This window comes from Neofelis nebulosa, chromosome 6, assembly GCF_028018385.1.
Source record: "Neofelis nebulosa isolate mNeoNeb1 chromosome 6, mNeoNeb1.pri, whole genome shotgun sequence".
NCBI lineage: Eukaryota > Metazoa > Chordata > Mammalia > Carnivora > Felidae > Neofelis > Neofelis nebulosa.
In genome coordinates this window covers 69,228,788-70,382,220 of record NC_080787.1, presented here as the reverse complement: position 1 = coordinate 70,382,220, position 1,153,433 = coordinate 69,228,788, and the positions used below count along the sequence as shown (strand labels likewise).

The 1,153,433-nt window shown below is 38.6% G+C and overlaps 11 protein-coding genes, 1 long non-coding RNA gene, 2 other non-coding genes and 1 pseudogene across 33 annotated transcripts; 6 read left to right on the top strand and 9 right to left on the bottom strand.

Annotated features, from left to right (window-relative positions):
- Positions 1-93,134: 93,134 nt before the first annotated feature.
- On the bottom strand, positions 93,135-261,214 carry CD109 (CD109 molecule). Of its 7 annotated transcripts, none has more exons than XM_058734482.1 (35): positions 261,106-261,214; positions 255,127-255,230; positions 238,262-238,467; positions 234,791-234,869; positions 206,443-206,471; positions 198,754-198,984; positions 193,315-193,440; positions 169,369-169,408; positions 166,319-166,403; positions 161,936-162,032; positions 161,526-161,667; positions 160,717-160,826; positions 157,714-157,938; positions 156,761-156,862; positions 156,607-156,672; positions 155,561-155,737; positions 152,191-152,343; positions 145,825-145,899; positions 145,333-145,393; positions 141,746-141,887; positions 140,722-140,839; positions 137,787-137,900; positions 136,142-136,360; positions 134,727-134,871; positions 131,185-131,361; positions 121,111-121,192; positions 118,726-118,954; positions 115,519-115,684; positions 113,554-113,744; positions 112,730-112,885; positions 111,612-111,677; positions 107,910-108,052; positions 104,434-104,581; positions 102,673-102,775; positions 95,766-100,528 (listed from the first exon to the last, which is right to left on the bottom strand). In XM_058734482.1, the coding sequence occupies exons 4-35, from the start codon at positions 234,813-234,815 to the stop codon at positions 100,353-100,355; spliced, it is 4,119 nt and encodes a 1,372-aa protein (XP_058590465.1). In that variant the 5' UTR covers positions 234,816-234,869; positions 238,262-238,467; positions 255,127-255,230; positions 261,106-261,214; the 3' UTR covers positions 95,766-100,352. The 7 variants fall into 7 exon arrangements, 6 of the variants coding, with proteins under 6 accessions (XP_058590465.1, XP_058590464.1, XP_058590466.1 ...); XM_058734481.1 differs by lacking the exon at positions 261,106-261,214 and adding an exon at positions 259,546-259,728; XR_009263074.1 differs by lacking the exons at positions 95,766-100,528; positions 234,791-234,869; positions 238,262-238,467; positions 255,127-255,230; positions 261,106-261,214 and adding exons at positions 93,135-93,398; positions 95,560-95,655; positions 226,448-226,620; positions 227,710-227,944.
- Positions 261,215-261,245: 31 nt separating this feature from the next.
- SLC17A5 (solute carrier family 17 member 5) lies at positions 261,246-313,332 on the top strand. Of its 4 annotated transcripts, none has more exons than XM_058734486.1 (11): positions 261,246-261,445; positions 268,207-268,403; positions 270,126-270,359; positions 273,544-273,631; positions 276,046-276,132; positions 276,923-277,041; positions 281,152-281,310; positions 286,453-286,585; positions 288,242-288,389; positions 305,105-305,195; positions 313,132-313,332. In XM_058734486.1, exons 1-11 carry the CDS (start codon positions 261,352-261,354, stop codon positions 313,255-313,257), a joined length of 1,476 nt encoding a protein of 491 aa, XP_058590469.1. In that variant the 5' UTR covers positions 261,246-261,351; the 3' UTR covers positions 313,258-313,332. The 4 variants fall into 4 exon arrangements, with proteins under 4 accessions (XP_058590469.1, XP_058590467.1, XP_058590471.1 ...); XM_058734484.1 differs by lacking the exon at positions 313,132-313,332 and adding an exon at positions 309,255-310,613 and having other exon boundaries at positions 261,249-261,445; XM_058734487.1 differs by lacking the exons at positions 261,246-261,445; positions 313,132-313,332 and adding exons at positions 267,568-267,679; positions 309,255-310,613.
- Positions 313,333-377,266: 63,934 nt separating this feature from the next.
- Positions 377,267-382,029, top strand: LOC131514444 (elongation factor 1-alpha 1). Its single transcript, XM_058734477.1, has 8 exons — positions 377,267-377,276; positions 377,881-378,058; positions 378,338-378,517; positions 378,636-378,932; positions 379,033-379,183; positions 379,276-379,532; positions 379,616-379,850; positions 379,944-382,029. The coding sequence occupies exons 2-8, from the start codon at positions 377,915-377,917 to the stop codon at positions 380,066-380,068; spliced, it is 1,389 nt and encodes a 462-aa protein (XP_058590460.1). The 5' UTR covers positions 377,267-377,276; positions 377,881-377,914; the 3' UTR covers positions 380,069-382,029.
- A 12,718-nt stretch (positions 382,030-394,747) lies between these two features.
- MTO1 (mitochondrial tRNA translation optimization 1) lies at positions 394,748-416,612 on the bottom strand. 5 transcript variants are annotated; one of them, XM_058734471.1, is made up of 12 exons: positions 416,275-416,609; positions 412,872-413,071; positions 412,674-412,791; positions 410,518-410,807; positions 408,420-408,532; positions 408,142-408,332; positions 407,775-407,905; positions 406,627-406,831; positions 406,376-406,547; positions 401,325-401,443; positions 397,367-397,527; positions 394,748-395,600 (listed from the first exon to the last, which is right to left on the bottom strand). In XM_058734471.1, the coding sequence occupies exons 1-12, from the start codon at positions 416,489-416,491 to the stop codon at positions 395,439-395,441; spliced, it is 2,079 nt and encodes a 692-aa protein (XP_058590454.1). In that variant the 5' UTR covers positions 416,492-416,609; the 3' UTR covers positions 394,748-395,438. The 5 variants fall into 5 exon arrangements, with proteins under 5 accessions (XP_058590454.1, XP_058590457.1, XP_058590456.1 ...); XM_058734473.1 differs by having other exon boundaries at positions 395,463-395,600; positions 397,367-397,498; positions 416,275-416,610; XM_058734474.1 differs by lacking the exon at positions 397,367-397,527 and having other exon boundaries at positions 395,451-395,600; positions 416,275-416,611.
- Positions 416,613-421,884: 5,272 nt separating this feature from the next.
- CGAS (cyclic GMP-AMP synthase) lies at positions 421,885-448,199 on the top strand. Of its 3 annotated transcripts, none has more exons than XM_058734469.1 (5): positions 421,885-422,903; positions 431,010-431,229; positions 436,629-436,865; positions 444,621-444,720; positions 446,961-448,199. In XM_058734469.1, the coding sequence occupies exons 1-5, from the start codon at positions 422,271-422,273 to the stop codon at positions 447,310-447,312; spliced, it is 1,542 nt and encodes a 513-aa protein (XP_058590452.1). In that variant the 5' UTR covers positions 421,885-422,270; the 3' UTR covers positions 447,313-448,199. The 3 variants fall into 3 exon arrangements, with proteins under 3 accessions (XP_058590452.1, XP_058590453.1, XP_058590451.1); XM_058734470.1 differs by having other exon boundaries at positions 421,887-422,903; positions 431,052-431,229; positions 444,618-444,720; XM_058734468.1 differs by having other exon boundaries at positions 421,889-422,903; positions 444,618-444,720.
- On the bottom strand, positions 431,560-431,667 carry LOC131515633 (small nucleolar RNA U13). Its single transcript, XR_009263685.1, has one exon. It is a non-coding gene; the product is annotated as a small nucleolar RNA U13 (small nucleolar RNA).
- Positions 448,200-452,113: 3,914 nt separating the features above from the next.
- DDX43 (DEAD-box helicase 43) lies at positions 452,114-471,262 on the bottom strand. Of its 2 annotated transcripts, XM_058734465.1 has the most exons (17): positions 470,154-471,262; positions 468,384-468,439; positions 466,113-466,239; positions 464,915-465,046; positions 463,352-463,433; positions 462,071-462,227; positions 461,738-461,856; positions 461,174-461,284; positions 460,665-460,806; positions 459,387-459,487; positions 458,201-458,288; positions 457,076-457,203; positions 456,736-456,845; positions 455,827-455,965; positions 454,864-454,951; positions 453,804-453,956; positions 452,114-452,265 (listed from the first exon to the last, which is right to left on the bottom strand). In XM_058734465.1, the coding sequence occupies exons 1-16, from the start codon at positions 470,401-470,403 to the stop codon at positions 453,843-453,845; spliced, it is 1,944 nt and encodes a 647-aa protein (XP_058590448.1). In that variant the 5' UTR covers positions 470,404-471,262; the 3' UTR covers positions 452,114-452,265; positions 453,804-453,842. The 2 variants fall into 2 exon arrangements, with proteins under 2 accessions (XP_058590448.1, XP_058590450.1); XM_058734467.1 differs by lacking the exon at positions 464,915-465,046 and having other exon boundaries at positions 470,154-471,261.
- Positions 471,263-492,501: 21,239 nt separating this feature from the next.
- Positions 492,502-500,256, bottom strand: LOC131514440 (uncharacterized). Of its 2 annotated transcripts, XR_009263073.1 has the most exons (3): positions 500,153-500,256; positions 494,492-494,598; positions 492,502-492,719 (listed from the first exon to the last, which is right to left on the bottom strand). It is a non-coding gene; the product is annotated as an uncharacterized LOC131514440 (long non-coding RNA). The 2 variants fall into 2 exon arrangements; XR_009263072.1 differs by lacking the exon at positions 492,502-492,719 and having other exon boundaries at positions 494,442-494,598.
- Positions 500,257-500,302: 46 nt separating this feature from the next.
- Positions 500,303-503,387, top strand: OOEP (oocyte expressed protein). The gene is made up of 3 exons (XM_058734464.1): positions 500,303-500,612; positions 500,816-500,995; positions 501,359-503,387. Exons 1-3 carry the CDS (start codon positions 500,423-500,425, stop codon positions 501,436-501,438), a joined length of 450 nt encoding a protein of 149 aa, XP_058590447.1. The 5' UTR covers positions 500,303-500,422; the 3' UTR covers positions 501,439-503,387.
- A 3,897-nt stretch (positions 503,388-507,284) lies between these two features.
- KHDC3L (KH domain containing 3 like, subcortical maternal complex member) lies at positions 507,285-509,340 on the bottom strand. Its single transcript, XM_058734463.1, has 3 exons — positions 509,116-509,340; positions 508,745-508,924; positions 507,285-508,488 (listed from the first exon to the last, which is right to left on the bottom strand). Exons 1-3 carry the CDS (start codon positions 509,282-509,284, stop codon positions 507,497-507,499), a joined length of 1,341 nt encoding a protein of 446 aa, XP_058590446.1. The 5' UTR covers positions 509,285-509,340; the 3' UTR covers positions 507,285-507,496.
- A 14,703-nt stretch (positions 509,341-524,043) lies between these two features.
- Positions 524,044-525,182, top strand: DPPA5 (developmental pluripotency associated 5). Its single transcript, XM_058734462.1, has 3 exons — positions 524,044-524,242; positions 524,316-524,495; positions 524,920-525,182. Exons 1-3 carry the CDS (start codon positions 524,131-524,133, stop codon positions 524,976-524,978), a joined length of 351 nt encoding a protein of 116 aa, XP_058590445.1. The 5' UTR covers positions 524,044-524,130; the 3' UTR covers positions 524,979-525,182.
- Positions 525,183-583,711: 58,529 nt separating this feature from the next.
- Positions 583,712-584,588, bottom strand: LOC131514436 (cancer-related nucleoside-triphosphatase-like; annotated as a pseudogene).
- A 10,466-nt stretch (positions 584,589-595,054) lies between these two features.
- KHDC1L (KH domain containing 1 like) lies at positions 595,055-598,435 on the top strand. The gene is given in 4 exon segments (XM_058736160.1): positions 595,055-595,084; positions 597,700-597,815; positions 597,938-598,119; positions 598,404-598,435. Coding segments are annotated over 4 exon segments (360 nt in total).
- Positions 598,436-604,689: 6,254 nt separating this feature from the next.
- KCNQ5 (potassium voltage-gated channel subfamily Q member 5) lies at positions 604,690-1,123,785 on the bottom strand. Of its 3 annotated transcripts, XM_058734458.1 has the most exons (15): positions 1,121,874-1,123,785; positions 782,603-782,693; positions 748,894-749,020; positions 714,559-714,734; positions 713,556-713,681; positions 700,114-700,224; positions 693,766-693,861; positions 681,318-681,412; positions 677,260-677,286; positions 672,388-672,444; positions 668,586-668,806; positions 632,753-632,861; positions 612,560-612,691; positions 610,360-610,486; positions 604,690-609,057 (listed from the first exon to the last, which is right to left on the bottom strand). In XM_058734458.1, the coding sequence occupies exons 1-15, from the start codon at positions 1,122,281-1,122,283 to the stop codon at positions 608,095-608,097; spliced, it is 2,868 nt and encodes a 955-aa protein (XP_058590441.1). In that variant the 5' UTR covers positions 1,122,284-1,123,785; the 3' UTR covers positions 604,690-608,094. The 3 variants fall into 3 exon arrangements, with proteins under 3 accessions (XP_058590441.1, XP_058590442.1, XP_058590443.1); XM_058734459.1 differs by lacking the exon at positions 672,388-672,444 and having other exon boundaries at positions 1,121,874-1,123,781; XM_058734460.1 differs by lacking the exons at positions 672,388-672,444; positions 677,260-677,286 and having other exon boundaries at positions 1,121,874-1,123,781.
- LOC131515584 (U6 spliceosomal RNA) lies at positions 1,035,649-1,035,754 on the bottom strand. Its single transcript, XR_009263648.1, has one exon. It is a non-coding gene; the product is annotated as a U6 spliceosomal RNA (small nuclear RNA).
- Positions 1,123,786-1,153,433: the final 29,648 nt, after the last annotated feature.

The window sequence follows — 1,153,433 nt, the reverse complement described above, 5'->3', positions numbered from 1 at the left end:
GGGGGAGATTTATTTTTGGAGAGGCTATCCTAATACCTCTTTAAAAGTCAGAGGTAAGCCCTAGGATGAAACTGAGCATTGAGTAGGGCACAGGGAAATGGGGCAGAAAAGAAGAACGAGCTGACTCATAGATTTTAGGAAATATTAGAACCACTTAATTTTTCAGATGAAGAAACTGAAGCCAGAGACCTAAAGGCACACAATTAATCAGTAACAGAACTAAGACTAGATACCAGATGTGCTGATATTGTCATGCCCTTTTCTCTACACTATAAAGATTAGAACGGCAAAGTGAGGCCAGGACATCCAGGCTCAAATAAAGTACTAGCCCACAACATAATTATTTATCCTTCTACATCTAGAACTCCAGGAAAAGTGGATGTCCAAGATCTTCAGTACTGTTTATCCCATGTAGTCTTAGACATGGAGCGCAGTGACTGACTCATAAGGTAGCACTGCCCTCTAGAGGCCTGGTGCCAGTGGCTCATTCGCGTGTGTCTGCCATGCCCAGGTTCCTAGCTTTGCCTGGGCTCAAGGGTAGCACTGTCACCAGCAGTCCTTTCCTAAGGGGAATGCATCCAGTCCAAGTTTCTCCCAGCAGAGCATTCTGCATATAATTAAATACACACAGCCACCAGACAAGAAGGCAAAAGCATGTTTTCTCAGCATGTGGGATAGCTACCCCTCACTTCACAGAAACTTTGCATAATTCATTTGAGTTCATTTATCCGGCCTCAGTTCCAGAAACTGACAGAAAAAAAAAAAAAAGCCAACCCCTAACTCCAAAGGAAACATCTATTTTAATTATGCACAAAATTAAAAGGAGGCCAAATTATTAAACTGGAAACACCAAAAACAGGTTGCTTAGATGCATCTCAGAAAAGGTCAATAAACTGAAAAGTAGCTGAGCAAAACCCCTTTGAAATGTTATGCTTCTCAGCTTCATCCCCGGAAATCCATTAAAAAGCACCTACGAGAGCAATGTTTACCTCTTGTTTTGTTGCATTTTTCTGTGTGGTTCTAATCCTTTTCGGCATATGGTAGAAAGATAATTAAACTGGGAGTCAGGAGTCATAGATTCTACAACCGTTTCTTCTGTTGAAAGATGTGTGGCCTTGATTAACTCCTTTAATCTCCTGAGTTCTAATTCCTTCAACTTTAAAACAAAGAGCTGGTTTAAATGATTTCCAGAACATCTGCAGCTTTAACCCTCTATAATTCCCTGAAATCAGTTCTGCTAGTCTAGCAAACCTCTATGGTCTGAAACATTCCTACCTACACACCATATAAGGGCCTATATAATAAATGGGTTTGCTTGGCAATGACCCAAAGAGCCAGCACAATCAAAAAAATGATGCCCAAATAATTATTTCAAAGAGCAAAATCATTTCTTTTTTTAAATTTTTAAAATATTTTTATTTTATTTTTGAGAGAGAGAGCGCACGAGCAGGGAAGGGGCAGAGAGAGAGGGAGACACAGAATCTGAAGCAGGCTTCAGGCTCTGAGCTGCCAGCACAGAGCCTGACGTGGGGCTCGAACTCACGGAGTGTGAGATCATGACCTGAGCCGAAGTCGGAAGTTTAACCCACTGAGCCACCCAAGCACCCCAATTTTTTTCCTTTTTTAAAATCTATACCCTTTGGAATAAAAATAGCTTCCCCAGGAATTTCCAAATATTCAAAAACATCTTGTGCTCTTGTCTCATACCTTTTGACCTGACAAATAAGCTGTTAGGCAGCAACATTTCATTGCAGCCAGCTTGCCACGTTCACAGTGAGCAGCTGTGACCGCTAATGGGAATCAAAAGCTCCTGCTGGTCAAACTCATAAATACTCTCCCCCAAAATCCAAGTTCATAAAGCAGAGTCAAATAACTTTATTTTCACTCAACTATTCCAAAATCATTTCTAAATTATTAAATTAGTGACTGATTCCTACCAAAGTAACCTACAAGCTACAAAATTGTCCGTAGTAAATCTAATATGCAATTAATTCATCTTTGGAGTTATTTTTGAACAAAAAAATTGAAGCCACTCAGAAATGACTCCATGTGTTACAAACAGGCAATTAATTAACTTCCCCACTAGTTCTGGCAGAGCAATTTGCTATGCACTTATTACCTATTAAAGACAAGAAATATGTGTAAGCATTTCTATTGATGTGGTCAACTCCAGTTCTAAAATATTTCAGTTCTGGAACACTTACAGTCTCAGATTTCCAGGGGAAATATATGCCAAACAACTAACACCCTTTAAAAACTCTACTGCACAATCCCAAAACTGTCAGTAACATGATAGCTCATTTTCCTGTTTGTCAAACAACAGTACCTTATGGTTCACCTGGCAGAAATTCTAAGATTTCAATGGTAGTCCATAGGAAAAACTGAGCTGAAGGACGGAGCTAGGGCCTATGAGTTATGAGTCAATGGTGATCTGAAGTCCAAATTGCAAAGAAAGAGGATATAGAAGTCTTGGGTGCAATCAAGACTGATGTCCAAATCCAATAATATCAGAAGTCTGCACTTTGCATCTATACTTTTAGTCTGGTTGGTGAAAGCATCATGATGAGTTGAGGTCCATTCCCCATGAAGTCAGATGTCAGACAGTGAGTGGTTGGGGGTGTGGGGATCAGAATCCAGTATCTGTTATAGACAGAATTAGGAAGCTTACAATAGCCTGGTAGAAGGTCAAGGTCTTCTAGTCTCAGGGTGGAAAACTGGGTCATTCTCAAGAAACAAAGAAGAATAGGAGTTGAAAATTGTACCAGTACACCCAGAGCTTCCATAAGATCAGCAGATTCCAAAATTAGGAAGAGTAATTCACATACCTCTCACCTACCTACCCACCCACTCTCCCCACAAGGATGATGAGGATGGAGCTCTGGATGGCCTTCTGGCTTAGTTCCCACTGTCTCAGGAACTCCACTGATACTAGAAGATAAATCTCTTGACACTAAGCTCCAAGATGTGCCAGGGCAGGCAGAAACTGACACAGCTTGTGAATCCTCCATCAACAATCTCTTCTTTTCCTTCTGACCTGCAATCTGCCTTTTCCCTCCATTGAGTTCTTCTGATGAGGTAAGGGCAGAAGCTCAAGTGGAGCAAAGTGAAAATGGAACTTATTATTAATAACCATTCAATAGCACTAGTAAGATTCCTATACTACTTAAGTTGAAAGGTTTTAAAAATTGAGTCCCAACCATTAGTTTCTAAATGAAGAAACTGGCTCATAAAGAGGGAAGTGTCTCACTCAAATTCACCCAGCCTGTGGGTCACAGAACCAAAACTAGAAACCAGGTCTGCTGCCTCTTAATCTAATATACACCTCACCACAAGACATTGTCATCAAAGCACATGGTACCAAAATAAAGTTCTGGGGAAGGTAAACATCCCAGGGATTCATGGCTATTTGTCCTACTTGACAACTAAGTTATGTGGATCTGACTGTATTCTTTTCTAATTACTGCTGTGCCAGGATAACTTATGGGTTTTAAAAACATATCAGTCCTGACACTGCATTTCATGAAATCTAGAAACAAACAAAAACAAAGGATGGATTTGGATCTGATACCTAGAGAACACTCCAGGAGGAAAATGACAGAATCCTAGAATTAAATGGTGTGCAGTCAGCCTAAGAAGTCCCTGGAAACCCAGATTTATGTGTCAGACACACCATGTTGCCAAGCATACCCTTAGAACATGTCTGGAGCTTGAAGGGCACCACTTGAAAAACGGTCATCCAAATGCATTTTTCATATATAGCACTAATGAAGATGTGTTCCTACAATAAGCTAACATTTTTCTAATTCCCGAATGTAATGCCAAGACTTGAGGGTAAAAAAATAAAAAAAAAAGATGTCGGCAACATATGTTGGAATGGACCTCGTATACTCAGGTCAATAAAGTAGGATCCCAGATGACTCCTCACACGAATCCTAACATAAGTGGTTGGATGAAGGAAAACTTGGTTTCCAGATGAAACACCAGTTTTAAAAGCCAAAATGATTCTATATCCCAGATGGGATATAGTGGAATACTATAGGCAACCAATGGAAAAAAATGTGTTTCCTTCTGCCAGGTCACTTTGGCCATGTCAGGACACCCACTGAACATTCCCAATCTCCTTCTGCCTCTGACAAGTTTGTGGCATGCACCAACTGCTTGATCAGGGCAAACTTAAGTTAATTGCAATGTGAAATATACATCAGCAATCACCAACTGAAAATCCTTGGCAAAGTAAAGCAATGCTGAATTTGCCCCCTGGATAAAAACCCATGTGATCTACGATGATTATGGAAAAACAACATGTTAAGAATATTGACAACTTCAAGGTAATTGTTAGGTAACTTACACAGGACTGTTGTCGTCGTCGTCGTCGTTGTTGTTGTTGTTTTAAGGGAATGTCTTCCCTGAGAAACCTAGGTGGCTTGTTCATAGAAAAAAAAGTGGTGACACCAAAGAAACATTTCATCTCTTGGCTATACACTTATGAAATCCTGAGAAGTGGATTCCTGTAAATTCCTTTGATCTTCATTCTCTGGAACACAGGGCACCTGTAACACAGACCCAGCCACAAATGAAAGCCACATAAATGACCAGCAAATATGGATAGAATTAGTACTCACAACTTGCAACATATGTTGAGTAAGGGCTTTCTCTGTGCCCAGAGCCTGCAAACATTCTATTCTAAGGAGTGCCCAGCTCCTGTCCACTTGTATTTTTGATCAGATTTGGGGGAGTTGTATTTTGTTTTGTTTTTAGTTTTTCCTTTTTCTTTTTTCCTGGCTGCAACTCAACAATTATAGGGGAACTTTAATTTATTTACTGTTTCAGAGATTGTGATCTATCTCCTTCAACTTTACTCCATTCCTGCCAAATCTATTGGCAATGGAAAATTGTTTAGTGGGCACACAGAAACTTGCTGGAAGAGATGAAGTTTCACCAGTTGCTATTGTATTCAATGTTGTACCTAGTACCAAAGCACGTGATAGTTCAATACAATCAACTCTCTATAATTATTCTAAAATGGAGATGATCTCCCAAAACAGCAATTCTCAAACTTTAAAGTGTTTCAGACTCCCCTCAAGGACAAAACATAGATTTCTGGGTCCTATCTCCAGAGTTCTGATTCAAGAGGTCTGGGATGGAGTTCAAGAATCTGCCTTCCTAACAAGTTCTCAGGTGATGGCAATACTGCTTATCCAGGAACCACACTGGGAGATCTACTGTTCTAGAATATCCTACCTGATTCTGCAGGTCATACAAACAAATCCAATGTTTAAGTGTAGATATTGAATCATAGTGATGATTAGTTTCAACCTTGCTTTGTGCAAATTGTGATTATGGCATAATAAGGACTATTATATTTTTTCAATGTAAAGTGTGAGTTTGGGCAGGGTTTCTCTCCTGCATATTGTATGTATGTATATATGCATGCACCTAAGTATGTATGCTAAAGGACTCACTTGATGATCTGGTACTCCACATTTCAGAGGAGTACAGAACTAAAACCTTGAACTAGGAAGATTAGGATCACCCAATGGTGCCTAAAGGTATTGAGGATTCATCTCATGTACCAGGAACCAAGTCTAAAAGGGAGATCCTCAGCAAGGAAAGTTGAATAAGGAAAAAGACTCAGCTTAAAGAAGTTGGTATTTGCTCTTAAATTCAGTCAGGTGTCCAAATTGAATATTTTCCAGATGCTAAGGAAACAAGATAAACTCAAGGGCTTCACCATGAACAGATAAGAGACTTGGAAGAAAGGAATTCAGGCATTGGCAAATGTATGGCACCTTATTTGGGGCTAGAATAAGTCCTCATCTTAGGATAAAGGCATAACAGAGTGTGAAGTACAGTCCAATTTACTGATGCTTTTATTGGGTCACAATGTTAAAAACTGTATTCTAAGGACTTGCTTATTTTTATAATGTTTGTAATTTTTGTGGTTATTGCCAATCCCTCCTGGCTTTTCATTTCTTTAAATTGTGGTTCTTTGTATCACCCATTAGAAAATAATTTATTCTCTTTTAGCTAAGTATAAAAAAGCAATATTTTTTCATATTTAGGACAAAGAAAAAAACTGAATTATGAGGGTCAAGAACTGTCATAATAAAAGTGATAGATGCCACAAAGAAAAGCAAGAACTCCGGAGGAATGTTATAGAACACTTAAATCTCACACTTGGACATTTCCCACCAGAGGGTTTCCTTAGAGGATTTTTTTAGTTTTATATAAGTAACTCATTTATTTAGACCACAATGAGTTCTCTAGGTTTGCTTGCTCCAGATCAGGTGTTTCCAGAAGCGAAGGGTACATATCATTGTCTCAAAACCTAGAGAGTGTGGTCAGTAAATATTTGTTTTATAGCTAATTGTTCTATGTGCTAGATATATTAGAGTAGGGGCATAGAATTCCCCAAACTTCAAAGAGCTTATAGTCTACTGGGATGCATAAGCAAGTGAACAAATTGCTACAATGGTTTATTAAATGCTACGATGAAAGAATGACAGGAGGGCTAAAAAGTAAACACATGGACTATCAGGTAAGGCTTTATAGAAGAAGTTTAATGCAGGCTAACACCTGAAGGATGGATTGGAGAAATAGGAACTAATCAGCCAAAAGGGAAAGTCAGAAAGAAGAGAGTGCCCAAAAGCCAGCAGTGAGTGATATACATGAACTGAAAGGAATTTAGTATAATCAGAATGCAAAACAATGGAGGTGTCATAAGCAGAGCAACCATATACATTACCAATGAAACCAGGACACTTTGGAAATGGAATGGAGTTGCTATTAATAAACACAGAATAACAATGATTTAAATTGAGATGTATGATCACTCTAATGATGGTGCATATTAAGGAGCTTGGACTTTATTCAAAAGATACAGGAGATCATTGGGAGAATTACAAACAAGAACATGGCAGGATCACATTTATATTTTAGAAAGATGATCGTGGCGTCTGGGTAGGTTGAAGGTGCCATATGGGAAGTACAGTTGACAACAGTTCCATAGTTCCATAAAAGATGATGGTTAAACTAGAAAAGTGCCTTAAAAAATGGAGAGTCATGGATGAATTTCAGGGAGTCACAGAGGCTACTTGGGGTTTACCTGAGAGCTACAGAAGTTGCTAACTGGGCCAGAGAGAGAGCGCTGTCATGAAGATGTGACTGACTTGTTTTGCCTTCAAAATCTGGCTATCCATTCATGGTCATAACTTTAATTAAGGAGCTTTGATCAGCCTGTGTTTTAAATAAGTGAGAATAAATCATGTTACATATTAAAAATAGAAACAACTGTGTTACTAACTTCCGAACTCCTCCAGAATTGATACAAAAATAAAATAACATACATTATGTACGTTGGGAGGACTAGATGTCCCAGTGTTCTAATACCAGTTTTTATTTCATTTAAATTCACCGTGATCAATCTTGGTTACAAATCAGTGACTCATTCTGGGTTAAGTAAGTTTCTTTGATACCATAAGATAAGCATGATTCATAGAAGAAAAAATTAGTATGTTGAACTTCATCAAAATTAAGACTTCTGCTCTTCAAAAGACATTGTTAAGCAAATGACAAGAAAAGTTACAGACTAGAAATGTTCTCATATTATACATGTGATTAAAGACTTATGTTCTAAATACATATTTTTAAAACTCTCAAAGTTCAATAAAAATAAAACAAACCAATAAAAAAAACAAAACAATTTGAACAGAAACTTCACCGAAGATGATATATGGAGGACAAATAAGTACATAAAAAGATGTTTGACATCAGTTGTTATCAGGGAAATGAGAATTCAAATTGCTACACATTTATTACAACCGTTAAAACTGAAAAATACTGACTATACCAACTGTTGGCAAGGATATGGAGAAACTAGAACTCTCATGCACTGCTGATGGGAATGTTAACTGGTACAATCACTTTGGAAACAGTTTGGCAGTTTCTTAAAAGTTGAAAATAAACCTTTCATATAATCCATCCATTCTACTCCTATTTATCCAAGAGGAGTGAAAGTATCTTTCCATAAATGGATGTATCTGCAAATGTTCACAGCAACTTTATTTGTAATAACTAAAAACTGGAAAAAACACAAAAGGCCACACATAGGTGAATGCAGAATCCATTCCACATTCCACATTCATTCCACATTCCACAAACTGTGGAATATCTATACAATGGAATACAACTCAACAAAAAAAGGAATACAACAACATGGAAGAATCTCCAAGAAACCAGACCAAAAAAACAAAGATAATATACTGCATGATTCCATTTATACAAAGTTCCAGAAAATACAAAATAATCTATAGTGACATAAAGCAGATCAGTGGTTGCCTGGGGGTGTGGGGGAGAGGTAAGAGGGAGGACTACTTTGGGGAGCAATGGGTATATTCATTATCTTGATTGTGGTGACATCTCACAGGGCCATACATATGTCAAACCTTATCAAATTGTATACTTTAAATACATACTTGTTGTACATAAATTCTACCTCAGTAAAGCCATTAAAAAGAAAAAGAAAAAAAATCAATCACTCTTAGTAGTGAGACTTTCTGATGAGCTGAAAAGAAAAGTCAGAGGTGTGCCTGGGTGGCTCAGTCAATTAAGCGTCTGACTCTTGATTTCAGCTCAGGTCATGATCTCTCCATTCATGGGATTGAGCCCAACAGTTCATGGGACCAAGCCCTACATCAGGCTCTGCACTGGTAGCACAAAGCCTTCATGGGATTCTCCCTCTCCCTTTTTTTCTGCCTCTCCCCCACGTGTATGCATATTCTCTCTCTCTCTCTCTGTCTCAAAACAAATAAATAAACTTTAAAAAAAGTCAGAAAGTCTTTTGCTAGATCATCACCTCCATTTGAAACTGATTATCTAAATGTCTTTCCTCCCAAATATGAGCAGAAAGTGCATGAATAAGCCAGGCCAAAAATGGGCTATCAGGCAGGGTGATCATACCTCCTAGTTTGCCAAGGACATTTCCAATCTCCAGCTATTATCTGGCATAATTATTAATTAAATGTCTTTGCATTCTCAGAAGTGTCCTGATTTGTGAACAACCAATTACAGATATTTCCCCCACTTTCCAAAGTTCACATTACACCACTTTGCTTTTACAAAATACATACATTAGTACCTGTTTTCAGTCACCAAAACAAATCCGAAGAGGATTTTTGCTTTTGCAGAAAGTGAAAATAACGTTCAGCATGTGTGTTGCTGTGAGTCCTCATAGAGCGAATGTGCATCACAAGCAGCAAGAGTTGCACCACCAGGCTCCTTCCCCAGGAACTACACTCAGCATTTCAGCATCAAATGGCCACAGCTTTGAATTGTCTGTGAACATCTGTGCTTTATCTCAATTTATTGTATGCATTCGTTAGCAACATGTGTCCTTAGGTATCAGAAAAGCCTAAGGCTTGGGGGTCTGGGGATGCTTACAAATTTTTCCATATAAATTAATGGTAATTGTTTCTTCACTTTACACCATTTCGACTTATAGAAGGTTTCATAGAAACACTCTACTTTCAGATAACGGGGAACCTGAATCCAGTTACTGTACTTGTAGGCAACCTAGGAAGATGTGATCATCTTTTTTTATTGTCTTTTTTTGTTTTTTATTTTTTAAAATTTACATCCAAATTAGTTAGCATATAGTGAAACAATGATTTCAGGAGTAGATTCCTTAATGCCCCTTCCCCATTTAGCACATCCCCCCTCCCACAACCCCTCCAGGAACCCTCAGTTTGTTCTCCATATTTGAGTCTCTTCTGTTTTGCTCCCCTCCGTGTTTTTATATTATTTTTGTTTCCCTTCCCTTATGTTCATCTGTTTTGTCTCTTAAAGTCCTCATATGAGTGAAGTCATATGACTTTTATCTTTGACTAATTTCACTTAGCATAATACCCTCCAGTTCCATCCACGTAGTTGCAAATGGCAAGAATTCATTCTTTTTAATTGCCAAGTAATACTCCATTGTATATATATACCACATCTTCTTCATCCATTCATCCATTGATGGACATTTGGGCTCTTTCCATACTTTGGCTATTGTTGATAGTGCTGCTATAAACATGGGGGTGCATGTGTCCCTTCAAAACAGCACACCTGTATCCCTTGAATAAATGCCTAGTAGTGCAATTGCTGGGTCATAGGGTAGTTCTATTTTTAGTTTTTTGAGGAAACTCCATACCGTTTTCCAGAGTGGCTGCACCAGCTTGCATTGCCACCAACAATGCAGAAGAGATCCTCTTTCTCCGCATCCTCGCCAACATCTGTTGTTGCCTGAGTTGTTAATGTTAGCCATTCTGACAGGTGTAAGGTGGTATCTCATTGTGGTTTTGATTTGTACTTCCCTGATGATGAGTGATGTTGAGCATTTTCCCTGTGTCTGTTGGCCATCTGGATATCTTCTTTGGAGAAGTGTCTATTCATGTCTTTTGCCCATTTCTTCACTGGATTATTTGTTTTTTGGGTGTTGAGTTGGATAAGTTCTTTATAGATTTTGGATACTAACCCTTTATCTGATATGTCATTTGCAAATATCTTCCCCCATTCTTTTAGTTTTGCTGACTGTTTCCGGAAGATGTGATCATATTCCCAGGTATTTAAGGCAGGAAAGCCAACTTGAAAATCACCAAAGTAGAGTTTTTGTTGTTGTTGTTTTGCTGTTGTTGTTTTTTAAGTAGTCTCCACACCCAGCACGGGGCTTGAATTCATGACCCTGAGATCAAAACCTGAGCTGAGATCAAGAGTCAGATGCTTACCCCACTGAAACACTCAGGTGCCCCTGAAGTAGCTATTTTAAAAAGAATTTCAAATTAGGCTTCAGAGCATCCAGGAGGATGTTAATCAAAACAGAATTTGGTTTATGAAATACAAACAAAATAAAGAAAGCAAGACATAATTGGACTTTAAATGAAAAATGAGAATATGAACAAAAGGATCAACATCCATTTCAAGGACTGAAAGCACATTCATTTGTTTAGCACCCACAAAGTGACAGGACTATGCTGAATGCTAGGTATGTACATTTTGAATGAGTAGCATGAGCAAATAGGATGGTTGTAATCTTTAAAAAAACATGCACAGACTGAGACACCCAGTTCTTAACAGTGAGATTATTTCTAATGGTATCAAAAAGTCTTGAGGACAAGGGTAGGACTCTGCTGCAAGAATTTTGAGCTCATTGCCTTCCATTTCTTTCGAGGAACTATTTTGTTTTGGCAATACTGGGCACTAAGTAAATATTTACTAAAGAACAAATTAGTTAATTAATTTTCACTCCATGAATTTTCTTAGGCTAAATTAATAGCTTTTACCAGAGGCAACCATCAGCTTGCTGCCTAGACAAATCCTCCTTATTAGGTCAATGTACAAACACAGTAATAGTTATAATCACTAGTTAGTTTTATTCTTCTGGATATCACATCATAGAGTTTGTAGAAAAATTAAAATAAAGTATACACTGAAAATAAGTATTAAACACACAAAGCAAGTAATGTTGCTTCAAAACAACACCAAGTAGTGTTGGTTAATTTATTAGAGAGGAGGGGAGTGGGCCAAATCAATGATCCTGGCCTTTCACCTCTTCATATCCACCAAAAATCCTTCATAGCCAAGGATGGTAAGACATGTACTGCCCTTGGGTAAGGAACTCCTCCAACCCCAGATACATACTCCTCATTTATTGCTCAATACTTTGCCAGGAAGGGACCTTGCATCTCAGAGGCGTGTAATGCACATTCTGTTCATTTCTGTCCTCATGATACTCAAAATTTGTCTGAAGAGGAGAGTCTAGCATTATGTCAAACTCTTTTAACTCTAACATTTCAAAAGGCTTTTTTACCCATTATTAGAGATGCTCATTTTCAACTAACTAAACCACATACGGTTGTGAATGATGACGACAAATTTAAACCCTGTGTTCAGTTCATAGACAATAATATCTGTGCAGTGGTTTTTTTAGACACAACATATATAAATTCTAATGAGTATCTCTGAAAGCCATAAATTAATTGGTGAATTAATTAATTTACCTCAAGTCTCATTCATAGTGATGGGAAAGTCCATGCCTCTAAAGAAGCTATAAGCACACAGTTGAATTGGTCTCATTCATTCTGCTTAACTTAGAGGTACAAGTAGAATTTTTTAATTCTTCTCTGAATCTTCTCAGCATCCCTAGAAGACTGACCACTTGCTTAAAATGTAGCCAAAAAGAAAAAAATACACATAACTAGGATGCAGCGAAAAGAAAAAAATACACATAACTAGGATGCAGCGAGCCTAGCCAGGCTAATGAAGAGGTACAAACACTAACATGTTTTTCTCATGACTTTGGGAGGTAAGCACACATGTGGAATGGAGAGTTTTCCAATGGAGTTTATGATCATCTCAAACATTCACAGCACATATCAGGTGGAAGTACCGATAAACATAAGACAGTGTCCCCCAAGCTCTCTCAAAGAGCCCTTAGACACTATAAACCAAACTGTATTTCATTCTGTAGTTTCAAAAACTAATAGTTAATTTTTTTATGTTTATTCATTTTTGAGAGAGAGAGAGTACAAGCAGGGCAGGGACAGGGGTGGGGGGTGCAGAGGATTCAAAGTGGGCTCTGTGCTGACAGCAGTGAGCCCTATGTGGGACTCGAACTCCCAAAATGGGAAATCATGACCTGAGCTGAAGTCAGATGGTCAACCAACTGAGCCACCCAGGTGCCCCTAAAAACTAATAATTCTTAAACAAACTTTAAGCTGCAGATTTCTTTTAAGTAAGAATTTGTATAATTTGTCCATCTCTCTGAATAATACATTTCTTCTCATTATAATTTATTTTAATCCCCGTGGTAGGTGAGGACACCATTTATGGTTTAAGAAAATTGGGGGGAATAAAAGGTCAGTCTGGAGTCAGTTGTGGTAGTGGAAAAATATCTGGCCGGTATATTTCATGGAATGTCTTGCAATCACTTTTAAAATCTCTGGAAAGCTACCACTGAAGAACTTTATAGAAATTAAGGAGTTATTGGCAAGCACTGTTGACTGAGACAGCTCAGTGGAAATATACCAATCCCCCCAAATATAATTCTTGTTCCCCTTCTTCTTTCTCTAGCAACCGCCTGCCATCTAGTGGATGAAATGCAATCTAGTCATGAATCTCTTAAAAACAAGCAGCAGAACTCATGGAATAATGTAATAATGTTTTTAAAATAAAAACAGGGACAGGAACCTATGCTATTACACCCCCCAAAAATGAACTCTATCTGGTAAAGATGTAAAAAGCCATTGTGAGTCTTTTCTTACCAAGACTTTTAAAAAGAAGATCATTTTCATGCTTGACTAAATAAAAACCAATCCCAATAAATTCCTGCAAAATCAAACTAAAATAAAAAAGAAATGCTATTTTCATACTTTCTTTTGTGTTATTTTTATTTATTCAATTAATTAATTTACTTCACTTCAGCATACTATAATTTTAACATTTGTGTCAAAAATCATATAATCAATATTTATTGAGCACCTCTAATAATGTATGCTATGGGAAATACGAAGAAATAAGAGATGTAAGCCCAGCTCTTACATTTACAGTCTATTCAGGGAGAGAAAAATAATCCAAATGCAGCAATAAGCCACCATGCTAACTTACATGGTCCAAAGGAAGGAGAGATCAGTGAGGACAGGGAAAAGTTTGACAGTGACACTTCAAGTGCAATTTAAATATAAATTAGAGACAAATGATCAAATTCTTGGGCCTAGAGACAGTGAAGATGCTCTTTTCATAGGAATGGGGAATTAGTATCTTAATATAAAGGAAAGGAAAATGGATCTGTAATGATATAGAGAGTGGCCATATCATGTAAATCTGGGCCATATTATACTCTGATCAAGTATCATCTGAGAAAAATTTGCAACATCATGAAAATATTTATGAAAGAGTTAAGTTATATTGCTATTACCATCTAAGTCATTTGGCCCTTCCTTATCTGCCCTCTGTTGAGCAACTACTGCCTGATTGTAAAAGGAACCAAATTCCTGTAATAAGACTCTAAGAATATTCTTTCAAGCCTTCCTATTAACCAAAGAGAAGCTCCTGATTGCCAGACTCTTGGAATGTCTGGGAAGGGAAACAGGAGTTTACAGAGCCTGTGCATTAGTGAACTCCCACTCATCATGACCTCCATGTGACGTGTTCCCTCTGCCGAAGAGCGGGGCCAGGCTGCCCTTTGGAGACTCAGGCTGCTTCCCTGGAGGGCCAGAGTGGAGCCCCCCACCCTAATCAAGGGCCACCATCTATTCTCCTTTCATTGCCCCCCCAATGGACTTTGTTACTTATAACTATTGCTCATGTTACTTTAACATGAATTTTAATGCGCTTCATATTTTAAAGAAGTTCTTGATTCTAGAGTTAAATTTTTCTGTTCTCATCTACCCGTTATTTGACTTTTGGGCCTCTTCCTATTTATAGGACATATATAATAATAATTAAAATTATCATTTGTTGTCTACTATATACCTCCCACTTAGGTTCTTTTATTGAACATTTTAAAAAGCCCTGTAAGATTATTATTGTCTCATTTTTGTAGATAAGAAAACTGATGCTCAGAGAGGTTATGCAAATTGCACAACATTACGCAGAGAGAAAGAAGATATGAATTTAATTTTAGATCTTTCTGAATTCAAATCTTGTCTGTGTGTGTTGTTGTTTGTTCATTTTACCGGACTCTGACTTCTTTCTACTAAAGAACGGATTTTAAAAGACTGTTAGATCTTTTGATCTTCCTCTGCTGGAGGTGTAATCTCAACATATATTTCCCCACAATTCACAAACATTGATTTAATCAGATGAGTTAGATTTGGAAAAAGACCTTTTAGTTCAGGAGTACAACTTCCCACCAAGAATAGGATTTTCCCCTATAAAGCATTTATTGCTCAAACACATTTATAACAAAAAATCACATTTTTCTATTACATACCCCCTATGAAGCCATCCCACCGATATCTAAGGTTGCCATGTAAATACTATCAAACATTCACCATCTCCCATCTCAAGCCTACCCTTCCGTCTTTTCTACTTCCCAATGGAAACATTCTGCCATTTCTACTCAAGAGAATCATTTCTTCAGTAGCTAACCTGTCACTTGACTCCAGTGGAGGGACAGGTTAACAGGAACAAGGTTTATGTCACCAGCTAAAGACTTTCACAAAGAACAAAGTGACCTAAACTCACAGCTGATGAGTGGCTAGGTACTCTCAGGAGCATTGTTAACAGTCACATTTCTGGCAAGCTCTTGCTCCTAAAGTTCTTTACGACAGAAGGGTGGGAAAAGGACCTATATGAGTTCAAAGGCCTCACGGAATTACTGGTTTAGCCCACTAAAACAACATAACCCAATGAAGGGTTCCTAAGGAGAAGAAAGTCCTGGTTCCCTACGGGCTAAAACCACATAAATTATACTGAAAACAACTTTTACTGTATCCCAAGAAACTTCTGTCAAGATGAGAGTAGCTCAAGGTTTTTCTCGAAAATGAACCTAAAGTCAAAGTAGCAGATTCTACCCACTGGATTCTCCTAATTAAGCAAGACATTTACTAAAAGGTATTGGAGATTTAGAAAACTTTATTAAAACTTTCAGTAATGTCAAATACACACTTTAACTCAATAAACTTGAAAGAGGCATTAGGTCAACTTGGTGGGGGTTAATTACTTTGGTGATGCTGGTCTGTAGGGAGATGGCATAGAAGATCATGGAAAGCAAAAGCCACAATTGATGTACAGAGGCAAAGGTTGCCACCTCTCCATTAGTGCAAGGAATAGCCAGGAAAACCAAGTACCCTCCTTAGTGAAGATCTACTTTGCAGTTAACAAAAGTTATAAGATTTTTCAGAAAGATAGCTGGAGCAGGGGCAAGGGATAAGGTGGGGAGAACCCACACTTTGAAACCTGCCATACTTGAAGCTACTGAGAATCTGTAAAGGAATAGCTAAATAGTGGCTGAGAGTACAGAGTCAGACAACCTTGAGTTCAAATCCTAACTGCTACATACTACCTAAAAGAAGTAACTTGGCCTTTCCCTATCTGAAAATGGGAATGTTGCGAGGATGGAATGAAATAATGTCTAGAAGCACTTGGCACACAGCCTGGTATATCAACCTGCTCAAAAAATGGAATTTACAGAAATAGAGGGAGCTATTAGTGTTGTGGCCATCACTAATTGTCCACTGACCAAACAGAAGCAACATCTAAAAATGTTAAGCTAGGAGAGCAGAGTCTTACTCCATCTTCAGCAACAAAACCACCCCCTCCAGAAACTCCAGAGAGCTGCTTGATGTCTCACTCACCTACTAACCCCAGAATCACATCAAATAGGCCATTTCAAAACACTCATCCACAAACCTCTAAAAGAGACAATGGATCCCACCATACCTCCTCCTTATAAAAGTTGCTAAATCCTCATTAGGCAACAACCACGTGGGACAAGGCTGTAGTCTGACAAAGTTAGATTATTGGCTGGATGCAGTAAGGTAGGGTGCTCCAACACAATCATGGAGTGCCACTCAACAACACAGAGGAGGGAAGTGTTTTATCCACAGTCTGACTTTTCTGAAGGATTCTGAGAAACATCTAAGGAGAGTAGGGGCCAGTTCTGTTTCTGCTGCTGTTTCTAGGACAAGATTAGGGAAAATGAGGATTACCAAGGGACCGGCTTAGCAAATGGATATTCCCAGTATAAAGTAGATACAAAAAGCCGACCTGGAGGCGTAATTCAGAAAAATGCATCTACTCAAAGAGTGGGTCTTTATGGCATTTGACAGCTGTTGCATAACCTTGGGAGAAATACGTCTCCTGTTAGTTTTGCAACTGACTTATTTGGGGCTCTATGAGGACTGCTTTTCCCTTTTTTACTCTGACTTGATTTTCACTCTTTCTGTTCTGAATAGATTTTTCCTCTAGTGGCCCCCTAGAAACTGGGTGTGCAGTTGACTAGGACTCTCTGTGCTATCTCTGTAACTTTTCTGTAAGTCTAAAACTATTCTTTTAAGTGGCCTCTACACAACCACTGACAGATGCTTATACAATCTTCCTACAAGCACCACTTCACAGGAAAGTAACTCCATTCCATGTTTTAACACCTAGAATTCTTAATTCTTCCTCATTTTCAGCCAAAATATACTTTGTGCAAGCTATCCTTCCATGATCCCAGATAGGTTTCTGTAAAGCTACATGGAATAGGTTTACTTCTTTTCCAAAAGGTTTTTTTATTATTATTATCATTATTTTATCCTCAAAATTCTTCTCCCAAGTAAATCTCTTGTTTCACATCCAGTTGCCAGTGACCCTCTATTAATGAGGCACACTACTGGACAGAGCACTCCGGTGTGGTTTGACCTTATTGGTTTGGGGCATTCCTCCATAGACGTTAAGGCCATGCCCACCTTACCCTTTTCAGCAATAGGTTGTGCTGTTGGCCCATATTGTGCTTGTTGAAGTAAAATCCCCTACATCTTTCCCATATGTACTGGGGTCAAGCTAGCTGCCCTCTCCACATTTCTAACCAAGTTATACTCATAGTTTATTTTTTAAGTCAAGCATAGAACTTTACTGGTAGCATTCATCTTGTTAAGTTTCTCCCACCTGTCAACGCTGCAAGAGAATTGAAGACTTAAGAACCAGAAATTCTTGGGGCGCCTGGGTGGCGTAGTCGGTTGGGCGTCCGACTTCAGCCAGGTCACGATCTCGCAGTCCGTGAGTTCGAGCCCCGCGTCAGGCTCTGGGCTGATGGCTCAGAGCCTGGAGCCTGTTTCCGATTCTGTGTCTCCCTCTCTCTCTGCCCCTCCCCCGTTCATGCTCTGTCTCTCTCTGTCCCAAAAATAAATAAATGTTGAAAAAAAAAAAAAAAGAACCAGAAATTCTGGGTGCTATTTGCAAAACTTTAAGCAAGTCCTTCTACCCAACTGGGTCTCCTTTCTTTGCCATTAGACAATCTCTAAGATCTTTTCATCTCTGCTCATGCACATATCATACAAAGAGTCAGTCTACTGAACTATTTTCCATCTTTATTTCACTGATGAAGAAACAAATTCAGGGCGGGGTGGGTGTCAATTAACTTGCCCAACATTGTATATAGTTCCAGAATTCTAACAAGAACAGTCAGGGGCTAAAGCCTTTACCCCCACTCAAAACAATTCTCTTACATCACTGATCTTTCCTCTGCTTCTCACACAAGGCTATCAAGAACCTTCTTAGCCTGGAAAAAACTGTCTGCCCCCAAGTAACCTTCAGTAGTTGTTCCATCCTATTCCCTCCCCCTTCCAACATACACCTGCTTAAAGGCTGTCTGTACCCTTATTTGCATCTCATTGTTCATTATTTTCTTTGTCCCCTGACAATCAGGATTGTTTTCCTACACACTACTGAAACTGGTCTTTCAGCCAGGACACCCAGGGGCCTTATTTCAATCATTATCAGCGACTTTTCTGACTCCTCTTCCTTCTCCCCAGAGTTTCCACAAGGTTTTTGTTTGAACTTTTCTCCTTTTCAGAAAACCTCAACTATCATCTCTATGCAAATCCACATTACTAGCTCTGACCTTCAGACATACAGGACAGCATCATTCACTGTGAGACTAACTTTGGATGGACTCTCCCTGTATTTTCCTCTTTCTGCTATTCCAAACAGGTAGCTTGGCCCTTAGAGGTCTTCCAGGGAATTTTGCTGTGTGGAAATTTGAAGACCATAGTGGATGGAAATTCTGTCCAATGGCTGTAGGCAGATTTGTGGTAGCCTTTGTCCAAAACACTATTAATAACTTCAAAGCTATAAAGCAAGTAAAAGTCCACAGTGATACTTAGCAGGAGGTCAGAGTGCTAACAGGCATCTTGCCAATCTCTCATAAAAGTACAAAAATATTCTCTTTACAGCTAGAAGAAGAACAAGTGATAAAGCTTAAGAGGAGGTCTGGTTACCTAGATGTGTAAATAAATATGGTTTGTTTTAGGGCTGAGAACATTTTTTAAAATCCTTGTCCATTTGCATGTCATGGAAACAGTCAAAACAATCCATACGACAACCTTTTAGTACAAACAAGAATGTGCTATACACATTGCTGAAGCAAAACAGAAACACACCAGGAAAAAAGTGAGAGGCAAGCTCAATTGACGACTCACCACGTGTTAAAGAAAAGAGAGAGAGAGAGTCCTCTGCATTCAATGATGTACTTATAAACACTAAATGTCTTTCAATGTTTTGTGGAACAGATGGGAACTTGGTGTGAGGGGTTAGAGACAATATTAAATGGAAGAACAAAACTCAGAAACCCCAGATTCCCACCTCAACCATCCGTTCCACCCCCATAATTGATAGTGAATAAAAAACTAAATTTAGACATCCATTTTTAAGAGACTACATCAATTTAACTTTATAGTACAATAAAAGCTAGAAATTAAAATACTTCTATAATTCATCTATAAATTCTCACATAAATCTTAGACTGTTATCTGAAGATCTTTTATATTTTCCAGAATATTCATGCCAGTGTGAAGACAAGTTAGTTTAAAATCCATACCACATGCTGCAGTGGAATATTTTTTTAAGTTAGGTCATATATGGATTATTTAAGGGCCATTTTATTTTTCATTTTTCTTGAATTCATTTTTTTCATTAAGAAAACATGTTTATGGTAACAATACCAATTAGTAAAGAATTTCCATTGTCACCCTGCTTGGCTGGAAATCTTACTACCTGAGGTGGGCCTAGTTTTTCAGTCATGGGAATATACTTCAAGACATCAAATTGAAGGGAAAGTGTTTACATATATGACAATATTTTTATACTAAGTAACATCACACCTAGTGGAAATTACAAAATATGATTCAGACTAACCTGGGGAGAGAAAATATGTTAATGGTGGTAAATTCAGGTTAAGAAAGTCAGAAACAATTTATACTGTGTTCAAGCAGAAAAACTAAGAAAGAGGTCAAGTGGAAATATTCAGAGAGTGCAAGCTGTCCCTAATATCCATCTTTCCTTTTCTTTCAGAATACTCTACTTTTTAGCTGTGCACATGGCCACCTAGAATAAACACTACATTTCAAGAAGCTAGAGGCGGCTATGTGACCTTTATGCTCTACCCAATGAGACTGAAGTAGAAGTTCCTGTGACAGCTTTCAGGAATCTTCCTTAAGAAACAATTGGTATTATGGGGCACCTGGGTGGCTCCATCAGTTAACTGTTCGACTTTGGCTCAGGTCAAGATCTCACAGTCCGTGAGTTCGAGCCCTGCATCAGGCTCTGAGCTGATAGCTCAGATTCAGATTCTATGTCTCCCTCTCTCTCTCTGCCCCTCCCTTGCTCTCTCTCTCTCTTAAAAATAAAGATTAAAAATGTTTTTTAAAAAACAGAAACAATGGGTATTAGTACCATCCTGTTGATGGAATGCAGATATAATGGTTTGATCTCCATTTCAAACTTTGAAGACAAGGAACACAACCTCAGAACAGCAAAACAAAGGCTAGAGATCTCAGTCTTGGGGACTTTGTGGAGCACAACTGCCATACTAGCCATAGATTGCTATATTCATTCCCTAGGGCTGCCCTAACAAATTACCACCAATTGGGTGGCTTAAAACAACAAAAATTTATTTTTTCATGGTTGTGGAGGCCAGAAGTTAGAAATCCACATGTTGGCAAAGCATGTTCCTTCCTCCCAGAGCCTCTAACTAGCTCTTCCTAGCTTCTGATAATTGCTCATATTGGGGAGATGTATTTAAAAACAAAATCTTTCTCAAACCAGAAAACCTCTCCATGAAAGTAGAGGAGAAAGAATTTTATTATTGAATGAGCACTAAACCAGAACCTGATGCACATCACAAGCAATCCCCCTAAGAGGTGGCAAAGACAGAAAGAAAGCTCACCCTTTCATGTAGCCAAGCAGACACAACCCATTCCATACATTGAGATAAACAGTGACTAGCCCTCAAATAAGAGGACTTCACAATTCCATGTGTCACACACAGCACACCTACCTGGGAGCCAGGGTGGCCATCTGTGTTTGCAAACTGCCTTTATCCAAAGGAAAAATAAACTTCTTATATTTTTATGGCAGGAAGTGGTTTTGGAGGTGAGGTGCACACCTTCCCAAGGAAACTGGGAAAAAGAGATGCTATCTTTCTTAATGATTGCATTTCAAAAAGATGGCACTCTAGCCCTTGGGAAAGACATTCCTGTTGGGCATAAAGCTGGCAAGAAGTTTATTTAGATTTTAAAGAGATTTACATACATTTAAGAGAGATAAAGAATTTATAACTGAAAGTTTTCTAAAGTAAATACTGTACTATAAGAAAAGGGAGAAGGGGAAAGTCTCTTATTTTCAAATGAGGCCTCTTATTTTTAATGCATATCTTCCCTTACACTGGCAGTCTTTGGCATTCCTTGGCTTGTAGACAACATGGCTCCAGTCTCTGTCTCCATCCTCACTTGGCATTTGCTTGTGTGTCTTTGTGTCCAAACCGCCCTCTTCTTACAAGAACATCAGTTCATTGGACTGGGCACACCCTAATCCGGTATAACTCATCTTAACTTGGTCATATCCACAAAGATCCTATTTCTAAGTAAGGTTACATTCACAGGTGCCAGGGACTAGGATTACAACATATCTTTTGGGGGGGAGGGGGACAATTTAACCCATAACAATGGCCTACCCACAAAATTATATGTTGAAGAAATATTCCAACTTGGTTAAGGTTAAGGTTGATTTGTGGTCTTTGTTACTGACAAGTAGTTCTGGGTTCTGGAAGAATCTGGTGACAAAGTCAAGTCTCCCAGCATCCTCTACTAAAAACCAGATCAGCTCCTCTCCCTTGAGATGCAGAGAACACTCTGGAGATGTCCTGGGCTATCTCTTGTGTCACATATCCTTTACCATCCCAACCCCCACCGCAGTTACCCTTAAAGCACCAAATCAGTTGAAACCTTGAGATGTTGTCTACAATTTATCTCACCTAGCTGATACCTAAAATTGTTTACGAGGAAAAATAAAACCTTTTAATCTCTTAATTAGCATGAAAGCCCTAACAGACATATGCTAATTGTGATAATGTTTTATAGTGAATGAGTTTCAGTCAAAATGCAATCAAGCTATCAATCAACAGATATCAATTACTGAAGTGAAAATCTTGGCTCTTTTTGTAGGGAGAAGCAAGCATTGAGTGCAGGAAAGTTCTGTTTTCCATAGGTCATATCCAGAATAATACGATTAAAGCAAAAACATTTTTTAAGATAAAATGGAAAATAGACTTAAACTCCTAAAATATTTAAAGATTTAAAATTTACTACTAGACCAACTAGTGAAATCCTGAACATGCCATAACAACAAAACAAAAAGCCCCTTTGTCTTGGTCCTGTGGTAATTCCAAACTGCCTGAGGCAGACTTATTCTTCTTTGTTGCTATAAGATTGGAGAACAAAATTCATGCCAGGGCAGAAAAGGGAAAAACTCAGAATGAAAGCAGATCCGCAGAGGTAAAATGTGTGCACAGATTATCCAGCAGGAGGGGGCCTACAGCAAGGACTGGGAGATGAAGCATCTGAGCTGGGCTCTCTATTGCTTAAAGAAAGTCTTTCAAAGGCCCAAATGTTTAAAGAAAAAGAATCTCAGAATTCTAGATTTTCAGTGGATTTTCATCACTTGGGTAAGGTCAAAAGTGGTACAAGTAAACCTTGAGAAATCATTTATCCCAAATGCACGGGGATGTGAGAAAGCAGGTGGCTGGTCAACAACCCATGAGCAATAATACAAAACATGGGGTCATGGCAGTCAAAACATGACTAAATTCCAGTTAGTCAACATACAGCGTTATATTAGTTTCAGGTGTACAATATGGTGATTCGACACTTTCATACAACATCCAGTGCTCATCACAAGTGCTCTCCTTAATCCCCATTACCTATTTCACTCACCCCACCCCATCTGTCTTCACTCCCAGTAATTTTAACCTCTCTACATTTTCTCCCTGAAACCTCCTGATGTCTCCAGGGGCCCCACAACACAAAGCCATTCTCTAACCAACAATGTTCATAGGCATCTCCATTTACATAATAGATGTGGTACTGAAAAAAATGGTTTTGAATTCTGTATTTGATTAAATTCCATTTAAAGTGTATTAAATCTGTTTGCTAATAATAATAATCTAAATCATTTTGGAATATAAACAACACTACTGTAAAATATACAGTTATCTCCTACCTTCTTTTCTGTGTAGATCTAGACTGTCATATTTGCATTTTGCTCAGCAGACCAAAGGCACATAAGAGATTCTCCAAAAGAGGTATTTCACATGAAGGGATCAATAACTCTTTGTGGCAAAAATTGTGAGATTGCTACTAAACAACAGGGATTTGGGGATTCTGTAACCCTTGCATTTCACTTGGATTAAAGTCTCCAGGTGTTTCATTGTAGTGACACAGTGGGCTGCCATTCTGAAGTACCCTGCTAAATCTCCCTGACTGAAGAAAGGATGGCCAATGGTATTTCAGTGGTTGGAATGATAGCACAAAAGGTATTGTTTACTTATGAGTGCAGTTATTCTCAATGCATTAATTCAGGGACCCTGTTGGAAATGAGGGTTGGAAATGCTGACCCTCACAGTTTCTGATTCACAAGATATGGAGTAAGGCCTGAGAATCTGCATTTTAACAAGCACCCTCAAGTAATCTGCTGCAACGGATCAACATACTATATTTAGAAAAACAATGCTTTAAACTTTATAGTTTAAAGGTTGTAGTTTATTTGTTAACATGTAGGCCTCACATTGTGTCCCACAACCATCCCAGCAGCCCGGCTGCCTTTCACATCCTGCTACCACCACTCTTACCACACACACACACACACACACACACACACACACACACACTATGGCTTTGAGTTCATCCAGTAGATCAAACTCTTCCTTCCACTTGGAGCGATCTGCCATCTGGTGGTAGAGATAATCTGGTGATTTCTCTTCTCTAATAGACTTACTGTTCAATAAATGTCCTTGAGGGGTGCCTGGATAGTTTAGTCACTTAGGCGTCTGACTCCTGATTTCGGTTCAGGTCATGAACTCATGGTTCAAAACATTGAGCCCTGGGTTAGGCTCTGCACTGACAGCACAGAGCATGGTTGGGATTCTCTCTTTCCCTCCCTTTCTGCCTCTCCCCTGTGCATTCATTCTGTCTCTCTCTCTGTCTTTCTCTCTTTCAAAATAAACAAATAAAATTTTTAAAAAATAAAATAAATGACCTTAAAGTCTGGTTCACTTATTGCAGTAGCTTTGATTCAAAATTTTAACCACTCAATTTAACCAATAATTTGGTCAAAGAAGTGCTCATGTATGTAGTAGTCCAATTACTATTCTAACCCACAGAAACTTTTTGGTGACAAACAACATTAGCAACTAGGCTCCAAGAGCTTTGAGGTCCACACACTTTCTTCAAAAACTTTTGAGCCCTGAGTTGGAACATTAATTCGAAATTAATTATGAGGAGCACCTGGGTGGCTCAGTCAGTTAAACATCTGACTTCAGCTCAGGTGATGATCTCATGGTTTGTGGGTTCAAACCCCACATAAGACTCTGTGCTGACAGCTCAGACCCTGGAGCCTGCTTCAGATTCTGTGTCTCCCTCTCTTACTCTCTCTGCCCTTCCCCAACTTATGCTCACTCTCTCGCTCTCTCTCTCTCTCTGAAAAATAAACATTTTTTTAAAAAAGGAATTAATAGTGAAATTATTAGAGATTTTTGATCAAAGGATCGCCTTAGAAACCTGCAGGAATTGGAACTTCATTCCCAAACTGCCTTTGTGGTACCAAAATGTAAAGTAGAGATATTGGAAGAAGCAGATGGGAAAGTTCCCCGGTCAATTTGTTTTAAGCAAAACTTTACTTGCCTAATCAGTTATACTGAAAGAGGTTGACAACAACATCAAAATTAAAAATACTACCAACTAGACTAACTTTTGGCATCAGAACATGAGAATATCAACATGTGCTGAATTCCACAAAGAAATAAGGTATATGCAGAAGTTTCAATTCATAGAAAACAGTATCCAAAACAACCACCTTAACTGAGCTTTTAAGCTCTTATTCATATTAGCAGGATGTATGATATTAGGTCCCTACACATTTCCGTGGAGTAAAGTTCATAAGACCATTTTAAACTCTAATATGGAATGGTAAAGTAACAGAATATCTAGAAATTTAATCTTTAAATCTATGTATATTTAGATTACATTAATCATTATCAAACACATTATTACCAAAATATAGACTAAAAATTCTGCTCAGAGAAGGAGACTTTAATACTCCACTTACAACAATGGATAGAACATCTAGACAGAGAATAAATAAAGAAACAAGGGCCCTGAATGATACATTGGATCAGATATATTGACATATATTTAGAACTCTGCATCCCAAAGCAACAGAATATACTTTCTTCTTAAGTGCACATGGAATATTCTCCAAGACAGATCACATACTGGGTCACAAAACAGCCCTTCATAAGTATAAAAGATTTGAGATCATACCATGCACACTTTCAGACCACAATGCTTGAAATCAACCACAGGAAAAAGTCTGCAAACCTCCAAAAGCATGGAGGTTAAAGAACACCCTACTAAAGAATGAATGGGTCAACCAGGCGATTAGAGAATTTAAAAATACATGGAAACAAATGAAAATGAAAATACAACAATCCAAATACTTTGGGATGCAGCGAAGGCAGTCCTGAGAGGAAAATACATTGCCATCCAGGCCTATCTCAAGAAACAAGAAAAATCCCAAATACAAAATCTAACAGCACACCTAAAGGAAATAGAAGCAGAACAGCAAAGACACCCCAAACCCAGCAGAAGAAGAGAAATAATAACGGTCAGAGAAAAATAAACAGTATAGAATATAAAAAACTGTAGAGCAGATCAGTGAAAACAAGAGTTGGTTTTTTGAAAAAATAAACAAAATTGATAAACCTCTAGCCAGGCTCCTCAAAAAGAAAAGAGAGATGATCCAAATAAAATCATGACTGAAAATGGAATTATTACAATGAATCCCTCAGAAATACAAGCAATTATCAGGGAATACTATGAAAAATTATATGCCAACAAACTGGACAACCTGGAAGAAATGGACAAATTCCTAGGCACCCACAGACTTCCAAAATTCAAACAGGAAGAAATAGAAAGCTTAAACAGACCCATAACCAGAAAAGAAATTGAATCAGTTATCAAAAATCTCCCAGCAAATAAGAGTCCAGGACCAGATGGCTTCCCTGGGGAGTTCTACCAGACATTTAAAGCAGAGATAATACCTATTCTTCTCAAGCTGTTCCAAAAAAATAGAAAGGGAAGGAAAACTTCCAGACTCATTCTATGAAGCCAGTATTACTTTGATTCCTAAACCAGACAGAGACCCAGCAAAAAAAGAAAACTGTAGGCCAATATCCCTGATGAATATGGATGCAGAAATTCTCAATAAGATACTAGCAAATCGAATTCAACAGCATATAAAAAGAATTATTCATCATGATCAAGTGGGATTCATTCCTGGGATGCAGGGCTGGTTCAACAGTTGCATTCAGCCAATGTAATACATCACATCAATAAAAGAAAAGATAAGAACCATATGATCCTGTCAATCGATGCAGAAAAAGCATTTGACAAAATTCAGCATCCTTTCTTAATAAAAACCCTCGAGAAAGTAGGGATAGAAGGAACATACTTAAACATCATAAAAGCCATTTATGAAAAGCCCACAGCTAATATCATCCTCAGTGGAGAAATACTGAGAGCTTTCCCCCTGAGATCAGGAACATGACAGGGATGTCCACTCTGACCGCTATTGTTTAACACAGTGTTGGAAGTTCTAGCATCAGCAATCAGACAACAAAAGGAAATCAAAGGCATCAAAATCGGCAAAGACAAAGTCAAGCTTTCACTTTTTGCAGATGACATGATACTATACGTGGAAAATCTGATAGACTCCACCAAAAGTCTGCTAGAACTGATACATGAATTCAGCAAAGTCACAGGATACAAACTTAATGTACACAAATCAGTTGCATTCTTATACACTAATAATGAAGCAACAGAAAGACAAATAAAGAAACTGATCCCATTCACAATTGCACCAAGCAGCATAAAATTCCTAGGAATAAACCTAACCAAAGATGTAAAAGATCTGTATGCTGAAAACTATAGAAAGCTTATGAAGGAAATTGAAGAAGATATAAAGAAATGGAAAAACATTCCATGTTCATGGGTTGGAAGAATAAATATTGTCAAAATGTCAATACTACCCAAAGCCATCTACACATTCAATGCAATCCCAATCAAAATTGCACCAGCATTCTTCTCGAAGCTAGAGCAAGCAATCCTAAAATTTGTATGGAACCACAAAAGACCCCAAATAGCCAAAGTAATATTGAAGAAGAAAACCAAAGTGAGAGGCATCACAATCCCAGACTTTAGCCTCTACTACAAAGCTGTAATCATCAAAACAGCATGGTATTGGCACAAAAATAGACACACAGACCAATGGATTAGAACAGAGACTCCAGAATTGGACCCACAAATGTATGGCCAACTAATCTTTGACAAAGCAGGAAAGAATATCCAATGGAAAAAAGACAGTCTCTTTAACAATTGGTGCTGGGAGAACTGGACAGCAACATGCAGAAGAATGAAACTAGACCACTTTGCTACACTATTCACAAAAATAAACTCAAAATGGATGAAGGACCTGAATGTGAGACAGGAAACCATCAAAACTCTAGAGGAGAAAGCAGGAGAAAACCTCTTTGACCTCAGCCACAGCAATTTCTTACTCGACACATCTCCAAAGGCAAGGGAATTAAAAGCAAAAAGGAACTATTAGGACCTCATCAAGATAAAAAGCTTCTGCACTGCAAAGGAAACAATCAACAAAACTAAAAGGCAACCAACAGAATGGGAAAAGAGATTTGCAAATGACATATCAGACAATGGGCTAGTATCCAAAATCTATAAAGAACTCACCAAACTCCACACCTGAAAAACAAGTGAAGAAATGGGCAGAAGACATGAATAGACACTTCTCTAAAGAAGACATCCACATGGCCAACAGGCACAAGAAAAGATGCTCAACGTCACTCCTCATCAGGGAAATACAAATCAAAACCACACTGAGATAACACCTCACGCCAGTCAGAGTGGCTAAAATGAACAAATCAGGAGACTACAGATGCTGGTGAGGATGTGGAGAAACGGGAACCCTCTTGCACTGTTGGTGGGAATGCAAACTGGTGCAGCCACCCTGGAAAACAGTGTGGAGGTTCTTCAAAAAATTAAAAATAGATTTACCCTATGACCCAGCAATAGCACTGCTAGGAATTTACCCAAGGGATACAGGAGTGCTGATGCACAGGGACACTTGTACCCCAATGTTTATAGCAGCACTCTCAACAATAGCCAAATTATGGAAAGAGCCTAAATGTCCATCGACTGATGAATGGATAAAGAAATCATGGTTTATATACACAATGGAATACTACTTGGCAATGAGAAAGAATGAAATATGGCCTTTTGTAGCAATGTGGATGGAACTGCAGAGTGTTATGCTAAGTGAAATAAGTCATACAGAGAAAGACAGATACCATATGTTTTCACTCTTATGTGGATCCTGAGAAACTTAACAGAAGACCATGCGGGAGGGGAGGGGGAAAAAAAATTACAGAGAGGGAAGGAGGCAAACCATAAGAGACACTTAAAAACTAAGAATAAACTGAAGGTTTATGGGGGGTGGGAGGGAGGGGAAAGTGGGTGATAGGCATTGAGGAGGGCACCTGTTGGGATGAGCACTGGGTGTTGTATGGAAACCAATCTGACAATAAATTTCAAATTTAAAAGAAATCCTGCTCAGAAAATGACTATGAAAGATAAAATACACAATAAATCTAAAGTTTCTAGCTTGATTTCAAACATCTTGATAATGCTAAGTAAGGTCCTAAAGACACCCCTGAAATATAAAATCCCTGAAGTATAAATTAAGAATAAGGAATATGCAAGAATATGAAAGAAATAACTTGTACCTTTCTGTAACTTATAGAAAATATATATGAAGGCACAAAAAAATGCTATCATGTAGAAAATAAAGTATATTTAAAAAGACAGGAAGGACTGAATGACCTCTATTCCTGCTATTAAAATGTCTTCTGGTCTTTAGTTTATGGAATATCATTACTGGAAATCATGTTTATTTAAAACATCTCTAAAATATGGATAACCATTTTAACAGAAAAGGGTAATAACATTCTATTGGAACTCCTCATGCTATTTCTATTGCTACAAATCTTTAAATAGGGAAAAAGAAAAATTCTTATTATGAGAGACTATAGTGTGAATAGTGAAAACACTATAAAATGTATTCTCACAAAAAGAGCAGGTACTATTCTACATGCGGCACAGGCAAATAGGCAAAAACCCTTTAGAAATCTTTCAGTAGTATTCTCCTTTCTTGACCACAATACTTTTGATATAAACTTAGATTTACTCATTTTGGTGACCTCTCTTTGGATGTCTAAAGGTATGCTTATAACTCAGTGCCTTACAAAGAAAACAAAAGGACTGCTTGAGAATTACAGAACGCATACTACTGAATACTTTGTTAATAGTTTCCAAATATTTGATACTTAAGCAAATAGTATCAAAGAAAACAAAAGCAATTTTTACATATGCCTATTAAAGCCTGGTGTTACCAATTCTTTATAACTGGAAGATCAATGAAATCCTCCTAATAAGTAAAGAATGTCCTAGACCTGTTCAGAATCTCTTCTCACATCACCCATGCCATTAACATCCTCGAAAAAAATTTTTTTTTTCAACGTTTTTTTTTTATTTATTTTGGGGACAGAGAGAGACAGAGCATGAACGGGTGAGGGGCAGAGAGAGAGGGAGACACAGAATCGGAAGCAGGCTCCAGGCTCTGAGCCATCAGCCCAGAGCCTGGCGCGAGGCTCGAACTCACGAACCGTGAGATCGTGACCTGAGCTGAAGTCGGACGCTCAACCGACTGAGCCACCCAGGCGCCCCATCTACCCCCCACTTCTGAAGCTAGGTAAGAGGTGTGGGATTCAGAGAGAAGTAGGTACAAGTGTGTCTCCTATGAACTTTGGGGCTCCAAGGAACCAGGGGAGCTGTATTCTAAAATACCTCCGAACAGTTTCTCCCATAGTCAAATTTGATGTAGGGGAATCTGTGCATCTCTTATGGGTCCAGAATTTACTGAGAATAAGCCAAAAACACACCAGCAATCCCCTCAGAAGAGTGGTAGGCAGCCTAGTTTTTAAGGTTGGGGGGATAAGGAATGATGCATCAACGGGAGTTAACCTAACCCATATCAGGAAACCATGCAGGGGTGCCAGAGGAAGCTCCCAGACCACTTAATGACCACCTGATGGAGACTGTTTTGAAAATCATCATCCACTTGAGAGATCCTAGCATATGGTGACACAAACAGTAAACAACAGCAGGAAAGCAAACGCAGACCAAACAGAAGTGATAAGTCTGTGAGACCAGACACCACCAATGTTTAGCCAGTCATGGAAGTAGGTTCCTGCTTAACACACACTCACACATGCACGCGCGTGCGCGCACACACACACACACACACACACACACACACACACACACAATCTCCATCAGATAGCAGGCAGGACCAGGAAGAGAGAAAGACAACAGCCTCATCAATTCTATGAATTGAAATGTAACTAAGAAAATAATCCTGAATTTCAATGAAATCACTGAATTGGACAGGATTTTTTTGGAAGAGTCTAAGTTTCCCACAATTCATGGAAACTCAGCTCAGCATCTAGAAAAGCACATTCGACAATTTTTGTGCATGAGTTTAACACAGTACATAACTAAATTTATATGCATTAAATAGGAAAATCATGTGTCAAGTTTAAAATTTCTTACAAAGACTACTGAAGAGATAAACCAAAACTTACCAGAAGGGGATTTCAAATCATGAGGTCACAACTTCTTAAGTATTTTACTATAAATCTAAGTATATTAAATTGGATTAACAATTAGATTACTAAGGGTTTTTTTCTTTTTTTTAACTTTATTTTTTTATTTTTTTAAAATTTACATCCAAATTAGTTAGTATATAGTGAAGCAATGATTTCAGTAGATTCCTTAATGCCCCTTACCCATTTAGCCCATTCCTCCTCCCACAACCCCTCCAGCAACCCTCAGTTTTTTTCTCCATATTTATAAGTCTCTTTTGTTTTGTCCCTCTCCCTGTTTTTATATTATTTTTGTTTCCCTTCCCTTATGTTCATCTGTTTTGTCTCTTAAAGTCTTCATATGAGTGAAGTCATATGATTTTTGTCTTTGACTGACTAATTTCACTTAGCATAATACCCTCTAGTTCCATCCACATAGTTGCAAATGGCAAGATTTCATTCTTTTTGATTGCCGAGTAATATTCCATTGTATATATATATATATCATATTTTCTTTATCCATTCATCCATCGATGGACATTTGGGCTCTTTCCATACTTTGGCTATTGTTGATAGTGCTTCTATAAACATGGGGGTGCATGTGTCCCTTCGAAACAGCACACCTGTATCCCTTGGATAAATGCCTAGTAGTGCAATTGCTGGGTCATAGGGTAGTTCTATTTTTAGTTTTTTGAGAAACCTCCATACTGTTTTCCAGAGTGGCTGCACCAGCTTGCATTGCCACCAACAATGCAAAAGAGATCCTTTTTCTCTGCATCCTCACCAACATCTGTTGTTGCCTGAGTTGTTAATGTCAGCCATTCTGACAGGTGTAAGGTGATATCTCATTGTGGTTTTGATTTGTATTTCTCTGATGATGAGTGATGTTGAGCATTTTTTCATGTGTCGGTTGGCCATCTGGATGTCTTCCTTGGAGAACTGTCTATTCATGTCTTTTGCCCATTTCTTCACTGGATTATTTGTTTTTTGGATGTTGAGTTTGATAAGTTCTTTGTAGATTTTGGATACTAACCCTTTATCACATATGTCATTTGCAAATATCTTCTCCCATTCTGTCAGTTGCCTTTTAGTTTTGCTGATTGTTTCCTTCGCTGTGCAGAAGCTTTTTATTTTGATGAGGCCCCAGTAGTTCATTTTTGCTTTTGTTTCCCTTGCCTCCTGAGACGTGTTGAGTAAGAAATTGCTGTGGGCAAGATCAAAGAGGTTTTTGCTTGCTTTCTCCTCGAGGATTTCGAGGGCTTCCTGTCTTACATTGAGGTCTTTCATCCACTTTGAGTTTATTTTTGTGTATGGTGTAAGAAAGTGGCCCAGGTTCCTTCTTCTGCATGTCGCTGTCCAGTTTTCCCAGCACCACTTGCTGAATAGACTGTCTTTATTCCATTGGATATTCTTTCCTGCTTTGTCAAAGATGAGTTGGCCATATGTTTGTGGGTCTATTTCTGGGTTCTCTATTCTATTCCATTGATCTGAGTGTCTGTTCTTCTGCCAGTACCATACTGTCTTGATGATTACAGCTTTGTAGTATAGCTTGAAGTCTGGGATTGTGATGCCTCCTGCTTTGGTTTTCTTTTTCAATATTGCTTTGGCTATTCAGGGTCTTTTCTGGTTTGATACAAATTTTAGGATTATTTGTTCTAGCTCTGTGAAGAATGCTGGTGTTACTTTGATAGGGATCACGTTGAATATGTAGATTGCTTTGGGTACTATCAACATTTTAACAATATTTGTTCTTCCTATCCAAAAGCATGGAATCTTTTTCCATTTCTTTGTGTCTTCTTCAATTTCTTTCATCAGCTTTCTATAGTTTTCAGTGTATAGATTCTTCACCTCTTTGGTTAGATTTGTTCCTAGGTATTTTATGGTTTTTGGTGCAACTGTAAATGGGATCGATTCCTTGATTTCTCTTTCTGTCGCTTCATTGTTGGTGTATAGGAATGCAACCGATTTCTGTGCATTGATTTTATATCCTGCGACTTTGCTGAATTCATGAATCAGTTATGGCAGTTTTTGGTGGAATCTTTTGGGTTTTCCATATAGAGTATCATGTCATCTGCGAGGAGTGAAAGTTTGACCTCCTCCTGGCCGATTTGGATGCTTTTTATTTCTTTGTGTTGTCTGATTGCAGAGGCTAAGACTTCCAATACTATGTTGAATAACAGTGGTGGTTTACTTAAGTTTTTTAAGCCAGTCATGTGAAATGTGATCAAGTTGTAAGAAGAAAACATAATGGAACTAAAAAATCAATCCACCTACTTATCCAGCACATTTATTATGTTAGTTGACTATACTGTTCATTGACAGAGTAGACAAGACAAAGTCCCCAAATTCCAGTAGGTTATACTTCACCTTATAGCATAAGCATGCATGGAAATTGCAAGCAACAACACAATCTGCCAAAGTTAGAATTATGTAAGAAATGCAGACAAGGAAGACATTAATAAGGTCTAATTAGCAAGGCAAAACTTCATAAAGGACACAAGAACCAAGCTGAATCTTGAAGAAGTAGCTTAGGATAGTTTTGGTATAGCCAACACATACAGAGAAAGAACTAAAATTAAGGATCTCATTTTGGTGCTTTTAACTTTATCGTGTGGGACAATTTTTATGTAAATAGGTGAAAAATAATGAAAAAAATAGTATTGGATATATTTGACATTTTAGCTCCTACCATGGTTCCACAGATGTTAAATAAAAAACAAAAGTAAAAAGCAAAGCAAGAGAGAAAAGCAGGGTAGCTGCATGTAAGACAGAAAAGCTCTAATTTCAAGAGCATTTATAGAAGGGAGTTTATTTAATTTCAAGTCCTAGAATAAGAAAATTCTTAAAGTAGGAACCAAGTCAAAATATTACTAAATGTATCTATTTATAATTTTTTATATAGGGGTTAAGTATATCTTGGAAAGGAAGATATGGGAAAAGAAGAGAATTTTCCTAAATGAAGCCTCTTACTCTGTATCATACCCCAAGGGATTATTATAAATGCTAGTGCTTGAAACATTTTAAATGAACCAAGATTATCACTGGCAAATGCATTGTGGGGGCAGTTTTGGCACTAGGTACAAGAATGAACCAGATGATCTAATGGTGGGTCTTTTCCTGTCCAAAAAAGATGAGCCTATAAAGTGGGTTAATCACCTTAAAATGAACTTTAAAAAAAAAGTGGAGAGAGAACAATGAGGGTAGATGTCTTGCTATTATAATGCAGTTGACTTTGAAATGTACACAGGGAGAATTATACTCTAATAAAAGGCAAGGAGCCACAAGTGCTTTTTTTTTCTTTTTGCCTGGGAAAGAAAAAATGGAAACATCCAAAAGTGGTCTGCTTTACACACTGTCTGCTAACATTTCCTCTGGGATGGAGACAAGAAGGAGGCAGGTTTGGGGGAAGATCAAACCATGAAGAACATAGGAAATAAAAGAAAAATTCCAGGGATGTTTTATTGTCAGTAACAGATACGTGGATTTAACAGAAAGCGAAGTTGTAAGGCTTGTTGTACAGATGCATAGAGTACAAGAAATATAAGGTTAGTCTTTCTGTATTTGAACCTGGTCCATATGAGTATTCATGGTTGAAGTATTCTAAGGAGAGCATTCTAGCAACAAAAATCTTTCTAAAACAAAATGGGAGAAGGCTCAGTGGGTACTGAAGCACTTATGTTGAAAATAACCATAAAATCAGGGGGGTTTGTTTTTTTGGTTTGGCTTTCCACTACTTGCCTCTTTCATAGAAATATGATATAAAGTATGTGCAGCAACGTGACTTTTGAAGCATAATTCATCTGGAAATTGTACTCTGTCACATCTGATAGTTGATCATTTTATTACATGACCCTGAATCAGCTTCAGCCATCATCACTCCCCCACTTGAGTATTTAACACCCAGGCAGTGCTAGCTGTCCATGCCCATGGAGGCAGCTTGCCCTCCCTAGACTGAGGAAACCAGCCATTCCTTGCTTGAAGCTCATGTAATGCTTCACTTAGGGCAGATGTCCTGCAAGGGGTATCCACTCTTATCAAGACCCACCCCAACAATCCTTTGTTGCCATTAGTCACACAGTAGGGTCATATCTCATCGTGTTCTGGGAAGAGAAAGACAAAGTTTGATCTAGAAGAAAATAGCTTTATATGCCAAAGGACTGCAAAATTTTACTAATCTACACACACACACACACACACACACACACACGCATACACACACACCCATACGTATACATACCTAAGATCAAAGAAGAGACTATGATCTTGGATCAGTCTAAATGTATTAATATGGACGCACTTACCTAAGACTTTGGGTTTAAGGCTGTAACTTACACAGCTGGAAGTAGTTCCAAGAGCACACTGAGCTGTTGGCTAAAACCTCTTCTCCAGCACTCACAATCACAAGGTCAATCAAGTCAATTAAGGTCTGAGTCTAAGGCTTCTTCATGGACAAAGTCTAATGATTCTTCTAAATCACTTCTGATTATCACTCTTCTGCATAACACCATGGGTTACCTCTGCTCTTTATTACCCAAAATGATGATTTTAGCTTTTTAGCATCTTTAGAACAATAGGATTTCAAAGCATGGTGAAGATATTGGTTATATTTCCTGTTTATTTTTTCCTTAATTGATTTTTACATTAAGTGAAATCAAATAATCTTTTCTTAAACCCAGACAAGTTTTTGACAGGAAAGTGTTGCCTAACTGTGTAATAATCCCTCATAACACATGAAAAGATCATAGCAAGCTCTTCTAGCTTTGAAAATTCTGTGATCTATTCAGAGATACTTGGCAATTTCTACTATTTGTCCTTGCATTCCCTATAGAATGACATTCATTTTTTGGCAAAAACAACTTTTTGTTTTACTGCTCCATTACAGTATTATCTTTTTTTCAATATGTTTTGTGTGACAACTAAGGATCCAGATTTAAAACCCAACCATGTCCGGGGGCGCCTGGGTGGCGCAGTCGGTTAAGCGTCCGACTTCAGCCAGGTCACAATCTCGCAGTCCGTGAGTTCGAGCCCCGCGTCAGGCTCTGGGCTGACGGCTCAGAGCCTGGAGCCTGTTTCCGATTCTGTGTCTCCCTCTCTCTCTGCCCCTCCCCCGTTCATGCTCTGTCTCTCTCTGTCCCAAAAATAAATAAAAAACGTTGAAAAAAAAAAAAAAAAAAAACCCAACCATGTCCGGAGGTAACAGTGGCATAATGATGCTGAGGTGATCATCGTACTAACTGATAACATCTTTCCTTAGCACAGTGCCTGCATATACAATGACAACTAGGTCATAAGTTCTTATTCCTGGCAGACAACCTTTTCCACATTGCATTCCAACTGCAGATATAAAAAGAGGGAAATGCACATGTTCCAACTGTGGAGATTTGATATCAATATATATATTTTAATCTAGATACAATCTATTATGGCATTATTCTTCCACTTACGAAAGTGAGTGAAAGAGTGAAAGAGTGACTATCCTCTGAACAATAGAGGATAGTCATTTTTATATCTATATCCATAGATCTACATATTTGTCCTAAAAAGGTATTTTATAAAATGAATATATTTACTTAACATATCCAAATGTAGTTCATATGAAAGGTTTCTTTTATTGTTTTGATTACAAATAATGCCAAAATGAACATTCTCATACAGATTCCTAGAACTGAAATTACTAGTTTCAAGGACCTACATGTTTTTTATATAAATTGGTACTACCAATTTGCCTTCCAAAGATGCTGTATTAATTTACTCTCCCTCCAAAGGTCTATGAGAGTATACGTTTCTCCATATGCTTGCCCCAGAGCTGTATCACCAATCTTTCAAATCTATCAAACCAGTCTTTAAAATGGTTACAATGAGGAAAAGGGAATTACCTAGTTTTATTTTAATTTACACATTTTTCAAGTTTCTTAGCCATTTATATTTCATCTGAATTGTCTACTATATCTTTCACCATTTTGTTATGATATGGACAGCCTCTATTCTTTCTTAAATATGGCATCTCTATACTTTTTGCATATTAAGCCTTTGTTTTATATGCTGCAAATATACAACTTGAATTTCTGTCAATTATTTATCATTAATTATGATGTCATTTCCCATATTGAATTTTTAAATTTTACGTAATTAAATCCATCAATATTTTTCTTTGTGGCTTTTGGTTATATAGCTTTCATTAAGTCTTCCTTATCCAAAAATTATAAAAATATTCATATCCTATTAAATCCCTTTAAGACTGAAACATTTAGTGCTATTTAGGCAATATCTTATAGACTTTTTGTGGTATTAAAGGATCTAATTTTCATTTATTTCTAACAGGTAATTATTTTGATTTTTACATAACTCTTTAGTACAAAAACTTTTAAAGTATTTTTTTTTTAATTTTTTTTTCAACGTTTTTTATTTATTTTTGGGACAGAGAGAGACAGAGCATGAACGGGGGAGGGGCAGAGAGAGAGGGAGGCACAGAAGCGGAAACAGGCTCCAGGCTCTGAGCCATCAGCCCAGAGCCTGACGCGGGGCTCGAACTCACGGACTGCGAGATCGTGACCTGGCTGAAGTCGGACGCTTAACCGACTGCGCCACCCAGGCGCCCCTAAAGTATATTTTTTAATATACTTTAATATACTTTAAATACTTTAATATATTCCAAACGTATAGGTTGTTTTTTAAAATCTTTTTACATTAGTTTTTTTTAATTTTTTTAATGTTTATCTTATTTTTGAGAGAGAGACAGACAGAGCATGAACAGGGGAGGAGCAGACAGAGAAGGAGACACAGAGTCCGAAGCAGGCTCCAGGCTCTGAGCTGTCAGCACAGAGCCCAACACAGGGCTCGAACCCACAAACCGCGAGATCATGACCTGAGCCGAAGTCAGACGCTTAACCGACTGAGCCACCCAGGTGCCCCACATTAGTTTTTATTTTACTTTCCTGTGTTCAGAAAATGTATTATGTGTTATTTTTACTTCCTGGAAATCACTGAAATTTTTGTGTGACTAATACACGGTCAAATCTGTTCTCTGATAAAAGTAAATTCTGTTTGTTCTGAGGCAAGATTTTTCAAAATACTTTTTAAATTTGTACTCAAAGTTTTATAAAGGCTCATTCTTATAGTCTCTCTATATTCCCAAGTTAATAATTAATGGCTGAAAGTTACATCAGCTATTTTGCTATGAGAAATCAGGTAAATCTAAAAAAAATATTTTATCACTTTTTATCAAATCATTTATATTTCCAAATTTTGTCAAATAATTTATAATCCCTCTTTGCCTATGCCTTAGCAGTAGTTTTCATGAAACCACGTGATCTCATGGGACAAGATTAGTAGTCAGAAGAACAGCATTTCAGCCCTGGTTTGCCACAAATATTGCATGGTCTTTGGCAAAAAATTTCATCCCCTCACCTGATATGGGGAAAAATACCCACACAGAATGTCTATGGTGATGATCAATGAGAAACTGTATTATTGTATTATTTAATGTAATCATGACAGTAAATCAGTAACTGATCAATACTAAGTGGTTGATAATAAAGACCACTGACTAGACTAGTAATCAATATTCTTATTTAAGTGAATCCAGAGATGACTCCTAGCTGATTTTTTCTGACTCTGCCTAAGTGACATCCTTTTGTATCCTAAAATAATACATTATTTTACCAATTGATGATTAAGACAAATGAGGAATAAATCATGGGTGGCATTTTAAGTAATTCTTTTAGAATAATTTTTATGTGGGCAAGGAGTCATCAAAATTGCCAATATTTATCTAAATATTGCTTTGTATATGGTATTCGATTCCTTGATGTGTCACTACGTCTGTGTAATGAGGGATCAACACACTTCAAATGATGAATTTCTTAAATTTTTCTCCCCCCAAAAATAACCACAAAAATAAACTAGCTTCTTGCACAGTCTTCTTGAAATCTTCTTCAGTAGTCTGCATAAACTCTACTAATTCCAAATAAGTCCATTAAATTCAGGAACCATGTCTCACTGATTTTTGTATTTCCATCCCTAAACAGAATGCTCAGGACATTATACAATTCAGTGGGATTGAGCAGCACTATAGCAGCATTTAACTTACACAAGTTTCAACCATACAGTCTTTGGGAAAAAAAGAATGAGAAGGAAAAGGATGAGGAGAGAATTAGCAACTAATAATGGAGGTAATTCTTCCACCCATTCTAGTACATAAATATCTACATCTATCTATCCATCAAAATAAAGAACAAAAGACAGAAAGAGACAGAGAGATTGAGATTTCTGAGTATGAGATGGAAGGTGTGAAATTGCTTTTACTCCTGTTCTCAGTTTCTGGCAACCTTTCAAGGTAGGAGTATGTCACTGAGCTGAGTGATTTTATCATTGAAGTATTCATATTTTTCATACAAGATGACCCTAGAGCAAAGCCAAATATGTTACTATTTCTCAGTCAAAAAAAGAATTTTCTGTTCCAACACCAGAGGTAAAACTGGCTGTGCTAAACTTCATAAAAGACATGAGCTCATCTCCAAAGTGGCATTTTCCCAAGAGCTTTGCATCTTCACAGCCTAGCCTTGCCTATTTTATAATCTATACCAGTTGGCTGCTTTTTTGCTCCACTCTTGTGACCATCCTACCCCCACCTCCTACTGTGTTCTGTATTTCAGGGAACTACAGTTCCCAAAGTCTCTTGCTCTCTGCCTTCCAGGTGGGTTTGGCCAATGGGAAGACCTGGAAGAAGACTAGAAGGCTGGAATAGTGAAGCCAGAGTTTTCTACTTCTATTTCTATTTCTATCTCTATCTCTATTTCTATTTCCATTTCCATTTCCATTTCCATTTCTCTCCCCCTCTCTCGCTCTCTCTCCCCACCCCCGCCCTCTGTCTTTAGTGGTGCCACTGGCAGTGGCTGTGTCTCCAATGTTGTTCTAGCTCCCATGAGACCTTCCATTATGGTTCAGAAAACACCAAATTTAAGGATATGGAAACACCACTTCTCCCCATCACTCTGACACAATGGAGGGAGCAGCGTGCTATTGTTACTGTTCTCTGGATTGCCTCCCCCTCCCCTCTTTGGTAGCTGAGTTCTTTCATCTCCTATGTGACCAAAGCTTTTGTTAAATTTCTTCTGCTGAAAAACCTAGACTGTTTCCTAGCTGGATTCTGACTAATACAGAAGCTAAGTCACACACAAAATAAGACTACCCTGCAAATTTTATTTCTCATTATGATTATTTTTAAGTAACTAGGAAAAAATAGATGCGGAGCAGAAGAGTGAAGAGAAAAAAAATGAACAATAACACAGCAGTAGGAGTAACTCTGTCTTTTTACTTCTGAGTATCTTATAATTATTAAGAATCTCATCTGGGGATTGATAACCCTATACTGAAACCAAATTCTCTCCAAAACTTGAGTGCCCATATATGGAGATGTGCTATTCTTTTTAAAGTCACTCATTTAATGCCAGATGGTTAATTTAAACTGGATTGAAAAAGTACTATAGGCTTAACTTTCACTAAAAATTATAGATTTTACTATTAAATAAAGTCATTTGGCTCCTCAGAGACTCAGTTTTCTCAACTCTGTAAGCTAGGAATATCAGGCTAGCTCAGTGGTTCTTAAATATGGGAGGAATATCAACTCATTTGAGAATCTGATGAAACCCATGAACTCTTTTCCCTGACAAATGGGCTTAGTCACAGAATTCTGCATACCACTTCAGGGATTCTCAGACTCTTAAAAGCTCATCTGTGGTTCTTCAAATGGCCATGGACTAATATTTTGAGCCTGTGGACTCAATCCTAGACATCTCCAAAGGTCCATTCAATCATTAAGTTTTGTTAAAATATAAATTTATTGTCATACATTCTGGATGCTAGAAGTCTGAAATCAAGATGTTAACAGGACCATGCACCCCCTGAAACCTGTAGGGGAAACTTCCAAGTAAGTTTCCCTCTATCAGGTCAGAAATAGAAGGCTGGGGCGCCTGGGTGGCTCAGTCCGACTTCGGCTCAGGTCATGATCTCGCGGTCCGTGAGTTCGAGCCCCGCGTCAGGCTCTGTGCCGACAGCTCAGAGCCTGGAGCCTGTTTCAGATTCTGTGTCTCCCTCTCTCTGACCCTCCCCTGTTCATGCTCTGTCTCTCCCTGTCTCAAAAATAAATAAAACGTTAAAAAAAATTAAAAAAAAAGAAATAGAAGGCTGAAGGAAAATGACTTGAGAATACTGCCACGGTTATCTTCGATGTTTCATAATAGGCTGAGCTGACAAAGATTTTCCCAGTCTTAAACGCACTCTTTCCCAAGTGCCTGAGATGAGATCAGCTTCTTGGAGTTATCAACTTGTCTGGCACACAAAGCAGGAGTGCGGTGATGCAGGCTCACTGGGGCCGACAATGGAGGAAGGCTACTAGCCACTGCCTCCCTAGTCTGTTAAAAGGCAAGGATAAACCCATAGGGGAAGTGCAGAATGCTAATATTTCCACATTTCAGGAAAGAAACAGGAACCATTAATGAAGCTCAGATTTTACTTAGCTGGTCCTACATCATTCATTTAGAAAGCTCTTTCTCTGTTCCCACTCCTCTGCTCTCCTCACTCCCATCCATAGACCCCATCTGTTTCTGAATTGCACCTGCATGGGCAGAGAATGCCAAAGCCAAATGGCAACACCTCCCTTTCATGAAAAGCAGGCATAGTTCTGACCAAAAAGAAAATGCTAACAATTCTAGAGAGTGTTATTCAGATAACAGAAGGAGCACTGGTTTTATATTTAAACTTGAAAAATACAGGCTTAACTCCTTTGTTTTGCCACAATAAAAGTACGTAATTTTAAAAGCTTTATTTGTAACTATCAGGTGTACAATAACAGTATCAGTTAACTATGCTTGGCCTCAGATCTGAGCTTTAAGTTTCAGGTCTCTCATCTATTATTTGTGTGACTTCAGATAACTTAAAGTCTCAAGTTTGGGATAAATCATCTCTGAAGTATATTCCAGCTCTAAAAGTCTTACCACTCAGCTAGCATTTCTATAAGTATATTCTGGAGAACACTAGTCCTCAGGATGTTTCTTCAAAATAAAAAGTGTAAGTAAGTAAATAACCTTGGGAGATCCTGTAAATCTCTCCCTATCTCCATCCTATCTCTTGGAAATTCCCTATACACGTGAACATATAAAGACTATGAAAAGTCTCATAAGGAAGGAAGGGAGACAGAAACATGCTTGGCTTTGTCTAATTCACCATATCCCAAATGTACCTGGCCTCAGAAATCTTTCAGTAAATCATACCTTTTGACAGTTCAAGGAACACACTTAAAGAAATACTGATCATTATATTATCAAAATATTTGTGTTTGAAAACTATTCTCAAGAAAGTGGAGTTATTAAAAAGTGGAAGGAGGTAGAGGTTTTAGATAATGTATAAATAAATGGGAAAAGATCTAGCATTTTGTGACCCAAAGTCCTTGCTAATCAAGAAAGGCCTTTGAATAAATCTCTTGATGAACTATTAAACATTAATCAGGGTCAAACTTTTTCAAAACTCGAAGGATTGGCTGGGAGGGAGAAGCATTTACAAGAAATAACCGTGTTACCTCCCACTTTGCAGTCAGCAGCTAACCAAACTCTGGGATGACTGACCCCCCAATATGTAATACCTTCAGACCACACAGAGCCATTTGCAAGCGGGTGAGATTTTCTTAACTCAGAAGAGGCCTAGCAGGAATAGTTTTCTATGGCTAATGTAACAAAATACTCTAGACTCCATGGATTAAAACAACATGAATTTATTATGTCACAGTTCTGGATGCTAGAAGTCTGGAATCAAGGACTTGACAGGGTCATGCTCCCTCTAAAACATGTAGGGGAACCTTCCCTGCCACCGCCTACCATCTGGTGGTCTGATGGCAAACTTTGGGGTTTCTCAGCCTGTAAACTCCATTAGTCCACATCTCCATCTTCATATGATACTCTCCCTGTATCTGCCTTCACATAGCTATCTTCCTATAAGTACATCAGTCAGACTGGATTGGGGACCCATTCTACTCAAGTAGGAGCTTATCTTAATATTCATGACAACTCTACTTCCAAATGAGTATACATTCTAAGATACTAGGGGTTAGAATTTCAACATATCTCTTGAAGAGGCACAACTCAATCTATAACAGCAAAGCTCTAGGACTTGCTCATAAAAGCCTTAGATGTTCTTATGGAAGGCTTTTCAAGATTTTTATTTGTGGTATTTTATTGTTTTCTCAGCCTATTTGTATATCATTACATTGCAAGTATTGACTTTGGACTCTCAACTAGAATATTATACACCTTAAATACTACTGGTTGTGACAGCAACTAAGTTTACCACGTTTTTGTTCACTTAACACCTTAGATTTCTCGTATAGACTTTCTCCACTTGGGAATTTTGAAGAGGCATGAAAGGGGTAGTAGGAGGGAGGGAAGGGTGGGTGATGGGTACTGAGGAGGGCACCTTTGGGGATGAGCACTGGATGTTGTATGGAAACCAATTTGACAATAAATTTCATATTAAAAAATAATAAATAAATAAAAATAAATGAACATTTTAAAAAATTAAGTAATTAATTTTTTAAAAAGGGCATGGAATACTTTTCTCTTGCTATGCACCTAAATATCCATATTCTTAATTATATCCATTGGTATAACGGATGAATTTTGTGCTGCAAAGCCTCATTAAGGATCCAAAGAGAACAGAAAACTCTAAACAGCTTTCTAAACCTGTGATTTTATCCATAGTTACAGGATGAAGACAACTAGCCTACAAGAGCCAACATTACTAAAAAGAATCATGTGGGGGCACCTGGGTGGCTGAGTCGGTTAAGCATCCCACTTGATTTTGGCTGAGGTCACAATCTCACAGTTCGTGGGTTTGAGTGCCGCATCAGTCTCCACGCTGACAGTGCGGAGCCGACTTGGGATTTTCTCTCCCTCTCTGTCTCTCTCTCTGCTCCCCGCCCCCCACCTGCTTTCTTTGTCTCTCAAAATAAATAGATGTAATTAAAAAAAAAAAAAAAAGGACCCATGTGAGCACAAAGCATTAGGATAGGTATCATTACCACAGGGCACATGCAGAACTGCCAGTGCCCTTTAGCTCTGAATGCCCTTTTCCCATTTGTATCAGTTTCCCATTTCTGCACAACAAATTGCCACTAATTCAGTTGGTTTAAAACAACACAAATTTATTATCTTATAGCTTCAGGAATGTCATGGTTATATTCTTTGCTCAGGGTCTCACTAGGTTGAAATCAAGGTATCATCCAAACATAAGAGACTCTTAAATACAGAGAACAAACTGAGGATTGCTGGAGGGGCTAAATGGGTAAGGGTCATTAAGGAGGGAACTTATTGGGATGAGCACTGGGTGTTACACATAGGAAATGAATTACTGGAATCTACTCCTGAAATCACTATTGCACCACTATATGCTAACTTGGATGTCAAATAAATAAATAAATAAATAAATAAATAAATAAATAAATTTTTAAAGAAAAGGAAGAAAGAAATCAAGGTGTCATCCAAGGCTACAGTTCACACCTGGAGCACAGGATCCTCTTCTAAGCTCACTGGTTGTTGGCAGGATTCATTTCCTTACGGTTATACAACAAAGGACCCTAATTTCCTGATCACTGTCAGCCAAGGACCATTCCCAGCTCTTAGATGCCACCTTCAGTTTCTCACCACATGGCCACTACGGGCAGTTCACAACACAGACACTAACTTTCTTCCAAACCATCCAGAACACGTCTGACTTCCTCTTCTTCAGCAGTCAAAGAAACCACTCTGCTTCTAAAGGGCTCAGATGATTAGGTCTGACCCATTCAAGATACTCATCATTATAGCATAAAATAATCACGAGAGAGATATCTTATTGTAGCCAGAGCTTCCACTCACACTCATAGGAGAAAGGATTATTTAAGAGTGAGGGCCATCAGGGCATCTTAGAACTCTGTCTTCCACATCATTCAAGGCTTCTCTTTTGTGTGTCCTGGACACTTTTATGGCATTGGTACTTTATTTTAGAAGCAGGAACGATGTGAAAATGGCATCAGAAGCCACATATTCATCAGCAAGGAAGTGTTCAAAATGTTTCTAAAAAGAAAAATGTTTCAGTTGTTCAAAGTTATCTGGAAATCTATCATTAGGCTGGTTCAATGTCTTTGCAGGTCTTACCAAAACATAATTTGGAAGGGAATATGTTCAGAGAAACAGGTGATGTCACAGTCAAATTTATATAACACAGCAAAAAGGGGATAGTGGGGGAGGAAGAAAGTTATCTATCATTTTTTTTTTTTAGTTCAGAAAATACCGAGTTGTAGCTTGGGCATAAATTTAAATACAAGAAGAAGCAAATCATCTTGAGACTAAGAACATTTAGAGCCACACAAAAAGAGTTTAAAATGACAGGAAACAACCTTTTATGCTTACACACACATCATCTATATTTTCTTACTGCTAGGAATAAACACTCATCATGCACAGTGAGCATCCATGAAACCCCACCACCAAAGTCCTCACCTCACCAGACTTATTATTGTTCTAGTTCAAAATTCTATCTTTCAGACTCTAGGCTCCTTCCTCCCACCCAAAGCCCCAACATTCACGAAATTTGAAAGTAGAGGCTTAGCAGTCCTGGGACTAAAACTAATGATTGCAAGCCCTGTAATATGGACTTTGAAACAAACATCTCGCATCAGATTGAGAAGAAGCATTAGGTGCTGTACCCCATCTTGTGAAAATGTGTCAGAGAAAATATAATTATTCTTAAAAAGATAATGATACAAATACATTTTATTATATATTTGAACATTACATTTTGTTTATTTCAGCAATTGCTGTATGACATAAGCAAGGTTTTAGAACACCAATCCAACTTGCATCACTCCAAGACAGAAGCTCTAGAATACTGCCCAAGGCATTTTCCCACAAAAACAACCCTACTTAGAGCAAATGGAGTATCCAAAGGAGAAGTGAAAATACAATGAAAATGTATTAGTTCATACATTTGGATTTGTGACGACTATCTGATGTTTTATTTGTGATAAAAATTTAGTAAGCATATTAAATCAAGATGGAGATTGACAAAAACACGCTTTAATATACTTATTAGATAGACTTTGTTTCATTTGGGACCTGTTTGGCTACAGGTAACAGAATTCGCAATTCATGATGGCTTAAACCTAAGGATATTTACTGATACGTGACAAGAAGTCCAGAGGTAGGTGATCTCAAAGTGGATTCAGCACGTCAATGACACTAAGATTCTGGTCCCTTTCAGTCTCCCCATCTGACATCCTCAGTATCACAACAGTATCTTCGCTCATGACTAGAGTGGCTGCAACAGATCTGAGCATCACTCCTCAGCATCCCATGTAGGATGGAGGAGAGCACATGGAAAGTGGCTCTCTCTCACACTGTTCCTCCTGTCAGAGATCTTCTGCAAAAATCCTCAGCAGGTGTCCCCTACATCTCAATGGCCAAAAGTGGCTTCCATTTCAACCAAACTACTTCACTTTTATCCACTTTTACATGTACTTTTAAATATCTTTTGGGAAACTAAAAATGGATGGCGAAGGTTTTGCTACTAAATGCCACTGCCAAATTGAAGCTTTAAGTTCCTAATAAGAGAATGAGTAGAGGTCCCCATCTGCCTGAATGATTTACTTTTCACAGAATGAAAACAAACTGGCTTCTTAAATTTGCTCCCAAATATATGCTTCTTACTCTTTGAACATCTTTTAATGAAGGCAATGCTATGGGAGGAAAAATTGCAAGACAGCTCTGGTCCCTGCCAAGCACTAATCTAGGACAAGCTACTGGCTCCCTCCTCCAAAATCAACTCTAGAACAACTAGATGCTGGAGGTGAACACAGGATTGTAGTGATTAATTTAGAAAAATAAATAACAAGATAAGAAAACCCCAGAGACTAAAGCCTGCCATGAACTGGTTTGTGTGAGAGCTGAGTGGCTGAAGCCCAGGAGCCAGCAGCAAGAGAATGGGCTAGAGGAAAGCCTTTTAATTCTGCTCTTGCCTTGGCCTACTCCTTTAGTCTTAAGATCTCCTTTCCTAACTCTGTATCACAGGAATCAGTAGCAAATGCCAGGGCCGCGTGTGACCACAAGGATATCAGAGAAGTACACAAACACAGTTGGGGTGAAGAGGTTTAAAAAACAGATGGTGATCGACCAGCCACCCCAAGCTCTCTCAGGGCTGAGGACTGTAATTTAGGAGGCTGTCTCCTCCAATGCTGCTTCTCCCCAAGGGCTTCAAGATAAGTCCCTGATCAGAAAGTGAGAGAGAGGAATTACCAACAAGGTTCTGTGACTCCTGGTTTTCTCTCCAACCCCCTCCCTAATGTGCTGGTGCTGACACTCACTAGGGACTGGTTCTCATCTCCTCCCCAACATTCATTACCAGACAGAAAAGATGGCAGGCCCAGAGGAACAAGAACTCACAGGCTCATACAGCAAATGAGACATGTGAGGAGTATAACATCTATTTTTTTAGTGAACAAACTGGAAAGCATATGCCATTTGAAGTAGAATTATTGGAAAAGACAAATCAAGATTTTAAATTAAGCATAATAGATATTCTTTGGGAGATAAGTAGAGAATAAAATGAAACAAAAACATATATCTTTAAAACAGTCCAGTGCAAATATTAGATATGCACATAAAACAGTCAAAAGGACACATCCACTAAAGGACACAGTGGATTGAGAATATCAGAAGGCAGATAACTTAAAAGAACTGTAAGAAGACTGGGTTAAGGCAATCCCCGAAAGGGCAGCAAGAAGAATAAAGTAAGAAAAAGTTAGAACTATGGAGAGCAAAAGCAGAAATAGCAACATCCATTTAATGAAAATCTTAAAAGGAGACAAAATACAGAAATGAAGACATGAAGAAATATTGGAAGAAATAAAGGAGATAAATGTCTTAGTATTAAAGAAGGTGAAAAATCTCAGAATAAAGGCATTTCTGTGCCAAACAGAAAAACAACAACATGTTATTTCTCAAAATATTAAAGAAGCAAAAGATCTGAACCTGGAATTTTACATCCACTCAAAATGTCATTCAAAATATTTTAGTATCAGTGCTCCTGTTTCAGCATCAGCATCATGGGTGCATCAGATGACTCTCCTTTTTGTCTCTCCTTCTAGCAACTAATTTTGCACCCATTCTTGAACAAAAGTATCTCCGTAGTCATTGTGGGATCCAGCATCATATTCCAAGGGACCCAAGAGGAGTCTCCCAACATGTGCATTAGGTAATAGGCAGGCAGATCCCAGTTGAGGCCACAGAACCAGAAGGAGCTTGCAAATTGGCCACAGCCCCTCTCAGCTGCAGTTGGGGAAAACCAAGGGAGTGATGACTTGGGTAGACACCTACCGATGAGAAGGCCTTTAGAGAAATCCAGCCTTCCCAAGGAAGGATAACAGCATTCCAATGGAGAAAAAAAGTATATGAGTTTGGATTCACTGAAGAGGGAAAGGGGAACTTTGCCAGCACTGTCCCTCTTCCAAGGAAGCATGGTACAGGGCTGAACTAGCCAGAGGCACCCTATTCCACAAGGGAAAGAGAGAGTGGTGAGTGAATGCCCAGCTACCCAGGTCTGTAGGACACAACTAGACAAACCTGTATCTCTCCAGCACCCTGAGTATTGATGTGGGAACTCCATGATTGGGGGGAGGAAGCTCAGGAAAGAGAAGGACAAGAATTTAAAGAACACTAAAGGGACAAAGTTCCTGCTAACTTTCAGGACTCCAGCAGAAAGCCTGCCCACAAGTCACTGGGATAACCTCACTGGAAGATCCCCCCATCTGTCCTGTGGGCATCCACAATGCCCTGATACCTAAACCCATACCTCCCTCCAGTATTCAGCCAGCCCCTTGTTTCCAAGTAAACAGGGAGTCCCCTTAAAAAAAAAAACAGGCCAGGGTCTGGGGGGCAAGGGAGAATCTATAATCTTTAGTGACACCTTCTGGAAAAAAAAAGAGAGAGAGAGAGAGAGAGAGAGAGAGAGAGAGAGAGATTCCCAGCACCAGCCTGATGAGTTGTAAGAACCAGAGAAGATATACAAGCTTAAAAATTCTGGAACAAGCAGAATTACAGAGCAAGTATATCCACACAAAGTTGGAGATGATCCCAGATACAAATGGGACCAATGAAAAATCTCTCTCACCCAGAAATAACAAGAAAATAGTTGAGAAGGTGTCTGCTATCTAAAATGAGAAAACTTCAAGGAACATGAAGACACAAAGAAATATATCATCAGCAAAAGATAATAATAATCTTCCAGTAACTAAATTCAAAGACACAGAATACTGTAATTAGCTGACAAGTCAAAATAGTTGTTTTGAGGAAACTCAAATTTTTCCTACATTCTTTCCAGAAGTTTTTCGATTTTATTAATCTGTTCAAAGAACCAGCTTTTGATTTTACTACTATTCTCATTATTTAATATTTTTCTCTATTTTACTGATTTTTCTTACTGTGTTTATTATTTCTTTTGTGTTTGCTAATTTAAGTTTACTCTGTGGCTCTTTCCATAACATCTTGAGTTGAGTGATTCGCTAATTTACTTTACACTTTCTTGTTTATTAATAAATGTATTTAAATGTCCCTCTAAGTACTGCTTTAGCTATGGCCCACAGAGTTTAAAAAGCAGGGTTTTCATTATCCATCAGTTCTAAACATTTCTTGACTTCCTTTTAAACACAAGGATAATCTAGTACCATATATTTCCAAACAGATTATTTTTAAAACCATATACAATTTTATTGTATTATGCTGGAAGATGCAGTATGCAACATATTGATACCATGAAATGTACTGAACAGTCCCCTGGAACCCAATATATGATTTAATTTTTTTTAAGTTTATTTATTTTTGAGAGAGAGAGAGAGACAGACAGACAGACAGACAGACATAGTGCAAGCAAGGGAGAGGCAGAGAGACGGAGACACATAATCCAAAGCAGGCTCCAGGGCTCTGAGTTATTAGCACAGAGCCCGACACGAGGCTCGAACTCACGGACCGTGAGATCATGACCTTAGCAGAAGTTGGACGCTTAACCGACTGAGCCACCCAGACGCCCGGTAAGATTTGGTTTTTTAAAATGTTTATAGTATACTTATAAAGACTGAATGTTCTCTGTTAAGTGAAAAATTCTCTATATATCTAATAGTTGGGGCTCATTTTTTATATTGTTTAGGCCATAGATGGTACTGTATATTTTTTCCCTGCTTGCTATTTAGCTTCAAGGAAAGTATGCTAAAATCTACCATTTAAATTGCTGAATTATCTATTCTTCTTATGGTACACTCATTTGTTGATTGACATATTTTTCAGTTATTCTTGGGGGGTTTTTAAATAACATTCTTCTTTGTCCACTATGACAGTTTTTACATTACATTTTAATTTTTTAGATACTATGTTCATCATTCCATCTTTCCTATATTATACTTTTCTGTATATAATTCTTATCCTTTTCCATTTTTCATATATTTCTTATTGACAAAACTACAGTATTTTAAAATTCAACCTGAAAGACTTGTTTTATTTAATAAGTTTAACCATTTGCATTTATTGTAATTACTGTTATACTAGTAACAGTATATCTATTATTTTATCTCATATTTTCCATTAAAAATATTTTCCACTTTTCTTTCATAGAATTTTCCTTTTTTTCTCCTTTCCTGTTTTCAATCAGATTGATCAAGCCTATTTCTTCTAGTTTAAAAATTATATATTTTATTTTTATTCTGATGGCAATTTTTCTTAACGTAAGATTCATCCTCACGTTTATTAATTTCTATTGGTTTCTTAAACTTATCACTATGTTTATCTTCCCCTATTACTTGTTAAGTACTCATCCACTCAGGTCCATTTGGTTTTCAGTCTCTTTTCTTCTCCATCTTTCTCCAGATGTTAATGTTTTCTAGAGTTTTAGTTCCTTGTTTTAATGAATATATTTTCACTCTTTCTTTTCTTGGTTTTAGATTTTTTTCTTAAGATGACTCTTACTTCCCATATTTCTTATAGATCTCCAGCATTTTTTTCCTCTTCCATTTGAGAACCTCTAAAAAAGTCTGCAATGGGGATATCTGACTGGCCAAATTTTTTAGACCTGTATGTCAGAGAATATTTTTAGGATACAAAAATATTTTTTAATTGAGATATAATTGACATGTAACATTGGGTAAGTTAAAAGTGTACAATGTGTTCATTCGATACATTTATATATTGCAATATAATCAGCACCATAACATTAGCTAACACCTCTATCAATTCACACAATAATCATTTCTTTTTTGTGGTTAAAAACAATCAAGAGAGAGTCTTTTAGCAACTTTGAAGTTTATAATACAGCACTGTTGACTATAATCACTATGCTGTGCATTAGATATCCAGAATGTATTTATTGCTACTTATAAGTCCACACCTTTAAACATCTCCCCAATTCCCCCAACTCCAGCCCCTGGAAAATACCATTCTACTCTCAGTTTCTAAGAGTTCAATTTGACTCCATGGATAGTGATACCATACAGCCTTTGTCTTTCTCTGACTTATTTCACTGAGCATAATGCCCTCAAAGTCCACCCATGTTGTCACAAATGTCACTTTCCTCATGGCTGACTAATATCATCCATCCATTGATGGACACTTAGGTTGTTTTCATGTCTTGGCTATTGTGAATAATGCTGCAATAGACATGGGAGTTCAGATATTTTTGATATCCTGTTTCTATTTCCTTTAGGTATATACCCAAAAATGGGATTGCTAGATCATATGATAGTTTATTTTTTAAGTTTTTAGGAAACCCCAATTGTTTTCCACAGTGGCAGAACCAATTTACATTCCCACCAATAATGCACAAAGATTCTTTCTCCATATCCTTGCCAACACTGGTATCTCCTGTCTTTTTGATGACAGCCATTCCAACAGGTATGAGATGATATCTCACTGTGATTTTGATTTGTATTTCCCTGATGACTGATGATGTTGAACAGTCTTTGATGTACCTGTTGGCTATTTGTATGTCTTCCTTGGAAAAATGTCTATTCATATTCTCTGCCTATTTTTAATAGGTTTGTTTAGGGTTTGTTTCTATAAATCTACAGTGCTTTATACATTTTGTATATTACAAAATTTACAGCTTGCTAATATTTTCTCCCATCCTATAGGCTGGCCTTCATTTTTGTTATGTTTCTTTTGCTGTCCAGAAATATTTTAGATTAATGTAGTTCTATTTATTTTTGCTTTTTTGTTTACGCTTTTGGTGTCATATCTAAAAAATCATTGCCAAGAACAGATTCAAGTAGCATCTTCCCTATTTTTCTTCCAGGAGTTCTACAGTATCAGGTCTTATGTTTAAGTCTTTAATCCATTTTGAGTTAATTTTGGAGAGTGATGTAAGACAGGGACTGAATGTCATTTTTCTTTCTGTGGTTATCCAGTTTTCCCAGCACCATTTATTGAAGAGACTATCATTTCCCCATTGAACGTTCTTGGCTCCCTTCTCAAATATGAGTTTACTATATATGCATGGATTTATTTCTGGGCTCTCTATTCCATTCTATAGTTTACGTGCCTGTTTTATACCAGTACCATACTGTTTAATTACTATAGCTTTTTAGTATAGTTTGAAATCAGCCACAGGCTCTGCTGCACTTTAAGGAGGTTGTTAGCAGGGCTCCGGGTCAGGCAGGGCCTCCAGCTACACCCCGCAGTTGGATGGATCTAGTGGAGTCACTTTCTAGATGCCTTGGTCAGGTAGGGCTGCAGGCTATGCTCTGGAATTAGCTGTAGTCACTGGCTGAGCCCCACCTCTAGGTGAGGCTGCCGGCTGGGCTCAGCAATTGGAGAAGGGCTGGAGGCTAGGCTTTGCTGCTGAGAAGTACTATAGGCTTCATTCCAAAACTGCCCCAGGTCACTGTTTCCCTGGTCAGGCAGCAAAGGAGTTTATGTTCCACAGTTAGGCAGAGTTGCTGACTTGGTTTTTGGCCTCAAGGGGCTGCAGATGGGGTCTGTAGCTTCTCAGAGTCTCTAGCCAACCTCTCCAGTCCAAAGAGACTAGAGGGTATGCTCAGCAGTTGGGCAAAGCTGCCTACTTGCTCCCCTGTGCAGGTGGGATCACAGAATGGGCTCCAGAGCCAGTACAGCCCATTGGCTGGGAACCTAAAACAGGCCGAAGTGCTGACCACCAAGCTTGCTGGCCGAACAGGCTCTGCCCAAAATGGGTAAAGCCACTGACTAGGATCTCTCCTCAGGTACCACCACCCTCAGAATTGTGGTCCACCAAGATCTGTAGACTGATTCCTATAACCCCTCCCCACTTTTCCATCTCTGTCTGATGCCTGATGGTCCAAGCCCCACTGATTGCCCTAGCGAACCCTATGAGGCAAGGTCCAAATGGGCTTCTGGAAGCATGCAGGAGAAATTGGATGGTCATCTTGGGCTCTCTTTTACCCCTGAAGAAACCATAGGCCCAGTGGGGCCTTATCAGTGTGCAGCTATACCATTCTGGGGAAGGGACAATGCAGTCAAAATGAAAATATTCTTACTGCCCTTCAAGTAAGTCCTTCTTGGTCTCTGGGGTCCATGGGATGCTTCAGTCTCACCCCTGGGCTCTGGAATTTTCACAAAGGTGTCTTGTCTATAGATAGCTGTTAGTTGGTCTTTCTATGAGGGAGACAGTTAGGGTCCATCTATTCTGTAATTTTGCTGATGTTCTATATTTTGTTAATTTAAGGACAATGTCAGAAAATTTAAATGCCAATAGCCATTCATATATGTAGGCAAATCATACAACTATGTTGCTTCGATTTGATGGGCACTGAAATGACCTTATATAAGAAATATCTCAGGGCTCCCGGGTGGCTTTGTCGGTTGAGTGGCCGACTCCACTGAGGTCATGATCTTGTGGTTCGTGAGTTCAAGCCCTGCATCGGGCTCTGTTTGGACAGTTCAGAGCCTGGAGCCTGCGTCGGATTCTGTCTCCCTCTCTCTGCCCCTCCCCCATCACGCTCTGTCTCTCTCTCTCTCTCTCTCTCTCTCTCTAAAAATAAACATTAAAGAATTTCTAAAAATTGGGGCACCTGGGTGGTTCAGTCAGTCAAGCGTCTGACTTTGGCTCATGTCACGATCTCACAGTTTGTGGGTTCGAGCCCCATGTCAGGCTCTGTGCTGACAGCTCAGAGCCTGGAGCCTGCTTCAGATTCTGTGTGTCCCTCTCTTTCTGCCCCTCCCCTGCTCTCTCTCTTTCTCTTTCTCTTTCTCTTTCTCTTTCCCTCTCTCTCTCTCTCTCTCTCAAAAATAAATAAAACATTTTAAAAACATTTAAAATATTTTTCAAAAATTATAAAAAGAAAAGAAATATCTCCCTACCAACTTTGAAATTCTAGATAAGTGCAATAATCAACAAGGCATTTTATTACACAAAATGATAGCTGACGTATATCACATATAACATATATCGCAGCTAACATATATGAAAAATGGTTTATTACATTCATTTCACTTATTCTAATACCATCCACTTTCTATGATGTAAGAACCAAAGAAACAAAACATGGAAGGGCAATTGATAGGTGTAGGCTTTGTTCCCAGCAAGACTGGATGCTGCAGCCAGGTCAGCAGGCCTGTACTAGGTCCCTGGAGTGATAACCGCTGACTGACCCTGCTTACATCCCAGGAATGTGAAAACATTAGACCTGCTCATCACCTCTACCAAAATGTCTGCTGGTGGCCAGGGAGGGCTTAAATGCCAGGACTGACTTTTTATTTTTCATTCTGGTCCAAGTAATTCTAGTTTTTAAAGAGGAGAGAACGCAGTTTTCTAAGAAGCTATCCCATAACAAAGAAGTAGTGTGAGTCCCTTCCCTGTGTCAGAAAAAAAGTGGAGCATGTACTTAAATATCAGACCACATCCTGTATCACGTGGAGTGGTATGGAACAATGCCCGATCGCTGGCACCAAGTGGTAACTCTTTGGAAATAAACATCCATTTACCCTTTTTCAGGGGTAATTACTTTAAAATCTTAATGAAGCTAATTCTTCAAGAAAGAAGGCCAAACCAATCTATCCTGCCAAGCAAACAAAGATGAAATCCTCACCTCCTTCCACCTCCCTCTAACACACACACACACACACACACACACACACACACACACACACACCAGCCCAGACCAAGGAAGCTGTATCAGAGCATGCTTCTGGCACAACACAGAACACAGAAGGCACCAAGATTCGGGGATGCCAAACCACAACTCAGGATTTTCTTAGCTTACCCTCCAGTTTCTTTCTGCCTTTCAGGTGGAGGCCAAAGGAGGAGCAATCTTTAGTGAAATGATGTTTCTAGCCAGATGTACTGTTACCAGGGTGAATCAACTCTACCCCTCACCTAAATAGAAAAAAACTTTTTCCCTTAAAGCTTATAGGGAGTTTGTATTCCCTTGTAAAAAGATGAGGCCAGAATTAGAAAATCCTGATAAAAAAAAAAATCAATGGCACTCTTAGGCCATTTAATATCAATTTCATTCTCATTTCCTCAAATTTGTTTTTACAAAGATCGATACAATTTTTACATAAATCTTAAAATCCATGGGATTGTATGACAGGAAGAAGTCTAAATCAGGTCATTTTATAAATAAAGAAGATGCAAAAAGACTCAAAGGTCCCCTGGCTTTGGGGACAGAGCCAGGGCTTCAACCCACATATTCTGACCACCAGTGCAGAATTTTTTCTACCCTACGAGTTGCCTTTCTGATAATGATGCATGTACACATTTTAAGTTAAATTTTAAAGGAAATCCTATTAAAGTCATCATGTTTTAATTCACAAATTATTTTGCTGAACAATTAAAATACATGTGTGTCTCCCTATGAAACCATCAATGGTATTTACAGCTTTACTTAAATAAACACAGTAGGAATAGATGAAAATTAACTAACCCAATATTCCTGCCTGGGATTTGTACTGTACTGGCCAATTTTTTTTTTCACTGATTTGGAGAAAGATCACCTTAATGCTTATTAACATTTAGAAACACAAGAAAAATGAAAATTCACTTTCTTGAATGGTGAATGTAATATGTTACAGAGAAAGTAGGAAGGATCTAGTATCTAATAAAAAGGACTTACACCTGCCCAGAGACCCTCCATGTAAGTTAAACATGACATCTGTCATCCTGCTGTCACAACCCACAATGATGCTACTGTAAGTGCTCTGTCAACTACTCCATTCATGAAGCATTGTCATTATTTTGTTTATTGGTTTGTGGTGGGTTTTAAAAGGGAAAGAGGGGTAAACGATCTGCATCTATAAATGAAGCATTGCCCTCTACTATCTTCTACCTCGAATTCTTCTGTTAACCCACTTACCAAACCTAGTGTCACTGCCAAGGTAATAACCAGATAAAACTGAAAGCAATGGCCTGTGGCTAGAAAGGAGAGCAACAGCAATGGATTCTTTGACTTAGAGGCAAGAGTTCTGATTTTAAAAAATGACTAAAAAAAAATCTTCAAGTTTGGCTCCAAGTTTCTCAGTCTGTTTGAACTAGCCAACTTATGTCATCAACTAGGTCCTAAATTAAAGGAAAATTGCTGTATTGACTAGACAGCTGTCTGTTCAATAATGAAAGCTGTTGGAAATTGTTTCCTATCTCAAATTCCCTCTAAGCTCTTCCTATAAATGACTGAGCTGTAATCAGTTCATCAATTAACATGCTTCACAATGGCTTAAAGGATGTCCTACTTTTTTCTAAAGATATGTTTTAACATGTCTGTTTATACACACACATTAACGACTCTCTGCTCCTTCTTATTTCCTCTTACATCAAGCTCACAGAATTTCAGAAGTCCCTTGAGACCATCCAATTATGCCACCTGACAGATGAGAAAAATGAGATAAAGAGACTCTTAACACCTGGCCCATTTTTGTTCCCTGATATTATACTGCTTTTACCCATTCTCATTAGTAACCATAACAATTCGAAGTCATCTAGCAGTAACATAATAGGTACTATTAAAAAAATCTCAGGTTTCATTATCCCCTAGAAAAGTATACTTAAGCAGTTTCAATTCTTATCCAAATGGTCCGATTTTAAAGAAATATTTGACCATAAAATCTTAGGTCAAAATATTCAGATGTCTCCTTATGACTAATAGGAATTACATATAATTTATTTATTTATTCAACTACCACTTTTTGAGTACCAGACACTGTTCTGGGAGTTACAAACAAGATAAATCGCTGAAATTTGAGGTAAATTTATTAAGGAATTTGTATTATTTCAACTAATGACAAGGACTGCATAGAAATCAATCAGCAATGCAACAGAAAGTAATTGCCTTGGCAGTGTGGAAGATGGAGTAACCTTGGATTGAGTGCACAGGAAAAGCCTTTCAGAAAAATGACACTTGAGCCCAGACTTGAGTGACAAGATGCAGAAAGAGGAGTGTTCGAGTAGAGACAGCAGGGTAGGGTTTCACCTGTGAGCACACATGTCCTTCTCCCAAAGTAGCTCTTCTTCAAAAAGCTAGACATGAGGCAAACTCTGTTTGTAGGTCTACTTCTGGACACTGGATAGAGGCAAAGTTTGTCCTGGGAGTCTGAAATCCTTCCACCCATCTTTGTGTTCCCTCTCTACCCTTTATTCCAAAGCTTGTATCATACGGGCCTGTATGTGCCTGGTCTATGCCATATGCTACAAGGCAGATATGGAAAATATAAGTTCTAGGTCAGGCTCTGGAGAAATGTAGAGTCTGATTAGGAAGAATCAGTGCACAAACAACCATCAGAGAATCGTCAAGAAGATGTGCATTAACCATGTGGTGAAGACTAAGCACATGGTTAAGTCACATTAATATGAGTTCCTGAGGTGCCTGGATGGCTCAGTCGGTTAAGCTTCTGACCCTTGGTCTCAGTTCAGGTCATGATCTCACGGTTGGTGAGTTCCAGCCCCACACCGGGCTACACGCTAACAGTGCGAAGCCTACTTGGGATTCTCTCTCTCCCTCTCTCTCTGCTTTTCCCCACCTTAAACTCTCTCTCTCTCTCTCTCTCAAAATAAATAAATTAACTTTAATATACGTATAAGTTCCTAAAAAGGAAACATTGCCATGGATAAATAATGGATGTATTAATCTAGGTACATTATTTTGAACATGTGTTTTTCAGTTTTACCTTCTTTCCTCAAAGATCAGAATCACATCTCATATTTTTATAACTTTAATCCCTTCTTAGAGTTTTCAACATCCTGGAGGCTCTTATATTTTATTAACTAAATAATTTTGAGTAACACTCTTAACTTGCCATTACAACAAAGTTTCACCAGTTTCACATAAGAGCCATACTTGATCTTAAATAATGAGGAAGAAGGAATGACAGCATTAGGGCATAATATATTCACACTAGCATTTGTTTACAAAGTACTCACATATAATTACCTCATTAATCTTTGAAGATACTCCTTGAGAGTGTCATTTTACAGAAAGGAGAATTGAGACTTAGAGAAATTCTGTGACTGCCCAAGAAAAAGGCAGACTCAGGCCTTCTAAGTTTGCTCTAACCACTGAATTGAACCATGACTTACTACAACTTATCGTCCCAGGTACAATATACACAGAGTTTGTATAACATCCTAAAACCTTAAAAACCAGTTGTTAAGGGTGGACAGGAAAAAATGCATTGTAAGACCTAACCAAGAAGAATTAGGATGAAACCTCAGAGACACAGAGTCAGGGCCACAGGGACTGGCAGACAGCACACACAGCTCATAACACAGACTAAAGAGCAGATTTTACAATTTTCCAAATAAGGTATCATTGACACTATCAACTGCACGAACTGAAAAGTTACTAAACATAGCTATGGAGAGTAGTGTGACCATAGGCAAGACCCTTACCTGTCCCCAAAGAGTTTTATGATCAAATGAGTCAGGTGAGCTCACGGAATTCAATTTTAGCTCCACAATTTTATGATCAATCAATATAGCACCACTGAGTGCAAGAATGTTCCCTTTTGAAATGAGGGTTTAAAAAAAAAAGAAAGAAAAAGGTGGAAACTGTGTTTAAAATGCATTCAATGTACCTGAAGTCCATAAACCAATAGGTGAGTCATAAACACTATGGATGCTGGTATTGCACATGATCTACTCTTCCTTCTCTTCCTATTCGTTCTCATCATTTTCTTTATATATTTTAATAATGTGCATTTATTACTTTTATAACCCAGAACACCTTTTTAAAAGAGGAAGATTTAGCTGATGAGTGCGTGTGTCAATAATGGTAACACCCTCAAGATTAGCTGTTCTCTGGGCCTCATGAAATCCCAGAGTTATCAGAGGTGCCCATTTCCACCAGGAAGGCTGTTTGCCTCAAATCCAACTTTCGCTCTCACATTTAAGACAAGCTTGCTCCTTGGTCTTCACTGCCTTCTGATGGAGAAGGGCAGGAATTCTCTGTCCTCACAAAAGGGTCCTTCTGGGTTCTGCCTGATCAAGACTGATGCCTAAGCTCCACGGCTTGCTCTGAAAACCAAGTGTCAGAGGCCTCTCTCCACCTTTTTATTTTACAGCTACAACTGCTACTATGATTATAGTCATCACCATTATTATTCACATTTTGTAACAGAAATAAAGTCTGTACTTAGGAGTTCAAAAAAAAATGCTTGCAGCATTTCTAAGTTATTTGAGGTATTTCTGCTAAAATAAATATACTGAAAAATGCAATAAGTAGTAAACATGGTGATAAACTGTTTGCAGAGAGAGCATTAAGTGGAACTCTCACCAGCGGTCGGTTGAGGAGGGAGTTTAGGAAGCTGACTGTGTAGTCTATTCCCCCTGGAAGAAGCCAAGGGCTCTGGAACTCAACAGCCCAAATGCCAACCTGCAAACCGCACACTCCAAGCAGAGCATTTAAACTTGTTTACAAGTGCCCGGTAAGGAACTGAACTTTGAAAGAGCCTTTGATGAAGCCTGGCTTGGTCTTCTCAGGTCTATGAGAGTGGCATCTGGGGCTTGTTTAGGCAGAGTGGGATAAGGAGCTATTTACATTTCAAATACATATTTACTTTTAAAAAAATCAACTTCAGATGGTTTGGAGGTTTCGCTTGGAGACGCAGCCAAAGGAGCACTACCATCCTCCAATTTTGATTGTCACAAGGAGTGAGTGGTGTTTCCATAGGCTTCTAGTGTTTGAAAGTCACCCAAGGAGCCAAGTAACATGCAAGGCATAGTCACACACAACCAAGAGCTGTCCCACCCAAAATACCAGTCCAAAAAAAGACAGACATGTAGGACTCCACTTGTATGGGGTACCTAGATAAGTTAAATTCATAGAGACGGAAAGTAGAATGGTGACTGCCAGGGGGTGGGAATAGGAAAGAATAAGGAGTTATTATTTAAGTATTATTTAACTAAAGCAGTTTCAGTTTCACAAGATGAAGAGTTCTGGAGATGGACAGTGGTACAGCTGCACAACAATGTAAATGTATTTAATACCACTGAACTGGACACTTAGAAATGGTTAACACGGTAAATGTATGTGTATTTTACCACAATTCATTTTTTAAATGTATGGCATCTTCAACTGGGATACATGGAATCCCAGCCCAATCCTGAAGCTGCCAAATTGAATAGAAGTACCAAAAGACAGGCTCTGTTCTCTTGATCACTTAGCACTAACCAGAGGTAGAGTTCTAGCAGTTAGCAGTCACATGAGGCCTGGAGCCAAAGAGGCTAAAGTCCCATAAAATATAAACAAGTTAGCACAGTTCAAATCCTTGTGAGATACAGGAAGAGACTTTATCCCGTTTGAGTCTAAGAACACAGAGAACACCTCATTTGGTACCAAGTATGATTATGTCTATTAAATATCCTTTTAAAATGTAAAACTGTAAATAAGGTACCATACTTTTTATTCAACACAGATTCTCCATCCTGTTCCTTGAAATTAAGAAATTCTACCACAAGCAGAATTAGAAGGGCTTTACCTGGCCTGAGGTTCTCAGAATACAATAGTTACTGTATATTAGGTCGAAAACACACATTAATTTTGCATGATAGCGTGCACTGTCAAACTTGGTGTTCACACTCTTACAAATCAGTAAGGAAAATATGACATGCCTATAGGAAAATGAGAAGGCACTTCAACAAGCAATTTTCAAAAGATACAAAGGAGCAGACAAATGTATGAAAAAGTATTCAATTTCATTAGTAATCTGAAAAGTGCTAATTAAATAATTAAGGTATTTAAGTTGCTTGACAAGACTGGAGATGATATAACTGGACTGGTGGCCCTCCTCTTGTCCTTCCTCCAGATGAAAACAGGAAAATAAACTTTTGCTAAGAAAAAGGCTTGCTAGAACTCTCATCTCACAGACTGCCCTTGCATATGCAAAGAAAGAGACAGAAAAGAGAATCAGACCGTTTCTTACTCCTTCTGTTCATACTCCTAAGGTGCATGATCTGAAAATAGGAATACTAAAGAATACTATCCTGCACAGAAAAAGAGAAACAGCTTGCAAATAATAAGACAAGAAAACAATTTCTTCTTTAGGAGTTTAGACTATTCAGTGCCTGAGAAGGAAAGCTTTACCTCGGGACATATGTACTTGCAGGGTTTCAACACAAGTAATGGTTAAAAAATAAGTAAACAAGCCTGCAGCTCGCTTACCAACCACACAAAGGACATACAGGCTAGAAAAGAGGGTCCTCGCTTACCCAGGACCCACTGAGAAACGTGATCCAAATCCTCTCGGGAGGAAAGGCTTAACTTCTTTCTTAACATCTCGTGAGGCAGACAGAACAGGTAAGCGCTGGATATTTGCAGGAGGAAGAAAAATCGGGCAAATGAGTCTGACACCTGACAGTTTGTGGCGATTAAGCAAATTCGCGACAGCTCTTTTACTTGTGGACGCGAGCAGCTTGTAGCTGGTGCACAAGCCCACGACACGCATGCGCACAAAGACCCAGTTAGCTTGACCTCAGACTGCGCCTGTGCATAGCCGCTAACCTGAAGAGTGCGTGATGTTAGGCAAGGTTCCTAGAAATCCTCGCCTACTCCCCAGAACCTTGCGTAAGTACTTTGCACCCCAGTTATAACCACCCATACAAATCAAAGCCTCATATCCACCAAGTGTAACTCAGATCCTCTTTTTTGGCACCTCCTTCCCCCACTTGGAGTGTGTATTCTCGCTCTGCAGTAAAGCTTCTGCTGTACTTTCTGGTCCTTGAATTCTTTCTTGCTGCAAAGTGAAGAACCTGGCACCGGCTGGTTGTTGAGGTCGCAGGGCCTGAGTACTCCCCCAGTCTCCGGTATCACTTGCCTTTTGGACCCTAGAGAAAATCTTACTAAGTACATTATATTACTTCCTTCTTCCTTTGTTTAAATTCCCTTTTTAAAAAATTGTCTGCGCCCTTAAATAAAGAAAATTGAAAACACATGAACAACTAGTCTGGTGGTTTGGGGGAGATTGAGGCCCAGGATATACATGAAGAGTCTCCCCTAAAGTTTATGGGGTAGGGAAAGGGGTTGGGCATCTATCAAACAGAGCATGTCCTAAAGATCCAGCCTGTGGCCAGCAGTAGGAAGGCCTCACCTACACTGAAAATTTTCTATCGGTAAGGACTAGATATCCATTTTTTGTACCTTGTTCAGTGTTAGACCCAATGCCTCATCCATAAGCAACGCTCAATTCTTCCTAGATCCACTTTAGTGGTAACTATCAAGAGGCATTTTCCTTTAAATAACACAAAAACTGACTCCCGTTTTCTTCCAGATGTTTCCCTTCTAACTGGAGTTTAATGAATCATTTTATTAATTAAAGTATCTCAGTGATGGGTCACAAATGGCCCTGGGGACAGGAGTAGGAAAGTCCCCTGAAACAAAAACATCCCATCCCCATTTCTTCTGTGGTGAATTGCATGGGGCCCAGTTTTGATCAGGACACCCTTACATCACTTACGGATTGTAAGGCTGTGTCTCATTAGGAGATGGCTGGGAATTTATGTCAATCTGGATTCTGGTCAGGTCCTAGAAGCCAAGTGCTGACAGTGGGTGAGACACTATATGCCCAGCTCTCCTGGAATGAAAGAAAACAGCTGTGTTTGTAGAAAACAGGTGGACATCATTAACATGTTGGCCAACTATTCGTTGGATAAAAAGTAATTTCTCTCCCTTTACAGGAGGCAAAAAGATGAGTGTATCAGGGAATGCTCTTTAAATTATGGCCTAGAAATTTGGAGAAATTCTCTTCATTACTACCACCTCTCTAGAGTCTACAAGACTTTTTAATAATGATATATCTAGTGGCTTCGGTGCCATTTGGTTTTGAGAAATAAGTGGAATTCCCTGCTGTAATATTTTCCTTTATTTAAAATGTTAGCCATTTGTCAAGAGCACTGTCTTAGCACCAGATGTCTAAAACTATCTTCAGGATGGACTGTATCTCAGGCCAGGAGGGCATCTTTCAACTACTTGACAGGGGAAAACGGATACACATTCCAATGCTGTACATCATAATAATTCAAGGCATGCTAAGAATCTTCCATGACATCTGTTACAACCACTCCACCAATAAATGTCGCCTAATAAATGTTTTCCCTTTGGCCCCTTAGGCGATGCACCCTCCCTTGTCAAGAGCCATAAAGGCAGAGAGAATGGAATGGGGAGTATTCCTAAGTCCACAGTCAGGACTGCCTTGCAGGATTTTGCATCCCACTGACCCTGTCACCTATTCCTTTTAATTCTTGGAAATATCTCAGGAAACATGCCCTTTGTCCTTGACACCTGCCTGGCCTACTTTACTGGAATAGCCTCTGCAAAGCCCTACAGCTACTCCACATAGACCCTTTTATCTACTCCAAAGCAATCTATATACCACATTTGCCTTTATTTAAAAAAAAAATTTATAACAGTTCATTTCGACTGTTTTATATACATATGCATTTATATATATATATATATACACATTTACATACATATACATTTTATATACATATATATAAACAATGAAAACATTGCTTATAAAGTCCAAATGCATCACCACAACATCCAGGTGAGAGCTACCCTTCCTATCCTAAATGCCTGCCCACAGGATATTAGTGTTGGATCACTAGACACAGCTCACCTCAATGCCACTAAACACAAAGTTTGGTATGACTGCTTCAAATGGAATTGTCTCTCTTTAGGCATTGGTGAGCTATCGGGGCCTTAACAAAAGTGAGGTCACCAAGGCTAGGCTTAAGTAAAATTGAGGGGCCAATGAGGAGCAACATGAGTAGGGCTGTGAACAGCTTGCCAAGGGCACAGGGCTTCACACTTGAATCAAAGGGTGAGTGAAATATAGGGGTAGGTTGAACCAAATGACATGTGAGCTCTCTCAGGCAGCCTCAGGACATGTTGCAGAGCTTAACCTTGAATTTGTGCATCTGTGGGAAACGGCAGTGGGAGAAGGGGATAGTCCCATAGGCATCCCAACAGAAGCAGGGATACACTAAGTCAGGATAGGCTATGGATTCAATCAGTCATAGGTAAAATAGATTCTTCCCTGGTCTTTTAGCCTGTTGCGTTTCTCAGCCAAGACTGCAAGGCAGCGGAGTTCCACATGTGCTGTTGGGCACTCTCAAGGTTCTGGATCTAACTCTTTAGTGCTAGGGCTAGGTAAGCACTGCTAGACTGGCTACACAAAATTTTATTTTGCAATTCCAGGAAGAGAGCTGTAGCATGACCAACATCAGAGTTTGTCAGTATGTCTACAGTCACCCATTGGCAAGAGCTATCAAGCAGGTTCTGGATTTAAGTACACATGAGAAAGAAGCTTTCCCAAAAAGCAGATTCTACATGCCTAAGCAATTCCACACAAAGAGGTAGTGAAAACAGCTACTGGGGCACAGAAACAAAATGGCTGCACACAAGAGAGAGAGAGAGAGGGGTAGGGCTGCCACACTGCAAATTTCTAAATTTTGCAAGAAGATAACAATGTCTCAAGTACCACTTTTTAAGAGTGGGAAAAAGATGGATTTTCCCCCAAACAAAAACTGGTAAGAATTTTCTCCCAGCTGACTTTGTTTTCCCAGCTGACTCTTGTGTCATTGTGGTTTCTGGACAACTGGCATTAATTGGCATCCTGGAAAAACTAAAAACTAAAACCAAGTTTTTGTTGGTGTTGGTTTGTTTGTTTGGTTGGTTGGTTGGGTGGTTGGGTGGTTGGGTGGTTGCTATTGCTTTGTTTTGTCTACATTCTTTGCCTCAGATACTACTGGGTTTCTCACATGATCTATGGCAACACTACATACTGGATTCTGGAAATATAAATTTGCCTAGGCTACTCGCTAAAGTTGTTGGGTATAGGATCAGTACTATGAGGCCCTAGTGACTCATTGGACCCTTTTTATTTTATTCTATTTATTTTTTTTTTTAGCGTTTATTTATTTTTGAGACAGAGAGAGACAAAGCATGAACGGGGGAGGGTCAGAGAGAGGGAGACACAGAATCTGAAACAGGCTCCAGGCTCTGAGCTGTCAGCACAGAGCCCGACGCGGGGCTCAAACTCACGGACCGCAAGATCATGACCTGGGCGGAAGTCGGCCGCTTAACCGACTAAGCCACCCAGGCGCCCCTCATTGGACCCTTTCTAAAAATGTTTGTCGGAGAGTTGGCATCAGAGCTTCTGAAACCCTGAACCAACTACACTCATTCATGTGAATAACACATAGGTCTAGATGTCTACACAGAGACCAAGTTCCACTTCCCTCTATCAAAGCAAGAAAAATGCAGTAACTTATGTGATTGGAGAGCACACCCAGCTTGGTCCTTTCCTTCTTTTCAGAGTAAGCTGCCTGTGGACATCATCCACTGTGTTACTCCTCCAGAAGTTGATTAGCAGGGCTCTTGGTCTCACACTAAACTAAAACCTCAGACTTAGCCTTTACCTGAAATCAAGATGTTGATATCATGGTTTCTCATCTGCTACGCCTTTGTTTTATTTCTGTCTGTTCAACATGAGGGAGAGAAGGGGCAGCACTATTTATTGAGACTACCACTACTCTTCTAACATTACCTGCTAAAACCATGCCTACTGTTCATTCTAAGCTTTTATTAAGCAATCCCACTTTCCTCAGAGTATTTCCTTCTCATTTTCCAACTCTCCAAGACTCAACAACTCCACAAATCTTCTCAAACATTCCTACACCCAGTACCCCACTTAATTTCCACTCTAGCATTCATGTTAATGCACAGCCATTTTATATGGTTTTATCTTCCCAGATGTCTGGCTCCTGAGCAACTGATACCTTGCTTACATATATCTGTAATTCCTCTATCTTTGTGACACCTAACATGACATATTCATGTTGAATATACTTGGTTGTTGTTGTTTTTTTAATAAATGAGTATTTTCTCTGCATTTCTGTAACATTTAAAATATGCTGAGAGGTTTCCTTTCTATGTAACAGAATGATAATAATTTCAGACATTTGAATGTTTGGACCGCAAAAGGCAAAATTCTTAGGAATGTGTTGCTTTTTGCAATATGTAAAAATCGTGTGTGAGAAGTCAAAGGAATTATGTATTTCTACAAACCAAACCTCAGAAAATGTTTGACATTTATTTCATATTTGTCTACTGAGCACCTACCATACACCTAGCCCCATTCTAGTAAAGGGGATGTAAAGAAAAATATTGGAGCCTGGCTCTCAGGGAGATAACTCTTGACATAAGTGAGATTTCAAAGTGTGGCCCAAAGACTATCTCATCAGAATCACTAGCCATTAAACATTCAGACCAACCCAGTCCCAAGACTGACTGAATCAGAATCTCTGGGAGGGGGCCCAGTAACTCTTCTTAGGTGAGGTCCCCGGGTGTTTTTAAGCACACGTATAACCACTGCTGAAGAGCAATAAGGAGACAAGTAAGTGCTGTAATTGAGTTATGAACCTGACCCTAAAGGAGTACAAGGAGAAGCACCTGAGCTAGACTGCTTTGGGGGGGAAGCAGAGAATCTTCTGGAGGAAAGTGTTGCCTGAGAAGAGGTTGATGACAGATAGGGAGATAACCAAATGACAAAAGGGGGAAAGTAGTTCCCACAAGCAACAAAGTTTTTATTTTTTTTTTTTTACTTTAATCTGCAATGGCTCTTCCGCAAAATAAATTCATCCAACAGAATGTTGCTTCAGTGATTGTTGTGGTTGTTGTTAATACCTGCTATCGGGATAATGCACGATTCCATTTAATGCTCACAGCCACCTTCCAAGACAAGCAGAACTAATATTTTTAAACCTATTTTATAGATATAGAAACTAAGTTGAATAGTTTATCTCATGTCATACACTTGGCAAATGCCAAAGCCAGGACCAGAAGAACTAGTTTTCTTATCCCAATACTTGTGCCTTCTATTTCACCATGACATGCCACCTCTTAAAGAATTTATACCAACTTTAAAATACATTCTACCAACCAATCTCCTTCTTCCAATTAGGGATTCACAAAAGATTTGTGCATGCTAGATTACCTTTAATGTCCACCCAGTCACCAAAATTCCACAGATCTGCGAAAAATTTTAAACCTTGTTAAAATAAGAGCTAAGAACACCACCAATAGACTCATTCATGAGACACTGCCCTTAGTTTCCAAGTATGTGTTTATTTTCAAGCAAAAACCATGGTCAAACTGGGAAACGCCAGCTGGAAAAAATATCAAAAATTAATGTTATGATTCAAGTAAGAATGCAAAGATAAAAGAAAAAGGCCACCATGACTGAATATTGTGACATGTCATGATGTCATATGAATATTATTTAAATACCAGTAAATTTTTAAAAGGAAAATGTTTAGCTGCTTGTTGAATAGGTTCTGATTTTGGAACCATTTATTGGACTTAAGACACAGCCTTTATTATTTTGACCTGTTTCAATCTGATAAATGAATAGTGCAAAACACATACCCAGGTCCATCTTCCAAAGAGCATTGGTATTTCCTTCTGGTGTGAGTATTTTTGATTTTTAATTTGTGTTAATTCTTAACAATTTAATTTGTTTCAATAAAGTGATTTTTAAGATTGAAGGGTGGGAGAAAAAGAGCAGGATAAGGCATATCATTTAATATGCTTTTAACTTAAGTAACTGAAAACTTTGCTTCAATTGATTCAATCAACAAGGAATTTATTATCTCACATATTAAGAAGTCAAAATACAGGACTGATTGATTTAGCAGCTTACTAGCATTATTAAGTGATTAGGTTCTTTCCCCCTTTTTTTGTTCAGCTGTCCTCAGCAAATCACTTCATCCACAAGCAATTGGAAACCAGTTTGTAGACACCATAATTTCATGAGAATGATCAGTCACAGACAATCAACTGTTCCTTCTCATTTTATCAATGTGTTAAAATTTTCCCAGAAGCACTCCAGCAGACTTTTTCTTTAGTCTTATTAGCCAGATTTGCGTTAGATCCCATTTCTATCTACACCAATCACTGGCAAGAGGAAAGGAGCCTCTGTGATTGCCCAAGACTGATGGTTCTCACATGGGACTACCATGCCCCAGCCCTTCAGCATGCCCTTTTACTCTCTCCTCCCATCCCCTGCTCACATGGGGCATCTAGAAATGCTTTACAGCATTTTTAGTTGTCAGGTAATGGGAAATGCTTTGTAATTAAAGCAGTGAAGATCAGGGATGTTAAATGTCCTGCAATGCATGAGTTAGTCCCAAACGACAAAGAATTAACCTGCCAAAAATGCCTAAACTATGCTCTTTCCAACTTCGAAGATCACCAGCATTGTCCCCTGGGGCTGGACATGGAGGCTGCCTTCCGTGAAACACACAGGCCTGTTGAGGGTGGGTCCTGGAGAGAAGTCAGGATTCTGCTGGGTAGGCAGCACCATCAGCATCTGCTGTGGAGTACAAGCTAGTAAGACCGTTAGGAGAGTGAGAATACTGGAAGTTAATTCAAGGCATTCTTTCTTCCTATGCTCTTAGGTTTTATACTTCACAACTTACACAGTTTTTGCATGATTTTACAACCATCGGCACTCCAAACATGATATACGCAGAAAAGACAATGTTCTAATTTGATGAAAGGATCATCATAGTGACCTTAACACTTTGTCCCTACCATTTCTACAAGACTAATAATTACCAGTGCCCTGCTTAGTTGTGAAACAGCAAGTTGTGCTCATCCCTAAATTGCTACAAAGAAAGTATATATTTTATTTATCCACAAGTGCCGACTTCTTGCCATTAAAAGCAACAAAGCATTGGCTCTCTCCCACTCTAACCTCTTTTTTTTTTTTTCCCTTCCCCTCCCCCATGGGTTTCTGTTACGTTTCTCAGGATCCACATAAGAGTGAAACCATATGGTATCTGTCTTTCTCTGTATGGCTTATTTCACTTAGCATCACACTCTCCAGTTCCATCCACGTTGCTACAAAAGGCCATATTTCATTTTTTCTCATTGCCACGTAGTATTCCATTGTGTATATAAGTTAAAAACTGAGAACAAACTGAGGGTTGATGGGGGGTGGGAGGGAGGGCAGGGTGGGTGATGGGTATTGAGGAGGGCACCTTTTGGGATGAGCACTGGGTGTTGTATGGAAACCAATTTGACAGTAAATTTCATATATTAAAAATAAATAAATAAATAAATAAATAAATAAATAAATAAATAAATAAAGCAACAAAGCATTGTTGGCTATGGTATTTGGGATACACCTGCACTAGGCTGACTGACAATAGGGGCAGCACAGAACACAGTGGGATGGGGAAGCTACACCTGGCTGGTAGAACCAGCAAATCTTGTTCTGATTTATGGCATGGGAGAACAGGTCCTAACCTCTGCCAATTCTCCTTGTTTACTTTTCTGCATCTGTTCTGCCTCTTGAATTGAGCCTTGGGCTATAGTGATGAAAGATCCAAGTTTATGAAAATAAAATCATACTGTGTTTAAATATTTGAAGGCTGATCATGTGTAAGAGAGATAAGACATTTCTCTATGGCTCTGATGGATGGGACCAGGACAAGTAGGAGAGGATTTTCTAGCAGTCAGAAAGACCGATTTAGACTCCACCTTCTAAAGATGGAATGATATGCCTTAGTGAGAACAAGGATGTAGTTTGGCAACCTTTGTTAGAAAGAGAAAGAAAATTTTGGACAAAACTTGAAGGTGCTAGGGCCTTCTATTCTAGCCCGCTGATTAAGTAGGCTAAATGAAAACTTGCCATGGAGAACCAATTTCTACTCCCCACTGCCTGGTCCCATATTCTACTGGGAATTTCATCAAACCTCTTCAGTCAAAATCCAAAAGATAATGCTAATGTATATCACTTTAAAGAAATAGTACACTGTAATAGAACTGAAAAGTTCAGTCATAGAGAGAGAAAGGGCCTGGCTAGAATGTCTTGCTCATATTTAACTAGTAAATTCAAGCAATTTTCACTATTACATGGTAAATACTTAATTGTATACAATATATTAAGAAAGTTTTTCACACTTGTCAAAATGGCTAATATTAACAACTCAGGCAACAACAGATGTTGGCAAGGATGTGGGCAAAGAGGATCTCTTTTGCACCAGGGTGGGAATGCAAACTGGTGCAGCCACTCTGGAAAATAGTATGGAGGTTCCTCTAAAAATCAAAAATAGAACTATCCTGGGGCTCCTGGGTGGCTCAGTCAGTTGAGCAACCAACTTCGGCTCAGGTCATGATCTCATGGTTTGTGAGTTCGAGCCCTGCGTCGGGCTCTGTGCTGACAGCTCAGCGCCTGGAGCCTGTTTCTGATTCTGTGTTTCCCTCTGTCTCTGCCCCTCCCCCACTCATGCTCTGTCTCTCTCTGTCTCAGAAATAAGTAAACATTAAAAAAAAAAAATAGAACTACCTTATGACCCAGCAATTGTACTACTAGGTATTTACCCAAGGGATACAGGCATGCTGCTTCGAAGGGCACATGCACCCCAATGTTTATAGCAGCACTATCAACAATAGCCAAAGTATGGAAAGAGCCCACAGGTCCATCGATGAGTGAATGGATAAAGAAGATGTGGTATATATATACGATGGAGTATTACTCAGCAATCAAAAAGAATGAAATCTTGTCATTTGCAACTACATGGATGGAACTGGAGGGTATTATGCTAAGTGAAATTAGTCAGAGAAACACAAAAATCATATGACTTCACTCATATGAAGACTTTAAGAGGCAAAACAGATGAACATAAAGGAAGGGAAGCAAAAATAATATAAAAACAGGAAGGGGGACAAAAACATAATAGACTCTTAAATATGGAGAACAAACAGAGGGTTGCTGGAGGGGTTGTGGGAGGGAGGATGGGCTAAATGGGTAAGGGGCACTAAGGAATCTACTCCTGAAATCATTGTTGCACTATATGCTAACTAACTTGGATGTAAATTAAAAAATAAATTCAATACAAATTTTAAAAATAAATAAATAAAATTGAGGTATATGAGAAGAGCAAAAACAAAACAAAACAAAACAAAACAAAACAGAAGTTTTTCACAAATCAAACCCAAATTTGTTCAAATATTCTTCCTAACACAGACTTTGGGAACCCATCCAAAAATCTTATGAATTGCATGTCGTTTCAAATTGTCCTTCTTTTACAGCCTTCAGTGATTTTACTTCTCTGCTCAGTTATTAAAAGCATCACCTCACATATTTGAAACATTCCTTTAGAAAGTCAGATATTTCACATTCCAATATATCTGTCAGTCCTACACTTGGATAGGTACATAGAAATGGTATTTCTTTACAAGTAAGTGACTTTTCAGCATTTCGTTTAGAAAAATGTAACATAAAATTCATGTTTATCTGGGATACTTTTACTAACAACTTATAAATTCATTTAGTCCTTTCCTATTTAAAAGACATAGATCGGGGTGCCTGGGTGGCGCAGTCGGTTAAGCGTCCGACTTCAGCCAGGTCACGATCTCTCGGTCTGTGAGTTCGAGCCCCGCGTCGGGCTCTGGGCTGATGGCTCGGAGCCTGGAGCCTGTTTCCGATTCTGTGTCTCCCTCTCTCTCTGCCCCTCCCCCGTTCATGCTCTGTCTCTCTCTGTCCCAAAAATAAATAAAAAATAAAAAATAAATAAAAAAAAATAAAAGACATAGATCTTAGGGGCACCTGAGTGTTTCAGTCAGTTAAGCATCCGACTTCAGCTTGGGTCATGATCTCCCAGTTCATGGGTTCAAGCCCCACATTGGACTCTGAGTTAGTAGTACAGAGCTGCTTGTTTTTTGTTTTTTTTTTTCTCTTTCTCTCTGCCTCTCCCTTGCCTATGCTTGCTGTCTCTTGTGCTCTCTCTCAAAACAAATAAATAAACTTTAAAAGAGAAAGGCACAGATCTTAAATGATATTTTCTTTTCTAAGTACTCACATAATTCCAGAAGAAAAAACTAATGAGGGTGTTCAGGAAAAGTAGATGCAATTCACAAGCTACCAAAACCAAGCATTTATTATTTAATGAAAACTAACAAATATTTAGACACCAAACACTTGATCAACACCCTTAACTATAAAAAGTTTATCTGGAAGTTTCATTTATTTCTAAAATGGCATTTGTCACAAAAGTTTTATCAACTTTAATAAAAATCTATTATATAAGGCTTCAAAAATACTTTCACTGAATTCATGATTAAAAACACAATCTAAATAAGCCAGTCACAAAAGGACCAAAAACAGGGGCACCTGGGTGGCTCAGTTGGTTGAGCGTCCGACTTTGGCTCAGGTCATGATCTCGCGGTCCGTGAGTTCGAGCCCCGCGTCGGCCTCTGTGCTGACAGCTCAGAGCCTGGAGCCTGTTTCCGATTCTGTGTCTCCCTCTCTCTCTCTGACCCTCCCCCATTCATGCTCTGTCTCTCTCTGTCTCAAAAATAAATAAACGTTAAAAAAAAGATTTTAAAACAAAAGGACAAAAACATACCATTTCACTTATATGAGGTACCTAGAGCAGTCACATTTTGTAGAAACTGAAAGCAGAATGGTGGTCGCCAGGGGCTGGGGAAACAGGGCAATGAGGAAGTATTGTTGAATGGGTATAGAGTTTTAGTTTTGTGAGATGAAAAGGGTTCTGGAGATTAGTTGCACAACAATGTGAATGTACTCAACACTACTCTACTATACACTTAAAAATGCTTAAAATGGTAAATTTTATGGGGCGCCTGGGTGGCTCAGTCGGTTGAGCACCGACTTCGGCTCAGGTCACGATCTCGCGGTCCGTGAGTTCGAGCCCCACATCGGGCCCCTGTGCTGACAGCTCAGAGCCCGGAGCCTGTTTCAGATTCTGTGTCTCCCTCTCTCTGACCCTCCCCCATTCATGCTCTGTCTCTCTCTGTCTCAAAAATAACTAAACGTTAAAAAAAAATGTTTAAAAAAATGGTAAATTTTATGTGTATTTACCACAATTAATAATTTTTAAACTTTAACAAAGAAGGAAATCTATTTATAATTCTGTTGACAGGGTCTGGAAGCAAAGATATATCAGAGTATCAGTGGGCACACCTGGTGTCCAGATCTTGTTTTTTTTTTTTTTTTTTCTTTTTTTCTTTTTTTTTTTTTTTAATTTTTTTCAACATTTTTTATTTATTTTTGGGACAGAGAGAGACAGAGCATGAACGGGGAGGGGCAGAGAGAGAGGGAGACACAGAATCGGAAACAGGCTCCAGGCTCCGAGCCATCAGCCCAGAGCCTGACGTGGGGCTCGAACTCACGGACCGTGAGATCGTGACCTGGCTGAAGTCGGACGCTTAACCGACTGCGCCACCCAGGCGCCCCAGATCTTGTTTTTTAAATACCATTTCGAATTCAAAGGAGAGAGGCCAATCACAAGGAAAGTATAGGTTGAACCTGGAATATTTTATGTGCCAGCAAGCATGATAGGGCTTAAAAATTGATGGGAACACAGCAAAAGGACACAGGATCCACCCTAACAGGGTTTCCAGTGCCCAAACTTGCAATAATTTGAGCATCAAAATGAATCATGAAAGCCATAGATTACAGCGCATTAAGTAAAAATAATCTGTCAGTTCATACTGCTACCAAAACAAACAATTTTTAAAAAATGTTTTTTTTAAAGTAGAAAGCCAATGAATAAATGTAGAGGGAATCATAGAGCTAGAAAAATACTCTTTTACAATCGTTATACTGATAATTGGTTTGAGTAAGAACCATCACTGAATACTAAAATCATTGGATGCAAGTTTGTGCGGAACAGATTATTTGTACAGTCTTAATATATCTCCTCCCAGACAATTTACCAGTTACAAAGAAGGCAAATGATACCTCTAATGTGGAAAAAATCTGGAAGATACCACCCTAACCTAGTGATTAAAATTACCATCAGTAATGGAACAAACGGACATTAGGTACTCCCTGGTATAATGCAGTGAGAAAGACACAGCACTGCTTACACTATACCCCCGCCAAAGACGCACAACCTAAATAAAAACACAGAACAGTCAGACATACCCAAATTGAGGGATGTTCTACAAACAACTGGCCCGTCCTCTCCCAAAACATCAATAATAAAAGACAAAAAACACTGAAAAAGGGGTGCCTGGGTGGCTCAGTAGGTTAAGCGTCCGACTTCAGCTCAGGTCATGATCTCATGTTCCCTGAGTTCAAGCCCCATGTTGGGCTCTGTGCTGACAGCTCAGAGCCCGAGTCTGCTTTGGGTTCTATCTCTCTCTCTGCCCCTCTCCCACTCACACTCCGTTTCTGTCTCTCAAAAATGAATAAACGTTAAAAAAAATTTATTTTAAGCACTCAGAAAATATTCCAAATTGAAGGAAAAGAGGGAGATATGACATGTTCTAAAGGACAATATTGGCACAATTGGCAAATTTTGAATGAAGACTATATTTACATAAATTGTATTGATTTTAAATTTCCTTAATTTAATCATTATACCTATTTTGGTAGGAACTAATGTTAACTTCTGAATTAATGTGATGTTTTGATTTTTGCATACATTATGAAATGATTACCACAATCAAGCTAATTAACATATTCATCACCTCACAAAATCACCTTTTTGTGTGTGTATGATGAGAACTCTTGAGATCTACTTGCTTAGTACATTTCAAGTGTACAATAATATATTTTGTTCTGAATTTTTTTTAAATCTGGATATTTCACAGGAAAAAACAAAATAATAGATAATTAACAAAAACACCTGCTTCTCTCTCTCTCTTTTTCTTGTTTTTGTTGTTATTGTTTTGTTTTTGGTCAATTAGTCTACATCATGGGTTCCTCCAATGGTGGTTATGGTTATTTCAGAGAATTCCTTATTGTTAGGAGGCCAAGAAAATAAGTAAGCATGAAACATGCATACATATACATATTAAGAGTAGACAGAAAATGGGGCAAAATGTTAACAATTGGTTAATTTAGGGGCGCCTGAGTGGCTCAGTCGGTTAAGCGTCTGACTTCGGCTCAGGTCATGATCTCGCGGTCCGTGAGTTCGAGCCCCGCGTCGGCCTCTGTGCTGACAGCTCAGAGCCTGGAGCCTGCTTCGGATTCTGTGTCTCTCTCTCTCTCTGACCCTCCCCGTTCATGCTCTGTCTCTGTCTCAAAAATAAATAAACATTAAAAAAAAAAAAAACAATTGGTTAATTTAGTTGAAGGGTATAAACCAATTCATTGTTCTATCTTGCAAGGTTTGAAATTTTTTCAAAATAAAAATCAAAGTCACAGATCTTAATGCAAGACTCAAGATTCTCATTTGTAAAATTCAAATGATTTCAAAATCAAATACATCTTTAGATGGACTTTCTAAAACCATTTTAAAAATATGATCACCACTTTTTGTTACCTCTTAAATTATCAAAATTTTACCTTGAAAAAAAACCTCTAACATTATTGGTTAGAACAAGTATTCTATAATCTTTAGGCTATCTTTCCATATAAAATTCAATCTTTTCTAGGGCCAGTTTTGTGGGATCCCAGCAATACCTGTGACGTGAGCTATTTAATGATCACTCACTACGTTCATGTTTCATATTTTAGGAAATATGATTGAAACAAAAGTATATCTAAATAAAAATAAAGAGCTACCATTAACACCAAATGTCCTGAAAAGTTCATTTCAAAGCACATTCTATGAAATAACTACACCTGATGTTATGGGTGTCAAAAGAAAATACAAACAATTACCCAAGTCCTTCAAAGAAGACTGAGCACAGGGGAGTCACACACATACTTCATGCTCTCCCAAGAGTACACCAGGGTTTCTCTACCTCAGTACCATGGACATTTGGGGCCAGATAATTCTTCGTTGTAGATGACTGTTCCATACATTGTAGGATGTTTAACAGCATCCTTGGTCTCTACCCACATGGCAAATAGTCACTGGTTGAAGTAGCACCTTTCCCAGTCATAAGAAGGATTACCAAATGTCCTTTGGACAGGAAGGCAAAAAAAAAAAAAAAAAAAAAAAAAAACCTCTGTATTTGAAAACTAAGTGTTTAGACTGACTGAAAAAAAAAAAAGAAGAAAAGAAAAAGGTATTTGCTAATTCTCCACTTTTTTTTGTTTTACCTATTAAATATCCTGATTTTTGTTAAAAATTTCAGAACATAATGTACTGTACACTTGAAGTTTGCCAAAAGAGTAAATCTCAAGTTGTCACACCACTAAAAAAAAAAAAAGGAAACTATGTGAGGTAATGCATATGTTAATTAGCTTAATTGTGGCAATTGCTTCACAAAGTGTATGTATATCAAACCATCACCTTAAATATATGCAACCGTACATCTGAAGTACACACACTTACACACCTTAACTAGATACAATTTTTATTTGTCAGCCATAGTTCAATAAGGCTGAGGGAAAATTTTCAGAACAAAAGTCAGGTCTCTACAACTATTCAAAGTGGAATTTGTACAGTGAATTAAATAAAACAATTTGAAGCTTTATCAATTTTCCTAAGGCCCAGCCTTCATTCTACATTCCCTATACTCAAAAGTCAACAATATTTCCTACCAAATAAGTTCAAATTCCTAGTCTTGCATTTGAGACTCAATACAATTGCATACCAACCTTCCTTTCTAGGCTTATCTTGAAAACCTCCTGCTTGGATCAAATCATCCTCGAAGGTGCACAGAGGGCCATATTCCAATCCCAAATCCCCAAACAGTAATTCTTCTCTTGGTTGTGTAGGTAGCCTTGCAATTCCAGTAAATGATAAAATGATAAAAATGATAATTATAGAGATAATGAAGAAATAAATCAATTACATAGTAATTATTAGGGGTGGTGGATTAAATAATGGGTGTTCATAAATTTTGTAATTATTGTATTACTTGTGTTATTTCATTTTTCAGAGATTTTTAAAAACAATAAATATGAACTGATATACCAAGTATATGAGATTCATAAGCCTGACTTATAATATTTATAAGATACTTATAAACCTACTACAAGTTTATAAGATAGATTGTGCATTTTAAGAGTGTATGTTGTACATAAAAGTGTAAAAGTAGTATGTTACGTAAAAGTACATGTACTATAGTATGCAAAAAAAGGAATTTTTACATATTAAGCACTCAATAAATTTTTCTAATGATTAAATATTTAATACCTAACAATAGAGATTCATCTTGTTATACTCACTTTTCCCTATATGTCACAGCCCAGGTTTTCAGTATCAGTCATTACACTACAAGCATTTAACTGAAAATGTCAGCTCTGAACATGAACCACATCTCATCAATCTAAAAAACTAGTGGGCATCATTTCCTAGAAATGTATCAAACCCATTTTATGGAAGGCAGATGATTTGCATGAAGATATCTGCCAAGTTTAGCACTCAATCAGAATTCACAGTTTTTATTTTTGATCTAAGCTTAATTCTTTGATGTTATAGTTTGGCAGCCCTTGACTAAGTCAAGACTTTCTAACTTCTGCATCAGATTCCAAAATAGCCAAATTTAAATCATCAGGAAGAAGCCCATCATTCTTGGATCAAATAGCTTGGAAAAAGTAACCTTTGAAATTTTAAACCCTTGCCAACTCTAAGATTCTATGATATGTGAATGAAAAATATAGGGATTCCATTTCTCCTTCAGAAGGAAGAGAATTTGTTTAGAAATGTGGGTTTTGTCTCAGCTTAAAACATTTGAAAAATTGAACTAATCCTCTAGAAAATGGGTTCATCACCAAACTATTACAGCATGTGCTATTTAGAAAGGGATATCTCACTTGGGAAGTGAACTAAAAGTCTCCCTTTCCTGTATAAGAGAGATGGAAAGATTTGCTCTAAAAGTGGAAGACATTCTCTAATTTTGGCTTTTTTTACTATAGAATTCCTCGTAATTTAAATGTGTGCAGTCTTTCTATTCTTTACTTTTTCCACATAAAAAACTAGAGAAACTTTACAAATTAGATGAGTAATAATATCAAAATTAATGCGCTCTAGGCAAAAATTTTTATTTTACTTGTATGAACCACTAATTTCATTTCCAATGTTCCAATTATTTGGAATAATTTACAATATTTCCCACTCTGATATCATTCACAAGCTCTGGGGACTAAAGAAGCCAGATATAAATTTGACGAAGAATCCTTCCTGGAAATTAAAAAACGTGTATTCAGTACAATAAAAAGAGACCTAGATGGAAAAGAATAAGATCAATTTAAGAGATGTAGGACATGAGAAATTTCAGATAACTTTAAGATAACCTAACAACATATTATTTCATTTAAGAAACATGTATATGATTTCTCCTTTAATTATTCTGATATAACTAATTTTGTTCATTTGGAAAGTACATAATGGTTAGCACCCTAAACTACATAGAAAGTGACATGTATATTATAGAAATTCCTCCTTATAAAATATTTAAATAAGGGAATATAGAATTTGTAACATATGTACTTCATTATGAGTGCCCTGATAGTAGTTTAAATATCTTTATTCTCTCCTTAATATGTGGGATTAGGAGATACATTATTTCTCTCTAGATGAAACCTATAGAAGTAATATACTTTAATATAATTACTACAGAATTGTAACCATGTCAAAGGGAACTTTAAAAGATAAGTATTCTATTTCTTGTATTTCTTTTTTTTTTTTTTTAATTTTTTTTTCAACGTTTTTTATTTATTTTTGGGACAGAGAGAGACAGAGCATGAACGGAGGAGGGGCAGAGAGAGAGGGAGACACAGAATCTGAAACAGGCTCCAGGCTCCGAGCTGTCAGCACTGAGCCCGACGCGGGGCTCGAACTCACGGACCGCGAGATCGTGACCTGGCTGAAGTCGGACGCTTAACCGACTGCGCCACCCAGGCGCCCCCTATTTCTTGTATTTCAAGGGCTAATCTTATGATCTTGGTTGAATAGATCTTCTATATTCTGTTGTAATGTTAAGGAGTCTACACGGCTTAAGATAGGGCCATCTCTATGGGGATGAATTCACCAACCCCTTCAATCATCTGCCATATCTCATAACTTTATATAAGGCAAAATGAACACTTAAGATATATTTGAAGGGAAAAGTAATCACAAGGAGAAGCTAAGAGAAAGGTAGAGTGGGACAAGGAAAGAGAAAGCCCCACCCATTTTCTTGAAGAATGTTTAATGGACTATGTTATGCCAATACCTAAAAGAATCCACTGTTTCAGTGAACCTCTACCTTGTGACTTCCCCTGACCACACCGCTTTGATACTATTCATTAATGCATTTTATGGAGCAATTTATCCTAAATAGTACTACTGCAGGTGCCAACTATAAAGGAAACAAACCCTTATCTAAGCCTCTCTGTCACACCACCTCTCCTAGGATGTCACTCTTGGCTGGCGAAACACTACTGTTACCTAAGCATTTCTGATTGCACATGGAATACATACCTTATGCCAACTTCTGGCCGTATCCTGATTATAAGGTACAATCATAAATTTCTTATCTCCTCTTTATAATTTCAGTTACAGCAGCCTTTATGGAAATGAAGACTAACTGTTCCACTGCCATATTCACATCACCTCGAAAATCCAGAAATCCACCCGGTCCACTAAGCAGATACCTGTTGGTTGGTAGTAGGTGGAAGGAAGAAAGGGCAATAGAGTCAGTGGATGACACGAGCCCAAATAAAAGTCACAACTAAGAATTTGAAAAGCATTTGAGCCAGGAATTTAGAGGTGGAAACACCAAAGTACAATACTAGATTCAAAAACAAAATCTGAGAAATACACATAAGCCTAACACAGAGATCTCCAGATCACCCTAAAACTGATTACGAAGGGCAGTGGCAGCTAATTCACATCAGTTCTGCATTCCATGTGTTGTCATTCATGCATATCACACAGGTGTCTTTACTTAGCTAGAATTCACCATAAAGGAATTGTTTGGTATTCTGATATTATCCATCCTCCTCACATTTCTTGCTCATGAAAATCAACTTTCTATGATTGTTATTTCTACTAGCTAAAGTTCTTGCCTCACAGATTCATTGTTGGAAACTATAAGGCCAGTCTCTTCTCCTTCAGGAAACAACCCAAAAACAACTAGGAGAATGAGAAACAGAAAGCTAAGCTCTATTTTTTATAAAATTTAGAGACTTGTAATTTCAAAACATAATATGTGAAGATGGGCTGCCAAATGCGTTGAAGGTCGAACAGAGGTATGGGAAGACACCCAGAAAGAAAGTATTTAGCTAACAATCTCAAACAAAATGATCAGAACACAGTTCCTCAGGGCCAGTAGGACAACTTGAGAGGGTATATAGTCTATATCAAGGAGGAACAGGGAAGGTAGAGAACCAAGAATCACTCATATACACCATATTTTTTAAAAGCTTTCAAAAAGTAAGGGAAAATACAGTACATTAGGGGCGGTGCTATGGCTTCCAATCACAGGTGGCTGTGAAGAAATAAAAGCTAAAAGAATTTACCCACACAACCTTGTACCATAAGGAATTTTACTTGTAATAAAAATGTTCTACAAACTTGAAAAATTCTCCTCTTTCACATGACCTTTATATAATTGTGCAGAAAGAACTCCACTCATTATGGAGAAAAATTAAAAAGGAATAATTACATTTCCCAAAATTCTACCAAAAAGCATGTGTGAGACAGAAAGAGAGATAGAAAGAGAGGAGGCTGGGGGGAAAATGGCAAAGAATAATCACAAGAAAAATATTTTCATGGAGCAGCTAAAAGCAAATTTTAAAACTTAACAAACTAATTACTTCCATAAAACAGGAGCTCAAAGCAAAGATGCAAAAGTTCAAGCAAGATCGTCTTCATCAAAATCCCACAGACTTTTTTTTTCAGAAATAGAAAAATCCATCTTAAAATTCATGTAGATTCTCAAAGGACCCCAAATAGCCAAAAACAATCTTGAAAAAGAAGAACAAAATTGGAGGCATCACACTTCCTAATTTCAAAATTTACTCAAAGCTATGGTACTAGAATAAAGACAGACATACAGACAAATAGAATAGAACAGAGAGTCCAGAAATAAAACTTTGCATATATGGTCAAATGATTTTCAATAAATGCTCCAAGACTTGCAATGAGGAAAGGAGTCTTTTCAGCAAGCGGTGTTAGGGAAACTGGGTACTCACATGCAAAAGAATGAAGTTGGACTCTTACCTTACACCATATACAAAAATTAACTCGAAACGGATCAAAGATTTAAATGTAAGAGCTAAAACTCTTAGCTCTTTTTATTCTGTTATCAAATAACAGAAAATAACACGTGCTGTCAAGGAGTGGAAAAATTAGAAACTTTGGGCAGTTTTTGATGGGAATGCAAAATGGTGGAGACACTATGGGAAATGACAAGGCAATTTTTCAAAAATTTAAATATTGAATTCTCCTATGACCCAGCAATTCCACTTCTGGGTGTATACCAAAAAAAATCTAAAGCAAGGTCTCAAACAGGTGATTTGTATACCCATGTTCATTTTCATAGGAGCATCATTCACAATAGCCAAAATGTGGAAGCAATTCAAGTGTCCATTGATGGCTGAATGGATAAGCAAACTCCAGTATATACAGTAAAATCTTGGATTGCAAGTAACTTGTTCTGCGATGTTCCACAAGATGAGCAGACTTTTCTAATAAATTTTAACTTGATAAATGAGCAATGTCTTGTAATACGAGAGTATGTGATGCCGAATGTCACATGACCACAACTGAGACAACTGTTCTTGAAATTTGCTTTGATTTACAAGTGCTTTGGATTACACACATGTTTCTGGAATGAATTATGCTCACAAACCAAGGTTTTCCTGTACATTTAATGAAATATTATTTAGCCTGAAAGGGAAAGAAATTCTGACACATGGTACAACATGGGTGAACCTTGAAGACATTATGTTAAGTGAAATAAGCCAGTCACAAAAAGACACCTACATGATGATTACACCTACATGAGGTACCTACAGTAGTCAAATTCACAGAGACAGAAAGTAGATTTGTGATTAGGGGAAGAGGAAAATGGGGAGTTATTTTTTAATGGGTGCAGAGTTTCAGTTAGTAGATGAAAAAAGTCCTGGAGATGGATGGTGGCAATGATTGCACAATAGTATAAATGTATTTAATGCCACTGAAATACATACTCCAAAAATGATTGAAATGGTAAATTTTATGTTTTATATGTTTACTACAATAAAAATGTGACTATTTATAAATGATCAAAAGCTCAATAATTAAGCAAAAAGGCAGAGAAGTCTGTCAATGCCAAGGGCAGAATTTCAAAAATCCTAGGGAATGGATGAGAAAAGGTGGTGACTAGAACACTCAAGAAAACTAAAAATTTCTTTTTCTCATCTCTGCCATTCTCTAGCATCACTCAAGTCCTGGTTTATATTCTTTTGCTTGGGATGACATCCAACTGTCTACAATCTCTTGGTCTCAGAGATTTGAGAAGGGACATATCAGCCCACCTTTACCCAATCAGCTCTGAAGGCAAAGACATGTTCGGTGAATTTGGCTTCTCACAACATAATTACTTGAATGGGAAGTGAGAGACAGGCAGCACGGACAAAAAAGGGGAAATCACTTTCAGCTGGGAGGGCAATTGCATGAATGTCCACCACAAGTCCATATATATTTAGCTTTACCTACTTTTTCAAATTCCTCTTTTTCTCCCCCAACCCCTACTCTTACCACCATCCACTTTCTACAAGGCTTTCACTGGGCTACCCATATGTACCTAAAGTGAAGTGTCTGCACTGCAGATGAATTTACCTATCCCTGAACCTCATTCAAGGGTTCTGCCCCACTCTCTATAACTTGAAGAAACTCATTTCGCTAATACAACACTTTTAAGTTAATACATGGTCATCCTGGGATCACCCTATATGCATTTTCAGAGAACTTTTAGATATAATACTTTCTTTCTCCATGCCATTAACAAACATTTTAAGGCAGACACTTTTATAAGCTCCTCAGATCATGCCATGTGGAAAAAGTGACATTGGCAAGCAAGTTTGGATCGGTTATGTTTGACAAGCCATTCGTAAGGATAATTTAGGGCCAAAAATTTATCAGTTTAAAATTATATATCTATATATATCATTTTTCCTCAAAATATCCATTATAGTGCTATATAAATTCCATTACTGTAGTGAAAAAATAAGACTTCAAAGTAGTAAAACATGTATTATTAAATTAACTACAAAAAAATGGTTTCCATAGGAAATGAAACTAAAGCAATACAAATCTCATAGAGAAAAGACTTCAAGAAAATCAAAGCCAGATGATGAAAGTTGAATACTAAAGAAAGAAAGAACGGTACACAGATGGTTCAAGAGCAGAACAGAATCAGCAAAACAAAATTCAGGAACAGAGAGACCAAGGCTACTGCTCCCAGTTTTTCAGGAAAGCTAATCGGAAAGATGTCTATCCTGAACTACAAAACAACCAGGATACCAATATAACTCAGTAGTTAAGAACGTGGGAGTCATAGTGTTGAGTTCAGATCTCACTTCTGCTCTTTAAGAAGCTATACAACACTGAGAAATTTTTCAATAACCCTAAAGTCATCTATAAACAGGGACAATAGTATTTACTCCAATTAGTCACTGGGTGGATTAAGAGGTAATACATGTAAAGCATTTGCTTTACACCTAGTTAAGTACTAAATAATATTTCAATAAATACTAGCTGTGTCATTTGAAAATAATATTAACAAGTTGAATATAGGGAGTGACTTCCCAAGTCACATTATTCTTGAGTTGATATTGGAGTGACTTTATCATTAAACTCTAGTTTTTACTTTGGATTGTTCTCCCCAAACAAGAGTAACTTCCATGTATGTGATCACATCGGAACTTAAGGAATTGTGGATAAAATCTCCAAGACTTAATTGAGGTCCATAGGGTTTCATGGAAGTCAGGTGAATGCTACTGAGCAACAGGATGGTGTGGTTAGGAGCACACACTCTGGAATCAAAATGCTAGGATTTGAGTGCAGGCTTTCCGCCTACTTTTATGATACATATTTATCCTCATTTTGTCAGTGTCTTCATCTGTAATATTGCTCCTACCTTATGAGGCATTTGGAAGGATTATTTGACATAAAACATGTAAAGAACTTAGAACAATGCCAGGTACATAGTAAACAAGCAATCAATCTGTTGAAAATAAATGACACATCATGGCCACAGAGAGCTGTCATATAGGAGAGAGAACAGCATGGATATTATGGAGAGCCACTAAGAATACCATATGATTATTTTCCTTTTTCCCGGGAACACAGGGGTTCAATAACATGTGTTACTAAGTCATTGTCATCAACACCTTGGTGTTCTTTTTCCATGAGATGAAGTGCACTGAGGAGGAGAAAATGGAACACCTGGATGCCCTGGCTCAATGCCCCTTTGCTTGGAATTGAGATGGATCACTGCTTTCATGTCTAATTAACAATAGAAAGGACTTTGCCCTTCATTGTATTCAATGAAGGAAGAGAGTAATGACTCCTTGTCCCCTGGCCCATTCTCTCTTTCCCAAGGAGATAAAAAAAGGAAACTCTCTCTCACACACACACACACATACACACTCACACAGTCATACACACTCACATGCATGCAAACTCCTCTAAAGCACTTATCTTTTCACACCCTCAGGGTTTGGCTATGGGGGTCTTAGAAGAAACATCTGCATCTGTCCCTTCAACCAATGAGCCACACAGCTCAAGATCCCAGAGTCCTTGAAAGAATTCCACTTTCAACACAAAGCAGAAGACCTTGCAATTAATATCTAAAATTGCTTAGCACTGTCTTGGATGGAAAATAAAGAATTATTTAGAAACCTTTTGAGACTGCTCTCTGTCTCTTGGTACCCTGAAACTTCTATCTGATTGCAGAGAATGACCTGGCCAAAAAAGTGGAAACATCCCCATGAGGGGCAGTGTCTAAACAACTTGGACTCAGGAAATCTGTATTTTAGCCCCTGCCCTGACTTTAACCCTATGACATTAGGAATGCCACTTAACCTCTCAGAACCAGTTTTCGGTTTACTCACCTAAAAATGGTTGGGTAAAGGAGTCAATTCTGAGTTGATAATAAACATAGATAAATTATTTATGGTCTTAAATTATTGGTCTTCTCATCCTAGTGATTAATGGATTTGAAAGAAATCTGTCTAGGGAGAAGCTTAGAGGGCAGCTCTCTGTAGCATTTGTGTGGGAAGAAATCCCCACAGCCCCCTTTCCACATGCCCTATTCTGGGTGTCTGAGGGCACTCCATCACCCTGCAAGGTGGCAACGCACAGGACTCTCATAGAGGGGGAGAACTAGGCTTAGTGATCCTGACATTCAAATTCCTGCTTTCAATGTCTCATCTATTTTTTAAGCTATCACTTCCACATTGGCTTCACAGGGAGGCATGGTTCTCACCTTACAGTTTAAACTCTTTTTTAAATTCGCTTCAGTGCAGCTAAAATAAGACCAAAATATTTAGAAATCACTAACATCTAAAAGTCAACAGGAAGAGAATGGGCAATTAGATAATCCAATTTACATAGTATAATTCACTCGACTTTAGCCTCCTCCCTGTCTCCTAGGCTTCCTCTGTATGGCAGAGGCCATCTTAATCCCCTCCTATCTGAGAGCATCCTCAAGCATGTCTAAATATCCCCACGTCCAAACCCAAGAGTGCACTACCCAGGGAAAGGCAAGAATTCCCTCTCCCATTCCTGTTTTCCATCTTCCTGTCTGAGGACCCGCAGCGATCTTCCTCACCAGAAAGTTGTATGACAAACAACAGTCACTTTAGAGAAGGGAAGAAGAGAGCAGGTGAGCCCTGTGGAGGGGAGGTCCCTTCAGTGTAGTATCAAACCCAATAAAGCTCTTTCCTATTACAAAATTTCTAGACAATTCTCTCAGATGAGAGGGGCTTCCTGGATTGTCATGAAACATCTTTATTCAGATAAGCTTGTAGTTCACAATGAAAAAGAACATGTGGGAAAGTCTGGTGCTGTAAGTGAAGAAGGACTTGAGAAGCTCACCAGACAACCAAACCTCTACTAACAAGTCCATTTTGCTTTCTTCTCGGTTATATTTGTTCTTCTGCAGCTGTGATTACGAAAGGAGAAGCACCAGGAGGAGAAAAAACACTTTGAGCACACAGCAGAAGTCAGCAGAGAAAGATAGTAATAAATATATGTTAGAGGATTAATGGAGACTCTTTGATTCTACTAAGAGATTAAAATTCCACAAACTAGGTCAAACCTGACTTGCTGTAACTTATCCCCTAACCAAAACAGGCTAGAAGAATTATAGTAGAATATGGCAATAGTATCTCTCCGCAAATTTCCAAAGGTTAATGATCTCTTGGGTTTTTAAAATCAGGATTTGCTTTCATAAAGCCAAAATGCAGCTCCCACTCTGGATATGTTTTTTACTCTAAAAATAACAAATTGTTATGCATAAATTATATGCCAAACAACAAAATGCATCCTAAAAAGTATATGGTAATAGGAGCAAGCAGAATATCTCAATAACTTCATTACCTGTGCACAAAAAAGAGAAAAAACTCTCTGACCCTATTTCATTTTTAGTTCACAACAGGAATTTTTTTTTAAGTTTATTTATTTATTTTTGAGAGAGAGCATGAGCCAGGGAGGTGCAGAGAGAGCGGGGGACAGAGAATCTGAAGCGGGCTCTGCACGGACGGCAAAGATCATGACCTGAGCCTAAGGCAGATGCCTAACCAACCGAGCCACCCAGGTGCTCCTCACTACAGGAATTTTTAAATTATGAAACAAGTTGGGAGTTTTCTTTGTTCTAATCCTCTTCTGCCCCCTAGTGGTAGCATATTTTATGTAATTTTTATGTAATTTTTTTCCAGCTCGCTGAAGCATAGACAAAAATTATGTATATTTAAGATGTACAACAGGATGATTTGATTTGATATATATAGAGAGAGACTGTGAAATTTTTACCACAATTAATTAGTACATCCATCCATCACCTCACATAGTAACTTTTTTTGGTTTTTTTTGGTTTTTGGTGTGGAGTAAGCACTTAAGACCTACTCTCCTACCAAATTTTAGGTATACAATACATTATTATTAACTATAGCCACTATGCTTTACATTAGGTCCCCAGAACTTATTCATCTCATAACTGAAAGGCTGCCCTTTAACCAACAACTCTCCATTTTCCCCACCGCCAGCCCCTGGGAACCACCATACAACTCTGGATCTGTGAGTTTGACTTTTTTGCCATTAGGAATACTTGGTTGTTACATTTCTACCATTAAAGTAACTTTGTACTTTATAACTATTATAAACCTTAAAATCAACTTCATAAACACATTGGACTGTGTGATAAAACTTCATGATAATTTTAGAACTTAATGTGTATATTAATTCACAACAGCATTACCCAAAATATTTTCCCTGAAAAACTCTCAGAGAGAAATATTCTGAGACATGTATGTGATTGTCTGAAAGCTTGGAAAGCAGAGAATGTCATATCCTTCTCTTAGAATTCAAAATACGCATTACCCTATTAAAGACAAATCCTACAACTTTGATACTTTTTGTGATTTCCTAAGCTTTGCCATTAAACACCTTTTCCATATTAGACCTGATGGCATGCTGTAAAATACATTGGGAGGTGTTGGGATATAGGCATTGTTCCCAGCTGTCTGCTCCTGAGCATGGCTAAAAACTTCCTTCTTTGTGATTCTTCTTCCTTTGTCACACTTATTATTCCCTACTGTATCAACTTGAGTTCACCTGAATACTTTCCATCAGGTTGGCAAGGCAATGTATACCATAGTTCCATACCTAGAACTCTCACACACTCTCAAAATCAAATTTTGAAATACTACTCAACAGTAAAAGGGAATGAACGTTGATATATGCAACCACTTGGATGACCTTAAAGGCATTATGCTGAACAGGAGGGAAAACTCAAAAGGTTACATACTATATGATTCCATTTATATAACATTCTCCAAATTAAAGAGACAGAGAACAGATAAGTGGTTACCAGGGATTAAGGAAAGAGAGGAAGGGTATAAGATTAAAGCTATAGGAAAGAGTTTCTTTGTGGTGATGAAATGGGTCTATATTTTGATTGTAATAGTGGTTATTCACATTTGTAAGGACTAAGAATGGATCTTAGCCCATTCAAGCTGCTGTAACAAAATACCATACGTTGGGTAGCTTATAAACAGCAAACACTTATTTTTCACAGTTCTAGAGGCTGGAAAGTCCAAGATCAAGGCAGCAGCAGATATGGTATCTGGTAAAGACACCTGGTTCTTCCTGGTTCACACACAGCTATTTTTCCCTCTATAGCCTCACAAAACTGAAGAGAATAAGGGATCGCTCCAGTCTCTCTGATATGGGCACTGATCTCATTCATAAAGGCTCTGCCCTCCTGACCTAAGCACCTCCCAAAGGCCCCACCTCCTAATAGCATCATCTTGAGGGTTAGGTTTCAACATATGAATTTTGGGGAGACATATTCAGACCACAGCACTATAAAATGCCCTAGAATTCTACATAAAGACATATAAGAAAATAAATGCATGGGAAAAGATTATGAAAATGAAGTAAGGTCTGTAGTCTAACTAATTGTACCATTGTATTGATGTCTCACTTCAGTACTACACTGTAGTTAGGATGTCCCCATTGGGGAAGCTGAATGAAGGACTTACAAGACCTCTGTGTACTATTTTACAACTTGTGAGTCTATAATTATCTCAAAATAAAAAGTTTTTAAAAATCAAATCCTATGGCTCATACCAGTGAGTTTGCTATATGAATTCTTTTGGATTTTTCTAAATTCCTCTAGACTACAAAAAAAAACCCAAAAAAACAGAAGTGATTATTATATAGGAATAATTAGGTAATGTGGCATTATTTTTCTTTGCATTGGCAATGTTAAAAGATAAATTGAGGCATATGTTAAATTTTTAACAGTTTATGTGCACAAAAAATCAATTCGAATTGGGCAGCATCCAATCCAACAGAGAGAAAGGAGTTCAGAAGAGTTATACAAAATAAGACTTTTATAGCCAAGAGGGAGTGGGAACAAAGAAATTCTACTAGATAAAAAAGCAGGCTGGTTATTGCAAGGTTATTTTTCTTTAGGGGATGGAGGGGGTGTATCATGCAGATTATCTAACCAGTGCTGACCAGGTAATTCCTGACTGACTAGCTTAAGAGTCCATTGCTTGGAGAGTCAAAACTGTAATTAAATCTCGGTTTGGTGACATAAGGCTTAACATAAGCAACTCTATTTTGGGCCTGTTTGTCTTGTTTTTAATAACAGATAGCTGGATGGTCATAACTACATGTCCTTCCTCTTCACTGGGAATGGAATGAGATATAATGATGCAAAATGGAATCTGTGATGTCTAAATTTGGTGTCTCTCCTGATCTGATGTGTGCCCCCAAATGTGGGAAGACAGTGGCACAAGCGGTGAAAGAATTCACCTGAGGCAGAACAAAGGAGATAGAGGTTTACTGAATACACTGCAAGGGAGCATGGGCAGGACAGCAGAGGACAGGCTGTCTGCTAGGAGGCAGTGAGTGGGGGCTGTTTTTAAAGAGGGAAGGTAAAGAGGTATGGGTGCCGAATGGAATTTTCCCCTTTTTGGTAACTGCATCTAGTTGTAAGTAACCCAGTTAGGGTTAGGTTGGTCAGTTAGGGCCTATGCATACTCTGAGGTGGGTCACCTGTTGGGCCTGTGCTCGCTGTGGGCCCTTTCTACATTCCATTGCTCAAGGCTGTTTGTGTAAAAGCGGCCTCTACACAATCTTTGATAAACACACACACACACACACACACACACACACACACACACACACTTAAGCGAGCTTTCTCTTTCTCTAGTCTTTCTTTTTCATCTCAGTAAATGCCTCCCTTCCCTAGCCCTCCCCCACTCACCTAGTTGTTAAGGCCAGACTTTTTTAATTCCTCTTTTCCTCACTCCCTACATCCAATCTATATCAAAGTCTTTCTGATAATACTTCCAAAATAACCTCAAGTCTGAATTTTAAAAATATACAAACAGAAGTGAGAATTGAAAGGAGACTAGGACAATGCATCTGAGAGAGGGGAGAAAAACCAGGAGAGTGTGTAGACATAACAAGTGAAGGAAAAAGAAGATCCAGGAAGGAGAGTGGTCAACACTGTCAGATGCTACTAACACGTCAAGAAGAGAAGGAAGGAAAATGTTCATTAGATGCAAAGGAAGAAGAGAGTTCATCAGTTTATTTAGACTACCTTCCATACAGTAAGGCCAGGTTTCAGCGGTTTGAAGAATGGATATGAAATCACAAAGTGTAGATAATAAATATAGAAAATTGTATCAAGAAGTTTGGCTGTGACAGGAGAAGAGATAGTCATAGCTGACAGGGACACAGAGTTTTTAATATGTGCAAGCCTCAAAATTTTTAAAAATTCTCCTAACAAGGAGCCATGTTACTATTCTTTCATATATCTTATTTTAATACTCCATAAGTATATTCAGTAATCAACTATGATATTCATTATTGAAATTAGTTAAAATTAAGAAAATTAAAACCTTCTTCCTCCTACAGACTTAAGGTTAACTTTTTACTCAGCACTTATAACACATGACTTCAATATCTATAGTGTTTGGGAAGCAGCCGAAATTCCCCAAATCCCCATAACTGAAATATATTAAGTCACATAATGCTTATGCCTAGAACCATTCCATATTTCTCCATCTCCTGCATTTCTTTCTACCTTCTTCCCCCTTTACTTCCTCTATCTCTTGTCCTGTACATTTTATTTATTCATGTGGAAAAGTTCTTAATTTTGCAGGTACTTCAAATTCTATTTTTCAGTTAAATATTTCTGACTATCTACAGTGTTAAAGGTAGCGCGTGAGAGATAAAGTATGAGTGTGATATTACACTGTTCCTTATAATTAGTAGCTGTGATACCATCATTTATAAGAAAAATATATGTTTGGCCATCTGAATGACCCTTAAAATTTCTTAAGCGTTGAGAGTGAAAAAGGTGTCTTCTGTTAGGTTGACGAAATGCCCTTTGGTGCACCTAGCTGTGGAGCCTGGTTGCCAGTGGAACCAACCACTGATTAGAGAATTGGGGGAGGCAGGGAGAGGCTGGAGATTGAGTTCAATCTCCAATGGTCAATGATGTAATCAATCACGCCCATGTAGTAAAGCCTCCATAAACCCCCAAAAGAATGAGGTTGTGAGAGCCTGCAGGTTGGGGAACAGACGCAGGTACCGGAGAATGACACGCCTGCAGAGAGCGTGACAGCTTCACACTGGTTCCCTGCATCTCTTCCATCTGGCTCTTGCAGACTTCTATAATAAACCTTTTATAACAAACTGGTAATCTTGTAAGTGAACAGATTTTCTGAGTGGTGAGCCTCTCTGATTAAACCCAAGAAGGGAGCTATGGGAGCCTCCAATTTGTAGCCTGTCAGAAGCGCAGGTAACAGCCTAAGCTTAGACTGGCTACTGTCATCTGAAGGGCAGGGACAGTCTTGTAGGGCTGAACCCTTAACGTGGAATCTGATGCTATTTCTGGGTAGTGTCAGAACTGAACTGAGTTCTGGACACCCAGATAGTGTCTCAGAATTGCTGGATGGTGTGGAGAAACCCCTGACACACATGTTAGAATTGGTGACCAGAACACTTGTATCTAAACAAATTCACTGAGATTCTGGAGGAAATCAGGCAATGAATGGCCCTGAAAAATAAGTAATACTGTCTTTATTCCCCCCAAAAGTTAATTTTTTGGTATCTACTATATTGAGTATCTACTGTTTGCCAAACTGTATAAATGCTGAAAATTAAAAAACTAAGTAAGGCATAATCCCTACCCTTCAAGGAACCTGCTTCTCATTACTTCTGATATGTGGAACAGAGAGAGAAAAGACTAAGGCAAGGAGGTGATATTAGAAATGAGCATAGGACTTTCCAAAGGTACTGGGAAAAATGCCACAAAATTTTAGTTTTAAATTTCCCAAGAACAAAGAGACTCTTAAAAACTGAGAACAAACTGAGGGTTGATGGGGGGTGGGAGGGACGGGAGGGTGGGTGATGGGTATTGAGGAGGGCACCTTTTGGGATGAGCACTGGGTGTTGTATGGAAACCAATTTGACAATAAATTTCATATATTGAAAAAATAAATAAATAAATAAATTTCCCAAGAACAGAGGAAAAATCCTTTCCAGTATGTTTCCTTAAAATAAAAGCAAAAAATTAAAACCTTCAAACCATGAGCTTTTACTTGTGTAATTTACCAAATTATCTTATATGCCTAAATAACTCCTCCTGTTCTTTAATATCTGTTGACCAATTCCTAAGAAAACAAAATGTGTAAGTTGCAGAGAAAAAAAAACTACTAAAACTGGAAAATGAAAGTCTTTATGAAAAAAAAAAATGTCCATTGTCACTAGTTTGGAATGCCAGGAACTTTAGTGCATAATTCTATTATTATTTTGTTGTTGTTGTTGTTGTTGTTGTTGTTGTTTATAAATCTACTGTTCAGACCCTACAGAGCACACCGAGTGCATCAGATAGCATTTATCATAAATATGGTGATGGAGATAGATGAGAGAGATATCATATATACATAGAGAGTCTATGGTAGGGGTAAACTAAGGTTTACAGTGCAGTAGGTGAATCAAGGCCAACAACAATAAAAGGAATTAGTTTATGGTGCAGGACAATATAAATGTTAAATGGTGCAATGCAGACCCTAAATCAGGAATGGCAAACTTCCAGGTCACGTGCCACCACCTGGCCCTGCTTCCTCCATGTAGACGTTCACAGCTGATTCTAGGTCTTGTTCCCATGGGGTTCAGACGTGGCCTCAAAATCCCTGGTAGAATCCCTCCAGGCAGTCATTTCCAAACAATTGCAGCTGGTATTCATAAGGAAATCTATTGGCCATCACTGCTAAAAGGGTTTATAAAGAAAATAGTAAGTTAGCCTAGAATGAATGAATGGCAATCCCAGTCCTCCCACCTGTGAGTGAAAGCATGGAGGGAGAAATGCCAAGAGCAGAGTATAAATAAAGGGGGCTTAACATCAGCACTGAGCCCACAGGACAGGGAGCAGGAGCTGGGAAAGCCATCAACATGGTAGAATCCAAACTCAAGGTAAAGTGGTGGGTTAATTCATCCCACAACATTGATTTAGTGCCTGCTACTCACCAGGCAGAAGTCCCAGTTTTGTTCTTAAGAAGTTGTGGAGGGGAAAAGAAAAGCTGTAGAATGCGTGTAAGGCACTTAACCTCCCTAGGTCTCCATAAAATTGGGCAGCCGTATTAGTCTAAGACTGCTGTAACAAAGTATCACAAACTGGGTGGCTGAAAACAAGATAAATTTATTGTCTCACAGTTCTGGACACTGGAAGTCTGAAATCAAGGTGTTGGCAGAGCCATGCCCACCTGAAATCCTTCTTTGCCCCTTTCTAGCTTTTAATGGTTTGCTGGCAATCTTGGGCATTCCTTGGCTTGCAGCTGCATAAGTCCAATCTCTGCCTTTGTTGTTGTCACATGGCATTCTCCCAGTGCGTCTCTGTCTTCACTTGACCGGTCATCCTGGCATAGGAACTTATAATGACACCAGTCATCCTGGCATAGGAACTCTCTCTAATCTAGTGTGACCTCATCTTAATTAAATCTGCTACAATACTATTTCTAAATAAGGTCAGATTTGGAGGTACTGAGGGTTAGGACTTCAAAAATTCAATCTATAACAACAGTGAAAGTAGAAAACCTCTTAACTTACCATTTTAAACACTCGATGCAAAATAATAATAATAATAATAGTAGTAGTAGTTACTGTACATTTTAAAAAGTGTCAGCCATTAGTGATTGTCAGCCTCTGCCAAAGCCCTGTAGGGACCATGTGGTCACCACCTTCTGGAATAAGGATGTTCTCTTTAATTCCTCCTGATAGTGTACCAAAATCTACCCACTTGTAACAATTCTGCTCTGTGTGAGCTTGCAGATGACAGCCTTTCAGATATTTAAAGAGAGTGTTGAGACCACATTGTTTCTTTCGCCAGCTAAGCATCCCCACACCCTGTGATCTTTCATCATGACACCATTAGGGCCACTTTAGGACTCCGAGTGGTCTTACTTTCTTAAACTGTGACATTAGTACTGGGCACAACACCCTGAAACAGGCAGGCTACCCTAGATCTAATACCTCCCTTGTTGAACAACTGGAGGCATTGGCTCTCTTGTCACTGACTCACACTTTGCCTGACCACCAACTCTTGTTCGTGTATTCTGCCACTTAAAGTCTCCCTCATCCTGAATTCATGCAGTTGTCTGACCTTTTAGATCACTGGGATAACATGGACGAGAATAAAAGCCAACTACCAATCAGAGTGGAGAATCGTCCAAAGGGTTTTCATCACCCCTCCACTCAAGGGACATGACCCAGTGGCAGAACAGGCAGAGAAGAGAAAGCTTTGGCCCACCACTCACACGAGACCAAGAGAAAACTGAGGGCAGAAGAGAAGACTTAGTATTTGCAGCACTCTAAGAGGAAAAGTGAAGAAGGTGGGAGCTTCAGGATGGAGAACAGAGATAGAAGCAGGAGGGGGAGGAGGGAAAGGGCCTAGAGAAAGCTGTGGGAATCCACCCACTGCTCTCTGCTGGCATGGGAAATGCCCTTGTGGGGACATTGCAAAAGTCTAGGGGTGACACCTCATATGCCTGTGCAGCATGACTAGTTCAAGGGGCACAATACCCCATCTCTGAATCTCCTTAATCTGGATTTATTATTAGTGGCCTCAAATAAATTGTTACTTGAAACTTCTTCAAGGTCCATTTGTAGATCACCTTAGCAGAAATTATGACCCAAGCAGAAGCAGAAAGGAAAAGAGAATCCAACAACCCCCCAAGTCAACCACCACCTCTGGTCCATTGTGAGAATCAGAGACAATATCAGAATCAAAGGTACCCACCAGAGACAACAAGTAAGCCGCACAACAATCCATGACTCCATTTTCCTGTGTACACAAACTGCATTCTGTATCTATATAACTTCCACAAGCTGAGTGAGTTCTCACTTCATGGTTTTTATTGGCGTATATCTCTTACCTCTCCACAGACCCCACTCCAGCCCGACAGCAAAGCATCGGGAGGGAGGTGAAGCAGGTTGGTGGCTGTTCCCATCACCTCACTCACGTCAAACTCCTGTAACACAATAAACCCACTCTCCGACATCCCATTTCTCATAGTTAAGTAGGTTTAAGTAAAGGAGATACGCTATAGACATGATTTAAAATAAACAAATAGAACACCGATAACAAACAGATGGGAATTTTTATTGATAAACCATGATTTCCTACTGGATACATAAAAGAATACAATTAACAATAACACAACATTCTAACATGTAAAATTTAAACCTTCAGAATCACTTTGATCAACATATGATGCTTTAATTTCTGGGAAAATAATGTTTTCTTTCAAAAGTATTCTTCTCATACGCAAAAGAGCTTCTTAAAATAGGGGACTTATGAATAAAATTTTATAAAGCTTCCTGTGTAGAAAACAAATGGACTCTACCACATCAGCTGCACCCTCCTAAAAATCCAAAACAGAAAGCCTTGAAGGGTCAAAATAGAGCCACATTCTACCCAAGCTACCAAAGACGAGCCTTAAAGATCCACAAGTGGAACATGGCACTACTCCCTACCATTAATTCAATACAATAGGCAGAAGAATTATAAATCGTAGCCTCATGACAACATGAGATAAAATTACTCTTAAAACATGAAGCAACATGTGTGTCAATATCATCCATCCCTACTACAGAGATACCCACATATTAATGTGTAAGTGTCCTTTGAAAGGAAAAGTTCAGAAAGCATCTACAAAATATCTATCTTCCTGGATTACAATAACTGAAGTGAAAATGTCATTTTATGGAATGATGCAATGTGGCACTGTCTTTTGAGGAAGCTTACGAAAACACAACTCACAGGCTAGAAACAGTTTTGAAACAAGCCTACTCTCACTAATACATACTTACTCAAAAATGTGTATTTACTGGGGCACCTGGCTGGCTCAGTTGGTAGAGCATGCAAGTCTTGATCTCAAGGTCATGAGTGCAAATCCCACGTTGGGGGTAAAGATTTCTTTTAAAAAAATAAAGTTTCTTTTAAAAAATGTATATTTACTGCTTGGTTTCTGGAAGAAAGTAGGATAAAAGTCCTCTATTTAAAGTAGTGATAAAAATAATTGCACCTCAAACTATCCCCTATGTAACTTAAGATATTTACTATTAACATAAATATCATTTGAATACATGCTATGAAATGTTTAAGCCTTTAAAAGTGCTATGCTTTACTGGAGTTTGAAAACAAAGAAAAATGAGGAATATACTCTTCTAACAGAAGCCTCTACCGAGGGCAGAATAAACTCTAAAGCTGACCCAGGAGCAAGTCCACTTACTATAAGTGTCTCAGACTTCTAATGTGCAAGAAAATGATGCCTCCAAGAATATATAGTGGCATCTTGACCCATAGTAGCCACTTGGCAAACTCAGAATAAGTACTGTCTTTTTGTTAAGAAAGGAGGTATTTACAATATATTTCTATAGAAATCAGTATTAAACTTCAATAAAGCAAATGAGAAAAAAATAAGGCTATTACAAAAAATTCCAGATTATATGCTAGCAGGTTAATAAAATAGCTTGTTCTAAAAATGACCAAAACAAAAAAATGGTAGCTCCAATTTTCTTTAAATGTCATAGGACAGCCAGAAATGTTGACTTAAATAATTGAATTATATCAAAGATAATTGGTATTATATTGCCAGACTATTTATAACTATATTTTACATAAACAGAAATTAAGGCTAAATATAATTTAAAAAATAACTATACCCAGGTTCAAAAGAGTGGGAGCAGGGAGAATTATGCTATCTATAACTCTGAAAATCCCCACATGTAGGATATGATATTGCATATTTAAGTAACAAGTTGTTAGGTAATAGATGTATATCTGGATTTTATATAAGCACAACACTCCTCAGATTATACTATACCCAAAATACTAAACCAAATATACTATTGTCAAAGTATTTTGAAAAACATAAAGTATAATAGAACAATTAAAAAAAAAAAAAAGCATTTTGTTGACCAGGCATTTTTTTCTGAACTCATAGATATAGCAAACAAATTATTAGTTGCCTTAATTTCTTTTTAGAATTATAACTAAAGGTGACAGAATGGTAAGACCCAATATAAACGTGTTGTTCTGCCTTTAAATTGTTTGGCTACTAGTTATTCAGTCTCTGGAACCACTGGTCAGTCAAAACTGAAAGTGACCTACACCGCTGTCATAATAAGGTTCCCCCTCAGTGAAAGAGAAGGGGCAATTTTAAATTAGTTCTTATTAGGAAATGTAATTGATGGCATTCTATTCTAAATGGAAGAATCTCACCATAAGCAAACTTAAAGGTAAAATGAGGTTTTTTAAATATTATTATTCATAGCATATGAAGAAAAGAAAATAGTCTATACATTTAGTTATTACTACTACAGGTCCTCCTTTTCCCTTACGCCTGTGGCTTTTTAATCACTTTTAATCCAACCCCACTGCTTGTAACAAAGTCAGTTCTCTAAAAAAGATATGAAGGAGGATGGAGACAAGGCATTACCACAGCCCCATGCCCCATGAAGCACAGCTGACTTTCTCCTCCTCCTCCTCATTCTCCTCCTTCACTTTTAATAAATTTATAATAAAAGAGATGCATTACAAGAATAGTTACAAGATGACTTTTTAATCTGAAAATCTGAAGTGCTTCACAAAAAAAGTATTCAAGTTCTAGTTTTTAAATGAGGAAATGTGGCCTAAAAAAGATACAAACTGTCTTCCATTGGCCTTTCTATTCTAGTCTTTCCCAATATACTATACTAGAAGTTCAGTATAACTTATTTACTGAAGAATATAAGGTACTGGTGGTCAGTATAAGAGTCCTGGGCAAGGCAAGGGAGGAGGATATCCTTTGCCAACACCCTCCCCCAACCTCTTCAGAAGATACTGTCATCTTTAAAGATGTCCTAGGATATAAAGACAGAAAACACCATACAGGAAGGCCCAAACATAACAAATGTCTTTTTTAGATCAGACTGTTTCAAAGGTGTAACAGAACTACAAGCTTTTATCCATTTAAAAGGAAATACAAGAAGATTATTTACTTGATATTTAACTTCCACCCTCTCCATAGACCACTCTCTGAGGATCTATTTTCTACATATAAGTTTTAAGCTTCAAAACAGTGAATTTTGGTAACTCCTACCTTTGTATCCAAAATATCCAAAAGGAATATATGAACATCCACTCCTCTATAATTTCTTGAACACCGACTACAATTTCTTAAAATTCACTAAGATAAAAAAATTTTGAAAAATTAACTTTAAAAGATATATTTTGATACTTTATTTTCGATGGATTTATTTTTAGACAGTTGAAAATGTTGTAATGCAGACTTTTGAAGCCCATGGCAATTATTTTTCTCAGGTTCACTTGAGAGAAATGCCATGGAATTAAGGAGCAAAAGTAAACCATTTCTTAGATTTAGAAGAGATCTTTATTGTTTATATATATCTAAAATATTTCAATATATTTAGAAGTAAAAATGAAAGGAAGAAAGAAGGAAGCGAGAAAGGAGAAAAAGAAAGGAAAAAAAGGAGGGAGGTGGAAAGAAAGAAATTTTCTTTAGAATTTTCACCCAGATAAATGAATATTATCTTTCAGAATACAGGGTAATCAATTATCCAGGTGCTCAAAGTTCAAAAATCTTAAAGATTCACATAAACATTACATGTCACTAGACAGCTGGCCATCTGACACTCAGACACCTGAATCTAGAAGAGCTTCTACAGGACCCTGGGCAACACCTGACCATACTTGAGGTCAACAGTCATGTTCACCTCTCTTGTCCTTTGTCAAGCCCCAGCTTCTTTCCCAGACCACAGGGAGGCCAGCCTGCTGCGTCTCATACAGGATCTTGTTGTACCCTGGCTAATTATGCCCCATTACTAACAGAGCTGTGTCTTCTAGTCTAGATCACCGAGGGCACATACTGCTATGCCCTCTGACTCTCATCCCTGAAACAGACCCAGTGTGGGAGGCTGAGGAAGTGAGAGGGAGGGCAGTGCACCCAGAACCCCTTGGAGCAGTTTCTGTACACTCCTCAAGCTCTGAACCAGACTGCAAAGCACAGGAAAACACATTCTCTCTCTCTCCTTCTCTCCAGAAGAAAAAAAGGAAGGGTAAAGGTTGGGGGATGAGATTACAACTGGAGTGAAAAAACATCACTTTTCTTAAAAAGAAAAATTCTGCCCCCCTACATTTTAAAAAGAAAGAAGTGATATCCAATCAAAAAGGATATACCGGGACCACTGGGGGTGGAGCGGGCAGAGGGTAGAGTGGATGCTGGACGGGAACAGAGAAAGCTCCTCTTTCTGGTTGTTTTCTCCCAGTTCCCAGACATCTGTCTTTAATGCAAAAGCCAACACTGGTGTACAATAATGCTTAAGAACCTAGCATTTCCTCTAGAAAATAAAAAGAATAATCTAAAATAACACATTTATTGTGGAGAAAACAACACCTCCATGAAAAACTCCTTAACTATTTTTAAGAGGGGGAAATAAAGACATACAACTGCAATAACTCTGATTTTTTGTTCTACACAGAAGTCAAATGAAGACGTCTGTGCAGCTATACATACTAGGACCTACTGTGCACCATCCCCCCCCAACCCCATAAAAAGAAAAAATTATTTTTCAAAAATAGTCAGAAGCAATACTTGATCACGAAAACAAGACAATCATATGTGATTGGAAATGTCAATGTTACATGGAGTCCTTAAAGAACAAATCACAGCCACTGGTGCAAAGAAAACAGAAGCGTGAGACAGAGCACAAACATTTCTGAAGGGCGACAAAGGGAGGCCGCAGCTCCGCTCTCACAAGGACCGCATCCGCGAATGTCCCCACAGAGGTCACAGGAAGACAGCTTCGCTTCGGAGTTGTAACTCCTCACCGCTCGTCTCCCTGTGCAGAGGCAGACATCAGTTTACACAGATCCCTTGTTTAGAAACATTTACTCTGCCAAAACTTAAGAGCACTTCGATACACTGTCCTGAGTTTTCCATTCTTCACATAATTTTATTTTCTTTAGAAGAAACAACTGAAATGCTAAGGAGGGGCCCAAACTGCTAACCAAATCCAAGAGAGAAACAATGCCTTCCGTGCACTGTGTCCACCACCAGCAGCTGGCCAGCACGGAGACAGAAAACAGACTGCAGCTGCACGTCATGATCCCAAGTACACTTGACTCTCTTACTGGAACAGGAAAGACTTTAAACTGAGAATTGTTTAACCTCCAGGAGAGTTTATTTTAGGGTGTCATTTTCTATGCATTCAAGCGAAGCTCTAATCATTAGGACTACTGAAAAGAGATTTACCGTGGGCTTCACTGAAAAACACAAACAGATGAAGAGAAGGCTGCCTAGGTAAAGCATTTCAATGTTTTAAAATGTTGACCTTAGGGGCGCCTGGCTGGTTCAGTCAGTAGAGCATGCGACTCTTGATCTCAGAGTTGTGAGGTTAAGCCCCACATTGGGTGTAGAGATTACTTAAAAATAACATTTGAAAATAAATAAATAAAACATTGAGCATATAGTATCTAGAAACTATTCAACTTGGGTAAAGTTTATAGTACAAGCTAATATTAACAGAAAAAAACTAAAGTTCCTACAGCACTAAAGTAAACTTACTATACAACATAAATGATTTTTATTTTTATCATTTTTAAAACCACGTTCCATTTTTAAATTTATTCATGATTTTTTAATACTGTTACATTTTTAATGTTTTTAATATTGTATATTTTTAATTTTAGGTTCTTCAAAAATGGGATGGTACATTTCTATTATTTCTGACCTTTCCCATATTTTCACTTGAGAATGTCACCCTCATAAATAAGTTGCCTTTCACAAAAAACTGTACGTAGACCGAATGTTTTTTGTTTCTTAAATGTTTGAAATATTCTCCATTCACTGAAGAAACATCCATTGGAGAATTTTGCAACGACTTTAAATTACAAAGTTGGGTAACTAGGCACAACCATTGAATCTCAGCAGTGGATCCCACCTTTCCACCAGAAAAGAAGTACTGCCATCAGTGTCTCCCCAGAATGTCCCACAAGAACCTGGGCAAACGCTCTTCCCCAACTCTACCAGGGGGTGAAAGATGAGAAGAACCGGCTTGTCGACTTAGAAGGAAAAAGAACTCGTGTTCTTAACCATAGTCTTCAATGATACTCCACTGAACACTACTAATGATGTGAACAAGTTCATTTGACGTTAGAGTGTAATTATCTACAAGTACTTAACACGTGAAAATGTCCACAAATCTCATGCGTTCTAAGGATTCTGAGCCATCAGGAGGGCTCACTCAGAATAAGACTTATTACAATCACAGAGATCACACAGTCACAAAACGTCACTCTGTGACTGGGTGTAGAGTAGCCCTAACTAACCCGGGTGACCTACAAACCAGATCTCTACTTTCACATCCTACATCTTCAACATTTTCTAAAGTAACGACTTACCGGTAAAACCAAAGAAGCTCAAGTTATTTTCCAAATAGACTATATTTTTCTTGATATGCTAAAAAAATCTGATATAATATTAGTATAAATGTTAGCAAAACAACAGACTTCCTCAATGAAGAAACAACTAAACCCATCCCAGGATTTTATATTGCAAAGGAGGCTCATGTTCTCTCCTGAAGAAATCCCATTTTAAAACAGGAAACAGATGAAAGGGATGCTCGGAACAGAAGCAAAACCTTGGAAACCACACATAACTGGGCTCTTGGTTATTTCAGTTTTTCTTTGTAAATTTTGTAACTGTGAGTTAAAACCTAGAACATGAGGAAACACCTAAAATTATGAGCAAAAACATCACTTTTTAATATTCATTGGCTAAACGGGATCATGTGACTTTTGTAAACTATCAGTTGTCTTCATTTAAATGGAAAACTCACCTCCCGCACTCCACCTCCCACACTCTCCCCAACAACCACCCCCCCCACACACACACAAATAGGTGGCCACTTCAAATAAACGCATGAATACGTGAATGAATGCTTGCTTCCCTTCTAAAATATTAGGAAATCTAAAACACACTTACTTGGTTCATAGTAATCCACTATGGACACCAAAGCATCTTGTGTATTTGAAACTTTAAAGTTTCTCACAGCAGGAATATCAACACAAAACTGGGTTTCATTTACCTTGAAAATACAAAAGACTCTTAAGGGGGTGACAGACTATGTGTTCGTGACAAAGCAAGACACTTCTTTTTCTTATCATCTTAAGAAACAGAAACTAACATTTAGAGAGGATTTCTGGGTGCCAAGTACTATGGTAATAAGCACTTTACATAAATTACCTCATTTAACTCATGAAACAATTCTTACAAGATAGGTATTATTCACATTTCCATTTCACCAAAAGGGATACTGAGAATCAGAGGGGTTAAGCAGCAAATCCAAGGATGCATGCTCCTGGGCCCTGGTGCCTCACCCAATCCCTGTCTAGGCAACACACCCCCTAGGTTACTGCTAATGGATCACAGCAGCCCCCTTCTCTGAAGAATTGCCCTCAGCTCAGGGGAGCAACCTCACCAGTAAGTGAGGTAACTGCAGGTGGGGGTTGTGCACCCCACAACCAAAAACTGACATGTCATACAAAAGGCCAACTCCTTGCCTCCTGGAGGGGCAGTTTATGCCAATTTGGCAACCAATATTATTAAAGGAATCTGAAATTGATAAGTTCCTTCAAATATTCCATTATGTGCCAATAGAAAAGTCAATTAATCAGTCAGAACATACCGGACACTCAAATTAAGATAACCATTAAACAAGTACATCACAGATATGAGACAAACACCAAAATCAATTACATTATTAAATGAAAACCTTAAACTTATTTTTCACGTCCCAAATCAAGCCATGCTTTTCAAACAGGATGTAAGATATGAAAATCCCTGAACAGAAAAAGAAGCTAGAGACTTTGGATGAGTTTTAACAGGGTTTTAACCAGAGTTGTTTATGAAGTTGTTTATGAACAAATGAGAACTAGCTTTTTTAATGTGTATATATATTGCCAAAGCAATGTATTACTGATTCATACTTGGCAAAACTGGAAGAAGAGATGCAGGTAGGTATTCCCTCCTCAAAACATGATATCATAAGAATACTTAAACTCAGTTGCGTTTCAACCTGAGTTTCATGTAGATGTTACAAGAAAAGAATAAATTACATGCCAGCAGTTTTGAATACAAATACATTCTTGAATTCTTACATTTCTCTCACATATTTTATACACCTTATTCTTGGATCAGTAATTTTCATACAACAATGAGAAGAGTATATGAAAATTATATAATAATTTGCGTTAAGATCAAACCTCTGAGAATATTCTTCTAGGATGTAAGCATGTATATATTCGATGCAGGAATGTTAATCCCTTTGGGATTTATTAAAAGCTTCATGAAAGCATTTTAAAACTCATAATTAAAGCTTTCATCATCAGCACTGAAACTGATAATTTTAGCAATTCCCTGAGGCAGAGGGGTTCTCAAATTGGGATCAGGACTGAATTTTTGAAATTACATTGTGACAATTTCTACAAAGTTTACATGTGGCATGAAATAATGATTTAGCTAGAAAGACTTTTCATCAGGCTCGTCAGTAACAGTATTCACTTTAAATCGATTTTATAGTGATGCCTGTTGAGTGGAGACAAATATGTGGTTGCCATGTCAGTCATTCGGGGACACAGAAAGCTCAAATAATGACAAAGGAACCACGCACAGAGCAAGGCAGACTTTCAAACACAATACATGGCAGCTTTGTCGCCTATACAAAACTTGCATTTTACTACTTACAGAATCTAAATACAGGTTGAGTTTTCCATGATCGTGTTCCACTTTCTTCACTGTCTCACTCAGAGGAATTGCATCTGAAGGCACGGTAAAACCACTGAGCAGGTTCACTTCCATAAGGGCCATGCCACTTCTAGCTGGGCCCAAAAACCTAAAACAAAGAGGAAGGATGGAAGGAAGAAAACCCTTTAGGAAAAACCTAAAGCCATTGGCAAACTATCTTTAGATAAAAATTAAAACTGCCAAGCACTATTCCAAATATTTACTGTTTAGTTGAAGTAAAAATCACTAGAGAAAGTTGTAAAACCCGTAATCCTTTCCTTACAGGTATGAAATTCTGTAATTTTCAACGATATGAGGAATAATAATTTAAAAATGTGTTCATTTGACATGAAATGCCTGCCATGTATCAGCCTTGTGCCTGTAGATCATAACAAGTTCAACCTGGATGCCCTTTCCGTGGGCAACTCTGTGTTCTAGGGGTGATTCCAAACTGAATTACATTTTTCATTTTCTCAGAATTTGACAGCACTAAGCTTTCTAGCTGAAAGCCAGGAGCTGAAAAAGAAACTGAAAACTTGACCACTTAACAGTAGACCACCGCCAAGTCTTAAGCAATCTTCTCTTCATCTGGTTTTAGAAAAAGAAGACCAGTAGGGAGAGTCCTTCTCTTTGTTCGCCCACATACTTGGAGCACATTTTGTGTTTTCTTTGGCCACCTGGCGAGAATTACAAGCCTCGGAAAGTTTTGTTACACTACATTGTTCTCTCATCCTGTTGTACACAATGTGAGCATCAAAGGATCCGGGCACCAACAACGTTTTGTCTCCTTTAAAATAAATAGTTTTCTAAAATGAATAGGTGGCAAGAGCTCTTTTGTTTGGAGCAGAAAGAGCCCAATGTGGTTATGGAAAGGAGTTTGTCTCCAACATGAAAGGATCATTGTTAAGTGAGTTCCTGTTGTCCTTTCAGATGGCAAAAGCCAGAAGGGCTGGTAGAGAATCTTGCTTTTTAGAGCAGCAAACAGACGGCTGCCAAACATGACTGATGGAAAAGCCATACAGTTACAACTGCTGACGACAGCTGGCTCAGCGACCCCAAACAAGTGAAACCATCTGTGGGGCGATGCATGCAGCCAGAAGAGATGCTATTGAAAACCAATAAGTGCACTGCAGCTAGAGGTGTTTGTATTTGAGCAGACATTAAAGATGAGAAGAATGGCCAGTCTGCTTAAATACGATGACTTTCAGCACACCATCAAAAGTGCCTTGGTTGACCTGGTCTTTCTACTGGCCCAGGACAGAACTTGTTAAATTACCATGCCATACACAGAAAAATTTATCTGAGATGAGTAAGGGCTTGGGCCCTACTGATGGGAATCAAGTGCCTGAAATACCAGTTTTTCTTTCCATTAAATGCCACTGAAAATTTTCATTGAAAATATTTGTATTTTGTATCATATTTTTCTCAGAAGACTAGTAGCAGCATCCAAATCCTTTTTATAAGACCAACCCCTACTTTCACATGAAAACAGTTCCCTTCTCCAGTTTCTCCCAAAAGGCAGGGCGGGGTGGGGAGGGAGGGATATCCTCTATGTATCAAAGTCTATTGTCCCTCTGATTCCTGATGATAGGTTAAGATCTGGAATTCTGCATCCTTTCATGAGCTCTTATAAGTAAAAAGGCCCCATCATGATCTGAATCTTAGTTTCACCTAATTTTCCTCATCTGTTCCTTCAATTGACCTCCCTAAAAGGTAAAATCACTCTCACAGCTCCAAAGACTATGCTGCTTTGCCCATTTCAAAACCAGAATTTTAAACTTACTTAGAAGATTTATTTTTATTAATTTCTGTCTCCCCTCCAAACAGTAAATTCCATGAAGACAGGGCCTGTGTCTTTTTTAAATCACCATTATATTCCAACATCTGACACTGTGTTTGGCACATAATGGAGACTCAAATGATATTTACTGAATGAATGAATGAATGAATGAAGAATGAATAAATGGTGAGTGAATGAATGAGAAAAGCAGGGTTAATAATACCACCTGCTTTATAGAGTTATTGTAAAGATTAAATGAGATGAATGTAAAAGTGCCTGGTATAATGCCTGGCATGTAAATTTGTGATAAGTGTAGGTTATTACTACTTACAATAATAATAATAACTTGATGCTGCTCTTCCGGGGAAGAACCCAATCACAAGCTTTGCAAGGAATAACTTTCTTCTTAGCTAAAAGGAAGTCACTGAAGAAATTCTGATATCCCCCTCCTGCTGGTCCAAAATGCCCAGTAAGGGAAGGAAAGGGGCAAACACATGTGACATTTATACCAAAATCATGAACATGAAGGCCCAAAGATAGTATATCTGTACTAGTATGCCTGCAATGTATCAGCCTTGTGCCTGTAGATTATAACAGGTTCAATCTGGATGCCCCTTCCGTGGGCAACTCTGTGTTTTAGGGGTGATTCCAGATGAATTTCATTTTTCATTTTCTTCAGTTTCTAGTAGCAGTAACGAAGGAGACTGGATTCAACAAGAAATGGCTAAAAAGGTTGGCCACCAGGGGAAATACTCAGAGATGACTCTGAAGAGCATCTGCCAGCTCAGTACCACATCAGTGACTTCCAGCCCAACAACAAGCTAAGCTCAACCAGATCACTATGGGGTATTTAAAAAGAGCAAACAGCAGCTCCTCAATGTCAATGCATCTTTACAGTAACTCCCAACATTACATCAAATCATCCAGAGGTAAGAGGACTGACAAGGAAGAAACTGTAAAGTCTCTTGATTCAAGAACCTTCTAAAGGATTTGCTCTCAAACTTGTGTGTGCATTAGAATGACCAAGAAAGCTGAAGAAGGCAGCTCACAGACTCTGAATCTGTGAAGTCTGTGAGTGGGAACCCCTTTTCCTTTTGACAAGATCTTCAGATGCTTTGGATACAGAACAAATTTAAGAATCGCCTTATTAAGTACTCCTAGAAGCTAAAAGTGCCTATTTATCCAAGGTGAGGACCTTCTAAACTGGAAGATTTCCACTGTGTCTAAAAACCCCATTCTCTTAATTAAATTTGCATATTCTTATGAAGTCTTGGGATAAAAGCATAACACTAAAGGTTAAATATGAAACTGGAATAATTATTTGACAGAAAATTACTAACTGCCAAGAAATAAATGATATTAGAGTTTAAACATGATTGGTTCATTTAAAGTTTTCTTAAATTAGACCTACATTTTATTAACATTTTCTATTCAGATTTGTTATGAATACAAGGAAAACTTGTAAACAATTTTGGACACATTGAAAAATACTTAAATAGAATTAAACAGAATTTCTAATTTGTAATTGGAAGTGTAACCATAACTAAAATATTTGTTAAATGTAACTCCTTATATTGGTATAGTTAGATAACTACATATATACAATAAAACCTTCAAATCTATTTTTTTAAGAGAAAGGACTTAAACAGATACCAACCTTGTACACACATTCAAATTCAAGTGATTTATATCATCCTTATTGTCTTTGACAGCAACATCTAAATCAAAGGCTTCTTGGTCTTGAACAGATCTTCGTCTTCTGGAGGAACCCGAATCTTTCACATTATAAATGACATTAAGCTGCAATAAATAATAAATTAACATAAATACTAAACTAGTAATAAATCATTAGCAATATATTACCACCATTATGTATTATAAATATCAGGTAATGATTCTCTTTGGGATAAACCCAACTAGAACTGTAATCTTCAATCAAGGAAAAAGCTAGTTTTACTAGCTAAAAAAGTACTATTATTAACAAGTGTTATAAAAGCTTATAAGAAATGATTTTTAAAATTGAGGGAATTGTTAGCTAATACTCCAAAACAAGTATAGACCTTCACGATATTATGGGTATGGTTTTTTTTCCTTCCAAAGAATGTAAAACATTCCCTTTAGGAAAAGAAGTGATACTACTGCCTATCTCCTCTTGAGAGCATCCACTAACTCCTAAGTTCTGCTGCCCAACTGGTGTCATTTTTCACAAACGGGAACCTTAGAAACTCTCAGTAAAATAAATCAAAAATAAAACATTCAAGAGCCCTGGTTGAACAGAAACCTGTTCAATTACTCAGCATTCTTTTTGACCATATAACATTTTTCAAAGATGATAAAATAAATGATGAATTTCAAGACAACTTGGTCTTTTTCAGCAAATACTCTGTGCCTACCACTAGTGTGAAAGGTACTGTGGGGACACTGGGCAAGTGTAAGGGCAAGTTTTGTTTTTTGTTTTTTGTTGGGTTTTTTTTGTTGTTGTTCTTGTTATTTTTTTGCCCAAAGAGTTCCTAAGATCAGAAGCTCTGGAATACACTCAAAATTTCCTACACCTGCCTCATGCCAAGTTGAATTGGAACCTATTGCAATTTTGTACCTCTTCCACCTTTTTTGATACCACAATTCATAAGCCTTATTGTTGCTATGTAATGTTGTATTTTCTTATACTTAAATCTCTCTCTCTCTCACACACACACACACACACACACACACACACACACCCTCAGAACTAAACACCTGGTACCCACTGTAGATTTTCACACTTCAAATTTTTTTTAATTTTATTTCTTTACTTTTGGGGGGGGTGGAGCATGAGCACGTGTGTGAGCAGGGGAAGAGCAGAGAGACAGGGAGAGATAGAGAATCTCAAGCAGGCTCTGCACTGTCAGCACTGGAGCCTGACACGGGTCTTGAACCCATGAACTGTGAGATCATGACCTGAGCCGAAACCAAGAGTCAGACACTTCACTGACTGACTGAGCCACCCAAGTGCCCCTGATTTTCACACTTTAAAAAATATTCTTTCTAAGCCTTCCTCTTTCAAACCTAAGAATTACAACTTTTTATTCTGCTACACCTAGCTCATATAATCCTTCATTCCCTTGATCATTCTGGTTATCTCACTCTGGATATTCTCTAACTCTTTCTGGAACCACAATTAAAATTTTAGAATATTCTTAGAGGAGCTGAAGAATGGTTTCATAAAATTGGAGAGACGGTCTCTGTTATTTCCATCATCCTCGTTCCAGTGGCATGCAATTGTCGTTAGAGACCAACGTCATCAGGAAACAAACAAGAACTACAAAATGTGCCCTCTGGATCATAATTAATACTCATCTATAACGTAGTATTAGGGTTAATGTTTGACCTACAAAAAGCTCAACTGCCCATTCAGAACACTTTGAGATGTCTTGCAGTTTATTTCCAACAGTTTAGCATTTTAGTACTTCAAACAGGTTAACACTTACTGCAAACCTGAGAAGTTTCTTTGCTTTTCTGTATCCAGAGTGCTTACAAAAATATCAACTAAAAGAAATCTCAGTAACTATTTCTGGGTGACCAACTTTTTTGCAATTTGTTTCTCCATCATGAGAAGTGCTTATAAGATTTCTGCATGTTGATACAGATTTGGAATAGTGAGTGTTCTGACCAGCAGGTACATTTTTTTTTTTAACAATTTATTCATTTTTGAGAGACAGAGCATGAGCAAAGGAGGGGCAGAGAGAGAAGGAGATACAGAATCTGAATCAGGGTCCAGGCTCTGAGCTGTCAGCACAGAACCTGATGTGGGGCTTGAACCCACGAACCGCGAGATCATGACCTGGGCTGAAGTCAGATGCTTAACTGACTGAGCCACCCAGGCACTCCAGTAGGTACCACATTTACTGCTGTGTTCCTTCAAAACTCAAGTAAAACTCATTTGGCTTCAGTAATTCGTCTACATTTGGTTTATCAAGAATCAATTCCGACCAATTTGGTGATTTAAGTACATATAGTTTTTCAATTATACCTAAAATAGCCTTTGTATTTACTTTTAGATTTGCTATTTGCATTGAAAGACAGCTTGGGAATGAGAATTTTCACATGGCCTTTGTTAGTAAAGACAAATATAAATTATTCACCCTTTTCTTTTTCTATCCTTTTTGTTGGATACTATTCCTTTTAACTGTGATCATTTTTCCTTGATTTTTAAAAAACATTTACTGCTATGTTTTGAATATCATACAAAATAATCTTAGAATCACTTAGAAATAATTCCATCTGCCCTCCTTAGCTAGTATATCTGTCCTTTCAACTAGAATACTTGTATGGTTTTTTGGAAAAGTAACTTTCCTCTATCATAGCCATTTTTTAACTTTCTCAGTAACTCTTTCAGGGTTTGTTTGGTTTGTATATTCTAACCAAACACATAACCATTTTTGGTCCCATCACATATTGTTTTTGGTTTCCAGTAAGATTATGTCAAGTCCTGGGGCACGTGGGTGGTTCAGTTGGTTAATGGCTCAGGTCATGATCTCATGGTTCATGAGTTTGAGCCCCACATCAGACTCTGTGCTGACAGCTCGGAGCCTGGAGCCTCCTTCAGATTCTGTGTCTCCCTTTTTCTCTGCTCCTCCTGCACTCATGCTCTGCCTCTGTCTCTCTCACCCAAAAATAAATGAACATGAAAAAAAATTTTTTTTAAAGATTATGTCAAGTCCCTGTAATTTTCAATGTATTATGTACTATAATAACTATTCGACTCAGGATTTTACATACTATTTTGATTTTATTCTAGCCCTATTGCACCATTAAGGGTAAGTTTCATTGGATTTTATTCTTATAACAAAGCGCTAAACGTATCATGCTCTAATTGTTTTATTTACTATTGTATAAGATTTTCCATTAAAAGGACACATTTCCTATCTTCAAGTCAATTCCTTATAATATCATGTTGACCTTTATGTTTTTAAATGGATATTAAAAAGTTATAGGAAAATTTTAAATGTATTTATTTATCAAGTCATAGTAGAAACTCTCCCAGCATTAGAATTTCTGAGCTGTATTTTCACAAAAAAAGTGAAAGTTGGGACTTCCCAACAAGTCACATGAATCACATTGGAAGAATTAATCCTAACTTCAAAAAGCATATGATACTCAAGAAATATTTTTCCAAGGTTATCAATCCATTTGGTTACTGTCAACTGACTACTAGTAACATCTCTGATACTTTTTATTAAAGAGAGTGATCTATCTTGCCTAAGTCCACAGAAATAAATCCTCAAGAATTTTATACATTAAGTTAAAGATTTAGCAGTACCCCCCAAAATTATTAAAACAAGCCATATTTAACTAAACAAAAATAAACATTGTTACATACCTGACAAATCGCAAATCCAAAACCACTTGCGGAAATATTAACTGCAGTTGGCTGTACCACTGAAAGCTGAATAAAGGTGGAAAAAAGGTGAATACGGTTAATATTCCATATCTAGGTCCTTCCAGGTAGCACAGGAGATCAGTGTTATCCCTCACTGGGAGTGTATGCCATCTGTGGAAAGCTCTAAGAATTTTGCACAGTCTCACATATCAAAAGCTATGGGCTCATCAGAGAAGAGAGGTGAAGACAGATGAAGGGACACTCTCCACACACCCTCACCTTTGCCCTTTGGGAGGGCACATCAGTGCCATAGTCAGGGCTGCCCTTCTGAAGCAGGAAAGACAAGAAACAATGGTCATCTCCCTCCTCCAGTCTCCCTTAGTCAGCACCTAATCTTCTGGCCTTCCCACGAACCCAGTGGCACATGATCATTGATTATGATGAACACTATTCCTTCTCTTCTATCACTATTCCTCTTCCTCATTTTTCAGCCTTGAAGTTAGCACTTTCATCCCTCACTCTCAACTTCCCCCAAGGTTAACCACAGGAATAAAGTTAGGGTCTAGAATAGTCCTTTATTACATTTCAAAGGAAGAATCCTACTACTGGTTCTATCAATTCTCCTAAGAGGACATGTGGTCTAGCTAAAAAAGAACATGGTCTGAAATCATGGGTTCAAACCCTAGCTCTACTATTGCTAGCAACATAATCTTAAACAAGTTACTTAACCTCTGTCTCAGCTTCAGTTTTATCATGTGCATGGTGGGGATGAAAGTACTTACTTTCTTAGTGTCGGTTTGAGAAGTAAATGCAATAGCACATGTAAAGAAATCTGGCACAGTGCCTGCAAAGAATAGGAACTCAACAGGTGTGTTCATTCTTTTCCCAATATGATAGAGCCCATGGTTCCTCCTTTTCCAAATCTTTCCAAAGTTCCCATCCCCTCCTTTCTTCCCCAGCTCAGCAGTTCAACCAACGGAGGACACTCCTTCCCCCCAGTCCCTTTACAAGGCTCTAGAAACAAGTCTTTGTTGAAGTCGATAGAATGGAAATAAAATAGCATTCCAGCATAAGGAATCATCCACATGGAATTTTAAATGACCACCCCCTGTCCATACCTCTGCCATCTGGAGAAGAAAGCGGTTCTGTCTGTCAATCTGAAACTTTATAGGACTTGGTGAACTGGGCCCCATCACAGTCACTTGGACGTTCGTACTTTCTGTGTTCATTAGAGCTGCAAATTCAGATAGGGCCTTCAAGGCCACAATGGTGTCCTGTTGAGGAAAGAACAACATGTGTGCATGTAAGTATATATCAAGGTCACCAAAGAGTAAATTTAGTAATGTTTAGGACACCCACTACGCATTCATCCACCTTCCTTGAGAGTGGAGCTCTCCTTTATTCATTTTTGAATGTCCTTGACCTACAGTACAGGAGAGGTGTGGAAAATACCCGCTGATTGAAGCTGAGTATCTACTGTATCAGTTACCATAGATGAAAGATGACCAACATAATGGGGAACTAATTTATTCCATATACATATCAAATACGTTGTTTATATCAGTGATGAGAAAAAATTAAAATGAGTAACTCAGACCTTTGACTTAAGGTACCAAATTTTTTAATTGCCAATTTTATGAAAAAAGCAATCATATACTTCCTTTAAAACATTACGTATATATTTAAACTATTAATTAGTTTAAAAAATTAAAAACTATGGGGCGCCTGGGTGGTGCAGTCGGTTAAGCATCCGACTCTTGATCTCGGCTCAGGTCATGACTTCATGGTTCGTGAGTTCGAGCCCCACATCAGGCTTTGCACCAGAGTGCTTGGGATTGTGTCTCTCCTTCTCTCTGCCCCTCCCAGGCTTGTGCGTGTGCACTCTCTCTCTCTCAAAATAAATAAATAAACATTAAAAAAGTTAAAAACTATCATCACTCACCTGGGTAGATGCAAAACCTCCCAAGCTATTCCTTTGCCTGCTTAGCCACCTCATAATCGGGATTCCCTCAGAAACCTGATATTGCAGGAAGTGTGAAAGTAGCGCATAGGCTGCAATTTCAATATCCAGGGAGCGTGGCTGCCAGGATTCAGAAAGTTTAGACTCTAAAGACACCCAGAATTGCATGCCTCCTGCAAAAGACAAGTAATAATAGTCTGGCCAACTGAACAAAAATTACATTTTATACCATTAAATATCCCTACACTGGTCCAAGTTCTACCTGGCTATATATAAAAATATATACGTATATATTTATGCCATGCAAATACATGTGTATTCACAAACACAGACACACATATAAACATTCACTTATATGTCACTTTCTAAACTATCATAACTTTTAAATTTTCATCCTTTTCCTCTTGCTTATATTTTAGAATGTTTTGATGAAAATAATTTCCCAAGAGAAATCCCACATGTTTGGCTTGAGACTAAACAGCTATAAATAAGAAAAAAACATATACTCTAGAAGATTTCTGACCAGGCCATCCCAAAAATATTTTAGGATACATTAGAAAGAACCCTGTTCTGGGAATCTGCCATTAACCAGCTCTAATGTTCTAGGAAACCTCGCCTTTTTTTTCATTATCTGAAACTTGGTGTTATAAGTTCAAAATCCAAGGCCCCAAGAAAAAATGAAGGACTCTGGCCAACTTGACAATCTTCCTAGAAATATCCCTGCTGCCCCCAGAGGAACATCTTACTTGGTGCTCCCTACCCCCTTTCAAATATTACTCTTTAGATGATGATTACACTTAGGTGGAATGTGAAATAACTACCACTTGTACAAGCAGAGAAGGAATACCAAGGACTTCCATCTCTGTGTAATAATCTATCCCCAGCACTGCAACAGGCAAAAAAAAAAAAAAAAATAGTAAGAATTCATTTTAAGGTACCGCTAACAATAATGCAATATTTTTCACACTCTTAGAAATCACTTTCTGTAGTGTAGTGTGGAAAACACTTTCTACAATTATCCCTTCTTGAATTAACAGGGCTTTGAATCAGTAGACATTACCTAAAATTATTTCTGCCCACCCATCCCCATCTCTGTGTCTGTCTGTCTGTCTACCTACCTATCTCTCTCTCTGTCTCCCTCACACACCCACACCGCTCTCTGGATCCCTGACCAAAGAGGCCATTTGGGAAGTAGCAACACCTGTACTTTTTGTCCTGTTGTAGTTCATTAAAACAAAAAGTCACCCAACTCACTAACAGCATTTTGTGGCATTCACATTCTATGAGTTAGCATATTCATTCAAATTTTGAACATTTGCTAGGAGTTATTCCCATTTTACATCTAGGGAAACTGAAGCTTATAAAAGCAAGTAGCAGAACCAGAATTCAAACCCAAGTCTCTCCACAACCCAACATCCTACGGACCATTGAAGGCCACCCAACCAGAAATGGTATCAGAGAACTCAAAAGGTAACTGACATAGGGCAGAACATATCTAAAAGAAGGAAACAACCAAGCCCCGAATTCTCTAGAAAACTCAGGGAGAGCAGAAGCAGCCATGTCAGACCCATCTGATCTCATCTGCATTTCATTTTTCTTCCATTTCACAAATTTTTTTAACGTTTATTTATTTTTGAGAGACAGAGAGAGACACAGCCATGAGTAGGGGAGGGGCGGAGAGAGAGGGAGACACAGAATCCAAAGCAGGCTCCAGGCTCTGAGCTGTCAGCACAGGGCCTGATGCAGGGCTCAAACTCACGAACCATGAGATCATAGCCTGAGCCAAAGTTGGACACTTAATCCACTGAGACACCCAGGTACCCCTCTTCACATTCTGAAGATATAAATGTTATCAACTTCATATCTGGCTTACAAAACCTTTTCACATAATTTATATATTTCATAATGCATAGCAGTCTAACAATCTCAAATGACCCCATGCATTACCTTCTTGTTCTGCTCTCCAAGTCAGCATATTCAAAGCTTCCTTGGCTTTAGGGCTCCCAACAGATGACAGTGCATAAGTTATAAGAGCTAAAGTATAATTGTCTGAAATTCCTCTATTAAATTCAGACTCCAAAAAGTTGATAGACTCTTGTACATCAATATTAGGCTAGAAAAAAAAACATATATTTTACTATTGAAAATAACCCATAACCACACATTTAAATGAAAAGTATTTTTAAACATTTATTCAAAAAATAATTTCAGTGTCTGTTAAGCCCCTAACTTTGTCCTAGGCAATAGGAATCAATGATGATCATTGACATTTAAATATTTGTTATTCATTTTGAAAATAACACTGCTTTTGAAAAAGAAATGCAGGAATCATACCCATTTATAATTGCAGAAAAAACAATAAGATATCTAAGAATAAACCTAACCAAAGAGGTGAAAGACCTGTACTCTGAAAACTATAAAACACTGATGAAAGAAATTGAAGATGACACAAACAAATGGAAAGACATTTCATGCTAAGGGACAGGAAGAACACATTTGTTAAAATGTCTATACTACCCAAAGAAATCTACACATTTAATACAATCCCTGTCAAAATACCACCAGCATTTTTCACAGAGCTGGAACAAACACTCCTAAAATTTGTATGGAACCACAAAAGACCCTGAATAGCCAAAGTAATCTTGAAAAACAAAAGCAAAGCTTGAAGGCATCACAATTCCAGAATTCAAGTTATATTATGAAGCTGTAGTAATCAAAACAGTATGGTAGTGGCACAAAAACAGACACACATATCAACAGAATAGAAAATCCAGAAATGAACTCACAACTACATGGTCAATTAATCTTTGATAAAGTAGGAAAGAATATCCCATAGGAAAAAGTCTCTTCAACAAATGGTGTTGGGAAAACTGGACAGCAAAATGCAAAAGAATGAAACTGGACCACTTTCTTACGCCATTCACAAAAATAAATTCATAATTGATTAAAGACCTAAATATGAGACCTGAAACCATTAAACCCTAGAAGAGAACACAGGCCTCTTTGACACTGGCCATAGTAACTTCTTTCTAGGTGTGTCTCCTGAAGGCAAGGGAAACAAAAGCAAAAATAAACTATTGGGAATACATCAAAATAAAAAGCTTCTGCACAGCAAAGAAAACAATCAACAAAACTAAAAGGCAAACCTATGGAATGAGAAAAGATATTTGCAGATTACATACCTGATAAAGGGTTAGTATCCAAAATATATAAAGAAATGATACAACTCAATACCCAAAAAGCAAATAATCCTATTAAAAATGGACAGAAGAGGGGCACCTGGTTGGCTTGGTCAGTGGATCATATGCCTCTTGATCTTGGGGCTATGAGTTTGAGCCCCATGTTGGGTGTAGCAATTACTTAAAAATTAAAAAAAATAAATCTTTTTAAAAATGGGCAGAAGATATGAATAGACAGTTTTCTAAAGAAGACATACAGATGGCAATGGGTAAATCAAAAGATGCTCAACATCACTCATCATCAGGGAAATGTAAATCAGAACTACAATGAGATATCACCTCACATCTGTCAGAATGACTAAAATCAACAACACAAGAAACAGCAGGTGTTGGCGAGGATATGGAGAAACGGGAACCCTCTTGCACTGTTGGTGGGAATGCAAACCGGTACAGTCACTCTGGAGGTTCCTCAGAACATTAAAAATAGAACTACCCTACCATCCAGCAATTTCACTACTAGGCACTTACCCAAAGAATGCAAAAATACTGATTCGAAGGGATACATGCACCCCAATGTTTATAGCAGCATTGTCTACAATAGTTAAATTATGAAAACAGCCCTAGTGTCCACCAACTGATGAATGGATAAAGAAGATGTAGTACACATACAAACACACACACACACACACACACACACACACTGCAATAGTACTCAGCCATAAAAAAGAATTAAATCTTGCCATTTGCAATGACATGGATGGAGCTAGAAAGTATTATGCTAAGCAAAATAAGTCAGAGAAAGACAAATACCATAGGATTGCACTCAGATGCGGAATTTAAAAAACAAAACAAATTTAAAAAAAATGAACAAAGGAGGTAAAAATGAGGGAGAGGCAAATGGACTCTTAACTATAGAGAACAAACTGATGGTTATCAGAGGGGAGGAGAATGGGGAGATGGGTGAAATAGGTGATGGGGACTAAAGCAGTACACTTGTGATGAGCACCAGGTGATGTATGGAAGTGTTGAATCACTAAATTCTACACCTGAAAGTAATATTACACTGTATGTTAAGTAACTGGAATTTAAATAAAAACAGAAAGAAAGGAAGGAAAGAAAAGAAAAAAAATTTAAAAAGAAAAGAACACTGCTTTCCAGTTTTTATGAGTAAATAGGCACCATTCCCTAGAAGGAATAAGAAATAAAAAATAGAATTTTTTCTACCATTTAATATCATGAACTCAGATGAGAGCACAAAATATAGTTTGAGAAAAATGTTACTCATATCTGATCTCAGGTGTTAAGGCTCTAAATTTAGGGGAAAGTTATCTTCCATGTGCCTAGTACTGGACTAGGGAAATGGCAGGAGCTTACAACAGAGAATGGCTGTTTTCAATCATGTGAAATGCAGCTGGCATTAAGGCAATAAAGGCATCAATCACTGAGACAGCTCTGGAGCAGAATTAAGCTCATTAGCATAACTTTCCATGTATACACATTCTCATCCAGACATCCATGCCTACTTAACATGCTTTTTAGAGTGTCGGTGTACTATGTACTAAATTAGCAGACATGGTCATTGCTCCATATTATTTTAGAAATTAAAAAAAAATCCTTTGCAATCTAAATGTGCTAGAATACATTCCCAAATTCTGGAGAATTTTCTTTCCCCTAAGAAATTAACCTTTCCAATGATAAAATATGTATTGATTTACCTTACCAATAGCAAGTACAAAAACAGTTATATTAAAAAGAATTTTTAGAATTCTCTTTGTTATTCTGAAAGAGTGGGTTAATATTTTCATTTTCAGATTCTAAAATAAAGCCAGAAATGCAAAGCCAAAGGTGTCCAAATTCAGACCTCAAAAGTGATATACAATTGCAAAAGTCTTTAAGTTTCCAGACATTTGATCCATTAAGACCTACCTTCCTTGCGATTTTCCACCCATAATTTATTAAATTAAAGATTAAATACCTGATATTTTTTATAGCCCAGGAGAGAAGTCACAATATAAGCTGTAAGTGTCACTGGACTTTTATTGCCACCTTGAAGCTCACTATGGATCACTCTTCCTGGCTCCCAAAATTCACCATTGGATTTCTGACGTCCTTTGAGCCAAGTATATGTTCTGTGTAACACATTCTCATCAATATCTATGTAAGGATCAGCTTCAAGGAAACATCTTAAAACAAAAGCTGACAACCTAGGTGAGAAAGGAGAAAAAACATATAAAATACACTCTATGAAGTCCTCTAACAGTGAACGAGAAAATATCAACAATAACAACATATTTTCTACCAGAAGATTCACCAAAGGATGATCACTAAAGAAAGAACAAAGGTAAGAAAGACAACCAAGAAACAACATAAACATCTCAGCCCAGCTGGTGGATACATTTTCCACTTGAGTGTGGTCAAGAAATTCCAGGTCAACTCACAAAATACCAGATTTGGAAAGGAATTTAGAAATCATCTAATCCTGCCTTATTATTTTATAGATTGGGAATTCAACACTCCAGGAGAGTTGAAGAAACTGTCCAAGGTTATCATCTTTGGACTTTTCTAGTTATTTACCAAAGAAGATCCCACCACACACTTCACTCAGCCCTAAAGCAATGGATTAACTATATATAATTCACAGTCAAACCAGAGTACGTTAAACTAGCAAAAATGGATAGTTTCTCTCCCATGAGACAGGAGTCAGAACATTACAGCCTACGAACCAAATCTGTCTGGGCCAAATCTGGTCCTTGTGCCAAATCCAGCCCAGGGTCTATTTACGTGTGTCTCTCTTCCACCACCCTCCACCTGAGCATGGTTTTTAAAGGGAAGGAAGGAAGGAAGGAAGGAAGGAAGGAAGGAAGGAAGGAAGGAAGGAAGGAAGGAAGGAAGGAAGGAAGGAAGGAAGAAAGAAAGAAAGAAAGAAAGAAAGAAAGAAAGAAAGAAAGAAAGAAAGAAAGAAAGAAAGAAGGAAGGAAAGAAAGAAAACACCAGAGACTTTATGTGGCCTGCAATGCCTAACATATTTACTATCTGAGCCTTTATAGCAAAAGTTTGCCAATGCTTGCTACAGAACAATATTTCACCTAAATATTTAGATGAAAAGATCATCAAGCAATAAAACACTGAAACCTTTCTATTTATGGATCTATATCCTGATGCATGCCAAAAGAAAATCTGAAGCAGATATGGTTCATCCTATGAAGTGTTTAGTGTGATAAATATCACCAATATTCAGTAATATCTGGTCCTCTATTTTACTTTGAGTATGCAGAGAAATTCACCTCTTTGCCCTTTTGAAGTTAAGCATGGCCATGTGACCAGCTCTGATAATGATAAACTGAGAAGAAATGTTGCACCCAGGTTGAAGCACCTGATTACCAGTGGTGGATACTCCAGCCTTCTCTTTCCAGACTGCTGCAAGCCTGGAGCCTCCTGGTGAGATGGTGGCTGTTGAGCAGATTACAGAGCCCCCTGCCGACCCAAAGAAGAAATGCAGCCTGAGCAAGAAAAACCCTTGTTAAGGGATTTTAGGGGTGGTTGTTACCACAGTGTGCGTTGTCTAACCTGACTGCTACAGTTAGTCAATCTTCTTCTGAGTGAAATGTAGAATTAACAATAGTTCAAGGAGATAAAGTAATCATCCAAAATCAGCCACACATAGATTCCATTCTGGAGGAAATGTGGATGTTTATTACTTAATTCTGTCACTGTTTTCCACAAAAATAATAATAATAATAATAATAACCTTAAAGAAACAACGTTGACTGTGTTAACACAAAATTTGTATTGACCATGTCTGATTAAGAAAAGAACTATGTTGGGGCACCTGGGTAGCTCAGTCAGCTGAGCATCCGACTCTTGATTATGGTTCAGGTCATGATCACAGGATGGTGGGATCAAGCCCTGTGTCAGGCTCCACACTGAGTAAGGAAGTATAGGAGCCTCTCTCCTCCCTCTGCCCTCCCTCTGCTTGAATGCTCTCTCTCCAATAAAAAGCTTTTTAAAAATAAAGAAAAGAACTATGTCACAATCACTCAGTATTTCTAACCCGTTTTTCTTGTCAACAACATAATCATCGTAAGTATTTTTATTGTTTTTCTCACCACAAAAAAAAGGATGTATGACTTATCTTTTCTAAATAAAAACACTTTACTTATTATTGCTTTAAAACCATATTTTAAAAGGAAAATCTACTATAAAGCCAGGCAATAGGAAAAGAAATCTACAAGCCTATATACACAGGGACATATCTGTCAATTTCATAGCCATTTTGAGAGCCCATTGGCTATTAACTGGCAATTAATTAGCTAATGAGAGCCCATTCATGGCAGATTTGTTCTGTTAGTAAAACACTTACCAAGTACTACCAGAAGGGTCATCATTCCCAAAAGCACTGAAAGAGCCATCTTCCCTCTGATAGAGAAGTTCTCTCTGATAACCTGAAGACACAAAAATAGATAATCAATGTATCACAACTTGAAATGAATGAGTTTCTAATCATGACTCTATACTGAGGAAACATGAACAGAGAATGGGAAAGAAGACATCAAATTAAGAACTAATATTGAATACTTTCTACATTAAGTGCTGTGAGAGATTTAAAATATCAACACTTTTTAAGTAGAATGTGTAAAATAAGAACTGTGATAACCCCAAATTAAATTCAGAAGAATACTATAACAGAGACAACAATTCTAGCCGTTTTAAAGCAAGCAAAATTAAAGGCCAAGTTTTATTTAACTCTGTAGTGTTTACTACAATAGTTTCCATGCTTAATCATATAAAACTGTTTGTACCTAAAGTATCATAATTAAAGTTTAAGGCTAAAATGAAAGGTAAAAATACTTTCAATTTTTAGGCCAACAATAGCAGGGGAAAATTGCTAAATAATCTAAGAGAATTGCTTTAAAATTTTTTGGCCATGGCCAACTGAGGTAAACCAAAGGACCAACTGGTGTACCAACCACCTCAATCCAAATTCTCATTATAAAAAAAAAAGAAAGAAAAAAACATGGGGTGCCTGGGTTGTTCAGCCAGTTAAGTGTCTTTCACCTCAGGTCAGGATCTCATGGTTCATGAGTTTGAGCCCCACATAGGGCTTTGTGCAGACAACTCAGAGCTTTGGTTTCTCTCTCTCTCTCTCTCTCTCTCTCTCTCTCTCTCTCTCTCTCTCTCTCAAAAATAAATAAACATTTTAAAAAATTAAAAAAACAAAAAACAAAAAAGAACCCAGCAGTGGTAATGAAGTCTCACTATACAAGTAAATCGAGGAGGGGGTTAAGGCTCATGCAGCTGCTTTAATAAAAGCAGATGATTCATATTCGCAAACAAATAGTGCAAATAAGGCAGATGTTTCATATTTGCAAAGCAATGCATGCAGGTCTCAAAGACCAGTGACTGAGAAATCATAGGCCAAACACTAAAAGATTCACCAAACAACCCACAACAAAGTAAGTTGCTAAAAATGAAATTAAAATAGCAGTAATTTATCCAAGATTCCACTACAGGCAGGTGATGTCACACAGGATGAACTTTGCAGCATGGTCACATAGAGCCTGGCAACCAGAAACATTTATAAAATGTTGAATTCAATCCCTCGTAAACTCCAGTAACAAAAAAAGTTTACTTTATGAATAACACATTTTAGAAGAATCAATAACTAGAATTATTCATATTTAACTAACAAAACATGAGCATTAATGGTTTAAAATTATAATCTGCTCTTGCCATGTCCCAAACTGTCCTCCCTTCTTGCCTTTCCCAAGACACCCAGATCTGAGTATCTGACTTAAGCTACAATAAGATAAAGAGTGTAAAAAACAAGACACTGTTTCATGGTGATCTTTAACACCTATAGTAAAAGAAATATAAACAACATTTAGGTGATATCAGAATTTTGCTTAATTTAAACAATGGGGTTATAATCTTGATATTTAAAACTGAAATACTACAGTACGATAATTAAATATCCAACCTTTATCCAACACTATGTGTCAGAAACTGTTCAAAGCCCTTTCAGATATTAACTTAGGTAATTCTCACAACAACCCTATGATGGAGATGCTATCTAGAGGTAGCATCTTGAGGGCTAATGACACTGGAACTCAGAACACGCCAAGTGCAAGGTCATACAGCTGGGAGGTATTGAAGCCAGAAATTAGCCAACTTCTATGACCGGACATAGCCAAGGTTTATGTCTCCAAAGCTGCTGTTTCCTGCTAGCTCACAGAACTCTTTCAGTGATTAATGTATGAAAAGTCCTCAGAACAGTACGTTTTACATGGCAAGCCCTCAATGAACAATAGGTATCACTCCATACTATGAGCATAGGATAAGGCTTTCTAACCATCCAATTTTTAAGAAAATATTTAACAAATTTAACCACAAAAAATTGTTCTAAACTTTTCCATGGCAAAACGCACCATTAGCAAAGTTAAAAGATGATGAATTAGAAGAAAATATTTGCAACATGTAACACAGATAAATGGCTAATGTCCCTAATATTAACATATATATTTTATATATATCTTTATATATAATTACTACATATCTACACGTATATTTACATAAAGTATATTTTAAGTTTAGGGGAAAAAAAGTAAAAATCCTACGGAAAAAAATGGGACAAAAGAAAAAAACAATTTCACACACACACAAAAAAGAGAGAGATGGACCTCAATATATGAGAAAATGTTCAACTTCGTAAGTGAAATGCAAATTAAAACTACATTGAGATGCTATTTTTCACCCATCCTATTAGCAAAGATTCAAAAGTTTGACCACTCATTCCCTTGGGAAGGCTGTAAGGAGACCAGTACCTCTTTCATTGCGAGAGGGAACTCAGAATGCACAACTGCTGTGTAAGGGAGTATCTATACCTTTTGACCCAATAATTCCACTTCTAAGATTCTACCCTGAAGATACACCTCCAACAATCCAAAAATATGTGCAGAAAATTATTCATTGCAGCATCATTTGTAATTGCAAAAATACTGGAAGTAGGTGCGCCTGGGTGGCTCAGTTGGTTAGGCATCTTACTCTTAATTTCAGCTCAGGTCATGATCTCACAGTTCGTGAATTTGAGCACCACATTGGGCTCTGTGCCAGAAGCCTGAAGCCTGTTTGGGATTCTTTCTCTCTCTCCTCTCTCTCTCTGCCCCCTCCATACATTCTATCCACCCACTTCTCTCTCTCTCTCTTTCTCTCTCTCCTTCCCTCCCTCCATCAAAATAAATAAATAGGGGCACCTGGGTAGCTCAGTCGGTTGGGCATCTGACTTCGGCTCAGGTCATGATCTCGCGGTCCGTGAGTTCGAGCCCCACGTCAGGCTCTGTGCTGACAGCTCAGAGCCTGGAGCCTGTTTCAGATTCTGTGTCTCCCTCTCTCTCTGACCCTTCCCCGTTCATGCTGTCTCTCCCTGTCTCAAAAATAAATAAACGTTAAAAATAAAAAATTAAAATAAATAAATAAATAAATAAACTTAAAAAGAAAAAAACAAAAACAAAAACACTGGAACTACCTACATGCCCCTGAGTTGGAGACTGATTGAATAAACTGTAGAACATATTCAGTGGAGTCTATGCAATTGTGAAAAAAAGATGAGGAGTATGTCTCTGAACTCATAAGAGTGATTTCCTGGATGCACTATTAAGTGAAAAAGACAAAGTCTAAAATAGCATGTATCATATACTACCTTTTGTGTAAGAAAAAGAGGAAATAAGAAAAAATATATATGTGTTCATTTCTGCAGAGAAAAAGAAACTAGAAATGAAGTTACCCACAAGGAGTTGGGAGAAGGGATACAAGAGGGAGAGATACCCCTTCACATATACCTTTTAGAATAAGTTTGACTTTTGGAAACATATTAATGTTCTACATATTCAAAAAAGAAAACAAGTAAGAATAGGAAAAAAATGATAGGCATTATTAACACTACTTTAGCTCACTTCAACATGTTTTAGTCTTCATAAACCTTGAAAATAACATATCATATAATCTCTTTCTTTTTCAGAGGCAGTCAGAGTTCACAGAGAAGCAGAATAACTTTCTAGTGTTTACAAAGGAAATTAGCAAAAGAGTCCAAGACATTCTCCCTCAATTTCCAATTCAAGACTAAATCCACCAGATAGCAGAGTTTCACTGTGAACTCAATGTGACAGAGGAGGGGAGGAAAGGAGAAGGCAGGAGATGAGAGAAGGGAGGGATGGAAAGGAGAGGAGAAAGAAGAAGAAAAGAAAATGTTCAGGACCCATCATCACTAAAGGAGGTGCCTCTGTGGGGAGAAGGACCAATTTCTAAAAACAGGACCATGTGCCTCCAAGCCCCCAAATCACGTCAACAACTGCAGTTCCAAGTATGAGTTATTGTAAAACCAGAGAGATGAGATCATGCAGATGAGATCAGCGCTTATGGAAATTACCCCTCAGGTGGCTGACCTCCAACAGTCCCCATTAATATCAACAACTAACACCATTCCTCTCCTAGGGGCAGCCAGCGCAGAGGAGGGGGAGGACTCACAGACAATCTCTAGTTGTGGAGTATATTTCTTGAGCTGGCTTAGATGACCCTAGACTCCAAACCTCCAGCTCTGCTCCTATGGCAGAACAAAGAAGAGAATCAGAACCTAGAGAGAGGAACTTCTATGACTCTCCTCATAGGAATATCCTTTGAGGTTTCCTTCCTCACCTTAAACCAGCCATGCATCATCAGAGAACCCTCAGCTGCTTATCCTGAAGGACCCTGTTGACTTGGCTGGAATATTTACCATAAACACAACGATTCAACATTCAAGGGCAGTCCCCTCAGTTAGAGACTTTTCGTGATAGGTAAAAAAGGCAAAACTATGGTCTTCTCTAAAAGTTTATGAGGAAATAGAAGTATTGCCCTAAGTTCCTAGTTTCATGAATAGCTCTTGAGTTAGAAAGCAATAGTTCAGTAGGAATTAGGAGATACTTTTCAAAACTAAAATACAGAAGAAGTTAAGAGTTGATAGGATAATGACCCAGGAACTATTATTTATAAAGGGCCAGACAAATACATACTTACTGGGTCATGAATTTTCTTTGGAATGGCCACGAATGTAAAATATTTTTAATTTATCATAAGAAAAATGAAAACACTGTTCATAGAAACAAATAGAAAAAGACTCTAAACATAATGTGACTTGGTTTACCTCAAGTGTCAAAATTACATTTAAACAAAAGAAGTAAAATCAGCTCCTTGTAACTCTATCACTCACCTCCTCTGGTAAAAAGCTGATAAAAAACATTTTCTGTACTAAAAGAAAAGTAATCATCCTCAACACCCTTACTCTGTATGATACCGCACATGGAAAGTGCAAACTTACTTCCTGGATTATTAGTTTTTCAGTGTCTTCACTATCGCCTCTAGCCGCTCTTGTGACGACCAGAAGCAGCAGCAGAATTCTCAAACCTATTTTTCCCGTTTTTATGTCAATGGAAAAAATACGATGCGTTTTCAACTAGGCTTGGTCTGAGTCTATGCTTCAAAAATAGAGCCACAGGCACTATGATTTAAATATCTGAGGAAAACAAGTGACTTAAATCTCTAATTCATAGGATCTCCAATCCTTATCAAAAACAGTTTTTGTTTTATGGTTCTATTTTTTCTTTCTGACAGCAAAAGAGACTTCATTCAATGATGTAGCTGTTGTTTTGAACAAAAAAACAATGGGTTAGGTTACAAGGCTCCTGGGCCAAGCATGATTTAAGTAAAACAATGCGCTGTTCATAAATGACATTTAAATAATATAATCATGACTGATGCCAAAGCCACTTTAATTTCTTGAAAAATAAAAACAACTACGGTATATTTAAAGGACTTTGGCAAATGTGATGGCAAAAGAAAAAACAGTCTCTGAAATGAGACACTGATTTCAAAATGAAAATCATTATACCAAGAAGCTTTTGTCCACTACTTTGAAATACAATTCAGTTCAGCATGTGAAATAATGTGTTTGGGGGAACTCCACTGTGTTGACTTCCATCAGCCACTTCGCCAGCTCAAAAGGTGAGCTGAAGCCACGGGTCCCATTTCCTAGCTAAGAAGAACCTGCCAAGGCCAGGTAGAACCTTTAGTGTTTATAAACAATCACTGAATTATGGAAGTACTTGAGAGATGTTCTGGGCCCAATCTCCACTTTAGGATGATGAACGTAAAGCTCAAAGAAATTAATATTGACAGTAATTCATTCATCCAGTCTGTATTTATGGAGTTGCCTATATAGTGACACAATGGTGAGAAGATTAAACACGGTGTCCACTGTCAGGGAGCTTACCTTCTAGCGAAGGAGACACACAGATAACAGGCAAACAAGTTAATTTTAAATAATGTTAAATGTGGTGAAGAAGGGGCACCTGGGCAGCTCAGTTGGTTAAGCGTCCAACTTCAGCTCAGGTCATGATCTCACGATCTGTGGGTTCAAGTCCGCATCAGGCTGACTGCTCAGAGCCTGGAGTCTGCTTCGGATTCTGTGTCTCCCTCTCTCTCTGACCCTCCCCTGCTCGTGCTCTCTCTCTCGCTCTCTCAAAAATAAATAAACATTAAAAAAAAATTTTTTTTGAAGTGTGGTGAAGAAAATGAAATGGAGTCATATAAATGAGAGTTTCTAAATGGAAAGGAAAGGCCATTCTGAGGGAAATGCCACCTAAATGATGAGAAGGACCCAAGCCATGGAAAGACCAGGGAAGAGGATCCCAGGAGAAGAAAGAGCAAGGTGAGAGACCCTGAAGCACCATGGGGCTGGGAGTGAGTGTTCCAAATGTAGCCAAGAGTGAGCCAAGGGAGGGCAGCCTCAGGCAAGGTGAGAGAGGGAGGCAAGGCCAGTTCACCCACTGGAGAACCCATTAAAGAATTTTAAGCAAGGAAGTGACATGATTTTAACATTTTCAAAACATCCCTTTTATTATATGGCGAGCCTGTATTGAAGGGGAATGGGCATAACAGACAGACTTTCCAAAGGGAAGCCAATGGAGTTGTCCAGGAGAGCAGTGACAGTATTTGAATGGAAGGATTCACCACGGGATGGAGACAGTGGAAGAATTTCACATTTGCTTTTGAGGCAGATGGACAAGACTTACTTGCTGACTGTGGAACCTAACTCCCTGGTCAGATGCAACTAACTATACTATGCCTAAGAGTTATTGGGTGTTTACTGTGTTAAAGTATGAAAATGTTTTATTTAACCTTCAAAACAGCCCCATGAACTGGGTATTTTATTAGCCCTGTCTTATGGGTGGGAAAACGAGGCTGGGGGAAACCAGCCTAACATTACAATTCATAAAGCATATAAAATATGGAATTATGTGGCATTTTCTAAAATATTTTGCTTTATTTCATTAAATTATCCCAAAGAATATGTACCAAAATTATAAAAAGCAACAGTCTAGGTCCTATGTACTTTCTGCTTGAAGTCAGTCATACCAAATTTTGAATACGTCAGAATCTTGTTTTCAAACAGTACAGAGTTAAATTATGACAATCCCAAATATTCTTCATCTCCTTTAATATAACCATTATGGCAATGTGTAAAATCTCATTTGTTTTTAGCATGGCACTGACTACCACAGGGAGCACTTGGTGCCACTACCTAACCCTAATTATGATAGAACTTGAAAATATAAGCTCTTGCGTTTAAATACGAACGATCTACAAATACATGTATGAAGGAGGATAATTTAAAGTTTATTTATTTATTTTTGAGAGAGCGTGAGAGAGAACAAGTAGGGGAGGGGCAGAGGGAGAAGGAGACAGAGAACCCCAAGCAGGCTCTGCACTGCCAGCACAAAGCCTGACACGGAGCTCGAACTCATGAACCATGAGATCATGACCTGAGCTGAAATCAGGAGTCAGACGCTAAACCAACTGAGCCACCAAGGTGCCCCTGAAGGAGGATAATTTTAAATGGGCAGCTCTGTCTGGAAAGAACCAATTGCTAGATCTTTGAGGACTTCCTGGAACACCTAACCACATTTGAGGCCTGCAGGGCCTGTCTCTAATCTGAGGGAAGATATACTACTATCTCTTTCCCCACAGCAGCACCCACGTCACACCCCGTTCTGATTCCAGTCCCTGGCCCTCCTCAGTTTATCCTCTCATGCAGCCTATGGCTCCTGACTCACAACCCCCTTCCTCTCTCTTAGCCCTTGTCTGTGCCAGCCTACCCCAGGGAGAGCTTTGGACACTGGCCAGCTTTTCCTCTTCACTCCCACATCTTACAGCTCACTCTGGTCTAACCTGACACTTCAGATTCTAACCTTTGCTGTCTCGTTCCCTATAGGAGCCCACATTCCTCTCTCACTATTTTATCAGAAGCCCCATTGAGACCTCTTGCACATTGGCCATACTCAAGCATCTTGGCCAATTCCTGGACCTTTTCCATCCTAAGCTTACTGCTTTTAACAACCTAAGAACATTGCAAAATAAAGTTATCCCCTATAGGTCTGAGGAAGAGCATGAATTCCAGAACCAGATCACCTGGGAGTAAACAGGGGTAAGTTATGTAACCATCCTGTGCCTCAGTTTCCTCATCTGTAAAATGGTAGTAGTGACGGTACACCCACCTCCTAGTGTTTTGGGGAGAAGTAAACGAAAACACTTGTAAAACATTTAAACAGGGTTAGTTATTACCATTATTACATAAAATTTTGTTCAGGATAAACACGCCCCTACATAATGAGGGAACCTGGAAGAAAAGCTCACATCAAAATAGTGTCTTTAAGCTTTCTAATTCTTAACTGTGGAGAAGTTAACAAAACCTAACAGCTGACCTCTATTTGCATTTAACCCATTCATTCTAAAAAAAAAAACAATAACAAAACACTTGGGAGTTTAAAAGTGTGGACTCGAGGGGCGCCTGGGTGGCGCAGTCGGTTAAGCGTCCGACTTCAGCCAGGTCACGATCTCATGGTCCGTGAGTTCGAGCCCCGCGTCAGGCTCTGGGCTGATGGCTCAGAGCCTGGAGCCTGTTTCCGATTCTGTGTCTCCCTCTCTCTCTGTCCCTCCCCCGTTCATGCTCTGTCTCTCTCTGTCCCAAAAATAAATAAACGTTGAAAAAAAAAAAAAAAGTGTGGACTCGATTTTTAGATTATACTGAACAAGGATTTTTTTAGCATTTTGCATAAACCATTCTAATCCTCACGACTTTGATGGCAGCAGGTATCCCAAATTGTAACGAGAGATAAACTCAGCCACACAGAGATTTGGCTAGAAGTTCCCTAACATGGAAGAGCAAAAGCGAGACTGAAACTTTGGGTGGTTGGCTTCTGGAGTATTTGAGGAAATCAAATTTACTTTATTCTTGTTAAAAATGTTTTTGTTGTTCTCTAAGTATGGACTGTAAGAGCATGGACTCTCAGGCCAGGCAAGGAGTTCAAATCCCATCTCCGCCACTCACTTGCTACATGACCCTGGGAAAGTTACCTTTTCTGTGTCTCAGTTTCCTCATCTGTAAAAATAGGGGGACAATACTAACACTGTGAGCATTAAATGAGGTATTAGGTGCAAAGGGGTTAGAACACTGCCTGGCACATATAAGCACTCAGCTAATGATAACTGTTGTTATTTGCAAGTTGCAGGCACAAAGCATCTGGTGTCTGGGAACAGACACCTCTCAAGGAGTCAGGGGAGAGTAATCCCCAGTGTGGCATTTTCTGAAGGGCCAGCAGGGCCCCCCCATGCAAACTGTTCCCTCCTAACTCCCACCTACTTGACACTTTAAACTCACTGAGAAGGTGCCCGCCCCATGACACCACATGTGTTTATGTACAGACTGTCTTCACTGAACAGAGAATTTCTTGAGAAGAAAGGCCCTGACCTCCTCTGTTTCCTTAGCAGTGGAACTGACACTGGCACTAACAGATGCTCCATAAATGTGGGATGAATAAATGAACAATCAGTCCTCTACATGTTTAGTAGCTTTAAATTTTAGGCCCCTTATTAAAATGCAAGCCCCTCTAGGGGCGCCTGAGTGGCTCAGGTGGTTAAGTGCCATTACTTCAGCTCAGGTCATGATCTCACAGCTCATGAGTTCAAGCCTTGCATCTGGCTCCGTGCTGACAGCTCAGAGCCTGGAGCCTGCTTCCGGTTCTGTGTCTCCTTTTCACTGCCCCTCCCCCACTCACACTGTGTGTGTGTGTGTGTGTGTGTGTGTGTGTGTGTGTCTCAAAAATAAACATTAAAAAAAAAAAATACAAACCCCCCTGGACACTAACTCCTTAAACATGTTAGCAGCAATTTGTGACAATTACATCTTCCCATTGCTCATTCTTTTAGCACATTTCAGCACCATCTAGTCCTACAACCACAGAGCAAGGACAAATGACTTTATTCTGAAATATGGCATAGGGTGAACTCTGCCTAAAAAAAAAAAAAAAAGTTTTTACAAATAAAAGCATATTTCTAAAATGCTTACCTTGCCTCATAAATGAAAGGGCTTTTTCTTTTAAGTTTTCTGTCAGTTGTTTCTTTTTAGTTAGGTAATCCAAAACATAAATATTTGGAGCAAAATTTATCATATTCTGTTCACCACAGCCATAAGGCATCCGAATCAATGAGGCCAAGCCATTGATGGAAGAACCAAGGATATCCCCTGAAAGCACAAGATATTCAATACATTCAGCAAATACTCAATAACTATACCTCCTGGTGGCAATGAGACTCCCATTAAGTACAGAAGGCATCGGACACTGAAGCAATAGTTATTCCACTGCTTGGAACAGAGTACAAACATTACATCAAACTTTTAGGAAGACTGGCCAAATAACTCATAACACAGTGGCAATGAACTTGTAAATTATGTGACACATTAGACTCTTAGCTCAGTTAAAGATGTGGCATACACTAGGCAAAAAATAAGTTTAAAAAATAATTCTTGGACAAAAATATGTCAGGGATTGATCATCAGGAAACCATCATTTTTATATAGGAAAGGAATGTTTTATTAGTAGTATTCTTCACATAGCTAGAACCTCATTCTGATTTCTTACTAAGACACTATAAGATTTTTTTAAGGGCAAGGCTTAGAGTAGTTTTCACTGTGTTCTATTTAGCAACAACAAAGTAGAATTAACAAGTCAAAGTCTTTCAATGAATATCACAGTCAAAAAGGATTAGGAATATTCTTCAAAGTTAGTAATCTAAAATTAAACAAAATGCATGTTTAAGAGACACCTCTATCCAAATTCTAATACCATGACTGGGGAAACAAGTAAAAATTCAGAAATACAGAGGCTGAGTTCTAATTCTGACCCCACTGTGGTTGAGCTGTATGGAGAAGAACATTCTTCTGTCTATTATTATATTTTAGAAATTTACACCATTCCAAGTCCAAATACTTAGTGAGCATCTAATCCTAAAATAAAATTTTAAAAAATGAATCTAAAAAATAAAGCCCTCTTTTAAATGAATAAGCTGCAGCCATGCTAGCATATGATGTCTTAAAGTTTAGATGTTAACACCTGTTAACACGTTAACAGATGTTAACAGAAAAATAGAGGTTATATTATTACCACTTATGCTTTTATGGTTTCTAATATTTAAAATGAACATAAACTTAGATTCTCCACATTCAAAGAAGCAAACTAATATTCACACTAATATTCTGGACTACTAAATAGATTTTTTTAAATAAATATCATATAGGACTACCTGGGTGGCTCAGTTGATTAACTTCAGCTCAGGTCAGGATCTCACAGTTTGTGAGTTTGAGCCCCATGTCAGGTTCTGTGCTGAAAGCTCAGAGCCTGGAGCCTGCTTCAGATTCTGTGTCTCCCTCTCTCTCTCTGTCCCTCCCCTGATCACGCTCTGCCTCTCTGTCTCTCTCAAAATTGAATAAACATTAAAAAGAAATTTTAAAAAATGTATCATATAAAAATACAACTTGAAAAGCCATTCTTTGTGCCACGGTTAAAAATCAAACCTCAACAGTATTTCAGTAACCAAAGATAGATTCATTCAATGTAAGAAGTGGTGGTATACATTTGAAATTCAAGTCTTCTTCCCTTTGTGTGTATGTGTGTATGTGTGTGCATGTGTATTGCATCCCCTGTGTGCGTGCTGCACCTCCCAGCATCACAACACTGTGGGAGAATTTATTCCTCTAAGTAGAGAGCTTATTTAATTCTTCTTAAAAATTATACCCAAGGTGAATGAGCCCCATTTGGGGCTCCATGCTGTCAGCACAGACAGAGCCCGCTTCAGATTCTCTCTCTCTCTGCCCCTTCCCCGTTCTCTCTCTCTCTCTCTCTCTCTCTCTCTCTCTCTCGCTCTCTCAAAATAAATAAATACTAATTTTTAAAAAAGAATTAGGGGAGCCTGGGTGGCTCAGTTGGTTGAGCGTCTGACTTCGGCTCATGTCATGATCTCACAGTTCATGAGTTCGGGCCCTGCATCAGGCTCTGTGCTGACAGATCAGAGCCTGGAGCCTGCTTCGGATTCTCTGTCTCCCTCTCTCTCTGCCCCTCCCTTGCTTGCACTCGGTCTCTCTCTACCTCTCTCAAAAATAAATAAACATTAAAAAAATTTTTTTTAAGAATTATATTCAAGGCTCCCAAAAAGTCCTCTATGGAGGGCTTGGTTGTTGGAGTTATAATGGAAAACACTACACCTACAGATGAGATTTAAAATAACTTCTGAAAAAGTGCCTTAGGTCCTGACATCTTGAAGACCTAACAAACTATTAATATTCGTTAATCTTCATTAATCTAAACATTTCCTTCGGTTATTTGTAAAGCACAATTATATAAACAAATCGTTTGTGTGGAAGCTCTGTTTAACAGCTGATGCAAAAACACACTTAGGTTGCCAGAAGGTGACTAGGACAGGGTGAAGTCAGTGGCTTGCTTCCTGTTATAAAGGTTATCTGTGTCCTGCACAGAGAACTGCTCTAGGCAAGAGAGCTCAGCGTTTGGTCATCAGAAGCACTTGTGGAGCCTTTTCAAAATATACACACCCTAACCATAGCTCAAGAAATGCTGATTGCATAGGTCAGAAGTGCAGCTCTTACAAAGCTCCACACAAGATTCTGATATTATCAGTTGTTGAAAGCCACAGAAGCCAGAAGCTCTGCCCTTAGAAATACTCCCTCCCTTGGGGCCCCTGGGTGGCTCAGTAGGTTGAACGTCTGACTTCGGCTCAGGTCATGATCTCATGGTTTGTGGATTCGAGCCCCGAGTCGGGCTCTGTGCTGACAGCTCAGAGCCTGGAGCCTGCTTCGGATCCTGTGTCTGCCTCTCCCTCTGCCCCTTGCCCACTCATGCTCTGTCTCTCAAAAATAAACATTGGAAAAAAAATTTTTTTTAATTAAAAAAAAAAAAAAGAATCCCTCCCTCAAGCCACATTATAAATGAGCGCTGCTAGTCAAAGAGTGATCTTCACACACATCAGAAGCATCAACATCAACTGGGAGCTTGCTAGAAATGCATAATCCAAGGCTCCACCCCAGGCCTACTAAACCAACATCTTCCTTTAAACAAGATCCCCACGTGGGGCACGTGGGTGGCTCAGTTGGTTGAGGGTCCAACTTCGGCTCAGGTCATGATCTCACAGCTTGTGAGTTCAAGCCCTGCATCAGGCTCTGTGCTGACAGCTCAGAGCCTGGAGCCTGCTTCAGATTCTGTGTCTCCCTCTCTTTCTGCCCTTCCCACACTCATGCTCTGTCTCTCTCTGTCTCAAAAATAAAGAAACATTAAAAAAAATTTTTAAACAAGATCCCCACGTGATTCAGATGCACACTGAGATTGAGAACTGGTCTAGGTAGAACACATATCTGCTAGTCTTTCTACTGTAATCAGTAGTTGGTACCAACTAAAAACTTTAGCAACCTCTTCTCATTAGGACTAATTTAGAAAATACATCTATAATAGATAACAAATGTGTTATACACACACACACACACACACACACACACACATATACACATAAACCTGGAGTCATGGCAATATACTGTATTCTTACCAATTGCAGTGATCTGAACTCTTTCACTACCACTCACTGTGTTGGGAGGAAATGAGAAACTCAAAGTTTTCAGGGGAGTTTGTAATTTGTGGACAGCCAAGTCTAACAAGATGGATTGTGAATACAATTTTTCTATTCCTTCAGCCTGTTGGAAAAAAGGAACACAATTAACATGGTCTCCACTCATCCATCTACAGAGTTTTATGCAAATAAGATAAACATCTTGCCTGCAGTGTCTGCACTATGCGTACATTAGGTAAATACCTAGTATTTTTGATTCCTGCTTCAAATCTGTTAATAAATGCTTACTTTCTAATTAAAGTAGATAAAACATTTCATGAAATAGCAATTGAGAGGTGCCTGGATGCCTCAGTCGGTTAAGCATCCAACTTCAGCTCAGGTTATGATCTCACAGTTCGTGAGTTCAAGCCCCATGTGGGGCTCTGTACTGACAACTCAGAGACTGGAACCTGCTTCAGATTCTGTGTCTCCCTCTCTCTCTGCCCCTCCCCCTCTCGCATTGTCTTTCTTTCTCTCTCTTAAAAATACATAAACATTTAATAAAGTTAAAAAAAAAAAAAGAAATAGCAATTGAAATGATAAAGGAGAAGATGAAAAGGTAATGATAAAAACTCTCTGAGGTAAATCCTATTATTATCCAAAGAGAGATTTAAAAAGAGAGAGAGAGATCAAACTCCTTCCCCAAAGTCACACTTGACAGAACTGGCATTTGAACCTAGGGCTGTCTCACCCCAGGACACAAGTGCTTACCCACCAGGCTGAGTTTTTCTGCATAATGCCTTCTCTAAAGAAAAATCTACAAAATTGCTTCTAACTATACATTCAAAATACATACAACTGTAGATTCAAAATCTACATATCAACTTGGCATGATTTTTTTTAATTTTTTTAATGTTTATTTAATTTTAAGAGAGAGAGAGAGACAGAGTATAAGCAGGGGAGGGGCAGAGACAGAGAGGGAGACACAGAATCTGAAGCAGGCTCCAGGTTCCCAGCTGTCAGAACAGAGCCTGACACAGGGCTCGAACCCACGAATCATGAGATCATGACCTGAGCCAAAGTCAGACGCTTAACTGACTGAGCCACCCAGGTGCCCCTCAACTTGGCATGATTTGATAGGACCCTAATGTAAAACAGTTTGTAAGTGTAATTAATTGACTGCAAAAGAGATTTGCTATATAGACATATCATAAATTTGAAGAGGAAATGGGTGATTACTTCCAAAACATATTATGTATCTTTACACACAGATGAGATAACAATTAGACAATACCAGGGTGGAGGAGATGACCTACTATATCTTGCCAACAAATTTAACCAAGAGAAAAACCATCTTCTGTTTCCTTTTTAATTATATATTTCCGTTTCAATTATTCAAGACTTCAAACATTTACCTTTACTAAAATCCTCTGGGTGACAGCATCAGAAGCAGCAGGTGAAATGGCCGTGACGGTGATTGGAATTTCCCCCAGGTGTGTTGGCTTGACTGGGAAAACAACAGTTGCTCCATCCTCACTGGGAACCAGAATGGTCTGCTGGTGTCCGGTCGAATTTATTTCATTTAAAGCCATTAGAATATCAAATTTGTCACTTTTCTCAATGATTACTTGAACCTGGAAGGAAAATTATCAAAAGTTTTGTATAATAAACGCTCATAAGTAAAGTGTTGCTTTAACCACATCAAGTGCTATTAAATCCATGAGGCTCAAGACTGGAGAAATAGGAGACAGAGATTCAGCCAAGAAGAGGATGAGAAGGTTATCAGGGAAAACTTCATTTTCCTATGTTCTCGTCATCCACTTCAAGATTTGTGGGACAAGGGCACTCTTCGGTTCCATTTCTAACATTAAACTCCCACTAACATTAAATTCTATCATCATCCGAAGGCTTTGAGTGGGAAGGATGTGCCCAGAAAGGTTATTTCATGTCACGGTATTGCCACAAGCCTGATTTAACTGCATCATCCTAGGACACTGGTCCCATTAGAAAAACCTAAGACAAACAGGATGTAGGGTTATTACATCTATTGAGAGTCTTGGCTAAAATTATCCCAAGGAAAGAATGATGCAGACATCAGTCCTGAAGCATATGTTGGTTGTAAACTTGTGTAAAGTCTGTCAAAGTTGCCAGTCTTGCCAAGGATGGCATTTATCTAGGCCTTACACTTCATGAATTGTTTTCCATTCATTTTCTCATCTTTTTCTCAAAATACTTTCTGTAGAAACAAGAATTATCATTCCCATTTTACATTAAGTTATTTGCTGGCAAGGGGTAGAGTGGGACGTCGAATCCAGGCCTTCTGATTCCAGATCTTCTGCTCTTTTCAAAGTACCATTGTTGACTACGTTAAAAAGTACAATTTAAAAATAATTTACAAACATAGTGCTTAATGAGATTGTGGCATTTTCACTTAACAAAGTTAATAACATAGTCCTACTTACTCTGGGGGGAAAGAATTAATCACTTGGTTAGCACTACTATGGGCACAATACAAACGGTGGCCTAAGCCTGCCTTCCAGGGAACTGACTACCTAAGGAAACACTAGGCACATGACTCAAAACACAAAGCCTTGTTTTGAATACGTTGTATTCAAAACAAAATACATAATAAAAACATGGAAACAACCCAGAACAGAATGGGTGAGGAAAGATATCCTAGTTTTATGCCAGGTCTTGAGAGGAATAAGTCAAGGAACACAGAATGGCAGTGCAAAGGGGCAATGGCTCTAGATGTGGGGAAGGCTGGGAAACAGCACAGGGAGCCAGGAAAGACACAGACCTGCCTCACATACAGTAAGGAAGTTACGTGGCTCAAGTAGAAAACATGTGCAAGAAATTAAGAAAGAAAGGACAGACACACTAATACAATCCTTAGACATTAATAAGTAGAAGAAATCACTGACAAAGTGTGTTTATTTTCAATCTCTCAGAAATGTATAAAATGCTTACATGCCCAGATGCCCAAACGTTAATAACCCTGTGTGTTTTCTCCATTTTTTCCTGAAGTATGAATGATTAACAAAACTTTTAATACATTACCTCAGTGGCATCTTTCAAATAATTGAATATGGTTACTTCCAAAGCAAATTCTTCACCTCTGATAACAGAGTAGGGAAGATTCAAAAAAATGAAAAATGGCTGGAAGGCTTGTAGCTGGAAAAAACACAATGAATACATATTTTATTAAAGTCAAAATGCTTCATATTACATGCAATTAAAAGTAAATCTCACAAAACCTATGAAGCCTATAATTTCACATAGAAATGTCCACTTGCCTATCAACAGGAAACAAACAGCAACTTACCCCAAATGAATGATGATGATAAACTTATGTGGCTTATGGTATTTAACATATTAATCACTACATTTTACTAAATGCCTACCAGGATCTAGGAACTTTATTTTTTTATCATTTTATTTTATTTTCATCATGATAATTGGTGTACTGTCTAATCCCCACCCCCTACTACCCCATCCTCCCACCCATCACCCCTCTGGTAACCATCTGTGCTATAGTTTAAGAGTCTGTTTCTTGGTTGTCTAGCTGGGTTTTTTTTTTTTCCTTCACTCATTTGTTTTGTTTCTTACATTGTACATATGAGTGAGATGATATGGTATTTGTCTTTCTCTGACTCATTTGACTTAACATTATACTCTCTAGCTCTATTCATGTTGTTGCAAATGCCAAGATTTCATTCTTTTTTCTGGCTGAATAATATTTATATATATACACAGATATATACACATATGTACACATATACCACATCTCCTTTATCCATTCATCTATCAGTGGACACTTGGGTTGCTCCCATAGTTTGGCTATTGCAAATAATGCTGCAATAAACATGGGAGTGCATATGTCCCTTCGCTTTAGTATTTTTGTATTTGGGGGGGTGGGTAAATATCCAGTAGTGTGATTCTTGGATCATAACATTCTATTTTTAGTTTTTTGAGGAACCTCCATATTGTTTTGCACAGCCAAATTGGCTGCACCAATTTGCATTCCCACCAACAGTGCAAGAGTGTTCCATTTTCTCCACATCCTTGCCAACACTTGTTGTTTCTTGTATTGTTGAATTTAGCCATTCTGACAGGTGTGAGGTGATAGCTCATTGTAGTTTTGATTTGCATTTCCCTGATGATAAGTGATGTTGAGTATCTTTTCATGTGTCTCCTGGCCATCTGTAACATCTTCTTGGGAGAAACAGCTGTTTATGTCTTCTGCCCATTTTTAATTGGATAATTTGGTTTTGGGGTACTGAGTTTATCAGTTCTTTATATATTTTGTATTTTAACCCTTTATAGGATGTGTCATTTGTAAATATCTTCTCCCGTTCAGTAGGTTGCCTTTTAGTTTTATTGATTACTTCCTGCACTGTGCAGAAACTTTTTACTTTAATGTGGTCCCAACAGTTTATAGGTACTTTACACAATTTCATTTAATTCTTACAACTCCTAGGAGGCATGTTCTATGCACATATTTTACAGAAAAGAAATCTGAAATTCAGATATATCTGAAACGAGTACAAGATCACATTGCTAGTAAATGAAGGAACCAGAAATGGATCCCAGAATGTCTGATGCCAAAGTCAAGCTCCTGACCTACTGTGCTATAATGACTCCACCAAGTGGCCAAATCAAACAACCCCTGTTTCAGACTCGTGGAAAGTCTAGACAATGTTCTGCTTACTACGTTCTAACATATACATGCACATGTACTTCCTCATTGGTGACCCAATTCTGATACTGTTGGCCAAATCCTTCATGGGAAGCTGAACCCCTACCCTGCCTCTGAAAGCAGCCGTTGATTAATTTAGGCCGATGGTTGTCACTGGCAGCAGTAATTTCCTCTAGAGGTTTACTTGGACATTTGTGAAAGTGTCTTAGATTGTCACAATGATTGAGGGGCACCATTGACACATAGTGGGTGAAAGTCTATAATGCTCAGGACAGAAGAACTGTCCCCTGTCCCTCATGATTCTTGAATATCTCTTCAGACATTCATGTAAAGTACCTTCTTGTAATGACCTGAACTTCAAACCTAATTCCAACTTATATATGAACCCAAATATTGGAAATATATTGCATTTCTCAATACACACTGAATTTTTCATAAATACAGCTATTTTATAAATCAACAGAAGACTGCCCTTTGTTTTGTTTGTAACTTTACCAAAAGTCCTTCAGTTTCAGAAACCGACATCACCACAGGCCGTACTACTCAAGGTGTTTGAGCGGCTGAAACAATACGTGTACATCAAACTTGATTTGCAGCTATTACACACAGGGTGATTCCATGCCTGGAGTAAACAGTTAAATATGTATGACTCCTAGTGCAGCTATGACTGATAACTTATATACTGTAATATGTATTACTTTATTACAGATTACTTTCCTTTTATTTCTCAATATTTCACTTAAGGCATCATATGGATTTTTTTAATTGAGTATGTAAGTATACTATATTTTCTATGACTTGCATTGTAGATGGTAAAGGGGAAAACAAAATATCTGTTATAAAAAGGGGACTTCAGGTATGACAGAGGTGACAACTACTGGCCTAAGACCAAACGTGTATATTCCTCTCGCCAGCGACTGGGTTAGGAAGTCACATATGCTGCAATCTGACCAGAAATGTGAAGGCATGTCTTCTAGGGGACATCTTGAGAAGTTCTGCTCATCCTTATCAGAGGGACACACAGAAACCCTCTGTCTTCTGGCCTTTGGAAATGGTTGGATTCAGTCAATAATAAACTTTTTATCCAAATCTTAACATGGATGGAACACATTTAGGAGTTCAATACAGCTCACATTCTAAAGTAAACAACTAATAAAAAACAAAAAGGAAAAGCCAAGGAACCTCTAAACACTGAGCAACATCATAAGCAATTGTTTTTTGAAAATCCATTGAAGAGTGGACACTTTTTTTGCTTTGGGCACTTTAACCCTTATAAGCAGCTCTTTCATATACTACCTCCACTGGAGTCCTGGTTAGTCCAAGACCTAAGTCCTCAGAGATCACAAATGCGGTAGCCACCCAAGAAGTGATAGAATCAGGCACGGTAACTTCAAAGTCTTGGTAAATCTTGGAACTAAAGTCAAGATAAAAACAAAAATCACAACCCCGAGAACTGACACATTTCCAAAAAAGTCAACATAACCTAAACCATTTTTGGAAGAGTTTTAGTTTTCCAAATTGTTTGCCTATCTAAATTTTTTTGAGTGAGCATGAAACGGCAGATCCCAAATTCTCAAGGACCAGGTCATTTAATAAGGCCATAACACTGCATCCTGACTCATATTCCATTAAAAGCTTTCAACAATGTTTACACTTTCAGAATGACCATTATTTTCATAAATGTACAGATAATAAATACCTATTTTCAAATTTAACTTGATTTATTTCTGTCAATTTACGTGAAAGTTTCCCTCCGTATCCTGGTCATGTATTTGTGTGTGTGTGTTTTGAGCTTTGACTTGTGTCTTATTTCAAGTTTCCATACATGGCTGACTATAAAATATATGCATATTTCATGATTCATCTGCTCAGTCATTAGACCAGATAGCACAGGGTTTGTCAACTAAGCTGAGTCCCTCCACCACCTGTGCTGCTTCTCCCTGTGGCTCACGGGGATGTTTTACAAGGAGCTACAAGGCAGAGAGAGTAATCGTCAGTACTCTCACCCCAAGGCAACAAGTGTACTCTCAGCAATTTTCTCAAACAAGAACCATGAGACTTCAAGGAAGTTCAAAACACCCTTCATTAGAAGAAGGTCTATCTTCTCCTTAATGATACTCTCACTGCCCCAATTTGCATGTGGCTTTATTATATACTACATTTAAATACACTAAATATCGTTCTAAGATAAAAAAACCTCTTGGTCTATTTAGCTTTAACCACAATATGTTTGCACTTAAACATTAGAAAGAACACAAAACTTGTTTAAAAATAACACTAAACAAAATATATATAAGCAAAGAACATGATAAATCTTTACCCCATGTTGGTGTCTAGCCAAATCCAAGTCTCTGGAAAATGCTTTCTGACACGTGGATCGCTAACCGAAGAAAAGTCATGGAAATCTACCAAGTATCCTTCATTTTCCTCCACAAACCTCTCGGCAAGTTCTACGCTGTCATCTAAAAATCAACATTGGCAACTGTTAGGAAAAAGTCCCTGTAGAGAATGATTATAAACTCAGTCCATGGAATTGCAGCACCTCTCAGCTGAATGGGACTTTAGAGCTCATCTTATCCAACCTTCTCGTTTTACAGATGAGACACCTGAGACCCACAGAAGTCAAGTGACTTACCCAAGGCCCTGTGGCCAGTTACGGCAATGCCAAAACTTAAAAAAAAAAAAAAAAAAAAAGTTTCCTGCCCATATGGCCAACACCTAAAAAACTACTTACAGTGCAGTTGCTAAAAAATAAGTTAAATCACATTTTTAAAGTTACCTTCAATTGTTCTATTCTTTTTAGCTCCCCAGTGCCAGTTACCAATGGCTATCCCAGCCATAAGATGCCACAATCATCCTGTTTACTAACTTAAAAACAGCCATGTTGCCATACAAACTCTGGATTACCTACTTCTATTTTTTCAACTTTTCTAGAAGTCTATAATTATTTCAAAATAAAATGTAAAAAAAAATAGACTACAGTCAGTACCAGGGATACAAAGATGAATGCAGGGAGCTTCTTCACTCACAGTCTTTTGGAGGAGACAAATAGAAAACTGTAGTAAACATGTTAAGAGTGACACAGACATATAAAAAATGCCTATTGTGCACAATAACGGCTAATTTTATCCAAAATCTGAATGATGAAAATAGTGTGGCTAGGGGAAAAAAAATCGTTTTGCAGGGGTTTTGGGGGTTTTTTATTCTGTTTTCTTTAAGTCTCCAGTTAAAGAGTACCCCACATGGGGAAGGGACACAGGGCACGTAAGCTAAGTACAAAGGCATGTCCCAAATATGACAGTGAGTACTAGGTAAGAGGGGCGTAAAATGAGAAGAGAAAGAATGGCTAAATCCAGATATTAAATATCCAATCTCCCATGCTGAAGGACTTAGATTGATCCTTTAAGCAATTTTGACCTATTGAAGGTTTTAGAATAAATTAGAAACATGATCCAGCCCACAGCTCATGTTTTATAATGATAACTCTGGCATCAGTGTGAACAATGGTTTAGAGCTGGAGGAAATGGAAGGTGGGCAAAGCAGTTAAGTTAGGAAGTTATTACAATAGTCAACAAGACACTGACAAGGGCCTGAAGCAAGGAGAGGAGAGGAAGAATAGTCTCAAGAGATGATTCTGCCCTGCCTCTTGGGTGGATGACTTCTGTGTATGCCCATGGCATGCTGACTCCCCCCACCCCAGTCCTCAGCACACTCTTCTAATTTTATATTGTTTTGCCCCACTAGACCAAGTTGAAATCTCATTGCCTCGTACATACTAGGCATGCAATTAATATCATCACTATCCATTAAATAATGAATGAACGAACTGGATCTGAGGAATAAAATAGTAGGTAATTGCAGACTTATAAGTGCTAAACATGTGTCATACAATTTAAATGTTTTTGAATTTAACATCATAATACCCCTGTAATACCAATAATATTATTAGCACTATATTTCAATTGGAGATTTGAGGTTTAGAAAGGTTAATTGACTTTCTCAGTGTCAAAACACCAGAACTTAAAGGCAGAAGTATTTGATGGCAATCCTTTTCTTAACTACCATGTAATCCCACATCTGACAGAGAGGAAGGGACTAAGGATGTGTTGTGGGTTTCTGATTTAGGCATCTAGGTAAATGATGATTTCATTAACATAGGTCTGAAATTATATCAATTCAAGGAATCACATATCAATAAAATTATATTAAGGAAAAGCAAGGTTGTAAAGGAAGAGAAGATCATAAACTTGGCTTGTGACATACTGAATTTAAGGTATTTGTGGGATGCAGAAACAGAGGGGTAAGATAAACAGTCAAGATGTTCCAGAGTTTGGGTTAATGAAGAAGATGTCAGGGAAGGACAAGGAAGTAGGGAAGAATGCTACCAAACTGAATAATCATGGTGGTCCAGGCCAAGTACTGGAGGAAAGTGAAAGCAGAAGGAGCCAATAACCCAGAATAACCAGAAGTCAAGACCAAGGAAGATATTTGGTCTCTAGTAAGGACAAAGAAGGCATTCAATAGATTTAAGGGAGTGAGTGAATATCCAAGGTAGAAGGATAGGCATTTGAAATGTTAAAAGTAAAGCAGTGTTCCAGTGATAACGTGACCTTGAGTAACTACTGATGCCATAGTGCTGACTGCAAGATACATTATGTACTTAGGAACCCTGATCCAGAAGAGAAGCAGAAAAATGAATGCCAGTCACTTAAGAAGGTTTCTAGGGACACAGTATGCTAGTAGGAGGATCAAATTTCTTCTGTTAAACAGTGGGGAAAAAAAGGTAGAAGAAAGTGCTTAGGAAATGTAAAGGATACAATAAGTATTACTAACAACAGAATGGGTATTACAATGGAAATCAGGATTTGATAAGTAAGGATGAAAAAAGATAGGTAAAAGCAGATACCAACAAAGAGAGAATGGAAAAAGATTGCTTAGAAGGTGTCTAGGATGGATTGTTACATGAAGAAAGCTAACCATACCATATTATCTTTAATGCATAGAAATCATAATGACTTCATAAAATTTTTAACACTATAAAATGATCTTTTTGCTTCAGGACAGAGGCTCGGGTATCCTGTAGTGTCAAAAATCAGCCCAAAGCTGGAGAGCCTGGGGCTTAGTGTGGAGTAACTGAGAAGACCTGACAGGAATAGGGAATCCGGGGATACAAATTGTGACAGCCTTACAAGATGATATTAGCATAATGTTACCTAAAGGAAAAGAGAACAACTCCTGGAGTTAACCATTCTCATTTCCACACTTCCTTCAGTCAAAACATTTCACTTCTTCCTAAGCACTCTTATTATTAGTTGGGTAGTAACTGTATTTAGCAACACAGGGAACTAGGTGTGACCCTGCTCAGGAAGAACTCAGACTGATGAGACATGCACGTGTGCAGGTGCATGCACTCACGCATGCTCACTGCATGTACCAGCATACTTATGGCATCTGGGTTATATTCTAGGTGAACATGCGTGTGTGTGTGTGCACACTGCATATACCAGCATACTTATGGCATCTGGGCTATATGCTAGGTGAACATCAAAATGCCAGAGAACAAAAATGTTTCAAAACTATGTTGTTCCTTTTATCTAATTCCAAAATAACAGCACAGTTTGCAATACAAGTTGGAAGCATAGGATCTTCCAATATGCCCCCAAAAAATAACCATTTCAAAGAACTACAAGGGAGCAAATGGAAATCTAGACAGAAGCCCAGACAAATATTCCATGTCATGGCTCAAATGTACATTAAACTCCAAAGACTTTAGGAAAAGAGAACAGAAAATGAAATCACAATATCCATATCCATTAAACCAGAAATCATCCATACTTATAAGTAATTTTAAATACCTGAGATGAAAGACTTAAATACTTTGAAAGCACATTGTTAGGTTCTACTTACAAACACCATCAATGTAATCCTTCATAAGGTTTGCATCTGTCAATACCCAGAGGCCACATTCCTAAAAAGAATAATTTTAAAAAATTTTTTAAGTTTAAATGCTTTGTAAAATGTCACAGCAGTCTTCTATACTCTTAATTCACTCTTGTTCATTTGTTTTTATGCAGACATGAAAGTTTTGTGTTTTTTTGACTCTATCTCATTTTTGAGAATTTAGGTACATACATGAGCATTCTCTCTCTCCCTCTCATACACAGATACAGATACACACACACACACACACACACACACACACATACACACAGAGACTTTTTCCATTTGCTTTTAAAATTGGAAGGATGATTATCTTTCCATTTCAAATTATATTTATATAACACACTATACTTCAACAACACATTTAATAAAAGGTTAATCAGATAATTAATTCTGAAGGTGTTTGCAATAGTAAAAGATATTAATATCTTTCCAAATTATATAATAAGCTAAACATACCTGAAAAACTGCAAAAGAATTCATGAACATGCCTAAATAATACCCTGTGTTATAGAGCTCCAACTCATGGACCACCTAAGGAGAAGATAAAATATGTGGAATGAATTGATTTGTATCATACTGTTCTGCCCTCTGTAATATTTCTTGTATGTTACTTAGATAACACACAGCCCACATGCTTATCTAATTTGAAAGTGACACAAATGGAACAATAACAAATATTTGAATGCCTTATTCATGATTCAATCAGCTAAAATTACATTGATTCTTTTAACTTATTTTCACTCTGTTCACTAATCCAGAGTTCCTAAGAAATGTGGGCTTGAGGTTTGCTCAGGAGGAATTTAAATGTCAATTCCTAAACCAACACACAGGGGTCAGCATTGAAAACAACCCATACTTCTGGCAGAAATAAATGGGTTAAATTTGATGGTTAATATAAGTTCTGCAAATGTCACTTAACTACATTTTCTTAAATAACAAAAAGAGATAGTTTACAAAAAAGAAATGTAAATTATTAACAAACAGAAAAAATATTCAACCTCATTGATAAAGCACTGCAAATTATAACATCAATGAGATAGTTTTTTCAATATTGAGATATTTACATAATCACATTAGCAATGTTATTTTTTTAAGAGCAGCACTCATTACTAGCAAGAGAGAGTAAAATAGGCTAAAAGACTGAGTAAAGTTGGCAGCTCCCAAGACACAACCACAGATTAGAATATGACCTAGCAATTCCATCCCAATGTATATGCTGAAAAGAACAGGCACTCAGATATACACGTATGGCCAATGTTCATTGTGGCATCAGTCACAATAACCAAAAGACAGAAACAACTTAAACGTCCATCAACAGAAGAATGGATAAGCAAAATGCGGTATATACATCAAATAGAATATTATTTAGCCATAAGAAGAAATGAAGTTCAGATACATGCTACAACATGGATGAACCTTGAAAACATTAAGCTAAGTGAAATAAGGCAGACACAGAAGGAAAAAAATTTATATGATTCCTCTTATATGAAATGTCTAGACAAGTAAGTTCATAAAGACAAGTAGATTAGAGGTGGCTGGGGCTGGGAATAGGGGGAAATGGAGAATTATCACTTAATGGCTACAGAGTCTGTCTGGGGTAACAAAAAAGTTTTAGAAACAGATAGTGATGATCGTTGTACAACATGAAAGTAATTAATGCCACTGAATTGTCTTTCAAAAATGGTTAAAATGGCAAATTTTATGTTACATACATTTCACCACAATAAAAAAAGTTAAGATATTATACAGTTTGGTAACTATTTCAACCTACCTCTCTTATTTACATTAGCGTTAACTAGACAAATTAAGACAAAGGCAGGAATACAAATCATGAAAGAGTCTAAGTGCAAGTTTAAAAAACAACCACGTTTGGAGCCCCTCAGCTCAGTTGACTGTCTGAATCTTGATTTCATCTCAGGTCATGATCTCGTGGTCTCGTAAGTTCAAGCCCCGCATCAGGCTCTGCACAGGCCGTACAGAGCCTGCTTGGGATTCTCTCTCCCCCTCTTTCTCTGTCCCTTCCCCACTCACGCTGTCTCTGTCTCTCTTAAAATAAATAAATAAAACTTTTTTAAAAATTAAAAAAAAAAAACACACATTTAAAATCAAACACCTGGAGCACCTGGGTGGCTCAGTCGGTTAGGTGACTGATTTCAGCTCAGGTCATGATCTCGCGGTTCGTGGGTTCAAGCCCTGCATCAGGCTCTGTACTGACAGCTCAGAGCCTGGAGCCTGCTTCGGATTCTGTATATCCCTCTCTGTCTGTCCCTTCCCCACTCACACTCTGCCTCTCTCTGTCTCTCAAAAATGAATAAACGTTAAAAAAAATTAAAATCAAACACCTGCATCCACTTTTTTTGTCACACTAACAACAACCACAGCTACATCCATGGTAAGCAAACATGGTGCTAGAACAGGCACCGAGAAGAAAACAACAGAAGGAGAAAACAGAAAATTTCATAATATCTCAATAAGCTGGCAAATACAACCAGTATATAGTCCAACCGTAGACAATGGAGCCGGAGCCAGAGCCAGACATAATGGAGAGAAAAGATTTTAGTCCTAAGACTCAAACTCTGCTATAGGACACAAATGCATGCAAGATCACCTTCCCCTGACACTCAGGCATGAATCAATGGAATTATCAAGAAGAAACATCTATCTCAAAAAGAAATCCTCATTTTCTCACTGGCTCAACAAAAAGGCATTGCCAAGGCTGGAGCAAAGGCTGATGTCTGAAAATCATTTCTGGAATATCTAGCACACTTAAATTTTCCCAAAGTGTTCAAGAGTCTCTCGGCACCATGTATAAATTTAACAAGAACAAAAGAAACCAAAATGGTCTATTACCACAGGCTCCTGATGCCCTTCTCCAGAGCCAACTCTGGAGAAACAAGAAAAGCAAGTAGGAAACTTGGATGAGTGGTATGAGAAAAGCCTGAGAAGAGTAAAAGATAACTTTAACTGGTGTGTTGGGAGGAAGTGGGTGGCAGAAAGCTGCTAGAGGCAGTCTGGAGAAAAGATTTTTTAATTCTGCTCTTGCTTCTTTCCAGGAAGCAGCCTTGGGACAATCATTCCTTGCATTTTCACTGCCAAAATCAGCAGCTGCACCAGCAGCCTACACTGCCTGTATAAGGGTCAGGAAGATAATACCAGGTCAGCACCTCTGCTTTTCTGGTGGAGAAACTGAGGAAAACACGTGGACAGACCCATGGCCAAGCACTCACTCTTCCTCTGCACTCCAAACCCTAAAAGCTGGTGGATCATGACCCCAAAAAACTGCCTTTTCTTGGTGATGCTTTTCCCTAAGAGCTTAAAAGTGAAACACTGAATAAAAGCCAGCAGCACACAGGGAAGATCAAGAGTAGTTCTCTAGTCTCTGAAGCTTGACCCCTCCCCCTCTTTAAACTCACAAGACTTGCACAGATTGGAATGGGGTGTTCAGCCTTCCCCAATGGACAATATCAGAACAGCTGCCAAATCAACTACATCCAAAGAGTATGACTTCCATAAAAGACATCCAAATGGACAACACGTAACATATGATGCGAAATATTGAAAAGGCCAGTTCAAGATTTTAAAATAAACATGGCAGATAGACATAAGGAGATAAAGGAAAATATTAGCAATATAAAACAAGAACGAAAGATAAGAACCCAATGAAAATAATATACATTAAAAATATAATAGCTGACATAAAGAACCCAATATAAGAAATCAAAGGAGGATAGATACAACTGATAGATGATCAGGGAGCAGAGTCAACTGTGGAGCTCTCTCAAAGGAAAAAAGGAAAGTCAAAAAGATAGTAAACATAAAACAAAAAGCTAAGAGATATGGAGAATGGAAGTAGACATGCCAATCACTGAATAACAAGAGTCTCAGAAGAAGAGAAATGGAGAATGAAGAAACAAATGAAGAAATAACAGATGTAAATTTCCAGAATTAAAAAATGAAGGAAGAGCATAGACTACAAGGGCAATCAATAATGACACTGAATTACAATCCTGTACAATCACAACATGGTCTGGGCAGGATTGGAGAAGAAGGTGGTAACAAGTGAAAGACAAAAGGGATATGCAAGAAAATGAGAGCATACTGGGGCACCCGGGTGGCTCAGTTGGTTAGGCATCCGACTTCAGCTCAGGTCATGATCTCACCATTCCCAATTCGAGCCCCGCATTAGGCTCTGTGCTGACACCTCAGAGCCTGGAGCCTGCTTCGGATTCAGTGTCTCCCTCTCTCTGCCCCTCCCCCACTCACACCTCTGTCTGTCTGTCTGTCTCTCTTTCTCTCTCAAAAATAAATAAACATTTTAAAAAATTAAAAAAATAAAATAAAATGAGAGCATGCGAAAAAATGCTCGTCTTGTCTGGTGAAGATAGAATTTTGATAGTCTTAAGAAATCAGCAAGAATAAACAGTAGTATGGTTCATGAGTTAAGGGCATCTGTCATAGGAACAAAAACAGAATGTATAACTTACAAACCAGAAGAATAAAATTTGATCTAACCCCTGGGAAAAATAAAAATAAAAAGAGGGAAGAAAAGTAATTGCATTTAAAAATATGAAATAAAGTAGAAATAATTCCTAATTAAGACAAGAATTACCATACTTGTAAATGTGTTAAATAAGCTTATTAAAAGATATGGACTACCAGACATTAAAAACAAAAACAAAATATAATATAATAACATGCTACCTACAAGATAAACTTAAAGGAAAACTTATAAAAGCTTGAAAATAAAAAGGTAGAAAAATATGCCAGCAAGGTTGAACCAAAAGAAAGCTGTGATAACAATCTTTTGTTTTTTTAATGTTTATATTTTTAGAGAGAGGGAGAGAGAGAGACAGAGTGCAAGCAGAGAGAGAAGGAGACACAGAATCCAAAGCAGGCTCCAGGCTCCAAGCTGTCAGCACGGAGCCTGATGTGAGTCTCGAACTCTTGAACTGTGAGATTATGACCTGAGCCGAAGTTGGACGCTTAAATGACTGAGCCACCAAGGCGCCCCATGGGATAGCAATCTTATATATGACAAAATTTTATGTAAATATATTAAAAGATAGACAAAGAAACAAAGACAGAAATAGAGCACAAGCACTAGATAGGTGTGTGTGTGTGTGTGTGTGTGTGTGTGTGTGTGTATGTACATACACAGGGAAACAAAAATGAAATAATATACTTAAGATATTTAGAAAGCTATAAAATGAGAGATATTACTAAATTCAGTTAAATCAAATCCAAAATGCTATAGACTTTTTAGAATAAGATGAGTTTTTTAATATCAAGAGAAAAAAATGACCAATTTGTTTTAAATGAATCTTTTTTAAAAGGGATTGATGGGAATGCAAGCTGGTGCAGCCACTCTGGAAAACAATATGGAGGTTCCTGAAAAAACTAAAAATAGAAGTACCCTATGACCCAGCAATTACACTACTAGGCATTTATCCAAGGGATACAGGTGTGCTGTTTCGAAGGGACACATGCACCCCTCCATGTTTATAGCAGCACTATCAACATCAGCCAAAGTATGGAAAGAGCCCAAATGTCCATTGATGGATGAATGGATAAAGAATATGTGGTATATATATATATATATATATATATATATATATATATATATATATATATACAATGGAGTATTACTCGGCAATCAAAAAGAATGAAATCTTGCCATTTGCAACTACGTGGATGGAACTGGAGGGTATTATGCTAAGTGAAATTAGTCAGTCAGAGAAAGACAAAAATCATATGACTTCACTCATATGAGGACTTTAAGAGACAAAACAGATGAACATAAGGGAAGGGAAACAAAAATAATATAAAAACAGGGAGGGGACAAAACAGAAGAGACTCATAAATATGGAGAACAAACTGAGGGTTACTGGAGGGAGGGGGGATGGGCTAAATGGGTAAGGGACATCAAGGAATCTACTCCTGAAATCATTGTTGCATTATATGTTAACTAATTTGGATGTAAATTTAAAAAAATAAAAAATAAAACAAGTCAAAATAAATAAATACATAAATAATTTAAAAAATAAATAAAGGGATTGAGAAAAATTACCTCTATAGGCTGAAAAAATATATAATTTTTCTCAAGATGACCAAATTAGCCTAAACATTTATATCTTTTTTTCCCATGTGTTGTTAATTACTATACTTAATCAATTAATTGACATAGGTTATACAATCTAGATCTCAACTAGCAATGGCTAGGGTATATCAAGGATATATACAAGAATACATCAAGAACTTACATATAAAAATGAACAACAATGAACTTACAAAGCAAAATTGATTAATGAATAGAGGATTAGTTTATGTAACTAATGTAACTAGAGGTTTATATATTTCTTGGTTTATAAGTGTTCTGCAAATTAACAGGATTTCACTCCTTCAATATACCACAAATAGTAAATTCAATAAGACTGTAATTATATATAACCATTATGTATAACCAAAATAGAAAGTACTTCAAAATTATCGAAAGCTCTCTTCTCCAGGGTCATCCAGAATTGTACAAGTCAATTTCCTAGTACTTTCTTGAGAGTCTTAAATTCAAATACAGTATGAAAATGAGGGAAAACTCTAGATGGCATCTCTCATGTAAGACAGCAAAGACACTTCACCACACATAAGCCTCTTCCCAACACAACAACCAGAATGCAAATCCTTTTTATTTGGAAGCTTTACTCATTACTGACTTATACTTGAAGAGGAACCAATAAAATTTCCCTTAGATATTTGAAGTAATGCAATAAAGTTTCTTTTTTGCTCTTTTAGCATGTATTTTTATAATGAAAAAATAGCTATACTCACATTTTCCATTGTAATATCATTAGAGGCATTCATCAGATTCACGCTTTTGTCAACAGCCACAACCCCAACTATCGAGTCTGGCTGTGTCACAGAGATCCTAAGAGAGACTTTCTCAGATGGTGCAGCATGAGTTTTACTCCAAAACAGCTTTATCTAAGAAAGAGAGAAAACAGGATTGATTTATGTGACTTTTTTAAAGCATTACTTACATGTCTCACCGACAGCAGTTCAAAGGACTCAAAATCTAGCAGAGATTCTCCATTTGCCTTGACTCAGGGATCATTCTAAAACCATACATAAGCCTTCTCTGGGGGAAGGAATTTAAAAACAAAAAAAAACTTTACTCACAGTATTTGCAAGTAATAGAACTTCCCACAGTGGCATAAATCTGAATTTTCCTTCACTTCTCTACCTTTCCTCTTCCCTTTCTCCCACACCCCTCATCCCCCAGCCAATGCTAAAAAGAAGACAGCAGTGCCTGGCACACCTGGGGAGGGTCAGTATCCTGGAGGAGGAACAGGAAAGAGCAAAGAAACTGGAGATGCCCACATGCTGGTAACCTGAACTTAGAAGTGAGTCCAGGGAGAGGCCCCTTGGGGACTCACAGAACTACTTGGGTTGGGGACAAGGAGATGTCTTTCCAACTGAAGAGGTGATCAGACCAAACACTAGTTAGGCCCAATGCTCTGTGTCCCCATGGCTGCCTGAACTTCCTCTGTTCATTACATTCATCAAAGATGGCCCTAACTCATAATTCTTAATGAGCCTCAATCATCTCATCACAGCAAAACTGAATGGCTTTGTCATGAGGCCCCTTGATACTAAGAAGGCTCATCTTATCTAGCTCTATTTCAACATTCTACTGCTGCAGTGACTGTACTACCTGACCAAAACTGCCTTACTGTTCCCCTCGACTTGACTGAACAGGCTTCTTCCTGACCACAAGCCCCTGATTCTCCCTTTACTTACAGCATTTACTTTAGAAAACTTGGAATTGTAAATTCTTTCTCTGTCCCTTTGAAATGTAAGGCTTCTCCCAGCCTCTTGCCACTTTTACAACCCAGGAATGTCTTTCCCAAGGACCTGGGAGCCAATCCTTTGAAATGTAATCACCAAAAAAGAATCACTGATTGATCTCCCAAGGCTCTGTGGGAGGATAGCACCCTAACTTATACATTGACAGTTAGCAAACACAGATGGCCTAATCACATTGACCAATCTCTTCTCAGTGTCCTCCAGTACTTTTCCACAAGCTCATTCACTGCTTAAAACTCTCCTGCCTTTCGGAGCAACTGGGTGGCTCAGTCATTTAAGTGTATGACTTCAGGCCATGATCTCACAATTCGTGGGTTTGAGCTCTGCATTGGGCTCCATGCTGACAGTGTGGAACCTGCTTGGGATTCTCTCTCTCTCTCTGTCCCTCCCCCACTTATGCTTTCAATCAGTCAATCAATCAATCAATCAATCAATCAATAACCTCTCCTGCCTTTTGTTTTAATGAAGTTGAATTCAATCTCTCTCCCCTATTGCAATAGTCTTGAATAAAGACTTGCCTGTTTAACTTGTCCAGTGAAATTTTTTATACATATACCCTTTATACCACTGTATCTAGTTTACTTTTAGTTTAAGTTTCCCCACGTATACCCAAAATGAAGGGGAGCAACATGTTCCAGCCTTGTACTTCTCACTCTTGACTCTGAGCCTCAAAGACCCTATGGCTTCCATGTACACTTACGAGAGGATGATTTCTAATCCTCCATCTCTTGTGCTTTCCACATCCCATCCAGTTCAGTCATTACCAAACATCCAAAAGACTCGTTAATTTTCCCTTGCTTAAATATATTCTATTTTCAAATTTGTAGTTTCTTTGTGAGTAATGGAATATAAAAAGTACATATAAAAAGTAGAGAAAGAGGGGCGCCTGGCTGGCTCAGTCAGTAGAACATGTGACTTTTGATCTCAGGGTTATATGTTTGAGCCCCACATTGGGTGTAGAGATTACTTAAAAATAAAAGTAGAGGGGCGCCTGGGTGGCTCAGTCGGTTAAGCGTCCGACTTCGGCTCAGGTCATGATCTCACGGTCCGTGAGTTCAAGCCCCGCGTCGGGCTCTGTGCTGACAGCTCAGAGCCTGGAGCCTGCTTCAGATTCTGTGTCTCCCTCTCTCTCTGACCCTCCCCCGTTCATGCTCTGTCTCTCCCTGCCTCAAAAATAAATAAAACGTTAAAAATAAAAGTAGAGAAAGATATATCTTTGCAAGTATAGCTGAAATTATATTTCTTATCTTTCATATCTAAGAAATTTCTTGGAATTATGTTATTTATATACTCTGCTTCCTCAAAGCCAGCAACCTCTTACACTAAACTTTTTTAAAACTTGGTCTCACTTTCAAAGATATATGCCTTAAGTCCAACTCCTACTTTAGAATTCATCTTTGTTATGGGATTAATGGAATCACTACAAGTCAAAATTTGCTCTCTAAAAATAACAGAGCATACCATTATCTTTGAAAAAACTTTTCATAAAGTGAAAAATAGAAGTCTGTATTCTATTTTGACAAAATTAATTAACAACTGTCAACATAAGACATGTATGACTACTACAACCTCTCAGAAGTTTAACAAACTAAGCAAACAGAAATGCTATCAAAGAATTGTACTTGGCAAATCAATACTTTTAAACAATGATTATTTTGCCTAAAAAAACCTGAGAAGGCAGCAGCTCTCAGAACAATGGCTCATTTTATTATGCACTAGATGATTCAATTCCATCATGCACTCTTTCAGCCAGGTTACTTTTCAAAGTTGGGGCTCAAGGGGGCATCCCACACAAGCCATACACCTTAAGCTACAAAAATCCCTGGTGCTTTTGGAGACCAAACTCCACACAGATCTCCACATGCAAGGTAGCCAAGTGTCCTGTAAATCTGTCCCGGGTTAGATTCCAGGCCCATGAAACGGATAAACCAAAGCTGGGCTCTGCTTCCACAGATCACTGCTGATGGCCTCGTTCCCTACACGCGCTTCATTTCACTCCCACGCCAGTATCAGCACCACACAAATTCTGTATTGTTGCTGGAACTGCATGCCAGAACCAATATCGACCCCGCCATTTGAGAAATCCTGAAATAACTTCAAGAAATTGAGTTCAAGTCTTAAAGCCAAGAATCGTAACTTACAAATAAGACCCACACTGCCCAATAACTCCACATGTGAAAATCTGTATGTGGTAATAATACTAAGGGATTTAACCATAGTTCTAGAAGTATAAATTTCTAACCAATGTTATTTAATGATACTTTTCTAAAGAAATATTGCATTTCTCAGACTTCACCAGTATGTTTTCTTCTCACATCATTACCTTAAATCTTACCTTATTTTTAAAAACAAGCTGAACAGGAATTTTTAGAACATCATTTATAATTTCTCCATCATCTTCAATATAATACACAATAATACAGGCTTTTGGAGCCCAAGAATTTTCTGGTGTTAAAGAGAAGGCTGTTGAATTTTGCTTGCCTACAGCCACCAACTGTCCCCTGGATATTACCTGAAAAGAGTAGCAGAAGAGTTTCATTTTATGCCAAAGCTAATGAGACTCTCAACTGCAGCTATATTTAACACAATTTTAACCATACACACAAACTGTTGACTTAAACCAACTTCAAAGCATTTTTCAGTGCAAGGAAACCTCCTTGACCAACAGCGAGAATATAAGCCAGGAAACAGAAAAGGATAAGATAAAGAAATAACTGACTGAGACATCAGTAGCTTCACAGTTAATTTATTTTTGAGTAGAGAATATAGAGCACCACTGGGGAGAGCTGAATTAGAAAGATTCAAAGCTATGGGTAGCAATTTTTATTTTTTTGTTTTTCTCATACTTTATAATTTTCTACGATGAACTTATGTGGATTATCTCATAGAAACTTAAATTTTAAACATAATGCAAGATTTAATCACCCATCTTAAATTGGAAATGCAAACATAGGTGAAAAGAGAAAAAAGGAATTTGATTGCAATATAAAAAGGGCAGGCTAAAGGGTATGAGACTGAATTTTAAAAATTAGTGAGTTTAGTCTAGGGGCGTCAGGGTGGCTCAGTCAGTTAAGTGTCTGATTCTTGGTTTCGGCTCTGGTCATGACCTCGTGATCTTTGAGTTCGAGCCCCCTGTTGGGCTCCACGCTGATGGTGCAGAGCCTGCTTGGGATTCTCTGTCTCTCCCTCTCTCTCTGCCTCTCCCCTGCTCACACACACTCTCTCTCTCTTTCTCTTTCTCTCTCTCTCAAAATAAAGAAATAAACTTTAAAAAATAAACATAAAAATTAGTGAGTTTCGTATACACATAAGGGAGACATAAGGTAGCTCATTTGAGATGATTCTATAAGAGATAATAAATTTAGATTCTCTATTGATTACCATATAGCTTAACTCCTTCCTTAGTGGCTTGTTGCCACTAACCACCAACTCAAAAGGTGATCCCACCTAGAAAAAAAAAATCTTAATTAATGAATACACATTAATGACAAAAGAGTACAATTATATTGTAATTAAAAGTGACTGCACCCATTACCTTTATATTTTCATCTCTCGTTTTTAGCTGGATGTATGCTTTACTGGGAGACTTAAACATACCATGAACTGCCATGCTACTCACACTGTTAAGAAAAGAGGCCTATAACAAAAGAAAAGGGAGCTATAAATTTTCATCCTTAGTAACACCCTGAGAAAAAATACTATCTGTTTTACAGTTCCTGAAAGGCAAATGCACTTTTCCTTTTTTCTCTCATAGGAAAAATCTGTTCCCCAGCCATTGGCTCTTCATCATTTTATAGCTTATACTGTAAAGAAAGTGACAGCTTTAAAACACAGAAGAGGGTCTTCATCACCATGATCTAAGAGGAAAAAGTGTAGTCCTAATTTATTTCAGAAACAAAAGCATATTATCGGGAAACTCTGTGAGAAGAGAGAACAAAATGAGAAAGGACTCCTTTCCTTCTCTCCACAACACACAGTCCATTTACAAGCAAGAAATCATATCAGCCCATGTGATCTACCAATAGTGTGAAACTCAAAGGGCCAAACGTGTGGCAGAACCAAGTAACGAAAAGAAAGATATCAAGAATGGTTGGGGGTGGGGGGATCTCAGATGAGCCACTCTGAGAAGGAACTCAGCAAAAGAGTGTAGGTTTAAAAAAACATTTTCCTTTTTCATTTCAGCTTCTGCCAAAATACACTTCCAAATGATTGAAAACCAATCTAGGCTGGAATTTGGGGAGCTTCTTCATCATACCTTCAGATTGCTATATTTTACTGTGCTCTTCAGAATGAATTTATAAGGAAGCATTTCGTCTACCCCTCACCCACTGTTATTACTTTTAACACTCCCCCATTTTTTAAAATAGAAACATGTGTCTACTTCCTACTTCCTGTGCACTTTGACCTCTAATAGGTTGAGTGCCTACCACGAGATTACAATTTTAATGATGTTGTTGCAGTAACATAATGATGAGAAACAGATGGCACCTCCAACTGTAGCTCATTGGAATCATCCAGGATTGGGAATTCAATTTTAAAGATTCCATTTTGAGGGACAGTATAATTTATGATCTGGACAGCTTCTAGTTCCTGGTTCCTGCTGCCCCATCTGCTCCAGTACTCAGAAGAGTTTTTCTGTGTCACTGTTACAACTACATTATTTCTTCTTTCTTCAAAAGTCAGTCGATTGCCATCGGCACGGGTTACCTTCACCTAATTGTCAAAACACAACAGTTTAAAAACGGGTAACAAGAAAAACAAAGAATTGAAGTTCAGTTGAATCTAGTTCCCATCTGTGCTACTCCCATGAAATTGAACTCTCAAAAACTGTTGGCAGTACCCTAACTTCCAGATGAAGCACTCTCTCTAGATAGCATCCAACACTACTGACCATTCCCTTCTTGATATTATTGCTTCTCTTGCCTTCCATGGCTCCACAACTGCCTTCTTTGTTCCAAAGCCCCCTTTCTGCATCCTCACAGTGTCCTTTTGGGTTCCTCCCTCCTTTCCCTAAATTGGGGAATTTGTCAAGGTCAAATTACCAGTTATCTGTGCTTCTCTTTTTCTCAAAGACCTCATCCCTCTTACTGCTTTCCTCACCTTGCTCTGGAGCTCATACTCAAAACCTCCAAGTTCTACTTGCAGGAAATTTCTACTTGTATATCCCTGTCACCCCAAATTCAGCACATCTATAACTGAGCAACCATCTTGCCTCTTCTATTTTTGCTAACACCACAATTCTGCCGACTTAACATCTCTGGATTTCCCCCTCCCTCTTCCCACCTCCCAAATCCAATAAACACCGAGTCTTATACTTCTCTCTTGCATCCTCTCCACTTGCACATCCATCCCCTTGAGGCTACTCGCCACCTCACTCCTGGGCTACAGGCATACTCCCGCACATAGCCTGATCGGTCTCCCTGGAATACTGCTGTCACCATACCCCTCCAACATTCATAAGGCACCTAGGCTCTTCACTGACTAAAGCATAAAGTTCAAAAACATGCATGTGCCATTTAGGATCCTCTACAACTCCCCCCACTTCACCCCCTGTTTTCACTCTCACCACTCCAGGACACAAACTCCCTGCTACAATTGAACTGATCCGGGGGAAGGCACCTGAACTTGAGAAGGAAGGCTCTCACCTGTGTCTCAGCTCATCTCGCTCTCCATCGCCCACCCCTACACCAAACATTTAAAACCCTACTGATCTTTTGGGGTGCCTGGGTGGCTCAGTCAGTTAAGCATCTGACTTCAGCTCAGGTCATGATCTCACAGTTTGCGAGTTTGAGCCCTGCATCGGGCTCTGTGCTGACAGCTCAGAGCCGGGAGCCTGCTTCAGATTCCCTCTCTCTCTGTCCTTCCCCTGCTCACAATCTTTCTCTCTCTCTCTCTCAAAAACAAAATAAATACTTAAAAAATATTTTAAAAATAAAATAAAATCCAGGGGCGCCTGGGTGGCGCAGTCGGTTAAGCGTCCGACTTCAGCCAGGTCACGATCTCGCGGTCCGTGAGTTCGAGCCCCGCGTCAGGCTCTGGGCTGATGGCTCGGAGCCTGGAGCCTGTTTCCGATTCTGTGTCTCCCTCTCTCTCTGCCCCTCCCCCGTTCATGCTCTGTCTCTCTCTGTCCCAAAAATAAATAAAAAACGTTGAAAAAAAAATTTTTTTTAATAAATAAATAAAATAAAATCCTACTGATCTTTTAACAAATAGCTTACATCTTCCCCTTCCATAAAGCATCCTTTAATGACCCTCATCCCTATCCCAAGGACAACTCTTCCTCCCCAAACTCTCAATGTTTCACTCTATTCATTTGGAAGTTACCATTTGCAGCCTCAAGGGGTTTTTTTCTTACCTTTTCAAACTAAATTATATGATCATTGAAATCAAGAATTATCTAAAACTTCTCTTGATCCATTCAACAAGAAGAGACAGCTTCTTTCTTTAAACCAGAGATCAGCAAACTATGGCGGGCAGGGAGGCCAAATCCAGTCTTTTTGTAAATAAAGTTTTATTAGACACAGCCACCCTCATTTGGTTACAAAGTAGTTACGGCTGCTTTCATGCTACAATGGCAGGGTTAGGTATCTGTCACAGAGATAATATGTCCCACAAAGCTAAAAAATATTTACTGTCTAGCCCTTTGCAGAAGAAGTTTGCCAGCCCCTGCTTTAAATCACTACAGAAATGGGGACACCTGAGTGGCTCAGTTGGTTAAGCATCTGACTTTGGCCAGGTCACGATCTTATAGTTCATGAGTTCAAGCCCCGCATCAGGCTCTGTGCTGACAGCTCGGAGCCTGGAGCCTACTTCGGATTCTGTGTCTCCCTCTCTCTCTGCCCCTCCCCCACTTGTGCTCTCTCTGTCTGTCTGTCTCTCTCTCAAAAAATAAACATTAAAAAAATTGTTTAAATCACTACAGAAATGTATTCATGACATTGACATTATCCTGCCTTAAATCATTATTTGTCACCATCACAAAAACTGTGAATCCAGGGTAGGGACTGGGTTCTTCTTAATTCTATAAGCCCCACCCAGCAACCTGCCTTGCACATTGCCAAAATTCATCTAATAAGTGTTAAATAATAATATTAACAATAATAAGTAGATTTGTTAATAATTTTTAATGCAACATCTTTGCTAGAACTAAAATTAGTCATTATGAAAATCAAACTGAAATTGAAATATTTTTACTAACATCTAATTCTTTCTAGTAATTTATAAAAGCTTTGATGTAGCAATCCAAATCTAACTTAAATTGCTTATTAAAATTTTTTTGAGGAAAATACTTCTGTTGGAAACTACTTTTTTAGAAAACTTAGACAAAGTTCATTTGGGAGCAATTCTATATATTTCACATATCTAAAGGAGAAAAGTAATTTATCTACTTTGGGCTTAATTTTTTTGAAAAGCACTGAAAATATTATCTGCCATTCTATTTCATTAAACTGAACTTACTGCTTTAGATCGTTAATAAACATGCCAACTTACAGTGGCTGTAAAGTTCAGAGATGGCTTCAAGACAGTAGCATAATCAAAAAACTCAATGATGTAATCATGTTGCTTGAAAAATACATTAGAGCTTGCATTTCTTGAGATACCTGTTTTGGAAATTGCACCATTTAGAAAGTAAATGTTACACTTCACGAACAGCTTGTATGCATCAAATTTCTCTATCTAAGCTACTTCCCCAAGAAGCTAAGGTATCAGGGCACAGAAGCCTCATTCCCATACTGGCTTGGCCATGAAGAGAACTATACAGTTCTATTACATCCTCCATGGACCCCTCCTGAGCGCCATTACTGCTATGTCCACCCACAACATGTACACTAAAAATGAAGGCCTTGACTGAATCATCTTTTGCGCTTTCGGAGTTTGGTGAAAGCTGTTGATAGCAACAGAAAGATCCAAGTAATTAACTCTTATTTTATTACTGAGAGAGAAAATTGCTCATGAGCAGACAAGAGCTCAGAAGATGTTAAATGATTAAGAAAAAACAAAACAAAACAGAAGATGGTTAGTCAGCTGAATAGTTTATGTAGTTTTCAGGTTGAAAAGAAAGAGCAGAAATGGAGAAAATTACAAATACCTATTACATGTGGTTGAAAGATAGACTGTCATAGAAAATAAGTTCCCCTTCCTTATGAAAACATTCTGCAAGAGACATTAATTAATAGTCATGACACATTCAGCATTAAGTAGCATCTTTACAAAGGACCCCAAATGAATGTGCTAGTTATAATAAGAAGAGAGAAGAGCACCTTGTAAATAACTTTACCTTCGCTTCAAAGTCTACAAACCTGTAAGTGATTCTGTCACTGTGGCTAAAATTTCCACCGGCCCAGGGGAAGACAGATACATGTATTCAGAAAACCCTTCTGAAAAATCCATTACTTTCTTCATTTCTTCATCATTAAAAGAGAAGTTTGCATATCCATTTATCTGTTTTGTTTAAAATAATTCAATTTTACTCTTCATTTTAGCAATTCAAATTTTAGAAATAAAACTCAAACTAAGTCACAAAAATTTGATAGTTCTGGTTCCATTTTCATCACTATAAAAGGGTAAATTCTCATTTGTCCAATGCTAGAAAACTCTTGATTTTATTACATTCAATTTTTTCTTAATTCAGTATGAAATCTTATTTCTATAAAAATTATCACTTATTGTGTTTCCCCATTTGAAGTCATAAGATCTCTGCAGAAGTTACCTTAAAATTTTTCGTAATATTTTTCTTCCTGCCCCAAAAGGATAAAGGTAAAAATGTAAGTGTTACATCTCCTTTCACTGGCTTCCCGTATGTATACCTGAAAAATAATAAATGGTTTTTTCTACATTTTCAACTTGATATTCTCAAAATAGCACATGAAAATATTACTTTCAACAGCATACACTGGCAATCCAACTTAAAAGAATTATATTTTTAAAGATACTCTCACTGCAAATTTTTAAAAGTAAACATAGCTTGGAATATCCTTAATAAATGGTGAACCTTGAAACTAAGTCTCCAAAATGAGAAGACTTTTAACTACAATACTTCAAAACCGTTCATAATACATACTTTACCTCTAACCATTTTAGAGACTCCAGAAAATCTAATCATAACTGCAAGTGACAGTTTCCTGTCCAAATATCTTTTTTGAATCACGAAAATGTTTTATTCCTAGAAGTCTGAACTGGCCCATTAACTGTGTGCCCAGGACACGTCGCAGCTTTTGAACATTTTTAAATGTTAGTTGAAATTTCAATCGCCCAAGGCCCATTGTTGCACGTTCCGATATTAACCAGGAGGGTTTACTAGACCGAACATACTGGAGCACCAAAATGTGCTCATGGCTATCAAAACTTGGATTTTTGCAGAAAAATGTAAAAGAAGAGTCATTTTCTTTACCCATAGTACCAAAATTATCTTCTTGAATAAACTCTCATCTCTGCTGCTTTACGTTCCATGTATTAATTTTATTCCCCTCATGATGGGAAATCTCTTCATGTGAAACAGAGAGGCAGTCTTTGGTAAACCATTTTACTGCCAGAAAGCCTTTTTTAAAATGTGTTTCCTGGGTTCCTTCCATCTCTATTGTGTAATAAATGCTCGGCCAAACACGGAAGTCAATTTTGCTTTGCACTCTATAAATCTAACAGTAAACTCCTGTTTCCTGAATCCATTAGTTGAACATGGAAACAGCCCCTCATCTGGATCAACTCAACTCAAAAGCCAATGGTAAAATATAGCACATTCCAAATTAAGAATAAAACAAAGCCATTTTCAAATGTATCACCCAAATAAAGACAGTAAAGTTAGTGGAAATCCTGCTCAGCAACTTCAGCACCAATTCATTCATTCAAAAGAGAGTCCTCAAACTTAGTATCGCTTTGTGCCTTGTTAAAGACTAAATAAATGAATAACTAGGATACCGGGACATAATACTGTAAAAGAGTTATATCACATGATCGTACAGGGGGCTTGAAAATCCAGACATAATTTAAGGTATTCTCAGACACAAATATTTTTTTGTTGTTGTTTAAATGTCAAGCAGATTTAGCTTTCTACACCCTAAGTTAATCATAATAATTGGGAAACAAGGATACTGACAGTTATTGTCCTAAATAAATCTGGAAGCATTTGGAATAAACTAATGATTCAGAAAATAATAGTTTGGCAACATTTAAAAAAGCAAATCACACATATTCTAGGACCGTATCATTAACAAAACAAGGATTTTTTTTAAACAGCCATAGGACAAAAGATTTACAAAATGATACATAAAAAATTGAGCCTATCAATTTTTCTCCCACTTTTTTTTCCATGTCATTTCCAGGATACAAATGTCTCAATTCATCAAATAATAAATACATTTAAATAAACTTTAGATTAAAGAATATTTTTTTAATTTTACTGTCTGCAGAATATACAGAAATAACTAGATGTGTGCTATGTTATTTTCTTTACAGTCCTCTAGAACTTTCTGTGGTTAGCAGAAAAGAGTCCATTATTTATTTTAATGAGGTGGGAATAGTGAGCAGATGTTCACATCAAAGCTAATAAACAAATGCAGATTTTTATTCATATCAATTAAAGATTTCAAAAGAAAAAAAAAAAAAAGACTGTTAACCTTCTCTGGGAAATTTCCAGCAATGCTCTTTACATTAACTATGCCTCGATGGGACAGATGGCTACTAGCAAAAGAAAAGCCCAAACTGTTTAGCATCTGCTCATAGGATCATCATCCCCATCATCATTTCCATCTTTTCTGGGACACAGTATTTATAGAATAGGCCTATGCCAATTTTTATAGACTGATAAAAGACTCAGCTGGTCAAAAGATTTCCTTAATCTGTTGCAAAGATATACAGTATATCCTCAATGTGAACGTAAGCCAGCCTCCCACAATTATGTAAGCCAATTCCTTGCAACAATCTCTTAATATATATCTTCTACTGGCTCTACTTTTCTGGTGGAACCTTGGCTGATACACATACTAACGAAAATGATGTGAGTACAATGTGGTGAATGCTAAAGAAATACTAGGGGCCATCACTATGGTCATGCTGTTCTCAGGCATTAGTATTTCAAAGAGGCTTAACAAACAAGAATCAGGATAAAACTACAAGGGTTCTTTTTTTTTTTTTTAATCTAATTGGTTTTATTAAGCGATTCACGAATCAGCAGCAGCCCCTCTAGCAAGTAAAGAGATGCTCCTGTAAGGGTTCTTACTACACTAGCGGGGAGAAGGGTGTCAAGAGACCCACACTCCCTAAAATTATATATAAAACTTTCTGAAGAGTTAGCAGAGTTTAAGAATCACTTAAATTCTTAATCTAACAATTCTACAATCTTAACTGATTAATTAGTCAGTTAATCTTAATTCTACAATCTAACTGATTGTAGTGAATCCCTGGCACAGCCCTTGGAAAACCAGAAACAGAAGCAAAGAAGGCATCCATACTCAACCTAATCCGCAAGGACCCTGATGGTCTGTGTAGATTTGTACTCACTGTTTTATAAACACTAGTCAAGAAACTCAAAATAAAACCCAGACAGAATCCTTAGCCTTTAGCTAAGATCAAGGGCAGGATAATAATTATGTAAAATGCAGGCATTTATGTGTTTTCTAAACCGTAAGTCCATCCATGGTACCCAAATTCATATTGCAAGCCACCTCTTAGTTGAACACAGGCAGAAAACTAAGTTGTATATAAATTGTAGACACATTTTTGCCTTTGTGTGTTGCATGGTTTTCACATGGTTTTTTTTGACAAATAAAATCTGAAGCAGAGGTCCTCAGAATGTTTTGTCTGTGGGCTGCTTCCACAGGAGACTCACGCCCATCATTGCCACTGTCACAAATCCTCACCAAGAGAGGAATATGGTGATGAGCAAGGAGTAAGAGGGAGTCTAGTGTCTATGAGATATTACAAATAAAGTCTGAAACTAAATACATTTCAGAAACCAAAGCACAGCTACTGACCCATCAAAAGTGAGAGCTACAGAAGGTCAGTCCTGGAATAAGCCCAGCCCACACTTTTTGAGAACCACTAGTCTGGAACTCTGAGGATGCTTTTTGCCTTAGTAAAATGAAATGCGATCTGTCCGAGCCACCGGATCAAAATCATGAGCGCCATGATACATCTGTCATATGGCGGGGGGGGGGTTGGAATCTCTCTGTGTACATCTGCTGAAATGATGAGGAGTGTGAACTATTTACTCATTTGCTAACTGCAATAAGACAACCAAATCCCTCCCCCATGATTCAACCTCCATTGTTGATAGAAAAAAAAAAAATTAGGATTTAAGAAGAGGTAAGGCACCTAGATGGCTCAGTGGTTATGCATGTGACTTGGGCTCAGGTCATGCATGATCTCACTGTTCATGAGTTTGAGTCCACATCAGGTGAACTCGAGCCCCACTTTGGGTGAGTCCCACTTCTCTCTTTCTCTCTCCCTGTCTCCCTCTCTCTCTCTGCCCCTGGCTCACTTGCACCCTCTCTCTCTATCAAAAAAGAAAAAAAAAAAAAAGTAAGTAGGAGGGCCTGGGTGGCTCAGTCAGTTGAGCATCTGACTTTGGCTCAGGTCATAACCTCAGTCTCACAGGGTTTGAGCCCTGCATCAGGCTCTGTGCTGACAGCTCAGAGCTTGGAGCCTGTTTCGTGTTCTGTGTCTCCCTCTCTCTCTCTGCTCCTTCCCTGCTTGTGCTCTGTCTCTGTCCTTCAAAAATAAATAAACATTAAAAAAAAATTTTTTTTAAAAGAAGAGGTAAGTAGCCTCTATCCTCTATGTCAGCTGAATTAAGAATAAAGATACAACTTTCTTTTTTAATCTGGAACAATCTATAATATAGATCCCCTGACTCATCTGAGAAAGACAGTTGTTCATGGGAAATATTTTAGGACTGGATCAGCTTGGAAGCAGACAGATGGGTGCAAAGAACTGTGCAGACATGTTCCATGCTTAATTATTTAATACAGATATTTGTTTCCTGCCCATTGGGGTATTTTAATAAGCAGAACATTGTGCTAACACTCTGGAGTATATAATGAGCTCTCTGTCAGACAGTTTTATAAGAGCATTATCCATTAAAAAAAATGATACTTACTTTGCTGTGACAGTACCATTTAAGCTCTTAGAATTCAAAGAACAGTATAATGGTGTCTGCAAAGTAACTTCAAATTTTGGTAATACTGGAAAAGAGAAGCAAGGATAAATATCTTAATCTATTTTACTATCATTTTTAGCTTAACAAAATAAAGACTAAATAGTTCTAAAGGAGTCAACAATCCGTACTCTTTGAACCTAGATTCCTTAGAATCCAAACACACATTAACACAGATGAAAAGCACTGCAGTTCACCCTTACAAGGCTGGTGATGGACCGTGACAGTGGGGGCCAGTTGGTGAGGACGCTTGTGTCAGTGGAAGCTTCTCATCAATAGAATCTAAATTGTATCCAGAACCCTAGATGCTAAGGCTCTGAATGCTGGGAGACCAGGCATTCATTCAACCATCACCCATCAGTGCTGCCTTACGGTGTATTAAAATACTTGCACATCACATGTGCTTCTACCGCAGCCCCTTCCCTAGGACCATTCTCCAACTTGGTTACTAAAAGCACATCTTGGGGCCTCAAGACTCTCCCTCTATGTGTGCTACATATGCAGCCATGCAGAATCTTTATTTTTTGAGGCAATCAAAGGCAAATCTTGTGACAATCTAATGTAATGAATTGCTATGAAGAGAAAGTTATGTAGTAGAATTTCTAAGTTAATCACTAAGATATAGCTACAAAGTAATGATGCTTCTTGTGTGACAGTGATTCCTTGTGGCAATCCCAAAGCTAAAAACCTCCACTTTGGTCAGCTTTATATAATCAAGATATGAGATATTTTACAAATACGAACACTATTTGATATAAAGCATACCATCAGAGTAAAAAAAATTTTGTATCCTTCCAGTCTAATAGAAATGTTTTTCTCTAACTTCACTAGCTATGAAGAAGAAATAGATCAGTCTCATTACAAAGCATCCCACCATTCAATTAATATAAGAAAAGTATCAAGGAGACCAATGCATCAACAATATAGATCAGACCTCCAGCTCCAAACCAGGCCAAAGGCTCTTAGTCTGTCAAGAAAGCCAAAAAAGGCCAGGAAAGCCAAAAGAGCCACACGATCCTCTCAGAAGTGGAATTTCCTTAGAATAAAGAATTCTGATGTCCCCTCCTCAAACATCATAGGTTGACAATCAATTCCCCACCTCTATCATATCCAATTCAACAACATATAACCACCCAGCACCACCTCTATGTGAAATGAAAATAGCCTAGGGGCGCCTGGGTAGCTCATTTACTTACGCCTCAGACTTTTGATACAGGCTTAGGTCATGATCTCACAGCTCTTGGGTTTGAGCCCCACGTTGGGCTCTGTGCTGACAGTGCAGAGCCTGCTCGGGATTCTCTCTTTCCCTCTTTCTTTGCCCTTCCCCTGCTTCCTCTCTCTCTCTCTCTCAAAATAAATAAACATTTTTTTAAAAATAAAAAATAAAGTTAAAAAATAGTCTATAAAAACCTTGGCCACCTCTGATTTATTCTTTTAGGTCAGGGCTCTCCAAAAGAAAATGTGAGCCACGTATAATTTTAAATTTCTAGTAGCCACATTTAAGAAGTAAAAAGAAGCAGGTTAAGTTAATTTTTGTAACATTTTATTTAATGCCACATGCCTAAAATATTATCATTTCAACATGTACTCGATATAAAAAGTTATTATTAATGAGCTCTTTTCCTTTCTTCTTTTTGTACTAAGTCTTCAAAATTTGGTCTTTTACCCACTTAGAGCACATCTCCACTTGGACTAGCCACACTTCAAGCACTCAATAGCTACATGTGGTAAGTGACCCCCAAAGTGAACAACACAGTTACAGATTAGGGGGCAGTAAATGATAACCAGCATGAGCTAAGAATAGTTTTTACATTTTTAATTTGTTGGAAAAAATCAAAAGACAAATATTTTATGACGTGAAAATTATAGGAAAATTTAATTTCTGTGTCTATAAATAAAATTTTTCTAAATCACAGCCACATTCACTCACGTATTGTTATGGTTGCTTCCTGCTACAATAGCAAAGTTGAATAGTTATGACAGAGACCTATGGCCCACAAAACCTATTACTATTTGGCCCTTCTTTTTTTTTTTAAGTTTTATTTATTTTTGAGAGAGAAAGCATTAGCAGGGGAGGGGCAGAGAGAGAGGGAGACAGAGAATCCGAAGTAGGCTGTGCGCTGACAGCAGAGAGCCAAATGCAGGGCTTGAACTCAAGTACCGTGAGGCTCTGACCTGAGTTGAAGTTGGACACTTGTCCAACTGAGCCATTCAGGCGCCCCAATATCTGGCCCTTTCTAGAAAAAAACAATTTGCTGACCCCTGTTCTAGGGGATCATGAGACTTAGGAAGTGACAGTGCTCTATAAGATATGTGGAGCCTGAGCCACAAAAGTGTAAACAAACTACTTTCCAGAATTTCTATTCCCTGAATGAGACACAATGTCAAAAAGTGACACAAATCAAATGAAAAAGCTCATGTGTAACCTCAAAATAGCCATTCAAGTTATAACTAATAGTGAGATCCTATACTTTCATGCTCATCTTTCCTTCCCCTCCAACCACCAACAAAATAGTTGGGCCACACTGTTTTTATCTGTGCATGACTGTGATATAAACATGACAGCTGCAAGAAGAGTATTTACTCAAATTAAACAGTTTTACCAATTGGCAAAACAGATTTACCAATTAAACAGATTGTCTTTACCAAAGCTGACCAAATGAAAAACATGGGAAATAACTAATGTTATGTTTTTAAAAATTACAAATCTTTAAATATGTTAAGATCACAACCAAGTACAAAAAAGAAAAATTATGCATAAGAGAGACCATATAATGAGACTATAGGTGATCTGTTTCCTACTTTTTTTTCTTTACAATGACCTTTTATATCTTTTAAAAAAGAAAAAAAATAAATTAGGTCTGTAAGAAACACCAGGATTTTACTTTCACTAGGATTTTTACTTTAAATAACATATCTCTTAGAAATTTCTCTTATCTCTGTGAAAAGTAACAAATATTTTTTTCCTTCAAAATAAACTGAAGAACTCTTACCATATTCTGAAACCTGAAATGATTGATAATATGTCTGGTCCTATTGGGAGGAAGAAAAAAAAAGACAAGAAAACATGTGAGTTCTTATTTACTTATTTTGCTTGCTTACTTACCTGTATTAAAAAGATTCAGAAAATTATTTTTAACTGTATTTATAATGATTTAATGAGCAAAACAGTTTATTTTAATTTCTGGAAGTTTATTTTTAGTCATCCACAACATGAAGCCTATGAGATGTCTTGATTTTTTTCTTGTCAATTTACTATCATAAAAAGATGGCCTGTTTCGGGGCACCTGGGTGGCTCAGTCGGTTAAGCATCCAAACTCGGCTCAGGTCATGATCTCATGGTCTGTGGGTTTGAGTCGCACGTCAGGCTCTGTGCTGAAAGCTCAGAGCCTGAAGCCTGCTTTGGATTTTGTGTCTCCCTCTCTCTCTGCTACTCCCCTCAAAAAATAAATAAATAAATAAATATTACAAAAAATTATTTTAAAAAAATGACCTATCTATATTTCACTGCATTTGAACAAATTGCTTAATTTGACTTCCATCATTTGTAAAATGAACACTAAATTAGATAGTTTAGGAATTTACGAAGCAAGAATAACACATGTCAAACTATGACTTCAGATTTGTTCTGAATATAACTCTCAAAAAAAAATCAATGTATAAAGTTACACATAATTCAAGTATTTACACATAATCAAAAATACAAAATCATCATGGGCCAACATCTTCTACCTTTCAAATTCCTTGGATTATTTTCTAATCCAACTCCTAAAACACTGCATTCTACCCTATTTTAACAAATATTGTTAATTATTTCCTTTTCCAAGATCAACAAGAAAACATGTGGCCTATTATTATATCATTTTTTCTAATTCCCCATATTTCTGTACACTCTAAATCTATGATTAACACATTAAATAGAACCTCTTCAAAATAGCTAAGGAATTCCAAAAATAAAATTTGTATTCTAGGGTTGCCTGAGTAGCTTAGTCAGTTAAGCATACAACTGTTGATTTTGGCTCAGGTCATGATCTCACAGTTATGAGATCAAGCCCCACATAGGGCTCCATGCTGAACGTGGGGCCTGCTTGGGATTCTCTCTCTCTGCCCCTTCCCCACTCATATACAAGGGCCCACACACTATCTCTCTCAAAATAAATAAACTTAAAAAAAATTTTATTCTAAATCTGATTCCCTATGTTTATCAAAGCAAATAAATACACAGATGCAGCTACAAAATACTAGTTTTTTAAAAATCATCCTTGGTTAATCAAGCAACCGTACACCAAGTTGTTTCTTAATCCTAAAAGATGGATACAGTTCATTGCAAAGTATAAAACAAATGTAACTACTTATATGCTAACAAAATAACTGTCTGAAACTTGGTTTTGATGATATCACTTAAAGTAGATCCCTAATCTTTGACAAAGCAGGAAATGACACCCAACGGAAAAAAGACAGTCTCCAACAAATGGTGCTGGGAAAACGGGATGGCGACATGCAGAAGAATGAAACTGGACCACTTTATTACATCATACGCAAAAATAAATTCAAAATGGATGAAAGACCTACATGTGACACAGGAAACCATCAAAATCCTAGATGAGGACAGGCAGCCAACTTCGCCAGAGGCAAGAGAACAAAAGCAAACATGAATTATTGGGACCTCATCCAGATAAAAAGCTTCTGCACAGTGAAGGAAACAATCAACAAAACTAAAAGGCAACCAACAGAATGGGAGAAGATATTTGCAAATGACATATCAGATAAAGGGTTAGTATCCAAAATCCATAAAGAACTTATCAAACTCAACACCCAAAAAACAAATAATCCAGTGAAGAAATGGGCAGAAGACATGAATAAACACTTTTCCAAAAAAGACATCCAGATGGCCAACAGACACATGAAAAGATGCTCAACATCACTCATCATAGGGAAATACAAGTCAAAAGCACAATGAGATACCACCTCACACCTCTCTGAATGGCTAAAATTAATAACTCAGGAAACAACAGATGCTGGCAAGAATGCAGAGAAAGGGGAACACTCTTGCACTGTTGATGGGAATGCAAACTGGTGCAGCCACTCTGGAAAACAGAATAGAGGTTTCTCAAAAAATTAAAAATAGAACTACCCTATGATCTAGCAATTGCAGTCCTAGGTATTTATCCAAAGGATTAAAAAAATACAGATTCAAAGGGGCACATGCACCCTGATGTTTACTGCAGCATTATCAACAACAGCCAAACTACCAAAAGAGCCCAAGTGTCCACCAACTAAAGAATGGATAAAGAAGATCTGGTGTATATATATATATATATGTGTGTATATATATATATATATATATATATATATGCACGCACAATGGACTATTACTTAGCCATCAAAAACAATGAAATCTTGCCATTTGCAACAATGTAGATCGAGTTAGAGTGTATTATGCTAAGGAAAATAAGTCAGTCAGAGAAAAATACCATATGATTTCACTCCTATGTGGAATTTAAGAAACAAAACAGATGAACATATGGGAAAGTGGGAAAGAGAAGAAAGGGAAACAAACCATAAGAGACTCTTAATGATAGAGAACAAGCTGAGGGTTGACAGAGGGAGGGAGGGAGGAGATAGGGTGGATGGGTGATGGGTGCTAAGAAGGGCACTTACTACGATAAGCATTTGGTGTTATAAGTAAGTGATGAATCACTGAATTCTGCTACTAAAACCAGTATTGTCCTGTATGTTAACTAACTAGAATTTAAATTTAAAAAATAATAATAAATAAAAATAAAAGGAAAAAAACAAATTTTCATTTATTTAAAAAAAATAATAATAAATAAAGTAGATCCCAAAGAAATTGTGTTGATCAAAGTCTTAATAATCTACAGATTTGTGGCTTGTATTTTAAATTGTTTTCATGCCCTATATAGGAATGTTATAAAATACACGTATTTAGTTCAGTTATAAATTCTAATTTCTCATCCTCAAAAATAAAATCAAGAAGGTGATCTACCTGTATTGCCTATTTTACTTACAAACATAAGAAATCTAGTCCTTAGGGGTGCCTGCATGGTTCAGTTGGTTGAGCATCTGACTCCTCATTTGGGCCAAGGTCATGATCCCAGTTTCATGGGATCAAGCCCCTCATCTGGCTCTGTGCTGAGCATGGAGCCTGCTTAAGATGCTCTCTCTCTCTCACTCTGCCCCTCTCCCCGACTCGTGTTCTCTCTCTCTACGTCTCTCTCTCTCTCTAAAATTAAAAAAAAAATTTTTTTAAGAATTCTAGTCTTTAATTTTTGCTTTATTACTAAGGTCAGCAGGTGAGTCTACAGAATAAGTAATTTTATAACAATGATGATGTCTCTGTCAAGTTAAATATATCGCAAACACTAAGTGAGTACTACATGAAAAATACTACATGAGGCTATGTAAAGACAAATTACAGTCCTCAGCATAGGAGTGTCAATCGAGAGATGGAGATACACATAGTAAAGAGCAATAATGCAAGACTGACAGTGTCCTGCAGTTTCATGCATTGTGCTTTGTCTCTTAGTCTCTCCTATGCTAGACCCACACATACTTCCATCTCTACTCATTTTCCAAGACATAGTTCAAATATTCCCTGAATCCCCAATCTAAAAGCAATCTCAGCACTCTAAGCCTCAATGTTCTTTAGTCCTTCCTTCTGTCCCTTTTTACCCTGTAAAAAGTGTATCATAAATAGGTATGTAGTTTATCTTCCTGAAAGTTCTTTGATGGCCAGCTTCATGCTGGATAATTTTTTATCCTTTATAGTTTACCCCATGAAGTGCCAACCCAAGAGTTCTCTTGATACTCTTAAGGATCTTTCTGACTCCTTCCTTCCGTCCTTAGTGGTCCCTCTTTCTGCTCCCGAAATGTTGGCCCTACCCACCCTGAGCCCAATACTGTTCTAATTCTCCAGACCCTTAAGTGAGCTCATCAACTCTCATGGTTTTAACTGCCATCTCTATACTAAAGAAACCAAAATCTTTATCTCTAGCCTATACCTCAGCCCAGAGACTCAGACTCAAATCCACTTTCTGGACATTTCTATCCAAATGTCCTACAAAATGTCCTGGACTTCTTTAACTGCATTTAGCCTCCTCCAGGGACCTTTTCACCTTTCCCCATATTAGGTTAGATATGGTTCCCTCCCATAATAACTTGTATGTAACTCCATCATTTCACTTACCACAATACAATTATCTGCTTCATATCCATCTCCTATAACAGACTATGAAATTTTTGGGAACACAGCACCTATTCAGCATGCCTTCAAGGTTTGTTGAATCAATGTATGTATAAAATGAACAAATTGATTTTGTCCCTAGGCTGGTTCTTATGGGGCTCTTTAGATTGGCCTCAATTATCACACAGTATCTCCTGCCAGAAATTGAAATAACCTTCTCATATGAAGAATCAGACAACACTGACCAGACTCAGCCATTTGTGAAATGGCCCATAGAGTAACCTTAACTCTCCGCCTTGTGTCTGAAAGGAATATAAATGCCAAGTGGAAGAAGCCAACATCATGGAAACCTGGGGGGAAAAGGCAGCAAAAAAAAAAGTGCTTCTTTTCACTATCATTTTAAATTGTTCCAATAAATCACAAAATCATTTTGTAACTAAGTGCTGACAGGGTGCTTTGTAGCAGATGAGGTTTTCCCAGGGTGTTTATAAGTGGTGAAATGCAAATCAAGAAATAAATTACTTTACTGTCCAAAGGGTTTGAAAAGCAGAAAAATGGATTTTGTAATTTTCAACATATTGTCCATTAGGCAATCAGGTCATACCAATTTCCACAATGAGTTGTTATTTTTATTAAATATTTTTATAAAACATATAATCAGGAATGGTAGAAGATACTGAAACACTTAAAACTAATAGAAATTTATGTCATAAATAACCATAAAAACACTGATGCTGAGTACTTTAATAAGGATAAAAGAGATATGTGCAAACTTTTTCTATAAAGGGCCAGATAGGAAGCATTTTAGGCTTTACAAGCCCATATGGTCCCTGTTGCAACTATTCAACTGTGCACTGAGGTAGCAGGTAAACAATGAGACTGTGTTCCAATAAAACTTTATTTACAAAAACAGACATTGGGCTGGATTTGGCCTGTAGGCCAAGGTTTGCTGAATGCTAGTCTAAAAAGTAAAATTGTTCTATGCTAATTCTAGCTGAACTAAATTGACTAACCTTAACTGAAAACATGGAGAAGAAAGAAAAGAAAAAAAAAAAAACAGAGCTTGTGTATGAAGCACAATTTCATTTACTAAATAATTTTCCTTCAGCTCCACAGAAACAATCTGATTCAAAATGAGTTTTCATGTTTATTCTAGCTCATCAAATATAGTTCGTGCTCATTCACTCTGCCAGCAACTAAAGGAGGCTGACCTGAAAGAGTAAACACTTGAGCAGCATGTCTTCTAAACAAACACCTTTCCAGGTGCAAGAATACATGACTCATCCACATCTTCTCAGTTCCACTTGCCCCAGATGGTCACTGTTCCCTGGAGAAAGCACTCCCTTACAAAGCCCACTCTTAAGCACTTACATCCACTCTCGTAAGCCTGTCTCCATTAGACTTTCTAACCAAATTCTAAAGGAGAAATGGAAAAGAAGAAACAGGAGGTATTCTCAGTAATCTCTGTCATTTCTTTGTTCCCCTTATCCCTAAATCAATAATTTGTTGTGATGGTATATGTTATGAATATCAATCAAATGAAAGGGAAAAGAGAGAAAATACACTATTTTAACTAGTTCCTTTAAAATATGTTATGACTGTATGCAAATTAAAGATATGTGAATTGCTAAAAACATCTATTCTAGTTACAGAATTTCCCTTGTCTAACCACGAAGCCATCCAACTCTTGAGAGAGTTTCTATTTTTAATAAACTGGAAGGAATATGGCACACTATATGACCATTTAAAATATATATATATTAACATGCAGGCAAGCTTCTAGCAACTCTTGCTTCTCGAGTAAAAAGAAATGCCAGAAACAGAAGCAAGGATTTTTGTTTGCACATTTATGTTCATACATGATTGTTTAAGGTTCCCAAAAGTCTGCTTCAGCACTGATCTCCAGTGTCTGGATTTAATTTGTATTTAAAGGTTAAGAAAGGCACTGAACTTTCTAAATCCACACATAACAAATATAGAACTATTTCAGACTCAGTTTTGGTTTTGTCCCCCAAGACAATAGATGCCAGCTATATCCACAGTCCCAAACAGGTGCAAGTCTAGCACATAGGACTTGCAAAGGAGGTTTCCAAAAAACTAGTTTTGCAACACTTAACCAAAAGGGTCAAGATGGAAATTAACTAGAAAGGAATTTTAGGAGAAAGTTTTTGATGTGCTTTCACACATCAGTGGCAGTAGGCAGGTACCTGACATGCCTGAACAACCTTAGAGCAAATACTGGTATTGGCCAGCCACGCAGACAGCTAAGCTAATAGAGAGTGTTGCATTGGGAGTTGCAAGAAGTGTTGCCTACTTCTTGCAAGTTGAAGTTGCAAGAACCAAAGAAAGTGTGACCATTTTCCCTCAACTAGATATGCAAAAAAGAGAGAGCCACCATGGGGCTGTCTTCAGTCCTGATCAAAAATAGCCTCCAGGGGCACCTGGGTGGCTCAGTTGGTTGACCTCTGACTCTTGATTTCAGCTCAGGTCATGATCCCATGGTTGTGGGATCAAGCCCCACATCAGGCTCCGTACTGAGCATAGAGCCTGTTTAAGATTCTCTCTCTCTCTCTCTCTCTCTCTCTCTCTCTCTCTCTGCTCCACTCCCCAGCGTGTTCTCTCTCTCTCTCTCAAATTAAAAAAAAAAAAAAAAAATAGCCCCCACAGGGAGAGCACCTCTGGAAGGTATACTGTATACTGTAGATGCCTAGGAGCTGAAGACAAAGTGAAGAGCAGCCAGAGGAGGAGACAAATTTAAAAGCATCAAAGACACTGAATGGAAAGCCTCCCAGCAATGGTAGGTGCTCCAAAGAACCCACAAAAGACTTTTATGAAGGGAAGTTGTTTATTTTAAATACCTGCCAAGCCCAGAGAGTTCTGGTGCCAGATGACAATGGTATCATGTTGAGCCATGTTAAATTGCCATTTTTGTAGGACAAATATTGGCAAATTCATATAACTCATCTTTACATATCAAGTAAGAATTTTTTACCCATTGTCTCTCTTCCCTCCACCTCTTTCAATCGTGGAGGAGTTGAATGCAGCTTAGTGACTCGGGGAGAAGCAGCCAGACCAGAGAAGACCCAAGCTGGGACAAGATAGCACTTGATTTTATTGGACCAGACATATTAGTTATTGGACATAGACTCATTTTTGTGTATAGATATAACCAAAAATGACAGAACCTTTTATTACCAAAAAATAACTCAAAAAATGGTGGGATTTTCCCTTTATTTCAACCAACTAATAGGATAGAATGTGTCCCAAAGAGCAGGACTAAATGGCAAAAAATAATGCTGTGGTTTTTGTATTGCACCTTTCACATTATACATGTTCAACCTCACAGTCACACACAAATAACTGGGCACACCAAACAGGCCAACTGTTCATGTTAAGAAAGGCTGGGGATGCAGAGGGTATCGACAATTCTGACTCATAAGATTTCCCACTGAAACAGTTATGGTTAGAGTTCTCGACAGATCTACAAATATCTCCTTAATCCATAATAGGAATGAAATTATATGGTGTTTTTGCTGCTGTACCCACAACATACTATATTAATGTTCTCCTTCTCAGAAACAAAAGATTTAAATGAGCTGTCTATACTCTTTATTGCCCCTGTCACCCAGATTCCACCACTACCATGTCACTGGCATGGAAGGGCACTCAGTAAGCGGTGGCTCCTTGTCTCTGCTAATTGCCTATGGAGTCTCTCTCAGGCCTGGTTCTCCTGGAGACTTCTGCAGCACCTAATGCTGTAGCCACCCTCTCTGAATCCCTTCTGCTCTGCTCTGTGCCTGTACTTTCTTGGTTCACTCATTCCAAACCTGGCTGTTCATTCTCTGTTGCTTTGGGCGGCTCCCCTGCTTAGCTGCTGAATGTAGTGATTTCCCTCTGATCAGCCTGCCCATCTCTCTTCCCTAAACCAAGTTTCCAGCCCCAAATTCCCCTGTAATGGGCAAATTTCTCCCAGAGCCCACACTTAAAATCCCAGGGTCACCTCTGTTAAAAGGTAAACTGAAACACATTAAAAATTTTAAGAGTTTGGGGTACCTGGGTGGCTGAGTCAGTTGAGTGTCCGACTCTTGGTTTCAGCTCAGGTCATGATCCCAGGGCCATGGGATGAGACTCAAATTGGGCTCCTCACTGAGCCCGGAGCCTGCTTGAGATTCTCTCTCTCTCTCTCTCTCTCTCTCTCTCTCTCTCTCTCTCCTTCTGCCCTTCCCCTGCTCAAGCTTACACCCCACTCTCTCTTCCTCTCTCTCTCTAAAATAAAATAAAGTAAAATAAAATAAATAAAATAAAATTATCTTAAGAGTTTATGTGAACAGAATTCAATTGGAATTGGGCAGTGCTGACCAACAATTGGTTAGGCATGCTCCACCAACAGGAGCTCAGGGAGAAACTTTTAGAGAGAAAAGACAGAAGCAAAGTAAGGAAATTAGTGATTGGCTAAAACTTAAAGCCTTAGTTGGCTGTTTGTGACTGGTTACCCTTAGCATTTTGATTTTGTAACCTTGAAGCATTCACAGACTTAGATTTTGGTTTGCATAAGTAGTCAGCCATGGCAATACAGCCACATCAGTCTAATGACCTCCTTATTTAATTAATTTAACACCCTTTGGGGCACTTGGGCAGCTCAGTAGGTTGAGTGTCCGACTCTTGATTTCGGCTCAGGTCATGATCCCAGGGTTGCGGGATCCACGTTCCACACAGAGCCTGCTTGAGATTCTCTCTCTCCCCCCTCTCTGCCCCATCCCCCACTCACACTATCTTGCTCTCTCTCTCATTTTAAATAGATAGATAGAGAGATAGATAGAGAGATAGAGAGAGAGATAGATAGATAGATAGATAGATAGATAGATAGGTAGATAGATAGGTAACATCTAAAATTTCTCTTTCTCCTTTTCACAATCCGATCTAATCAGTCCCTAAACCTGATGAATCTTCCTTCAAAGTGTCTCTTGAATTCACCGATTCCTCTTTAGTTTGTGCTGCTCCCCTAAAGCAATCTCCTATTACCTTCAGACTAGACTGTTATAACCTAACACAGAAGGTAGGCTGTACTTGCTAAGCAATGATACTAACCCTCTGGCATCTCCCTGACTTCAGTTCCTCTCCTTTCAATCACCTCACATGCTATGATCTTCCTAAAATACTACTGTAATCATGTCACACTACAAAAATCAACAAGACAACAAATATCAATGACATTTTTTGTTGTTGTTTTTCAGAGGTTTATCATGACAACATGTCATTCTTTCTACTGAATAACGTTTTGGTGTTTTTACATTGGGCATGCGTTACTTTTATAATCAGAGAAAAATAACAAAAGTGTAATTTTTATATCTTTTATAATAAGAAACTCATTCACATAAGATTTTTGCTTTCTTTGTCCTCCGAAGTATTATATGAAATTTATAACATTAACATTCAAAGTAAAATAAAAGTTTTTAGAGGCCCCCACTGTCTACAAAATAAAATCTAGAGGCGCCTGGGTGGCTTGGTTGGTTGGGCGTCTGACTTCGGCTCAGGTCATGATCTCACGGCCCGTGGGTTCGAACCCCACATCAGGCTCTGCACTGACATTCTGGAGCCTGTTTCAGATTCTGTGTCTCCCTCTCTCTCTGCCCCTCCCTTGTTCATGCTCTGTCTCTCTCTGTCTCAAAAATAAATAAACGTTGAAAAAAAAAATTTTTTAATAAAATAAAATAAATAAAATAAAATAAAATCTAAAACATTAGCTTAATATCCAATATGCTCCATAGCTTGACCCACAAACTCTTCCAACATTCTCTTTAACTATTACTCTCTGCAGGGCCTCCACTCCAGGCAAGTGCTTGCTCCCAACCCTACTGCTGTCACCTAGCTCCGCACCTCGTTCCACCTCTCCCCCACGGTCCCCATCTGAGTCTTACAGTGCCCTCCACCTGCATCTAGTTGAAGCATGGAATTTTTAAAGATGTGAAGAGGCTTACAAGTCCTCTGACCCAAACTCCTTATTTTAGAGCTGAGGAAAACAGATCCAGAGCTGTAAGAACTTGTCCACAGTCCCTTGACCACAGCATGAGGCTCCACGTCATGTAACTCCCAACCTAGTGCTCTTTCCAATTATTACATGAAGTCTTCCCTGACTGTAAGCTCCTTGAAAGTAGGTTTTGTGTCTTATCATCTTTGGGTGTTTACTGACTGGTATTTCTTCTCACCTAATGTACATTAAGAAAATTCTATATTTTTAGTTTCATTCAGATTCCTACTAATTCTCCTATGCTTAAGCCTAATACCTACAGAACAATAATTGTGTAACATCTATCTTTTTCCCACAGAACAAGAATTGTTTAACATCTTATCTTTTTCCTCTTTCATTTTTACCATAAAATTAGCAAATAACTTAAAAATTAAAAAGAAATCACAATGAAAGTATCATCCATAAAAGTCTCAGTAGATGTATATTGACCTACTTGGAGAAATGATAGATGTGCAAAAGAACGGAAATGTTTGTTAACATTCACATTGTCCTTTCCTTTCCTGTTTAGAGTCTAAACATCTGTGGCCTAAAGTGTAGTTGCAACATATTTCTCTTGGAGTTTTCAAGCCAGGCATCGGGATCAACTGTGGTAGATTCAATAAACAGAGATGCCCAGTTCCCACCCCGTTACTGAATCAGAACTAACAGAACTACACCCCAAACAAAACAAATGCTTTCATTCATCCATCCTTCAACAGAGAATTATTGAACCTAAGTGCCAGCATTGTGCTAAGTGATGGACAGACACCTTCCCAGGATGGGGTTTTTAATTTGGTGAAAAGAAATATATTTATCAAATAATCATACACAGAAATATATAATTATAGACAACGATAAAAGTTGTGAATTAAATTCATAGGGAATTATGAAACTTGAAGATGAGGCTGGAAAAGTAGTCAGATCAGGCAAGGCCTTGTGTAGGCCATGGTAAAACACATGAATTTTATTCTGAGGGCAATGGAAAGCCTTTGGAGAGTTTTAAGCTGAGAAATAACATGATCCAATTTAATGTTTAGATTACTTTCACTGCTATGTAAGGAACTGATTACAAGAGGAAAAAAGTAAATGTAGGGAGATGCATTAAGAGAAACTGTAAATATCTAGGGAAAATATAATGGTGGCTTGGACAAAAAAGGCAGAGGTGAAAATAAAGAGAAGTAAAAGTAGATGGATTTGAAATATATTTAAGGGTACAATCTGTGGGAACTGGTGAAGGTCTGGATAAGGATGGTAGGAGAGATGAAATGTCAAGGATACTCCAAGGGTACCAGCTTGAATAACTGGATGGAAATGGAGTAATTCAGTAAGATAAAGAACACTGGAAAAGAGCCAGGTGTGGTGAACGATGATTATAAGAATGATACTGGATACGAGGAGTTCAGGATGCCTTTAAAACATCCAAGCAGAGATGTTAAGTAGGCAGATGGTTATAAAGGTCTGCAACACAGAGCTCTGGGTTCTCTCAGACAAATTTGAAAGTCATTAGTGTATAGATGAAAAATGCAACCATATCTATTAATTAACTTGTCTAGAGTGAGAAACGAAAGAAATTTAAAGCCAAACTCTACAATATCCCCATATGTATGAAAGAATACATGACAAAAGAAGACAAGGAGAAGAACCCAGGCTAGCAAACTAGTAGAAAGAAACTTAAGTACCAAATTGGAGTGAGGGGAGGAAGTGGGAGGTACAAAGATGAGACAACTTAAAAAAAAAAAATTGGTTAGAATGGGAAAGAAAAAAAGTAGTTACCGGCAAGGAAACTAGGGTCAGAGTTCAGTGTCTGCCTGTCTCTCTGTCTCTCTCTCTTTCTCCCCGCCCATCCCCCCTCCCTTTCGCTCCTCCTCCCCCTCTCCCTCTCTCCTTAATCCTGTGAGAGACTTGAACATACTAGATTTTGTGGAAAGATCCAGGAGAGAGAGATCCAGGTTGAAGATTCAGGAGAAAGAAGAGATAATTAACATTGTAAGGTTTCTGAGAAAGTAGAAGGGAGAAACCAGGGAAGAGGTTGAGGTTTTGGTCTTAGATATGAAGAATTACATCTTTTGGTAAAAGAAGAGGACCATGAGATGGGTACACACACAGGTAGACATGTAAATCTGGCAGAGCAGTTTAAAGAAATTCCTATCTGATAACTTCGGTTTTTTATGAAGTAGAAAGAAAGATTATCTACTGAGAGTGAGAAGGGAGAGACCAGAATCTCCCCCATCAGACAGCATTTTCCTCAATCCATTCTCTCATTTTAGAAAGAATTACAAACATTCTGGTACTCATCAAGACTATTAACTAGGGTGGCTCAGAATCTGACTTCAGCTCAGGTCATGACCTCACAGTTTATGTGTTCGAGCCCCAGGGCAGACTGTGCTGACAGCTCAGACAGAGCCTGCTTTGGATACTGTCTCTTTCTCTCTCTGCCCCTCCCTCCACTCACGCACTCTCTCTTTCTGGCTCTCTCTCTCTCTCAAAATTAAACATTTTTTTAAGTTTTTTAAAAGACTGTAACTAAACTAAAGATGAACATAATTTGTTCTATACCTGATAGTTACTCATAGTACTAGGACTTGGGGAAAATGGATCTAATGAATAACCAAGACATAGACCATATAAGACTCCAGTTAGAAGGATGGTGGACCAGACACCCAATGCCACAAGCACATGCATGCTCCTAAAAAGTTTCTCCATTTGCAGTACAAATATATTATGCTGTACAAGAGACAAACTGGTTTCCTTACCAGAAAAGTGCTAACTAGAAGCATACTCTCTTTAAAACACACACACACACGCGTGCACTCACACACGCACATTCATTTAACCCTCTCTGTTCCTACTGAAAGTAAAAAGAATAAAAGTTTTTAAAGATATGCCACATGGCCACCTTTCTTGGGCACCTATCTCAAGCAAGAGGAAAAAGGAGAAGCATAGCTACAACTCTGTATTGAATGGGAAAATTACCCTTGAAGCAAAATAATTCCATTTCTTGCTCATTTCTTCTTTTCTCACTCTACCCAGGGACACAGTACTCATTTTAGTGTCCCACCTGGGACCCAGGGCTGCCACCAGCAGAGTCCAAAGAGCTGTAACTTTCCAAAACTCCCTCTCATTGAAAACTCCCTCTATGCCATTGAAGGGGTCACATGCACCCCGATATTTATAGTAACATTATTTACAATAGCCAAACTATGGAAGCAGCCTAAGTGTTCATCACTTGATAAATGGATAAAGAAGATGTGGTATATAAATATATTGTAATGTCACTCAGCCATAAAAAAAGAATGAAATCTTGCCATTTGCAACAACATGGACGGAATTAGGGAGTATAATGCTAAGCAAAGTAAGTCAGTCAGAGAAAGACAAATACCATATGTGGAATTTAAGAAACAAAACAAAGGAGCGGAAAGAAAAAAAAAGAGAGAGACAAACCAAGAAACAGACTCTTACCAGAGGGGAAGTGGGTGGGGGGATGGGTGAAATAGGTGAAAGGGATTAAGGCGTGCACTTGCTGTGATGAGCACCAGGCAATGTATAGAACTGTTGAATCACTATATTATACACCTGAACCTAATATAACACTGTATGTTAACTAACTGGAATTAAAACAAAAACTTTAAAAGCCAAATATAAAACAAGGAAACAATCTAATGTGTGAAGGAGTGATTGGCACCCTCAAATCATGTCATAGATGTGGGCATCTTCTCCACCAACGTATACAGCAAGATCTGTTGACGTCTAAACTCAACCAAAAACATGACTATCTTTAAACAGCAATTACAGTACATATTAAATAATTTAATGTTATTCAGCTGAAAGTGTCAGGAAATCTAGCTTCTAGCTCTGACCCTACCATAACACTGTGTGAGCCTAACCAGGTCACATTACTTCTCTCCAACTCTTCTTCCATAAAATGAGGAGGTGGAACGGGGTAACCTTGCTATGTGCTGATGGCTTCCTAGCACCCTCCATTTCACTGATACGCTAATACCTGACCCAGAGTTTCTGCCTGATGCCATTAAGATGTACCTGAAGAGGACAGCAGGTAAAACACCCTTGAAGGGCACTCCTGGGGTGGCTTTTGGAGGGAAAGAACAAGACAAGGAACTCCTCAAAAAAATTAGGTTGAGGTCCAGAAATCAAAATGCATTACCACCAAAGGACTAACAATAGCAGATCAAACAGCTCACTACAGAAGTTTATAAGAGGCTAGGATATTCAGTTCTTGACTGAAACCTTTTTTAATTTTCAGAATCAGAAAGTCCAGAACATTAATCCAAAAGGCCTGTTTTCCACTGGCTCACAGGTGCCTCAAATACAGCAGCTATACATATTCTCAAAATGCAAATACATGAACATATTTCTTCTAAGTTTGGTAGTATATGGAAGACTAGAACTCTAAGTCAAAGAATACCACAGAGGATAATAATTAATAGCAATAGTCTAGAAGAAACTGTTCATTCACTTATTCTTTCATCCCACATGCATGAATGGGTTCCTACAACAGATCAAATACTTTATTAGCCAGAATAAATATGAACATTAATGAAAATAGAATTCCTGTCTTTAAGCAACTCACAGTCTACTAAATAAGGCAGTCATATTTTTTAAAACTAGAATGGTGGCTCAGTCGGTTGAGTGTCCATCTTTGGCTCAGGTCATGAATTCACAGTTCTTGAGTTCAAGTCTCACATCAGGCTCGCTGCTGTCAGCACAGAGCCCACTTCTGATCCTTTGTCCCCCTCTCTCTCTGCCCCTCCCCTGCTCATGCTCTCTCTCTCTCAAAAAAATAGACATTTAAAAAAAAACTACCCTGGGGCACCCTGGATGGCTCAGTCTGTTGAGCGTCTGACTTCAGCTCAGGTCATGCTCTCACGGCTTGTGGGTTCAAGCCCCACGTCAGGCTCTGTGCTGACAGCTCAGACCCTGGAGCCTGCATTGGATCTGTGTCTCCCTCTTGCTCTGCCCCTTCCCCGCTCACACTCTGTCTCTGTCTCTCAAAAATAAATACACATTGAAAAAAAACTTTTTTTAACTACACGGACCACAGTTTGGAAAGATGAAACAAATTCTGGAAATTGATGGTGGTGATGGATGTAAATGTACTTGATGCCACTGAACTATATACTTAAAAATGGCTACAATGGTAAATTTTATGTTATTTATATCTTGCCGCAATAAAAAAAAAAAAAAAAAAGGAAACAACTGCTCTGATCAGTAAGTGCTGTAGTAAAGGTGTGTATAAGGCCCCGTGGAAGAACAGAGAATGACGTGTTGACCTGCCACCGCTGTAAGAAATCAGAATTTTAAAACCAACTCCCCTCCCCTCTCTCCCAGCACATGGAAGTAAGAACTTGAAGTCTTTCCCAAAAAAAGCAGTCTTCCTTTAAGCAGAGGCTAGCAAAAGTATTTTGGAAGCTACATCTACATTCCAGAGAGGATGCCACTGTTTTCTGACCTGTCACAGTTTGCTCCATGCTTTCTGTTAAGCTGTCATCACAAGCCAGGGGAAGGGTTACCAGATGCTACTTGCAGAGAGCTTCAAGGACAGGAACTGTCCAAACAAAGATGTGCTCCTTTGCAAAGGACAAATAGCTCCAGCAGAAGGAAACTGACCCAGGCCATAGCTAGGCAGCAAGGCCAGAAAGATAAGGAGCAGTCTAAAAGGCTATAAAAAGCCATGAGATGCTAGCAATCCTTACTAACCTTTCCACAATAATTAACTTGAAAGAAAATACATGAAACTGCTGTAAACAAAGGAACAATTTGTTGCAGACTGCTTCTGATTTGCATAATAACTTGACACCCACATGTATCAGACAGGGTTCCAAAGGACTAATTTCAAGCCTTGGGACTACTGAGTTGAGTTCTCTACCTTCAATTACTTGTCCCCACCCTAACACTGCTTCAGAGTGAGACAAGGGCTGAGAACCACAGTCACTTACAACTAGAAGAAACCACATGATTACCTAGTTCAGTGGTTCCCACGCTGGCTGTGCATCTAAATCACCAGAGAAGCTGTTGTAAAAATATAGATTTTCCCCAAAAATTTGCTATAGTAAGCTAGGGTACCAGAGAGCTCCATAGAGCTACTTACCTAGAGAGTCAAAGTAAACAGCCCAGAGTCTCACCACTAGAGAATTAAAGAATGAATTGGGGGTCCATCTCCTGTTCTACATCTTTTATACTACCCAACACTGTCTCTCAGCAGAATAGATAGAAAGTAAAGACTCCTGACTGCGGACGTAAATCAGCATTTCTCAAGATGTGGTCCAGAAAAACAACGGAATTTCCCAGAGTGTTCATTTAAAATGCAAATTCTTAGGTCATGTGCCAGCAATACTGACTTGGGATCTGGGGGTAGGCCCTGAACTCTGCATCTTAAACAAGCTCCCCAGTCAGTTGACTCTTAGGCACACTGCTGTTTGAGAACACTGGTAAGTTCTAGCAAGTGGAACTTCACACACTCAACTTAGCTGCATGAGCTCCTCTAGAAGGGAACACAGGCTTCCATCTGTCGCTGCAGAAAAAGGGTAAGAGCTACAATTATCAACTGAGCAGGATTTCTCTGTGACTCAGGCTCTTCCTTCAGGTTCTCAGAGAAACAGGAGTGCCAATTCTTGGGTCACCCAGAGTCCTGCAACTGAGGACTGTGGGCTACCCCCAGGGAAAGGGCTGGTATGGCCAGGTCCCTCCTGGCTCCAGGAGCCTGGTGTTCAGACACCAACACAAGCCATTCTTTTCAACAACTTTTAGGGACTCCTGGGTGGCTCAGCTGGTTGAGTGTCCAACTCTTAATTTCGGCTCAGGTCATGATCCCTGAGTTGTGGAATCAAGCCCTGTGTCGGGCTCCACACTGAGCATGGATCCTGCTTGAGTCTCTCTCTCTCCCTCTCTCTCTCTCTCTCTCTCTCTCTCTCTCTCTCTCTCTCCTGCTGCCCCTCCCCTTGCTGTCTCTCTCTCTCTCATTCTCTCTCTCTTTATCTCTATCTCAAATTTAAAAAAAAAAGGTTTTAAAGAACCTCTAAACCTGGAATATAATTTTTAAATCATAGATGAAAGATCATTTGTAATGAAACCTGGTTATACATGCAATGGAATATTTTCAGCCTTAAAAAGGAATGAAATTCTGACACATGCTGCCATATGGATAAACCTTGAGGATATTATGCTAGGTGAAATAAGCCAGTCACAAAAAACAAAAACAAAAAACAAATACTATATGGCCCCACCTATATGAAGTACTTAGAGTAGTCAAGTTCATAGGGACAGAAAGTAGAATGGTGGTTGCCCCTGGCTGGAAAAGAGGAGGAATGGGAAGTTAGTGTTTAGTGGGTCAACAGTTTCAGTTCTGCAAGATGTAAAGAGTTCAGGAGATCGATGGCAGTGATGGCTGGACAACAATGTGAGTATATTTAATACCACTAAACCATACACTCAAAAGTTAAGATAGTAAATTTCATGTATATTTTACCACCATTAAAAAAAAAGGAAAGGCTCAGTCAATAGAGCATGAGACTCTTCATCTCACAATCATAAGTCTGAGCCCCACGTTCGGTGCTGAGTCTACTTTAAAAATAATGAAAAACAAAATTGCAACTATTTGGGAGAGCCAAGGATACCAGTCAAGAGGTAGATACCTAGAAAGATAAGGCACCTAGAGAAGTACTGCAAAACAATGAAAATATAAGCAGTGTTTAACATTCACAAGTTATCTGCCCAAGGTGTATTTGTAAGATGATTATTAAACTGGAGCACATCTCCCCAGTTGTCCTTTAATGTACCTGAAACATAGCAACTCTGTAAAACACACTTCTATGAAGAGGCATTCTAGCTAAAATAAACCTCTACCCTCTAAGAGGAGGATGCGGTGCTCCTGGAAGTTAAGACAGAAATGTTGGGGCAGGGGAGGTGCTACTAAAGGAAAAAGGGATAGTGATTCTTCTCAAGAGAAGAAGCACAGTCCCCAGCACAGCAAAGAACCATTCGCATTCCAGGCAGGTACACAAATTAAGTACATGCATAAGTAGCACACATTAAAAAAAAAAAAAAAAATCAGTGCTCTTACTAAATTTCCTAAGTTTAAAAAAGCTTAGGGGCACCTGGGTGGCTCATTCTGTTAAGCGTCTGACTTCAGCTCAGGTCATGATCTCATAGTCCATGAGTTCAAGCTCCATGTCGGGCTCTGCGCTGACAGCTCAGAGCCTGGAGCCTGCTTCGGATTCTGTATCTCTGCCCCTCCCCAGCTTGCACTCTGTCTGTCTCTCTCAAAAATAAATAAACATTTAAAAAAATTTTTTTAAAGAGCTTAAAAGTTATTATCAAGAGTTGCTTTGCAATGTAATTAAACTAGCATAATAGGGGCACCTGGGTGGCTCAGTCAGTTAAGCGTCCAACTCTGGATTTTGGTACAGGTCATGATCTTAAGGTTTGTGATCGAGCCCCACATCTGGCTCTGTGCTGACAGTGCAGAGCCTACTTGGGATTCTCTCCTCTCCCTCTCTCTCTCTGCCCCTCTCCTGCTCATGCTCACTCTCTCTCTCTCTCTCTTTCTCAAAATAAATAAATACTTTAAATAAATAAATAAACTATCATTATAAAAAGTGCATGTCTGTGAATATACGGAGAACTTACTGTGTGTGCTCTACCATTATATACTGCACAATAAAGAGATAAAAAATAAGAATAAAAACCTAGAAATTTTATGAAATCAAAATAGTTAGTCATCATTAAAAATCCTGAAAGTGAAAAGCAATACCGGAAGGTCAAAAGAAATGTAGTAACCTAGAAAGGTTAGTATATAATAAATGACTCGTTCACACTTATTCTATAAAGGTACATGTTACGGTTGTAGAAATGCCAAGGAGCCCACCAAGTGTGCTTTACCTAAAGGATTCTTTTTCTGGCCTAGCATAAAGGGTGATTTAAGAATGCCTTGCTAATTGGGACACCTGGGTAGCTCAGTCAGTTAAGCATCCAACTCGATATTGGCTCAAGTCATTATCTCATGGTCATGATCTCAAGTCAAGGTCCTGATCTCATGGTTGTGAGATCAAGCCCTGAGTAGGGCTCTATCTTGAGCGTGGACACTGCTTGTGATTCTCTCTCTTCCTCTCTCTCTGCCCCTCCCTCGCTCCCTCTCTCTCTCTCTCTCTTTCTCTCTCAAAATAAATAAACACTTAGAAAAAAAAAAGAATGCCACACTGATTACAGTCACTACAAATCAAACCTCCAATAAGTCTAATACTAAGATCACTCCATATTTTTGCTAGAGACAAATGGAATTTCAAAACATTCTTCTGAAATGTTTTCCCTTCCCTGAGATCTAATCCTGAGAATGGTCACTGCCTTAGAAAAACAAAAATATAGTGTACAGTGGTGGACTATTTAAATAATAAATATATTTCTACCACAGTCATTATTTACTGCTGAAAGAAAAAGGAGTTCAATAATAAGCAATAAACAATCTTTGAATGTTGTGCAGGAGTCCAGGAAAGATAAAAACCAGAGACCAATACAGGGTCTCGGGTTGCTTCCCATAACATTTCTTTGATTACACTGACCCCTGGCGGCCCTTAAAGGACTCTCTTTTCTTTTCTTTTCTTTTCTTTTCTTTTCTTTTCTTTTCTTTTCTTTTCTTTTCTTTTCTTTTCTTTTCTTTTCTTTTTTTAAAATAAAAGTGCTTAGATTTCCTTAGTGTGTGCCTTAACATTATATAACCTGGCAGGAATCCTTTCACAACGTGTATGTATATCAAATAATCATACTGTAAACTTAAGTAACCTATCCTTTTGTCAACTGTACCTCAATAAAATTTGGGAGAAAAACATTGTATCACCAAGTACCTGATTAATATGCTGGTCTTTTCTAAAAGATAAAGATGCCTTACGGAATGTGGAAAAGGAGACATTATATTTCAATACTAATGATTATTAAATACCTTTAATACACTCATCTAATAAATACTGACTGATATCCATGTGTGAAACACATGCTAAGTCATAGAGACACAGATGTGAACAAGCCCCAAAAGACTACAGTCTCTTAGATGCCACCAGTTAAAAGTGACATGAATGAACCAAGAGAAGCACAGAGTGCTATGGAGATGTCTACAGGGATTAGGCCATTCAAGGCTGTTCAAGGACAAGGGTGGCACTTAACAAAGCTGAAAAGGTGGGCAAAGGCCAAATCTTGTAAATGATTTGAATTTTTTAAGCACCTACCTTTCCTTGTCTTTCTTTTCCTAATCAATATGACCAAATCAATATGACAGATCCAGTCCACAAACCACTGCATGAGAAATCCTGTTAATTTTCAATTTATGATCTCACATCTTCCAAAAGTCTTTCTCCACTATCCTATCACCCTCTGTGTTCTAGTATATATCCTGTTCACCACTCACTGAACAAATTAACCTCTTGGAGGCTGCCACCCAGCTGAGATTGTCCCTGGCCACCGTGCAGAAGTGCCTCTGAATGGACCAACAGTGGACACTGACCCAAGGGAAGTCCAACCACAGCCACCAACAAAGAGGGTTGCTTGAAGGACTCTGAGATGATGGTTATTCAGATGAGCCAATGCGACCAGTCCAGATTTGGACTAAAAACACCACAGAGGTTGACAGACGAGTGAGGGGAGAATGACTCAGCCAGAGAGACAGAATGAGATGCGATCCCAAAAGCATCAGCACTCATCCTTACAATACACCTTCTTTATCCCATGCTAGTCCAAGTCACCCTGCACCCTTAGAAGTACCTGATGAGGGAAATACAAATCAAACCACAATGAGACACCACCTCACACTTGTCAGAACAGCTAAAATTAACAACTCAGGAAATGACAGATGTTGGCAAGGGTGCAGAGAGAGAGGAACCCTTTTGCGCTGGTGGTGGGAATGCAAACTGGTGTGGCCACTCTGGAAAACAGATGGAGGTTCCTCAAAAAATTACTGATAGAACTACCCTACGACCCAGCAATTACACTACTACGTATTTATCCAAAGGATACAGGAGTGCTGATTCGAAGGGGCACATGCACCCCAGTGTTTATAGCAGCACCATCAACAATAGCCAAAGTATGGACAGAGCCCAAATGCCACAGACTGATGAAGAAGATAAAGAAGATGTGGTACATAGATACAATGGAAGATTACTTGGCGATGAAAAAGAATGAAATCTTGCCATTTGCAACAATGTGGATGAAACTAGAGTGTATTATACTAAGCAAACTAAGTCAGTCAGAGAAAGGCAAATATCATATGATTTCACTCCTATGTGGAATTTAAGAAAGAAAACAGATGAACATAGGGGAAGGGAAACAAAAATAAGATAAAAAAAAAGAAAGGAAGACAAACCATAAGAGACTCTTAAATACAGAGAACAAACTGAGGGTTGCTGGTGTGGTGTTTGGGTGGGGGGATGGGCTAAATGGGCGATGGGCATTAAGGAGGGCACTTGTTGGGATGAGCACAGGGTGTTATGTGTAAGTGATGAATCACTAATTTCTATTCCTAAAATCATTATTACACTATATATGTTAACTAACTTGAATTTAAATTAAAAAAATAAAATTTTTTAGAACTTAAAAAATAAAATAAATTTTAAAATTAAAAAAAAAAAAAAAAACAACACCTGATGGACCTCACTGACTCAGCACCTCACGATTCCTCCGCTGTCACACTGCCTTGTTTTCCTGTCATGCTTACGTTATTCAACTTTTATCATATTATCCATGTCAGCACAACGATATTGAGGACAGAGATTTTGCATGTTTACCTCCTTATTTCCACAACTGCCCTATACGCCCTCACATATTTGATACAGGGACAGATAGATGGAAAGACAGACAGATGGATAAACAACTGATCCTGGAGAACTCTATAGTGAAATCAAAGGTGGGAACTAAGAAAACCCTAATTCCTTCACGCTCACAGTATATGTCCTAATCATCAACTCCCATCATTCCCCACATGTGCCAGTAACACCAAACTTCTCCCAAACCCCCAGACCCGTGAGGCTCTCTTCCATCTTCCCAACGTCTACACACAGCCTTCACTCTGTGAAGGCTCACAAACACTGACTCTCCTCTTCCTCCATAAGCACAAATGTCTGGCTCAACACCCCCTCCTCCAGGCTTCCCTGAGCCCTACACACACCTCTACACTTTCTCACTGCCCAACTGTCTCACCCCTGCAGCACACCCTCTCCGCAGGCACTCTTCATGGATGCTCAAAAACCATGTGCTGGCTAAGAGAGACTAGATCTGCTTTTAGGATGTGACCCCTTCCTAAAAGCAGAAAGGAGAAAATTTTTTTTAATTTTTTTGGTACACTTATCCCACTTAAGGTCTTATGTTAATGAATGATTATTCCTTCTAATAAAGTGGTTCTCAGTGGGGAAGGGATAGGGTATTTTTTCCCCCGTGGAGAGTGACAATGCCTGTAGACAATTCTGTTTGGCACACTCGGGCTGCTACTGGCATCTGAGGGGCTGCGGCTAAAGATCCTGCTAAACATCCTACAGTGTACCCAACCATGCCCACAGCAAAAAATTTTTGTCCAAAATGTCAACAGCTCTTTTAATAGAACTATTTTTAAAAGCTCTTATTCACAAACTTATATATTTTTTAATAAATTCCAGAGGAAACTGGGACAATATTCAATGAATCTTCAAACATCACACAGGGATGCACAGGAGAAAACCTAAGGCAGAGAGATGAGTCTGCCCTGTGAGATCTCAGAGCTTCAAAGGTTGGCAACAAACAAAGGAAGTAGGTAGAGGAGTTGGGGAGAAAGAGGACTTGGGGAACAGAAAATTGGTGTGGTCGTTTAAAACCACTCTTTTTTTTTTTTTTTTTGTATGTTTTAATGTTTTGTTTTGTTTTGTTTTTTGAGAGAGAGACAGAGAGAGGCACAAGTGGGGGAGGGGCAGAGAGAGAGGGAGACACAGAACCTGAAGCAGGCTCCAGGCTCTGAGCTGTCAGCACAGAGACCTATGCGGAGCTCCAAAGCATGAAACGTGAGATCATGATATGAGCCAAAGTCAGACACTTAACCGCATAGCCACCCAGACACCCCAATCACTGTGTGTTTGAAAACAATGATAAAGTAGGTTAATCCAATCTCATCAGGAGTCATTCAGAGACATAAAATTTGCTAAATTATAACTATGTATCTGTAGCTTAGTTTTAAAATACTCAATGTATGCACTGAATAAGTAAAATAAACATTAATCAGTTTTACATTAAACACAAAACGTTTTGTGGCGCCTGGGTGGCTCAGTCGGTTGAGCATCCGACTTTGGCTCAGGTCATGATCTCGCACTCTGTGAGTTCGAGCCCCACGTCTGGCTCTGTGTTAACAGCTCAGAGCCTGGAGTCTGCTTCAGATTCTGTGTCTCCCTCTCTCTCTCTGACACTCCCCTGCTCATGCTCTGTGTCTCTCTGTCTCTCAAAAATAAATAAACATTTTAAAAAATGCAAAATGTTTTAACCTTCAAACATTGTATTACAGAAAAAGGCAACAATGGCTAAACCTCTAACATATTACAATGAAAGCTAACCCATTGATAAACACAGTAAATTCAAAATAAACCCCTTAAATTATCCAGATGTTCAGATTAACAATTTTCTGTTCATTGAATAAATGACATTGGAGATATTTCCCCACCTGACCTAATTAAATCACTTTAGCATTCCCCCTGAAAATATATTTATACTCACATTCACTTGAACTTGAATGGACCAGTCACCAAGTATTGGATGGGAAGATAATTGAAAAGTTTTGGAAACGATGCCAAGATCACTTTGTTCTGACAACCACTGTTGGATCAAATTGGACTTGGGGTCCTACAACAAAAACCGTACATGTTAACTATATAAATACTGCCACATACATGTGCTATGAATGATGCCCTCCATGCAGCACTCCCAGGGACATCCTAAATATGGCACAGAGATACGTTTTGTAAAATGTTGGCCATATGTTACTAAACAGAAGACAAATCAGGATTTCTTCCTTTCTCATACCCTCCTGAGAACATCTTTATTCTGCTCCACCTTCCAATTCTTGGCACCATATTTCCCTCTACATGGAACACACACGACATGTGTAGCACCAAACCTGTGCTGTCATTGTTAACCTGGAGATAACAGACCTCGTGTATGTATTCAGGGCCCACTGCGTGTCAGGCACTCTGTCGTATCATTACCACTCATACGTCACTCAATCATCACAACTCTCCCTCAGGGTAGGACTGTCCTCACATTATAGCAGAAAACAGATTCCCAGAGAGGTTAGGTAAACACTCAACTGTAAGTAATACATGAATTCAGGATTCGAACCCACACACCGTTTAATCCAACAAAATGTATCATAGCCATGTTTAGCCAAGGTTGTCCAGGAAAAACACTTCAGTTTTCCTAGACTTCCCCAAGGATCCCATCATGCACACTCAGCCAAGCCAATGCAGCAGTCATCCCGGACTTCCCTTCACATTCCCAGCCCTGTCAACTCCACCTCTTTAATCTCTCTCTAATCCTCACATCCAGCTGCCATGTCCTGTTTTCTGACTATTAGGACTAATCTCCCTCCTCCACTCTTGCCCTCCAATAAATACATCTTCCCCTCTGCCAACAGTGTTGTCCATCTGAAACACAGATCTGAGACTGAGGCAAAGTGGTGGAAATGCTTGGTACAGTTCCTGACATATGACAAGCAGTGGACCACGAGGTGGTGATAGCTTTTGTTTGCCTATAGAATGAGGTCTACGCTCCTTGACATAGTTTACATAACTTAGCAGTCTGATTCCACCTATATTTCTATGCTCATCTTCCTCTAAACATACAGATTTCTTTGCAATTCACTCCCAAAAGCCCATGCTTCTCAGCCTCCACAATTGCTGCACAGAATGCCCTCCCTTCCTGTCCAATAGGTGAAATAAGCTCCAGTGTCCTGCCTCCTATACATGCTTCCAACAGACAAAATGGCCACTTCCTGGAGAGTCCCTAGTACATCTGGAGTTTACCCCTTTTGAGTTTACTGAACTCATGGGTTATATGGGGTTTTTTGTTCCCAGCTAGACTGTGAACTCATGAGAGCAGGGATCAAATATTTTCCCTGATTGTTATTCTCTATCCTTTGACTAGACGTAGTGGGTCAGCCCAGTTAACGGAAGCCAGAAGAAACCTCTCTCCCCAAGTGGGGGAGGATGTGAAAGTCAGAGGTAAGGACAATGCTGAGAATTGAGTTAGGAATAGTCTAGTAAGCCAGAAACTAATTGTTAAAACCAAAGACCAAAGCAAGTCAAGACTAAGTAGGTCACCCTCCTTGGCAAACTCCGAGGACGGGCATTGTAATCAGTTGTTGGCTCTCCTGCACCTGCCACAGCACGACGCGTGGGTGAAAACAAAAAATACCTTTTTTCTTCTGTCAGCCTGACAAAAATAAAAAATAATAATAATAATTCCCAGTGTTATTTAAACTGAATGGAAAGGAATGTTCATACTCTGCTGATGCATTATTTGGTGAGGGTATACGCTTCTCCCAGGTGGTACCATGGCCCTACAAAGGAAGTTCTAAATGAAGTCTTTGACGACTTTGAACCTGGAGGATCTGGACGGTTGGGAGTGAATGAGATAATCTCTCTGGTTTGTCAAGCCTGCCTCAGACCTAGGCCTAACTGTCACCAACCGGAAAACACAGACAATGTAGAAACACCAGAAGTTTTTACACATCAGGATTCGAACGGGCCATGCATGGTGGCACCACAGCAGAACCCAGCATTTGTACGTCACCATCTCCTGCTAGGACACACACAGGACAGCCATATACAACATGGACAGTGGCCCTGACACAGCCAGAACAGCCACATGCTGGAGATGCTGCAATAGTGGCCCCTTGTGCTCTCTGAGTCACCTTTAGATGGTTCTGGTGCCTCAGAACAGCACAGTACCTGCTGCCTGTGCCAGACTGTCTCAAGCAATAAATCCCCAGCTGGAGAATATGTCCAGTAGGAGTATTTCTGCCACTCCTCAGAGTCCTGGATTATGCACCCAGCGTCTGTCTAGCATGTAGAACTGGAGAAGTCAAATCACTTAAACGAGGTGGTCCCCTCACCTCACCAGGGATGAGGTCCTGGTTTTGTCATGGCTGCCCCACGCCAGAGTGTCAGGGCACAATCACAAGATACACCCTTAAGGCAACAACAGCTATTCCCATACAAGGTCATTCATCTGTACTTTCTTCAGGAAGGGAGTCACAGTAGAAGTCTGCTGTGCCAGCTACTATGGAGGTGTTGAAGGCACTGGTTTCCATAGTGTCAAGCCAGAGTAGCCAGAGGTAGCGAGAATTAGAGCAGAGGTAGGGCACGTTTTTACCACTGTCAAAAGGGCCCTGAAGACCTTTTCAACCTGAGAAGGTCAGTTACCAAGGCAGACAAAATTAATAATACCAAATGACAAAAAAAAAAAAAAAAAAAAAAAAAAAAAAAAAAAACCACAAAACACTGAGCACCCCCTGAACATGCTGTGACTTGACAGTCAATATTTTAGCTACATCCTACAGCTACAGCAATTCTTTTTTTTTTTTTTTACAGCTTGCTGATTTGACAAGTTTATACACTCTGCTATGCTCACCACAAGTGTAGCTACTAGCTGTCCTGTTAGGTCACTTACTATTACAGTATCACTGACTCTCTTCTTGACCGGGCAGGATGGATTCCGAGGAGTTAGCCTCCCAGCCATCAGTGCACTTCTCCACGTTAGCCTGAAGGTGGTGCTGTACTAAGGAGTACAACTTTGTTCAAGTCAGGGGTTCTTGTTACACTAAGTTCCACTTTTTTCTAAGAGGTTTTGCCAAGAAACCAACTATTCTACACTGAAAGATGTAGAAAACATCACATTCTGGCCCAAATGACTGTTTTTCAGATGGAGGAAGACAGCAGTGTGGGCATCAGAGCTCCCATGTAGCTTCTGCAAGTGGCAAGGCTGGACCTGAGTTCATATCCCAGCCTCACTGCCCGGGTGCAGACAGCAGAGTATGGCAACCCCCTGGGCACTGTTCCCAACCAGTCTGGGTTCCAGGTGGAATTTCAGTCTAAACGCCCCTTCCCGAGCCAAGAGGGCCACATGCTGGCAAAGCCAATAGGATTTCTCAGGACCACAGGTCTCTCTGAGAAAGCCAAATGTGGCAAGCAAAGCCCAGAGTTGTAGAGAATAGCCCAAGAGTACAAATCAAAGGTTTCAAAGGCAGATCCTAAAGCACCATGGTGAGGCAAAATAATAAAAATGCACAGACAGCACAGTTCTAAATGCTTTACTTAAATTACTCACTTTAATCCTCACAAAAACCTCTGTGAGGTATTTGTCCCGCATCAGCAGGGTTAGTTCTGGGTTGATGCCTAGAACGGGCAATTTATCAAGTGCTGACTTTCATTACCACAGGTAGAACGAGGCAGATTGGATATAAACCACCAGAGACAGGCAGGTGACCTCTAAATCCTCCACCTTACACTTAATTTCTGGCACGTACTAAGTTCTCAGTATATGTGGATAAATGGTGAAAGATGATATGACTGCGGTCCATAAAGCCCTGCTTAGAGAGCTACTTGAATTTAGACATGCTATTCACTATGCCAACCTCCTTTTTAGACATTCCGTTATACAGTGAAGGCAGAGATTCACAGGACTGCAATTCTTGGAAATTCAAGAAATACACACTGAGCAGCATGCCAGCTGATGTGTTTGCTACAAACACAATCTGGCTTGAAGTTACACGTATACATGTTTGTTTGCTTGATTTTTGTTTGGCTTTTAGTTTAATTTATAACAACAAAGAAGTTAAGAAGAATAGGAAGATGCTGAACTAAAAAACCTAAATTTGCCTTCCATTCTATGTCATTTATCAGAACATTGAAGGAAACCAAGAGGGTTCCCAGGACCAGGGACTTTCAGTTATAAAATCAAGAGAGTCCCAGGCAAACTGGGGTGAGCTGATCACCTTATTTCCATGTAATGATCAAATGTCTAGTATTCTCCTCAGCATAAGTATAGAAAAGCAGGTCCAGCAGGATCTCAATGGTCCTCAACTTGGTTCCCACAGGAAAACACTCAGTCTAACTATCTGCCTCCAGACTATCAGAGTGTGCAAGCAGCAGAGGCCAAATGACTCCCTGCCAAAGGGGTTCCCATAATAACAAGAGCTAATGTTCAGTGAGCATGTACTATGTGGCAGGCATAGTTCTAAATGCTGTGCTTGGATTATCTCACAAAACCTTTGTGAGGTATTATTATTATTACACATTCTACAAATAAAGAAACTGGGGCTCTGAGAGATTAATTTTCTCACACAACTAGCATCTATTCTTCTTAGAGCAGACAGTGATCCTTTTATAAGTCAAATCACATCACGCCTGTCCTCAGAATTCTCCAGTGAATTCTTGCTTCACTCAGAGTAAAATCCAAAGTCCATATCATGCCTAAGAAGACCCTGTATGGTCCATCTCTCCTCCAACCAACATACCTATATCTTACCTCATCTCCTAATATTTGTCCCCTCACACCCTGGTACACTTTCAGCCTATTTTTCCTCCAATGCACCCAACGAGTTCCCACCAGGGCCTTTACACAAGCTGTTCCCTCTGTATGTATGGGCTCATTCTTTTATTTCCTTTAGGTCTCTGCTCAAATAGGACTCCCCTAACAATCTAGAGAAAAGAGCAAACATAAACACTCTCTCTTTCTTACACACACACACACACATACACACACACACACACACACACACAATCCCTTTATATACATATTTATGTGTTTATTTAGTGCCTGTCTCCACACTATTCACTGAAATATAAGCTTGATGTGAGCAGGGGACTTAATCTGTTCTGCTCAGTGCCCCACTCCAGAGCCCTGACCACAGAAGTTCAAAAAATGTTTAACAAATGAATTAATCAATGAAGAAGCAAGGACTGGAGCCCAAGCTAGCCAACTTTGGAGCCTGAGCTCTGACCCCACTGCTCTACCATTTCCCTTCCGAGAGAGAGTATTCTCATGTTGGGAGGGAAGCTTACCCAAGGCTAATTCTAAGATAACCTGACCAGAACTTCGCACAGAGCTTTAGTAAGATGGCTTGAACTTCTTACTTTATCTCTATCTGGCACTTACCTTAATTAGAATGTTTAAAGAAGTTTTATAAGGTTTAAAATCTGAGAAGAGTGTAACGACACGAAACTTCACTTCCTGCTTCGGCTTGTACAGGGACTTGTCTGTTTGAATGAAGACAGTCATTCTCTTGGTCTCAAATGATAAGCGCGTACTATTAGAGAATAAGATCTCATCCTGGGCACGTCCAGTTACACGTAGCTCATAAATCCCATCTGCACTGTTCAGAGGTAGCTGGAGAAAATGAAGAGATCAGTCTCATTATTTTACCTCAAAAATGTTTTTAATTATGTTAGAATAGAAAAATTTCTATTTTTTAGGTTTACTTATTTTATTGAGAGAGAGAGAGAGAGAGAGAGAGGGAGGGGGGAAGGGGCAGAGAAAGGAGAGAGAGAGAATCCCAAGCAGGCTCTGTACTGTCAGCACAAAGCCTGCCATCAGGATCAAACCCATGAGATCATGACTTGTCCAAGAATTGGACACTCAACTGACTGAGCCACACAGGCACCCCTAGAATAGAAAATTTAAGTCTATAGTATTATTAAATGTAATGGCCATGTTGAAAAACTTGCCCCTCCTAGGCACCAACATTAAACAATTTGTTTTCCCTCTTAACATCCTGTAGTTTTCTCTCCCGTTAAATTGCAGGGTTCTCAGAATGGAGGGCTCAACACCAGTCACCTTGTCATTTCCTAGCCCAAGTGTACATTCTTCCCAACAGTCACTGTAGGTCAGAATATTTAAGGTCTTTCAACACTTTTCCATGCCTCCCTCTTTGAGGCAGTCAACTGGTGAAAAGCACAATTTGCACAAGACTTGTTTCTTGCCGTATCTCTCTCGAACTCTTTTCTACAGTGTGCTCTCTTCCTGCATCCTGCACATCACAGGTCATCATCCTGGAAAGGATGGGGGTGCTGCTGCTTTCCTACTATTATTACCAACAGAATTCTTACCTTCCAGCATTAACAGACTTGAAGCCATACAGCAGTTTACATGACCTGTCATTTTACAATCCTTCAGGTGGTGCTCTCACTAACACCATTTTATACAGGGGCTTACAGGAATTTGGGAAGCTGTTCCAGGTTACTAGCTGAGATTCAAACCCAAGATGAGCTATACTACTCTAATAAAAGCCTCCATATGGTGTGTTTAAAGCATGTCTGACAATTCTCTGACTCTCTGCCCTTCAAAAAGTAGAGCCTCATTCCCCAGACTTAGGGACTTGCTTCTCAAGAAAATAATGAAGCTGTGTTAGAGAAAGGATGGCTTCTGCCTGGTTCTCTTTCTCTCTGGGATTCTTCGCTCTGGGGGAATCCAGCTGCCATGCGAGGAGGACACTCAAGAAGCCTGTAGAGAGGCCCACATAGGGAGAAATGAGGCCCCCCGCCAAAACCCACCACCAGCTCGACAGCCATATGAATGAACTACCTTACAGAGGATCCCTGACCTACTGAAGCCTTCAGGTGACTGCAGGTCTAACTGACATCCTGACTGCAGCCTTGTAATAGCCCAAAGCTTTGGGATAATCGGTTACACAATAGATGGCTAGTATACCTGACTTTTAGTTCGTTTTCATGATAATAAACCTGAGGTTCTGAAACTAAATTCTGGCTCGTGTTGGCAAATAAGTTTTGTCCACAGAAAGCTCAGAGATCCTCCAGTAACTGCAGCTACCTTGAAGCTCACAATATGGATGAGAATATGAAGGAAATGTAACAAGCCACCAATAAAATGGTCAGCAAAAAAATATTTAGGGGGAAAAGTACTGATGCCCACAATTTACTTGGAGACACATTTTAAAAATAAGATGAATTAGGGGTGCATGGGTGGCTCAAACAGTTAAGCATCTGACTCTTGGTTTCAGTTCGGGTCATGATCTCACAGTTCATGAGTTCAAGCCCTGCATCGGTCTCTGCACTGAGCATGGAGCCTGCTTGGGACTCAATCTCTCCCTCCCTCTCTGCTCCTCCCTGGCTTGCTTTCTCCCTCTCTCTCAAAAAATAAGTAAATAAACATAAAATTTTTTTTAAAATAAGATCAATTAATGGGTGGAGAGACAGATGGATGGATAGATATGAAATAGAGCAAGTATAGTAAAGCATTAATGGTAGATTCTGAGTGGTGGATACAGAAGTGCTCACTACAAAATTCTTTCAAGTTTTTTTTTATATTGGAAAAATTCTTAATAAAATGTTAGAAGAACAATCAGTAGCATCACATTTACAAAACTTCTAGTGCCAATTTTTGGTTTTCTTCAATAAATATTTATTGAGCACCTTCTAGCTCCAAATTGTTCTAAGTCCTTGGAATACAACATGAGCCAAAGATGTGTGACCTAGTAAGGCTAAGAGTCTAGCTTGGAACTTGCATTCTTATATTCTATTTTCCCAAATGATACTTCAGTTCTCAGATTCTTTTAAATAGATATTTTAATACTATAAGCAGAAAATTAAATATGCCAGCATATCATATATATGGCAAAGGTTCATAAATACTTTATATTTAAATAATGATATTTGATGGGATTGCTTTTTGTGATTTGGATATAGTTTGATCATTTTTAGTGGCACAGAGGCTCCAGAACTGATAGTAGATTGAAGATTTACGTCAAATTAATAATTCAGAGGCACAAAACTAAAGAGCCCTATTTAACCATGAGAATGCCAAATAAAGAAGCAGAAGTAACACAGACGTGTTCAAAAACACAATCTCTGTGCCTACTCCATCCTCCATCAGGGAGCTGGATCGCCTCAGGAGGAGACAGTACTATCTTTATGCTCCTTTCAGCTACCCCAAGTAATTTGCTTTTTTATTTTATTTTATTTTATTTTATTTTTAATTTTTTTTAACGTTTATTTATTTTTGAGACAGAGAGAGACAGAGCATGAACAGGGAGGGGCAGAGAGAGAGGGAGACACAGAATCTGAAACAGGCTCCAGGCTCTGAGCGGTCAGCACAGAGCCTGACGCGGGGCTCGAACCCACGGACCGTGAGATCATGACCCAAGCTGAAGTCGGACGCTTAACCGACCAAGCCACCCAGGCGCCCCAGTAATTTGCTTTTTTAGCTGCCCCATTAGAAACCCTGCCCACCCTCCATATGTAAGATTTAGGTGATTCAGGATCCTCAAAGCCTCAGTGTTATTCCCACGGCTGGAAAGTCAGAGATTACAAAAGAACTTGGTGTATCAGTAGACCAGAGGTGACTCTATAAACCATGAGGCATCACCATACGCCTTGTGGTGTCACTGCCGACTCTGCATGGCACTAAGGATGCTGAGCTGTGGTAGAGAGCTTAACCCTCCACTGTTAACAGTAGAGGGACATAATGTGAAAGAGAATAGAAAATAATGTGGATTTTAAGCAATCTTTACGAAGGTTTTTCTCTGTATCAGACCAAGAATGGGTTGTAACCTGCTCCCCACAGTGGAGAGGCCACCAGAAGGTATTAAAAGCGCTTGTATCTCTACTGATCCTTCTGCCTTCTTGGGGTCCCAGTTACTGAAAGAGTTCCAGGGATTGGTAATAAAGAGGTTCCCTCATCAGAGACTTCCCATGCCCTTCTCTTATGCAAGAACCAGTTATCTACCCAAGGGGATTCTGCAGTTTCACATGTTGAGCTGAGCGCCGAGGGCTGGAAAAAGATACAGTTCCCACAGACGGACACTGCCTGGCAGCAGTACATCAAGGAGCTTTGATCAGCCAAGTACCAATTGGCACCTGAGTGGCGCGTGCTCATTATGCTAAGTCTATTCTGTGTATACATAAATGCAAATTTCCTGAGTAAATGATTGCTCTTTGCCCAGGGTATTTAAGGCAAGTGTGCTCAAAAAGGTCCTTGGGGAGGGACTCCTGGCTGGCTCAGACAGTGGAACTAATGACTTTTGGTTGGGGTTGTGAGTTCAAGCGCCATGTTGGGTGTAGAGTTTACTTAAAAATAAAATAGAAATAAATAAAAATTGGGGCGCCTGGGTGGTTCAGTCGGCTAGGCGTCTGACTTCAGCTTAGGCCATGGTCTTATCGCTCGTGAGTTCGAGCTCGCATGGGGCTCTCTGCTGTCAGTGTGGAGCCGGCTTCAGTTCCTGTCTCCCTCTCCTTTTCCCCTCCCCAGCTCATGCCTTCTCTCTGTCTCAAAAGTAAATAAAAACATTGAAAAAAAAATTTTTTAATAAAAACAAATAAAAATTTACAAAAGATCCTTGGTGGGCAAGGAACTAATCTGGGATGACTAAAACCATTTAACCTTCTATGAAAGATCAATTATCAAGGAAACGGAGACAACAAAATAGGATTTATCCTACTCTACTTCATTAATTACTTATAATTACTAAAATAAGGAGAGATTTCAAATAACTTCCAAAATAAAATTGAGGGATTTAAGATGACAGTTTCTACTTAAAATATATTTTTAAAATGTTAATTATACATAAAATAAACTTCAAAACATTCTTAACTTTAAAAACCTCTCCCTCATGTTAAGTTGGATTTATTTACAGAGAATAAAAGAAATTTGCCTAAAACATTTTCTGCAAAAAAATAACCTTTATACTAAGCATCATTTTTATTTACTTCTTATTAAAAGTTGATTTTAGTGCATCAAAAATAGAAACAATGAGCTAATCAGATATTAAAAACCATTTGTTTTAATGAAGTCAAAATATTTACATTTTACAGCAAAAATTCATGAGAACCTCAAAAAACAATCTGAAATATTACAAACATCAGAATGCAAGTGCACACTCTGAAAGCTGAGCCTATTTTAACTGACAACTCATAACAATGCAGAACTTTCTATTTTTGCCAAGCATTATCAAATTTTCCCAGACACACTTTATGATTAAGTCTTTAAATTTTTGTTTTACTAGAAAAGGGATATAATGTCTAAGAAAGCCTTCGATAGGTAATTGCTATATCTATCTACAATAGAAATGGCATTACTGGGAAAGACAAATACAGGATTTGGAGTTAGCATTTCCCATAGGTAAGGATTAAAAGAATAATAGCAGCCAAAGCCCAGTTAATGATAGTTTGGACAAGTGCAATTTATAATAAACTGACATTACTGGAACAATCCCAAGCCTGATGCCTTCTCTTTCCAGCCTTTCTACACTTCCAGCCTGTGTAACTATAGGCTTCTCTGATGAAACCAGACAGTTGTACTTTAAGCCGTGGTTTCTGAACTTAAATCCCACCCTCTTCTGCTACAGGACAATTCTATTACACAGGATTTATTTTAATCTTCTCATTGGAATACTCTTTCAACACCATCATGGCCAGCATCTATTATTTTAGGGTACATAAACGGAATGTAATGTTTTATTACCACTGAGATTGGGCTCTCCCCCCATTTCCACCTGCTTTGCCTCTCTTTCCCTACTTCCTATTCAACAATAGAAAAGCAGTTATAGGGGCGCCTGGGTGGCGCAGTCGGTTAAGCGTCCGACTTCAGCCAGGTCACGATCTCGCGGTCCGTGAGTTCGAGCCCCGCGTCAGGCTCTGGGCTGATGGCTCGGAGCCTGGAGCCTGTTTCTGATTCTGTGTCTCCCTCTCTCTCTGCCCCTCCCCCGTTCATGCTCTGTCTCTCTCTGTCCCAAAAATAAATAAAAAACGTTGAAAAAAAAAAAATTTTTAAAAGAAAAGCAGTTATATTTCTTAAGAGGGAAAGTACAAACATAATAGGTAAGAAACAACAGCTATGGTACATAAGTAATTTTTATAAAGTACTGTTTGGTAGCGCTACATTTTCTAGGAATACCATCCCCTACCACCACCCCTGCAAAAACTAATGTGCTTTCTGAATGTGCTTGATAAGTAACCTTCAAGAAGTAATGGGGGAACCTGGCTCATCAGTTAGTGCTAATCCTACATTAAGTAGGTAAAGTATCAGGGCCCAAGTTGTTAAAAAGAAACCACAGGCCCACGGTGGAGTCATTTGCTCCCAGAACAGTACATTGGGACTTAACTGCAGTTTCAACCTCTCCAGGAGTGGAATTTTAAGCCAATCAATCTGGAACTTTCTGACAAGCACCAATGAGGTCATCTGTCACATGGGCCCTCTCCCCCACCCCCACCCCACCCAAAGGAAGATGAGGTAATCTGCAGGATAAGACCCCTTGCCCTTCCCTTGCCTGGAACAATCCTTTCTTTTCTTTTGCTAATAACTTCCTTGCCCCACCTTCCTTCCTACAAAAACCTTCCGTGTTGTACAACTCTTTGGAGCTCCCCTCTGCTTGCTAGGTGGGCTCCTGCCCAATTCATGAATCTCTTAATAAAGCCAATTAGATCTTCAAATTTACCGGGTGAAATTTTGTTTTTTAACAAAGTCATTAGTCAACTGTTCTCAGAAAAGTATACCAAATCGCATCTCTTGTTGGATGCTGTGGTCTACTTTCTCTACGGTACATTCAAAGTGTGAAGCTCCAAAATAAAACATGGTAATAAAAGTACAAACTTCCAAATCAAAGCTATGAGAAGCAGGATCAGTTCACAAACAGCATTTAATCACCAGGTTTTACGACTTTCTCAACAAAATAATAACCCCTGTTCACTTCCATAGCAAATTTTACAGCACTTTCACATCTCATTTCACCTCCAAGGTAAAGTACCCCCTATGAAGGAAGCAGTTTCTTTATCCCCTTTTCCAGAGCTAGGACAAGGGTGGGGTGAGTGAGACCCTTGCCTCTGGTGCAAAACTTAAGGAGGAGCCAAAAAAATCAGTAATCAAGATAAGTAAATTTTTAATATTTTAAAATAGAAAAGGTAGTGCAAAAAATTAAATTATGAACACAAAATTTTTTAACAAAGACAGGATCAATATCACCAATGTCTCAGGCTTCAATATGGCTCAGCGTGACCCTCCACTTTCTAGGACAGGGAAACCGAGGGGCAGAGTGTTAATTTCACACTCAAAACTTTGAGGTTCAGTAAGGCAGAAACGGCACCAAACCAGCCCAGGTTTCTTGGCAACACTCCAGGAAGGTTTCCCCAGTGAAGTTCCCTGTTTCACAAGCAAAAAATCTTTGCTATGAATTTGAAGAGGCTAATAACCGATCTCCCTGAAGTAACATTCTTTTAAAAATTGTTTTAATGTTTATTCATTTTTGAGAGAGAGGGAGAGAGAGAGAGAGAGAGAGAGAGAATGAGAGGGGGAGGGACCGAGAGAGAGAGGGGGACAGAGGATCCAAAGTGGGGCTCAAAGCTGACAGCAGAGAGCCAATGCAGGGCTTGAACTCACAAACTGTGAGATCGTGACCTGAGCTGAAGTCGGGCACTCAACCGATGAGCCACCAAGTGCCCCTAAAGTAACATTATTCTATTTTTTTTATAATTTTTTTTTTTTAGTGTTTATTTATTATTGACAGAGAGAGACAGAGCATGAGTGGAGGAGGGTCAGGAGAGAGGGAGACACAGCATCTGAAACTGGCTCCAGGCTCTGAGCTGTCAGCACAGAGCCCGACGTGGGGCTCGAACTCACAGACAGCGAGATCACGACCCGAGCCGAAGTCGGATGCTCAACTGACTGAGCCACCCAGGCGCCCCAAAGTAACATTATTCTTAATTTAAAGGTGAAACTGAACTCAAGACAAACTCACAAGAAACGTAAATTGATATAAAAGTCAACAAAATATTAATTTATTTGTCTCATCAATGCAATGTATATTTCTGAAACCAAATTTTTTAAATGGATACTTACTGATGGAAGAGTAAGTGTCTTGAAAGAGCCTAAAAGCAAAACAGGGAAGAAAATAGAGTCATAATTGGAATATGATGATATAATACAAAACTCCCAAGAATCTCCTAAATACTCTTTCAGATGTGGAAAGAATCATAAGCTTACAGAATCACAAACTTATTTGGCCAAAACAAAACAATTTTATTAAATCCCAGAACACCTGAGAGATTATTACATATCCTTGTGCCGAAGAATTAAGGAAAGTGGAGCCAGACTTAAAAGGCTATCTCAGTGGGTGAACCCCCCCAAAAGATTAGTTTAAGTTCTGCTTCTCTTTTCCATTATCATTTTTGTTGTCATTGTTGCTGCTACTCTTGTTGCTGCTTTCAGGTTATACACATTTGAGGGACACTTCAATCGGTGTTGAGGAAGAACCTAAGGTTTATTTCTTACGTTCTCAGACCCTCATGATAAAAGAAGAAAAGGAAGGCATTAGTCATGTCAGGGGTGAGCTGGGACTCATAACTGACTCACTGGTATTAGAGTGAGGCAGACTTTTTTTTCATGTAAAGTTTCTAAACATAGGACTTCTAATTTAACTCATGCCAATTTCTCACCAGATCTAATTATTTCAAGGGAAAAAAAATGTTTCAAGTTAAAAACAAAAGAATACTTATCCAAAGTTCCCATTTAAGTGACATGAGTTCAGAGGTGGTGACAGGTCCTCACAGTTCCTTCATTTAAGAAATATTTGTGAATATTTAAGAATTTTTACCACAATGACAAGACAGGCATGGCCCCCATCCTCCTGGAAGCCACATGTGTCTACCCTGTAGGAACGGACAGACGCCAGAGCACAGCACAGTACAGAGCAGGGGTTAAACAAGTGGCCTCTGGAATTAGACTACATCAGTTCTAAAATGAATCAACCATGTGCTCACCCCATCCTTGAAAAAGTTACCTGATTATCCAGGCTCCATTTTTTCATCCATAACATGAGCAAGCTAATTAATAATAGTACCAATCTCACAAGGTGGTTGTGAAGAATAAGTACGTTGATATCTGTAAAGTGGATAGAACAGTGTCTGCCACACAGGAAACGCTTCATAACTGTAAGTCATTATAGTGCCAGAAAACCTGAAGAGCTATCCACTGGGGATGTCAGCATGCCTCTACAGCAAGGTCTTCAAATTGTTATAATGGAGCACTGAGTCAATTAGGACATATTACCAATGTCAAGTTAGAGGATCAAGTCACATATATGTACTTTCTCAACCAAAATATTAAATATTAGAAAACCTTAATTCCTTAGTTTTGCTCAACTAGAAGAAATAAAGCTAATACATGTCCTGCCTGCCTACATCCTTATAAATGGTCTTGCACAACCCCCGATGTGCGTACACCCACTTTGAAGACCACTACCCCAATGGGCCTCCATGAAATACAAATATGTTTTCAGCAGCAGATAAGCAATTCATCAAAATCACTTATCCCCTAGCAAAGATCAGTTTATCCAATAACTGTCGCCATAGAAAGCAAAGAGCAAGACTCTTAAATAATAGGACAAAGGACAAAAAGTGTCTTGAAAAGGAGAAGAAGGAGAAACAACTGAACAGATATAACTCGACATGGAAGGGCTGCAATAAAGATAGGGCAGAGACCACCTCAGAGGGATCAGGGGAAGGCACCTAGAGAACATGATGCCAGAGTCTAGGGTTGTAGGATAAAGGAAAATTAGCCAGATGTGAAGGAAAGGGAAGAGCTTCCAGGCAGAGCAACAGCAAGTGCAAAAGAGTGGAGGTCAGCATGAGTCTACAGAAGCAAAGAGCTGGCAGAGAGAGGATTATAGAGATGAGGCTGGACCAAATCATAAAAGGCCTTTTACACAGTGTGAGTCCTTGCCAGGATCATTCCAGGTTCTGCTGCTCTCCCAGCATCCTGAGTTAGCATTTGTCCTGAATCTTTTCAGAGCAGCAAAATATCAATATGAGATGGGTTTAATGTGCACAAGATTTAACTCCGAAATACTATAGTCATGCTTTGGGAATATCTCAACTTGTGGGAAGAAACATCTCATCAAGTTCTTATTTTTAATGAGATGGGCATATTCTATACTGAATTGAAGAGAAATTGAGAAGCCCTATGATATTGCAGCAACTAAGTTTGGTGAGACATTCAAAAGCACCATAAATACAGACAATTTACTGGACAAGTTTTGTGTTGTAAAAATATTTGCTGAAGGGAGTCATGGTACTCTCCAGGCAAAAAGACAAACCCTGTAACATATTTGAACTGAAACATTTAAATAGTTCAATATGGGGGAAAAGATGGAATTGAGAATATCCTTCACACAGCAGAATTTACTCTGATCTTAACACATACCTCAGCACATGTGAAGAGAGTATGTTCTCAATTAAAAATATACCAACAATGAACAAGTGAAATTTGAAATTAAAAATAACACCATTTACATTAGCATCCCAAACAAAGAAATACTTAGGTTTAAACCTAACAAAACGGTTACAATACCTATATGAGGAAAGTACTCTGATAATTGAAATCTAGGAAGGATTAAATAAATGAAGGGATATTCAATGTTCACGGATAGAGAGACTCAATACTGTCAAGACGTCAGTTCTTCCCAACTTGAGCCATAGATGCAATGCAATCCTAATCAAAATCCCATAAAGTTATTTTATGGAAATCAACAAACTGATTCTAAAGTTTATGTGGAGATGCAAAGGACCCAGGATAGCCATTACAATATTGAAGGAGAACAAAGTTGGAGGATTGATGCTACCAAGTCTAAAACTTACCGTAAAGCTATAGTAACCAAGGCAGCGTGGTACTGGCAAAAGACAGGCAAACTGATTAATGGAACAGAAGATAGAGCCCATAAATAGACCCCTACTAATATGGTTGAATGATCTCTGACAAATGGGCAAAAGCAATCCAATGGAGCAAAGCTGTCTCTTCAAAAAGTAATGCTGAAACAATGGACATCTACATACAAAAAAAGTGAATCTAGACAGACCTTACCCCCTTCACAAATATTAACTCAAAACAGATCATAGACTTAAATATAAAATGCAAAACTATAAAATTCCTAGAATATAGCATAGGAGAAAACCTAGATGACCTTGGTCTTTTTCGGTATAACACCAAAGATACAATCCATTAAAGAAATAATTCATAAGCTGGACTTCATCAAAATCAAAAGCTTCTGCTATGCAAACGACAACATCAACACAATGAGAAGATAAACTACAGATTGGAAGAAATATTTGCAAAAGACACACCTGATAAAGGACTGTATTCCAAAGTATGCAAAGAACTTTAAAAACTCAACAATAAGGGGCACCTGGGTGGCTCAGTCAGTTAAGCATCTGACTTCAGCTCAGGTCATTATCTCACAGTTTGTGAGTTTTAGCCCCAAATCGGTCTCTGTGCTGACAGGTCAGAGCCTGGAGCCTGCTTCGGATTTTGTGTGTCTCTTTCTCTCTGCCCCTGCCCTGCGCGCACAGGCACTCGCTCTCTCTCTCTCTCTCTCTCTCTCTCTCAAAAATAAACATTAAGAAAATGTTTTTAATAAATAAATAAATATTTTTAAAAAATAAAACTCAACAATAAGAAAACAAATAACTCGACTAGAAAATGGGCCAAAATATTAATAGACAACTCAGCAAAGAAGATACACAGATGGCAAGTAAGCATAAGAGAAGATGCTCCACATCATAAAGAAATGCAACTGAAGCAATAAGATACCAGTACGCTGGTATCAGTCATTGACAACATCAAATGCTGGCCAGGATGTGGAGCAACAGGAGCTCTCACTCACTGCTGGTTTGCAACGCAAAATGATACAGCCACTTAGGAAGACAGTTTGGCAATTTCTTACAAAACTGAACATACTTTTACCATATGATCCAGCAATCACATTCCTTGGCATTTACTCAAGAGTTGAAAACTTATGACCACACAAAAATCTGCACACAGATATTTACAGCAGCTTTATTAATAATTGCCAAAGCTTAGAAGCAACCAAGTTTCCTTCAGTCGGTGAGTGGATAAATAAACTGTGATACATCCAGACAATGTAATATTATTCAGCTCTAAAAATAAATGAGCTATCAGACATGAAAAGACATGGAGGAACCTTAAGTGCATATTACTAAGCCAAAGAAGCAATCTGAAAAGGCTACATACTATACAATTCCAACTAAATGACAGCTGGAAAAAGCAAAACCATGGATACAATAAAAAGATCAGGTTGCTGCAAGGTGGCATAGAAAGATGAATAGGCAGAACACAGAGGGTTTTCAGGGCAATGAAAATACTCTGTATGATATTATAATGATGGACATATGCCATTATATATTTGCCAAAACCCACAGAATATACAATGCCAAGAATGAACCCTAAGGTAAATGATGGACTTTGGTTGTTTATGATGGGTCAGTGTAAGTTCATCCTTGCTAAAAAAAAATATGTACCATTCTGGTTAGTGATGTTGATAATAGGGGAGGCTAGGCATATATAGGTACAGGGATAATAAGAGAACTCTGCCAAAAAAAAAAAAGTCTTTATTTGAACGTTCAAATTGTCTGATCATTCCATTATATATATTTGTATAAATTATATAAATATAAATATATATAAATAAAATATTATACAAATAATAATATAGTAAAACCTTGGTTTGCGAACATAATTCATTCCGGAAACATGCTTGTAATCCAAAGGACTTGTATAATTTCAAGAACCATTGGCTCGGTTGTGATCATGTGACATTCGGGATCACGTACTACTCCTATTGTAAAACATCGCTCATTTATCAAGTCAAAATATTTTAGAAAAGTTTGTTCATCTTGCAGAACACTGAGAAAGAGTTACATGCAATCCAACGCTTTAATGTATATATAACGGAACGGTGAAAATACTTGAATGTTCAAATAAGTTATGGATTATAACCTACTGAATAAAGAGTCAATGTGCTCATGCTGCCCTATAAGTAAATAGATTAGTGAAAGAAGAAGAAAAGGTTCTTCTTTACCATAAAATTCCAACTAATAAACACAGAAGGAATCATGGAATTAGAAAATTTCACAACTATCACAGTAATAATTGATTCAGCAATAATCATCAATCTTGTGTGTGGGAGCTGGATGAGACTCGTAAGAAATAATGAGCTATTGTTGTCCTAAACTACTAAGTTTTGGGGTGGTTCAATCACAGAAATGGATGACTGAAATACTCTTGAAATAAAAAGAGTAACTAGCAAACCTCTAAAGGTATAGAGTCAAACACAATAGCCTGTAGCCATAGTGGTTATTGAAATGAGCAACTGAAATGTGCTACAAATACAAAATGCACCCATATTTGTAAGACTTAAAAAAGTAAAAGTATATAAACTATCTCAGTAATGATTTTACAATGACTACATGTTGATAATATTTTATGAATTACTGGGTTAAACAAAAAATATTAAAATTAATTTTTTAATTAATTTTTTTAAGTTGGACTCCACCCAGCATGGAGTCCAACACATGGCTCAAACTCATGACCATGAGATCAAGACCCAAGCTGAAATTAAGAGTCAGACACTTAACTGACTGAGCCACCCAGGCGCCCCTAAAATTAATTTCACCTCAATTTTTTTACCTTTTTTTTAAAGATCTTATTTTTAAGTAATCCCCACAGCCAACATGGGGCTCAAACTCACAACCTCAAGATCAATAGTTGCATGATCCACTGACTGAGCCAGTCAGGCACACCCCCCCCCCCACTTTTTTTAACCTTTCTAATGTGGTTACTAGAAAATGCTATTACATGAGTGGTAGCACCATACTTGTATTGGACAACGTTGGTGTAGAGGATGGAAGACTCACATTTTTGCTTAGAAGCAATAAAACAACGAACGGGTCTGACTGCATACAACTTTTAAGTTTGGTGAATAAAATAATAACAGATACTATTTATAGTGTTATAAAAGCATTACATATTTTAGCTGATCTAATTGGCATCATAACCTTATTAAGTATTATTATCCTTCTTTTACAAATGAGAACCCTGAGTCACAGAGGCATTAAGTGACTTGCCCAAGGTCAAACAGAAAAGAAGTAACAGAGCCAACATTCTAACACAGGCAGGCTGCCTCTTGGATCTGAACTGTAAATCACCACTCTCGGGGCATCTGGGTGGCTCAGTCAGTTAAGTGTCTGACTTCGGCTCAGGTCATGATCTCGCAGTCCCTGCATCAGGGACTCTGATCAGGGACTCATAGAGCCCTGCATCAGGCTCTCTGCTATCAGCTCAGAATCCGCTTCAGATCTTCTGTCTCCCTCTCTCTCTACCTCTCCCCCACTCGTGCTTTTTCTCTGTCTCAAAAATAAATAAACATTTTTTTTAAAAAATCACCACTCTCAGGACAAGAACAGCAGCTGTACCTCTGTTCTTTTACCCTGCATACCTTTGATTATTGTAAAGGTTCCCCAGCCTAGAGAGCCTCTTTGTGCACATTATCACCACTCAAAATCTCCATTACCTGGGGCTCCTCTCCTCAACTCTATGCTAGTCATCAGAGAACCTGGGGATTCTCTTTCATCCATGTTTCTCCCAACCCTTAGAGTCACGCTATAAGCACTGAAGTAGCAGAGCTAATTTTAAAATAATTCATGTTATACAAGAACTTCTGAAAAGGAAATAAAAACTTGAAAATTTCCTGACTCTCATAACACTTCCTCACACTAGTTTTGATACATTTGAGGTTAATTTCAATTTCTGAAAAATCCCTCTTCAAAGGAAAGTTAAATAATCACATCTGTCTATGGTTGGGATCCCAGGGAAGCCAACGCTGAGATGGTGATTAAAGTGCAAGGGTTTGGGGAGCTCCGGGGTGGTTCCGTCGGTTAGGCACCCACTCTCGATTTCTGCTCAGGTGGTGATCTCACGGTTGTAAGATCGAGCCCTGCTTTGGACTCTGTGCTGGGGGTGGAGCCTGCTTAGGATTCTCTGTCTCCCTCTCTCTCTGCACCCACTCTCTCTCACAATAAACTTTTTTTTTTTTTTAAGTGCAAGTGGTTTTGTAGGGAGTGCTCTTGGGATCAGCACCTGGAGAAGGGAAGGGAAAGGAAGGAGACGGGACAGGGGAGAGAGGGAGGCAGAGCTACAACGCAGGCTCCAGAGGTGTCACAAGTGAGCTCAGGAGCAGCCATGATCCTTGAGAACTGTCCTGAGTCAGGGGGAGGGGACTGGACACTCACCCAAGGAGGAGTGCCCCTGGGGCAAGGTGATTCCCTTTACCACAGCCAATTCCCAAAGGGGGCTGGCTGTGAAGGCAGTCTGTGGCAACACTGACAGTAGCTAGAGGGAATGAGTCCTTCTTCCCTGAAAGGCTCCATCTGGGAGCATGCACAGCACAGCATCCACCACAATATCCCACATTGGAACAAAATCAAAAAAATTACACTGCAGAAAGCAGGGCCCCAGCAAATCAGTACCCTCGATTATTGAGAGGTATTTATTTTTCATTACTTTAGAATAAATCATCAGGGTTGACTATTTTGTCAGCCAGTGACTTGGAGGAAACAATGTGCTTCCTTTGCATCATGGACTAACATACAGTCTACCTCCATCACCACCAGATTTACAAAGACCCTGTGTGTGTGTGTGTGTGTGTGTGTGTGTGTGTGTGTGTGTGCGCGCGCGCGCGCGCGCATTAGGGCAAGGGGCGGGGGATTTATTTTTATCTAAGTGTGACACCAAATAAGGAGAAAGTAAAAAACAGCTGTGAATCTACAATCCAAATAAATCCAGTAAGTTGATTAATTGGAGGGCAAGCATTTCAGCAATTCAAGACAAGCTACCAACCCCCTCCTTTTTTTTTTTTAATGTAGCTCTTTTGGTCAAACTTTTGAGGGGTTTTCTCATTAGAGAAAAATTGGAAAAGGATGTTGACTGCATGCCTGGGTCCCACTACTCTGACACATAAGAGTGTCTGTGTACAGACCCAGGAAAGAGCCAGAAACAGAAACTGCCCCCAAAAGCTGGAGTGTAGGGGTAGAGATGTCCCACCCACCCCTGATTCTGACTGGATTCAGGGAGTGGCTCAAAGGATGTGTAGAGAGATCCAATTTAAAGCCCACTCACTGCTCTTGTGTGTCCTTATTAAAAGGTCGACTTCAAGTACTTGACATTTTTTTCAACATGTTGTGTTCCCTCTAAATTTACAAATGCAGCTTGGAATTTCCTAGGCACTTACTAAGCCTTATGTGAAAGTCCTACATTCTAGAAATAATTTACACAGTCAAAACATAAAATTGGGAGCAGAGTGGTGGGAGTGTAGATGAGGAATAGTAATCTCTTTCTGTACTGTTGCTAGCTTGAAGATTAAATAGAATTTGCAAATTGTTGTGACCACTTCTGCTCCCTTTTAGCAAGTTTCCATTCAGACATGGGAAACAGTCCCCACCTCTTAAAACACTGCATGGCACTCTTTTAAATCAAAGACTAAAGATCCGCTCTGTTATGTGAAGTCCTTCTCAATATTATTGTAGATAAGTCTGTAAAACTCCGGTCATTTTTGTGTATAACCAGAGTCGATCTTTGAACCCTTTCAGATGCTTTCTCCTTCCCATCGCTGCCGAAGCCACTCAAAAGAAACCTTGTTTTAAGGCTTCACAATTGGCACAAGCCTGAGAGCTGGCCATTTGATTTACAAATAGAGTCCAGCTATTTTTAAGTTGTGTAATAAGCATACACAAAAACTAACCTTCCCTTAACTTTTTAAACACACTCTATAATACCATATGCTGCCTCTTCTGACATCTGTGCTCACCAAATAGCTCTGCAGAGAACTGCTGAAGGGAAGGGGTAGTGTGTAACTGGAAATCCAATTGGTCCAGAAATATTCTGTATGGAAAAAAAAAAAAAAAGAAATAGCTTTTCCACTATATGTGTGTGTGTGTGTGTGTGTGTGTGTGTGTATAATACATGTGTGTGTGTGCGTGTGTGTATACTTTTTTTCAACTTGTTCCCATTAAATTTACAAATGCAGCTCAGAATTTCCTAGGCAAATATATGCCTGCCTTAGTATTTACAGCTTAATTATTTTTGGCAACTCTCTGCTATTGAGGAATATATAGTAATAAACTTAAGTATATCACTTTTTTAGCTGAAAACTTTGACCTCTTTACCAAGTTATTACATATTCTCAGTATTCAGCATTTTCTTTGTTCACAGACTGTGAGAAATGGGGTTTTCAACTCCAAATCCGTGGAAGACAAAATCTTAAAATATGCTTCTGCTTCACAGTTTAATGTCACTTTAAGGTTAAGTAACTCTTCAGTGAATTCAATTTATACAGAAAAGACAAGCATTTCTAGTAAAACAAAACAAAGCAAATCTCTTTTGGTCCCATATACACCCTTTTAATTTTTTTTTCTCTCCTGCCTCTCCTTACTTACAAACATCTCAATAAACACGAGTTTCATAAATGATGTTTTGTTCCATTTAGACCACTGAGTATAAACAGGTCGAACAAAACCCACTAAAAGTAAAATAAATAAAATGGTACAGTATAAACTAAATGTTAGGTGCGATACATATGAAAAACCAAGAGTCACACAAGACTCTGGGCTACTAAATGTACAGGGCACTTTTGATGTCAGGGTTAGCAAACTACGGTCCACAGGCCAAATGTTGCCCACACCCACTTTCATACAGTTTGTGAACCAAAAATGGTTTTGCATTTGTAAATAGCCGGAAAAAGAAACAGAGTAATATTTCATGACGCATGAAAATTATATGAATTCCAAATTCAGTGGCCATAAAATTCCATGAGGACACTCATTTATTATGCAGTCTATAGCTACTTTGCCTCTACAAAGACAAACAACAAAAACCATAAGGCAGCAGAGCCTATCATGTTTACCATCTGGCCTTTTACAGAAAAAGTTTACTGAACCCCTATGGTATAATGCTCCTTTTAGGGAGATTTCCTCCTTTCTCAAGGGATAAGAAATAAGGCCCACTCGAAGTCAGAATCGAAGTGCCTCGGTGGCTCACTTGGTTAAGTCCAGCTCTTCATTTTGACTCGGGCCATGATCTCACGGTTCATGAGTCCGAGCCCCAGCCGGCTCTGCACTGGCAAGCAGGGCTTGCTTGGGATTCTCTCTCTCCTTCCCTCTGCCCCTCCCCCACCAAAATGAATAAGTAAACTTAAAAAAAATTCAAAGTGCCTTCAACAGAGACCTGGCCTGATGCCACAGCGTGTGCTCAGAAGGGTGGCATTGGTACTAACATCTGATACTAGGAAATGCTGGGTACGACACAGCTAACATTCTCCAGTGTTTAGCATGTTTAGCCAGCTAACATTCTCCAGTGTTTAGCCAGACACTATGATAAATGTTCTAAAGAAGTGCACTAAAAAAAGAAAAAAAGAAATGGGTAAAATTAATTTTAATAACATATTTTATTTAACCCAATGTACCCAAATATTATCACTGAACATGTAATCAATATTAAAAATTTATCAGTTTAAAAAAATTATCAGTTTTGTTGCACTTTTTGGTATGAAGTATTCAAAATCCAGTATTTATTTCATACTTGCAGGCCATCTCACACAACCCACATTTTAAGCACTCAAAACCCACGTGTGGCTCGTGGCTACCACATTGCACAATGCGGCTCTGAAGCACTGTTTCATGTAATACTCACACCAATGCCCTAAGGTAGGTATTGTTATTATTGCCATCATTCAAATAAAGAAACCGAGATTAGATGAAATGAAGTGACTTGTCCAAGGCCACTTAGGTAGTAAAAGGTAGTGCACAGGGTTCAATTCCAGTGTGGTTCCAGAGCCCCCACTCTGACCCACTGTGTCTCCCAAACTATACAGAACAGACCTGGCTATCACTTCCAAAATATTAGTCCAAACGAAATCTCATGTTTCGTCCCTGCCCCTCCTCTGTAGCTTAGTACACTCTTGTGTTAGTATTTGAACACATCCACTCTTTCACCTTTCCCCTCTTATCTGCATTGTGATTACCTCAAGCCCCCATGTAGCCCTGCAGAAGACCATCCCTCTTCAACCCAACATTCATTTGCAGCATTCATACCATACTCCCCCTTCCCATGCCCAGGGCAGACACAGCTAATCCATCCACTCTATTCCAGTGAACCCAGACTTGACCTTGAAACCATCAATATGACACTCCAAGCAGCCTCTACCATCAACTCAAGATGGCACATGAAACGAAACCTATTTTGCTTCCCCTTGAGGAGCCAAATATTTACCCTACCCAATACTGTGCCATGTACAATTTGATGCCTAATAAATATTTGGAATTCTCAAAATAGTAATGCCCTGTCTTAACTGTATTCCTAAGAAGATTTAACAAGAATTTCAGCGAAACTTAAATTTATCATATTAAATCATTTCTGCCAGCTACATTTTCATAAATATAAATTCCCAATATTGCCCTGCTACCAACAACTATCAAGTACTCTTAAAAAACATAACTCCTTATTTGTGTCCAAACTCTTTACCACTCTGGTTTTTAGATTAATTCATGAGCCATTTTCTTCAGAACTAAAGACCCAAGGACCTGCCCACTACCTCCCTACCCAACTCCCCCCATCAAATTTTCTTTGGCCAATTTCACCCTCATCCTTTCAAAGGAAGAAAGTCAAGTCATGGAATTTTCCTAAGAGAAATGAAGAATGCAAGACATAGAGCAAGACCAGACCCACTATAATTTCCTTCTGATTGTCAAGTTTTGACATTGCACCTTTGGTATGATGATCATCTTAGCCCAGACCAAGAGATGATATATTACAATTCCACTTCTTACACTGACAACCTCATGGCAATAATAAAATAACTACCCCATCCCTTCGAGCTTCAAGTAAAGCATACTACCACCATAAATACCCCTTTCTCTTCATTCTCCTGTGCTCTCTCCCCCAATACCAACACAAGTATTAGCCCTTGCATTCCAACATCCCACAATCCAGCAGGGGCCCATTTGGACACCACCAGCGAATATCTCCAATTCTGCACTTCTTTCTCCAATAGGCCACTACTTATAATGTATATCCCCACTTCCTATGAAGAGATGACCAGATGTGTACAATTTAGAGGCAGGTCTTCCTAAAACTGTATTTCAATTTTATTCCTCATCTCAAGTTCATCCCTCAAAATATTTCTTTCCTTATCTCTTTCTTGCATCAAAACAAAAAGTACAAGTCTTTTTTTTTTTTTAATGATTAATCCACTTACCTGTGCTCCTGATCCTGATCCCACCATTTCTTATCCATGAATTATCCACCCGTCCCCTTTTGCAGCCACCACTTTTACCTCTCTACTGTACATTTTAAAAGACCATCTACCTCTCTCCTTTAAACCATCAAACTTTGGTAAGAGTAGCCTACCCTCATATTCTCTCACCACCCTTTTGTTACTTAAAACTAAGCTTTTGATTCAACTTAAAACCATTCACTTGAGGATCACCAATGTTCTTTTTTCTGTCTTTGTCTTTTCTTCTCTGACCTTCTGGGACAGTTGGGACTATTAAAACTTTCCTTTTTTGTAACTTTCTTCCCTTGGCTTCTGAAACATCTTACCATCTTCAATCTATCCCAGTCTCTGGCTGCTCACTGTTTGTCCATTTCATTGATTTATTTTCCTTCTTCCAAGCTTCTATCATCAGTCTTGTTCCATAGGCTTGTCTCTCTTGTGCATCTTACATGTTCCCACCAAGACTTCGAATATTGTCTGCCTCTGTGAAAACAATGCCTTAAACTCTCTCCCTAGCTGCAATTTCAAAACTATCTGCTGTACATCTCCCCCTGGATGTCTCCCTAAACTTTAAAGCAGAATGTAGCATCTTTTCAGAAAACAGACACACAAACCTCTATCTCCCCATGACTACCACTCCCAGCCATCAGCTCTTTCCTCCAGCACACCCTTCCCTCCCCTAGTATGTGAAATGACTGTTCCCACTAAATGCCAAATATATCAGCAGAAGTAGAACATTTATGAATGGGCATTTGTATAGCTCTGGATGTAAAAGGTAATGGTACGGGACACAGGGTCACACACAAGAAGCACTATTTACAAACCACATTGAATTTTTTATACAAAAAAGAAATAAAAATTCTCCAGCCTTCTGCATTTTAAATATTATATGTTATGTTATCCTTCCGGAGTCTCTGAACCTCCTCTAATCCTTCCTTCCTCTTATTCCCCAATCGCCCCCATTCATTCATGCTCAGATAGAGCAAATAACCGATAAATAATAAATTAATGGGGGGGAAATGTCATCGGGCAAACAACTGGTTTCAGCATTGTAAAGCCCTCTTTACAACATAAAGGATCAAACGGTAACCCAGCCCAAATTCTTACAGGATCTGATTTCTATTTCCACCACAACCCCTCCGTGAGTCACTGGAGGAGTGACTCATTTCGTGTTAGAAGAGGAGCAGCACATGTTTAACTTGGAGTTTTAAGAATCAGTATGTTCACTTTCAGCTTCACTCAGTCACTGATTCATAATCAAACCCCAAAATATGCTTCTCTACCGCATAAAATGAACCCCAATGCTTAGGGATGGGGGTTGCTTGAAAGCAAATACGGAAGTCTAGGAGGAGACTTCTCTCAGCCAGCCATGAATCATCCTAGACTTGCAAGGGCATGTCTCTCACCCTCAGGCTTTCCAGCACTTACTTGGTCAGAAGCAATTCGTGAGATGCTGAAGACGAGTCATTCTCATTTTAATTCTCATTTTAATCAGTTGTGATGACTGCTTAACATAAAGTTTAGATTCCTGGACCTTACCAATGTCTTGAAGGAGTGGACATGAGTCTACTTTTTTTTTTCAAGACTTTATTTTCAGGTAATCTCTATACCCAACACGGGGCTCAAACCCACAACCCCGACATCAAGAGTCACATGCTCCACCAGCTGAACCAGCCAGGCACCCTGAGTCTGCATTTCTAATAAATACAACTCACACTTGGAGAAAGCCACAGGATTTAGTGTTAGAAAGATCTATGAGGCTCCTAGCCCCACCCCCACCCCCTGTAGAACCATTAGTCCATAAAGAGCAACTCCACCTTGAGCTGAAATAAGAAACTTGCACAAATACGCAGGTAAGCATTTTAAAACTCCTTAGCTAGCCTTATTTTCTTCCATATCAGGAAAATCAACATTTGCAAATACACCCTAGGTCTTACACACAGTTCTCCATATGTTAGGCCTTCCGCAGAGCTCTCCATGTGTTAGGAAAATTTCCTAGAGTATAATGGAAATAGCACTGGACTGCAAATCTGGGGGCCTGTGATGTTTTCAACTCTTGGTCAAGTCACCAAACACCATGCCTTAGTCTCCTCAGCCATAAATTGCTGACTGAATAATTTATGAATTGGCTTATCTCAGAGGTCCCATCCAGATCCAAAATTCTGTGAAGCTCCAAGTAAATTAGGTGGAGAGCTAGCATTTCATTGTGATTCTTCAGATCCAGATTAGATTTCATTAGATCCAGGACTAAATCACCACACGCAAACGCGACAATAATTTTACAGCAAGGTGACTGATGCAACATTGCACCAATACCCCAAAGTAAGGCAAACAAAAAATATGCCATGTTTTTTCAGGCAGTATAAACCAGCAAATTCAGAACCAACAGAACCGACTTCAAAGTCAAGCTTTACTATTTACCCTGTTAACTCCAGAAAGTTATTTCTCCTCTCTTAGCCTCAGTTTCTTCATCTCTAAAATGAAAATAATAGTGCCTTCGTCACAAGGTTACTGAAGTATTGTGCATTAAGTCCCTGGCACTGTAAGGAAACTCAGTATTTAATATGTTAAATCTCTTCCCAGTTCCTCCTAGTGATGTGCCTTTTATAGAGTTCCCAGTTCAAGATCATCCCAACTGATGATTAATAATTGCCTGTCATGATTATTGCTATTCACCTTTAATAACAATAGCTACCATTTTCTTGAATAGTTCTTATGTGTTAAGTGCTATAAACACGTTATCTCACTTAATCCATACAATAACCATGTAATTGCATAAGGCAGGAACCACTATTCTTCAGATAATAAAACTGAAGCCTGGTGAGATCATGACTGACCACATACAATCACTAATGGAAGGTTATTCAGGTAGCCTGACTTCAGAGTCTAACCACATCGTGATTACACTATGGTCCTTTATCCTCTGGCACCATGTACATATTTACACACACACATATATATATAGTTGTATATATATATATATATGTATAAATACATATCACACAATAGTAAAGACATGTGAATGAAGAGTCCACACCCTTTAAAAATAATTCTCACAAAACTACAAGTTCAGACTGAGTTCTACTGGCAAAGCTTCCTGTGAAAACCTGCCCTGGGAGACCTGCCCACACACTAATTAATCTACTCTCATAAAAACCGTGGGACTGATTTTGATCTACAAGCCATGAAACATACGCTCAGGAGCTTTGTATCCACCAGAAAGCCCATCCAAACTGAATTGGATGTTTTTTTTTTTAAGTTTTTCAGCTAATATCTCAAATTTGAGAAATATTGATTTCCCACCCTTACCTGGATCAAGATAGAAAATAAAACACCCTATCATCAATGTGAGAAAGACAATAAAGGACAAAGAAGAATTTTTAACTTTTTTTTTCTAATGTTTATTTATTTTTGAAGGAGAGAGAGAGAGACAGAGCATGAGCAGGGGAGGGGCAGAAAGAGAGGGAGACACAGAATCCAAAGCAGGCTCCAGGCTCTGAGCTGTCAACACAGAGCCCTACGCAGGGCTTGAACTCACAAACTGCGAGATCATGACCTGAGCTGAAGTCGGATGCCCAACTGACTTGAGCCACCCAGGCACCCCAAGAATTTTTAACTTTTAAAAAATAGGAAGTAAACACCCCATTAACTCTCCAAGATTTTAAAGCAAAAAGAAAAAGCAATTAATAAATAATATGGTTACACTCATAGAGTAAGTCTCATGCCAATGCCTCAATGGGAAGATGGAAGTAGGCTTGGCACCATAAATAAATAAACAATGAATTCCCACTGTAGCACAAGATGCCCTACAGAACAGCCAAGGTTTCCACTGACATTTTCTGTTTAGGTTTTTTTCTTAAATCAGGTTTATGTAAAACCATCAACAGGGAATTCATTAATAAGGGGAAAGGGTGTATTGGTTATTATTTGAGGCAAACCTCACTCAAGAGAAACACTGAAAGTTTACAAATGACCATCTGAAACTGTGGAAAGAGAAGGGGAATAAAGCAGAAAGAATGATTTCTAGGACATTAAAAAATAATTCAATCATTCCATATGCCTTCACAGGTAAGAGGACAGTTCTCATATCTGACCCATGAGTTCAAGTGTTCTTAAACTTTTTTTCTTGATTTTCATGGAACTCCAGGGTAACATCACACCAAAGGAAAAGATAAAAACCAAGAAGGGAAGAAATAAATTGACAGACTCACTCTCCACCCAATGTAGAGTCTGATTTGATTTCAAATAGCAAAAGCTACTCCATCTTCTCTCCTCTGGTAATTACGACCTGCTGAATTTTTACCATGTTTTGTCAGTTATGTCCACTTAACTATTTTATACAATGGAAGACTATGAACTTAGCTCTTTTCACTATAAGGAGGATGATGATGACGGTGGCCATGAGGGCGGAGGCGGTGGTGGTGGTGGTGATGGTAGGGTACGGTAGGGTAGTGGCAGGGATAATGACCAGCACACTTCAATGTCTGGATCTCACCACTGAAGAGGCATTAATACACCTGTACAGAATGCCACAAAGCTTAGTAGAAACACTTATTCTAAAGGGCCATTGTTCACCCAAAAAACCTCATAATTGATCCCAATAAATGTAGAATTAATATATTTAAAAACGAATAAGCTAACTCTAATGTAATCAATGCTGCTGGCCTCAAGGATGGAAATGTAAATAAAATTTTCCCTGTATCTGTCAAACAAATAAATGAACTCTTCCTTGAGGACAAGCCATACTTTCCTGACTTTTTTAAAATTTATTTCTATTTTTTCCATTTTTAAAATTTTAATTCCAGTGTAGCTAACAGACAGTGTTATATTCATTTCAGGTGTACAGTGTAGTGATTCAACAGTTCCATGTATTACTCAGTGCTCATCAAGATTAAGTGTATTCTTAATCCCCTTCACCTGTTTCATCCATCCCTTTTTTAAGGCATATTCTGCAATGTGAATCCTTTAGCTATTATCCTTTCTGACACGAATTAGGTTACAAATGCATTCTGGTTATGGTGGAACACTGCTCTGCCCCAGGAATTTCTAAAAACACCAGGACTGTTAGAAACAGCCACCCAGAAATAGTCCCCCCTCCTTACCCGGTTCTGCTGGAAGATGAATCTTTATTAGAACCAACCTTTTCCTGGAGGCCCTCATAAGAAAGTGATGAAATAATCAGACCTAAGGTGTATTTATGTGTTTGTGTTTATGTGGCAAGGGAGAAAACATTGAATCCTAGGAGGATCTCTGGATGTCGAAGATGCACTGATTTAAAATGCTCATTGGGGCGCCTGGGTGGCGCAGTCGGTTAAGCGTCCGACTTCAGCCAGGTCACGATCTCGCGGTCTGTGAGTTCGAGCCCCGCGTCAGGCTCTGGGCTGATGGCTCGGAGCCTAGAGCCTGTTTCCAATTCTGTGTGTCTCCCTCTCTCTCTGCCCCTTCCCCGTTCATGCTCTGTCTCTCTCTGTCCCAAAAATAAATAAAAAACGTTGAAAAAAAAAATGCTCATTTGTCTATGTACTGCTCCAACTGGAGAAGTCAAATAAAAAAAAAAAAAAGTCATGGTCCTTAAGTCCTAACATTACAGGAAGCATCTGCTTTGAGAACAATGACTCATAGCCTCTGATAACAGAGTAACATTCTCCTTTGAAAGAGAGAGAGTACTCCCAGAAATGGTATTTTCAATGAAACTGTACATCAACAGAGTCAAAAAACACCCATTGAAAGAGGTACATTTTCTCTCTCTCTTTTTCAAAGATCCATTCTGCTCTCAGGACAGTGTTGTCTGATGCAGTCTTGAGCACATTAGCCTTCCCAGAGGCATATGACCAACTCTCTTCCCAAAAGAAAAATCTAAGAATAAAGTTTAAAAACGAGCCACAATATCCCCTTCCCCCCACCACAGTGTTGGTACTATTTGCAGAAAAAAGAAAAGAGCCTGATAAAGGAGATTGCAGAAAAGATAATGCAGTAGAAATTCTAAAATAAGAGCATGCAAACATCTCAGCAAAGCCCAAACATTTATTAAAATCATCCATGTTATTCTGGACCTCTGCATTGCAGTAAAACTGCCACACTAGTAGAGCCAAGATGATAAATTTTAGTTAGTAAATAATGAATGTGGAACTACATGAAATATTATCCTCCCTGACTTAGTATTTCAATATTGTCTTTAGCCATTATCATAAGACCAGGATTCATTCATTCTCAGAAATAATAATTCAAAAACAAAAACAGAGGTCTCCTCCCATATAAAAAGGAAATAATGCTTCCTGCATCTTCTTCAGTATTACTACCTATAATATTAACCGCTGTTTACTGAATTCCCAATAGATGCTAGACACTGACTTTCACTTTACACCTGCCCTGGGAAGTAAGTTTCATCATCCCCATTTTATAAATGAGGAAACTGAGGCTCGGAACAGTTAGGTTACTGCAGGAGATCATGCAACTGGTGCTAAGACAATCTCAGATCTTTAGCCCTAATCTACATTTCCTCTCCAGGGAAACAAGGCCTCCCACCTTCCTTTCCTTACATTTCTCCTATGAAAGACAAAGTGGCTTGGCCCCTGTACACACCACTTCTTGCTGACTTCTATCCCAAACTTACCCACCTAGTCAGTCAACTTCTGGTGGAGATATAGATAAACTTTGATTTTATCTCCTTTCACGATAGTGTTAACTTCTCTATGCTGGTAGAGGATAAACATTAATATAATGAACTATTGTGAAATCCCTTCCACTCTTAATTATGTGCCCTTAAATTAATTTTTTAAGATAACTCTTAACATTATAGGCATTGATGCCTCAATTTCTGCCCTCTGACTAAACATCTAAACATGCTTCCAGTTAATTGTGCTTATAGTTAGGTGGTTAGGATTATGGGTGATCTTTGCTTACTTCCTTTACTTCCAGGATGATTTATCAGGTTGTAAGCACTGAGCATATATTTCTCTTTCAATTAGAAAAAAAAAAAAAATACTATAAAGGTTCATTTTAATGGAAAAAAAGCTAAGGTATTTACCCCCAAAATTATTTTTCCCTTAGTATTGAAAAAGAAGACATTCACTGAGCCAATTTAACCCTAAACCAGATTAGAATCCAAACCTAAGGGAAGTGGGTTCTTTCACAAATGGCTCCCACATTTATATCATTTTCCCCTGTACTTTAAAAATTAAGAAATATTCCATAAAACTGGACTTTAACATTGTGTAGCTCTTTTCCTTTCCACAAGCCTATTTATTAACATCCTTAGCACTCAGTAAATATAAAGAAACACAGTTGCATATGGTTTATGTAAGCTATATAAATACGGTTTTGTGTCAGACTATTAAGTTTGCCCATTTCCTCTTCTGGGCAGTCACCGGCCTACATTTCCTAGCCTCATTTGCAGCTCCACGTGGCCATCACAAGAGGAACAGAATTGATAATGAGCCACTTCTAGGCCTATCCCATAAAAACCTCCCACATGAGAAACTCAGTGCTGTTTCCCTGAAGTCTCAGAAGCCACATGTTGATGAGGGAGCCACAAAGTGGAAGGAACCTGGGTCTCTTGGAAGAGCATACAAGAACACCATTTTAGACTCCACAGGAGCAAAAATTAAAAGTGTACTACATAAAACACTGCAACTCTGGGGTTTCTCTGTTACCCACCGTAGCACATGGCTTTATTAACATACTCCAATTATTACTACAGAGGGTAAGACTCTGTGCTGTTTATCTTACCTTTTTCAAAGACTCCCTCTGCTTCCAGGACAGAGACTGTGAGGTTGGCTGCCATCTTGATGACCTCAGCCTTCACAGTGACCTGGGAGGGGCTGTGTTCCAGAAGCTCTACCCCAACAGTCACATTTCCTCCAGGCCTAATGACCCCTGGGGCTGTCACCAGAAACCTAGGCCTAAAGAGTTCCCAACAAGAGAAAAATACAATTTCTTATCTTTACATCTGCATTCTTTTCCAATCCTCAAATTTCACAGACAGTGAGATAGACCCTCCATACTGTGTCAGTTCCAATTGTTCCAATTATCCCAGTATTGCCCCCACTGCTCCATTTAGCAACTGCACTGAAATGCTATGGAAACAAGAAATCCCATAAATCAATTTTAATGCAGTAATTCCTGTACACTAGAGGAGGGCATGTGTTATTTCCATTTTATAAGCCACAAACAGCACAGGATGGCATACACTGTGGCATGCAGAAGTTAGTGGCAAAGTTATAAGCCTCTAAGCTTCTCCTTTACAGACAACCTCATCCCAGTGTGATTTTTTTTTCTTGGCTTAAACACCCGCGCACGCGCGCACGCGCACACGCGCACACACACACTTTGCGGGTTTTATTCAAACTTTCGTCCTTGGGCATCTGCCCCAGAAAACATCATCTAACAAATACCACTGATTGAAAGACACCATCTGAAATTAAACCGCCAGTGGTAAAATGCCCAGGGGTAGCAGGGCATAAAAGTCAGCAAAAACAGCACTTTCTCTGCCCAAGCCAGGGGTTAAGGCTCAACTGCAAAACCCTTTAGGAGTGGGGCACTTTCCAATATGCGGCTTGTCTCATTAGTTATCTTCCTGCAGTGTCTGCACCTGAACCACTTCAGTCGCCGCAGCCCCACCTTGCCAATGCCGAAGTTGGGACAGTTAGGAAAAAATAGATCATGTGCCTTCGGGAGAAGAAGGCACGCTGTGTGGGAGAAGAAGAAAAAAAAAATTGTTTTGAGGAAAAGGCAGAGGCGACACGGACTAAAACTAGAAGGACTCTCTAGAAAGTAATTTCGGCCAGAGAGACGCTTCAACAACTTCACGGGTGGAAAAAGTAACTGTCCCGTGGAGAAGCACGCTGAGGCAACAGGCGGTCAAGCCTCCAGGCCGGTGCCTGGCTAGGGAGTGCCGCGGCGCGGCGGGTTCCCACCCGCGGCCGCACGGCCGCCGCCCCCTCCCGCCCGTCCGCCCGCCCCCCGCGCGCGCCCCGCGCCCGCGGTCCTACCCGGGGGCCGCGGCCAGTACCACGGTCCACACGCACGCGAGGTGGGCGGCGGTCAGGAGCCCCGGGCCCCGCATCTCGGCCGCGTCTGCCTGAGCCACCGTCGGCTCCTGGGGAAATTCGCGGGCGCCGCGGGGTGTGGCTTTCCACCTCCTCCCCGCTTTTTTTTTTTCCCCTGACTCTGGAGTTTAGCAATCTGAAATGGGCGCGCCTAGAAGCGGAGTGAGAAGTCTAAATTGAGACGGGACTTGGTGGCTCCACCCCTCCCACCGGCATCACAATGGCGCTTCTGGCTGCTCCGGCAGGCATCGCAAACCCGGGGGGTCCGAAAGCGGTCTCTAAATGCGGTCGGCCCCACCTGGCCCCCAGCATCCCTGCTCCCCGCGGAGAACACAGGGCGCCCGCTTCCCCAGCCCACCGGGTTCCTCGGGCTGTTTACACTAGCGCTCTACCAACGATGCCCAGAGTGAATAAACAGGCCCATCCTTGTGAGGAGAAATTCAGAGCAGCTATGTGAACTGGGAAAAAATCAATCATTGTCCCCCAGACTATGAGTCATAATTTTAGAGAAATGGCACACACACACGCATATACGCACACACGAGGCCAAACCAAGGTACTTTCTGGATAGTTTAATGTCTGTGAATGAAACGGGAGGGAAACGATTTTTACTTAAAACACAAATTAAGGTTATTTTGTTTGCCTGTCCAGGAAAATGTTGTAGTTTCTCAGTTTAAAAAAAAAAAAAAAAGGAAGAAAGAGAGAAAAGGAAAGAAAGGAATTCTGGCACGTGCAAAAGCTAGGTGTTGCTACTCAGAACTGTGAGAAACAATTTTCCGGGGAGATGCTTTATATTTTGGGCCGTCTCTAAACACTCTTGCTACAGAAAGTATTCATTAGAACTGTAAAGTTTGGGGCGATTTGTGTAAACACATTTAGGATTGGGGCAGCTCTCCTGTCCCAATAGGACAGTGGCCCTGGGTGCCCAGCAGTTACTTGAGCCCAGCTCCTTGCCATCCTGGCTTGTCAACAAGCTCCTTCCCCAGTTCTTTGGCACTGGCAGCATCTTCAGATGACTCAGGTTTCACCATGACTACACCATAAAAGCAGAGAACTGCCAGAAACTGTTGGAAACAGGGCACATTCAGTCCCTGACAACTTAAAGTTTCTAACCCATGGAGAAAAGTTTTAGATGGTGACTTTTGAATGCGGGGTAAAATGCAAAAGGAAAAGAGGTCAGCAAAGGGATGTCATATGACAAAGTTATGTGCTAAATAAGGGAGAAAGTAGCACCTAGACAAACTGTGGTTTTTGGAATCCAGGAACTTGCCTTCCTCCTTTTCCTGTTCCACCCTTTTTCACCCTGCTGCACAGCTAGCAGAGGTCCCTTATGTCCCTATGTCTCCCACAGGCAGTCTATCTTTAGTGGCCGGCTTCCTGTGCAGGCAGGGCTTGAGGATAGTGAAAAGTGTCTGAGTGGATCCTTGGGTAGAGATCCTGTCCCTAACATAACTATTACCGCTGGTCTAGTCTCCTTACCTCTGTTGTTCAGCGAGGAGGACCGGGGTCAAGTGTGAGCCAAGCCTGGAGCTCTAAATCCGTGCTTCTCAAACTCTAACACGTATGAGAACCACATGAAAATGCAAGCGCTGGGGCGCCTGGGTGGCGCAGTCGGTTAAGCGTCCGACTTCAGCCAGGTCACGATCTCGCGGTCCGTGAGTTCGAGCCCCGCGTCAGGCTCTGGGCTGATGGCTCGGAGCCTGGAGCCTGTTTCCGATTCTGTGTCTCCCTCTCTCTCTGCCCCTCCCCCGTTCATGCTCTGTCTCTCTCTGTCCCAAAAATAAATTAAAAACGTTGAAAAAAAAAATTAAAAAAATTAAAAAAATGCAAGCGCTATTTCTGGGATGGGGACTGAGATTCTGCTTTTCTCCAGTATACTGTGGGTCACAGAAGGTCTACAAAGAGAGGCAATTTGGAGGCACTTTGACTTAAAAAGGGATTTGGGAACATGGAGAGAATTCTTTTCAAGCTTCACTTCACGGGGATAGATCAACCAGTTCAGCTTTGTTCTAGAGGCAAGCAGATGTAAGAGGGACTCCAAATGTTGCATTCCAAGAAGACCTATAGAAAAGTTTAGAATGACCTAGTTATTTTTTTAAGTTTATTTATTTAGAGAGAGAGCACGGGCAGGAGAGGGGCAGAGAGAGAGGAAGAAAGAGAGAATCCCAAGCAGGCTTTGTGGGGCTCAAACCCATGAACTGGGAGATCATGACCTAGTGGAGATCAAGAGAGAGACATTTAACTGACTGAGCCATCCAGGCACCCCTGACCTAGTTATTTTATAAAATTAAATCTGTGCCAATCTTAAACAAATGTACCTCTCTATTTATGCCTTCCTTCTTTCAATACACACTTGTTGAAAAGCTTAATCACACAGAAATTTAGTGATGTAGATTTGCATAGAGATGAAGCTACTACAGGCGTGGTACAGAGCACTCAATAAAAATGTTTTACTCCCTCCCTCCCTCCCTCACTCTCTCTGCCCCTCCTCTGCTCTCTCTCTCAAAATAAACTTAAAAAAAAAAATTTAAAAAAAAAAAGGGGGGCGCCTGGGTGGCTCAGTCGGTTAAGCATCTGACTCTTGGTTTCGGCTCAGGTCATGATCTCACGGTTCGTGAGTTCAAGCCCCACATCGGGCTCCGCTCTGACAGCATGGAGTGTGCCTGGGATTCTCTCTCTCCCTACCTCACTCTCTCTGCCCCTCCTCTGCTCTCTCTCTCAAAATAAACTTAAAAAAAATTTAAAAAAAAAATGTTTTAAAAGGATTATCTCTGTTCATCTCAGAGGCTTTTTTAATCAATGAAGACAAATTGAAAATAATCTGAGGCTAAAAATAAGGGATAGGCTTAAATAAATTATGGTATATCCATGCAACAGAACACTGCAAAGTAATTAAAAATTAAGTTTTTGAATTGGAGACTAATTATCTAGAGATAAACATTCATGATATGCTGATGTGTGGATAGAGAACCTGTTTTATAAAACAGAATCTAAATATGATTCCATTTTCATAAAAATAAAGTGTGTTTATGTATACATATATATTATAGATATATGCACTAAAGACAGAGTTGAAGGATATTCACCAAAATGTTATCTGTATCCCGGTAATTACCTGTATCTACCAAATGTTCCATAATAAATATAATTGTCATTTTCATTTTGGAAGAAAACAATAAAATGGTATTGTGTTACTAAGTAGCGAGTAAGGGAGCATCTTAGAAACTCTTCTGAATAAAATTCATGAATTTTAATACTAAAAAAAATATGTGTGTTCCTCCCATGAAAACTGAATGGCCTTTGGCATAAGAATTCCCCACTGTTCCTGTGTCCCTCCTGACCTATCTTCAGGGTGTGGTTCAATGAGAAAGCAGAACCAGTATGAGACTGATCCTATGCAATCATGGCAGCTGGTGGAGCAGCCATTGCTTCTGTGTCTAGTGTTGAACCTAAAGTTGCTCTAAGTCAGCTGGGGGGGGGGGCATGGGGGAGAGCTAAATGTGGACAAGAACAAGGAAACATGAGGGAGAACTGGAACCCAGGTCTCTCTTAGCACCTCCAACTGTGCTGTCATGGGTAATCTGCAAGAGAAGCTGGCATCTTTCACCAAGAGCTGCATATGTACTTAGCCCAGAAGTCAGAAAAGTTCAAGGAGGAGATCTAACAACTGAAAAAACATAGGCCCCATTGCCACCCCATACCCACAAAGTGATTTAGCAGATCAGTAACAATGAGAGCAAGTGGCTCACCTGCCTAACACCTTGCACTGACCTTCAGAGAGTAAGCAATATGGTTTCTGCTTCACTACTGGCTTCCAAGTTCACACAGAACGTCTCTTGCAACCAACTCCAACTCAGAACCATACAGGGAAGGGAATTCTGAGAAATTTAGCTCCATCTTAGATAAGTTGCCACAGTACAAAGCTACCAAAGTCTGTGCTTCATCAACTTGACATCTGTGTCTTATCCCTTTTAACGCTATTAACTTCAAAAAACAAAAAAAAAACAAACAAAAAAAGACAATAGAAAAGTCATACTTTCACTTAGCATGAGACAACTATCCCTCATACAACCAAACACAACCTACACCTCTTTCCAAAAGGGGATACAAAATTCCTTTAATCATCTTTGGACTTTGTTCATGCCTCATCTAGCTGAATCACATTCTCACTTTGAGATCCTATACAATACCAAGGTATAAGTTAATAGCTACTATTAACACATATGATAAAAGAATGACAGGGAGAAAAAAATATTTGGTTAATATGTACACAAATGTATTTATAGCAAAACAAGAGGGAAGTGCAAATACACTTTGAGAAATGAGGGTACAGTCCTCAGTTTTGCTACTGGTCACATGGAAGTAGATGGTATTTATAAACTACCTTCTTCAACTACATATTTCTCTGCTCTCAAAAAGCACCTAACTTCTTTGCATGGTTGTTTGTGTGGTGAGGTGACCCAAATCTTCATTCCTGAAGGATCTGGGCCATTAGCAGTTCTTCCTATATCGTATTGTTTTCTATTGATCTTAATCATGGGACCTGGGAAAACTAAGAGATGCCCCAGTATATCTTCTGCATTCTAGAAATACTCCAAACTTTCAGTGTGTGGTGGCAACTCCTTGACAAGCAGGATCATTCACTCACTCCTGCCAATAGATAGAGTAACCTCTTCTTTGGCTATTGATCCACTGACATGAGGAGCCCCAAGTGACCGGACAGCAATCTCAACCACCAGTTTAGCTGAAACATTGCAGTCCCCTACTAGAAGTAGTGCTCTCTTGGAAACCGAGACCTCTACACCAGCAGAGCCCAATGTTACTCTGGAATTGGAAGCAAAAATTTCAGTAGTGGATCACTAGAGGTAAAAGAGGAACCACTCTTATTTCCACCCCTTTATTCTCAGACCAGTGAAACTGGCTTTAGGAGAAACATTAGTTGCTGATTTAGAGCACACACCACATCCTAGAGTTCATTGTTCAATTTTTACACACTCAAATTTGTAACATTTCAGAAATATTATATATGAAATTAATGTCAATTTATATACATCATCTATTTGAGACCTATATTGATAGAATGCTGCACAGAACACCAAAATATTCCCTGAGAATTTTTTTACCCAAGAACAGAAAGAAAAAAAAATCCCTGTCCACTGGAAAACAAGGAATGATATTGAAATTAACTAGGGATAATAATAATGAGACATATCTTTAACTTTCTATATGACAGTACAGAGTTTAAAATTAGAATTCTATGTCCAACCAAGATATCAAACAAGAGTGAAGATAGAATAAAAATATTTCCAGAAATGGAATGGCTCCGAAACTTTGTCTTCCACAAACTCTTTTTAGGAAGTTACTTTAGGAAGACATATTTAGCAAACCAATTTTAAAAAGCCAAGACAAAGGAAGTTGTAAGACTCAGGAAAAAGTATATATAACCCCAAACAGCAATGAAGAAAGAAGTTTCAACAGGAAGAATTCTAAGAATAAGATCTCAAGGGGGGAGAGGGGAAGGGAGATCTTTAATAGAATAGATTAACACGATGGAAAATTGGGGGAGAAAATTGAGACAACAATATTGTAAGATAATGCAATAAAAGGTAAAGTAAATTAGATGCTCAAGGAAAAAGAAAACTGAATAAAAAGGGAAGTATAACTGTAATTCATTAGTTGGGTCTGCAGTAAACAATAATTACATAATTATGTTGATACAAGCATGGTATATTGATCTATAACTTACAGAATCGACCTCACTAAAGGGAAGGAATTAAGCTTTAGTCTGCTTTTCCTATACAAACTGTATCACTGGGTAACTAAATAGTAGATATGGGGACATTTCTCCTTATACAAGTTTTTGAGCTGATAAATGCAAAATGAATATGAGAATTAGAGCAGCACCGAAACACACCCTTAATGAATTAATAGATCTAGACCAGTGCTGCCCAGGCAAACTTTCTGGGATGATAGAAATGCTTTGCATCTGCCCTAACACAGTAGCCATGAGCAACATGAGGTTATGAGCATTTGACACGTAGCTAGTAAAACTGAAAAACTGAATTTTAATGTTATTTAATTTGAACTAATTTAAATGTAAAAAGCAACATGTGACTAATAGCAACCGCCATAGATCATGCAGACCTAAACAATGATCATAAATGCCTACTAAGTATCACAAAAGGAGACATCCAGATACTATGTCTCCCAGTAGAAGAACCCATACCACCTAAGTGGGCTTGCCAAAAAATTGAATGCGAATCAGATCAAGCCTCTAGATTCGACTACCAATTTGCAAGGAAATATAGGGGATCATATTAAATACTACATGGATGTATTAACAAAATTCAGACCACAGGAAACTTTATAAAACAATCTAATTTCTTCAACAAATAAATTTCAAGGAAAAATAAAAGAATGGAAACTATGGATTTAAAGGGACTTAAAAGACAACTAATAGCAATATATTATGAAAAATTTGGTTCCATTACAAACCAAAAACCTAAAAAAGAAGTTATTATATTTCTGAATGGTTGAAATTGTGAACACTGACAAGATAATGGATGATATTTTAAAAATTTTATTAATTATTTACACTGGGGTTCTATTTTCTTTTTTTGAGTTCTATTTTCTAAAAGGGTGTTTATCTTTTGGAAATACATATTGAATATTTGTGGGTGAAATATTACATCTGGGATTGGCTTCATAAATAACACAGGAACCAATTCAGACCTATAAGATGGCTATTATAAAAACAAAAACATGGGGCGTCTGGATGGCTCAGTCAGTTAAGTGTTTGACTTCAGCTCAAGTCATGATCTCTTGGTTCATGAGTTTGAGCCCTGCATTGGGCTCTGAGCTGTCAGCACAACTTCAGATTCTGTGTCTCCCTCTCTCTCTCTGCCCCTCCCCAGCTCGTACTCTGTCCCTCTCTCTCTCAAAAATAAATCAACATTTTAAAAAATTATAAAAACAAAAACAAACAAAACAGAAAATAACAAGTATTAGAAGGGGGTGTAGAAACCTTTGTTGAAAGGTGCATTGTGCATTGTTGGTAGGAGTGTTAAATGGTGCAGCCACTGTGAAACATGGTATGGCAGCTCCTAAAAAAAATAAACATAGAATTACCATACGATCCAATAATCCATTTCCGAGCATATGCCTAAAAGAGTTGAAGGTAGGGACTCAAACAGATATTTGTACACCCTTGTTCACAGAATAATTCTTCACAATAGCCAAAAGGTGAAAGCAACCCAAGTGTCCTTGATGAATGGATAAATAATAAAATGTGATGTATCCTTACAATGGGATATTATTGAGTCTTAAAAAGGAAGGAAATTCATGCTCAGGTTGGGACCTTGAAAATATCATGCTAACTAAGGGAAATAAGCAAGTTATGAAAGGACAAATGTTGTATGAGTTCATTTATATGAGGTACCTAGAGTAGTCAAGCTTATGGGGATAGAGAGTACCTTCCACTGGTGGTTGCCAAGGGCTGAGGAGAGGGAGGAATGGAGAGTTATTGTTTAACGAGTAGGGAGATTCAGTGTGAGAAGATGAAAAAGTTCTAGAGATGGATGGTAGTAGTGGTTACACAACAATGCTAATGTACTTAATGACAAAGAACATTATGCTTAAAAATGGTTAAAATGGTAAATTTTATGTTATGTATATTTTACTACAAAAAGTAACAATACAGGAAGGGATAAGCAGGTGGGGCAAAGATGGAATTATATGGCTGTGAGTTGATGACTGTTGAAGCTGAATGATGAGTATATGGGGATTCATTTTACTCTTCTCTCTACTTCTGTATATGTTCAAAATTATCCATAATGAAAATATTTTTGTACCAAAACAAGATTTATACGAAGAAACAAAAAAATCAGTTTAAAAGAAAAAAACTAAGGGGCACCTAGGTGGCTCAGTCAGTTAAACATCTCACTCTTGATCTTGGTTCAGGTCATGATCTCACGGTTTGTGGGTTCAAGCCCCACATGAGGCTCTGCACTGACAGCACAGAGCCTGCTTGGGATTCTCTCTCTCTGCCCCTCCCCCGCTCATGTGCACACTCTCTCTCCCTCTCTTTCTCTCAAAATAAATAAACTTTAAAAAAAAAAAAAAAGGAAAAACTTAAACAGAAAAAGAGCTAATAAAACTCACCAGAAAAATATCATCACAGAGAAAATGAAAATTATGACCAAAAATTGTGTCCTAAATTACCACAGCCTAAGGAAGATACTTAGGTAAGACTTCAATGAAGAGATGGAGAGCCAGTGGAAAGATGAAACTGGAACTAGAAATGCAAGGAAAGAAAATTCTCAGTTTAAAATGACTTCCGCTAGAAAGAGACAATTGTAGGTAATGGGGATTGCTGGGTTTTCTTTTGTTTTTCTACTAAGTCTTGTAGAATTATCTGAATCTTTAAACTATGTGCGTATGTAATTGTTTTCACACTATGTGTCAAGATTTTCAAACCTCACCAGTAGTATATACACACCAAAGGTTAATTGTTACACTGACCTAATACTTTGTTTTGTTCTGTTACCAACATTTTAACTTCTTGGCTTCTCCTTGCTTTTCATTTTCATTGTTCACTTTTGGCATCTGTGTAACCTTAGAAATGAACACTGTATATTGACTACCAAAAAGTGATCCAGTGACTCCCTCTGCCATATATTCCTTTTTCAGAGCTGGAAAGGTAAAATACACCTTTCTAGTTTCAATCCAGCTAGACGTGGCCAAGTGACATAATTCTGCACGACGATACATCCAAAAAAAGACTTGTAAGAACAATTATATATAGGAATATGCATGAATAAATATATATTTGAGTGTGTATAAAAAAAAAAAAAAAAAAGACTGCAGAGAATGCATTCTCTCCCTGAATAAAAAAGCAACACCCCAAGAGAGCAGGCCCTTGGCTTGTCTGCTTCCAACCTGCCCAGGACACAGGCATCAGACCTTGCAACTCAGAGGATGAAAGCCACCTGAGGAGAACAGAAGGAAAGATAGGTACAAGGTACCTGGATCTGGAGCGCACTAGTAAGCAGCTGTAGCAGCCCTGGACTGCTCCAAATGCCTCCTTCCCCATCAGTTCATCTCCTTGTGGGAGGGAATTCCTGAGTCAGCGCCAGCCTGTCAAACATTTCCCCATGGGATTCTCCCCTTGGGCGAGGTTGGCAAGCTGTATGGTGAGCCTACTGTTGCCTCAAAGCTCTCCCACTGCCACTTCTCTCTCATGCCTGTCCAGAACATGAAAGGTGATCTTTCACATCCTGTCTTGCCCCCACAAAACCAGCACACCCTTGAGGTCAATGAGAAAGCAAGTTCTCCACCCATTCTTCAATATTTTTTCTTTTGATTACGGCACACATTTCCACTGTCATATTTTTTTTAATATTTCTTTCTCTTTCTTTCTTTCTTTCTTTCTTTCTTTCTTTCTTTCTTTCTTTCTTTCTTTCTCTCTCTTTCTTTCAAGAGACAGAGTGTGTGCCCATGTGCGAATGTGTGTGAGCCAGGGAGGGACAGAGAGAGAGGGAGAGAGAATCCCAAGCAGGCTCCAGGCTGTCAGCACACAGCCCATGCCAGGGGCTCAATCTCACAAACAAAGCATGAGATCATGACCTAAACCGAAATTAAGACTTGGATGCTCAACTGACTGAGCCACCCAGGCGCCCTGCCCCCCACTGTCATAGTTTAATCATAAGTTTCATCCAATCAAGCTTCAAGGGATGTTATAAGGATATATTTACTCCCATGTGCTAAAATGTGTTTGCTTATTGAACTTTTATCAAATCACAGATTTTTGGAAAAAGGAATTGTATAACAGAAAAGAATAAAACCTGTGTAAATAGCATTACATAAATCTGTTTCTAATATATTTAGAATATAAACCAAGTATTCAATGTACAAAAATAAAAATGATTTGAAATGGAAACAAAACAGAAGTGAGTCATGAAGCCAACCATATCCTTGGGTTTGTAGTGCCTAGTTTCTGGAGGCTGACCTGCCTCCAGATCTTAGATTCAGTTCATCCATAATGGCTAGACTTGCTTTTGTCATGCAGTTCCCACCTCAGGACTCAGCCTGAGCCTGTGTGCATTCATACATATTTAGCTCATTTTGGCTTCTGCTCCCCTCCCAGGGTCAGCTGGCCCAAAAGCCACACAGCTGCTGTTCTCAATTCCTTGCTTTCACTGGAACCAAATATATACTTTGACTCCTATAGGGCCCGGTACTCTACCACCATTGAACTAGTCTCTTACAGAAAGATGACATTTTCATTTTCAATACATTAAAAAATCATATATTAATGAGGACTTCATTCAGATTCCTCTTTCAGTTACTGAAATAATTTATTATTGCATACTACCTTTTTTCCCCATTAATTTTTCCTTCTTCTATTTATTTTTTTATTTATTTATAGAGAGAAGATGCAAGTGGGGGAGAGGGGCAGAGGGAGGGAGAGAGAATTTTAAGCAGGTTCCATACTCACCGCGGGGCCTATCACAAGGCTCGACGCAAGGCTCGATTCCAGGACTCTGGGATCATAACCTGAACTGAAATCTAGAGTCAGACACTCAACTGACTGAGCCACACAGGTGACCCTCCTTTTCTTTTTAAATTAGCTAGGCACAACCCATGGATCAGGACCACTGGATACTTCATCAAGAATTCTTGGGCTTTAGCTGGGAGGATGGCCTGCCAAGAGAGAGAAAACAAATTGACTTAGGTATCCCGTATGTCCCGAGGAGTCAGTGTAGCAGAAGTTTATTGAAGACAAGGAACATGGCATGCTCTCCTTTTGCATGAGCAAAGAGAAGAAATGAGCAGGGTTCTTCTTCAAAAGTCAAGATAAGATGCCTGCATTTCCCTTCATAGAGATATAGCATCAAAGAGAATTGGAGCTACAGGATTTCTACACAAATGGTGGGTCAACCTTCTCAGCCATGGCAAGGGGCCAGGACGATGCAGGGAGTACTGTTCCTTCTACTCTCTTTTGTACACACAGGGACTAATGGATAAATAGACAGTGTGTCTCGTCCAAGAGTGGGCAAAGTTGAGAAAAACCCAACTGAGAGGGTTTTGTGGTTTGGCTTTGTTCCTTTCTTTTTTTAACTTAAAAAATTATGTGACAACTCCTGACAAGTTCAACACCTACCTCTTTGTTCTCTCCTCCATTCTCTTCCTCTCCCTCACTAGATATTTGACATTGTCTGTCCAGAAGCAACCATCATCGTCATTTAGAATACACCCTTCCACTCAGTACTCATACTAGTAAGGTTGAGTACATCTTCACATATTAATTTTCATCTTCTATAAATGGCCTCATGAGATCTTTTCTCCCATTTGTATTAGGTTGTCTTTTTCTCACAGATTTGTAGGAACTTTATGTGTGCTGGACTGAAATGTTATCCTAATGTATAAGTTACAAATATTTCCCTCAGTCTCTCTAGTTTTTGTTTATTCTCTCCTCTGTGGTACAGAAATTTGTATTTATGGTATGGGCAAATTTGTCACGCTTTTATTTCATGGGCTGTGCCTTCTGTTAAAAAATAATCTCTTCCTACTGCAAAGTCAAAAAGATATTCTCCCTTGGGGCGCCTGGGTGGCGCAGTCGGTTAAGCGTCCGACTTCAGCCAGGTCACGATCTCGCGGTCCGTGAGTTCGAGCCCCGCGTCAGGCTCTGGGCTGATGGCTCGGAGCCTGGAGCCTGTTTCCGATTCTGTGTCTCCCTCTCTCTCTGCCCCTCCCCCGTTCATGCTCTGTCTCTCTCTGTCCCAAAAATAAATAAAAAAAAAAAAAAAAAAAAAAACGTTGAAAAAAAAAAGAAAAAAAAAAAAGATATTCTCCCATATTTTCTTCAAGTAGTCTTAAAGTTTTTTTCACGTGTAGATTTTTAATCCATAAAAATGTTTTCTTTGCATACAGTGTGAGGAAGGTATCTGATTTTACTTTTCCATAGGAATCCACTGTCCAAATAAATGGGTTAAATAATGATTCTTTGTTTATTTGTATTGCCACCTGAACAGACTTTTAGTTCTTCAGTATTTTGTCTGCATTTCCTTCTATAGTAACAAAAATTTTAACTGGAAACCTGGGCATTCAGACTTAAGTACATTTCCCAGCCTTACTTACAGCAGAATGTGGCCATGTTCTGGCCAACAAGTTGTTAGAGGAAGTAGTGTATGCAAACTTCAGGAAATGTCCCCAAAGGGAGGAGACATACCTTCTTCCTTCCTAAACCTCTTTTCTTCTGGTGGAATACAGACATGTTGGCTAGAGCTGGAGGAACCATCCTGAGCCATTAGTTGAGTTTAGGAAATTTGGCCATGCACAGTGGTATAAAAAGCTATAACAAGTGGTATAAAAAGTTGCTCCCTCACTTCCTCTGCATTAATAGGTGAGAAAGAAATACACATCTATCCTGTTTAAGCCATTGCCATTTTGAGAATTCTGTCTCTCACAGAAAGAAATTCTAACTAATATATTTCTATCAATCTGCCACAAATACTTCAGTCTATTTCTAAGCTCTCATTTCTCTTCTACTGACCTATTTATCTATCATTGGACCAGACACCATATGCTTTAATTAATATAGTTTTATATTAAGTTTTAATGTCTAATATGTAAATCACCTCTCCTAGTTCCTTTTCAGAATTGCTTTTGGCAGTTCTTTGACTATTACTCCTCCATATTGACTTTAGAGTCTGTCTAGTTCCATGGCAGAAAGTGTTGTGGCATTTTTATTTGAATTTCATTTAACCTATAGATAACTTAAGGAGCATCAACACCATTATGAAATTGAATGTTCCCATCCATGGGCATGGTATAGCTCCAGATTTATGTTTTTATGTTTTACAATAACATTTTTTGCTTTTTCTCCATAAAGGTCTGCATATCCTTTGTCAGATTTAAGTCCCTGGGGCGCCTGGATGGCTCAGTCGGTTAAGTGTCTAACTCTTGGTTTCAGCTCAGGTCATGATCTCATGGTTTGTGATGTGAGTTCGAGCCCCATATCGGGCTCTGTGCTGACAGCTTAGAGCCTGGAGCCTGCTTCAGATTCTGTGTCTCCCTCTCTCTCTACCCCTCTCCCACTCAGGCTCTGTCTCTCTGTCTCTGTCTCTGTCTCTGTCTCTCTCTCTCTCTCTGAAAAATAAATAAACATTGGGAAAAAAAAGATTCAGGGGCGCCTGGGTGGCTCAGTCGGTTAAGTGTCCAACTTCAGCTCAGGTCATGATCTCACCGTCCGTGAGTTCAAGCCCCACGTTGGGCTCTGTGCTGTCAGCTCAAAACCTGGAGCCTGCTTCGGTTCTGTGTCTCCCTCTCTCTCTCTCTCTCTCTGCCCCTCCCTCACTCATGTTCTGTCTCTGTCTCTCAAAAATGAATAAATGTTAAAAAAAAATTTTAAAGATTCATAGTCCTTGATGTTATTGTAAGCAGTATTTTTTATTGCAATGTTTAATGGGTTACTGACGGTATAAAAAATACCATTAAGGGGCGCCTGGGTGGCTCAGTCGGTTAAGCGTCCGACTTCAGCTCAGGTCATGATCTCACAGTTTGTGAGTTCGAGCCCTGCGTCGGGCTCTGTGCTGACAGCTCAGAGCCTGGAGCCTGCTTCACATTCTGTGTCTCCCTCTCTCTCTGCCCCTTCCCTGCTCATGCTGTGTCTCTCTCTGTCTCAAAAGTAAATAAACATTAAAAAAAATTTTTTAAAAATACCATTAATTTTTGTGTATTAATCTTATATTCAGCAACCCTGCTGAACTCTTATTTGTTCTAAGAGTTTGTCTGCAGAGTCTCTTGCATTTCCTATTAATTATTTTCCATCAAGTAACCATAGGGATGTGGAAAAAGTAGAGTTGAATTGACTCAATGGTGACAGCATCAAGAGTCTTGAAATAGAAGAGTAGTATAGGCAAGAAGTTTGGATGCTAGCAGTAGAGACAAGCCAGTAACATGGTGACAGGATGAACAAGGCAGAGTTGGAATTCTGAGCAAGAATACAAGCTACCACTCTTGAGGGGTATATGTTAGCACTGGAGCCAGAGATAGGACCATGAAACACAGGAGTTGAGGGAAAGGAGAGTAGAGTCTAAGAAGATTCAAGAATCACAGGCAGTAACTGAACCAGACAACATCACTCCCATAGAGATCATTTAAGGCAGATCAGTTTGGGCCAAAAATAGACTTTGTCCAATCTGAAGAAACATGGGGACAAAAGTTGCTCTGTCTTAGTTGAGACACTGAATGCCACTATGGGAGTCAATACCATTGCTAAGCAGGAAGGTGTATGGCAGAAAAGAGAAGAACTGGATCCCAACCAAGGATGGATGACTGGAAGCCACTTTAGACTGAAACATTTTGACATCTCATAAACACTGAAAAGAAAGGTAATTTTGTCAGGGCTGCAGTGTCTCTCCAGAGCGTGTAGTTAATAAGCCCTTCTATACAATTCTTGTCACCACTTCTGAATTCTGTAATGTTTTACATTTTCATTACAGGGTTATGTGAATTTTTTTTTTAATTTTTTTTTCAACGTTTTTTATTTATTTTTGGGACAGAGAGAGACAGAGCATAAACGGGGGAGGGGCAGAGAGAGAGGGAGACACAGAACTGGAAACAGGCTCCAGGCTCCGAGCCATCAGCCCAGAGCCTGACGCGGGGCTCGAACTCACGGACCGCGAGATCGTGACCTGGCTGAAGTCGGACGCCTAACCGACTGCGCCACCCAGGCGCCCCGGGTTATGTGAATTTTAATAAAAGGCTCAGAATATTACAGCAACGCCTCTGAGTTCTAGATGTCTATGTAAGGGGCCCTGAAATCACATTAGGATAGTTAGGAAACAGCTCTACTATCTGGAATAGGATTCTTACTCTTTTCAACCTAAAGGTCTAAAAGTAGAGGGGTGCCTGGATGGTACATCAGTTGGTTAAGCATCCAACTCTTGATTTTGGCTGAGGTCATGATCTCATGGTTCATGGGTTCAGGCCTCACATTGGGCTTTGCACTGACAGCGCGGAGCCTGCTTGGGATTCTCTCTCTCTCTCTCTCTCTCTCTCTGCCCCTTCCCGGGGGGCACATCCTCTCTGTCTCTCTCTCCCTCCCCCCCCCCCAAATAAATAAATAAATAAATAAACATGAAAAAAAAATGTTAAGGTCTAACAGTAAAAATCAGGAGGGATGGTAACTGGGACTAGAGGTCCATAAAGTGATAGATGCCAGAACTCACTTGACTTTCATTCTGAATCCAGGAAAAGCCTGCTGCAAATGGTTACCACCATGCGAGTGGCCAGAGAAGTAGCCAGACTTTTAACAACCTCCAGAGACCCAGGGTGCTGCCATTCTGCATCAGCCTGCCACCTAGTGGTCATAGCAGTTTATGCAACATGTTACTAGAGTCACCACATGATCTACCTCATCCTTTTCTGTGCCTCAGAGTCCACGCTTACTGGGTCAAAATAGGGAAAAAAGGGGAAGTAGACATTCCTGTTACAATGTGACATGGCAATAAAGTTATTGATAAAATTATTATGGCAAGATGTTACCAATAATAAAGAAATGTAACTCTTATACTTGTTATATAATTAGGAGTTTCCTTAACTGTTTCAGGGTGCAGGGGGGCTCAGTCAGTTAGGCATCTGACCAGCTCGGGTCATGATCTCGTGGTTTGTGAGTTCAAGCCCTGTGTCGGGCTCTGTGCTGACAGCTCAGTGCCTGGAGCCTGCTTTGGATTCTGTGTCTCCCTCTCTCTCTGACCCTCCCTTGGTTCTCTCTCTCTCTCTCTCTCTCTCTCAAAAATCAACATTAAAAAATAAAAATAAATAAAAATAAAACATTTGTTTCAATGTTACTTGCTTAAACATCAGTGAAATGGACTATCAGTCCTCAGCTTATGCCACAGCTTAGATGATTGGCTCAGCCTTGTAGAATGCTATGAAGGACACAAAAAATGAGACCACAGAGATTTTAGGATTACCATACTGATCTTGAGTAGTCTTATATTCATCACTGTAGACATCAGGGTGGACAAAAGAATTTCAATTTCCTTCAATAAAAATTGAAGATAACCTCAAATAATGCCAAGCTCAACCTTAGAACAAAAGCCATCCTAAAAATACCTTTCACTCATACTTCTTAGAGACTGTAAGTAAGACTAGGTTACTTCTTTAAAAACCTGTAAGTAATATTAGGTTATTTATTCCAAAATATTTTCCATTGTATTTAGACCTGTGGTATGAAAAGAGGTTACTCTGAACCAACACCAGGGACTCTCAGGATAAACTTGAATGATCTCCCAACTTCAGGTCTCTCCAGAAATAGCAGCTGTAGGGAACAGCAAGCCACCAGGCAGACTCTGGAGTAGTGCTGAGTAGGAATTTCAGGCCCAGGCCTAAATCTGGAGCCCTATTCATGCAAAGTCATCTGGGATAGGGACCATTCATGGCCCTTTCATGCTTTACCTTTAGATTATATGCACTCAAAAAGCATCATCAACCTTGGGAATGCAAGCTGGTGCAGTCACCCTGGAAAACAGTATGGAGGTTCCTCAAAAAACTAAAAATAGAACTACCCTATGACCCAGCAATTGCACTACTAGGCATTTATCCAAGGGATACAGGTGTGCTGTTTCAAAGGCACACATGCACCCCCATGTTTATAGCAGCACTATCAACAATAGCCTAAGTATGGAAAGAGCCCAAATGTTCATTGATGGATGAATGGATAAAGAATATGTGGTATATATATATATACAATGGAGTATTACTCGGCAATCAAAAAGAATGAAATCTTTCCCTTTGCAACTATGTGAATGGAACTGGAGGGTATTATGCTAAGTGAAATTAGTCAGTCAGAGAAAGACAAAAATCATATGACTTCACTCATATGAGGACTTTAAGAGACAAAACAGATGAACATAAGGGAAGGGAAGCAAAAATAATATAAAAACAGGGAGGGGGACAAAACAGAAGAGACTCATAAATATGGAGAACAAACTGAGGGTTATGGGAGGGGTTGTGGGAGGGGGGATGGGCTAAATGGGTAAGGGGCAGTAAGGAATCTACTCCTGAAATCATTGTTGCACTATATGCTAACTAATTTGGATGTAAATTTTAAAAAATAAAAAATAAATAAAAAAGACACCTTTGAGATAGTTGGAAAAAGTGAATTTGGACTGGACACTAGAAGATATTATGAAATTATTGATAACATTTTCAGATGTGATAATGGTATTGAGATTGTGTTAGAGAATGTCCTTATTGTTAAGAGAAGCATAATAAAATATTTAGGAAAAAAAAAAAGTATCATCAACCCAAAACTCCATGATGATGATAGTCTCTAATTTGGAATTAATCAGTGCTACCCTCTCATATATTGGAGTTTTGTTTGTTTTTACTTTTTGTTTTGGTTTTATGCCATAAAAATTTTTCTCTACTTGCTGACTGTAAATCATTTATTAAAATGAGCCCAGTTTAAGATAATGCTTAGTAAAAAACTGATCTCACATGTTTAAGTACAAAAAAGGGAGGAAAGGAAAATACACATGAAAGGGCATCTCTCTTCCTCACGATTTAGGAGGATAGGAATCAGCATTCATGGAACACTACCCTGCTCTGGATATTTTGCCATCTTGTATATTACTTAAACCTTCAGATAAATTTATGAATTTGAGAAGGTAGTACCTAGGTTCAGATCCTTCCTCAACACTTACCATCTGTGTCCATGAGCAAACTGCTTACCATCTCCAAGCCTCAAGGTCCTTGTCTGTCAAATAGAGATAATACCTGGGAAGAGCCATAAAGATAAAGAACCTGGCACAGGAAGCCACCCAATAAACTGTAGTAGACATTAAACTGAAGCCAGGTATTAATTCCATTTTATGGATGATAAACATGTCAGTTCTAAATTGTTTTAAAACCATTGCAACTTAAAAAAAAGAGGAATAGCAAAAATCTACAATTAGAGCCATATCTAGAAACCATAACAGCTATTGTTCCATTGATTACTACAGAAAAGAGAAAGAAATGCGCTAGCATTTTTTTTAACTTTTTTTTAAAGTTTATTTTTGAGACAGAACAAGCAAGGGGGGTAGCGGGAGAACAAGTCAAGGGGCGGGGGGATGGTGTGCAGAGAGAGGGAGACAGAGGATCCAAAGCGGGCTGACAGCATACAGCCCCATGAAGGCCTCGAACCCACAAACCATGAGATCATGGCCTGAGATGAAGTAGGATGCTTAACCAACTGAGCCACCCAGGCACCCCTCTTTCTCTTTTTTTTTGTAGATTTCTTTGAAGTAGTCTCTACACCCAACGTGGGGCTCACACTCACAACCCCAAGATCAAGAGTCACATGCTTTCCCAACTGACACAGCACTTCTAAATTCTACTTTCAGGATACCCAGGTTTGTTTGTTTGTTTTACACATACTGGGTTTATAATGAACTATCAGAAAAGAAAAGATTTATTTTTCCCTACTTTTCTCCAGCTCCTGTCAGAAAAGTTTTCAAGTTTCCTAAGATTTGAGCAAATAATTGCTAGTGCAATTTTGTTTCCTCAAGATAGCTGAAACTATCTCCAGCAATTCCATTCATTCTCAAGGATCCAATTACAAGAATGCAGGGTTTCCTTAGGCAACACTGAAGTTCCATGTATATTTCTGTGTGATGCTTTGGTATTGTTTTTGTATTCCTTTTGAACTTACACAAGATCCAAATTATTACACTGTTAATAAGTTAATTAATATACATCAACCCTGGTCAGGACACAGCAGAAGGAACTATTCCTATCATTTGCAATGCGATAAAGAACTTAAAAGATCCCTTATGTGTAGGAATTGATCTGAGCAGCACCAGCAAGTTTACCTAGACTGAGGGACAGTTTCCATAGAAATACTAGGCATCTTGATAACAATTTATCAATCCCAAAAAATATATATGACATGGGAAGTTTAGCGATAAAAATACGCATTAGATTTTATGGTTTTCACTAAATGAAATATTTTTTTGAATGTTTATTTATTTTTGAGAGAAAGAGAGACAGAGCACAAGTGGGTGAGGGGCAGAGAGAGAGAGGGAGACAGAATCCCAAGCAGGCTCCATGCTGCCAGCACAGAGCCTGACGCAGGGCTTGAATGCACAAACTGTGAGATCATGACCTGAGCCAAAATCAAGAGTTGGACTCTTAACCAACTGAGCCACCCAGGTGCCCCTAAAAATATTAAATTTCAGTGTTAATATGTAAAATATAGTAGAATCTTAAAGCCTTTCCAACCAATACGATCTTTTGTATGTGTTCTCTTCAAACATGAAGATGATGACACAAAATCTCTATCAAAAAGCCATGTACCTTACAATCATGATTTTGTCAGAATGTGGAAAATTCCACAAAATAAATGGCTGGTTTCGTTAGCAAATAAATGACTTGACAAGAGGAGACAGGTATAGAACTGTTACAGAGGGGGAAAAAGAGAGACTTAGAAAGTTCAACATCATATGTCAATAGGGGATTGCAAATCTAAAAAACAATGAGATACCTCTACGGACCTATTAGAATGGCTGAACTCCAAAACAATGACAATACCAATTGCTGGTGAGGATGTGGAGCAACAAGTACTCCCATTCATTGCTGGTGGGAGTGCAAAATGGTAGTCACTTTAGAAGACAACTCAGTGGTTTCCTACGAAACTAAACATACTATTACCATGTGATCCAACAACCGTGCTCCCAAGTATTTACCCAAATGAGCTGAAAACTGAAGTCCACAGAAAAACCTGCTGAAGTGGGGTTGGGAACAAATGGTCAAGAAAGAATTCTTGAGACGTGTTATAGCGCAACTTAGTAAGTTTATTTGGGTAGCATGGAGACAGGACCTGTCGGCAGAAAGTGCTGTCCTTTTGCTGTGTGAAGCTGGTAGTTATATGCTTAATGCTCAGGGGGAGGGGATATGCAGGGAGTATTAGATGATAAATGTCTTCTTCGAATTTCTATTTATAAAACTACTTTTGCAACATTTCTCTGGCGCTTATAATTCAGCTTGATATTAACTATCGGTGAAATGTACAGGAAGTCATGAGACCCTTTAAGAATATAGCAACCAGGGGGCGCCTGGGTGGCGCAGTCGGTTAAGCGTCCGACTTCAGCCAGGTCACGATCTCACAGTCTGTGAGTTCGAGCCCCGCATCAGGCTCTGGGCTGATGGCTCGGAGCCTGGAGCCTGTTTCCGATTCTGTGTCTCCCTCTCTCTCTGCTCCTCCCCGTTCATGCTCTGTCTCTCTCTGTCCCAAAAATAAATAAAAAAAAAAAAAAAAAAAAAAAAGAATATAGCAACCAGTACCTATTTGATCCTTAATGAAACTGCAGGGTCAGCCTTCTGGGCTGAAGGTGAACCTTTTTCTGCTTCTATGCCTCATTACTGTAATACATATTTATAGCAGCTTTATTCATAATTGCCAAAGCTTGGAAGCAACCAAGATGTCCTCCAATAGGTGAATAAACGAATTATGACACATCCAATAAAATGGATTAGTATTCAACCATAAAAAGAAGTGAGTTATCAAGCCAAGAAAACATGTAAAGGAATCTTAAATGCTTAAGGAAGTTTGCCTGTAAAGACCTCATATTATATGACTCCAACTATATGTCACTCAGGAAAATGCAATTTTATAGAGACAGTAAAAAGATCACTGGTTAAAAAACTAAAAAAAAAAAAAAAGGTAAAATAAAATAAAATACCATTGGTTGCCAGGGGTTGGGAAAGCGGGGTCGGGGAATAGATAGGTGGAGCATGGGGACTTTTTTTGGGCAATGAAACTATTCTGTATGATACTGTAATGGTAGATACATGACATTATGCATGTGTCAAAATCCACAGAACTGTATGACACAAAAAGTGAGCCCCAATGTAAACTATGGACTTCAGTTGATAGTAATACATTGGTTCATCGATTGTAACAAATGCACCAGTGCAAGATGTTAATAATAGGAGAAACTGGATGGGGTGAGCAAGATTGAGGAGTGGGGCTAATATGGAAACTGTCTATACTTTTGTTCAATTTTTCTGCAAACTTAAAACTGCTCTAACAAATAAAATCTAGGGGCACCTGGGTGGTTCAGTCAATTAAGCATCCAACTTTGGCTCAGGTCATGATCTCATGGTTTGTAAGTTCAAGCCCCACATCAGGCTTTGCTCATAGCTCAGAGCCTGGAGCCTGCTTTGGATTCTGGGTCTCCCTCTCTCTCTATGCTCCCCCTCTCAAAAGTAAATAAACATTAAAAAACAAAATAAATAAAATCTATTAATTTTCTAAATAAGAGAGACATATACACATATCGATGAATTTCAGTTAAAATTATTTTATTGATTTTGATTCTAACTAAACGTGCTATAAAAAGATATCTTTGAGACAACTGAGGAAATTTAAATATGGATGAATGATAGATGATATTAAAGAATTACTGCACGATTTGTTTTGTGCGATCATGGCATCATTATTTTTTAAGCCCTTACCTGAAATGTATGAAATTATATCTGGAATTTGCTTAAAAACACTCCAGTGGTGGGGCACCTGGGTGGCTCAGTCAGTCGAGTGTCTGACTTCAGCTCAGGTCATGATCTCATGGTTCATGGGTTTGAGCCCCACATCCGGCCCTGTGCTGACAGCTGAGAGCCTGGAGCCTGCTTCAGATTCTGTGTCTCCCTTTCTCTCTACCCCTTCCCCACTCACACTCTGTCTCTTTCTCAAAATCAAATAAAGATTAAAAAAAATTTTTTAAGAAAGAAAGAAAGAAAGAAAGAAAGAAAGAAAGAAAGAAAGAAAGAAAGAAAGAAAGAAAGAAAGAAAAATAGTTCCATGATGGGGTGCTTGGGTGTCTCAACAGTTAAGCATCTGACTCTTAATTTCAGTTTAGGTCATAATCTCACAGTTTGTGAGATTGAGTTCCATGTCAGGCTGTGCACTGACAGTGTAGAGCCTGCTTGGGATTCTCTCTCTTCTCTCTCTCTCTCTCTCTCTCTCTCTCTCTCCCCCACCCCAAGATAAATAAATAAATAAACATTATAAAATAGTCCAATGATGGTTTGGGGGGAAAGGAGGACCAGGGGACACAAGTTGGTAGAATGGGAGATAGATGAAACAAATTTGGCAAAATATTGGTAATCATCAGAATTACATAAATAGTCAATTGAGGTTTATTATTCTATTCTGTCTACTTTTGTGCATGTTTGAAGTTTTTCATAATGAAAAGAATTTTTGGCATGTACTTTAAAATGTTTTTAAGGACTGTGCTGATCTGTTTCCCTCATAACTAAAGGGCATAGGAGACTGGATTAGAACATAGTCTAGGTTTTCAAATAGGACCACCTGCTACACAGTGATGAACAGGGACAGGGTGGGAATGATTGGGTGGTAACTGGTATTCTTTTTCAAATGTTGTACTTGTAAACTAATCCAAACATAGGGGACTTTCCTTAAATCTGCATCACAGCATTCAATTTATACATTCCCTTGCCTAAGTAATCAGAAAAAAGCCAACAACAAAAAACCTGAGACACAGCTGAAGCCATCACTGAAAGTTTCTTCCAAGCTTTACAAAGGTATAAAAGCGTTAACTTCCTTAAACCTGCGTCATAGCATTCAATTTGTTCATTCCTGTTCCTTAACTTATCAGAAAGTGTCCACAATAAAAACAATGACTCTGAGATACAATTAAAGCTATCAGAAGTAATGAGGTCAGCGGACAGGCACCTACTCCAGTCCAAACCTGCTCCGCTTTTTTACAGCTCTCTATGTGTATACTAAAACTGAGCTTTGTTTTCAAAAATACCTTTACAGGCCACTTGGTACTTTCTAGGACAAAGTGTCTTTAAAAGTTCTTTTACCTTTGTTTGTTTGTTTGTTTTCGTATTCATGTCCATCAGCCTTCTAATCCTCTGGGGTTCCCTTTTCCAATCCTTGGACTTGATAGAATCTAGCCTCCTTAGTTCTAACACTACACCCTCTCTAGCATAACAATTAACTCCACCCTCAGACCCTTCCCATTGATGATGGGTTCAGATGATGGGCCAAAAAACTGACTAACACCTAAGCCAGGCAAATTTTAGCACCCTAAGAATGATAAGTTACATAGGTGATCCACTGGAAGACGGCATGGGGTCTGGAAAAATACAAACACACATTCTAATCCTTGTGCTTAAGTAAATTCCTCTCTCTGAGCTCAGGTTTCCTTAGCTATAAAATGAGAATATTGTTACCAAAACCTACGAAAGCTTTGAAAATTAAATAATATGTGTGTTACCATGGTGTCTGACACATAACAGGTACTGAGCATTAGTTTCTTCTATTTCCTAATACATTGGACCAAAGTGGTGGTAGGTGTGTTTTTACCACAGGTTCTAACTTGTAAGCACTGTTGGCACAGAGTTGTTTTAAGAAATTAGCAACCCTGGGGCACCTGGCTGCCTCAGTCAGTAGAGCATGTGACTCTTGGTCTTAGGGTCATGAGTTCAAGCTCCACATTGGACATAGAGCTTACAATACAATACAATACAATACAATACAATACAATAAAAAAGTAATATAAAATGAAATGAAATTTAAAAAGAAATTAACAACCTTAGTTTCTGCCCTTACTCTGATCATCTTTTCTCCTTCAGGCAAAAGTCCTTCCCATGGCTCCACCTTCTACTCCCTGTATCCTTGTGTCTTTTTTCCTTATCAATTCACTGATGCCCTCCTCCAGGAAGTGTTGTATGGGGTCTGCCTCTGCTGACATTACAGTAGCTAAGCCAACAGTTTGGTTACATGACAGGCAATAATGTAACAATAAATCAAGAGGCTACTGGGATTTTTTTTTTCCAAATAAACACACATTAATGTAAAAGGAAAGGTAAATTTTAACAGATTTAAAAGCTTTTCTCCAGTTTTCCTATCCCTCAAAATACTTTGGAAACTTTCCCCTAAAACTGTCTTAAGAACCTATTCTTAAATTTCTCTCTTATAAAATCTCATTATTTTATAGCCACCTCTTGTAAGTTAAAACTGAGACCTGGTTTAAGTGCTTTCTTTTATATGTAAGGATGGCACTACATAGCTCATTAATTATGTGTCTTACTCTTGGCTTTTATTTGGGGCTAGGGATTGAATCAATCACATTCTGCAGATTGAGTTTTCTTTTTGTTGTTGTTATTAGATTTCTATTCTTTGCTATTTTTTTGTATGTTTGTTTGTTTGTTTCCACAACATTAAAAGGGGTCTGTTGATAGAACTGGAATCATCTCACCAACTGATTTGCAGATTGCAATTTTTACTCCTAAGGAACTTATTTAGAAAGATAATCTAAACATAACTGCTTTTTCCCACTTAAATTACTGGAAGAGAAAAACCAGTAAGTGTTCCCTATTAATAGAATACATAAAAAATGAAAATTCAGCTATCCCTCGACTAAAGGATTAATCATAGTCTCTCTAAAAATAGCAAACTTGCATGTGTCATGTTAAATATGATTGGCTTTGTATAAAACTTTAGAAATACTTCCTTTGGAAAAATAAGGTATTGCTGTACTAATAGCAGGTTATCATGATGCCCTCACACTTATTAATATCAATATTCCATTGATCACAGATTCCGTTTTCTGTTATAAAATAACAAGTTATTTTCTAAGCCAGTATATCTTTCCTTACTCAGAATGAATGTATGTGTGGACAGAATTCTGACCAAAAGGGTTACCAGGAAGGGCTGACTCAACAGAGCTGTGGCTTCACATATTAGTTAGAAGAACAGATTTGAACCTTAATCTTCTAATCTGCCTGAGTCATTCAATTTCAAGTTGCTTTGCATGCACTTTTAGCTTATTTCTGAAGGTCATTCTGTTTCTTGCGATTCTTGTGTGTTTAGCCAGCTGATTTACTATCTGCTCACTGATATTTCACAACATTTGCAAAATTTGGTTTACTTTCCTTGAAGTTAAAGAGATAAAACTATGACATATCTTCTTTCCAAGTATTTAAATTTTATATATCAGCTTTTTACAGGCTTTTCCCAGAGGCAACATTACTCATAGCTTTTTTTTTTTAATAAAGCTGCTTTTTTGGCTCCCCTACAACAAGGCAATGAAAGAAGATTGATAAAGAAAATGTCATATGATTTGTAATCAGCATTTGACAACTTCACATACTATATACCTATCATTGAAATGACTTCTACAACTGAGTGAAACTGTACCCAAAAGTTTTAAGATGGAAAGTTAACATATAAAATGTAGAAAATTAAAGGAATTATGGAGACTGGTGGTCCTAGGATTTGAATACCAGAAAAGGCAATAACTCTGAATTGTAATAGTGGCTTTCAAAGCTCTTGAACAAATCACTTCATTCAATTGCCATCCATTCATTCCCCTCTTTAAAAATGTTTATAATAATACCCACATCTGTGGATATGTTCCAAGAATTACCCAATTATTAGGTTATAAAGCACTAGGAAATTTTAACTCTGCTGTGAAAACAATTAAGTGCATGCTAGCATATAAACATGACAGAAAACTGCATATTTACCTGTCTTTTTTTGTTTATATCTTGATCACTATCTGAGGACATCTGACAGTACAGCTGCCTAAAGTTAACAGGATATGGGAAAGTATGTCCAGACTATCCATTTTTTAAATTCCTTCCTAAAAATATTATTGCTCTTCCTCTGGAATATATTAATCATATACCACTTGCTCTTTAGAAAATATAAATAAAAACTACATCCTCTAACTTTCATAATTGTTAGAGAAATATTTATACTTCTCTTGGACGATAATTGATAAATGTTTCCTTCGAGGTACATCTTACTCAAAAACTCCTTGAATGCAGAAACCATGTTTATACATCTTGTAGACTCCCATAGCAACCAGGAAAGGGCCTCTCACATAATATGAAGCTCCATAAATATTTTTTTTCATAAATATTTCTTAAGCTGTTCTCTCTGCTTAGGACGGGGAATGAAAAATAAGTAAGACAAGGTTCCTGTTCTTAAGCAATGACACATATTATCATACTGTCTTAGATAACTCTAATACAATTTGCTATAATAAAAAATGGAAAAGGGAGAGATTGTTAAGAAATCAAAGCTGACAGTTTAGTCTAAGGACAAATAACTCATTATACACAAAAGAAGCAAATAGGTAGAGGGAATAACACAAGGAAAAACATTGTACGTATAAGGTTCAGTGAGTAGTCCAATGTGTAAAGCATAGAGCAGATGGCAGGAAGTGGTAGATGAGACTAGAAACAGGGTCCAGTTTGTAAAGGTCTCGCGTTGTATACCAAAGAGTTTGGATTTTATCCTAGAGACAAATGGTCTTCAAAGTGGGGTGCACTCACCCAAGAGCATATGTAAAATTATTCCAGGAAAAATCACAACATCTATTTATATTTATCTTTTCTCATCCTTTTACATTTTGAGTGTTTGATGAATGTAGTGTGTGTGTGTGTGTGTGTGTGTGTGTGTGTGTGTTATAAAGAAAAATACATGTGTTGGGTGCATATTCATAATTTTTATTGATGGAGTACACAATCAAAAAATGTGAAGACCTAGGCAATAAGCTACCACTGAAAGGCTTTTTTTTAATTTAAAATTTTAAAAATCAGATTTATATCTTAGAGAGATAACATTGAGGTACATATAGATGATATAGGGAAAAGAATTGTTTTCAGCCTTATTGAAATATTATTGACATATAGCATACATAAGTTTAAAGTGTTCAATATTTATATGATACATGTATATATTGCAAAATGAATATCACAATAGTTAACATTCTATCCTATCCTATATCCTTCTATCCTATCCTTCTATCCTATCACATAATTACCTTTGTGTGTGTGTATGTCTGTAGTGATTACATTTAAGATCTACTCTCTTAACTACTTTTTTTAAAGTTTATTTATTTAATCTCTACACCCAACATGGGGCTCAAAGTCACAACCCAGAGATCAAGAATCACCCACTCCTCTAACTGAGCCAGCCAGATGCCCCAACAACTTTTAATTATATAACACAGTATTATTAATTATACTCCCATGCTACACATTACATTAGAATTTATTGTTATAACTGGGAGTTTGTACCCTTTGACTGACATCTCCATTTTCCTTACTGCCCCCAGCCCCTGGCAACCACCATTGTACTATTTCTAGGAGTTCAGCTTTTTTAGATCCTGCATATATGCAAAACATACAGTATTTGTGTTTCTCTGTGTGACCTATTTCACTTAATATAATGCCCTCAAGGTCCATCCATGTTGTCACAAAAGACAGATTCCTTTCTTTTTATGGTTAAATAATATTCCATATTCTTTCACATTCATATTCCATACTCACTTCAATATTCCATTTTATATATGTTACATATCACATTTTCTTTATCCATTTCTCTGTTGATGGCTCCTTAGGTTGTTTCTAGATCTTGGCTATGGTGAATAATGCTGCAAAAAAAAAAAAAAAAAAAAATGCTGCAATGAACATCGGGGGTGCAGATATCTCTTTGAGATAGTATTTTCATTTCCTTCTGATATATACCCAGTTCTGTTGTTAATTTTTTGAGGAATCTCCATACTGTTTTTCACAGCAGCTGTACCAGTTTGTTCCCACCACCAATGGTGCATGAAAGTCCCTTTTATCTCTAATCCTCACCAATACTTATCTCTTGTCTTTTTGATAATAGCCATTCTGATAGATGTGAGATGATATCTTATTGTGGTTTTTTGATTCATATTTCCCTGATGATCAGTGATGTTGAGCATCTTTTCATGTACCTTTTGGCAATTTACATGTCTTCTTTGGAAATATGTCTACACAAGTCCTTTGTCTAGTTTTTAATACTATTGCTTGGTTTTAGTTTTGCTATTGAGTTGTATACGTTCCATATATATTTGGATATTAACCCCTTACCAGACAGATGGTTTGCAAATATTTTCTCCAATTTTGTAGGGTATCTTTATATTTTGCTGATTGTTTCTTCTGCCATGCAGAGCATTTTAGTTTGATATAGCTCCACTTATTTAAGTTTTTATTTTGTTGCTTATGCTTTGGGTGTCACGTCCAAAAAAAAAAATCATTGCAATGACAGATGTCAAGGAGATCTTTTGGGAATTTTACAGTTTCAGGTCTCACATTTAAGTCTTTAATTTATTTCAAGTTAAATTTTGTGAGTAGTGTAATATAGGGGTCCAATTTCATTCTTTTGCATATAGTTATCCACTTTTCCAACACCATTTATTAAAGAAACTATCCTTTCCCCATTGACTATTCTTGGCTCCCTTGTCAAACATTAGTTGACCATATAGGTGAAGGTTTATTTCTGAGCTCTCAAGTCTGTTCTATTGGCCTCTGTGTCTATTTTTAATGCCAGTACCATACTATTTTGATTATGATAGCCTTGTAATAAAATTTGAAATCAGAATTTCAAAAAGATAATGTAAGAGAGAAATATTTTTAAAAAAGAAAGAAAGAAAAGAAAAAGAGAAGTATGGAGAAAAGAACAGAGTGGAGAGAAACCTTAGACTTAAAAAAAAAATTTTTTAGTGTTTATTTATTTTTGAGAGAAAGGGAGAGAGAGACAGAGTGCAAGCAGGGGAGAGGCAGAGAGAGAGGGAAACACAAAATCTGAAGCAAGCTCCAGGCTCTGAGCTCTCAGTACAGAGCCCAATGCAGGGATCGAACCCACGAACCATGAGATCATGACCTGAGTCAAAGTCGGATGCTTAACCGACAGCCACCAAAGCACCCTGAAACCTTAGACTTAATGGAAATTTTTCTATCAATCATATCTTTTAAAAATATTTTAACATTCCTCCGTAAATAATTATACCTAAGTCACTAAGTTTAGTTGATACCCTTGTATAAGTTACAAAGATATGAGAAAAAAAATGGTTATAGAAATTTAACTCACATAACTGTATGAGGAAAAGATCTCCAGATGGTGAAGAGTTTCTTTATAAATAATAATGTGATACAATTTAAAGAAAATAATTACTAAATCCTAGAGATTCAAACCCATAAAGTGACAAAGAATTTCTAAATTAACCCTCAGAAATCAATTCTCAGATGATTGTCAAGTTTGGCAAAAAACAAAACAAAACAAAATATTGAATAAAACATTTCAATTACCAATACAACTCAATAATCATGATAATTACTGATTATTTATCTTAGCGAAAAAGCTAGGAAAAAGAAATGATGATTTTATAGGACCACACTGTTCATCCAAAAATTGTTATAAGGTTTAATATTTCTAAATTTAGTGGTTCAAATATTGTCCTCCATTCAAATTTTTACTCCCTCTATATTTCTATCTACTTGTAATTCTCACCTTAGTAGTCTCACCAAGGCCAAAATAATAAGGCACTGTGAAACATGATAAGCACAGTGAAAGAACAGATGCTAGGAGCTGCATAGCCTGCAAAGGTAAATAAGATGTGGTCCCAGCTCCTAGGAAACCCAAAGTCTTAAAAGGGAACTAAGACAGTTACACAGCCAACTACTAACTACTTAACTCCAGAGAGAATGTGATATGTATTTTTAAAAAGGTATAATGAAAGTCAAAGGGAGTTCCTAGCATGGGTAAGCTCATTTTGCAAAACAAACTTAACAATAAAAATTGTAATAGCTAACATATATTGAAACTTACTACCTACCATGTACTGTGATTTATATGCATTACATTATTTAATCCTTACAAAAACCCTATGAGGTTGTTTCTACTATTATCTTCAGTTTATGGAGGAGGAAAACAGCTAAAATCTTTTGAACTTGGCACTCTGCCCAGATGTCTTTTTTGTTTTGTTTTGTTTTCCCTATCCAAAGACATTATTCTGGGAGCACCTGGGTGGCTTAGTCAGTTAGACATCCAACTCTTGGTGTAGGCTCAGGTCATGACTTCACGTCATGGTTTGAGTTCAAGCCCCACTGTCAGCATGGAGACTGCCTAGGATTCTCTCTCTCTCTCTCTCTCTCTCTCTCTCTCTCTCTCTCTCTCTTCCCCTCCTCCGCACTCTCTGTCTCTCACAATAAACTTAAAAAAAAAAAAATTAAAGGCATGAGGGAAAAATAAACCCTCATATGGTCTAGAGCTGCTCTGTCCAATATGGTGTCCACTCCACATGTGGTAACTGAATGCTTGAAACATGGCTGATCCTAATGATGATGTGCTATAAGTGCAAAATACACAGAGATATTGAAGATTTAGTACTAGAAAAAGAGTGTAACATATCTCACTAATAGTTTTATATTGATTAGATGTTGAATTGATAAAATTTGATATAATGTTAAATAATATATAGTATAAAATTCATCTCACCTTTTTTGTTTCTTAAGTTTTAATGTAGCTATTAGAAATGTTAAATTACATATGTAGCTTTCACTATATTTCTATTCAAAGCATCAGTTTAGAGTGTTGGTAAAACAAGGAATTACCAACCAAAAAATAAATAACATTGACAACAATCCTCTATGGTAGTGAGCAATCAGGAAGTAAATGCCAGAAATGAGGGCAAAAAAAGATGCCATCTTATGCTTTTTTTTTTTTTTTTTAATTTCTCTCTGGAACATTATAAAACAACACAAAAGTATTTTCTCTGGGTTTAGAATCAATGACAATGCAGTAGCAAGAAATACATCCAGCACCATCTTGGTTTCTAACATCATTCATTTTGGAGAAATGGCAGGAGCAGAGGCTATACAGGCTGAGCCTAGAATCTGTTTGTTTATTTTGAGAGAGAGAGAGAGAGATGGGGAGGGGCAGAGGGAGAGAGAGAATCTTAAGCAGGCTCCATGCTCAGGGTAGAGCCCAACGTAGGGCTTGATCCCACTACCTTGGGATTACGACCTGAGCCAAAATCAAGAGTCAGATGCTCAACTGACAGCCACAGAGAAGCCCTTAAAACATCTTACTATACCAGAAAGTAAGGTAGAAATAAAAACAAAACACAACAATGGAGACATGCAAAAGGGACACAGGACACAGGAAAGATCTTCCAATCACCAACTTGGAACAATTCGAGCAACAAAATAAGTAACATAGTGTTGCATTATAACCCAAAGTATAAAATAAATAACCATGGGCCTGTAATATAGATAAATACTTGAATGAATGAATGACTATGAGAGAATACACAAATCTCCCATACAAAAGAATTCTGCTCTTCAAAGACTTAGAGAATAACTCCCCTATCCCTTAAGTGTAAGCTGCATTACTGACTTCTACCAAAGAAAAAAGTTGGAAAGGGAGGAGGGGAAAAGGAGTAACTTTACAGGGGGGAAAAGCTGACAAACATGATCTCAGGCATGTGATGAGGCTTAACATCACCAGTGATAATCATTAGTGATAAGTTATATTGACAGCACATTCCCTTGAAATTACAGGATGAAAATGGCACTTTACCTCTGCAGTCTTCCCCCAGTCCAATTACAAGAAAAAACATCAAACAAACCCAAATTGAGAGACTTTCTACAAAAACTACCAGTACTCTACAAAATTGGCAAGGTCAACAAAAACAAAGAAAGTCTGAGAAACCATCAGTCTACAGGAGCCTAAGGAGACACAATGACTAAATGTAAGTGTTATCCTGGATGGGATCCTAGGACAGAAAAAGAACATTAGGTAAAAACTGAAGGAATCTGAATAAAATAGGAACTTCAGTTTAATGACCTATCAATATTGGCTAATCAGCTGTGACCAACATATCAAAGTATTGTAAGATCTTAAGAAGTCAAACCAGGTAAAAAGTAGAGAGCACTCACTGTACTATCTCTGCAACTTTCCTATAAACCTAAAACTCTTAAAATAAAAAGCATATTTTTTAAAACGAGGGAGGCCTCTTCTGGTTTGAAATTTTTCATATATGTTGGAATCCTTATTCCAAGTCTTCTATAAACTTGTTATTCATTGCTTCTTAGCAATACAGAATCTCAGGCCCATTCCAGATGTATTAGGGTTTCCTAGAGAAACAGAACCGAGAGAGAGAGAGAGAGAGAGAGAGAGAGAGAGAAGAGTTATATAAGGAATTGGCTCATGCAATTATGAAAGCTGGGAAGTCAAATCTGCAGTGTGAGCCTGCAGCCTAGACACCCAGGAGAGACTGTGTTGCAAATGATGTGTAAAGGCAGTCTGCTGGACAACTACCCCTTGGCTGGGGAGTGGGGTCTTTTGTTCTATTCAGGCCTTAGATTGAATAAATTCAACCCACATTATAGAGGGCAATCTGCTTTAGCCAGAGCTCACTGATTTAAATGTTAACCTCATCCAAAACACCCTGCAGGCTGACACATAAAATTAACTGTCACACCAGAGCTGATAGATCCGAATTCGCATTTTAAGAGGCTCTGCGGGGTAATTTCACCCACAGTCAAGTTTGAGTGGCATTGCTGTAGAAGACTCCAAAAAGGCCAGAATCCCACCCCCTACCCACCTTGAAGAGCTTAGAATCTGCATTGTCATTTCAGTAACTCAGAAACAAGGCTTGATTTGTTGTTGTTTTCACTTGGTAACTCTCCTGGCATTTACTGATCTGGAGGTGAGAGAGAACCTCAGAAATCTTCACCCTCCGTGCTGGGTAAGGTTAACCCTCCTATTTGGTCCCTCATGGATCTCACCAAGCCTCTGACCTGGTTTTTACTGGTCTGTGAGTCTTCCCCGACTACACTGAACTCCCCAAGGTCATCTACCACATCTTATTTTTCCCTTCTCCAGGACTTTATTACTCACGATAACAGCTCAACTGAAACCTGTGGTCAGGACCGCAGGCCCACCTCCGTCCCACTCCCACTGCCCCATCCCCCAATTCCCCACCCCACCCCCTAGGCAGACTGGTCCCTTTTACTCTTTCCCAGGGTCAGCAAATGCCAGAAGTTGCTATTCGAATTAGAACTAGGGAGACATTACACACACATATTAGAGGATTCTATAAATTGAATCATATGAAACTGACAACATTGGCTTTTTTGACCCACAAAATCAGCTATTTCATAGGAACGAACAATATGTGTCCATTCAGTTTTTTCCTCCTCAAAAGCTGCTTTAGGGACAATATGCTGGGCGGGTAGATAGTACCAGGATTGCTGATATTCATGGCAATTTACTGCCGATAAATGAACGTCAAATACACACCACCCACTTCTAAATTTGCTCCAAGCCCTCCCCTTAATTATGCGCGATTCAAGTCGTTGCCTCCTCAAGGGTCCCATTCAATCCGGGTCCCGCAGGAGCAGCCGCTAAGCTTTACAAGGGAGCACAAGAGGGGTTTTCCTCAGAACACCGACGATCCGACAAGCCCAGAGCCCCAGGGCCGAGAAAACACTGACCTCGCCCCGCCAGGCCACAACTCCCAGAATTCTGCTTTCCCCCGCCCAACCCCTCCAGAGTTGCCCGAACCTAAGATGGCGGCGGCGGAGGAGGCGGTGCAGCCGCCTGTGGGCGGTGCCGCGGTGACGAACGCAGCCGAGGGGCGGTGCCAGGCCCGGGGCTGTGCCCGCGCGGCCCAGGCCTTCGGCTGTCGGGCCGCCGCTCTCCTTTCTGCAGGTATCGCACGCCTGCTCCTCGGAGGCGTCATGAGGTCCCCGGTTCGGGGCCTGGCCTCCAGCGATGGCGAGGAGGGCTCAGATAGGACGCCCTTGCTGCAGAGCACCCCGCGGGTGGAAGCCGGTGAGTAGCGAAGCTATCCGAGGGCGGGGGTGGCCAGGGTATGCTCGTCCTTGGCAGATGGGACCAGAGCTGCTGCCCCTCAAGGGGTCTTGAGAAAGGGAAGCCAAGGCGCGAGGGAATTCGAGGAGCGGGATCCATTCCCCGCCCTGCTCAGCCCCCTCCTGCCCAGGTGCCCAGAAGCTGCTCTGGGGTCTGGCGGGGACCTTGAGGCCAGGCAGGGCTGAAGTCTCGGGTGGGGCCTCGGCAGGTGCAGCCCTGAAGGGTCTGGGCGGGAGATGCTGGGCGGCGCAGGCGCTGGGCTCCTGGCAGTTTTCGATAACATCAAGCGGGGCACCCTGTGGAAGAATGCATTGGAGGAGAACCTGCAAATCAATGGGCAAAGGGCCGGGCAGAGGACCCGGTGTAAGAGCAAACTGGGAGAGATGCCTGCAGATGGGTGGGCAAAGGGTTGGACGGAACTGGTAGGTCTCCTTCCCTGTCACCGCCAGGTTTCCGCAGCTGCTGTCCGCCAACTTGTAATCTGGTAGCTCCTGGGGCGGGGAGGGGAGACCGAAAAACAGGATTGAGGTTAACATGTTGTGTGTATACGGAGGAAAACTTGCATAACCCAGCGAATATCTTGAACTTGTGCACACATTTTTTTTTTCCGTATGGTAGTCTACGATTACATCGTAGCAGTCCACGATTTAAGTTAGAAAACAATTTAGTTATTCTCAGGATATCTATAAAGCTCTAAGATAACTTGTCAAAGGCCTTGCAACAAATAGAAGTACTTAACGTATCTTCCGTGAATTTGGGGAAGTTAAAATATATTACTATTTAATATTTTTTAAATGTAACTACTTTGAAAGTAATTAAAAATAAAGAACAACTCCGTTTGCAGGCATTCTGTAGTTTCAAAGATGTGTGCATGAGAAACAGAGTTGAATTAGAAATTTGACTTTCCTGACCAAGAATAGGGTAGTCCTGTGGTATCTTTTTTATTTGTTTTTAACATTACCAGATGGTGGCAGTAGATGTGGCAACGTCAGAGCTCCATCCAGCAGCTGGGAGCTTATTTTAGAGGAGGCTCAGTGTAAATACTGTACCAGTGACATTTTACCTAGAAATTGGACTTAGTTCCGTAAACTGCACTTTTTCTGTGGCATAGCTGTTAGCTTTCTATAATTTTCTTCTGTAAAATAATCTATTACGGAAATACAGAAACAAATGCCATAATCAAGATATTCCCTAGAGACTACTATATTCTGTTGCAGTTGAGAAAATATATATGTCTGTACCTTATCTATGCCTAAGTGTATACTTCTGATTTTAAGAAGAGAAAAGCTGATAAAATATCAGTTGTAAAATTTTACAGTAGTAAAAAGAACTTAGAAACTACCATCTGGTGGTGCATTGTATACCTAGACATCTGAGGGCCACAGAGGTTACATCCCAAAGGTTGCATGTAGCCACATTTGTGTTATATTTGAGAAATTCGTATTTGAAAAATGCTTAATCATTTTTACTTGATCCGTCACAAATTTACAAGTTCCCTACTCCACCATCAGTAAGAGGACATGGTTTTAAATTATACATAGTGTTTCTTTATTAAGAGAGCTAAAATTAAGATATGTTTCTTTAGTGTTAAGAATTAATACCACTCAGGTTGATGTAATATGATGGAATTTTCAGTAACCCAATTATTGTTTGCCTCTTAAGCATCTGCTTTTACTCAGCCTGGTGGATTTCAGAGATGCACACCAAAATGATGGGGAAAAGCTGGCCCAACACTGATAAACAATAGGAAGTCTATAGATTTTTCTGCTTAATTTAGGTAGGAGGAAGGGAGGGAACTAAGCAAGGAAGAGCAAAGCTTCCCCTCCCACACATAAAAATGCATTCCTCACACTTTATACCAGTTGAAGGTTTACTTTTGTATGAATGACATGTGCCTTATATTTGATTGAGTGGATTATCAGAATACTGTTGCACCAAAAATGTGTTCACTTAGGAAAAACGAGTTTTAGGGCTTCTAAGACATTTCTTTGTGTTTAAAGACAGAGCATGGATCTGGAGCCAGAGTGCCTAACTAACTTCCAAACCCAGCTCTGCTAACTTGTTCTGTGAGCTTTAGTAGAAATTACCTAAGCTCTCTATGCATTCCTTATCAATAAATCAAGGAAAATAGTATACCTAACTTACAGGGTTATTGTAAGGATTAAATGAGCTAATAGGAAGTGCCTAGAAGAGTTTGGCACATAGTAAATGTTACTATTACTATTATTATCATTATCATTATCATTATCAGTGAAGACCATTTGGATTTTGCATTCCTCAGAGAACCTCGGCACAGTAAAATGACGTCCCCATTCTTCAGGGTCACACTCTATTGGAACTTGTGATTCCTAACTTGTAACAGTTCATTCTATGCTTTGTTTTCATTAATAGGGAGAGTGGTGTTTCCTTTTGTTTTTTGCCTCTACTGTTCTGTTGCAGGGGTTACATTCAGGGCTCAATTACATAAGCACTGAGTTTCACAAATATACTTTGTGTATTAAATGTAAGGTATGGCGTGCTGGTAGAGAGCAACCATGTTATAGAACGAAGGCAAATGGCCTTGGGTCATTGGGTCATTTGGGTCATGTTGTGTAACTGAATCCATGTTAGTGGAATTTGGTGTTTTCACATAAATGGATATTAATTTGGGAGCTAAGAATACATAAAGATTTATCAGGAATTAATTACCCATAAGGCAGAGTAAGACTAGTTGAATATTACCCTTTTTAAAGGCAAAACATATTGTATTTATGTTAAAGATTTTTTTTTTATGTTTATTTTTGAGACAGAGAGAGTGTGAGCAAGGGAGGGGCAGAGAGAGAGGAGGACAGAAGATCTGAAGCGGGGCTCCGTACTGACAGCAGCGAGCCCAATGTAGGGCTCGAACTCACAAATTACAAGATCATGATGTGAACTAAGTCAGACACTCAACCGACAGAGCCACCCAGTCACCTTCAAGATTTTTATTTTTTTTTAATCTCTATGCCAAACATGGGGCTTGAACTCACAACCCCAAGATCAAGAGCCAGTCAGGCACCCTAATAGGAAATTTTTTTGTAATGCAGTTCTTGGGCCAAGGGTGCTCACTGTGTCCAGTGCCCCCCTTCCTTTAGGGAAAATCATCATCTGCATGGGTCAGTGCTCCCAACCATGAATTTTCCACCTGAGTCTCTCCCTCACTACTCAGTACTTCCTTGCTTCTTCCCACTGCCAAACCCTTCCACAATGAATAAATGCCTGGCATTCTAAGATTTTCACCAGCCTTCCCTCCACCCACACATCCTTGCTTCTACAGAAACCTGGCCTTCTGGGCATATCACTTTCACTCCTCACTGCTGCCTCAAGGAGTTATTATTTTCTCTTGCCGTGTGTTAATTGATGAGATTGACTCTTCCTTATTCCACATGGATGATGCTTCCAGACAATTACCCTTCACTCTCAATGCCCGGTGACTTCCTACTCATTGATGAAGACTAGTATAAATGTCCTTTCTCCAAGAGGCCTTCCCGGACCCCCCACCCACACATACACACACACAAGCAATTTAATGTGACTCCTTTGCCTCTTGTTACACACATATATGGTGGCACTCTATCTTATGGGTATAACTTTATCCAGGGTGAACAGGAAAGGAACTCACTTCTACTGAGTGTTTACCATAACTTCCCTAGAGTATTTCATTTAATCCACACACAACCCAGTGAGGTGCATTGTGGTTGCCTCATTCTAAGAGCCAAGAAACCTGAGAATGAAAACTATTAAGTAACTTCCCCAAAAACACAGACGATGAGATTCAGGACTGAGATTCATTCTCAGGTCTGCTTTTCTCTAAATTAGACTGTGTTCTTTCAAGTACACCCACTCCACATTCCTAAGTTTAAACCATATTTTAGAAGCTGGTGTTTGTTTTGATGGGTGCTCTGTTCGTTATGCAAGCATGATTTTGCTTTGAACTAGATTTCAAGGTGGCAGATGCCCGATGGATGTTCTGTCTCTTCATGATGCAAGCATTCTTTTGTTGGACCAATTTCAAACATTATCCAGATTCACAGGCACATCTTGTCTAATCATCATACTTTCTTGAAATAAAATTTTTCTGACTGATTTGTAAGCAATAACCATTTTTATAAAGTAGCAACCATGTATTTTTAGTATCTCTTAAAACCTCATAGTCATACACTTTGTGACATCTGTGTTTTTTTTATTTTCTGATTATTGACCGTGCCCCCAGAAAGTTAAAATTGCCTGATCCATAACTTCTTTGTCATATTTTCAAGTAATACCACCAACTTATAGCCCTACATCTTCTTCATAGGATAAGGTATATCAAAATCCAGGGGCGCCTGGGTGGCTCAGTCTGTTAAGCATCTGACTTCGGCTCAGGTCATGATCTTGTGGTTCATGAGTTCGAGCCCTGTGTTGGGCTCTGTGCTAACAGCTCAGAGCCTAGAGCCTGCTTCAGATTCTGGGTCTCCCTCTCTCTGCCCCTCCCCCACTTGCACTCTGTCTCTCTATCTCTCTCTCTCAAAAATAAAAACAAAACATTAAAATTTTTTACAAAAAGGGTATGTCATAGTCCAAATAAAGCATCACGTGGGGAGAAACTGATTACAATAAAATATGGTAACAGCAAATAGGATAGAAAGGAGTAATAACATTACAAGTCAGAATAGCATAAAATAAAGTTGTCTGGACTAATCAGTAAGCTGAATTACTAGTAACTTCCCCCCTTCCTTTCACTTACTGCCACATCTAATATGTAGGCAAGGCCAGTCAGTTCTGCTTTTAAATTTATCTCAAATCTGCCCATTTCTCTCCATTGCCTCTGCTTTATCCTAGTTAAAGCCACCTTCATCTCTTTCCTGAAAAACTCTAATAGTCCCTTAAGTGATTTTTCTGAGTCTACATCTTCTACCATGATTCACACGTTTCTCCCTTTGTAATTTACACACAGCAACCAGAGAAGCTCTTGAAACCACAATTACCTGTTGTCACTCCTCTGCTGAAGTAGGTAATGAACTTTGTAAATAATACTTTGGCAAAGCAGACAGTACATATATCTGGAGTTTTCTTACTCCAAATTACACCGAGTAACACATTTTGGTTGTCCAAATTTGGCAAGATTATGAGGCCCCATCCAGATTTCTTTGTATTACTGGCACAGAGCAATGATAAAACATGCCTTGCACTAGCCAAAGCTTCCCTAACTAGATAGCAGCCCATTGGTTGGAGCAGAGAGCAAACGTTTCTAGATTCAGGTAACACAGACAGCATGAATGGAGCTTTAGAAATACAGTTCTCACAGATCTAGGTCTAACAATGGCAGTGGTGCCATAATTCTAATAGCTGTATTCCTCCAAAAGGAGTCAATTGAAAAGTTCTGTCATAAGTGATGTAATGCCTACACAGAAGAAACACTGATAGCAGTTGTTAAGTGTCTGAAGGCTTATAGGAAAGTGAGTTTGATCATAGTATTTAAGAACATCCCTAAGTATAGTCATGCCATATTCATTAATGCTTCCGTCTGAATCAGTCAGTCTGAATCAGTACCAAAACCTTTGTACTCTGAAAAACATATTTTTGTTTGCGGGTAGGTAAATGAAAACACCAGGATTCCTGAGTAGGGGAAAAATGTGTATGTAGTATTAATATGTAATTACCCAAATAAAGCATACTTATATTCATATATAGGTATTGAACCAAGTAAAACAGATGTTCGTGTCTTTCAACAGCTATTTCTCTCTCAGTGCTTACCAAACTTAAAGGTGTAAGACCCTGGATTAGCCACTCTCTCTGTCACTAAGGGATCAATCAACCTTAACTTCCTAAATTCCTGTCCCCTCTCCAATTCTGCAACTCTGTAAAAGAAGCAAAAGACAGAATAATGTGCATACGCCTGTAATTACAGTAAAAAATAGATCAAAACTCCTCCTCTCACATGATCTTTCTTTCATTGGTTCCTCCAGCCATTCCGCCTTCATTTTTTTTTTTTTTATCCTTGTGGTACCTTCACTTACTTCCCTTTTTAATGTGGGCCCTTTAAGCATGATCAACTGAGCAACTGTCACAGATGCTGCAACTGTCATAGATTCTGCAAGTTTGCTTCTGGATTCTTAAACACATTTAGTTTAGGAGGACCTTAAGTGTTAATCATGGCTTCTGATTCAAACCCAGCCTCTGAGGATACTTTTCAAGGTAAGAAATTTATCAAGAGGAGTTTCAGGCCCTAGCCTTGGCAGAAAATTTTTGTGCTGTGCTACAATTACAGTGAGATGGCCGCTAATCCATAGTCAGTAAGTAGTATGTGTGCTATGCTGTGGTGAATACTCTAGTACTTATCGGCCATGCTTCAGATAGTTTTTCAGAAACAGTGATGCCATTAAACCCCTTATCTGTTTTTCTCATATCTTTGTCAACTGACAGTTCTGAGGCTGTAATGGAGATCTTTCTGAGCAGAGTTGGTAAAGCTATTGCCTTCGTGTTTTAAAAAACTGTCTTATAGTTCAGGCTCTCATGTGTTACATGTTTATCAAAACTACAGCTGCTGAGAACAAATTCTCTTTGATAAATGTTTTCAGAGATGCTCAACCTGAGATTATTCTCAGAAAAATATTCATGATTTATGAATTTGCGTACTTCTAAAAAGTAACCGTTTTAGTAATTTAGACAATATCATCTAAGTTATTCTTCTAGTGAAAGTTGTGCCCCAATATTTATTTCAGCTCCAGTGTGCGGCTCTGCTCGTTATAACTTAGCAGTGTTGGCGTTTTTTGGTTTCTTCGTTCTCTATGCATTACGGGTGAATCTGAGCGTGGCATTGGTGGATATGATAGATTCAAATACGACTTTAGCAGATAATAAAACTTCCAAGGAGTGTGCAGAGCATTCTGCTCCCATAAAAGTTCTTCATAATCAAACGGTAAGTGCTACTTTATAAACAGTCTTATTCCTAAAATATGACCAAGTTAAGATACTGAAAAGTCTTTCTTCATCCTATAGAAACCATCAACACTTGATTCATGTAAGCTGAGTCTTTTTCCTTTGTGTTTTTCCAGGAACTAGTTGAACAGTAACGTAACTACAGCTACTGCTACTTGGTGTAATACACCTTGATCTGTTTGAAAAGTAGTTTTTCAGTTTCCTCTATAAACATACCAACCATCCTTGAAGATAATTTGGAAAAACCCGTTTAGCATACCAGAAAATTTGATTGTTTTAGACGTTGCTGAATAATTTTTATGGGACTTTTGTTCAATAGCTGTTTTGCTTAAAAGGTTATGGTTGCAGGAAAGCTTGGGTCATCTGCAGTATGAAAAATAAGAACAGGTCAGTCTTTTAGGACATTCTTTTTCTAAAACTTACGTTATGCTTAACCTAAACTGCTGAAGTCACTTTGTCTGCTTCATGTTATAGTAGAATTGAGAAGTGTGTGCTCATCATTTGTTCAGAATTGAGTTTTATATACTTTAAACACTTTATTTTGCTTATCAGAGAGAAAAGGAGAAAAGGCTGGTGTCCTTTTTTATGAGTATATTTTCATCCATTCCCAGGGTTCACAAAGAAGCCAGATCACACTTGGGCTAGTCTCCTCTGCCATTTATAAACAAGAGCATTCAAGCATAGGAAGTTTTTGCCTAAACAAGCATACATACAAAATAGTGACTTACCAAAAAAAATTTTATTGGACTTTAATAATGTTGCTGAATTCATATTTGGGTTCACATCACCCACTTTTCCTACTTCAACCTATGACTTATAACTGCTGGACAGTTCATGAAGTCCAATAATTCCACAGATAAGCTACAAATTAAAACTGCGAATAAGGATAATTAGAGGGGTGCTTTGTATCTTTCCCTTTGGCAAGTGCTTTTGTTGACCTAGCTAAATTGTATTCATCTGCCTTATATCAGCAGTAAAAACAAATCCTGCAATTGTTCTTGACACATTGGCTCAGTGATACAACTACATGCATTAAAGATGTCAGATATTCTGATTAGTCACTAAATCTTCATCATTACCTTACTGTGTGCTGCTACTAATTAAAAGACATTTCCTACTCACATGAAGTTTATGGCTTGGTTTAAATTCTTGTTCTTTCGTCTTGTTCTTTATGCTTGTTCAAGTGTTTGTTCTGAATCGGGGAGATATTAATGATCTATATTTATGCATACTAATAACCAACATTAAGTGAACACTTCGTGTGTGTCAGGCCTTTTTCATTTAACTTCCCAGATCACAAATCCAGTAAGTAAAAGAGCGAGGCTTGAACCCAGGCCTGGCTCCAAAGCCTAGCTCAGCCCATACAGTATTCTGTTTAGTAGAATTTCTGGATTGAACCTGTACCTGTTTTTTGGTCCTTCTTGGTCATGGTCATTACAAAGCCTCTACAACTCATCCTAGAGTCTAGTTTCATAAAATAGCGAGCCTTCTTGCAGTTTACGGCTTTCAATTATTTTTATTCTCTTCTAGAAGTGGCATGTCTGTGTTGTGGTGACTCACCTCCCTAGTAGAAAGTTTGCAAGTTCTTCACTCGAAAACAGTGATTCAAAATTACATTTATGTGTACTTAGATGCCAATTAGACAAAAGAGCTGTTTAGTCAACGTCTTAAAAGGTTGTTTTTATCCTCCTGCTCTTTATAGGGTAAAAGGTACCAGTGGGATGCAGAAACGCAAGGATGGATTCTTGGTTCTTTTTTTTATGGCTACATCATCACCCAGATTCCTGGAGGATATATTGCCAGCAAAGTGGGCGGGAAACTGCTGCTAGGATTTGGGATCCTTGGCACAGCCATCTTCACCCTGTTCACTCCTGTTGCTGCAGATTTTGGAGTTGGAGCCCTCATTGTACTCAGGGCCCTAGAAGGACTAGGAGAGGTAATCTTTTTCTCTGTTTTGTTTTTCCTCTTAGCCCGTATCACTTTCTTACCTCCTTAAAATTATCATTCTTTGGTATGAATATAAACCAACAGTTGACATCGGAAGATAGGACTTATTTTTTAATTAGAAGGATGATTAATGGGGTGCCTGGGTGGCTCAGTTGGTTGAGTGTCCAACCCTTTATCTCGGCTCAGGTCGTGATCCCAGGGTTGTGGGATCCAGCTCTGCTTCAGGTTCCACGCTGAGCATGGAGCCTGCTTGAGATTCCCTCTCTCTCTCTCTCTCTCTCTCTCTCTCTCTCTCTCTCTCTCAAATTGAAAAACAAGAGAAGTGATTAACTAGAAAATAATTCGAGTTGATTTCATATCAGTGAGGTCAATGGATTCTCAAGTGGGAACATGATGAAACTGGAAGCTTTGCTAAAAACTCAGAGAAAACATTTCCCAGGGAACACTTCACAGGTCTTCCGACTCTCACTTCAGAAGATAAGAAAATAAATGACTAGAGGAATATCTGACTTCAGCTAAGGTCATGATCTCGCAGTTTGTGGGTTCAAGCCCCGCATCCGGCTCTGTGCTGACAGCTCAGAGTCTGGAGCCTGCTTCGGATTGTGTCTCCCTTTCTCTCTGCCCCTGCCCCATTCATGCTTGCTCACTCGCTCGCTCTCTCTCTCTCAAAAATAAATAATAAAACATTTAAAAATGAAAAAGAAAAAAGAAATGACTATTAAAACGGTTAAGATAGACCATCTTTACCTCTTGAACTTTTGCTGGTTTATCTCTGCTTTATCATTAATTGATTGCCCAGATCTAAAACACATTTTACACAATGGTTTGTCAAATTGCCTTGTTTTACTTTTAAATGTGTTGTTATTCATAGAGCTTCCTCTTTGTTCTTTTTTCTGGTTCTGGAACTTAGAGACAAATAATTTATCATTTTTTATAACTATCTTTGGTTATGATTTTTCTGGCCTTTCTGCTGCTTTGAGAATTGTTATCAGTTTTTATCTGTTTTTTCCTCTACTCCTAAGATTTTTATCACTTTTGAAAATTTTAATTCCTTATCTTTCATTTCCTTTCCACTTCTCTTTTGCATTTCATCATATGCACCTCTATCTTTAAATAATGATCTCTTTTTGTTTCTAACTTTGCGCTTCTACCTATGAAATGGAAGCATATATTTATTTTGCTCTTAACATTTCTTTAACCCAAACGAAATAGTGTCCTCTGGGTTTGGTATATAGAATGAAAGTTAGGGGGCGCCTGGGTGGCTCAGTCAGTTAAGTGTCCGACTTCAGCTCAGGTCATGATCTCACAGCTCGTGGGTTCTAGCCCCGTGTCAGGCTCTGTGCTGACATCTCAGAAGCAGCCTGGAGCCTGATTCGGATTCTGTGTCTCCCTCTCTCTCTGCCCCTCCACCACTCATGCTCTGTCTCTCTCAAAAATAAATAAACATTAAAAAAAAATTTTTTTTTTAAAAGAATGAAAGTTAGTAGTAGCAATGTACATGCTGTGTTGGAAAAACACTGACTAGAGTCATAAGATCAGAGTTTGGATAACAACCTCACTGTATCTAATGGTGAAACCATCGGTAAGCCCTAATCTCTAGACCTCAGTTCCATCATTTTTAAAATTGGGATTAAACTACGTGCCCCATCCTCAGTCACAGCTCAGATGTGATGATGATTGCTAGAGTGCTTTAAAGATTGCCAAATACTGTTTAAATTTAAGCTTTGATCACTTAATAAGCAATCTTATTTTGTCCTTATCAAATAGAGATGTACTGAATAAACTGTTTTGACTACAAAATAAGAATTACTCCCCTATTACCAGGTTCCTCTTCTCCTTACCTAAGTAAAATATACTTAGTTGCAGCATAATTTCTCTGATCCAGATATTGAATCTCCTTGCTGAATGTATTCCCATATGTTAGCTTCTTGTCTGTTTATGCCACTAATTTAGCATTACAGTATATTGGTTATATTAATACTACTCTCTCAAGTAACCATGTTACATCTAAACAGAAGTTGTGTTTGTTCTTTTGTATTTTTCTGTTCCTCCAGTATATATCATATGTACATTGCCTAATCCTTAAACTTAAGTCAGCATCTTTCCTCCCTAGCATGATTCACCATAAATATACCTACATTGTCCGTAGAGTTTTATAATGAAGTTTTCTACAACATAATCTCTGTAGATGTTTCCCAACACCTTAATCTTTATTCTGTAATGACTCATCCTGTGGTTGCTCTATGATACAAATTCTTATCAACTTGCAATGCTGCCTAAATGATTTGTGCCTTCTGTTGGTATTTCTTGCTCCCTTTTTTCTTTTTGAAGGAATCAGCAGAAAGTACAAAGTGTTAAAGCATTTATTCTTATCTCCACTAATAATAGCACTAGCTACCATTTGGCTTTACAACAATCGTGCAAGATAGGAAGTATTGTATTTGTTTTACAGATAAAGAAGTTAAAGTTCCAGGAAGTTAACTAATCTTTGTGAAGCTGCACAGTTAGTGGCCAAAGAGAGCTATGAATCCACTTCTTTGAATATACCAAAATCTATTCCCTCCCATTCTCCTCCAGCATCTTCTCCTCTCCCAAGTCTCTGTGACTCTCCTGCCTGCCCAGTTCCAGCCCCTTTATATCAGTAATTGGCATTTACTAGGCTAGTTATCACCGAGGAGGGGGGGGGGGGGGGGGGACTATAAATGCTCTAATTCAATTCATCAGGGTTTTTTGTAGGACAATTTTTCTTGTTGATTAAGGTCAATTTGCTTTGGGGTTTCCAGTACCCCAAAGCATTAGCTCAGCATTTTTTAAAGTTATATATTGGTAGTAATATTCCCATTTCATTCAGGCCATTAATAAAGTAAATGAATAAAACTGACCTTGAGAGGGATTCCTTTATGTCATCATTCAGTACCTTCTTTTAGATTTATTGTAACCCTTACCCTGGAGTCCTCAAGCCAATTGACAGAATCAATCTTTGTTGAGACTTTGAAAGTATTTCACTAGAACGTATTTTCACTCAAGACTCTAGAGGCATCTCACTTCATGGAACCTGATTCTAGTTTGATTCTTACCCAGAAATTTCTCTTACAACAAAATACTCAACTGAATTTAAAACATTCACAAATCTACCTTGTATTTCAGCAGAAATATCTTTTTCCTCTCCTCAGGGTGTTACATTTCCAGCTATGCATGCCATGTGGTCTTCTTGGGCTCCCCCTCTTGAACGAAGCAAGCTTCTTAGCATTTCATATGCGGGTAAGGTAACTATTCTTATATAAATTTTGCTACATGTGTATATCAGCCTTGGATTAAAAAAAAAAAAAAAAAAAAAAAACACCTGCACACCAGAATGATGTCAGATGCCTCCTTTAGGTGAAAATTAAGTTTTAGAGATATAATTTTATTATTAATTTTTTTTCTTTGGCTTAACATACAGCAATGCGGCTTACTTAACTAATATCATTTTCTCCATCTGCCGTCATTTATTTCATAATATGTTGCTCATTCAGATGTGAATGCCACGGGTTTTTTTTTTTTTTTCTTTTTTAAAGTCCAATAGCTGGAAAGTTGAACACTTTTGTCCTTAAAGTGTGATTTCAATTTTTTTTTTGTAAATGTTTATTTATTTTTGAGAGAGAAAAAAAGCACAAGCAGGGGAGGGACAGACAGAGAGGGAGACAGAGAATCTCAAGCAGGCTCTACACTGCCAGCACAGAGCCTGATGTGGGGCTCAAACTCACAAACTGTGAGATCATGACCTGAGCTGAAGTCAAGAGTCATACGCTTAATCAACTGAGCCACCCAGGTGCCCCTTCTGATTTCTCATTTGATTATCTAATAAGCATATCATGATTCTCAGTCTCTCTCTTCATACATCTTTTTTCTCTGCATTTATTTGCCAACATTTTGATCTATGGGTGAGATAGCATAAGCTTTATATATGAATTATAATTTTACCAGATCATACACTGAATGAAAACTTTTGGACTGACTGCTTTAAAATACATTGGCTGAGAAAGACCTCTCTGTGGTGACTTTTAAGCTAAAATCTGAAGGATAAGAATGAATCAGTCATGCAAAGAGCAGAAGGAGGAGCATTCCAGCCAACCAGAACAGCATGTACAAGGGCTCTCAGGCAGGACATAACATAAGAGTTCAAAGAAATGAAAAACCACTGTGGGTGGCTAGCACTTAATGAATAAAGGGCATAATGGCATAAGATGAGGTTGGAGAAATATACATGGGCCAGATTATATCAGACCTTACAGGCCACAGGAAGAAAAGTAGATTTGGGATTTTTTTCCTCCAAAATACAATGGGGAGGCATCAGAGGTTTTGAATCAAGAGAGAGACATGATCCGATTTACATTTTAAGAAAATGATTCTGACAGCTATGTAGAGATTGATGTGAGAAATCTGATGATAAGTTCATGAGCAGGTACTACCTGTGGTTCCTCTTTACCTATTGAGTAAAGTCTAAGCCTGAACTGTGGGTCAAGATTCTTTACAGTCTTCACCACTTCATTTCCACTAGCCTGGTCCCTGACACACAGTGTCTGAAGTAAAGTAGATATTCAGTAACTATCCAACCTATTTTTCCAGCCTTTACCTTCTATTCCTTTCCTTTACCCGAGTGAAGTTCCCAAACTCACTCTCTGCTTCCCTACATCCATTCCTTTACTCATCCTATTACATCTGCCTCCGTATCATCTTTCTTACCTTGTTTCTACAAGACAAAAATCTCACCCGTCTTTCAAAGTGTATTGCTGCTTCATATATCTTTTCCTGACCTCTAGAAGTCAGAGGCAATCTGTCCCATGTTTGAACTTCCACATTGCCCTGTGACACTTAACACTTTCTAAGATGTGATAATTATTTGTTTATTTTTGTCTCCTACATAAGACTAAAACTTGAGACCAGAAACAATATCTGATTATTTTAGCTGCCACTGTACCTATTAAGATATCTTCTATTTGATGATGAAAATTAATTTCAAGGCACCTGAGTGGCTTAGTCGGTTAAGTGTCCAACTCTTGATTTCGTCTCAGGTCATGATCCCAGGGTCATGGGATCAAGCCATGCGTTGGGCTCTGCTCTGAGCATGGAGCCTGCTTAAGATTCTCTCTCTCTCTCTCTCTCTCTCTCTCTCTCTCTCTCTCTCTCTCCCTCTCCCTCTCCCTCTCCCTCTCTCTCTCCCCCCCCCCCGCCCCTCTCTCCCACTCATGCTCTCCCTTTCTCAAAAAAAAAAAAAAAAAAAAAGAATTTCATTACTTATTTATCTGAAACATTGTAATATATTTTGGGCAAATTACATTACTAAAGCTTCATTCTTATATCATCAAGTATACTGCAGTACATTATGTTTATCAGCCTTAGAGACCATCTTTGAACCTTCCCCCAAGCACCTGGATTTCTAACACATTTACTAGTAATGTGTCATTTACTAGCTCATGTTATGATAGGTCCTATATTGATGATACATTCTAATTCATCAACAGCTACATAGTTGTAACTAATGTAATTACATATTAATGTGTACATTTTATAAACTGTGGATTTTCTAGTAAATGATTCCTTGAGAGAATCTGTTAGCCATCTCCTTTAAGCAATAAATCTGTCCCCTCCTTGTTCATTTCTCCTCAAAGTTTACAAAATCTTTGTTGTTCTAGGAGCACAGCTTGGGACAGTAATTTCTCTTCCTCTTTCTGGAATAATTTGCTTCTATATGAATTGGACTTACGTCTTCTACCTTTTTGGTAAGCTTATTCAAAAATTTAACTTAAATCATAATGTAACAAATGCGAAATGTAATAGAAGTCTAATAATTGTTTAAAAATGTATATTCCAAATCACTGAGGTTACCAACTCCTAAAAGTACAAAGTTCTAAAATACTGACAATCTGTTTTTTAACTTTATATGGTTAAAATGATCTAGTTATGACATGATGTTAATTTTGGAATATTTCTCAATAGAAACTGCTGTTGAATTCAAGACTTTAATGCCATACGAAATATCAAAAATTACTGTGTTGGTTATTATAAAAATTTATATTTTGAAAAGTTTTTTTTTTTCTCAAGCAAAGTAGAATGCCCTCACTTGGTAGTTTTAATCTTTTTTTTTTTTTCTTTTTATTCAGTCCCAGGGCTTTTCATTTCTCAATCTCATTAGCAGGTTGATTCATGTTTTTAATAAATGAGATTGCCATGTAGACATTTCATGCAGAAAATACATCTGCAATCTAAACAAAAAACAAATCAAGCAAAACCAGATACCTGTGGAAATAATAGGTTGTGGACATTTATTTTTTAAAATATTTGGTAAACTCTGAGAGGCAGACTCATGTGGTTAAAATTGTTCTGTTCCCAACTTATAGGAGATGATACAGATAGCAAATATCCCATTAAGAAACTATGAGTGGAACTTGAAATCAGCATTAAGCTGAAACCAATTTTACACTAAGTTTATGATTCCATAATTTTTTCAAGACATGTTAAAATTGCTGTTGGTGCATTCTAATTTTATTTAATTTATTTTTCTATTCTAAGGTATAGTTGGCATCATTTGGTTTATTTTATGGATCTTGTTAGTTAGTGATAAGCCTGAAACTCACAAGGCAATCTCCCGCCATGAAAAAGAATATATTCTTTCATCATTAAAAAATCAGGTATGGACTTCGGCACATTTTTAAAACAATTTCAGAACTTTTTTCTTCTCCAGAATTGAGGTACCAATTTTTTTAATAGATATTTCTATTGTGCATGCTCTGGGCAAAGTAGAGAGCAGGCAAATGAAATAAATATATGAAGTAATGCTTTGTTTTGTCTGAAAAATTACAATTCTTTCAAGATTAAATATGTATGTGAAAAGTTACTTTTACAAGTCACTTTAAATTTTATTTTTTTAAAGTAATCTCTATACCCAATGTGGGTGGGCTCGAACCCACAACACCAAGATCAAAAGTCACATGCTCTACCACTGAGCCAGCCAGGTGCCCCTATAAGTTGCTTTAAACCTTCTAAAGTGATGATTATCAGTAAGTCTTAAGTTTGTCTTCTTAATTAAGAGAAAATAAAATGTGTTATTTATGAAAAATCTTATAGCCACATTCTAAATGTGATTTAATAATGAAGTGTGATTTAATAAGGAAGACAGCACATTTATTATAATATATAATATGATTTAGACCTACCTGGTTGATTCTCTGGAGTAGACCCTTAGAAAAAAATTATATGTTATTAATATGTAATATTAATAATGCACAATAGCATGTCAGAAATAAAAGTCTGTCATAATTTAATACAATAAATCTTCAAGTCATGCAAAAATATTTGTCTTTTGGGGGGAATAAAAGAAGAACATGAAAAGTCAGGAAAAATTAAACAGTTTTTTCTTTAGCACTATTAATGACTTCATAGTTATTTTATTGGTTTTAAGAACATAAAATATTTTATATAAAACTTTCCTTGCCCATTAATTTATTATTGATATTTTCAATTTTTATATATAGTACAAATAGGCAGCAATTAAACACTCATTCACCTTTCTTTTTAATTTTTTAAAAAAAAATTTTTTTTAACATTTATTTATTTATTTTTGAGACAGAGAGAAACAGAGCATGAATGGGGGAGGGTCAGAGAGAGAGGGAGACACAGAATCCGAAACAGGCTCCAGGCTCTGAGCTGTCAGCACAGAGCCCGATGCGGGACTCGAACTCACGGACCACGAGATCATGACCTGAGCTGAAGTCGGACGCCCAACCGACTGAGCTACCCAGGTGCCCCTCTTTTTAAGTTTTTAAATTTTGCTACAAATGTTTCTATAAGCTGTTGAACTTTCAGAAATATGGCATATCTTGGTCTTAAGGTTGGCAAAAACTCAGAAGAAATCATAATATAATAAAGAAAGTTACTTTGAGTCCTCTGCGATGTTAATCAGATGAATCACCCACTTTTTCCCCTAAGAAACAGATAAAAGTAATTTAATGCATTGTGAACAGATCTTGCTATATAAAACTTGCTATGTTTTGTCATATTTTTTTAGCATTGATGGTCAACAGCTTACTTATTTCAGTACGTCATTTTTATTATTTTTTTATGGATTCATGAAAACTTTTCGTTTATTTAGATTTTTTTAAAAGCTTCCTTTCTCGAGCCACCTGAGTGGCTCAGTCAGTTAAGCATCCGACTCTTGATCTCAGCTCAGTTCTTGATCTCAGAGTTGTGAATTCAAGCTGTGTTGGGCTCCGTGCTGCATGTGATGCCTACTTAAACAAACAAACAGGGGTGCCTGGGTGGCTCAGTCAGTTAAGCATCTGACTTTGGCTTAGGACATGATCTCACAGTTCGTGTGTTCGAGCCCCGTGTCTGGCTCTATGCTGACAGCTCAGAGCCTGGAGCCTGTTTCAGATTCCGAGTCTCCCTCTCTCTCTCTCTCTCTGCCCCTCCCCTATTCATGCTCTGTCTCTGTCTCAAAAATAAAAAAATAAAATAAACAGTAAAAAAAAATTTTTTAAGAACCAAAAACAGGAAAAAGCTTGCTTTCTTTTTCTACCTTGATATGTGTCTAAATCTTTCCATATCTAAATTTAAGGTTAACTTGTTTTTCCATATGCTTCAGAAAATGGAATATTCAGAAGCAAGGGGAGTCAGGAGAATTATGTTTCACAGAATCCCAAACTGCATTCTTAAACCAGATGATGTTGTGGTTGAAAACATCATAAAATAAGGGCTCCTGGCTGGCTCAGTTGGTGGGGCATGTGACTCTTAATCTCAGGGTTGTGAGTTTGCCCACAATGGGCAGAGAGTTTACTAAAAAAAAAAAAAGAAAGAAAGAAAGAAAAGAAAAGAAAGAAAGAAAAGGAAAAGAAAATGCCATAAAATAATGATGTGTTATATGAAGCTCCACCTTTAAATCTTGGATCTAAGAAAGGTTCTTTGTCAGATAGTGAGGACTTAAAAATTAACATGAGAAAGAAAATGAACAAGACATGGTTCCTGTGGTACCTGTGATCTCCAGAGGGAGACAGACATTGATGAACATAACTTCAATATAATATATGCTGCTGTATAAAAAGAAATGCTCCCTTGGGGTGCCTAGATGGCTCAGTCAGTTGAGCATCTGACTTCGGCTCAGGTCATGATCTCATGGCTTGTGGGTTCAAGCCCTGCATCAGGCTCTGTACTGATAGCTCGGAGCCTGAAGCCTGCTTCGGATTCTGTGTCTCCGTGTCTCTCTGCCCCTCCCTCACTCATGCTCTTTCTCTCTCTCTCTCTCTCTCTCTCTCTCTCTCTCAAAAATAAATAAACATTTAAAAAAAATTTTAGCAACAAAAAAATAAATGTTCTGTCTCCTTCTTTTCCCCCAAATACCCTACATCTTTGATACAAAGTGGATAGCATAAGAGTGTATCTACCAAATCAAATAAAAAGAAAAAGCCGCAAGAAGGTTAATACTAGCTCTTCCTCTTTTTGAAATAACAGTGAACCCTGGAGGCAGGGTTCATAGGCAGAAACATAGATTGCTTTATTAGCTTTTGAGAAACCACAGAGCGTCAGTGTGCAGGAAATGTAATAATCTGATGCTCCGGGTTAATGGATTCCAGGCTTCTTAATCATGCATCAATAAAAATATGGGAGCTAACACTCTGAATAAAGGTATATTTATTCATGATTACATACATGTACTACTGTACTTATATGTATCATAAAACATATACAAAAATGGATTTTTTAAAGAGTAAATAAAATGAAATAAGCAGTATGTACATAAATTTGTAATTTTAACAGGAAAACCTTTTTATCACATAAAAATTAGTAATTTTGTTTAATGGGAGCAGTGTTGAGTATGTTATATTTGATGACCCTACTATTATTTTGCTTGGTGAGGTAGCTGACAAAGAACTCATATGAGGAAAAGTGTCAGATTCACTATTTTCTTAGTGTTCCTTTGTGCCTATGTTATTAGGATTCTCTTCTATGACTTGTCTGTAAGAATCTTTTTGAAGACACTGTCAATTTTGTAGGTTTGTTTTATTTAAAACTGGCTAACAAAATCCATAAACCCACTTAAAAAGGTGGGTAAAAACTGTAATATGTTGTGGTACACTGAGAGCAAACCAGAAAGTGAGGATCCCATTAACCCCTTTGAATTGGGGAGACCATACAATATGTGATTGATACACTCCAAGGCCAACCTATGTATTAAATATTAATAGAGTTTCTTGTTTTAGAATAAAAGTGAGTATAGATAGAAGTTCTAATATGTTTTTCCACACAACAGTTAATCATCTTGTATCCCCTAAGGTGCTTACACCCTACTTTGAAGACCATTTCTCCAGAAGCTACGTAAACAAACTTTCTGTTGCATAGTTCTTATTAATCATTATCATTGAGTAAAGATTCGATAGTGAAATATAAATTATAAGAGTACTTCCAATCTCATTCCTTTGCCCTATGTCAGCCTCTGAATTTGATTATGAAACTATATTTTCTAGATGGAGAAATTAATACTGCAAGTGAATTCTGACGTTCATAAGGGATGTTTAGGGTTGACATTATAGTTATAAGATTACATTTCTATTTTTTCCTTTAATCTGAATCATGGATTCTTTATTGCTGTTTAATATTTTGAAAGAGTTGGTTTAAAACTCTGGAATTTACTAGTCAAGGCTGGTAATGTGTTCTGGGTGGAATTTTGGCTGCTAAGGTACAGATATAAACATAGCATACATGAATTGTGCCTGTCATTTTGTTTTGTTTTGTTTTGTTTTTTTCAGCTCTCTTCACAGAAGTCAGTGCCATGGGTACCCATGCTAAAATCACTACCTCTTTGGGCTATTGTAGTTGCACATTTTTCTTACAACTGGACATTTTATACTTTATTGACGTTATTGCCTACTTATATGAAGGAGATCCTAAGGTTCAATGTTCAAGAGGTAAGAAAAAAGAATCATCTCCTTCTTGTATAAAGTGTACATTTTTAAACTACAGACAGAATTTGTTTTTATCTATATAAAATTGTTATTTTGTATCTTCCATTTTACTCTCATATCCTGAACTGCTCTTCTTGCTTCACAACTGTTCCTTCTTTTTTCAGTGTGTGTTAATTCTTGATTCAAGGTACCTTTGGGCTGGTATCTCCCTTAACCATAAAGGTCTTATTAGTCCCTAGTAACATGCCAGGATATCAGACAACAAATTCAAGTGTACCCGTATTCACTTCTCAAAGGGACGGCGGTAGAACTCGCTGGCAGCTGAGAAGGGACTTGGGAGACCTGAGGTCGCTCTGCAGCATTATTTAGGCACTGGCAGAGCTATAGTTGCAAAGCTGTATAAGAAGAGCCTTCCTGAAACTGCCGGTTCTTTTGAACCCATCAGATTGAGGCAGTTTCTATCAGAATCTCTGTGTTGATGGGTTTTGTCTTTAAAGAGCTTGAAGAAAAGCCTGAACAGAAAAAGTCAGTTTATACGGAAAATTGGTGGTGTTTTTGCCTTCAAAGTAAAAGATCAAAGACATAAATGTGAGAGCTAAAACAATAAACTCTTAGGAAGTGTACATCCTTGTGCCCTTAGCACACCAAAAGCATAAGTGACCGAAGAAAAAAAATACATAAATTCTATTTCATCAAAATTAAAAACTTTTGTGACGCAAAAGACACCATCAAGAATGAAAATACACGGGGCGCCTGGGTGGCGCAGTCGGTTAAGCGTCCGACTTCAGCCAGGTCACGATCTCGCGGTCTGTGAGTTCGAGCCCCGCGTCAGGCTCTGGGCTGATGGCTCGGAGCCTGGAGCCTGTTTCCGATTCTGTGTCTCCCTCTTTCTCTGCCCCTCCCCTGTTCATGCTCTGTCTCTCTCTGTCCCAAAAATAAATTAAAAAAAAAAAAAAAAAAAAAAAGAATGAAAATACACACACACAAAATGAATGAAAATCCACTAAATGAGAGAAAATATTTGCAAATCATATTTCTGATAAGGATCTAGAATATATAAGGAATATAAAAAATATATTTTTTATAATATATATAAGGAATATATATAAGGAATATATTTATATTCCTTATATATATTCCTTATATATATATAAGGAATATATTTTTTATATTCCTTATATATTCTGGAATTCATACAACTCCATAATAAAAAGACAACCCAATCTTTTAAATGGGCAAAGCATTTGAATAGACATTTCTCCAAAGAAGACATACAAATGACCAATAAGTCCATGTAAAAACGCTCCACATCGTTAATCATTAGGAAAATGCAAATCAAAACTATAATGGGATACTACTTCATACCTATTGGAATTAAAAATAATAATAATAAAAATAACCCAGAAAGTAACAAGTGCTGGTGAGAAGGTAGAGGAAATGGAACCCTTATACATTGCTGATGGGAATGTAAAGTAGTGTAGCCACTGTGGAAAAGTTTGGCAGTTCCTCAAAAACTTAAACATAAAGTTAATATAAGACCCAGAACTCCCCTGGATATAGACCCAAGAGAACTGAAAACATATATTCACACAAAAACACGTGCCTGAATGTTCATAACATCATTATTCATGGTAACCAAAAAGTGGAAACAGCTCAAATGTCTATCAGCTAATGAATGAATAAACAAAATATGGTGTATTCTACAATGGAACAACTCAGCCACAAAACGAAAGATGGCCCTGGAAGTAAAAAAGCAGCCTGGATGATGAATGTGAAGGCAGCAGGGCTGACTGCACAATTGCATTGGCTACACAGACAGATACACAGCTTTAAACATTGTTAAAGTGAATCTCCAGTCACCTGTCTTCCAAAGCATACTGGGAACACTGGCCATGGACCGAACCTTAAACTGCATCCAAGCAGCTAAGCTGGGAAGAACTCTGGCTACTGTTGAAAATCAAGATCATCTATACTCAAATATATCCACAAATTGCATTGACAGAAGTTAACCTGAAACGAAGCTTTGGCAATAGCATGGGGTGAGTTTCTCATGAGCAATCTTGTTTTCCTAAGCATTCTGTGAGTTGAGCCTGACTATAATCTACTGTATGACAAATTGCATGGAAAGTTAAAGATCATTCCACAGATGCTTCTGTTTGAGATTTTCCTGAGAGAACTATGGAAAGAATGAAATATCAATTAGCGTTGTGCGTTTAATTGCCTTCATCCATTTTTCATTGATTTTTTTTTAAGTTCTATGAGAGACTTTAAAACCAGAATCACTTATCTTGCATTTTTATACCAAAAGGTATTTTCTTTCCAAATTCAAAGAATTGTGAACAAATTTTCAAAATAATTCTCTAATTGTATAGAAGGCTTTTTTTTAAATGAATTTCTTTTTTAGGCCACCTGAGTGGCTTAGTTGGTTGAGCGTCCGACTCTTGATTTTGGCTCAGGTCAGGATCTCAGGGTCAGGGGATCAAGCCCCACATCAGGCTCTTGCTGAACATGGAACCTGCTTGAGATTCTTTCTCTCCCTCTGCCCCTTTCCCCTGCTCATGCTCTCTGTCTCTAAAATTAACAAATAACAAAAAATAAATAAATAAATAAATAAATAAATAAAATTAGCAAATAACAATAAAAAAATAAAAATAAGAAAATTTAAAGCTCTTGATCCTTTGTTATAAGCTTGCTTTTTCATAGAAGTTTAGCTTCATTAGTTATCCTTACTTTTCTTTTTTCTTAGTTTTTCCCAGTTCTAGTGTTCCTGTTCCCTTTCTCTTCTTTTTTCTTCCCTTTTTTCTTTTCTTTTTCCTGTCCCTGTTTCTTTTTCTTTGTGTTTTGTTTTTTTTTTTTGTTTTTTTTTTTGTTTTTTTTTTTTTTAGTTTATTCTGGGAGAAAGAGAGAGAGAGAGCACACGCATGCACAGGCAGAGGAGGGGCAGAGAGAGGGAGAGAGAGAGAATCCCAAGTAGGCTCCACACTCCCAAGCATAGCCCAATGTAGGGCTCTATCCCACAAGCCTGAGATTATGCATGACCTGAGCTGATATCAAGAGTTGGACACTTAACCAACTGAGTCACCCAGGTGGCCCTAGTATCCCTATTTCTTACAGTTCAGTGAGAGTTGGGGCAATATCTATTATCCTATTCTGGATATTAATATTTTAGCATCAATTTTTTAAATAAATGAGTACAAAAGCTTAACAACTGTGAAAGATACCCATGGATATACAAATGTTGAAGATTTATAATAATTTGTAGAAGGTGGTAGTTTTAGGTTGTTGGGAAAGTTTTTAACATTTGAACTTTAAGTGGAAAAATTCAGTAACTCTGATGAATTATCAGTCTCATCCCACCGGGGAACAAGACCAAGATCAGAAAATCCACTTCTCCATTTGCTATAGTTTATTCCTAAGTAGGATTCTGCCACAAATAATGATAGAAGTGATCCCGCTATGCAGAAATCTAAATAGAATAAAATTTAAAGAGGAAATTACTCAGCTTAATACCAGAAAGAAACAAAAATCTTAGCTACAGAAGTAGAATTGGAAATATACAACATTTGAATACAGATGACTATAACCTATGATGAAAAAAGTTAAATCTTTTCTAAAGCTTTTTTGTAAATATTTATTTTTGAAAGAGAGAGAGAGAGAGAGAGAGAGAGAGAATCCGAAGCAGGCCCCAGGCTCTGAGCTGTCAGCACAGAGACTGACGTGGGGCTCAAACCCACAAACTGTGAAATCATGACGTGAGCCGAAGTTGGATGCTTAACCAACTGAGCCACCCAGGTGCCCCTAAATCTTTTCTTAAGCATACTTAAATTTAAAATATTAGCAGATTTTATTGGTTTGTACCATTAATGATACTTAAATAGAAGATTTAAATATCACTGATAATACATCTTTCTACCTTTTTTGTGTTTGTAAAAGACTAACAGGTGTACCCATCTTTCTCATACTATAAAAACATTTGTTTTTATCAGAATTGTGTCATTTAGTTTTGGCACCTCAGGTGTTTATGCTGGGGAAAAATGCCGAGAAGAAAGAATTTTCCTTTCTCCACGTATGTGTTCTTCATTTTACAGAATTTGGGATTTCCTGAAAACTTGACTGCCTAATCATTTCCTACAAAGCAAATAGCATAGCATGTTTCCAGGATAAATTCTGTTTCATATCTTCTGGTGCTTTTATTTTGTTTAGGTGGCAACTTAAAGGAAAAGAAGAGGGAAAAATAGGGGTCTATCAACTCACTACCTTTGTCCTCTGCTCAAAGCATGTGGTGGTGCACTGTACACCTGATCTAGACAATGTGCATTTTTGAGCATTTCATTAAGCTAAACATTCGATTCATGTTGTTTTCTGTATCTGCACGTTATTTTATAATATTTCTACAAATATAAGTATGTATAATTATACATAATCTATAACAGTCATATAATTTATAAATGTATATTTATTTTCTGTTTTATATAAAGATAAATACCTATATGTAAAATAAATTTACCATTTTAAAATATAAATATGAATTTTAAATAGAAATATAATTTTTAAATATAACTATGAATATTTATAGTAAATTTGTATATTATAATTTTATATAACTTAAAATATAAATATTATATAACACATATATAAGTATGTATAAATAAGTGAAAATTGACAAAAACTTCTCAATGGGGAGAATCTGTAGGCTAATGTAATAGAAAGATTTGTCCTCTCCTACTGAAACTGCACCCCAAGTCCCAAAATAACATGTAAGATTACTTTGAGCATGGGGCGCCTGGATGGCTGAGTCGTTTAAGTGTTCAACTCTTGATTTTGGCTCAGGTCATATGCTCATGGTTCATGAGTTCCAGCCCCACATCCGGTTCTGTGCTTAAACACAGAGCCTGCTTGGGATTCTCTCTCTATCCCTCTCTCTCTCTCTGCCCTTCCCCACCTCAAAATAAATAAATAAGCTTTTTAAAAAATTATAAAAAAACAAGATTACCTCGAGCAGACTGGACTGTATTAATATCAACACTATATTGTATGAATTTCCTTTGTTTTTGAGTGGTGGTGAATGTGTGTATATGAATATTGTTTTGGTTCTTACTCCCCTTTCCCCCACCAATTAATTCTGTGTCTTTTTATTCCTTCCAGAATGGGCTTCTATCTGCACTGCCTTATTTTGGCTGTTGGTTATGTATGATCCTATCTGGTCAAGCTGCTGACAATTTAAGGGCAAAATGGAATTTTTCAACTATATGTGTCCGAAGAGTGTTTAGCCTTATAGGTAAGTGAAGTGAATCAATGTTTGTTTTGATTTACAATCATTTATTGTGTTTATAGTGCAAAGCAAAATAAAAATGATATTAGTCATTTATTTTGTTCACATATTAAAACACTATGTTTTAATCCATGTGGTGCATTTCTATACAAGATGGTTGGATCTGGGGCACCTGGGTGACTCAGTCAGATGAGTGTCTGACTTTGATTTCAGCACAGGTAATGATCCCAAGATTGTGGGACTGAGCCCCATGTTGGGTTCCATGCTGAGCATGGAGTCTGAGATTCTATCTGTCTTTCTCTGCCCCTTTCCTCTGCTCGCACTCTCTCAAATATAAATAAATAAATAAATAAATAAATAAATAAATAAATAAATAAACAAACAAACAAATGAACAAATGAACAAATAAATGTTTTTGAACTATGTATTTTGCGGGTTAATATTTATAATATCCTATTATCTCCACCCTAGTCTTAACCATTAAAAATGGCTTGCTTTGCTGAATATCATTTCCAGAATTTTATAAATCATTTTGTTTTCAGCTCCAAGTTTGCAGTGAAAATAATATTTTTAAGTCTCTATCCCTTTTCTAAGTGAATACATTTTAATTTTTAATCCAAAAACATTTACTGGCATCATTATATTAAATGAGGAGCTATAAATCAAAGAACTCAAAGCTACCTTAAATAATCGTGTGTTTCAGACTGCTTTCATCAAGGTAAATTTTAAACTATCTATGACAATTATTTCATTTTTTTTAAGATCTTGAGTAAGCAGGGACCCTGGAAGTCGCTGAAGGTTATACTTGAGAAATTACATTGTAGCAGGACCCTATTCAGGATAATTCTGCAAATACCTTCTGAGCAGCTACTGCTGGAAGGTGCTGTCCTGTTCCATTGTTTGCTTGTCTCAATTCTCAAGAAATTTCTCCACACCTGCAAGTGAAGTAGATCCCTTTAGATTCAACCCAACTTTCTCTTTTTTGCTTCCTGTTCACCTCCTCTGTCCAATATGGTAGCCACTATCCACATATGGCTATTTACATTTAATTGAATTTTAAAAATAAGTTTCTCAGCTGCAGTATATACAAATACAACATTTCCATCGTCACAGATGGTCATTGGATAGCACTGCTGTAGAACAGAAAGAATGGCAACCCATTCATTAAGTCCCTTCCTGTTATATTTTATGCTTAAATGCCTGTAGTAAAATGTGTATATTGCTATCAATTGCTAAAACCTAGATGGAGTGTTTTTCTAACTTTATTCAATAGAGTTTATTTAGTTTATCTTCTTTGGTTATATGAATTTTAAATCTCTTTCTGTATCAACAACTATTGCTTTCTCGAGAACTATATTTTTCAGTCATCCTCTTCTTGCTCTTCCTAGAACTTTAGTTGAGTCTAGGTCACAGGTAGATTTAATCATATTCCATAATGATATTTTCTTTTTACTTTTACATTAGTTGCATTATATCTGTGTTTTCCAGTAGTTGTTTTTTTTTTTTCCTCATGAAAACTATGTAAGTTGTCTCTTAGGCAGCACAGTGTCTCTACAGTAGGTGGCAGTAATATCAAACCTCAGATTTGTACTATATTATTGGTAGCACAAGCAAATGTTAATACTGGAGCTTTCTTTTCTGTTTATAACTTTTTAACTCCAGGAATGATTGGGCCTGCAGTATTCCTGGTAGCCGCTGGATTTATAGGTTGTGATTATTCTTTGGCCGTTGCATTCTTAACCATATCAACAACATTGGGAGGCTTTTGCTCTTCTGGATTTAGCATCAACCATCTGGATATTGCACCTTCGTGAGTACTAACATAAAGATCGGCTAAGATAAAGATTGACTTTAAATTCATGTCCTTAATTGTGGTAAAATATATACAGCACAAAATATACCACTTTAACCATTTTTAAGTGTACACTTCTGTGGCATTAACATTAAGTACATTTACATTGTTGTGCGACCATCACTAGCATGTGTCTCCAGAACTGTTTCTTCCATGCTGAAACTGTACCCATTAAACACTAGCTCCCCGTTCCCAACCTCCCCACAGTCCCTGGCAACCTCCATTCTCCTTTCTTTCTCTATAAATTTGACTACTCTAGGAATGACTTTAAATTTTGAAACAAAACTTCAGTTTACGTGATAATTAACACTTGAAATTGTTTTTAAATTTAAGCTTTTAACCGTTATCACCTCTGTACACAAGTTCCCATAAAAACATTACACATTATAACTTGTGTCTCTCTACCCAGCTAGAATAGGAACTCTGAAGGCAGACACTGTCTTATTATCCTCAAAGTTTACTGTGGTAATTGACACATAGTGGCCATTTAGTTGGATGGATGAATGCCTAAGACCAGACCAAATTATTTGTCTAATTATTATCTTACCCATGTGCAAATATATTTGTCTAACTTATAAATCACTTTCACAAACATTACCTCATTTTTATCTTTAAAGCATTCCTATAAGATAGATATTCTTAACTTATTTTATGACTAAGAAGACTCAGATTCAGAGAAGTTAAGTGATTTGTCTTGTACTACCACAGCTAATAAATGATAGAGCCAAAGTACAAACCTAAAATTCTTACTCTTTAAGCCCAGAATTATTTTTACAATTCCCTCTCTGGAAATATTCTTTGGGCCACATACTTCTAGGATTCTTTTGTGCCAGTTATCAAGGTAGAGGAGGAGGCTGTGTAAATATTTTAACCCAGAAGATTTGGTACAGTTAATTTTTAATGGATATGAATTTACATTTGGAGAAAAGATAGATGGTCCCCTACCATCTTCCCCCAGCCTAAATTCTTCACACCTAGACTACCACAGAATTTTCTGATTCCTGTTAATCCTCAGTCTCCCATCCCTTCAGTAAGTACCTAAAGTAAGAAGTCCAAGGAGGTTCCACACGATCAGAATATAAGTGTGCCCAGCTCCCTGATGAGTCCTTCTGCCACTTTGCAGTGCCTTCTACTAAGGCTCATTCTTGGCCCCTGTGGCAGGGCCATTTTCTCCCCATCCCTCTGCATTCTTCCCAGTTCACACCCCAGTTCTTCATTAGGCCTTTCTAGACCATTAATGCTTACTTTTTTCTCCTCCTCTTCTCAGTGCATTCATTTATAATTTTATGCTAGATGCATTTATATTAACTGCCTTACCTTGATTTGTAATTGTTTCTAATTGCAACTCTTCTTTCTTATCTCCCCAATTTGGAGGTAAACTCCCTCAGACTGAGTCATGCTATATATCTATATTACAACTTCTGCACAAGGAGAGACACACCCAGTCCACACTTGCTGAGTGGTTGATTTACATGACCATACCAAGAAAGTAGGAGCTTCAGTGTTACATATCCACCCAACAGTGGGGAACCAAGGAAGAAAACCAGTAAAATTTAGGCATTGGACCAAGAAACCATTTGATATAAAAGGTGGTAACCTAAGCAAAAGCTCTGGGACTATAAGCTCTGAGAGCACAGGGGCCACATCTCTTATTTACACCAGCCACACCATGGCCCTGTGCTGGGTCATGGTCAATCAGGTGCATGAATGGAAGAATGAAAATAGCCTTCCACATTTAGTACCACGTTAAAACTCTTTCTAAAAAACAATTTGGGTATGGGTCTTATTGTATGTCAACACTTTACTATTATATAATAAAGTCAAATTTTATATTCTCTATTAAATTTAAATATAGAATTCTCAGCCAACATGCAAAACCCTCCATGTTATAGTCCCCAATTTATCTTTATAATTTTATTCCTCCCTCACCTACATCACTTTCTTTGTATTCTTTGCCTCAAATGAACTGAGCTACTCTTTATTCTCAAAAAATATTCCCTGACACACACACACACACACACACACACACACACACACACACACACGTGCATGCGTATGTGTGTTCTTTTCCACCTTTGGTCCTTTGTTCATGCTAGCCTAAATACCTGGAATGCCCACACTCGATGTGGATTTGTCTCATGTCTTGTGATTACGTTTAGGTAATGTATCCCTGACCAGATTCACTGGCCTGTGACCTCAGGGAATCACATCCAGGGGCCCCTAGTGACACTAATTTTGATCACCCAGTCAAGGTGTTGTAATTTCTCTAATAACAACTTACTTTTTTCCCCCTTCAACTAATAAAGCATCTCTGGAAAGATGCTTTGAGATCATACGAACACCCTGCTCCTCGTCAAACCCCCTCACCACCACCAACTTAGACTTGATCCATGCCAAGCCAAATTTTACTATAGTGGCTTCAAAACAGTGGTATTTCCACCCTCTTTCCCTCCACACTTATCATTTGTCATTCAATTGTAAGAAGATCTTCCCTCCTGCTCCACTTCTTTATCTAGCATCAGCGTGGCCTCAGAGATTCCTAATTTATTTAATGAGTTACAATCCATTATTGTCCTTATCTATTTTTATGCCCACATTATCTCAGATTTAGCCAACAGGTTCCCCTTCAATCTGGCTCCTATAGCCTATCAACATTTCCCCCTCCTCCTTGCCACCCCCATCCCACTTCCTTTTGACCACTTCTTTATTGATGAAACAACCAGATATTTCGAATTCACTTTGTATCTTCCCTGCCTTGAAATACCTTGGAATAGCCATTTCTCCAAGGAACACCAGTTCTTTTTAGTGAAGAATAGTATTTAGACACCAAGGCCCTGGCAAGGGATCATATACTTTCATTACTAAGTTACATTGCCTCCCCTAAGCAGATCTACTTAGAAATCACTTGGAGCATTGACTAGTGTCAAAGGTTTACTTACAAATAGAAACAAAAGGCTGAACTTTCATTAAATTATTTCTTTTACAACTTTCATATGCTGAATATCACCTACTAGGCTTTGTTTTAAACCTTTTTTCACTTTCTTATCTTTGGGATATTGAAAAGTGATCCTTCAGTCCTTCATAGAATTATAAAGACCTGTCCATATTATTATATAGCCTTGTAAATCTTTTTAGGGTGAATTGTAGGGTCGCCTTTTCCCACAAATTAGCAAAAGATGACAGCTTTAAATGTATATTACTTTTATTATAATATTGTTATTTACCAATTCTAGTATGAAACTTGTTTAGTTTCATAATAATCATAACTATTAATTAGAGAAACTGATGGGTTAAATAGCTGAGTTCACATATCAGCTACATGTGTATGTATTTAAATAGCTGTAAAAAGTTATCTACAGTGGCACCCAGCTGGCTCAGTTAGAGCTTATGACTCTTGATCTCAAAGTCACAAGTTCAAGTCCCATGTTGGGCTATTTTTTTTTTTTTTTTTTTTTTTTGATAAAAAATAGAAGCACCTGGCTGGCTCAGTCGGTAGAGCATGCAACTCTTGATCTTGGAGTTGTGAGTTCAAGCACCATGATGGGCATAGAGCTTAAATTAAAAAAAAAAAAAAAAAGTAAAAGTAAAAACTAAATAAAAATTAAAAGTATCTGCATAGGGGCGCCTGGGTGGCTCAGTCAGGTAAGCCTCCGTCCAGTTCTTGGTTTTGTTTCAGGTTCTGATCTCATGGTTCATGGGTTCAAGCCCTGCATCAGGCTCCATGCTGGCAGTGCAGAGCCTGCTTGGGATTTTCTCTCTCTTTCCTTCTCTCTCTGCCCCTCCCCTGCCTGTGCTCACACACTGTCTCTCAAAATAAATAATCTTAAAAAAAAAAAAAAAAAGTATCTGCACAATAGTGAATTCCACAGAGTACTATGTAAATTTATATTGATAATAATACTGAAATTAAGGTTGAAAATATGGTATTTGCTGAGATTAGGAATGAAAGGGAATAGTACATCTAAATGAGAGTTTACTCATTAAGATATTTTGTCCTCTCAACTTCTCTACTCTATATCCAAAACAATGTAAATAGATTAATATTCAGCCATACCCTATAGATATTATGTTACATATTCATTTTTTATATATGCATTTACTTTCACATAATTCTTTCATGGAATTAACTACATAATAAGAAATGACTGCATATTACTTTATCTCACTAATTTATACCTTGCTAATCTAATCACGTATCTGGGATAGGACCCTTCCAAGATTCAGAATTCCAACAAGTTAAACTGCATAAACCTACAGAGCTTATCATTTTTCTGGCATATGAATCTGGCAGTTGCTTATTTAACAATGGCAACTACTTGCCTTGAACAATAATACTTTTGTTAGTAACTAGAGATTTGTAGGAACAATAATTAGTTACATATTGACTAAATAGCCACTGTTCTACAGAGAAAGTGGTACCTTCTTGAGTTATCTCATATAATTAAAATCAATTTAAACTTTCAGAACCAGAAATAAGTGTGAATAATTATTAAAACCATTAGTTATAGTCTTGGCAGTGTTTAAATTCTGAAGTTCAAACACCTTTTATATAGTTTCACCTGATTTTTATTTTTAAACTAGAAGTTTACATTAAACCCTATTAAATATAAAACCTGTTGTGTTTTTAATGTGAATATACATATTCATATTATATTTTTAAAAGTATAGGATCTGATCATCAGAATAATAAAAATATTACACTGTGAGAAGTCTATTGTGATTTAAAAAAAAAACTCTGAATATATCTCTTATCCTATCTAGCAGTGTAATCATGTTTTCACATCTCAAGATTGATCAAGCATGAAAGTTTTATTATAGTGCCTGTCACATAGTGTGCTCAGTAAACATTTGCTGAAGGAATAAATCTCTGGTTTTAATCACAAGACTAAATGTCTAATGTTGAAAGTATTTACAACATACCAGAGTCTTTTGTCAAAAAACAATTAAGGGGCTCCTGGGTGTCTTAGTCAGTTAAGCATCCAACTCTTGATTTCAGCTCAGGTCATGATCTCACAGTCATGAGATTGAGCCCCACATTGAGCTCTGCTCTGACAGTGAGGAGCCTGCTTGGGATTCTCTCTCTACTTCTCTCTCTCCCTCTCTCTCTGTCCCTCCCTGCTCACACTCTCCTTTTCTCAAAATAAATTAACATTTTAAAAAAACAATTAAAATAGAGGGAAAAAAAATAGAGGGAAGAATTTTGTGAACCTTATAAGCTAGAAAATGCTTATTGAGTATAGTTGTTGGTCAGTGAAGAAGTAAAGGAGCTTAACATAATGATGAAAAACAGGCGCCTGGGTGGCTCAGTTGGTTAAGCATGTTGACTTTGGCTCAGGTTGTGATCTCATGGCTTGAGTTCGAGCCCTGCATCAGGCTCTGTGCTGACATCTTGGATCCTGCTTCTGATTCTGTGTCTCCCTCTCTCTGCCCCTCCCCAGCTGGTGCTCTGCCCCCACCCCCACCTCAAGAATAAATAAACATTAAAAAAAAATTAAAATTAAAAAAATTTTAAACATAATGATGCAAGGGATAATTTGAAAATCAAATTAACTTCAAGAAAAGTTCATTAAATTTAATGATAATTTGAAAGATCTGATACAAACATAACTGAAATAAAAACCCCTTGAAGCTGAAGGAGTAAAGGCATGAGAAGCCATTTCTGTGGGAGAGAAGATAGGAAGAAGCCTAAACAAATTGCTGCACAGTGACTCTGAGGCTTGTATTTGAGATTTACAACATAGGAATGAAGCCTGATTATCCAAAAAAGGACTCAAGGAAATAGCACATAATTAAAGGACTGAAATATGCTCCTTTATCCTACTGATTAGAAGAGAAATCTGGAAAGGATTTCACTTGAAGTAAGTTAAACAAAATGATATTGTTCAGTTATGTAGTTCATAGAATCATAAAAAGTGAGAACCAGGATGGATTTAGAGCTACTCATCCCTTATTAGTCAAAGTTTGGTCCATGGAGCAGGAGCATCAGTATTATGTGGGACTTCCTGAAAAACACAGAATCTCAGGCATCACTGAATCTGGACTTGCTGAACTGGAATCTGCATGTTAAGATCCTCAGATGATTCTTATGCACCTCAAGTGTGAGGCCCTGACCTAGTCAAATCTGGTCACTCACACAACAAACATGTCTGGAGGACCTACTATACATTGAGCACAATATACATGATGCTAGTAGAAAATAACACCCAGCCCCTACTTGCAAGGAGATTAGTCTAGTTCAGGAAATAAACAGTTAAAAAAAAAATTAAACAATTGTAATATCTTATGATAATTAATTCTTTTGACAAGTACTTATCAAATGCCTGCCAAGTACCAGTCATAACAGGCACAGCCCTGACCTGTGAAACTTTTAGAAACATAAGGCTCACAAATAAAAAAGTTTTTGAAGAAAAGATGAGAGAATATAATAGATATAATGTGGATCAAGGAGTAAGGGAAGGTTTCTCTGAGGAAATGATATTTAAGCTAAAATCTGAGCAATGAGTAAGAAGAAGTTAGCCAGGCAAAAAAGGAGTAGTATTCCTGACAGAATTTACATAAGTAGAAAAAGAAATTGGTGTGTGTCTTAGTCTGAAATGGCTGCCGTAACAAAATACCATAGACTGGGTGGCTTAAACAACAGACGTTTATTTTCTCACAGTTCAGTGTCCAAGATCAGGATGCCAGCATGGTTAGTTTCTTGTGAGAACTCTCCTTCTGGTTTGCAGATGGGCTGCTACTTGCTGTGTGCTCACATGGCCTTTCCTCAGTGTGTCTGTGCATGTGTACAGACAGAGAAAGAACCCCAGTGTCTCTCACTCTTCAGATAAGGGTGCCAGACCTATCGGATTGAGGCTCCATCCTTATGACCTCATTTGACCTTTATCATCTGAAAGCCCTGTCTCCAAATATAGGGTTAAGCCTTCAACATATGAATTTGGGACACACAAACATTCGATCTATAACTGTATATTTCAGCCAACTGAGAGAAGGTCATTTGTGGCAGAGATGCAGAGAAGAAAGCCACTGGAGAGTAAGCAGGAGCCTATAGTAAGCATTTTATATTGTATCCCGAACAAATAGGAAATGACATCCTCTGCTCTGTTTTTTAAGATCACTCTTGTATGGATAAGAGTACAAGTAGAAGAAACCAATTAGGAACCTATTGCAGCAACCCAGATAAAAAGTGATAGGATATAATAGGAGATATAAAGAAGTAGATGGAGGGGCGCCTGGGTAGCTCAGTCAGTTGAGCATCTGACTCTTGATTTCAGCTCAGGTCATGATCTCACAGTCATGAGATGGAGTCCCGTGTCGGGCCACACACTGGGCATGGAGCCTGCTTAAGATTCTCTATCTCTCCCCCAGCGCCGCCCCCCCCCCCCCGCCTCCAGCTCATGTACTCTCTAAAAAAAAAGGAATAAAAAAGAAGTAGATGGATTGGGGATGATTTGTAAACACAATAGGTGGGACTTGACAATAGATTAGACCTGAAGAGTGAGGAGAAGATATCAAGGATGTTGATTTCCAGGTATTTTGTATCAGCAACTAGGTAGATGGATATACCACTTACTGGAATTGGGATGCTTGAAGGAAGAACAGTCTTGGGAGAAGATAAAAATTTCAGACATGTTAAATTTTAGTATTTGTGAAAACATTTAGAAAATGATAGTTATAGGCAGTGTGATATATGGATCTGGAACTCAGGAAAGCAGTCTGATTTTAAATGAAAATTAAGGAATAATAATCCACATTTTGAAGTACTTAAAGACAAGAGTTGCCTTGAGGGAGAAGGTAGAATGACAAGTGATCCCAAGAGTGGATCGTGGCAAACACTTAGAGAGGAGAAAGAGGGGAAATAACCAAAGAAGGAAACTAAAGAGGAGCAAGAGAGAGAGGGAAAGAAAATCAAGAATAAGGTGTCAAGGAAGCCAAGACCACCCAGTTTTCAATTCAAGAATGGGCTCTGGGTTAGAGATAAAGATTTAAGAGTCATTGACATATGAGTAGTAAATGAGGCCATGGAATCAGATAAAATTACTCAAGAGACAGTGATGAAAACCTTGGGAATTCATCAAGAGATAGAAGAACCTGATGCAAGGGTAATTGAGGAGAAGTGAACAGAGAAGGAGAAGGAAAATAAATAGAGATCAGGATCCCCAAAGGGAGAGCTTGATCAACAGTGTCAGATGCCACAGAGAAGGCAAGTAAAACAAGAATGAAAATGTTCCTCCCCAGATGAAGATGTTCATTAAACATTTTGGTGAAAATGCTTCCAGGGAACAAGAAGAAGGAAGCTAGGCTGCAGTGACTTAAGGAATGAATGGAAAGATAAGGTGAAGACAGTCAACATAAAGCAGTGATTTTGAAAGTGTGATCCTTAGCCCATCTGTATCAAAATCATCAAGAGTGCTTGTTAAAAATAAAGCAGAATTCTTGATCACAGGAATAGGGAATCTGCATTTTGTTGCTCCTCTGGGTTGTCTTTATGGACCTTAAAATTTGAGAACTACTGCCAATAAACAACTATTTCAAAACAATTAACTATGAAGAGAAGGAGGAAAAGCTAAAGATGGGCATATATTGGTGGATGATTGTTTGAGTTGTTATTTTTTTTTTTAAGATGAAAGAGACCCAAGCTGTTAATATTGCTGAGAAAAAAAGTTCAATCAACAGTAAAAGATTAAAGCTAAAAGGAAGAAGTAACAATGACTAGTTGGTAGAAATCAGGAAGGAATGAGATTCAGAGTCCAAGTGGAAGGATTAGCTTTCAAATGAGAAGAAACAGAAGGTAGTAAAGAGGATTTCATTAAAGAAGAGTTTTGAGGGGCGCCTGGGTGGCGCAGTCGGTTAAGCGTCTGACTTCAGCCAGGTCACGATCTCGCGGTCCGTGAGTTCGAGCCCCGCGTCAGGCTCTGGGCTGATGGCTCAGAGCCTGGAGCCTGTTTCCAATTCTGTGTCTCCCTCTCTCTCTGCCCCTCCCCCGTTCATGCTCTGTCTCTCTCTGTCCCAAAAATAAAATAAAAAACGTTGGAAAAAAAAAATTAAAAAAAAAAAAAAAGAAGAGTTTTGAGTTGAGATGAGAACTTGAGGATTGTAGTGGTTTAAAATACGTCCACAGGGGCACCTGGGAGGCTCAGTTGGTTAAGCGTCCGACTTCAGCTCAGGTCATGATCTCACACTCCGTGAGTTCAAGCCCCGCGTCGGGCTCTGTGCTGACAGCTCAGAGCCTGGAGCCTGCTTCAGATTCTGTGTCTCCCTCTCTCTCTGACCCTCCCCCATTCATGCTCTGTCTCTCTCTGTCTCAAAAATAAATAAAACATTAAAAATAAATTAAAAATAAAATAAAATAAAATATGTCCAAAAATTCCACACCTCTCCTTTTGAAAGAAAGAGTCTATTTCCCCTCCCCTTGAGTGTGGACTAGATTTAGTGACTTGTTTCTAATGAATATGGCAAAAGTAATGGTATCTGACTAGGTCAAAAAAGGCATTACTCCAACTTCTTTGCTTTCTGTCTCAGATGATTCAGCTGTAATGTAGGGAGGACACTTAGGGGCCCTGTGGCAAGACCCACATCGGGGGGAACTGAGACTACCGCCAGCAGTGACATAAGTGAGCTTAGAAGTGGATCCTCGGGGTGCGCCTGGGTGTCTCAGTCGGTTAGGCATCCGACGTCAGCTCAGGTCATGATCTCACTGTTCGTGAGTTCAAGCCCCGCAACGGGCTCTGCCTGACAGCTCAGAGCCTGGAGCCTGCCTCAGATTCTGTGTCTCCCCCTCTCTCCCTGACCCTTCCCCACTCGCACCCTCTCTGTCTCTCTCAAAAATAAACATAAAAAAGATGTTTTTTTAAAGAAGTGGATCCTCTAGCCCCAGTCCAATCTTCAGGTAACTGCAACACCAGTCAACATGATTGGAGGATTCTGAGCCAGCTAAACCACTTCTATATTCCTGACCCACAGAACCTGTGAGATGATAAATATTTGTTGTCCAAAGTTGCTAAGTTTGAAGTAATTTATAGTGCAGCAGTAGATAACTAATTGAAAAATCTTAACTGTTCGTCTTTGATTTCTTTTTGACATGGGAGTCAGGTTCATTGCTGAGACTAAGAAAGAAGACAGGTGGAATAAAAGACTTGAGAATCATAAAAGTTCGAACTAACTACCCAGGAAAATCGTCACTAAGAACTCATTGAAGGGATTTTTGCCATTGATGAGGATCAGCTGTGATTGGAGATGAATTTTTACTCTATTTTACAGAGATGTTCTTTCAGTGGTGTTCAGCAGCCCAAGTGTAGTATTAAAATTATGCTGTTGGATTGGTCTAAGCTTGAAATTTTAACAAGCTGAGGGCTGATGAACACTCAAAGGGATATGGGAATTGAGAATTTGGGCACAAAAGATGTCTAATTCAGGCTGGCTGAACAGCAAAATCTATTGATTCGCTTTAGTGTAAAGTCCAGAGACATCTGGCTTCAGGAAAGCGTTTACATCAGCTGTCCGCTAATATTACCAAAAACTCCTTTCTTTTCCACTCTAACTTTCATAATAGTTTTAAAAAACTATAAGGCTGGGTATGCTTGTAAAATCACACAATGAAATAATTGCCAGTAACAACCAGAATTACATCCTTCTTTATTTACATCAGTCAAGAAAGAAAAGGATTGGGGACCCTGGGTGGCTCAGTCTGTTAAGCCTCTGATTCTTGATTTTGGCTCAAGTCATGATCTCATGGTTTGTGGGTTCGAGCCCTGCATCTGCGCTATCTTAGGATTCTCTGTCTCTCTCTCTCTCTCTATCCCTCCCCCCCTCAAAATAAATAAACATTTAAAGAAAAAGAAAAAAGGAAAAGATATTTTCCTCTCTCCACCATGGAAGTTAAGTCCTAGGCTTCATTTTGACTGAACTAAACCAAATCACATATTCATCCTCTGAACCACTCCTATGGCCAAGGGAATACCATTTGACTTTAGGACAATTAGCACCCACTCTAAAGTTAGAGGTGAGAGTCGATGTTCCCCATAGCTCATGGGAATGGATACGGAGAAGGCCATTGGTAACACTCACCACACACAAAGAATTCATTTTGAAGATGAAGAAACTCAGGTACAGAGGACTTATGTGGCTTCCAAAGTCACAGCTAGTAAATGGCAGACTTGAATTTAGGTCTCAACAACATAGTCCAGGGATCTTTCTGCTACATCATTGTCTCTCAAAAATCTTAAAAATTGGTCACTGCCTAATAGTTATTTTGAGAACTCAGGGAAAAGAACTCATAGCCAAGAACAGACATATTCTGGTTGCCTCAGTTTATGTGAGTTTATTATAAAATTAAGTAAATAAATATAAGAAGTAAAAATTGTAAGGAACATAAAATTGGCTCACCAGCCAGCTAGCCAGAAAGAAGGCAGTAAGCTACCCACTCCATTTCATGGAGCTGAAATGTAGTTCAGGATTCATCAGGTGCCCTCCATCCATCAGAAACTCTGGAATCTGGCAGGAGCTTCTGGGAAGGAACAAAACTAAATATACATGGTACCTACCTTGTAAGATTGTTGTGAAAAAAATAGAACACACATACACTCGTATATACACGTAGCTCATAATGTAATAAGTGTACCTGGACATAATGCAATAAACTATTATTTTCTGGCAAACTTTGAGTCAGGTGCCATGACCAGAGTCACAAATCAATCCAAGTAAAATATTAAAGGGATGATTGGTAAGCTCTTAGAAAAGAAAATATTGATTACTAACGAGATAACAGTAGATCACTAACAGTCAAAATAGCAAAGTGGTCTGATTTCTCAACATTTCTAGCCTCAGACATAAAGAGAATACAGTATATTTAGTATATCAGGATTTCAACTAGATCTCCCATGATAATCCTTTTGGATAGGATGGAAAAGATGAATTGGTTGTACAATTAGGTAGATGTGTAATTACTACATTTCAGTGTCATAGCATGCTGACTAATGGATCTAGTCATTTAACCAACACTGTGCCAGGCCCTGTACCAAATGTTGAAGACACAAACATGAAAGTAACATGGCCCTTGTTTGCATCTGTGTAAGCTTCTGCTGGCGTGGTGGGTGATAAAATCATGTCCTGAAGCATATACTGGATGTTGTGCAGGCAGGATCCCAGAACTGGGCTTCAAGCATCAGATGAATGGCTAAACTTCACATCTGTTCGAGCCCTGGCATTTTGTGAGTCATAAGTCAAAAAAGACATTTATCTAGATATGGTATGAAACTAAACAGTTTAGTAACATAAGTGATACCAACAAATAGTTGTTAGAAGAGTGGTAAGTACATGTAAGCACCAGATTTGTGGTTGTGATCAACATATGTATGTATATGAACAACATAGGTAACTTTTAAAAGTATATAGCTGTACAAATGTAATCTCATCAAAGTCAAAATTATCCCTCCCCCCCCTTATATTTTGATTCAACCCTTCAGATGAGCTTTCCAACTAGAATTTCTTGATTCAAAGGATACTAGCTGTTTCTGGTTCTCCACCTCTTGGTTAACTGGGGGATTATATATTTTATGATCATGATGTTGCTTAGCTCCTTTTTCTTTGGTAACAGCTGAGTGTCTGCCCATGCACAGGGAAGTGCTCTGATAGTTAGAACAGGAACAGTTGAGGACCACAGACTTTTAAGCATTCAGCACTGGAGCTTATGGTAAAAAATTAAGCATGAGAAAACTGGCATTCCCTACAGATTGAATTCAGTGACGACTATGTTGTTAAGAAAGCAATGTTATAGATTTTAACCTTGTAATATTAAGTACTGATTTGGAATCAGACAAATTGGGTAACATTTTACAATCTTTCTTCATCTGTAGAAAGGAGATATCAATCCCTACCTCATGGAGTAGATTTTACTATTAAAATGGGATGTATATAAAATACTTAGAGCCATACCTGAGATGAGATTTTTGAATAAACATGTATATAACATACACATGTGTTCATGGTATTTTCTAAGCCTTTCCTTCTATAGAATGAGATAGAGATTTTCTATGAATGATTTTGTTGCCCAGATATCGGGGAATCGGATAGATTTCTAACTGTTAATCCCATAGCATTCTAGTAGTCCACCACCACAGAATCCAGACTGAGTCTGTACAACATGTTTTTTTCCAAATAGCCATCAATCTTTCATGGCCCTTCCTGGCCAAGTGTAATAGAAATACCTGAATGAGTTTCTTGGTGCTGACATTTAGAATTTCACAGCATTCATCTGCACTTAATATCTGTCACTGAAAACGCCTGGCAGCATTACAGTCAGTTCCTCCTACTGGCAAGGTGTTAATGGTTTAAAAAAAAAAAAAAAAAAAGACAGGTTCTGCCAAGCTTGGTTAATTTAAGATACATTCTCTAAAGGGCATAAGCTAAAAAGACCTGTGCCTTATGCTTTCGTTATTGTATCCACTATGAATGAGTTTTGAACATAAAAATGTTTGATATTTGTAGATAATTTAATTCAGTTCAGCAGGATGTTTTATTTAGGCACTGTATTAGTCAACTCAAACTGCCATTCAAAATGCCATATAACAGGTAGCTTAAAAAATAGAAGTTTATTTGCTCACAGTTCTGGAAGCTAGAAGTCCAAGATCAGGGTACCAGCATGGTCAGGTTCTGGCGAGAGCTCTTTTCCTTGCTTACAGCCACCTTCTCTCAGTGTCTTCACATAGCCTTTCCTTGGTAAATACTCACAGAGATAGAGCGATTTCTCTTTCTTCCTCTTCTTATAAGGCCACTAATCCTATTGGGTTAAGACCCTACACTTACTTAACTTTGATAACCTCCTAAAAACCGTATCTCCAAGAGCAGTCACAATGGGGGGTTAGGCCCTCAACGTATGAATTTTGGGAGGACACAGTTCAACCCACAGTAGGCACTTGTCCATATCCAAAATGGAGAGAGGAATTTCAGATTCGTCATCTGCAACCAAGATACTGAGGATCCTAAATACTAACAAATCTTAGTATCCCACAATAAGACTATATGAACTAATAAATTTCAAGCTTCTTTAATTTGAACCAGAATTTTATTTTATAATAACACTGATTATTTCATGAAAAATTAAAAGCTCTAATTGGACTTTGTATATACCTAGAAGATTCTTATGAAAAATAAATTAATAAATTCCATTTACTTAGTTAACCAATTTTTAACTCCATCACCACCTTTAAGTTTTCTTGCTAAAAAATCAAAGCTGAATCTAATGCACACTCTGTGATCTAGAGTCTAGATACTATCAGTATACAGGAAATACTGGGAATGTAAGATTATGCTAAATGATGTCTCAGGAATGCAGTCTACAAATATAGAACATAGCACTGACTATGACAAAATCCCAGTTTCTTCAATTAAAAAGAGAGCAATAAAAAATGAATAAACTGTTGATACACATAACAGTTGGGATGTTTAGCAACCCTAATATATAATTTAAAAGACTATATGCTGTGTGATTCCATTCGTATGAAATTCCTAATCAGGAGTCAACATCCTCTGAAGCCAATGTCCAAGAGAGGCACTAGTCTCTGTAAGACAAAGCTCCAGTATTCAGTGCAGCCAGTGCCCCAGGGATCCATGGACAGAGCCTGAAACAATTGTGAGTCACGTGCCACTTCTCTGGTTGGCATGAATGAGCATACATGTACTGGCCCTGCAAAAAATAAAAGGGAATAAAACACCGGACAGAAAGAGTGTGGATTTCAGATACTGAGTATAGTATGAGTAGAGATAATTAACAGCGAGGAGCATAGCAGATGTGAGCAGCTGGAATGAGAGCTGTCTGAATCTGAAGTTGTGTATTATAGACTACTAGGTAATAAGGCAAGGCTGGGTAGATGGACCAGGGCCAGACCACTGCCAATCAGGCCAAAGATTATAGTCTTTTTTGGGTAAGCATTAAACCATCCTTTTAAGTTTTTGAATAGAGATGACCTGGCAAATTATGATTATTCAAATTAAAGCTTATACATTCCGAGAGGCAGCTCAACCTTATGTAAAATGTCCTTTAAAATGTTTATTCCAGTAAGTTCCGTTTCTTGACCGAGTGCTAGCAACATGGTTGTGTTCACTTTATAAAAATTCATCAAGCTCTACACTTACAATTTTTACATATTTCCATGTGTATGTTATACTCAAAACTAATATTTTAGTATATTTGGTGGGTTGTGGGGGATCTCATGTGGTACCACCAAATATGTTACATGTATACATCGATGAGCCCATGAATGATAAGGGAAATAATCTATCACTAACTGGCCCAAGGTTACATAGATGGTCAATGGTAGAACTGGGGGTCACAGATCTTTAAGTCTCCTGATTATCAGTCCAATATAACTTTTTTTTCCGTGTTTATTTATTTTGGGGGTGGGGGGGCGGGCAGGGGAGAGCCAAGAGGAAGGGAGAGAGAGAGAATCCAAGCAGGCTCAGCACTGTCAGCACAGAGCCCGTCATGGGGCTCGAACTCACAAACCATGCGATCATGACCTGAGCTGAAGTCAAGAGCCAGATGCTTAACCAACTGAGCCACCCAGGTGCCCCAATATGACTTCTTTTTAGAAAATGATAAGCATTTCATTTAGCCTTCCTCAGTCTACATACGTTCTTTATGTATTGGAGAAGTCAGCAGATCACTAGTGTTTCCCAAATACAAGCAGGAATTCTTTCTTTAAAGATTTGCACCTAAACATAGGTGAGAATATCTGACTCCTCTAAGCTTTACCCTTAAAATAAATCAACTTTTTCTGTGTTTATTAAAAAAGCATTTTTGCAGCACCTGGGTGGCTCAGTCAGTTGAGCAACTGACTCTTGATTTGGCTCAGGTCATGATCTCGCAGTTTGTGAGATTGAGCCCTGTATAGGTCTCCTGAACTGATAGCATGGAACCTGCTTGAGATTCTCTCTCTCTCTCTCTCTCTCTCTCTCTCTCTCTCTCTCTCTGACTCCTGCCCCCTTCTCTCTCTCTCTCTCTCTCTCTCTCTCCCTCAAGATAAATAAACTTTTTAAGAAATGCATTTTTTTTGTTACACACATACACACACACACACACACACACACACACACACAATGTATACCAAACTTGTCTACTTCTGGGATAGTGTGTAAGGACTTAGCTATAAGCAGATACATTATAAGCAGAACAAGTAAGCTATAGAAGTATATGTTATGAACAAAAATAATTAGGATATTTACCAAAGTGTTAATGTTGATTATCTCTATATGAAAGGACTATAGGTAATTTTATTTTCTTCTTAATTTGTTTCAAATTTTCAACACTGAAATAGATTTTGTAACCAAGAAATAATTTTTTTTTTACTAAAAAACCTTAAGATGTATCAAGCTTCCTATCTAATATAGTCATGTATAAAAATCAATCTCAACACTTTTCTAAATCACTATAAAAAGGATCATTTTAGTGGCTTGCATTCCCCTATATAATGTTAGAATGCTAATTAACTATTGAAATGCAAATGTTTCGCCAGCTAAATATATTCAAAGTATATTCAGTCCAACTTAGTAAGACATTTCATTTAGACATAAAATTTCACAAGAATACAGCGTATTCTGGAAATAGTACAGCTATCTATTGAAAGAAACTACTTAAATGCATAACACAATAATAAACCTCTATGAAAATGTTTCTGCAGGTATGCTGGTATCCTCCTGGGCATCACAAATACATTTGCCACTATTCCAGGAATGGTTGGACCTGTCATTGCTAAAAGTCTGACCCCTGATGTAAGTAGATAATTTGCTTATAAACTACAAAGGTCTACGTAGAACCTTCACATCTGTGTCAAAGTTGAGTGTATTTTAATTAAGAGTAGAATGGGGCGCCTGGGTGGCGCAGTTGGTTAAGCGTCTGACTTCAGCCAGGTCACGATCTCGCGGTCCGTGAGTTCGAGCCCCGCGTCAGGCTCTGGGCTGATGGCTCGGAGCCTGGAGCCTGTTTCCGATTCTGTGTCTCCCTCTCTCTCTGCCCCTCCCCCGTTCATGCTCTGTCTCTCTCTGTCCCAAAAATAAATAAAAAACGTTGAAAAAAAAAATTTTTTTAAAGAGTAAAATTCTGAATATTCTTTCTTTTTTTACTTTTTTTTTTTTTAATGTTTATTTATTTTTGAGAGAGAGAGACAGAGCATGGGGCGGGGGGGCAGGCAGAAAGGGAGACACAGAATCCAAAGCAGTCTCCAGGCTCTGAGCTGTCAGCACAATGCCCGATGCAGGGCTCAAACCCAAGAACCATGAGACCATGACCTGAGCCGAAGTTGGAGCCCAAATGACTGAGCCACTCAGGCACCCTTGAGTGTTTATTCTTATGAAATTCCTTATATCAACAAAAAGCTAAATGCCCTAATGGATAGGGAAGTCTATTTTCAAAGAACACTCTTTGGATTTTAGAACAACAGAACTAAATTCAATGAAAATGTAGCTGACACCACACATGTACTTCGAAGTCATGATTTTATACAGTATCTTGTGTCTTTGGTTTGAACAAATAAAAATTGTTTGTTTATGTAAAATTATTCAAGAAGTGGGTCCACAAAGGTGAGAGAGATGTCAGGAGGTCATGTGCAAATGAATAAATATCAGGTGAAATGACAAATACTGACAGAAGCAGAAGAGTTGTGAAGACATGATAAGTAGCTTCACATATTGAAGGACTACCACACAAAAGATGGTGACTTCTTCTCAGCAGTTCCACAAAGACAGATGGAGAGAAGTAATGAGGACACAACAGGAAAATTTCCTGCTTAACGCTGTCTACTATATGGAATGGGCTACCTTATGAGTTAGTGAGCCCTGAAATAGTCAAACATGGATTGAACAGGCATTTCTTTTTTTTTTTTTTTTAATGTTTATTCATTTTTTGAGAAGGAGAAAGAGTGCAAAAGAAGAAGGGCAGAGAGAGGGGGAGACACAGAATCCAAAGCGGGCTCCCAGCTCTGAGCTGTCAGCAGAGAGCCCGATAATGGGGCTCAAACTCACGAGCCATGAGACCATGACCTGAGCCGAAGTCACACTCAACCAACTGAGCCACCCAGGCACCCCTGTTAAGATTTTTTTTACTAAAATTTTTTTAATGTTTATTTTTGAGAGAGAGACATAGACGGAGTATGAGTGGGGGAGGGGCAGAGAGAGGGGAGACACAGAATCCGAAGCAGGCTCCAGGCTCTGAGCTGTCAGCACAGAGCCCGACACGGGGCTTGAACGACTTACTGTGAGATCATGACCTGAGCTAAAGTCGAACACTCAACCGACTGAGCCACCCAGGTGCCCCTAAGTAGGCATTTTTGAGTGCTTATTAATATCCCAGATACTGAGGATCCAAAGGCAAAATGACAAGCTTCTATGCTTGAGAAACTCATCATTTAGAGATTGTATGTAATCAAATAAAGTACAGTATGGCAAATGCTGCAGAAAAAAAATGTGTGCAGAGTGCTGTGGGTACAGGGGAGAGAACACGCAGTCTGTGGAGAAGGAGCCCTAGAGGAGTGGATGGGGTGCAGGAAGGGCACTGAGCCCTCCAGGGGCCCAAGGCTGGTCTGACCTCGAGCAGGGAGGCAGCATGGCGCCACATCAGTAAGCAGAGACTCGGCCCTGTAAAAGTTGCCCACATATGCAAGAAATAAAAATCAGTGACCTCCAACTCCAGTTTTCTACTGTTTAAAACAATGTAACACCTGATGAAATATATTCTTCAAGACGCTGACTCTAAATGTGTAAAAGAGACTTAATTCTTTGTCTCTGTAATCAAATCAACACCATCTAATCCTTAGAATTTCAGGATACGCTTACAAACTTTTTTATTGCCAAATATACTGATTTCAGACTTATATGTGTTCACCACAGTGTTCCTATTTCTTGTCTGCTCCCACCATTTCTAATTCCCTACTTGAATGAATCGGTGCCTCCTCATTACTGTTTTCTCTCATTTAATAGGAAGGGATGTTGAGGGGCACCTGGGTGGCTCAGTCAGTTAAGTGTCTGACTTTAGTCAGATCATGATCTCACAATAAGTGGTTCAAGCCCCGTGTTGGGCTGTGTGCTGACAGCTCAGACAGAGCCTGTGCCTGCTTCAGATTGTGTCTCCCTCTCTCCCTGACCCTCCCCTGCTTATACTCCTCTCTCTCTCTCTCTCTCTCTCTCTCTCTCTCTTTCTCTCTCTCTTTCTCCCTCTCCCACCCTCCCTCCCTCTCTCAAAAAATAAATAAATGTTGAAAAAAAATTTTTTAAATAGGGATGTTGGGAAAGTTTTTTTTTCCCCCTAAAATTCTGTGTCTCGTTATAGACACATCAAAAAATATATAATAGTGCTCGCTTCGGCAGCACATATACTAAAAAATATATAATATATATGGACACATCAGAAACGTTTAACCTTATCTTCATGGAGCATTGTGGCACACACAAACTTAAGTCAACATACTACCATGTATTAATTTTACTTATTATGGATAATTGTAGCATTTCTGCTAGGGAAATCTGGATTCTTCAGTTAAAGTCTTGAATGTAAAGTGGGAACTGAACTGAATTTTGGATATGCTATCATAGCATTTGTTTAATGTTATTAAAAGAATATTTTTTAAGAGGAAAAACACATATTTGCCTTTACAATTGTTTGCTCACAATTAAAAATTACTGCACTGCCTCAAAAACTTTGTGGAATGAGTCAAGTACAAATAAAAACCACATTGTTCACATACTAAATAGTTACTAAATTTTACAATGAATTTCTAAGATTTTTTTTCCCCAAATACATGCATCTCAGATAAGTATAACTTAACAGCAGAGTGCTTTCTTTCTCCATGACTTTCCTTTTTTCCTAAATGAATGACCTCATACTAGCCTCCTAGTGCCTTTCTTTTTTCTTTCCCGTTACCAGTTCCACTACTTGTTTTTTCTTTTTTAAATGCTGCAAATGTAGCATTCTGGTTAGACTGACATTGCAAAATCCAAAAAGTGGTTGTAAGTTAGTCACATGACCCAGAAATTAGCTAACTGCCTAATGTTTTTATACCACTGGATTATACACTGAACAATTGTGTTTTGTTGATCTCTTAACTGGCAAATCCCACACGTGTCCTGTTTTGTGTGCCATTCAAGAATTCTGTGTGCCAGGCCTCAAACTTGAACTTCAAAGTTCATCTTAACTCATCCTTACTTGATCTGCCCTTTATACCTCCACCTGAGAACTTGGGAGATGAGTACTTTCCTAGCAATGCATGTGGAAAGACATGCCACACGTTTTATTTTGAGTAAGCTTTTTATTGAAGCATTACAGTATTTAAAAAATACACAAATCCTAAGCATACAGTTGGATGAATTTTCACAAAGTTAATAACTGGTGTAACCAGCACCCAGTCAAGAAACAGAACGTTACCTCTCGTGCAAAGCCTCCAGGGACTCTTCGCTGCCATTCCCCCATCTCCCTACCAAGAGGAGCCTCTACTCTGACTTTTAACACTATAGATTATAGTTTTGTGTGTGTGATTTTGAGCTTTTATATAATGGAATATTATATAAAACAGTCCCTCAATACGTGCTCTTTTATGTCTGGCTTCTTCCGCTTAACATTTTGTTGGTGAGGTGCATCAACGTTGTAGCTCATTCATTTTCATCATGTATAGTATTCTGTTGAACAAATAGACCACATTTTTACTGTGGACATTTGGGGTGTTTCCAGCATGGGGCTCTTATGATTAGCACTAGTGTTGTAACAGTCTTGTGACACCACCTTTTCTATAAAGTGGACTGTAAGCAAAGTTCTTTTTCATCTGCATGTTTTCCTTTCTATAGAACACGATTAGCGAATGGCAAACCGTTTTCTATATCGCCGCTGCTATTAATGTGTTTGGTGCCATTTTCTTCACGCTATTCGGCAAAGGTGAAGTGCAAAACTGGGCTCTCAATGATCAACATGGACACAGAAACTGAAGCAACCAATAAATTATCCTGTCTCTATTAATGTATTTTTGTTGATCATGTAACCTAAAAGTGCCTTTGATATTTTAATGTGTATGCATTGTATGTCTAAGAAAAAATTGTACTTGTATTAAATTTTTAAGGCTTGTAATCATGAAATGTCACAAGTTTCCAGATCAGTAAAATTAACTATTTTTAATTATTAATAACACGTATCCTGGAACTTACACTTGAGGGTCACGCATCTGGCTGTAAATCAGGTGATATAAAGGAGGGGAGTTGTGCTTATTCTTAAGGGCCATACATAAAGGAATGAGCTGAAGTGGACCCCTCTATACCTTTGCTTAATTAAACTAGGTAATAATTCTCAGGTCGTGGCAAACACCTGTTTCTGACCACTTTCCTCATAAGAATGATTTGTCGGCAGCAATCCCGGACACTTAGGTCTCAGACTGCAGCATCTCCACGGAGCTGCCAACCGCTGTATAATTTGGCCTGGCAGCCAGGCTGAGGGAAGCATGCCCAGGCAGCCGCCGAGCATTCCCTCCCTGGCTTCAGGGACAGTGCCCAGCATTTATCAGAGGCAGCGCCCAAGACCAGGGTCAGCGCCAACCCTTCAGATGGCGTTCTTCCCCCAGGGGGCTCTTAACGTGTAGATAAAGCTGAGTAGACTCAGGCAGCAAGACCCGCCGCCGTGGTCTGACGCGTCCTCACACTTCCCCCTCCCCAGCCCACTGGAATACGGCTCGGCATGTAACCTGCAAAAAGACGGTGTGATGCCCACTTAACCACAAACAATATCACCCTTGATTGGAACTACCTTCTCATGGATTAAAATAGAAATTTCCAAGTCCTGTGTTCTATGGGCTTCCACAAGAATAATTTCTTAAATTTTTTTTTTAATTCTCACATTTTTTTCCATTTGACTACATGTAAGCTTCTGGCCTACAACCGGTGGTGTAATCATCCTTACTTCCAGCTCCTGAATCACATTTTCCAGTTTTTACCTGACCATCTTCCAGTGGTTTTTGAGCATGCTTCGAGGGCATTTATGTGATTTAGAACTTGATTTATGTTTTTTTATGTTTGTTCGACACTACCTGTAACATTTTAACTGAAACCGTTTGATGTAATATGATGTGGATACATTTATTTTTAAATTTGTAAATAGCTTTAAGTTGCTATGGTGATGTTTCTTTTATAAATCATCAAAATTAAACATTTTTGGATGGATTTTTGGATCTGACAGTTCTATGGTAGCTTCTAGTGTCTAGAGTGGCTATTTCACATCTCTACCATCTTCCTCAAACCACCAGTCTACCTCTAGGTGCCTCTGTGCCATCACCAAGCCAAGGCCCTCTAAGTGATCCAGCATTAGAAATCTTTGTTGCCGGGGGCGCCTGGGTGGCTCAGTCGGTTGAGCGTCCGACTTCGGCTCAGGTCATGATCTCACGGTCCGTGAGTTCGAGCCCCGCGTCAGGCTCTGGGCTGATGGCTCGGAGCCTGGAGCCTGCTTCCGATTCTGTGTCTCCCTCTGTCTCTGCCCCTCCCCCGTTCATGCTCTGTCTCTCTCTGTCTCAAAAATAAATAAATGTTTAAAAAAATTAAAAAAAAAAAAAAGAAATCTTTGTTGCCCTCAACCTGCCCTTCCTAGTTCTGCAAAGGACCCGCTCTTCTCCCCAAAGGGTATGCCTATACCACAGACTGTATCCTCTCCTACCTCCTCTAAGACCTTGCTTCAGTAATTCCTCTGTAATTCCTGCTTCTTCAATCTCTACCTCTCTTCTTGTTCTTTTCCTTCTGTCTCAAGAACACTCAAGTTTTCTCTAGCCTTTAAAAACAAAAATACAGGGGGTGCCTGGGTGACTCAGTCGGTTGAACGTCCGACTTCAACTCAGGTCATGATCTCACGGTTAATGACTTTGAGCCCCACATCAGGCTCCCTGCTGTCAGTGCAGAGCCCTCTCTGGATCCTCTGTACCCCTCTCTCTCTCTGCCCCTCCCCTGCTCACACACTCTCTCTCTTCCTCTCTCCCTCAAAAAATAAATAAACATTAAAAAAAAAACCCATAAAATTCTCCGGAAACAAAAAAAAAAAAACAGATACATACAGAATATCTTTACAATGATACTCAAGAAACTGGAAACAGTTTACCTCTGAAGCGAGAAAAGTAGGCAACCAGGGGTAGGACAGAGAATTAGTTTTCCCTTTACCAAATGTGGCAGTATAACTGTTCAAATAAAAACATCACTTTAAAGAAACAAGAAACAAAACACCCATTGCTCAAACTACTGTGTAATCACCACCAGGTTTTTAACTGCTCACCAGACATCCCCACTGTCTCTCTTCTCTACACTTAGGACTTTTGTAAATCCAACCTCTCTCCCTTACCCCCGTCTCCAACAAAATCCACCACTTCCTTATTCTTGTTAGGAGCATTCTTCTTCCTCTGTCCTCTCCCACCCTACCCCCATACCAGTGTGTAATTAACCACATGTCTTTTCCATTCCAGTTTTTCAAGTCTCTGGAATTTGTTTAAATCCCTCTCCCATCTTCTAAATGGGAGATCTTCTAAAGATCTCTGTGACTTTTGTTTCCACCTGGAATAAAAAAGTTTAAGTGGCCTTGAATCTGATCTTCTGCCCAACTTCCACCCATGCTGGGTCATTGGTCCCAACACATCTCATCTGCCTGATCAGGATGCTCCCCCAAGCTGAAGCCCCTAGCTCCCCTTACTAGCTGCCCAGTAAACCACCCAGCAGCCTACCCTCCTAACTCCTAGGCCCACCTGCTCCATCTCCCAGCACACATCCACCAGCTACATCCAGCTACAACTACTTAACCCTTCCCCCATCTGCTCTCCATTTTTCCTCCCCTCCATACCTTTACCAATTTCACTCCTTGGACCTGGAAAGTCACTCTTCGTCTCCACCTCCTTCATGACACTTGACTTCCTACATTCTCCCTGACCTAGATGTGGTCTCTTCCTCTGATCCACTGAAACATCATATTATTTATTTTGAGTTTTTTCTATATTTTAAACTCAAGGACTCAGCCTCAGTTTTGAGGAGGAGGTCATTCATTCATTCATTCATTCAGCAAACAGGGATATCTACTCTTTCCTAGGCAATAAGGGTATACCGATATGCATTTGACACAGTCCTTTCTCTCCCTGCAGGCCTTCCTGAAGTCACTCCTTGGTCCCCTTTCTTCTGAATGGCCTTTTCTTTATAATACAGATGAATACTGTTCGTGGCCAATCTCCCTATTAGAGTCATCGCAAGCATCTTGATTTGATTCATCTCAGCATGGTCTCCCTTGTAACAATACATGCTTTGTCTTAATATTTTAGTTGCTTAATAAATGTTTAGTAAATCACCCTTTGGCTAAATGGGCTATACATCGAAATTTTCATCTCCTATGTTGTTCTTTTCAATATGTTCTTTTTCTCAAAAAACAAAGTGAAATAAACGTGCCAACACCAACACCTTTTAAAGAAGAAACGATAATGCTAACCTCAAAATAAGGTGTAAGCGGCAGTCATTGGTAAATGGCTTTGAAAGTATGTATTTGAGAATAGTTTAGTTCTAGATAAGCAAAATATTTCTGCCAGTTATGCAACAAATATTTATTGAGCATTCATTACAAGCAAGGCTTTGTTCTTGGCACCAGGGATACAACAGCGAGGAAAAGCAAATCCCTTCACTCATTGAGCTCCCATTGTGATTTATCAAACATTTTCCTTCATAGATTCCAGCCTTTGAAACCTTCCATGTAAAAACATCATTATCCACCCAACAATCAAATCCAGTGGAAATGAGTGTGCCGGCTAACCTTGAGAAGCAGAGTTATGAAAGAAATGGAGACAAACTCTGAAGTCAGCAGTTTGTATTAACCATTGTAATGTCCTAGCTTCAGCCTGTTTCATTTTCAAGAAATCGGAAATAGACATGTTTGAATTTAGACCCTATTGCAAGGTAAATAATCTCTTCTCTAAGGGCAGTTTACCACTGTCCTAAATAAAACGCCCTCGACAGGAAAATATCGGTAAGAGTATTTAAATTTGAAGGCAGGAAGAGCACCATAGGAAGTGGCCTCGTTCATCTCTGGAAAAGCACCAGTTACTGCCTCAGAGGCATAGACCTGGGGTCAATGTCTAATTTCAGTTAAAGAATAAATTATCTCTCTCCTAGAAATGTAAATTAAGATGGATCACAAAGCCTTTTCAGATGCCTCTGCCTTTTAGAGTAACCATAAGCAGAAAAGACAAATATAAAAAGTTTGTGCTCTAAGAGAGTAATAGAGAAAACACTTTCTAGGGGCGCCTGGGTGGTTCAGTTGGTTGGGCATCCGGCTTCGGCTCAGGTCATGAACTCATGGACTGTGGATTTGAGCCCGCATCGGGCTCTGTGCTGACAGCTCAGAGCCTGGAGCCTGCCTTGGATTCTGTGTCTCCCTCTCTCTCTCTCTCTGCCCCTCCCCCACTTGCACTCTGTCTCTCTCAAAAATAAATAAACATTAAAAATTTTAAAAAAAGAAAAGAAAAGAAAACACTTCTAGAAGCTCCAGCTATGAAATGCTGTAAGTACACCCATTACTGAAAACAAAAGAAATGTAATAAATTTTCTGCCACCCTTTTTCATGTGCTTTGATGAGGAAAAACACTAGTAACTTTCCAAGCGCCTGTTTACTTTCACTTTATCTTGATGTTGCAGGAGGAGGAAACTTAGAAGTTCCATGTCACTGCCAGTCCTGTGCTAGTAAAGTGAGAAGCCATTAATGCACAACTGAGCTGAAAAGCATTTAAATGCCCTGTTTCCCCTTACTCGCGCCTTCGTGCTAAGAGGCTGCACTTCGGGCAGGGAGAACCTTACCATCCTGAATATCGCATTAAATCTTTTCCTGAAGTGCTCTTTTTGGCAGAAGCTCCTGAAATATGCTAGCATTTCAAACGAGTCATGGCCTGTCACATTAAGTGTGCGTCTTGACCCCTGTTTTCCTGTAGAGCACCACAAATAGCCCGGGTTTGAAGCGTTTTAACGACTTCACGCTGGATCCCCAGTCTGAAACTCGAGCTTGCCATGGAACTTTGGTTGAGATTGAAGGTGATCTGGGTAGGATACATAGTCTAGTCTTTTTAAGGCTCAAGAACTGTTCTGTGTGAAGTATCAGGAAGCTGTTACACGAACTTCAAATGTGCATATTGGATAAATTACCTACAGGCTCTCTGTTATAAAACACTTTTTTTTTTTTTTAACACCAAGATGATACTTGAGATGTCTGCAGAGCTTTGGGCTGTTCTTTTGTCAGGGGAAGGAAGTTGATCCTGGGGCATTCACAGGATTCTCTTGGTGATCATCACCAGCTCTAGAGAATCACAGAGACCAATACATTTGTATAGCACTGCCACATACACCACCACCTCAATACTCACAATCACCTTGCAAATGCAGGGACAAGACCTATTTAAAGTTGGGATCAGACTTGTTAATGGAGAGGTCCTTGGCCCTTACAGGGACTCAGCCTCCCAATGCCAAATTCAACCAAATAAGCCCACTGGCTTTAACTATTATATCAGGCCAAAGAAAAATTCCTTAATATCTGTCCCTAGAACAGAATCAAATAATGATTTGAAGAACAAAATTGTTGCTTATTAATTTAAAAGATTCTTTTTTTTTTTTTTTTTTTTATTTTTTTTATTTTTGAGACAGAGAGAGACAGAGCATGAACGGGGGAGGGGCAGAGAGAGAGGGAGACACAGAATTGGAAGCAGGCTCCAGGCTCCAAGCCATCAGCCCAGAGCCTGACGCGGGGCTCGAACTCACGGACCGCGAGATCGTGACCTGGCTGAAGTCAGACGCTCAACCGACTGCACCACCCAGGCGCCCCTAATTTAAAAGATTCTTATAAGAAGCCATGTGCATAAGGGCACATTTAAGATTCTTACCTTCTCCTCAGTTGTAAAATTAGCCCTGCCTCAAAGCGACTCCAGCTAGGAATCTTATATAATTATCTTTGCCCTATGTGTGATTTCAGGGAATATTTAATTGTTCCATGTTTGTTCTATAGGACTACAGATTTTTTTTTTTTCTATAAACTTAAGCCAGGACACAATTTGGTTGCTTCTGTGAAAACATTGAACTCATTATTTCTACTCACATACTAGTTTGAAATTTTCAATGATTAGGACACTGGTGTGGTGTGACAGACCAACCCTTCCTCTCTGTGCTGTTACTGAAAAATAGACTCCCTCCAGGAGAGCTGTTGATCTTCTATTCTTGGTTCCATAAACCTTATTATTTCAAATAACGGGATGGGGGATGGCGGCCAGGGTGGTTCAGTTGGTTGAGTGTCTGACTCTTGATTTCGGCTGAGGTCATGATCTCATGGTTCATGAGATCAAGCCCCAAATGGGGCTCTGCACTGACAGCTCAGAGCCTGCTTGGGATTCTCTCTCTCTCCCTCTGTCTCTCAAAATAAATAAATAAACTTAAAAAAATTATGGGATGGGAAGCAAGAATTGGGGGGGACCTCAGTTCCCATTGGGAAGTGAAAGTTCAGAATGTAGGAGAGAAAAATAAGTCCAAAAACCTACCCTTTCTTTTCCATACCTCCTCTCCCACACTTTCCTCATTTCTGCATCTGTGAAAGGCTCCCCTTCCAGTGAGGGCTCTAACCATCACCCATTTTCAATGTTTACTATAGCACGAATGGTAACTGGAGAGCCACTGCCCATGCCCCTGGCTTCTGTTCTTTCTGGGAGGGTCTCTCACACACCAGACCCTCTTTCTGCCCTTGATTTTTGACCCACAGAGTAAGACGGAACACAACGAGGCTGATGAGGAGTAATGGTGGGTTTTCTCTCATCAGGTTTAGACTGACCAGAGGAGCAAGCAGGCATGAGGTGCACATTATTAAATTTTCCGAGTCTCCATTCTTCCAAAGTCTGAGGAGATTGGAAAGAAGAATAAGAGGGTGGAATGGATTGAACCAGGACTAACTGAGACTGTCAACTGAATGAAAACTAAATTATTTGAGGAAATAGTGAAGATGTGTTCAAAATTGGGTATAGAAGTATCATCTAGTATTATAATATTATAAATAACAATACTTATAAATATCCTAGAGTAGAGACTTGGTGTGTGGTACTGTATGAGGGCTCTACATGCAACATGGACTGAATTCTCCCCACAGCCCTATCATGTACGTATTAGATCCACCTTTACAGATGAGGAAACTGGAAAGTCACACAGCTAAGTGGCAGAGATAAGATTGAAATCAGGTTTCTCTGTTGTTACTACAGACTCTCTTTAATCCTATGCTATACTGTCTCCATTAGAAATCATGTCTGAACACTGGTGATGGGCATAAAAAACATTACAACATTTTTGTGAAGTAATTTCTCAGTAAGTCAAAGTTAAATCAATATATTCATTGAACTGGCAATCCTACTTTAAAGTAATCTAGCCTAAAAAATACTTGAACAAGCACTAAGCATTTTTTTTTTTTTGGAATATTGTCAATTTTCCATCAATAAAGAAATTGTTAAATAAGTATGGTATATTCATAGAAGAGAATGTTATGCAGCCATTAAAAAGGGAGAAAGATCTGGGGCACCTGGGTGGCTCAGTTAAGCGTCAGACTTCGGTTCAGGTCATGGTCTCGAGGTCCATGAGTTCAAGCCCTGCATCAGGCTCTGTGCTGAAAGCTCAGAACCTGGTGCCTCCTTCAGATTCTGGGTCTCATCTCTCTCTGCCCCTCCCCCACTTGCTCTCTCTCTCTCTCTCTCTCTCTCTCTGTCCCCCCCCTCAAAAATAAATAAACATTAAAAAATAAAATAAAATCAATAAAAAGTGAGAAAGATCTGGATAGAAATATAGGAGAAAGTCCATACATTTTGTTGGAGGAAGAGAGTTACCTAACAATATACATTGTTTTATCTTATTTTTGTTACCAAATTATGTATGTGTTGATAAATACATAGAAAAAGATCTGTTAATAGTAGCAATGTAAAATTAGAAACTAAATAGAAAAAAAGATTGGAAAATATCTTTAGAGCCTAGAAATAAGGGGGAAATTATACGGATTTCACTATATTAAATTAAGCACTTGTTGGGGCGCCTGGGTGGCGCAGTCGGTTAAGCGTCCGACTTCAGCCAGGTCACGATCTCGCAGTCCGTGAGTTTGAGCCCCGCGTCAGGCTCTGGGCTGATGGCTCAGAGCCTGGAGCCTGTTTCCGATTCTGTGTCTCCCTCTCTCTCTGCCCCTTCCCCCGTTCATGCTCTGTCTCTCTCTGTCCCAAAAATAAATAAACGTTGAAAAAATAAATAAATAAATAAATAAAGCACTTGTGTTCAGCAGAAGATACCAAAGTAAATGGATGACAGACTAGAGGAGAGATTGCAACATCTTGTCAGTATAAGAGATTAATATCTAGAATATTCAAAGAGTTCCTGCAGGTCAACAAGAAAAAGTCAGAAAACCCAAGAGAAAAATGAGGCAACGATGAATAGACCACTCACTTAACAGAGCACCAGATATCGAACCATTACATGGACAAAAAGTCAAACTCCCTGGTAATTATAGAAACAAGAAGAAATGTAAACTAAAACTGTAATGAGATATTACTTTAGACCCACCAGATCAGCAAAAATTAGAAAGTTTGATGGTACCAAGTATTAGCAAAGGATATGGAGAGATGAAAATTCTTGTCCATAAGGAGAGCAGAGAGAATATGAACTGGCATATCTGTTCCAGAAAACGTAATGTTTGTGCTTAAGTTAAATAAGAATATGTCCTTTCACCACGTATAATGCCCCAGACCTGGGTATATGTCGAAGCATGATTCTCGCTCTCAAGTACTTAAGATAGCATACACACTACCCTGTTTATTGTGACAGACTTAGAGGCAACCTAGATGTCCTTGTTTAGGGAAACATGAGTTAAATGTGTCTCATGTTTATTAGGGTATAATATCACTCAGAAACATGCAGAGACCTCAAGAAGTGCCGAGTAAAAAGAAGACTTATAGCACAATACTACTTCCAAAAATTAAAAACCCACACACAAAAAATCGATATTTCCAAGGATACTTGCATAAGTAAGAACATATAATAAACACATTAGAGTGAGTGGCAATGCAGGGAAGGAGCATGAGAGTAGAGATGGGAAGTGTTTTATTTAACGAGACAGTGGGCTTGCTCTGAACATAAGCATCTATGAACAGAAGAGTATGAGATAGAAATAATTTTTAAGCAGTACTCTGAAGATGTTAAAGTTGGGCAGGGGAAGAAATATTTCACTTTCTAATTGTCACTCTTCTGCATTATTTAATTTCTTTTTACAGTGAATGTACATCACTTTGACTATTAAAAATGAAAATGTCAGGGGCACCTGGCTGGCTCAGTCAGAAGAGCATACAACTCTTGATCTTGGGGTTGTGAGTTCAACCCCCCGCGTTGGGTGTAGAAATTACTAAGAAAGAAAGAAAGAAAGAAAGAAAGAAAGAAAGAAAGAAAGAAAGAAAGTTCACAACTATATGGTCAACTAATCTTTGACAAAGCAGGAAAGACTATCCAATGGAAAAAAGACAGTCTCTTCAACAAATGGTGTTGGGAAACTGGACAGCAACATGCAAAAGAATGAAATTGGACCACCTTCTTAAACCATACACAAAAATAAATTGAAAATGGCTGAAAGACCTAAATGTGAGACTGGAAACCATCAAAATCCTAGAGGAGAACACAGGCAGCAACCTCTTTGACCTCGGCTAGAGTAACTTTTTACTAGCTATGCCACCGAAGGCAAGGGAAACAAAAGCAAACATGAAATATTGGGACTTCATTAAGATAAAAACCTTCTGCACAGTGAAGGAAACAATCAACAAAAGTAAAAGGCAGCCTACAGAAAGGGAGAAGATATTTGTAAACCACATATCTGATAAAGGGTTAGTATCCAAAATCTATAAAGAATTTATCAAACTCAACACCCAGAAAACAAATAAACCAGTTAAGAAATGGGCAGAAGAAATGAATAGACACTTTTCCAAAGAAGACATCCAGATGGCTAACAGATACATGAAAAGATGCTTGGCATCACTTATCATCAGGGAAATACAAATCAAAACCATAATGAAATACCACCTTGCACCTGTAAGAGTGGCTAAAATTAACAACACACGAACAACAGGTTTTGGTGAGGATTCAGAGAAAGGATTCTTGTACTGTTGGTGGGAATACAAACTGGTACAGCCACTCTGGAGAACAGTATGGTGGTTCCTCAAGAAACTAAAAATAGAACTACCCTATGATCCAGCACTTTCACTGTGAGGTATTTACCCAAAGGATACAAAAATATAGATTCGAACGGATACATGCACCCCATTGTTTATAGCAGCCTTATCAGCAGTAGCCAAACTATGGAAAGAGCCCAAGTGTCCATCAACTGGTGAATGGATAAAGATGTGGGGGCAGCTGGGTGGTTCAGTCAGTTAAGCATCTGACTCTTGGTTTCTGCTCAGGTCATGATCTCACAGTTTGTCAGTTCGAGCCCCACTTCAGGCTCTGTGTTGACAGAGTTGACAGCCTGCTTGGGATTCTCTCTCTCTCTCCCTCTCTGTCTGCCCCTCTCCTGCTCATGCTTTCTCTCAAAATAAATAAAAAATTTTAAAAACGAAGATGTGGTGCATATATATACAACAGAGTATTACTCAGCCATAAGAAAGAATGAAACCTTGCCATTTACAATTATGTGGATGGAGCTAGAATGTATTATGCTAAGTGAAATAAGTCAATCAGAGAAAGACAAACACCATATGATTTCATTCATACATGAAATTTAAGAACAAAACAGATTAACATATGGAAAGTGGAGGGGGAAGAAAAGAGAGGGAAGCAAACGACAAGGACTCTTAATGGTAGAGAACAAACTATGGGTTGACGCAGGGAGGTGGGTGGGAGTTGGGCTAGATGGGTGATGGGTATTAGCACACTTGTTATGATGAGCACCAAGTGTTGTATGTAAGTGATAAATCACTGAATTCTACTCCTGAAACCAATATTACACTGTATGTTAACTAAAATTTAAATTTAAATAAAAATAAAAATGCAAAAAAAGTCCCAGAAGACTTGTTACTGGGAATATTAGAGAAATATTCATAATATATTACCAGGTACAGTGCAATTACATTTTTTGTTAATTTCTCATGACAGCTTTATTGAGACATAATTCACACAAAATCTACCTTTTTAAAAGTGTACAATTCAGTAGTTTTTAGTGTATTCACAGAGCTGTCCCATATCTAATTCCAGAACATTTCATCACCTCACAGAAAAACTCAGTATACATTAGCTGCCACTCCCCATCTCCCCTACCTTCCAGCCCCTGTCAACCACTAATCTACTTTCTGTGTCTATAAATATGTGTATTCTGGACATTTCATGCAATGGAATCACATAAAATACAGTCTGTGTGTCTGGCTTCTTTCTTAGCATAATGTTTTCAAAGTTCATCCATGTTGTAGTGTGTATCAATATTTTATTCTCTTTTTTAAAAAACTTTTTTTAGGGGCACCTGGGTGGCTCAGTCGGTTAAGCGTCCGACTTTGGCTCAGGTCATGATCTCGCGGTCCGTGAGTTCAAGCCCCGCGTTGGGCTCTGTGCTGACAGCTCAGAGCCTGGAGCCTGTTTCAGATTCTGTGTCTCCCTCTCTCTGACCCTCCCCCGTTCATGCTCTGTCTCTCTCTGTCTCAAAAATAAATAAACGTTAAAAAAAAATTTTTTTTTTAAATTTAAAAACTTTTTTTAATGTATGTTTATTTATTTTGAGAGTTAGAGAAGTGAGCGGGGGAGGGGCAGAGAAAAAGGGAGACAGAATCTCCTGCCGGCTCCACACCATCAGCACAGAGCCTGAAGCAGGGGTTGAACTCATGAACTGTGATATCATGACCTGAGTCAAAATCAAGAGTCAGACGCTTAATCGACTGAGCCACCCAGACACCCCTAAAACCTTTTTTAAAAAATGTTTATTTATTTCTTTTGAGAGAGACAGAGAGAGAGATACAATGAGCAGAAGGGCAGAGAGAGAAAGAGAGAGAATCCCAAGCAAGCTCTGCACTGTCAGTTTGGGGCTTGAGGCTTGATCCCACAAACCATGAGGTCATGACCTGAGCCAAAATCAAAAGTCATACTATCTTCAGCGGACTGAGCCACCCAGGCACCTCAAAACTTTATTCTTTTTATTCCCAAATAATATTCCAGTAAATGGGTATACCATTTCTTGTTTATTCATTCATTAGTTGATGAACATTTTTGGATTGTTTCCATTTGTTGGTAGTATGAATATTCACATACAGGTATTTTTGTGTAGGCATATGTTTTCAATTCTCTTGAATATAGTGATTCCACTTTTGTTTAAATAAAATATACATAGCAATATTTAAAAACTGAACACATACACCACACTGTTAGTAATTTTTTTCTGGATGGTAGGATAATTGGTCATTTAAATCTCTTTTCTCCTTTGAGCTTTTTATTTAAATTTTCAAAAACAGAAGTAGATTTCTATAATCAGGAAAAAACACCTTGTTTAAAAAAAATAAAACCAAACAAAGAACCACTCAGGATCAGCGGGAATTGACTGTTGCCCTGGCTTTTCAACACTAAACCCAGGGTTTCTGGCGCTGTCTGGAGTGCCCTGCCCCCAGCTTCATCACGCTTCAGACTTCACACCTCAGCCTGGGCATAAAGTGACTTCTGTGGCCTACAAAGTGGCCCTTGTTGATATTCACGGCAGGCCACAGGCCATGCCAAATGACCCATATTTACTTGCCAAAAAACCAGACGCTGTGGTGGATGCCATTTGGTTCTGCTATTTTCTCCACTCCCTTACTCCAGAATAATGTCTATCACTTTCATCATAAGGATTTTATATCTCTAAGAAATACTTTTTTGAAGAGCGGATTACTAAAGTGCACACACACACACACACACACTCACACTCCTTCTTCAAAAGCTTGGAATGCCCTGCGCTTTCACTGCCCACTCACAGCGCGCGGATCGTTTTGCCCCAGACGCCAAGGAAATCCTCCAGATTTGAGCCACTTGGTGGCGAAACGAGAACCGTGGGCACTTCCAAGCAGGGTGGAGCGGAGCAGATTATTTATAGCTCTTCGGAAACTTGAGTTTGACTCATATTTTAGCTGACTCGTGAATCAGAATTATCAGACTAGATTTCTTTTGTCTGAGGCAAGACGATGACAATTAGAGCGACCATCTCTGCGCGCTCGCGGAGAGAAAACACAAAGAGAAGAATTTACAATGACTCAGCCCCGGCCGCGCGGCGGGCGCGGGCCTCATGAACAATGGAAAGTCACAGCGGGGCCTCTCAACCGGTCCCCAGGCGGCATCTACACCCGCGGGGCTGCTCGAGGCAGCCGGGACGCTAAAAAAAAAAAAAAAAAAAAAAAAGTGATTATTTCTTAACTCTCTTTTCTTGCTTTTTAATCTAAATGCAGAACTAACACTTAATTGCAGTATAATGATGATGATTTTGTAAAATCCACAGGAGCTAGGAGACCTAAAGCAAAGGCTTTCAGGCTTCATTTCCAGGGCGAGGATCACCGCAGTCACAAACAGCGGACGCCAGGAGACCCCTAATCCACGCCCGTCTCGCCATGCGGGTGGACAGGAGCCTGTACACGTCGTGTGAAAACTATCCTGAAAAAAAGGCAGTAGGGCCCCAAAGAGCAAACCTTTGCTTCCAGGCCAGGAGAGAAGGGTTCGCTAAAGTTTGGGGAGGCCAGCGGGATCCTACAAGACACGAATTCGCCCTTTCAGAGGGGAACAGGGTCTCGGGGATGAAGTTGGCCGAGGCCTGGTGGTTTGGAAAAATGCAATCAGTTGTCTACCACACGATGTGTTGAGTTTGGGATTTCTTGTCCAGGACTCAGTTACTCTCGAGGAATATAGCAGCTGCAGCCAAGATTAGAAAATCAATAGAATGTTTTAAATGTCCTGGTTTATGTTGTCTACGTGTTTGCCGGTGAGTAGGATGTGAAGCACCAGGCCCTGGGCAGGCCAATTTTGAACATTTCTCCGAGGTCCCCCCACAATATCCCAGGGCAGACCAGGGCCAAGCCGCCTAGGCGTTTCTAGGGCGCCCCAGTGCAGCCCACGCTGTTCCTCTGGGTTGTGCCCGCTCTGAGTGCGGACTGGAGTGGCACCAGGACCCGGGAGGACATGCTGTTATGGAGGAGGGAGTCATTGCCTTGGCGTCCAACCCACGTTGGCCGATGCCCTGCCCCCAGCCACACCCCCCACCGCCCATGTCCGGGCCACCCTGCACCTGCCCAAGAGAGATTCCGGCCAGCCTAGAAGCCAGGATGCTGTCCAAACTCAAAAGTTACCCCTCTAAACCTCCGTCCCACCTCTGAGAACACACTAACCCCATACATTAATACCCTCAACCCCAGATACCCTAAGACACGCAAGTCCTCTTTTCCTATAGATGAGGATGGCCGTGCCTTTTGTGCGGTTTACTATCCAAAACAAGACTTTTGAGAAGGAAAGAATACACCCAGACAACAGAAGAAAAACTTCTCCGATACTAGTCGGACCAGGATACTAGTTTGCATACAGGGTCACCTTGGGGGATTTGAGCAATTTATCTAAATTTATCTAAAGTCAGAAAACATTCTTCACCCCTTACACTCTCCTAGTGAAAGGGAAGGAGGGAGAGAGTAAAGCAGGTGGAGGTGCAATTTTAAAAGATAATAAAGCCTGGGGCGCCTGGGTGGCTCAGTCCTGTAAGCTTCCAACCTCTGCTCTGGTCAAGATCTCACCGTTTGTGAGTTGGAGCCCTGTGTGGGGCTCTGTGCTGACAGCTCAGAGCCTGGAGCCTGCTTCGGATTCTGTGTCTCCCTCTCTCTCTGCCTCTCCCCCACTTGTGCTCTCTCTCTCTCTCTCTCTCAAAAAAATAAAACATTTAAAAAAATTTTTAATGATAAAAGAAAATAAAGCCCAATTCAGCACAGCATTTTGAAAAATACTCTATTCCACAAAGAACACTCCAGACCTCGTTAGTGTATTTTGCACCGCTTCTGTTAAATACTTGAAAATTTATTTGTACACGCTGCAACAATTTCTGTGGACATCAGCAAAGCAGGGTTACCAAATGTTGCAAGGGATGTGGAACTAGCCTCACTGTGCCAGACTGACCTAACAGTGGTATTTCTTCCCACCCCCCACCCCCGCTCCCCAGGGATTCTCTCCGTGCAGTTATCTTTATGTACATATATGTATAGTTTATATCTTTATATACATATATAGTATAGTTATAACTTACATATATACAGATTTTTGAAAACAGATTTGTTTTCTAGCAGTGGCATCCTAGCTGCCTAGCTATGTGTAGCCAGCAATAAGCAACCGATTTTTTTTAACAAACTTGAAAAGCACACACTACGTGCATGCGCCCTGAGTTCTAAGCACTTTACATATATTAACACATTTAATCCTCACAACAACCTTATGAGGTAAGTATATTGTTATCTTTCTCATCTTATACATAGGGAACCTGAGGCAGGAAGGTTAAGTAAATTGCCCAAAATATCACCTCTAATAAATTGCACAGATGGGATGGGGACCCAGGATTAAAACCCAAGCCGGGGTCAATGCACTCAAGCACTAAACTGTACTGATCTTCCTGTGAACACTTCATAAGGGCGATAGGAGAGGTGTGGCCTGGATTAATCAGGCTCATTTGCTAAATTACTTAAAGATGTGTTTTACTGCTGCCCCTACCTCCTTTTTTTAATGTTTATTTTTTGAGACAGAGAGAGAGAGAACACACAGCAGGGGAGTGGGGAGAGAGAGAAAGAGAGAGAGAGAGAGAGAGAGAGAGAGAGAGAGAGAGAGAATCCCAAGCAGGCTCAGCACTGTCAGCACAGAGCCTGACTTGAGGCTCGATCTCAGGAACCATGAGATCATGACCAGAGCCAAAATCAAGAGTCAGATGCTTAAGTGACTGAGCCACCCAGGTGCCCCCCCCCATACCTCTTTAATAAATGTTCCCATCAGGCATCCCAGAATAAAGCTTCCACTAGCATTCACCCCAGTGATGTAAGACTTTCAGTAGTGTGACTCAGTCTTCTTTTTACCTAATCTTCAGTTTCAGCTAAACTAAAAAACCCTAGTTTATACTTTCCTGCCTCAGCATTTTCTCTGTGCTTTTCCCTATACCTAGAATGCCTCCCAAGCCAACTCTCACCACTTGACTTCTCTTATTAACACCCCACCTACCTTCAAGGCTCAGATCAAACTGGCATTTCATTGTCCCACAAGACAGAAATTCTCTCCCCAAAGCCTGAAGTCCTACAGCCTTCATTATCTGCACCACTCACATGCCTACGTATCTTATCTCCCCTACTCAGTCAGCAATTTCTTTCCCCCACAACACTTAGCACAGCACATTTTCACATAAATAGTTCTCAGTGAATGTATAGCCCCACATTGTTTGCCCTTCATCCATCCTCTGTTATATATCTGCAAAGAAAAATGATGTATTGATTATTTCAAAAAGAAAAGACTTCCTCCTTATAAAAGAACCATGATTTTATTCAGATATCTGTCCTTCTCTAGTTCTAGAAGTAGACCCTGATTTGTCTGAGCCAGTGCTACCCAATAGAAATATAAGGCAAATGGTATGCATAATTGAAAATTTTCTAGTAGCCACATTGAAAAAGTAAAAATAAGCAGACAGATGTAGAATTGTTGAATCACTGTGTTGTATACACGAAACTAATCTAACACTGTATGTTAGCTAAACTGGAATTTAAAATTTTAAAGATTTCATCAATGCAGTCTCCCATCTAAATCAATCAATCAATCATAACAAACAAGTGGGGTCAATTTTAATAAATATGTAACCAAATATACCCAAAATGTTATCATTTCAATATGTAATCAATATTAAAAACATCGGAGAGATATTTCACTTGTGAGAGAATGACAGAGACAGAAGTTTTTGGAATCTGATGAATATTTTATGCTTAGAACATATCTTAATTCAGATTAGATACATTTCAAGTGCCCAGTATCCACATGTTTCCAGTAGCTTCCATACTGGACATGGCAGGTCTGAGCCCATCCACATGGCATTCCCATGGCAACAGTATTGGTTCAGGAGTGCTAGGCTGGAGACCTCAGCTGGGCTGATCAGACTGAGGCAGAAGATTCAGTCCCTGTTTGGGAGAGTTGTCTGCCTGCTGGTAGTGATCAGGGGGAAGCCTGTAGCTCTGATTGCCCTGGCAGCCTTAGTGGGAATCATGTTGCAACCCTGAGGGGGAAGTGGCAGGACTGTTGTTTGGATGACACCAACGTTGAGGATGACAGGAGTGGGCAGACAGAAAAAACCTTGTGTTCTTAAGGACATTAATGAATCACTGATCACCAGGGCCCTGAGTTCACCCTACCTCTGGTTATGAAAAATAATAGGGGCACCTGGGTGGCTCAGTCGATTAAGCATCCGACTCTTGGTTTCAGCTCAGGTCACATGTCATGGTTCATGGATTCGAGCCCCACATCAGGCACTGTGTTGACAGTGCAGAGTCTGCTTAGGATTCTCTCGCTCCCTCTCTCTCTTCCTCCCTGCCCTGCTCGTGTGCTTTCTCTCTCAAAAATAAATAAATAAACATTTTAAAGAAGGGCACGTGGGTGATTCAGTCATTAAGCATCTGACTTCAGCTCAGGTCATGATCTCACGTTCGTGAGTTTGAGTCCCACTTCAGGTGAGCTCGAGCCCCACTTTGGGTAAGCCCCGCTCCTCTCTCTCTCTCTGCCCCTCACTCCCTTGCACCTTCTCTCTCAAAAATTTTTTTTAATTTAAAAAGATTTTAAAAAGAAGACAAAAAGTAATAAATTTCCCTTTTGTTTAAGTCAGACGGAGTCAGAGTTTTCTGTAGCATCCAAAAACATCCAACTTCAGAGCCAAGCCTTGAATCCAGGGCTGCAGGCTTCCCTAGGCCCAGGCTTCACTACCAAGATGCTTCTCAAAAAAGATTTTTTAGCAAATTCTTTTGGATATCTCTTAGATCCTCCAGGAAAGGGGGTGGCAACTGCCAATGGATTACAGGTAAAGATCCCGAAAGATATCGGTGCTTGTAAAGGCTTCTCACTCCACCCCCAGGTAGATCAGTTCAGCTGCAGCGATCCTCTGGGGCACAGAGGTCCCTTCTCAGGGCAGCTGCCGCTGTATTGCATGCTCAAGCTAGCCAGCGCGTGCTCCGTCTGCCAGGGCAGGCACTTGTCACAGCCCTTCATCACCTCTCCTGGAACCCATAGACCCTGGGTCTGGCCCAAAGCTGGATAAGCAAGAGCTTTTTGCCAGGAGGCAACTCAGGAAGCCTTTCCACTGTGATATGGCAGCTTTATCTGGCAGGGTGCTGAAGATAGGATCAGGTGTCCTAGGTCAACTGCTGTTGCAAGAATTTGGAGGAAAGGTCAGAAAGATTGACAGGCACACTAACAACTACAGGGCCATAAACTGAAGAGGGGACAAGGAAAATGGACTGGAAAAAGCCACCCAGGAGAGTAAAATGCTCATAAATTCAGATCACCATGTGTTGCTTACTAGCAGCGGCTGTGTGTGAATGAACCTGCACTGAGGTAGACCGTACAGTTCACTCACAGCGCACAGGTCCAAGCCCCAGAACTAGAAGGGAAGACAGAGCTACACTTAGCCGAACCTCCCTCCCATCTGCCTTGGAGAATATGTGTTGTGCACCAGTGGGTGAAAAACTGGCAACGTGGTACAGTGAGGAGAATGCAGCTTCAGAACCAGAGATCTGCCACTCAGTGCAGATGCGACAGTAAGCAAGCCACAAAGCCTCCACAAAGCTCAGTTTTCATGTCTCTGAAATGAGCATTCAGTATCAATCTCACAGCTTTTTAAAGCTCACATTCTAAACTGCATGTGGAAACCTCGTAGGCTACTAAGTGCTGTAAATGTTCACTGTTACGATTTCCTTTAAAAAAAACAAAAACAAAACCAAAACAAAACCCTAATGATTTTTCACACCTGGAAGGTACCACCCACCTATGAATACAGCTTATGAAGAATACATGACAAACATAAGCGTTTCTAATAAATTATATGTTCTTACAGCACTTGTTCTTGTCAATTACTTTCTGTCTGTGCCTCTGGTTTCTGATTTACAAAATGAGACATCAAATACTTGTCCTGCACCTTGCTGGGGACTGGAATGACAGCTAAATGAGTTTATAGATCCAAAAGGCTTACTAAGATTTAAAGCTTATACAAGCCAAAACATTCATAGCATCTAGTTGCAAAAGAGCTTGCCAGAGTATAGGGTCCCACTCCTGTTTTATGAAACATTTCAAATATTGCAAAGTATAGAAAATAATATGGTACCCATATTACCATCTGTTAAATCTGGATGATAGTCATATGAGGGTCATTATTTTCTGGACTTTTCAATGTTTGAAACGTCTCATAAAACAACAGTTTTTTAATGATAATTTTTTTAAAGACCTGAGTCAAGGATCAACATCTCTTGGATACATTTTTTGCCTCTGAACCCTCCATTCGCTCCATCCCCAACCTTGAGTTAGATGCTATTTCTCTGTATCTTTGTGATACATTGAAGTGACTTCTGCCAAATTATTTATCACACTTCACTATAACTCCTTGTTACCCTAGGTTTTGAGCTCTCTGAAAGCAGGAGCCAGGCCCTTATCTCAGTCTCCTCAACATGTCTCATGCCTGGCTTATTGTGGGGCTTAATAAATGTTTCATAAATGTTAAATATTAAGTAAATTAATATGAAGGAAAGACTGGTTTTCTCTCTAAGCCTTCATCAACAACCAGAACTTCCTCTCCTCTACAAGACTGGTTCTTTTCACTCTTTCTCTTTTGTACTAGACATAACTTCCTCTGAATGTTGTAATTCTAAGTGTCTAAGAAAAATCTGATAGCAACAGATCAAAGAAGCAGTGTGCTTTGGTACATATTGCTATACACTAAATGGTTGTGTCCCCCCCACCAAAATACCTTGAAACCTCGTTTCCAATGTGATAACATTTAGAGTTGGGGCCTTAGGGAAGCTATTAGGCATGAATAAAGAGTCCATGACTGGTCTCAGTGCCCTTATAAAAAAGACCCCAGAGAGCTCCTTTGCCCCTTCTGCTATGAGAGGACATGACAGACGACATGACATGAACCAAGAAGAGGGCTCTCATCAGACACCAAATCTGCCAGCATCTTGACCTTGGACTTCCCAGCCTCCAGAATTGTGAGAAATAAATGTTATAAGCCATCCAGTCTATGGTATTCTATTATAGCAGCTCGAGTAGGCTAAGACACATATACTAAAAATGCAAAAGAAAAGGCAATTATAACATCACTCATTCTCTAGATATTCAAGACTGTAAATACAAATTTGAAAAATATGGGAACTTTCTAATATTGATAATCCAACAAAGCAGTCCCAAGGCATCTCAAGCAGGTTCCTGCTGAGAGGACTAAAGGTCTACAGACTTGAAGAAGATTTATATTGTTTGGTCCATGAGAACAAACTCCTTTTGTTAGGATCCCTATCCTTTTTCTTAGTATAGTGAGAATATTCAAACAGTATGACTGAAATAAGACAGTAGAGTCTGTGTATGACCATCCTATAGAGAACTAAACTTTTTTGATCACTGCAACTGCCCTTCCTAATATACATTTAGCTGAATACTTGTTCTGAGTTTCATTATAAACAAAGGCAATTGTCTTCAAGGTTAAAATTACTGTTAAAAACCCCACAATTAGTTCTCTCACACTTCCTGAAGTTTCCCTACTTTATATTTAAGCAATCTATTCCAAATTATCCAGGACAAAAGCTGGTATATCCAGTTATGGGTGCAATTGTGTTATCTGATGTCCTCGCTCACCTTTCCGGTCCCATCTGCTGCCACTCCCTTGCCACACCCTGCAAGGCAGCCAGGCTGAGTAAGTCATTCTCTTTCCTGTCTTGCCTTTACACGTATTGTTTCTTCAGCCTAGATTAAAAAGTCTCCACTCATCTGCCGAGACTCAGGTCCACTGTCGCCTCCACTGGAGGACTTCTCTGAGCACTTCGTACTCTATCAGTCATTGTACATGCCTCTATTTCAATACTTACATTTTTGGAACTAGCTGCTTCCATGACTTCTCTCCTCTAGCACCCTGAAAGCCCCTAGTAGTCTGAAACTATAACGTACTCATCTTTGTGGTTCTGATGCCAAGTATGGCACCGGACACTGAATCAATGCTTAACAAAGGAGTAGCTAAGACTGAACAAGTGAATGAATGAATGAATGAATGAATATGACACAACAAAGCTGTACTTTTTTTTTTTAATGTTTATTCATTTTTGAGAGAGAGAGACAGAGACAGAGCATGAGCAGGGAAGGGGCAGAGAGAGGGAGACACAGAGTCCGAAGCAGGCTCCAGGCTCTGAGCTGTCAGCACAGAGCCCAACTTGCGGCTCGAACTCACAAACCATGAGATCATGACCTGAGCTGAAATCAGAGGCTTAACCGACTGAGCCTCCCAGGTGCTCCAACAAAGCTGTATTTTAAGTCACTGCTCATATGCCACTAGGAACTTATAGCCAAATGGTTAACCAAAATGCATAGACACCCGAAGAAGAAGCACTTAATCAAGTTTTCATTTAAGTTCAACAGGGAGACTGCTGGTTATGTCTGCCCAACAGTGGTGAGCCAACACACTGGGGTTCTTGGTCCTGCTGAGTCCATGGCACTGTGTGCTTCCAGAATTTGGAGCAAGCTCAGTGCAGAGGTAGTAATTTTTACAACGATGAAGGATTTTGTTGGTTGAAAGCCTGCTTGCTCATCATGCCTTGTTTGAATCCCGCTGTTCTATTCCCAAACTGCTCTGTTCCAACAGGTTTTCCAGATACCGTAAGCCAGTATATATAAGTGGAGCAGAAGGGAAAACAGCAACAGCCAGGGTGCCAGAAAAAAAAAATGGTAGGTTACAAAATAAAGAGGCATCAGCAAGATTAGCTACACCTGGAATTCTACTGCAGCCCGCAGGATTCAACCACCTGGTTTCAAACAGTAGTCCGACTAGGAGAATGATCTAATATGCCACTTTATAAGTATGAATTCTTTGAAATTATCCTACAGTCTATACAATGGTATTCTTGGTTTATAAAGACATTATTATATCTAAAAGCATACTTATTCAAATATTGTATTCAACATGCACATTAACTGGGAGACTTGTAATAGTGCAAAATGACTAGGAAATAACCTCAGTGATTTTTTTTTTAACTTTATTTCTTTGTTTTGGGAGAGAGAGAGAGAGCGAGCATGTGTGCACATGCACACACACGTGTAGGGGAGGGGCAGAGAGAAAGGGAAAGAGAGAATTTCCAGCGGGTGCCGCATTGTCACCACCGAGCTGGGGCTGGAACTCATGAACTGTGATATTATGACCTGAGCTGAAACCAAGAACCAGACACTTAACCAACTGAGCCACCCAGGCACCCTTAATGATTTTTTTTTTTAAGCTGGCAGGAGTCAAGGCAAGGAGAGGCCTAGGAGTATGTAGAACTGACCCTGGATCATGCTATGTGACTATTAGCAAGCTGCTAGGTTTCTAGGTCTGATTTCTAAGATGATTTATTAAGAAAGTCATCACTTTCTAGTGGCCCCTAGTGGCTCAGTAGGCAGAGCATATGACTCTTAATCTCCGGGTTGTGAGTTGAAGCCCCACACTGGGTATAGAGATTACTAAAAAATAAATAAATAAATAAATAAATAAATAAATAATTTAAGATTAAAAAAAAAAGAAAAAGAGGGGCGTCTGGCTGGCTCAGTCACAAGAGCATTTGACTCTTGATCTTGGGGTCATGAGTCCAAGCCGCACATTAGGTGTAAAGATTATTTAAATAAATAAAACTTAAAAAAAATTAAGTCATCTTATTCAGTCAATGGTTCTCAAAGTGTGGTACAGTGACCAATAGAATCAGCCTCACTTGGAAACTTGTAAAATATGCAAATTATTAAGCCCCATTCAGACCTACAGAATGAGAAACTCTGGGGCCCAGCAATCTGTTTTTGACCTGGCCTCCAGGCGATGCGGATGCATCCTAAGGTATGAAAATCTCTACTCTTAAGTGCTGGGAACTCCTTCAGGAGTTCAAAGAGAAAGACTTTGGAACCAGGCATCCCCAGTTGGTCTTTGCAAGAACCCACTTTCTTTTTTTTTTTTTTTCCTTTCCCCCCGAACCCACTTTCTACCTCAGTGCACAACCCTTGACAGTCTAAATGCGGCTGGTCCCACGCCCCTCCCCCTCTGTTTAGCTTCCTCTCAGTCATCTTCCAACTTAACCCACATGCCACGGATCTCTAAGCAATTTCCAGATATGTGTAACAGACCAAATGAATGCAAACTGAAGCCTTACATGTGCACTTTGTACCCTGCTCTCTTACACAAACTCAAGCTGGCTGAGCGCAGGAAACCTGACTCTACCCTGTGAACCAAGAACAGGCCAGGGACACCTCAGGAAGTGGCCCTCCCAGAGGATAACTGTAGTTATCCTAGTTCCCTCAAATTAATGGGAAATCACATTATACAAAGCAATCACAGCTTATATTTTTAAATATTCTGTGGAAATATTGCTGTTCACTACAACTATATAGCCCTTTAAAAGTATTTTTCGTGCTTTATTTTACCCCTTATCCTGAGACTGATGGTATGCAATGGGTTTTAAAAAATCAGAAATGATCATCATTTTAAAAGTTAAAAAAGAAAAAGAAAAAAGTTAAAAAAGTTTCAGCGAGGTTTATGATTTCTGCAGACTCAGCTGAGAGAGAGCTGCATTAAATCAGGTGGCTGTTGCACAGGCCCTGCAGCACCAAGACTCATGTGGAAGTCAACATACTTATAAACATACGTGAGTCTGTTTGAATTCATCTTCCACAAACACCATTTTATCTTGTAACAATCCCCCTCGCCAATTAAACTAACTCAGTGGCTCCAGAATAAGCACAAGATCCTAGCATTGTGAAACCACCATAATCTGCCTCCGTTTTCATGGATGCATTCTTTCCACAGCCTTTGAGCGCCACTCTCTGTCGGGCACTATAGAGATTCAAAGTGTATAAGGACGAATAAGATAACCATGGTTCTTGCCCTCACAGAGCTTACATTCTAGCCTTCCCTCTTCTTTCAACTTTATTTCCCACAAATGTCTGTGAAATTCTTCCCTCAAGCCAGACTGGTCTGGACTGTGATTTAGTTTCCTGCCCTCCTGCTGGTGTTCAAATAGCTCTCCACCCAGAGGCTCCCCTAGTCTCTTCTCAGGGTAGTGAGCTCCTAAGCATCCTTCAAAATTGAACTCCAAGAAATATCACTTTCCCTCAAAATGTCATAATGCTTGGCATGTGCTTATACTTCAGTAGAGAGGGGTAAGTAGGAGTAAAATGAAAAAAGACTGGCCATGAACTGTTAATAGTTGCATCTGATGATTTGACATGTCTATCTTCCCTTTAGACTGCCAACTTCTTGAATTCAAACACTTTTGTTCTGTCTTATTTATCTATACATCTTGGGATGTGGCGCATTCTTCATTAGTTGAGCAAAGGCGAAATTGTCCTTAAATACATAGTTTGTTAATTTCTAGAAATAAATTGGGATTATACTTTCAGAGAATGGAGATATTGTGATGTTTAATGGCATGTAATAACAGTGTATAGCTGCAAACTTCAGTATGTTTCAAATTAGAGAGCATTAAACTCTTCCTTGAATTGGACTAATCATTAAAAAGCCAATTAGAAAGTGGTCAAATATACCCTTACAGAGTATCTTTGAGCGAGATTGCAGGCTATCCCAACTTCTTCACTATCCTGGCATTTGCAAAAATACTTTAGAAAAATACTTGAGCTACTATCTCTTGAAAGTTCCCTCTAGCAGTGCTTCAGGCCAGTTTCTAGTGGAATGGACATTTCTGCTTATCAGAACGCCCTTTTTGTGTCTGCAAATCGCAGATGGAGGCTGGAGATGGGAAGTTGGATACTGGCTAATTCAATTATCCTCCTGTTGATCAATTTTCTTCAAAATGCCATGGCAATACACACTCTAATTATAAGTGGTGCTGATTTCTATGTTAAACTTGCATATGGCTTTCTATTCTCTACATGTTTATATGCAGGAATCCCAAAGGTCTGGGACAGGAATGTTAGGCTGCCCGGCACAGTTAAATGGCAAACATTCTTTAAATGTCTGTGGACCCTATCCATTTCCCCTCTGTCTCCTTATCTTAAACCACCCACTGTCCTAGTTGCTGGACTTCCCCTCCTCCAACCCTTCAGCAGACACAGCACACTCCTACAACAATGCTTCTTATACTTGAATGCGCATACAAATCATTTGAATCTTGCTAAAATGTGGATTTAATTTCAGCAAGTTTGGGGTGAAGCCTGAGGCTGCCTTTTTTTTCCTCTGAGACTGTCCTTTTCACAAACTCCCAGATAATATTCGTTGCTCCTGGTCTAAAGACCATACTTTGAGCAGCAAAGCTCTACAGCAAGAATCAGCAGAGTTCCCATAAAGGGCTTGAAAATAAAATTTTAGGCTTTGTGGGTAATAGTCTCAGCCCAACTACTCGATTCTGCCATTGTAGCATGAAATCATACAACATGTAACTGAATGAGTATGGCTATGTTCCAATAAAACTTTATTTAGGCCCTGAAATGTGAATTTCATAGAATTTTCATATGTTAGGAAATTTTATTCTTCTTTTGATTTTTTTCCCCTACCCTTTAAAAATGTAAAAACCATTCTTATCTTGAGAGCTATATAAAATAGGCAGTGGGTTGGATTTGACTGGTGCACCAGTTTGTCAATCCCTGCTTTAAAGAGCAAATTCAAGGGGTGTCTGGGTGGCTCAGTCAGTTAAGCATCAGACTTTGGCCCAGGTCCTCAGATCATGATCTCACAGTTTGTGAGTGCCAGCCCCACATCGGCTGCTCTCTGCTGTCAGCGAGGAGCCTACTTTGGATCCTCTATCCCTCTCTTTCTCTGTTTCTCTCTAACCCTACCCCCCACACACTCAGGCTCTCTCTCAAAAGTAAATAAACATTAAAAACAAAAAAGGAAACACAACAGATGAACATAGGGGAAGGGAAAGAAAAATAAGACAAAAACAGAGAAGGAGAAAAACCATAAACGACTCTTAAATACAGAGAACAAACTGAGAATTGCTGGTGGGGTGTTGGGGGAGGATGGGCTAAATGGGCAATGGGCATTAAGGAGGGCACTTGTTGGGATGAGCACTGGGTGTTATATGTAAGTGATGAATCACTGGGTTCTGCTCCTGAAACCAATACTACGCTGTATATTAACTAACTTGAGTTTGAATAAGTACATTTTTTAAAATAATAAAAAGAAAAAAAATCTTCAAAATACTAAATCAATGTTCTTGAAAAATGGGATGGATTCCTCCAAGAGGGAGGAATGTTATTTCTGTTAATGGAGACTCTCCAAAACAAGCTGGACAATCAATTGGCCAGGATTTTGGAGGTGGGTGAATAGTGTTAAAAAAAAAAAAAAAAAAAAAAAAAAGAAGAAGCAACAGATCCAAAATGGAGTCACTTGTGCTAAAAGCCACACCAGGAAACCAAGACTCAATACCTAACCTATTTGCAGTTTCAGCCTCTCCCTCAGAGTATGACCTTTAATTTGTCAATCTGGAATTATCTAGTTAGCACTAGTGAAGTAATCTACCTGATAGGACCCCTTTCTTTCCCCACCCCCACCCCCCCCCCCGAAGGAAGTGGCCATGTCTGAAACAATCCACTCTTTGCTAGAAACTTATTTCTGCCCCCTTCTTCCTATAAAAGCTTTCCATTTTGTGCAGCTCCTCTGAGTTCCTTTCTATCTGCTAAGATGAGATGCTGCCCGATTCATGGAGCATTAAATAAAGCCAGTTAGATCTTCCAATTTATTCAGATGAATTTTGTTTATTAACAACAGTATTGGTTTAACTGAATAAATTGAAGATCCCAACTGAGATTTCCTCATTCTGTTTTATGATACTTTGATAATCATGCTCTGTGAACAAATGAAATAAGAAAATACCTGATAATGTTACATAAGTGTAGATACTAAATTCCCAAAATTACAATGTGCAAAAGCAGGAATCTAAGTTCTTTCTTGCATTATAAATCTTTGCAAAAGAAAAAAAAAAATTCCTAGTGGGAATGAGATCCTGCCCATCTTGTCTGGGGAATAGTCATTAGGCCACAGCAGGGGAACAGGATTGATTCTTTCCCTATCCCTTTCCCTATCCACCTTCTGGTAAGATCACTTGGGTTGCTGCCCCTGGAGTGTCCTTAAGTAGGCCCACCCAAATTGTTTCCTGGTAATACTAGCTTTTCATGCACTGTTAGATAAATTCAAACAATCCCTCTGGAAATTTTCAGTGGCAGGGGAACAATATGGTGGACATTATTATTTTCTAAGTAGCCATGATAATTTTCCAGTTACAAAGGAACATTTGTCAAATGTCTGGGTTCAAATGGTTAAAATGTGAAAGGCTTCCATAATTTAGAAAATTCTAAACTTTAGAGATAAAACTTGAGCTATTAGCATCAACAGTTAGCTGTTGTTCTCTCTGAAGGGCAACAGGTAAGTGTTAGGAAGACTGAGGTAATGGAGTGACGGGATTAGGGTGCTTCCTAAGATTTCGATCCTTTGTTCTTTGAAGTTAACTTTTTGTTTACTGTAAGCCATTTTTAATTTTGCACAGAAAATTATAGAACTATAATTATCATATATACAATCTGACTCTGCCCTTCTCAATGACAGAAATAGGATTAGAAATTGGGTGGTAAGAGGAAGGGCTGCTTAATGATTTGTATCCCAGAAACTGGATTTGAGATGGGACTTTGAAGAATAAAGGCGAGATTTTTTTTTTTTATTTTGCTGTTTTTGTTTTTGTTTTTAAGTAACATCTCTGGTTTCTATTATGGTTATAAGCAATGATGATTAGCAATTCTTGATGGAGAGAGGTAGAAAATTCTGGAAATAGCTCACTCTCTCATTTCAACTATCCTGATTCTCTCCATTTCTATCTCCTGACAAAGCACACTCGCACCTGGAATGGCCACTGAGTTTTCTTGATAAAATAAAATATCTGTCCCTAAGCACTGCATTTGGGTGTTTAGATACCAGGGTTACTCAAAGAAGATAAGTATTCTCCCTCAGGAGAACAGAATAGTATGAAAACACAAAGCAAAAGGGGATAGGAGATTGGATAATTCAAAGATTAAGTAATTTAAGAAGAAAAGGAGGGGCATCTGGGTGGCTCAGTCTGTTAAGCATCAGACTCTCTTGACAATCTCGGTTTCTGCTCATGTCACGATCTCAGTTCCTGAGTTCCGGGCTCTGTGCTGACAGTGCAGAGCCTGCTTGGGATTTTCTCTCTGCCCCTCCCTCACTCACACTGTGTGTCTCTCAAACAAATAAATAAATTTTAAAAAATAAAAGAAAAAGAAAAGGAAACAGATCATTTTTTTTTCGCATGCACTGTTTGTTGAAAAACCTGCTGGTGATGGTGTGGAAATAGTCCAGGACTAATAATCAAAGACCTGCATCAACTCTTGGTTCTGCTACTTTCTGTTGTATAAACCTTAGGCAATCACTTCAATCCTCTGGTTCTTATTTCCCTGGTATTTAAAATGGGGAACAACAGCACCTACATCAGGAATTTTTGAGGCCTCTTACCATGTAACATTTTTTTTAAATTCTTCAAAGTTTGAATGATTCTTGTGGGCTTTACCTAGGTTTCTGTGATGATGCCACAGATCCTGTATCAATGGAACACGTGTGTTTGTTCATTTAATTAATGCCGGGAGTCCACACTGAGGAAAATCAGGTTCTAGGTAAAGTCAGGAACCATTTTGAAAAGGATTTAGAGAAGGAAAGAGAGAGAATTGATAAGGATAGAAGGTGGAAGACTTGCCTTATAGTTTTTTGATCAGAGAAAGACAAGATCAAGTGCAGCCCTAGACGCTAGCTCCTTACAAACCAAGCCAATCACCTGCTGCACACCCCAGTTTAGGACTTAAGGCATTGTATATTTATTGTTTTTGTTTAGTGAGAAGATAGGAAGGAGTGGAGTGGAAATGAGGAGGGAAAAAGAATAGAATTGTGGCAGCAGGGGCTCCGTCGGTTAAGCGTCTGACTTCGGTTCGGGTCATGATCTCACAGTTTGTGAATTTGAGCCCCGCATTGGGCTCTGTGCTGATAGCATAGAGCCTGCTTTGGATTCTCTCTCTTTCTCTCTCTCTCTCTCTCTCTCTCTCTGCCCCTCCCACCTCAAAAATAAATTTGAAAAATTCCAAAAAAAAAAGAACTGTGACAGCAGAGGACAAAATTGGTGAAGAAAAAAAATAGAGAATAAATTAGCCTTTGTCCTCTGTGGAGGTGAAATTCTCCCCATGGTCCCCATGGGCTCTGCCTCCCCAGGGGATTGTAGCTTTTTTTCCCAGCACACTGCAGCTGTGCTGGGCAGAGCCAGACAACTGCTGAGCTCAGTCCTAGACAGCCTCGACCCTGTGGTGCCCAGAGGTGCCTGCCCTGAGGTGCCCAGAAATCACCTATTTTGAGAAGGGAAGATGTGGTGGGCCTGTTAATAACAAACTAAAATACCTACCACTTCGTATTCATACTCGTCTCCTCTGGTGCCCTCAGTCCACTCCCACTAGCCCTTCAGAAAGTGAAGGACCTGGTCTTTGTGTCTCTGAGTCACTAATGCTAAAGACACTGCTAGGACCATACTGGGTGGATCAATGTGGGTGAATGACATCAGTCGTCATCCCTTGTGTTAAAGAACAAAAAATTCAACTGAGGACGTTTGAAGATCTAATTGGCTTTATTAAACAACTCATGAACTGGGCAGCATCCCTTCTCGCAAGTTGAGGGGGGCTCTGAGGAGTTGTACTAAATGGAAAGTTGCTATAGGAAGGAGGGTGGGACAAGAATATTATTAGTGAAAGAAAAGAAAGAATTGTTCCAGGCAAGGTCACTTTCCCTCAGGGGAAAGGGCAGGGAGGGGTCTTGTTAGCCGAATTTCCTCATCTTCCACTGAGGGTTGCAGATTACTTCATTGGTGCTGATCAGAGTTCCTGACTGATCAGTTAAAATTATATTTCTGGGGGAGATTGAAACTGCAGTTAGGTTATGTATTAAATACGAGTTTGGTGACTTGGCTTAAGCGACACCAGTTAGGGCCTGTGGTTTTCTGTTTAAGAATTGGAACACTAGAGTGTTCACTAGGATTTTTTTTTTTTTTGAGTTCTTTTAACTGGAAAAAGTCAGCATACAAATTACTATTGATTAGAGAACCTGGTCTCACATAGATTTTTTTTCTTATGTATAAAAGTAGCAAACAGTGAGGTTTCAAATCTATTTACTTTTGGTTTCTAAGTATACTGGGCAATGCAAGTTAAAATATTCCTATCAACCTCAAACCCTGATTAAAACTTATTTTGTGGTCTTAGTGAAATCTCACCCACTAGCCTGCTTTTAATCTCTAATGTAAAAGAGTGGTTCCAACTCAAAAGAAAGTTGAGGAGAGTGTGGTTAAAGTCTACCCTTATTGGCTTTATAGAGGGTTCTTTATAGAGGATGAGCCCTTTATAAATTGATAACAATTATAAATGTAAATGCACCACCACAGCCATTTATCATAGTGTGTATCCTCTATCATAGGCATAGAAAATGCCCCAAACTTTTCCCATTTTTCTGAAGAGTTAAGGGATTTCTGCTGTTAATACTAGCTTAAAATATTTAAATGAAGTTTCACACTTCTAAGAAAAACCTAGACTGGAGATAGCTAAAATAATCCGCATATACCTAAAAATGAGTACTGCCTTTAGAGTTCAAATTAATTTCCTATTAAAGAGAAAGGCACAGCCAAGACAGCTGCAGTGGTTTTCGATTCTTGGGTGTTAATTTTCTGCTTTCAAGAGCAGCTCAAGGGCAGCCGGGAGCACTCCTGGAAACAGCCGTGGCAACCGGGCCAGCTCAGCCGTGCCTTCTCCTGGGGCTGATTTAGCTTCTCCCTCTGCACTCAGTGGACAATTACAGCCGGGTTTCAAGTACTGACTGAAAAATTAACCGTCTCTAGAGTAATGAGGGAAATTATCAAGGCCACTTGGCCCAGGGATTGAGAGCCTGGAGTGGTTGGGCCCGCAGGGGATTTTTGGCTCTGGAGCTATCTTCATCCGTGCTTAGAGGACAAAGATGATTCTAAGACCCTTCCCCCAAAACAAATCAATACACACGTGTTTTCCTGCTTTCCTCAAGGCCTTCTCATAACAAGAGGTCTGGCTTCTCTAGGAGTGTCAGAAAGAAATGATCTAAGACCACTTTATAAACTGTCTGCAGATGATCTGTTATATGACCCAGGGGAAGCCAGAGATTTGGAAAACTTGTGACAGGCTCAAAGATGCCAGGACTGGCTTTCTCCTTACCCTGTAGGGATGTTAAAAATAGCAGCGGAATTATAAAGAGGCATCTCAATCCTCCAGGAGAAAGAGGCTATCCATAAATGCAGCGTGGTTTATACTTACAGAGCAATGCCAGACAGTGGCTCTTTCATTCCAGCAAAGTGTCATCCAGCTGCTTCCCTAACACAGAACTCACAGTTGGGGGGAGAAGATAGGACCAGCAAGAAAAAAAGAAAAATAGGGCAGAAGAAAAAAAAGCTAAACTAAAGAAATAGTTTTAATTTTCCTTTGCTGTTGTCAAAACTGCACCTAACAGATGAAGAAACACGAAAATATAAAGTAATTAGACTTGCCCTGCTCTCCCTCCTTCTAAGTTAGCCAGTGATTAGGGGGTTCCTTCCATAGATTTTTCCATTCTCATACACATGTGTTTTTTAAATTTACTGACTGACTTAACATTGGCAAACCTGAGAGTAGAAAATAGGGAAAAAAGAAAGAAAATCCCTATTCACAGCCCTATTAACCAGAGATGACTACTGTCAACATTTTAGTGTATCAGTTTCTGGCACTTTTATACCAGAGAGGAAAAAGAGACTCGAAAGAGGAAGAAAAATGAAAACAGATGAAAGGGGAAGACGAGATGGCGAGCATTTACATCGAGGATAGCATTAAGTGTTGAAAGCTTCTTGCCTATCTAAAAAGGCCAAGTACATTCCTCTCTCCCAAGAGTCTACTGAAACAATGGAAGGTAAAAACTAAGGAATTGCGTCTATTTGCATTTAAGAGTGATCTGTAATTCCTAACTCCTGTGGCTGATATTATTTGCATTTCTAAACTGGAAACTCTTGCTTCCCTAACAACCTGGAGTTCAAGCCTGCCCACAAAGTTCCACCACAGTGCAGTGATCGATTGTGAGAGTTCTTGGCAACAGATGCAGGAGGGCACGAGTTCAGAAGTGTGGTGGAGGATTGAAAAGTACCAATTTTTTTCATGCTTGAATGTCTATAGAATTACTTGGGGGAGCTAGTTAAATGGGCACATTTCCAAACCCTTCCCCAGAGACTGTTATCCAATGGATCTTGAGATTGGGCAGGACCCCCAAATTTGCATTGTTAGCCTATATCCTGGGTAACACGAATGCGTATTAGTCATAGACCTCACTGAGAAACACTGCATGACACTAAAATTTAGCAGTCACTTAAGTGGGAGGAAGAATTTTTTTAAGTGAAACAGAGTTCAACAGATTTTTGGCTACAGGACTTTTCAGAGCCTTTACTAGGCTGATGGCTACTGTCAATATCCTAGTGGAGACAGTATGCTGAATTTCTCAAATTTATTTCACAGAGGACTTTTTCTCCCCCAAGGAACATCTCTGCATTACTGTTCTGTGGAACATACTTAGCATTGCCAGTTTATTTGAGAATTACCTCCTTCCTGTTTTCTGTCTTATGTAACCACTGGGTGTTTTTTTTTTTTTTTTTTTTTCTTGGATACTGCAGTAATAAAATGTAAGAAAAATCAAAAGGTTTTTCTTTAATTTGTTTTCATAAATCTACGATTCTCTAACCTATCCCAAAACTGCAGCATGATTCTGATATACGGAAATCTCAGTGTAGACACTGCAGGAAGAATATACTTGAGTAAAGAGGAAGGGTGTTACATTTCTTGCTAAACCTTTGGAGTGGTAGCAAAAAAGCTTTGGAATCTGTCAGATTGGGGATCAAAACTTGCCACCAGCTACAGATCTATAAAAGGCTAACGTCTCTGAATCTTTGTTTCCTCACAGGCAAACTGGAAATAATAATATCTATTACACTGTCAGGCCCTTTTGTGAAGATTAAATGAGACAGCATTTGTAAAGCACTTGGGTCTCGGTCAATAAATGTTCATTTACCCTTAACAAAGGTTTATCTCTTTGTAAATCATTTACTGGAAAGAGTTGGATGCTTCTGTAAAGACTTCACTTTACTGATTAAACTTTCATTTGTTGGGTTTGGATATCAAAAGGAAAGTCTGAAGGAAGGGTATTCTTGGGTTTTGCATATGTAAATCATTAGAATGTTTCCCAAAGAACTGTATCCCTTTCCCTATTAGGATAATAACTAAGTTGTTTAAAAATGTAAATAATTTTTTATTTTTAGTAGTCTATATTTTATAAATGAGCTAGAAAAAGTTTACTACAGGGGCGCCTGGGTGTCTCAGTCGGTCAAGCATCCGACTTCGGCTCAGGTCATGATCTCGCGGTTCGTGAGTTCAAGCCCCGCATCAGGCTCTGTGCTGATGGCTCAGAGCCTGGAGCCTGTTTCAGATTCTGTGTCTCCCTCTCTCTCTGACCCTCCCCCGTTCATGCTCTGTCTCTCTCTGTCTCAAAAATAAATAAACGTTAAAAAAAAAAAATTTAAAAAAAAGAGAAAGTTTACTACACTAACAATGTAAATAAAATTATAACTAAAATTCATTCCCATGTGAGAACAAATACTGATTATTTATGTTCATACACTGGGTGGTTTACTTCTTGGGGTAACTTCCCAGTGATTTTACTTCTAACAGTAAAAGGCTGCTAGGATTTCATGGGGCTTACAAAATCCATTGTCGGGAATGGAATTGCTTCCCACCTCCCCACCAAAGGAAGTGAGAAATAGTCAAGATGTCATCAAAAGATTTTTTTAAACTGTATTTTGGAATAATTTTAGATTTATGGAAAATTTGCCAAGATAATACAGAGAGTTTCCATATACTCTCAGTGGAAGATTTATTTTAGAAAATAACCTAAGTACAGGGGTGCCTGCCTGGCTCAGTCAGAAGAGCATGCAACTCTTGATCTCAGGGTCATAAGTTTGAACCCGCCATTGAGTAGAGATTACTAAAAAATACACAAATAAAGGTAAAAGAAAAATAACCTAAGTACTTTGTTCTATGTGAACATCAGAAGACTAACTCCTAGGAGTGTGGGTATGTAACATAGTACTAAGTAGGCTGGTTGAATACTTTGGTGGCAGCTGGCCTTGACCTATAGATGACACTATCAGCCAGCATAGTATGCGTCAATGAAAGGAATCAATGCTTCAGAAAAATCCAGGTAGGAGACATTCTGGTTTCTTTCCATTCTTCTGTAAACAAAACGTAGTGGCCTTTTGTCATGTCGACTGGGGTCTGACTTAAATGATCTCTGCAAACATGATAGACATCAAATCAAATCATATGTCTACCTTCCTTGATGCATTCCAGAACTGTAGCTTTATTTCAAAACTTTACTTAAATTTAGATTTTAAAAAGTTTTTAACTTTATTTTTATTTATTTATTTCAGTAATTTATACACCCAGCGTAGGGCTCAAACTCACAACCCCAAGATCAAGAGTTCCATGCTCTTCTGACTGAGCCAGCCAGGCTCCCTTAGATAAAATGTTTTCGATTTTAATATAAATATGTTTTCTTTACAGCTTTTAGCCCCATACGAAACACATTCTTTTTTTTTTTTTTTAATTTTTTTTTTTTTAACGTTTATTTATTTTTGAGACAGAGAGAGACAGAGCATGAACGGGGGAGGGTCAGAGAGAGGGAGACACAGAATCTGAAACAGGCTCCAGGCTCTGAGCTGTCAGCACAGAGCCCGACGTGGGGCTTGAACTCACGGACCGCGAGGTCATGACCTGAGCCGAAGTCGGATGCTTAACAGACTGAGCCACCCAGGCGCCCCATGAAACACATTCTTGTAGGTGAGGTTATCTGGTATGAACGTCTTTTTTTTTTTTTTTTTTGGTCTGGTATGAACCTCTTACATCAGCATGGCCTTTTTGCCTAAGCACATTATTCTCATTAAACTGAATCTAGCAATAGCCATTACTTATAGATCATTGAATTGGGAAATAAATAAGTTATTTTTCCCATGTTAACTCTATTTCCTTAATATGTAGGAGATTGGACTAGATAATCTGAGTGGTGACGGGGGGAAAAGGATTTGCTTTGGAGTCAAGCAGTCACTTGTGTATTGCCACTTTAAGTAATTTTTAAAAATTTCTCTTTGCCTCAGTTTCTTCACCTGTGAAATGGTTACAGTATCTCATTTAATAGTTTTAAGTGACAGCGTTCAGAACATACTACCTCAAAATGTGGCACCTTAGCATATCGAATATACTGGGTTTTTTTAATGTTTATCTCTTTATTTTTGAGAGAGCACACACACACAAGCAGGGGGAGGAGCAGAGAGAGAGGGAGAATCCCAAGCAGGCTCTGTCTGCACTGTCAGTGCAGAGACCAACATGGGGCTCGAACCCACAAACCGTGAGATCGTGACCTGAGCCAAAGTTGGATGCTCAGCTGACTGAGCCTCCCAGACACCCCAGCATATTGAATATTTTAAACTGAAGGAACTCGAGGGGCACCTGGGTTGCTCAGTCAGTTACCCGTCAGACCCCACTCTGAGTTCCAGCCCCAGGTAGGGCTCTGTACTGACAGCTCAGAGCCTGGAGCCTGCTTGGAATTCTGTGTGCGTGTGTGTCTCTCTCTCTCTACCTCTCCCCACTCGTGCTTTGCCTCCCTCTCTCTCTCAAAAATAAACAAACATTAAAAAATAATAATAATAAACTGAAGGACTTCGAGAAGCAACAGGTACAGAAAGGACTTTCTGGCCAACACCTTCTTCTCTGAAGCAGGGTCATAAGACCTTCTAGGGAGAGGTGCCCTCCCTATATTTGGAGGAAAGGAATACCTTTGTCTCCAAAGGCAAAGGAATGCCGAGAGGAATCCTAATGAACAGGCCTTGCTCTGTTCCCCCCAGTTTACTACCTTTAGCTCACACTCTTTTGTCCTATCACATTTTTCCACAACTTTCCACTCTTCATCAAACCTAGTATAAAAATGCTTAGGCTTACTTGTTTCTTCAGGTCTTCATTTCCTTATGAGAGCTCCTGTGTCATACACAAATTAAGTTATAAATCTGCATATTTTTCTCCTATCAATCTGCCTTTTGTCAGTCCAATTTACAGGGCTCAAACTTGGTAGGGTGGTAGGAAAAAGAAATTGTGCCTCCTCTACATTAGCACCAAATGATGTGATATATAAAGCAATTACTTGTAGCAAATGGGAGTTCTCAGTGAATGATGAATTCACTATGGTTTCTTATACATTCATCTTGTCTTTCCCACTGAACTGTAAGCTCCTCAAAGGTACACTTCTTTTCCGTCCCAACTGAACCTAGCACAGCACTGAACAGGGAGTAAACTCCAGTTGACTATATTATTGTATTCTCATTCTCCAAATTACCAACTGGTTTGAATTTTAATTAAAGTTACTCATGAGGTGATATTGACTCACCAAACTCTCACAGTTGCAACATAAGCCATACAAATTGAGTAATGTTTCAGCTTTAAAAAACAACACCAACAAAAACCCTAGCTATTTAATGAGGTTATTTCAAAACTACTTTTCCTGTACTGGAACAGTTCAACACTGATGAAGATAAAGTTCAAAAGCGATTAAGTGGGTCTAAGTGTGAATGGATTTGGAGGGTACAGAGGATGAGATCATGCCTATTGTGTGACCAGCGGATGTGAGTAACTTCAAAAAGACCTATTGGAAAAGAATAATTAGAAAGACTTTAATTAAAGTGCAGTTTGTAGTCTTACCTTAAAGAACAATAACTTGAATAAGATCTTGTTTTTTGATCAGTACTTTCACTGTTCAAACATGAGTGGGACTTGACATCCTAAAGAAATGCTAAGATGTTTCACCAATTGTGAAACTCAAGGGGCCTAAATAAACTATAAACACCTCAGTGCAAACAATATGTCAGTAAAGAGCAGAGGTAGGGAAATTACTGGGGCCCACAGGCCAAATCCAACTGCTTGTTTTGTGGGGCCTGAGAACTAAGAAAGTTTTCACATTTTTAAATAGTTGAAAACAAGCCAAAAGAAGAATAACATTTTACGACATGAAAATGATATGAAATTTTACTTTCAGTATCTTTTAGTAAACCTATGTAGTGAGACACAGCCGCACTCAATCAATGATGTCGCCTATGGCTGCTAGGGTACCACAGCAGTACGGTTGCATAGTTATAACAGAGGCCACGTGGCCGACAAAGCCAAAAATATTCACCATTCGGGCCTTTGTCAACCCTTCGTAGAGATTACAAGAGGCTTAAACTGAGCTCAATAAATGACTGTAAGTAAAATCTATTATTTTAAATTTGTCATTAATATTTTGTATTGAACTTCATTGAATCAAGACAGATTGTTTTTTTTTTTTTCCGTGTGGGCACCGAGGAAAGGAAAGAGCTGTGACCCACTATGAGTTTACTTCTCTGCTCTTGGAGGTGCAACAGGGCCTATGAGTTTTGAAGATGCATGAAGGTTTTCATGCTACATGTTTTCCAAAAACTTCTCATAGAGGATGGCTGGGAAAAAACCACTAGGAGCACAGCTGCATGGCGGAAGCACACCTAGCTGCAGGTGAACGTTCGAGTTCTCAGCTGTGGTGTTGAACATTCTTTACTGCCTTAGATGTGGCATGAAATACATTAGAAGGAAAAATGAAGAATTGGTCAAGGAGATCTAAAAAGAAGCAAATGATAAAAATTAATATGTTATTTGGCATTGATCACCCCACAATAAATTATATGGAAAAGAAAGGGTTCTCTATAATACATTGTTTGTTGTTTTCATGTTATTTGATGTCTGAGAACAAACTCCCATTTTCCTTCACTCTCACATTACATTTCCTTCACTCTGACCCCAGATGTATGGGTTTTCCCGGCACCAGCTGGGTGTCCTACAATTCAATTCAGTTCCAGTCAGACACTATCCACCTGGAGTTAGCATCGGATCCCACAAATTAAATGCTCAGTCCTACATCCTGCACCCAGGTAATAGGAAAGAGCTCAGTTGGAACTGAACTTGACTTGAACTTGACAGAGGTGACTGGGCATTTTATATTTGTTTTTGTTTATTTATTTATTTTGAGAAAGAGGGGGACAGAGACAGAGAAAGAGGGAGAGAGAGAGAATACCAAGCAGGCTCGGCACTGTGAGTGTAGAGCTCCATGTAGGGCTCAAATTCATGAACCAACCATAAGATCATGACCTGATCCAAAGTCAGACACTTAATGGACTGAGCCACCCAGGAGCCTTGGTGACTGGGCATTTTAAAGGAAGAATGAAGGAATAGGGAGGGGGTGAATGAAGATTTAGTAGAGTCAGGGTAGTGAAAAATGACAAAATGCAGGTAGAGAAGTTTGATCCTTGTGAAACCCATCTGAGTTTGTTAACTGGCTCTTATGGAAGTTAGGCTCCTAACCATCCACAGAGGCCAGGAGACAGGACTTAGCCTTAGCTGTATCCTTAAGTGTTGGCTGGAACAAACAGTAAATTCTCTTAGCAGCCTTGAGTTTTTTCAGTCAGGCACTTTTTTTTTTAATGTTTATTTTTATTTTTAAGAGTGAGAGAGAGAGAGAGACAGAGTATGAGTGGGGGAGGGGCAGAGAGCGAGGGAGACACAGAACTCGAAGCAGGCTCCAGGCTCCGAGCTGTCAGCACTGAGCCTGACACGGGGCTCGAACCCATGAACCGTGAGATCATGACCTGAGCTGAACCGTCTGAGCCACCCAGCCACCCATCTCAGTCATGCACTTTAAGGGGGAGCTAGCGTCCTCCTAGGGATGTGGCCTTGAACTGTTAGAAACATGTTAGTATTTTGTTCAAGTCTTTATAAACCAAGGTTGAGGTCTAGTCTAGTAGAAGGCTCAGGTGAGTATGGCTAGAGTTTGATCAAGGAGACTATCTTAGTCAATGTAAACACTTGATAACTTGGTGATCTGAGGGCTTTTGGAAAGGAATTTGAGATTTTAACAGTATCCTGCCAAAGGAATTATAGTATTTTGGGATGATTAGTTGAGACAATTTAATTTTTAAAAATAATTTTGTTGGGGCGTCTGGGTGGCTCATTCGGTTGAGCGTCCGACTTCGGCTCAGGTCATGATCTCACAGCCCCGCGTCAGGCTCTGTGCTGACAGCTCAGGGCCTGGAGCCTGCTTCTGTTTCTGTGTCTCCCTCTCTCTCTGCCCCTAACCCACTCACATTCTGTCTCTGTCTCTGTCAAAAATAAACAAACATTAAAAAAAAATAATAATAATTTTGTTGAGAAATGATGTACACACTGTAAAGTTCACTCATTTTTAAGGGCATGTTTCAATGATTTTAGTAAATTGACTGAATTGCACAGCCATCACCATAATTCAGCTTTAGAACATCTCCATCAGAGACAATTTCATCTTAATAAGTTATAAAGACTATCCTCCAAGTGAGCTTAGTAACAGAAGAGCATAATATACTGGAGAGACTCTGGGCTCTGATGGTGAGACTCTGGTGAAGAGCCACCTCAGTTCCTGCCAGTCACACAGCGTTGTGCCTGTCAGGGCTTCTCTGTTTCGCTTTGAAAAAGAAAATGAATGAGTCATGGGGATAAAACTATATTCCAGTGTAAGGAATATAGTCAGTGATATTGCAATAGCAATGTTTGGGGATTGATGGTAAGCTATCCTTGTGGTGAACATAGCATAAGGCATAAACGTGTCAAATCACTAGGTTATATACCTGAAACCAATGTAACATTGTGTGTCAACTATACTCAAATAAAAGAGAGAGAGAGAGAGAATGATTGGTCTTACCAAATGGGAATATTTTCAGAATCAAATAAGAAAATGGGTATGGGGTGCCTGGGTGGCTCAGTCGGTTAAGCGTCCAACTTCAACTCAGGTCACGATCTCACGGTCAGTGCGTTCGAGCCCCGCGTCGGGCTCTGGGCTGATGGCTCAGAGCCTGTAGGTCTGTGTCTCCCTCTCTCTCTGCCCCTCCCCCGTTCATGCTCTGTCTCTCTCTGTCTCAAAGATAAAAAAATGTTAAAATAAATAAATAAATAAATATAAATTAAAAACAAGAAAATGGGTAAAAAAAACTCTTCATACAAATGTTGTGGCTTAGGTATTGGTGTTTCTATGTAGAAATGAATATTCTGTTCATTCATTCATCTTTCAAAAAATAGCTGAGGGCCTACTATGCCTCATGAAATATGAAGCAGGGTGGATGCAGAAACAATTGTAAATAAGACTATGTGCGTGCAAAATACACACTATCCACACATATGGCCCCTATTTTGCAGATTTTACAATCCAATGGGGAACAGAATAGTAAACTATTTTAAGACATAAGGTAACTATTTAATAGTCAGTTAAATAGTCTTGATAAAGAGGGTTCAAAATATGAAATTCAATAAGTTGAATTGGTAAGGTCAGGTGACTATAATAGTATACCATAAACTCGGTGGCTTATAAAAAAAGAAATTTATTTCTCACAGTTTGGGTGGCTGGCAGTCCAAGATCAAGGTGCCAGTAGATCTGGTGTCTGGGGAGAGCTGCTCCCTGGCTCATAGCTGGCTATGTTTACATTGCATTTGCACATGGTAGAGGGATGAGGAGTTTTTTGGAGTCGATAGTAATTGTCAAACAATTTCAGGCTTTCCTTGCCATCCATTTATCAATCTACAAGAAGAAATAAGTATGAATCTTATTACTATGTGCTGAAAGTCATCATTATAACTACAGAGCATCCTACCTTTCGTTTGCCTAACACTATCAACACAGACCGTATCATTCCTCTGCTCTAAATCCTTTCCTGGCTCTCTGCCTCATTTGGGATAAAAATCAAAGTCCTTACATTAGCCATCAAGCCTATATGATCTTCTTTTCCTCCCCTCTCTGCCCCCTCCTAGCTACCTGGCCCCTTGCCATTTCTCAAACACTCCAAGGGGCTCCTAATTTCTATTGTCTGAAAGGAATGCTCTTGCTCTTCTCATTATGGCTTTTTCCTTTAGGTCTCTATTTATATGTCATAGTATCAGAGAAGACTTTCCTGGACATCCTATATAATATGATCTACCCCCATAGTTCTCAAAGTATGGTCCCTGGACCCACAGCATCAGCATCAGCTGGGAACTTGTTAGAAATACACATTTTCAGGGGCGCCTGGGTGGGTCAGTCGGTTAAGCGGCCGACTTCGGCTCAGGTCATGATCTCGCGGTCGGTGAGTCCGAGCCCCGTATCGGGCTCTGTGCTGACAGCTCAGAGCCTGGAGCCTGTTTCAGATTCTGTGTCTCCCTCTCTCTGACCCTCCCCTGTTCTTGCTCTCTCTCCCTGTCTCAAAAATAAATAAAACGTTAAAAAAAATTTTTTTTAATAAAAAAGAAATACACATTTTCTTCTTCTTTTTTCTAATGTGTATTTATTTATTTATATTTTTAGAGAGACAGAGTGTGAGCAGGGGAGGGGCAGAGAGAGAGGGAGACACAGAATCCAAAGCAGCCTCCAGGCTCTGAGCTGTCAGCACAGAGTCTGAGGCAGGGCTTGAACTCACAAACCAGGAGATCATGACCTAAGCCGAAATCAGACGCTTAACCCACTGAGCCATTCAGGCACCCTAGAGATACAAATTTTCAAGCCCCTGCTTGAGCCCTACTGAATCAGAAACTCTGGGATAGTGTATATCAATTTGTTTTGTGGGGGATTTTTAAATCAATTTGTATTTTTTTTTAATTTTTTTTTAATGTTTATTTATTTTTGAAGGAGAGAGAGACAGAGTGTGAGTGGGGGAGGGGCAGAAAGAGAGGGAGACACAGACTCAGAAGCAGGCTCCAGGCTTTGAGCTGTCAGCACAGAGCCCGATGTAGGGCTCGAACCCACGAACTATGAGATCATGACCTGAGCCGAAGTCGGACGCTCAACCAACTGAACCACCCAGGCGCCCCAATCAATTTGTATTTTAACAACTGTCTTACTCCTAGGTGATTCTGATGCAAGTCACATCTGAGAACCCCTCACCTTCATCCCATTTCCGCACTCCCCTATTGTCCTCCACAGCTCTCATCTCCATCTGCCAAATTCTACCTTGACTTCTTTATCATCGTGGGTCTCCCTCTGCTAGAATGAAATCTCCAGGAAGGCAGGGACTTGTTTTGGCTCCCTGCTGTGTACCTGGCAGGTAGAACAGCATCTCATTCCCCCACATGGTAAGTGCTCAATAAATTTGTCAAATGAATGAGTGAACTAGTTAGTGGGAGAGTCTGGAATCACTGACTCCCAGGCCCTAGCTCTTTTCATTGGATTAAGATGTTTTATTTATAAAAACATGACTCCCGACCTCAGCAAGAATAAGGATTCTGTTTTAGTCCTAATGAAGGCTTCAGACCTTGTTGAGGAGGGATGTGGCAGTAAGAGAAAGATGTAAGAATGTATGCAAACTGGTAAGTGCACAGATTGTGAAGAATGAATGGGAAGTAGTTTATCATTCCAAATTTGTTTTTCTCAATTAATCAGTATCAGCCCTTCCTTTCAGGAAACAAAGACTACTGGAAAAGAACAGAAAATAAAAAATTAATCTAGTTTAGCAGTTTGTGCTTTGTGTTACCCTGCACTTATAGATTTTGCTCCCTGACCTGCATATAACAAATACTAAATGACCCAAACACATTCTCTCTTATTGATCAAGAGTGACATACTTAAAAAAAAAAAAAAAAAAAAAAAAAAAAAAGAACGAGTTACTCAGTGCTGACTCCGAGAAGAATCCTGTTTTCTTTGAATGGGATGAAAAATATTTTTCTTCTTCTGGCCTCTGAAATGGTGAGGGCTCACATGAGAGAACCTTTCCCTTACAACCTTCCAAAGTCCTATAGTTCTTCGTGTCCAACTTGCTCATTCAGGTTTTCAGTCACATTTTGTATTTGTGCTTGTTTTCCAAGATTAATCCAGTGTCAACCCTTCCTCCCAGGGAACACACTGATAATTCAAAAGAAGATAAAACCCACTTCTCAGGATCAGGCTAATAATCCTTCCAGCCTTGGGTTTATTTAGGATGGTAACACTAGGAGAATTTTGTTAGAAACCATGGTATCAATCTCAAAAAGATTGAGCAAAACACATGGATCTTAGGGTTCATCTGGTCTAATGCCCTCATTTTACAAACAAGTGGCAAGGAGCACAGGAAAAGTATGGGACCTGCCTCCAGCCAGTCAGTAGACCCTGTAACCTAAATCTTCAGATGATGTTTTGTCCCCTGATTCTATTTGCAGTTCTCCTGATAACCTGTGTGTCTATCACCCAGGAATTTATCTAGACTCTTCTCAAATGCAGTCATAGTTTTACATTTCGGCCATGCTGCATTATCAAGATGTATATTTACAACCACGGTAAAAAACTATCTTTAGCCAAAATGGCACCAATATAAATTCTGTTAGTTGCTTTGGTCTATGACCTGCATGAATTTTTTAAATTTTAAAATAGAAATAACCTTACATACTTATAATTATATGATAAAAAGTTGGTTACTATATGGTTATATTAAAAAATCATTCCTGGGATGCCCGGCTGACTCAGCCAGTAAAGCATGTGACTCTTTTTTTTTTTAAAAACTTTTTAAAAAGTTGGTTTTTTTTTTTAACGTTTATTTATTTCTGAGAGACAGAGTGTGAACAGGGGAGGGGCAGAGAGAGAGGGAGATACAGAATCTGAAGCAGGCTCCAGGCTTCAGGCTCCGAGCTGTCAGCACAGAGCCCGAAGAGGACTCGAACTCACAAACTGTGAGATCATGACCTGAGCCGAAGTTGGCCGCTTAACCGACTGAGCCACCCAGGCGCCTCCCCCCACAAAAAAAACCTTTTTAGGGGTGCCTGGCTGGCTCAGTTGGTTAAGCGGCCAACTTCTGCACAAGTCACGGTCTCACAGTTGGTGGGTTCGAGCCCCTGGTAGGGCTGTATGCTGACAGCTAGGAGCCTGGAGCCTGCTTCAGATTCTGTGTCTCCCTCTCTCTCTGCCCCTCCCCAGCTTGTGTTTGCTCTCTTTCTCTCTCAAAAATAAATAAACAGTAAAAAAAAATTTTTTTTAAGCTTTTAATTTATTTTTCAGAGACAAAGCACGTGTGCGCAGGACAGAGGCAGGGGTGGGGTGGGGGGAAATTGAGGGTGAAGGATCAGAGGATCTGAAGCAGGCTCTGCACTGACAGCACAGAGCCCGATGTGAGGCTCAGACTCAGGAACCCACGAGATCATGACCTGAGCCAAAGTCAAATGCCTAACCAAATGAGCCACCCAGGTACCCCAAGCAGGTGACTCCTAATCTCAGGATTGTGAGTTCAAGCCCCACGTTGGGCATAGAGCCCACTTTAAAAAATATGAAAATTTTTTAAATACTAAAACTTTAGGGAGTATCTGGCTGGCTCAGCCGGTGGAGCATGCAACTCTTGATCTCGGGGTTGTAAGTTTGACTCATGTTGAGTGTAGAGATTACTTAAAAATAAAGTCTTTTAAAAAAGTCTTATTCCTACTAACCACTACTAAAATATGAGTATATCCTTCCAGACATTTTGAAGTGCAAAAATTGACGCATATTATGTCCTCCAAAATTCAAATATCACGAATATGTATGAAACACAAAATGAAAATACTCCTCCTTTACCTCCACCCCTGAGGAGGGCAAGTCTTAGACAACCTCAAGATTTCCTGTCTCCTTGGTATACATTCATGTTCTTGGTGTGCAGGGATACTGAATATGAAGGCTAGTCAATGTCAGCATAAATTATCTGAGTTTAACCTAATCACACGAGTCATTTAAAAGCAAGGGTTTCTTGGGGTGCCTGGGTGGCTCAGTCGGTTAAGCGGCCGACTTCGGCTCAGGTCATGATCTCGCGGTCGGTGAGTCCGAGCCCCGTATCGGGCTCTGTGCTGACAGCTCAGAGCCTGGAGCCTGTTTCAGATTCTGTGTCTCCCTCTCTCTGACCCTCCCCTGTTCATGCTCTGTCTCTCCCTGTCTCAAAAATAAATAAAACGTTAAAAAAAATAATAAAAAAATAAAAGCAAGGGTTTCTCTGGCTGGTGGCAGAAGAGGAAGTGATAAGTTTGAAGTATGAGAAAGATTAGCAGACCTGAAGATAGAAAGGATCACCTGACGAAGAATGTGGACAGCTTCAGGGAGCTAAGAGCAAGCAGCCCTCACTACTGGCAGCAAGGAACGGAAACTCAGTTTTACAACTAAAGGAACAGAATTCTGCTAGTAATGATTTTGGTTGCCAATTCCCATGGGGGAGGGGGTGGGGTGTAGCTTCCCCACATCACCAAGCAATTCTCAGGCATGAGCTGGGGGATCTACAATTCAACTCCAATTTTTTTTTTTTTTTTTTAAGATTTTCGGTTTTGTTTTTTTTCTTTTTAAAGTAATCTATACACCCAATGTTGGGCTCTAACTCACAACCCAGAGATCAAGAATTGCATGCTCCACAGACTGAGCCATCCAGGCATGCCACTCCCCTCCTTGTTTTTTGAAGTAAGCGCTATATAAGCCCAACGTGGGATCAAGAGTCACATGCTGTACCAACCGAGCCAGCCAGGCATCCCTCAACTCGATTTTGACATAATATGCCATGAAGTAGCATCAGATCCCACAGGTTAGGGGCTCATTCCTACAAGACTATACACCCCCTACCCCCTACTTACCCCCCAACTTGAGACACCAGTCCCAAGCCCAGGTTACCACCTCTGCTTCTGACCCAGTGGCTAAAAATTGGAGGTTCCACCAGCCCCCACTCCCTCCTTGTGTTCAACCAATTTGCTAGGGTGGCTCACAAAACTCAGAGAAACATTTTACTTAAACGATTACCAGTTTGTTTTAAAAGGATATAAGTCAATAACAGCTAGATGAAAGAGATACCCAGGGCAAGGTACAGGGAAAGGATGCAGAGCTTCTATACTCTCCCCAGGTGCGCCACTCTCCCCAAGTTTACACACCCTGGGAAACTCTGAAACTTGTCCTTCTAGGTCTTTCATGGAGGACTCACTGCACAGGTACGACTGATTAAATCTTTGGCCATTGGTGGTTGATTCAACCTCCAGCCCCTCTCCCTTCCTGGAAGATCAGTGGGGGTGAGACTGAAAGTAACAACCTTCTAAACACTAGGTTGGTTCTCCTGGCAACCAGCCCCTATCCGGAGGTGGGGTCCAAAAGTCACCTTGTTAACATAACAAAAGATGCTCCTTATGTTCTCCTCACTTAGGAAATTCCAAGGGTTTTAGGAGCTCTATGTTAGAAATACAATGGAGACCAAATATACACTTCTTGCTATAAATCATAGTATCACAGCCAGCAACCTGAATGACTGGAAGTGAAGTCCACATGAGAACTCCACCTGGCTGATAATTCTTTTTAATGTTTACTTATTTTTTGAGAGACAGAGAGAGAGAAAGAAGAGAGAGAATGAGGGGGGGAGGGGCAGAGAGAGAGAGAGAGACAGAATCTGAAGCGGGTTACAGGCTCCGTGCTGGACTTGAGCCTTGAACTCACAAACTGTGAGATCATGACCTGAGCCAAAGTCGGAGGCATAAATGACTGAGCCACCCAGGCGCCCCATCTGGCTAATAATTTGATTTCAGCCTTGTGATTCCCCACACAGAGAACCCAGACACACTGTGCCTGACTTCTAACTTTTTTTTTCCTTTCCTTTTTTTTTTTTTTTTTTTTTTTTAAATTTTTTTTTTTCAACGTTTTTTATTTTATTTTTGGGACAGAGAGAGACAGAGCATGAACGGGGGAGGGGCAGAGAGAGGGAGGCACAGAAGCGGAAACAGGCTCCAGGCTCTGAGCCATCAGCCCAGAGCCTGACGCGGGGCTCGAACTCACGGACCGCGAGATCGTGACCTGGCTGAAGTCGGACGCTTAACCGACTGCGCCACCCAGGCGCCCCATTTTCCTTTCCTTTTTTGAGGGAGAGACAGAGAGAGAGAGAGAGAGAGCACCAACAGGGGAGAGGGGAAGAGGGAGAGAGAATCCTAAGCAGGTTCCAAGCTCAGTGCAGAGCCCAACTCGTGGCTACATCTCACAACGTTGAAATCATGACCTGAGCTGAAATCAAGAGTTGAACGTTTAACCAACTGAGCCACCCAGGTGCTCCCTTGACTTCTAACCTATAGAAACCATAAGGTAATCCACTAGGTGTTAGTTTAAGTCTCTGAGTTTGGTAATTTGTTATGCAGTAATAGAAAACTAATAAAACCCCAATCCCACTTCTTAGGAGGTAATCACTTAACACACTTTGGAGAGTCACCTTCTGGATATTTCAATTCTTATACAAGTCTATATTTAAAGGGGATCACTGCTATTATTTGCAAATTATTTTCTTCATTTAACATATTGTCAGCATCTTTCAATGTGGCACTTGTGTATTTCTTATAAGACAAATCTGTAGAAGCTTTGTCAAAGAGTATGCTACTTAAAATTTTAGAAGTCTTTCAAATTACCTTCAAAAAAAGCGGGGTGGGGGGACACCTGGGTGGCTCAGTCGGTTAAGCATCCGACTTCAGTTCAGGTCATGATCTTGAGGCTCGGGAGTTCAAGCCCCGTGTCGGACTCTGTGCTGACACTCAGAGCCTAGAGCCTGCTTCAGATTCTCTGTCTCCCTCTCTCTGCCCCTGCTCATACTCTGTCTCCATCTCTCTCAAAAAAATAAAACATTAAAAAAAAAAAAAAAAGATTGCATTGATTCCCAGTCCCGCCAAAAGTATATGAGTCCCTACCTCCCCATATTTCTCCTGGACCAGATATTCTTACTCTTTGAATAACTTTCCTTGTCCATTGGTATTTCTTTTATACGTAACAAATTTAGAGTCAAGTAACAACCTACCACTGTAGTCTCCTTTTGTTTATTAAGCATTATCAAAACAGCCTAGGAATGTCACTTAATACAGATATTTGTACTTAAACACACAAAAACTAAAGCAAAATTACTGAAATTTGGCTTACTTGTTGATTAAGCAAGTGTTGTTTCTAGATGTAAATATCTATTTTGGAAGAGTCTCAAAATTCTCTTGAGTTTTGGCAGAATATCTTTTCAAATCCACTTGTATTAACTTTTATTTTTTACCCCAGAGACTCAAAATATTTTTTTTTAAATCTCCAATATCGCTTCCTTGAATTACTTATTTGTTAGTCCAAAAAAGCATGGTCCGCCAAAACTTGGAAACAACCAAGATGTCCTTCGGACAGTGAATGGATAAACTGTAGTACATCCAGACAATGAAATATAATTTCCCTAAAAAGAAATGAGCTATCAAGCCTTGAAAGAACATGGAAGGGGGGCATCTGGGTGGCTCAGTCAGTTAAGCGTCCGACTTTGGCTCAGGTCATGATCTCACAGTTCGTGGATTGGAGCCCCACATGGGGCTCTGTGCTGACAGCTCAAAACCTGAAGCCTACTTTGGATTCTGTGTCTCTCTTTCTCTTACTGCCCCTCCTCCACTTGCACACACACTCTGTCTCACTCTCTTACGAATAAATAAACATTAAAAAAAATTTTTTTTAAATAGATAGAATGTGGAAGAAACTTAAATTTATATTATGAAGGGAAAGAAGCCAATCTGAAAAGGCTACATACTGTATGATTTCAACTATATGACATTCTAGAAAAGGCAAAACTACGGAAATCATTAAAAACAAAACAAACAAGCAAACAAACAAAAACAGAGGTTGCCAGGGGTTGAGAGGAAGGTGGAATGAATAGGCAAAGCAGAGAGGATTTTTAGGGCAGGGAAACTACTCTATATGATACCATCATGGCAGATATATGTCATTTACATTTGTCTAAACCCATGGAATGTGCAACACTAAGAATCCTAATTAAACTGTGGACTTTGCGTGATAACGTCAGTTCATCGGTTGTAACAAATGTACCACTCTGGTGGGGGGTGTTCATATTGGGGGAAGCTGTGCATGTGGGGGCAATGGGAGGCACATATGGGAAATCTCCATACTTTCAGCTCAATGTTACCATGACCCTTAAAAAAAAAAAAAAAAAAAAAAACCCACTTGAAAAAAAGTCTTAAAAAAAAAAAGCATGGTCACATCACCAATCAAAGATGACATACATGTCAAGGTGAACTATGTGGGAACCTTAATATAGTCCAGTAGGGGGTCCAAATTTGTAAACCCTATATTGTAGGACATAGGTCCTTTCTGGGCCTGTTGGCCAATGCTGGGTAAGAGAGCCAAGGACAGAAAGCATTCATAAAAAAGAAAATCCTTTTGTAACAGGAGAGCCCGGCTGTAAAAATAGCCACCCATAAGCTAATTATGGTAGTCTACAGTAAAAGAAACCCTGGGTCCATGAGGGTGGTGTGAGCACTTTTCCATTCCCTGGAGGCCCCACTTCCTCCAGTCTCAGATGATCACCAGGTGTTGATTTGCTTCTAGCATTAAAGCAGCCTACTCTAATAAAAGTATTGTTTTTGATCTATGCAGTGTCAAGTGCTTTCATTTGCTCTCGTGAGATCTTAAACAGTACTCAGGGTCACTTACAAATCCCAAAAAGATAACATAGGAGTAACAGTAAGCCAGAATAAAGCAACCCATTTGTGTTGAGATCAGATATTCCATGCAGACATTTGCATTTCCGTAATCTGTGCTTTACATAGTATTGTGACAAAACCATGTTCTGATTCTCCACCAATCAGCTATGCATTCTACCTGATGGAAAAATTTCCCCTTAACTTCTAGTTGGGCATTATAGAAGAAATCCTCTGTGGCTTTAAGAGCTTAACCTTGGACTTCAAAAATTTTTTTTAACAAATTAAGGCAAAAAAACTGCCTTTAGGTAGAAATTAGTAACTATAATTTAGTAGTGTTTTACAATCTCTAATCCTGTCCTTTGGAACCTCTTAAATGATATAACCACAGTATGATACAGTACTTTTGTACCCTGTTTGCAATTTTCAGCTCGACTTTGTGTACATTTTCTACATTAATGTGTGTATATTTTGGTTGTTTTTCAACTCAGTAATTTATCCTTTTACTTCTAAAAGGAGCCCCCTGCCCTTAACCTCAAAGGTCCAATTCCATGCTTACTTAGTTAACTGCAAAAGATAATTTAAGAACAGCTAAATGTGCAAGGACTTGTTTTTTTTTAATAGACTATTTTTTAGAGCAGCAAAATTGAGCAGAAGGTACAGAGATTTTCCGTATATCCTTTGTCCCTACACATGTACAGCCCTCCCCAATAGCAACATTCCCCACCAGAGCAGTACATTTGTTACAATTGATGAACCTACATTGACACATCATTATCACTCAAAGTCTGTAATTTACATTAGGGTTCACTCTTGGTGTTGTACATTGTGTGGGTTTGGACAAATGTATAATGACACATATCCACCAGTATGGTACCATACAGAGTAGTCTCCCTGCCCTAAAAGTCCTCTTGGATCTACCAATCGTTTCTCCCCCACACCAACTTATGGCAACCACTGATATTTTTATGGCCTCCATGGTTTTGCCTTTTCTAGAGCGTCATATAGTTGGAATCATACAGTATGTAGCCTTTCCAGATTGGCTTCTTTCACTTAGTAATATGCATTTAAGTTTTCTCCATGTCTTTTCATGGCCACATAGCTCATTTCTTTTCAGCGCTGAATAATATTCCATTGTCTGGTTGTACCACAGTTTATCTACTCACTGTCTGAAGAACATTTTGGTTGCTTCTGAGTTTTGGCTGTAGAGGCACCTGAGTGGCTCAGTCAGTTGAACGTCCGACTCTTGATTTCAGCTCAGGTCATGGTTCCAGGGTTGTGGGATCCAGCCCAAGTCCGGCTGGGGCTGAGCATGGAGCCTGCTGAAGATTCCCTCTCTCCCTCTCTCCCTCTCTTTCTCTCTCTCTCTCTCCCCCTCTGCCCCTCTCCTCTGCTCATGCTCTCTCTCTCTCTCTCTCTCTCTCTCAAATAAAATAAAAATAATAATAACTTAAAAAACACAAATAGGCTACTATAAATACCACATGCAGGTTCTTTTGTGTGCACATAAACTTTCAACTCTCCAAGGACTTTTTTGTTTTTATTATCCATTCCTGAAATTTAACTAGATTGCCCTCAGTTATCAAATAGGATCAGGCTGCCAATAAAATGTAACAGAAAGAATTAAGTGTTTGTTTGTTTTTTAAGATTCTATTATTTTTAAGTAATCTCTCCACCCAATGTGGGGCTTAAACTCTGGAGTTCAGAGTTGCATGCTCCACCAACTGAGCCAGCCAGGCACCCTGAAAGAATTAAGTATTATTTAAACTGCTGAATTAAGTTTCAAAGATGTCCATTGCTCCGTGGAAATAAAAAGTGGTTCTTTTTAGAACAGGGCCTTTTTAAGGGGGACTGAACCTACATTTGCCTGACAGAAGACAAAAGGTACTACCTCTTCCTTTCTGTATCAAGTAAAATGTCCTTCGACATTTGTCCTGAATTTAACTTTTAACTGGTTTTTCAAGACTTAAATCCATTGCACATAGATTTATTAATATATGTGTGTCCTAATCAGTGTTGAGGATTAAAAGATGGACTTGGGTCCTTCCATGATAAAGCACCAAACTGAATATCCAGCTTTGTTTGTTCTAGAACAGGATTTCTCAACTTCAGCACTACTGACATGTTGGGCTGGATAATTCTTTGTTATAAGGGGCCACGCTGAGCACTGGGAGATGTTTAGTAGCAACCCTAGCCTCTACCACTTGATGCCAGTAGCATCCCCAAGGCGTGACCCTAAAAAATGTCTCCAGACATTGCCAGTTGTCCCCTGGGAGAGAAGTGGGTAAAATCACCCCTGGTTGAGAAAACCCCTGGTTTTAAAACCACATAGGACTACTCAGTTTTCCTGAAATAAGTCATGAATTTACATGTCTCAAATTACTGTTTTCTCAGCCTTGAATGACTGTAGAAAGCCTTTAATCTTTCTTTCTTTCTTTTTTTTTTTTTTTTTTAGTTATTTGTTGACTTAAGTAATCTCTACACCCAACGTGGGGCTCAAATTCATGTGATCAAGAGTCACATGGTCTTCTGACCAAGCCAGCCAGCACCCCAGAAATCCTGTAATCTTTCAAGACCCGCATTCTCTATGAGGATTCCTCTGACACAGAGACCCCAATGGTGAACCATGTATACCTGGTCCCTTCTAACTTTCTCAAGGTCTGTGGGGCTAAGGGGCTTATGGGGTTGGGGAGGCTTAGTTTGTCCTACAAACTAGGACAAGTGCCCTGAAGGAAGACAATACAGAAACAACTTGGTTCTATAAAAAATTATGCAAAGGAAACAGTCCTAGATTTGAAGGAGGGGGGAGCAATAGAATGGGTGGAGAGAGGGTCAGGACAGGATTCCCTAAGAAGGTGACTGGGATGAGATCTAAGGAACCAGTCACATTTAACTAGAAGTGAGGGGTTCACCCAGGCCCTGTTAGGAGCAGGGAGCATCCCAAACACTGTTGCCTTGAAGGAATTTATAATCTAAAGAGGAGAGGGTCATATCAAAAGTAATTTATTATTTTTTCAAATGTTATTATTTCTTTTTTTTTAATTTTTTTTAACATTTATTAATTTTTGAGACAGAGAGAGACAGAGCATGAACGGGGGAGGGTCAGAGACAGAGGGAGACACAGAACCTGAAACAGGCTCCAGGCTCTGAGCTGTCAGCACAGAGCCCGATGTGGGGCTCGAACTCACGGACCGCGAGATCGTGACCTGAGCCGAAGTTGGACGCTTAACCGACGGAGCCACCCAGGCGCCCCAAATGTTATTACTTCTTTAGTTTTTAAAATTTATTTTCAAGTTAGTTAATATACAGTGTAGTCTTGGCTTCAGGAGTAGATCCCAGTGATTCATCTCTTACTATGACACCCAGTGCTCATCCTGGAAAGTGTCCTCCTTAATGCTCATCACCCATTTAACCCGCTTCCCCCAGCCCCCATCAACCCCCAGTTTGTTCTTTGTATTTAAAAGTCTCTTATGGTTTGCTTCCCTCTTTGTTTTTATCTTATTTTTCCTTTCCTTCCCCTATTTTCATCTTTTAAGTTTCTCAAATTCCACATATGAGTGAAATCATAACTGTCTTCCTCTGACTGATGTATTTCGCTTAGCATAATACCCTCCAGTTCCATCCATGTTTGTTGCAAATGGCAAGATTTCATTCTTTCTCATCGCTGAGTACTCTCAATGTGGCAAATGTTACACAAGCCTTGCAAAAGGTGATGGAGAAGCACAGAGGAGGGGAATTTAGGAAAGATCTCTAGAGGCTTTGTTCTTACTGCTTCACAGGTATAAAAACTGATGCTTATGAGGAATAGACACCTGATCCAATCCCAAGTCTCTCCAACCCCAGTGCCATGCTCTTCCCACTCCTCCAGTTTCCTCCCTGAGGCCCCAGCACTTTGCTCATTTCTCCTGTTTAGCACTGACTTCATCCTAACAATGTATTATATGGTAACACTTCCCCTAATTTTGGGACAGCATATGTAGCTTTGCTTAAATACTGTTTCATCATGATGACATACGTCAAAAATGATTTAGAAAATTATCATCATTTTTGTAACATTATCTATGTTACTCTGAAAAGATTATCAGCTCCTTCTCAAAGACCACTGAGCAATAATGCTTAAAAAATGGTTATCAGTAGGGCCCCTGGGTGGCTCAGTTGGTTAAGTGTCCAACTCTTGATTTCAGCTCAGGTCACAATCTCATGTTTTGTGAGATCAAGCCTAGCATGAGTCTCTGCATTGACAGCAAGGAGCCTGCTTGGGATTCTCTCTCTCTTTCCCTCTTTCTGTCCCTCCTCTGTGCTCTCTTTCTCTCTCAAAATAAATAAATGTTTTAAAAAATGATTTCCAGTTTTCTCATTTATAAGCTGGGTATAGTAACAGTACAAACCCTTAGGGCAACTATATGGATTAAATTAACATGCATAAAACACTTAGAACAGTTCTGGTATAGGTTCTGGTATAAATACTATAATTACTGAATGAAGGGATGATTGATGAATGGATTGGGTGGGTAAATGAAGAAATAGGGACACATCTTTGTTCTCAATGAGCTCCCTCAGGCTTCATCACCCTCTACTTGTTTCTAAGCCAATCTCAGTTATGAGTATAATCAACTCCTTTTTTTTTTTTAAGTCATATGGAAATATCATTCTCTATTTGCTAAGCTGACATCAGGATAGTGATGTCTAGAAATGTCCCCTGCCCTCACCAGGCCTGGGGTGAACCTGTCACTCCTAGCAAACCTAAAAAAATCAAACAAGAGGGGGCGCCTGGGTGGCTCAGTCGGTTGAGCATCCGACTTCGGCTCAGGTCATGATCTCACGGTCCGTGAGTTCGAGCCCTGCGTCGGGCTCTGTGCTGACAGCTCAGAGCCTGGAGCCTGCTTCAGATTCTGTGTCTCCCTCTCTCTCTGCCCCTCCCCTGCTCATGCTCTGTCTTTCTCTGTCTCAAAAATAAATAAAACATTAAAAAAAAAATCAAACAAGAGGGGTACCTGCCTGGTTCAATCAGTAAAGCATGTGACTCTTGACCTCAGGGTTGTGAGTTCAAGCTTCATCATGGGCATGGAGCTTACTTAAAAAGAAAAAAAAATCAAACTAGAAATCATTGTACAAGTCCAAGCTCAAAAAAGAAAAAGACCAGGGCACGTTAAGAGGGCTACTAGAAAACAAAAATTTGGGAATGATTTGTAATACCAAAGAAAGGTTTTTATGATTGCTTGGTTGATTCTCAAACTGGAGATAGCATGCACGTGTCAAGGAAGAAGTTTACTTGAGGAGAAGCAGATTGCAGTTCCAAATTTCTTATTCATTCATTCATTCATTCATTCAACAAATGTTTATTGACCATCTACTATGTGTCAGGCAGCAGATACCAAGGTAAAAAAAAAAGTAAGAAAATATTTTTGTTTTCATGAAAATAGTAGCCAAATGAATAAGATAATTACATGTTGCAATAAGCTTTAAGAAGGAAACAATGAAGGGGCAATAAAAGGGAACCTTTTTGGATGTGATAGGATCCCTCTGAGAATGCAAGGTATGAAATGAAACCTGAGAGCGGAGGTGAGCCAACCATGCTTGTATCCTCTCCTTTGCTCATTTTAGGAATTCTTGTAAACATTGTGCCATAAAAAAAGTCATGGAAGCAAAATATTCCTGTACTATTGCTTCATTTTATGATGATTAACCAAGATAAAATGCATTTTTTTTTCAGTTTCATAGACTCCTGTCTTCTAATTCCAATTAAGCATTCTGACACTAAAGGTTCCCAGGTTCCATTCTGTAGCTGCATACTTTTTATGTTCTCCCACACTCCTGTCACACAATGGACATGTGCACATCTGAAGAGGGTTTCTGCAGACAACGTTTGCTTCAGGTTAGGAATCTAATAATAGACTCCTTCTGCCGTCTGGCTCTCATTTGCTTCATTTGATTACTAAAGTTTGGTGTCAGAATAAAATGTTTTCAACCATAGGAAGACTTTGATAGAAGCCATTTAATTTAGTAGGAGACATTACTCTTTTTCTTTGTTGAATATTTACAGGCCTAAGGGATTGTCATAGAGTGAGGTATTTTTTGCTTGCTTTGCATTGTTGTGAAGATTTTTGCACTTTTCTTTTCATTAAAATACAGTGTTAGTTATAAATCTATTGAAAGCAGCAACAGGAGTAAAAACTTCAAAAATCTTTTCTCATCAGTTGTGTTTTTTTTAATGTTTATTTATTTTTGAGAGAGGGTAAAGGCGGGGGAGGGGCAGAGAGAGAAGGAGATAGAATCCCAAGCAGGCTCTTCAAGGTTGGCATAGAGCCCAATGTGCGCCTTGAACTCACAAACTGTGAGATCATGACCTTAGCTGAAATCAAGAGTTGGATGCCTGACTGAGACCCCCAGGCGACCCTCATCAGGTTTTTTTTATATAATGTTTTTTTAATAATTTTTTTAAGTGTTTATTTATTTGGGGGCGGGGGCGGGAGAGAGAAAGAGACAGAGCTCAAGTGGGAGAGGAGCAGAGAGAGAAGGAGACACAGAATCTGAAGCAAGCTCCAGACTCTGAGGTGTCAGCACAGAGCCTGACACGGGGCTCGAATTCACGGACCGTGAGACCATGACCCGAGCTGAAGTCAGATGCTTAACCAACTGAGCCACCCGGGCACTCCATTTTTATATAATGTTTTTAGGAAGATATGTGAATTTACTCTTATCATCATTGATGTTGATGATGATGGTAACTACCATTTTGTAATCCATGAAGTATTATATTGATGAAGGAACTAAAGATGAAGGATGAAAGAACAAAGCTCAATAAATAAAGTTAAGAAATTTGCCTGTGGACACATAGTCAATGTCAAATCCTAGAGTAATTCAGGGATATTTGACTCTAAAACCATGATTTCAATTATTCTATATAGTAAAAATATAGTATAAAACATGAGTAAAACAAATGTTTACATTAATCATTGATGAGCTTGTACAGAGTGAAACAATGGAAAGCTATAATAAAGTAAATATATGTTATGTAATAATTATAAGCAAATGATAATGTCACCAAATAGTACATATTTGCCAAGTCCATTATAACCATTTAATAATTATTTTTAACCACTACAATTTTGGACAGTATAATTCTTTCCCATCTTATTATAAGATACCTTATAGAAATAATAGTGATTGAGATAGGCAAAGTTTAAAAGCCACTTCTAGGTACACCTGGGTGGCTCAGTTAAGTGTTCAATTCTTTCAGCTCAGCTTGTGAGTTTGCTGTGACTTTGAGCCCTGTGTCGGGCTCTGCTCTGGTAGTGTGGAGCCTCCTTAGGATTCTCTCCCTCTCTCTGTGCCCCCTCCCCTCTAAAATGAGTAAATAAATATTTGAAACATAAAAATAAATTAAAAAATATGGGGCGCCTGGATGGCGCAGTCGGTTAAGCGTCCGACTTCAGCCAGGTCACGATCTCGCGGTCCGTGAGTTCGAGCCCCGCATCAGGGTCTGGGCTGATGGCTCGGAGCCTGGAGCCTGTTTCCGATTCTGTGTCTCCCTCTCTCTCTGCCCCTCCCCCGTTCATGCTCTGTCTCTCTCTGTCCCAAAAATAAATAAAAAACATTGAAAAAAAAAATTAAAAAAAAAATAATAATAAATTAAAAAATAAATTCCATTTCCAATGTGTCCAAATAAGTAAAACCTATTCACACATCATTTAACAGCTTTTTAAATATTTATTAAAAAAAATTTTTTTTTTTTTTGAGATAGAGAGAGACAGAGCATGAACAGGGGAGGGGCAGAGAGAGAGGGAGGCACAGAATCAGAAGCAGGCTCCAAGCTCTGAGCTGTCAGCACAGAGCCCGATGCGGGGCTTGAACTCACAGACCGTGAGATCATGACCTGAGTTGAAGTCGGATGCTTAACCGACTGAGCCACCCAGGCACCCCATCTTTTTTAATATTTAAAATGTGTCTCTTGTAGACAGCATATAGTTGGGTCTTGGTGATTTTTTTTTTAATCCATTTTGACAAATTCTGCTTATTAATTGGAGTGTTTACTCCATTAATATTTGTTGCAATTATAGAAATAGACTTAGGTCTATCATTTTACTGTTTGTATACTTTGTCCCATCTGCTTTTGTTCCTTTCCTTCTTTGGATTGTTTAAAAATTCTTTTAGAATTTCACTTTATCAAATGACTTTTTAGCTCTGTCTCTTTGCATTATGTTTTTAGTATTTGCTTTAGGGGTTACAATAGTCATACTCAACTTTTCAGTTATTAGAGTTAATATTAGCTTTTTGTACAATGTAGAAGTCTTGTACACCATAGGCCCACTCACCCCCCAAATCTGCCCTTTAAGATACAATTGTTATATGCATTCAATCCACATGTGTTATGAACCCTGTAAATGAATGTTAAAAAATTTTTGCTTTAAGTAGTTTTATATATTTTAAAGAAATTAGGAGAAAAGGTAGTCTTTAATATTAACCTAGATATGTATCATTTCCATTTTATTTTTTCCTGAAGATTTGAGTTTCCATTTGGTATTATTTCTCTTCAGCCTGAAGAATTAGGGGTGATGCTTAATGCTGCCTTTAATTAAAAAAAAAAAATCCTAGTTAAAAAAAAAACTGTCCTTTAACATTTCTAACTTCATGATTATTCAAAACATGGCATCTTTAAGATTCTGAAAAAGGGGCTATGAGACGGGTGTCTGGGTCACTCAGTCGGTTAAGTGTCCAACTCTTTTTTTTTTTTTTTAGTTTATTTACTTATTTTGAGAAAGAATGCAAGCCGGGGAACGACAGAGAGAGAGAGAGTGCAGGGCTCAATGTGGGGTTCAAACCCATGAACCATGAGATCATGACCTGAGGTGAAATCAAGAGTCAGATGCTTAACTGACTGGGCCCATCCAGGTGCCCTGAGTGTCTGACTCTTGATTTCAGCTCAGGTCATGATCTGAGGGTTCAGATCGTGAGTTAGAGTCCCATGGTAGTCCCATGGTAGTAGTAGCTGACAGCAGGGAGCCTGCTTGGGATTCTCTCTCTCTTCCCCTCTCTCTTTGCCCCTCCCCAGCTCGCATGCTCTCTCTCTCTCTCTCTCTCTCAAAATACACAAACTCTTTTTTAAAGGGGGGGGGGGGGCTATGAGAAAAATTAATAATTAGCTAAAATGCAGGGATGTTAAACACAGAGCATACAGCAAGGTAGTTTGGCATTTGTTTTGGAAAAGAAACTTCATTCTGTGACAAGATTCCAGTTAATGAGGACCCTCCAATAAGAAAAAGGAAAATAATAAGCAACAATTCAGATTTACTGAAGGCTTCCCAGGTGCCAAGGCACTAGGTTAAGTACTTTACATCGACTTATTTAAGCTTTACCACAATCCCCTGGGGTAGATATTATTTATTATCGTTGGCACTTTATAGATATGAAATCTGAGGCTTAGAGAGGTTAGATCTCTGCCAAACATCCCCTCCCTAGTGGTGGGAGAGCCAACAGGGATTTGAGTGAAGGGTTTCTGATTTCAGAGATGCCTCACTCTGAAAATGCTATACATTACAGACAGTCCATAAGAAACAAACAAAAAGGAAAAAACAAACAGCTCCCTGACAATTACTGTTCTAACTTGGTGAAAAAAAATTTCTTTTTTTTAAAAAAATTTTTTTTTCCAACGTTTATTTATTTTTGAGACAGAGAGAGACAGAGCATGAACGGGGGAGGGGCAGAGAGACAGGGAGACACAGAATCGGAAACAGGCTCCAGGCTCTGAGCCATCAGCCCAGAGCCTGACGCGGGGCTCGAACTCACGGACCGCGAGATCGTGACCTGGCTGAAGTCGGACGCTTAACCGACTGCGCCACCCAGGCGCCCCTGAAAAAAAATTTCTTATCTAATTTTCATAACAGTCTTATAGGTTAGGTATTATCATCTTCGTTTACAGATGGGAGAGCTGAAGCTTAAAAAAACAAATAATTTGCCCGGAGCCACACAGTCAGTAAGTGATGGATGCAAGACTCAAACCCGTATCTGTCTGTCTTTGAAGCCCCAGTGTTCTACATATGTTCCTCAGGGGCCTCAGTGAATGACAAATAGTTTTATCTTTTTTTTTTAATGTTTATTTATTTTTTGAGACCAAGAGAGAAAGAGCGTGCACGAGCAGGGGAGGTAGAGAGAGAGAGAGACAGAGAGGGAGACAGAATCCGAGGCAGGCTCCAGGCTCTGAGCTGTCAGCACAGAGCCCAGTGTGGGGCTCTAACTCAAAAGCTGTGAGATCATGACCTGAGCCGAAGTCAGGGGCTTAACCAACTGAGCCACCCAGGTGCCCCTATCTTCTTCTATATTTTTTTTAATTTTAAATCCAAGTAGTTAACATATAGTGTAATAATGATTTCAGGAATAGGGTTTAGTGATTCATCACTTACATATAACACCCAGTACTCATCCCAACAAGTGCCCTTCTTAATGCCTATGGTCCATTTAGCCCATCCCCCCACCCAACACCCCGTCAGCAACCCTCAGTTTGTTCTCTGTTTTCAAGAGTGTCTTATGGTTTGTCTCCCTCTCTGTTTTTATTTTTCCTTCCATTCCCCTATGTTCATCCCAAACAGTTTCATCTTGTTCTCTGCTCCTCTCTGCAGAAGAGCAAACTCTTCCTCCCACCTAGTTTTCTAAGGCAGTCACCCAAAACCTACCCCCTCCATGGCTTTCTTCCACTGGCTGACTCCAGCAGTTCCAGACCAACCAAGGTGAGACTCTCTCTACTTCCCCTGCTGCTGTCCTCTCCCCCACCACGCCCCCCGCAATCTGAGTCCCTCGAGAGTGCTCAGAAACACGCTAGGTTTTCCTGGTTCCAGCATTCATGCTCCCCTGGAGTCACCTGTTTACTGTTAGTAACTGTTCCCTCTCCCTAAGTGTCTAGAACTCTGCCACACACACTATCCAACCATGATTGTTTATCTCCTCAGTGTCTAGCTAAGCTCCTGGCACACTGTTTATGTTCAGTGAATGTTTTATGGATGCATGAGTAAAAACTGACTTCTGAAGTCCTCTACCATTACCAACATATACTGAATGCCATAAGTCAAAAGTCCTTGCCACTTACAGAACACACTGTGCCATACGTATTGGTGAATCTGTAGAGTTCTAATACTTAAATGAAATGGACAGATAGTACTCATTAGGATGAGTAATGACATGGGCAAATTTCTCTATATTTTGAACAGATTTTCCTTGTTTTTTGAAAGAGTTAATGGCTATTTTCTAATTATAATGAGCATTAGCATTTGTCAAAATAGTCCGCATCTTTAGATACATTATCTTATTTAAGCCTTATGATCAGTTCTGTGAAATAGATGTTATGAGATACTGCATAGCGTTTTGCAGCAATGTGGATGGAACTCGAGGGTATTATGCTAAGTGAAATAAGTCAGGCAGAGAAAGACAGATACCAAATGTTTTCACTCTTATGTGGATCCTGAGAAACTTAACAGAAACCCATGGGGGAGAGAAGGGGGGGAGTTACAGACAGGGAGGGAGGCAAACCATAAGAGACTCTTGGGTACTGAGAACAAACTGAGATTGATGGGGGTTGGGGGAGAGGGAAAATGGGTCATGGGCATTGAGGAGGGCACCTGTTGGGATGAGCACTGGGTGTTGTATGGAAACCAATTTGACAATAAACTATATTTAATATAAAAAAAAAGATACTGTATAGTGGCATAATGAGCTCAAGGGTGATGTATTCAAGGTCATATAACTAATCAATAAAATTGACAGGAATAGACTCCAGCTCTTTAGTTCAGTGTTCTTTCCACTATGTTACCTATAAAGACATAGAACTACTGAAAGTGAGGGATACCTGGGTGGCTCAGTCGGTTAAGCGTCTGACTTCAGCTCATGTTCTCACGGTTCATGGTTCGAGCCCCATGTCAGGCTCTGTGCTGACAGCTCAGAGCCTGGAGCCTGCCTCTGATTCTGTGCCTCCCTCTCTCTCTGGCCCTCCCCTGCTCATGCTCTTTCTCTCTCTCTCAAAAATAAATAAACATTTAAAAAATTCTTTTAAAGAAATACTGAAAGTTGGGGCGCCTGGGTGGCGCAGTCGGTTAAGCGTCCGACTTCAGCCAGGTCACGATCTCGCGGTCCGTGAGTTCGAGCCCCGCGTCGGGCTCTGGGCTGATGGCTCAGAGCTTGGAGCCTGTTTCCAATTCTGTGTCTCCCTCTCTCTCTGCCCCTCCCCCGTTCATGCTCTGTCTCTCTCTGTCCCAAAAATAAATAAAAAATGTTGAAAAAAAAAAAATTAAAAAAAAAAAAGAAATACTGAAAGTGAATATTGCCTATAAAATGCAGATTCACAAAAACTAGTGAGTAAGGGAATATTATCCTCTCTTCCATACTAAATGAGAGAAAATTTATTCTAGTAGACACCGGTCTTAGAATCATGAGAGCAGTAGTAGAACTATCTTTAGTTAATTTTCCTGGCATAGTCTTCAGACTTTCTCTAAACAGTAAAAAAAAGTAATATTTCACTGAATAACATCTGTACAATGTTTTACTATGTACATGTATTAGCTATTTCCAAATTTTTACAAATTAAGAGATTCTGATGAATTTATTTTCTTTGCCGAGTCAAGTTAGTGTCATCATGTATACCTGAGGGCAGATGTTCTCCAAAAAGCCTGTGGAAACACCATCTTTACTAGATAATTGAGTGCCCCGTGTCTTTTCATGTTGTTTCACTGTAGAATTGTGAGGTAGGTACTAAATACGAAGAAAGAACAGACCCATGTTACAGATGCACTGAGAAACCAAGAACTGCTGGCCATCACACACCTGTAAGCAGCGGATCAAGGACTGAATCCCAGATTTTCTGACTCCAATGCCACTGCAATTTTCATTTTCTAGGCTGTCTAGTCCTGCAGATAAAAGTTATAGCTAGCACTCAGGTCAGATTACCTGGGTTCCAATGTTGCTTTGCAGGGCCCTAAAGTACTTATAAGATCTGCAAGATGTATTAAGAGGCAATGTGATATATTGTATTTTACCATTTTGTGCAAAAAAGGGAAACTTTTTAAAGAGAATGTATGTCTGCATTTGCTTATTATGCATAAACTATCAGTCGCCTACAGGTTCTCCATCTGTAAAATGTGGGTGATGGGATTTCATTAAATAATGCAAATATTAGAACAGTGCATACTGAAGTACCATTTTATTTGGATTCTGAATCTAAATAATTCCTTGGCTTAATCATATTTTAAAACACCCCTTTAAAGATAATTTTCAATTGCATAGGCAAGATGAAAACGTGGAAAGCCACTGCAAAATGTAATTACTTAAAGCTGCTTTAAATTAGTCCCAAAGCAGAGTGATTAGCCAATACTGAAAGATGTTTGGTGAACCACAATTATAGATCTCAAAGAACTATTGCTGTTCACCCTTTTACTAAACTTAATAACTAAAATCATTTTTTTTTCCTAAATGGGGTCATGTAGATGTTTACTACAATGTATTTTGACAGTTGGCTACTCTAAATGGTATGAACAAGTTTAAAGAAAAATCTTAAACAAAATATGACCTTAGATTACAACCTAAAAATGTATTTACAAGTCTCAACGATGTTACTGTTGCCATTTTAACTTTAAATTAGAAGACATACTTTAATCTGCCGTAAAATCCTGGAGAAAAAAACTACACTAGGATTATGTTCAAAACACAGGGTTTAGGGAAAAGGGCTTTAAAAAATTTTTTTTAATGTTTATTATTTTTGAGAGAGAGAGAGAGAGAGAGAGAGAGAGAGAGAGAGAGAGAGAGAGAGAGAGAGAAGCACCAGCGGGGGAGGGGCAGAGAGCGAGGGAGACCCAGAAACAGAAGCGGGCTCCAGGCTGTGAGCTGTCAGCTCAGAGCCTGACCTGGGGCTCGAACCCACAAACTGCAAGATCATGACCTGAGCTGAAGTGGCAGACTTAACTGACTGAGCCAGATGCCCCAAAAGGGCTTTTTAAAAAAAATATTTGCTTCAGCCTTTTAGAGGCCAGACAAGGTGACAAAAATAGACCCCCACCCAGAGCCGTATGGGGTTTTCTGTCTCCTCCCGAGCATTTTCTTGCTTTCTTCCGCAGTCAGAGGACCAAAGAAAGTGACCTCCAGGTGGGGCGTCTCCAGGGGCGGGCCAGAGTGGCCTCTGTGCTTCGAAGACCCGAGTCCGCAGACCAGCCGCCGACAGGTGTCCCAGCGCACCCACTAGCGCGGGTCGCGCGGCCCCGGGAGCAGCCGCGGGGAAAAGGCAGCCAGGTGTCCGCCTTGCCGCCGGGGACCGCAGCATACCGTCGGCGCCGCCCGAGTCCCCCTTCCTCGGAACCTGGGTGCACCCCCGAGCCGCGCGTGACTTCCTCGGGACTCGCGTTCTCGTCGCGTTCCAGCCCCAACCGAGAGCAGAATGTGACCTCTGTCCTGAGAAAAGGCTGTGGCTAGTGTCTAACCCTGACTCACACTATGGCTCGAGATACCTCCCACCCCTCAGAAGTCTGGGTCATTATTGCAACAGAAATAAGAGCACCTAGTCAGTGATGCCCAGTAGGTTACTTAGATATAAATCAAGGACTTAGGTGTAATTTTGCCTTTCCTTAGGTTCTATTTTTAAAATGCATTCTCTGTAAGGTATGTAAAAAGTATCCAGTCATCTGCAATCATAGGACCTTGGGAAAGACTTGCCTATAATCTGGGATGGCTTTGGAGTCATACTTCTTTAATTTTCCTTTCTTTCCTGGGCATAATAATGAAAGTTTCGTGGTCTTTCTTTGCTCCTGGAACATTCTTGGACCATTTTGTTACTTTATTTGGAATGTTGGATTATTTTTTTCACCCTCCAAAAGAACTGTAATGGTGAAATACTAGAAAAATGAAAAGGTGAGATTTGAATCAGGAGCTATAGTTTTATAAGCTTCTGTGGAAATGTTTGTGGGCATCTACTGAAGAATTCTAGTGTTCATTGTAGTGCTGAATACACATACATATCTATAAAAATTACTTTTTAAATTGTTGTGGGTCCATATTTTCAGACAGAATAATTCAATTGAAAGTACACATATTTCCAATCATTACAGTTTTAGGATTATATAAAAGTACTTAAGTGTGCAATGTCACATTTTAATCAACTGTGCAGATTTCACAGATGTCACTTTTCTCACTTTTATTTTACTAACTGGAAATTATCTTTAATACTTTTCCCTCTTACCAACATCCACTTTCATTTGACTTTTCGTAGATTAGATGTTAACTGCAATTTTGGATTCCATGTAAAACTTTCAAATACTCAACTTTTAGTCTTTAGTCTTTGCTTCCTTCCTTCATATCACTAACCATTTCTTTACATTTTCAAAAATTTGTCATTCCTGTTAAAATATTTATATGACCTAGTATTATCTCCAATAATGTTCAAACCTAAACCATTTGAAGTTTACTCAAGAAGGCATGGAAAATAAATCTAGGGTGGCACCCTAATCTTAATCTTACATAACAGTGTGCAGTTAATATTGCTCTGATGTACAATTATGACTGATTGTGGGAATCATTCCAAAGAAAATTCTCATTAATTAATATTTCCAAGGAATTAAACAAGAGCAGAGCTATTTGCATTGTTCTATTGGTAGTGACTGCTTTCAATTGGTATTTCTTACATTTTAATCTCATTACAAACACTGATTAGCATATCAAGATAATTTTATACCACATGTATATGATTGGGTAAGGGCACTAGGAAAATGCAGTGTGAAGAAAGAATTTATGAAAGGAAAGAAGCTAGAAATATCGACTTAGAAAAGGGTTTTGTTGCTAGAAAAAAGATTAATGAGCCTCTAGGGAAACTTCATATGGCCTGGTGTCTTTCATGAAAATTCTCTCCAAAAGAGAAGGCTATGAACCTCCTAATGAAGAAATTAAACACACATACACACCACATTTTTAGAAGTTTCTATCTACAAAGAGTGGTAAAACAAGAAGACACAGGAAGGCTATTCCAGAAGACTTCTTTCATTTAAAAAAAAAAAAAAGGTATTTGGGTTGTGGGAAGTAACTGCAAGCTAGGACTAGAACTACATCCTACAATGAAATAGAAAGTAAGTAAGCCCCATACAAGTTTGCCTTTAACTGTTTCCCCATTGTTTTATATATTCCTTTTCCTCTTCCAATTTGATTGTGGGTTCCTCTCCAAAAGGAAGTATTTCTTTTGCACAAGCCACAGAACTTCGTTTAGCACTGGACACATAGTAGGTTTCAAGCATTTAATAGATTGGCTCTAGGAGTTGCAGTGATGTTCCACACGTGGAAGAGATATACTGATGTAGTAACTAGCTCATTAAAAATAAAAGTTCTTTCCTGAAAGGAGCATTTCTCAGAGCTGCCCTGATTGCCAACCAAAAAGGCCTCATCCGGGTTTGCCCTAGATTTATGCTAACATTTAGTTAAAATCAATAGGACGACACAAAATTAATCCATTTATTTAAATGGGATAGGCCACTTGAGAAGCAGTGATTTCACAAGTATGAGGGATAGGAAATTGTGTGGATAAACTTGCTAATGCTGTTGATCAGTTTCTATATGAGATCAAGTGGAATGACTGAATTTGAAAAGTTCTTCTTAGGTTTCTCATGCTAGCAATCAAATCAGTGTACACTGAAAAAAAAATACCACGAGAGCAGACACACACAGGTCTCTTTATAGCGTAATAGAATTAGAATTAAAAGGCAAACTGTGGGATTGAAATCTATTCTAAACTGAAAAACTAGACGTCTGGAGTGCCATATGGGGTGAACGTGTGATATGGGCTTCGATAAAAGCAGCTGGCTTTGAATGGAACAAGCCAAGAGGCCAGCCCCAAAAGCATATTCGTTCGGGTCCCGGCCACCGAGTTGAAACCCTCGCTGATTCACCGGCTGTGAAGGCAGCCCCTTGGGTCTTCCGCCCCTCGCTGCCCTGGGTGCCTGGGCCTTGTACTCATCTGCAGCGGGGCGGTGATCCGAAGGCAGGGGCGGGGGAGGAGCCAGCCCCGGGCGGACAGGCGACTAGCAGTGGAAGTGGCTCAAAGGGGTTATCCCGGACCTTCGAGAGGACCACGCTAAAGACTGGAGGTTTACTGCCGAGGGAAGGCATACTCCAATGTCTACATCACCTTTACAATTTAAACCAGGAACGGCAGAAGGAATATTCCGCACCACCCGGCCCGGCCGCTTTCTGGCCGCCCCACCCCCCAGCTGGAGCCGAAAGTAATTCATACAAAGGAGGACTCGCCTCAGCCTTAGGGAATCCCAGGGACCGTCGTTAAACTCTCGATAACCTAGAACCGAAGGCTCGCTCGACCCCACCTCCCCACCCACTCGCTCTTGTCATCATCTGGGTCAAAAGGAGCATGCGCGAGGCGAAGTATGCTCTTCAGTGGGCTGAGCGCACATCGCCCACGGTCCCCGAGAAGTAGGGGGGAAGGGACGGCGTTGGAACGGGTGCCTGGTAGAGTTGGCGCGGGGTAAACTGGGAAAGTGGTGTCGTGTGCTGGCTCCGCCCTCTTCCCCGAGGGTGGGGGAGGATCGTATATAAGTGCCGTAGCCGCCTTGAACGTTCTTTTTCGCAACGGGTTTGCCGCCAGAACACAGGTGAGTACCGGGTGTGGTTTCCGCGGGCCTGGCCTCTTTGAGCCGGCTGCGGCCCTCGCGTGCCTGTTACAACTGCCGCGCCATCCAGGCACTTTACGAGGTTCTTGACCCCGAATTTCGGGTTGTGAGTGGGTGGGAAGGTTCGCGGCCTTGCGTTTTTTCAGGATCCCCCCGCGCCTCCACCTTCGCCTCGTGCTTGGGTTGAGGCCTGGCTTGGGCGCTGTGGCCGCCGCGTGCGAATTCGCCGCACCTTCTCGCCTGCCTTGTCACAATCTTTTAAAGTCTCGAGCAAATTAACCGGTCGAGAAAAAGCTGCTATGCTTGTCCGCGTCAAGATAGTTTAGCGGAGGTTGGTCAGGATCTCAGCAGGGTGGGCTTTTTCGCGGTCGTCGGGTTTTTGGGGTTGTGGGGCCGCCGCCAGGCGCGGAGGGCGGTGGCGAGGCCGGCTCGTCTCGGCGCACATGTCCGGCGAGGCGGGGCCCACAAGCGGTGGCCACCGAGTCGGGCGCGGGAGGGCACCGTGGAGTGGGACGGGCGGCTCTGGGGGCCAGCCTCGTGCCGTCCACCTTGGCCGGCCAGGCCGGCCCGCTCGGCACCAGTTGCGTGCGCGGAAAGATGGCCGCTCTCCGGCCCTGCTGCAGGGAGCTCAAAATGGAGGACGCGGCGGCCCGGGAGAGCGGGCGGGTGAGTCACCCACACAAAGGAAAAAGGCCTTTCCCTCTCCGGCCGCCGCTTCCTGTGACCCCACGGTGTACCCGGCGCCGTCTTGGCACCTCGATTTCTTCTCAACGACTTGGAAGCAGGCCTTCCTCGAGGGGGAGGGGATTTTGTGCGGTGGAGTTAACCCCACGCTTGGTGGGTGGAGACTAGAGTTGGGCCAGCCTGGCACTGGTTGTAATTCTCCTTGGAATTTGCCCTTTAAGAGTTTGGATCGTGGCTTATTCTCAAGTCTTTGGGACAGTAGTTTTAAGGGTATTTTTCTTCCAATTTAGGTGTCGTGAAAACCACCGCTAAACCTAAACCAAAATGGGAAAGGAAAAGACTCATATCAACATCGTCGTCATTGGACACGTAGATTCGGGCAAGTCTACCACTACTGGTCATCTGATCTACAAATGTGGTGGGATCGACAAAAGAACTATCGAAAAATTTGAGAAGGAGGCTGCTGAGGTAGGTGCAGCAACATAACGAGGAAGGTAGTTGGAAGTAAGTCGGTTAGCAGGTGTTAGGTGGTAACTCAAAACTAGTCAGTAGTGTGGATCTGAATGTCCTCCTTAAAGGTGGAATAAACTAGTGTTTGCTGTTAAACTTCTTATGTATGTTAATGTGAGTCATCTAACAGTTGTTGAACTGAAACTTCACATTTCTGCTGAAGTGGGAGTAAGGGATTTCCAAGTTTAAGATGGATCATGTTTTAGTTCCCAAGTAACCCATTTTCAATTCTTACAGATGGGAAAGGGCTCCTTCAAGTATGCCTGGGTCTTGGATAAACTGAAAGCCGAACGTGAACGTGGTATCACCATTGATATCTCCCTGTGGAAATTCGAGACCAGCAAGTACTATGTGACCATCATTGATGCCCCAGGACACAGAGACTTTATCAAAAATATGATTACAGGCACATCTCAGGTTGGTATGATTAATAGTAACTTGAAAATAATGAGATTTGCCTTGTGCAATGGAAAAAGGGTGAGTTCATCCTTTTGAAGAAGCTGTAACCGGATATGGTCTTGTTTTCTTTTCAAAGGCTGACTGTGCTGTCCTGATCGTTGCTGCTGGTGTTGGCGAATTTGAAGCAGGTATCTCCAAGAATGGGCAGACCCGTGAGCATGCCCTTCTGGCTTACACACTGGGTGTAAAACAACTTATTGTCGGTGTTAACAAAATGGATTCCACTGAGCCACCCTACAGCCAGAAGAGATACGAGGAAATCGTTAAGGAAGTCAGCACCTACATTAAGAAAATTGGCTACAACCCCGACACCGTAGCATTTGTGCCAATTTCTGGTTGGAATGGTGACAACATGCTGGAGCCAAGTGCTAATGTAAGTGACTTTCAAGACTTGGAGGAAGTGATGAAAGGGGACAGATGTTGAGACTAATTGACAACCGTTTGGGGGATGCTAATTGACAATCTTGTTTTAGATGCCTTGGTTCAAGGGATGGAAAGTCACCCGTAAAGATGGCAATGCCAGTGGAACCACACTGCTTGAAGCTCTGGATTGCATTCTGCCACCTACTCGTCCAACTGACAAGCCCTTGCGTCTGCCCCTCCAGGATGTCTACAAAATTGGTGGTAAGTTGAACATCACTATCAGGACGTAACTTGTGCTGGTTGCTGCACTTTTTTCATGTCAGGTATTTGACACCATGCTGTAAATATTTCAGGTATTGGTACTGTCCCTGTGGGTCGAGTGGAGACCGGTGTTCTTAAGCCAGGCATGGTGGTCACTTTTGCTCCAGTCAATGTTACAACTGAAGTAAAGTCTGTTGAAATGCACCATGAAGCTTTGAGTGAGGCTCTACCTGGGGACAACGTGGGCTTCAATGTCAAGAACGTATCTGTCAAAGATGTTCGTCGTGGCAATGTGGCTGGTGATAGCAAAAATGACCCACCAATGGAAGCAGCTGGCTTCACAGCTCAGGTAACACTGGAAAGTGGCAATGTTCTCACTTAACTGCCAAACTTGGTGTTTTGAGGCTCATTAAATGCAACTCTTTTTCTCAGGTGATTATCCTGAACCATCCAGGCCAAATCAGTGCCGGATATGCACCTGTGCTGGACTGTCACACAGCTCACATCGCCTGCAAGTTTGCGGAGCTGAAGGAGAAGATTGACCGTCGTTCTGGAAAAAAGCTGGAAGATGGTCCCAAGTTCTTAAAATCTGGTGATGCTGCCATCGTTGATATGGTTCCTGGCAAGCCCATGTGTGTTGAGAGCTTCTCTGACTATCCTCCTCTGGGTAAGGATGACTTGAGTGTAATTAGAAGCTTTACTGAAGGTGGGAAATACCCGAACAAAGTTTCTGATGACAATCTAAAATTTGTTTTAATAGGCCGTTTTGCTGTTCGTGACATGAGACAGACGGTTGCTGTGGGTGTCATCAAAGCAGTGGACAAGAAGGCAGCTGGAGCTGGCAAGGTCACCAAGTCTGCCCAGAAAGCTCAGAAGGCTAAATGAATATTATCCCCAATACCTGCCACCCCAGTCTTAATCAGTGGTGGAAGAACGGTCTCAGAACTGTTTGTGTCAATTGGCCATTTAAGTTTAATAGTAAAAGACTGGTTAATGATAACAATGCATCGTAAAACCTTCAGAAGGAAAGGAGAATGTTTTGTGGACCATTTGTTTTTTTTGTGTGTGGCAGTTTTAAGTTATTAGTTTTTAAAATCAGTACTTTTTAATGGAAACAACTTTGACCAAAAATCTGTCACAGAATTTTGAGACCCATTAAAACAAAAGTTTAATGAGAAACCCGTGTCTTCTTTTGGTCAACACTATAAGCTTGTACTATTCAGGTAAAAAGATTGAGTTGCCCATAACCTATTCCTGGTGTTAACATCTGGTGAAACTGAGAATTGGGTTAAGGTTTTTTTCCCCCCCCTGGGCTGGGAAACATTTTTACCACCTCAGGGAAAAGAAACAAGTACATAGAGGTATGGGAAAAGGGGATCTGCAACACAGTTTAGAACAGTAACACCATTAAGGTAGGTTATAAAAAGTTGAGTTTTGTAAATCAAAGTCAAGGTGTAAAATTTGTATAGTATCACTATTGAGTAGACTTGATACATTGTCACAATTGAGTTTCCTTCCCACTTACTGGAATGCTTTGTCACATTTATAAATCTTGTAGTTTAAAGTATCCCGAAAGGTGAGGCATTCAATAACGTTATTGTATTTAATGGTAGAGTTCATTGTGTCCAAACTGTAGGAGAACAAAGTATATACTGGAATTTTAATGTCACTTGAGAACTAGAAATCCTCCAGTAGGAATTTTCATCTAAGCCAAGCTTGAGTGAAGAAGGGACATTGCTGCACTGGAGATTTAAAACCCAAAGTGGCAGTACTCAGCCTAAATGAGGACCTGTTTTGGACTGTAGGGTAAGCTTTGTTTTTAGTTGAACATGTTTTGAGATTTTGCTAAAAGTGTCCTTCCAAAATTGTTACCTAAGGAGAAGCAATAAAAGAATGACCATTTGAAGTTCATTTGATGGACGGGATGGAAAGTGAAGAGCTCGTTAAACCCCACTGTGGTAATTTTGTAATTTATATAAACTGTATGTAGACTGGTAAATTAACAGTACTTTGGTTGACAACAACATGGTCTTAAGTTCTTGCCTTTGGATAGCTGGCAACTCTCAACACTGGTGCATTTGATAAAACATTCCATGGATCCTGGCTAATTTGGACATTAATTTCATAAGATCCTATTTGATCTGTAAATTTTAAGTTGCTTTGAAATAGGCAAAATCACAGGACACCTTGTATTTTATAATGCAGACATTAACTAAGTAGAATGTATCTAAGAACTTATTGGCCATAATGAGAACTGCAATTAAAATATTTTTTTTCTAAACTAGGTAAAATGCTTCGTCTCTGGGCAGTATTACCAGAGGCATTGTAAATTAAAAATTAATAAGACTTTGTCTCCACAGCTCCAAAACACCCATTATTTTTTCCCTCTTATTTGTAAAAATATGTTGATTACTATTGCTTTAAGATAAGGAGTGGAGATAGGTAAGATTCTTAAACAGCATGTTGATAAACGGTAGCCAGTATAAGAAATCTTGTGTACTAGGAGGGATTTATTGTTCACCCCTCCCACCCCACCACCCCACCCCAAAAATCACTTAGCTTCAGAAAATGGCTACCACTAAATGGAGAAAGGGAAGTGGAAATAGTGTCCAGAAAAGCTGGGCCAGTTGGGATACTTAACTACATAGAATCCAATGCAATATAGCCCTGTGAAGGCAGTCATCTGTTTTGAGCACCATCTACTGGTAGTCCTGCAAATAATTTACAAACTGGTTTCAAAAATGAGTCTGTAAATTGAGAATAAAGAAGTTTACTTTAGCTCTGTTGAACTTTATGTACTAATTGCATTGTTCGGATTGATTAAAATTAAGAGTGGTTTCGTAAAACTAGAATGCCTCAAACTAGTGTTTGACCTTCAACCATGTTTAAAATTGGCCAGCTGTTGAATTACCCATGTTTGTGATCTTGAAATTTGTCCCGGGAATTCTGGTGTGATTTCAGAATATGGGGGAAAGCATTCTCTTTTTTAATGTTTAGTTTTGACACAGAGCATGAGTGGGGGAGTGGCAGAGAGTGGGAGACAGAAGCTGGTTCCAGGCTCCTGACCTGTCAGCACAGAGCCCGACTTGGGGCTTGAACTCATGAACCTGATCATGAGATCATGGCCTGAGCCAAAGTCGCTCAACCAACTGAGCCACCCAGGTGCTCCTAGGAGGAAAGCATTCTGATTCAGGACTTAAAACGGATCCTTAGTAAGGCATATTTGATTTTTAAAAAATTATTCTGTTAGTGTCCTTACAGACTGCCAGAATAGATAAATCTGGTTTTGGCCAAATCAGCTCTAATTTATGCGTTTATCCCTTAATCTTCTAGCCTCTTAAGAGCATGAGAATTCATTTGGTTGCTAAAGTTTGGGTTCAGCCCGACATAAAGGCTATTATTGGCTGTACAAGTGGTGCAAACCCCTTGATTTTAAGTAGTTTTCAGTATGGAGTGTAAGAATCCTGGTGAATGTTACTGGGCTTGCATTTCACGTTTCAATTGGTTTTCTGCCCCAAGCCCCAAGCTCTCCACCCAAAACATTTCTGGGCCATGAGTGTCCACAAATTCTAAAAATGGCCAACTCTCAAAAAAGGTTAACAGTTTGTTGGGTGTTAGTGGGACTTTACATAGGCTTTAGATTGGTGGTAGAATATATTCATTTTGTTACCATGAAATGCAGGAATACTCAATATAAGATTTCATTCTGGTACCTGGTGCCTTGGAGTGAACCACCTTCCAGGTCCTGCAAAAGAGTGAGTGAGTGCATGCTGTTTCAGCTGAGAGGAACAAAACATGTTTTCCCCTTTTGATTTACCTTCCTGAAGTTTTCTTTATTCTATTTTATAATGTCTTTCACTTCCAAACCCATAGGTTTTCCCATCCAGTTGGTAAGTCTCTGGGAATTTCCATGACTTAAAATTGAAACTTAATGATGTCTAGGAAACTGCCACATGGTTCCTGAAGGTGGTTGATCCCTGGAAATCATTGAGAAGGATCATGATTTTGTCCTTTTTCTAAATAGAGAAATAGGAACTAAGTGTCCTGTCCATCAATCACTGGCAGAAATGAGTGAAATAAGGAAAATAGTCATTCACCTTGGACTACCCTTAAGGGGCCCAGGGGTCTCAAGAGTTTAGAGCTCTGGTTTTTGTGGGTGACTACATAACAAAGATAATGCTAAGTTAATGTTAACAATTACTTCCTGAGTAAGCAAAAAGTATTAACACTTGAGCAATTGAAAGTTTGTTAATGTTTTTGCATACATTGAAAAATGACCTTTTTAAGAAAAGTTTTACAAGTTAAGTCTGTTTCATATCTAAGTAATTTTTCTCATGGACAGTTTGTCCATTTGGTGGTTTTCCAGTTTGGGAAGTTTATGAATTGGACTGTTCACCTGTAGGTTTGTGACTATAGGTTGTCTGTGTAAATACTTAGCAGTGGGATCACTGGATTGTATGGCAAGTGTATGTATACCTTTTGTAGGTATGATTTTTAAGCTGCACTATTCCTAGGCATTGGAGATAGAATTGCATACAAAATGGACAGGTCTTGCCACTTGAGTTTATAATCCAGTGGGGGAGGTAGATCCTACCTTAAATGAGCAGGTAATTCTGAATTGTGATGATGCTATGAAGAAAAATGCATTGTCAGGCATAACTTGAGATCTGAAGGACAAGTAGGAGTTACTGGAGAATATGAAAACATTAGACATCCAAATGTCTAGTGAAAAAAGTAACAAGGACACACACAAATTGAAAGAATCTAAGTCTTGTAAATCTAACTTCAACAGTATATTCATTGAAGTCTGCTTGAATAACTTATCAATGTATATGTCACTCATTGGAGGGCAGAGACCTTAGGGCAAGTATTAATACCCTCATTACAGATGACAGACTGAGGTAGAGTAGCTCCTAAGTCATCTATTGCTGGATGAGCTTTTTGTCTCCATTCTATTTGCTTGCTAGTGACATAAAACATAGGTTCTTGTGTAAGGTAATTGAACTATTTTACTTCATTTTACAAGAATAATTTACTTGATCCCAATTATATCTTTTTGAAAAAAAAATTTTGATCTCTATACCCAAAGAGGGGCTTGAACTCATGACCCTGAGATCAAAAGTTGCATGTTCCCTCGACTGAACCAGACTGGCACCCCCAATTAATACCCTTTGGTCACATCTACACTAAACCGTTCTTAAGCTGTTTCTTGGGGCGCCTGGGTGGCGCAGTCGGTTAAGCGTCCGACTTCAGCCAGGTCACGATCTCCCACTCCGTGAGTTCGAGCCCCGCGTCAGGCTCTGGGCCGATGGCTCGGAGCCTGGAGCCTGTTTCCGATTCTGTGTCTCCCTCTCTCTCTGCCCCTCCCCCGTTCATGCTCTGTCTCTCTCTGTCCCAAAAATAAATAAAAAACGTTGAAAAAAAAAAAAAATTTAAGCTGTTTCTGAATCTTAGGTCACGGGGTTTCTAGATTCTTCCTATGCTGTTCCCCTTTCCAGTGTATAGCTTTTTAAACTTTTTATCAAAATTAAATCTGTGGATGTACAAGTGTGTAGTCTCTTCCGTTGATCCAGGAGACCCAGGAGTCTGCCTGACTTGGACTTGAAAAGCTGTCCCTTTAATCTGTGCATAACTGTCCATCTCAAGATTGTTCTGAGGATGAAATTAGTTAGTTGGTGTGGACTCTAGCCCAGTACCTGGCCTATTGTAAAAGGCCAGTAATAAAAGGTAGCTTTTATTGCAGTTGTTGGAAGATCCATTGCTTCTTTAAAAGTTTTTTTTTTCTAACTTTTTTTTTTTAAACGTTTATTTTTGAGACCGCATGAACGGGGAAGGGTCAGAGAGAGGGAGACACAGGCTCCAGGCTGTCAGCACAGAACCCGATGCGGGGTTCGAACTCACGGACCGCGAGATCATGACCTGAGCTGAAGTCACCCGACTGAGCCACCCAGGCACCCCTCTAACGTTTATTTTTGAGACCAAGACAAAGCATGAACGGGGGAGGGTCAGAAAGAAAGGGAAAAGTTTTTTAAATGTTTATTCTAAGAGTGAGTGCAAGAGAAGCAGAGGGGTGGGGTAGAGAGGAAATCCCAAGCAGGCTCTGCACTCTGCAGACCCTGACATGGGGTTCAAACTCGAACCCTGCAATCGACCTGAGCCAAAAGCAAGGGTCAGTTTTTCAGTGGACTGAGCCACCCAGGTGCCCTAAGGAGGTTATAACACGGATTATGATCAAATACCACTTGACTTTTTAAATGCAAATTACATTTTAGATCTTTAATTGCATGGTCAAGTTTTTTAAATAAAACTTTGGTAGTAACTAGGTTCATAGAAAAATTGGGAAGATAGGAATAAGAGTTTCAGTATACCCCTCACCTAGTTTGCTTCCCGTTAACGTCTTCCACTCCCATAGTATAGTATATTTGTCAAAACCAAGAAACCATTGTTACCTTACTATATCCAGGCTTTATCCACATTTCAACAAGTATCCAATCTGACACTCTTTATTTTTGAGAGTAAAAGGGACAGCATGAGTGGGGGAGGGGCAGGAAGTGAGGGAGACAGAATCCGAAGAAGGCCCCAAAGCCCTGAGCTGTCTGGCTCAGGAGCCCTATGGGGGCTCTAACTCAAACCAGAAACTGAGACCTGAGTGGAACTCAACTGAGACACCCAGGCACTCCTGTCTTGGTTACTTTTAAAAACTGAGAAGCTCCTGGGTGGCTCAGTTAAGTGTCCTCACAATTCAGGAGTTCCGAGCCCCACATCGGGCTCTGCTGACAGTCTGGAGCCTGCTTCAGATCTTGTGTCTCCCTGTTTCCCTCCCTCCCTCCGTCTCTCTCAAAAATTTTTTTTTTTTTAATGGGGCGCCTGGGTGGCGCAGTCGGTTAAGCGTCCGACTTCAGCCAGGTCACGATCTCGCGGTCCGTGAGTTCGAGCCCCGCGTTGGGCTCTGGGCTGATGGCTCGGAGCCTGGAGCCTGTTTCCGATTCTGTGTCTCCCTCTCTCTCTGCCCCTCCCCCGTTCATGCTCTGTCTCTCTCTGTCCCAAAAATAAATAAAAACGTGGAGAAAAAAAAATTTAAAAAAATATATTTTTTTAAAACCTCAAATATTGAGGCATCTTGGTGGCTCATTGGGTTAAGCATCTGACTTCAGATCACCATCTCGACATCATAGTTCCAAGCCCCACATGGGGCTCTCTGCTGTAGGCACGAAGCTTTACTTCAGGTCCTCTGACCCTCGCCTGTGCACACCTGTGTGCTCTCTCAAAAATACTTAAACATCAAATGTTGGGAGTTTACATTTATCCCTGCTATATCTCATCTTGTTGGGGTAATATTGAATCTGGAACCTGCTATGTAAGCATGTTAAATAAAAATGTGGACTTTGTTGTTTATATATCTAATATTTATATTTAAATAGTTTTATTTAAATTATTACTAGGTACTAAATAAGGCCCAAAAACAGACCTGAGCTATTGTGCTTGGAGAACTATTCTTTGATTATGATGGTCCAGCCACCTGCAAATTCACCTAATATTAAAATCTGGGTCCTATTTTGCCATTTTGGTCACAATCATGAAAATTTTAGCAAATGTTGAGTAAAAGTGAGGTGAAGTAGGTAATAGCTTTAAGTTTCCTTTTTTTGGCAGATAAAAATAATTTGGTGTGCCACTTAAGATCAAGATGTGAGTAAAATCTATACTAGGATTTAAATATTCTGTCTTATTAACCAACCATTCACAACCTCAAGGAGTTTGAGTTATTTTAGCTTTTTGTCAAAATTCACATCCAAAAGTGATCAAAGCAGCAACATATGCAGTCTGGGTATTCCCTTTAACACGATTTCTTCTGAGACCTGATCTAAAATGTAGATTACTGCTTACGTAAAGCAGAATAGGTTTGAAAATAGACATAAGTCAAAGGTAGGTAGGATATCCTACTGAGAGTAACTGGCAGGAAAGACCGTGTGGTCTCCCTGCAAACGTGGTTCCCAGAGGTTAAGTGACTTGGTTACATTTTCAGTAAAATCATGTGATTGGGAGAATATTCTAGTTGGTGGTGTGATAAACTGTAGGGTTTCCACATAAGTCATTTGAGTTTGGAGTTCCAGGGCTATTTGGAGCCACACAAACTGAGGAAGTGGTTCTCTCAGACTTCTGATGAGGGCATCTGCCAGGCTTCCTGGGCCTGGGTTGTAACCATTGAAGTAGAAGGGGTGCTGCTGTATCAACAAAGGAAGGGCCTTATCCAGCCTTGACCTGCAGCCCCTCTCTTTAGCTGTTGTCACACCTTGATTGACCATTTGGACATCTCTGTTGAGCCTCCTACAAGATTCTGTGTTGAGCTGCAAACTCAGTAAATGTCTACCAAGAGATAAGATGATTTTTATTCAGTTAGGGTTGGGTGGAGGGAACATTTTCTTGTAGCTAAATCTTTATATTGAGGTTAGGGAATACATCTCTTGGAACTCAGTTTCTCAGATTTTATGTAACTTTATGAATGTTTTTCTTCAAAGCTCTGGTATCTGTCATTGAAGTTTGTTAAACTGTTCCCTGCCCCCCCTCCCCCCGCCCCCGCCCCGCTTTAGGTTGTTCTGTATGAATTGGAACTACAGAAAATTCAGTAAGTTTCCTTTTCATTGCTTGAAACATGTCATGTGTGCTGGTCTTCTATGATACACAGTTTAGAATAATGTTTTTTTCTAAATTTAGGTAGTCTATTTCTTTATGTATCTTAACATGCTGACTTAAATTTTGATTGTCATGTTTTAAATAGTGTAGACCAAGTCTAAAACAGAATTCAAAGAGCAACCAACATAAAGACTAAATTTGAATGAAGCACTGTGTTTGAAAAATAGTTGTTTAGCCTAGCAAACGCTAGAAAAGTACTACTGTCTTCCAAGTATATATATGAAGAGTATTTTAAATCTGCAGAGAATGCTGCTCAAAGTGAAATTCACATTTTAAATTCTCCGACAGTCTCTAAACTCTGGAATAACCCTTAGATCGAGTGCTATAATGGTTCATTAAGCATGGCAACTCTGTAAATGCTTAACATGAAATAGGCTACAAAAGGTGGGAGTGGGAAATTGAAGGTTAAGCCAAGAGAAAGAGACATCGATTGTTTAGGGACAGCTGGAGAAACTTTTCATACAATGGAGGACTTCTGGTCCTTAGGAGGAAACAAATCATTGAAAATGGCAGAAAAGGTATTGTGAAATCAGAATACCTGAGATCCATGCTCAACAGCAACTTGCAATTATACTTTAATCACATGACTTAACCAGGCTACAGCATAGAAAGAGTTCAATAAGTTTTTAAGGTTTTTTTTTTTTTTTAAATTCTTTGAGAAATACACAGATGTTAAAGAATCCTAATATATTGGGGGTTTTGCCCTAAGGAAGTAGTGCCATTTCTTCAAACAGATTAGTCTTAATATTTCTTACTGTGGATCCTAGTAAAGAAAAAAATTTTCTATTGCAACACAGTATAAACAGTATTTCATTGCATCAAAGATGATTACCTATGATTATGACACAAATTTCATGACTTGCTAATGAATTGCAGCCAGCAGTTTGAGAATGTTGATTTAGAAGTCTGTTGACAGGCGCACCTGAGTGGCTCAGTTGGTTAAGTGACTTTGGCTCAGGCCATGATCTTATGGTTCGTGGGTTCGAGCCCTGTGTTGGGCTCTGTGCTGACAGCTCAGAGCCTGGAGCCTGCTTCAGATTCTGTGTCTCTCTCTGCCCCTCCTCTGTTCATTTTCTCTCTCTCTTTCTCAAAAATAAACATTAAAAAAATTTTTTTAGAAGTCAGTTGACAGTCAAAATGAGGTTCTAAATCAAAATAAATGCATCCTTTCTGTAGGGTATAAGAGCTGAGGTTGTCAACCTATACTTGTCCAGACAGGCATTCAAGTATGCCCAAAGCTTACATTTGAAAAAAATGTGGTCTTGCCCACAAATATAACCCACTACCCATTGGAAGGTGGAATGGCTTTCTTTTAGACTTGAATTTCTGTAATAAAGCATGAGTTTTCTGCACAACCAACTTCAATCAGCAGTACAGATTATTTGGATTCTACATTCCTGAGGCAGCACACGGTAAAATTAATTGCAATCTAGTTTCTTCCAAAAGCAGCTGAGACAATGGATATTTATGGAGACAAGCTAGTGGTTCTCACAGTTGGCTGGGCATTGAAATAACCTATGGAGTTTGTTAAACATGGATATCAATACCTTTCCAGGCCAGCTGAATCAATTGCTTATGATAAGGCATTGCCCCCTACTTTTACAAGCTCTGTTAGGAATTCTGAGGTGAGGTTTAAGAATCCTTGGTCAAGGGCTTGCCAGTCATACATTTCTTTACAGGTTTTTGTTTTGTTTAAAAAACAGCTCTATTGACACAAGTCATATACTGTAAAATTTACCCTTTAAATTTTTTTTTTTAATGTTTACTTTTGAGACAGAGACAGAGCATGAACAGGAGAGGGTCAGAGAGAGGAGGACACACAGAATTGGAAGCAGGCTCTGAGCCATCAGCCCAGAGCCCGACGCGGGGCTCGAACTCATGGACCGCGAGATCGTGACCTGAGCTGAAGTCGGACACTTAACCGACTGAGCCACCCAGGCGCCCCAAAATTTACCCTTTTAAAGTGTACAATTCAGTGGTCTTCAGTATCTTCATAGAGTTGTGCAGCCATCGTCACAGTCTAATTTCAGAACATTTTCATCACCTTATAGAAGAGGTACCCTTTTTAAGGGCAAGGAAGCCACCCCAGGAGTCTCCTTTTACCATTTGTTGGGTCAGTTTGCACACAAGCCTCAGGCCTAGACCAAACACTGGGGGGGGACTGCAATGACCGAGACGGGCTTAAATTAATGAAGATTTAGCTCCTGGAACTGTGAAGGAAAGAGTAAACCATGGTTTTTTGGAAAGGACAATGGGCAGATGTGATTATTAGGAAGACGGCCCAGCAGTGTTTATCATAGGCAAATTAATTATCTCCAAGTCTTGTTTCCCTTGTCTCCAGAACAAGGACAACTTTATCATGGGGTTAAGTGCAACGGTGCACTCCCTATCTGATGATACATAGGGAACATTATTAGGTAGTAGCTACTTTTATAAGATCACTAGCAAAGGCACTGTTTTCCCTAAGAGGTTATGTGATAAGTTTCTCTTAGATTTTCATAATAGGAAAAAGTTTTCTCTTGGTCCCCTTGATGACACAAAACCGTATCACTGACAGGAAGCTCAGCTAGAATTTTAACATTAAAGTGGGATCTGCCTTTTCCTCAGCTGATCCTTAATTTTCTCTAAAATGTCTCAAGTATATTTTTAGAAATAAGCAGGGGATAAATTATCAGTAAGTAAATAGGTTTTAGAGCTGAGCTACATATACATTGAGGTTTTTAAAAAAATTGTAAGATAAACACAACATAAAATTCACTTTCTTAACCATTTTTAAGTGTTCGGTGGCATTAGGTACATTCAAATTGTTGTGCAATCATCACCACCGTACTCCAGAACTCTTCATCTTGCAAAAACAAACTCTGTACCCATTAAACAATAACTCCACATTCTTCTCTACCCCCAACCACCATTCTGCTTTGTCTCTAGGCTAATCTGACTACTCTAGGTACCACATATAAGTGGAATCATAGAATACTGTCCTTTTTTGACTGTTTCTTTCACTTAGCATAATGTCCTCTAAACTCATCCATGTTGAAATGTGTGTCAGAATTTCCTTTCAAGGCTGGAAAGTATTTCACTGTTACTTACATACATTTTGTTTACCCCATTCATCTGTTGATGGACGCTTAGGTTGCTTCCACCTTTTAGCTGTTGTGAATAATGCTACTATGAACATGACCCTTGAACAGGGTCTTCAAGACCTTGCTTTCAATTCTTCTGGGTATATACTCAGGAATGGAATTGCTGTGTCATACAGTAATTCTTTTAATTTTGGCAGGGGGAGCAGCTACACCAATTTACTTTTCCACCAACAGTGCATAAGGGTTCAAATTTCTCTACAGGCTTGCCAAGGCTTGTTTTCTGTTTATCTGATAATAGCCAGCCTGTTAGGTGTGAGATGGCATCTCACTGTGAATTTCATTTGCATTTTCTTGGTGACTAGTAATGCCATGCAACATCTTTTCACATGGCTATTGGCCATTTATATATATTTTGGGGAGAAATATTCAAGCCCTTTGCCCATTTTTTAATTGGGTTATTTGGGGGTTTTGCTGTCGTTGAGCTGTAGTTGTCTTTTAAATATTCTGAATATTAACCCGTTATTAGATATAGTATTCTTCCATTCTATGGGTTGCCTTTTCACTCTGTTGTGTCCTTCGCCTCTTACATTAGGAAGTACTAAATATCTGCTTCATAAATAAAATGAGTATCATAAAAATAAATCTCACTTTCATATTAGGAGCAGGAAAACACAGTACAGGAAGGTAGGGAGGAAATGAAGCTGAACAGAATGTGAAGACAGGAGTTATGGAGACAGGCAAACACAAAATTATATAGTTATTTATGTCATAAATATTTTTATCCCATTTAATTATTCACTTTAAGTTTTAGTTTTGTCACCCACTGCCTTTAGTAATATTTATTCATTTATTCCAAAAAAGCATGTATGTCCTGAGTGTCTACAACTATGGCATTGCAAGCATTCAAGAGATTTATATTTTAAGAGGGTAAGCCAGATATTGCAAATTAAGGTGGAATTAAATAATGCAATAATAAAAGTGTTGTGAGGAGGGAGCCTAAGAGGAACAGGTGATTTTCACTACGTGCCCTCCAGCATAAGCACCTCTGCCAGCTCAGGATGATCTAATCTCTGTCGGCTTAACCGACTGGGCCACCCAGGCACCCCAAGTGAGGTAATTTTGTAAAAGTTAACACATTTTAAATTACAGATTTAATTTTTTTTTTTCTTTTTCAACGTTTTTTATTCATTTTTTGGGACAGAGAGAGACAGAGCATGAACGGGGGAGGGGCAGAGAGAGAGGGAGACACAGAATCGGAAACAGGCTCCAGGCTCCGAGCCATCAGCCCAGAGCCTGACGCGGGGCTCGAACTCACGGACCGCGAGATCGTGACCTGGCTGAAGTCGGACGCTTAACCGACTGCGCCACCCAGGCGCCCCTAAATTACAGATTTAAAGAGGTTTCGCATCCTAAACCAAATGGCAGAACCTAAAACAAATGTCAGGGGCACCTGGGTGGCTCAGTCACTTAACCATCCAACTTCAGCCTGGGTCATGATCTCATGGTTTGTGAGTTTGACCCTCACATTGAGCTCTGTGCTGACAGCTCAGAGCCTAGAGACTGCTTCAGATTCTGTGTCTCTCTCTCTCAAAAATAAACATTAAAAAAAAAAAAAAGGTTTTCTATCAAACATTTTTTCAGTGAGAGTGACTATTGTGATGGATTTGCATTATAAAACTTGAATTTCCTAGTATGTGTAGTGTCACTAGGCCCAAATTACAGCTATTAAGAACCTTCCACAGCATTTAAGAACTTTCTATTTCCTCAAGATAAATTTTTGTTATATTCCATTCATTAGGCACCCCATTTACTGCTTTTACTCTTGTCTTTAACCAGAAAAAAGTTTTAAAACAGCAATTTCCCTTCTAGTGCTAAACAGGTAGTGTAAGATGCCTTCTTTTTTTTAATATTTATTTTTTTTGAGAGAGGGAGAGAGAGCATGAGCGGGGGAGGGGCAGAGAGAGGTAGGCACAAAATCTGAAGGAGGCTCCAGGCTCTGAGCTGTCAGCACAAGGCCCAACATGGCTCGAACTTGTGAACCACGAGATCCTGACCTGAGGTGAAATCGGCCACTTAACTGCTTGAGCCACCCAGATGCCCCTACCTTCTTTTTAAAATATAGTATTATGAACAGTGTTGCCTCTGTAGTAAGAATTATGCCCAGGAATAAACATAACTAAAGTAAAAGTTAACCACTTTTTGAAATTACTAAATCAAATATCAAAAAGAATTCATCATTGCTAAATGATCAGCATTACAAATACTTTTCACTTGCTACTGATATTGACTACTTTAATGGAAAAACTAAAATTAGATGAAACAGGGGCGCCAGGGTGGCTCAGTCGGTTGAGCGTCCAATTTCGGCTTGGGTCATATCTCGCAGTTTGTGAGTTCGAGCCCCACGTTGGTCTCTGTGCTGACTGCTCAGAGCCTGGAGCCTGCTTCAGATTCTGTGTCTCCTCTCTCTGCCCAAACCCTGCTTGTGCTGTCTCTGTCTCTCAAAAATAAATAAATACATGTAAAAAAAAATTAAAAAATAAAATTAGATGAAACAAATCCATGAAAACTGAGCTATATCTGAGCAGCTATATAGCATTATAGCAACAAAGTATTTGGCTGCCTCACACTCAGGCTTAACAAATAGATCTGTTGTTAACTCAGGCAACAACAAATGTTGGTGAGGATGTGGAGAAAGAGGATCTCTTTTGCACTGCTGGTGGGAATGCAAACTGGTGCAGCCCCTCTGGAAAACAGCGTGGAGGTTCCTCAAAAGGTTAAAAATAGAACTACCCTACGACCCAGCAACTGCACTACTAAGTATTCATCTGAGGGATGTAGGTATGCTGTTTCGAAGAGGTACATGCACCCCAATGTTTATAGCAGCACTATTGCCAATAGCCAAAGTATGGAAAGAGCCCAAATGTCCATCGATGGACGAATGGATAAAGAGGATGTGGTATATATATACAATGGAGTATTGCTCGGCAATCAAAAAGACTGAAATCTTGCCATTTGCAACTACATGGATGGAAGTGAAATTAGAGAAAGACAAATATATGACTTCACTCATATGAGGACTTTAAGACAGAACAAATGAACACAAGGGAAGGGAAGCAAAAATAATATAAAAACAGGGAGAGGGACAAAACATGAGACTCTTAAATATGGAGAACAAACAGGGTTACTGGAGAGGTTGTGGGAGGGGGGGATGGGCTAAATGGGTAAGGGGCATTACGGAATCTACTCCTGAAATCACTGTTGCATTATATGCTAACTTGGATGTAAATTTAAAAAATAAAAAAATACATAAACAAATTAATTAATTAAAACACACACACACACACACACACACACACACAAAACCCCACAAAAAAACTAAATAGATCTGTAGCCAGAGTGACTTCAGGGCCCTTGATACTGTCTTAAGTATCTTCTTTGGCCTGAAGCTGACATGGGAGCTTCTCTCTTGATTGATACCAGAGATGTGAGTTAGCATTTCCAGGGACAAGCAAGGCTCTCTGGCCCACTTGTCTGCATTCATCTTCTTAGTCTACCTAGAAGGGTCGAGGTGTCTGAGTCAGCCAGCCAAAGGGCCCAGGTGGTCCTCCCACCCTAAACCCTATTACAACACAGAATTTCAGTACTGAAGAGGAAGAAGAGTGCCAGCACCATTCCAGTTTTTCTGTCAATTCTGACTTAAAAACAGGGAAACACTAGTCACGAGTTACTATGGATTATGTCTTCAGTGTTAAGAAATCGTGCCATAACAGTTTCATAAGAAAATACTGTATGATATGAAGTAACTACCTTTATTTTCCCTTTAACCAGGTTGCCAAAAACTTTTCCATATTGTGGATCAAAGGAAACTATGATCATTTCTGATCTATTTTACAGGATATTCATTGATGTTCAAAGATAATTACTGGTGAGGATTTCCTGGAGAAGTGTAGGAATCTTAGAAGTCAACTTTCGCCCTACATACTACATTTTTAAATGTTGGAAATCAACTGGCTAATTCTAGATGAATTTGTATAGTTTCAAATTTGAAGCCCTAAGAATTTGAGGGCTTTGAAATCGCCTCTTTATCCAAGCAAAAGACTACTAACTTTCAAAACAGGTTGAAACATAAGACTTTTACTTTGGTAACATTTAATGGACAAAGTCTTTATGAGTAAGCAAATCTGCAAGCTGAAGTTTTTTTTTCTGGTTTAGTTGTGGATCCACTATGATCTCTGTTTGATGAATACTCCCGTTACATTAATATGCTCACTGTATTAGAGCACCTAAGATGAAGAGTATAAATGAAGACTTTATAACTTTCTCAGATAAAGAAGCACAGTTATTATAATCTTTGCCCTCTTCATAAATTAATGATAAATCCATAATAACCTAAGGTTATTTTAACAGGTGCTAAAACCAAAATACAGTACTTATCTCCTCTCTCTGCTTGTACTATTTAAAAGTCTTCTATGAATACAAAGCTATAAGTGTCTTTCTTCCAGTTTGTCTGTCTCGCATAAGTATTGGTCAGTGTTGGGCAATTCATCCATAGCCGCCTGTCTCTGCTGAGTGGTCTTCACAAATCGGAGCAGATTGATGATGGCAGCAGGTGTCACTCCAGGTATACGACTAGCAGCCCCAATCTAAGAATTAAAACCATAAGAGATATATGTAAGTGCTGAATCACTAAATTCTACTCCTGAAACTACTACTACACTGTATGTTAACTAACTTAAATTTAAATAAAAACTTGGAAGAAAAAAAATAATAAAACCATAAGATAAACATAAGTGAGCTATGTCAAAATCAAATTTGTTTTGCTCCTAATAACAATCTGTATATTATAGTTTATAAAATATTTTAAAAACTATTATCTTAATGTATCTTCAAAACAACTATAAAGTAGGTAAAGGGAATGTGATTATTATTAATACCTTCATTTTACAAATTAGGGAAAATGAGGCTTAGAGAAGTTCAAGTGACTTGTCTAAGAGCACATGACTAATAGATGGTTAGACTACCTACATTTTATTTTCATTAAACTAATGTAACCTCCTCAGCCATGTGTTGGACAGCACCCTATAATCTCATTAATATTTCTGTGGTATATTTTTATAGTGAAATGTATGAATATTCACTCGAAGTGGTATAAAGACTAAATAATCTCATGTCAGTTCAGGTCAAGTTTGATACCAGGTTTGTCTATGACAAACACTTGTCAGAGCTTTTTGTATCCTAGAATTGTGGATAAGGGATGTGAACTCCAATGACCTGTTCTGTCCAATTGAACTTTCTGTGATAATGGAAATTTTCCATAACATTTGCACTGTAACAATGTACTGTCCAATACGGTAGCCACTAGCCATATGTGGCTACTGAGCACCTGAAACATGGTTAGTATGACTAAAGAGTTGAATTCTGAGTTTTATTTCATTTTAATTAATGTAAATGGTCACATTTAGCTAGTGGCTATCATATTGGGCAGTGCAGCCTATGACTACCCATAAAAACCCAAGATGAATAGGATATACAGAGTTATAAAATTTAAGGCCTATTTGCTTGGTTTCCATGATGACTATTGCTAAGAATACCATGTTTATATTGACGGAATCACTCCTCCCTTTAAAAATATTTCTTTTTAAAATTGTTTTACAGGTCATATTTTTCTTAAATGCCTTTTACTTTATGAATCACCACTAAAAAGAGCCACCGCCTATTAAACTATGATACACCATCCATTTTTAAGATACAACTCAGTTTCAGAAATGTTAAATGTGCATCTCAGAATCAATAAATATAGCACTGTCAGTGTAGACCCTGACGCGGGGCTCAAACTCACCAACTGTGAGATCATGACCTGCGCCAAAATCAAGAGTCAGACACTTAACAGACTGAGCCACCCAGGCACCTCCTAAATATTTGTCATTAGAAGTCTAATACTGTATAGTATACAATAAAGCTTTTAATTTGTTCACAGATGTTTACACACACACACTTAGGCTGAAGCATGGGGTGAGGGACCTCTTTGGGTCCCCTCTAACCTCCTAGTAAGCCAACACTATGGATCTCCTAGGGAGGATTCTGAGCGGTGATTTGAAAACCACTCACATGTATTATATTTTAACCTAATGTGGTTTCTTTTATGTCATGAGTTATGGGTTAGCACATGTTTGGGACTAGAGAATAATTTTAATCAACCTAATTCTTCTAGTTATTTATTTAGACTGTTTTTTCATCTCTCAAAAACATACCAACATCTGTCATACAAAGAAATGTCCTAAGAGGTTAGATTTTTTAATGATGAAATAAAGTATTAATTATGTGTATTAATTATGTGATCACTGTAAATCCAGGTTTAAAAAAAATTAAAGCACTAGTTCTTTATCCTATCCACTGCCTGGTTTCTTACCGTCTCTGGGCGACTGAAATGTAGCTTCTCTCGAACTTCATAAGACAAAGACACATCTCTGAGAGTCAAATAATCTAAGTCTTTTGGCAGTTGGAGAGCTTCTTCTTGCTGAACTTCCTTTATTTGTTGTTGCTGATGGAACAACACTGATTCATAAATGGCTGGTAAACAGAATTAATTATGTTATGATTTATGATACTCCTATTAACAACTTAGGTTTTTAATGTTTATTTATTTTTGAGAGAGAGAGAGTGTACGAGTGGGGAAAGGGTGGAGAGAGAGGAAGACACAGAATCCAAAGCAGGCTCCAGGCTCTGAGCTGTCAGCAGAGCCCGACTTGGGGCTTGAACTCATGAACCGTGAGATCATGACCTGAGCTGAAGTCGGACGCTCAACTGACTGAGCCACCAAGGTGCCCCAACAACTGTGTTTTTATAGCTTTTTACAATTTACAAAAAAACTTCTGAATCTCTCATTCAACACTTTTTCCAACACCACAAGGTAAGTGGGGTAAGTGTACCCTTTTCCAGATGAGGAAATTGAGGATAAATCAGAGGGAGTATCTTGCATAGCAACTACAACATTCTGTCTGGTAGTTTATTGCATGCCCTTTCATCTCAAAAATTTGGAAAATTAAGGGGCACCTACGTATCTCAGTCAGTAGAACATGTGACTCTATTTTTTTAGAGAGAGAGAGAGAGACTGGGAGAATCTTAAGCAGGCTCCACACCCAGCACAGAGTCCAACATAGGGCTCAATCTCACAACCTTGAAATCATGACCTGAGCCAAAATCAAGAGTCAGATGCTTAACTGAGCCACCCAGGTGTCCTGAGCATGTGACTCTTGATCTCAGGGTTGTGAGTTCAAGCCCCATGTTGGGTATAGCGATTATTTAAACATTAAAAGCAAAATCTGGAAAATTAAAAATAGAAGATACTGCTTTTCCACTCTGCAAATTTTCCCTCTCAGTGCAAACCCTCAATGGACTATGGCTTTGAATTTTGAGCCCTAAAGACAACCTGTTTCCCTAAGAAAATGGTTTTCAGAATTATGTCCATATCAAGCTGTAATTTTTTAAAGTGGGGTTTTTTACATGTAAAACAATTTAAGGTTTTTATTAAGAAATGACGTTGGTAGGGGCGCCTGGGTGGCGCAGTCGGTTAAGCGTCCGACTTCAGCCAGGTCACGATCTCGCGGTCCGTGAGTTCGAGCCCCGCGTCAGGCTCTGGGCTGATGGCTCGGAGCCTGGAGCCTGTTTCCGATTCTGTGTCTCCCTCTCTCTCTGCCCCTCCCCCGTTCATGCTCTGTCTCTCTCTGTCCCGAAAATAAATAAAAAATGTAAAAAAAAAAAAAAAAAAAAAAAAAGAAATGACGTTGGATAATTTAGCAATTATTTTGTGAAGTATTCTGTTCTTAGAAAAATAAACTCAAAACCTGTTTCAAAATCTAAATTGAGGTGGTCATTCTATCCTGTAAGAAAGCCGGCTTTCCCTAAGATGTTTTGATAATATCTGCTTCTATCACTTGATTAGCAGTCAGAAAAATCTCAGCTATGAGCCTGGCTCTATCAATGAACCTGACTATGGGTACATCATTATCCTTCTGGGCCTTAGCTTCTTTATCCACAAATTGTAAGGGCCGACCCAGATGCTTTGCCACTCACCAACTGTGTGATCTTAGGCAGGTTACCACTTATTTGTAAAATTAAGACAATAATGCTAATACCTATCCTTCACAGGACAATTCTTTTTCTTTCTTTCTTTTTTTTAACGTTTATTTTTGAGAGAGAGAGAGAGAGAGAGAGAGAGAGCGAGCATGAGTGGGGGGAGGTGCAGAGAGAGAGGGAGACACAGAATCCGAAGCAGGCTCCAGGCTCTGAGCTGTCAGCACAGAGCCCGACATGGGCTTGCAACCACAAGCTATGAGATCATGGACCTGAGCCAAAGGTGGATGCTTAACCCACTGAGCCACCCAGGCGCCCCCAGAGGACAATTCTAAATACCAAACAAAATACTACATGTAAAGGGCTTAATACAACATCGTAATATGACAAGTTAGCACAAAAAACTGTCATACAAATATATTACTCATAAATAGACCTTACAGAGGATCATGGGATATAAGTGAGGGAATGTATATGTTAAAGGTATATTTACTTAAACTTTCAAATCTATATATAATAAAACATGAGAAAGAATACAAAGAAGAATCTGAAACTGATTTCTGCCATTACGAAACTTGCTATCTGGTACAGAGGGTCCATGTAGTGATTTGAGAACCACTGATATATCTTATATTTTAACCTAATGTTTCTATTCAGCCATGGATATAGAGTCTTTATATGTGCCAGAGTCTTTAAAAAACAAGGCAAAACAGTAGCTACTTCATGACTGAAGTCAGGGTTTTCTATGAACAAGTTAACGATAATTATTCTGGATTATTCTAACTCAAACCTGATGATTTATGGAACAAAGTAAAGTTGCAAACCAAGTTTAAAATACAGAATTTAATCACCTGTCCCCAGGTGATAACATCCTGAATGTTCAATTAAGTAATTTTTACTTCATAGAGAAATCATGAAGTTGAAATAAAAGTACATTATTTTCACACATCAGTGTACTACTAGTGTCTTGTCATTTGCAGTTTTGGTGAGTTTCCCATTGTTGCCAGACTTTGGTTAACTTGCATGGTAGGATGGTAGGTAGCACCTGGGTCATCCTATATGCACAGCCGAAACATAGCAAAGTGGTAGATCTCTCTGGAACTAAAAGAAAATGTCATCGATACAAGGAATGCAGCATTCTTACCACCTTGGCTGGTCCCCAAAGAATTTAAAGTGCTTTCCTATTTGAACAGTACGTCATTATCCACCTTTTCCTACCCTTCTCCCTATCTCTTTCACTTCCCTGCCTTTTTCTCCACATAATTTTCCACCCCAGGGAAAAACATCTATCAAAACGCAGAAGCTGATGTTCTCAGTATTTTTATGTTTGAAATTTTTCATAATGTAAAACTTAAAAAAATACAGTGCAACTACCAAGTTATCTGTAGCTTTGATGGTCAGGATGAGAGCACGATATGTGTCATAATGTACAGGGGCAGGCTCTGATTTCTTTGCCTGATACAAAATAAGTATTTGTTAATGGCAGAGTATTCCAGTATATTATCAAAGCCAAAGACACTATTATTTTTCTCATTATTAGAATATCAGAGGGGAAAAATGTAAAAAGGAAGTTTAAGGGACACTTGAAATGTACTCACAAACTACCTAGGGATACTGTTAAAATGCAGATGTGCTGGGCGCTTCGGTGGCTCAGTCAGTTAAGCGTCTGACTCTTGGTTTCACCTCAGGTCAAGATCTCATGGTCATGAGTTTGAGCCCAGAGAATCCCTGCTTAGGATTCTCTCTTTCCCTCTCTCTTTGCCCCTCCCCTGCTCACTCTTTGTCTCTCTCTCAAAATAAATAAACTTAAAAAAAAAATGCAAATGTGTTTACTCAATTAGGTCCTAGGTAGAGTGTGAGATTCTGTATTCCTAACAAGCTCCCCTGTGTTGCAATGCTGCTAGGCTGGGAACACCACTTTGACTAGCAGAGAGCCTAAGACTATGCTGGTTCTATGGTAACAATGCCTCCTCTTAGAGCTTTTTCTTAATGGAGCTGATTTCCATAAATTGCACAAATGGAAAAGAGAACACATAGGCATGTTAAGTAAAAAATTATTTTCTGGGGCGCCTGGGTGGCTCAGTGGGTTGGGCGGCCAACTTTGGCTCGGGTCATGATCTCGCTGTCCGTGAGTTCGAGCCCCGCGTCGGGCTCTGTGCTGACAGCTCAGAGCCTGGAGCCTGTTTCAGATTCTGTTTCTCCCTCTTTCTGACCCTCCCCTGTTCATGCTCTGTCTCTCCCTGTCTCAAAAATAAATAAAAAAAAAAAACGTTAAAAAAAAAATTATTTTCTACCTTCTATTTTCAGTCTTTCAGCTAGTTCTCTACATGTAATGTACTTCTTCAAGGGCGCTGGAACAGCTGTGGCTAATAACTTCATGTCAACTTCCTCATACTTCAGAACATCTAGAGCTCTGCAAATACACAAAAGTTTCATTAAGATAGGAGTCCCCCCCCCAAAAAAAAATAGGGGTCCATATCATGTAAGCCAGATTAAGAACAAGATCCCTTGGAAATAATGCCAAATCTCTGAATTAATACTATTTTCAAAAGATACTCTGGGGTGCCTTGGTGGCTTAATGGGTAAGCGTTGACTTTGGCTCAGGTCATCTCACAGCTTGTGGGTTTGAGCCCCACATCAGGCTCTGTGCTGACAGCTCAGAGCCTGAAGCCCACTTTCAATTCTGTGTCTCCCTCTTTATCTGCCCCTCCCCTGCTCATGTTCTGCCTCTGTCTCTCAAAAATAAACATTAAAAAAAATTTAATAGTAAAAAAGAGATACTCCTAATTCTTTCCAAGTACAGTCACCAAATGCAGTGACATCTGCAACACAGTAGAACCTCAGTAAGACTAGTGTGCATTCTCCCCAGTTCTCTTCTTTATCATGAGAAATAAGTTATTGGTAAAGATTGCAATCCTATCATCCATTTGTCCTCCCTTTCTTGTAAAGACAAAATATCCTTTGATAGCAAGGATTTGACTGAATTCTCTAAGAATTTGTGTCCTGTGAGTCATCATCTTGCATGCCCGAAATCAGCTGAAGACCTCTTTCTTGCTTTTGCAGAACTCTCCAAGTAAGAACAAAAGGCCCTGTGTGTATGTTTTAGTCTCTCCAAATAAACTGATGACAAAATGATGGTCAAGGGCTTTTCTAATAAATAAGGGTTCCTAAGTATTCTTCCAGTTGGGTATATTCTAATTTTGTATAATCTCCATTTCAATTTCTACCGATTAGGAACTTTAGGCAGCTAATTCTCAGTTCTACTTTCACTATGAGCTCTGGATAGACTAAGTCCTCCTGGGCCAAAGCAAGGGGAGAGGAGAGCGATATATGCAGCTAACAGAGATGACTACTAAAGTTCCCAGGCATCTTTCATAGCTCACCAAGAGAACATGCCTAAGGATAAATGCTGACAGGTATTTCAGGTGAGATTTGCAATAACTTCATTCATTGACACTTATTAAGATCCAACTAGAGAGAGAAACTTCAGGTATGTTTCATCTCCAGAAGTTCTGGTGTTCCTTAGGCCAATTTAATCCCTTTTATACTGATCTCAGATTCCTTCTTGGTATCACCCACCCCCATCTCCTTGCCCTCCCTTAACATGGTGTGAACTCCAATTGTTGCTCTGTTAATTATTACTGACTTCATTTACATGTGGCTTTTTGGTTATAATTCATTTAAATGGTTATTGCCAGGGCAACTAAAAGCAGTACATAATGAGTTCCATTGTTGCCAAGACCTTAGTTCTGCTTGGTTGAACTATGACACTGCCCTAGGCTCACCTCATTCCTGTGCTCCCAAGACTGCAAAATTTTCTGCAGTGTACTTCTCATTTTGTTTGGTTCTCACAAGATTCACCGATCTGTACAATTTCCCTACATTTACTGTCTTAATTCATTTTGCTTCTATTTACTAGTTTTGATCTTCCCTCCAATAGATTGCATCTTTGATAAATTCTGTCCATCTCAAACCAATTAAATTATCAAGTCAACAAAAAGTCAGATCTGTCCATCCAAGGGTCCCAAGTCTTCCGAGGCCTCCCAGCCAACCTTCTTTACTGTTTATTCTATTGCCACAGTCATGCATTATCACCCTTTGCGGATGGATGCTTGACTCATTTCTTCCTCAGATGGCCTGCTCTAGGAATGTCCAGAAATTCTGGGCAGCTCTGCTGTGCTCCCAGAGACAAATTAGGTCAATTAATTACAGAGGCCTCATCTCATAAGCTACCATGAAACCATAAAACCCTAAGCTCCCAAAGGAAAACAGCTGAATTGTCTTTTAAACTACAGAACATACTGGAACACACCTAATGACTAACCAAAAAAAGCATTATCTTGGAATCTAGCAGGATGGTGATCTCAAAGAATAGCCCTTGACTGTCCAACTTAATATTTTTTTCAAAAAATAATTTATTTACAAGCCTTGGAGCTGTTCTCAGGTCCAACCTTTAAGACCTGCTTTGAATCAAACATAAGCCTCAAGAGTTCAGAGCTCTGACACAGAAAGGACAAGTTATCACACCTCAACAGAATGTAAGAGACACTCTGACACATCAGTGTATTTCCCTATAATCCTGGCAGGAAATGTGTGTGTAGTTATTTGTGTATCTCTTCAAAGTCTGGTTCAACTTGTGTTTAGCACAGAGCCTAGCATGTACACAGTAAGTGCAATAAGTGTATTTTGACCAATTTTCTATCTCTCTAGCTTTATATATCTAGGCATTGATAAACTGAGTTCATTTAGGGAGGCTGAATGCTAGACTAAATATTCTGCTGAAATCAAATGGTGGGGGGGCAGGGGACGCCTGGGTAGCTCAGTTGGTTAAGAGTCCGACTTTGGCTCAGGTCATGATCTCACAGTTTGTGGTCTGAGCCCCATGTCAGTCAGGCTCTGTGCCGACAGCTCAGATTCTGTGTCTCCCTCTGTCTCTGCCCCTCTTCCACTGACACTCTGTCTCTGTCTCTCAAAAATAAATAAACATTAAAAAAAATTAAAACAAAAAGCAAATGTGGGGACTGAGACCCTAGTTTCTCCTGAAGGGAAAGATAACCTGAATTAAAAAGAAAAGCATTTGGCTAAATTATTGGTTTTTTAATCACCTTAATAAAATGGCTACTCTTGGGATTAGTTTGGTGAAGATGTAAAATTGATAGCCTTTTCATTCATATTTTTATTCATCGATTAGCATTTTAGACTGTGTTAGAAACACTCTGCTTGCAATGTTACCTCAATACACATTGGTCACGTTTAATGCAAATTCTAATTATGTAAGTTTGAAATAGTGCAACATTTGTCAAAAAAAAGCATGATGTTATATATTTGTTGCACAAAATCTAAAATAATGTGAACGTTCCTAAATTTAAACAAACACCTGAAATACCAAGTGGATTATAAACGATGTTTATACAACTGCCATCTCCCAGTGCCACTTAGCTGGTAAATAAATCTATCCACCATCTTCATTTGTCAATCAGGCTGTCGTTCCTGTGACTAAGATTCCCTAGTTTGGGTGACTACTATGCAGGTTCTTTAATACTTATCATCACTCTAATTAAAAATCTGCTTAATATCCTCTATTATCCACCAGTGCTCTGGGAAATTCCTGTGAAAATGAAAACCGGGGAACAGAAGTTATAAATGATAAGACACCATGATGAGATGAAAGCCAAACACGGACACGTTATGCCAGGCTGTTAATCAACGTGAGAGCACTAGAAGATGAGAGATAATAAAAAGCAGCATTAAAATAGGTATACCTTTAAGTTCACAAAATCCCTCACAAGGAAAACAAACTTAAAAAAAAAAAAAAAAAAAGGAAAAGTATATTGGACTCATAACTGCAAGATAATGCCACCATATTTGCTTCTGAGCTACAATGATTTTACATTTCTGCCTTCTGGGAACCTCCCCACCTGAATTAGCATACATTTTTTTTTTTTTTTTAACTAAAAAAAGTTTTTTTTAATGTTTATTTTTGAGAGAGAGAGAGACAGCGTTGAGTGGGAGACAGGCAGAGAGAGAGGGAGACACAGGATCTGAAACAGGCTCCAGGCTCTGAGATGTCAGCATAGAGTCCAATGTGGGGCTCGAACCCACAGACTGTGAGATCATGACCTGAGCCGAAGTTGGACACCTAACCAACTCAGCCACCCAGGCGCCCTAGCATACATTTTTTTTAATGGAAAAATGAGTGGTGAAGTATGCAGATTTTGAACTGTGTAAGGTCTTTAGGAATGTATCTATGAAGCAAAAGCTCTATATTAATGTCCTTTAGACTCAGAGTCCATATAACCAAAATGATGAAAGGACAAAAAAAATCCCCCTAAAATGTAGCATGGGATTGTTCAAGTGAGTCTACAGAATTTAAAATACTCCACTTGGAATGCAAGCTGGTGCAGCCACCCTGGAAAACAGTATGGAGGTTCCTCAAAAAACTAAAAATAGAACTACCCTACAACCCAGCAATTGCACTACTAGGCATTTATCCATGGGCTACAGGTGTGCTGTTTCGAAGGGACACATGCACCCCCATGTTTATAACAGCACTATCAACAATAGCCAAAGTAGTGGAAAGAGCCCAAATGTCCATCGATGGATGAATGGATAAAGAATATGTGGTATATATATACAATGGAGTATCACTCGGCAATCAAAAAGAATGAAATCTTGCCATTTGCCACTATGTGGATGAAACTGGAGGGTATTATGCTAAGTGAAATTAGTCAGAGAAAGACAAAAATCATATGACTTCACTCATATGAGGACTTTAAGAGACAAAACAGATGAACATAAGGGAAGGGAAATAAAAATAATATAAAAACAGGGAGGGGGACAAAACAGAAGAGACTCATAAATATGGAGAACAAACTGAGGGTTATGGGAGGGGTTGTGGGAGGGGGGATGGGCTAAATGGGTAAGGGGCACTAAGGAATCTACTCCTGAAATCATTGGTGCACTATATGCTAATTTGGATGTAAATTTAAAAAAATAAAATTAAAAAAAATAATAACAAAATACTCTGCTTAATCAGAGCTAATTGTTCCATACTTATAGAAGAATGCAGATTAACTATATTTCTTGGTGTGTACCCTCTAAATCTTAGGAAAGCCAGAACTCAATGGGAACAACAGAAATATTATATTAAAAATGAAAAAAGTAATTTAGAATCATACATATTTTTAATACTGAATAAAGAGATAAGTTACATCTAAATGATTCTGAGAAGAAGCCATGTTCATTAAAATGTTCATTTAAAATAGGGAATCCACAGGTAATGTTTCTCTGAAACAATCTCATTTTTCTGTTAAAAGTAAGAAAAGTCTGTATTAAAAGTGCATACCTGAGAGGCAGACTTTTACCAATACTTATAGAAGCCCCTGGAATTAACTTTTTCCATTTAGAACTTGAAAACTCAATGGATTTTAGCACAGAAATGCCTTCTTCCAAAGAAGACTTCATCCAAGAAGCTCTTTCATATCGTTGTTGGGACACACAGCCAACTTCCTTATACCCTAAAAGAAGGGGAAAGAATATAATGAGAGAGGTTTTACAGAAGAGTAAATATGGTTGCAGGACTCAGTGAAGAGATACCTCGGAACGTGAGCCTGCTGTCGGCGTTATCAGGGCGCAGTGACAAACGGAACTCTGCTCGGCTCGTGAACATGCGGTATGGTTCGTTGGTACCCAGTGTGGTGAGGTCATCAATCAAGACTCCTATGTAGCCTTCTGTTCGGCTAATGACAAAAGGAGGCTTGCGTTTGACCCGAAGACTTGCATTGATTCCAGCTATCACACCCTACAAGAGGACTGAAATGTTTAAAAGGCCATTATGAACTGAACAACGAGCTACGCTATTCAGAACACTATCTGGAAAAAACAGCACGGGATAGTAAGAAAGCAAGCACTGCCCTGAAGCAATAGAATAGAGAAAGAAAATGTGATCCTTATTCAAAACCAGAATACAGGTAATGTACCACTTTAGAATGCTATATTTCATTGTTTTCAAAAATATTTAACATTCCTGATAAGCCTCAGGTGGGCTAATAAATTGTTTTAAATCCACCCATAAAGCTCTTCTAGCCTTTTCCCACTTACAAGTAAAAATAACATAACTTCTCACTTAAAAGGAATATGTTAATTTTCAATAATGTTATGTAAGAAGAACTAAATTTTGTTTATAAAAAAATTTCAGGGGCGGCTGCCTGGCTCAGTCAGTACAGCGTGTGACTCTTGATCTCAGGGATGTAAGTTCAAGCCCCAGGTTGTAGAGATTAGTCAAAAATAAAATCTTTAAAAACAAAGTCAGAAAAAATCTAATCAAATATGGTATCAGACCTAGGAGCTCAAAATGAGAATTAAAACCAAAAGTTTTTGGCACAGCATAAGGAATACACTCAATGATATTGTAACAGCTATGTAATGGGACAGCTGGTAGCTACATTTGTGGTGAACACAGCATAATGTATAAACCTATCAAATCATTCAGTTGTACATTTGAACTAATGTAACATTTGTGTCAACCGTACTCAAATAAAAAAATTAAACAAAAACAAAAAACAAAACCCACAAGTGTTTTCAAAATAGTAGCCATCCCTGTATACCCTGAAACAGAAATAAGTCTTCAACTACAATGTATGAGTTGTATAAGATCTATATAGTTATCATAACAGACGTTTAAAGGAGAAACACCAGTTAAATAGTCCTTTTGTGTTTATAACAATATTTGAACAACGTCTTACTTGAGCTGCAGCTTCCTCATAACCAGTAGTGCCATTTATCTGGCCAGCAAAGAAGAGCCGTTGCACCAAATGAGTCTCAAGAGAAGGAGTGATCTGACGGGGGTCTAAATAATCATACTGAACACCATAACCTGACCAAAGAATAAATGATATAAAGTAAGTAAAAACAGAGCTGGATTTGCCTCAAAGTAGAGATGCAAAGATGATCACTAAATGCTCTTGAAAAACAAAGAATATATTTTAAATGCATAGGTGTTGGGCTTTGTCTTCTGAGGCTCTAAGCAACCATGACTATAGCTAAGACCTCTTCACTATCTACTAATGCGATGTTGAGTTGATACTGAAGGGCAGCTGTGATTCTCTTTACCTGGCTGAATCATTTTAGCTTTCTCCAAGCCTTTGATGCATGTGATCATTTTCTCCTGTAATTCAGCTGGTAGCGTCACAGATAACCCTTGGGGGTAGATGAGGTCAGAATCCATTCCTTCAGGTTCCAACCAAACCTGATGAAGACGGTTTGGAAAACGCAAAACCTTTGATTCAATGGATGGACAGTATCTAGAACAAGACAATGAAATTCAAAAATTTAATGAAGCAAGCAAAAGAAGGTTGATGTCACTCCTTAAAGTAATGTTCTGTCCTTACCGGGGTCCTCTTGTAGTTTCCTTAATGTGACTATTAAGGTGAAGGTTCTCAAGGACAATCTCATCCACTTTAGGGTTGGTGTGAGTCAAGTAACATGGCAGCTGATCTTCTGGCTAAAATATAGGAAGTACTTAAAACACTGTTTTGCTTCTTTACGAGTTTATCTTTTCCTTAAATAAATTACACACATGATATGCACTTAATTTTACAAACATTAAACCTATGCATAATGCTGAGCACTACTTAGGGAGTATTCTTGCCAAAAAAACCCCAAAAGGTGAACCTAAATTTAAACAAGCCTCCAAATCTACCAGTTTACAGGAAATATAGAAGACAGAAGAACCTATTTAAGGTACCAGAAGGATGAAATCAGAGAAATCCAGAATGTGGGAAATTCTAGAGAACAGATGGCTCAGTTTCTTCCACATATAAATGTGAAGAAAAAAAAAAAAAACTGGGGGAAACTGTTATAAGGCATATCATCCAACTCAGTGTATGGTCCTTATTTGGTCCTTGTTTGATAGGTATGATAATGGTATTGTGGTTGGTTTTTACAAAGTTCTCATCTGTTAAAAACATATACCAAAGTATTTATAAGTGATATCTGGGACCAAAGCTTTAAAACCTAGTAAGAGGAAAAGTGTTAAAGAAAGATGAAACAAGAATGCCAGAAAATGTTACTTGTTGAAGCTGACTGATGGACACAGAAATTATACTGTTTTTTTTTTTACTTTCTATAAACTTGAAAATTTATAATAAACAGATTAAGTGTGTATATATATATACATATACATATATATACATATATACATATATATGTATATATATTTATACTAAGAAAGTTGCATCACAATTTACATTTTACCAAAGCAAAAATGTAAGTGACTTGCTCAAGACAGTGGAATATTTGGAGCCACTTATTAATAAAACACTTACCAGAAACTAGGACCATCAATTATTAGTCCTCAATTCTAAATACACAATGTTTTTTTAATTCCAAAGATAGGCAAAAAGTATCCTGTACTCTTCAAAAATACCAGTATCATGAAAAACTGAGGAACTGTTCCAGATAAAGAGAAATGACAATTAAATGTAATACGTGATCCTGGATTGGAAAAAAAGGGTTGCTATAAAGAAGAATATTGGGATAATCAGCAAAATCTGACTATGAACTTTATATTAGATAACAGCAATGTATCAAGGTTAAATTCCCCAAATTTCATTACTACAATGAGGTTATATAAGAGCATGTAATTGTGCTTACTTGAAATACATACTGAAGTATTTAGAAGTAAAGAGTCATGATCTCTGCAACTTACCCTCAAATGTTTTGGGGAAAAAAAAGAATAAGAATAAACGTGTGTAAGGTACCTGGGTGGCTTAGTCAGTTAAGCATTTGACTCTTGGTTTTGGCTCAGGTCATGATCTCATGGTTTGTGAGTTTGAGGCCTGCATCAGGCTCTGCACAGAGAGCAGAGAGCTTACTTGGGATTTCTCTCTCTTCCTCTCTCTGCCCCTCCCTGCACGTACGCACATGCACTCTCTCTCTCAAAATAAAATTTAAAAAAAGAATAAATGTGTATATTACTGTTTTATAGATTAAATATATGTATCTATATATTTCTGTATATAGAAAGATAAATATGGTAAAATATTAACAATGGGTGAATTTCAGTGGTTTACAGGAGTTTGTTTTAATGGTCTCGCAATTTTTACACAGGGCTGAAAGTGTTTCAAAAAATTTTAAATAGGCAAAATTATTGAAGAGATGAAACTTAACAACTTATTGGGAAACACCCAGTTAGCCAAATTAGCTAATCCTTTTAAAGATCATTATTTTGCACCCCAAGTAATAGTGATATAAAGTGAATTGCGAAGAGTAGAAAGAAGGAAGGGAAGAAGAGAGAAAGAAGGAGGGAGGGATGGAAGGGAGGGACAGAGGGAAGAGGGAAGAAAGAAAGGAAGGAAGGAAAGGGAAGTGAGGAAGGGAGGGAGGGAGGAGGGAAGGTGGAAGAACGGGAAGAAGGAAGGAAGGGCTATATTCTGCTGTGAATGGCCACTGTCAGCTGTAAAGTTAGATTTTCTTAAATTATCTTACCTTAATCCACACTGTCTCACTGATAAAACTGAATGGTATGGATGGATTATCTGGTGTCTGCTTGTTTAGAATGCTGAAATTAATGGACTCTTTGGCAATTCGGGGTGGAGTCCCAGTCTTCAATCTTCCCACCACAAACCCCAACTTCTCCAGAGTGTGAGCCAACCCTACGGAAGGCTGATCCCCTAAACGTCCTGCTGGATGCATTTCTAATCCAATTACAATCACGCCTCTCAAGAACGTCCCAGTAGTCAGAACCACACTCTCTGCATGTACTGTGCTTCCATCCGCTAAAGGTTAAGAAAGAGTAAAAAGTGTGCCTGTTATCAAGGATCAAATTGGAACGTGACTATTTTAAATTAGAATTACAGGGAGGGGCTCCTGGGTGGCTCATAGGTTAAGTGTCAGACTCTTGATTTCCACTCAGGTCATGCATGATCTCATGGCATGGGATCTTGGGGATCGAGACCCTCAAGGGGCTCAATGCTGAGCCCAGAGTCCTCCCTCTCTGCTCCTCCCCCACTCATGCACACACTCATGCACACACTCGTGCGAGCATGTGCATGCTGTCTCTCTCTCAAAATAAACAAACATAAAAAAAAAAGAACTACAGGGACTCCTGGGTGGATCAGTTAGTTGAGTGTCCACCTCTTGGTTTTGGCTCAGGGCACAATCTTGCAGTTTGTGGGTTTGAACCCCACATAGGGTTTCCAGCTGATGGTGTGGAGCCTGCTTGGGGCTCTTTCACCTCTCTCTGCCCCTCCCCCACTCATGGGACTGAAGTCCCAAGGAACATGGGATGATGTAACACAGCAAAGGAGTAAAAAGAAGGCTCAAAATGACATTTGTGCAGAAGGCCCAGAGAGCAATTGCCCTGATTATAGCAGATGGGTTGTAGGGAGCTGGGGAAGTTGATGTCTCTGGGAGGGAAGAATCAAAGAAAAAACAGAATTGATAGATTACTTGACGATTGAGAAATGACAGTTTTTTCCTAATGAAAAAGCTGAACAAGTACACAATTAAAATAAGCAAATAAAAAATAAAGCAAATATTAATCCAAAGCAAAGCAAAGAGGTATATGAAAGGAAACAAACATAATACACTACTTAGCTCTACAATATTTAAAAAATCATAACAATATAAACATACTATCAACCAAAATTTATGGCATAACTAATTAGAAGGATTGAGGGAAGGAAAATAGGGGATTAAAGAGAACTGCTATAAAAAAGGTTAATAGATAACATCTAATACTGATAATTTAGGGAGTACAAATATAAGAATACTATTTAGAAATATGTAAATACATAGAAACGAAACTGCAGTAGTTAATCCGTAAAGGGAGATAATTATAGAGATAATTGTTTTTCCATACAAACTTTTAAATTCAATTTGATTTTTGTAAAAATTATGTGCATGTATTATCTTAATGAAAAGTTAATTTATAACTTCTGGGGCACCTGGGTGGCTCAGCTGGTTAAGCGTCTGACTTTGGCTTAGGTCATGATCTTGTGGTCTGTGGGTTCGAGCCCCATATTGGGCTCTGTGCTGACAGCTCAGAGCCTGGAGCCTGCTTCAGATTCTGTGTCTTCCTTCCTCTCTGCCCCTCCCCTGTTCACACTATCTCTCTTCCTCTCAAAAATAAATAAACATTAAAAAATATTTTAAGAAATTTGTAACTCCTTTAAATAAAAAACATAAGTATAGTAACATTGTAAAATACAAATTAAAAAAACTTAAAGCAAGAACTAGGAAAAATAGAGGCACTTGGCTGGCTCAGTTGATAAACGTGTGGCTCTTGATCTTGAGGTTGTGAGTTCGAGCCCCACGTTGGATGTAGAGATTACTTAAAAATAAAATCTTTAAAAAGAAAAAAAAAAAGAACTAGGAAAAATAAAAATTACAACAGAAGGACCAGGAGAAAAACACATGTATGTAGGCTATAAAGTCTTACTAAGATGGTATAAATGAGCCCAGAATTTGACTAAGCTTCATGAAGGTCAAGATGAAAGGAGGAATATAATTTTTTACACAGTTTTCCTCTAGGAAAATATAATAATTTCCTAGAATAAGCAAAACATCTCCATGCTCTGCTCTAAAATTGTTTTTTCACATGGAGTTTGACACTGTTATTATCATCTATCACCAGTACAAACCTAAAACCACGCCACTGACACGGCATTTCCCAGTGTACTCAGGCTCTGGTTCTGTAAGAATAAGATCTTCTACAGCTCCCTCCTGAACAGTAAGCAGCGGTGTATTTAGGATTTCTTTCTGTCAAAAGAGAATGCAAGTTGAAGCATAACAGTTAAATAATCACTACAGTCTCCCCTGTTTTGATGCCCCATTCTCACCTGCATGTTCTGCTTATAGAGTTTCCTATCAATTTGAGCTCTCAAACCCCAAACAGCTGGTCCCTTACGCCGGTTTAATACTTTGTAATGTACACCAGACTGGTCACAGATTCTAGAACAAAGCCCATCCAAGGCATCAACTTCCCTCATTAAGTGCCCTTTGCCAATGCCACCAAAGGAAGGATTACAGGACATCTGACCTAAAGAGAACAGACAAAATAAATATATGAACATGTGTACATAGTGAGTTTAATAGAGAAACGTCTGTACAAGTGACTAGAATCATCTCATATGATAGATTAAAAAAAAACAACAACAACCCTGAAACAAACACTAGAAAGGAACTTAGAAAATCCCAATGGGATGCAAGAGTTATTCAGGGCATCCTGGAAGACAAACCATTGACTATAGTTTCTTTTAAATATTTTCCTTGACACATTTTTACTAGTTCATTAGGTTGCCTTTTCCTTTAAAATGTGGTTTTGAAATCCTCACTTCATGAAACCTTCCCAAATCCAGCATACTTTTAAGAAGTCCCTTGGCACTAATTCCCTGTTATAATGAATTATGTCTTCCATAAATGCCATCTGCTGTTTCCTTTTTGCTTATTTTGCAGAAATGATTAAATTATATGAGCTTCCTGAAAGTAGAAACCATACTTTAATCCTTCCCCTTAAATTCCCCTAGTCTGATTTGCAAGTCTAAACTCATGAGGTTTCCTCAAAGGTTTTTAGGGGAGGTGGAGGAGTAGGGAAGTGATCTCAACATCTGTAGGTCTATTGCAGCCACCACCAAGCCGTCTACAAGTTTTTATAGTCTCCATGCAGGCTGAATAGCGCTGTGATTAGGAGTATGGGTCAGGAATGAGTGAAAGGGATCTGGCTCAGTTCCTAGATCTACCACTTAAAAGCTCTGTCATTTTGGGGGCGCCTGAGTGGCTCAGTTGGTTAAGTGTCCAACTTCAGCCCAGGTCATGATCTTGCAGTCTGTGAGTTTGAGCCCGACATTGGGCTCTGTGCCAATTTTTGGATTCTGTCTCCCTCTGTCTCTGCCTCTCTCCCTCTCACAGTCTGTTATCTCTCTCTCTCAAAAATAAATAAATAAACACTATAAGCTCTGTCATTTTGGCAAGTTATCTAATTTTCTCTACCTCAGTTCCCTCCTGTAAAAAAAGAGATGATAGCTACAGTAGATTATTTCCCCCCTTCGATTCACAATTTTATTTAGGTAAACACTCTGCTATGAGGCTTTGTACTCAGGGAGCGTGACCTAAACTCAGTAGGAATAAATCTTTAATGATCTAAGTAATCCTGTTTCTACTTGCCAGTGTTTGGGTTAAGAGTGGGAAATAAGTCACGAGGGATGAACTATTGGGGATGAAGTCTCTAGAAATGGGATTTATTTTCCTCTTTAAAGAGATACAGGAGTAGCGGAGGTGCCTGAGTGACTCAGCTGGTTGAGCGTCCCATTCTTGCTTTTGGCTCAGGTCACGATCCCAGGGACGTGGGATCAAGCCCCGTGTTGGGCTCCACACTGAGTGTGGAGTCTGCTTGAGATTTTCTCTCTCCCTCCCTCTCTCTCTCTCTCTCTCTCTCTCTCTCTCTCTCTCTCTCTCCCTGTGCCCCTCTCCCCAGCTCACACTCTCTCTCTACAATAAAAAAAGGGGTGCCTGGGTGGTTCAGTCGGTTAAGCGTCCGACTTTGGCTCAGGTGATAATCTCACCGTTAGTGACTTTGAGCCCTACATGGGGCTCATTGCTGTCAGCAAAAAGCCCGTTTCAGATCCTCTGTCTCCCTCTCTATCGCTCTCAAAAAAAACCACTTTAAAATAAATAAATGAGGGGTGCCTGGGTGGCTCAGTTGGTTAAGCGTCCAACTTCAGCTCAGGTCATGATCTCACAGGTCATGAGGTCAAGCCCACATCGGGCTCTGTGCTGACAGCTCAGAGCCTGAAGCTTGCTTCAGATTCTGTGTCTCCCTCTCTCTCTGTTTCTCTCCCGCTCGAACTCTCTCTCACTTTCAAAAATAAAGATTAAAAAAAAAAGAATAAACAGGCGCACAAGAGCACAAGACTTTTCCATTGTGAAATGCAAAAATAGTTTTCCAAAAAGTATTATTTTCCAGGTTAGTAGAAAATAAAAGACTTTCTGCCTCTAACTTCATTATTGGCAGATATGACTAAATCACATCACGACAATTCTTGTACTCTGCATTCTTACATCAGTTGAACCTTCTAAGTCAAAGCTATCTTTCTGAGGCCAAGTAGAAATATTTAAGATGCTCCACTATATTAAATTACCTTAAAAATGAGATTTTGATTTAAAGACAGATTTGCGACCCACTAAGTTCATCTATAAGAATTTTTATCTCTGAAATGTATTTATTTAAAAAGAAAATGGATTGTATTGTATTGGTGAAATAATATGAATATGGGTTTGGATAAGAATCCCTTTATCCCTCACAGAACTACATTACTCATATTTCATGGTCATCTTAGTTCAGTAATACTTTTCATTAGAGTTTTGAATTATTATTGAAAGGCAGTATCCAGTCTTTATTTTTTTTTAATGTAAACAACACTGAAATATATCATAAGCAAAGTATAATCTTTTGCGTAATCTTATCAACCGTCTCTAAAAGAATCACTGTTAACAGTGTATGTTTCTCCCCACTTACCAGCTGAATGGTAAGTTTTAAAAAGTACTTCAGTATACAAATACGTGATTTATTCACAATTTTTGCAAAACACAGTTAATATTTCAAGTACTGTTCACTCTTAAGCAAAATTCAGGAGGTAAAAATAGGCATGCATAATTTACAGAATGATGTTTTAGTTAGCATCTATTATGGTGCTAGAGAGAGGTCTTGCTTTAAATTATAGCTGTCCACCCATTGCCTGTTAAGTGTGAAAAAAACACTGCTAGTTCCTGAGCACAAAATTAGAGGACCAACGCCTAGTAGAGATATAGAATGCAATAAAAAGTATCATCCTTCTTCAAAAGGGCTTCACAAAATCTCGGGAAAAACACAACTGTCGTTTAATAAGTAATTCCTAATAAATGTTAATTCACTCTTTTCCCAAAGCCACAAGCTAGCAAAAGGTAAATGGCAACAAGGAAATAAGAAGCTATCAGCTTGTATTCTTAAATTTCCCCCCTTTCCCAAGGCACGGCCCCCAACTCCACCTCCACCAACTAACTACTTCGGTGAGCAGCAGCGCAATCCGTGGTCCAAAGAACAGCCCAGTCCAGGGTTCTGGGAAACTCAAATCAGGATAAAACCACAGATACTAGGATTCTCGCTAGCTCTGAGAGAGGGAACAGTCTGCCCATCCGGGAAAGGGTGAAGGGGCATATTGGAAGCTTGCGTCCTGGGCCAACCTCCACTCTACCCGCGCTCCTCACCGATCGTGTCCACGCGGTGGGTGAGTAGCAGGGTCCGGGAGCCGCAACGAGCAGCAGCGGCGGCTGCCTCGGTCCCGGCATGTCCTCCGCCGATGACTATCACGTCAAACTTCGTAGCCAAGGGCGCCGCGCTGTCACCGCTGAACCGGGCCAACGTAAGGCGCTTTTTGGTGAGGGAGGCCGCGACCCAGAGACCGCAATTTCGGAGAGAAAACATGGCTGGTGAAAGGCCGAGTGTGACTCTAAACCTGACCCGAGCTAGGCGCAAAAATTTAGGGTACGAGGGAAAGTCTGCAGGACGCAGCCATGTTTGTTCTGATGTCAGAGCGTCGCAGTCCACGTTCAGCGTCTGCGCTGATTGGGGCTTTGGCGGGACTTTAAAGGCGAAGCGAGACCGGGTTAACAGTGCAGGTGGCACGACCAGTGTGAGCCCGGTTTCGTGGTCCATGCAGGCTTTTGATCACCAATGGCTGTTAATTGGTGGTTCCTACGTGGTCGTTTTTGTGTTTTCTGGAGAGTGGCAGCTCTAATCGCCAGGTGGTCACCTACAGTGATTTTGATCAGTTTGCCTTATCAGATTCTTTGAATTTTCTGATATACTATCACCTGGACTTCTGTTTGATATTATAGAGTAGTCTCTGAATAAGAGTAGATTCGAAAGCAGTTAAAATATATTTGTGGATGAAAGATTCATGATGGCTAATAGGGGAATGGAATGGTTGAAGGTTAAATGGCCAGCCTTTTGGAAACACATTTTTAAAGCCTTCCTTAGAAAGGAAATCTTAAACTGGTTAGTGAAACAACCCATGTGGCAGTTTTATTGTTCTAGTTGTTAAAATATAGCGAATACATAATTTTGTTGTCTTACTACGTTAACAATAGCATTCGTTATACACAATTTAAACCTTACAGAATTAAACTTTGTTAAAAAAAGAAGCAAACTGAAAAATAATATAATCATAGTATTATATGTGCAAAATAATAGTAGCATTAGTATTTGTATTTTAAAAAGCTAGGAGGCATTGGCAACAAAATGCTGACAATGATCACAGAGGTGGGGATTAGAAGAGCTGATGGCAGTTATGGGTTCTTTAACTTTCAATGTATTCTGGACTCCATGCATGGATATATAAATCTATCACATTTTAACCATAATTTATGTAATTAACTCCAATTACTGGGCATTCGGATTGTTGATAATTTTTAAAAATTTTTTAATGTTTATTTATTGTTGAGAGAGACAGAGAGAGAGTGGGGGAAGGGCAGAGAGACAGGGAGACAGAGAATCCCAAGCAGACTCTGTGCTGTCAGTACAGAGCCTGATGTGGGGCTCAAACTCACAAGTTGTGAGATCATGCCAGAGCCAAAACCAAGAGTTAGACGCTTAACTGACTAAGCCACCTAGGTGCCCCGGACTGTTTATAATTTTTAATGTTATGAATATCGTTGTACATACATCTCTTTAATTTTATGGGACTCTTTCTATAATGAAGATACTGGGTAAAAGGATTCCTCAATGTTTAAATTATTGATGATGGCTAAATTAGCCTTCTGAAAGCTTTTGGTCAGGTGCATTAACAGTGTAAGAGTATTTCATTAATACTGTAGCCAGGACTGGATTTTAATGAAGTTTTAAGTGTAAATAGGCAAGAAGATGGATATTGTATGTGTGTCCTTCACAGTCATATCTTGACACATTTTTTTTGTCTTCTAAGACATTAAGCTATTCTGATTTTCCTCCTATTTTTCTGGCTACTCCTTCTCAGTATATTTTTCTCGTTCCTCCTCCTTGAGCACTGTGCTCAAGCCTAAGGGCACAACCAAACCAATCCCTAAACCCCAACTTTAGGGCTCTATCTCCTGAGCCCATCCCCAATACTAACTCTGTAGCACTCTGGGGTCCAATCAGGAGACAAAAATCACACAGTAGGTATTTAACATAAGAAAAATTAACTATACTGGGATGCCTGACTGGCTCAGTTGGTAGAGTATGCAACTTTTGATCTTGGAGTTGTGAGTAAATAAATAAATAAATAAATAAATAAATAAATAAATAAATACAAACTCTTTAAAAAAAAAAGAGCAAAATAAAAGAATATAAGATATAAGGAAACTCTATATAGTACTCTAGGACTGAGGGAGAGTACCCAAGTAAGAATAAATTCAAAAGGGGTTCAGACCTCAATTGCAGAAGGCCTTCAGAGAATACAGGCTACATAACACAGGGGGCTTGCAGAGGGAGCAACAGCACTATGTGGACCTCCTGGCCACAGGCTGACTGCACACAAGGCTTGAGGAAGGATCAACTTCTTGGTGTGTGACCTTCTGGACCACAGGCAACTTATGCAGGCCAGGCAGGGATCTTGGTTCCCCTGTCCAGTAACTTGTAGACAGGTTATGGCCAGGCCAAGGTTGCAAGGTCCTAGAGGGATCACTTTCTGGGTCTATGGCTGGGGTAGGCTCTACCAGATGTTCTCACACTCACTAGTCTGTCCTTTCCTTGCAACCCCCTTCCACTCCTCCACTATGTTGGAAAGTGTCTTACAGTGTCCTCCTGCAGCCTCTCCTGAGAAAGGTTAACATAGTGGACACTTGAAAAGAGACATGCTGAAAGGAATTCTGTCACTTATCGGATAGCATATCTCGAAGGGTATATTAAGCCCTTGTCTGAAAAGCAATAAGTAGATAACTGACACAACATCTTAAGCTTCACCAGTTCTTGCCACACTTGCTGTTGTTTGAACAACTAGGCATAGTCTCCCCTTAGGTGCTTTGCATTAACTTTTTCTTCTGCCTGGAACATTCTTCTGGGTATCCCCTCCTTGAAATCTTTGCTCAAATGTCACTCTCCCAGTATCTTGGTATTGTACCATTCCTCATTCCTGATCCCTCTTGCACTGTTTTTGGTTTTTTTTTTTTCTTTTTAAATTTAAGTTTATTTTTTTGAGAGAGAGAGAAAGAGAGAGAGAGAGAGAGCAAGTGCAGGAGGGGCAGAGAGAGAATCCCAAGCAGGCTCCACACTGCACATAGACCAGTGTGGAACTTGAACTCACCAACCGTGAGTTCAAATCTCTTGGCTTTTCCTATGAGATAATGTCAAGATCCATATCAAGACCCAACTAAAAAGTCATTCCCTCTATGATCCAGACACTGCTGCAGCAAGATTAAGCAAGGATCAAAACTTCCTCCTGTGACAGGTCAGTAGCAAAGATATGTGATTCTGGCCTGGTGGATTGTTGCTTACACATTTTTGGTTAAGCAAACATGAGTGGACTTTCGAAGATTTGGAAATAGCTGGAGGACAGCATTAAGCTAACTGTAGAGTCATTTACAGGATTCCATGATAAGCAGCTGGAGCCCCTGGAGGAGAAAAATAGAATCATAGAGCAGAGGTCTTCAGAATGAGGTCAGTATACCCCTGGGCATCCTGGAAGACTGCCCAAGTGCACTTGCAGTTTTAAGGAAATGGATTTCCATATTTCAACTACCATTTTACTTTTCCCTGAAATTGGTCTGCTTGAGAACAAGCCTGACTACACAATAGTCCTCCTTCCATTTTATAAAAGAAAAAAAAACACGTTTCTCACGTCACAATTCAAACTAGGTCTCATTGCCCTAGAGCAAAAAAACATAAACAAAAGCAAAAAATGTCTTTGTATCAAAGAGGATCTATCAAAATACTGATTTCAGGAAAACCTTTTCACAGAGTCATCAAGGCATTTTTGTCCATTGACAGATGAATGGATAAACAAAATGTGGTATATACTTACAGTAGAAATATCCAGTCTTAAAAAGGAAGGCTAGGGGAGCCTCAGTGGCTCAGTCAGTTGAGCGTCTGACTTTGGCTCAGGTCATGAACTCACCCCTCCTGAGTTCAAGCCCCATGTCGGGCTTTGCACTGATAGCCTGACAGCATGGAGCCTGCTTCAGATTCTCTCTCTCTCTCTGCTTCTCCCCCTCCTGCACTCTCTTTCAAAAATAAATAAACATTAAAAAATTGTTTTAAAGTAAAGATGACAAATGCTACAGTATAGATAATATGGATAAACCCTTGAGGACATTGTCTTAACTGAAATAAGCCAGTCACGAAATGACAAATACTGTATCATTCCACTTACATGAGTTACCTAAAGGAGCCAGATTCATAGAGACAGAAAGTAGAAGGGTGGTTGCATGGCTAGGGAGAGGGCAGGAATCAGGAGTTATTGTTTAATGGGAAGAGTTTCAATTTTATAAGATGAAGAGTTGGGGAAATGGATGGTGGTGATGATTGCACAACAATGTTAATGTGTTTAATGTCACTGCATTGTACACCTAAAAATAGTTAGGATGGTTTTTAAAAAAATCAATCAAAGCACTCTAAACCCAGGGGGTTCCTGGGGCGCCTGGGTGGCGCAGTCGGTTAAGCGTCCGACTTCAGCCAGGTCACGATCTCGCGGTCCGTGAGTTTGAGCCCCGCGTCGGGCTCTGGGCTGATGGCTCGGAGCCTGGAGCCTGTTTCCGATTCTGTGTCTCCCTCTCTCTCTGCCCCTCCCCCGTTCATGCTCTGTCTCTCTCTGTCCCAAAAATAAATAAAAAACGTTGAAAAAAAAATAAAAAAAAAAAATTAACCCAGGGGGTTCCTGTCTAATATTTATTTATGAAAAGCGCTTGGCTTTAGAAAAATAGATATTTGAAAGCCTGTATGGAGAACTCTGGAATCGCAATGGCCAAAGCAGCATGGATAATTTAAAATGTAAGTGTCATTTTTTAAAAATGTTAATTTATTTATTTTAGAAAGAGAGAAAGACAGAGAAAACAAGTGGAGGAGGGACAGAGAGAGAGGGAGACACAGAATCAGAAGCAGCATCCAGTCCTGAGCTGTTAGTGCACAGCCTGAAGTGAGGCTTGAACTCATGAACCATGAGATCCTGACCTGAACAGAAGTCAGAGGCTTAACCAACTCAGCCACCTAGGCACCCCTAAGTGCCATTAAAAAGAAAGAAAGAGAGAAAGAAAGAAAGAAAGAAAGAAAGAAAGAAAGAAAGAAAGAAAGAAAGAAAGAAAGTCTATTTATTGAGAGAGAAATAGCAGAGAAGGGGCAAAGAGAGAGGGAGAGAATTCCAAGGAGGCTCAGAGCCCACTGCAGGGCTGGATCTCACAAACTCTGAGATCATGATCTGAGTGGAATACTGTATCCATCAAGACTCAGACGCTTAACGGACTGTGCCATCCAGGCGCAAGTGCCAATTTTTGATGGGATTTGAGAACCAATGGGTAAAATTCACGGATAAGAACTACACAATCTAAGACTGTGAGCTTTCAAAAAGTCAAATAAAATGAAATATTTATTCCAATTGCAGTTCTCAGTTCATTCCCACCTTGTAAAAGTTGAACATTTCCTATTTCTCGTTACTAAAAAAGAACCCTCACTTAAACTTACATTTAAAAAGTTTCTCACTCGGGGCGCCTAGGTGGCTCAGCCGGTTAAACGGCTGACTTTGGCTCAGGTCATGATATCACCGTTTGTGAATTCAGATCCCTCCCCTTCTCTCTGCCCCTCCCCTGCTGGTTCTCCATCTCTCTCAAAAATAAATTTTAAAAATTTTATTAATAAAAAAATAAGAAAAATAAAAAGTTTCTCTGCCAACTTCAATGTGCAAGAAGGTCTGTAGTTCTCCAAAATCCTTTGAGGCAGGAAGCGAGCAAATCCGTCAAACTTTGTTTCAAAGCTCCGGAAAGTGTTTTCTGCTTCCCTCCGCTTTAGCGTGCTTTCCCGCCCAGCCACATCGCTTGTACTGCCGGGTGAGAAAGTTAGCATCTTTCGCACCACCGTGGGCGGGGCGTAGCTCCAGGGAACTCCCAGCGTTCACCCAGGGTGCGTGCTCCCCTCCCTGTTTCCTGCGTTCCCGCCAGATTTTTAAGTTTCATTTCTCGCTCTGACTGCTGGCTTCTCCTCCCTCGGCCTTTTCGCGAAGCCGAGTCTCCCGGCTTTCGGGGAGCAGAGAGCGCCAGCCATGGATCACCGGGGCGGAAAGGCCACGAGGACAGCTTCAAAGGCCGCGACCGCTACCTCCAAGATTTCGGCTCAGGGAATGAAGGGTCTCTGGGAGGAACCTAGCGAATCTCCGTCCGCCCCTGGGGCTACCCGACCCAACTCACGGAAGTGCGGCGCCGTCGGGGCAGCGGGATCGCTGCAGAGGAGGAGCATCCCCGGCTCCCCGGAGAGACCCCAGGTACGCGCGCGGGGTGCCCGCGCCAAAAAGGCGCTTCTGGACGCTGAGGACGCGGTGGAGGGGCAGGCGGTTCCGGCGGCGAAGCTGGAGCCTCCGGCGGCGGGGCCGCCCCTTTCCAGGGTTAGTTCTCGCCGCAGGGGCAGCGCGCGCGCCACTGGGGAGCAGAGACCCCCGCCAGAGCCCACGGAGGTTCCCAGCCCTGGCCCTCTAGTTTCAGCTTCGGGGGCGGCGCCCGGCGGCTGGAATCCCCGGGCGGTGCTAGACAAATTGAGGCTGAGACGCCAGGAAATCTCATTGGCGGCTGAGACTGTGAACAAGGTTGTGGACCACCTGCTGCGGGGCTTGAAGAGCTGTGATTCCGAATTCAAAGACGTCGGGCTGCTGCGCACCGGAAGCTACTACGAGCATGTGAAGGTGAGCAGCCCAGCGCCTCCCCTCCGGTTCCCGTGGCTAGCTGGGCCCATTTTTCCTCGTCCCTCTCCCCAGCCTGTCGGATAGTCCCAACTCCCACGTTCCCTCACTTCCCTTCGAAAGTAACTCAGACTCTTGTTCTCTTGTGGCCTGTGACATAGTTGTACCCCAAAAGGGGAACACTTGCTCGTTTCTCCATCTATACATCCCACGAATATACAGCTAGCTTGGTTGCCAGCTCTTGTCAAGACCCCGCTGTTGGGGGAATTCAAATATATGGATTCATTCATGCAAGCAGCTTGAGTTTCTGTAACAGTGCTATACTTGGTGTTCCCTAGTCAAATTCTGAGTTGGATAATTAGGAGTGGTCTGTGAAAAATTCCACAAAATCAGTATATCTGAGAACATTTTTCCTATGGGAAAAACTGCATAGGAAAAACATCTTCCAGCTGCTCCCAGCTCCCTCTCTCCCCAATTTCTTATACAGATGTCATGGGAAGCTCACAGTGAGTGATGCTCCTTATTTTTTATTTATTTATTTTTTTAAACGCTCTTTCAGTTATTAGAGTGTAAGCAGGGGAGGGGCAGAGAGAGAGGGAGACGCTGAATCCGAAGCAGCCTTCATGAAGGCTCTGAGCTGTCAGCACAGAGCCCGATGCGGAGCTCAAACTCACAAACTGTGAGATCATGACCTGAGCTGAAGTCCGAGGCTTAACCGACTGAGCCACCCAGGCACCCCGTTGAGTGATGTTCTTTAAAAATTAAGAGAAAATCTATAGATACTAAAAAAGCGTACTCCCTAAGTACACATCCAATGTGATTGTTTTTAAGTATGTATTCCACATCCCATTTGTGTGTGGCTGAATTATCTTCATTCCAGTATGAATTGAAGATTTAGGAACAGGTTCCTGACTGGAGTTTGTTTCCTGACCGGTGACAGATTTCTAGTTGTGTTTTGGCTTAAGCTGTCAGATTTTTCAGGGCTGGACCGTGCACCTCTGTTAGATCTGTATAAGATCTTAGGAGTAGCATGAACAGAAACAGAGGCTGAGAATATTTCCTTATTAGGTAATTGTAATTTATTTTAGAGTTACGTATTGGCTTTATTCAGTTAACTGCTCTCCAGAAGTAGATGATTATTAAACTCTAGATTTAGGATTTAGGATTATAAACTCTTAAGATAGCAAGCCAAATATTATGCATCTTTGTGTCTCTAAGCCTTAACACATAGCAAGCATTCAAGCAAATGAATAATGAATGTGCTCAAGAAGAAAAGATGGATGGTCTCTCTTAACACCTCTGCCTTCTCAGGGTAGCAGATTCAGATTTCATTCCCATGATAAGCATTTAACCTGATAGCTTTCAGTGAAATTAAACCTTTCATATATTTTTTGTTTTGACTGCCACCTAGATTTTAAACTCCATTGTCACAGAACGTTTTACATAAATTGTATCTTAAACAGCTGTTCATTTCATTGGTGTGGACTCAGTGATGTTTTTGTTTATTGTCAGAAAGACAGTGTATGTATCAGTCTTTGAATCTTAAACTCTTTTAGCACTGAAGACTTTATAATTCCATCTAAAAGTTTTTTGAAAGCCAAGTGAGCAAAACTTTCATTAGATTGTCTTAAGTATGATTCTTCGAGAGAGAGAGAGAGAGAGCGCGCGAACGTGTGTGCGCAAGAGAGAGAGAGCAGGGAGAAACAGAATCCCAAGCAGGCTCTGCACGGTCAGCCTGGAGCTGGTCTCAGGGCTTGAACTCCAGAACCGTGAGGTCATCACCTGAGCCAAAATCAAGAGTCAGTCGCTTAACGGGCTGAGCCACCCAGGTGGCCCATTAAGTGTAATTCTTATTGTATAAGTATCCATCTGTTCAATTATATGGATGGGATAATAAGACTTAAAAAGAGTGATTATTTTTAGAGAACGTGCACACATGGGGGAGGAGCAGAGAGAGAGGGAGACAGGATCTGAAGCAAGCTATGTATGCATTGATACCAGAGAGCCTGATGTGGAGCTCGAACCCATGAATTGTGAGAACATGACCTGAGCTGCAGTTGGATGTTTGACTGAACCACCCAGGCAAAATAAGATGTTTAAAGAACAGTTTCCAATCAGGGGTGTCTGGCTGGCTCAGTCGGTTAAGCGTCCAACTTCGGCTCAGGTCATGATCTCGCGGTTCGTGAGTTCAAGCCCCGCGTTGGGCTCTGTGCTGACAGCTCAGAGCCTGGAGCCTGTTTCAGATTCTGTGTCTCCCTCTCTCTCTCTGACCCTCCCCCGTTCATGCTCTGTCTCTCTCTGTCTCAAAAATAAATAAACGTTAAAAAAATTTTTTTTTTTTTAAAGAACAGTTTCCAATCAGAGCCAGTCTCCTTTTTTTTTTTTTTAAGTAAGCACTATAACCCCATGGGGCTTAAACTCAGGACCCTGAGATCAAGAGTCCAACACCCAACCAACTGAGCCACCCAGGTGCCCCAATTTTTTTTTTTTTAAGTTTTATTTAAGTAATCCCTACACCCAGCATGGGGCTTGAAGTTATAACCTCAGATCAAGAGTCATATGCTCTTATGACTGAGCCAGCCAGGTGCCCTGTCTTTTTATTTATTTTTATTTTTTTATTAAAAAAATTTTTTAAATTCTTTTTGATGTTTATTTTTTAGAGAGAGAGAGAGCGCGCGAGCACAAGTGGGGAGGGGCAGAGAGAGAGGGGGACATAGAATCCAAAGCAGGCTCCAGGCTCTGAGTTGTCAGCACAGAGCCTGATGTGGGGCTCGAACCCACAAACTGTGAGATCATGACCTGAGCCGAAGTCGGCCGCTTAACCGACTGAGCCACCCACGTGCCCTGCCCCTCCTTTTTAAAATCATGCACTGATGGAAGAAATGGAATGAAGTTTGTTTTATCTAAAACATGTATTGATTTTTAAAAACTGATTAATATATATATATATATATATATATATATATATATATATATATTCATTGTAGAGTTGATTCAGTGCCTGGCTCTAGCAGTTAATCCTCTAGCAGGCTCCCATGGCTAGTCCCACCTACATACCACTTTTCTCAGCCTTTTCCATATTTACCCCTCTTCCATGTTGATGTCCTTGGGAAATTAGGAAAAGGATAAAGAAGAGCAATATTATTCATGTTTATTTTATTCACTGTTATCATTTTGGTATATTTTCTTCTGTTATGCATACACTTGGATTTCAAAATTGGATTCCAAACTCTTTCTAATTGTTAAAAGGATAGATACAAAATATACCTCTCAGTAATTTATTTACTTGGTTCCATATTGACACATTTTTATTCATATATTTTACTGTAATATTGTCAAGTTCTAGATGAAATTTGGAAGATTTCTTGTAGAAATTCTCTAATTGCCATTCTATAATATTTTCTTTGCCTCTTTGCATTTTACTAATCATATAGTTTGGGCTGAGTGAAAGGTTATATAGAAATCAAGTAATTGTAGTGGTTTTAGCCAGTGGTACATTAACCAGTAAAGAAAGAAACTTCAACCACATGCAACAACATGAATGAATCTTACAAACATAATGTTGAACAAGAAAAGAGGAAATAAAGGAATACATAGAGCCCATGTAACAAAGCAGGAAAAAGAAAAGATGCTTAAGATCAGAAAAGGAGTAATAAAACCTACTTATGCAGATGACTTTATTGAATTTTTGTACAAACTATTAGAAATACTGTTGATCCTTGAACGACACAGGGGCTAGGGGCACCAATCCTTCCCCACGCATGCAGTTAAAAATCTGCATATAACTTTTGAGTCCCCAAAAACTTAACTACTAAGAGTCTACTGTGAACTGGAAACCTTTTTGATGAACAGTATGAATAATACATACTTCGTATGTTACACGTATTATATACTGTATTTTACAATAAAGTAAGGAAAGAAATGTTAAGAAAGTCAGGAGGAAGACACAATTCATTTACAATACTGTACTATTTTTAAAAAAAGCAACAAAAACATGTATAAGTGGACCTACCCAGTTCAAATCTGTGTTACTCAACTGTTATCAGTGAATTTATCAGGGTTACTGGATACAAAGTCAGTAAACAGAAATCAAAGTACTTCAGTATTCTAACAACAACAAAAGTGCAAATGAAATGTAAAAATACCATTTAAATAGCATCAAGAACATCAAATATTTTAGGAATAACTTGCTAAAGATGATAAAAATTTCAAAACATTGCTGAGTAAATTTGAAAACGGACTAAATAAATGCAAATCTATATCATGTTCAGTTTTCCTCAAGTTGATCTGCATAGATTCAATGCAGTTCAGTCAAAATCCCATCAATTTTTTTGTTTAAATTGACAAGCTAATTATACAATTTATGTGGAAATGCAAAGGACCTAGAATAGCCAAGACAGTTCTAAAGGAGAAAATGTTGGAGGATTTCCCTACCAAGGAGCAAGACTTACTATAAAACTACCCTAATTAAGCAGTTATTATTGTGCAATGATAGATAAATAGGCCAGTTGAGTAGAAAGTCCAGAAACAGACCTGCATATATAATTCAATTCAATACAAAATATATGCAGTAGTGTAATTCAATGGGAGAAAGGATGACTTTTTTCAGTAATCAGTATTGGGTCAATTGCATATACTTGACACCCATCTACTATACATGATACACAAAAATTAATTCAAGATGTATAATAGGGCACCCGGGTGGCTCAGTCAGTTAAGCATCCTACTTTGGCTCAGGTCATGATCTCACTGTTTGTGAGTTCGAGCCCTGCATTGGGCTCTGTGCTGACAGCTCAGAGCCTGCAGCCTGCGTCAGATTCTGTGTTTCCTTTGTCTACCCCTCCGCTGCTCATTCTCTCTGTATCTCTCTCTCTCTCTCTCTCTCTCAAAAATGAAGAAACATTAAAAAACAATTTTAAAGATATATAATAAACCTAAAGATGAAAGGCAAAACAACAAAGTTTCTAGAAAAAACATTGAAGAATGTCTTCATAATAATAGGATGTACAAATATTTCTTAAACAGATACTCTCTGTACAAAAACAGATACTTAAACATATACTCTCAATATGTACATATGACAAAGGACTAGTACAAATCAGTAAGAAAAAGATAGACAAACCAATTTAAAATTGAGCAAAAGACTTGAATAGATGCTTTAGTATATAATCCAAATAGCAACAAACACAAAAGATGTTCAACACCATTAATCATCAGGAAAATGTAAATTAAAACCATGGTGTGATTCTACTACACATGTATCCACTAGAATGGCTAAAATTTTTAGACTTGACAATTCCATCTTGGAGAAGATGTGGAGCAACTGAAACTCCCTTACCTTGATAAAGGGAGGATACATTGGTACAACCCTTTTATTTATTTATTTATTTATTTATTTTTATTTTTTTTTTAAATTTTTTTAACGTTTATTTATTTTTGAGACAGAGAGAGACAGAGCATGAACAGGTGAGGAGCAGAGAGAGAGGGAGACACAGAATCTGAAACAGGCTCCAGGCTCTGAGCCGTCAGCACAGAGCCCGACGCGGGGCTCGAACTCACGGACCGCGAGATCATGACCTGGGCTGAAGTCGGCCACTTAACTGACTGAGCCACCCAGGCGCCCCAGTACAACCCTTTTAGAAAATTGACACTTTCTCCTAAAGTTAAAGACATGCTTATCCTGTGGTCCAGCAGTTCTGCTAGGCATATACACAATAGAAATGAGTGCTCATGTTCACCAAAAGGCATATATAAGAATGCTCAGAACAGCTTTGTAATAGTTAAAAACTGGAAATGACCCAAATACTCACAACAGAATAAGTAAGTGTATTGTGATAAATTGCATTAGTTCAATGGAATGTTTCATAAGATGAAAAAGAACAAACTACCAATACATGTAACAAGTAAATCTCATAAACATGTTAAGTGAAAGAAGTCACATGTAATAGAGTACATTTTATATGATTCAGTTTATATGGTGTTTCCAAACAGGTGAACCTCATCTATGTTGTTAGAATAGTAGCTACTCTTGGTGGAGGGTTTCTGAGAGTGAATGGAAATAAGAGAACCTTCTGTGCTCTGTGGATGAGAACAGGGTAGTGCCCACAAAGTTCACAGTTCCTTTTGGGATTCAGCCATTTTTCTTGAATAAAGCCTCCCTGGATTGTTGCAAGCCTTTGGTTAATTTACAGACCTGAAAAATTGAATTGACCTTTTCTGCCCATGTTCTTGTTGCTTTTATGGAAGAGTGGATTTTCAGAGGCTCTTAATTCATTCCCACTGATGTCACTTCCAAGTGTTTGACCCTCATATTATACCCTAGTCAGCTTAGGCTGCCATAACAAAAATACTTTAAACTGAGTGGCTTAAACAACACAAATTTCTTAGAGTTCTAGAGGCTGGAAGTCTAAGATCAGAGTGCTAGCATGGTTAGGTTTTGGTGGGGACTCTTCCTGGCTTACAGACAGCCACCTTCTCCCTGGGTCCTCATTCTGTTCCTTATGTGTGGGCAGTGAGAAAGGGATCTCCCTCCTTCTCCTCCTCTTCCTCCTCCTCTGAAGGCCACCAATCCTATTAGATTAGAACCCTACCCTCATAATCTCATTTAACCTTAATTAACTCCTAAAAGCCCTGTCTCCAAGTACAGTCACATTTGGGGCTAGAGCTTCAATATATTAATTTTGGGAGGACACAATTTGGTATACGGCACAGTACATCTCAATTTGGACTAGCCACGTTTCACATGGTCACTAGACATATAGGTACCTTCTTGAACAGTACAGTTCAATAGCTGTACTTGAAGCATGCTCCTGACTAATGAAAGATTTGTGGCTTTTTAAATTTTATTTATTTATTTTTTAAATGTGTATTTATTTGGGGAGAGAGAGAGAATACGCACATGTGTGCACATGGGAGGGGCAGAGAGAAAGGGAGAGAGAGAGTATCCCAAGCAGGCTCTGAGCTGTTAGTAAAGAGCCCAACATGGGGCTCAATCCCACAAACCATGAGATCATGACCTGAGATGAAATCAAGAGCCTGACGCTTAACCAACTGAGCCACCCAGTATCCCCCTGTGGCTTTTTAAATATTTTATTTTATTTTATTTTATTTTATTTTATTTTATTTTATTTTAGAGAGAGAACATGAGTCAGGGAGAGGGGCAGAGGGAGAAAGAGAATCTTAACGTGGGGCTCAATCCCATGACCCTGGGATCATGACCTGAGCTGAAATCAACAGTCAGATGCTCAGCCAACTGAGCCACCCACATGTCCCTTTGTGGCATTTTTAATATAAGAAAAATGATCATTTATTATAATTGCTGATTCATTTATTATTGTGAGGATGAAAAAGATTCTTTGATGCTCCTAAAATGCTGTGGTTAAAGACACTATGAGTTGGAACTAACACTCACTTGGGTGACCAGAAACTATAACGAGAAGGCCTTTGCTCAACTAGCCAGCACATGGCTACACACATTTTTTTAGACCACTGTGACAAGAGGGTGGCTGGAGTGTGTGTCTTGTCACATAAAAAATAGCACTTAAAGGCTTTTAATTTTATTAATCTGTAAATTCAGAAAAAAACTGGTACAGATTTTTAAAGCTTGCATGATATCATTTAAAATTATTCTAAATTATAAAAATAATGCATACTCTTGGTTTTATTTTTTTACTTTTTAAAAATTTTTTCTTAACGTTCATTTATTTTTGAGACAGAGAGAGACAGAGCATGAACAGGGGAGGGGCAGAGAGAGAGGGAGACACAGTATCTGAAACAGGCTCCAGGCTCTGAGCTGTCAGCACAGAGCCCGACGCAGGGCTCAAACTCACAGACCTGAGCCCAAACTCACAGATCATGACCTGAGCCGAAGTCGTACACTTAACCCACCGAGCCACCCAGGCACCCCGCATACTTTTGGTTTTAAAAAAAGGGTATGGAACCTACCAACCAAAGCAACAATGCTCTCTTCGCTCCACCAGTCCCACTCCCAGAGGGTATAAATATTAGGGATCTTGCTTTTCAGAGTGGGGGTTTTAAGCAGAAATTTCAAGAAAAAAATTGTGTTGCTTGGAAAATATTCACAAGTGAGTATTTTTTACTATTTCTTAGATTTCTGCTCCTAATGAATTTGATATTATGTTCAAACTGGAGGTCTCCAGAATTCAGCTAGAAGAGTATCGCAACAGTGGTGCATATTACTTTGTGAAGTTCAAAAGAAATCCTAAAGGAAATCCTCTGAGTCCGTTTTTAGAAGGGGAAATATTATCAGCTTCTAAGATGCTGTTGAAGTTTAGGAAAATCATTAAGAAAGAAATTGAAAACATTGAAGGTAAGAATTTTGACTTTTGATTCTTTTTTGAAAACTTTATTTATTTATTTTGAGAGGGGGAGAGAAAGAGACAGAGAGGATGCTCATGTGTGTGCTCAGGGGAGGGACAGAGAGAAAGAGAGAGAATCCCAGGCTTCAAGTTGTCAGTATGGAGCCTGACTCAGGGCTTGATCTCAAGAACTGTGAGATCATGACCTGAGCTGAAACCAAGAGTTGGACGCTCAACTGACTGAGCCACCCAGGTGCTCCTTGGCTTTTGATTCTTAAACGTCTAATTATATCTACTAATTGCCAATGTACACTCCTCTCATGATCTTTTTTTTCTCCCCACATCAGAGAGGTAAAGTGCCTACTTCATAACCGGTCTTGAGTGAGACACATGTCTGTCACACAGCAGCTTGGATGCCCAGTCATCACACTAATGAACTACAAAAGGATCCTTTCCTGATCTTTCTTAACCTCCTTGTTGACCACTTCTTCTTAGAAACAACTCTTTGCTCTTGATTTTAGTTACTACATTTTCTTGGCGTTCTTCCTAAAGGTTGATTTGTTCAGTTTGGTTTTCATTGGATATTCGCTGAATGGCTGCCTGTGCCACTGGTTACATGTGATTGCATGAAATCCCCTCTTGAAGCTTGTAAACACAAATTACATTAAGTGCTCTGAAGGGAATGAACTGGGAGAAGTAGTAGCAACTGGGATGGAGTAAGACCCCAAGGCTGAAGAGAGCTTGGCAAGTTAAAGGAACAAAAAGAGGCCTATGTGGACAAGGGGAAGAGTGACATGAAATGCAGTTGAAGAGGTGGCCAGGGACCATAATGCAAGGACTTGTAGATCCTGGAAATGAATTCAGATTGATACCATGTTCATTGAAGTTTTAATTAAGGAGTGATGATTTGCTTTGTATTTTTAAAAGTTTACTCTGACTTCTCTGGAGAAGATATTATAAAAAGGCAAATAAAAAAAAGGAAAGAAAAAGGAAGACATTGAAGTAATTCAGGTGAAAGATAGTGGTGGCTTCGATGGAGGTGGGAATGGAGAGAAGCAGACACATCCAAGCTGTAGCAATGCTTACTTCTGGATTAAGTGTAGGGGGTTCAAGAGGATTGAATTAAAGAAGGCCTCCAGGTTTCTGATTGAGCACCTGTGTGAATTGATTGTGCCCTTTTCTAATGGGAAGGACTGAGGAGGAATGTATTTTAGGGTATGGATTAGGAGTTTTTGGCTTTGGAGATTTTAAGTTAGAGATTCCTGTGATACGTTGAAGTGAGTGTATCAAGTATGTAATTGGATATGGGTTTGAAGTTCAGAGGATATGTTTGGGCTATATGTAAACACATAAATGGCATTGGCAGTGGATGAGACCACATAGGCAGAGAGCATTGATTAATTTATTCATGAATCAGTATTCATTGATCATCGAATGTGCCAGATGTTCTAGGTGTTTGGGATATAGTAATGAACAAATAAATGAAGATCCTCACCCTTCTGTACCTTAGTTATGTAGGGACAGACATATAATTCATAACAAATGGAAAACATAATTATCTTCACTACTAGAAAGTAGTAAGTCCTGTGGTGAAAAGTGTTGGCAATAGGATGGGGGAGGGGGAGTTGCAGTGTTAAGCAGAGTGGCAAGAAGAGGATCCCATTAGAGGTTGAGAAGAGAAGGAGCAAAAGGAGACTAAGTGCAGAATGAGTGGTCAGTGTGTAGAGTGCTACTGACATTCGGAAAACCACTGGATTTAGTCTTCAGTTTTGTGGGAGTTGGTAACTTGGACTTAGCAGTTTCACTGGGGTGTGTGTAGGCATATCTTTACAAAGTTTCAGCTGTAAAGGACATAGAAAGGTGAGTAAGCATGGGGAAGAGGTAGGTTGGGGTCAAGAGAGGCATATTTTAGAATGAGAGATACTGGAATCCTTTGTATAAAGACAGGAATGATCCAGTAGGGAGGGGGCACCCACTGATGGAGGAGAGAGGGAACAGTTGAAAAAAACAAGGTGGTTAAGAAGGTAAGAAAGAAGGAATCCAGACACCATGTGCAGGGGTAGCCTTTGAAAGGGGGGTGTACGCTTCCTCAGTAGTAATAGGAGGGTAGAAGGATATAATGGGTAAAATGTGGGTAGTTTTACAGATTTAGTGATAGCAAAATGAGGGCATTCTCCAGGATTTTCTCCTTGGTCCTCTTTCTTCTCTCTCATTATGGTCCCTTCCAGAAGTCTTATCTGGGAGTAGTCTCTAACTATTGCTTGTATACCTCCCAATCCCAAAGCCAGTATCTCTCATCTAGAGATACTGAATTTCTGACCACCAAAGCCACCGGCCCAGTAGCCATCTCCTGTTGGGTGTTCTCCAAACACCTAGAGCTCTTTGTGTCTAAAATGAAATACATCTCAGCCCAATCTTTCTTCCTTTTGATTATTCCATATTGAAGAATCAAATCGACATCATTCATTTCTCAGGCCAAAATCCTGGGATGGCATTCTGGACTTCTACCTTCTTCCTTACAGATTTAGTCCATCTACTAGTTCTGTTGATTTGAACCTCTTTAATTCCTCTCACTTCTGCTACTTGTGTCTTTAAAAAAAATAATACAATCTCTATATACTGTTGATTTTTGAACAACAGGACAGTTAGGGGCACCACCCCACATAGTCGAAAATCTGTGTGTAATACACATATATAATCTATGTATAACTTAACAAAAAATACACATAATGATCTCCTATGTATAATCTGTGTATAATACACATATAATTATGTATAACTTAACAAAAAATACACATAATGATCTGTGTATAAGTTAACAAAATTTATCTACCAAGAGCTTACTGTTGATTGGAAGCCCTACTAATAACATAAACAGTTGATTAGCACACATTTTGTATATGTATCATATACTATGTTCTTACAGTAAAGTAAGCGAGAGAAAAGAAAATGTTAAAGAAAATCAAAGGGGATTGCTGCATCTAAATAAAAAAGTTTCTGCATGGTAAAGGAAACAATCAACAGAACTAAAAGGCAACCTACAGAATGGGAGAAGATAGTTACAAATGACATATCTGAGAAAGAGTTAGTATCCAAAATGTATAAAGTAATAATCCAATTAAAAAATGGGCAGAAGACATGAACAGACATTTCTCCTAAGAAGACATGCAGATGGCCAACAGACACATGAAAAGATGCTTATTATCACTTACCATCAGGGACATGCAAATCAAAACTACAATGAGGTATCACTTCACCTATCAGAATGGCTAAAATCAAAAACACAAGAAACAACGGTTGTTGGCGAGGATGTGGAGAAAAAGGAACTCTTGTGTACTGTTGATGGGAATGCAAACTGATGCAGCCACTCTGGAATAGTAGAGAGGTTCCTCAAAAAGTTAAAAATAGAACTACCATATACTCCAGCAATTGCAATACTGGGTATTTACTCAATACACAAACACTAATTCAAAGGGATACATGCGCCCCTATGTTTATAGCAACATTATTTATATTAGCCAAGATATGGAAGCAGCCCAAGTGTCCATTGATTGATGAATGGATAAAGAAGATGTAAAAAAAAAAAAAAAAAAGATGTATTATATATACACAATGGAATATTATTCAGCCATAAAAAATGAAATCTTGCCATTTGCGATGACATGATGGAGCTACAGAGTATTATGCTGAGTGAAATAAGTCAGTCAGAGAAAGACAAATACAATATGATTTCACTCATGTGTAATTTAAGAAATAAAACAAAGGAGCAGAGTGACACAACACAGAGTACTAATCACTATACAATCATGGCCAAGGAGCAAAGTGACAAAAAGAGAAAGGCAGACCAAGAAACAGACTTTTTTTTCTGTTTTAAAAATATTTATTTATTGAGAGAGAGAGCACGCACATGAGGGAGAAAGAAAGGGAGAAAGAATCCCAAGGAGGCTCCACACTCAGGATAGAGCAGGATGCGGGGCTTAATCCCATGACTATGAGATCATGACCTGAGCCAAAATCAAGAGTTGAATGCCTAACGGACTGAGCCACCCAGGCGCCCCGCAAGAAACAGACTCTTAACTATACAGAACAAATTAACAGTTACCAGAAGGGAGGTGGGTGGGGGAATGGGTTAAATAGGTGATGGGGTTAAGGAGTGCACTTCTTGTGATGAGCACTGGATGTGGTAAGGAAGTGTTGAATCACTATATTGTATATATGAAACTAATATTAGACTGTATGTTAACTAACTGGAATTTAAAAACTTAAAGAAAAAAAGAAAATCATAAGGAAGAAAAAATACATTTGCAGTGCTATACTGTATTTACTAAAAAAAAATGCATAGAAGTGGACCTGCACAGTTCAGACCTGTGTTGTTCAAAAGTCGACTGTATTTAAGGTGTACAACATGATGTTTTAATACACATATACATGGTGAAATGATTTCAGCAGTCATGCCAATTAACTTATCTTCTCACATAGTTGCCTTTTCTCTGTGTGATGAGAGTACCTGAAATCTACTTTCTTAGCTCATTTCTAGTAAACAGTGTAGTAAGTAGTGTTAACGATGGTCATCATGATGTACTTTAGATCTCTGTACATATTTGCCCTACATAACTGTAACTCTGTACCCTTTGATTAACATCTCCCCATTTCCCCCCACTCTCTAACTCCTGGTAACCCCCTGGTAACCACCATCCTACCCTCTGCTTCTATGTATTCTACTTTTTTAGATTCCACATATAAGTGAGGTCATACAGTATTTGCCTTTCTGTGTCTGGCTTATTTGACCTTGTGTAATGCCCTCCAAGTTCATCCATGTTGTCACAAATGGCAAGATATTCTTTGCTAAGGCTGAATGATACTCCATGGTATGTATGTACCACAATTTCTATATCCATTCATCCATCCATGGATACCTAAGTTGTTCCATGTCTTGGCTGTTGTGAATAATGCTGTAGTAACATGGATCACTCCCTGTGTCTTCATGCCTACTGCTTCTGTGATGCTGCAGGCATACAACTTCTGTGTTGGACTGTTGCTGTGGTCTTCTCGATTGCCTGTCTCCTCCCTGCCATTCATCTGGTCTCTTCTCTAGGCTTCCCTCCAAAATGCCATCCATAAATTTAAGTGAAAAGTTAATCACAGCACTCCCAAAGCCCACAGTCTTCATGGGCTCCTCATCATTTATACCAGACAGAATCTTGACAATGCTTCCCCATGGTAGGTATTGATAAATATTGGTGAAATGAGGAAAACACTTTGCTTTGTGGGGTCAGTTTCGCTTTAGAACTAATTTGCACCTTACACTTAGCACTTTATAGATCTCCAATTACAGATATATTATCTTCCCTATATTTTCGAAGAAAATTGGATTGATAAATGTTATCTTCCCTTTTATGTGTTTAAACAGATGTCGTTGTCCAGAGGAAGAAGAGAGGGAGTCCTGCTGTAACACTTCTTATTAGAAAACCTAAAGAAATATCTGTGGATATAACCCTGGCTTTGGAGTTAAACACCAGCTGGCCTGCTAGCACCAAGAATGGCCTGCCCGTCAAGGACTGGCTTGGAACAAAAGTTAGAAGCAGTCTAAGACAGCAGCCATTTTACCTGGTCCCCAAGCATGCAAAGGAAGGAAATGGTTTTCAAGGTATCTTGAATATGAAGGTTAACTTAAAAACATATAAAAGAGTTGTCTGTGTTTTTTTTTTCTTTTTTTCTTTTTTTTTTTTTTTTACGTAAGCTCTATGCCCAGTTCATGGGGCTTGAACTTCCTATCCCATGATCAAGAGTCACATGCTCTAATGACTGAGCCAGCCAGGCGACCCAAGGGCTGTTAATGTTATATACTAGGGCAGTGTAACTGGTGCGGTTGGCATTTCAAGAGCCATAAGGCTAAATAGACTACAAGGTGAGAGTATGGTGAGAAAGGGAATTGAAAAGGGCATAGTTGTAGTAGTAATATCAAATATTTGGTTTTAAAATATCATCTCACCCACATTTCAAGTTTATTTTTAGTTTGTTTTCAATAGAGAAAGGCAGTACTGGCCTTGGAGTCAGACTGCCCTGGATCTGAATCTGAATCCTGAGGCTTCTTCTCTTACTAGGTGTGTGATCTTGGGCTAGTTAACCAAGTCTCTCAAAGCTACTTGAAAGTTTATGGGGCACCTGGGTGGCTCAGTCAGTTGAGCGTCCAACTTCGGCTTAGGTCATGATCTTGCAGTTCGTGAGTTTGAGCCCCGCATCGGGCTCTGTGCTGACAGCTCGGAGCCTGGAGCCCGCTTTGGATTCTGCGTCTCCCTCTCTCTCTGCCCCTTCCTTGCTCATGCTCTGTCTCTCAAAAAGGAATAAATGTTAAAAAAAAAAATGTAAAAAAAAAAGCTACTTGAAAATTTCTGGGAAGAGAAAAAATGAGACACTTTATGTAAAATCACAGTTCATGGGACACCTGGGTGGCTCAGTCGGTTGAGCGTCCGACCTTGGCTCAGGTCATGATCTCATGGTTCTTTTTGTGAGTTCAGGCTCCACATGGGCTTGCTTCACTAAAGTCAGAGCTTGCTTTGGATCCTCTATCCCCCTTTCTCTACCCCTCCCCCTGTTTATTTATTTAATAAATAAATATTAAAAAATAAAATCCCTAGTTCAGCACAAGGCAGTTATATATTATTAATTTATCAGAGTCTAGACTCTCATTCCCAGCCATACTTCTTTTCTTCTGTCTTCTTCCCCTTCCACTGCTCCTCATGCAGCTAGCAGACCTTTGCATCCTCAGCTACAGTTGGTCTTCTCACCTGTGTACTCTGGCCTCACGGGTAAGAACAGGTTTTCAGATGGTGCTCTTGGGTAACATTCAGGTTCTGAGTTAGTCTACAGCTAAAACATTCAAGGCTGAGTTAGTCTACCTAAAATCAGGTTAGCTGATTATTTTATTTTTGTCTTATAAATTAAGAACTTTTGGTACCTAGTGCACCTGGATTCCAGGGATATGGAAAAGATCATGAAACGTATGAACCACGTTACAAATTAGTATTCTGAACAAATCTTGGAATTCATTGATCATGCTTAGTTTGATGGCTTATGTTTTGTGGACTCATGATAACTTTTTATATTGCGCATATATAGGAGTCGTTTTCTGCAAGAAAGGTTGTTTTGTAAGAGGATATTACATATATCATTATTCATAATTTTGTGAAAGGAACATAGCTTTCTGTAAAGAGGGGTTCCACCCCTGGATAATTTCTAGAATAGCTGCCCAAGAAACCCTCACTGTATGTGATACAGAAATCTTAACAGGACCCATACCACCCTCTTAGTGGTCTGCTACCGACTGCTGTGGGCAAGACTGGGAGACAAATCAAATTAGGGATGAGAGAGTCCTTCAGTGGTCCTGTGGGTAGTTCGTCACATCCTTGCATTGAGATGAAAGTGGATGCTTGTGATGGTTGCTCAGCTGACCTTTGCTCTCCATTACCCTTGGCTGTTTTCCTCCTATCATTGCAGATTATCTGTGTTCAGGCAAGTATGCCCCTCAACCCCCATCTCTATCTGAAAGACTGAACAGAGGGGCATGTTAGCAGTGAAAATATTCATGCTAGATTGCAGACATGTATATCACCTATTTTAGTTTTTCTCTTTCCAAACATTTTACTTTAAATGTTCTGGTCTTATAAGCTATATTTTTAAAAATATGATTTGTTTGGTTTTTACTTACAAATTTTTAAGAATTTTAAAAATCTTTCCACCTGTTTCAAAATAATACCAGCATTGTTATCAAGAGTATAATTGAAAAAAAAAACACTTTAAGATTTTTTGTAGTTCTTTTGTTCTTAAGATAAAAGGACAGTCAAAATACCAAGCTTAAATCCACTTGAAAGAATTTCTCCAGGTGGTTAAGCTACCCAACTCAAAATAGTTAGGTTTGTTTGTTTCATTATGGTTTTAAATTTTACATGCTAGATTTTCAATTTTGATTCAATTTTGTCTCATAAATGTATAAGGCATTCACATGGTTCCAAAGTCAAAGCTACAGAAAAAGGAATTTCTAGAGGACCACAGCTTCCATTCATGTTTGCTCTACACTGTTCTCTCCTTCCCTGACTGGAAACCCTCTTTATTGTTTTTAGTTTTGTCGTGTAAGTAAATATATACTTTTATCTTTTTTTTTTTTTAAGCATTTATGTATTTTTTGAGAAACAGAGTATGAGCGGTAGAAGGGCAGAAAGAGAGGGAGTCACAGATTCGGAAGCAAGCTCCAGGCTCTGAGCATCAGCACAGAGCCCGATGCGGGGCTCGAACTCTTGAAACGCAAGATCATGACCTGAGCCGAAGTCGGATGCTTAACCAACTGAGCCATCCAGACACCCCATATACCTTTATCTTTTAAGATAAAAAGTACGCCTCCCTTTTTTCAGTTAGTGAGATATTTTGAAGATAGAGTTTTGGCTTTATATAAAGGTAGCACTCATTTCTTTTCTCAGTCTGTTTTTACAGCTGATCAAGGAGTAAATCCATATATAAATCTGCTGGACATTGCCAGATCACCCCCATAGGGACTGCACAATTTGCATTCCCACAGCCATGTATGAGAGTACCTATTTCACGCTAAGCCTTAGCAACCAAACTCCTTAAACTTTGGAATTTTCGCGAATAATTCAAAAAGTAAGAAGTGAAATCTCAATGTAGTTTCAAAAATAAACTTTTAACTTTCAAATAGTTTTAGATTTGCAGGAAAATTGAAAAGATAGTAGAGTTCCTATATACTCCATACCTGTTTCCTTATCTTTAACATCTTACATCAATATGCTACATTGTCATAATTAATGAACAAATATCGATTGTTAACTAAAGCCCATACTTAATTCTGATATTCTTAGTTTTTCCCTAATCTCCCTTTTCCTGTTCCAGGATCCTATGTAGGGTACCACATTACATTTAGTCATCATGTCATCTTAGGCTCCTCTTAACTGTAACAGTTTCTCAGTCTTTCCTTATTTTTGGTGCCCTTGATAGTTTTGAGGAGCACCAGTCAGGTCTTTTGTAGAATGTCCCTCATTGATAGGTGTCTGATGTCTTCTTGTGATTAAACTGGAGTTCTGGGTTTTGGGGGGAAGACAACAGAGGTAATGCCATTCTCATCATATCCTATCAAAGGCACATGCCACGAACATGACTTAGCATGGTTGTCGTTGAACCAGGCTGAGGTAAGCCATTTGTCAGGTTTCTCCACTGTTACTCTTTTTCCCCTTTTTCATACTGTTCTATTTGGAAGTCACTGTGCACAATTCACACGTAAGAATTGGGGAGTTGGGGTGCCTGGGTGGCTCAGTAAGTAAGCATCTGACTTCAGCTCAAATCATGATCTCATGGTTCGAGGGTTCAAGCCCTACATCAGGCTCTGCGCTGATAGTCTGACCCTGCTTTGGATTCTCTGTATCTCTCTCTGTCTGCCCCTCCCCCCGTCTTCCTCCCACCAAAAATAAATAAACATTAAAAAAAAGAATGGCGGAGTTATGCTCCACCTTTTTAGAGCACAGTATTTACATAAATTATTTGGAATTCTTCCTCATGGGAGATTTGTCTCCTTTTCTCCATTTATTTATTTGCTTAAGCAGTCATATTAGTAAGCACTCATGGGTATTTTTTTTTTTTTTTTATGTTGAGCTATAATCCAGTACCACTTAATTTTATTGTCTAAATTGTTTCAGCTTTTGCCTTTGAGAGCTCTTCCAGTTGATTGCTGTATCCCTTGACATACTACCCCATAGTTGGGGGTGGAGTTTGTTTTATTTCGTTTTTAGTACTAACTCACTTTCTGGTAACTACAAGAGGCTCCAGGCTCATCTTGTGTATTTCCTGCTTCAGTCCTAGAATCAGCCATTTCTCCAAGTATCCCTGGATCCTTTTATTGGGAAATGTACTAGAAACCAAGATCGGGGTGCTATGCATGCTCTGCTACCAGGGTGTCATCCCTCTCAGCTAAAAGAGCAAGGAAATATATATACATATAGTGACCCCAGTGTATACAGATATCTATAAACATTTCTATGTGTAACTGCCTGTATTTATATTATCAACTGGAATACAGAGCTTATGTACAGTTTCTATTGCCTTCAGTCTCAGAGACAACATTTCCAAAGTAACTTTCTTTGCTTCCACCCCCCTCCTTCAGGGAGGTTTTTTTGTTTCTACACCAGCCCCCTTCAAGGAGGTTGTTTCATACATTTGTAATATAGTTAGAGTCCCTTCTGCTGGTCTGCGTTATTTCCTGGACTTACTTGATCTCTTAAATGACTTTTTAAAGTTGTCATACTTCAAGGTTCACTGTGCTATAGAGTTGTTCTGATTTTGACAAATGCATTGTATCATGTATCTACCTTTACATAATAGCTTCACTGCCTTAAAGAGCCCCCCATGCCTCATTTATTCAACCCTCTGGCAACCACTGATCTGTTTACTATCTCTATAGATTTGCCTTTTCCAGAATGGTATAAGTGGATTTCATAAATGGATTTATACAGTAATGAGCACCCCTAGCCCAGTGCCTTTTCCATATATTTATTGTCTATATATTGTGTAGCTATTACTAAAGTCTTTATTCTGTCCAATTAAAACCTCTGTCCTTGTGCTATACCATAGTATCATACATAATGTAGCTTTAGAAATCTTGATATCTGGTAGAGCAAACTCTCCCACTTTGTCCTTCTTCAAGAGTATTTTAGATATTCTTGAGCCTTTGTGTTTTCATTAAAATTTTGGTATCCTCTTGTCAAGTTCCACAAAAACATTTTTTTTTTTTGGAATTTTGATTGAGGGTACATTGAATCTATAGATAAATTTGGGGAGACTTGATATATTTATAATAATGAGTCTTCCAATCCATGTACAGCGTGCACATCTCTATTTATTTAGATTTCCTCTAATACTTCTCAGTGAAGTTTTAGAATTTCCTTTTTTTTTTAATCTATTTATTTATTTATTTTTAAATTTACCTCCAAGTTAGTTAGAATAGTGCAACAATGATTTCAGGGGTAGATTCCTTGATGCCCCTTACCCCTCCCACAACCCCTCTAATAATCTTCTGTTTGTTCTCTGTATTTAAGAGTCTCTTATGTTTTGTCCCCCTCCCTGTTTTTATATTTCTGCTTCCCTTCCCTATGTTCAACTGTTTTGTCTCTTAAAGTCCTCATGATTGAAGTCCTATATTTCTCTTTCTCTGACTTACTAATTTCACTTAGTATAATACCCTCTAGTTCCATCCATGTAGTTGCAAATGGCAAGATTTCACTCTTTTTGATTGCTGAGTAATACTCATTGTGTGTATATATATATATATATATATATATATATATATACACACACACCCATCTTCTTTATCCATTCATCCATTGATGGACATTTGGGCTCTTTCCATACTTTGGCTATTGTTGATAGTGCTGCTATAAACATGGGGATGCATGTGCCCCTCCACAACAGCATACCAGTATCCCTTGGATAAATACCTAGTAGGGCAATTGCTAGGTCATAGGGTAGTTCTATTTTTAAGTTTTTGAGGAACCTCCATACTGTTTTCCAGAGTGGCTGCACCAGCTTGCGTTCCCACCAACAATGCAAAAGAGATCCTCTTTTCCACATCCTCGCCAACATCTGTTGTTGCCTGGGTTGTTAATGTTAGCCATTCTGACAGGTGTGAGGTGGTATCTCATTGTGGTTTTGATTTGTATTTCCCTGATGATGAGTGATGTTGAACATTTATTATGGGTCAGTTGGCCATCTGGATGTCTTCTTTGGAGAAGTGTCTATTCATGTCTTTTGCCCATTTCTTCATTGGATTATTTGTTTTTTGGGTGTTGAATTTGATAAGTTCTTTATAGATTTTGGATACTAACCCTTTATCTGACATGCCATTTGCAAATATCATCTCCCATTCTGTCGGTTGACTTTTAGTTTTGCTGATTGTTTCCTTCACTGTGCAGCAGCTTTATATTTTGATGAGGTCCCAATAGTTCATTTTTGCTTTTGTTTCCCTTGCCTCTGGAGACATGTTGAATAAGAAGTTGCTGTGGCCAAGGTCAAAGAGGTTTTTGCCTGCTTTCTCCTTGAGGATTTTAATGGCTTCCTGTCTTACATTTAGGTCTTTCATCCATTTTGAGTTTATTTTTGTGTGTGGTGTAAGAAAGTGGTCCAGGTTCCTTCTTTTGCATGTCGCTGTCCGGTTTTCCCAGCACCGGACAGTTGCTGAAAAGACTGTCTTTATTCCATTGGATATTCTTTCCTGCTTTGTCAAAGATTAGCTGGCCATACGTTTGTGGGTCCATTTCTGGGTTCTCTATTCTGTTCCATTGATCTCAGTGTTATTGTGCCAAAGTTTTAAAGTTTTCTATTTAAGTTTTGTATATATTTTATTAGATTTACTCATAGGAAGTTGTAACTTTTTATTATGAAAAGTTTGAAACCAATAGAAAAGTAGACTGAAGAACATACACGTACCTGTCACCCAGCTTCTTTTGTATTTTCTATGTATACAGTTTTATCATCTTTCAATAATAATAGCTTTATTTCTCCCTTTCCAGTGCTATGTCCCTGTTTTTCCTTCCCTCACTGTGCTTGTTAGGATAGCCAGTACAGAAATGAGGATAACCAACATCCTGTCTTCCTAATTTCAAAGGAAAAACCTCAACTTTTTGCCTTATATTATCATAGCTAGGTTTTTTAAAATCTACCTTTGCTGAGAGATGTTTTTTGTTTAAATTATATATATTAAATTTTATTAGCTGCATTTTCTGCTTCTATTGAGATGACCATATGTTTTTCCTTTATTCTGTTAATGAGACAGTATATTGATTAATTTTTAAATTACAAACCAATCATATATTTCTGGTATAAAAACAACTAGATAATAGGATAGTCAGGCGAATGTAAAAGAGATGGCCATGGTAAAACTCTAGAGGGGGGAGGCGGGGGGGAATCATTTTATTCTTATATAAACTCTCCCAAGGAGTAGAAAAAAAGGAAATGTTCCCTAGCTCATTTTACATGAATACCAAAACTTGCAAGGATGGTATAAAAAAATAAACAAAAATTTTGAATCAGTTGATTCAGATTATTTTTGAAACAAAATATTAAACTGAATTTAGCAATATATAAAAGGTAATACATTCATCTTATCATGCTAACTATATTATGCTCCTGATGCTCCCCTCCATTTTTCCTATTTCAACCCATTATTTGCTTCAGATCACTTGTTTTAATATGTAATTACATTATGTGTTCATTTCTTTTGGTCTGTCTCCCTTTAGAAATCTTCCAGAGTGATATTTTAATGAAATAATTTCAGTATTGTGTTGTTTATATATGGATGCTTTTGATAAAGTACTTTTTTTTTTTTTTTTTTTTGGAAATTAAGAAGAAACGTGGCGGCTATCTTTCTCTCACATTGAAAAGGACATTTTGAAAAGTCACGGACAATCTAAAACGTGCTGTGAAATTAATGGGATGAAGTGTTGCAGGTAACTTCATTATTTTGTTAAATGGCAAATTACCAATGGAATGTTTAATTCTTTGTTGATTTCATAGCTCCAGTCTGAAGATGATCATTGTTGAGTTGAGTCCTGGGGGCAGCGCATGGCTGGATCGACCCTGGAGTATTATCTAGAGTGTGAGCATGAAACCAGGGAAGCCAGATCCAAGGGACCAAGGAAATAGTGTTAGAAGGCAAGGCCAGGGAGCATAGTAAGTCCTGAACCTGGATCAGATAGTTGTATGAAGTAGGACAGAGTGAGAGGATATGAACACTCACCATGGCTAGCCACGACAATTGGATGTGTCTGAGTCGTCTGGTTGCTTTAAGGTAATGAGCATTAATGTCACATAATGGGAGGAGACTAAAAGATTACTCTTATTGGATACTGGTGCCTGCTTTGAGATGGTTTGTTCGTGGTGAAGGCCAGGGACTGATTAGCTCTGCTTGGAACAACACTAAGAAGTAATTATTTTTCTTGTTAACATATGCACTGTAAAGAGCTGAGATTGAAAAGAGTTTTTAAACTCATCATTCGAGTTTCTAAAGTTGTCTAGTAGAAGGGTCACAAAAGTTAAAATGTCAAAACAAGAATGCCCCACATGCAGGCACGGGAGATTAAGGCTTCATATGTAGGCTTTGAAACAGGCATTAAGAAAAATATATTTCCTGGGGCGCCTGGGTGGCTCAATTGATGAAGCATCTAACTTCAGCTCAGGTCATGATCTCACGGTTCGTGGGTTCAAGCCCCACATTGGTCTCTGTGCTGACAGCTTAGAGCCTGAAGTCTGCTTTGGATTCTATCTGTGTGTGTGTGTGTGTGTGTGTGTGTGTGTGCGCGCCCCTCCCCTGCTCTATCTCTCTCAAAAAAAAAAAAAAAAACCATAAAAAATTTTAAGTTAAAAAATGAAAAATATCTTTTTTATTTTTTAAGTTTAAAAAATTGTTTCAAGTTTATTTATTTTGAGAGAGAGAGTGGGGGAGTGGAACAGAGAGGGAGAGAGAGAATCCCAGGCAGGCATCACACCATCCACATGGAGCCCAACGTGGGGTTCAAACCCACAAATACAAGATCATGATCTGTGCCAAAATCACGAGTTGGGTGCTTAACCAACTGACCCACTTACCCAGGGACCCCCTCTCCTTTTAAAGTTTTATTTAAGTAATTTCTATACCCATGTGGGGCTTGAACTCATGATCCCAAGATTAAGAACTGTACCCTCCTCCCAGCTAGCCAGCCAGGCACCCCCCAAAAAATATATTTTTTTTTTAATTTTCTTTTTTTAGCATTTATTTATTTTTTGAGAGGCAGAGAGAGACAGTATGAATGGGGAAAGGACAGAGAGAGAGGGAGACACAGAATCCGAAGCAGGCTCCAGGTTCTGAGCTGTCAGCACAGAGCCTGACGTGGGGCTCGAACTCACAGTGAAATCATGACCTGAGCCGAACTCATACACTCAACAGACTGAGCCACCCAGGTGCCCCTATATTTCTAATAAGCCTAAATAGTTTTATAAACATTAAATTTTGTTAACTACGAAATAACTACGAAAATCATTTATTTATTTTATTATCTTTTTAAGTAGGCTATATGCCCAACATGAGGCTTGAACTCATGACCCTGAGATCAAGAGTCACATGTTCTACAGACTGAGCCAGTCATCTGCCCCCATTTTGTAAAAATTAAAATGAGATTTTTCTAGGTACTAAATGACTGGATGAAGAAATATCTGCCAGTTTCATATAGTTGAATCTATCCTGATAGAATAAAATATTTAAGCTAAAAATAAGAGGGGAGAATAAAATGTGTTTGAAACTTGAAAGCATATATTTGAAAACAGGTTCTAGAATGGCCCTATAATTACATATCTTTATTTTTAATTTTTTATATATTATAATGTCTGTATTGTTTATTGTATCTTTTTTTTTTTGTATCTTTTTTTTAATGTTTACGTATTTTAGAGAGCAAGCAGGGGAGGGGCAGAGAGAGAGGGAGAGGATCCAAAGCAGGCTCTGTGCTGACAGCAGAGAGCTTGACGTGGGGCTTGAACTCACAAACTGTGAGATCATGACTTGAGCAGAGTTGGACACTTAAACCAGCTGAGCCATCCACGCGCCCCTGTTTATTGTATCTTTGTATTTTTTTCCTGTTACATGCCTAAAGCTTTTTGTGGAATGAAGCAGGTTGTCAATAAATAAAAATAAGTGGTTTTCTTTTTTATTCAACAGGAAAGATTGTCTAAAACTAATGAAATATCTTTTAGAACAATTGAAAATAAAGTTTGAAAACCGAAAGGAACTGGATAAGTTCTCCTCTTACCATGTGAAAACTGCCTTCTTTCATGTATGTACCCAGGAGTCACAAGACAGTCACTGGCACACTAGAGACCTGGAGCTCTGTTTTGATAACTGTGTGGCATACTTTCTTCAGTGCCTCAAGATAGAACATCTTGAGCATTATTTTATTCCTGGATTCAATCTATTCTCTCGGGACCAAATTGACAAAATAAGTAAAGAATTTCTATCACAGGAAATTGAATATGAGAGAAACAATGGATTTCCAGTTTTTCATAAACTTTGAAATTATATTTTTAAAAAGAATCAAGAATTAGAGTGACTTTATAATATTGCAGTGTTTGAAATTTGTCACATTAATGATTAACTAAAATGAATGTAAATCATTTAACTCTTTTGTCTTAATGAACTATAATCAGTATAAACAGATTGATTATCCTAGGAAAGAGGTTAGTCAAGGAATAAAGAAGCAAAAGGAGTATTTACAATATAAAAGCTTTACTAGACTGGAATGAAAAGGACAAAATACTTATCACCTGAATTAAATTCATCAAGCACTTAGTAAACACCACTTCTCACCTAGCACAAATGTAGAAATTTGCAAGAGACGTTAGAAATGATCATTGCCTCCATAAAAATGGCAGACTTTGTTCAATGCTCAAACATATTTGGAAGCAATGTCTTGTCACATATGCCAGAATCAGTAAGAAGGAAATGAAAAGTCTACATCATCTCTACATGTCTCAGGAAATCCATGTCATAGCAAAATATAGAATAATGCACATGGATAAATATAAAACATACAACTTACTTTTATTATATTTAGTAACACTTTTATATATATTTCTGAAAAGACAATACATGCATATGGTACAACATTCAAAGAAACAGGTACTTCCATACCTGCTATTTCCAAATGTTACCCTTTCTCCTCTGTGCTCAGGCAGCATTCAACTCAGAAGCAGCTGCTGTTTGTTAACTTTTTCCCATTCATACATTTTGCACATTTTCTTATTGGCTATTTTACTGTTTTCTCATTTTTTGTAGTTCTTTATATTTTTTGGATGCTTACGCTTTGTTGGTTGTCTGTGTAACAAATAACTTCTCTCATTGTGTGGAGTGTCTTTACCATTTTTGGTGTTTTAGTAAACAAGGTTTTAAAATTTTAATGTAGTTGAATGTACCAGTTTTCTCCTTTATAGTCTGTGCATTTTATACATCCTGTTTAACATACTAAGAGAAAAATTAGACATTTGGAGGAAAGTTTTGGGGACAGTAAATCCTAAATAAATAGAAAACTAGACAAACAAAAATCAAAACTACTTTTAATTCCAGGAAGCAAATGTGTGCAAGAAAAGTCTGATTTGATAATATTGCTCAGCTGTAATTGTATGTAAAGGCAAAGTAATATAACCATTGACTATCAGTGTCATCAAAATTATGATTAAGGAGGATAAAGGAATAGACTGAGTGCTTATATGGTGATAGTGAGGTAGAGGGGTTGGATTCTGTAGTTTCCTATTGCTCCATAACAAGTTACCACAAATTTGGTGGCTTAAAACAACACACATTTATTTCAGTGTTTGTTGATCAAGATTCTGAGCATGGCTCAGCACAGGGTCTCACAAGGCCACAATAAAGGTGTCAGCTGGGGCTGCTGTTTCATCTGGGACCAGACGGAGAAGGATCCACATTTGTTGGCATTGTTTACATTGCTAAGGCTGAGGACTTCAGTTTCTATCAGCCAGAGGTTGCCCTTAGCTGCTAGGAACTGCCTACAGTTCCTCACCATGTGAGTCTCCCAGCATTGGCAGCCCACACAACATGGCAGTTCGCTTCAAAGCTCAAGGGAGGGACAGACTCCAGCAAGAGGCTGTGCTACTGTCTTATTTAACGTAATTCCATACATATAATCATGTACACTCCATCTCCTTTACCATTCCACTTGGTCGGAAGCAAGTCACAGGTCCCACGCATACTCAAGGGGAGGGGAATCCCTCAAGAGTGCTGTGTCAGTTTAGCCAGCTATACAGGTAGGAGACAACAGTCCCCACAAGACTAGCCTTACCTCTGACACCAATTGCGGTTTCAGGAGATTCCCAAAAGCATTCTTAGGATTGATAATTCACTGAAAAGACTCAGAAAACTCACTGAAGCAGCTACACTCATGGTTACTGGTTGCAATTTATTACAGGGTATAAAGATACAGGTTAAAATTAGTCAAGGGAGAAGCACTCAGCAGCGTCCAGGAGGATACCAAACACAGAGCTTCTATTCTCCTTTCTCTGTGGAGTAGTGGATGCATTATTCTCTTGGCATCCATATATATAATACACATGAAATATGGCCAACCAGGGAAGCTCACCTGGGCCAGAGTGTACAGAGTTTTTATTGAAACTCTGTGGTCAACTCCCCACATGTCTAACCTCAGAGTCCAACCACTGTGGAGGTCAAGCATCATGATCCAAAGGCCCACCATAAATCACTTTGTTAGACTTTCTGGGCTGTTCCATGGTCTTACTGATTACCTTCCAGAAGTCAATGGCAAAGGCAAGACCTCTGAGTTAGGTTTTTAACTTGAGTTAGGGCCATATCTTTATTACCTAGATATAAAGCCCAGGAGGGTGAGGGTCATGGAGCCACCCTAAGAGTATAACCAAGGCTGAATTATTTCTTACAATGGAAAATCAGTAAATATCAAATTTGAAAAACCTAGAAAATGCAATATAAGTATGTTATTTAGAAACGGCTAAAAGATGAAGTGGTTACATCTTGGTAATGGAAAAACGGGGGGAAGCTGTGGGGACTTCTTTTTAAAAATTAAGCCATGCCCTTTGTAGCAACATGGATGGAACTGGAGAGTGTGATGCTAAGTGAAATAAGCCATACAGAGAAAGACAGATACCATATGGTTTCACTCTTATGTGGATCCTGAGAAACTTAACAGAAACCCATGGGGGAGGGGAAGGAAAAAAAAAAAAAAAAAAGAGGTTAGAGTGGAAGAGAGCCAAAGCATAAGAGACTCTTAAAAACTGAGAACTGAGGGTTGATGAGGGGTGGGAGGGAGGTAGGGTGGGTGATGGGTATTGAGGAGGGCACCTTTTGGGATGAGCACTGGGTGTTGGTATGGAAACCAATTTGACAATAAACTTCATATATTGAAAAAATAATAATAATAAAAATTAAGCCATGTAGGGTCTCCATCAACCTTCCCTGTTGGCACCAGCATCAGTGGTGATCAAGACCAAAGCTAATTATGTCAGAGGCAAACATCCTCCGGAGGGACTGCCCAGCATTCTGGGCCCAGGGCCCTGTCACCTACTCAGTCTCTGAGGTCCCACCAGAAATCAGGCCCTGATCTCCAGAACACCCTCCCTGAAATCTGGCCCAATGGACGCCATGTGGCTCCAGTCCAAAACCCCATCATAATTTCTTGTTTTAAGTTTGGGAGAGTGACAATGAGCTGGGGAGGGGCAGAGAGAGGACAGAAGATCTGAAGCAGACTCTATGCTGACAGCAGAGCGCCTGATGTGGGCCCGAAACTCATGAACCGTGAGATCATGACCTGAGCTGAAGTCAAACACTTAACTGACTGAGACACCGAGGTGCAGGAAACCCATCATTTTGAAGATCATGGCCCATACTGTAGTGATCCCATCCATCCACATTACTCGAAGGAGCCAAGCCCAAGGAGTGCTTTTTTTCCTGGAGGAAAACAAACCCTCCAGCAAGAAGCCTGCTAGGGAGGACCTCTTTAAGACATGTAGCATCCCAGGCACTCCCACTGCCACTCCTGTGCTATACCCCCTGAATGTTGAGTCCAACTCCAGGAAAGAAAGATCTGGACTCCAGGAAAGATCTGGACGCCAGAAACTTGGAAATGTCTAATAAAGGCAATCCTCCAACCAGCTGGAGACCCTTGGCTCTGCCTCCACCTCCACCACAGGCCATTGGTCTGTATTGCCTTGGCTTTGAGGGGCTGCTGAGGTCAGGAGACTTGGTCAGTCTCATCTGTGCTGTGTCCAAAGTTAATCGAAGTCCTCAGGGTCCCTTGTGAAGCTCTGGGCCCCAGATACAACTCCTTCCCCAAATCTCCTGCCAGCCGTGAAAGAGGAACGACTTTGTCTTTCTGTGCTGCAATCTGGATTCTGACTTACAGGTTCACTTAGTCTAATGAGTCAACTCTGGTCAACTTTTTTTGACTACTTTTATTATGAAAATATTCAAATATACACAGAAGTAGAAAGGGTAATATATTATCATATGTTTACCACCTGGCTCCAACAATATCATTTTAGTTTTCTGGTTTCCCTTGTGGTCATTGAATTTGCAATTATACACTTTTTATTTCTATGTTTTATCTGGTTCTTATTCTCATACGCTATGGCACATTTTTAATGTTTATTTTTTGAGAGAGAACATGCAGAAGCAGGGGAGGGGCAGAGAGAGGCCTGAAGTAGGCTCCAGGCTGAGCTGTCAGCACAGAGCCCAACACAGGCTCAGGAGCTGTGAGATCACGACCTCAGCTGAAGTCAGATGCTTAACCAACTGAGCCACCCAGGCATCCCAAGAAACTACTTTTGTATGAATGTGTAGTAATGTAAGAGGAGGTAAAGCCCTAACCAAGTATACACAAAGTGTTAATATAACTATCATGTACAGAACAGAAAACTATTCAAAACTATAGAGAGAAGTTGGGGAATGAGATTAGTCTAAGAATCTTTCATGGAAACGAAATTTTATTTTTCCTAGGATTTATTTTAGCCTATAGGCTGAAACTTAAGCACTGTTGCATATCCTAGTCTCATGAAACCCTTTTACTCTTTCATTTAGAAGTAGGTGAAGTATAGTTATTTAGACAAGCACTCCCAAATACAGTTCTATTTAACAAAATTAAAGGGCTATTCAGGGTAAGAGATCACCTTATCTTTTTATCATAGAAAAAAATTGTCAACAGTATCTTTTTCACTGCCATGACATCTGCACAGGCTTTAAACTCTTTAAAGACTGACATTAATAGAGCAAAATTTTAGGAGATAAAATGTACTTTTATTTTCAAATAAAGATAATAAAATTGGAAAATTAACTCAAGTTTAAATGTTTGATTTTATTAAAGAAGGTATAAAATATTGAATTCCACCTTTTTAAACACTATTTTAGAATCAGTCATCTCTTCATACAGCCAGCATGTTTGCAATATTTCCACATATCCTAAATAGTATCTCTAAAGTCTCGAAATCTGAAAAATAAGTAGAGAAAAACATAAATTGCTATTCCCAAGCCTTTAAATGTTAAACTGTGATAAAATTCATGTAACAAAATCTGCCACAGTGACCATTTTAAATATAGTTTAGTGTTATGTATCTTCATTTTTATACAGCCACTCTCTAAACTTTTTTATCTTGCAAAACTGAAAATCTATGCCCATTAAACACCATTAAACACATTTTCCCCCTTTGGCTCCTGAAAACCACTCTACTTTCTCTAGAAGCTGACTACTCTACCTACCTACGTTGTTAGGTGGAATTACACAGTATTTGTCCTTGACTGGCTTATTTCATTTAGCATAATATCCTCAAGGTTCACCATGTTGTACCATCCTGTCAGAATTTCCCTTTACATACCAATTAGTTTCTCTGTTTATGCCTGGGTTGCCTCCATCTTTTGGCTATTAAGAAAGCTATGAACTTGGGTAGACAAACCTCTTAGGGACCCTGCTTTTAATTCTCTTGGATATTAACCGAGAAATCAAATTGCTGGGTTATTTGATTTTTTTGAGGAACTGTTTTATTCTGCAGTGGATACACACCTTACATTCCCACCAATAGTGCACAAAAGTTCTAATTTTACCCCTCCTCGCCAAAACTCAGTTTATTTGATAGTAGATATTCTATAATAGCCATCTGAATGTGTGTGAGACAATCTCATTAGTTTTTATTTGCACTTCCCCAGTGATTAGTGAGGCTGAGCATCTTTTAGTGTTTGTTGTCCATTTGTGCATCTTTGGAGAAAGGTATATGGAAGTCATTTGCCCATTTTTAAATCAGGTTTTCATTCAGTTTTGAGTTCTCTATAAGTACTAATTCCTTCAGATATGGTTCACAAAAAAAAAAATAGAGGTATCATGCTAAGCAAAAGTCAGAGAAAGACATACTATGATTTTACTCGTGTAATTTAAGAAAATACAAGCAAAGGAAAAAGTGACAAACCAAGAAACAGATTCTTAACTAGAGTACAAACTGCTAGTTATCTGAGGGGAGGTGATTGGGAGATAAGTGAAATAGGAGAAGGGGATCAAGAAGGGCACTTGTGATGAGCACTGGGTGGCTGTCAGTGTTAAAAAAAATCCTCTGCAATTTATTCATATAGCCCCCTACTGGACAATTAGGTTAGTCTTTTCCTACTACAAATACTGGAATAATGAATCTTTACTTACATATGCAGACATATTTGTAGAATACATTCCTAAAGTTAATAACTGAAAAGGTTATGTATTTGTAATCGATACATTATCAAATTGCACAGAGCTTCTACCAATTTATACCTCAGCCAACTCAGTTACTCTTAATGAGATTTCTATACAACTTAAAATGTTCAACTCTCTAATACTTGCAACTCTAAATGAGATATATTAACTGGAACTTATATAAAAGTTAAATAACCCCTAATAATTTGTGTTAATGACTCTTAGAGATAGTGCTGATTGCAACAGAGTAACAGTGTAGTTAAGGAAAACAGGCCGTTGGAAATCCAAAATTTGAAAGTGTTAAATTTTACCTCCTGTAGGTAGGCTGGTACCACTTTTCAACAAGGACATTAGTAATAACATTTCTTAGGTTTTCCTTGGGGTTTTCCCAATTTTTCCATTTCTCTTCTCAGTTTATCTGCCTTGTATCTCTCGGCCATTGCCATAAGTTCATCTGGGACATTCTGAAACAGAAAATGTTTATTACTAGGAATGAGATTTTCTTGCAGAGTGAAATCTTTTCTTGGCAGTTTTAAAAATTTTTTCTATTGTTTATTTGAGAGACAAAGAGCAAGAGTAGGGGAAGGGTAGAGAGAGGGAGACAGAATTTGAACCAAACTCCAGGCTCTGAGCTGTCAGCACAGAACCTGCTCCCAATCCCGTCCCCTTCTCTCTGCCCCTCCCCTCTCAGAAATAATTAAAAAACTATTTCAAAAAATAAATAAAACCAGACTGATCTTTAAAAACTTCCATGACTGGGGCGCCTGGGTGGCTCAGTCGGTTGAGCGTCCGACTTCAGCTCAGGCCACGATCTCACGGTTTGTGAATTCAAGCCCCGCATCAGGCTCTGGGCTGATGGCTCGGGGCCTGGAGCCTGCTTCCGATTCTGTGACTCCCTCTCTCTGCCCCTCCCCCATTCATGCTCTCTCTCTGTCTCAAAAATAAAGAAACATTACAAAAAAAAATTTTAAAAACTTCCATGACTATGCTACCACTCCCTGCTTGCATGGCCCTTTACAGTTGCTTGCCAGTCCCCTTAACTACTGTAACTGGTGCCACTTTCTGTATGTTCTTTCTTACCACTGGGCCTGAATGTTCGCCTGCTAGAACATGTACCCCTTTCTTGTACAGTTCTTCCAAACTCCGCCCCATTGGCTTCTTCCTCAGTATGATTTCCATTGAAGCTCACTACCATTAGATCAGGTTCCCCAATTATATACCATAGCTCCTTGTCTTTGCCATGCTATAGCACTCATAACATGTTTAATGCTTTTTCCTGACAAGCGCTAAGCCCCGGTACTTGGAATAAATGAAATTATTTGAACATTAGAAAAGTGATACAAGGTAGAGTTCTGAGTTGTTTATTCTCACCTGATGTGTTCTTTCCAGAATGTTAATTAACTCACCAGCGATCCTCCAGTCATTTCTAGTGATGAGGGTAATAGACATTCCAGTCTTCCTATAAAAGGGGAGGAGTGCATGTAATTCAATTTTATAATCTGTACTCACGATTCAGTTAGCAAAACAATAAAAATAGCAAAACCTCTGGGGCGCCTGGGTGGCGCAGTCGGTTAAGCGTCCGACTTCAGCCAGGTCACGATCTCGCGGTCCGTGAGTTCGAGCCCCGCGTCAGGCTCTGGGCTGATGGCTCGGAGCCTGGAGCCTGTTTCCGATTCTGTGTCTCCCTCTCTCTGCCCCTCCCCCGTTCATGCTCTGTCTCTGTCTGTCCCAAAAATAAATAAAAAACATTTAAAAAAAAAAAAAATAGCAAAACCTCAACTTTTTCACAAGCCCAAATACGTTATTCATTAAAAGTTAGCATCACTCCAACAGCAATTTGGAATCTCAATAATCTGGAGCTGTTCTATTTTTATTTGAGAGAGAAAGAGTGTGCATGCAAGTGGGGGAGAGGCAGAGGAGGAGAGAGAATCCCAGGCAGGCTTGATGCTCAGTGTGACCCTGGGATCATGACCTGAGCTGAAACCCAGCATTGGATGCTCAACTGACAGAGCCACCCAGGCACCACTGTTTCAACTGCGTATTTCCAAGGGATTTGCTAGTAGTCCTCTTACACAGGAACAGTAGAGTATCCACTGTGTAGCTCAGTGTGACACTATAGATATAAAGCAAAGAGTAGAATGAGAAACAGCTGCAACTAATCAGAGAGGCATCTGGTTGAATCTGGAACAGGCCAATTGGACAGGGATAAAGTAACAAAGCAAGTGGCACAGACAATTTACAGGCAAGACCAAAAAACACTTTTCTAGCTAAGAATCATTTGTGAACGGAGTAATGGTGGTTGGCTTCTTTCATAGGTAGACTGTGCTTACTTACCCTGCCCTTCCTGTGCGGCCTACTCTATGTACATATTCTTCAATGTTCCGGGGGAAATCGTAATTATAAACATGCGTGATGTCGTGGACATCAAGACCTCGAGATCCTAAGTCTGTGGCAATCAGTATTCTTATTTTACCTAAGGAATAAAACCAAAAGAATATACATTCTGGCATAAACCAACCCAAGACATATCAGAAAAGTATATCCTCCCCTAATATCTAATTGGGTGAACCATTGTTACTTTTAATATTAAAATACTTATGACAGTGAAAATTAGAAAGGGATATTTGTATATATATTTATATAATACAATACAACATAATATTTATATATATTTATATTTCTTTTAAACTGCTGGCAAGTTATAATACAATATACATCATGGTTCAGCAGATAGTCCCTGCATCACCTGAACCATGTCAAAGATATACAACTTTCAGGTAAATTAATGGCAGTACCCCACATGGCAAATTACCTTGATATGCAGGTTTAAATATTAGTTCTTGGGAGTTTGGATAGCTAAATATATTTAATATATGATTAAAACGTATTCTTAATTTGAGAGTGTGCACCCAAGCAGGGGAGAGGGTCAGAGGGAGAAAGAATCTGAACCCATGCTCAGCACTGAGCCTAATGTGGGGCTTGATTCCATGACAGTGGGATAAAGACCTGAGCTGAAATCAAGAGTCAGATGCTGAACTGACTGATCCACCCAGACGCCTGTGAAAATCTGAATATTCAGAGCTCTAGCAAGTAGTTTTGGGATCTGCAAACTGAGGACAAATCTTAGAAATGGGTTCCATGAAAAGGTGCTGTCACTCAGCCAGGTGCAGGCATTATACACTTAAACTGGATCAAATACTAATTGTGTAATGTACCTGGTGTTTTTTTTTTTTTTTTATATACCTGTTTTAAAGTTTTCTAATGCTTTCTCTCGGTCTTTCTGTTCTCTGTTGCCGTGAAGGGACTCCACTGATATATGTTGCAGGATCAGGTCACTTGATAAGTGATCGGCACTGAAGCAAAAGATGAAGTCAGTGATCTTAAGTGCTTATTCTAATACCACTATCAATTTACTAGTTTTACTTCTATTAGCAAGGACTATTCCATTCTATTTACTTCTATTAGCAGAAGACTGAAACATACTGAAAGATATATATACACTGTTTGAAATTAATATACAAATAGAGCTAATGCTAAACACATCAGTTTGATGACTTAATGATGTAAAAGAAAAAATACTCACACAGCTTTTCTACTAACAAACACAATGACTTTGTCTTTGGGAGACATGTTTTCTAGAAAAGTTTGGATATGAAATCGCTTCTCTTCTTCTGTGGTGACAATTATGTTTTGTTTCACCGTACTTACTGCCTAAAGGAGTCAAAAGATCAGTACATCAAAATTGATAGGCAAACAATATACACTGGCTCAAAATGTATCTATCGCGATCACTGGTTAAGTTTTAATAAACTGCCAAGGGGAAAAAGGCAGATCATCTCAAAAGGACCTGTTTCTACTCAAAGATTTATCGTTCAGTCTCTTGCTTCTTACTTATTCGCCCAAGCTGAGTTGGAAACTTGAGTACTTGGCAAGTTAGTTGAAAGTAACTGGTTACCATTGTTGGGAAAGATGACCAGAGTGAGGCCAAACTGCCATGAATTTGGGTACAGTTCTTATAATGAAGGAGGATGATCAGCTTGGGACAAGAGTTTCCATTCAGTGAGTATTCTGACACTTTAATGCAAAATTTCAAAATATCATTGATACAATTTAACCCAGAGATAAAATGGGTTTTAATAGCATTTAATGAAAGGAATGCCATATCTAGCCAAACTTTTCATGCAATCTAATGAAATTAGCCTAGGCAATGACCTATCACTATTACTTGTGATTAAAAGATCAATTTTTCAATAATGATTAATCAAACATTCAATTTCGATTAAGTGGAAGGCCAGGGAACTTTCAAAGGAGGAGATACATAATGGAGATCTTTATGGATTGTATAATTACTGATATCTGAACCCACTGACCCATCGTAATTTCACCAAAACACCAGACTTACACACATGCACTTGTTGACCTTGTTCAGAACCTGATTAACAGGATTAAATAAAAATGAGATATCAGGAAAATAGGAAAAAGGACTGGATAGGAGGGTATTGAGGGATTATTAAAATTTTAGATGTGAAATAACTACCATAATTGTTAAAATTAGTCTTGGATGTATACTGAAGTTTTTATCAATGAATCATACGTATCTAAGATTTTCTCTATAACTAGGGAGTGGACAGAGTTGTCATGTCAAAACAAAGTAATTACAATTCTCATAAGAAATATTTTTGGTAATAGTAATAAAAAACAAGCTTACAATTAGGTCCAAAGTACCAACATATACAATCATGGGCTCTTTTAAATAAGACTGTGCAAGTCGACGGACAGCATATGGCCACGTTGCACTGGAAATAAAGCATGATACAAACATTAAAATTTTATCATAAAAAATTACCATTTCCCTAAGAATGCTATGAATCAGATTACCCATAGAAGACAAATTCAGTACTTTTAAATAAGGAGGACTTTTACAGAATGTGTACTTCACAAAGAATTGCTGGACTAGAGTGAGGCTACTAGATGAAACCTTTAAATAAGCTGAATTAAAAAGTTTATAAACCAAGGTGAAGATCTATGCCTTAAATTCTAATCAAAAATGAATTCAAGATTTAGATTAGTTTTCCCCTGGCCTTTATAAAACAGTATTTTTTGTCAGCATACATTGTCAGTCAAAAAACCAAGTGCTTATGCAAAATAAAAGCATTAAGTGTACTGAAAGGACATGTAAATTCAAATGTTTCTTCATCCATACAAGTAATCTTACCTTTTGTACTTTCACTGTAGTTATAACAATGGAACTATTAGTAACAAATGAGGACATACTTCCAATTATACACTATTCTTTTTAATGTTAATGGCACAAAGGTTATAAGCCACAGAGAAAACAGTCTATAGATCACTCTGCATTTATTTTTATTTAATGTTTTTATTTTATTTGAGAGAGACAGTGTGAGCGGGGAACAGAGAGGAGGACAGAATCTGAATCAGGCTCCAGGTTCTGAGCTATTGGCAGAGCCCGACTGAGGGCTCGAACTCAAACTGGAAGATTATGACCTGAGCCAAAGTTGGATGCTAAACTGAGCCACCCAGGCTCATTTAAATAACATTGTTTCTCAGTTTTATCATGGGCAAAAAACTATTCAGTATCAAAGGTTTGTCTCTAAGAACAGGTGCATGTTTTCAAATGTGAGGCCCCCACTTCTGAAACAATCTCTCCTCCATGAGTTCCCTGTATGTTTTCACAGAAATGTCTACCTCTAACTTAGGAAATCCAAATCATTATTATACTTCTACACTGAATTGCTGTCCTAAGTGATGACAATGTCTTTCACCTAAGCATCTCAAGATACCTTCAATACTCTAACATCCTGTAGGGGAATTAAGAATGGAGTCAAGTCCAGTGACTTCAATTTTGTAGACTAGCAATTAGGCATATTACCTACCTTGTCATAATTGTCTGCCTGTCTGGGCGCACATCTAATAAAATCTTCATTATCTGGGGTTCAAATCCCATGTCTAGCATCTTGTCAGCTTCATCTAATACCTGCATTAAAATGATTGTGGCTACATTAGATATGGGAGGTAACTAATATGCCCTGTTAACATACTATAATAAGGTAATTCCCTCATTTCCCCTATTACTTAAGCCAGTATTTTATTTAGTTTAGAAGAATACCTTTTGAGAAAGATAGCAGGAGTTGGGGAGAGTCCCAACCAGGCTCCCTCACACCTGGTGAGGTGAGATCATGACCTTAGCCAAATTCCAGAAGAGTCTAATGCTTAACTGAAGGAGCCACCCAGGTACCCCTTAAGCCACTATTTTAATTTCTTCAGAACAAATAAGGGCGGATCTAGTTGTAACACAGATTGATTTAAGCTGGCTTACAGTTTCTAGATCTAATGAAAAAAATGTTAATGTCGGGGCACCTGGGTGGTTCAGTCGGTTGAACGCCCGACTTCAGCTCAGGTCATGATCTCACAGTTTGTGAGTTTGAGCCCCGCGTCGGGCTCTGTGCTGACAGCTCAGAGCCTGGAGCCTGCTTCGGATTCTGCGTCTCCCTCTCTCTCTGCTCCTTCCCTGCTCATGCTCTGTCTCTGTCTCTCAAAAATGAATAAACATTAAAAAAAACTTATTAAAAAAATGTTAATGTCTAAAATATCTACATGGATTTTAATTTTTTTTTACTTATCTACATTTTCTAGTATTTATAAAAACTGAAATAGGGGCGCCTGGGTGGCGCAGTCGGTTAAGCGGCCGACTTCAGCCAGGTCACGATCTCGCGGTCCGTGAGTTCGAGCCCCGCGTCAGGCTCTGGGCTGATGGCTCGGAGCCTGGAGCCTGTTTCCGATTCTGTGTCTCCCTCTCTCTCTGCCCCTCCCCCGTTCATGCTCTGTCTCTCTCTGTCCCAAAAATAAATAAAAAACGTTGAAAAAAAAAAAAAAATTTAAAAAAAAAAAACTGAAATAGAATGCAAAGCATAGACCTTTGGTTTTGGCTGAAATCATGATCTTGGGGCTTCAAGCCCTGCATCGGGCTCTGTGTGGGCTCTATGCCAGCAGCAGAGCCTGCTTGGCATTCTCTCTGCCCCTCCCCCACTCGTGTTCTCTGCTTCTCAAACTTAAAAAAATAAAACTATTACAACATGGATAGTATTCTAAGACGGTTTTAATAAGAATTCTATCCTTCCTCCTAGTATCCCAAACCCTCACTCCATGATTACCAAGTAAGTTATGCTTCTGAGGTCGACAAAGTTATTCATTTGTAGATCATTCAGTCTTCCAGGAGTTGCAATAATAATATCTACTCCTTTTTTCAGTTCTTGTATCTGACCATTTCTATCTCCTCCACCATATATACAAACACTTAAAAAAAAGAGGTACATGTTCAGGCAAGGAATGTCCCATTACAACGCAAAATCCCAACCAAAGCATTTTGGGTACAAAATAAGGTATGTAAATCAGAAAGTATCAGATACCCTCTGGGTAGTATTTGTCCCTTTCTAAGAACTATCCACACCCATCAACCCTCAGTGATGTGTTCTAAAGAGCCATATTTGCATCACTGTTACTTGATGTCACTGACCTGGCTACCTTTGATTTAGAGTGGGGTAATGCCTGACCCATGCTGAGCCAATCACATTCTCTAAATGTGTAAAAAATGGGGACAATGTATAAAGCTATGAATTATTAAAATGCCCTTACAAGAATGGACAATGAAATGACAACGTACCTTTTAAGGCCTTTATATGAATACTTAGAACATTCCGCTTGTACTTGAAGAGCTAATTCCCTAGTGGGTATAAGGACTAACATTCCGGGTCCGTTCCTTTTTTCTCTAATTCTTTGGAGAGAAAACAATTATTAAAGTACCTGTCTCAGGCACATATATTACATTCATTCACCGCTTTCAGAATTTGTAGGAATGAATGTCAGAAGTCACATACATTCACCACAAAATGTGGAGTACAGAAAAATGGCATGACAAAACACCAAGGGCCCAGATACCAGCCTTTTCATTTAACATGGCCAACGCTTTCCCTGTGTCAAACATTCCCACACAATTGTATTGGACGTGATAATTTAAACATTTCCAATATTTCACTATTAAGACTACCTATCACTTCCTAAAATTCCTTTGTCAGCTTATACTCTGACCAGGCCAGTATAAGTTCATTTCCCTGAGGCTAGGCATACTTTTTGGCCAATGCAACAGATGAAAGAAACTTTAATTGCATCTTTGATATCCACATCTATTAAGCCCCTATGAAGAGAACCCAGCTGTAGAAATTCTTACACAGGCTGTAAATCGAGATGGATGAATCCAGGCATTAGGTAGGACAATGTCTTCCCTGTTCCAGTTTGGGATACTCCTATAAGATCTATTCCTTGTAGGACTATTGGCCATGTCTGTGACTAAAACAGAAATATTAAAAGTGAATCTTTCAGTCAAATGCTCCTCTTCTCCCTGCCACAAACTTCTTTCAAAATTTTTTTTCATGCTAGGCCCTGCTGGTACAGGGGATGCTCACAAGGGATAGTTACTCCCTGGTGATTTAACTTCTAATAATCAGACATTGTTTGGGGGGAAAAAACTGTCAGTAAAACATTGGAATTAAAGAAACCATACCTGAATTGGTGTCGGCTTCCTGAAACCTGCCTTTTTAATGTTTTCCATAACCTCAGGGTAATGTTTAAAGGCGTCCTCAAAAGTACAGGTAGGATTTGGTATCTGACGCTTCTGACCATTTTTCAAGTCATCACACATTATATTATAATTTTCTTTCCTTTAAGAAAAAAAGAGTATTAGTGGCTTTGGTCACTTTATTCCCCAAGTAAGAAATGTTTCCCAGCATTAGTTCATCATATCTAGAAATTCAACTGCAACTGTCAAACTACAGAAAAATACAATAGAAGTGAGCCCATCTTTTTCTTTTTTTTTTTTTTTTTAATTTTTTTTTTTCTTTCCAACGTTTTTTATTTATTTTTGGGACAGACAGAGACAGAGCATGAACGGGGAAGGGGCAGAGAGAGAGGGAGACACAGAATCGGAAACAGGCTCCAGGCTCTGAGCCATCAGCCCAGAGCCTGACGCGGGGCTCGAACTCACGGACCGCGAGATCGTGACCTGGCTGAAGTCGGACGCTTAACCGACTGCGCCACCCAGGCGCCCCAGAGCCCATCTTTTTCTTATCAGAATAGTTAACAGAAAAGAAAAAAGATACATGGTATGAATGGGCCAATGAAATTTCATCAAAAGCTGAAGAATAGAGCCTGAAAATCACATGCTTCATGATTTCTATCAGACTTGGCATACACAAGGTTCTACAAATGTTCCACATACATTTACTGTCAACAATCCTATCAAATGGAAATTTCTCATTTGACAAGTGATCACTTGTCCAAAGTCTGAGCCCTATTCCAATCCTAGAATAACTGTTCTGCTCTTCCATATTATCTTAGTTTTATAACAGACTGATAGAAAACACGTTGCTGTTAGGACCCTTAATTCCAGATAATAAGCACTGAAGAAGAGATGCTGATATTCATATCAACTTATGATTTAACAGTAGTAGAAATAATTCTCTAAAACTGCTGTGCAACACAGCAGGCACTGCGCTAACCACAGTAGTCTTCCTGAGTTAAAAACTCAGCTCTTTAATTACACTAGCCACATTTTCAAAGTTCAATAGCTATCAATAGTGACTCCTCTATTGGACAAATACTATCCTTTTTCCATCTTTGCAGAAAGGTTTCTTGGATAGCAATGTTCTAAAATATTTCATGTAGGATGTAACCAAGTTCATGTGAATACCAGAAATGTAGTCTTCGATTGCAGTAATTTTAAATGTTTGCCTGATGAGTTAATTTAATAATATAACAATACAAATACTTAAATAAAACTACTCACCTCCAACTTTCTACTTGCTCTTGTGACATTGAACTTGTTGCTTCTGACTCCTTGTAAAAATTTTTCTTAATTGCAGGTAAGTCTGAAACAAAGATGAAAATTAAAACTTTTTGATAAGTCAGGATTTATATTTCATTGAAATTTATTCAATAACAGAAGTTAAACTAATCTATTTATTAAATTCACCTTACAGGTTTAGACAGTTCTTTGCCAGTCAGACTTATGCTAGTCTCTAAGAGATCTCCTGTTTTGGTTTCTTTCAATTACATTTTTTATCTGACAAAGGGAGCCCTGATAATTAACTTTTGTAAGAGAAAGAATACTTTACATAAGACAATCATCCCAATTGGTGAATCTTCTTCTCAAACACAGTAGACTGATTTTACCTTGTCTTTGAAGATCCATTTTATTTCTGTTTAGGTATAGAATATTTATTCCACTTTGAGGCTATTTTGTCTCCTTTTATATGGCTAGCATACTTCCTCCAAACTTAAATCTTTTCTGGACCCCCTATCCTTGATCTCCCTACCACATACTGTTCAGGGCGGCACTGGTAACTTAACATGCAGATGAACTGAACACTTAAGTGGTCATTGTTAATATTTGTCACTATTAGTGCATTAGCTTTTTGCTTTTTAATTTAACTTTATTTTAGAGAGTTTGAGAGGGGGAGAGTGGGAAAGAGGGGAGAATGTTAAGCAGACTCCACACAGTGCTGAGCCCATTGCAAATTTTAAATGACATTGTATTGCTGCCTTGTGATAGCCAAAATTAGTACCTGAATTTAGACTGAAGTTTAGTGGATGTGAAACATTACACTCCATAATTCCAAGTGAGAATCTCATTTAAGATTAATGCAAATGAAAAAAACCCTCATCTCTTCTCAAAAACTGTTTTTCTTTCTTATTAATGTTTTTCCCTTATTTTGCCCTTGTCAGCAAGGACACTCCAGAATCAATTTCTCAACCACATCCAACAATGTTAACTAACCACTTATGGTTGGCATGTTCATTGTCTTCATTTTCCCCTTGGGCCTGATTTTCTATATTTTATTAAACTCTTGCCATGAATTACCTCCAATAAGACAAAAAAAGTATAATGTTTTTAAGTTTACTTTTTTTGGAAGAGAACTCAAATGGAGGAGGGGCAGACAGGAAGGCACAAAATCTGAAAAGGCTCCAGGCTGAGCTGTCCATGCAGAGCCAGATGTGGGGCTTGAACCAATGAGCTGTGAGATCATGACCTGAGCCAAAGCTGGATGTTTAACTGACTGATCCACACAGGCTCCCCATAAGTTTAATATTTTAATTTCCCAATTATAACACTGATAACAGCATAGAAAACATAGAAAACAAGTCTTGCCACAGGGACCAACTGCAGCATTTAATGTTTTATTAACATTTTTCATATTGATTTCATTACTAGAAATAAGACACATCTTAGAGGATAAAAACCTCAAGTAAAACCCGCCCCCCCCCAAAAAAAACCCCAAAAAAATAAACCAAAAAAAAAACACCAGAAGTACACCAACACTAAATGTACATGTTAGGATACAGCACTAACCTTCCCACTTTTTCTTTTTCCATTTCAAAGCATCTTCTCGAATTTGATCCCAATCAATCAATGGCTGATTCTCTGTACTATTACCCTCTGTCCTTAAATCTCTTCCAACAGAAGGTTGGAAAGCAACAATATCTGTTAAAATATTTTTTACCAAATTAGTTCAAAACAAATCCTAATTGTATAAATGACCCCACTTTACTGTTTTGTGTTTAAAAACCAGACAATAGGGGCACCTGGGTGGCTCAGTCTGCTTAGATCATGATCTCACGGTTGGTGAATTCAAGCTCCACCTCAGGCTCTGTGCTATCAGCTTGGAATTCTCTCTGCCCTTACCTGGCTCATGCACACTCTCTCAAAATACATACATACATACATACATACATACCAGAAAATAATGCTTAAAATATAAAGAGTAGGTTTTAGTACTATGATGCTATGACAATTTGTATAGTTTTTCAGTTACCAGAGTTACTGAAATGGAAATTTATTAAAGAAATGGAAATTAGTTTGAAAGCCTGTTGTTTGCTAATAAATCCCACATTAATCTTTACAACAATCCTGTGAGGCAGAGGTGACCCCAGATTAACAGATAAAGAATCTTAAAGGCCTCCCAGAGCTTCCTTCCTAAGAAACACTAAGAGGCAATGCTGCCATCAACTTTAAGATGCTGTTTCTTTGTTACTTTCATATTTCCGGAAATGGCTCAATAATGGCTTTTCCTCTAGTCCAAGATCTGAGATTTTTTTAAGTAAACTATGCCTAACAAGGGGCTTAAACTCATAACCGCAAGATCAAGAGTCACATGCTCTACAACTGAGTCAGCCAGGTGACCCTGAGATTTTTTTAAATGCCAAACTAGGTAGTTTTCAAAGTTGGTCACATTCTAGGGAAGAGATAGAATCATAAGGTCATGACTAATCCTTCTACCATTAATAGTGAATGCATTAAAAAGTTATTTTGTTTTTTCTCACTTACCTGTGGCTAAAAGTAAAACTGCAAGGCTTCACTCACCATAGAGATTAAGTGTTTTAATGTAAGAAAATGAGTATTCTGGCATTTCAAAGGACAAAATCCATAACAGATAAGATTTAATGACAGCAATCTGAAGATGTTATCAGGAAAAGCATCAACTAAGCAATTTTTAAACAAAGCAATTTTTAAAATTTTAACAAGGCTGTGCTATACAAAAATTACTTACCAATTCTAGGCTTTAAACTGTAACTTTCTTGTTGTTTAACAACATTATCTATCGCTGTTTTGGCCTTGGCCTTCATACCCTTGCTACCGAATATCCTGACCTGTGCATCAGGATAACCTTTTATTATCTAGAAGCAGGAGAAAAATAGGTGAGACTGAAGTTCTTTTACCACGCCCCCCTCCAAAAAAATCACTCAACTTCAAATAGCATAAAAATTTTAAGTAAATCTAGTATTGCTATCAGTGTCTTTAAGTTCTAATTGGAGGGGATTCTTCATTCTACAAATCTATCCTGAGATCTATCTCCTGGTTGGAGGAAAAGGAACAGGACAATCTAAATTTAAAAACTACCATGTCAGGAGCACCTGTGTGGCTCTGTCGGTTAAGGTCAGACTATTTCAGCTCATGATCTCATGGTTCATCAAGCCCCTCATTGAGCTCTGCTCTTAACAGCAAGAGCATGCTTGGAATTCTGTCTCAAAATAAACTTACAAAAAACCTACAGTGACAGTTATGGAATACATTTAGCAACTAGTGTTAGAAGATTAAACTGTTAATCTGACCTCTTTTTAACTATGAAATTGTAATGTGGCAAATCATACAGAACTGTAGGGATGTGGCAGATTAACCTATGTGCTATATTAATAGCAGATTGAATGGTCAGGTTATTTGTGTAAAATTTTAACTTGAGGGAAAGCAACCTTACTACAAGGCTGACATGACATTTGAAGACTCTTGAAGTCACATCCTTAACTATGCATAATCCCAGATAACCTCATTGATTCAATATCTGGAAATTGCTATACCAAATGCTACCTTAGGCTGGTGATTTCAAAAAAGCTTAACAATTTCCACTATTTACAGACAACTCTGTTCTTTTTATGTTTATTTATTTATTTATTTTTTTTTTTTGGGGACAGAGAGAGACAGAGCATGAACGGGGGAGGGGCAGAGAGAGAGGGAGACACAGAATCGGAAACAGGCTCCAGGCTCCGAGCCATCGGCCCAGAGCCTGACGCGGGGCTCGAACTCACGGACCGCGAGATCGTGACCTGGCTGAAGTCGGACGCTTAACCGACTGCGCCACCCAGGCGCCCCTTATGTTTATTTTTGAGAGAGGGCATGTGTGGAGGGGAGAGGTAGAGAGAGGGAGATAAAGAACAGGCTCCTTATGTCAGTACAGAGCTGGATGCAGGGGTCAATCCCACAAACTGAGATCAAGACCAGAGTGAAAACCAAGAGTCAGATGGTTAGGGGCCCCTGGGTGGCTCAGTGTCCAACTTCAGCTCAGATCATGATTTTGTGGTCAGTGAGTTCAAGGCCCGTGTTGGCACTGTGCTAACAGCTCAGAGCTGGGAGCCTGCTTTGGATTCTCTCTCTTTCCCCTTCCCCACTCACAGTGTCTGCCTCTGAAAAATGGATAAAACTTAAAAAACAGAAGTCAGATGGTTAACCTACTGAGCCACCCAGGCCCCCCGTATAAGTTCTTCAAATGAGGCAGAAATGAACACAGAGTGGATGGAAAGAATGGGGATGCAGGAGGTCTTTGGCCTTCCTGATGAGCAGGAGTTATATCAGCTAAGATAGGAGAGTGTCAGGAGCCCAGCTGTAAGTACTCAAGGAGTTCAGTGGAGGGAGTGAAGGCAAAGGAGGCTAGAGGTTAAAGGAGACAGATCAAGTGGACCATGCTAAGGAGTCTGGACTTAAGAGCCTGAGATATTATGAAAAATTTTTATGCAGGAAAACAAATTATGAAAACAATTTGTATTTTAGAAATATTGCCCTGGTCACAGTAGAGCCTAGTGAGAGGGGGATAAGACTAGAAGTGGAATGGAAGATTAGGGGAGAATGTCCCAAATGTGATTCCCCTTGAGAAATACAGGAAATATAAAGGAACTCAGTGACCGACTGGTTGCAGGATAAGGAGAGGGAAGTAATCTGAGATTTCTGGCTTGGGAATTGGGTGAATGATGTAGCCGCTGAGACTGGGAACACAGGCGCAGGTCAGGGTTTGAGGGATGGGGTCCAAAAAGCACATGATGAATATTCAAGATCTCAATGTCAGTTGAGATTATCGCTAAAGATCTTTACCTCCAGGAGTCACAAAACCTAGACCTGGCAACGGACCACAATGTGGGACCATTCCTGAAAAAGAATGGCAGCCTGAAGAGTTTTGCCAACTCATTTAAATAACCAATAGTATGTTAATAACTAGAGAAATTATAGTTACAAATGAACTATGTTCTTTGAGGATTTAATACAGACCACTTACCTGTATTTTTGTGTTTGTTGTACTTTGTATGTCTTTTATTTTTGACCCACCACGACCTGTTTTTAATAAAATATTTAAGAGATTTAATCAAAGCCACAACTGGATATCACCTCACACCTATGAGAATGAGTATCAAAAATACAGGAGACAAGTGTTAATGAGGATGTGGAGAAAAGGGAAGCTTGTGCACTGTTGGTGGGAATGTAAATTGGTACAGGGACAGAGGTTAGTCAAAAACTAAAAATAGAACTACCCTATGATCCAGCAATTCCTCTTGTGGCTGTATATCCAAAGGAAACAAAACTGTTTCAAAGATATATATCCTGTTCATTACAGCATTATTGTATTATTCACAATAGTTATGAAGTGGAAACAACCTAAATGACTATCAACAGACTACTGAATGAAAAAAAAATTTGGTATAGGGGCGCCTGGGTGGCTCAGTCAGTTGAGTATCCAACTTCGGCTCTGGTCCTGATCTCAAGGTATGTGGTTTGAGCCCACACTGGGCTGTGCTGATGACTGGCAGTCCCCAGCCTGCTTCAGATTCTGTCTTCCTTGCTCTCTGCTCCTCCCCAGCTCATGCTGTCTCTCAAAAGTAAATAAGCACTAAAAAAAATATTTTAATATTTAAAAATTGAAAAACATGTTATAAACATGCTTAAAAAAAGCTTTCAGCCTTAAAGTATTCCTTTTTTGACAACATGATTGAAGCTTGAGGACATTATGCTAAATGAAATAAGCCAATCACAAAAAATAGAGCATGACTTTGAGGTATCTAATGTAATCAGACATAGAAACAAAGATGATGGTATTTGCCAGCGATGGGAAAAGGGGAAAATGGTGAGTTGTTTAGTGGGTAGTTGTCATCCAAGATGAAAACATTCCAGAGATCTGTCACACAACATTGCTTTTTTAGCTAACAGTACTGTATTGCACTTAAATTTAAGTTTAAATACATGTGTTGGTTTTTTTTTTTTTTTTTACAAGAAAAGGAAAGTGGCTCCAGAACCAACATTAAGTGGGTGGTCTCTAGCACAGAGCCTGCCCTATCACAGGTGCTCAGTAAGTGTTCAGTGTGTGATTTACTGCAAATCTAGGGGCTTTCATTTATGGAGCATCACTCTTCAGATCTTTGAGCCTGAGCCTTCGAGGAAACAAATCTATACCTGGTCTATCAATCAGCTCTATTTAACAGCAGCCTGCAAAATGCTGTCGTTTTTCAAAACAGGTTTAGAAAAGGGTAAAACAAAATATTAGCTCTCATACCTAATAGGCAAAGTGCTCAAATTTATCCTGTCTTAATGGCCACAAATGGGACAAATCTCCATTTCTATAGTTTCTAAGTGTCTTTCAAAAATGAATTTCTAAGACTCAGGTGTACTAAGAAAAAAAGATCCTGTTTTTCAGGAGGTAAATACCCAAGTAAAAGAAACAGTGCAAGATATTGCTACTGTTCTGAACAACCCTAATATCCTACACCTTCTTTAATGGCTCTAAATGGTGCTCAAAGAAACAGATTGGACTTGGACTTGTTCATTTTGGGTTAAGTCGTGAAAAGGCCTGACCTTTCACTCCAAAGATTTGATAAATCTAAGAGTTTGGTTTCCCAAAATATCAACTCCACAAAATATCTAAAGTGACATCATTCTAGCATCAGATGGTATTAGAAATATCACAAAGACCTTGATCTCATTAGATGGCTGCTGAATGGAGAGTGGGTGGGGAGGCCCTGGCCCCGCCCCGCCTATCCAACCTTGTTTCGCTTACCGATCACAGCGCCGACCCACATGTTCTTCAATCCAAAGCAGAGCGGCGGTTCGCGGGCACCAGGCGCCACAGGCTGCGGAAGACCAGAGGAATTCCTCCAGCCGCCACCTCTGCCGCCCTTAGGGGCCCACTGACCTCTTCGATTTGAATCCTCCGTCGGCCTCCTTTCTGGAGCCCGGGACACTGCCGAGCTTCGTCGGGTCGCAACGACCCACGAGGAGGCGTTGGCGTCTGCTTCTTGCCTCGACATGGTTCCTTGAAGAAGATCCGGCGCGTCCGACGTCGCTCCAGTAGGGAACTGCACCACACCCCCGTGCCGTCGTAGAAATAAGGTATCCACGCAGCCGCTACTTAAGGAGCCCGCTCAAGGCTCGCCACGCCCTAGCCACGCACCCATTGGTGGACAAGATGTTGTGGGCGTGGTCCTCACTGTTTGACCAATCCACTTTTTCTATCATATGAGGGCTCCTCGAAAGAGTCAATGCGCAGGCTTTAGGTTCCTTTTCAGGTGTGGTACTTCCAAGGGTTCTCCTTTGTGCTTTGCTCTACGAAACTCCCAGCCCAACCACCCTCAACCTCAGTTGTTCAGAAACGTTTTTTAGCCGTGACTCGTAAACGTCAGCCATTTTTACAACATGACCCAGTACGTACATAAAAATTTTGAAACAAAAGGTTAAAAAAACAGCACTTACCATTGTTCTAAGAGCAGCATTTTGATATATTTAATCTAATATTCATTTTTAAATCATTGGTTGTTATGCACAAAATTCAATGACCCACAGTTTAAAAACTCTCTGGACTGAAAAATGCTGCTTTAACTCTTCACACACTTGACCTGAATGTTTGCTGTATGCGAGGTAATGAAATTTAATAAATGCCTGAAGCCCTCCCGTCATTGTAGTGTGGCTCTGTGGCTGGATGTATTATTTCAGGAAGCAAGTCGGCTAGGCGTGCCCCTACTTTGATTAGGATCTTTGAATTGTCTAAACAAATCTCAGTTCACTCATCTATAAAACAAAGTAGTTCTTTATTATGCTAGGTTCTCTGGTCCATGCTCAGGAATGAAAAAAAGAAAAAAAAAAGTACCAAACGTGATCCATCCAGGTTGAATGGGTTAACTCACATGGAATTAACTGTAACTTTCTTTTTCTTTCTTCCTTTCTTTCTTTCTTTCTTTCTCTTTCTTTTCCTTTCTTTCTTTCTTTCTTTCTTTCTTTCTCTCTCTCTCTCTCTCTCTCTCTCTTTCTTTCTTTCTTTCTTTTTTTCTTTCTTTCTTTCTTTCTTTCTTCGTAGGCTCCTCAAGTAGGGTCGGATCCCAAGGTGGGGCTTGAACTCATCACCCTGAGATCCAGACCTGAGCTGAGATCAAAAGGCTGAGGCTTAACTGTCTAAACCACCCAGATGCCCCCAACTGTAACTCTTAATGTAATCATGTCTGGAGAAATAGGATTACAGTGCTATTGAAGCACCCAGGAAATATATAAAAGCATAAATGTGTCCAATACTTAATACCCATTCTCTAATCCTTATCTGAAATGGATAGTATTTTTGTTGGATTAGATTCTAATCCAATCCAATCTAGTTGAATCAAATCGAATCCTATTATGTTGAGAATTTTTGCACATAGGTCTATGAAAAAGAGGTCTGTAGTTTTCTTGCAATGTCCTTCCTTTTGGTATTGGGTCAATGCTGGTCTCATAGAAAGAGTTAGAAAGTTTTCCTTTATCTTCTATTTTCTGGAAAAGATTGTAGAAAATGGTGTAATTTCTTCCTTAAATGTTTTGTAGAAATCACTAGTGAAAACATCTGGACTTGGTGCTTTCTGTTTTGCAGAGTTGTTAAATGTTGGTTTAATTTCTTTAATAGATACAGATATAATAGAAGTAGTTTATTTCTTGTGTGAATTTTGGCAGATTGTGTCTTTCAAGGAAAAAATCCATTTCAATTAAATCATCAAATTTGTGGACATAGAGTTGTTCATAGTACTCTTTTTTAAAGTCCATGGGAGGGGTGTCTGGGTGGCTCAGGCAGTTGAGCGTCAGACTCTTGATTTTGCTTAGGTCATGATCACAGGGTCATGGGATAGAGGACCACATTGGAGAGCCTATTTGAGATTCTCCAAAAAAAAGAAAAGGTTTTTAAAAATAAAGTCCATGGGATATACAGTGATGTCCCATTTTTTTATTTCCAATACTAGTAACTTGTGTCTTCTCTTTTTTTCCTTTGTTGGCCTGGCTAGAAGTTTATGATTTTATTGCTCTTTTCAAAGTACCAGCTTTTGTTTTTATCCATTTTCTCTGTTGATTTCCTGTTTTCAATTTCATTGATATCTGCTCTAATTTTTATTATTTCTTTTCTTCTGCTTACTTGTATTTAATTTGCTCTTCCTTTTTTATTTCCTAAGATGGAAACTTAGATGATTGATTTTAGATTTCTAAGTTTATTCATTTCGAGAGAAAGATCACAAGCATGTGAATGAAACAGCAGGAGCAGGGGAGGGGCAGAAAGAGAAGGAGAGACAGAATCCCAAGCAGAGAATCCATAGTGTCAGCAAGGAACTTGAGGCAGGGCTCCATCTCATGAACAATGAGATCATGACCTGAGCCGAAATCAAGAGTCGAAATCATGTGTCTGAACTTAACCGACTGAGCCACCCAGTAGCCCCTAGATTTTTCTTCTTTTCTTATATGCATTCAAGTCTATAAATTTCCCTCTAAACACTCTGGGTCTGTGGCTTGTCTTCTCATTCTCTAAACAGTGTCTTTCACAGAGCAGAAGTTTTAAATTTTAAGTATTGTTCTATTTTCTTTGTTGGGGTTTTTTATTTCTATTTTTTTAAAGAGTCTTTATGTGTACAGTGGGCCTTGAACTTACAACCCCCAAATCAAGAGTTGCATGCTCCATGGACTGAGCCAGCCAGGCACTCCCAGTATTGTTCTACTTTCTGAAGGGCTTCCTTCATTTTATCCTGCCACATAAAGGTGAATTCTACCAAATATAAGAAATTATACCAATTCTCTACAATCTCTTCCAGAAGGTAGAAGCAGAGGAAATACTTCCTAACTCATTGTATGAGGTCAAAATTACCCTAACACCAGTAGTGAACCCTAAAGTAAACTATGGATTTTGAGTGATAGTGACTTGTCTATGTGGGATCATCATAGCAAGGAATGTCCCAGTATGGTGACAAATGTTGACGGTGAGGAAGGCTGTGTGATGGGGGTTGGAGGACAGGAGGTGGGAGGAGTATATAGGAAATCTGTGGACTTACAGCTCAACTTTGCTATGAACCTAAAGCTGCTTTATGAAAATAAAGTCTATTTTTGAAAAGAGGAATTTTGTGTCAAGCTTTTCATTTTGATTTTGTTTTTAATTGGATCAGCTAATTTTTGCCCCTTGGCCAGTTGACTAGCAAATAACATTCTAATATTCTATTTTCTTACTTGGTGAGAGGTGCTAAATAAAGGCATATCTAAAATGGTAATTACAGGCCCTTTTATGTATTTTAAATTATTCATAAAATAGAGCAAAATGCATCCCCTGTCGTTCAAGATCTATGACATTAAGCCTTTAGTGATTTAAAAAAAAAAAAAGGCGAAATATTTTACTCTAGATCCCAACTAGAACTTAGAATATTCACTAAGCAAGTAGAAAATTGTGACCGTGGGGCTTTCAGGTCCGGTTTACCCTCTACTTCTCCCCACCAACCCAGACAGAATAAAGATAAAAACGCGGAATTTAAGCAATTTAAGCGCGATTTTTACCCGAGGGCCCCTCGAGCCTGCGCTTTCTTTTTGCAGACAGAAAGGCTTCCACTCGCTCACACCTTTACCTCCGGGAGGGGTCTGACCGCAAGCTCTGGAGACAGGGGCTGAATCAGCCCCACTCCGCAGCTCTAGCTCCCCTCCACCCACTTAACCTCATAAGGCGCACCAGGGCCTTTCTCAGCTGGCAGCGGTTGCCGAAGATTCCCGAAGCTCCCGGGTCGGAAGTGGAGAAGGCGCTCGATGGCCCACCCTCTCCTAGGCGCCGCTTCCCCGCACTGCGAGTCTCTAGAGGCCCCCGCCCAGGTCCTTGCTCGGCCCCAGCTTCCCCTAGAGTTTGTACAAGGGCGGGGTCACGGTGCGGCGCTCCCGCACTGGCTGTGGGGGTGGGATTAGGGGTCCCTGTATCCTCGGAGGAAAATATCATGGTCTCAACACCTTCCCACAAGGGGGCAGCAAACACCTCCCTTGGCTCTGGAAGCAGCTAGATGAGCAATTCAACTTGAAATTTAGGCACAAACCAGGGTGTGAATTCAGTAGGAACCCTAATTTTGGGAAATAGGCCCTATAGAGTTTAACTTGCCACCTGAATCAGGGAAGGTGACATTATGTAGGACACCTACAATCAGCCAGGCTTGTCTTCTCATTTAATTCTTGGAAAACTCCTGTGAGGGGAGTCGTGGGTGTCCCCATTTCACAGATGAAGACACTGAGGTCAGGGAGCCACTGTGCTTGGGAACCCGAGTGGATGTGATGCCAAAGCCAAGCAATTTCTGTTCCACCAGTTTGCCTCTCAAGGACCCTTGGGCATACTTCCAGGAGGAAGGGGATTTCAGCTTTGAACTGTAATCCCTACCAAGAAAAAACTGTTTCCCTGCCAATGAGTATAGTTAACGTGAGCTGCAGGATGATTATAGAATTAATATGTGTTCACATGATTTTGAAAAATAAAAACGTAACCTAGAGATAAATTTATTCCTCCCATTTTTTTTTCCAGGCAAAATTCTGGGATCCTTATTGTTGTGTAGTCTTTTGCCCTATTTTATAAAAAAGGCATTTCCCCCATGTTGTTAAACATTTTTTCTTTATTATTTACAGTATGTTCTTCTCTATAATTTGTCTTTTCATTTCACACTGGGAGGGCAAGGTATAGGGAATAAGTTTTAATTCTAATTTGGCAAAAAACTATCATTGTTCTTTTATGGTGACAGCATTTGGAGCCATGATCTAGTTCTCTTTACCCTCAAATTACATAAACATCAATCTATATATTCTAATAGCACTGCCTTTTAAAAGATGCAAAATTTGGGGGGCACCTTGGTGGCTCGGCTCAGTCGGTTAGGCGTTGGACTTCAGCTCAGGTCATGATCTCATAGTTCATGAGTTCAAGCACCACATCAGGCTCTGCAGTGACAGTGCAGAGCCTGCTTAGGACTCTCTCTAGGCCTCTCTCTCTGTCCCTCCCCTACTCACACTTTCTCTCTGTCTCAAAATAAATAAACTTAAAAAAAAATGCAAAATTTTTATTCTGTTTCTGGAAATTTTTTTATGTGGATGTCAGATAGCCATCCAAATTTATTTCCAAAATACCCAATGCCCCATCATTGTTTTGAAATAATTATTTTTTAATTTTTTTTCCAACGTTTTTTATTTATTTTTGGGACAGAGAAAGACAGAGTATGAACGGGGGAGGGGCAGAGAGAGAGGGAGACACAGAATCGGAAACAGGCTCCAGGCTCCGAGCCATCAGCCCAGAGCCTGACGCGGGGCTCGAACTCACGGACCGCGAGATTGTGACCTGGCTGAAGTCGGATGCTTAACCGACTGCGCCACCCAGGCGCCCCTGTTTTGAAATAATTTTATTATATACCATACTATTTTGTATATATGTATATGTTTGTTTTGTGTGCTTGTTTCTGGACTTCCTCTTCTGTTCCACAAAGACAAGGAGACTGACATGACCTCAAATTTTCAAAGGATCACTCTGGCTGCTATAAGGAGAATAGACATTAAAAGGGAAATATTTTGATCTCATGGAAAAGTTGTAACTTAAGCCGTTGTAAGACCATGGGGAAGCTATTACAGAGGCAAGGGATAATGATGGCTTGGACTGGACTAGTTTCTTAGGAGTGAAGGCCATGAGAAAATATATATAAACATATTTGAGATATATTTTGAAGGTAGAGCTGACAGAATTTGTTTATAGGTATAAAATGTGACACAAAGAGAGGAAATCAACCAGGTGAATAGTGGTGGCCTTTACTGAAAAGGAGAGTAGTAGGGAAGGGCAGATGTGGGGAGTAGGTTTAAATGAGATACCTTTTATAGTGCAGGTGTCAGGTAGGGAGTCGAATATATCAAATAAACATTTTTCTTCTCTGATTCTTTGTAGTTTGATACAAAGTTGCAAAAGAAAAATGCAATCTCTAAAGAGAAGAAAGTCGTCATCCTTGTACTAGTGATTCTACAGCTGAGATTCTTTTTTAATGGAAATATTTGTAACATGAAACAACTTTCATGTATGCAGATACAGCTGATATTGTTTCCTACTTGCTTGGCACAATTAAGGGCTTTACATGCATTAACTCATTTAAGCATCACAGTTCTAGGATCAAGGTACTATTATTGTCATCCCCGTTGTACAGATGGAAAACGAAGGACTAGGTTAGCCACCTTGCCCAAGGTCACACACAACCAGTTAGTGGTGGTGGAGGGAGTGCAGAAACAGGGAAAAAGAGGGGGTGAAGCAGGATCTAGAATTCAGAGCAATTAGTCATCGTTGACGGCAGAATGTCGACAGTCTAAACGTGCCAGTACATCGTGATGTATAATGTTAATTGTATTTATCGAAGTAGGAAAATACGAGGAGCCAGAAATTGTCCTGAGCTTCTTGCATGCATTCAATTAATTTAATCTCCTGAACAATCCAACAAGCACTACTATTTTCATTGTTCACATTTTACAGATGAGGAAATCGAGGAACAAAGAAGTTTGATAAACTGCCCAGAGTCACAAATCCAGAAAGGTAGCAAAGCTGGAGCTGAAATCCATAGCTCTCTATTCCTTTCATAAACATTTTGTGCCAGGCGCAGTACGACCTGCTAAGAATAGCTAGAGAAAGGAAGACCTGCTCCCGGTTCTCAATGAATTTCAACCTATCTGAGCAAGCACACGCAGATCGGACCGTTCTTTCAACCACTTTGCCTTCGAAGGTCCAAAAAGACCTGAGCCCTGACTTTGACCTGAGCCCTGAGCTCACGAGACCGTGAGCCCTGACTTTGTCACGTTACTTGACGTTGAAGGTGCCGTGTTCATGTGGCGCCTGCGGACTGAGGGGAAACCAGGAGTTCGAAAGCCGCCCCCAGCTTTCCAGTGCGCCGTATCCGGCAGCTCCGGTGGGTCCCCGCAGCCAGCTTCGGGGTTCCCGCGGCCGCCGCTCGGTTGGGCGCGCGGAGCTGCTTTCGGGGAAACCTTAGGGGACACAGTGACCGGAGGCAGCGGCGCGCCTTCAGCAAATCCGGACCACCAGCGCACGCCGGTTTCTCGCCTGCAGCAACGGGCTGCGGGACTGGGCGGCCCCGGGGCACACCCTAGCCTACGGCGCCAAAACGCGTCTGCCGCACCGTGGGCTTCCCGGTTTCCCGCGGGCCGTGGTTTACAGCTTCCACCCGGACCTGACGGTGGCCTAGCTCAGGAGGAGAGGGAGGATTTATCTGTAAGGCCCAAGACGCATCGATCTGCGAATTTTCCAGATTTCAAGAAGAGCACCTGCAACCCCAGAGGTGTTTGACCTACCTGTAGTGCGCGCGTCAAAGATTTTTGGTGAGTGCTCGAATTGGGCCGCCCACCATGAGGCCTGTTTAGGCGCGCTCCTTCTCCGGCCACCCCTGGTACAATCGCTCGGCCAGCTCAGGCCTATCCTCTCCGGTACCACCTCCTCGCCCCGCGCACAACCCAAGAACCAAATTACACACTTCTAGCAATGGACCAAGCTCCTGCTGTAAGTGCAAATTCTGGACTCCCAGGGCGGCCAGGATCTCCATTTTCCCACTGTCATAGAAGGAAAAGGTTTAGTCCATTATCCTCTGCGGAAGAAGGCAGCTCCTAGTCCATGAGTCACCTGAGGCTAGGAAGGACCACTGCGGGCCCTGGGGTGGCTGGGTGAGTCTGAGAACTAAGGGCAGTGTTGGGATGAATCCAGGGACTGTCCTGAGTGGGGAGCGCTGTTCGCCTTTCTGCAAAGCCTCGCAAGCTTTCTGGAGCCCGCGTCCTGCCCACTCTATTTGGGGAAACCGCAGTCTTCCGGGGTCACTGAAGATTTAGCCGGGTGATGGAAGGGAAAGAATCGGCATGTCCCCTCTGCATGCCCTCTACCCGCCTAACCTCAAAGGGTACCCACCACATGCTCAATTTAGTCCCAAGGAAAAAAGTGGGGGCAGGCTTCCTCTGGTTTCATTTAACAATGGATGAGGGATTTTCTTAACGTTTATTTATTTTTGAGACAGAGAGAGACAGAGCATGAACAGGGGAGGATCAGAGAGAGAGGGAGACACAGAATGTGAAACAGGCTCCAAGCTCTGAGCTGTCAGCACAGAGCCTGATGCGGGGCTCGAACCCACGGATCGTGAGATCATGACCTGGGCCAAAGTTGGACGCTCAACCGACTGAGCCACCCAGGCGCCCCAAGGATGAGGGATTTTCAACAAGCAGGTATTATGGGTGACCCTGTGAACTACTGAAAGTCTTGTAGGTTTTTCCTTTCGGAGACAGAGGAGAAGCTAATGGAAGCCATGATGATCGTCTATATTAGCTGTTGGTGAGAAACTCTGGGATGCCAGGGCTTTCCTTATGCTCACCTCAACACAAAGAGAGTGGGTGGGCTGTGTGGGTGCACAGTGTGGGTATCAAGAGGCCCATCCATTTGGAGTTCTGTCACAGAATGTGCCTGTCCTGCTTTTGGGGGTGGGGGGGGGAGGAAAAATTATTTGCCCTTTACTTTTCTGAGTTCTTGGCTGAAACCCCTGTAACAAAAGACATATTAACAAGAGAAAGATACAGGAAAAAATAAGCAACACCGCCTAACCCCTTAGGATTTAGGCTTAAATACCATTTTAATAGGAAAAGAGGAGGAATGTAAATCTCTTAGGGGAGAGGAAGTCATTTTTAGAAAGATAAATGGGCCCTTAGAAGAATAGGTGTGAGGTCTGAGGATTTGTGACAGTTTGCCTGGGTGTCATCCATTTTTATCAATCTTAACCTCGTTTATGAGACTCTGGCCAGGAGGTGTTTATGCCAGTTGAGTTCCTTTTGGAGCATGTCTTTGGGCAGAAAAAGGGAGTTCAGAGAAAGCCTGTCCCTGCATTTGCTGTTTTTCAACCACCTACAGCCCAAAACAGTGCATCAAAGCAGCTTATTGGGGGTGGCATATCCTGAACTTCTACAGTCATTTTGGGGTGTCATTCTGTTACCTTTCATTTGCTATTAATAGAAACTTGTTTTAAAGATCACAAGTAGTTCTGTTAAAGAAATAAAATTTCAGTTCTTTAATACTGAGTGAGATGATGACTCTTGTTTTGCCAACATACTTAGCACAATTTTGGACTGCAGTTTAGTATGGTGTACAATGTAGTAATTTTAGAAATCACTGCAATATAATTTTAGAACATTTCCATCACCCCTCAAAAAACTTTGTGCATCTGCAATCACTCCAGCCTCTAGCCACAGGCACTCTTTCTGTCTCTATAAAGGTTTACATAAACAGAATCCTAATAATATTTATCTTTTAGTGTCTGGCTTCTTTCATTTATTATGATGTTTTCAGGGTTCATCCTGCTATGCTATGGCAAGCATTGGTATTTCCTTCCTTCCTTTCATTTTTTTTTTTTAATTAAAATTTACATCAAAGTTAGCATATAGTGCAATAATGATTTCAGGAGTAGAATCCAGTGATTCATTCCCTACATATAACACCCAGTGCTCATCCCAACAAGTGTCCTTCTTAATGCCCCTTGCCCATTTAGCCCATCCCCCCCACACACAACCCCTCCTTTTATTTATTTCAAGTTTATTTTGAGAGGGGGAGGGACAGAGAGAGGGGAGAACAGAGCCTCTGAAGTGGGCTCTGTGCTGACAGCAGACATCCCAATTCAGGGCCTGAACTCACTGAAATCAAGACCTGAGCCAAAGTCAGATGCTTAATCCACCGAGCCACCCAGGTGCCCCAAGTATTTCCTTCCTTTTGGTTTCAACTAGTGTTCCATAAGATGGATATAGTACAAATTAAAAAAAAAATTTTTTTTTTAACGTTTACTTATTTTTGAGACAGAGAGAGACAGAGCATGAACGGGGGAGGGTTAGAGAGAGAGGGAGACAGAATCTGAAACAGGCTCCAGGCTCTGAGCGGTCAGCACAGAGCCCGACATGGGGCTCGACCTCACGGACCGCCAGATCGTGACCTGAGCTGAAGTCGGACACTTAACCGACTGAGCCACCCAGGTGCCCCACAAATTTTTTTATACATTAACCAATTAATGGATGTTTGGGTTGTTGTCATTTGGATGTCATGAAAAAAAAATGCTATGAACATTTGCTTAGAAGACTTTGTTTTCTCTTGGGCAGATATCCAGGAATGCTCATGTAGAGACAGGCAAACTTTCCCAAGGTGGCTTTTGACATTCCCACCAGAAGTGTATGTGGGCTCTAGTTTCTCCACATCCTCAATACTTGTTACTGTCTCTTTGATTTTAGACATTTTGGGTGCTCTAGTGCTATTTTGTGCTTTTAATTTTCTTTTCCCTAATAACGTATGATATAAAGATCCTTTTATGTGCTATTGGCCTTTTGTATGGTGAAAGATACATTAATATCTTCTATCCATTTTTTTCTTTAGACTATTTCTAATTGGTTGTCTTTTTTTTTTAATTTTTTTTTTTCAACATTTTTTATTTATTTTTGGGACAGAGAGAGACAGAGCATGAACGGGGGAGGGGCAGAGAGAGAGGGAGACACAGAATCGGAAACAGGCTCCAGGCTCCGAGCCATCAGCCCAGAGCCTGACGCGGGGCTCGAACTCACGGACCGCGAGATCGTGACCTGGCTGAAGTCGGACGCTTAACCGACTGCGCCACCCAGGCGCCCCTCTAATTGGTTGTCTTAATAAGTTGTAAGATCTATATTTATCCTTTATACAAAACTCTCAAGTAATTTCTCCCAGTGTGTGGTCAGTCTCTTCACTTTGTTGATGGTGTTTTTTTAAAGCACAAATTTTAATTTTGATGAACTCTACCTTACCAACATTTTTATCCCTTTTGCTTTTGGTATTATATATATATATATTATATATATATATAATATATATATTTAATGTATATATTATATATATTATATATAATATATATATTTAATGTATATATTATATATATATTATATATATTATATATATTTAATGTATATTATATATATATTATATATATATTTAATGTATATTATATATATTATATATATATTTAATGTATATTATATATATTAATATAATATATATATATATATATAAAGCGCGTGCACGCAAGAGAGAGGGAGAACATGAGCTTGAGCGTGAGCAGGGGAGGGGCAGAGAGAGAGGGAGACACAGAATCTGAGGCAGGCTCTAGGCACTAAGCTGTCAGCACAGAGCCTGATGTGGGGCTCAAACTTGTGAACGGCAAGAGCATGACCTGGGCCAAAGTTGGACGCCTAACCGACTGAGCCACCCTGGTTCCCCTCTTTTGGTATTATATCTAAAAACTCTTTGCCTAGGGTTACCTGGCTGGCTCAAGTCAGTGGAGCACGGGACTCTTGATCTCTCAGTGTCCTGAGTTCAAGCCCCACAATTGGGTACAGAGCTAACTCTTAAAAAAAAAAAAAAACAACTTTGCCTAAACCAAGGTCATTAAAATTTCCTTTTTTGTTTTCCGGGCACCAGTAGGGTGTAGAGCTTATTTAAAATCTTTGCCTCAGGGCATGTGGGTGGCTCAGTGGGTTAGCTGTCTGTTTCTGTTGGCTCAGCCCTCCCCCCCCCCCCCGCCCCCCCCAGGCTCTGTGCTGATTGCATGCAGTCAGCTTGGGATTCTCTCCCTCTCTCTCTGCCCCTTCCTCATGTGCACTTTCTTTTTAAAAAATTTTAAAAACCCTTGCCTCATGGTGCCTGGATTTGCGTCCTACTTCAGTTCAAGTCTGTTCGTATGTTTAAGCCCTGCATCAGGCTCTGTGCTGACAGCTCAGATTTTGTGTCTTCCTCTGTAAGAGTTTCATAGTTTTAGCTTTTGCATTGTCTTTTTATTTTTTCTAAAAAATTTTTTATTAAATATAATTTATTGTCAAATTCGTTTCCATACAACACCCAGTGCTCATCCCAGCGGTGCCCTCCTCAATGCCCATCACCCACTTTTCTAAAATTTTTTTAAAGTTTATTTATTTCTGAGGGACAGAGAGAGACAGAGTGCCAGCTGGGGAGGGGCACAGAGAGGGAGACACAGAATCCCAAGCAGGCTCCAGGCTCTGAGCTGTCAGCACAGAGCCAGATGCGGGGCTTAAACTCATGAACAGTGAGATCATGACCTGAGCTGATGTCAGATGCTTAAGCTACCTGAGCTGAGGTCAGATGTTTAACTGACTGAGCCACCCAGGCACCCCTGCATTAAGTGTCTTAATGCTCTTATGACTGGAATTTTCCTAATTTCATTTTTAGATTGTCCCTTGCTAGTATATAGAAATATAACTGATTTTAGTGTATATTGATCTTGCCCCCTGTAACCTTTCTGAACTCATTTTTATAGTAACGTGTGTGTGTGTGTGTTCCTTAGGATTTCTTACATACAAAATCTTTTTGTTGGTGGGTAAAGACAGTCTTACTTCTTTTCCAGTATGCATACCTTTTATTTCTTTTTGTTGCCTGATTGCACTGGCTAGAAACCTCCAATACAATGTTAAATAAAAGTCAGAGCAGGCATCATTACCTTGTTCTTGATTTTCGGGGAAAGAATTCAGTCTTTCACTATTAAGTATGATGTACGATGGTAGCTGTGTGTTTTTTGATAATGACCTTTATTAAGTTGAGGAAGTTGCCTTCTATTCCTAGTAGTGTTATCATTAATAGATGTTGGATTTTTGTCAAATACATTTGATGAGGGACCATAAGGCAAGCTGAGGGCCAAGCACAAGCTAGCACAACCTCTCCCCCACCCCAGGGTGGGATATGTGTGATATTCCTCAGGCATTCCAGGCTGCCCAAGAATAAAGGAAAGGACAGAAAACAAATGGTTAAACTGATGGAGTCTCCATCAGTTTACAATTATCTCATCAATAACCTAATCTCCAGGAACTCCCTGCCATCTTAATAATGCTTTGCTAGAGGGAAAAACACCCTTAGCCTGATAATACCTAGGCCTCCAGTAATCCGTAAATCTTCTTTAGCATAAGAACATCCCTTTAAAAAACTTTCTCTTGACTTTATCCCCAACTCCAACAGTATATAAGCAGTCACTCAGCATAATCCCAGGGCACCTCTTCCTGCCACAGATCCTGTCCCCATGATTTAAAAAAAAAAAAAAAAAAAAATCACCTTTTTGCACCAAAGACGTTTTTAAGAATTCTTTCTTGGCTGTCGGCTCTGAATCGCACCATCACCCCAAAACACTATTCACATTGTCTGCATTTGTTAAGATGATCATATGTTCTTTATTAACGTTGTATATCACATTAATTGACTCTTTAAAGTTTGAATTATTTAAGTAATATCTACACTCAACGTGGGGCTCACATGCTTTAATGACTGAGCCAGCCAGGCACCCCAGTAGCTTGTATTTTTCTAGGAAGTTTTCCATTTCATCCAGGTAACTTAATTTGTTGGCATATGTTTGTTCATAGTATTCCCTTATAATTCTTTTTATTTCTGTAAGGTCAGTGATTATATCCCTTCTTTCATTTCTGATTTCAGTAATTTAAATCTTTTTGTCAGTCGAGCTAAAGATTTGTCGAGTTTGTCTTTTCAAAAGACCCACTTTTTACTTTGACTTGTTTTGTTTTCTACTGAGTAGATTTTTTCACTTTATTACTTCCTTCCTTCAGGTTGTGTTGCATTTACTCTTCACATCCTTGTCATTTTCCTTGTTGGACCCTTTCACTGCCCACTAATAGGATCATATCCTCCTGGCTCATACGCAATTTTGCAAACTACTTGATCAAGAAAATAGAGGCAGCTGGGTGCCTGGCTGTCTCAGTTGGAGGAGCATGTGACTCTTAATGTTTGTTTGTTTGTTTGTTTATTTAGAGATGGAGAGACCCAGTGCAAGCAACGGAGGAGCAGAGAGAGGGAGACAGAATCTGAAGCAGGCTCCAGGCTCCGAGCTGTCAGCACAGGGCACCATGCAGGGCTCAAACTCACTAGCCATGAGATCCTGACCTGAGCCAAAGTTGGACCCTTAACTGACTGAGCCACCCAGGTACCCCAATTGGACCACTGCAGCCTTTGACAAAGTAAAAGTTCACTTTCTCAACCTTTCCTCCCTCCGCTATGATACATTTTCTTCAATGATTTTCAATGTTGGGATTTGCCAACAAGTAGCTTTAGGCTTCAGCTCTTTCCACTGGCTGTTTTACTCTACGTATCTAAAGTGAAGCTCTCCAGTGCCTGAAGGCAGAACTCTGACTCAGAGACTGAAATCCAAAGGGATGTCCAAATCCTGTTTGTAAACCTGGGTCTACTTTCCTCCTTTTTTGATCACTATCTCTTGTGTTCTGGGCACTTACTCTGTTCTGTGGCCTCTGTGAAATAATTTCAAATTTATAGATAAATCATAATTTATTAAGACTACATGCTAATTGTACTTGATCAGTAGATGTCTAAACTCTTTTTTTAAAATAATTTTAATTTATCTACTTACGTGTACAAATCATAAGGCTGAAGCTCAATGCGTCTTCAGGGAAGCTGTAAACACCCTCCAGATCAAATGAAAGAATATTACCAGGGTCCTTGGACCTTCCCTTCTCTTGGCATGTTTTTGAACTTGATATAAATGGAATCATACATTTGATGATTCTTTAGCTTACTCATGTAGTAGATTTAGGAGTAAAGTTATTGAATCATAGGATGCAAGTATGTTCATAAAATAAGCAGGCATGTGGGTACTGTGAAGAAACAATGTGTCAAAGAACTGGAATCAGTGTCACCACATCTAGCCTTTTTAGATGAAAGGGGTCACCTACATGCCATCATCTGCTCCTGCAGGATTATTGCTTTTTAAGTTACTTTTTTAATGTTTATTTATTTATTTTGAGTGAGAGAGAGTACACAAGCCCAAGTGGGGAAGGGGCAGAGAGAGAGGGGGAAAAATATCCCAAGCAGGCTCCGTGCTCTCAACACAAAGCCGGATCAGCACAAAGCAGTCTCCATCCCAGGAATCATGAGGTCATGACCTGAGCCAAAATCAAGTGTCAGATGCTTAACCATCTGAGCCAGCCAGGTGGCCAAAGATGATTTAAATTGTGAAGAGGATGTTGTAGAAATGCTTCTGGTACCAACTGAGTGTGACAGTATGTACTTGTAATACTTAGCTATGTTAGCATAAATATGTAATATTTAGCTAATGTTAGCCTAAATATGAGACATTGAGATAAGTGGCAGTATGTCCAGACATATGGGAAAGCCTGGTTATCAGTTCATAGGGAGAAAATAATGCACTCCTGAGGGAGTTGTCATTATCAGTAATGATTTATATCGAAGAAATTTAGAATTCTCTGAAAGTTTGGCTAACATAGGTGTTTGAATGTTCTGTTTATCCTTTCTATCATACCTGAAGAATGAAGGTGGGATGGACAGGGAGATCATGAGCAAGATGTAATATCTTACAAAGCTCCTTCATAATGGTTCTGGTGTCTCTATCACTGGAGGTAGAACTCAGAATTTCCTAGGCAGGAAACACAAAATCAAGCATCTCCACATGCCACCACCCCAACACTTTTTTGGGAAAAGCTTTGGTCTATCCTGAAAATAGACATGTAATGACTAAACATTAAATCCTGCTGCTGGGGGAAACACAATAAAAACTATTTGGAGGTGCTTAAAGGGGTCTTGAGGGTTTGGTGTCAGGTCCTGTTTCATCTTTACAGTTTTTTTGTTTTTGTTTTTGTTTTTTTTAATTTTTTTTTTAACGTTTATTTATTTTTGAGACAGAGAGAGACAGAGCTTGAACGGGGGAGGGTCAGAGAGAGAGGGAGACACAGAATCTGAAACAGGCTCCAGGCTCTGAGCTGTCAGCACAGAGCCCGACACGGGGCTTGAACTCACAGACCGCGAGATCGTGACCTGAGCCGAAGTCAGACGCTTAACCGACTGAGCCACCCAGGCGCCCCTCATCTTTACAGTTTTTAACGGATTATATTATCAGCAAAGAGGACTTCACTAGAAACTTTTTTGGATATGCCTTTACATTTTTTCATCAGGGCTAGTTTAAGACTAATCAATTTATCTCTGCCAGGAGAATAAGGCTAAATATATCTGGGAAATGTGTTATGTTAATCAGCAATAGCAGAATGGAAGAAAATGGAATTCTAATGGTAAGACATAATCATAAGATTGTAGTCAAAGAACATATTATGAACAAAAAGGATATTGACAGACCTCCAGGACCTTTTAATTTACATCATAAAATATCCTATGATTGTTGCCGATGAACAAAGTACAACAGAAAATTGGGCTTTTTCAATGATAACTTCATATGTATCTGAAGTTACTCCCACTCTTCCTTTCTTTCCCTCTCTCTTGGGAAAATTTTAATTTGATCAGTTAGGAAGAAACTACGTTGTCACTGCACTTACATGCCCCTGAGATGACTACCTCCTTAAATTCTGCATCCTAGGCATCTTACTTACCTCACTTGAGTCCTAGAATGGCCACCCCAACTGCTGGCTGAAGAAATGAGCATGCTTCTAGGAGGCAGAACACACACAGAGGCTCTTTCCCAAATGAATTTCTCATGCACAGATAAGACTGAAGAAATATAGACAAACAACATACAAGATGGTAGCAAAGCGCATTGAGGGGAGATAAAGTTGAAAACCATATTTCACCAGAGCATGCCCCGAATCTCACTAGATAAATAAAAAATTTGATATCAAAGTGCCAAATAGGGGCACCTGGTGGCTCAGTCGGTTGACCATCTGACTTCAGCTCAGGTCATGATCTCGCAGTTTGTGAGTTCGAGCCCCATGTTGGCCTCTGTGTTGACAACTCAGGTAGAGTTGCCAAATAGATAGATGATCAAGTCCAGAATCAGGAAGAAATGAAACAAACATACAGTTGGAGACAGAGTCCTCAGCGAGTAAAACACAGGGGTCTTGGTCTTGGAGGTATGCATTATTACTGAGTGGAGGGGAGAGTTTGGTCTGTGGCAGTGAGGTTCACAAGCAAACCTCAGCAGACCCTCCTCCAAATTGTCCTAGCCCAAATACTAGTCAGTATAAGACTACGGGGGACAAGCCTGTAGTTTGACAAAGCCAGTTTTATGGACTCATTCTTTTTAAAAAAAATTTTTTTTTAATGTTTATTTATTTTTGAGACAGAGAGAGACAGAGCATGAACGGGGGAGGGTCAGAGAGAGGGAGACACAGAATCTGAAACAGGCTCCAGGCTCTGAGCTGTCAGCAAAGAGCCCGATGCGGGGCTCCAACTCACGGACTGCGAGATCATGACCTGAGCCGAAGTCAGCCACTTCACGGACTGAGCCACCCAGGCGCCCCGATTTATGGACTCATTCTAATGAAGGACAATGCATAACAGAAAACCATGGAGCATCTCACCAACAAAAAACTCTTTTTTCTTTTTACAGGATTTGGGGAAGAATGAAGTGTAGGTAAACTTTACATAAAAAATGTTGCTTTGGATTGTGGGTGTAAGATGAACATCAGATCTTAACTGTGAAGTGGGGTCCTATTTCCTTGCAAACTTCAAAACTGAGATACATTTAGAATGCTGTATCCAGTAGCTGTTTCCATTTATTTTATTTTTGATAGGCAGAGAGAGACAGAGCACAAGTTGGGGAGGGGCAGAGAGAGAAGGAGACACAGAATCCAAAGCAGGCTCCAGGCTCCAGGCTCCAAGCCTGGACAGCACAAAGCTCAACTCGGGGCTCGAACTCATAAGCCGCGAGATCGTGACCTAAGCCGAAGTCAGACGCCTGACTGGGTCACCCAGGTGCCTCTCCAGTAGCCCTTTAACTGAAACTCTGCAACTGACTTGTAAGTCAAGACTCCTCTGTCAAAGTGACTTAGGTCCTCCAGGCAAAAGTGGGATGTTTCCTTGTTACTGACAGAATTTAAAACAGCAGTTTCTGATAGTCTATAATCTTGGAAAGCAAAGTTTCTCATTTAGTAAGAACACAGTAGTCATTCAAAGAAGGGAGGGGAGGTGCACCTGAATGGCTCAGTGGGTTAAGTGTCTGACTTGGGATCAGGTCATGATCTCACAGCTCGTGAGTTTGAGCCCCACGTCGGGCTCTCTGTTGACAGCTCAGAGCCCGGAGTCTGGTCCCCCTCTCTCTGTTCCTGCCCAGCTCACTCTCTGTCTCCCTTTCAAAAATAAATAAATATTTTTAAAAAATTCAAAGGAGGAAGGGGAAATCATTATTACAATTTATGAATTTATGGGTGCAGTGTGTCTTTGGGAGAAACACTGTTTCTTGTTAACTTTGCAGCTGGCTTTATCAGTGCCTGTCCTCTTGGCCTTGTAATCAGCAAGGCAGAATTTTCTTCCTCACCCTGAGCTACTTTTTTCCTTTCTCTCCTCTGTTACCTAAGAAAAGGTTAATTCTGTCAGCAAAGAGGTAGCTTGAAGGGGACTGTAGGAAGGGTCACAGAGCTCACCTTTACCTTGACTTGCCCCAAGCCATTTCAAGTCAGTATGCCAGCAAGGAAAGTCCAATTTTAAAAAGAGAATTAAGGGGGCGCCTGGGTGGCTCAGTCGGTTGGGCGGCCGACTTCGGCTCAGGTCATGATCTCGCGGTCCGTGAATTCGAGCCCCGCGTCAGTCTCTGGGCTGATGGCTCAGAGCCTGGAGCCTGTTTCAGATTCTGTGTCTCCCTCTCTCTGACCCTCCCCCGTTCATGCTCTGTCTCTCTCTGTCTCAAAAATAAAAAACGTTAATAAAAAAAAAAAAGAGAATTAAGTACAAGATAAGTTTCTTCTCCCCCATCAGTCAATCCAAAGGTTAAGAAATGCATTTTTTATAGTTCCAATACAAACTCCAGACTATAATGACATAGGCAAATACAGAGGGAAGGTAAGGTGGAAAATGAGAACATGTTGGTCTTCAAATTCAGGGCTGGGAGCAGGCCTCTAATCTGAGCCTTCCTTGACACCTCAGCAACCATTAACTTTTGTAGCTTGTGGGATTTGGGTTGGCTTTGGGTCTTGCTCCATAAAGTGCAGCATAAAATGGAGTTCTAGATGCACATCTGAGTTGGGCCCCCGAAAGAGCCTTGCCACTGTCCTTTGGCCTCTGGGATTCCACATCACTAGATAAAAGCATTATCACTTTCATGGGTCCTGAGCACTTATGCCTTCTTGGGGCTCCAAGAAGCTTGGAGCTTCAGGGCTCCATTAAAAAAGACTAAGTAAATAAATATTGTACTTTACCATGGTATTGACATAAAAACAAACATAATGAGACAGGGCTCGTTATTATAATATTCTTTTTTTCTGAATCAAATATTTTTTTAAGTTTATTTTATTTATTTTGAGAGAGGGAGAGAGAAAATCCTAAGCAGGCCCTGAGCTGTCAGGGTAGAGCCCTACTCGGGGCTCCATCTCACGAACTGTGAGATTATGACCTCAGCTGAGATCAAGAGTCTGATGCTTAACCCAGTGAGATTCCCAGGCACCCCAGTGATTAAAATATTTTGGGGGAGCTTTCTTCTTATTTTGAGTAGGCTCCACATCCAGTGTGGGGCTTGAACTTTTCACCCTGAGATCAAGACCTGAGCTGAGATCAAGAATCTGATGCTCAACCAACTGAGCCATCCAAGTGCCACTGATTAAAATATTTAAAAAAAAAATTTTTTTTTCAACGTTTTTAATTTATTTTTGGGACAGAGAGAGACAGAGCATGAACGGGGGAGGGGCAGAGAGAGAGGGAGACACAGAATTGGAAACAGGCTCCAGGCTCCGAGCCATCAGCCCAGAGACTGACGCGGGGCTCGAATTCACGGACCGCGAGATCGTGACCTGGCTGAAGTCGGACGCTTAACCGACTGTGCCACCCAGGCGCCCCTGATTAAAATATTTTTTAATTAAAACATTGTCATGGGTGGGGCACCCTAGGTGGCTCAGTTGGTTACGCGGAGACTCTTGATTTCAGCTCAGGTCATGATCTCAGGGTTTGTGGAATCAGAGAGCCCCTCTGGGGCTCTGTGCTCATAGCATGGAGCCTGCTTGGGATTCTCTCTCTCTCTCTCTCTCTCTCTCTCTCTCTCTCTCTTTCTCTCTCTCTCCCCTGCCCCGCCCCCCTCAAAATAAATAGAGAAATAAAAAAAATATTGTCATGGGTCTCATGCACTGTGCCTACTGAACCTGTTGAAGAAGTGGGCCCTGGCTTAATCATTCTCCCCTCCCTGTCAGTACACAATTCAGCTTGAGGTGGGAAGGAAACAACGCTCCACCCGAGCACCTCAGGAGCGCCATCCATCGGGGACTTGGTTCACCCATATGGCCCGCTCCCCAGCCCCCAGAGCAACAGCGATCCCTGGTCCGCAACCTCATCTGGGTCCAAGTGGGAATTTACAAGCCTCAGCCCAGTTGCAGTCACTTCTCTCGATTGCTCGGAGTTGCTGGGACTTGCTCAAAGTTAAGGCCTGTGTGAGGGAAGAACATTGGGGGTTGGGGGTGGGTGGTGCGGCTCAGTCGCTTTGGCTCAGGTGATTATGTCCGGGTTTGTGGTTTCCAGCCCTGCATCCGGCTCTGTGCTGACAGCTTCGAGCCTGGAGCCTGCTTGGATTCTGTGTCTCCCTCTGTCTGCTCCTCCCTCGCTCACGCTCTGTCAAAAATAAAGAAACATTAAAAATTTTTTGGAAAAAAAAAAAAAAAAGAGAGAGAGAGAGAACATGGGTCCAAGGGCGGAGAGTTTCCGAAACTTGCTGGGCAGTTGGGGGAGCTTGGTGGGGGGGGGCGGGGAGGAGGAGGGACAGGGCCTCACGTGGGCATCACTTCTGTGCTCACTCACCAAAACACATTTTAGCCAGACTTGCTTCCAGGTGGAAGAGACCACCGCCAAACTTCCTAAGTTCCCAGGTCCACTTGCAGTCGTGAATTAAAGTCAGATATAATCAGGCCACAAAGAGAAACCAAAGCTCAACTCACCTACGGCGAGCACAGCCAAGACCAGAAAAATAGTGAGCGGCCAAATTTCGGAGGTGTCGCTGAGCCCCGCCCCCGGTCGCTCATTGGCCCGCAGGGCGTGTGGGGCGGGGCCATCCAATCCTAGCAACTAGGGACCTCGAGATCCGCTGCTCTTTACGCGCTTCCTTCGTAGTCAGAAGGTAAGGAAGAGTCGCATCCGCCGAGTGGGGAGGGACTTTCTCTGTCTCCTTTTTTTTTTTTCTGGTTATGTTCTTTACTTTCAGTCCTAAGTAGACCCGGGTGGGTCGGCCTCTGAAGGCACAGAAGTGGCCGCTGTGAGACTTGGTCCTGTGCGCAGGTTGCCACTGCCCGCGGGGCCCCGGTGGGTGGCGAGGGCTGGACGCGAGGCACCTAGTCTCCTGGACTTAGCACCTGCAACACCAATCCTGGAATCGACTCGTCTCTTCACTCGCACCCTAGCCTTTGGCCCCACTGTCGCATGGCTGTCTGGTGTCTGCAGCCTCAGCGGCTTTCCCTGTCCGGTACCAGAAGCACCAGCCACGGCTATTGAGGGCTTGATACAAAATTGAGGTCATGCTGTTCGAATCTATAACTTGGTCTTTTTAGTCAACAGTACATCAAAGATATTCTGTTCATTCTTTCTAGTATGTGTATGTGTGTATTAACGCTTGCAATGCACTGTATTACGTTTGTGTGATTTAGATAATTGGTTCCCACATTTTAATCATTTTCTTTTTTTTTTTTTGTTCAAAACTCTGGCACTGTAGCAAACAATGCTGAAATGAAAAAACTTTGTTCATGTTGCTTTATTTGTGAGTTATTGTAGGATGGAGTCCCAGACATTTAACTACTAAGTCATAGAGGCTGCAAACTACATTTTTGTAGGTGACAAATTATATCTTTAAAAAGTATATCCTTTTGGGGCGCCTGGGTGGCGCAGTCGGTTAAGCGTCCGACTTCAGCCAGGTCACGATCTCGCGGTCCGTGAGTTCGAGCCCCGCGTCAGGCTCTGGGCTGATGGCTCGGAGCCTGGAGCCTGCTTCCGATTCTGTGTCTCCCTCTCTCTCTGCCCCTCCCCCGTTCATGCTCTGTCTCTCTCTGTCCCAAAAAAAAAAAAAAAAAAAATGTTAAAAAGTATATCCTTTTTATTAGAAGTTGGTGAAGAGCACCCTCCCACAGAAGTTGTTAGGTCCCTCAGTATTCAACCAGGTATGTGGGATTGGTAAAAGGGAGTTGAAGAAGATGCTTCAAGGTTATTATGCTGGTCATCTGTTCTGGAAAGCATGTTAAATGGAAAGAATGAGACACCGAGTTGAGACTGGAACCTGTAGAATTTCTGATATCTTGAGGACTTCATAGTTGGTGGATCTGGTAGCATCAGGAGAGAGGTTCTGGGTGGAGATCAGGGTTTAGAAACCTGGTCAAATTTGGGAATCAATAAGAATTCTTAGGAAGCAAGTGTGAAGACAAGAATAGAACCAGAGGATGGGATCATCAGAACACCAAGCTTTATTTTTTAATTTTTTTAATGTTTATTTTTGAGAGCTCTCTCTCTCTCTCTCTCTCTCTCTCATGCAAGTGGGGGAGGAGGAGGGAGAGGGACTGAGGATCTGAAGAGGGCTCTGTGCTGACAACAGAGAACCAGATGCTGGGCTCAGACTCAGGAACCATGAGATCATGCTGGGCCGAAGAGGATGCTTAACCAACTGAGACACCCAGGTGCTCCAGAACACTAAGCTTTAGAGGGAAGATCATGGAGAAGTCAGGCCTGGTGATAGAGGGTAGAGGAGAATCCATAACTTTAATGCCATCATCATGTTTAATAAAGTTAACAGCAGCTTATTAATATATCCTGCCCAGATCCTGTTCAAGTTTTACAGTTACTTATTTGAATCCAGATGTTGGAAAGACCTTCCCATCACATTTGATTAATGTCTTTCAGTCTTTTTAAATTTTACAACATGTGTATGACCTAGACAACGAGGTTATTTTTCCATGCTTCATTTGCTGATTGTATCTTCATTTCACCCATCTCCATGCTTCCTAAAAACTGGTAGTTAGAGCAAGAAGCTTGAATAGTTTCAGGTTCAATTTTATTTTTGGAAGGAAGACTTTATCTGCAGTGGTCTTTACTTCCTGTTGAATATCAGGAGGCATGTATACACTTCTAATACTGAAAACTAACCAGTGGGTTCAAGTGTTGTCATCCTGATTCACCTATTATGAATCTTTCCACCTGCCTTCCATCTAATAGTTTTTGTGTTCATTGATGATCATTTGCTTAGGTCTATTATCTCATCAGTGATTGCAAAATGGTAATATTTTAATTCCACCTTTTATTTTTTATTATCACTGGCTTGAGTTCTAAATAAGGTGCTTTCCTTATCTTGATTATTCCAAAAGAGTTTCTACAAGAAAGGTGGTGTAAATACTTGGTTCTACCCACAATATATCAATTTCCAGCATAATGACTTAGTGCCTTGTCAGCTTCCAAAGTAACTAATCTGTTGGAATTTGGGATTTGGCTGTGGACAGTCATTAGGTTGATGAATGAATGGTATAGTCCTTTGTTTATTTAGGTCCTCTTTTATATTTTACAGTAAACTTTTATAGTTTTATTCTATTTGGTCTAGAAAACTTTTATAGTTTTATTCTATTTGGTCTACTACTTTGTGTTTTTTATTATTTGAGATTTTCTTTAAATTGTTGTTTTCTGGGGACGCCTGGGTGCTCAGTCGGTTAAGCGTCCAACTTCGGCTCAGGTCATGATCTCACGGTCCGTGAGTTCGAGCCCCGCGTCGGGCTCTGTGCTGACAGCTCAGAGCCTGGAGCCTGTTTCCAATTCTGTGTCTCCCTCTCTCTCTGACCCTCCCCCGTTCATGCTCTGTCTCTCTCTGTCTCAAAAATAAATAAACGTTAAAAAAAAAAAAAATCAGGAAGGCCCATGAAACCAGAGTCCTGGTGACTACAGGCCAACTCTACCATCTCTCTCACTCTTACTCTCAACCTCTTGGGAAACCAAACACTTTCCCACAAGGCCATCAGCACAGAACTGTCTTTTTAAATTTTAACTCTTCAGATTAGTGGTGAGCTCTGAAATAAATCTATTTGCTCAAGAAACAAGAAAGCCAAAGCAAGCTGAGGATCTGAGTATACTTGTTTTTCTCCAATTTCCAGGGCCCAGCCCACCTCACAAGGTGGTGCCAATTGTCTTCATGGTGCATGGGCAATATGATTCAGTTCCTTCAAGAGCCATTCTCTGAGGGCTTCCTTGGCCTCCTTAGGTCTGAGTTGCCCTACAGAGGAGGGAAGAGCAGTCACATTAGAATAAGAAACTTGTGGCATGAAATTTAAAATAGGCACGTGATTGGCATGCAACTCAATTCCCCCAGGCACTTCCCACTTGCAGAATGCAGTTCTTAGTCCATACTCAGGATGTGCTGACTCTAACAATTCACCTAGAAATTTAGAAGCTCAGGAGTCAAGGTTGGGAGGCTTTGTGGAAGGGAGGGGAGGGGAGGAACAAATGGGACTTACCTTTTTAAATATTTTTTTAATGTTTTATTATTTATTTTTGAGAGAGAGAGGCAGAGCATGAACAGGGAGGGGCAGAGAGAGAGACACACACAGAATCCCAAGCAGCTCCAGGCTCCGAGCTGTCAGCACAGAGCCCAACGCGGGGCTCGAACTCACAAACTGCGAGATCATGACCTGAGCTGAAGTCAGACACTTAACCGACTGAGCCACCCAGGTGCCCCTGGACTTATCTTTTTAAACAAACTTACCAGTGTGTCTGGGTGGCTCAGTCAGTTAAGTATCTGACTTTGACTTCAGCTCAGGTCATGATCTCAAGTTTGGTGAGTTCGGGGCTGTGCTGACAGCTCAGAGCCTAGAGCCTGCTTCAGATTCTGTGTCTCCCTCTCTGCCCCTCGTCCACTCACACTGTCTCTCTCTCTCTCAAAAATAAATAAACAGTAAAAAAAAAACAAAATGGGAACAGCCATATATAATGAGCAATGTTCCCAGAAAATCTCTAACATAAAAGAGGAAAAAAAACCCTGAAAACAGAAACAATGTAGTAAACAGAAGAAAACTTGAAAAGGCATTCGTATCTTCTGAAAGATAAGACATTAAATTCGTGAAATAACAGATCATAAAAAGAATATCCAAAGAATAAAAGAGGCTTATCAAATAGGAAAGAAAATATAAAAAAAATACAGGAAGAATCTAGATCGACCATAGAATGTGGCAATTAACAGAGATTTCAGAAAATAATAGAGAAAATGTTGAGGAGCAAATTGCCAAAGAAATAGCTCAAAAAAGTTCCCAGAACTGTAAGAGCCTATGTTTTCAGATGGAGAAGGCACACTGACTGACTGATCAACGTAATGGGTAAAAGAAAATTACACAGGCACTTCATCAGGACACTGAAGGACAAAGAGAAGTTCCAAGACACAGACAGAGATGGAACAAGAAAATGACACACAAAAGGAAGGGGAACCTAGTCTAATATTGTAATGGTATATATCATACATCTGTTAATACCCATAGGTTTACGTTTTTTCAAAATAAAAAGTTGGTGGGAAAGGAGTACAATAAAATATATGTAATATTACAAAACAGTAAAAGCAAAAATTCCCAGATACTTGTATATACATTTGTTTCAATGGAAGGATAATCCAAAAATGAATGATAGTTAACTATATTGTGGAGGAGAAGACAGGATAAACAAGAGGGGATTAAAAATTAGAGGGGATTTAAAAATGTACATTTTCAATAATGTTTTAAAAATGTACTTTGTAAATTATCCTTATATTCTAAATAGCCCATCAGTGATGATTTTCATTTCTTACTTTGAGTATTATTTAGTAGTGTGGTATAATGTCTCTGTATTTATCCATCCATCCAACCATCCATCCAAGAGAACTAGTGTATAATTACTGTTTGTAAATGCTCTTAAACATTAGAAAAATGTCCTAAAAAAAAAAAAAAAGAAAAATGTCCTATATTCACAACTATTAGGCCTTTTTATATTCCTTTTCTGCATGATTGCTCCTAGTCTGACTGATTTGTTGAGTATCATCTCCTTACTAGTTTATTTTCTTCATTTTAACCATTTTTCCTGTGACATACATTGTGATATTATTATTTGATGCAAAAAAATCAGTGTTACATCATCATTAGGCTTTGTACCATTTTTCACTGTGTAGAGATTTCTTAAGAGCTGAAAATTGCAAGAAGTGAGGTTATGAAGAACAAAGCTTCTCAATGAGAATTTACAAAATCAATTCACTCATATACTTATTGTCTGAAGCCAAAGCTCTCCAGACTGGTTCCTCCAGGGCTAAGCTAGGAAAATGAAAGCAAGCATGCAATCTGCTGAAGTCTTCTTGGTGGGTTTTTTTTTTTTTGTCTTTTTTTGTTTTGTTTTGTTTTTTTTTTACTTTATGGGGTGGAGAGAGCTTAACTTGCATTCAGCCACAGAGCTAGAAAATGTTGGAGCAGTATTCAAATCATGACCCCTCGCACCAAAGTTAAATCAAGAAGCCTTGGAGGTAATAGAATGATTCATATTGGCAGATTCTGCTAAATCCCAAAAAACTCTGTTTGATGCTGGCATAAGGTCAGCAAACAAAACTCAAGACTTGCTAAATGTAGGAAACTTAATATGGAGTTTCTGCATAAAGCTAAGATCCCAAATGACTATACTTCCAAAATAAAACTAAATCAGAAGTAAACTTCGCTATCTAGATATGATTGGCAAAGGAACATGTCTAGACCTTGCCTTTTCCCAAGTATGTCTTGACCTAATAATTATCACAAACCAGCCTTGTGGCTAACTCACACTGTATGTAGGAGTCTGAAATTTTTCAAGGAGATCATTTGAAGTGGCCTCAAGTTGAATGTATCATTAAGACAATTGCTGAAGGAAAAAATGATCAATATATGAAAAGATGAAATTACATCCCTTATGCCCAAGTTTAAAAAATTAACCCCAGATCATTCAAAGATTTACATGTTAAGATAGAAACTTTAGCATTCTTAGTAGAAAGTATATTGAGTATCTTTAGACCTTAGTGCAGGGAAGGATTTCTTAAGCAAGACATGGAATGCACTTACTATAAAGACTTACAAGTCTGACTATATTAGAATTAAAAATTTTACTCATCAAAGGACACCTTAACATGAAAAAAACAATTAAAAAAATTTGTAATGTTTATTTATTTTTGAGAGAGAGACAGAGACAGAGACAGAATGAGAGAGGGAGACACAGAATCCAAAGCAGGATCCAGGCTCTGAGCTGTTAGCACAGAGCCCAACGTGGGGCTGGAACACACAGACCATGAGATCATGACCTGAGCTGAAGTCGGACGCTTAACCAACTGAGCCACCCAGGTGCCCCAACATGAAAAAACAACTTAAACTAGAAGACATTCACAATACACACAACTGAAAAAAGATTAGTAAGAGATTGAGAGAGAATACTTGAAAGGGAGAACTTTAGGGGCGCCTGGGTGGCTCAGTCGGTTGAGCATCGGACTTTCGGCTCAGGTCATGATCTCACAGTTTGTGGGTTCGAGCCCCGCATCAGGCTCTGTGCTGACCTCTTGCTCAGAGCCTTGGAGCCTGCTTCAGATTCTGTGTCTCCCTCTCTCTCTGCCCCTCCCCTGCTTACGCTTTGTCTCATTCTGTTTCTAAAAAATAAATAAATGTAAAAACAAATTAAAAAAAAAAAAAAAAGGAGAACTTTAGGGGTGCCTGGGTGGCTCAGTCGGTTAAGTGTCCAACTTCAGTTCAGGTCATGATCTCATAGTCTGTGGGTTCAAGTCCTGCGTCCAGCTCTGTGCTGACAGCTCAGATCCTGGAGCCTGCTTTGGATTCTGTGTTTCCCTCGCTCTCTGCCCCTCCCCCACTCACACTCTGTCTCTCAAAAATAAATAAACATTAAGAAATTTTTTTGAAAGGGAGAACTTTCATATATTATTTTATATCCTTGAGAGATTTTCTTTTACAATGTGCAAATACTATATTGATTTTTAAAATTAAATTGAAGAAATAAAAATATCCACTAAACTTAGAGTCAATATCTCCTCTCATAGAGATTATCTGATAACTGTTGTAGCCCAGATGATGTGGATGAGGGAATTCAGGACATTAAAACTATCACCCTTTTGTAAATTATCAAAATTTTCCATTAAAAAGATTTTTTAAAACAAACACATCATAGCTAATTGTTAAGAACAAAACAGTTTGCACAATATGCTATCTATTCTAGAACAACTACCAAACAAGATTTCTAGAAATGCATTAGGAAAAGTATAAGAACATGCATGAGATATCAGCTTCAGAACAATGATTTCCTGTGGGAAGGGAAAGATGCTTTAAGTGATACCTATTTTATAACATTTTTTAATGTTTAAAATTTTTTTGTAAATGTTTATTTATTTTTTTATTTTTTATTTAAAAAAATTTTTTTTTTCAATGTTTTTTATTTATTTTTTGGGACAGAGAGAGACAGAGCATGAACGGGGGAGGGGCAGAGAGAGAGGGAGACACAGAATGGGAAACAGGCTCCAGGCTCCGAGCCATCAGCCCAGAGCCTGACGCGGGGCTCGAACTCACGGACCGCGAGATCGTGACCTGGCTGAAGTCGGACGCTTAACCGACTGCGCCACCCAGGCGCCCCAATGTTTATTTATTTTTGAGAGAGAGAGACAGAGCATGAGTGGAACAGAGGCAGAGAGAGAAGGAAACACAGAATCCCAGGCAGGTTCCAGGCTCTGAGTTGTCAGCATGGAGCTTGAGGGCTCCAACTCAGTGAGGGCTCCAAAACCATGAGATCTGACTGAGCCACCCAGGTACCCCTTTAATTTTTTTTTTTAAGTTTATTTATTTTTAGAGAGAGAGAGAGAAAGAGAGGACCAGTGGGGGAAGGGCAAAGAGAGAAGGGGACAGATGATCCCAAATGGGCTCTGTGGTGACAGCAGAGAACCCCACATGGGGCTGGAACCCACGAACTTGGAGATCATGACCTGAGCCACCCAGGTGCCCCTAAGTGACATCTATTTTAAAGAAGAGAGGTGAGGCAAAAGTGGGAAGGTGTTAACATCTTGTTAAATGGGGGAGGTGGTGGGGGTTACATAGGTATTTGTTATACAACTTTTTGAATGTGTGAAATCTCTCATAATTTAAATTTTTAACTATAATTAAGAATATTGGGAAGAAATGTTGTTTTAGGATGTTAGAATTAAACGGGATTTATTTATAGTTGCTACATTTTCTGGAAGGACTACCTCTAACGTTTATATTTTATTTTTTTAATTTTTATTATTTTTTAAGTTTATTTTGAGAGAGAGCAGGAGCAGGGGAGGGGCAGAGAGAGGGAGAGGGAGAGAGAGAGAGAGAGAGAGAGACAGAGAGAGACAGAGAAAGACAGAGAAAGAGAATCCCAAGCTGGTTCCACACTGTCAGCGCAGAGCCCGATATGGGGCTCGAACTCAAAAAACGGTGAGATCATGACCTGAGCGGAAGCCGAGAATCAGAGGCTTAACCTGAGCTACCCAGGCACCCCTCTAACATTTATATTTTCAAACAGGACACACTTGCTTGAATCATTTTGAAGCAGTAACCAACCGTAGAGTCAGTAGACACCAGGGAGCAGAAGAAAGTAAGTGTAGATTCAATAAGGCGGCCCTTGGCCTGATCTACCTACTTACTCCTGGAAGGTAACATAGAAACCTTAACCTAGACACGGAAAGTGATTTGGGGCAATGAGGCTGCCAATTCAAACCACACTGTTAATCAGCTGTGTGCTAGCGCAGGGGCCTTAAAGGCTAAGTGAGACCTTACGCAGCTTCTGAGAGCGGGCTGGAACTCAAACGCTAGTAGCAGGAAATCCGGGGGCCGCCTTCTCAGCGCCACCGAGCAGGGGCGCTGGGGGGTGGGAGGGGGGGGGCGTCAGTTGGGTGGGCTCACCCGGAACCACGCACGGGGTCGCAGGAAGAGGCGGGGTTGGCCGGAAACTTAAAAGGGAGCACAGGATTCGCGCCTCCTTGGGGCTTTGTGGGGGCTGCTTGGACATTGCTCGGACCTTGCTCTTCCTGGGCTGCGGGACCTAGCATGGCAGACGATGCAGGTGCTGCTGAGGCCCAGGGGAACCAATGCACGCCTGCCCAGTCCCTGGGCAGGCTGCTGAAGTTACCACTTCCACCACCTCGGATTCGCACCCGGCCATGGTGGTTTCCTGTGCAGGAACTGAGAGACCCACTGGTGTTTTACCTGGAGGCATGGCTGGCTGACTCGATCTTTGGTGAGCCACCCTAGGTGTGCTGGTGCTGTAATCCCTCCAGTCCGACAGTCCAGAGCAACTCTGGACAGTCTCTGCCTGATTTGCAGGCCACATTTGACACCAAGATGCCCACCTTCCTGCGCTTTCCTCTCCTGGCCTTCAAATCTAGCTCCCACTGACCGTTCGACCATGTTTCCCCTCAAAGTCTCTCTTTTCCTGTTTAGGCCCAGACAGAGCCATCATTCCAGAAATAGAGTGGATGAGCCAAGTCCTGCTGACGGTGGACATAGTTAACTCTGGGGACTTAGTTGAAATCACCATCTTCGGACGGCCCCGTGTACAGAATCGGGTGAAGAGCGTGCTCCTGAGCCTGGCAAACTGGCACCGGAAACATCGTGCCCGAGGTGAGCATCTCTGAAAACCTGCAAGTGGAGGGAGCCACTGGTTAACCACCTGGCGGTACCTGCCTTTCTTCCAGCCTTTATTACCATAGCAAAACCTTTTGCAGTTTCCTAACTCCAGTGTTTTGCATGCATCCAGTTTTCTGGGCATCCCTTTGTGAGAGGAGTGCAAATAGGACCTTGGGAAACCAAATCTGACACATTCAAGCCCGTCACTGCGCACGCATCCTCAGCTTGGTTTTACCACTGTGTCCAGATCTCAGGTTCAGTCTCCACCTGAGAAGTGATGCTGCTAGCACTTCCCCTCCTCCCCCACTCCCCTCAATGCCGAGTACTTTGGAACAGTGAGCATTTTTCCTTATCCAGCTGAGAAGATGAATCAACTTGAGGAGTTCTTGAAGACCCATGCATCAGGTCCCCAGACTCCTGAACATCCTATTGTGTAACTATTTTCAGGAGCATTGTGAGAACAGTCCTGCTTCTGCTGCTAAAGTTCAAGAGAAGCAAGTATGCATAAATCTCTGCATTCTTTTTTTCCTGTGTCTTGATGGGTAGTGCTCTGATTATTATGATGCAAAAGTGAGTTTGTAGTGCCATTCTAGTAAAGAACTGAATTTCCTTTTTGTCCAATGCTATAAAGAACTTTGCTGACTTAAAATTAAGCAAATACATAAAAGAGTGTTCGTTCATGTCTTGATGTGAGAGGTGGGTAAAAGGCTGATGCTAGTGGTCTTATTTTTTCCTTTGCTTCTATCATTTGGAATCTACTAGCCCTTTTATGATTTTATGGCCACAGTCAGGCCCCTAAGCACAGGCCCACGAATTTGCATTTCTAATAAGCTCACAGGTAATACCAATGCTTCTCCTCTGGGGCTCTCACTTTGAAGTTGGTGGTTTGGCCCCTGGGTACCACCTACGGTGCATTTTCTTTTTGGAGTGGAGCCTTCCTCCCTGCACATGGGTGGGTGTTCCAACATGAAACCTGAGGTGATTGCTTATTTATTCTGTTGACATTGTGATTCATCAGAGTACAGCCAGGGTCCTTGGCATCTTGACTATTGGAAGGCATCCTGCCACCAAGCCAGCTGTCTCCTTTCTCTCTGAGGCCTGCACAGGTGTTCTGCATGAGCTGGGTTGTTTTTCCATTACCCATTACCATGCTAGGACTAATTTGTGCAAAATAGCCCCCACCTAACACTGCCTCCACTTTCAGGAAGCAGGCTTCTTAGGGGAAAAGTTATGGAGAGCTCTGTGGCTTCAGAGTGGAATTGATTCAACTCCTGCAATTTCTTTACCCCTTATCAGTAATGGATTCTAGCTGTTTGCAAGGGTTGTAAACACACACATACACAAGTCTTTTAAAATGTGCTGCTTTGGGGAGGGGGTTTCCTGGTGGCTCAATCAGTTAGGCATCTGACTTCAGCTCAGGTCATGATCTCACAGTTTGTGAGTTCCAGCCCCGCATCCAGCTTTCTGCAGTCAGGGCAGAGCCTGCTTGGGATCCTCTGTCTCCCTCGGTCTCTGTCCCTTCCCAACTCGTGTGTGTCCTCACGCATGCTCTCTATCTCAAAAATAAGTAAACATTAAAAAACTTTAAATGTGCTGCTTTGATTACAGGTGATATCGAATGTTTTTCTAATTCACATTTTTGTAAAATGCTTTTACATTTCTTATTCCTATATTCCTTCTTTCAACTCTGAAGATAGGAATTTTTATTATCTGTATGAGCTTTTGTAACAAATAATGGCCCATTATAACCAATATTTTCCACTCCTTTGCTTAAATTTTTTGTATACGAAAAAATTCCATTTTCTGTAGTTAAACTAATTATTTTCTGTCTGATTTCCCCTCATCCTCATCCCAACCCCTTTTAATTAAGCCTAGGTACTCCTGCGTTTATCCTTCTGCAGAAATTTGATTAAAAAAAATTCCAACAGGTTATTTCTAGTGGGATATCTACAAAACCATTAAACACTTTTTATAATGTTATTTGGAGGAAGAGGATTATGCTTAAAACATTCTAATTGTCTAAAAATTACCCAGAATTATTAAATGATCCTGTGCATTTTTCATCCTTTACATACATTAACATGTTGAAGCCCTTAACCCCCAGTACTTCAGACTGTGACTGTATTTGGAGACAGGGCCTTTAAGGAGCTAATTAAAGTGAAATGAGGGGGGCGCCTGGGTGGCTCAGTTGGTTAAGTGTCTGACTTCAAAACTCAGGCCATGATCTCATGATTTGTGAGTTTGAACCCTTTATTGGGGTCTGCTCTGACAGCTCAGAGCCTGGAACCTGCTTTGGATTCTTTATCTCCCTTTCTCTCTGCCTCTCCCCCACTTGCGTGCACACTCTCTCTCTCTCTAAAAAATAAATAAACATTAGAAAAAATGAAATGAGGGGTGCCTGGGTGGCTCAGTCGGTTAAGCGTCCGACTTCGGCCCAGGTCATGATCTCGCGGTCCGTGAGTTCGAGCCCCGCGTCGGGCTCTGTGCTGACCGCTCAGAGCCTGGAGCCTGTTTCCGATTCTGTGTCTCCCTCTCTCTGACCCTCCCCCATTCATGCTTTGCTCTCTCTGTCTCAAAAATAAAATAAACGTTAAAAAAAAAATTAAAAAAAAAAAAAAAAGAAAAAACGAAATGAGATCCTATGAGTGGGACCTTAACCAATATGACTGGGGCCTTTATGGGAAGGGGAAATATGCACAGAGATAGGTGGGTGCATGGAGAAAAGACCATGTGAGAAGACAGCAAAATGCCAGCCATCTGCCAACTGAGGAGAGAAGCCTCAGAAGAAACCAATCCTGCTGACACATTGATTTTGGACTTTCAGCCTCCACATCTTTGAGAAAATATTTAAGCCACCCGGTGTGTTGTGTTGTTATGGCAGCCCTAGCAAACTAATAACACATTTAGTATGGTTTTTCTCTGTGTTCCCTTTCACTGTATGCTGATATGGTATTTTTACTACCTTCATAACTTAATAATTAAAAATAATTAAAAATTAAATAATAAAAAGATTGTCATTCTTTTCAGAATTTGGGGGTAATATTAGCTAAGTATTAGAGCTTGTATCACCTACCAGGCCTTGTGCCAAGCACCTAAATATGCTTGGAACATGATTAACTTGCTAAGGTCACAGAGCTAGGACATTGGGATGGATGGGTGAGATTTGAACCAAAACATTGATTCCAGGATCCAAACTCTTTATACTGTCCCACTTGCTTTCATTTTTCCTCCACACCTGAATTTAGACTCATTTCTCATAGTTTTTATTTCTTTTTAAGAGCAATTAGAATAAACCTCTTAATTGTAAAGAATCAGGGACAACGTGGTTTTTCTTTTTCTTTTTTCTTAAGTTTATTTTTTGAGAGAGAGCTAGAGAGGGAAAGAGAGGATCCCAAGCAGGCTCTGCACGGTCAGCATGGAGCCCAACGTGGGGCTCGAACTCATGAACTGTGAGAGCATGATCTGAGCTGAAATCAAGAGTTAGACACTTAACTGACTGAACCACCTAGGTGCCCCACACTGACTTTTTAAAGTTTATTTATTTTGAGAGAGTGTGTGAGGGAAAGGGGCAGAGAGTTAATCCCAAACAGGGTCCACACTGTCAGCATGAGAGCCTGACACAGGGCTCCACCCCAACAAACTGTGAGATCATGACCTGAGCTGAAATCAAAAGTTGGATGCTTACCTGACTGAGCTACCCAGGCACCCCTTGTTTGTCCCACTCTTAGTGATGTTAAAAAAAAAACAAAAACAACCTTGTTTTGGGACATCTGGATGGCTCAGTCGGTTGAGCAGCAGACTTCAGCTCAGGTCATGATCTCATGGTTTGTGGATCTGAGCCCCACATCAGGCTCACTGCTGTCGGTGCAGAGCCTGCTTCAGATCCTGTGTCTCCCTCTCTCTTTGCCTCTCCCCACTCATGCGCTCTCAAAAATAAATAAAAAGGCCTTGTTTTGATCGAAAGTGTGAAACTGAGAGATTCTGATGTGCTAAGTAGTACCTGGCTTAACTAAAATGAAGCTGTGGGAAGACCTTGTGATAGGCTACATGTGTGGCCTACAGCTAACCTCAGAAGTTAGTTCTACAGATTCTATCAACCATGAATTTTTTTCTTTGATGCCTCTAATCAGCCTATTCAAAAATTGTCCAGACTGACCTTTTTACTAGCTGTCAATAGTTTTAGCTGAAAAAATATACAAACATGTCATCGTTTCCAGACTTTTGCAGTTTTACCTTTGTTCCTTCACAATCTTTTCATTGACTGCCATGGATCTCAGTTCCCAGAGTTTCCCATCTAACTCACCATCTTCTTTTAGTTGGTAAAACATACTCTGTAATGCATATATAATGTATTTGTAAAGAATGAAATGAGCACTCCAGTGTACCCTAATAGAACCCAATATTTTTAGAAGGCATCTGTATACACCTTTTCTCTCAACCAATTTTGTTTTTAAATAAGTTCCTTTATCTGGAAAACAAATGACCAAGAGTGCCAATAGAACAGTGAGAGGCTTGTCCTATTAAATATTAAAACATTCTATAAAGCTACGTAGTTAGAACCGTGGGATAGGTATTGAAAAAAATAGAGAAGTGACACACGTGGACATAAGTACAAGTGAAACTGTTGAAAGTGATTTTCCGTAAGAGAATAGGTTGAAAAGGGCAGATAGAGAGCTCTGGAGACCTTCAGCTGGGTGAAAACTCAGGTGGCACTGCTTCATGCCCTACTTTAAGAGTCTAATAGGGCTTTTAAAAAAAATTTTTTTTAATGTTTATTTTTGAGAGCGACAGAATGTGAGCAGGGTAAGGGTAGAGAGAGAGAGACAGAATCTGAAGCAGGTTCCAGGCTCCGAGCTGCCAACACAGAGCCCAACATGGGGCTCGAATTCACAAATCCTGAGATCATGACCTGAGCCGAAATCAGAAGTCTGATGCTTGACTGACAGAACCACCCAGGAGCCCCTAATAGTTTTTTTTTTTTTAATTGAACATTTGTTCTTTATTTACTCTGATATTCCCCTTCTGGATTAAAAAGATATATCAAGTCTTCATTCTACTCTGAGGTGGCCTCAATTGAAATTTTGAGCCTGGATTGTTTTTGAGTCTTAAATGTTTGAAGTTCACTCCACCCAGGCTTTTCTTTGCTTCTTCTAAAAACAGTTAATAATCCATTAAAATTCAGCTTTGCATTTTATTTCCCTTATTAAAATAAGTGCTAATTTAAAATTGGAGTGGTCATCCATTAGTGGTGACCAAAGAGTGTATGATAGATATACCACTCCTTTAGTTTTTAAAGTTAGGTTTCCTTGGAATTTTTAAATAAAAATTTTCACAATCAAGATTAACGTATGTTTTATTTATCCAAGCACCCAGCTGTTCACAGTTTGCTTCCTTCTGCTAGCTAGACACTGGCTCCCAGCTGCTACGAGTAGAGCAGAAAGCCAAACTGACAGAGGTGCTGATTATCACTACAAAGGCAATCATATTACAATATGTAAATATCTGAAATTAACCTGTGCACCTTACATTTACACAATGTTACAGGTCAGGTATATTTCAATCAAAAAAAAAAAAAAAAAAAAAAGCGCCTGGGTGGCTCAGTTGGTTAAGCCTCCGACTTCAGCTCAGGTCACGATCTCTGGGTTTGTGGGTTCCAGCCCCGCGGGCCCTGTGCTGGAAGCTCAGAGCCTGGATCCTGTTTCAGATTCTCTCTCTCTGCCCCACCCCGCTCATGCTGCCTCTCTTTAAGAAATAATAAACACTAAAAAAAGTTTTTAAAAAGTGGCAAAGAAGGCTAGCCATCATCCCGCGCCAGTGCACTTTCGCTGCTGCGATTAGTAAGGGAGGAGTCTCCAGGACTGCTAGTGTCTCACTTGCGATAAAACTCACTGAAGGTCGGGTGACCCGACCCAAACTCGAGGACCAGGGCAGTCCTGGCTCTTTCTCCCAGTTTTCTCCTTCCTCGCCGTCAGGTGGCCGGGCTAGGAAGTCACTCGCGGCTTCCAGCGCCACGATAATGCCCAGCCAGGAGGACAGTATTGGAACCAAGTTTTTTCATCCCACATCACCTAGAGTAGAAACACCACAGGCTTTTAGAAGTTTTCCAAGGAGGACGGACTCGATGGGCGGGAGAAGCCTCTTCACAGGTAAAACCAGATGTTTGCGATTAAAGAACACAAGACGTCTCACCTGCCTCTGGGTAGAGAGCAGCCTAGGGCAGATACTGGCTGCTGGAAGAATGGCCTCTCCTTCCCCTTTTACCTGATAATTAACAGACACTAGGGAAATTCAATTCTTTATTAGGATTCTTTAGATCAGTGTTTGTAAACATTTAACATGGGGGAGGGACCAAGAACTACCCACACCATTCTTTCCCCAGCTCTGCAGCAAGAATCAGGACTTAGGTGAACAGAGCTCCAGTAAGATCTTCCACTTCAACCTTGCCAGACTTCTGCTTCCGGGCCCGAAGTTCTTTCATAACCTGGTAACTGGGCCCTAGGTAGCATCCAGGGAGCGCTGGGTTGCCGCCTCGCCTACCGCGCCGGGGTCCTGCTGGGTCGCCGCCTCGCGGACAGCGCCGGGGTCCTGGGTCGCCGCCTCCCGGACAGCGCCGGGGGAACGCTGGGTCGCCGCCTCCAGGAGAGCACCGGGGGAACGCTGGGTCGCCGCCTCCCGGACAGCGCCGGGGTCCTGCTGGGTCGCCGCCTCGCGGACAGCGCCGGGGGAAAGCTGGGTCGCCGTCTCCCGGACAGCGCCGGGGGAACGCTGGGTCGCCGCCTCGCGGACAGCGCCGGGGGAACGCTGGGTCGCCGCCTCGCGGACAGCGCCGGGGGAACGCTGGGTCGCCGCCTCCCGGACAGCGCTGGGGTCCTGCTGGGTCGCCGCCTCCCGGACAGCGCCGGGGGAACGCTGGGTCGCCGCCTCCCGGACAGTGCCGGGGTCCTGCTGGGTCGCCGCCTCCCGGACAGCGCCGGGGGAACGCTGGGTCGCCGCCTCCCGGACAGCGCCGGGGTCCTGCTGGGTCGCCGCCTCCCGGACAGCGCCGGGGGAACGCTGGGTCGCCGCCTCGCGGACAGCGCCAGGGTCCTGCTGGGTCGCCGCCTCCCGGACAGCGCTGGGGTCCTGCTGGGTCGCCGCCTCTCGGACAGCCTTCGGAGAGCTCTGGGTTGCCACCTCCTGGGCAGCATTGGGGTCCTGCTGGGTCTCCGCTTCCCGGACAGCATTGGGGTCCTGCTGGGTCGCCGCCTCCCGGACAGCCTTCGGAGAGCTCTGGGTCGCCACCTCTCGGGCAGCGTGGGGGGATCTCTGGGTCGCCGCCTCCTGAACAGACTTCGGAGAGCTCTGGCTCGCCACCTGCGGAGCTGCGTCGTCGGACCGCTGGGTCGCCGCCTCCCGGACAGACTTTGGAGAGCTCTGGGTCCCCGTCCCCGGGACAGCGTCGGGGGACCGCTGCGTCCCTACATCCTGGGCAGGGGCCTTCTCTGAGCCTGGAAGAACAGTGTGGAGACCTTACCTGTGTCCCCTACTTTCTCCACAAGATTTATCCAAATGGGCTGGGGGATTAGGGTCTGGAAGCTGAGAGTGCAGGATTAATTTGACCATCTATATTCCTTGCAAGAAAGAAACCCTCTCCTGGACTGAGAGGATGAGACCGCTGCCCGGTGATCTCCGGGAAGCATCAAGATCTCTACCAAGGAACCCATGGCCTGCCTAGGGAACCCCTCACTATTCCCGGTTTCATACTTTGTGCCCGGAGTTGGCGATGATAGTCAGCCAAATTCATGATCATCTTGGATACATCTTCCTGGTAATAGGGCCGACCAAATATCAAGATCTCAGCCTCGCCCTCGGGGTCCCAATGATTAACGTGAAGCAGGGTTTGTGACACACACTCGACGTGTGGTATGTGCTCTCCTCCCCGACCTGTGCAGGAAGCAAAGAGGCTGTGAGGGGCGGGATTTGGGAGGGGAAGGCGGCGGGAGAAGGTAGCGCTGGTTTGGGGCTAGTACCACTGGAGAGGCTGGCCCTGGAACGCGGCCAGCCTGGGGGGCGGGGTGGATAGGAGTGTCGGGGGTGGAAAGACCGCACTGGCCACCGCTCTCAGACCCACTCACCGAAGATCGCCTCCACCAGCCACGCCTCGAGGTGAACAGCCTTCGGACTCTTCAGGTACTCGGAGTGGAACCAATAGGGTCGCTTGGTGAGGTTACCGAGCACCTCGAATAGCGTCCCTTCTCTCTGTTCCAGCTGTACGAGCGTCGGAAACCGCTTAGGAGTGGCCATGCTGCAGTAGGCCTTGCTGCTAGCGGCCGTGAAGCTGCAAACCAAGAAGGCCAAGGTTAGTATCAGTTGCGGCAGTTGTGGCTTGGCCAGGGCCTTATTTCAAGGGCTTTTGGTAAGCCCCTCCCCATCCGCCTCCCAAACTCCGCAGCCTGGGCTTCTTCCCGAGATTGCAGGAGTGCACTGGGTAGAGCACCTGGGCGCTGTAGGAGGGGCCACTGGTCTGGACCCGCCCATTTCCCCAGGCCCTGGGAGCCAGAGGTGGAGCTTCTTCTGGGAAGCAGGTCTCGGGGAGATGAGGACAGCCTGGTAGAGGCCTGGGAAGATCCAACATCTGGACAATACCTTTCAGAGAAGCGAACTGATATTTGCGCAGACACAGGTTTTCAGACGGTTCAAATGGGACCAGCATTCCTGAGGGGTTGGAATGACTTTTTCATGGAAAACCTAATGAAATGCATTAAAGAAGTGAAAACTCAAGGATTAAAAAAGGTGTTCAAGGGCTAAAGTAAGTCCCACTTTCTCTTGAACCCTGAATACTGAGTTCCCTCCTCAGAGACCATCACATTTCCAGCTTCTTCCTTGACTTGTCAGAGACAGCTGAGCACATCCAGAGCAAATTCTCTAAGTAACATGTTATTTCTATGTCTTGGTTTCATTTGTTTGTTTTGTTTTGTACAGTTTAAAGCATTACCCATGAACTGCTACTCAGGAAGATAAAGTTATATAACTTTAGTAGTTGGGGTGTCATGCCCAGGCCCAGAGGTGAGAGATCTCTGAACTCAGGTTCAAACTTGTATCCTCTGTGGGAGTTCTGTAGGCCAAAGAAGTGCATGAGAAATTTGTAGGTGTCTGACAGGATCTAAAGTCTTGAGACCTAAGCAGAATGTGAATTAAGAGCCAAAGAAGGGCAAAATCTATTCAAAGAATCACAGAATGGATTGGCAGAACGATTGGGTAGACAGAACAATTGAGTGTATAACTGACACCCAAGGATCTGGGCTCCATAACTATCCCCTCTGGAGGTTACGGACTCACTAACATAGCAACTATAAATTGAATTTTAATGTCCCATCAGTACTGCCAAAAAGAATCCAATCCGAGAAGTATTTCTATGGAAATCTCTAGTCTGAAATCTCTTTCTTACAGCAAATGATATAGGATAATATATTGTTTCTTAGTTGGTGTAAGAGGATACTTAGAGTTCTACGCATGTTATTGTCATTATGCACATGTAGAGATCTTTTACTTCATTGAAGTTTTAGAATTAGGAATGGAAATATTTAAGAGAATTAAAATTAGAGTATTAATATTTAAAAGTGATCTGTCATTTATATAAAATCCTAGAATACGTGGACTAATCTATAGAAAGCATGGAGTATTCTCATGGATAGAAAGCATGGATTGAAAGCATGGAGTACTTGCCCAGGGAGGGGAATGCAGGGAGGAAAGGATTGGAAAGAGGCATTTGGAAACTCTTGGGGATGATGGAAATGTGCATTATCTTGATTACAGTGATGGTTTCACTGGATATGGTTTATATGTCAAAACTGGTTAATTGTACACATTTTAATATAAGCAGTTTATTGTGCCTTATTCTTCAAAGTGGTTTAAAAAGAAAGGAACCATATACATGGTATTTTATATTGCTGTAATATTTTAGATAATTTATTATATTAGAAAAACAGTTTTGTAACTCCAATTTAAAATATATAAATAAAAAAGTGAAAAATAAAATATATAGTTAAGTCATGGATTTAGATATATGACTTTAAGATGAAATCTTAGTTTATATTCAGTGTTGGATCACTGAGAAGAACTTCAGTTTCAATATATTCATACGTTTTATTTATTTTATTTACAAGAATTATTTAGTAATTGAGAAGTTCTTGTTATTTGAGGCTATTAAAGTACTTTGCAAAGCTCTTTGCCATGTATGAGAATGGGTTTTGTTTTTGTTTTTGTTTGTTTTTGTTTTGTTTTGTTTCTGAGATTGTTTAGTTAATCAAATTTGTCAAGGAGACCTTATGTCATTCGTAGCCCATTAAACATAACTTTTAAAACTTTCTAGACTTATGAATAGGATAGTGAGTTTTGAAAGAAAAACTTGAAAGCTTAAGGAAGGACTAAGGTTTGATTTTTACAATTTGAAAATATATTTCTTTTTTTTTTAATTTTTTAAAAATGTTTTTATTTATTTTTGAGACAGAGAGAGACAGAGCATGAACGGGGGAGGGTCAGAGAGAGAGGGAGACACAGAATCGGAAACAGGCTCCAGGCTCTGAGCTGTCAGCACAGAGCCCGACGTGGGGCTTGAACTCATGCACCGGGAGATCATGACCTGAGCTGAAGTCGGACGTCTAACCGACTGAGCCATCCAGGCGCCCCGAAAATATATTTCTTTTAATGTTTATTCATTTTGAAAGAGAGAGTGCACGTGTGAGCAGGGGAGAGCGAGAATCCCAAGCAGTCTGCTGCACTGTAGGCACAGAGCCCACTCAGGGTAGATCTAACAAACTGTGAGGCTATGACCTGAGCAGAAACAAAGAGTCAGCCACCCAACCAACTGAGCTACCCAGGCGCCCCTGGTTTTTACAGTTTTAGAAAATATTAATTTTCAAAGAAATCTCTAAACACTCTTTTGTATGCACGTAAATCACCCCCAAGGTTCCAAAAAAGAAAAAATACACCGTCTTTCACCCTCCTCTCCCAGCTTACCTATATTTATCAGACCTGGTACCCCCTGTCCCACTTCAGTAATATGATTTTGTTAGAGCAGTGTTCAAGTTTATACTATTATGACCTTGTAAATAATATTCATAAACTGCAATATGATTTCTTGGGTAAAGTTTTATTTTTCTTGATGTTATTAATTGCTTTTTTGTTCAAATGCTTCTTTTTCTTTTTAAAATGCTTACTTTTCTGGGCACCTGGGTGGCTCAGTCAGTTAAGTGTCCAACTTCAGTTCAGATCATGGTCTCTTGGTTCATGTGTTCAAAGTTCCTTCTCTCTTGGTTCATGTGTTTGAGCTTCCTTCCAGGAAGGAAGCACTGTCAGTGTGGAGCCTGCTTGGGGGGTCTCCCTCCTTCCCTCTCTCTCTTTCTGCCTTTCCCCCACTTGCTCTCTCTCTCTCTCTCTCAAAATAAATAAATAAACTTTTAAAAAAATGCTTATATTTCTATGTGTTCCTCCTTTATCTCCAAACTGCCCAACTATGTAAATTTCTCCTGTCCTTTCAAGCCCAGCAGGCAATTTATCATTTCATCTTGACAGTATTGCTCCTTCAGTCTTAACTGTTCTAATCTAAGTTAGTTGCTTTCCAGGCCCATCATCCTGTGGTTTACCACAGACTTTTTCCAGTTTTGGGTTCTGCGCTCTCTGGATCCCATGACTTCCTTTCTTTGTGCCTGTGCCTGTTTGGTTTTGTTGTTGTTGTTTGTTTGTTTGTTTAGCAGATTTTATAGTAGTATCAATAGCATTCAGGCAAAAATTATTAAATTTATATATAATCGTCTTCAAGAAGATCCTTGTGGTTTCTACTATACTTATGTTTCCCACTTTGTTTCTGATCAGCTTCTAAGAAGTTGAGACTGAGCTAGCTGAATTCCAGGAAGGCAGCAGAAAATTAAAGGCAGAGTTGTGAGCACAATTAGTTCAGGCTAAACAAAGAAATAGAGACTTGCAAGCTGATGACAAGACTGAAACATGCAGTGGAAGCATTAAAGGCAATTGTGGCAATAGATGCTGATGCCTAATGTGCTAGGTTTAGTAAGATGAGAAATATATTTTTTCAGGTGGAACTTAAGAGCAGTAGGCAACAAAAAAAAATAAAAGCAAGTTTCAAGAGAATTTTTGAAATAAAATGTTCTCTTCTACTGAACCATGTAAAGGTGGCTTAGAGTTAAGAAGTTCACTTAGAAATTTCATAGCTGTCAGCTTTCTAGCCTAATGTTCCTAGCTATAATATTGTAGTTCCTATAATTTTCAAAGGCTGTCAGATAGATTGGTTCATTCTACAGTACTTTAAAATTATATATATGACATATGCAGTTATTTCATTATCGTTCATTGTCCCTTCAGTTTTGGAGTCTAATTTGGGTTAACAATTAGCTTTAAAAAGGAGTTTTCAGTAGTACAAAGATTAACCCTTTTTGTTGCTCTTTACTACCTGCCTTAGCCAAATGCTTGGGAGTGTTTTTGCATCTGGGGAGTGAATGGGTTTGGGGAACGTGGTGGGAGAGTTCAGGTAAGGGATAAGGAATTTGGACTCTTAGTGGTGGTTTACACTGGGCTTAACCTGGGCTACATTCACCCTGAGAACCAGAGATTCTCTCACCAAGTTCATAATATTTGAGGCAAAGTTTTCATTATTTGACTTCTCTTCAGAGAGAGACTTCCTTTCATTTTGATGGAGTAAATCCTCTATTATTTTCTGAGGAAATGCATATTTTGAGGCCTTGCATGTTGGAATATATTTTTATTCTATCCAGATAGGTATTTGGACATTTGGCCTTAGAAATTTTTCTTTTTCAGAGAGAGAGAGGGAGAGAGAGAGTGCACACATGTGTGTAAGCAGGGAAGGATCAGAAAGAGAAAGAGAGAATCTGAAGCAGGCTTTGTGCTGGCAACATGGCTCAAACTCACAAACCGCAAGATCATGACCTGAACTGAAATCTAGAGTTCCACACCCAACAGGCTGAGTCACCCAGCTGTCCCTGGCCTTAGAATTCTTGACTGAAATAATTTTCCCCTCAAAATTTCATGCTTTACTTTATTGTCCTCTAGCTTCCACTGATGTTTTTGACAAGTTTAGGCCATTCTGATCTTAATCTTTGGGAAATGATCTTCAATTATTTTACTAAACGTTTTTTTTTTTTTTCCTCTGGGGCACCTGGGTGGCCTCAGTTGGTTAAGCATCTGACTTCCACTCACAGTTCATGAGTTTGAGCCCCATTGGGCTCTCTGCGTCAGCCCAGAGCTGGCTTCAGATCCTCTGTCACCCTTTTTCTCTACCTCTTTCCCACTTGTGTTCTCTCTCTCTTAAATAAATAAACTTAAAACACACACACACACACACACACACACATTTTTCTCCCTTGTGTTTCCTGGCTCTTTCTCTTGTTATTCAAAAGTTGGCCTTCTGGACCAGTGTTCTTCTTTTTCTTTTATTTTTCATTTGCCCTATGCTGTTTTGTTTGTCTGGTAATCACTGAAGTTTGGAACTAAAAAACTAGTTAGAAGCTCTGAGCATGTAGGTTTGTCTACACCCAACATTCACTGAGGGAGATATGTGTAGAATTTTTTTGTGGGAATCCCAGTGCAGTCTCATGAGATTTTTCAGTGTTCTCTCCACTGGCCACCCCTTATGTGAGTTCTGCATACTTTAGAAGCAACACACACTTTTTAAAATCTAGTTTCCTTTTTTCTTTGAATTCATTGTCTTAGTTTAGATAGAAAAATTGTCATTTCAATCATGTACTGAAATCTTAATGTAAGTGAATGCTTGAAGCTAGTCAAAACAGCTATGTGGGAGTGGTATTGGGGTGGGGGAAGGATGTCCTCTGTATTAGAGGATGGCGATGATGATGATGATGATGATGATGATGATGATGATGAAATAATGATAGTAGCTGTGTGTGAGTGAATTAAGGAAGCACTAATCACACACTATGTGACCTAATCTGTGGAACAATTTTGAGAGTAGTAGTGATTATTATTCCTGAATCTGAGGCTCGTAGAAATAACAGTGAGTGAAAATCGGATCTCATATCTTGGTGTATTTTGTCTTTTCCCCTCCCTGAGGAACAGAGTTTGTATCTTTATTCCTTTTGGTATTTATTCTGAGACCAAGGACTTGCTTAACCTGGTGATTTGTCTTTGATCCCCTGAAGGTGCTTTTTCCACAATCCAGGTGATTCTAAGGCACAAGAAAGTTGAGAATCACTATATGAGATCACTCTGTATTTTCTGATTTCCAGGGCTGATCGTGTAGCTTTAATACATCTCTTCTGTTCACAGATACTACTTTGATTCTGCATTTGTTCCTTGTTAGTTTCAGAATGTCTTAAAACCATATGTGATATTTGAATATGGACATATAAGAAAAAATATATACTTCTGCTTCATTACCTTGACTTTAAAAGACTTATTTTTTCTGTAATCAAAATAGATGCTTCTACTATAGAAATAAAATTTCTATACTACCTAAAACAACTATAACAAAAAAGAGTATTTCTAGTTGCATCTTTTGTTCTGTTTTAAGTCTTTCTACTCCTGCTTTGTATCTCTTATGGTCTAGGTTAAAAAACACTGAAGTCCACTGTAAAGAAAGCTTTATCATCTTCTGCACATCCCACTTTAAATAATACAAGTTGTGGGGTGCCTGGGTGGCTAGGTCAGTTGATTGTCCAACTCTTGATTTTAGCTCAGGTCATGATCCCAGAGTTTTGGGATCAAGCATCTCTTTGGGCTCCACACTGAGTGTGCAGCCTGCTTAAGATTCTCCCTCTCTTTCTCTCTCTCTCTCTCTCTCTCTCTAAAATTAAATAAACAAGTGAATGAATAAGTAAATAAACAAATAAACGAATAATTCATGTTGTAATTGTCAACATGGATGCGTCTGGCTCCAGTGTCCTTATACTGTGTTATAGGCCTGAAAAGTAAATAATTAAAATTATTTCTTCTAACAGTAAAAGGAGCCACCAGCTGCTCTGGAATGCTATTTCCAGGAAGACTCTGACCTCAGCTTTTTGGAAGATCTCTGTCACCCTCCCACCTCTTGCATTACTCCCATCCTACCTTCTTTAGTCAAGAAAGTATTTACTTTTATAGGCAGTAACGGGTGTTGAGGGGTAGTGAGTGTTTAGATGATGGAAAGGCCTACCCTAATAACACACACAGATGGTTTTGAAGTTTTCAACCAGAATTAAACCTGAGTGGATTAAAATATCCAATTATTTGCTACTTAATAGAGATGCTCAATGCAAAAGGATGTAAACATTCTCCAACAGAAGAAAAGCAAATGAATTAGACAATAAGAAAAAAAACCTGAAGTTATAATGTTTAATATCTAGTAGACTTTAGGGGCGCCTGGGTGGCTCAGTCAGTTGAGCATCTGACTTCGGTTCAGGTCATGATCTCACAGTCTGTGAGTTCGAGCCCCGCATCGGGCTTTGTACTGACAGCTCAGAGCCTGGAGCCTGCTTCGGATTCTGTGTCCCTCCCCTCTCTCTCTGCCCCATCTCTGCTTGTGCTCTGTCTCTCTCTGTCTTTCAAAAATGAATAAACATTAAAAAAATAATTAAAAAATATGTAGTTGACTTTACTGTGAATGGCATTAAGCAGAAAATGATCTTTATGTAAGAGCATATTGTTAATCATTTTGTACCACAGTGTTCTCTTTAAGTCTCTTAACTATCCACCTTTCACTACCAATAGAACACAATGGTATATGGCAGCTAGAAAGGGGTCCCAAGATTGCAACTGAAATTCAGACAGGTATTGAAATTTTAAAATTCTTTTTTTTATTAGTTTTCTTTATTTTTGAGAGGCAGAGAGAAACAGAGCATGGGTGGGGGAGGGGCAGAGAGAGAGGGAGACACAGAATCCAAAGCAGGCTTCAGGCTCTGAGCTGTTAGAACAGAGCCTGATGTGGGGCCCCAACTCACAGACCATGAGATCATGACCTGAGCTGAAGTTGGATGCTCAACTGACCAAGCCACCCAGGTGCCCCAGAAATTTTAAAATTCTGATTCCATTCTTTTAATTAAACTTTTTTTATTTTGGGATAATTGTAGATTCACATGCAGTTGAAATAAAAAATACAGAGAGAAAAAAATACAATACAGAGAGCTCCCATGTACCCTTACTCAGTTTCCTCCTATGGTAACATCCTGCAAACCTTTAGTACAATATCACAACCAGGACATCAACATTGGTGTAGTCAAGACACAAGAAACCCCCATCTTGCTCTTTGATAGCCACACCCACGTCCTTTCAGTCCCTATACCCTCATTAATTTCTGGCAACCACTTACATGTATCTGCTCTTCATTTCAATAATTTTGTCATTTCAAAAATGTTATGTAAATGGAATTATATAGTATGTAAACTTTTGGGATTGGCCTTTTTTCCCCATTAGCATTTTTCCCCATGGGCCTTTTTTCCCCATTCAGCATTATCCTATGGAGATTCATCCAGGTTGTTTCTTTCTTCTTTTTTTTTTTTTTTAATGTTTATTTATTTTTTTGAGAGAGAGAGGGAGGGAGAAAGGAGAGGGGCAGAGAGAAAGGGAGAGAGAGAATCCTAAGCAGGCTCCATGTTCAGCAGGGAGCTCCACCTGGGGGTGGTCATTCTTTCCACCACCTCCCCCCCCCAAATTGTTTTAACTATTCTGGTTCCTTTGCCTTTTCATATAAATTTCGTTATTTTTTTTAATTTAATTTTTTATTTTAGAGAGCAAGAGCTATCAGGGGAGAGGGGCAGAGAGAGAGAGAGAATCTAAGCAGGCACCATGCTCAGCACAGAGCCCAATGTAGGCTTTGATCCTATGACCCTGGGATCATGACCTGAGCCAAAATCAAGAGTCAGATGCTCAACGGACAGAGCCACCAAGGCACCCCCATCCAGGCTGTTTCTGTTAATACTTTGTTTCTTTTTATTGTTGAGTACTATTCTATGGTAAAGTATATCACAGTTTATTTAACTACTCACTTGTTGAAGGACATATGTGTTGTTTCCAGCTTTTGGCTATTACAAATAAGGCTGCTCTGAAAATTCCTGTGAGGGTCTTTGTGTGGACGTATGTTTTCATTTTTTTTGGGTGAATACCTCGGAGAGTAATTGCTGGGTCCTATGGTAACTCTGTTTAATTGTTTGGAGAACTGTCAGATTCTCTTCAGAGTTCCCATCAGCGATGTACAAGTGATGTAGTTTTTCTGAAGCTTCACTTTAGGGTTGTCCCTATTTTTAATTTTAGTCATTCTAATAGTTGTGTATGGTATGTCATTTAGGTGTTTGTTTTTTTTTTAATGTTTATTTATTTTTGAGAGAGAGAGAGACAGAGTGAGCGCTGGGGAGGGTCAGAGAGAGAGGGAGACACAGAATCCGAAGCCAGCTCCAGGCTCTGAGCTATCAGCATAGAGCCTGATGCGGGGCTCAAACCCACAAACTGTGAGATCATGATCTGAGCCAAAGTCAGACGCCCAACTGACTGAGCCACCCAGGTGCCCCATCTAATTTAGATTTTAATTTACATTTCCCTAATAGCAAATGATAATGAACATCTTTTCATGTACTTATTAGGCATCTCTATATCCCATTAAGTGAAATGTCTTTATGTCTTTTATTTTCTACTTGTATTAGTTTTTACTCTTGAGTTTTGGGAGTTCTTTATGTGTTCTTTTTTTAATGTTTATTCATTTAAAAATTTTTTAATATTTTTATTTATTTTTGAGAGAGAGAGCAAGAGTTGGGGAGGGTCAGAGAGAGAGGGAGACCCAGAATCCAAAGCAGGCTCCAGGCCCCTCAAAAATAAAAAAAGATTACAAAAAAAAACTAAAAAAAAAAAAAAAAGAGAGAGGGGTACCTGGATGGCTCAGTCAGTTAAGCGTCCGACTTCAGCTCAGGTCATGATCTCACCATTTGTGAGTTCGAGCCTCACATCCTGCTTTGTGCTGTCAGCTCAGAGCCTGGAGCCTGCTTTGGATTCTGTGTCTCCCTCTCTCTCTGTTCTTCCCCCATTCATACTTTGTCTCTCCCAAAGCAGGCTTCAGACTCCTGAGCTGTCAGAACAGAGCCCGAGGTGGGGCTCGAACTCATGAACCTTGAGATCATGACCTGAGTTGAAGTTAGAAGCTTAACTAACTGATCCACTCATTCTTTGTGAGATATGTAGTTTCCATATGTTTTCTCCCAGTTATAGTTTGTCTTTTCATCTTCTTCTTCTTTTTTTTTAAAGTTTATTTATTTATTTTTGAGAAAGACAGAGACAATGTGAGTGGGGGAGGGGCAGAGAGAGAATCCCAAGCAGGCTCCATGCTGTCAGCACACAGCCTGACTGGGGCTCGAACCACAAACCTGTGAGATCTTGACCTGAGCTGAAACCAAAAGTCTCATGCTCAACTGACTGAGCCACGTAGGAATCCCGCCTTTTCATCTTAATAGGTTCTTAACAAAAGTTTTAACTTTAGATGAGATCCATTGATGAATGTTTTCTTTTATGGATCAAGCTTTTGGTGACAAACCCAAGGACTCTTAGATTAACCTAGTTTCTGAAAGATTACTCCTGTATTTTTCCCTAAAGTCTTTATGCCCATATATTTTACATTTTATCTGCCCATACCATGCAGTCTTGATTACTATAGCTATAAAATGATAGTTAAATTTAGGCAGATTAATCATACTTTTTTTTTAAATTGTTTTAGCTATTCTGGTTCCTTGGCCTTTTCATATAAATTTTATTATTTTTAATTTAATTTAATTTCTTATTTTAGAGAGAAAGCAAGAATGGGCAGGGGAGAGGGGCAGAGGGAGAATCTTAGGCCCCACCTTCTGCGCAGAGCCCAATGTGGGGCTTGATCCCATGACCCTGGGATATGACCTGAGTGGAAACCAAGAGTTAGAGTCAACCAACTAAGCCACACTTTCATATAAATTTAAAATGTTTATTTATTTATTTAGAGAGAGTGTGTGCATGAGTGGGGGAGGGGCATAGAGAGAGGAAGAGAGAGAGAATCTCAAGCAGGCTCCATGCTGTCAGTGCAGAGCTCATTGTAGGGGCTGGATCTCACGAACAGTGAGATCATGACCTGAGCTGAAATCAAGAGTCAGAAGGTTAGGGGCGCCTGGGTGGCGCAGTCGGTTAAGCGTCCGACTTCAGCCAGGTCACGATCTCGCGGTCCGTGAGTTCGAGCCCCGCGTCAGGCTCTGGGCTGATGGCTCGGAGCCTGGAGCCTGTTTCTGATTCTGTGTCTCCCTCTCTCTCTGCCCCTCCCCCGTTCATGCTCTGTCTCTGTCTGTCCCAAAAATAAATAAAAAACATTAAAAAAAAAAAATTAAAAAAAAAAAAAAAGAGTCAGAAGGTTAACCAGACTGGGAAATTAAAGGGAGACACATAAATACTTGCATCCTGGGAAATAACAAAAGTTAAGATAGTTATTCCTCAAGCAAGAAGGGGTTGGTAGTAGCACACTTTCTGAGGAAGGGTTGGGGACAGGAATATACCTCCCCTTAGTAAATCACACCACTTGCCAAATAGGCCCCCAAACCAGCAGTTTGTGAAACTACAATCAAAATGTGTAAGTGAAAAAGCAACGAGGGCTCCATAGTCACTTATCCTAGGGGCCAGGCAGACAGTGGGGGAATCATTGATAGGAGTGGGGAAACCAGTGCTTAAAAGCTGCTGATAAGTTTGAAATAAGTTTGTATAGTTATGCAGGCTGTCTCTAATGCCCTCAAGTTGGACATAATTCCTGTGCCTCTCTATCTGCTTCTTCAAATACTATATTGGTGGGACAACTGGCTAGCTTAGTCAGTGGAACATGCGACTCTTCATCTTGGGGTTGTGGATTTGAGCCCCATGTTGGGTATGGAGATTGCTTAAAAATAGAAGCTTTTTAAAAAAGTTTTAAGTTTATTTTTATTTATTTTGAGAGAGAGAGAGAGAGAGAGAGAGAGTACAAGCAGGGGAGGGGCAGAGACAAGGAGAGACAGAATCCCAAGCAGGTGCCACACCATCAGTGCAGAACCCAATGTGGGGCTCGAACTCATGAACTATGAGATCATGACCTGAGCCAAAATCAAGAGTCGGATGCTTAACCAACTGTACCACCCAGGCACCCCTAAAAAATAGAAGCTTTTAAATACATACATGCATACATACTACATTGAACTTCCAGCCAAAGAAATGTTGTGGGGGTAGGTACAGGAAAGTATTTAGAAAGCATGATAAGGAAATTCTCACTGAGGAGATGGGTTACACTTTTGTCCCCCAGTAGTGTTACTTTGTATTAGCTAACTAACACACAATTACTTCTCGTCCCTTCCATTAAAATTCAAAACCACAGGTTTTGAACTGAGCCTGGCTGGCTCAGTCAGTAGAGCATGTGACTTTTAATCTCAGAGTCAGGAGTTCAAGCCCTAAGTTAGGCATGAAGCCTACTTAAAAAAAATAAAAAAGCAAAAAAGCAAAACCACAGAAAAGTAAAAAGAATTCTGTATGTCCTTACTGAGAATCAACTGTTGACATTTGTCACATTGGCTTTCTATATATACATAGAAAATGATAGTGTTTCATTTTTTTTGGCAGGGGGCTGAAATATTTGTAAGTAAATTGTAGATATCAACACTTTACATATTTCAGCATGTTTCTCATGGGAAACAGCACTTTTCCTTATATAATAAAACTACTTGGGGTGCCTGGGTGGCTTAGTTGGTTAAGCATCAGATTCTTGATTTTGGCTCAGGTCATGATGTCAGGGTTTGTGAGATGGAGCCCCGTGTTGGGTTCTGCACTGACAGTGTGGAGCCTTCTTGGTATTCTCTCACTCTCTCTTTCTGTCTGCCCCTCTCTCACTCACATTCTCTCTCTCTCTCTCTCTCTCTCAAAATCAATAAACATTAAAAAAATGTAAAAATATTTGTCATGTTCTACAAGTTCTGTATTATAGAACATATATTCAAATATTACTTTACAACATAGTCCATATTAAAATGTCCCCATTGGGGGAAGCTGGCTGGCTCAGTCTGTAGAGCATGTGACTCTTGATCTCAACGTTGTGAGTCTGAGCCCCATGTTGGTGTAGACATTACTTAAACATAAAATCATTTGTAATATTTTTTTTTTAATGTTTATTTATTTTTGAGGGAGAAAGACAGAGCATGAGTGGGGGAGGGGCAGAAAGAGAGGGAGACACAGAATCTGAAGCAGGCTCCAGGCTTTGAGCTGTCAGCACAGAGCTGGATGCAGGGCTTGAACCCATGAACCATGAGATCATGACCTGAGTTTAACTGACTGAGCCACCCAGGTGCACCTAAAAATAAAATCTTATAAGAAAAAACAGCCCCCATTGGTCTAAAATGTTCTGTCTCTGCCTTTGATTCAGGATTTGAATTATGCATTGCATTTCATTGTCTCTTTATTAATAAAAGTCTTCATTTTTGTTTATATGACATTGACAAACCAGTAGTCCATTTGTCCTATTGGTGATGCTAATTCTGGTCTTTGTTGAGGTGGCATCTGTCCTCCAACTCTATATTGTAAAGGAACATTCTCTCCTGTTATTCCTTCCAGACCTTGTGAATATCCAGTTCCTTAATAGTTGAATATTTGATAGTTTTAGCCATGGATAATTATATAAATTGATTACATTGGTGGTTGCTAAAATCCCACAGTTGTTTAACGTTATTTATTTTGAGAAGGGGGGAGAGGCAGAGAGAGAGAGAGAGAGAGAGAGAGAGAGAGAGAGAGAGAGAGAGAGAGAGAGAGAGAATCCCAAGCAGGGTCCACATTGTCATCACAGAGCCAGACTTGAACCCACCAACTGTGAGATCACAACCTGAGTCAAAACCAAGAGTCAGACACTCAACCAACTGAGCCACCCAGGTGCCCCAAGAACCTAGTTTTTGACTGAATATGAAGAAGTCTGCCCTAAGAAATAGTCTTAATATAGTAAGCTCATGGGCTTAGATGTTACCAAAACAAGGTCTTGGGAAAAGTCAGCTTCATCTCTGCATTTATGAAGCTATGAAACATTGAAATCACACTTTCATTGGGTGAATCCCATGTATGAACTACAAATGATGTGCTTTTTAAATGAATAAAACTATTTTTTTTAAGTTTATTTATTTTGAGAGAGAGAGTGTGTGCACAAGTGGTGGGAGAGCAGAAAGAGAGAATCCCAAGCAAGAATCCCCAATGCAGGACTCGAACTCACAAACCTGAGATCATAACCTGAGCCCAAGTTGGGTGCTTAACTGATTGAGCCACCCACGTGCCCCTAAACAAAACTATTTAGAACCAGAAGTCTGGACAGTGTGGAGCCTTCTTGGTATTCTCTCACTCTCCCTTTCTGTCTGCCCCTCTCCCACTCACATTCTCTCTTTCTCAAAATCAATAAACATTAAAAACATACAGTTTGGGCCAAAATGGCCAGGTGCGGCACACCTGAGCTCTGAAATCTGGATAGATTTAAAAGTTCCAGACTCATGGGCTTCAAGGAACGTGGACAGCTGAGGCAGTTTAGAGCCCCCATCACATTCCTTGAAGATAAATAATTTCTGAATCTCCTTTTCTCATTTGTTAAATGGCAGCAATTTTATTCCCAAGTCCCCAGGAGTTGTAGGGGTCTCAGTGAAGACTCAGGGTTGGGCCCCGTTAGGTCCAGGGGAAATGGAACCCTCCTTTGGAACGTGGGAGGCAAGGACTTGATTTGGCAGCTCCCCTGTGGTTCTCGCACCCTCAAACCTCAGTTTTCGACTTTTGCGGGTTCAGGCCCAAACGCTTGTTCCCAGGGGAAGAGCTGCCATCGCCCTCTCCCCCACACACTCCCCAGGCCAAGAGATTCTGGTGCGGAAGCAACGAGTCGACGGAAACCCTTATACCCTCTGAAGCAGCAGGGCCCACCGGTGCTGGGGAGAGAGTAAGGTGACGGAGATGGTCACGTGCACGACCTAAGCGCAGGCGGGCCGGCGGAGCGTTGTGAGTGGCCGACTAGGGCACCAGGCAGGGGGCGGGGCTTGTTGTAGGCGGGGCCTGCCCAGGTGCTCAACTTCCAGCCCGCGCCGCGGCCCTGGCTGACTGTGTTAGGCCTAGCTTGGGTTGGAGTGTAATTGGATTTGAAACCAGTGCAGATGGGGACGCTGCCGAAACGAAAAGATATTCCACCGTGGGTGAAAATTCCCGACGACTTGAAAGATCCTGAGGTGTTTCAGGTCCAGACACAACTCTTGGAAGCTATGTTTGGTGAGTGAGCCCAGCCCTGACCCAGGCGTCTCGGTCTCCGTGGTCCTGAGCGCTCATCTCCTTCCCCAAACAGGCGTAGGTGGATCTCGAATCCCGTACATCGAGCGAGTCAGCAAAGTCATGCTTGAGTTAAAGGTTCTGGAATCCTCGGGCCTCGCCGAGGTGGTGGTTTATGGCTCTTACTTGTACAAGCTTAGGGCCAAATGGATGCTCCAGTCCATGGCCGAGTGGCACCGCCAGCGACAGGAACGAGGTGAGAGGTTTGGGGAAGCCTGGGTAGTTTTACTCCCTCTTCTGTAGCCCTTCTCACCTCTCCCTCTCTTCCACTGGCAACCACCACCCACACTTTAGGCACCACCGGGGCGGCCCCCAGTAATGCCGTCTCTTGGTCCTAGAGACCCTGGATTAAGACTACGAAGAGAGGCTGCCTGGGACTGGCCTCATAGGGAAAGATTATCTGAGACCTGATCCCCATTCTTCCCTTCCCTCCAACACTCCCCCTAGCTTCTTGGGGGATATTGGAATGGGCTCAGCGACCCCACCTTCTGAGGACTCCCAAGAATTCCAGGTGCAGACCGCTGGTCTGGGAAGTCCCAGAAATGAACCTTTAAAGAGGCTGAGAACTGCCCAGGCTTTCACCTTCTCTCCTCATGAACATCTGTTGCTTTCTGGTGCAGGGATGCTCAAGCTGGAGGATGCCATGAAGGCCCTGCATCTAGGTCCTTGGATGAAGTGAAGCCAGTTAGCAACCAACGCACCTGGATGCGGGATTGAGAGTAGACTGTGGTCAGAGCTGGAATGATCTGGCCTGGTTTAAAGTCTGCTCCAGCTTGGCAAGGAAAAACCAACTGTATGTGGTCTCTGGCTTTGCCTCAGAGTCCTAATGTAGCTACCATTGCCACCCGCCCCTCCCCTCCCAAGTTTGCTAATTAAAGACTAAAATTTTGAATAAATAGCTCCTTGATGTTTCATTGAAGATATTGGAGATAGCATCACAGCCAAGGTGGCCCTTGAGTTTAACCCTTAATTAAAACTTTCAAAGCTAGAAATGTCCAAGAACACACTTGGGGTAAAAAAAAAGGGGGGGGGGGAGGGTCTAGGAGTTGGGTTCTGAGATGCAGCTTTGACCAAAACTCAGTCAGTCTTAGGGGAAATGTGATATTTTCTGGAACTGACCTGGATTCTTTTTAAACGTAACTATAATAGGTGAACATAACATGTATAAAATGAAAAGCAAATATTCTCAAACAAATATAGAAGTGCCAGTACATTCTCAGTGTACTACTTTTATATACATGTAAACCAAATAGAAGACCACTAGCTGAGTTCTCTGCATTTAGTCTGCTGCAGAATGTTATTTTGGTTGGAATTTGAAGAAAATTTAGCCTTATAGATAGGAATATGAAAAGGGAAAACCATACAGACCTCTTGAAAGGGTCTCTGGGATTCTCTACCACACTTATACAAAATTACCACACTTGGCCCCCAAAGGGTAAGTGAAATTGGGGGAGGGGGTAGATGAAAGGTTTACAATAGGTGGGACTCAATCCTGATGGTGGAGGGACAGTCAGACTGGGGACTACACTTTTCCCTACTAGAGATTAGCTTGGTAGTTCACAGATCAGAATGAATCCCACTTAGGGAGCTTTCTGGCCCTATGACCTTAGGTTGTTCAACTGCCTCAGTCTCTAATTTGGAGATAATAGCATCTGACTCCATACGAAGTTGTGAGGTTTAGCTGTTTATATATGTATGGTACTTATAACTGGCATCACATAGTAAGAAGTGTTGATTATTTCTTCGGGAGATTGACCAATAATGGGAGAGAAAACTATCAATGAGATGTTTTCTGCAAGAGACCAAGGTGGCATGTCCATCAGATAACTGCTCCCCACCCCCCCACCCCCTTCACTATCACTAAATGAATGGCATCACCATTTTAGCCCAGCGGTTCTGGCCAAAAACTAAGAGCCATCATCGACACCTCACATGAAATCCAGGAGCAAGCCCAATCATCTTTACCTTCGAAAAAATAACCCAAATTGAAGCCCCTCCTGCACCTGCATTTTCTCCAGCCCTGCTGTCTCCACTCCCATCTTCCCTTGCCAGGACTCCTGGAAGAGACTCAAACAGGTTTCAATGGTTTCTCTTTTAGTTATCTCATGATCTGTTCTTCAGCCACTCTTAATTATTATTATTATTTTTTAACATTTATTTTTGAGAGACATTTATTTAGCCTGACCTGTAAGGCCCTGTGTAATCTAGTTTATTATCCTGTTGCTGCCTCTCAAGCAAACCATTTTGGTACCCCTTCAGGGCTTGTATCTTCTCTCTTGAGCCTGGAACATTTCTCATATTTTCAAATTGTTCTGATCCCTTCTCTCAGGTCCATGTTCATCTCTAGAGAGGTCCACTCCTTCACAGTCTCTACTTAACCTACTTTACTTTTCTTCATCGCATTTGTAAACCTTACTGACAGTGTTAGCTGCTCATTTTCCTCCTCTCTTCCACTAGAGTGTAAACTCCAGCAAGGCATTTTTTTTTTTTTTTAAACAGGCAATATGTAGGATAGAATGTTTAAGGGTTATTTCAGAAGACGCTGATACAAGCTAGACTGCTTGGGTTTGAAAAAGTATCAGCTACCTATTAGGTTTGGAGCCATGCGCATGTCGGCCTTTGTGCTTCAGTGTCCTGTTTGTAATATGAGGATAATAACTATCTCAATGTGTTGTAGTGAGGATTAAATAAGCCAAGACTATGTCCTAAGACTATGTCAAGTCTTCGAACAATGTCCCTTACAATGGGCATTCAATAAATACTTCTTGAATGTAGGAGGAAGGCTGCTCTTCATCCACTGCCACTGGAACTAGATTGCTCCCTTCCGGCCTCCAGCCCAATCCTTTAAGGTTCTCATTATTGAAGACTCAATGGGAGAAGCCATGGAAATCCTTTGTAAAGGGCCTTGTTTTTCTGTCTCCTGAAAGTGTGGAATGCTCGTCCTGTTTTTTGGGGTCTTTAGCACACCATACAGCTTTTGGGTAACTGGGAAAACAAAGATGCATTTTGGCACACTGTTGAAGTTCCTTTGGCGAGTAGAGCAGGAGACCAGGCATGTACCTCAATTGGCATTTTGACACCCTCCCTTACAGCCTTGAGAATTGTACCAATACTCTGGTCAGAAAGCAGCTCCTGCCCAAGATTTTGGGGGGAAAATCAGTCTCATCTTTCCCACACCCACAAGAAATGATTGTTAAAACAACTGTACCTCTGATTTTGAAGAACTAGACACAGATAAATGAATTTCCTCCTATTTGGAATGTCAGGAGGGGAAGCTGGCTTAGCTCCATGCGGTAAGAGGGCTTGATTATTTACAAAGGTTGGTCTGTCTTGCACATTTGTTCCTTGCAGGCATGGAGATCTCATGGTCTGTCATGGCAGAATCATTGGTTGCCAGGACCAGAGGCAATACCAGGGCCCAAGACTCCATAGACTGGGGAGGGGCTCGTTTGGGATGAGGTGGGCTGTTGGCAGGTGCCATCTTAGTTTCCAGGGAAGAGATTGTTGGTGAATCGTGGTCACCTCATGGTGGTTCTCTATGGCTTTGGGCACATTTTAACAGAACAGCATTGGTCAGGACATTTTTGAAAACCTGTCAATGGTTGCAATGTAATGAGAACTATGGACTAAGGGGAGAGTACTGGTTGTAGTTATATTGGAATAAACAGCATTTTCTTAAGTAACAGTAATATTTAACACTTACTTGCAAATTTTTAATAGGTACCACACTCATGGATCAGAATCCCAAAATGTTAGAAAAGTCTCCTTCCTATCATTTATAGGATTATAAAAATTATTATCCATTTATCTACCTATTTCTACTCTCCCAAAATAAAAAGCTGTCTATGCACTCTCCCAGAGTTGTTTTTTTTTTTAAATACAATTACAATTATAAATGTAGATTATTTTCCTCCTTCCTTATAGCTGGGCATTATTCCATTTAATTAGTTCTCTACCAAAGGATTTTTGGGTTGTTCCCAACCTTTGGCTTTTACATAGGTGTGGTGAATATTTGAAAGTCATTGTTTTGCCAGTTTGCAAGTAGTCTGTAGGCTACATTCTAGGGAAAATTGCTGGTCCAGAGAAGAAAAAGTATATATAATTTTGATAGATATTACCAAAGCGCCTTCCACAGGGGTTAAGGTAATTTCACCCCCAGCAGTAATATTGCCTGTTTCTCCACAAGTTCATCCAGAGATGGTTGGCATACTCTTCTTTTGCTGATCTGTTAAAATGCATAGTCTTTCTGAGTTCCGTACTTCTTGCTTGAGTCTGCTCTATAGACCAACAGTTGTGGTTCCCTCAAATTGTCCTTGGCTAGTGCACCCTTCAAACAATCAGTTTGCAATGAATGTGTGTGTAAATGTAAACTGGAGAGTTGGGAATCCAAATTCTGCAATGCAAATGAAACACACAAAACTGTCCTTGCCCTTATGTGGCATCTGGGTGGATCAGTCGGTTAAGCATCGGACTCTTGATTTCAGCTCTGGGCATGATCTCCTGGTTTGTGAGATACAGCCCCTTGTGGGATTCTGCGCTGACCTCAAGGGGCCTGCTTGGGATTCTCTCCTCTCTCAAAATAAATAAACATTAAAAACAACAACGACGACAACAAAAACTGTCCTTGCACTTAAAATCTACAAATTTCGTCCCGAGGGCAGTGCTTCCAAGGGTAGAAAACATCTTTAGGTTAATCTGGGTCAAAGTTGCAAAATCTGAAAATTTAAGAATATGCCATAAATTCCATGCACACCCTGGAATGAAGATGTTTTAGCCCTTAGAAACACACACACATACACAAAACTTTGAGAAAATTCATAAGAAAAGTTTTGGAATAACCTGAAGATTAAAAAAATAAAGGTTGTTTTGGGGGTGGCTACCTTTTTTTTTTTTCCCCTTGAGTTTTAAGCTTTTGACCAGTTTTCCACCAAGGATAAGTGCAAGATTATGAAAGGCAAAACAGCTTTCATTGTAATGGAGATGGGGGGTCTGCCCTAGGGAAGGTCAGACTTTGGCACTGATGAGATTTGGAGAGGAGGAAAATCTAGGATTTAGTCAAGGAAAGCCTGGATTGCTTACAAAACAGAGTTGATGAACAGGAACAAAATCCAATCTAGTGAAATCCTTTGGTCCAAAAGTGGTTAACAATAGCCAGTGCTGATTAAGGCCTTCTTGCCTGCCAGGAACTCCATTAAGATCTTGCATTTAGTGACTCACTTAATTCTCTCAATACTGTAATTTTACAGTTTAGGAAAACCAAGGCTCATCAGTCACACCCCCTCCTCATGATTCATATATTCACATTTAAATAGGTATATAAGTTTTGAAAATTACAAGAAACAATTTTACTCTTTGCATGGAGTGGGGGAAGGGGGAGATTCCTAGCAGGTGTAGGCGCTCCTGGTTGGGACCCACACGAGTGCCCAAACAGATCTCCACTCCCTCTCACTGTGGGCTCCCCAGGAGGTGTAACCAAGGACTCCCAGGACCCAGGGCGTCGCTGGGAGTGGGGCTGCCTGGACATCAAGTGTTTGGAGGAGCTTCAGGGTGCTTGGGACTGACCTGGGTGGTGGGGGGGGGTGCGGTTAGGGAAGTTTCCCCAAGTAAGTCAGTCTGTGAGCCTGGCCAGGCGGCGTAAGGGACTGGAGCAGATGCACCGCCCAGTAGAGACCTTGGGAACCAACGCTTGGGCCGAATGGCTGGGATTGAAGTAAAGCAGAGCAGATGGTGTTAAGGCTGGGAAGGGAGGAAGCAGGTCAGTCCAAGGCCTTGCAGACCATGCTAAGAGCTGGGGAAGTCATCCAGGGGTTTAAACTGATGGTGAGCTGTTGAAGAAGCTCTGGTTCCTCAGAACCACTCAAGTTCAGTTTCTGTCTCCCCTCCAGCTAGGATCTCAGTTTACATCCCGATTCCTCTCTAATCCCTCTGCCTTGCCTCCCCCCTGCTCCCATCAGTTCGTTTAATCTGGAAACTTTTGTTGAGTGTCTGCTTTGCCACCTGCTCAGGAACCTTGCTCTAGGGAGAAAAGAAAAATGAAGATGTGGCCAGGGAGCATTTTCAGGATTTCAGGGAATATTTTCAGAAAGCAAGCATCTGGAATGTGATTTACAGGAACTAAATCTGAAACATTAAATTGTATGGTTAACTAATGAGGAAGAAGAGGTTTATCTGTTTGGCATGTAGAATTGGGGAATTAGATTTTGTTCAAAGAGAGATGGCTGTACCAGGTCCATGTTGTAATCTCTGCAGCAGCAGTTCTGGAAACACTAGGTAATCCTAACCTGACTTCAGCCATCAAAATCTGGACCTAATTTCATGGGATTTTGTTTTTATTTCTTTTTCATTAAAAAAAAAAAAAGTTTAAAGTTTGAGAGAGGAGAGAGGGAGAGAGTGCAAGCACAAGCAGAGGAGGGGCAGAGAGAGAATCCCAAGCAGGCTCTGCACTGTCAGTACAGAGCCCGATGGGGCTCGAACTCACGAACTATAAGATCATGACCTGAGCCAAAATCAAGAGTCGGACACTTAACTGACTGAGCCACCTAGGTGCCCCTGTTTTTCTTTCCAACTTGAGCAGAAAGCATGGTTATTGTTGTTGCACAGGGGATGTCTAAGATTTAATTTTATTAAGCTGCCAAATTAAATAGTGTTCAGCTATATTGTTGAAAAAGAAAAATAAGAAAATGTCCAACCTTCAAGGACTGCTAGCATGAACTTCTGCCACAGGTGTGGGACTTTAATGAGGGACAGGTAAGGCAAAGAAACTAGGGTGGAATGAATCAGGGCTTTGGGTATGAAGAAAGGAACTAAAAGGAAGAACAGATAGACAATTCCTCTCTTTTTTATTTGTATTTATTTTTTTATTGTTTATTTTTGAGAGAGAGAGTGTGAGAGGGAGAGGGACAGAGAGACAGGGAGACACAGAATTTGAAGCAGGCTCCAGGCTCTGAGCTGTCAGCACAGAGCCCAATGTGGGGCTTGAACCCATGAACTGTGAGATCATGACCTGAGCTGAAGTCGGATGTTTAACCAACTGAGCCACCCAGGTGCCCCATTTTTTTGTTTTGTTTTTGTTTCTTTAATTTTTATTTTTTATTTATTTATTTTTTTAATTTTTTTATTTATTTTTGGGACAGAGAGAGACAGAGCATGAACGGGGGAGGGGCAGAGAGAGAGGGAGACACAGAAGCGGAAACAGGCTCCAGGCTCTGAGCCATCAGCCCAGAGCCTGACGCGGGGCTCGAACTCACGGACCGCGAGATCGTGACCCGGCTGAAGTCGGACGCTTAACCGACTGCGCCACCCAGGCGCCCCTGTTTCTTTAATTTTTAAATGTGTATTTATTTTTGAGAGAGAGCGAGTGAGCAGGGGAGGGACAAAGAGAGGGTAGACACTATCTACCCAGAGATAGCATCAGATTCCACAAGTTAAGGGTTCAATCCCACAAGACTGCCTCCCTCCATCACCACCACTTCAGATGCCAGTCATGAACCTGGGTTATTACCTGTGTTTCTGAACAATGGGCTACATATTGAAGCTTCCAACTCCCCCTTCCTTGGGCTTCAGACAGCAGGTGCAAATCCAGCTTATTACCTGTACTTCTGAACAAATGGCTATAAATTAGAGGTTTCCATGACCCTCACCCCACCTTGGATTTGTTAGGGTGGCTCACAGAACTCTGGGAGCCAGTTTACTCACTAGATTGACAGTTTATTATGAAAGGATATAACACAGAACAGCCAGATGAAAGAGATGGGCAAAGGGCAAGGAGCTTCCACGCTTTTCCAAATGTACCACTCTTTCCAAAGCTCCACCTATTCCCTAACTTGGAAGCTCTCTGAACCCTCTCCTTTTGGATTTTTAATGGAGGCTTCATTACACTGACATGATTGATTAAGTCATTGGCCATTGGTGATCAATTCAATTTCCCGCCCCCTATCCCCTGGAGGTCTGAGGGCTGGATTGAAAGTTTCAACCCTCTGATCAGTGGTTGGTTATCCTGGTCCAAAAGTCACCTCATTAACATAGAAAAAGACACCTCGGTGGCTCTGCCTCAGGAAATTCCAAGGGTTTGATTTGCTGTGAGCCAAAACTAAGGAGTCAAATAGCCAGTCAGAGGAGGATTCACCCTTGATGGGATCCTGTAGTCAAAGGGCCCTCGCTGGAGGGATCTCTGAGGAACCCACCAGAGGACTGCATAGAGTCTGGAATGGAGTTCCATGGAGTTCTGTTGAGCAGCATTTTCAAGATGACTCAAGGTGGCTTTTTTCTCTAGGTCCACAGGACATAGGCACTTTTGCCCCACTGGCAAGGAAACACCTCTCCATTTTACACTAGTCCTCTCTCCATGTTTTGCCATCTGGACAATTGGTTGGCCCCTTGCCTTTAGACTTTTGCAGATCTGAAACTCACCCACCCACCAGTCTCTGTGTTCCATCAAGTATAGAGGACACAGAAGATTTCTTGGCGGTTCTCCTGAAGACCCCTCTCTTGGCTTGGGAAGGGGTTGGGGAAAGATCCCTAGATTTCTCCCATGGTGTGGACACAAGTCTTTAAAGAACTCATTTAAATCTTAGCCTTCTTTATATACAGCCTGGAATTGGGTGATGGGCTAATGTTGGTGGAATTGGATTTTTGCCAAGTAGTCTGCTTTACAAGCCCTCTATAGGTGTTATAACTTCCTCTTGTTGAATGTGAGAGTACTTGATATATATTTTTCTCAGCTTTGGGGCCTCAGACAAAACTACAAAGATTAGGAGTCCTATTTTAACATCTTATTACGGGCTTTGGTGGGAAAATTTGTTATTTGGTATTGGTATTTTGTATAGAGAGGAATATAGGCTATTATTTTTATCTGAGTTAGTCTTCAACTTACTATTATAAATCATTAATGTTTCTTGCCAGGATTTGGTATGAAAATTATTATTTTGTTTTTTAAACTGTATTTATTTTTTTGAAAGAGAGGGGTGGGGGGACAGAAAATCCCAAACAGGCTCCACACTTAAAGCACAGAGCCTGATGTGGGGCTCGAACTCATGAACTATGAGATTATGACCTGAGCCAAAGGCAGACGCTTAACTGACTGAGCCACCCAGGTGCCCCTGAAAAGTTGTTTTAAAAAGGTTAGCCTTTTAATAGATATATAGGAGTATCCAATTGTGGTTTGTTTGTTTTGTTTTTGAGAAATTTTAACAAGTATGGCACAGAATAAATGGCATGCTAAAAGTGTACATTTTGATGAGTTTTGACATATTTGTATATACCAGTGAAACCATCACCATTATCAAGATAACGAACATCTCCAAAATTCCCAAGTTTTCTCTTGCTCCTTTATAATTCCTCTCTCCTGCCCCTCTCTTGCCTCGAACCTGACTTAGAGGGGACACATTCAGTCTTTCACCATTAAATATGATGTTAGATGGAGGTTTTTTGTAGATGCTTTTCATCAACTTGCTTAGGAAAAGCTCCTCCTGCGTGTCTCCTGTCCTCTCAGTACTCTACTACAACTATTTCACTTCTGCCACTTCTGGTTATGAAAGGTGTGTAGGCTTCCCCACACCAAGCACTTCTGCAACCCCAGCCGGGTGTCCTACAGTTAAACTAATTTCTTATTTTATTTTATTTTATTTTATTTTAATTCATTTATTTATTTTTTAATTTACATCCAAGTTCATTAACATATAGTGCAATAATGATTTCAGGAGTAGATTCCAGTGATTCATCCCCTTTGTATAACAGCAAGTTTCTTCCTTAATTGCCCTTACCCATTTAGCTCATCTCCCCACCCATAGCCCCTTCTATGACCCTCAGTTTGTTCTCTGTATTTAAGAGTCTCTTATGTTTTGTCCCCCTTCCCCGTTTTTATATTATTTTTGCTTCCCTTCCCTTATGTTCATGTTTTGTATCTTAAATTCCACATGTGAGTGAAGTCATATGATATTTGTCTTTCTCTAATTTCACTTAGCATAATACACTCTAGTTCCATCCACATTGTTGCAAATGGCAAGATTTCTTTCTTTTTGATTGCCGAGTAATACTCCAATGTGTATACATACCATATCTTCTATATCCATTCATCTGTTGATGGACATTTGGGCTCTTTTCACACTTTGGCTATTGATTATTTTTTATTTTAATGTTTATTTTTGAGAGAGAGAGAGAGAGAGCACGAGCATGAGTAGGGGAGGGGCAGAGAGAGAAGGAGACAGAGGATCCAAAAGTAGGCTTCCGGGTATCAGCACAGAGCCCCAACTGAGCCACCCAGGCACCCATTAAACTAAATTCTGACACTATCGACCTAAAGATAGCATCAGATCCCACAGGTTAAGGGCTCAGTCTACACAAGACTGCTTCCCCTCCCCCATGCCAGTTGAACCCTGCCTTCTGACCAACTAGCTATAAATTGGAGGTTCCTATTGCCCTCTCCCAGGCTCATTCAATATATTTGCTAGAGCAGCTCAGGAATTCAGGAAAATATTTAGTAGATTACAGGCTTATTATAAAACATATAATTAGCAACAGCCAGATGAACAGATTCATAGGGCAAGGTATGGGGAAATGATACAGAGTTTCCATGCCTCCTCCCTGAATCTCCACATGTTTACCAACTTGGAAGCTCTCCAAACCCTGTCTTTTTGTTTTTTTAAGGAGGCTACTTTACAAAGACATGATTGATTAAGTCCCTGGCCATGGGTAATTGATTCAACCTCCAGCCCCTCTCCTTTCCCCCAGAGGTCAGTGGGGTGGGACTGAATGTTCAACCTTCTACACACCCTCTAAACTTAAGCAGTGATGGGATCCAAAAGTCACCTCATTAACATGACAAACGGCACCCTTATCACTCTCCTCACTTAGGAAATTTTAAGGGTTTTAGGAGCTCTCTGGACCAAAAAGGGGATGGAGGCCAAATGTATACATTTTATTGTAAATCAAATATCACTCAGGTTAAGGCAGTTCTCTTCTCCACCTACTGGAGCGTTTTGTTTTGTTTTGTTTTGTTTTGTTTGTCTTGAATGGGTGTTGAATTTTATCAAATGCTTTTTCTCCATCAACTGGTATGATCTCGTGGTTTTTCTTCTTTAGTCTGGGAACATGGTGGATGACATTGATTTTTTTTTTTTTAAGTGAATTCTTTCCCCAACAAGGGGCTTGAAGTCATGACCCCAAGATCAAGGTCACATGTTCTACTGACTGAGGTAGACAGGTGCCCCGCTTTTTTCAGACAGTAAAAAACCCTTTATTTTATTTTATTTTATTTTATTTTATTTTATTTTATTTTATTTTATTTTATTTATTTTATTTTTATGTTTACTTATTTTCAGAGAGAGTGAGCACGTGCACACGAGTGTGTTAGGGGCAGAGAGAGAGAGAGAATTCCCACTAACAACTCAAAGCCCACAGGGCTCAATCAAAAGAACCATGAAATCATGGCCTGAGCTGAAAACAAGAGTTAGACATTTAACTGACTGAGCCGCCCAGACTCCCTGAAAACACTTTATTTTAATGGTCTGATTATCTCTTAATTAAAAATTTAAATTTAGAAAAGAGAGATATTACCATGCTCTGTGAAATTAGAAAAGTGTCAAAAATCACATACATTCTCTCTTTCTCACATACATTCTCTTTAATAGATAAGCTTAACATTAGTGACAAATTTTGATAGAGTAGAAAGCCTTCATTATATTTGTCTATATTTAAAGTTATCTAGGGGTGCCTGGGTGGCTCAGTCAGTTAAGTGTCTGACTCCTGATTTCGACTCAAGTCATGATCTCATGGTTCATGAGTTCTAGCCCTGCTTCAGGCTCTGCAGAGCCTGCTTGGAATTCTCTCTCCCTCTCTCTGCCCCTCCCCTGCTCGTGCTCTCTCTCTCAAAATAAATAAAACTTAAAAAAAAAAAAAAAGTTATCTATCTTTTGAAAAGAGAAGTTCCGAGGCTAATGTGCACTGAGGTTGTCAACGTGAAAAGTGTTTTGTCTTGACTCCTGGCACTAATATTAGCAATAAAGAATTAGAGATTGATGTCCAAAGTGAAAGCAACAGTTTTATTAAAGCAACAGTACACTCTCTAAGAGACAGCAGGCAGGTTCCTCGGGATACAACTGCTCTTAGAATTTTATTTGTTGGGTCTTCCTGGGCTGGGAGGAGCCGAGATGTACACTGGGGTGGTCTCTCATGGAGGCTGCTTTCAATCATTTGTGGGACTCATACTACAGGTGGGTACGGGGAGTTTTTGACCCTGCAAGGTTTGTACCAGAAGGTCATGGCAGTCTTTCTCACTGGGGTGGGGGAGAGTTTTAACCACAAGGCAAATGCATTATAATGAATGTAGGGCTTACCCTGGGGCAGAGATGGAAGAGGAGAGCACTTGCTCTGCACCTGTGATTCTTGGTCTGTTAGTCCCAAGGTTTTGGAAACTGCAAAGTCGGGATTTTGTGGATCTCCCCACACTTACCTTCTAACCTGTGACCTATTTATCATCATCCTTGCCTCCTGTTCAAGTCTCTATCATTCCCCCCTTCAAGGACTTGGGACTCTGCCTCCTGGGTTCCTTCCACTGCTCATATCCAGCTTCTACCTAACAAAGTTAAGAAATTTAAGAAATTAGATCAACAGTTTATTCAAATTGTTTAACCTGGTGGTTATAGCTTGTTAAGTTAAAGTTATATATTGGTTTGAGAGTGATTGGTGGTGATAAAAATTATCCAAAATAATGAGTAATGAGATATTTTGGCTTTAAAAGGATACCATACTCCTAAAATTTCAATTTTTTTTATTTTAGTAATCGGTCAAATTTATTTATTTATTTATTTATTTATTTATTTATTTATTTAAGTAATCTCTGTTAGGATGTCCTTGGAACCACAGTAGAGGGGACGGCCATCTTGCCAGAGCAACCCAATGAAAAGCCCCTAGTAGCGTGCCAGAACGAATTGGAGGTTAACCAATCACCGAGTGACAGCACGACCTGACTCGAAAAAGGCCCACCCGGACCTAAACCCAGAACTGCTGCAGCTTAAAAACCCCACCCCACCACACCTGGGTGCGACTTCCCTGACTTCTCTCTCTCTCTCTCCCTGAGTCACGGAACCTCGCCTGAGACCTTAGTTCCCAAATAAAGCTTTTGACTGCTAAAATTTTTTAGCCTCTGACTCCTATCTTTACCCTGCCTTGCGCCTGACCCTAACAATCTCTACACCCAACATGAGGCTTAAACTCACAACTCTGAGATCAAGAATTAAACACTCTTCTCACTGAGCCAGCCAGGCAGGCGCTCCAGTAATAAGTCAAATTTAAATATATATATATACACATATATACATATACATATATATGTATATATATACATGTATATGTAATTTTTTTAATGTTTATTGATTTTTGAGAGAGAGAAAGTGCATGTGTGGTGGGGAGGAGCAGAGAAAGGGAGAAAGAATCCCAAGCGGGCTCTGTGCTGTCAGCTCTGAGCCCCACACTGGCTCAAACTCAAACTGAAATCGTGACCTGAACCGATATCAAGAGCCAGTCGCTCAACCAACTGAGCCACCCAGAAGCCCCTAAATACATTTTATACTATATATCAGTCTATCTAGTTTATTTCTCACCACAGTTTTGGAAAACTGTCACCAAAATGCAGTTTACTTCACAGAAGAACTTACGTGATGAACCACAGCCATTAAGCACCCACAACTTAAGACACTTCAGTCACCTGTGCTTGTTCTTATACCTTCTCTCTGTCACCCTATCTGATTGGTACACTCTCCACCCTCAGGAAAATTGTCATTTTCAAAACCAGTTTGTAAAGACCCCGATTTCGAATCCGAGAGACCACCAAGGAGCCGATACCGATGCAAATGCACGAGGGTTTATTTGCAAGCTCGAGCTTGGGCCCAAGTATACCCGACACAGCAGAGCAGGGACTTGGACCCCTAGGTTAAAAGGGGTAGCAGTTTTATAGGGGCCAGTGGGCAATGAGATTGTAACACACACAGAAAGTTGCATAGTCATGTCAGTCCACACGCAGGTGGCCAATTGAATTACCATTTACCCTATAGTAACTGTTTGAACTAGCCTATCACTGGGGTCAGAATTGGTGCGCAAATTTGGCGGGCAAAAGGCGGGGTTTAAGAATTGGTGGTTAGGGGTTCCGCATTCCTCTATGAGCTGGTTTCCAGTAAGGGTGTGCTCAGCGGCTTGACTAGGGTGGGGGAGTGTCTTAAGCAATAAGTAGGTCATGTGGGGGTTATACATGAGATGGTGAGTATAGCACAAAATGGAGTTAGTCTTGCTCTGCTTGTACAGGGGTAGGGGATTTTTGTTAAATTCCTTGGGTCCCACAAGTTTCCAGACTAGTAGGTCTAGCAAAGCTTCAGCACACTTCCTACCCTGTCCATCACTCCCCACCCCCACCATACATCTCATTATAGATTGGTACCTGCATTAAGCAACCTTAAGGAATTTAAAAATCTGTGATTCTAATATGAAGTACCTCTTTAGTAAACATAAAGTCACATGGAGTGCTTGTTTAATGAAGATTTTTATGTCTACTCTCAGAGCTTTTAATTTCATTTCAATTTAATTTTAAGTTCTGGGTGAGGAATTTTTATATTTCATGTTTGACATCTTAAGTATTTAGTGTTGTGGTGTGGACCTCTTTGGGTTCATCTTATTTGGAACTCTCTCTGTTTCCTGAACCTAGATGTCTGTTTCCTTCCCATGTTAGGGAAGTTTTCAGCTATTTCTTTTTTTTTTTTTTTTTTTTTAATTTTTTTTAATGTTTATTTATTTTTGAGACAGAGACAGAGCATGAACGGGGGAGGGTCAGAGAGAGAGGGAGACACAGAATCCGAAGCAGGCTCCAGGCTCCGAGCTGTCAGCACAGAGCCCGACGGGGGGCTCGAACTCAGGGACGGTGAGATCATGACCTGAGCCGAAGTCAGACGCTTAACCGACTGAGCCACCCAGGCGCCCCTCAGCTATTATTTCTTTAAATAAATTTTCTGTTCCTTTCTCTCTCTCTTCTCTTTCAGGGACCTCTATAATGCACATGATTGTTTACCTGATGTTGACCAAGACATCCCTTAACCTATCTGCTTTAAAAAAGTTTTTTTTTGGAGTGTGCCTGGGTGGCTCTGTCAGATGAATGTCCCACTCGTGATTTCGGCTCAGGTCATGATATCATGGTTTGTAGGATTGAGCCCCGAGTCAGGCTCTGTGCTGTCAGTGTGGAGCCTGCTTAGGATTCTTTCTCTCTCCCTCTCACTCTCTGCCCCTACCCAACTTTCACTTTCTGTCCCTCTGTCAAAATAAACAAACACTTAAAAAAAATAACTTTTTTTTTTTTAAAGTTAATTTATTTATTTTGAGAGAGGAAAAAAAGAGAGAGAGAACAGGGGAGGGGCAGAGAGAGAGAGAGGGAGGGAGAGAATCCCAAGCAGGTTCCACACTGAGAGCACAGAGCCCAATTCAGGGCTCAAACTCAGGAACCACAAGATCATGACCCGCGCCAAAACCAAGAGTCAGAAGCTCAACCAACTGAACCACTCAGGAGCCCCAACCTACCCTCATTTTTATTTATTTATTTATTTATTTATTTATTTATTTATTTATATATTTTTTTATTTTTTGTTTTTTGGTTTTTTTCTACCCTCATTTTTAAAGAAATTATTTTTTATTTTTAAACTTCACTATTCTTTTTTTTTTTTTTAATGTTTTATTTATGTTTTAGAGAGGGCAAGCAGGGGAGGCACAGAGAGTGAGGGGGACAGAGGATCCAAAGCAGGCTATGTGCTGACAGCAGCAAGCCTGATGGATGTGGGGCTTGAACCCATGAATGAAGAAATCGTGACCTGAGCCAAAGTCAGATGCTCAACCAACTGAGCCACCGAAGCACTCCCAAAAATTGTTTTTTCTTTTTGTTCTTCAGCTTAGGTGCTTTCCATTACTCTGTCTTCAAGATTATAACCCTCTAATCTACTGTTGATTCCCTATAGTGTATTTTTTATTTCAGTAACTGTATTCTTCAACTCTCTTTGGTCCTTTTTTATATTTTCTGTCTCTTTGTTGAAGTTCTCACTGAATTCATTCGCTCTTGTCTCCAGTCTGGTGAGTATCTTTATGACCACTACTTTGAATTCTTTATCAGGTGAATTGTTATCTCTGTTTCATTTATGTTTTTTTGAGATTTTGTCTTGGTTTCCTTTGGGACATATTTTTCTCTCTCTCCTCATTTTGTTTGACTTTTTTGTGTTTGTTTCTATGTGTTAGGCAGAACAGCTACTTTTAACTTGAAGGAATGATTTTGTGTATGGTCACTGCCTGTGTAGACTGTGTGTGCATGGTGACTGTGGTTGGCTGGCATGGGCTGGGAATCCCGGGGCTCTCAGTTCTGGGCCACATTGGTGGGATGGCTGGATCTGAAGTGAGTGCAGGCTGGGGCAGTCCCAGGGCTCTCTGCATAGAGTGCACCCTAGTAGGACAGCTGAAGCCGAAGTGGGTACAAGCTGGTATGTCTCAGGGTGCTCCATGCAGAGGGCACCCTCGTGGAGCAGCTGGAGCTGAGGCAGGTGTGGGCTACTGGGTACTTTGCTACGGGGTGCCCTGGCAAGTTATCAGGAGCCAAAGTGGTACAGGCCTGGAGTGTTCCTGGGTGCTTTTCACCTGTGTCATCTTGTCAAGATGGCTGGAACTGTAGTGAGACTGACTAGGGGTGTTCTGGTGTGCTCCACACTGGAGCTGCCTTGCTGGAATGACTGGGACTGGTGTGGGTTAGGGGCCCAGGGAACACTGAGGTGGCAGGCCAGCTACGGTGCCAGGACTGTTTCTGTCTGTGCTATCAAGATGGAGGGGAAACATAAACTCTGGAGCTCATCAGCCCTTCTGACCTGGAGAGAGTTCCAGAAGCTCCCTGACATTTGGCAAGGTTCTAGGGCTGGTTTCTTTATAATCTAGTTGCCGTTTTAAACTGCAGCTTTTTCTCTGTGCCCCAGGGCAGAGAAATTTGCTCACCATACCTCAGTACTATCACTCCCCTAGTTGCAGTTCTCAGCATTGGGGGTGGGAGTTCCCTTTGTTACCATCTCTCCCTCCATTCTCTATGTCTTTTGTTATGCAGAAGCTGTTCAATCAGCCCTAAATTCTTTTTCAGGAGGAATTGCTCTATTTATTGGCGTAGATTTGTTGTATCTGTGGAGGAAGTGAGGTCTTTCAATGTTGCCATCTTGGACTGGAATTCAACATTGATTGAATTTTGCTTTTTTAATAAAAAAATTTTTTTAGAGGTTTATTTATTTTTGAGAGAGAGAGAGAGAGAGAGAGAGAGAGAGAGAGAGAGAGAGAGAGAGGGAGAGGGAGAAAGAAAGCTGGGGAGGGACAGAGAGAGATGGGGACACAACCCCAAGTGGGCTCCAGGCTCTGAGCTGTCAGCACAGAGCCCTACATGGGGCTCAAACTCACAAACTGTGACATCATGACCTGAGCCGAAGTCAGATGGACACTTAACCCACTGAGCCACCCAGGTGCCCCACATTAATTTATTTTTGAATGTTGAAACTGTCTTGCCTTGCGCCTTGCTAGGATTCTTTTTCTTTTTTTTTTTTTTTTATGTTTATTTCTGAGAGACAGAACGACAGAGCATGAACGGGGGAGGGGCAGAGAGAGGGAGACACAGAATCAGAAGCAGGCTCCAGACTCTGAACTCTCAGAACAGAGCCCGATGCGGGGCTTGAATTCACAAACCATGAGATCATGACCTGAGCCGAAGTCAGTGGCTCAACCGACTGAGCCACCCAGATGCCCCGGGATTATTTTTCTTATTGTGCTGTTTTATTCCTTTTATAACCTTTTGGGTTTGATAGGGTAATAGCTTTTTTTTTTTTTTTAATTTAATTTTTTATTTTTTTAAATTTACATCCAAATTAGTTAGCATATAGTGCAACAATGATTTCAGGAGTAGATTTCTTAGTGCCCCTTACCCATTTAGCCCATCCCTCCTCCCACAGACCCTCCCGTAACCCTCAGTTTGTTCTCCATATTTATGAGTCTCTTCTGTTTTGTCCCCCTCCCTGTTTTTATATTATTTTTGCTTCCCTTCCCTTATGTTCATCTGTTTTGTCTCTTAAAGTCCTCATATGAGTGAAGTCATATGATTTTTGTCTTTCTCTGACTGACTAATTTCACTTAGCATAATACCCTCCAGTTCCATGCACGTAGTTGCAAATGGTAAGATTTCATTCTTTTTGATTGCCGAATAATACTCCATTGTGTGTGTGTGTGTGTGTGTGTGACACACACACACACACACACACACACACATATATATATATATATATATATATATATATATATACACACACACACACCGCATCTTCTTTATCCATTCATCCATCAATGGACATTTGGACTCTTTCCATACTTTGGCTATTGTTGATAATGCTGCTATAAACATGGGGCTGCATTTGTCCCTTCAAAACAGCATACCTGTGGGGCGCCTGGGTGGCGCAGTCGGTTAAGCGTCCGACTTCAGCCAGGTCACGATCTCGCGGTCCGTGAGTTCGAGCCCCGCGTCAGGCTCTGGGCTGATGGCTCGGAGCCTGGAGCCTGTTTCCGGTTCTGTGTCTCCCTCTCTCTCTGCCCCTCCCCCGTTCATGCTATGTCTCTCTCTGTCCCAAAAATAAATAAAAAACGTTGAAAAAAAAAATTAAAAAAAAAAAAAAAAAACAGCATACCTGTATCCCGTGGATAAATGCCTAGTAGTGCAATTGCTGGGTCATAGGGTAGTTCTATTTTTAGTTTTTTGGGGAACCCCCATACTGTTTTTCAGAGTGGCTACACCAGCTTGCATTCCCTTTTTTTTTTTTTTTAATGGTTGAGAGAGAGAGCATGAGCAAGGAAGGGGCAGAGAGAGATGGGGACAGAGGTTCGAACTGGGCCATGCTGACAACATTTGACAGCAGCGAGCCCAACGTAGGGCTTGAACTTAAAAACTGTGAGGTTATGACCTGAGCCAAAGTCAGATGCTCAACCAATTGAGCCACCCAGGTGCCACTAGGGTAATAGCTTTTTTTGAGAATTTTTACATTTATACTTATGGCAGATATTGATCTTAGGTGCTATCATTTAGTATTAATAATAGAATATAGAAGCCTCTTAAATGAGTTGGGAAGTGCTAAAAATAGTTATACCAATTTGTGTTTCCACAGGTAGTGTCTCAGAGTTTATGTTGGGTCACATAGGATCATCATTTTGTCTCATTAGACTTAATTTTTTCCTGCATGGTGACATGAGAAATAAGCCCCCTGACCCAATCAAAGGAGGGACGTGGAGACTCAGAGCACAGTGAAGGGAGGTTTTAATCAACATTCTTGCAAGAACAGGTATCTGATGGACAGGCACACTTGGGGCAGTTACAGCAGACAATTTATCTGCTAGTGTAAGTCCCTCCTCTGATTCCATATTGGCTGAGTACTACAGAGGTTGCAGCCTTACCTAGGAAGTCGCCTATGCCCACGTGAGGCAAAATGTATCTGACTGAAACAAATGTACATTCCTTGAGGTGATGCAGAGACTTTAGTTCTTTGGCACAGGCTCATTGTAAAGCCCAGGGGGAAAAAAGCCTGTGAAATGGAGACTGGAAGAAGAACCAGGAAGTGAAGTGTCTAAGGGTTTGGGACTACATTATTGCGGGGGAGGGGGGTGTTCATGCATATTTCCAATAGGTTCTAAACCTATTGTTAACTAGACAGCACAACTTAATTTGGTATTTCTAAAAATGAATCATCTCCCTTACTTATCACAGGTAGATATGAAATGAAGCTTCATTGTGTTTTAATTCCATTTCCTTGATTACCAGTGAGGTGGAGGATCTTTTTTTTTTTAAGTTGAGCATCTTTTTATATGTTTACAAGCTATTTGTCTTTTTTTTCTTTGAAATGACTATGTCTTTTGCTCTTTTCTATTGCTTTGTCCTTTTTTATTGATTCATAGGGGATGAATTTGAACATATATATTCAGTCCTTTGAATATATAATATAGCTATCAGCGCAGGTCAGCCCTCCAGGACACAGAGCAGGGTGGAGACCGGAGGGGAGTGGATACAAAGGTGCAAAATGGTGATATCCAGCACAGAGCCAGAAGCTGATAGGAGAGGTTTGAAGAATGAAGGGGATTCAACATATATCCCTTTGTTTTTGTAAGGGTATAACAGAGTGGTCTAAGGTAAATGAAGATTGGGATAATAGAATGTTTTATTAGTAGAAACGTACACAGATAATCTGCAAAGTTCTATATGCCCCCCTTTCTTTCCTTGCTACATGCTGTGGGTAATATCCTTGGTTTTGCCCCACTGGGCCAAGGCTCCTTTTTTTTCCCCTCCAAGTCTCCTTTACCCTATTAAAAAAAATTTTTTTTAATGTTTATTTATTTTTTTTGAGAGAGAGAGAGAGAGAGACCAAACTCAAGAGGGAAAGGGGCAGAGAGAGAGGGAGACACAATCTGAAGCAGGCTCCAGGCTCTGAGCTGTTAGCACAGAGCCCGACACGGGGCTCAAACTCACAGACTATGAGATCATGACCTTAGCCAAAGTTGAACGCTTAACTGACTGAACCACCCAGGCACCCCCTTTTTATCTGAATGTTTAAAAAATATTTATTTTTGAGAGATAGGGAGAGAGAGCACGAGTGGCAGAGGTACTGAGGATTTGAAGCAGGGCCCCGTGCTAACAGTGGCAAGCCCATGCTGGGCTCAAACTCATGATCGTGAGATCACGACCTGAGCCAAAGTTGGATATTCAACTGACTGAAGCACCCAGGTGCCCCCCGCCCCCAAGATTTACCTTCTGAGTGTATTATCATGCCTTTTTTTTTTTTTAGTGGGCTTCACCCCTACCAAAGAATTCAATGAGCCAGAACTCATAAGCCTAAAATCAAAACCTGAGTTGAGATCAAGAGTTGGTCCCTTAACTGACTGAGCCACCCAGGCACCCCATACTTTTGACTTTTGTAAGAAATGGCCTCTCCCATGCTCCTGGGGTGGCCAGGAAGACCTGCTAGATATTTGTGAGGAATCTTTCATTTGATTTTGCATGGAAGATGCTAAAAAGCAAATTCAAAGAATGTGGTCACATGCTGTATGCTGACAACAAGATGGAGAACTGGAAGTCCAAGGGGTGTGCTGTGATTAAGTGTGAGTTGCCAGAGGTGGCTGAAAGAGTCTCTGGGATGATGAATGAGAAGAAGCTGATTGGCAGAGAGATTGAGGTTCAAATAGATAGCAAGGCATAAACAATTGCCTTTTTAAAACATCAATACCAGACCTCTGAATGTATATTTTTTCTTGTTAACCATTTCAATTTGCTGGTAGATGTATAAAGATGTTTCAGAGGCACCTGAGTGGCTGAGTTGGTTAAATGTCTGACTCTTGATTTCAGTTTAAGTCATGATCCCAGGGTTGTGGGATTGAGCCTTGCATCGGACTCTGTGCTGACAGCTTGGAGCCTGCTTGAGATTTTCTCTCTCCCTCTCTCTCTCTGCACCTACCCCACTCATGAGTGTGCTCATGCTCTCTCTCTCTCTCAAAATAAATAAATATTTAAAAAAGAAAAAGGGGCGCCTGGGTGGCTCAGTTGGTTAAGCATCTGACTTCAGCTCAGGTCATGATCTCATGGTTTGTGAGTTTGATTCCCGCGTTGAGCTCTGTGCTGACAGCTCAGAGCCTGGAGCCTGCTTCAGATTCTGTCTCTCTCTGCCCCTCCCCGCTTGTGCTCTCTCTCTCTGTTTCTCTCTGTCTCTCAAAAATAAATACATGTAAAAAAAATTAATTAATTAATTAAAAGTAATAAAAAATATTTTAGGGGCGCCCGGGTGGCTCAGTCGGTTGAGCGTCCGACTTCGGCTCAGGTCATGATCTCACGGTCCGTGAGTTCGAGCCCCGTGTTGGGCTCTGGGCTGACAGCTCAGAGCCTGGAGCCTGCTTCGGATTCTGTGTCTCCCTCTCTCTCTGCCCCTCCCCGACTCATGTTCTGTCTCTCTCTGTCTCAGAAATAAACATTAAAAAAAAAAATTAAAAAAAAATTTTTTTAAAAATTCAGTTGTGGGTGCCTGGCTGGCTCAGTCAGAAGAGTATGTGACTCTTAATCTCGGGGTCCTGAGTTTGAGCCCCACGTTGGGTGTACAGATTACTTAAAAATAAAATCTTTAAAAAAATAAATAAAAATTCAGTTGCTTTTTGGGGTAATTTGAATTACTTTTTGAATGACTGCGGTTCCATTTGACTGTTTGCTTTGAGACTGCAATGTGTGCATTTTTTTCTGTAGTTGTGGCATCTTGTTGACATCAAATATGACTTTGATAATAAATACTGGTTCCTGAAAAGAAAAAAGAAATGCATTCTGAGTGTATTTTTAGTTTGCATGTATGAGTAAAACTGAACATCTTTTCACATGTTTAAAGGCTATTTTGATTTTTCTTTGGTAAGTTGTTCATGCCTTTGCTCATTTTCTATCAGATTTTGCTACTTTTCCTTGAATTTTATTTATAAAAAATTTTTTTAAAATGTTTATTTTTGAGAGAGAGACAGAGCGTGAGTGGGCAAGGGGCAGAAAGAGAGGGAGACACAGAATCCAAAGCAGGCTCTGGGCTCCGAGCTGTCAGTACAGAGCCTGATGCAGGGCTCAAACTCACGGACCGTGAGATCATGACCTGAGCTGAAGTTGGATGCTTAACCGACAGGGCCACCCAGGTGCCCTGGTCCTTTCCCTTGAACTTTAAAAGTTTTTTATATATTAGGGATGTTATATATTACAGATGTTTGAATATCACCCCCTTTACCACCTTCTTCCTTCTCCAGGGGAGGAATCAGAGCATTCTTTTGGGAACACTATATATATTGCAAATATTTTCTTCCAATTTGCTTTTTCCTTTGATATTATGATATCTTTTGATGCTCACATTTACTTGTTTTTATGAAATGAATGTTATTAATTTTTTGTCCTGGTTAGGAAGATTTTTTTTTCTGTATACAACTTTTAGAGGAATCCACTCCTGTTTTCCTCCAGGACTTTTGTAGTTACATTTAAAAATTTTTAAATCTTTGAGGGCTGAAAAAAAATAGAAAAAATTCTTTAGATCTTTTATCCATTTGGAGTTTTTCTTATGTTGTTATTTGAATGGATCTAGTTTTCTCTATTTGTAAAGGGCTATCCATTTGTCCAAATATACGAATAGAAAAAGTCCATCTTTGTCTCAGCGATCTGATTTTATCACAGTCTAGATATCTATGTTGTTGCACCTATTTCTGGACTGTCTATTCTGTTTTACTGGTCTGTCTATTCATGTTGTGATACCACACTCTTTAATTATAAAGTTTTATAGTACATTTTCGTATCTGGTAGGACATGTTCCCACTCATAGTTCTTCCATTTCAGTGTTTTCATAGTCTTTTCTGTTTTCTTAGCTATTCTTGCAATGTTCATTTTTCCATATAAACTTCAGTTTCAACTTTTCTATTATAGAAAAAAAGCATATTGGTATATTTTTTTCTATAACTTGAAATAATTGTCAAGAATTTCCTTTTTTCCTCGAGAGTTATGTTTTTTTTATAATTAGGGAACTTGATGTCTTGCATGCATTTCCTCCCATCATACCTTCTCCCCTTCCTTTCTACCTTCTTCCCTTCTTCCTTGTGTGTTTATATAGTTGTTGTCTACTTCCTTGCAAATGTGTAGGTAGCTTTGTCAGATGTTTAATTTTTTCCCCTAGACTTCAACAGAAAATGTTGAGGCCATGATTCTTCTCAGTTGAGGATGCATGGGTCCCATAGGTCCATATAAAGCCCTTCTCCTGTTTCATATATATGAATATTGCCCCCACCCATCCCCTATCTTCACATTGATTCTTATCCCTCACCCCTTTCATATTTCTGCAGGCTTCTACTCAAATGTGCCTGTCATAAGACCTTGTAAAAATATCTTATAGCTTTGTGTATGCATATGATTAAAATTTACACAAATATTACTATGCTATAGATTTAATTCTTGCTTATTTAAAAAATCTAATACCATATCCTAAAGATCATCTGGGCATGTCTGTAGTTAATTGTTTTTGACATCTGCTTTGTGTGCATTTACTACATTTTACTTATGTTTCCCCCTAATGATGGGCATTTAGATTGTTTTTAGTTCCTATTTCCAGGAACAATGCTATTAACGTCTTTATATATATGCCCCCTTGTGGACATGTGGGGAAATTTCTCAGGCAATTAGCTAGTAATGTGCTTTCCGCTAGTAGGTTATGTTCATACTTCTCACACTTAATTTCACTAAATACTGCTAAATTGTACACCAGAATGGTCATACCAGTCATACCAAAATTTCATAAAGGTTCCAGTTTCTTAATGTGCTCACAAAAATTTGATATGCTTAGTTTTTTTTGCTAGTCTGATATGAATAAAATAGAATCTTATTGTATTTTCTGAACCAAATCCTTATTTCTTTCACCACCACCACCAAAAAAAAAACCCCACTTTGTTTCATTTTGTTTGCTTTATTTTTTATTTTATTAAAAAAATTTTAAGGTTTTATTATTCATATTTGAGAGAGAGGGAGACAGAGCATGAACAGGGGAGGGGCAGAGAGAGGCGGGGGGGGGGGGGGGGGGGGAGGAGACACAGAGTTTGAAGCAGGCTCCAAGCTGTCAGCACAGAGGCCGAAGCGGGGCTCAAACCCACAAACCGTGAGATCATGACCTGAGCTGAAGCCGGACGCTTAACTGACTGAGCCACACAGACACCCCTATTTTTTAAATTTTAGTTTATTTTTTTGGCCATTTCCTAAATCTATCCAGTCTTTATTTACTTTTTTATTTTATTAAAATTTTTTTTAATGTTTATTTATTTTTGAAGGACAGAGACATAGCATGAGCAGGGGAGGGGCACAGAAAGAGGGAGACACAGAATCCAAAGTGGGCTCCAGGCTCTGAATTGTTAGCACAGAGCCCGACACAGGGCTTGAACTCACGAGCCATGAGATCATGACCTGAGCCAAAGTCGGATGCTTAATTAACTGAGCCACCTAGGAACCCCTAAATCTATCTATAGTCTTAAAGCTTAGCCAGGTTTTGCCTCTTTCTCATATTTTACCTGAATTGCTTCTTCTTTTCTATACTTACTCCCACTTTCTTAGGTCAGTCCCCTAGCACTCACTTTGAGCTTGAAACTGATACTGTGATCTGACTGGTCTCTCTGGCTCCATATTTGTCTCCATCATATCCATCCACATTTCCATCAAATCTGATCCACTTTCAACAGCTTATATCTTTCAATAGCAATGGCATCAAGTCCCTGCAGTATAAAATCTAAATCTCAGCATTATATTATATTGAAAAATTTTGAATACTTATTTTTCTTCTATTGGCTCAAAAGTGCAAAGACAGAAATCCTGTCTAATCATTTTGGGGGCTGGCACATAATACAGTCTCTCTCAAAAGCACTTAATTTATGTCTTGAACTGGAACTCTTTTTTTTTTTTTTTTTTTTTTAGTTTATTTATTTATTCTGATCTGAGAGAGAGAGAGAGGGAGGGAGAGAGAGCTAGTAGTGGAGGGGCAGAGAGAGGAAAGAAAGAGAGAGAATTCCAAGCAGGCTCCATGCTGTAAGCACAGAGCCTGATGGAGGGCTCGATCTGACAAACCATGAGATCATGGTCTGAGCCAAGATAGAGAGTTGGACGCCTAATCTACTGAGCCACCTAGGTGCCCCTGAACTCTTTCTTATTTTCTTGCCTGTCTTGTGTTTCTACCACATTCACCTGGCTAGTTTGAGACACTTTGCTGGTGTCTTCAAAACAACTAAGGATGCTTCTACTTCAAGGAACCCATAGGAAACAAGTGCTTTTGCTTCTCTTTCTATGGAAGTGCAGCCTGTTTCTCCTGAAAACACTTCTTGCCCATAGGAGTCAGAGTAACTAGTCAGCTCCTTGCCTCAAGACTATTTAGGCATGGGGACCACCCCCTTCATTACCAAATTCTAGAGAATACAGGTCAAGCTCTCTGAGTGGTACCTTTGAAGTTCTCTCACTTATTTCTATCAAATCTTTACCAGTGACCAAGCCTCCCCTTTATAACCTCCAGGTGGGCAATGGGCTCAGAGTTGCCACACCTACTACCCCTTAAAAAATAGTCTTTATTTTTTAGAGCAGTTTTAGGTTCACAGTGAAACTGAGCAGAAACTACAGAGATTTCCAGAAACGTCCACACACACACACACACACACACACACACACAGCCTCTCTACTATTATCATTCTGTTTTGACAAATGTATAATGACATGTATCCACCATTATAGTATCATACAGAATACTTTTACAGCCCTAAAAATCTCTGTGTTCTGCCTATTCAACCCTCCCTTCCCCTTAACTCTTAGCAACCACGTAACTTTCTACTGCCTCATAGTTTTGCATTTTCTAGAATAATTGGAATCATGCGCTATGTGGCCTTTTCAGATTGGCTTCTTTCATGTAGTAATATGCATTTAAGTTTCCTCCATGTTTTTTCATGGCTTGATAGCTCATTTCTTTTCAGTACTGAGCAATATTCCATTGTCTGGGTACTGACAGTTTATTTATCTATTCACCTACTGAAGGACATCTTGGTTGCTTTCAAGTTTGGGCAGTTATGAATAAGGCTGCCATAAATATCTGTGTGTAGGCTTTTGTGTGGACATAAGTTTTCAACTTGGGTAGATCAAAGGAGTGCATTTGTTGGCTCATATAGTAAGAATATGTTTACTTTTGTAAGAAACTATCAAGCTGTCTTTCAGTGAGGGTGCCACTTTACATTCCCATCAACAATGAATGATTGCTAACGTTTGTTGTTTTCAGTGTTTTTGATTTTGCCCTTCCTAATAGGTGTGTAGTGATGCCTCGATGTTGTTTTAATTTTTAATTCCTTAATGACAATCATGTGAACCATCTTTTCACATACTTATTTGCTATCTGTATATCTTCTTTTTTTTTTTTTAATGTTTATTTATTTCAAGAGAGAGAGCATGCATGAGTTGGGGAGGGGCAGAAAGAGAGGAAGAGAATCCCAAGCACATTCTGCACTATCAGTGCAGAGCCTGACATAGGGCTCGCGGTTTGGTTCATGAGGTCATGAGCTGAGCCTAAATCAAGAGATGGCTCAGTTGGTTGTGTCTGACTTCGGTTCAGGTAATGATCTCACAGATCCTGAGTTCAAGCTCCTCACTGGGCTCTGTGCTGACAGCTCAGCCTGGAGCCTACTTCGAATTCTGTGTGTCTCTCTCTGCTCCTCCCCAGCTCATGCTTTGTCTCTGTCTCTCTCTCTCTCTCAAAAATAAATAAACATTTAAAAAATTAAGAAAAAAAAAAAAAAAGAGAGAGAACGATGAGCCACCCAGACACCCCAGCCCTCAGTATATCTTCTTTGATGAGGTGTCTTTTCAGATGTTTTGCCCATTTTTAAATCAGGCTGTTAATTTTCTTATTGTTGAATTTTAAGAGTTTTTATATATTTTGGTTATAGCTCTCTACCAGATATGTCTTTTGCAAATATTTTCTAGCAAATGCTAGATGAAAGATTTCACAGAGCATAAATTTTAAATTTTAATGAAGTCCAGCTTATCAACTATTTCTTTCATGGATTGTACTGTTGATATTGCATCAAAAAAGTTGCCACCAATATACAGAATGGAATACTATTCAACAATAAAAAAGAATGAAATCTTGCTACTGTGACAAAATGGATGGACCTTGAGGGTACTATGCCAAGTGAAATAAGTTAGAGAAGACAAACACTGTATGATTTCACTTGTACGTGGAATCTAAAAGACAAAACAAACAGAAAGCAAACACAGATTGGTGGTTACCAAAGGTAAAGGGGGGGAGTGAGTAAAGGTACAAACTTCTAATTATAAAATAAATAAGCCATGGAGATGTAATATATTGCATGGTGACTATAATTAATAATACTGTATTACATATATGTAACTTAAGAAAGCTAAGAGAGTAAATCTTAAAAGTTCTCATCACAAAAAGAAAAAGAAAAAAACCTTTTTGTTGTACTGTGGTGATTATTTTGCAATGTATACAAGTATTGAATGATGCTGTATACCTGAAACTAATATAATGTTATATGTCCATTATACCTCATTGAAAATAAATAAAAAGTCATCACCAAACCCAAGGTCATCTAAATTTTCTCCTATGTTATCTTCCAGGAGTTTTATAGTTTTGCATATTATTTAGCTCTCTGATGCTTTTTATTATTATTATTATTTTTTGTATGTGGTTGGTCCAGTTCTTCCATAACTATTTGCTGAAAAACTTTTTTTTCATGGTGTTGCTTTTGCTCCTTTGTCAAAACTAAGTTGACTGTATTTTATGTGGGTCTATTTCTGGATCTCTCTGGACTCTGTTCTATTGACCTATTTGTCTATTTTGTTTTGTTTGTTTTGTTTTGTTTTGTTTTGTGCTGCACTGTCTTGATTACTGTAGCTTTATAGTAAGTCTAGTAAGCTTTATTGTTAAGTCTATAGTAAGGTGTCATTCCTTTGACTTTTTCTCCATCTTATTGTTTTAATATTATATTTCTCAACAGGTAGGTAGATCATTTCATATACTTGTGTTTTTTGTTTTTACTTTTTATTTATTTTTTAAAAGTAGGCTCCATGCCTAACATGGGGCTTGAGCTTACACCCTTGAGACTGAGTCACATGTTGTACTGACTGAGCCAGCCAGGTGCCCCATCATCTCATATACTTGTAAATCATTTATTTTCCCTTTCTGTGATTTGCCTAATCATGTTCCTTTGTCCATTTTTCTATTGGGATACCCATCCTGTTTTTATTTGGAATTTTTTTTAAGTTTTCAAATATCTTCTTGAAATCTGTCATCAATTTGATAACATCATGTTGTCATCTTTTAATTAAAAAAATTGAGATTTAATTGACATATAATGACATATAATGTAATTGCTTCAAGTGTACAATATGATTAGATATTTGTATATATTGCAAAATTACCATAAGTCCACACATAGTTACAATTATTTTCCTTGTAATGAGAACTTTTAAGATCTACCCTCAGAAACTTCCAAATATACTATACAATATTAGCTATAGTTACCATGCTGTATTACATCCCTAGTACTTATTTATTTTATAACTGGAGGTTTGTACCTTTTGACAGCCCACCCATTTATCCCACCTCCTATTCCCACCCTCCTTCCTCCAAACTCTCATTTGTTGAAAAGGACTTAAGTTTTAGGTATTTGAAACGTGCTTATATAAAGTATTATTTATATAAAATTCAAATAAAACTGGGCATCTTGTATTTTATCTGACAATCCTGGCTGTGAGAATTTTCTGCTATGCCAGACCCTCCTCTTTGCAAGGGTTTCCTGTGAAAGACTATTTCTGTCAATATGCTTCTATGTTGTAAATAGCCAATACAAGAATCAGTCAATTCTTCTTGGTCATCTTTTAAGAGCACAGCTGAAAAGCACAAGTACTGCCAGATTGAACATTTGGCCACACTCGTTTTACCTACTGCACTTTTAACCTACCATGTGGACATTCCTCCCTTTCTGTTAAGAATGCTCACGTCTTTGTAAATTTGACAAATCTCTAGCTTCAGAGTTAATCCCATTGTTGGCCACTAGGTAGAGCTAGACTATTATTTATGCTGATTCTTGTGTACCCAATTTCTGGGTGTCCCATTTAAGAGGTAACTTGACCTCTGCCTTACAATTCTTAACATCATTTTATTTTATTTTTTAAAGTAAACTCTACTCTCAATGTGGGGCTTGAACTCACGACCCTCAGATCAAGAGTCCCATGTTCTACTGACTAAGACAGCCAGCTGCCCTGTCTTAAAGATTTTTAAGACATTTTTAAAAGCAACCTTCTTCTTAAAATCCCCCACAGATCTGGGGGCACCTGGGTGGCTAGATGGTGAAACCTCCAACCTTGCTCAGGTCATGATCTCACGCTGTGTGGGCACAGAGCACTGCGAAAGGCTCTGTGTGCTGACAGCTCATGGCCTGGAGCCTGCTTTGGATTCTGTGTCTCCCTTTCTCTTTGCCTCTCCCCAGCTTGTGCTCACTCTCTTTCTCAAAAATAAAAAAAATAAACTTAAAAAAATTCCCCACAGATCATCAAGTATATGAAGGATGTGCACCTGGGGGGCTCAGTCAGTTGAACCTCCAACTTCAGCTCAGGTCATGATCTCACAGTTCATGAGTTCAGGCCCCACATTGGGCTCACTGCTGTCAGCTCGGAGCCTGCTTCAGATCCTCTGTCCCTCTCTCTGCCCCTCCCCCACTCTCAAAATGAATAAACATTAAAAAAAAGGGATAAATAAAGGATAAGGGACGAATTTGCATGTTCATTTACCAATCACGTTTCAGTATAATAACTATCTCTTCTTGGGGCACCTGGGTGGCTCAGTCGGTTGGGTGTCCGACTTCAGCTCAGGTCATGATCTCACAGCTCGTGGGTTCGAGCCCCGCATCAGGCTCTGTGCGACAGCTCAGAGCCTGGAGCCTGCTTCGGATACTGTGTGTCCCTCTCTCTCGGCCCCTCCCCTGCTCATGCTCTGTCTCTCTCTGTCTCAAAAATAAATATAAACATCAAAAAAAGTTAAAAAAAAATAACTATCTCTTCTTGAGGATGAGTCTCACAACTGTGCTCAGAGTCAGGGAAGTTCTGTGTTCAGTCAGCCTTCTGCAATCTGCCCAAGATGGTTTAGGTGACTTTGTAGCCAAAAATCAAGAACATTTCATTTTTTTTTTTTTTAACCAGGTCCTAAACTAATTCTTTCTTTTAAAATAGCAATGAGCAGGGGCGCCTGGGTGGCTCAGTCAAAGTGCCTGACTTCGGCTCAGGTCATGGTCTTGCATGCGGTTCATGAGGTCCGACCCTGCGTTGGGATCTGTGCTGACAGCTTAGAGCCTGGAGCCTGTCTTCAGCCTCTGTGTCTCTGTCCCTCCCCTGCTTGCACTGTCTCTCTCTCTCTCTCTCAAAAATAAATAAAACATAAAATATATATATATATATATATATATATATATATATATATATATATATCAGTGAGTATAAGATTGAGAAATTTGAAGACAGATATTAAAAAAATTTTTTTGGTGAAGATCCTTTTATTTGCTATTCAGGATTTTATTTAGTAATAATAATCAGATGTCTCAACCTGCTGAGTCTGGCTTGTTCAAGGGTTCATGGTACAACAGCTGCTTAGAACCTTGGCTCTGCAGAAGGGGAGCAGTTACCACAGCATCTGCTATAATTCCAAACAAAAGCAAATCAAGAAGAACAACATCAACTACCAACAGCAAAAAGCACCCCTAACTCCTGGCACTTTGTCTTGGGCACCTTTATTCTTTGTAAATGTACCTTTATTGGGCTTTTTCAGTTATTGAAATGTCTTCCTAGATTTCATCACCACCTTCATGGATCCCAATTTATGACGCAGTAAGCTAGGCTGGCAGGTAGGAAGATTATTTTCCCATTGCATCAAAAAAAATGATGTATTTTATTTAAAACAAAACTTTTTCTGAAACAAGATGCGATTGGATTTTTTAATTCAGTGAGTCTGTATTAAAAGACACCTTGAGGGGTGCCTGGGTGGTACAGTTGGTTAAGCATCCGACTTTGGCTCAGGTCATGATCTCATGGTTCGTGGGTTTGAGCCCCGCATCAGGCGCTGTGCTGACAGCTCAGAGCCTGGAGCCTGCTTCAGATTCTGTCTCCCTCTCTCTCTGCCTCTCCCCTGCTCGCACTCTGCCTCTCTCTCTCTCAAAAATAAATAAACATTAAAAAAAATTAAAAAAAAAGACACCTTGAGACTGGGGAATCAACTAAAGATGGAACTGTCATTCAAATGGACTTTCCTTCTTCTGTAGCAAGTGTGCCAAATTATTCAATTAAATTTTGTATTTTTTAACACACATGTGCAAACATCAACAGTACAGAAGGATACAAGAGGAAAAGTAAACTCCTTTTCCTAACCCACTTTTCTTTATAACCTACTCTCAGACTTTTTTTTCTTTCATATATCTAGGCATACAGATTTAAGTCATTCTTTTTTCTTAAACTTTCTATTATGAAATATTTAAACATAAATAGAAGTAGGGGGAACAGTGTAACGAGCCCAATGTATTATCCAGCTTCAAGAATCTTGTTTTATCAATATCAATATCTTGTTTTATCAACAAGAATCAATAATCTTGTTTTATCATATTCCCTGTCTAGATTTTGAGGCAAGTTCTAGACATATTTGTAAATATTTCCTCTTTAATTTTTATTATTTATTTTTTTATAACGGTTTTAGATTTGTAGAAAACTTGAGCAGACAGTAGAGTTCCATACTATATCCCCCCCCAGTTTCTGCTATTATTAATATCCCCTACTATTAAGTGTATCATATACATTGTTAACAAATTATACTTGTTACAATTAATGAACCAATAGTGACAATTATTAATTAAAGTCCATACTTTATTCAGATTAAATTTTTTTTACCTACTATACATTTTCTGCTCCAGGATCCATCCAGGATATGTTATATTTAATCCTCTTGACTGTGACATTTTTACAGACTTTTACTGGTTTTGATGACCTTGACGGTTTTGAGGAATACTAGTCAGATGTGGTATAGTCTGCCCCTATACTGGAATTTGTGTGATGTTTTTCTCATGATCAGATTGGAGTTATACATTTTTGGAGGAAGATCACAGAGGTCAAGTGCCCTTTTCATCCCATTTATGACAGTCGGTGTTGACTTTGATCACCTGGATAAGGCAGTGTTTGTCAGGATTCTCTACTGTAGAGATATTCTTCCCTGCCACACACTCCCCTCACCCCCTTCCATGCTGCACCAAGTAGAAGGAAGTACCAAGTACCAAGGAAGGAAGTGACCAAGCACAGCCCACACTTAAGGAGTGAGGAGTTATGTTTAGGGTGGAGTCTCTACATAATTTATTTGAAATTCTTCTGCATAGATTTGTCTCTTCTGCATTTATTATTTTATACAATCATTTATATCTATATAGACTTGAGGGTATTTATTTTATACTTTGGGTTATAATCCAATATTTATTTACTTATTTTGTAAATTATTCTAGCTTTGACTATTGGGAACTCTTTGACTTGGCTCCTGTGTTCCTGCAATGTATATCTGTCTACCTACCTACCTACCTATCTGTCTAAAACTTCCTTATTTTCTGGCACTTCAGGATACTCCAGGCTTGGGGTGCTTGCTTGGCTCAGTCCATGGATCATGCCACTCTTGACATTGGGCTTGTGAGTTCAAGTCCCACGTTGGGTGTGGAGGTTACTTAAAAATAAACTTAAAAAAAAAGGCTTATTTATTTATTTTGAGAAAGAGAGAGAAAGAGTGTGAACAGGGGGAGGGGCAGAGAGAGAGAGAGAGGAGAGAGAGAATTCCCAAGAGAATCCCTGAGGCAGGCTTGAACTCACAAACTGTGAGATCATGCCCTGAGCCGAAATCAAGTCAGCCTGAGGCAGGCTTGAACTCACAAACTGTGAGATGATGCCCTGAGCTGAAATCAAATCAGACACTTAACTGACTGAGCCACTCAAGTGCCCTCAAAATTAAATCTTAAAAAGGGATGCCTGGGTAGCTCAGTCGGTTAAGCATGCAACTTCAGCTCAGGTCATGATCTCATGGCTTGTGAGTTTGAGCCCCGCATGGGACTCTGTGCTGACAGCTCAGAACCTGGGGCCCCCTTCAGAGTCTGTGCCTCCCTCTCTCTGCCTCTCCCCCACTCATGCTGTCTCTCTTTCCTTCAAAAATAAACATTAAAAAAATTTTTAAATTAAATCTTAAAAAAAAATACTCCAGAGTTTTTTGTATATTTCCTGCCCATTCCTAGCATCAGCCAATTTTCCAAGGAGCCCTTTTTAATGGAGAATGGTATTAGAAACCAAAATTTGGGTGCTAAATGTGCTTGTTGCTACTGGCATGTTGTTTCTTTTAGGCCATCTCAGCTACAGAGGAAAGAAATATACAAGTGTTTATTAACTTGTGTATGTATCTACAAATATATATATATATATAAAGTTTATATATATATATTATATATAAATATATATAATATATATAAAGTTTATTTATATTTATAAAGTATATATTTATAAAGTTTATTTATAAAGTATATATATTATATATATATATATAAAGTTTATTTATTTATTTTGAGAGAGAGAGTGTGTGCATAAGTGGGTAAGGGGCAGAGGGAGAGGGAAAGAGAGAGAATCACAAGCAGGGTCCACACTGTCAGCACAGAGTCCCATGTGTGGCTCAATCTCATGAACAGTGAGATCATGACCTGAGGCAAACCAAGAGTTGGATGCTTAACCAACTAAACCACTCAGGTGTCCCTATCTACAAATATTTCTATATTAAACATCTGTATCTATCAAATTAAATATGAGTTCCTACTGATGTCCCCAACTCTAATCCATTACTATATAGATCATTCTGTGTGGTATAGATCGTTACTTATTTGTAAATTCCCACTCCAACAATGAGAAACCTGGTTTCCACCATCCACCATTCACTTACTTAATTGTTCCATTCCAGTATGTATGTATAGAGGCATCAGAACTGTTAATCTGTGTCTCGGTGGGAAACAACTTTATCAACTAGAGTACACAGCTTATGTGCAGCTTCTTTTGCTTTTAGTTTTGACAGATTTAATTCATTTTCAAAGTTACCTGTAGCAGCACCTTTCCCTCCCTTCCCCCTTCGGTGAGTTTTTTTCATACATTTGCAATACAGTTAGATTCTCTTGTCACAGTTTGATTTCTTTTCTGAGATTCCCCCAATCTCCTAAATTATTTCCTTTTAATTTGCATACATTAAAGTCCATTCTTTGTGCTGTAAAGTTCTATGGCTTGACAGACGAATAATGTCATGTAGCCACCAGTATCATATCATACAGAATAGTTTCACTACCCTAATAATACCCTGTACTTCACCAATCATCCCTTCCTAAACCCCTATAACCACTGATCTTTTTTTTTTTTTTTTTTTTTTTTTAAACATTTATTTATTTTTGAGACAGAGAGAGAGCATGAATGGGGGAGGGTCAGAGAGAGGGAGACACAGAATCTGAAACAGGCTCCAGGCTCTGAGCTGTCAGCACAGAGCCCGACGCGGGGCTCGAACTCATGGAGTGCGAGATCATGACCTGAGCCGAAGTCGGCCGCTTAACCGACTGAGCCACCCAGGCGCCCCTAACCACTGATCTTTTTACTGTCTCGTAGATTTGCCTTTTCCAGAATGTTATATAGTTAGAATCATACAGTGTGTTGCATTTTCAGACTGGTTTCTTTCTTAGCAAAATGCATTTGTTTTCTCCATAGCTTTTTGTGTCTTGATAACTCATTTATTTTCATTGCTGAATAGTAGCCCATTGTATGGAAGTACCACAGATTTTGTTGCTTTCTAATACAATGTATAACTCTATTCACTCATTTTCTATGATGGAAAGGTAGGCTACTTTCTTTTTCTTTATTTCTTCCTTGGTTCCCCTTCCAGAGGGAGAAGCATATATACTTCCCACTCTATTCATGTCATATAGCAAAGCTTGACATCTTTTGGCCAATGAAAAGTGAAGATGTTTGAAGAGCTATTACATGTACCTGTTTTCATATCAGCCATATGACTGGCATGTCTTACATGGAGGCGGTCCCTTTATCTGGGTCCGAGAGTGAAGACAACTTATAGATAAATGAGGGAAAAAAACCCTTTGTGATTGTAAGCAACTGAAATTTAGTGGTTCTTTGTTACATGTATAACAAAGCAAAAGCTGACAAATACATCCCCAACTTTGTTTTTCTATGCCAATGTCCTCTCCTCTCATCTTAGATTTTGTTATTTTTTTTGCAAACCTGGGTCTGTGATTCATTCAGGAGGGGGAAACACTGAAAGGATTTGCTCCAATTTAATATTTTGTTATTTAATTTTAGGTTATTACATGTTTATGAGAAAATTTTCTAAATTCTAAATCTATGCTTATTAATTTTGGGGGAGATGGTGGGTAATAGATTGCTTAAAGTTGCACTAATACAGTAGCTACTAGTCACAGGCAGCAATTGCAATTAAATTAGATTAAATTAAAAACTCAATTCTTCATACCATTAGCCATATTTCAAGTGTTCAATAGCCATATGTGGTTAGTGGCTACCATATTGGACAGTACAAATACATATTTCCATCATTGCAAAAAGGAAAGGCCTATTAGTGCTGTTCTAGAGAATTTGTTGAGACCTGCATATGCAAATTTGAGGCCTGTACAGATTCCATGACCCTAGTATGGATCTTAGGTAAATCCCTTCCTATAGTTAGCATGCCCTACCTTATTTTGGGGTCAGTATCTGACCTTGAAATAACTGAAAAATTACGAGTCTACAAAATTCTGTGACTGCCTGGATCTTGACTGTGGGCCCTACACCCATTAATCCATGCAATGTCAAGCAGCCACAACAGGAGAAAAGCTGGTTTTTAAAAATATGTTTTAGTGCCTTTGGCTCAGGAATGCTGTATCTTAAAAGTAGCCATTGTAAATGCAAGGCATGAAGGCAGCTACATTTAAAGAAGAGGCTGCCTCTATCTTTTCTTATTCACCACTAGAGGAATGGATTGTGTGGGAGGGGTAGGTAGAAAGGCAAGCGGAGGCATTTTTCCATGAAACATAGACATGTAAAAATAATACCAGCAATAGTTTATGCCTAGTAGTCCTCAAATACTTGAAATCTACCCCCCTCCCCCCAAATCTTGCAAGGAAAAGATGATTATTTTCCTTTTTAGGCTGGCAAACCCAATCTCCTATAAATAAATTGCCCAAGATCAAACAGCCCGTAAATGACCAAATCAGGACTTTAAGTTTGGCCTAGTACTATCCCTTAGGCTACCTTCCCAATTTGTTCTCACTTCCCTGCATGTTGATAGATGTGTGGTGAACTGTGAAGGCTGTCTGGGCACTTTTAATAGTCCTGCACATGCGCCAGGAGCTGTCCAGATCCAGAGTTGTAAGTGAGGTCTCCAGTACTTACCAATAGCTATAGCTCAGGCTCTGGGACCACAACATAAATGGTGGTATATAGACCTGAAAATTATAACACAGTTGCAGATAAAAGGTAAGGTGAAGGCTCAAAGAAAGGAGTGAAAAAGTGTGCCAGTGATTGAAGGAGAGGTGGTTTGTCTAAGGTAAGGCCTTTTGCCTTGCAGATGGGGAACCCAGAAATATTTAGTTTTTTTTTTTTTTTTTAATGTAATAGGAAAAAGAAATAATCTGTGCTAGGGAGAGTAGAAGACTAGATTTGAGGGCAGCCTGAGTGGCTCAATGGGTTAGGGGTTAGGCAGCAGACTCTTGATTTTGGCTCAGGTGTATGGAGCCTGCTTCTCATCTCTCTCTTCCTCTCTCTATCTCCCTCTTCCCCTCTCACTCTTGCTCTCTCTCAAAATAAATAAACTTAAAATTTTTTAAATTAAAAAATACATTAAAAAAAAGACGAGGTTTGATAAAGGCCAGGTCCAGGAAATTATTACAGACTGCAAAAAACTCCCAACACTCAACCCCATGCACCAAAAAAGCGTCACTTATGTGTGAATTGCAGCAATTACCAAACCACAATACAAACAGCGCATATATATGTGTTTCACAAAGTTGATCCGCGGTTTAAGGGCAGATGAAAAATTTTACCAAACTCGGAGAGCCTGGTGAACCTGGCGGGGGTGCTAAATCTGAGATGGTTCCAAAGAGCCAGGGATTGGGGCTCGCTTTCGGCTGCGAACGGATCTCATCCTGCTTTGAGTCCCCAGTGATCTCACGGTACGGTTGATTGCCAAGGGTTACCCGCCTCCTGGGTCGGAGAAGCGAGGGGGGCCGAGCGTTGCTGGGCACTGTAATGTTGGGAGCTGCCCAGGTGCAGAGCACACACGGGAAGGGCGCCTGGGGGACTGGATGAGGAAAGCGGTGCCCAGGGCGGAGTTCACCTGCCCGGAAGGTTCCAGCGGACCTGCTTTGTCTCGGAATCTGAAGTTAGAGTATGTAAGACAGAATGCCCAGGTAGGGGAATCAGGTATCGCAGGGACATCTCGGACCTTCGAGCCACAGGGCCTTGGATCCTAGTGCACGTTCCCCTCTTTCCAAACTAGTTGTTTCAGTCTGCGGAGCCTCAGTTTTCTCGTAGGTGGTTACGATTTCAGCACACAGCCCGCAGAAGACACTCAGTCAACGCGGCTCTAAGTCCCGCCGCCGCCATCTGAGCGCCGTCACAGTTTCTCCCCCGGACGGCAGGTGTGGTTCCTGCGACTGTGGCAGGACGCAGGACTGAAGGGCCTTCTCGAAGGCGTGGAGATTTTGAAGATGGTGGAATTCTCAGAGGCTTCCCTTCTCTCCCCCTATCCCCTTTTCCAGATTCCTCTGCTTTTCACCCTAACTAGCTGGTCCCTCGGTGCCCGGGGTGGGGGGGGAGGGGGCATTTCCAGTCTCAGCCGTGCCAGACGCACGTGGCTGCGCAGCCGGCCAGAGACACTCGAAAACTCGGAGCCTGGTCCTGGGGACTTTCCAGGGCCCCTAGACGGCAGGGTAGGTAACCGAATGACTGAACGCGGGAAATGATCGTTCGGAGGCTACAGGAAACGGCGGGCGGCAGAGTCGGCGGGGGTAGCACAGCGGGAGCGGGTGGGAGGAGCGGCCGCGAGGAGCTGCCGCGGAAGGGGAGGGCCCGGCGCGCTGCGAGAGCACAGCGCCCCACTCCCGGTCCCGGAGGCTGGGGGACGGGATGTGGCTCCGCGCTCCCTGCCGGCGCGGGGGACCGTCGTTAGAGGACGGTCAGAATCCAGAGATAGTTTATGTGTCGAGTTGTGGATGTTACCGACGTCGTTTGCTGCGTGCGTGAGAAGCTCTTGCCCTTCGAAGTCCCGTTGTCAGCATATCGTCGGGTGCCTGCCTACGTTACTCCCTTCGCAGGGTGGAGGCCTTAACCCAGTGGTCCTCGAGATTTCCTGGAACTCTAAACTGTACACTGATACAGGTTTTTGCCGACGGTGACGACCTCCATACGAGAACACGCCCAGCGCCTGGTGCAGGCCCCAACTTCTACTTCGTGAACCTGAAGTGCCCGGGATGCTACAAAATCACCACAGTGTTCAGCCACGCTCAGACGGTGGTGGTGTGCGTGGGCTGCACCACCGGCCTGTGCCAGCCGACCGGAGGAAAAGCAAGGCTCACGGAAGGATGCTCCTTCGGACGGAAGCAGCACTAAAAGCACCCTGAATCAACATGAGTGGGAAGCTATACCAATAAGCAGATTTTGGATCAAAAAAACCTCAAAACTGTACATTGTTATAACCTGGGTGGACTCTGACCCCGAGTGCTCCTTTCTTTCCTAACCTAAAGCTCATAACGGTCCTTCCTGCCTGCTGGCCTTGCGGTACCCGGGCTGTCCCTGGCTGTGGTTTAGCGTCCCCTTCCCTTCACAGGCCAGAGTGGCGAAATGCTGACGGTATTCCAGAGGTGCTTCGATGTCTTAATCGTGGCGAAAGACATCCCGGGATGCGGAGTACTGATTTTCATTATTGGATGGCCCTTTTACCAGTACCTTGCGATGCTCCTGAGTACGACAATGGCTTCTCAGCTTCGGATCCGCCGAAATCGATCGAGGTGAGTAGCTTCAGGGGCCCTGGTGCGGAAAGCTTCATTTGCCCAGGGATCTGGGAAGGGGGCTTTCGCTTTCCGTATCTTTCTGGCTCACTCCACTTCTTTAGTGTAAGAGTCTGGGACAGTTCTGAAAACAGTCACTAAATCTAAATATCCCTGGGTGTGGGCCCTGGCACCTGAGTAGGAAGAATGAGATGAGATTGGGAAGGAGTCTGTGGCTAGATTGAATGTGGAAAATCTAGGATATCTGTGCACGCCAGGCTTAGAAGTCCCCAGTGAGTTCTCTGGGCAGCTCCTTCAGGGGTCAGGCTTCTGCCAAATCTCTTTTGTGGATATACTAGATACCCTAGGCCAGCGGATTTCAAAACATAGTGCATCGTCCCTCCTGCAGAGGCCGAGTCACCTGGAACTTGTAAAAAATGCAAACTCTGGCGCCCATCCCATACCCACAGAATCAGAAATTTTGGAGGTGGGGCTCAGAACTTGTATTTTAGCAAGACTGCAGATGATTCTGATGCATGCCAAAGTTTGAGAACCACCGCTCTGGGGTCATCACCACAAAACATGCACGTGACCAGCTGCTTTCTTTTTAGCCACTTTTTAGATGGCTGCTAAATTCTGCGGGGACCTCCACGCTCAGTTTAAGGCTGGGGCCTGTCTGGAATCCCTTATTCCCTTATCCAGACAGCATGCTTGTGGCTGACCTCGGGACAGGAATGACACTGCTTGCAGAAGAGGTGCTGGCAGGGGCGCCTGGGTGGCGCAGTCGGTTAAGCGTCCGACTTCAGCCAGGTCACGATCTCGCGGCCCGTGAGTTCGAGCCCCGCGTCGGGCTCTGGGCCGATGGCTCGGAGCCTGGAGCCTGGAGCCTGTTTCCGATTCTGTGTCTCCCTCTCTCTCTGCCCCTCCCCCGTTCATGCTCTGTCTCTCTCTGTCCCAAAAATAAATAAAAAAAAAAAAAAAAAAAAAGAAGAGGTGCTGGCCAGGCAATAGGAGGCCAAGGCTCCATCCAGTTTTGTTTTGTGCCATGAAAGATGGGGATGAGGATGGGTGTGGGGGCATCTGTTCTTAATTGTGTCACGTTCAAGTTTTTGCAAACTCGATTTTTTTTTTTTTTTTTTTTTTTTACATCTGAGTTAATTAGTATATAGTGCAACAATGATTTCAGGAGTAGATTCCTTAATGCCCCTTACCCATTTAGCCCATCCCCCTCCCACAACCCCTCCAGCAACCCTCTGTTTGTTCTCTATATTTAAGAGTCTCTTATGTTTTGTTCCCTTCCCTGTTTTTATATTATTTTTGTTTCCCTTCCCTTATGTTCATCTGTTTTGTCTCTTAAAGTCCTCATATGAGTGAAGTCATATGATTTTTGTCTTTCTCTGATTGACTAATTTTACTTAGCATAATACCCTCCAGTTCTATCCACGTAGTTACAAATGGCAAGATTTCATTCTTTTTGATTGCCGAGTAATACTCCATTGTATATATATACCACATCTTCCTTATCCATTCATCCATCGATGGACATTTGGGCTCTTTCCATATTTTGGCTATTGTTGATAGTACAAACTCGAACTTTTAAGAGCCATTTCAATAGTTTTATAATAAATAATTTTCAGTGGCTTTGTGTTGATCAGTGTTTCTTCCAGATTATGATGGGGGAAAGACAAAATTTTTCAAAATATGTTTTCAGCTTCTCACTTTTGGGGGCCATGTGAAATTTTTTTCAGAGCAGTTCCCCAATGCCCCCCTGCTATAGAATCAATCTCTCCTTTCTTGCCTGGTTCTCTGCCAGTAAAAGTGGAGAGTTTAAAGGAGGGAGTTGTCTGCTGGGAATACTGCCTAGTAGTCTAGTCAGATGAGGGCAAAGAACTGCTCCTTGGTTTGTGTGCCCAGGGCTTTCTGCTAGCTTTTGTAGAACAGTTCAGTTGCCACTCTGGGGTTCTTAGAAACTAGGTTGGAATGAGTTGAAGGACTTAAATGGAGATGCACATGAAGTATGTCTAGTAGACTTCTTTGACAAGTGGAACTGATGAAGCTCCTGGATAGTAAAACCTGGATAGTTTTTTTGTTGAGGTGGGGAGCAAAGAAATAGCTGGCAATGGAGAAGGAGCTTGTCATTTGCTGTAGAAAAGGACAGAATGTTGGGTCAGGGTAGGGATGACACGATGGGAGGGAGAGTCTAACAATCTGGAGGCAGAAGGGGATAATTGAGGCCTTCAAGCCCTTGTGAAAGCAAGAGGGATATTGCCCAAAGCCGTGGTGGAGGGACCACGTCCTGTGAGGTGGAGGAACATACATAACAGGAAGCCAGAAGGGTGAGGATTCAGGAGGCTTTGTGGAGAGTCATTCTGCCTAAAGAGAAAGGATACTCGTACATATACCTGTTTGATATCTGATTACTTATTCTATGACTATTAACATTTCTCTAATAAAACTAAATACATATATACTCCTTCATAATAACCCAAAATATATGTATTTATAAATGTAATTTGCTTAAATTTGAAAATGATTTTTAATGAAACTTCTAAAATGTAATTAAGTCACAAATTTAATGTTTTAGATTCTCTTAAATGCTAAAAACTTTAAAAAGGAGCCAAAGGTTTTCAAAATACATTGGCTGACATTTGAGAGTTTAAGTGCTAGATATGTTCTGTTTCAGATGTGTGATCTTATTCAATATTCAAAACAGCCCATAAGATGGGTGCTTAGGTCATTCCCTTGGAACTTAGACACAGAGAAACTAAGCCACTTGGCCATGGTCACACAGTCTGTGAGTGGCAGAGTTAGAATTGGAATCTAGGCTTTTATGTTGTCTTGCTCTTCTATTACAGTGAGTGCAAAATAGATTATAACAGTTTCATTAAAACTAGTTAGAGAAATGCTAGTATCAAGACTTTAGTTTTTTCATTATCTCTGTACTTATTTTAATACCTGAGTGGAGCACAAGTTTTATATATATAATATATATAAAATATATATGTTATATATAAGTTATATATAATATAAGTTTTATATATTTTATATATGTAATATATATATTATATATATGTAACTCTAGGAATGTATCATTATATATGTATTATTATATATATAATGATATTTATGATATATTCCCAGAGTTGCAATATTACCAGGAAATAAGTTTATGCTTTCTTTGGATTTCAGTAAATTTTTAAGATCCCAAAAGGAAAGTAAAACCCTTTCAGATCAGACATATTTGTAGCTGATGGATTCTGGAAGGAAACTGCACCTTGTTTGATAGGGTAGTTCTGTGAAAACTGAACTCATCATTAAGCTGAGTGCCTTTTTTTTTTTTTTTAAAGAAGGCTCTATGCCCAGCATGGATCCCAATGTAGGGCTTGAACTCATCAACCTGAGATCAAAACCTGAGCTGAGATTAAGAGCTGTATATGCTCAACTGACTGAGCCACCTAGGTGCTTCTAGGCTAAGTGCCATTTTATAGTCAAGTGTAGCAATCACTCGTTAAGTCTCATTTTACTTAAAATTTTAGTTCCAAGGAGTGCCTGGCTGGCTCAGTTGGTAGAACATGTTACTCTTGATCTTGGAGTGGTGAGTTTGTTGGGTGTAGAGTTTGCTTAAAAATAATTTAGTTTCAAAAATATGTAATGCATGTACATGGAGATTCAGAAGATACAAAAAGGTATGTAGAGAAAGGTAAGCCTCTCATTTATTGCCCCTCAGTCATCCAGTCTCTACTCAAGAGATATTATGTCTGTCTATATATGCATATTTTATATGTACATATACAGATGTATTTTAATGTGTGGCAGGATATTTCATACATTGATCTATACTTTTATTTTAAATTTTTAGCTAATTTTAAACTTACAAAATAATTGCAAAAATACTACAGAGTTCCAGTATATCCTTCACTGAACTTCTACTTAAGTAAACATTTTATATAACAGAACATTTTTCAAAACTAAGAAATCATTTGGATTGCAACAGTTGTTCCACTGATGCAGTTTTTTCCCTTAAATATTTAAAAATTTTTTTAAAGATTTAAAAAAGTGTTTATTTTATTTTATTTTTTTTTTAAATTTTTTTTTTCAACGTTTTTTATTTATTTTTGGGACAGAGAGAGACAGAGCATGAACGGGGGAGGGGCAGAGAAAGAGGGAGACACAGAATCGGAAACAGGCTCCAGGCTCCGAGCCATCAGCCCAGAGCCCGACGCGGGGCTCGAACTCACAGACCGCGAGATCGTGACCTGGCTGAAGTCGGACGCTTAACCGACTGCGCCACCCAGGCGCCCCAAAAAAGTGTTTATTTTTGAGAGAGAGAGAGAGAGGGTGAGTAGGGAAGGGGCAGAGAGAGAGAGGGGGAAAGATGATCCAAAGGCGGCTCCACGCCCACAGTGGTGAGTCCAACTCGGGGCTTAAACCCACGAACCACGAGATCATGGCCTGCACCGAAGTCAGTGGCTCAACTGTCTGAGCCACTCAGGCACCCTAAAGGCTTTTAATTTTTAAGTAATCTCTACACCCAGCATGGGGCTTGAATTTACATCCCCGAGATTGAGATCGAAAGTCGCATGTTCTACTGACTGAGTCAGCCAGGTGCCTCTCCTAATGTAGTTTTTCTGAGGATCCAATTTAGGATCCCACATCATATTTAGTTGTCTTGTCTCCTTTGTTTCTTCTCATCTTTGACAGTTCCACAGTCTTCCCTTGTCTTTCATGACCTTGACATGGTATTTGGATAAATACCAGTCACTTATTTTGTAAAGTGTCCTCGGTTTGGTTTTGTATGTTTTTTAATGATTAGCTGATTGGGCATTATTGGGAAGGATGCCACAGAGATGATGCAACCATGTTTTCTTCTCATTACAGCATATCAGGGGATATATGATGTCAGTATGTGCTACTCTGATGTTAACCTTGATCACTTGGCTAAAAAATCACTTGCCTAGATTCTGTGCTGTAAACCTACTGTTTTTCCATTTGTGATTGTTAAATATTTGGGGGGAGATACACTGAGACTATATAAATATCATGTTTCTCATTAAACCTTCTAATTAAACTTAACCAATTTTAGCATCTATTGGTAAGTCTTGTCAGAGGCAATGATTACTGTGCTGTTTTAGTGATTTCTTATTTCTCTCATTTCATTTACATTTATTAATTGGAATCTTTCTTAACAGTTGTTTCTCTCCAATTTATTCATTTATATTAGTATGCACTGTGGATTGAAACAATTTCTTTGGGAGGGGAGGCGGCATGGGAAAAAAATTATTTGGGGTATAATTCAATACTATCATTTTTGTTGATCAAGTTGACCCAACTTTGGCTCTTTCTTTTGGGTTGGAAGTTTGTCCAGGTTGGCTTCTACGGTGTGTTGTTTCAATATGTATCCATCCTTTGTTTTAGTACTTCCTTACTTTTTGGCACCACAAGATGCTAAAATGTCCAAATAAATATATGTTTGTACATGCATATTTTATATATGCACATATATTTTAATATGTGGCAACACATTTCATATGTTCATCTGTATATTTTAAACATAATTTTATCTTGGGGATTTTTCCATGTTAGTACATATAGAAATAAACCATTTAAAAATGTTAAACAGGGGCACTTGGATGATTCAGTTGGTTGAGCGTCCAGCTCTTGATTTCAGCTCAGGTCATGATCCCAGCATCATGGGATTGAGCCCTGCATAGGGCTTTGCACTGAGCTTGGAGCCTGCTTAAGATTCTCTTTCTCTCCCTCTGCCCCTTTCCCCCACTTGTGCATGCTCTCTCTCTAAAATAGAAAAAGAAGAAAAAAATGCTAAATAATAATTCAGTATATAGATGTTGTATTATGACATTAAAATAAGATGACTTATTTTGCTGGTCTTAGTTGGACATTTAGTTAATTTTAGCCTTCTGCTATGATAAGTATCCTATATGAGAGAGCATTTGTAGTGTGAATTCCTAGGAAATTTTTTTTTATATATATTTTGTCATTCCCGGAAATATTTAAAATTTTTCTATTGTGAAATATACTAAAATCTTGGTTTGCAAGCATAATTCGTTCCAGAAACATGCTTATAATCCAAAGCATTGGTATATCAAAGGGAGTTTCAAGAGCCATTCGCTCAGTTGTGATCATGTGACATTTGGTATCAGGTACTACTCATATTACAAGACGTCACATGTTTATCAAGTTAAAATTTGTTAGAAATGTTTGCTCGTCTTGTGGAACACTTGCAGAACACGTTACTCGCAATCCAAGGTTTTACTGTATATGAGTAGGAAAGTGTGCAAAACACAAATAAATGTACAGATCAATGAATTATCACAATGTGACCACCCATGTGTTTATCATCTAAGTTAAAAAAAATAGACTATTGTCAACAAGCACCTTAGAAGTCCCTCTTGTACCAGACAGAGACCCAGTAAAAAAAGAGAACTACAGGCCAATATCCCTGATGAATATGGATGCAAAAATTCTCAATAAGATACTAGCAAATCGAATTCAACAGCATATAAAAAGAATTATTCACCATGATCAAGTGGGATTCATTCCTGGGATGCAGGGCTGGTTCAACATTCGCAAATCGATCAACGTGATACATCACATTAACAAAAAAAAAGAGAAGAACCATATGATCCTGTCAATCGATGCAGAAAAGGCCTTTGACAAAATCCAGCACCCTTTCTTAATAAAAACCCTTGAGAAAGTCGGGATAGAAGGAACATACTTAAAGATCATAAAAGCCATTTATGAAAAGCCCACAGCTAACATCATCCTCAATGGGGAAAAACTGAGAGCTTTTTCCCTGAGATCAGGAACACGACAGGGATGCCCACTCTCACCGCTGTTGTTTAATATAGTGCTGGAAGTTCTAGCATCAGCAATCAGACAACAAAAGGAAATCAAAGGCATCCAAATTGGCAAAGATGAAGTCAAGCTTTCGCTTTTTGCAGATGACATGATATTATACATGGAAAATCCGATAGACTCCACCAAAAGTCTGCTAGAACTGATACATGAATTCAGCAAAGTTGCCGGATACAAAATCAATGTACAGAAATCAGTTGCATTCTTATACACTAACAATGAAGCAACAGAAAGACAAATAAAGAAACTGATCCCATTCACAATTGCACCAAGAAGCATAAAATACCTAGGAATAAATCTAACCAAAGATGTAAAAGATCTGTATGCTGAAAACTATAGAAAGCTTATGCAGGTAATTGAAGAAGATATAAAGAAATGGAAAGACATTCCCTGCTCATGGATTGGAAGAATAAATATTGTCAAAATGTCAATACTACCCAAAGCTATCTATACATTCAATGCAATCCCAATCAAAATTGCACCAGCATTCTTCTCGAAACTAGAACAAGCAATCCTAAAATTCATATGGAACCACAAAAGGCCCCGAACAGCCAAAGTAATTTTGAAGAAGAAGACCAAAGCAGGAGGCATCACAATCCCAGACTTTAGCCTCTACTACAAAGCTGTCATCATCAAGACAGCATGGTATTGGCATAAAAACAGACACATAGACCAATGGAATCGAATAGAAACCCCAGAACTAGACCCACAAACGTATGGCCAACTCATTTTTGACAAAGCAGGAAAGAACATCCAATGGAAAAAAGACAGTCTCTTTAACAAATGGTGCTGGGAGAACTGGACAGCAACATGCAGAAGGTTGAAACTAGACCACTTTCTCACACCATTCACAAAAATAAACTCAAAATGGATAAAGGACCTGAATGTGAGACAGGAAACCATCAAAACCGTAGAGGAGAAAGCAGGAAAAGACCTCTCTGACCTCAGCCGTAGCAATCTCTTACTCGGCACATCCCCAAAGGCAAGGGAATTAAAAGCAAAAGTGAATTACTGGGACCTTATGAAGATAAAAAGTTTCTGCACAGCAAAGGAAACAACCAACAAAACTAAAAGGCAACCAACGGAATGGGAAAAGATATTTGCAAATGACACATCGGACAAAGGGCTAGTATCCAAAATCTATAAAGAGCTCATCAAACTCCACACCCGAAAAACAAATAACCCAGTGAAGAAATGGGCAGAAAACATGAATAGACACTTCTCTAAAGAAGACATCCGGATGGCCAACAGGCACATGAAAAGATGTTCAACGTCGCTCCTCATCAGGGAAATACAAATCAAAACCACACTCAGATACCACCTCACGCCAGTCAGAGTGGCCAAAATGAAGAAATCAGGAGACTATAGATGCTGGAGAGGATGTGGAGAGACGGGAACCCTCTTGCACTGTTGGTGGGAATGCAAATTGGTGCAGCCGCTCTGGAAAGCAGTGTGGAGGTTCCTCAGAAAATTAAAAATAGACCTACCCTATCACCCAGCAATAGCACTGCTAGGAATTTATCCAAGGGATACAGGAGTACTGATGCATAGGGGCACTTGTACCCCAATGTTTATAGCAGCACTCTCAACAATAGCCAAATTATGGAAAGAGCCTAAATGTCCATCAACTGATGAATGGATAAAGAAATTGTGGTTTATATACACAATGGAATACTACGTGGCAATGAGAAAGAATGAAATATGGCCTTTTGTAGCAACGTGGATGGAACTGGAGAGTGTGATGCTAAGTGAAATAAGCCATACAGAGAAAGACAGATACCATATGGTTTCACTCTTATGTGGATCCTGAGAAACGTAACAGAAACCCATGGGGGAGGGGAAGGGAAAAAAAAAAAAGAGGTTAGAGTGGGAGAGAGACAAAGCATAAGAGACTGTTAAAAACTGAGAACAAACTGAGGGTTGATGGGGGGTGGGAGGGAGGGTAGGGTGGGTGATGGGTATTGAGGAGGGCACCTTTTGGGATGAGCACTGGGTGTTGTATGGAAACCAATTTGACAGTAAATTTCATATATTAAAAAATAAATAAATAAATAAATAAATAAAAACAAAAAAAACAAAAAAACAAAAAAACAAAAAACAAACAAACAAACAAAAAGAAGTCCCTCTTGTGCCTTTCCCAGTCCCTCCCCTCCTTAACAAAAGTTCTTGTATGGTAATCATTTCCTTGTCTTTGTAATTATACATCACCTAAGCATTCATTCCTAAACATTATACTTAAGTTTTTCTTTTTTAATGGATGTTAAAGTAAAAGTAAAAGAATGCATATTGTTTCCTTTCATGACTAACTTTATTTATTCAGGATAAGATTTCTCCATTTTGTTGCCTATAGCTGTTTCATTTATTTTCCTTGTTGTATAATATTCCATTATATAAATATACCACAATTCATTTATCCATTCTAACATTAATGGGTTTGGGGGTTGTTTTCAGTTTGGGGCTATTATAATGAGTGCTACAATAAACATTCTTGTATGTTTCTTATTTGTCAGCTAAGGCTGCCAGAACAAAATACCAGACTGAAGGCTTATCAACGGAAATTCATTTTCTCACAGTTCTGGAGGCTAGAAGCCCAAGATCCAAGGGTTGGTTTCTGGTGAGGCCTCGGCTTGCCGATGGCTGCCTACTCATTGTATCCCACATGGTCTTTCTTCTGAGTGTGCAGAGAGAGCAAGAGTGCATGAGCTAGAGCTTTGGTGTCTTTCTTTTCTTATGAGGGTATCAGTCCTATCAGATCTTATGACCTCATGTAACCTTAATTAGGTCCTACTCTAGATAATCACAATGGGGTATAAGGCCTTACCATATGAATTTTGAGGAGGGACATAGTTCAGTCTGTAACAGTCTCCCAGTGTACGTACAAATGCAAATCTCTTGGGGGTAGAGATACATACCTAGCTAGGGGCTTATACCATTTGGGTATACCTAGGAGTAGAATTGCCGAGTTGTAATGTGTTTTCTGAAACTTAAAAGATGATGCCAAAGTATTTTCTGAACTTGTCATTTTTTTAAAGTTTATTTATTTATTTTGAGAAAGACAGAGCGTGAGTAGGGAAGGGGCACAGAGAGAGAGAATCCCAAGCAGGCTCTGCACTGTCAGGGCAGAGCCGATGTGGGGCTCAAACTCATGAAACTGTGAGATCATAACCTCAGCTGAAACTGAGAGGGGAATGCTTAACTGAGCCACCCAGGTGCCCCTCTAAAGTTGTCATTTACACCTTTCCTAACATAGTATATGAGAGTTCATGTTGTTCAGCATCTTTGCCAATACTTAGTATTTTCAATCTTAAATTTAACTATTCCTATGGGAAACTAATGGGGTCTCACAGTTGTTTTATTTCATAGTTTCCTGAATAAAATTGAACACCTTTCCTAGTTTTATTCTGTTGTGAAGTGCCTGTTTGTCTCTTCCCCACTTTTTGATTGTCTGTATTTTTCTTACTGATTTGTTGGAGCTCTGTATATATCTTGGATATGAGCCCTTTTTTCATCACATGTGTTGTGAATATTTCCTCTGTTCTATGGTTTGCCTTTTCACCTTTTTAATGGTATCATTTGAAGATATTTTAAAAATTTAATGCCCTTCAATTTATCAATTTTTTTCCCTTGTGGTTGGTGCTTTTGTGTCCCGTTTAATAAATTTTTCCTGTCCTCGAGGTCATAAGGCCCTATTTGTCTTCTAGAAAGTTTATTGTTTTGCCTTTTGCATTTAACCTATACTTTATCTATAATTTATTTTTTAATTGAAAAATTTATTGAGATAATTGTAGATTCACATGCAGTTGCAAGAAGTAACATAGAAAGATTCTTTGTGCACTTTACCAATTTCCCATAATAGAGATATTTTGAAAAATTGTAGTAAAATATCACAACCAGGATATTGATACAGACCTATTCCCTGGTTTTATTTGTATTTGTTTGTGTTTGTGTGTGTATGTGTGTGAATTCAGGTCTATACAGTTTTTCTGACCTATAGGTTTGTGTATTCAGCACTACAGTCCAGGTTCTGAACAGTTCTGATACCATAAGGATCCCTCGTGTTGTGCTTTTTACATCACAACCACTTCTCTTCCCCCTCCTCTGCATTGTTTTTTGTGTATAGTTTGAGGTAGGATCACATTTCTTCCTTTTATTTCCTTTTTACTTATTTATTTTTTAAAGTTTTATTTATTTAAGTAATTTCTACATCCCTCAAGGGGCTCAAACTCACAACCCTGAGATCAAGAGTCACATGCTCTTCTGACTGAGCCAGTCAGGCACCCCTTTTAATTTCCTTTTTAAATGATATGTATTCAGTTGCCCTACCACCATTTATGAAAAGACTACCCTTCCCCCACTTCTCTGAAGTGCCTTTTCTGCTATAAATCAAGTCTCCATATGTTCATGAGTCTATTTTAGGGTTTCTTGCTTTTTTCATCGGTGTATTTGTCTATTCTCACACCAAAACCACACTGTCTTGATTGTTGCAATTTAAAAAATGTCTAAAAGGAAAAAAATATATATATATCTAAAAGGGTCTAAATATGCAGTAGAAAAGCTCTACCTTGGGGTGCCTGGGTGGCTCAGTTGGTTAAGTGTCCAACTCTTGATTTCAGCTCAGGTCGTGATCTCCTGATTGCTGGGATGGAGCCTGCCTGGGGTGCTGCACTGACATTGTGGAATCTGCTCGGGAGTCTCTCTCTGCCCCTCTCCTCTCCCACTATGCACTCGCTCTCTCTCTCAAAGTAAATAAACTTTAATAAGTAAAAAAAAAAGCTCTACCTTCTTATTTTTCCTCTACAGGCGAGTCCTGCTCTTCTTAATCCTTTGTATTTCTAAATACTTTTAGAATTAGCTTGTCATTTTCCATAGACAGTGACATTTTCCATATTCCGAGTGATATTGCATGATCATCTATCTCAAATGGCACTCCCAGTTGCCTGGATTTGTCTGGTGCTCTCTATTCTCTTCATAACTAGTTTTCACCTCTCTCTCTCTCTCTCTCTCTTTTTAAAAATTTTTTTTTTCAATGTTTTTTATTTATTTTTGGGACAGAGAGACACAGAGCATGAACAGGGGAGGGGCAGAGAGAGAGGGAGACACAGAATTGGAAACAGGCTCCAGGCTCCGAGCTGTCAGCACAGAGCCCGACGCGGGGCTCGAACTCACAGACGCGAGATCGTGACCTGGCTGAAGTCGGCCGCTCAACCGACTGCGCCACCCAGGCGCCCCTCTCTCTCTCTTTTTTTAATGCTTGGCCAATGTCCTTGCCTAATCCTCCTCAGGACAGAAGTCATCAATATGCATTTCTCTTATCCTTTCTTTCCACCGACTGTTTTGTCAGTGTGGTAAAGTCTTAAGATTAATGATACCTCATTCTATAAGAAATATAGTGAAAAAAAGAAATATGATGAATTCACACGTAAATTATTTTTTCGAGTTATATTACAAAAAGTGGCTCAAGAGCAGCAGCTGCAATTTGTTCCCATCAGCGTTCTTAGGATCATCTACCCTCCAGTATTTGGTCTCTATTACTTTTCTAGAAGGAGCCAGGACACAAGGAGAGTGGCTGCTTGTAAAATTTTGACTCTGTTACATCCTGCCATAAAGTAAGGAGTGAAAAAGTCTAGCAGACAATGTCAAGTTTTGACTCCCCCCATTTTTGACTTGAACTGTGTGACACAGACTTGGTAACTAGTTATCTCTGGCAGATCTGAAGCTGTGAGTGGCTGTCAGTGAGAGTGTCAGGAACCCTGGGCAGTCTTGCCTCACCGTGTGTTGCAGTTTGGGTTCTTGGGAAGCAGGTGTTTGAAGCCTATCCATGTGCAGGGTGCTCATTAGGGATCAACATCTGTGGAGGGGAGGGAAAGGAAGCCACTCCAGCTAAGTGAGTTAAGATGCAGGCCTAAGGAAGGCCTCATCTGGATCTCTGGAGCAGGGGATTTCTGGATCAGGAATAGGCCTTAAGTTGTCCTGAGTTGGGGTAAGAAGACCAAGATTTTGTATCCCTACATTGATCAATTATTGAATGTGGCCTGCCCCAGGAAGGGAGTATGACCTTGGGTGAGGTAGCTCTCTTCAGATAAGGCAATTTTGCAGCCTCAGAGGATTCACAGGAATATGGAAACTCAAAGATTTTCAGGGGCATCAATCCAGATGTCTTATCCTATATATCAGGGTCCCATTCTTTTCCAACGTTGGCAAAGTAGTCCTTCCTTTGTTGGAAGTTCAACTTTGGAGCTCAGCTACTCTCTCTTTTTAAAGTAAGCTCCACACTCTGTGTGGGGCTTGAATTCACCATCCTGAGACCAAGGGTTTCAAGCCCCACCAACTGAGCCAGCCAGGCATGCCCCTTAGCTACTCTCTCTCTTTTTTTTTTAATTTTTCTTTAAGTGTTTATTTATTTTTGACACAGAGAGAGAGAGAGAGAGAGAGAGAGAGAGAGAGAGAGAGAGCATGAGCAGGAGAGGGGCAGAGAGAGAGGGAGACACAGAATCCGAAGCAGGGTCCAGGCTCCAAGCTGTCAGCACAGAGCCCGACGTGGGGCTCGAACTCACAGACCGTGAGATCGTGACCTGAGCCGAAGTCGGACGCTCAACTCAGTGAGCCACCAGGCGCCCCATACCATCTTTTATTTTTTTTAATTTTTAAAAAAATTTTTTAAAATTTACATCCAAATTAGTCATACTCTCTTTTGATTAAGGCCTGGACTCAGCTTTTTCTGCTTTCCTGCTGTAGATGGGAACCTTTTTACTAGCAATGACTTGACTCTCAATTGTGCTAATTGCATTCAGCCTTGCACTGAATTTTTCTCAAGCAGTGGTTCGCCAAGTGTGGTCCCCAATAAGTAGCACTAGCTCCATCTGTGAACTTGTTAGGAATGCAGATTCTCAGAATTCACTGCCTTCTGAATCAGAAACTCTGGAGGCAGAGTGTAGCAATCTGTCATTTCACAAGCCCTTTAGGTGATACTAATGCATTCTAAAGTTGAGAATTATGGGGTACCTGGGTGGCTTGGTTTAGTGCCCAACTCTTGATTTTGGCTCAGGTCATGAGTTCACATTTCATGAGATAAAGCCCTGCTTTGGGCTTTGTGCTGACAGCATGGAGCCTGCTTTGGATTCTTGCTCTCCTTCTCTCTGCCCCTACCACCACACACTCTCTCTCTCAAAATAAATAAGTTTAAAAAAACCAGTAAGTTGAGAATTACTATTTTATTTTATTTTGTAAAGTTTATTTATTTTAAGAGAGAGAATGTGTGTGCATCTGTGTGCACGTGTGCAGGGGAGGGGCACAGAGGGAGGGAGACAGAGAATCCCAAGCGGGTTCTGTGCTGTCAGTGCAGAGTCTGATGTAGGACTCAATCTCACCAACTGTGAGGTCATGACCTGAGCCACAATCAAGAGTCAGACGCCTAACCGACTGAACCACCCAGGTCCCCCAGAGAATCACTATTTTAGATTAGAGCATTAATTAAGCTTAGTAGCCACCTAATTCTACTGTCATCATATTTCCTTGATATTGTACACTATTCAAATTGAGTAGTTATGGAACTCTAACAATTGGATCATGGCCTTATGCCAGAGGCTATCTGTGCCCCACTAACCACTAATGATGGTTGGATCATTACTAGTCAAGCAGTAGTGATCTAGCTCCCAAACCCCGTCCTATTGCCCACCCCCTTTCTTTTACCACTTCTTTTTTTTTTTTTTAAGTTTATTTATTTTGAGAGAGAGAAAGCACAAACAGAGGAGGGGCAAAGAGAGGGAGAGAGAGGATCCCAAGCAGGCTCCACACTATCAGCACAGAGCCCAATGTGGGGTTCAAACCTACGAAGCATGAGATCATGACCTGAACCAAAATCGAGAGTTAGATGCTTAACCAACCGAGCTACCCAGGTACCCCACCACTCGTGATGTAATGAACACAAGTTAACTTTCCCAGGAAGGAGATTTTGAGATGGTAGCATTGTGTAGGATGTTCATTAGGGAGCACTCTTGGGATCAACACCTGTGGAGGGGTGGGGAAGGAAGCAGGACTCGGCAGAGAGAGAAGTCGGGCTTATGCCGGCCAAATGATGGCATCAGCCAGCTATCCAGGCCTCTGCAGAACAAAGAGGACCCTTTGTAGTTATAGTGGGATGTCTTGGGAAGACATTTCTTAGTGAGGCAGCTCTCTTCAGTGGAGGCAGGGCCCATATTTCTGACAGCTGAGGGATTTCTGCCTCAAACTCTTTAGCTTGGGTTCTTTCTTTAAAAAAAAAAAAGTTTATTTCGAGAGAGAGAGAGAGAAATAAAATAAAAAACAAGGGGAGGGTGGGCGGGGCAGAGAGAAGGACCGACAGAATCCCAAGTAGGCCCCGAGCCATCAGCACAGAGCCCGATGTGGGGCTCAAACTCACCAACTGTGAGATCATGACCTGAGCCAAAATCAATAGTTGGATGCTTAACAAACTGTGCCACCCAGGTGCCTTGGGTTCTTTCTTGAAGGATGATTGGGTTGACACAATTCAGAGTTCAGCACACTGTCTGAAGTATTTTCCTTCATCATAGACAAAGACAGGTTTGATAAAATGCCATTGATTGAACGTAGGAAAGCAAGATTTATGTCATGAGAGATTTGACAAGTTTTATCAAGCAGGAGGAAGAAAGTGGGAAGGTGAAAGCACCATATAGTTCTTCAAAATATTTATATACTGCTTTTTGTCATGAAAAGGTCTGCATGCACATCTTTGTAATATTTCTTTAGAGAATAGATGAGGCAGAACTCTTTGTACCTTAACTGATAAATGAAAAGTTGATTTTGTGAGTGACACTGTGGTTTCAGCTATAAATGGAGGAAGAAGTTCATAGTTCTTCATAGTTCTGAATTTTTATATAGTTCAAGAAAAGAAATCCTCAAGAGCAGAGAGTAAGAAGTTAATGTGGGTAATATCTAATTATTACCAATATCATCTTATGTAAATGATATAAGGGACTATTTTGGATATCTCCTTTGATATATTTCTGTCAGCGTTCCAAGTTTTTCCTTCACTGCTTAAAACAAACAAACCACAGCAAAGCAAAAGGCAAAACTAAACTAAATAAGCAAGGAACAGGATCTTTCTGGTGTTATCTGGCTGCAGGATAAGTCTGGGAGTAGGTACAGAACTCTCCCTGGCTACTTAAATGGGTTGTAAGTCTTGCCTTCTTGAGTAGAAGGTTTTGTTGAATCATATAGATAGATGAGCTTAATAGTTTTTCTCTTTGCCCTTTCTCTAAGTATGGTTATTAACAGGAAATTAAAAAAAAGATTGGCCTACTTTGGAAGCAGCCTAAAATCTCTGAGGCAAATGGCCTTTCATTACCTTTAAACAACTAGACAGGAATATAATTAAGATAAGATTGCATTCCATCTTGTGGCTAACTTTGGGATCAGGTCTGGGAACTAGGAATTGACCAAATTTGGAAATGTCATAATTCTTTAAAAAATAATAATAGAGTAATAATAGGAAGCAATTGTAATAAGCACACAAATGGGCATGGAGCCCAAACTATTAGGGTCAATGTACAGCCTTTGTCAGGGCTTGTGGATTCTTGCTAAGACTTTAAAAGAAGATGTATAAAAAGTAACCAGTTGTCTTTCTATGGCAAAATGAACCTGTGGAAATTTACAGAGTGGGATATTTACAATGCAGCTGCAGTTCCTTCATAGGCAGTCTTTGATAGGAAGGTTTCCAGTGGTGGAGGAGGCTGATATCCCAAGACAAAGGGCAGCAAAGAGCAGACCTAAAGTCTGATATCTAAGCCTGGCAGAAGAGGCTGCTGCCATCGGGCAGCGATTCCAGAGCTCTAGAGAGGGATCCTTGAGTGGATGGAGGTGGGGTGGGGGGGAAAGTTGTGGATCCCTCCTTGTACTGCAGTAAGAAGGTACTATCAGAAAGAATGAAAACAAATGAGGTAAACATTCAACTCTAAAAATGAGAAAAAATAATAATCTTAAGGAAACAAAGCAAAAAAAAAAAAAAAAGGTTAAGGCAGAAACCAAAGGAGTATGAAACACAAACAAAATAGGAATAACAAAACCAAAAGCTGGTTTATAATTTTTTTTTTAACTTTTATTTATTTTTGAGACCGAGAGAGACAGAGCATGAACAGGGGAGGGTCAGAGAGAGGGAGACACAGAATCTGAAACAGGCTCCAGGCTCTGAGCTGTCAGCACAGAGCCCGACACGGGGCTCGAACTCACGGACCGCGAGATCATGACCTGAGCCGAAGTTGGCCGCTTAACTGACTGAGCCACCCAGGCGCCCCCAAAAGCTGGTTTTTAAAAAAGATAGTAAGGTGTGAATCCATACTGATGCAAATAAATGATTGAATAAATAAATGAGGAAGAATAGACAAATGTATGCAGAATTCCAAATAGTTTATATAGATACTATGCCCTTGAGGAAGTCGAGCCTAACTTCTTGCTCTGTTTTTTTTTTTTTTTAATGTTTATTTGTTTTGAGAGAGAGGGAAAGAGAGAGAGAGAGAGTGAGCAGGGGAGGGGCAGAGAGAGAGGGAGACAGTGCTGTCAGTGCAGATCCTGATGTGGGGCTTGAACCCACAACCGTGAGATCATAACCTGAGCCGAAATCAAGAGTTGACAGTCAACTGACTGAGCCACCAGGGGCCCCTCCTTTGTCTTTAGCTGTGAACTGCACATGGTGACTTCTTTACAAGGGTACAGTAGGGGAAGTGGTGTGTGTGTGATTTTCTGTGGAGAAGCCTGTCAAAGACTACCTCAGCTAGATGATCAAGGTCAATGTCAAAAGTGAAGTCATTTCATAGTATGTACTTTTGATATAATGTGATGAAGTGGGAGGCTACCTCTGTGGTCTTCCCCCAAACCCATTAACTCCAATCTAATTTTGAGAAAAAAAATCAGACAAATTACAATAAAGGGGCATCTAATAAGATAGCTGACCAGTACTCCTCAAAATTGTCAAGGTAGTTAAAGCAAGGAAAGTATGAAAAGCTTTAACAGCCAAGAGGAGCCTAAGGTGAGATGATAACTAAATGTAATGTGGGATCCTGGAACAGGTAAAGGACACTAGGTAAAAACTAAGGTGATCAGAATGAGGTATGGACTTCAGTTAATAATAGTATATCAATATTGGTTCATCAATTGTGTTAAAAAATAAAAAGCGTATTAAAATTTTAATAGTTATTTAAGTAAAAATTGATTCGAGTAAGGCAGTATCCAATCTAGCAGATAAAAAGGAGCTCTAAGGAGCTGTACAAAATGAAAGACTTTTATAGGCAAAAGGGAAGAGGAACAAGGAAGTTATACTAGGCAAAAAAACAAGTTGGTTATTACAAAGTTAATCCTTTAGGGGATGACAGGTGTCTATCATTATTTAACTAGTGCTGACCAGGCGATTCCTGACTAATTGATTTAAGACTCCATTTCTGGGAGAGCTGAAACTGTAATTAAATTTAGTTTCAGTTTGATGGGTTTGGTGATGTGGTGCTTAGCATAAGCTACTCCATTTTGGGCCTGTTGTCTTGTTTTCAACAATTACAATAAAATGTATCATATTAATATAAGATGTAAATAGGGGAAACTGGGTGTGGGGTAAATGGGTATTCTTTGTATTATTTTCAAGATTTTTCTGTAAATCTAAAGCTATTCTAAAAAATTAAGTTTATTTAAAAAAATTAGTAGGAAGAATTCTTGCAAGGCTTACCAAGAAACAAAGAAGATACTGATAAAATCTAGTATGAAGAGGGGTAAATATTGACAAGCACCACAGGTATTAAAAAAAAATTAGACCACCTTTCCAGGAAGCATGGGGCTCTGCGCTACCCCATGGCTGCTGTGACCCTCAACAAGGGACACAGTGACTGAAACATGAAGCTAGCTGAGGACAGCTACCACTGCCTTGGGGGCCTCACCAAACGCATCAAGTACTTGGGACACGATCTGGGAGGTGTGCAGCTTTGCCACATACAATTGGCTCACCATGGAGCTAAGGGGAAGCAGGCCCAGAGGTTCAAGAAAAAGGTGGAGACACACATCTGCCAAGAGGAAGAGAGGGGAGCTGAGTACTGTCCTGGCTGCCATGAGGAAAGCGGCTGCCAAGGACTGAGTCCTGAGTCCTTTCCCACCTCTGTGCATAATAAAGCCTTTTCAGGAGAAAAACAATTAGATGAGGCAGAAATCTTTTTTTTCTTTTTTTATAAGTTTGTTGATTTTGAGAGCGAGAGAGCGTGAGGGGGTGAGGGAATGCGTGGCACAGAGAGAGAGAGAGGGAGAGAGAGAATCCAAAGCAGGCTCTGCACTCTCAGTGCAGAGTCCCATGTGGGCTCCAACCTGTGAAATTCAAGATCATGACCTGAGCCGAAACCAAGAGTTGGAGGCTTAACTGACTGAGTCACCCAGGTGACCCTAGACCAGGCAGAAATCTTAATTAGTAATGGCAGCCAGACCCTGTAAGAACTTTAAAGGGCTGAGAGAGAATAATAGTCAACTGAAGACTGTTTATCTAGCAAAACTCTCCTTTTAAGAACACAGGTGGAATGAAGGTCTTTTCTGGGAGGAAAATAAGAGTTTACCCTCATGAATGGAATATTTATTTATTTACAACCACCACATTTATTTTTATTAAGCAATAAGCAAACAAATAAAAAATGAGATGGGTGGGGAGGACCTAAACCGGCTTTTTTTCTGAACTATTTTTAAAAACCAACTAACTGGTATCCCTTTAAGCTGCAGCTGCACCTGGAGGTATTTAATTTTCATGACATGCAAGACGAATTAGGTGGGGACCACTCTTCTCCTCCTTCCCCAGAACACATTTATAAACTTCAATGGCGGTGAGTTCCATCTAATACTCTGAAAGCCATTTCTCATTTCATAACTTACCAAAATCATATGCACAACTGCAAGAGGAAATAAACAAACCCCTCAGCATAAATAAGCCACAGTAGAGTGTTAATCTTGGAGCGTCAATCGAGTATTAAGGCCAAGTGATCTTTTAAACATTTTATGGAGGACAGCTGTCAGGCCTTCTCTGGAAAAGCCCACAAGGCTTCCTAAGCACCAACGCCTACATCTTTAACTGGCGGGGCACTGATGAGGTTACGCATGAACCCGCACATCTCTTCAAGTGCACAAGGCAGGGCCTCAAACCGTCTTCACTTCCTGCCACTCTGCACACACGTCACAGTATCTGGTGAAAGGTGGTTTCTGTTTTCCTTGGTGATGCTGAACACCCGAACTTCGTACCTGTTTCTCAGCTCTTCCACGAAGGCCAGCGGCTTTCCTTTAGTTGTGGGATTGTGCCCAGAACTACACACTCCGGGGGTGGACAACGTCTGACGAACAGCCTGGACGAAAGGCTGACTGAGCAGCTCCACTTTCCCAGTCTCATCCATGACACACACCCTCTGCCCTGGGCCTCTGCTGGGACCCGCGTTCTCAAGACCGGAAGTGGCGACTGCTCCGAGGGAGTCCGATACACCACGTACTGCCGAGCTCGGCACTGGCGTTTTCCAGGCAGAGGCTCTGACCCAATTCTAGACCAAACTTCCTGCGTGCAGGATGATGTGACAACGTTGAATCCTATTTCCTCCCTGTCTGACTTTTGCGTAAATCCATTGACCGGCACACCAGAGGATTTTAAAATCTTACTGGCTTTCTGGACCAACGCTGTTTTTCCAACTCCTGGGGACCCCGTGAGGAATACGTGCCGGGCCATACCTAGGTGGGTCGGGGTCAGGGCCATGGTCAGGGTCCCCGAATGGAACTTTTAAAGGACATATTTTAGGAAAAAGAAAAATGTCCCCAAGCTGGAGGTTCCAGGGAGAATGGCAGACATATCTAATTTTACATTTAAAGCCACATTAGAGTCCAGTAAAGAGATTAAAAAAAAAAAAAAAAGACATTAAACCTGAGAAATAGGCTGTCAGCACAGAGCCTGATGCGGGGCTTGAACTCCCAAACTGTGAGATCATGACCTGAGCTGAAGTCGGATGCTCAACTGACTGAGCCACTTAGGCGCCTCATCTTCCTCCCGTTTGACGCTTGAGACCCCTACCCCTTTCTCCTTAGCTCAAGATGGCATATAAGCTTCCACTGCCTGTCTTTGGGTTTCATGTCTTTGGGGATTTCATACATATGAAATTCGTTTTTCTCATGTTAATCTGTCTTATGTCACTTTAGTGACTAGAAAGAAACTAGAAGGTAAGGGAAAAGTTTTTGGTCCTTACAGTCCCTCACTCTTAGTCATGACCTAAGTGGTAAGTTAATGTACAAATTTAAAGATAATTGTAATTCATAAATAAGAAACATAAATGGATATGTTTAATCTGTAATTATTGTAGGAGGATAAATATCTGGGTATTATTTCTTCGATTAAGTATAGATAATGGCTGTCAAATATAAGTATGCACATTTTCTCTATATAGAGAAGGGTGGATTTAGTAAACTGTGACTAGGCCAAAGGAATGTGAAAAAGTTGTAAGTATACCAAGAATAGGAAGAATGAGCAACAATGATGATCACATGCAAAAGAACAAAACAGAGAGATGGTCCAATGGTGCCTCACAATAATAATGGATTAAATGTTCTAAGAAAACAGCTACCATGTAAATGCGATAGAGAAGTTGTGAACTATTCACAAATCAGGTTGGGGCACCTGGGTGGCTCAGTCAGTTGAGCATCCGACTCTTCGTTTCAACTCAGGTCATGATCTCACGGTTCATGGGTTCAAGCCCTGAACTGGGCTCTGCAATACCAGTGTAGAGCCTGCTTGGGATTCTCTTTCTCCCTCTCTCCATCCCTCCCCCTCTTTCACTTGTTCTCTCTCAAAATAAATAAAAGTTAAAAAAAAAAAAATACATGTCAATACATGACAAAGACAACAGAATGACAAAAACACTTATCAAGCAAAGCCTGTATCATTTAAGGAGAGAAACAAGAAACCTGAAGTCCCAAGGCTATAGCAGGTGAATATGGACTATAAAAAGGGGCCCAGGCAGCTCTGGCAGGAAGCTGCTTTCTCTGCATCTCTCAGGTACTCCCAGGAGTGAGGTAGAGGAGGGTGAGGGGGGAGGGGAAGTGAGGGGAGTCTGAGAGAGAGGGTGGGCTTGCACCTGTAAATGGAACCCTACCACTCCTAGAGTCAGTGGGGTCAGAACCCTGAGGTCACTGACAAAGACCACATGGCAGAGCAGAAAGAACACCCCCTGTGGCAGGGGGCCAGTCTTTGAGATCCACAGATGTCTGAGGTTCCAAAGCACCTGAATGCTGCCCTAGTCTACCTCAAATTTGAATTCCTAAGAGTGTATATGATTGTGATCAAGCTGAAAGATATGTAAGTTTATAAACAAACTTTCCACATTTCTGCCTGGGAAGGTCTTCAAGGCCTTACCCTTGCAAATTGTAGCCCATTGCTGAGGCCCTGAGGTAAAGCCAGGCCTCTCTCTCCTAGGGTCTTGTGACATGACCTAGAGCCAGAGGAGCTTTCCTGGAACCTCCAATTTACTCACCCTGTGCCTTTGGGCTAGTGGCTGACCCTGGCTACTTCCTACATGGCTGCCTGGGTGGGCCCTAAGTACCTACTGCAAGAGACATTTTTAAACCCAGCCAGAAGCTTCCTCAATTCTGTAGGCTGAATCTGGAGTACCATGTTACCACTAAGGGAAATGGGGAAAAACAATAATTTTTCCTGATTACATTATTATGAAACTTAAGGACTTTTGATGTTGTATAGCATATACAGGGATTCATACATGGTCAAATGGTCACATTGTACACCTGGTTTTTATTAACACCACTATTTGCATTAACTAGGGCTGACTGGTTAGTAAATGAAGACAATCACTGTAACTAAGTTAATAATCCAGTGTTTAACTATTTGCCTAGGGCCTCAGGGGTAAAAGAAAATTGAATCATCCCTAATGCCATAAGGAGTTTATAGTGTAGTGTGAAAATGTATCAACATGAAAACTGATAAAGAAGCAGGACAACCCATTATTTGATGTTCTCACCCTGCTCTTTCCACATCTGTAAAATGGGTATAATCATATCTATTTTCATAGGATTATTATGAAGATCCAGTCAAATAATGTATATAAAGCACTAAACAGAACCTGACCTACACCAAATGCTCCATAAATAGTATTCTTGGGATCTGATCCAGAGGTAATTGGTCAGTGAACCCAGGATATGCAAATTCAGGCTAAGATGGAATCCTTTTCCTTTTATTTATGATAATACTGAGAAAGTAAAGTAACTAATAAAATGATTTAATCCAGAAAACCTATCCTATTTGGAATTAGAGGAATAATGAACACTTATAGATGCTTTTGTTCTAGTCATAATAAATTCTGTACTAATGTGTTTTGCTTTTTAAGCTATTAAAAAAGACATGACAGGGGCGCCTGGGTGGCGCAGTCGGTTAAGCGTCCGACTTCAGCCAGGTCACGATCTCGCGGTCCGTGAGTTCGAGCCCCGCGTCAGGCTCTGGGCTGATGGCTCGGAGCCTGGAGCCTGTTTCTGATTCTGTGTCTCCCTCTCTCTCTGCCCCTCCCCCGTTCATGCTATGTCTCTCTCTGTCCCAAAAATAAATAAATAAATAAATAAACATTAAAAAAAAAAATTAAAAAAAAAAAAAAGACATGACAAAGAAAAACAGGCTTCTTTTTCACTAAAAGCCAAGAAGAACGGAATAAGTTTGTCATCAATGTTTCAACACTTAAGAACTGATTTATAAATCTTGTTTAATATCAATGAAACATTTTATTTTTTAAATTAGCATCAATGAAAGAATAAACAGTAATGTTCTTCCCAATCTACAAAAGTGCCCTGGAACATTAAAGATTCTAGCCACACTCACCTAATACAAAACACTATGGAAAGTTAAAGTCAGCCATTTGTAATTCTTACTTTTCCCATCTTGGAGCAAGCAAACCAAGATTGCTTTCCTTGACAATACTAATGTATATCTATGTATGTATCTATAAATGTTTTTTTTTTTTTTTTTTTTTTTTTTTTTAAATTACAACATGTTTGAACCTTTAAACAAGCATCTATGCAGGAGAAAGGTGGGTAGAGCACTGACACTAGTTTCCCCTTAGTCACAGGAGCAAAGGCAGAGTTAGACTGTGCCTCTGAGGGTAAGTCTCCTGACTCAGACCACCGTCCCCTGCACTAAGGTCCTGATCACAAAGATCACACTGTTTTGCTAACAGGTTCCTGGACAGTCTCCGAACCTATTTCCAGTGACTGCATGGCTTCATCCAGGCTGGTCATCACTGCAGTGGAGAGGGAAGCACTGGAATGAACATCCTCTCTTTTAACAGACTTCTTAAGGCTGAGCATCATTATGCCTGTAAGAAAAGCATGGAATTGAGCAAGTATACTGTCCAGGAGAACACAAAGGAAACAGGGAAAGTGACTCCACAGAAAACACTGCTGAGTCTACCTTATTGGTCACCTTAGAGCAGGCCACCTATGTTAGAATCACCCAGAACACCCAACAAAATAATGACAGCTCATATTTATTAAGTATTTTCTATGTATTCTAAGTGCTTTGTTGTATTCATTCATTTCAATCCTTGGGAAAAACCTATATGTAGGTTACAACTAGACCCATTTTATAGGTAAGGAGACTGAGGAACAAAGAGGTTTTGGTTTGCCAATATGCTGAACTCCTAAGTGGGGTCTCCTAGGTGGGGTTGGGGGAAGTGGTGGTGAACAACCTGCAATTCTTTTTTTTTTTTTTTTTTTAAACGTTTATTTATTTTTGAGACAGAGAGAGACAGAGCATGAACAGGGGAGGGGCAGAGAGAGAGGGAGTCACAGAATCTGAAACAGGCTCCAGGCTCTGAGCTGTCAGCACAGAGCCGGACGCAGGACTCGAACTCACAGACCGTGAGATCATGACCTGAGCCGAAGTCGGACACTTAACCGACCAAGCCACCCAGGCGCCCCATCAACCCGCATTTCTACAGTGCTCTTGGGTTCATTTGAAGTCTGAGAATCCCTGAGGACAGGACTTCCCAGACTCCAGTTTTATCTCAGAAAGTGGGGTCCAGATGGATTCCTCCCCAACTTCTGAAAAGACAGGTGGGAAGGGACTAGGGTAGGAGTTCCTTATGGTTCTTCCTTCCCTGGGTTTGCCAGCTGTCTCCCACAGTGCCGTATTCTAGGGTTTCTGTGATTCCCCTAGAAACCTAGGAATCCTAGCGTCCCAGGATGTGAAAGGAGTCCCAGGCTTGTGGGAGGGGAGTGGCAGAAGTGAAAGTTCCCGTGGCACAGCCCAGGTCCGCGGCACCCCGTGCCTCGGCACAGGATGCTCCTCACCTCCATACAGTTTCCTTTCTGGCTTCGCGGCCAAAATGCCAAGCAGGCTTTTGGCACGCTTCCGGTATCGGCGCTTCCCCATGATAAAGATTTCAACTTTGCCCTCGGAGTCAGGCTCTCCCATCCGGAGCAGGACTTTGAACTCCTGTTCGAACCTTGGGAGGAGGGTTCTACTTGGACCTGTGGAGAATGGAGGGTTCCCAAGGGATTAGCGGGGGGGGGGGGGGGGGGGGGGCGAGGGGGAGCCCACACCAGGAGTTTGCGGGGGGCGGGGGGGGGAGGTCACTGGGATACACTAGCCACTGCCTTAGGTCTGCGGTGGGTCGTTCAATGTGGTTACCGGAGACCAAGGTGGGGCCCTGTGGTAAAGATTTGCGTGTACTCACCGAAAATCTTTTCTAGCCGACGTGCTTCCACGTGAAGCACTGATGGTTTCAGAAAGTGCTTAAACCTGCACCAGTCCCGTCGAGTGTGCAAAAGGAGCCAGTTCGCGTAATGGGAACACTTACTGCTGGCTCCTTGGCTGTGCGATCTATACTGGGTCATCATGAGGTACGGCGCCATTGCTCGTGCCTGGGCCGCTATCCGCAGGAAGAGAAAAATCCCACGTGGCCGGGAGGCGGGACGAGACTGCTCGCAGTCTGTCTACAGCCCGGTTGGTCCCTTCGAAGGCTCCGCCCACTCCAGGAGCGCTTGCCCATTGGCTCCCTCAAATCCGGGTAGGGCAACAGAGTCCCAGCAGTGCCTAGCGCCAACCTGTGGTCAGGAGGTTTGATGTCATCGTGGCTGAGCATGGAGGAAGCAGGATTCCAACAGTGGCCATCTATGAGTTCCATTGTTTTCCTGATAATTAATGTTACCAAAACTGTGGGAGTATGAAAAGCACGTTGCTCGCCAACATTAGGTATAGTTCAGAGAGATTCATGTTCCCCAGCACTGGATGCACCTGTATGAGGATTACCTCTGTAGTATCAAACAGCTAATATGACAAATTGTGGTCTTTTTAAGTAATTTATAACAACCTGTGAGGAAGATACAGTTATTATTTCCACTTTTACAGGTTAGGAAGTGGAAGTGGTGAGACTAGGACAGAAGTGCATATGTTATATCGTGACCATAGATTCCCAAACACAGAATTTAGACTACTTTATCCTTCATCAGGTTGCCAATTCTTGCGGAAGGGGCAACTTAAAAATCATGGTTCTGAATGAACATGGCCCATCTCCCTCCCAGGTACTTTAAGAGAATTATATGTCTTATTCAGAAGCTATTTACTTGGTTGGATTTTTTTTTTTTTAAGTTTATTTATTTTGAGAGAGAGACTGAGCAGGGGAGGGGCAGAGAGAGAGAGAGGGAGAGGGAGAATCCCAAGCAGACTCCACACCATCAGCATGGAGCCTGATGTGAGGCTTGAATCCATGAAGTGTGAGATCCTGACCTGAGCTGAAACCAAGAGTCAGGCCTTTAACGGACTGAGCCACCCAGGCAACCCTTTTTTTTTTTCCTTAAGCAATACAAATATTGAATCATGTTAGACACCTGAAACTAATATGTTAATTATATCTCAATAAAAAATGACATTTCCAGATGCTTTTTAAGGTTATCTGCTAGAGTATAAGGTCCTTCAATTGCAGGAACCACCTGTGGGTTCCAGTGTTTTGCAAAGTGCCCTTATAGGATGGAATCAGTAACTATCTATTGAATAGCAAACAGTATCAAATTGTACAGATAAATAAATGCAACTTTTATTTTCTATAATACCTCAAAAAATCTGGGGGAAAACCCCATGATAGATAAAAACCAGTAGAGACGAAACATTGCCAATAACAGTAAGTCCAAGTAGGGATCAGATCCAGTTTCTGTGTATTCCTCCCCTCCCACTTCATATTGTGTTGGCTTCATTTTCATGCTGGTAGCAAGATGCTTATAGCTCTTTCCCAAATCATATGTAGTCCCTACCACTAGAAGAAGAGGAGGGACAAAATCATTTTTATGTCTCTTTTCAGAAATGAGAAAACCTATTCTGGAAGCTTCTTAGGCTTTACCTCATTTAAAAACTGAGACATATGCCATTTCCTACTCAGGTCACCAGCAAGGGAAATGAGATTATCAAGATTAATCCAATAACCTGGTATTGAATTGATATTAGGAGCTACTCATATCATCACTACAAGATTCTTTTTCTATATTTTCAAGTCATCTGGGAGTTGAAAATGTTGTTCTATTGTCAGCCAGAGATTGGCAGAGTGATAGAGATGCTGAATAAGAAATGGACTTCCCTGAGGGCCCCTGGGTAGCTCAATCAGTTGGGAGTCAGATTCTTGATTTAGGCTCAGGTCATGATCTCACAGCTTATGAGAGAGAGCTCCAGCTGCACTGCTTGGAATTCTCTCTCTCCCTCTGTCTCTGCCCCTCCCCCACTTGCACGTGGATTCTCTCTCTCTCTCTCTCTCTCTCAAAAACTAGTACATAAACATTAAAAAAAAATCAAATTCAATGTAGAAAAATTGTTTTTGAAAAAAACATCAATTTTTTCATGTAAAATTACAAATATTATCTGCTGACAGCACAGAGCCCCAGGTGAGCCTCGATCTTTCTGACGGTGAGATCTTGACCTGAGTGGAAATCAAGAGTTGGACGTCTAACCGACTGAGTCACCCAGGCACTCCAAATCTGATTTTTAAAAATTCTCATCACAAAAGTGAAACAGTAGCTTTATTTCACCAAAGGGTTGATGTTTCAGAAAGTGAATATCAACGTGCGTAGAAAGTGAACTAGAAGGTTAACTTTGTCGGAGTAGAAACTGAAGCCTCCTGATAATACTGGCATCAGTTACTTACAAATGTTTTGAAATTTTTTTGCCCCCCAACACAAAGGCCATACCAGGGAACCACAGGAAAGCAATAATCTATTTTTTTTAATGTTTATTTACTTTGAAAGAGAGCAATGGAGGGAAGCAGAGAGAGAGAAAGAGGGAGAGAGATAGAATCCCAAGTGGGCTCTGTGCTGACAGCTGGATTTTGGGCTTGAGCCCACAAACTGGGAGATCATGACCTGCCCTGAAAAAAGTTTTTTTTTTTTTTTTTTTTTTTTTTTTTTTTTTTTTTTGGAGCTACTTGCTTAAAATCATTAAGTCATAAAATCTTGCTTGCTTTATCTTCAAAGTGCACCTTAAATCCATGTTTCCTATTGTTGAAGTAACTTCTTTTTCTTAAAAATTTCCCCCAAATCCAAAATAATCAAACTTCTAAGATACCTTTTCTTTTTTTTTTTCTCTTTTAGTTTATAAAGGAAAAAATAGAATATTCAGGTTTGCTTCACATTCTAAAATTTTGAGTTACTCAAACATTATGAATTTTTTTTGGTTGCCAAATTAGAATATAAAAAACTGACAAATCAAAATAAAAGTTGAGTTTTTTTGGGCTAATTTTAATAACATCGTTATGTACTTCTAAAGTGAAAAACAAACCAACCCTTGTTCATTATACAGATTGACAATAACTATCAACACATTGATTTTAAAAAAGAAAATTCTGCAGATTGGTGACTCTTTTAGAGTTCCTGGACCCAATTCCAATGTGTGTGTGTGTGTGTGTGTGTGTATCAGGTGGGTTCCTCCACATACAACACAATTCTTGGATACCAGCAGGGTGTCCAATAAACTCAATTCTGACATTGTCTACTGGGAGATAGCATCAGATTCCACAGGTTAAGGATTCAGTCCCACAAGACTGGTCCCCATCCCTATCCCCTTCAGATGCAGGTAGCAAGCCCCAGGCTGTTACCTGTGCTTCTGACAGCCCAGCTAAAGATTGGAGGTTCCTAAGACATCCTCCTTAGGTTTGATTAATTTGCTAGAGTTGCTCACAGAACTCAGGGAAACACTTAAATTTATCAGTTTATTAAAGGATAAGATAAAGAATACAAATCAACAGCAAGATGAAAGGATACATAGGATGAAGTTCTTAACCAAGGAGCTTCTGTTCTCATGGAACATGAGGCCAGGTTCAGCAGCATGTGGGAGCTTTCTGGTTCCCCAGGCATGGAAGCTTTCAGGGGGAAAAAAAAGACTAAAAAAGCTGTTCACTTGGGTTTTAATGAAGGCTTCATTGTATAGTCATAATTGGCTAAGTCACTGACCATTGGCTGATTCAACCTCTAGCCTCAATTCCCTCCACCAGAGACTGGGGGTGGAGGGGGTAGGACTGAAAGTTCACACTCTTCAATCACATGGTTGGTCTTCCTGGAAACCAGTGGCCTCCCTTGGATGGGGTCCAAAAGTCACCTTCATTAATAACAAGACACCCATTTCCCCTTTATGGTTCTGAAGCATTTTCTGGAACTGTGGATGAAGACTAAATATATCTGATATATATATATATATATTTTGTCATCTGTATATTTGGTCAACTGAAGGAAGCTAACTTCAAAGTGTAATGACCCAGAATTCCAAGGAAATACCTTAGCTTATCACTATGCCAAGCAAGCATTGACCAAAGAAATTGCCCCCGGTGATGGTGTATGTACTGGCTATTGTTTACTACAGGATAGATTGAGGATACTCCTGATGGATAGCCAAGGCTCTGAGGGTAAATTGCTTGATTGTTATTCTGGACCTAAGGAAATCTAACTGATTTCTTTGGTGATGTGGGGTACACATTTCACTGTTGTTGTACTAAAGAGCAGCTCCAAAATGTCCTTTATGAAAAGGCCATGCCAGGGAACTTCAGGAAAGTAATAATCCAATAATTTATAACTGTAAGCATATAATTCTAAGTATTACAAAGGATTCATTTTTTTGTGCCCAAATTTATCATCAGTAAGTATAAGCAATATTCCCCAAATATCCTACCTAACTAGCTTCTGCATGCTTGGAAACTTGGAGATTTAGTTTTTTGAAAGAGACTAAACTTCCAAAAATTATGGGAAAAATTATCTCTGGCCTCAGTTGAAAGAATTTCATTGAGAAACCTTAAAGGATTCTTACATATCCTCCAGGAATAACTGATCTTTGGAAGAAGACTACCAAACCAAGAACTTCATATAAAGCCAATGATGTGAAGTAGAGAGCTTCAACCCATGGCAATAAAACAAGATAAATTTTTTGGTATCTCTGCCCTCCTTTTTTTAATTTTGCTATACTTATCATTGTACTTTGGTGCCCCCTAGAGGTGAAGAGAAATTTTTCATAATTCTTTCTCATAGTTACATTTCTAATCTTAATCCTTTGTAATATTTCTCTTCCACTTGAGGAGAGGCAAACCTCTTTCTGTGTGTGTGTGTGTGTGTGTCCAAGCTATAGATATTGTTCTAAATCTAATTGATTAATGGATTTGTCATCCTACACCAGATTTGACTAACCAAAATTTAATAGCTGTTCTTTTCAACACTTCAAAAAAATAGATTTTCTTCTGTGAGTCCCTTCTGGAATTTGAATCTTCCTGACAGTATTAATCTTAGCTTTCAGCGCTATCAATATTGAACATTGAATCCAATACTTAGCCTGACTCATGAAACAAGATTATAGAATAAAAACAAATATTAAGGCTATCCTTGCAGTATTGGTCTGTTGTCTTCAGTGACTCCCCAGCCTCCACTTGAGGAATCTTTACATATTAAGGGACTAATGATTGTCCTGCTCCCATTGTGATCAATGATACTTGTGCTTCCTATTCAATTTGTGCAACAGTAAGTTACTACGTTTTATGTGGACATCAGGCGTTCACCTGATTATTACACAAACCTATTTTGTGTAATAGTATGGAGTAACTTTTAGAGAGTTTGCAATATTTAAAGCATCTACTCCTACAGGAACTGTTTCTCTAAGAAAGATACTGAGAGACCTGAAACAAGGGAAGCATGGAGTATTCAGAAGAGCTCCCAGGAGATGTAATTGACTCCCACTGCAATTTCAATAGTAGGAATAATACAACAAGAAAAGCTGGTACAAAATTTGTCTTTGAACCTAAGAGAAGTCATAAATGACACTACCTATGCTCTGGAGGTCCAATAAACTAGATTAAATTAAAGTTTCATGGTGGTTATGGATGATTAAATGGCCTTTGGTTTCTTCTTGGCTAGCTAAGACCTTTGCTTTATAGAAAACACTGCTTGTAGCACCTCCCTAAAACACTATTGGTTAGGTAGAGCAGTTAGTAGTTGTTAGAAGAAAGACTATCTGGCTCTCTAGAACACATTAGGGTGGATTTGGGGATCTGATTTCATGGTCTGGGTTTGAAATCTAGGCTCTTTCCTTTGCAACCTGTTAATAGGACTAATAATCACTTTGTTTCCAGTAATTACCTGTATTTTAGTTGACCCATGTATCCTGTCCAGTCTTTTTTTTTTTTTTTAGTTTACTTATTTATTTATTTTTTTTTAATTTTTTTTTCAACGTTTTTTATTTATTTTTGGGACAGAGAGAGACAGAGCATGAACGGGGGAGGGGCAGAGAGAGAGGAAGACACAGAATCAGAAACAGGCTCCGGGCTCCGAGCCATCAGCCCAGAGCCTGATGCGGGGCTGGAACTCACGGACCGCGAGATCGTGACCTGGCTGAAGTCGGACGCTTAACCGACTGCGCCACCCAGGCGCCCCATTTTAGTTTACTTATTTATTTTGAAACAGAGAGAGAGAGTGCACAAGTGTGCACATGCATGCACGTGTAGAAGCGGGGGAGGAGCAGAGAGAGGGAGAGGAGGGAGAGAGAAACCCAAGCAGGCTCCACACTGTCAGTGGGCTCGAACCCATGACCTCACATGAGATCATGATCTAAGCCAAAATCAAGATGCTTAACCAACTGAGCCACCCAGGTGTCCCTATCCACAGGTGTCCCTATTAAATGCTACTGTGCAGTCATTATGTTCTTAAATAATTCAGCATCTCACCTTGTAATAAAAGACTCATGCGAAACTAACTGCAGTACAAATGCAGACAGTGTTCTCCAAATAGCCTTGTAATCAATGGATTCTGGTGATAGTGTGGATCTGAACCATGCAGATGAATGTCCTGAGGGCTGGCCAATGTCCTTTGGTCAAAAGGGGAGATGGAAAAGTAAAAAAACAAAACAAAACAAAACAAAAAACCACCAAAAAAAAACACCCTAAGAACTTGCAGCTGGAAGGTAAACTCTAATGTTCCCTACTAAACATAAACGACTCTTGCAGAATACTTTAACCAGTCAAGACCACTAAGCGATTGTGATGCAGCAAGATGTAGAAAGGCCATTTACTACAAAGTCCGTGTACAACCAGACAGAGACAATGACACTCTTCAATCAAGACCACATTAACCTACCTCCTACATAAAAATCATCAGGATAATCACCAGATTGCCCTATTTTTACAAAACTGGCCTCTGCTTCTCTAAACAGCCCTCAGAATCACCCAGTCAAATCCTATAATAGGCTCTCCACAACTCTTCTGTATAAAGAGGCTCTGTATTTCTGGACTGTTGCTTCTTTCTTGAAGCAGCACACAAATAAGCTCAGGTTTGACCACACATGTGTAATCATTGGTTGGCTGGTAGTAACTGCTATGGTCTGAATGCTTGCATGCCTCACCAGATTCACATATTGAATTCCTAACCCTCAAGGTGATGGTATTAGGAGGTGAGGCCTTTGGGAAAGTTCCTCCTCATTAACGTGATTCATGTCCTTATAAAAGAGGCCCCAGAAAGCTTGAGTGCCCCTTCAGACATGCAGCCATGTAAGGACACAGTGAAAAGAAGGCTTTCTACGAACCAGGAATATCTTACCGGATATCAAATCTGCCAGTGCCATGATCTTGGCCTTTCCAGCCTCCAGAACTGTGAGAAATAAGTACTTGTTTAAAAATTTCTTTTAATGTTTATTATTTTTGAGAGAGAGAGACAAAGAACAAGTAGGGAAGGGGCAGAGACAGACACAGAATTGGAAGCAGGCTCCAGGCTCTGAGCTGTCAGCACAGAGCCCTACACGGGGTTCCAACTCACAGACCGTGAGATCATGACCTGAGTTGTAGTTGGCTGCCCAACCGACTGAGCCACCCAGGCGTCGCGGTACTTGTTGTTTATAAACCACCTCAGTCTATAATATTTTGTAGTGTGAGCAAACTAAAACAGTGCCTGTCCAAATCTAGGGAGGCCATTTTGGAATCTTCCTGTTCTAGTGTTTTCCATCCCTCAATCCCTGCCCTCACTCATGCCCAGTAGATATGCTCCAAAATTTCTTTGAAATTAGAATGAAGATAATTTTGGATTCTTGGACATCAGAGAGGCAAGCAGGGAGGAGATAATACAATTTGGCATGAAAGGATTAAGCTCCGATTAGACAGTTACTTGGGATGGATTTTATTGAAAGGAGTTGTAGGCATGGGTTGCCCTTCCCCTAAGGCTGTCCAAGATGTGGGGTTGTTCAGGTGCCAATATTTAGCACAGGTCCTGGGCCTATCCTGACTTCTTCCAGGTTCTTTTTTGACAGGTCATTTTAGCTTGCCCCTATTCCAAACCAGGTATGAGCAATTCAGGGCAAGGATACGAGGGCTTGCAGCAGGAAGCCATGGTTGACAGTATCTGCTGAGAACTTTTCCCTTCCATTGGTATTTGACATGGAAGAGAACCAGGAGGAGTGCATCTTTGTTGGGTGGCTCTTGTCTATGCCATGCCCCCTCCCCGGTTTCCAACCTTCCCCTACTCTGCCACAATCTGTCCCAGAGCACACACCCCTAGAGGTGGAGGTTCACACGTCCCTCCTCTGGTTGCAAGCCACCTAGACATAGACCTTCACTGAATTGAGGTGCACAGCTACACCCTCATTTAGCTGGAAGGTTGGTTCATAGCCACATGCCAGACCCATGTCACCATAGTTGGACTGCCTGTAGCAAGGCAGTGGCTATGTGATATGATGTGGAGCATGGGGAGCTGGGACTCTGACTGGCAGGCTCAAGGTCAATGTCCTTGGCTGAATTGTAGAGCTGTGCGGCATCTTGATTTCTTCAGGAATTGCTTGGGTGGCCGGAAATCCAGGCACTCCAGTGAGTCCTTAACGATAGTGCCCTGGAGCCACAGCCATTTTGGTGGTCTTCAGTCTGGAATTGCAGCAAGGTAGCAGGGAGGTGTGTGGATAGGCACAGCCAGGAAGGCCCAGGTTGGGGTAACACTGCTTAATGTCTCCTTGGGGGTCCTGGCCTGCCCTGGGTCTTAGTTGTGAGCCCTGCCTCTGTCTCCACAGACCTTCAGATGCTGCAGTTCGGCTGGACCTAGGTCCTGACCAAGGACGACCTGGCCATCTCCCCCAGAGTGCCAGGGCCAGGGCCCAGTCTGCCTATGAGGGTGGGTGGGACTGTCTCTCTCTCAGGCTTTCCCAGGCTTCCCCTACCAATGGGTTGGTTGTCCTAGATTCCATTAGATTTCACTCTGTTAGTAATAAAGGACTGATCTCCCCTTGGCATTTAGGAGGTGAGGGAAAGTTTTGGCTTTGGTGAGAAATGGCATTGATAGAAGTTTGAATTTATGACCTAATCTTGTTCCTCTTGGACCTTCTAGGCATATGTCTGAGACACGTCTCCTAAATGGAAGAAAGTGTTCTTCCACTTCCAATAAAGTAAGTGACTCCATGTACAAAGTCTCTGATGTGCTGTCTTTTTCCTTTGGATAAGCTTATCTGACCCAGGAGGGGCTTTGGGCGGGTCCAGCACTGAGGTCTTCAGAACCATGATGTGCCACCTGTGCTCACTCCCAGAGATGCAGCCCAGTACTGGAGAAGGAAACGGAAAAGAGCTCTCCCACAAACTGCTTCTCTCACACGTGAAGCCTGGTCAGGCTCTTCTAGGTTGAATGAAGACAGGGGCTTCCAGAAAAGAAGGGACCCTGGGGCTCCTGGGTGGCTCAGTCGGTTCAGTGTCTGACTTTGGCTCAGGTCATGATCTCACAGATTGTGGGTTTGAGCCGGCATTGGGCTCTGGGCTGACAGCTTGCTTAGAACCTGGAGCCTGCTTCAGATTCTGTGTCTCTTGCTCTCTCAGCCCCTCCCCCTCTCATGCTCTGTCTCTCAAAAATAAATGTTAAAAAAAAAATAAGAAAAGAAGGGACCCTCCCCAACATTCCCCTGGACTTTAAAAGGTAGACTAATGAGGGGTGTCTGGGTGGCTCCATCAGTTGAGTGTCCGACCTTGGCTCAGGTCATGATCTCACGGTTTGACAGCTCGGAGCCTGGAGCCTGCTTCAGATACTGTGTCTCCCTCTTACTCTGCCCTTTCCCCACTCGTGATCTGTCTCCCTCTCTCTCTCAAGTATAAATAAATGTTTTAAAAAAATGGTAGACTCATGTGAGAAGAAATGAAGAGATTGTGTGTGTGTGTGTGTGTGTGTGTGTGTGTGTGGTGGTGGTGGAGGGTCTAAATGGAGACAGAAACTGGTCCTACTTCAACTGCCTGGTGAAGTAGGCAGCCAGGCAGCCTGGAGAACCTTAGGTACCCAGGCATTGTCCTTGATTGCTAAATGTTCGGGGGTGGTGGTGGGGTGTTCCAGGAGCAAAAGATCCTGAAGTCCTTTAAGCTATGAATAAATTGACAATAAGCCTTCCTAAATCTCCTTTCTAGAACTTTCCTGAATGGCAAATCCACAGCTGGATCTCTCTAGTCAAGATTATGACAAGCTAAACATGTCCTCACTTTGAACTTCTCCTCCTCCAGCAGCCTGGATCTCAAAATGAGGCTATTGCAGGTGAGGAAAGATAGTGCCTTGGACTACATACAGTGCAGTGGTGGAAGTGCTAGGAAGTGGTTGAATTTGGAGTCTATTTTAAACCCCTCAAGATTTGTTAATTTCATAGTTTTTGGCCAGTTGTAAACACAAGTAAGAATAGGTTCATAGTAGAAAAACAGTCTGGCTGGAAAGAAAGCCAATCATACTATTTTCAAAGGGAACATTATGCTTACTTTCTAATTGATAATTGAAATATTAATGGCTCACAAAGTAGAAGGAAAGCTTTTATTAAAAAAGACAATTTCAGGGTGCCTGGGCGGCTCAGTCAGTTGAGTGTCTGTCTCTTGATTTCAGCTCACGTCATGATCTTGTGGTTTGTGGGATGGAGCCCCACATCAGGCTCCTCACTGACAGCACAGAGCCTGCTTGGGATTCTCTCACTCCTTCTCTCTCTGCCCCTTCCCTGCATGTGCTGTCTCTCTCTCTCTCAAAATAAACAAACAAAAAAAGACAATTGCAAAAAGACTATTTTCTCCCTCAATTAAGTTTCACACTAGGAATTATCAAATTAACATTCTGTCTTCTTGGGACTGTAATTCTGATCTCTAAATCCAGTTCACCAAAGACTTCTGTATGGGCACACTCACATATTAATCATGTAGAAGTGGGGTGCCTGGTGGCTCAGTCAGTTAAGCACCGACTTCAGCTTAGGTCATGATCTCATGTTTTGTGAGTTGGAGCCCCACATCTGGCTCTCTGCTGTCATCACCGGGTCTGCTTTGGATCCTCTGTCTCCCTCACTCCCTGCCCCTCCCTCTGCATTCTCTCTCTCAAAAACAAACAAACAAACAAACAAACAAACAAACAAAATGTAGAAGTTAGTATCTCAGGGGTGCCTGGGTGGCTCAGTTGGTTGAGCGTCCAACTTTGGCTCAGGTCATGATCTCATGGTTTGTGGGTTCAAGCCATGTGTTGGGCTCTGTGCTGACAGCTCAGAGCCTGGAGCCTGCTTCAGATTCTGTGATTCCCTCTCTCTGCCCCTCCACTGCTCATGTTCTGTCTGTCTCTCTCTCAAAAATAAATATTAAAAAAAAAAAAAGTAGTATCTCAAACCCTGGAGTGAGACTACAAGTATTTAAACCGAGCTCTACCACTGAAAAGCTTTATGATCTTCAGCAAGTTAGTAATCTCTCAGTGCACTAGTTTTCTCATCTAATAGTAACTACCTATAACTATATAGTATGACCAAAAATATATATATTTATTATATTTTATTTTGTATATAATATATATTTTGTCTAAATTTTTTCTTCCAATAGAACTATGATTTTGTGGGTCCCTTCTCCCTAGTTCCAAAAGGGGAGTTGTGATTGGCTCAAGCCAATCAGGGCAGATACTTGGTGATGGTTACCAGCCTCAAGAATTAACTCAGGAAACAACAGATGTTGGTGAGGATGCAGAGAAAGGGGAACACTTTTGCACTGTTGGTAGGAAAGCAAACTGGTGCAGCCACTCTGATAAACAGTATGGAGCTTCCCCCCAAAATTAAAAATAGAACTACTCTATGACCCAGCAATTATACTATTAGGTATTTATCCCAAGGATACAAAAATGCTGATTCAAAAGGGCACATGCACCCCAATGTTTATAGCGGCCCTATCAAAAATAGCCAAATTATGGAAAGAGCCCAAATGTCCATTGACTGATGAATGGGTAAAGAAAATGTGGTGTATATACACAATGGAATATTACTCAGCCATCAAAAAGAATGAAATCTTGCTATATGCAACAACATGGATGGAACTAGAGTGTATTATGCTGAGTGAAATAAGCCAGTTAGAGAAAGACAAATATCATATGATGTCACTTGTATGTGGAACTTAAGAAACAAAACAGATAAACATAGGGGAAGGGAAGAAAAAATAAGATTAAAAAAAAGAGAGGGAAGCAAACTATAGAGACTCTTAACTACAGAGAACAAACTGAGGGTTGCTGGAGAGGGGATGGGCTACATGGGTGATGGGCAGTAAGGAGGGCACTTGTTGAGATGAGCGCTGGGTGTTATATGTAAGTGATGAATCGCTAAATTCTACTCTGGAAACCAATACTACACTATATGTTAACTAACTTGGATTTAAATAAAACAAAGCAAAGCACAAAAAAGGGAATGAACATGTGACCTGTTTTAGGTTGATCAAGTGTCAGGAAAGGATTTGTATTCCATGGTGAGTGGCAGGCTCCCCACCTCCTCCCTTTTCCTGTTGGCTGTGATTAAGGGTGTGTGTGGCAGCAGTTGCCTCTGGCAGCCATCTTGTGGACAAGAGAAGAATCATCAATACTATCCTGACAAGGAAGACAGTAGAGATAAAAACGTTGAAACTGGAACCTTGAAGATGTAATTGGGCAAACTGTATTATGCCATCCTACCTCTGGACTTCAACTGTGTTAGATAATAAAATGTTCTTATATATATTTTTAAAGTTAAAAAAAAAGGTTTTTATTTATTTTTGAGAGAGAGAGAACATGTACAAGCAGGGGAGGATGCAGAGAGAGAGGAGGACAGAGGATCTGAAGCAGGCTCTGCATGCACAGCAGAGAGCCTGATGTGGGGCTCGAACTCACGAACCGTGAGATCATGACCTGAGCTGAAGGCAGATACTCAACCAACTGAGCCACCCAGCCACCCCAAAAATGTTCTTATATTTAAGGTTGTTTCATCCAGAGTGTTCCTGGATATATTACCTGTGGTAATGTGGTAAGGATTACATGGCTTCACACTGTCAGTACAGTGCCCAACATGGGACTTGAACCCACGAATGTGAGAGCATGACCTAAGCTGAAATCAAGAGTCAGAGCTTAACCAACTGAGCCACCCAGGCGTCTCTGGTGTGATGTCTTCATGGCTCACATGAGAACGAGTGGCAATAAGGGGACGCATGAATACTTTGTTACTTGGGGTCACAGGGATGCGCAGGGACTGGCAATCCAGGAAGGAAGTCACACTAATGTAGGTGAAGGAAGAAGAAGCAAATAATGGAGAGATGAGCATCGCTAAAAATAAGAAAAAACGCATGTGGTTGAAAAAGTAGGTGTAGATGTTGTGGCAGGATATGAGAATGCTAGGATCGTGATGTCTCTCCTAGAGCACACCAGACTTAAAATTATGATAGGCATGAAGTGAATCATGGGCAAAGAGAAGTAAGTCATACCAGTGTACCTCTGGATTTTCTATTTATTTGAACAAAAACATTTTGCCATTTACCAGTTTTGTGGTGTTGTAATTTCCATGGCAGTGCATAAATCTATAGTTTACACACAATACATCTGATAAATTTCTGCTTCGAAATGTATAATTTGCAATTAGGTGGGCTAGAAAGTGAAGCCTTGTTGTAATTAAAATTAAATTGTTTTTAAAAACAATTTTTACTTGCATCACATTTTTGAAGCAGTGAAAGCCACACTAATAAAAGTTTCCAAGGTCTGGGAACCTATTTTTTTTTTAATGTTTATTTATTTATTTATTTTGAGAGAGAGAGAGAGAGAGAGAGGGAGGGAGGGAGAGAGCAGGAGAGGGGCAAAGAGAGAGGCAGAGAGAGACAGGATCCCAAGCAGGTTCGGCACTACCAGTGCAGAGCCCAGTGTGGGGCTCAAACTCACAAACCGTGATATCATGACCTGAGCAGAAATCAGGAGTTGGATCCTTCACTGAATGAGCCATGCAGGTGTCCCTGGGAACCTGTTTTTATCTATGGTTAAGATACAGTATTTGTCATAAGTATAATTTTGCTTTTAAGTGGTGGGGGTGAAAGGTAGTGCTAAACAAGTTCAAACGTGTTTGGAAGTGATTTACACTTTTAAGTTGGTCAAGCAGGCATGTTCCGTACACAGTTTTATTTTCACTCATCTCTAGAAGGTGGTAGAATAGGCATAGACGTGTTTGGTCTCATTAGAGCCTTGGTGGGAAGTCCCCTCACTTTGCTCTCCGGGATAACACTCCTTCTTCCTTCTTCCTCTTGTCTCAAATGCTTCTGTTAGGGCTTTGTTACCTTGTAGTCCAGAGTCCTAACATTCAGAGCTTCCTTTAAAATAATTCCGCTGGAATTAATCATGGATACTTAGTGCAAAATTCCTACGAGAATAGAAGGAATGGGCTATTTATTTATTTATTTATTTAATATATTGTTAAATTGGTTTCCATACAACACCCAATGTTCATCCCAACAAGTGCCCTCCTCAATGCCCATCCCCCACTTTCAAGTCCTTCTTTGGTATGGTGTTGCTGGCTAGAAGCTAAAAATGGTAATTCTGGGTAGCCAGGGGCTGCAGCTTTGGGCACCTGCCTGGTCTCCCAGTGATTTCCTGTCACTTGTTTAGCAAACCCTTTTATTAGAGTTAATACAAAGCACATGTGACATGTGTCTAGTTAATACACAAGCACTGCTTACCTGAATTTTGATCAATATCAAATTAATTTTTCTTATTTTTTTATTTTTATTTTTTAAGTAGGCTTCACACCCAGTGCCAAGCCCAACATAGGGCTTGAACTCATGATCTCAGGATCAAGACCTGAACTGAGCTAAGAGTCAGATGCTCAATCCACTGAGCCACCCAGGCGCCCCTAATTTTCTTATGATACGCCCTCAAAAACATTTGCAAATCTCCCCCTCCCCAAATTACCAATGGTTTCTTCACTCACATTGCAGAAAGGGAACTTTTATATTTCAGTCCAAAATCTGTACACACCCCATTTGGCTCACTGGGCCCAGTGAGTTCAGAACCAACCGGTTAGTTCCAGATAAAAACAGTCACGCTAACTGTTTATAGACATATTTTTAATGTTTTACTTTAAAACAAATGATCCCAGTAAAAGAGAGCAAAGGAAATTACATTTCAATGATAGCTTGAGATGGGTATGATGTTCCTGATTTATTTGTTTTCAGGAACAGACGACTGTATTGTCATACTTGACTTTTAGAACCGCTCACTTAAAATGCACATAATTATATTAAGTTTCTCTTACAAAAACACAACCATGTCATTTAAGGCAAAAAATATCAGCTTCTGGGGAGATACATTAATGTTTATGACATTTGCTCAGTCTGGTTGAATGAAGTGATCCGTTAATTTAGTTGCTCAGACTTCATCCTTTCTTGTAGTTTTGCTTTGCAAATGGGCATGAGAATTAGTCACTTTGTGCCTGATTTCCTCCTATTAGACTTGTTTCACCTGCAAATTATGAACTTTCAGAATCACTGAGTCAATGGGAGGTGAGAAAGGCACCTTTGAACAGGAGATAAAGACTTAAAAACTCAATAAAGTGTCTTAAAACAAAACTTGCAACCTACAGATATTAATTTAGTTGAACAAAATGCAAACATTTAGACCAGACACAGCAATATTTTTAGTCAACCTCATAGAAGGGATGTTTGCTAGTGCGTGTTAGCTTCATCAACCCTACATATCGAAGAAGGCAGACAAACTTCTGAGCATGTGACTGCTCAGTGCTCAGCTAAATTGTGCTTCAAGACACCATTTGGCATGGACCAATGGGACTTTGCTAAGTGTAAATGGGAGACCCCTCTCAACTCCGTCGAGAGTAGCACAACAGACAAAACCCTACAGTTTGCATACAGCACGACTATCTTTTAACATCCAACAGTTTTTGTGCTAGAGTAAGATAGACACAAAATGGTCATGGCTTCAATGTATAAAAGTTTTTCACATCATGGTTTATCACATTTTGCTACGATTAAGACCTCAGTGATGCATTTAGGGTTTGTTTCTGAATCTTCAGTCTTCAACAATGCTGGATGAATACTGTGTTTGAAGCCTAAAGAGGCCTAAGGAGGGGTCCCCAATACATTCAGAATTCCTGCTGCCAGTGGGGTTCGACCCAGGACAGAGTATGTCCAGGAATCAATGCTACCTGAAAGTTGCTGCCTCCCTCCTCTTCCTCGACTGATATTTGGAGAGAGCCTGCAGAGTGCATGGCAGGTGTCTGGCTTTAGGTCAGAGGAATGGTGTGTGTGTGTGTGTGTGTGCGCGCGCGCACGTGTGTCCAACCTCTTTGGGAGAGTGTGTCGCAACTTCAGGTTGAGGAGAGACATAGTAGGTGAAAAACTTCATTTAATAATTTACTAAAATTCTGTGCTTCAAAAATGAAAATAATTGCTTTAAAAGCTTGATAAAATCTTTTTTAACTGGAGTGTAGAATTGAGACCCTAACTTCTGTGTGTCTCCAGCAGCCAAGAAGATTCTGAATGATACACTCCAGGGGAGGATGCTAGAATCCAGGTGGGTTGAGAAGAGAAAGCTTTTAAAATTTCAGTGCTTATCAAAAGGGGCAAGGGTTTTAAAAGGTTGAGAAGCCTATTTGAGGAAGAGCAGAGAAGTCGCTTACTTGGGGATGGAGACTGGGTAAGGCCTGGTGAAGTTCAGGAGCAAAAGAGTGTCAGGGAATTGATAAGTTATTGGAGAGGAAGAGTAGGAGAGTCAGGGGTGGAGAAAGCCAGTTGGGGGAGACAGTTGGGAAGGACTGGTGGATTTCAGGGCCTCCTCCTGCCTTTGGACAGCCAGTTGCTATCCCTGCTTTGTCTTCCTGGCTGATGAAAGTTTTTTGGAGGAGCATTATCTGCCAAGGAAAAAAACTCTTCCTTTCATAAGTCCTTCTGTGGCTGGAGTTTAACTGAACTGAAGTGCTCTCTGGCTTCTCCTTGCTTTTTTTAATGCCATTACCTTGGCTGAAGTTCTGAGACAGCTAGAGAGGTTTCCAACAAGCAGTCAGCGTGGCTTGCTTTTCTGGTAAATGCATCTTTCACTTTGTTTCCCTTGGGTCCTTGCTGCTGCGGCTATATGATTAAGTGTTTTGATTTGCAGACCCAGCCAGGAGTACCTGGCTTCTAACTGTAAATGTATATACCAGAAACGGAACCAATAATTATAGATTTGGGGCAACATTCTTGGGGGAGAATAGAAAATGTTTGCTACAGTATAAAAAGTAAAGGAAGTTTAGTTATAGCCTTCCGTATGCAAAATGTATTACATAATAGCAAAAAACATTCAGGGCGTATTAAAAAATAAATACCTTGCAAAATTCTCTGTTTATATATAAGACGAAGGGATGTTTAGGTAGTTGAGATTCCCTAGTAATATTCATTTTCTAAAAAGATCAAGTTCTTCTATTTTGGTTTGTTTTTCTCCCTCTCTTTACCCTCTGAGGGTGAGGCTATTTTCATTAACTTCACCCACTTCCTGGTGTTGTGTCTGGATTCTTTTCAAGCCTTTCCCGTTTCAGTCTCACTCCAATGTCTAATTCCCCAGGATCCTGCCTGTCAATTCGGCGGGAATGGTTTCTGACACTACAGCAAGCTGGGGGTGGCGCCATTGCAGAGAGATCAGCCCAGCCGCACTGGTCCTTCTACTCATCCGTATTGTATTCGCTTGTGTAGAAGTCGACCACTTATAAAGGTGATTTAGCCATCGAGGAATACCTTCCCATGAACTCACATGTATCAAATAGTCTATTTGCCCCACTGGCCCTGAATTTCATTATTTGCACACTTTCTAACTTAAGAACATTCTCGTCCTAAAGAACAACATGAAAATGATGTGCAAAATTGCTTGCCACAGCGTTAAATCACCAAAAGCACACAGATTGACATTCAAATTACATTAATAATAAAATGACTGGATAGGAATGGGTTGGTAAATATATCTTGAAATAAGCAGCCGTTTCTATTATTATTCCCAAGTTCTGCTTTCCTTGATACCTTGTTAGCAGCGGTTGATGGTAGCCATTGTGTTTACATATACATTATGGCCTAATTTTGAAAATGTATTTTGTATTTAATCACAAAGCAGAAACGCCTGAAATTTGAAGTTGTTTACTCCCATAATTTCAAAACACAGAGTCAAATCTTCTAAATGACCTAATCTTGACATTTTCACACACCCCAAAGCATTAGCAGTGTTTGGTTTCTCAGGATTTTTAACTCAAGGTACATTACTAAATGAGTGGGTTAATGTTGATGTACCTTGGAATTTCAGCCATCCCTAACATGCATTTTCATGCAATTAAAAGATAACGGGCTTATAAACTTTCTTTCGTCTTCTTCCTGATTCTTGCAATTTCAACTTTTTAGGAGGGCTTTCGAAATAGTTCATGCAATGATATGTCTGGCTAAAGGAACTTCTATGCTAGAAGGAAAATGAAGAACTTATTTCAGTTTGACATGAGGCAAGCTGAGGGCTTCTGTACTTTCTCCTGCCTTACAAATGCTCTGAGATGATCGTGACCTTCCAGTCCTTAGAGAGTCTGACGCAAAAGCAGTTTCCCTGGCAGGCTGCGGCACAGCGTCAAACGTGTCTGTCTCAGTCTCTTCAGGACCCACCTCTTCATCAGTTATAAACAATTTGGATTCCCTCCATTTGGGGTAAAAATCCTGGCTGCCTCTGGAGCCACTTGACTCACTTCCAGAAAGCTGTATATTCAGTTCCTCCGTTGACCTGATCAGGTTTTGCACTGACAGGGATTTGCCCAAGTCCTTGGGCACCACGGGGTGGACAGATAACAGAGTTTCTCCTCCCATATCAAAGCTTTTCCTTAGAGAACGGTCCTTGGTCAGATTTGACTGTGCAACCTGAACATTTTCCTTGGAGGCAACAAGGCAGGTGGTGACATCAGAAATGCTTTCCTGTAAGCCTGCGGGGTTTGGGTGCAGGGTTTCTGGCCTGGGTAGATGCTTGATGGCTGGGAGAGGAGGCGGGATCTGTAAAGTTGTTGGGGCTGCTGGCTTGGGTGCCACATTTATTTGGTTTGCAATGTTGTTGGCGGCTGCCACTGCAGAGCCATCACTTTGACTCATTGGCACCTGTGTTGCTTGACTGTGCATAGTAGGGCTAAGCGCATAGAAAGTCTGAGCGCTGAACTCATTTGGCGTCAGAATGAACTGCAGGCCTCGAGAGATGTTGGCACTAGCTGATCTGGATAAGCAGCCACTGTTCTGTGCGGAACTGGACAGGTCTTTGCTATCCACAGGGCTTTGATAGTCAGATGTCTGTTCACATTCAAAAGGTGGGATCTGGAATGAGGCCAAAGTGAGGGCAGAGGCAGAGCCTTTCCGGAGGACCTGTTGATATATGTCTAGTAGGCAGTCTAGCTTGGACTCGATGGACTGCACCTAAAAATGGGGAAAATGGTTACATATGAGTATAACCTGTCATAAGAATGGGCTTCATTTCTAGAATTAAAAAGTGCAGTCAGGGTGTTTCAATACAGTTAAATATTGAGTATAATGAACGTCAGCAGTGGTGGGGGCAAGGGATGATTTCAGAGGAGAGGTATGATTTGGCTTCTACATAATCTCTACCAACACCCACCCCCTTAACTCTTTAAAATGGACAACTGATGTTCTCAAAAAACATATAAGCACTGTAAGAAAGCAACTTCAAGACTCCCAGCCCAATCAAGCTGCCTTTGGCTAAGCCTCCTCCAAGAAATATTCTGGGACTCTACTGCAGTCTGGTCAGGAACTTCTATAATGAAAGCAAGACCTTAAATATCAATGTAGGTGATTCCAAATTTAAAAATAAAGGTACCAGGGGGCAAAGCATAAGAGACTCTTAAATATAGAGAACAAACAGAGGGTTGCTGGAGGGGTTGTGGGAGGGGGATGGGCTAAATGGGTAAGGGGCATTAAGGAATCTACCCCTCAAGTCATTGTTGCACTATCTGCTAACTAACTTGGATGTAAATTAAAATACATAAATAAATAAAAATAAAGGGATAAAATGCTTCAGAATTAATACTTGAAATATTTTTGATTAGACTGGGGAGCAGTTTGATTTCTGGACAGTTGTCTTTTTTTAAAGTTTTTAATTTTAATTCCGGTATAGTTAAGATACAGTGTTATATTAGTTTTAAGTGAACAATGTAGTGATTCTGCAATTCCATACACTACTCAGTGCTCATCATAAGTGTACTCTTTAATCCCCATCATCTATTTCGCCCCTCCCCCTCCCCCAGCCCCCTGCGGGCCACCATAAATAACCATCAGTTTGTTCTCTATAGTTAAGTTAAGAGTCTGTTTCTTGGTTTGGACGATTATCTTTGTATGAGAAGATACAGCTTCAGGGTTAGCAACTTTCAATGTACCATGATAGTTACAATGAAGTTTTGTTCTGTTTTTTAAAGAGTGAAAAAGATAACCACCAAAACACAATGAAAAATAGATCTTTGTTATTTTATTGTTGAAAATTTATAGTTGCCTCAAGTATTAATTGATGAGATGAAATTTTTTATTCCTCATGTGGAAATCCAAGTGTTTTAGAGAACACTGTCTATGCACAAAAAATGTAATTTCATTCACTCTTTCTTGGTTTTATGTCTTTAAAATACATTAATCACTAAAATACATCTAATTGACAACATTTTGATTAAAAATATTCTGACTTAAAAGTTAACCAATGTAGTTGAACCGTACCTGTTTTTCAACCTTGACCACACGGCCGAGCATACTGAGATCATCAGTGGTCTCATGTTCTGCTGTTATTTTCTCTCGGCTCTTTTTATCCGATGTGATTTGCCCTTTTCCAAGAATTTGGTCAACACTATCAAGGAAAGAGGAGATCTGATTATAAATGCTGAAGGTGGAGATTGCCCTAGGCCAGAATGAAGTGTTTTGAAAAGAAAAATTAAAGACGATTATCTTTAATTTATGTAAAATGAAATAAAAATGATCTTATTCCAGTTGATGTGCTTATTTTCTTAATATGAGAATTACACACGAGATTAATTTTTTCATTACTCCGGTCGGCGATGAAGTCACTTATGGGCTATCTTCTGGAGGCAAAATTGTCCTAAACTACAAGATAACTTGTCTGTTTCCATCTCTGACCAGGCATTTCCTGAATTTGCTGAAAAAATTACAAAATCATAATTATGATTATTTCATGTTAATAGAACAGATTATTCAGTACATCTCATATGTGAGAGATAGGCAGATAAGAAAGTGATCACCTCCATCTTTTGGAATTCTAGTTGGGGAATATACACTGCATGAGCTGGAAATGTAAAGATTAGTTCTACAAATTCTGTGGCATTTCAACTTTATAAAAATGCTTGGAGCCACAGATAGTACTATTAAAGGACTTGGAAGACCATGGCCACACAGGCAGAGATTGTAACATGACTACAGAATGAATTAAAACAATTTCCAAGGAGACTTGATCAACTGAAATGGGGATTACTGTCTTCTTTTGTGTGTGTGTTAGAACTGAATTATCAGGAGTACTGACTCAACATTCCCGTTTGCTTTGTCTGCCTAGAAATACAGGCAGTGCCTACCTTCTGTCATATCTAATCTATTATACTGCAAGCTCTGCAAGGACTAAGTCATTATTTTATTAATCTCTGAATGTCCATAGTGCCTGGCACACATTCAGGACTCAATAATTGCCTGCTGGATGAATGAATGAGTGAATGAATGAATGAACAAATTATGATTTCTATAATTGATGAACAGGCGTTTCAGTAAGGGCGCATTATATCCCACTGGGCTAAGTGTGCTGTGGGATAAAAACAAATGTTTAAGACTCTCTCCTTGTGTTTTAAGAACTCTTCAAACACAAACACCAGTAATTTGTGCCTGAGAGTGAAGCAAGACTCTTAAAAAACTGAGTTGACTGAACATTCTGGCTTCAAGATAACACAATCAAATGTGGTTGGAGGAACATATTGAACTCATTTCTTTTAATCACTCACTAAGATGCTCACCGGAGAGATAGTGTGTACCTAGCACTGTACAGGACACTAAAGAAGAGAAAGGCCAGTCTTAGTCATGAACAAGAGGAATAAACTTGCCTCCAGGAAACAACATGGGAACCAACCCCTTGTTTTTCAGTCCCAATTCTCTGGCACAGTATACCAAGATTGTGAGTGTTTCTATGCTCTGTAGTAGTTCTAAATGCTGTAGGAGGTCAGAGAAGGGAAAGGTCTGGTTTTGTGGGCCAGATAGTCGGGTCAAGTTTAATGAAGGAGAAAGACTATTCTTTTTTTTTTTTTTTTAAATTTTTTTTTTCAATGTTTTTTATTTATTCTTGGGACAGAGAGACACAGAGCATGAACGGGGGAGGGGCAGAGAGAGAGGGAGACACAGAATTGGAAACAGGCTCCAGGCTCCGAGCCGTCAGCACAGAGCCCGACGCGGGGCTCGAACTCACAGACGCGAGATCGTGACCTGGCTGAAGTCGGCCACTTAACCGACTGCGCCACCCAGGCGCCCCATGAGAAAGACTATTCTTGAAGGATGGTTAGGATTTAGAGAATAACAAAACAACAATAGCGGCAATTATTCAAATGACATCAGCAACAACCATTAACATTTTTTGAGCATTTAGTTAATGTGTATTAATTCATTCAATCCTCATGACAACCCTATGAAGCAAGCACTAACATGAGTCCCATTTGTACAGATGAGGAAACTGAGATACTGTATACTGTCGTTGGAGGCTTCTAATGCCTGATTTACAGCCTTCAATAAAAGTCTATGTTAAAAGAAAAAGTGCAGTTATCCATGAAAATGAATTAGAAATATGAGATTCAAGAGTTTTCTCTACAAAAAGTTCTTCTCAGATAGTTTTTATCCCTATTCCTTCACAACAAATCTCATTTCTATTGCTTACCGTGTTTGGAGACTTTTAATTCTACACAACATGTCTAGATGACCAGCAGAATATTGTTCAATGACATCTTTTACATCATATGGGCGTAATGTTTCCTTAAACTTCCGTTTTGCAACATGAAATTTCATAATCCTGTAAAAGCAACATATTCCATATTAATCTCCATAACTTTGCTAAAAGAAGTTACCCAAATAGCTTGCTAGTAAACATGAGAAACTCTGGGGAAAAAAAATGTCATGCATCAAATTATTTTAGGCTCCTCCAGAAATGCAACATAAAAGTCCAAGATTATAGTAGGCAATTTAAGAATATCTCATGGGATGCACACATTGAGAGTAGAAAAACACACAAAAAGAGACTTAATACTAAGTGTTATACCTTTTTAGTGTTCACTGAAACCTCAAATTAAAATCAAAGTTAAAATGCAATCCTGCCTTTCCTATGTGACCCTCGGAAGTCTAAGAAATAACACACTGCATTCCTTAAAAAATATAAAAGTTGTTAAAATGGTCTTTTGTGTACCTATATGCAATTTCAGATGCAGATGTGTCTGCAAAACTCTCTTATTCTCTCTAGAGAAATGTACCTTTGTATAGACATTTTTGAAAATTCTGTTTCATAAATTACTTTTGCAGAATGCTGCTCCATTAGGCAGCCATGTTCCCTTTGTTTCAGACATAACACACATCCACTGAGCTTGGAGATCTAAGATTTCAGAACCAGAGATCTCTTTTATTACAGTGCTTCCCCCAACATGGACCTTTGTTTTAAAACAATGTTTCATCAATAAATCCCATGATGCCATAATAGCCAAGTTGCCTAAGATAACCAGTTACTGCAATAACTTGATATTATTCCCAAAGAAATCAAAGAAGCATAACATTTTAATGAGTCTGTGCAGCCTTATTGCAGGTAAATGTTAAGCCTGCCAGTGTTTTTTCAACCATTAAATGGCTCATAGACTCCCGTTATCACACTCATGGATCCCAGGCTGGGAATTAGTCAATTAGGCTCTGCAAACCAAAATTTGTTGTCCCCCGGTGGAAAGTGGGAGGATTGGGAATAAATGTAGGATTTAAACAGAAAATACTCATTACCTATCCTGATAGCTCATTGCAAGGAATCCAAATTGTTTTACTGGTTAAAAAGCCCCAAACTCTTTCTTGTAATTGTATTATTAACTTCAAATTAATTGCACACTAATTATTCTGGAATCATTTATCCATAATATTCTTTCTCCCTCTCTCTACCACATTTTCTCCAACAGGCTCTTTTTTATTCAGGGTTTTTTGATCTGTTTTTATTTGCAAAAATATGTAAGCAAAGTTATTCACAGGAAAGTAAAGGAGATATTTTTTGTTTTTATTTTTTTAATTTTATTTTTTTAAATGTTTATTTTTGAGGGAGAGAGAGACAGAATGTGAGTGGGGGAGGGGCAGAGAGAGAGGGGGACACAGAATCCCAAGCAGGCTCCAGGATCTGAGCTGTCAGCACAGGGCCTGAGGTGTGGCTCGAACTCACAAGCTGTGAGATCCTGACCTGAGCCGAAGACAGATGCTTAACCGGCTGGGCCACCCAGGTGGCCCAAGGAAATCTTTTTTAATTTAACCTCTTAGTATTTAGCTTTAGTTCCTTTTCTTTTTTTTTTCCAAATTTGGTTGGGGTTCAGTCTCCTATATTAAAAAATGGAGAAAAAATAGTGAAATATGTACTCTCTGAAATTTTTGGCCGTAATTATTTTTTAAATACCTGTTTCCCCACACTAAATTGTCAGCTACATGAAAGCAAGGCTGGGTCTCTTTTGCACAATGGTCAGTGGTCAGTAAGTGTTAGCTATTGTTACTACCAGTACTTCTACTATGGCTGTGACTACTACCATTTTTCTTCAACATTGTGTTCTCAGAGCTTTGCACAGTTCCTGATACACAGTAGAAAGAAATATTTGTTGAATAAGAGAAGAAAGGAAAGAAAGAGAAAAAGAAAATATCTGTGAATCTGGCTAATATTAAGGATTAATATTAAGGATAAAACTGAAAGAAAAGCTAAGCCAAAGCCCAGACACTTCTTTACTAACTGTCAGAGTAGCTAATGGCGCCTGGGTGGGTGGGAAGAAGGGAAAAATCATTCTTACACAACCTAGGTGGTTTTTAGGTGTTGTTGTTTGTGTTTTCAATAACCCTACCACTTGTTATGTGACGTACTTTAGATGTCTTGTCTTCAAGAGCACTTAAGATATTTTTATTTCCCTGGGAATGCAAGCTGGTGCAGCCACTCTGGAAAACAGTATGGAGATTCTCAAAAAGGTAACAATAGAATTACCCTATGACCCAGCAATTGCACTACTAGGTATTTATCCAAGGGATACAGGCATGCTGTTTTGAAGGGACACAGGCACCCCAGTGTTTATAGCAACACCATCAACAATAGCCAAAGTATGGACAGAGCCCAAATGTCCATCGATGGATGAATGGATAAAGAAGATGTGGTATATATATATATACAATGGAGTATTACTCAGCAATCAAAAAGAATGAAATCTTGCCATTTGCAGCTATGTGGATGGAACTGGAGGGTATCATGCTAAGTTAAATTAGTCAGTATGAGAAAGACAAATATCATATGACTTCACTCATATGAGGACTTTAAGAGACAAAACAGATGAACATAAGGGAAGGGAAACAAAAATAATATAAAAACAGGGAGGGGGGCAAAACATAAGAGACTCATAAATATGGAGAATAAACAGGGTTACTGGAGGGGTTGTGGGAGGGGGGATGGGCTAAATGGGTAAGGGGCACTGAGGAATCTACTCCTGAAATCATTGTTGCACTATATGCTAACTAATTTGGATGTAAATTTTAAAAAATAAAATAAAAAAAAAAGATATTTTTATTTAATTTCCCTCGGTGCCTCGGTGGCTCAGTTGGTTAAGCCTCTGACTCTTGACTTTGGCTCAGGTCATGATCTCACAGCTTCGTGGGTTCTAGCCCTGCATCAGGTCTTTGCTGACAGCATTGAGCCTGCTTGGGATTCTCTCTCTCTCTCTCTCTCTCTGCCCCTCTCCTGCTCACTCTCTCTTTGTCTCTCAGAAATAAATAAATAAACATTAAAAAAATAAAAAGAAAAGATATTCTTATTTCCCTTTCGTATTTAGGGAAACTGAGATTCAAAGACTTGTCCCTACACAAGCAATCAGTATGAGGCAAAGCCAGGATCCCACCCAGATCTGTCCGTTCTCACCTTCATATCACCTCCTGGTTTCCCATGGCATAAATTCTGGAGATGTTGACAAGGTTGGCTGGGATCTTTGGCAATTTTTCTTGGCTATAGTGGTAGAAACCACCCTACACGCAGAGGGACAAGCTTTGGCATGAGTTAGTGTGTTCCCACCGACTGTAGCTCAGGCATTTGTGGCCTGTGGCATGGCTGCCCAGCGGTGGACCCACATGCCTCCAAACTGAATGATCTGTTTTGTCCTAATGGGGGCCTGCCCTTGTTTTTTGTAGGGAGTTGTGTGAATTCTCTATGGTAATTTGTCTCAGAGTTGAATGTTGTTTTTCTCTTTACCTTTCACAAATATTTTAACAGAAGAACAATTTGAAAGCATTCAACAGACAGTGTTACACTCTAGCCCTTAGTCATATTTTAAGCAGATCATAGATCATTTTATTTACATAATTTACCATTTATAAGCTAGCCAGATTAAAAGAAAATTCATTGTTAATAATTTTGATCAATATTTATAATTTGGATTTGTACTACTTGCACATTTCCATGGTATAAATACTCCTACCATACTTCATTTCAAGCTATCAATGTGACATCACTTAAATAAGAAATTGGGAAGAGATGTACAATATTATATCATTAATCATATTTACACCATAGAGACACAATAGATGTGTATAACTCAAGAACAGAGAGAGTAATATGTTGTAAAATGATTAGGAAGTAGTGAGTGTTGAATATGTATTGCTTTTGTTTTTAATATAATTTATTTTATTGTGAGTTTATACAATTTACTTTTTCATAATGACTGTATTTAACAACCAGCAAAATTCCTAAAAATGTGACAATCAGCTCCTGAAAGTCAGTACAGGCTGGCTCCAGTCCATCCCTGCATATATCCCTCCTTTTCAAATAATTGAAATAATATTATTAATCCAATTTTTAATTCCTAAACATGAAACTAGGCAAATCTGTAAGTAAAGCATTGGAGGGAAAGCAATTCCCCCAAAGAATGATACAATGTGTAGCCTATTAAGAACTTTAACATTGACTCAGCTTTGCATAATCATCATGTGGCCCTACTGAAACACTACAGAAGACAATCAGTCTCCCGTCTAGGACTGCTAAGCATTTACTAGGGCATCAGTGAGTGTGAAAAACCATTTTACCTATTAAGGATTAGGTTTTCTGTTATAGAAACAAATAGATTTTGTTTTAACAATTTTAATTAATTAATTAATTAATTAATTTTTATTTTAGAGAGAGAGAGACCACATGTGCAAGGGAGAGGGCCAGAGGGGGAGAGAGAGAGAATCACAAGCAGGCTCTACATTCAGCATGGAGCTTGACATGGGGCTCCATGTGGGGCTCCATCTGGGGCTTGATCCCATGAGCCTGGGACCATAACCTGAGCCTAAATCAAGAGTCAGATGCTCCACCAAGTCACACAGGTGCCCCTATTTTATTTTATTTTTTAAGTAATCTATACACCCAACATGGGGCTCAAACCCACAACCCTGAGATCAAGAGTCACATGCTCCACTGATTGAGCCAGCACCCCTGGACAACAAATAGATTTTCTTAACCGTCTTTGTTGTAGGTTGAAAATGAAAACATTGAAGAGGTCTAAGGTGAGATATGAAAATTCAAAATCGGGCAATATGTTTTATAAATGTGGAGGGAATGTTTAATAACATACATATTTTGGAAACCAGTAATTTATATGAAGGATGATGGCATTCATTTTGCCTTTGTTAAGGACAGACCAAGTATGTACTAATAGCTCCCAAAGCTGTCCCCTCCTTTTGATTTGCAATACTGTAACCTTGAAAGAATAAATCTTTCAAAGTGAAAGTAAGAACATCTTTCCCCCTTCCTAAGATCCTTCATTGGTTTTCATGGCCTGTCAAGTAAACATCAAATTCCTTAGTATATCATAATAATGCTGTTTATGGACTGGCCTTTCTCGACTTCTCTCACCCCATCCCCTTCCACTCTGCCTTTGGAACTTGAGGTTCCAGCAACAACAACAACAAAAACTTGCAGGGCCACAAAACACCATTCAATCAATTATAAACTTCAATTGTTTGTATATGCTATTTCCTCTTCCTGAAATCCTATGATATCTTCAAAAAAATTTAAAAAATATTTATTTATTTTTGAGACAGCATGAGCAAGAGAGAGGCAGAGAGAGAGGGGACAGAGGATCTGAAGTGGGCTCCATGCTGACAGCACTGAGTCTGATGTGGGGCTTGAACTCATGAAACATGAGATCATGACCTGAGCTGAAGTCAGATGCTTAACTGACTGAGCCACCCAGGCGCCCCGCCCCATATGATATCTTTAAGACTCAGCTCTAAAGTCAATTTTCTTATGGAAATTTCTGTGATTCTTCCAAAGTAGTTAGTCACTTGCATATCAACCTCTATTTTAGTACTTAGCACACTGCACTGTAATTATTTGCTTATACATTTGCCTCCTTCCCCAGACTGTATAACGTTCTTGAATGAAGGGTTATTTCCTCTCCCCTTGATAATCCAACATTTGGATTAATGGTCATGAGAGGTTTGTTTGTCTGGAAGCTCTACCAAGGAGACTGGGTGGGCCACCCAAGAGATAAGAGGGTAATGGATGGGGACCTCACACCTTCTCTCTCCACATGATCATCTCTATTCATTCCTCTTTAAGAAGCTTGCACTCCAGTCTTCCTGGAGTTTTTGTCACCAAAGTGCTCATTTCTCAGGATTCTGTCTTTGTACTCTACCTAAAATGCTAACTGTTCTGGACTCAGCCCAAGCATTGACTTCTCTAGGAAGTCTTTCTTGATCACCTCTATAGGGAAAGATGGTCTTTTTTTGTGCCCTCAAATGCATTGTCCTGTAGCTACACTGAGGCACTGTATCTCACCCACTGGACTTTATCAATGTTAGGGCTATGGTTTTTACCCTAATGTCTTGCACAATCCCTGGCAAGTATCAGAGGTTCAACAAAAGCCTGCTGAAGAAATGAATGGGGATCAGCTACTCTAGTTGCTCAAAGTTGTTTACATTGTTTTGTGGCAAGGCAGGCTCTTGTAGAGGTCTTCTTGAAAGAATGCCTTAGAATTAAATTGGAGTTCTTCAGACATATTTCAGGGAGCACAAATCCAGAATTACTCAAAGTGTAGACAAGGGGCAGAAATTTTTTTCTATAAAGGGCCAGATAGTAAGTATTTTATGCTTTATGGGTTGTATGGTTTCTATTGAAGCCATTCATCTTGCATTGTGGCATGAGAGCAACTACAGACAATACATAAGCAAGTTAAGTGTAGATGTGTTCTAATAAAACTTTATTGACAAAAAACAAACATTGGGTTGGATTTTGGCTCCCCACTGTAGTTTGCTGCCCCATGGTTTAGATAAGAGGGATGCGGGGAGCAGGAGCAATGAGGAAATGGCTTTCAGGCCAGGAATAAACAAAAGCCCGTGCACTGGCCTGGGGAAAAGATGCAGAAGACCTCAGTGGTACCCTACATGCATATAAAGAAGTTTAAAATGTTCTATATATTGCTTGGTAGAAAGGAATGTTTAATCAGGTCATTCTAGAGTAAAATTAGGACTGTTAAGAAACATTTCACAATTAAGATAATAATGCCAAGCAGTAGTTTAAATTATAACCCTATGAGAAGGGTATTATTGTCATCTCCACTTGTAGATAAGGAAACTGAGGCATAGAGAGGTTAATAACTTGCCTGAAGTTAGATAGTTAGTAAATGTGGAATTGGGATTTGAATGAGTTTGGTTCCAGTGCTGAGCTGTTAATCACAATGTTGTACTATTGTCTTAATATTAAGATTTTATATTTTGACACAAAATAACAGCAACAACAAAGATCCTTTCATATGATACAGCTCTTTTCACTCACATGTGCCTGGCATGTAGGTTCTCAAAGCTGCTAAGTGAATGGACTGTTCTTACTGGGCTTGTTGGAAGGTCTTTTGGAGGACCAAAAAAAAAAAAAGACTGAGGAGTAAGTTACACTCTCACTGGCTTCTTTTTTTCATGAGGGTAAATTGCACCACTGGAGCTAATGCAGCAGCAAAGAGCAAAAGCCCTTGAAGTTGGTTTCCTTTGATGCTGTCTGGAACTGAGAAGCTGGCTAGGAGTCTGAGAAAAGGAAACCTCTTGCACAAAGCTGACATGCCCTGTAGTACCACTAGAGGGGGAAAAAGATTCATCACAAACTTCATAAACTGGCACCTCCTGTTGAAACTGAAGGAAGTCTGCTCACACAATGTTCTGAGCACGAAGAAATAACTAAAGCAAAGTTAAACTCTGGGTAGAATATATCTATATATACACACAAACACATGTGCACTTATAAGGAAATGTAGGTGCATTTGTTGCCATGAGTTATAAAATCTTGCAAAAGTCTTGTTCCAGTCCTCTAAATCAGGGTAACAACATTGCATATAAATATGCAGAGATAAGAACGATTAGAAAGACAAGCGGCAGTGACTGCGGCCGCCACGGAACAGATGGAAGGGCCCGGCCGGCAGCCAAGGCGCGGGCAGGGCGGAGAGGGCTCAGCCGACTGTGAACCGAAGAGGCAGTTTGATTGACTGTAAGGACAGCCGTACTTCCCAAGCTTGGCTGCTCACTGGAACCGGCCGCGAGCTGTAAAAAACGCCCATGCCTGGGTCCCACCTCCGTTGTAATTGATCCAGGGTGTGGTTCAGAGATTTTGTAAAACTCTTCAGGGGATTCTAACGTGCAGCTCAGGTTCAGAGTCTCTGAAATGGAGGTGGGAAGAGGGAGATGGCAGAAAGATTTCCTTGCTCCCTGCCCCCACGCAAAGAAGTGATGGTGGGTGTTGCTAGGTCTTCTTTGTTACACCTGTCATACCCATAAGGCAGAGGGTCAGTGTGCTTTGGCGTCAGGCCTCTAATCAGAACCTGAATGTTTCCTGACCCCCTCCCTGCGTGAGGCCTGAAGTCTCATACAAGGAATAGTTAAGAAATTCCATTTGTTTTTCGGAAGGGAAAGGGAGTGCCGGGCGACGACTGATTGATTTTCTTTAAGTAAGTGTTCGTGGAGCGCCTACCACTGCGTGCTGGGGTGTGTGCTAGGTGCCGGAGGAGCACTGCCTCTGCTGGAAAGGAGCTGGCAGAGGTGAAGGAGGCTCCAGTGATTATCTGTCTCCAGTTTCTTCTCTCTCCAGTCCTGGTGGAGGCAGCAGCCCCTGTGGCCGGGAGCTCTGACAGGATCCAAGAGCCTCATTTGTTCAGAGCCAGAAGCTCTTTACATGAGCTCAGTGTGGCCGCTTCCCTGAGCGATGCCACAAGTGTGTCTGATGCGTGGGATTTAAGAATTCACTCATGGATTCTATCACTCACCTATCAGACATTTATTGAGTGCCCACCACATGCCAGGCTCTGTGCTGGATGCCAGGCACACAGTGATGAAGAAAATAAATCCTGCTGCTTGAGCACTTCGTGTCTGGTAGGGCAGACTGTGTGTGAGAGCAAGGTGGTGGGAGGTTCAGGCCAGCAGGAGTGCTAACTCAGATTAGTATTAGTGATAGGAAGCAATTTCAGGACGTGACAGTCCCTTACCCTTTGTACCTCCACCTCTGGGGATTATATTACCAAATTTTTATTTTCTTTAAAAAAATTGTTTTAATGTTTATTTTTGAGAGAGAGAGAGAGAGAGAGAGAGAGAGAAAGGTGCAGAGAGAGAGGGAGACACAGAATCCAAAGCAGGCTCCAGTCTCCAAGGTCTGAGCTGTCGGCACAGAGCCTGATGGAGGGAGGACTCTAACCCACGAACAGTGAGATCATGACCTGAGCTGAAGTCAGACACTTACCCGACTGAGCCACCCAGGCACCCTATATTACTGAATTTGTCCAGGCTGCACAAATGGCCCCTTATGTTTCCAGATCTTATATTTTTGGCATAGCTGTGTGTTTCTCCTGCTGACCCCTTTTCTTACCTGATGTTGACCAGTTGTATTGACTTACTGTACTGATATGCATTCCATATCCCTCTCTTTCCCAGTTTGGATGATTCTACCCCATGACTTCTGACTCTTCACAAGAAATACAGCATCCATCTGCCTTAAAAGTAAGAGTCCTTGGACTCATTCTTGAAGTGATACAGGGCCTTCTAATTACTGAAACTTCCCCACAGCAACCTCTTTTGCCTTTCAGAGATTGGTCAGGGGATGATGTTGATCATGGAGCAAGTTTGCCACGATAACTAAGTTTGTGGAACCTGAAATTTTGGGTCACTTATTAAAGGCATATGTGTTACCTGTTTGGATGATTTATTAATGTTCCTTCTTTGTTAATACATAAACATGATTTAATAATGCAGATTTACATTTGTGTACACATTAGACTCTGAAAACCTTTCAACATTAGTTATAGAATTATATATCCCAAACTCCTTTACCCTTCTTTCATCTTAGATCAGGCTACTAGCCAGGGAAAGAGCCTCAGGAGTTCCTGGATGGACTGACCAGCACTTCTACACAGTCTATCAGATGTCCTCACTGCAGGGGCAGTCAGGTACCCCATGTGGCTGACTTAGGGATCAGCCACAGGAGCAGTTCTGTGGCCACACTGCTGCCACACTGGATGTAGAGTTGTTTTTCTAATGCTTGTTATTATTATGCTTTATATTCAGGATTTGGTAGACTCTCCTACACATTTTTTTTTTTTTTTAAAGGGGTTAAGAATAGTAGAACTCAAGCAAGAACTTCTAGATTCACACAAGTCTGCAAATGGTTAACTCTCCTCTTAGGATTTTGTGAGCACTGATCCAGTAACTAAATTTGGGAATTTTGTTTTCCCAGGAGTATAAAATTCTGCATAAACTTTAAAATATGAAGTGAATAAGTAAATAAATAAAGTACCCATACATGTTGATTGCTCTTGAATATTTTTAGTCATAGCAATGAATGGGAGTTTCAGTTTAAATTATAACCAAATAAAAGGTTAGAAATTAGAGGCTGTAAAGTAAGTGTGTCTTCAGTGAAAACACTAGTTTAATGCAGCCTCAGAGCGAAATGTGGCCACAGGCAATTATCTTTAAAACAGAAACAAACAAAAAGAATATTCCAGGGAATATATTAGCTGATTTTAAAAATACGTGCTAAATGATCCCTAAAATGTTCTTCTAACAGCGTCCTTTACTGTAACATGCCAGAGACTTGGCTGACAAGAATGTCTTAACAGTGACTTGCAAACAAAGACTCATCACCTCTGCTAAAATAGCAGAGATGCTATCAGCAAAATTAAGAACTGGTGATGATTAAACAGCTTGTAGATTTAACAAAAACCCACAATGGCAAACATGTGCCTCTTCTTCTCTATTTGTGGAGTGTTCTTGTCTGAAGGATGGAGTGAGATTTAAGAAGGATTCAAAGATGAGAATGCATTTTAGGGGATGGTCAAGAGAATGGTTCTGAGCTGCCTTTCAAAATAGGAAGAATGCAAGGGCAAGAAAACTGGAAAACCTTGTCACCCAACCCAGGGTTCCAGAGAGGCCTGATTTGCATAATCACTTGAGAGACTCTGACAAATCATCATGGGTCTTCTCTTTGCTGATCAGATCTGAGCAATTTTAGAAGAGTTGATGAGTCTTTGCTAGTTGCAAAGAAATTCTTGACATTTTATCTAGGTTCTTATTAGAATGAAAGATTCTGATAGATAATTCTAAAAAATGTTTTGCTTACAGTCTGGCTTCCAACCCTTTTGCCACTATTGAATTTTTTTTCCCAAAGTCACTGATGACCTCCTGGTTGCCACTTCCAAATGACTTTCTCACACTTTATCATCTTGACCTCTTAGCAGCACTGAACACAGTGGACCTGGCCTCCTGCTCCTAGGCACTGTCTGCTAGCCCTTCCTCCGCCCCCCCCCCCCCACCAGTTTCCCTCAGTCTGGCTTCCTCATTAGTCTTCACCTGAGCCTTCTTCCTTTTGCAGCTCCCTGCAGGTTTGTGAGCCTTAACTTCTGTGGTGACCGTCTTCTGTCTTTACTCCCATACTCTCCTTGGGATGACACTTCTGCAAAACATCTATGTCTGTGCTGATGACTACGAAGTTTGCTCCCATTCCAGATTTTTCTCTGGGACTTCAGATCCAGGGCTTCATCTGCCTGAGGGGCCCCGCCGTAACTGTGCAAACTCAACAGTTGCAACAACGCACCATCTTCCCACAAGCCAGCCTCCGTGTGACTAGCCCCCCGGATGTACCATCCTGATTCCTCCTGCTCTTTCACTCCGTCTTCTTCAACCAGTAAATCTCCAATCCTGTCATTGTCTCCTGTCCAAAGAGCTCTGGAATCCATCCTTCACGACTGGCTGGCTCGGGCTCCCAGCAGATCCAGGTATTGTAACAACAATGGCCCCTCTTTCCAATCTGTTCCTTGCACTGTGGTTAGTCATTGTTCTAAGTATTAGAATAAAACACCAGTCTGACAGATTTACGTCTGTACTTAGCCTCCATGCCTTCCTGCTTGTTATAACAGTTCCTGTTCCTCCCTTGAGTCTGACCTCTCCTCCCTATGTTCTCTACCCCCTACCAGCACATATACTTTCTTTTTTTTTTTTTTCAATATATGAAATTTATTGTCAAATTGGTTTCCATACAACACCCAGTGCTCATCCCAAAAGGTGCCCTCCTCAATACCCATCCCCCACCCTCCCCTCCCTCCCACCCCCCATCAACCCTCAGTTTGTTCTCAGTTTTTAACAGTCTCTTATGCTTTGGCTCTCTCCCACTCTAACCTCTTTTTTTTTTTTTTTTCCTTCCCCTCCCCCATGGGTTTCTGTTAAGTTTCTCAGGCTCCACATAAGAGTGAAACCATATGGTATCTGTCTTTCTCTGTATGGCTTATTTCACTTAGCATCACACTCTCCAGTTCCATCCACGTTGCTACAAAAGGCCATATTTCATTCTTTCTCACTGCCACGTAGTATTCCATTGTGTATATAAACCACAATTTCTTTATCCATTCATCAGTTGATGGACATTTAGGCTCTTTCCACAATTTGGCTATTGTTGAGAGCAGCACATATACTTTCTAATGCCATCTTCAGATCTGGTTCTTGGCAACTGCAGTTCCCTCTGCTAAACTCACACCCTTTTCAATAGCCTGGCTGGTACCTACCAAGTCACCAGATCTCTGCTAGAAAACCCCTTCTTCCAGAAAGACTTCCTGAATGCCATCTCGCACATAAGTGCCAACATTCTTTGTGCCCAAATATCCTGGACTTCTATTATTGTAGCAATATGTTGCTCTGCATCATAATTGACTCTGTACTTTTCTGTCAGCCCTTCAAAACTCTAAGCAGGAATCCATTTTTCTTGTTAATGTCTATCCTGGTGTCTGGTGCAAAGTAGAAGCTCTACCATTTTTTTTTTTTTTTTTTTTTTTTTTAGAGTGTAGGATCCTTTGGGAGGAACCAAAGAGTTTATAGTCAGGCCTCTGTGAGGGCAGGGGAGGAAAAGGAGAAATAACTTCTCCCTTTCACAGTCTTTTTCTTGGGAGGGTGCCTGGGAAGGCAGCAAGCTCATCCAGAGGAGGAAGGGGGAGAAATCTACCTGGAACATTGCCTCATGGTTGCGTGGAAAAAATGCCCTTTCAGCCCTGAGTGGCGTTACTCTGAGTGATTCCTCAGCATAGGTGGTGTGGACATACCTGCAAGGGGTAACAGCAAGTGCTTCCTGGGGAAGGAGGTGCAGGCAGGCAAGGCTACAAACATTTGGAAGTTGGGAGCACCCCTCAGAAGAGAGAAAGAAGTGCTCCTCTCCCATGATATACATGGGAGTCTGTCTGGCCTGAGTGGAGGATGGGCAGAGTAGGCAGCATGCTGGGAAGACAGTAAGGAGCCCAGACACTTGTAGGTTAAAATAGCTCTTACGTAGTGCTTCCATGTGCCCAGCACGGTTCCGAGTGCTCTGCAAATGTCAATTCAGTTAATCCTCACCACAACCCTACAAGGTCAATACTATTACCATCCTCACTTCACCAACAAGGAAACGAGGCACAGAGAGCTGACATGAGTTGCCCAAGCTCACACAGACGCTGTCATTTCTTGGATCACTACTCCTGAGCAGTTCTCAGGAGGGTGGGGGCTGGGGATAGAATTAGCTAATGGCACCAGGGTAAAGTTGGCTGCAGCTTCAACTAAAGAATTCTTTGAGTTTTCCTCCCAAACTTTATTCATTTGGTTTTCTAGAAGGCTGGTTTGACCTTCAGAAACAATAGGGTGCGTACAAGTCAAACATAGCAGATGTGGTGATTATGTTAAGAGAAGTCAAGAACAGGATATAACCAACAGCTTCTTGGTCATTTCTGTTCAGAATACCGAGTAATGTCCATTGGGTTGTTTAGATTATCTTTACAAGAAGAATAGGTTGTATGGTATTCTGATTCATTTCTTGACAACTGACCAAAATAGTTGTGTAAGACAAGCTGACAAGAGAACAGTTGTTGTTGAAGATCTCACTGAGAATGGCTTTGATCTTAGCTATAGTAATTCTATGAAAAAAATGCAGGTAAGAAGCAAGTGAGCTTTGCATCGCATCATTTTAACAGACAGAGCTCATTCGCAGATTGCCTAATAAATCGTCTACACAGCACTTCTGTGTTGCCTAGGTGTGCAAATCTAAGAATTTATTTAGCCAGTTCAGTATAGGAAAACAAATACAAACATTTCTCTTGTATTTTTAAAAATTATTATTCTGAGAACTAAAATAATAAAAAGACAAGAAATAACAAGTGTTGGTGAGGATGTGGACAGAAAGGAAACCTTATGCATTGTTGGTGGGAATGTAAATTGGTGCAGCCACAGTGGAAGACGGTATAGATGTCCTCAAAAAATTAAAAATTGAAATACCATAAGATGAATGGATAAACAGTATGTGCTATGTATATAATGGAATATTATGTATCCATAAAAGGGATGATATCTTGCTATTTGTGACAATATAAATGAACCTAGACGGTATAGTGCTAAGTGAAATAAATCAGACCGAGAAAGACAGATACTCTATGATTTCACTCCTATATGGAATCTAAAAAACAAAACAAATGAATAAACAAATAAAAAGCAGAATCAGACCTACAAATACAGAGAATAAATTGATGATTTCCAGAGGTAAGTGGGGTGGGAGGTTGGGCAAAAAGAGTGAAGGGGAGTAGGAGATACAGGCTTCCAGTTATGGAATGAATAAGTCACATGAATAAAGGGCACAGTATAGGGAATATGGTCAATAATAGTGTATAGCGTTGTATGGTGGCAGGTGGTAGCTACAGTTGGGGTGAGCAAAGCATATAGAGAAGGTGAATCACTATACTGTACCCTAAAAATAATGTAGCATTGTGTTCAACTCAAATTAAAAAATTATTATAAAAGTTACTATTCTAGAACGCTTTTATAAATAGACTTGTATTGGATATAACTTTAAAAACTTATTTATTATGTATTATTTATTTATATTTATTATTTTGAATTAATGGGCATATATTAATTTTTGTATGAAATATTACACAAGATTCTCACTTAGATAGTATTTACACAATGCCGAGTACAAGCTTGAAAGGTAATAGTCAACCTCTTCAGATATTCTCAAATATCCAGATGTTTGATATTGCGAGGGAACATATCTAGGTAATTTGTGGGTTTACTTTTAATCGGAAATTTTTGGTATTGTGCCTGAGAAAATATTTTTTAAACAGTGATAGGAAAACTGGTATCTTGCCATGTGTTATGGCTGAACTGTGTACCCCCAAATTTCATATGTTAAATCCCTAGCCCCTAGTACCTGTATTATTGTGACTGTATTTGAAGACAGGACTTTAATAACAGAAGTGATTAAGTTGAAATGAGACCATGAGGGTAGGGCCTAATCCACCCTGACTGGGGCTAGTATAAGAGGAGGAGATTTGGACTCAGGTATGTGGGAACACAGAGGAAAGACCATGTGAAGACACAGTGAGAAGGTGCTATCTGCCTGCAAGCCAGAGAGGCCTCAGAGGAAACAACCCTGCTGACATCTTGATCTTGCATTTCCAGCCTCCAGAACTGTGAGAAAATAAATTTCTGTTGTTTAAGCCACCCAGTCCGTGGTATTTTGTTGTGGTGGCCCTAGCAGATGAATGTACCATGATATAATGAAAAGTGAGTGTGTAGAAAGTTCAAGAGTTTATCAGTTTGCCTGCCAATCTGCTTATTTCCCTGCCAATGTCAACTTTCTATTTAGAAACTAATTTCTATGAGTGAATGAAAAGAGACTTAACATTATTTGAATTAAATAATTAACAAGATAAAAAAAATCATTAACAGGATACAGAACTTTTGTTAAAAGTAAGTATAATTCGGGGCGCCTGGGTGGCGCAGTCGGTTAAGCGTCCGACTTCAGCCAGGTCACGATCTCGCGGTCCGTGAGTTCGAGCCCCGCGTCAGGCTCTGGGCTGATGGCTCGGAGCCTGGAGCCTGTTTCCGACTCTGTGTCTCCCTCTCTCTCTGCCCCTCCCCTGTTCATGCTCTGTCTCTCTCTGTCCCAGAAATAAATAAAAAACGTTGAAAAAAAAAAAAAAAAAAAAAAAAAAAAAAAAAAAAAAAAAAAAAAAAAAAAAAAAAAAAAGTAAGTATAATCTTCCCTCCCATTATGGGTTTAAAACACATCTCTGGCAACTTTGTGCATTCCCACTAAATAATATTTTGAGAATAATCTGTGATAATCCTGGAGGGATTACACAAAACTAAGTATTGTTCTGACTTTTAAGATGTATTTTGGAAATGTCTAAGAACAGCCATTGTTTATTACTATAAAAAGTGATGTCATTCATTGAAAAAAAGTCTCCAAGTGCATTTGGAGAATGTAATCCAGACAAGTTAAGACAGTGGCTTTAGTCATCTCAGAGAATCTTTACTCTCAAAAATAACTACAAATGAGAAAATGGCAAATGCTCAATAAATATTAATAACCCAAACAAGAACTCCTATTTTGCTCTTTGTGGGTGCAGTAGCATTGTTTTCCATGTTGCCATCCTTGCAGTGGAATACATATTTTCTGTTATACATCTAAATTTTATTTTTTTAAATTTTTTTTTTTTCAACGTTTTTTATTTATTTTTGGGACAGAGAGAGAGACAGAGCATGAACGGGGGAGGGGCAGAGAGAGAGGGAGACACAGAATCGGAAACAGGCTCCAGGCTCCGAGCCATCAGCCCAGAGCCTGACGCGGGGCTCGAACTCACGGACCGCGAGATCGTGACCTGGCTGAAGTCGGACGCTTAACCGACTGCGCCACCCAGGCGCCCCTATACATCTAAATTTTAATTTGGCTCTTAGGAAAAACTATTATTATTGTAAGAGCACTGGAGGACAAAAGGTATATTCAACTACTCATAGTAAATAATCAAACAATCGAGAAATAACAAGGAAAATGCCAAAACAAAGTTGCTGTTTTAGAGAAGAATAATAGATGGTTTACAATTGCAATCAGCAACATACATATAAAACAGCACTTTAGGTGAGCTGTAAGAAATGGGTATGTTCGGGGCGCCTGGGTGGCTTGGTCGGTTAAGCGTCTGACTTCAGCTCAGGTCATGATCTCACGGTCTGTGAGTTCGAGCCCCGCATCAGGCTCTGTGCTGACGGCTCAGAGCCTGGAGCCTGTTTCAGATTCTGTGTCTCCCTCTCTCTCTGCTCCTCCCCTGTTCATGCTCTGTCTCTCTCTGTCTCAAAAATAAATAAACGTTAAAAAAAAATTAAAAAAAAAAAAAAAAAAAAAAAAAGAAATGGGTATGTTCTGGCCAAAGACATTCCAGTCAACTGCTATTCAGCTTATTTATTTAGCTGAATTCAAGAAAAGGACAGTTTTGCATAAGATTTAGGGATTTATACCAACAGACTCCTTTTCAGAACTGCTGATTATATGGGTTGGTCTTTTAATCATGTATTTTAAGAAAGTAAGTATTACTGTAAGTCAAATATTTCCAATTAAGTTATTAGCTCTTGGGTGTAGCTATTATGTTTTTAGAGAATCCGTGAATTTTAAGGGGAACTTGGAAATGAGTTTTTAAAAACCCAGTAAGCAGAATCTGGATATGGGAGAGAAAAACATCCCCCTTGAGTGTCACAAAGTAGCGAGCAGAAAGCTTCAGAAATTCACAAAAAGGAGATACATGTAAATAATAAAGTCCTGTTAAAAATAAGAACCAAGAAAGGATTCTGAAAAGCAAGGGAATTCTGCAAAGGACTTCACAAAAATCAGGCAAGTTTCAAGAGGATGGTACAAAAGTAAGTCTTAAGCTGCCACTAAAGTGCTTAGCTCGCGGAATAAACCTATTTCATTTTCTTTCATTCAGCTCACAATTCTTTTTACAGGGTGTGAGGCAAAAGCAGAAAGCTATGGAAGGTCTTGGGAAACGAACAAATTGGGTTAAGTATGACTTTTAGGAAACCTAATCTGTTCCCATTAGATAAGATTTTTATGGTACTTGTTGCAAGTCACACTAATCTGTGGATGAACTACTCCACCTTCACATTAAGGTGTTTGAGGGGTATAATGAATGAATGCAGAGAATTTCAAGGTGACTTCTTAGCCAGCCATGTCCAGTAAAACTTTCTGCAAAGATGATGGACTGTATCTTCTGTGCCTAGTATAGTAGCCACTTGTGGCTCTTGGGCACTTTAAAAGTGGATAGTGCCACTGATGAACTGAATTTTAAATTTTATTTAATTTTAATTCAAATTTAATTAGATTTATGTGGCCACTGGTGACTATATTGGACAATGCTGTTCAGGTCCTTTCTGTTCCTTTAACTGAAGACTTCAGGCATAATTTTACTACATATTCTTGGGTTTTCTGGGCTTTAATATTACCTAAGTCTTCTAGGTTCCCCTGGAGTAGTGTGATCATACAATTGTCCATACTGGGATACTTTGAGAAAGACAGGGAGTGACAGGGAGTGACAATGAACAATTATGATGAGACAAGAGGCATACTCTGGGATGGCCCAGGGCACAAAAGAAGGTTGGTCCCCTACTTATAGGGTTTGTTGCTTGAGGGTTCTGTTGAGAAGCAACCGAGTTTTACTTCACTTTTTTTTTTTTTTTTTTGGCCAGGGGTGGGGGAGTGCCATTACAGATAAGATTTAAGTATCTTCTAGGGGTACACATTTTCATCAACCATGATTTGCTTTGCCATCACAAACATTTACCAAAATCTTTTATAACTCATTTCTGCTTTCCCAGTGATTCCCAAACATCAAGTAAAGCGATGTCTAATGATACTAAATGACCAACTAAAAATAGCAGTAAATAATCAGTCACGCTGATCTCTGAAATTAGACTAAGTATCTGAAGAGCTATATTGGGTTGGATATTTTATGTTTTCTTTTGGCTTTTTGGTAAGAGACAGAGAAAGCCAAAAAGACCAGAGGTATTTCTTTGCAAGAGAGTCACTCTGGGTTCCCTGACAGATTAAAATTCTCCCAAAGGGATCAAAACTAGGCAGGATGAGCACGCAGCAGTTTATTTAATCCAGAAGCTGGGTTTTGGAGGGAGTGGATCCTGGAAGTATAAATGTAAGTTACTTTGGGTACGCTTTTAGCTTTTGCCATTGGGAGAGAAAGCATACTAAGATCAGTGTTTAAACTGAATATCTATTTAAAGAGTATTTAGAGGCCCAAATTCCTTCCTTGCCTCGGCCTGGTGGATGGCTGCCATGTGGATTCTCACCAGAGAAGAAGGATGGGGTTTTAGTCTCTGGAGAGGTCTCTGAACTGCAGGCTACCAGGCACATACTCTAATCTTAAACCTAACTCTAACCTGAACCCTAGCCCTACCCATGACTCCTAAAAACTAATGCTAATCCTAACCCTAAACCTAACTCTAATTCGAACCCTAACCCTGCTCCTAACTCCTAACCCTAACCTTATGGGAGGTCTCAAAACTGCAGGATACCAGGCAAACAGCCTCACCATGGCCTTAACTCTAAACCTAACCCAGATCTGAAAAAAAAAAAAAAAAAAAAAAGGAAAAGAAGATGTGGTATATATATGCAATGGACTATTACTCAGCCATAAAAAGAATGAAATCTTGCCATTTGCCACGACGTGGACGGAGCAGGAGAATATTATGCAAAGCAAACTGATATGTCAGTCAGAAAAAGACAAATACCATATGATTTCACTCATTTGTGGAATTTAAGAGACAAAACAAATGAGCAAAGGAAAAACAAAGAGAGGCAAACCAAGAAACAGACTCTTAACTGTTGAGAACAAACTGATGGTTACCAGTAGGGAGAGGGTGGGCAGATTGGCTAAAGAGGCAATGGGGATTTAGGAGCGCACTTGGCTGTGATGAGCACCCGAGGTTGTATGGAAATGTTGAATCATTATACTGTACAGCTGAAACTAATACTTCACTGTACGTTGACTAACTGAAATTTAAATAAAAACTTAAAAAACAAAAGATCAGTGTTTGACATTATATTTCAGCAGGATAGGAGCAAGTCACTGCCTAGTACTTTACGTTTCCTCTTTTTTAGAACTCAACCTGTTTTGAAACAACCTAGTGGGATTTTTTTCCTTGACACAAGATACAGAACATGGATTGGAGCGTCAAGTCATAAAAATAATTTTAAAAATCCAGCTGGATCTATACACTAAATGTCCTGAAAGCCACAAATTCTTATGGTGAGCCAATTCTCATGGAATCTCTCTGGCATGGCCTGGCATTTCAAATCCTGCCGACCTTTTATATAACGCACTTTGTGTTGCGCACAGTAGAATTTTGTATTAAGAAAATAGATTTCAGAATTTAATAGGCATGTGAATGAATAGGAACAGAGAAACTAATTATTTTAGGAGGTTTACCTGTAGGAAAAAGCACTTAGCAACATAGTCATTCACACAATCAGAGGTAGGTCTCTGACTCATTTTGTCAAAGGTTTTCCACCAACCTGATAGCTCGAATGACAGTTTTAAGCGGTGGGGTGAGGTCTTCTACTGATACGTCACACTGGCAGCCCTTTTCATCATATACATCATCAGTGCCAAGCGCTGTGTCAGCTGCAAGAGAAGATTACCAGTTAAACAATACCACCACCAGCAGTTTACAACATGTTTGCTGAATTTGTCTCACATAGGAATAGGGGGGAACTCACAGACTAAGCTTATAAACCGAGATATGTGTAAGGCCAGCCAATTGTTTTTCCCCATGTTATTCCTCCTCCTTTTCCTACAACCTCATTAATTTTATGTGATTTGAGATGAATACCTTTCTGAGCTGTTTTCCACGGGAAAGATGAAGCTGTTGACACACTGTCTTTCCAGTCGTGGTGATGGATTTGTGTTGATCCACCCATGCTCTTTTGCCCAGTTCTTTTGAAACTAACTGCCAGCATTCAAATAACAGCTGTTTGGAATTAGGGAAACAGTCTTTGGATACTTAACTAACTGGCCTGTAAATATAGAGCTTGAAGCCCATGTCATTGACCCCATTAGCCCCAGGCCCTGAACAAGTGTGTAAGCAGCTACTCCAAGAATACTGACTACTTATAGGTTACTGGAGACAGGCAGCTCAGAAGAGAGTTTGCTTAAGATAGTGCAGCCAAAGCTGAGAGATTTTCAGATTGGACAATCAAATCAGTTCTTAATAAATGGAGAAAATTAACTTTTGGGTTAATTGCAAAATTTGGAAAAGGGGGAAGGGTTATAATAAATACCAAATTAATAAAGACTTATAAAATTCATAAGGAATAAGCTCATACCATTGAAGCTTTGTTTTCAGCAACAAGATATTGAATACAAGTTAACATTTCTGGAATGGGGGATGGGTTAAATAAATATTGGTGTGTTTATACAATGGAATATTAGGAAGCTGTTAAAAATGATGTTTAAGACTAGGGACTGGGATAATGTCACAATTTATTATTTAAAAAAATCTATGTATCTTAAAAAAATCTTTTTTAATGTTTATCTTTAAGAGAGAGAGAAAGAGAGAACAGGGGAGGGGCAGAGACAGAGGGAGACACAGAATCCAAAGCAAGCTCTAGGCTCCAAGCTGTAGGCATGGAGCCCGACAGGGGACTCAAACTCACGAACTGCGAGATCATGACCTGAGCCGAAGTCGGATGCTTAACCGACTAAGTCACCCAGGTGCCCCTAAAAAAAAAAATCTATATATCTGGGATTAAGAATGATTTTATTCTTTTTGCTTGGCTATATATATATATATATATAAAATGTTTATTTATTTTGAGAGAGACAGAGTGCATGAGCATAAGTGGGGAAGGGGCAGAGAGACAGACAGAATCCAAAGCAGGCTTTGCACTGTCAGCATGGAGCCCAATGTGGGGCTCGAACTCACAAACCATGAGATCATGACCTGAACTGAAATCAAGAGTCGGAAGCTTAACTGACTGAACCATCCAGGCACCCTACTTAGCTATTATTTTCTAAAATTTCTACAATGAACATGTATTACCTTGGTAGTAAAGTAAATAAAGTAATAAAAATACACTCATGAGAGATGAGTTATGTAGCCTCTAAATACTATTTCAGCCTCCTTAAATGTTAAGGTGCACTAAAGGATTAACACCGCTTTCTGTTGCCTTTGCTCTGCCCAGTGTTCATTTGCTAAGTCATGAAAAGGAGAGAATTTGCCGTGAGTTGTCTTGGTTGGGTTCAAAATCCCAAAAGGCTATTAGAAGTCCATTCACTGAAGCAGTGCTTATATTTGGACTGCAGCTGGTGCATCATTTAGACTATTTACTGTGTGGTTACTCAGTTTATTGTGTGCTGAGAGCAGAAGTAGTGGTATGGAAAGATATGTAAATGGGTCTTCATAACCCTTCTTCATGGTCCTTCTGGTCTTCCTGCCCTCAAGCCTAGTGAGAGGGTAAGACAGAGCTACCACTTCACGATAATGAAAATAATAGCAACCACTCATTGACATTTATGCCAGGCACTTAGGTGAAGCTTCTGCAACGATTAGTTTTCTCACTTACAGCAACTCTCCCAGTTGGTGGTGATATTATGCTTGGTTTTTAGAAGCCAAAACTGAGGCTTAGAGAAGGTAAGTATCTCACGTGAGGCCACAAAAGTGGTCAGTGGAGACAGTAAGTTGCGGAGCATGTGGTTAAAATCCAGTTCCGGAGTCTGTAAAGCCTTTGCGCTTTACATTGCATTACCCAGCGTCAGCATGGGTTCAGGGTTCCATAATGGGTTCAGGAGTGGCGTGCAACATGCCAGGAGAGAGCAGGGGAGAGAGATCATCGCAAGCCTCATTGGTGCAGCATATCCTTGGGGGGTATGTTCTCAACTTCTCTCTAGAAGAGTTTGCTACAGTTTATTTTTTAAATTATTATTAGTTTTTTTAAATTTAATTTTTTATTCTTTAAACTTTACATCCAAATTAGTTAGCATATAGTGAAACAATGATTTCAGGAGTAGATTCCTTAATGCCCCTTACCCATTTAGCCCATCCTTATATTTAATTATTTTTGAGAGAGACAGCATGAGTGGGGGAGAGACAAAGAGAGGAGGTCAGAGGATGCAAAGTGGACTCTGAGCTGATAGCTACAAGCCCAATGCGGGGCTTAAACCCAGGAACCGCGAGATCGTGACCTGAGCGAAAGTCAGTCGCTCAACCGACTGAGCCCCCCAGGTGCCCCAGTTCATGACAGTTTAAATGAGAGTATTGACCCAGTCTGACACTTGGTTCTAACTCAGTGATGAGCTTGAGGGTAGCTGGCCCATTTCGCTTGATTGACCACCTACACAACACAGCCCTTTCAGTGCACAACATGCCCAAGGTTAGATGACATTCTTGCAGGAACTGTTTGCGATTTCTTCCTCCGATTTGATCCTAACCTGTTTTTAGTTGGTGGAGTGGGCTGAATAGTATTGCCCTAAAGTTCATATGCACTTGGAACATTAGAATATGGCCTTATTTGGAATAAGGGTCTTTGCAGATGTAATTAAGGTAAGGTTGAAGATAAGGTCATACTGGGTTAGGGTGGGCCCTAAATCCAGTAAAAATGTCCTTATAAGGTAGAAAAGGAGAAGATACAGGAACAAAGAAAAGATGGAAGTGGAGACTGGAATAGTGCATTTAGAAGTCAAGAACACCAAGAATTCTGGGCAACCACAAAACAGAGAGGCATGGGATGGTTTCTCCCTCAGAGTCTCCAGAAGGAACCAACCCTGGTGCTGCCCTGATTTCTTGAACCGTGAGAGAAGAAATTTCTGTTGTTTCAAGCCATCCAGTGTGTGGTAATTTGTTATGGCATCCCTAGGAAACTAACACAGTGGGGAAAACTTTTCTTCATGGTTTCTAAATCTTCACTCAAGGACAATAATGATGATGATAATAACTGTAATAAGCGTTTTTTAGGGAAATATAATTATGTGCCAAGAAATTTAATTAATTGCTTCAAATCCCACAAGAGGTATGGATAATAATATTTTATTGTTATATTTAACATGATATTAAAATGAAATATAAGCATATATTTAATATAATATGTGTCATATTATATTAAATAATGCCCTATTTTACAGACTATGAAAGTGAGGCACAGAAAGCTGAGAAGCTTGCCCATGGACAAATGAAGAGTAAGTGACAGAACCAGAATTTAAATGTGGGCAGTTGGGTTTTGGAGCTGCACTATTAATTAAATATTTCCTAACCCTGAGACTCATTTCTGACTCCTTCAAGATTTGTCTTTCTTGTCTCTCGTCATCTGGACTCCCTTCTCTTGCATTATATTTTCATCCACATGGCTGTGTGCACCTGGCTCTCATGGTCTCAGCTGAAGTGATCCCATAACACTGAGAGAGAACTGTATTCAGAGGAGTGTGATTTCCATGGCCAGGTGCTGAAGGAGACCTACAAATAGGTCCCATGGAGGCTGGATGGTCATTGGGTGCTATTATGGAACACTTTGAGATGTCCACATGTTAGCTCCCTTCAAGAAATATCAAATAATGCACTTAATCGGGATCCTCAGGACAGAATTCACAAAAGTATTTTACACTGTCCTTCAAAAAAGGAATATGTGACTGCTTTCCTCATCTGAACTCTAATGAGAGGTACTTCTAACATGGTCCCACTTCATATCTCAGAAAGCTGGGGAACACTGGAGAGGCTACAAGGAAGGCAGATCCTGCGATGCCTGTGCCAATGGCTTATCTGCTTGAAAATTCCATGTAACCAACCATAACACAATGATGTATGTCCAAAACAAATAGCATAAAATACTAGGTCCTTTAATTATGAGGTTAGTGGAAAACTTTATCAGCAGGTGTGTACTGTTACAATAGGCACAAAAGGTAAAGATAATGAAACTATAATGTTCTCATTGATTGTGAATGAAACTGGAAACATCCCAAATGATTACGAGACAGTTTCCATCCAGCTTAACTCTGCTTCACCTCGCCCCTGTCCTGTACCCCAATAAGAGCTTTAGTTTAGCCATACTGCTTACATTTAGCTTTAGTTTAGCCATACTTTAGTTTTAGCCATACAGGCGGGGCAGAAGATGGGAGTCAGTCACCAACTGCATCATATCCAAATGCACCTTACTGTGGAATATTATACCACTAATAACTTGATTGTTCAAGGCATAAATTAAATTCTCAGTCTTTAAAGAGATATTTTTTGTAGGTTAGGTCAGAGCAAATGAATAGGAAATATATCTTTGCTGGCATGTACTGAAGCAAGGGCTGAGTTAGGAATTTTTTCTCCTTATTTCAAAGCCACAAAAATGGGGAAAATGCTGTCTTTCTCCTTCATAAGTATCTTGAGATGTCCATTTTCTTTCCCGTGAGGTTAATAGCACATTAAATGTCTTTCACATGATTCCTAGAGGCTTAAGACGTTTAGTGAATTTTAAGGCACCTAGATGGGGCTACATTTTCAGCCAAGCCTGGCTGTCTGCTCTCCAATCATATCTGGCTCTCTTCCCTTGCATTCTGGGAGATGTGGGTTATGGGTACATAAGCTCATGTGAGCATCAGTCTGCACAACACCTAATCACAGAAAGCAAGATGCCAATAGAGTGAGATGCTCCCTGGAAGTCCCGCTCCCTGTGGGCAATCCTCCCAGGTGTGGGGAACCTGACCCAGTGGAAGATCTGTGCCTAGAGATAAAAGAAATTTAAAGTACAACCGTTTATCTCTCCCAACCCTCTCCTATTTCCTATTAATTAGCAGTATTCAAAATTTGCTTTCAAATACTTTGTTCCCTACATTTTGGAAAATCTATTTCACAGTGTTTGGAAAAGATCATGTAAACCTTAGGTGATGAAGAGAGAGGACGTAAAGCATATTCTGAAACTTCTGCTATATCCCAAGACTGTTTTTCTGTTCCCACTATGAAATTCTGCCATCAAGATGTAGGTAGTTGTGAAAAAAGGAGAAGTAGTTTCTAGTCACCTCCGCTTGGTCACCTCCGCTTACAGATTAGATTTATTTCTACATTTCTTAGTGAAATGATTACAATGGTTTTCTACCTTGCCTGTATGTAAGAATCAGCTGGGGAGTATTAAAAAACAAACAAACAAAAAAACCCTTAATACCCAGAACATCCTCAGGACTAATAACATGAGGAAACTGAGGGCTGGGATCCAGGACAAAAAATGACATTCCGTGGTTTCCTCTCCGCCAGAGCTTAGGAGTGTGTTTGACTAGTCTGCCATTGGATTTGGGCTAATTCTCCATGTTTTCCCCGATACCGCTAGTATATTTTTCATGGGAACAATTTGAGACAATACAGGTGCTTCAACAGAAAGAGGAAATGATTGCCAGAAAACAATTTTAAAAACATCCCTTGGCAAATTGGTGATATAGGAGCTAGGTTTCAGCTTTTTTACACAGCTAAAGGCTTCAGTTTTCAGAATCTCAGTTCGTGCTTCTATCACTCAGCCATCTGAAACCCCACTCTTTACAGGCCTTGCCTTGGCATTGTTCTCTTAGAAAGGAATCACCACTGTTTTTACACACAAGAGGCTTACATGCTCATCATTCAAAATAAAATCAAATTGTCAAAATGTAGCAGAAAATATTTGTTTTGTCTGTAGAGGAATGATAATGTCCTGATGTTTGGGTCAGTAGAAGAAATTATAAAGGACGCAGCTGACAGCTTTCATCATGAAGACAGAAAATGTTACTACCTGAAATAACTAAATTACAGTGCAAAGAAAAATGCTTGATTAGGAAAACAATGGAAAGATATAAAAAGGCTTAATATTTGTAATGCATAAAGAGCTTATTTGAAGGGATCAAAATTCAAAATGTAAATGTATAAATAAGCCTGTCAGGAGAGACCACTAGTATCAAAAAATGACAGAAAACTATTCAACCTAACTAGAAATAAAATAAATATAAATTAAAGCTATGTGAATGTATGGGTTTACACCAACTTAATTAGCAAAAAAAATAATGACTAATACTAATAATACTGAGGTGAATCTGGTGACTCTGACATTGCTAGTGACCATGTAAATTGGAACAAAATTTTATAATCAGCAATCTTATAATTTTACACCAGAGACATCTTCTTTGGAAATAATTCCAAAAAAGAAAATAAAGACAGCTTAGTACAATAATGTTTACAGCATTATTGTCCATTGTAGAGAAATAGTTATAGAAATTTCAATGTCCCAAAGTAGGAAACTGTCAGTTATGGTAAATTACAGTATTTGACCATGATGCTGTACTACACAGCTACAAAAAAGATAATTATGAGTAGTATAGTATAATATTAAAGTATGTATTTTTAACTGTTCAGTAAAATTAAAATATGAAACTAAATAGTCATGTTGATTATAACTATGTACAGTGATACATAAAAAGAAAACCAATGGAAACAGAATATATAAAAATAAAATTGGCTGTACTGAGCATGAAATTGTAAATGATTTGTATTACTTTTAAAATTCTGTAAGGAAGGGTGCCTGGGTGGCTCAGTCAGTTAAGCATCTGACTTTGGCTCAGGTCATGATCTCATGGTTTCTGAGTTCCAACCCCATGTCAGGCTCTGTGCTGATAACTCAGAGCCTGGAGCTTGCTTCAGATTCTGTGTCTCCCTCTGTCTCTCTGCCCCACCCCCGCCTGTGCTCTCTCTCTGTCTCTCTCCCTCTCTCTCTCAAAAAGTAAATAAACATTAAAAAAATAAAATAAAATTCCATAAGGAATTTAAAGATATTTTTCTATCACAAAAATATTAGAGTGGAGTATTTGAAAAATAGAAAAACAATGAGAATGAAGAAAAAAAATCTTCCCAAGTTCCAGAGCTTAAAGGAAACAATTATTATAATGTAATTATTACAGTAAAATTGAGGAGGATGGAAATTCACAATACATTTTTATTTTGGGAATTTAAATGAAGCCTATTATAAATTCTATTCCATTATGCTATGGGGAGCATACATTAAAGTGGCCACTGTTAATGGCGGTGATAACTAATTTATTACATTCTGTTATGATTTATAATTTATTTTCCAAGCATTCCTTCCTTCTGTGGCTGTTGTGTTTCAATTACCTTTCCCCACGATCATTTCCCAACACCTTAAATATCATCCTAAAATTAGAGATTCCATTTTCGTCATGTGTTAGTCCAAAGGCAATTCCTTTAATCCAGTTAGAGTTTAGAATAGCTGCTTGGGCCCTGCTGTAGTAGTGCGATTTCATTTCACTATGTCCTTGGCCAGGGCTTTTTTCTTGTTGAGTTAGATGCTGCTATGTCATCAACAAGATGTACTGGGTTCTCAAGGTACTAATAAGGAACCTAGAAAAATACTCCAGTTAATAGATATTTTGTTCTAGATGTTTTTCTTTTCAAATACTTTTTTTAATACTTTTTTAAAATGTTTGTTTATTTTTGAGAGAGAGAGAGACAGAGTGTGAATGGGGGAGGGGCAGAGAGAGAGGGAGACACAGAATCCGAAGCAGGCTCCAGGCTCTGAGCTGTCAGCACAGAGCCTGACGTGGGACTTGAACCTACAAACCATGAGATCATGACCTGAGCCGAAGTCAGCCGCTTAACCGGCTGACTTTTTAATTTTAATGTGTATTTATTTTTGAGAGAGAGAGTGTGCAAGTGGGGAAGGCCCAGAGAGAGAGGGAGACACAATCCAAAGCAGGCTCCAGGCTCTGAGCTGTCGGCACAGAGCCCGACCTGGGGCTTGAACTCGATCATGACCTGAGCTGCAGTTGGACACTTAACTGACTGAGCCACCCAGGCGCCTCTAAAACTTTTAAGTTTAAATTAAATAATAAAGAATGAGAATAATTTGTTTATAGTTTTAACACTCTGAGGCAGATCCTATTAAATTTTGGCCTATTCCCTTCCACTCCCTTTTCCTCTGCATTATCTGCTATTTAATGTCAAAGTCAATTTTTCAACACAGATTGCAAGTTGGACATCTCTGGGTGCCGTGTGAGGGAACTTTATTCGTATAGCTCAGCTTCATTCAACCTCACCTCATTATATATAGCCTTTCCATCCCAACCTCCAGCTGCACCAGACTACCAAAGGTTTCTCCAGGTGCTGTTTAGGCGTCAGTTAACTTTGGATACTCTCCCCAAGGGTAGTGTCGACACACCCCTATCCATTCTCCTCCCTGTTTTTTTTTTTTTTTTTTGGCTGGCAATCTCTGGCTGCTAAATTTTCAATCAATAGATTATATTATGTGCAGGGCACTGCAAAAACAAGGCACCCTCCTCCCCGTGGGGACAACATCAGAATATTCAGAAAAAAAAAAATTTACATTTTAGCACGCATAAAAGTTTTGCACCATTTTGAAAACTAGAATTTTATCTTGATGCTTAGCAATGACTGATATTTTGAGTTATCCAAAACAGAGAGGGTGAGCTATAGAGGGAAGCATGACAAAGTTTAGAGCCTCGGATCCAGCTCTGCAATTATAAGCCCTTCGAGAGTTAACCACCTCCGTGAAAGGCAGCCTGATGCCCGACACTGACTCAGCCGTCTTCCTCCACTGTGAGCACATAGCTCTCTGAGAGTTGTTACAAAGTATGATGCTTGATTGTTTGCAAGCCCCTTTCCTTGCTAGACATGAACTCTGTGAGGGCAGGGGCCATGTCTTTTAATTTTTGTGTCTATCTACCATGTATCTTCTCATTCATGTGCCTTCTGCCCCTAAAACACTGCATGGTTGAGAGAACACGCTCCATGTTTGGCTCATGAGTGATGAAGCATTTCCCCTAGGCTCCGTGACAGTAGTCCCTGTTCAATAATGTCTGGATTTAGGATTTTAAAATTTGGTGGTTGGGTAGATGACGTTTCACTGTGTTCTTGTTTACTGGGTGGGTCACCTCCCCAAGTTGAGAGACAAGTGTCTTCACTGAAGAAGTTGTCAGCTGAGCAGTCAGGATGGCCCTAGTCTCTCAACTTTGTGTTCAGAGATGGATGAATTCAGAGCCTTTGCCTTGAGCACTCTGTGGCCTGGAGGGCCCTTTATTTTAGTAATGATAGCTGTAATTAATTTAGCCCTTCTATGTGAGGTGGTTTACAGTACAAACTGTAATTTAAAATATAAGACTGCCAGTTTGGAAATGCTATGCTCATTTTACAGATGAAGAAACTGTAGCTGAACAAGGTTAAATAACTGCCTAAGATAGAGGCTTATTAAGGGCAGAGCAATAAAATTGAGATCATGTCTGTCTGTGTGCAAGTCTCCAATGGCTCCCCATTTTTTCCAGAGTAAAAGCCTGTCTTTTCTAGGGCTACAAGGCCCTGTATGTCTGTCTCTCCTCCATTTCCTTTCTGATATCATTTCCCATCATTTTCCCCCTGGCTCTTTTCCCTCCAGGCTTCTCTTCTCTCTCACAGGCCTCCTAGTTGCTCCTTAAAGGAGCCTGCACCTCTTCTTAGGTCTATCTTTGAGGAATTGTCTCCAGAAAACCTGGAGCCTCTTTAGCTGCTTTGGGTCTCTGCTCAGTATCAGTTCTTTAGGAGAACTACCTGGACCACCCTCTGTAAGTACATACCTCCCTACTCCACCAATCTGTGTGTCTCCTTACCTTTCGCTCCTTTTTGCTTTTTCTACAGCACTCACGTTAATATATGATTTACTTGTTGGTGTTTATTATTTCTTTTCCCTACTAGAATGTAAAATCTACAAAGGCCAGTATCTTGTTCTCTGATGTATCTCACTCACCTTGAGGAGCAGTGTGCTAATATTTAATAAGAGAACCATCAGGGTAAGGGAAGTCCCTTCTACTCTAGGATCTATCTTACTGGTTACAAAGTATAATTTACTAACTAACTTCTGGATTTTGGCCACCTTGCTGTTTTCTCTTGTACTGTAGTGTGTGTGTGTGTGTGTGTGTGTGTGTGTGATTTTTCATGACTAGGTATACTCTGAGATCCTACTGTAAAAAAAAATCTAATTTTTCCTCATAATGCTTAATTTTTACAGGATTTTAAAATAGGGTTTTCTAGGCCATATATGAAACACTCACAGCTAACGTCATACTCAATGGTGAGAAACAGTTTTTCTTTAAGATCAGCAATAAGACAAGGGTATCCACTCATACCATTTTTTAAAATCTATTTATGTACTGGAAGTCCTAGCCACAGCATTCAGACAAGAAAAGAAACTTGCACCAAAAATAATAAAATACCTAGGAATAAACTTAACCAAGGAGGTGAAAGACCTGTAATCTGGAGACTGTAAAACCGATGAAAGAAATTGAAGAGGATGCAAAGAAATGGAAAAGGATTCCATGCTCCTGGATAGGAAGGACAAATATTGTTAAAATGTCAATACTACCCAAAGCAATCTACAGATTTAATGCAATCTCTATCAAAATACCAACAGAAATCACTAAGTTGTACATCTGAAACTAATGTAACATTGTGTGTCAAGTATACTTTAATTAAAAAAAAGAAAAGAAAATAGGATTTTCCTCCAGTGGTCCATGAAAATATTTAAGAAGCAAAATAAGTTTCAAGTAAATGAATGAATAACTTTTATAGTAGAACCTGGGGAATATCTGTTGAGTGAATGTCACACACTATACTTTTATTTTTAGGTGAAATGCAACTTGTAGGTCCACTTTAAATTTTGGGTCTGTAAGTTTATGATTAGTAAATAATAGAAAAAAATTTAATATCAGTACAATAAGCAAGAGGGATTTCTCTCTAGCTATCTATATCATCCATGTTGATATAATAATAAAGGCAATCCAGATTTATTATTCCCTTCAGGAACAATGCAACATTAATGAAAATGTAATTATATTAGAGTGAGATACAGCATAACTTCATATAGTCACTTTTGCATATTGACACCTTTGTGCTTTTCCAAATGTGACATTTATTCCAGTATCTTATATTGCTAATATTGTAGGGACAAATCGTGAAATTTCAGTCATGTGGCCATTGTTCACTCAGTTCTGAATTTTAGGAGATTTGGAGTAAGTAACTTAAAAATGAGTTCTCATTAAGAATTTGGAAATCATCTTACTGAATTCCCATTGAAATAAAAAATAATTTTATAAAGAAACTTTTCTTGCACCTGTGAACATATTCCCATTAATTTTTTTTCTAGATTGGAGAATTAAAATGCTATATCATATTTGAAAAAAATTCTGAAAAACCAAAAATTTATTTTTACTGAAAAAAAATCCAAGTACACTCATCTGTGACATAAACTGATTTCAAAGTAATATATCCTCTTGAATTTTTAAGGTGATGTTCTAGTTAAAGATAGAACTTTAATATTTTGACCAAGTAATTGAATTTTCCTGTGTATTTTTTTTAACCAAAGTAGATACAATTTATATAGCAAATCTTGCTAGCACAAATGAAGATTACATAATTTAGCTGTGCTCGCTGTGTATTGTACTTTATTATTATTATTATTATTTTTGGTGCTATGACATTCTTGACAGGGAACAGAAAATTTGGGACCCAGAATAGTCCTAGTACCCACAACAGAAGTGACAAGGTACATTCAAATCCACTATCAGAGGAAGTGCAGCTTACTTTTCTTCCCCCCTAAAGACAGTTGTATCTATAGTATCCTGTGAATATCACATTCTGACAATATGGCCTATATGCTTTTAAAACTCCTTCAGCTCCATGGAAGATTTTCATAAAAAAAGAAAATACAGTTAACCTTTGACTGCACTTGACTACTTTGTTATTGGCATGGCCTAGCAGTGGTTTCCAATTTTTTTGATTTCCAGCCACAGTAAGAAATACACATACTAGTGTGATCCAGCCCATGTGTGCACACGCACGTGCACACACACACAAACTTAAGATGGAAATTCCTTTCAGGGTTAAGATGGTAGATTGAACATACACATTTAATCTTGATCCCTCAAAAACCCACTAAAACTATAGTGATGAGATTATTTTTAAAAAGACATAAGCCCATAAAAGGAACAGAAGAGGAGGCAGCAACGACATAATTTTGGAAGTGGGAAAGCAGATGGACAAGTTAGGTAACTGACTAGCTGATACCAGAGAGAAAACCCTATGCCAACATTGGGAAAAGCTGAGGAATAACAAAATTTACACTTCAGAAAACTCAAAAGGCTCAGGAATTGGCAGCACTAGGTATCTCTGGGGATAACTAAGACAAGGCAGGCTGTGTGCAATCTGTCCCACAACCTTGGGTGTATGCTCCTCTCCTTTTCCAGCAGAAGACTGAATGGAAGCCTTTGGACAAGGGGTCATCAGGCACAGTTGAAGGAGGGGTATTATACCCCAGACAAGGCTATCAAGTGACCATAAACAGCCTGAACATTGAAAACCCACTGGTACCCTGTCACCATCATAACACTGGCAGCTGGACCTTTGCTCTCCAGGTAGCAGTTTGGATGGGTACTCTCTGCAGAATGTGATCAGCCCAAGAAAAAAGAGCTAAAGGTATTGACACTGGAAATTCCCCAAGAAATGGCAACCCCAGGTCAATGCATGGTGAAGATCAAAGGTGATCAGTCCCAATCATATGCTCAGAAATTCCAGTCACCTTCGTCATCTTCCACCCTTCATTATGAAAAGACATGCAAGGTTTACCAAATATCTGAGGAAAATTTCCCAAAGATAAACACCAAAATCAACTAGAAGGAGACTAAGAAAAAGAAAATTTCAAAACACTGTCATTAATATCTTTACAGAGATAAGGTAAGAGAGTATATCTATAAAACAAACATGGAAGCTAAAATAAAGGGACACAGTAAACAGCAACATCAACAGAAAAACTTAGCAATGATAGCAGAAATAAAAATCTCAGTAAGAGGTTGGAACATAAACCCTAGAACTGGCCAAAACTCCTAGAAAGTACAGCAAAATCATAAAGAGGTGGAAAAGTGAGAGGAAAGAAAAAAATCAGAAGGCCAGTCCACAGGCACAGCTCATGGATTTCTGTAAGAGACAACAGAGAAAATGAAAAGAGATCATTAAAAACAAAGAAACAAACAGAAGATTATGAATTATCAGTTTGAAATAACTCCTTGAGTGGAGTTACTCCTACTACAGTGGATAAAAATGTATCCATACCAAAAAACATCATAATGAAAATTCAGAACACAGGGGACAGACAACACGGGGGACAAAAAGTGGATTCTACAAGCTACCGAAGACAAAAACAACTCACTGCTGGTCACATGCAACAATCAGAATGGCTTTGGACCTAACAATAGTGAAAAGAAGCACACAGGGGTGCAATGTTTTCAAAATTCTGAAGGGAAATTATTTCCAGCCTAAAATTCGATACCAAGCAAACTATCAAGTAGCATGGGGAGTAAAAAAAAAAAAAAAAAAAAAAAAAAGCCATTTCAGACATGGAAAGTCACTTTTTTTTTTTTTTTTTGCTTTCCTTGCATTCTTTCTCAAGAATGTACTGTTTGATGTACCTCATCAAAATAGGAAAGTAAACCAAGAGAGAGGAGGACCCAAGCACAGGAGACACAACAGGAATCACAGAATGATGGTGAGGGAAAACTTCTGTGTGATCACAGTGTGCCAGGTGAAGATGTAATTGGTTTAGGCAGGACAAGGGACAGGCACACTGCCTGCTGTCAGTGTCATACCTTCTGTCAACATCACATCTTTGTACCTAAAAAGGTATTGGAGTTTTACTATCTGAAATACGAGTAAATCAAGAAAGACATGAATATGAGTCCCTATAAACTGGGAATTCAATCCAGGAAAAATTCAAAAGAAATTCAAAAGATAATGGCTGTGGAGCAGGCTTAGAGAACAGTCAGCTTAGCTCTAAGGAGGATGGAAGATTCCAGGATGAATTCTCCAAGAAAAGTCACAATGGAATTGATCAGTTACCTGATGAAACCGATCCTGTGGAAAATCTTACTGACAGATTACTAGAAGATGTGGGAAGAATTATAAAAGCAATAATAATAAACAGGACATTTATTTATTACAGGGACAGCAAAAAGTAAGAAACAACTGTAGTGCAATGTAACACATATGCATAATGTAGACCCTGAATTTTGACTTATCAAAAAATTACAAAACCAAAACAATAAAAAAAATAAAAGTGAAAACAAAAAATAAAACCAAAAAAATTTGCAAAGCCTAGGTTGGAAGGATGGGAGGGTCTGCAGAAGAGAAATAGCAAAAAAAGCAAAAAAAAAAAAAAAAGGCTAAATCTTCATTTACTAAAATTGGAAGTAAATAGATAATGTTCAAAACTGATTAATCAGAAGGTAGTTTTACACACCTGCTATCAAAAATATGGAAATTTATAAATCTCAGAAGAAACAGCCAAAAAATAGAAAGATTTGCTTCTAGGGGTGCCTGGGTGGCTCAGTCGGTTAAGCATCTGACTTTGGCTCTGGTCATGATCTCACAGTCCGTGAGTTTGGGCCCAACGTCAGGCTCTATGCTGACAGCTCAGAGCCTGGAGCCTGCTCCATATTCTGTGTCTTCCTCTCTTTGACCTCTCTTCCTCTCTTTGACCCTCCCATTCATGCTCTGTCTTTCTCTGTCTCAAAAATAAATACACATTAAAAAAGAAAAAAGAAAAGAAAGAGTTGCTTCTGGAATGGAGGCCTGGGGGTAGAGCAGAAGAGCAGAGCAGGGAACCACCATATTCTTTAATAAAGGGTTTATATTATTTGACTGGAGTTATCAATTTAAACTTTCAATTTTATAAATGGTAATCATAAATTTAAATTTGTAATCGTAGGTTCACATGCAGTTGTAGGAAATAATACAGAGATCCTGTCTACCCTTTATTCAGATTTCCCCAATGGTAATATCTTGCAAAGCTATAGTACCATATCACAGCTGGGATATTAACATTGATATAGTCAAGATACAGAACATTTTCATCTCCTCACATTCTCCTTTTACACCATACCCTCCTCCTTCCTATTCCATAGCCCTGACCCCTGGCAACCACTAATCCGATCTCCATTAAATTTGTCATTTCAAGAATGTTATATAAATCATATAGTATGTGACCTTTTGGGTTTTTTGTTTGTTTCACTCAGTACAATTTCTTCATCATCCAAGTTCTTGTGCATATCAATAGTTCATTCACCTTCATTTCTGAATAGTATTCTACAGTTTGTGGAAGAATATCTGGGTTCTTTTCAGTTTTGGGTTATTATGAACAAAGCTGCTGTGAACATTCATGTGCAGGTTTTATATGAACATACGTTTTCATTCCTTGGGCGCCTGGGTGGCTCAACTGGTTAAGCATCCAATGTTTGATTTTAGCTCAGGTCATGATCTCACGGTTTGTGGGACTCAGCCCCATATTGGGCTCTGTGCTGACATCTCGGAGCCTGCTTGGGATTCTCTCTTTCTCCCTCTCTTTTTCCCTCCCCAACTCTCTCTCTCTCTTTCAAAATGAATAAATAAACTTAAAAATTAAAAAAAAATTTTCTTTGGGATAATGTCTAGGAATACATTTGCTTGGTCATAGGGTAGCTGCATGTTTAGTTTCATTGGAGACAACCAAATTATTTTCCAGAGTGACTCTATGTTCTACTTTCCCCTCAGCAATGTATGATTGGTCCAGCATCTTGAATCTTCCTCAACAATTTGTGTTGTTACTGTTTTTTTTTTTTTTTTTTTTAGTCATTCTGATAGGTGTGTAGTGATGTCTCCTACAGTTCTGGTGGGCATTTCTCTAATGGCTAATTATATTAAATATCTTCTCATGAGTTTATTTGCCATCTGTATATACCCTCTTCGGTGAAATGTCTGTTCATGTCTTTCACCAACTTTCTAATTCATTTTCTAATATAATTATTTTGTTTATTGAATTTTGGAGTTCTTTATATATTCTAGATACTTATCTTTTGTAGGTTTGTGTTTTGCAAGTATTTCCTCTCATTCTGCAGCTTGTCTTTGATCCTCTTAATGAGGTAGTTCTCAGAGCAAAAGTTTTTAATTCGGATGAAGTCCACTTTATCAATTTTCCTTTCATGAAAAATGCTTGTGGTGTCAAATATAAGAACTGTTTGCTTAGTTCTTTTTTTAAATCTTTATTTTTATTGAAATTTTATTTTGTTTTATTAAAATTTTTTTTAATTTTTTTTAACGTTTATTTATTTTTGAGACAGAAAGAGACAGAGCATGAATGGGGGAGGGTCAGAGAAAGAGGGGGAGACACAGAATCCGAAACAGGCTCCAGGCTCTGAGTGGTCAGCACAGAGCCCGACGCAGGGCTCGAACTCACGGATCGCGAGATCATGACCTGAGCTGAAGTCGGACACTTAACCGACTGAGCCACCCAGGCGCCCCTTAAAAAATTTTTTAATGTTTATTTATTTTTGAGACAGAGAGAGACAGAGCATGAACGGGGGAGGGTCAGAGAGAGAGGGAGACACAGAATCTGAAGTGGGCTCCAGGTTCCGAGCTGTCAGCACAGAGCCCGATGTGGGGCTCGAACTCATGGACTATGAGAACATGAGTGAGCCAAAGTTGGACGCTTAAACGACTGAGCCATCCAGGCACCCTATATTTTTATTAAAAATTTAAAATGTTTATTTATTTTTGAGAGAGAGACAGAGTGCAAGTGGGGGGAGGGCAGAGAGAGAGGGAGATACAGAATCTGAAGCAGACTGTCAGCGTAGAACCCCATGCAGGGCTCAAACTCACAGACCATAAGATCATGACCTGAGCTGAAGTCAGATGCTTAACCAACTGAGCCACTCAGGCACCTCTGCTTAGTTCTAAATCCTAAAATGAATAGATAAAGATTTGGTGTATATGTACACACACACACACACACACACACATACACACACACAGACACACACAATGGACTACTACTCGGCCATCAAAAAGAATGAAATCTTGCTATATGCAACAACATGGATGGAACTAGAGTGTATTATGCTGAGTGAAATAAGTCAGTTAGAGAAAGACAAGTACCATATGATTTCACTCATATGTGGAATTTAAGAAACAAAACAGATGAACATAGGGGGAGGGAAGGAAAAATAAATTAAATTAAATAAAAGATTAAAAACAGAGAGGAAGGGGAACCTGGGTGGCTCAGTAGGTTAAGTGTTTGACTTTGGCTCAGGTCATGATCTCACAATTCGTGAGTCTGAGACCCACATTGGCCTTTGTGCTGACAGCTCAGAGCCTGGAGCCCGCTTCAGATTCTGTGTCTCCCTCTCTCTCTGCCTCTCCCCCGCTTGCACTCTGTCCCTCTCTCAAAAATAATAAACATTAAAAAAATTAAAAAAAAACAGAGAGGAAGGCAAATCATAAGAGACTCTTAACTATAGAGAACAAACTGAGGGTTGCTGGAAGCGAGGTGGGCAGGGGATGGTTAGATGGGTGATGGATATTAAGGAGGGCACTTGTGATGAGCACTGGGTGTTATATGTAAGTGTTGAATCACTAAATTCTACACCCGAAACTATTATTATACTGTTTGTTAACTAACTAGAACTTAAAGATTTTCTCTTATTTTTTTAACAAAAGTTTTATAGTTTTATGTTTTACATTAATTAAGTCTGTGATTCATTTGTGTTAATCTTTATTAATTGACTGTTAAAACTAGGCATGCATATTACTATGGCAACATAGGAATTCTTTGAAAGAAACCTGAAAGACTTGTGAAACAATACTGACTCTTGCTCCTTGTGACACATACTAATTCCTATTCTATCCGACCCTATCCCCCCTAACCCCGTACCTTCCCATCTCACCTTGTTTCATTTCATTACAAAAATGCTAATGAAATTAGCTTGATTTCATGGCACTCTACCATAGATTGAAAAGGACAGTAGACACAGTCTTTCCTGCTTGGTGCCCATCCCTCATTGTTCAATATTTCTTTTTTTAACCTCTCCATCAATTCTATTTCAGATGTTTAAAAAAAAATCACCCCCTGCATTTTATTTTTTTTTTTTAACGTTTATTTATTTTTTTTTTATTTTTGAGACAGAGAGAGACAGAGCATGAACGGGGGAGGGTCACAGAGAGAGGGAGACACAGAATCTGAAACAGGCTCCAGGCTCTGAGCTGTCCGCACAGAGCCCGACGCGGGGCTCGAACTCACGGACCGTGAGATCGTGACCTGAGCCGAAGTCGGACGCTTAACCGACCAAGCCACCCAGGTGCCCCAACACCCCCTGCATTTTAAAAGGAAGATAATAAAAAAACTGTTTTTGTCCTGAGGTTTCTTGCCTGTGTCCTTTTCACGTGCTTCCTTATAAAGTGGCACACGTAACATGTGCCATGAGTTCTAAAGTGTAAGGGAGAGCACTGGCAAGTTCAGTGCCAGCTAAGACATCTAAAGCCTGGGAAGATGAGAGGTATTCCTGCTACTTTCTCTTTAAAGTTCTGTACCTTTCTACAATCACCTCCCAAATAGAACACCATCTCCTTATTCTTCACAAGGGCTACATTTTTGCTAACTTCCTAAAATATTATTTATCTCAACTTTCAGGACAAACTCTCAGCAATAGTTGATTATTCCAAGGCAGGTAAAACATCATGTGCCCAGTGCCTGCCAACTGTAGGAAACTCGACTGCTGGGGGAGTCAATCCAAATACTAATCTAAACATGCTTTCCACCTCCACTAACTGGCACTCTTGCGATTTGGTGAATTTGATTTTTAGTGTGTTTGTTTTGAGGTTTGTTAATTAGCAACATCCAGAAATACTAATTCACACTAATGAGGGATCTATTATGTAAGATACTACTGCACTTGAGCATTTTCTTTTTAAGATCAAAGATCCCACTTAAACTGATTGAGTAGATAATTCATGCATTATCAGCATCTTAAATTATGTTAATTATGATATGAATTTCTCTAAGATTCTCTATTAAGGGTTGTCAATTAACCTTACTGGCTAACAGAAATGCTGGCAAAATTTCGTGCAATAGTTCCTGACACTTAATTAAAAGGAATCTTTCTGTTCTGAGTGATGATATAAAGCACCAGAGAGTTCTCAAAAACAATTAAATGGTCTCTTCTGCTAAAATTGCTGATGACACCATAATAGCGGCTTAGTAACTGCCCATAAGGTAAAAAGGAAAAATATAAAAACAGTTTTCTTCTTTTTAATTGCATACGTTACTGTATTGACTGTCTCTATTCAAAATGGGAACACTGGGGTATATGTTCTTTTAAAATTATTACAACTATAAAGCAATACAAGAATTTCATTATCTTCTTAAAAATCACTCAATGCCCACTTTATTGAATACCTCAGCATTTAGTGATTCAGCACTAAACACTTCTAATAGTATCACTCTTTAGGCTTCAGTGATGCATCTCATTTGTGTGGTGGCTTTTTACAATCCCAAAGCAATTTTTTTTTTTCCAACATTTTTTTATTTATTTTTGGGACAGAGAGAGACAGAGCATGAACGGGGGAGGGGCAGAGAGAGAGGGAGACACAGAATCGGAAACAGGCTCCAGGCTCCGAGCCATCGGCCCAGAGCCCGACGCGGGGCTCGAACTCACGGACCGCGAGATCGTGACCTGGCTGAAGTCGGACGCTTAACCGACTGCGCCACCCAGGCGCCCCCCAAAGCAATTTTTATCAATGAGGTTTAATGAGTTGACTCCTGAATAACTAAATATTAAATCATTTATTTGTTCATTATCTGTTCACTATTATTCACTGACAATAAATATTTTCTAAGCAACAATTATGTTGCCACACATTGTACTATCCTATAGTAAACCAATGCCTCTTTTCCCCAACAAATGAATTATTTGTCATCTTTAATAAAGGCAATGACCCCTGGATAAATAGTAATAGCATGAGGTATAATAAAGATAACCTCATCTTTCGGTGATTATATAAATTATTCAACAGGAGGACTCCTAAAATTCAGTCTGAGGAATATAGGAAGAAAGTTTGTATGAATATATAACTTTAAAACTTCCGTTTACCATTGATAGGAACTGCCATCAAGTACTGGAAGAAGAGAAGATGAAAACATGCAAATTAATCAAGACTAGGACTTCAACTAATTAAAATTAATGAAGAAATTGGTATTAATGAAATAATAAATAATAACAGTCCATTCAACTTATTGAGTGCCTATTCTGTGGTGGGCATTGTGCAAGGATTTTACACACATTCTATCTCATTATTTTTTATTTTACTTTTTTTCCATTTATTTATTTTTGAGAGACAGAGACAGAGCACAAGTGGGGGAGGGGCATAGATAGAAGGAGACACAGAATCCGAAGCAGACCCCAGGCTCCAAGCACAGAGCCCGATACAGGGCTCGAACTCACCGACCGTGAGATCATGACCTGAGCCGAAGTCGGACGTTTAACCGACTGAGCCACTCAGGTGCCCCCCCCTCCCCTTTTTTTTACATTTACGTTATATCTCATTATTACACAAACACCCTGTTAGGTAGGTATTATTTCAGTTACTTGACAGACACAGGGAGAGAGAGAGTGGGAGAAGAAGAGGGAGGGAGAGGGAGAGAGACAATAAACTAAAGTGCCATGTGGTTAAGTCACTTGCCTCATCTCATCTAATCTAGTGGGGAAACTAGGATTTGAAACATGCTCCATTTTATTCCCCAACTGGTTTTTATATCAAAAGTGGTTTTTCTAACTGCTGTTGGGTTAATTCAGTTTTCATAAAAAATTCCTCAAGAACTCACCATACTCAAAGCAGTGTGAGTTTTCTCAACGGACAACTCCCGACTTTGAGAAAATGTATTTAAAAAAAATTCATATACACAAATCTACTTCTGTAGACTTTTGTAGTTCCACTAGTAAATCACTTAAGTATTTGTAATATAGGGCACATCATAGGCTAGCAGGAATCCTTTATTAGAACAAATGTTCAGGTAATCCTAGCAAAGCCAAGTGACTATAGCAAAGCAAAGGCCAACCATTTGCAGGTAACCAGGAGAGTCAATGATCTGTGCCTGATAGCATCACCTCAGACAGCCTCCTCATATAGGAAAATAATTGAACTAAGTCAAATTACAAGAGTTTGAGACCAAGACAGACAGTACTTCACCGTAGGGAGAAACATTCTGAATCAATGACAAAGTGGCTTAAAAGAACTTATTTAATCCTATCTCCAAAAGGATGAGATGTGTCTTCTTTGAATCAAATTCAGAGACATCTGACCTCAACCAAGGCAGTCATGGTTTGCAATGGCCTGTCAGACTGCAGAGTTACAAATCTCCATTATTCATTAATCAAATCTATTCGGGAATTCAAAATGGATCTGGCAAAATTTTCTCTCAGCTTTCAATTTTTATTAGGCTAGCAGTGATACTGTCATTGTGTAAACGTTTTAGATACCACTTGGACTAGGTTGTCCAGAGATAGCAATGTTTAAGTGTTGCTTTCAAAAAACAAACGTGGGGGGCAGTGGCACCTAGGTGGCTCAGTCAGTTAAGTGTCTGACTCTTGATTTCAGCTCAAGTCATGATCTCAAGGTTCATGAGACTGAAACTTGTATCTGGCTCTGTGCCAACAATGCGGAGCCTGCTTGGGATTCTCTCCTCTGTCTCTGCCCCTTCCCCCCTCATGCTCACTCTCTCTCAAAATAAATAAACTTAAAAAAACACAACCCCCCACCAAAACAACAACAAAAAACAAATGGGAATTACTGTGGTGCATTCCCTTGTTTGACACTTGAGGGTATGGGGGAGAGTCCTTGTAGTAGTATATACAGTGACAAAGGGGCATGGCTTGAGATTTTCCATATTAATTGAAACAGAGAACCAAAAAATCATTTGACTAACACTAAACTTACAGCTGATTTGTACCACATTTCATTCATTCATTTATTAGTGATATGACCTACATGAAAGAAAGATGCTAAACAACATGGTACAACATGTAAGAGCTTTGGAATTATATCTAAATGCAATTTCAAATCCCAATTCTGGCATTTAGACTGAACTACATGGGCAAGTTGTTTATATTTTCTAGATATTGATTTTCTTATCTGCAAAATGGCTGTGTGGGTATTGAATGAACCAATAGAAAATGCCTAGTCAATGCCTGGCATACATCAGGCAGGAACAATGCTGTTTTCCTTCCCTTTCTTTCTTAGGCTCTAGAAGTGAAGGAAACTATAGGCAATAATGCAAAACAAATCAGACACCAACACATGGGTTAACAGAACCAATAGCACAGTGCAAAGAATAAAAGCGAATATGCTCCCAGTGACTAGGGCAACAGGTTGCCATACTGCTGACAATACTTAGGGCTCCTCGAATTAAGAGGTGGAGCCTCTTTCTCCACCCCTTGCAATTGAGGTGTCCTTGTGATTTGCTTTGGCCAGGATGCAGTGGGATTTACTCTGAGAATTTTTTTTTAACTTTATTTATTTGAGAGAGAGAGAGAGAGAGAGCAAGCATGAGGGGAGGAGGTGCAAAGAGAGAAGATCTGAAGCAGGCTTTGTGCTTATGGCAGAGGGCCTGATGTGAGGCTTGAGCTTGAACTCATGAACCGTGAGATCATGACCTGAGCTAAAAGTCAAGACGCTTAGCCGACTGAGCCACCCAGGCACCCGGCCTCTGAAAGTTTAAGCCTAAGCCTCAAATAGGCCTTGCAGGTTCATTTCACATGGCTCTTAAGGGCTTACCTCCACTGCAGGGAACCAGCCCAGCCTGCTGGAGGCTGAGAGACCACCTGGAGCAGAGATGAGTCAGCCCAGCTGAGGCCTCCTTAGGCAAGTCAGCCCCCAGGCAACCCAGCAACTGATCACAGATGTACCAGTGAGTCTAGCCGAGAACAGAAGTACTGCCCAACAGAACCTCGGGCTAACTAAATGGTTGCTGTTTTGAACCACTGAATCTGGGGGGAAGGGAACAGTTTTGCTGTAACAGATAACTGATACAAATGTAAAAAGACATGAGGTCGTGACATTTTCAACTGAAACACAAAATCATGGGAACACAGGTTCAAAACAATTTGGGGAAGATTAGTCACTGACTTCAACAGAATGATATGGTACACCAGTTGCTACTGTATTAGATTAATGAAAAATGCAAATTTCTCACCAGTGGGGAGTTAGGGGTTTCATGTGCAAATGAATCTTTGTAACTGGAGGTACAGAGATTAATTTTCCCCAGGCAATATTCTTGTGAGGTTTCTGCATTTTCGGAGTCCAGGAACTGTTGTTATGCATTGTACACGGCAACAGAGGAAAAAGATGGCAAGGAAAGAAAAGCTGGGAAAAATTAGACATTGAAAATAAAATAAAAGGAATTTGGGACAATGTAGTGAGTTTCATACTGCAGATAGCATAAAGGAAGCCTGGCTGGCTTGTCTCGTTCCTGTCCATTGCAAAGAAAGGATCCTGGCCTTCCTCTAACCTTTTATTTTCTTCTTTACCAAGTAGAACACCCCATGAAAGCGATTAAATATAATTTTAAAATTGTGTCTTATTGGTTTCTCTTTGTGAAGCACACAACTAAGTGTGCCTTTGGAGGAAATAATTTGCGATCCATGGATGAAAAATCACCATGCAGCTGAAAAGTGCTTCTCTTAAATATGGGCTAAATCCTGTGATTTGTGTAATGGCTAACTTTGTGCTGATTTTGTGCGAATTTCAGAGGTCACCCACAGGTTATTTCTGAAAAGTACCAAGTGTGAAAAGTGAGGAAGATGCCTTTTGTTACCCCTGGGTGCCAATCAATACTGTAAGGGATGGGACTGGGCAGTAAAATTTACAGGCAAATGGAAATTCTTTGAGGGGGTCCTCGTCATGTCTACTTACTTCGTTCGCCCCTTTGGTGCCCAGGAAAATGCCAGCCCTGAGCAGTGGTCTCCAAATACCTGTTGACTTGAATTGAAATGTGCCAGTTAAAGGCATATCCAAATCCTGTGAATGCTCCACTACAGAGAACACACAGACACCTTGCAAGGATAGATGGGGCCTACTTGACACACTTCTCAGGGCTATAGCTGACAGTGAGAAGGGAAATCAAGAAGGGGGACTGGTGAGAGGGAAGAACCAATGGGAAGCACTCTGCCTCACAGAGAGATGGGACCAGGGTCAGGACAGAAAACGAGTCCCTGGAGTCCCTCAGCCGATCCCCACCTGCCCATATGCCCCACCTGGTTGTCCACTTTTCAGTTTGGAATTGCCAGGAGGATAACGGTAATGGTTAAGGAAGAACCAGAACAGCAGCTATAGAAGCCCAGGTTTGGAGGAAAATTTCTTTGGGGTTGTCTGGTTCCATCTGAAGAGCCTAGAAATCTCTGAATGTCGATCCTCCAAGTTTGGGTTGAAAGCTTTCGATGATGGACTCCATTCCATTGGTGTGAGGTCTCTAATTGTTAGCCTGTCATGATATAAGTAAAACTTAGTATTGTGCACTTGGTTCTAGCTCTGCCCTTTGACGTGACCAAGAACATCTCTTCAGGCTCTTGAAGTAGCTGATAAGAGGCCCCACATTCTAAAAAAATTTTTTTTATGTTTATTTATTTTTGAGAGAGAAAGAAAAAGAGCATGAGCAGGGGAGGGACCGAGAGAGAGGGAGACACAGAATCTGAAACAGGCTCCAGGCTCAGAGCTGTCAGCACAGAGCCGGATGCGGGGCTCGAACTCACAAACCATGAGATCATGACCTGAGCCGAAGTCAGACACTCAACCGACTGAGCCACCCAGGTGCCCCTAGGGCCCCACATTCTAAAAGAAAGTGTGCTAGAATAGATGTTAGAACACTGGTTTTGCTACTGACTAGCTGGTTTCCTGCTCCCTCATTTTCTTTTATTTTTTTGTCACACTAATTGAATGCTCAATATTTCGTTAATATTACTTTTTGAAAGGCTGCACTAAGAATGGAATGTAATAATCTAGTTATAATGTGATCAAGGTTGAGGGTCAGGATGTGACTGGTTGTTTTTGTTTTTGTTCTTTTTTTTTAATATACTACATAGAATACTGGACATGAAGTGTTTAGACTAGAGGTCACAAACCCAAATGCGTTTAGAAGCAGGCAGGTAATGAAAACATTTGAAAGAGATGGGAAGCTGGTGGTTGGAGTTCCTAGAAAGACAACGGAGAGTGGTGGGTTCTGTGACCTGAAAGACAAACCCAATTTACAGTTATTTGTGGTAGCTAGCCTCTAAGATAGTCCGTCAATGACATCTACCTCCTGGTACCCACCCCTTTGAATAGTCCCCTTCTGCGTTGTACCAGAGTTAGTCTGTATGACCACTAGCATATGAAAGAAGTGTCACTTCTGAGGTGAGGTTATAAAAGACTGCAGCTTTTGTCTTGGGTACTCTCTCCCTCTCTCAAGCATGCACTCTGTATTGAATTACTAACTTTGGGGGAAGCCAGATGCACGTCAGGAGGACACTCCAGCCGATGGGGTAGCCGATGTGTGCAAGGAAACAAACGAAGGCTGCCAGCAAATGCTCCATTGCGCCTGGAAACAGATTCTCTCCCATTAAGATGACTTTTGTGGCCAGGGAATAATTGGTGGCAACCCCATGAAAGACTGAGTCAGAATCACCCATCTATGCTGTTGCTGAATTCCTGACCACAGAAACTGTGAGATTATGTGTCCCTTGTTTTTAACTGCCAAGTTTGGGGCAAATTGTTATGTATCAATAGATAACTAATACAGTATTCTAATTCACTTTAAAGCACCAATGGACACATCAGCACACTATGATGTGCTGGTGAAACAAAATTCAGAGCTCTGGTTTATAACCCGGTTTCCCAGGAAGACTTGGTTCTGTGGAAGTAAAAAAATATATATATGGTTTAAAGCTGCATGCATAGGTCATTTGACAGCTTAGTTTCTGTTGGAAGGAAGGAGGTGGGATTCATTTATAGCTTATATCTTAAGCAGGAAGCTATTTTCTCCACCCATAGGAACAAAATATAATTTTCCCTATCACTATAGGGTGGCAACAAACATTGGGGTAGAACCTAGAGAAATCTGGACAGATATTCTGTTACAAAGAGTGCTTGAATTAGAATAGAAAGCTAGGGGGAACTCCAGTCCAATCAAAATAGAAACACATTTCTTCAGTAATTAAAAACCAAAAACAGGCGTTTCACAGAAAGTATTGGAAAAAGCAACCCTTCCCAGAAATACGATAAATATAGGCATACTTGCTTTATTACGCTTCACAGATACTGCTTTGGTTTTTTTTTTTTTTTTTTTACTTATTGAAGGTTCAAGGCTTCAGTGGAGGAAGTAAGGGCAGATGTGGTGGAAATAGCAAGAGAACCAGAGTTAGAAGTGGAGACTGAAGACGTGACTGAAAGGCTGCAATCTCATGATCAATCTTGATTAGATGAAGAGTTGGCTTCTTATGGATGAGCACAGAGAGTGGTTTCTTGAGATGGAACCTACTCCTGGTGAAGATGCTGTGAAGATTGTTGAAATGACAACAAAGGGCTTAGAACATGGCATAAATGTAGATGAGAAAGTAGCAGCAGGGTTTGAGAGGATTGACTACAATTTTGAAAAAGGTTCTGCCATGGCTGAAATGCTATCAAGCAGCATTGCATGCTATGGAAAAATCATTTGTGAAAGGAGGAGTCAATTGATGCAGCAAACTTCATTATTGTCTTATTTAGGTATTTGCCCCAGCCACCCCCACCTTCAACAACCACCGCCCTGATCTGTCAGCAGCCATCAACATTGAGCAAGATCCTCTACCAGCAAGAAGATTATAGTTCACTGAAAGCTCAGATGATGGTTCACATTTTTTAGCAATAAAGTATTTTTAAATTAAGGTATGCATACTTTCTAAAAATGTTTATTTTGGGAGAGAGAGTGAGAGAGAGAGAGAGAATGTGTGTTTCTTTTTTTTTTTTTATTTTTTTTTTAAACGTTTATTTTTTGAGACAGAGAGAGACAGAGCATGAACGGGGGAGGGGCAGAGAGAGAGGGAGACACAGAATCGGAAGCAGGCTCCAGGCTCTGAGCCATCAACCCAGAGCCCGACGCGGGGCTCGAACTCACAGACCGCGAGATCGTGACCTGAGCCGAAGTCGGACGCTTAACCGACTGAGCCACCCAGGCGCCCCGAGAATGTGTGTTTATACACACATGCGAGAGTGGGAGAGGGCCAGAGACAGAAGGAGAGAAAGAATCCCAAGCAGACTCCAGCTGTCAGCATGGAGCCCAATGTAGGACTCAATCACATGAACTGTGAGATTATGACCTGAGCTGAAGTCAAGAGTTGGATGCTTAACTGACTGAGCCACCTGGGTGCCCCTCATAGTGTTTTTTTTTTTTTTTCTTATTTTTAGACATAATGCTTTTGAACACTTAATAAACGGCAGTATAGTGTAAACATAGCTTTTATAAGCACTTGGAAATCAAACATTTCCTTTGGCTCTCTTTATTGTGATATTGTTTTATTGCAGTGGTCTGAAACCCGACCTGCAATATCTCTGAGGTATGCCTGGACTTAATCACTTACAATCTGTAACCAGATATTGAGAGTTCTTCCCCTACCATCCACCCACCATCCCCACTATAATAATACAAACATTGGAATAAAGAAGCTGATCTTCGGGGGACAGGAATAGTATAGGACACACAGGAGAGAACTAGGATGTGTCACCAAATGAAGAATAACAGACTGAATGGATAAGGAACCTGGACAACTAAAGGAAAAAGAAACCTATTGACCAGAATTCAGAAAATTTCTCCAGGTAATGGTTTTCACCAACTCCTTAGTGAAGAAGGACTGAAAGTGTATTTCAGAACCCTACTGAGTACCCTTGATAGGCTTTTGCATAGAAGGATGCTAACAAGTAAGTTGGGCATACAGTGAAGTATGTTCTATCGTGAAAGAAAACCCCCACATTTTGTAATAGAGCTCACAGGAGTGGGCATGCTTCTCACTCAGGGATACCCTGCCAGGAACGTGTGCAAACAGAAGCGGAAGCCCTAATAGAATACCACTTTGACAAGAATTGTTTCTGTCAACACAATGCAGAGTCATTATCAGGTAATTTCAGAAAGTGCCAGGAAGCATCATATTTTGTGGAAAATTTTAATCAAAGTCTGGCTGAAGCTAGGCCATCAGTAGGGAAAATCAGGAAAAACGTTAAGTGCAATGTGATGCTTGGCATTTTGTGGAAACACCAAAAATGTCAACTGGGGAGACTGAGAAAAACATGAGGGAAGACGATGCCATTGGAAAATAAGTGTAAAAGAGGATTAGTATAAGATGAAAGACCCATGTGCATAAATTAGACAAATATGAAATGTTGGTGGCTTGTGATTTATACTGCTTGGAAAAAATATCCCATTGTTTGTACAGAAGTCTGTTAATTCAGGATATTGTCAAAACCATTGCACTAAAATCCTTCCTTTTTGTCAGTATTCTTGTCAATCTTATACTGATAATCTCAAGCATGAGTTTTAGGAATGGTGCGTCTGGGGCCTGGAAGACAGAGGTTAGAGAAGAGAGGAAGGGGATGGATGGACTTAGTATCTTTAAGAGGAGTTGAGGGTTCTCTCATCTCATGCTGTGCATTTCAACTCTGTTGCTATTTTTAGGTGAGACTCCATTAATTATTATGAGCCTGAAAGGGAAGAAGGAGTCTCTAAGGAAGCTACTTGAGGAGGTGGTGAGGAAGGCAAGAGGCCCCCCCCCCCCCCCGCCGCCCCACGCCTGTTTGCCTTGGTCAAGGTAATGATAGGAAATGTACTGGCTGCTTGTGTGTGGGAAGGGATTATTTTATCTAAATGGGGATTCATTTATTTTCCCCTACATTTTCCTTTACTATTTTGTCTTCTTTTAAAATTTAAGGAGGTAGGCCAGTCTGTGCTCACTGCCTCATGGAAATTATGTGGTAAAAGAAAGGAGGAAAAAAAAAGATTTCTAAATCTGGCTTGTACGTTTAAAAACCATAGACACTTGGAAGAACAGAAATGACATATAAACAGAATGTTTGGGAGAAAACATGCTTAAGGGCATTCTTCCTCCTCAGCCTCACAAAGTAGAAAAGATTTCTTGGCTGTATCAGACACTACTAGAGGTTGCTTTCCCAATAGCCGATTCCCAAACATAAATCCTCAAATCTATCCAGTTACCATCTCCCTTTCCCCTGCTTGATCCAAGGGTTTCTGGGGAGTCTGGCCCCAGATCCAGGTACTGGATCCTGACTGAGACTGCAGATGCCCAATCATTTCAGGCACGAGACCCAATGCCACAAAATGACATAAATGGGCAGTTTTCCTCAATTTAACAAGAGATACCATTGTAATTCGGTCCCTTTTCTGCCTCTCAAAGTGTTGTGTCTGGAGAAGATGCTTAGAGCTGCTGCAGCCATCTTGCTCCCAGCCTGAGGAGGAGGCAGGCACACAGATGGGAGGAGTCAAAAGAAGACCCAAGAGAAGCGGTATCTAAATCAAGTCAGGATGATTGATGCCAGGAGTTTTCTTACCTCTGAATTTCTTTTTAAGTGGTAATATACACTTCATTATTATTTAAGGTATTTGAATCTGCTTCTTTTGTGTCCTGTGGCCAAATGCACCCTAACTGGTACACTGGCTGAGGAGAGAAAGGAACATGGAGAAATGAAGAGAGAAGAGATACTAACAGTGCCTGCAACAGGGGATTGGCCACAAGGGATCCCCACTATTGGAAAGTATTCCACATCTTTAGCCCACTCAGCCTCTGCTCAGGTGAACCCCCCACATCTCCTGCACTCAGGCCATGCCAGTCTTTCTCAGAAACATCTGGGAGGATGTGCCTCTCATGGCAGCCAGCATGAGCCCTTAGGATTGTCCAGCAGAGTCTCTACATTCCCCTAAAGCAGAAGCAGTGTTACATATGTTGAGACATGCAGTTTATACATGTACGTGGGTTGGATTTTTTTTTTAAACACGACAGGGAGGAGCTACCTCAAGTTACCTCCTTACCCTTCTCTGTCAAGATTATTGTATCTTTGAGTGCACTTCTGAAAGGCATTCCCAAGTACAGCAGCGTCCAGCAAGTATAGCCCTCCTTGACTGCAGACTAGCCACCAGAAATCTGGACTTTCCCCATCTCTAGTTTCATTCTCATGGATTTTGGCTGCTTGGTACTCCTCTTACTTGCAGTATGCCACTTTCCATTTGCTTGTCTGTTGTTGATAGCTGTCCATCCCCTGACACTACGTTTTGCATCTTGAAACCGGCCTTAGATGACCTCACCATTTGCCTCCCTCCCTGGGTAAACAGACGCAGATCAGCACGGCTATTATCCTGAGGCTCTTCCCAGATACTAGATCAAAACAGAAAGGGTCATCTAAAGGCCATTTCCTTCATTTGCCTAATCTTCCACCTCTGGCAGTCTTTGAAGATGATATAGTTCATAGGTTTGGCATTGGGGGGGGGGGCGTTGGGAGAAAGGCAAGATGGGATGGGATAGTGTCAAGGTCAAATTATTTATGTGGGAAGGGAATCTGACCAATTAAAGAGGGAAGAGTGAAAGTGAGTGGGGGGAAGGTGGCAGGGAAAAAGAAGAAATGAAAGAGGCTTAAAGGGGAATTGATTTGACATTTGGGAGCACATCTACAAATGTGTCCTAAGAGAAGACCATGAAATTAGGCTGCCTGGATGTGTGCTGTGGCTCCCTTACTTCTATGTGTTAGTCTTTGGGCAAGTTTTTCAACTTCAAGTCTCAGTTTCCTCATCCATAAAATGGGGATAATAATGTACCCACTTCATTATTCCCATTTCATTGGAAAACTTGAATGAAATAATAGAACGAAAGCACTAAGAACATTGCTTGCCACAAAGAAAGATACAATAGATGTTACTTTTATCATCATTATTTTATATGTTGAGAAAAAAAAGATTTCTACCCTACCTAATTTTTAAAAATTTTATCTCAAAAATAAAAACTGCATATATTTAAAGTGTATAACATGATGACTTGATATACATATAAGCATTGAAATGAAATTGTGGTATAATTATATAATGGAATACTATTCATACGTAAAAAAGTACATCCTGCCATTTGCAACAAAATGGTGAAATAAGACAGACACGGAAAGAAAAAGATTGCATGATTGTACTTATATGTGGAATCTAAAAAAGTCATATCCTACTTACTTTTAAAAATTATATGAAGAAGCTTAATACTATTGATTGACCAATGGAAAATTTCTATCTCTTATTATTGGATTTATAAACTAAAAATACTCTTCATATCATATTGTTCAAAATAAATTTGCTATGGCAATAGCACACCAGTCCCTTATAGTTTAATTTCTTCCTTCTGCCATATGTAAATTTCTGACTTCAACATCTGCCTGTTACTTTCCACTTCTCTGGTATACATGAATGTGGAATATTGGAAGACAGTTATGCCCTTTTTAAGTGCAAAAAAAAAAAAAAAAGAGGTTAGAGTGGGAGAGAGCCAAAGCATAAGAGACTGTTAAAAACTGAGAACAAACTGAGGGTTGATGGGGGGTGGGAGGGAGGACAGGGTGGGTGATGGGTATTGAGGAGGGCACCTTTTGGGATGAGCACTGGGTGTTGTATGGAAACCAATTTGACAGTAAATTTCATATATTAAAAAATAAATAAATAAATAAAAAAAAAAAAGAAAAAAAAAAGAAAAAAAAATTTCATAAAAATTACAGCAAAAAAGCTTAACATGGGATATTTAATAACTTTTGTAAGAGTCATTAAATTATAAAAATAATACCATCTGTAGTAAAAGGTATCAGATTTGGCAGGAATTATTAAAATTACAGATTAACCCTAAGTTTCCCTTGTTTTTCCATGATAGTATCTTTTAGTTACAGGCCCATTATTTTCCAAATGTAACTGCGTTACTAAGTTAAAGGCCAACTGGAATTTTCATTATTCTTTCTGTTATTCATCCACTCTCTCTGAGCTGTTCATGGGCAATGAAATGCCTAAAATATGTACAGGAAGAAGAGAAGTAGAAGAAAAGAGCCTCAGAAATGAATGAGCAAATAGATCTGGAATAATTGGGAGGTGGTTGTGGTGCTATATATTATTTTCTATGGGTAATAAGTGGTTTTTAGACATACTTAAAACTGGGAGAGACACTATAAATAAAAATCTATAATTGAAGTCAACATTTTATTTGATAGTTACTTCTGTTTTTTTCTTTCTTTCTATAAAAAGAACCTTCCAGGGGCGCCTCGGTGGCTCAGTCGGTTGGGCGTCCGACTTCGGCTCAGGTCATGGGTTTGAGCCCCACGTTGGGCTCTGTGCTGACAGCTCAGAACCTGGAGCCTGCTTTGGATTCTGTCTACCTCTCTGACCCTCCCTGGCTTGCACTCTGTCTCTCAAAAATAAATAAACATTAAAAAATTTTTTTTATTAAAAAAAAAAAAGAAGCTTCCATTTTCCCAAGCCCTAAAGTTGAGTTAAACCAGAGGTAAAGATTCTGGACTACTGGAGAAAAAGGGGAATCAGGAGACATGATCTTCTGCAGGTGGGCAGCCAACAAGGCTGCTTCCACAGAACAGCAATCAGGCCTCCTGTCACTTGCGGAACTCAGAACCAATTGAGATGGGCATCAACCAGGGAAAAACACTTCCTTTCTAACCAATGGAACTGTACTTGTATGAAATGATGCAGAAAATGGATGGCAGGAGACCTTTCCAATTTGTTATTTATTAGAGAATAGGACTTCTATTTCTATTTGTCTGACCTCTGAGACATCTTTGCAGTAACTGAAATACTGTGATGGATAGTGCTGACTCTAGGAGTCTTTGAAAAATGTTTTCCCTCTGGCCAAACATACAAGTAGAATTAATTTTCCATATTCAGGAACCAGATCCTATTGATTTTATATGCAGATGTGCTCAGCCAACCATCAGGACCTCACAGCACAAAGAATATTTTTTGAGGCTCCCCCCCATTGGAAGAGTGTGGACCCACTGTGGGTCATGCATGAATTTCTAGCACAGTGAGAACTCAGGATTAGGTCTGCAGATATCGGCACACCCCAGCTTGTCCAGGGATGCTATGATGTGGGTGAGCAGGAGCTCTGTTACTGGCTGAATTGTGTCCCTCCGAAATTGATATGTTGAACTCCTAACCTCCAGTACCTCAGGAATGTGACTCTATTTGGAGATGGGGTCTTTAAAGATACAATTAAGTTAAAATGAGCTCAGTAGGGTGTGCTGTAATCCCATCTCATTGGGGTCTTTATAAGACGAAGAAATCTGGGCAAAGATATGCATGGAGGGAAGAGGAAGTGAAGACACAGGGAGAAGGTGGCTATCTACAAGCCAAGGAGATTCTCAGACTTCTGGCCTCCAGAACTATGAGAAAATCAATGTCTGCTGTGTAAGCCACACAGCTGTGCTACTTTGTTATGGCAACCCTAGAGCCTAATACAGCTCTATTTGCACTATGTTAAACTTCATTAGACAATCCATGTCTACACTCAACAAAGGCTGTTGCCCAGCACTAAGACAAGGTACTCTTTCTACCTCTTGGCAGCTGGGGAGAGGGAATCAGCCTAAGGAGAGGGATTTGGTGACCATCCGCTAGACCAAGGGCCCCTAGAGTTGGGGAAAGGGAGAGGGCATTATGAAAAGAAGGCTCAATTTTTTTCTAATAGAAAATCATCCTTTGTTTTCTTTTGCAAAACTTTACATGCTCACTGTAGAAATAATGGGAAATACAGATGAAAAAAATGGACAAACAAAATGCAACTATGATCTCACCACTTGGAGGTAACTGTTCATACATTGTTGTAAATCTTTCCAGACCTTTTCCTATAAATACATGAATTTACACACACATACACACACACACAGCACAGCAAAATGGAATAGTTTGTTTTTTTATGACCATCTTTCCATGTCAATAATTTTTGATTTATAGTATCATTTCTAATGTCTGTTATTATTTCATTATATTGATTATATCCTAGAAATGGAATTGGTGGGTGGGATGTGTCCAAGCCTAGGCATATGTACAGGCTTTTGATATATGTTGCCAAATTGCCTTCCAGAAATGATGCATCCATTTATATTCAGAAAGTCTATTTTGAGTGCAACATAAAGCCCTGTAACGGGTAACTCTTTACTCAGCTGTTCATGGGCTTTCAGCCAAATTCCTGGGGAGGAGAATGTGGAAACCAGAGGACACTGAAAATCTGTGTTGCCAGTGACTCAGGACACTCACAGGCTTGATGGGGGAGTGTCCAGTGCTGGTTGAGGGGGCATTTCCTACCTTAGTAGAGTGATAGGCAGAGTGGAGCCTGGCAGGATGCGTATGTCCTGTGGCCAAGACGGGAGCTGCAAGCTCCAGTGGGAGAGGCCGTGTTGGGTTAGCACCTAGGCATCTACTGGGAAAGCATGGCACCCATGGAGTTGTGGAGAATGAAGAGGTGTGAAGAGGGGACTCATGTTGCTCACTTGATAGTGGGGATCATATCTCTGGGGATCTCTGAATGGGCTGGGAGGGACCCTTCGGCTGAGGTTCCAGGGATTTTACTGCAGGGAGCCTGAGATCACTGAGATTATGACCCCTGGTTGTTAATTTTATCCCTCAGGCTTTCAGGGCCTGGGAAAATACAGGTTATACCAGGGAATGAGTACAGAAGGCCCGATAGCCTTTGCAGTTTTTATGCATTAATGGAAGATGCTGTTTGACTTTGGTTCTTTGCCCAGTATAAGAGATCCCAGGGGGGCATACTTAAAAGGAAAAGCAAGCTAATCTTAAATGAAAAAGGAACTATTTTATTTTATAAACATGAAAATTATACGGCACTCAATAAAATGTGTTGGCAAGTAAACTCCTGACACATTGTATGATAAATAAAGTAGGCTAGCTCCTCTTGGGGGAAGAACTTGAATTCTACTTATCGTTAGATTAAGAACTTTCGACAGGAATCTTTCTAGGGAAGATAAACCATGGTCTCTGATTTACTGGTGGATAGAGCATAGTAGAAAAGGGAATAGCACCTTCATTGTTGTCCAGAAAGGGATTGTTACCCTTCTTACTGTGTTTCAAGACATTCACAGAGCACCTGGTCATCTTTGGGCCATGGACCTTTGCTGGTCAGACATAACCTATACATGAGAAGGACAGTCACGTTGATCTTAATATGGACTTTGAGAAAGAATAATGTATTGTAGATAAGAGTGAAGAATTAACAGCAGTTTGACTTCTTTGTAATGTAGATTTAGCTGCCAAAGTTGCTCCCAAAAGTAAACTTATGTTCTGTACATTTGCCCAAGGCAATGAATAAATTTCCAATAAAACAAACAAACAATTCTTTCCTTGGGGTTGTTTTCTTCTATCTTCAAGTGGTACCATGGAGAATTAATTACTTCATAATCTTGCTCATGATAGCTTATCCAATTAAACATAGTTATGGAAAAACAGGGCTTACCGTCTATCACTGGTTTAGGCTGAGAACTTTTGAGGCGCAGCGAGGGCCGGAAGCGGGTTCGGTCGTTGAAGCTCCAGCTTTTCTGCACTTTGGTGGGGCTGCCCTCGGCTGTGATGTCGGTGCTCGGGGACCTCCTGTCACCTACTGAGGCTTGTCTGCTCTTAATACTCTGGCCCCTTGGGCTAGCCATGCGTACTCGCTCCTTAAAACTTAGCTTCTGACTGTGGACAACAGAGGCATGATTATTCCATTTCAAGCAATCTCTTCCACTCCACTTGGGTAAATACTTTGATGAAACTGTATATTATATTTCAATAGTGTTTTCAGCGAGTAGGAGCATAGCAATATATTCTTCCCTTACTGAAAATCTGAGCTTTATTTAAACTCTCTCTTTGCATTCATTTGAGCTCAATCACACTAGACAGGTATGCACACCCTTCCTGGATTCCTCATAGAAAGGACTGAGATCGGGCACGGTAGTTTGTACACAATTACCCTGGAAACAACCAAGAACTGGTTCGGTATTTGCTTTAGAAACAGACTTTAGCTTTAACCTCAACTTTAGAGATGAAAAAAAAAGTTATTTTTATTTGGGAAAATATCTCTTTGTGATTTCTAAGCCTTTCTACAGGGATGACAGTTACATATACATATATATCTACATTCTGCATGCATTTCATATTCCAGGCAAGATTACGATATCCATAAATTCATGCAATCTCGTATCAGTTGGTGGTACTGCATACATAATATTAAACATACAACACTTAACACCCATTTCTTTAATGCTCGCATTCATTCTTGTGAGACAAAAACCACACAATGTAGAACAGCCCCAACATATAATGAATGTGATGACTGATTAACGGAATGAGATGTTATGTTCACTAACACAATTTCCTGCTATTAAACAGGTTATTGATTTGCTGTGGCAGCTACTGGTAAATTATATTTGTTCAGACATTCAGTTCTCAGATGCCAGCTAGGACTGAAATGCCGTGTGCTGATCAAGGAAGCATCAACAACAACAAAACCCAAAGTGCATCTCCGTGCTTTCCTAATCAAAAGATGTAGTGTGATGTGGTGGGAAGGGTAGGCTGGAGTCAAAGAGACTTGAGGTTTGGAGTCCTCAGCTCCAACATAAAGATGAAAACAGCAGCGTTGCTAAGAGATTTTTGTGGGAATCAAATGAATGGTAGGAATTGTCATGTACCCATTTTGTTTGTGTTCTTGTTTCATTTCTAAACCACTGTTACTCATTAGAAAGTGACACTGTTATCCAGTGACAGGCCCGGGACTCTATAGGGTCTGAAGAAATGAAGGGTGAAGGGTCTGAGGGCAGTAACTTGGAGCAGCCACTCTGAGATGCTGAGATTGCAGTCATGCTGCAGCCTTTGTGGGGCATGAAGGAGGCAGTGTTCTCATGGACACGGATTATCTGAGACGAAGTGGAGTCCTTGTTTTTTCCACTTACCGCAATGTCCACTGTCCCCAGCTGCAGCATGCCAACAGCAAATGTGTTTAGTGGATATGTGTTTTGTAGCTAACAAGAAACAGTAACATTTATTTTTCCATGCCTAGTTGCTTAACAAATGATATTCTAAAAAGACACCACATTTTATGTGTTTACATGAAGACAAATCAAATAATGAACTGCGGTGATCAGAAAGTCCTGCTAACAATAAACAAGTTGACCATGCAGCTGACAGCCCCCCCTCTAAAATGCAGACATAGCTAAGTCCAGCGTGACTAGCTGAAGGCACATGCAGGGAACAGGCCGGGCAGTTTTGTGATGGGGTCAGGTGGGTTCAAGAATTCTTTAAAACAATCACATCAGTCAAAGGCTTCCTTTGTACTTGACAAATGCATGATTAAATGGTAGGTCACATTAAACAACAGCAACAATAACATATAAAACTGCATCTTTTTATGCTCTGGTTAGGTTCTTCACGTCATCCCAAACCTTCAGATTATTTAAACATATCCTCAAAGGGACAGGGCCCAAAATGTCTACCCTTTTCAAGCTTTTTCTTTCTTTCTTTTTTTAAATAGTAAAGATTTCATATCTCTTCAGTTTCAGCACATCTGTTCCATCATTTAAATTTATGATGATCGGGTTCAGGAACATATGCTCAACTCTGCACCTTTATTTCAATTAATGAATGGCTCAAGTTTACACAGCTATCATTACAAGTATTCTCACTATACTTCATCTAATTGATGATCTTTTCTGGAGTTAATAGATGCTAATTACTACAGAAGGCCGAGTTTAGTTAATATCAAATCATTTTCTCAAACTTTAAAGATTTATCTCTTTCTTATACTAACTAAATGAAGAGGAAACTGATGAAAAAATCATAAAACCATTTAATATGAAATTTAGTTTTTCCATTTTAAAAATTTCAATTACTGAAGAAGTAAAAAAATCTAAAATAAGCATCAGTGTCACACCTGGCATGGTTTATCTGCAGTAACAAAACATTTAAAAGCAATTGCTTCTATGGAAATAGTTTTTAAAAGATGCCTCTATGAAACATTTTGATATTATCTCTAATAATCAATGGAAAGTGAAAATAATATTAGTCTCTGAATCTTAGTACTATTTAAAGCACTTAAAGTTGATAGAAATGAATTCAGGTACTATTTCCCTTTTTGTCCTTCTCAACTGCATGAATATTTATTTGCCAATGTCTATATTAAAAAATAGCAGAATTATTTTTAACTGAATCCAACATATTACCTATGAAATTAGAAGAAAAAAGATGTAATGTTTTCACTCTCTCTTTTGACATAATTGTATGAAAGTTAAGAATAAGATCTTAACCCAGAACTTTTTAACCAGGCAAAAATTTTGTTCTCCAAAGCAAAGACCTGTTCTTACAAAAAGCTCACTTTTGTTAGTTTTTCTACTTCTTTTCCCCTTTGGAAATCAACAGAGCATCTTGTTTAGATGACTATTAACTTGATTAGATGAATGTTATTGAAAATGCACATTGATTAAAAATATAAACTCTTTGCTGGTCCATTGAAGTTTGCATTATTTTCCTGCTTTTTTTGCCACATCTATAAACACAATTTTTTGAGGAAGATTTATGTAACAATATTTTGAGGAAGACTGTCAAAGATTATTCCCAGGAGACCAAAAAGGTGGTCTCTCTCTGGAGAAAGTAACCAAAGGACATCGTGGTCATGGATTGCGGCATCTTTGAGTATGCAGTCCCACCTTCCCATCTGAGGACTATAGTGGGGGAGCCTGCACAACTACTGGGAATTCTGCAAGGGAATTCTTCCCTCTCTAGGAACCAGATGTACAAGTTACTCAAATGGCCCAACATGCAGGCTACTACCGGTTGTTCCCTGCCAGGGAACTATGTGGCATTACTGTAACCCCAGAGTAATCCTCTTGGACCTAGAATGCTATAGTTCTTGTTATCCTTAATTACGGTTTTAGCCCTTCATAGGATAAGCATTCAACAAATTCTCGCCCCAGGCACAATATGGCAACTGAGCCAAAACCATCCAGTGCGTGCGGCAGCTCAGCAGTTGTCCTACCACAAGGGGGCGCCAAGGGGCTGACTGCCAGTGCTGTGCGGGACCCTGCCTATTTGTCCCTGGGGTAGAGTATCAAAGCAGGCAACAGGCAACAAGGAAAATTACAAGCGGGTTGAAAACCTCATTCAAGAAGTCCTTAGGAAGAGTGAGTCTGAGCAGGGCTCAGGTAGGATGGCGGTGTAACCTGGTCATGCACCTGAGGTTAGTTGGCATTCTCAAATTTCATGTCAATAGCCGGGATGCTGGGTACCTCTGCTTCCGTGAGGTGTACATTCTGAAGAGCTTCTGCTTATTACTACAGAACTTACTAGGAGTGAGGGAAATAGAGCAGCACATTACTAAGCATTTCACCACCATGAAAGTGCTCAGGGATTTCTTTTTCTTTTTAGAACAAAGCCATTTGACTTTATTGTTTTTCAGATATAAGTATACAGACTATTTAAGCAGTGAGTACTAACTATGCAGTTTAATCGTGCTGCTGGAAATATAACCAGTGCTCTTAATGGTTAGGCTGAAATAACTGGATGTGAAATAGGGCATTACAGATGATGGACATCTATGTGTTAGCATCTGATTCATATGAAAATTAAGAAGATAAATATTTTAGAAATAGCAATCCTTGTAATAAATAGCAATGCAACAGAGTAGAAATGAGAACAAAATATTTCAGAACTTAAAAAAATAAATATTTATAGGAATCAATGAAGTTGATACCATTAATTGCTTTGAAATATTTAAAAAAAGTTTCTTGATTTGTATAAGACACCTGTAGTTATAGTTAATATTGGTAAATAATTGTCAGAATACATGCTCAAAAAAGTCAGAAGAAAAGATTCTAAGTCACTAGCTTGTTAAAAAAAGTTTCTTACTGTAAGTCGTATGATGTGTTTTAAAAAGACTAAATCCTTTCCCTCTATCAATAAATGAGAACAGAAGGAGAGACCATTTTCAAAAGATTATTTTTGAAACAATCTAACATTTTGCCCATAAGGACACAAGTTGATTATGCTGAAAAAAGAAGTCTAGTCTTACTTAGTTTAACAACACATGCAGATCATTCTTTGCGCACAGAAGAAAGAAAATGTAAATAATGGAAAATAAATGCAGACGAAATACAAGAACACACAGTCTTTTCTGTCAGCATTCTAGAGTTCTCTCCTAAGAGCCATTCATCTCAGAACCTTATGAAGCCAACCACATAGGAGCTATTTGGACAGAGCACTCAGTGGATCACAGCACAAGATGATAACATAATAAAAGAGTATCATTTATGCTTTAACTTTTAAGACATGCATCCTTGTAACAGTCTCACAAGAACCTGTTAAAGCAACTTTAGATAGTCTACTAAGAAGTCTGACAGAGTTCTATTTAAAGCTATACACTGTGATCAAGGCAGCTTAACTATGGAGCAGGCACATAGCCAACAATTGTTGATTAAGGAGACAGGGTAAGCAGAGGTAGCGAGATTTACAGATCATCCCTAAACCTCCATTGGCATGATCTATTCTCGTAGCAATAAAAACCTAGTAGGCAGGAAGAAGTTAAGAGCCTTTTTGTGGCAGTGTGCTCTCGACGGCTAACTGACTTTCTTGTCAAGGAGGAAAGGAGGAGGACATAAAACCTCAAGGTGAGAATATTGGCTTAATCTGGTTAGATGGTTTATAGGTAAATTCTATTTTCTGACAGTGACAATTTATACTAAAATGGAAAAACTATCCAGTTTAAAAAATGAGTTGGAAAATTCCTTAATGGAATGATTAATTGCAATAAAATCAGTAAACATATTCACCACATATGAGATTAGAACTGTTTTAGTGGGAAGACAGAGGAAAACAAATGAATAATTAAATGATGCTAAACAACTTTCATTTATGGTCTAAGTAAAGGAAGAACAGAGCAGGCTCCATTGACACTAACGGTAATGTACCTGACCCTGTACCAAACAAAGACACATTATTTTAACTGTTGTTCAGCTGAGCTCTTGAGACCGTTGGTTTGCATTTTAAAGAAAAATTTTGGACCTGTCACGAACAATGCAAAAGCATCATGGAACTGGATGTCTTTCCCTAGCCAAAACATCATAGATACATTTTGTTTAAACATACCCTAACCTCAGTGTAGAAAGACAAAAATCTAACAAGAATATTCCAAAGCAGGGAACCTTGTTAACTATGGGGGTAAATGAATGTGTGATGCCTCACTACATTCTGCAGAGAGAAAAGCCTCTCTGTGTATGGCCTGGTCATTCAGAGGTAACAAATGCCAGGCACCTGGAGAGAGTTATTGGCTACTGGACTAACCTCATCTACACTTGAATTACTCCCAGTTCTTAACACAGTGAAAAACCATGTGGAAAGATTTAGGAGACTCTAGGCTCTGAGATAGCTGGAAGATAACAGAGTTGGCTAAAGTTTCTCTCTTCTGCTTCTCTGAATCACCATCAATAACCCTGTGGCCCCAAACACAGTGAGGGGCTTTGCCTTGGGGTGGTGTTGACCAATCCACTTGAAACTGGGACAAGGATTATCAATATTATTAGTCTAAACCCAGACCTGCTCTCGTCCAAGAAACAGTCCTCATTCTAAATGCATTTTCTTTTGTTTGTATTTTGCTGGAGTAAGGGCAAATTTGTTTTTCTTAAGGTGGCACTGTTGCTGTTGTTAATACAATAGTCTTTTTGCATTCGTTATGCAGTATTGGAAATTCCATTGCCTATGGAGCACAACAAGGTGAAAGCTAACTTAATGTTAAAATGGGAGTTTCAGCTTGTTTCCTTCAGAATGAAATGTTTTAATTTTTTCATTTTCTCTCTTTTTATGTATTTCCTTTTTCTCATTTTTGTTGGTGTTTTTCTTCATAAAACTACTTGAGGTCAGGAACATTTAATTACTCCATCCAAGAACTGTATATTGAGCATATTCTCTGTCATAGCTTTACCCAGGGTGATAGGATACATAATTGGGGGATAGAAGACCTAAGTGTATGAAGTATGAAGAAGCATCAACTAAGGCACGTGTGCTAAATAGTAATAGAGGACATGTTTCACAGTGGTTTTCCAAATGTCCATGACCAGAGAGAAGCAAGAAATCTCTGTTACATAGCTCAGTGTTTCTGTATATGTTCAAAACTGAAGGTGAGTTATTTTTGACACCCTTAGTCACAATTATGTAGAATAAATTTTAACGTTTTAGGTATATGTGAACATCATGAAATTAAAAAACTTTGGTTGTTGTCTTTTTGAATCACAACAGCGGACTAGGAGGTTCCTTGTTGGAGTGAGGAGAAGAAGCTCAACAGTGACACTTTAGTTTTGTCTTTACTTTCTGCCTTGGTGACATTGGGAAAAAGTGCAAGGTCATGTGTCAACCCAAGGGGACCCCTCCCTCAGGACTGCCATAAAGAATCGCACTTTTGAGCATTTTTATGTAACTCACAAGTTTCCCTTTTAGGCACCAATAGCTCTGTTTTGGAGGATGAAACCAAGACATGTCACCTTACTCTTAGGCAGCTATGGAGTTTGTGCCAAAGATTTGGAGTTTCTGCCTTTAGGATTTGGAGATAAATTACCCTTTGTAAATGGATAGCTCCGAAAACAAGGAAAACTTTTCAAATATCATCAGACTAAAAGAGCTTATAATGGCTATGATTCATTTTGTGTAACTCCTTTCAGGTAAAATTGTCATGACAGAAGGATGGTGGGGTTTGTATGGATGGAGTCTAGACAAAAGAGGACTAAAGGGTCAGAACTGGCCAGCCTGCCTCTGCTAGAGTCTATACAAAGAATGTTCTGAGTCTGATGACCAGAACATCTCTTTAGGCAGAAATATCTATAAAGTGGAGAAGACCAAATCTTCAGGCTTTAAAACTTTCTGGAAGTATCATCCAGGAATATCCAAAGATCTTTGCTCTAACTCCTTGTCTACCAAAGAAGAGAAGGGTCTTTAATGCCACCCTGGTGTAGGCTTACCTACCCCAAAGGAGTGTTGTGCATCCTACCACATCTGTCTCCCACGATAGGTGCATTTATGTTTTGGCTTGTGAATCTTTTTAGGTGTTAATTAGCATAATGCAGAAATGCGTGGGCCAGAGTCTCATCACCCCAAGTGAACTTCCAAAACTAGTTTCAGTACTGTATACATGTATTGCAATTAATGTCATTAGTAGGACAGTACAAAACTAAATGAATGATCCTTGGACTCCCGTTGGTCCCCACTGAGGGGCCAATTCTGTGCGGGTGGGGGGGGGGACAGGGAACACCGGTGTTCCCTCAATACTGAAACAAACAGCAGTGACTGGAAAAAGTTTTTTCTTCTTCCCTTTCAGGCACCTGGGTTTCTTCTGCTGGTTCTGCCTCTGCTACTCCTCACACCATCAGTGCTGAGATCCACCTGGCTCTGTCCTTTGAAGCTTTGCTCCCAAATTCAGATCCTTCCTGGCACTTACTAACACAGAATAAAATGTTCTCTTTCACCTCCTATTCCCCTATGTCTAACTCTCTGCTTTTTAATCTGATAAAGCATTTCCTTGAAAGGCATGAAAGAATGACCATAAATTACTTGGTGAAGTTTCTGGGAGGATTATCTTCTTCTTAAAGGATGGTGGGTGCGTGAGCGGGGCGGGTAGGGGGAGCTCTTCTCCTGAAGCATGTCACCTGAGTAAGCCTCAGCGCTTAATGAGCTGGAGATGTCACAGAAAGATTGTTCCTACCTTCTATACACAGTGTTCCTTTTGCCAAAAAAACCCAATTTCTTATTCTAAAAGAAGGACCCTGAAGAAGGGGAATATATCTTACACTGCTTCCTGGAATTTGAATACTTGGGTTAAGACTTCTCTCTGAGAAAATGGTAGCATGAAATAACCAAAAGCCGTAGTTACTATTTTTCCCCAAGAATGTTCCATGCCCTGCCGATTGTAAAAAGCAGTGAGTGAGTTACGGAGACACTTATGCTTCTAAGGGAAAAAAAAGAATCAATGAAACAGCAACCTTTGCAGGCAATATTGTGAAAGGTCACTTTTAATCATTTCCAGTTTGTGATCAATTTTACTTACATGAGACACATTTAAAACATCTGTTAGGCATCAGATTTATAAACAAACATGTAGCAGAAGAGAAATCACAAACCTGCTTGATGTTTCCCCTTGTTCTTTCCTTCAGGTGCGTGCAGGCAGAAGAGAAATGATGATAAACTGGTGAATACATGTATAGCACTTGATAATGGCCAAATTGGAGATTGGGGAATAAAATTACCTTAAGTATTTCTTTTCAAGCAAGATCCATAGAAGCAACAGTCTTTGTAATAAGTGTGCCTAACTTTTAAACATCTATTTTTTGTGCCACAGACCTGAGCTGGCACGTTTACTTAGCAAGACCAACAGTGCTCACATGTCACCCAAAACTATAGACTCTTCAGTAGCTGAAGTTATCCATCCATAGTTAAGAAAAAGTGGTTCTGATCTAACTGGCATTAGCAAAGACTCTTAGAATGGTGCTGGCAACACTGTAGCTGTAGTCCTGTGCTTTAGGCAGACTTTTGAGTTCCTAAATCTGGATTCATTAATGTGTGACTGTGGCCTTGCACTTTAATCACTTGTTGAGGAAGATTTTGTTTACATATTGCATTCCATAGGAATTCTCTTGGAATAAATTAGGCACATAGAAAGTTGATCACAACTCTCCTAGCCTAGTGTTGGATGGCATTTTTAATAACCCATCTAGGCAGATTCAGTTTTGTGCAACCTGGTGTAGGGTCCCTGCTCTTTGGGAATGAGCTGTGTGTCCTTGGACAAACATCTTACTTTCTTGTAGGACTTGATTTTCTTATGAATAAATTGAAGGCGTTAGATTAATAATGTCTAAATTCTGACTTCTTAAGTATCACATGGCATCCTTGGAGCTTGATAATTCCCCACAGCTTCATAAAATATTAGACTCATTCCCTAAAAGAGCACATTTACCTGTGTTATACACTTTACATAGCCTTCATTTTCTTGGAAAAGAAAATCAAGAAAAAATATGTCCTGCTGTAAATCCTTCTGTTATTAAAACAGAACTTTGAAATAGCAACTGCTAAGACCTTGAAAATGTATGTGAGACCAGCCAGACCAGAAAGGAGAGAGTTGGAAACTGCTGTGTGTATCCCTGGCAGGTTTAAGTGGGTATGGCATGCCCCTCCCTTCCCCGCACATTTGTCACACCCCTTTTCCATCCTACTCCCTGGAATAAGGTTGAGGAGTCAAAGCATCTCATTTTATCTCTAAAACTGCTGGGAAGAAGAGCATGAGTTCGTGTTTTTTTAATAACAATATCATTGATGATGCTGCTGTTGATAATATGATCTCTCTTCCCTGACCACCTGTTTAAAACTGCAGTCCCTAATGTCCCTTAAATTCTTTCCCTACTTTACTTTTCTCCTTAGCACTATTGCCATCCAATATATTACATATTTATTTGTTTGTTTGTTTTCTCTTCCCAATGTTTGTTGAATATATATTCCCTGCAGCCTGAGATTCTAATCTATTTGTTTTTTTTTTCTTTCACTGCTACATTTCTAGTGTCTAATAGCACTTTCACTGCTACATTTCTAATAGGTACTCAATGAATAGTTATTTAATGAATGCATGAATGAATGAGTGAATCATTTCTTCCTTCAGAAGTTCTTAAACTCTGAATGTTATAGGAAATATACTATGTAAATAAAAAGAAGTTTCAGTCTGTTTCTGACTACATCACTCTGCACTCAGTAAGCCAGCTAATTATAAATGTCAAAATATCCCTCTAAGTTATTGTAAGTTACTCTCTTCAGAGCTCTACAAACTTGAATAAAGCAGGTATGCTTTCTAAAGCAAAGGTTCTGAACTTGGCTTCAGGGAGTCCATGAATACACTAAAATGGTAGGCAAAGTTTTGATTTTTTGTGCATTGAATATTTTTTGTCAGAAAGAGTAAATAATTATGATCATTCTCAATGGTTTAACAACAACAACAACAATAATAAAGATTAAGAACCACACAATTTGGAGCAATAATGTGTCACTAAAGGGAGAGATGTTAGGACATCCAGGTTCCTATGAACTTTGCCAGTGACTGTTGTGTCATTCTGGACAAGTACCTGTTATTGAGTAAATGGGACTGAGATTCAGAGATTAATGTGTGTGTGTGTGGGGGGGCATGTAGGGAGACGACAATGAAGGGGATGGCTGATAGCCAGAATGGAATAGGATGAATACAGGTGTTTGCATAAATTCTCCTCTACCCGCCGCGCCCCCCCCCCCCCCCATTTAAAATGGAAGATATCAGAGGAAACAGAGAAATTATGTGAGTAAAATAATAGCTTATGCATTGGGAGAATGTGACTCATTATTAATTTTTTTCTAGGTTTCAGAATGACCTTAATCCAAAAACTTGCGGAACTAGAAAGCCAAATTATCACATGATAAGAGACCACTCTCTTCTGTCACTTAAGAACCTTCTTTTGTTTTTTTCTACTAGCCTTCCTCTTACAAATTAACCCAGACAACTTCATGAGTACAAGACATGCAATTTCTATACAATTCCCATTTCTGATTCATACCCCCAAGTACTAGATGGCATGAGTTATGTCCCTTTTTTGTTTTTAATACCACAACTTTGAAAGAGTCTTATACTCAACAGAGGAAATTCAACTAAATTTTAAGATCTATGCGAAAAGACAATTCTCATCCATGCGTCCATTCAACACTATCCATGCTTCTATCCTTGCTAAGGTTCCATCTCTTCTAAAGCCTAGGGTTCTGTGAGTATCTGTCACAAGTGCTGACAAAGTTTTGACTCCAACTTCTAGGCGCCATGTCCTATCGGAGCTTAGAGGTTATCTTGCTCACCTTTAGTCCTTCACTTGGTAGATGGGAAAACTGAGGCCCAGGGAAGATTAGGGAAGCAATGTAACGGATCCTGACAGTGACACATTTATAGCTTCTCAACAGCATGCACTCTGAAGCATCACAAATCTCCTTCGAGACTGAAATTCCAGGCAACAAGTCATGGAGGTTTCCCCAGATGATTCCTCTTCCACATCAAGTAAGAAGGAGGTTTTTCTGACTGAATCACAGTAGTTAGATGCCTTGAACCCTTTTCAGCGACTAGGACTAAGGTTTTGTTGGACTAGGAAGGGAAACAGCAAGTGCTCTAAAATACTAAGTCAGATAAGCACTTTGATAACTTTTGAACAATGTGAGGAATGGACTGTTGTAATCAAGCTGGGTGACACACAGAAAGCCTTTCCCTTGACTTGGTTGCTTTGCTTGTTTCACTGATTTCTTTAATTAGATGGTGATTATGATTTAGTATGTTCTGCTAGTTGAACTGGAGTCTAGGATTTCAGGACTAAGGACTTTTTTTTTTTTTTTTTAATTAAAGATCACTGTGGTAGTCATTATGGTCATTCATAATTTTTCTGGTTCTCCTCTCTTTTTCAGGCACATAGTATGATTGCACTTTCCCATCCTCTTTGAGTTGAAGCATGGTCAGGTGATTTGTCTTGACCAATGGAATGTGAATGAAAGCCATATTACTTTCAAATTTTGAATGCTTATTTCAACTTTTAATTTGATTGGTCCCATGGCTTCACTGTAGGTTATAAACCTATTAGGACTCCAGCTCTTCTTTTGCTACTGATACTAGTTTGATCAGCAAGTGAAAGCTCAAGGACCATCCTGTCAGGAGATCCAGATGAGAGAGGGCTTTGAGGGACGTCATGCAAACATACATTGCTGTCAAAGTTTTCCCTGCTTGGGGTCAGGTATTGGATGGAGTTTAAACAGTCATTGTTTTTCAGGAGTCCTAGTGCTTACCTATAGAATTTTGGTGGGTTTTATGAAATGATTTATTAGAAAATAAACATGTAATAATAGAAATAAATCTCTATAAAAATTTGGATTCCTTTAATCTTTAAGCTCAGTCTATGAATGGTGAGGAATGATCCTGAGTCCATTTAGTTTTGTGCCTGAGTTGCTGCTGAACAGGGCTGAATCTCTCAAAGAGCAGCAGAGAATAAGACAAGCCAAAAGTCAACACGTGTGTGTGTGCACGTGTGCTCATGCATACATGGGTGTATGTGCAAGTGCGTGTGCGTGCGTGTGTATGATTTAGTTTGCAAACTTGAGGAGGCTTGATGACAGCATCAGCTGTCACACTGATACCTACTTGGTGGGGCTGCAGGTGTGCAAGGCCTTCAAGTGTGGCTTCCAGGTTGCAATGGAAACAGATTTCTCATCAGCTGCATAACTACGCCAAACGCACTGCATGTGGCATACATGAGGACATAAAAAACAAAAACAAAAGAGAGGAGAAAACAGAATAACATGAAAAGGGAGATTATTAAGTTACTATATCTTAAGAATCTTTTCCTTGTCATACTTGGCCCTGATAAATGCCCAAAGGGTGAAAAAGACTACCTTGGCATATTCTTTCACATTAGTAGAATTGTTTGTCCAAACAACTCACACCAAACAAAAAAAGTACCAAGGGGTGCCTGGGTGGCTCAGTTGGTTAAGCATCTGACTCTTGATTTCAGCTCATGTCGTTATCTTGTGGTTCACGGGATCAAGCCCCAAGTCGGGCTCTGTGCTGACAAAGTGGAGCCTGCTTGGGATTCTCTGTCTCCCTTTCTCTCTGCCCCTCCCCCACTTGCTCATGCTCTCTCTCCCTTTCTCAAAAAAAGAATAAAAATTAAAAAAAAGAAAGAGCCCAGCAATTACTTAACAACATTGTTTCAGAAGTAAATTAAAAAAAAAAAAAGAATAAAAGTACCAAAAGGTAAAACATGAAGCAATTTTTGAATTGGCTAGGAAGAGATATGACTTATTTGAGGTAAATTATCTGAGCATGAACATGCCTTCCGGGAACCAACTGTACATCTTTAATCACTATTTGATAAGATAGTGGCAAAGGACTACTGGAAACCCACAATGCAACTACTAAACTAACTAGTAAATTAATGACCACCAGAGTCATTAATGTACGTGAATTAGTGTAATTCCATGATGAACTGTGTAATATTCCTAATGCTAAAAATGGAGACACTGGTAACAAAATGCAGGGCTAAAACAAGATGGGGAAATGTATTCTCTAGGAATATAATTGGAAAGTTAAAAATTAATGTCATGGTTGGGGTGCCTGGGTGGCTCAGTCGGTTAAGTCAACTTCAACTCAGGTCATGATCTCGCTGTTTGTGAGTTTCAGCCTCCCGGACTCTGTGCTGACAGCTCAGAAACCTGGAGCCTGCTTAGGATTCTGTGTCTCATCTCCAAAGGCATGGGAATTAAAAGCAAAAATGAACTATTGGGACCTCATCAAGATAAAAAGCTTCTGCACTGCAAAGAAAACAATCAACAGAACTAAAAGGCAACCAACAGAATGGGAAAAGATATTTGCAAATGACATATCAGACAAAGGTCTAGTATCCAAAATCTATAAAGAACTCACCAAACTCCACACCTGAAAAACAAATAATCCAGTGAAGAAATGGGCAGAAGACATGAATAGACAATTCTCTAAAGAAGACCTCCAGATGGCCAATAGGCACATGAAAAGATGCTCAACGTCACTCCTCATCAGGGAAATACAAATCAAAACCACACTGAGATACCACCTTACACTGGTCAGAGTGGCTAAAATGAACAAATCAGGAGACTATAGATGCTGGAGAGGTTGTGGAGAAACGGGAACCCTCTTGCACTGTTGGTGTGAAGGCAAACTGGTGCAGCCACTTTGGAAAATAGTATGGAGATTCCTCAGAAAATTAAAAATAGATCTACCCTATGACCCAGCAATAGCACTGCTAGGAATTTACCCAAGGGATACGAGAGTGCTGATGCATAGGGGCACTTGTACCCCAATGTTTATAGCAGCACTTTCAACAATAGCCAAATTATGGAAAGAGCCTAAATGTCCATCAACTGACGAATGAATAAAGAAATTGTGGTTTATATACACAATGGAATACTACTTGGCAATGAGAAAGAATGAAATATGGCTTTTTGTAGCAACGTGGATGGAACTGGAGCGTGTTATGCTAAGTGAAATAAGCCATACAGAGAAAGACGGATACCATATGTTTTCATTCCTATGTGGATCCTGAGAAACTTAACAGAAGACCATGGGGGAGGGGAAGGAAAAAAAAAGTTAGAGGGGGAGGGAGCCAAAGCATAAGAGACTGTTAAAAACTGAGAACAAACTGAGGGTTGCTGGGGGGTGGGAGGGAGGGGAGGGTGGGTGATGGGCATTGAGTAGGGCACCTGTTGGGATGAGCACTGGGTGTTGCATGGAAACCAATTTGACAATAAATTTCATATTAAAATAAAAAAGGATTCTGTGTCTCTCCCTCTCTCTGTCCCTCCCCTGCGTGTGCTCTGTCTCTCTCTCTCTCTCTCAAGAATAAACATTAAAAAATTTTTTTAATTAAAAAAATTTAATGTCATAGTCTAAGATTATGTTTATGGCTTTCTGATGTAAAACATAAGCTCTCTTTACTTTATACATAATTACACCTGATACATACAATACAATGTATTTTCATGTAGTCTTCACACTCAGAGTATGGATTAAGACTCTTATTTTGTATAAGAGAAAATAAAGGCTCAGATAAATTAAGTGGTTGGTAGAGTTGAGACATTATCTCAGATTGCCTGGCTCTTGGTCTTAGAATCCCTCTATTGTCCTTTGCTTACTACTTGCTGACTATTGCTGGAAAAGTTTTCCTTTAAACTGTCCATTTGAGAGATCGCTTGAACGTACTTTCCATATAGATTTAAGTGAATTTTTTCCTTTGTAATAAGTCTGCAAACATTTATTTAAAAAAATTTTTTTTAAGTTTATTTATTTTGAGAGAGAGAGAGACAGAGAGAGAGAGGGAGAGTACAAGCAGGGGAGGGGCAGAGAGAGAGAGAGAGAGAGAGAGAGAGAGGGAATCTCAATGAGGGGATGAGGGGCTCAAACTCTCAAACCATAAGATCATGACCTGAACACAACCAAGAGTCGGATGCTTAACTGACTGAGCCACTCAGGCACCCCAGTCTGCAAACATTTCTAATGACCAAGTGATTACTCCAATATCCCAAGAGAAAAGTTTTTTTTATTACAATTCATAAATCAAAGCATTCTACTTTATTGGGCAGATTCATTTAAATGGGTCATATTCCTGCTAAATAACTATCATTCATGATTTTGAAACTTATAAGGAAGAGAACAGTGATCAATGATCACTGATCATTTGATCAATAGTCAAAACTCACAATGAAGAGAATATCATTAAATAAATGTGCACTGAACAAAAAAAGTTAAAAACTGACCCAACAACTTTGGGAAACTGGCAGTATCTATTAAAGCTGAATGTATATATATCTTATGATACAGCTACATACTCCTACATACATACTCAGTAGGTGTGTTTATATATGTTCATCAAAAGATATGTACTATAGTGTTCAAAACTGCACTGCTCTCTTAATAAACTGAAGCTGGAAATGTTCAAACTCCTACTAACAGTAGAATAAAGAGGTAAGTTGTGGTACGTTAACATAATGGAATGGTACACTATTACAACAGTAACAGCACACTGGAACTATGCTTGATGATGGACAAGCTTCATATGAATAACGTTGAGTGAAAGAAATAAGACACAGAAGGGTACATGTTGTGTAATTCCATTTCCATAAAGTACAAGCAACAGGAAACACTAAGCTATGCTGTTAGAACACCAGCACAGTGAGGGACAGTGATTGCGAAAAGGTATATAGGAGGTACTGTTTAGGTTCTGTTTCTTTATCTGGGTACTGTTCACACAGCAGTGCTCAGTTCTCTTTAGATATGTGCTCTATTCTGTATTCACATTGTACTTCAATAAAATGTTCAAGAAGTGATATAAAAAAATAGAAAAATATATAGTAAGACCTGAGGGTATATATATTTTTAAATATTATTAAGGAAGGTTTAAATAATTGAAGCAGGGTTTCTTGCCTGGAGCCTTGCTTACATGGCTCATGTTGATTTATCCTACAGATCTGTGAAAACTTCTGCTAAATATGTTGGTATCTTAAAGAGTAAAACAATTACTGTTTCATCTTGAAATGGTAGTTTTTGCAAATATTGTACAAACATAATTTACAGAGTGACCTCGAGTAACCAATGAAAACACATGGGTTTATTACTGCAGCTTCTTTTTTTTTTTAGTTTATTTATTTATTTTGAGAGAGAGAGAGAGAGAGAGAGAGAGAGTGCGTGTGTGTGTGTGTGCCCATGAGCAGTGGTAGGACAGACAGAGAGGGAGAGAGAGAATCCCAAGCAAGCTCCACACTATCAGCACAGAGCCCCATGAGGGATTTGATCTCACAACTGTGAGATCATGACCATGAGATCATGACCTGAGCTGAAATCAAGATTTGGACACTTATCCGACTGAGTCATTCAGGTGCCCTTATTATTGCAGCTTCTCATGTAGTGAGGCCCAGAGAACTTCCAATGCTTTGATAGCATATATGGCTGGTTTAATTTAACAATTTCCATAGAAGGCATCATATATATGTGAATTCAGGTGCTTTGAAAGCATGACCCACGTAGAACTAGAAGCACATAGCAAGTCTGTGCATTATTAGATACCAGTGACAAAAATCCCAAACAATATAACAAAAAGTGGAACTAAGACATTACCTGCCAATGTTATAAAGAACTGGGGGCAAGAGAAGCCTCTTTTAGAAAATTGAATATTTTCTTAAAAATGAGACCTGGTTTCTTGCTCTTTTTCTATCACATTGATCTCAATAGCTAAGCTCTTATTCCTTTCATTACTCTTCTCCCAGAAATGTCTTGTAAATGGGAGGTACAGAAGGAGCAAGTGGCAACTATATTGGGGCTGATATTAGGTAACAGTCAAGATAGAAGTGGAAAATGTAACTCCATTAGTCTTATACTCTTAATAACTTTGTCTTGTCCTTAGCTCCGTCTCTCTCTCTCAGCTAATTGGCTTCAAGTACCTGAACCTCAAGGCCACAACTACATGTTCAAATAGCTGATGTTTCTGTATTTACAGTCAAGATCACATAGTGGTTGACATGAGAAAAATGATGCCCCCGAGGGATATGATGTACATGGCATAAATAATCCAAAGGATAAGCCAACAAAAACCAAAATGAAAGTCAAATTTACCATTTATCAGGTGACCTTGGTGCTTTAGGCAGCCAAAAATTTCAGACTTTGGTCTATAATTGTAAGTATAATATTGGTATAATTAAGTTTTTAGGGAGTATTTAGTTTGTATTGTCTGGAGTATAACAGCTATGGCACATTTGACCCTTTCTGGAAATTTTAGTTTCAGGTCACCTCCCAAAGGTATAATTAACATGGATCTGATTATTTCCAAGGTACAGAATTTAAGAGGTCAGAGAACTAAAAGATTTAGGATGAAAACAAGCAATCCCTTTCTCCACTTTGCTTCTGATTAATTTTTAAAAAATGTTTATTTATTTATTTTGAGAGAGAGAGAGTGTGTGTGCATGAGCAGGGGAGGGGCAGAGAGAGAGAGGGAGAGAGAAAATCTCAAGCAGTCTCCATGCTGTCAGCACAGAGCCCAAGGCAGGGCTCCATCTTAGGAACCATGAGATCATGACCTGAGCTGAAATCATGAGTGGGATGCTTGAGCCACCCCGGTGCCTAACTTCTTGAATAAGGATAAATGGTAGATAAAGTTTTGAGATCTTGCATGTCTAAGAATGTCTTTATGCTACTTTCACACTCCATGAATAGTTTGGCTGAGTGCAGAATTTTAGGTTGGAGATAATTTTCTTCCATAACTGTGAAAATATTGTTATGTAGTCTTTTTTTCTTTAATTTTTTTAATGTTTATTTATTTTTGGAGAGAGAGAGACAGTGAGAGTGGGAGGGGGCAGAGAGAGAGAGGGAGACACAGAATCCGAAGCAAGCTCCGGTCTCTGAGCAGTCAGCATAGAGCCTGATGTGGGGTTTGAACTCACGAATGGCAAGATCATGACCCGAGCAGAAGTCTCATGCTCAACTGACTGAGCCACCCAGGCAACCCCAAGGATCCCCTTTTTTGCAAGTATTGTTTTGTTTGAAGTGCCAGGCACTTGGTAGCCCTTCTCCTGTGACCACCAGTTCTGGAGAATCATAACATAACATTACTTTGATAAAATCCTTCCCTTACAGTTTCCCTGTACTCTTTTTGAGGCACTCCTGTTAGTTGGATATTTGATCTCCTAGTAAGGTCACCTACCTTTCCTATTTTTTGGTTTCATTTTCTCTGTCTTTTCCTTCTAATTTCTGGGAAGTTTTCACAATTTTAGTGACCTTCTGTTTTCTTTTTTTTCCTGCTGTCACATTTTTCACTTCTAGGAAATTTTTTTTTTCAGTTTGTTCTTTTTCATGACTAAAGCACTAAAAAAAGATTATGTAATCTCTGTATAAGGCTTGAGTGTATTAACTGGTGGCCTTACTTTTTTTTTTTGGTGGGGGGCATAGCAGTATCTATGGGAAATAAGCCTGTCTGGCAGCATCCACTTCACAAACTTTCACTTAATTCCCCTGTTTCCGTTCCAGTAAACATCTTGGCTCCACCTTGAGCTGGTCCAGTCTCTCTTGATGTGAACTCTCTAACACGGCACTTTTGAAGATTCTTTAAATGCTAGCCCCAAGCTTTCAGGAATACATAAATGAGGATGCAACTGCTGCTGTTTGATTATGATTCAGACCCCAGGGACGGAGTTCCAACTCTTCCTAGGGTTGGCCTGGAGATCAAGTGACATCATGTATTAGAAACACTCTACAAACTGGAAAACACTTTGCTAGTCTTGGGTATTATTAATAAAAGTTGTGACATTTGGGCAAGTATTCAAGCTGCTTTCTTTTCCCAGACTGCTCCACTTGAAATGAAAAGTTAATTTAAATGAATCATGCAAAGATATTGACACAGCTAAATTTGCTGAAAGCTGCTGGGCTTTTAAACTTGTCTCTAAAACCCAGAAAGGCTGGTTAATTTAATTGTCTCACCAACCAAATGACAAAGCAATTTGGGCATCTCAGTGCCCTTTTGTTTTTTTTAATTTTTTTTTATTGAGGCATAACTGACACATAACATTAGTTTCAGGTGTACAGCCTAACGATTTGATATTTGTATGTATGTGAAATGATCGCCACAATGAGTTTAGTCTCCCTTCAATGCCCTTTCAGAAAGATAGCAGCTCTGGCTTAAAACAAATGACATTACTCTTGGTCTTGATGCTTTGTGTGTTCAGCAAACCAAGGCAGGTTTATTGGGTGAGAAAATAAATGGATCAGCAAATGAGGATTGCTATTCAATCTAGTGTATTCTTAAAAATACATTTCTTCAATATATAATCAAAGCTTAAAGCCCTGAATTCTGGCTAAGGGTCACAGCAAGGAAGAACAATGAATACCTTTAATAATTATATTATTATTCCTATGTCTCATAAAAAATCAATTGCATTTGGATGGGGGAACAATTACCTTTTAAATTTGTAGATTCAGGGCACCTGGGTGGCTCAGTCGATTGAGTGTCTGACTCTTGATTTTGGCTTAGGTCATGATCTCACATTTGGTGAGACTGAGCCAGCACTGGGCTCTGAGCTGACAGTGTGGGGCCTGCCGGGGATTCTCTATCCCTCGCTCTTTGCCCTTCCCCCACTCATGCTCTCTCTCTCTCTCTCTTTCTCTCTCTCTGTCTCTCTGTCTCTCTCTCAAAATAAATAAAATTTAAAAAATGTGTAGATTCTACTTTGATTACTGAAACTATGATTAGATTTTAAAGGTATTCTTGAATATTTTAAGTCTTTCATTTTATACTATTTTTTGTTCAGCATAACATAGAGTTTTAAGTAAAATAAGAATTAATGGTTTCATATGTATTACCTACATTTGTGTGAGTTTAATTATTATTTTTTATTGAGGCATAGGTGACACATAGTTACATTAACTTCAGGTGTACAACATAGTGACTGGACCACTCCATACATTATGCTGTGCTCCACACAAGTGTAGTTACCATCTGTCACCATACCACACTATTACAATACCATTGACTATATTCCCTATGCTGCACCTTTCATCCTGTGACTTATTTGTTCCATAACTGAAAGTATGTACCTCCCACTCTCCTTTACCCATTTTGCCCAATGTTTTACCCCATTCCCCTCTGTATTTATGGGTCTGTTTCTGTTTGTTTGTTTGTGTGTTCATTTGTTTTGTTTTTTAGATTCTACATATAAGTGAAATCATATGGTATTTTTCTTTGTCTCCCCTATTTCACTTAGCATAATACCCTCTAGGTCAATCTATACTGAAACAAATGGCAAGATTTCTCTCTCTCTTTCTTTTTTTAAGGCTGAATAATATTCCATTGCATAAATATACCACATCTTTTTTATCTGTTCATCTATTGATGGACACATCTTGGCTGTTGTGAATAATGCTGCAATAGCATAGGGGTGCAAATATGCCTTCAACTTAGTGTTTTTGTTTTCTTTGGGTAAATACCCAGTAGTGGAATTACTGTATCATAAGTTATTTCTATTTTTAATTTTTTAATTTTTTATTTTTTATTTTTTCAACGTTTTTTATTTATTTTTGGGACAGAGAGAGACAGAGCATGAACGGGGGAGGGGCAGAGAGAGAGGGAGACACAGAATCGGAAACAGGCTCCAGGCTCTGAGCCATCAGCCCAGAGCCTGACGCGGGGCTCGAACTCACGGACCGCGAGATCGTGACCTGGCTGAAGTCGGACGCTTAACCGACTGCGCCACCCAGGCGCCCCTCTATTTTTAATTTTTTGAGGAACCTCCATACTGTTTTCCACAGTGGCTGTATCAATTTACATCGCTACCAACAATGCACAAGGGTTCCTTTTTCTCCACATTCTTGCCAACACTTGTTATTTCTTGTCTCTTTGATTTTAGCCATTCTGACAGGTGTGAGGGGATATCTCATTGTGGTTTTGGCATGCATTTCCATAATGCTTAGTGATGTTGAGCATCTTTTCATGTGTCTGTTGGCCATCTGTATGTCTTTGGAAAAATGTCTATTCAGGTCCTCTGCTGATTTTTTAATAGGATTGTTCAGGTTTTTTTGGTGTTAAGTTGTATAAGTTTTTTATATATTTTGGATATTGCCTCCTTATTACATACATCATTTGTAAATATCTTCTCCCATTTTAAGCAGGCTGCTTTTTCATTTTGTTGATGGCTTCCTTTGCTGTGCAAAAGCTTCCTACTTGTACAAGTTTAATTACTGATTACAATATATATTACATAGCCCAGTTCCATACAATGAAATTCTAGATCTTGAAGCAAAACTGTTCAACCAGACTCTTTACTTTTCATGGGTTACCTGAGAGGAAGGCCTTATCTTGCTTTATCTGTGGATATATAAATACCTTTGGTCCAAAGATTTGCTGCAAGAGTAGTAATCTGTTTTCAAGTTCAATTGCAAATTGTTTTTGCACAATTTAGTAGTTGATAAGTTAGATCAGGGAATTTTCTCCAATACTCTCTATATCTGTCTTGTACAATATGGTAGCCAGTAGCCATCATATTGCTACTGACCACTTGAGATATGGCTAGTGCCTTTGAGGAATTGAATTTATGAATTAAATAGCTGCATGTAGCTACTGGAAACTGTATTGGGCATCATAGTTCTATATTATTACAAGGGATTCATGCGTGAGAAATGCCTCAAAGGGCTCACTTTCCTTATTATTTTTTTTTAAAGTTTATTTATTTTTTGAGAGAGAGACAGAGAGAGAAAGAAAGAGAGAGCACAAGCAAAGGAGGGACAGAAAGAGAGAGGGAGATACAGAATCTGAAGCAGGCTCCAGGCTCCGAATGGTCAGCACAGAGCCTGATGCAGGTCTTGAACCCATGAAACATGAAATCATGACCTGAGCCGAACTTGGATGTTAAACCGACTGAGCTACTCAGGTGCCCCAAAGGGTTCAGTTTCTAACAGAACAGCTGATATTTTAAAATGTTTTTTGATATAGAGTTCCACTTTAATATCCAGAATTATCAAGAATATGTGCCTAGAAGTGGTTGTATTTTGAGTATGTGTTGATTGAGAAAATATACAATAAAAAAGTTGATAAATACTTTAGTAAGGATTTTAAATGAATTTAAACTTTATTTTTGATAACAGTATCTACAGTATCCTGGGGGCAAAGTAGTCTAGATATGGGGAAGATATATGACTGGTTGCATAGGTAGACATATATGATTAGTGCCTGGATAGATGTAAGGAACTTATAGAATAATGTCTGCATTCACAAATTGGAAAACATTGTTCTAGAATTAAAAGATGAGAGGTAAATTAAAGATAATTAAAAGATAAAAATAGTAAGAAGAAAAATTCATTGAAAGTGTGTTAATACCTCATAACCAGTTAAGAAGCACCAAAGGCTGAAAGGCTATCTGGGCCTCAGGTATTTTGTGTGCATACTAAAATGTGTGACATTTGTTTTAATTATGGTGATTATCTACTTGGCTTCGGATCTTAAAATTCTACTGCGTAAGGATCTTTTTATTTACAAAAACAAAATTTATCTTTAATGCTTTTTTAAAACCTAAAAATTAAAAAAATAGAGACTCTCAGTGATTTGTGTTAGAAGTCATGTCCAATGGTCTGTCAATAGTTGTAGAATAGTTTGATTTAAAAATTAATACTTATTGGGGCACCTGGGTGGCTCAGTTGGTTAAGTGTCCAACTTGGCTCAGGTCATGAGTTCGAGACCCGCATCAGGTTTTCTGCAGTCAGCAGAGCCTGCTTTGGATCCTCTGTTCCCCTCTCTGTGCTTCTCCCCCACTTTCATGCTCTTTGTCTCTCAAAATAAATAAACATTAAAAAGTTAATACTTATTTTGTCATTAGATACAAAAAGATGTCCTTCATGATATAACTGAATGGCCCTCCCCTGCTTCTTTCCCTTGTTCCATTTCTGTTGGAGGTACTGCATATCATAGCCATGGGCAAAGGCTAAAGATAGAGTTATGTAGTAGCTATCCCCCAGCAACCCACCCATTTAAACCTACAATCTAAATGAAAACAGTATCTTGTCACTAGTAGGAATTTATCCAAAGGATACAGGAGTGCAGATTCAAAGGGGCACATGTACCCCAATGTTTATAGCAGCACTTTCAACAATAGCCAAATTATGGAAAGAACCTAAATGTCCATCAACTGATGAATGGATAAAAAAGATGTGGTTTATATACACAATGGAATACTACTTGGCAATGAGAAAGAATGAGATCCTGCCATTTGCAGCAACGTGGATGGAACTGGAGGGTATTATGCAAAGTGAAATAAGTCAGTCAGAGAAAGACAGATATCTTATGTTTTCACTCATATGTGGAACTTGAGAAAGTTAACAGAAGACCATGGGGGAAGGGAAGGGGAAAAAATAGTTACAAATAGAGAGGGAGGGAGGCAAACCATAAGAGACTCTTAAATACAGAGAACAAACTGAGGGTTGATGGGGGTGGAGTAGGGGAGAGGGGAAAACGGGTGATAGGCACTGAGGAGGGCACTTGTTGGGATGAGCACTGGGTGTTGCTTTTAAGTGATGAATCAATGGGAATCTAGCTCCAAAACCAAGAACACACTGTATACAGTAGCCAACTGCAGTCAACTTGACAATAAATTATATTAAAACAACAACAACAACAACAACAACAACAACAGTGTGCTGTTACTACAACATGAAGATAAATCTCCTGACATCTCAGATCACCACCCCAAAACCCTTCAGTTTAGAAGTTCTGCATCTCCCACTGCTTGGCAGAAAGGGAAAACAATTTCAGGCTGTATAATCATTGTCTGCATAATTAAATACCAACTTCATGGTATGGATTTAGAGAAGAATACATTTTGTGATTTTCAGGCAACCTGGTTTTAGGATGGTTCTATTCTCAAAAGATATAAATGGCAATGGGAAAAGCATTCCTTTTTAAGCCTGAAGCAAACCCCGAGATATTGAAAAGAGAATGAAATGTTAAACAACCTTATATTATGAGTTAGTTTCAAATAATATGCTTATTAGTTCATATTCTCAAACATTGACATATTCCATAATCCCACCAGCTCTTAAGATATTCAAGTTATTGCTCTAATGATGGCATTAAAAACAATCTCATGGGCAGTAAACCTTGACATCCTGAACAAATATGCTGTTCTTCAGAACAGTAGCACACATCTGCCTGGAGAAAGTAATCGCAATGCAGGGAACAATCCCATGTTCTGCTCTATCACTTAACGATCAATTATGTTTCATCAAGTAATTCGCAAGACATATTAGGTCATTCCAGGAGCAACACAACTGCTAACCTCTCCATGGCCTTGCTGGCATGGTTAATAAATCTGAGCAATACACGGGCCATTTGCTGAAAATATATATAGTCGGGAGGGGGGAACATTTGCCCAAATCCAAGACTGTACTTTAAGTTCCAATTTCATTTTTTTTTTTACAAACAAAACAAATCAGAAGCTCTACTAAGCACTGAAGCACAAAGACTGGAAAATGACCCGGCAAGCGCTTACAGTGACAGATGTTGCCATCAACCTATTACATTGACATTCACCTGAATGAGGTTGGCAGCTGGGTTCCTTCTTTTCTCAAAGTGTTTCTGGCGGTGCTGTTCTTGTACTTTTAATGCAAAACCCGAGCCAAGAATGCCCTGGAACAAAATACAAAAATAGTTCTTAAATTTTTTTCAAAAGGACTGTTAAGCAATATAAATATTAAAAAAAAAAACCTCAAATGAGTCTAAGGAAAGACAAACACTGTTCAACCTGTTCGTAAACATATTACTTATTAAAACAAACACTATTTACCTCTTTTATGATACCACTGGCAATGGCAAGTTGTGGGGCAAGACTGCCAAGAAATGTAACAACTTTTGTTCTTTAGTAAATCAACCGGGCAATGCCATTTATTATTTCTTACAGTATGGTAAGAGGCATTACAATTACAAATAAAAATCACAATTTTTAAAGATGTTTTTTGTGTGACCTTCTCTGTGACACTTCTTTATATGTTAGAGGAAATTCCCCATTTGGAATTAGGGGATGTGATTGAATTCAGAGGCTAGGAATTCTGGTTTTGGGCAGAGGTGGATTTAAAATTTGGGACAGTTTAAAGTCTCACTACTGTGGACATGGGAGTTTTTCTAGCACTTTGATGATACTATGAAATTTTATATTTTCCATTCTTGAAATGGTGGGGTATTTTTAAAATCTGTCCCAGCTTAATTCTCCATGATGCTATAATTCTATGCCTACCCAAGTAGAGTGAAAGGGGTGGGGGGGAGATAGTTATCCAGACACTCAGTTTTGAACACAAAGTTTTCCATTTTGCCTGTTTATACAATAAAGACAAAGAACAAATTGCAAAGAACATTCCTACTTCCCTGAGTTTTAATCTCACACTTTTAGCATTCCTTACCTTTCTGGTTTTAGCTCACTTTTTCAGATTTTGGAGTTAGTCAGACTAGTATGTGTCTCCTATGTTTATATTAGTACTTTTGGCTGGTTTGCCTCCTTCTGCTTATCATTTTGATCTGCTAGAATCCTGGCTCTTTGAAATGCCTCCCTCTTTTCAGTTTGCTCTGGTCTAACATTTGTGGAATCAAGATGCTTTGTTTCAGCCTTGGGCTGGCTTTTGGAGCTTGCTAAATTCAAAGTCTCAACCTTTGTTCATAAGTTTCCACTTTATTGGCATGGGACGTGGATCTCTACTGCTTTCAAGTCTGTGGCTTTTACTTGCTAGCTATAAATTATTACCTTTTTATTAAACTTCAAGGAGTCTAACTCTTAAGCTAGAGATGGATGTCAGTATTTGCTGTAGATAGGGAATGGTTGTTTTTCTTTTCATATATATATGTTTACTTATTCATTTTGCAAGAGAGAGAAGGGGAGGAGGGACGGAGAGAGAGAGGGAGAGAGAATCCCAAGCAGGTTCCGCGCTATCAGTGAGATCATGAACTCATGAACCGTGAGATCATGACCTGAGCCAAAATTGAATGCTCAACCAAATGAGCCACCCAGGCACCCCATCTTTTATTTATATTTTCAAAGTAGCTCAAAGATGGTATAAGCTACCTAGGCAAGTGGTGGGTTTCTCATCTTTAGAAGGTGTGAAGTCTCGGCTGGATGACAATTTGACCAAGATATATTTGGGCTCTAGATCACCTTTAATGCCCCCTTCTTATCTTACATGTTACCATTCTGAGCACATCTGTGACAATAGCCAGATAATCAGTAATACAATTATGTTTAAAATACAGTTACATGATAATACTGCTTGCTATTAATGAGCAATAATCTCCATTATTAATTAGGATGAATGACTGTACCATGAAATTAGAAATTACATTATAGGTTCTGTTTTCCATCTGCCTTTTTTTGTGATTGTCTCATGCTGTCTAAGATCATTAGGCTGGGGATGCACAAACCAAACTTCGTGCAAACTTAAAAACCTGGTCCGTATGGTCTTGTTTGTCAATTTAAACAACATTTCCTTCCATGTAGAGGTTATAAAAATGGCCTTCCAACTCTAGTCACTCATAACTCCTAAATTTTTTACTGCTATTTGAAGTGACTTAGGAAAGATTTATTTATTTTCCTTTTAATGTTATTTTTCATGAAGCACATACATGTAAGAAAATAGAAGGCATTAGAGTATATTACATATTTGTTATATGTATTGTGTGTACATACATTACATGCATAGGGCACATAATCCACTCATGGAGCATAATTCAGATTTTGTAGACATTAAATTAACAGTAATAGCTACCATTTTTTGGTATTTATTATGTGAAAATGAGGTTTAAATGTAAATCCCTTTTGGAAAATAAAGACAGGCCTAGCACAAACTCAGCATTTGCCAAACAAACTAAAATGTGCTAAAAATCACACTGGCATTGCTTAGAAATATATATTAGTAGTTGGCAAATGTTTGCTACATATCTCTTGTGCCAGACTGTACATTACAACAGTTATTAAACCAGGTCTGCTGATTGTCTCATTATGGCTCCATTCCAATTTTCTTCCACCTCTCTACACAGCTCAGTGAACCTCAGAAGTCTGTTAAAATAAAGTTCATTATGTTATATATATACACACACACATATATATGTATACATATATAAAACTTATGGGATATATATAAATATATTATATATCTATAACTTATGGGATATATATGTGTTATCTATGTATATAATCCATGTGCCATGCCTTCAAACAGCAACATCAATAAAATGAAACTTCATAGAAATTGACTCCTGTTGGGGTGCCTGAGTGGCTCAGTTGGTTGAGCGTCTGACTTTGGCTCAGGTCATGATCTCATGGTTTGTGAGTTTGAGCCCAGTGTCGGGCTCTATGCTGACAGCTCAGAGCCCAGAGCCTGCTTCGGATCCTGTGTCTCCCTCTCTCTCTGCCCCTTCCCCACCCGTTCTCTCTCTCTCTCAAAAATAAATAAACATTAAATTTTTTTTTTTAAATTGACTTTTGTTTTCATTCATTGCCTAAGATCACATGACTTAAATTTTTAGGTTTTATGTTTTAGTGCTATGTTGAGAAGTATTACATAAACATCAAGTACAAAGAAAATATGTTTTGGTAAACATTTAAGTATCTATCCCTTTTTATCTCCCAGATTAAAGGAGCTTAATGTAGCGCAGAAGGACAGGCTACACTGAAAGATACTCTTAGCAGGAAGGAAGGGAGTGTTCTAAAGAAGGGAAAGGCCTGCACCTTAGGGCGATGCTGAGAAGCTGACTGCTTCTGTCTGCTCATTAGCTTAGGGATGCTGTGGGCCTCAAGGAAAGTGATCTTCCAGTGGAGTTTGGAAGGGTAGTTATATGGCTCTATGATGTGCAGAAGAGTCCTTCTGCTTTGAAGAAAGATGGGGAAAGGCTCTTCTCTTTCTTGGTCCTTGGTTTCCTGGGTGGGAGGAAACCCAACCGGGGATGGCTCACGTCTCACCTCTAAGTTTCCTAGCAAAATGTGCTCTCCTAAATCTCAATCATAGAACACTGTTGCCAGCAGGCACACAAGACATAATGGTATTTCCAGCCACTTTTTTTTAAAGGTATATATGGACCATTTAGTTTTTTCTTTTTTAAAGGTATATATGGACCATTTAGTCTTTCATTCAGTAAATATGAGGTTGCAATAAAAGATATATGGTAAGCCAACTATTCTTGGCATTGTTAGGGAGTGTTCTGTACAAGCAAGTTTCTCAGATTTCCAGCACATATATATTTTTTTAACGTTTTATTTATTTTTGAGAGAGACAGAGTGCGAGTGGGGGAGGGTCAGAGAGAGGGAGACACAGAATCTGAAGCAGGCTCCAGGCTCTGAGCTGTCAGCACAGAGCCCGACATGGGGCTTGAACCCACGAACCGTGAGATCATGACCTGAGCTGAAGTCAGACACTTAACTGACGGAGCCACACAGGCGCCCGCCCCCCTTTTTTAACATTTTATTTAGATTTCCAACACATATTAATTTAATTTGCATATCTGAAAATTGTAATCACTTTATTGGGAAACATTTCCAAGCATAACAACTTAGTGTCTGACCTCTAACCTAACAGAATAACACAATTTAACCTTCCTGTGATAGTCCAGAGTTTCCTTATGGGGACTGGTATTTTGCTGTGCTGGATATGGCCAGTTTCCAGAGATGGGTTGACCCTAACACTAATGGGCCCCAGGTCCTTACAGATTTTGAACACTCGTGTTTGCTTGCTTCTTACAAATATTTTCCCCTTCCTTTGTTGTTAGTTTTCCACCATCTCTTCCCATTACACTGTTCAATCAGTGGACCTCTGCCTTTGCTGTTTATAATCTTCAGAGAATTGTAAAACTATGTAGCTCAGCTTATCAGAATTTTCTCTAAATTAAGAATAGGTTATGATTTAGGTTTCAAGAGGCTTTCCTATGAGGACAACACATACACTGTTGTCAATTTTAATAGCCCAGAAGTTGCCTGCTTCTTTGTTTATAGTTTTTCACTGGATCACACAGGTTGTTTTATATGTGGTCTCAGGATAAGTATAGACACTAAAGCAGCAGTATTTTGGTAAAAAAACCCAAGAACGTATTTATTGTTTCTAAAGGTATTTTCATGTAGGGAATTTGATTACTGAATGAATCCCTGCTCCGTTATGGATTGTTGAGTTTGCCAGATAAGTTGATTCTGGATAAGTGAGATTTTTTTTTGACTCTCCTTGATTTTGTCATTTCACAACAGAAAACAATACATCTAGATTCATACATAAAATGGGAGACAAAATTCATGAAGGTTTTCTACATGGCAAGCATTAGACTTATATCACCATACTGCTCTTGACAAAATTTCTGTGGGTGCAATAATTCTTCTTCTATTATATAGATCAAGAAACATACCCCATGTTACTATTATTGGCTGAACTGTATCCCTCTGAAATTCCTATGCTGGAATCCTAATTCCCAGTACTTTAGAATGTGACTTTATTCGGAGATAAGGTCTTTACAGAAGTAATCAAGTTACAATGAGGTCATTAGGATGAGCCCTAATATGATATGACTGGTGTCTTTATGAGAGGAAGTTTGGACATAGACATGTACAGAGGGAAGACAATGTGAGGATACAGGGAGAAGACTGCTATCCGTGAACCAAGGAAAGATGTCTGGAACAGATCCTTCTCTCATGCTCCTCAACAAGAACCAACCTTTCTTGCCCCTTGATTTTGGACTTCTAGATTCCAGCACTGTGAGACAATAAATTTCTGCTGTTTAAGTCACCCAACCTGTGATGTCTTTATAGCGGCCCTGGCAAACTAATATAGTCGCATGGGTGTATGTGACAAAACCAGGTAGTATGTGGCTTTAAATCCAAGCCAAGATCTAATGCTCAAGGGTATGCATAGTCTTTTCGGTGTCTTCTCTGTGGTCTCGTATGGTCTGGGGCAGAACCAGCCAGTCAATCTAAAGTTGGGGTCTGGCCATGGGAACGACATGAGTGTCCTCTGCACTCATTCACAGGCAGAGATGAAGCCCTGTGAGCCAAAGGCTGGGATGCTGAAAATCCCTAATCCCTTGGCTTCCTGTGGAGGGATGCTCTGGGGTCTCTGCTCAGCAGAGACGTGATGCCACTCACAGATAAGTACAGAGCAAGAGTGTCTGGAGCAAGAGTGAAGTTATTGTTCCTTAAGCATGCCTGCTGCTACACTGTAACCCTCCTTTTTGTTGGCTCTCTTCCCCTACAAGAGGTGGAGTGAGCAAAGTGAGAATTTGGGGATGGAGGCAAATTGTAATATTTTGACCAGCTGCCTTTACAAAAACAAGAGGATAAAATGATCAGAGAGTAAGCATCATCCATTAAGGAGAAAATAATCAGAGGCTTGGGAGAAGATAAATGTGCTCTTCATTCTGATAAGATGCAGAAGCTGTTCACTAAGAAAAATCAGTGATGGTGACAGAAAGAATAAATTGTCTGACACATTGAAACCCTTTAAGGTCATATGCTTTTCACTCAAATGGATCTGAAGAGGTAATATTCCACTTATCACATCCAACTCTTAAGCAGCACATGTTATAAGCCAAATCGGAGAGATCAGTTTAAAAAGAAGATATCTTTAAATCTTTATACATATTTTAAATGTATTAGTAGCACATTGAATGAGAGGTGATGCCATCTGAATTATTATTTGGTCATAAAGACCAAAGGGCATAAAACTCTCAGGTTAAGTATCTCCAAGGGAAGACCATATTTCACAAATTTTCCAACTAGATGTATGTATAAAAGTCAACATTATATTAATAAAATTATATCTGTAGCGATATAGATATGTTCCGGGCTCACCAATTTGTGAAAGCTCATGCTAATAAACCTCTAAGATCTAATTTAAACTGTTTTACTTCTGCAAAGATACTCACGGCAGGAAGTGCAAAGAAAGAAATGCCAAGGAGTGCAAAGCCTGCAGAAAGCAATCTTCCCAGCCAAGTTAGGGGAGTTTTGTCTCCATAGCCAATCGTTGTCAATGTAATCTAAAAACAAAATAAATAGAACGTGCAGCTTAAGTACTTGAGAGGAAAGTTAGGACCTATGAACAGGAGGCAAAGCAACGTTTCCACTAAATCATTATTCAACAAGCCTTGTTGGCGCATTTTATTACTGTGCTTTAATTTTCCGTGACGCATAACAGAGCTTCTCTTTGTTTAAGGAAGGGAATAACCTACATACTTGTTCCTCCCTTATAACACAATTTTCCATCTTTTCTAAGTGTTTCCAAGGAAAGGTTATTTAAATAAGCGGATAACCATCAGAGATACAGAAATGATAGCACCATGGATTTAGGACTGGATCAGTACACAAAACAATAATTTATGTTAATTAAGGCTGTCTATTTATTACCTTGGCAGGCATTTCCTGGAGGTCTGGTGTGTGCAAGGTACGTGTTATGATTTGTAGTGGAACAAAAATTAGAGGTACGTAGTTCTTGTCCTAAGATATTTACGGCACAAGAGGGGAGACACGTCACACACAAATCATTAAAACACAAAATAGGGCAAGACAGCTACTATGATGGATGCACAAATAATCTGCTAAGCGGATTCAAAGAACAGATTGATTGTTTCCAGCTTGGAGGGGGTGGGGGAGGCGGTCAAGGAGGCTTTGAAGGAGAAGCAATATTTTGCGAGGCAAAAATGATAAAGAGGGTGATCTAGGGTGGGAAACAGGTGACCAGCTGCACAGCAGTGAGAACAAATATGGTAGGTTCTAGAAAGTATAAGTTGTTTAGTTGGGTTGGAGCATGGTGGGTCTTAAGAGGATTAGTGGAAGAGGAGATTAACTAAATATGCTATTGCTAGATCAGGGAGTGTCTTTGAAAAACGATATTTGGATCATGTCTCTCCCATGATCAGACTGCTCCAGGATCTTCCCATGCTTCTTAGAACAAAGTCCCAGCTCCTCTCCAGGGCCCATGAGGTTGTGCACGATCTGGAAGAATGATGGTGCAAGCAAACTGGAACAGTGGCAACGAGGCTGTATGGGAGTGCAAAGTAAAGAGACGTGCTTATGAAGTTCAATAGAAATGCATTTGTTAATCGTCTGGGATGAAGGGGAAGACTAAGTAAACTAGGGCTTAAAAATTTTAAGAAGACAGATCCAGTATAAATAGAAATATGATGAGAAAAAGATTTTGGAGCAAAGATAGAGAGTTTGGTTTTGCAAATAACTGCTTTTTAAACATTTTTTAAATGTTTATTTATTTTTGAGAGAGAGACACATACCATGTGAGCATGGAGGGGCAGAGAGAGGGAGACACAGAATCCAAAGTAGGATCTAGGCTCTGAGCTGTCAGCATAGAGCCCAACGTGGGGCTCGAACTCACAAAACACAAGACCTGACCTGAGCCGAAGTCAGATGCTTAACCAACAGAGCCACCCAGGCACCCTGCATAAGTAGTTTTTAAATGTTAGTATGACTCTGATCTAGAAATGTCGAGCAGGAAATTGATATAGAGAACTTGAGTCTTGAAAGACAGAGACTGGGTTTGGCATGAGATTTGGATTTTAGAGTCAGGCACAGGATGATTATTGAAACTTTGTGAATAAATGAGATTGCAAAGTGTGCAAAGAAAGGGTCCAAGGACACCTCAGGAAATAGACATTTAAGAGATGGAAGGGAAAGGAGTCAGAGGAGAATAAATATTTTAAAAAGTAAGGGAACTAGAAATGGGTAAAATACATGGAAACTCAATGAAGAAGAGAGAGTTTCATAAGGGACCAGGTGATCCCTGGTATCACAGTCTCATAGAAAACAAGGAGAATGAGGACTGAGAAAAAAGATACTGGTTATGGAGATAGATAGTCACTGATTTCTAGGAAAGTGGTTGCTTTGGTCTTATCATCCTACCTGGGTTTTGAAGGAGGGGTTACATTTGAGAGACAGAAATGATAGAAGGAGATGATGCTTCGTGATGCCAGACCTTTCAGAAACTTACAGCTCAGCTGATAAGCCCTTCCTAGCTTTCTTCTCTCCTCACTTCCATGAGGTATCTTCGGTGGCTCCCCTTATGTGGGACCTCCTATGCTAATCACACTTTGACTATTGGATTCTTAAGGTTTAATTCTGGGTCTTTCTCTCTTTTATTTTTTTTATTTTTTATTTTTTTTATTTTTTTTTTCAACGTTTTTTATTTATTTTGGGACAGAGAGAGACAGAGCATGAACGGGGGAGGGGCAGAGAGAGAGGGAGACACAGAATCGGAAACAGGCTCCAGGCTCCGAGCCATCAGCCCAGAGCCTGACGCGGGGCTCGAACTCACGGACCGCGAGATCGTGACCTGGCTGAAGTCGGACGCTTAACCGACTGCGCCACCCAGGCGCCCCTGTCTTTCTCTCTTTTAAAAAATTCTATTCTTCTCTCACTTTCCTTTCTCTTCTATCCCATTTATTCTGTCTCTTCCCAGGTGATCTTAAGTGTTCTCATGGATTTAAATTTTTATGGTGAACACATCAATTTATACCTTCAGGCAAGATTCTTTTGAGCTCTAGATTCACATATATACAGTTGATATTTCAATTTGGATGACACACAGTCATTTAAACTTCACATGTTTAAAACAGAGCACTTATCGCCCCCAAAGCTGTAACTCCCCCAAATGTATCCCTTCCCATCCTAATCAAGGGCACCACCATCCACTCAGTTGCTCATGTCAGAAGCCTCAGTTGCCCTCATTCCTTGTTTCCCTCACTCCTCTCCCTGAATCTATCAAGTCCCATGGATCCTATTACCCTAAGATACTGCAAATTCATCCCTTGTGCACTGTCTTCCCTGCCACCATGATAGGCCAGGCTTCTGCAGCAATGTCTTAATTGCTATCTCTGCTTTTGCTTTTGATTTCCTCCAGTTCCTTCTCCCAAACCTGTGAGGGAAATTATTTTGTTACTTCCTTTTAAAAATCCTTCAATGGCTATTCACTGAATTCACAATAAATTCTAAGCTCCTAACTATGGGCCTACCTGATCTAGTCTCCACCTGCCTCTCCAAGATGATTCCAGTTTCACCTTTGCTCACTATACTTTATTCACAATGTCCTTTCAACTCCTCAAACAGGCCAGGCTATTTCTGCCACAGTTCCTTTGCATATCTTGTTTCCTCAGCCAGAATTGTTTTTCTCCCCACCCTTCCCAGGGTTTCTTCTCATTCTTCAAGTCTTATCCAAAATACTCCATTGTCAGAGAGGTCTCCCCTACCCACTCTGTCTACAATGGGGTCTCCAGTCACTTTCTATTGCAGCCCCTTGCTTCTTAATATCACTTACCATAAGTGGTAGATTTCTGTATGTTTCTTTGGGGAAGGATCTCTATTTCCTTTACCAGAAGGGAAACTGTGTCTTTACTCTGTTATCTCTCTAACATCTAGCATGAGTAAATTAAGTAAATTATGTAAAGATTGAATCCTTTCAAGAACACTGGCAACAAATGGAGTGAGAAAAATAGGGCAAGAGCTCCCAGAAACCTCTGACTTGAAGGCAGGCTTTCTAGGATGTGTTTGTGCATGTGTGAAGAAAGAATGAGGCTGACAGGGGGGAAGACTGGTAGCTTTATACAGGGTAAGGCAACCGTGGAGGAAGGAACATGGGATCAAGGGTACAGTTGGAATGGTTAGCCTTGACAGTATGGAAGAACACCTCTTCCCCCATGGGGAAAAGATGGGGACACAGTGTGAATGAAGAGCAGCACTAAGGATGCTTGAGGTGGTCATCTTCAATTCCAGTGAAAGAGAGGGTGGGATCAGCCATGGGGAACAAAAGGCTTAGAGCAAGGAAAAGGCTTGGGGCTGTGACAGTGTGAGAGGGTGTCAAGCACAGATCAATAAGTGGTCTACGGAGTGGGGGAGGCTCATCCAAGGTTGGAGAGAGGGAGTTTGTAGTAGAACCTAGTAGTCAAGTTAATCACACATCACCAGCGTTATCAGTGGTGGGGCTCTCAAAAGAATTCCTTCAGATTGCAGAAAAAATATTCAATTTTAACATTTTTAAAAAGTTTATTTATTTATTTTGAGAGAGATGGAGACAGCGTGAGTGGGGAAGGGGCAGAAAGAGAGGGAGACAAAGAGAGGGAGATAAAGAATCCCAAGCAGGCTCTGTGCTGACAGCGCAGAGCCGGATGCGGGGCTCTGACTCACGAAACCCCGAGATCATCACCTGAGCTGAAACCAAGAGTTGACTGAGCCACCCAGGCACGCCTTGCCTCAATTTTATTATAGGTTCCTAATCTTAAAATACCTGGGAAAGATTTTAATCTATAAATTTTCTGCAAAGTAGCTTAATCCTTTTACAGCAGTTTAATAATAATAAATTAAAGGAGATATTTCATGGTTTGGTCACAGCAATAATGGTAAACTTTACATTCTAATAATACAGTAGTCCCCCTTATCCACAGGGATGTATTCTAAGACCCCCAATGGATGCTTGAAGCCACACTTAGTACTGAACCCTATATATGCTGTTTTTTCCTATACACATATATCTATGATAAAGTTTAATATATAAATTAAGTATAGTAAGAGATTAACAACAATAATAAGAAGAACAGTTATAACAACATACTGAAAGTTATGTGAATGTGGTGGTCTCTCTTGAAATATTATCCTCACCCTTCTTGTGATGATGTAAGATGATAAAATGCCTACGTGATAAGATGAGGTGAGGTGAATGAGGTAGGTATTGTGAAGTAGTATTAGGCTACTACTGACCTCTGACCAAACACAGGAGGACCATCTACTTCCCAAGGGCAGATTGACTGCAGGTAACTGAAACAGCGGAAAGAGAAACCAGGGATAAGGGGGAACTACCCTGCATTTAAGTTATTCTCATTGACTCATCCCTCAGAGAGCGTTTTTTTGTTTGTTTGGTTTTGTTTTTTTAAATCACTGCCTCTAACTCTGAAGAATGAGACACGGCAAAGTGATGATGTGCTCAGTATTTCATTGTGAGTAGAGAAGAATGCCTGTTCTATCTCGTTCTGGATTTATAATTGCCCTCCCTCTTACATGCGTCCTTTTTCAGGGAGAAAAGAATGCTTCAACTCTGGGAGCTGCCCCCTGGAGCCCCGTGGGGATGGCAAAGACTCTGCTCACCTCTCTGCACTCCGGTTCAGGCTTCCAGACCACCCACCTTCTCTCTGCACTTGGTGCAGGCTTCCAATGACCATGTTCCACTGCCTGCAGGTGGCTGGAAAGACGGCAGCCAAGCTCAGGTGCGACAACTTCCTCCACTCCAATTTCAAAGTCTCTCAGGATGTTGCTTGGTTGAAAGCATAGAGGCCTTTTGTTGCCAAGCCGGGCTTGAGGAGGATCTGGCAACAGGGTAGCAGTTTTGTCTCAGTCCATTCTGGGGAGTGGGCTGGTGGGAGTTGCCTTTGTTTTGTGCCTGGTGGGAGTGTGTCTTTTTTTATGGCTGCAAAGGGGGCAACTGGGCTCCTTGATAGTTAACAGACAGGTAGCATCAGGGATGAAAATGTGGCATTTCTAAAATGCACATACAATAAAAAGATGTGAACTTCTTTATGAATTCACACTGACCCATCAGCTTGATCGGCTGCTGGCTTTCTAAGCAGTAACTGGTACATGCGATGAAACCATCCTCCGATGAGGCCTACATAGCTGTTCATTGATTTTCAGAACTTTTAGGTCAAGCTGTCCTTGAAGTACTGGTGTGTCCCCTTGGAAAAGTACAACTACATTATGTTTCTTTTCTTTTCCTAGCATCTGGAACGCCCTGCTAGTGATTATCAGCTGATCCTTTGTACATGAACTGAGCAGCAGAAGCTCTTTCGGTGTTTACTTTTCCCACATTTGCACCAAACAATAGACCCATTTCTGTCTTCTAGAAATCTTGTGAATCTTTCAATGGCTGAACGTAGTAACGACTAGTTTCATTTGGATTGAGATGCAGAGATGCTCTGGGGGAGCAGCTTGTCTCAGAGAAACTTGAGAGGGTGCGTATGTCATCTTTAGGGAATTGGAAGACATCCACCATATTGGACATCATTCCATTTTTTACCTACTTCCGGAGCTTACAAGAGATATGCTGGTTAACAAGCGCTGAATAGATTAAAATTTTAAAATGTATTTACATACGTACTTACATATTGATGATTGATTCCTACTCATTGACTTTTGACCATGGTGTTTACAATATCATTGGGAAGTTTGTGAAGCTTTGAATTTACTTATAAAATGAAAAGATAAGTTTAAAAACTTTCAAGTATCTTTTCCAGTGCAGTTTTAGGGAGATTACTACTTTCCTTAAGCGAAAGGATGTCATTTATTGCCACGTGTTGTGACCCGAGGTGGAAACTGGCAGATGCATTCTCAGGCTGTAGCCCGACAAGACAGATTAGGATCTGAGAGGGAATGGCCCACTGCACCCTGTCGCCCCTCCTCAGTTGACCTCAGGAATGCTGGTAGTTTGTGCCGTGTCTCCAGTCGGACTATCTACTGGAAGGTGATGTGGTAGCCGGGAACAGTTCAGATACATTTTTGCCCTCATCTTCCATATACTCAGTTGCAGCCATGCAGGTGAAAAAACATATTTTACGAAAAATCTGTGGGTTGCAAATGTTGGCATGGATATGTACTTGTAGTAGCAAAGGCAGACTGGGGGCTCCTTAGTGTGTTTAGTAACCCATAATTCTTCTTCAGGAATAATACTGCAACACAAATGTAAATCCTGGCCCAAGCTTTCTTTTTTTTTTTCTTTTTAATTTTTAAAATTTAAATTCAAGGTAGCTAACATACAGTGCAATATTGGTTTCAGGAGTAGAATTCAATGATTCATCACTTAAATACAACACCTGGTGCTCATCATAACAAGTGTCCTCCTTAATACCAATACCTGTCATGCATCTAGCCCATCCTCCACCCACCTCCCTCCATCAATCCTCAATTTGTTCTCTATCTCTAAGAGTCTCTTATGGTTTCCCTCTCTGTTTTCTTTCCCCCACCCCTTCCAATATGCTTATCTGTTTTGTTTCTTAAATTCCATATATGAGTGAAATCATATGGTGTTTGTCTTTCTCTGACTGACTTATTTCAATTAGCATAATATAGTCTAGCTCCATTCACATCATTGCAAATGACAAGATTTCATTTTTTATGGCCGAGTAATATTCCATTATATATATATATATATATATATATATATATATATGTACAATATGTATACACACACACACACACACACACACCCCACATCTTCTTTATCCATTCACCAGTCGAGGGACATTTGTGACCCAGGCTTTTTTTCTTTTTCTTTTCTTTTCTTTTTTTGTGAGATAGCAGATGCTATGGTCGGATTACAATTTGGAAACTGGTTAGGCTGCAGTTTTTTTTCTTTCAATAACAGAATTAATTCTAAACCAGTAGGTATACACCCATCCTTCTCTTCCAGTAATAAATCAATAAACATTTATTGGTTTAACTTTGAGGATACAATTATGAATACTAGTTTATAGCTAATGTATTCATGTAAACAAACTAAAAACATACTATTTGTAGATTTCCAAAGCACAGTATCATTTCCATGTAAGGTGGTCTTTTACACGAGGATGATTCACATTAGCAGAGATGAGAAAGGTTTTCCATCTACAAACACCGGAATCTCTTGTGGTGGTGGTGTCATATCATTTGGGTTCTGTTGTGGCAGGCAGCTCAGGGCAATAGCATTTCATGTTGTTCTTCCAGGCTCATAGTCAAATATGTAATACCAGTAGTGACTAACATTTGTCCAGTGTCTGATAAAGCACATCTACGTGTCCTAATCTCATTTTAATACACATAACAACTTTGTATTTGGGTAATATTATTTTCTCAATTTTATAGACAGAGTAAATGTTTGCTGAATACCACACTAAATCATAACAGTAGGGCTGGAAGCCAAGTTTCTTGACTGTAATTCTTCTGCTCTTTTCCAATAAGTATGTGCTCAACGTTTATGGAATAAATCTAAGCAAAAAATATTCAGAAACATGTGTGAGATGACTTCTTAGGAAGGAACAGACTTCTTAGGAAAGGCTTCCCCAAAGAGGCTTCTGACTAATATACTTCAAAGATCCATGCCATCATGGATGGCAAGGGCTTGTAGATGCTCATGGCAGCTAGGATGTTTTGGTGGGTAGCAGCTTGGGTATGTGTGTTTCAGTGTTTGCTTGGTACTTGACAATGTTCTTGAATAGTTGGGGGTTGGCGTGTTGATTATCTTGTGGCCAAGTGAAGCTCTGATACCATCAGACAGTGTATTGGTGGTGAGAAACAGCTGTTAACTTTTATTTAATGGATCAGCACTGAGTCAGAAAACAACAGCTTAAAAAAGTGGCAGAAAACATTTTGTACTGTTGAACCCAGTCTAAAGAGGGTTGATTCCTGGTATTATCAAAGAAAAGGGTATTTTTGTTCATTCCACAAATTTACACCATTTCTTATTAATTAAAAATTTTTTTAATGTTTACTTACGTTTGAGAGAGAGAGAGAGAGAGAGTGCGAATGGAAGGGGGCAGAGAGAGAGGGAGACACAGAATTGGAAGCAGGCTCCAGGCTCAGAGCTGTCAGCACAGAGCCCGACGAGGGGCTCAAACTCAGACTGTGAGATCATGACCTGGGCTGCGGTCAGACACTCAACCGACTGAGCCACCCGGGTGCCCCACACCATTTCTTATTCTTAGATTTTGCAGGGGGATGAAACTCATGGCATACATTTGGGCTGTACAACCTGCTGAGTGCACCATACATAGAGTCTTCTATATTATTTGCTTTCAGAAAGTCTGTAAGATTTTCAGCATAAATTCTAGGACTAATACTTCTACATGCCTGAAGTAATCATTTCAAGTACACGGTCCCAGGTGGGGGTTGTGCTCAGATGGTTACTCCAGAATAGATTTATACTACCTGCTGCTGTATGCTTCTTAAAAAAAAAAAAAAAAAAGGCTACCCCATAACACTGTCTTCATCACAGAAATATCAGTAAATAGAGAACAAACTGGCCTTTGAGAACAGGTCATATCAGGCAATATTACTTCAGGAAGACCTGATCTTATGTAATTTCAGAATAAATCTAACTGAAAAGGAGAAAAATAATAACAGGAAAGGAGATAATAATAGGAAATAACTCCAGGAAGACTTGTTCTTAAATTGTTTCAGAATAAATCTAAAGCAACCAAAAAGGAAGAAAATAATAATAGGAAATAATATTAAATGGAGCTACACTTAATCAGAAGATCCTCTTTTCCTGTAGCTGTCAGTGCCTCAACCACCAGAGTTAAGTCCCCTTGCACCCTTTTTTACTTCCTCTGTCACAGATGTCCCTTTAGTTGCTACTTCAAAACCTAGAATATCTTTTCACTGTAACCCCCAATTCCCAAACCCCTTCTGTGCTTAAGCTGTGGGTCTGACATGAAGTATATAGCTCTTTGTTCTTTTTGTTATAAAGGTGTTTCCATCTAACATCCACAACGAAATGTCCATAGCAACAGTAGCTACCGTCTTTGGGCACTGGCTGTGGTCTTAGTCTTACTCCACTTACTGAGCTAGGTGTTGATATTCAATAGTATGGAATGTTTTCAGGGATCAGAGTTCTTTGAATTGCTACTGGCTATGAGCAGCGCTGATCACACCATGAATTCCTCCAAAAGTTGGCCTTGGAGATGGCCCTCACCATTTTCTTAATGAAAGAAGTTTAATATTTAATATTCAGAATTCACTGGGATTTTGTATCCATAGACCACAAATTGCATTTTGATACTTGATGTCAATAATTTGGGCTTTTTTAATGAAGAGAATTTCCTTTTTTTTAATGTTTATTTATTTATTTTGAAAGAGGGAGAGAGAGAGAGGGAGAGCAAGCTCTGAAGGGGTAGAGAGAGAGGGAGAGAGCAAGCAGGCTCCACACCATCAGCACAGAGCCCTATGTGGGGCTCAAACTCATGAACTGTGAGATCATGACCTGAGCCGAAATCAAGAGTTGGTCGCTTAATTGACTGAACCACCCAGGAGCCCCAAGAATTTCCTTTTTTTAAACGAAAGCCTACCACTTAGAAATACTCCAATTCAGGATGCTTTTATTTCTCTATTTATTATGGATACTTTCATAGTTATCAAGGTGTCCATTATGTGCAAAATGGACAATTTCAACTAAAAAGTATCCAGCCATATATTTCATTAAGGTCTGATCAATATATCATAAAAGGTATACTGTTCTAAATTTATTTTATTTCACACTGGAGATCTAGTATATGTTCTTCTTATAAAGAATAGAAATAATACACACTCTTGTTTGCTTTCTTGTATATTTCTAGGATTCAGACAATTTCATCAATGACTCAGTTAATATCAACAAACTCACTGTGGACCAACACGGCCTTTTCCTAGAAGCCTGACATCGTAGAAGATTTTGACTTTTGCATTGAAGACTAGATTTATAGAGACATAATTAGGTCATTCAAAGAACCTGTTAAGTACAGGTTAAACTTCAGTCCAAATAGCACAACTGAAATGGGAATCAATGAAAATATGTTGCTTTCCCTCTGAAAGTCACAGATATGACCTTTGAAAACCTGCTACGTGGGTTATTCTGGCAAAAGAAATAAGCTGGTGACTAAGTGAGAAGTATATTAAGACTTTCCCACACACTGTTTAACACACAATACAGCAATTCTTATTAGTAATAAGGAGAAAAGGAAGGCTATTGGGAAGAAAGATAAAGAGCTGCCAGGCTGAACTCACCAACAACTGCATCTCAGTGGGACAGGTACACCTGAATGTCTCAATAATTTAAGTATGTTAGAATTATCAGAGAGAAACAAAAACTAAACTTAAAATTCAAATTGTTGCTTTGAAGCCTGGGATAATAAACTGTCGTCCCCTTGCTGGCTAGAAAAGCCTCCTATTTTCTCAGTTTACACAGTTTATCCCACAATGAGTCATAGATTTTCATTTGCTCTCTACATATAAAAGGTATTTTAAGAATGTCACATGACTGCTCTCTTTCAGGTTTTCTACTTTCCTCCTTTCAAAACGTCCATTATTGCTTGTGAAGTGGAAGGAAGGAGTTGGGAACCAAGTTATGAAACCACCAGATCGCTTTGTTATCAATGGCATAATCTTGTAGACATTTACTCTGATAATTTAATTAAAAAAATCCTAACCTTCAGGTGAATATATTTCTGATTCTTATTCATTTTACTGCTGCCGTGCAGCCAATAAACATACCGAGTTCTGCTTAATACAAGCCCTGACAAATTGTCCTTGTTCTTGACGAGGGTTCTAGTTCTCCCTGATGAGCTTTTGATGGGTAGCAGAACAATGCAACAATTGGTAACTTAAATCCATGCTTCACAAAACCAACAACCAACTTAAAAATATTAAAAACATTTTTTTAAACGTTTATTTATTTTTGAGAGAGAGAAAGACAGAGTGTGAATGAGAGAGAGAGGGAGACACAGAATCCGAAGCAGGCTCCAGGCTCTGAGGTGTCAGCACAGAGCCTGACGGAGGGCTCGAATACACGAAATGCAAGATCATGACCTGAGCTGAAGTTGGATGCTTAATCGACTGAGCCACCCAGGTGCCCCCCAACTTATAAATATTTTAATAACAGTTTAAGAAAATGGTATTTTAATTTTGGTGAGTGTCTAGCACTCAAGAAATATTATGATTTATTAGAGAACTTAACTTTGTTGGACCAAAGAGATGGGAAGCTATTTAGACAGTTAAAAATGCTGTACATTTTCACAAAACACACTTTTGGAATGTCTTAAGGAATAAAATAAAAAGACATATAGTTTATACACTGCCAAAAGCACGCCCCTAGCCTGTGACATTATTATTAGGGCACATGTTTCAATGACTTTTATAGATTCTTTACAATGCAGACAAGATTTTTACTTTAATGAAAAACTGTGCCTTGCTTAGAGCACACCCTTCCAGGTTATCAACTTCTGATTTTATGGGGCTGTGCATCTTTCATGGCTTTTGAGCTACTTTACAACTCTGTAAGTTGTAGATAACTAGTAGCAGTGGAAAGTAATTCTTGTCTGTAGACACATAAATAAATTCTGTCTAGTGGAGGTTTAATTGACTTCCCTCTCACATTGTGGAAGAAGCCAGATTCATTTCAATATTCCTGATCGTTACGTGGTAATGTTCTTGGATAGCTCTTTGAACTGGATGTAACATCTTACTGGCTCCCTCATTAATCATGACAAATTTAAAAAAGGAGTTAAAATCTTTAGCATGTGTCTGTATGAGAGTTATGATTTTTTTATTTGGGTGAAGTTTCCTGTAACAACCATTTATTTATTTTTTTAATATCTTTTTTCTTTTTAAAAATATTTTTTGAAGGTTATTTATTTATTTTGAAAGAGACAGAGACAGCGTGGGTGGGGGAGGCACAGAGAGAGAGGGAGACAGAGATCCCAAGCAGTCTCTGTGCTGCCTCTGTGGGGAGCCCCATGCAGTTGGCTCAAACTCACAAAACCGTGAGATAGTGACCTGAGCTGAAACCGAGGGACATTTAACCTAATGAGCCACCCAAGAGTGGCCTTTAGTAACAATTTAAATGAAAAGTAGGTTTTTGTATGGATAGGTTTTAAAAAAATTATTTTTAAATGTTTATTTTTGAGAATGGGAGAGAGAGACAGAGACCAGGGGGAGTGCAGAGAGAAGGAGACAGAATCCAAAGCAGGCTCCAGGCTCTGAGCTGTTAGCAGAGCACCCAACACCAGGCTCCAACTCACGGACCTCGAGATCATGACCTGAGCCAAAGTCAGATGCCCAACCAACTGAGCCACCCAGGTGCCTATTATGGACAGTTTTGATATTAGGTGTCTATAATCTCTGATCTCACAGATGGTTATCAGTTTTCTCTTTTTCACTTGTGCTATACTTTTCTTAACTTTCATTCAGCTATTATTCCTTTTTTTTTTTAACCTCAGAGAAACTTTCTGATGAGAGGTAAGCCAATGCAACAATTGGTAATTTAAATTTGTGCTCCACAAAGTTAAGACAAACAAACAAGCCTATTAAGATTTTAATCACTGTTTAAAAAAAAACCAATGTATTCTTATTTTGGCAACAATCTAGCACTCAAGAAATACTTCTGATGATTTATAAGAGAACTTCATTTTGTTGAGCTATAGAGATGGGAAAACTCTTCAGACAATTTTAGTGCTGTATATTTTCATGTAACTCTCTTTTGGAAGTTAATGTTTTTATTGAGACCTTTCATAAATGATTCCTAGGAATCATTACACTGTATTCAAAGGAAACATTTCACAACATCCAAAAAACAAAACTAGATTTTTATACTCACTGTGCCCCACCAGAGAGCATCTGCATATGTAGAAAACTCTTTATTGGCATCCTTTTCCACAAGATAGACAAGGAAAGATGAAAAAATAAGAACCAAAAATCCTATGTACCAAGCCGTGATTAATTCCTAGATATAAAAGGAATTGAAAGATCGTTAGAAGTAAAAAATCCGTGTAAAAGGGAAAAAAAAAATCTATGCATTCATTTTACTACTTTTTGGATATTTATGATAATATTTATTTGTTTATTTATAGGATTTACTCCTTCTTTAATGTTTATTTATTTTTGAGAGAGTGCAAGCTGGGGAGTGGCAGAAAGAGGGGAACAGAGGATCCGAAGCAGGCTCTGTGTGGACAGCAGACAGCCTGATGTGGGGCTCGAAATCACTCACCGCAAGATCATGACCTGAGCCAAAGTTGGATGCTCAACCGACTGAGCCACCCAGGTGCCCCGAATTTGCTTTTTTTATTCGGTGGATGTCCCAGTGAACAGGACTTCCTCAGGTTTCTTTTTTAAATGGCTGTACAGTATTCTAAATGTATGGGTTTACTATAATTTATTTGAAGCGTAAGGACTTGGAAAGCATTGCTTTTTATTTGAGTATAGTTGACACACAATCTTACATTAGTTTCAGGTGTGCAGCATCGTAATTCTACATCTCTGTATGTTATGCTGGGCTCACCACAAGTGTGGCTGACATCTGTCACCACACATACTGCTACAGTATCACTGTCTATAGTCCCTGTGCCGTCCCTTTTATCCCCGTGACTTAGTCATTCCCTAACTGCAAGCCTGGACCCCCCTCTCCCTTTTACCCACTTTGCCTCTCCTCCCAATCTCCTTCCCTCTGGCAACCATCTGACGACTTTTGAACAACCCATTATACATTGTGCTGTAGCCAATTTCTGAAATGACTCAGTTTGCTTGATGGGTTCTACTCTCCCACAGCAATCAACGAAAACGTTTCAAAAGTCTTGTTCTGCAATTCAGAAAGCAGATCTTACCTTGCTGTGAGCATAAACCACCGAACCTAGCAATTTCCAAGTGCCTCCCCTTCGGTCCATGCGCACCATACGGAGGATCTGTAGGAAACGGAGACTTCTGAGTGCGGACGTCGCGAAAATATTACCCTGAGTTTTTGCAGAAACAACTGCTATCGAAGCGATAAGAACAATGGTATCTGAAAGAAACAGGTTGAAACAATCGTAAGTAGCAGGACTAGGAATTTTGATTTCTCAAAATAATGTTTCAGAAAGTTTCACTTTGACCTATTTGAGGCACAAAGAAACAGATCCAACCCCAACCTGGAATGGTGCTACTTGGGCTCTGTGATAACTGAAGAGTGAAAAGGGAAGGAAGAAAACCTACTTAACTGCCTTAGTTCTGACCCCTTGGCCGTTCTATGCTTTATGTACGCAATTCTGAACCGTTTGCTATGTAACCTTTGATGAATTGGATGGTCAGTGGCCTTCAGGAAGTTCAGTGTACCAGGGAGCAGTGAGGCTGTGCGGCTCTGGTTTCTCAGCGTTCCCGTCTGGCAGAAAGGAGCTTCTGCCTCAGTCCCGCCACGGTGGCTTCCAGGGTGATGCCACAGAGGCACCACAGCCTGCACGGCTCTGAACGCGCTGCTTGGTATAATCCTATTTCTGGTTTTCTTGCCAAAGAAACTCGTAGCTCCTTTCTCCAAAAAGTTCCCTTATGCTAGGGAGTCTGCCTCGTCATGCACCATTTAACAAAGGTCTTAACTGAGGTGCATCCTCTAGGCTCTCTGCACAGAGTACTCTTTACGCCTGGTCAGTTACATGGAAGTTTGGTATACAAATGAAACAATACTACATTTGTTACAACAGAGTATGTAATTATATACACTGTACATTGCATGGGAATGGATATTTGATGTTTGACATTGACATTTGGCTTAAAATACATCTGCCCTTTTGTAAGCTAAAAAAAGAGAAAAAAGAGCAGCTAATGAAAGCATAAAAAAAAAAAAAAAAAAAGAGGACTTAATTGCTCCGAGGGCAAATATCTGAGGGATGGCAAGTACGTTCTGAAGAGGGAGAAGTCAAGTGGGGATGAATGGCCTCCTATGGCAATTTTAAAATAAGTTAACTTGACCTTAACGTTCTCAAATAAATTTTCTTTCCCACTCCAAGTGGGCTGTGCATGACTGGGTGTCCAGACTCCAGAGAGAGGTTCCACTTCAAGGGCATTGGATTTATAATGTTTCTGTGACCCTCAGCATTAACTGCTGTATGAATCTGTATTCATCATCCAGCTGAGTCCTTCTCCCTGTACTGAGCAAACTCTGGTTTCCTGGTGTGGACTGAGCACATCTTTTGAATGACTCTTCTGGTCCCCTTTTTGGGTCAGGATTTGGAGTGGCTGGCGGTACAAGGGTCAGCTAAAGGGTTTTTTCCAATCAGATCTAAACACTATAGGACTTTGTGAGTAGGTACACAGGAAGCCACAGCACCTCCTTGAGTTACAGCTCTGTGCTGCTGTTGGAAATGAGAAGGAACTAAATGTGTTGACAGAGACACCAAAGACATATTTTAAGAGAGGAAGAAGACAGTTGTAAAGGTATATATACAATGTGATCTTATTTTAATAAAAAAAATATGACTAGAAAAGCCATGTGAGAATATACACAGGTTATTACCATTAATTCTCCTTCGGGGTAGAGAGTGGGGTGAATATGTGGGTAAAGGGACTTTTTACTTTGAGTTATTAATTTCTGTAATATTGAATTTTATAACATTTTTTAAAATGACTTTTGAAATCAGAAAAAAACTTTATTTTTAAAATGTTTGTTTATTTATTTTGAGAGAGAGAGAGAGAGAGAGAGATAGGGGAGGGACAGAGGGAGAGGGGGAGAGAGAATCCCAAGCAGGCTCCACACTGTCAGTGCAGAGCCTAACTCAGGGCTTGAACCCATGAACCGCAAGATCATGACCTGAGCTTAAATCAAGAGTCCGATGCTTAACCAACTGAGCCACCAGGTGCCCCAGAAAAAAACTTTAGAGAAGAGTTAAGTGTAAAAACATCTCTTGGTCTGTATCATTTGGAGGGATTTCCTCCTGAGATAAGTGATTTACAGACAAAGACATTTCTTATATGGTCCTGTTAGATATATATTTGCTTTTACTTCTCATTGTAAACCTGCTTCCTACCAAGTGTACAAAGGAAAGGAAAAAGAACAATACCCCATTTACCATGTTAAAATATTCAAGATAGTAGAAATAAGTAAATGACTGAGAGGGGTGCAGAAAATACAGCATGTAAAACTTACTGTGTGTCTGGCCCTTTCTTTCGTTCTGTGTTTTTTTTTTTAATTAAAAAATTTTTTTTAATGTTTACTTATTTTTGAGACAGAGAGAGACAGAGCGTGAGCAGAGGAGGGGCAGAGAGAGGGAGACACAGAATCTGAAACAGGCTCCAGGCTTCAGGCTCTGAGCTGTCAGCACAGAACCTGATGCGAGGCTTGAACCCATGAACCACTAATTCATGACCTGAGCCAAAGTCGGAAGCTCAACCGACTGATCCACCCAGGTGCCCATAGTTCTAAGTGTTTTTTAATGAATGTTCATTATTTGATCCTTATAACAACTCTGTTTGTTGGTTAGGTCATCTACAGATCCCATTGTACAGATGAGAAAAGTGAGGCACAAAAAGCACATACTGTATTAGTTTAAAAGAATCAGCCATCAAGCTGTTAGACTACAGCACAAAAAGTATGAAGCTATGAAGTTATGCTAGCTCATTAGAGAAAACCTAGACAAAGTAAAAGCAACAGTACCGGTTTGAGACAATTTAAAAAATTATGCACATGGTGAATCATAATCTAAGTGTTTGAAGTCACAAAATATGCAAAGGTAACTACAGATATGATTTAACACCCTCATTGTAATTCAGTTCAGATGAGAAAGTCAGAGTTCAGTAAAATGAAATCATAGATGAGCGACCAAATGGCAAATGATGAATGCAGTCATAACAATGTTTCTGGTTGGATTACAGTCCTCCACTGAATTTTGCTGTCAGTACCACCTAGAAATATTTCCCAGGCCCATATTTTAGAAGTTATGACTACTCCTTATTTTTATTTTTATGTATGTATTTATTATTTCTGTAGTCCATTACTTTATAGGTTGGAGGTTCCACAAGTTTGGATACTTGTGTCCCAAGTACATAGTGTAGTTCCTGAAACATAGTAAGCACTCAATAAATATTTACAGAATGAACTCTGGTTAATAAATACTTAAAAATAGCTTGATTTTTGTTCTCTTACCGTATCACTGCCTTAATAACTAGAATCATCATCTAAAACACTCTTTTTTAAAAAAAATTAAATGTTTATTTATTTTTGAGAGATAGACAAAGCACAAGCAGGGGAGGGGCAGAGAGAGAGGGAGACAGAATCTGAAGCAGGCTCCAGCCTCTGAGCTGTCAACACAGAGCCTGACACGGGGCTCGAACTCACAAACTGTGAGATCCTGACCTGAGCCAAAGTTGGATGCTTAACTGACTGAGCCACCCAGGTGCCCCTAAAATACTCTTAAATTAATGAAGGGATCATTTCAGTATTCTATCTTGAAGTCTACTGCAACATATTGATTCATAGCTATCATCTATTAAAGTTTATAACTCTCACTAAGATTTCCTTTTTTTTTTTTTTAAAGTTTACTTATTTTGAGAAAGAAAGCACGTGCACATGCACGAGTGGGGAAGGGCAGAGAGAGAGAGAATCCAAGCAGGCCTCATGCTGTCAGTGTGAGCCAGACATGGGGCTCAAATCCACGAACCGTGAGATCATGACCTGAGCTGAAACCAAGAGTCAGACACTCAACCGAGTGAGTCACCCGGGAGTCCCAACATGTCCTTTTTATAAAATTAGGTGCAGGCAGTTTTTTTTTTTAAGTTATGTTTTTTTTTTTTTATTAAATAAATTTTTTTTTATTTGGGAGAGAAAGCATGAGCTGGGGAGAGGGGCAGAGGGAGAGAGAGAGAATCTTAAGCAGTCTCCTTAAGCAGAGAGGTAGGGGCAGTTTTTAAAGACAGTGACATAGGAGGCTCCCGAACTCCCTTCCTCCCATAGGCACACTGAATAAACAGTTGCACGTGGAGTAATTCCCTCTGAAGGAAATCCAGAAACTAGCTGAGGGAGTCCCACACATTTGGCAAATAAGAAAATACCCACATGGGTAGGAAAGGCTGATGAGACATAATCTTGCCATAAACGTCACTCCTGGTACAGTGCCAAACGGGAGCTAACTTGCAACTCCCAGCTTCTCCCTGAGAGGCTAGGGGTTTGGAACCCACATTTAGCCTCCTAACTTTTAAGACTCCCACTTCAGGGACAGTTCTCCCAAACACCTTGCTCTGAAAGCCAGTGGGGATCGCATCCATAGGATTCACAAAACTATAGCACAAAGAAGCAATTATTAATGGGTGTGAGCACTGCTTTGGCTCTCACCCTAGGGCTCAGTACAGAAGGCACAGGCAGAAATGTCCATCTCTCAGGCTTTCTCTAAAAGGATTCTATTTGTATACTTAAAAAAGTTTTTATTTAAATTCCAGTTTGTTAACATACAGTGTAATATTAATTTCAGGTGTATAAGATAGTGATTCAGCACTTCCATACATCACCCAGTGTTCATCACAAGTGCACTCTTTATTCTCTATCACCTATTTTACCCATTCCCCTGCCCACCTCCCTTCAGTAACCATCAGTTTGCTCTCTATAGTTAGAGCCTGTGTCTTGGTTCTCCTCCCTTGGTTTTTCCTCTATGATTGTTTGCTTTGTTTCTTACATTTCACATATGAGTGAAATCATGTGGCATTTGTTTTTCTCTAATGGACTTACATTGCTTAGCATAATATGCTCTAGCTCCATCCATGTTGTTGCAAATAGCAAGATTTCATTCTTTTTATGGCTGAGTAATAGTCCATTCTCTCTCTCTCTCATATATATATATATATATATATATATATATATATATATATATATGGTATATGTATATACCACATTTATTTATCCATTCATCTGTCAATGGACATTTGGGCTGTTTCCATAATTTGGCTATTGTAGATAGTGCTGCTATAAATATAGGGATGCATGTATCCCTCTGAATTAGTGTTCTTGTGTTCTTTGGGTAAATACCCAGTAGTATGATCGTAGGATCAAAAGGTAGTTTTATTTTTAACTTTTTGAGGAATCTCCATACTGTTTTCCAGAGTGGCTGCACCAGTTTGCATTCTCACCAACAGTGCAAGAGGTTTCCCTTTCTCCACATCCTCATCAACATCCGTTATTTCTTGTGTTGTTGATTTTAGCCTTTCTGACAGGTATGAGGTGATATCTCATTGCAGTTTTGATTTGTATTTCCCTGATGATATGGTGTTGGGAAAACTGGTCAGCAAAATGCAAAAGAATGAAACTAGACCACTTTCTTACACCATAACAAAAGTAAACTCAAAATGGATAAAGACCTAAATGTGAGACCTAAAACCATAAAAGTCCTAGAGGACAACACAGGCAGTAACCTCTTTAACCTTGGCCATAGCAACTTCTTTCTTTCTCCTGAGGCAGGGAAACAAAAACAAAGATAAACTATTGGGACCTCATCAAAACAAAAAGCTTTTGCACAGTGAAGGAAACAATCAACAAAACTAAAAGGCAATCTACGGAATGGAAGAAGATATTTGCAAATGACATATCTGATAAAGGGTTGGTATCCAAAAAGAACTATAAAACTATAAAAAAGAACTATAAAACTAAACACTCCAAAAAGCAAATAATCCAATTACAAAGGGGGCAGAAGACATGACTAGATATTTTTCAAAGAAGACATACAGATGGCCAACAGACACATGAAAAGATGCTCTATTTGCCTACTTTAAAAACTGCTGCCTAAGGGTCAGGTTTCAAATTTAGCACATCATGATCATGATCACACATTTGATCAAGTAACAGTTATTCTAAGGATGCAAGGATGGCTCAGCATCTGCAAATCAATCAGTGTGATATACCACATTAACAAAATGAAGGATGAAAGTCATATGATCACCTCAATAGGCGGAGAAAAAGCCTTTGACAAAATTCAACATACTTTCATGATAAAAGTTCTCAACAAAGTGGCTATAGAGGCCATATATGACAACCCCACAGTTAACACCGTAGTCAATGATTAAAAGCTTTTTCTCTAAGGTAAGGAACAAGGTAAGAATGCCCACTCTTGCCACTTTTATTTAGCATAGTATTAAAAGTCCCAGCCAAACAATTAGGCAGGAAAAAGAAACAAAAGGCATTCAAATTTGAAAGGAAGAAGTAAAACTGTCACTATTTGCAGTTGACATGATATTATATATATATATATATATATATATATATATATATATATATATAAAACTCTAAAGATTCCACCAAAACATTATTAGAATAATAAATGAATTAAGTAAAGTTGTAGCACACAAAATATACAAAAATCAGTTGTGTTTCCATACACTAACAGTGATGTCTGAGAAGGAGAAATAAAAAATATCCTCTTTACAATAGTATTAAAAAGAATAAAATACTTACAAACAAATTTTTTAAAGTTTATTTATTTATTCTGAGAGAGACAGAAACAGCATGAGTGGGGGAGGGGCAGAGAGAGAGAGGGGGAGAGAGAGAATCCCAAGCAGGCTCTGCACTGCTAGAGCAGAGCCTGATGCGGGGCTCAAACCCATGAGATTATGATCTGAGCCAAAACCAAGAGTTGGATGCCTAACCAACTGAGCCACCCAGGCACCCCAATATTTAGGAACAATATTTAGGAAATTTAACCAGGGAAGTGAAAGATCTGTTTGGTGAAAACCATAAGACACTGATGAAAGAAATGGATAAAAACACAAGTAAATGAAAAGATATTCCATGTCCATGGATTGGAAGAATTAATATTATTAAAATGTCCCTACTACCTAAAGCAATCTACAGGTTCAATGCATTCCTTATCAAAATTCCAATGGTATTTTCCACAGTAATAGAACAAACAATTCTAAAATTCATATAGAAAGGCAAAAGACACTGAATAGCCAAAGCAAACCTGGCTATTCAAAGGAAAAAAGAAGAGGCTGGAAGCATCATGCTCCCTGATTTCAAACTATATTACAAAGTTATAATAATTAAGACAGAATGGTATTGGCAAAAAAATAGACACATAGAACAATGGAACAGAATAGACAGCTCAGAAATAAACCCATGCATACATGATCAATAATTAATGACAAGGAGCCAGAAATACACAGTGGGGAATGTATAATCTTGTCAATAAATGGTATTGGGAAAACTGGACAGCCACATACAAAAGAATGAAGCTGGACCACTATCTTTTCTTTTTAATAAAAATTTTTTTTAAATGTTTATTTATATTTGAGAGAGACAGACAGAGCCCAAGTGGCAGAAGGGCAGAGAGAGAGGGAGACAGAATCTGAAGCAGGCTCCAGGCTCTGAGCTGTCAGCACAGAGGCAGACATGGGGCTTGAACTCACAAGCTGTGAGATCATGACCTGAGCCAAAGTTGGATGCCCAACCGACTGAGCCACCCACGTGTCCCTGGACCATTATCTTATACCATATACAAAAATCAACTAAAAATGTATTAAAGATTTAAGTGTAATACCTGACACCGTACAAGTCCTAGAAGAAAACATAGAGAGTAAGCTCCTTGACACTGATCTTGACAATGATTTTTTGGATTTGACACCAAGAACATAGATAACAAAAGCAAAAATTAACAAGTGGGACCACATCAAACCAAAAAGCTTCTCTACAGAAAAGGAAACCAGTAACAAAATGAAAAGGCAATGTACCAGATGGGAGAAAATACTTGCAAATCACATATCTGATAAGGAGTTCATATTTAAAATATATAAATAACTCACACAACTCAATAGTAAAATAAAAAAAAATAATCCAATTAAAAAATGGGCAAGGAAATGAATAGACTTTATTCCAAACAACATAAAAATGGCCAACAGATACATGAAAAGGTGCTCAACATCACTAATCATGAGATAATGCAAACCAAAACCATAGTGAGATGTCGCCTCATCCCTGTTAGAATGATTATTATAAAAAAGATAGGAGATAACAAATATTGGTGAGAATGTAAAGGAAAGGGAACTATTGGGCACTGTTGGTGGGAATATAAACTGGTATATTCATTAAGGAAAACAGTATGGAGGTTATTAAAAAAATTAAAAATAGTGGAATAGAGAGTGGAATATTTTTCATCCATGAGAAAGAAGAGAATCCTAATGTTTGCAACAACATGGATAGACCTTAAGGGTATTATGCTAACTAGAATGATCCAGACAGAGGAAGATAAGTACTGTACATCAATTATGTATGGAATCTAAAAAAATTGAACTAATAGAAACAGAGACCAGAATTTTGATTATCAGGAGAGGAGGTGGGAGAAATGAGGAGATGCTGGTCAAAGATTATAAACTTCCAGTTATAAGATGAATAAGTTCTGGGGATCTAATGCACAGCATGGTGACTATAGTTAATGATACTGTATTATTACATACTTGAAAGTTGCTAAGAGAGAATGCCTTAAATGTTTTCACTGCAAAAAAGAAATGATAATTATGTGATGTGATGGAGGTGTTAGTGGACAATCAGTTTGCAATATATGTGTATCAAATCAATGGGTTGTACATCCTAAGCATACACATTGTTATATGTCAATTACATCTCAATAAGGCTGGAGAGAAAAATCAGAGAGAATAGCTTAAGTTGTGAAATTAGTTAATCATCTAAAGTGGTTTTTGAAATAGATGAGCCTTGTCTTAAGTGAAGATACCACATTTTAGTATAAGGTAGAAACTATAGACAACTGTCAAAGCTCATTGGCTTCATATTCATTTGTTTATCCATTCATGCATCAAGGAGTTAATTGAATTTCAAATATTTTGTTGGATACTTGCATTAGAAATGAATATTCATCCATCTATCTGGTCCTAAGTACTTATTACATACATCATTGTTGTCAATGGGGATGATTTTGCCTCCCAGGGGACATCTAGCAATGTCTGGAGACATATCTGATTGTCTTAATTGGGAAGGGTATTGCTACTGGCATCTAGTGGGATAGGCCAGGGTTCCTGCAGAATATCCTACAATGTCCAAATAGTCCTCAGAAAAAAAGAATTACCTAGTTCCAAATGCCAATAGTGCCGAGGTTGGGAAACCCTGATGTACATACTTTATTTAGTCCTCTTATGAGGTAGATAATATTATTACCAACTTCTTCTTATAAATGAAGAACTAAGACTTGCATTGGTCACCTAGCCAAGGCCCAATATCCTAAGTGGCTGAGCTGGCCCTTCCTTGACACCAAAATTTGTGCCCTTAAAATTATGGTACACCATTCCTTGGGTTAATAAAATGCTGGGTGACATGGGTGGGGTGGGGTGGGGAGAAGGGGTGCGGTGGGATGAGGAGAAGAGGGTGGGCTGGGAAAGCAGGTGGATACTAAAGCAAGAATAAATTGTTATCACATGAAACATTCAGGGGAGAGCAGAATGCAGAAATAAAATGATACTAAAAACAGATGGTACTTTTATAGATACATCAAGAGAAAATGGGGCTAGAGGAAGAAATAGAACTGCTAATAAACAAGGGGGAGATCCAAATTGCATGAAAACAAAAACATAATCCTGAGCTCTTAAAATCTACCTCTCCCAAGAGAAACAGATGCGAACAAGTTGGGACGTGGGGAAGGAATAGTTATTGATTGCAAGCAGCCCATTAGAAATGTGAAATATAGGCTCATAAGGTGCTAGGAAGTAGGTTCACATACTTTCTGAATCATTTAGAATGATTTATGGATGAATCCTTGAGATTTGAGGAGACTGCAAAGATTTGAGCGAAGTAAATACTGTAATGATATTTAAGACACATAGGGACTATAAAAGAGCATATTATTAAATTCCACTGGAACTCTGCTCTAATGTTTTTTTCATCAGCAAAATCAATATAAATTGATCACCCTGGACTTTGTGTAAAAGGGATTAGTCACTGAAATACTGAAAATCCCTCATTATAAGGTGGATTCATATCTAAGGCTACCTTAACAAGGACCCAAAGATTGGGTTAAAGCAAGATCAACTGCATGGATGGATCTAGAGACTATAGGGCTAAGCGAAATAATTCAGTTACAGAAAAATAAAGACCATCATTTCACTCATATATAGAATTTAAGACACAAACCAAAGACCAAAGTGGGAAAAAGAGAGAAAGAGACAAACTAAGCAACAGATTCTTAACTATAGAGAACAAACTGATGGTTACCAGACGGGAGGGTGGGGGGATGGGTGAGATTGGCAACAGGGATTAATTAAGGAGCACACCTGCTGTGATGAGCACCTGGTGATGTATGGAAATGCTGAATCACTATAATGTATACTTGAAACTAATACTGTACTAACTGGAATTATAACAAAAGTTAAAAAAAAAAAAGCAAGATCAACTGTACACCTGAACTTGACGGGATATATTTTGTTGCTACAATTATATGACATAATGCATCTATTAGAAAGTATATTTACTACACCTGCCTTAATTTAAAATCATTATTGGAACAATGAAAACTTATGGATTGAGCAAAACATGGCTGAACACTTTTAAATTAGTAATTGTAAGGACATATAGATTCTGTAGAGGTAAATTACAAAGGGGGTACATCTTGACTCCTAAAAACTGTCTGGAGACTTTAGGCTTTTAAAATTTTTGCAAAGTATGTAATAGTCTCAGAAAGTTTCCCCTGATGTCGAACATAAATTTCCTTCTTGCACTTTAAACTCATTTCATCTGTTATCTCTGGGAAAAACAGAAGTGCAACAAATACAATATTCTTCTCCCACCATCTTTTTTGTTCTAAATCCTTGAGCTCTTGTTAGTGGCCTCACTATAAGCTAACTTTGGATGATTTAAGTAAAATCTTTCTCTATGTTTTCAAATTATAAAAATAGTAGCTGCTATAAAATATCAAAACACTAGACATATGTAGTATAAGATAGGAAAGAAATTTAATTAGCCAATTATTATTAGTGAAGTAAAGGTTACTTTAATTTTTGCTCTAAAAATGATACTGAAATATACAGTTCCTTACACATACTTTTGTAGGTTAAGGATAAATTCCTAGAGATTGTATTGTTGGGTTGAATGTTGGCACATTTTGACGTTTGATATCAAAATACCCTCCAAAGGATGGTACCAATTGTTAGTAACAATGTATGAAGGTAAATATTTTTCTGTCTATTTGCTAATACAAACTAATGGTAATAAAAATAATAATAGCATAGGGTGCCTGGGTGGTTCAGTTGGTTAAATGTCTGACTCCTGGTTTCGGCTCAGGTCATGATCTCTCTCTGGCCCCCACTCGAGTATACTTGCTTGCTCTTTCTCTGTGTCACTCAAAATAAATAAAAAAACTTAAAAAATGTAAAATAACAATAGTAACAGTAACAACTAACAGTAACAGTTTACTGTCTGATAGACCTTGTTCTAAGCATTTTTAGGTATTACATGGAATATTATAAATTTGTAATCTTTGCCAACATGATAGGCAAAAACATCACTTTTTTTCGTTACTGATTCTGGATTTCAGATTATTTAGAAGTTAAAGAAGTCAGGTCATCTAGAAAGACTTTGCCCAAGATTATAAAAATATTTTCCTAGATTTTATTTTGTTGTATTTAGATGCTCACTTAGTTAACATACTGACTTTTACTATTCAGGATGGTTCTCACAGCAAAGTTTTGGACATTGTAGGATGCCTGAGTGGCTCAGTAGGTTAAGCATCCGGCTTTGGCTCAGGTCATGATCTCACGGTTTGTGGGTTTGAGCCCTGCCTCGGGCTCTGTGCTGACAGCCCAGAGCCTGGAGACTGCTTTGGATTTTGTGTCTCCCTCTCTCTCTGCACCCCCCGTCCCACTCGTGCTCTGTCTCTCTCTCTCTCTCTCAGAAATAAACATTAAAAAAAATGTAAAAATTAGATACAATCCAAATTGCTAATAAAAATTGATTCATAAAAAATGATGCAGTCTAGATATTCCAGAGCAAGCACTATGGAGCTCATCTTGCCTGAGTTTCAGGCCTGGCTCGCCTCTTATCAGCTGGGTTACCCCGATGAAGTTACTGAACTCTGCCCCCACTTCTTTATCTGCAAAATGAGAATCACAAAATTACCTATTTCATAGAGTTGTTGTAAGAAGCAAATAAGTTAATGCATTTGAAAGATCTTAGTACAACGCTAATGCACAACAGAGTTTATCTAATTTATTATTAGTAGTAGTAGTATTACCATGGATAACTATGTAACCACAAGACATCATGTTTTAATGCTTATTTATTTATTTTGAGACACAGCAAGAGCATGAGCAAGGGAGGGGCAGAGAGAAAGGGAGACGGAGAATCCCAACAGGCTCCATGCTGTCAGTGCAGAGCCTGACGTCGGGCTGGAACTCACCAACTGTGAGATCCTGACCTGAGCTGAAATCAAGAATTGCACACTTAACCAACTGAGTCACCGAGGCACCTCAAGACATCATGTTTTAGAGGAATGTTGGTAAAATAAGAAAATTTCTCCTCCAATATATCATTATGTAAAAAACTAATTACATAGCAGAATACGCAGATGATTCCAATTTTGCCTTCAAAGGATTATGTGCTCTTATAGTATATATAAAAATAAATACTGTAAGTACCTATACTTGCATGCTAGCAGGGATTATTTTTGGGTGGTAGAATTATGTGTCAACTTTAGTTTCTTTATACATACCTCTTTTCTTCCAAATAATCTATAATAAGCATGCATTGCTTTTGTAACGAGGAAAAGGAGAATTATTACTTATTTAAAATAAGAAGCTCTGGTGGGGCACCTGGGTGGCTCAGTTGGTTAAGTGTATGACTTCAGCTCAGGTCATAATCTCACAGTTTGTGAGAGCCCTGTGTCGGCTCTGTATTGACAGCTCAGAGCCTGGAGCCTGCTTGAGATTCTGTGTCTCCTTCTCTCGCTCTGCCCCTCCCCGACTCGTGCTTTGTCTCTGTCTCTATCTCTGTCTCTCTCTCTCTCAAAAATAAATAAACATTTGGGCGCCTGGGTGGCTCAGTGGGTTAAACGTCTTACTTCAGCTTAGGTCATGATCTCACAGCTTGTGAGTTCGAGCCCCTCGTCAGACTCTGTGCTGACAGCTCCGAGCCTGGAGTCTGCTTCAGATTCTGTGCCTCCCTCTCTCTCTGCCCCAACCCACTCGCATTCTGTCTCTGTCTCTCTCAAAAAATAAATGTTAAAAAAAGTTTAAAAACATAAATGAACATTAAAAATGTTTATGGGGCTATGTGCCTTGGATAGTACACAAACTCTATTTCAATCCTTCTCCATAATGGCCCTCCAAGGAGGCACAGAGGTTAGAAGTGTGGACTTTGTGTGAGAGATCCCAGGTATTCCTACTTCCTAGCTGTTTAACTTTAGACCTATTAATCTTGTTGAATCTTGGAGTCCTCACTTGTAAATAAGGACTAGAACCACTCTCCTCACAGGGCCGTTATGGGGATTAAATGAGATCATATACATAAAATTCTTAGTCTGCCTTAATGTGCCTGACTACATGTTACTGTAAGAAACTTATTTTATATACACATACACACTTTTATAGATCGTAATCGATACTAAGAAGGTTCAAGAATCTTATCCAAGATCATTTAGCTAGTAAATGGAGCCAAGAATCAAATTCATATCTGTCTTATTATAAACTGCTTACATTTTATTCCATGCTTCTCTTTTGATAATTTTTCTCTAGTAAGAAACCAGTAAACAGAGATGTAGGCAGTCAACCAAGGCTTAAATGTGAGACTCCAAGAAGTGTTATTAAGAATAGGGAATATAGGGGCGCCTGGGTGGCGCAGTCGGTTAAGCGTCCGACTTCAGCCAGGTCACGATCTCGCGGTCCGTGAGTTCGAGCCCCGCGTCAGGCTCTGGGCCGATGGCTCGGAGCCTGGAGCCTGTTTCCGATTCTGTGTCTCCCTCTCTCTCTGAGCCTCCCCCGTTCATGCTCTGTCTCTCTCTGTCCCAAAAATAAATAAAAAACGTTGAAAAAAAAAATTAAAAAAAAAAAAAAAAGAATAGGGAATATAACGACTTACAAACAGTTGGCATTCAGATACATCTAGCCCAAACTTATAATTAACAGATTTTTATATTTTAGCTTGTCCCAACCAGATAGCAGAATATAACAGAGTGGTCAGCCTGTCCTGTCTATGTGGGACAGTTTCTGCATGAATTTGTCATTTTTTAGTGTCCCGTGTATATCATGTGCCAGATGCTTTATTGCCAGTAGAGCAGCAAGACAAGAAGGAATTAAAAATTTGTAGTTCCATTATATTTGCCAGTGTACACAACATTCTAACCTCTCAAAAGGAACAGAGATATGAGGAACAAAGTGTGAACGCATAAAGAACACTGAACTATACCTGGTTTAATGATCAGTTCTGCCATTTACTAGCTTTGTCACCACTTATCTCTTGGGTCTGGTTTCCATATCTTCAAAATGAGATGCACTGAAGTGGAAAGTAGCAAGGATACTTTCTAAGTCCAAGTTTCTATAATCAAAGTGATAGTCTTAGCTGGGACATTAAATGGTTGGGTGACGATGCATCAGTAGGACTATTTTGGAAATGATTGTTTCTTAGATTAAATATTAAGGCAATTCACTCATTCAAGGACTATTTTATTTTATTTATTAAAAAATTTTTTTTACATTTTATTTATTTTTGATAGAGAGAGACAGAGCACAAGTGGGGAAGGGGCAGAAAGAGAGGGAGACACAGAATCTGAAGCAAGCTCCAGGCTCTGAGCTGTCAGCACAGAGCCCAATGCGGGACTCGAACCCAGGAACCATGAGATTATGACCTGAGCCAAAGTCAGATGCTCAACTGACTGAGCCACCCAGGCGCCCCTATTATTCTTTATTTCAAAAGTACATGGAAATTTAAGATTATATATCATATATCTGTTTCTCTTTTAAATTTTTTTTAATGTTTATTTATTTTTGAGAGAGAGAGACAGAGTGCGAGTGGGAGAGGGGCAGAGAGAGAGGGAGACACAGAATCCGAAGCAGGGTCCAGGCTCTGAGCTGTCAGGATAGAGCCTGAGGCGGGGCTCGAACTCACGAACCGCGAGATCATGACCTGAGCCGAAGTCGGACGCTCAACCGACTGAGCCACCCAGGTGCCCCCAACCTGGTTCTAGTTTATCCAACAAAGAATTTTTATTGCATGTCTGCTATGAGCCATGCTCTGGGGATAGAACAGTGAATAAAACAGAAAACTTTGCTGCCCTCAAGGTGCTTATGTTCTATTGGGGTAGGCTGACATTAAACCAATAAATAAGTACAGAATCCAATGCCAGGTAGTGACAAAGGCTCTTGAGAAATAATAAACAGGGAAAGGGGCAGAGTCACAGGGGAGGAGGGGGTGCTTTCTCGGCTGGGATGGTTAGAGAAGACTTCTCTGAGGAGATGACAGTTGAACCCAGATCTAGAGACGTGAAGGGCTGACCATGACAATATTTAGGAAGAAGTATTCCAGGCAGAAAATACAAACCTTGAGGCAGAAGCATGGTCCATGTGTCCAAGGGGAGGTAAGAAGGTCAACTTAATTTCAGTGGAGTGAGGGGGAGAGTGAGCCCTGGCCAGATCATGGTGACTTTGGTAAGGGCTTTAGATATCCCTAGGGGTGTGATGGGTTTGGGGCAGAAGAGTTCAGGATCAGGTTTGTATTTTACAAGACTACTTTGGTTGCTCTTGGGAAACATATCAAGATGGGGCTGGATGGCAAGAGTGGAAGTCAGAGGCCAGTTAATAAGCCACCTGATGGTCTGGACAAAGGGGAGGGCAGCTTTAGAGGAGCAAAGTTAAAGTGAGGAGGAGCTGAGAAGGAGTTGGATATGGGACAAGTTGTGAGGGCTGGGATGTCAAAACTTGCTGAGGTATTGATTGTGGGTTGTGACATAAAGAAGGGAAGCGGAGGGTGACTTCTGGGTTTCTGGCCTGAGCAACTGGATGAATGAAGTGCTATTTACTGAGATGGGGGAATACTGCAGTTGGGTGGGTGGGTAAGCAGAAAGGAGGGCCATTTGAGGGGTAGAATGAACCGTTCAGTTTTGGCCTTATTAATTTTGAGATGCCCTCTAGACATCTGGTAGACAATGGGTGAATCTGGAGTTGAGAGAGAAAGCAGGTCGGCAGAGTCAGGCAGTAGATGTGTGTGTGTGTGTGTGTGTGTGTGTGTGTGAGCGTGCATATGTGCATGCACATGTGTTTTATGCTACAGGACTAATCTCCAATAATAGTAATATACTGAAACTATTGCTTCAGAGTGCAATCACAAACATTTAATTTCAGATGTGGGGTACACATTGGGGGATATAAAGAAGCTGTGTTTCTGTATTTATAAAACATGAAAGAAGCATTTGTCCTCTGAGAATCACTGTAATGAGTAGGAGGCAAACACATCCTATTCAAGGCACACTGTAGTATCTTGAGTAAATTACCTAGGTGTAATCCCATCAGTCCTCAGTACATCAAAAGATGAAAAGTCATGTGTATTTCATATTCAGAACATGTTTTAGGGCAATGACATGATGGCTTTATATTATATTTCTTGATACAGAGAGTACAAGAAAGGCTTTTAGAAGCAGCAGTTTCCCACACTGACATCCTCAGATGTTTAAAACGTTCTCCTAGCACCTATTTTCATATATACCAAATGGTTCCGCAGTCAGTTTCAATTCAACAGAGCCCCATACCAGTATTTGACTACAGGTCTAAAAAAAGATTTGGATTCCCACCAGTGAATGATCAAAGTTGAAACTTTTACTGGAAATCCCCTAACATCCTATGATGAAATCCAATGCTTAGATATCTCGTTCAGAGTCATAGCCTGAATGTTTATATAGCAGTCAAACAATGCCATTACAGGTTTAAATTTACAGAGTAAAAACAAAACTCCTAACTTTCAATGCTTTCCACTTACCCTAAGCAGTTGAATGATACTGGCTTTTTGAAATCTTGGCAGCCAGTTACAGTTAGTATTGGGATATGTAATCTTTCCTTGAGAAACTTGATATCTATTTTCAGATGACATGCAGGTTATGATTAATCATCACCTACTACTAAAGTTTTTGAAAGGATATCTTCAGGAAGTTCTTTGAATACACTGTGCTATTTGGGTTTTGCAGATGGAGATGCCATTTCAGCTAAAATGTCACTAAGCAAAGGACACCTATGGATGGCAATTCATTCTAAGTATTGTCTGGGGAAATTGAGAATTACCTGGTACACCTGGCTCTCTTAATCTTTTTCAATACACAATCTCTTATTTTTAGAAATAAGAAATGGATAAAGTTTAGGCTTCTGGATAATCCTTAGGGATAAACACTGGGGTGTGAAAATGGACTTTTCCTTCTGTGAAGAATGAAAAGATAGTGGTTTAAAGGAGTGAATTTGAGTAAATACATGCCACAAATAGATACCTGGCACTCATTATACTTGGTGCCATGTACAGATCTATTCTATCCATCTATCTGTATTTTTAGGAGGTCAATAACCAAATAGATCTTGTTTAATTACACATATAAGTTCCATCTTTAATTATAAAATCCTGACCAAGTTTGCCCTCATTGGCGGTAGATAAAGGAAAGTTTTAGGAACTTTAAAATTTCACATTTGCTTTTGTGTGTTACTGCTTGCGAACCTTACATAGTATATTGCAGTTTTAAAGGAAAGAAATAGTGTCCCAGAGAGGCTTGTGTAAGATAATGCAATGTTACTTCCAGAGACAGGATTAGAATTCATGGCAACCGACTCTGCAAACTGTAGCTCAGACTGGGAAACATATTGCCTCATAACAAATCCTAACACTATGAGGAAAAATCCTACTTTGGACTCAGTTTCTTTTCATTATCAATTCTTTTCCTACCATCATGAGCTTTTTGAATAAGACACGCTCTGTTTAAAGGAGAACAAAAAACAAGGTTTATTGAAAACATGTGGTGATACAACCTAGGAATCCTTTATAAAGAGGATGGAGAAGGTCTGACAGAGTTCAATACCATTCGGAAGCCGGACATTTTCCCACAAACTAAGTATGGGGAAGTATCAAGAAAATGTAAGTAAAAAATAGTTTCAGATGTGCACATTTGAACACTATGATTGGTAAATACTCCAGAAAACCACAGAAACCTGATAAGAGATGGATTCTTAAGTCAGACGATGGCAAACGTCCTGAGGATTAGCATCAGTACTTTGATCTCCAAATTCCAAACACAGATTCGGAGTCTGTGGTTGGGGCTAAAATCAAATACTTAAAGCGTTTTTGCAAAAGGCAGGAGTAAAAATATTGAGAAAAAGGCAGCATGGGAATAGAAGAGCCTTCTGTAAAGGAGTCTACAATTTTATAAGTAGGCAAAATAAGCACTTTATTTAAAAATGTCATCATGTTCACGTGACCAAGTTAAAGTAGGGAACTGAAGCAATTAGACAAAAAAATGCAGGCAAAAATAATTCTTCTGAAAACTCCTGATAGCTGAGGCAAAGGTGCTATGTTCTATCTTTCATTGTTTAGATAATTGCCACACAATTTTTTCTTTATTTCTTCATATTGTTCTTTTTACACTGTGTATGTGGGTACAATGGGGCTTGAGGTTCTGCATGTGAATATCTACTAGTTGGCAAGTTTTTAAATTTTTTATTCACTTAATACACATTTATTGTGGTCAGAAACTGCTAGAATCTGGGTATATAATAATAAAGGGCATGGATGGGGCATGGAGGAGGTGGTCAAGACAGACACCTTTTGCCCATACAGGGGTGAAAGGACACTTGGCATAGAAGACACTGAATGGAGAGACCACAATCTCGGATGATGGATGTTATGATAGGAGAAATATAAGGAACCTAGTTATGTGGCCAGAAAGCCCTCCTGGGGGCAACATAGGTGAAACCATAATTAATAACCAGTCAAAAACAAAGCTACAAACCCCGTCTTATTTAACCCAACACCCTTTAGGCACCATAACACAACCATTTCTGCAATAATCACATCTATAGAGCTCTAGTCTCAAAAAGTTCCTGGTGTGGTTCCTTCTCCTCCTCTTTTAAAATAAAATTTATTCTTGTTTAAGATACATAGACTTTCGACCCCTAAAAGTTTAGTTTTGAGAAAGACAATTTAAGAAAAAACAATCAACAAAAACATACAGAGAGGTCTTACCAAGTTGATTTTTTTTTCTGATTATATTTATCACTTCCAGGATTGATGAGAATACAATGAATCCATTATTATTATGATTCAGTTTACTATCCCTAACAGTTGAGTATTTATTACGTGCCAGGCACTTAGCTAAGTACTTTGCATGCACTACCTCATTTAATCTTCTTGGGCAATCTTTTTGAGAAGACACAACTAAAATTCCAAGTTTAAGATTAAAGAATTATATGGAGAACACATTAAAGCAAATCGCAGATCACCTTTTAGAATAGGGCTTTATTAAGAGAGTTAAAAATGCTATATGTTATATGTTATTTCAGTCTAGGATTGTGGGCATTCATGTGAAAATCCTATGGAAAGTTATTGTTGGCATTGTCCTTCTTTGCAATGATAAAAATGTTTTGAGTGGGTGTGAGATCTTGCACAACGGTACATTATATGAACCAACTGACCCTGATATTGCTATGCAATGATAATGACAATAAACATTTACGCTGTGCTTACTATGTGTAGGCAACAATTCTTTCTACTTAGTTTTGAATAGTTGATATATATATATGGTTTAAGTATGAAAATGATACAAAGAAGTGAAAAAGAGAGGAAAGCCAAAAACAAACTCTTACCTATTGAGAACAAACTGATGGTCACTAGAGGGGAGGTGGGCGGGGGATGGGTGAAATAGGGGATGGGGATTAAGGGTGCACCTGTTGTGAGGAGCCCTGGGTGTCTTGTGGAAGTGTGAAAGGACTATATCGTACACCTGAGAACAATATTATGCTGTATATTAACTAACTGCAATTTAATCAAAAACTTGGGACACCTGGGTGGCTCAGTCGGTTAAGCGTCTGACTTTGGCTCAGGTCATGATCTCACAGTTCGTGAGTTCGAGCCCTGCATCGGGCTCTGTGCTGACAGTTTAGAGACTGGAGCCTGCCTCAAATTCTATGTCTTTCTCTGCTCCTCCCCTGCTCATGCTCTGTCTCTCTCTCCTTCAAAAGTAAATAATAACATTAACAATTTTTTTTAAATAAAAACTTAAAAAACTAAAAAGAAGTAAATGACGAGAAATCTAATTTCCCCCACCCCAGCGCCATTCACTTTGTTCCTACTCATTCTTCCAATGTTGCTTTATACAGATAAAAGCAATGTGAATATAGACTCTTTATTTTTTTTACACCAAAAGTTACATACTCTATATGCTATATTACAATTTTTTTTTTACTTAATGTATCCTGGATCCTTCTATAGCAATACAGAAAGAACTTCCTTTTTTTTTATGGTTTTTTTTTTTTTTTTTTTTTAACGTTTATTTATTTTTGAGACAGAGAGAGAGACAGAGCATGAACGGGGGAGGGGCAGAGAGAGAGGGAGACACAGAATCTGAAGCAGGCTCCAGGCTCTGAGCCATCAGCCCAGAGCCCGACACGGGGCTCGAACTCACGGACCGCGAGATCGCGACCTGAGCTGAAGTCGGACGCTTAACCGACTGAGCCACCCAGGCGCCCCAGAACTTCCTTTTTGCATTCTTTGTTTATTCAGCTATACTGAACACGTCTTATACATTGATGAAAATATTAAGAAGTAGAATTCCTGGGTCAGAGAGTAAATGTTATGTAATTTTAGTAAATATTGACACTTTTCCATAAGAGTGATACCAGTCTGCACTCCTGTGGAGTATCAGGGCCTGTTTACTCATAGTCTAACTAAAAATGATTGTGGTCAGATTTTGGATTTTTTCCAACCTGACAGGTTAGGATAAGATTGAGTATGTTTAGGAGTCATATATGTATTTATTTTTTTGTGAACTATCTGTTCGTGTTCATTTCCTTTCTTTTATTTTCTACTGGGTTGTTGGGCTTTTCTTCTGGATTTCAGCAGCTCCTATACAGTTTAGGATGATTAACTGTCTCTGATAGAAGTTGTAAATATTTTCCCACATTTGTCTTTTGATTTTGCTTGTTGTTTGTTTTCTTTTGTTTTATCATGCAGTATTCTTTAATCTTATGTGGCCTAATTTTATCAATTAGTAATTTTCATCTGGCTTAAGTTTACCAATATTTTCCTCTACAGCTTCTTTATTTTTTTAAAAAAATTTAAATGGTTTTTTATTTTTGGAAGAGAGAGAGAGAGAGAGAGAGAGAATGAGTGGGGAAGGGGCAGAGAGAGACACACACAGAATCTGAAGCAGGCCCCAGGCTCTGAGCTGTCAGCACAGAGCCCAACACTTGGCCGAACTCAGGAACCATGAGATCGTGACCTGACCCGAAGTTGGACGCTTAAACTGACTGAGCCATCCAGATACCTCTATGACTTCTTTATTTTTAGTTATAGTTAGAAAAGCCTTCTTGGTTCCAAGGTCACAAGAGAATTTACCCATTTCTGCATCCAGTATTTTTGGGTCTTATTTAATGTAAACCATTGATTTATTTGTAGGTTATCTTGATATATGATGAGATAAATATAGATCCAACCTGAACTTTTTCCCAATGAGTAATCAGTTGTTCCAACATTGGTTCTGACCACAATGAGGATGAAGTTGAAATTCACGAATTTGGCCACATGGGGTTGTTACTAACTTTTGACTTTTTTGTTAGTTATAATGTAAGATCTACTGGGACACATTAAGCAGGGTTTGGGAGGAAAAGCAGAGTCTTAGAGAATAGGTTTAAGAACAGGGGGATTTTCAAAACGTTTGGGATCAGGGAGGACTAATGACCTCTTTTTACATCCTCTTAGGACCATGAATAAGGGCTCCAACTTACCATAAAGCACCATTGGGCCTTGGTAGCAATTTTAAACATTTTATTCTGTGGGAGTCATCCTTCGAGGCTGTCATGTGATTATATACATCCTTTAGCAGGCAAACATAATTATTATTGGTCTCAATAAAGTTTACTTGGATATGGACTTTCTGCAGCGTAAAGTTAGATTTAAATAGTGGTGCTTCAGGACTTTGTATAGCATTGGCTTTTTACATTACTTCAATGTAATGCTCTCTCAATACTTCATCTACGTAATGCTCTCTCAATACTTCATGCATCATGCATCAGTGCAATGCTCTCTCAATACTTCATCTACGTAAACGTCAAATTTATATTCATTTGCCAGAGCATGAAGAACTCCTCCTTAATAGGCTCTATTTTCATTTGTTTCTTGACCCAAATGGTTAAATATGAATTTCAGAAACTCTGCTTATTAAAATAATTTTTATAGAAAAACAGACAAAGCAGAAACATACATTTTCTATGAAAATAAAAAATGTCATTGAAGTCAGCATAGATGTAATTTACTGCCATGGAATAGCCTAGGCATTTCTGTATTTTAAAAGGAACGGCCTTGGGGCGCCTGGGTGGCTCAGTCGGTTAAGCGTCCGACTTCGGCTCAGGTCATGATCTCACGGTCTGTGAGTTCGAGCCCCGCGTCAGGCTCTGTGCTGACAGCTCAGAGCCTGAAGACTGTTTCAGATTCTGTGTCTCCCTCTCTCTCTGCCCCTCCCCTGTTCACGCTCTGCCTCCCTCTGTCTCAAAAATAAATAAACGTTAAAAAAAAATTTTTAAAAGGAACGGCCATCCTCTGGAAAACAGTTTGGATGTTTCTGATAAAGTTAAACATACACTTACCATATGACCCTCTAATCCTACTCCTGGATGTTTACCCTAGAGAAATTAAAAGTTATGTTCATACAAAAAACTTCTACATGAACATTCATAGCAGGTTTATTTATAATAGCCAAAATCTACAAACAATCCAAATGATCTTTTACATGAAAATGGACAAAATGCGGTACATCCATATCATGGAATACCATTCAACAAGAAAAAGAAATGAACAACTTGGAACTAGATCATTTGGAAATGATCTACCCAATGATTTGGATAGATCTCAAGAGCATTATTGGTTAATAAGCATAGGCCTGCAGTTTAGTTCATAATCTATATCGACATCAACTTTCTGGTTTTGATAATTGTAATACACTTATATAAGATATTATCATTGGGGGAAGCTGGGTAAAGGGTACGGATACATGGGAACTCTATGTGCTGTTTTTGCAATTTCTAAGTAAGTATGAAGTTATTTCAAAATAAAAAGTTGAAAAAAAGGCCAGATCTTAGAAAGATGACTGTTGACAGAAGGAACTGCACCTTTTTATGATACTAACATCTCTTCTCTTTTAGACTTCATATTAGTAAATGTCTCCCATGGGGTTTGGGGAGATTTGGGGGTAGGAATCAGACCTCATCACATGGTTTATTTATTTGTTCCTATGCCACATGCAGGTTGTGTAGAGAGACAATGTGGTGTCATAGCAAGAAGTCAGAATTTGATATGAGTAAATCTCTTCCTTCCTCTTTTTTTTTTATTCTCTTGCTTATATGCTGTGTGATCCTTGATAAGGCCCTTATTCTAAGTTTCTGTTTTTTGGTATATAAAAAGTATATAAAATAGGGATCATAATCTCTTCCAACTTCAATAAGATTATTATGAATTATATGAGATAGTCTATAAGCATGATTACAACTTAAACCATGAAATTTTATTCCTCTTCATATAACACCAGGTACCACAACTCCTAATTTCCTGTTATTTTTCTCTTCAAAGGAAGATTTCTTATCTAAATACAGCTCTAAAACTATTGTCTCTTTTCTAATGTGCATATAGGAAATAGAGAATGGATGGACTAGCATGGACACAGACACAGTGAATTAGTGGAAAAATAAACAAAAGTAAAAAATGAAGCAAAATCTCACTCATCTTTTGTTTCAAGGAAGGTTGTAAGTTGTGCATTTAACTCAATATAGTTCTTTCTTTTAACCCAGAAGGAGCGCAGAGGGGAATTATGCACGATTTTCTCTCTTATTTAACAACAGTCCTTATGTTTTATTTCTGACAAAAAAGATGGTTCTGCAGAATTTTCAACTGGAACCCTTCCTTATGTTTCAAAGTAAGAAAAAACAATTAGTCTCTTGTTAATTGTGGTCAGTAGAATTAGGATCATCTGTCACAGCATCAGACACCAACTAGAACATACTGAAAATTTGGATCCCAAAAAGAAGCTAATCTGTATAACATGGTCTCTCACCAACCTGTTAATGAATTCATTTTTTCCTGCACCTTCATTATTCTTCCATGTGTAGATTAAATGGATTATACTGTAATTAAATTTGACTCTTGCAAGAGGCAGTGCTTTAGAGCAGTGAGCTATAGGGAGGCTGGCATTCTATTCCTAGCTTCACTGCTAACTTAAGGGCCGAGCACAAAGCACCCCCACTTCCCGGAGCCTCAATTTTTTCTATCTATGGAGGGAGATAAACAATGTCTCAGAGGAACATGGTGCTACTTTATGAGCTCTATATTCTAATTGAGCTCCAAATTCCTTTATAGAAAGGTACTCTTTGAAGAATTAAAGATGCATTTGTATTGTTGTTGTGACTCTTAATAGGAATAAAGCTTTAAAATCTAATTTTAAAAGCCTCCTACTGCACAGTACATTATCCACGTTCTTAAATACTGCAATCAGCTGTGCACTGAGCTGCTCTGTGGTATTTATTAAAAAAAAAAGCAGCACCACGAAGATATACTGTAGAACATTTTTAAAGCCATGTGCAGTGGTTTTAACTGCAGGACTTCCTCTGAAGTTAATGGGACTCATACTGGCAAATTTCAAGCACCACTTTGAAAATTTACCCCATAGTGATAGTTTAATGCTTCTTATTGATCATAAGTCTTTACATAACATCTCAAGGCAAAAAGGGACAATGTCTCAAAGGAAATAAATAATCTTTAATGAAATAAATCTGCATTGCAACCATCATAACTAAGAGTCTGCAGCAGAGTCCTTTGGGAAGCAGACCCTTGGGAACCGCTCATTGGTGATAGTTACCAGTGGGGCCATAAAAGACCTTCCATCACATTCTCCTAATTCCAGTTGCTCATAGAAGATAACATATTTTCTTTTAATTTTGAAATTTCATGTTTCTAAGGGTAGATATGTATAGATACATGGAAAAGTCAGAGGGAACAGATTTATATTCTGAATAAATAATAATTTGTATATTGCTGATAACAAGTTCGAACAGTTACAGATGACTATGAAACCCTGAGACTTATATACTTTTCACTGCCTGATCAAATTTTTTTTTCTTGTTTTTTTCAACCCAAATATTCACCATTAGGCCTGTCATCAAGCTACTGGATGCTTGCTAGGGCCCCATCTCAGGAAGCTGTCCTGTATCAGGCAACTATTATATGGCCTCAAATGGCCTACATGGTTTTCAGGGTGTGACTGTCCCTCTTTCGTTTCCTACTACTTGCCCACTGCTCACTGAACTCCAGCCATAATGACCTTATGTCTCTTCCTTATATAAGCTGTTGGGTCACAAGAATATTGTAGTTATCATTCCCTGGCCTGGAAAATCTGTGCTTAAATCTCACGAATGGCTCCTTTTTAATATTCAGGTTAACTTGAGTGTCCATTCCTTAGAAAGACTCTCTTGGACCACCTAGTCTCTCTGCCCCTAATCTCACTGTTTTATTTTTTTCATTGCAATTATCTCTAGTTGATACTACCTTGTTTTTCAAAAATATGTTTGCATAGTATTTTTCTCCATCCACTAGAATATTACTCTACAAGGAGGCCATGGGCCATTTGGCACAACATAGCCTCCCAGCACAGAGAGCCATGCTTGTACATGGTAGGTGCTGTATAAATGTTTGTTGAATGACTGAGCTCAAAACCTTGGGTATCTTTTGCTTCTCTGTCTCATATAATCAATCATGATATTCTATATCCTTCTTACCGTGACAACTTCTACCTCCATCACCTTTGCTCTGTATCAGCATACTTAGTCTCCCTACTACTGGTTCTGCCCTTTTCTAGGGACAAAGGAAACCATACTTTCACAGTCAGGGACTATGTTTTAGTCATCTTTGTGTCTTTAGCACCAAAGATCATGTTTGGCACATAAGTGCTCTGTGAATGAATTTCACAGATACAGTGTACAATACTATGTACATACAGTACAGTACAATACAGTACTATGATAGTACTATGTACTATCATCATAACTAGTGCCTTCCTTAATACCCATCACCCATCTAGCCCATCCCCCACCCGCCTCCCTCCATCAACCCTCAGTGTGTTCTCTTTTGTTAAGAGTCTCTTATGGTTTGTTCCTCTCTCTCTTTCCCCCCTCTTCCCATATGTTCATCTGTTTTTTTTCTTAAATTCCACATATAAGTGAAATCATATGGTATTTGTCTTTCTCTGACTGACTTATTTTGCTTAGTGTCATATATTCTAGCTCCATCCACATTGTTGCCAATGGCAAGATTTCAGTTTTTTCTCAGTAATATTCCATCATATATATATATATATATAAGCACCACATCTTCTTTATCCATTCATCAGTTGATGGACGTTTGGGCTCTTTCCATAGTTTGGATAGTTTGGCTGTTGTTGATAATGCTGCTATAAACGTTGGGGTGCAGATACCCTTTCAAATCTGTATTTTTGTATCCTTTGGGTAAATACCTAGTACTGTAATTGCTGGATCATAGGGTAGTTCTATTTTTACCTTTTTGAGGAACCTCCATAGTGTTCCCCAGAGTGGCACACCAGTTTGCACTCCCACCAATAGTGCAAGAGAGTTTCCTTTTCTCCGCATCTTCACCAACACCTGTTGTTTCTTGTGTTGTTAATTTTAGCCATTCTGACAGGTATGAAGTGGTATCTCATCATGGTTTTGATTGGTATTTCCCTGATGATGTATGATGTTGAGCGTCTTTTCATATGTCTGTTAGCATCTGGATGCCTTTGGAAAAGTGTCTATGTCTTCTGCCCATTTCTTAATTGAATTATTTGTTTTTCTGGGTGTTGAGTTTGGTAAGTGCTTTATAGATTTTGGATACTAACCCTTTATCAGATATGTCATTTGCAGATATCTTCTCCCATTCCACAGGCTGCCTTTTAGTTTTGTTGAATGTTTCTTTCACTGTGCAGAAATTTTTTATCTTGATGAAGTCCCAATTGTTCATGTTTGCTTATATTTCCCTTGCCTTTGGTGACATGTTGAGTAAGAAGTTTCTCTCACCGAAGTCAAAGAGATTGCTGCCTGTGTTCTCCTCTAGAATTTTGATGATTTCCTGTTTCACATTTAGGTCTTTCATCTATTTTGAGTTTACTTTTGTGTGTGGTGTGAGAAAGTGGTCCAGTTTCATTCTTTTGCATGTTGCTGTCCAGTTTTCCCAACACCATTTGTTGAAGAGACTTTTTTCGCTGGATATTCTTTCCTGTTTTGTCAAAGATTAGTTGGCCATATATTTGTGGGTCCATTTCTGGGTTCTCTGTTCTGTTCCATTGATCTACGTGTCTCTTCTTGTGCCAGCACCATACTGTCTTGATCAGCACAGCTTTGTAATACAGCTTGAAATCCAGAATCGTGATGCCTCCAGCTTTGCTTTCTTTTTCATGATTGCTTTGGCTATTCGGGGTCTTTTGTGGTTCCATACAAATTTTATGATTCTTTGTTCTAGATCTGTGAAAAATACTGGTGATATTTTAGTATATGTGCTGCCGAAACGAGCACAATACTGGTGATATTTTGATAGGGATTGCATTAAATGTCTATGGGTAGTGTAAACATTTTAACAGTGTTTGTTCTTCCGATCCATCAGCATGGAATGTTTTGCCACTTCTTTGTGTCCTCTTCAATTTCTTTCACAAGTGTTCTATTTTTCAGCGTACATATCTTTTACCTCTTTGGTCAGGTTTATTCTTAGTTATCTTATTGTTTTTGGTGCAATTACAAGTGGGTTTGATTCCTTGATTTCTTTTTCTGCTGCTTCATTATTGGTGTATAGAAATGCAACGGATTTCTGCTGCTGATTTTTACATCCTACAACTTTGCTGAGTTCATGTATTAGTTCTAGCAATTTTTTGGTGGAGTCTTTAGGGTTTTCTACATAGAGTATCATGTTGTCTGCAAATAGTGAATGTTTTGACTTCCTCCTTGCAGATTTGGATGCCTTTTATTTCTTTTTTGTTGTCTGATTGCTGAGGCTAAGACTTCCAGTATTATGTTAAATAATCATGGTGAGAGTGGATATCCCTGTCTTGTTCCTGACTGTAGAGGAAAGGCTCTCAGTTGGGAAATAATCTTTAGGTATTCATTTCCAACTAAGGGCATTCTCTATATGGTTAAGTCATATCAGCTAATCAAGCCACCTTATAAGTTCAAATTTGTGTACTAAGTCAACAACTATCTGTTTAGACAAGTCTCTCAGTAGTCTACTGACCTTAACAAACATGAGAAGGCATTTCTGGGGGTAAGATCACTTACTCTGGAGATATCCCCAATTAGGAAATACCCAGAGAACTTTATGATAACATTGCTTAAAAAATATGCAATTTTATACAAGGCAAGTAAGTCTATTTTAGAGACCCATTTCCCTTTTAGGTTAGAAAGCTGCAATAGATAACCTGATTTAGTTGATATAATAAGGCTGATATGTAAGGCCAATACTGCAATTAATGTTGTTTTCTAAAGCCAGGCTTCTCCTTCAAAGATCTTAGATTATTAATGATGAACATAAAAGTATCAGAGTCTTTGTCTGTAAGTTGATGACAGTGGACAAGTTTCAATTATATTTAATTTTAGGGGCACTTGGGTGACTCGGTTAAGCTCAGTTGGTTAAGCTCTTGATTTCAGCTCAGGCCATGATCCCATGGTTTGTGGGTATGAACCCTGTGTTGGGCTCTGCACTGACAGCACGGAGCCTGCATGGGATTCTCTCTCTCCCTTTCCCTCTGCAACCTCTTCAAAATAAATAAATAAACTTAAAAATTAATGTAAAAATACTAATAAACTTAAATAAGAGCAATTTTCTTACAGTTGGGTAGTGTGGTTCAATGAGAAATACTCATTGTCTTGGATTCCTGGCACATGACTCCTAAAACCCTTGGAATTTCTGGAATAATAAGTGTCTTTTTATGCTAGTTAGATGACTGGTACCTGGGGGGTGGTGGTGGTGGGGGTGTCCCTAGGTAAATTCAAGATGATGCCTGGTTACCAGAAAGACCAAATCATGATTAGAGAGTTGGAACTTTTAGCCTTATCCTCCAGACATCTGGGAAGGGAACAGGGTCTAGAGATTGAATTTAATGACCAATAGCCAACGTTTAATAAATTATGTCTATGTAATGAAAACTCCATGAAAATATCTAAACCATGGGGTTCAGAGAGCTTCCAGATTGGTGAACACACCATGGTGTTGGGAGGGTGGCATGCCTGTAGAGGTCGTGGAAGCTCCATGTTAGCCATTCCCTTGCCCTAAGTACCTTACCCTATGCATCTCTTCCACTTGGCTGTTCCTGAATATATCTTTCATAATAAACTGATAACAGTAAGCAAAGCATTTTCCTGAATTCTGGGAGTTGTTCCTCATAAATCCTCATTTATGAAATAGAATATTATAATACCTATGTAGAATTAAATAAGACAATATTTATAGAATGCTTAGTGCAGTACCTAGCATACAGCAAGTCTCAATAAATATCATTTATCAACTAGAAGGATTGAAATGACTTTAGTATTCTGTGATCAATTAATCCAACAGGGTTTAATTGTCCTCAGATGGTCCAACCAATCATATGGAAAGAGTCTAAAGGAGTTTCAGTGCTTAGAAGTAAAGAGTAGTAGCAGAAGAGTAAATGACTGACAGAAAATAATCTGAGAGAACAGAATTTCTCCTAAAGGACAGGAAAGATTGGAAGATAAAGAAAATGATGCAATTCAAGAGCATGTCTCTTAGAACAAAAGATGGGGAAGGAGGAGAAATGGAAAATGATGTTTCAAATCTTCAGTTTAGAAGCCAGTGGCAGTTCTGGGAGTCTCTGATAAAACTTTTGAACACATTAGCAGCTTATGTTGCCTTTTAATAAGATGAACTCACAGATATATTAGAGTGGCCTTGGCTGTGTGGTTAATTTTAATAAGGGCTTCAATTTGGTTTTAGCCAAAGAAGAAACTGGTTATTTTTTTCTCATTAAAAAAATGCACTTGTTGACATTTTCCTGAGTGACTGTTATCTCATGTCAAAAACGTATATACCCAATTCATGCGGGAAACATCTGTGCTGTGGTTTGCCTCTTTTGTCCCCTTGTGGAAATATTAATGCTGAAGGAAAATTGTTAAAATAGCAAGAAGAAATCAACTTATATTTAGCATCAAATACAGACCCAAGATTAATAACAGGCTGGTATTTTCTGCTTCCCTGAGACATACTGCAAGACCAAGAAATATGGCTCTGTTATATATGTCTTTAGAAAGAGTCACCAGGGAATCCAAAAAAGCCACTGTTAGAAGTAATTTGTTGGCTTCCTGACACATCAGGCTCATTATTGTGATCTAAGTACCAGCCTTTGGTACTATTTGCAATTTTCAGGGAGGTCATTAATGAAAGCAGAAAAAAAAAAAAAAGAATGACTATGAAATTAGTCTTTGAGTGTATTTCACACATTCTCAATACTGAGGCCACTGATTGGTGGTTGAATGCAGAGAACTCATAAAGCAGCCAGTCTAGATAAGTGAAGGGCATCTTGGGGTAGTTATCCCAAAATATACTTGACTCTCCAAATTGGTAATGCACTGATTATTGCCTACAGCTATACACATGTTATTTCAAAAGAGTCTTAGAGGAGAGATGTAAATTGAACACACAGGTATAAGGAAGAATTTTGCAATACAAGATAAATTTTTTTTACCAGTTTTCAAAGCAAACTCCCCAAACCAAGAAGAGATAAATCAATATAGTAATGAAAGAAAGCACTTAATTTTTAAAAAATTGAATAAACTTTTTCTTCCCTTTGGTTATACTTGTTTAAAATATATTGTTCAAACACAAGTATATGATGACTTTGTAATTTAAAATGCTCTTCATTCTGCCTAGAATGCAGGGCTGGAGGGGGTAGGCAGTTCAGGAGGGGGAAGTTTAGTCTTTGGGAATTAGCCTGTGGGGCCTCTAGCCACTCCAAATACTATCAGTTGATCTCTCAGACTCAAACTATATGAGGTCCACTAGCTGACCACTGCAGTAGCTTCAGTCTGTTTCCAACTGGAAAGAACAACATTGATGTGCCTACAGAAAGGATTTCCCATGTTGAAGGCATAGCCAGGCTACCACAGTTTTTTCTGTATCCTTTTCTGGAATGCTCAAGACTGCTGAAAACATTTGGGCATGTATTTAGCGTGTGCAGGGTAATCAACTCTTACAAATACATGGAGCCTTGAGAGATATTAGCTACATTTGCAAACTCAGAATAGTTTTCACAGATGAGAGACCCCATTTCTTTCTTCCTTTCTTTTTTTTTTTTCATTTTGCCATGGTAAATTAGGTTGAACAAGGGAATTACAGGGCTCACTTTACATTGCACTTTATCATTTTATCAGTGGTATCAATCATTTTTATGCACCTATTAAACAGGCCTAGAATGGGTTTCTACAGTCACTTGCCACAGCCTGCTGCCTTCAGGCAGATGACATTTGGTTCCTCTGTGTAGATTAAATTTTACTGACATCATATGAAGATCCACATTTGAACATGCTCCACTATTACATCAATTCAGCTGGGCCACAATAAGCCCAAAGGTGATTAGGGTATTAAGATTACAGATATCCTGACATCAGTTTTAGAGCCACATATATATTTTTTTTAAAGATATTCTATCATGACCACGAAGATCTGAGACAGGAAGAGACAGATTAAAGGACTAAGATGTACTGAGGTATCCAAAGCTGAAAACAGCTATCAAAAGGCAGCAGGCATCTGGGAAAGGACTTTCTTTTTAGCTTGCAGGCCAGAAATACATCGGCATTGCCTCTGGAATTGGAACAAAGCCAATTTTTAATTGGTTTTAAAATCTGGAATGAAACATTCCTTCAGTCATCCATGAACCGACCTCATCCTGTAGAAGCTGAGTGAATCTTGGCCAACCATCTGCCTTGTGAATTGTTTTGTTTGGGGCCCTTATAGGACAGAAAGTACTTGTGCAATAGTTTCACACCAAGTTAAAGTCCTTCATGATGTTTCTGGAGCACAGAATTGAAAAAGAGAAAAGTCTCTGGAGAGAAAAATCAAATGCTTTCACTGATATGCCTGGGGGCTGGGTAATTTCTACCTACTTTCCTCCATATCTTAGCATAATGGCTTCCAAAAAGGAGTAAAGCCATTTCTCGCAGAAGACAGGCAGCTAGACAAGTAGACTGCAGTAGTGAAAGCCAAACCAGGTATTTTAAGAGAGGTTTCATTTAACATTTTACTGGATTCACTACTGTAATTCCAGTGCTTCACACACAGCCGAATTTCCATAAATTTCGGTTAAATGAATGGTGACTCTTTTGAAACAAGCATACTCTGAAATTAACTCAGTGGCAAAGAGCATATGGACAGCCCACCTTTTCTCCCATCCCCAGGACAGTGCTCCATCTATACAGCAAGGCTGGAAGAAAGGATTCTTCTTAACAGTGCCCAAGGATGAGCAGACACTTTCTCCAAGACCTGCCTAAGTCCATTCTGCCATTAGTGCAGGGAACAGGGGGAAAGGAGGAGACTAAGAAGATTAATCAACAATTCCTGAAACCTCAAATAAAATGGAAAACTAGCTGTCGATGAAGAAGATAGTATAAACAAGCTCGTAAATAAAAACCTACTTCCTCAGATGGGAAGTAGTTGAAGTAAGTAAGCCTCACCAAGAACTTTTAGTATTTGGATCTGAATGGCTGCCAAAGAAGTGGGAAGGAAAAAAGAGTAAGAAAACCAAATGTAGCTTTTATACAACAACAACAACAACAACAACAACAACAACAACAACAACAGGTTTTATATCTAGGGTTTTTTTCCCCCAAAGGAAGAACATTCTATTTTTAAAAAATAAGCTATAGTCTTCAAAAATGTCAATGTCCTACAAGACAAAGAATGGCTGAGGAGCTATTCTAGATGGAAGGACACTAGAGAGACAGGACAGCTGAGTACAGTGTTTCATCATAGACTGGATCCAGCACGGGAGAGGAAAGCATGCTATAAAGGACATAATTAGGTCAGTTGATACAACTGGAATACAATCAGCAGATTAGGTAAAGTATTAATGTTCAATTTATGGAAGGTTATGTAAAAGAATATCCTTATTCTTAGGAAATCCACACCAAAATATTTGGGGATAAAGGGCTGTGATGTAGGCAATTTACTTAAAATTTGAAAATTGAGATATAATTGAATGAGTTTTCAATCTTATGGTATACTTTTAAATATATTCCTGGGAGTTGCCAGATCCTAAGTCCAGACTGCTGTATGACATCTTCATGAAAATGTATAATTTCAAGCTGGTACCCAGGTGATGGAATCCCTCTGAAACCACAGGAGCTAGAGAGCTGAAAAGAAGTGGTATTTATTCAGGGACTGCATTGTGGGGGAACTCAAATTTAACAGGGTAAAACACTTTATCAGGTCTAAAGTTGCCCATACATAAAGTAAGCCATACTTGTAATCATCCTTGAGGCATGCTAATTGAGATGCTTTATCAGGACTAATACATTGCTATCCACTCCAGTTTGTCAAGAGCATAAAAGGGGTATTGCTCATATTGTAAAGAAAAAAGGGGGCTTTATACATACTGAAATCAATGCTTCCCTGATTCAAGACAATACTGGAGAACCATACATTTCGCTGTAACTTAATTGGATATAAGTGAATAGTCTAGAGCCAGACCACTTGCCTCAAACTCCCAACTCCACCACTTTCTTTCACTTCTCTTTGTCTCAGTTTCTTCATTTGTAAAATGGAGATAATAAAAATACTTACCTCATAGTGTTATGGTTAGGATTAAGTGAGTCAATGCTTTTAAAACACAAAGTGCCTGACCCACAGTAAATGTTCCATGAATGTTATCTTTTAATATTGATTAAATATTGCAATAAAGAAAAAAAAGGATGCAGTGTTGTAAATCCACATCTAGGACTTTGATATTCACCTATAACACAGAAGGGCTTTCGGGCAAATCTCAGTCTTCCTTGCCATCCTCTATACCGACAACAGCAACCTGCAGACCAGATTCGAATGATGAACTCCAAACCAAAGACGACAATCATCACGAACTCCTAAGATATGAAATAAGACATGTTAGAGAGAGGCATTATGGAGCAAACCAGAGCAAGAAGCTCCATGGGCATTTCTGGACACTTAGACATTTGCTATAAAACACATAGTTGTTAATCACTAACGTTAACATTCCCTCTACACCCAGAGCACATCTGAACCTCACATTGTCTGTACTTCTACCTTGGAATGCTAGTCCTATGCAAGTTCCTAATACTGCAAATTTAGGAGTTGGTTTTAATAGTAAATGGGCAGGCTGAATTATAGATCTTCCCTGTGTGGAATATACAGTGTAACTGACTTAGTTACCTGGTAGCATGCGAGATACTTGAAATGAAAGAGGGGACCCTGAAAACACAGCTTTACACTTGTACAAAAAGCAGACCTTCATTTTGCTGCAAGAAATGATATAATCCCTTAGCCCTTAAGAATTGCTCTTATAGAAAAGGAAATAAACATTTAGAAGTATACTGAGTTCTTTTGTTATGATGTCAAAATCTTCTTATTAGACAGAAAGTTCCAAAAGCATTACTGTGTGTGTGACACATATATTCTTTGCCTGAAATGAGACCCTGAATCCTCCAGATCTGAAGCTTGTTAATTTTTATGTTGCCTTTTGGTGAAGATGCCCAGAAAATAACACCTGCTCCAGCAAAAGGACTGACATTATTTAGGAACAGTTGTGAATGAGCCCTGGGGAAAGGCCAACTAAAGTGGCTCATTAAATAGTGGGTCATAGAATGAGAAACCAAATAGAATTTGTTAAGAATAAAGCATCTCTGGAGCAAGCTTATCATAGTCACTGTGTTGTCCCTTTAGAGGGATAGGCACTGAGTTTATTGAAATTTATTTTCTTTAAAAAATAATTCCATTTCTTGTTTTTAAAAATTTTTTTTAATGTCTTTATTTATTTTTGAAGGAGAGACAGAGACAGAACATGAGTGGGGGAGGAGCAGAGAGAGAGGGAGACACAGAATTCGAAGCAGGCTCCAGGCTCTAAGCTGTCAGCACAGAGCCCGATGCGGGGCTCGAACCCACAAACTGTGAGCTAATGACCTGAGCTGAAGCCGTATGCTCACCTGGCTCACCCAGGTGCCCTTCCCTTTCTTGTTTTTAAACAAGGGCTGACTTAGCATTTATCATGCAGGACAATGTTTATTAATTGATTTTTATTATAATTAATTAATTAATTATAAAAGTGGTAAGTAGTCTTTATTAAAACATTCAAACATCACAGACATATAGAGCATAGAGAGTAAAGGTCCTAATCTCCCACCCCATGTCCCAAGATAAAAACTGTTACTAAATTTAGAAAAATGGCATTTTTGTTGTTTCAGGCAAATGTCTCTGTTTAGTTAGTGCATGTGATATGTTGCACTTTTGCAAAGCTTAGTAGAGATATATCATTCTATCCTTCTGTTATTTTGCACTAAGTGACCCACTAATATTTCTCATGATGAAGAATAAATCTCCAATATCATCACTGCTTACAGTGACTTAAAACTACTTACAGAATAAATCTCCAAAGATGATTTTATGCACAGATAACCAAAACTATGGTTAACATACACTCATTAATGATATGAGGGTTTCATTTTATTTTGGTTTTGCATATATACCTAGGTAGTTGAGTCTATTCCTTCACTAAGATGGACAAAGTGCCAGATCACCTATATTTAATCCAGCACATCTTTCCACATAAAGAAAACATGCTGAGAGGCCTAAGATGCCCATGAAGTCCAATCTAGTTTTCATGGCAGGTCAGCTTTTTTTAAATCCCTGCCTCTAGCTCCTACTTGTGCCAAGAAGTCCAACATGCCACTGGGGAGAGGTCATATAATAAGGGATACCCAAGAGAGTCCTGAATGTAGCTTGAGCAACTAGGCACATCATGCAATGAATTCTTTTCTTAAAAATTTTATTTATTTATTTATTTTTGAGAGAGAGATAGGGCACGAACAGGGGAGGGAAAGACAGAGAGGGAGACACAGAATCTGAAGCAGGCTCCAGGCTCTGAGCTGCCAGCACAGAGCCTGATGTAGGGCTTGAACTCATGAACTGTGAGATCATGACCTGAGCCAAAGTCAGACGCTTAACCTACTGAGCCACTCAGGCACCCCATGAATTTTCTTTTTCATAGGAACAGACGAAACCAATAGATGTGTGGCCATTGTTCTAAAGTAAGGTAGGCCATCACTGTACCATTTCTATGTTGCACTGAGGCAGGATAAATTATATCTACACGTTCTTAACTCATGGCCCCTTGTTCAGGAATATTGCTTGCTGCCTTTTTTTTTTTTTTTTTTTTAAGAGGTTAGGGGAAAAATCCTTCATTTCCAAATAAGCAAGAGGAAGTTGTAATTGGACTTTACCACAGGGTCACAATTTCTGCCTTGGGGTAAGTAACACTAGGGTCAGAATTCTCCTCTCCTTACTAGGCAATTACTTAGTGTTCTCTATAGGGGATAAAATTTCTAATCCTTGAGTAAGCAGCAGTGGGAGAGGAGAGCTCAGCGGATGACTATGGGGCATTTCTTTCAGGTCAAGAGCTGCAGGCTGTGGGAAATGTTCTTTCCCAAGGACCTGGGGCTTATGTAATAGGGAACAAAAGCATGAAAACCACTTTGCCCAAATTCCGCCTATTGGTTCCTGAAATATACACTTTACTGCAATTATAAGGAACAAAATGCTATTGAGTCAGAGAAGGGAGGGCATCCCAAATCTGACAGGTGGGGAATAGATCTGTCAACATGCTGTGTACTGGTATTTATCTTGCACAAGTGAAACTTTGTACCCTTTGACCAACATCTCCCTTTCCCCCTACCTCTTCAGTCCTCGGTAATCACTATTCCACTCTCTGCTTGTATGAGTCTGACATTTTTAGATTCAATATATAAGTGAGATGATACAGTATTAGTCTTTCTGTGTCTGATTTTCTTCACTTAGGGTGATGTCCTCCAACTTCATCCATATCCACTGAATAATATTCCTGCCTGTGTGTGTGTGTGTGTGTGTGTGTGTGTGTGTCTACCTATCAATATATATCACATTTTCTTTATCCATTTGTCCACTAATGGATACTGGACACTTAGGCTGTTTCTATATCATGGCTATTGTGAATAATGCTGTGATGAAAATGGGAGTGCAGTAATCTCTTCAAGATCCCGACTTCATTTCCTCTGAATATACACCTGGAAGTGGGATTCATGGATCATATGGCAATTCTATTTTTAATTAAAAATTTTTTTTGATGTTTATTTATTTTTGAGAGAGACAGTGACACAGAGCACGAACAGGGGATGGGAAGAGAGAGAGAGAGAGACAGACAGACAGACAGACAGAATCTGAAGCAGGCTCCAGACTCTGAGCTGTCAGCACAGAGCCTGATGAGGGGATTGAATCCATGAACCGCATGATCATGAACTGAGCCGAAGTCAGACATTTAACCGACTGAGCCACCCAGGAGCCCCTATTTTTAATTTTTTGAGGAACCTCCATACTGTTTTCTATAGTGGCTGCACCAAATTACATTTTCACCAACAGGGTACAGGGTTCTTTTTACTCCACATCTCTGACAACACTTGTTATCTTTTGTCTATTTGATAATAGCCATTCTAACAGGTGTTAAGTAATAGCTCATTACTTAAGCTGGTTTTAATCAGCATTACCCAGATGATTAGTGATTTTGAATGCCTTTTCTTATACCTGTTGGTCATTTTTATGTTTTCTTTTGAGAAATGTCTATTCAGGTCCTTTGCCTTTTTTTAAGATCAGGTTTTTTGTTTTTGTTTTTGCTATTCAGTTATGCATTTGGATATAATTCCTTATCAGACGTTTTCTTCCATTTTGGAGGTTGTCTCTTCACTCTGTTCATGGTTTCCTTTGCTGTACAGAAGCTTTTTATTTTAATGCAATTCCACTTTTTATTTTTGCTTTTGTTGTCTGTAATTTGGGGGTATAATCTAAAAGAATCATGGGGCGCCTGGGTGGCTCAGTTGTTTGAGCATCCGACTTCGGCTCAGGTCATGATCTTGCGGTTGGTGGGTTTGAACCCGCGTCGGGCTCTGTGGTGATGGCTCAGAGCCTGGAGCCTGCTTCAGATTCTGTGCCTCCCTTTCTCTCTGCCCCTTCCCCACTCACACCCTCTCTCTCTGAAAAATAAACATTAAAAAAAATTAAAAAAAAATCATTGCACAGACCTATGTCAAGAAGCTGCTTATGTTTTCTTCTAGCAGTTTTATAGTTTCAGGCCTTACATTTAAGTATTTCATTCATTTTGAGTTGATTTTTGTATATAGAGTGAGAAAAGGATCCAATATCATTCTTCTGCATGTGGATATACAGTTTTCCCATTCATGGTAAAAACTCTTAGCAAGTTAGGAATAGAGGTTTACTATATTATTTGATAAGTAGCATCTACATAAACCAAGTAGCATCTACAAAAACCTATAGCTAATGTCATACTAATGGTGGAAGACTGAATGCTTTACCCTAAAATCAAGAAACAAGGCAAGATATTAGTTTCATCATTTTCATTCAACATAGTTGAGAAATACAGTCACTGCAGTAAGGTAAGTTAAAGAAATAAAAGGCATACACTGGAAAGGTAGATATAAAGCTGTCTCTATTTGCTGATGACATGATTGTTTTCAGGGAAAATTGCAAGGAATCTTCAAAAATAATGCTTAGAACTAGTGAGTCCTGTAAGGTTGCAAGACTTAAGATCAACATACAAAATGTAATCACATTTCTGTACACTAATGATGAGGATATAGAAACCAAAATTAAAAGCACAATATTATTTATAAACCACTCCAAAGAAAATAAAATGTTTAGCTGTGCACTTAATAAAAGGAGGATATGCATGCTGAAAATTGTAAAATTTTGATAAGAGAAATCAGAATTCTAAGACCTAAATAAATGGAAATACCACGTTCATGAATTGGAAGATTCAACATAATAAAGATGTTAACTTTTCATAAGTTGATCTATAGGTTAATGTAATTTATATCAAAATATCAGGAAGTGTTTTTTGTAGACACAAGCTTATTCTAAAATTTATATGGAAAGTCACAAAATCCTGAAAAGGGAGAATAATGTTGGAGAATAAAGAGTTACTTTATCTGACATTAAAGCCTACTATATAGTTTCAGTAATCAAGAGTATGTGGTATTGGTGGAGGATAAGACACACAGAGAAAAATGGAACAGAACAGAGAACTTAGAAATATACCCTGACTAATATGGGTTTGGATAGAGGTACAAAAATATAGATTAAAAATGTTTATTTATTTTGAGTGTGTATGTGTGAGAGAGAGAGGGCGGGGAGGGACAGAGAGAGGGGGAGAGACAGAATCCCAAGCAGGCTCCATACTGTCAGTGCAGAGCAAGATGCTGGGCCTGAACCCACCAATCTTGAGATCATGACCTGAGTCAAAACCAAGAGTTGGATGCTTAACTGACTCACATCTTATAAAAAAGTCAATTCAAAATAGGCCATAGGCTTAAAAGTTAAAGCTATAAAATTTTTAGTAAAAAACATAGGAAAAAATTTTTAGAATTTGTGTTAAGCAAATATTTGACACCAAAAACATAAGAAATAAAAGGAAAAATTGATAAACTGGACTTCATCAAAAGAGGATGAAAAGACAAACTTCAGACTGGGAGAAAATATTTACAAACCACATATCTGATAAAGTTCTAGTATCTAGGATATATAAAAACTCTCATAACTTAACAGTAAAAAAACTCAAACAAGTCAATTAGAAAAGGGGTGAAAGACATGAATAGACATTTCCCTGAAAAGGATATAGAGATGGCAAATAAGCATGTGAAAAGATATTCAACATCATTAGCTATATGAGAAATGCAAATTAAAACCACACGACGTAACATCACACACCTAGCAGAATGGCAAAAATAAAATAAATTTTGTCCACACAAAATGCTGGGGAGAATTCAGAGAAACTGTATCACTCATGTACTGATGGTGACCATGTAAAATGGTACAGCCCTTTCAGAAAACAAGTTGATCATTTCTTGTAAAACTAAACATGTAGTTCCTCAAAGGCTCAGCAATTGACTTGTGGGCATTCATGCCAGAGAAATTAAAAATTTTTTTATATGAAAAACTGTACATAAATGCTCACAGTGCATTTATTCATAATGACCAAAACCTGAAAACAGTCCAGATGTCCTTACCACGTGAATGGTTAAACAGGCTGTGATACATCCACACCATGGACTCTACTCCACAATAAAGATAAATGAACTACTGATACACACAACAATTTGAATGAATCTCTAGGGAATTATGCTGAGTGAAAAAAGGGAAATCTCAAAAGGTTACATACCATGTTATTCCATTTATATAATATTTTTGAAATGAAAACATTTTAGAAATGCAGAGCACATTAGTGTTTTTGAGAAGTCAGGGATGGGGGTAGAGGTATGTGAGTGGGAAGGAGATGTGACTATAGGTTTTAAAGGGCAACCTGACAGATCCTTGTGGTGATGGAGCTGTTTGATGTCTTGACATGACCCTCCAAATATGATAAAATTGTATAGAACTGAACACCCGTATACAAATACATACATACCCACATACAAATATCTTAAGCGCAAATGGGAAATGTGGGATATGTGGGGAAATGTGAATAAGATCTGTGGACTGTATCAATATTATTAGCCTGGTTGTGATATTATAGCTTTCCAAAATTGTATCATTTGGGGAAACTGGTGAAGTGTATGTAGGATATATCTGTATTATTTCTTACAGCTGAATGCGAATCAACAATTGTTAAAAAAAAAAAAAAACTTCAATGAAAAAAAGAAAGCCATCCCCCACCATCTAAAGGAAATGTGTTCCTCTTCAGACTGGGATACTAGATCTGTTCTCACCGTGTTTTGAGTTAATGATGCTCTCTAAATGACCCTTTGGATGGAGTCTTCTTATTTTATTTTCAAATGACATAAAAATACAAACATTTGCTATGCTCAGTTGAAATGATTTAAATTAGGGGTGGTTCTTCTAATAGTTTTTGGACTAGCCATGTGACAGGTTCTGGTGCCTTTGTTGCCATACCTCAGGATAAATCAGTTCATTTTCTCTTGCTTGTTTTTAATTGAAATAAAATATCCACTATTTATTCAAATGGTTGCTAAAGAGATTAGTGAATCATTATTGGAGTACTTGACCTCCTTGGAGGAAAGCTATAATGTAAAGTTGGTGTTATTAACAATGGTTCTATCCTTTATTGAAGCTTCTAAAAGCTTGGCTTTGACAGTTCTCTATAGAACAAAAGGCAATGTTTATTATTTTTATCACCTGTCTTGAAGAAGTTATAGTGTTTCCTCATTTCTACTCACAGAATTTTGATAAAACACAGAATACCTTTCCTATTCTTATAGACTAAAAACAATGTATATAGAAATCAAGAAACCTAATGGGCAGTGGTAGAGCTAGTCCTAGGTTCTATCTAGAATATTTATTGTGAATACTAACTTAGTACTAACTTTCCATTCTAGATATTAAGGAAGAATCTTTATATCTCACACCAGAAAACTGTGATGCTATTTCATTAATATAGATGACTTTGTTGTGTAATTCAAGATTTAAATTCTGTTCTTGCAGCTACTTTATTTTTGAGTTGCTCAAAGTGGTTTTAGGTACAGATTGATTTTTTTTTGTACAAATTCACAATGCCTAACAGCTCATGTTCTAATTGTTTTCTCATTAATTAACAGCACTGTTCATTAAAACACAGTGACCTTTGTCTAATCTACAAGCTGTCTAATGTGACCATTAGTTTTTTCTGGTTTTATGCCATCAAATGGCATTTTTGTGAAGATGAAATGCCAACATTATAAACCCCATGACATTTCCACCAATCCTTGAAGAGCTGTGGCTAATTAGACATACAAAATTGAACTACTGCCTTTATTCAGAATATCAACATAATCAATTTCTAGCTATTTTGGCTCGTGTGTGTGTGTGTGTGTGTGTGTGTGTGTACTTAAAGTAACACAGGGCTAGCAGGCCAGCATGCCTCCTCACATAATCCCTGGAGGGAAAGGATCTGTGACGTCAACTGAGTCATAAATTTCAAAGAAAGGCATCAGTCAGAAGGGTTGCAGTTATAATTCTTTGTAATTTGGAAAATTCTACTAGTATAACACATATCAAGGAAGTGAAAGTAAGATCTAGAGATCACTCTACATTTAAATCAGAATGTGGAAATAAATACACAAAAGCAAGTCATTTTTTGGATTTTCGTCTCTTCCTAGAACAGAAAAAGACCCTAAACACAAGCTTACTAACCATCACCGAGAGGCCATTACATGCATCCATTGTCACTCTAGCTTCCTTTCACATTTCTCCTTATTTTGGGGGATGGTACATTAACTATTAGTGTATTGGAAGAGAATTTGAGAGAATGAATGTTTCTACCAACGGGGCTGATTTGACCTTGAGTTGAAGACGAGTCAATACCTTCAGGATAATGCTTGCATCCAGGGAGGGGAGTGGTGAGAATATGACGGAACTTTACTAAGTTGCTTAGTGGACACTGAGTGGGGGTGTGCAGAGAAAGGGGACATGGCACTAGCAGTAGGGGAGGGATGGGGAGACCATAACAAAATGTGAAGGGGCATTGATGCTGCCTGCCTTCAGAAACAGCGATTGAGATGGTTTTGAAAGTCACTGATAGACAAATCCATTTCAGGAGCACCAGGAAAATCCAGTGCCTCCTAAGGTCTTCCTTTTAGGGTTGGTTGATTCCTGAAAGTTGTCTAGAAATACTTTATCCTTTCAAGATTTTCATACCTATTAAAATGCAAATATCCCTCTGGAAAGTAATTCATCAACCATGTTTAAAAATTTTTTTTTTAATGTTTATTTATTTTTGAGACAGAGAGAGACAGATCACGAATGGGGGAGGGTCAGAGAGAGGGAGACACAGAATCTGAAACAGGCTCCAGGCTCTGAGCTGTCAGCACAGAGCCCGACGCGGAGCTCGAACTCACGGACCGCGAGATCATGACCTGAGCCGAAGTCAGCTGCTTAACCGACTGAGCCACCCAGGCGCCCCCATCAACCATGTTTAGATGCAACATTCATTTATCCCAGAGGGTTTTCAGTTGGGGCATAGGGAAGGGAGTAGTTTGAAAATGTCTCATCCCAAATGACTTATTTACACGTTACCACCAAAGGACCAGGTTTTTATCAGGTGTTTATCAGGTGTTTATCAGGTTTTTATCAGGTGTTGGGGTCACAGGTTGAGAGCATATGGGTGAGGGGTAGGAGGCAGTGCCTCCTTTGTGGTGGGGAGAAGATCAGAGGAACAGAGGACAAGAGTGAGGAACAGAGGACATTCCTTATTCCCCCTCACCGCCCCCCCCCCCCCACCCCAGTTCAGCCTAGCAATGGTCCTATGCACCTTAGTTGCTAGATGAGATGCCATGATGATATCTGCTCTCTTGTAGTGACTTTAGACACTTAGGGATAGGTTGGTTGCTGTCAAGTGTTGTAATGCCTGCCTGGTATGAAGGAGTCATCCCAGTGACCCCTCTGTGTTCCTGTTTTGTGCTCTTAAAGTTACATCTACATGAGGGGAAAGGGTGGCTTACGCATTCTACTCCACCTGCCACATCGTGGGTTGGAGAATTCTGTCCTTGGTACAGAGCCACAGTGGTGCTCTCTGCTGAGGTGCCCAAGTTGGTGGTAGGGCTTTCTGCGCATTCTCTCCTTCCCCACTTTGGGAAAAGAAAGCAGTCTCACTGAGTACTTTTTTGGTTCCCCATCCCAAACCAAATTAAACCTTAATGGGTTGGAGATTTATATATGGGCGTGTCTACATGCAGCCACATGTGTATGTAGCAGGGATTCATGAACTGAAAGCTAGAAAAACTGAAAACAGTTTGCTGTACCTTGAACTAAACCCAGGTATTCATTCTGCTATGGTTTTGCAAAAAAAAAAAAAAAAAAAAAAAAAAAATCACAAATGAACCTGTTAAAGTTGGAATTGAAGCTAAAAGCTCTGAATCAGATCAAAATGGGAACACCAAGAAAGTCTCCAAAATGAATGAAATCAAACAGAGTTTTCATTTGATTTGAATTGCTAATTTGTCAATTTCTCATTATCTTATAGGCTTTTCTTTCTCTTGGGAACTGTTATGAGCTTGCCCCCAAACAATATAAGTAACAACTTAAAATTAACATTGCTACTAGAAATAAAATTAGCCTATTCTATTGGTTTTATAATATGAAAATATGTAAAGGCAATGGGTTTTTCTTCCTTATAAAAATTTAAAATACTTATAAAATTTTAAATAAAATTCCTTAAAATAACAAGTAATATATTTCAATAAAAAGACATTCTTGTACTTATGAAATTGGTACATGTCAGCCAAGTTGATTATAAAGCAAATCTTATTGTTTCCTGTTGGTGAAATTTCTCTTGAAGGTTGTGGTGAACACCTGCGACAAGACAAGAGTTAGGATAGTTGCAGTGGAGTGAATGTTCCCTACAAAATTCAGACGTTGAAGCCTCAGCCCCCCCAGTGTGATGGTATTTGGAAGTGGGCCTTTGGAAGTAATTTGGTTTAGAGTCAGTCATGAAGGTGGGGCTCCATGATGGGATTAGTGTCCGTAAAAGGAAGAGAGAGCTGCTTACAGGTTCTCCCACTTTTCCTGCCCCCACCACATGGGGACACAGTGAGAAGGCAATTGTCTGCAAGTCAGGAAGAGGGCCCTCATTGGGGAATAAAATCAGTCATCACCTTGATCTTGGACTTCTACCTTCCAGAACTGTGAGATATAAACATTTGTTGCTTAAGCCACCCAGTCTACATATTTTGTTACAACAGCCCAAGCGGACTAAGACAAATGGATTTTGTGCTACCAAAAGGCTGAGAGTCAGGTCAGGACTCAGCATATTCTTAGGAAACTTTTAGAACTTTTTACTTTTGTTGGGAGTATGTCTCAGCCCTTATAGCTACCCTTGCTTGGACCAAAGAAATTACTCTGATAATGAGAGGTCCCATGATTTTTAGAAAATTGGCCCCTTCCCTCTTCTTTCAGGGTGTTTGCATAGTTTAGTATAACTAACTCTTCTGCAACATTTATTTCATTCATAGGTGTTCTGCTTTTCATGAATTCCTTTTACAAATGTATACTGAATACCATAACCATGCAGTAGAGAGATGGGCAATGTGGCTATCACCCTTGAGTTTATAATCTATTTGGCACTATAAGATATGCATAGTAGAACACTCATAAAATTATGTGCAGTAAGTGCTATCTGAGTGGTGGTCTTTTGTTTCTGGAGAAACTCCTCACTCATTGTAGCAAATCCCCTACCCAGGCAGGCCCTCACAACAAACAAACTTCAAATGTTTGTTGAAGTTTCCTTCAGTTCAAAACTTCAGGTTCAGCAAAAACTAATTAGCATCCAGCTTTATCAATCCATTAAGATCAAAATTCTGAAAAAGGGCTGGTTAGAAGTAGAAAAATTAGGATGAGTTAATTGGCCTATGATTTTGGTCTAACCTGCCTATTCAGCACTATTACACTAATTGCAATTGGAGAGTGAATGGGTTCTCACCACAAGAAGTCTCAGTGTCAGTGTGTGCTTATTTTGATTAATCGAAGGTACAGAATAGTAACATTAATTACCTAATTTCACTCTTATGATTTATAGCACTGAACAATTTTGTTTTCACTTGGGGTCACCTGATGATATCTCTTTTCTTTTTACTATCTTACTACTAGAATGATAAGATTTTTCGCCTTTGGTTAAGAAAGTTTAAGAAAATGTTTTTCCACATTTTATTTATTTTCGACAGAGAGAGAAAGGACAATGACTTCAAGTAAGGGGTTTGTACTCAAACTTTCTCAAACTCCTTCTGACAGTTTTTGAAACCAACTCTAACTACCCTGTGCCTGGTAAATTGAAATTGACCACACTATCTCTGGTCAATAAAGATAGTAAATACTCTTAAGACAGGCTGGGAAAAGAAAAGAAAGCGAGGGGCAGTTTGTTCCTTTTATCTGAGTATAGTTTGGGTGGAATCCCCAAATGTTTTAATGTTTGGAGGAAATGGAACTTCAGGCAAGAGCTAAAGTGGCTCTCCTGAAGCAGCCAGTGTTTTATTAACTCGGTAATGAGGAAGGCAGATGCTGTGTTGATGGGGGGGGGGGGGTGGAACTCTGAGAACCTCAACTGTTGAGCTGTCCAATGGGAAAAACACTGCCTGTTGGTAGACCATGAAAACAGTGGGCATAATATGGAAGAAATAGAAACCTTTGGGACCATGGCTTTCTGAGGAGGAAAGGCTATGGGGCAGGGTGGTGATGGAGTCCAGCATAAATCAGCATAAATTTCTTGTTTTCTTTCCATGTCCATAAGCTATAGACTGCAATGCAGACCTCCATATGCTACTGGGAGAAATCCCCATGCTTTCTTGGGTCATCTAACCCACCTTTCTTCTAGGCCTCCTGATAGAACAGGAGCTATTTTGATTTAAAACAGTCTTGGTTTCCTCCTCTCTTGCCCATAATAATTGTTTTCTCTTATAAGCATCAAAATGCATTTTCTTACCTAATGTTGTACATGCCCCCCACCCCATTACCATAGTATGTCTTATTGGTGTTAGTATACTCTGTGGTAACAAGAACAGTATCCTTCGGTGAGCATGGAGAGGTAGGAAAACACATACCTAACTCTACATATTGCACATGTGCTGGCACACACACCTGTATGTGCACTTGCACAAAAGCTTTCAGAGCTGATATTGGGATTCAGTCAACCAGGCTCATGTTCAAGAAAAGGAGAGACAGAAATCTAAGAATGAAAATCTACAAGAGACCCTAGTAACAAAACATACCACACAAATAGAAAATGCATATCTGTTCTCAGGGCAATCTTTCATAAATATAAAATGTTAACTATCCCCAAAGTATGTGAGTCAGTGGCACTGTCACAATGTTCCATTAATAACACGTTGTAAATTGGAGAAAAATGTAAAGTTTTCTGACCTTTTGAACATTAATATCATAAAGACAAATAAAATATATGCAAGATCACTTATTTTCATAGTTTCAATTTTATTAGCCATGTGAATCTTCACGTGAATCATCTTTTATGAAATCTGTCATGATCCTGGGATACTTATTTATGTGTCTAATTGTTTCTAGTGATCCCTCAAGATCATTCAAGACTAGTCATGCTATAAATCAAGTGTACTCTTAAATTGGGTAAGATGGAGGGCCTATTCACTGATAAACTTGAACAAATTTAATGAGTTCCTCTGCCTATTATTCATTTGCACCATTAAACAATAGATTAAGAATGAATATATCTTTGGGGCGCCTGGGTGGCTCAGTTGGTTAAGTGTCTGACTCTTGATTTTGGCTCACATCATGATCTCATGGTTCCTGAGTTTGAGCCCTAGGTTGGGTTCTGCGCTGACAGCACAGGAGCCTACTTGGGATTCTCTTTCTCCCTTTATCTCTGCCCCTCCCCTGCTCTCTCTCTCAAAATAAATAAACTTAAAAAAGAAAAGAATGATTATGTCTTCTATACCTACTAGCTTAAGAAAAAATCGAGATGAGGATAAAATGAGAAAGATATTTGGGGAATTTCCAAGTGTTTTAGAATACCAGCTTTTATGATCCCTAAGCATAAGACAGCAGATGGCACGTATTTATCAATTTGATTTACTAGTAAGTTATCCTGGCAGCAGAATCCAAGGAATATTGGGGATATCCTTTGTTTTTAATCATAACCTATTTCTGTGTTGTGTTATTCACCAAGCCATGTTCTGATTCCAATTTGTTTTTCTGAAGTTTCTCTGCTGAAGAGAAAAATGACTTCACTTGCTACATCTAGCCTTTATCTCAGACAGAGATGGCTCCGATTGTACATTAGCCAATACTCTTATTTGCCCATAATAGTATGTGGAATGCTATTTCTGCCAAACGTCACATCCTCACATCATTGACGTATCTTAATTAATACGTTACCGACTTCTTGTCACCCGTTATGCACACCTGCCAAACAACCTCTGATTGGAGATGGCCTCCTTCTGCAGGATGGATTGCCATCACTTGGACTGATTTGGAAAATTACTTAGTGTAGGAGGGAACTGATCTGTCACAGTAATTTGAAACCCTGCTTTGCTCTCCTGCTCTTTTATTTGGTTGAAGACTTATTCCTACCTGGCAACACGACACTTGATTTGGAGACCACAGTAGTAGTATAATGATATATGAGAGGACTGATTGACAATTTTAACTAAGAAAGCATCCCGTACACAGTTCGTGAAGAAAGTTGTGGAAATACAGACCCATACATTGACTTTATGGGACACTAACAAAAAGTGGGCCCTGAGCAAAAATAACCATCTATTCAGAAGTAAGGCACTGCCCCAGAAAAGAATGCACTGGAGAAAGTACACTCCTTACCATTTCTGAAGCAGCATGGAATGCCTGAATAGATGTAAAGTGATATAGCAGTGTCAAGTTGACCTTTTGTAGAATCTAGACAAAAGAAGTCCTGGAGCAAGATGTGCTGAAAGTAAATTTTCTCAGAGTGAGGGGGGTGGGGAGGTGATGGGCTGAAGAGAAAAGGAACATCTACCAACAGAGGTGGATTCTCCTGTTGAAGCAAAAGGGCCCTGGGAAATTTTCTCCAATGAAAGGGAAACCGACTCTCTCTTCTTTCTCGTCTGTGTTCCCCTTTATCATCCTCATTTGCCTTCCAGGCTAGTCCATGAAGTCTCCAGTGAAGAAATGCTGTCAGGCCCACCGCAAGGTAGTCTGATTAGGCAGCTGTGTGTATCACAGCCTCTAGTCATGGTCAAAGCCCCAACAGTCTCTCACCAGGTGTGGTTGTAGGGGAGACTTCCTTGCTGTTGCCCTACCTCGCAGCCCCATATCTTGACAGGCAGGGAACAGAATTGTACTAGAGCAAGGATTTCACCACCCTCTCAGCCAATTAAGAGTATCTAAAAGTTACTGAAGGTAGTTTTCAAAGACTAGCTTTATATATCTAAAATGAGTTATCTTATCAGAGAGTAGAAATTGTTTATACTTCTGAAAAGTTCCCATTTTTACAACTTCTTCCATTATTTTACTCTGCATGTTTACATAGTAAATGCAGGCTCAGTGGAATCTTTTCTTTTTAAAGAACACAAATACAATTCATTACTTCCATTCAGCCTTCTCTAATTCAGAATTTGTGATAATTCCACTAGAGTCTGGGTAACACTTATTTTTGTGCCATTTATTCAAAGAGGATTTACTACAGAAATGAGAGGACAAGGGGGAAGGTTTAACATATTTAAGAGGAAACAGTTTTCAAGATCTTTAATAGTACTTATTTGCATTTAAACAATTAATGGAATAATTACAACCAAGCCATCTCATTAATTAAAGAAAACCCAGCAGGATCTTTATTTGGCAACAGTTAGCAGAGATTCCCTAAGTATCAACTCAATGGGAAATTGGTAAGAAATATGCCTTCTCCCAAATTCTAATTACCCCCTTTCAGTCATCTTAAATGTTTCCCAAACACTGAGGTAAACATTCCAATAAGCTATAGCTAGCTTCATAAATTAGTATACAGATATGCATCAGTCTGTGCCATAGGTATCTCCAGGATCCTGTGATCACTGAAAGCAGCCCCCAACCTAGTAGAAGCATGACAAGTGGAGCAGGAGGAAGGGTCCGTAGCTGATCCAAAGGGCTTGTGTTCTGTTCTGGTCCTTTTTGTATCTCTCTTGTGACCTGACCCAGTAGATAGGCCTACTTACCTCTCCCTCCCAGGTACAAGCCCCTAGAGACCTTATAAACTACAAGTTTCCCTTCCAAGGAAACAGAAAGCCAGCACAAAGACTTGATTAGGTCATTTTCAAACACTGGGATCATTAATTTGGTCCTAGTAGGGTACTTAGGACAAAGTGCAGAAAATGGAGATTCCACCATGTTTCATTAATTCACTTAGCAGAGAGCAGGGGTTCAGAGCACAGAAGGGCTCTGCCACTTACTAGCTGTGTGACTTTGGGAAATTTATCTTAACCACACTGTGCCTCAGTTTTCTTTTCTATAAAATGGGGATATAAATTCCTTCTTTAAGGGTTGTTACCAGGGTTGAAATGACCTAATATTTGTACAGTGCTTACAACTGTGCCTGACAAGTAGAAATCACTTTATAAGTGCTAAATAAAATGAATTAATTCATCTAATATTCAATAAGTGCTTACTACATGACAGGTCCATTTCTAGATGCTGAAGATACAGAAGTGAACAGAATCAAAACCTCCTGTGTTCTTGGTGCTTCCAGTGAGGGAGGCAGATAATAACATAATAAATAAGCACATGTTACAGACATCAGAAGATAAGTGCCACTGAGAGTGATAAAGGAGGGGAAATGTGCTGAGGAGGGCTGGTGGATGTCCAGCCTTAAACAGGAGAGTCAGGGTAGGCCTTTCTGAGCAGACTAGAGGTTGTAGCTACAAGCCTGATGCAAATGCCCTGAAGTGTGGATGAGGAACAAGGAGACAGGGGGGCTGAAGTAGATTGAGTAAGGGGAGAAGAGTGGGAGGTGAGGACAGATGGCAATGGACAGGCAGACAGTCTTTAAGGGTCATTGTAAGTGGGTCTTTTAGGTCACTGTAAGAACTTTGGCTTGCTTTTTTTTTTTTTTTCTTTTTTTTGATGTTTATTTATTTTGAGAGAGAGATCTAGTGAGCAGGGCAGGGGCAGAGAGAGACGGAGACAGAGAATCCCAAGCATGCTTCATGCTCAGAGAGGAGCCCGATTCAGGGCTCAAACTCACGTAATGTGAGATAGTGACCTGAGCCAAAGTTGGACGCTCAACTGACTGAGCCACCCAGGCGCCCCAGAACCTTGGCTTTTACTCTGAGAGAAATGGAATGTGTTCTCCAGGACAAAGGCCTTAGGAAGAACCAGCCTGCTTTCTGTCTCCTCACCCACCATAGCTGCTCTGTTCATTCTCCAGGTTTTGGTAAAGATGGAAGATCTCTCTGAGAGGAACTGGGCACCCACCAACAATGGAAGAAGCAGGGTGTGGAAACTCAGACGGGACCCATATGTCTGTCTATTCTAGGCAAGAAGATAGAAATGAGGCTCTACTCTGAGAATAGGCTTTCCCTGATATGTACTAAAGTAGAAGCTTGAAGCTGTAAATATATTATATCATATGTTCATTAGACGATTTCCATAATTATCAGAACCTTCAAGTAGACACTATTCTGCTCACTGCCAAGTGCCAACCCACAGGTCTTCATTCCTAGTCTGCAGTGTGGCCCTGAACTGACAAGCTTCCAAGAGCTTCCACTCTGAGGAGATGAGAAACAATGTTAGATCTGATATGATTGATCAGCAGTAAAGGAAAGAAGAGAAGCAGATACAGAATAAAATTATTTTTTATTTAATTTTTATGTGCTTTCCAAACAAAATAAATTTAAATGGAAATTCAGAACACGTGAAATGTTTTTATTTGTAAGTTTGTAGGATATAAAACCCAACAATCCTTGCTTATCCTGTTCTGCTTAAATGCTTCTCTCTTTGGCAATCTAGAGCATCAATAATTTTGCAACAGTTTTTGTAAAATTGCCAGTTTTTTCTCAAATTTGATAAATGTCTGGCTCAAATTCTCTGAGATAAGATGAAGATAGTGAGAATCAGATCACTCTTTACTTTTCTGACAGCTAAGCCGAAGCTGGGGAGAAGAGACTTCAAATTTCCCGTATTTTCTGACTTTAGGGCTCCATGTAAAAGAGTGACCATAAAGTGAAAATATTATTAAAGAAGCTATGGACAAAATAGTAATCTTCCCCCATCTCTCAACCAAATCTTCTGTGTTCAAGATGTTAAGAAAAATATATGACTCATAATTGATACTATTACATAAATGTTGAAATCTTTGAGTGTTAAGGGGACTGTTTTTAAAAAATCTTTTTTTAATGTTTATTTATTTTTGAGAGAGAGAGACAGAGTGCAAGTGGGGGAGGGGCAGAGAGAGAGGGAGACACAGAATCTGAAGCAGGCTCCAGGCTTCAAGCTGTCAGCACAGAGCCCAGTGCAGGGCTCAAACCCACGAACCATGAGATCATGACCTGAGCCAAAGTTGGATGCCTAACTGACTGAGCCACCCAGGTGCCCCAATTCAGGGGACTGTTTTAAGCAGTGCTGAGCTGTGGGTGACTACTGGGCACGCAGAGTGCTCTTAGCATCTCAGCATCCTCAGGCTGGGCCATGATTCACAGAAGTTGAGTGTGGTTATTTGCTTTGGTGATTTTTTTGTTTGTTTATTGGAAAGAGAACCTACTTGAATAATGTTTTTGTTCATCTGAAATGTGAGTCTTATAAAAAGTGACTAGACCATGGTGGTTAGAAATTTCCATCTTATAATTAAAAACAAAAAGTTGTTGGCTGTCAACAGAAGCATAAAGATGAATTCTGGCTCTGGTGAGGGTCAGATTATGTTGAGGTTTTATTTCATCCCTCTATATTTCTGAATGTTACTGAGTCAAGAGAAAGAGTAATCCCTCATTTCAGATGAATTTTTCTTGGAGACTTTCCCAAACAATTAATTCCCCTTTTCTTTGGCTTTCCTGCTTTCATCTCCTAAAATCTCAAACTTTGATTTTTTAAATCTCCAGCTATCATTTGATGATGCATCAGGGAAGTATACATATGTAGGCAACCTAAAGCTTTTTTTTTTTTTTAATTGTTTCCCTTTGCAATCATTCTGTCCTAATGGTGCAAATACTTGTGCCTGTGACTGAACTCTTCTACTAATAATTTGTTGCTCGGGTATTTGACCAGGATTATTTATGTCAGAGGCTTAAGTCTAAGGGCTGACTTTTTACAGTTCACAATAGCTTAGTGAGTGGTTCTCAAGAGGGCAGGACATTACCTATGAAGTGCTAGGAGGCAATTTTGATTCATCCAATGATCGTTGGAAAGGGAAATTATATCGGGTAAGATGCTAGATTTCTGCAAAGCACTGATCCCACACAACCTTGGACATTTATGTAGAGGAAAGGAACTAAGCTTTCCAAGGTGCTTTGTTTCTGGGAGAACTCCAATCTTCTGTCATATGGGACAATGAACAGCATCAGGTGATTCCCCTAAAGCTTCAGGGCTTTTTAATCTTACATTTAGGTTTAAGAATGGTTCTTAGTGAGCCCTTTAAAGTTTTTTTGTTTTTGTTTTTGTTTTTGTTTTTAACAAATTAATTAATTTCCCTTAGTCTTCAGTGCAATACTGATCCATACATCCTTTAAAGGAAGAAGGCTCTATCCACAATTTTGCTTCCATCACTCAGGACCACTAGACTTTGGATGAAGACTGCTGTCTGCTAATACTCTAACTAGTTAAATGCTAGCATTGAAGATGATGCAGGTGGTAAGCCATGTCCTGGGAAGGCACCTAATTAAATGCCTCAAGTCTAAATTTAGACAGAAGGCGTGCTTGGCATTAAGATTTCTAGGGGACATGGCATAACAAAGAGCAGTAATATTGGGTCTGATCTTAGAACGGTTTACTCATCATAATGGTGGCTACTGTTGTACAATTTTCTCACTCTCCACCTCTCAGGTTTCCTTCATTTCCCTACATATCCATGATCTCCAAATATAGACTGCCATATCTCCTGGACTATAGATAAATATTATTAATATGTTTAAAAGTAGCCTTTCTTCTGAACCTGTCGAATGCTCTGTGTTCTCAGTCTTGCATAATGGCATCACTATCTAACCACAGTCCAAAGTCAGAAAGTGCAGGCATCCTCACCTCCAATCTCTCACCTTAAACAACTACTCCTTGTTGGCTTGGCCTCAGAAATGTCCCCTGGGGTCACCCGGGTGGCTCAGTCCGTTAAGCGTCTGACTTTGGCTCAGGTCATGATCTCATGGTTCTTGAGTTTGAGCCCACTTTGGATCCACTGTCCCCCTCTCTCTCTGCCTCTTATCTGCTCATCTCTTTCTCTCTCAAAAATAAATAAACATTTTTAAAAAAGAAAAGTCCCCTGAATTCAGCCTTTCCTTTCTATTCCTTCTGCTTCTGTTTTAGTCCAGATGTTCACCATATGACTCAGGGCAATGCAGCAGCCTCCATTCTCTCCTGTCCTCCACTGCTCCTTCTCTTTTTCAGTTATCCTCCAAGGTGTAGTGAGAATTATCTTTCTCAAACCCAATTTGATCAAGTCATTGTGCTATTCATCAAAAGATTTTTTTTTTTTGATTCCCATCACTACAGCATAAAATCCAAATGGCTTTAGAAAACTAGGCTCTTTTCAGTCTGGTTCCAACCTTCCTCTGAGCCTCTCTGTTCATCTACCTTAAATCTGGCCAGACTGCCCCAGACCTTTGTGATTCCAGACCCAGCTCAAATATCCCCACCTCTGGACACCTTCCCCAACTGGCAGTGGAGAATCATTTACTTCCTCTGCTGTAACTAATTGTTCTTCTTACACATTTTCTTTCCTTTTTTTTTTAACAATTTTTTAAAATTTAAGTTTATTTATTTATTTTGAGAGAGAGAGCACAAGCCAGGGAGGGGCAGAGAGACAGAGGGAGAGAGAATCCCAAGCAGGCTCCATGCTGACAGTGAAGAGCCCAACATGGGGCTCCGTCTCACAAACCATGAGATCATGACCTGAGCCAAAATCTAGAGTTGGACGCTTAACCGACTGAGCCACCTGGGCTCCCCTTCTTACACATTTCTATTACTCCATCGTATTTATAGATCACCTACTCTCTAATTCCAGTTACTTTTGGTTCTCTCATTCACTTTTGGTTCTTTCTTTCAAGGTAAGAAATTGGACCTTTTAATTCAAAAAATGGTTTGGAATTTCACTCTCTCTTAAAAACTCTAGACAGAATAATTTACATGAGGTTAGGGAAAAGGCTAGGGCATAAAGCCTAGAATATAATAGGCACTAAAGACATGCTTGTCTAATGCCTGGCTTAAAGCAAAATACGTGTCAAAAGTGAAATATGGGCAATGTTACTATGTGAGGTCTGAGGAGGAAGTGATAACTATGTCTCAGTTTGATTAGGCTCAGTTAATCCAAAATGCCATTATAGGAAGCTATTTGGAGACTTTAGTCCCTATTTCTTTTGCCTTCAGAGATCATTAGTGAATGACTTAGTCATTAGTAAATGACTTTGTAATTAAATTATATTAGTGTTGAATAACTGACTAGGTCATTGCAATATCTCTCTTGTTGTGTGATCTTATTCTTTAAAAAATTTTTTTTAACGTTTATTTATTTTTTGAGAGACAGAGACAGAAGATGAGTGGGGGAGGGGACAGAGAGAGAGGGAGACACAGAATCCGAAGCAGGCTCCAGGCTCTGAGCTGTCAGCACAGAGCCTGATGCAGGACTCAAACCCACAAACTGTGAGATCATGACCTGAGCTGAAGTCAGATGCCTAACTGACTGAGCCACCCAGATGCCCTAGCCTCCCAATCTTATTCATTTTTAATGTTGGCTACAGAATCATTTTATACTATTATTCTTTAATGTCAATGATCAGCCTGCTTTGATATTAGGTAAGAGTACTTGCTTTAATAACATGAATACTTGATTATCCTAGATTCAAAAGGGTATTGAAACTCAGCAGAAAATAAGAATGAGTGAAAAAAGAAGAGGTGAAAGTTAGCAAATAATCTTTGTATTTTAGATTTTGAAAATTGTGTTCTACTGCTTAATTATATTTGCCTTTATAGATCTTCCAAAGGAGTGAAAAATTGCTTTTTGGAATTTCATACTGCTAAAATTAAAAGATTAATTGAAACCAGAGTATTTTTATGTCTCCATGGAGGCACTGAACTTATATACTAATCATGAAAAAGCCTGGTATGAGTAGAGGAGAGTAAAATCTGGTTCTAGTCATTCATTTTGTATGTTAATAGTTTTATTTTGCACCTCTTTTCTTCCAGATATCAAGTACCTCTTTTGTCCCAGACACTGGGGAGAAAGTGATGAACAAAACAAGGGCCTCTCTTAATGGAGCTTGTATTGTGTTGACAGAAATCAATAATGAATAACAGTGACAAAGATCAAATAATGGTAGATGCTATAGAGACAACAAAACAGGGATACACATGGAGAATTACTACCAGTTTCTTTAGACTGGATGGCCAGGACATTTAGTTTTCACACATTTATTGAACATCTCCTATATGCTAGGCCCTGTCAGGCATACTAGGAAATATAAAGACTACTAACATATAGTCCCTATTCTAATGTAGTTTTCAGTCTTGCAGAAATGAAATACATCTTCGGAAATCAGTGATCATAGTGGAGGACAATGAACGCTGTTAAAGACCACCCACTGCTATAGACCATTCTCTCTGAGCTGTGCAGGACCCCAGAACACAGAGGAGAAAGAAACAACTCCTGGTGAGCTGGGGAAAACAGAGAGGTGGATGGGGGAGAGAGAGAGAGAGAGAGAGAGAGAGAGAGAGAGAGAGAGAGAAAATCCCAAACAAGCTCCACGCTGTCAGCACATAGTCCAACCCAGGGCTTGAACTCATGACCCATGAGATCATGACATGAGCCAAAATCAAGAATTGGTCACTCAACTCACTCAGCCACCCAGGCGCCCTGAAACCTATGGAACTTAAAAAAAGAAATCTAGTGAAAACAACAATCCTAATAAGACATTAGTGCATTTAAAAAGATTTATCAAATTCTATCAAGGAAATGCTGCAATAATTCCAGACTTCACCTACACCAATGTGAAGATAGCTTGATGGAGGGGGATGTCTGGAAGGGCACAGATGGCTGGATCATGAGGACAAGGGCCCTATATCACATGTCACAGGTAGAGAGGAAGGCATAGGCTTTGCACAAAATGCAGTGATATTAAAGATGGATTATTTCCTTTCTAACCTTACATTTGTGTCTTTTGCATAAGATTAGGGAAAATTGACTTATAAGTGCTTCCAAGGCAGAGCAAGTGTCCAAAATTAGAAGGAGGATATGGGCACCATTGTGTTTTTTTTTTTTTTTTTTTAATTTTTTTATTCTCAAGTTAGTTAACACAGAGTAGTCTTGGCTTCAGGAGTAGAACCCAGTGATTCATCTCTTGCATAAGACACCCAGTGCTCATCCTGAAGAGTGGATATGGGCAGTATTGTACTTTTTCAGCTTTGCTGCATTGAGCTAGGCTGGTATGCTTTACGCTCAGCTGCTGTTATTTGGGAAAAATCATCTTTAGCTTCCATGTTACGTTGACATCGTTACCCTATTTACAATTGCATATGAGGTGATTTGCATTATGGAAACAGAATAGACTGCATACGCATAATAGTCAAAATTCTCCACCTGACTTAACTAGAAAAATAACCTTAAAGAACCATCGCAGACAAGGATGGGGACTGTATGAGTATCTCAGTGTACAGCTGGTGTGTGATGTGTGCCAGGCTTCTGGCTCACAGCATACCTGGTAGGTGCTCAGTGAATATTTGATGAGTGAATAAATGAATGAATGAATCAGCAAGCAGCACAAGATAAAGCAAAGAAAAAAAATATCCTTCTGTCTGTAGAGGTGACTCAAGGAAATGTATGTCCTCACAACCTCTGCCCTCAGACGTAGCTGGGTGCTTCTCATCTCTGACCCCCAGCTTAGACTCTCCAACTCTATGAACAGACAACCTCCCCAACCTGGTTATACAATCCACTTTGCGTCAGTTGGCCCTTGCCATGCTGAACATGCAGTTTGTAGAGAACTGCATCAGAACAGAAGAGAACCAGAAGGAGACTGAGGAAGGAGCCTGCTGGAAAGAAGATGGGTCAGCCAAGTAGGACAGAAAACTGTCCAGATTTACACGGATGGTTCTCCAGTCATTATTAGCATGAAGTCAAAGAGTCAGGGAGGCTCACCACCCGTACACTTCTACATAACACCTCCAATTATATTGAGATTTCTCTTTATTTTTTTTTTTAATTTTTAAAAACATTTATTTATTTATTTATTTATTTATTTATTTATTTATTCATTCATTCATTCATTTATTTGAGAGAGAGAGCGTGAGTAGGGGAGAGGGGCAGAGGGAGAGAGAGAAAGAGAATACCAAGCAGGTTCTATGCTGTCAGCACAGAGCCCGTCATGGGGCTTGATCCTACGACCTTGGAATCATGACCTGAACTGAAATCAAGAGTTGCATGTTTCACTGACTGAGCCACCCAAGCGCCCCTCTTTCTTTTAAGATTGCTTTTGACATTGAGTCATCCTTGATTTCACCTGATTTAAAAAATAACGTTCATGGGGTGCCTGGGTAACTCAGTTGGTGAGCTACTGACTTTGGCTCAGGTCATGATCTCGCAGCTTGTGAGTTCGAACCCCACGTTGGGCTCTGTGCTGACAGCTCAGAGCCTGGGGCCTGCTTCGGATTCTGTGTCTCCCTCTCTCTCTCTGCTCCTCCCCTACTTGTGCTCTGTCTTTCTGTCTTTCAAAAACACATAAATATTAAAAATTAAAAAGATAATAAAAAAACGTTCAAGAGAGTGACTGGTGGGGAGGGTGAGAGAGTGGGTCCTCTCTGGCACTTGCACTTCGGGGAGGGGGTGTTTCCTCACGTTCTCCACTCCTGACCTCGCCCAAAGGTGGTCTGGGTCTGGGGTTTGCACTTCTTTGTGAATGTTATTCTTCTGTGTTCTTTCGGGAGGAGGGCTTTCCAGGTTTTCCCATGGTGCTGCGATCTTGCAGCACTGAATCTCCCTCAATTAGTCTGCGGGCAAGCCAAGGCTGGAGGGCTTGTCACCCTCACAGTCTCTTTCCTGTTCTCCATTTTCCAGTAATGTTCTGTGGATTCATTGTGATTTATAGCCCCAGAGGAAGCCAGGTCTGCAGCATTTTCATTGAATCCAGCCTGTAATGGTGTTTGTCAAGCTGCCATTTACAGCTTGGAAATTTTTTCTCTAATCTACTTTGCAGAAGTGTGATGTGTCTTCTCACCTTAACTGTGACCCCTGATGTTTGCCTGTGTGGGAAAGGGGACCCACCCCATTGCTTCCAGCTTTTGGTTTTGTACGGCACTAACCCAATATTCAATACAGGAGTACGATTCGTAGTAATCTATATTGAAAATAGTTTTTGATAATCTTATTTGTGACTTTTATGAGAAACAGATGGGAAAGGTATATTCTCTCATGTGCTTATGTCTCAAAGTGGTAATTAAAAAAATGTCAAATTAACCCATTTTTATTTCATCTCCTAACTTCGCCATTTATTCTTTGCAAACCCATGATTTCCAGGCTTTTAATTTGCTCTAGACTCAGTCAGAGGTTGTAGATGAGAATATACTTTATGATATCCTTCCAGGGCAGGATAATGTCTTATTTGTATTTGAGACTCCAGTCCCTGGCACAGACTGGAGTATAGGAAACTTTTAATATATATTTGAGTTAAAACTGCAGTGAATTAATTAGTCAGGATCCAGGGAAATATCTGGAAATCTACAGAGAGAAGATAGCATCTGAAATGAGGCAGGAAACAAACAATTTGGAGCTATGTAGTATGCGAGGGGCAGAATATCTCACTTCTGAGAAGAGCCCTCCCCAGACTCTCTGTGAGGCACCGACCAATGATTCGGAATTTACAGTTTTGATTTAACCTCTAAACCATCTATATTGCTCTAGTTCATCTCCTCTCCTCAGTTCACAGTGCCTCTGTTTTGTTGAGGGCTCCATCATGCTTCGTATGAATGACTTCAATTGCTTCCTAAATGGCTTCAATCCTACTCCCGTGCTTTCTAAGGTCAGGTATTGCATCTTGTTTTAATTTTGGTGCTGTATCTACGATACTGTGAAACTTCAATATTGATGTTGTGCAATTAAACAACTGGCCCTCTTCTTTCATAGAATATTTATTGATAATTTGTACCAGGTACCACCATATTAAGGGCTGTTGCTGAATTGGCTTTGGAGCCTCTTTTCAGGAAATTTTTAGTCCAACCGGTGCCTCATTTTTCCCCACTCATCCCCAGCTTAGTCTCCTTCAGCTGTTGTTGGGCTTCTTGCCCTTCCTTGGCTCAGTAGGTATGCTCCTGCCCAAGGCTCTTATTCTTGAAGTTCCATCTGCCTGGAATGTTCTTTCTTCTAATCTCTGCATGGCTTTTTGCTTCACCTTCATTTAAGTCTCTGCTATAATGCAACCCTTTCCAGTGGACTCCTCTAAATGTACTATCCATTCCTCTTTCTTGCTTTCCTTTCATTTATAACACTTAATATAGCAATTTGACAATTTGTTTACTGTAGATCTTCCCCATAAAAATGTGCATTCCATGAGGACAGAGATTTTGCCTATTTTATTCATTGCCATGTCCTTACCACCCAACAGAATGCCTTGCTTGTATGGATGCTGCATAATTATTGTTAAATAAATGAATAAGGGAGGAGATACAATGTCAAGTAACCCATGCCAAAGGAAATTAGAAGGAAAACACAGTTTATTCCAGGAAGAGCAAGTAACTAAGTTTGACCCAGGTTTCAAATGGTGGACATTACTTAAGCCTGGAAGGGTAGTAAGAGAAGAGTGTTCTTCCTTCCATTGCCAACCATCTTGGACTCTGTTATTTTCTAGGAGCCCTCTGGTGTTCATCATATCACCTTGCTTCTCTCTTTCTCAGCTGAATATACTTTTGTGGAGCTCAGGACATCAGCATTGGCGTGAACCTAATGGAGTGTGGTTCATTCACAGTTCTAAGGATGTCTGCTGCGTTGCTCCTCAAGTCTGGAAACAGAGTTTCTCAGGGTGGCTCTGTGATAGATTGGCCACTTGGTCAGGCACTGATACTCACATCAGAAATATGTAAAGTTCTTGCTTTCCTGACTACAGATGGGGATGTGGTCTTTTTCAGGCACAATTTCATTATCTTTAACTCGAACAAGCCTTTCCTCTGGTATCTGAAATACTTTTCACAGGATAACTTACTATATTATTATCCCTCAGTTAAGATTCAGCGTAGGTGTTAAACTACTCCTGCTCTTTCTTTTCAGTCATCAGCAGATTGATGAGGATTGTTAGTCTCCATGAATCATTTGAAAGTTTATTTGCATTTTTCTTGATGAAAGACAAGCAAAGGAAAATAATTGCAGTTTTCAATGTTCATTGGGGTATTCTGAGAGCTTTCTGCAGTAAATTACAGAGATGTGATAAACATAAAGAAGGATCACTCATTCCTCATATCTGACTGCTTAATATCTCATACTCTGTCACTTCCATTACAAACATACGATTTAATATCCTCAAATGGATTCTTATCCTTATCCTTTGTTATCTTCTCTTATAATGTTTAATGCCAGAACTTTAAATGTAGAGACTTAATGTAATCTTCTACATCAAACCCATATAATTTTATGCACAAACGTTTCTACTTTGCAAGGACTAGTACATGTGTTTGTGGCTGATGTTCCATGCTCCTAATACTGATAGATGGGAAGTGGCCACACCTCTAATTCTTCAATGCCATGTTAGATGATGGATGCTTATATAGCAATTAAAAAAACCCCACATGCACCCATATTAGAAAAAGAAAACAAACATGCAACACAGATTAATTATGTAGTTATTAGCTTTTTAAGGGGACTGTTCACTTTACAAAAGAATTCACTACAGATTTTCTTTAAATAGTAAGCTCCACTAGTGCATTTAGTATATAATTAGATCTGTCGAAATCGGATTTGTACACATTCAGGAACTGATTCATTGTGCAAAGAAACAGCAAACCCATGTTTGCTTCACTACATGAAGCAAAACCAGCAAAACTAGCAAATCTGCATATGCTCTGTTTAGAAGGTGCCAAACACCCAGATGTTTGGGAAAACCTGAATATTTGACCATGTGTTTGAGTACTCGACCAGATGCTTTGCACAATCCATTTGTGGTTTGGAGTCTTTCTAACACAGCAGGAGGGTAGAGAAGCAAATATACTAAGACATTCACTAGCTTCCTTAAAATGATAATGGCATTCTTTTGATTGCTTGTGGTTGGGCAGTTTTAGAAATGACCACCTTCAGAGAAAATTCTACATATAATACACATCACTTTCATTAAGTGGAGAGATCATCTATTTTCAATGGGTTGAACAACCTGCATTTAAAGCCCTAGAATGACTACTCTAAAACTAATCTGGAAGGCCAGAAGTTATCCAGTGGAGAGGAACTGCACTCTAAACAGCATTGTTCTTAAGAAGGTGGGATACAAAATGCTAAAATATATGACCTCAGGCTAAGGAAATCAAGACAAACCAAAACAAAACTTTCCACAATAGTTTAACCTGGAAAGAGAAGAGTTTCCTTTAACAGCACTACGATAACCTGAGTAATGTGAGCTGGGACTAGAAAATACAACTTTATACTTGACTATTTACCCCACGGATCAGGCTTTTGCTTGTTTACAAAGCAGTATTTAGAATTCTTGATACAAAGAACTTATAGTGGTCCAAACTGATATACCCATTTATGATAACTTAGTAAGTACACTTTCTATGAAAAAAAACCTAACTTTTTCCAAGTAAAAGGATTGTAGGCATCACTTGACATATATATATATAGAGAGAGAGAGAGCCCAAAAGAAGCCTTACACCTTTGTGAGCAGCACAAATGCACTTTGGTAGTACCTGTCAGTCTTGACTAAGAGGCAGGAGAATATGAGGTTGCTGGCTACTGAGAAGACAGCCCAGGCTTTTCATCAGCCAGGCCTAAGATGGCATCTTGGCTCTGTCTTAGACCCAGTGCATGATCTTGCACAGTGTAATTAGCCATTTGGTAAATGAGAGGACTACTACTTAAATTGAACGTTTTTATGGTTTGTTTTTGTTTTAATAAGAAATCAACGAGTCGGATAAATGAAAGGTACTTAAAAAACGCTAGCTAGCTCCCCTTCAGTTTTGAAGAATTTTTTACAAGACATAGGAAATTAACACCAGCTTTGAACTGCCTTCGGTATGTGGGTACACAGTTTTGTATTATAGTCTTGAGTTCATACATGTTATCCGCAGAGTGAGGGCAGAGCAAGCCATTCTGGCAGATCTAGTTATCCGTGCCTCACGTTGCACCCAGCAGATGCAGATACTGAGGGAAGAACTTACGAAGCCATGAGCATTTTCATCAGATGCATTTATCAAAGAACTACAACAATAAAAATCTGTTTCATTAGTCACCAAAAGTAAGTGGTTGTTATGAACACAGGCCTCATGGTGAATGTGTGCCATGGAGTCACTTTTAGTTAGATGAACACATTTGTATAGAAAGCTGTCATAGAAAAAAAGAAAGCTGCCATAATTAGCCATGTTTGTGGTGAGAAAATTCTAGCAAAGATCCTTGTTTTGTATTAGAAAAGTGTGGTATTTTCTCAAATGTAGCAATTTCAAATATTCCACTGTTCACTATCCTTATTAGGCTTCACTAATATGGAAGAACCAGTGGTTACAATATTTGCCAACTTTCTCTGTGCTGAGCCCTGTTCTCAGCACTTGAATTTAAGTCATCCTCACAACAACTTTATGAAGTAGGCTGTATTATTATCCACTTTTAACAGACGAGCAAACTAAGGCACAGAGAAGTGGTTTCCCAAAGGCACACATATAAAGAGTGGTAGAAGCAGAATTTGAACTCATTGTACCCAGCTCCAGAGTCTACACCACATTGTTAGGGCTGTGTGCCATGTTTCTGTGGAGAGCCATAAGGGAACCTGGTGCATAGTATGAAACCTCAGTCCACACAGCTGGGAAGAATAAAAGAGCAAATTCACACAGAATTTGTGTGTATCCATTTGGCTGGTAACCAAGGCCAGTAAGTCACAAGTTTATAAGTAGCATTGGGAGTGCAATTCTAGATGAGAATGATGAGGCCTCTTCCCTTGGGATGGGAGATGGAGAGCCAAAGACTCTGTGAGAGCAAGACCAAGTCCAAAGACTGGTTCCCTCAAACACAGGTGGAAAGCATGAATGTCACAGAGGGGCTTGGCAAGTTTGTCCAGGAGCCAGCTGGCCTGTCATGTGCTCCGTCAGCAGTGTGGGTGCTTGTTACTTCCACAGAAATGGAATTACAGTTAGAATATGGGAACATCTTTTAAAGTGTTAAAAAAAAAACCCACACGGGACAGAGCTATGAAAAAATATACAACCGTGATGTATGATTTACATAGAGTTGTTCTAAACTTATTTCTCTGGTGCTTTATTTGTGGCCAAAAGTATACAAAAGTGACTTTATTATAAATTTTTGCAAACATTTTAAAAGCCATTCATATGACTATTTGGGTGGCAATTCTTTAGATATGTTTTATCTTGGGAACTAAAAACATTGCTAGTCAGAGTTGTGTTCTATGAATTCTGTTTGATTAGATGTTCAGAGGATAGACAGACTTTCAAATCAGATTAACTGTCTCAAACATACATATTAAAAGGATAAATGAGATTCCCTAAACCATTAAGAAGGTATCTGTTGGCTTTTTCCAATATTTTACAACCAACTGAACTTTTATGATATCCTAGATTAATCGTGAAAAAGAATTAAAACATGCATGCTTTTTCATTTTATTAATTAATACAAAAATAAAAACAAAGTTTATACTTGAATTATTTTTTTTTCTACATGATGTATGTGTGTGTGTGTGTGTGTGTGTGTGTGTGTGTGTATTTTAGCATTCACTCAGCTAACTCAGGAGAGCATGAAACCTTTAAATAAAACATATTTCTTGGAGAAATGTTGATGCAGAAGAATAACATCAGGGAAACCTTAGACCTGCAACACAGTCTGCATATTTCTAGGTAGGTTTTAAGAGTGTGCTTTGGTTTAAAACATACACCTTGACCATTTATCCCTATAGTGCAACAATAGGAGAATAAGCAAGCACTCTCCCTAGGGAAGTAGAGCAACCTTTCTGAGAACATGTATCTGCAGCAATTACTGCATTGCTGAAAACAAATGGGACTGGTTTCTGCTTTGCTAAATCCAAAGGCATTCAAGACTGAGGGAGGAAAGAAGACATACAAATGGCCAGCAGGTACTCAATTGAAAAGGTGCCCAATATCAATAATCATCAGTGAAATGTAAATCAAAACCACAGTGAGATACCACCTCACACCTATTAGAATGGCTATTATAAAAAAGACAAGAAAGGATGTGGAGAATAGAGAACTGTTGGTGGGAATGCAATCTGGTGCAGCCACTATGGAAAATAGTATGGAGGCTCTTCAAAAAATTAAAAATAGAACTGCCATATGATCCAGCAGTCTCACTTCTGGGTATATATCTGAAGAAAATACACACACACACACACACACACACACACACTGGAATATTATTCAACCTTGAAAAGAAGGAAATCTCACCATTTGTGACAACATGAATGGACCCTGAGGGCCTTATGCCAAGTGAAATAAGTCAGAGAAATATAAATACTGTATGGTCTCACTTATATGTAGAATCTAAAAAACAAAAAACCCCTCAACTCATAGAAACAGAGAAGACTGGTGGTTGAGGCAGGAAAGGTGAAAGTGGTCCAAGGGCACAGACTTCCAGTTATAAGATAAGTAAGTTTTGAGGATCTAATGTACAGCATGGTGACTATAGTTAAGAACAGTGTAGTGTATACTTGAAAACTGCTGAGAGTAGATCTTAGAAGTTCGCATCACAGGCACACACAAAATGGTAACGATGTGAGATTATGCAGTGTTAACTAATTTCATTGTGGCAATCATTTTGCAATATATATGTGTATAAAATCATCAAGTGGCATACCTTAAGCTTACACAAAGTTATATGTCAATTATATCTCAATAAAGGTGGCACAAAGAAAACAACTGAGGAATATGTGACAACATCTACATTCTTATCTACTCAAATGCACCCTAGTTACTAAACTCTCATGAATTTGTTCACTGCTCAGAAAGTTTTAAAAATCAAGGTAAAAATCAGCTTTGGGATTTTTAGGAATATGTTTCTTTGGACTATTTAGAAACTCATTAGCAAAGGCTGAATTTATGTTTCGGAGATTTGAACGATGTAAACCTAACATTTTGAATCCTTGACCTGATTGTGAAAAATTCCTTTTTATGGGATTCTTAATGCTTGATTCATTCATTCATAATCATTGGTCATGCAGTAGACCAAGTTTTTCATGTTTCTGAGTCTAAAAATCAGATGTACTTTTTCAATCTAAAATTCCTATTTGTAATTCTGTATATGAACTTAAAGGCCAGCTGTGCCTTAGACCTTGGACTCAGATCATTTGTTGTTATCAAAGGGGTGCATAAGGCTAAAAGCCCACTTGCTACCCAAATGGAAACCTTATAAGTGAAGCAAATTCCCAGTGTGCTTTTTGGTCTGTTTTCTATGTTTGGTTTTGAAATAGCATCCTCAACATTAACAATATACCGCTGAGCACAATTTGTATGGAAACAAATTGGGATAGATTGGTTCCAGGCTCAACGATGATTTCTCCCTGATGTAGGACGGAGACTTGATGAAGTCTTGGTAACTTTAAGCACAAACTGGCCAACTGAAAGCATAGGTAGCAAGAACAGCTGCCCTCCAGTCAGTTTATATGAGTTGAGATCTTTCAGTCTTCATCTTCAAGGTAAGGATAATTTTCTTATATTAAATGTTCATTGCTGTACATAACCCATATCTGTTTATTAGGGCACATAAAAGGCAGCTTACCCCATACCCTCTTTTTCTTTCCTTCTATGTAGTCCACAAGGTTTTATAGAAGTGAGTTGTTCCAACTTATAGTTCATTGAGACAGTTCTGAGACTGTCAAGTCTGATATTTTTTGGACTAAGTGACTGGATCAAAATGGATGTAAATGAACAAAACTTTCAATCAGATGCAATTTGAGTATACAGTGATACAGTTTAGTTGTAATAGAAAGTAAAAGAGCTTAAAAGGCCCAGAATAATTCAGACTAAAATATCTTGGGGTCTTTTTCCATTTTAAAATGAATTGAGCAATTCTGTATGGTTGAGGATTGACAGCATAATGGAAACAGAGCTAACTGCAGAATTTCTTACCAGGTGACTTGTGTTAGCAGCAAAACTCAGAATGTAGTCTGAGTTGGTCGAAAAGAGCATGAAGGAGCCTTCTGTTTTCTTATGAGGTGCTATATTCTCCTAGTTCTTGGCTAATTACACTTACCTACTGCCACATTGCAGTTACTAGAAAATGCTCTCTACCTTTTAATTTTTAGCAATGTAATGAGAGACCTCATGGATATTTTTATTCTTCTTATAATTTGCTTATTGTAATAAATAAACATAAGTAAAACTGCTTCCAAGTCCTGCCTTCTGGTTTTGATGTAACTGCAACATAAGATATTGCTATGTAATAGTAATGCTGAATATCTGTATATATTCCTGAGGACTGGCTAAAAGGTAAAATGGTAGGCCAATATTTCAGTGATCTTTGAAAGTTTTATACTTCACAGTAACTCTTTTTTTTCTAGATGGAACTTTGTGGTGGGATAAAATGCATAGCATAAATATTATACACAGTTCTTATATAAACTTTATACACATTTTTGCTCATATGTATCACTTACCAGAATCAAGAGGCAACTTGAGGCCAATTTTGTGTGCTCAGGGATGGTGGAAAACACTGACAAAATCAAGCAACCAAAGACAAGGAGAAAACTGTAAAACAACAACAAAAAAAGAGAGAAATCTGATAAGAAACTTGCCTTATCATGACAGACTTCATTTCTTTTCTATAGTTTAAAGCACCAGACCCATTTGAAATGGCACTAATTAAATAATAAAAACCTTGGAAGGGACTAGCCATTTTGAATGTAAAATATAATATGATGTATGGTGCACATAGAGTTCCTTTACAACTTTGTTGATGAAGAGAATTGTGTGTGTGTGTGTGTGTGTGTGTGTGTGTGTGTTGCATGCTGTATTTAAATGTCTGCAACTAAGAATGTGTGAATTTCCCATAAATCCTTTCCCAAGTGGGGATCCTGAGAAAGGCCCCAGTGTGTTCTTGCCATCCTACCCCAGGAGTACATGCTGCAGCTGATCTCCTTTCAAAGAGGCAGAATCCACCTCACATGTGGCATCGTTGGTGACCCATCAAGTGTTCTTTTTTTAAATTTTTTTTTCAATGTTTTTTTATTTATTTTTGGGACAGAGAGAGACAGAGCATGAACGGGGGAGGGGCAGAGAGAGGGAGACACAGAATCAGAAACAGGCTCCAGGCTCTGAGCCATCAGCCCAGAGCCTGACGCGGGGCTCGAACTCACGGAACGCGAGATCGTGACCTGGCTGAAGTCGGACGCTTAACCGACTGCGCCACCCAGGCGCCCCGACCCATCAAGTGTTCTAAGCCACTACTAGGCCACTGGTTCATTTTCACAGTCTAATTTTGTTTATGGATATTTGTCATTCCTTTATAATATTCATAAGAACAGTAAGGGAAGGGAATGATTTTTTCTGCTACCCATGTATTTTCCATTTCCTTACAAACTGCTAAAGAAATGACTCCTCAGCTCTGTCTATTCATACGGCAGTCATAGCGTGCAGAAGTGAGAAGCAGCATTTTCTACCAATCAATCTACAGACATTTTCATTCTTAAAATTGTGGTACTCTCAAGATCCAGAGGGGGAGCTGAGTTCCCAAGGAAAATGTTTAATAAAAAGAGAAGGCTCTTTTTTTTTTTTAAGTTTATTTATTTATTTTGAGAGAGACAGAGCCCGCATGAGTGGGGGAGGGGCAGAGAGAGAACGGAGACAGAGAATCCCAAGCAGGCTGTGTGCTGGGCTCAAACTCCTGACAAACCATGAGATCATGACCTGAACTGAAACCAAGAGTTAGACGCTTAACCAACTGAGTCACCCAGGCACCCCGGAGAAGCCTCTGTTCTAAAGTTGAAGTTACTTATCCTGAAATGCAAGATTGAAAACAATAACAACAACGAAACACCAATCCCTGAGCTACTTGCTCTAGGACATACTTTTTACTTTTACCTATCTCTGGGAAGCGCATAGAGTAATCTCCCCTAAAATACCAGTTTCCACTTTATTTTTTTTAATGTTTATTTATTTTGAGATAGAGACAGAGAGAGCATGAGTCCGGGAGAGGCAGAGAGAGAGAGAGGGAGAGAGAATCCCAAGTAGGCTCCTCACTGACAGCATGGGGCCCGATGTGGGGCTCAATCTCATGAACCATGAGATCATGACCTGAGCTGAAATCAAGAGCTTAACTTCCCAGTCGCCCCAGTTTCCACATTCTTTTGTATGGCAGTGGAGTTCGTCCATGTCTCCTTTCGGCTTGCCCTGACAAGTCGTCCAAGTCTTTCTATAGCATTTGACTGGGAACTCCCAAGGACCTATAGCCAGGGATTGGTAAATTGTGGCCTAGGGAATAAATTTGGATCTTGAAGTCTGTTTTTTGTAAATAAAGTTTTATTGTCACATAACTACATTCATTTGCTTATGTATTGTCTACAGTGGCTTTCACGCTACAGCTACAGAGCTAAGTAGCTGTGGCAGAGACAGTATGGCACATGAGACTAACATATGGACTCTCTGACCCTTTAGAGGAAAAGTTTGTGGACCTTTCACTGATACCATGTATTCTTTATTTCTTTATACCTATCCCAAAACAGAATCAGTTGAAGCTCATAACTGCCTATGTTCTGTATGCTGGTAACAATGACTAACACTCATAGAGGGTTTCCTATATGCTGGATATGGTGCTAAGCCACTTTCACATGTGTTATCCATGTTATCCTCACAAATAGAAATATCACTATTCCTATTTTACAGATATGAAAACTGAGAATTAAGAACATTTTTTAACTCATCCAAGACTGTGTAGCAGAAAGAGGGTTCCAACATTGTTTGTCCTTGAGCTGCCGCAGAGTGTTGCTGAATAACTGTGGATAGATAAGAATGGCAGTAACATTCTTGGTTCTGCAAGACTTTTGGGGATACCTCTATATCTCTTCAAACTGAGAGGGAAGGAGTTATCATTTCAAATAGATGAGTCTCAAAGGAGGAGTCTACTAGTGAAAAAAAACCTAGTATACTTTGTTAATAACAACTCACCATACTTTTCACTCCTGTATCTAACAATTCAGGATACTTTGAATTACACCTTAAATTGGCCTTCATGAAATGGAAATTGTAAGCCAGAAATGAAATTCCAGTGCACCTACAAACCTCCAAGCTACTAATGAGAAAACGAAATTCAGCGATCACTAAGATAGTTGGGAGGATGATACAACATCAAATAAAGACAGTGACAGATGTTTCCCCTCTTGTGAGTGGCTGTTATCTAGGCATGCTCTCTGAATCCAGGCTGACCAGAAACCATTAGAAAAAGCAAGCAGGGCATTATTTAATCACTAAGGTATCTTCTTCCTTCAAGAGCATCCCAATGGTAGCTTCATGAAGCTCTCTGTGTTTGTGTTCAAAACAGATCTATACCATGAGTCCTTTGCTAGTTCCTTCTTCGATAATATTTGGGTGCTGTTTAAACTTTTTCCTTCATGTCACTACTTTGCTCCTTTTCTTTCTTAAGCCAATCTTTTTTTTTTTAAGTTTATTTATTTTGAGAGAGAGAGAGAGAGAGACAGTGTGAGAGAGAGAGAGAGAGCGAGAGAGCGGGGGTAGGTAAAGAGAGAGAGTGAGCATGCAGGGGAGAGGGAGAGAGAGAGAGAGAGTGGGAGAGAGAAAGAGAGAGAGAGGGAGAGAATCCCAAGTTCTATGCTATTAGTGCAGAGTCCGATGTGGGACTTGAACTCACAAACCGTGAGATCATGACCTGTGCCGAAACTAGGAGTCAAAACACCTAACCAACTGAGCCACCCAGGTGCCCCTTTCTTGAGCCAATCTTACACTCCTTTCTAACAAGCATAGTTTCCTAACTAGAATTTTGTTATTTTTATAGGAGCCATCTGAAGACAGCAAGCCAAAGACCTTCACTGCTCAGGCTGCCCAAAGGGCTATCGATAGACAAATACATTCATTAATTCATTAATTCCTCCTTCCCTCAACCATTCATCCATTTATTCAACCAGAAAATATTAAGTATATAATACTAGGCTGAGTCATGGGGATACAATAATAAGATTTTTTTTGCCTTGAAAGAGTTTAGGGTTTGTTGAGGTATAAAGAGTAATAAACAGAAAATTAAATAAATATGAAATTTATTAAATTATTTTAATGTAAATGAATTCAATTTAAATTAAATTAAATAATATTAAATTAAATAAACATTCAACAGATGTAAACAGAAAATTAGAATTCTGAGTGATGACTGCAAAGACTGGGAAAATATAGGGGACAATAGGAATATGCAGGAAAGGAGGGGTTAGGTAGGACTGGTTACTCTGTTAGTGGAGTTGAGTCAAAGTAAAAATGTGTGCCCTTTGTTGAAAACTATCTCAAGATGTTTAAAAAAAATTTCAAGATGCTGACAGCAAAGTATGGCACCAACTGTGGTAACCTTCTAAGTGCTGGGCTCCATGGGAACACACAGGTTGCATGAGCATGAAGCCAGACTTGGGGTTAGGAAGCCTTGCCGGCAAAAATGATGGCCAAACTGAGCCCCAAATGCCCAGCAGGAGTTAGCACAATGATTGGAATGGCCGGGGAGGAAGCAGCACTGTAGTGCATGAGACTGTGTGGGTGGAAGGCCAAGTGCAAGCACAGCATCACTAAAATTTGCCAATTAATCAATAAATCAGAGTCAGTGAACACATGCTAGCTAGCTTATCCTTCAGTAGTACATGAAAAGTGTAAAGTGGGTCATCCCGGCAAATTCATTTTTTGCATAGGAATCATTTCAGTTCAGTTGAAAACATATACTGAGTACCCATTGTAAAAATGGTGTGCCTAACACTACTGAGGTACAAGGGATAAATTAAGCAGTCTATTTTTAAGGGATTAAAAATCTAATGCAGCTGGAATTTAAATAGAAACTTTAAAAAATCTATTTTGGTTGGTAAGATGAACATATAGTAGTCCCTCCCTTATCTGTGGTTTTGCCTTTCACGGTTTCAGTTACCAGTGGTCAACCATAGTACGGAAGCTGATGATCCTATACATTTTAAGAATTTTTTTAATGTTTATTTATTTTTGAGAGAGAGAGCATGAGTGGGTGAGGGGCAGAGAGAGAGGGAGACACAGAGTCCAAAGTAGGCTCTGAGCTGTCAGCACAGCCTGATGCGGGGCTCAAAACCACAAACCATGAGATCATGACCTAAGCTGATGTCAGAAGCTTAACTGAGAGCCACCCAGATGCCCCTAGATGATTCTATTTCTGACAGGTATCCTAAGACTACATCACAATGCTGGTGTCATTTGCCTCACTTCACCTATCACAGAGGCATTTTATCACCTTATATCATCACAAGAAGGAGAAGGTTGAGTACAGTATTTTGAGAGAGAGGGAGAGACCAAATTTATATAACTTTTATTACAGAATATTATTATAATTGTTCTATTTTATTATTTATTATTGTTTACCTCTTACTGTGAATAATTTATAACTTACACTTTACCATGGGTCTGTTTGTATAGGAAAAACATAGGATGTATAAGGTTTGGTACTATCCATTATTTCAGGCATCCCCGGTGTTCCCCGCAGTTAAGGGGAGACTACTGTACTGGATCATAATGAAGGGTAGAGGCTGATAAATGCTAAGAAAAATGCTATAGAGGCTAAAAGTGGGGAGGGGTTCCATTATTCAGTTGGGAATGGTGGAAGCACATCAAGAAAGTCTCTTCATAAATGGGTGATGCTTGAGATTGGATTGTCTCTGAAGGAACGGTAAGGTTTCAACAAGAGGACATTCTGGAGAAACACATTTCAGAAGGAGAGTACAACATAAGAAAGGTAATAAGGCAAAAAATAAATGAGGTAAAATATCTGTTTCCTGTTTCATGAACAAAGCATTATCAAGTTTGTAGTACAGGGTAAGACAGTTGCTGAATTGGGAGTCTGGGGCCATGATGTGGAGAGGCTTTTATGGCAGGGCCTGCCTTTAGTTCAGTAGATAACCGGGAGCCATTGAAGATTTTTGAACAGGGAACTATCATCAGAGTTGCACTCTGGGAAAATCAAGTTGACAGCAGTATGTGTTAGGACCTATCTGAGTAATTGAGAAGCAAGGGCAAGAGTAATGGTGATCCAAGTTAGGTTGTAAACTAACTGGTAGAAATGGGAAGGGGATAGAGAGGGACACTGGAGGGAAGCTGTAAACATAGGAGCTCCTTGACTTCGATAGTTATTAAATTGGGCAGTAGAGTTTGGGAAGGGGGTGCAGGGGCTGAAAAGTCTGAGGTTTCCACATATAGTTACTGTGATGTACCTAAGAAGTCAGGAGGAGCAAAGTCGGGAAAGTCAGAAGACAAAATTGATTTTGAGAAAAGGATAAATCCAGTTTTAAACATCCACATGGACTTGTGGGTCTAAATCATGGGCACAACACCAGTTTAAAGGGATGGAAGTATTTTTTTCCTAGAGGATATGAATGTAGAGAACACGCTCTCCTAGGGAAAGTGCAGACCGAGCATATAAGGTTTAGGCAAATGAACATAAAGGATATTTGGGGAACATTTCCTGATCTTGGAGAATGACATCATGGGGAATAACAAATACATTCTGCTACTAATTGGATTTTGGTAGTATTTCCAGAGAGACTCCCTGGCTGGAGAAAGCAGTGAACTGACACAGAATGACCCCTTTGAGGTGACAGTGTTCAGACGCTGGGCTCATTGGCAGTGACATGGTAGACCACTGGGGTGTGAGTGTGGCTCTGCTGACATCATTGCTCTTGAGGGTCTCACACAGATCTATGCTGACAACTGACCACTACCCCACTCCACCTCTCTACCGATTGAATAAAATTGGAAGCAGTGGCAAGAGTCACTGGATGCAGAGTGTCTTAATCCAGGGTCCATGAACTTCCAAGGGGTCTGTGGATAGAATTTAGGAGGGCTGTGAGCATGGATGGGAAAAAAATGACCTCTTTGTCACTAACTATGGCAACAAACCACGATGGTATTAGCCGTACTTGTGACTTCGTTACTCATAGAAGGCACAGATATTGTCATGTCCCATTTTATAGTTGTAGATGAAACCATAATCGTTTCATCTTGCATACATATTTTGCTCATTGCTAGTTCAAGATTATTTATGGTAGTTATTAGAGCCACTGCTAGGTTTATAAAAAATGTATTAATAAAAAAGTATAGATATTACTATACCAGAAAATTGCTCAAATTTTTAATAACAGTATTTCAATATAATTTTTTTCTCTTACAATCACATGTATTTTATACATTTAAAAACATTATTCTTAGGAATGGTTCATAAGCTTCACTAGACTGCTGAAGGATCAATGACACACACACACACAAATTAGGTACTTATAGTGGAAGATTAGGAAGGCAGGAGCTGGGAGCTGGAGAATGGCCCATTTTGGCATGAGTCACCAACTTAGTCAGGTAAGTTTTAAGATCAGTTTGAAAAAATATGGACATTTTTGTTTTAAATATTAATCCTGAAATATCCTGTAACAGCTATTGGCCTTTGTTTTGCCGAAAGCAATAATTTATATGTTATTTCTGAGGAAATTATCTTTAATGCAGACCTTTGTCTAAAACTTTAGATGGCAAAGATTATTGTATGCATAGAAGGATATTTATGATACAAAAATATTACCAGTTCAAAGGCCTCTATCACTCAAGAAAACTACCATCAACTTTTTCTGTGGGTTAATTAAGAATCAGTTTGTCAGGTTTAATTTGGCAAATAATAAAACACACCAAAAAAGCTTTACCTGGAAATATCATGGATGCTTAAGGAACAGATGATGTCCAGCTTCCAGAACTTGTGTTTTAAGCATGGGTTCATTTAGCAAGAATTAAAATAATGTGAAAATAAAGCATTCAGAAAAGCTCTGCTGATGCTTGCCAAATGAACCATGGCAAGTTACACAATGTCATTCACACAAACACACAACCCCCGGCCACTCACAAGCAATTATGAATAATGCAATGAAGACAGGAGAAATGGAGCTGATGTTTACAGTAGACATTTCAATGAACTTAGCTCAACGAGGAGGCAAATTAACAGCATGGGCTTTGCAGACTGAAACTACCACACATTTCCACCTAGAAAGTGTTTTTTGCAAGTATTTTGGTGGATGATAAGCTCTCCATAGTATAACTGTCCATGTGAGTCAACTATGAAGAAAGCATTAAGGGAGGGGAGGTCTTTAATGTCTTAAGTGGAATGGAATCATGGGCTTAAAATAAAGAATGCTAACAGGAAGAAGATAGAGAGTTTTTTTTTTTTTTAAGAAAACAATTCTTCAGAAATATCCTCTGAAGGAAATTTAGCCCTGCCTTTGATTTTTCATACATTTTTAAGTATTGCTGTGATAAAGTGTGTGTTTCAGTACATGTGATGGAAAGCCTCGTGAGTGCATCATGAATTAGGATGACTGGAGTACACATGCTAACATTAGTGACCAAACATGATCCACTGGCTGACATGACTTACCTAGAAGATGTGCCGCCTACTGAAATCAAAGCCTCATTATCAGAGGACTGGCTGGAGCCCACTTTTCTCTTCCATCCTCCTAAGTTTACCCCTTCTTTCTAAACTTGGCATTTTGCAAAATGTCCTTTCTGCATAATTTTTCCATAAAGGAAGGGCATTTTGCACATGAAATCTATCCACAGCACACTCAGCTTCCATTGCAAAGCAATAAAAATTAAATATGACATTTTTGGTGTCTTTAAAGGTGATTTGGAATATTTGATTAAAAGCACTGCATGCAAAAACTTGAAACTAAAAAAAACCACACTGCATGATTCTGCTTTTCAGGTGCAATGAGCTCTAAATATTAATAAAGACCCTAATCAATAAATACTATCACTGTAATTTCTGTGAAGTTGCAAAAATAGGGTCATCAGCTAACAGTTTTAAAAAACGAAATGTGGCATTTTACCTGTGTGGTGTTATGAGGAAATTAGAGGGTATGGGAACTAGTTGTTTCTGCTTGCATAGTATGTTTCTGTAGAGGACTATGGGTAATGGAGATGAACTAAAACAAGGCAATAGAACCCATCAGGACTTCGAGAGCCTCCCCTCAGAGCAGCCCCCGGAACTGACTAACCACAGGCAGAGGACATGCTCAGTCTGATTCTCACCCCAGGATCAGGGAATCCTTGTGGTTTGAAGGATTTCTGACTGAGCTCCCTCTCTAGATGGGGATTAGTTTTAAAACATTATGGATAGATGATTGTGAAGTTCCTCTTTGAGCCTTTCCAACGTCCAGAACTCTCCCAACACTAAGGCAGCACAGTACTGGCATAGCCCACGCTACTGTGGGAAGACTACTTCCCTTCTGATTCAAGTCTCCTTATTCATGCCCTTTACTTACAGGTCCTGGGTCAGGCTCTGGACTACAAGCACATGTGTTCCCTCCTCCAAGTGTTAGTTTTTCAGATATTTGGGGCTGCTTTTATCCTCATGACCTTCCTGTCAGTCTTCAGATTACACTCAGCTCTGTTCTTTGTCTACTTAGCATATGAAACAATGTCCACATCTGTCACTCTCGCTGTCACTATTCTTTATTATTATTATTGATATAATTTATTGTCAAGTTAATTAAAATACAGTGTATACAGTGTACTTTTGGTTTCAGGGAGAAGATTCCCATGACCCATCGCTTACATACAACACTCAGTGCTCATCCCAACACGTGCCCTCCTCAATGCCCTGTTACTGTTCTTTACACATACGCAGTTTGGTCCTACATCTCTCCAAGTTTGATACAGGCCCATTGTTATTCTCGCATCTAAACAAAAGATTTAAGATTTAGCTGTCAACATAAAGTATCTGTACTGTCACTTCTTGCCAGGGAATCCAAATTCAAATTCTTCACTGCTCAGTTACTAGCAAAAGTTTGGTTTCAAAAAGGACTGTCTTGGAGATATACATTTCCTTCTTTTCCTGCATCTTTCCCACCACAGCACAGGGTCTAGAGCAAACATGACTCCTGACAACCTGTGTATTTTAACCTAATTGCCTTGATCACTCATGGGATTGCTTTCACTAAACTGTGATTTTTTGCTATTTTCTTTTTAAAAATTATTTATTTATTTTTTAAAGTTTATTTAGTTTCAGAGAGAGAGAGAGAGAGAGAGACAGCATGATTTGGGGAAGGGGAGAGAGAGAGAGGGAGAGAGATAATCCCAAGCAGGCTCCACACTGTCAGCCCAGAGCCTGACGTGGGGCTGGAACTCACAAAACCGTGAGATCATGAGGTCATGAGATCGTGAGACGGGAACTGAAATCAAGAGTCAGATGCTTAATCAACTGAGCCACCCACATGCCCCAATCTTTTGCTACTTTCTTGAAGAACAAAAAAACATTTAACCAATTTACTATTTATAAGAGTTTCTCTGCACTTCACACTGTATTTGTTCAATGAAGTATCATGTGAAAATTTAGAAAATTCTTCTCCAGGAGATTTTTCTTGCAATTTGGTGAATAAATTTGGCTACTTCTAATGAGTTTCTGTTGCTGGGTCTGGATTTATTATGTTAGAAGCCATCAAAGGATTTGTGGATGAAATTGAAGAACTTTTATTAATAAACTGGAATAAATCTTGAAAACTATATAATGGAAGCCAAATGACCAGAGAAAGGAAAATATTCTGAGTGTCAAAAAAAAAAAAAAAAAAGAGGAAAGTAGGGACCCTGGATTTTGTTGTATATTGATAAGCTCAATCACAACTCCTAGAAATGCTCCAGATAGAATATTAAGCAAATGATTTCTAATCAATTCAAATGGATGACTGTGGTTCCTAAAGAGAAACACAAGTTCACCAAGAGCAAGAAACACTAAACTATGCTCATTTCCTAATTTGATGTTTGCCTGCTTGCTCTATCAGGGGAATAGAGCAGATGAAATGTCTTGATTTCAGCAAAGCACTGGGAAGTGTTTTATCATATCCTTGAGGGAAAGAAGGAGAAATTCAGGCAGGACAATGTGACTCTTATGAGGATCTGTACCTTGTGTTGGAAGTCTCCAGAGATGAGCTGTGGTTTTTTGTAAGAAAACTCTGAAGATGAGTGAAATCCCATAATCCATCAAGCCAATGCATCATCTGTTGCTTTTTGAAAAAATTATGAGATTTTACTTTATGGAGACAGTGATCTTTGGATATATTTTTCTCCTTGCCTTGGCTGCTAAGAAGCTCAGAAGTGAATTTGTGGCCTATGTTAATAATGACACAGATTTTTTCCAGTATACCTATCTATGGATTAACTTCATTCCTGACCTGTTTATATTATCCTATCATTAACTTACCTTCATTGTATTATTTCAGTCACAAATATTTGCAGGCACTGGAGACTCAGGGATGGTCTGTGCCTAATGGTTTTCAATTTAGTGGGAAGACAGACTTTTGCTTATTCTTAACCACTTATACCATATGTATTTTGTTAGCAGTCTCAAGTCCTTTCTAAATGATACAGGGTTTGGGGGTATACTTGACTAACGACAAAAAGTGATAAATATGTGGTTTTGTCTATCACTACTTTTTCCTTGAAATGGAAGTATTAATGCAGCCTAAAGTTATAGTACTTTTGGGGGTGCCTGGGTGGCTCAGTCGGTTAAGTGCCTGACTTCGGCTCAGGTCATGATCTCATAGTTTGTGGATTCCAGCCCCATGTGGAGCTCTGCACTGACAGTGAAGAGCCTGCTTGGGATTCTCTTTCTCTCCTTCTCTCTCTACCCCTTCCTGACTCATGCTTTCTTTCTCTCTCAAAATAAATAAATAAACTTAAAAAAATAAAGTTACAGTGTTTTTAAAGAAGCAAATGACAACATTGGCTCAAATTTAACTTCATGTAAACCAAACTTATGAGATGTCTCTCAGTTGGATTAGTAAAAAGTTTTTTACACTTGTTATTTTTACATTTTATTATGTTAATCGTGATTCATTTATTCCCAGCATGAGCTACCAACTCCCTACTCCAAGGAAATCGCCAAGTGTCCTACACTCGTCTTCAGTTTTCTTACAAAAAACCACGGCTCATCTCTGGAGACTTCCAACACAAGGTACAGATCCTCATAAGAGTCACATCGTCCTGCCTGAATTTCTCCTTTTCCTCAAGGATATGATAAAACACTTCCCAGTGCTTTGCTGAAATCAAGACATTTCATCTGCTCTATTCCCCTGATAGAGCAAGCAGGCAAACATCAAATTAGGAAATGAGCATAGTTTAGTGTTTCTTGCTCTTGGTGAACTTGTGTTTCTCTTTAGGAACCACAGTCATCCATTTGAATTGATTAGAAATCATTTGCTTAATATTCTATCTGGAGCATTTCTAGGAGTTGTGATTGAGCTTATCAATATACAACAAAATCCAGGGTCCCTACTTTCCTCTTTTTTTTTTTTTTTTTTGACACTCAGGATATTTTCCTTTCTCTGGTCATTTGGCTCCTATTATAGTTTTCTTTTTTTAATTTTTTTTTTTAACGTTTATTTATTTTTGAAACAGAGAGAGATAGAGCATGAACGGGGTGGGTCAGAGAGAGAGGGAGACACAGAATCCAAAACAGGCTCCAGGCTCTGAGCTGTCAGCACAGAGCCCAACGTGGTGCTTGAACTCACTGGCCGCGAGATCGTGACCTGAGCCGAAGTCGGACGCTTAGCCGACTGAGCTACCCAGGCGCCCCTATAGTTTTCAAGATTTATTCCAGCTTATTAATAAAAGTTCTTTAATTTCATGCACAAATCCTTTGATGGCATCCAGACCCAGCAACAGAAACTCATTAAAAGTGACCAATAATTTGCCCATCATATATTTTCATTTTCTCTGAATCACATTACAAAAATCCCTTTTAGTTTAAAAACCATTTTTTTTTAATGTCAAAGAAGGCCGTAAGTTAGGATTTGAATAGCTCAGTTTTCTCTGTGTTATAGTAACAATTTGGTCCTCAACAATAGGACTGTATCTTCTCCTATTCCTGTTTTTTATTTTTTTTGGTTTGTTTTCAAGAAAAAGAAGACTGTTTTGGGGGGGGTGGCATGTTCTGGTTTATCTGGCTTTTAGCCCATCTGAAGTTATTCTTAAAGACTGTGATTCTGTAAAAGATGTATTCTGTAAAAGAATTCTCTATCTTTAAAAATACTGAGTAAATACCTGAATTTTTTGAAGAATTTCTGGGTAGACAAGATAGGATTCTTTTGATGCTCCTTCTTTTAGTTCCTCTTCTACGTCTGTGTCCAGAGTTTAAATCTCTTGTTTTTACTGTTGTTAAGTACTGTTTTTCTAACTTCTAACCATGTTTCCTCATCTATATTCGGTCTGTTTCAGTCTCTTTCTTAAAAGGAGCACTTCTTTTTTTTTTTTAATTTTTTTTTAACGTTTATTTATTTTTGAGACAGAGAGAGACACAGCATGAATGGGGGAGGGGCAGAGAGAGAGGGAGACACAGAATCGGAAGCAGGCTCCAGGCTCTGAGCCATCAGCCCAGAGCCCGACGCGGGGCTCGAACTCGTGGACCGTGAGATCGTGACCTGAGCTGAAGTCGGAGGCTTAACCGACTGAGCCACCCAGGCGCCCCAAAAGGAGCACTTCTTAAGAAGTGGCCTCGAGATGGGAAGGTTCATTTTTTTTTAAGCTTTTTTTTTTTTTTTTTTTTTTTAGTGTTTATTTATTTTTGAGAGAGAGAGGCAGAGAGAGGGAGACACAGATCCATTAGGCTCTGCACTGACAGCACAGAGAGCCCTATGTGGGGCTCGAGCTCACGAATCACGGGATCATGACCTGAGTTGAAGTTGGACGCTTAACCTGCAGCCACCAAGGCACCCTGAGATGGGAAAGTTCAGACCCTTCTCCATTGCTGTCTCATTTCCAGGTATCCATCACCAGTCCAAGTCCTGTGAAGACACTCACTCGGTCTGGAATGAATTGAATGGGTCGTGGCCTATCAAAATTAAATTGAAAATCTCTATTTTTTCAATAGCAGTAAGATACGTTTTCCATTCTATGTGTCGACTATGTAGGCAGCTGATGAATGAATCGAACGATTGGGAACCGTCATGCTGAATAGAAAGAACAAGGTAACAGCACACTATTTCTTAAAGGGCCTGAGGTTTGCAATTCAGAAACCCATCAGTCAATTTCTTGCCTCTGCAAGCTCTGTTTCTGTGACTGTTGCCAGGAAACATAGCTGAGAGTGGAAACCACTGGATAGTGTTCAGAGACCATGAATTTAAAGTAAAAAACAAAAACTGTCTTTCCAACTGTCACCTATTCAGTGCATGCAATAGGGGAACATTCTGTTTAACATTTTGTATTCTCGTTACGTTGTTATATTTTCCTTTGAGCACAGTACCATCTGGGAGTATTTGTTTATTTTGGTCTCCTCTTCTAGAATATAAGCTCCATGAGGGCAGGAACCTTGTCTCTCTTATTTGCTCCTTTTTTAAAAAAAATTTTTTTTTAACATTTATTTATTATTGAGAGATAGAGAGACACAGAGTGTGAACAGGGGAGGGGTAGAGAGAGGTAGAATCCAAAGCAGGCTCCAGGCTCTGAGCTGTCAGCACAGAGCCCGACACGGGGCTCAAACTCATAAACTATGAGATCATGACCTGAGCTGAAGTCAGTCACCCAACCAACTGAGCTACCCAGGCGCCCCTCTTATTTGCTCCTTAATTACCAGTAACCAGAATCAGGCCTGGTACAGGTACAGGTTTCCTACTATGCAAAAATAAAGTGTTACTACAAAAACTTTCATAAGCCAAAATGGCCTAGAGTGTCCCCCCCTTTCATCCTTCCCTCCAACCCCATGCTCCAAAAGGTTGTGTTACACCACTTTGCTGTTAAGAAAAACCTACTTTAGTACGGTAACAGCTTTTTTTTTTTTTTGTAAAAGTGAAAATCCTTTTCAGATTTCTTTTGGTTAGCAAAAACAGGCACTAATGTGCGTCTGCTTCGGTCAAAGCAAAGTGGGTGGCATGTGAGCTTTCAGAAAGCGGAGACACCTGTCCTAATAAATTCATTAATTCATGCAGAACGTATTCCTCAGGGACTGCCATGCATAAGGCAGTGTTCTGGGTGGTAAAGGCACAGTAGTGGATAAAACAGACAAAAATCTCTGCTCTTGCAGAACTTGCATTCTAGTCAGAGAGCTGGGTCACGCACAATGTAAATAAATAAAATACATACAGTGTCAGAGAGTGATAACTGCTAAAGAGGAAAAAACTTCACACACAGCAGGTGCTGAGGGATTTGCAAGTTTGGATAGAGTGCCAGGGCAGGTCTAACTAAAAAGGTGACATTTCAACAGTAAATCCCATGACCCATCAAGTCAAAGCAACAGTGCGTTTGGAATGCAACCTGCCTAGGCGTTCCAGACCCTGCTCCCTAAAGGACTGCTTTTATCATGCCAATTCCTTATTTTGAAACTTATAGTTCCTCTCTCTCACTGTCATATCCAAACTCTTTTGTCTGGACTTTAAGATCCCCATTAGAACATGAATTGCCCCATTCTTTCAGAGAGACCATGTGGGCAGGCCTGCCTCTTTCTTATTTTCTGCACAACATCATGCTGTAATATAATCCTGTGATATAATAGGGATCTTGTCTTCTGTGTGCTGCTTCCCCTGCCTGCAGCCGCGGTCTACAAGTCACAGGTCAGCTGGGCCCCATGCTCAGACCTCTGTCCTATTCAGCCTCCTTTCCAGATACCTCATTGCCTTTCCCTTGGAGCTGCTTTAAGGACTGAGATAGTGTTGAACTCAGAATTTGTGTTTTAACATAAAAAAATACACACACACACACACACACACACACATATATACCAAATTGAGTTAAAAATGCCAGTTGAGCATCACATTGACATGTAATTGCTGCATACTTTGTACAAGGTTTTATTAACACTATTAACAACTGCGACAAAGAATACAAGTGACTTATCATCTAAAATCTCTGCTTCTAAAGCAAGGCATTTGAAAATTGAAAACATGAAACTGTGCAGCAAGGTCTGAGGTGCTCAAGTAATTTGTGTGTCTGAGAAAATCCATGTGAATGATGATGTAATAGTTCAAACCTGTGTGACCATGTTCTCAAGGTTGACTAGTCACGGTATTTTCTTGGACATAAGCAGCTTTGGTGAGTTGGACCTCCATGTCCTCTTCCTCACTACTCTGGATTCTCAGAAAACACACGAGGCTGCCCTAAATAAATGGGTAGTAAGTAGCATTGTGAAGTCATGGGGCTGCAGTCATACACGGAATGAGCCTTGACTGAATTGACCAGGTAGAGATTAATCAGAGAAATGATCACTAGTTGGGGCACCTGGGTAAGGTTCAGTCTGACTTCAGCTCAGGTCATGATCTCACAGTTGGTGAGTTCGAGCTCCACATCGGGCTCTGTGCTGACAGCTCAGAGCCTGGAGCCTGCTTCAGATTTTGTGTCTCCCTCTCTTTCTCTGCCCCTTCTCCGCATGCTCTTTCTTTCTCTCTCTCTCAAAAATAAATAAATGAGCATTAAGAAAAAAGGTCACTAGTGACTGCTAAAGAACAGGCAATCTGTGTGTGTGGACTGAGAGAGGGGCTGCATGAGAAGATGCTAATTACAGCCATGAATGAAAAAAAGTTAGGGAGGGAGCCAAACCATAAGAGACTCTTAAATCCTGAGAACAAACTGAGGGTTGATGGGGGGTGGGAGGGAGCGGAAAGTGGGTGATGGGCATTGAGGAGGGTACCTGTTGGGTTGAGCACTGGGTGTTGTATGGAAACCTATTTGACAATAAATTTCATATTAAAAAAAATAGAAAGAAAGGTTATTCGTAACAGTGAGGGAGAGGCAACATTTGTAATATCTATGTGAATGTTGCTTTTAAAGTCATATTTTCAAGAGATAATCTTGGTGCTGACACCATGGAAAATAATCCAGCCTACTAGTTTTGAAAATATGAGCCCAGGTGGATTAAATTTTCCATGCTTTGTTTCAAAAGGTCTGTTTATGCAAGAAGCTATGGCAAAGGTTGAAAACATGTGTTAAAAGATGTTTGACAATAGTTGTCTGACCTGAATAATTTTTTTCCACAAAAAGGTTGTAGATTTATTAGGCAAATAATGACTTAATCACTATAATTTTTTATAAATATATGATAAAAACCATTAAATTATCTGAAAATGAGAAATAGAAATTCTTAACTACATTTATTTAAGTAGTACTATTGAGAACAACAAAAGGGAATAAAAATAGGCTTAAAGTTAATTTTCCCTGCAAACACAAGCTATTCTACAGTACTATAGCTGATAATAAAAACATCAACTATGAATTTTGTTCCTTTCAACTGATGAGACCCATTTGATCCACTTGCTTTAAAACCAAATTTTCCCTGGAAGGTTTTCTGAGAGCCTTCACACTTCATGGGAAATCTCAGTACAACTCTGTTGCACATACACACAAGGGGGCCCATCACTTCTCATGCAAAGAGAGATTTAAAGCTCTCACAAAAGAAAAACTTGCAACCAAGTACAGCCAGGTTAAGCTATGAGGCTGTCGAGTGGAGAGTTGCTACTGATTTTCTCTACTCTGTTTGGCCTGGAGAAATAAAGTAGTAAAGTGACTAAAACAACAGAAAACAAAATCTTCCTGAGTAGTTAAAGGGCTCTTGGCACTAGACTTTATGATGTGGTACAACATCAGGAAAAAATAAACCCAGCAGACAGATGTCTCCAGAGAGTAATAACCATAAACTGAAACTATATGTAAGTACCTGCCCAAGGGATATGGAAGATACATGTTTCTCTTGGGATGCGTCTACAATGGCACTTGTTGCTCTTGGTGACTTGAGTTGAAAGGAAGCTGAAAGCCAGCACCACACTATGTGGAGTCACTGAAGTATTTTATGGACCAGCAAAGTTGGCAAGCAGCAAACAGACACTAGACAGCACGTACTTCCTGCCTCCAAAAATATATTTGCAGTCAGCTTTAAAAACCGTAGACACTCCTCCAGGGTCTCGTAAGTAAGTAAAAGGGTCTGCATTCTCTCCCTGCTGTTGTATAGACAGACATCAAAGTTTTGCTTGTTTGTTTGCTTGTTTTGTGACCAAAACATTGAAGTTGATGATTCCATGTGGATATAAACACAACTGGAAAAAAAAGGAGGCAAAATGTGGCTGTAGCTAATGTAATACTGTTCCCTCCACTGAAAATTCTAGATGTGTTTAACTTAAATTTTGTTATTGTTTCAGGTGCAGAGTTGAAACTAAAACAAATTAAGTGATAATGGAAGATGTAAAAGTCAAAAGTAGTTAATAGTATGGATGTTTTGCCCTAAATCCTCAGTTTTCATGGGCACCCATCCTTTTATCTTAAACTGGAAACATACCTCAGTTTTCTCATCAGTAAGGTGACAGGAATGCACTAAATGAACCCTAACATCACCACCAGTTAAAATTGTAGTTTTGGGAGTGCCTGGGTGGCTCAGTTGGTTGAGCGTCCAACGTTGGCTCAGGTCAATATCTCACGGTTTGTGAGTTGGAGCCCCACCTCGGGCTCTCTGCTGTCAGCGCAGAGCCCACTTTGTATCCTCTGTCCCCCATCCTCTCTGCTCCACTCCTACACACTCTTTCTCTCTCAAAAATAAAAATAAAAATAAAAATAAAAATAAAAATAAAACATTTAAAAAATTATAGTTTTGGATACTCTGATGTTCTGTGTCTGTTCAGAGGACAGTGCAGGAAGGCCATGCTATTGAAGACCCCGAAATGACTTCTGATTGCTGGGCCCTTGGAAATGTATGAGGCTGTCAGGGGCCTAGAAATATCACTTGCACAATCCAGGAAAAAGATGCATTATGTTCTGCTTCTTGTCGTAAGAGATTTTAGGCTATGTCTTTTCCCACTGGTTATTACTGTCTGCAGGAGATGAAGGGAAAGGAGAAATATTTACAACAGGGTTTGGCAAACTTTTTCTCTAAAGGACCAGATAGTAAATATTTTAGACTTTGTGAGCATATGGTCTCTCTTGTAGCTACTCAGCTCTGCAAGTTGCAGTGCAAAAGCAACCACAGACAACGAAGAAATGAATGAGTATGGCTGTGTTCTAATAAAACTTTATTTAGAAAAACAGGCAGTGGGCCAGATTTGCCCTCGATTCAGTTGAGGGGCAACAATATGACTTCCAATTTCAGCTGGCAAGACTACTATAATTCTGCGCTGTAGTTCATCCCCCCAAAGGTTTTCACCAAGTCTTTTCCTACTCAAGTCCTTGTGATAAAGGGCTCATCTTAAGTGTAATTTTACCACAGAATTTGTTTCAGATTTAAAGGTTATCATTCAAAATAAATTTAAAACATAGGAAAGATTTTATGTAATGAACACTTTTTGTCTCTTTAAATACAGAAATAACCAAAGGACAGATAGATGCATACAAAGCAATGTCACATATTTTGAAATTTTGAGAGGTAGAACTAAATTCAGTACTATTTGTGGTTGACAGAACCAGGAGGAAAGCAGTTTTCTCTCTTTATTATTCCAGTTTTGTCATTTGTATTAGATCAAATGGGTATCAGCCTATCAGAAGAGTATTTGGTCTTTATCTCCTCTGTTTAATGTTGCTTGGTGGAAAACCATGATTGAGAGAAGAACGACAGGAGAGTAACAGGCACTATTATCTGTAATGGATGTCAGGCAACCTTTCCATCACTGTAAAATTTTAAGAGCTTGAAAAGTTTTCCAGAGCATGTCTCTTTGCCATGAAGATTTGGAAGGCAGAAAGTAATTTATGTTCTCAAATTTCAAAATGATTTTCCATAATAATCAGTTTTTTAAAGGATTTCTACAAAACCCTTACCTTCCAATAAAAAAAGCAAGTGCTTTAATGTGCATACATACATATATTAAAAATGCATCTGAGAATAACTTTCCAACATTAAATGTTTGAAAAAAATCCATGGCATCTTGAAAAAGTACTGTGGACCCCGAGGTTTTAACATTTTCTTTCCACTGAGTAAAATAATTTTTTTTTGTAAGATGTGGATTTTCTTTTTACTCACTAAAAAATGTACAATCCTACAATATGATACAACTGTGATAAGCAAACAACTATATGACAGTAAACTATTAACTGAAGGCCACATTTTGAAAGCGTGACACTACTTTTTCTACTCATTTGGGGCATCAGCGAATGAAGGAGAGGATCTTGTTTTCTTCTGTGTGCCAAGATGCTTCCTTTCCAGTCTGATTTAGTAAGCCTTAGGGGAGGTTTGATCAAACTTGTGTTATATTAGGCATTAGAAGGGCTTGTTTTTAGTTTGGCTTCATTAAACTAACTCGGAACCTGTGATGGTTAATTTTGTGTCAACCTGACTGGCCATGAGGTGTCCAGATTAAACCTTCTGAGTGTGTCTGTGGTCTCTGGATGAGCTTAGCATTTGAATTAGTGGACTCAGTAAAGTAGCTTGCCCTCTCCAGTGTGGGGGAGGGGGCATCATCCAATCTATTAGAGGGCCTGAATAGACTTAAAAGTGGAAAAGGAAGAATTCACCCTTTGCTTCCTGCCTCCTGCTTGAGCTGGGACATCTCATCTCATCTTCTCCTGATTTACAGCCTCAGCTCCCTGGTTCCCAGGCCTTGGGACTGAATTACACCACCAGCTTTCCTGGTCTCTAGTTTGCAGATGGCAGATCGTGGGACTTTTTAATCTTTCATAATTGCATGAGCCAATTCCTCACAATAAATATCCTTTGTATTTATCTTTCCTGTTGATTCTGGTTCTCTGGAGAACACTGACTAATACAGAGCTCTTGGCCAAATCTCTTATCTCTTATTTCTTCTATGTTTTAGTTGCCTCTTCTGTAAAATGAGAAGTCTAATACCTGCATAGATATGGTTTGATTACGTATGTGATGAAATAAAAGCATTTTACAGACACATGTTACTCCAGTGAGAAGATTATGAAGTCCTTGAGAGCAGGCCTTTGTCTTACTTCTTTGACTTTAAGAAAAATTCATTGAACACCTGCCAGGCACCAATATTACCCACCAGGGCCTTAAATAAAGAAGTAGCTCAAAAATTACTCATTGACTTGTACCAGTTAAATGCTATATTTAATGGCAAACAGATATTCATTTATTCACTGGTGAATAGAAAATACAGGATCTTTTAAGTCTGTTTCTACACTAGATTTCTGAAAGGAATAATCTGAAAACCAGCTTTTTTGGCATGGTAGCTTGCATTCATTCTGATAGTTTTCAGAGCCAGAGGCTGAGACAAATGCTATTATGGTTACAGAGTTTCTTTACCAATAGCTAAGAAGGCAGTGCAGCCTTTGATGCCATGCAAAAGCCGTAACAAACAATTGCATTTGTTTCTACTAAAAAATGCCTGTCACAAAACTCAGATCATTTTTAGCACTTCCTATAAAGTCTAATTCTCCTCAACTGGGTAATTTGATTTGGTATTACTAAAACTGCATGTGGAGAAAACCCATCGCAATTTTCTATTTTCAGATCATTGCGTTGACATTGTATACATGTGCGTCCGTAATACATACATGGTGATAATCAAACTAATGAACAGTCACATCAAAATTTAGATACTTAATCCATGGAAGCTGATAGTTATTTCAGTCTGTAAACATAGAGGGGGCGATGGAGAATGAAATGTAGGGGACAGAATAGAAATAAGCATGCTTGAATTTGGGGAGCATATTTTCTTTACAGCATTTGTCCCAGAGCCAGTCTTCTTTCTATATAGGCCTTTAGAACCCTGTCAACCAATTCAGAAGTGACATCAGACAACAAAAGGTTGACATGTACACAGAGTCCTCTCAGGCACTTGAATTTCTGGGATCCTCTAGATGTTCTTAGAAGGTAACAGGAATAGGAACAGATACAGAGGAAAGAGCAACAATACTTGACAGATTCTGTGTCGGTGCTACTGAGCTTGACATAGGAACTTCCTTTGACCTTTGAGACCAGAGGTCTGAGAATCTGCCAACCAAGAAATGGATTAGCATATAAGGACTACTGTAAGTAATCAGTCTGTCTGGTAATGTTTAGGAGACAATAAGAGCCAGAGTAAAATGACACAGGACAGGAGGAGGCAAGAAGAGAGGAATTCTGGCCCAAGGTGGAGTCAAAATACCATCCCAACGCAACTGGTAAACTGTCTACTCAAGTGAGGAGAGACCACTAATGAGTGAGCGATTGTCATTCCTGGATGTCAGAAACAAATTTCAGCAATTTTACATGGTCCAACCTTACATATTATCCCTACATTATGCTTATACTTTGCCATACATATATGTGTATTCATTTATTTATACACTCAACACAAAAATTTATATGTCTTTTTTCCTAGATTCAGAAAATTTCCTTAATAATATGTTAGAGAGATGAAGGAAAAAATAGCTTTTCAAACTAACATCAATATTTATAAAATATTTCCTTTGTCTAGAGGGTTTTATCAGTTTAGTTACCTTCAAACTTGGTTATACTTTCAGATCAAAATCATATCTTGTGCCTTAGGCATAAGTGGCTCATTAAATATTAAGTAAAAACTGAATTTGTCATTTTTTAAATAAAATATACTTTTAAAAAATGAATACACTGAAATTGGAGACCACCAAATAGTTCTCACAGAAGTCAAACTATAGTTAGGAAGCACAAGTTGGCTGTTTTCAGCTTAGTCTCCAGCTCATTAGTTTCAGGTATAAATTCACCACATAGTGGCTGGATGACTAACCAAAAGGGAGATTTAGTAAGAGACCACGTCGTTCATTCTTATTCCAGAAGTCAGCCACACTTGAGAAATAAACAACAGGTGCTGACCACATTTGCAACACAGGTTGACCTTAGTGTTTCAACTTGTTTTGGCCAAGATATTATATTTGCACACCTGTTTGTAAACGTACGCACACACACACGTGCCCACAAATTATGAGGAACCATCTACACATATTCTTAATCTGATAGGTCAACCTTAGTGAGTTTTAGGGAGATAGCATCTGATTATAAGAACAAGCCATTGTATTATACAGTAAGTATTGTAAAAACAAGCACATAAAAAATACAGAAATGTATAACTTAGAAAGTCAAAATTCCTAGTAATCATTGCCTGCACCTTTGTTCACTCCCCATGAACCCCCAAAATAATCAATCTTAACATTTTGGGAGTTATGACATGAGTTTCCCTTTCCTCACCTCAGTGTTCTGCTTTTTTTCAATCACACTTTTATTTCTTTTAAAGGCCAACCTCCTCTGAGGTTCTCTTCTTCACTAAGCTGTATCATAATGATCTATTTCTTCTCTACACTTTCAGGGCCCTGAGTCTGCAGCCAAACATTAATAATAAAATGTCTTATGAGGCTCTTTAATCCATAATTTTCTAAACTGTTTCCATAAAATATCAGTATCTGAAGGGATTTTCTTAGGTCTGACTCAAAAAAAAAGAAAGTTTCTCTGTCAAATACAGTAACTGAGTGTCCTTATCACAGGGCTTGTGAAACATCTTTTTTTTAACGTTTATTCATTTTTGAAAGACAAAGCACGAGAAGGGGAGGGGCAGAGGGAGAGGGATACAGAATCTGAAGCAGGCTCCAGGTTCTAAGCAAGCTGTCAGCACAGAGCCCAATGCCGGCTCAAACCCACAATACATGAGATCATGACCTGAGCCAAAGTCAGACGCTGAACTGACTGAGCCACCCAGGTGCCCCTGGCCTGTGAAACATCTTTGACATCTAATGTGAATGGTGAAGTTCTAGGGGAAGTTTTTAGTGTAGTATATTTCTGAAGCTTGGATCAAGGAACACCATTCTTACCAATTCTCTGATATCTTTTTTTTTTAAGTTTATTCATTTTTGAGAGATTGAGGGAGAGAGAGAGAGAGTACGAGCTTGAGCAGGAGAGGGGCAGAGAGAGAGAGAGAGAGGAGACAGAGAATCCCAAGCAGGCTCTGCATTGTCTACGCAGAGCCTGATGTGGGGCTTGAACCCACAAAATGAAATCAAGAACCTGAGCTGAAATCAAGAGTCCGATGCTTAACTGATGCAGGTGCCCCCTCTTAGTGATATCTTAAGTGACAGTTATATTTCTTAGAACCTGGCATGGTAAACATTACATTCTTGAAAGCCGGAAACATGTTCTTTATTCATGTGAGACTCTTGTAGTATATAGCATCGTTCTGAAAACGTCCAAGTATTCAATAATTATTTATTGATTTATTTATATGGTTGAAGGAAAATGAGAAGTAAGGAATGAAAAATATAGTGAAGGATGTGCCAAAGGCTTGCACCATACATTTAAAAAAATTACCTTTAATTAAATAAACTCAGACACAGGAAAAAACGCTGAATGTCACTAATCATCAGGGAAGCGCAAATCAAAACCACAATGAAATATCACCTTACATTTGTCAGAAAGGCTACAAAGACAAAGAATAACAAGTGTTGGTGAGGATGTGGAGAAAAAGGAATCCTCATGTACTGATTCTTAGTGGGAATGCAAATTGGTGCAGTCACTGTGGAAAATAATATGGAGATTCCTCAAAAAGTTAAAAATAGAATTACCATATGGTAATACCACTATTGGGTAGTTACCCAAACAAAACAAAAACACTTAATTTGCACCCCTATGCTTATTGCAGCATTACTTATAATAGCTAAGATATGGAAGCAACCCAAGTGTCCATCCATAGACAGATAAAGAAGATGTGGTGTGTATGTATATATATACACACATATATATGCTCAGCCATCTAAAAGAATGAGATCTTGCCATTTGCAACGACATGGATGGACCTAAAGGGTATAATTCTAAGTGAAACAGATCAGAAAAGACAAATACTACATAATTTTACTCATATGTGGGGTTTAGGAAACAAAACAAATGAACAAACAAAAAAAGAAGCAAACAAACAAACAAAACAGACACTTAAGTACAGAGAACAAACTGGTGGTTACCAGCGGGGAGGTGGGCGGGAGGATGGGTGAAATAGATAAAGGAGATTAAAACCCAAGTAATCCAATTAAAAATGGGCAAAAAACATGCATAGCTATTTCTCCAAAGAAGACATACAGATGGCCAATAGATAAGTGAAAATCTGCTTAACATAACTCATCATCAGGGAAATGCAAATCAAAACCACAATGAGATACCACCTCATACCTGTCAGTATGGTTAAAATAAAAAACACAAGAAACAAATGTTGGTGAGGATGTGGAGAAAAAGGAATCCCCCTGGATTGCTGGTGGGAATGCAAACTGGTGCCACCACTCTGGAAAACAGTATGGAGGTTTTTCAAAAAATGAAAAATAGAAACACCATATGCTTCAGTAATTCCACTACTGGGTATTTACCCCCAAAATGCAAAAACACTAATTTGAAAGGTTATATGCACCCCTATGTTTATGAGGCATTATTTCCAATAGCCAAATTATGGAAGCAGCCCAAGTATCCATCTACAGATGAAGGGATAAAGAAGATGTAGTGTATATATATGAGTATATATGTGTGTGTGTGTGTATATGTATCTATATCTATATCTATATCTATGTCTATCACTCAGCCATAAAAATGAATGAAATATTGCCATTTGCTACAACATGGGTGGATCTAGAGAGTATGTATAATTCTAAGCAAAATAAGCCAGTCAGAGAAGGACAAATACCATATGATTTCACTCACATGTGGCATTTAAGAAATAAAACAAATGAACAAAGGGAAAAAAGAGACAAACCAAAATACAGACTTTATAGAGAATAAATTGACGGCTACCAGAGAGGAGGTGGGTGGGGGATGGGTGAAATAGATGAAGGGGATTAAGAGCACACTCATCTTGATAAGCATTGAGTAAGGCATAGAATTGTTGGATCATTATATTGTACACTTGAAACTAATATAACACTGTATATTAACTGTACTTCAATAAAAATAAAAATAAATTATTACATTGAATAAATAAAGAGATGCCTTTTGGGGCACCTGGGTGGCTCAGTCCATTAAGCATCTGACTTTGGCTCAGCTGCCTGGAGCCTGCTTCAGATTCTGTGTCTCCCTCTCTCTCTGCTCCTCCCCCGCTCATGCTTTGTTTCTCTCTCAAAAATAAATAAACATTTTTAAAAAAGAGATGCCTTTTGTTTTCGATGTACTTTAAAATCATGTCATGTCATTATCTTTCACTATGTTGACCAAGTCATTGCAAAGGAGGGTTACAGGCAGGCACTGGTTATAAAATCATCGAGAGAACTTGAAAAACTTACTGACTAAAATTCTTATTGAGCAAGGAATGTGTTCTCACCCTAAAGAGGAAATAAAACCCTATAATTGATATCATTAGGTTTATGGAAAACTTTATAACTGTGGACCTTCTCCTTTGTCATTGCAGAAGGGAGCCAGTGCTGAAGTTCTGCTCCGTGTAATAAAATGCACAGAAGAAGAAAAATATAGTACCTTAAATATGTCATTGTCTTTGTATATCTTCCTCTGGTCACTATAAGATATAAAACAAAACAGGTCTTGTTCCTTAATTTCTCCAACTCCTTCCAAAAACAACAAATCTTCAAGGCATAATTAAGTGGGTTCTATTGAACTCAGCCATTGGTAGAAGGTGCCAATCACCTGTGCCAGTTACTGAGCCATGGAGGAAGTGCTGGACTCCCCAAAACAGTCTGTATGGAGTGTATTCTTTTCAAAGCATTTCCTTTGCAATGTTCTCCAGTCCACAGTGCCTCCTACCTTGACCTGCTCAAAACCCAGACGTGAGTTTCAAACTGAACACAGTTAAGTTTCTCTTTTCCTCATGAAAGTTCGGCTTTAATATAAATATTTGAGTGTCATCACAAATTAATAGGAGAATGCTTTGCAAAATACTGCTTTCCTTTTTAAAATGAAAAGATAAAAATTCAGATTCTCAGTTATTTGGGAATATTTTACTTCTATTCATAAATATGCTTTAAACTAAAGGTATTTATAAGATAACAATAAGAAATTCCTGTTGGGCTTGGGATGACAACTCAAACTAGCAAAAACTGTTCTGACCTCTGTAGTTGGCTTCAGGACTTCCTAGGAAGGGTGGCGTGATGGAGGGAGGCACTCCTAGGACTGGAAGGCAGTGCCTCCAGCTCTGCCCCAGTATGTGGCCTTGGCAGGCACCTTAACCTCTCTAGGCCTGGCATTCCCTTCTGCAAAACCAAGAGGTTAATCTGCATAAGTTCAAACATCATTTCCAGCTAAACTGAAATTGACAACACTATTTATTATTCCACGTAAAAGCATGCTTTCGACCCTCTCACACACAGGTAAAGTGAGTGACTCTCTTTACACAAGGCACTCTGTTAGGTGTTGCTAGCTCTAAAGTAATAGAATTCCACTGTACTCATTCCAGTTATGAGCCTTTCCTAAAAATTGAAATGATAATGTCTAAACCTATCAATTCAAACTTTAAGAGCAGCCTGCTTATTGAAGTTTGGATTTAAAAACACATGAGCATACAGTGGTTAACAATTCTGGAGACTACTGAGCCACTTTCCTCCGGCCAACTGTTTGATGCTGTGGGTCAATGGACAGTGCAACAAAAGTGGGCATAAAATCGCCTGCTCAGATGACACATTTCACATTCACAACCAGGCCATAATGGCTCATGATGAAATACTGGGAAAATGGCCTTCTAGGAAAGAAAAAACCAGTTTGATTTTTTAAGTAGAAAAAAACAGTTGATTCTCCTTATTGCTGGTAGTTATATGTTCTGTAAAGTTGCTTTGAACACTGACTTATCCAATACTGAATCACTGCTCCTAGGGAAAATACAGAAGTAGGTGCCTGTGAGCATCTGGTCACAACAGTTTTTTCAATCATTCAATAGATAATCTTGTTTTATGTATATTTCTGTTTAATTCTCATTTAATATATATTGCTGGTTCACTGGCATTAAACTCTTGGCCAGTAGTGCTATGGCAGATGCCTGAAAGAAGCTTATCTAACACATGTATTTTCTATCTAAGGCACATCACAGGGTTTTGTTTTGTTTTGTTTTGTTTGTTTGTTTGTTTTTAAAGGAGCACCAGACAGCACTTTAGCACTACACTTAGGGACCATTTAAAAATAGTGAAATAATCAATAAAAAGCCAAACCTATGAAAAATGTGGCAATAAGTAGACTGTGAAAAGGAAACTTGTTTACAGCATGGGAGCTAAAACAAGAAGGCAGGAATACCTTTGTCCAGCCCCAGCTGGAAACATGTTGGGACAATGAAATTTTTCACTGTTGTACTAATGACCATAAAAGTGGCCGGAGTACTGATTTTCATCTCACAAAATTATTTTATTGAATTAGCAAATTTGTAAATATGGAATCCATAAGTAATGAGGATTGGCTGTATGTATAAACTGCATATAAATTCAAAATATGTAAACACCTAAATATAACTTTATTTAACAAGAATGCTTATTACTAATATCAACTCATGGAAAATGTGAGCTTCAAAGAATACTTTTTTATATATATGAAGTATAACAATAAAGTATTGACAGTTCATATAAAAATAAAATCTTTCTGTACCATAATGCATACTTTCACCATGGTTTTAGAATCAACAGATAAACAGGAGTTACAATATAAAAAACCACGGCAGCTGAAAATACTCTCAGGAACTTGAGAGCACTGAGGCTTTCTCCTTCTATTGATTAGCACAGATCATTTGGCCATGTCCTTACAATAATCCACATATAATTGAAAGAGTCATAGAGAAAATAAAAATGAGCAACTTAGACAATGCTATCATTCTTAATGTTTCATGGCGTACACTTAAAAGTCTATCAGGGCACAATTACAATTACTGAGTCCATTGACTAAATAAGTACAAAGCTACCAAGGCCCTCACCCATGTAAAAGTGGCCAAGACAACATCATTGTAATCTGTTTAAGTAGATATCCATTCTTTTTAATTTTCTCAAACAATGGATAATTGTGTGAACTCAAACAAGGCACTGAGACTCATTATGACCGACTTGATAAGAAATATAAGCTTGCCATTTTAACAGTTAGGAGCTATGATTAACAACCTTTGCAATCTAATTGAAGGTTTCAAACTCAGTCTTTAACATGAATGTTTTCTACTCTGATTTAAGTAATGTATATTTGCTAAACAATACTTTTATATTTTAGGCATTTCACATTAGAAATGCAGGTGTCAGCTCTTTTTCTATCACATTTAGTAGAAAGAATAGTCATAGACATTTTATTTGTTTGTTTTTTTAAGTAGGTTTCACACCCAGTGTGGAACCCAATGCAGGGCCTGAACTCAAGACCCTGAGATGCTTAACCGAATGAACCACCCAGGCACTCCAAGAATAGTCCTATATTAAAATAAATCATTTCAGTAAGACGAAGGTTTGTTCTGTGAAATATATTAGTTAAATCATATTTTCACTTAACCTTCAAGGAGATTATCCACAAATATGAATTCCATGAATGCAGTCCATGTATTGCATTATGGTTAAGCAAAGAGGTTTTTTTTTCCCTCCATCTCCATCAGATAACTTTCTGCTTTTTTGTAAACAAAGTAAGGAGATCTTCTGAAATATTTCAGAATCTGCAGTTTAAACCAATCTCACTGTTTCCAAAAGAAACTGACTCCAAAATGTCTGAAAATAACTCCTGTCACTTAAACTCAACCAGCTATACAATGTTTTTTCTTTTGTAAATATGTAAGGTAACTTTTCTTTTTTTTGAGTAATAGATCTAATGTTTTATCTTGTACGTATTAAAATTTGGATGAAACTGTATTTTCCTCAGAAATGTGTAAGATACAAATTTCATCAGTGTAGAGGGAAAAAAGAATTAATGATATCTAAAATGAATCTAAATCCTCAGGTAAAAACATTGTAAATGCAAGATAGTTGTTGACTGTAGCTGGGCATTAAAGAATGACAAGTTTGAAGGCCTTTGCAGAGGGACTTGTGTGGCCCTAGGAGGCAATAAAGTTGACTCTGTCCAGTCTAGGCTCCAAAAGCCTTACAACTAGATGCTGTCATCAGCTTCTTATTTAGTCTCTCTGGCTTCACTTATTCTCTGCTGCCATATAGTCTACAAACTGCTCTTAAATCCTCCTTTTATCACTTCGCTTTCCACTTCCAACAACCTTCAGTGGCTCCCTATGGCCTCTTGAACTGAACAAGGTTCTGCCTGCCTTCCAAGGGCATCATGGCCAGACCTGGTCTTTCTGTTCTCTGTCAACCAGTGTTTTCCACTTGCACAAATCTCTGGGTAGGTCTCTTCATTTTCATGCTCATTTGGCATCTTGCCTCAAGTTCATAGCTGAAATACTTTAAATCTTATCATCTCAGCCCATCCAAAATTCCACCAACCCCACTTTGTTCAGCGCACTATCCTCTACTTTCTCCTGATACCATCTCCTAAAATGCTTATTGTCTTGCACAGTTTGAGATATGATTATATACTGCTGTGTGGTGTCATCTAACCATTTATATCATTCTTGTCTACAGGCAGATGATGAGGGTCAGGATCATATTTTACCCTTTTTCACTTTACTAAATTGCATCAGTGTTAGAAGTGAATTAATTAAACCATTTGTTTAATTAAACGAATTAATTAATTAAATGAATGGTTTAATTAAACTAATTAATTTAATTAAATGAATGCTTTAATTAATTAATAAGGATAGTTACTTTTATATTTCAAATGATAATATTCCTGTATAAAAATAACACATCTGGGGGGCACTGAAACAGAATATTGAGGGAGAATATTAAATATTTATTAAAAAGGTAAGAAAACAAAGGAATAGAGAAGTCTTTTAAATAAATATTTTTATCAGTTGGCACTGGATAGTTAAAAAGTCGTCTTAATGAGCTACCGTTAGGTGTTGGTTATTTTTGCCAGTGATACTCTGGCTGAAAGTCTGTGGGTCCATTTGGGGACTCCATCCCACCCCTCCCCCAGTTCTGAGTCTAATGTTGGTAATTTGAATTATGTGACAGCTCAGATGTCACAATGCCTGTAGAAGGACTGTGTTGTCAAGCTTCTTTCATTGTGATCCCAATCTATTGCAGATGAAAACTCAGCACACATAAAATAACATGCATCAAAGCATTCCTTTTCACTCTGGTCCATGGCTGGCAGGTTTTCAAAAATTCTTAGCAGTGCAAAATCACTCTATATTATGTTTATTTGTTTTAGAGTGTTAGATGAAAAGAGCTATTGCTCAAAGTTTAGTTAAAAAATTAACACACTCAAGACACTTCCCATACTTTTGTGCTCTGGGATGTCATTCCTGTAATTAGATTTGAATTGTATTGTGATTCTCCTAGATCCTCAAGTTTATAAATAAACTTCTATTCAGCAGCAATTTCAGTCTGCCTTTTTTTCCCAAAGCAATTTCTCAAAAAATGATGAAACTATCATTTTGAATTATAAACTCTGAAATAAGAAACTGTGATTTATTTATTTCCCCCATTTTTTGGGGGAAAGTTCTTGTTTTCCTTAACATTTCTGAATCTCAGGGCTTCCCAACACATTATATAACTAAAATAATATTGCTTGTTACTCTTTAGATTCAGATATACTGTACTAAACCATGACTCCTAAAATTTTTACGGCATCCTTAATTGAAAGCACAATTCTAGAATTATGGATGTGTGTTGAATGTCTTTGTAGGTAATCCATTTATATACATGTTTTCTAAAAATACAGAAACCTGAACCTTGTTTGGAAGCTGTGTTCCTTGGAGAGTTTCTTGGAGTTCCTGAACTCCAGCTACTTGTAAGCATCTTTCTTTTCTTGCCCAAATATGAAAGTTAGTGTTAATTCGATGCATATAAATGAAACAGCAAATATGAAACAGCAAAAATGACAGCCAAAAAGGCTCCGGGCAAGATTCCCAGGCAGAGAGCAGCTAGAATTCCAGCTCCGATTTGCAGGATCATTATTGGCCAAGCCTCCCCTGAAAGCTAAACATGTTTTATTTTGCTTATCAATGCAGGCTCTGCCTCATAACAGGACCACAGATTATTAAACTCATTTTCTCCCGCAAAAAATCTGATTTACAGTTAACATTTTCAAAAGGGAAAGCAAAGAGTACTGGCTGGCTGGTAACATCCCAAGTATTAAAATATAACATAGAAATAGAAAAGAAAAGAGAAGGATAAATGCTTTCAAAACTTTCCTGTTACTTTTACTGCAGTAAATAGGGAGCACATAAACAGGCTTCCATGGAGTTCTGTATTCGTTGCTGTTATTAGTAAAATGGGTCCTAGCTGTGATATAGGAGCATTCATGCTGTGGTACTAATAGCTGGCCACCACATGTTTTCCTGTTTTTAGATAATGTATTGTACTTTGAAAACGTTTAGAAACCATGTACCTGTAGTGCCAATTAGAGCAATTCTTCCATTAATGTCAATGGAATTGTTACCTGATTCTTGACCTTAGTGTAAGGTCTGTTCAACATCAACAGGACATATATTTATTGTGTGTCTCATGTGTGAGACCTCATATGGTTTTCACATTTTGTTGTACCTTAACATATCAGCATAAAATATCTAAATTACTCTACCATACTGTTCAATACGGAGCCGATGTTTGACTTTAATAGCCTACAGACAGACACTTAATTTAAAGTGAGAACTTAGAAAGTGAGCATGCTTTGGATAGAGGAGAACGCTTTGTTTGTGCCTGTAGGTATGTTGGGAGGGAGTGTAGAATAGATTTCTGGGGTCAGACTGGCAGAATATTACACCTTACATAAAAAACAATTGTGAAACCATGTTCATAAACTGAACACAACAACAGTTTTGTGCTTCTACTAACTATGCTATGCACAGGTTATTTGAGACGATCTCTATCCTTAATACTATAATTCCATCAAATCAACTACAGGTAGACTTGAGATAGGGGTGAAGAGGCTATAATAATGAATGTCACACTGCCCATTTGTTTAACAGTATGATCAAATTGTTAGTAGGTAGGTAGGTAGAGGCTTCATGAGGGAGCCATATCCATATGACACTATTCAGCTTTCAAGAGTCCACTGGCTGAATTGGATGCCTTTCATTTGTTAAGAAAAAAAAATGGAGCACCTGTTATGTACCAGGTTATTTAGTGTATTAGGTACTGGGAACACATCAGTTCATAAAGCATATAAGGCCCTGAGGAATCTAGTAAAATAATGTAGTCATCCTCAAAGAGGCTGCAGAATTTTTCTTTTTCACAATTTGTGAGATTTAGCATTCAAGAATAATTGATCAAAAACATGGAAATGACTTGGAAAAGGAAGATGAGAACAAGAATAAAATCCTCTTCCTGGGGAACTCCTTAAGCTATTAGCCTTTTTCTCAGGTTTTCTGTGGAAAAGCCCAATTGTGTGATTAAATCCAGCCCATGAATAATATGGACACTGGAGAGAGAAATGTATAAAAATGAAACTTAAGCTCCTGATGTGATGCAGCAGCATAGCTGAGATATTTAAGAATGTCCTCGTTAGCATTTCAATGACAGCAATCAGTTTAGAAGGACACAAGGATATCATTCAGATCAGTGGTTCTCCATTCTGGCTTCACATAAGAATCGTCTAAGGAGCACTTAAAAAACATTGATGCTCAGGCTTCATCCAAAGATGTAAGCAAATTAGATTCCTTGGGGGTGGCACCTAGGTATTGGAAACTTCAAAAAGCTTCCTACTATGTAGAACCAGGGCTGAGATCTACTGTTGTAGGTCAACCCATACTCATTTCAAAGCTTAAAAAACCCAGATCCACAAGGCTAAGTTATGCACTCAAGATCACATTGTAAAGCAGGAACAGAGCTCAGACTGCCTGCTAGTTTCTGGACACTGTAACGAAATAGGTCTGAACCCAACTGCTCCCAACATCTGCTTTTATCTATGTTGACTTTTGAGGAAGCTTTGGATCATCTACCAACAGTAACTCTATTAAACAATTAGAATGTCTGACATCACTCAAAACTTTGAGATGTCAAAACTCATTTTGGTGAGAGACAGGGAAAGCCAGAATTTCAGTTTAGCCTGCCCTGCCCCTCTCCTCCTGTAATCAGAGTATCTCCGTTTTTGTCTGTTTAATATGCAGGTGTTCCCTTAAGATTTCATGTCAAGAACAAAGCTAAAAAGAAGCTTTAAAATGCACCAATTAAAGTCTTATCCTCCCCCACTTCAAGGAAAATAATGACTTGAGTTCTTATTTAGTATTGTTTAAATTATATCTCCTATCCTTGAAAGAGTATTTATGCATGGAGGAGGTTTAGACATTATAGGCAAGATACTGTGAGACTCCTAAATAATTTCGCTCAGATAATTGACTTGCTGTATGTGGCTTTGAACAACCTCTCTGAGTCTCAGTGTTTTTCATATATAAAATAAATACATTATCACTGGGTTATTGCCAAGTATTACATGAAATGATGAGTGCAGTAAACGATTTAGCACACACAAAAGGGAAATGAAAAGCGCTGAGTGTGGCATCCAACATGAAAGTGTGTGTTCAAGTTTATTATTTTCACTCCCTCTCTTCTCTTTTAGGTGACAGCTTAAAGGAAAAGCTTCTATTAAACGGTGACAGAATTATAGGCTAAAGAACTTAGCACTTAAAAATATGTTATGATTAGCCTTATTTGAAAACTATTGTTTTTGCACGGTACCTTTAGAAAATATAACCCGAGAAGACCCATTTCTATGGTGCTTTGGTGCATCACAGTGTTCCAAATTACAAAATGCAAAATAATTCAGTTTCAAGATTGTTAATATCTGAGACATGACTCAAGAACCAGGTCCTCATTCCTTCTATATCAACCTGCATCACTCCCCAAGTAACCCAACCAATATGTGGTAGATTAAATCACCTACAATATACATCTTTCTCTTTTTGTTGGAGGCATAAAGTTCCTACTCGTAGTTATAATAGATGAGAGTTAGCATGCATTTTGGCAACACTCAGAGCAATTAAAAAGGATTTAAAAGGCAAGAGGACAAAATTACCAGAGATGAAATACATCAAAGTAACCCAGTTGTTCAATTTTTTATTTAATCAAAGGCCTCAATTTGACTTTCTGCATTAACTTTAAAGAACTGTAAACTGAACAATTCAGAAGGCCTTTGGATGATTTATTCATGTTTTGTCATAATGTTTATGTATCTGATTTAAATTTAAATTTTACGATTACTCAGACTACATAATGATAAGAATGGACAAGTGGGTTCACTTTGGGAATGACACTGTGAGTGATTATGCTAACTGCTACAATAAAGAGATGAAAAATCGTGGAACAATTGTCTGTGAAAATAACCTAAACTAATGTTTAGATCTGTCCTAGTCCTCAACTCAATGCCAATTTTCCATGATGCTACTGACTCAACTGCCTTTGAAGAACTCTGCCAAGAGACTTCTCCTATCTGTAGGAAGAAAACAAAGGGGACCTTTTCCATGAGCTAAGAGCAGATCTCAAGTTAACAGGATCCAGATAAAAAGGTAGTAACAGCTGACAAGACTGGGAGAGTGTGTGAGCTTATGAGCTCATTCTCTCTCTCTCTCTTACACACACACACACACACACACACACCCCACACCACACGGTGCTGTGGTTCCTTGACTCGCTCAAGTTTGAAACCGAAGTCTGCCCTTCTTTTCAAGCATCATGTACTCATTAAACACATGTCAAACACACTATTACCACACATATGAAACTGACCACTTAAACCAACTTACTGGGTGCTAAGTCTGTCTGGGGAAGGACTGGATATCCAGAAAAGCATATTTTGTCACTGTATTACCCTTTCAACTTAAATTCCTGTCACCCTGTACTATCCAGTGACATTTTCTATACCTATGAGATAGATTAAGAAGAAATAGCTTATTCTAAGTTTATAAGAAGTGAGAGTTTTATCAAAACATGCCTCCCTACACTGAAGAATCTTGAAAATTCATCTTTTGAGAATACAATTATACTCTAAGTTAATTCCTTCTCCATACAAGTATAATTGCATTAATAATCTTTCCTTAAGTAGATACATTGAAATGCTGTCTTAGTTATCTCAAATTGTTTTTCTGCAGCATTATTTTGTACTTACTTTTACTCATTCTTTATCATCTCCATCCCCACCAACCTCCTTTCTCTCCTCCCCCTCCTTCCACTTTCCTGTGTAACACAGCACTGAAGCCAGGCAGATCTGGACATGACATGCTTGATTTTTCAGGTGAGCCTCTCTAATACAGGCCCATAGTTGGAACCAGAAGCTTGGCATGCTCTTTGTGAATCTTGTACTGTGTCACAGATAAGAAAGCCGGATAAAGTACCTGGAGATGAACCCAGAGACATTCTTACTTAGAAGTGCCGAGGTCTGCCAACGAAAAACTTTGAAAGATTGCCAAGGAATTTGAACTTCAGTAGCTAAGGTCTTTTGCTGACTCAGTTTTGTTACTGTTCTTTGTTGGTGGATGGTCATTATGATGGAAATCTCATAAACCACGCCGGGGAAACCTCTGATATACAGAGTAATGATTACGGTTAAAATATTGGCTGTGCTGCCTTCTCCAGCCATTTGTTTTTTCTCACCACACTGCCTCTATTTTCCTAACATTTTTTTCTTTTAAGTTTTTGTTTGCTTTTGTTTTGAATAGATAACACATTCTCATGTTTTATTTATTTATTTATTTTAATTTTTAATTTTTTTAAAGTTTGTTTATTTTCAGAGAGACAGAGACAGTGTGAGCGGGGGTGGGGCAGAGAGAGAGGGAGAGAGAGAGAGAGTCCCAAGCAGTCTCTGCGCTGCCAGCACAGAGCCTGATGAGGGGCTTGAACTCACAAACCGTGAGATCATGACTTGAGCTGAAATCAAGAGTCAGACACTCAACTGACTGAGCCACCCAGGCACCCCAACATTCTTATGTTTTAGAAGTCAAAGCTCTGTAACACATGTAAATTGAGAGTCTCATGCCACTCCACTCTGTCTACCCTGCTTCCACCTCCACAGATAACTACAAAAATGAGAGTACTCTCTTGAAGCAGGTACAAACAGACCAAGATTTCTTACTGACAGAGAAGGGATAGACACGGAAGGATCTTAAGGGGGCAGAGGAAACGAAATATGCACTTTGGCATAAGGATTATTTTGAGCTGATTATTTTGAGAAGCAATAGACACAGAAGCTCAGAATACAGAGTAGCAGTTGCTCTTCTGTGAGGAAATCTCCATTTGCAAGGGTGTCTCCCTCTCTGTACCAGGAAAAGAAGGATGACTCTAAATCACAACGGACTCTTATCAATGGAGAAGGCACCCATTTAAATCTGTATGATAAACTTTACTCTTTTTAATAGTACTTTTCCTGGTCACCTTCCCATAACTTGCCTCCTCCACACCCTTCTTTCTTTGTTATAGTTGAAGATACAATTTTAAGCCACATATTTAAGTTTACTCATCACTGAGTTTCTCCCATGTATACATGAATATGCATATTAATAAACTGTTTTTCTCCCGTTAATCTGTCTTCTGTTACAGGGGCTACAGATGAGAACTTAGAAGGGTATAAGGAAAAAGATTTTTTTTCCTCCCCTAGAAGGAGCAGCAGAGATAGAGCAGGGGAGGGGAGCTGTCCTAAGAGGACTCTTGCTTGGTGGGGAAGAAGAGGAGACAGAGATGACAGGTTAGTATGATTCATCAAATTTGAATGTGGATTTAAGCGTAACAGTTCTTTTAGTGGTATTAGATATTTAACAATTTGTTGATGTCATTTCCTACAGTATGAGAAAGATATTCTGCAACCCAAAAACATGAGTCTAATACCAATGGCATTGGTGACATTGAGCTAATAATCTCCCCTATTAGAACCAAAGAATGAATTACCAGCTCTTATTCTGAGGGCTAGGAGGGTCTTGTGATTCACAATTTGCCAATGCAAATTCTTACAAAAGAAAATCTTGTTTTATAGCTAGTTGGCTGCAAATCAGCCTGAAGTCCACTTGGGAAAATGTTAATCAAACTTTTTATACAAATATATGTGTCCAAATAAGATGTGTGTCAGGAGAAGTTCTCATTTTGTATGCTTCATCACTGGGCTGTAAGATCTGTGACAGCAGGGACCAAGTCTGTTTCACTCACCTGGTGCGTCTAGAGCATAGTGCTATTCCTGGCACATGCTAGGTACTCAACAAATAATCACCAAATAATGAATCACAGAATAATATGGAACTAGCCTACTGGAAAGTTGTTACTCAGCATTTATTACATTCAGAAGCACATTACTGAGTCCTCAGAAGAAAAATAAAAGGCAGGAAAGAGAACAGATGCTTGTTTTTGGAATTTATAATCTAGATGTAGCATACAAGTTCAAATCTTTGACTTAAAAGAACAAAATTGGGCTATTAAAAGAAAAAAACTTCAGCTAAAGAATGGTTTTGGCAAGATGATAAAAGAGGGAATAAATGGTAGAGAGGATTCCTGATGAAGGTCTCCAAGAGCTTTATAATTAGAAAATTACTGAGAAAGAAAGGGGTTACTATCAAAGTAGAAAAGATAATTTCAAAGAAGGTGGAATCTGATATTTGGCTTTGAGTTTCACAATGTCTAAAGTCAGTTCAAGCTAGAAAATAATTTATAAAATAGTCTTAGGTTTAAAATTCAGCATCAGTGTAGGAGGCTGAAGGGAGCAAAACTGTCACCCCAGAATATGCCTCTTTGGCATAAAGTTTATTTTAGGCTGATTATTTTTAAGAAACAGCAGACATAGGAAAAGTTCCAAAACTGAGTGGAAGTTACCCTTTGGTAAAGGAAATGTACATTTATAAGGGAAATCTCTATTTGAAGGGTGACTCCCTCTCTGCACCTGGAAGAAAAGGATGCCTCTAAATCTCTAGAACTGTTGTCAAAGGAGAAGTCATTAAATCTGCATAACAACCTTGTTTACTGGGCTTGTCCTAGTGACCTCCCATAACTGGCCTACTCCTCTCCCATAACATTTTCTGTTGTCTTTAGCTGGAAATGGTATTTAAAATAGTGATTTGAGTCATTCAGGAGTTACTCGGTTTTCCTGGGTATCTCCTATGTATATGGGAGATATACATGTTATTAAACATCTGTTTGTTTTTCTCCTGTTAATCTGTTTTTTGTTTTTTTTTTTTAATTACAGGGAGTGTCTCATCCAAGAACCAAGAAGGGTACAGGAAAAATTATTTTTCCTCTCTTACAAAGCTGGAATATTTTTGTCAACTTTCCAATTTTATTAAGGTTATTTCACATCACTATAAAACTGTTTTCTTTCTAAAATTTTGTAGTGCTTCTTGAGACATTTTGAAGACACAGATTCTAGAATACTGTGGTCTATAAGGAAAAGTTCTGAGCTATGCATGTTTCTAGAGTATTTTTTTTTAAGTTTATTTATTTATTTTGAGAGAGAGAGAGAGAGAGAGCATGAGCACGGCAGGGGTAGAGAGAGAGAGAGGGAGAGAATCCCAAGCACGTTCTGCACTGTCAGAACAGAACCCTACCCAGGGCTTGAACCTATGGACTGTGAGATTATGACCTGAGCCGAAATCAAAAGTTGGATGCTTAACCAACTGAGCCACCCAGGTGTCCCTGAGCTATGTATGTTAAAGAAATGTTCAATGCAAGGTCCTAAACTGAAACTAGCATCAATAAAATTTCTTTTCAATGGTGCAAATAATGAGGCATCTCAATAAAAAAAGAAAATCCTAGGCCAAATGAATAGTAAAGTTGCTGACAAAAGTGGAAGAAAGTACTGAGTATTTGTGTTTGCTTTGTGTGTATATGCATATGTACAACTGTGTGTTTTCCTGCAAAGTTTTCTTTGAAGTTGACCTCTGGAGTTGACTCCTTTGTGTGATACAACAGTGTCCTCATTCAAAAATATTTTATGTTTTTAAAAATGTTTATTTATTTTTGAGAGAGAGAGAGAGAGAGAGAAAGAGAATGGGGGAGGGGCAGAGAGAGAGGAAGACACAGAATCTGAAGCAGGCTCCATGTTCTGAGCTGTCAGCACAGAGCCTGACATGGGGCTCGAACCCATGAACTGTGAGATCATTTCCTGAGCCAAAGTCGGATGCTCAACTGACTGAGCCACCCAGGCGCCCCTCAAAAATACTTTAATAATGTCACTGGATCTTTCCTCTTTGCTTCTATTTCACTACCTACCCTTCTAGCCTACTTCGATTTGGCAAACTTACAATGGCCATTTTTCCCCCCACATGGACAAATTGTTCTTAAGTAATGACTTCAGTTGTCAGGCACAAACATTACCCTTTCATATCTAACCACAGTTATAAGCCAAACTATTTAATTTCAGAGACATGACCCCATTTTATTTGGTGAATGTTAACTACTTTTCCACCCAGATCCTTCAACCTCTCTTTTAATTTAATGAATTTGGGTAGAATATGAAGTTCTAAGAGTACATTTCTCTACATTCTTCAGGAATGAGATCAGCTTTGCCATGTATTAAGAACTAAACTCTGCCCTTTGTTCTAGGTACAAAATCCTCTCCCTAAAAGGTATTTGTTCTCTGGGATGTCCTATGGGAAGTGGCTGTGAATTAGTATAAAATAAAAACACCATCACCAACTAGCGAACACAGATATATATTTTCATGGTTACTGACAAATTACATATCTTAGAGGGGATATACCTTTCTATACTAGAAGGCTAAGGAGTAAAACTAAGGGAGAGTAATTTTTGGGAAAAGAAGATCTGGGAAGAAGAGAGTTTAAAATTCAGATCATGAGAGAACATCCCCACTCTTGCTCCCTGTTCAAATGCTTCTTCTGCATGTGAAAATATTCAAATTCTCAACACTGAGTTTTCAGGATTTGGGGAGCAGCAGATGGTACTGGAAATCAGGCTCAAAGTTTTCAGAAAAACAATCTACATTCTCAGATCCAAAAACCAGCAGCAGAAAAGGCTAGGGAAGATTGTTTTAAGGTCTTGGGATCAGACATCTAATCTAATCATTGATAGAAATGTGATTTCACACGATATTTTGTAGAGCACAGAAGAGTCAATATTTGGGTTTCCCCCTTTCAAGATATGAACTTCCTCCAAATTATGAAAACACATCTTTAGAATTCAAGATGGACCATGCCAGACTGGGACTGTTCTGCTGTCCAAATCCTTGGAATTTATGCCTTTGCCAGTTCCCTCTAACACATGAATGGCTGTGAACCAATTGCCCCCATTGGTGTGGTCACTGCAGCAGCCATGAGTGTCTTAATCATCACTGTCACCAGCTGAACACAAGGCATGAGCAGTGAGACAGCTGAGAGAGGCTCCGGTAGCCTGCGGTTCTTGTGACCATGAATGCAGACCAGGCATACCATTAGAGTTTTACTAACCACTTGGGTTTTTCTTTCATGCATCATGCAAGTTGGCAATAATCAGTGAGGATTTTCTGCCTGATTTTTGGACAACAATTTTAGTTTTCCTTTTTGTGAAGCAATAGCCTCATCAACTCCATTCAGGGACACTAGACTGTATCCTGACTCCAAACATGTGAATCAGTGTAGCAGATGATGAAATTCTGGGTGACAGGTCATCTTCTAATCAGTTTGTTTACCAAAACTGGCTGCTAAGGGCTATCATAAAAAAGGATATTGGATACTCTACTATTGTTTTTTTAAATACAAATGGCTATCAAGACAAACCTTTAAGAAAGGCAATAAGAAATCAAATTTTTAATGGTCCTTGAGAGCACAATTTTGGTCTTCTTAGCTATTCTTGAGTTTTAGTGATCTGATATACCAGAATAGTTATTGAAAAAATTATTTAAGAGAAATTTCTGATATACTACTTCTGTTCCTGAAAGAACAAAAGCAGATTTCTTGCATCTCTTTTGGGAATATTAAAAAGGGAGAAAGTTTTGAATAAAAAGATTATGCAAGACAGTTTTTTAATGCAAGACAGTTTTTGAATAAAAATTAATTTGAGAGGGTAGAACATTTTGAAAAAAAATTCTTGTTCTTCCTTCATGATTAAAAAGAGCATTAAATTGATAATCATTTTTTAAATAAACTTAGTTCACTGGGGGGAGGGGAAAGGGTAAGGCAAACATTACTCTTGCTTCCCATTTTAAAATTGGTGAGACATGCAGCTAGACTAATTCCTATCATGATTTATGAAAAACAATGACAAGAATTATTTATTAACCATTGCAGAAAAGACCAGTCACAGTCCATTGAACAAGTGATAAAATCAAATGTGGTACAATATTTACTTGACGTATACGTAAAAATTAGTGCAATAAGGATGTTTCTAAAACTGTATCAATGTAGTTAAAATTTTTTGTATGGTTTGTAATGTTGACATTATAATAAGCAGATAGCACATAAACTCAGAAAAGTCTCACACTGACTGCTGTTGATGTTTCATAATCAATTTTAAAGAAATGGGCGAGACATGAAAATACAAGGGTATTCACAGCTGTCCTTGCCTATCATTACACCAGAAGGCTCTGTTCCAACATGGTGGATCCAAGTGTCCCGCTCCACTTTACATGGTTGCAAATGCTATTTGCCACATGTAATTCTATTCTGTGCCTTTGGACTCCAGACATGAAAAACAAGAGCCACAGTAACTCCAAGAAGGGAAATAATACTTCCATTATTCATATTTCCTGTGAGATAGCACAGGCAGATGATTTGTATAATGTTGGAGAGAATTAAAATTTAAGTGCAAGCCGGGGCTCAACTTTCCAAGCTGGAATGCCCATTTGAGAGGGATCTTGTGTCACTGTTTTACTTTAATTTTAATGAATTGAAAATTAAATCATTTCTGCGTTTTCCTGAATCAATATAAGTAAATATGAACACTGCCAATTCAACAACAAGTTTGATCCAATAATACTAACCAGAAGACAGTGAAAAAAAAATAGTAAAAAAAAAAAAGTAGCGAGGAGACTGGAGATTCTAGCAAGACTGCATACTTGTACTTGTTTGCTGTTTAAAATTTCCATTGGTCAACATATCTACTATCATCCTTTCCTATGGAATTTCAAAAAGATAAATGTTGTTAACATTGATCATTAAAGTAATCACATAAAATCTTCATCTTCTCTTGATAAAATTCAAACTCTTTCAAACCTTCCTTCCTGAATCTATTTAAGGAAAACTATAATGAACTATTGGCATGTGTTAATCTATTAGTATGACAAGTAACCTAAAAACTGAAATACAGACAATAACTTAAGGCAGTATTTTTCATAAACATGAAAATATACATTACCTAGGGGTAGGCTCAACCTCAAGATAACTGGCAACTTGAGTAACTGACAAGTGTATAAAGATAGCATACATTCAATATCCACTTTCTCTTTTCTCCTAATACATACTTTGAGAGAAAAAATTGGTAGTGATTATAAATCCATGAGAAAGAATTATCCTTTCCATGTGAGAAAGGAAGCCAAGCCTAATAAAACATTGTTTACATCTTAATCATAGAAGATGCTCAATGCTCACTCTGCATGGGAAGTTAGCCAGAAGATTCAGAACAAGTTGTTCTAATGATTCTTAACTGTGAAGTATGGTAAGGACAAGTCAGTTGGATTTGTAAGCCAGCTGGGTTTTAGAAAGGTCTCGGCTGTTTGTGAAGCCAATCCATTTTTTTTTTCAAATAATTTCATTCGAATAACCTCAGGGAACCTTAACATATTTCCTTCAAGTTTGTGGTATTGTTAATCAAAGTTCAGTCAAGCAATTATTTTAAATTAAGTATCTGACCAGCATGTAATTTGACCCTGAGATGATGGGAAAGGGCGATAATTTCTTTTTAGACTGATGTGGTGATACATTAATTGATTTTTTTTCTTTTGGTGTTCTGGGAAATCCCCAGCATTTGGTACTTCTTCATAACATTGTATAATTGGGCCCCTAGGACTTATATGAAGCTTTTAAAAATGGTTGTATATAGTTTTACTATATCTAAATTGTACAGATGCCAAGGTCCTAGTGAAAGTCTTATATTGTAAAACAAAATTAACTATAAACAATCTCCACCTAACTTATCTGTATAAGTGTGGCTGCAATAATAAATCTCATTTTTAAAATTTGACAGAATAAATGTGGTCACTATAGTTAGACTGATAGTGACAAATGTGGGCGTTCTTCATAAGATATATCACATGTTTTGCTTTTTGAAGTACAGAATGGATAATGTTTCTAGATGTGGCACAATTATATCTATTAAGACTTTATATTAAAGTGAGAAACCTTTAACACTTCCAGTGGTGTTTGTTAGAGATACTCCACTGACCTTTAGATATCCCAAACTGTACACAACGGGCTTATAACCTATTAAATATGCAAGAAGTCTTATATCTCAGGTATGTTTAATAGTCCAAACCTTGCCCTTATTCTGTGTAATAAATATTATGTGATGATGATGATGATGATTTTAGATGGTCCAAAATTTTCCCTCCTGACTTAGATTCAAAAGAGTAAATTAAAAACTGCCTGACAGATTTGCAGTGTGAAACAATGCTTCTTTCATGTTCAAAGCTCAGGAGAAACAACATGTCAAGTGGAGTGTATATATTAGTTTCAACTTCCAAACAAAATTTTACCTTTGTTTCTTTGAAACTCGTTATTATTAATTATGACCCATAACAGCCTACATACAGGCCCTGGCAGCTCACTAATACAGTCGAAATTAATATCGAGGCTTAAAGGCTCTTGTGGGGTTAATCATCTAGGGATACAGTCAGAATAATCACTGATGGAAGACTAGCTGCATAACCTAGGGAGAGGAAGAATTGTGAAACTCTGCCCGCCTGGAAGGCCATAAGGCTCACAGTCTAAGGGCTGGGCACGGCAACATACCTCATAGTGTAACTCCACATCACCTCGCCCTGCTTCATTTTCAGGTGGAGAAAAAAAGAGAAAGGAATTTTCCTCCCTGTATGTTGCACATGAGACAAATATTTAAAGTTTATTAATTCATTTTAGAGAGAGAGAGAGAGAGAGAGAGAGTGAGCGAGGGAGGCACAGAGAGAGTGGGAGAGACAGAGAATCCCAAGCAAGCTCCACACTGACAGGGCAGAGCCCGATGCGGGGCTGGAATTCACGAACCGCAAGATCATGACCTCAGCCAAATTCAAGAGTTGGATGCTTAACCAACTGAACCACCCAGGCACCCCCAGATAGATATTTTAAATATAAAATTTCCGTATACAAGTTGTTCTATGGTCAAATTATAATTAACAGCAACATCAAGCACTTTACCAATCAAAGTCCATATTTATTTCATTTTCTCTTTGCTTTCCCAATTAGATTTAATAGATGTTTAGGTAAGGAAGAAACAAGTGTGTTTGGTTTCCTGGAAGGAACAGTTTAATTCAAAGGCATAAAAAAAAATATATATATATGTAAGGCTTTTGATTTTTTCCACTTTTTCTACAAATGGATATAAAAATATTTCAAATCAGTACATAACATTTCTATTGCAGTTAAAATGGCTCACAAACTGTTAAATAAGCAATAAATCTTGCTTTGCCTGTATCTTAGTTATGCTTTCCAGTCTGAACTCTTTACTTCTAGGAATTAGTGTGTAATATTATTTGATGATAATGGTGAGTTTAAAGGGTATATCATAAAATGAATGGGAAAAGTGCTAATTTCATCCATACCAATTACATTATTTTTATTCTTTTTAATGGATCATCAGGTATAATTTGTTAAAAGGGTAGCACTTTATCTGTGAAGTATAATTGATTTACAATTGTTGCAGATGGCTATTAATTCAATGGTTTTTTGATAAGTTAAAGGAAAACATTTAGAGGTGGTTCTTCATGCTAATGATAATGTGATACATGTATAACAATAAAGTCTATAAAAACTGTTCAGAACTTCCTTCTCTTGAACAGCAGTGATCTTATATTCATCTGCATGATCTCTGTTCAAGTAAAACACTGTGGTTTCAATGAAAAGGACATGTCCATGAGCTTTGGACACAACTGGTCTAGTCTTGGCTCTGCTACCTTGGGGAACTTGGGCCAGATACATGGCTTTCCAGAATCGCTATTTTCACATGGTCAAATGATGGTTAAATGTACTTGTTTCCAGAGTTGCGGGAATTAAGTGAGATGACATTTATTAAATTTGTAAGTGGCCCATATATGTAAGTTTCCTTTCCCTCCCTTCATCTCTTAAGAAGAGATCATGAAAATCGCAGAATAAAGAAATAAATGTTCTCTCTCCTTAAATTTTTAGGGGATTAAATTTTCTATAAACTCAAGAATTTCTTCTCAAATAATAAAATGACTGAAAAAAGGATCTTGAATAATATTGTTATAATAAGTTGTTTTTCTTTGTATAGTCAAAGGACATAATCTGATACGAAAAGCATTCACTAATTTAATTATTTCACACGCTATTGATAGTGGCAGAGAATGAGAAAAATCTTTAAAAAGGAGTAAGTACAGGAGAAAACAACATAAGAAAATAAGATGAATGGTTAGATTCTCTTCTCAGGAGTCTAAAATCTCCAGCTTCTATTTTGGAACTCTGATGGCTTTTCTCCATGCAGTTATGAGGAGAATGGGTTAAATTTCGAGACATCCACTCGTGCCAGTGGAGAAAAACATGGCCAGCACATTCTTTCCCAGTCGGCTTCATTTATGGATGCAGTTCTCAGAGATCCTAGAGTGCCTTCTCTAAAGCGCATGGGGCAAAAACCAGTGACAGAGAGGACTGTGGCCTGTGTAATGCAGCACCCTACTAATGTCCCAAGTGTTTAATGATGGAAGATTTCAATTTTAGTTGTGGCACTGTTTCCCAGGATTAAAGGCTCAAGTTGGAATTGAGTCAATAACAAAATGATTTACTAGGAGGTAAGCTCTGTGACAGCCAGGACTTTGTCTGTCTTGCTCTTTGCTGAATGCCCTAGAATAGGTTCTGGAATAATGCCAGGCATGTAGTAGGTGCCTTATTCTGCAAATAAGTATTTATAGAAAAAAATGAATGAATGATTTTTAAAAAAATTGCTCTTGATTTTTGTATACTCTGGTGTATGAAATTCTACAAATCAAAAATGCATGATGTTTTTTGGTATATGTTGACCCCAACATAACCTTATCAAATCCTACAAAACATAGGTGAAGATGGTGTAAAAAGAAAATTTTAGTGAAATGTGAAGTTTTTAATGCAATAAAAGAGAAACATATAGTAAACCATGATTTATAGTTTTTATAAACCAACAATAGTAATTAATACTCAGTGAATATTTACTAGAAACATGCAATGGTATACATGGTTTATTATATAATCTCACTGATGTGTGCATCAGGAATTGTAGAGTTGTGGTTTAAGACAGGCTTGGGGGCTAGACATCCTGGTTCTCAATTCAAACTCTGGCACTTAGCTGCCTCTGGGAAAACTATTTTACTTCTTGGTTTCTCAGTTTCCTTATCTGTGAGAAGGGGAAAATAACAGTGCCTACCCCATATGGTTGTTGTAAAGATTAAATGTGATAATTGATCCTAGAATTGTACCAGGCATGGAATGTCTATTATCTCCCTGTATCTCTCTGCCTGTCTCTGTCTGTTTCTCACTTGCTTACAACAGTGTCCAGTGAAAAGTAGGAGCTATGTAAATGTTAGTAACCATTATGTATTATTATTATCACCCCCATTTTGCAGATGAGGAAACTGAGGCACACAGAAGTAACTTGCTCAGGATCACACAGCTAAACTAAGGTTCCAACACAACTAAGGCTGGAACCAAGGTAGTTTTAATTCTTAACCTACTGTGTGCTCTTAACCTCTATGCCACTGAATGAATGTACTGAAAATGTAGTTAGTTAGTTCACTCAGTAATAAACTGCTCCTAGAATTTATTCGATAATTTTCAAATGATAATTTGACACTCTTTGACTAGCATATCATCTTGAAGACATCGGATGAATAAATACAGGTGTTTCTGTATTTCTGTTATTAATAAAAAATGCTATTATTAACCCAGTTGCCTGATTAATTTTAAGAGCCAACGCACAAGAGAATGATTGCTATTTTCTGTAATTTAGTCTTCAAAAACTGTTAGTAACTAAAAATAAATCTCATCTCAGTGAGACCAGCTCTGCATTCATTTGACACTAACAAATTCCTAATTTTAATTCCCATCTGAGGTGATGGATCCTCAGCAAAGCTGTAGCTTAGGATGTATCCATGCAGATTCTACATGACACAAGAAGGGCAAGATTACCTCTTAGTGACTGTATAAGAGGTTGGTGCATTTGCAGAACAGTTGAGCCACACATGTAATTAAAAAAAATATATGGACCAGTAACATGTATTGATAATAGTGCAGATTATATTTAAATAGCAAATGTAGATTTGTTTGAATATCGAATTGACTCTTTAGCTGTTTCACAGGTAGGATCATGGGAGGATAAAAAAGAAATCAATTATCTAACTTCCAAATCTCCCCTCAAATTATTTTAACTTTAAAAGTTTAAACGGCCTATGAAACATGGTCCAGTATGTGAAATACACTATTTATAAAGTGAAAGACTAGAACTTCACAAAAGTTATTTTCCATTAAAAATTACAACCATTTTCTTTCCTGAAATCAGTCAAATAGGTTTGTATACATAGATTCTGGCCAAGGCTGAAGTGATTAACCTTTTAGCTAATTTAATTTGTCATTTTAGCTCTGGACACTGTCTCTATTGTAGCCATTTCATGTCACCTTAGAGTCTCTATGGTACCACAGTGAACATTTGGAAAAAAAAATAATTTAAAGAAACCTATATATATACTTTGGAAAACTCAGTTACACTTTTAAAGCTTCAATTTTCCCCAAATAATATTCAAATTTTCCCCAAATAATCTGAAAAGTTAGAAGGCAATTAGTGTACTGAAAGTAGAATGTCTCTGCAACTGAGGTTATGATTTCTTTAACTCCTTTATCTGTCAATCTCTCTTAATTTTTTATCTGTAAAATATATTTTTGAGCCTATTCTGGATGCCAACCTGACAGCTACGGAGCTGAGATGTCAGGAATGACTCCACTTCTTGATTTTTATAGGATAATCATAAAACCCTTGATGAATATTTGGCTACATATGGCGGTAATTATTGATAATTATGTTAACACAAATTTATGTAGAACAAGAGAAACAGGCTTAATTTTAATACTCCAGGTCAATCAATGAATAACTATGTATTTTTAAAATGCATGATTCTGTAAATGAAAAAGAAACTCTTATTTAGGAATAAATCACAAGCCACTGTTTGGTTTTCTGTATGGCAGAGCAACTTTTTTCTAGATATTGCCATACTTCCCTCCAATCCCTCCAACTTAGCTCTCTTCTGCCTGGGCACCACTGTTGCCTCTCTCCTGTAACTCCAGTCTTGTCCTAAAAATGGGCGCCCCTTGGGGCGCCTGGGTGGCGCAGTCGGTTAAGCGTCCGACTTCGGCCAGGTCACGATCTCGCGGTCCGTGAGTTCGAGCCCCGCGTCAGGCTCTGGGCTGATGGCTCGGAGCCTGGAGCCTGTTTCCGATTCTGTGTCTCCGTCTCTCTCTGCCCCTCCCCCGTTCATGCTCTGTCTCTCTCTGTCCCAAAAAAAAAAAAAAAAAAAAAAATGTTGAAAAAAAAAAAATGGGCGCCCTAGCCACAGGTCTCTGTATGAGCTATTGCTTCCATGGAGAATGCCGTCCCCTTCTGTAAGCCTGGTAAAGTCTCTCACAGCCTTTATTATTTTTTAAAAATTTTTAAGTTTTTAAAAATTTATTGTTAAGTTAGCTAACATACAGTGTATACAGTATGCTCTTGGTTTTGGGGGGTAGATTCCCGTGATTCATCACTTACATACAACACCCAGTGCTCATCCCAACAAGTGCCCTCCTCAATGTCCATCACCGATTTCCCCCCTCCCTTACTCCCCCCTCCATCAACCCTTTAAGAATCTCTTATGGTTTGTCTCCCTCTCTGTTTGAAACTATTTTTTCCCCCTTTCCTTCCCCCATGGTCCTCCGTTAAGTTTCTCAAGTTCCACATATGAGTGAAAACATATATCTGTCTTTCTCTTCAGATTGCATAAATCTTGCCTCTCACAGCCTTTAGATCTAGGTAACGCTCCCAACATTCTCTTATAGGTCAAGTGCTTCTGACATATGCCCTTACAAAACACCATTTTGTTGGATAAGGAAACTTACCTAAGTTTGAAATTAGACTTTCATTAGTGAGGTAATCTGAGGAAAACCTTTCTCCCCCATTAGACTGTAAGAGAGTCAGAACCATGTTGGTTCGTCCCCCAGTTTAATTCCCAGAGTCCCAGCATGCCTGGCATGGAGGATGAAATGAGTGATCGTTAGTTGAAAGAGAAATAAAGAAAGGAAAGGAGGGTGGGGAAGAAGAGGAAGAGGAAGAGGAGGAGGAGGAGTAAGAGGAGGAAAAGGAGAAGTAAAGGAGGAGGAGGGGGAAGAGGAGAATGAAAGGAGGAGGGGAGGAGGAGGAAGAAGGGGGAGGAGAAAAAAGGAAAGAAGGAAGAAATAGAGGAAGAGAGATAAAGAAAGGAAAATAAATACAGAAATGAAAGTAGAAGAAATAAAATTAAATATTGGGCAGGAGAAGGGAATAGTTATTGAGACCAAACTTTAGGTACTTTATAAACATCTCATTTTGGCCTCATGACCATCTTAGAGAACAGAGATTTTTGAATCCATGTTCCATAAGACTCCACCCAATGCCAGCACCCTTCATGTTATACTACATTTACTTTGCCCATCGAAATGTTCTTTTCTTTGTAGCTTATTTTTACTTTTTTTCTACATGGAAGTATAATGTACAGATAATGAACATATAGTGTTTACCATGTGCCAAGTACTTTTCTAAATACTTTCTATATACTACCTTATATCATCCTTAAAATAGCTCTATTATTATTCCCATTTTACCAAAAGGAAACACTAAGGCTATGGGTCACCAAGCATGAGTCAAAGCCACGATTCAAACCCAAGTATTCCAGATTCAGAGCCCAGGTGCTTGATCACTATCTTGTCCTGCCTCTTTTCGTAGAACAGACTGTGGAACACACAAGTGATTTGTCTGAGGAGCTTTTATCTTTCTGGCCAGAATGGTCTATCTAGACATATGCACTAACGCCATCTCTGCCCACATCTGGGAGTGTTGACTGAGAGCGGGTAGCATCAGAGTCCTGGCCACACCCTGACTGTCTTCCCACTGGCTCAAGGACACCGTCAGTGGTTGGACATGAACACTGCAGTCCCTGCAGTGTGAGGAGGGATGAGGACATACTCTCTTGTCAGACAAGATTAAGTCAGGTTAGGCGATAACCCATCCTATTCATGGGAAGAAACAGAGCTGGGCCAAAAGGTTTTTCCTGGTGAAGCTTTAATAATTTGACTGAAATGGTAACCATTTCACTAATAATGTGTAAATAATTAAGCTTGATAAAATGTTTCCCCTGATAGACACACTCAAGTTATTAAGCTTTATTTTGGGGAATAATCAGTCCCATTTGGTTTTTTGTAAACCTGTGCTTCTTGCTGTGAAGCTGTGGACTCAATTTGGGGTATCATGTACCGTTTAAGCTTAAAGAGGCCTTTGAAATCATGAATGAAACTCCATTATTTTATGATAGAAAAAAACTTAAGATCCAGAGAGACAGTTTAAGAGGAATGAGTATTTCTTTCAAGCCTTAAAATCATGCAGAGAGAAAGACACCATAGAGAATAAACATTTTTCATATGTTGCCCTTACGTTTCCTTACAAAACTGAGAAAACCAGTAAACAATGATTGTCGCTATTCATCTTTGACTCATTTACACATTTTATTCATCTTCCACAGAGGTGACTATAAAGCAATGCTGACCTCTCTCTGCTAAGAGAATACATGCCTATGAGGTAGTCAGGGGCCAAATACAGGATCTCTGTTAGGAAATGTCCATGTAGGTTTATGTAGTTTGGTATCAGAAATATGACCTGATTTTATAGGCTTGGATAACTTTTAAACAGATAACAAGGCCTGATAAGTATTTGTTGAGTGAATGAAAGGATACACAGATTAATCAGTGGGCATATGTAGGGCTTCTCTTATCTGAGGCGTATAGATCAAGCTGGAAGAAAATAATATCCAGAGCCCATTCAGGGAGGCAGACACTCTGTGGAGAGATGTCTCTCCAAGGAGGACTTGTCTGTAAGTGGAATAGGAGTTTGGGGTGTAGGATTTATACTGGGACAATTGTTGGAAATACAAGAAAACTTGGAAGAGTTGGGATCTAATTTCAAACCCAGAGAAAGGGAGTCTTTTATATTTTCCTAAAGCAGTAAAGTGTCTCTGGAAATAGAAAGCATGAACTGGAATCACAGACTTATTCCTCCCAAATGGAAGCAGAGCTCCCAGCTATGGAGGGTCTGAGGTCGCCGTTCTGCCCACCCCCTTCCATTCTGCCTGTTCAGTGATGATCTGGGAGCCTTGCCAGGCAGCATCCCGGAGGGGTTGGGTTCAAGCAAATGAGTGTGCCAGGGCTTGGCTGTTCCTCCTCAGCCTGGCTTCTACCAGCTCTCCAAACCACACTAAGGGTTCTGTTATGCTCAATGAATGTCAAATTGACAACATTGGCAACATTTCCAGGCATGTCAAGGCCTTGTTTCTTAAACTAAAACCTCATGCATGCCAAGTTCAGTACAAGGGTTAATGAGTTTTTCCAAATTTTAGATATTGTATGTCTCTCAATAAAGCTTGAAAGCTGTTCTGGGTTTGAACCAGTATTGCTAAGCTAGGAGTACCTTAAAACTTACTTTTAAATTCTAAATCATTTGAAGTTTCAATTATATACAACTGTAGGCCAATAGCATCCTTGTTTTCCCAGTATATTGTAGTGCTTTTTTATTTATATGTGAGGTTTTCTCATTATAGACTACAAGCTCCTTGAGAGTAGGAACAATACCTTATGTATTTTTTTCTCACTAGACTACAACAAGCTCCTTGACAGTTGGGACTAAATCTTATCTATTTTTTTTAAAAAAAACTTTATTGAGGTATTATATACATACACAAAATTCACCTGTTTTAAATGTATAATTCTATGATGATTGATAAATTTACAGAATTGGGCAACCATCATCACATCTAATTTTAGATCATCTTTATCACCCCAAATAGATATCTCATTCTCATCTACCTTCATTTGTCCCCTACCATTGTTCTAGGCAACCATTAGTCTACTTTCTGCTCTATCCATTTTTGAAGCCCTGGTGCCTTGGGACATGTTGGGCACCTAGTAGTCACTCAATAAAAGTTTGTTCTTAATGTCTTAATTAATTAATTCGGTACTAGATACATAGCACTTTCTGCTAACAAAATCCAACCTTTTGTTTGTATAATAAGTATTTTAACGTGAAAACACTGTTCATCAGAACAAATTGTGAGGCAGGGTGGCTCGATCGGTTAAGCATCTGGCTCTTGATTTTGGCTAAGGTCATGATCTTGCAGTTGTGGGATTGAGCCCTGGGCCAGGCTCTGCGATGACTGCAGAGTCTGCTTGGCATTCTCTCTCCACACCACCCCCCCACCCCCCGCCACTGCCCTTCCGCTGCTCATGCTCTCCTCTCTCTCTCAAAATGAAAACAAAAACCAACCAACAAACAAGAAAACAGATTTAGAGAGGATAAATGATGTGCTCAAGTCAACCAGCTGCAAGGGATAAACCTATGCCTTTTGACTACATTCTGACTACACAGTCAGTTCTCCACTGTGGTCAAATAGAGGTGATAGAAAACGGAGAAAACTTGTGGTACACATAAATATATATGGAACTTCACGTAGAACCTAACATAAAAACTCCCCCATCTTTAAACCTGAATTTATTTGAATAGTACAACAAAAAGCATATAATTTTACAAATATTTTACAAATGCAAAATAAATAAGAACTGAAGAAATTATTTACGGTTTCTAAAAATACACATTAATCCTATTATTTGGCTAATTCAAGAGCATGCAGGCTTCTGAGGACCCCTTTGTGTGGTTGGTTGTCCAATCTTGCCCTTAGTTTTGGGTGAAGAAAGTATGATTTACCTACTTTAATATAACCAAAGTGATAGAGGAAAGAATTATTTAAAAAATGTACAAAAGGAAATTACCTTTTTAAATTAAAATATATTTCAACTTGATTACAATTATCTTTTTTTGATCAAATTATCTTAATTTTCCTTGTGCTATATTTTACAGATATATTATTCTATGGTGGAAAGAAGCATGAATTTTCTTTCAAAGTGGTCATGGCTGGCTCATGCCCTAGGAAATTTGTTATTATATCCCTTTGGGCAGATTCTTGTTGGTTCAAGCAAAGGATGACACAGGTCCTTGCCTGAAGTGACCTGGGCTTCAGCTGGGAGCTGAATTTGTCCCAGGCTTACAGAATATCGCACAGGACCTTTAAGTCTTGTAGTCCTTGAATATCCAAACAGTGAGGGTATGTGAGCCTCTCTGGGCATCTAAAGCTATAATTACTTTCTATAGAGCACTATTGTAAATTACCACAATAAAATTTTCATTTACTTCTTTACAATCCCAGCTTATATGTATAGTTTATCAATATGAATAGTTTTTATGAGTTTGTTTTTTTATACTCCCAACTCCCTGGGGACTCTTACAGCCCCAATTACTGTTATAGCTACCGTTCTATACTAATTATGCAAAATGCACAATTGAAATTTTGGGGCAATTACAGAGAGAAGCAAACACATGAACACTTTTGTAGGATGTAATATTCAGATGGGGTCAGAGAATTTGAAAACTGGAAATCACCAAGTCCAAGGATGAAAAAACTAAGGTCTAGAGAGATTAAACAAGGTGTGGGAATTTAAGTTGAGGAAGACAGAGGTTTTGACAAATGCCAAGAATTTGCTATGGAATTTACATTTTAATAAGTTAAGTAAATGCATTAATTTATAAAAACAGATTAACTTAATATATATAAATTTTGAACTTAACTATAAAAATGTACTTTATATTATATTTTATTAAAATATAATAAAATTATTTACCATGGTTGAAATTTCAGTTGTAAGAGGTTGGAAAATGAAAAGTTTATCAGTTCAGAGCTTTGCAAGTGACTGATTTTAAGACAACATCTAATTCTATGCTACTTTCCCTCATTTTAGGAAAATTCTTCATGTAGATTGAGTTAAATTTAAGGTTAAAGTCGAAGTGTCCAATCATTCATTCATTCATTCATTCATTCATTTTACACTAAGAATCTACTTACTATCTACTGTGAACCAGGTGTTCTGTGCTCTTGCCCTAAAGCCAGAAAAAGTCAGATGAGCTTCCTGCCCTCATGGAACTCATATTCTAGAAGGAAGGCTTATTACGTACAAGAAAATCAATAAATTAGTAAGAATTTCTTTCTTTCTTTCTTTTTCTTTTCTTTTCTTTCTCCTTCCTTCCTTCCTTCTTTCTCTGTCTCCCCCCCTTCCTTCTTTCTTCCCTTCCCTTCCCTTCCATTTCCTTTTCTCTTGCAGTGCTTATTTTTTTCAGCTTTATTGAGATATAATTGACAAATAAGGTTGTAGATATTTAAGTACAACATGATGGTTGTATATTTTGTGAAAAAGTTTCCCCCATCAAGTTGTTAACACATCCATCACCTCACCCATCTCCTTTATTTTTCTTTTTTCTTTTTTCCTCTTTTTGATGAGGCCATTTAAGTTCTATTCTTTTAGTAATTTTCAGTTATACATTATAGTTCTATCAACTACAGTCACATTATGCATTAGGTCCCCTGATCTTATTCATCTTATGAATATTTCTGAGAGTGACTTGTACAATGAGAAAATAAAAAAGGGCAATGGGATAGTGAGTTACTGGAGAGGCTATTTTAGATCAGATGGTTAGGGAAATCTTTTCTATGGAGGGGACATCTGAGTTGAGGCCTGAATGGAGAAGAATATTCTAAGAAAAGCAAGGCATAGGAATAAATGGGTGAAGGGGGTCAAAAGTTACAAATTTCCAGTTTAAAATAAATAAGTCTGAGAGATATACAACATGGTAACTATAGTTAAAAGTACAATAGTTTAATATTTTTATTTTTATTTTTTTTATTTGAGAGAGAAAGAGAGAATGTGAATGGGGGAGAGAGGCAGGGGGAGAGAGAGAGAATCTCAAACAGGCTCCATGCTCAGTGTGGAGCCCCAGGTGGGGCTCCATCTCCCGACTCTGGGGTCATGACCTGAGCTGAAATCAAGAGTCAGACGCTCAACCAACTGAGCCACCCAAGCACTGCAATTATACCTTAATATTAACAAAAAATGTTATATAAGTGAGAAAAAAAGTGCAAGGCGTGAAAGGCCTTCCAAGTGGAATGATCCTCAAGTACAAAGGCCCTGGGGGCAGAAACAAGCTTAATGTGTTTGAGGAGTGAAAGGATCTGGAAATGAGTGAGGGAGGAGAGAATGTAGAAGCACATGAAGAAACAGTCAGGGACCAGACAGTGCATTTTCTCTCAGGAGGTGGTAATTTATTTCAAGGGTAAAAGAAAGTCAGGAGGATTTCAAGTGAAACACAGTCATAATCTAGTTTACACTGCTTATTTTGGCTGTTGTTTGGACCATAGGGGCAACAGTGGGAGAAGGGGAGTAGTTAGTTTGGTATTACAATAACCCAGGCAAAAAGGATGGGAGTTCATAATGGCAGCCGGGGGAGGGGATAGGCAAAAGAGTTTAAGACATGGACAGATTCAAAACATTTTAGACATAGAACTGACAGGATTTGCTGTACAGCAAGGAAAAGGGAAGAATCAAGAATATGTGTAGTCAGTATAAACAACCAAGTGGAAGGTGCCAGTTACTGAGATGTGGATCACTAGAGAGGAATAATATTTTTTGTGTGTGTGACATTAAGAGTTCTTTTTTTGGCTGTGCTAAGTTTAAGATGACTCTCAGACAAATAAATGGAAATGTCAAGGAGACTTCTAGTTGTGTGAGCCTGGAGTTCAGAAAAGAGATTAGGACAGAAAAGAAAAAAGAGGCATTATCAGCATAGAGATGAGATTTGAAGACAGCATCAAAGAGAGATTTGAAAATAAAGAAGGCCCAGTGCTGAGTCCTGGGACAATCCCAAGTGTAGAGGCAGGTTAGAGAAGAGAAGAGGCTGAGAAGTCTTCTTCTGGGAGACAGGAGAAAACCAGAAGAGTGTAGAATCTTAGAATGCAAGAGAGAAAAGCTTCTAGAAGAGGCTGGTCATCTGCATGAAATGCTGCTGTGAGGTAAAGTGAGAGCACAGGGGTGATGCCATTGAATTTGGCATCGTGATGATTTGGAATCTGGCAAAAGCAAAGATGGAACCACAATGGGAATGATTGAGAGTGGTCGAGAAGCTAAGGAAATGGCTGTGAAGAGGAACAGAGTAGACAAAAGCTTGATGAGAATCTGAGTTCTGAGATATTTGCTTTTTCTTTTTAAAAAAATTTTTTTGGTAACATTTTTGTTCATTTTTGAGAGACAGAGACAGAGCGTGAGTGGGGAGTGGCAGAGAGAGAGGGAGACACAAAATCTGAGGCATTCTCCAGGCTCTGAGCTGTTAGCACAGAGTCCGGTATGGGGTTTGAACCCACAAATCGTGAGATTGTGACCTGAGCCAAAGTCTGATGCTTAACTGACTGAGCTACCCAGGTGCCCCAACTTTTTCTTTTTTTAAACGAGAAATAGTAAATCGTGTTTAATTGCTGCTAAGAATGATGGAACAGGCAGGAAAAATTTAATCATGTAAAGGAGTGAAGGTTTGATGCAGCTGTCCCTGAGTGGTGAGAAGAACATGTAGCAGGGGCATGAGGACCCATTTGAGACGAATGGTCATGAATTTGAGAGAGACCAGTCAGCATGGTGGGTAATTTTCTCAAGTGCAGTTTAGTTTCTCAGGCACAAGATAGGAGGAGGCCAATACTTGGGTTTCGTCCCGGTTGGAGTTTTGTTGAGAGAGGGGATTGAAAGTGTATGTGTGTCATAGTGAAGATACAGGGGATCTACACTAGTGAAAAGAAAGAAGTGAGCACATAAGGGTGGTAATGGGTAGTTAAAGTGTTAGGGTCACTGGACTGGAGGTTCTCATTGGCTTAAGATTTAGTGGCATTGGTAACAATAAAGTTAAGTGTTGCAAGGGTAGGAAGTGAGAGGCTTGAAATCAGATTTTCAAATTTGGAGACATTGTTGATGGGTGGAATAAAATAACAGAGCTGAGGTATGCAGGTCACGGGAATCCAGACAAAAGGAAAAGATCAGCTTGTTATCAAGCTGGAGTCCAGCATCCTTCCACATAGAATAAACTCCTGTAGTTTGGGAAGTGCTTAAGGAATCTTGAAGTTAGGGGATTCTTGTAAAGATAAGCCAATTCTCTAAGGGACCTCTGATATAACAGTCAAAAGGCCAATGTTCAGGTTGCCTTTTAAATCTCACTGTTGCCTTTTAAATCTAACAGCCCTCACTGTTAGACTGAGGGCTGATGGGGGGTGGGGGGGAGGGGTGGGTGGGTGATGGGTATTGAGGAGGGCACCTGTTGGGATGAGCACTGGGTGTTGTATGGAAACCAATTTGACAATAAATTTCATATATTTAAAAAAAAATTGAAACTATGGTTATGCATAGTAGGGTAATTTAAAACAAATTGTAAAGGACACGCTCGTAAAAAAAAAATAAATCTCACTGTTACTAAATATTTTGGTTTGGGGACTGTATCATTTACTATGAGGTGACCATGGGCATTGTATTTAGTTTTTTTTTTTTAATGTTTATTTATTTTTGAGAGGGAAAGATGAAGCAGGAGAGGGGCAGAGAGAGAGAGAGAGAGAGAGAGAGAGAGAGAGAGAGAGAGGCTCTCAAGCAGGTTCTGCACTGTCAAAATAAGTCTGATGCGGGGCTTAAACCCATGAACTGTGAGATCATGACCTGAGCCAAAACCAAGAGTCGGGCACTTAATTGACTGAGCCACCCAGTTGCCCCTGTATTTAGTTTTTGAGCTTCATTTGTAAAAGAAGTGAACTACCACCACCACCATTGTCATCACTCACTATCATCCTTAACCTCATCCTCACCATAACCATAACCATCATCACTACATACACATCATCATCATCATCATCATCATCATCATCACCACCATCATCACCACCACCACCACTGCTATATATAGGTGGCTATAAGTTATTTGGGGTCTTTCTACTGGCTCTGCATGGAACATTCTGTCTCCGGATCTTTGCTCAGCAGGTTGTTCAGTCATCAGTTCAAATGCCACCTCCTACCTGAATAGATACTTTTCCAAAGATGACATACAGATGGCCAACAGACATATGACACATATGTTCAACATAATCAATCATCAGGGAAACACAAATAAAAACCACAGTGAAATATTACCTTATGCCTGTCAGAGTGGCTAGAATAAAAAAGACAAGAAATAATAAGTGTTGGCAAGGATGTGGAGAAAAGGAAACCTTCATGCACTGTTGGTTGGAATGTAAATTGGTTCAGCCACTGTGGAAAACAGTGTAGAGGTTCCTTAAAAAATTAAAAATAGAAATATCATATGACCCAGTAATTCCACTACTGGGTATTTACCCAAAGAAAACAAAAACACTAATTTGAAAAGATATATGTACCCCATATGCTTATTGTTACATTATTTACAATAGCCAAGATATGGAAGCAACCCAAGTGTCCATTGACAGATGAATGGATAAAGAATAGGTGGTAAATATATACAACGGAATATTAGTCATAAAAAAGATGAGATCTCCCCATTGAAGCAACATGGATGGACCTAGTGGGTATAATGCTAAGTGAAATAAGTCAGAGATAGAAGACAAATACCACATGCTTTCATTTACATGTGGAGTCTAAAAAACAAAACAAATGAACAAGTGAATAAACAAGCAAAAAAGCACAGAACTAGAATCATAAATATGGAGAAAAAACTGGTGGCTGCCAGAGGGGAGAGGGTTGGGGGATGCGAAAAATAGGTGAAGGGTATTAACACGTATAAACTTTCAATTATAGAATAAGTAAGTCACAAGGATGAAAAATATTGCATAGGGAATATAGTCAATACTATTGTAATAACACTATATGGTGACAGATGGTAACTATAAATATAATATATGAGGTATACTATAATATAAAATGTAATACAATATCTAAATAATATATGCGATGTCAACTTTACCTCAATAAAAAAATAAAAATAAAAAACCCAAACAAACAACTGTCACCTCCTCAGGGAAGCGCAATCACTCAAACTAAAGGAGGACGCCCTGCCTTCTGACATTCTCTATTCCTAAAACACCCAGTTTTATTCCTTATTGAATTCACGACTATCTGGAATTATCTTTTTTTAATGGGAGAGGTTATATACATTTATTTACTTGTTTACTTGTATTTATTTGCTTACTTTATTGTTCGTATTGCCTCTTTCAAGAAAAAAAAAATTCTATGAAATCAGGGACCTTGTCTAAAGATCAGAACAAAGAATAGCTTAGAGTAATGATGAATGAAAAGGTAAACTATAAAATCCTTTACATACAGTGGCTGTTATTATTAGGAGGAGATTTGTGACCTCAGTACAATCAGTTTAAATCCATAAAGTTGCAGTTTGTAACTTGAAGAGAATATACTTAATTTGTATGTTGTATTTTCGTTTTTTGTTTTTAAATGTTTATTTATTTTTGAGAAAGAGAGCGAGCGCTAGCAGGGGAGGGGCAGAGAGAGAGGGAGACACAGAATCTGAAGCAGGCTCCAGGCTCTGAGCTGTCAGCACAGAGCCGGACTCGGGGCTCGAACTCACGGACCGCGAGATCATGACCTGAGCTGAAGTCGGATGCCCAACCAACGGAGCCACCCAGGCACCCCTATATGTTGTATTTTTGAAGCATGACTATCAATTTATTTTTAAAAACCCTCCAGACCGACTTATGGAGTGGAAGACAAGTACTGTTCAACCCAAGAAAGTTAATGTGACATAATCAGGTAGAATTAATTACCTGGGATAGATGACAGAAGATCGTTAGTTGGTACTTGCAGCAGAGACTAAGCAAATATAATGTGGTCAGAGGCAAGGTGTAAATCCCCAGAAGGATACAGGGATAAATAAGTGTGCTGCCTGCCGCCCCCACACCCACTCTCCCAACACACTCGGACTGGGTGAGATGCTCATCCTGTAAGAATTATGATTGGGATTTGACTAGAAGCAAAGGCATCATCCTTCCACAAGTGATAGAAACTAGCCTGATATGGAAAGGTGAAACATGTGGCCAGGAAAGAATAATTTCGTAGCTCCCTCCGACGCTCTGGTTTTCATAATACCTCTTCAGGTGAGTCTTAATCTAATGGTTTTTAATGTCAATTTAAAAAATTATTAACATAATGCCTTCTGTTCAGAATTCTTTCCAATCTGAGCATCTAAAGGTGATTTTCATTTAACATACTCCAAAATATATTGGCTTTAAAAATTAAGATATTTCTCCCTTCTTGCTGTTTTATTGAGAATAAATGACACTCAGGAATGACACTGCTTTTGTTTTTTTTCACACTTAAATCCGTTTTAGAGCAATATAATTAATTTGTGTTTCAAATAAATCATAGTGAATTGACAGACATATTCTTAGTTACAAAAAATGTTACACAGTCATGAGAATTTTCAACAAATGTTTTCCAGACATTTTAAGAGTAGTTTTAGTGTAAAATAAAGTACACAGAGAGTGATAATGCTAACAAATAAATCATAAAGGAAATGGATTCCTTAAAGCAATAATAATATAAAAGCAAATTTTCTTTTTTAAAATTCTTAAATGTTTATTTATTTTTGAGAGAGGGAGGGCAGAGAGAGAGAGGGAGACAGAAGATCCAAAGCAGGCTCCGCTCACTGTCAGCACAGAGACAGATGTGGGGCTCGAACTCTCGAACTGTGAGATCATGACCTAAGCCAAGGTCCGAGGCTTAACCCATTGAGACACCCATGCACCCCAATCCTCTTAAATTTTATACAACATCTTATATTTATATTTAATGCAGGGTATAGGTGTATTTTGAGCTATTTGATATGACATAGGATGGGGCATCCATCGTAATAATTCCTAAGGCTATGTAGGTCTTAAGATGACAGATAATCATGAGGTGTAGATGAAAATAAGTTATAAAAGACAAACTGGGAATTTGGTAAAGAAAGAATAGCAGCTTTCTCTTACTCTCTTTAAAGTTTGTTTTTAAATGAGAAGAACTATGTAAGCATCTATTATAGTTTTAAATTTAGTTTTTATTTTTATCAAAGTGATATGTGCATATAATTGAGAGTCACATAGTTTCTTCCTCCCAAGCCAAATGCTTCCAGATCTAACTGATTTAAAAAAAAATCTAGGGGTGCCTGGGTGGCTCTGACTTCGGATCAGGTTATGATCTCATGGTTCCTGAGTTCGAGCTCCCAGTCGGGCTCTGTGCTGACAGCTTGGAGCCTGGAGCCTGCCTTGGATTCTGTGTCTCCCTCTCTCTCTGCCCCTCCCCCGCTCTGCTCAGTCTGTCTCTCTCTCAAAAATATATAAACATTAAAAAATTAAAAAAAATCTAAATAAGATGGCTATCTGCTGCTTCTTGGTTATTCAGGCATTATCTATTGACTCCTCTTAGAAAGCTAAAGATGTGGTTCTCTTTCTCCTCATCTCCCTGCCACCCTCACCACACACACACACACACACACACACACACACACACGCATGCACATACACACACTTTTTTCTGTGCCCAAGCTCTCACTCTCCCAAGAGAGTTGGTACATATTTTTGGTAGGATCCATGTTCAGTGTTTCTATTATTAAGACCATACAATCCCTATCCTCAGCTGATCTCTCTCAGTGAGAAGAGTAAAAACTGAGAGTTCTGTTGAGCTTCAGCATTGGGTGATCCGACTGGGCCTTTTCATGAGGAACTGTTCCCCTCCCTGTCCCCCTCATTTCTAAGGAGCCAGGGCTTTGTTCCTAGGCTACAGAAATTCCTGAGAACCATGCTTCCAGTGCCTGGGGGAGGATGTAATCCTCTTTTCAATGTTTTGGGTGTCAGGTGGGAGAGAGCTACCCATAATGTGTTATCTTTCATTTTACCTGCCTGCTCTCAGTACAGTAGCCCTCCCTCAACAGTGCCTGGGGACCACAGTCTGAAAGCTCTCTGGGGCAGTCTCTCTAAAGAATGCACCTCCCATTTTTGCCAGGGTTTGGGAGGGTCAATTTCATGGTTGTGTGGAGTTGGGACGGGGCTCTGGGGTCTAACTGCCTCTTTGGCAAACTTATAATAAGCCCTTGTCAGAGTGCCCATTTCACTTCCACTTCCTGGGTGCCTAGTGTTGAGAGTCCTGAGCCTTTTGGTTGTAGTGTAAGTCAGGTGGCTTCTTGGCTTTCCCAGCTGCTGACTTAGAAGTTAACTTTCTGGGTTCTGCTAAATCAGTTACCACTTGTCCATGTGCTTTCCAGGGTTGTTGTTTGTGTTTTCGATTTTCTTTCCTGTGTCCTAATGAGGTAGGATCTTTAAAAAAACAACAGCAGTTTATAGTCATTTTATTGGGATTTCAGAAAGGAATCTATGGCTAATGCATGAGTTCAATTCACCAAATTTATCCAGAGATTCTGAGATATGACTCTTAACAAAAATAATTTAAACAGTGTTTAAGAGGGGCTCCTGGGTGGCTCAGTTGGTCGAGTGTCCACTTTGGATCAGGTCATGATCCTTCGGTCCATGGGTTTGAGCCCCGAGATGGGCTCTGGGCTGACAGCTGGGAGCCTGGAGCCTGCTTTAGATTCTGTCTCCCTCTCTTTCTGCCCTGTCTTTCTCTGCCCTTCCCCCGCTCGTGCTCTCTCTCTTTCTTAAAAATAAATAAATGTTAAAACAATAAATAGTATTTAAGAAAAATACTGGTTTTTAGATGAGATAGTCTAGTAGTAGTGCATTATCACATTGTATTTGCCAACACGATATAGATTCAGGGAAACAAACCGATGAAATTAAAAAAGTAAACTTTTGTCTTAATGAAATATGAGTTATATTATCTAAAAAGGGTTACTTGTCTGTAAGAATCATCTCTCTAAATACAAACATTAGTATCCAATTAAAAATGGCCATAAAGGACATCAAGCATGACACAGTCTGTGTTTCTATATAAGGATCAGGTATATGTCTGGTTGTATGAAAGTACAGATTCTGTCACAAAAGTAAGCACAGTTAATAATGACCCAATTTACTCCAGACAGCAGCAGGTGGAAACAAACGTAAAGGTTCACGACTCTATTACTTAACTAAGGATGACTAAACGGTGATTAAAATTGGAATTACACGATCATCACTTCCCAAGTGTCTTTTCTAATGTATTAAGACACAGGACAGCTTGAGATAGCAAATTTAATTTAAACAAGTAAACCAATGGTTTATTCTTTTATTGCCTTCAATCACTTCCACAGCTGGTGTGAACATTTGTTAAGTTCCAAACGAACAGAAGCCAAAGCGTGTTGCAGTAATTAACTTATAAAAGCAATTAATGTAAGCAACATATGTATGAACATTATTATGTTGTAGTGCATATGGTTAATTAAAGTTTAACACAAATTAGATCTATTTAACCTTATTTTGAGGGTCACTGGCACAGGTTGTTTGCAAAATGCCCATATGTCTTAACCAAGGTGATTATATTAATGACCTCAAAAAATTAGCTGAAGCCTTGTGATTTATTTCTTAGTTGACAGCAACATGGCTCAAATGCCCTGTTTGCTTTCAAAACAATATAGAAAGCCATGACTGACTAATATACGCTAAAGCCAAATCAAGTATCAATCTTTCTGGAAATAACTGATATATTCCATATTAAAAAAAAAAAAACAGGGGCGCCTGGGTGGCGCAGTCGGTTAAGCGGCCGACTTCAGCCAGGTCACGATCTTGCGGTCCGTGAGTTCGAGCCCCGCGTCGGGCTCTGTGCTGACAGCTCGGAGCCTGGAGCCTGTTTCCAATTCTGTGTCTCCCTCTCTCTCTGCCCCTCCCCCGTTCATGCTCTGTCTCTCTCTGTCCCAAAAATAAATTAAAAAACGTTGAAAAAAAAAATTTAAAACAAACAAACAAACAAACAAACAAAACTTCCCTTGAATTTCAAGGTTATAAAACATACCATAGTTGCTCCTCTCAGATGAGCTTGAATTGCTTTGAATAAATTGATGTCTTTTTCTCTTTATTTATTTCACTTATGCAAGACTCAACAAAATTATACTCAATGTGGCAAATGTGTGTTCAGCTGCTACTTTGCATAAGGAGCTCTATTCAACTCTTTGATACCAAGGGAAATATTTTTTTCTTATTATATATCACCTCTTTGCAAAGATGATCAAGATAGCTTATCAAAATAGTTATTCATCTAAGGAGATGAACATAGAATAAGAAAATTAAACATAAGGTCAGAAGAAGAGCCCAAGTAGTTACCAATTACTATAAATGTGTTATCAAATCTACACCAAGTTTTCTAATATTCATGGGGAAAAGAACCAAAACAAGTTAAATTCCATAGGCTTCATCTACATAAAAATAAATAAAATATAGTCCCTGCTCTTGGTATTTCCTGTCACAAGGCTGTGTCTAATATTAACATCTATCAAATGATTTTCTTGATATTCTGTATTAATTTTATTAACTTTTGTATTTAACAAATCTCACAGACTTTAAATTATCCTGGATAAAATGAACATTTTTAATGTACTGGATTTTACATATTCTTATCTTGGGCCATTTTCTTCTATCCTATTAAATATCTGTTCCAATCTATTTTTTTTCCAATTTGTTGTATTCCTTACATTGTATTCAGTACAACCAAACGTTTGTAAATGGGCAACTTTGCAGTTTAAAATCTTATGAAACACATGGAGTTGATTTTGTAATTCCAAAAGGTAAGATTCTTAATATATTTCAGAATTCAATAAATAAGAGACACATATCTCCTTGAACCTAGATAAGTACAGGTGCATTTTCGGGCAGTCACTTTCTGGCCTGTGGGAGGCTTAGGAGGAGTGGGTAGTTCACACTGCCCATTTGGTCTTGCTCCCCTAAACTTTACTACTTTCTCTTTCCTTTGGTTAACTGACACAAGCTTTTAGCTCTCTGCTCCTCATCCACATCAATGAGGCATTTGATTAACGATCCCTTTCATCTCAGTTTTATACATACAGAAGAAATCTTAGTTTCAGCACTGCATTTTACAATTCGAGTTCATCCACTCATTGGGCGGTTAAAGGATTTGTTTGTGGCTTTACAACTAGTTAATTAGCCTCAGTTATGAGTCAGCTTTTATGAGGCTAGGATTTTAAAATATCACTTGCATAACTGATTAATTATATAATCATAATGATCCTCCTAAATTCATATACATGTGATCCTCCTACTCCCATATACATGATTCAGGATTGGGAGACAGCCTTAGGATGTTTTGTGAGTCTTGGAATGCAATGACCAAGTCTTATTTATCTTTGTTCCAACACATAGTGAAGTGTTGGGCACAGAATGTTTAATAAATGCTGGTTGATTGAGTGAAGAAATTAATGAATGAAAATCAAATTCATTCTGCTGAGTAAAGAACTGTATTGGGGGAATTAGCAGTTTATTTTAATGTCTAATTTCCATAGCAGACTAAGAATTATTTTTCTTCATAGATAACACATGTAGACATAAATTAGACAATACTCTATCTGCAACTATATCTATACTATCTACCTAGGAATTTCTTTTTTGAAGTTTATTTATTTATTTTGAGAGACTGAGAGTGCAAGTGGGGGAGGGGCAGCAAGAGAGGAAGAATCCCAAGCCCAATGCTGGGCTTGAACTCACAAAACCATGAAATCATGACCTGAGCCAAAACCAAGAGTCCAATGCTTAACTGACTGAGCCACCCAGGTGCCCCAGGAATTTCTCTTTTCTAAATTAAGACTTATTTGAAAATAAAATTAAGATTTTTCATGCCATCACAGATCTGAAAAATATGGGGCCTTTTGTTTACTTTCTCTCATTAAAATTAAGTGAAAGTTGTTCATAAATTTATGAAATGAAGTGGTTAAAAGCTAATAGAAAATTATTTAATGCTAAGATACTTCTTATGTAGAAAAGATATTAATATAAATGTAGCTCACAGAGCATTTATGAAGCACACTATGTGGAATCTCCAAGATTTCTGAGAGTTTTTTGGAATGGGTTCTTTCTGTTGCATATAGTTCTCACGCCATCATCCAGGTAGGGTTTAAGACCTACTCCATGCCATTAGGTGTTCAGGCATATTTTGGAACATCCTCCTCTTAAATTTAAGAATGCTTTCTATGAAGCATCCAGTAAAATATTTGCCCAGTATAACAGTATAACAGCAAAGATGTATTTCTTTTTTAGCCAGTTAAATGAGAACATCACAAACTAAGAGGTAACAATCTATGGTATACTTAAAGGACTTGACACAAGTATAAGAGAGTAACATGAAGGATTTGGTTTCTTCCCAAGCATCTTTACCTGTCTGTATTTAATAGAAACAAAAATTTTGTTGCTTAAAGAGTTCTGAATGGCACACATTTTTTTTTTAACATGTAAGTTTTCTATCCTTCCTTCTATTCATATACTTACTCCCTGGACTACAGTTTTCAAAGGGCTTATTTTTTCTTCCTGCAGTGCTTGGAGTTCTCAGGTATAGGAATGGGAACAAATGTTTGTTGAACGCCTGTTGTGGCCAGGAACAGTCTCTAGAGATTTCTTCTTCTTCTTTTTTTTAATGTTTATTTATTTATTCACTTACTTTGAGAGAGAGAGAGAGAGAGAGGCAGAGAGAGAGAGAGGGAGACAGAGAATCCCAAGCAGGCTCCACACTGTGATCACAGAGTCCGATGCAGGGCTCAATGACATGAACTGTGTGAGATCATGACCTGAGCCTAAATCAAGAGTCAGATGAGCCACCCAGGCACCCCTCTAGATATTTCTGATTCCAGAATTACCATTTACAAAAATAAGTAGGAAAAAACCACATGCATTGGTCACCTATAAATGACCAAATAAATGTTGATATATTTAATTAAAATAATACAAATTGATAAATGCAATGCAATCTTAGGTAGAAAATTCAGTTAATGGTAGCAATAAAGTACGCAATGGTAAAGAAAAGTACAGAATATGACTGAGTTAGCATTATTGCTATTTACATCATGGTCTTTAAATATTTTCTTTCCTGATAGGAAGAGATTAGCCGGATTATCCTCCCTCTCTCCCTCCCTACCCATTTTCTCATTTCTGAGTACTGAAATGATTATATGTTTTGAGACACTGATTTTACTTGAAATTCTCCTTGTGTTAGTTTCATCGTCACACACTCTGGGCCTAAAGCCATTGTAGAAATCACTAGGATCCCCAGAATCATAGGAAACACATACAAAAATAAGTTACCATAAAATATGAGGTGACTTGCTTCTGATTTGTACTATAAACAAACAGTTTTCCAAAGTGAGATATGAACAAGTCATATTTTCTGGAAAAAAATTCAGCTTATCATAGCTGAAATATTTGAGAAGCTCAGTGTTACTTAGGCCAGGGATATCTGCCACATATTAAAACTACAGAATTCTAGGTTGTAAAAGTTTTAGCATTTCCACATGGCTAATAAAGAACCACTAAGTACTACTGAAACTACTATAAAATTTCCTGCTGTGAGACCAAAGTTAGCCAGGTTTGTAGAATTTAATTTCTTGTGTCAATGTTTTGTGAGGCTTCAATTTTTATTTTTTAAATGAAGCCTCTGAATCTGGACTCTATCTAAACATTTACCAAGTAGTAAAAATGATTTGTTGAACTTAAAAGATAAGAAGTTGCTATGGTAATGAGAAACTTGTTGGAGCATATCATTTGTCCCTACATGTTTTTAATAAAAATACAAGTCTTATATTTCCCTTAAAAATGTTATATGACAAGGAGTTGGAATTTTCACAGAGGCATTTCTCCCCACTTACCAAAGAATTAAGTTGAAAATTCTAAGGAACATTAGGGTTGTGGGCACCTCTTATATAATGCTTATTGTCTTTTAATATAATTTGAGGCTTAGGGAGTCATTAGGTACCATTGCTTATATAACTAACTATGTGATCAGAAGTAATAATTACAGTTAAAAATATATGGACTTCCAGAAACCAAAATACAATGCCAGAGAGAAAAGAGGAAAGTGGAAATTGAAATGATGCCCCAGCAGACACTATGAACAGATGTTTCCCATAAACAAAGTAAGCATGTTAGTTTTTTTTTTTTAACACAGTGTAGCTTTTCATGAGCTGATAATTTCTTGCAGCAGTAATATTAATTGATCTTTTTCTATCCACTTCTGTGTCCCAAACCAATAAAATTCTGTGAGGCAGAGCTGTTTATCATCTTCCCTGGCAGTGAATGGAATGAATAAAGGTGGATCCCTGAAGGCAAAAGAGCAAGGAAGCAAACACCCAATCTCTGCTTTCAGTCTCCACCTACTACTGCTGCAGAGAAGTATTCCTGGGTCCATCATGCTGCCGAGATGCAGCCTCTTTGGGATCCCTGCTATTTCTCTTGCCTTTCCATGTCTGTTTTCACCATGGTTGATGGAGTAATCTTATTACAACATCAACTGGACCACACCTCCAAGCCTAAAACCCTTAGATGGCATCTCATTACACTTCATATAAAATGCAAAGCCTTTGCCAAAGCTTCAAGGTTCTAGGCAATCAATGACTCTCCTTCAGCATTATCTCCCCTTTGCCTACAAGGTTCCGCTTAAAGTGTCTCCCTCAGGTTCCCCAAACTACTAAGCAAACTTCTGCCTCACACAAACTGTTCTTTCTCCAGAATTCTCCTTCACCCCTATCTGGATGATGGCAACCTTCAGATTTCAAAAAGGTCACCTTGTTTTTTCTCCCTTCTGTTGTACCTGTTTATTTTTCTTCCGAAGCCCATATCATGTGTTTTAATTATTTATCTATTGGATTTTTTTTTTTTTGGTTCTATACCCTCAATGTATTATAAACTCCATGATGCCAAATCCTGAGACTTGGCTCCAACATGCCTAGAAGGGCAACTGGCATTTAGTAGGTGCTCAATTTGAAAATGGTTAGATGAATAAATGAATGATTATTTGCAGATCCATTCTGATGATATTGGTCTCTCAGGGATATAAAAACAAGATACAAAAAACAAACAAACAAACTAACAAACAAACAAAAAACAAACCCTAGCTGTGTAATAAAGCATTTAATTGACTTCGATGCTAGACAGATGTTCTGACTGATTTTTATAAACATCTTTACTGAATTGACAGATTTGGATTTAAGATCTCCATTTGGGAACTTATCTAGATTTCTAAGGCTCCACATACATTGATATTTTGCCACTTGCCCATTCTGCCTTATTCACAGGAAGCTATATGAGGGCATCCTTGTCCAGAATGTTGGGCATACTTGTTTATACACCTTTCTGAAAGAAAACCATTAAAACCATTCTTCTCTTAAGAGTTGTTAACATTTCACTGAAAGATAATTTTCTTTTTTTTAAGAATATTTTATAACAATAGCATTTCTTTTTTTTATTAAAGAATTTTGTTTTTACTGTTTGTTTATTTATTTATTTATTTTTCAATATATGAAATTTATTGTCAAATTGGTTTCCATACAACACCCAGTGCTCATCCCAAAAGGTGCCCTCCTCAATATCCATCACCCCCCCCCCCCCACCCCCCATCATTCCTCATTTTGTTCTCAGTTTTTGAGTCTCTTATGCTTTGGCTCTCTCCCACTCTAACCTCCTTTTTTTTTTTTTTCTTCCCCTCCCCCCATGGGTTTCTGTTAAGTTTCTCAGGATCCACATCAGAGTGAAAACATATGGTATCTGACTGAAAGATAATTTTCAATGGCGGGTCCTGCCACATATGATCAAATAAAAACATTTTCATGGTTTATAACATGAATTCAGAGGATCATCCCTTAAAATGATAAATTATGAGAAGGAATAATTGAACAATAAAAGCACCCTCTCTTTCTTTTTCAAAGACTTTTGGGAACAAAAATAATGAAAACTTGGCTCAGATCATGAGCACATGTTTGTGTGATCTGAAAGCAAGAAAAAAAAATGAAGAATGATGAGGGACTGCCAGGTACCTCTCACTACCTCTTCTCTCATCACTCTTCACCTGTGGTACCAGCTGTCCTGGTTTTAGTGCTGAAAATTCCACAATCCCAAGCACTCTTTAGTTGTGGGCAAACTGGGACAGGAGTTGCTCACCCTACGAGAGAGGTCAGAGGGTGAAGGCATGTGTCACGGGGTGGAGAAAGGAGGATGAGAGAAGAGGAGAATCCTGTACAGCTCTGGGATGGGAAGGGAGGAATCTGCTACGCGAGGGAAGGCTTTGAGCTTGAAAAGCAAATTTCAAAATAACACACTGAGTTCAGTGCAGAGCTGGTAATGTGCTGTGGATGACAATCAGACTGGGGGGTCTGGAGGGACAAGATGACATCTATAACCAAAGTGGGAATGGGGATTGATGGGGTTTGGGACACACTACCTCAAAATTTGGCACCTTGGCATACTGAATATTTGAAGCTGAAGAAGTCTGAGAAAAAAGGCAGAAGCAGGAAGGTCATTCTGACCTTCCCACCCCTTCTCCCCCGATATATGTTATAAAACACTCATCATGTAAGAGGTGCCTTCCTTATACCTGGAAGAAAGGAGTATCCTTATCTCCAAAGATAAAGGGATCTGGAAGAATCCTAACAAACAGGACTTGCTAATTTTCCCTCAGTTTACTACAATTACCCATAAAAATACACAGGTCTGTTTCTTTGGGTCTTCATTTCCTAATGAAGGATGCTGTGTCACATAAAACTTATATTAGATAAACTTGTATGTTTTTCTCCTGTTTATCTGTCTTTGTCAGTTTATTATTTAGACACAGCCAGTGACTCTACAAGTGTCAATGAAAACTTTTTCCTTCCCAAGACCCACAAAAAAAGGCAATTTTACCTCACACTGAAGGCCTCTAAGTGGGATTTTAGTGACCCTACTTTTGACTTTCATATAGAACGGTAATTCTACAACTTGATAGTTCCAATATTAATTTCTGTTCAGAAAAGAATTGTTACTTTTGCTGTATAGTTTCAAAAAATGTCATAAGCTCACCTCTAAGCTACACTGGAAGTTATTTTGAAAATGGTAAATTGCAGATGGGCATGTTATGGCATGCAATGATTAGAAGATGAACTATAAGAAAACTTCTTTTCACGTTAAAAATTCTTTGGAAAAAGGAATTAAAATGGAAAATAGTATAAATATCTCCCAAGTTGAATGTTAATTGATGTTACCCATGAAATATCAGGAAATGTTCTAGTTTAGTAAACTGGAATTGAATTATTTTAATACTTCTTTTCCAAACTCATCTTGACCGGAAATGGAAACCATCGTGTTTCCATCCCCAAGGACAAAAACTGTGTTTATACTTATCTTTTATTTAAAGATCATATAAAGAATAGAGTAATTAAAGCACAGGTAGAAAAATGGTATGCTCTTCTATTATATAAGCCACTAGTATTGACTGAGCATTTGCTGTATGTTCAGATTTGTTCATAAGGTGATACATAAAATATGGCCACAAACATGAGGTCAGTTTAATATAGGTCTGAAACTGGTACCTCAGATATCTTTTGAGTGAACTGCTAGTTATGTACCATTGTCATTGTCAGTAAGCTGCAAGCAGATGGATTTTTCTGGCATTGTTTCCTGGCAAACCTCCCTTCCCCCACTTTTGGAATAACACCCTTTGACAGTATCAAGGATTTCAGGCTGAAGGAGCCATATGCCCTAAATTTTCCTTACATCCTTAACTGACAAAGTTACTATCTAAGGGTCACAAAGCAAAATTAGGTTTGGGTTCAGTGATGCAATGAATTATGAATTGGAATATTTACGGTCAAAACATTCAATTCAAGTCTCTCTAGGATAAAAGATTAGCTAATGAATTTTGAGTCTTATTATGATTACTTATTAATAAGTATTTGTTGAGTACTTATTAAGAATTTAACATGTTTGGGGCTCCTGGGTGGCTCAGTGGGTTAAGCATCAGACTTCAGCTCATTTCAAGATCTCCTGGCTCATGAGTTGAAGCCCTGTGTGGGGCTCTGTGCTGACAGCTCAGAGCCTGGATCCTACTTCGGATTCTGTGTTTCCCTCTCTCTCTGCCCCTCCCCTGCTTGCACGTGCTCTCTCTCTCTCAAAAATAAACATCAAAAAAAATTTTAAAAAGAATTTAACATGATTTAGATCATGTAATTCTTACTATAACCTAGTGAAGTAGATCCTCGTATTTTCCTCATTTTACAGAGGAAGAAACTGAAGTCAAATAGATTCTTATGTGCAAGTGAGGTAGTACAGCTAGTAAGTGACAGAGTCAGGACTCAAACTCTGATATTCCAGGTTTTGCTATCTTGCTCTTTGCCACTCACTACACACTCAGGTTTTCCAGAAGTATCCCTGGTCAATTCTTTTTGGCTCATCCCTCATTCTTACCCCACACTTAATGTGCTATTGAGTCCAATGAACCTTCACACTACTCTAACTTGCCGTGTGTGCTCCTGTTTCCGTGTCTTTGCTCATATATTTGACCATTTGTTGGAGATGACTGATCTATCCAAATCTTAGTTGTAGCAAAACCATTGTATTTTTTAAAAATCAGACTAAATATGAACATAAAAAGGATTGGCTTAGATTTAGTGAAGCAAGGGGCACCTAGGTGGCTCAGTCGGTTGAGCGTCCTGATCTTGCAGTTTGTGGGTTCAAGCCCCGTGTCCGGCTTTGTGCTGACAGCTCAGAACCTGGAGCCTGCTTTGGATTCTGTGTCTCCCTCTCCCTCTGCCCCTCCCTTATTTGTGCTCTGTCTCTGTCTCTCTCAAAAATGAATAAACATCAAAAAAAAAAATTAAAAAAAAAGATTTAGTGAAGCAAATATCTCTAGAAGACAGGTTGGAATCAGGCAAAGGACTAGAACTATTGACATTATCCTGAGCAAAAATGTAGAACACAGAAAAAGAAAAGAGCAATGAGCTTTCTCTTCGCTGAAATTAATGTCAGGAAAATGTTAGAGTTTCCTGATTCTGAAATAACATCTGAGTGCAGAAGTCGTCTTCACGAAGTAGCTCTAATGGCTACCCTATTAATAATGGAAATTAGGAGGAGTATAAAGGATCCGCATAAGGCTACAGATCTTCTTAGGTGTGGATTCCCACACCCTGGTTCAGAATGCTCCGTTATTTTTAAAGGGATCACATTTTACTTTTTTTGGGGGGGATCACACTATTATTCTGATTAACCAATGAAGAAGAAAGACATGGATCATGACAGAGGCAGACAGGCAGACTGGAAGGTGAGGAGGGACGCAGTACCCCTCTCTCAGGGAGGTGGAGGTGGAGGCATGTTGCTGTAAGACAGCTTCAGTGAGCAGCCTCGACTCAGCTGGGATTGTGCTAAACGGTCCCTGGGCTGTAGGCTTTTGGGCTCCAAGCAATAGGCACACTCTAAGCTCTGGAAATTACTAGAGAACTCACACAGAACACATCCATCTTGGGCATGGAAATTCTGACACAAACTACATGATTGATCTATAACCACAGGCAGGTTTCCTTTAATATTGGCTGATGCTTTTTCTGAAATACCTGCCCACCCAGGACAGTTTGCTGAAATTCAGGCATCCATTGCCTAAAGTTACAGTTTTTCTTTCTGATTTTATTTTTTTTTTTGCCAGAGAGAGGGTTCAGCAGGGTAACTAAGAGCATAGACTCAACCAGATGCCTAGGTTTGAATCTAGGTTCCATTATTTATCAGCTGCCTGATTTGGGGGAACTTCTCTGGTTCTGTGTTTCCTCACTTATAAAATGGGAATAACAGTTGTATCCACCTCAATAGATTTGTTATGAGAAAACATGAGTGAACCACCAAAATACATTTATAAAAGCACCTAACATACAAATAGTTAGCACTTAACTGCTCAACAAATGCTAGTTGCCATTGTTATTATTATTATTTCTGTCAGCACATTGTTGTAAATGAAACACAATAGTGTGTTCTAACAGTTGTGTTTGGGGTTTTTTGTCTCATCCCTAATCTCTTTCTTTAAGAGCTGCCTAGGCCCTTACAGCCTGCTCAATGGGCAGGTCCAGGTGACCCTAGAAATAATTTGTGTCTGTCCCCTCTTCCTTTGACTGCAGATTACTAAAACAGAGGCCAACACCTGATGCAGTTCATTGGATGGCCACAGATACTCAAGTTATTTGTGAAAAGCAGGGCCAAAGTCAGCTCAGGACAGTGTAAAGTCATGTGCCACATGCAGCTGTGAGGATTGGGACGGAGTGAAAGCAGAAGCCTGTCCACAGACAGGAGGATGGAACAGCCATTCTGATATCAGGAGAGAAGAAAGGCTACGAAGAGGGAGAGTGAGAGCAAGCATGAGAAAGAGAAGAAGAGAAAGAGAAGGGAAGGCCGGGCAAAGCAAATGGAACAAACAGGACGAGAGCAAGTGATGTGGCCCTTGAAGTTTTCCCAGTTGCTGGCTGTAGTCTCTATGAATGCTTTCTGGGCTTCATGCAACTTTTCTTTCCAACTTGCTGTTTACTTGAGCCACTAGTTCACTTGCTTATTTACATGAATTTTTGTTCTTTTCACTATAATATATGAGAATATTGTAGAAGTATATAACTTTCACTGGGTAGCTCTTTAGACCAGGTACTGTTGCTTATCTTCCTCTCACTGTGTTAATTTGTTTGGTTTTGTCTGATGTTCTGGAGGGGAAAGGGATGTAAGGCAGCCAGCATGCAATTTCCTATTAGGACCTTTGCTGTCAGCTCCATCTTTGTCTGTCCTGTGTCACTCTGACTCTTCCCCAAATTTTCAAGTTTCTGGGAAAAACAAACTTTGTCTCTCCTCATAATAAGAGATTTCTCTTTCTCATGACCTTGAAATATGTTCACAAGAACGGTTATGTTATGTTCAGAGCTTTTTGATCACATGAAGCCTTAAAATAATAAATTATTTACTATATGAGGCTCTATCATCCAAAGCCCATCCAAAGTGTGTTTCAAGGACAAAGAGCTTTGCAAAATACTGATGGATGTTAGTGGAAAACAGGGGTACCATGTTAAATATATTTGGCATTGGTTTAAACACAGTTAGGTTGGACTTCTGAGAGATTTAAAAATGCTAATGGGCAGAAGGAATCTTTAAGAAGAGAAGATAGTGTGTACCAGTTCTCAAGATACCACTTTCTCATGGAGCATAGTGAAATAAGAACCCAGTTTGGTATGTTTAATCTAGATCAATTGTTCTTAGAGACAGTTTTGTCCATCCACCTCCCCCTGACCTTCCCTGGGAACACGTGGCAATGTCAGGAGCCATTTCTGGTTGTCACAATTCGGGAGAGTGGAAAGTTGCTATTGCATATAATGGGCAGAGGCCAAGGTGCTGTTCAACATCCTATAATGCACGGGATAGCCACCTACACAGACCGTTATGTGGCTCTGAATGTCCACAGTGCTGAGGTTGAGAAATCCTGATCTATAGATCATGGTAACTTGATCTAGTAATACTAACGGTAACTTGAGGCACAGGGTGGAAAGAGTGGGCAGCAGGCTTCCTGGGCACAGCCTTCCTTCTCAGGGCAAAATGCCTTGTGAAAAGCTCTGAAATCTCTCGGAATCTGTACCAGAGTAAGTTCTCTGCAGGTCCCTGATGTTCCTAGTTCAACAAAAAGCTTTTTCACATTTCTCAGTCCTATTATATTCATTCTTTTAAGAATATTGCAAATTTACAACATAAAAGGGAAGGTAAGGGTGAAATAAGTATTGGTAGTTTTTTTCTAGCCTCATGCTTTCTCAAGATTTACTCAGTTTAATTTATTTCTCCCACGTGCCATGGGAGATAAGCAGTAGCCGAGGTGTCTGCGGTTACAACAGCATGGCGATTGTGAGACTGCTCCGGCCCCTCCTTCTTTCTGCATCAGCTTTTCCTTCAGTGTCCTGAGCCCCTCCGAGGTTGCCCTGACTCTCTTCCCAGATGGAGAGCTCACTCCTGTGAGTGTACAAGTATGAAGGAAAAGATAGGATAAAATGGGCAGAGAGGGAAGGATTAGGGCCTGAGGTCCCTGGGTGGGGAAAACACAAATTTTGGAACAATGCTGGGAGCAGTTGACCACAGCAAACCCCCTCGGGCGTAAGGTCCTCTTCTGAATGTAACAGACACCACCTACTCCCCCTCAAGTTCCCCTGATGAATTTAACAATCAAAACACTTAACTAAAAACAGTAAACCATAAAATCTATGTTATACAAGGGACAGTATGACCATAGTCTGATTCCTCATACAATGGAGTTGAGCAAATCTAGCGTCCTAGAGCTATCAAGCTAATAAGGGTAGAACCTGAGAAGGAGTGAGGGGGGGGGGGAAGGAAGGGAGGGCTGACCAGAACCTTATAAAACAAGGACCCTTGCCTATAGTCACAGGTATTGACCTTGGAATGTCCCCTCTCTGTAAAGAGAGCTTTCCTACTATGCTTCCTTTCTGATCCTGTACTCTAATAAACTTTTGCCTGCTGCTCATTTTGTGTCTACCTCTTCATTCTTTGAAGCAGTGAGACCATGAACCCTGGGTATTGTGGGAAAAAATCCTGCAACACAAGGACATTAACACCTTATTCCTCCAGGGCCAGGGAGTATGTTCGTGGTGCAGGAAGAGAACAAAGAAATGAAAATTCATCAGAAAGTACCAGGCATCTGTACTTCAGTGTACAGTCTGCTTCACCACCCTCAAAACCGTCCTGTAGGCAACTGTGGAAGCTGAAACTTCTGACTGAGGATGCATCTCAGAGGCATTACTCATCATTAGGAAACATCATTGCCAAAGGTAGAAATGGCCCAGAGAGTGTAGGGGTGTGGATTCTTTCCTTGTCTCCAATAAGGACACTGCTTCTTGCCCCTTCCTCTAGATCATTTGCCTTCCCAACCCCTAAGGAGTTTCCCCAGTTTGTCATGGAATGGCCACTTTAGGGAAAGGCACCCTTACTGGAGCGGGGGCGGGTAGCGGGTGGTCCCTGCCCAGTGTAACAGTGCTACCTGTTTCTTCCAGACCTTTACAGCCACTGGTTGACCACTACAACTGGCCAACTGTATACAGAAAAGTTGTGTTCCCACAGACCAGACAGCTACTGAAAAGTGCTGAGAAGTTCAATATACCAAGCATTGAAAGATTAGCTTTTTTTCTCTCTTTTTTTTTCAAGTTTGAATGAAATAAAGCTAAAATATTCTCTCAATCTGCTACTTAATATGTCACTGTTGACAAATTAAGATTAATCACTTTTTTTTGTTTGTAAATAAAAGTAAAATTACTAAATCAAATATTGCAGAAGACAGTTATGTAGGAAAACTGTCAATTTACTTAAGAGTTAGGTCCAAAAGGGAAGAATTCACTTCCACCTCAGTGGAACTGGCAACAAGGAAAATGTTTTCCCTTTCAGATTTGAGAAGGTTTACTGCTAAGGCCTACAGCTGGAATAACCTAGCTGAACAAAGCCTGCTCTTGTCCCCATCTGCTCAGGAAGCAGTGGTCTCTGCAAAACCGCTCCTAAGGAGGGCCGCCTTGACTGTATGTGCTGGCTCTCTTCCTCCTTGTCATCAGTACAGTCCCTATTTTTTATTCCCCTTTGGCTCACTTCGATTATCTCCTGATCTGTTTCCCCTAAAATGTCTAAGAGAGCATGCTGTTGTCAGTTTCATATTAAATATTTCCAGGCAGGCACAATATCTGGAAATTATGGGGTTATGGTCATGTAATGGTGAGGGTGAAACATGATTGTTTTTACTTTATATTACGAATTAATATCCATTACTAATCCTGTGTAATAATAAAGTGGCTGGGAAGAAGACATAAAATGAGAAACTGCTGCCATAGAAACTGCCAATGATTCTGCTCTGTCACTGTAGTTTTTTTTTTTTTTTTTTTGGAGTTGTGTAAAAGAGCTCAATTTTTATAATTTAATATTAAAAATAAATTACTTTTCTTTCAAAGACTGATTCTAGGGGCGCCTGGGTGGCTCAGTCGGTTGAGCGTCTGACTTCATCTCAGGTCACGATCTCACGGTCCGTGAGTTCGAGCCCCGCGTCGGGCTCTGGGCTGATGGCTCGGAGCCTGGAGTGCTTCTGATTCTGTGTCTCCCTCTCTCTCTGTCCCTCCCCCGTTCATGCTCTGTCTCTCTCTGTCTTAAAAATAAATAAAAACGTTAAAAAATAAATAAATAAATAAATAAAAGACTGATTCTATAGCTATGTCTTAATTCCCCAAGATTATCTATCAGGGATAAAACCAAAGCCACTTAATATCCACAGTCTAGGGAAGAAGCCAAAAAGCAACCTCATGTGTGAGGCTCTGTTTGCACTTGAATTGCTGTGCAAATTCTGGTTTAGGTGAGAACCTTGGTAGTTATGATTTTTAGTAGTGTCTCTGCATTTCATAGATCTTCCATTTCAAGCCTGATTCATTTTTGTGTGTTAATATTCAAGCAGGATCTTATGTAAATAATGACACAGGTTAGACATGTAAACAGAAGTACAATGAATAAACTTGTCATTTTTCTAGTGGTTGAGGATTTTTGATAGCACTTAAAATTTAGTCACTGTGCCTGTGTGTGACTGGGAGTGTATGTGTGTATACACAAGGGGAAGTTCATCACACAGGAAAACGTCTGTTATCCAACAATTTTCAAGCCTGTAGTATAGACACATACACATCTTATTTGAAAGAGATCATGTTTTTCAAAAATTTAAATACTTAAGATAGGATCTACTATTTTCAGGGAGATTTAAGAAATATTTATTTGGTGTGAATTAAAAAAAATTACTCAAGGGGCGCCTGGGTGGCTCAGTCAGTTAAGTGTCCAACTTTGGCTCAGGTCATGATCGACAGTTCATGAGTTCAAGCCCCACATCGGGCTCTGTGCTGACAGCTTGAAGCCTGGAGACTGCTTCAGATTCTGTGTTTCCCTCTTTCCCTGCTCCTCCCCTGCTCATGCTCTGTCTCTCTCTGTCTCTCTCTCTCTCAAAATAAAAAAACATTAAAAAAATTACTCAGTATAGAGGCCATTTGGTTAATATTTTTCTGAGTCTTTGGGGTCATTTTTTCAGACAAACAAGCAAAAAAATGTGAATCTTTTTATTTGGGAGCAAAGAGTCAATAGTTACCTAATCTTTTAGAAATAAGAGGTAAAATATCTTTGAACCCAGACTACATCATAAGTAGCAAAACTATACTCCCTTTTGACTAGAATAGACACCCCTTATAACCTGGAAATCCTTCCTCATGTCTAGCCTAAATAGGCCTTGCTGCCACCTCTGCCTTATTTTGCTTCAGTGGTTACAAAAATAAAGACGATTTACATTGTCACTGCGACATATTTGTTTTTGCTAAAAGCCATTATTAAGTCTTTCCTTTGGAGTCTCTTCTCTTGACTAAATAGCCCCAACTCCTTGACCTTTTTTTTTTTTTTTTGAATTAATAGATTCGATTTTCTGGTTCTTGTATTATTCTTTCTAATTTCTATAATCTTACCACGGGGCTAGCTTGAGAGTTTCCCAAGCTTGCTTAGTATCAACAATACCACTGATCTAACTTTTCTCCCACATCTTTTTTGAAAATGCAGTGCCATAGAAAGAAGCAACGTTCTCTGTTGAGTGGGGAGAGCAAGTAAGAGACAGCCCAGAGTACTATTTGGTCCTGGGTTCTGCATGTTTCCTTTGACCAGGAGACATGCTGAGCTTGCATTCTTCCAAAGGCTCTAGGCCACCACCCTCCAACCCAGGTATATAAATCTACAGCTGCTCAAGTCCCTGGCTTGAGGCCTGAGTGTAGGGATTCAGGCAATGGCTCTCTTAGGGCCAACACTTGCAGCAAAGCTGTCCCATCCTCTCCCCCCCGCCTCCCCCCACCAGCTTCTTATGCTCATAGAATGCTCTTCTTGGTAAAGAAACCAAGATTTATTCCCTCAGTTCTTTAGAATCTCAGTGCTTCTTTTTTCAGAGCAACATAAGTCTTCCTGCTTTATTTTACTTTTTTTTTTTTTAAACCTGCTTTTACTGGGCTTTTATTTATATTTTCACACTTAAAACAGGAGAAGAGAGAGCCCTGTGGCACAGCAGATGTGTCAGTGGGAAGCTGAGCCTCAAAATGTGTGACCAGCTCCCTCTCCTTCTTATCAGCACTGAAGAGGCTGAGCTCACAAGGGCAACCTGGTCCTGAAAGCCTCTCTGTTGAGTTGATAACCCCACCTCTGAAGCACCTATGTCTGGTAATAAAACAAATTAATGCATCTGCAGGCTAAAAATTATCTATTCCCCTTTCCATCATCAATAAAGCAAACCCATGCATCCTTCCTAGCTCTTCTTTATTACCTTTATTAAGTTCCTCATGATATTATTCCCCAGCATGGACTGTTAGTACCTCTCCAAATGTTGTCTGGACATACCATAATTTCTCTGTTACAAGTTGCTATACTCCAAGCCCTTGACCTTCAAGTACAAGGACTCTGTTTAAAATATCCAAAGGTTCCACAGGGAGCGGTTTTATCTTATGCAACTATTAGTTGAGAAAGCACGTAATGAAACACTACTCAAACTCATTGATGTCTTTGAATGAATTTTTCTTTTTTTTCTTAAAAATTTTTTTAAGTTTATTTATTTATTTTGACAAAAAGAGAAAGAGAGAGATAGGAGGGGTGGGGGGAGGGACAGAGAGAAGGAGAGACAGAATCCCAAGCAGGCTCTGCACTGTTAGCACAGAGCCTGATGCAGTGCTCAAACTCACAAAACTATGAGATCATGACCTGAGCAAAACCAAGAGTCAGACCCTCGACTGACTCAGACACCCAGGTGCCCCTTGAATGAATTTTTCTAATCCCAATAGCACCTGCACACCTTTGAAAAGCAGCTGTACACATACATGAGATATGTAATACTGATTTTCTGTAGACAATGCTTAGCAAACCCATGGACCCACACACCTCTTGCCACAACTCAGTCTCCTAGTGGTCCTCAGGATACACAATAGGAACCACTGCTCCAGAGAATATAGACTGACACAATGCCACTTATCACTCTAAACTCTCCTTACGATCTGGTGGCTTGAAGATCAGATTTATTCTGAATTTCTGTCATCTTTCCACAGGGCTTGTTTAGCATCAATAATACCACTGACTAAAATCTAACTGATAACTACGAGTGGCGAGGAAAGAGAACATGGACAAGGCACCTGATTACAGCTAATACTCCAAACACTTCAAGTTAGTATTTTACCTAAATTAAATTAAGCTTAATGTGAATATTATGAAAGTAGGTTGCAGAAGTACATTTTGTTTTTAAATAATCTAATGAAATTCTGAATAGAAATACAGAATTCAAATAACATTAGTCTGCTTACCTTTGAGCTTCTGTCTTTAGCCCATCTAATGTTTTAAATATGACAAAGATATCTTTGGAAAATTTTTATTTGACAGAATGGTCATAAAGGCATTTTATATAATTTTGCTAACCTCCTTTTTTGTGTCTGGCATTGTGGTACACTTTTTTTTAACATAATCTAATTAAACCCCTCAAGCACGTATTTGAGATTGTGATCATTACTTATAAGATAGGAGAACGACTCAGAAAAGTTTGACAATTTATCCATGATTGCCAAGCTGAAGTGTCCCAAGACCTAAATCAATATGATGGCAAAGACTGAGCATTTAAAAAAAAATTTTTTTTACTGTATTTATTTATTTTGAGAGAGAGAGAGAGAGAGAGAGAGAGAGAGCAAGCAGGAGAGGGACAGAGAGAGAGAGGAAGAGAGACAGAATCCCAAGCAGACTCTGCACTGTCAGAGGAGACCCTGATGTGGGGCTCAAGCTCACGAACTGTGAGATCATGACCTAAGCCAAAACCAAGAGTCAGATGCTTAACCAACTGAGCCACCCAGGCTCCCCGAAGTCTGAGCGTTTTGCATTATATGAGGCCAGAAACTGATTAATTCAGCAAAAAGGAAAACGGTTGTTGCCAGTTCTGGGAAATCACAAATGACTCTGAAACTAAGCAAGAAGGGCCCTGGATTAACAAGGAGGTGGGAAGCTTTATTGTCCAGTGAAAATATCCATAAATTTAGTAAACAGATCTATTCCATTAACATCCCTTATGAAAAAGTTACAGATTAGTAAACCCAGTAAGTCTTTTTCATTTGCCTTCTATGTGCATGGCCCTCTGTTGCCAGCAACACGTAATCCCCCACAAGTAAGTAATTATTTTCAGTGACAGTGAGTATTTTGAATCCTGCCCAAGACTGATCTGTCCACATTCGGAATGATAATGCCGTCAATTAATAGAGATTCTCTACGATAACTCAGTGGGTGTGCACCTGCTTACTCTCAAATGTTTGTTCTCCAGTCTCTTCCCCCCACAGACATTAACAATTAGAAAGCTTATGTGTTTGAACCTTGCTGTGAAGAATGAGAGAAGAAATGTGCACTGCCAAATGAGAAAGCAGAAAATGTATGGGCAAGCCCTCAAAGCATGGAAGCCATCAGCAAAACTGTCAGCTCAGAAGTAATGCAACATAGTGGTAACAGACAACATCTTTAAGGAAAGGAAACTGCTATCAGGGAAATTCTATCTTGTCAAACAAAATTGAGAACTTTTTCTTTGGATCCAGCACACAACATAAATGCATAAGATGTTCTTAGTTTTGCAGACTTGTATCAGACACTTAATCCTAATGCACAGCTGATGACAAGCTACCATGCTGGGCCAGTAAACCTTTCTCCTGCCCAGGTCTCTGAAACAGCATTATAATTAGTCTCTCTGCTACCACACACACTCCGCTATCATTTATCAATCCCTCTTATTTCCAGGCACCATTCTAGGTATCTGTCTTTCTCACCGTTTACCACTCTTTCTCCATTGTTCACATTAAAACCAGAGGAAGGTTTCTAAAACAAATCTGATCATGTTATCTTCCTGCTATAAACTATGGACTTTCCATTGCTCTTGGGATAAAGTCTGAAGCTCCTTAGTACAGCTAACAAAGGTGTTTTACAACCTGACACTGGCTCAAGCTGGAGTCATGGGCACAGGCCTTGTTATGTGAGCTTCCTTAGGTCCTTCTCACACATCCCCCCTTGCAAATGTCTAAGACAATGTGTGTCTTTCATCTATGGATGCGTGAGGTGATCATCTGAAATAAAGTGGGTAAATCTCTATACCTGCTTCAGTGCTGTTCATACAGTGAATACTAAGTCATGTTCATGTTTGTCACTTTACATATATGGTTACTCATATTCATTTTTTATTTTATTTTATTTATTTATTTTTTTCAATATATGAAGTTTATTGTCAAATTGGTTTCCATACAACACCCAGTGCTCATCCCAAAAGGTGCCCTCCTCATATTTTATTTTTAATTTTTAAAAAGTGTTTATTCATTTTTGAGTGAGAGAGAGGATGAGAGGGGAAGGGGCAGAGACAGAAAAAGGGAGATAGAGAATCCTAAGCAGGCTCCCCACTGTCAATACAGAGTCCAATGCAGGGCTCCAACTCATGAATTGTGAGATCATGACCTGAGCTGAAACCAAGAGTCAAGACACTTAACTGACTGAACCACCTCAGTGTAGTGCCTCTCATGTTCATGTTTTCTAATAAGAAGTTGAAATTTATTTAAATAATCCTGGAAGACATAAATTTGGGGGTGGACTGTCCTTTTTTTACTTTTAAATTTTTAAAATTGAAGTATAGTTGGTGCACAATGTTGTGTTAGTTTCAGGTGTACAACATAGTGATTTGACAACTGTATACATTATGCTGTGTTCACCACAAGTGTAGCTACCTTCTGTCACCATACAACACTATTACAATGAATTCATGTTCATTTTTATCCGCTTCCAGCTTCTCATTTAGAAAGTAGTCCAGGGGCATCTGGGTGGCTCAGTCAGTTAAGCGTCCAACTTCGGCTCAGGTCATGATCTCACGGTTCGTGGGTTCAAGCCCCGCGTTGGTCTCTGTGCTGACGGCTCAGAGCCTGGAGCCTGCTTCGGATTCTGTGTCTCCCTCTCTCTCTGCTGTTCCCCCACTCACGCTCTGTCTCTCTCTGTCTATCAAAAATAAATAAATTAAAAAAAAAAACTAAAAAAAAAAAAAAAAAAAGAAAGAAAGTAGTCCAGACACTGAGAACAACCAGATTTAGAGTCCAAGTGTATTTGAGTAAGAAGAGTAGGAGCTCCTGGAAATGGGTGAAGAAGTATGTGCGGGAGAATGGTACACAGGGGACAATAATTTATCACCCTCAAACACAGAAAATCCTTTTCATTCTGTAAGAGTTATTATAAATAAAAAAGCTTAAATTTATAAGTGTCTACAAATTAATCAGCTAATCAGGTGAAGAATGATAGCTAAGAGAATTCTTCACAGGTGATATGTAATAAAAATGTTATTCTTACACTATTCTATATAAGCATTTATATGCACTGGTAGGTGGTTCCTTTCTATCTCTGTCACTAATTATGTAACAACAAAGAGATTTAACCTTTATGGTTTTAAAAGAAATGAACTTTAAGGTGTGTCTAGTTCTAGGTTCAATAACTTTACTGGCATTGTCTTAGAAATGTGTAAGCATTTGTGTAAAGCATATGTGTAAACATAATGAATTCCACAGCTTAATGTCATAGATAATGATCACATTAGCAATATGGTTAAAATACTCCTGCAATTTAGGTGTATAACCATTAGGTGGTAGTAATGTGCTTGTATCATGCAACTCAAGATAAAAACTGAGTTGTATTTGATAAAGGATTTCATATATTTTCTTACATTTCATTGTGGAAGATAACTCTGCATTAAAGAAATTCAGTAACATTTAACAGTAAGGAAAATTCTGGGATTGTTTTCACTGATGGTCACCTTTTACTTTATCCACTGAACATGAGTTTGATGTCAGAAGTCCTGATGGGATGTCCTAAATCTTCTATCTTACTTAATGTAGAATTGTCCATGATTATCAGTTTGGAACTTTTTCTTTTTATGCATCAGCCATGCCAGCCTATTTAGAAATTCCTAGATTTTTTTTTAGGTATCTCTGCTTGAAATTGCCTATATTCTATATTGAGGAAGCTAAGAAAACTCCAAAAAGAGGCATGGCAATCTCTAAATAGGAGCACTGGCTCTCATCATGGCCCTGTTTTCATTCTTAAGGCCCTAGATCTGGACTCAAGCAACGATGTACCCTGGTTGTTTTCCCATTTAAAGTGCCACAATTACCTTTCCTTAGCTCCCATCCATAAAAACAATCTGATGTTAGCCAAAGGTCATCATTCTAACTTTGGCAAAATTTATTCTTGGTGTTTTAACATTCTTTCAGATTGACCAAGGAGAAAGTTTTGGGATCCCTTGTATACTATGCTCTGATTTAATCTTCTCTTTAATTCTTGTTCTTTCTCTATTACTGTTTCTGTTTTCTTTGTTTCTAATACCTCACTCTGTATCAGACCTCATTTCTCTTCTGTCTTCCCCAAAGCTATTTTCTCTAGAGAACACTATCAGTTTTTGTCTGATATTTCTCACAAGTATTAAATCTTATTACCTGTAACTTTTTCCCTTACACTTACCCTTTTCTTTCAAATGATTTAAGATCTGACTGCCTCCATAACTTTACCTTTTGTTTGAAAACTTTTCCACTGAAATGTTATTTTTCTAATTTTGAAACATCCAAAGATTTAAAATATCAAAAGGATGCTCATATAGAAAGGTCTGTTGAGGATTTTTCTTTTATATATATTTAATTTCATAAGAATATTAAACTATGTATATATATTTTTAATTGCAGAGAATGAGGAATGTTCGTGAAATTAAATGCATTTTTCTCAATTTATTTATATAAAGAAACTGTTGAAGATAGGTATAAAGCAGAGGTGGTATATTCAAATTAGCAGATATCTTTAATTTAAAAAAAGAATATAAATTTATAAAAATTTCTTCAATTCATTTGATTCTCTTCCATTCCACCAGAGTCAATAATCCTAAATATCATTACATATTAATTTACAGAGTTTTGGTTCCATAGCATAAAATAGTTTCCCCTATTCCTTTGTCTCCTGTTTTTGAATAATTCACTACAGCTTGTTGCATCCAACACTATTCAAAAGTCTCTTAAAGTTCCAAAAAGGTTTTCTTAATTTTAGAAAGTCCATATGCTTAGCTTCTGTTGATAAATGCTCTCTAGAGCCATAGTTAAATGGATATGGAAAATCTGCCTGTGGATAAAGAATATTCTTTCACATATTTTTAAATGTCTAGGGGAAAATAAAGATAAAAAAATCTGAATCTTGATGATAGAAATGCTGAACAAATGTACATGGTAGGTTAAGGCACTTGAGGAAGAAAATGTCTTTGCTTGTCAACACATTTCTATTGATATTACTGGTGTAGACTTGGCCATGTTGTATGTTTATTTTCTTATACAAGAAAATATACATATCTATCCAGGATAAGGATGAACTATTATGAATCTGTCTCAATGAGGCAACAAAACAATAGCATGGGAAGATATGAAAGTCACGAGGGCAAGGTTGAAAGAGTAATAAAATGGTGTCAAGGAGGTGTGGACTCAAGCCCTGGCTTAGCCACTATTGGCTTTGTACATGTGAGTCCACCTCTCACTAGGATTCTTCTCTGTGAAGATGTAAGGGGGGAGCAGAGGACCTCATCCTATAGTGGGTTAAAACAAAATAAATGCTGGCACTCAGGTGAGTTTAGAACTAATTTGAAGGATTTTCAGACTATGTTTTTAAAAAGATTAAGTAGAAAACAACTTAGGAGATCTGTCTAAAAATAACAATGTGGCAATGTTCCTATATATTACAATTTCAAGGGTCATGATAATTATTTGTCATGGTTCATTATGTGTACTAATCACTTAGGAAAAGAAAAAGTCTACATATCCTTTGGTGTCACAGAATAAAAGGTGGTTAGAAATAATTAACAGAAAACGGCACTACTAATCCTTTATTCTCTTAATGATGTGGGTTTGGAACATTCCACCTTTTAAGTGATCTGCTCTTGAAAAAAAAGTACTTAAAACTCACTTTTTATGAAAAGTCTTTACTTGATTACTTAGAATCCTGCACTAACCTATTTTTGTTAGTTATTGAAGGTTGAAGCTCAGAATTTCTACCCCAAATAAAGTAAAATTGTCCTGACTTGCTATAAACTGTTTTGATAGTTTGTTTTGTATCAAAAAGGATTTAAGATGGTATGCAATGTCATAAGAATAGACATATCAAAGAAGTAAAAGAGATAGCCTAGAATAAAATATACACAAAGTTCATTTTACTTACAATGAAAGAAATGTCATCATTAGCGGAAAAGGAAAGGAAGAGTAAATTGTTGTAAGGCAAGTGTCTGGCTATTTATGAAAAAAGTCTTTCACACCCTTCACCAACAAAAAGAGATTCCATACATATTGGGGATAGCTGTAAATAATAACCCCCCCAAATAAGCTTATTCTAAATAAAAGTATAAATGCTTGATTATAGAAAATCAATATAAGGGTGTACTCTTAAAAGCATGCACAAACTAACACAGTAAAAGTAATAAAAATTTTAAGTGTCTATATGATCTGAAATACACTGGATTTCAGATATATATACTGGTTACACTGAAATCCTTGCAAGGTAGGTCACAATCTGGTTGGAAAAAATATGGTATGGTCAACAATGTGATGACAGCTATGTACTATAAAATTCCTCAAAATCTTTAAGAAAAATGTTATGATCACAATTAGTAAATAAGCAGCAAATAATACAAGTAGAAAACTTACAACAAAGGAAAATTTATGGATAAATTGGTTTGACTCAATTAGTAATCAAAGCAATGTAAATTAAGATAAATATAATTTATTATCAAAATAATAAAAATTGATAAATAATTTAACATACTGCAGAATATAGAGTACAACTCCATTTTCAAAGTAATTTGGAAATATGTATCATATGTATTAAAAATACTCATACTGTTTGACCCAGTAATTTTACTGATATGAATGCATCCTCAGCAAATAATAGGAGATAAGGAAAAACATTATGCACAGCAAGATTCATTTCACTATTATATGTACAAGAAAAAGAATCTTAAAAATTTTTTTTTTAAGTTTATTTATTTTTGGAGACAGAGAGAGCAAGAACATAAGAGCATGAGTGGGGGAGTGACAGAGAGGGAGAGAGAGAATCCTAAACAGGCTCCACAACGTTAGCACAGAGCCAGGTGTGGGGCTCAGTCCCATGAAACGTGAGATCATGATCTGAGCCAAAATCAAGAAGCAGACACTTAACCAATTGAGCCACTCAGTCACCCCCAAGAAAAAGAATCTTTTTTTTTTTAACTTGGAAGATAACTTTATTTTTTATTTATTTATTTTTTAAATATAATTTATTGTCAAATTGGCTAACATACAGTGTGTACAGTGTGCTCTTGGTTTTGGGGGTAGATTCCCAAGTTTCATCGCTTACATACAACACCCAGTGCTCATCCCAACAAGTGAACTTGAGAAACTTAACAAGAAAAAGAATCTTAAGTGTATCAAGGAACGACAATGGTTCCTGAGAATGCACTATTACCCAAATATGCTCTGATTTTGCCATATTTGTGTTTGGTCTTTTATTCTTGATTTCCATTCTGCTTAGAATGACTGTAATGCCAGAATGTGAAGTCAAAAATTTACTAGAAAAAAAAGAAATTTTGGTACAAGTTGGAATAGTATACGGCTAGTAAAAATGACTTTAGAGAATAACATCTAATATCAAGAGAAAATGCTTTTGTTAAAATGTAAGTGGACATGAACTTATTTGCTTCATAATATATACATAAGTAGACTGACATTTTCCCTTATGTGTCCTTCATTACTCAATAATAAACAAAAAATGCTGTACACATATATTAAGCTAAATAGCAAGTTGTTAGTACTTTTATATTTATCACTGAAAAAAAAATATTCAAGGAAAATATTCCTTGCTCTACACTGGTAGTATGGACAGGAGACAAGTTTTTGGTAGTGTAGACAGGAAAGATACAGCCTCATTTTTTATAAAGGCATTGTCAATTGTCAGGTAAAAATATTTTCTAGGAAGTTCATTTAATCTTAAAATTAGTCTTAGAAAAGTTTCCACCCCATTCCCCTATATCCCATCAACAAAGCCATGAATTTCAGTCTGTGGTTCTCTACTTCCTCACACTTCCAGGATGTCCTGATGTAGCCCTCGCTTGCTGTCAACCATTTTGTACTTCCTTTCTTCCTCCTTTTTCTTTTCTTTCTCTATCTGTTGTCTTGTTTCTACTTTTGTTGAAGCCCCAATAACCCTGATAATGGTTCACAACCTTTATTATTTACCAATTATCTTCATGTGTACTCTCTTAGTTAACCAAGAAAAAGGAAACAGTTTCAGCTGATTGGCCCTCATTTTCTCATAAAAATATCTTCAATAATTCTCACCCTGGTAGAGTGAAATTCCCCGTTATTTTGAGCCCCACAGTGGGCCAGTCTACACAGCTGTACCCTCTTCTACTCCTGGAGTATTCTGTTCTTCTCACCATCACCCAAATGTGCTCTATTTTCTGCATATTTATGTTTAGTCTTTCATTCTTGTTTCCATTCTGCTTAGAATGACTGTAATACCAGGATGTAAAACTCAAAAATTTACTAGAAAAAAAAAGGCTTCTGAGGATTTCCCAGCAAGAGAATACTGAAGGAGACTTCCTTTGGAGTAAGTAGTTTCTACAGTACTTGACTTTTCTGTGAATTTTTGACAGATGGCTCAGTGACGATCACATAGCTGAAGGCACCAGTGACTATGGTGGTGGTGGTGGTGGTGTCTAAGAATTCTAGGAGCATTACTGCTTACCATTTGGAAGACTTCTGGAAATATCTTCCACTCGAAATTTCAGCTGACCATAATTTATCATTCAAATGAATACACTGAGAATAGAAGTGGGAGTTATTAAAAATTATACCAGGACAATAACAAGTGAAAAGCAAAACAATTATGGACAAATTTTACAGCTTCTTACTTTGTATTTTAAAAATACAGACTCCTAGACTTCTGACCTTCTGAATATGAATTTCTGCAATTTGAGCCTAAATCTGTATTTTAAACAGGCTCCTTAGTTGCTTATTAACTGAAGTTTGACAACTACTATTCTGAAATGTTTTTTAAACATGTAGGCATTTGTGATTTTCTTCCATAATCTTCCTCTAACATATAATGGAGATCACCATCAATACATTTTATTGAGTAAACAATTATAGAGGGTGCCTTTATGGCCCAGTACGCACACAAAGTTAAAATTTGCTTTCTTTATGACATTTCCAATGATGCATTTATACCCACTATAGCAATCAATTTAAAGACTTGATTTAAATACTGTAATTACAGAACTATTATTTTCTACTATTTTTCAGGGCATTATATAACATTTCAATTACAATCCGATCTCCTTTACAAACTCTTATTGGCCATTTTATTTTAACTTACAAATAATCTCATAATTTAATAGACTTGCTAAGAAATGAACTTTTGGAACTCAAGTCATATTTTTATTGATAATTATTAGTTTTGTGACTCAAGCACATTGTTTTAAAATAAAAGAAAATTTTCTGCAATGTCCAACTTCTGGGGTTTAGAATTTTTCCAGTTCACCTAGTAAGGACCTCACCAAATTTTCTACTAAATAATTATATTCTCTGGAGTGGATACAAACACTTTCTAAGTTGCAACCCTTTAAAATCCTTTGAGAATTAATATAGAATATTTTGAATGCAAGAAAAAAGCCTCTAAAGTCCTTTTTCCATTTAAACTGTACATGGGTAATGAATAATTAAAAATATCAGTTAATGTTCTTCCTAACCCTGCTTCTCTTTGGTGCTGTATTCTCTTAACGAATCCTTTACAACTGCATGCATTTTTTGCTTTTTTTTTCTCTTCAAAAGGTCCTGCTCACCCCACACCCCCCACCTTCCAAAAAAAATCACGCTCTCAGTAGCATGCTTCTGAATTATTCATCATATGTATGGATGGCCAGCAATCCTGTCATTTCACACCTCAGCTGAAATTAAAGTAGCACAGTGTGGTGCTTCTCCACCAGGGGTGAGCATCTGCATCATTGTAGAGGTTTTTAAAAATACAAACTCCAGACTCCACCTTGAACCTGTATCAGAATGTATGGATCTGAGGCCCACATGTGTGTGTTCTCATGGGCTTCCTCAGGTGCCAACCACTGCATGTCCTTCATTAAGAAGGAAACCACTGATTGCTAAGAGTTTGTCTAATTACTTTAGAGTTTGGGCTTTAGTTTCCAGTGGAGGATCTAATTAAAATACTTGTCTGACTACATGATAGTTGTGTGACCATATTATTTACTCTCCCTGAGATTAACTGCTCCTCTGAAGTTATCTTATCAAATTGAAAATGTTATTTTTACAGAGAGGGAGGGAGGCAAACCATAAGAGACTCTTAAATGCAGAGAACAAACTGAGGGTTGATGGGGATGGGGGGGTAGCGGGAGTGGGGGATATGGGAGATGGGGATTGAAGAGGGCACTTGTTGGGATGAGCACTGGGTGTTGTATGTAAGTGATGAATCATGGGAATCTACCCCACCAAACCAAGAGCACACTGTATACTAGCCAACTTGACAATGAATTATATTAAAAAATAAATAAAAATAAAAATGTTAATTTTGATAATCAAAATAAGACAACCAATGTTAAGTGCCTGAATTTCCCTCTATGTAAGACAAATTTTCTTCTTTAACCTTGAAAATAAATGATTTTATGTGAAGAGTATTCTTTATACAATCTCCTTATGCTAGTTTTCACTTAATCAAACAAAGCTGACAGTCTCCATGAGGAATCATAAAAATAATCAATCTTATCCCAAAGAATTGTCAACCAAGACAAAGCTGGAGGGAAATTCATTTTCACCATCTCTTAATATTTGATTTACAAGGAAATTTGTTTTTATAGCCATTCTTGGTTTCAGAATAAAAACCTGAGGCATAATCTTCTGGAACAATTTGTATATCATTTCTAACAAAGATGTTATGACGACCATCTATCAAAGCTCAACACCACTCAATAGCAATTACTATTATTGTAGTAATACCAAATTACTACAGAGGTAACAGTGAGAGCTGTTGGGTTGAATGTCAGAAAAGAAAAGGGAAAACTTCAAGGCATGGGGTAATTCTGTGTATTCACTTCCGCTTTAAATGTAATATTCTGATCCCATGGGAGAGGTAGGGATGTGTGTAAGGTATGTTTCCTAGGAAGCATCAAAGGTAAAACTTCAAGGATCAGAATAACTGCTTTAACTCATTTGAGTCAATATATATGACAAATTTTAAACGGACCCTGCTTCTTCCTGGAACACTCTGCCTGCAGATATTTCCACAGTTTACTTACTCACCACTTTCAAGTCTTAGTTCAGATAATTCCTTCTTAGCAAGGTCTCCCTGTGACCACTTACTTAAAATTTTAACCCCTTGTTTGCTCAAGTACTATCTCCCTATTCTCTTATTTTTCCATAATACTTGTCACTTTCTAATACCCTTATAATTTATGTTTATTATCTCTATCTTCCTACACGTACACACAGATAGTCAGAATATGGGCTCCATGAAGGCAGAGACTTTTTTCCTTTTGCCTGCTGCTGTTTCTTCAATGCCTACAAAAGAGTACCTTGCAGTAGTAATTTGCTCAATAAATACTGAATGATTAAATGAATAAATAGATAAGCGAATGAAGGACTATTCAGTAACGCAACGTGGCAAGAAAATAGGACGTCCCTACATATGGTCAAATGGTGGATATTCATCAAGGCTATGTGAAGCAGGAAACTCATCACCTGGGCACTTCAGAGAGAAGTAAGACCCATAAAATGTGGACTGACACATTTGGTTTTGGAGTTGCTTTCACTGCTGCATCATTCCCTGATCCCAAGACCAGATACATGGTTCCTCACATGGTCTGTACTCCATCTAAGCCGCTATGCTCAACACCACCAGAATAACTGATCTCAAGTCAAAAGTTGATCATGACTCTCATCTGCCTAACAGTCTTCACTGACTCTCCACTTTTTCAAGATGAAGTCTAACAAAATGTATAAAACTCTTACTTGTAGTTCTTCATTTTTTCCTCATTATTGCTTGCCCTCTGTGTGCCGAGTCATATCCAAATACTTGCAGTTTTCTAGAAGTGCTGTGTTCTCTGTGTATGTACACTTGTTTTCCTTTAGCAGTTCTAGCCTATTTATCTGGCCCACACCTGGGATCCTTTGAATCTCAGCACAAGTGTTATCTTCCTCCTCCAAAGCCTACCCTGAATTGCCCAGGATGCACTGTTACCCTCTACTACTTAGCATGGTGAATCTGTCAATTCCTTCTTGTAGTTCCGCCAATTTCATGTTTTATGTAGTAGCCCTCTTTATCTCTCATGTTTTTTGTTTTCAAATTTATTTTTCTGCTTTTAATGCAGTTATACCAACTTCCTCCTCCTCAGTTTTCTTGGTATGTATTTTCTCATGATTTCATTTTTTAAAATATTATTGTGTTGTTATTTTTAAATGGGCTTCTTATCATAATATAGTAAAAAAATCTGTCAAGCTTGGTCCTTTAGAGTAGTTTATTTTCACTTATTAGGTTAGCAGTATATTTATGCTTTTGCTAATTTTTTACCTTTTAGCTTTTTGAATTAATTGAATTATGTTTCTTAGCCTTGTTAACTAGTTTTGGAATTATACTCTTGAATTTTAGTATTTTAGTGCTTACTCTCATTTCCAATATGCATAGTTAACTTAAAGCTTAAATTTAATCTTCTTTTGAATAATACAAGGGCTTTGAACACTTTAACTCTGATTACTGATTACTGCCACCACCCCCAACTAGTATGCTGTTACCGAAGTTTTCAATTGTTTTGTTTATTGTGCAAATCAAATGCTATCTTTAATCACTTACTGTCAGTGTTTGTTTAGATTTATCTATGTTTACTCTTTTCTTTGCCCACCATTCTTTCTTGCATCTTAGAATTTCCTTTGAGGAAAAATTTCCTTTTTTCTTAGGATACTTTTATTCTGATGATCTCCTTAAAATTTCTTTCCCATTGTTTCTCAGTAGGTTTTTTTAAACACTATGACAATCAGTTTTTTAAATTTATTTGCTTATATTTATATAGTTATGTTCACCATTCTTTCTTATCTTTCAGACAAGATATGCTTTCTGGGAGAATTTGATTAAAAAATAATTTTTTTAATGTTTATTTTTGAGAGAGAGAGGGACAGAGTGTGAGCCAGGGGAAGGGTAGAGAGAGAGAGAAAGAATCTGAAGCAGGCTCCAGGCTCCCAGCTGTCAGCACAGAGTCCGACATGGGGCTCAAACTCATGAACTGCAAGATCATGACCTGTGCCAAAGATGGACGCTCAACTGACTGAGTCACCCAGGTGCCCCTATTCTTTCTGGATTCTGATTAAATGTACCTGTTTCAAAAATTTTCATACTTTTCTTCTTTATACTGCATTCTGGATATTTTTTTCACATTTATATTCTACTTCTCTAATTCCCTCTTAAGCTGTGTCTCTAATGCTATCTAACATTTATCACACACACACACACACACACACACACACACACACACACCATATATATCTAGAAGTCTTGTTCATTCTTTTTTCAGCTATGGTGCCTCGTTATCTCTAATGTTCCTTTGTTCCTTAGCTATATTTGAGGGACCCTCTTTATTTCTTTAAACAGATTTAACATGTCTGTTTTATATTCTGAAATGGCAAAAATACAGTATGTGCAATCTTTAAGGGTCAGATTCTGGCATTTGTTTCTTTTGCTGACCCTCACTCATGTTAGCTCATAAGTATATAATGTGAGAATTCTTGAAGTCCTGGGTTAAGGTGTATTTCTCTAGAGAGGATTTTCTTTTACTTATTGTCAGGGGTAAACTTAGATTTTGGGAGAACACACAATTCATATAAACTCAAGTATACACTTCATGTAAGAGCTGGTTTGTGGTTCTTGGTGGAGACTTTTTTCCTCCCTCTAGCAAGAGCTAATGTTGAGACAAATAAATTTCATTAGTCTCTTCCTTTTAAGAGTGGTTTTCCTACCCTATTTTACTATTTCTCTGTGGTAGTTACTCTTAAACATTGTTAGCTTTTTTTGAGACACTTCTATAGTCCCCCTAGGCTTTTCCTCCTTTGTCCTGAATATGTGTGATCTGAGCCCTATGCCACTAGGCATGGGCAAAAGCACAGGATAACATGCCAACTGCCTTCTATTTGGATTCATGATTTGGGCCTTTGAAGAAATCCTTTACTTTCCTGTCAGCTCCGGTATGCATTTTTAAGGTGATGTTTTAAAAGGAATTTTCAGGGTATCTGTCCCATCATATAGTTAGAAAGGTAAGTCCCTGAGGTGCCTGGGTGGCTCAAAATCTCCTGATTTTGGCTTGGGTCATGGTCTCATGGTTCGTGGGATTGAACCCTGTGTTGGGCTCTGTACTGGCAGGGCAGAGCCTGCTTGGGATTCTCTCCCTCCTCTCTCCACTCTCCTCCACTCTCCACTCCTCCACTCTCTCTCTCAGAATAAATAAACTAAAAAAAAAAAAGCAAGTCCTTCGTTCCTTCTTTCAGTATTCTCAATTATCCATTTGATGGCATACATTCTTTTGTAATTGTCAATTAAATTTTCTATTTGTCCCAGTTGATTGTGTTCATCCTGGGGGCAGGAACTGTTGTTTCTTAATATATACTAATTTAAGAAATATTCAAAAATATTTATTCAGGAAATATTCAGTTTCTATTTCTTACCATGCCCTGGTATGCTGAATTAGTTGTTGTATATACAAAGGTAGTCTAAATTGAAACAGTGTCTGAACTTAACATGCTGACAATTAAAAATAATAAAAGTTTACATTTGTTGAATCATTTCCAGTTACCAAATGGTCAGCTGTTCTGATAAATGCTTCATATTTATTGTCTCATATTAATTTTCACAATTACTCTCTGAGTTTGCCATTATTATTATTTCCTTTTAACAATGAGGAGACTGAGGCTGAAAGAAGTGACTTGTATGTGGCAAGAGAAGAGTGTGATAATTATTATGATAAACTAGCCACTACTTAGAAGAGTATCTTCAGGCAGGAACATGAAACTTTTCTAATAATCAGAGCATGAAACCTTTTTCTGAAAGAATTCAAACCTTGGTTATTTTACATGTATCAGACTTTTTAACTGAGTCCTATCTTTGAGCACCTACTTGATGTGGCAGATTTATCTCATCATGTAAGTTCTAGGAAAATGAAGAAGACGTATATACCCTTAAAGTTATGAACTTTTGAAATGTATCAAGCTATGACAATAGTAATTGCTATGTAACATATAGTTGCATTTTATTTTATTTAATGACATCCTTTCTGCAGCAATGTGTACTTTATTCAGCCTCACTTGTACTTGACATTTGAAGTTCTCCCAACCCCTGATCATTTTAATCTGCCTTATCATAGGTTCTAGCCTCTTACATTCTTTGTTTTCTTTACTTCCTTATCTTCTGTGGCAGCCCAGGCAGCTGCCTAGTCTCCTCTTATTCTCACTCATCACCTACTATATGATGAGTTGCAGCATGAGATTTCCCTGCAGGTAGCAATGGGAACTTTTCTGTTCAGTTGTCTTGTACCCCTGGCCTCTATGCATACACAATGCTCTCTTTTTGATGTTATCTCTCCCCCCTTGCTTGCAAATGCTCTATTCTGATGATTCTTTTTTTCTTGAGTCAGCTCCATCCTGTGTTTGTTTCATTTTGGATTCTTCTTCTTTCTTTTCCTGAATCCTTTAAAAGGTTTTGGCTCTGAATTTTCAAGAGGAGTCTATAAAATCCAACAATGGGTATTTCAGGGATTTTTTTTAATGTTTATGTATTTATTTTGAGAGACAGAGAACACAAGCAGGGGAGGGACAGAGAGAGAGGGAGAGAGAGAATCTCAAGCAGGCCTCATGCTGTCAGCGCACAGCCTGATGCAAGCAAGACTCCATCTCACGAATCCATGAAATCACGACCTGAGCTGAAATCACGAGTCAGACGCTTAACTGACTGAGCCCCCCAGGCACCTCTGCTTCAGGGGTTTTTAATAGAGCATGAGCTCAGCAGGAAAAGAAGTCTTATCAGGATTTTTCACATTATAATTTTGCACTTTGTTTTATGACGACGGTACACCCAGAAAAAAACACATTGTTCATTTGAGTACGGGAAGTATCAACTGTTCTAGAAGGAATGGTGGTGTAAGTAAATAGAGGAAAACATTGCCAGAGGAAAAATCATCTTGTTTAACATTTCAAAAAGTGCAGACAGCATAGATGCTGTTCTTATTTTCAGCAGCTCTAATCAGACAATGATTACCTGGTACACCTTAAGGGTAGAGAAGTAAGATTGGTGAGTCTAAGACTCAAGTGCTGGAAATCTCACAGAAGAGTGGGCTTTTGACAGATCTTAGGCCTCTGATTAATTACAGACCAACAACTGCATGAGTCATAACTTGTTAGTCACATTAAAACTCTATCTAAATCAAGTTGAAAATACAATATAGATGTATTTTCCCTATACGTGAAAAAAAAAAAAAGCAGCTCCCAACATTAAGGACCATAAAGCTCCTGTAATTATGCATACATTGTTGTCAAACTCCCCTCAATTCTTCAGAAAAATATCTCACAATCAGTACAAACCCAATAGAATTCAGGGAAATTAGTCAAACCATCCCTAGAATGTTTGTGAATTGTACTGATAAGGAGAGAAGAAATGAATAATAGTAGTTACTCCAAAATTCCCAATAGTAAATTAGAAAAGTAATAATTTTTAGAAAAATGAATATCTGAAAGTTAAAGAGAAAGCAAGTAAAAGTATCTACACTTATGAGCATTTAAATCTTGTTCTCTTAACAACTTTATACAATGTCAGTGCCTTGTGCTTTTCCTAAAGACATTACTGATGGATTCTCTCATTTTACTCCACACATTTGGTGGCATTTTTCTTTATTTTTATGACATCTTATGTATTTAGAAGAAGTTTATCAAGATTTGTTTGTGCTAATTCAGTCTTTTTAAAAAAGAGTATTTCCCAGTTGATGCCTGTACCCTGTTCTGCATTACTAACAATTATGCAAATGAATCTTAGAACCACCCACGTCCACTTGTAACATCAAGCTCCCTCTGTACAGTAGGACTAAAATTCAGAGATTAAATATATCTATAATAGTGCTGAACTTTTAAAATTTAAATTGGTATATTTTGGCTTTTGAAGTGGCAATCATATATTTTATAACATTATTACTTAGTGGGATGGCATACTGTTTTTTTCCCCTCTATTCTGTTCATTAAAATACTCATGTGCCTGGGCAAGCTTCCATAGAAATTCACCTATCTCTATCCTTTTATTTCTTTTGTTGGTGAGTGAACAGTAAAAAAGCTGAAAAATAAAGACTGATTTGCAGAATTACCAGCTGGAAAGAGTTTCAAAAGGTAATCTAATCTATTCCTTGGCTTTAATCCCGAGTAGCATTTTGCTTATATTTTTACTTATAACATTTCTTTTATTCTGCCTGAAGTTATAATTGGTCATATCCTCATTTGTCTCCTTTAGTACACTGAAATCTCTTTAAAGATATTTTAGCTACCTTTCAGTGTCTCATCATGCTTATCACATAATGTTCAATAATTGTTTAAGTGGAACCTAAGAAACATGAATTTTTGTCTTGTTTTTAAAAACTTCCAGAGAAAATAATCAGAGATACATTTGAGAAAGAAGTAACATGAGCTTAAAATGATTTATGCTAGAGTTAAAGTTCATTACTTCTATTTCTGTCCTTCACAGAAATAAAGAAATTAACTAATGTCTAATGTTGAGGGTTCTAAGGGAGATAGGCTGGATTTGTGTCCTGTATTCATCAATCTTTAGTTGTATGGCCATGAACCAGTCACTAAACTTCTCCAGGACTCATTTTCTCATTCCTAAGATAGTAATAATAGCAGTTACCTTTCTCAGATTGTTTTCCTAAGAGTTAGATATCATACAAACATAAAATGTTTAGTGCAATTTCTGATATGTAGTAACGCTCACTCATTAAATGTTGGCTATCATCATTACCATTATTACCATCATTCAGCTGGATTACCACAGTCAATAGTTTCAAATGTAATCTTTAATTCCTTAATTACTTTCTATCCCATAAACCTTGAAAAACTCCAACTGTTTTTTTCTTTTTTTGCTCTTGTCATTTGCCCTTTGAATGCTATCAGTCCTAGTATTTAATATTGCACTAGAGGTGCTAGCCAAAGCAATAAGACAAGAAACTGAGTTGGGAAGGTAGACAGAACCGCTGACATAATTGATGGACTTTATAATCTACATACAAAATCTGAGATACTAAAAAGTTATTGATTAAAACTAATTAGACAATTCATCAAGGTAGAAAGATAGAAGACCAACCAGTAGTCCTTCTATACAACAGCAATAGCAAAACAGAAAATGAAATAGAAAAAAGATACTACTCATAATAGTGACAATACCTTTAAGGTTACTAGGCATAAATATAACAAAGACATGCATATTTCTGTGGTATTTATTGTTATTCACAAAGAACCAGCATGAATTTCAAGCTAGGATTAATGAATGCATAGGAAGACAGTATTATTTTGATATTACCTTTTTCAAATTTTTCTATAAATTCTGTCAATTTCCAAGCAAACCCTAGAAGGAGGTTTTTGGGAGGGGACAAAATAAAAAAGTAATTTTATTATCATACGGAAGTGTAAAGGTCCAGAATTGGACAAGACAACTAGAAAAAAGAAAATACGGAGGGAAAGATGCCCTACCAGATGATAAATATATTATAATTAAGAATATGGATAGGCACAGGAATAGACAAAAATCAGATCTGTACAAAAAAATTTGAGAGTCCATAGCCTATTTAAGTTTACATGGATCTTGGTATGTTATCAGGAGGCATTATAAACCAGTGAAAAAATAAGAAAATGGACTAATGGTGATACTGGGAAAATTGCCTTTGGAAATGAAAACAAAATGAAATTAGGTTTAATTTTTTATACCATACATAGAAATAAACTCCAAAAGATTTAAAGACCTAAATGTGAAAAAAGAACTTAAAAATCTTGAAAATAAAGAAGAATATCCTTATTACAACAGGGCAATAAGAATTTATTATATAACACACAAGACGATAAAAAATAGACAAATTCAATACATCAAAATACAAAACTTTTCTACCATGAAAGACACCACAATGCTAAAAGAGTAAAGTGCCTGCAAGATATATATGTTAACATATAAGACAAATAGTAATATTTAGAATATATAATATCATTTAGAAAAAGACATAAGAGAGAAATGGGCAAGGAAGAGGTTAGGAAATTCACTAAATAGGAATCCCAAATAGCAGATAAATTTATGAGAAGATGTTCAGTATCATTTGTAATCAAAGCAGTGAAAAGTAAAACAATAAAGAGAAGACTTTTCACGTTATTAGAAGTAGCAAAAATTAAAATGTCTGACAATGTCAAGTACTGGTAAGAATTAGGAGAAATTGGAAGTCTTATATGCTCTTCTTGGTGGAAATGAAAATTGTGAACCCAATTTGAAGTATAATTTATCAATATTTAGTAAAGTTAAAAACGAATGGAACCTAGAACCTAATAATTATACTTTTAGATATACACCCCAAAGACATTCTTATACCTGGTGACAGAGATATATTTAAGGATATTTGTTTATAGCATTATTTTTAATAGTCAAGAAGTTAGAAACACTCTAAATCTCATGGATCAATAATGGTATAATCATATGAGGGACTACTGTATACATATAAACATGGGAAGATCTTGAAAACATAATATTTATCTAAAAAATAAATATAAAATGATGATTTACATGATGAAGAGAATATTCAGTTGTATCCGAATTGAATGTAGGATCTCAGTAATTACATCTCATTACATAAAGGCTAGACATTCTTATAAATTAATCATATAAGTTGATATGGTAACTTATTACATGGCATATTTAGACTGATGAAAAGATGATAGTCTGAAAGGAAAAAGAATGAGATGAAAACATTTATATTAGAACAAGATTTTTTAGCAAAACTTAATAAAATTGAATTTAAAGGTATAATAAACTTCATGAAGTTCACATAAATTAAAAAAAAATGTTTCTCCTAGCTCTGTTATTAAGTAGTCATGCCTTAATATGACATGCCACCATCTCTTTCTTCAATTCTCAAGAGTCACAATCTGACATGCATCCCTGGTAGCTAGATTTTGGTCCCTTTGTTCCATAAAAGGAATCAGGAATCCCTAAAAGTAGTTGATTCCTTCTTACCAAGTAGGGAAAATAAAGTTATACTTGAAATGAGTAGTAAGAAATGCCTTCAAAATGTTGAAAGTGAGAATGCTTTCAAAGATGTCTGAGGGCAGTTTCTATAGGGAAAAATATGCCTCCAGGGGTTGTGCCAATCAGAGCACCAGAAGAAAATAATGATCCTGTCAAAGTCCATGAGTTTATAATATTACTTAAAATAGGTAAATCGTATGAATATATAGAAGCAACAGCATCTATCAATTTCCAGTAATGTCTATAGAAAATACATATATCAACTGAACTATGTAAGTATATTTTATTTTCATCAATCCCATTAGGAAAAATTCAGATGGTAAAAATTTAATGGGGAAGCCATGTTAAAAAGTTGTGTATGAGGTACTAAAAGGAAAATGGGTGAGGGTGACAATTAAGGGATGCCCATAAGACAGTATGTGAGAAACCATTTCTCAGCAACAGACCAACTGACATCCAGCAGCAGGTGTATCATAACAAGAATAACATCCCAATAATCACTGGCTCCGTGGGACCCTATAAGAAAGCACACCCAGGTCCTATGTTTTGGTCTCACATCTCTGGCTAATAATCTAAATGTATAAACATATCAAAGTACTAATTTTATAATATGTAAACTTAATTTCTAATTAAACAGCCATCTTGAGATGGTTGTTTCCATGGCAAGTAATTTTGCATGGGATGGTATGATAAATGGTGGAACTGACGGAGAAACATACCACATTCTTAGTATTAATACTTTGGTGTTAAGTGCAAGTATAGTAATGATTTGTAATTACTTTGCTGATTTGTATTTGTGCTCTCTTCTTTTTAAAGAGAAATATTTAAAGAAAACTGACACAAAAGACTTGAGATTCTCATTGAAATACTTAGAAAGATCTAACTTAACTTTGTGGTCAATGTTTAGATGTTCAAGGCAACCTGATTTCTAGAATCACCCATTTAGATTTATCGAATGTATAAGTAGTGTTTCAATGCTTAGTAAGATTTGTTTTGTTTTGTTTTTCTCGTGGGTATTTGAAAGTATGCCTTCCTGGATGTTTGAAGTGCTTGAAAGAATCAGACATATCAAATTTGTCGTTTTATTTAAAAATGTTTAAGACAGTCTGCTTAACTTTTTAAAAAATATTTTTAAGTATTTAGAGGATTTTAATCTACCAAATGTATAAATAAATTTAATATTAATTCAAGGACAAATACAAGATGGTATTTTACTTTATTTTGTTTTTAAAGTTTGTTTATTTTGAGAGAGAGAGAGAGAGTGAGAGCAGCAGAGGCACAGAGAGTGAGAGGGAGAGAGAGACAGAATCCCAAGCAGACTCCACAATGTCAGTGCAGAGCCTGATGCAGGGCTTGAACTCACAATCCACGATATCATTACCTGAACCGAAATCAAGAATGGGATGCTTTAACCCTACTGAGCCACTCAGGCTCCCCACAAGTTAGTATTTTAATGTATTCACAAAATTGTTGTTTTAAAAAATAAGATTCATAAGTTTACTTTGAATTTTTACAAAAACTGAGCTTTAAAATTAAATCTATCAAAAACAACACCACCAACTCCATATATTGTAGATGGACTATCATATAGATACCAGGAAACATAAAAATGTGACCTGAGGAGGGGAATATAGCAGACATGAAATTTTATCTGAAATGTTTAATTTGTCAATAAATCTGAAATAATCATAACAAAATATTTGTTTATTGGTGGCAGGTACACTGGTGATAATTTTATTATCCATTGTCTTTTCAATTTTTCTCAAGATATCTGTTGTGAAGTTTCAAATAATAATATAGGAAGAACCCAAGAGACCAATAAAAGTGGTGAACTGGACATAGACTTGGGCTATTTAAATAGATTAACTGTGAGGACAATAGCTGGATAATTAAAATTATATAACAAAACATTTTCATTTAAAGCAAAACAGGTTAGAAATGAAAGAAGTAAAATTAGAAGAAAATAAGAATGAAAGAAGATGTCAACATGTCTCATACATTATGACTGATGAACTAACACAGTGACAATCTGAGATTCGCTGTGTTCTTTCATGTAAAGTGGACAAAATAATGTGTATTTGAGTAAAATAGTAACTGGTGATAAAATATATTCTTTCCAATAAAACCTGGAAATAAATCATAAAAGTCTGCAGTGGAAACTCCAACATGGAGAAAAGTTTACTTGCTAAAATCTAAGTGAAATAAAGGATGATTTATTTCTATGTTATCAATGACATTATTCACAGAGAATTCATATTATTGGGTAAAATACTCAAATTTATTGTGATAAAGAAGTAAGGATCCATTTGAGAGATTCCACATAAAACAAAACTGAGGGCTTGAGGAGCCATGGCTGACTTCATTAGGATGATGTCGCAACGGACTTGTAGGAGGGTTTTTGAGCAGGTATCATATTAACTGCCTTAATCATCCATCTTATGCATAAACAAGGTTCTACGTGCTTTCAGGGTGCTTCTAAAAGAAAAATCATCTCTAACGGGCAAACATTTTCCATTGGCAAAGACAATCAAAGGGAATGTGCTGCAGGGTCTGCAGGCAATTCCAAAACTGCCATGCCTTTTTGAGGAATTTGTTTTGTACAAATTGATTTTCTATATATTTTTCTTCTTTGGTGAACTTTTAAAAAACAAGTATTTCAGGTGAGTATATAACTTAATGAAGTACATGGGCTATGGATTCAGCTATGGATTGAATTCATGGCTTGCCTGTAAGTAGTATAGGAGACTCAAGTTTCTTTAGCTGTAAAATGGGGATGAGAGGGCTTCACTGGGCTGGGAGGCATGACATAACATGAAGTACCTAGCATAGTGTTCATGGCAGATACTCAGTAACAGGTAGCTATTATGATTGTGATTGTTATTTTTTATGATATTATTATTCACTTGGCAAAAGGCATGAGAACTTTGTTTTTCTTCTCATTTAATCACTCCCATTAAACTTGAGAAATAATAAGGATTTCTGTTTTGATTTTAGTTATTTCAGTGATTGAAGTGAAAATAAATTTCCACAAAAAAATCTCATTGTACAATTGTTAAATCATTTGCAATAGATAATTGCGTTGACAGACCAGTTAGGTCTCAGAGCTATATTGCCTACCACTTCTGTAACTTTTCTGCCTTACTTTCTCTGGGGAGGATGGTTATATTTATCTCTTCCAGTGAATGAATGTGTTCACTTTAAAACATTTTTGCGAAAAACAAAAGTCACTAAGCCTGTATTTAGCTTATCTAATTAATTTGATAAAATTATTGATAGGGTGTTTTCCAGAAAACTAAAACTAGGATATTCCTTAACTTTTCCACTTTGAATATAGCAAAGGTGAATTATGTTTTATATTATTAAAATACTTGTCCTTTTAGGTTAGGAGAAGCATTCTCATTTGGGTTAAATAGCTATGAATTTTAATGCTTAAATGATATTATAATGAAGACATCAAATATCAGTTATTTTTAGGTTTACTCACATGTATAATGAGAAGCTTTAATCCAAAGATATATGTTCAGAGTTTATATATCACTGAGTATCATGGTTTATACAGTCTTTTCTCAACTCATACTATCAATATACTTGCGGACTATCATTAAAATTTTGTAAAGGATATATACATAGGTGTATTGGGAAAGCACTTCAAAATATATGTGTGCACTAATTAAAATGTCTACCTTAGAATATTTCTGGTCGAGGGACCTTACCTCATTCTTAGTCTAGGAAATACAATTGGAGTTTTTCTGGATTATTTTTAATGTACTACATACTACTTCTAATGAGATGCTTTGGAAATATAATTAAGTATGAAGATGGCTACTAATATCATTAAGGAGAAAGTACAGCTAGGCTTTTCTAAGCCAGTTGAACCATTGTGCCAGCTGCCTCATTCAGTAATAAATCATATCTGATATCTGGAAGCAGAAATACCCTGTAAGCATGTTTTTTTTTCTTTTCTTGTCCATAAAAGTTTGGAGGACTGTATAGAATAGGATTTCTGATAGAGTCAAATCAAGTCTCAATCAGACTGTAAGTACCTGCTGATCTGCTTTTTTTAGTGGGGTTTGAGGTTGTTTTGCAAAATCGATGGTGTGCGTCAGGAAGAGCATATCATGTTTGCAGTGGATATAATACAAAACCATAAACTACAATGATTGTTCTTAAATTACCCAAAGTGAGAATATCTTACAAATTCTAAGAATTATGACAAAAAGCCCCCATAAATATGAGTATTACCTTACATTTTATTTTAGCTTTATTAATATTAATGCCAGAGAGAAAAGATGGATAGGAAACTTATCTAATTATAAACAATCTATAGAGAATGAAAATCTAGTCTCACTGACTGAAAATAAATTGAAAGCTATATTAATTCTAGAAGAGTTTAGATTAGCAAAACAAAGCCAATGGTGCTAAATAGGCTGAGTTCAAATCCTGAATCTATCATTTACTAATTGTGTGACCTTGGTCTAGTTACTTAACCACATTTGTCTGTAAAACCGGGAAAACAATAACTGCCTAAAAGCATTTTTGAGAGTGTTAAGTGAAATAATATATGTGAAGCTCTTGGAAAAATGACTGGCACATAGAAATTAGTCAATGAATATCAGCTATTATTGCTATTTAAGAGCTATAGTCCCCAATATTTTGTTTTTTCTGAGACTCACCAGACAGATAATGTCCAACAGGTACAATATACCCTGTTGGTACATCTTCTATAGAGCACCCTTCCATACTGTTTCATGAAAAGTATGTTGTAATGCAAATTAGCAAGAGTGACATTATTATAAAGATAACTCTGAATCTGTTCTAACTTAAAATAAGAAATAATTAAAAACTTCAGTACTTAATTTAAGTAGCAGGTTAATAACAACACATGTCACAGTATATTATGACACAGTTGTGCTGAGAACAGTTCTTTTAGGAAGTAAGGGGAAGGGAGAGAGCTATGTGGTGAAACAGAGGCTACGGTTTTGGATAAGGCTATTAAATGAAAACCAGTTCCTTTTCCATTCATCATCCCTCCATCTATCTCTCCACCAGGCCATCCACCTATGTATCCAACCATCCTTCTATCTATCAAATATTTATAGAAAGTCTACATGGGGTTGGCAATACTGAAATATTTCTCTGGAGGCCTAGATTTGTTTGTTTTGCTGTTGTTCTTTGTCTATTTTTGGTTTTGGTTTTTACTCTTTGGGGGAACATTTCATCCTGGCAGAAGGGGGGTAAGAGTAAATTTCTCCCAATACTCTCAAAATGAACTTTCATCTCTTCAGTGCTCTGTTAAAAAACAATCTGATGTTGCAGATGAATGCCTGCCCAATCCCAGATTCTAGATGGAAAGTATTTTTGGACCAATATTCAGAGAAATGAGAGAGAGAGGAAGACGTATCTTTATGGACAGAATCAGAGTGTGTTTCATGGAACCTGGGGCAGTTCCTTTGATTTTTCCCTGGCTTTTATTATTCTGTATTTAGTGACCCATCAAGGTGGCTTTTAAATTAAATTCTGATGAAATATTGTTCTTTTGGGGTTAATATGGCAAGTATAATTTAGAATATTTTTGTTTAATTTTGCTAGTTCCTGATACAGGGGCATTATTATACTCAAAGTAAAATAAGCCTTTAACTTTAGTGCATAGCTACTTTTTTAATGATTCCAGCACATGTTTATTTACCAGATTAAATGATGGAGTTGGCAGCCATCACAGTATTTACTATATAAGTATGTAAATCTATTACAAAGAGTTAGATATAACAGGAAAGGTAAAAGCTATAGCAATCTATTTCTATTCGTTTCCCAGAATTTCCTGCTAGGTTGTACACAATCAGTAATAGTATGTTACATGGTCAAATAAAACATCAGAAGTCAGACTATAGAAGTAATGTATATTTAAATTACTTGTTTTTCCAAATTAAAAAATAACTTAATTAAGAAGTCTTGTTCTTGGTGCTGCGGGTTTCTTTTAAATGAGGTTGCTAGTTTTTTTCTCAAAGATGTCTGGTGATAATTAAGGATACAGTTAGTAGAATAATTAGAACTCTGCAGTTAGTACAGGGGATGCTCACCAACTGTAACTATCACTGTGTGTAAAGCATTAGTTAGACCGACCCCATGCCACAGTGTGTGAGTCCTCAGGGCATCTACCTGGAAGCTAGAAAACTTGTTCTTTTCAAGAGTATTGCTCTCAAATACCTAAAACATAAAAGTAAAAATTAACATAAGAGAAAACTGAAGCAGCAGAGAAATAGAGACCATCCTCTTCTGTTGAATATTTGACTTTAAAAATCTACATAGTATACAAAGAATAAAGTATAGTCATTATGAAGATATACACAAGAAATCTGCATTACTGGATTATTTGTACATTATACAATTTTTTTTCCTTTGGGTAAGAAATTTCCACCTGGTTACATGTTAGATATCTTTAACATGAATTACATGAGGGATGTCTTCAGTGCATTATAATGAAGATGAGGAGTTTATTATATTTTTTGCCAAGCTTATAGGGTACATCAGCATGAAATATTAAGAGTCATAAAATATGTCACTGGAATAGCATAGGTATCCTGATGTCACTGTAATCACAACAGAAATCCAGTTATCTGATTACATAATGTAATAATTATACCATGATTCTAAATTTTAATACTTAAAAGAAAGCAGTCAAATAATATAATCAAAATGCCAGCAACTCAGAAATAGTTGTACTTCACAGTATGAGTACCAGCAGGTAAAATTCTGATATGGCCATTTTGATGCCATGGACTCTTCAGTGCAGAAATTTTGGCAAAGGAACATTTTGATATGACACAAAGAGCAAACCATTAAATTCTTAACTTCTTAAAATGCCATGTTCTTTGCACAAAGCCATCCACATCCTCTCCCGGACATTCACCACATGCTAGTGCATGATCTGTCCTGAAGTCATGCTGGAACCCATGTCTGGCCTCACTGTATGCAGAATATCATGAAGGATGGCACAGAATGGGGAACACTGCTTAACTCGTTACTTGAAAATATCATCCCCATCAATATATTTAAATTTTTTTTTTTTACAACTTGAAGTGACTGAATTTCGAAAAGGCTGTGTCAAAATGTTCTGTTCTTTACAAGTGTTATGTTTGTAAAAGATGAGCAAGGAAACCTACGGAAGAAAAAGCACTCCTGCATTTAGTTCAAATACATGTAAAAACGGAAAATCTAAGTACGAGGGACTCCATACATTATTACAGTATCAGAGTATTTAAGGACTGGAAAATACCTCAAGAAGCCTGTGGTTTTAACACTGACCAGATACTCAAATGTTCCCCACATTGGCTGGTACCCCGGTCTCACAAGGCTGCTCTCCGGGCAAGTCACTTGACCCTCCCCTGCGATGTCAGTAGACCTCAAGCTGAGCTTTGCAGATGGTGAGGGTAACAGGAATCCTGGTTCCTGGTTCCACACTCTGGAAGACTTGGTCTCATCACAAATCCCACTCTGTAAGTGAGCACTGCTTTGAACTGGGTATTTTCCTTCTATCTGAGACTAAGTCTCTACCAGATCCTCACTCTTAAAATGGTCTCTTGTGCATGCATCTCTTTTTTCATTCTCTTTCTTAGGGAATGGGGGCTACCTCACTTTCCTCAGGTCCCTCAGAATGCCACCTATTTCATAAAAGTAGTTTTATTTTATTTGTATGTTAGAGCCATAATTTATTCCCAGATTGAGGAATAAGCCAGCAGTGGCAACTGAGTATGTCTATGAATGCTTTGCTTTAGGGCCTTGCAGATTATGGTAAAGGGTTAAAAACAGTATTATTTTATTTTAATTTTAAAGTTTATTTATTTGAGAGAGCAAGAGAGTGAAAGAGTGAGCAAGCGAGTGAGCGGGAGAGAGAGAATGAGTGGGGAGGGGCAGAGAGAGAGAAGAAGAGTGAGAGAATCCCAAGCAGGCTGCGTGCTGTCAGCCAGCAAAGAACCCGACATGGGGTTCGAACTCACAAACTGTGAGATCGTGACCTGAGCCGAAACCAATAGTTGGATGCTTAAATGACTGAGCCACCCGGGTGCCTCCAAAGTGGTTTATTTTAAATTGATTTTTATATTTTATTCATTAGTTAGTTAACACATCCTTTGCCTAACATAATTACTATTTTGTTGTTGTAGTGATTTACTCTCTCAGCAACTTCCAAGTATACAATATAGTATCATTAATTATAGTTACAATGCTATATATTAAATCCCAGAACTTATTTCTCTCATAATTGGAAGTTTGCATCATTTAACCAACATTGCCGCAATACCCCCAAACCCTAGCCCCTGGTAACCACTGTTCAACTTTGCTTCCATGAATTCAGCTTTTTCAGATTCCACATATAAGTGATATTATACAGGTTTGTCTTTCTGTGTCTGACTTATTTCACTTAGTATAATGCCCTCAAGGTTCATTCATGTTGTTGCAAATGGCAGGATTTCCTTTTTTATGGCTTGGATAATATTCCATTGCATATATGTACCATACCTTCCTTATCCATTCATTTGTCAATGGACACTTAGTTTGTTTCTATGTCTTGGTTATTGTGAATAATGCTGCAGTGAATACGGGAGTTTAGATATTGCTTCAAGATCCTGATTTCATTTCCTTTGGATATATGCCCAGAAGTGGGATTGCTAGATCATATGGTAGTTCTATTTTTAATTTCTTGAGGAAACTCTATTATTACATTACTGCCAATAGTACACAAGAGTTCCCTTTTCTCCACATCTTTGTCAGCATTAGAATACCCCCTTTTAATGGGAGCTCTGCTACCTCCAGACATTATCTTTCTGATATATAGGCTGCCATCCATTTAGCTACACCTCTAGGCTTTCCTGGTTCCAGTCTTTCTCATGACCATGCTCCAGCTGTCTGTTACTTTTTGCTGATCCTTCTTGATACTAGCTCCAGCTGCTACCTATCACAATACTCACTGAATGTAACATGACACCTGCCTGAATCCATTTTCTCCAATTCCAGCTGGGCCTACTCTCTCAACAACCACTGCCAGTGTTGGAATAGAGGCTCGGGTCCTGTCCTTCCCAGTCTACTTTTGGTCATTATGCCTCTCTCTATCATGATTAGGATGCAATTTCTATTAAGTGGTCATCCAATTGCTTGAGCCTTAGAGGTCCAATGACCCATTAGTTTTTGAGGGAGTACATTTTATCAATTAAGACTAATGACTAATAGAAATATTTTTATCATACAAACTTGACATCAGAGCCTACATAACACACAGTGCTTGCTTTTGTGCCTGGTTCTGCCCTGTTGAGTCTCAAAAAACAGGTCAAAATGGCTCTTTCACAAAAGAATTCTCCAATTATTTGGTGACAGCTACTCCATTCCCTCTGCAGGTTTTTTTCCCCCCCTTTGGGCTAAACATCCAGGTTCCTTCAATTATTCATCTTCACAAATGTTTTCAAATCCCTTCACTCTTTGTTGGCTCTTTTTGGAACATACTTCCATTTACCTATATTTTTCTTTCAGCACACTCTAAACCAAATACAGCAATACTCTACGTGGGTTTTTACTGACGTAGAGTGCAGTGGAATTCCAATTCCTCTTGTTCTCCAACATTCTGTGCTTCTTTTAAATTAATCTAAGATTGCAGAGAGTTGGAACAGGCTGGCAAGAGAGACTCTGAGCTTTAATAGTAAGTATTCTAAGATAAATAACTATCAAACAGAACAAAACCAAAACTATATTTTCTTGAGATCATTTTTTAAAAAAGGAGTATAGAGAAAGTTACTCTGAGAAGGCAAAAGCTAAGTTGATTTTGTGTAATAAATCTAATTAGATTAAGGTTCAGTAACTTATTTTCCTCCATAAAGTAGATGCTGATTTACATGCATATTTTCAAACTATCTTCCTTCAAGTCTGTGTACACACATATATTTATCATTCAATTATTAAAATAATATGCAATCTGTGCCTCATATCAGTTGTAGCGGTGTCAGAGCTTAATGGGTTAGAATAATTTCATAAAGGCTAGACAGAAAAACATTCAAATATACATTGGGAGCAGATAATTTGAGCTCATACAGACAAAGGGGAGATGGTAAAAATGAAGAGGTTTATGTAGTTTTCTATATTAGGGAAGAATCTTCTAATTATGCTTTGAGTGGTATTGAAAATGTTGATGATAGAGGTCATGAAGTTCAAGGTCCTTCAGCAGGGTGGTTAGATCATGGCAAAGACTGAAATCTGAAAACTGTTTCTGTGTTTTTAAATTAATCAGCTGCTTGATAATTTGGATGCACTGCAAGTACTGAATTAGATTAAAAGGTCCGAATAAAATGTGCTTTGGAGGCAAACCTATGCATGTAACTATTTACACATATCCGTATCTTCTTTTTCGGCTTTTTTTTTTTTTTGTAGATAAGATCCTAATAGAGGAGAACCAGAAGAGAGATGGCTGAAATTAAGAAGGTGGAGGAAATGAGAATCAGCATGATGATTCGAGGTGGCATAATAAGGGGTACACAAGGAGATTCCAGAGTCAGACAGACATGGTGTCAGTCTTGACTCTGTCATTTTATAGTATGTGACATCTGGCCAAATTATCCAATTTATCTGACTATTAGTATTCCTGCATGTGAAATGGGGTTAATAATAGCTATTTTGAGGCACTGTTGGAAGAACTAAGATTATATTATGTAAAGCTCTGTGGATAGATATATGTTCAATAAAAGGTTTGTTAGTATCTGTATATCAGGAAAACTGACACAGGCAATAGGGTACCAAGAGTGACTAAAGGAGTGGACAGCTGGGTTTAGATCTTTAATTTGTAATTTTTATTTGGACCCAATGCTGGTTAGAAACACCAGCTTGCATTCTTTCATTTTAAATGAATGTTCTTTGCAGTTTCCACTGACACAGAGTAGTTGTGGATACCAGCCCTCCTCTGAAGAAAAACAGTATTTCTCTTCTCATTGTCCCGTATTAAAGATCCTGGGGACTTGAAAGCGCCTCATATTCAGAAAGTGAAAGGGCTGCTGCACATTGATAGGAGACTTGGAATCCTCCTGGATGAGGGTACACATGCATAGAAGACATTATTAATAATCTCCAGTTGTCAGTTGCAAAGCATGTAGCCAGGAACTAAGTAAATGATATGGCCTAATTTCAACACACTATTGGCTTTGGAATTGGGGCCAAGTTTTCCTGACATGTCTCCAGCTGGCATCCCAGTAGTGCTGGTTTTCTGGATGGCAAAACATCCTGTTCAGGATCCCTTATGATCAAAAGAACTCAGTATGGGATTATCCTGTCAAAGAGTTGATGCACTGAATCTTACAAAGAGTAGGATTGTGACATGACCCTGAGTCAGGTTCAAGATCTTGTAGTGAATCCACCAATTCCACTTAGTTCCTTTAATTATGGCAGATGAGGGAGATTCTATCTATGAGACAGTTTGCCTATTAGTTTTTGTATTTTGACCAAGACTGTCTTTCCGTATACATTTTCATAATGACCTTTTGACACTTGAAGTAGAACACATCTGTTTGAATAACATCAGAAAGGAGAATGGCAGAATGACAATATAATGGCGTGAAAAGAAGTTGAGATTCAGATCCAGAGGATTTGGGATTCAGGTCTCGGTTTTCACATAACAACATTTAAGTATCATGGTAAAGTCACTCCACTACCTTAGACTTCAGGTCCTCACCCTACAAAGTATGGATTATGATATCTACCTCCAAAGATGCTGTAATGATTAAGTGAAGGAATATAAGTAATGTAATGTAGAAGGCTCTTAACAAGTGTTTCCTGGATCCAAGACATGAAATATTGCTCATGGGGTGGTTATCCAAATAGCAGAAACTTTATTAGCTGCTAACTAAAACCATGTTAAAATACAGATTATTGACTCAGATGTGGAAAGCTCTGTGTAATTCTTAGGACTCTAGCTTTTCTGCTTCCATGAAGTGCATATTAGTTCCTCTGAATTAGGGTGTCAAACACCAAGGACAAGTAAAAAAAACCCCAAAACTAAAGTTTTTTTATTCAACATTCACAAAAATAAGTAAATGAGAAAGAAAGCTAAATAATTAAACTTTCAAATGATGTTTATCTGTAAGTATGTAGGACTGTAGCATTTATATTTTTAAATTAGTTAAGCCTAAAACTTCATGAAGACTTTTGGGACTGTGTGTGTGTGTGTGTGTGTGTGTGTACCTAAATTAGGTATTCATGCTATTACTGATAGAAACTAGCATTTTCAAATAATTCCACATGGCTCCATAATGTCAAATTCATTCAAGCTTTGGCTACTGCTAACATTTTCATGTTTAATAAATGTTACCTTATGAGAATATCAGGCTATTTTGCAAATCACCAAGCTAACATTGCAGGAAAAAAACTTGAGATAAAGAAAAGACAAGCAGCTTAACTAAGGTCAGGTACTGACCCAGATTTTCTCAGTGAGCAAACACTGCTTCTGGGGAAAGAGTTTGGCATTCTGGAATTGGCGTTAAGTTAGTAAGGCTACTAGAATAATACTTAGTAATTTATCACACATGCATACTAAGTAGCTCTGTTTCTTGACTAATACTGATAGCCCATTAGCACTGAAAGTGGCATTCATGGGACATAGAAAGGCCAGCACGTGTGCTGCATTTCCAACAGATGTGGAGTACAGGGAAAGGGCACAGTAATAAGGTCGTGTAAGTAAAAGTAAAGCATATAGGAGAATGATACGTAGAGATACAAAAATTTATGACATGGACAGCAGGGTCAGGACATAGTTTTGATATTTTGGGGGTACCGAGCTACTTATAGGGGGGCTGTGATCTCTCTGCAGTGCTGGTTCTAGGTAGTTTCACCATAAGCATCTTTCCTCCAGTATTTTTTCCGCCAACACTTTTGCCTCATAACTAATTGGCAGTAAGGCAATTTTCCCATAAAAGGTAAAATCACAAAAAAATAAAAGAGGAACATTCATTTAGAGGGACATAATGAAACACAAAAAATGAATAAAAAATTAAAAAGACTTACTGCAAAATATGAAATATTTAAATGTTTTTAAAATGTGTGTAAATTCATGGCAATACTTCACAAATAACTGATTCTATTTTGTGGACTGAACCTAAGTGCTAGTCTTCAAAGTCTTTTGTTCTTAGTGTTACACATTTTTAAAAACATCTTTTTGTTTGTTAATTCATCAAATTGGCATCACAATTTTTCTTTTTTTGCTAAAATTTCTTCCTTAGAGAGTTACCAGTCTTCAAATACCAGGATGAATATTTGTAACTGAGCTTTGTTTTGTGTTGTGAAAGCCTTCTATGCTGTTATCTGTTCTTGGTGTATTATCACATTGGAATGTGACAGATATTCCAAAGTTCTATGGGAAATGTGGGTTCAAAACTCTGTGCCACTGTATAGACCATTATAAGGGCTAAGATTTATATAATACAAAAATGAGGAATATTGCCTCATTGGAGAAGTGAAACAAACTGTCAACCAGCTGATGAAACTATCAAACTTCCAAACCACACTGTCAACCATTTATTTTTTAATCTTTTATAGCAAAATTACCTTACACCCAATTAGTTATATGGTGAGAATATTTGCATGAGAATGCTTGCGGCAAAGATGTCTATGGCAAAGATGCTTACAGTAAAAATACTGGACATCTGCAAGTCCACAAGAAGGAGACAAATATGGGCTGAAATGCTAACTGTTGCTACCAGGCAGCTGTCATTCCCCTGGTAGGAGAAAGTGGTTGTCAAGGAAGTTCATACTTTTATTATTTACTTACAACACACAACACTTGTAATTATTTATGCAATATAAATTGAAATATCTTGTATTTTCAGCTGTAATTTTTGATGTTACCCATTTTCAACTGTAGTTTGAAAGAAATTTATTTTTTTGAATAAGAAAACACTTAAAAATTTTTAAAACAATACTCCAAAGAAGTATTTGTGACAGAAATTCCTATGTCTGGAGGGAACTAATGACCTACTGTGTTGTCCAGGTAGAAATCTACCAGTCTTCTCTGGGCCTACCTATTCCATCTTATTCATCATTGAACTATTAAAAAAATAGTTTTTAATATGTCTCAGAATAGCTGTCTAGCTGGCTCTCTTAGTGGCTATATTTTACTTTCCTTAAGCCCTCTAGACTGCTTTCAATAAAATACATTGGATTTAAATGAGAAAAATTTTGAGCAATCATATGCAAAATTAGGAATTTAAAAATGTAAATTTTAGGAATGCATTAAGAGAAAAGACAGTTGGATCAAAGAAATACTTATTTCTAAATTGGGTACATCTATGGTATTAGCATGACACATCTTGCCTACTGAGAACAGACTACTTTGACCCTGTTTGTGTTGAGCCATCTGGTAATTGCCCATAAGAATTAACATATAAGGGGAGGTCTGGAAAAACTGTAGTCTCTTTGTGACTATATAGTATGGGCATACAAACAAGATCAGAAAAAGGGTGATTTCTTAGGAGTCTGGGATCAGCTTTTCCTGTATTTACATCTAGCCTATTTAAGATATATTTGCTTGCTAAGAAATATATCCTCCGCACATCATAGAGTACGTTTACACACACAAAATCAATTGAATCAATTAATCTACCATAAACCACTTTCAGGTTTTCAGCCTATGTTGTCCAGAAGATAACACCATTTCTCTTTTTTGGCTCTGTTCCTATGAATAACAGTGCAAAGCTATTTACCTTAAAGAAAAACAAATAAGTATTACTATCTATCTTTAGATATAAAAAAAGACATTGGTTAGATTTGTTTTTCCCTAGCCTAAAAGAGTCACTAGATGGTTGCCAGAACACTAGAATAAGCTTATGAGGTATTCTGGAAATTAGTAAAAATCTTTTTTGAAAGCTATTTGCTTAGAGATTTGAAAGTCATAGAAAAACATAAAAAGAAAGACTACAGGAAAAGAGAGGCTCCCAAGCACTATGTGAATCACAGTGAGAAAGCAAGCCATTTGCTATCACCCTTCCTTGTTCAGTTATTAGTATATCTTAAGAAGATTAAAAACTGAGTCAACTTCCTTTTTAAATACAGTAGACATGACATTCATGCCAACCTACTCACTCCTCCTTAGAGAATTTGACTTCCTACTCCCCCCCAAAACAGTTCTCCTAGCCCATGACAGGACATTCCACAATGAGCCCCGTCACAACTGATTGGATAGAGGTGACAAGTGACTTGAGCTAGGGAGTGAGAGCTCTCTCTGAGGAATTTAGAATTGGAACGTACGGACAGGAGTCAGTTGCTTGCCTGTAGGGGTTTGGTTTGAAAGTTCATGTAGGGTCGGAGCCAAACTTAGCACCACCGCCAGCGAGAACTACACCCAAGCCCAGAGACCTAGCAGGGCTGGGAAGTCACGAGCAGGGAGCAAAACTGTTTTGCAGAAGGGAGGAATGTGAAGTAGACAGAGTGAGAGGAGCAGTAACAAGATAGAAAGACTCCAGGAAAGAGGAGTTCCTTGCGTTGATTTAAATGAGTTTTTATACTTGACAACTGGGGGTGGATCCACATTTTGTGGGGCCTGAAACATATGCCATTTTGGGAGTATTCTTTCAGAAGATTTCACAATTACAGTTGAGAATTCAGTACAGGGGTCCATGAAGCTGAAGTGAGAGGCCCTGAAGCTCAAACTCAATCATTTGGCCTTCATCTCTACTCACAATCAGGTCATTTCTGAGGGAGGTGTCCAAAACCACACTGAGGGGGGATTTTCTGCAGCACGTCAGAAGGAATCGGGACTGATTTATAAGGGAATCTTTCTAGAGACCCCTAATTAGGGACATTCTGGTGAATCCTTTCTTCTGGCTATTCCATCTTTGGAAGTGTACATGCTCTGGGGATTCTGAGGGCAACACCCACTAATTCGTTCTCTAACTCCCCACACATTTCACTGGTCCTCCTGCTATTTCAATTTTGCGGCTGGCCCTCTGGGAATTTACTTGTGTTTTAAATTATCCTTTAAAGGGATCTCTGATGCTTATTTTCTGTATTTGGAATTTTGCTGGTTGGTTTGCATAGTTGAAACCATCTGCTTTCTTCTTGAGTCATTATTAATAAAAAGAAAATTCATGAGGCACATGCTGTTTCCCTGTCTGGCTGGACTTCATTCTAGTCACATCCTAGAAGGATTTCAAATGGATTCATGGCTACTCTTGTAATCCTACAAGCCCGAGAATACTTTAGGAGACTGGGTAGAAATACTCGTGTTGCTATTTGAAAATGAGAGCTCTCAACCCCGATCTATCTAGGACACTTCAGCTAAACTTCTAACACTATGTATGTCAATACTAACATCCAAGAAATGGACAAAAAGTACAATTAAAGGGAAACTACTCAGAGTGGAGGATGGCCTCTTTTCTCTACCTCTATCTCCCAACACACACACACACACACACACACACACACACACACACACACAGTCATAAAGGGCAACAGTGAACCAGAAACACATTAACACTAAGACCAAAAAAAAAAAAAAAACCCACAGGAATTAAATTCATATCCCAATGTATGAAATACAGTAATGTTTTTGAAGGGAGAATTTTATACATGGAAAAATGGATTTTTTTCCAGGGAAAGTGGATATTGCTTGATTAACATTCTGACAGTAGAAAATGAATAAACTGATTCTCTAAATTTCATTGATCCTGAAAATTTTTAACAAAAGGCAAAAAATAATATATATATAATATATATAATATATAACATATGTAATATATATTATATATATAGGGATAAGCTAATTTTTTGGTAGTATGCTAAGTGCTTTCCACAAATTGTTCCAAAAATCTTCAGAACAGGTCTGTATTAGTGTCCCCATTATTTGACAGATGAGGAAACTGAAGCTTAGAAAAGATTAAGTAAGTAAGTCAAACTCGCACACTAGGTAAAGGTGAAACCAGGGCTCCTATTCCTGTATGTCAGGGCTTTTTAAAAAACATTTTTCCCCAAGGAAGACTGAGCACTTTGTAAAGGTCCTATTGAAGTGATCAGATTGGGCTGCAATTTAAACAGGATTGGGTTGCAGGTATTTGCATGTTTTGCTATCTCGCAGGTGAAACTTCAGAGGAAGACATTTTGGATAGAGTAAACATGGGGGTACAGCTGGGGAAGTGTCACCGCATGTGTGACACTTACCACTATGAACCTTGTATCATTTATATTTGAGTACTTGTTTTTCTTATCTCTCCACGAGGCCTTGGCTTTTCAGAAAAGGGCATTGTTTTCCCTTTGGCGTCCTGTCCTGTATCTCACACAAAGAAGATCAATATTTACTGATTGAGTGCTGAGACAGCAAAAGGAAAATGAGATTTTTTGATCAGTAACATTGCAAAATTATAAATAAAGAAGAGAAAGATAAATGCGTATTTAAAAATCAGGACTAAGTGAGGAAGGCAGGCACAAAGATAAAACAAAAAAACAAACAAAAAAACAAGTACAGAGGCGCCTGGGTGGCTCAGTCCACTAAGCGTCTGACTCTTGATTTAGGCTCAGGTCATGATTTCACAGTTCTTGAGATGGGGCTGGTGCTGAACAGCACAGAGCCTGCTTGGGATTCTGTTTCTCTTATATCTCTGCCCCTCCCACCGTGCGCGCACACGCATGGGCACACACACTCTCTCTCTCTCTCTCAAAATAAATAAATAAACTGAAAAAAACACTATGGGGCTTAAATATTTTAGGAGAATCAAAGATAAAATCGTATTGAAGGAAGTGATATATAATGCAATTAGTTTGAAAGAAACACTGAAAAAATGTAGGGAGAACAATTAAGTTATTTGCCAGCCATTTCTATACATTGGAGTAGAGTTAATTAAATAAATTTTGCTACCCATGCTTACAAAAAAAGTATTATTTGATGATTTTTTTTTTCTTACAGCACTATGTAATAGGTGGGTGTATGTAGTTAAAAGGAAAACTTTATTATTATCATAGACTGTATTACAATAAAACTTTATTATCATTGGAGAGAGACTTGGAATTTTTTAACGAGAGAGTTTATACACTCTTTGAGTATATCAACCTTTTAAATTTATGTGGCATAAACATGCACAATTTGAAGAAAGATGGGAATGAGAGAACACCTTAAAATTTTTTTTGAAATAAGTGTAGACTTACAGAAGTTTCAAAAATAGTATTGAGAGGTCCTATGTACCCTTCACCAAGGTTCTGCCAATGTTATCTTAAATAACTATAACACTTCATCAAAACCAAGAAACTGGTGTTGGCACAATAAAATTAACTAAATTACAGACCTTACTCAGCATTTTATGCTTATTTGAATGTGTATGTATTATTTTATGGAATTTTATTGCATGTATAGATTTGTGCTACCACCAACACAATCAAGACACAGAACTGGATATAGAACCCTTTAAAATGAGGGATCAGATAATAGAGAGATGCCATATTTAAGAAAGCTATTTTAAGAAAGACAAATGTGGTATAAGGCCAGAATATTTAAAAGAAAAAAATGAGGAAAATTAAATATAAAGGAAAGAAACACAATAAGCTGAAAATATAAATATAAAGGTTAAGGAGCAAAGATGTAAAAATCACATTTTGAAGACTCGGGAAATATAAATATATATGTGACATATTGTGCAATGAGAGAATGGTCAAACCCAATAAAAATTTACACATGTCAGGAAAACAGCCTTTCTTCTTGAAAAAGGGGTATGAAGTGATAGAAACATAGGAACATCTGATCTCATTGTAAAAATGCAAAAAAGTTTTTGAAATAAATTTCTATGAACATAGAGATATAGACATTAAGAAAAAAATGTTATAAACAAATAAGAGCTTTACTCAAATCAAAGCAAATGGATGATAGAGACTATAGCTATAATGAGGATTTTAAAAAGCCTCATGGAATTATATATTTTCATAGGGGAAAATGTTTATGCCAATGCTGCAAACAGTATCCATTTTTCCACGCTTCTTTCTTTCCAACAGAGCCACCTCCTGCCACAGAAGTTGAACTTGCTTTCGCAACCTCCTTTGCAGTGGGGACATGGACGTATAATCTACCCCTGGTTGATGGAAGTTGGAGAAAAGCATGCTAGAAAGCATTCCAGGAAAGAATTTCTTCATAGATTAAAAAAGGAGAGTGAGAAAGAGATTGAGAAAGAGGAAAAAGAGATATGAAGCTCTGTCTCCTTTCCTGCTATTGATCTGCTGTGAGAACAAGCTGCTTGGATTTGCTGCAGCCATCTTGCAACCATGAGGTGAGGATAAGAGTCACAGAGAAGCTGAACCATAGCTCTGTCCACTGAACTAGGTTTGGATATATTTTGTGCCTAGACTTCTTGTTATGTGATCAAATAAAACTGTATTGTTTTAGTTAAGTATGTCCAGACTCTGTTACTTGAGGCCAAAGCACCCTGACTGATTCAGTCAGCTAAGAGTCATGCAATAATGCAGTAGTCACTCACTAAACACCTACCAGGTGCCAAGCATGACACTAAGCCCTTTACTTATCTCTTCCAATGAATGACATATGAATATATGAAATAGAAGTGACCAAAAGCCAAGAACGGGCCACAGAATGACAGTTTTATCTTGGAGATGGAAAAGAATCCATAGGAACTTTTTTTTTCTTTTACACTAAGGAATTTCTCATTTTGGGGGTGTTGGTGTTGAAAGCAGGTATGAAAAGGGAACAGGAGTAATAAAGAAGAAATATGTAAATGTGCATTTGAGGACTGCTCCTTTGTAAATATATGCAATGGCTAAATATATTTTGCCTCTTCAGAACCTGGAAATCTTAGAGATTAGCTTTCTTGGCAAGAAAAAGGCCATTTTCTGGCTTTATGATTATGAATGATTCAGTCCGCATGCCACATATATATCTGTATACATACATACATATTATGTGGGTCTGCAATATTTTTTCTCCCGAGAGGAGAAAAAGAGGACATGAAATTCTGTAAATACAAGAAAACCACTAAGTTTGGATGAACAATGTTTGCTCTCTCCATAAATACTATTCTCCCAGTTTTACCAAAAGTTTGCACTTGTCTGGAAAAAGAAGTTGATTGTTCACACTGTCACAGAATGGTTTAAGGCCATTAACTTTAGATTATGCACTCTGAAGGGAAAGAACTTAATGAATAGAAATTACTTTGCTCAATGGCTGTCATACATCTAATAAGAAGAACTTCACGATGGCTGCTTCCTCTGCAATGCTGCCATGTGTATATTTTAGTAGAAATATAGAAATAATTTTAATGCATAGATAAGTATCTGAACACTTTTTCTCTATATTTATAATTACATTTTTCAAAGCAAAAGAGAATTTTATATCTAAATTCCATGAGAAAATTTTTGAATAATTTTATTCTAATGTATACTTCATATACAGTTCTATTCATTATGATTCAGCTAAAATTCTACTTTTTCCAATGTCTTACCTCTTATTATTTGTTCTCCTTTTTGGTCCATAAAATTTTTCACTAACCACTTTCCTTACTTATTGCTGTAGAATAAGAATGCAAGTTCTCTGAGGCGGAGTTCTTTGTGCATTTTTGTCCTCTTATATATTCCAAGAAATTGTCTGATGCCTGGCACGTGGTAGCTATTCTAATGTTTATTGAAAAATTAATGAATATATTTTTATCCCTTAATTAAATTGCACATTCTTTGAGAGTGGGGTCTATGCCAGGTAATTTTGCATCCTCTCCTACATACATAGTGGGCTCTTAGTAAATAATTGTTGATAAAAAGGTTGGATAATGTAACGCATACTGAGAAAATTCCCATTGTTTCAGGTCATAAGTCAGTGTCTTGGGTCAATAAGCCCACCATTGTTTTCTCTCCCTTGACTTGTAAATATGCAAAAAACACAAATTATCTCACTGGGCAAATGCTCATTTATACTCTAAAGTCATTTAGAGCAGAGTTGAACAGCAGGAGTGTGCTGGGCCCATAAAGTCATTTAGTTTTATGCTTAATCCAAAAGGCAGACTATCAAGGTCAGTATACAGACAACTGCAAAGGTTCATCTTGCAAACTTGCCTGGTACTGAAAACTGTTCTTCCTGTAGAATATGCCAACATTAGAAGCATACAGGCAGTCTTTGCTTTGCATAGTAGTGTGGGACTGTGAAAAAGACCGCAAACTGAAACCATGCGAAGTGATCCTGATAACCAATGGAAAAATTAAAATTGACCTTTAAAATTTTTGTCGAAACATTAGAGTCCCTCATTGTCAGTTATAAAGGTATAGGAAAATGAAAAATGGGTAAAATAGGTTTTTTTTTTTGCTAGTATACTATAACTTAAAACCTTACAAACAGTGTGGATTAAAGTGTTTTACTTCTTTGTAAAAAAACCAATTATAATTCAAATAACACTTTCTTCCTTCTTGTCATGCCACTTACGGCTGGGCAGGGTGGTTATGCGCAGCTCCCGGCCCATGCATGGTCTCATAAGTGGCCTTGGTAATAATGAACGCATCCATCACCTCACATAGTTAACATGAGTAGCTTTTTGTGTGTGTATATGGTGAGAACACTTAAGATCTACTCAATAAAGTTAAAAAGTCATTAAAAAAGGGTGGTCTTGGGCCCCAAACATTTTTTTTATGTGGAGCTAAAGAGTCCTCAAGTCCTCAAGTACTGGGCTTATCATCTTTGGAGGGAGTATCTTTCTCTGTTTTGGGCTTGATGTAGATTCTTTTGTTTTTCTTTAAGCATGTGCATCAGTGGCTCTCAAGCACACCCCCAGCTTTCCATATTTCAGACCCCGTGGGAAGGGGTCAGGGCCCTTCTACTCCAGCACGAAGTATGTGGCTACACTGCCCAAGTTGGCTCTGGAGTGGGTCTGCTGTCTATGGAGGGCTGATGTGTTTATAAAGAGCTGGATTTGGGGCACTTTCTCTCTTCTGCTGCTGCAAGTAAATGTTGTACTACTTTTGCCTGGTGTGTGTGTTGTTTGTTCTTGGGTGACCTTGAATCATGCACTGGTCTTTTTGCTGGGTGGCACTTATCTATCTGCCTTTTAACTTTGGCTGCACAGCCTGGCTACCTAGTGAATTGTACAACACTTAGGATATGGAAAAGCATCTTTTCCATGGCTTGGAAAATTGTCATACTCCTTTCTAGGTTTGGATTAGCTTCCAATATTTTGCCCTCTGCACTTTCATGGCATGATATACCTCTGAGAATTCCCTTAATGTGCTTTTTTCTTTCTGGCGCCACCTCCTCAGACATCTTCAGCCTTTCATCGCCACCACTTTCCTCATGCATATCAATCAATAGATTTGCTTTCACGAAGCTCCTTTGGCAGCATATTTACAGTCTGTTGAATGGGGGCAGTGCCAACATTCCCAGTCAGCTATTATTTCCATAATGCCATTTACATTTGATTTGAATTTCACTGTCAGTGTTATTACTTTTTGTTTCTTTGCTGCATTTTCATTTTGTCAACATTTTATTTTCGTTGTTCATTTTTGTGTGAACATATACATATAAATTATATATATTGCTATCAAGGATTTGGTAAAATTAAAGTTTGCCTGCTGCTATTATCAAATTCTTCTTAAATCATACATTTCCAAGTATGTAAAAACCCTTAACTGAGAGACTAAAATTCACAGCAGGAATCTTTGAACTTTTCGCAGAAGAAGCTTTCCCCAAATGATGTATCAACCACAAGCATTATTGTAATAAAACAAATTCAGCAAGTAAATACACATCAGGCAGGCTTTGATCTAAACCAAAGTTTCATGTGCATTGACTTCTCAGAAGACCTCTTTTTAGAATGCTTGAAGAAGTTGAGGAAAACAGTCAATGACAGGAATGACATAACTTCTAACAGAACAGAGCAAAAATAGAAACACCATTTGTATGTAGCTGTGTCTAATAAACATATTTTGAAATGTTCATTCAAAATTTAAACAGGAAGACTGTATACTTTCCTCAGTTAATAAGGAATAAAACCCTCATTTTAGTGTATTTTTTAGAAAGGTATGAATATGAGTTACAGTGGTTTTATATAGGATCCCACATTCAACTTCTTGGTTAATTAAATTTCACGGTAAACTCAGATATACCGACAAATTCAAATCAACATTTTTAGTTTAAGATTATCAGAAGATAGGCCTTTAGCTATATTTACTTTAAAATCTCATCTATAGCAGGGGGTGAAATTTGCACGGTGAATTTTGTATCTCAGCTGGGAGCACTCATTAATTCTAGAGCTTAATATCTCCTGAATCATAAACCACTTACTTCCAAGCCCTTGGTTTCCATAACAGTGCTTTTTTCCTCCCCAGTATAATAGCCAGAATTTTACCAGAGTGCCTTTCCAAACTGCATTAAGCCTATGAGTATCATTCCTTGGTGTCTTATCAGAATAACTGAAAACACTTAACAAAACTGAATGAAATATTTATATTCTAGCTGTCTACCAATATAATGGACAGTGGTATATAAAACTAAGATCTTTTGCTTACGTGTGTGTGTGCATACTCACATAATCAGAAACAAAGTTTGCCTTTCTGCATTTGAATTGTTATTTGTTTTAATAATTGCTTTTTAAAAACCTAGCATTTTAGTAAAATAATGCATTTAATGTAACTAAGACTTGAAAAACATTTTTCTAGTTTCAGTTAATTTTTATTAGCATGTTCATATTCTTTAAAAATAAACTTTTAAATTTCAAATAGTTTTACTTTATCTTATTTAAAATGCTAGAACTGGTAAAAAATATTTTGGCCTACCATGGTATACTTTCTTATCTTCCTATCAAAAGCATGAACTTAATTTGAATGTTTAATATTGGTGAGGCTTAGTGAGAACATAATAATTTGCGCTGGGTTAGGCTTGGTGCTGTGCCTTTTCTAATGTGTGATAATTGATGATAAAACAATGGCTATTGATGAGTGAGTGCTTATATAGCACTTCTTGTTCCTCTGAATGAAGGAAGAGTATCATTATCCATGGTACAAAATGTCAATATCAAGAGCTGTTTGCTCAATGAGGCCAGGGACACTGAAAATGATAATTATGTCTTTTTTTCCACAAGGCCATGTAATTACGATAGGAAAATTGTGAATCCATAAATGACACTTCTCATCTGGCATGATAAAATTAATCTACTTGCTCTGATCACCCATGTAACATGGTTTTGTGTGTGTATGTATATACATACATATATACACACATACACATTTTTTTCTGTTACTAACTTTCTAGCAAGTCATTTAGATATGACTTATTCATGCTTTGACATTATAAGAAAGCATGGGCTCCTGGGTGGCTCAATTGGTTAAGCATTCAACTCTTGATTTTTGACTCAGTTCATGATCTTCCAGTTTGTGAGTTTGAGCCCCACTTCTGGCTTTCCACTGACAGTGAGGAGTCTGCTTGAGATCCTCTCTCTTTGCTCCTGTCCTGCTCTCTTTCTCTCTTAAAAATAAATAAACTTAAAAAAAAAACAAACAAAAAAAAACATACAACCACTCAAAGAACTAAAGAATGACAAAATAATCCTTTAACTCTTTTTCTCTTTTAAGAATTATTCTCTCTTAAGAATTAATAATAGACATTGTAAACTTTTTTTGGATTACTTAAAACTATGACAAAATTCAGTAATACTGAATGTTATATATATGTATATATATTATATATATAATATACACATATGTGTATATTATATATATAATATATATAATATATATATATAATGTGTGTATATATATATATACATATATGTGTATATATATGTATATATATATATATAGCAAAAAACATTTCCATTAATTAAAGCTACATAATCTCTTAACAATTTTGCCACCTTGGATAATATTCTGCTCATCCCATACTTAGCATTGTCTCAGTAAACTGTGCTTACAAGTATTGTATATGCAACATTAGTTAGTTAATTTGAAATTTAAATACAGCCAGATTGTAAAGAGACAATTTATTGACATTCACATATCATTTTTCCCTCTTTTTCTAACTTTACTAGTTGGGACAAGCATGTTTTTCCACTAAGTTGTAAAGATCTGCATTATATTTTAGGAGGAGGGCTCATTTAAGAATCACATTTAAATCTGAATGTAATGCTGCATGCAGCAGATTTTTTAAAAAAGTATTCTCATTGTATTGCTATTTATTAGGTAATTGTAACCTCTCTGCACAGACACTTCACTACAAAGTGGGCATTGGCATGATCTGATTTGTTGTGGTCCCTGTTAGAAATGGGTTATAGAAAACGACAAACTGACTCTGTCTAGAAATTGTACAGTAAATGGTAAAATTTTACCTTAAGGTTTCAGTGTATACATTAATATTGCATCACACATTTCTCTAAACATTTATAAGAAATATAATAATATACTATAAAATAAAAATGAATGAAAATTGAATTGTCAGTGCTTGGAGCATTGTTGAAAAGGGTACTACTGATGAATTACTTTCGTGAGATATATTTAGACTGAGAAATCTTACCCCTTACCCAAGGTCACTCCTTTCAGTGAATGTTGACAGAGTTTTTTTCCTGCTACTGGACATAAGGGCAAGCTATACAACCTGGTTTCATATTAGCTAGGGCTGCCCTAAAGACAGGTGCAAAAATTATTTGCCAGTCTACACTTGAAGTGAATTTTTCAATGCTGTTTAAGATCACACCTGATTTTCAAGTTTAGAAAGAGGGCTTAGAATCATAAAATCTCAAAGCACTTTTTACAGACTGGAATATACAATATTATCCTTTCCTCATTTTCACTAAAATCTATCAGAAGAAGGATTAATGGATACAAAGAATCAACAGATTTAGATATTTATGCAATAATTTAATTAGGATAGGTCAGTAGTATGCCAGTAATATTTTTAACAATCACCTTTCTAGCAAAAAAAAACAAAACAAAACAAAATAAAACACCCTTTCAACTGTAGGATTTGCTGATTTTTGAGGTGTAAATGTTCCCAACATAGCCAATATCAAGCTACTAATGTTATGTCACTGAATGTGAAACTGGGAAGAGGTGTCCAGTAGCTTCTTATTATACAATATATTCCTTCATATAGATACTGTAAATAACTTCAAGAGCATAGATTTAAAAATTGGAGATTTAGGAGTTTTGAGTATTAATTAATTTTGCTTTAAGGGTACTTTATTTACTTATACATTCATATAATCAGAAATTTAATAATGCGTATTTAACAAATGGCTCACAAAATTCCTGAAATTTTAACATTCAGCTCTCATAAGCTGGTGTGAGCCACTTCCAGCACACTGCTGGGCTAGGCAGACTAATGTTTCTACAGATACAGTCAAGTATGTTCTACTTATGCTTAAATCACTCTTTGTGTTTTCTTTAATATTGTTTCAGAATTCATTTAAAGTTTTTATTTATTTTGAGAGACAGAGAGACAGAGAGAGCACATGCGCGCAAGATGGGGGAAGGGGTGGAGAGAGGGAGAGCGAAAGAAGCCAAAGCAGGCTCTGAGGGGTCAGCGCAGAGCCCAATGTGGGGCTTGAACTAAAAAACTATGAGATCATGACCTGAGCCGAAACCAAGAGTCAGACGTTTAACCAACTGAGCCACCCAGATGCCCCCAAAGTTCATTTTAAATGTTATTAGAAATGCCACAGAACTTGGGTTTTTTTTGTATTAAATATAATTTATTGTCAAATTGGTTTGACAGGTGCCCTCCTCAATGCCCATCATCCACTTTCCCTTCTCTCTGACCCCCCATCAACCCTCAGTTTGTTCTCAGTATTTAAGACTCTCTTATGGTTTGCCTCCCTCCCTTTCTGTAACTTTTTTTTCCCTTTCCCCTCCCCCATGGTCTTCTGTTAAGTTTCTCAGGATCCACTTATGAATGAAAACATATGGTATCTATCTTTCTCTGCCTGACTTATTTCACTTAGCATAATATCCTCCAGTTCCATCCACATTGCTGCAAAGATACCAGAGATACCTGCAAAGATCCAGAGATACCACCTCACACTGGTCAGAGTGGCTAAAATGAACAAGTCAGGAGACTATAGATGCTAGCAAGGATGTGGAGAAATGGGAACCCTCTTGCACTGTTGGTGGGAATGCAAACTGGTGCAGCTGCTCTGGAAAACAGTGTGGAGGTTCCTCAAAAAATTAAAAATAGATCTACCCTATGACCCAGCAATAGCACTGCTAGGAATTTACCCAAGAGATACAGGAGTACTGATGCATAGGGGCACTTGTACCCTAATGTTTATAGCAGCACTCTCAACAATAGCCAAATTATGGAAAGAGCCTAAATGTCCATCAACTGACGTGTGGATAAAGAAGATGTAGTTTATATATACAATGGAATACTACTTGGCAATGAGGAAGAACTTGCTTTTTAATAGTTAATTTTTTCTGGAAGAAAAATCAGAAATGAAAGAGATAGTTTATTATACACTAATACTATGAACATGTGTATTTACATATGTAGTGAAATGTCCCCATCTTTCTATATCTATAGTCCGTCATCTATCTACTATCTAGATATATAGATTAAAATGGTAAAATCTGTCTATATTGATCTACATATGTTATAAACTATGCTCTGGAAAAAGCATCTCAATTATTTCCCAAGACAAGTAACTCTACAAAATATAATTTCACAAAAGTAATCATAACTATTCTTAACTTTATTAACTTATATAGATCACTTTTTTAAAGTATTAATTTTCACTTATGGTGTTTACAGAATAACTTAGATTTTTGCAAACAACTATAGTGGGCAGAGAGTAGTTAGGGAGACTCAAGTTGACTATGTATCAAAAATCGAAATAACTGTAATCCACATGACATAAGATTTTGTATCTCGTCATGTACGTGCCAATTTCTTCACAAAGTGACCTTTTTAGTAAATTGCAATCAGTGACAATAATGGTGCAGAGTAATAAAAAACCAAATGGTAATAAAGCTTTCTCCATAAAGTATGGCATATTATGAACTGAAGGACCAGTAACCAGACTTGTTTAGATCATAGGAGTCTTTGTTGAGTTGGTCCCAGATTAACAGCTGGAAATGAGCTCAGTTCCTAACTGCTGAGTGCTAATTAATGCCACTAACTGTCAACACACATTATAAGAGGCACAAAATTGTATTTTTCAAAAAGTGTCATTGAACAAATAATTTCAGATGTATGTTGACAACTTTATGTAGTAGAGGTTTTCAGCAACTTACAAAATAAATTTGCAGGATGTTCAGCAAGTCTATTAAAAAACCTGGATATCAATTGCTTTCCACTTTTTGAACTACTTGAAAAGGTGATAACAATATGATCCTTAATCTGATAACACATCATTTTAATGCAATAACTTCTTAAATTGCTTTGGAATTCAATAGGACTTTAAAAATTGAGGAGGCAAGAATATACAATGGGTAAAAGTCTCTTCAACAAATGGTGCTGGGAGAACTGGACAACTACATGCAAAAGAATGAAACTGGACCACTTTCTTATGCCATACATGAAAATAAACTCAAAATGAGTCAAAGGCCTGATTATGAGAAGTGAAACCATAAAAATCATAGAAAAAAATTAGGCAGTAATTTCTTTCACACCGCTGTAGAAACATTTTTCTACATATGTCTCCTCAGGCAAAGGCAACAAAACCAAAATTAAACCATTGGGACTACCCCAAAATAAAAAGCTTTTGCACAGCAAAGGAACATATCAACAAATCAACAAAGGCAACCTACTAAATGGGAGAAAATATTTGCAAATTATATACCCAATAAGAGGTTAATACCCAAAATACATAAAGAACTTATACAGCTCACACCAAAAAACCCTGAAAAATCCAGTTAAAAATACGCAGAAGATATCACTTTACACAAGTCAGAATGGCTAGATAAAAAGGATAAGAAATAACACTTGCTGGTGAGGATGTTGAAAACCAGGGAACCCTTGTGCACTATTTGATGGGAATGATGTGGAAAACAGTACAGAGGTTTCTTAAAAAATTAAAAATAGAAATACTATATAATCCAATAATTCTACTACTGGGTATTAACCCAAAGAAACAAAACACTAATTCGAAAAAACATATACACATTGCACATTGTTTACTATAGCCAAATTATGGAAACAACCCAAGGGTCCTTCAATAAATGAATGGATAAAGGTGTGTGTGTGTGTGTGTGTGTGTGTGTGTGTGTGTGTGTGTGTGTGTGATGGAGTATTATTCAGCCGCAAAAAATGAGATATTGCCCTTTGCCTCAACGTGGATGAACCTAGAAGGTATACTGCTAAGTGAAATAGACAGAGAAAGACAAATGCCATATGATTTCACTCACATGTGGAATTTAAGAAACAAACAAATGAACAAAGAAAAGAGACAAACAAAAAACCAGACTCTTAAATAGAGAATAAAGTGGTGGTTGTCAGAGGGGAGGTAAATGGGGAGATGAGTGAAACAGATAAAAGGATTAAGAGGTACGAACTTCCAGTTACAAGATAAATAAGTCACAGTAATGAAAAGTACACATAGGTAATACAATCAATAAAGATGCTAATAATGTTTGGTGACAGATGGTGATCACTTATTTTGGTGAGCAGTGAATAATGTATAGAATTATTGAATAATTATATTGTACACCTGAAACTAATACTACATTGTACGATAGTTATATTTCAATAATAAAAAAAAGAATCCAACTACTATCTCAAAGAACAACAAAAAATTCTAAGCCATGGATTACTTCTGGGTTTTAAACATCTTTGCAAGAATCTTCCTGAACACAAGGAATATTTGTTAGTTAAAAAGCAAGATTTTGTTCTTTTTCTCTTTTTTCCTTTCTTTTTTCTTTTTCTCTTTTTTATGTATAATGAACCATGAAGATTTGAAGAAATCTATTCAAAAGAAACAAAAGAGATTAGGAGACATTCAGTCCATGTAAGATGTAATTTGATCTTTATACCTTTATCTTGTACTGGGCCATGAATCATGGACACATATGAATATAAGGCACATCAGTTAGTTCAGAATAACATAGTCCCAGGCCAGTAGCATCCAACCAGGAAAACCTGGTTTGTTAAAGAAGGTCTAGATGCAGGCTGTGGCCTGGAAAGGCAGCATTCTTCCATGTTTATATAACACGTTAATCTGAGGATTTCACATACTTCACAAACATTCACTTGTCAGTTTTCACAGCATCTCCAGGAAACAAATAGTGTGAAAGATTATTATTCTCACAGGGGAGTTGGGGTAAGAGTCATACAGGAGATGTGTCTTCCAGGAGTCACAATGAAATGGATAGAGTACTTCTGCTATGCCTGTAGTAGGCTCTCAAAAAATACCATTTAATGGAGCTGAATAAGAGCCCGAGTTAATAAGCAGCCACAGATCTGCTTCTGCACCCTTCCTTTCTCTACTTCTTCCTCCTTAGGTTCCTTCCTTCTTATTTTCGCACCACCATAACTAATTTTTATCCGATCAAGGGCTCATATTGAAAGAATTAAACCAAAAGTGGGCTTTGATTGTGTGAGTTCAGATTCACATATTTAGAGAGATAAAAGTACTGTGATCTGTATACCTGAATGAAAACTGAAGGTTTACGGTTAACCTCTGTACTTCTTAAATGTCCACAGCCTAGAACTCAGAAGTCACAGATCTTTTAGGTCCTTCTGGATGTCCCACAGGGCAATGGCACTTTTCTTGAGTTAAACAACCTTATCATCTTTAGCTTTCTGGTTGATAACTCCTTCACAAGGAAAGTAGACCCGAGAAATTCTGAAATAAATATCATTGTAGATCATGTCAATTGTGCTGGTCATCTCAGATAAGTAAACTTTTAGATCTAAAGTGAAGGCCAAACACTGAATCATCTTCCACTGGACTGGACAGTTATTCTGTTCTCTCTGTGAATGGTTGATACAAGACTGAGTCAGCTTTGTAGCTCCTACCTGATAATAAACTCCACTAGAAATCATAACTGCTTCTAAATAAATATTTTATTCCTTGAGAAGACAAAAGCCTGATGTTACAAAATTTCTTTAAAAATATCACAAATTGATTAAGTTTACCAGGAAAACCAGCAAAAACATGTTATCTTCAAGAAACATACTCAGACCAATATATTTAGATAAGGAATATGTCTGATGCAGAAAAATGTGTTTTTAAACATTTGAGTGTTTAAGATTTATTTCTGAATGCTTATTCTAAATTCTAGGGCTATTTGTGGATTACTGGAAATAAATATGCCATGGATTGGGGGTGGGGAGCATTCATGAGTAGGAAGTGAAGACAGGATAGGATCAATGGTTCATGGACTCTCCCATTGTTGATGCAATACTCTAAAGAAGACTCCTCTCTCTATAATCATGAAGGGCTAAGTATAAAGAAGTATGGCCACACTGTTTTTGTTCTAAATTGCTGGACTCTTTTAGCCCTCTCTCCTTGCCCTCTTGCCTCAGAATCTGTTTGGTGGGCATTCGGCCTCACCATTGATTTTTCACATGTTAATATGGAGCCTGTGGTAGTAGCTCATGACTCACCTGTAATTCTCACAGATCTGCTTAAAACCATTGCCTCTGGAGGAATTCAGAAGTATCTGTTTCATCTTTGTATGCATTTTGACAGTACTGATCCTGGTTCATTGCTTTGGTCCTCCTCCATTTCCTTGAATATTTAATGATTGCTTGGGAACACTTGGATTTAATAATACAAATTTCAAATTCTGTTAGATATCTGGCTAGTTAAATTGCCCTACCCTTCTTTTTTACTTTCAACTGAAGCACAGTTGGCTGTCTTTACAGTGAAGCAATTTTAGATAAATATGTTTAGATGCATATATCAGCTATCTGAAGGCTGGAATGATGTTTTTGTAAGTTGCCTGCTAGCCACTTTCCTTTTGGGTTAGACAAACTGTTGGGGATGGGTTATTTGAATTACAAAGCCAGGTCAGAATACCTCTTCCTTCATTCCAAATCACACAAGAAAACTTTAATTTTAATCTTGTTAACTAAGTACATTTGTTATTAGTGAGTCAACCTTGGCCAAAGTTAATACCTTGTGATATTAATATTATAATCTTGTGAATGGTAAACCTTATCAATACTCAAAGGCTATCCTGAGAGTTTTCATAAAGGCATCACATGAGAAGGCTACTACTGACCCTTCAAGTGCGCAGCAAAGATCACAGTCTTACTATCCTTGCCTTCTCCGGGACATGGGCTAGACTAGCTTTGGGTATTTTCTTTGAAATTGGATGGTTTTCATTGGGAGTTGTCTTTCCTAGCCTTTCTGGATAGAAATACAATGCCAGAAATTCAAGGTTCTCTTCAGGTATTCATCACTTGTGATATATAATTCTGTTTATATAAACTATTTAAGTAAAATTTCTAAGCTATTTGGTTTTCTCTCTTTACAGAAGAGGCTGAGGTTCACAGCTGGTTTGCAAGTCTCCACTGATTTACTGTCTGGTAAAGAGAAGTGGGTGCAGAGGACAAAGGCATTCCTCTGTGGTTGAGTTAGACTGCATTTTCCTTCTTTAAAAGTTTCCTTCTTTAAAAGTTCCTTCTAAAACTAGTCTTAGCATAATGCAAATATTAGTGGTTGGTCTCATAGCAAACTGCCATTAGCTAGTACCTTCCTGACATCCAGCATAGAAAAAGAATTGAGATACTGGGTGGAGGAAGAGAGGATTGGAGGGTGCAGTCTCATTGGGAGACAAAATAAAGGCTGGGAGGAGGGTGCTAATAGGGGTTCAACAAACAAAGTAACTACTTCTAAGCTTTGCCTAAGACCAACTCTCAATTGCTACTAAAAATCCTGTACTCTTCTACTTTTAGTAAATCCTTATTTACTATCTGTACCATCTATCATCACCATCACAATGAAAAGACTCAGTTCAATGGCAAGGAGTTTTTCCCAGAGACCTCAATCTTATAACATTCTGGGGGATAAATCAGTAGATAAACCTCCCTATTCTCTACTCATCCCTTATTTTCTATTATGGAACATAGAGCAAGGCTGAGGTTTTCGCACCTGGATTGTAGAAGAACTGGGCTAGTTTTGGGTCTTTTGAATAACTCACTTAATCCAAATGAATAGAATCCCCACCAAAGCTTCCAATTTAGTGGATACCTGTATAACAATGGGTTTATTACTGAAAACAATTTTAGAAGTGATTAAAATAAACCGTGACAGATCCCTTTGAATACTTTGACACTTGGCACATTTTCACCCTTTGAGGGTGGATTTGATTCTTTTAACAGCCAAGTGTCATTCTGAGCCAACTCTGGTGGGGAATGTGCATAATCATGCAGGATAATCCTCTTTGGTTAAAAAAATGGTGAGACTACACAGCCACTAGGCTAAGTTGTGTATGTTTGTGTATTATAAATTTGCTTTAAAGTAAATTCTCAAGGACAGCTCTAGAAGTGTTTTGAGAAATGGTGGTGTCATTAGCATAATAAGGTGAGAGAGTGTCCCAAGAGGCACATTCTGAAACTCCATACATATGAAACCAATGTGATGTATTTGTTTGAAAACAAGTTTTTTTCTTTTACCATCATATTCTATTGTAGTTTGATGTCTTCCTCTAAGCTGGAGTATCATTCATTTATTCATGCATTCAATTTAATAAAGATTTGCCCATCAACACATAAGAGAAGGATCCGGAGCCATACTAGCTGGGTTCAAATCCGACTATGACATTTTGTACTGTGTCACCTTGGACATGACTACCTGACTTCGGTCTCCTCATCTGAGTAAATGGGTATAATATTAGTGTTGTTGGGAGATTCAGTGAGTAAGCATGCACTGTTTGATACTCACAGTAAGTTCTTCACAAATGTCAGCTGTCACCAAAGTTTTACTGACAACTCATTTTGTGCCACTCACTGTCTTGCCAAAATTCTTGGTTTGGGATTAAACTGAATCATCATAATAATTAATAACTTAAATAAATTCAAATAAAAATAGTAATTAAATAAATAATATCACTTTCACATGATTATTTAAAAATGTAAGGATAGAAAATCTTCTAAAAATATCCACAGAAGATTTATCTACATAATTGCACGTGACCAAAACATGAACTGTTATGACAATAGCAGTTAGATGACAGTTATTTTAAATTAGTATATGCTAATGGCCCTGAAAAATCCTCATTGAAAGCAACCGATATTTTATTCTGAAAGCTCTTAGCATTTAAACTATAAAAAGCATATTACCTTCATGTAACAATATTTGAAATATGAGCTGTATAGAAATATTTTGCATAAAACTCCATTACTATTCTTTTGTAAATACTGCACATTTGCAAAGATTAAGTCATTTTTGGATCAAATTATAAGTGAGATGGTGTTCTAATAAGACCTCTTCTGGACACCTGGTTGGGTCAGTTAGCAAAGTATCTGACTTCGTCAGGTCAGGATCTTATGGTCTGTGGGTTCGAGTCCTGCGTCAGGCTCTGTGTTGACAGCTCAGAGCCTGGAGCATGCTTCGGATTCTGTGTGTGTTTCTCTCTCTGCTCCTCCCCCACTCATGCTGTCTCTCCATCTTTCAAAGATAAATAAATGTTAAAAAAAAAAAAAAAGAACTTTTCTGGTGATTCTGATGGCTGAACTTCTACAGCCAGAGTCCACAGTTAAACGATGGGCATGTGATGCTCTGCTTTAGAGTTCAGTAGGACAAGATTTGGGAAGCTTTCTCTTCTGGTCACAGAGGACTGATGTTTATAGTCTTTTTTTCCACTTGTATGTGCTTACACATTTACTGAATGTATTATCTACAACTAAATAATGCACCTGAATCTCTCGTAAAGTGGGCAGCATTAGAAGTAAGACAATGTTGAAGAATAATACAGCCTTTCCATAAGGTTTTCCAAACAATGGTTTTAGTTTAAGATTGATCCCACCAAAGGTATGATTTCCCAGTTATTTTGGCAGTTGCAATTATAGTTTCTTGGGCTTAAATGCTTAATTAGGATCTTTTGGAAAGTTTCATGTCAAGCTAAAAATATTTCTAATGTACACTCTCTGCTTACTCAAAGCTGCGTGGAGCTGTAATTTACAAAGGAAACTTGTTTCCTTAATTGTTGTGTCAGTCAGCAAAAGCACAGGGAGCAGGCACAGAATAATCTGTTTATATTTAGCTGTGCCAGTGGCCATGAAATGTCACAACCTTCATGTAATTTAGGGAAAGGTTAAGGATGTTATTGCTATAGAACTGATTGCTTTACAATGTGTTTTATTTTTTTAAGTTGTGTCCTTTGCAGGAGTTTTACACAGGACTTTTACTTCTATCATTATAATTTTGCTTTTATACAATACTTTAAAGTGAAAGCTTGAGTAAGGTTTACCAGTTGATTCCTATGTTTCCTGGTTTACCAGTTGTTTCCTATTATAGTTAGTTGTTATGAAAAATTAGATGAATAGAAAACATAGACTAACATGTAGAGTTTGAGTTATAGGGGTTTATTTTATTTGAATTCTATTATCTTTACACTGTCTTCAGCTTTTGAAGAGTATGTTTCATTATGGAATAGATTTAGAGATGAATAAACCGAAGAGAAGCACGCATTTTCAGGATGACTCATGTATTTACCAAGTGTGATGAGAGAAAAGGGTAAAAACAAAGAAAAATGAGCAAACAAGAAGGAACAATGTCTTGCATCTCTATAGCATTCTTTGGCTTTCAAAACATTTTCACATCTATGATTGCAACCTTTCCAGAGAGAGCTTACAAAGTGTGTTCTTATCAGCTCATTCCCTGTGTTATGTAGTAGTTACAAATTCAGGGTTCAGAGTTAGATAGATGGGGGTTATAATCCCATTTCTGCTGTTTCCATCAGTGTGACCTTGGATAAATTACATAATGTCTTTGAGTGTCAGGTTCCTTCTGTGAAAAATGGGCATTATGGTAACTGCTTTACAGACTGTCCACACAAATGGGTGTATGCACATGGTACTCACTCAATGAATCTCAGTTGTTAATTCTTCTTGTTATCACTGCTATTGTATCTAGTCCTACAGGCAGAGGAAATACTTTCCAGTTTTTGCTTAAAGACAGAGCTAAAGTAGAATGGACATTGGAGACTTGACAATGGACTTAATAAGACTGAAAGGTGTTTCATCTCTTTCCGGAAATCAATTCAACAAATGATGTCAACATACTGGCTTACTTATTTCCACGTCCCATCATCTCCAAAAGTTATTTCTTAGAGTTGACCCTCCCTCACTAGAAAACTTTTTGCCTGATCTCTATTGCTTTATGCTGTTTGAAAATCTCTAGTTAATGGGATCCTATGATAAGTACCTATTTATTCTATTCTTTAGCTAGATTTGATTGAAATTATTTTTGTACTTTATGTGCATTAATTGAAAGTCAATAGGAGTATAGGAATTAGGGACCTCTTGAGATCCAAAACCAACCATCTAATAGTTACTTCATTTCATCATTTTTTGGTACATTTGTTTGATACTATATTTAATTTGAATATCAATATTCCTTAAGTGTTTCATAATAGTTGCAGTAATTTATAGAATTAATCTGTTATTGATAGAAATAGACATATGAGTTCTACATCTTTTAAGAAATAAGTACTGGGATTCAATGTTTAATAAGCATTATGTATCTAACTGAAAGAAGGAGCATATGGTTCTTGAGGAATAATCAGGTATAATATTGGCAGAGAAAGAGCTCAGGGTTTATGGTGAATAAAAACAGCATGTAAGAAATATGGCACTACAGTCTTTAACAATTACAGTTTTAGGAGGAATAAAAACAAGAAATAATGTAGGAGTCTAGAGGTATTTCTTTCAGTATCCTAAGCATTTTGTAACAAAGTTCTGGATGAGAAGTGACTTGGTATATCTATGACAGAATATGAATGGGGGCATGTTCATAACATGGAAAGAAAGTTGAAAGAATAGATAAATTCAGTTTAAGAAGGTATTTTCAAGCTAGATAGAAAGTTTTACTCAATTTAAGTAATAAGTATGGGGCTTTTCTTCATCATCAGAAGTTTACAATCAAATAGTGTTTTTACAAAACTAATGGGAATTATGATGCTTTTATAAAAAATAACCAGTGAACAATACGCCGTGTGACTGGAAAGGGGGAATGTGAAGAGGTGTGGAATCTATCTTTCAGGTCATGGCAATGATAGAGGCAGTAGGCTAGATTTAATTTAGATTTTCTTGGCAATCGTATATTAAGTATTGCAATAGATTACTTGGAAAATGATGGAAAAAATCTCTCTGTAGTTACTTGAGAGCAGGATTAAACCTCAACAGTCTGGGTCTTCTGGTGAATGTTTTTGGTAAAGATGATAACATGGGACAATAGTAAAACATGGCCTTAGATTCTGTGTAGAACAGAGTCACCCATAGGTTTAATGATGACTGTATCAAAATAACTGTGTGCTTGCAACACAATATGCATAATATACACAATCAGTGCTGCATACACACAGAGTTGTAAACTGCCTAACCCTCAAGGGAGCCATTTAAATCACAGACTTCATAAATTTGTATGTATTGCAATGTGGTTTTGGCAAATGACAGAAAAATGTTTTTTTATATAAAATCAATATAGGAGTTTCCATTTCTGGTGTGGAAGAACAAGCTCCTAACAGCCTCCTGCAAATTACTACAAATTTTGGTGAAAATACAAGAAGACTCTGGAGAATGAACAAAAGTAGGAAGACTTTGAGGGGGAGTAAAAATTTGTAGGAAGTAACTAGCTCAAGCTGATTTTCAGATTTTTGCACTTTTATCCTGAATTTAGCTAGGACAACTAAAGGAAGAAGGCACAAGGAAGTGAGGGGGAAATTTCAGAAACGAGAGGGTCTGAGAAGGGGAGCTCCTAGGTGTGTGTATAAATTCTATCTACGTCTCTTACTAACCCTTGAAGTGCTCTCGTGTGCAGAACACATTCAAAGTGATCTGAACAGTGATCTAAGCTGCCACCATGTAAATGAGAGGGTTGGCAGGTTGAGTCTAACCATAACAACTGCCTCCTAAAACGAACACATCAATGCCCTTTAGAGTAATATAATAGAATCCAGAATCTCTACAATGGAACATCCACAATGTCCAGGATATAATTCCAAATTTTTGACAGAAAGTAAGGAAAACATGACCCATTTTCCAGGGAAAAATGATCAACAGATGCCAACTCCAAATGACCCAGATGTTGGAATTGTAAGACAAGGACTTTAAGGAGGTTATTATATAATAAGTTGACAAAACAAAATGTACTTGTAAAGAAGAAAATGATATAGAATATCAGCAAAGAAAACTTCAAAACAAACCAGTATGGGGCTGGCTCAGTCGGTTAAGTGTCTGACTTTGGCTCAGGTCATGACCTCACGATTCATGAGTTCGAGCCCCGCATCGGACTCTGTGCTGACAGCTCAGAGCCTGCAGCCTGTTTCAGATTCTGTGTCTCCCTCTCTCTGTGACCCTCCCCCGTTCATGCTCTGTCTCCCTCTGTCTCAAAAATAAATTTAAAAAGTTTAAAAAAATTTAAAAAAAACTTTATTAACTTGAAATTTTTATCTCATATTGCTTCCCAAAAGGTGCTAAATGGCTCACTGAGGGTTCACATAAAAGTGAATTAAAACACTGTTTGACAATCCTAGGTGAGAACAGAAATACACAAAATTTTCACTCTGTTCCAAATTCTAAGAGACTTCTAAGAAATACAATATACAACAATATTGATAAAGAGAATACCTTCTATGAATCCAAGGACTAGATGAATTCTACATTTATCTGCAACTACAAACTGCAACATATTTGTTCAAAGACAAAGGGTAGAATGAAGAATGGAAATATAAAAATAAAAAGACATGGCCTTGCTTTCCAAAACTCACACCTTTTGCTGAGAAATTGAAACGACAGATGATCTGCTATGAAGAGTGGTATTTGACATTGCTGGTGGCTGGAGATTACAAAATTAATCACCTATGCTTACAGAAAAATGGGTATGTATAAACTACCAAATTTGTAAATCTCCTCTCGTTTTGCTCTAATAAACACAATCTAAATTTCAGATTCTTGTCTAAGGGTCACATAGTCAGTTTATTAGTTAAGCACAACTTTCTACTTTCTTTCTTGTCATCTAATAAATATATCTGTTTTTAAAATTCAGGCCTGTTTTGTTAGTAACCTACAGTTAGACTAAAGCTAATGAAGCTCATTGTTCTTCTCACTTTTTGATTAGACAAATTCACCAAAAGCTCAACTCACCCCAAATTATGTTAGTAGTGAGGAATTCAATGAAGGAAAAACAACTATGAAATTAACAAATACACAAAACCACAAACATCACCACCAAGGTTGTCAGTTTAACAACCGTCTTTCAAACAAACAAAACCAAGCCCCTCTTTGTAGCATTTGTCAATTTCTGTGGCATAAATTCTCTATCCGTGGCTGATTTCAAGCTACCTATGTGATGGCACTAAATGTAGAGCTGGGAACACAAGCTCACTAATACACTATTTTATAGTCTTCCCACCCTAAAGACACGATGAATGCAAATAACCTTAAGAGTTATAATAGTAAAGTGTAGTAAATAATTAGGAAGTGATGGACTTTGAATATTTATTACCTTTGTTTTCAATGTACTTTAAAGTTTATATAATTAAAATTTTAATAATGGCCATGTTTAACAACCAGCTTGTAAAATTCCTAAAAATTCAACAGGTGGCTGTTGTGAGCCAGCATGAGCAGGCTCTACCACACTAAGTGTAGTATAATGGTTAAAGGGTATGGCACATGGATTTGAAACTGATGCAGCCACTTTCAGTGATTATTGGTCAAATTATCTACTTTCTCTATACCTCAATGTTCTCATCTGTATAATTACAGTACCTACATCATAGAGTTGCTGCAAAGATAAAATGAAGGATTGTTTGTGTGACACTTAGCCCAGTATCTGCAACATAATAATAATTCACTCCATGTATTATTATAAATTGTTACCACCACAATACATTGTTGACGAAATTACTCTCTGTTCCTGCTTGGGAAAAAAAATGAGTGAAATTTTGTTGATGAAAAAATATGTTTGTTTTGTGATCTACAAAGAGAAAGTCAATTTTGCTACCAACACAGCATATGATAATCTGCTACCAGGAACTAAGACGGGTAAGATGGTCTCAACCAATATGGTTGAAGCAATGTTTTATTAGCTGGATTGTGGCAGAAAGCGAGTCCATACATTGTGGATTACATCTGCAGTAAGAGGTTTCATCTCAGGTAATAATTGTGATTAACTGAGCATCAGACTGAAATTGAATGCTGAGAAGGATTCTGAGGCTGCTTCTAGGCTTGGCAGGAAAGAGCATTTTAATATGTAAGTAATAGTCACTATGGCTAGTAATGGGGAGCAAAGAAACCATGATATGAATTTGATAGACCGAGGTCTATGCCTACAATGTTTGTAGATAATTTATGTTGTAGCCTGCTGGCAAAGAAGAGAAAAAAAATACTACTTGAACATATTTCCAAGTTTGGGGAGTATCGCACATTTGAAATGGAGGTGGACTAAAATATTATGGTGACCTTACAAAAAATTTATATAATTTATGGTCAACGTTAGAGCAAGAAAACAAAAGTGTCTCAATTCAGCAGTTTTTGGGGGGAGGGACAGCTGGAAAATGATATAAAGCAAATGGGACTTGGATTCTAAAGAAAAATCAACATTCCTGGTTATTTTTCGTTTTCCATCTGAGAGCCACACAACAAAAATGGCGAGGCCAGAGTATTATTTGAGATATGTGTTAATGGAAGTTATACATGCATTTTAAGAAAAGATTACAGGCCTTGGTTTAGCCTTCCAGGCTGTATAACAATCCCATTTCCACATAAAAGAAGCAAGGCCAGCAGGGTCTTGCAGCAGAAGGCCAATCTAATAGGGTTTGAATTTAATTGTCTTGCCCTTTTTATCAAGAGGCAGCTTGTGTTCTGTGGGGTAATTTTGTGTAAAACCCTTGACAAGTATTATACTATCTGGAATCAGGTTTTTCAGTGTATAAAAATCAATTCCTATATTCTTCAAGCCTCTTTCAGGGTATTCTCCTCAGAATCTTTACTCAAAAAACAAAATCTTTATCCTATTTAGGTACATACTTCAGAGTCGGATGAATACCCATAATATTCAATACTGAACCCCTCACAGGAATGGAAATAGGTGTTACTTCTTTTGAGCAGTATAGGTCTTGGCAAATTATCCTAATTTGGGGTAGTTATTTTGCAGTCAGTTCAGTTCTTTTTTTCTAAACTCAAGCCCCATTTAATGAAATGTTCTTTTTTTTCTTTTCTAACGCTTAAAAAATACAGCAAAGTACAGAGAAAAAACACACCAAACACCCATGTATCTAACCCTTAAATTCACAAATTTTCATGTTTTGTCATTTTGCTTCTTGTATATTCACTTGGTTTTATTTACATAAATAAAACTACAAAACTTTTCATCAAGTTGAGGTCCCTTTTTCTTCCTAGCCCATTCCTCTTCTTCCCTCACCAGATACAATTACTATAGCAAATTAGTATGTATCTTTCCAGTCTATATTTTTATGCCTTTACTACATCCAGTAATCCATAATCCATTTACAGGTTTCCCCAGCTATCCAAAGGTAGAGCCTTCCTACGAAACTTTTCATAAGGTGAAATGGCATAAAACGAAGAAGCAATGATATGGAAAAATTACGTGGAAAAATTTTTGAGCATTCCCAGGTCCCTAAAATAATTTCTCTTGGGCTTTTCTTTTACCTCAGGATACACCTTGCTAATGGATGCACAAAATAAATTGAGATAAAGCACAGATGGTCACAGACATAGTTCAAAGGTAAGGCTGCTTGATGCTGAGATGATGAGAGTAGCTCCCGGGGAAGGAGCCTGGTGGTGCCACTCTGCTCTGTGTGTGTGGCCTCTGTAAGGGCTCAGGGCAAAATGAACACTGAACCCTATTTTTGCTTTTCAACTTTTTTTGTGAAAGTGAAAATCCTCTTTAGATTTCTATTGGTTAGCAAACACAGGTACTAATGCAGATTCATAAAAGTGAAATGGCCTAACGTGAACTTTCAAAAAGCAAGGGACACCTGTACAGCATCATTTAACATTTCTTATTAAATTTACACAAGTAATATAATTTTACATACTACTTTGTAATTTGCTTCTTTCATTCATTCAACTCTTATGTTTTTGAGATCTATTGATGTTGACTAACATGGATGTAGATCATTCTTTTTAATGGCTATATAGTTATTTCATCAGATGAATATTTCACAATTTATTTTATATTTTCCTATGGATAGATGGACATTTAGGTTTTCCTAAAAGCAATCCTAAAAAAACCACAACCATGTAATTTGTTACCTTTAAAAAATTTGTTTTCTGGTTTCTAGTTTAAAATTTAATTCCAATGCAAACCATGTAGAAACCAACCAGGGGAGAGTCAAACAAAACCTGCCCCCGTCCATAATCTAGAAGTTAAATGAACATATACTCTCTTAATATTTTTAGTATGGGGATCTCCAAAGATACACACACTCTTACAAAAATGATATCCCAAGTATACAGACGACCTGTCAAGGAGTTCATGAATATCTTTACTCTTTCACATTTTCTTTTTGTTCTAGTTTTATTGCAATGAATTAAGTAGGCATCTATTGAGGAAACTTACAAAAATAAAATCGTACTTGCAAGTGCAGAAACACTAGGAACCTGGGCAATGCAGTGCAGGCACAGCCCAGCCAGCCCTTGTGTATTGCTGCTGCTGTCGACAGGCGGGTGAGAAGGCTCCACGGCAGACTAGCGCTGCTCAAGGACACGAACATGTTCTTTACTTGCCATGTGCATCTGTGAACACCCTGGACAAGTATGACTAAGTGTGAACTAAGTGTTCCTGGTTTTCCTCCCAGCAGTTTTACCATATATGTGTTAAGTTGGAATTACTTGAAAAAGATGAGTGTTGGCTCGCTTTTGTGTAAATAATTTGCTCCAGGGTCTCCTGGGAGGCTTGGTCGGTTAAGCATCTGACTTCGGCTCAGGTCATGATCTCACGGTTTGTGGGTTCAAGCCCCGCATCGGGCTTTGTGCTGACAGCTCAGAGCCTGAAGCCTGCTTCAGATTCTGTGTCTCCTTCTCTCTCTGCCCCTTCCCTGCTCACGCTCTGTCTCTCTCTCTTTATCTCAAAAATAAACAAACATTAAAAAATTTTAGAAAGCAAATAATTTGGCCCAAAGCTGGTATTCTTATGTTGAGCATTTAATTTTTCTTTTATGGGGGAAATGTGGTGAAGAGTTGGGGAGGCTTGTCGAAAAGCTTATGTGCTTCTGAAAGGATTCCTATAAATTCTTGTAGGAGATAAAAGCATTTGGGAGACAATGTTTGTCTGACTAAACAAGATGTTGAAGGGATTTTCTTTTGGCAAATATAAAACAGGGTTTCTTAACCTCTGCACTACTGACATTTTTGACCAGGTAACTCTTTGTTGTGGGCCTGTGTAGGATGTTTACTGGCTTTCCTCACCTCTTACCCTTGGGATGCCAGTGCATCACATCTTCCCACTCCTGCACTTTTAACAAAATCCTCCCCACCCCCCACCCCAGTTGAGCAGGGCTAGTGTAGAGTCAGCTACAACAGGTAGAGCAGTAAAAGCTAGGGCTGGTCATTAAAATCTCTTTATTCTCATTCTTTCAAACATACCATCAATTGCCAATCTCATCAGTTCTAATCGCTATGGGAGTGAGTCCCAGTTTTCCCTTTAGGGAAAACTCTCTCTCAAATCCTGACCCTGTCTTTCCTGCTGTCTGCTGGATATTTCTCTCTGGATGACCTATAATCCTTGTAGGAAATTGAGAATGCCCTCTTGATTTTCCAATTCCATTAAAGGCCCCACTGGGATCCACACCTGAGAATTCTCCCTCTCTGGTACCCTGCATTCCTCCCTCACAATCACATAGGCTTTGCCTGCCCTGAAAGTCTCCCTGAAATCATGCCCACATCACCTTCACAATAGCCCCACTTCAATCATCTCTGTACACCAGTTTAACCCTACTAAAGGAGCTCTTTAATCATGCCACATCCTCTTAATGGCTCTCCTTGTCAGTTAACACACCAATCTGGTCACTCAGCTCACACTTGAGATTATTCACAATCTGTCCACTACAAATCTTTCTTTTTTTAAACATTTTTTTAATCTTTATTTATTTTTGAGAAAAAGAGAGAGAGACAGAGTGTGAGTGGAGGAGGAACAGAGAGGGAGAGACACAGAATCCAAAGCAGGCTTCAGGCTCCGAGCTGTCACCACAGAGCCCGATGCGGGGATTGAACCCACGAACCATGAGATCATGACCTGAGCCAAAGTCGGATGCTTAACCGACTGAGCCACACAGGTGCCCCCACAAATCTTTCTAGTCCTAGTCTCCCACCACTGTCTTAGAGTAACCTGGTTTACATAAACTTGAAAATTTGCCTTCTCTCAAACATCTACTCGTTCTCCCCCTTACATGCTTTTTTATCATGTCTTCCCTTACCCTAGAATCTCTCTGTCTTCTCCACTTACAGGGCTTTTACTTACATTTAATGATGTCACTGCTAATTCAGATCCTTTTGAGCCAGAGCATTCTTATTCCTGGAGCCCTTATCACATCTGCACAATTCTCTAAACTATTCACCTGGGAAATTCGTACTAAACATATATATCCTCTAAACATATATATCATGTGTCTCATGAGTCTAAAGTCTCCTCACAGTTCCTAGCACTGTCCCTTATACATAGAATGTATTCAGTAAGTATGTATTGAATGAATGGGAGAGGTGAGAGAGAGAGAGAGAGAGAGAGAGAGAGAGGCTTTTAATATGATTGTAGTCACTGGCAAGCAGATCCAAGAAGGCCTCTTTATGTGATGAGTGCTACAAAAATGCTTTTGGCCAAAATATTGCTCATGTATATAACTGCTGTATGAAATCCTACTTCAAAAAATAAACTTCTTTGTTGTCGTGAGGTTTCTGAGATTTTTAAGAATGTACTAAAATTAGCGGGAGCTAGTTGATAAGGGCCTCCATAAGACATCCTGTGGCAGAATGGGACACATATTGGCTCCTGGGCAGGGGAGTATATGAGAGCATCTTTGGAGAGCCAGGGTATACTGGGAAAGGAATGAACAAGGAACAAGCAGATGTGGGCCACACCACAGTCAAACTGATTTACCATGAATATATCATACAAATATATACACAGACATGTACACATATGTGTGTGTGTGTATGTATATAAGTTTATTTTATGGGTTGTATTTAAAACAGAAGTACTTAAAAATTTTAAGATCATAGCAGGAACACTCAGGAGATAACATTTAATATAAATATGTTTATATTTAAGCAGATAGACATGCAAGACATGAGGAAATAATAGCCTTTTTTTTTTAATTAGAAGCACAACATACCTCTTTTTACTCATTATTTCCTATCATGTTATGTAGCTTCTGGGGTGAAAAGACTGATAGAGAGACACTGACTTTCACTATTTCTAATCCACAAAAAATTACTGTGGTTTCTAAATTTAGCTTGTTATAGTTACCTGTTTTCCCCTCAGGCATGAACAAGGCTAATCAGGGGGTCGAATGATTAATCTCAGAGGAAGAATGACTAGTGTCTAATGTCATATATGAGTGTATATATCTTTTGATGCTTAGATCAGATTAAGCAGATGTCTTTACCTTGCAAGCTTATAGTTTTGCATTTATACCCTGAACTAGTATGTATAAATTATAGTATCCAGAGCCAAACTCTCTGCCATGGATCTATGAAGGGAAGTGGTAGAAAAAGTCCCCAGAATCAAGTGGTTATCAACCAGGGAAGTGCCATTGCTTGCTGGCACAATACCTGAGGTTGACCCCGTGAAGGCAGATGTAATTGGACAACTGAGTTGGCCTTCCAGACCCCAAATATCTCCTTTATTTGGTGACTTTTGTTCCACTGAAATTTTCTTTCTACAATTAAGAATAAAGCATTCCATACCATTGATTTACTTTAACATAAAATGACTGGTTTCATTTGTTTGTTTATTTATTTATTTATTTATTTATCATTCATTCATTCATTCATTCATTCATTATTCATTGGACAAATGCTTCCTATGTTGCTAATGTGGGTATACAAACAGAAAACCCTAACAACTACTTCCAGGTTGCTTGGGAATGAGGTACCTGGACTGAGGGACTGACTTATCCTCCCTAAGCAGGAGGACCTTGTTCCCAAACTCAGCTTATCATGGGCCCTCCAGGTTTCACATCTTAGACAATAGGGATCCCATAAACTTTTGTAAAGGTTTGATATCTAAGGCCAGATTGTTTATTACACTAATTTAAACTATATTAGTCTTGCTTATAGGACTGTTTTCACCCTTGTCCCTGAAAAGGAGAGAACTCTCCCAGTGGAGCACCAGCTCAATATTCTGGTCATTGAGTCCAGTCTGCACCCAGTGAGTCATGTTGGCATTTGATCATGCCCTTTGCCAGCATTATTTCAGTTGCTGGAGACATATGTACAAAATAGACCAAAATCCTTACCCTCAAGAATCTTCCATTTCAGTGGGGGGCCAGACAACAAATACAATGCGTAAACCAGTGAAATATATAGTACACCCAAAAGTAATAAGTGTGATGGGAAACACAGGAAGTAGGAAAGGGGAACAGAGAGCATTGTGATTGTTGCAGGTGTCATATTCTGTCTGCAGAGTAGATTCGGAGGTGTGATAAGGAAAAAGACAGCCTAATAGCATGGGACAGTTGAAGGTGGGGGGGTGGGTGAACATTTTGCTAGGGCAAATAGGGAAAAAGGTGTCAGGGAACACCAGAAGTGCATCAGGCCAATAGGTTTTGTGTTTTTTGTTTCTCCCAGGGCTGCTCTTACAGCAAAGTTCACCTGGCAGTCATAGATGATAACAATGCCCAGGGGTCCTCAGAGATGCTGAAGCTTGAAGAGGTCGCTTCATGAGTCAAAATGGGAATAGCACTGTCTCTCTTGCCCCCCTCTCAGGGTTGTTGTGAGGATCAAAGGAAAGAATGGCTATAAAGGTGCTTTGAAAACAATGAAAGCTCTCCATATTGGCAAGGCATTATTATTGCGGGATTGCGTCAGAAAGAAGTGGAGTGAACGTTCTTGTATCCAAATATTATTAACTGTAGCATAAAGATGAGAAAGAGAGGGAGGGAAGGACAGAGAAAGAGAGCGGGTGAGAGAGGAAAAGATTTAATATGGGCTCAGCTTCTAAACATATAGATCAAGCTGTTAGCTGATCATTTCATTCCAGGTGAAGTGATACCCTTCCTACCCCACCTGCAAGTCACTGCTGTTGGCTGGAACAGCTTTATGTCTGTTTCTGCCACACCACTGAGGTTGGTCTCCTTATCATTAGATTGTAAAGCACATGCTCAATTCTGGGATAAAAGTATTGGCTTTATCCTAGTAAGTGAATGTGTAAGTTGAAAGGCAGGCTAATTTTTGCATCCTCTTAAATTACTCAGGCAATAGAAAATAATAATTGCCAAACGGAAAACAAGGAACAATGATGAGAGAAGTATGTCTTTTAAGAACACACAACAGATATCAAAATTAATTAATATCTTGATACAAGAAATAAAATTAACAAATTCTTAATTTAGATATCACTTTTGTTCTCTTTTCAAAAACTCAGTTTTCTTCTTCATTGTCACAGACCTTACCCCTCCCTAAATTTACTGGTGATCAAGAATTGAAGACCATTTCTATTCCTTAATTACTTCTAAAATAGTAGGTAGGGAGCTTGTAATTAGTTTATGACTCATAATCTTCAAATATTAGTAATTATTTAAATAGAGAACTAATTCTCCAAAACATTATGGGAGCAAAACCGGCCATGTTTAATATTTGTCTCACTGGAATACAGTGGCTCTGTTTTAAACAAAAACTAGAGGGAAGAACATTTGAAAATGGTAGTTATTAGCAGAAATAATCTGGAAAAATTAAAAAGAATCTAACAAAAACACACGAAAGTGTTCTACCTGTTGTGTACTATGAAGGAAAAGAAATCATAGACAAACATGCTGGAGGAAGCAGATCACACTAATGGTTTGAAGTTGGCTGGACTTCAGCATGTGAAATGTACTTGAATGTGCGGTCTTCACGATCCACAATCTACCCATGTACGTTTTACAAAGTTAATTAGATAGTTTTCTCACTTCAACATTCGTTTCTGAATCCGTGAGCTAGCATACGGTGTGGCCCGCAAAGACAACCTTACTGGTGTGGCAGAAGCAGGACGTGAGGGAACTGTGAAGCATCTGGCAGGCTCAGAACAAGCTGGGGTCAGGGACTGAAGGGAGCCCTCGCACCTGCCAACAACATGCAGGGCTTCCTTCTGCAGCTGCCATTGGCTCATAGGTTGTTACAAGGGAAAGTGTTTGTGTCCAAAACAAATGCAGAAGAAAAACCTTGGGGAGGGTAGGAAAAAGTGTCAGTGGGAGAATTTTTCATAAATTTGACATGTTCTTACATTTGAAAATTCTAGAAGAGTCCTATAGGTACTTGTATTGAATGGAGTCTGGCATTTTTAAGGTCTTACTCATTTTCTTTTTATTTAAAAAACATTTTTTATATGTTTGTTTATTTTTAAGAGGGAGAGAGACACAGTGCAAGCAGGGGAGGGGCAGAGAGAGAGGGAGACACAGAATTCAAAGCAGGCTTCAGTCTGACGCAGGGCTTGAACTCACTAGCCGCGAGATCGTGATCTGAGTTGAAGTTGGCTGCTTAACCGACTGAGCCACCCAGGCGCCCTTGGTCTTGCTCATTTTCAATGCTACATACTATGAATATGCATGTATTGTATAAATGTATCAATGATACTCTGATATATAACTCTAATGGTGTATGAAGAATATGTGATATTCTTCCATTAAAAAAGCACAATATAATGCTCTATCAATCATTAAGCACCTGCTTGCTGTGATCTTAAAAAATAACTTTGCTCTATTTATTTGAATATTAGTATGTTTATTTTCAATGCATTATGTGAAAAGTATTATACACAGGTTCAAATTGACAACTAAATAGAGCGGGGGAGACAGAAGGATGCTCCCCGCAAAGAGGTCCATATGCTAATCTCTAGAATCTGTGAATATGCTATCTTTCATGCCACAGGGACTCTGGAGATGTAATAAGTTAAGGATCTAGAGATGGAGAGATTATCCTGAATTATCAGAGTGAACCCAATGTGATCACGAGGGTCCTTATAAGAAGGAGGCAGGAGGGTCAGAGTCAGAGAAGTGGCAATGAAAGTGGAGGTCTGAGTGATACAGGATCATGAGCCAAGGAATGCAAGTGGCCCCGGAATCTGGAAAAGGGAGGGAAATGGATTCTTTCCTAGAGCCTGTAGAAGGAATGCAGCACTGCCAACATCTTGCTATTAGCCCTGACCCATTTTGGACTTCTGACCTCCAGGATTGTAAGGTAATACATTTGTGGTATTTATTGCACCAACAATAGGAAATTAATGAGTTTAAAAATTGATTTGTCCTCCCATTCTCCAATAGATGCTAGGGGCTCAGCATTATTTGTAATAAACACTTACTCATCTCCAAGTGTTTCTTACAAACATCCTTTGTCGCTAGTGGAGACTTTACAGACTCAAACACACAAGCAGAAGCTGACCGGATGTTATGGACTGAATGCTTGTGTCCCCTCAGATTCATATGTTGAAGCCCTAACTTCAAATGGGATGTTATTTGGAGATGGAACCTGTGGATAGTAGTTGGGTTTAGATGAGATGATGAGAGTGAGACAGCCCCCCACCATGATGGGATTAGTGCCTTTATAAAAGAAACCAGAGCTCCGTCCCTGCACACCCCCAACCCCCGGCCCCATCAGGTGAAGATGCAGTGAAAAGGCAGCAGTCTGCAAGCCAGGAAAAAAGCTCTCATCAGGAACTGAATCTGTGGCACCTTGATCTTGGATTTCCCAGCATCCAGAATTATGAGAAATAAATGGCTGTTGTTTAAGCTACCCAGTTCATGGCATTTTGTTACAGCAGCCTAAGCTGACTAAAACACTGGTTAATAACAGTATTTCCTATGAGGACAGTTCAGGTTGATGTTGTTGAGCAGGGAGGCTGCATCCTTATTCATTTCAGGAATTTGAGAGTCTCTAGAAGTTGGTCAGGAAAGGGTGCATGCAAGAGATAGATCTTCCAAGATTCCCTGAGGGAAAAAGAAGGTGGTGTGGAGCATGCTATGAGCCTAGGTTCTTCGGGATAAGATTGATAAAGAAATGAATAACTTTTCTAAGAGGAGCAGACAGGAAGCATAAGGGCTGCAATGGGGCAGGTCATGGGGTGTGATGACAGCCTGAATGCAGAGACTGAATTACTTGATCCCAGTTAATGAGGAAATAAGAAGCATTGCAAGGGGTCTGGAGAGAAAAACTACATGTCATTAAACAGAGTTCTGTGAGGGAAGTTTTGGCAGTAACACTAAGGTACTTCAGTATGAGGGCACTAGGTTCCTAGACCCCACGAAAAATAATATAAGAGAAGTATAATAGTCTAGATAGGAAATAACTGTTTTTTAATAAAAGTAGAAGCAAAGGAGATGGAGAGATAATTTAAGAGAACAGTAATGTCAGAAATTACCAGCTGACTAGAGATGTGGAGAAAACTGTAATATATTTTTAAAAAAATCCCTTGAAACTTCACAAGTGGCCACTCTGCAACAAACATTATTTGGAAGGAGAGATAAATGACTGTGGCATTTCAGTTGTGATAGAATATTTAGCTCCAAATGTCTTCCACATTGACAGGATATAATATATGAAACTCAATGAAAGGCAATTTGGGAGGAAGACAAGAAAATTTGTCTCTCATTTACATGCCTGCTACTGTTGAGCTCAAGGAAAAGGGTACGTCTTTACGTGTCCAAATGTTGGAGAGAAGAGAATTAGAATCCAGGACTGATCTTTGATACTCCTTTCTTGAAGTGGTTCTTTTTTTTCTTTTTTCTTTTTGAGTGGTTCTTTATTGGGGATGGAGTGGCTGGGAGGGTGTGTGGAACAAGAATGTTAGTAGAGAGCAACTTTTGTGAATATATTTTGAATTACTTAGGACGCTAACGCTAGGTAACTGTGTGGAATATTCCACCACTATTTATAGGACACACTAGCAACCCCTGCCACATCTGTAACATCACTCCCACACAGTTACTAGAAGCTTTACCTTTCTCTTTCTCTCAACATCCCCACATTATTATCTTCACCGTTAGTCAGTCTTCAAAGCCACACTGTCACTGTGGTACCTGTCACTTTTCTTTCTTTGTCTTTCCATTGTTGTCACAACATGCGTATCCACCACTGATAGATCAGCTTCTTTTCCCCAGAAGTCCAGCTAAAAGTCTAGTGGGATCATTTAATGCATCTCCTCCACATTTATAACTGTAGTCATAAAACAGTCCAGCAGTCACAAGGCGAATACAGGCAGCATTCATATGAGCATAGCTCTAGGGCTCCATTGGTGCTCAGAGGCAGATCCTCATGGCAGAGGGAAATGACACATTTCATTGATATCTCTATGGCTGCCTATGTATTTTTCTAAGTCTGTCTTTGACTTGACACTGGAGAGAGCAAAAAACTGCCATTTTTTCTCAAGTTTTCCCCCAGGCCCACTCTGTTGTTCTGTTTTTAATGCATTTTGTTCTCTCTACTACAGGAAGATGAGATATTTTAAATACATTCCTTATTAAAGAATACAAATACTTCTTGGAATTTATACATAAACTCACCACCTTTTAAACTTACTCACAAAAAAGGAAAATAAGGGCTTGCTGGTGACTTTGAATGGGTTAGATTTGTTAGGAGTCTCCTGGTATACCACGCTCATATTGTCAAGGTAAGTGTTTAAGAACACACACTCAGGCATTCCAACTCTCTAGGTTGGAATCCCAGCTATAATTCTTACCACCTGGATGGCCTGTCCAAGTGACTTAACCTCGCTATGCATCAGTTCTACCATCTATCCAGTTTGCGATAATAGTATTTTAACCCTTGAATGGGAACCATAAAGTCCTCTGTTTGGTCAATCTGAAGTTCCACAGACTATGACAAGAGGAGTTGATTGGTGTCCACAAAGAAAAATACAGACTGAAATATGATTACTGTGGCAGAAAGTATAAATATCTGAGCCTAATGGGTCCACATGGGTATAAGAGAGATGGGCTTCAAGGCCTTAGATGGGGAGAGTGAGGGAAGCGGGGAGGTAGTACAATGCCTGGCTGCAGGAGCCCCTGTTAAGGGGATCTGCAGAGCACTGGGCACAGGAAGGAAGGGAGCAGAGATCAGAAAGTAAACTGAAAAAGGTTCCACGAGAGAAAACCAAATGTGGGGCTATCCTCTCAAGTCAACAGGTTGCCTAGGAAGTGGAAATCAGGTGCTATTCCAACAAGCAAACAAACAGGAAACTTAGATCACCTTCGGAGAAGCTCAAGGGGCACCAGGTCAAAGCTGAGCTGGCAGAACATGATAGGTACAAAGTTACTCCACTGAGTGGGACATGCCAAACTGGCATGATGGCTCATCCCAGCTGAGGAACCACAGAGTTCCTGGGGCCAGAAGGTGGGCGATGAGGAGAGCTGTCTTTCCTAGAGCAAAATGACCCACCTACAAGGCCCTAGAAATTTTACTGACTACTCATCCTAGATACTCCTCACCTGGGTTGTTGGAATATTAGATAATTCTTATTTTTGAATACTTTTAGAAGAAGCACTTAACAGTGTTGATTTTCATAGTGATTTTGTAAAAAAGAGCTTCAAATTATGAAGAAATGTGGATCAGGTTATGTGGTGTCATTATTTCATTTTCAATTCTTGGGATTCTTATTCACAGATTTCCCTTTTGTTAAAGTAGCTTTATTGCTGGATGAGTATTGATTCCCTGTATCTATTATATATGTTACTAATTTTTCAAGTTTTCAAATAATTAAATAAAGGACGTCAATAGTAGGAAGAACTTTCTATTCCATAATGAATGAATACACAGACATTAACTCTTTTTTAAGAGTATGTATCATGTCTAACAAACCATGTTCATGTAGCTGAAATATTACTGTGAAACAAGAAACTATTCAAATCAACTAATTCTGCTATTAAACATTCTAAAATATCTCTAAAATAATTCTTCGCACATAAGGGTCAAGAGGATCACACACATGATGTAATATTTATAGTTCTGTAACATAGAAGTCAATTACAACATACTCATTTTAAGTAATGCATAGATTTTAGTTAAATATTAATGGTAATGTTTTTACAAATTTCAAATTAGCTGATCTTAGCCTTCATAAAATCAATAATTAAAATAGTCACACATGCACTATGAATATAACTATAATGTATAGCACTCAGAAAAATATCCTTCCTGGCTGTTTTCTCCTGCAATATGCTTACTTTGTGTAATAAACAAATACAGATTCTTAAAATTATAAAAATCTCTTAACAGTGTCTACCACATTGCAGTCTGTACTAATTAGTGTCCTTAAAATTATTGAATTCAGATTTATGGTTTTAATAAACAGAGAAAGCAGGTTAATTTTAAAAAACCATGCTGAGTAACATATGAATTCTCAATGGAATTTTTTATTAATCAGCATTTCTTCACACTCAATACAAGTTTAAATATGTATGTGTGAATGCTTATTCACAAAATTTTCCAATTCATGATATAAAAGGGCTAATTCCCGTTAAGTTTAGTTTCATTCAAACTGAGCTTAGATATTAAAAAATATTAACTGATGAATATACAAATATAAAATCTGTCATAGTTTAATGTGCCCTACTGATTTATTGAAGGGGTTTTGATGGGTTTATCTGAGTATTTATTTAATGAGGTTCTTGGACACTCTGGGCTTCAGTTTTCTCAATTCTAAAAGCAGGAGGCTGTCACAGGAACCTCCGAGGTCCCGCACAGCTCTAATTCTGGTTTGATCATTGCATTGAGTGGTACTTTCTTAACCTTGTGCTCAATCTTAATGCATTTTTTTTCTGAAATATTATCCCTTATTTTATACTGTATTATTAGTGGCCTTTGCACTTGTGCTATAGCAACATGTTTGTTTTATATTTGGAATATAATTTTGAGTAATGTATACTGAAATAAATTTTTGAACATGCTATGGTCATTTTCTCATATAAATTAAATCATTGCTAAACCAGGATAAATTGCACCTTATTCTGACAATTTCTCAATTAGATATTTAGTAGCAAGGTATATTCTCACTATTTCTATTAGTACTAATAATAATAATAGTCATGTTAATTGTAGCATTTAAATTTATTTTTAAGATGGAGTCTTTTATATATCCCTTCTTGGTTGGGGAAGCAGGAAAATCATCATTATGTCTTCCCCAATATTTTATTGTGAAGCAATTCCTACTCAGCATTGACAATAAGTGCATACTAGCAACTCCTGGACAATACCCCAAATATCTTTCCATATTTCTTAGGCCAGTAAGATACTTCTACTGTTCCTGTCTTTCACATGTATGGCAGGTTTTAGGAGTACTCTTTATCCTTCTTCCTCCTGAATGCAATGTTGAGAGTCTGGCTTCCTTTTCTATCTTGAGGAACACTCTTGTGAAGAGATGACTCAGTCTATTTCTCAAATATTACTATGGTGTATGACAATGGTAATGGAAGGGCAATGGTTTGTTTCTCTTCTATGGGAAGACAGGCCACATCCATAGGCAGCTACATGGCTGGATCATAAAATGGCTCATCCACCACTGGGATTCTCCTCATGGCCAGTTCTGAGCTGTTTGAGACACCACATTATTTGGTAAAATAATTTATATGCTTAATGTTATAATACCTTATATGCATAATGGATTTCATACAATTGGAACATATTAACTATGTTCTTGGTTCCATATGTTACCACCTTCTTGGAGATTTTGAACACCACTATTAGTTTTCAAATTGACTCCCTTATGGTGTCCTGAGGCCTTCTTTCAGTTTATAGGCCTGTTAGAGTTTCCCTCTTCTTACAAAGTTACCTTAACTTTACTATCTCCTTAAATTACTGAGTGAAGTTGGTGACTTTTAAGAGAGTAGTAGAATTAAGATAATTATAAGATCTCTTTCCTTTTACTACCAAACATCCTGAAAAAATCTTGTCTGCTCATTGCTGCTACTTTTTCAACACACATTCCCTCCTTAATCCTTTACAGCATGGCTCTCACTACTCTTTTGCTCTCATGAAAGGTCATGAGTTTCCTCTTAGTCACCAAATTCAGCATCTCTTCTCACGTTCCATATTTATTTGCAACACTAAAACTCTTGTCTATCCTTTCCTTTCTGACACTTTCTCCCTCTGTGATTTCTTGGATACTCCATGATGTTCACCATTTTTATTTTATTTTTTATTTTTATTTTTTGCCATTCCCTCTTGGTGTGTTCCTACTCTCTAAATGGGAGTATTCCCTAAGGATCTGTCCTTAATACTCTGTCCTCAGGCCTTTCTCACTTTGTAATTAATTCTAAGACTTCAATTATCTTCTGTATGTGAATGATCTCTCCACTGAAAATCTCTCTCATGAATTCTGGTGTTGAATGTCTTGCCAGCAGCTTCAACTCAATGCGTCCCTAGTTATACTCATCATCTCCCCTGTCAAATCAGCTCTTCCTTTTGGGCTGCCTAGCTCTGCTAATGACACTATCATCTGTCACTAGGAGGTGCAAAATGAGTCATAGCAGTTAAAACTTCTAAGTGCCCCTTGCACTGCTCTCACCTTTTCTATGCTTGTTACCAGATGGTTCAATACTCATTCCCATTGTATTCATCACTGGAAATTTACTGATCCATTGAAATAATTCTCCTCCTAAAGCTCAGCTCTGATCATGTGACTATCCTGCTCTAGAGTCTTCCATGGGTCTTCATTGCCTACAGAATCAAGTCCAAATTCCAAGCCCACTGGAACTGGTCTGGAGCCAATCTGCTTTTCAACCTCTTCCCTTTAGTTAAACTATACTGCTCACAATCACTCTCACATCTCCTGCATCTTCTAACCTCACTGCCTTTGCTCATGTCCTCTCTGCCCACAAAGTCACATATCCTGCACATCAGTAGTAGACCTGGCTCAAGTGCTTACCTTTTGCATCTTTCCCTCATCTCTCCATCAAATTGTAATTTCCCTTAGTGCACTTATAAACACATGTTTTTAATCTTTTATTATATTTTCTCATTTTGCTATATTCTGAGGATAAAAAGTGAGCAATTCATAGTTCTATGTATCAAGTATGTGTTAGGTTGTGGGGATGTAAAGTTCCCATGTACATCCCAAGTCACCTATCTGACTCTATAAGCTCCTTGAGAATGAAAAGTATGTCTGATTCTTTTTTGTATCTTCTAAAACATCAAGCACTGGGACTCCACCCATACATACATAATACATAACTTAAACAGATGATCTGCATCTTACACTTCCTGACTATAGTCCACTCCTCCACCCCCTTCCTATGCTCTCTTCTGCTTGATATTTGCTCTCCGTTGTTTGAATTCAGCTGACAAGATTCTATGTGAAAATCCATGCGGAATTATGAATATTATACCAAATTGTTTCCTACTTAACACTCTAAACAAGGGTTCTTTTCTGTTAAATTGTTTCCTACTTAAAACTCTAAACAAGGGCTCTATTCTGCTGTAAAAGAAATGCATTAAAAAACAGCCACAGAAAAGTTACTCTTCTTACTGTCACTGTGGCTTGGATTGATAGCATCCCCAGTGCCTTTGTCAATTAACAAGATGAAAAAGGAAACACTGGAACTATACCCCCATGTGTAGGTGTTCCACACGAGTAAATCTCAATGTGGATTTAATGTGAAAATCAATGTACTGCAAAGGATTTGATAAGAAAACAAAGACTCTTGCAAGTAGTCTTGGTGGAAGAAAGCCATATAGAAATTAAAGACTTCAAAAGCATGCTCTTGGATTGCAAAACACCATGCAATGCAAAAATACTTAATTCCTTGTATTGCTCTTTACAGGAAGGAGCCATTGTATTCTATATTACCTAACTACTCTTCCCAGGCATCTATAAGATTGATAATGATTTTATAACCTCTATTTTACAGACAAAGAAATAGGGGCAAGGAGAACTTGAGTCATCTCCCTAAGGTGGTACAATTAGTAAGTAGCAGAGTGAGGATTTGAAGTGAGGTAGCCTGAATGCAGGCTAAGGAGTGAACTGCTATGGCACACTGCAGCGGAGGGGTACAATGGAAAGTAGCTAATTCATCCTGTACTCAGGGGGCGCACCGGTGTGTTCTTCCTAGGGGACATGATGGCACTGCCACTCTCCGCTGGGAACCTGGACCTTTTCTGCTCTGTTTGCTGTACTATTGTCTCTGTTCCCTGAAATTTCCTTCCATTCTGTTCCTCACCCTTAAGTGTTGTGCATCAATGACCTTGGGGCTAACATTGTGCTGGGCCATGCTCTTGTTCTGGTAGCAACATTGCCTACCCTCTTTCTTGCTCTCATCCTGCCTGGTCCCATTACCTCTGGTTGATGGTGGCATGAACCAGGGCTCAACACAGTCAGCAAACCCAGGATTACCCACTGATAGCCCAGCAAATGATGCTAAATATCTGGCCTAAGGAATACAACAAGAGAATTTAAATGAAAGCCTCTATTTGAAAAGGTGGTATATGAAGTGGGTGTGAGATAAAGTAGTATTAATTGTGGGAAGTAGAAGAAAAGGCTCATTTGGATAAGAAGGTATTTCTCTATTTTCGGAGAATGTGTTCCATGCTAATAAAACCTTGTAGACTCATATTACTGTTACCCAGCAATAAGCTATACCTAAGAAGGTTTTAAAATATAACTATTTCCCCAGTTGACCTAAGATATTCTCAGGGTGAGACCTTCATGCTGGGAGAATCCTGGAAATAAGCTTTTGAAAAGAAGGCTATTTTAAAATATTTTGTTAGGTTTAAATATATATTTCGCAGACTGTTCACATTAGTAATAGGTAGCTGATAAAAACAAACACAGTGAACTGCAAAAATCAAGTAGATGAAACACCACAGTTCTTTACAGGTGAATAAATAGCATCTCCAGATAAGGAATAAGAAAGAAAGAAAAAAAAAAGAATGCTTGATTTCACCAGGAAAGCAATCACATTTAGAATATTTCCTGGGTAGTATACATTATCCTGTAATACTATCTTATAAATAAATTCTCAATGGATTATAAATCACCTAGGGAAATTTGTATTTTAGTCCATTAAAAAAATGTTTCCAATTAAAAATGCCCCTTCCTTGATTCAGTATTCTCATGACAGTAGATACCGGGGCAAATCCTAGCTTGCTGCTTATTTTTATCTTTTTCTCCTAACATTTATTTATTTATTTTTGAGAGCGAGAAAGCATGAGAGGGGGAGGGGCAGAGAGAGAGAGAAAAGACAGAGGGACAGAGAGACTCCCAAGATGCGGGGCTCTATCTCCGAACGGTGAGATCATGACTTGAGCTGAAATCAAGAGTCAGATGCGGAACCGACTGTGCCACCCAGGCGCCCAGCTTGCTGCTTATTTTTAAATTTGTTCTCACTTGCTCTTAAAACCTTTCCAATGTTTCCTTACAGTTAGAAATGAAGCTTGGGTGCACTTCATGTGCTTCTCACACTGACTGTGGCTTCTCAGTAGATCTTGTCTTTGAAGCCAGTCCAATCATCTTAGTGCCATCCTATAAAGAGTTAATAAGCCTCCCTGTCTCCATTCTGTCCAGGATTATTCCCCATACAAAGTGGCTCTCTGGTTCTCTCCCCCCCCCCCCCCCCCAATTTTTATCATGACAATTCCAAGTGACCCTATACACAGAACTTTCACACTAAGTCCATGACAGAAGAGGTTTTGCCATTCAATGAATTCTGACACCAAATGCTTTTCAGCATTTTATAAATGGGATTCCCTGTGGGCTCCCCCTTCAGTATGATTTCATTCAATGAATCAGATTTCAGCACCTACTAGGGATAAAGTCCTGGCCTATGCATTGTATGAGGAGTGGGCCTTGGAACCTAGCACCCACAGGCTCACAATCCAGTGAGGCAGAAATCACTCTAACACATGCTGACTGAGAGATGTGCTGTTACTGTTGCAGTACTGTGGGGATACAGAAGATTAATTCTGAGATGAACTTGTCTTAAGAAAATGCTGGTGGAATAGAGTATTCTCTTTTAGTAGGAAAGAAATGCTTACTTACATCACTTATCCTCTATCCACAAATATAGAAAAAATAAATTCTGATCCTTTACTAAGAGAGGCTGCATAAAAGTCGACTAGCTGAAGATATTCAAATGAGCCTTCATGACTTTCTCTAGATTTCAAAATTTATTAGACCTCGTTGGATTCAGGAAGCATAAGCAGAGGATCCTTCTGGGAAGAGGAGTAAAAGAAAAAAATCTCCTCCTACAATTCTTCCTTTCTACCAAAAGTACGCTTTTTAGAACTGACCGTCAACAGAATTTTCCTCTGCTTCAAACTTAGCACAGGGAATTTTTGAGGCAGCTCAATGCCAACAGTGGCAGTCTACTTTGCACACAAGCTCCAACCCTGGCAACTCCCTGTTCCTCCTGGATTTTGAAGCCACCTGGCGAGGTCTATGCCTGAGCAAAGCCACATGTAGTGATGCCATGCCGAAGCTTTAGGCGAGAAGACATTTTCTTGCCCTTGTGTAAACACATGGAAATGAACCTCACCATTTAAAAAAGTGAATACTCTGTACCAAAGAGAACCAGACACAGAGTATTCTCAGCACCGCCAGGTTAGCCAGCATAAAAATATTACCATGGTGTTTTAGAAAATGAATTAAAAGATACTAACCCCTTCCGAGTTGTAGCTGTGGAAAATAATGTTAACTCTATATGTCAGAATGAAAAACACATGTTTGTGTCAGATTTTTTTCCTTGTCTTCATTCTTAACCCCAAAGTAATGACTAAGCATGCCCAAAGAGGCACTTTATTTTTATAGCCATACTTACAGAAAGCCAAAATGGCACCTGAATGACTTTTCCCCTCTAATTGCTTACAGTCATAATTTCTAGCACTCACATTATAGTATTTGGGACTGTTTTCAATAGCAAGCACTTCCTTTTTCATTTTCAAACACAGCAAAAGAAATAGGTTTCCTGCAGATCTGGCGGGTGAGAAAGTTAGATACTCTCACTACTTCTATGATGGGAAAGAAAAATAGATTTCTACTATGGTCAGACCAGAAATCCTGGTTCTCCAATCCCCAGAGAAAAGATACCCCCAGCATATGAAAATATCATAGTACATGCATTCTGTGCAATAAAATGTCATATCAAATCTAGTGTTTAGATCTATGTACTGTTTTTTTCACTCCTAGTTCTTCTTTCAAAAGAATTCTTTTACTCAACAGGTCAGAGAATATTATTGGAAACAGGGATAGAGTGGCAAAGTTAGCCAAAGAATTCAGAAAGCTAAAATATCTTCCTGAGGAAGCATGCATAAATGATATGACATCATTGTTAAGAAGCATTTAGCTGTAAGAATCCAAAAGGCATGGTTTGCTATTTCAGACACAGGGAAATGACAAACATGTTCGAGGGAGTAACAGCTATGCACTGGGAGCTTATTTAATAGGAACAGGGTTTAATGACATGTTAGTTTGAGCTCAAAGTGTAGTAAACATTTACTGCCCATAGTATATAATGAAACAGTGGGGTAATGCCTTTTATCAGAGGCTGTTTCTTAATCATTCAGGGCCCATTAACAGTCACAACAGAGGCAAACAGAAACTGTGACATGTGCCTCTAAAAATACTGCTTATTGGCAACTGCACTCTGGAAGAGGTATTTTGTGTTCATTGGAACCATTAGTGTGTGAGTGAAATTTTCCAGCAGTTCAAAAAAATACTCAGACCACATCAAGAGCACATCTGTGAACTTTAGAAAAAGTGAAAGTAGAAAGCAGCATATCTCTGTTATCAGAGCAGACTGGCTGTCACTAAACACTCCTTTGGCTTGACATTATTAGGATCAAATTGTAGGGAAGTGCTCTATGAGCAAATTTCCACCAAATGCAGTCAGCATCTAGCCCGCATGGATTATTACTTTTACATGTGTTCTTCTGTGTGCAAGGTTTTGCCTTGTCAACAAGGATGCCACTCAAAAAATGGTATCCCTTCCTCAGTCATTGTCATTCACCACCTGGCTTGGGAACGGCTCCTCTGCCAATTGAAAGGCACAAGACATAAAAATAACAAAGAAAATGGCCCTTCCCTTTTTTTTCCTGCTTTAAATCAATTTATTTTAAATAGATATAGTGCACCATCAGGATGGATAACACAAGGAGTAGAAGTAAACTTATGGCTAATCTAAAAGTAACATGACTTTGGTAAGGTTACATCTCACCCAGAGAAATGGAGGCTTAACTAAATATTCTAAACCGAACAAGAAAAAAAATAACTCAGCTGCTGCTTCTTTATGCTGTATACCACCACTTTCCCACCTCCATTGGGGGTGGCCTTTCCGTGTCCTGTCTAAACTGTGCATTCAGTCACTTAAAGCTGTAAATTCAAATTCAACAACTTCTTCCTTAGGTATTTGTAAGCACTGCTCAAATCAGCCTACTTCTCTCCATTTCCTTTGCCACTACCTTGGATAAGGCCCATCATTGACTCTCTCTGACTTCTGTCCTGAGTCAACTCTTCACACTGCTGCCAGAAGAAGGATTTTTTGTAAAGCAAGCATTCAATCATGCCTGTCTATTGTTAACTCTTTCGTGGAACTTATTACCCTTAGGATAAAGTCCAAATTATTAACCCTACTTCCTTCCTACTTCCCCTTCTACACAACAGCCTTACTGAACTTCTTCCAGTTACCCTCAATGAACAGGTTCTCTTATTCTGTGGGCTTTTGCACTTTCAGCTCCCTCTGCCTGGAACACCTTCCTGAATTCTGTCCCAGCTTCCTGCATAGAACAAATCCTTCCTCTTCTTCAAATCCTACCTCAGATGTCACTTCTGCTAGGAGGCTGGTTTTGCTGGGGGCCAAAGAAGAGGTATGTTGGATGCATACCTCACTAACCCATGTAGGAATGTTAAACAACAATGATTTATCTCAGTGGTCTGTAGGCTCTAGTGAGCCTCACAATTGCCTAAACCCCACTATTCAATAGATTTGGGTGCATCCTGGACACCTATTTGTAAAGCTCTCCTAAAACTTTGAGAACAAGTGATTCAGCTCACAATTAATCAGGATAATCGACTGATGAATGGGTAAAGAAGATGTAGTGCACCACGAAATATTACTCAGCAATCAAAAAGAATGAAAGCTTACAATTTGCACCAATGTGGATGGAATAGAATGTATTACGCTAAGTGAAATAAGTCAGAGAAAGACATCTATCATTTGATTTCACTCATATGTGTAACTTAAGAAACAAAATACATGAACATAGGAGAAGAGAAGCAAAAATAATATAAAAACAGAAAGGGAGACAAATCATAAGAGATTCTTAAATACAGAGAACAAACTGAGGGTTGCTTGAGGGGTGTTGGGTGGGGGGATGGGCCAAATTGGTGATGGGCATTAAGGAGGGCACTTGTTGGGATGAGCACTAGGTATTACATGCAAGTGATGAATCAGTAAATTCTACTCCTGAAAGCATTATTACTCTATATTTTAACTAACTTGGATTTAAGTAAAGTTAAAAAATATGAAAAATTAATCAGGATAGAAGAAGTGGAGAAATGATTTCCAAGTACAAAAGATGTTGATCTTAGGTGATAATTTATAATTTAACAGGTTTAATCTCCCAGTGAGAGAAAAAATGACTATTACATAAATTAGTTATACCTTTGAAATATCTATTCTATTGTTACACATATAATAAATACTATATAAACATGATGAGGTAAAAATTAAAATTTACTGACCACTAATTATGAAACTAATCTTATGGTATGAATGTTGTATACATTAGCAAGAGGTGGCTTGTACTTGAATCCAGATATACTGATATCAAAACCTGCACTGTTTCAATACTACTCTGTTGTATGATTTAAATAACCCAACTATTGAATTTCCTGACATCAAAAATAAACAAATACACAAACAAATAAATAACTAGGATAAAGCACTTAACCACACATATTAAGGGAATTCTCATTGATACATCCTCATGAGAAATGAGACATAATTACAGTAAATGAGGGACAAAGGCTGCAGTACTGAATGTTCATTATGTATAGGAAAGAATTTTTCAAGTTGTAAAATCATCTATATATTTTATTTCCATAGAGTGAAAAGGTAAGGCTGAAAATTAACAAATAAAATTAAAAGGAAGAAAATGATTAATCCTCAAAAACATAAGGTAAGTCATTAGAGCCAGTTCAGTAAAAGCCCTAAGGACAAAGTGGAAAGAAAAAAAATAGCAACAGATAAAGTAAGGCGGTAAGAATAGACTAATAATGCTTATGCTACCTTACGAGGTCATTTCAGGTAGAATGTACGAGGAAAAGAACTTTGTTTGAAACTTCCAAGACTCTAAGATGTTTGGCCAGTGTAGCTATAACTAGGGAATTAAATACCCCATTCTGGCGAGTTGGTCTGTACTTCTTCAAGCCAGTTCCACTTCTGCTCTTGCATGATACACCACTGCACTGGAGCTCACAAAGTCTTCCCCCCTAGTCCACCCAAAGCATTTAGGAGGAAACAGCAGTGTGTGGAGAATGATTAATAGCACGGATGAGCATAAAAGGAGAAAAAAGACACACATTCTGGTTCTGTTCTTTAAGACTCTTAGAAAAGCTTTATAATCATAAAGAGGAAAAAAGGACAACCAACAGGATAAAAGAGGACTATTTCTCAGTAGTTTGTACTAACCTCCTTTACATCCTGAGTGCTTATATCCATGAATATAATAATGTAATTCATCAATGACAATCAGTGGTGGCTGGCAATTAAGTGGTTCTTTTAATATTAACATTTCCATATTTATTGTTATGTCACTCTGGAATGGCACACCAGGTAAGCTTCACATTACCAGAGAGCTCTTATGTAAAATTCTCTCATTTTCAAAACTCTCATTTACATTATTACTTGAAAACCTACCCCCGCCATGATGCACAGATAGGCTTTGCAATAAAGACTTCCATAAAAAAGGTGGTGAAAGTATAAACTAAGTTGCTATAACCCTTTGACAAATCAATTTTATATGCGTGCAGATAGCCTTGTGGACCAGTAATTGGACTTCTCAAAATCTATCCCACAGAGTTAATCACACACACACACACACACACACACACACACACACACACACACACACGATTTTAGTACAAAGGCATTCCCTACATGCAATAGTGAAAAATTGGAAATAAATAAAATGTTAATCAATTGGGACATTCCACATGATGGATTATTACCAAGCCATTACAATAAGTTTTGTGAGGAATTCTCAAGAACAAAAATAAATGATGATGTTACAAAGTTAAGTGAATATAAGTAGAATATACTTTTATGATAAAAATGGTCAAAACACACATATTCTAAAAAGATCAGAAGAAAATACAGCAATATATTAAAAGTACTGGTACTCAAAATTGTGAGATTATTAGCAAACTTTATTCTATCCATTTTTCTTAGTTTTCTAATTTTACCCAATAAATATATATTACTTTTACAACGAGTAAGATAAGGGGACAAACGTATTTTTAAGTGCATTGCTTAGATGATGACTAATCCTTTCCTCATGGTGTGTAGGTTTTGTCATCTTTTGCATTTTTTGCCTGTCGTATTTCTTGGGCCAGTGGATTCCACCACTGGGAGGTGGTAGATGTGGGGAATGATGCCTGCATTCCCTCTTACAGTTATAAACATACTTAGGAAATTACCATTACTTGGCAAGGATCTCAATCAATGTCAAGTTAAAAAGAAAACACTCTTGCAAGCTGTAGCTTGTGTCTAGGTACATGGAACTTGTTTAGCATCATGAAAGTTAATAAAAGACAACTGTGGCAGACCATCAAAGAAAGATATGTCCAAGTCCCAAGATATTTCTGGACTCCACTTCCACCCTGCCTCTTTCTTAAGGTCTCTATCACTACCTGCCTCTCAGTAGATTTTAGCCGCCAAGATAAAGTAATGATATAAAGCACCTCTCAAAAATCCAGAACAGTAAAATGTAAGGTTATTATAAATGTGAATTGTAAATGCTTCTGCTTATATTCAAGACTAAGTTTTATCATCTGCTATGCTTTATTCCTCTCCTAAAATGCACCTATTTGTGGCCACTAAAGGGAAGATTATTGGGTTTATATTATTCACAACCAAAAGTATTATTTCTAAGAACAAAGAAGATTCTTTCTTGAGGGATCTCTGAAAAAGGACTCCAGGGAAATAAAAAAGGTGAGAAAGACTTTGGAATTAAGCATTCAAAGAATCAATTAAGTAAAAAATATCTGACAGCAAGTAGGACCCATACTTCCCAGTGAACACACTAGGAATATCTTCTCTTTTTTTAGCAAGTATATAAAACATCTAAAGCATTAGCACAATGCAGTCAAAGCTGTAGAATTTTGGGGGGAAATCTAATATGTGACTAATTTATAGGATAGACCTAATGCTTGTAGGGATATTCTGGTGTGGACAGATTGGGCAGACCTACTGGTAGAGACAGCAAGCTCTACTTTTGGAAATTGAAACCATTAAGCATAAACTCTTGGAAAAGCCTATGAGTTAAGACCCTTGAAGAAATGTATGTGCTTGGCAATTCCAGCACCAGACTCAGAGAGGCATGGCTTTTAGGACTCAGAAAGGAAGCAGTGTGGTGACTTTTTCCCCATTAAGTGTCTGTTCCTGGTCAAGATTTTATCTTGAGTCATTACATATATTTGAATATGCATAAATTAAAATGCTGAGAACGAACTGACATATGATGATACTCCACACCCCTTCTACTCCTGAAAGTAGAGGGGGGGGTAATCCATGGGAACATAATGGTAGGAATAAAGATTATGTCCAAGAGAAATATTAACTGTGGTTGGACTGAGATGGGACTCTTTGGCTGCTTTGAGAATAAGGTCAGGTACTGGTCTTAGAGACCAGAATAATTGTCCTGGCTCAATGTCTTGAAACAGTTCTCTAATTATCTCTGGAAACAACACTGATGCAGCCTGGGGATTGATAGGGCTGTAGAAGAATCATAAAAAAATGGGATCATTCACTATAATACAGTGACCATATTATAATTACTTACGTTCAACACAGAGATGCATGTTTATATGAGGAAAGAGTTTACAAGGAGAAAGCAGTTTTATGAGACTGAGCTCCAATAAGACCAGAATGCAGTGTAATTGACTGGGCTGCAGTTGGGGTAGGGGGTGAAGGTTCTGGACTCTGCTCTATTTTTTTTTTTTTTAATTTTTTTTCAACGTTTTTTATTTATTTTTGGGACAGAGAGAGACAGAGCATGAACGGGGGAAGGGCAGACAGAGAGGGAGACACAGAATCGGAAACAGGCTCCAGGCTCCGAGCCATCAGCCCAGAGCCCGACGCGGGGCTCGAACCCACGGACCGCGAGATCGTGACCTGGCTGAAGTCGGACGCTTAACCGACTGCGCCACCCAGGCGCCCCTCTGCTCTATTTTTAACTAGCTATGGGACATAAGTTCTTGGACCTTAAAAGGATGACTCTATGTGGACTTTGAGGCTCATTCTAAACAAAATGCCTGGATTCAGAAATATATTAAAAAACCCATCTTTAAAAATGTCTTATATTGATCTTTGTTACTGAAATGAGACTATAGCTAACACAAACAGAATTCTTTGTAAGTTAAAACAATGATATGGGGTTGGATTTTGCTTTGTTTACATGAGTGAACACTGAACTGAGTCAGTGGTTAATTTTGTTAGCAGAATATGTAAAAAAAAAAAAAAGATATTTTTTTATCTTATAGTAGAAAATGTTTGAGTAATCCAAAGTTGCCACCACTGTTTTGGTGCATAAGGTATGAGAGGTTAAATAACACCTAAAAAGTGTGTATAGCTTTACTCTTCGAAACCCAAACTGTATTTTGGGGAGTGTGGCATTTGTGGTGGGAATGAAGGTAGGCATTCTTTCATATACGTGTCCCTTGCTTTTTGAATGTTCATGTTCCACCACTTTGCTTTTACAAAAGACCTACATTAGTACCTGCTTTTACTACCTAAAAGAAATATGGAATTTTCCTTCTTTTTTGGGGAGGGGAGTGTAAAAAAAGGGCGACAAGTGGAAAGAGCATTTGGCTTTTTTTTTTTCCTGACAGCCTTTATAGAGGCAACATGCACCCTGAGCAGTGAGCATGACACCACCAAGCTTCTTCCCTGGGAAGTACACTCAGCATCTCAGCATCAACCCGCCACAACTTGGAAACAGTGTGAACATCTGTGCTTTATCTTGATTTATTTTGTGCATCCGTTAGCAAGATGTGTCCTAAGGTATCAGAAAAGACTAAGAGAGGTTATTTTTTGGATTTGGGAATGCTCAAAAATTTTCCATGTAAATTAATGGTAATTGCTTCTTTGCTTTATGCCATCTAGGCTTATAAAAGGTTTCATAGGAACACTGTACCCTCAGATAAAAGGAAAACCTGTAATTATTTATTAGTCTGGTTATTAAGATTATGTGATCTAAAGCACTTAATTGTAGTGGCTAATAATCAAAGTAAACTGTTTTTTCCCATCACTGCTTTAATCCGAATTATTCTGAACGGTCCTAAAATGCAGTTATTAGGAAATTTCGATACAACAAGGATAATTAAATAAAATTAGAACTATATATTTTTTGAAGTAGACTTGATAGTTATTCAGCATCATCTGGAGGGGCACAAATTAAGTCTGTGTTACACTATTTGTAAGAGTTTTAAGAGGTGGTTGGATTAAGGGCATGAAAAGTTCTTGGCCCAGGGTCTGGCACCTAGGATGTGCTCAGTGAATTGTGCTAGCCTAATTATCATTCTCATTCAAGAAGAGGACAAGGGGCCAGTCCCAGAGTTAAGAGCTGTTTTGCCAATAACCAGTTTCAGTGCCTTCTTCATATCCACTTCACATTCTATTCTGGAGTCTGCATGTTTAATCTCAAGGAAAATGTTACTAGACTAGGCTGTGAGAATACAGACTCGGCTTTCTTCATTAGTTGAACTGGGGTGTACAATTCAGTTAAATTTATAAGTATGTTCCCTTGTTGAAGCTATGCATATGATTTTAGGTTAATAAAGTTACTTGATGGGGGTGAGGGAGATGTTCTTAAGTAGAATAGGACATCAGAAGCCATGTGTGATGGCTAGTTTTATGTGCCAACTTGGTTAAGCAATAGTACTCAGTTACCAATCAAACACAAACCTAGGTGTTTCTGTGAAGGTATTTTGTTGACATGTTTTAACATCTACAATCAGTTGACTTTAAGTGATGGAGATTACCTTGTAATGTGGGAGGGCCTCATCCAATTAGCTGAAAGGTCTTAACAGCAAAACAGGTTTCCCTGAGAGAGAAGAAATTCTGCCTCACCTCAAGACTGCAGCATCAGCTCTTGCCTAAGAGTCTTTAGCCTACCAGCCTGCCCTTCAGATTTTAGACTTGTCAGTCCCCACAACTGCATAAGCCAATTACTAATCTCTCTCTCTCAATATCTTATTGGTTCTGTTTCATTGGAGAATCCAGACTAATACACACGTTCTTCTATTTATGTAAATAACTGTTTGTAAATTTAAAAACACACATTATTATATGTGTTGGGTGTAGATATATCATCTATATCTATATCTACAGACAGGAAGATCTTACATCAAATATACTTGGGATATATATGTGGGAAAATGGGACTCAAAACATGTCTTATGAAACCTCATACTTAAAACTAAAATATCAGCTTAAAAATATTTTCAAAAATATAGACTGACTACAGCTAAGGAGATATTGGGATAAAAAGTATCTGGACATACATTGTGAACTATCACATTCCATGGATATGAATTACAGGCATCTCTCAAGACCTGGTTCAATTCCCATAATAGTTTTGCTCTGTTTTTTTTTTTTCTTTTTTTTTTTTTTTTTTTTTTTCTCAACGTTTTTTTTAATTTATTTTTGGGACAGAGAGAGACAGAGCATGAACGGGGGAGGGGCAGAGAGAGAGGGAGGCACAGAATCAGAAACAGGCTCCAGGCTCCGAGCCATCAGCCCAGAGCCTGACGCGGGGCTCGAACTCACGGACCGCGAGATCGTGACCTGGCTGAAGTCGGACGCTTAACCGACTGCGCCACCCAGGCGCCCCTGTTTTTGAATTATTTGAGCATTTACTCTCCAAATCGCTTAGTAGGTATTACAGGATGCTTTATATTGTTAATTGTTATTGTAAGTATTTTATGTCTTGCATCCCATGTAGGCTGTAAATTCCTTAAGAAGATCAACATTTTTTACATTTATTTATGTCAACATAAGGACTGGCTTAATGTCTCATCTATTGTGACATTCTTATTTTAGGCACTCAAGAATTGATTAACAATAATGAATAATTTATTCATTATGTAACTAATAATGGATAGAGAAGATATCATTCCAATGAAGAATTAACGAGTTTTAAAATTGTAAATAGAATCCTTATAACTTGATATTTATTTTCCTGACAAAAATACTAGCCAAAATTTGATTTTTACTTTGTTATTATTTATTCACATAAATAGCTAATAGTTGCAGCTAATGAAATGTCACTATCCTATAAAAGTCTAATAAAATTTCTTAATGTATATTGTATACTATTCACACAATTAAAATCTCAATTGCACTAAATAATATCACTATACTAACCTATTACATATATCATTAACTTACTTGGCTGAGCTCTGATAGCATATTGGGGTACTTGCCAATGTAACTATGATGAACAGTATTTATGCTTAAAATGTTAATAAATTAAAAAATGGACATAGTTCAGAGTCATTATGAGTTTTTATTTGATATTCTGTTTCAACAAGAATAGTTAATACATAGTTAATTCAGGTAAATTTAGGATTAAATACAAATTTAGTTACTTCCATGAAGCTTTGCTGAGCTACTATGATAAATGTTTCTGTTTTCTAAAAAGAAATCAGGATTAAGGTATACTAACAAAGCGCAAAAGTGTAGTGAGTTTATATAAGTTGCAGTCTTGCATGTCTGCTCTGCATAGCTCATTTTCTTGTTTAAGCTAAGAAGTCATCTGCCTGAGAATAATCTTATTATGCTCAATGAACAGATTCACCAACAACAGCTCTTCTTGTCTTTTAATCCTATTACAGCATCTATTTGTATCTCAATTTTGACCTTTGGAAATTTAAAAATCAGTATTTCCTGCAAAATTTAATATCACTATCTCTAATATGACAAAGACATCTAATTATGTTGAAACTTTAAAGTTTCACAGGTCAGCAAAAATCAGTTTAATACTTTCTCTATCATTTTATAATTCCCATTTATGACATAAATGCCTCTCAAGAGTCTGGCTACTAACACAGGACAACATGCTATACAGATGTGGTTATAGGGCAGGGAATGTTCCACATTACTCTCTCCATATCTTCACATCTTATTCCCTCTAATGATAATGACAGTTCTCTGGTCTGTGGCCTTGGATCCAGGGTGCCTTCAGGCACTCCCAGAGATCAGATCCCTGACCTTGGCCTCCTTATCACCAGCTCTAATGAACTAAGGTAACCAGATGCAGACACAAATGAGTTCCTTTGGCTCCCTGTGGTCCTGACTTGCTTTGAAATATGACACCTGCTTCACATCACTGTCAGGGCTCCAGAATTTGTCCATTTGGGGTTCTTATTGCATTCCTTTTAAAAGTGTATGTTTTCTGAAATGAACTCCTATACATTTATGGAATGATTATTTTCTGCTTGCAAATGACAGTATACCAGTTGTGCTTACCTACAATAATTAGGAGAAACAGTGATCAAAGGAATAAAAAATATAAGGAATTAAAAAAATCAGAATTTCTTTTCAATAAACATCTTAAACTGAGTAACAAGTTACTGTAATGATAAAAACTTGAGAAATGAAAACATAGCTGGGAAGGGAAAAAAAACATAGGATTTTTAAAAAGTTCATGTAAGCATTTGGTAATAACCTCTGTTAGTCCACCCTAAGAGTCATTCCAAAGTATCTTTGGGATATACAATAAATGCTTTAATAAAATACTAATTTATATTTTATAATACCCTTCTCAAGTATTTTGCACTGCTGTAAGATAACCAGTTCTTGCAATTAGAAAACTAAATTTAAAGATGAGCGAATTCTTGAAAATTACTTAAAATTGATGGTTTTCAACTACATAATTTACAAAGTCTCTTTTGGTTCTAAAATTCTGTCATTCCCTAACTGTGCATTCTTACATCCCAAGAGGAAGATGAAAATTAGGATTTATGTAATGTAATATAAGTAAAGTAGATTTTGTCAATACCTGGCTATTCCCTTTAGGTTAGGCCACCAACAGTTGGAAGATATATCATCTCATCTCTTCCAATCTCAGTGCATTTGGCTCAGGTTCTGGTGGAGCTGATATGCCTTCCCCTATGAAGGCACATGACCTTAGCTTGACCAATCAGCATCATCCATCCATTCCCCAGCCCACAGTATTTGCTTCATAGGTATGTGACCCAAATTGGTTCAATAAAACACATCCCAAAAGAAGACATAAAAAATGGACAACAGACACATGAAAAGATGCCCAACATCACTAATCATCATGGAAATGCAAATCAAAATCACAATGAGATATTGCCTCATACCTGTCAGAATGGCTAAAATAAAAACACAAGAAACAGTAAGTGTTGGTGAGGACGTGGAAATAAAGGGACCCTCATGTACTATTAGTAGGAATGCAAGCTGGTGCAGTCACTATGGAAAACAGTATGGAGGTTCCTCAAAAAATTAAAAATAGAAATAGCAGATGATCCAGTAATTCCACTACTGGGTATTTACCCAAAGAAAATGAAAATACTAATTTGAAAAGATATATGCACCCCTGTGTTTATTGCAGCATTATTTATAACAGTCAAATTATAGAAGCAACACAATTGTCTATTGATAGATGAATAGATAAAGATGGTGTAGTATATGTATACAACGGAATATTACTCAGCCATAAAAATAATGCATTTTTGCCATTTGTAACAACATGGATGAATCTAGAGGGTATAATGCTAAGTGAAATAAGTCACTCAGAGAAAAACAAATACCATATGATTTTACTTATATGTGGAATTTAAGAAACAAAACAAATGAACAAACTTAAAAAGAAACAAATGAGAAAACAGACTCAATATAGGGAACAACTGGTGGGGAGGTGGGTGGGGGGATGGGTGAAAGAGGTGAAGGGCATTAAGAGTATACTTATTGTGATGAGCACTGAGAAATGTATAGAATTGTTGAATCACTATATTGTACACCTGAAACTAATATAACACTGTATATTAATTTTACTGGAATTTAAAAAAAAGATACAACGTAGGACCTTTTGTGTGTGGGTTTTGTTTTTTGTTTTAGTTTTTGGGAAAAAGAAGTTTCACTCTGCTTGAATAAGAATAATTTAGTCATGGTGATTCTGTCACCCAACATGTTGAGAAAGACTCTGCTTTAAGTGAAGTCAATCCAGAGGAAGCACAGCAGAGTCAAATGGAAAACGAGCAAGGCAGACACCCATTTAATAATGTCATTTGAGTCCTTGTATCTACCTATGCCTGAAGCAAGTACTACCCTTGGACTTTCCAGTTTACTGAGCCAGCACATTCTCTTTTTTGCTTAAACCAGTTTTATTACCAGTTTTATTTTCTACAACTTGAAAGTAAACCTAAGAAAAGAGGTTTATAAAGATTGATTCTAGCCATCTTCAACTTTATTACAGTGGTTGCAATACACACCTTTTTAGCATAGGTACCCTCTCCCCTGAAGTTGGCTCTTCCTACATTGTTTTATTCTTTTGTAAGGCAATACTCTGGTCAGCGAAAAATGAGATACACAAATATGCGCTCCTCGTTAAACACTAACCTCTAGCTTTATCTACGCATTTAAAAAAGAAAGCAATCTGTCACTTACTCTAAATTATAACATGTTTAAATTGACAACTCTTTACACAGTAAAATTATCTTCCATGCTTTAAAATGCCTAGGCAATATCTATGTATCAGAAAGATCTTCATTTGTCACTCTTTAAAAACTCTCATCAACCAACAATGAAGGATTAGTATTGAATTCTGATAAGATTTAATTTTCATACACAGCACCTTTTAAAAATAATTTTGGGTCAGATTTATGACTGCCATATCTCTCAGTCTCTGTTTTTCCTTATTTTTGCTTTTTGGTTCATTTAAAAAATTTAAAATTTTTTGTACTTTCTAAATGCCTGGAATTTGGCTCAGTGGAGATAACCACTTTTGAAACAACTCCATAGCTAAAAGTGGATATAAACATATGTGTAGCATTTCAATGTTCATTTATCACTTGCGGATGTGTCCTGAAAGCTATAAATAGGAAGCACGAGCACAGCAATGTGCAGTGACATTCATATGCATATGAATTCGTGTGTGTTTCTACTATGATTTTTTTCAAACTTCATGATAATACTTCTTTGTGAAAATTTCATTAGCTACCATAAATCAGGCTCTGAGCCTGTCATGTATTTAATAGAACTTTTAAATAATTTTAACATTCCAGCAATGTCAAGAATATTCACCTACTCATTTCCTCTTATTCTCTGCTCTCCAAATGTCAAGCAGACAGCTCTGAATGTGGCACTCTGGGGCCAGGAGATTCAAAGCACACATGGCATTTCTCAGCACCATGCACAAAAAATTAGATCATGCATTTGAAAGGCTGGGCATAGGGCCTGGCACAGTAGGAGCTGAAGTCAAGGCCAATTCTCTCATCTCCCTTTCCTGTCTTTTCTTTCTTTGCACTAAAGTGCACACGTGTGCACACACATAGCATCCCCCTTTCTTCTCGCAGGAGAGACACATTTTAGAAGAATCATTCTTAACCTTATCTCACCTCACTCTCTTTTAAAAACATAATTATTTTATAATGTCCCTCTAATACCATGAAATGAAATTCATAAATAAAACAATTTGTCTAAATACATATTCCCAAAAAGTCTGTAATATAAAGGAAACATATAAGGAGAGTAATTTATAATAAAAATAGATTTCAATAGGCAAATGTTTGGGCATGATACGCTTGATGAGAAGATATAATTAAATTGTTGGAGGGTGTCATCTAAACACAGAATCCCCATGACTGTAACTGCTACATACATCTAATGCAGGCATGGTTTATTGGCAACTCAAGTACCCCAAGCTGTGCTGTCAGTGGCATAATTTTTTTTGAAATGATAACCAAGTCTTTGTAAAGTTCCAAATAAAACTAGCTACAGTCATCTATTAATTTACATAGTAGTTGCATTCTTGCAAAATTCAGTGAGTATTAAAATAGTGCCAAATTACCTTGTGTTTATTTCCAAATTGGAGACAGGCTTATGTTCAGATGACTATAACGGGCTTTTTACTCACATAAATGTCCAGCAAGATTTCAAAGTTGAATTGCCCCCGTGCATTGCAGACATTTAGCATTTCTGACCTCTGCACAGATATTGTGACAACCTGAAGACATCTCACCCATTTAAAAAACTCTCCCTAAGGGGGTGATTCTATTCCCACTGAGAGGTTTTAGAGTGATACGTTTTATTTCAAACCACATCTTTAGTTACAATAAAATAATTGCAGTATATGATAAAATATTCCATATTCTTCCTCAAATTCCTCTGGTGTTGCTGTCCTTTGCAATGAAGACATCACCAGTGTTTCTACGCATCCCTAACTATGTATGGATAGTCTTTGGGTTTTGAATTTGCTGAAATGGCCTTGAAAGAGAGACATTAATTACATGCTTAGTTGGAGACAATGTAATAAGGTTCCTTTGCCAGAGTAATTGGAACCCTGCAGTTATACTCTCCCAGTTATTATACAGTAGCAACAAGTTTTAAGGCACATAAAACACCAGAGGCAGGTTGAATTGTAACAGCATTTCAAAGTCAATTTAAAAAATTCTAAATTAAGATTTTAAAAAAGCCACCACCTGTCATTAAAATGCTCTGTTTCTTGACTTTGTGATCTCCAGAATATAGCCATCTAAAGAGCCATATTTAACTTAAAGATCTGTTTCATTCGAGAGCTAATTTATTTGTAAGACACCTAGAAAAACATTGATTCCAAAATAGTAGTACAAGAGGCTGTCTCTAATGTTTGTTTTATAGTGCTTCAGAAGAACAACATGGCAAGATCTCTTACACCAATGTAGAAACAATAGCAAAAAGAAGCTTATATTTAAAATGAGATTTTGCAAAAGTTCATGAACAGTAACTTTGAGAACTAGATGGATGTGGTAAAGGAAAAACACTGTAAGGTGGGACATTAAAAAGAGGACAAAGAAACAAATATTTAAAGATTTTTAGAATACAATATACTAGCTTTCTCCACAGAGTTACCACCATGAATAAGAAATGAAGGTCAAAACAAGGTTTTATACTCATGGTTTCCAAAGAAGTTTATTCTCTGGGAGTCTCAATTTAGATAGTGTGTTATATTAGTTTTCTTTCCATGAAAATATAGGAGCTTTCTTTTGCTGCATACTAGTGTTTGGAAACTAATGGTTTCCTAACAGTTGAATTTACAAAAACCACCCACCAATCAAGCCCAGGCGGAGTCATTTGCTATGACATTCTGAACTAGAGATAAAGAGGCACGTTTCTGGAAGTTAATATTTTAAATCTTTTCCTGCAAATGTGTCTGTTTGAGATGGGGGAAAGGAATGGGGGTAGGATTGAAGGGAATTAGAACACCACAAAATATGACATCAAGGGTATTTTTCCATTCTGATTTCTGTATACCAGTTTACCTGATGTTGCGCTTTGTTACCATTCTGTGTGCGTGTGTGTGTGTGTGTGTGTGTGTGTGCGCGCATGGGCATTTGTGCAAGAGTGCATGCATGCACACATGCACACACACACTCAGACACAGACATAAACACATACATTAGTAGGCACTCTGGCCTTTTCATCTCTGTCGTATGCAAAGCAGCTATCTTGAACATTTGTCTAAACCACTCCATTTTCTAACAAGTGCTTCCTCTGACTTGTCCTGTGGGTGGCTCTTTCTTAGTCTTGGGATCTCACCTCAAAAGTGATCTCTTCAGCAAGCACTTCCTGACTCTCAGTGGAAGGTACCATTCCTCCTTGACTCTGTGGAAGGTGCTGTTCTCACCCACCAGTCACTTTCCAAGACCACACTCTGTTCATTTCCTTTGGAGCATTTAAAAAGTTTAAATGATCTTGTTTGTTGACTTACTGTTTACTGATGATTTCCCTCCACTAAAATGCAAGCTGTTAGAGGGCAAGGTCCTTGTCTGTCTTGTTTACTATTCTTACTTACAGACCTAGAACAATTCCTGGCACATAGAAGATACTAAAAATCTTTGTTGAATAAGCAAATATAGAATATAATTCTTTGGACCTAAAATTCTGTTCTTTAGCTACAAATTTAATGCTTTTTGCTTTATTCTTTTAATTTCCTTAACTTACAAAACTACGTTAGTATTACCAACTAGATTTTAACCCCCACAGAAAGAAATAATTATGCAAGTTCTTTTTCTGTATTTCAAATTGATGCTAAATTGCATTAGCCACTAAATTTACCTTTACTATTTTCCAATTTATGCAATACTTACTGTGGCTCTCCTAGCTTCCCTAGCTTCACTAGCTCTTTTATTTACACAGAGAGCTCTATTTTGGGAGTCTTTCTTGTGATTACTCTCAATCTATAGACAGTAAAAGACCTAGACTTAGGGGGGAAAAACTTGGTAGTATAGATTTTTAAGCACTTAAGATATTGCTTTAAGAAAGTGTTAATGTTTGGGGCGCCTGGGTGGCTCAGTCGGTTGGGCGTCCAACTTCAGCTCAGGTCATGATCTCTCAGTCTGTGGGTTCAAGCCCTGTGTTGGGCTCTGTGCTGACACCTCAGCTCAGAGCCTGGAGCCTGCTTCAGATTCTGTGTCTCCCTCTCCCTGTTCCTCCCCTGCTCATACTCTGCCTCTCTCTGTCTCTCTCTCTCTCTCTCAAAAATAAATAAACATTAAAAAAATAGAAAAAAAATAAAGTGTGTTAATGTTTAAATCAGCATTTTAACAAATTCTGTAGAGACAAGTTATGTCAACCATTCATCTTGACAAGTTGAGTCTAGTTCTATTTGTTTGGACACTGTAGCATCCCCTCATCTCAATACTATTCTTCTATTCTTTTGAACTGGGACCCATCCAAGTTCATTATAAAATGGCCCTTTGTGAAACATAAGTACATCCTGCTCATCACTCCTATCCAGTGGGTCTTTTCCACCGAGTGTAAAAAATGAAACCAAACAAAATGACACCCCCCACACTAAATTGATGAGAAAGAGCCCTGTAAAATATTACTGAGATGTCTTAGATGATTTTTATGATTGGGTACAACCAGTAAAACTTACAAGTTTACCTTTTCATGCATCTTTCTCTGGTTTTCTAAATAAAGAGAATCTTGCCAGGGTTAATTAAATTACTGGCTAAACCAATTGAGATAACAATGTCTGCAGGGGAAAAAAATCACAGAAGATGAAGAACTATAAAAATGTAAGATTCTATTTTTAGAGACAGAAAAGAAAGTCGGGACTGTGTCCTATGACTTGGGATCATTTCATGACTTTGCCACTCCCTCACTGTGTGGACTGAATGTAAGTCTATTGACCTCTTTGTGTATCAATTTCCTCATTTAAAAAATGGGTACAGTAACATTTACCCCAAAAAACAGACCTAATGATGAAAGTCACCATACATAACACATAAATGTGCTTAATTGAATTTTAAAGAATGAATTAAACATATACACTTTTTTTTTTTTAAGTAGGCTTCACGTCCAGTACAGAGCCAAATGTAGGGCTTGAACTCATGACACTGAGATCAAGACTTCAGTTGACATCAAGGGTTGGAGCCTTTACTGACTGAGCCATCCAGGTGTCCCCAAACATATACACTTTAATTCTTCTTCCACTAATAATTCTCTTTAAATCCACTCATTTAAATTAAGCAATAGTCTACACAGTAAAGTTTTTGTATATGTCAAGAAAACTGCACATCCTACAATTCTAGGTTTAGGATAAGCTTGAAACATTGGTCTGGAGGTAGAAAGACTGGGTTTCAGTTCCAATTCAGCTGGGGGGGTATCAATCATTTAATCTCTGAGCTTTATTTCCCCCCATATGTTAAACAGAAGGTGGGATAGATAAGTGTTTTCCAATCTTGGCTATACATTGATATCATTTGGAAGACTGGAAACAAATGATGCCCTTGCTCCACCCTCAGGGTTTCTGGTCTTGAGTGGAGCCTGGCATTGGAATTTTAAACGTATCTCCTCAAGTGATTATCACATGAAACCAGGGTCAAGAACTTTTGATTCTTCATGATCTTAGGACTATTTTGGAACCAACAAATAGGAAAGGACAACATTTTAAAGAGCAGACCATGTTTTCCCTACGTATATAAAATATGAGATCATATGAAGTAATTTTCCATCTCAAAACTTAAGAAGCCTTTGGAAAAAAAATAAAATTTAATGTTATGTAAAAAGAAACAAGGCCTACAAAGTGAATAGGTTTATGTGATGCTTATAGTTTGGAAAAAATCTATTACTAGAGCCATGGTATTGCACTAGAAAGTCAATTACAGAATTTTGTTATCTAGAATTATTTGAAATTTTGTATTGTAAAATATATGTTCAAATAATAAAATCACTGTTTACCAAGTCATCCTTAATAAGTGTTATCAGCTGCATAATTTAATAAATAAGACTGTAAACTACTCAGGACCTTTTCAGGCAAAAGGATGCCTTAGCCATGCAGAAGGAAGGACCAGGAAACTTTGTATTAAGGAGCTATTATGGGTCAGGGATTATACTAGCAACTATTGTATTTGATAAGTCATCCTAATACAACTCTGTGAAGTTGGTTTTACTCTCCTCACCTTAAAATATCCAAAGTCTTGTTCTCAGACATATGAAATGATCTTCCCATGGAGATCTCCAGGGAAAGTAGCAGAACCAGGATTTGAATATGGACACTTTGATTTTAAACTCACTATACCCACAAAACAGTCTGCAAAATTCCTGTGTATTTTTTCTAACTTTTCTTCCATTCCAACTTTTCATTCATTCTTTCATTCATTCGTCCGACTACCAATGAACCTATCCATGAAACACTTCAGTGACATTTCAGGCTGGAGACTCAAAGATACCCAAGAATAGGAACAACTGGAATGTAAGTTGCCAAAGGCAAAGGCATTGAGGCAACCCAGAAATAATTTGGAAAAAAAAGAAGAAAAATAAAATTGGTCCTCAGAAAGCTAGAAAAGCAGCACATACATAGTGAATCAGAACAGACATAAACAAAATCAGGTTAGAGAGACAGAATGGCCCCAGGCTGATAAGGCCGAATTAACTGGTGAATGCACAGGAAGAGTGTGTCAATCAGCAGGAGTTGGTTAAGTATGGAAGTGGAGGAACATCATGGTCACAGAAAAGAATATTGGCGGTTCTGGATGAGCACTGAGTTGGAGGAATGTGCCTCGGCATGCTGACTCAAGTGGCCTGTATGCTGACAGGTCTGGATTGACTGAAGCTGGATACTCTAGTTGCTTTCCTGACTTGAGTCCATGTTCTCCACACAACTTCCTGGTTATTTTGTCTTCCTATACAGATTGGCTATAGTATTAGAATTAAAATTTAATGCCAATGCTTAGTCCTCACCAGAGACTAATTAAAGCAGAATACTTGGGGTGGGTGCTAGATATTTGTACTTTGTTAAAGCTTCTCAAGTAGTTCACACACACAACATGGGGTGAGAGCTACTGGTCTATGGCAGAGGTTGGCAAACATTCTCTGTAATAAGGCAGATAGTAAATATTTTAGGCTTTGTGGGCCATATGGTCTCTGTTGCGACTACAAAACTCTGCTGTTGTAGCACGAAAGCAGTCATAGATAATACTTAAATGAGTGTGTGGTAGTGTTCCAATAAAATATTTACAGACACTGATAACTGAATTTCAGGCAGTTTTCATGGATCACAAAATTCTAGTCTTCTTTTGATTTCCTATCAACTTTAAAAGCATAAAAACAATTCTTAGCTAATGGCTGTACAAAAACAGGTGGGGGGCTGGCGTTGGCACCTGCCAGGGGAACGAAACCCTGGTCCATGGAGATGGCATAAATGCATATACGCCTTCTGACACATTTCATTGCAAATAATCTAGCTTGGATCCTCATTTTTACACACAAGTCTCAGAATCTTGTCACTTAGGAGCCAGGATTCTGAGGTAAATCAACTTTAGGACTTCAAATAAATCAAGTTTTTCTAAATCCATGAAGTTGAGATCTAGACTCTGGGCAATGGTAAAGTCACTAAGATAAATGCCTACTTTTGGGGAGTCGACGAAAAGGGCAGCTGGCTTTCTTTACACGAGATTGCTTCCCTTTTTACCACATGTCATGAACCATGCATATTAGACATTTATTAGGCATAATTTTTTTTAATTTTTTTTAACGTTTTTTTTTCTTAATTTATTTTTGAGACAGGGAGAGACAGAGCATGAACAGGGGAGGGTCAGAGAGAGGGAGACACAGAATCTGAAGCAGGCTCCAGGCTCTGAGCTGTCAGCACAGAGCCTGACGCGGGGCTCGGACTCACGGACCGCGAGATCACGACCTGAGCCGAAGTCGGCCGCTTAACCGACTGAGCCATCCAGGCGCCCCTATTAGGCATAATTAACAAGCTTTATAATAAATCATTATTTAAGGCCTGTAAACTCTGGAAAAGTGCTAATGTGGTAGCCACTTGCTATGTGTGGCTACTAACCACTTGAAATGTGGTTAGTCAGAATCAAGATGTGCTGTATCAAATGTACACTGGACTTTGAAGATTTAATACAAAAAGTAAAATATCTCACATACATAGTGAAAATACCTCACAATTGTTTTGCATGTAATAATAACAATCATATAAAATAATATTATTTTGGTATTATTTTGATATAATATCGATACTATAATATTTAATATTATTTAAACCAATATTTGGATATATTAATTTAAATAAAGTGTGTTATTAAAATTAATGTCACCTGTATCTGTTACCTTTTTTAATGTGGATAACAGAAAACTTACAAATACCTAGGCAGCTTGCATTATATTTGAGGCCCACGTGCTCTAAACCCAGACACAGCTTTTGGCAGAGAGTGGAACCTGGTGGGTTCTATGTAGTTGTTTGCTGAGGGAAAGAATGTTACTCTGATAAAGGCACACGCCAGCTGTGATGTGTGCACACAGGATGAGAAACTGTTAAACCACTGGAGAGAGCATGAGATGCAAGCAGACTCCAAGGAAGGGGTGAGTTAAGCTTGGACTTGAAGCTAAATTAATTAGGAGCCGAAGAGGGATGATCAAAGTATAAAAATTCTGCCCTGCTCCTGTTTCTTTACTAACTCCCTACCCGGTCATGTTTTCGAGTCACCTTCTCAGCTCCATGGTGTCTCTAACCTTTGCTGCTGCAATCTTTGACCCAGACCAAAATAGCAGCTAGGGCAGGGAGACTCCAAGGGGCATGTGCCTCTCCTAACTCCTGGGAGAGAAAACTGCCTACATAAGTTATATAAAATATTGTTGTCCTATTTTTTTCTTCAATAGAGAACAAATAAGAGAATAGAAACATTTTACAAGATAGGGGGCACCTCGGTGTCTCAGTCAGTTAAGCATCGAACTTTGATTCAGGTCATGATCTCACAGCTCATGAGTTTGAGCCCCATGTATAGGGCTCTGGGCTGACAGCTTGGAGCCTGGAGTCTGCTTTGGATTCTGTGTCTCCCTTTCTCTCTGCCCCTCCCCCTTTGCACTCTATCTCTCTTTCAAAAATAAATATACATATAAAAATTGAAAAAAAAAAAAGAAACATGTTACAAGAGAAAGATTAAGCAAAATCTAAAGCATTTTGGTATTGGTCAATGACCTTTCTTTGTTGTCTTTACTGACTCGTGTGTGGTTCTACCTGCATGACCTTGGGCCATCATAATTCCTGATTAGCTTTGCAAGTGCTTTGGGCACTCATATATACACTTTTCCTTTGAGTATTTGAGAATCTGGCCTTAATCTACTGTGGTTCATTCAAAATCCATAACCATCACTTTCTCTCTCAGTGCCGTCCTCAACCACAGAGGCTGGAAAAATAAACCCCCAAGTTCTCAGTCTTTTACAGGTAAGGGTTCTCATGGGACTCATTTCTGGCCAAAGGGACATGGGCAGAAATCCCTGGAAAAGTCTCTTTTCTCATGAGAAGACAAAACTTTTCTAGGAACTTCTTGGTCTCTTTGCCTCTTGACTGAAATGCAACTGAGGCTGGAGGTTGAGCAGCCATCTTGCGACCATGACAGAACAAACAGAACAATGACAAACTGAGCTGGGTAGAGCAGATAGAGCCTTAATGACAGTGTGGAAGCTTGACTTCCTTCTGATTTCTTGTTGTGTGACAAAAATAAATCCTGAATGTGTTAAGCTACTGTTTTCTATTACTTGAAGTGAATATAATCTTAACTAACACAGTACCTATTATTTATAACAATGACATAATAGAAGTCTTTTTTTTCCTTCCTGAAAAATCTTTCAATGACTATGCCTCTCTTACACCTTCCATCCAGTTGTCTCGCCCCTTGCTCTCTCCCTTCTCTCCTCCCTATCAGGTCTTGTCTCAGCAGATTCAGAATTCCCAGGAAACGTTACATAAAAGAGAAGCACAGAACTTGAACAGCAATGGTGGTTTAGAACCACGATCAGTAACACATACAGCTCCAATGCCCTTGGCCTCAGCCGTCCCCCTGATGCCTTGGTTGTGTTCTCCCCAAGCCAAGAGGTATCCATCAGAGCACTCTGCTGAATGTGTGCCCACAGCCTTGGCCACACAGGCCCGGGATCTGAGGGAAGAAAAATTGCCACCAGACGTATAGAGGCAGGTGAGGTGGAGTATCAGCTCTCCGTGTTGGTGTGTTCATCTTATTTCCCCACTTGGCAAGCTCTCGGGCACTAAACGACATATTTCAGTTCTTTACGGGTGACACAGGCTTTAGTGTTCTGTGGTAAACCCACACAAGCCTTGCCATCCCAGCAAAGTCATCAGGCTCTAGTTAGAAAAGCATTCCTCCCCACAGATAAGAAAAAGAAGCCTCCATTCCAAAAACAGCCAAGTCAACAAAGGAAAATTGAAAAGACGCCCAGACAACAGCACAGAGACATATTAACTCAGGAAAGGAAAATGTCTTTTTCCCCTTGAGCTGTTTACTCAGAACTTTTTAATGTAACTAGGTGACACTGGGTAATGTTGATATAGCTACAGTTCTCCTTTTTCTTTCAACACAGTGATATCTTATGCTTTCTTTCTGTAATTTCTTCATCTGGCAATACATACCTGGGATATTTTGGGTGGAATTAGCCTCTCTTGTTTCCTATACAAGCTATGTGAGATCAGATGTAGAGAGAGCAGGCAAAGGCACATCCTAGAGCTAGGTAACCTTACCTGAATGTTTGCTTGAATGCATTCTGCATATTTGAACTTAGTTATTTCATTTCAAAGTCTAAATTGTTTATTCCAGCATGTTATTTCATTGCATACCACTGCTATATTATAATTCAATTACTCATGGAGTATACGCATAAACACAGGATTTCAAAGTGTATATTTTTGTTGTAAAGCCCCTGGAAATGGTACTTGGGAATTCATCAATTTGCTTTTTTGGGAGTCTGATTTACTTGTCACATTTTATAGGCAAGCTTTAGAAATGTTCAGCTTACATATGCCTTTTCACCTCTCTCTACACCTGTCAAAACAACATAACTTTAGGAATTAATTGCCTTTTTGTTACTGACCTACAGGTTCCTTGTGCTCATCCTTGGACTGCCTCCCTCTTGTCTCTGCAGATTGTGAGCCCGACCCTTTTCCAACATTACCCAAGATTTCGCCTCAGTTTCCCACTAGAGTCCATGCTTCTACACTGGTAAAGAACCTCTGTCTTCAATGACCTATAACTTCTATGATAGCTTCTTTTTCTCAATCCTCACTCTTTATGGTTCCTGGGATACCTACTCTGCATGCATTGCTTTATTCATTGAATAAACATTTAATTAGCAACAGGCACAGTTCTAGGCTCTGTAGGGAACACAGTGAGTAAGGCAGATAAGTGTCTGCTAGTCTGGACAGACAAAAAATAGATCAAACAATAAATTAATGAACAAGAAAACTTAGGTAGGTGTGATGATTAAAGAAACTGGAGATCTCTGTGGAGGAGATATTTCAGCTGAAACCTAAATGTCAGTAATCTCCTCATCACTGACCCTAAGACCTGCATCCTGCCTCCTAATATTATTAATTCATCAAAACAACAACCATAAAAACCTTCCAGGAGTGAATTTTAAAAGGAAAGTGGTAGCTGCTTTGTCACAGTGTATTTGTGTTTCTGGAGAACAGGGTAGCATTTATTTGTGCACAAACCACTAAAATATTCTTGCTCATTGCAAAGTATGAAATGATTTGCATCATCTGGGTAATTAGGGTAGCAGGTGTGGAGAAAATGGTCTGGGTAGAACTGCTCAAGTCACCAAATCTCCCTTTTTCCATCAGGTTGCACCTCAAGCTCTTGTGGGAAAGTGTGTGTGTGTGTGTGTGTGTGTGTGTGTGTGTGTGTGTGTAGCTGTCTCTGTGACTGATAAGTCTTAGCAGGCAGCCCCAGAAAACCTCAAATACATTTGTGTCCAGCTTTTCTCTGAAAAATGAATGGTAAATGGAGTATTTGCGAAACAGGTAACAAATGTAAGTGATGTGTCAACAAGAAAATGGTTTGCAGGGAAAAGAATAAATGATGTAGGGTTAAATGCCATTGTGCTGGTAGAAATTAAAATGTTTTAATTCCTTTTTTATTACATAGGAGTTACATGTCAATTTTATCTGAATAGCTCTAAAATCCTACACTTCTATCTTGTGGAAACTCAGAGTTTCCAATAAGATGTGAAAAGACTCCCTTTTGTGTTTGATTGCTTACGTTGCTTATCATATGCTTTGCAAACAGCTCTTGATATTTCCTGTCTTAAATAAGAGCAGACTCTGTCAACTCCTGGGTCAGTGCAAAAGTCAAGCCTAAAGCAGGCTTATACACTTTTATAACCATTTTCAAACATAGATGTTGGTGTTTTGGTTATAAAATAAGTCTTACCTTCATGGGACTTCCAGGGTAGCAAACAAAGAGAATTCTGTTTTTGTAACCCAATATATTTAAAGTGTGGGTACTAATATGAAGGTGAAAGCAAGACTAACCTCAGGGAATCCAAACGAGGTTAGTCTATTGGGCAAATGGCGGTGAAATACAACAAAGATGGCAGACTCATGAGATCATCAACTGTGAATGATCTTCCCTTCAAACATCATACACTTATTCATATGCAGTTAGAAATATATGAGAATATAAGCCCATGTGGAAATTTAACTTAAGGAAAGAAGGGTGTTGTATTAGTGTCCTAGGGCTTCTGTAACAAAATAGCATTGACGTTTGGGCTTAAAACAACAGAAATTTAGAGTCTCACAGTCTGGAGTCTGAGATCAAGGCGTCAATAGGGCTATGCTCACACTGAAGGTTCTAGAAATGGATTCTTCTTTGTTTCTTCCTAGCTTCTGCTGGGTCCTGGAAATCCTTGTCTTTCCCTGGTTTACAGCTGCATCATTCCAATCTGTTTCTGTCTTCACATTCTTTTCTGTGTGTTCTCTCCTTTTCTTACAAGAATACCAGTCATTGGATTTAAGGACCACGCTAATCCTGTATGACCTCATCTTAACAACTAGTTATATCTGCAAAGGCTCTATTTCCAAATAAGATCACACTCTGAGGTTCTGGGCAAATGTGAATATTTTTCTGTGGGGGGGGGGGGACACCAAACCCACTACAAGTGTCATCACATATATGTTTACATATAAACAGAAAAACTACAAAAAATAATAAAACAATGGCAAGAACACTGGCCTCAAATCTAGGATCGTAGAGCTGGTTCTTTTTCCTTTAGATCCACTGTTATTGCCTTAGGCCTGGTTCTCAATATCTCTTACCCAAGGCCACTGCAATAGGCTCCCAACCAATATCCTTGCCTTAGCCAGCCTGCCTGTGGTTCAAATTCTGCCTCTGCCACTTTTTAGCTTTGAGATCCTGGGCACGTAATTTAGCCCATCAGTGAAATGGAAATGACTACACTTCCATCAAACGGTTTCTATGATGATTAAATTATCAAATCTGTGTAAATTGCTTACATAGTGTTTGATCCAGTGTACACAAAAGCTCATAGTTTTCATAATTATTAGTCTCACTTTTGTATAATCCATCCTGCTTGTCACTGGCAGGATCATTTTCTAAAACTAAAATCTGATGTCATTCTCTTCTAGATATTTGCAAATGATATTTGCAACCCCTATGAGGGGTTAATACCCCAAGTACATAAAGAATTTATACAACTCAACACCCCCAAAACCAAACAATCCTATTAAAAAATCAGCAGAGGATCTGAATAGACATTTTTCCAAAGAATACATATAAACGGCCAACAGACACATGAAAAGATGCTCAACATCACTCATCATCAGGGAAATGCAAATCAAAACCACAATATAATACCACCTCACACCTGTCAGAATGGCTAGTATCAAAAAGACAGGAAATAACAAGTGCTGGACAGGATGTGGAGAAAAGGGAACCTTTGGGCACTGTTGGTGGGAATGTAAATTGGTGCAAACACTGTGGAACACAGTGTGAAGTTTCCTCAAAAAATTAAAAAAGTTAAAAATAGAAATAGCATATGATCCAGTAATTCCACTATTGGGTATTTACCCCGCCCCCGCCCAAAATGAGAACACTAACTTGAAAAGACATATGTGTCCCTGTGTTTATTGTTGCTTTATTCACAATCACCAAGATATGGAAGTAACCCAAGTGTCCACTGCTAGATGAATGGATAAATAAGATGTATATACATACACTGGAATATTACTCAGTAAAAAAAAATGAAATCCTGCCAATGGCAACAACATGGACAACATGGATCAACCTAGAGGGTATACTAAGTGAAGTAAGTCAGACAGAGAAAGATAAATACTATATGATTTCAGTCATATACACGTGGAATATAAGAAAGAAGACAAAACACACACACAAAAAAACAAACAGACTCCTAAATGTAGAGAACAGAGTATAGGTTCTCAGACAGGAGGTGGGTGGGGGGATTGGTGAAATAGATGGGGGGGATTGGTGAAATAGATGAAGGGGATTAAGAGGTACAAACTTCCACTAACAAAATAAATAAGTCACAGATATAAGTACAGCATAGGGAATATAGCCAATATTATTGTAATAACATTGTATGATGACAGACATAACTACACTTACTGTAGTGAACACTAACACACAACTGTCAAATCAATTGTACATCTGAAACTAATATAACACTGAAGGTCAATTATATTTCAATAATTAACAAAATCTGACATCATTCTCTTCTTTCAAACCTTCCATGTCAGCCAGCTACCAACAGACAAAGTAAGGTCTGATGCCCTTAATATTTGCTCTCATATCTCTCCCATCCCTCACCCAACAGTCACTCTATGCCCCAGGTGCTTTGAGCAAAAGTGTGACGGCTTCATACCTCCTTGATTTTTCACACACAGTCCTGAGTTGGGAATGCCCCTGACTCCTCATTCGCTTGGTGAATATTGACTCAGATCTGCTCAGTGCTCAGGTGTCTGCTCCCTGATAAGGCTTCCTTTAAAGTTCAGAGTGATGGGCTTCTCTTCTCTACTGTCTGAGCATATCAAACCCTGATATTTGCTTGTGATTATTTATTCACATATCTTCTTTTGTGGATTAGGAGTTCCCTGAAGCTAGGCAAAATGTTGTATCAATTCTTAAAGCTCTAAGTCCTTGGGAGGAAACATAGAATATTGGCTTGTTAGGCACATATAGTTTGGAGGTGGACAGAACTGTGTTCTGCCTTTTTACCGGCTGTGCAACATTGGGGAAGTTACTTAATCTGTAAATTGGGGTAATAAATATAATCACCTACTGGGGTTGAGGTAACGTTAGCAATGCATAATGCCAAGCATACATTAAGGAATATTTAATAAATGCCTTTTAAAAATTCTGTCAGTTGAGCATAACTGAAAAAATCATACAAGTTGCAGATTGTTGCTGTCAAACATTAAGAGTCTCCCACTCTTAGCCTCAGTTTAATCTTTTTTATTTTTATCCTTAGTAACTCCCTTGCCTACACTCCTTAAAATTCATCTAAACCCTCACTGTTCTCCTAGGACTCAACTTATTCATTGTCAGCAGATGACTCTACCTCCTACTAGAAAAAATAAATAAGAATAAATAAATAAATAGCAGTCAAAGTCTTTAAGCATGATCTTCATCTCCGTACTGCCCCACTACCCTCACACACACACACACACACACACACACACACACACACTCACTCACACACTCCTACAAACTTGACTATATGTTAATTTATGTTGGCTTCCTTCCTTCCAGAGAAGGAAATATTCCTTCAACTGTTGGATGGCATCTCCTCCCTCTGTATTTCTTTTATCCCAATATCCCCTGCCTTGTCCATGAACCTCCCTCACTAGATTCTTTCTCATCAACACCTGTCTTGCTAGGGGGCACTTCCTTGTAGCTTACAAATCTACTAAACATCTCACCCCAAACAAAACAACAGAAGAGTCTCCACTGCCTCTGTCTCTAGATTTTTTTCTCACCTTTCTCCTTTTACTCTCATCCAAACCTCCAAAGAATAGTCTAGAAAAGCAATCTCCACTATTTCATCATTCACATACTTATTAACCCACCTCACTGCAATTAAGAACAATTACTCCATTGAAAGAACGCTCACTGAAGTCACCTATGTCCTCTGCATTGCCAAATTTAACCGATTTTTAATGTGCGATTATGAGTGGCTCTTCTATATTCAATATCGTTGACCGCTCCTGAAAACTATCAAACTTCTATGCTGTTGGGGTACAACACTCTTTAGGTTTCCTGGTAGAGTTTTGACTATTTCGCTGAATGTTTTATTGAAGACTTCACTTTCATTCCAATGTTGGTGATCCTGCATCTTTGGCCTGCTATTCTTGCCACTGTTTTATCCTTGAGAAATGGCATCTACTTTCATGATTTTTTTTTCATACTATAACCTCTGACTCTCAAATTGTTGTCTTCCCCAGGTTTCAGAGTTGATTATGCCATTTTAATTTTTCTAATTAAATATTCCACAGGCATTTTAAATTTGGCTTCTTTAAAGCTGAACTAGTTATCTTTGGTCCTGATTTTCTTCCCATAATCTCTTTTTATAGGCAGCTCAATTTTCCACAGTCACCAAAGCCTAACATGGGATGCATGGGGGCAGGAATTCAACGTGTGCTCCTTTTGGAGATATACTTAAAATTTAGGTTGAACTCTCTGGAGCCTAGGGGTGAAAACAAAAGCCTTGGAAGCAAATCCTCTTGGTTCTGCAAAGAATCACCTCAGTAGTTTCTCTTGATAATGTGAACACAGGGTAGAAGTTACCTTTCGTCCTCGGATGAGTTTTATTGTTGTTTGCTTTCTTTTGAATATTTATCAAAAGCTGCTTGACTTGTGAGTATTCAGAGCTGTTTCCTAGGTTGGAGGACAAATGGATAAATTCAGCCCAGGTCTTATGTATACTCCTTGAGATTTGAAATCCAAAGACCTGTGGTATAGACTAGGGATGGTCAGCAACTTCATCCACCCACTCCACTGACCTCAACCCACCCAATTAATCATCAATCATCTATTCTTTTTTTTTTCAATATATGAAATTTATTGTCAAATTGGTTTCCATACAACACCCAGTACTCATCCCAAAAGGTGCCCTCCTCAATACCCATCACCCACCCTCCCCTCCCTCCCACCCCCCATCAACCCTCAGTTTGTTCTTAGTTTTTAAGAGTCTCTTATGCTTTGGCTCTCTCCCACTGTAACCTCTTTTTTTTTTTTTTCCTTCCCCTCCTCCAGGGGTTTCTGTTAAGTTTCTCAGGATCCACATAAGAGTGAAAACATATGGTATCTGTCTTTCTCTCTATGGCTTATTTCACTTAGCATCACACTCTCCAGTTCCATCCACGTTGCTACAAAGGGCCATATTTCGTTCTTTCTCAATCAATCATCTATTCTTAAATATTTCTTGAATACACCTCTTTTCCATATTACCCACCACCTTCCTAAGCCAGCCCTTTACCATCAGTCATCTCTTAACTAGTGCAGTAACCTCTTTGACTGAGTTCTCAGTAATTAATCTTGTCTTCAGATCTATCTTCCAAACACCTGAGTGACCTAACTAAAATTCAGAATCTTTCAGTAACTTTCCATTTCTTACAAGACAAAGACTTAGCTCATTACAGGGCATAAAACCTTCTCCATGATTTAGCAGTTTTAGTTTTGCTGCTCCTTGCTTGCACTATTCTGAAGTAACAGCAGACAGCAAAGTTTCCTATACAACACATTATTTCACCATTTCTGCCTTGGGCTCAGGTGACAAGCTTTGCTTAGAATGTCGATTCTCAGACTCCTCGTTTGTATAAACTCTAACTATCTTCCAAAGGCTCAAGTGACACCTAGCTCTGTCAGGTGATCTGCTCCTTCATTTTCATGGCACCCTGTACTATGTCTGCTAGCTCACTTCCACATTGTATGGTATTCATCCATTCATTTCCTTATCAATCTCCACCCCTGTGTCTTCCTCTGGAAGGATAAAGTCTTACTCATTTTTATATTTCCAGCACCTATCACAGTGTTTAAAATATAATAAATAATCGGTAAATGCTTGTTCAACTGAATAAGTGAATTCCAGCTCTCCCACCAATTTATTAAGACCCTGGGCAAATCCCAAACTCTCTGGCAATCAGTTATTTCATATAAAGTTAAGGAGCTGAACTAATCTCTTAAATGTCCCTTTCAGTTCCAACATTCTATGATGCTTCTATTATATTTGTTGAAAGGGTGTAATGGAGTGAAAATTTATTTTTAATAGTCTGTAATTACTAACAAAAACATTCTCTATTTCATCACTCAGCTACTCTGCTTGAAGTTTAATATAAAGAGTTTAACTTAAAATATCTGAGTAAGTTATAGTACATAAAGTTCCCACCTTAATGTGTTGAAGTAAACAAAAGTAATTCATGTTCATAAAGTTTAATCACTAGAAATACATCCAAACTTGTAGAGAAGGCATAGAATAATTACTGCATTATAACTGGCTATTGGATTATGAAACCATTCATTGTTTCCTACTCTTGTATTTTCTTACTTTTAATAACTTGATTCCGTAGTTTAAGTTTAACTCGGTGTTTATTATGTAGGTTATTTTTTCTTTTAAATAAAACTTTTACCTTGAAATAATTTTAGATTTACAGAAAACTTGCAAAGATAATACACAGAATTCCTGTACACCTGGACCAAGTTTCCTCTATTGTTAAACTCTTACATTAGTAGAGTAAATTTGTCATAATTAATGAACCAATTGGATATATTATTATTAAAATTCACACTATATTCAGATTTCCTTAATTTTTTACCTAATATCCTTTTTTTTTTTTTTTCCTCTTCCATGATCCCATCCAGGACATGATATTACATTTATTTATTTATTTATTTATTTATTTATTTATTTATTTATTTAAAATTTACTTATTTATAGAGACAGAGAGAGAGAGAAAGAGAGACAAAGAGAGAATTTCAAGCAAGCTCCACACTGTCGACACAGATCTCGATGTCGGAGCTTGAACTCATGGAACCGTGAGATCATGACCTGAGCGAAAACCAAGAGTTAGATGCTTAATTGACTGAGTCACGCAGGCGCCCCCATGATATTACATTTAGAGGTTCTGTCTCCTTAGGCTCTTCTTGGTTCTGATGGTTCACAGACTCTGTTTTTGATGGCTTTGACAGTTTTGAGGAGTACTCTCAGGTATTTTATGGAATGTGTCACAATTTGAACTTATCAGATTTTTTATGATTAGAGCAAGGTTATACCCCCATAGGAGGAAAACCATAGAGGTAATGTATCATTCTTATCACATCATATTAAGAGTTCATACTGTCAAAACAGAAGAGACTCATAAATATGGAGAACAAACTGAGGGTTACGGGAGGGTCTGTGGGAGGAGGGATGGGCTAAATGGGTAAGGGGCACTAAGGAATCTACTCCTGAAATCATTGTTGCACTATATGCTAACTAATTTGGATGTAAATGTAAAAAAATGAAAAATAAAATTAAAAAAAAAAAAGAGTTCATACTGTCAGTATGACCTATTGGTGATGATGTTGACCTGATCACCTGGCTAAGATAGTGTCTGTCAGATTTCTATACTCCAAAGTTACTCTTTCTTTCCTTTCCATCTTGTACTTTTTGGAAGGAAGTCACTATGCCTATCCCTAGCCTAACTCTTAAGGGGCAGACAGCATGGTCCACCTCCCTGAGGGTCAAGTATCTGCATAAATTATCTGAATTCTTCTGCATGAGAGATTTGTCTTCTGTCTCCCATTTATTAATTTACTAAATCACTTGTTTTTACCATACTGGACTTATGAAATATGGGTTATTTGTGCAACATCAAATGTACATTAAGTAGAAGTCAAAGGAGAACAAAATAAACATGATGCAGAGAAGGGAACAGGGAGTCAAGAAACATCGGGTTTATTTATCCTGATGCTAATCTAATTCTCTTCAAATGATTTAAGCCCCTTACAGTAAACTATAGTAAAGTGTACATAGAACAGTGCCCTTAAGTGTACATCTCAATTAATTTTCACAAACTGAATAAATCTATGAAACTTGTACCTAGTTCAAGAATCAATACTGACCCTCCAGGAACTTTCCTTTCCAGTTACTGTGTCCTCCCAACCCTGTGTAACCATGATTTTCAATTCTAACAGATAAGCTTTGCCTATTTTTGAACTTCATACAAATGGAATCATACGTGTATTCTATTTGTGTCTGGCTTCTTTCACTTAATAATTTTTTGGAGGGTCAAGTTAGGGAGACATTCAGTCATGTTGTTGCATGCAGTTATAGATTATTCTTATTGTTATATAGTGTGAAAATATATTGTGTGAATATACAATGTATTTCCCTGTCTGTAATTGTAGATCTTTCTTAATGCTGTATTCACAGTGTGACTATATCACATATATTTGTGTTTTTCTGTTGATGTGGATTGGGTAGTTTCCAGCTTGTGATAATTATGGATAGTGCCACAAGGGACATCCAGGTACATGTCTTTTAGTGAATACACAGACACATTCACGTTGATTTTATACCAAAGAATATACTTGTTGGATCATAGGATATACTTAAGATTACCTCACATAGACAATTCCATTTTCTAAAGGTGTTACTCCATTTACACTCTTGCTACCAGGATATGAAAGTTCACTTGTTCTATATCCTTAATAACACTTAGAACTACTGATTTTTTTCATTTGTGTATACATATTAGAATGTAATTGAAGCCTTATTTTTTTTTATTTTCCTGACAACTAATGAGGCTAAGAACTGTTCATATGTTTATTGGCCATTTGGATTTTATCTTTTGTGGAGTTTCTTTTGTAAAACTTTCATTCAAGAATTTCTCGCCTTTTTTTTTCTATTAGGTTGGCTCTTTTTAAAAAATTGGCCTGTAGAGTGTGTATGTGTGTGTGTGTATGTGTTTACAAATTTTGGATATAAATCCTTTGTTGAATATATGTATTTTAATTTTTTCTTCTACTCTGTGGCTCACCTTTCAAAATCTTAACAGTATCTTTTGATGAACAGATTTAAAAATTTTAATGTCTAATTTATCAAACGTTTATTATTTGTCAACAACCTTTTGTGTTCAATTTAAGAAATCTTTACTTACTGGAAGGGAAGAGAGATGCTCAAGAAAAGGGGTTGGAAAACTATGGCCTACAAGTTAAATTCAGACTGTCATTTGTTTTTGCAAATAAAGTTTTATTGGAACACAGACAGGCTCATTCTCTCACATGTTGTCTATGACTATGCTACAAATACACTACAACAGCAGAGTTGAGTAGTTGCAAAAGAGACTATATGATTTGTAAGGCCTAAAATATTTACTACTTGTCCTTTAAGAAAAGTTTGCCAAACCTTATTCTAGAAGCTTTAAACAAACAAACAAATGAAAAAAAATCCTTATTTACCCTTAGAGTTGAAATTCATCTAAAATTGATTTTTGTGTATGTTGTGATAAGGGAGTCAAGATTTGTTGTTTCCATAAGGCTATTCTCCAACAACCTTACAGATCTCATTGTAAAAAAAATTCCTTTTCCTGCTGCACCACACTGTCATCTTGGTCATAAATTAGGGGACCTGTATGTGTGGGTCTGTTTCTGGACACTATTCTGTTCTATTGATTTATTGCTGTCCATCCACACACCAATACTGTACTAAATTAAATGTTATGATTTTATAATAGGTCTTAGGTTTTTGTAATGCAAACCCACCAGATGATGGTAGGTATTCTCATCCTTTGCACTTCCATATGCTTTTTTAGAAAGTTTGATGTTGATGTTGCCAAATATTGTGACTGTTAGGGAAGTAGGAAAAAAAAGCTTTCCCTTTTATATCTATGTATCTATCTACCTATCTAATCTATATCTATATTTATATTTATAGTTTTCATATACAAAATAAAGCTTCAAAAATTATTAACTTTAAATTTAAAAACACTGAGGCTAGTAGTTTTCATACACCGTTACTTTTGTTTATTGATATATATTTGATATTGTGTGTTTTATAAGATGCAATACCGATATGCAAAAATCTAGATTATCTGTGACACTAAAGAAAAGATACCTTGGGAAATTTAGTTCAATTTTAAAATTTTGTTTAAAATTTTGTGGTGTAAAGTAACCCACCACAATTCAGATGGTGCAAATGTTATATTTGCAGTAAAGACAACTTTTTGGGCGGCTTCAGAGTTCTTAGGAAAAAGCTCTACCTAAACATTTCTCAGTGGAGTGTCTTTGTGTGGTGGGGAAGAGAGCACACTGCTGTTATTTTTTCTGAATGCTGCAGTTCAGTGAAGTCTGTTTTAAAAGTAGTACTGTCTTCTCATCCCACAAGCAACAATTAATATGTTAGGAATTTTCACTTCTACAAAGCCCATTTATTTTACTAAGATAAACAAAAATTTTTCTGCTTAGTGTATAGAATCACTTAACAATTTACAATGAACTATGCACAAATGTTATAAACTGGTGTCTATTTTCTAAAATTTGTGAAGTATTATCTTTTTTTAACAGTTAGCCTTAAGACTTTCTTCATTGTACTTTGCAATAAAGTAGGCTATTGTAATAGCTGATTATAAATTCTGGCCTACATTGTAATTTTGTATATAATCTTTACAACAATATATTTTTTCTAAAATATATACACTGTTTTAAAAATATAAGTGTTTACCAGAGAACCATCTCAAGATATATAATTCACTAATTTAGGGCCAATTTCATAAAGCAATATTTTTCATAAACTCAGAATAATAAGAATACTGAATTGATTAAAATTCTGTATCAGAAGATATATAAAATAATTTCTTACCTTAAATCAAAAGATCTACCTTTTTGAAACTATGAATCATTTTAGAATTTGTTGAAAACTATAGACTACTTCCCCAGAAAAAGTACACACACACACACACACACACACACACACACACACACACTGTGCATACAATAGTTTAGGGGTTTTTAAAGTCCTCATTCTGAATCTATAAATTCCCTGTCCATAGATCCCATCCTCTGCTCCCTTATACCTGTCCCCCCCAGCTTCTCAGATCACAGGAACTATTAAATAAATCTGTTATCAAATCACAGAACCCTGTTTTTTTTTTAAAGGTTAATTTTTTAACGTTTTATTTATTTTTAGGACAGGGAGAGACAGAGCATGAACAAGGGAGGGTCAGAGAGAGGGAGACACAGAATCTGAAACAGGCTCCAGGCTCTGAGCTGTCAGCACAGAGCCCGACACGGGGCTCGAACTCACAGACCGCGAGATCATGACCTGAGCCGAAGTCGGCCGCTTAACCGACTGAGCTACCCAGGCGCCCCCACAGAACCCTGTTTTAATGAAGTCTGATAAAAAAGTCCTTATGTATAAATCATATTGCTATCAGCAGCTTTTTTTCTCCCCAAAGTTTATTTTATTTATTTTGAGAGAGGGGCTGGGGGGAGAGAGACAGAGAGAATCCCAAGCAGACTCTGCACTATCAGCATGGAGGCTGATACACGGCTGGAACTCATGAACGTGAGATCATGACGTGGGCCAAAAACAAGAGTAGGGCGCTTAACCGATTGAGCCACCCACACACCCCCATCAACAGCCATTTTTAAGACTAAAAACTACTTAAGTTTCCTAGGGGTTCTTGGGTGGCTTATTTGGTTGAGTGTGGGACTTCAGCTCAGGTCATGATCTCACTCATGGTTTGTGGGTTTGTCAGACCACGTCAGACTCCGTGCTGATAGCTCAAAACCTGAAGCCTACTTCAGATTCTGTCTCCTTGTCTCTTTGACACTTCCCCACTTTTGCTCTGACTCTCTATCTCTCAAAAATAAATAAACATCAAAAAAATCTACTTAGGATTCCTAATGGGCTAACCATCCCATTTTTCAAGCACTTTATTAAAAAAAAAGTAAGTTTAGGGGTCCCTGGGTGGATCAGTAGGTTAAGTGTCTGACTTCAGCTCAGGTCATGATCTCCCAGTTCCTGAGTTCAAGCCCTGTAACGGGCTTTGTGCTGATAGCTCAGAGTCTGGAACTTGCTTCAGATTCTGTGCTTCCCTCTCTCCGCCCCTCCCCTGCTTGTGCTCTGCCTCTCTTTCTCTCTCAAAAATAAAAATAAATATTAAAAAAGTAAGTTTAATTCAACTGAAAGAATATTAATTGTTATTTTTTTGAGTTAGAATATATGAATATATGTCCATCTTGTCTGACCCTTGAATGCTACTTACCTGCTACTATCACAGTTCCCCCAATAATCCCTCCTTCCTGGCCACACATAAACTTGCATCCACACAGTAAAGCTGTTTTTTATGCTTTCATTTCCCACTCATCTTTCCAGAAAGGTTGCCTGCTCCTTTATTTGCTCCTTTTCTAGATGTGCAAGAACTTCTTTAGTGCATCTGATTTCTTGCCTATCTTTGATATAAGCTCCCTCCCACATCCCTTATAGACTTAGGGTCCTTTGAAAGTTAAGGGGATTTCATATTTATTTACAAATCTGAATGTCTGATACAATGTTTGGCACATTAGTAAACAATAAAAGTTTGTGAATGAATAAATGAATAAAAGAATCTTTTCTGTAGTTGCACATTTATTTAAAAAAATATTTTTTAGCGGGTGCCTGGGTGGCTCAGTTGGTTAGGTGCTGGACTCTTGATTTTGGCCCAGGTCAAGATTTCACAGTTCGTGAGTTCAAGCCCTGCATTAGGCTCCTCACTGTCAGGGTGGAGCCTGCTTGGGATGCTTTCTCTCCCTCCCTCTCTGCCCCTCCCTTGCTCACTCGCTGTCTCTCAAAATAAAAAAAATAAACTTAAAAAAATTTAGTGTCGTAAGAACACTTAACATGAGATATACTCTGTCAATAAATTTTTATACCACAATACAGTATTGTTAACTATAAGTGCAAAACTCCTTTACGGGCTAATATTTACTAATTTATGATTGCATACACAAAGTAGTTCTAAGGTACTTATTTTTAGTTTTCAGTTATTCTATGATACACATATGGAAGTATTAAATGAATCTCCATAACAGACAGGAGTTGTAATATCTAAGTTCACCTGCAATAAGAGCACCCTAGGGGCGCCTGGGTGGCGCAGTCGGTTCAGCGTTCGACTTCAGCCAGGTCACGATCTCACGGTCCGTGAGTTCGAGCCCCACATCAGGCTCTGGGCTGATGGCTCGGAGCCTGGAGCCTGTTTCCGATTCTGTGTCTCCCTCTCTCTCTGCCCCTCCCCCGTTCATGCTCTGTCTCTCTCTGTCCCAAAAATAAATAAAAAACGTTGAAAAAAAAATTAAAAAAAAAAAAAAAAGAGCACCCTAGAAGTATGAGAAAATGGACTGACCCACATCTATGAATAATTGTTCTTCTCTACTTGAAATAATTGTTGGCTTCATACTAAATGTTCTTCATTTAAAAATAATTCGGGTCATTTTAGTTTTTAAAACAAAATTGATTGTTCTGCAGATTATATTTAGTGCCATATTTCATTCCTTTCAAAGATTATATCACTTAGTTTCATTATATTTCATTCCTTTCAAACCCCTAAAGTAAATCTCCTTGTCATTCTTCCTTAGACATCACAGGTACTTATCAGGATCATCTACTGATGCTTTAATGTCTTTAATACAAAAGCTGAAGAGAAGGTGAGAAGTCTCTGGATGTCCTTCTGTAGCAATACCATCTAGTCATCTGGAGAATAGAACTCATCCTTCTACCTCTTCCTTTCTTCCCATTGCTTCTATTTTTGGACTATTGATATAGAATGATTTCACCCAGTATGACTACCATTTCCTATTATTTACTTCTCATGAAAACAAAATTTCAGTCAAATGAGCCATTAAAATCCATTTTTAAACCATATCTCCCATACAACCTTTCTCAACTTACTCCTTCAGATGGTACTGAGAGAGCTTCCATGCTGTTGGCTCTGTTTATAGATTTACAAGATTCTGTTTCTTTTATTGAACATGGTTTTAAAAATCCCATCTACTCTAGGCAGGCTCTCTACAGGAGGGTGTGATAGAAGGTATCACCTATCAGCACAGTGCCTAAAAATAGTTCTTAAATAGTCCAGCTGAATTCCCACTTCAATCGAATTAACAGCTGTTGAGTCCTTTGCATCTCTTAAGTCTGTTGAACTTTTTATTCTATATCCCCATCCTGAGACAAATCAAGAAAAAGCCATCAATTTAACTTCTTGACCTTTACACAAACTATTTTCAGACAAAGCTATGAAGTAAAAAGTATATTTTGTGATTGTGTGTATGATTTTGAATTTCGTAATGCTTTGATTTATTTTGATACTTTTATAATTCTATCAAACAACTCACACTGTTACCCTCAAGCCTGTGTTTTTAGGTGCATAGCATTAAACATTATGTCATTGATATATGTGTATATATATATATATATATATATATATATATATATACACATATATACACATATATGCACACTATATGTATATATGTGTATATATGCATATACATATGTATATATGTATATATATTTCCCATCTTACTTTCAAAATTCAAAAATCCTTTTGAAATGATGAACTAAACTAAGACTATATGCATTTGTTCTGTACACATGAGTTGGCATACTATAGTATCTCTGTTTAACTTTAAAATTATTTTACTTTATTCTGTTCTTCTACTGGTAGTTCATCCTTTTCTGATCACTGCATAAGTAGAAATAGGAAAAAAAAGCATTTAGGGAAAGAGGAATATTTGGGGAGTTCTCGGCTGGGGCCTAAGATAGGAAGACTGGCTATTTGGGGAGTGATTCTTTTCATCATCCATTCCATGATGAAATGCCTTCCTTTCCTCCACTGCAAGGATTGTTGGCTGAAGCCCAACACTTTGCTTCAGCAGTGAAGTGGACAGTGAAATATTTATAAATGTAAATTATGCAGGATGGTCTCATATTGGCACATGTTGAAAAGGAACTAAAAGTTGGCTTTATTATAAATGAAAGAAATTACACACACATACATTCACACATTTAAAAAAATAAGGTAGCTTACAGAGCCCACAAATTTCATGAACTAGACTGTAATATAATGACTGGGGCCACTCATTTGCACCCACTCTGTCTTGCCATCCTTCCGCCAATTATTTTAGATGATGAGTTCCAGCTCATTTCCAATGCTCATCCCTTTCCACCCAGGCCACAGATCCATCTTCTCTCAGAGGCTTTGCTCTAGTAATTATCCTCTGACTCTCTTTTGTACATCAATTTCTCCTTCTGTACTAGAACAATCACATTAGAAAAAACTGCTCAAAAACAAAACAAAACAAGAAACAAATATAAAAAACAAAAATCACACTTAAACCCAGCTCCTGTCCCATCTCACCTTCTAAGCAAAATTTCTTGAAGGAGCTATCAGCAGTTATCTTCCCTTCCTCACCCCTTTTCTCTTTTCCATCCATTCCAGTTGGCCTTCCCTACTCAACTTCACCAAGAAGTCTCTTCCCCAACTGCTGCCACATTGCCAAACTCAATAGTCAATTCTCTGGTCTCTTTTTAGTCAACCTCTCTGCAATGTTCAACCCAGATGACCCCTCCAACTTCCCTAGAAATGCATGCTTCTCAGCTCTTGTTGGCAATGTATTCCACTTGTTCTCCTTCCAGCTCACTGCCCACTGCTTTGCTGCTATGCCTATTTTCCTTTTATTTATTTATTTATTTATTTATTTATTTATTTATTTATTTATTTATTTTTGGGTAAAAGTTTTATTGAGATTTAATTCACACAGCATATATTTACTAAATCCTAGTGTATAATTCAATGATTTTTAGTATATTCAGAGTTGTGTAAGCATCACTACAATCAATTTTAGAACATTTCATCACCTCAAAAAGAAGTTCTATACTTTTTAGAAATCATTCACATTTCCTTTTAACTGTCTCCTTCCCACTTGCCCTAGGCAATCACCAATCTACTTTCATGAATGGGTACTGGATTTTGTCAAATAGCATTTGATGCTATTTCTGCATCTATTGGTATGATCGTGTGATCTTTTTTTTACCTTATTGATGTGATAGATTACATTAAATTGATTTTTGAATCCTGAAGCAACCTTGTATTCCCAGGATAAATCCCATTTGTGGTGGGTAATTCTCTTTGCACATTGTAGGATTCAATTTGCTAATATTTTGCTGAGGAAACTTCCATCTATGTTCATGACAGATATTGGTCTGTAGTTCTTTTTCTTTGTGATATATTTGGTTTTGGTATTAGAGTAATGCTGACCTCATAAAATAATTTCAGAAGTATTCCTTCTGCTTCTATCCTCTCAAAAAGATTGTAGATAATTATTGTTTTTTTAAAGTAAATATCCAGTAGTGAATACAATAATATCATAATGTTGTTTGGTGACAGATGGTGACTATACTTATTGTGAGCAGTGAGTAATGTACAGAACTGCTTAATCAATATATTATACACCTGAAACCAATATAACATTGTACATTAATTTAAAAACTTGTTTTAAAAGCCCATGCCATGAGGAAAAAAGAAAAAAAGTAGAGAGACTTCCTCAGATTAAAAGATACTAAAAAAAAAACAAAACAAAACAACTAACTGCAAATTAAAAAAAAAAAAAAACAGTTGCAGATTATTGGTACAGTTTCTTCCTGAAGTGTTTGGGAATCACCTAAACCCATTTGTGCCTGGTGCTTTCTGTTTTGGAAAGTTATTACTTATTAATTCAATTACTTTAATAGTTATGAGCCTATTCAGATGGTCTTCTTGTGTGAGTTCTGGCAAATTGTGTCTTTCAAGGAATTGATCCTTTTCTCCTAGATTATAATATTTGTGGGCATAGAATTGTTTATAACATTTCTTTGTCTTGCAATGTCCACGGGCTCTGTAGTGATGTCTCTCTTTCATTTTGAATATTAGTAATTGTGTCCTCTCACTTTTTTCTTAATCTGGCTAGAGGCTTACCAATTTTATTGATTGTTTTAAATAATCAGTTTTTGGTTTCATTGATTTTCTCTATTGATTTCCTATTTTCAATTTCACTGATTTCTGCTCCAATTCTTATTACTTCTTTTCTACTTTGATCTATATTTGGTCTCTATAGATTTGTCTATTCTGGATATCTTATGTAAATGGAATCACACATTATGTGGTCTTTTGTGACATCATACTGTTTTCAAGGTTTATCCATGTTATAGCATGTATTAGTACTTCATTCCTTTTTATTGTTGAATTACACCGTATTTTATTTGTCCATTCATTAGTTGACGGATATTTGAGTTATTTCCACTTTGGGACTATTATGAATAATTCTGATATAATCATTTATATTCAAGTTTTTGTGTAGACATATATTTTAATTTCTCTTGGGTATATATCTAGAAGTGGGATTGCTGGATTATAAAGTAACTATATTTAACACTCTAAGGAACTGCCAGAGTGTTTTCTAAAGTTGCTACACCATCTCATATTCTCACCAGCAGTGTATGACAGTTCTGATTTCTCCATATATTCCTCAACAAATTATTATTAACCTTTTTTGTTATAGCTGTCCTAGTTGAAGTGAAGTGGTATCTCATTGTTTGGCTGCCATTTCCCTGATAGCTAATGGTATCAAAAATCTTTTCAAGTACTTGCTGGTCATTTTTATATCTTCTTTGGAGAAATGTCTATTCAGATCCGTTATCCATTTTAAGAATTCGATTATTTGTCCTTTTGTTAATTAGTTGTAAAAGTTCTTTATATATCCTGGGTACTACATTCTTATGAGATATACAATTTGCAAATATTTTTTCCCATTGTGTGGGTTGTATTTTTACTTTCTTGATGGTGTCTTTTGAAGCACAAAAATTTTGGGGCACCTGGGTGGCTTAGTCAGTTAATCATCCAACTGTGGCTCAGATCATGATCTCGAGGCTCACGAGTTTGAGCCCCATGATGGGCTCTGTCTGACAGCTCAGAGCCTGGAGCCTGCTTCAGATTTTGTCTCCCTCTCTCTCTCTGCCCCTCCCCTGCTCGCACTCTGTCTCCGTCTCTCTCAAAAATAAACATTAAAAAAAATTTGAAGCACAAATGTTTTTACTTTTCATGAAGTCCAATTTACCTATTTTTTTCTTCTATCCTTCATGATTTTGGCTTCAAATATAAGAATCTTTTGCCAAATCCAAGGTCATGATGATTTACTCCTAAGGTTTTTTTTTTTGAAGAACTTTATAGTTTTAGCTTTTACACTTAGGTCTTGATCCATTTTGAGCTATTTTTTGTATATGGTGTGGGGTAAGGGTTCAACTTCAATCTTTTGCATGAGGATATCAAGATGTCCTGGCACCACTGGCTGATGTCACCCCTTCCTGGTTTTATTTACTTATTTTTAAATTTTTTTTTTTTTTTTTTTTTACCATTTATTCATTTTTTGAGAGACAGAAAGAGACAGTGTGAGCAGGGGAAGGACAGAGAGAGAGGGAGACACAGAATCCAAAGCAGGCTCCAGGCTCTCAGCTGTCAGCACAGAGCCTGATGCAAGCCTGGAACTCAGGAACCGAATGGTGAGATCATGACCTGAGATGAAGTCTGATGCTTAACTGACTAAGCCACCCAGGTGCCCGGCCTTCCTGGTTTTAAATTTCTACTGCATATTAACAAGTTGATTTGCATGTTAACAGGCATCCCAAATTTAATATGCCAGAAGAAAACTCTTGATTCTTTCCCTACAAACTTACTGTTGTTCCTTTTTCAGTCTTCCCCAGCTCAGTGAGTAATACCACTTTATACTTACTTGTTCAAGCCAGTAATTTACCCTTGCTGTCTCTCCCTAATTCTTCAGCAAGTTCTCTTATTTCTATCTTCAAAACACATATTATATGTATTCTCTTCTCTTTTCTACCTATCTTCACTTTTTAGGTGATTTCACCTGGTTCCATGGTTTAAATACCATCTATATGTAATGATAACAGAAATTTAAATCTTTAGTTTCACTTCCTATTCTTTTTTTTTTTTTTTTTTTTTTGAGAGAGAGAGAGAGAGAGCATGAGTGAGCAGGAGTAAGGGAGGGATAGAGGGAGAAATAAAGAAAGAATCTTAAGCAGGCTCCACACCCAACACGGAGCCAGAGGTGGGGTTTGATCTCATGATCTCACCACCTTGAGATCATGACCTGAGCTGAAATCAAGAGTCCAACACTTAACCAACTGAGCCACTCAGGCACCCTTCATCTCCTATTCTTTACTTTCTTTCTATTCAACCTTCTACTAGACAATTCCACTTGGATTATTTAATAGGTATCTTGAACTTAACATGTCCAAAAGCAAACACTTGGTATTAAGCCTTACCTTACCACTCCCTACATTCCATACCCTCCTGGCTCCATCTCCAGGAAATGGTACCGCCAGTAACCTAATTGTTCAGGATACAAGGCTTGCTTGGTGTTTTCTTGGCTTCTTGCTCTCACATCCAATATCCAACAGTTTAGCAAATTCTGTAGGCTCCACCCTCAAACTATATCCAGAATATTACCAGTTCTTACCACTCACACTGATACCTAGGCCAAGCCACCATCACCTCTTGCTGGTTCACTCCAAGGGTCTTCAAACAGATCTTCCTGCTTCCTCTCACCCCACATTCATTGTCTCTTTTCATAAAGCAGCCAGAGTGAAACTTTTAAAATATAGAATCTTGGAGTGCCTGGGTGGCTCAGTCAGTTGAGCGTCTGACTTCAGCTCAGGTCATGATCTTGTGGTTCGTGAGTTCGACTGCATCGGGCTCTGTGCTGATAGCTCAGAGCCTGGAGCCTGCTTCAGATTCCATGTCTCCCCCTCTCTCTGCTCCTCCCCCACTCATGCTCTGTCTCTCTCTCTCAAAAATAAATAAACAAAAAATAAAATAAAATAAAATAAAACAAAATAAAATAAAATATAGAATTTCTTTACAAAACCTTTCAATGGATTTTCATAAAATTTAGAACAAAATCCAAAGTCCTTACCATGGTCTATCCAACTCTGCATGATCTTGCCCTAGCTAGCCTCCAGACCTCAACTCTTGCCACATGCCTCCTACCCAATTGTGCTTCAGCCATACTGCTGTTGTTGCAATTCTCCCAGCATATTCCCATTCTAGGGTCTTTTTGCTACCAACTGCACTGTTTGCTCCTTCAGTTCATTTATGTCTGATCAGAATTCTTCCTTGACCAAACTATCTAAAATAGTCTCACCACCCATCATTCCCCTTGTCTATATTCATCACTGAATATAAACTATATGAGGGAGGGCAGATTCTTTGTTTTTGATTTTTGCTGCAAGCTCAATGCTTAGAACAGGGTTTGGCATGTACAGGCCATCAATAAATATTGCTGAATGAACAAATGAATTTAAAAATGTTTTCATTACAGTTAATATACTAGTTTAAGCCACTATGGTCTCTTATTAACAATTCATTCATCTCCTAATGGGTCTTCTGGCTTCTATTTTTGTCTCTTACAGTTTACTATCCATAGAGCATATGTTTTTTAGATGCTAATCATATTAAGTCATTCTCTTGCTTAAAACTCTCCAGTGGCAACTCATCATATAATACAATCCAAATACAACATAATGCACACAATACAATCATATATAACCCAAACTCCTTACAAGTGGTATACAAAGGTAGGTATGAGCTGTCTCCTACCTCTCAGTATCTAAGTCCACACTTCCACCTTGACCGGTGCATTCCACCTACACTGACCTTCAAGCACATGCAGCTCACTACTATCTTTGGGCCGTTTTTAATACTAACTGGTCCTTCTTCATGGAACACTCATACTTAAGTCTTCATAGGGCTGGCTTATTTCAGGTCATTGAGATATCAGCTTAAATATCACCTTATCAGAAGGGACTTTCCTGACCACCTAGTGGAAAACAGACACCAGTCACTCTCACTCATTGCTCTGTTTTTAGTTCTCTCCATTGCCCTTATCTTGACTTGATGTTATTCTTACTTATTGATGATTGTGTGCCTCTCTGCCTCCCCCCCCCAACTAGAATATAAACTCCAAGAGATGAGAAATTGTGCCCCCCTTGCTCAGCACAGTATCCTTAGAAACTAGTATAGTAGTTGGCACATAATATATGCTTAATATGTATTTATTGCATCAAATGGTTTATATTTTTTTCATCTTATCAGATACAAAACACCAACTTCTAGTTAAAGGAATATATCCTGATAAAGTCCCATACAGTTTTTTGTTGGTTTTCATTTTTCATCATCCCAAATGAGTGCAATTTTTAATTCATACCAATTTTTCAATTAAATTAGCAAGGTGTTTCCTCATGATTAGATTTCTTTTGTTCTTCTAGTTAGCCACCATCAGAATAATTATCATTAGACCTTATATTTGTATGGTAACTTAGAATTTACAGAGTTATTTTATAAAATGAAGTTTTTGATCTGCCCCCAAATCCTATATTCATTAGTGTTGTATATTGAGATGGAGGTTAAAGTGCAAAGAGATAAATGATACAGGATAAGAAAATGGTGGAGCCAGAACTAAGTTTAGTTTTCTTTTTACTCCTCCAAATGTCTTGCTCTTTCAACAATAGCACAGGATTACCCCTCAAGGGACAACTTAGCAACATGGAGTGTTAAAAATATTCCTCCATGAAGCTCCTTTCTCTTTAGGCTTTCTCTCTCTTTACTTGACAAACCTTAACTAGAATACCATGGAATTCAGAGAAAGCACTAGCTGGAGCCTTCCTTTTGTGATAGAAATTATAATAGAGGTCTCAGACCTGAACACCTTTCCTCTGATAACATAATTTGTTCTGTACTAAAGCACTGGAATTGTAAGAATTTATATGGTAAACATTCAGATATGAAGAATCTTCACACAAGGCAATAAAGGGCACCAAGCATGACTTATAACTGACATTTTATGCATTTATTTAAAGGAAGGGTTTATTAGGAAACACTGGAAATTTGCAAACTTTTAGGAAAGAATATGACAGGAGATGAGTATATGTGTGGGAGAAAGATGAAAAATAGGTTCTTGAACCTGTAATTTTAACTCCCACGCTGTTTCTTTCAAATATCTACACAGATAGTGTTTATGATAACTCATCCCTTTAAGGCCAACACATCCAGTCTACGGGGCTATTATGTCTGTTTAAAAAATAATTAATGTTATTAATTTGTTTGTTTGTTAACATTGTTCAATGTGTTGTGAAGTGACACACCTAGGGCCCCAGGCACTTGCACGTTTTGAGAAAAATAAATAAGAACATATATCTTTATATGAAAGAGAACATTTATGTTTTTGTAATAAATAAGTGATGTATTATGTTATCTAGAGTTCATAACTAAAATCTACCATTTATTATTGTTACATAAAAATGAATCTGATTCTAGATAATAGCTTAATATAATTGTGTAGGTTTTTTTGTGTGTGTATTTACCACAAGCACTACTAAAATGGTTTATATCTTGGGAAGATGAGATTAAATGCTCAAATCAGATTCAAATGACAATGATAGGCCAATTTAACAGAAAGCTTAAAAAAGAAAATTTAACTGAAATGGATGAATGTAATACATTTACTTAAGTAATTCTTGAGACATAGCAGTAAATGTAACTTGCTCAAACAGTAGCAAACAACGTGTAGCATTACTTACTCACTGAATCACAACACAGTGCCATACTTTCATTATTTAGGCAGTAGGTTGTGTTTATTCTAGTACCTAGGAAAAACTGTCCAACTTTGGATATTAATCTAAATTAACTTTCTTCTAGATTCCAATAGTATCACATTTTTGGCCATATTACACACTGCCTGGTGTGTTCAAAATCCTTCAATGTCAAGGGCTATCTGACCACTGTGATAGCTAATGTCTGATTAAAATGATAAAAGATCTGATATTACATCATTAAATGTGCCTCTTTTCAGTCAAAAGATGTGGAGGGTCCAAACTTAAAACATATAAAAAAATAACATTAAGATTACCCAGCTAGTTAATGGCAAAGCTGTGTTTCAAACACAGGTTTATGGTTTTTACATTGTGCTTTCCTCTTCCCCTCCTAATGCATTCTTACAAAATTAAAACCATGCACTAATATTTTTAAATCTGTAAAGTTACACACATACATACATGCACATACACACATGCGCGCGCGCACAATACACACACCACCAGCATTCCTTCCTGATATCCTATTCTTTATTCCCCCCCCCAAATGTTTAATGTGATTTTATGAATTCTTCATATATACAATTCCAGCAGATATTTTTGATTGGGCCCCTCTAATGGGGTTCTCTCTGGCTAACAGTGAATATCTCCTGCAGGTGGGGCTGGGAATAATGAAAATATTTTCTGGACATGCCCCAAACCCAGCTCTAGTGGTGAAAAGGGGTATGTGTGGAACCTACAAATTCCTCTACCCAGGCATCCTGGCCACTGTGATCAGGAAAGGAAAACCAGGCCTTTTCAGCACTTGGCCTTGGGCACTTCCAGATACTATCTAGAAATCTTGGTGACCTCTGCTTATCAAAGGTTTGTTTCCAACTGCCACTATTGTTATTGGAGCTAAGAATATCCTAAAATGAAATTCCACCAAATATTTAGGGATAATGACCTGTAATATTTTAGATTAGTGCATCCTCTCCCCGATCCTTATTTAAAGATAGAAATACTAAGCAAGAAAATATATGTATTGCAGTTACTGAAAAGATGTCTTTTAGAACTGTAAGTCAAATTAACCACATAAAGAAATGAAATGATACATGATGAATATGTATCTTATTTAATAATTCTGGAGGAACTATGACTATAAAAATTATGACTTTATAACCTTTTATGTTTATATTTGTGATGAGTAAATATGATTTATATGGATGTATTTTGGATATTAAGAAACACCTACATACATTAATTATTTTTTATAACATGGCTTAGAAAATATAACCTATTAGGCTAAAGAGGAAAAGAAGAATGAAGTTGAAGGATTTTTTTAAATGACTGTCAGTTAGTCATCAAAATAGTCCTAATTTTTATCTATTAAACCTTATGTGGAAAATAACTTTATAATTTTACTGTTCTCTTGCTTTTTGTAATCTTTAAAAATACTTAAGTTCTTTTGATCTTAGTATCTGTAAAATGATAGTGATTACAGCTGGTTATTGTGCTAAATTTCTTTTCCCAAAGGTGCTATAATTATTCTAAGAGAAAAGAGACAAGTTGATCATTCTTGGCTCTTAATATTTTCTTAAATTTTTACCTTCTATTTGAAAGTGAAGAAAATAAGACTGCCCTAGGGCTAACTTCATGATGTCAAATTCAGGCTTACTTTATATTCTTTCATTCTTAGTTTCTCAGAATTGACAAATATATCCAGGAACAGGACCCTCCAAAATAAGAAAAGGTAAAGAAGGGTGGCCATTATCACAGATGAATATATGGGACAAATAATATAATAAAATGTGGTCATGACCATGGATTTAAACTAGGAATTAGAAACTAGTTATGAAAACTAAAAGCGTAAGCACAGAATGTGAACAAGGTGGCACGTGGGTTTCGTTTCTTTGTTTTGTCTTGTTTTGAATTTGTTTTTTTTCTGTTTAACAGCTTTCCTTGTGACAATTTTCTATCAAGTACAGTCATGGCTGTACTATTTTTTTTTCCTCATTAGATAAGTAGACCAGATAAAGTACGTGCCTTTAGGGTCTGGTTCACCAGTTTTGACAATAGATACAGTCCCAGTTATGAGGAAGAGTGATGTGCTAATGGGCAGACGTATTCAACCAATGAAAAAATAATACCCGCCCCTTCTAGCCCAGAGGGTTTCCATGGGAATCCTGTCTATATTAGCTTTGGCACAGACGTGTGGCTATTTTTAGAGGTTTTGAAAGCAACTAAGAATGCCTTTCACTTTTATTCCAAAGCTGATCTGGTATCTATGATTATGAACCCTCTCATCCCATTCACATACTGCCCCCCCCACCCACCCCGCCCCACTCACTCCTGAAAAAACAATTGTATTCAGCTTTAACTTGGGTGCAGCTCAAAATCAAAAGCCAAGTCACTGGTTCTTTTTCCACACTGTTCAGGTGCTGACAAGCCTGTCTTTTTAATTAGCTCTAATTGCTCTTAAAACTTTACCCAAGAGACCTTGCTACATTGTGTATTAGACCCAAATCTGGAGGCTAATGTTGCTCTTCCAACAAGAGCCTTTCTTGGTACAGCATAAATTACTGGACATGGTTTATTAACAAAAATTACCAAGTATAGACAAAGTCCAACAGGAGCACACCCTCATTGTGAAGAAAAAGTCTGCCATCTGGAAAAAGGCTTCTTTGAGTTTCTCATGAAATTATTTGCTGAGAGGAGTTCTGCATCATTCTGGGACAGGAATGCTGAGTGTTTCAGTCTGCTGGGTTCAGCAACAGCTATGCTTGGCTTCGCCCCTTCACCCTCTTTGTAATGTTTGTCTCATCCGCATGTCTTATCTACTTCCTTCCCTTTTCATCTTACTAGATTTTTAAGTCCCATAGGTATTTCAATTTGAAAAAAGACTGGAGCGTATGTGTGCGAAGCTTTATCCCTCTACTTTATAGTGTGCTTCTTTTGCATTGCTTCTTTTAATGTGATTTAAAAATGTATAAGTTTAGGGGCGCCTGGGTGGCGCAGTCGGTTAAGCGTCCGACGTCAGCCAGGTCAAGATCTCGCGGTCCGGTCCGTGAGTTCGAGCCCCGCGACAGGCTCTGGGCTGATGGCTCGGAGCCTGGAGCCTGTTTCCGATTCTGTGTCTCCCTCTCTCTCTGCCCCTCCCCCGTTCATGCTCTGTCTCTCTCTGTCCCAAAAATAAAAATAAAAAACGTTGAAAAAAAAATTTAAAAAAAATGTATAAGTTTAGTTTTCAGCAGTATTTAATACTATCTGTGGGTATATTTAGCTAGTAGTTTCCCCTCTAGGGCAGAGCTATCTCTTGAGGAGTGGCTCATTAGCAGGGTGACCTGTGGCTTTGTATTTTCATCAAAAACCTATTTTGAGAATAAAAGGGGTATAAAACTGGGACTGTACCAGGTAAACTGAGAGGCATAAGGAAGCAGTCCTCCGTGTATGTATAGGTAAAACCTGGGCAACACTTCCACTAGAAATAATTATTTCAGAATACTCAGCTGCATAACCGTCATTCTATTGAGGAGCTAAATAAAAATGGAAGGAGGCAGACTATTATTATATGCGGTTGAACTTAGATATGCTCCTCCTTTAAACTTAGCCACGGTCAGCTTGAACTGATCATTCTGTCTCCTGCCATAATTATGTTTGCTTATAACTGGAGTGGGAGAGACTGACAGCCTTGGAGCAAAGGAAATTTGCTTGCTTAAGATTTATGTCTTTTGACCTCAGATTTACAGCTTCAAAATTTATGGATCAGTGTTTCGGTTTAGACCATATCTCTTCACATTCTCAGATCTTAATGAGGAGATCATTTACCTCCAAAGGATTTTATGCAGTTCAAATTGCTGTTAGTACTGGTTGTGTCCTGGACAGCCAGGCTTATCTGAAATGAGAAGCATCATGTAGCACCTTTGACTTTTTAGAAAGCTCTTGAAAGCCACAGATACCCTTCCCTACTTACTAAACCTCTAGTTTCAATGGATTCTTTCTTGTAATTATTCATGTTGAAATTTCTAGCCATTCTGGGAGATTTATTATTTTCAAACAATTTTATTTGAGTATAGTTGACACACAATGTTACACTGGTGTCAGGTGTACAACATAATGATTCAACCTCTGTATACATTATGCTATGCTCACCACTAGTGTAGCTTCCCCCACACAATGCTATTACAACTGGGTGATGTGTTTTAGTAACCTCTTCTTCCCAACATACTATATAATCCCTTTGGTTGTGTTTTTAGATCAACCAAGTTAGTAAGAACTCTAGACAGGGCCTAGCTCTGACACACCTCTTTCTTAGAGATCCACAATTTACTATTTTTGTATAATGGTAAACTAATGGAAATAATAAAATATAAATAAATATGCAACACAAAGGGCACAATCTAAGTGAGTATACTCAAAGATGACTAGAGGCAGTAACTACATATGTTACAATTGCCGAGTTCCATTTTTATTCCTTTACTTGTTTCTCTTCTCACACTTTTCCTAATTGGCAGCTGGTGATGTCAAAGGCTTCTTGCTGTATACTGGCTCTCAGCTCAGGCTTCACTTCTCTACTCTGTCTTGAATTCTGGTTTGACCTAAGCTCTTTGTAGTTGGGTAACTGTTGATGACATAAGGAGAAAATTTACACCTGTCATCTCAAACCCTCCCCTGGGTTGTCTGTGGGCTACAGATTTGATAGTTATGCTTTTTCACAAAATTACTAAAATCTTCTAATAAAAATGTCTTAAAAACCTAAAAAACAAATACATAGAAAAATAAAATGAGAATAGTTCTAAAATATCATAGTTTTAAAGTGTATTCATATGAGCAACAAAATAGAAAGGTACCTACTAACGGGAGAAACGGGAGCAGGGAGAGATAAGTGAATCCCATATGGAATTCCACATTCTTAAAAGTGAACAGGAAAAGATCAATTTTGAGGCCACAGTCTAGTGAACAGTATCATGGGACTGAGAAGAAGGGATTGTTTTACATATTTTCCTCCTGAGATGATCTCCATCCTCCTGCTTTCCTTCCTCTGGCTGCATGGGAGACCTCTGGACATTCTGAAGACTTGTGCATGCCTCTTGCAGCTCTTATACTAGGTAGCTCTGTTTTCTTGCATTTGTGCTGAGTTTCCATCATCCCCTTACCAATCTGGAAGTCACTTGAGAGCAGAGAGACTATGCTATTGCAGCCATGAAGTACTTGATCTGTGCCTAGCAAATAAATATTTCTTGAATTACTTGGACCCAAATGCTAAATTCCTCAAACTCGAAAAAGAGCTTATTGATATGGCTTGTAACTTCATAATTAACTTGGTTTATTTTCTTCTGTTCTTAGACATGGATTTAAATTGGGGCACCTGGGTGGCACAGTCGGTTAAGCATCTGACTTCAGCTCAAGTCACGATCTCACTGTTTGTGAGTTAGAGCCCCGAGTGGGGCTCTGTGCTGACAACTCAGAACCTGGAGGCTGCTCTGGATTCTGTGTCTCCCTCTCTGCCCCTCCCTTGCTCACGCTTTGTCTCTGTCTCTGTCTCTCTCTCTCTAAAATAAATAAACATTAAAAACAATTAAAAAAAGAAATGGATTTAAGTCAAATGTTAATTTCCTAATCATATCAATTTTCTATGGTGGAAAATTCTAAAAAGTAAACTAATAAAGACCTGTTTATAAAGGATGTATATATTTTCCTTAAAAGAAGGCTTAAGCGCACACTGATTAGGTAGTGCTATGCGATTAGCATTTTCCTGGGGTGTCTTACTTGGTAATCTATACTTCATCACTCACGATTGCTATGATTCAATCTGATTCACATTTTTTTAAAGGCTAACATATGAGTGCACTACATGAAAAACTCAGTTTGAATGCTCTATTACAGCCCAGTATCTTTTTATATTAATCCATAGGCAATATTAAATTTCTTCACAACCTTTCATCCCAGCATAAATGAAGATGACATTATTTTGTGGGTATTTACATTATTCTTTATATTTGAATTGCTATATTACATTCCATACATCTGGAAGGCAGCTTTCATTATACAGAAGCTGACTTTAATTCTGATATAATAATGTATACATACTTTAAAAGAATCCTGAAATTTTGGCTTTTGTATATAGTCTAGATTCAAAGGAATCAAAAATAACTATTGTTTTTATAAGTGGATTTAATTTATTTGTGTCAAGTATGTGTATATAAATTATTTGAGTACATATGAACAGGGGGTGATAAATTTGTTTCACAGATCACTTGGTTATTAATCTCATATACAAAATTTATACAAATGAAAAAATATATATATTAGTACATAGTACTGTATTAAAGTACAATGTAATGAATAGGAATTTAAGCAAATCACAAGGTTAATCTCATTCCATGCCATCTCCTCCAAACACCTCCTAATCTTGAGCCATGGAATTTATAGTACTTTCACAATCACTGCTTTTTGGGAAATGATTCTAGAAATAAAATCTTATATAGAAATAGACCCTTTGGGGTCATGCTAAATAATCTCTAAAATAAAAATTTCCAAGGAGCTAACAGTGACATATATCCTTCTGAATAATAAACAACTAACATAAGATACCACAGAGCAATATAGACTCTACCCTAAAATACATATACAGTAGAGTTCCAAAATGGTTTGAGCTATTTCAAATCCAAAACTAATTACCACCTTTTTAAATTTAAGACATTTAAAGAGAAGGCCTACTTCAACACAGGAGGTAGATGATGTAGAAAACCATGAGAGTATTGCTCTCCTCTATCACTAAACAAATGCCAGATGATATACAAAACCACAACTTTCCTTAATGTAAGACAACCAAGTAAAATGAATTCCAAAGAGTGACAAGTTTCTTTAAAAGGGACACACAAGTATTTTATCTTTGGCAAAGCATGGAAGAAAGAAGGAGTGATGGTATAGAGGAGTAAGAAGAAATTAGAACAAGCATGAACTAACAGAACTCCAGGCACAAGGGATTCCACATTTGCTCATAAACTTTTGTCCATGGGCCTCCATTAGGTGCTCATGACAAAGATTGGGAACAGGAACAGAGAAAGGGCCCTGCTGTGGCAGAAGCATGCAGAAGGTGACCAGATGCTGAGGGATAGCCATGAAGCCAACAAATCTATGGCATAAGAAAAGTGAAAGGAGGTTCTTTAGATAGAATGCATAAGATACCAGATGGACTTTGTAGTTATACAAATAAATAAACAGCACTGGAAATGGAAAAAATAAAGGTACATATGAAGATTTTTTTTCTCACCTTTAATCACTTATATAGATTACATGGCTTCCTAAAGCAAAAATAGTAACAATGTACTGCAAGGTTATCTAAAGAAGTTAAATGGATGATAACAACAGCACAAAAGATGGGAAGGAGTAAATATAATATGTGTTGTAAGATTCTTACACTACAGATAAAATGGTGTAAAAATACTTGAAGGTACACTGCTAAGTTAAAGATGTAAATTGTAAACCCCAGAACAACTACCAAAAAAAATTTAAAAGAGGAACAAAAACAATAGGCCAATAATAGGGATAAAATAGAATCATAAAAAAAAAAAAAACAACTTTAATTAATCCAAAGTCAGGAAAAGAAGAAAAAGAAAAAAAGAACACATGGAATCAATAGAAAACAACTAGTGATATAATATATTTAAACCTATCATGAAAATAATCACATTAAATGTAAATGCTCTAAATGCATTAAGGGACCAAAATTGTCAACATGAATTAAAGAAAGTCCCAACTATATGATGTGTACAAAAGCACACTTTATTTTATTTTTTTAAGTTTATTTGTTTATTCTGGGAGAGACAGAGACAGGGTGAGCGGGGTAGGGGCAAAGAGAGGGCAAACAGAATCCCGAGCAGTCTCCCCACTGTCAGCGCAGAGCTGGATACAGGGCTCGAGCTCACAAAACCATGAATGAGATCATGACCTGAGCCAAAACCAAGTGTCAGACGGATGGTTAACCAACTGGGCCATGCAGGCTCCCCAAAAGCACAGTTTAAATACAGAGACACAGACAGGTTAAAAATTAAATGATGAAAAAATACATCACATAATCACCAATCAACAGAAAACTGGAGTAGCTATATTAATTTAAAAAAGAGTAGATTTAGAGCAAGAAGTATTAAAGGAATAAGAGTGACCTCATGTATGATGAAGAGGTTCATTTTTCAATAATTTATAAAAACCTGAATGTACTTAACTACATAGCTTCAAAATATGTGAAGCAAAAACTGATAGAACTGAAACAAGGGAAGACTTCACAGTTACCGGTGGAGATGGCCACACTCCTCTCAGCAATCTATACAAGTAGATAAAAATTCAATAGGGATACAGAAGATTGGAACAATACTATCAACCAAAGTTACCTAACTGACATGTATGCAATAGTCCCCTAATCAAGAGAATTAACTTTTTTTTCCATGTGTATATTGAACACTCACCAATAGTCATATTCTAGGCCATGAAGCAAATGTGAACAAATTTTAAAGATTTGAAATCCTATAAAGCAGAATTTCTTAAACTTGCCACTATTGACATTTGGAGCAAAATCATTTCTTTTGTTGTGGGGGAGATTTCTTGTGTAATTTAGCAGCATTCTAAGCTGCTACACACTAGATGCCAGTAGCAAATCCTCCCCATCCTAAGAAAAACAAAAAACATGTCTCTAGATATTACCAAATGTCTCCTGGGGAACAAAACTGTCCCCAGTTAAGAATCACTGATATAAAATATATTCTATATTTTAGCAAATCAAATTCAGTGGTGTGAAAAAAATAATACCTTAGGCCAAAGTGAGTTTATCCCAGAAATGCCAGATCGATTCTATATTCAGCTGACCAAAAACAACACTAATAAAAATATAATCATTTCAATAGAGATGGAAACAACATTTGACAAAATTCAGGATCCATTCATAATCCTCAGTAAACTAGAAATAAGGAAGAAACTTCTTCAACTTGATAAAGGACACTCACAACAAACCTACGATTAACGTTACATTTAGTGGTGAAAGAAAAAATGTTTTCACCTAAGGTCAAAAACGTGCAAGACTGTTCTCACTATTATAATGCCAATAGGCGGAGTGAAAATATAGGCCTAATAAAAAACTCTTCCATTCTGAATTTTTAAAGAACTAATATAGTCAATAATAAAAACAAAGAAGCCATTTTTTTAAATGGGCAACTATGGGTGGTGAATAACATATGCAAAAACGTTCACCATCATTAGGTTAATGCATCATTAGAGAAATGCAAATTAAAACTATAATAAGATATTATTATATAACAATTAGAAGAGTTAAAATTTTTAAAGCTGTTGCTACCAAGTCTTGGTTTAGGTTTTGAGCAACTGAAACTCCATTCATTGTTAATTGGAATACAAAGTGATATACCCACTTTGAAAAAATAGTTGACAGTTTCTTATAAAGCTAAGCACACACTTACCATAAAAACCAGAATTCCCTCTCCTACATATTTACCCAAGTAAAACACAAAGACCTATATGAGGATGCTTAATACAGTTTTACCATATCACCAAAACCTAGAAATACATTAGTATCTGACATGGCGTTTTATAGAACATTCAGAGGGAAAACACCCCTAAATAAAGCTGACTGCATATAGAGATGCTAATTATGAACTCTGCTCTATTCATGAATTCAGTATCAGAAAAAAGAAAGATTAAAGCCAATAATTAGGTTTCTACCACTATTTCTACCCCCAAATCTCAAATTTTCCTCCTATTATCCTACATATTTTAATGTTTGACATCCTTTGTCTGTTGTAACAAAAAATAAGAACTTTTCTTAGATGAAAGTGATTTTTCTTTTTAGCAGGTAAAAAGTTGCACTAAATTCTATTTATTAATTTATAAGTAATATTCAAACATTCACAATGGGTATATAGTTTTCCTGTCTCTTCAGAAAGTATTCTTCTAGAATCTAGAAGAATCTAGATCAATTGATTCTTTGTTTCCTGTCTTTGGTCACTGCATGTGTTTGCTATGCTGTGTTTCTAATAAAGCCACATTTTAAATGAGAGCAGTATAGAAAACTAGAAACTTAATATTACAGGTTACTGGGGACAGATACAGCTTTGGAATAGCCTAGGCCAGTTCCCTATTTTACATATACTGGCTATTCCAGTTTGTCAGTTTAAACCATGTGCAACTTAGAATGTATCACTTCAGGAGGGTGTGGAGATCCTATATATGCAATGGACTGTGGTAGTGAGCACACAAGATATAACCTGGAGACTCATATAACTGATGTTGATTTTGAAGATGAGTGCTCATATCAATGGGTGGGGCAGAGCCAGAGTGAAACTAAGATGTTCTTTAACACCCTGGTTTTTATTTCCAAGCTCATTTGCTTTGAGATACAGCCAATAAAAAAAAAAAGAAGAAGAAGAAAAATAGAGAAAGCTGTTTTCTTTGCCTAAAATCCTCTCAGCTCTTTTACCTGTTAGCTCCATTTCATCTTTAGGTCTTAGCTTAAATGCCTGAGGCCATTAGTCCTGCCCCAGGATCAAGTTCTTCCTCTTAGGCACTTCCTACTTACCCAGTACTGTCTTGATTTTAGTGAAGCAATTAGTTTGTAGTTAGTGTTGTTTTTGTTTTTGTTTTTTAATCTGTCTCCCAACTCAAATATAAGCTCAAATCAAAACCCCAGCAAACTAAAAGCAAACAATATGCCTTTGAATTCCAACACTATCATTTACTTGTTAATGATTTGGGGAAATTTATATAAAATATTCTGGCCATAATTCATCCTTAAAATGAGTCTAGTAGCAATTATGACATAGAGGTATTTAGTAATGTGCCTCACAATGTGCTCAGGTGGTCAAAAAAATTGTAAAATCAATCTATTGCTTTTTGCACTAAATCATAGCGATGCTTCTCTCAATCTTATGTTACATTTTAAGAGTTTCTTTGCATAAGACAAGTCAAGGATGAATTTATGACATTGGTGACATTTGACGGTTATTGGTTTTCGAAAACAATAATTTTAAGTGATTCAAACTATTTGATGCTTTTGTATCCTAAATATGTATATTTTCTTACATTTCTCTTTTTTACAACCAATGTGAATGTGACTGGTAACAGAAAATCTCACCAAACTCACAGAAAATTCTTTCTTGGTCCTTCATTGCCTGTAAGAATAGTCTTTAACTCTATAGCACGTCATTCAAGCCTTCTCATCTGGCTTCAACCAACATTTTCAACCCTTTTTTCCACACTGCGCCCAAATCATATCAGATGATTCATTACCTAAATGTACCCTGTACTTTCATGAGTCCATGCCTTGGCTCACCCTGTACCCTGTCCTTTGGAATTACCTTTCAACCTTTTCATTAAAAGCATTGTCTATCACTTACAACCCAGTTCAAACGTTTTTTCTTACTGTCCTTCTATGCCTTTCCCTCCCCCCTATGCCTTTGGATAGCCCTTCTTGTATTAAAGCTAATTTGGGGCAGGATTTTCTACTGAGCTACTTGCATACTTCTTAATGGTAAAAACCATATGTTAGCTTTCGTATTTCACTACTAGCTCCATCAAAGCAAACATCTAAAATAACATCTTGGTCAACTGGAATACTCTGAAGATATTTTTGAGTAACAAAAGTTGATGAAACTCACTAAATTATACGTTGAAGAGTTAGAAGTGAAGGACTGGTTCTTTTTTTACGGTGCTATAATTAGGTAAAATGATTTATTCTGGGCAAGTTATAACCTTTAGCATCAGTAGCAACCAGCTAGCATTAGTAAATTTGCTTATAAGATACAAAATCAGTGTAAGTGTGACCAAATGGATCAGGCAGTTTTATTATATATCTATTTAATTCAAAGCATTTTAACTTCAAATTCAGTGATTTTAATGTATCAGAGGATATTTGATCATATAGTGTAACTTTGCATTCTGAAATGTTAGTGTTGTGGTTTTTAATTTTATTTATTTATTTAACTTAAATTTTAGTTAGTTAACATATAGTGCAACATTGGCTTCAGGAGTAGAATTCAGTGATTCACCACTTACATACAACACCCAGTGCTCATCACAACAAGTGCTCTCCTTAGTACCCATCACCCATCTCCCACCCACCTCCCTCTGTCAACGTGTAGTTTGTTCTCTATCATTAAGAGTCTCTTGTGGTTTGTTTCCCTCTTTTCTCTCTCCCCTCCCCACTTTCCTTATGTTCATAAGTTTTGTTTCTTAAATTCCACATATGAATGAAGTCATATGGTTCTGGTCTTTCTCTGATTGGCTTATTTCACTTAGCATAATATATTCTAGCTCCATCCATGTCACTGCAAATGGCAAGATTTCATTCTTTTTGATGACTGAGAAATATTTCATTGTATATATATACCACATTAGTGTTGTGGGTTTTTTTTAATCAAATGGACTTAAAATGTATCATACTGTGGCAACATGAAAAATCACTTCATCTTCAATAAAAGCTCATCATTTTTCTATAACTCAGTCTGATCAAAATCTACCATCACCTGATTTTATTGCTTATAAAATTAATAAATCCCAAAATACATTGATAATTCACTAAGAGCTATCAGACTCCTGAGTAAACTTTTAGTAGTACTAAGTTTCCAAACCTACTGTACTGAAATAAGATATTTTCTGAAAACTCAAAATGACATTGAAATTGATTTCTGGTAAATCTTTACTGCTAAATAATTAATACCTAATCATATCAGACTTCATAAATTATTTATTTCCAGGGCACTCTTTCCCACCGGTTAGAAGTAGTGCATTTGAATTCACAAAACACCTTATGAAATGCATTTGAAAGTCCTTTTCAAAGTTTGTGAATGACTCACATTGTGTTCAGGTTATTTGCTTTTTTGTCACTCGTGTTTCTCCATTTGTAAGAAGTACGTAAAATTTGCAATTTGCTATTTTGGACAGCATTTTGATACCAAGATATACAGACCAAAGTTTTATGGAATTTAAATCCATGTTCTTTGCATTTAAGTTTTAAAATGATAAACAATGAGGTAATTATAGATCTCAAAAAACAGTTTTGCTTTTTTTTGAAGTGTCGTCAACTGCAATTATAATTTGACCACGAATGGTGGGTACTTCCTTGACAGGCTACATTAATTGATACGTTTGCTTTTAATTAGATAATGCTTTCTGAAGAAATAAATTTACAAAATATCCCGTGAAAAGAATAACCAAATGCTTCAATGGTTATGTCAAAACAACCCTAAATTGATTATATAAGTGGAAATAAAAATATTTTAAAAATATTGTCAATGACTGTTCAAGTATCAGTGACTGTTCCCTATGTGGACTTTTTTGCATATTGTATTTTTCCATTCACATACCTATGTTTGGACCATTTCCCTGCCCATTTTCTGTGGAATGGAAAGCAGAGCATGGCAGGAGAAATAAAATCTAATGAAGTTCAAATCCTTCCTTTTGGCTACTTGTGAGCAATTGGAGGAAGAGGGGTAGAGGAAGTTTTAATAGCAGGTACTAAAGTTTACAGAATATTAATGATTTTAATTTGCCCACATTATTCCATGAATAGTGGTAGCTGAGGATTAAGTGACTGACCAATGGCATGAAAAGTGTATTTTTAAATGAGAATAATTCCTACCCCCAACTAATAAACAAACAGTAAGTAGAAACGTCTCACAACCAGGTGGCTTTAAATTATAAACAAAAAACACCCTTTCTAATTGGCTAGGTAAATTAGTATTCTGTTTGAACTTTTAACAGAACCTCGATGTAAATATCAGAATGAGGACTTGCCTTTAAATGAAAATGCTTTCGAGTTGAGAATGCTTTCTGTAGTTTATTCAAACTTCTCTGAGTTGTAAGGTTCTGTCATGGCAATGAGCAGTGAGGAGAAATATGAGGAGGAAGAAAATAAATATGTAATTTAGAATTTGTTTAAGATCCAAGAGTTAACTCCCTTTATTCAAGAAAGTTGAGTCATGGGGAAACCACAGGTGGTCAGGGAGTGGGTGAACCACGACACATCTGTTTCTCATAAAACCCGACTGTGCCATTCTAGAGCCTTCACTTTTTCTGAATGAAATACATTCATGTGTGAACATGTCAGACCTCGTGCAGGGAAAAATATTAATTTTCCCTGGCATACCATGTACTTATGATTTGCCTAAATGCAATGCATGGGCCTTCTTGCTCCCTCTAAATATTCACCACTTACGTTCACCAAGCTTTCCTAGCAAGTTTGTGGTCTCAACAGGGGCTGATTTTTCTAATATACTGTGTTCTCCATTATGAAAATCTGTTTACAAGCTCTTCAGGAACATTTGCCTGATTTAATGAGATTTCCACCCAAAGTAATTATTAAATGCATTTTTATTAGTATGGGCCTCATATCTCCTGATGAAGGTACAAACAACAGCTAAAAACTGAAACCATGAGAGTAAGGTGTAGGAATTTAATGTCTTGATTATTATAGTTGAACTTAAAGTAATCAGTGCTTCTCAAATTTCAATGTACATTCAAATCACTCAAGGATCTCATTAAAATGCAAATTCTGAGTCAGTAGGTCTGGGCTCAAGAATTTCATTTATATTATAATAGGCTGCCAAGTAATGCCCTAACAAGCTCTTGGTCTATAAAACAATTCTTGAATAAAGAGGACACTAGGGACAGTTCCTTTACAGGAAGGTTACAATCAACTGGATGATATGGAAGCGAGGCTGGGTTTATCTCAGCTTGACTCTCTCTGTTCCTAGTTTTTGTTGAGTATTTGCACTTAGAAAAATGTTGAGATAAAAACAATTGCACATCAACTGTATCAAAGTTCATGGACAGCAACTACTTTCCGAACCCAACATCATTCCCCTTCTTTGTCTTTGCTCTTTCCAAGGTCCTCAGGTCCATTTTATTCCTAATAAGCTATCTTATACTTTTATAAAAATGTGTAGACTAGACACTGAAAAGACTAAGGATTTTCTAATGTAGAATTTTTCTAAGGAAACAGTGATGTGAAGTGATTGTCCCGCTGCACTACAGTTTGGAAGAGTTGACCCTTTACTTACTCCATCTCTCTCTGCTTAAGGGAAAGTCACTTCTTTCCTTGTAAAATGGTAAGATCTTACTCTACCAATTTAACAACTCTGTTGATGGTTTCCAATAAGTTTTTATTATGTAGGAAAGCATTTGGAAAACATTTTTAAAAGCCTTATATAAATATAAGTTATTATTGAGGCACCTGGGTGGCTCAGTAGGTTCAACGTCTGACTTCGGTTCAGGTCATGATCTCACTCACAGTTTGTAGGTTCAAGCCCCATGTCGGGCTCTGTGCTGATAGCTCAGAACCTGGAGCCTGCTTTGGATTCTGTCTCTCTCTGCCCCTCCCCCACTGTGCTTGTTTGCTCTCTCTCAAAAAGAAATAAATAAACATTAAAAAAATTTTAAATATGTTATTATTTTGAGATACACAAACAATGGGAATTCATGTGCTATGTAACTGACTGAAGTGTAATATCATTGAGAACAAGAATTATGTTATACTTCCATTTTTAAGACCTTGTATCTTAATTCATGTAGTCCAAAGCTAGGTATCATAATAGTCTAAAAAAAATTCAGATGATGAATAAATTGATTTACTGAAAATAAAATGAAGTTGTATTATTTAATGCTGACATTTGAGCCTGTTGTTTAACCTGCCATTGTGAAAGAGAGGGTACTTAAACTAGCCCAGAGGCTCTGTTTTTGTGTCATGGGCCATTCTGGCAGTCCATGAAGTCTGTAGAGCCATTTTTTTTTAATGCATAAAATAAAGACATTACAATGAAAACAAATTATAAAAATAGTTAACAAAATACTAAAATAATTGTTAATACAAAAAAAAATAAGGTCTAGCATTATGTGTTGGAGCTAACTAACATAATTTTGAAATAGTGATGGGTACATATGATATGAGATATTTTAAATAATTGAGATGCAATTCAAAAATAATCTATGATTTCTATTGGTGGCCAATAATACAATAGTTTGTTGCTTACATTCATAATTAAGAAGATATCAAATATCACAGTTAGTGAACATAAAAATGTATCTTTTTCTATCCAAGTTCTGGACCTTAGGTCATGAACCCTTAAGCTAAGGACAAGTATTAGAATTACAAAATAATATAATCCTTAAGAGATCTCAAAATCCACACCCTATCTCCTTGTAGGCAAGGTTTACAATACAACATATCATCTTTTGTTACTATAAGTAAAATGATTTGCAGTTCTGCCAGGTAGAATCAAGTCATTTTATTACTTTGGGCAATTACTATAGGTATATGTAATACATGGTATGTATTAGTTTCAAAGAGTATAATATAAAAGGATGCTGCATTGGATCTCAATTTGTAATCTAAAATGGAAATTTCTAACTTTTTCTTTATTCTTATACTCAAAATTATATTAACATTACTTTGAAGGAAAAGATGGTGCTCCAAGATTCTGCTTAGATTTTTAAAAAGCACTTAGCTAAATTTGTCCAGTGTAGTTGTTGAAGAGGAAGAAGGAAAAACAAGTCTAAGTATCTCTATTAAAAGCAGTGCAAACTTTGTTTTCTTTCACCATTGCTTCAGATTTAGTTCAATGACAGCTACCATTAGTATCTGTCAGCAGATCCCTGACAGAGGGGGGAAACAGTGACTCACCCTTGATCACTGGCATGTCTACTCTGGTTCGTCTGAACTGTCTCCCAATGCTTTTAGAAACAAGGTAAAAGTTTGACAAGTCCCACTGAGAGAATCAAGAGAAAGAGAAGAGTTGTTATCAAGGAACCAGGTCTTAGGGCAAGTAAACAATAATGCAGAATTTTAAATAAACTGGCAATCAGAAACAAAGGGAATGATCTTGGTGAAATTAGTCTATGTCATGCATTTGGGGGCTGGGAGCAGAGGTATTCCACAGAATTTTTCCACAAAATTACAGAGAAGTTTCAATAATGTCATTGTTGTGGGTTAAATTATACCCCCACCCCCCCTGCAAGGATACATTGAAATCTTAACCTACTGGACCTGTGAATATGACCTTATTGGAAATAGTCTTTGCAGAGGTAATATAGTTAAGATGAGGTCACACTGGGTTACAGTTGGGCTCTAAATCCAATGACTGGTGTCTTTATAAGTAGAGAAAAAGCTGGAGAGAGAGACACGGAGTTACACAGGGCAGATGGAGGATAACAGCCACGTGCTGACAGAGGCAGATTGTAGCATTGATGCTATAAGCCAAGGAATACCAAAGATTGCTGGGAACCACAGGAAGCTAGGTAGAGGCAAGGAAAGATTCTTCCTTGGAGTCTTCAGAGGAAATATGGCCTTCTAGTGTTTTGATATCAGACTTCTGGCCTCCAGAACTATGAAAGAATAAATTTCTCTTGTTTTAAGTCACCCATTTTATGGTAATTTGTTATAGCAGCCCTTGAAAAAGAAAAAAAAACCACTTCCTTAAAAAAGAGTTGGAAATTCACTATGATTGTCATCAAGGTGACACCTAATTTCTGTCTTAAAAAGTTGCTTTAATTCCAAAGTAATATAAACTCAGTTTAAAGACAGCATGACTGCAATATTCTCATAAATATAAGGTTAAAATTTAGGAAAATTAAGTTATAAGTACTCTACCTGATCTTAGCCTTGACTGCTGCCATGACTGAATGACAATGCTGAATACTGGCGGTGGCTCCCAGAAATTGCAATGAGTGTGCAAGTTACACACATTTATTTGATTTAAACATGTAATCACTTATTGATCTGATACTACAATGAATTGCTAAGTTTGGAGAGCATGATGCAAGCAATTGACTACAGTTGACAAAAGAAGTATGGAGTACCCAATGATTCCCTAACTAATCTTTACAGTTTTAAGGAGTGATTGCACACATTGAAATGTGCATAGTTTCCAAAATTTCTGTCATTGCTAGACTTTTAAATGGTAAAGCAATAACACAAAGTGCAAGAGAAACAGACACAAAAAGCTGAGTCATTAGATTAAAAGGCCCTAATATTTTCACAAAAACAATATAAATGTACTCATTGAGAAGCGCCCCCAGATCAGAATTTCTGGAAGGAATTTTTATTCTCTGTATTTCAGTGCATCACTTCCTCTCCAGAAATCCATGCCCCTTCTATTTTTCAATATCCTGTTCTTAACTCATGTTTCTCAAAAATCTTCCTCAGTCTAGCTGTAGGATTCCTCAGCAGGGGTGGTGTCCCTCTACCTTTCTTCATACTTTTTATTATATAGATATAGATATATAGATATTTGCACTTCCCCTCTTGTCTCACTGGGAAGTTCCTGGTGGCCACATGACTTGCTCTGGCCAATGAAATGTGAGAATTGGCATGTCATTTTGGGGAGAAAGTTTTAAGTGCCAGTGCCTGATCTGCCCGCATCTTTCCCTCACCTTCCCTCACCTAGTGATTGTGGAAGCACGTATTAGCATGGAGCATTCCTTAGCCTGAGTCTCATAAGATTACAATGAGCTCAACTTCTGTAGATGTGAAGTGTGAGAGGGAAATAGGCTTCCACGTTTCTTTTTTTTTTTAATTTTTTTTTAACGTTTATTTATTTTTGAGACAGAGAGAGACAGAGCATGAAAGGGGGGGGTGGGGGCGGGCAGAGAGAGAGGGAGACACAGAATCAGAAGCAGGCTCCAGGCTCTGAGCCGTCAGCCCAGAGCGGGGTTTGAACTCACGGACTGCGAGATCGTGATCTGAGCTGAAGTCGAGCACTTAACCGACTGAGCCACCCAGACGCCCCTAGGCTTCCACGTTTCAAGCCATTGAGATCTGGGCTTAATTTTTCTTTTGTTATTGCAGCAAAACCTAGCCTATTGGGAGAGATACAATAACAAAACTTCACACTGAATCCAATACTTTATTTCCATCTCAGTTAATACTTCTCCATAAAATAGGCATGGTTTAGATTAGAATTACCAGGTCACCAAACAGAAAGCTAAGGCTCAGTGTTATGAATCTGGTAAGAATACAAACCATAGAGTTGAATCCTGTCTAGCAGTCTTTCCTTTAGAATATGCTCGTGATAGATACAACATGAATATAAGCATGGTCTTAATAGCAAGGGCAAGATCTGGATTTTATTTTATTTTATTTTATTTATTTTTTTTTTTAAATACTTATTTATTTTTGAGACAGAGAGAGACAGAGCATGAACAGGGGAGGGCCAGAGAGAGAGGGAGACACAGAATCTGAAACAGGCTCCAGGCTCTGAGCTGTCAGCAGAGAGCCCGACGCGGGGCTGGAACTCACGGACCGTGAGATCATGACCTGAGCCGAAGTCGGACGCTTAACCAACTGAGCCACCCAGGCGCCCCAAGATCTGGATTTTAAAAGGGCATATGTTTATTGAAGAATCATACTGGTATGGTTTACTACTAGAGATGTTAATAAATTGAATTTGTGAAATTGCTATTATGTTCTGTTTTCACCCATTGTATTGTATAATAAAAAATTTAAAAAAAGTTTTGTATTTACTACAAATTTATTTAAAAATTCAAATTATGAAGCTGCATGGTAATGTTAGATTAAGTTCCATTAAAGCTCTGTTAACATACTTAAATTACATTTTAACGACTAAAATCATAAAAAATGCTTAATAAAATTCATTATATTATTAATAATTTAATACTTATATTTAATAATATTTGGACTTTTTACCAGTAGAGAAAAACTATACCCTACTGATTACTGCTTTTATGTATACAGTTACACTTCTTTCCATACTTTGGTTTTTAAATCCTCTAATGACTGTTGCTACATTTCCTAAAGTCAAGAGTGCATTTCAGATCAAAACACAACTAAAGTAGTTAGAATGATCAAATGTTTTTGCAGAATTTTGTGTAGAAGAGACAGAGTAGGCTTTAACCTGGACAATTTCAAGATAAAAATATTACTGGTTGGTTTCACCCTAAAAAGAATTTCATATTCCAGGTTTTGTTGACTGATATTTGTCTCAAAGAAGCAAGAATATTTCAGGTTTCTCTTAGTTAGGGGCATGGAAATAAGCAGACGCCTACACTCTTTGGGTCTGAAAGTTAACCGCAGACTGGGGGCCAATCAGACAGCTGCACTCTACTGAGTACGTTATGTTCATCTCTGCATTTGGATTTCATTTGAAGTTTCTCATGAAAATTCCAACTCAAGGGCATGGCCTCAAAAGACCACCACTGCTACTTGTTTCTAAATGTCCCTTGTAGTGTCCAAACTCAGCTTATCTGCTCATTAGGAAGAGTGGTTTTTTAATAAAATCATTGAGTTCAGGTATAATATTCATTGTATTTTACCTAAAAAGTATTAATTTATATTAGTAATAAAAGCATATCACCACCAAATCATAAATATAAATAACCAGATATCAGTCCATGAGCTACCTGGAAATCTTGAGCAGATTATAGAGAACTGTGGTTATTTATATCAGATACTGCAAAGAAAGCTGATCTGTAGGACAGCTGATATAAATAGCAGTAGAAAGAGGAGCAGGGGAAGTCACATTTGTATATGTGAACAGATCAAGTAGAACTTTTGCAACCCTTATGAACTTTGAAAACTGTTTCCAAGATTGCATTACAACAGCATCTATTATACAAGGGAAGTTTTACTGCACTAAGTTTTAAGAGAAATACAAATTCTCTGGTGATCCCTGAATTGCATTGCATTAAATATTCAAATAACCTATTACAATGAAGGATACCGAAGCTATCTTCTAATCAGCCTTGCACCATTATTCCACCCCTCGGGAGATTTCATTACTCACCCCTCACCCTCACCCAGATCACTCTAGATTATCTGACAACCAAATTCATTCACAGGCCAGGAACCTTCAGTTCTTTCTTACTGTATAGAAGTAGTTGAGAGCCAGTGGCAGCTATGGGCTGAATGGCAGGGCATGAGGGGGTGGGATGGGAGAAGAATGGGGTGTGAGAGTGTGACACAGTTCTTTAACCAGATGGTATTAAGTTGCCCCTAAAACTAAAACAGAAGATCATATCCTTCAGAGTTGGAGGATAATGGAGTTAGATTTGTCTGCTTCTCTAGCAACTGCCACATTCCCCATTCTTTCCTGATGTGCTCTTTATTTTTTTTTTTTTTTTTTAATTTTTTTTTTTCAATGTTTTTTTTTATTTATTTTTTGGGACAGAGAGAGACAGAGCATGAACGGGGGAGGGGCAGAGAGAGAGGGAGACACAGAATGGGAAACAGGCTCCAGGCTCCGAGCCATCAGCCCAGAGCCTGACGCGGGGCTCGAACTCACGGACCGCGAGATCGTGACCTGGCTGAAGTCGGACGCTTAACCGACTGCGCCACCCAGGCGCCCCCTGATGTGCTCTTTAAAGATTTGCTTCAGCAAATGTGTCTTTTCAGGTTTTGTTTTTTCTGTGCATCTATAAGTATTTCTGAAGAGTTCTTTAATTCCTACTTCAGCTGCAAGGGATAAACCAAATTTCCTTTTATTTTGCAGTTTTATAATGTATGAAGACCATAATGACATCTAAGGTTTATTTTCCCTATTCTAGTGCTCCAAAGTTTTGCTACTTAAACTGAGGTCTGTGGATCAGAAGCATCAGTACCACTTGGGAACTTGTTAGAAATGCAAATTCTCATCAACTCCATCCTGCTAACCTACATTTTAATAAGATTTCCAGATGATTCATATGTTCATATATGTTTGAGAAACAATGCCCTAGGAGATATTTGGACTCTTGCTTCTGCAGCTGAGAGACTTCGTATCATGTGCCCTTGGGACTCTCTTTCACAGGCTACCTCCTGAGGGAAGTAAAAAGTCAAGAAGCACCATCCATTTCATTATACCAGTCTTCCTGGTTATCTGTTACTATTCAAAAGGCCCCAGGAAAGGAGACATTGTGTGATCTCATGTGACTTTTAAGACCTTAACCACGGAGCTCCCTTTGAGAACCCATTTACTGGACAATCTTACATCCCAGTTTAAGCCAGGCAAGGTTCAACTCATTGCCAACTCAACCTTCCTGAACATCTGGACTCTTATTTCCCACCCTCAGGGAAAAGACAAGCACACCACTGCCTCCGCCCAAACTCCCATCAGAGACTCTCTTCCGTAACTTATAGATGACAAATGTCATCCTCGCCATTCTAAAGAGAAAGTCCTTTAATGTTACTTTAGGTACAAGTTTAATTATACTACAAGCCCTGGAACATGACCTCCATCATCACCAAAAATCCTGGAACAATTCCTAGGTCCCCCTCCTGAAAGATAATTCCAGCATGAATTAATTCACAATTAGAGGAAACGGGAAAGGACTGGACAAGGACACAGAGCTGACAAGAGTTAGCAGCTACAATCTCTGGGGTTCTACCTGGAGTTCAAGATATAAGATGGCACCAGTAGCTTCTTGAATCTTTCAACATACAATTCTACCTCCTAGAATCTTTACTTCCTTTGCATAATTATGTTTGGAAAAGTCTTCACCTGCCCTTTGATCCTCTCTCAGAATTTCATCTCCCTTATCGGCTAGGTGAACAAGGCTGTATCTTCCCAACTACCAACACTATCATAAAACTGTTGCTTATACTTGGTGTTTCATTGAGAATATCATTTTTAGCCTTTAAGGCTTGTAACGGTCCTCATCAACTCAGATGACCTCTGCAGACTGATTCATAGACTCTACTTCATAGACTGCAACAGCTGCCCATGACAAATTTATCATTTGCAGAGAATTTCCAGTTACTCACTAGTTGTAGGATCAAGACAATTGATCTTGGCAGTTACTCTAAGTTTCTTTCCTCTTCTCAAAATGATTCAGGCCTGATCTCCCTCAACATCCTTCCCCAATTTGTTTCACTACTAGGTCATTCATTTCCTAAGATAAGGTCCTCTTATTTGTCTAGTATTTCTAATACCTTGAACTGACAACTAAGAGGTACTCAATAGACATTTCTAAACTGAAGATAATTGGAATGAAAAATCTAGGGTGGCTCTCTGCAGATGCTACTGTATCCAGGGAAGACATCAAAACTTATTGAGAAGGACTACTTAATAAAAATTTAGAAAAATTATTTCTTTGGTAAGTACTTCAGTATTTTGGTGGCCCATATCTGGATTTCAATCAGGTGAGACCCAGAGCAGAGAATCCAGATAAGTTGTGCCTAACACCTCACCCAAAGAAACTGTGAAACAATAAATTTATGTTGTTTTGAGTCACTACATTTGTGGTAATTTGTTACATTGCAATAGATTACTAATACAATAGCTTAGGCTTATAGTGCTGTAAGTACTCTTAAAATACAAGAGCTAATTTTATTTTTCTCATTTTATAGATTTATAGTGTATGAAGCAGACTCTGAATGACATCAATTCCGGGGACCATAAAATCATTAGTAGAAGAGCTGCTGTAAGAATTAATAGCTTCTCAGCCCTAAGTTCTCGGCTCACTGAACATACCATCTGTAGCTCTGTTGCCTTCTCTGACAGAGAAACAAATTATTTAGGGGGCTATGATGTTCTTTTTTTATTTTTAAAGTTTATTTTTGAGAGAGAGAGAGAGAGAGAGAGACAGAGCACGAGTGGGAGAGGGGCAGAGAGAGAGGGAGACACAGACTTGGAAGCAGAGCCCGACGTGGGGCTCAAACTCATGAACGGTAAGATCATAACCTGAGCCAAAGTCGGACACTTAATTGATTGAGCAACCCAGGTGCCCGTAGTCTGATTTTCCTTAAATGTTGTGTTTGTAAGAGAGGTGTCTATGTTAATATTCCTAAGAAAGAGTATGTTTAAAAATGAAATTTAGTAAAGCAGCAAAGGCTCAGAGTTTCTGTTAGGAAATGAAAGTTCAGAAGCAACAGGCACTCAGCAGAGTAAAACCAAAATGAGCTGTGGCAAGGCCACTGATAGAACAGGATGTGGTAAAGTTTACGTTTTTTTTCCTCTTGTGTCTTATTTATCAGTCCCATATAACACATCACAAATGGTGGCTTCAATCCTTCAGATGGAGCATTAGTGTCAGGCTTTTTCAGCAGTTACTCCATGGAATTACCCAATGATTTCTAGAATTCCCTACAATTATCCCTGATTGCAATTCTTATATTAATCCCTAATTTCTTTTTTAAATATTTCAAATAGACTTTATTCTTTAGAACAGTTTTAGGTCCACATCAAAATTGAGCAGAAAGTAGAGATTTCCCATATAGGCTTTGCTCCACACTTGTACAGCCTCCCACACTGTTAACTTCCCCCACCACAGTGGTACATTTGTTACAATTGATAGAACGGACACATCATTATCACCAGAAGCCCACAGTTTACATTAAAGTTCACTCTTGGTGTTGTACATTCAATAGGTTTTGATAAATGCATAATGTCATGTATCCGTCATTACAGTAACATATAGAAGTTTCACTGCTCTAAAAATCCTTTGCTCTATTTGTCCTTTCCTTCCTGCAATCCCCAGTAACCACTGATCTTTTTGGTGTCTCCACAGTTTTGCCTTTTCCAAAGTATCATATAATCGGAATCATATTGTATGTAGTCTTTTCAGATTGGCTTTTTTCACCTAGTAATATGCACTTAACGCTCCTCCATGTCTTTGTATGGCTTGATAGCTCATTTCTTTTTAACAGTGAGTAACATTCCAGTGTCTGCATGTACTACCATTATCTACTCACCTACTGCAAGACATCTTGGTTGCCCTAATTCCTTTTAAAAATATGTTTTCCATGCTACCATGCAAGTTCTTGTAGTTTACCATGGAAAGTAATATAACAAATGCAATTTAACAGCAAAAAGGAAAAAAAGGGAAGAAAAGGTAGATATTCTAAGGAATAAGTGAATTGAAAACCTTATCACTTTATTTGCATACTGTTTTGAATATACTGAAAAATCTTAAAAGGCTACAGTTGAGAACCTAAAGTTTAATGTAACATTTTAGTGTATTTATAGTCATTTAAGGAATAAAATTATATTACACATGAGAATATCTGAATTCTATAACAGAATGTAGCCTCTGAGAATTGAAAGCAGCCCCAGAACTCCTCATCCAGGTGAGTGAAGCTTCAGGTGCCAGAGTTGTTTTGAATGTGAAGGACTTAGAGGGTCAGTGTCCTCAGTCCTCTTGCATCGACAGATTGCTTTTGCCCTCTAAGGTAGTATTTGAAGCTTTTTCACCCACATTGTAGATAATACATTTTATGTTCTCCATCTTCCTCCTTTCCTGCCCCCCTCCCCCATCTGTCTCTCTCTTTCATAGCTCTAAGACAAGACTCGTAGGATGAAAAAACACCCTCTAACACCTACCCAAGCTTTCCCTCAGGCCCCCTCAGGAAGCTGCTTCTAACTCTGATCAGTCTGGTGGCTTCCAAAAAGAAAAAAACATCATCTATATTTTATGGAAGCCCTTTGAATCCAAAGGCAGAGCCTGTGTCTTAATCATCTTTGTGAGCCCTGTACAAACTGTGCCCTTTGGGGATTATGCTTTAACTCCTTACTGAGGTTCCTTAAGTCTAAAGAAGAAAAAGAGAACATGTGACCCAATTCCCCTTGAAAACATTTTAAAGTTAAAAACTAAAAAACCAAAAAAACCCAAACCCAAAACAAAACAAAACAACCCAACCAAACAAAGCAAGTGATAGAGAAGGGGAGGCAAACTATAAAACAGACTCTTAACTATAGAGAACAAACCCAGGGTTGCTGGAGGGGAGGTGGGGAGGGGGATGGGCTAAATGATGATGGGTTTTAAGGAGGGCACTTGTGATGAGTACTGGGTATTGTATGTAAGTGATGAATCACTTACATATATTGTACTCCCGAAACTGTTACCCTGTACGTTAACTAACTGGAATTTAAACAAAAACAAAAACCAAAAAAAAAGAAGAAGAAGGAAAACTAAAAAAACCAAAGCAGTGATTTCCAGCTCAGATTTTGCTGAACACTAGATTGTTTTAAATGATTCTAAAATCTAAAAAATAATCAAACTGCATTCACTTTATTCGCTCTCCTATTTTCTTGTTGGTATTTTCCTTCTCCTTTCTCACTGCACTTTGAGGAGAAAATGAAAAAAATGCTCTCATTGTGGCAGGGATTGAAGGTTGCCTTCCTGAAATCAATTTTTCCTTTCTCTCTTAGTAGCAGAATCTCTACTTGGGAGCATCCCCTTGCCCAGATAAGGAGCGGGAGGTTAAAAAAGTGAGGCTGTGGAAGACAGTTGGCTTAGCTTGGTGGTGTACATTTTTTGCCCTTCTCCTCATTCTTTGTTCTCATCCCTGAAATGTGCATATTGGTGAGAGCTTCATCAGCCATCTTGAACCACGAGGCAAACTTGAAGATGGAAACCACCCACTAAAGATAGTAGTGGAAAAAGAAACAAGAAGACTGGATCACTGGTGTTTATGAAATTACCACACCGAAGCTGGAGTGTCAACACCCAGAACTCACGTATAGGAGAGAAAAAATAAACTTTTATCTAGTTTGAAGTCATTGTTGTTTGGGAGAGCGATTATATGCAGCCAAGTTTAATTGATAAAATTCTTAGATCTACTTCTAAATGACAACTGTTCTGCCTTCTGTGGCCTTTCTAAATACATTTTGCTTTTCCCATGTTGTGTGTTCCAGACAAAGCTGGTGGCTTTCATTGGACAGGATGACAAAAGCTAGTTAGCACCAGGTATGCTACACCTCCCACCTGTCCCCTTATTTGCACTTAAAAGTTTCATCTGCCTTCTTACTACATTATCTGTTTCTTCTAATCCAGCAGGAATCTAGATGTAGAGCTATGATTAAAAACAGCTAGCAAGCCCTTCCTTCTCAGCATCACATATGTTAAGCCATACATAGAATTAAAAAGAAAAGTACTTAATCAGAAATGTATTCAAACCACATGAAGGATTTGAAAACGCTTCTAAAAGACATAAAAGACAACCTGAACAAATAGAAACACATACATGTTCTTGGATAGGAAACTCACCATAAACATACTCTTCTTCTCAAAGCTAATTTGTAAATGTAACGGCATCCGAAAGAAGTCAGTATTTTTTTTTTTCCCCTTCGGAATGAAATACAGTTATTCTAAGGTTTATATAGAAAAATAAACAAGAACATCCAGGAAAATTCTAGAAACAAAAATGAGGAATAAGTAATTCTACCATATAAAACATCCTAAAGCCTTAGTAATGAAACCAATACGAAACTATTACATGAATAGAGTTGTAAGCTTCAGGGGAAAAAATAAGGTTCAGAAATAGATACCAAAAACCAGAATCTTGGTATATGATAAAAGTGGCATTTCATACTCATGGAGAAGAGATGGACTACACAGTAAGTGGTATTGAGACAACTGGGCGGCCAGATAGATAAAAAATTGGATTTCTATCCTACACATACACTAGAAATTTTTTTAAAGGATCCGACTAAATGTAATAAAACAAAATAGTAAAAGTACTAGAAGAAAAGTATATGAGAATTCTTTTTATAACCTTAGAGAAAGGCTTTTCTGTTATACAAAATGTAGAAGACATAAAAGAAAAATTGATAAATTAGGCCATACACTAAAGAAAAACAAATTTCTAAATAGTTTTTTAAAAACTACAAAGTCAATAAATGTGAAAAAATATTTACAATTCAAATAACCTAAAAAGGACTAATTTCCTTGGCATACATGCAGCTCCTACAAAATACTCATTTACTCAAGATCTGTTTAAGGCAATAAGACAAAATCCAACAACCCAATGAAACTTGGTCCCAGTCTAAGAACAGGTAATATAAATTTTAAAAAATACAAATAGCTCCTAAATATATGAAATCTGTTCTCCCTCATTCATAATATAAGAAATGCAACTTCATTTTTCATTTAGGAAATTGGCCAAATTCCAAGAATCTGCTAACATACTGCTGACAGGGCTATAGATAAAGAGGCCTTCTCTGTACTGTTAGTGGGAGTAATATTGTTAGAAATTCCACGAAAGACAATTTGGTAGTTTCTTTCAAAATTACATACTCATAAACTCTTTGACTCAACATTTCCACTTTTGGGTTTTTTTTCCCCTACAAATATACTAACCAGTGTGCATAAAGACAGGCATACAAGATTATATATTGCAACATTATCTGTAACAGCAAAATATTTGGAACACCACAACTGTTTTTGATGGAGGACTAATTAAAAACTACGGTAGAGGCATCTGGGTGGCTCAGTCAGTTAAGTGTCTGACTTCAGCTCAGGTCATGATCTCATGGTTTGTGGGTTCAAGCCCTGCATCGGGCTCTGTGCTGACAGCTCAGAGCCTGGAGCCTGCTTTGGATTCTGTGCTTCCCTCTCTCTCTGTCCCTCCCCCCATTAGCACTCTGTCTCTCTCTGTCTCTCAAAAATAAATAAACGTTTAAAAAAAACTTCTGGCTAAAAAAACTATGGTATATCCATTAAATGAAGTAATACATAGCTCTAAAGAATGAGGGAGCACTTTCTGCACTGATACGGAAAAATCTGTGAGATATGTTAAGTGAAAAAAAGACTATTGTATAATATTTTTGTTATACTACAATTCTGTGTAAAAGAAAGAGATGAAAATGTTCACTCTATATATCTTCATATACTTTTTGATATTGGGAGGTTCACTTTATATCTTTTATACTTTTTGATATTTGGGCGATTAAAATATATTACGTAGTCAAAAAATTAACCAAATATTTTTTTCATAAAGTAAAGGAAAGAATATGTATACATAACATTGAGACCTTTACAAATCTGGAGACCTGTGTGATTACGTCCTAGAAGATATCATATTAAAGAAGTATAAAAAATGCCAAAAATAAATTGAAAAAAGGAGTGTTTTCTTTCCTTGTCTCAAAGATCTTGATGCTTCTGAATACATTCAACAAGGCAAAAGTTGATACAACATCCTTTCCTACTTAGCTAATTCCCAGGGAGCAGAATCAGTACCTAATCAAGAGATATTCCCTTCCTCCAGGGTAGGGAGACCTGGCAACATTTGTCCAGTGGGATTTCAGAATTACTATGGACCAGTGATGACAATGTGCCTCTCACTGTCACTTTTTTTGAATGGACTGTTCATTGTGGCTATCCTGTCCCCATTTCATAATTTTGTGTTGGGAGAATGTTTCTTATGGGGGAGGATTAGACAATTTGTCTTTGAAATTCACAAGCCTTCAGATGAGGAGAAGCTGCATCTAGAACTGATATAAATCATAAAATCCTGAACTTTGAACCTGACTCCATAAATTAATGATAATTCTGGGATGTTTGGGGAAAGGAGATTATTAGAATGAAGGTATTTTGTGTGTGGAAGGCACGTAATTGTGATCTAGAATGTAAAGCATGGCGAACTGCATCATTATTACCAATTCCCAACTTTTCCCCATAGCTATGCCATATGCCATGCGATTGTGCAGAACCTCCCACTAGAATCAAAGCATATTTTCTTTCCTCTTTGGTGTTAGGCTTGGCAATGTGATTTGCTTTGACAAGCAGAATGTTAGTGGAAGTACATAAGTACGGGGTTAAAATGTTCTTGGCTTGTTGGGCTTTGGCACATTTGTGCTGCCTTTTACCATAAGAAGACAATGCCTCACATAGCTTCTGATCCAAGGAAGATGGAAGAAAGATACAATTGACCTAAATCAAACATGCAACTGAAAGCCAAGCCTAGTTAAGGGCAGTTTATAACAGCAAAATTTGAACCGGCCCCAACCGATGTGTGAGAAAGAAATAAATGCTTCCTGAATGCTCCTGGGGATTAGATAATCTATTATCCAGTATTATTGTGGTAACAGCTAATATCTAATTAATACCAATCTAGGAGTATGAAGAATTACTGAGGGAATAAAAGTTGCTAGAAATTGATTCCAACTTATTTCAAGGGCAACTGTTAGGAAGTCATTGCTATTTGGTACATGTCTACAAAAGTCCAAAAAGATCCAGAAAAATTGTGAAATCAAGTGGCTGCTTCACAGAAAACAATAGGGAGTCTCTGAGAGGGAGGTGGCACTGAGTACCTAAATGCATTGAATTTACATGTAAAAATATTTTTATTTAATATTAAGAATAATGTTTGGGTAGTATACAATGAAAATCTTTTCTTTTCTTTTCTTTTCTTTTCTTTTCTTTTCTTTTCTTTTCTTTTTTTTTAACATTTATTTATTTTTGAGACAGAGAGAGACAGAGCATGAACGGGGGAGGGTCAGAGAGAGAGGGAGACACAGAATCCAAAACAGGCTCCAGGCTCTGAGCTGTCAGCACAGAGCCCGATGCGGGGCTTGAACTCACAGACCGCGAGATCATGACCTGAGCTGAAGTCGGACGCTTAACCGACTGAGCCACCCAGGCGCCCCTATACAATGAAAATCTTAAACAAAAACTGGAAATCATTACCTCAGAGATGGGCTTAATGTTTTCCCATAAATCTTGATCAAAATAAAAAGTAGAAATCTCCAGCCCATGAGCTAAAACTGACTCTATGTGAGATGTTACTGCTCAGAACAGTTAATGGCTCATCCCTGCCGCCCCTTGGCAGGTAATACTAAGATCCTGCTGTGTTCCAATCAGCATATGATCTATCACAGTTAAACAATGATAGTTAAAACAGCTCCATTTCAAGAAAGCTTTTCCATGTGTAAGGACTGAATTGTTATAGTAGCTAGCCAGCTGATTAATATTTTGAAAAGAAATTACTTTTCCTGCATGCCATGAGTAAGTATGATCTGAACAGCTTACCTTTAATCAACATGCCACAGAACTTAAGGCCTTAATTCTGCCTTTAGTCTCCCTTCCTCTATCTTAGGTAGGGCTGCTATTACAAATTATCATAAACTGGGTGGCTTACATGTCAGATACTTATTTCTTGCAGTTTTGGAGGCTGCAGGTCTAAGATCAAGGTGCTAGGACATCCAGAGGGGCTGTTTCCTTGTTCATAGACAGCCATCTTCTCATTGTATCCTCATATGATGGACAGCAAAGAGCCAGAGTGAACTCTTATGTCTCTTCTTATAAGTGCACTGATTCCATTCAAGAGTACTCCACCTACATAACTTGATGACCTCCCAAAAGCCCCACCTCCTAATATCACCACACTGGGGGTAAGGATTTCAACATATGTATTTTGGGAAAACACAGTCTATAACAGTCTCTTAATTTTATTCCTTGCTGGTTTTCTTTCCTTTAACCACAAGATAGAATTGAAAAGAGTATATTACATATATATATATATATATATATATATATATATATATATATATGTATTTATTTTATATATTTTATATTTAACAATATATATTATAATATTAATATATATTTGCATTGAATAACATTTCATAATCTATTTTTCATTGCTTTCTAATCACCCTACCAGCTCCCCTTATTTGCAACTCCTACATTGACCAATCACCTTTGACAAGAAATTTAAAAAGTGCCCTGTTTAATTTTAAGAATGAAATTTATGAAAAGAAGAAGTCATTTGTTGTGAGAAACTGACAATATTAAAAAACAAGTTTTATCCACAGTTTGTAAATGCTTTTTCTCCGATAAATTTAAGGGATAATGTTATTAAGTAAAAAACTTCTTCTTTACCAAAGTTAATATTTTTTTAGGTTATGTAAGATGAGAACTTTTATATACAATGGATCCCTTTACAAATTACTTTGGAAATAGGGCATTTTTGGAAACTGTACTTAGAAAGAGATGACAATGACATATTCATTTTTCTTACATAATAAACTGTCTGATAAATTATATCTGAGTATATAAATTATTTTCACTGTAAAATTTAAATATTATAGTCTAAAATGGGATTCTTCCTAAGAATAAAAATAACCAGGTTATACTATATTTGGTAATTAAAAATGATTCTTATAGAAATTATTTTTTCCTACTACACTTATTAAAGTCAAGTCCACTTGACTTTAGTCAAAAGTATATACTACTTTTACTACTTAAATTAATCAGTGACATCCCCACTACCCCCATCCAGCAATCGATATGATCAATTCATTTTTTGGGAAACATAGGAAAAATGATTGCTACTTGAACTTCATTAAATATATTGATTTTATACATTTTTGGAATATATATTTAAATATTAAGAGTTGATTATAATTCAGTGTTATTTTGTCACCAACTAGGTTACAATATAATTCATATTGCATTAAAAAGACTATTTGAGAAGATACCATGGTTCCCCTACTAGCTATTTTTTTCTGTTCTTTTATTTTTTCTTTCTTCTCTCTTCTTTCTTTCTTTCTTTCTTTCTTTCTTTCTTTCTTTCTTTCTTTCTTTCTTTCTTTCTTTCTTTCTTTCTGCTATGATTTAGATTCTATTACATGAATTTTAAAAACAAACTGTGTTTAGGGGAAAAGCAGGGAAAATTTTTTAAGTAAAAATTCATCCTTATTTTAATACTTAAGACATCAATTTCAACATTCTTTAAGACTGTATGTAAGCCAATTTGACAATAAATAATATTTTAAAATTTTAAATAAATTAAAAAAAATTTAAAAACCCAAAAAATTGAAAAAATAACATTCTTTAAGATAAGTTGTTAACTTCATAATGGATGAACTAATACATTAGGATTATATTGAGTTGTTTAAATTTGTTAAATGTAACCATGTTATAAGGTAAAACATAACTTGTATTTCTGCTCTGAAATCTATGGTAAATTAAACAATATATTTTCTATTTGGCTTCAAATACCTCTTTTTAATGAGAGAGACCCATAAAGAGAGGGCACAGATGGACATTTTGCACAAGCATGAACTGTTGCTTATTCGTGGGTAAAATCACTCTCACCAAGTCTGTAAAGTAGTATGGTTTTCATTCGGCACCGCCTCTTAATTCTCCGCTATGGCACTCGTGCACTGTGGTCAAAGAGAACACGGGGCTATAAATCTCTCAACAGGGCAAACACTTTCTATTTTGTCAGATGAAGTCTCCATTTCTCATTTTAAATTCACTTACTGTGTGTGTGTGTGTGTGTGTCTAAGTCTAGAGTTAGTGTCTCCTTAAGGCAAAATGAATGATTTTCCAAGGCACTAGGTCACTAAGAAAGGTTTCCAGGGAGGGCCTGTAACTACTGTGACTGCCATTTTATATTCTAGGAAGAATACACAAAAAAGAGACTATCCCACAGGATGAGGGATATTCCCAATTGTCTTTTAAATTTGATCCCTTAAATTACAAAATTAAGTCTTTGAATAAAAGTGGCCAAAGGAATAAGAGGAGGTAATCTTTCCTTGCTTTAAAAATAATAAATGACAAAGGGTGAATTCTGAGTCATCTATTTAGTACATTTCAGTACACTTTTTTTTATAGGAATTAGTTTCATTTTCCTTTCTTGCTTTTAATGAATGGCAAAAGCATTTACTACCAAATTTTCCTAGCATTCTTGTATCATATTTCCTTAGTGATATGAAGCTATTTTATAAGGCTTAAATAAAAGCGAGTAATTCCAAGTCTCTCTAAAATAATTAGAGGACAACCAGGGAGAAAATATCTATATGAAATATATCAACATGTATAGATAAAAGACGCAAATAAGCCTGAGTTTCTAAATAAGAAATCATGTCAAAAGAAACCCAATTACTTAAAAATTTTATAACATTAGCAGACAAAGGAAGTGCAGAAGATGTAATAGATCTTAATTTTAGCATAGTCGCTCATGAACTCTCATTTGAAAAATGAATTCAAATTAGCTGGGATAAGGAGAGCTCTCGTCTGTACTAAAATAGCATGAAAGGTTGTAAAGGGAAGGTAATGATGAATGGCAATGTACTGAATCACGGTTTTTTTTTTTTTTCTTGCAAAAATGGTTCCAAAATCTAATGTATTCAAAGTATTTAAAATACCAAACTATTCATACAATCACCTGAGATGAAAGAGAGGAAGGAAAGAAGAAAGGGAGAGAGGGAGAGAGCGAGGTAAGGAGGGAGGGAGGAAAGAAAGTAGCCAAGTTTTGTGTTTCTCGCACACTTTTGTCATTTGAGTATTGCACCAACAGCAAGCCCTAAAAGCTTGTGGGACTCATAGTCTGTAACACATCTGATAGCAAAGCACCGTATATTAGACATATACCCAATTTTCTTCCTCCCATTTATCTTATTATTGCCATATATAAAGTACCAGGAATATCAAGATTAATAACAGAATAAAGACAAGTAAAAAGAAAATTGAATAACTGATTCCCATTAACAATGGTTAACATGTATTCAACTCTTACCATCTTCTAGGTGCTAAGATTTAAATTGATCATTTGACTTAATCCCAAAATCAATTTTAAGAGGTAAATACCATTATTATTCCCATTTTACAGAAGAAGACACTCAACTTCTTTTTTTTTTTTGAAGAAACTCACTTTCTTTGAAGACAGCCAATAAATTGTGAAGCCAGAACTAAAACAAAGTCTTCCAAAATCATGCTCCTTTCATTATTTCACTTTGCTATTATTGTTACTGTTGTTTTATTATCATGCTTATTTCCATAGAGTTAACAGATACAGAAACAAACCACAAGCACATTAAAATTTAAACAGTGTGGTTGAATAGCCCTTCAAGATGATAATCAGAGATATACTGAACGATACTTCATATTATCACCAACACATTTAAAAGTCATTACTCTGATTTAGCTACCATGCCAATTCACTTTTATGTGAAGCATCTCTAGACTTCATGATCCTATGAGGTTGACAGAAATAGACACTGAGACTTAGAGGGCTTAAGAAACTTCTCTAAGGTAGTTGTGGTAGAATCAGGATTTACATCTAGGAGTTCTGATTTGAGAGATTTTGTGCTTACCCATTCCTGGATGCAGGCTTTCATTATCGGGTGCACAATAAATTGCACAGGTCCTGATTGCCTTAGAACGTCAGAGAAGGGAAAATCACTCCTGGCTGGGAGGATCAAGGAAGGTTTTTATGCAAATAGGAGAAAGGATCTTTGAAAAAGTGGTCAAATAACAGACAGAAGGAGAACACCAACAACAAAAAAGAACATGCCAGGTGGCAACTGAGCACAGCTCAGAGATGAGAAAGCATAAGACTATGTTCAGGGAGAGGGCAAGGACCACCAAGAGAGGAGCCAAAGACTAGAAAAGATGAGTACTTGGAGAAAACAAAGGTATTCGTTTTCTATTGCTGCTGCAAGAAATTACCACAAGTAGATTGGATTAAAATAGCACATATCTAGTATCTTATGGTTCTAAGATTGTAAGTCCAAAATCACTCTCACTGGGCTGAAGTCAAGGTGTCAGCAAGGCTGGTTCCTTCTGGAGGCTGTGAGGGGAGAATTTGTTTAATTTTCTTTCTCAGCTACTAGCAGTTGCATGCCTTCCTTGGCTCAGTACCCCTCCCTGCCATCACTTTAATCTCCTGCTTCTATCTTCACATATTAACTGATACTCCTGCCTCTCTTATAAAGACCATTGTGATTACATGGGCTCACCTCAATAGCCAGGATAATGTCCACTGCACAATCCTTAATTTAAGTACATCTGCAAAGTCCCTTTGCCATATTCTAAGGTACTCTACTTCTAGATTCTAGATATTAGGACATGGACATCTTTTGGAAGACGTTTTTCAGCCTATCACAAGACTAAATAGGCAAGTTCACACAACCTGATGGCCCTCCTTGCCAAACTGGAGAGTACCAAGAACTACTAAAGATTATTTAAACAAGGAAATTAAAAGTAATATTTTAGGTTGACTAATCTGACATTTAGGATGATTCATCTATAGCAGTGGTTCTCAATAGTTAAGAGTGTATAAAAATCATACTTAGCTTGTCATAAAACAGATTCCTGGACCCCTTCATCATTAGAGATTCTCATTCATTGGGTCTGTTGTGGAGTCCAGGAATCTTCCTTTTTTCAAATGACCACCCAAGTGATTCTTATGCAGGTGTTCTAAGATCGTGCTTTGAGAAATGCTGGTCTATGACACTTAAATATCCTTTGTAAGTACACACTCACTTCTTTGCCACTCCATGCAGAGAATCAGATCTGGATTAAAGAAAAACAAACCATGAAAATCAAATGCATACTTAAACCTATTTACAAACTTGTTTGTAGGACTTACCAAAAATCTAAAGTAACCTTAATACAACAAAAAGTCACTATTTTAAGTATAAAGGGAGAAAATCTCCTTGCTTTATATAAAGGAGAAGAAGGCATATGATAATTGTGCATCTCTCTTATTGGACACATTACTGTAGGCCGGGCATTGTTCTCAGCACTATTTAACTCAATTCATTTAACTCTCACTCCATGGTTGTTATTATAACCATTTTTTGGATGAGAAAATTGAAGTTTAGGGGAATTAAACAGATTGTCCAATATTACAGCCAGAAAATGACAGACCTGGTATTTGGTCATTGTCTTTCTGGCTTCTAAATTTATACACTTCTTACTTTGTGGCTTTCTCCTCTGCAGGATGCTAACCCAAAGGATAGTAACTACTGTACTCATAAATTTAAATATGAGTTGTATAATCATTTAATAGATATACTTGATTCTCTCTAGGAAGGAGAAGAAATAAGAGTGGAGAGAGAGAGAGAGAGAGAGAGAGAGAAAGAGAGAGAGAGAGAGAGAGAGAGAGAGAGGCAATGAACTAAGAAGCAGAGGCTGGGGTTTTATCCTGGCTCTCGGAGCACTATCTCTGGGATCTTGAACATAGCCCTTCATCTTCATGGTCTACATTTTCCTGACCTGAAAATAAAAGGACCAGACAAAATAATCTCTAAGACCCTCACTGTTTCAAACTTCCAGGAGTTTCATGATTATAGCACTTATGAGTCACATCAAACATCACATATCACTCCACACTGATTTGATCATGGTTTCCTTGAAAAGGGACTTGCACGTATTAGCAGAAACCTCTTTTGCTGAAAAGTGACTAAATAAGAAAGAAATTGAAGAAAATTGCATGCTCAAAACTTGCCTAGAATCTGTGGGAACAAAGGGAAAAGAAAATATCCTTTACCACTTATTCCAAGAATACAGCAACATGAATAATATGATATAGTTGAGAGTAAAGGAGGAAGCAAAAAAAAAAAACTTCTTGGAACAGACAACAATTAATTTGTTAGATTCAAAAACTTAAGTGAATGCAGAGGAGTCCTGCCCTAGGAGTCTTGTCATCTCTCATTTTAGGTAAAATATGAAAAAGCATCCATTCCATGACAGATTAAAAGCAGCAAACCTACCAGAAGGTTAAGTGAGCTGTGCACTCACTTTTATAGAAGTAAAAAGCAATGGAGAAAATAGTAAGATTATAAAAAGCTGACACAATGACTCAAAAGCACAGGTTTTGAAGCTCCTTGGTATGGGGCAAAGGACACTCCAGAGACCAAATGGTGGAATGATAATGAGTGCTGCCTTGGATGCCAGACAAATACATGGATTTGGATCAAATCTCTAACACTGACTCAACATTTACTGAGTCACCACCAGGCTTTACTTATACATCAGGCATAGGAAGGATGGGAATTAAGAGAGAGAGGAGATTCTTGCTACATCCTTCAGTAGTCTGGGACAAGGGTGAAAGATCCTGGTCGTATGTCATAAAGCCAGCAGGGCCCAAGATGAGGGTGTCAGTCCTTAAGGAAGTGCCTTGGGAGAGGCCTGGAGAACTGCTGCCGACACTAGAAGGTTCTGGAGATGATGCTGACCGAGTAACACTGTGCTGCCCAAACCCTGAGGAATTGTTCAAGGAAGGAAGGGAGTAACCAGAGAGACAAGAGACGAACCTAGAAGAGCTACCCACAAAGGGCCCACTGGGCCACCCACCACCAAGAAAAGATGCCACCTTCATAGGAAGGACATCAAAGCTTCATAGGAAGGCATCAAAGGATGCCACAAAGTTATAACTTTAAAAATGTGTATGACTTTGGAGTCACATGGACCTGGTTTTGAATCCTGACTAGGCTTGGTCGTTCAGTACCCAGATTTTTCACTAGTAAAATATCTGCCTCATCTCATTGGTGTAAGAATTGAATGAAATATTGATGGCACATAGCTGGACTTGAGTTAGTTAAATTTTTTTTTATTCTCTTTGTTTTTCATTATGAAAGAAGTTTGGGGTGTACTCAGAAGAACATATGAGAGAAGAGGCTTCCTAGTGGGGTTATTTCGGGAAGTAGCAGGTAGAATGGAACAGCAAGGAATGCCTAATGTCTTGGAGAGATCTCTGCTTCTGTCTTCCATCTCAGTGTCCTTCATCTTTGGGGAAGGGAGACTATAGTAGTCTTTCAAAATACTTCTCCAGGGGAAGAATAATACTTGTCCATCTGAAACCTAGCATAGTATAGGGGTCTAAAATTCTGAGTGGAGTTCAGATACCTGCTGGTACAGGGCAGGATTCCAATTTATCCACCTAGGTTGCATGTTTTAAGGGAGTATAATTATGTTTTGTTCATCTTTGTATGGCCCTACAGATCCAAACAAATAGTAGATGTTTAACAGTTTTTTAACGAATGAATGAATGAATGAATGAATATCCTTTCCTCTGATCCCAGTAGTATCTCTTTTTCACTGATTCCATTTTACAACCATGTTTGAACCATTTCTTAGAAGTTATTTTTAGAAAACAAAGCCAGAATATTTTTGCATTTCAAATTTCTTTAATGTATATTTATTTTTGAGAGAGAGACGACAGAGAGCGTGAGCGGGGGAGGGGCAGAGAGAGAGAGGGAAACACAGAATCCAAAGCAGGCTCCAGGCTCCCAGCTGACAGCACAGAGACCAATGCAGGGCTCAAACTCATGAGCTGCGAGATCCGAGCCAAAGTTGGACACTTAACCGACTGAGCCACTCAGGCGCCCTGATTGTTTTTATATTTCAATACAAAAAGAGCAACTGATGAAATACTAGTAATTACAAAAGCAGGCTTAAAATGGGACTTATGTTGGGGAGTAGGGAGAAACTCATTTTTTTGTCCTTCCTTCTCTGGGCACCCCCCAAGTATGTGAAAGGATTTCAAATAAGACCGTAAAAAGGAGCAGAAGGGAACAATCTCAAGACCTGGCTTAGCTCCCAAATCTTCAAGTGAAAAGCAAGATAAAGATAAGGCAGCTGCTGCTGAATGCCACCAACTGCTGATGGAAAAGTGGCAAGCAGAGTAGGCAGACCAGCAAAGGATGAGGCCCACGTTTGTGACATAACTATTCAAACTCTCTTAGAGATCAGTTCAGAGGAACTCTTTTATAAGATCCCAGTTATCAAAAGAAATTTAGAAAAAAAAAAGTAAATGCTTGCTGCCAGGGCAACCTCAGTTTTTCAGGAAAGCTACTCAAGGGAAATTTTTAGCAATAGAAAGCAAGGAAGAAGAAAGGGTTCTTTATAGCTCTTAACCAAAACCAATTTGTAAAAACATACGGGTACTCCATGCATGAGGCACTGTGTATGTTTTGGGGTGGCTGTAGGGATTGGAAGGGGTACACATATAAAATACAGTCTTTGCCCTCTAGAGATTTACAGCTAAGGATTGGCAGTGTGATGTTTGGCAGAAAGAGAGTCATGCGAGGTCATGCTAGGGAAGACTCCAAGGCCAGATTCTAGCTACTGTTGTTACTACTGTAGTGCAACAGCTGAGTGAATATCTACTCAACAAATGGCCTTTAATTGAAATAATTTTTCAAAAACCTTCTTAGTACTAGAAGCATTTTTCATGCTTTTAGAGAAATTTTTCATGTTTTTAGAGAAATTCATTCATGAATGCATAAACAGAAGTATTCACCCAGTTTTTATTTCTGTGGTTGAAATACACATTAAAATATCTAGAGGCAGCCTCATGGAGATGGATTTTAAGTAGAGACTTACTTAGGTGATGCTCTGTCCATTACTCTTTAAATATGTGGCTAATACTAAGATTAAAAGCCCAAAGCCTGTAGCCTTTATTAGATAATGTACCAAAAATAAGTGTTCCTATACTAACACTTCACATGTATTATTTTCTAAAAGCATATGTCATCCAAGAATGACCTCTCAGTGAAGACATTGTTTGGCAACTCCTGAGAAATCCAAAGTGGTCAACCATTCCTCTTAAGCAAACCATTTTAACACTGGTGAAAGAACATTAGGTGTTAGGCATCCGGATTGTCTACATTTGCTCAAACTGGGTAGAAAGCACTCTCTTTTGTGATACAGTTTATGAAGCTCACCAAATTATGCCAGTGAGACTCCACTGCTTTGGGATCATTACTCACATTTTGTTAATAGTCAAAAACAATGCTCACAAATACATTACAATATCTTCAAGAATCATCATTTGCCTCCACTAAAATGCAAATTATGTGGGAGCTCTATTTTGTTTATAGCTATTTTCCCAGTCCCTAGAACACTCTTTGGCTTATAGTAGGTGTTTAATAAACATTGTGTAGATAAAATGCATAAAAGAATTTAAATTGCCGCTTTGAGGTAGCACTGGGGAAGAGTGGCTAAAGAAGAAGAGGTTTATATGTTTTATGAATTAGCATCCCTGCAATCTCTTCTTTAAAGATTGCTTTTGTTAAAATATAATTTTATCTCGTTTCACCAAAGTTGAACATGTCTCTCAAATAACATTTTTAGAAAACCTAAAAATGACAAATTGTGTGTGTCTGACATCTGACATCCATTCAAGAGACAGTAATTGAACACCTACTATATAATGAGTAATATGACAGCCACAAAACAGTGAACCAAACATAAGTGGTCTTGTTTATGCCATAAAAACGTGAATATAAATTTAATCTTGCGGCTATAGACCCAGCCTTTACAAAATGTGGTGCCCAGAATTAATTCGCACAAAGTAAAGCTTCTGTTGAGATGAACAATTAAAGACCATGGAGAAGCCTCTAAAGCAGGTTTTCACCCACTGCGTTTGGTATTGCACAAAAGCTAAATGAATATTCAACTAAGCATAAAACCTTAAAACAAAAAGAGAAACATTTAAAATGCCTCCTTGATGCTAAGAATAGTTTTTCACACTATTATGGTAGTTCATTCATAAGTAAATAAATGAATAAAAACATATGACTACATGCACATACCATATCTTATACGTCCAAATAATTGATTTCCTTTATAAAATAGTTACTTTATAAGGTTATACATTCATTTATTCTCATGAATAGCCTTTTAAGTATTTCAAAATTACTTTTTAAATTTCCTTCGGAACTGTGTCCCATTCTTTTAAATTTACTCAAAGAATGAATTTTATTGTGGGAGGCTATAAAAGGATATTTGGAGTCCCTTATGATAAACAGTATAAATAATTAAGGTGGGCAATGGCATTTGGGTTAAGAACAAGATGCAACTGTAACATACTGGAAATTTTTTTAATGTGGTTCATAATTTGGTTATAAAGGCAAAACCAAAAGAAGAGCTCTAAAATAATTTTGAACAATAGCAATATCACTTGAGTAAATAGAAAACTTATTATGGTAACTATTAAGATCAACTCACATTGTCTTACTGAAATGTATTTTTGAATCTCAATATCTTATCCCTTAAAGATGCATTTAAGACTTTATTATTTTTTTCCTAAAGAAATCAGACATAGGACATTGCTGCAAATCTTTCAAATGACATACTTTGAAGTGAAATATAATTTTAATAACAGAGCTAAAATAATCCATGAGCCAATAAAATGTATTCAAATTTTAAATACAATGGGATCTATGTCCCCAAGAAGGTCTATAGGAAAAGAAGAATTGACCTGTGTTTGATCTGATCTAGTTCTTTAAATTCAACTTAGATTTCCCCCCTCCACCACCAATTCTTTATATTACTTCTTTTAATTTTTAGGTAGACATATGTGGTTTGTTATCTATTTGTTTGTGTAAGACCCCAGATATTAAGCCTTCTTAATGCTTTTTTTTTTAAGTAGTCTCCACAGAGCCTAACATAGGGCTTGAATTCATGACCCTGAGATCAAGACCTGAGCTAAGACCAAGAGTCAGACACTTAACCAAATGAGCCACCCAGGTGCCTCAAGGCTTCTTGATGTTTTCATATCATTTAAGAGTTCTTTAGAGTAGAGGTTTCATTTATTAGATGACTTTCGTAAAATTATCATCATAAGTTCTTATAAATATGCTATTGTACTTTCTTTAAATATGTGTGCATATTTTATAAAAATATTTGCATTAAATAAAACATCAGGAAGGATATGGAAAGTTTAAGACAGCAAAAGATTTAAATTTGAACACTACTGTGTGAGAATATTAAAATGAGCTTATCAGCTATCTTTTAATCTGTTATTAATCATATGACATACTTTACATGTGAAAATTATCTATCTATTAAGCAATTATCTATTTCTCAAAATTAAAATAAAACATAAAATCCACTGCATTATTTTTTCTATGATACACATAATGTTTCTGGGCATGGACTCTCATATTACAAGTCAAATGTTCTCTCACTGTATTTCATCCTTAACAAACTGTACAAGAGTTCTTATTGACTTGAAATAGGTACTTAATTATGATCTCAAGCATATTTCCATGATTTTACATGTAACAATATAAAAGTAATTATACCACAAACATCAATCTTGAACTTCTGAATTTTGATGCACGCTATGGAGAAAAATTATTTGTAGATACAATATTTCTCAAGACTTGAAAAAGTGAGAGAATATTAGGATATTCAGATACTATGAAATAATTATTCTTTTTAAGAACTCAGTAAGAGATATCATTATAATTTCATAGTATTAGATTAATCATCATTAAAATACAATAGCATAAAGCACAAGAATTATTTTTAAGATGTTTTATAAATGTGATTTTATAATTGATTTCCCCTTTTTAATTTATATGTGTCTATATTTGAAAGTAAGCCATTCTGCAGGATGAATAAGTTCTAGAGATCTAACGTATAGTATGGCACCTATAATTAACAACACAGCACTGTGTACTGGAAATCTGTTGAGAGTAAATATTAGGTACTCTCACCACACACACACAGAAAAGGTAATTATGTGAGATGGATAATTATCTTGACCATAGTATTCATTTCACTAGTATATATGTACATCAAAACACAATGTTATACATCTTAAATATATATTTTTTTGGCCTAGAAATAGAATTTACTTAGCAATATTATATTTTATGTGGATTATTTGAGAGGAATAAGTTAGCCACTTTACTCTCAAATTGTCTGGTTCAACTTCACAAAATGTGTAAGAGAACTCTTAAACACCTATTGTTTGTGAATTTCTTTTTTAAATGGAAGTGTAGTTGACATATAATTTAGTTTCAGGTGTACAACATAGTGATTCAACATTTATGTACATTATAAAATGATCACCGAGATAAATCTAGCTACCATCTGTCACCATAGTTGTTAGATATTATTAACTATATTTCCTATAAAACTATGGAACGCGTCACAAATTTACATGTCAACCTTGTGCGAGGGTCATGCTACCTTTTCTATATCATTCTAATTTTAGTACATATACTTCCAAAGTGAGCACAAGTATATACAATTTTTATTAAAAAAAACCCAACAAAGTAAATTACATACGCTATTAAGCAAGTACATGTCCTCGGCCAAGGAGAGGATCCATCCTCTTCATATTTTAGTGAGAAACCAAGGAGACTCACTACCATGTGAAGGCAGGAATTGGTCTCAGCAAAATTACATTTGGCTTTTTCTGCTCATTACCCATTTCATCTTATGCTTCAGAACCTTGTCTAAACCTCTGTAGCAAGAAAGTCTTTGTCATAATCAAAGCACAAACATTTTCTGAAAGCCTTTGGTATACAAGATTGTAACTGTCATTAACAGCCAAAATCTGCAAGGTGAAAGCCAGGGCCTCAAGGGATTTGGCCTGAGGATTTGGGACAGGTTGGCAGAACCCGTATTGTGTAGTTGTACTGTGAACACACCCAGATACTGTCCAGTTTGTGTGCTACAAACACTGCATGTCTCTAATGATCTCACTGGTAGGTATAGAGATGGGAGTCAGTCTTCACACCCACCCTGCCTGAAATTGGCCACTTTAGGGATGAATCACATTCTCACTTACCTCAGTCCAATTAAAGAAATATTCACTAGTAAATAATTTGGCAACCACTTCTTTGTCATAAAACATATTTAAACATCAATTTTGGCCCCAACAGAAAGACAAATATTTGATGGTAGGAATAAATACTATGTTATTTAGCTAAATCATATAATTTTAAAACTCTTGCCTAGATTTAAAAAGTTCCATCTAATTTACAAAAGCAATTAATTTGCTCACAGAGACTGTATTTTTCCTCTTTGTAACATTTATTTTTGTTTTCCCATTTCCTTTATTATCTCCTGTTAGAAAACTGTTTCTAGCATTAATTTGTATTCTAAATATGATGGCAAAAATCCATCAGATTTATTGCCCAGACTCCCTGGTGCCCATTAATATGATTCTCAGGATATTAAGGGGAAATCAAGTTTTCGCTGTTTTTGAACTGCCTTGACATTAGCAGTTACCATTTAGAAACTGATGGAAATTAGCCAGTATATGGAGTTCTGACATATATCAGTTGACAATTAAGCTCTGTATCTGCTGGTCATTAGTGAAATCACCCTAGCTACCAAATAATACCCGAGGTTACCACTATCTATATTTATGACAAAAAGAGATTTTTGCATGTCCTTTTGTAACCACATGATTATTAGGCATAAAGTACACAAGCAACTGCTCCTGAGCTACATTAGCAAAAAAAGGGAAAGCAAAGTATTTAGCCATATTGCACAGGACGTTCTATGAGGATCTGTTCAGCGCAGTGGAGGATTCATTTCCATTTTGAACTCTAAAGATGGTGTAAGTCTTCCTACCAAATGGGCTATAAAAAGCTGCTCATTGCTACAGCTCAAGGATGGAGAACTTTAGAGAAATAGAGCATAGCAGTTATTTTAGTGTTGCACAATCATGGCTAGCACTTAATAGAACATATCGGAGGAAAGGTAGGAATACTTTAGAAAGACATTATTTGATATGAACTTGAAATCTCAAATATGTAGAGAAATTAAGGCTTAGTAATAAGATCCCTTAAACAAAAAATGAACTCACCAGGAGCATATGTCTCTAAGGTGCTCAGAACCTACTCCATAGCACATATAAGTGCTCTTACAGAGGACTAAATGAAGGCTGTGAGCAAACAGAATAGATGTAATTCTTCCTGTGGTGGTGGAAAAGGGCTCATAGGTGAGCAGATTTCAGTTAGGCATCTGAGAATGAAAGTGATCTTATCATGTGGGTAAGGGGAAAGAGGAGTCCATTCCAGTCAAAGGGACGAGATGAAGAAAGTCACAACTCAAGATGAAGTGCATACCCTTTCTAGAAACAATACAGGAATTATGTAGAGTGCTTGTGTTTAGGGTCATAGGAAGGATTGGATATAAAACTAGGAAGGAAAAAGAGTTTGGAAATATCATTTTAAGGGATTAAGTTTTACTGAATGTAAATGGGAAAATGTCTTTGAACATTTTTGAGAAGGACAGTGACATGAGCATATCTAGTCTTTATGCCCTCATGTAAGACAAAGAGCCCCATTTGGCCTTAGACTATTCCTTGAACCTAGAATGCACACACAATAAACTTAATGTTTTTTATTGATTAGCTAATATTCACACTGCTAAGTGTGGAATATCTGGAATATGGAATATCGACTGGAAAAAAAGGGAGACTAGAGGCACCAGAAGTCCTTAGGAGGCCTTGCAACTGTCAGGAAAGGGGAGTTATCCAATGAATCATGACAGGGGCCATGTGGTTGAGAGGTTGGGTATCAGAAGGAGAGGGATTTTATAACTCAAAGGAGCAGGTAGGTAAAAGGTGATAAGAAGGCCTTGAGGAGGAGGAAGAGGTGTGAGGGTTGTGGGGGGTGGGGGGCAGAAAACAAAAAAGAAGGGTGATTGGGTGGGATACCTTGAGTTCAAAGCACCTTTTGGATCTTCATGTGGAAACATCCAATGTGGGGCTGGTGCTTAGGAGAAGTCAGCTAAAGATGTTAAATCCAAAGCCAAAAAGTTTGCCTATATTTCAAATGTGTGACTTGATATCAAGAATTGCATTTCATGCTAAATAGCAAACTCAACCAGCATTTTATATCTACTTCCCACCATCAGGATTTAAGTATCTATTTATTTATTTATCCTGTAAATATTACTGAGCTCCTGCAATATGTCAGGCATAGTTTTGAGTGTGAGGATGCAGCAAAGCTGAGAGAGACAATGTTCTTGTCTTGTTCTTATTTTCCGTTGGAAGATAATCCAAGACCAAATAAAGTAAAAAACATATAATAAAATTTCAAGTAGGATAAGTGTATTGAAGAAAAATAAAGCAGGGAGGAAGAAACAGAACTATCCTTAAACTAAATATTTATAATCCACAGTTGGGATCAAAACCAAGGACTACTTAATGACTTTTCTCCTTATTCTTTCTATTGCTAATAATGAATAAGAGTCAAGTGGGTCATCTACCTCAAGAAAGAGGCCATTCAGAAGAAATGTAGAGGCAGGATTTTCTGCTGAATATTCTTGATCTCTCAGTTGAGGTCCATGACCCTAATTCAGCTATAAGAAAACTATGGTCATGAGAATAAGAAATGTCCCCAGATGGTTCCATATAGCTCTTCTGCAAGGTGGAGAATCTATATGAGAATAACTAGGATTACACAAAATATACTCATAACTTTGGAAATTAATAAATTAATTAATTAACCAGTCTACATTTTTTGTAGACAGTATACAGGTGGTGAAATAAAATTATTTTACCATTTATTCAGGTCTTAATTATGACTTATCATGTGGTTATTCATGAAGCTAATAAAGTCTTTGTTATTCAGAGTGTAGGGAAGCACAGAGTGAAATAAAAAGAGGGAGGAGAGGAGATAGTAAGGCAAAAAGCGGTTGAGTTTTCATCCAGAGAGAAGACTTCAAATGCATTTGTCAGAAAAGCTACTGGTGTTCCATTACTCAAATACGTTATTTGCAACTGTCGTTATGATCATAAATTAATGCATGGAATGATGATGAAATTATATACACACCCATGCTGGGAATGTGTCAGAGATGTGGTTCCAAGAGACTGTTATTATCTGAGGTAAATCCTGCACATAAGAAATCAAATCTTTTTTAGGGGCGCCTGGGTGGCGCAGTCGGTTAAGCGTCCGACTTCAGCCAGGTCACGATCTCGCGGTCTGTGAGTTCGAGCCCCGCGTCAGGCTCTGGACTGATGGCTCGGAGCCTGGAGCCTGTTTCCAATTCTGTGTGTCTCCCTCTCTCTCTGCCCCTTCCCCGTTCATGCTCTGTCTCTCTCTGTCCCAAAAATAAATAAAAAACGTTGAAAAAAAATTAAAAAAAAAAAAAGAAATCAAATCTTTTTTGATTCAAAGATTGACAACAGTGATAAATAAATTCAAGTATTTTAAAGCCGTTAGGATTCAGAAGTGTTCATTCATGGGCTACGCTTGCTGCTGCATGCCACTCACTGCAGAGGATGAACTCACCTTTCTTCTTGAAGCACTCTTCCTCTGGCTACACGTACCTACCTCAGACTTTACTGATTTTCTTCTGACTGTTCCTTCGTTGTATATCTGTAAGTTCTACCCAGCCTATGAATGTTTCTTCAAGGTTTCATTCTAGACCTATTTCTCTTTTCATATGAAATGCTCTCTGTAGGTAATCTATTAATTAATTCATTCAACACATATGTATTGAGTGCCTCCCATATGTCAGCACTGTTCCATGCACCTGGGATACATTTGTGAACAAAACAAATAAAATCCCTGTCTCTAGAGAACTGAAACTACAGCAAGTTTCAATTACTATATATATGCTGGTGAACCCCAAGCTTATATCTCCAGCTTCCATCTGTTTTCTGAGCTCCAGATTTATCCACTTACTCATTCTCCACTTGGATATTTTAGAAGCATCTCAAATTCAACATGTTCAAAATGGAACTGATTAGGTTTGGAGATAAAATTATGAATTCAGTGTTCCCTATCTCAAGAGTGGAATCAACTTCCTTCCATCTGCAAGGCCCAAAGATGTAGGAGTAATCCTTGTCCTGTCAGCTTCATCCGCAACTATCTACTTCTCTCCATCTTTATTGCTTCCTTTCCAGTCTAGTCTACTTCACCATCCCTCTGGGACTTTAGAGTGGTCTCCCTGCACTCATTCTTTCCCTACTCCAATTTTCCATAGCCAGATGATGTTTAAAAATGCCAAATCTTTTTGATCATATGAGCCCCTTTAAGATAAAAGCCAAAATCCTTCAGAGAGCCTACCAGATCTTGTATGATTTACCTTCCCTCAACCTCTTCCATCTCTCCATGTGCGGTTCTTATCTTTGCTCTCAGAGCTGCAGCCAACAGGCTTTTGGAATCTCGAACACACTATATGCTTTTCAAACATAGGGTCCCTGCACATACTGTTACCTTACGCTACTTCAAGTGGTTAACTCCTATATTTCCTTCAGTTTTTGGCCCAAAGGTCACATCCTCATGGAAGCTGTATCAGTCTGCTATTGCTTTTGTAAGAAAACATTACAGGCTGGGTGGCTTAAACAATATAAATTCTTTTCTCACAATTCTGGAGACTAGGTGTCCAAATCAAAGCATTGGCAGGTTTTGTTTTTCCTCAAGCACCTCTCCTTGGCTTGCAAATGGCCATCTACCTTCTCACTGAATCCTAACATGGCCTTTTGTCTGTGTGCATGGGTCCCTGGTACCTCTTTGTATTCTCATAAAGATACCAGTCTTATTGGATTAGGATCTTACCCTTCTACTTCATTTACCTAATTACCTCTTTCAAGGCCTTATCTTCAAACATGATCACATTGGGGAATTAAAACTTCAACATATGAATTTGGGGGGACACAATTTAATCCCCAACAGAGGCCTTCTCTAATTCCCCAGGCTCTCAGTTATCTGTTTTTTTTAACACTTGTATTTGTTATAAAGCACTCTGCATAGTTTGTAATAACCAAAGGTATTTGCCACATAAAAGATCTAGCCCCTTCCTATCTCTCTGATCTCATCTTCTACCACTCTCCCTCACTCACCCCATTTCCCTTGTGGATTCCCTAATATGTCAGTCACTTCCTGCCTGGAATTCTCTTCTCATGACTCATTCTCTTTCTTCATTCAGGTCTCTGTTCTAACATTTCCTGACCACTGTGTCTTGAAACATATTACCCCAATCCCCAAAATCTTCTGCCCTCATATAACTTAATTTTTTCATAGTACCACCTGTCATGATAACATCTATCTATTTTTATTTGCTTACTGTTTTTTTGCCTGCCAGAAGGTCAGCTTCTTAGGTTTTGGCACTGTGTCCTCCAAGTCTAGAACATTTTGGAAAAACAGGAGGCACTCAATGCATGTTTCCTGAATGAATAAAAAAAATGTCTTTATTTATATAATTATTTGATCTTTATCTACTTGCCCTATCAGACTATAATCTCTGTCAAACAGGAAGAATGTGTGCCCATGCTTACCAGTGACTGGGCATGTAAGACTAGTGGCTGGTACATGGGATATTCTTTTTATATTCTTAGTAAATTCTTAGTAAATTTATTTTTAGTAAATATTTGCTGAATGAATGAGTAAAAAGAAATAAAAGCAAAAGTAGTGCAAGTTTATAGAAAACATCTTGAAACAATTTGCAGAACATGAAGAGAAGTTGTGGCACTTCTAGCTATTTCACAATTCATTTTGATTTAGCAGGGGTGCACCCTCAGTTTAAGCATGCTTTTCTGGGCCAAATCTCTGTTAGTGGCCATAAAACTGCCATCAGAGTGCTATGAAAATTACAGGAAAAAGAGAATAACAGTATTTTTATTTCTAGAAATATTTCCTTTCCAAGGACCAAGAGTAATCCCAGATTATTATTTATTTGGATGGTCTTTTAGTTTGCCAATGAATGGGATTCCAGAACTAAATTATTTAGATGTTTTGCATGGATTAAAATAAAGGTCTTAAAAACAAGGCAATAAAAGCACACATTTAGAGTGACTTCTACTCCAAACCAAGTAATTTCTTCTATGCTTGTTTTATTTTTGGAGGATTTTGAAAGGAAGGAAAACTGATCAATATTATATTTAGGTAATATATTATTTTTGAATGTGTCACGAATAGGTGCAACAATAACATTATATGTAATATTTGTAATTCCATAGAGAATCACGTCCTTTCTCTCCAAAAATACCCTGATAGCAACCCAACTACTTATTGAAAACTACATGAGTCAAAAGAGGAACTATAATTTTGCTATTTTGATTTGTCCCTCCATTTAGAAGAAAGTTTGAAAAAAAGTATTTGTTTAATAAGTTCAAATCTAATATTTTTTCTCTCTTTGCAATAAGGTAAAATTCTGAATAATTTCATGTCTTTAAGAACATCTGAAAGAATTTTCCTTTTTACATTTCAAATTTTTTCTCAATTTTTTCCTACCCTGACTCCCTTTAATTTCATATCTTAATACATATGAAATATGTGTTAATACATGCAAAAAGTCAAATTTATGAATGCTTTGACACTTAGTTGTAATTACAATTTCAATATCAAAACATATGTTGACAAAAACAGAAGGTAATATGAATAAGAATGGGTAAAAACTGCTGAGGAGCACAGATCAGAGTAAATTTAGGATGAAGAAAGTTGTAATAAAAGGAATAAGGTGGTCCCTACCATGTTTTGATAAATGTGGTGTAGACTCAGTTTCTGTTGGATCTTATTGTGTTGGTAGCCATGTGAATATTTAATGAAGTGTTTTTAAATCACCTCTGGCTGTCTTTGGAACATTTATTTGATCTTCCATTAACAGTGGTAAGAAGAGAAGAAATGCATACAATGGCATTCCATGGCCTAATCCCTAAAGGTTCTCGCTTTTGAGGAAATATATAAGATCTTAGATTGTTTACTGTGAAATTTAACACCTATTTTGGCAGGATTTCTTAACTTCAGCGCTACTGACTTTTGGAGGGTTGGGATAACTCTTTGTTGTGTTCCCGTGCACTGTTAGAATGTTCAGCTGCACTCCTGGCTTCTGCTCATTAGATGCCAGTAGGATCTCCCTCCCAACTGGGACAAGTAAAAATGTCTTCAGACATTGCCAAATGTCCCATATTGCCCCTGATTGAAAACTACTGCTTTAAAGTTTCATAATGATCCTTGTAATCTACACTCAATATATGAGTATTTCTTGAGGACCTGTTATGTCTTTTTGTGTTCTAATGAGGATTAAGAGAAGAATATGACATGGCTTCTTCTCTTAAAATGCTGAGTCCATGTTACAGAGACAGTATCACTGGAACAATAGAAAACCTTTATCACTAGTTCTAGATGTCCTGTATTGCTAATAAATACCTGAGTGACTTAAAAGAGTATCCAGAGGGGAACCCATGGGGGAGATTTCTTAAAGGCACGACTGGGCATGGGCTCTGAAGACTGGATGAGATTTGGAAAGACAATATTAAGAGGAAAGTACATTTCGGGTGTCATGGACAACATATTCACAAAGGTCCAAAGCAAAAATCTGGGTAAAAAGAGTATGAGAGAAACTAAAGAAATAGATAAAAGGTAAGAACTCTTTAGGAGCTTATAGAAGGCAGTTACTTTGGAAATATGACAGGATGTCGATGGGGGGAAATAGAAGGTCTGGCTAAGCAGGAGGTGTATTTCTTAAAAATTGATTTCCTCAAAAGCAGTGTAAAGTTCTGGATGAGTGGTTTAACAGCAGATGATGAGACTCAACAAAGGTAGGGACGACAGCTTTAGGACTGATAAGAGAAATGGAGGGGAAGTTCTGAATCTGAAAACAAGAAGAGCTATATAGTTTTGGAGCTGATTTTGGGTAAAAGGTCAGAGTCAGACTGTTGACTGTACTAGCTGATTGAGTAAATACCATGTCGGCTATAGACCCTGAACACTTGTCCACTTGCTTTGGAGTGCTAGTAGAAAAAGAATATTTTTGATTCAGATTTTATTAGTCAGTTTTATAGCTACTGAACAATTAAACGTATACATATAAAATTTTTAATTGGTAACTCGTTTCTATTCTGTCCTTGATTAACTATTTTCTGATTAATGTATACTTTAAATTCCAGGAGAATCATGGAATAAACTAAACATTCCTAAGCATTTTATCTTAGTTATAATTTATCTTAAGGGCTATTTTTGGATATTTTTCAATAATATTCATTTCTATTGATGAACATAAACTTTATTTCATTTCCTACTATTTCCAGATATACCATATAATGATGTCATTTTTAAAAAGTTCTGAAATAAGCACACATGCACGCATACACACACACACACACACACACACACACACACACACACACAAACATAATCAAAAACTGGATAATGCCTGCCAGCGAAGGCAGAATTATCACATACAGAACACTTTTATTATTGATACAAATCGATACTGATTTATATTAATTTAATTAGGCTTTCTGCCCTGATATTAACAAAAAAAGTATCAACACTGGTTCTCCAGTGGATTGGGCAAGATCTGTGATTTAAGATTTCACATTTAGTAATGGAAATGGTAATACTTTAAAGAGAATCAGGTGGCTTTGTGAATACACATACAAAAGCATTTATGAAGTTGAATTGCCATTCCCAATTGGAAACCCTAGGTGGTACACATGTCTAAATGGGTATACACAAATGCACACACACTCACAGTTTATATGACCATGTTACCTAGACATCTCTTTCCCCGTTATGGACACCAGGAAACAATTAAGTTAATACATTTTCCCTAAAATAGCTTAAGTACAATACAGGCAGGATGGTTATGCTGGTGTGGGTATCTTCATGTTTATGAATATTAATGAGCATAGAAAAATATTACATGTGGTTGTATTATTCTTTTGATAAGGAACATAGAAAGATGATACTTGCAGATTACTATAGAAAATCTATCTTTTAGGAAGGTACCTTGATACTTTCAAGGCCATCACGACACCAGTTTAGTGTGCCACATAGGAATTTACTAAAATAAAGATTTAATTGCTTAATGGAGTTGATGTGCTTTCTCATTTGCTTAATATAATATCAAGATGTGATTTGGGCATGAGAAAAATATGAAACAAACCATTATGGCCTGATATTCATAACTGATTGAAAATATGAATATGTACATACACAGACATTAACATTTGTTTCAGATTTTTGCAACTATAAAGACATGCATTTATATAAATATATTATACCATATATAATAAATATTTTAGAACCTATCATGAGGCCATGGGCAAGTATGGTCACTATCTTCATGCTTCTACCATATCCTGTACACACATTTACATAACATTTACTATTTCTATTGTATTTATTTGGTCATAGATTTATTTACACTCTTTGTCCTGCAAATCTCTGAGGAATTACAGTTGTAATTCATCTCTCCATCTTGAGTGTCTACCACAGTGTCTGGCAAAGAGGAAGCACCAGTACATGTCTAATGGATGAGTGAATATATCTTTTTTTGATTCTTTAAACAGACATCTTTTAAAATTCAATTATAACAAGATATTTTATAAATTATTAAATTTATCAGAATCTCTCAAACTTAAACAGAAAACATATTTCCATTTCACATTTTATACTCAGAGTATCTTAATGCTCCTACTTTGATAAGAGGAAAGATAACAACAGCCAGATTTACGGTGGCCAATAAGGTGCTTCTTTTCTGAGCCACTCAAAAATTCATTCTAAAAAGAGAAAATACAACTACACTATTAGTGGCATTTTAACCAAATTTAATTTTATGATGTTTAATATTTCTGCTATCTGCTGCCTTATTTCACTAAAATTTCAAAGTAAAGTAACGAAGCTCTTTATGCTGTAAACATTTATCAAATACTTTTTTCAAAAATAATTTATGCAAATGTAATACCTCATTTTAATAGTTTTCTATTCTTTCTCTTGTTTAAATTTTCACACACAGAAATCCTCTTTTTTGAGTCAGACAACAGTATCAAAAAGAAAAACATTTTTAATCTTATACTAGACTTTTTTCTTTGATCATTTATTTTAGGGAATTTGAGCCTGTCAATATTGTAACAATATTATAACAATAATATAACAAATTAGCTCTTAAATTGAAGTAATTAAAGTACAAAATCTAACAGCTCTTTTTGCCTCAAAAATCAAGGCTGATAATTGGTTAGAAAATCTCCTGCTGCCCAACCTCACTTCTTAAAGGGACACAAACTCCTACAGGAGGAGAAAGTAAGTTTTACAAATTTTCATTTATCTCATTGGCCATGTTTTATTTTAAAAATACTTTGACAGTAAAAATGCTAGGCATATTTTTATTTATTTATTCATTTAATTTAAATCCAAGTTAGTTAACATATAGTATAATAATGACTTCAGGAGTAGGATTTAATGATTTATCACTTACATATAACACCTAGTGCTCATCCCAATGAATGTCCTCCTTAACGCCCCTTGCCCATTTAGCCCATCCCCTCACCCAACATCCAGCAACCCTCAGTTTGTTCTCCATGTTTAAGAGTCTTTTATGGTTTGCCTCCCTCTCTGTTTTTATCTTATTTTTGCTTCCCTTCCCCTATGTTCATCTGTTTTGTGTCTTAAATTCCACATATGAATGAAGCCCATATGATATTTGCCTTTCTCTGATTGACTTATTTTGCTTAACATAATACACTCTAGTTCATCCACGTTGTTGCAAATGGCAAGATTTCATTCTTTTTGATCACTGAGTAATATTCCATTACACACACACACACATACACACACACACACACACACACACACACCTTCTTTATCCATTCATCAGTCCATGGACATTTGGGCTCTTTCCATTATTTGGCTATTGTCAATAGTGCTGCTATAAACATCGGGGTGCATGTGCCCCCTCGAATCAACAGCTTTGTATCCTTTGGATAAACACCTGGTAATGCAATTACTGGGTTGTAGGGTAGTTCTATTTTTAATTTTTTGAGGAACTTCCATACTGTTTTCCAGAGTGGCTGCACCAGTTTGCATTCCCACCAGCAGTAACGCTGGGCATATTTTTAAGAATACTTGCACAATTAAATGTACTATGACATTTCAACCTGCTCCTACTTAAATGTTCTTACTTATAAAATACAAAGTCTCCAAAAGGCAGCAGCTAGTATTTCTTTTAATCTATGGAGGCAATTCTACCATCTATATCTTGGCAAAGTATTTTTCCTATTCATACTTAGCAAACACTGACGAAAGTAGTAAATGGATTCAATATAAAGACATACTCTAGCTTTAGCTTCTGCTGTTTAAATTTACTGATGATTGATAGGCATGCAGTGAGTTCTACTGACCCAGGATTCTGTCCTCACAACTTAGCCATCTAAATCAAAGTGAATAAGTAGTTATTTAGGACACCCAGGATGCGAGTACCAAGAAAGTGATCACCTATGTGGTAAAGGGCACTGGTGCGAATGGGATTGGGCTCAAAAACAGAGGAAAGCACATCAGGTGGAAGAAACTGAGCAAAGGCAGAGAGGCAGAAAAGAATAGATGTTATTGCAGAAACACTGACTAAATCAGTTTATTTGGAGGAAAGACACCAAGAAAGAGTCAAGTCAGAAATAACTTGGAAGCTGGGCTAGGCTATTGGGTAGGCACTGGAGTGCCTCTCTCTTTGTTTCTAAACTGAGGAGACATAATCAAATCTTCAACTGTAACATCTTCTCTGTAAATAATGTTTATATTTTAATGAAATAGTACAGTAATCCTCTTTTAAATGCAATGAACTTAATGGAGTAGAAGAAGAAGGAAAAGAAATAGTATGTTTTATACAGTATCAGCAAATCAAAAGATAATGTAATAGAATGGAGTTGGAAGTCAGAAATACATACAGATGAAATAATAGCAATCCACTTAAAAAAGAAACCCTCCTAATTACAAAAATGGTAATTCTAAGCAAAGAGGAAACTTTACATTTCACATGAATGGAAGGAACTTTTCCACCACATACAACAATTATTCTCCAGAAAAGCCATGACTACCTTTTTTAAAAAGCAAGAACTAGACATATGGAAACGTAAACTCATATTTTATATGTTCCCTTTTTATTAGGAAGGAGTCTCCCTAATCATAAAGTTGATATTGGCATTCATATATAATTCTATACATGATTTTCATGTTTTGGAAAAATACTAACCATATTGTACTAAGGAAAGAAGGTCATTATTGCTGTTGCCTAAAAGAATCTATTAAGCACCTCTTGCAGATATCCCTACAGGGTTCTCACTGGGTAATCTCTGACAAATGAGAAACAGGGCAATTTACAAAGACATAAAAAAGAACATGCATGTTGTTAATGTATTATTTAAAGACTTAAATAATGACTTGCAAATATTTCAGTTTGGTCCTTATGGGTATTAAAAAACAATCTTTTTTGATAAACTTAACATGATTTCACTGTCATTCTATAAATATAAGGAGAAATATTTTTTCTAAAGATTTGTGTTGCATACATTTAAAAAAAGAAGAAAATAGGAAATGATCTTCCCAAAACCTAATTATGATAATGAAAACATATCTAAAAATGTGAAGCTCAAGGCTAGAATAGAAGCTATTAATAAAATTTAAAAACACAACACCTTATGTGCAGTTATCAGTATTCAGAAGGAAGTAGGTAGGATTCAGTTTTATTTTTATAGAAAAGTATGGCTTGGTCATATATTTTAAGGCACACAAAAATGGAGTACAAAATATTGGCGTTTAAAAGTAGCCACAAGTAAACGATTTATTGAATTTGCCCTATTTTAAAACCTTATTTTAAGAGAAAATCTCTTCGAATGAGTAGTTTTACAAGTTTCACAGGAACAGCAAATATATCAAATGTCCTCATCCTGGGTAATTACTTCCTTTGCAGGGCCATGTACATTCTTGCCATCTAACTGAAAATTAGAACACATATTCCAAACAGAACTGGATAAATAGAAAAATGCTTTAAAAATCAGACCAAATGGAGGAATATTTTAAAATGCTGACATGTATCTAAACCACCTGAACTTGCTCGTTTTGCAAATGCTTCTTTGTAAGAATTTAAGTCTGTGTACCTTGGTTCTGGCCAAATGAAATATTTTTTAAGAAATGGTTTAACTAGACATTTTCAGCCCTTTCTGGTTTTGTTGGATTCTTATGACATTGTTTTTATCCCCCCAAAATTAATCTACTGGGGGTGGCAGACACTTAACAATCATTACAAAGTAACATGGAAGTGGAGTAAAGAAGACAGGCGCAGGCCATGGGCTCACAAACAAGGGCCACCTGACCCACATCTGGAGGAAGTGACTTAGGAGTGGAGTCTAAGGGAGAAATTGGAGTAAAGGAAAGAGGATGGGCAGTAAGGGCAGCATGGGCAAAGGCAGAGGATGCAAAGGGCAAGACACTGCAAGTAGTTTAGGATTGCTGGAGTAGAGTCCGAGTTTTAGGGGAGAGTAGATGAAGAGATGACTGCTCCTGCACAGAGTGGGTGTGCTTTGCCCTCATTAGCGCTTGTCCTCTGTCTGCTGAACTGCAGGTCATTGCAGGGCTCTAGCAAAGGGGTAATGGCAACAGATCTGCACCTTAACAGACCACCCTTGTGGCTGTCTTGAGGAAGACATGGAGGAGAATAATCCTTAGGAGGCTGTTTACATAGGAGAGTGAATAGGCTTGAGGCAGGTCAGAAATAACAGGGATGGAGAGGAGGAGAAAGATGAGTATTTTTAAAAGGAATCATGACTGATTCTATGGAGATAATAAGGCTGAACACTTGGAACAACAATAATAAATATAAATAATGGTTTTTCACTTGCGTCTGCCAAAAGTATAGCTTTATGAAATGAAATCTCATTGTAAAGTCACCATTTTTTTCTTCAATTGCAATGAAGTCTAGGGTAATGCATACTCCTTGACAATGAGAATCTGTTTGTCAATGTTCTTCGTGAATGAGTCATGTGCTGAGGACATGGGAGAACAACAGTCACACTTATCTGATTGTTGCACACAGACCTGGGGCTGAGTCTTAAAGTATTTCCACAGAGAGTGAAATAAAACAAAGGGAGTTTTTGTTCCTTGAAATTCAAAAACACATCTTTCTCTACGTGAACCTTAGCTATTTACTGCAACATTCCAAGAACTTAATACTTTTTTTTATCACTTGCAAAAAACTGTTTCCTAAACCTTTTTATATACTCATTAAAAAAAATCTATATTTCTTTCAAGTTGACCAATAATTCAGGAATTCCCACCTTTATTTCCCTTGAGCTGCATGAACTGGAGACTGCATTTGATTCCTACCTTTTATCTGAGAAGCATTTCACATTGCTACACAGAATTTAGTATTTTATACTTTTTCAGCCTCACTTTCACCCTTATAATGCATTTTCATTGAAAAGGCAATAGTTTGTGAATACTGGCTTTCCTCTGAAGGAGGAAATAATCTAGGACAATATGTACAATTTAGAACCTCAGTCAAGAAAATAATACTGTATTTGTTATGAATTGTTTTATAATTTTAGTGTTTTAGATTATTCTATAATTTTTTTTTTAATTTTAAAAAATCTTTTTATTTATTTTGAGAGAGAGACAGAGTGTGAGCAGGGGAGGAGCTGAGGGGAGGGAGGTACAAAATCAGAAGCAGGCTCCAGGCCCCGAGCTGTCAGCACAGAGCCCGACGCGGGGCTCAAACTCACAAACCGTGAGATCATGACCTGACCTGAAGTCAGATGCTTAACCGACTGAGTCACCCAGGAGCCCCTAGATTATTCTATAATTTCTAATGTGGAAAAAGTTTAGCAACTTAGTTGAACATTCTCCTGGTAGTGATGTATAGTGATGTAATACAGAGTTTATTTAATACATCAAAAAACAGTCCACAATACTCTTTTTTTCTGCCATATGCATGGAACACAAAATAATTCTTAGCTATAGAATTCATAATACTGCCTACTTATGAAAGTGTGAAATTTGTTACCAATTCTTAGACAGTATTTTATTTGAAAAACTGGGTCACAGTATTTGGTACTTGCTTATCAGAAGCAAAAAAAAGTTAAACCAAGTGAAATTTGTTTCAGAGGGTCTAAAGTTGTGATAAAAATTTTGGTTAACCTTTGTACAAAAAGATAAAAAAATTCAGCTGATTCTTCTGGATTGCTGGCTAAATTTTCATGAGCATAAAGTTCTCACTAAACATGCTTTTACCTTGAGCCTTCTACAAAGTCCACCAGAATACAATTTATCAATCTTCTCAGAGAGTCATTAACAAAGCTACTAAAATTTCCCCCCATATTTTTGGTATTAAACTCCCACCTGGAACTTTAGGTTGGTGTTGATGCTGTACTCCTAAAATGAGTTGACACCATAAATGAACCTGGTAAGCAGTAATGTAGTCAGATGATAGAAGAGTTAACATGTCATTTGATCCCAAACTTACAGGATATCTGATGAATGTGATGATTCACCTGGTCAGTTCAGTTAGGAAGGGAACCTCCATGGAAGTTTAGCGGAGGGCGGGGGGAGGGTCTGCTCAGCCAATTCTCCATCTTTCAACCCAGCAACTGTGATGGATGACATGAAAGACCCTTTTGCAGGCATGAGCAGATTATAGGTCTGCAGTTCATGTGAGATTCCCAGGAGACTGTTCTCACTCTCAAGAAAGAACATAAGTTTGTAATGGAGTGAATGGGATGTTGTTTTAAGGATAATTTTGTATACGCTATAATTTATGCTTAAAGAGTCATTTGTAAACGTTAGTTCTTTATTGTACTATTTGACTGTTTTGAATTAAATTACCTGTGACACACCTAACAACTGGCACTGTGGTTGAGAACCTCAGAATTGGATATTGTGTTCTAAAAAGAGAAACTCTATCTAAACCTGATAAGTCTTTAAAGCAAACAAAAAAGAAAAACAAGTGAATAGGACAGAGTTGATGGGCTTGAATGGAGCTAGGATAGTGATGATAGGGATGGGGATGTTTCTGTCAGGGTTTGTTTGAATAATTTGGAGTATGTTAAAGTTAAAAAAAATTAATTTCTATTTAGCTCTTTGAATGAAGGGACTGGACTCTAAAACCAAACATAACTGAGATTTTTTGCATCTCAGTGTTGCCAGCTCCTAGCTATGTGAACTACCTGTTTACTAAAAATTGTAATAATAATAATGCTTTTCTCATGTGACTGTTTTGATTATCAAAATAGCTGATTTTAGTATCTTACACTTATTGAGTGTTAATCTCTAGTGTTCAAAGTGAGACTGTAAATAATCTCATTTAATTTTTAAGCAAGCATTTGAGATGGGTCTAGTTATTATCTTCATTTTACAAATGAAGAGTTAGAAATAAAAAATAAGGGGCACCTGGGTGGCTCAGTAGGTTAGGCATCCACCTTTGGCTCAGGTCATGATCTCATGCTCCATGAGCTTGAGCCCCGTGTTGGGCTCTGTGCTGATAGCTCAGAACCTGGAGCATGCTTCGGATTCTATGTCTCCCTCTCTCTCTGCCTCTTCCCCACTTGTGCTCTGTCTCTCTCTGTCTCTCAAAAAATAAATGTTAAAAAAATTTAGAAATAAAAATAAGGAATAATGAAATAATGTATAAAAAGTGAGGTGTGCAGGGGCACCTGGGTGGCTCAGTCGGTTCGGCGGCCGACTTCGGCTCAGGTCATGATCTCGCGGTCTGTGAGTTCGAGCCCCGCGTCGGGCTCTGGGCTGACAGCTCGGAGCCTGGAGCCTGTTTCGGATTCTGTGTCTCCCTTTCTCTCTGCCCCTCCCCCGCTCGTGCTCTGTCTCTCTCTTCTCAAAAATAAATAAACATTAAAAAAAAAAAGTGAGGTGTGCAGTATGGAAAGTATGCCTCATACGTAGTTAACACTCAAAAAAATGTTAACTACTTTTCTCACAGAAGTTTAACTTAACAGTGTAAATAATAAGGAGCACTCCAATATGTGAATATTTAGGCCTAATCTGTATCATGTTAAACTTTCAAATTAAGCAAAGTTCAAATTAGTCATTTCATCTCAACATAAACCAAACTAAGTGGCTAAGAATGAAAATCATCCGATTAAAAGATACTGAGTTTTACTTCAACTCCTCAAATTATAAATTTCTGAGAGTAGCAGAGACATTGTTTGTTCTTCAATTGTAATATTTATATAGCTCACAATGAAGCTGGAGGTTTGGCATTCTTCTAATGAACTTGATAATATAATCAGTCAAGTAGGATAGTTTAACTCTTATAGTTAAAAAAAAAATTGACCTAAATCATTAATTTTGGAGATCAAGAGAAGAGCTAAGCAAGGTCTTCATCAGCGGACATGAATAAAAAAGGAATTGTTTAAATCCTTTTTTGGCCAGTGGAGCACTTTGCGAATCTTTAAATGGCAGTTTGTCAGCATTGAGCCACTGATCTCATCTCCAGTCATTGTTAGTTTGAACCTGACACAGTCATCTGATAAATACTATTTCATATCAGAAGGAAGACTAGAGCAAAATTCCTCGCTTCCTCATTTCTTCTAAATTTTCCAATTCCAAAATTCATCTTGCATTACAGTTTGTTTTGCTGCCCTCACCTGCTTTCTTTGCATATAGTTAAGAGAAAAATGTTCTTCCAGGAATAAACCTAGAATTTGTATTCCAAATTTCAGGAGAAGATGCTGAAATAAACACAGCTGTGACCCATAATGAGTTACTTGATTCTATAACTCTTCTACATGGCCCTTCCTTCCACCTCCTGCATCCCACTTGCTCCTTCCTCATTTCAAATGGTGCCCAGAAATACATACACGAGAAGTTTTATGTGAATTCAGATATGTGAACAATCTGAATAGCTGGTAAAAACAACCATTGTATGAGAGCTGCAGAATCAATAATCTCTGCAATACTGCTTCACAGTGAAAAGGTCACTCAATGATTCTTGAGTAGAATGAAATCACAAAACAACCTTGCTTGACTTTAATGATCACCCAATTTATAGCATATTAGTTTTACAGAATGAGTTATGAATATCCAATCAGCATCACAGTGATGAACATGGCAAGACATGAAAATAAAGAACGATACTATGATTGACTGCAACTATAACACTTTAGAAAGGTGAGTAGCAATAATCTGGTTATCCGCATCTTTAACAGAGTTTATCACTACAGTCACTAAAATGTGATACTGAAATGTCAATTATTTATTAGTGCTAAAATAACTATCTGTCAAATTATGGATGTACCTTTACTCCTTATGCAATAGATGTATTCTGGAAGCAATGAAAAAAATAACTTGGTATTTTGAGTCATATTTAAGATATTGTGTGTCTTTATCCAGAAGTGTTTGTATCCTTCCATTTTAGGGAATCCCCACTTTGCTACACATTTAAGGTCATGTTTTAAGATGCCAGATCTTCTTAAAGCAGAGAACCCCTAAAGAACACTAATTTAAAGGACTTCTTAGATTATAATTTACTAAAAGATAGTGTAAAGAGTTGCCATCCAGCACTGCATAAAAACACTGAAGTAAAATTGCAAAGTAGATCTTGCCTATTTACTAACCTGCATCTCTTTTGGAGATGTCTTATTTTTCTCCTGTAGTTATGCAATCCCAATACATTGCTTTAGAACAAAAATAGATTATATAAAAATTATAGTGAGTAAAGTATAAGAAAATATACTTTGCTTTATAAGGTGTCCAAATTAAATAATTTTTCACACATAGATTTTCTCAAGTATTATTTTTATACTTACATGTTTTTATTTATTTATTTATTTATTTATTTATTTATTTATTTATTTTAATATGAAATTTATTGTCAAATTGGTTTCCATACACACCCAGTGCTCATCCCAACAGGTGCCCTCCTCAATGCCCATCACCCACTTTCCCCTTCCTCCCACCCCCCATCAACCCTCAGTTTATTCTCAGTTTTTAAGAGTCTCTTATGGTTTGCCTCCCTCCCTCTCTAACTTTTTTTTCCCCCTTCCCCTCCCGCCCTCTTTTGTTAAGTTTCTCAGGATCCACATAAGAGTGAAAACATATGGTATCTGTCTTTCTCTGTATGACTTATTTCACTTAGCATCACACTCTCCAGTTCCATCCACGTGGCTACAAAGGGCCATATTTCATTCTTTCTCATTGCCACGTAGTACTCCATTGTGTATATAAACCAAAATTTCTTTATCCATTCATCAGTTGGTGGACATTTAGGCTCTTTCCATATTTTGGCTATTGTTGAAAGTGCTGCTATTGGGGTACAAAACATCTGCCTATACTTACATGTTTTTAATAGTTTGATCATTTTTCTAAGATTATCATATACTGCTTTATTAAAATGCTATTTTAGCTGTTATATAGTATTCCACTATTTGTCCATTTCATTAATGGGTTAGATTACTTCCATATTTTCATTATTAAAATCACTGCTATGAAAAAACTTATTCACATTTTCTGCAAATGTATGAGTTTCTAAAGATTTTGTATAAGTTTCTTGGCTCAGGATATACATTCTCTGAAATTTGCTCAGTATTTCCAAATTATTCTACTCAATATTTGTCCAGATTTACCTTCCCACCAATAATATAAGAACTCATATTCTCTTTTCAAGTTAAAATGAACAGAACTCTATGTGTAACATGGATGAACCTCCCAAACATTATTTTTGAATGAAATAATTTATTTACAAGTTTAAATCCTCCAAAACAACAGTACATGTGTATATGTGTATATATTATATGTATACACATATATAAAATATATAATTATATATATGTACATATACTTTGTGGGAAAATTGATATGTAGTAAAAGCATAAAAACATGCCTGCATGAGACTGATAGATGCCCACTAAAGATAATAGTAACATTCAGAGAAGGAAAGAAACTGAGATGGGAAGGTGGGCTTCAGTGGTATTTGTAAACTTCATTTGTTTGCAAGAAAATCTGAAGGAAATGATGCAAAATTGTAATACCATGCTATCTATGAGGAACATCTATATTTTCTGTACTTTACTATTAGCTTAAAAATTCATAATCAAAAATGAGAATTGAAAACATAATGGAGCTTAGGTTGAAATTAATGTCCTTTTAAATGGAACTGAGTCATGAAACACTGACACATGGTGCTTTTTTTGTTTTACAACAATGATCATTTATGTGTCCAAATGTCTCCATAGTACTTGTCCTATAACAGAGAATTATGTGGTTCTAATATATTGACAACAGCACACATCTTTGGGTCATTTGTCCAGGTATTTGCTCTCTGGATCCTCATAACCATTCTGCAAGGTCATCAGGGTACATTATTGCCTTTGTTTTAGAAATGAGGAAATTCAGACTCCACATGCTTCACTGACTTGCCCACAGTCAATTATAGAGTTAATATGGGCCTAAGTCAGAACTAAAGCCCAGGACTCCATGTTTCTGGGCCAGGGCACTTTCTCCTAACTTTGCCACATGTCCCTTCTACATCTCTCAATCCACGAAAATAAAGGACAGACACAAAGAAAGGATGCATCTGTTACCATGTCAAGCATTCAGACCAAGATAACAGAAACCCTCAGTCATCCAGCTAGTTTATCTGTAAACCAAGTCCTCCTCCCTGTATACCCCATGCAAGGCCTCTCTGAGGGCCACAGATGTTGCATATTTCCTGTGTACTGTTTCTCATGAAAATGGTATCTTGTGAAATATTGAAGAGGGCAAGTACAAAAAAAATTTTTTTTTTTTCTCACTACCCTCCGTGAGCTTGCTGCTTACAACAGGGTGGGCTAGAATGGGACTGTTTTAGTTTTTGCTGGGCAGAAGGTAGCTAACATTCACACGTAAGGGTCCAAAGGAAGAAATTAATCTGAAAATTTAGGCTAATCAATGTTCTCCAAAACCCAGCAAAAAGAATAAAGAGAATGGAGTTCTGACACCTTTAGGAATTAAAATATTTGAAGCTATATTTTTTATTATAGCAGTTCTACTTTCAAAATTGAGAACCAATTGTGAAATAACTATGGTTTTGAGAAAGGTTGAAAGAAAAGTCTTAGAAACAGCTAATATAAATGTCTCTCTCCAAATTAAATCAGTGGGGTGCTAGTTTTAATACGTCTGCTTATTAGCTCAAAATTTGGATTCAATATAAGCAATTAAAATATTTGCCTCTCTGAAATAGTTTAGGTGGAGTCTTGGCCTATGGTGGCACAATTTAAACAACCAGTAATAGTCCTGTAATTCTATGATTAGGGCTTCCTTTAGTGCCGTAAGATTGTTTTCATTTTCCTGTAACGCTTTTTTTCCTTACAGAGAAAAACTTTTACTCCATTCGATTCCCTCTCTTGCCCCTAGAAAATTTCTTAGCCCAGTACTAACCGATTTTTTCCTTGACAAAGTGAACCCAAACAGCGTGAAGGCTCAAATGACCTTCTGATTGCAAGTCCACTGGTACTTTTTCAATGTTCACCCTACTTGACTGCTGGGGAGCAGCAACCTCCCCAGCCAACCTCCCCACCCCTTCCTTACCAACTTTTCTGTCTTAAAATGCACTCCTTGACTGGACCCTAAATAAACTTTCTTGGTTCTCTTCTTTCTAATCACTCCTTCACAGTCTTGTTTGCTTGTTCCTCCATCTCCAATCACATATACTGCCAAAGATTCCTTCCTTCTTTCCTGCCTATCTTCTTATTTTACCTGCTTTCCCTAGTTCCTCCCATCCATGGCTTTAATTATTATCTATAAGTTAATAACTCATACTTTTGAGTTCAATCTCTTTCCTGAAACCCTAAACCCAATATGTTCTCCATCTTCGTACTAGTGTTATTATCTTCTTAAAAAAATGATCACAATCCTCTTATTGAAAAATTTGATGGCTAGTCTGCCTAGAGCACAAAGTCCAAACTTCTTATTATTGCATACAAAACTTTCTATAATATGTCTTCATATGGTTAGATTCTAATCTTTTTTTAATGTTTATTTATTATTTTGAGAGAGAGAGAGAGAGAGAGAGAGAGAGAGAGAGAGAGAGAGAGAGAGAATGAACTGGGGAGGGGCAGAGAGCAAGGGAGACACAGAATCCGAAGCAGGCTCCAGGCTCTGGGCTGTCAGCACAGAGCCTGACACAGGGATCGAACCCACAAACTGTGACATCATGACCTGAGCTGAAGTCGGATGCTCAACCGACTGAGCCACCCAGGGGCCCCTCTAATCTCTTTTTTTAATGTTTATTTTTTATTTTTGAGAGAGAGAGAGAGCATGATGGGGGAGGTGCAGAGAGAGGGGGGGACAGAGGATCTGAAGCGGGCTCCACGCTGAGAGCAGAGAGCCCAAGGAGGGGCTTGAATTCATTAACTGTGAGATCATGACCTGAACCAAAGTCAGATGCTTGACAGACTGAGCCACCCAGGTGCTCCCTTAGCTTTTAATCTCAATTCTTATTGCTCCTTATCATAAACCTCACACGACAGCACAGCAGTGCCTCGAAGGTCCTCCTCCATTCCTGTGTATTTTTGCTACATTGACCATATTTCCAAAATCAAGTGCATCAAGACATAAAGTCTGATAGACAGGATCACCAGGGTAGGAGGACTCAGTTGAAGTTAGGACCATCTTGGGAAACAAGAGGAAACAGAGACTGTTCCAAGCTGTGCCTACAGAGTTGTTTTTCCTCTTTAACCAGCATCTTAGAAAATGTCAAAAACATTCATGCTCACATAAGATGGATTTACAGAATCTTGGGTAGAGAAACACATATTCCAGACTCTCTACTCTGGGAGACAGAATCTTCACTAGCTGAGTTATTATCAACGAATTAATTTCAGAAGTTGAGAGAAAGGAAAGAGACATGCAAAGAAACAGACCAGTTGGATGAACCTTGATAATCAAGGAAATGACCCTGCAGGCAGGTGTTTCTCACATACATCCTTTCACAGCTAAATTTGACAGTCAGGGAACATAGTTCTTCCTCTGTGTTCCTATAACATCTAGTTTATGGCTTGAGTATAGTTCACAGTGTATATTAATCTAAATTACTTGATTTTATGTCCATTTTCCCAGTCTGTGACTCCTGGCGCAGAGCAGATGCCAGTGAAAGAGTAATGAACTCACCCCTCAAGAATGGCAATGCCTAGGATACAATGAAGAGCTTTCGTTAAGATTTTTTGCAATCATAGCAAAGGCTATATTAAAATGGCACAGTTTGGTCAAAGCAATTATGAATGCTGCTATAAACACTTTCTAATGACTAGGAAAACCAACATGCTAAAAACAACAACAACAATCTATTACTCAACTGCAGTTAGAGATCACTGACCCCATCTGCTACAAATTTTCCAAACAGCATAAAACAATTGTGATGGCAAAAGCTATCTCTGCTTTCAAGATACAAGACAAAAAATTGACAAATACCTTAGTATGCAATTCCATCAGAACCTCACTTGCATTTTTTCAAAATCCACCAAGAACTAATGAAATATTTGTGCTACAAAAGAAAGTCTTGGGCCAGCAAATGGTGCTATTTTTCTAGCTATGATGCGTGGAAATGCAGAGTACTCAGGAGATTAGGATATCTATCCAAAATATCAGGCAGTTACCAAAAAACTGCTGATAACAATTCTCTTTTTGATTTTCACATCTCTAATATTCCTGTTTCTATTCCTCTCTTGATAGTTCACATTTATACGACTTCTTTCTCTGCAGTTTAGCTCTTTATTTAGCTCACAAAGTAGGCATTATACTAAGGAGGTAGAGTATTCATCTTTTGGCGTCAGTAGCAGTTGCCCTTAGCAACCACCACTTGAAGGGAAACCTTATTTTCATCTGGTAACTCAAAATAGGACTAAAGGGTCAACTGCAGAGCAATTGTAAAAGGCAGGTCTCAAACTGGCAAATTGCTCAATACAAGACTCTCTTTCATCTGGAGCATTCCAAAGACATTGGGAGTTTTGTTCACAAATATTTCATAAATCACAGGGTTTATAAATTGGTTTCTAAACAATACTTACAAAAATAGAACTATACATTCCAACTTAAAATTTCTTTATTATTGAGGCTATAGAAAGGAACCATATAATTGACACAAGTCTAATGCAAACAGAGAGGTAAAATGAATAAATATTCATTTCAGATATATTATATCACATACTCTGAGACCTTTTGAATTTTCTGATCTTTAATTTCAGTTCAAGCTTCAAGAATCTATATTAAGAAGAAAAGCAAATTTAAGCTCATAAATTCTATGATTAAATAATCATTCTGGATACTTCTGAATTATTATCTGATACATAATAATTGCTAATCTATTATTAAGGAAAAAATCAGGGATGCATGTAATTTTCATTCTTTTTATGCTCTCTGAACCCTACTTATATATATAACTCATGCACAGTACTCTATGTGATATTTAATATATACTATATGTTAGCATCCTTCTTATGAGCCAAAGAATGGAAGGAACTGGAAAAAACACACTTCCACTATTGTGTCCTAAGATATCTATCTATTGTGGGCTATCAGGCTTTTCTGGACACGGATTCTAGAAGTCACTTTTTGCCCCCTATTAGCATTCTAAGTGTGCTTGGGGGAACAGAGATGACATCAGCATTGACAGCAGTGGCATTGACTCTACACAGGTTTTGCCTCTTCCATGGTAAGTCTTACAGGAAGACACCTAGTCATTGCCAACATCAATGTTTTACATTAAGTCCATTCGTTTCAACAACACATGACATGAAATTTTGCTAGTGCTCTCTGCCCACAACCTTAAATAGGACACAAGCCTTGCTTTCCTGAAACAAGGGAGATATGGCAAAGAGGAGTGGGAAAGGAAGGCACAGATTACTGGAAGCAAATCAAATATCAGGAAGAGTAACTTGAAAATATGATGATGATGATGACCATGAAATTATTAATAAGCATGGGAGTGTGACCATGTATGATTGCATGGCAAAAAGATCCTGCAGAAACAGCATGTTTTCATGCTTTTGCAAGCTACTCCAGCTAAGTTTTGAAATTCACATGTTACAAATGTAATCTTGTACTCTTTAACTCTTAAATAACTCTTGAAATAGAAGATAAATCAGTTACTGAATCAGATACTGTCAACTTCTGATGGGATTTTGTTTTATTTTTCATTTTTCCTTCAGCATTGAGGTTGCATCAAAAATTATTGTTTTCAACTAAAAAACTATAATTAAAAACTACTTGAAAACTACATGCAATGTCATCAAATTGTACTTCGTTTCACATATGTATGTAAATTTTACCTCAGCAATAATAGTAACAAAAAATATAATGAACTTAGATAAACTCCAGTTTGCTTAATACTTTACAAACATGAGTACATATGGTCTTTGAATCTTTATTTGAACACAACTTCTCAGGTACTACAAAGTCTGCCACCTCTGAAATTTCTCTTTCCAGGGGGACTGAAATCTTCTGGGGCTCATCTATCACAAACGTGTTCTACTCTGTGCATATAAGAATGTTGCTCCAGACCTTTCCCTCACCTGACACTCTTAGTGTTTGGAAGGCGCTGCTCAGGGCTGTCTTACCTGTTGTCCCTTATAACACATGGGACACTATAGGAAGGGCTTAGATGAGCATGGGGATGCTGCCTGAGACTGGAGAACATCTCTTTGTGCTGGAGATTTTGTTTTGCTTTTCCTGTGTGGAAGCTAACTCCATCCATGGGGGAATTAGACTCATGACTTTCTGTCCACCAGTCCCTGCCTATCTGTCAGGGCCCTCACTCATCCTGTCCTGGCTGCTGACAGGAGAGATCCCCACACACTGGTGAATAGCTGCACTCTATTTGTATTCTAACCAGAGGGCTCCAGAGGGCTGTCTCCGTGAAATTTATTTTAAACTTCAAAGTTAATTGTAGATGGACCATCAGTAAATTAAGTTCCCAAATGTGAAAACTTTGAATGAACAAAAAATGTTTAAGAACTTAATGTGACATTTTTAATAGTAAAAACTCTTCAATTATTCTTATAGCTATATGCTCCTCTCATTCTGAAGAATTGTTTTTACTTTATGTGTGCTCAACTTTGACATGAAATATTCCTGAAGGTGAAAGGTATTTACTGAGCTTATAGTTTTTAGTAACTCAGGTACAATGAGAAAACCACACACTAAAAGACTGAAATTTTCAAAAACTCACTTTTTTTGCAATTATATTTTATATTATTATGTACCATCAAAACAAATGGAAAAATGTAATAAAAAGTAAATACTTTCCACAGATAAATATGGCACAATTTTAACAAAGGGTATCAAGAATGTTGATTAAATGTTTTCTGTAAAACTTTTTTTTTTTAATGTTTATTTATTTTTGAGAGAGACAGAGACAGAATGCGAGTAGGTTAGGGGCAGAGAGAGAGGGAGAAGCAGGCTCCAGGCTCTGAGCTGTCAGCACAGAGCCCGACGCAGGGCTTGAACTCATGAGCTGGGAGATCATGACCTGGGCTGAAATCGGATGCTCAACCAACTGAGCCACCCAAGTGCCCCTGGAAAACTTTTATATTTTATTTGTTATGTATGACCAAATCTTACCTGTCCTCAGATAACCCCTCAACTGTATTGAACATTGCTGAAAAATTAACAATAATTTTTAAATATCTGAAGACAGAATGATTGCACAAGCTCTGGCACTATTCAGTACATATGTTTATTTATAGTAGGAACCTCACACTATCACAGGGATCCTAGTATTTTTCTAGATACAATTCTGACCAGCTTTTTCATCTGTTTTCCCAAACCACGCATGATAAGCAGCAGCAAATGAAAAGATGTAGAGATAAAGAAACGCTCAAAGTAACATTTGGATCCCAGTCTAGATTTAGACAATGAAGGAGAGGAAACAAACAAACAAACAAAAAACAAAACTCTTGAAAGAGTGAACTCTTAAGAACCTTTTCACCCAGGAGGTCTTGAAAGGTGCTGTGTGTGTATAAAGCATGAACTTGATGATATCTCTGGAACCCTTTTTTATTGCCTCTTTTTTTCCCCCTCTTTCATTCTGTGTGTTTACTTGTGTTTATTTGTTTTTGGCGTGATGTATAAACAAACAGAACAGAGGAGGGACAATGTTGTATGCCAAGAATGTAGCCCATAAGGAAATGTTTTTAAAGCATCAATGGAGGAGGAATAGAGCAATGCCTGGGGCCTGACAATGTTGCCTGGTGGGAGAGGCAGGTCTGCCCAAAAGGACAGTGATAGAAGTTTTTTTTTTTTTTTTTTAAAGCTTTTACTGCCTGTCAGAGCGGACAGAGTTTTCCAGGCAAAATAGCTGAGTAATAACTTGGGAATAAACTCAAATACTTTGTCAGCGCAGCTCTCACCCACTATGTGGATGTGCCCTAAAATGGACAAGTCGCTAGGGTCCTGTCTGTCAGTGACCTCAGATGTCAGGGGATGTGGTCTCCACTCTTGCAAAACAAGACCACCTAGATCTGAAAGAGGAATGACCTTGAATGAGTGGAGTGAGATTACCCTCATCCAGAATGGTGAGAGGGAGGCTGGGATTACCACGGTGGGGGCGGGGGGTGTGTGTGTGTGTGCTTTCAATGTATTTATTTAATTTTTGTTTTGTAGAAGCCAGGTAATCACACCATGTGCATAACAGGTGATGAGGCCATACATATAGGAGAAGGGTTTACTTATAGGAGTTGAAATCAGAAGACCTGTGTGTTTATTACTAACTGCAGGTCAGTATAAACTCTCCAAGTCTCAGTTTCCTTACTGGTAAAATGAAGGTACTAAAAGCTATCTCACAGGTAAGATTTTCTGTGAGGACAAGCAATCATGGTTTATATGGATGTGTAAAAGGAAAGCTAGTTGTTGACAATTATAAAACTAAGCTCCAGGCAATGTAAATCTGAATGTTTTGACATAATCACTCTGCTCATCATAATTAGGTTAAGTTAATTGGTAAGCAGTTACACAAACAGCTGAGTTGGAGACAGTTATGAGACAGCTACACCAAGTACAGCTAAGATTATCTGTGTAAGAGAAAAGGTATGTGTGCCCCACAAGACCCTGCTTTGAGGTCCCTCTGAAGACCAGAGTCCAGGAGTGGGTGGGAATGTGTGTGTGGATTTCTCCCTCCTCTGACCACAGGTATCTGGAGGTGGGGGATTCTGAGAACCTAAGAAAGTCTTGAGGCAAAGCCTTGGCTTTGGGATTCAGGCACACTTTAGTTCGAGGACCTGTTTTAGCATTTACTATCTGTGTGACCTTTAGTTAATTATCCTTAATTTCTCCACTTACAAAGCTGTGATAAAGACACCCTAGCAAACTGGCTGTAGAATTAAAAGCAAAGTAAATCAAACATGTGAAGAATCAAGCATGGCATCTTCCATCCACTGTACGTAGGCTAAGGTAGACACTGAAGTCCCAGGTCAGATATGGTTGGGGCCAGAGCAGTCCTTATAGGGGGTGCATACTACAGGGAGGAAGAAGAGGGATGTCTAGATGTAGGGTAGCAACCAGTCCTCCTATCAACATAGAAAGGAGAAGAGCCTCCTGGAAGCCAGGGCCACAGCCTCTCCTTTCTCTCCATTCTTTGGGCAGTGTTAAAAATAAGAAGAATTCTCCTTCCACAATTCCTTTACCCTCACCACCCTGGCAATCCACCAACTAAATCACTGGAGTTCATAAGCACTTCCTCATTCCACCCCACCCCCTTCCTAACAGTAAAGTAAGAGATACTCCACGCCATTTGTTCTCAGCAGGAATCAGTTTAAACAGCTCATTTTCATGGTTCCTTATAGTGATAGACAATTGAATAGCAAAATGAATAAAGCAGGGGTATATGGCAGTACTTTGGGCATCAGGACATTGAAGGGGGGACAAGATACAAGTGAGCACTGTAGCCAAGAGTGGGTGGAAGAACCAGACGTCTGGGCACTAAAGGGAAGAAAAGTAGGGTGGAGAAAAGTAAGGAGGGTCTGAGTATGGGGCAAAGGAAGTCCTGAGTATGGGGCAAACTGGAAATAATTACAGAATCAGAGAACAGTAGAGTTAGAAGTTTAGAGGATTATCTCTTCTGGGGGCTTCAGAAAAAAATGGCTTTAGGGATCAGGCAGAGAATATTAATTAGGGAAGCAGGAAGGATATGATATAAAAGATAGCAGAGGGAGCTGTGGAGAACTTAAGCAAGTGTGTCTTTCCCAAAGACAACGTGATTGTGCTGTGCTGGCCAGAAGAACTTGACTGTGGGAGGAATTTCTCCAGTCCTTTCAATGTTATAAATGGGATTCCTAAGCATTAAAATACATAACAGAATATTTTATGATGTGACCTTATACAGAAATAGCTCAGGCAGGCTCTTTTCTCCAAGGATTTGAAAGCTGGGTCAGATTTGAAGATCTCATAAGAAATGGGTTAGCTCCCGATACTCCAAGAAATCCTCAAATCCTAGAGACTCCAGGAGGTTCCTAGTTCCCTCTCAGGTAAGAAGAACTTTCGCTTTCCAAGGCAACCCAGGAGTGAGTCCAGGCTACATCCAGAGATTCCTCAAAGAAAGATTTAAATACTCTAGGGTGATTGAAATTCTGTAAGTCATAAATGGGTCCTGAAGGTATTAAAAAGGGTGATTCACTTGTTGATTCCACTAAAACTCCATTATACCTTCTGAGTAACTTAAGATCACAGCATGAGGGATGAGAGCAAGTCACAGGAATAAGCTTAAAGAGGCAGCTATGAAGTCACAAGATCCAGAACAAAAGCAGGCAAAACACATTTACTTGGGGCAAGCATGCCACATCTCCTCTTTTGGGCCACAATAAACCACACTTTCATCAATATTATGGCTGTGTGACATGTATAGTTTTGATGTCAAACATTAATTGCCCATCTTTGATTAATTCAAAGAGAGGGACTTTGGATTTGGTCAAGCCTGTGTCTGAATCCCAGCTCCATTACTTCTTAGCTATGCTATCCAGGAGAATCACTTCACTCTCCAGTGCCACATTTTCTCATCTGTGAAATAGTGACAAAACAACTTATCTTGAAGGGTTGTGAAGCTAAACGGTAAAATATAGATGCAATGAGCCCTATAGATTTAGTAAGTATTTGATGAATAACAGTCACCGCTATTATCTCTTGTAATCTTTGCTATTGTTATCATCATTGTAGGAACAGACAAGTGCCATCACACACAGCAAGCCCTCATGCCTGTTTCTCAGCCCCTCATGGGATTTCCCAAATACGCAGGGCCTGTGTGTCCCCCAGGAGACCTACGATAATTTGCACAAGTCACTCAATGTGCATTCTGGTTACAGAAGCAAGTAACAGGATGAACAAAACTCCATGGCCTCTCCATGCCTTTTTACTCAAGTTCTTTGGGACACAATTAGTAAGTGGTATTTCTAGCAGCTTGTGATTTGCAGTAAGTAATTGCAGACTAGTGTTCTTTCTTCTATTGCTACTTGCTAAACACCCACATAAAGTATCAGATCACAAAATTCACTATAAATTGAAATATATGTTTCTCTTTGGGAAACATTATCTGGGAATAATCCAACAAGGACGAGGAGGAAAACACAACCCTAATTTCTACTCTTCATTTCATAACGCTACATTGATTATTTTCAGACTTAATTTGGTGTATAATAATGAAAAGAGATATTTCTTCTTATATTTTTGTTAATGTGGATTTTGGGGGTGGGGGGGTTCCAGCCAATGCATTTATACTACCAAGTGTCAGGCAAAGTAAGGGAAAGCAAAATTACCTTATTGAGGCGTGTAAGTGAGAAAACACATTCTCGTGGTTCTCTAATTACCTGAGTAATGGAAGTCAACGTTTTCTTTCTAATGTTATCTTTTCATAGACTGATGTTGTTAACATGAGAGAAAAGGCACAAGTGTTAATTTTGTTCTCCAATTAGAAACTAGCATGGGTTGTATTCAAGCTCCTACTCTTCAGATTTTAATATAAACTAAAAATACGACCCAAACATCCATCACCTGATTAATAAATAAAATGTGGCCTATCCCCACAGTGGAATGTTATTTAGCAACATAAAGGAATGAAGACTGAAGCATGCTACACTATGGATAAACCTTGAAAACATCATGTCAAGTAAAAGAAGCCAGGCAGAAGACCCCATAACGTATAATTCCACTTATAGTAAATGTCCAAAACAAGCAAATCCATGGGGGCAGAAAGTGGATTGGAGGCTGCCGGGGGCTGAGATGGTGGGGCTAGGAGTGTGGAGTGACTGCTAAAATATATGAGGTTTCTTTTCGGAACGATAAAAATGTTTTGGAATTACATAGTGACAATGGTTGTACAACTCGGTGAATATACTAAAAACCACCGAATTTTATACTTAAAAAGGGTGAATTGCATGGCATGGGAATTATATCTCAATATTCAATGTAGGAAATTCTTGCCTGTCATCACTATATTCCAAAACAAACATTCACTGCAAGCTTACCTTGTGAGATTCAGTGAATTCTTGAGTGACACTGCATTAGCAAAACAAGTTTTAAAATCCTTGTATGTAAATCTCAACTTGGTTTCCATAGTTTTATAAACAAAATTTCCTGCCAATTTAAATTAAAAAAAATTGCCTTGGGTGATTCTTTCCTTTTATTGGCTTTTCTCATAGGATAAAATAAGTGTTCACATTTCTTTTTTTGTTTGCTTTTGTTTTGGTAATGAAGTGGAGTCAAAATGGAATTAAGTAAAAATTATATTGTATGGCTTCTTGAAAGCAGCAGCAGATCAAATATGGAGCATACCCAAAAGGGGAAAAAATAAGTTCCTTAATCAAGCACATTAATAAAAAAGAGCTCTCAAATAAAATGTTGTTTCACAGACATCTTAAACACAGAAGCATGACACACACATGTTGAAAAAATGCCAAGTTTTACATTTTGGTCTTGTAGCAACTTAATGCCATAGAAATTTCCAGAAAAATGAAACGATTAATGCAATTTTTATAAAAACTGTACACATACGTATGACCAGTGTTACTTTTTTCTTTATGTTTTTAATGTTTATTTTTGAAAAGGACAGACAGAGCATGAGTGAGGAGGGGCAGAAAGAGAGGGAGACACAGAATCTGAAGCAGGCTCCAGGCTCTGAGCTGTCAGCACAGAGCCCGACCTGGGGTTCAAACCCACAAACCAGGAGATGGTGACCTGAGCCAAAGTTGAATGCTTAACTGACTGAGCCACCCAGGTGCCCCTCTTTATTTTTTAATGTAATGCATTCCGAAGTATCTTTAATGATGGTGCGCCTGGGTGGCTCAGTTGGTTGAGAGTCTGACTTTGGCTCAGGTCATGATCTCACCGATTCGTGAGTTTGAGCCCTGCTTCAGGCTCTGTGCTGACAGCTTGGAGCCTGGAGCCTACTTCAGATTCTGTGAGTGTCTCTCTCTCTGTTCCTCCCCTGCTCTTTCTCTCTCTCTCTCTCAAAGATAAATAAACATTAAAAAAACAATTAAAAAAAAAAGAAGTATCATTAATGCAAGGTTTAATTTAATAATGTGTAACAATTGTGGCATCAGGAGCCCTGGAGTCAGACTGATATGAATCCTGATTCCCTTACTAATGCCCTTGAGAAAGTTTCTTAATCTCTCTAGGCCTCAATTTCAACATCTATGAAATGATAACACAGGGTTGAGAAAATTCAACGATGGCACATTTAAAGTGCTTAGTAGGATGCTGGGCATGTGGTCAGCTGATACTACTGGCATCATCATCACCTTGTTTGTAGCATTGCTTAATGCCCTTTTATAGGATCATGTCTTATTCCAGTGACACTTCTGATAAAATCCACAGATTTCCGCTAGAGAAGCAGTGACGCAAACCGATTCAGTCCTACAGGGAGACACTTTCCTCTGTTTCTCTAAAAAGTTCAAATTATAATTCCAAGAAACCACACATCCTTTTTGCTAACAGGCCTCTAACCACAACTTCATAAAATGTCCTTTTTTCCATCAAGAAAGCCAAACATAATATCTTGTTCATCTGATTATAAGCAGAATAGCTGCTTTAGGAGCACTGCAGTATCACAGACAATAATGGCTATAATTACTATCCACCTGGCAAAAAAAAAAAATCACCTAAGAAAGACATGTGGTATCCATCAATGTAATGAAAAATGAAAACAAGGGAACAATGCTGCTCGCTCAACCTTATATATGGATACTTGATTTACGGGTCAGTAGCGTTACATGTAGCGTGTAAGTAATTTCTCATTCAATTGTATTCCCTAGTAATAAGCTAGGTGACACAGATACACCCTAAACTTAACACATGCTCTTACCTAAACTTTAAAACCTTATTCTGGTAATTAAGATTATCCTAAGACTTTGAAGTTCTGTGATCCTCTTAGGAAAAATTAGGAAGTTTTGTTCAAGATTTAGGGTTTCATTTCCGAAAAGTTAAAAAAGAAACAAAACACCTTATTCTGAAACATGCTGTATTCAAAACCAAAAAATGAGCAATTTGTCAATTACAAGATAAGGCTTAGTAAAGGCAAGACAAACATCGTTAAAATGTTTGTGCTGGACACATTTATTCTCTGTGTCATTGGACACATCGCATTTCAAGATAAATTTTAAGTAATTTAGAAAAGTTCATGGTACGGTAAACAGTGACAGTAATCTTTTCAAGATTCCTCCTTTCCAAAAAAAATTATTTTATGTCATCTTAATATAAACATTCCCATTCCTGAGGTTCCCAAATTGTCTGGGAACTATCCCATCGGCACCATTCCTGGAGACAATCTCATCAGGTGAATTTAAACATAAAGGCTGTTGGGGTATTTCCAGACGGCAGCATCTGAAAGGCCCAAGTGTTGAGCAGTTACTGTGGGTCTGATGTGAGTCACCCCCAGCTGGCTTGTTACATGTCACAGCTTGGGAGCAGGGCTTCAGAGACTAGTGTGGCATGGTGTATATTCAATATTATGAACCAGGTTTTAGCTGACCAGTTGTTGGGGAGACAAAATGAATTGAGACTACAATTACCGAACTAGTTTGATTTGTTAGCTCAAGGAGGTAAGCCTCAAACATTTCAGAGCTTGTTATAGAAACACAGATACACAGACATACACACATACACACACCAAGTCAAAACAAAACAAAACAAAATGAAACAACCCCCCCCCAAACAAAAGAAACTGAAGAGAGAGAAATACTAACCAAAAAAGCAATTGTACCCAAGACTTAAACACTCCCTGCTATCCAAAAAATAATGCTTTGAGTTGAGGCCAGCAAAGACCTCCTAACATTTGGTCCTATGTTATTCTATACAAGCTTTGAAGAAAAACAAAATGAAAGATCTAGACACATCAATTTCATCTCCACATAAAAAGGTTTTAAAGATCAGCATTTTAAGAAGTAAATCAGAGAAAGAGAAATATCATCAGATTTCACTCATTTGTGGAATTTAAGAAACAAAACAGATGAACATAGGGGAAGGGAAGAAAAAATAAGATAAAAACAGACAAGGAGGCAAACTATAAGAAACTCTTAAATACAGAAAACAGGGGCGCCTGGGTGGCTCGGTCGATTAAGCGTCCGACTTCGGCTCAGGTCATGATCTCTCGGTCCGTGGGTTCGAGCCCCGCTTCGGGCTCTGTGCTGACAGCTCAGAGCCTGGAGCCTGTTTCAGATTCTGTGTCTCCCTCTCTCTGTGACCCTCCCCCGTTCATGCTCTGTCTCTCTGTCTCAAAAATAAATAAACGTTAAAAAAAAATTTTTAAATACAGAAAACAAATTGAGGGTTGCTGGCGGGGTGTTGGGTGGGGGGATGGGCTAAATGGGTGATGGGCATTAAGGAGGACACTCTTTGGGATGAGAACTGAGTGTTACTTGTAAGTGATAAATCACTAAATCCTATTCCTGAAATCATTATTATGCTATGTGTTAACTAACTTGGATTTAAAATAAAAAAGAGAAGAAAACTTGAATATTTTAGTATTTTACTATCATTTACAAAAAAGATCAGCATTTTATAAGGGATCAGGACAAAACTATTATATTAAGGATTTCATCCAGTTTTTTTTTTAAATTTACTTTTTAATGCTTATTCACTTTTGAGAGATGGAGAGAGACACACCATGAGTGGGGGAGAAGCAGAGACAGAGAGGGAGGCACAGAATCCGAAGGAGGCTCCAGGCTCTGAACTTCCAGCACAGAGCCTGATGTTCAGAGCCTGAAGTTCAGGCTTGAACTTATGACCCGTGAGATCATGACCTGAGTCGAAGCTGGATGCTCAACTGACTGAGCCATCGAGGCACCCCTCACCCAGTTCTTTTAAATGTCAAACTTACAGGAAGAAACAAAAAAAAAGATACTAACAAAAAGGCAAGTGAAAGATAGTATTTAAAACATTGCTAGCATATTGATCAATTAATGTCACAACTGCAGAATAAATAAATAGTAATTTTTTTCTAATTACCTAAGTTTTGTTTTCTGTTATTTCCACACAGAAATATTTATGTTTTTCTCTCTTTCTTTCTTTCTTTCTTTCTTTCTTTCTTTCTTTCTTTCTTTCTTTCTTTCTTTCTTTCTTTCTTTCTTTCTTTCTTTCTTTCTTTCTTTCTTTCTTTCTTTCTTTCTTTCTTTCCTTCCTTCCTCCTTCCTTCCTTCCTTCCTTCCTTCCTTCCTTCCTTCCTTCCTTCCTTCCTTTCCTTCCTTCCTTCTTTCTTTTCCTTCCTTCCTTCCTTCCTTCCTTCCTTCCTTCCTTCCTTCCTTCCTTCCTTTTCTTCCTTTTTTGAATCTAAGGAAGTTTGAGATATTTACTCCAGGAATTCACTTTGAAAACTAGGGGCATGGATACCAGCCTGCTTCTTCTTAGACTTGCCATACAATAGAAGTATGCCATCCTTCCTATGTCATCCCTGAGTATACTCTGACTCAGTATAATTGAGTTTATGATAAAATAAAATACTTTTTAATGGGGATTTTATTCTATTACTTCATGAGAGAGAAAAACAATATTTAAACAATCCAGGAAAAAAGAAAATTTCCATTCTTTTGGATGTATTGCATTCCCATACCCCTCTCCTATTTGTAGTTCACATGCTAGGAGGCGTCTTTGTGTTCAAGAGAAGAGTACAGAATAACTAGTCCTTCCATGGAGTGCTCAACGGGATGTACGGTAGTTCAAGGCAGATTAGTCAGCTCCCGTTAGTAACCTCAAAAATCAGAAGGTCTTGGGGCGCCTGGGTGGCGCAGTCGGTTAGGCGTCCGACTTCAGCCAGGTCACGATCTCGCGGTCCGTGAGTTCGAGCCCCGCGTCAGGCTCTGGGCTGATGGCTCGGAACCTGGAGCCTGTTTCTGATTCTGTGTCTCCCTCTCTCTCTGCCCCTCCCCCGTTCATGCTCTGTCTCTCTCTGTCCCAAAAATAAATAAAAAATGTTGAAAAAAAAAAATTAAAAAAAAAAAATCAGAAGGTCTTTCTAAGAGTTAGATCCTACAATAGCAGCTCCAAAGATTCAGTGCTCTGAATTTATTTAAACAGTTACAACAGGAGTAATACACAGTATCAAAATCAATAAGAGGCTCAGATTGGATATATTTTAAAAACAAAGGAAAGACTGTCCTAGTAAACTAGGTTAAAATGTCCAACGATTTACTCCCTCAATTCTAAAACGGATCAATTCTTCTAAGCCATTGCTCCCATCTCATAAAGCCACCACTCTACAAATTAATAGTGTAAGGCTACAGGAATGTAAAACCCTAAGGCTTAGTTTAAAAGAATCTATAGTGAAATAAGGGAGATGATTTCCAAAAAGGCAGAGTTTCACTAGGGGTCATTCTGGAAAACTGTGACACATACCTTCAACAAACATGCCAGGAAAGTTCACAGTAATTATCTCACTGGCAGTTCTTACTATTGTCCAGTCATTCAATCTTAACCACTGACGGTTAATCTTAGATGGCTGTTGTTTGTGCAAGAAGCAAGACTGTAAGACAAAGTAGGAGCAGACACTAGGGCTCGATTTGAAAACTGAAATCAGTGGCCCATAGACAAAGACTGCCTTTTCAAAACAGAATTAAAATACACAATGTTTATAACTTAAATATTACTTCAATTCCAACATAAATTAATACAATTTAGATCTCTCTCTAATTCTTCCTTTTAAACTTTTATTTACAACAGATGACAATTTTATAATTTCTTGGAAAGCCATTGAATAAAATGTAAAATTAATTTACTAGTTTAACAAACAAGTTCATGATCAAGTCTAATGTGTCCTTAAGACAGTTTTGGATATTCGATTTTAAAAATCAAGTGGTCCCTTGATACCAACATATAATGCCATTAGGGAAATACAGACAGAGAAGGTTTATTTGTTTTTGTTTTGTTTTTGCTCAGAAAGATCTGAGAAAAGCAAAAAAAAAAAATACTACTGCGTTTTTAAAACACTGAAATATAGCACCTTACATAACAATGTTAAGTGCAACTTAGCAAAAAACTTTCTACAAATCAATCTTTACATAATAATTATATTAGTTAAAGTAAGAGATCTAGTAGCATCCATGCAGTTATGCTCACACATGTATTTACTAACTGAACAATAAAACATATAGACTTATTATATGAAACAGAGGATCAAAATTAGTTGATAGTAAAGCCTTTTAGTTGATAGTAAAGCCTTACTTAGATTGTAGAAAGACAATTTGCCACACCTACTCCCAACCTATTTAAGGACCTCCTATTAGCATCTATTAATTCTACCCTCCAACCCATCAAGTTAAGAAATTTAACTCTAATTATTATCAAGGGTTTAGGAGGTGAAAAATAATTTCTCCTAAAAAAAAAAAAAAAACCACTGGAGATGATAGCTAGCTAGCTAATTAGCTAACTAGCTAGCTAGATAGACAGGGATAGAAATATTTTCCTTCCTCTATTTCCAAAAAAAGATCTGGAGTAACACTTATAATTCATTGCATAATTTCAATCTTTAAATCTTCAAAGTTAGCTTATGAGATAATGTTTCATTAGAATGAAATAAATAATTTGTTAACGTTTGGAATGTAGCATGTTGTATTGAGACTGGTTGAAATTCTAGAAATAAAAAGCTGATTCATGTTACCCTCATCATATAGCTTAAGTGGAGAACTTCTGGTTTGTGAACATTTGGTATGCTTTCATCCAAATGAAACTGCTTTGTCACTGCCACTGCAGTCTAGAAAACAGTTTCCACTGTCCACTCTGGTGGCCCCCTCAAGTTACTGCATCAAGCTAAAGAAATCAGAGGGTTGACAATCTGGATGAGGTAGTTAACCAGTTAACCAACTTTTAAAGGCAGAAGATAAATGATAACAGTGTTTATTTCCACAGTCAGTCTAAATGGGCAGTAGGTGTTCCCTTTACTGAATCTAAATATCTTCATTCCACCTCCTCCTGCTTGTACCCTCCACCACCCTTCATTGTACAACCCTTACTGTCTGTCTGAATCCTTCCACTCCCATAGCCTTTCCTTCCCCTCCCCCGCCCCTGCCCCCATCTCAGTCACTTTTAATGAATATAACTTTGGAAAGAAGAATGTTTTACTGTTTACTATACTCGTTAAAGAAATCTCTTCTCAATATTTAAAATAAAAACTAAACATTTCATTTTTCAAGGAGGGAAATACAGTTGATACACCGTGTAGTCAGTGTGTGACTTTCCATTGTTAATTTTTCTGTAGGTAAACAATCATTACCAGGAAAGTAAGAGGTTCCCTTATTATCACAGCACCCTAAATTCATATGGAAACAGAGCACAAAGCTCAGATTAAAGAAGTCCTGGGTCTCTGAAGTCCAAGCCCCTGACCCCAAGGCAAGAATGAAGTTCAGCCATCCCCAGCCAATGAGCAGCTGCCATGAAATGGGTTTCTACAACCTCTCCAGAAGCCAATCCTGCTTTGTAGTTACTCTCGCTATTGCTAAGTTATTTTGTTTAATTAACCTAAATAACTGAGGCTGAACTTTTCCATTCTGCTCATTATTATTAACTCTTCAGAATAGTATTCACGTGCTTCAGGACAATGACTGGATTATCTATTGGCCTTCTCTTCCTCATGTATAACTCTACAAATCATTTAACCTTTTCAAAAGTATTTTTTCTTATTTCTATCACTATTTTTTACTGATGCTGATTTCTCTAGAGTTTCACTATCACCTTTAATTATGAAATGTGAAAGTGATAAATATTGGAAAATAATCACTATCATAGTAATGAAATAATGAGTAAAAGAAATGTAGTGCACTTTACAAAGTCCTTTCTTGGGCATGTTGTCTTCTGATTCTGACAAATCTGTAAGGTAGGTATGGCAGGGAATATAACTCCCATCTTCCTCAAATGAGGAAATTGAAACCCCAAAAGGTTGTCATTCCAAAGAATTAACAGCCATGTAGTGCCAAGGATTAAACTAGAACTTGGGATTTCTCACACCAAAACTTTTATACTTTGTATTTCTAAAAATGCTCGGCTGCCTACTCATACCAAAGCATATGATACACTCTTAGTGAACTGTTCTTTCAGAACAAAAAAAATTTTTTTTAAATTCCAAAACACATATATTAACAATTTTTATAATGTACATACCTATCTATCTGTATTTATATATCACCACAAACAAATATTTCTTGCTAAGAATCTGCATGCCCATGTGCTCTGCTAGCATGGATTAGGTTGTAAGGAAGCATGTTGTTGTGGTTACTTTGACAATCCTAATATACTTTGCTTTGTATAAATGTGAAATTACTATGCTATTTCTTCAATAAATAATATTAGAAAATTTAAGACCTAAAGGCAGAAGTATTTTATTTTATTTATTATTATTTATTATTATTATTTAGAGGCAGAGAGTGCAAGTGGGAAAGGGGGGGCAAAGGGAGAGAGATAGAATCTTAAGCAGGCTCTACATTCAGCACAGAGCCCAATGTGGCACTTAATCTCACAACCCTGGGATCATGACTCTAGTCAAAATCAAGAGTCAGATGCTCAACTGACTGAGCCACCCAGGTGCCCTGAGACAGAACAATTTTGAAGTGATGAATAAAATGTATTTACTGTCATTACCTTGTCCCTCTAGAAAGCAAAACCCAAGAACACAAAGGTATATGGCTTGGAGATAAGGTTCAAGACAACCTCAGTAATCCTAATTTACTGAGACTTAATGTAAATACTGGTGACAAAACTATGAGAAATCCTTCTGGCAATTCTGACAGTAAACAAATCTAAGCCTTCAACACAGTCCTGCAAGCCCTCACTCTTGATCCTCTTTGAAACTCAACAATATTCCTGCTCCTTTCTCTCTCTCAGAAAGTAATTCACTTGGCTTTCTCAAAGTCAATATTTTCCATTGTTATGGAATGAATGTGTCTCCCCAAAATTCATATGTTGAGGCCTCAGCTCCCAGTGCGACTTTATTTAAAGATAGTGTCTATGAGGAGGGAATTAGGGTCTAAGATGGATTTTGGGCCCTAGAAGTGAGGTGCTACTGTAACAAATACCTGAAAATGTGGAAGTGGCTTTGGAACTGTGCAACAGGTAGAGGCTGGAAGAGTTCTGAGGGGCATGCTAGAGTCAAGATTGAGTCAAATCACGATTACCATGAATGGACTGTTGGTACAAACAAGTATGCCTACTAAAAGCAATTCTTATGGTAAAAGCTCAGAAAGAAGACCTGGAAAAAAGGCTTCCATCATTAGAGAATACATAAGTAATCATGAACAGAATGTTGGTAGAAACATGGAGGTTAAAGGCCATTCTGTGAAGTCTCAAAATGAGGAACATGTTATTGGAAACTGAAGAAAAGGCAATTCTTGTTATAAAGTGGCAAATAACATGGCTTAGTGATGGTCTAGAGTTTGTGTAGACAGAACTTATGATCAATGAAAGCAGATATTTAGCAGAAGAGATTTCTAAGTGAAGTATTGGAGGTGAGACTTGGGTCCTCCTTACTGCATATAGCAAAATGTGAGAGAAGAGAGATGAACTGAAGGAGGAATTGTTAAGTCAAAAGGAGCCACACTGGAGATTTGGAAAACTGTCAGCCTATCCCTATTGCAGAGAGAGAGAGAGAGAAAGAGAACACTTGTTCTAAAGAGGACACTAAAAATGTGGCTGAACAAGCTTTTATAAAAAATCATGAGTTGGACTAACGGATTTAGTCCATCTCAGCCATCTCAGCAGGTGCCAGGAATAAAGATGGGATTATACCAGCAAGACACTGCCAGTTTGAACCAAAGGGGACAGAGAAAGCAGGGCAGTATAAAGGAAAACTGTCAGACATTGTAGATTCCACAGGATCAGATAAAGGAGCTACTGGGCAGTGAATATAGGCTATTCCTCAAGGAAAAGGAGGAGATGGCTCCTGGGCAATTCAGAGATCTTTAGGGCTGCCATTACAAGCCCATGAGCAAGGCTGTTTCCTCACAGGTTTCAGAGGGCTGGATACCTGCATAGAGCCAGAGGGGACAAGGTCACTACCCCCCGCTGAAGGGATGGGCCCACTCTACCTAATCACAGGGCCAAGATTAGTGGGCCTGGCAGGTGGAACATCCAGCCAAAGAGGATTATTCTCAAGACTGAAAATTCTATGGAATTTGCCTTGCTGGGTTTTGGATGTGCTTAGTATCTGTCATCTCTTCCTTCTTTCCAACTTCTCCTTTTGGAAAGAGAATATCCTATGCCTGTTCCACCATCGTAATTCAGAAGCTCATAACTTGTCTAGATTCACAGGTTTATGGTTGGAGAGGAATTTTGCCACAGGTTTATCCTGAATCTTACCCACATGTGACTTAGACGATACACTGATGAGGTTTTGGACTTCTTTAGAGTTGGTACTGGACTGAGTTAAGACTTTTGAGGCTGTTGGGAGGGAACAACTATATTCTGTATAAAAGAAAGGCATGAATTTGTTGGGACCAGGGATGGAACATTATGGACTGATATGTTCAAGTCCCAACACTAAATATGATTGTATTTGAAGGTGAAGATTTTATGGAGGTAAAGTTAAATGAGGTCATAAGGGTAGAGCCCTGATCTGACAGGATTAATGTGCTTATAAGACAAGACATGGAAAAGCTCCTGCTTTGTCTCTGCAAATATGAGGTCACAGTGAGAAAGCAGCCATCTCTAACCCAGGAAGAGAGCTCTCACCAGGAATCAAATTGGCCAGCAACTTGCTCTGGGATTTTTAGCCCCCCAAACCGTAAGAAAATACATTTCTATTGTTCAGACCACCCAGTCTATGGTATTTTGTTACGATAGCCTGAGTTAAGACATCATTAATCACCTAAAGTAACACACAAGTAACAGTCTATGCTTTGGCAAACTAGGCCACCAATTAGTTCCAAATACGCTCAGTTTTTTGCCTTTTCTTAGGTTGATCTCTGCCTGGAATCCTTCTTTTCTGTCTTCTGTCAAAATTCAATCTTCAAGTTCTATACGTCTATTGTCTATTGAGTTTTTCTAAACCTACTATACCCAAATGACACACATACACACACACACACGTGCACGCACACACACACGCACACACACACACACACACACACGTGCACACACGTACACACACATGTACACACACACACATGCATGCACACACACACACACACAGCCCCAGCAGGTCATCCCTGCCCCATTTGTGTCAGCTCTCATGTCACTGACTTACTTTATTTTATTGTTCTCATTAAACTGTAAATTCCTTGAGGAAAGAAACTGTGTTTACTCGTCATAGTATCCTCTGCAGTGTTTAGCACATGGTGGGTACTCAGTAATCATGTTTAGTCAATACAATTGACTTACATTTATCTGAACTGTCAAGTTTCCTTTTTAAAAAATAACCTTTTAAATTTTGAATTCATTCTAGACTTACAGAAAAAGAGGCAAAAATAGTACAGAATTCCTGCACATTCTGTGCCCTGTCTCCCCAATGGCAGCATCTTATACGTGTATCAAACCCCAGCAATTAACATAACATTACATTAGCATTACATTACATAACATTACAAACTAAACTGTAGGGTTCTTTTCTTTAGTTTCACCAGTTTTCCACTAATGTCTTTATTTTTTCTCAGGATCCAGACCAAGATCCCACAACGCATTTACTTGTTTTATCCCCTTAGTCCCCTCTAATCTATAACAATTTTTTCCTTTCCTTTCATGACCTGGAAACTTTTGGAGACTACTAGTCAATTATTTTGTAGAATATTCCTCAAGTTGGTTTTTAATGATAGTTTCTTGTTATTAGATTGAGGTTATGCATTATTAACATAAATACCAGCTTATATGGATATGTATTTTAGTATGTCCTATTATCATCATATTGTGATATATCACATAGATATATCTTATTACTGGTGATGTTAACCTTGATCATTTGGTTAAAGTGTTGTCTTCAAGGTTTTTCCACTATAAAGTGATTAGATTTTCCCTTGTAATTAATATCTTGGGGTGGGGGTATCTTGAGACTATGCAAATATCCTATTTTGCATCAACTTTCATCAATTCATTCTAGCATCCCTTGGCAGAGCCTGGTAGAAAGAATCATTTCTGTGGTGTTTATCTAATGGTGATTACAAACTTTCCTTATTCTTTTAAACTGCCAATTTTCAAAACAAACTGATCCACTGCAGTTTTCTGTGGAGAAACAAAAGGCAAAGGCCTGGAATTCCTGCATATTGAGGTAAGGGGTGAAATCCAAATTAAGAGTCTAAAGGATCAATACAAGTATAATAGGAGGTTAATGGGCATCCATATCCAGAGCAGGGACACATTTCAGGCATAGGTAGCTCTGGTGGCTGCTTTCATTTGATGTATGAGGCCCATCACAATCTTTTGCTCCTCCTCCTCCTCCAGGTTTTGAGCTGAGTTAGTCTGAAGGCTTGTTGTAAAGACAATTGAAAACAGATGTGTGGGGGGCGGGGTGGGGTGCCTGGGTGGCCCCAACTGAACAGCCTGACTCCTGGTTTTGGCTCAGGTCATGATACCTGGATCATGGTGATCAAGCCCTGCATCAGGCTCCCCGCTGGGCTCTCTCTCTCCCTCTGGCCCTTTCCCATGCTCACGCATGTGTGTGTGCTCACTCTCTCTCTCTCAATCAAATTAAAAAAAAAGGAAATAGATGTAGGGGGAGGAGGAGGAGGAGGGGAGGGAGAGCAACAGAACTTAGACATATTTCTTATCAAAAGCTATTTCTCATATCTTCTTTGAAAAAAATTTTGTAGTGAGTATTTGCTAACGTTATAGTAGTGTAGTACTACCCTTTAAAAACATTATTAATTAATTTATGTGGTGATTGATCTTAGCCAATATTGTCAGAATGTTTATTGCAATATATCTATAAACAATGGAACATATAATTGTGGAAAATGGAAACAATAACCTACTAATTGTTCATTTAGTTGGAATGCTAGAAGTTAGTTACCCATTATAACTAAACCTAATAATTTTTTTATTGTACTTTCTGCTACATTTAATTGTGATTTTAAAATAATGTACTTTAAAAGTTTTTAAGTATAAATGTTCGTGAAAATAATTATGAAAAAACTATTACAGATAATTATTAAAATATTTCTCATGTTTTCATGTTAACATTAAATAAATCTACATTTCAAATCACCTTCTAGTATTTTGTGTTTTCAATCTTTTCATATACACATGTATAATTTCAATACTTCAAGTTATTCAAAAACAAATTAAGAATTTTTTAAAGGCTTAAGATTCAAATTTATAGATCTAAATTGTTCAAAATAGGAGTAAATCACTTATCAGTACATTAAATTTGGTAAAAAATATTAATATTCCTTCATTTTCAAATGATTGTTTTATGACATTGATACTGGTGATTTGATAATATCAAGAAGTTGGGATAAGGCTTGGCTTCCTCACAAATCAATACGTAAATTTACTTCATTTTTTATTATTTCATTTGTTATATATTTATAGGTTGCTAAAATGAACACAAGTTTACAGTTGGAATTTTTTAATAATGACATTAAAGGCCTATATAAAATCATGACACATGGTTCTATTTCTTTTCTCTTTACTGTTATTAACTTTTGGAAAAGAAATAACATTTCATTTTATTTTTTAAAGTGTGGAAATAACCTCACCAAATCCCTGAATATACAGGTCTTTGACTTTCATGGAGAAGATGCAATCAAATGTAGCTGTAAAATTTTTCCTGTTATATTCAAGAGCTGAATCCATTTATGGAACTACTAGTTTGGAATTGTTTCCTTTTATTTTGATTACAGAAACAAAGATGGAGTCATTAGAAGCCAAAAGCAGGGGCGCCTGGGTGGCGCAGTCGGTTAAGCGTCCGACTTCAGCCAGGTCACGATCTCGCGGTCCGTGAGTTCGAGCCCCGCGTCAGGCTCTGGGCTGATGGCTCAGAGCCTGGAGCCTGTTTCCGATTCTGTGTCTCCCTCTCTCTCTGCCCCTCCCCCGTTCATGCTCTGTCTCTCTCTGTCCCAAAAATAAATAAAAAACGTTGGAAAAAAAAAAAAAATTTAGAAGCCAAAAGCAGTAAGGAAGGTGAGTGACAGGTTTGGGGTTTTATTCATAATAACTATAAGATCTTATGTGGTTCATTAAGTGATTAAAGACAATTCCAACCAGACTGAGAAACAGATCCCCCTGTAATGTATACCAGTGGTATGACCTTTTGGGAATATTGCCTCAGGGACAACAGGGTGTGGGCTACATAACCTCTGGCATACTGTAACCACCTTCACACAGGCAGCTTTTGATGATTTACACCAATGAGAGTAAACAAGTGGAAATTTAAAAAGGTGGACTACCCATGAAAAATATAGTTACATGGAAAGGAAATAGATTGATTGCTTTGGGCAGAGTTACCATGCTTCTAATGGCCTCATACAAGTGCTGATTCTGAAAGTGGTTTCTTATGTAATGGCCAATCTACAATGTGAATAATCCACACTGAGCTAATTATAATTAGAGCTTTATAAGGATCCTACTGATTCTCTTGCCAGAAATTCATGGCAATTCTTGGGTAGATCTAAATGATGACAATAAGCTTTAGACTCTGGAAATTTTTAAACATCAAATTATGCAAATGGATTTTTCCCCCCAAATTACAGTCTTAAGAATTGAAAGTTTTAGTTGTTGCAACAGGTAATGTATGAATACTATCTTGTGAAATGTAGAACATTGCTATTTATAAGCAAGTCTTAGTTGTATATTTAAAAAGGCTTTGTTCTAGTCTCAAAAACAATGCTTTTATCCTAAAATACATCTGCACATAGTAAACTCCAGTCTGTCTCCCTATGTGATAAAGTATCTCTCACTAACATTTCATGTTTTTATCAATTCAAGGCAGATTAATGACAAACAGATTTAATAGTAATAGTGACAATAACAAGCCTTAATCAAGCTTCTGAATAACAAGCTTTCTTTTTTATTTATTTAATTAACATCATTACAATAAAGTTCTTCTATCTCATGGCCTTAAATCAAGCATTTGATGAGATGATTTTTCTCAATCTGTCATTTCACAAGTTCAGTTTATTCTCCTTACCTCTCATATAGCTTTCCAGATATTTACTAAAATTGTATTTCATGAATATGAACTGTATTTTTATAGTATACATTTTGTACTTCAACCCAAAAGATTTGAAAAAGATGTGCCTTTGAAAGAAAAGCCTATTTTAGAACTGAAGTATGCATTTTATTTTATGTTTTTAAGTTTATTTATTTATTTTGAGAGGGACAGAGAGAGCACAAGTAGGGTAGGGGCAGAGAGAGGAAGAATTCCAAGCAGGCTCCAAGTGGTCAGCACAGGGCCCAATGCCAGGCTTGAACTCTGGAACCACGAGATCATGGCCTGAGCTGAAATCAAGAGTCTGACATTTAACCAACTGACCCACCCAGGCGCCCCCTGAAGTATGCATTTTAAAAGTAGGGCTCTATAGTGAGAAAGTCCTAGACTTAGGTTACTTCTCAAAATCTTAATTTCTTCATTTGGGAATTTATATTTATCTTTTTGACATGCTATGCCAATTTCAGATTTATTCCTGGCTTACATCCTCATAACTAAAATCAGAACATTACTGTAAGAAAATTTCATTTAATTTTAGAGAAGTGTGACATCCTAAGAACTTAGCATTGGGCAGCATCTAAGGAAAGAGGGGTGTATTTTCAGAGTACTCACTCCTAGGCACCCTAGTTAGTCTTAGTCAACATTGTAGGTGGCCGAAGATACCAGGGCAGAGAGTCAGAGGGTTCAGTTTACCACGAAGCACCTCCGAAGCAACACTGATTTAGGTAATCCTGGGCCTCACCAAATTTCAGTACAATAATGATGAATGTTGTAGATAAAATTATACTATTCAGCAAATCATAGAGACTATTTTTTAGAGTTCCTTCACATTAGACTAGGGTTATATTAAAACTAGATAGAATTTCTCACAGAACCATAAGATTGATCTCTCTGAGGAAAAAAAAAAAGCAAAATTACAAATATAAAATTGGGAAATTAAAATCAGAGCCTTGAAAAGAGCCATGCAAGTGAAGGGATAATGAAACTTAGGGTTCATTTGCTTTATGGAAAATTTGCCTCTACATACCCCTGGAAAATGTAGATGGACATTTTGTCACTTTTTTCCAACCTCAGAAATGATCTCCCATGAATCCTGGACTGTCAAGTACCAGACCAAAATATGTTGGGTTCCCTTATGCCAGCTACATGTAGTATAAGGACAAATTTAAAATTAATTGCCATGTGCTCTTAGGAGTGCCTCTTCCAGGCCTCACATTACACCTTTAAGGAGCTGTGCTACCTGAATAGCAGGTCTCACTGCTCTCTGCAACTACAGTGATACATTCTACAGGACCTTTTCTTATTAGATCAGTCCCTTCCTCGCCCTTTTTACATATGTCAGGGATGGCAATAACTCTTGAAACCTCTACTTATTCCAGTTTTGGAGTGTGATGAAAATAATGTAAGGGACACCTCCCTTACACATATGTAAGGGAGACCTCCAATGAAGTTGCTCTTAGTTCTTATGAAACCAGGGAGAAGTATGCAAAGACTGAATTCTAGACAGGTGGTGAGATTCCTTAGAGAAACACCATTTTTTGTCAGCATTGAGGGGCCCTCCAATGACCAAATTGTACAATACTCCTTGGGGATTGCCAGAGCAATCCTGAAGAGAAGTGGGTGGGATAAGTGAGCTTGAACTGAAGCTAGCACTGCTGTCTGTTTGTAAAGGTGTCATGGGCTTGCGGTACTAAACTGTCCTCTCTTCCCTGTCCTCTACTTTCTGTGTGGAGGCCAAAGGTACTTCCATGCTTGGAGCAGCCACTACTATGAGGGGACAGCCAGAGGAGGTAGATCGAAACCATGGAATGGGGAATGGGGAATGGGGAACAAGAATAGAGGAGTAGGACGAGGCTTCAGAGAAACAGACCTCAGCACAGTTCACTGTCCTCATTTATATGCAGAAGATAAAATATTTTGAAACCACTGACCAAAAAGGATATCCCGCAAGAAGTGAATTATGCTAAATACCAAGTGTGATTATAATTGCAGTATTTATGCTTCACATCCTTGACAAATCTTAATGAAATGAAACTTTAGGCCTCCTTGGAAACATGACTATTTTAATGATCAGGCAACTACTATTGTACCATGCATGAGTTTTCTGGAAGACCTTTAAAACATTTCATCTTGGCAGGTTTTTAAAAGAGCGGCACAAAACTCCCCAATATGACTTTCTATGCCTTTATAAGTTCAGAGAAAGTTTGGCAATTATTTTAGATCATCATATTTATAGGTTTTAGATGTTAGAAATAGCCTTTTTTATTTTTCTTTTACCAATAATTAGTGTGGTTTAAACAAAACAAAGCAATAAAAACATAAAAGGAATCTCCTCAAAGGATGAAGGACGCCAATCTTAAGTTGCCTAAAGTCTTAAGACGCCAATCTTAAGTTGCCCAAAATGTTATATTTGCTAAATGACATGACACCATGGACCCTTTCTAGGGGTAAAAGAAAAGTATATCTTTAGGTAAATGAAAAGATGTTCTTTCTCAGGAAGTAACCCGAGTTTTTGATCACTTACTTGTTTCAGTTCGATTATTTGTGAACATTATTAATTTTTAAAAATTTTTTGTCTCTCATGAGCATAGTGTAATGTTATCTACTTAGTAGCTGCTCCCACACCTACTTTTCAACAAATAAAAATATTCCAGATTAAAGTTATTTATGTCATCATGTCACCATCACATTTCTTCGGTGGCTAAAAAGAATAAAATAGAAACTAGCTACGGATACATGCCTACACAGGAAAATGACGAAATTTTATTTATCTTATTCCTAGGATATAAATATCTATTTTTCATGTGTATTACTTTTAATTATTAAAAAGTATTGAACAGTAATTGTGTCTAAAGAACTGTGCTTATATGTTAATATAATTTATTCTTAGCTGCACCATAAAGTTCAGGATGTAAATATACTGAAAGGGAAAGAAGCAATAATGCATATTCCTTTCATAACAGGTGGACACTATGTATCAGATGAGGAAAGAAAGATGAGGAAGAAAGATTATGTCAAATAGAGGCTTAGGAGAGAAAAGAAAATATTAAACAAACCTCAAACAGAAAAAGATCAAATGTGTGGGCAACCACAAAGTATGGTACCTCCTGTGTCCCATGTGCTCATTTTGATGTGGCCTTCTCTTAGAGATTAGTGCTATAATGGAGAAAATAAATAAATAAATAACTTAAAATCAGTGCATTCCTTCATCTCATGAAGCTTATTCTAGTCCATGATGAGATTCTACAAATCCAGAAAAATAGCTGATTATGTGTCAAGCAGTATGCTAACCACTTTACACATATGAACCCATGAAGAACTTGGTTAGGAAGGTTAAATAATTTGATCAAAGGACAAAGCCAACTAGTTAAATAACAGGTCAGCCTTTAAGCCCAAGGATTTGTGTCTCTAAAGCTCATCTAATCACTACACACCAGTGATCCACAATGGTGCATGTATCACTGGAAATATAGGACAATATTAAAAACATTTCCAAGTCTAAATCAACACAGAAAACTAAAACCAAATAAATGGAAAACGTATGCAAAGAAACTGATTCCTATGGAAAAAAAATTATCTATGTGCTTATGTGCTTTAGCTATGTTAGAATAATTTGATAATGTTGTAGATGGTGGGTTAACTTGTATTTTTCCAAGCGTAACTCTCAATTTAAGAAAAGTACCCTGAGGCAGGTACTCACTTTTTATTATTTTGGTTATATAACTGTACAATTGTGATCATGCTAAATAAGTCGATAACCTTCCAAGGTAGGACTAAAGAAAAATTAACCAAGTTTTAAAAGTACTTTAAGATATAAAATAATGTTAACTTTATGTTGTACTTCCTTCAGTACACTCACAGTGTGTGACTGCTATAATTTAAATAAAAGTAATAACTGTGCTTGTTTCAGCAGCACATATACTAAATAGAAGTAATAATCAGTTATGTAAAATATTACATTTCCAAAACAATAAAGACTAAAGAATATATTAGTGACTTAGTTCTTGACAAGAGGATTACATCTTGCTTTGTGTAATGGGTTTCCTTTGGACAGTTATTTAGATGTGAATATCTTAATAAACACTGGAAGGAAGAAACATATTAGACCTGGGTTTTATTACACAAAATATATAAATTTATTTATTTATTTGTTTATTTATTTATTTAAAAAACAACTTTTAATGTTTATTTATTTTTGAGAGAGAGAGACAGAGACAGAACATGAACATGATCAGGGGAGGGGCAGAGAGAGAGGGAGACACAGAAACTGAACCAGGAGGTTCCAGGCTCTGAGCTGTCAGCACAGAGCCCAACATGGGGCCCAAACCCACTAACCGTGAGATCATGACCTGAGCCAAAGTCCAGTGCTTAACCAACTGAGCCACCCAGGCACCCCCAAAATATATAAATTTATACTTGTGTAAACATCACTGAAAATTCATGTGATTTACAAAATTTTGGGGTGCCTGGGAGATATATATATATATATATATATATATATATATATATATATATATATCAAGAAAAAAGAAAAATTTTGCCACCCACAAAAAGGAGTCTTCCATACATTTTTAGCAGTGCTTTTTTTTTTTTTTTTTAATTTTTTTTTTTTTTTTTTTTTTTACGTTTATTTTTGAGACAGAGAGAGACAGAGACAGAGCAAGAACGGGGGAGGGGCAGACAGAGAGGGAGACACAGAATCGGAAGCAGGCTCCAGGCTGTGAGCCATCAGCCCAGAGCCTGACGCGGGGCTCGAACTCACGGTCTGTGAGATCATGACCTGAGCTGAAGTCGGACGCTTAACCGACCGAGCCACCCAGGCGCCCCAGCAGTGCTTTTTATTATATGGTGATATTTAGATTATAATGACTTTGGTTCCAGTCATCATTATTAGACTGATAAAATACAGTAACATTAATACTTCCCAACCGAACTAAAATTCTTATTATTTTTTTTAATTTTTATTTATTTTGAGAGAGCAAGAGAGAGAGAGAGAGAAGGCGGGAGGAGTAGAGACAGAATCCCAACCAGGTTCCATGCTGTCAGCACAGAGCCCAGAGTGGGGCTTGATCTCATGAGCTGTGAGATCATGACCTGAGCCAAAATCAAGAGTCAGACACTTAACCAACTGAGCCACCCCGGGGCCACTAAAATTCTTCTTTATCTACAATTACATTCTTTTCAGTTCATGCTAGTTCTCATAAAGAATAGAACTTAATACATTTTTCTGAGAATAGCACTTACCACTTATACTCATTTATCACCTTAACGAACAATGATTTTAAAAATACAGTGATAGTGAAAAAGAAAACATCAATAGCAGAATTTAAACGAGGACTAAAGTGCAAAATAAACAGTAAAACTTAGCAATGGTAGTTTCAGCAAGACTAAAACACTGCTGGTGCCATCAGTATCAAGAGAAATATTTGGTGGTTACCCAGTGTACTGCAAACTACTTCTAACACAAACAGGATGCTAAGACACTTTATCACAAAGTTACCCTTCAAAATATATTATCTGTTATTGTTAGCTTTTTTCATTGATAAAAATGGAATATCAGATAGGTCTTGTTTATAACAATATGCTATGTGAAGAGGTTAAACAGTTACCAAGAAAGGAGAGGAAATTGAACTTAGCTTTTTAGTGTCCCTACTCTGGATTCTGCTTATGTTCAAAGCATCCATAGCTTTACCACCACACTACCTGAATGATCTTCAGAAAGTTGTTTAATCTTGCTTCAGCTCAATTTTTTCATATGTCAGGTGACAATAATAAGACATTGTGGTGAGGATTAAATGAGACTAGGCATGTATACTTTCAGCATAGGCTCTGCTACCTAGTAAGTGATCAATACCAATTAGCTTAAGTTATCATTAATAATTTTCATAACACTTTAATGATATCACTAAAGGGTTTTCAACAGAGAAAACATATGATCTAACTTAGGTTTTAAAAGATTCATTCAAGAGGCGCCTGGGTGGCTCAGCTGGTTGAGAATCTGACTCTTGATCTCAGCTCAGGTCTTGATCTCAGGGTCATGAGTTCAAGCCCTATGTTGGGCTCTGTGCTGGGCATGAAACCTACTTAAAAAAAAAAGTTCACTCAAGCTTCAGTATTGAGAACGGACCAAAGGGCCTAAGAATAGAAACAGGCAAAGCACGTAAACAGCCACTGTACTAACAACCAACTTGAGAAGGGAGGGGAGGAAGTAGTGCAGAGTGGGAAGGTTACAGAGATAGCATGTTGGATTATTACTTTGTGGACTGGACACGGGTTTGAGAGAAAGAAGAGTAAAGATAATTAACGTGTGTATGTATGTGGAAGGGGTTGTTTATTTACTTGTCTGTTGGGGGAGGGGTTGTGCATGTTTTTGTCTGAGTGACTAGAAGACAGAGTTTGAAGTGGTAAGATCCCTAGATTGGGATGATAATGCAGGTGTAGATTTGGTATAAGGAAATGAGGACAACCAAGAGTTTGGTTTTGTATGTTCAGGAACAGATGCTTATCAGACATCCATGTGGAGATGTCAAGGAGGCATTTGGATAAACAAGATCTTGGAGAGATGTGGGCTGAAGATTTAAAAGTAGATTCATCATTGGTTAAATTACATTGTTAGGAATGTTACTCAAATGTGACATAGAAAATTGAAAGAAGACAATCCTAAGTGGACAATTAACTGTAAGGTAAACTAATTTTTCTCCCACTAGGGATTATTTGAAAACCCTTAAATTATCTGAACAATTGTTGAGCTGTATGCATGGCACATTTTGGCATTAGCTGGATATTGTTAAATATGTTTGGAAATCTTACACTCTTTAAAGTCACAGATTACTATAAAAAATTCACGATTCTAAGAAATGTCTATCATGAAATGTGCATATCTGAGTAAGAACACAGGAAGTGGCCAATACTCAGGAAAGAGACAAGTTTAGTCAACAGATCTCAACTGTCGACCCAAGGAACACTAATCATTGCTTAGTTACAAGATTCAAACATTAAAATAACTCTCTACAATTCAACTTGGCAGTGGGCTATAGTCTCTAATAAATTAGCATTTATCCATCCAGTCATTTGGAATAAAGATGAAAAGCCAAAGCCAGAGCCTAGAGGAGTATCCCTAGTAAAGGATACACAATTGTTGAGGGAGAAATTCCCATGTGTTCTACTAAAGGCTCTGAAGGTACTGAGAACACATAGGTATAGAGCCAGTCACTGGATCCATCCATGGAGTCTCAGGACAGACTTCTGAGAGGAGCTGACTTTTTAAAAGGATCTAAAGGTAGCTAGGAACTTGCAAGATTGAGAATATGGAATGGAAGAAGCATGTTAGAACAGGGAGTGTACAATGAAAGGCCTTACTTTGCCCTCTGTAGCTGTTCTATTCTAACTTTTAAATTGAGCTGTCTTCACATCACTAAAAATTAATTAATTGACTTTATAAGTTGACAAAAATAAATGTAAATGATTCACAAAACAAACCATCTTTATTTTCAAAGGGTACTTGAGCATCTATTCATTCAATACAGCATCAATTCATACAAAACATGGAAGGTAGACTAAACCTTCATCAATGATCTAAGCACAGAAGGTAAGAATTTCAGAAGTTCCAAGAAAGCTTCTTAGGCTGCCCTTCATACTCCTGGCCTACAGATGCTCCAAATACCATACATGGCTATGACTCATTTGAATCTAAGTAGTTGATTAAAATGCAAACATTATGACAAGTTTGATCATATTTACATCTTAATGTCACTTCAGTATCAGATTCTGAGGACCTTTCCAAAAAAAAGTGATGTTGGAGAAGTTGCAAAGTAAGACTAACTGAGAATGGGTGGATTTGGGAATATTAAAGATTAACTAATGTTGTTTTATAGGCTGTTATTAAATTCTCTTATAAAATCATAATAATTATACAAGGTGGACAAATATAAAAGTTGTGACTATATCATAGCATCATTCACAAATAAGTAATGAATTTCTATCTACACAGGACTTTATTTGAGGGAAGTGTTTCATAGTCTTGGCATATTCTGCAACTCTGAATAAACTAATTAGGCGCCTCCTAGGAACCACTGTGGGTGAACAAGACCCTGTTTCTTCCCTTAGGCTCTAACAGTCCATGAGGTAAATTCCCAAAAGCTTTAAAAGTAAAATAAATAATCTCTTATGCTCTGAGAAAGTATATTACAGGACTTAAATCTATTTCATTGAAAAAGCTCCAGTGATCAACTGGGTGAGTTGATGAAGAGACAGATTTTGAAAGATAAGAAAAAGCTATAAATGACTCTTTTAAGTGTTAAAAATCATACCACATTTCTAAGACTTCTCTCAATTAAAAAATAGGATTTGATTACATGCTGTACTTGAGGGGAAGCTAAAAATAATTTGTGGAGTGAATTTTTAAAAGCAGGGTCTTTTAGTTTTTGATCTATCATTTTATTAGGCTTTAAACTGTACCTTGATTCATAGGGTTTTGGTCAAAAATTTTTGTTTTATGATGTGGTGTAAAAATGTCCTAAAGCACCTAATGACAGAGCAAAATGCATCTCAGATGCACTAATTAATGGGAGTGATTAGGTCCAGGCCAAAATTGTCAGAGCCAGAGATAAGGGGCTCAAAATGGACATATATGTATGTGGTGACAAAACCTTCATGGAGCACAAATAACAGGAATTTGAGTCTAGCATGTTTATTTGATTCATAAATGAAGAAAACTAAATTTACCTTTCATCAGGTGAAAGGGAGATAAGAGCAAGGCCAAGAATGATTAATTGATTTCTGATTCTTCTTTTATAGTTATTTGTGCTAGAAGTTTTATTATAATTAAATGCATTTTATTGTGGCAAAGATATAATAGATGAATAAATAATATAATATCACTATCTTAAATGCTCTTAAATGCTCTGAGATTCATGAAAAATAAATAAAGCAATAAATTTCAAGCATACCAATTGCTTCTGATGGAATATCAGGTAGAGATGCATTTGAGAACTGAACCCCCAGAGCAAAGACACAATGTCCAAGTGAGACTGGGTGAGAAGAGCAGTTGGTTGCCTTTGTAAAGTAATTAAGAAGTGTCTCTATAACTCCTGGGGCGACCAGTTCATAACATCATACAGTTTTATGTGGTCCTGAATCCCCAGTGAGATTTGGCTGCGTGACTATCCAGGATGAGCAGACGAGAAGCAGCAACGGACTTTACTTATGTATCAGCTTTTGTGGTCCTGAGAAGGTGAGAAAATCCCATTATCCCAGAACAAAAGTGGTTCTCTATAGTTGAGATTCACCTGCACAAAATCAGAGCACATCTCAGTCTGTGCCAAATATCTGAGGGCACAGTGGAAAATTGAAACAACTATTTGGACATGTGCTCTATGGAGTTCCATAAAATGTTTCCAAATATTTGCATTTGGAAGACCCATATACAGAGTTTTTCCTTTTTATTTCATCCTGGTTCACACTTTCATTAACAGCTGGGCTGTAACAATAGCTTCCCAGCCAGTTTCCCCAATTCCCATCTGTCTTCATTGCAGACCATACTATGCACTGCTGTCATACCACTCTTTTAAACTGCTGCTCTAGTAATAGCATTCCCCTATTCAGAATGATGGATGGCTCTGCCTTGCCTACTACATGCATTTCCTCACACTAACATTTCCTCACATCACAATATGCCCTCACACCTCCCTCTCTACCCTAAGCTCCTATTACTCTCCCACTTTCATGTTCCTTTTCCTCTAGCCAACAGGACTAGCATTCCCCAGGAACACCATGCACCAAGCCTGTCTCCATGTCTCTGTTCATGTTGTTCTTGCTGTTGGGAACACGGCATCACTCTTCATTCCTACTCCTCATTTCTCTCTAATTCTACCTCCTCCACAAACCTTTTCTTGCCCTCTCTCAACCAGATGACCCCTTCACCTGAGAATCTCCATAATCTTTTGGAAATGTCTCACAGTGATCAACACACTCACTCTCCTTTGTGCCATGACAACTTAATTATCTTTGATACTTGAAGATTGTGAGCTTATTGTTTGCAAAATCTAACACATTGCTCACAAATGGGCAGTAAATATATATTTGTTGATTGGAACTGAATCTAACAGTATTTGATGTCTCTTTTGGTGGCAGGGGGTTGGGTTATAAACATTATAGGTCCATCCCTGTTTATTCTGAAAGCATTTTCCCCACCCCTTCCCTTTTGTTTGCACATAGCCACTGAGATAAAACATCCACGGTTTTCTTAAAAAATTAAATCTTTGTTACTAAATATAACAAAAGAATGTAAACATTATTTATTATAAATGGGTCTGGTTTACTACAAATTTTGCAAGAAATTGCAGTACTAAGCATTTTCAAACATTTGAGTAATGCACATTCAGGATTGAGGCAAAAGCACATTCTTCATTGAATAACTACTTCAATATCTTTACTTTTATAAACACAATGATTTCATATCAGAATAAGTAGATATGTGTAACCATTTTCATATGCAAATATGATAGACACAAGCCAGGAATAGGCTACCTTTACTTTCATCTTCTATCACTGTAATTTATGAGAATAATCTTAAACTCAAAAAAACATATTCAATGCTTTGAAAGTGATTCTTCCAGGGGCACCTGGGTGGCTCAGTCGGTTAAGCATCTGACTTCAGTTCAGGTCATGATCTTGTGGTTCGTGGGTTTAAGCCCTGCATCGGGCTCTATGCTGGCAGCCCAGAGCCTGGAGCCTGCTTCAGATTCTGTGTCTCCATCTCTCTCTCTGTCCCTCCTCCGCTCATGTTCAGTGTCTCTCTCTCTCTCTCTCTCTCTCTCAGAAAATAAAAAAAACATTAAGAAAATTTTTAAGTGATTCTTTTGAACATCTATAATTTTTTGAAGCTCTTTCTCCCCCAATGCAGCACTTTCTTCACATGCCATCAGCCTCTTGTGTTGGTGCCTTGAAGATTTGCTCCTCTCCCCTCCCATTTGTAATCATTGACCGACTCTTCAAGCTTAGCACATTGTTTTTCACTCCTAGCTTTCCCTTAGAAAACTGACTCACCAATTTTACATATTCCCATTCTAGGTTTTTCAACTAAGCACAGCTTCTAGTACACATTTGACCCACAATAAATATCTCTTGAAAAAATAAGTAAACAACATAAAATTCCAGTGCAATCTATTCGATGGCTACAGTACATCTTCACTACAATGACCTTCTACTACTCTAAATTCAATGTATCCCAAACACAACTCAGTATTTCCCTTCCTTTCCAAGCCCCCAAACATTCTCAATTCCCTCCCTCTGGGCCCCAATTTCTTTCTGTTCCTATTCTTACATTATATAGAAGTCATTTCTGTTTATTTCCTTTCTGTCTTCCCCTATCTAAAATGTTGATTATTCCTATTGTTATGTCCCAAACGTCTTATTCTAAGTTGTGTTTATAGCATGAAGTCAATCATAATATCTAGCATTTACTAAATCCTTCACAAATGCTAGGCACAGAGTTCTGTGTGTATTATTTATTATTTATTTTTATTTATTACTTTTATTTTTCAAAGTAACTCAATGAGAGGATGCTATTATTTCTATTTTACAGATGAGAAACAGTTTTTAAAATATTTATTGATCAAAAGGAAGCACAAGGATATATAGTTATATATGAAATTGTCTGATATCCAGGTGTGTATAAATTTCCAACACATAGTCAAATATGTAGTATTTATAGTTTTTTCTAGAACATTTTCTCTAATAAGCATTGATAAAGTTTTCTTGAAAAAATTTTAAGAAAATATCACTTTACTGGTATAAATAATTAAATTTGGCAAGAGAATTAACTTTTTCTATGCACATTTAATGAGAGGAATTATTATCTAGTACATATTTGCACTGGCTAAATAAAATGCCGTACTTATAAATATGTTATTTAGAAATTGACATTAATGCACTAATTCCAACAACTATGTATGATGACCACAATCATAAAATAATGTAGCTGATAAAAATCATCAAAATACACTAAAAATACAAAAAAAAGACATGTGTTTAGTTTTTCTTTGAGGTACCACACATTATTTTATCCTCAGTATTGAAAGAAAATAACATCTATGAAACAAATTTTACAATTAGAGATGGAGGTAAAATTACATTAACAGACACTGATTAAAAAAATTATATTTAAACGAAGAGAATCCTTAAAGCAAAAACTGAAGCACTGGGGGAAGCTCATTGAGCGTATCTAAGATATACAGTAAATGGCTTGCTCCACTGATTCCAAAAACCTGCAAGCTGCTTATTAAACATCAATACAAAGGCTTCAAGATGAGGAAGAGTCAGAAAATGTGGCTGCTGAAAACTGTTGTAATGAAAACCCAAGGGAAATGGCTCTCTTTTAAAATAAATTAAAACTACTCTTGTGGAATAAATAAACAACAGTAAGCAATTGTTACTATGATTCTTATAATCTGCAAATACCTGTGATTATCTGTGAGTAAATGGTGCTGACTGAAATGGGAAACAAGTCCAGGATGCTGTGAACAATAGCACGCAGGGAAGGGAAGATGTACTAGGCACAAGTTGGGTGCATGGCTTTTTACTTATATCATTTCAGGTAATCCTCATGACACTTCAGTGAGGTAGTTCTAACCATTGTCATTTTATAGGAGAGGAAACTGGAACCTGGAGGTTTCCTTACTTAAGATCACACAGTAATTTGTGAAGCTGAACTGAATTCTGCCTTTTGACTATGATTGAGTGTTCTTTTCTTGCTAGTATAGAGCCTCTTTTCAGGATTAAAACACAATACAGCAATTTCGATATGAATAAGTGTTCCTCCCACCTTTCCAAAGGTCTCTGAGCAATTCCCGTGACGGAGTGAGAGGAGAGGTGGACTGATATGGGTCAGAAAATGCCTAAAGGATCCAAGGACATACAGGTCTTCCTGTCCCTCAATGCACTTGGGAGAAGGTAGGGAATAGGAGGAAATGAGAATTACTCCCAGTTTATTCTGCTCAATCACCAAGCTGTTTGGGCTTTTTGTGGGAAGAGGGAGGTGAGAGAAAGGAAAAAGAAGAGAAGAGAGGGAAAATCTTGGAAAAAAGAAGAGAGAGAAAAAATGAGAGTGGTACTCCAAGTTGGAGAGAATGATTCAGAGGAGTTAATTATCCCACTTTGCTAGGGAAGCACACAATTAAAACATCTGCATCTTTTGAAATATCTAACTAAAAAAGACAAGACTAGAAAGCCTTTTCTTTTCTTTTTTCTTTTCTTTTCTTTTCTTTCTTTCTTTCTTTCTTTCTTTCTTTCTTTCTTTCTTTCTTTCTTTCTGTCTGAAGCACTTTTAAAGTTGTCTACACATTGCAGAATGTTTTATGTTTGATTTCCTTTTAATGACCTGAATACTTGGATTGTTTCTTAATTTATATATGGTGTGCTGTGGTTTATACATAGGTCCCATGAAAAATAAAAATAAAGATACGTGTGTAAGTCTGTGCACCAAGACAGGAGGAAGAAGTAAATAAAGGAAACAGTTTAGAAAAACCTGTTTCTTACACTTTCCACCCCCATCAACAACAAGAAAAGAAACCAAAAAAGACCATAATTCATGAAAAAAAAATAATCTGAGTTTTAAATAAGCATTATGAAGATTCTTATTGAGTATAAGTTTTTAAGTATTATGTTATAAAATTTAATGGAAAATTTTTCTTTCCCTTAAAAATAAACCAAAATACCACAGACATTTCCCAAAAATTCCAGCTGTCTGCTTGCTCTCCTTGTGTCTCCAGAACTATTTTATTTTTCCTCCATTGGTAGTTTAAAGGTGTACTCCTTGATATGTAATACCATTTTAAAGAGTTTAACAGAATTAAGATTTTGATCCTGTATACTAAGTTTATTTTCACATAATTCAGGTACACATTGCAAAATTAGAGTGTTTTAGTTGGAAGACTTTATTTTCTAGTTAAAAACTGTCATCTCAATGAAAGAAAATACATCTAAATCAAAGGACAGTTTAGTCCAACAATTTAACAAGTATACTAGTGTATGCCTGAGTGTGAAATTTTGGAAGAGCCAGACTTAGGAGGAAATAATTTCTAATTTGTAATCAAGTCCAAGAGTATTTCTAGCAAAAATATTTTTACATTCTACCACACCCAATGTATTGCATTTTTTTCTTCTATGTTGGTTTTTCCACTGAAGCAATCATAGCCCAAGTACATTTCTTTCTAAATCCAGAGCATCCATCCATCCATCCATCCATCCATCCATCCATCCATCCTTTCATTCATTCAGTTCAAATAAAAGAGCATTCATTGCACACTTACCAGGTGCCTGGCCCTATGCTAGGCACGAGAGAACAGAAATGAATAAAGTACTGTTCCTACTCTTGAGGACTTGACAGAGCAGATTAAAGAGTAATTGGGTAATTGCAGTATAATGAAGGGGAAGTTACATTAACTATCTGGACAAATGGTATGAGAACAAGACTCTAAGAAGGCAGAAATCTCACCTCTTACTCACCTGCACACGGTACTATCTTCTGTTCACAAAAGCAGTTCACAAAACATTCTCTCCTGCCTTTGGCCTCTGTTCCTGTTCCTTCCTACATGTCCCCTCAAACAGGCTGACCCTTTGAATCTTTCATCCACCAAATAAGCATCACCTCCCCTGACTATCCTCTCCACTGTGTCCCACAAGGTTAGTTACTGTTTATTTCATTCTGTTAACACACTGTCTTGTCTCTTCAGTTTCTCCCTTAAACCTCTAACTACTTGAAGGCAGGGAGCTTTTCTTTCAACTTCATATCATCAGCGCTTACCTTGTAAATGTGTGATGAATGAAAAAAAGAATAATTATAAGAGTCTACATAAAGACATCTCACTGTGCCCTCCCATACACATATATTGCCTCCCCCTAAAAAAGAAACCATTAAGAACTCTTTTTTTTCTTCCATCAAAGTAAGAATTTAAAATATTTTCTCTTTTAAATGCACTACTCCCCAGAGGGCAAGCCATTCATTTACTTCCCTGGCAGAGAAAAATAGTAAAGTGTCAAAATGTCTAAGCCAGTTTGAAAATATTCTGGAATTTCTGGTTTCTCTTCTTTGATTTTTACACAGCTATATAAATGTAGACCTGTTCTGAAAGTCAGCTTGAAACACACATTTCAAGGCATTTGCAGTATTTTTTTTTCTTTTTGCATTTCATTTGGTTGGACAGTTGTTTAAAATTTGGTATACCAGACTGCACCTATTTATGTTGGTTATTTCAAAATAGATGTCCACGAGTCACTGTTTTTATATACTTTAGCTAGTCAGCCAGTTCAGAGGGGAAAAAATGGTTAAATTATTAGAACAACAATTACTAACAATTACTAGAAGAATGATCTAATACAGATTAAACTATAAGAGAAAACAAGAAAAGGAAACTTAGTTTATATCTCACACAAGTGCATTCTAATTGTCTGATCAAACTGTAAATGTCATTTCAGAAGAATGGAAAATGGAGTTCCATATTATAAAAGGGCCACTAAGTATTTAAATCATGAATAAAAATGCATAACAGAAAAAAACATAACACTTGCAATGAGAAACTGTCTGTATTAAGTATATTTGGATATGTCAGTCACTGCAATATTTATTCAATGAACCAAGCTTCTGGAATTTCATTTCTATTTGCCACCTGGTGAATAAAAATGTGTTAAGTTCATGTTGTCTCTGACCTTTTACTAAAAATTTCATTCCTTAGTCATATTCTGCATTGGTGGTCAGAGTTTGTTGCCAAGAATTTGCTTGTCATCTGAATTTCCTTTCACATGTAATCCTTCAACTGAATTACACCATCCTAGTGATTGCATTTGAAGTGACAGAACTAGCTGAAGAATTTTCTATGCCGAGGAGCTTCCTTCTTTAAAGAACCATCAAGAACCATTATAAAACAATTAGAACAAGGACAGATTCTGTATATTTTGGTCATTTGTGCTCTGAGATTGATGGTAGTTAACAGGGTATCTTAAGTCAATGCACCTACAAAGTCTCATTGAGTGGCACAAGCTCACTGTGAGTCTATCGCTCTGTCTCCAGGGGCCTGTAAATAGTCACAGAAACTGCGCCATTAGTTGCCTTCACTGGAGGATTTGACCAAATTTATCTAAGGTTATCACTTCAGATCCCATGGTCTATGAACTTTTTTTTTTTAATGTTTGTTCATTTTTGAGAGAGACACAGAGACAGAGAGACAGAGAGAGATAGAGAGTGGGGAGGGAGGGGGTGGGTAGAGAGGATCTGAAGCAGGCTCTGTGTAGACAGCGGCAAGCCTGATGCCGGGTTCCAATTCATGAACCATGAGATCATGACGTGAGCTGAAGTCGGATGCTCAACTGACTGAGCCACTCAGGCGCCCCAGAACTTCTTGAAATAAATGCAGTCACTTGTGTACATACACACACGTGCGTGTTTAAGGAGATGGTTCATAATTTTTTCATATTCTGAAAGAAGCTATGGCCCAAAAACATTTGAAACCTTAGCCTTTGTAGCAGAAGTGTTGGCCAAGGATTCCTGACATTATTTGCCAGTCAGTTCTCAAATCCCTTCTGCTGCTGTCCAGCTCTGCACAGCTGCACACCTGTGGGCAGGACAAAGGCTCTGCTGAAACATAGCCTTCTCCAGGTTTCATTTATGAGTTTGACCACATGAAGTGGTGCCTTGACTCTATCACAAAGTGGATTTCACTTGGTTGACTAATCCGATTAAGCACACAATAAAACTGAGAAGCTCAGAGCTAAAACTGGGCCCTAATCCATATCATCTGGCCTGGCAAATTGAGTGTGACCATTCACATTTCCTTTCTTTGGTATGTCTCCATATAAACACACTTAGGATTTTTTTTTTTTTTTTTACTGTTCTGAGATATTTCAAACAGAAAAGTTCTGAGAATAATATAATGAATGTCCATGTAGCCATCACCCATTTGTCTGTATTTCTTTCAGAGTTAGGCCTTTAAAAGAAACGAAATTAAAATATTCAGATACATTTGAAACCCAGCATATCCTCCTTAATCTCAGTTCTCTCCTTCGTCCCTCATTTAAAAGCAATCCTTTTATGTATCACTTCTAAGCAATAAAATATTTATACCACATACGTATACTAGCCTGAGCATTCTGTAAGTATTGGTTTCCCATTTTTTAAAATATTATATAGGTGCTCTCATACTGTAAGAATGTTGTCACACCTTATTTTTGGCTCAGTAAGTTTGAGATTTACCAATATTGATTCATGTAGCTCTAGTTCATTCCTTTCAACTCCTGGATGGTATTTTATTGTATGATACACTGCCAACTATTTATCCATCATTCTCTTTGTGGATATATTAATATATATTCCTTCCACCATTCTAGTTAGATGGACATTGTAGTTATATCTCATGTGCCCATCTGCACAAGACCCAATGATGCCTTCCCTGGTCTCTGTGGCAGGAAGGAATTCTCCCTTCTTATGAATAGCACTACTGTTCTTCCAAGGTCAAAGGCTCAGCCTCATCCATATTGGTATCCATGGTATCTGGCATTATGCTTAGCACATAATAAGTCTGTTATAAATACTTACTATTTAATTTAATTACTGCTGGTTTCCCTGTATGGTAATTGTTGGTGTATCTGGCTCAACTTTCTTACAAGATTGTTTATGTTTCCCAGGAGTAGGCCTTGTTATGTACATATTCTCATTCATCATGCTGTACTGTACAAGTTCTTTGCATTTAGTAAGTCTTTAATATTTACCGAATGACTCAACAAATGAAATAAAAGAGGAAATGTTAATTTTATTAAGTGTGAGATATCTTCATACTGCAGTCAACATTACATTTGAGTTTCTATCAACACGGCCCTTGTCCACTATATCAAGTGACTTTTCTACCCAAGTTAGTCTATTAGTGTTTATTGTCAATACTGAGGTCTAAAAGGGGAGTTATTCCCATAGAAACTTATAAATTCCCATAAAGAACTAAATTTGTCCCATGATGGCCAAACACATAATGGTTTCTTTTAGTCCCTTTCTTTTAATTTCCCAGGAGAAGAGCGTCTTCCCTCATATGAAATAGCTCCTTCCTTTATAAGGTTTATGTACATATGCCTGTCTATTGGACAGCTGTCAGAAACCCTGGGGGCTCAAAGAACAAGCTAATCTCTGAAGACTATATGGTTTTCTTCTCTCTCATCTTAGAACATCTGTGGTTTTCTCTGGCTCTGTTCTGGCCCCCTTGGTCTCCTGACCAGGTTCCTCTGCTTCATTCATGGTTTCTGCTCCCTCTTAACTTCACATTGCACTCTCCCTTATTGATCATGACCTGAACTCCAACTAATGGCATCCTTTAAATGTTAACTCTACTGACAATTGACTCACCATGTTTATGTTTTCATCCCATGTGTCCATAAATCACGTGCCAGCAGGGAAATGACACAATGTAGAAAACAGAGTTTTCCAGCCTAGGCCAGAGAGTAAACATTTTCAGCTTTGTGGGCCATAAGGTCACTGCTGGGACTACTCAAACCAGCTGATGTAGTGTGAAAATAGTGATGGACAATACGTAAATGAATGTGCATGATAGTGTTTCAATAAAACTTTATTTATAAAACAGGTAGCAGGCTGAATGTGGCCTGTGGGCCATAATGTGCTGACCCCTGGCCTAGGCAATGGAGATTTCAAAAGGAAGTGTTAATGGGAGACAATCTACTGACATCCCTTACATAGAATCAAAATAGGAATAAGCAATTGACTCCAGAGCTACAAGACTTGACCAGAAATCTGATTGTTCTGTGCTTATGTTTACCAAGGCACCTTCTAATGATGGTTTGATTTTGCACATGGCTCTGTTTACAGGAAGATAATTGGACAGTTATGTGCATTTGAGTATTCTAACTCATTAGAGAGTTTTACAAGGGCTAGTAAGCAAAAAGAACCCTTTCATATGTGACTAAAGTGTACAAAGTAATGGTGACTCATATGTCAGGGTTTACAGTCATGGCTGGATGATGATTTGTAATTGGGACAATGCACCTAGGCTGTGCACTTGCTCATGGGCACCAGTAACACTTTACAATGTACAGTCATGGAACAAACGACACTAAAACCAATCACAGAGAACTTGATGCCAACCAGTTACGATCCAGAAGTCATCCTCAGTAACTCAAGAAAGCCTTGACCAGTGGAACACACTCACTCACACCACTTCTGATCCAAAAAGGTCCCTTTTAGTTTCACTGAAGGTTCCCATATACAGATGCAACTGTAAACCATGAAGACCAATAGATATCCATATGCTTTTTCCTAAAACCCTTGTGGTTTTATAGGATTGGCAATAACTACAATCTGTTCCACTTGTAGATAACTGTCATATTTGGTAAGGAAACTAAATGTTTGAGAAATCTTACTATTTTTATTTTTAGAGGTCCATACATTTATGAAGTTTATTCTTAAAATAAAGTTACCATTTGTTGCTAAAGTTATTCTTTACAAGCCTGTTATTTTTTTCAAATGAAGGAGTGTTTTCACACATTTTGATTATATATGTGTATACGCATACAAACATATTTCAAAGACAATATTCTCAATGTTTGAGAAGAGATAGAATGATGGACAAAACACTGCTGGCAGAAACCAAATTATACAGAAATTTTAGTTACTTTTGATTACAAATAATGGGCATAAGGTGACAGTCCATGGGAAGCCATTAATACCAGTGAATCCCAGATATAACTAATAATGAGCATGACTTATATATCTTCTTTTTTAACCCATTGTCAGCTTAGCTTCCGTTTGCTTTTAACCAGGACTACAGTACATCACAGGAAGTACCTAGCAGAAGTGAAAATCTCTAGATTAATTAGGAAGAAAGATTTCCAGGGAGATTACTTTCTATTCAGGCTTTTCATAGGTGCTAAAAAAAAGAATGCCATGGCATATGCAAGGAAGGAAACAGAAAAAATTAAAACTTTTCCCTCTTTTCTAAAGTTATAAGTTATAAGGCAAGACTTCAAAGTAACCCAAGAAACCAAGCATATGAGCTGAGGAAAAGTCAGAAATGGATGCTCTTGAGTTCTGGGCATCCTGTGGAAGGGCGACTCGAGAACTCTGAGCCCAGCAAAAAGCCAAGGGACTAAACCTGGGGATTTGCTACCTCCTCTGTTCTACAAGGGAGGTGAAAGGAGACGAGAAACTGGAATTCTACCTGAAGAAAATTTCCACACATATGTCAGATACCAACTTGATAGTTGTCATTATTAATATCATTAATATTATTTAAGTAGTTTTCTACTTATTAAGCCTCCAATCTGACAACCTGTGCTAAGAATTTAAGCAAGGGTATTTGGCAGACTTAAAGTGCCCTAAAGTCCAGGCTTTCTCAGGGTGCTAGGAAATAGGGTAATATTCTGTACCACAAATTACCCGGAGAACTCATGTTCTGAGTGTCATACTTAACATTGGTAAAACACGCTTCCTTTGCAAAATTATATTGGCCAACTTTGCCAAGAGCCTGATTCAGTGTATATTCACTATGATAAATTTAGCTAAAATAAAATCTTATCCCTATAGCTCCTCAGAAAATGCATACAGCTTGTTGAAGAATAAAGATGGTGGTGGTGGTAGAGGAGGGCAAGAGAGGACAGAGAAGAAGTATATGTTATGTACACACACACGTACACACACACACACACACACACACACACACAAAACAGCCACATGGGACAGAGAGAGAGTTACAATGGAAGGTGCACCTTGTCTTACTTCTGCCATGGAGTCTTATTCTCTAACAGTTCCATCTATCAGTTTCTTACAGTCCTTTGAGGAACCGTCCATTTGCACACACACATAAAGGGGTGTGTGTGTATGTGTGTGCACACATATATTCTGATCCTCATTACTTGCAGATTCCATATTTGTGAATTTTCCTACTCCTAAAATCAGTGCTCGCTGGGCACTCATGATCACATGTAGACATGAAAAAGGTGGCCCCAAATATGTCTACTGAAGCCACATTCCCATCTGACACTGAAGAAAGCAATTCTCTGCCTTCTTGTTTCAGCTCCCATTGTAAACAAGTGTCCTTTTCAAGGTGCATTTAATGCCATGTTTTTCATTTTTTTGTTGTTTTTTTGAGAGGAAGGTGATTTCACTGTTTAAAAAGGCCCCCATTATAGTGCTGAAGCACTGTCTAGTGGTTGGTTTGTTTTTGTTTTTAGGGTGTTTTGTTGTTGTTGTCACTGTCTAGTTCTTAAGTACAAGTAAGCTATGGTGTGCCTTCCAGAGAAAATACATGTAAGGTAAGCTTCATTTAGATATGAGTTACAGTACTACTCACTATGAGTTCAATATTAATAAAACAATTACATATTAAATAGTAATAATAATGAACCTAACCCTGTATTTCTGCTAGGGGCAATGATTCAGTATTCACTAACGCAGTGTTTACAGTGACTTTATAGACTATAAACCACAAATAATGAGAATCTATTAGTGTGCACATTTTTAATTTACAAAAATGGATACTTATGTACATTATATCCACTATTTTATATCTTGATTTTTTTTTACCTACTAATTCATTTTAGAAATCATGACATACCATGTAATGCACATTTACTTCCTTCTTTTAGAAGAATGCAGTTTTCCCTTGGACAATTTTGCCATTGTTGATTTAACTAGTTGATAATGATAGAATTTTCTTTTAATGACAAAACAATGCTTCAGGAAACATTCTTATACTTACATCTTTGCAAACTACACAGATCTCTGAATGAAGAGAATTCTGGCTTCTGTAACAAATACCTAACAGCTGCAGCTGTCTTAAGAGCCATCAAAAATGTTTAGCAGATTGGTATTATTACATAGGGTGTGGATTTGGCCTGCAAATTTGATGTGGCTGAGCAGCAGCTACCACACTGAGCATGTTTAACAAATGTCTCATAATCAGGGGTGCCTGGGTGGCTCAGTCGGTTAAGCAGCCGACTTTGGCTCAGGTCATGGTCTCGCAGTTTGTGAGTTTGAGCCCTGCATAGGGCTCTGTACTAACAGCTCAGAGCCTGGAGCCTGCTTCAGATTCTGTGTCTCCTCCTCTCTCTGTCCCTCCCCCACTTGCACTCCATCTCTCAATAATAAATGAACATTAAAAAAAAAAAACAGATGTCACATAATCAGACCTTCTTCCATAGGTAAGGTCAGGGTTTCATAACTATAGGATCCCTTTATTTGAGTGTCAGTGTAAGTGCTCTGCATTTGTGTACAAATCTGCTCCATGACCAAAGGGAGCAGATGTGAAGTGCTCTGTAAACTGCTCTTTGTCTTGTGGCACCAAACCAATCCTATTCTTAAGGAAAACTGCAATAGCCATGTGTCAAAGAATATCTAGCCTCTCCTTTATCTGCCTCCCCCCACTCCCATCCCTGTGTTTGGGTAAGGAATGAAGAAGCTTTGAGTAGTGAATGAAGTACCTCTGAATCAGGACCACATCGAGATTATGATGACTGAGAAAAAATACTGTTGGTATTAAAAACCACGGGAGTAATTTAGAGCACAAAGGATTGTTGATAAAAATAAATGAGAGCTTTTCATTTTCTCCAAGTCACTTCTCTGCCTCAAAATTTTCCTATCTACAGAGAAGATGCCTGGAGGAGCATGTAGAGCACATCAAACTCTCAATGTATATATACAAGATTCATGCAAAAAATTGCCATTTATAAGCCAACAATTTTAATTTTTTTTTAACATTTATTCCTTTTTTAAAGTGAGAGAGACAGAGCATGAGTGAGGAGGGGCAGAGAGAATCAGAAGCAGGCTCCAGGCTCTGAGCTGTCAGCACAGGGCCCGATGTGGGGTTCGAACCCATGGACTGTGAGATCATTACCTGAGAAGAAGTCGGACGCTCAACCGACTGAGCCACCCAGGTGCCCCTATAAGCCAACAATTTTAAACAGTAACCAAAATTCCTTTACTCTCATAATTCATTAATGAAACCATTAATTTTCTAATGATAACATTAACCACAAAAAGTACATTTGATATAGTCAAAGATGGGGTACCAGGTGGCTGAGTCATTTAAGTATCAGACTTTGGCTCAGGTCATGACCTCATGGTTCGTGAGTTCAAGCCCTGCCTCTGTGCTGCAGCATAGAGACTGCTTGGGATTCTCTCTCTCTCTCTCTCTCTCTCTCTCTCTTTGACTGTCCCCCCCTACTCCTCTCTCTCTCTCTCTCTCTCTCTCTCTCTCTCTCTCTCTCTCAAAATAAATAAACTTAAAAAAAATACCAGGAGGGCAGAAATCAAGTTTAAGTTAATTTTAGGCATTCACATTAGGAAATATATATTGTACCTGCAAAGCTGGAGAGGTGCCTCACCTCTCATGAAGTAGGGCAAGGAGTTTCCAGAAGTTGGGGTCATCTTTCCCTGCTGCTCCTGTATGTCATGGCCCAGGCTCTCTTGGGCATATAATCTGGGTGCTAGGTCTCTTTAACATGGCACATTTAAATACAGGTGTTCGAGTTCATTTGAACTTATGGATGAACACATTTGCTTTCACTAATGAATCTGCCTAGTGAGATTGCTTGTGTGTGTGTATGTGTGAGTGTATGAGAGAAAGAAAGAAAAGAAAGAAAGAAAGAAAGAAAGAAAGAAAGAAAGAAAGAAAGAAAGAAAGAAAGAAAGAAAGAAAGAAAGAAAAAAAGAAAAAAAAGAAAGGAAGGAAAGAAAGAAAAGAAAAGAAAAGAAAAGAAAAGAAAGAAAGAAAGAAAGAAAGAAAGAAAGAAAGAAAGAAAGAAAGAAAGAAAGAAAGAAAAAAAAGACAGCAAGAGGGAGCGAGGGAGGCTTTTGGAATCCTCATATAATGTTTGTATGTGCTTTTCCCACTCCCACTTGCTGGAATTCTGGAGATATTTCTCCCCAGATTTTGATATCTGAAAGAAACCACAGTGCTGCAACTGAAAGTACTAAGTATTAATTAGTATCTTACTTGGTCTATTCATTTATTGGAGCCTTTAAAGAACAAGCCAATATATATTTTAACCCCCAAAGAGACCCTTTTTTCAGAATTCAACTTCTTTAGAAGAAAGGTCATAAAAATTAATACCCTTTTCTGGCATTTAGAAATTTGTAAAAGAGAGAAATATTTTCTCTGATAATATACAGAGTGAAAGAGAAAATGCTTTTTAAAAGATTATTCTTGGGGCGCCTGGGTGGTTCAGCCAGTTGAGTGTCTGACCCTTGATTTCATCTCAGGTCATGATCCCAGGGTCATGGGATTGAGCCCTGTGTCAGGTTCTTTGCTGAGCCTGCAACCTGTTTAAGATTCTCTCTTTCTCCTTCTGCCCTTTTCCCCTGCTTTCTCTCTCTCTCTAAAATAAAATTAAAAAAAAAATTTTAAAGATTACTCTTCACATAATAGTTGAACAAACAATAGTATTTTTAATGAATGTCATTGTTCACTTCTTTTTTTCATATGTTAAAAACCATAGAGAATCTTCAGTAGAGCAAGGTGAGGGCAGATCACAAGACCTATAACTGAAGTCATTTCTGTAAGGGCAATGGGAAAGCTTGGCCACCAGTGCTGCTCTGACAGTAAATGACTGGTCTTGTGCAAGTTACTCAACATTTTTGCAGAGTCTCAGTTTTCCCATCTAAAAAAAAGACAGTGTTAGAGCAGTTACCAAAGGTCCTTCCAGCTCTATAATCTTATTACTTAAATGTGTCATATCAGTAGTCTTTGACAGTGTTTTCAAATTTAAGCTTTAAGAATGTGCCTTTATCCAAGTATTCAAAAATAAAGACACTATCAAATATTTCCTGATTCCTGAGAAAAATCTTTTAGCTCAAGCTAAAAAAGCTTATACAGACAAAGGGAAATTTCTGACTGTCTAATCTTAGCACTAAATACAATGCTGTTGTAAAATAAGTAATATATTGTGGTAATTCATTTATTCACTCATTTATTCACTAAACACGTTTTTACATGTATTTATTATTGCAGTATCTCCTCTTCTGAAGAGGCTAAAAGACTATATTTGGTTAGGAAGTATAAAAACTACCATTGTGTGTGTGTGTGTGCGCGTGTGTGTGCGAGTGTGTGAGTGTGTGTGTGTGTGTGTGTGTGTGCGCGCCAGCAATCATATAAGGAGCTTTCATAACTTGTACATTTCCACATTTATCATGTCTACATTTTTCAGATGGTTGGTGCTTAGAGAAGTTAGTGATTTGCCCAAGGTCACCCGTGTTTAGTGTGTGTGACTCCTAGAGCATTTCTCATTCCCTAGACACAGTTGCCAGCTCTGGGTTATGGCTCCATCTGCTTTTTAAATCTCCTCTGCACACCACCGTCAGAGAGATTCTCCAAATCACACACACTGAGTCTTCCACCTGGTTATGCCAAACTCCATCAGGGCCTTGCAGTTGTTAAGAAATCGTGTTATTCACCTCTGGCTGCTGCCTTAACCTGTTTATTTACCATAAATCCCTATCTCTCTTTTTCTAGGATCTGTTCCTCTTCAATTACATTCATCTTTCCTCTTCTAGAGGGGCCCTTTCCCTAGGTTTTTATATTTGTGCACACCTCCAGCTGCTTGGGGAAATAAAGAAAGGTTTAGTTTTACACTGTTGCTCTCTAATCTACCATTCTCTCTCTCTACCCATTCAATTGTCAGTTCTGCAGCCTAATCTGTCCCCTTCTTTTCCCCTCCAAGCACTGTTTGGTGCCTTATCTCAAACTCTTTATAACTGCTTGGCACTTATCAGCATCTCTCTCAGGGACTGCAAAACCCCTTTCAAGCCAGATTTCCCTGCTTTCACAGGAAGCTCTCTGAATACCACCCTCTCCCCTGAGGTCCCCATTCCATACCTTCAGGGACACCCCTCATCCTGTGGATGCCTTTTGAAATGCTGACTGCTATACTTGCATTGTAACGGGTTGTTGAGTTATTTTGGCCCTTTTTCCAGGACATGATTTTTTCCCCCTGTGATACCAGATGTCCTCCTAGCACATAGTGCTGCAAATGCTGTTCACTCCTAGATCACTGAGTTTTCTTGTAGGTTCTGGCCCCTCTCCCTTTATCCTGCTTTCCATATTATTGCTACTTTTTACATTGACATCTTCATTTCTCTTCTTTATATTTCGCCCCACTGCAATCCTTCTCTGAGTCTTGGTTCTCCTTTGGATGCTGTATGGCACTGGTCTTCCTCCTCTCTGTCCCTTTCACAAACCCCTCTTTCCCCTCTTTTCTCCCCACATGGCACTATTTGCTAAACCTCTCGCTACATTTTTCTCCCAACACCTTTATTATTTTTTCATTCATCGCCTCCACATTGGTAACTAATGACCCTCAGTCTTTCTCTCCCAATGCCCAAACGTGTCCACTCATGCATCCCGTCTCTCCCTAAAACAGAATTAAGCAACTTCTACTCGGCCATAGTCACATTTGCTTGAAACCTCGAAACCTTTAATTCTTTTATCTCTTTTTCCTACCAAAAATTGATCAAGGACTAAGACCTCCAGTTCTCCCTTTGAATTCTATGCTCTGCCCCTTCACACTCTCAGAGCAAACACTCCAGGCCAAGTCCTTGTCATGCAATGTGGCCATACCACTCCCAGACAATTATTCTGGAGTAACCACTCACTTTATGTGTGGCTCTTGAGGCAAAATAAAAACAAACAAGAACAAAAATAAAACATAACAGAGTTACTGTGAATAGGTCTTTTAAATGTATTATCATGTGCTTTGCAAACTTATATTAAGATTGCAATGTGAAAAGGGACTTTGGACCAACAACCAACAAAAGAGAAAAAAAATTTCAGGTAATTGCCTTTAACCTTATTTGGAGGAAAAATATGTAATCTCTCACTGATAGCACTTGTGAGTTATGATAACTACCTCTGAATTAGAGGAATATTATGTTTTCTCCAGCACAATGTGATGATAACGTCTTGATTATTCTTGTTTAAGGTTGACTAGGCTACCTCACTTAGGACCATCTATAAACTTATTTTTATTATCTACTTCTTGCCCCAAAGCCTGGAATGAAACCCCATACCCATGACCTCTGGAAAATAACTCTTGGAAACATGACCCAACTAGTTTGGGAACAGTAATTTGTGAAGTAACTCATCAAGTCCAACATTGGAAGTGAACACTCTAGAACCATGTAAGAGAATCTTTCCTGCTAAAGATAAGCTATACTTTCAGTGGGATGACTACTATTCCCTTCTTCTTAGAGAAGACAATAACAGGCCACTGAAGCATGATGGTCAAACCAAACCGGTGGCCTGAATGACTACCTAGAAGTCAACATGATTGGCACAAATGTGATGACTGGATACTTTTTTCTTCCCTTTTGTCTCTCTTGTCTTATCTTTGGAAGGTCTGCAGGACTATCTCAATTTAAGATTGAAGTAAGGTAACATAACTAGGGTAGCTCATTCCTTTGGGGGTGATTTTGAAACATCACATTGTGTGGGGCGCCTGGGTGGCGCAGTCGGTTAAGCGTCCGACTTCAGCCAGGTCACGATCTCGCGGTCTGTGAGTTCGAGCCCCGCGTCAGGCTCTGGGCTGATGGCTCGGAGCCTGGAGCCTGTTTCCGATTCTGTGTCTCCCTCTCTCTCTGCCCCTCCCCCGTTCATGCTCTGTCTCTCTCTGTCCCAAAAATAAATTAAAAACGTTGAAAAAAAATTAAAAAAAAAAAAAAAAAGAAACATCACATTGTGTTTCTCTTTTGGTGGACTTGAATCTAAAAGACCTTATCTGGCTTTCTTCTGAAGGAAAAAGAAAACAAAAACCATGATACCAATTTGTGCAAGCTTGGTAAAATGTTGCTCCTAAACAAAGTGACTGTCATATCTAGTTCTCAAGGACAGCAAGAGTAAGAGTAAATGTTCCTTGGGTTCAAGATCCTATCTTGAAGGTTAAAAATGGGTTCCCTCAAAGTCTTTTGTATTGCCATTCAGCTTCTCTACCTTTTCCATTTGATGAAGCAAAACAGAGCTATAGGATTTTATCATCTGGCATGGAAAATTTAAAACTAATTTAATCTCACCTTGTAATTCCTTAACTTGATTGCTTATCTAGCTCAGAAATATATTTGAAGGTTAGATTGTAGTCTTAAGGAGATGAGTGAAAAGCACCTTAGAGATCACAATGAACACAAATTCTTCCACTTACTGATCTTACTTTCATTCTGAAGTGAAAGCTGAAGAAGAGAGCCATTTTCCACATGCCTAGAGAAAGTCAATCAGATGCAAAGCAGTATTTTCAAAGTGTTCCAAGGACATGAGGACAGGATATGCAGTGGACATTCAATTATTGAATGAATGAATCCAAGAATGAATGAATGAATGAATGAATTCTAGACCCTCTGGAAAGCTGGGTATAATATTTTCCTTCCAGGTACCAGAATAAAGAAGTTAACAATATTAGAAACTTGAGTATATACTGAAGACAGGCATTTCATTTGATGTAAACAACAACAACAACAACAACAACAAATTTTTGGCTTATGTTATTGTTCTTCAGCCATTTTGGGGAGAAAAAAAATAACATTCCTAAACAAAGTATTTTGAAGCAGCACTGGTTTCTTTTCTATTTTTAAAAATACTTTGGAGCAAATTAAACATACTCAGAATGTTTTATTAACTAGAACATTTAGTTTAACTAGTTTAATTACCACTCTTTGGAAATTACTATGATCAGTGGGAACTCCTGTATTTGGTCTTTGTGTGGGAATGCCCTGAGCAGAACGCCCACCTGTACAGGCAATTCAACACCAAAGTTTCCCAAGGGGTCAAGAGAACTGGTAATCAGCAGTTCTTTATATGGTGATTCTGGAGTTTACCTTGTAAACCCTTTCAATAGCAGCAACAGCTAAAAGCCGCTGGAAAAGGGCCAACCTTTGCTTTTATCCTAAGTCAATTCAGATAAATGGTTTTTTTAGCTCAGTAAATAGTAAACTAATATCCTTCTGGAGTAAAATATTTCTTGAGACAACAGGTTGTGTTCTATTTCCATTCAGTCCTGGTAGTTCCTACTCAGGATCATACACATAGTAAGAGGTCAGGTTATTGAACAAATATTCCAAATTATGTCCTAACTTTACAAATCAGAAAGGTGAGGGGTGCCTGGGTGTCTGAGTCAGTTAAGTGTCCTACTCTTGATTTCCACTCAGGTCATGATCTCACAGTCTTAAGATTGAGCCCCGTGTTAGGCTCCACGGTGAGCCTGAGATTCTCTCTCCCCCTCTCTCTCTGCCCCTGCCCTGCTCATGCTCTCTTAAAATAAATACACATTAAAAAATGTCTCTTTAAATACACATTAAAAAATAAATCAGAAAGCTGAGAAATGTATCCAACAACTCAAAATGTGAGAAGAAGAATCCAAATTCTCAATTCCATCTAGTCCTAGATTCATTCAGGTATGAGAGAAAGGTTTAGAGAAATGGAGGGCTCCCCTTCTATAAAAAGTTATGGAAATAGCTTTCACATGGTCTATGCTTTGGAAAATTTTCCAAGTAGGAAAAAATAAGGTGGTTTGCTATCTCATATGTACTCCTGTGACACTTGCATTTTGAATCTATGCTTTAATATCTCAATTAAAGAGGAAAAGTACAGCTCTCTGCTGCCAAATTATTGATCTACTTCTTGGCTCAATGAATAAGGAAACCCCTCATGACTATAGCAGTCTGTGTTGAATATTTTCAAGTTAACTACTATTGTTTACATCTCAAACATATTTAGACTTCTTTAATGTACTTTTCTCTATAATTCCATCTGGAATAAAAATTATTTCCAATTTATTTCTCATCCATATATAGCAGTCAGTTTCCAATATAAAAATATGCTTTTTATAAACTATTTATTGCATATCTATCTGAATATTTCCAGATTTCATAAATAATAAATAGATATTAGAAAACCTCAGAGCAATTTTAAGACTTCACTCCCTTATTTTCTAAGAAATTTGACCTTAACTAAAACTCTAAGAAAAGTAGAGGTCTCTAGCCCTCACATCTTTCTGGAGGCTCTGTTAATTACTGCAATATAATGTGTAAATTAGGTGGCCCAGTTTACTTATATCTTGGAGCAGTGCACTCTTGGAGCTTGTAAGCAATTACAGAGTCAATGCATCTCCTGATTAAGAGTAGACAGCTTTAACAGGAAGAGAATTAAATTATACAACATGATATAAAGAAACGTGCAGAAACACCATTCTAAAAAGATGGGTGCATGGAGAGGAAGGACAAAACAAACAAAAAATTAAAAGTAGATTAATTGGGGGCAGGAGGGTGGAAAATGGAACAAATGGGAGAGAGAAAAGAAGAAACTCCCAGAAAAAAAAATGTATATATAAGAGGAGACAGAGACAAGCATGGAGGAGAAATGAAATGTATTTATGTTAGCATGAAGAAAACAAGCTTATTTTATTAGTTTAAAGAAATAAAATCCTGTAAATTCAGTTTGGAGAAAATGGTTCTATGCTCAGCCATTATGAAACTTAAGCAATTTCTGTTCTTTTTAAATGAATCTTAGGTATTCTGCAGTGAAAGTATAAATTAGAAATTTAATGTTCATAGGGTATGGTACTAAGAAGCAATAACAGCAATTTGGGTCTTCAATACAAATTGCTCTACAATTTAAATTAGGAGAACTTAAAATTCGTGTTTGGGAAAACAAAAGATTATAAGATTCAAACAATCTTATTGGTAGCAATAGGTAGGGTGAATTTTGATTAAAAATAAAGAATGAAAATCTGGGAGATACTAAAGAGGTTCTTTGGTTTCCTTAGAAATTATTTGTGAAGAATTAGATAAATGATACAATTTGAAGTCAATGCAAAAATGTAATTAAGGGCTAAAGTAAATAGTCTAAATAATAAAAGCAATGGGTAAATAGAGGTAAGGAAATAAGCCAAAGGTATCAGGAAAACCTTTATGGAAAAATTACAACTTGAGCTGGTTAGAATTTGAAGACAAAGGAACAAACATTCCTAATACTACTAATTTATATATAATTCTCTGGTACCAGTTCATAAGGAATTTTAACTATTGTTCATTTTTTTCACCAAGTATTTATTATGCATATACTACACTGCTAAGAGCTATCTATAAGAGACCCAAAAGCAGTTTTTGTAAAGAGCTATCTGATAGGAGGATCCCTAGGCCCACAGGTACCATCACAATCAAGATATAATGGCTAAGAACATGGGCTCTCAACCAATCTGCCTTAGTACAAAGCCCTATTCTGCCATTAATTCAGTGGCTGACCTCAGACAGAGTACTGAGCCTCTCCCTACCTCAGTATTCTGATCTATTAAAGGGAGATGATATTAATAGTATCTTTTAGGGCTATTCTGTGGATTAAAAGAGTTGATGTGCACAAAGAATTTAGGACAATGTCCAGTACATGGTCAATAATTAAAATGACTACTGATGATGGTAACTTATTCTCTCTTGCTTTCCCCCTTAGTCTTGTATTTCCTTCTAGCTAGTGTTCCAATCTCTCTCGAAACATATTCTTGCTAACTGGTTAACTGAATACATGGCTTACATTTGCTGTTTCGTCTCTTCATTTCTGACTCATTTCCCAATTAAGAGCTTTCTGACTTCTGCCCTAACCACTTCACTGAAGGTGAACAATTGGTGAGCTTACAAAATCACTGAAGACTTCGAAATTGCCAGATCTAATGGTAACTCCATAGTCCTTATCTTTCTAAATCACTGTCTACATTTCACACTTTTTGGAACATCCTTGATTTCCCTGACCATCTAACCATTTTTTTAATCTATTGTTTTATAGATTATTTATAGTTTTATTGTTCATTTGTTTAATCTATCTTGCTGTCTATTCCTTTTAATGTCCCCTATTTCCTCTGTTTACCATTTACATGTTGGTATTCCCCGGGTTTCCATCCTTAAGTTATTTTTGCCCTCTCTCTTTACATGCACTTCTTATAGTTTTAACTCTTATTTGTGCTTTTATGTATTTTAAATTTTTATTCACAGCTGCTGGAAATATATAGCTGGAAGTCCCAGGCACTAAAAGCTCAACATGTCCACTGTTAAATTCATTTTATCACCCCCAACATTCCACTCACCCTACTGTCTGTTTTTGTGATCTCAGTTAATGGCCCCACTATCTAGCCAACCACCCAAACCAGGAATCCAGAAATAACAAATCTATCTCTCTTCTTCATTTTCCAAATTCACTTCATTAACTATATTTCAACTCCATCATCATATTTCAACTTAATCACCATATTTTTAATACATTTCTACTCCATCATATTTTTTCCCCATCTTTACTACCACTGCCCCAGTCCCAGTCCAAATTATCTCTTGCCTCAGTTGAAACATCAGTTTCAAAAGCTTTCCTATCTCCTCTTTCAAGCCAGCATTAATAGAGCTGACAGAGTGATCAATCTAAAATAGAAATTCAATATCATTACCTGCTCAAACCCCACCTAACTGAAAGACCGCCTATCACCTACAGGATAAAATCCTAGACCTTTAAAATAGCAATATAGCCCACCACTGCATTATTTCTATTTTTCTCTATAATTTTATTAACAGCCACCATTCTAAGTGTGATTATACACATATAATTTATATGATGCTGTAATACCTTGGTGGAATATTATTATGCCTATTTTACATATTTAGTAAGTACTATTGGAAGTAACTTGCTCATAGTTATCAAATCAATAACACTGATAATTGAATCCAAATGTAATTATATTCCCTAATGGAATTTCCTTGAGGTCAGGGTCCACATCATTCCCTTTTTTGAACCACCAGCAACCAGCACATTAACTGATTCACATAATGGCTGTTAATTAAATATTAAACTAAATTGACTATTAAAAAAAGAAAAGAGAAATTATAACATGATTATAAAAGATCATCCTACCACTGACTAAGAAAGAGTAGAGATTCTAGAATTACCTCACTGGTAAATGGAAGCAACAGACACTATGACTGAGTTTGTAACAAGTGCCCATATATACTTAAATATCTTTAAAATTATGATATAATCTCCATATTGCCAAGAGTAACTTTAAGATCTTTTTTCTTTTTAACCTGCAGTTTATTCAGATGTCTTACTTTTAGAGGAGCAAAAATAAAGTGCATGTAAATATTTTCATGAACAAGTTCTCTGCTCACTCACAGTGTATGTGTGTGTATTGTATGTGTATTGGTATGTGTATGGAATATACACATGGAATATGTGTGCATATATATGCTTATATAATGGAGAAGTTCAAACTACCTTTAAGTTTAGGATTAGATGACGTCAGTAGCATTTAGGAAACTCATTCTTTAGCCACACTGATAACAAAGGATCAAAAGGCTCAGCTGAAACTCTGAGACCCATCAAAGAATTACAGTAATTATAAAAAATACAATGGTGAAGCCAATCTATCTCCCAGGTTGCAACAAAATAAAACTTCAAATAGCATACTTGTAAATAGTTGAAGAAAAGAAAATTAAAATGGAAACATCTACAAATCATTAAACATAACTCTGAACTGCAGCTATTCAACAATTGGACTTCAAGTCGTTTCACACCACTGGGTTAGGATAAAACATGCTCTGCTGGCATTTTCATCTGCCAAAATAGCCATTTGCAATTAAAAATTAAAACTGGCACCACTTCTTTGCAAGCAATTATCAAAAGGCTGCTGGCAATCTTCCTTGTTTATAGTGTTTCTTGTATCAAGACTTCAGTCCATTTTGAAATGTTTTTTTCTTAGGTTTTATTTCCTTTAGGCCATAATAGTCCCAATACTAATATTTTAACACTTTCAATATTTTAATTCAATATTACTATGAGCCTCAAATACTACAGCATTGTTTAAATTTCTGAAAACAAATCGATTTGAAGGATATATCTGTAGCATTTTATGTTACCCTATTAGCAAGGTATACAGCAGTATAACTTGGATAAGTCCCCTCTACATGTAAGGGAAATAGGTGATGTTTAAGGAATGTAGGAGTAAAAATAAAAGGCAAATATCAATTTATATGGACATAGCTTTAATCCAGAATAGAATATATATGTAAATAATAAAGTCATTCATTGGGTCTAATTCAGTCCTGACACAGGTAGCGACCAGTAGTGTAAACTCTTGTTTTCCACCAGGAAGTCAGTAGTATACTTTGGAGACTGGGGGTATCAGTAGGCGAATCAGTCTGTAAGTAGAAGCATCTTCTATGTGGCAGACATTGTGCTGGGTGCTGGTGATACAGCAGAGGACAAGATGGAAAGAGTCCCTGCCTTTAAAGAGTTGGGTAGAGACAGACAACAAACTGATTCCTTCTCCAAACCTAGGAGTGATGTATTCTGTTTAACTCTTTAGAAAGGTCACTTTGGTTACTATGTGGCACACAACCTCACCAGGAGTTAGGAGAAAACTTAAACTGACCGTTTAGGAAGTAGTCCTGCAGCTAAAAATGAGGAAGAGAAATGATAAAAGATAAGATCCCTTCTTATTACAAATATACCTTCCCTTTGTGATAGAATGTTAGACTATCTGCAGCATCCTCCACCATCTTGGCTTCATCACAGACACTGGACAATGACATGCCCATTTCACAGATACAGATTTGGATACCCAAAATGGTGAAATGGTTTATTTCATGTCACAAAACTAATTCGTTGGAAAGTTGGAAGCAAAGCAATGGTCTCCCACTTCCAGCTCCATACCTTTCTCCTCAAAATCAGTCATCAATATCTTCTAAGAAAATCAAAAAGATTTAGTAGTTCCATCAGCTTTAGTTCACTCGGAAACTCCTCAGTGAAAGGCTTCTAAGAGAAATTATTTACTTAATCATTAAGCAAGCATTTACTGAGAACCTACTAGGTACAAGGCATCTTGCTAGGTGCTTGGAATTCAGAGATAAGTAGTTCTCCTTATCTCTGTGTGGGAGGTTTGCCCTCCTGTGAGAGAGCCAGACCAAGTAGCTCACAGAGAAAACAGTGGGGCAAGCACCATCATAATGACATCCTGAAGTGCCACAGAACCTAAGACAAGGGGCACCTAAGTTATCCTGGGAGTGGGGAGATGTGTCTAAGAGGAAGCAATCCTTAAACTGTGTTTTGAAGAAAGAGCAGGGGTTAGACAGCCAGAACGCATGGAGTGGCAAGAATTAAAAGAAGCAGCATGAGCAAAAGCACAGCAACGAGACACGCGGAATAAGGCTGGAGCTCAGAGTGAACATTAGGAGGTGAAGAAAGAAAGATGGACAGAGGCCATGTCATAGAGTGTCTTGTGTACTGTTCCAAGGAATTTGGTTAACTGCACTATTGTCTCTACTTTCCCAACTCTTAACCATCCTCAATCCATTTAATATACATTTATGACCCTCACCCCAAAGGTTATAGGTAAGGGGATGATATGATAAGATTTACATTTTAGGAAAAACACTATGGTGCCAGAGTGGAAAGCTGGAAGGCTGAGAACAGAAGCTGGATAATTAAGCAGGAGAATATTACAAATAATCCAATGGAGAGATACTGAGAAACAGAGAGGGATAGTAGCAATAGCAAAGGAGAGAAGGGAATAGATAGGAAATATATTTACAAGGTGAATACGCAGAATTTAATGATCTTTTGGATGGCCAGCAGGACCAAGTTTCATAAAAACAAAGGTGTCAAGGATGAATTGCAATTTCTTAGCTTGGGTGAGTGGACTGTTTCTTCTAATTTAAAATATCTATAAATTCTGATCCATGGCAAAGATACCTTTACCTCAGGCAAAGATACTCTGGACAAAGTAAGGGTTATGTGTATCTGGCACCCTGTTTAACATGCTGTTTTTTAGAACCACATTTGCTGCATCAATGCAAATTTATATATGAAGCCCTATCATGTGTTCTACTACCACCATTATTCTTCTAAACTTTTCCCAAAAAGAGGATGAATTAAAAATGGACAGAGGTGCCCAGGTGGCTCAGGTGGTTAAGTGTCCAACTCTTGATTTCAGCTCAGGTCATGATCTCGTGGTTTGTAAGTTTGAGTCCAGCATTGGGTGTGCGCAGAGCCTGCTTGGATCCTCTGTCTCTTCTCTCTCTGTGCCCCTCCCCCCACCTCAAAGTAAATAAATAAAATTTTATAAAATGGACAAACAATATTTAAATAAATATATCACCTCATATTTGAATAGTTCATCTATTAAGCCAAAGAACAACTGAAGACAGGAAATGAGGAGTCATAGCTGTCTGGTAAATCCTTAAGAATAGTAAGGGAACAGACTCTCCTAATCCCCACTAATTCATAAAGATTGGAAGAAAGTATTTGAAGTAGGTCATCTCTTGCTCTTGCCAGACATCTCATCAGTAGATATACACACTTGAAAACACATTTTATACCATTAAAATGCCATTATAATAATGATTTTTACATATTTAATAGAAACTTGTCTTTACCTGAAATATAACTTTAAACATACTTTTCTTGCTTTTTGGCAGTGAAAACACTGGTCGACCACGTAAATCCATCCCTGAAGTACCTCATTAATCACAGTGCACTTGCTCTTGGCAAGAACCTTAATGTGCTACAAACACTGTTATTAAAGTAAGATTTGGGGATTCCCAGGCTGGCAGGGAATTAGTTACACTGCTTTAGAAATTATTTTCATATAATTTCCTTTATTATTAATGGTCTTGTTAGACTCACAGCTCAAAGTAACTTTTACTCATTTAACGTGTAAAGTCAGCTCTCTAAATAAACAGTAAGAAGCAATTGCCAAAGATGGCTTGTCCCTCAGGGTGGGCTATAGTTGTGTAGAATCCTCCCAGAAGATGATGCTATCCATTCCCTCTCCCTGCTAATGTGGATCTAGCACCCCTACCTAATTGTTCAAGCATTACAGTTTCAGAGTCTAGAAATGTATAAAGCAAGACTTCCTATTAGCACATGGTATTGGCAAACACATAATTTATTTCATATCTACCACTAAAGGCATTGATTGATAGGTTGATATGAAGTGTGGTGAGTAGAGAATTATCCAAACTTGAGCCTCTTGAAAAATTATTTGTTAAAGATTCTAAATTCTGTAAGGCCATAAAAATCTGTTAAACACCAATATATTGAAAAGACAATGTTGCGTTACAGTAAATCCTCATTCATGTTCAAGGGCAAAACTTAGGATATGTAAAACATGAGCATCAGCCAAAGTTGTCTCTCTATCCAAATATACAGTGCATAATTTACCAAAAGTTAAAACTTACCAATGGCATCGTATTGTAAATTTAAATCTACAAATATTCTGAGCATACGCTTGTAAAAAAAAAAAATCATTTTCCATACAGTATATACTTTGCTGCCAAATTGAACACGGATCATTATTGCTAAATGTTTTAATAGACCCTGACAGGTTAAAAGAATTTATCTGGCTTGCTAGGTAACATGATTAATTATATATCAACTCAGAAAGGACAAACATGAAAAGTATCATAGTATTTCTCTATGTCTATCATTTAGTACACTGACCACATCTAAACCAATGTGAATCTTACAGTAAAAGTTACACCTTTTGATGTGGTAATGATGCTACACAGTGTTCTCCTTGTGTGCATTGTAACATGGAAAGTTGGCTGGAATATTCTACCTAATGCTACATATTCACATCAATCTGAGACTGTAAAATTTTCCAGACACCAGAGCCCCACGGATTGTAGACTCCACCAATTTCCTGACTCCTACATGGTCAAATTCCAGGTTCACCTATTTACAAAACCAGCCCCTTCTTCCGTGTTATTTCAAAAAATGCTTTTGCTGTTGATGCCAATCCTCCATCCCAGGTGAGAACTATGTTTGGATGACATGCCTCATTTCTAAAAGAAACCTAGATTATGTGTTCAAAGCCTATTTTACTAGGAAATAAGGTACAGATCAGTGAGTGCCTGAAACCTTCTCTACAGGTCTCCTTAGGCTGATGTCTTTATATTTCATTTTAACATAAGAAACGGGGGGAAAAACTAAAAAGAGATGACAAATGAGAAAAAAAGAGAAATAATTAGATAGGGTGTAACGGCATAAAACTACCTTAAAACGTCCAGATAAAGCTAACTCTAACAGGAGACTGAATGAATGGACCTTGTGGGAAAAACAGTAGTAAACTTTAAAGCCATTGAAAGGTTTTAAATGCCTAAGGGAAAAATAAACATTTGCTTCCAATCATTTTCTCATTAAGCATTCATTCTCTGCTAGATGGTGAAGGCGTACACACACACACACGCACACACACACTCACACACGCACTTTGACTCGGAGGCACAAATGCCTACTTAACCCACTGCCTGATCCCTGTCCCAGGTGGCTCATTTGCGCCTCTGCTATCGCACTTTGGTCCGGAGCCCCAGGCTCAGCACTGGCCTCTACCACTGCACGAGAGCATCACCTCGCCCCGCCCAGCTCTCCTTTTCTAGACCTTAGCCATCTCGGTGGCAGAAAGGACTACACGCACTGACAGATTTTCCGTTAGTGGTGGAGATGGTGGCGAGGCGTGTTTCCGGGCGCACCTAAAACCTAGCTGCCCTCCCCACCAAGTGGCAGCTTCCCCAGCTCCGCCCCCAGGACTGAGGACCCAGCCGTCCGTTTCTCCTCTCACTACCCGGTCCTACCCTGGCATCACCTCCTAACCTCTCCAGTACACTCTCACGAGCCCTCACACCGGCGCACATCCTCCCTTCGCCTTTCCCAGCTCCCGGGCGCCCCTCGCGGTTGAAATTTTTGTATCTCGGGACCTAATCGCTCCCAATTATCCGCGCAGCCTAAGTCCCAGGTCTGCCCGGCTCTCGCCTTCGGTGCCTAAAACTGCAGGGCAGCTCATTGGGTGTGTTAGGGGAGACGGCTGAGTCCGTAGAGGTGGAGGAGGTGGGGCTGAGGGAGGTAGAAGGCTCTAGGAGGAAGACCATAAACACGTGCAAAGAAATAAAAGCCACCACGTGTGCGCGCGCGAGTGTGTGAGAGAGTGTGTGTGCACGCGCGCGCGCCTGGCCAGGGCGTGGGCGCGGAGTGCGTCCCACGGGGCCAGGCACATAGACCCCCCGGAGCGGGCGTGGCGGGGGGCGCGCGGGGGCCGCGGGTACTCACACGAACGCGTGGTAGATGAACGCCCAGCCGCGGGGTCTCTCCAGCACGTTGTACAGATAGTTCTGCACCCGCCGGTACTTCACGTTGCGCCGGCAGCTCTGGCTACTGGTGTACGAGAGCGGCTTCCCCAGTAGGCTCATCCGGGCCCCCTGCTTGCCCCGGCGGCTCTCCCTCAGGCCGCCGCCGCTGCCGCCGCCGCCGCCGCCGAGCGCGGCCGCGCGGGTGCCCAGCAGCAGCAGGCCGTCGCCCCTGGCGGCGGCTGAGTTCAGCAGCACCCTGCCCCGGCCCGACTCCACATCCTTCATGCCGCTGCCCAGGCGCCCCCCGCCCGCCGCCGCCGCCGCCGCGCCGCTCTTCACCCAGAGCCCGGCGGCGCCGCCCTCCTCTCCTCCCGCGTGGTGGCGGGGCATGGCATCACCACGGGCACCGCGAGGGGGGCGCCAGCGCCTGTGGCGGGGGCAGTGGCCTCATGCGCGCGGGCGGGTTTCGAGGAGGAAGCCGCGGCCGACGGAGCGCCCGCCGGCCCGCGACCTCCGAGCTAGGGGCGGGGAAGCAAGCAGCCGGCAAACCGCCGGGGCTTTGGGGTGGGGGCGGAGAGGGGTGTGCGAAGGAGGCCCAATTTCTAGCAGTCTTTAGCTTCGAATTCGAAATCAGGACCTGTTTGGGACGTCACTTTGAGAGGGTTTCCCTTGCTTCCTCTTATTACCGCAGCTAGAGCCCCTTCCTTCCCAAGTGCCCCAGGGCCGGACCCGCGGAGTGCGGGACGCTCCCACGCGCGCTCCCAGCGCACACCCAGTCCCAGGCTCCCCCCTTTCCTCTCTCACTAGATTCCCCACGCCCAGACTGCGTCCGCCCCCTCCCCTGGCTCGAAAGCCCCTCTCGGAGGCGCGAGTTTGGTTGAGTTCTCTCAGGGGCTTTGGAGCTGTCCGGAAGGTAAGTCGGCCTCGTGCCCTGAAGAGAAACTGGAGATGCAGGTCTCTGCTGACTCCCGCCGCTAAGATGCCGGGCCAGGTCCTGCTATCCTTTCCGCAAGGGGTGTGTGTGTGTGGAACGGCCCTGACCTGCCCTTCAGGTACCAGCCAGTACCTGAGCGCGTGGGGCGACGCTCCGGGAAGTGGCGTTCGGGTCCCCGCACAGCTGGAGGGTCCCTGCCAGTTCAGTGTGCAGACCGGCAGGACACGACTCCCAAGGCGGAGAGGCGGGCAGCGGGCATCTCCCCGCGGCTCACTCCAGCTTTCGGGCTGTGACTTTCCATCCCAGCATCAGGCAGCAAGCCCTCGAGTAACTGGACATCCTTCCCAGCCCGGGGGGTGGAGTGTAGGGAGGGCATAAAAACTACTGAGTGGCTCCTCCGCGGTTAAGGAGTTGCCCCTGAGCTTCGCCTGACAGCGGCGCGAAAGCACGGGAGAACGAACTGGGTTCCCTTCGTCAAGAAATCTCCATTTAAGTCCGAAAAAAGTCACAAAACTGTTAAGTCTCCGCAGTGGCAGCGGCGGCCCCAGAGTCTGGGAGAAAAATCCTGGAGGGAAGAGAGCCCAGGACACCGGCTTCTTGGCGTCCTTCCCCCACCCCTGTAGGCTGTAACTTACACGGTAAGAGACATGTGGCGACTTAGTGCTGGCTGAGTCTCCCACCACCTCTGACACTCTGGGGACCCAAAGCGTGCGCGCCCTAGGCGAGGAGGGAGGCCACGGTGCCACTGGCTTCGGCGTCTGGCCTTCAGCAACATCGCATTATAAAGCATAAGCAGTTAAACCTCACAGTCAGCGTGGGGAAACTGAAAGGAAGCCAGGCTTGGACCTTCTACCGAAAGAGTGGATTCTCACCCCCCCACCCCCACAAAATTACGAAAGAAAACAACCACCACGTTAGACTGAAGAAAGAACTAAGGTTCCACCAGAGCAGATGATCTCAAGGTACTGATTCTGTCTGCCTTTTCCTTCTAGAAGCCTGAAGCCGAGGCAATACTAAAGCAAAAGTCTTATTTCAGCTGTCTCCGCCCCTCGGGGATACAGACTCTCTCAACTCCCTCCTGTACACACACCCACGCCCGCGGCAGCTCCTTTCTGCCTCTGGCAGTAGCTGCATTTCAATGCTTTACTTTTACTTTCTTTTACTTTGCATTGTTACACTGTTGCTTGCGTGAAGCCCTCTCGCTGGCTCCTGGTCACCCGCTGGACCCTGCTTCCCTCCCTCCTTTTTCCCCAAGCCTCTCTTGGCGGTCACTAGCTCAGAGCTGGAGCAGCTAGATGCAGCTGGCCGCGGTGCCACGTGACTGTGAGGCAACCACCAGTACCCAGAGTCACTGTCTCTTTCCCCTAATACACTTCACACCCACGCACTGTGGAGGTGCGAGAGATTGCTCTGTGCCCTGCTATTCGAGGCAGATGCGGAGAGCGCCTTGGAGCAAGCTCTCCAATCCTAGAACAGCACGAGACCCCAGCTGAGGGTGGGGGGAGTTTGCTGTTGCTATATTTAGACTCCCAGCGGAGTTTCTGTGCTTGGACTTTCAGGGCGAAAGATCTAGAGTCAAACTGAGTCGTGTGCACGCTTTAAACTTGAAAATCTTGGCTATTCTGCAGGCAAGTAAACAAATACCATTTCTTCTTAACCAAGCGGTTTTCCCTTCTTGCAAACTTTGACCACCACCTCTGAGCAGGTCAGGTGACTTCCATCTCACTTAATGTAGCTGGGCCCAGCGTACAGGCAGGAAGTTTTGGGAAGGCAGAACCGGTACCGACACGGTTCTCTGGAAGAGCACCTGCTGCTTAGTTTCCCAGTGATATTTTCCTGGCGGGGCAGCAGTATCAGTAAAACCATGATGTTAAGTAAATGCCATGAAACTTAAAAAAAATCAGATCTGGTAATCAGTAGCTGCTTAGAGGCGGCTTCTTACTGGTTTCGACCTTTGAGATCTTTTAGGGTAACCTCCAGTTAGAGGGCTAGCTTAGGTAAGGAGACCTGCCCAAGCGTTCATAGCATAGGGTTGCTAGGAACTCAGAAATCTCACTTCCCAGTACAGTATCCCATCAAACAGTCCTTATGTCCAACTGAGTACGTACAGAAGAGCACATGGTTTTATTTCAATGTGTCTGTCAACTACCTTTCAGAAAGAGGCATTTAGCTGCACGCCCTACTCATTCAGCCCTTGCATACCTGAGAAGGAAAAGCCAGGTGAGGCTGCATGGCCTCTAATACCAGATTATCTTTGTGTGTCCCTTGCTTTCTTTACTACCTGCTAACTTACCTCAAACGGCAGGAATTAATTGTGGGGAAAACAAAGTATTGTCATGAAGCTTTCTCTGTTGTTGTGTTTGAGTACAAATGTTGCTAGGAAACTACCTTTTATTTTCCTGAACTATTAAAATCCAGATATCAGAAGAGAGGATGGGATACATATTGTGCGGAGTAAAAACATTATAGGGTGTATTCTGTGCATAACAATTATATTAGGGCATTATAGAGAGATATAAAAGGCAAAAGACAACCACTTTTTTCCAAAGGCAAATGTTTATTGCTAATGTAAAGTGTGAGTTGATTAGCCTTCCCCATTCTTTGAGATAGGTTTGCTTTTAACCATTCATTCTCCACAGATTGTAAGATGACTGCCTGAAATTTGTGACCTTGGAAACTTGTGTTCTCTGAAGTCTACATGGAGATGCTTTCAACTGAAAATAGTTACTAGAAATATTTTATTTCAGTGTGTTTTCTATCCCATTATATTTTTCTTCTGAAGGGTACTCTTAAATAATAGTATTGAAAATTCCATACAAGAGCCAGGAGATGCCCAGGTTAAGACTTTTCGGGAAGAACAGCTAGATCTGAGCTGGTTTCACAAAATGTCAGTGATCCCATTACTCTCCCCCTTTTCTTTTTCTTTATGGCTTTCCATCTTCCCATTTGCCCCAGCCCTACCCCCTCAACATATCTTCCCATCAAGTCATGTTCATGGTTCATATAAACTAGTGAGTGATATAAATGCCACTTTTTAGTGAGGTGGATGCATTTTGATCCATGTGGGATTCCTGGGTCAACCAGAACAGTAATAATGGTAAGAAGAATTCTCAAACCTTAGAGCAAAAAGGAAATTTACCGATGAAATGGAAATCCATTGTTTGGCTGCTGTTCAGTGACTTGCTCAAGGCTTAGCTATTTGTCTTGTAGACCTAGAGGTAGAAGTGAAATCTCGTAACTCTTGAATAGAATGCCCTTTAAGCTATACCATCATTTTCCTTAGCTTTTATTTCCCTCCTATCAGATCATAATCAAACCAACAAGCATGGCAACTATAATTGCATTTGTTAGGTATCTTATTATAACCATTGGTTAACATATTTACCTTTTCTTAATATTTTAAGTATATGGGTATTGTGTACCACAGCACCATTTTTAGTCAATCAAGAATTCTTATCTGTAAGAGATATAATGTTAAAAGCTACTCAAAATGTTTCTCCAACAAACAGAAATTAATCAGAGAACCCAGGGTAATATCAGAGATCTTCTGGGCCTAGCCAGAATATATGAAGCTTTTAACACAGTAGGGATCCCAGCTCTTCCCCACACAATGGATGAGGCATGGCCCTTTCAGAAAAGCCTCTGCCCCAGGGATGCAAAAAGGGTGTAGATGGAGTGTATATGGGTATGAAGAGAGGCTGGTAGGGGAGCAGACAAAAGAGTAGGAGAGGCTGAAAAAAAATCCATTTTATTATAACAACTAATAAAAACTTATTTTCCTAGGAATTACTAAAATAATGTGCTAAAAACCATTGTCAAAGAAAACAATAATATTTAGCACGTGTTTTTATGCCCTGTGATTTGCAAGAATAATTTGATTTGATTCTGACAATGGCCTCACAAGTAGGCACTGCAATCATACCCAATTTATAGGGGAAGAAACTGAGGTGTGGACAAGTTAATAATTTTTCAAAACAAATACTTTTTGAGCCAGCACTCAAACTTATGGGTATTTAACACAAAACAAAATAAAACCCACTGAAAGGAAAACAAAAACCTAGATTTTTAACTATGAAACTAATACCAAACTTTTGAAATAAGAAGCTTAGCCCACTAATATGTATTAATAATGTTGACAGTTTCTCTTTCCAAAAGAAAAGGATTGGGAAGTTTCTGTTAGTTGTTTTAAAGTAATTTGGGGTTTCACTCTAAACACAGATATAGCCTCAATATTCCTGTGCACTTTTCCTGAAGAAGGAAGGGCTTTCTTTCATAGATACTTTTTTCTACTGAAAATTTTAAAACAGTCCCAAATCTTGTAGTATCAATTTCTTGAGATTGTATTTACATTGTGACTTTTTTCCTAATACTACCTTCATTTTTATTCATAAAACTCTTTGTTGTATTTGGCAGAGTGATACAAGTGCCTAATTTCATTTTTTTTTCTGACACGCTGGTATGGCAGCAATACTTTTTCTTTCTGCCAGCTACTTTAGTTCTTCTTTCTGAAGGTAATTTGAATATAGCTATTCGATCTTTTAAAGATCCATATATTTAGAAACTGTGTTAAGAGACTGATACAGAAGGAAAACATCTTTGAGCTAGTGTACTGGAAAATTGTGTTATAATTCTGTGCCCCCTAGTGGTACTCACATTATCAAAACTTTTTCAAAGAGGAATTAAGAAGGCATCCTTTATGAACTTCCCAAAACTTACTCATTTTTTCAACAAGCAATTATTAATTTCAGGTGCTGTGCTAGCTGGAATGGGTACAGAAATGAAAAACAATCCTGAATCTTATGATGTTCCTGGGCTAGTTGGGGAGAAGGATAAGTGACAAGTTCACAGAGTTTTGCAAAGGATGTTATGGGAAGCTACACAGGGATTCCTGAAGAATGCAATTGCTGAGCCAAGTCTTGAGGAGTAACTGGACTTTTAAGAAGACATGAAGGCAGGGTATTCAGAGAGAGAACATTTGAGAAAATGTGAAGTCTAGAGAGTTGATTGTGCTTTGAGAATGACAAGAAGTTGGGTTCTGCTGGAGCCCAGGGTGCTTTTGCTGGTGTGACTGTAAGGAGGAGGGTAGAGGAGTAAAGCACTAAGTCATATATACACATATATATGGATATATATATATATCTATCTACACATACATATATGGAATGGATGAGAGTTATAGCTTGGGATAGGATTACCTGGGAAAACACATAGATCGGCTTAAAAAGGAAGAGGCCTGAGGACCTAATGTTGGTGAGCATAAGCATTTAGGGTAGGGTATGGAGGAAGGAAGAAAGGAAAAAGAGAGAAGATGGAAACAGAGAAAGTGGAGTAACTGCAAAGAATCAATGCCACCATAGCCAGAAAAGAAGCTTCAACAGAGAAATGTTGGAAAGAGATCAAATGAGACAAGGATTTTGGATGTGACAACAAGGAAATCATTTGAAGAAGTAGTTTCTGTTTTTTGTTTCCTTGTAGAATGTAGAAATGGGAATTAGGTCAGAGTGGGGCAGAGAAAGAATTAAAAAATGAGGGAGCAGAGATAATGATTCAGAAGGGTAAGAAAGAGGTAGCAGCAAGCAGAGGATTTGGGTTTGAGAAAGGTTCTAAACCCAACAAAACAAAACACAATGTTGACTCATGTGACACTTGAGTGGCCATCATGCCACTCTCACAGGTCCTGTAGCTGAGTCTGAGCAGTCATTTAGATGGGACAACAGAGCTGCAATTTTGACTGACAGTATTTCTTTCACTGCCAGTTGTGAGGTATGAGGCAACTTGGACACTTTTTATTGATTCTACCTTTATAACATTCTTAATAAAAACTATCATTTAAAAAAATTTTTTTTTAACATTTATTTATTTTTGAGACAGAGAGAGACAGAGCATGAACGGGGGAGGGTCAGAGAGAGGGAGACACAGAATCTGAAACAGGCTCCAGGCTCTGAGCTGTCAGCACAGAGCCCAACGCGGGGCTCGAACTCACAGACTGAGAGATCATGACCTGAGTCGAAGTCGGATGCTTAACTGACTGAGCCACCCAGGTGCCCCAAAACTATCATTTTTTAAATGATAAACTAACATTTACACAAAAGTCCAATATAATATAATATAATATATGCATTTTTCATGTTTAGTTTTACTTGGAAGGAAGAAGCATGTTGGATAAACAATATATTTTTGTTTGATTTTATTTATAAGGAAAGGCTGAGGAACTGACCAGATCATCTAAGAGAATCTACCTATATATTTAGTTACAGTTATAGTTATATATCACTATATGTATATATATATATATATAGTTATATAGTTATGTATCTTTAAAAGGCTGATATCTCTTAAATATTCAACACAGTTTTCAAACACTGCTGCTCAGAGCTATAGGGGAACACCTGGAGTCCTTCAGACAGGTCAGTAATTGACAAGAGAGGGGCATCCAAGTTCCTGGAATTTTAACTGGGGATTTGTTATTATGAGGCTTCTGAATAGCATTATATTAAAAAAACTGTTAAAATTATCTTTGAAAAGCAATGACTTTAGAGACTAGTCCTGTTTGCTTGGCTACTGACAGTAACACTTCCTACTTTTTTGAGTCATGGCTACAAATGGTAAGACTCATGGCCCACTTGCGGCAAAAGGAGAAGGCCAGTGAAAGCGAGAGCTCATTGGCTTGAGGTTATGGTCATCTTGAGGTCTGTAGCTCTGTGGCAGGGATGCTCTGGATCATGGAAAGGTTTAGGATCAAAATGGTACAAAGAAACATTGGGTCTTGTGTAGAAATCTTTAAAATAAAGAGTTAGTTTGTGTGAAAGGCAGGTATCTTGAAAAACAGAAAGTGGGATTGCAACCAAGTTGCCTTGTTTTTATTTTTGCATCTTATTTTGTATGTGAGACTGAAGCATGTTGAGAAAAAGAGATACGAAGTTGAAAATTGTTTTAAGAAAGAAGAGACTTTACCATGTGAATAGGAAGATTAAAAATGAGGAAGAAACAGGGGGCAACAAGACCCAATATTATTTTGGGTGGTGAGAATCAAACATGGAACAATAATTACTAATAAATTGCTTTTAAACTGCTCAGGATTTAGAGTCAGAAAAAACTTCTAGGTTGTGGGATCCTGGTTCTTGGTTGAGTTACTGAATTTCTCTGTCTTCATTTCTTTCATGTTTAAAGTAGGGATAATGAGGGGGTGCCTGGGTGGCTCAGTAGGTTAAGCATTTGACTCTTGGTTTTGGCTCAGGTCATGACCTCACAGTCCTTGAGATGGAGCCCGGGTTGGGCTCTGCGCTGACACTGTGGACTCTGTTTGGGATTCTCTTTCTTCCTCTCTCTCTGCCCCTGCCCCACTCATTCTCTCCCTCTCTCTCCCTCTCTCTCTGAAAATAAATAAACATTAAAAAAATAAAGTAGGGATAATAATGTATGTATCACTGGCTTTTGTGAAGATTAAATGAAATAGTTTATGTAAAGGCCTTAGCATAGGTCTGACACACAATTAGTGTTCAATAGATACTAACTCCTATTACTACTAACCAACATTCATGCATACCAAGATTTACTTTAGGTTCAATTTTTTATTTAGGCTGCAATTTAAAAATAATAGCTGATTAATTTTCTGAAATATTAGCTTCTATAATTTTTAACAATTAACTGAAATTTAGTACTTAAAAATTATAGACATATGAACTTGTGATGTTCAAGGCAACCTCCATAAGACTGTTTCCTGATTTTTCAGCAGAAACTTTGCATGCCAGAAGGGAGTGGCATGATATATTCAAAGTGCTAAAAGAAAAAAGATTCCAACCAAGAGTAGTCTACCATGTAAAATTATCATTCAAAATTAACATTCAAAAAGGAGAGAGAAAAGGCTTTCCTGACAAGCAAAAACTAAAGGAGTTAGTTCATTACCACTAAATAGCCTTACAAGAAATGTTAAAGGAACTCCTTGAAGCTGCAAAGACAGGGTGCTAATTAGTAACAAGAAAACATATGAAAGAATAAATCTCATTAGAAAGATAAATATATACTAAAGGTAGTGGATTAATCAATTATAAGGCTACTATAAAGGTTAAAAGGCAAAAATAGTAAAAGTAACTATGATTACAAGAATTAGTTAAGGGATACACAAGATAAAAAGATGTAAAATGTGGAGCGCCTGGGTGGCTCAGTCGGTTAAGCATCTGAGTCTTGATTTTAGCTCAGGTCATGATCTTACAGTTCATGAGTACGAGCCCCGCAATTTGTGAGTTTGAACCCCACATTGGGCTCTGCGCTGACAACATGGAGCTTGTTTAGGATTCTCTGTCCCCTCTCTCTCTCCCCCTCCCCCACTTATTCCCACCCCCCACTTTGTCTCTCAAAAATAAATAAACTTTTAAAAAATGTGAAATGTGACATTAAAAACATAAAACATGAGGGATGGAAAATAAAAATATTAAGCTTTAGAATGGGATCAAACTTAAATAGTTATCAACTTAAAGTAGGTTATTATAAGTTTTATATGTAAGACTTATGGTAACCACAAAGTGAAAACCTATAGTAAACACACAAAAGATAAACAGAAAGGAATAGAAGTGTACTAGTAAAGAAAGTCATCAAACCACAAAAGAGCACCAAATAAGAATAGAGAAGAACTACAAAAACAGCCAGTAAACAATTAACAAAATGGCAATAAATACATTTAAATGTAAATGGACTAAATTCTCCAATTCAAAGATACAAAATGGCTGAATGGGATAAAATAACAAGACCCATCTATTTGTTGCCTACAACTGACTCACTTTAGATGTAAGGGAACATAAGTCCCTTTAAGTGAAGGGACAGAAAAGGATGTTCCATGCAAAAAGAAACCACAAGAAAGCTGGAGTAGTTATAATTATATCAGACACAATAGACTTTAAAACAAAGACCACAATGAGACACAAATATAGGCATTACAAAATGATAAAGGGGTCAGTCATTCCAACAAGACATAATTTTATAAATATTTATGCATCTAACATAAGAACACTTAAATATATAAAGGAAACATTAACAGTCCCAAAGGGAGAAATATACAGCAATACAATAATAGCAGGGTATTTTAATAATTTACATATATTAATGGATAGATCATCCAGACAGAAAATCAATACAAAAACATTGGCTCTAAACAACAGATAGACTTAACAGATACAGAACATTCCATTCAAAAGCAACAGAATAAAATTCTTCTCAAGTTAACATTCAACATTTTCCAGGATATATCATATGTTAGGCCACACAACAAGTCTTAATAAATTTAAGAGAACTGAAATAATATCAAGCATCTTTTCCAACCACAATGGTATGAAAGTATAAATCACTGACACAAAGAAAACTGGAAAATTTGCAAATATGTAGAGATTAAACAACATGCTACTGAATAAACAATCAAAGAAGAAATAAAAGAAATACAAAAATACCTTGAGACAAATGAAAATGGAAATGTATCAAAATTTATGGGATGCAGCAAAAGCAGTTCTAACAGGGAAGTTCATAGTGATAAATACCTACCTCAAGAACAAGAAAAGTCTCAAACAACCTAACTTCACACCTCAAAGAACTAGAAAAAGAACAAAGCCCAAAGTTGGTAGAAGGAAGGAAATAACAAAGAACAAGGTAGAAATAATCAAGTAGAGACTAAACAGACAATAGAGAAGATAATGAAACTAAGAGCCACTTCTTTGAAAAGATGAAGTTGACAAGCCTTTAGCTAGACTCACCAACAAAAAAAGAGAGAGGACTCAAATAAATACAATCAGAAATGAAAGAGGAGATGTTACAACTGCCACCACAGAAATACAAAGGATCGTAATAGACTACTATGAATAATTATATGCCAACAAATTGGGCAACCTAAAAAAAATGAATAAATTCCTAGAAACATACAATCTATAAAGACTGAATCATGATGAAAAAGAAAATCTGAACAGACTCAGTACTACTACAGAGATTAAATCAATAATCAAAAACTTCCCCAATAAACAAAAGTCCAGGACCAGATTCCTTCACTGGTAAATTCTAGTCAACATTCAAAGAAGAATTAATACCAATTCTTCTCACACTCTTCCAAAAAATACAAGAGAAGGGAACTCTACTAAACTCATTTTACAAGTCCAGCATTACCCTGATACCAAAACTAGACAAGGATGCCACAAGAAAAAATAGGCTTTGTTAATATCCCCAATGAACAAAGATGAAAAAAATTCTCAACAAACTATTAGCAAGCCAAATTCAGCAATATGTTAAAAGGATCATATACCACAATCAAGTGTTATTTATTCCAGGGATGCAAAGATGGTTCAACATCTGCAAATCAACCAATGTGATATACAGTAAAACCTTGGACTGCAAGTAACTTACTTGTTCTGTGAGTGTTCTGCAATACAAGCAAACATTTCTAATAAATTTTAACTTGATAGACAAATGATGTCTTGCAATACGAGTAGCACATGATGCCAAATGTCACATGATCACAACTGAACCAAGGACTCTTTTCTCTCTTGCTCGCTGCAGGAGTGTGGGTGATTGTCTCCCATGCTCCGATGCTCAGTCTCAGGCCGTGGTCCTTAGCAGAAATCAGTGACTTTTCAGTACCTTGGAAGGTGACCACAGCTGGCACTAGTGTATTTTTTTTGTCACTTCAAAGCAATTATGGACAGTCTTTTGCTTTTCCATGCAAGAGTAAACTTAAGAATGCTTTGCTTCACTCTAGGTCAGACTGCTTGCAGATATAGACCCTTTCCTCTGCTGCCTTATTGCTAGTTACATTAAATGCAGTATATGACAAGACTTTTTTTAATACTGCACTGTAGTCAACATCTGTGTGAGCCTATACAATGGTCCCCATGCAGGAAAAGATTCCAATGAGCTAATAGATAGCAGTGATTCCATTAGTGATAGTGGAAGTCATCTTACACAATAACCTTCCTCTCTCTTGTCTCCCTCACACCAGCCATGAAGGTTTTCAAAGATAAGTGCAGGTTAATTTGTTTATTTTTCTTTATATTTTGTATTTTATTATTGTGTCTTATATTAGGAATTATAATCATTTTTATATGAATATTTTTGTGTTGTGGAATGAATCATCTGAGTTTCCATTATTTCTTATGGGAAAATTCACTTAGATATAAAAGTGCTTTGGATTACAAGCATGTCTCTGGAATGAATTATGCTCACAAACCAAGTTTACTGTACCACATTAACAAAATGAAGGCCAAAAGGACAAAAATCATATGGTCAACTCAATAGATGCAAAACAATCATTTGACAAAATTCAACATCCATTTATGATAAAAACTCTCAAAAAAGTGGGTATAGAGGAAATGTTCCTCAACATAATAAAGGCCATATATGATGAACCCACAGTTTATATCCTACTCAACTGTGAAAAGGTGAAAGTCTTTCCTATAACATCAGGAACAAGACAAGGATGTCCACTCTCACCACTTTTATTCAACATAGCATTGATGTGGCAACAAAAATAAATAAAAAGCATCCAGATTGAAAAGTAAAACTTTACTTATTTGCAATAAGAAAAACTCTATTTGCAGATGACATGATATTAGAGAAAACCCCAAAGACTCCATTAGTTCTGTTAAAACTAATAAAATTCAGTTAAGTTGCAGGATACAAAATCAATATGCAAAAATATGTTGTTGTTTTTTATACACCGATTAACTATCAGAAAGAATAAAGAAATCCCATTTATAATTAAAAAGAATAAAATACCTAAAAATAAATTTAACCAAGGAGACAAAAGACCTGTATATTGAAAATGACAAAGACATTAATCAAAGAAATTGAGGAAGACACAAATAAACAGAAAAATATTCTATGCTCATGGATTGGAAAATCAACATTGTTAAAATGCCCATACTGCCTTAAACAATCTATAGGTCCAATGCAATCCCTATCAAAATTCCAATGATATTTTCCAAAGAAATAGAATAAATAATCCTAAAATTTGTATGGAACCACAGAAAACTATAAATAGCCAAAGCAATTGTGAGAAAGAACAACAAAGCTGGAGTATCACACTCCTTGATCTCAAAATATTTTACAAAGGTATAGTAATTAAAACAGTGTAGTTTTTCCATAAAAACAGACACACAGATCAATGGAACAGAATACAGAGTCAAGAAAGAAACCCACACATGTATGGCCAATTACTTTATGACAAAGAAGCCAAGAATACACAATGAGGAAAGGACAGTCATTTCAATAAATGATGTTGGGAAAACTGGACAGCAACATGCAAAAGAATGAAAACTACTTCATTAAAAAAAAAATGAAAGTCAACTACCACCTTACACCATCCACAAAACTTAACTCAAAATGGATTAAAATTTTTTATGTAAAATTTCAAACCATAAAACTCCTAGAAAAAAATAGGTGGTACTCTTCTTGATATAGGTGTTGATGATGATTTTTTTAATCTGACACCAAAAGCAAAAACAACAAAATAAATAAGTGGGATGACATCATACTAAAAAGCTTCTGCACAGCTAGTATATATATATATATATATATATATATATATATATATATATGGAATATATGGATATATATATATAGAGAGAATACATATATATATGTGTGTGTGTGTATATATATATATATATATATATATATATATATATGGAATATATGGATATTTTTCAGCCATAAAAAATAAAATTTGTCATTTGTGACAATATGAATGAAATTGAGTCATGTGTGATGAAATGGATGAACTTAATGAGCATTATGCTAATTTAAATATGTCAGACACGTTTGTTCTATTATCTGAGGTCAAATTTTTAAAAAAATAAATATGAACTTGTAAACAAAATATGGCTTTTATGGGTAACCTTGAAATAACCCAGAAGTAAAATTTTAAGAAATGTTGCAGATGATAGCTTTCAGGTGAACTATTTGTGAAACAAATGAAAGCAACCATACCTGGTAATATACCAGGCCATGCATTCATTTGTTGTTTAATAATACTTTATTACAAGTTACGAGATACAATTAAACAAAAGAAACCTTAACATATATATCTTCAGATATTATTATACTTCTAACAGCAATATTCAAGCACTAATGAGTTTTTAATTTTTGACTCTAAAATATATGTGATATTTTAGATGTTTGGTGATAGGTGTTGAATTCATCACCCTAGAGTACCTGTGAATTTATCATTCTAAGGTTCTTCTGGATGTCAGAGGTTTGAGAATTTGGTGAAAGCCTTAGAAAAAGTCTGAAAAGCATAGGCATAATTTTACATACAACTTCTAGGGTTCACAGACACTCTGAAACAATTTATAAAACCTGAAGTTTATGAATCCCAGATTGTGAGTCCTTGGACTGAATTCTTAAAGGAATGAATTTTACAAGGATTCTCTGGGATGTATTAGACATATTGGAATATTTGGAGTAACAGAAACTTCCTTGATCTCCCTGAAATAGCCCATGCTATTTCTTAAAATGAAGTTAGGAATACCCTGATGACATTTATCAAGACAGGAAGGCCTATGGTTACCATAAAGCCCTTGAATCAGCAAAAATGAGATGCACAGACACCCTCAACAGAGTTATCCTACCCAAAATGCCAAGGTTGAGAAATCCTGCTTTAGACATACTTTTAAAGCCAGTCTTTGAAGATATTGAGGTGAGGAGTTTTGCTGTCATTCATTGTATACCATTTGCTTCTATATTTAGAATTTTAGGTTTTAGTCTATGCCTGGAGAAATGGTGCTAGTTATTCTTAAGAAAAATATTTTCGATTTAAAATAAAATCTTTCAATGTATACAATACCAGGGAATGTCAAGAAAGTATGGCTATCTTGGCAGTATTCTAGAAGGTTAAAGCAATATCAGAATTATTTATATCTAAAAATTGACATCTTCCTGTCTGTACCATAGGACCAACATGAAAGAGGTAGTAAAAGAGTCAGGGAACAAATAAATGGCCAGTTTGAGGGCTCTTTGTGACATTCTCTCTTGACTGCATTAGAATATAGATCCTTTAAATAACAATATAGGTTGATTCATTATCTAATTTATACAAGAGCTCCAAACACAAATTTCTTACCTCATTTGGGACACTGAGATGCTTGTATGTCTCATTTTATAGAAACATAAATTACAAGCAAATGTAATTTCAAAGATAAATAAACAAACAACAAACAAAAGGAAAGATTTATCAGGGAGTTTGATGACACGATATGTTCTTTGTTTTCTGAGAGAGGTTACAAGAAACTGAATTTTTATATCATCACCTTTCCAGAAGGAAAACTCACTATGTGGTGTTGTTGGGGGCCACAGACTCTGTGTAGAACATATTCTTGAGGGGTTGTCATGGATTCAAATGCAAGGTAAACTGAAACAACACAAATTGACAACAGCAGGTGATAAAAAATGTTAGTTAAAGAAACACAAGAATTTTGATATTATCCTCAGACATGCGCATTATATGTAATTCAGATAGTTATTGACTTTTCACTGATCAATATTAGAAAGCAGATATTTTTACATACACACAGGGCTAAATCTCCAATTAAAGGGCTAACTGGAAGAAAATAGAAAAATTAACTGTCTTAAAACTTGACAATGGGTTTGGGGGAAAAGAGGCTTTCCCAATAATTTTAACAAATCAGTACAAGAGCATTTGCAAACTAAAGTCGTATCATCTAGGTAGTTCAAAAAGGCTACTAGTAATTCATTAGTTCAAAGATGTTTTAGGTTTTAGTTTCCTCAGGAACTTGGAAGAAACAAAAATGCTATCCACTATCAAGTGAGGTTTCAAGGGAATACTACAAATGACATTCCAAAGAATGAGAGCTCACTGTCAAAATCACAAGGAACAGTGATACATGAGGAAAGAGTACAATGTGAATGGCCACCAGAGTAAAAAAAAAAACAAGTGAAACAACTAGCAAAACTTTTAGATATTGGATCCATCAGACAGATAATAAAATGGCTATTTAGCATTTTTAAAATCCTTGCTTTAAAAAAGAAAAGATTAAAATATAAAGTGCTATAACATTAAACAAGTAGACTTGAAAAAAAGATAGAACTTTCAGAAATGAAAAAAAATGAAATAAAGACAGTAGTTATGTTTAATGAAAAACTAAATACTTCATGAAAAGATTAGTGAACTAGATGATGGATCTGAAGTATTTATCCAGAATGCAGCATAGTGAGTAAAAGAGAAAATATAACAGAAAAGAGATAGGAAGAACAAAGTGAAAAAAATCTAACATGATTCAAATAATTGGAGTTCTAGGAATAGAGGAGATAGAATGAGGTAGAGGCAATATGTGAAGAGAAAAAAGTATGAGAAATTTTCTGATCTGATGAAAAGTATCAATTAAAGATTCATGAAACCAAGTATCTAGCTTCAAGTACAGAATGCCACAGACTAACAGAAAAATCTTAAAAACTACCAGAACGAAAGGAAATATATTTAGGCTGACAATTGACTTCTCAGGAACAACAATGGAAGCCAGAAGACAGTGGGATATTTTAGTGTGGTGAGAGAAAATACCTATTACTCTAGAATTATACACATAGCAAAAATAACTTTGGAAGAATGAAAAAAAAGACAAAAATATTATCAGATGAGGAAAAGTGAGAGAGTTTGTATCAAAAGATACTCTCTTTAAAAAATTCAACAGATGTACTCCAAGCAAAAGAAAACCAATTGCATGTGGAAGAGGCAAGAAGGATTAAAGAAAAATAAAGTGGCAAATATGTGGGTAAATATAAACAACACTGAATGCACAAAACAATACTTCTTCTGGGGGTTTAAAACAGGGTAGAACACTGATATCCAATAAAAATTACATATAAGTCAGGAAGGTCATGATTAGATTGAAAAGTTTAATAAGATCATTGTTTAAAAGGAATGAAATGATAATTTAAGATTTTGATAAGTAGGCACCTGGAAATAAAATAAAATATAGAATATTTAACTTTCAAATCTGTACAGAAAAATGAGAAAAAACATCCAATCAATATTATAGAAAGGTAGAACAAACAAAAAAGGAACAGATAAAGTGGGACAAATAGAAGGCACACAAATAGAAGAGTAGAAATAATTCCAAATAGAGATATCCTTCACTTCTGAGCTCTCAGTATTTAGGTATTCGCAATAATGACTTGCGTATGCTTCATAAAAAATTTATTATCTGATATGAAAACCAATTCTGATATAACTGCATACCATATACCAGCAAAAATGTTAAGTTCTGTGTATGTTCAGGAAAGAGACTTTACAGCTCTTGCAGATGTATGTCAGTTGTTTTCCTGATAATGTCTTATCTCTTGCTAATGCTATTTTCCTGAGGGTTTAGCTTCTGTGTTTGCTTCTGTCAGGCACTTAGAGGCACTAACACCTAGGTCCAATTTAGATAGTATCTATGCCATATTTAACAAAGGGATTTCTTTGTTTAGTTATGTAACAGTACCTATTTTTTATCAAACATACAAAGCAATTTGCATTCAATACTGCACATAATAAATATATACTACATGAAACATACTCAGAAACATCATTAAGCACTAAATAACTTGATAAGTTGGACTTGAAATATTCTATATAATGCAGAAATCTTTGTTGCTTTGTTAGATGAGTTTCAGAATGTCAGTGTTTAGGGAACTGATTTCAGTTTCTGTTTTATTATGTTTACTAATTTTCTTAGCAGGTATATAAAAGAATAAAAATGCAAATAAGGATCCATTGAAAAGACAATGATTTTTAGTCTTTATTACAAAATCAAAGACCCACCTAAAAAACTTCAGGATACAGTTTGAACAGTTTGGAAGGTTGGAACAAAAATGATAGTTAAAAGAAGAATGCTGTAACTGTAAATATCAGACAAAACATATTTCAGGGCAACAACATTAATAGAGATAAAAAAGATAATTGCAAAGTACAGAAAAGTTTCAATTTACTAGCAAATTTAAGAATTTTAATTTGTATAGATCTACTTAATATCATATTTGTATATAGGTGTATGAAATGAAAAGGATGAAAAGACACACACCATCAGAGTTGATAGATTTTAACATATTTGTCTAGTGACACATCGAATCTATGAGAGTACTGATCTGAATAACACAAGTACAAGCCTAACCTAATGGATCAATCGCAAAATGCTTATTCTGTTCAAAGGTACTTAGAACTTTTATGAGATTAACCACATATTGTTGCCATAAGGCAAGGCTCACCAAACTTTAAATAACTAGTGTCATGTATAACATGTTTTCTGACCACAATGAAATCAAGTTAGAAATAATTAACAAAAAATAAGATAAAACTCATAGTTCTGGAAATTAAACATTTCTAAAAAACATGTAGGTCAAAGAAGAAATCGTAATGAAAATAAGAAAGTACTGAGAACTGAATGCCAGGGAAACTGCTCCATATCATACTTATGTAACAAAGCTAATGTGGTTCCTAGAAAAAAAATATAGAGCTTTATGTTAATATGTTAGAAAAAAAAATCTCAGGGTCCCTGGGTGGTTCAGTTGGTTAAGCATCCAACTTTGGCCCAGGTCATGATCTCGTGGTTCATGGGTTTAAGCCCAAGTCAGGCTCTGTGCTGACAGCTTAGAGCCTGGAGCCTGCTTATGATTCTGTGTTTCCCTCTCTCTCTGCCCCTGCCCTGCTCGTGCTCGGTCTCTCTCTCAAAAATAAAAATAAACATTAAAAAAAATCTTTAAAAAAAAAGAAAACAAAAAATCATAAAGTGAATAGGTATAAGAAATTAGACTAGCAAAACCTGAATTCACCAGACAAAAACAGAAGGCAGGAAATAATAAAGAACCAATGGAAAAGAAACAGACATACAAGAGAGATAATCAACAAAGTTGAAAATGGATTATTTGAAATGAATAGCAAAATTGACAAACTCTGGTAAGAGCAAGAAAAAAAGGTGAAAAAATATTATTAGTAATAAAGATGAGGCATAACTAGGCATTATGTGTAGTTTAAATGATAAAAAGTTAAAATTCAAATACTATGCCAACAAATTTTAAATGTCAGATAAAATGAACAAATTCCTAGAAAAATATAAGTTAAATACACTTAAGGAGAAATGGGAAAAATAAAATTTTCACTAGTAAGAAATGGAACCAATAGTTAAAATCTCTTCTCCCAGGCATGTTCTCAAAAACGCTCAATATCTTACTCCTATTTTACACCATACATTTATTTTATTTTATTTTAAAGTTTATTTATTTATTTTGAGAGAGACAGTGACAGTGCAAGTGAGGGAAGGGCAGAGAGAGAGGGAGAAAGAGAGAATCCCAAGCAGGTTTCACACTGCCAGTGCTGAGTCTGACACAGGGCTCAAACTCATGAAAGCACAAGATCGTGACCTGAGCAGAAACCAAAAGTTAGATGCTTAACCAATTGAGCCACCCAGGCACGACCTCTACCAAACATTTAATAGATGAATTAATTCCAATCCTATACAAATTATTCTAAAGTATAGAAATGAAGGAAATATTCCCAGTTCATTTTATGTGGCTCTCCTTACCTTGATTTCAAAATCTGAAAGGACAGTATAAGAAAATTATGGACCAAACTAACTTGTGAACATAGATGTTAAAATCTTTATTTTATTTTAAGTTTATTTATTTATTTTGAGAGAAAGTGAGTGAGAGAGAGAGTATGCACACCACATGTGTGAGCAAGGGAGGGGCAGAAAGAGAATTCCCAAGCAGGCTCCACAGTCAGCACAGAGCCTAACCAGGGCTCAATTTTGGGAATCATGAGATCATGACCTGAGCCGAAATCAAGAGTCAGATGGCCTAACCAATTGAACCACCCAGGTGCCCCCAAATCTTAACATTAGACAAATGTATGTTTATTCAAGAATATAAGGTGGCTTAATCAAAAATAAATTTCAATAACATACCATATTTGCAAATTAAGGAGAAATGTACAATTGTCTGAATGGATGAAGATAAAGCATTTGATAAATTAAATTTCTCTGTGTTAAAATGCTTATCAAACTAAGAACTGAAAGCAAAAATGTTTTCTAATAGAAGGGATTGTCAAAAGCCAGAGAGTATACCTAGTGATAAAACTTTGAAAGTACTCTTTTCAAGATAAGACAGAGACAAGGGTTCCTGCTATCACCTTAGTTGCATTTTACCTGGGCAGCAAGGGAAGAAAAGAAAAAGTATAAAGTTTAAAAAGAAAAAATGAATTTATTTCCTACAGATGATATAATTTCTTTAATATAAAAACTTTTAAAGAATCATTTAGTAAATCTAGCAAAGCTGCTGGACATAATCAATGAAAAACTTCAATAATATTTCTACATGTTAGCAAACAAATAACCTTTACATGAAAGTTAAAAAATTAAGACTTAAGAATAAATTACCAAACAATATGCAAGACAGCGTGTTGTATGGAGGTGTTGAATCTCTGTATTTACACTTCAAACTGATAGTGCACTGTAGGTGAACTAACTAGAATTCAAATAAAAATATCAAAAAATTAACAAAAAATATGCAAGACATTCATGGGGAAAATTATAAAACTTAACACTATTAAGTAAGTCCTAAATAAAAGGAGAGAAACACCATATTTATGGGTTGGAATATATAATTTAAAAACATCAGCTTTCCCTTCAGTTAATCTGTATACTCAATGCAATTCTAATAAAAATTCTGATGAAACCTGTTTTTGTTTGTGTGCTTTTTTTTCTGTTATGGGACTTAACAAACTAACTTATTCTAAAACTTATATTGAAGAGCAAAGGGTCCAAAAATAGCTAAGGCATTCCTGAAAAGAATAAACTTTCCTTACTGAGATAAATTGTAAAGAATAATTATTAAACTATAATAATCAAAATAGTCAACAAAACAGAAGAGAGCCCAGAAACAGAATGAAACATATAAACTGGACTGATGATGCGCTGGGATTACATGTTAATGGTGATAAAGGGACTTTTAAAGAAAAAGCATTGGGATAATTATGGGGAAAAATGAAACTGGGCCTAAACACAAACACAAAAATAATTTCTAACTGATGTAATGATGGAGAATATCTTTGTGCCCACAGGATAAAGACAGCTCTCTAAAAACAAGACCCAAAGAATGCATTAATAGGACATTGATATAAAGAACTTCTGCTCAAAATATCCATAAGTTAAATAAAAAGAGAAACCAAATTTGGAAGATATTTGCAATATATATAACTGACAAAGCATTAGAATTTAGGATATATAAAGAAATCACAAAAATCAACAGGAAAAAGACAACCCAATAAAATGGGCCACAAGAAAAAAAAATAGTGTGGAGTCATTTCACTTCAGAAAAACAAAGCCAGAAAATATATAATGTTCAATCTCATTAAAAATTAGAGAAATGGGAGCACCTGAGTGGCTCAGTTGGTTAAGTGTCCGACTCTTGATTTGGGCTCAGGTCATGATCTCAAGTTTGTGGGATCAAGCCCAACATCAGGCTCTGAGCTGACAGCACAGAGGCTGCTTGGGATTCTCTCACTCCCTCTCTCTCTGCCCCTCCCCTGCTCTCTCTCTCTCTCTCTTTCTCTCAAAATAAATAAACATTTAAAAAAATCAGAGAAATGGTTAAGACCATTATGAGATGTTAATTAATATCCACTACATTAGCAAAAAATTTTAAATATGAGAGCATGATATTTTGCTTACTGTATGAGGCCACCAGACCACTATGTGCTTTTGGTAGAAGTGTAAATGAGAACACATTTCAAAAATATTTGACAGGGGCGCCTGGGTGGCGCAGTCGGTTAAGCGTCCGACTTCAGCCAGGTCACGATCTCGCGGTCCGTGAGTTCGAGCCCCGCGTCAGGCTCTGGGCTGATGGCTCGGAGCCTGGAGCCTGTTTCCGATTCTGTGTCTCCCTCTCTCTCTGCCCCTCCCCCGTTCATGCTCTGTCTCTCTCTGTCCCAAATAAATAAATAAAAAAAAAAAAATGTTGAAAAAAAATATTTGACATTTGCCAACTGAACTGAAGATAACACCAATCCTATGACCTACAAATTCCACTCTTGTCTATATTCCTGAAAACCACATGCACATGGATACCAGGAAATATGTGCGAGAATGTTGTTAGAAGCATTGTTTGTTAACAGCAAAAAACTGAAAACAACCCACTAGCAGGCTGAAAAAATAAACTGTGGAGTATTCATTCAGGGAACAGTCAACAACAAAAAAATGAGTGAATTACAACATTGATGAATCTCAGGAACAAAAAAAGGCAAATTCAAGAAGACACTTGATAATTCCATTTATATAAAGTACTAAACCGTGCAAAAATTAAATGATATGCTGTTTGCATGTATAAATATACTTTGTACCAATTTTAAAAAGCAAAGGAATGATACAGAAAGATAGGGAAGGGGAGAGAAAAAGGGAGGGGACTGGCAAACAGGATGAGATTGGAAAACAGCATTTAGGAGATGTATAAAGTGATAGTAATGCTGGGTTTCTGAAACCAGGGTGTAGGTAAGCATGTATTTGTTGAAGTGCTGCACTGCTGTTTTTTGTTCTTTATACATATTTTACTTGTGCTTTTTTGTATCTACACAATGTTTAACGAAAATAATTTTTAAAAAGCTATTTTCAATAAGAGCTGTGAGGAAAACTCATTTTCATAACACGATAGCTGGAGAAACTTCTAATAGTTGATTTCCTATGAGACATCAGTGTTACCTGAGAACATCCCAGAGTAGATCTGATTCTAAATAAGTCACTCCTGGTGAAACTTCTTAAATATCTTTTTTCAATGTAGAGCCCACCTGACATTACTAAGCCATTATTGGTAGAAAAAAAAATAGATGAATAGCAGGATAATGATAGCTCACAAATCTTTATGATTCTTGACCTTCTTAAGATCACTCTAAGTGGAGGGACAAAATATGTTGAGATAAAACATGGCCTGATCTTTGAGTGAATTTGTTGTCTGGGGATATTTTAACTAAGGTTAAGTAGGAAGCACTTAAAGACAATGTTAAATAGGATTTACAGGTATTCCACATGATCTTTTGTCTTAATTTATAGTTCTTTTTATGTGAAATATCTTACTGTTTTCAGTCAACATTATGAACTACTAACTTGCTGCTTTATTTTACAGGATTTTAAATAGGAACATCTATACCAAGTATATACTCTTGGAGGTTTTTTCCTCAATTTTATGTGGGTCTTTATGTCTTTCCTTATTAGTGTTATCCGAATAGTTCCCCACTTCAAGGAGTTTATAATCTGTAATTCTTTGCTTAAGGCATGATTGCTGACCAAGGAGCACGTTTAAGAAGCACTTAGTTATTGCTTTTTGTAGTTGCTGCTTTTTATAGAGATGTGCCCTCAATTAATTGTAGATTAAGGCATGAGCTTTCTTGTGCAGGATTCCCCTCTTACTGTCTTATCTTCATTGATTCATTTAGTGGCTTTCCCAGAATTTAGGCTACTGAAGACAAATCGAATGTAATGGTACTTATCACCCTTCCTTCTGGCTAATTTGAAGGCACAGCTTTTCAAATTAAAAAACAAAACCAAACAAACAAAAAATGCAGCTGATATATTATTTTAAATTCAACTGCCTTAAAACCTTTCAGTAGTAAATGAACTTATGTGATTAATATGGAAAATTAGTCTGCTCTCCTTCACCCCCATGCTTCATTCTATGTTTTAGTTGTATTTGTGCCAAGGAGTTTTGGCAATCTGTACATCGTTTTTTAAAACCTCAAAAGTAAATAACAAAACACAGACTCCATGGTTGTGTGGCTGATTTTACACAGTATTATGGCATGGATAGCTGTGATAAAATTCTCCCAAATTTTCCTACTCCCGCAAGTGCATCTTTGGAATCCTTCCATAACATGTGTTTTGTGTGTGTGTGTGTGTGTGTGTGTGTGTGTGTGTGTGTGTGTAATTTGTAAATTGATACTACATTTACATGATTCAAACTTTTAAAAAGTGTAGAAAGATATTTAGTGGGCCCTCAGCACCCTGAAATGATAACTAAAAAAGCCAGATAGAACATTTAAAAATTTTTTTAAAACACATATGAGTTAATAAAATAGTGAAGAGTTACCTGGCCAAAATCTAAGATAAACTAAAATTCAGACCAGGACCAACATAAAAAGCTACTTTTGCCTAAAGGATATTTGTCTATTCAAAGAAATAGCTGTGGAATTGAGCTGTGGTTTGGGGACACTCCTGGGGCAAAAGGACAGACTTCAAAAATCATTTAAAAAAAATCATTTCCTACCCAACTGCAGAGTCTGAAAAGAGCTATACCCTCAGAGAAAAGGTGAGCCAGAAGCAAAGAAACCCTCGCTTGATCCTGCAGCCTGAGATGAAAACATTTTGTAGTTCCCTGCCCCCAGCAAAAGCAAATAAAAATTCTCTTTCGAGTCCTCAAATTATTCTTGCAATTAATTTTTTCAATTAATTCAATTCAGAAAAGAAAATACCATAAAATAAAACAAGCAGAAAAAAGTAGACCATAGAAAGAGATCATAAAGAATTCAGATATTTAAATTAAAAGACATATATTACAAGACAACTTATGTTTAAAAGCTAAAAATATAAAAATGACAGGCTTGAGACACAGAAAATTATTTAAAAAATGATACTGATTTTTAAAAAATCAAATCAGTCTATAAAACTATAACTAAAATTAAGAACTTGGTGGGAAGGTTTAACAACTGACTAGAAATAACTGAAAAGAAAATTAGTGAGCTAGAGGATAGGTTAGAGTAAGTTTTCTAGAATTCAGTATGAAGGGACAAAAAGATGGAAAATGCAAATTATATGCTAAGAGACACAGAACATAGACTGAAAAAATAAAAAATAACATAGGTAGGAATTGATTATTCTAGAGTATGTTGCTCTAGACCCAAGAGGCTGCAGACAAAGATGGCTGTGCTCATAAAAAATCAACTTGAAGGATCCTTGTGGGATTGGAACTATTTTTATCTCAACTGGGGTAAGGGACAGACAAACCTACATATGATATAAAATTGCATAAGACACACACACACACGCACACACACGCACACACACACACACACACACACACACACATAAGTACAAGTAAAACAAGAGATCCGAATAAGATCAGAGAATTGTTTAAGTGTTAATCTCCTGGTTGTGATATATATCACAGTTTTCACAAAATTTTAACACTGGAGGGAATTAGAGAAAGTATACATGAGATCTCTCTGTATTATTTCTTACAACTGCATGTGAATCTACAATTATTTCAATTAAATTTTAATTTAAGCCAGAAGCACACATCTTGACACATAATAATCAAAATACAGAATACCTAAGGCAAAGAGAAAATTTGAAGCACAATAGGAGAAAGGAATGGCAGAGTACTTCCAAAGAAACAGCAGCTTGACTGATAGCTCACCCTTAGCAGCAACAGAAGATTCTGTAGACATCTTCTACAGTCAGTAGAATATCTTCCATGTTTTAAGATAGATACCCAGTGAGTGAAGTTATCCTGTAAAATGAAGGTAAAGATATCTTCAATTCAAAAAAAAAAAATTTGAGAGTGTTCTACACCTACCAAGCTGTATTTAAAGATGAATTGTAAAGGATGTGTTTAATAAGAATAAAAATGACTCCAGATGAAAGATTAAAGATGTATAAGGGAATAAAAAGCAAACAGAGTGGTAAATATGTTAGTTTGTAAAACATGACAAGTTATCAGATATCTCCACCAGTTATCAAGATCTAGTAACATTGAGGCAGTGAGAAATACTTAACAGCTCAATGAGGTAGAAGAGAGACCCTAGAAACAGAGTCATGCATGTATGGACATTGGATTAAGTGTGGGGACAGCAGTGGAAAATGATGCCTTTTAAACAATGCAGTAATAATTATCTATGTGGAAAAAAGTAAATGTAGATCTCTATCTTACACCATTCACAGGTGGGTGAAGCACCAAAATGGGATAAGAATAAAATAAAGCTATTGGAAATAAATTTGCATAATATATTCATGATATCTGGAAAGGGGAATATTTCTCAAATAAGATGCAAAAAGCACAAACCATAAAAGAAATGATCAGTGATTATGACTGTGTCAGAATTATGAATTTTGTTCATCAAAAGGTTCTAAAAATAATGATTAAAAGATAAGCGAGAGTGGGAGAAGATATTTACTAACAGATAAAAGACTCATGTCCATAAACACACAATGAGCTTATATAAATCAATAAAATGAAAGAAAATCCAATAGAAAAAAGTGGGTAAAGTATACAAACAGGCACTTTCCCCCAAACAAGGAGTCTGAAAGGCCAATAAACCTTTATAAAAATGCTTGAATTCATTTATAATCAAGGAAATGCCAGTTAAAATCATTATGAAATAACATTACTACCTCCCACTGCCCACCATCAGATTGGCAAAATTTGAATTCTCAAAACACAATAATAAAAATGACTCAGTTTCAAAATCAGTAGCATCTTTTAACAGATACTTTACCAAAGATATTCTGACAGCAAATAAGCACATGCAAAGGTGTTTATCCTCACTGGTCATTAGGTAAATACAAATTAAGATCACAACAAAATACAACTACACACCTATTCAAATGGCTAAAATTAAAAAGACTGACCATATCATGTGTTGAGTGAAAATGTGGAAGAAATAGAACTCTCATACACTGCTGGTAATAATGTTAAAAAACGAAACAAAACATTGTTTTCATTTGCAGTCTTCCATGTATATATGTCTCCCAGTTTCACTAAAAATGTAGATTTTAGGTTTTTGTTGCTTTTCTGTTTCCCACTATGAGAAGGGGGGAAATGTTGACTTTCATAGCCATGTTTATCTGGAAGCATTCCATATATATATTTTTTTTTTTTTTTTAAACGTTTATTTTGAGACAGAGAGAGACAGAGCATGAACGGGGGAGGGTCAGAGAGAGAGGGAGACACAGAATCTGAAACAGGCTCCATCCAGGCTCCGAGCCATCAGCACAGAGCCCGACGCGGAGCTGGAACTCATGGACCATGAGATCATGACCTGAGCCGAAGTCGATCGCTCAACCGACTGAGCCACCCAGGCGCCCCTCCTTATATTTTTTTAAGCACATCAATTAGTAATTTTAAAAAGCTAATTATGTGGCTCCTGAGAAACTTAACAGAAACCCATGGGGGAGGGGAAGGAAAAAAAAAAAAAGAGGTTAGAGTGGGAGAGAGCCAAAGCATAAGAGACTGTTAAAAACTGAGAACAAACTGAGGGTTGATGGGGAGTGGGAGGGAGAGGAGGGTGGGGGATGGGTATTGAGGAGGGCACCTTTTGGGATGAGCACTGGGTTTTGTATGGAAACCAATTTGACAATAAATTTCATATATTGGAAAAAAATAAAAAATAAATAAAAAATAAAAAGCTAATTACAGGCAACTTTTTAATACTAAACTTTAATTTGTTATATTGACTTGTACAGTTGACTTTGAACAACATAGGTTTGAACTGTGCAGGTCCACTTATAAGTGGATTTTTTACAGTACAGTACTATAAATGTATTTCCTCTTATGATTTTCTTAATACCCTTTTCTCTAGCTTACTTTATTATAAGTATATAGTATATAATACATGTGACATATAAAATATATGTTAATACACTCTTCATGTTATTGGTAAGGCCTCTGTTCAACAGTAGGCTATTAGCAGTTAAGTTTTTGGGGAGTCAAAAGTTATACTTGTATTTTTGACTGCATGGGGTTGTGCCCCTAACCCCATGTTGTCCAAGGGTCAACTGTATGGTGCTATCAGGTTAACAAATCAAAAAGAATATATTCCTACACTATATCATTTATTATATAATTATTATTATCATGAAATTTAATTAGGTCCAATTTATTCAGCAAAGGAGTGAATATTACAATCAGAAAAATGAATGGTAAAGGAAATCAAAGCAATTATAGCATCCTAAAGCAATACTCAATACAATAAATAGATTAAAAAATATGTGGGCAGTCTCACCCAAGGCACGTGACTATTTTAACATCTTTTAAGTGGGCAGAGAATGTGTCCCCCACTGCAGACTCACAGAGGAATCTGAGATTACCCACTTGTCTCCTGAGGGCTAGCCTCGTTCCTGCAAATCCCGTGGAGAGAGCTCAGTATATGCTCTTGTTATTGGATAGAACTAAAGTTTAATGTTTAGGCTTTGAACAAAGCATGAATCTGACAGGGCCATAGGAGTGTCTTTTCACATTTCTGAACTGAAAGATACTGAACATTTTATGCTTGATAAAACCCTAAAAAAGGCTCTCTCAGAAGCAAACTAGATTCTGTATACTGGTGTTGGTTTTCAAGAGGCTTTTTGTTTTGTTGAGCCACTATTACCTAGAAATGGCCTGTTCCATTCTTCCAACACAAGTAAATCCTCCATTCGTTTCTGTTTTATTATCCCAAACCATTCTTGCAAATTTTATCTTATATTCCCCCTATCTGTTTTACTATATTCATTTCTAGACCTCTTCTGTCTTCTCTGGAGTGTTTCAAGAAGTCCCTCTTCTAAAAGTAGAAAAGAGAGAATTGGTATGGTGGAGAATGTGGGTTAATCCAAAAGGGAAGACAAATGGTGAAGGGGCAGGCAAGAAAGACTGAACTAAGTGTGAAGATGGCCTAGAGAGGGATAACAGAAAATGTTTTTGGATAACATATTCTATGAGTTGGACTAAATGTTAAATATGTCAGGATAGAGGCAGGTGACTAAGTTAAGGGATATCTTTAAAAAACTACAGGTGGAAAAATAAGACTAAAGTTTGGACTTTTATTCTTGAACAAGTCTCTGAACAGCATAGACTAGATCACTGGCAGAAACTCAAGAGATGTCCTGGGTCTAACCCTGGGTTTTATATAGCTTTTTGATATTTGTTAGTGTAGTTCTTTGAGAAAGGAATATATTTTAGAGTCCAGTAGACTTAGGCTCACATGCCAGTTTCACTACTATTTTCTCTTGAGCAATTATGGGTTAAATAACGTCGAGTGAAAAGAATGAATAGGGAGAGCGGTATACACTTTCCAACCATAACAGGTAAGTAAAACTGGCCCATCACATAGCTATGGTGAAGCTAACTTTGACATGCAAGTATTTTGAAAGTATAACCCTGCCCATATGGTTGTTTTTTTATGGATGTATAATCTCCCATTTCACCATAGTGTGGAGAGAATGGGCTTTATCAGATTACTTGGATCTAGGAGAAGAGACATCAGGAGAGCATAAAAACTTGGGTCCCAGATGGAACATGAAAAAGAGAGACTTAAGACAGGTAGAATACAGTAGCTATATCTTTTATTTACTAATCCCAAATAGGGTGTCTTATAAATAAAGCAGATATTGCCAGGTATTCTTGGCAAACTAGTACTCTTTTCCTAATCACCATAGGGTGTGTGTGTGACAAGAATTACCAAGGAGTACACTTAGGCTTGCATCAAACACCATGAACTTCTGCCTCTTTGTACACAAAATAACATTTACTTTAGTGACTTAAAAAGAAAATCTAAATATTATTTTCATTGTGATTAGGAAAGGTTTTGATCAACTCTAATCAATTGGCTTTTAGAAATAAAAATTGACACTTTCTTTCAAGAGTCCTGACAATTTAAGTATTTTTGCAATATATTTGTTGTTAGCTTGTAGGGCATCTGATCATATTTGTCCATGCAGTCTTTTACTCTAGTACTTCTAATTTCTTCATTTTGCAACTGAGATTTGCTTTATACATAATTAAACACTTTTTGCATTATGACAGAGTCTGCTTCATTTCCAATTTTGAGAAAATGGCTTGTGTACTTTTTAGGAGGCTAACATCTTAAAACACTATTGGGAATAGGATTCCTGAATTAATTACCTGCCAGATGAGGATGGTCTGTAGACAGGGTGAAAGAAAGGTTTGATTCTTTGGAACAAAAAGAAAAAATATGGCTCAAGGAATTACTAAGAGTAACTGTTACAAATATATAGTTTAAAAGATAAAGACAGGTAGTCCTCTTTGGACATTTTATACCCACATATTTTAGGTAATAAATTCAACTGTTAAGGATTGAACTGTGTAATTATCTTAATAGAGCATGTTTAATCATGCTTGTTTCAGCACGTATGAAAATCGAGTTGAAATTTAGTACTTACTGAGCCTCTTGCAGGTGATCCAAAGAATGACCCACTAGGTGGGGTGAGTGATGGAAAAGCATCCATTAAATAATGGAGTCACTCCAAGTAGCATATTTCCTTGAAACTTAAGGACATTCAGGACCTTCAGAATTAGAATAAGGGGACAGATTACAACCAGAAAAGACTCAAGAGCTTGGTCTTCACTGGCAGCCACCCTAACACACACCAGACCTTACATTTTAATGAGTTTTATTTCAGAAAAAGACAATCTAAGTCAGGAAATAAAATATCAAAGGAATATGGTTATATGATATGCACCAATATTCAGAATAGTTACAGACCACGTTTCCAAATGGTGTTATTGGTTAAGGAGTCATAGGGTTGCATACTTGGATACTTACCTATTCCACAAAACAACATAATTACAAATAGACTTTCTTTTACACTTAGGTGGTAGTTAGCTATCAACATGTATCTTTGGAAACGCTCTTCAGAGTAATGGGGGGTCATCTATTTTTAAAATGTCTTTCTCTATCTTCCTATTTATTTTTTAGCTCAACAATAAGCCCTTTAATTAAAAAAATAATATACAAAATAAACTTTATTATTAATGCCATCAAATTGTTTTTGCTGCTTCCAAATAAAATAGATTCATTACTTTTCTGAGGAGCAAGCTGAAAGATAATAATAGCTTCATTTTAGAAGAGCTGAAGCTGATGCTACTGATAGATATCAGATGACATTACTACACATACACTTTTTAAATAGAAGAAACATTGGATAAATATTTTTAGTGTAAGAATCACAAAGCATATTATTGTTAACTATTTCTAAGATAGTTTCAAAAGAGTTTTCTATATGAGAATGCTATTATAGTGTGATTTCTTTCCTCACATGGATTCCAAATTGATAAATATGATGTCAACTCTTTCTAGATCCATAAACTCCTGTTAACTAGAGTAGTCCCCCCGCTACAGTAGCCGGAAGCATGCAGCAGATGGCACTAAGAACATTTAGCAAAGCAGCCAGGAAGAGGCCTTCCTTAATTGCTCCTCAGGGACTGAAAATTGCTTGAAAAATGAGATGTAGTAGCTAATTGAATAAGGCCTTCTCAAGTTAAGTTACACAGTAGAAACTTCTACACAGTAGAAAGTTCTACTTTCTGGAATGTGAGCTGTCACAGCCACCACCTTTTCATTTTCAGATTAAACACATTTATTTGTTTTAACTTTGGAAACATAAAATACAATATGTGTAGTTTTTATATCTCAAAAAAGGATGATTCGTACAATAGATGGCACAGCGAACATCTGATTGTTTCCACAATATGTTGTTCATGCTTTCACTCTGTTACTTCCTTCCCTATATTTCCACTGATGTGGTGCTGTAGAGTTTTTTTGTCACACTTACGCTCTTATTCTCTGTCTTGTGCTTTTCTTGAGGAAACTGACATTTGTTGCAGGAC

What these genes read in the sequence shown, in the direction of transcription:
- KHDC3L (XM_058734463.1), bottom strand. Translation starts at nt 509,284, where the DNA reads ATGGCCACTCCTAAGCGGTTTCCGACGCTCGTACAGCTGGAACAGAGA. An exon ending in GCTGGTGGAGGCGATCTTCG is followed by an intron (nt 508,925 to 509,115) that starts GTGAGTGGGTCT and finishes CTTCCTGCACAG; the next exon opens with GTCGGGGAGGAGAGCACATA. An exon ending in TCGCCAACTCCGGGCACAAA is followed by an intron (nt 508,489 to 508,744) that starts GTATGAAACCGG and finishes CTGTTCTTCCAG; the next exon opens with GCTCAGAGAAGGCCCCTGCC.
- KCNQ5 (XM_058734458.1), bottom strand. Translation starts at nt 1,122,283, where the DNA reads ATGCCCCGCCACCACGCGGGAGGAGAGGAGGGCGGCGCCGCCGGGCTC. An exon ending in CTTTCTTTGCACTTCCTGCC is followed by an intron (nt 693,862 to 700,113) that starts GTGAGTATCTTT and finishes ATTTTGTTCCAG; the next exon opens with GGCATTCTTGGCTCGGGTTT. An exon ending in GCCTAAACCAGTGATAGACG is followed by an intron (nt 632,862 to 668,585) that starts GTAAGCCCTGTT and finishes CTTCTCTTGCAG; the next exon opens with CTGACACAGCGCTTGGCACT.
- CD109 (XM_058734478.1), bottom strand. Translation starts at nt 227,783, where the DNA reads ATGCGGGGCCCGGGGCTCCTGACCGCCGCCCACCTCGCGTGCGTGTGG. An exon ending in CTCTGAACTTTACAGCCACT is followed by an intron (nt 157,939 to 160,716) that starts GTAAGTTGGCAT and finishes TTTGACAATTAG; the next exon opens with GTGAAGGTAACCCGTGCCGA. An exon ending in TGGGCTATAAAAAATATCAG is followed by an intron (nt 115,685 to 118,725) that starts GTATTTAATCTT and finishes TTTTTTTTCTAG; the next exon opens with CCTAATATTGATGTACAAGA.
- MTO1 (XM_058734471.1), bottom strand. Translation starts at nt 416,491, where the DNA reads ATGTTTTCTCTCCGAAATTGCGGTCTCTGGGTCGCGGCCTCCCTCACC. An exon ending in GGTAAAAGTCTGCCTCTCAG is followed by an intron (nt 401,444 to 406,375) that starts GTATGCACTTTT and finishes GTGTATTTGCAG; the next exon opens with AGCTCTAGATGTTCTGAAGT. An exon ending in ATTTCAGTCGCCCAGAGACG is followed by an intron (nt 395,601 to 397,366) that starts GTAAGAAACCAG and finishes TTTAATTCTTAG; the next exon opens with ATTGGGGCTGCTAGTCGTAT.
- OOEP (XM_058734464.1), top strand. Translation starts at nt 500,423, where the DNA reads ATGGCAGACGATGCAGGTGCTGCTGAGGCCCAGGGGAACCAATGCACG. An exon ending in GCTGGCTGACTCGATCTTTG is followed by an intron (nt 500,613 to 500,815) that starts GTGAGCCACCCT and finishes TTTCCTGTTTAG; the next exon opens with GCCCAGACAGAGCCATCATT. An exon ending in CCGGAAACATCGTGCCCGAG is followed by an intron (nt 500,996 to 501,358) that starts GTGAGCATCTCT and finishes TTCCTTATCCAG; the next exon opens with CTGAGAAGATGAATCAACTT.
- SLC17A5 (XM_058734484.1), top strand. Translation starts at nt 261,352, where the DNA reads ATGAGGTCCCCGGTTCGGGGCCTGGCCTCCAGCGATGGCGAGGAGGGC. An exon ending in TTACGTCTTCTACCTTTTTG is followed by an intron (nt 276,133 to 276,922) that starts GTAAGCTTATTC and finishes TTCTATTCTAAG; the next exon opens with GTATAGTTGGCATCATTTGG. An exon ending in AAGAGTGTTTAGCCTTATAG is followed by an intron (nt 286,586 to 288,241) that starts GTAAGTGAAGTG and finishes TTTTAACTCCAG; the next exon opens with GAATGATTGGGCCTGCAGTA.
- CGAS (XM_058734468.1), top strand. Translation starts at nt 422,271, where the DNA reads ATGGATCACCGGGGCGGAAAGGCCACGAGGACAGCTTCAAAGGCCGCG. An exon ending in GCTACTACGAGCATGTGAAG is followed by an intron (nt 422,904 to 431,009) that starts GTGAGCAGCCCA and finishes ACTATTTCTTAG; the next exon opens with ATTTCTGCTCCTAATGAATT. An exon ending in AGAAATTGAAAACATTGAAG is followed by an intron (nt 431,230 to 436,628) that starts GTAAGAATTTTG and finishes GTGTTTAAACAG; the next exon opens with ATGTCGTTGTCCAGAGGAAG.
- DDX43 (XM_058734465.1), bottom strand. Translation starts at nt 470,403, where the DNA reads ATGTCGAGGCAAGAAGCAGACGCCAACGCCTCCTCGTGGGTCGTTGCG. An exon ending in TCATATAAAGGCCTTAAAAG is followed by an intron (nt 460,807 to 461,173) that starts GTACGTTGTCAT and finishes CTTTTTTTTAAG; the next exon opens with TGTTTGTATATATGGTGGAG. An exon ending in TCAGAAGCATAACTTACTTG is followed by an intron (nt 459,488 to 460,664) that starts GTAATCATGGAG and finishes ATTTTAATGCAG; the next exon opens with GTATTAGATGAAGCTGACAA.
- LOC131514444 (XM_058734477.1), top strand. Translation starts at nt 377,915, where the DNA reads ATGGGAAAGGAAAAGACTCATATCAACATCGTCGTCATTGGACACGTA. An exon ending in CAGCTGGCTTCACAGCTCAG is followed by an intron (nt 379,533 to 379,615) that starts GTAACACTGGAA and finishes TCTTTTTCTCAG; the next exon opens with GTGATTATCCTGAACCATCC. An exon ending in CTCTGACTATCCTCCTCTGG is followed by an intron (nt 379,851 to 379,943) that starts GTAAGGATGACT and finishes TTGTTTTAATAG; the next exon opens with GCCGTTTTGCTGTTCGTGAC.
- DPPA5 (XM_058734462.1), top strand. Translation starts at nt 524,131, where the DNA reads ATGGGGACGCTGCCGAAACGAAAAGATATTCCACCGTGGGTGAAAATT. An exon ending in ACTCTTGGAAGCTATGTTTG is followed by an intron (nt 524,243 to 524,315) that starts GTGAGTGAGCCC and finishes TTCCCCAAACAG; the next exon opens with GCGTAGGTGGATCTCGAATC. An exon ending in CCGCCAGCGACAGGAACGAG is followed by an intron (nt 524,496 to 524,919) that starts GTGAGAGGTTTG and finishes TTTCTGGTGCAG; the next exon opens with GGATGCTCAAGCTGGAGGAT.